The sequence below is a fragment of the Talpa europaea genome (assembly GCF_964194135.1).
Source record: "Talpa europaea genome assembly, chromosome: 7".
Taxonomy (NCBI): Eukaryota; Metazoa; Chordata; class Mammalia; order Eulipotyphla; family Talpidae; genus Talpa; species Talpa europaea.
In genome coordinates, this window is record NC_140074.1 from 93077870 (window position 1) to 94231302 (window position 1153433).

At 43.4% G+C, this 1153433-nt stretch overlaps 13 protein-coding genes across 18 annotated transcripts; 4 read left to right on the forward strand and 9 right to left on the reverse strand.

Moving 5' to 3' along the window:
• Window positions 1-12204: 12204 nt before the first annotated feature.
• Window positions 12205-178530, forward strand: NTN1 (netrin 1; the record flags this gene model as incomplete). The annotated part of the gene is made up of 6 exons (XM_084238306.1): window positions 12205-13297; window positions 114919-115107; window positions 128470-128619; window positions 131834-131887; window positions 163659-163733; window positions 178202-178530. Exons 1-6 carry the CDS (start codon window positions 12280-12282, stop codon window positions 178528-178530), a joined length of 1815 nt encoding a protein of 604 aa, XP_084094432.1. The 5' UTR covers window positions 12205-12279.
• An 8082-nt stretch (window positions 178531-186612) lies between these two features.
• Window positions 186613-423030, reverse strand: STX8 (syntaxin 8). 2 transcript variants are annotated; one of them, XM_084237544.1, is made up of 8 exons: window positions 422999-423030; window positions 418302-418401; window positions 405894-405988; window positions 396442-396552; window positions 363062-363186; window positions 357503-357595; window positions 271902-272003; window positions 186613-186703 (listed from the first exon to the last, which is right to left on the reverse strand). In XM_084237544.1, exons 1-8 carry the CDS (start codon window positions 423013-423015, stop codon window positions 186636-186638), a joined length of 711 nt encoding a protein of 236 aa, XP_084093670.1. In that variant the 5' UTR covers window positions 423016-423030; the 3' UTR covers window positions 186613-186635. The 2 variants fall into 2 exon arrangements, with proteins under 2 accessions (XP_084093670.1, XP_084093671.1); XM_084237545.1 differs by lacking the exons at window positions 396442-396552; window positions 405894-405988; window positions 418302-418401; window positions 422999-423030 and adding an exon at window positions 395284-395333.
• Window positions 423031-423992: 962 nt separating this feature from the next.
• CFAP52 (cilia and flagella associated protein 52) lies at window positions 423993-464848 on the forward strand (the record flags this gene model as incomplete). The annotated part of the gene is made up of 14 exons (XM_084237918.1): window positions 423993-424147; window positions 428133-428332; window positions 428710-428846; window positions 430837-430965; window positions 434664-434763; window positions 436228-436344; window positions 437230-437330; window positions 441132-441302; window positions 451064-451212; window positions 454087-454232; window positions 458112-458263; window positions 460019-460121; window positions 463425-463536; window positions 464673-464848. Exons 1-14 carry the CDS (start codon window positions 424078-424080, stop codon window positions 464846-464848), a joined length of 1863 nt encoding a protein of 620 aa, XP_084094044.1. The 5' UTR covers window positions 423993-424077.
• Window positions 464849-467147: 2299 nt separating this feature from the next.
• On the forward strand, window positions 467148-521015 carry USP43 (ubiquitin specific peptidase 43; the record flags this gene model as incomplete). Of its 2 annotated transcripts, none has more annotated exons than XM_084237546.1 (15): window positions 467148-467663; window positions 475273-475404; window positions 484438-484541; window positions 494721-494813; window positions 496083-496218; window positions 499582-499717; window positions 500574-500709; window positions 502774-502885; window positions 507187-507290; window positions 509593-509670; window positions 510405-510531; window positions 510637-510985; window positions 513089-513247; window positions 514220-514384; window positions 519967-521015. In XM_084237546.1, 15 exons carry the CDS (start codon window positions 467148-467150, stop codon window positions 521013-521015), a joined length of 3396 nt encoding a protein of 1131 aa, XP_084093672.1. The 2 variants fall into 2 exon arrangements, with proteins under 2 accessions (XP_084093672.1, XP_084093673.1); XM_084237547.1 differs by having other exon boundaries at window positions 510637-510970.
• A 26560-nt stretch (window positions 521016-547575) lies between these two features.
• DHRS7C (dehydrogenase/reductase 7C) lies at window positions 547576-561017 on the reverse strand (the record flags this gene model as incomplete). Its single annotated transcript, XM_084237919.1, has 6 exons — window positions 547576-547784; window positions 548821-548976; window positions 551575-551667; window positions 553369-553579; window positions 555262-555374; window positions 560864-561017. 6 exons carry the CDS (start codon window positions 561015-561017, stop codon window positions 547576-547578), a joined length of 936 nt encoding a protein of 311 aa, XP_084094045.1.
• A 19320-nt stretch (window positions 561018-580337) lies between these two features.
• GLP2R (glucagon like peptide 2 receptor) lies at window positions 580338-625753 on the forward strand (the record flags this gene model as incomplete). The annotated part of the gene is given in 15 exon segments (XM_084237920.1): window positions 580338-580532; window positions 583929-583940; window positions 583942-584220; window positions 590728-590815; window positions 592174-592278; window positions 597184-597305; window positions 603657-603763; window positions 606106-606259; window positions 607322-607481; window positions 608517-608577; window positions 609661-609727; window positions 613144-613232; window positions 621145-621283; window positions 624345-624386; window positions 625442-625753. Coding segments are annotated over 15 exon segments (1932 nt in total).
• Window positions 625754-632554: 6801 nt separating this feature from the next.
• RCVRN (recoverin) lies at window positions 632555-638987 on the reverse strand (the record flags this gene model as incomplete). The annotated part of the gene is made up of 3 exons (XM_084238638.1): window positions 632555-632670; window positions 635046-635157; window positions 638607-638987. 3 exons carry the CDS (start codon window positions 638985-638987, stop codon window positions 632555-632557), a joined length of 609 nt encoding a protein of 202 aa, XP_084094764.1.
• Window positions 638988-649856: 10869 nt separating this feature from the next.
• GAS7 (growth arrest specific 7) lies at window positions 649857-859794 on the reverse strand (the record flags this gene model as incomplete). Its single annotated transcript, XM_084236555.1, has 14 exons — window positions 649857-649970; window positions 650586-650684; window positions 652099-652178; window positions 656778-656901; window positions 657908-658036; window positions 662982-663060; window positions 667433-667507; window positions 670054-670169; window positions 673634-673723; window positions 685288-685341; window positions 694050-694135; window positions 705607-705687; window positions 728090-728210; window positions 859612-859794. 14 exons carry the CDS (start codon window positions 859792-859794, stop codon window positions 649857-649859), a joined length of 1431 nt encoding a protein of 476 aa, XP_084092681.1.
• Window positions 859795-932067: 72273 nt separating this feature from the next.
• On the reverse strand, window positions 932068-986609 carry MYH13 (myosin heavy chain 13; the record flags this gene model as incomplete). Its single annotated transcript, XM_084237921.1, has 39 exons — window positions 932068-932082; window positions 932451-932585; window positions 933911-934006; window positions 934090-934194; window positions 936443-936613; window positions 936868-936993; window positions 939169-939372; window positions 939453-939761; window positions 940539-940663; window positions 941304-941469; window positions 941837-942020; window positions 942391-942587; window positions 944779-944897; window positions 944985-945111; window positions 947357-947746; window positions 948308-948398; window positions 948502-948647; window positions 949595-949771; window positions 951054-951296; window positions 952744-952999; window positions 957322-957458; window positions 958785-958908; window positions 959933-960050; window positions 961452-961539; window positions 961634-961707; window positions 964294-964603; window positions 965268-965438; window positions 965534-965683; window positions 973218-973336; window positions 975695-975833; window positions 978801-978904; window positions 979015-979113; window positions 979203-979266; window positions 981137-981229; window positions 982366-982477; window positions 982566-982593; window positions 984204-984360; window positions 984442-984585; window positions 986406-986609. The coding sequence occupies 39 exons, from the start codon at window positions 986607-986609 to the stop codon at window positions 932068-932070; spliced, it is 5817 nt and encodes a 1938-aa protein (XP_084094047.1).
• A 20651-nt stretch (window positions 986610-1007260) lies between these two features.
• Window positions 1007261-1033476, reverse strand: LOC311172942 (myosin-8; the record flags this gene model as incomplete). Of its 2 annotated transcripts, none has more annotated exons than XM_084236553.1 (38): window positions 1007261-1007413; window positions 1008356-1008451; window positions 1008993-1009097; window positions 1009277-1009447; window positions 1009538-1009663; window positions 1010536-1010739; window positions 1011382-1011690; window positions 1012871-1012995; window positions 1013085-1013250; window positions 1013340-1013523; window positions 1014736-1014932; window positions 1015055-1015173; window positions 1015783-1015909; window positions 1016319-1016708; window positions 1016801-1016891; window positions 1016971-1017116; window positions 1017200-1017376; window positions 1017485-1017727; window positions 1019436-1019691; window positions 1021318-1021454; window positions 1021547-1021670; window positions 1022057-1022174; window positions 1022260-1022347; window positions 1023877-1023944; window positions 1024043-1024352; window positions 1025197-1025367; window positions 1026467-1026616; window positions 1026729-1026847; window positions 1028089-1028227; window positions 1028400-1028503; window positions 1028592-1028690; window positions 1029349-1029412; window positions 1029546-1029638; window positions 1029727-1029841; window positions 1029938-1029965; window positions 1032433-1032589; window positions 1032671-1032814; window positions 1033267-1033476. In XM_084236553.1, the coding sequence occupies 38 exons, from the start codon at window positions 1033474-1033476 to the stop codon at window positions 1007261-1007263; spliced, it is 5823 nt and encodes a 1940-aa protein (XP_084092679.1). The 2 variants fall into 2 exon arrangements, with proteins under 2 accessions (XP_084092679.1, XP_084092680.1); XM_084236554.1 differs by having other exon boundaries at window positions 1029733-1029841; window positions 1033267-1033452.
• A 29880-nt stretch (window positions 1033477-1063356) lies between these two features.
• Window positions 1063357-1085595, reverse strand: LOC311172941 (myosin-4; the record flags this gene model as incomplete). The annotated part of the gene is made up of 38 exons (XM_084236552.1): window positions 1063357-1063509; window positions 1064635-1064730; window positions 1064871-1064975; window positions 1065061-1065231; window positions 1065318-1065443; window positions 1066456-1066659; window positions 1067198-1067506; window positions 1067767-1067891; window positions 1067990-1068155; window positions 1068235-1068418; window positions 1069647-1069843; window positions 1069970-1070088; window positions 1070901-1071027; window positions 1071971-1072360; window positions 1072446-1072536; window positions 1072827-1072972; window positions 1073181-1073357; window positions 1073669-1073911; window positions 1074294-1074549; window positions 1074678-1074814; window positions 1074906-1075029; window positions 1075345-1075462; window positions 1075546-1075633; window positions 1076195-1076268; window positions 1077120-1077429; window positions 1078941-1079111; window positions 1079211-1079360; window positions 1079460-1079578; window positions 1080141-1080279; window positions 1082321-1082424; window positions 1082545-1082643; window positions 1082789-1082852; window positions 1083004-1083096; window positions 1083504-1083618; window positions 1083710-1083737; window positions 1084658-1084814; window positions 1085169-1085312; window positions 1085392-1085595. The coding sequence occupies 38 exons, from the start codon at window positions 1085593-1085595 to the stop codon at window positions 1063357-1063359; spliced, it is 5823 nt and encodes a 1940-aa protein (XP_084092678.1).
• A 13899-nt stretch (window positions 1085596-1099494) lies between these two features.
• Window positions 1099495-1123401, reverse strand: LOC311172938 (myosin-1). 2 transcript variants are annotated; one of them, XM_084236548.1, is made up of 38 exons: window positions 1123146-1123401; window positions 1122904-1123047; window positions 1122636-1122792; window positions 1121567-1121594; window positions 1120760-1120868; window positions 1120563-1120655; window positions 1120347-1120410; window positions 1119606-1119704; window positions 1119410-1119513; window positions 1119120-1119258; window positions 1118791-1118909; window positions 1118523-1118672; window positions 1116696-1116866; window positions 1115645-1115957; window positions 1115482-1115555; window positions 1114373-1114460; window positions 1114173-1114290; window positions 1113788-1113911; window positions 1113561-1113697; window positions 1113208-1113463; window positions 1110617-1110859; window positions 1110350-1110526; window positions 1109404-1109549; window positions 1109236-1109326; window positions 1108762-1109151; window positions 1108077-1108203; window positions 1106445-1106563; window positions 1106095-1106291; window positions 1104697-1104880; window positions 1104256-1104421; window positions 1104045-1104169; window positions 1103366-1103674; window positions 1103076-1103279; window positions 1102625-1102750; window positions 1102367-1102537; window positions 1101985-1102089; window positions 1101774-1101869; window positions 1099495-1099725 (listed from the first exon to the last, which is right to left on the reverse strand). In XM_084236548.1, exons 1-38 carry the CDS (start codon window positions 1123347-1123349, stop codon window positions 1099573-1099575), a joined length of 5820 nt encoding a protein of 1939 aa, XP_084092674.1. In that variant the 5' UTR covers window positions 1123350-1123401; the 3' UTR covers window positions 1099495-1099572. The 2 variants fall into 2 exon arrangements, with proteins under 2 accessions (XP_084092674.1, XP_084092673.1); XM_084236547.1 differs by having other exon boundaries at window positions 1120754-1120868.
• Window positions 1123402-1127768: 4367 nt separating this feature from the next.
• On the reverse strand, window positions 1127769-1151260 carry LOC311172939 (myosin-2; the record flags this gene model as incomplete). Of its 2 annotated transcripts, none has more annotated exons than XM_084236549.1 (38): window positions 1127769-1128004; window positions 1129837-1129932; window positions 1130043-1130147; window positions 1130227-1130397; window positions 1130487-1130612; window positions 1131145-1131348; window positions 1131435-1131743; window positions 1131901-1132025; window positions 1132127-1132292; window positions 1132370-1132553; window positions 1133263-1133459; window positions 1133587-1133705; window positions 1134640-1134766; window positions 1135647-1136036; window positions 1136121-1136211; window positions 1136294-1136439; window positions 1136522-1136698; window positions 1136807-1137049; window positions 1138033-1138288; window positions 1138385-1138521; window positions 1138612-1138735; window positions 1139837-1139954; window positions 1140044-1140131; window positions 1140951-1141024; window positions 1141650-1141959; window positions 1142081-1142251; window positions 1145169-1145318; window positions 1145408-1145526; window positions 1145845-1145983; window positions 1146483-1146586; window positions 1147241-1147339; window positions 1147462-1147525; window positions 1147911-1148003; window positions 1148102-1148216; window positions 1148299-1148326; window positions 1149389-1149545; window positions 1150822-1150965; window positions 1151057-1151260. In XM_084236549.1, the coding sequence occupies 38 exons, from the start codon at window positions 1151258-1151260 to the stop codon at window positions 1127852-1127854; spliced, it is 5823 nt and encodes a 1940-aa protein (XP_084092675.1). In that variant the 3' UTR covers window positions 1127769-1127851. The 2 variants fall into 2 exon arrangements, with proteins under 2 accessions (XP_084092675.1, XP_084092676.1); XM_084236550.1 differs by having other exon boundaries at window positions 1148108-1148216; window positions 1151057-1151242.
• Window positions 1151261-1153433: the final 2173 nt, after the last annotated feature.

The following is a 1153433-nucleotide window of genomic DNA, read 5'->3' on the forward strand; positions in this document are numbered from 1 at the left end:
CAGGATCTTTTACATGTGTTTATTTGCCCCAGTCTTGTGCTATCCATGGCAGAGATGAAAGAAAGAAAGGACAGGAGAAGGGAGGGAAGGGGGAAACAAATAATATCACTGTCCACACTTCTCAGAAGAGGAAGCTGATGATCAGAGAGGTGAAACGCCTTGCCTACTGTCTTAGTCAGCTTGGACTGCTCTAACAGAATATGACAGGCTGTGCAATTTGACTAGCAAACATTTATTTCACATGGTTCTGGAGGCTGGAAAGTCCAAGAAGAAAGTGCCTGCCAATTTGGCTCCTTTCTTCCTGGTTCGCAGTATCTTTCTTGCTGTGTCCTTGCAGTGGAGAGAAATCATCTGTCTCGTGTCTCTCATAAGGGGACTAATCCCATCATGAGGGTTCCATCTCATCTTCATAACCTAGTTACCCCCAAATACAGTCACATTGAGGATTAGGGGCTCAACATATGAATGTGGGGGGACACAATCAGTCCACAGTACCTACCGTCACCGACGTGTAAAGGCCAGAGAGGTGTGACTGCAGCACAATCCAAGCAGCCTTTTTTTTTGTTGTTGTTTTATTTTTATATTCCCCATACAATTGCAACCCCCTTATTTTGACCCCAATCCCTCCCCTCCCCACTCCCCACCCCCCATAGAGTGTCTCTGGTTCAAGGTTTTTGGTTGATTTTGATTTTCACTTTCTTATAGTTATTCATTTCCCTGGTCCCTTATTTAAGTTTTCTAGATTCCTGCTATAAGTGAGACCATCCGATATTTTTCTTTTTCTTTCTGGCTTATTTCGCTGAGCATGATCCCTTCCAGCGCCATCCATGTTGCTGCAAATTGCATGAGTTTATCTTTTTTGAATGCTGAGTAATATTCCATGGTGTATATGTACCACATCTTCTTGATCCAGTCATCTATTTTTGGGCATTTGGGTTGTTTCCAAAGCTTAGCTATTGTAAACAGTGCTGCCAAGCAGCCTTTTTATGCCTGCACTGCCTTGCTGACACACCAAGGTGCTCTCTGCAAAAAGGGAGAGGACCAGGGTTTCCTGGGAGACCCCATAAAGCCAGGTGTTCAGCCAAAGTGTAGAAAGTAGCTCCTAGTCTAGGTCATGTTGATCCAGCCTTGTATCTGGGTTCTGCCACTCTCCTAGGGGCTGGCATGGTAGCAGTCCTTGCCTGCTGTTGGCATCAGTGAGGTGAAAGTCCCCTCCTTCCACCCAAATCCTAGTTTCCTTTAATACCTAATTATGGTTGAATAAGCCTTGCACTTACCCAATCTGTTTAGAATCAATGGTCCATGTCTATTTTCATCTTGTACCACCTCCTGGAATTAAGTCCCCTAAATTTTCTCCCTGTGTGAAGTGTAGACTAGTAATACCTCATTTTCCTGACATTTGGGGAAAATAAGCTGTTCCACATAATTGATTTTTGCAGTTAACAGAAGCTTATTCCTTTAAACATAGAAACTTTGTATGTAGTCATTTTTCCATCATGAAAAGCATTTTCCATCAAAATCATGATTTTTTTTTCCACCTAAGTTAGCAGAATCAAATATAGCCAGTGTTCCCCAGGTGTGGTGGAATGGATGATCCACAACTCATTTCGATGACTCATAGTCATCTTTAGGAACATCAGCTCCCGGGCAATTTGCTCAGCCTCCGTGTCTTAGTTTCCTCACTTTTAAACTGGTGAACACTACATGGACACTCTCTAAAGAGTGTCTAAGTCTTTGTTCTCTAACTCAATGGTCTCTAATAAAGTAGTGCCCCCAGGAATTTTTAAAAAAGATTTATTTTTATTTATGCATACAAGAACTGCAGTGTGGGCCAGAGGTTGGAGTGGTAAGGGGATTCACCAGAGACAGACTGGGGAGCAGAATAGGCAGATCTACTGAAATACACTGCTGAGGGGAGCAGCAGGCAAGACAGGAGAGGTCTGCTGTGCCATATGGATCACCTCCCTGGCCGGGGATCCAACTCATGCTGCAGTGGCTGGCTATAGCTTGATAGCGTTGACTTTAACCCCTGTGCCACTAAGCAGGCCCTTTTTCAGGATTTTTACTGATGGTGGGACACATCTTGAATCCCGGGGAGGTGGGTGGGATAGAGTCTCTGATCAGCTGTCAATTTTTTGTGTTATCAATGTTCAGTAAACACCTGTTCCCTCAAGGATCCTACTCTGTGCTTCTCTGTGACCCTGGAAGAACAGAAAATGCCTGACCTCAGCTTGTAAACACTTCTCAGTGAAGAGCTCCTGACATCTGGACCAGAATCCCCCGATGTGGTGTCTACCCTTGTCTCAAATACCCAGGGGATTACTTACTTACTTCTGGGCTGTATTCTGAATCACAAATCACTGCAACTCTAGTCTCCAGAAAAGGGGGTTAACAAAGCCTTAAATGCTCCAGGAAGGGAGGCTTATAATAACTAAACACCCAGAAAAGGGTACTTATAATACTTTAATGCAAACATCAAATATTTGGCAAATTTTGAGTGATGGTACTGCATTCAGCATGGGGAGAGGGAAAGAAAAATGAGATGTGGTCACTACTATACTACTAAAAAAAGAAAAGCCAAAGGAACCTTCAGAAACATTTCAAAATAAGAGTATTAGCAGTTGTTTTTGTTCCTTTCATTTAAACCCCATGCTTGTCTTTTAAGATTTGCAAGGGATCCTCTTAGTTCTGGCATTTCTAGGATTTGTTGTTGTATTAGTTTCCATGGTAATAAATTCCCACAAACTTGATGGCTTCAAACAACAGAAATTTATTCTGTCACAGTTCTGGAGGCCAGAAGTTCAAAATCAGTATCACTGGGTTGAAATCAGAGGCTGTGCTCCCTCCAAGCTACAGAGAAGAATCAGCTCTTTGGTCCGCCATTTCCAGTGGTTGCTGACATTCTTTGGCTTGTGGCTGCGTCCCTCAAAATTTTCCTGTTTTTATATGGCTTCTCCTCTTGTTTCTGGTCAGCTCTCCCTTCAAAGGACATTTGTGATGGCATTTAGGGTCCATCCAGGTAATGCATGATGATCTTCCCATCTCAAGATCCTTAATCAGATCTGCATAGGGCCCTCTTTTTCATTTAAGGTAACTTTCATAGATCCTAGGAATGAAGACACGGATATCTCTTGGAGGGCATTTCCCACCTACCATAGCTGCTCACCATCATCAATTGTCCATAGTTCTGTGGTCTATGATTGATGAATTTTAATGCATTTGTAGTGCACTCCTATTTGGCACCAGATAACCTGTTAAATAACACTGGGAATTCAGAGGGAAAAGATTTAGTCCCCTTTCAACAAGCTCATGGAGGGGCCTCTCTGGTGGCACAAGGGGTTAAGACGCAACCTATGAAGCTGTCCGCAGCCTCTACAGCATGAGTTCAATCCCCCGGCTGTCCAGGGAGCCACCCACAAGGCACAGCAGACATCTCCTGACTTGCCCACTGCTCCCCTCAGCAGTGTACTTCTGTCAATCTGCCTGTTTGTTCCCCACTCTGTCTCTGGTGAATCCTCTTACTCCCCATACCTTTGGCCTGTACCCCAGCTCTTGTATGCATAAATAAATCTTAAAAAAAAAAAAGGAGCTCATGGATTAGTCAGGGAAAAAATAGAATACCAAGAGCTATAGGAATAGGAACTCTAGGATGTTGGCAGTATTCAAGATAGATAAGTACAAATTCCTTATCAAAATCTGCTAGAGCCTGCATGCCCTGGCCTTTACCCTGCCTCTCTGAACTCACCTCTTACTGTTTCCCATCCTGGTCCCCAACTCCCCATCAGGTTGGCCTCCTTCCTGTTCACTCTGCCCCAGGACATTTGTGCTTGCTTGTTTCCTTTGCCTGGACTGTACCCCCTTCCTCCCCCAGGTCCCCATTGCACCCTTCCTCTGTAAGCTCTGTTCTACCTGATCCTTCTCAAACACTCCCAATCCTTTGCCTAAAATCCACCTTCCCTCCTATGTCCCCTCCTCTGCTTTATTTGTGTCCTAACACTTACACAATCCTGTTGTTCTTGTCTGGGCCATCTCCACTCCTACGGTCATTTTGAGATGTAGAACTAGAACTTTCCAGGGGATCCTCAATGCATCCTGTCTTGTTTCAATTCTCTATGTTTTCAGCCTGTTTGTTTGGCTTTAGTCCATTAGGCTAAATTTCAAGTGGGTAAGAATGGGATAGAGGGGATTATTCTAGGGGGAATCTATAAATTTTTCAGTTGTCTCTCTCTCTCTCTCTCTCTCTCTCTCTCTCTCTCTCTCTCTCTCTGTGTGTGTGTGTGTAACCTACTAGCATATAGTGAACAGGGATGCTAAACATTCAGTAGTGAATGGGTGAGCAGGCATGTGCTGCTCAGTGAATAATTTTCCTGCCCCCAGTGCCAAAGGCATCTTTGTGGAAAAACAATCTTAAGGAAACAGTTTGTATTTGAGTCCTAAAATAGTGTTTTTAATGATAACTGATCACTTTTTTTCCCTGTAGGGATATTTCAAATTATTTTTCCCCACGTAAGTCACCTACTGCTAAACCTGTCTGTGTCCTGCGGTCTTTCACACACCAGCTCCAGATCCTCCAACTCACCCCTTGTCCCCCAGCATTACTCCATTATCACCTCTAAACTTTGAGATTTCACCAAGGGGACTCCCTCCTTCAGATTTTGTATAAAATGTTAAATGAGCTGAGCCCCAACTCTGAGCTCAGAGGCCCCCCACTATTCCCTCCACTCAGAAAACCGTCCTTTTCTTTGCACCTTTGTTTCCTTCCTCCAAGGCCAGTCTTCTATCCATGACAAAGCCTCCCCCTACAGTGACCCATTTTCTTTATTTTAATAGCGTTCAGGGTGGGACCTTGTCAAAAGCTTTTTGCAAATGAAAATAAATTACATCTGCTGGTTCCCCTTATCCACAGGCATTTTCACCCCTTCAAAGAGCTCTGGTAGATTAAAGGATTTGGCGGATTTGGGGTTTGTATGGGCTTCTATGCCCAACTCCTGAATCCTCAGCCAAGAAACCTGCAAAAGGGAGGCCTGAACTGAAGATGCAAATAAGCAACACTGAGGAAATGGATAAATCTCCAGGAACCCCACACACTGTACAGGCCTGTCCTTCCAGGCTCTGAAAGCTTTTCTAAAACTGTCATGTCTCCTGAAATCCTCCTGGGGGAACTGGGATCCTTTGAACAATCCTTCATGAGGCTGATAAGGCCTCTAGAAGCCTTGACATGAGAAGATACCTCCAGTTCTTCAGGATGAGGGATCTGGGAGTGAGTTCTGAGGATTGTGAGTATTAAAGAAGCAGAAAATGAACAAACCCTAAGCTACTATCTACTGAGCATTGACTCTGTGCCAGTCTCTTCCCTTTCAGATGCATATTTCAAATTACCTTTACAAGCCTGTAAGGTAAGTGTGATGACCCCCATTTCACCCTGAAAACTGATGCTCAGATGGGTAAAGCAACCATTCAAGATCAGACAGCTAGTGAATGGTAAACTGGAATCAAGTTTTGTTAAAGTCAAATTCTTTCCATTTCCAAAAGAAACAGAGTCAAGCCAGGCCATACTAACCCTTCTGGAGATGCCAGATGCCAGGATCACCTCTGCTGCTACTATTTCCAGCCTGTGTTGGAAGTCATAGAACCTTAAGTGTTTGTCCCCTTAACTGAAACAGATGTGCCGAGATGATGAGTCAGGTCACAGTTCAGACTTCTGATAGCACCAGATCCCTTCTCCTGTGAGAGGTGGTTGGGGTCCATTTCTATTGGAAAATTCCTCATCAGCTAAGACTGTCATGCTCATCAGAGCCCCAAACTCCAGACCCAGACCATTTTAGTTCAAATCCCTGCTCTTTTACTCACCAGTGATCCTCAGACAACTCCTCTGTGTCTCAGTTTCCTGCTCTGTTAGTGGAAATAATAATATACCCATCTTATAAGGTTTTATAAGGATTATGGCTAGTGATTGATAAAGTGCTTAGAAGCATGCTTGGCACACAGTAAGCAGTATATAAATGCTGTATTTAAAAGTAAAACCCATGATTCATGCCCAAAATGAAGGCCCTGCTGGTCATCTCATTTCTCTCATGAGAATTTCCTTACTCTCTTATGCTCTCTGTCCTCAAAAAACCATTGACCTGTGCCATTTGGCGCCCTCATTCCTAGGAACAGACCATTCTCTGCGTCCTTACCTACCTTCATACTTACCCAACCGCCTGGCCTGCCCTTTGCACCACTCACATTGCAGCCCATTCAGTGACGCTGTTCCCCTGGACCTCGTATCTCCAACACCCATTAGGGGAGAGCTGTTTTCTTACTTAATCCCCAGTGTTCCTACCATCTTCATGAAACACCACTGTCACCCTGCTCTTTTTGGCCAGAATCACACAACCATTCTACCTTCTTCAGCTCATCCTTGGAATTATCTCTCCATCACAGTCTCTCTTCTCAAAGACACCAATGCCCGGGTCAGCCTTCATCTCTGCCCAAGCCCTGATGCTGACCCTGAGAGCCTGATAGCCAGGTGGATAGCACCTCTTGGGGGCCTTGACCTCCTTATCTCTAATCACCTTTACCTGTGCTTCCCAGCAGAAACCTCCCCCTTGTCCTCAGTGTCTTGTCATTACCTTGAGCTGTTCCACCTCTGGAATCCTCAGTCCTGACGACAATCTCCTCAGTTATTCCTGACCATGTGGCTTCATCCAGCTTCTTGACTCCCCTAGACCAGCTCTGTCAGATAGTTCTGCAATATTGGGGTAGTAGTTATTGGTTCTACCAAATCAAGGGCAACTAAGGAACTGAGCTTTACATTTAATTTAATTTTTATAAACCATACTAAAATAAAAAGAGTTACCTATGTTTACTGGCTACTGTCAGCACTGCTATACACCCCCAGCCTCCATTTTCTCTTCCTTGCATATTCCATCTTTGATTCCATTTCTCTTTACCTTTGTCTGCATGGTCCATTACATCAGCCACCCTATTCCCTTTGGCCTATGTCTCACCTTCTGGAATAAACCCTCAATGGTAGATTAATACAACACTTCTGCTTTCTCTAGGTCTACATGGGGCCTGCTGAGCACTGCTGGGGAGGGTAGGTGTCTTTTTTTCTCATAGAGGTTCACTAGTCTCAATAGGACCTTGAGTTCTGCCCAGCAGGCTAGTCTCTTCTCTATAATGACCCAATCAAGCCTTGTCTTTTATCCTTAAAATGCAGATGGTCCTATCCACAGCTCCTTCCTTCTCAGCAGATAGTCTCATTTCCTATCCCAATTGAAATAAGCTTTTCAGACCATGTCACCATCAGTTTTACAAGGCTAATTTTATCGGTTTTCAACCTCTCACCTATGAGCTCCTTCTTATCAATGTTCAGGCATGTCCAATAGCCTTATCTTCTAAACAACAACAAAAAAATCCCAACCCTTCCTGGATCCCTTGTCACCTTCATGCTATTACCCTATCTCTTTCCTAACACTTGTTTTCACACTTCTTGGAAGTTGTCCACACTTGCTATCTCCTCTTTCTCACCTCCTTTTACTCCACAACCCGAGGCAGTCTGGCTTCTGTCCCTGCTTGTCAAGGTCACCAAAGACTTCCTTGTGGCTTAATCTAAAGGATTGTTTCAGATCTTATCTTGACCTTGAAGGCATGTGACATGTTCCCTGCCCCTCCTTCCTTGGTTTTTAGAATACTGGAGTCTCTGGTTTTCTCCATCCTCCTCTGCTTCTAAGTTTTCTTGAAACTGCCACATTTTCTTCTTCCTCGGGTGAGCTCTAAGGCTTGGCAGGTGAGGCTGGGCGCCAAGAATGGAGGTTTCCCCCTCCCAACACATTCCTTACAGAAACACCTGGGAATTTGCTTTCTCCTCCAAGATCTGTGCTGTTGTGTTTTGAACTCCAGTTTGTATGGTAGATCCTGCTGCTCTCAGCCTGACATGCCTTTACGGGCGTGTATTTATAATCCACCCCCCTTTGCCAGGCTCTGGGACAACACTGGGACATCTGTGTTTTTCATTTGTCCCCTCAGAAGGCAGTATACTTTAGGAAGGGACACTGACAAATTAGAGGCATTGGTAGAGGCTGCAGAACAGTCAGAAAACAATGTCCTCTGAGAAATTGTTAAAAGAACTGGGACCATCTTGCTGAGAGATGACAGAGGGCTGAACTAAAAAAACTAGAGGAGGGCAAAGCCTTGATCTGGGCTTCTGGGTAGGGTTGAAATTGAACTGGTTGTAGAAGTGATAGGGAGGTAGGTTCTGATAGAAGCAGATGAGTTCTACTATGTCCTGGTATGTCCTAAACCTCCAGGGACAAGATGAGATGATCCTACCACCAGAACTGCTAAAGAAAATATGCTTAACCCTAGTGACCACAATAAAGGTGCAAAGTGCATTGCACCCCTCCTGAAGACCTCTGGCTTGAGCTCAGCTGGCAGTGCAGAGAAGCTGCACTCCAGGGAGGGCAACTTCAAACTTGCTGCCATGCAAGACCCGTCAAGAGTTCTGCAGACAGAAACAAACTAGTACAAGAAAGGCTTGCAGTGCACTGGGTGATCCAGTCTGGTAGATCCCCCAAACAGATCCAAGTCTGGTGGGCAGTGACTAGCACCCAATTTTGCCTCCTTCACCCCCCTCTTTGCCAGACTGCCCTGACTTGTGTTTTGGTGTCCTGCCATCAGCTTGTATTGTGGGCCATCACGGGCACCGCCCCACACAGCTAGCTGTTGGGACTGCTATGGGGATGTTGTTGAGGATGTTTGCTCATTACCTCACACTGTGTTCCCTTTATGAGGCCCTCCAGGAGAAATTCCTGTCTGATTTTAGTACCAAGAATAGTTGTAATTCTCTTGAGTAATAGGTCTGTTTTTATCTCATAGACACAGGGAATTGTGTAACCAACATGGTCTCCTTTTCAGTTTGGCTGCAGGAAAGCTTAGGGACAAATTTGTGGCCCACCCACAGGAGATGAATGGGGGTTTCCAGGAGGCATTTTAGCTTTAATCCCATTTTTCCTTGTTCTTCGCTCTTGGCTTCTCTTTCTTCCCTTAGTTTTTCTTCATTTTTACTACACTAACTTGAGAATATACAAGCAAAAATAAATAAAAATCACCTGTATTCTCACTCGCCAGAAAAAAGCAACAATTAACAATTTTACATTCTTATGCATACTTAAAAAAATTAAAATGAGAGCATACTGTGTATAGTGGTTTATGAGGCATAGTGTTTTATAATTTGCTTTTTTGGACATCTCTCTATATAATTAAATGCTCTTTTTTAATTTTAAATTTTTATAAAGTCTTAGTTGTTTAATACTACAGGTAACATTTCTAACATCCAGTTGCTTCATGTATATATATTTTTAAGATTTATTTATTTTTGCATACAAAAACTGGGGTGTAGGCCAGAGGTGTGGGGAGGTGAGAAGATTCACCAGAATCAGACTGGGGAACAGAACAGGCAGATCTGCTGAAACACACTGCTGAGGGGAGCAGCAGGTAAGACAGGAGAGGTCTGCTGCGCCATGTGGATCACCTCCCTGAGTGGGGATCAAACTTGTGCTGCAGTGGCTGCCAGTAGCTTCATAGTGCTGAGACTTAACCCCTTGCGCCACTAGGAAGGCCCTGCTTCATGTATATTAACACATACATATATGTGAAAATATATCCATGAAGATGATATAAGTACAAATAAGTACAGTAATAGTGTATGCTATACTGTTTACATGTGTTAATTCAGTTGATGCTCACAAACCTATGAAGTAGATTTTATTTTTCAATGAGGAAACCAGGGCAGAGAAAGATGGAAAACTTGCCAAAGCCCCATGCTGTTTCCAAAGCATATGCTGTGCTCCCTTTCAGTGTGCTGTTGGATTTTCCAGTCCGAAATGGTTAAACATTTTGTTTATCTCCCTTCACCTCCCATTCTAATCTATGCTTTTTTTTTTTTTTTTTACCATCTTTAAAGTACCCTTGTAAGTCACCTGAAATCTGCTCAGCCACAAGGCAAGGCATAAATAAAAAGTGCAGTGAGAGGTAAGTGGCGAAAGAAGGCAAAGCTGAAGTACTACTCGAGGGGAGAGGATGAATCCAGGCTGTCTTACCATGGAAGGGACTTATTTCCTGGGGTTATGGTGAACTCCCATTCCTGGAAGAGCTGGCTGGGATGGTCCTGTCTCCAGAAGGCATTCTTCCAAGGAGACTGAGCTGGGCCAGAGGAGCCCTGAGGTCCGTCCTTAGATTCTCAGTCTATGAAAATGCCAATAAGACAAAATGAGACACTTAATGGAGATACAGCAGCAAGTCAGCCTTTGGGCCAGACCCAGGACCATGGACTTGCCATCCAGGTCTATTACTAGATCACTCTTTGAAAGCAACCAACCAACAGCAAGCAATTCAGCTCCAAACTCTCAGTCCAGTGTATTTTTACCCCAAAACTCTTGGGCTGCTGCTCCAAGATGGTCAAAGCATGTAGTCACTATTCTAGCTCTTTTGTGAAGGTGGCATAGAATGAGGTAAAGAAGGAGAAGCTGAGGAGTCCAGAGGACGTGCTGTGAGACTATAACTGGGTGGGTTACCCTGGATTTGATGGTTACGGGACAGGAGATCTTGAGGAAGTTTCTTCACCTCCTAAGACCTGCGTTTCTTCATCTGCAAAACGGAGTTCATGCCTATCTGCAAAACTGTTGTGGGACTGCTCCCAGCCTGAGGTCACCAGACGCCTGAGAGGGGAGATAGTTTCCTGCCCACCCCCCCAGCCCCGCTGGCGCGAAGGGAGCCGCTGTCCCCACGGACAGACCCACCCCCATGGTGACAACTATGGACAACCATGGTGACAACTCTAAAGCCCTCTTCTTCACTATTCCGGACTGTCTACCCGCAGGGGCAAGGCCTGTGCGCGGTGCCACTAGGACCATCAGGCTGGGATAGAGGAAGGCCCGACCTCCGCGCAGCAAGGAAAACAAACACAGATGTGTTTGGCTGGGGCCAGGAGGGAGACCCCCCACCCCCGACTCCCCGGCTCCCCGCACTCCCTCTCCCTCGTGCCCTCCCCGCTCCCCGAGCCGAGGGCTCCCGAAACCCCGCGGGGCTCTCCGGGCGGCGCGGGGCCGGGGCCAGGCTGACAGTCCCCGCCGGCCCCACCTCCTCCGCGGGGTGCGCGCGGAGCCCAGCCCCCTCTCCGGGGTTTCCCCGGGCGTTCTCCTCGCTTTCTCTTTGTCTCTGCGTCTCTTTCTCGGGCTCCCGGGTTGCCACCCGCTAGCGCCCCGGCCCCCTCAGCGTCCCCGGCCCGCTCCCCGTAACTTTCTTCTTTCCCGGGGTGAAAACTTTGCTCGCGAGCGGGCGGCTGCTCGCCGACGTTATTGGCCGGCGCCCCGCCCGGCGGCCCCGCCCCCCGCGCCCGCGCGCCCGTCCGCCCCCCACTCCCAGCGCGAGCGGCGGCGGCGGCGCCTTTGGGGGCGTGCGTGCGTGTGTGTGAGTGCGCGCCAGCGAGCGCGAGCGTGTGTGCGCCCCGGGCGCGGGCTGGGCAGCTCTCCGACCGCGGCAGGAGCGGCGGGAGCCGGGCGGCCGCGGCGTCACGGGGGCCAGCGAGGCGGCGGCGGCAGCCGGGGCCGGGGCTGGGGCAGCGGCGGCCGGGCCGGGCATGGAGCTGGCAAGCCCGCGCTGAGGCGGGACGCCCTGCTAGCAGCGAGCGAGAGGCTCTCCGCCGTCCGGCGCGCGGGCGCCCCGACCCGGGCCGGGCAAACTTTTCTTTCTCTTTTCCCCTTTCAGAGGTAAAGTCCCGAATCGGACTCTCCGGCGGGGACGCGATCTGGGGCCGCTGAGGGGGACCCCAGTCTGTGGGAGAAAGGGGCGCGGGCCGTGCGGTTGTGGGGGCCTCCGCGCTCGCCCGCGCCCGAGACTTGGGGTGCTAGGCGGGCTGACTGGACGGCGGGCGGGCGTGGGCATGCCCCTCGGGCGGCGTGGAGGCGGCGGTGGCGGGGCAGCCTAGTGCTCCCCGGCGGCCCCAGGTCGCCGCCCGCCCGGGAAGAAGAGGTGCGGGCGGTGCGGGCGTGGGGGGCCCACGGATTCGCCAGTGCCCCTCACCCCTCGGGACTCGGGGGCCGTGGCGCGTAGCCGGCCGCGGGGTCGGCGCGGGGAGAGCCGGCCGTTCGCCCGCGCCGGCGCTCGGCGCCCCGCGGAGGGGTGGAGGGCGCGGGGCGGGCTGGCTGAGAGCAGCTCCCCTCTCTCCGCAGGCGCCTTCTGCGGCGGGCGGACCGACTCCGCGGCGCGGCCGGGCCGGGGCAAACTGGACGCAGCATGATGCGCGCCGTGTGGGAGGCGCTGGCGGCGCTGGCGGCGGTGGCGTGCCTCGTGGGCGCGGTGCGCGGCGGACCCGGGCTCAGCATGTTTGCGGGCCAAGCGGCGCAGCCCGACCCCTGCTCGGACGAGAACGGCCACCCGCGCCGCTGCATCCCCGACTTTGTCAACGCGGCCTTCGGCAAGGACGTGCGCGTGTCCAGCACCTGCGGCCGGCCCCCGGCGCGCTACTGCGTGGTGAGCGAGCGCGGTGAGGAGCGGCTGCGCTCCTGCCACCTCTGCAACGCGTCGGACCCGAAGAAGGCGCACCCGCCCGCTTTCCTCACCGACCTCAACAACCCGCACAACCTGACGTGCTGGCAGTCCGAGAACTATCTGCAGTTCCCGCACAACGTCACGCTCACGCTGTCGCTCGGCAAGAAGTTCGAGGTGACCTACGTGAGCCTGCAGTTCTGCTCGCCACGGCCCGAGTCCATGGCCATCTACAAGTCCATGGACTATGGGCGCACGTGGGTGCCCTTCCAGTTCTACTCCACGCAGTGCCGCAAGATGTACAACCGGCCGCACCGCGCTCCTATCACCAAGCAGAACGAGCAGGAGGCGGTGTGCACGGACTCGCACACCGACATGCGCCCGCTCTCGGGCGGCCTCATTGCCTTTAGCACGCTGGACGGGCGACCCTCCGCGCACGACTTCGACAACTCGCCGGTGCTGCAGGACTGGGTCACGGCCACGGACATCCGCGTGGCCTTCAGTCGCCTGCACACGTTTGGCGACGAGAACGAGGACGACTCGGAGCTGGCGCGCGACTCCTACTTTTACGCGGTGTCGGACTTGCAGGTGGGCGGCCGCTGCAAGTGCAACGGCCACGCGGCCCGCTGCGTGCGGGACCGCGACGACAGCCTGGTGTGCGACTGCAGGCACAACACGGCCGGCCCGGAGTGCGACCGCTGCAAGCCTTTCCACTACGACCGACCCTGGCAGCGCGCCACGGCCCGCGAAGCCAACGAGTGCGTGGGTGAGTGGGGTGCGGCGGGGATGTGGGCGGCGGGCGGCTCCCTTGCTTCTCGGCCGCGGGATCTCGGGAGCGCCCGGGTGGCGGCACCGAGCGTTAGCGGGATGTGGGGATGTCTCGGGAACCGCGGGAGTTGCGTTCCGGGATGTCCTCCACCCCAAGGCAGAGAGCCGGTCCGCGGGCTCTCACGGTGCTGGCAGCGGACGCTCGGGTTTTCGCCTAGAGCGCTCTACTTTTGCAGAAAATGTGTCGATTCGTCCCCCTCGTCCTGGATCCAAATGCAGATATTCATTGCCTTCCCCTGGGTTTGGCTGGACCCTAGGATCCACCTTCGCCCCACCCCCAGCCCTTTCCTAGGGCTGCAGCTGGGCGCGCTGTTGGAGACCCCGGCCGGGTTCCCGGGAAGTTCCAGTGCCACGACCACACATCCCTTGGGAGATGGCAAAGGGCCGTGCAGTTTGGTACCTGATGACTCTCACGCCTGTGCCCTTACTTGTCATTAATGGAGAGAAAAAAAATCTTTTCCTTTGAACAGCGTGTTTGCGTTAGCCAAAGAATAATGTGATTTAAATTAATCACTATCTACAAATTACAAAGGAGAGCTCGTAATTATTTTAAACTAATTCAATTCTGGTCCAAAAAAGAAGTATACCGCATTTTTTTTTTTTTTTTGGCTACCATCAGGATTTGGTGAAATTAAGGATTTTTGAATTAACTAAAGGCCCAGTTTCTCACTTTTTAATAGAACTTTAGATCCTAAAAGAGAAATCTGAGAAAACCGGGACTGATGAATACCGTTTGGTGGGAGATGAAGCTTTAAAAAAAAAAAAAAAAAAAAAAAGCACTCCTTAGATTCTGTTTCTGAATGGCACAACTTTGGTGCTGTTGACAACCCAGGCATCAGTTTCTGCTCAGAAAAGGAAAAAAATGAAGAGGGAGGAAGACGGTAAGACAATGCCTTACTTTTCCAGATGAAGACATAAATTTCCAAACCCCACATTTGATTTAATGAACATTATTTAATCCATAAATACACAAGTTAGGGTGCATCTTTTGTGAACATACAGAATCCCTCCCCCCTTCCCCAGCTCTTTGATTGTACCCTTCACCCTTGAAGGCACATTGGAAAGTTTGCTGGTCCCCACAAACACACGTTTTAAGGTCTGGTTCTGATTAATTGTGTCATGTTGTTGTGGAATAGCTTGTGCCTCATGACTGTGGATGCAGACTTTAGAACAAACATATCTTGGAGAGCGTGGTCGGCATGGAGGCCCAGTCAGACGTCCTGGTCTGCAGAGGGCTGCTCCTCTCCTTGCCTGGCAGGCCTCCATTTCTGCACTCAGTCTGTCCCACTTCTGCAGACCTAATTGTTCAGTCCCCTCCTTGAAGGGATAGAGCTGGTTGCCAGTTTGAAGAGACGTTTCAGGATTCTACCGTGAGATAGCCATAGTGGTCTTTGAGAATAAAATTCCTTTGATCTGCTCAGTTCCTTCAGAAATGTTGGTTTTTCCCATCTCTTCTCTTTCCCCCTTTCCTCTTTTCTTTTCTTTCTTTTGTGCGTAAAAGCCCTTTATTGACATTTAAAGGGCCTCCCAGGGTTTTGCTATCAGTTTTAGTTTGTATGTGCATATGAAAGATAACTTTACCAGCAGGGTCTAATTGGACAAATGCAAGTGAATACATTGAGGCCAACGAGCTGGATGTTGTGGTAACATTCTACTGGCTTGAAGATTTGTCTTAGCCTTGGTATTGTTCAGATTCACCACCCACCCCCATCTCTTCCTCTCACTTTGGACGTGGAGACGGTAACCTGCATTTGTTACAACAATGGTCGTGCACTTGAAATAATCTCTGTAGTTTAGGATTTTGTCTTTTGACCAGAACGCTAACTATGTGCACAAATTGGATTGACTGGGTTTTTTTTTTTTTTTAGCCAAATTGAGCAATCAACATATTAACTAATGTAATTAGTAAGTGGTTTTTGTTCAAAAAGTTTAATTAGGCCTAATAAGTACATAATCTACATGACAAATAATTGGTTAACGATATTTTCTGGTTTTAACTGAAGTTATTTTAATTCTCAGTAGTTAAAGTATCTTTAAATCTTGCCAATTATTCAATCATCTCATAAAAGCAAAGCCAATTCAACTATGTTAAAGTTATTTATAGTTTCCTTTTTGAATAGATGTTCTGATACCTTGTAGATATAGCTGGGAATGTCAGGTTGAAGTTCCCATAAAGTCTTAATTGAAGTCTTAGTGATTTTTCCATCATTCCGCAAAAGAGAAAGCTAGCAAAGACAATTTAGGAGTGATTTACAATGAAAGGTCGAGCTTTTTATGAAAAGGCCCTGTAGTGGAGATATGTGAATGAATTAGTATTTGACAGGTGTTCTGAGACACTAAAGGGCACTGTGCTAGGGAAAAGCATTAATAAATCCTTCAAACACTAACTTTTGTACCATCAGCGGCTCAAATTTTCCCCCCCCCAACATAATCCCATCTTGTGAATTTCACACTGTTGACCTATAAAGTCAGGCTACCCAGATTATTTACAACTAAGTCAAAATAAAGAAGGATATTGTTTTTATCCCAGAAATTAGTCTTGATAGAAAAAGCATTTTCACTGTGCTCCTTTTTTGTCTTTTAAAGTAATGAGACATGAGATATAAAAAATAAAATGCCATCCATCTCTAGGTTAACCTCCTCCCAACTTCTAAAAAATACCTTAAAACTTTCAAACTTTGATATTATTATTTGACTAAATGGTTATTCTACATACAGCTGAGCCACTTTCAGACTACTAAGAGACCTGTAAATGTATGTGTATTCACACATATGTGTATATATATATATCCTGTGTGATTTTCTTTGTCAAACTTTCTTTTAAGTGTTGTTTCATGGTTGAGTTCTCTACAGAATTAACACAGACTTTTGTAAAATCCAGTTTTATTTCAAATGCAATTTTGGATTTCTCCAGGAGAAAAAAAACCCCTCAAAACAATATGAAAGACAAGACTATGTATAACGTTACAGCTTCAACAGCTCTCAGTGGAATAACTAAATACTTTCTTCCGCCCATATGTATCAGCAGTGTTCACATGCTTTTATACACATGTGCATTTACATTCATCGTGTAAAGAAGCATCCATGCATGGTCGGGGGCGGGGGGGTTGTACATTCAAGGGAAAAGGCATGAACAGTTTTAAACCACCTGGGTTGCTAGGCCCCTTCTCCCCCTTCCTTTTTTTCAAAAGAGCATCTGAAGACCATATTGTGTTTCATAAATTATTGACATCAGTTTTAATCAGTGTCCTCCTGACGTTGGAGCTGTGTTAGTATTTAGTGCCTGACGAAGCATGCTGTTTAATCTTACTGTGGGGATGTCAGCATGAACCCCTGCCTGGTTTGTGACAGGGTGAGCTTATGAAAACTTGTTTTGCGACTCACTCTATGGCTTTGCATTGCCCAGCTGAAACCCAAAACCCACACAAAAGACGTCTCTGCAAGATGAGCACTGTGCTGGACTGGTCTTCTGTGATCATGGGTACCTGCAACATAATGCTCATAATTGTTTAAACATGGCTTTGGGGGTGGGGAGAGGTAGATCCTTATGCTGTAAATGGCTATGGTGCTTGGACCTTTATCATCCCAAGGCAGGAGTAGGAGGTTATATTCATGGGGTGGCCACGAGAAACCCAATGCCCTGCTAAAGACTTGCAAAATCAGAAGGCTGAAATTATTTGCTGCATACTCCAGACTCTAGCACATAGCTGGAGGTCAGTGAATGTGTTTAATAGTTCTAGTAATTATTATAATTATTGTCATTATGATGATTAACTCTTGAGGGCTTATTTTTTTTGCCAAGCATTCACATTAATTGAGTCATTTAATCATTGTGACTATGCTAATAACAGACACTGTTATTGTACTTACTTTACAGATGAGGAAACCACAACCTTAAAACATTAAATGGTTTACCCAAAGCCATAGCTAGTAGGTGGTAGAACTGGCACTTCAGTCTGAGGTTTGTGCTTTGTTGTATCGCTTCTTCTATCTTGTTTTCCCATAGAAGGAACAGATGGGTGAATTATCCATGTATAGGAGAAAAGTTGAAACAACCTGTTACTTCATGCTAGTACTGGAGGTGGATCCCTGGTTGTATTGTGTGGTAGTCTGTAATATTTTACATCGTGTTATCGGATTATGTTATGCTTATTCTATTCATGCATAAATATGAAATTGTGTATAGGAAGTTGTCCTTTATTTTAGCCATCAGGCCTAGTTAAAATTGGGGAGTTAGGAATATAAATGAAGAGAGTTTAAATCGTTTCGTATGGGTTCTTCAGTCCACAGGTGTTGCTGGCAGCAAGACCTTCTTGATTTCAGGACCTGTGATCTCTCTTAAAGGTGATGGAATGGAGCTCAGAGCTCATGCAGAGATTTCTCTTTAATGAGGCTTTTATCTTTTGTGCTAGTGCTCAGGATCCTGTTGCTTCTCTGAAACATTTTGGAAAAACTCTAGGAAGTGGCTAAGAAGTGTTATCATTTGAGAGGAGTTGAATGGCGTGTCCTGGTGCTGGCATGGTGCTGGTAGGGGGAAGAAGGACAGGGGTGCTGTGGGGCAGCCCCACAGGGCTGTCATTTATCTCTGTTGGCCTCATGGCAGCTGGAGTGCGGATCTCTGTTGGGGTTCTCATTAGCACCTGGTGGGCAGGAAGGTGGGAGCAGGGAAGCTGCTGTCTGCAGTACCCAGAGAGCCAGCCTGATGTGAGGATAAACCTTCTGGGGCGTGTCTTTGCATTTATTTCCATGCTTTGCCAGGCTCTCCTCTAGCTCTGCCCAGACTTCTCTCCGACCTCCGCCTCCCGCAGAAAAATGAGATCCTCGGAAAAGTATTTGAGACTTTATGTCCAGAGTAAATATTGGAAAGGCAGTGGGTTGAAATTCAGATGTTCCCTGGAAGGAATCCCCTCCTTTTTCTGCGCACAGCTGGTATCGATATTTCCTTCTTGAGATGAGTTGTGCTTTTCATTAAGTAAATTTTTTGTCTTGGGATTAAACCAACATTGTATTCTTAATAGACTTTTATGTTTACACTTCAAAAGTCCACTGGGTTGTTATTCGCGTTATCTTGATGGCTTCTACAGTGTCTGCTATGCACACTGGCCTCACCAAAATAAATGGCTCTCTAGGGTACTGGATTATAAAACAGCTTTATCTGTTGAGGCACACATATGGATGGTGAGCCAGTATTTTTTTCTTCCTTTCAGATGTGATAATCATACCTAGGGATTCTGCAGCACCTTTCTTTAGAGGGAGGTTGGAGGTCTTTTGAAAATGCTCAGGATTAAGCCTAATGTTTGCACAGTAGCCCACAGCATCTTGCTTGTCTCCTGGAAAGACACTTATCAGCCCCTTGTGGTCTCCGTAGCCTCAACAGAGAATGGCATTGGCTTAGGTAGCCAGGGAACTGCAGAGTTTAGAGTGCCAGGCCATGGTGGTAGTGGGATGCATCATGAAGACAGACCACAGAGCCCTACTAAGTGCCAGACAATATACTAGGTGCTTTATAAGTACTTTGTTTCAATTAAGCAGATGGCTACAAGAAAGGGAATCTTTACGAAAACAGATGTCCCTGCCACCAAAGGGCAGTTTTTACGTAAACAGAACTAAGTGTGGACAGTCTGCAGGGCACATCTTAGCTTAGTCAGCGATGCTGCCCCATACATAGAGAACAAGGGATTTTATCAGTAGTGTTTGTTTTGAAGTTTGATCATGTAAAAGCCATGACCTAGTATAACCAGCTCCAGAAGACTGTTGTTCTGAACGGTGCTTGAAAAAAGTGGGTGCCCAGATGGTTCCCCTGGACATAGGGCTATTTGCCTCAGTGCTGTCTGCTATCCTGAAGTTTGACGTGTGTAGCACAAAGTAGTGCGTTCACTACTGCATTCCTGCATTCTATTTCCAAAAATATGTCCCTGTTGTAAACTCAGAATTTCTGCCTTGGGTATGTATAATTTATGTGAATCTCCACCCTTTCTTCCCCAAAGCTGGAAGGCAGAGACCCATTCCAATGGTCAGTCCTTTGCCTGCACAGATGATGCACCTTTCCTGTCCTCTGCTTCTGGGAGGCTTTGGTGAGTGTGTGCTCTGTCCCTGATAATATGGTTTGAGCAAGTCTCCCTTTTGGCAGAAAGAAGGGTTTATGGTCCTGATCAGTGAGATGTGGAGTGCTTTTTGCTAGAACCTTTTTCTTCCAAAAACTTAAGCAGCTGCCCAAGCCTCCTTCTTGATGTACATTTGTATTAGAGGCATCTGTTGGCACTCAGAGAGCAAGGGAGAGGGCACTAAGGGGCAGGGGTACAGTGACGCAGGACTAGTGCCAAGGAATGGAGAAGTGTGCTCTCCCTCTGCCCATGTTGGGGCCGTCTCCAGAGATCCTGAGCTTTTTGCCATCCGAGTTAACATATTAGCTGTAATTAGAGTGAAATGAATTCATGGTGCAGTGCATTTATGCATATGAAAAGAACCGGTGGAAGGATGTCACTGTAGATATGGAGACTTCCAGGTTATTGAAAAGGATGTCTTTTCAGAAGTCAAAGTCAATTTGTTGGGTGAGAACCTTGAAAGGCAGAAATAACACCCTCAGTACCGTACATCAACTGATGGCCTTTTTACCTGCTTCAGATTGGAAGAAGGCTCTGGAAGTCTGTGCCTGTGGAGGATTCAGGACTAGCTCACGTGAGAGCTCAGCCCTCTGCAGGTGGGCAAGTTTATGTGCGGTCCATCCATACTCCCTGCAGGCTGCTGCTATTGGTAGATTTTCTAAATTTCCCCTATAAATAAGAGATCATTGATTGTTGTGTCCATTTTTCACACATTTCAGAGGTTCCTCACCTAAGTTAGACAATCCTTAGGACCACAGGGGTTGAATTTGAACAAGTGAGTCCTAGGTAACAAGCAAACAAGATAAATCTCTTCCAGTTTCCTGAGGGCCTGTCTGTTGGACTCTCTTTCATGTTTGAAGTCCCAAAGTGCTGAACATTTCCTGCCTGCCCAAGTACCATTGTAGGGACTTCTATTTTCATCTATTCCCACTTAGAGTGGCTATGGCGAGTGCTTAATAAAGTTACCACCAGTCCTCTATGTTGAAACTAGGGCAGACATTGGTAATCAGTCATACTATACTTTTCTCCTAAGTCCAGATGTGGTGTGAGGGTATTAGAATCCTTTTTAGTATAATACCCTAGGCAAACCTTACTTGTTAGTCAAATTTAACCTAGGAGATAAAAACTATATGATATTTTTGGTTGCAGAAGGGCTTTTCCCATACTTCAGACAGCAGGCAAAGAAGTACCCTATAAGTGGATGTTTCTGGAGCATTCGGTGCTTAGGTGACACTGTTAGGTCTGGGAATATGAACAGGTATGGGGCAGGTGCTCCCTGCAGGTGGAGCTCCCTGTGCTTTCTTTGGGAAAGTTGTGCACACAGAAGGTGACTATTCATGCACTTGTACTAAGCCTTAAGCGTGGATGGGCCCCAGAGTGAGGAATACCAGGGATACTGCAGAGGTACTTTAGGTTTTGGGGTTTTACTGCTGTACTCCAAAGGCTTGGATTATAGTCCATCTCACGTATGCCTGAGAGAAACAGATCTCTGAAAAGGGAGGGGTCCTCCCTGGGATATCAGCTCTCAAGTTCCCATGCAGGTCCTCTGCCCTGGGAGAACTCCAGAACTGCCTTTTTTTTTTTTTAAATTAATTATTTAGTAGAAGAACTGGGGTGCAGAAGGCTAAAGGTTCGGGGGGATGAGAGGATTCACGAGATACAGAGTGGGGAGCAGAACAGGTGGATCTACTGAAATACACTGCTGAGGGGAGCAGTGGGCGAGACAGAAGAGGATGCTGCTCCATGTGTGTTTTAGCTCTCTGCCTGGGGATCGAACTCAGGCCTTAGCAGTAATAGTGCTGAGTCTTAACCCCTGTGCCACCAGAGAGGCCCTGGAACTGCCTTGTTTTTCGAGGCAGAAAGTCATTGTCTTGAAATGTGAAGGAAATTATGCCTCAACCTAGGTCAGAACCCCGGTGCATGAAGCTTCTTGGGGCTTTTCCCACGTTGAGAAGTTGGGGCCTGAACCCCAAACCACGTCTGTGTAGCACTGAGAGGTGAGGCCTCAGCACAGGCCACTTCCCCCTGCTTACGTTTGGACTAGCGCAGAAAGTGCCAGACAATAACAGCTCCAACCCCAGCATGAGAAAGGAAACACATTGTGTTTACAGATACAGAATTTGGCATCCGAAACATGAAAGTACCTTTGGGTTGGGCGCCCCAGGGCAGGGCTGTTGGACACCAGCCCCCCTGCTCTGAGTCCTGCGGCCAACTTGTTTCCGCTCCCTGAAGCCAGACCTCTGAGGTGGGCAGTTGGTCTCAGCCAACTCTTTCTTCCCAGATTCAGCCCTGTCTCACTTCACGGCTCAGACCTGGAGAGAACGCACGGTGAGAAAGTGCTCGGCCTTCCCAGCTGCCACGAGGAAGGAAACCGCCTCTCAATCCAACCCGCAGAAACCCATCCTGCCTAAACCACATTAAGGGGCGGGTTTGCCTTCATGGTACCCAGAAATGCTAGGGAAGAATGAGACTGGGCATTTCCAAGTGCCTCTCATCCCAGTTTATTGTTTGCATCATGGTGAGAGAGCTGGAGGTTTTCTTAAAGACATCTGCCGAAGAATATAATCCATGTTTGACTGAAAAGCAGGTTCTGATTTTCTCACTCCATAGGAAATAATTGAGTTCTAAAATCAAGATGAGAGGGCATAGCATTCCATTTACTAATGAATGAAAGGCCCAGCTTTGTATTGGGATTGTGGCTGAGCAAGCCCATTTCCTGCTTCAGGCGCCCTGGTTTCAGTTCCAGCTCCACCTGCAGGGTGGGCCCGTGACATGAGTTCTCTGCCTTCCCACCTTAGTGTCCTTGGGGCAGGGCACCATTCAAGACCACCTTGGTGTGTGGCTCAGGCTGGGGAATGAGGGGGCTCAGGAAGGATATAGGAAGGAGACCCAGGGCCAGAGAGAGTGCTCACCGTAGACTTTGGGCTTTCATTAAGTTCTCTTCTGTAGCCTTTACTACTGCCATGCTCTGTTCTAAATACAAATCTTGCCTCATTAAGTCCTCGTAATCTGTCTTATGGGATCAGTTCTGTTATTATTATTAAGTAAACTTAATATTTAAAAAACTGTGACAAAATAGGGCCTCCCTGATGGCACAAGGGTTTCAGTCTCAGCACTGTAAAGGCTGCAGCATGAGTTCAATCCCCAGCCAGGGAACTGACCCACATGGCACAGCAAACCTTGCCTGTCTTGCCCACTGCTCCCCTCAGCAGTGTATTTCGGTAGATCTGCCTGTTCTGCTCCCCACTCTGCCTCTGGTGAATCCTCTCACCACCCCCACCCACCGCACCTCTGGCCTACACCCCAGCACTTGCATGCATAAATAGATAAAATAAATCTTAAAAAAAAAAAAAAAAAACCTGTGGCAATATACACATAGTATGAAATGTACCTTCCTAACAATTTCTAAATGTGCAGTCAGGTGGTATTAAATACATCCATAGCATGGGGAAGCTACCCCTCACCCTCCATCTCCATATTCTTTTCATCTTGTAAAACCGAAACTCTATACCCTTTAAACAATAACTCCCCGTTTTCCCTTCTACCCAGCCTCCGGTAGTACCTAGAGTAAAATCACATCGTAGTTATCTCTTTGTGCCTGGTTTATTTTCATTAAGTAAGCTTCTTTATGAACTATAACATACATAAAGAAAAGCATAGCAATCGTAAGTGTGTATCTCAAAGATTTTTTATGGTATGAACACCCTGGCACCCTAATCACCTAAACACCTTGTGCACCCTAATCATCATGCATTGCTTGTGACTGCTTTTGAATTTTATATAAATGAATGATTTTCTACCTTCTTTTGCTAAATGCTGCATTTGTGGCATCTCTCTACGTATAGTGCTTTTATTAGTTATTGCAGTATAGTGTTCTGTGGTATACATGTTATCACAGTTTATTTACCCATTCCACTTGTGGTGGACTTTTGGGTTGCTGCCAAATTTTAGTTATTGAAAATAATGCTGTGGCCATAATAGTCTTTTTTTTTTTTTTTTAGATTTATTTATTTATACAAGTACTGGGTATAGTGAGAAGCGCGGGAGGGTGAGAGAATTCACCAGACCCAGAGTGGGGAGCAGAACAGGCAGACTGACGAAGCACACCACTGAGGAGAGCAGCGGGCGCGGCAGGAGAGGTCTGCTCACCACATGGGACCCTCGCCAGCAGCCGGGGATTGAACTGGCGCTGCAGAGGCTGCGGGCAGCTTCGCAGCCCAGCTCTCAACCGCTGCGCCACTGGGAAGGCCCCATAATAGTCTTTTGATGTATGTGCAGGTTCTGTAACTGTGTGTCTAGATGTGGAATCACTCTAAGGTGGGTGTCTGTTTAGCTCTAGTAGATGTTAAACATTGGCTATACATTTAATAGGGAGTGGTTGCACAAATTTTAACCCTGAAGAAAAGAGGAACACAGAGAATAAGTAACTTCCATAAGGTCACACAGCTAACCGCTAGTAGGGTTAGAATTAGAAACTAGTGGTGCGGCCCTGGAGTCTTTCTTTTTCACCAGTGTGCCTGGTTGCCTCTTATCTTCAATCTGTATATACCCTGTTAAGGAAAACTATTAATACTGGAGAGCAAAGGTGACTTGGGGCAGGTCCCTTTCCTTCTCTGGGTTTCACATTTCTCTAAAATAAAGGGTTGGACCGCAGAGACTGTGTTCAGCTCCAATATTCTGTTTTCCTGTGGAATGCCCCTCCTGGAAGACTATTCCAGTCTGCATTACCCACCCCTCTTCCACTCCCATCTCAACCAGAAGCAGCTCTTCAGCTCGAATGATTTGTTTGCTACCCTTTCCCGACTCCATTGGGGTTCTCTCAAAAGGCTGCTCAGGCTCTGATGGGGGATCTCACTTGGGCCTACCCTCCAAGACGACCACGAGTTTCTCTGCCTCTAACTCTCCGGCTTTTCCACAAGAGGAGAGCTGTGAGGTCTTTTCCTTCTTTGCGTTCCGGCATGTTTGCTAGCCAGTCTTCTCTTCAAAGCATGTGTGTTCAGCTGGATGAATTTTCACAAAGTCAACTTGCCTGTGTAACTAGCTCAGTCATCAGGAAATAAAACACTTCCAGAAGGTCCCCTTACGCCCTTCCCAATCACCACCACCAACCTCCATCTTGACTTCTAACACCCGTTCCTGAACTCTATATAAGTAACATCACACTGTGTACTCTCTTCAGTACCTGGCTCCTTTTGCTCAGTGGTATTTCCTTGTAAATAATCCTAAACATAACAAACCCAGTCGTTCTTTTTAGTTTGATGGGTGATCTGAACTTCTCTGGATACTGATGCTCCTGCTTCTTTTGCCTACTGACCTTTGTTTATGGTGAATGGTTTCCTTGTGTGTTTTATAATGTCTGATTGTGATCTTTATTTGAGATTTTGTGTAAATCCCACTGGTCTTAGTTCTGAAAATGTCCCTATCAAGGAGTTTGCGTTTAGTTCTGCCAGCAGTCCTGGAGGTATCATTTGCTTGTGACTAAGTTTTCCATGAATTAATCAGCTTGGAAAGTCCTGTATCAAATGAGGAGAAAACATTTTGCCTTCAATTCCTTCCAGACCTGCATGTTCTCTTTCTTGCTGAGGACTTTCTTCCTTTACTCAAGAGTTTTGGATAGTGACAAACTTTTGCTGTCACCTTAGGTTGATGACAAAGATTTTTAGCCTCCCCCCTTTTTACTTAGGGCACATTGCTCCCTGCACTACTGCTGCATTTTTCTAATTGATCTCCCTGACTCTGCCCTTATCCCCCTAACCCCCAGGGAATTCTTGCTGGCAGTTCTCTGCCTAGATACGTGAATGGATCACTCTCTCTAGCGCCTTCAAATTTTCCATCAGTTATTTTTTGCAGCCTGCCTTGACCATCCTATTTAATAATATATATTTTTTTAATAATATCAGTTCTTAGTGCAGCCTTCCTTGACCATCCTATTTAATAATATCTTTTAATTTTTTTTAAAGATTTACTTATTTTTGCACACAAGAACTGGGGTGTAATGCAGAGGTATGGGGTGAGAGAATTCACCAGAGACAGAGTGGGGAGCAGAACAGGCGAATCTACTGAAATACACTGCTGAGGGAAACAGTGGGTGAGACAGGAGAGGTCTGCTGGGCCATGTGGATTATAGCACTGAGAGTTTAACCCCTGCACTACCAGAGCCCCCAAACAGAAACTTTTCAGGCTGCTCTGTCTCCTATTCATCTCTTCTCATTTTGCAGTATTTTGGCAACAGGACACTACTTAGCTGCTTAGAGAGTTTCTACGTATTTCCCCCATCTGTGTAGCTCAGTAGTTCTCAAACTTTATTTATTTATTGTTTTTGTTATTATTATTTTATTTTAACAGTGTGGACATGCCTCCTGCCTGGCCCGCTGGCCTCCTCCACCCCACCATCCCGTATGTCCCCTTGTTCCTTTCCTCCTTCTTCTCTCTTCAGGGCCCTCAGAATGTTTGCTTGTTCATGTCCAGCAGTTTTTGAGTGTTTTACATTGTCAAGTTGTCTGTTACATTAATGACTTATTAATGACTTATTTTGCTGCCTGTGATTTTTTCAAATTCCCTCCATTTTGTTGAAAGTGTCTGCATTTCATTCTTGTGACTATGTAATATTCTATGGTACATAGGTACCACATCTTCTTGACCCACTTGGTTGGAGACTTGAACATACCACTCTCAAATTGAGAGAAAAAGTGACGAAGTCATCTAACCTTTTACAATTTAAGAGATGTGCCAAAGCGTATGAGGCAAATTGATATAGAGTAAAATTGGGATTACAAAATAGTATCTGTAAAGTACAATTCATAGCAGAATGTATTAGGACAAAGCTAGCTGATTTTTAAAAAATATTTTTATTTATTTATGCATACAAGAACTGGGGTAGAGGCCAGAGGTGCAGGACATGAGAGGATTTACCAGAGAGAGGAGCAGAATAGGCAGATCCACTGAAATACACTGCTGAGGGGAGTAGCAAGTGAGACAGGAGAGGGTTGCTGTGCCATGTGGGTAGTAGGGGATCGAACTCATGCTGCAGAGACTGTGGATAGCTTCACAGTGCTGTGCTTAACCCCTTGTGCCACCGGGGAGGCCCAAAGCTAGCTATTTTTATCTGATAGCAGAGTAGGTACTATATCATGGACTTGAATGAATATCTAGGCCTGGGTCTCCTCCTCGGTGAAAAGAGTTGAGTAGATGATTTCTCATTCTTTTCAAGTCCTTCCATTCTCTGAGGATGGTTTTGGGGTTTCCTACTAAATGATGCCAGGGATGGAATGAACTGGGAATAAGTATTAGAAGCAAAGAAAAGAACAGGATGATTCCTAGCTAAAACTAGAGCAGTTTGAGCTGACAGCTGGGGCTGAGTTTATTGCTTTGGCTCATTACTGTCTTTATGAGCATCTGCCTCATTGCCTCTTGGCCTGGCAAAGGATTTGCTGAAATAGAAGTCAGTCTGCAAGGACAAGATGGTGAGGCCACAGCATCTCAGTAACTTGGGGTGCTACCTCCTGTAATGAAATATGACCCCGAATGGGTTGAGTTTGGCTCTGGAATATGCAAGCCCCTTACCCCTTTACCCAGGGGACTCTTAACTCACCAAAAAAGCATTTTCATATGTGGTTTCCTATGGGAACAGGCAGGATACCCAGCTCCATGCCTGCCTGTGTTCTTATTCTCTTGTCCAGGGGCACTAATTTATGAAAGAAAGAGGGGTGTGTTTCATAGGATAGGAGAATCATGGAAAAGACAGAAAATCAATGAGCTGAGTATCTGATTTAAGAAGGTAGAAAAAAAAATTATCAGATAAGCCAAGGGGAAAAAAGAGGGAGATAAAAATAAGAGCAGAAGTCAATAAACTAGAAAACAAATATTTGACAAAGAGGATCAACCAAAGCAGAAAGCTGGTTGTTTGCAAAGACTAATGAAACAATTATCTGGAAAGATTGATCAAGGAAAACAGAGAAGGTACAAATAAATAACACTGGAAAGGAAAAAGAGATTTAACTAGATATCTTGCAGAATTAAAAAAAAAATAAGATTATACTGTGACAATTTTACGCTAATACATTTTCAAATAAGTTTACATCAAACCCTTGGAATCTTTCTCATAGACATCAGGGACGATGTGCGTCAAAATCTCTGTGAAACTAAAGGTAAAACATAAATTGGACCTCATTAAAATTTAGAATTTGGGCGTCAAAGTCTGCTATCAAGACAATGAAAATACAGCCCCTAGAATGGGAGAAAATACTTATATGTATCTGATAAGAGTCCAGAATGCATAAAATAATCTTTCAACTCAAAAAGACAACTCTGTCTAAAAACAGGCAAAGGACCTGAATAGATATTTCTTCAAAGAAGATAAACAAATGGCCAATAAGCACATGAAAAGATATCAACATCACTCGCCATCAGACAACTGTAAATCTATGACATACCACTTAAAGCCAAGTAGGGTGCCTATAACCAAAAAGATAGTAACTCTTACATGAAATGTCCATATGCAAACCCATACAGGAAGCAGATTAGTGGTTACTAAAGATTGAAGGGGGGGGGGAATGAATGGGAATGATTGTTTAATGGGTGTAAAGTTTATTTTAGGGTCCATGAGAATGTTGTGGAATTCCATGGTGGTGATGTATGACCTTGTGAATATACGAAAAACCATGGAATTGTTTACTTTCAAATGGTAAATTTTATGATATGTAAATTATATCTTAATTAAAAACTTGTGGGAAGTGGGAAATCCTTACTAAAATGTAATTCTGGCCTCCCTCGTGGTGCAACAGGTTAAGTCTCAGCACTCTGAAGCTATCAGCAGCCACTGCAGCACCCACAGGGTGCGGCATACCTCTCCTGTCTCGCCCGAGCAGCATTATTTCAATCAGTCCATCTGTCTGCTCCCCACTCTGTCTCTGGTGAATCCTCTCATGCCCCTGCACCTCTGGACTACACCCCAGCATTTGTATGCATAAATAAATAAAATAAATTTTTAAAAATAAATGAATAAAATGTGTAATTCTGAGCCTCCCTCTGGCTTCCTGAAGCTACATCTCTGAGGGTAGAGCTTAGAAATCTGTTCTTCCCATAATACTTTGGTGAAACCAGTGTGTAGAGAGGTTCAAGAGTCACTTTCCACTTTCCTGTCAGTAGGCGTTAGGCTTCCAGTTAATAAATGTGAAAAGAATGATGGAAAAGAAAACCATCATTAGGCAAAAAAAGAAAAGAAAAGAAAAAGCATAGAAAATGTACAGTATCAGAGTTTCCCTACATTCTCAAAAGAAAATAGTGACTTTACTGTGAAGAAGCCAGGGAGACGTAGCAGTCCCCTTCGCCAAGTGGTCAGAGCTGATGTATCCAGTAATGTGGTGTGCTGACGTCTTTCGTCATCTGATGTGATACACAGAGAAGGATCCAACATAGATCCTATGGGATCTTGCTGAATTTAATCTTGAAGGAGCAGCAAATAATCCCAAGTGAGAGACATACTACAAAATGACTGGCCTTTCTCTTTAAGATTGCCAAGGTCATAAAAAACTGGGGGACTGTCACAGACTAGAGGAGACTTGAGACCAAAATATGGTGTCAAAATCTGGATTGGATCCATCCTGGACCAGTAAAAGACATTAGTGATTAGTGGGACAGTTCATGACATTTTAATAAGGTTTGTAGATTGGATCTCAGTCTTTTGGCTTTGGTAATTGTGGGATGGGGATATAGGTATTCACATTTGGGAGACACAGGAATTCTTTGCATGATTCTGCAATTTTTAAAAAATCTAACCTTTTTTTCAAATTGAAAAATTAAAAAGCAATCACCATTTTGGAGTCATTGGTATAAACCATTAGTGGGACAGAGAGAAAGTAGGCTTTGGAATCTGATGGGCCTTAGCCAGTGACTCTGCTTCACTTCCTACCAGAGAGGTCTTGGGCCTTGAACCTCTCAGTCTCAGCTCCTCAACTGTGAAATGGGATTGCAGATGTGTTAATGAAAGGATGTATGTGGAGTGCTGAGGACAGTGCCTCCTTGTATCTACGGCTCACTCAGGAAATGCTAGTCCCTATTCATCAGCTTCAAGACCCTCTTGCCTTGGAGGAGAGAATCAATCTCTGGGCTGGGCTGTTCAGGCCTGGCAAGCGACCCTCAATACACCAAGGCCTGGCAGCTGAGAAAAGGTGCATCATGGGAGAGGTGGGATTTGCCCCAGGTTGAGATGGAGAAAGCAGCCTGTCCTGGGGAGCATTCTCACATGTTCTCCTTGGCAGGCCGCTAAAAGTTGCACCAACTTCAAACAAAAAGGATTTTCAGACACAAAGGCTCAACCTGGCCGGTGCCAGGCTGGACTTGGCATTGGAATTTAGAAATCCAAGTCCTTGGCGCTCACAGACGAGCCATACCATCCTGGTAGCTCTGCTGCCTCCACTCTGGAAATGCCAAGAACCTAAGGTACAGCCCTCCTCCCAGGCCTGCTCCCTTTGTTGACCCCGGGTCCAAATTAATTGGAGTTAAATACGAGCCAGTTCCCCCCAGGGTCTCCTCTGTTGACATCTGAGCCCGGGCTGCAGGCCCAAAGGTGGTGTCCTTCCACAGGTCTCCACTTCTCACTCCCCCTCACTTTGTAGCACAGAACAGAAGGGGGTATGTGTGCCCGCACTTGGGCATGTGTTGGGGTGGTTTTCCTAATTGATTATTTTACAACAAAACGATGCAGGTAGTGTTAACTTCTCATCAGCCCTGGCACTTTAGTTTTCCAGTCTGTACTGTGTGTTGTGTTACTTGGGTCCCCGTGTGACTAGAGAAATACAAGAGGGTGAGTCTGAATTAAAGACACCATTGTAGAATATTGGAATGACAAAGTGTATTTTCAAATGTGTTTTCCTGATGACCTGGCACTGCCCCTTCTGAGTGTATACCTTAGAGAAACACACAGGTGCACAGAAAGTCACATGCAAGTGTTTGTCCCAGATTTATAGATCTTGTTCTATCTCAGTCATCTTTATTTTATTCCCTTTCTCTTGCTTTCCCTCCCTCCCTCCCTTTATCCATCATCCATCCATCCATGAATGAGAACACAGCTTAAATGTCAATCAGCAATACCAGCAAGATTGCAAAATATACAGATGTATTCATACCCATGGACAGGAGAATATGATACTATTTATGTATCAAAATGAATCCATGCTGCCTCCATTGCTGAAGTCTGGTGCTCCCCTGAGCTGATGGACTTCCTCCCCTCTCCTCTATCCCTGTAAGCACAGAGTTCACTCTCAAGAGTTGCTTTTGGAATAGCATTGGTTTCAGGAAATGTGTGACTTAACCTAGTTTGCTGTTATTATGTGGATTATTAACTTAATCCATTAAATTAATGAAGAACCAGGCCTGGAGTTGATTCTTTTTCAGTGCTGAACTGGACCATGTAATTGGCAAACTCAAGCCTGTGGGCCAAATTCTGCCTATTGCCTGTTTTGTAAATAAACTCTTATTGGAACACAGCCACTCCCATTTGTTTATGTATTGTCTGTGGCTGCATTCAGTACAACAGCAGAGTGGAATAGTTGCAACAGAGACACTACGGCCTGGAAAGTCTAAAATAGTTATAATTGGGCCCTCTACAGAAAAATTTTGTTGAACTTTGTTCTCAACCCTTCTCCCCAGACCAGCCCCCTTTCTTCCAATACCTGGGGAATATTGAAAGGAATTGATGACCTTGCTGCTGTGTGACTCAGTGGGGGAAAAGCTCTTTGTAAGCCTGGACTAGTGATTACTTTATGACAAATTAATCATTAAGAAAGTCACTGCATGCTTCTGCCTTTCTAACACATTGATCTGCACCCTATCAAATGTGGACATCAGCTGATAGACTTTCCAAAATGCTTTATTCCCTGAATACCCTTCCCCCAAACCCCCTAGCAGACACCAAGGTCAGTCCTCTGGTTGTTATCTTTGTGTCTTCAGAATCTAACAGAACATTGGCACATAGCAGGTGTTTAATAAACACAGCAGGCAAATGCGTCAAAGAGAAGTATTTAAAATACAGAGTCAGCATCAGTCTCTTGCCCCTGGGTGGCCTGTTCAGAGACTATTGCCTAAGGAAATTTATTCATCTACATGAAATGATCAGCAAGCAAATGACTCATGGATTTAGCACGTCATGAGTGAAAAGGGGGTGTCTTGCCTTTCTTCAAGGGGAATGGAGGGAAGTGGCAGGTGAGCTCGATAAGGTTTGGAGCAGGCCCCTCTTGCCAAGAATGCCTTGGTCCCCCCCAGGTCTATCATGTTTGAAGGCTGCAGATATGCCTTTCTCAGAGGCTGGATGGGCAACCATTTGCTTTGACTGGAATATCCATCGGGTGCCATATGATTTTTGTAGGTTGTGTATAGGAAATGCAAGGCTGCCATGAAGGAGACTCTAGTCTGATGGGAACTAAGGGGCAGACAGCAAACACGATTCTCTCTCCCAGAGAACCTAGCAACTGGCTTAGCATTTCAGAGGGGTTTTGTCTGATTCACAGGCTAATTTCAGCAGCAGGGTGATTATCTAGAACAATGTGCCACACAGAGTGACGTCCCTGACAAGCTAAAACGTTAACTTCGGGAGAAATCACTTACTCAGGCCTGTCGACAGCGGGAAACAGAAGAAGCATAAGAGATCTCGGCACGGGTGCCCCTGCCCAGGTTCGTCCCACCTGCTCATGGGAATGGCTGGCGCTTTCTCTTTGAACTGGGATGGAGAGCAAAGTAAGGGGGGGGCAAGGGAAGGATTAACCCCCCTGTTTGTTCTATAATGGGGATATTCATCTTGCCTTGTAGACCAGGCCTTTTCATTAGAATGAAAAAGTTTCCCCCATGCAGTATTTATCAAAAGGTGCCCTTATGAGGCAGAGAGGGGGAGAGAGAGAAATTCTTCGGAACAAGAGTCGGAGAATGAGAATACATGCTAAATATCTGAAGTGAGAGGGCAAGTTGAGTTTGGCGAACAAGGAGGGAGATGATGCCAGCTGGTGGAGGGGGGTTTCGGGGGCTGTGTTTAGGCCCCAGCTTCTCGCCTGGCCCTGCGGCCACTGCTCACAGCCCTTCCTGGGGAACAACCTCCAGCCGGGCAGCACAACAAGAGCTTTGGGATGCTAATGGCCCTTTAGGAATGCTAAATGGAGCATTTCTGTCGCAACAAAGGGGCAAAATGAGGGGAGAAAGGAATTTTAGTTTTGAAGTTTCCTTAGGAGAGGACCAAACAATGGTGTTTTAAATGGACAGCCTAAAAGTTTTATCTGTGTTATGAAAAAGAAGAATAAAGTGCACATGCCTTTTGGCAGCATCTTGGTTGGGTTAAATGTGTGCCAGAGTGGATCTGGAAAGTGGGACTGGAGTTTGTTGGGTTTCATTCCCGCTGGGCACAGGGCAGTAATGGGCTGAGCAGAGGATTGCTAGCTTGGTGGGGCTGACCTGAGGCACTTACACCAGCCTTACCGCCTTCATCCCACCACTCACTCATTCCTTCACACACTGCTGCACTCAGTCCATTCATTCAGTTGTCTCTTTGCTCATTCACTGATTCATTCATTCATACAGTTAGTCGTTCATGCATACATTTATTTAGACTTCATTCACTTATTCATTTTCTCATTCATTCGTCCATTCAATAATCAGTGACCCTCTGGGTCACTGGTGACATCAGGAAGGCTTGCTTACTGCTGGTGAGCAGCTTGGAGGGTGGACCGGGCTGCTGGGAGAACTGGTAGCAGGAAGCCCATTGCAGACTGGGGCTGGCATCCAGGAGGCGGCTTGCCTGGGTTAGGGGCTAGGGGATGGGAAGATGGGAGGTGGTTTTTTGAGGGAAGAGCTGATGGGATTGGGGTTGATCCAAGATCAGGTTTGGAGAGTAGCTGGTGAGAGAGTCGAGAGAAGTACCGCACGTGTGTGCTTGCTGGGTGCTCATCCACTCAGCAGCCTAGCAGAGGTCCTCGTGATACTGTAAGGCATGCCTTCTTGTCCTGCACGCTTTCCGTAGAACCTCAGTGGGGAAAGCTGGTAAAAGCTGAGTGGTTCTGGTTGAAGGAGGCCTTGATGAAGGGGAATAGGTTTGGAGTGCATCATCCTTGTCACCCCCAAAAGTCCCCATAGGGGCTAGGAAGGAGAGGACGGACACCATACCTAGTATAGGAATCTGCACATACACACACAGCATAGGCCACATGCAAACACCATGTGATTAATAATCTATTCCTTGAATTGAAACTCTTGTTTTGAACTGAGAGTTCTGCCCCAGTGATGCCTAAAGAAGTATTGGACATTAATGCCATCAGGAGATCAAAGGTGTTTTGCCAGGCCCAGGAAAACAACATTTTCCTGGGTCAAGATGACCAAGGAGGCCACCACCCATAATGGGAAGTTCACTATGATTAACTGTGTTTGTTTAGTTCACTAGAGAAAGGCCAGCTTGAGATGAGATGTAAGAATGGGCTATTAGGGTACAATACCCCCATTCTCTCAGATCACCGACTTTCTGATATAAAATACGTGTTATAGATTCAATTCCTTTCTCTGCTCAATTGACTTCCAGCAGCGACAGGCAGCCCAACCCTGGCACTTTCTGGTTACTCTATCACCACCGCTCCCAAGGACCAAAGGATCCCTAGGACCCTGGGGAACACAGTTTGTGAGGACAGGCCCAGGACCCACTTATACAACCTTTTATATTTGGCCCCACTGAATTTATTATGTAAACAGCAGATGAATGGGTATGTTAGCTGAAATAATTTCATCACTTTAATCCTCAGTTTGATGAGTAGCAGGTTGATGACATACAGATCCCGTGATGACCCCCCTGAGTCTGTTTTCTAGTGATTGCCCAGGACTCTCACTGTCTTGTTTTTGTTCTTCCTGCTGATTTGCTTTCCAGGGATGGTCGTGTGTCCTGTCCACCTCTGTCTTGGTGATCCCTTCTCATTCCACTTAACATACCTTCATCTCCCTGTTTTCATTGATTCTCTGGTATTTTCCATTCCCTAAGCCTTGGCTGCTCTTTCTTCCTTGTTTTTACGATTCATCTGCTGATTACAGTTTACAAAACACCTCTGTAAAGTCCTCAGGCAGAAGGCAGTATGGTTGACCACCATTCAGGCTCACACCAGCCTGCCACTATCAGGTCAGAGAGGTTCCACGTAGGAAAATTTTCTGGAAATTTAAGCATTGTTCTTTTGAGTGCCACATTTTTTACTTCATCTTAATCCTTCCGAATACCAACTTTTCTGAAATCCATTTTGTTCTTACCTGCCTTTTAAGAGCACCCCGTATATAACCTAGCTTTTTCTCAGTGATTCAGGTCCTTCCTCATGGACATCAGACACTGCATTAGGTAAAGGTAGTATATGGAAAAGTGCATAACTCTCCATGTTTTGGTCCTAAAAGACCTTAGGTGATCAAGTCCTAAGAGTTAGTGTCTTATGTTGTAAGACTCACTTTTCATATCCATTAGTCTGGAATAATAATACCTGTCTAATAGGATTTGGGTGAGGTTTAGGACTTATATAGGATATTTGACGCATGGTAGGCTCTCAAAAAAGGTAACTTAATGACAAGAATGAAAAATGTCAATAGATATTAGGGAGGTTGGGTGTTTTCTGTTGTGAGTTCTTTTATTTGTTCAACCTGATTTTGAGTTTTGAACCCCAGGTATAAGGCACCCCCTCTACTTTAGTGTTTGTTTTTAAGGAGTTGAGGGAAAATGAACACAAATGATGGTTTAGTGGTTTAAGAGTCCACATTTTGGAGTCAGACTACCTGGGGTCTAATCCTGGCTCTGCTTCTTTCTGGCCATGTGACTTTTGCCAAGTTTTTAAATTTCTCTGCATCAGTTTATTCATCTGAAAAATGATGATAATAGTATTAATTGAGTTAATACATGTAAAGCACTTAGCAAAATGTATTATCATTGATTGTGATGCCTACTTAATATGTGGCAGGCACAGCCCTGGGGCTTGGGTATAATAGGAGGGTGTAGCATGAGGTTCCTCCCCACAAACAACCTTGATGGAAAATGGAGCAAATACTAATTGAGGAACTTACGCAGGTAACTCAAAAAGTCAACTAATCGCACTCCTTTTTATACCTAAAATAATGAAAAATAAGTCAAACAGAATCTTGTACGTTAACGTTTATTATTCACTATAGCTAAAACTATGGAAAGAATCCAAGCATCCATTGGTGGATGAATGGATAAACTCAATCTGACATAGTCATACAATGGAATATTACTCAGCCATAAAAAGAATGAAGTTCTGGGGCTCCCTGGTGGCACAGGGGATTAATTCTCAGCACTATGAGGTTATCCAAAGCCACTGCAGCACAAGTTCGATCCCCACACAGGGAGCTAACCCAAATGGCACAGCAGACCTCTCTTGTCTCTCCCGCTGCTCTCTCAGCAGTGTATTTCAGTAGATCTGCCTCTTCTGCTCCCCACTCTGTCTCTGGTGCATCCTCTCACCCTCCAGCACCTCTGGCCTCCATTCCAGCTCTTATATGCATAAATAAATCAAGTAAATCTTTTAAAAAAATGAAGTTCTGATGAACCACAAAAACATTATGCTAAGTAAAAGAAGCCAGACACAATAGGTCACAAATTGTATGACTCCATTTATGTGAAATATTCAGAATAGCAAACCCATAGAGACAGAAATCAGATTAGTTTTTGAAAGGGAGGGGGAAATAGGGACTGACTCTTTCATGGGCCTCCTTTGGAGGTGATTAAATGTTTTGGAATTAGACAGAGGTGATCGTTGTACAACAGTGTGTATGTACTAATTGTCATTCAGTCCTACACTGTAAGAGGTTAATTTTATGTTATGTGAATTTCACCTCAACTGAGAAAAAGGATTCATGCAGCTGGGAAGCCCCCCAAGGGCAAGTCCAAGCTAATAGGGCCTTGAAGGCCAGGGAGGGGAGTGGCAGGGTGATAAGAATGACATTGGTCAGAAAACTGGACTCCCACACTCGGGATGCAAGTGCAGCGGTGTGTGTGCATATTTGTACATAAATAGTTGCCATTATGATTAGGGTAGGTTATATAAGGATGAAAATATATTTTATAACAGAAGCTACATTAACATTAACTGCTCAATGGACAGCAACAGGCTTTGGGAAGAGTGCAGCCAACAGCACAGGGAGCCAGTGCTCCTTGCAGACACTGTCTTTCAGCTATTCTGTTGGCTACAGTTAGCCAACACTCGCTTGGGGTAACAAGGAGCAGGCAACAAAGCTATAGGAGAAAGATGTAATTTAAAAAGCATAAAATTGAGAAAATTACAACTTGTTTTTCTGCTATAATTTCCTTAATGGAGTCACCTTAGGTTGTTTGCTTCACTCTGGCGAAAGATCCCCATGTCGTGTTGTAGTGGCGGGACCCTGCAGTCTGGCTAACAGAGCTGAAGACTTAGAAGAGGTAGGGAGGCTGTAGCCCTTGCCTAGAAAATAAAGGATTTCAGGAGCAGTAGAAAAATGGGTCTAGGGAGGTGGCAGATTGTTGGCAGCTGAGTACAATTAGTGATGATAGCCCAAAGGGAAAAGGGGAACTGGCATTTTCAGGGAAAGCCAGTCCTTTAGTGAGAACCCAGGCTCCCCGTTGGAGCAGTAGGGAATGAAACAGAGGGCAGCACAGGCAAGATGGAAAACAGGGTAAGAAAAGTGGGATTTATGTTGGTAAGAAATTGTTCATGTTAGCATCTCTCAGTGTCAAAGATTGCTGGGGCTTCCTCCAGAGACTCAGCAGGTCTGGAATGGGACTCCAGAATTTGCATTTCTAACAAGTTCCCAGGTGGTGCTGATGCTGCTGGTTTGGGACCATACCTGGGGGACCACTGATAGTCGGGAACTAGGACCAGCATTTATTTTATTTTTTTTTTAAAGATTCGTTTATTCATGAATATTAAAACTGGGATACAGGCCAGAGGTGCGGAGAGTTAAAGAATTCACCAGAGACAGAATGGGGAGCATGCCAGGCATATCCACTGAAATACACTGTTGAGGGGAGCAGCAGGCAAGATAGGAGAGGTCTGCTGCGCCATGTGGGTTGCTCCCTGGCTGGGGATTGAACTCGTGCTGCAGAGGCTGCAGATACTTTCATAGTGCTGTGCTTAACCCCTTGCGCCACCAGGGAGGCCCTAGCCTCCTGATGACATAGTGTAAACCGTGGCCACTGAATCTAGCCCTGAGAGCAATAACCCATTAAATCATGTGGTTTTGTTCCTCAGTCACATATCTTAGTACATCTTTAAACCTGGATGCGCAACCTGCTAACAAAAAAATCTTTGAGATTATTTTTATGACAGCCACAGACTTCCTTAGTATGACGTTTCCCAGTGTCAGGTTGTGGCCTGTGGCCTAATCAAAGATTTTATGCCCCTTTCAGTGATGGAAAAGCAATCTAGAAAAATATTTCTGCGCCTAAAGTCTTGCCTTTTTAGGATTTTTTTTTTTAAAGATGTATTTTTTTTTTATACTAGCACTGGGTACAGTCAGAAGCACGGGAGGGTGAGAGAATTCACCAGAGCCAGAATGGGGAACAGAACAGGCAGACTGATGAAATACACTGCTGAGGGGAGCAGGGGGCATGGCAGGAGAGGTCTGTGTGCTATGTGGGACCCTCACCGGCGGCTGGGGATCGAACTGGCGCTGCAGAGGCTGCAGGCAGCTTCACAGCCCAACGCTCAACCGTTGCGCCACCAGGTGAGGCCCTTTTCAGGATGTTTTAATGAGTTATGAGTATTGAACAGAATAGTTGAACTTAGACCCTTTTTGGAAATTTCTGACAGATTATTGAGCCAGAGTATTTCTCGAGCTTTTTGACACATTTTTTGAGCCCCCTAACCAATATCCCTCTACAGAAAGATGACTTCTCCAGGTGTGCATTTAACACTTGCTTCTTTGCAGCCAGCTATGGGAAAAAGCCCTCCCACCCATGGTTTCAAAAGGTTTTGAAATGCTAATTCACAGCCATGAAATATTCTGACAGCCTGGAATGTTATTCAGGGCAATCAGGCACCTTGATTATTACAGAAGTGTGAAAGGTAAATTGCTGCTACCCAAGAAGTCACCCTGCTTTTCAAGAGAAAGCTCAGGAAAATAGCACATAAAATTACGTTCAGGCATTACATTTCATGCTCCATGTGATGAGGATACCTGAATGACACCCTGTGCATCTGTCGGTGTGACAATGTCAACTCATAGTAGAAATCGAACAGCATTTGCCAGCATTGTCTTTATGTTAGAAAAAGAAATAAAGGGTAGTGGAAAACATTTTCAGCATTTGTTACATGTGTATCTAAAATCTGAAAGCACATCTTCTTGAACTTTAATTTTCCTTTTTTCCACAGAGAAATCTTGCCCAAGAGAAAAGAATATCAATGCCCCCCTTTTTTAAAGGGAAGATTCTAATTTTCATCCATTCTGTAGACTTTTAAATTATTTATTTATTTTTGTCTGTAGCCTTTTTAAGCTATCATTAATAACCTTTAAAGCTTTGTTGTCTTTTTGCCGCCATGAAAGCCAAATGGAGTTTCTCCAAGATCTGAGCTGAAAGGCAGGTAACTCAAAGGTCCCATACCTTGCTACAAAAGAGGTGAGCACGTGTGTTTAGCAGTCAAGGTTCATGGCCCACTGCTCATGGGAAGGAGAGAAATCTACCTTAATCACTTCACCACGGTTTCCCAGTGTGGTTGATTGTATGGTTTCCACAATTCAGTAAGCAATGTAGAGCACCCAACTTACAGCACCCTTATTTGGCTGTTTTCTTGTTTAAGATATAGCAGGGAGTAGTTCTGTAGTTGCTGTCCTAAAGAGGAATAGGAAAGGGGGTTGTATTGTCTTGTATGTAGGTTTGTAGAAATCTAAAGCCATTAGGGCAGAAAATGAATGTGTTGAGTAAATAGTTGTATTTAATTTGCTGATTACAATAATTGGGTAGGGCTCCTGCATATAAATCCGAGTGTCTGTCCGTCTGTCCATCCATCCATCTTCAGTTTTACCCCCTTGGCTCTGGCCCCACTTCTGAGCTCCAAAGCCTACAGCTTCCTGTATCTTCCCTCCACTTGGCTACCTAATAGGCACCTTGCACTGCTCAGGCCAAATACATAGGAGAGTTAGCCTCAATTCCTGTTTTTCTCCCAATATTCCCTCCCCCATTCACTGTATCACTGAATCTGATCAGAATTGTCAAACATATTTCTAATCAGTCTATTTCATATTTTCTCTCAAGCTACTGCCATTTCCATCCACCCCAGGGCTGTGGTAGCTTCTTTGTTCTTCTGCTTCAGCTAGTATTCCAGTTGGATCCATCCACATGGCAGTGATGAGGTCTTAGTAAAATGCAAACCCTCTGCCTTAAATCCTGAGTGGCTTCCCTTGTTCTGGCACTCACAGTCCTCCTGCTGACACGATAACTGGCCTACCTCTCCTCGTGACCCCAGTACCTCTGCACTGGCCTCCCATCTTCAGACTTACTGAGATCTAAGGATCTGCCCTCCTTTTTCTTTAAGCTGATTTGTTCTCACTCCTCAGGTTTCAGCTCAAGCATCTTACTCACAGAGGTTTTCCCTGAGCACCGTCTTAAGCAGTAACTGCACACACTTGCATGTCCGCATGCCCTGGTTTTCACCCTTGGAAGTTATCTTATCTACACCTTTGTTCACTCACTGAATGCCTGTCTCCTGACACTAGACTGAAAGTACCGAGTCTACCTTTGGGATCCCCGCTCCCTGGTCCCAGAACCAGTCTCAGGGGTGGCGTGTGAGCTCAGTGTTCATGAAGGCAGGCAGGAAGGTGTGACTGGCCATGAGCAGGGCCCCGTGTTGGGCTCCTTGGCTAAAGTATGGGCTGTGCTCTCGTGAAAGGGAAGAATGTGGAAATTTAAACACTGTACCCTTTACCAGGAAACACAGGAAAAGTTAATTTAAACAAATTGTTATAATGAACAGAGTTGACCATAAGTGCACAAAAACCTCATTTATCATTTTGCCAAACCTAGCTTCTCAGCTGGAATATCCACCTTTAGCCTGAGGTTATATATACTCATCTGTACGTGAGAAAGGGGTAAAATAGATGTATAATATCTACATGTAGTGGCATGCAGTGGAATGGACACCCCAATGTGGATATATTTATGAGATAAAAAAATTGATAAAATGCAATACTCAATAGTATTGTCTGGTTAAGAAAATCACTAGTTGTATTAAAGGCATCATAGACTTGCTTTGGTTGGATTCTGCTGGGTCAAGCAGAGGAAATTCAATAGCAGGTACCGAGAATGGTTGAATTAAACCTATGGATTGTGTAAATAAATAGTATTGAAAGTGGTTCCATTGGTAGGGATGTGGACATAGTAAGAATTTAAGGTTATTGAATATGCTGTCCATAGAGTATGGATTTTGAGTATCAGGAAGGACTGTGTGCTCTGAGATTTAGAATGAGCCTTAGAAGATAATCATTGTTTTCAATCTTAGTTTCTTTGAACCTCCTGCTATGATAGAATAAGGGTTTTCATGACCATAAACCTATGTCGTAGAATAAGGTACATTTTATTTAGCTACACTTTAGCCACATTTATTCACACACTCCCTGAGCATTGGCACCCTGCCACCTCAGTGGTCGTCTGTGTTTCTGATTCTCCGTCGTCTTGTACAGAATCAAGATCAAATTCCCTTTGCCTGAAATTTGAGGCCCTTCTCAGTCTATTCCAAACACCCATCTTTCTAACCGTTGTAGTCCCTCCATGTCCTGTTAGGTTTGTGCTACTCAAGGACCCTCTGGTGGGTCTCTGTCTTTCCTAGGCATCTCTGTCTGTCTAGCCCCTCACCAGGTGAGATGGTCTCTGAGCTTGAAGGATTAGTACCAAGTCTATCACCCCTCAGCCAGGAAGCTCCCTGCCAGCTGCTGGACCCTTTGGTGCAAACCCACACAGAGCTTTTGCCTCCATAGAATGCACAGAGCCTTAGTGTCTCATCGCAGACACTTAATAAAGGTTTATTGGCTGGATAAATGAATCAGCGGCCAGGCTAAAAAGGGATTGATGAGCTTATGGAAGTACCTCCTTGGTGTGAATAGAGTTATGTTTCCTAGTTAAGTTTTTTTTTTTTTTAATTTTTAATAGACTTTTTCTCACTTTAGACCCCTGGGAGGGAACAGTGTGTCAACCTCAGGTTTTCAGCAGCGTCTCTAAGATGCATGAGGGGGAATGGCTGGTTTCCAAATCACAGGGCAGCAATATAAACTGACCCCTCACTCTCTTCTTGGCAGATGCCCTGCATTTGAGACACGCACCCACTCCTCCATGAGTTTAGGAATAAGCTTGTCTGCTTTTCAAAGTAGGACGCTGAATTTTCCTATCCTTGCAAATAGCCCCTGGCTTCTTAGCCTGGCTTCTTCTACTGTTTGTGAAGACCAGGCACCAAGAAGCCCTTGTTGATGAATTTCACAATCCTGTGGGGATTGTGAGCTGCTAAGACATTTTTCTCAACTGTTAAATTTGAACCTCTTCTACACCAAGATCTCACTTCCCCTCCCAGGAATTTTCCTATTAAAACATTTTAAAGGTCTATTGAACTAGTTTATAGTTATGGGAATTTAAAAAAACTGAGTGGAAATTAAGTTTTAGGGACATTTCTTTCTGGTCTTCTTTAAAGATCAGTTTAATTTTCATTTTATTGGCTTTTTGTTATTCCAAGGCAGAATGAACTTTTTTTCTTTCATATTTCATAATTAAAAAGCCCTCAGCAAACTCTGCATATAAACTATTTTGGTTTGACTATGGATTAATCACTTTCACTTTGTTAAAAACAAAATTAAACCGGAGCACAGGAGGTCATTTCCTTTTCAAGAAGTGATTGAGGCTTCAGAGTGGCATCCTCCCTTAAACTTCCCATGTTCAGCACTTTGGAGGTCTTGCCATGTCCGCAGCTCAGGAACCCAGCTTCTCCTCACTGACAGCAACTTGGGGACAGAAGGGTCAAAGGCAACTTGAAGGGAGACTACGAAGAACCCCAGCAGAAGTGTTGCCTGGGGCTTCCGCTTGCTCCTAATGAAGAAAGACTGGTAGGGTTGACACCCACACTAAGAAAATATTTGCAGTTTTGATCCCCTGTTTGTGGACCTGATAGATTCCACCTTTGTATCCTTGCTGAGTGTACCAAGTCCTCATGCCGTGCTACAAGCCAAGTGAACTACTTACGGGCCATCTTCCTGGGAAGAGTTTGGTGGGTAACCCAGATACAAGTGGGCAACCTTTTTTTGGGGGGGAAAGGTGAACCAGTCTTGCTATTTCCTAGGCACGTGGCCAAGAGCTTTCATGGCTGGAGCACACTGGCCATCCTGTGTTCACATCTCTCCTAAAGTTGGCCATATAGTCCAGTGGTCTAAGAGGCAGGATTTCTGGACTGCTACCTAGACTCAAATTCTACTTCTGTCATGTATTCTGTGACTTTGACAGATGTCAGGTTCTCCTTCTATCTATTGAAAGTGATAATAATGCCCCCTTGTGTGATTACTGTGAGTTGTAAAGGAGTTAGTTCAGCATTTGATTTGGCACAGTATTTGATTCACAGTAAGTATTCAATCTTAGCAATGAAGCTTCTAGGTGGATTTTGCTTAAGGTACTGGGTAGGACAATTCAGAAAGTTTCATTTGTGGTTGTTTCCCCCCTGCCAGAAAGGAAGTTGTTTTACTTTTGTCTAATCTCACTTTACTGTTTAGAGAAGTCAAGAGACTAGAAAGTTGACACAGAGCTATCAGGGCTCTGGTAGCCTGTTGGGGTAGTCCACTATGCTGAAAAGATGGAATGAGAATCTCAACCTCCTCATTCAGCATTTTTACCACTAATCTAAGCTGCCACTGATTTGGTGCTCTCTTGTAAGAGACATGCTTTATGTGTCACCTTGTGGGGGATAGGCTCACAATTAGGACTTCCCAAAGCTTCTGGGTAGTCTATTTCAAAATGGGGGCCTTCCTGGTGGTGCAGGCGGTTGAGCGCCACACTGTGAAGCTGCCTGCAGCCTCTGCAGTGCCAGTTCAATCCCCGCCAGCCTCGGAGCAACCCACATGGTGAGCAGGCCTCTCCTGTCTCACCCACTGCTCCCCTCAGCAGTGTATTTCGTCAGTCTGCCTGTTCTGCTCTCTCTCGTGAATCCTCTCACCCTCCCGCACATCTGGCCTGTACCCCAGCTCTTGTATAAATAAATAAAAAAAAATGTTCCTGCCATGTGCGACTGCCACTGAAGCCCCTTTGGGGTCCCCAGCTTACCCAGCTCCCTGCAGACCTCAGTTCCTCCAGCCTCTTGGAACTTTCCGTATTGAGAGAATAGCCACAAACCACGAAGGCGGCCGGGCTCATGAACCCAGCTCTTTTTTTTTTTTTTGCTTCTGTCAGCTGCCTGAAGGAGTCTGCTGTCAGGGGACACAGATCTAATTTTGATGTAGCCCAGTTTGACTGATACCCTGGGACAGAGGATTTTTCTTTAGTATTTCTCAAGCATTTAAAAGGTGGTCTCTGGAACTGCCACATTAAGCTCCGGACAGGATCCAAGGCTTGCTCTAGGTCTGTTTTGATCACTTTTCAAATATAATGATATCTCTTCACATTCTCAGTAATTACACTTTGATGTTCCACTGTCGTACTCAATTTGACTTTATCTTAAGCTTTTGATGTGAAGTTTAAAAACCAGAATCCCCCAAAACATGTTTGCAAAGACAAAAATGTTTTGAAATGGATTCTTGTTTCTATATCCGGCTCTGTCAGGCCTCTTGGAGACCAAGTGGCTTGGCTGGGACCTGACTCTGAAGCAGGTCACCCAGTTTCAGCCTCAGGGTGCCCACCTGCCCAGCCTGCTCAGAGGGAGACCCCACATTCACACCCGTCTACACACAGCCTGGAATAGGGGGCTGGGGGCAGTGAGGCAGTGGTGGCCGATTTCACTTGTATTATTTTCCGTACACCCTAGAAATGGACTAAAACTGCAAACATATGTCTCCAAAGTCAGGTCTAGGGTCTTGTTTCCCCCCAGAATTCCTAAGACACTTTGAGTCCCAGCTTGAAAACTGAAATATTGCCAGTGAGACCATGTGATGGGGGGGTGGGAAGTTGCCTCATGTGCATGGTGGTCCCTACATGCCACACTCCCTAGAAGAGGCTGCTGTCTCAGCATTCTGGTTGGGCCTCGCTAGATATTTGGGGGAGGGAAGGGTCTGAGCAGACAGAGAACCCTGGGGATGAAAGGGAAGCCATAAATGGAACTGTCTGCTCTTCATAGAGCTGAGGTCTTCCGAGAGGTCTCTTGGGCCGTGTCCCCAAGGGGACCGTCTTCTCCAAGTGACCTGTTATTTCCTGGGTATCTGCTTGAGGTCCCTCACCCAAGCTTTCCAGCTTCACACCAGCCCCCTCCCCGGTGGCCCTGAAGTCTGGGTTATTTGCTATTTTTTCAAGCTAGCACCACACCCTTGGACTGTCTGCCAAGAGGGACCATTGTTCATGAGAATTCCTCACTGGCTCCAGCTAACCCTTAGATGCACTATTCTGGGGTGGTGTCCTGAATTATTCCTTTCTTTCTTTAAGCCCTCCTCCTGACTTGTTCTTGGCTTCTCTCAACCTGGTCTTCTCATCAGACCTTCTTCTGTTGTCCAAAAAGCTTTGAGAGGTGGGTAGGGCTGTGGAGGTGAAGCCCTTCAGGGAAATCTGAAGTGGCTGCTTGACCTGGCCTCCAAAGATGCTCTGCTTCCCAGCCTCAGAGAGGAGGCAGGGAGGTTCCTGGGCTCTGCCGGCTGAGCAGGGTGTCTGTCAGGCCATGTTAACTAGGGGGTATTGGTGCAGAGTGCCATGGGAAGTGAGTGGGAGGTGGGGGTGGGGTGGGAATAAGAGGTAGACTAAGGAATGAAAACCAATATCTCCCCCCCAGAATTGAGCTGATTAACCTGTAGAAACGGAGGCCCTGCCAAGCCCAACTTCCTTGTTTCCAGAAACCTTGGCACAGAGGCCCAGTTTCTGGCAGAGGCTCGTCCTCATCAGGGGAACCAGCAAAGCAGCTGCTGTGATTTTCTTTTTCCTCTCATTTCTGGCAATCACGAATGGGACTGTTTACTTTTTTCTTCTCCTTTCCTTCCCCACCCTCCTGTAGCAGGGAGTTGGTTCTGGTTAATGTTGAAGATCATAACATGATTACCCCAAAGTCTCATGAAATTAAATCACTTTTCTTCAAAGGGAAAGGGGTGGGGGAACTGTCTGGCTGGTAGGCCAGTGAGGGACGAGCGGATATTGAAAGCAGGCTGGCAGCCGTGCTTCCCTTTGCACGGTGGAGGCCGGGCGCGGAGGAGGCTGCAGGCTTTGCAAACAGTGGCTCAGTAGAGTTGGGTCTCCCAACTAAGCCCCAAACACCTGCGGGGCATGGGGGTGGAAGGAGGCATCAGAGAGAGGGGCCTGGCGGGGAGGGGACAAGGTGCACGCGGTGTTGGTGTCGGGGTCGTTCAGAGAGCCAACCTGAAAGTGAGTCATCTGGGAAGAAATTGAACTCCTAAAGCAAGTCCCTGGGAGAGTTCTCCATCACCTCCTGCCCTGGAAGTTCATCAGGTCAGGGCAGCTTTCCCACCGGGAATAGCCTGGGATGCAAATCTCAATCTTCCCAAGGAAGGTACTAGGTCTGTAGTAGTCTGGGGAAGTGTGTGTCTCTTTCTTTACATCAGATTTTCACATATACATTACATTTTTAGGGATTATGAGGACTCTAAGATTATCTAGCATCTGATTCCCTGTCCAGTGCAGGAATCCCTTTTCTACTTCACCCAACAAAGAACACTCAGCTTATGCTTCATCCCCTTCAGGGCTGGGTGTTCACTTTCTCCCAAGGTCAGTTCTCAGAGATTCTGGGAATTGCACCTGTTAATTCTGGTCCTGTCCTCTGTGATGATAGAGCAGCAGTCCAGCCTAATATGTGGTAGGTGTTTGGAAAGTACGTAATGTGACGGTGGCTGCCGATTTCTCTTCCGCATGGCAGCCTGTTGACTTCTTGGTTCTCCTTGGCATGGTAGGTTCAGCTGCCCATCTCTGGATGTCTTCTGAGCGGCTTCTCCGCCATTTTCCAACCTTTTTGTAAGGGAAACATGAAGCCATTTGGAAATACGGCCTGGAAGATGTGTGACTCTTGTTGCCAATCCCAGCACCCGGAGCTCTTTATTAGGAGATACGGAGCAGCCCAGGAGATCCAGGAATTGTGCATATGTTGAATGAAGACTTTGGGGGCATTGGTTTGCTGACCTGAGAACCAGAGAGCACCACTTAGGTGATGTAGGGAGCGTCAGGGAGAAAGCAGTGGCATTGGCCACTTGCGCCAACAAGAGCAGGAAGGAAACTTAAGTTAGCGAGTGTGGCGGTGTAAGTTCAGCAGTTGCATTTTTCAGAGGGATTAGGGATGGGATGTGGCCAGCTCACTCTGGTTGGAGCTTGGTGCCATGACTCACTCTCATCAAGGGTCAGCGCGTCTCTCTGCGCGCGGCCTTGGGCTGAACTCTTCACCTGGCCAGCCTTCTCGAAAATGTGTGTCATTCCTCACAAGGCAGAGCCCTGGAGGAGGTGAGTGAGTGTGCAAATCAGTGGAAATTCATCTCCACCACTGGAAAAACAACTCCAAGTTCATGATTTGTTGGCTTCAGAGGTGTGACTGTAAAGGATGGAGCTGACTTTTTTGTTTTTCACCAACCAGACCCAAGGTGACAGGCCCAGATAAATGTCCTGTCCACTTTAGTAGCCACCTTGGGAGGAGAAACACTCCTTCCACTGGCTGATTTACCAGCCCTGTGGGAGAGAGCTAGTTTTGGTACTTTGCTGTCATAGTTTTTATCCAACAACAAGATCACCCAAGTTTGATCCCTGAGCCTGTTCACCAGATGTGACACCCAAGGATTGAGGCTGGACGTAAAATTCCTCTGTAGCTATTCGCTGAAGGCAGCTCCCTAAGTCAAGTCCCAAAATGTTTTGGGCAGTGTGGCATTGTTGGAATAAATGAGCAGTCCTCACCCCACCTTCCCAACACCTGAGGGGCTTACACAAAGGAATTGTTCTGGCTTGTTAAAGCCGCTTCACCGTGTTGTAGTCAGGTGTAGCTGGTTGTGTTTCAGGAGTTCCTTGTGAGGCAGGCTGTGTAGCACAGTGGTTAAGAGCATGGACTTTGGAGTTAGGCTACCTGAATTTGAGTCTCAGCCCCACTACTTAGTGATGGTGTGACCTTGGGCAAGTTATCTGTTCCCTGCTTTTTCCAGTTATAAATTAGGACTTTAAGTGTCCTATCTGGTTATCAGGATAAGTTGCCTTTGGTAGGTGATGGAATGATTGCATTGTCTAGTTCATTATCAATGCTTCCTTTGCCTTGGGAGGAACCCTCAGCCCCTCAGGATTTCACCCCCGTGACCTCAGACTAGTCCTGTGAGTGGCCTTGTCTCAGCTTGTGGCCACTTGGAGGTGTGATCCCAAGTCAGTCCCAGCACTGCAGACAGGAGGCAGGACAGAAGTCAGGGGAAAGCATGCTTCCCTAGGGGTAAAACACACCTTAGAGCTGGTCAGTGGTTGGAAAACTCTCTTTTGGTGACAAACCTACATGGAACCAGTTACAGAGCAGAAGAAAGCAGAGTTGCCTGTGTTGATGTTCAGGAGGCCTCATGGGCTGGTCACCTCTCAGCTCCAGAGTAGCCCTTGAGGCGATGCCATGAAATCCTAAGTCCCTTATAGGCATTTTAGAAACTGCTTGTCAAAGAGATGAACTGAGTCCCCAGGACAACTCAGCTGGCTTCAAGGCCCTGATTATAAGAAGCACGACTCTTATAACCTACAAGGCAGCCACACCTCTGCTACTGTAAAGGGGCCCCCATATCAGTGTGAATGGCTTGTGGAGTCCTCTGTGCTCCCCGTCCTGTACACACGTGTATTGGCTACCACTGCCAAGTCCTTAAAGGCTTAACAACGGGAATGCTGGACCCTACTCATCTAGGTCCCTTACATTAAAGTCATTTACAGTTTCTCACACTTGAGTATACCTGATAACCAGAGTCCAAAATAAATCCACAGGGCTTCCCTGATGGCGCAGGGATTAAAGTCTCAGTGCTATCAAGCTGTCACCAGCTGCTGCAGCATGAGTTCGACCCCCAGCCAGGGAGCTAACCCATATGGCACAGCAGACCTCTCCTGTCTCGCCCACTGCTCCCTGCTGCAGTGTATTTCAGTCAGTCTGCCTGTTCTGCTCCCCACCCTGTCTCTGGTGAATCCTCTCACCCCTACCTTCCAGTTCTTGTATGCATACATAAATCTTTTTAAAAAACCCAAAATGAATCCACAGAACCATGCATTTGGTGCTGTTATTCATTATGTAGGTGATTTTCTGGGGGTACTTTGGCAATCAGTTATTATTATTTTCATCTTTTGTATGACTTTTCAACAACCTGCCATCATCCCATGTGGGGCATCCCTGAACTAGGACTCAGCTGTCCTGGCTCTTACTTTATGCTGCCAGAGGTGCTTTCTTTTTGGGCGACTCCCCTGAACTTATTCTAAGACATCCAGTTGGCCCATCCTCACTTTCCTCAAAAATGGTGATGTAGAGGACCTCGACTCTGGGTTTGGGCCACGAGTGTGTGGGTCTGAGTGTTTGCTCATGTTGTGCAGAAATCAGAGGGAGGGAATGCAATTATTTTTTAAGATTTATTTATTTATTTATTTATTTATTTATTTATTTATTTATTTATTTATTTATTTATTTATACAAGCACTGGGTACAGTCAGAAGCACGGGAGGGTGAGAGGATTCACCAGAGGCAGGAACAGAACAGGAAGACTGATGAAATACACTGCTGAGGGGAGCAGCGGGCACAGCAGGAGAGGTCTGTGTGCCATGTGGGATCCTTGCCCGCGGCTGTGGATCGAACCGGCGCTGCAGAGGCTGTGGACAGCTTTGCAGCCCAGCACTCAACTGCTGCGCCACTAGGGAGGCCCAGGGAATGCAGTTTTGAAGCTGAAATCTTGGTGACACTGCTCTTTTCCCCTCTCCTTTCCCCTCTCTTTTCTGGAAATGTGCCTTGCCCTGTTCTGTAGGTAATGGTCAGACAGTTGGGGGGCAAACATAGGATTGGTCATGTGAGCACTTTATTTCCTGTTTTGGATGTCTTGAAATTAACAAAGGAAGCTACAGAGGAAAGAACTGATAGTACCTGGAGATTCCGTGTGTTCAAAATGTGGGCTACCAGCCACAGCCCTCTAGTTGGAAATGGAAAGATAAAGAAAGTAAAGAAAAGAAATGGAAGAATGATGTAGGTTTTGGCCAGGAAGAGGGACAAGGTTTGGGGCTACATGTTGTTTGAGGAGCGGACCCAGGAGGAGTTGAGTTCAGATGCACTAGAGGTGAGAGGGAGGGCATCCAGAGGAAACAGGATATCGGAGGTGGAGCCCTGGGCTGGGAGTCAGAAGACTTGGTTTCTGATTCAGCCCCATACCCTCAACTCATTTTAGCCCTTTGAACAAGTTGCTTTACCTTCCTGAGCTCAGTGACCTCACCTGTAAAATGGAGATAATCAATCCCAGACCAAATGAGCTACGACAAAGATGACATACTTTATTTTTAAGGTGCTATAATAATAGTAGTAGTAATAATAATGAACAACAACAACAACAATTACACCATGTATCTGTTAGAAACAGTGGGGAAAGGTGAGGGGTATGAATTTCAACTGTTAGTAAATCATCCAGGAAGATTGGAAAGATGGTAGAGAGGTCATTGAAGAGATTTAAGGTTGAAGAAATGTTGTATAAACCAACCTCTGGTCTTAGAGGTATCCCAGACCTCAACCCACTATAGAGTAAAGAGTCCTGAATGTAGCAGGGCCAATGCCCCATTTTCATCTCTTGACCGCTGGTGTTTGTGGAGGTGTCCAGAGCCCTGACTCCACATTGCAAGAGTGACGGTCGTCCCAGGGAAGATGTTTTCCATAGCAGGTTTTATCATTGTTACTCAACTTCTGTGTACCCATTCCCAGATGGTGTATAAGCTCTCCCTGTCAACACTGTGTATTCTGTGTGTTCTTCCGCTTTTCCCTCCCTCCTTCTGTTTTGCTTCAAACCCTGTTTTTGTGTATATGGAACGTGTACCATGTACTGACTGAGGTCTTTGCTGTGTCCACATCTAGGGAGACTCTTGGTGGCTCCCATGGTCCGAATAGCTCCCTTACCTCTCCTCCCCTCACCCCGCATGTACCAACCACTGAGAGCAGGGTCTGAAATGGGAAAGCAACAGTAAATCAACAGTAAGTGGTTCCCAGCATCCTCTTTGCAGTCCCAAACTAAGGTCACAATGGAAGCACGTCCTCTGCAGATCTGTTACCATGCTGCAGGAGCAGAACCCTACTCAGGGGTAATGGGTCCTCTGTCTTTGGGTGACAGCTGCCCAGGGAATGAGCTGCGGTGGCTTGTGTTTCATCTCCTCCTGCCTGGCTGCTGCTTGAGCTTTGGACACAGTTCTTCCTGAACTTTGGGTTTATTCCTGGGCCTCTTAAGAAAGTGTCTTGCATAACGAGGTGGACTGAGGAGCTTATCTTTCCCCTCCCCTTGCATTGATGGCTTCAAGGATAAGCAATGTCTTTTTCTCCTTGAACACCATCCCTTTTCCTTAATCTTCCTTCCAGCTGTTTCTGGACACTGAAGGATTGGCCCCAAGGCAGCCACAATTTCTGGATGCCGTGGTTTCCTTTTATCATAGCATCTTCATCACACCATTAAAACTTTTATTTATTTAAGATTTATTTATTTTTATACAAGAACCAGGGTACAGGCCAGATGCGCGGGAGGGTGAGAGGATTCACCAGAGACAGAGCGTGGAACAGAACAGGTAGACTGAAGAAATACACTGCTGAAGGGAGCAGCGGGCTAGACAGGAGAGGTCTGCTTCGCCATGTGGGATTCTCACCGGCCGGCAGAGGCTGCGGACAGCTTCACAGTGTGGCACTCAACCGTCTGCGCCACCAGGTAGGCCCTGAAACTTTTATTAAACTCAGGTAACTACTGACCTTGAGAGCTAAGTCCAGGATCCTCCTTGACCTCTCTGAAACAGTTGGCCACATACTTCTTCTGCCTTTGAAACTCTCCTTACCTGTGGCTTCATGACCATGGCTCCTCCCTATATCTCTGTCTGTCTTGTCTGTCTTCCTCCTTAACTTGCCCTCATCCCGCTCTTGAACTGTGGATACATTCCCAGGTGTGTCCTACCTTCTACTTAACTCTCTGTATTCATCCGTAGAGTTGAAATGCAAACGGTTCTAAATTATCCATTGAGTCTTCATTAAATACTCAAATTTAGAGCATTTGAAATCTCATCCATTAACCAAAAGGTACTTCCTCTGTGGTCTTTTCTTTTTATGCCAGTGATGGGATACCTGGGAGCCTTATCAGTCTTGACTTCTCACCCAATCTTGTTGATGATCCCTTTGTAAAGTCTCATTTGTACCTGTTTTTTTCCCCTCACATTGCCAAAACCAAGCTCTCTTTGCCTGGAGACTTGATTATCTTCTGTGGTCTGGGCACCCTCCCCACCAAATCCCAGCTATCCCACAGAGCCACACTCTCAGTCATAAAGTCCCTCCTTCCATCTTAAGACATCAACCAGCATCAGACTTGCTGGCACAGAGAGTTCTAGGTTCAGGCCTGCCTTTGTCAACATTTTTATTCCTTTGAGGAGAAGATTGATGACAAGCCGATAAAGTTATGAATGGCAGGAAGCTGGGGTGTTGTGGGGTGGGGCAGCCAGAGGGGAAGCCCTTTAATGCCCCACAGTTGAAGGCAGTAGTTGGCTGGATATTCAAATAAGTCAGATAAACATTGAAATATTTGATTTTAACTTAAGACATGTAAATGTACATCCATTTGCCAAGCTTTTGATGCAGGGCCAAGACATTTTCTTTGAGTTTGGGTCAGCTGGTTGGGTTCTGTGTTCTTTCTTGCCTAAATCTTGCCCTCAATTCTTTGTTTCTGCTCTCCAGTTTCACTCAAGTGATTCCTCAAACTTGTGAAATTATCCGGGTTCAGAATCTTATGTATTTTTTTAATAACTTCTCTCCAGTCACTTCCAGATATTCCCTGCACATCTCAGTGGACAGCAATTCTTTTGTAAATTTAGGTATTATTTTTGTTGAGTATTTCCAGTTTGCTTTTTACAGAAACAGCAAGCACCTTCACATTGTTTTAAATGGGCAGGGACACCCCCAGCTGCTTGATGAGAGCAGCAGCTCTTCAGGGGCACAGGCATCAGGGCACCTAGCACACCAGAGAGCCCTGCTGCTGAGCAGCACTTACCTTGCTTTGGACCCTGGCCCCAAGGTTTCACAGAATGGAAAGCATGAATTACTTTGGCAAGTATAGTGAGTAGAGATTGGTCATGAAAGTTTTGTTTTTTAACATTGGATGTCAGGATCAGTTTATAAGATGATTTTGATTAACTAAAATGACAGTCAGCGTGGTAAGATGAAAATCTTGGGTGGGAGGATTAATCTGAAGTCTTTGCTATAGGTCCAAAACTTAAATAGCATCATTAACAGCATGATGGTCACTTATATCAATCAGAGAGCTGTAGGGTCTTATTTAATTACTTTATTTGTGGTTTTAAAATTCTGTGTTTTGGGCCTCCCTGGTGGCACAAGGGGGTAAGCACTGCACTGTGAAGCAGTCCGCAGCCTCTGCAGCACGAGGTCGATCCCCGGCCACCCAGGGAGAAACCCACATGGTGCGGCAGACCTCTCCTGTCTCGCCCGCTGCTCCCCTCAGCAGTGTATTTTGGTCAGTCTGCCTGTTCTGTTCCCCACTCTGTCTCTGGTGGATCCTTGACAGAGTAGGGAACAGAACAGGCAGACTGATCAAAATACAGAAATACAGGGTACCAAAATACAGGGTACAGGCCAGATGTGTGGGAGGGTGAGAGGATCCACCAGAGACAGAGTGGGGAACAGAACAGGCAGACTGACTGAAACACACTGCTGAGGGGAGCAACGGGCTAGGCAGGAGAGGTCCACTTCACCATGTGGGTTGTTCCCTGGCTGGCCGGGGATTGAACTCGTGCTGCAGAGGCTGTGGATTTCTTCATAGTGTGGTGCTTAACCCCTTGCGTCACCAGGGAGGCCCTGCCCTAGCTCTTGTATGCATAAATAAATAAATATTTAAAAAAAAAAGCAGACTTTACATAGGTTTAAATTCTTAACATATAAATCAAACTAGGAGAACCAAGGAGGAGGGGCTTATTTATAAGGTAAAAAGAAACATCATCTCAAACAGATAAATGAACTACTGGCCTCTTACCCCATAGTCTTTCTTTTTTTAAGACAAATCCTTTTATCACCTCACCTCATCTTCTCATACTACCTTCTTTCTTGTTTCAGGTTTTCCTTTTTTTTTTTAAAGGGTTATTTATGCATACAAGAGCTGGGGTGCAGGCCAGAGGTGTGGGGGGTGAGAGGATTCACCAAAGACAGAATGGGGAACAGAACAGGCAGATTGACTGAAGTACACTGCGGAGGGGAGCAGTGGGCAAGACAGGAGAGGTCTGCTGAGCCATGTGGGTTGCTCCCTGGTGGACCGGGATCGAATTCATGCTGCAGAGGCTGCAGACAGCTTCACAGGTTGTGTCTTAACCCTTTGTGCCACCAGGGAGCTCCCTCAGGTTTTCCTTTTTAGGAGTTTCTTTGTAGTGTTACTGAGGTAGAATTGCTGTCCATCACTGTGTAAGTTCAAGGTATAAAGAACAATGGTCTGGTTTCTTGGTCTTGTGATAAGGACAATAAGGTTAAGTAGCATTCATCATCTCATACAGATACAATGAAAAGAAAAAGCAAAAAGACACATTGTTTTTCCTTGTGATGGGAATTCTTAATAGCTACTGTCTCTTAACACCTTTCTAGTATATTATACAGCAGAGTTAACTTTGGAGACTTAATGGTTTTAGTTGATGTTTAGGAGATGTTTGTGAGTCATCTATGGGATGAAGCTGTCAAAGATGGTCATTGATCATCTCCTTACACCCGTTCTACTACTTCCTCTTCTGTGTGCCGAACATGGCCCTTGTGGGATGTTTGTGATTTATCTAATCCAATCAAGATGACTCCATCTTCCTTGCCACATGATTGATCAACACACAACTTTTCTTTGGCTCCAGGAATTGGTTTAGGAATGGGTGTATAAGGTATTAATTCTTGTGGAGGAGATTCTGGAAGCCAGCTCTCCCTTAACTTGGATGGAATAGTGCGTGGTTATAAAGCCTGGAACTGCTGTATCCGATTGCTGCATACATTTTGCCACCATGAGGGATATTCACCCAAGGCTGATACTGAGTCCAGGAAGATCTAGAGAACAGATAGAAAAAATCAATCCCTGAGTGAAACCAGCTTTAACTCAAGGCCTTCCATTTACTCAAAGCCGTGACATTTGTTTAAGTCATTTTGAGTTGAGATTTCTGTCACTTGACATAGAGAGAATCTCAGTTGGGGCAGAGAGGACACAGAATTGCTTCCTAGGGTAGAACGTGTCCTTGGAATATTGTGTTTACTTTTGAGCCCTGTTCTTTTCCAAGCACATTGTAGAAACTTCAGAGTGGCTGATACAGAACTAGACTAGGAAAGGGATGTAATTCAGGTTTAAAAGGCATATACAGTGAGGGTGATGATCCACTTTTTTGTACAGAGGATAATAGTGCTCCTTTGAGTGGAAAGCTCTCCACACACATTTTTAAAAGGATAGTTTGTAAAAGGTAGAATTGCTAACTTTTTAGGGGTGTGTGAATTGCATGAGATAAGATGTGCTTGTAGCCTCCATGAACATGCTGAGAAAAGCAAGAGAAAATTTTCACAAAGGCAATGAATGATGTGACTAAAAAGAAGCTGTTTTGTCTAGTTATTTTCTAGGATGGAAACTCAGATCCCAAACAGTCGTCATTCCAGTGTGGAAACAGCCACCAGTGTGTTGTTTTCACACAGTGCTGTCACAGGGTAGCCCATGAGGGAGTGTGGAATAGCTTGTTCAGGAGATTTCCATCTGGGGAGCAATATCCCCTGAGTGTTGGCTTCTCTGAGTGTTGGCTTCTTTTTCTTGCCACACTCCAACCCTCTGTGGAGGGAGGCCTCTGGGACTGCTGCAGCTCACTCTGGAGCCTTCCTGTGGTCCTCTCCAGCTCTGTTCTTGCTCTGCAGCTCTTCACACTTCCTTCTGAAATGGAACAATAGGAGTGGAGCCAGTAGCTTTGCTCCCTTATACCAGGATGCTGCAAACAAGCCAAAGAGATCAGCTGTGTGACTTGGGCACAGACCTGGTTAACTATAGGCTTAGTTTCTGTAAAGCAGAGACCTCAAAACACACTAGCTCAAGCAAAGTGGATGTTTATTTCTCTTTCACTTAATAGCTTGGAGGAGGTAGCGTGAGTAGGCTGCTCTGCTCCATGATGTCGTCTAGGACAGGACTCAGCCTCCGGCCTGTTTTGTTGCTTTACCACCCCCTGGGGTGGTGTTCTTATTTTCATGATGGAATCTGATCCACCAGCATCTTGTCTCTTTCAGCCTGCCAGAACAGTGGAAAGAGAGCACTTTCCCTTAAGGTAGGCATGTGGCAGTTACACCTGTTTCCATTTACACTTTGTCACCCCCAAATTTGTCCTATGGCCACATGTAGCTGCTGCAGGGTACCCCAGGAAATATGGTCTCTAGCTGGGTTACCCTGTGTCGCCATAACTAGATGGGAGGGGTTGAGGGGTTACTGGGGTTGGTTAGTTTCTCTGCTACAGAGCCTAGTAGCCTCAGGATCACTAGCCTCAACTCCCATGAGCCTTAATACCTTCCTGTGAAATGGAAATAACAAAAGTGCTGACCTCAGTAAGGACTACATAGCATCCATACTTGGTCGGGTATTCAAATGGCGGCTGTTGTGATGGCTATTTTCATTCATCCAATCAACAAATAGGTTTTGAGTGCCTACTTTATTTTCAAGATGCTGGAGGGAGAGTCAACAGTGAACAAATCACTGTAAAGCACCAGTCCTTAGAGACTGCACAGTCTAGTTGGCTGGGCAGTCATACTCACTTTGAAAGAACTGTCAGCTCTTCTAACCACTCTCCTCCCTGGCTTTCACTGTTATAAACCTGGGACTTCCAAGTTGGGACTTTCTTGTAATTGTTTTGTAGGTGGTTTCTTATAATTAACAATAGAAACTAAGATGCATTTCTGTCCTAATAATTTATTAAAGTCATTTAATAAAAGTCAGGTAGCACCCCATTCGTACTAAAAAAATCACTATTTCCCCATTTCTTTCTTAGGGCTATTTTTTTAAAATAATAGCAAGTAGAAGTGGGTGTAGGGAGATAAATCGTCTTGGTATCTTTATTAAGAAAAACTAACAAACATTAAAGCCATTCAATGAGTATTTCCTAAGCATCTTTCTCACACTAAGTGATGGAAATACAGTAGAGACCACCATATGGGTCCTGCCCTCAAGAGACTCACACTCTGGAGGGGAATGCACACCAGAACAACCATATAGGGTGGTAAGTGCCACAGGAGGGGTTAGAACAGACTCTGGAAGTAGGAGTAGGTGGCACCTGGACCTGTCATGGGGCGGGATCAGGGAAGGCTTCCTGGAGGAGTGAACTCACAGCAAACAAATCATCTCCACCACCGTCATTATCATCATCATCATTATATTCATGGTCTTCATCACCATCATCCTCACATTCACTGTCATCATCCCCATCACCACCACTGTCAACACACAGTCCTTGTCACCATCACCACTATCATCATCATCACCCTCATGCTGCAGCAGCTTTCATTTTATACCTGTTATATGCCTGACACTGTTGGTAATTACACTTACCTTGGAACAATACATATTTGAATTGTGCATGTCCACTTACACGTGAATTTTTTTTCCACCCCTGGGCATCCTGCATCCTTGCATTCAACCAGTTGACATCTGAGGTGGTTTGTATTCATGAATGTGGGACCTGTGAATATGGAAAGCCAATGTGATTATACTTGGATTTTTGACTTCTCAAGGCTGGGATGTTGGCACTCCCAGCCTCTGCATTGGTCAAGGGCCACCTGTATTCTCTATTTAGGGATGAGAAAAATGTGGTACGTGAAGGTCAAGCAGCTTGACCAAGGCCACACCATGAGTTTCTTGGTGTCAGATCCAGGAGCTGGGTGCTCTGGAGTCTTACTTACCCACATGCTGGAAGGACAGATGGGAGTTGGCCAGGTCGGTTGGGATCAGGCAGGGAGCCAGTCCATGGAGGGGGAGTCACGGGCAAGAGATTCAGAGATGAGAGTGAGCTGGGGGCACTGAGGACCCAGATTCTGAGTGACTGGAGGGCCACCCATGCGGGTTGAGAGGTGAGGGTGGATAGTGAGATCTAGCCCACAAGCCCTTTATCCTATAACAACAAAGGAAGATATTGAAGAATCTTACACAAGTGGTGAGGCATGATAGTGGAAGGATCACCCTGGATGCAGAGGGGTCAGTGGAGCTGAGGAGGGGGAAACTGAGTCAGGGAGACAGCAGCTGGGGGAAGTGGTACTGCAGCAACGGCTCCCTCCACATGGGAGAGTTGTGGGGCTAAAGAGGAAGGAAACCACAAATGCCTAGAGGAGAAGCTGGGGTGAGGGTAGGGTTCACCTGATTGCTTTCTCAGCACAGCTGCCCCCGGCCACCCCTCCCCCCACCCCCGGTTCTGGGCCTGTGTTGATTTGCTCAAATGAATTCATGATTTGATGAAGAAAACAACAGCTCTGCCTTTGATTTATTTCCGTTTTTTAAGGCTAAAGGAAAGGTCCACATTAAGCCAGACTTGAGGACTGTGACTTTGCACAATACAGGATAGGAAGACTTAGGGGCAGGTGCTCCCCTGAGTGCTCCTGTCTTGTGACCACTTGTCTCTCAGACCTGGTCCCAGGGTGATTGAGAGCCGTCCGGCTGCCCACAGAGCTGATTGTCTACTCAGGAGCAGGTGGAGAAACACCACCTCCACCAGGAGGCTGAATGAAGCCACTGCCCCAGCTCCCTGTAGCTGCCCCCTCCCTCCCTGTGGCAGTGGTATGGCTTTCGGTGACTTTCCTAGAGAACAGGGTTGCCCATGCTGAGGTGAGGGCACGCTGCCACGCCGACGTGAGCAAGCCAGAACCCCAGCTCTGATCACCTGGCTGTGGTGGTGAACAGGCAGTCCCTTTGGGGAGGGACAGGAGGCAGGGAGAAAGGGGAAGAGCCATTGAAGGGCTGCTGAGAGGGGCCTTTGGGTGCCCAAGTGGGTGTCCATCTGTGGGTCGGCCTCAAGGGTCTTTTGGTGGCCTGTTTTCCAACTCAAGATTTCCCGTCGTCCTGCTCGGGAAGATTTGGGAAGGACCCCCAAATGAGTTGGGATTATGTGTTTTGGGTCTTCTCCTGGATTTATCACCAGCTCACTAGGTAATGTTGATTGGACCCCACTCTCTCTCTGGGCCCCAGTTTCCTTTTTCTGAAATGAGGGATTGACCTGAGAAGTCCTCTGAGGTCCCTTCCTGCTAAGAGGCCATTGGGTTGGTTCTCTGAGGTCCTAGCACCCTCGTGACAAATGCTGAGTAGGTGCCCCAGACAGAGGGGTGGGTGGGCTCTAAGTAGGGGGTGGGGTCTTGATACCACTCTCAGGTGGGTTGTGCATGTGAGGACCTCAGGAAGCCCCGGAAGCCTGGAACATATTCAGATGTCGCAGATGGGGGATTTTTCTGCTTCAATTATCTTCTTTGCAGGTTTTGGGTTTTCAGACAGGGCTGGCAGCTTGGCTGAGCCACAGTAACTATTTCTGAACTGGCTGGAAGCATGAGTATAGGACCTCAGGGTTGAAAATCTGTTCTGCTTCTAGCCTTTAAGAGTTCAGATGATTTCAAATCCAAAGAAACAATCAATCCAGGTTCCTCAGGGGCAACCATCTTGCACCTGTTCACCCTGTAAAGAGTGATGTGTCTGAACCATTTAAACAGTTGAGCTTACTGATTAATTTCTCCCCTGCCCCATGCCTGGACCTGGGGTGGCTGCCACTGGAGGAGGGCGGGGAGGGTGACTGATGTGGAGGCTGTGCGCTTGGTCCATCATTGGGAACTGGAAAACCAGGCACGAGGAGCCCGACTTGTGCTCTACTCTACTGTTTTAGACTGACAGCAAATATTTTGGTAATCCTCCAGTTTTTACTTTTCATACCTTGATAAACACATCGGCGCATCATTCTGGATAACAGTGATTTCTGGTTGAAAATGTGCACTGGAATGACGGTTTTGAGAAGTCTTTCTGAGATGCTCCCAGTTCCCTGTCTCTGGCGGGTTTCTCCTTGCTGCTCTAACCTAAGTGTTAATTGCCCCTTCTGAGAACCCTTGTTCAGACGCTTCCCCTGCTTGCTCAGGGCCCTCCCCAATCCAAGCCTGTGCACCCCCAGCTGCTCTGGGACCTTCTCTCTTCACTCACCCCAAACACTGCAGCACTGGAGATGGGACTGTGTTCACAGCTGCAGCCGCTTGTGTGTGATGGTTTTTTTCCAGTTGGGGGTTTCATCTCTCTTTTATAACCTGGCTCCCACCATCAGCCTCCTGCAGTTTCTGGCGAGCACTTGTTGGAGTGGCCAAACAGATTTTTTTTTAACACTAACAAAGCTATCTGGACATAGCAGCTTAGTTACTAAGCAAAATTAACACTGCTTCTTCTGTGCCGAGAAATCCCAAACCCACGTGCCTGCCCGTGCTTTAGAGGCCCAATGGGGAGATGGGCATTTGAGGACATGGGGGACATGCTGAGGCCTTGGGACTGGCCATGGGCACGTTGTATAAGCAGACAATGTTAACACCTGACTCTTCTCGACTTCAGACGTTGATACGTCAGGTATTGATTCATCTTTTGGTGGGAATCTGCGGCCAGTGGGACGGGTGCCCCAGGCCGAGTTTATCTTTCTCACTTTCCCAAGCAGCTAAAGACTTACTCTGTGACACTGAGCAGCAAAGTCACTTAATGTCTCTGGCCAGGGGTGAGCAGAAAGATGGGCATATCAGTGCCGGCTTATAAAGCCGGATGGCGTGCGAGGCAGCTGCTTTGGATCTCTCGCTGGGGTGGTTTTTGCTGTCTGTCTTCTCCGGCCATCTCTGCTCTGCTACAGAAACCAGGCCAAGTGCCTGGGGAACATTTAGCTTTTTGTTTTGAGGAGGGGAGAATTAGAAAGTCAAATGCTTCTATGGACTGGGAGCCAAGAAAAGGGGGCAGGGAAGCTGGTGGGACCTGGCCACACTTGGGGTGCTTGCCCGTCCTGAGACTGCTGCAGGGAGGAAGGCCATGGCCAGGCCTTGGAAGCCCTGCTGCTCCCTGCCCGTTTCTTCCACTGGGACCCCTCAGACCAGAGCGGGCAGGGCAGAACCAACCAAGGGGAGAAGGATTGAAAAAGTGCCAGTTGGAGGCCACTAGATGCCAGGCGGAGGAGTCTGCAGTGCCAAATTAGAGGTCTCTGGAGTGTTGGTTATGTCTCACTTTCTACAATAATACCTCATTTATTTGGCATTATCAGAGAATGAGCTGTTCCTCCTAAGTGACAGTTCTGAAGAACTGAAGTTCCTCCCACAAACTTTAAAAATTGGATAGTTTTGTGTGTCAAACTTTTTTTTAAATTGTGGTTAAAATATACATAACTGAAAATGTCCTGTCTTAGCTACTTTTAAATGTAGTTTGGTTAAGTGCGTTCACATTTCCTCGCAACCATGACCACCATCCATTTGTAGAACTTTTTTCATTTTTGCAAGCTAAAACTCTGTACCCACTAAACAATAACTCCATTACCCGCTTCCCCAGCCGCTGGCAACCACATTCTGCTTCTCTGTGTGAACTTGACGTCTCTTGGGACCTTATATAAGTAGAATTGTATAGTATTTGTCCTTTTGTGTCTGGCTAATTTCACATAGCAAAATGTCCTCAAGGTTCATTCGTGTTATAACGTGTGTCAGATTTTTCCTTCCTTTTTGAGGCTGAATAATAGCCTATTGTATGCATATACCACATCTTGTTTATCCATCCATCCCTCAGTGCACACGTGGGCTGCTTCCACCTTTTGGTTTCTGTGACCAGTGCTACTATGAATTTGGGTGTACAAATAGCTTTTAACAAATGTTTTATTTCAGAAGTATTTTTTTTTTTTAAGCATGTAGAAAAACAGATCAGTTGAAAGAAAAAAAAAACCTCCCATAGTCCCATTATCCGGAGATACCTCTGGTATATGGGCTATTTCCATTTTGGTATATACACTTTTGTCTTTTTAGTATGTGTGTGTGTTTCATTCGGTTTTTAAAAACTGGGTAATTATATCCAAACATACACTGTTTTGTAATTTATTTTTTAAAACTAACTGATATTTTGACTGTTGCTGCAACATCATTTTTAAGTGATTGCTTACTTAGCATTTTGGTCCATGAATGTACCACGAAATCTGACCAGTCTCCCACTATTTTCCCAGCTTTTCTCTATTACCAACATTGTGTGAAGCACATCTTGGCACTAAACCTCTGCCCACATGTTTAATTCTTTCTTTGGGGTAGATATTTAGAACCACAGTTGGTGAGTTAGAGGATATGTATATTTTTTAATCTTTGAGTCTTTCATACATGTTGGTAAATTGCTTGTCAGATGAGTTTTACTTACTCATGTTTTCATCAGCAGCACCAAAGAGTAGTGGTTTCCTTATCATTGATAATGAGTATTGTTATTTAAAAAAGCTCTTGCCAATGTGAATGGTAGGAAATAGTATTTTGGTTTAAAAAGTATGTATTTGTCTGAACATTTAAAAATATATGTCTGATAGTGAAGGCAAAGATAAACAGCTGGGACTATATCAAATTAAAGAGCTTTTGCACAGCAAAAGAGACAATAACAAAAACAAAGAGAAACCCCACCAACTGGGAGAACATTTTTGCACCCAACACTAATGATAAAGGACTGATCACAAAAATCTGCAAAGAGCTGATGAGACTCAACAACAACAAAGAAAATAATCCAGTCAAAAAATGGGCAGAAGAGCTTAAAAGAAACTTCTCTGAAGAGGAAATGCAAATGGCCAACAGGCATATGAAAAAATGTTCAACATCACTTGTCATCAGGGAAATGCAAATCAAAACTACCATGAGATACCATCTTACACCAGTGAGAATGGCACATATTAAAAAAACTAGCAACAACAAATGTTGGCGAGGGTGTGGAGAAAAAGGAACTCTTCTGCACTGTTGGTGGGAGTGCAAACTGGTCCAACCACTGTGGAAAGCTGTGTGGAGATTTCTGGACCTACTAAACATAGAGCTTCCATATGACCCAGCAATTCCACTCCTAGGTATGTACCCAAAGGACACAGAAACATCAATTCCAAAGAACACCTGCACCCCTATGTTTATAGCAGCACTGTTTACAATAGCTAAGCTTTGGAAACAACCCAAATGCCCAAAAATAGATGACTGGATCAAGAAGATGTGGTACATATATACCATGGAATATTACTCAGCATTCAAAAAAGATAAACACATGCAATTTGCTGCAACATGGATGGCGCTGGAAGGGATCATGCTCAGCGAAATAAGCCAAAAAGAAAAAGAAAAATACCGGATGGTCTCACTCATAGCAGGAATCTAGAAAACTTAAATAATGGACCAGGAAAATGAATAACTATAAGAAAGTGAAAATCAAAATCAACAAAAAACTATGAACCAGAGACACTTTTAGGGGGGCGGGGGCGGGAGGGGAGGGATTGGGGTCAGAATGGGGGGCTGCAATTGTATGGGGAATATAACAATAAAATTTATTAAAAAAAAAAAAAAAAAAAAAAAAAAAAAAAAATAAAAAAAAAAAAAATAAAAATATATGTCTGCTAGCCATTGTTTTCTTTCTTTTGGGAACTGCTTATTCATGACCTTTGCATATTTTTTCCATTGGGGATTAACATTTTCTTGTTAATCTGTAAGAAATCTTTGTATATGGAGGCCAAATAGTGTTTATTATTTACCCCAGTTTACCCTTTGCCTCTCAGTTTTGCTTTGAGTGCTTGTTAATGTTAAAAATGCTACTTAGGGCCTTCCTGGTGGCACAGGGGTTAAAGACAGCGCTATCAAGCTATTGCCAGCCACTGTAGCACAAATTAGATCCCCAGACAGCCAGGGAGCAACCCACATGGCCCAGCAGACCTCTCCTTCCTTGCCTGCTGCTCCCCTCAGCAGTGTATTTCAGTAGATCTGCCTGTTCTGCTCCCTATTCTCTCTGGTGAATCCTCTCACCCCCTATACCTCTGTCCTACACCCCAGTTCTTATATGCATAAAAAAAAATCTTTAGGGAAAAAAAAAAAGCTACTTATTTGCTTGTAGACACATTTTTAAGTGTTATTGCTTTTTTTAACTTTTGCATTTTGTGTCATTCATAGTGACCTGAATGTTACAGATATTCCTCTATAATTTATCTTATTCTAGTATTTTCATAGGCTTAATTTTCCAAACCTAAATGTGAGGCATAGGTATCTTATGCTTACCCCAAATTGTTTGTCTTTTTCCTATTGGTTCACAATTCTCCCTTTACTGTCCTGTGTTAATTCTGACATATTCTTGGGTTTGTTTCTAGAGTTCCTTCTGTCTAGAGATACGAATCTTTTTTTTTTATTGCGAGTTCTACAGTTTTAATATTTTAATTATTTTATGGCATGAATACCACAATTTCACAATTTCTTGGCCATTCTCTTGCAGTTTGTTTCCTAGTGAATTGGAGAGTGATTTGGTCAACTTAGAAAAAAAAGTTCCTATGTGATTCTGATTGAAATTGCATAATAGGTGAATATAGAGGGAATTATAGATCATTATAATGTCAGATCTTTTCAACTGGAATTTCAGTTTGTCACCAGATGGTTTTCTTGTGTAGGTTCTTGCACATTTTTTTAAGTTAATACGTGGGCACTTTGAATTTTTTTGCAGGCACAGTGAATGTCATCATTTTCTGGTATATTTCTAATTGTTTGTGTTGGCATGTATAAGAGAAACTGGTTACACATATCTATTTAGTAATTGGCCTGCTTACTGAACTGAGGGACTCTGGTTTTGGATTTTGTGGGTAGACCAGTATAGCTTCTTCATGCCATCTCTCTTTCCACCAGTCCTGTTGTTTCTTTTCTTGTCTTATTGCATTGACTACACCATCCAGAAAACATTTAAATAGTAAAAATGAAAGCAGTCTCAATTCTGATGTACATGGGAATGCCGTTAGTGTTTTAGATTTCTTTGCTTAAAGTGTTAAATGCAGCCTGATCTTATTTTGATGTTTCACAGGAATTGTTTTTATGTGATTAAAAGTCATTTTATGATACAGTTATATCACCAGGACTCAGGAGCTAACATATCTATTTGACTTGTTGTTCCTAAACTCTTGTTTTTCTTTATCATTCTTCATCATTCTCTCTCTTTTGTATTATTGACTTGCAGAAACTTCCTTGTATCTCTTCTCTGGATCCCAAGCTGTTTTCAATTATTTCTGCTGTCATTGGGTCTCTTTCCAAAAGTCATCCCTCTCCCATTCTTTCTTTTTTAAAACCATTGTTTTAATGGTGAAGTCATATTCCATAAATGTGGAAAATATTTCAAGCACTACAAAATCAAATATTCAAAAGCAAAAAATTCAGACATTACTGTAAAAAAGTACCTCTCCCTCCACACCAAATCCTTGTTCACTCCAGAAAAGGTAGCATTTTGTATTCTTTTTTTTAAAATATTTTTTATTTTATTTTATTTTTAAAGATTTATTTATTTATTTATACAAGCACTGGGTACAGTCAGAAGCGTGGGAGGGTGAGAGAATTCACCAGAGCCAGAGCAGGGAACAGAACAGGCAGACTGATGAAATACACTACTGAGGGGAGCAGCGGGCGGCAGGAGAGGTCTGCTAAGCCTTGTGGGACCCTCGCCCACTGGCCAGGGATCGAACCGGCGTTGCAGAGGCTGCGGGCAGATTCGTAACCCAGCACTCAACCGCTGCACCACTGGGGAGGCCCGCATTTTGTATTCTTCCAGAAATGTTTGATTCATATACCAGGACATGTATCTCTTTGTATTTTTTTATGTAAATAGAAGCACATTGTTCTCACAATGAAGTGCTTTTTTCATGTAATATTTTGTGATAGTCTTTCTCAATCACCTAGTGAGCTGTTGAATAAAGGTAACATACTTTATTTAAATAGGCCCTGATGTACTTAGGTTTTCCCAGTCTTTTTCTATAACAAAAATAGCTGGCATGACCAACCATATGAACATAAGCTTTTGTTTTCCTTTTCTAACTTTCTAATACTAATCTCCTTATTCTGACCCCCTCAAGACAGGGAATAAACAAACTTTTCAACACTGAATTAAACTAAGAATAAATTTGTTCTGAAGGACAGTCTGATGATTCTGTTGAGTGAAGTGAATGGATTTTAGTCAAGGACTTTGTTTTGTTTATTGTGACTATAAAGTGGATATTTTGCTCATTATGGTCTTGTGTCAATAACTTGTTTGCTTGAGTCTGCTGGGTAAATGCTCCCTCCCACCCCAACCCTAGAGATGAGGTTGGTGCCCCCTGGCTGTGACCTGCGTCTACCACAGTTCACCATTTGTCACCATCTGGTCGCCTTTAGTTTCATCAGCATCATGTAAAAAAGACAAGGTGAACCTTACCTGAGCGTGCAGCACCCTCAGTGATACAGCTGGAGTACCTGCGAGGCACCTGTGCAGGCTGGAGAGCTGCTAAATCACAGCAAACTGAGCTATATAATAGAGGTGAGGGGGAACCTGTGGTATAGGTCTTGAAGGATGACTGGTAGGAGTCTTGCAGAGCATCCTACCTGATGCAGCAGGTGGAAACAGGAAAATTCCAGTGGAGGTACAGCACCAGGAAAATATGTTATCTAGGAGGACTTGGCTCTCGGCATAGCTGGTAACTCTCTTCTCAGGACCTGGGCTGGAGTTGACTGTGAGATGATGCTGAGCTTTTCTGACCATACCTATGTACAAGAAAATGAACTCCATCCATAAGTGGGATGTTGATCAGGGAGGTTAGTGAGATACTTCTGGGCATGTAGGTCTAGGGGAGATTAAAGTTTTTCAGTTGATGAGCAATTCATTTTTTTTTTTATAAATTTTATTGTTATATACCCCATACAATTGCAGCCCCCCATTCTGACCCCAATCCCTCCCCTCCCGCCCCCGCCCCCCTAAAAGTGTCTCTGGTTCATAGTTTTTTGTTGATTTTGATTTTCACTTTCTTATAGTTATTCATTTTCCTGGTCCCTTATTTAAGTTTTCTAGATTCCTGCTATGAGTGAGACCATCCGGTATTTTTCTTTTTCTTTTTGGCTTATTTCGCTGAGCATGATCCCTTCCAGCGCCATCCATGTTGAAGCAAATTGCATGTGTTTATCTTTTTTGAATGATGAGCAATTCATTTTTTAAAGATTTATTTTATTTATTTATTTATACAAGAACTGGGGTGCAGGCCAGAGGTTCAGGGGGCTGGTGAGAGGACTCACAGAGACAGAGTGGGGAGCTGAACAGCTGGATCTACTGAAACACACTGCTGAGGGGAGCAGCGGGTGAGACAGGAGGGTTATCTCCCTGGCTGGGGATAGAACTTATGCTGCAGTGGTTGGCAATAGCTTGATAGCACTGAGATTTTAACCCCTACGCCACCAGGGAGGCCCAGTGAGTAATTCTTATCTTGCTTTTCAAACTTCATGCAGCTAAGCTTTTGTTAACTGCTAATACTAATTTTATTTCTGATTCCAAAAACAAGTGTGTGTTAATTTGAGATATTTAAGAAAATACAGAAAAATACAAAGAAAAACATCTGAAATCCTGCCATCTAGAGAAAACTGATTATATTTTGCCACACATTCTTTTGGTATTTTTCTTGTTCCTTTAAACAAGAATCATTAAGTGAAATAGAATTGTGTGTGTGTGTGTTACTTGGAAAAGTCATGATGAATTTTTTCTATGTTTTTCAAGCAAAACTGCGTCATGACTTTTCCAACAACCCTATATATGTGTGTGTGTGTGTGTGTGTGTGTGTGTGTGTGTGTGTGTGTATGTATATATATCTCAATAGTTTGGTAATCTACATCTTTTATTTCTATACTGGAAATGTTTCCATGTTATAGTAAATATTCAAAACATTATTCCAGTAGTCTCATACAGTTTCAGTTTGTGACTACAGAATAATTTATTTAAAATCAGATCCCTATTGTTAGAAATTTAGACTGTTTCCATTTCTTTTTCTTTCTTTTTTACTATCAAAATTCTACAGTGAACATCCTAGATGTGTGTGTTAATTCACAATTTCCTTATAATAAGTTCTTGGAGTTAAACTTTCTGGGTTAAAGAATAAGCATATTTTAAATATATATTTGCTTTCTGGAAAGATTAAAGCAATCATGTTTCCCCCAGGGACATAGGAGAATTGTTGCGACAGGAACTTTGTAGCCACTTTGTGGAGGGAACCTGATGAGGGACACAGCAGGCCTGGAGCAGGTTTGCAAGGCAAGAGACGCTGCTGCTTGAGCAGAAGTTTTTTTCTTTTTAAGAAGCTAATTTAATCCTAGGTATTTACCCAAAGGACGCAGAAACATCAATTCCAAAGAACACCTGCACCCCTATGTTTATAGCAGCACTATTTACAATAGCTAAGCTTTGGAAACAGCCCAAATGCCCAAAAATAGATGACTGGATCAAGAAGATGTGGTACATATATACCATGGAATATTACTCAGCATTCAAAAAAGATAAACACATGCAATTTGCAGCAACATGGATGGCGCTGGAAGGGATCATGCTCAGCGAAATAAGCCAAAAAGAAAAAGAAAAATACCGTATGGTCTCACTCATAGCAGGAATCTAGAGAACTTAAATAAGGGACCAGGAAAATGAATAACTATAAGAAAGTAAAAATCAAAATCAACAAAAAACTATGAACCAGAGACACTTTTTGGGGGGTGGGGGGTGGGGGGTGGGAGGGGAGGGATTGGGGTCAGAATGGGGGGTTTGCAATTGTATGGGGGAATATAAAAATAAAATTTATTATTTAAAAAAAATAAAAAATATAAAAAAAGAAGCTAATTTTATTATTATTTTTAAAGATTTATTTATTTATTTATTTATTTATTTATTTATTTATTTATTTATTTATTCATTCATATAAGAGCTGGGGTACAGGCCAGAGATGCAGGGAGGTGAGAGGATTCACCAGAGACAGAGTGGGGAACAGAACAGGCAGATTGACCGAAATACACTGCTGAGGGGAGCAGCAGGCAAGACAGGAGAGGTCTGCTTTGTCATGTGGGTTGCTCCCTGGCTGGCCAGGGATCAAATTTGTGCTGTAGTGGCTGTGGATTGCTTCATAGTGCAGTGCTTAACCCCTTGCAACCCCAGGGAGGCCCCGAGCAGAAGTTCTTCTGTCATTTATTGAAAGCATACAGGCTAGTAACAGCTGATCATGCGACAATGGTATGAGGCATAGGGTCTGGAGAGTGGGATAGGTATGGGGGACAAAATGTTACAAGGAACAGGGAAGAGGACATCCTGACCATGTGTCAAGAGACATTTGCATCAGCAAAGTATGATGTTATCACAGGCAGAGTTATCCCAAGACCGCCGTGGAGATAGTTATGTAATCAGGTCTACAGTGGCCTAGGCTTCTCCAGACCTGCCTCTCGATATGAGCTATACACTGTAGGTAGTCAAGAAATTCTGTGATTTGTAGATAGCAAATAGGTCACAGTTGCCCATGAGTGGCCAGCTTATAGGAACCCACAGAGAATGTCCTGAACTCTTGCCCACAGTGGTTATTACTCAAAAAACTCTTACTCTTTGCTTGTCATAATTATTGCATAGCATAGTTTGGGGCAAATAATTATCCCCTATCATAGTTTTAAAAGTTGGATTCTTTTTTCTGATAGTTTGGGGCAAATAATTACCCCATATCATGGTTTTAAAAGTTGGATTCTTTTTTCTGAATTCAAAATAATCTTTTGAAAAATTGAAAACTGTAGACATTCCAAGTAGTACTTTTCCACCTCTATATAATCATCACTAACATTTGGATCAAGACCTTCAGGTCACCTTCCTGTGTGTAACTTTGCATACATACTCTATGTTGCTTAATAATCTGCTTATTCTGCTCAGCAATATGTCATAAATGTCTGCACTGGTCATTAAGTAGATCTGCATCATCATTTTAATGACTTGTGTTGATTGTTAGAATTCATGTTGACAGTCCCCTGTATATTATGTTACAATTATTTTTTTTCTAGTGTGGTGTCTACTTTTTAATTATGTGAACAGTTGAGATTATTTTTATGTGATCATATCAGTTAGTGTCTCATTTCATGAGTTTTGTCTTTGTCATTCTACTGCCAAACTGAAGCTTTCTGTAGCCAACCTCTTCCTTTTATTTCATGTTCTTTTGTCTCTAAGGTCTAACCTGCCGGTTTCTGATTATTGAGATCTTCTGACCATCTTCAGGGTCTGTCTCAAACTCTTGTACCTCAATGAAGCTTCCTTGATCCTCTAGAACCAGAAATTTTCTCTCCATAAAATTCATTATGCTTTGCCTGCATTATGTTCTTAATTTACGTATAACATTTACCACATTCTGTTTTATATTATAGTTAATGTTCCTGTAGATTGTGAGCTCTCTTATAACTAGGATTCTTCTATATATGTGAGCCCAACATTACCTTACTCAAAATATTTGCCAGATTGGAGCATATCAAATTTGGGGGGACCAAAGGATCAGGTCTAACTACGTCAGGGAGTTGTTAGGTGGCATGATTATCGAGCAAGAACAGACCCTGGTTACTCCTCGTATCTGTACTTATTGCAGAATTCTCCATATTGTTTGTGGTGTGTGTTCCCAAGTGGAACTTCTTGTTCCTGAGAACTGTACACTTGCATTTGTTGGCTTTTTGCATCAACCACTGCCGACCCAGTGACATCTGGCACTCTTGGCGACAGGCCTGATCCTTGCAACACTGTTATTAGCAAACAGTGATTGAGAAGCAGGCCAGCTGTATCTAATCTCGCTAGGACCTGTGACAGTGACCTGGCTAGGTGAGTGGAGACTATAGCTTTATCTTATGTTACATAGCTTCCTTCTGAATTTCATCAAGAGTCAGATTGGTGGGAGCCTGGGGGAGACCTAGGCATATAAGATCTGTCACTAAAATATGAGAGGAAATATTAAACATGACAAGGTGCTTGACTTCATTAGTTATCAGGGAAATGCAAATTGAAGCCACAGGACACTACTGCTAATGCTGCTGCTACTACACTCTGATACAAGCATTTTGGAAAACTGTTTGGTATTATCTGCTAAAACTGACATGGGTTATACCCTAAGACCCAACAATTCTGCCTCTAAGTGTGTCCCATGTGTACTTACCAAGAGACATGTGTTAGAATGTTCACAGCAACACCATCTGTAATAGCCCCAAACTGGACACTAGGCATACATGCCCACAGCAGTAGAAGAGAAAAATAACTTGTGCTGCATCATAGGGTACAATGCCACCAAGAGTAAGAGTGAATAACCTACAACTATGTGCAGCAGTTCGCTGAACCTCACAAACATACTGTTGAGAGAAATGTATAACAGGATTCCACTTGTGCAGAACGGGCAAAGCTCTCATGTGTGCTGTTACAAGTCAGGATATTGGTTACCTGGTTAGGTGGAGGGTAGTGACTGTGGGATGACATGAGGGGGCTCCTGGGGAGGGGGTGGTGTTCTGGCTCTGGATCAGGGGCTGGGAGGAGGGGAGAAAATCTAGTTGGTGTCAATTCCTTTGTGAGAATTACATGAGCACTACACTTACCTGAGCAATTTTCTGACAAACACGTCAAGAAGAAGTTAGAGAGAGATTGACAGGGACTCTAACATATAGTGTTCACTCCTGTTTATAGCAGCATTATTCAGTGGCCAAAAGGTAGAAGCAACCCAAGTGTCCATGGATGGATGAATGGATAAACAAAATGTGGTGTATGTAAGCAATAGTGTATTATTCAGCCTTAACATGGAAGGAAAGGCTGATATGTGCTACAACGTGAAAGAACCTTGAAGATGTTACTTTCAATAATAGAAGCCAGACACAAAGGACAGATAGTGTATGGTCACACTCACCTGAAGTACCTGGAGTAGTCAAACTCATGAAAGCCAAGCAGAATGGGGGTTGCCAGGGCCTGGGGAGAGAAGAGAGCGGGGAGTTGGTGTTTAACGGGCACAGAATTTCACTTTGGGAAGAAGAAAAAGTTCTGGAGATGGTAACACAACAGTGTGACTATATTTTGTGTCCCTGAGCTGTGCATTCAAAACATTTACAATATGGTTTTAAATTTTATGTTGTATATATCATACCACATTTAAAAAAGTAGATGACTACAAAAAAATGGACCTACCACATGAGTCCACTCTTAGGAATCTGCCCCAAAGGCACAAAAACACTAATCCAAAAGGAAATCTCCATCCTAGGTTTGTTACAGCACTATTTACAATAGCCAAGATATAGAAACAACCTAAATGCCCCAAACAGATGAGTGGATCAAAAAGATGTGGTCTGTATACACAGTGGGATACTACTCAGCGATCAAAGAAGACAAACTCATGCCATTTGCAGCAACATGGATGGAAAGGATTATGGTCAGTGAAATGAGTCAGAAGAAAAAAGGTAAATATCCAATGATATATGGATTATAGAGAAAGTGAACAAAGTGTCAGGAAAAAAGACAGCTTGTAAGCTGAACATAGATCTGAGGATTACAGGAGGGGAGGAGGAGGGTAAGGGTCAGAGCAGGGGAGGGAAGAGCACGAGGGACTGTGGCGATGGTCACGGGTGCTGTGGTGGTGGGAGAACTACAGGGAGTACACCTGAGGGGAGAAATCAATCCAAAAATTAACAAAAACATAAGAAAAATTATAGAAGAAATTAGATGACTGCAAGTCTCCAGCACACCCCCTGCCCCCCAAGGCCTAACTGAAAGTGCAGGGCCAGCTCTGCTGAAGGACTAGTGAGAAGCTTGGACAGCAGCTGCTGCTGATCCCAGGAGGGATGCTCTGAGGGCACTGGGGCTCTGGAAAATGTTCCTCAGGGTGGCGAGAGCCGGCATGACCTTGAGAGCAGAAATGCCTGGCAACAGGCCGACATGTCGACACTGGCACATTGAAGGGTGCTCAGCCAGGGAAGGAGACTTCTCTCTCCGTGGCACATCCGAGTTGAGTGTCTACCCCCACAACACCCTGGTGTGGCTGTTTTCTGAACCAGGGCAGGACTCCTGGCAGGTCCTGGAGATGGGGAAACTGTAACTGGGGCAGTTTGGTTTGTGGTAGGGCAGGATCTCCTGTGTGGGTTTTATACTGTGGGGTGAGAGTTTGGGCCCACAATCCAACATGCTGCCCGCAGGGCATTTAGAGTCAGGGTCCAATATCTGTGTACCCAGGACTATACTGTGCCTGCCAGACCCCAATCACAGTGAGTGTCTCCAAGTGGGCAGCGTTAGCCGTAGCTGGGTCTCACCGTGGGAACAGGCCCTGCTCACCAGGTGGGTCTGGCGAGAGACCCAGCACCCAGGGCCCTGGGGAAGCACCTTGGGCTCAGGTCCCATTGGGGGCAGAATTCACACTTCCTCTCTGGGTCAGACTCTGGGGTGCTGTGCGGCCAGGTGTTTTGTTTTGCATGTCCACTTTGGAACGGGAAGGCGAGGTGTTAACTTTGTGCCAACATGGAGAGGGTTCCCAGAAAAGCTGCTTCCTGACACCTGGAGTTTTGGGGCCAGCCACAGAGGGTCAGTTCAGGCCACTTCATCTGTCCAGTCCTAGGAAATCAGCCCTGTCCAGCCCAGGCCTATTCTTTAGGCAGTTGGCTGTTCCCCTAGCCTTTTCTGGAGGTATCTGGATCTGTATATATGTGTGTGTGTGTTGATTTGGAAAGACTTAGGAACACATTTTAGGGGTTGAGGAAAAAAAGAATACTCCCAGACAACAGGTGGGTGTAGGAGGCATTAATCTAGAGTAATTGTTCCTGCTGAGATTATTGTGTTATTTATCTATGGAGATGTGGGAGTTCATTACTATTCTGTTCATGATATTATCCCTGTCTTCTGTGTGGAGAGTGGGTGGGTGTTGAGGACTTTGCAGAGGAGAAACAGGATTTGCACCTAAAAAGGTGGTTTTTTTTCTCCCCCCTTGGGATATCTCTCTCTGCTGTTGATAAAGAACAGCCACCTTATTGCTGGTTCTTTAAGGATTGTGGAATCCTTCCCTCAAACCCACAGGTGGGTTAGAAAAGGAGACCATCCATAGGTAAAGAAGAGTGGGCTGAGGAGAATGGTGAAGAGATGAATGAATGTGAGCAGAGGTACCCCAGTGTCCCTATCAAAGCATGCTTGCCTGGGGCTGGGGAGCTGGGGTGGAACCAACATCATATTTGCCAGTGATTCCCAAGTGTGGTGTCAGGATGCATCAACATCCCCTCAGCATGCAGATTCTTGGGTCCCCACCTCACACCATGGAATCAGAACTTATATTTTAAGAAGATTCTTTAACTGATTCGGAAGCATGTTGGAGTATGAGAAGCACTAAATGGGCCACACTTCCTGACCCAGAGATGTGAAGTGGCTTATCTCAGCCAGCACTGGTGGCTCATTACCAAGGTGGGTCTTCCTACCTACCCTGTTGGTGACATGGGATAGTAGCACCTGGGTTTAGTACCAGGGATTCGTGATCAGTGAACCTGCTTGCTTTTCATCCTCTGGGGACAGAAGTTGCATTATTAATCATGGAAAGAAGGAAAGAATTGTGAAGTTGGAGATTAGCCCAGAATTAACACACAGGCTGAATCTCCTAAATGCAGTGGGTTGGTTCTGACCACTGATTTGCCATCTGATCACTGGCAGTTCAAAATGTATTTTGTTTTCTTCTCACCGCCACTATCATGGCCTTGGCACTGACCCGTTACCCAGCACCTATTGGGATGTATGCTCTGGGTCTAACAGAGCGGCTTCACTTGTCACACCACATACTGATCTCATTTAAAGCTGCAGAAACTCCAAGGCTCCATGAAAGTAAGTCATGTCATCTAGATAATAGAAGACATGGAATATGGACTGAGGCCCATGTGACTCCAGCATCACACTTATTTACTCTCAGAAGATTAGGTAAAATGAGTACATTTTGCATTTGTGACATTCTTCAAATTCTGTGATCCAGGGCAGAAATTAGCCTATAAGAGCCAAATTTGTTTAGTTATTATTACCACATGTTAAAATGTATCCACACATTTTATAATATAAACACTTATGTCTAAGTTCCCAGATGCATTTTAATTATATTTTAATTAAAGACTTAAATGGAAATTCTATATTTCTCAGCCAGTTGAGAGAAAAGAATGCTAGATAGACTTCTAGCTCAAATAAAATGTGATTTATGCTGTTGCATAAAAATGAAGGACATGTGGGTACTCACTCTCTGGTTATGACTGTTTCCAGATCACACATTTTAAGAAAAAAAGAAAGTCAGGGATTGGGAAGGGAGCTCTATGTGAACATGGAACATAGGTTATTAGCTGGGGACAACATAGGTGCCTGGTGTTTCCAGTTCTCCATCTCCTGGGTGTTTATCAGTCCATAGCCACATGAGAGTAGTTTTGCTTTGAAAGATAGAGACAGAGTGTTCAACTCTTTTACTTTTGATGTTAAGATTTGGGAACTTAAGGGCTTCCCTGGTGGCACAAGGGGTTAAGCATAGCTCTGTGAAGCTGTCTGCAGCTTCTGCAGTAAGAGTTCAATCCCCAGCCAGGGAGGTGACCCACATGGCGCAGCAGACCTCTCCTATCTCACTGGCTGCTCCCCTCAGCAGTGTATTTCAGTCAGTCAGTCAGTTCTGCTCCCCACTCTGTCTCTGGTGAATCATCTCACGCCATACACCTCTGGCCTATACCCTAGTTCTTGTATGCATAAATAAATAAATCTTAAAAAAAAGAAGATTTGAGAACTTAAGACAATTAGTCAAGACTCAGTAGATGAGACTAGTCCTGAGTGGCCAAGAGAGCAGGCCTTGGTATGAAGGCATTTTCAGGTCCATCTCCAAATTTCACCCATGCTTTTTTCAAGACTCCTATATCACCTCATCCAGGAAGCCTTCTAAAGTGGAAGTCTCTGTCTTCTACATTCTCAGAACACCCTATCTGTCTACTCTCCAGGAAGCTTTGATATTCTCCTTCCCATGATTTTTACATGCTTACATGTTTGCTCTTCCCTGTCCTTCATTTTCACTTTGTTTTAAAATAAGGCCACATTACTGATCAAGGACCTTTCACTCTCCCATTTAAAGGGAGTTCCATTAAACTCCCTTCCTCCCAGGGACAAATAGTATATAGTCAATTAATCATTCCTTGTTTTTTCAACTTTTACTACATGTACATATATAGGTACAACACAGAGTATTGTCTCATGAGTTAATGAGTTTATTTAAATCCTATCTCACTAGATATATCATTTAGTAATTGCTGTGTTTTGCTCCATTGTATTCTCTGCTTCGTTCATGTTAAGGGTTGCATGGTACGCCATTGTGCAAATAAGCTACAGTTAATTGATCTGTCATCAATTAATGTACAGTCAGCCTTTCTCCTATTGTTTTCTCATTATTGCCATAAATAACTTTGTCCCTCTTGGGTCCTGTGTGGGTGTTTCTATGGGAGACTCCAGGACCACCATTGCTTGATTATTTCCAACCCTACAGGTACTATGAGCTTGCTGTCCAAAATGGTTGCACCAGTTCCCATGTACCAGTTCTGCATGGAAGTTTTCAGTTTCCCCTATTTTGCTAAGACTAGATATTATCTGACATGTATATTTTTGTCAGTCCAGTGGGTGTATTATTTAAATTAGCATTTGCATTGTCTTTTTAATTAGTACATACCTGGTTATTAGTGAGGTTGCACATCATCTTTTCATATATTTATTGACTGCACAGGTTTTCTTTTCTGTAACATGCATATTCACAGCATATTTGTGTGTGTGTGAGTGTATATTCTGTTGGGTTGTTTTTTCTTATTTATTTGGAGTGCTCTATACATTGTTCTGTGTGATCCCATTATTCTCCCCCAGTCTGTTGCTGTCCTTTCCCCTTCCTGTCCTTTGTACCTCCTGTCCTGATTTTGCTTCATTCATATTTAAATGAGGACAGAATGATGCTCCCCACTGGGGACCCCCTGACTTAGGACCTCACTGTGTCTATGTCACTGAGAAAACCAAAACCCTTTCAGGAGTTCCCCTGTGGCAGAAAGAGCAGATATCCTTCCTCTCTCCACCTCCTACATCTTTATATTTGTGTTACTAGTTTTGGGGGGCTGCCATAACAAATTTCCACAAACTTGGTGACTTCAAACAACCGAAAATTGGACCTCACTGGTGGTGCAGGAGGTTGAGTGCAGTGCCATGGAGCCGTCCGTGGCCTCTGCAGTGCCGGTTCGATCCCTGCTGGCCGTGGAGCAACCCACATGGTGCGGCAGACCTCTCCTGTCTCACCCGCTGCTCCCCTCAGCAGTGTGTTTCAGTCAGTCTGCCTGTTCTGTTCCCCACTCTGTCTCTGGTGAATCCTCTCACCCTCCCGCACATCTGGCCTATACCCAGGTTCTTGTATAAATAAATAAATCTTAAAAAAAAAAAAACCAGAAAATTGTTTTCTCATGGTTCAAGAGATCAGAAGTCCAAAATCCAGATAGGTTCCTTCTGGAGACTGAGGGATAGAGTTTTCCACCATGCCTGTCTCCTACTCCTGGTGGCTGCTGGCGACTCGTGGAATTCCTTGGCTTCTGGATGCATCATTCCAGTTTCTTCTTGTGCTGACATGGCCTTCCCTTCCAGTGAGTCTCTGTCTTCTCCTTTTCTGTTTCTTATGAGGACACCTTAGGCCCACCCTAACCCAGGATGATCTCATATCATGATCCTTAATTACATCCGCAAAGACCTTGTTTCTAAGTAAGGTCACGTTCACAGCAGCCAGGAATTAGCACTTGGACATATCTTTTTTGGACCACTATTCAACCCACTATGTTAGGCAAGATCCACAAATCCCAGAAAACAACAAGGCTAAATGTGTGTGTGTGTGCGCGCGTGTGCGTGTGCGTGCGCGCACGCGTGTAAAGCTGGGAGGGTATACAGGAGGAAAAGTACATTTTGAGAGAGGCAGTGTATTCTATGAGGTGCTGTCCCCTAGTGAGGAATGGCTTTGCCTATTAGGCATTACAACTTTTAAATCTATTCCCAGTTCTAGAAAACAAGCAGTAGGAATAAAGGAAGATGTGCCCTTGGGTGAGCAGGTGCATGCGGCAGAGCCTGGGGCGGGACCTGACAGCTGTGCCTGTCAGCTCATCCCCTGCAGCATTGCCAAACAGGCTGCTATACCTTGCAGGAAAGGGCCACAATGGGACTAAGGGAAAGATGCTGCCTTTCTGAAGCAGGATCCATAGAAAAAATAGAGCAGAACCAAGGAACCAAGGAAAGAGAATAGTATAGTCACCCCCACTATTTGTGGATTCCCTTTTTGTGAATTTACCTACTTACTAAACTTTATCTGTAACCCCAAAACAGTATGAATGGCTGACAGTCATTTTACATGAGCAGAGCGGCTAGAATTTTGCTTCATTTGATGTGTGTTCCTAGCCGAAGTCAAACAAGGCAGTGCTCTCTATGCTTTTTTCTTTCAACTCTTGTACTATAAAAAATAGTTTTGATGATGATACATTTTTTTGTATTTTTGTGGGGTTTTTTGGTGCTGATTGTGCCATTTAAGATGCCCTGCAGGGGCTTCCTTGGTGGCACAAGGGGTTAAGCACAGCACTGTGAAGCTATTGGCAGCCACAGCAGCATGAGTTCAATCCCCAGTCAGGGAGCTAACCCACATGGCACAGCAGACCTCTCCTCTCTCGCCCGCTGCTGCCCTCAGCAGTGTATTTCAGTAGATCCATCTGTTCTGCTCCCCACTCTGTCTCTGGTGAATCCTCTCACCGCCCGCACCTCTGGCCTGCACCCCTGTTCTTGTGTGCATAAATAAATAAATCTTTAAAAAAAAAAAGATGCCCTACAATGTAGAGCTTAAGTGCTGTCTGGGTTTCCTAAGCTCATGAAAGCTGTGATATGCTTTATGGAGAAAATAGTGTATTAGGTAAGTCTGGTTCAGGCACAGGGGATAGTGTGCTAGCCATAAGTTCAGTGTGAATGAATCAATTATATATATTAAATAAGGTGTCTTAGTTTTTTCATTTTATTTAAAAATTTTTTTTTAAGTTTAGTGCTCCCACCAAAATAAGGCGTCTTTAAACAGAAACACACTTAAAACAAATAAAGTGTCCTGTGGTTTCTGAAAATGCTGTGACCAAAGCTGGCAGGAGCCTCACTCTGTATTTCCCCTGGGAGCAGGGATTCGGTATTCCATAATTGAGTGTTCCCTGCAACTTTATAGACTGTAACTACCTCGACTAACAGGAATCAACTGTATGTGAAAGAACCCACCTCTGAAATGGGTTATAGCAAGATCCCAGAGCTGGTACTCACATCTTGCAAGAGGAAACCTTCTCGGTGGAACTAAAGTCCTTATTCCTCAGAAGAGGACTGTCTGAGATTAAATGGGATGAAATGGAAATGGAGGTGGAATATGGGAAAAGATTACAAAAAATGAAGAAGTTAATTGCAGCACCAAAATACATGTAGCATGTACTGAGGAGGAAAAACTGCACCGCCTGTAAATCCTTTAAAGCTCTAATTTAGCCCTGCAGTGAAATATTTAAGATTCAACTCTTGGGGTCTCCCTGGTGGTGCAAAAAGGGTTAAGTCTCAGCACTATGAAGCTATCACCGGCCACTGCAGCAGGAGTTCAATCCCCTTCCAGGAAGCTAACCCACATAGCATAGCAGACCTCTCCTGTCTTGCCTGCTGCTCCCCTCAGCAGTGTATTTCAGTGGATCCACCTGTTCTGTTCCCCACTCTGTCTCTGGTGAATCCTTTCACCACCACCCCCGCCTCCATCTCTGGCCCAACTCTTGTATACATAAGTAAATAAATCTTTTTTTTTTTAAAAAAAAGATTCAACTCTTCAGGTATTGTGTTACTCATCGACTTAAAAGGAGTAAGGATAAAAGCAGAACTTAAAGTTGTATAAGCAGGTATAAGTTTTTTATTTCTTAAAAAACCCCCCAAAAAACAAAAAAACATGCTTAGTTAGAAACAAGTTGGATGACTGTATTAAGGTATTTAGGATGGGATAAGTTATTTTTAGTATGTGAGATGCTTATGTTTCTATTTGATTTTTTTTTCCAACAACATATGACCATATTACGGGAATTGAAAAAATTAAAGTAGGAAGGCATAAAATGGTTGTCAGTGCAGAGTGTTGGGGGTGCTTCCTCCTCTGCTTTTCCATAGCTCCTGGTCCCCCCACTCTACCCCTTCACTGCTTACTGAACCTTTTTGTGTCTGAACTGCCTGAGGGCAGCTTTCATAGTTCTCTACCCCAACATAGTGGGCATTCGTGTGAGGTGCTCTCTGTATTCTTGGGGGGAGGGGAAGTATCAGGCAGTGGGGAACTGTGCATCAGGCCTGGGGTGCAGGAGAAAGTCCACCCCTACACCGCTCCCCGGGTCTCCCGTCATCTCTCCCTCTCCAGCCTGAACTCTGGTTGAGGGGAGCCATGGCACATGACGGGGCACACTGTGAAAATGCAAGAATGAGGAAGTAATTAACTTGAGCTCACTCATTTGGGTGGACCAGAAGGTTTCTTGAGACTGAGTTAGTAAGTTCAAAACTTGAGAAAACCTTTTGGGTTTTGGATGGAAGTGAGTAGACGTAGTTCTGAGGGCAGCTCTGAAGATCCATTGTGCTAGTGTCAGCTTTGCACATCTCCCCAGGGTCGGGGTGAGGTGCCAGGAGTCCTGCTGACCAGTTGAAGGTTTTCTTTCTTGCACCTTATGTCAGAAAAAGAAGGCTGAATCTCTGTTAAAATGGTGTCCTGTCCACAGTGGTTCCTAGAGCTGGACAGATCCCGGCTGCAGTCTGGAGCAGCATTAGATAAATGCTATAAATGTTCCCACTTGTGTGTGCTGGAGTTAATTTAAAAACCAGCTTCACAAACACAATCGGGAGGCCTCAGAAGGACATAAGGCAGGCAGGCATGAGGTCTGCACACTGACTTATCCTTCCAGGCGCAGTGACACATGTCTCTGATATTTCCCTCAGCCACAGCCCCCAGAGACAGCGACTGTGGGGGTGGGGTGGTCTCTAGAGGCACCAGGTCACTTTGGACAGAACTCTCTGCTTTCCACTGCCTGTGTGAAATGCAGGAGTGCCTGCAGGGCCAGTCAGAGCCAGGTACTCAGCCACAGAGGAAGGGATCTCGCATCTACTGCTCTGTGAAGATTATTTTTCTCTCGTAAGCAAACAAACAAGAGTTGATGGGTGAAGACCCCAGGATCGGTCCAGGTGGCCCTTTCCTCAACCTCTCTGCATTTGTTTCTCCAGGGGGCAGATTGAGGAAACTTCTTAGAGGCCTTGAAAGCCGCCTGTGGGTCTCATCATCTTGTTTGGTTAACCCAGCACATCACCTCTTGGTGCTGGCCAGGGCTCTGCTATTCTTGGAGAGGAAGCTGTGAGCCTTTCAGACCCTTGTCAAATGGACATGTGACTCTGCAGAAAACCCCAGTGGCACCAATGGAGCAGGTGCTTCTTGGCAGGGCAGGCAGGGTGGGTTCCGGAAGATGCCCCAGTTTTGGCCACCCACCCACCCACCAGCTGGCTGTGTGGCATTCAGCTGGTCCTGCATGTCCCTGGGCCTTAATGGCCCCATTTTTTGCCCCATAAGGTCAAGCTGACTGATCTTGGAGTCTCTGCTAGCTGTTTGATTCTGTCATCCATTGAGGAGACCACCGTGATGGTGGGAGGCTTCCTCCTGAGGCTCCTCTTTCCCTGACCCCCCTTTCTCTTCCCACATCTCTGACTTGCCCCTATTTTGTTTCTAAAGCTGAAGTACGGCCCTTTCTGTGGAGCCGAGGTGCTTGTCTCAGCTTGAAAACCAGGGCCGAGAACACTCCCATCCATCATGTTCTCATTGTCCCTTTAGAAGGCCCCAGAAGGTCAGCTTCCAATTGCCTCTCAGTACAGAGTCTTATTTGTATTGCCCGGGGACTGCCCTTTCATAGAACTCATGGAAAAATACCTCTTGTTCTCCCCAGAAGAGGTGAGCGGAAGGTGGGAGAATATTAAAGTGTGGGGTATAAATATTTTTAGGCATTTATTTTATTTAACCTTGGCTGAGGCTATCTTGTTTTCAGGAAGGATTTGTGGTTGAGGTACAAGGGGTAGCTTTTGATATGAAAATGTGTATTGTGACTCCCTGAATGGGTTGTGGGAGAGGAGCTAGGACAGCCCCTGCCTGGCCCAGGAGAGGCCTCAGGGTGGGTGTAGCCCAGGCGGAGTGACACCAGGAAAAGCTGCGAGGTGTGAAAGGGTGCTTTTAGGAAAGTCTGGATCAGACATGATGTTATAGGAAAAAATGCAGCGTCTAAGGAAACAACGGGTGAATAGAGAGAAAGCTGAGAGACAGGGTAGGGAGGCAGAGAGGACATAAAGCAATTGTCACCAGGAGCCAGGGAAGGAGGCGACACTGCTGCCTGGAGGGACATGGCAAGGACCTCTGCTTCCTGGGAGAGGCTGCCAGGTGAAGGAGTGGTGGGATGACTGGGCTTCGGGCCTGTGCACGTCAGGAGCATGAGGACAGACAGCACTGCTCCCCCTGCACCTCACCCAGTGGGTGAGAGCTCTTGCCTCCAGAAGCCCCTTGACCCCCACACTTCTGGGGAGGAATGAGGTCCACAGTAGGGGAAAGGGAGCCACTTTCTCCAAGGGTCCCTTTGGAAAGGGCAGAGCAGTGGACTCTTCCCACTTTGGCCCCCTCCATGTTGCATGTGAAGAGGGCAAAGGGCCCTGATTCTCGGCTGCTAGCAGTGTGGAGCAGTGTTCCAGAGTGCAGAGTGCCTGGCCTCTGTCCTGGCGCTGCCACTTTCCACGTGACCCGGGCAGGTTACTCTTCGTGCCTCAGTTTCCTCACCTTATAAATGTGGATTCATGTCAGTGCCTACCTCAGAGGGATGTGAGGATTAAGTTAATTCTTTTCAATAAAAATAACTTAATTGATCTATAATTCATATATATATATATAATATACACCCACTTAAAGTATATAGTTCATTGGTTTTTAGCATATTCAGATTTGTACAACCATCACCAAAACCAGTTTTTATTAGCCCCAAAAAGAAATGCTGTATTCATCAGAAGTTGCACCCCCTTTTCTTCCCACCACCTATACCCCTGTTTTAGTCCCTGACTACTATTAACCTGCTTTTTGTCTCCAAGACCTTGCCTATTCTGGACATTTCATATAAATAGAATCATATACTATGTCATTCCCTCCCCTCCCCTCATCAGTTCTTATTTGTTTATTTCCTTTATTAAGGTAGCATTGCTTTACAACACTTTATATGATATAGAGGAATAGGTTCACACCTCCTCATATGTGGCCTTTTGTGACTGACTTCATTTAGTGTACTATTTCCAGTTTCATCCATGTTACAGTAGGTATTAAAACTTCATTCCTTTTCATGGCTGAGCAATATTCCACTGTATGGATATACCATATTTTATTTATCTGTTTGTCAGTTGATAGATATTTGGGTCACTTCCTCTTCGGGAGCTATAATGAATAATGATGCTATGAACATTTGTATTCAGATGTTTTCATCTCTCTTGGATGTATAAGGTCATGTGTCAATTAATGACAGGGCTATGTTCTAAGAAATGTGTTAGGTGATTTTGTAGTTGTGTGAATGTCATAGAGTGTAATTACACAAACCTGGATGGTATAACTTACTGCACACCTACACTGGTTGGTTCAGCCTTTTGGAACAACCATAGGATTGTGATCTGTTGTTGACTTAAACAACATTAATGAAATGTCCTCAAGCAACACACGACACATGGAATTGCTGGATTACGTGGTAACTTGCCCAGAATGACTGCATCATTTTCCATTCCCACCAGGAAAGCATGAAGATTCTAGTTTCTCCACACTCTCACCAACACTCGTTATTGTTTTTTTAGAGTCTAACCATCCTAGTGGGCATGCAGGGATAGGTCATTTTGATTTTGATTTTATTTCCCTGATGGCTAATGATTTGAGCTTTTTAAGTGCTTTTCAGTTATTTGTATATCTTTTTTGGAGAATTGTCTGTTTGAGACAATTTGCCTGTATTTACTTGGTAAATGCGTTCTTAGAGGTGTAAGTGATGCCTTGTCCATGAGAAATGCTCCATAAGTTACTGTTAGGGGGATTCCCTGGGACTTGGCATGGCAGACTTGTTGCCTATCTCTGCTAAGGATGTGGGGGCCCTGCATAAATGGTCAGGCATGCTGGAGTGGGTGGCTTCACATTTCCTTCATATATTCCCCAGCTTGGAGACAGACTGGAATGCCGGCCTCACACCACAGGCCAGACTTCCATCTCACACTTTCCAATTTGTTTTTCCCCAAGTCCCTACCCATGGTGGGGCACACACCTCCCTGCCCACCTGGCTGCCTTTGGTGACAACTTCAGTACTGCTCACGATTTGAATACTTTTCACCTGCAAGTCCCCCCGGGGCTGCTCATGGGTGTGTTGGTTGGTGTGTATAGTGTTGATGGGGCCATATCAAGATGCCCCAAGTTCTGCCGTACCCCTTCCACTGACTTCTCAGCCCCTCGCTCTTTAGTCTCATCTCATCACTCCCACTGTCTTGTCTTGTGGTGTGGTTCACTTGTGCTTCCATCATGCCCATGTTGTTTTGAACCAGCTCCTAGCTGCCCAGGTGGTTGTTTGGCTCAGTGTAAGCTTTCCTGTTCACTTTATTTTTGCTTAAAAATACTGAGGTTTATTCCAAGAGTCATTCAGTCCTCAGCAGTGATTGAATTCAGGCTTGGTTTGACCTCAGCATTTCAAGTACAGCTTGACTCTCCCTGGAGACTGGTTGTGAGCTGCAGTGGAGGAAATGATTGGGGACCTTGAGAATTAAACATCAGGCTACATATTATCCCACGTGGTGGCACCAGCCAGCCCTTTGCAAGGCAGGACTAGGAAAATGGGGGAAGCAAGTGGTCCAGATGGGCCCACACCAGCCAGATAGCTGATGTCATCATTGAAATTCCATGAGGAATGAGCAGTTCTTATCATGAACTGGCTCCCCACAGCCGGCTTGTTAAGAACCCCACTGGTGATAAAGCACCTGTCTCCTTCCAAAGGACAGTTTTCTTCTTCTTTTCCTAGTGGCCATTTATATCCAGGTTCTATTTCCTTCTGGCTTTCACTTTCCCCCTTGAACCTTTCTGCTGCTGCTTCTTCCCTGGGTGTGCGGGGGTAGTTAATTTTTTCCTTCTGCAATATACTGTCTGGCAATTGTGCCTCATCCTATTTTTGATTTCCTCTTTCTCCCTCAGCTCTCTTAAGCCATGCCTGTTCAAGGCGTGCTGCTCCTGTGATTTTCCCAGCCGAGCTCAGGCATTCATTTTCTCTCTGGGACCTTGCCATTTCTGTGCCTGCCTATGGTGGTGATTATTCTGGCACTGGGTAATTTGTGCTCACTCGCTTGCACTCTGTGGAGGCTCTGCTGCCTCCCCACCGGCCTGTGCTTTGAGCCCTTCCCAACAGGAATGTGGTCCACCTGGCCCTGGGCTGGCAACTCTGGTCAGTAACAGGTTTGTCCCTGGGTACTACGGAACAGCTGCCCTCCTTCCACCTCCACAAAATTTCCTGCCTTTACTGCCTTCGTCTTTTCTTCCCCAAGTGATCACATCTACAACCTCAAATCAGTCCCCCTGCAGCCATTCCTGTCTGCTTGTTGCCTCAGTCACCAACCCCGACACCCTTCAATTTGTCAGTGCCCTTCTTGAGATAGAAAAGCTGGAATATGAGCCAGTTATTATAGGGGGGTGGGGGGGTTATTCTTTCTGTATGCATTTGTGGTTCTAGGAAATTAATCTCAAAATTTCATTTTTTTTTAAGCAGTAGCACCCCCTTCCACATTTTGGAATCCCTTTAAATTTGACTCACAATGGAGATTTGGATTGGAAGCTTTGGGGTTGGGGCAATGGCTTTTATTTCCCATACTTCTGCCTGATTATGGGTGCAGTGCTGCAGTGAAGTTTGACCTGGAGCAAGTCAGGGGTCTTTGCACACAGTAGGAGCTTTGCATACCAGGGGAGGTTGGGTTGTCAAGGCATCATCCCCAGCTCCCTGGTCTTTGCTTCTGATGAAACTATTTTTCATGTTATAAAGGCTATGCTTATTCATCGTAGAAAAGTCAGAACATAATAGACTGGGGGAAAAAAAAAGAAAGTGCAAATAGCAGTTAATCTTACCAGCTCAAGTGACTGTCTTAACACTCTAAAATATATCATCTCATAAGCCTTTTCCTAGGTGTATATATTTCTAAAATATCCAATCAGAGAACTTTTAACTTAATATATAGCTGCTGTCTTTCCATGTTCTTATATAGTGCTCTATAGTATGGTATCTGTCGCTATACCAGGATTCTGTTAATTAGGCATTTCATCTGGATGTTTGGGCTGTTTTCAGATTTCTTTGCTGTCTTGGGCATCCTTCCAGGCTGATCATTGTGCCATTCTCAGTGTTCCTGTAGGATAAATTCCTACATGTGAACTTCTGGCTCAAAGAATAAGCAAATGTTTAGACTTTTGATCCACTTTGTAATCATTGGTCTCCCCCAAATCATCCCAGTTTATAATATGGAGAGTGCTTGTTCATATTTCCTCTTGAATATTGGGCACTAATAACTCTAAAAGATGTTGATCAACTTGGAAGGTAAAAGGTGATAGTTAATTATTTTGTCTTTGAAACTAAAAAGAAAGGTTAAACATTATTCCAAAGCTTTTATTTTGTGGATTACTTACTGGGACACCCATACATTTTTCCAGTAGGAGGTCGTCTTTTTCTTTAATGAACTCATTATATATAAAAGATAATAACTTTTTGTCTGAGCTGTCTTTCTCTTAGGTTGTGATTGATTTTATTGTTATTGAAATTAAAAGTTATATTGTGCCTTTAGACATATAAAGTTTAAAATTATCATATAGTCAGATAAGTTTTATAGCTTTGCTTTGGGTGTTATTTGTAGAAAGTCCTTTCAACCCAAAAATTTATAAATATTTACTCACATTTTCTTCCAGTAATTTTTGCAGGTTTTTTTTTTTGTGTGTAAAGTTTTAATCTGTCTGAAATATCTTGAAAGAAGGTATGAAACAGAGTGTGGCTCTCACACTTATGAATAGTAAACCAGTGTGTCAGCATCACTTTTACCCAATCCTTTCTCTCCAATCCCCCTCCCCATTTGAGGTACAAATAGACATTCTGTTTGAATAAGTATCTCTCTTTTATTCTTATCCCAGTTCACACTATTTTGATTATCATGGTGCATGATACACTCGGAGATTTCAGGAGTCTTTGTAGTGAGCACAGCATCACCCAAGGAGCACAGGACTCTGTCATGTTGTTGTACCACGTCTTCGAATATACTTGCCATCACTGGTGAGAGGAAGAGCTTTGTTTTTTTTATTTTATATATATTTTTTACATCGTTCTTCATTTTTGTATAATGTATGCTTTCTCATCTCGGTTATAGTCCCCATAAAATTCCTACCGCCAATTCACATGTGTACCATCACCATTTGGTATTTTTCTTTTTCTTTCTGACTTATTTCACTGAGCATGATCCCTTCCAGCTCCATTCATGTTGCTGCAAATGGCATGAGTTTATCTTTTTTGATTGCTGAGTAGTATTATATTGTGTCTATGGACCACATCTCCTTTATCCAGTCATCTATTTTTGGGCATTTGGGCTGTTTCCATAGCTTACCTATTGCAAATAGTGCTGCAATGAACATAGGGAGCAGGTGTCCTTTTGAATCAATGTTTTTGTGTCCTTTGGGTAGATTCCTAGGAGTGGAATTGCTGGATCATATGGTAGCTCCATTTTTGCAGTTTGAGGAACCTCCACACAGCTTTCCATAGTGGTTGGACCAGTTTGCACTCCAACCAGCAATGTAGGAGAGTTCCTTTTTCTCCACATCCTCGCCAACATTTGTTGTTGCTATTTTTTTTTTTTGATATGTGCCATTCTCACTGGTGTAAGATGGTATCTCATTGTGGTTTTGATTTGCATTTCTCTGATTATGAGTGTTGAACATTTTTTCATATGCCTGTTGGCCGTTTGCATTTTGTCTTTGGAGAAGTGTCTTTTTAGCTGGAAGTGCTTTATTTTTTAAAGCTTTTCTTCAGGGGTTTGAGTGTAGTGACTTTGTCTTGAACCAGTGAGGGCTCTGGTCTGTTAGCTACGTTGACTTGTCCCCAGGCCCTCAGCCTCCCGCAGCGCCCTATGCCCAGGAAAGGCGGGTCTGTGTCAGTTGGGGGCCCAGAATCCCCCACATCTCATATTCACATCCGGTTTTCTTAAAATCAGCAACTCCACTCTGCTGACTCATATTCTCTGACTCTGGATGCCTTTCTTCCATAATTGGGCATGCTGGGCACAGTCCTTGCATTCTCCTCCCCAAGGTGGGGGACTCAGGATGGAAATGTGGTGGAGGACACCAAGCCCCCTTTCCTCACTCCCCTCACTTCCTTCACTGGGCCGTTGCCATGACAGTCAGTGGGACAGACACTCCTCCCAGTGCCTTCCTCCGCCAGCTTCTCTTCAGATTCCACTTCCTGAACTCAGGGAGAGCTTGTGGGTGGGAAGCCTGCTGGGTGGTCTACCCAGACTTCCAAGGGATACTTGGCCACATTTTGTGCAGGGCTTGACATGGGCTGGGCCACACTTAGAACTCACTCAGCCCTGCTTTCTCCTCCGACAATTATGCCCATGATGGCAGTGCCCTGCACGTGGAGCTGGGTAATGACCAGCAGGGACCAGATGATGAAGTGGAGATCCTGCAGAGATGTCCTATTCACAAACCAATGTTTAGCTACTGACCACCTTCCTGCTTTGCCTCCTTAAGTGATGGTAGATGCCATGGGGAGTGAAGAGAAACATCTTTTCTGGTGCTTGTCCTCATCTTGTTAGCTCTGGCTGTGGGTGCAAGTGGTGGAGTCCCAGTACACAGGCCTGACTGCATCAGTTTCAGCCTGGGCTCTACCGCTACTGTGATGCGTGGACAAATGGCTTAACAACTTCCGTGTCTGTGAAATGGGGATGACACTTCCTGAGGTTGTTGTGAGGATTACATGAGTTAGTGTATGTGAAGCTTTGACAGTGCTGGAACATGCTACGTGTCTGCAGTTATTTTTATTATTGTCGTGTAAGTGCATTCCTGCCTGCACTTCTAGCAGACTCCATGAGAGCCTTCTAGGCTTTTTTGTATTCTCCATTGCACAACTTTCCTTGGAGTGGAAGTTCAGTAAATATCTATTAACGGTAATGCTGATGTCCATCATTACTCCTTATTGAGCTGGGCGCTGTATCATGTTATCTGATTTCATCTACACAAAGCCTTTAAACTTGGTGTTATGTCTGCTTCACAGATGAGAAACCCAGAGCACAGTTTGTTTAAGTCACTTACTAGTGGTTGTCCAACTGACAAGTGCCAGGGCCAAGAGTCCCCCTAGAGTCAGCCTGACTCTAGAGCATGGGGGGAGGTGACAAGACAAACACATCAGAGAGAATTAGAGAACAATATGGCATTTAAGGAATTTAATGGGGTCTAGAAAACTGGGTGATGTAGGGGTGAAGGGCTAGTGGGTAGCCAGGAGGGGTGGGGTGAGTGGACTTACTTCATGCGGTTTGGTTGTGAGGGAATACAAGTGAGGGGGGTGTGGAAAGTGCTTGGCACATGGAAGAACTTAGACTCAGTTTGCACCCCCACCCCAGCTGCTCTTGCCTGGCACTGTAGCTTGCCTGGTTCAGGTCCTGGGTGGCTGTGGATCCCTGTCCTTTTAGGTTCCCAAAGGACTCAGAGTTCGGCGCTGACTAGTGGTGGGTGGAAGTTCTGTGGTTAGAGGGCACTGGGTGGGAAGAGAGAGGGTGCGGTGGGGATCTTCACCCTGAGAGCAGCATACTGTGGAGGCCACAGATGCCATGTGGAGGGGCTTGTGCTTTGGCAGTGGGGGGCCGAGGTGGATGTCAGAGCTAGGGACTGATAGTCTCATTTCTGCCAGGGCACATGGCACATGGTGCTGTGCTGCAGACCATGGGTGTCCCATGCACTTGCCAGAGAAGGACTTGAGCAAGGCAGCCATGGGGAGAGTGAGTGGGAGAAGGGAAGCCCTGAGGAGCTCAGGCTGGGTGTGGGCAGCCAGAGAAGTGGGTCTTACTCTGAGTATGAAGGAAAGCTAGGGATGTATGTGGAGCTGAACGCTGACATGATCCTGTTTACATTTTCCTAAGATCACCCTGACTGCTCTGTAGGAGGCAGGGGAGCTTCCAGGTGAGAGATGGCATGGGCTTGGGTGTAGAAGGAATGATGGAACAAAGTGGGCACATTTGGGATTTGCGTGGGAGATAGTGGCATCAGAACTTGGGGGTTGGTTTGAGTGGGAGCAAAAGGAAGGAGAGAAGTAACTCATGGATACTTCTCAAGTATTGATGTGCCTCCAGAACTTGGTGCCACTTGGAGCACATGGATTCTGAGGTGAACGGGAGAGCAATGGCTTCTTTGTCCCTAATTTGTGGTCTGGCATTGTGGAGAGCAGGCCAAGCAGAGGGGGTGGCAGATGCAGAGCAGAAGGGGCTATGCTTGGCACACTTAGCTTTAAAAACCACCATGGGCTCAGGGGCTGGAGAGTAAGTATCAGGTCCCCCAGGTGTCCTGCAGCCTGCGCTGAGGAAGGGTGGAAAGTCTCCAGAGAAAACATGGTTTTATTAATGAGTGACTCAGGGTGGAGTTAATCCTAGGACTCAGGAACAGAAAGCTCAAGTTCACTTAAGGGTATTCCAAGCTACCCCCAACCTCTGTGGGCCAGAGAGCGGGCTTCTGATCCAGCCCACCCTTCCAGAAGTGTCCCTGTGGCTCACTAATGAGCAGGACTGTATTGAAGGCTGGGCCATGAGCATGATGCATCTGGCAGTCAGCCTCAGGCAGAGGGAGCCAGCAGAGGGAGGTGGAGGTGAAGGTGGCTCCCTATGAATTTCTCCTTGTCCCCAGTACACAATAGCGGGGATGCCCCCCCACCCCCGTCTTCTTCCACATCTCTGTGGCCTCTTATCTCAGACTACTGTTTTTAGACTAACTTTCTTCTAAACCTGCACCAGGATGTTTTCCTTGGATTCACATCGTAAGGGTAGGAAGAAATCAGGGGCCCTTGGCATGCCCAGTTCCTTCGGTGTACCATGAGGGGGTCCTTTCACTCATCACCCGTCCCGTGGGGCTGCTGAAATGTCCCATCCCCAACTCATTCCAGGATTGCCTGACTGGTGTTCACCTAAACTGAGCAATCAGTGATTTTTATGACAAAAATCAGAACCTTCCTGGAATTTCCAGGCACTGATAAAACAGAAAGAAATGATCTCTAGAATTAAAGAAAAACCCCATTTGCTATTGATCCAAAATGTATGGTACAGAGGAAAGAGAATTGAAAAATGAACGTACAGCCCCATCCTGGGCTGCTCTGAGTGACCCAAGCCCGGGCCTCCTTTTTTCGCTGCAAAAACAGGGGGCTGGCCCTGTGATCTCCAAGCCCCTTTCGGCGGTAACACTATCCGATGCTGTGCTCATTTTCATTACTAGTCCAGCAAAAAGCGAGGGCCAAGATTAACACCCTCAATTACGTCTTCCCAGAACTCAGACCTGAGGAAATTGAAAAACACTCCAGCCAGCGTGGAACTGGGTTTACAGTGGGTCCTTTGCAGACGCCATTTAGGGGATCACTGCTTGTAAGGTTCCAGAGGTGCCAGGGAGGCCGAGCCTCCTCCAGCCTCATTAAAAGGCACTTCACCTGGAAGGCCCCAGAGAGCAGTCCACATGATGGGGGGTGGGGGGAGAGCCAGAGTCTGAAATGGAGGTGGAGTCGCCCTGCACAGTGGAAAGAATGCCGAATTGTGAGTTTCAGGGGTGCCTCTGCTCTGAATGCTGGCTCACTAGTTGCTTTGATACCCGTGATTGTTTTTCCACTCAGGGAGGAAATGTTCCCTTTATCTTCAGCATTGAGTGACCTAGTGAAATTTCATTGTGCCCGAGGTGCTTTAGAATGTTAGGTGTGTGCATCTGTTTTAAGGAAAATACAAACCAAGTCAGGAATCCCCCCACACCAAGTGTCTGCCTCACCTTGGCCTTCCTAGTGGGCATTTTCTGTGCTCTCATCTCCCACGCTGCAGGTTTGCATGCTCAGTGACTCTTCAGCCCCCTTGCTACCTGGCTAGTGGTGGTTCCAGAAATGGCAAAATAGAGAAAAATGTGCATTTTCAGCTTGATGAAATCTCTGTCTGCCAGGAGAATTTGAAAGCCTTGATTTCACTGGCCAGTGATTGTGTCAAGACCCCTCCAGTGATCTAGCTCCTGGGCATCGATTCTAGAAGAAGGTGCCTTGTTTGTGAGCCATTTCACGGCATGCCTGTGAAGTTGTGTCTCTGTGCCCGAAACCCCTCGTGGGGAGCTTGGATTCCACAATGCGAGCTTGGTCAGGCTCTCCAACACCCAGCACACCCTGCCTCCGCTCTTGCCTTTGTTTTTTCCTGAACACTTGTCATCCTCTTACGCACCATCCGATCTCTTTATGTGCCTCATTGATTCTCTCTTTTCAATCTCTAATGACAGGGGTTTTGTCTCTTGTTCATTGCAGAGTCCCTGAGCCTGGCACATAGGTTTTCAACAAGTACTTGCCGTGTGAGTGAGTGAATCAATGAATAGAACAAAGTGCATTTACTCCATTTGTAAACGGTCAGTTCTGGCCTCTCCTCCCTTAAACTCTGGCCTCCTTGAGGGCAGGACAGTGTTTCATTTGCCTGTGGCCACAGAATTTCCTTGACTCCTTTTTGATGGATGATTGACTCCACCTTCATCTGCATTCTTTTTGTAAAAAATGTAAGCGTGTCATTTTGGTTTTTGAAAAGCTAACCTTTTGGGTGGTTTCTCTACAGCACCCACTCAGCCCCATGCCACCCAGCCATGCCCTTCACACTCATGCTTTGGCCTCATTATCCCCTCACTTTGTTCACTAAAAAGCCAGGTTATTTCATGAACATTATACAGTCCTACCCCAGTCCTACCCCTTTGTACTCTCTGTTCCACCTGCAGGAATGCCCTTACCGTTGCTCTGGAAAATTTCTGTGTATTCCTCTTAGTTGCCCTGAATGCTGCTTCCCAGTGCATACCCTGTACATTGGTCCTCTGGCAGAGGCTGATTCCCTGGGTCACGTCTGCCTCCTTTGTAGGATATGAACTTTTCAAGACAGCTACCACATCCTCACCTTTGTGCCCCTTGGGCCTGACACAGCATGTGGCATGAGGCTGCCCTGCATGTGTAGTGAAGCAGCAGGGAAATGAATGACACATGGATGCTGATCTTACAAAGCTCCATTGGACTGAGGGTCAGAATGAATGTGGTCTGGCCTAACTCCTGGATGACTTTAAATGCCCCTGGTTAAGGGTGCTGGCCAAAGCCCCCCCGTAGTCCAAGATGAGGTCTCCGTCTCCTCTTACCTGTTGATCACATCTTGCCCAGAAAGAACCATACCAACTTCTCCCAGGCCCTGGGCAACTGTTTAGTCCCCTTCCCATTCTCTCCAGGGACCTTTGAGCTTGCACATCTCCAGTGGGGAGGTCAGTGCCCTGAGGGGAGCCTGAGGGATGCAGCTAATAGCTCACCGCCTCTGGGAAGGCAGGTGTCAGGCAGTGAGTTGGCAGCTCCTGGTATCTCCTTGCCAACTCGCCCTTCAGAAATGCTGTCTGGCTGTAGGGCTTACTTGCAGGACCTATGGAGCTGTGGCCAGGAGGTCAGGTGCCCACCTGAGGATGTGCTATGGAGGAATCCGGTCAGCCCAGCAGGAGCAGAGCCATTTGCCCTCCTTGCACTCAGGCCTTTTGTGTCTGAGCCTGGGCTTTCGAGCTACTTACTAGGCTTCTTCTAGACCTGCAGTGACTGTTGTTGGGCAAGGGGGTGTGAACCAGGGTCCCTTGCTTCATCCTTATCAGAGCTGAAAAGCAGGTGGACTGGCTGTGCTCTCAGGGGTCAACTAGTTAGCCCCTGATCATCAGGCTCTCTCCTCACCCCTGAGCAGAGGATTAGCTTGTGTCGCATGCTCGCTGGAGCCCGCTGACTTCTTGAATCGTCAAGACACCTGGCACTGTTGGGCTCAGAGGGTGCGTGTGGAGCCTGTTCTTTCTGCAGGGACTAGATTGACTTCCAGCGCCATTGCCTCATCTACAGACTAAGGTTCTGGAGCCCCCTGGAGTAGCCAAGGTGGAGTCTTTGTCCTTCCTTTATACTCCTTTCCCTCCCTCGCAATCCCCAGAGGCTTCCAGAGTTTACTCGGCTTTGGAGTGGTTTTGCTTTCAGGACACCAGTCTTCCAGCCCCAAGCCCACCCAGGCTCAGACTAAGACCAAGCCCAGCCCACACCCGGAGAACACGCCCAGCAAAATGCTTCTGTGCCACAGCCCCACTTATGCTCTACTGTCCTCCCTGTTCCCTCCTGCAAGCTCCCAGCCTCTGTCCTCACATCTGCCTGTGCTCTGACCCACGCTCACTTCTGGAATCTTCGCAGTGTCAGTGTGTACTGAGCGGAAGCTGTCACAGGCTGTGGGAGAAACAGGTTTCCCTGAAAGCCATTTGGAGGTTTTCCAGCACCAGGCCAGGGTGAGGGTCAGCAGAAAGAAGCCCTTGCCCCCATTGTTCTTCAGTCTTTTTTTTTTCCTTTTGCATTGAAGAACTGGGGTGTAGGCCAGAGGTGTGTGGAGGGTGAGAGGATCCACCAGAGTGGGGAGCGGGACAGGTGGATCTACTGAAATACACTGCTGAGGGGAGCAGCAGGCGAGACAGGAGAGGTCAGCTGCACCATATGTGGATTAGGTCTCTGGCCGGGGATGAAACTCAGGCTGTAGCAGTGATAGTGCTGAGACTTAACCCCTAGGCCACCAGGGATGCCCCCCATTTTTCAGTCTTTACAGCAAATCAAACCGAACTGAAATGATTTTGTTCCAAAATAGTTAAAAATAGAGGATAATCATAGAATTCAGGGAAGAGGCTCGTGTAATGAATGGCTGTGTGCCTACCCCCAGCTTTATCAAACAGCAACATTATGCTTTTTTTAATCCTTTTTTATTATTATTAAAGAAATAGGTCTTTATGAAGCCCTGACCCTCATTCAAACTGGAAACACATGCTGTGGAGAGAGGAAAGGACCTTGGAACCAGTGGGTACACTCTCCCTTCTAGTCCTGGAATTCAGGGTTTTTCTGCAGTGGGATCCGATACCCACCCCCACCTTTCTTCTCCGCTTGTCCCTGCCCTGCTCCTCGCTTGTGGGCAAGGAGAGAGGTTGGAGTAAGGGCACAGGGGAGCCCTGATCTCTTTAATATCCAAAAAGGAATACACATGGATAGTAAGAAAAAATAAATAAAATAACCCCTCACTCAGGCTAATTCGCTACTTCAGTACTGATGGGTCTGGCCTCCCATGATATTCTGTATTTTAACTGTGCCATTTCCTCTGCCAGAAATGTTTTGCTCCCCTCCCCTGTACACCCAGCTCTGTCTGTTCTTCAAGCCTGGCTCAGATGACACCTCTTTCAAGAAAATTTCTCTGCTGGACCCTGTCAAAAATAGCCTCTGTATTTTCTTACTTTGTACATTATCAGTTTCATCCATGCTTTGTTCTCTCTCCCCGCTGCCATAAGACTGAACTCCCAGAGGCCAGGGATACTGTCTCTTCTTTTCTATATCCCTGCCCCTGGCCCCTTACCTGGCTCAGTTAGGATATGAAGTTTGAGTTTAGTGAGTGTTTAACTGAGTGAATATTTGTTTTATGCTGTGTCCCAAAATCTAGTCCCGCATGTGGTTGATGAGTGAATGAATGAATGTACAGAGTCCCTCTCCCTGGGGTAGGCATGTCTCTATTAGGAAGAGTTGGTGAGCATTTCTGGTATCCTGGGTTGGACCTGAAGCTTTCCCTGTGTCTGATTCTGGGAGTGAAGTGGGTGTTTGAAGGTCAGAGGCCATGTTCCTATGGTTTGCCCAGAGTGAACCCCTCTGAAGTTCCTCTAGGGCAGCCATGGAGAAATGAGCAAGACACAGGCTCCCTGTCCTCTCCCCAGATCAGCCTCCCCTGCTCCCCACAGTGAGGCCATTGGCCTCCTGAAGCTACAGGGCCTGCTGGTTTGCAGGAATCCCGGTGTGTTTTTTTCCCAGTGACTTTAAATCGTCTTTAAAATGATTGCTCAACTTGAAAATCCCTGCAGGCTGGTGTCTGGGGTGGTTTGGATCCTGCTCAGCAATTCATTCCTTTCCCCAAATTGCTCATTATTTCATTTGCATAAATTTTAGTGGTGAGATATTGCCTTGGGCCGAGGAAGCTCAAATAGACCTCGTAATAGGGCAGCAGAGACAGTGGCAGGGCCTCCGTCTCGCCCAGGCCTGTGTGTCTGCTGTTTTCTCAGGCTGTCTTCTGCAAGCGCTCCTGCCAGAGTGGCCACGGAAGGAAAACCAGAGTGCACTGCTTTCAGAAGGCTTGAGGCTGGACCCCGACGACCTACCTGTCCCTGACCTTGGCCCATCCCCCGCTCTCTCAGCATGTTGTCACCAAAGGCCAACCCCAGGCAGGAGACAGGCCAGACGGACCCTTGTTCCCACCTGGGCTCTGGCATCCCTCCCCATCAGTCAATCCATCTGCACCGGCTTATTGAGCGCATGCCTGGCTGACTGACAGCCAGGCGCTGGGTACTGCCATGGAGAGACGAAGCAGCGAAAGACACAGGAGATAAGACCATTTTGCAGGGGGCAGTGTGCACGAGACAAGGCAGCTGTGTTAGGGACCAGACCAGGGGTGCAGGTGGCCAGAGTTATTTTTTAGGGGGTCAGTTGGTGGGAGTGGGGAGAGGAGGGAACTCAGGAGAGCTGAGATGGAAGATAGGGACTTGAGAAGGGTCTTGAAGGTTGACCAGGAGGCCTTTGGGGATGAGCTGACAGGTGGGTCACTGAGGCCAGCCCCTCGGGTATACCTGTGGGTGCTGTTCTGATATATTCTGTGATGGAGGAGGTTGGAATGGCTGCTTTGGAGTGTGTCTGTGGGAAGCCTGTGGAGGGGGTTTTGTCGGAGGGGTCTGAAGGCCAAGTGAATGGGTGGATGGGGCTGGGGCAGTTTACAGTGGGGAGAGTTGTGGAGGTGATGAGGGCACAAGGGATTGGGGAGGGTGCCAGGAGCACCGAATGCCGAGCTAAAGACTCTAGCTGTGTCCTAGTCTCTGTGGAGCCACGGCTGGTATCTGACAAGGAACCTGATAAAAGAGACCCTTAAGACCATCCTGGATGCAGGAGAAAAGAGTGGGAGGCAGGAACCTGGGCCTGATGCCACATAGGCAGAATGAGGACCGAGGGATGGTCCTGATATCTTAGATCCAGCACCTGCCACCCACATTTATCAGACCCCCCCCTCTCCCCTCCCAGGCAGAGAATGCAGGAAAACTGTTCTTCCCTTCCTGTGACTTTGGGGTTGAAGATGAGGTGAGGACATACTCTGCCCTCACCTGGCAAGGTCAGGGCAAAGAGCTTGCAGGAACCCAGCGGGTTTCAGTGCCAAGAGAAAGGTTCCATGCCACCCGCTAGGGATTCAGTGCCCCTCACCCTCTCTAGGAAACTCTGCCAATTCCCATGTATCTCAGTGTTTGCTAAAAACTTACTAGAGCCCAGCATGCTTCTGTCCAGTGAGAGAGTAGGAGAGAAATAAAACATGATTCTTACCCTCAAGTCCTTATTATAACTGCATTCAGTGGAAATTAAACATTTCAGATGATGACCCACGGTAAAAATATATTTACCATTATGAGTCACGCTCTAGTATGTGTGTGCATAGTTCATCTGTCTTCCATCCCGCCTTCCTTTCATCTACCTACCTACATACCTCCCCCTCCACCCACCCACCCATCCAAAATAAAGGTTTTAAAATGAACCCCTACTTTGTGTGGTCCACCCTAATATTTTCCATTTCTACTTTTTAAATGCTGCCCCACTACCCACTGCTAATGGGGCATTCCCTTTAGTTAGTTAAGCGCTGGCCACACTGGAGAACCAAATCTACACACTGACCAGTGGGCAGCAGCTGCGTGCTGCTGAGACAGTCTGCCTGGCGGCGTGGGTGGTCATGCTGGGGAGCACCGGGAAAGGGCAGGCTGTCACCGTGGACCACAGTGAGGAGCAGAGGGGTCTGGGTGAGGTGCCTCCCTCCCCTGTGCCTGCCTTGCTCTGTGGCGGGATCAGTATGGCAGCTTACATGCCGTGCCTCTGAAAGTAACAGAAAGAAAGTGCAGGGCGATGTTTTTCAAAAACATAAACTTTAAAATACATCCCTGAAACAGGCAAGAGCATAAAGGTGTCTGTTGAGGCCCACAGTGCCAGTGGGACGATGGAGGTGAGCAAGTTCGGAGTCACTGGGATGTGAGGATGTGTCGGTCCTGGTGACCTTGAGCCTCCTCACTGAGGGTCTCATGGGAACAGAGGGAAAGGCAAGAAGTTGGACAGGAGGTGGCCACAAAAAGCATAGGCTACTGGGTGTGGGCAGGCCTGCGAGAAGCAGACCTGCTATGCAGAGGGGGACACTGACAACCTTTATGTTGAATGGAGGCAAAAGATGGTTCACCTAAGAATTTAGCACCTTGGGTCGCCTTATAGCCCCAGTTTGTGTGGTCTGTGTGAGCCAAGGATAATGGTGACTTGGACCAAGAACAGAATCAAGGGATATGGAGAGGTTTGGGAATTTAAAAGTAAACAGGACTTGTTGATGGACCAGATGACGGGTGGAGGAAGTGGGAGGTGATGGTGGCTTCTCCATTTCGACATGTACTTGTGGGGAGATGAAAGCATGATTTCCTGGAAGGCAACTGAATTGGGAGCAATATCATGACTTTGATCTTGGACCATGTTAAGTGGATCTTTGAGAGATCTAACGTGGGGGTAGGCAGTTGGATATAGATGTCAGAGATTCAAAGATTTCTGGACTAGAGATATGAATCTGGGAGTTGTTTCTCCCCGAGAAGATGATAATTGAATTGGATGAGCTTATCAAGGGTGATCTTCAAGCGAGAGGAGAGAAGGCCCATCTTCTGGAAGAACTCTAGCTTTAATTAAGGGCCAGCCTGGAAGGGAGACAGGGCTGTAGGAGGAAAGCCAGGCACGGGCGCTGCTGTGAACATCAGAGGAAGAGAGGATAGCAGAAGAGATATGGCGAGCGCTGTCAAGACTTTTGAGAGGTCTAATAGGAGAGTTGGAAACACGGTTGCATTTGCAGTCTCCTCGTTGCGGGTGGCCTGGGTGTTTGTGTTTTGGGGAGTAGATTGTGGAGGGGTAGGAGGTGAGGCAGTGGAAAAGCTGAGCTGGGAAGGCCAGGAGAGAGGGTGCTGGGGGAAGATGCTGGGTGGAGGGAGAGCTTTCAAAGAGGGGAGCAAATTAAGCAAAACTGCCAGTAGAAGGAGAAGATGAAGTGGGGGTGAAAGGGAGAGGCTGTCTGAGAGAGAGGAGAAGTAGGCGACGGTTTGTGTTCCCAAAGAGGCACGGGGAGCGGGAGAGTGGGCTGCAAAACAAAGTGGGGGGACTGGCTCTAAACATGGAGGACAGAAGATGCAGCCCTAATCAGGGCGGCTTGAAGGTTGGGGAGCCAGGCTGAAGGAACTCTTGTCTAGTGGCTTCCATTCCCTCTGAGAAGTAGGAGGTGGGAGTACTAACTGTAAGCTGTAGGGGTGAGGAGGGAGGTGAGAAGGTAGGGGGCTAGAGTTAAGGAAGATGGGGAGTGTTTGAAATTGAGAGTCAGTCCAGGGAGTGGGATAGCGTTGAGAAGTCCCAAGAACCCATTCATTCATTCACTCATCCAAATATCACTGTCTTTGCGATGTACCAGGCACTGTGTTCTATGCTCTGGGGATATATCAGTGAACAAAAAAGAACAAAGCAAAAATTTCCTGCCCTTACAGAGCTTACCTTCTCGAGAGGGGGGAGCATACTCAATAAATGAAGGTGTCAAGTATGTGTAGGATGTGAGATGACACAATAAGCAAAGTCAACAAGTAAAGTGTCTGCATAAGATGCTCTGTGCTAGGGAGAAAGCAGAGCAGATGGTGTGGGGGCTGGGGTGGCGCATTTGTAATTTTAAGTAGGGTGGCCTCACTGAGAGGGGACAGGGACAGCTGAACGGAGACCTGAAGGCAATGAGGGAGCGAAGTAGGGCCAGCTGGGGAGACTGCTTGTCATGGATTTACTAAGTGTCCATCTTCCCTGTGGTGTGTGACTTTATCCAGAAGAGCTGGTTCTTTCTGTGGGAGTAGAGAGAAACAGAAGGTCATTTCATTGTAGGGGCACAGACCCTTGATCTTGGGCCTTCGCTTGTTTGTTGAAGTGGGTGTTGGTGTGAACCAAGATGGCGGCTATGCGGGGAAGGAAGAGACCAGAGATGAGTGCTAGTGATAGGTGCAGGGAGCTGGATGGGTCTGAATCTCAGCTGGAGAGGAGACCCCCTGGAAGCTCGGGCGTGGGAGGAAATGTTTTCCTCCCATGGAGACTAAGATATGCGTGGGATAATCTTTTGAGAACCCCTCGTCTCTGTAAATACCAGTTACTTTATTTTCCAGTGACAGAGTCTAGCCAGGAGCTGAGGGCCACCTCCCTTTTCTGCAGCCTGCACACTGCATGCAGCTTTGGGTTCTTCCCTTCCCTTTGTTCTGTGTCCTACCTGACTATCAAACATCAGCTCCCCCTTTATAATTCTGTGTCAATGAGGATCTGGAGAAGGTCCCTTCTGGGACTAAATAGAATCATCACCTTAGTGAGAAAGCTGGTTACCACTCTGTTGGCTACTCAGAGGTTTCATTTCCTTCGGTATTATTCCTGACTATGTTCTAGATGGTTTAGGTTCTGAAAAGGGAAGATGGTCATAATGAGAATCCCATAAATCTCTGGGCACAAACCAGGTGATATGGATGTCCTTAAACCATGAGGCCCTTAGTGGTCAGCTGGCTTGACTTCTCAGGGACTGAGGATGATGGAGGCCCCTGAGGGCACCCCTGTTTGTGATGGCCTCCTGACCAGATTGTTCTCTGCGTTGTGTCTCTTTCCCCCCGGAGGAGCCTGTTCAGGACACAGGCCAACCTTTAGCCTTGCCCTCAGGTGCTTGGAAATGTGTTGTCAGTAATGAGGGTAGTAACTTCAGTAACTGGTCCTCTGTGTTAGCTGCTGTTAACAGGTGGGCACCATTATTGTCCTTACTGCCAGATAAGGAAATGGAGGCACAAAGAGGTTAGCATACCTGGCAAAGTCACGTATTCTGTGCTAGTGTGGCGGATGGGATTTGAACTCAGCATCCAGCTCCAGGCTGTTTTAGGAGCCTTTTCTCCTTTGATAAGAAGGTACTTGAAATTATTCTTCCTTTATGGGCTGGCAGAGCAGCAGGGAGAAGTCAACTTGACTGGCCAGGTTGCAGTCAGAAGGAAGATTCCAGCAGGCTCTGGAACCCCCCTCTGGGTGCCTGGCTCTCCTGCCTCAGTGGCGATTGCTGATGAAACAATTGAGCAGACATGGATGAAACCCAGCCCTGACTTGGCCTGATGAATCCCGCTGCAGCTTGTTTGCATTTGTTAAGTTAATTTGTTTTCCAGACAGAACCATAGACCAGTGTCCCTGCTTCCTTCCCAGTGGGCCCCACCCCTGGGGGTCCTCTGGTCCCCCCTGCTCCACCTCAGAGCTCGAGGAGAAGGGGCTGGCTGTCCAGCACCAGAGCTGCGTGGCCTGAGGACAGCAGCACCTCCCCCTGCGGCCGCTGGGCTCCCTGCTTGCTGCTGGAGCAGGCGCATGAAATCCGAACTCTGGAGGGAAATTTACTGCACAATAAAGGAAGTATGGGCCGCTTTGGGAACAATTAAAGCCATATTACTGTGGAATTACAGAGGACGCCCGGGGAATTAGCCAAATCCAAAGCAGCTAGAAGCACCAGGGCCAAGAAATGTGGGGTGTTCACATGCAGCCCCCCCTACTTGTACCAGGAACCTGTCTGGTTCTCAAACCCCGTAATTTTAGGGCAAGAAAAAACATTTCCAAAGACTTCACCTGAGGGGAACTATTGTCATAAAAAACCACCCGCGCTCAGTCCACTCGTGCCCAAATTGTTCTATTCTGGTTACAAAGCCAACCCAGGAACTGGTGGAGGTTGGGGTGTCGGGGTGAAGGACCATCCACCCCACCATTTGTGTCTGGGAAAGGAGGAACCTGCTGGGATTCTGAGATGAAGCAGAGCAGGTTCCAGTTCCAGCCTCCCCCCTACCCCCCTGAGTCTGTGAGCTCAGCCCGGGGGCCTTGCTGTTCTCACCTGTAAAGTGGACCACTTCCTCGCCCACTGTCTGAGAAATTTGGGGAGACAAAATCAGGCGTCTCGTGCCTCCATTCTTTGTACGGTATGGCTTCCTTCAGTGAGGTGAAAGGACAGTTGCACAGGTAGGGGGTTTAGAAGAGCAAATGTGTTTGTCCTGGCCTTCCGTCCACACTGCCTGTGCAGAGGAAGACAGACAAAAAAATTGAAGATACTAGTTGGGCAGCTTGAGCAGTCCAGGGTTGGGATATTCTTCTGGAGGCCTCTGCACCCTTTCACACATGCCCCTCACTTATCTCCATACCTTGAGGGCTGTGGTGTGTGTGCTGTGAATGGGGAAACTGAGGCAGTGAGGGAGAAGTAGCTTAGTAAGGGGCTCGGTGTGACATTGGTAACCCCTGCCTCAGGCGAGGAGGTGAAGAGTGAACAACTGTGGGTGTCAGGTGCATGTGCCTTACAGAGGTACAGACACTACCCCAGACCCCCAGGCGGGTGACCTGTCACGTGTGGGGACTTAAGTGAGTCCATGTGGCCAGGTGAAAGGTGCTCCCATCTGAACGCTGACCTTCTGCCTGCCTCCTGCCCCTCCTCCCCAATGCTGCCCTCTTCACCTTCAGGCCATTTGTTTTCCCTGCTTCCCTTTCTCTCCAGAAGTACCTCACACCCTTGGGGCACATCAGAGTTCTAGCACAGATGTCCCTGCCCTCTGGGGGTGAGCCACCAAGTTGGGGACAGTTCTTCATGTTAATACCTTGGGGCTCCAGCAGCAAAAGGGAATTCAGCCACTGCCCGGAACCTGCTGGCTACCAGGGCTGCATGGCTTTTTAAGACATAACTGGGCCTCTAGAAGAGCACTGCAGTGGGGTCTCTCTGACTGTTGGTGAGCTGGGTGCTCAGTCATACTCTTGGCGCTCAAAACAATTTGGAGAAGGACGAAGGGGCTTCCTCTCCACAGGACTCTCCCCTTTCCTTTAAGGGTCAGTCTCTTGTTTGACTCTTGCCAGCATGTTCCAGCATGACAGAGCCAGCAAGCCGCTGGGGCGACTTGTTGGCCCTAAATCTAGGGAGATAGTCCAAAAGCTCAGCAATGGATACTGCCCGGCCCTGGCCTGTCTTGGAAGTGCCGGCTGCATACAGCTGTATGTGTGCGTTGGCACAGAACATCTTCAGTCTGCCCCAAAGCCTTTGAAACCCAACCCAAAAGAGTGACCAGTTTTTTAGCAAAGCCACTGCTGTCCCATTGTCACTAAACTGATCCCGCCCCCCTTTCACGAGATGCTTGGCTGTATGGCCATCATTGTCCATGAGGAAGCCCCAGGTCCCTAACTGTGGCTGATAACTTAGGACATCATTCCAGAAAGACCATTTGGACTCATTTTTTACCGATAAACCCCCCATTCGTGCCCACCCCCCACCCAGCCCACTGGTGGCCACAGTAAGTTAGTTCTGTTTTCTTCTGAAGTGCACAGTCCCAATCCCAAGGATTCAGGGTCATTTATAGACATGAAGTTTTCTGGGGACATCCCTTCCACTAATGCACATATGGGAATGTTAACAGGCTAGTCCTCACCTCAGACGGAGGATTTTCCCATCCAAAGACATAGCAGTGTCTACTCCGAGGTTCTCTGAGATAGAAGGGACTTAGTCTAGTTCACCCTCCTCAGGGCGGAGTCCCGTGTCCCCCGTACTTGAAGGCCTCCAGGAATGGTGAGATGACGCTCTCACTTGGTTGAGGGGAGCTCCTAGGATATTCTTGGCCAGCTGGAATGTGCTGTCCCCTGTCACTCCCTTAGTCCCATGGCAGGCCACCTACTTACTTCAGCCCACCTATTTTTAATGAATTCTTTCTGTAATCCTCAAAACACTTTACTAATAGCCAAATTTTACCTACTGGCTTGATTAAAATAACTGAATTCAGATATGGTGTTCTGGGTTTGATCACTTCTCTCACAAAGCATATTCTGAGGAAAATGGCCTTTTTGGGGACCATTATGATCATAATTATCTTCCTCCTCCTGTTCCTCCCTAAACGGTGTAATGATTCCGTTGTGGAGGGGTGGGAGTCTTTGCAGTGTGAACTGGGTTGTACTAGGGAATAGCAAGACCCCTTGAGAGCACTGCAGGCGGTGTCCTGTGGAAGAACACTTCTGGATCACTGGACAGACAGGTTCTTTTCCTTCCAAATCTCCACATGGTCTCAGCTGTGGGATTTCTGTGCTCATTTAGCAGATGGAGAAAGGGATATGGTGATGGAGGGACAAGCTGACACTGACTAAATCGGAACTGGTGAATCAGCTAACCCTTGGAGAGTTCAGAAAAGTCTGGATAGGCCTCTTCCCTTCTGGTCTAGTTGAGTTGAGGGACCCTCTTAACCTGCTTTGGAACATGTGGGTGCTGGTAAAATTAGAGTTGCCTTTGATTCACACACACACACACACACACACACACACACACACAACTAACTGTAAGGTCATACACTTTCAGCAAAGCCCGAGTTTGCTTAGGGTCTGGGTTGGAGATAGGATGGCCTTGCAGTTATTGGAGTGTGCTTCTACTCAGAAGTATTTGTTGAAATTCCAATTGAACTAAGCACCCTGTATTTTTATTTGCTAAGTCTGGCAACCCTAGTCAGAGAGTGAATGAGGAAAATGAGAAAGCTCATTGGCGCTGAGCTGACCTAGAGCACAACAAACCCACAGCAAACCCCCAGTTCAACCTGTCCCCATCCAGAAGCAGGAGTTTGGATCTCTTGGGTTCCTGGCCCCATAGGCGGTGTTGAACCCCTGGAGCAGTGTGGACTGCAGGTTAGGCTGGTCTCTGGAGCTTACAATGCAAGTTCAAGTTAATTAAAGAATTGGATTAAGTAACTGGTCAGACGGGGGACACTGCCCATGGGGACAGTGTTGAAGGGACAGGGAAAGGTGTCCCGGGAATTGCACGTTTTCCTGCTGATGTCAGGAGAACAGAATCGACCTCAAGTCATTAAACCTCCTTGCCGCCAGCCTCTCCCATTGCTGCTGGAGCCGGCCTTGCATCTCTGGCCGGGCATGTGCCAGACTCTGCGATGGGACCCATTACAGATGGGAAATGACTCCAGGGAGCCAGGGGCCAGGCTTGGCTGGCACAGCTGGCAAATCAGCCCTCATATGTTGGTTTAATAAAGCACAGGGAGTGTGTGCTCCACCTCTGGGGAACAGGAATTGGAAGGAAGCTCCTTTGCTGCTAGACAGGCATTTAGGGAGGGTGGACAAGCTACAAGGCAGAGAAGATTTCATGACAACCAAGGCGGGGCATGGGGGTGGTGGTGCTTAGACTGCCTCTTCTACATTGAAAGTTTTCAGCCTTCAGGAATGAATTTCAGTAACCACTGGGGTTTATCAAGCAAGCATCATTCTGCCCATGGCCATGCCACCCTCGCCGGAGGTCTGGAAAGATCCCTGTATTAGGAGTGCCCCTTAACTAGTTCCAGGTCCCTGGCAAGGGCACATTGACTCTGGGGGCCTCATTTCTGTCATCTCTTCTATGACTACAGGGTAAATTTGGAAGTCCTCACCAGCCCCAAGATCCTGTTTTTACACTTGGTGGATAACATCCTCTTTCCCTATTTGGCTGATCTTGGGTGTGGGTGGGGTGGGGCTGGTGTTCATACAGGGTCCTGTTATAAAGGAAGAAGCGAGACCCCTAGTCTCAACTTCTAATTTGAAACCACCGCTCTTGGGGGCAAGAGGGTTTGCATCTTGTTGTCTGTGGGCAGCTGTGGAAGGTTCAGTGACAAGGTGAGAGGAGTATTTGCAGAGAGATTTGCAGTTGGGAATACCAGACAGTGGGCCAGGGCTGAAATCCCAAGGGAGGTGACAGGGCAGGGCCCACCCTCCACTAGCTGCCTGGGGTGGGGCTCTGGAATGGGCTGCAGAGGGAGGATCTGAGGAACACTGTAGACAAAGAATTGATGACGGCTCTGGGCTTACCAAAGCCTCCTCGGCATTTCCTCCACAGAGAGGGGCCTACCCACCCGGCAGAGGGGGATGTTCGTGCAGCAGGAGCCCTGAGTTATTCCTTAGCAGTGAAAGGCCTGGGAGATGTTAGGAAGGAGGGGATCATTTTAAAGCCTTAGGGGGAGGCACAGCAGCCAAAAAAGGGCAGGGGAAAGAAAAGGCTAAGATGTTTACAGAGAAAAGAAGTCAGTGGAAAAAATGACGGTAAGGTCAAGACGATTTGGGGGATGGCCTTGTACAGTCAGCTGGGGAGGGGCCGGTCACCCCGCACAGTGGGAGAAAAAGCCACCAGGCTGAGGTGGGGAGTGCTGGCTTTGGGGCTGGGGTAACCTTGATCCTGCCTGAGACCCGGATTTCAGCCCCACAAAATGCTGTCTCCAATCCCTTCACCCTGGGTTTCTTCTCCGGGACCATATTAAGGCCCGGCTGTCTCTGCTCGGCTGGAGGTCACGTTTCACATTTTTTTTTTTTTTTTTTACTTGGAAAAGACTGGACTCATCAGACCTCCCATTTAAACCCTCCAGAAGCCCAAGAGGGTCTGGCTAGGTGGGGCCTAGCTCCCCGTGCTCTTTTGTCTGACAACTTGACAAAGGGGCTGGGCCTTTCCCAAGTCCCACAGGTGTGAAGAGCTTGTTCACCGAGTGTTTGTTCAGCCCTATTAGTGGCCTGAAGGACTGTTGACAGAGGGCCCCTTTGTGTGCAGACTTGGCTAAAGCTCTCTAAGCCCTCTACAAACACAGGCCACTTATCTCCTGGGACTTTATCAGAAACCATCTAAAGCCAGTCTTTGGCCTGCTGGGAATACCAGCTTCCTTGACTGACACTGGGGACTGGGTTTTGAAAGCATTTCCCAGTTTTTTTTCCTTCATTTTTCCTACCACCTTGATCCACCTCTTGTCTTGTCAGTTCTGTTTCTGATAGCAGATAAAGCACAGGTTGGGGGATGGGGGTGGACAGAGATTGTGTTTTCAAGTTGGGGCTTTGAAAAAAAGGGCTGTGGCTCTGCAGGCCTTCTCCCCAAAGCAGGCACCATCAAAGAGGTCAGTGGGCTTCTCCTGGAGAGAACTTGGCTTCCAGACCTCCCAGTACCAGCCCCCCCCCACCCCATTCCCTGTTGCTAACTACCCTCTTGGAAATCCTCTCACCAGACCCCTTCCTCCAGCTCTCCACAGACCCCCAAGCTTCAGAATGCTGTCTTTGGTCCAATACCCTGGAGAGAACTTTGCCATACCATGCTCTCTCATTCTGGAAGACCTAGGCAGCTAACAGTCCTGTGGGCTATATCCCTTCTGAGGTTCTCCCCATACCGAAGGCCCCCATCAACTCCACCGGGAGCACATAGAAGCTGCTGGATGCTCCCTAGGGGTGGTGGTGTCATCATGTCACAATTCTGGTCTGCTTGCCAGTGGGGTGGGGGGGGGTCGCCTTACTGCCTTGTCCATGGCCCTGCCATCTGTACTCCCGCACCTGGACCACTCCCTCCTGAACTGACAAATACCATCCCATCACATGGGCTTCCCTGCCCACGTGAACCTGCCCCCTACCTTCCAGGCATCTTGGTGTCACAGAGCATTAGACTTTTGGGGCCTGGAAAGAACTCAGAGTCCCTCAGACCCCGTGTCCTCATCTTTCAGATGAGAACTTGGAGGCTTGGAGAGCCAAGTAGACTTCAGGGTGTGTGGGAGGCACTCCGGGGTAAGCCCCAGAACCAGCGCTAGCACCCAGGCCCCACCCTCTTCCTTCTAGTTTCGCTGCCCTGCGCCATTGCGTCACTGGCACACCATGTGATTTTATTTAAAAAAATTGAATTTGCATGTGAGTTCCTAGGTCATTGTCTTCAGGATATTTTCTTCTCTGCACTTCCTGGGCCAGTGATTCTCACATTGTGCCTGTGGGCCAGCAGCAATCAGGCTTACCTTAGCAAGTGCCAATCTCATGCTTTGCCTACAGCTTACTGAGAAACTTCTGGGGATGGGGCTCCTCTGCCTTGTGTTCTGACAAGCAAGCCAGGTGATTCTGTACTTACACGGTTGAGAACCCTCACGTATTGGGGACTTGGGAGAGGCTTAGTATCCACTTGAATCGAAAGGCAGAGCTTAAGAGAAGAAGTAGGCATAGTTTTGAGAGCCAGGTGCAGAGGTTTCAACCCTACAGCAGCTGTGCTTCCCCACTTAGACCCTGGCGTGTGTGTGTATGTGTGTGTGTGTGTGTGTGTGTGTGTGTGTGTTGGGGGGGTTCACTGGTATTCGCTGAATGAAGAACAGTCTATCATGTAGAGATAGGTCTTGCGGAGCATGTCACTGGTGGCCCCATCTCATGTCCTGAGGTGCTGCACCTTCCCTCAAATGTTCTTTTAGACCCCCGAGGGTCCCTTGGAACATACTCACATCACCCAGGCTCTGTCACGCCCAACGTGGACTGTTGACTCTCTTCTTTCATACATGCGAGCTGACCAGGTCTCCTGGTTATGTCTACATAATACTTTTAAACAGTTTTTTTTTTAAAGTTAAAAATAATACAAGCCATCCCCAAATGATTGTAAACCTTAGAACCATGACTGGAGCCAAACTGTTCCTGTGTGATGTTTCTAGTCTCATGGTGATTGTCCAGTCTCTTTGGCTGACCCATATCTGGCCAGGTGATATCTCTCATGACATGTTTTTTTTTTTTTTAAATTTATTGACACTATTCTTTCTACCATGTTCTCTTTTTTTTTCCCCCAAAGATTTATTTATTTATTTACACAAGCACTGGGTAAAGTCAGAAGCGCAGGAGGGTGAGAGAATTCACCAGAGCCAGAGCGGGGAGCAGAGCAGGCAGAAGGACCGAAGTACACTGCTGAGGGGAGCAGCGGGTGGCAGGAGAGGTCTGCGCGCCATGTGGGACCCTCCTCTGGTGGCCGGGGAGCAGCCGGGGAACGAACCGGCACTACAAAGGCTGTGGGCAGCTTCGCAACCCAGCGCTCAACCGCTGCGCCACCGGGGAGGCCCTCTCATGACATGTTTTCATTTAAACCTTGTGTTTTGGGGGAGTAAAGTGGACCTTAGAATAAGGCAGGAGGAGTAGCAGCATTAACCAGACTTTGATCATATCAGCTGATTCCAGACACTGTGAGGGCAGGGAGAACAGCTGTCCTGCTTGCTGTTATATCCCAGTGCCTTACTCTGTCCCTGGAACATAGTAGGTGCTCAGTAAATACCTGTTGAGTGAATAAATAAACCCATGAGCTACCACATTTGCCATTAATATGTGAGGCCCACAGTATGGGCTTTGATTGTTTTGTAAATTTTTTGACATGTATGACCATTTCTGTTATGCCCAGACACAGAAGGGTGTGGGCACCAAAAGTGCTTGGACCAGACTTGCCTCAATCCTTCCCAAAAGGAGCCCTTGGGAGCCCAGCTCAGAGTGTTTCCAAGTGTTGAGGAGCATTACCCGCCCAGCCTGGTCATTTTAGAAGCTGAAACTGAGCTCAGAAAAGGTAGCACTGGGGGCAGAATACTTAAAATTTATAAAAGGGACTAAATACTACACCAAATAGAACAGCAAAGAAATAAAAGAGAATGCAAACTACCTCAACTCTTAAAAATAACTCCCAAATATTTTTTTTTTTTAATATTCAGAACCTATTGTTTAAGGAAAAATCTCTTTTGAAACCTTAGACCTTTGCTGGCTGCTCCATTGTAGACCTCCCGCCATAAACTCCCCTCATTATCTTCCTGGGGCCTCTCTCAGAATGACTTGTATTCCAGCTGGTTTCCTTTTACTGTGCAAAGATGCTGGTCTGCTGACCATCACCACCAGCTGCATCCTCTAGGAGCTTGTTCAAAATATAGACTCTGGGGTCTCCTCCTAGACCCTCTGAATCAGACCCTGCATTTGAATGTGATGCCCAGGTAATAAATACTCATTTTGCTGTTGGGTCAGCATGGGACAGAATATTGTGTCTGTTCTGACTCTCTTCTGAGGCTACAGCCTGTCCATCTTATCTCTGTGGTCTCCTTCATGGTGAGTCCCTGCTGCCTTTGGCACAGTTCAGAACTCCAGAACTGTTGTGTGATTACTAGACCCCTCTGAGCCAGAAGCACCCTGAGGGCAGGGGACCCTGTTGTGTATCCCTTGCAGTCACACCAGCGCCTGGTTCTTTCATATGTTTCAGTGGGCATTTGCTGAGGGCTCTAACATCTGTCACACCCTGGGGAGCATTCGAAGCTGCACTTTGCTCTTAAAGAACAGCTTCTCAGCAGCAAAGGGAACAAAAAATCCACATAACCTGGGGGTTGAAGCGTCAGTCTTTCTAATCCACTATTGACAGTTTAGGCTGAAAAATTGTTTTGGAGGGCTGTTCTGTGCACCATGGGACATTTGGCAGTACCCTGGAATCCATCCCCTGACTGCCCATAGCACCTCCTTTCCCAGTTCCACAACCAAAATATCTGTAGGCATTGCCACATGTCTGCTGGGGGCCAAAAGTGGTCCTGGTCAGAAGCCACTGCTGTAACTCCTACCTGCCTTTGAGGGATGGACACATGCAGTTTGAGAGCCTGCTTCTCTGGGTGCACAGCAGGCCGGGGCGGGGACCACTTTCTTGCCTCCAGATCTCCCAGCTTGTGGAGGGTACCTATATGGGCCAGTTATTTTGACCATTTTATTTTTTTAGTTCATTTTTATATCCAAAAGGGCAGGTTTATTATGTAAGAAAAAGGAAAGGAAAGGACATTTGCACAGACACAAGTGAGCAGAAAGAGCTGCCCCTGAAAAGGGGCAGGTTTGTGAAAAGAAACACCTGCATAGTCACAGGTGGGCATTTTCGCTATTTTGAGCATTTTATTTGGAACATTTTAGCTCCCCAGGAGGGCCTCATAGGCTGGAGCTTGGAGCTGTCTTTACAGAGGAGGACCCTTAGAGCATTTGCCTCTGAGAGGAACCAAAGATACATAAGTCCAAAGTTCTCTGTTATGTTGCAGAGATAACATGGGGGCAACCTTAATAACACTGGAGGGGAGGGGAGAATGTTGGAAAGATCCTAAGAGTCGGGGGTGGGGGGGTGGGGAGAGGATTTTCCCTAGTTTAGCACAGGGCCTCCTCAGAGACCTATTGCCTAAGGACTTCCTTGGGACTTCCTGTTCCATAGAGCGAGCCCCTGAGCCACATGAAATTTGGGGGACCCAGAGTTGGAGTCCCTGAGGGTCAGGGCCAGGATATGGCTTTACGTTTTGTGGAGTTTTTCTGGGCCTAGGATAGTCCTGGTGGGATTGGGTAAGGTTAGTTTATCAAGGGTTTTTAGGAGAGGCTCCCCTCCACTCCCTCCCCACCTTGACTTGTGTGCTAAACTCATAAAACCAATGGATGCAAATCCAGTCCCTGTTGTGTACAAGGCCCTCTTTGGGGCCCAGGAGGAGTCCAGGACATCTTAGATGTGAATTTGTCTCCTTGAAGAGCAGACAGAAGCTCAATAAATGAGTTAAAGCAGCAAGGTAAGTTTCACGTAGTTCAAAACAACATTAAAAGAAATGTCTCAAATGCCTTGTCAGGGTGTGGTTCAGACAAACCATACTATTCTCCATGTGTCCTGCCTCTCTCCCTACCCAGCCACCCACCTACCCACCATCCATCCATCCACCTGTGCATGCATCCATTCACACCCTCTTGCTCCCTTTCACCCTCCCCGCCTTTCTCTCTCTCTCTCTGTCTCTCTCCACCTCACCCCGACCCCCATTTTGCTCTCATTTTGTACAACAAAAACATATGGTCTTCTCTGGGCTCCTGTGAAGATACTAGGTCACTGTCCCATCCCAAAGGACCAACACGGCTGAGGGAACATTTGTCCCACTTGATCACAGAGTCTGCTGTCAACGTGCATGTTTGTCCCCTCCTCTGTCAGATGGGAGCCCTGGACAGTTGAGAGTGCATTGTCCATTGTGTCTCCCTCACGGCCAGTGACACAGGATCCGGCCTGTGGCTGGAGCACTGTGTGTGTTGAGTTGAAGTGGATTGGGGTGGCAAGGGGTTGGGCAGCCCAGGTTGGTGGGAGAAGTTCAGGAAGAGTGAAGGCATGGTGGTGACAGGCCTATGTTCAGATAGGACTCAGATGACCTATTGATGGCAGAGGAAAATGGAACCCCATCTGTTGGGCTCCTTTCCTGGACTGGGATGATGGGCAGGGGGTTTCTCCTCCTCCTGCCTCCTGTCCCATGTTTTACCCCTGGGTCTGAAATGCAGCCACATGTGATGTGTCCCCTGGTGAGCACCACATGACATCTGAGGAGGTCACAGAGCTCGGAGACCAGCTCTCTCTGGATGGCTGGGGACCCCTGGAGAGGACTCCGCCTCCCAGGGCTCCCTGCCCAGCCTGTGCAGGTTCCTCAGAAGCTTTGCTGCCCCCTGCACTCCCCCCTTCGCTCCTGGGCTGACCTCTCTGTTCTCACAAAGCTGCCCTTTCCTTCCCGCCTTGAAATCTGATAATGAAACTAATACCCAATATTTTTGCCTCCAAGAGAAGCAGGAGATAAACAGGAAGGCGTGAGGGATTAAGGTGTCTCTCTGAGGAAGGGCCTGGGCACAGGCTAGGAGTTGGGTGACATCCCTGTGTGGAGCCAAGTGATCCAGATGTGAACTGCTTGGCCTGATGCATTTTTCCATTTGTGCAGAGAAAATAAAACAAAGAGAAAAGAAAACAAGCCGTAAAATACTTTGCAGAAGCCTGAGCATGGGCATTTGCCACTTGATGTCCCCTGACAGCTACAAGAGGAGGGGGAGAGAGGGGAACCCTGCCTTTTGATGTTAGACCTCTGAGCTTTCTTTTGTGTGGCCAGTTGTTTGGGAAGAACCTTTTGTTGGTGTAAGGTGCATATGGAAGAGATACCAGCCCCAGTGCCCCTTTGGGGTGGAGGGGGTAGGGTGGGCGCTGAGCTCCCCAGGAGGGCCTCACAGGCTGGAGCTTGGAGCTGTCTTTACAGAGGAGGACCCTTAGAGCATTTGCCTCTGAGAGGAACCAAAAGATGCTGCTCCCAGACCTTCCCTGGTACAGGAGAGGCCAGAAGAAGTGAGATCCAGGTGATCTTTCTACATCCTGTCCCAGGGCAGGTATGCTAGGCCCTGTGCATTGTGGGCTAGTAGGAAAGATCTAGATCCCAGACTGCAATGGAGGCCCAGCTGTTCCTTACAGTGATGTGGGGGCCTTTCCTTTGGAGTCACAGGCCAGGAGCCAGAAGACCTGGTTCCAGTTCTGGACGCCACATTTGATAGTTTGGTGGTCTGAGATGATTGGTCACTGAAGCCCTGTGAACAGCCCCACCACCCCTGTGTGAGTGAGGGATTCCAAAGGGACAGTGAAGGTGTGTCTGCAGGATGAGCCACTGTGCTGATGGGCAGGGCTCAGCTGAACTCTCCCTCTAAGGCTAGAGGTGCTGATGGACACTTTCTAAAGCTCTTGGAAGTTATTCTCTGGCCTCATTTGACTTATAGGAGCTTCTGGACTGGAGGTTTGAACTGAATCTTTTCTCTTGAGTTCCTCACATTGCCTCTCTAAAGCTCTCAACTCTAGTTGTGAAAGGAGTGACTAATAGATGTGTGACTTTGAGGGTGACTCTAGGAAGAATATTTATTTTAATTTTTAAAAAATTTATTTTATTTATACATACAAGAACTGGGGTGTAAGCCAGAGGTATGGGAGGGTTTCACCAGAGAGAGTGGGAAGCAGAACAGGCAGATTACTGAAATACACTGCTGAGGGGAGCAGTGGGTGAGACAGAAGTTTGCTTCACCATGTGGGTTGCTCCCTGGCCAGCCAGAACTCAAAATTGTGCTGCATTGGCTGGCGATAGGTTGATAGCGCTGTTGTCTTTAACCTTTGCACCACCAGGGAAGCCCTAGGAAGAATATTTAAATAAGCTTATATATGACATCAGAGAGAGAAATAAAAAAGGATTTTTTTTTTTTGAAATCACAGAAAGCAATATGTTAATAAGAAACTGGTTACAAAAAAAAAGTATTTGTAGTTTGTATGGTGGTAAAAGGCAGTTTTTAATCCATTGTGTATGAGAGCTGTAGACATGGTTGAAAAGAACAAAACCCAGATCACTTATTTGAAAACCAGGCAAATAGCATGAACAGGCAATGCACAAAACCCAAATATAAATAGAAAAACAAACACATGGAGAAATTGACCAACCTCACTGGTAATCAAAGACGCAGAAATTAAAATCATGTGCATGTTTCCCAGAAGTTGGAAAAGATTTTTTTTGAAAAAACAATGCTGATACCAAAGGCATTGAGTTATTCTTTTCAAGGGTGTGGCGAAATAGGAGCTCTCATATCCTGCTGGGGAAACATACGCTGGGACAACCTTTCTCTGGGGCAGTGTGGATCCCGAGTTAAAACTGGTAGATCCAAAATTTTCCCTAGGAATTCTGTTTTGAAAAATTTACCATGCCACAGCCAACGTACAAAGCCTCTGTCAAAGGTGGTTACCATTTGTGCTTTTAACGGTAGTGAAAAACCGGCAGGAAACTAACTGCCCAACATGGGAGGCCCTCCTTTGTGCCTGCTGAGAATCCACGAGGCCCGTGGGGGTGTATCTGTGCAGTGGAAAACAAGACAACCTTTCAAGTCCTGGAGAACGTTACCTGACATTAAAAAGTGGTCACTGTTGTGGGGAAATAGGCCCCACGGAGCCAGATGTGCTGGTGTGCACCCCGGTGTGCTCTAACAACACCTTTCTCCCCCCCCCCCCCCCCCCCCCCCCCCCCCCCCGCCCGCAGCCTGTAACTGCAACCTGCACGCGCGGCGCTGCCGCTTCAACATGGAGCTCTACAAGCTGTCGGGGCGCAAGAGCGGGGGTGTCTGCCTCAACTGCCGCCACAACACCGCTGGCCGCCACTGCCACTACTGCAAGGAGGGCTACTACCGTGACTTGGGCAAGCCCATCACCCACCGGAAGGCCTGCAAAGGTAGGCAGTGGGGGTGGGACGCTGGGAACATGGTCCTCCCCCTCCTCTGCCCTGCTCCTTTCCTTTTGCTTTTTTTTTTAGTCCCCATACAAATGAGCATAGACTGAGATAATATCTCTCTCTCTCTCTCTCTCTCTCTCTCTCTCTCTCTCTCTCTCTCTCTCTCTCTCTCTTACGCACACACACACACACACACACACACGCACACACACAGATGCATGCACAATTGCACGGCCTCCCTGGTATTTGGAGGTGTAAGCTGAAACAAAGGGGCAATGGAAAAAGGACTACAAGGAGAAGAAAGGAGAAGGTGTGATCCCTGTGAGGGCGCAGGGCCTGAGCCGGGGGCCCCCACCCCCTTGCAGCGGCTCTCCTCCGCACAGGTGTGCCGCATACCACAGGGCGGGGGTCATGTTCACCAGGCTTACCGTCTGCACAAAGGACTCTCTTTCACCAAAACTGCAGACACATTTCTTTGGATGTGTGCGCCCCCTCCCCACACCCACCCCCACTCCCGTCCCCCAACACTCACACAGATGCGCACAGTCCAGGTAAGGTTGGCAGCTTCAGGGGCTCAGAAGGAACATTTAATCCACCTGCAAATAGCTTTACTTCTCAGGACAAAAAAATTAAAAGGGAGACAGGAGACTCTATTTTCGTTCACTGAAGCAAGCACTAATGTTTTAACTTTCTGCTGTTTGTTTTTTCCCAATAACAAAAATGAAGCAATGGTCAAATGACTCAGGGAATCTGATGAAATGCCAGGGAATTTAGTGACATTGAAAGGGGGAAGTAGGGCCCCCCACCACATTTGCTTTTGGGAATCCCAGGAACCAGGTTTTCCCGGGTCTGAAATTTGGGACTCAGAGCCTGGCTGTAAGCATGGCTTCCTAAGAAGCTCTCTGCGAGGGCTCTTGGTCCACAGTCCAGCATAGATGGGGTCCTGACAGACACCTTCCACAGAAGACACTGAGGCCAGGGCAAACTTAAGCCCAGATGATAGATGATGAGCTGCACTAGAGAAACACTGCCGTGGCCATGCTTAGCCTTTGGATGAGGCCAAAATATCATCTTCTTAACAGGAAATCCACCAGATGTTGGGCACTTGTGTACAGGGCTGATTACATAATTTGTGGGCCCCAGTGCAAAATGGAAATACGGGGCTCCTAGTTCAGGAATGGCTAGGAATTCCAAAACAGCAATAGTAGAGCTTCAGCCAAGCGCATGCCCTTGGGAGCTCCAGACCCTTGAAGCTGGCCCTGTTCATGCAGAAACTTTTCTCTAAAAATATAGGTTCCCAATGTGTCTCCTCCAGGAGAAATCCCTTCAATTCCAAATCAACAGGAATGCATAGGGTAGCTCCCAAGGCACAGGCAAGCTTTTCTTCCAGATCTGTGGACTTAAGGCTGCCTCTGGTGGTTGCCAAGAGAAATTTAAGCATAAAGATAGCAGAGCTGTTTCCCCATCAAAAAACAATGCATCCTGGTGGGAATCCCCCAGGAGATTTTGATCAGGGAATGAGAAGGTGGCGGAGGCACATCTGTAGTGGCAGGAAGGTGTGAGCAGGGCATGGCCAGGGAGAGAGAGCTTTAGGTTTTCAGAGAAAGCAATTGGAAGTCTGCCAGCTCCTTCACCTGTGCCCAAGTATTTACAGAAGAAATTGAAGCCAGGGTCTTGTAAACAACTGGTTGTACATCGATTTCTTGGGAATTTGGCCAAGAAATTTTAACCAGCATAGGCCACTTAGGTGGGCAGCCCTGTGCCCACGGGTGAGAAGTTCTGGGTTTGGTGTCAAGGGGCACCAGTTATTTTCTGTTGTCCTGGAGAGACCAGCAGGAGCAGTACCCTTGTCGTCTTGCTATTTGCCTCTCACCCGCTTCTCTGTTGTCATGGGGAGGGACTAGTGGCCTCTTGGAATCCTGTAGATCATCCCGAGGGTCCTTGCCACTCTGCTTAAGGTGAAGACACCTGGCTTCCTTTGTTGGTTCTAGTAGGGACAGATGCAGTACATGAGTTTTTGCTCCTGTCTTGTTATGTCAAATGCTGTGGCCAGCGTAGGTGGCTGTGTGTTCTATCTTAGCCTGGATAGCTGCTGCCCTCAGCCTTGCTGGGTGCTCTGAGAGAAGAATCCTCAGAAGAGGAGAAATGTAAGATTGGGCTAAGTACTCAGGATAAACGCTTATCCTTCTGAGATGTGGCAGGATAGGATGGGAATCTCAGTGTCTCCTGATTGGTGAGGAAAGACAATGCTTCAAGGATTCTGCAACCTGACTGGAGGGAAAAACATTGCCTGGAGGGTCCTGCTTCATTATTGATGAGAAAAGACACTGCCTGAAGGATCTGCTCTCTGATTGGTGAGCTTAGTGGAGGTAGGAACTACAAATCTGCAGTAACTTCCATAAGACATTTCCTACCCATTGGTGGGGGTGGGAGGGAAGATTTAGAAGTTCAGATTGTACCCTGGAGGTCTTCAGACAGGTCTCCCCATGGAGTCTGCTATACTGTAGGGGGTTTAAGGGAATGTTCCTTTGATGGAAGTACTTTGGCTCCCCAGCGTGTTGATCTCTGATGGATTGCTCTGTGAGGCTTCCAAAAGTCTTGTAGCTATGGAACTCCCATCCCTCAGGCTCTGGCCTCTTGGGATTGACCTCAGGTAGCCCCATCATCAAAGGCTCTCAGGTAAAGGCTGTACTTCAGGTGCAATTCACAAGGGAACTGGGACAACCAGCAGTGGCTCGACTCCCACATTGGCAGTTGACCCAAGGGTGCTTAGAGATGGCTGTCAGTGCTCTCTTTACCTCCCTGACTTCCCAGGACCTGGGCAGGCCTGGGCAGGGGGGCTGGGGCCACCCATACACTGCTGATGATTGGCTGACTCTGAACCTTGTTCAATTTAGAGCAGGGGTGGACCCAGACAAGGGCAGCTTCAAGTGAGGGCATTGGATTCCAAACGTTGTTACGCAGTCCCCCATTTGGGAAGTTTCACGGCAACAAATTTGTTGGGTTCTTTCTCCCCTCCCCTAGTTTAGAACCAAACTGGGGCTGGCAGGACTGGTGTATACAAAGGACTGTAATAAACATGCCCAGGGAACAGGCGGCTGCACTCTCTGGCTATTCAGTGCAATTTCACAGCACTGGGAAGGCCTCATTATGGCATGGGCTGTTGTCCTATACAAAGTCAGATGAGATGAATTTCTCCCTTTTCTCCATAGAATGGTTTGTGAATGATACTCGTCCTGGAATCTGTCAAAAGATAGGAGGTTTTGTTTACCATTTGTCTTCTTTATGGACTTGGGGGCGCTTTCTTTTTAGAGCTGGCAAAGAAGACGTTGCCATTTAACCATTTCAGCCATGCCTCCATTTAAACAATAATAATTTATCATCTTCCCAAACCATCTGTGATGGATAAAGACATTCCAGAAGTCTCCGTGAACCGAATTGCGATGAGAATTAAGAAATTATCCACTGCATCCGGCATCCCTGCACAAAGGGCTTGCGTTCCATCTCGCTGAGCAGCCTGTTTCTTTTACTTGTTGCCCTGCCCCCTCGCATCTGCAGTCAGTGTGGCTGAATGAAGATCGCTAAGAAGGTGCCCCGTTCTGAGAAGATGCAGGCCGTGGCGGGCCAGAAGTATGACAGTCCTCACTGTCTTTGCCAGTGCAAACTTAACTGCTCTCAGCCACCCCCTTTTTTTTTTATATAAAGTAAAATTTTTATTGCAGGAACATTGGTTTATAACATTATACAGGTTTCAGGTGTACACCATTATAATTGCACATCTGTATACACTGCACTATGCTCACCACTGAAAGTCTAATTTCCATCCTTCACCAAACAATTGCCCCTTTTAACGTGTTTGTTCATCCCCTTCCTCCTTCCTTTCTGGTTACCATGATTTTGTCCTTCGAGTCTAAGAGTTTGTTTTTTTTTTTCCTACTCATTCCTTATGTTTCTTTGTCTTCCACATGAGTGAAATCATACAGTGTTTGTCTTTGTCTGACTTAGTTCACTAAGCATAATACCCTCTAGGCCCATTCATGTTGTTGCAAATGGCAGGATTACATCATTTTTTTATATAGCTAAGTAGTATTCCATTGTATGTATTTATCACATCATCTTTATTCTTCTGTCTGTCAGCAAGCACTTAGGTGGTTTCCAATTCTTCTGTATTGTGAATAATGCTGTGATGGACCTGGGGGTGCAGTATCTCTTTGAATCAGTGTTCTTGTATTCTTTGAATAAATACCCAACATTGGGATAAGTGGATCATATGGAATGTCTATCTTTACTTTTTTTTTTTTTAGATTTATTTTTTTTATTTATGCAAGAGCTGGGATACAGGCCAGAGGTGCAGGAAGGTGAGAGAATTCACCAGAGACAGAGGGGGGAACAGAACAGGCAGACCGACTGAAACACACTGCTGATGGGAGCAGTGGGCACGACAGTAGAGGTCTGCCTGGCCGGCCAGGGATCGAACCTGTGCTACAGAGGCTGCGGACAGCTCCACAGCACTCTTCAACCCGTTGTGCCACAGGGGAGGACCCTCTTTACTTTTTTGAGGGATCTTGATAGTATTTTCCATAGTGGCTGCACACTCTTGTTTCTTCCATCAGCATTGCCAAGGATTGGGAGGAAATGAGCCGCTTTGGCTCCCCATTGCTCCCTGTACTGTGTGTGGCTCTCCTTGTCTTTCTCATGCTTGATTCTCTACCTGCACTTCACGGCATCCTCAGTACATTTGTGTAACTGGTGCCAATATTCCCACCCTTGGCTGCATTTTGGAATCACCTGGAGTTTTAAAAGTCCAGATGCCTGGATCCTACCTCCAGAGTTTCTGGTTTAATTAATGAGGTGTCGGCACTGGGAATCTGATGTGTACCAAGACTGGGAACCAGGGCAGTAGAGAATAAGAAATGAGGACAGTAAGCTGCTTTTGGTGGTGCTGAGAATGGGCATGTCTTAAGATTAGGCCCCAGGATTTATTCTTTTAAGGCAAGAAACTTATTATCATTGAATTTAAATTTTTGACTCTTGATGAAACATGGTGGAGCAGGGTATGTTTAAAATTTTTAAAATTTTGAATCTTGATGGAGAATGCTGGGAGCTTAGTGAATGCAGGCTGGTGCTCCAGTGCTGGGATGAAGGCATGGGCTTGGGCAGTCTTCCTCACTCTCATGTGGTACCTGTGCAGCCTCTAAAGGTCTCAGGAGCACCCTTTCATTTTTGGGTCCCTTGGCACATTTCCATTTCCTGTCATTTGGGGGATTCAAGGAAAAGCTCTGGTCATCTTTGGCAGGAAAGTACTCACTGGCTGGAGCAACTCCCAGCTTAGAGCACAGACCACAGCCCAAGGAGTGGCCTCCATTAGGGTGAGGTTAAGGCCAGCACCACGGGGAGAGAGAAAGTAAGGGAGAGAAAATCCTCTGTGGGAGACCTCAACTCCAACTGTGGTCTCTGTTGGGGTATCCTGTCTCTCGGGGAATGTGGGGGTCAGAAGTCTTGAGTTTGGTATTTGGCTTCAGGTTCAAAACCTGCAGGGCAGCAGGCAACTCACGTGGTCCCCTAAACTCCAGTCTCCTCTGAAATTGTCTTCAAATTTATGGTCTCTGAGTCCCGTCCAGCTTTGACATTCCACATTCTGCATGCTCTTCTCAAATATTCACGATTTCATGGCTCCCTGATACAACTGGACAATGTCTTGTGTCAGTGACACAAGGAACTGGGGAAAACTGGCAAAGCCGGGAAATTAGGTGGAGGTGGTTTTGTCCTAAGGTCTTTGCACATGGAGACAGGCCTGAAACTGTGACTAGCCCTGCCTCGCAGTGAGGACCCTGCCCTGAAACAGGATTTTGGGGCCCAGCCCTTCGTCTCATTGCTCTAGGCAGATTTTCTCTGCCTCAGATGTCTTTCCTCTCCTCTCTTCTCCCCTCCCCTCCCCTTCTCTTACCTCTCCTCCTCTCTCTTCTCCTCTCCCTGTTGTCAGCCTGATGTGTTCCCCAAAGGATCCCCACATGTCTCTGGTCTTGAGCAGAAAAACCTTCCTATCCCCTGTTCATGAAGGGTATTTTACTTGGGAAATAGCTTTTGCCACAGGGAGAGCAGTGGGTGGACCCCAGGCAAAAAGCTGGGTGTGGGCAGATTTTAAAAGCTTGGAACTGGAAGTTTCTTAGACCAGTCTTCAAGATCCCCCTCTGGGCAAGGTACTTACTCTCTGGTGCCTCAGCTTTCTCATCTGCACATGGGGATACTGATAGTCCCTCCTCCCTCCTAGGGTTATGATGTAGATCAAATGAGGTGATGTGAAGGAGTCCCCTGGGATGAGCGGTTGTGATTCTTTGGATGAGGAGAGGAAAATAGAAAAACCAGCGTGCACACGAAGTGTTCCTGGGCTGTCTGACTGCCGTAGTTCTATTGGTGAACAGCAGTGCTTGGGGACAACCCAGGCTCTCTCATGCAACTGAAGGACCCAGCTCTCGTGTGGACTTCAAGGCCAGTTTCCATAAAACTGGGCAGGGCCCTGGGGATTCGCCCTGGTGCCATTGCACACTCATGATAAATGCCATTGCACACTCATGATTTACACGCTTCAAGAGTAAAGCTGACAAACAAGGCCAGTGGCAGAGATGAGTGCTCAGCAGCTGCTTGAGTTCCTGAGTGGAGGTAGGGATAGGCTGTGTGTGCCCAAGTGTGATTGTGAAAGTGTCACAGAGAAAGACCCAGTGGCACCAGAGGGGCTTTGACTGGCCTGGGAGTTGGATGCGAGGCTCTCAATGTCCCTCTCCGTTGTGCTGCACAGGACCCAGGTGCTCTAGTGCCTCCACACTCTGAGCCTGCCTGCTCAGCCTTTGTGTGCATATGGGCTCTTGTGCACGCACACACAAGTGTTTGCACACTCTGGGAGCCATCTGTAGGACCTGTGGCTTAGCTGCAGCTGTAAATCAGATGCAGGAAGACTATAGTTAACTAAATCACGGAGGGTCAATAACTCAGTTTGGGATTCCCCCGCTCCCTCCTCTTCCACTTCCTGCTGTCTGCACCTTGATCCGAAAGTGGCAAAGGAAAGGAGAGTTCGTGCAACTTGAAACATTTACTCTTTTGTGCCTCATTAGTGACTGCTGGGAGAAAGAAAAGTATAGCTGCAGAGGAGGTTGACACAGACAGTTGAGATGAATTTTGTGGATTATCTGTGGATTTAAAGGATCCTTATTCCCTTAGCAGGGAGAATTTGAGAGTGGGGAGGGTTCTGCAGTGTAGGGTGCAGAGGATCTAGGATGTGGGGGGGATTATTTCTCCTGTTTGCCCCTCTCTGTTCCCCAGAACCACAGGGTAATTGAAATGGGCCTTTCCCCACAGAAAGGGAAGCAGATTTGCCTGGAATTTGTTCATGGATTCAGCGTTGATACTTGTTGAACACTTGCTCCATTCAGGAACTGGGGTAACAGTGGGGACCAAGGAAGACATACTCCCTTGCAGCTTGCTTTCAGGTGGGAGGTTGATGATAAACAGAGAAGAAAATCGAAAATCACTGAGAAGATTATTAAAGTTGTGGTGAGTTACAGCAGCAGTGTGGAAGGAGAGTGTGCCTGGGGGGAGTGCTGTACCCGGTGGCTGGGGACCCTCTGACAACAGCCGTTTGTGGTGAGGCTGGGGTGTGAGGAGCACACAGCCATGAGAACAGTCCCTGAGTCTGGAAGCAGGAGAACTAGTGAGCCCTGGGCCAGACAGGAGGCGAGGGGGTGGCAGTGTTGGCCCTTGAGAGGAGTCACATGATGATGTGCCTGGTTCACCTTTCAAGAAGCCCCTTCTATAAGATATGACACAATCAGGAGAAAATGAGTTAGAAAGGAATTGAATGCAAACAACTGCTTACCAAAGATAATATGGATGACAAATAAATGCACAAATCATTATTAGTTATTCGGGGAACACAGGTTAAAACCAGACTGAGATCTCACTACATACCTTTTAGAATATAGAATATAAAAAGTACTAACAATTGTAAGAATTAGTCAGCATGTGTAACAACTGGAACTCCTGTACATTGCTGGTGGGAATCCAAAATGGTGCAGGCACTCTGGAAAAGAGTTGGCAGTGTCTTGGAAAGTTAAGCACTGCTATAGTACCCAGCTATTCCAGTCCTAGAGATTTATCCTAGGTTAATGGAATCCATGTTCACACAGAAACCTGCACACAGATGTTTACAATAGCATCACTCATAACTGCGAGAACTAGAATAATCCAAATGCACTTCAGTGGGTGAAAAGATGAACAAGCAATGGTGCATCTGTGCTGAGGAATACTACTCAGCAATGATAACGAATGAGCTGTCACTCACTCAGCAACACGGAGGCATCTCACATGCATTTGACTAAGTGAGAGGCCAGTCAAATGATACCAGACTGTACAGTCCCCTCTGTACACACTGTGCATGCATGCGGACACTGTGTATGCTCTCCAGCCCGGAATGAGATTCTCAAAAGGCCAAACTAGAAGGACAGAGAACAGACTTGTGGTTGTCAGGAGGAGCGGGAGAGGGTTGTCCACAGCAAAGGAGCACACTTCCCTGCCCTCCTCACCAACATGCTGCAGCAATGAGGTGATACTCCAAGGGGACTGGCTGTTGCCCTGGAACCTTCATGCAAACCAAGCTTCAGATTGTTACGTTGGAAGCAGCTTTAGTGGGAGAGGAGTGTAGACCTCTGTCCTTATAGATAGTCACCTGAGAACCACAGAGTCAATAACCTAGGCTTACAACGTATTACTGCTGGCCTGTGCCCAGATTGAGTGTCCTGACACCCATCAAACCCTGGTGTGCTTGAGCTCCCTATGCCTGGGTTGACCCAGTGCAAGAGCACGGGCCGTCTGGGCTCCCCTCTGCACCGGGAGGCCCTCCAGCTTGTCCTGTCTGTGAGAACCCTAATCCTGCCACCTTCTCAGGGCCCTGAGCTGCTGGCTAGTCTCACCTTTCCCTTGATGGAAAAACCCCGGGATAGTTTATTTCCCAAGACGGGGCGCTGCCTGCTTCATGCAAACTGGTGACCTCTGGAAAAACCTACTGACTTCTAGGGACGCTTCCAGAGTCACCAAAAGGGCTTCCTGTGGCGGAAGACATCTTGACCTGTTCTCAAAATCTGCGAGGCTTGCTCTTCATCCCCTCACCAGTCCCCTACAAAGGAAAAGACTTCCAGTTACCTCATTTCCACATTGACCCCAGCACAGCCTTACCCCGCTGCTCTGTGTATGTGTCTCTGTATGTCTAAATCTGTGTGAGTTTGTAGGAATCAGTGTTTGTATGTGTCTGGATGTGTGTCTTTGTGAGTCTGAGCGTGTGTGTGTACGTGTGTAGGAGCTTGCCTGTGTGTCTCTTGTGTGTCTTTGCTGGCCTAAGTGTTGGTTTGTAGAAATCTGCATGCATGTCTGGTTCATGGCAGGGTTTCGAGGGATCAGGATCTCCTTGGGTTTTTCTTCCTAAGGGTCAGGATCCAGGGCCTCCTGGTTAGTAGGCTCAGAAACCCCTTTCCTTTGACATTGGGAACCAGATTCTCTTGTGGCTGTAAAGAAACCCACTGTGGCTGCTGTCTTCTGAAAATCCTCCCCACATTTTGACGCCCAGCACTTTGCACAGAGGCTGTAAGTGGGCTGTTCTTATTTATAGGTGGGGTGGTGGGAACCTCCCCAGGGGAAGAACATCCCGTCAGCACAGCACCCATGACACCTTAGTGCACCCATACTCATGCAGTCTCCACCCTGTCCTTGCCCCAGCCTGTGAATGAATGTAGGGAGAGCACAGAGGCAGAGATGGTGGACAGATGGGCAGGTGAGGGCAGGCTCTAGGGGCACAGGTAGGGCCTGACCTCTGAGAGCATCACAAGGGCCCAACCCCTCCTTGACTGGCCCCGCTGTACCTCCTGTTCTGCAAGGAGAAATACATGCTTACCCACTGAATGCAAAACTAGGTGGGTTTTTTGTTATGTGACGCCAAACGCAATTCAAATAGACTTGCACTCATCCTTTTTTTTTTTTAAAGATTTATTAATTTATGCATACAAGAACTGGGGTGCAGGCCAGAGGTGTGGGGGGTGAGAGGATTCACCAAAGACAGAGTGGGGAGCATAACAGGCGGATTGACTGAAATACATAGTTGAGGGGAGCAGTGGGCCAGGCAGAAGAGGTCTGCTGTGCCATGTGGGTAGCTCCTTGGCCGGGGATCAAACTCAGGCCATAGTGGCACAGAGACTTCAACCCCTGCACCCCCAGGAAGGCCCAGACTCGCATTCTTTCTTGATCCAAGGAAAATGGCTTCAAAGTAAGTTTTCCTAAAACGTATAGGTGACCTGAGTAGCTATCGGAGCTGCTGCCCTTATCCCCTGTACCCACATCTTTGGGATTCTAATGGCTTCTCCCCATGGAGTAGTGACTTGCATGGAAGCACAGTTAGCCTGCCACCTCTGTAAGACCAGGCTAAGGGGCAAACTGGTCAGATCTTTGCAGAATCTTGGGAGAAAGATTTGGAAAGCAAGCACCACAGCACCCCCTTCGTTTAATCCTACGATGGAGAGGTGCCTGTGCCACAAAGTGGACACACTGCCTGCCATCTCCGACCTCAGCTGGCACCTGGCTACTCTGGCAGCATGCCAGCCTGGGCACTTAAGAGGTCACCAGGAAACAATGTGCAATCCCCTGTTCCCTGGGTTTCTGCCTCGGTGAAGATGACCTTGGCCAACAGTGGTACCCATGGGTGACTTGGCACTGACCCTTCAGTGACCCAGCAACCTTTGGCGACCTCCGCCCATTTGAGTTCAAGGATTCCAAAGTTACTGGTGCACAGCTGTGTTCTGTTTGCACTGAGGGGAGGTCATCTTGGCACGAATATTAGCATTACCAGCAGGCTTGCAAAGCAGGCCAGGAGAGGTCAGCTGGCATAAGCCTTGGGAGTCTACATCCCCCGGTGCCCATGTCTGTGTCAGAGACTTGGGACAGCAAGGTGCTGTGTCGTGGCCCTCTGCTCTCCGATGACCAACTTAGAGATGCCACCTGTGCTCGATTGCCCTTCCTCCAACAGGCAGGGATTTAGGAAGCTTCAGGGAAAGGTCAGAGGTCTTCTCCACCCACCCTTCCTCAGCACCACCATTCACAGCTTGTATGCAAGACTGGGTCTTACTACTGAGTTAAAAAAATAAAATAAAATATATAGAGGGCCTCCCTGGTGGCGCAGGCGGTTGAGCACTGCTCTGTGAAACCGTTCGCAGCCTCTGCAGGGCGGGTTCAATCCTGGCCGGCCGGCGAGAATCCCACATGGCGTGGCAGACCTCTCCTGACTCCCCCGCTGCTCCCCTCAGCAGTGTGTTTTGTCATCTGCCTGTTCTGTTCCCCGCTCTGTCTCTGGTGAATCTTCTCGCCCTCCCACACATCTGGCCTGTACCCCGGTTCTTGCATAAATAAATAAATCTTTAAAAAAAGACAGAGAATGACCTTGAATTTAGGGTAGATTTAAGAAGACAAATTCTACCTTGAGGGGCAAGATTGGGACAGTTCCACTTCCCTTTCTGAGACTTTATAGTGTGAGAAACCCACACTATCCCTCCAGGCAGCCTGCTTGGCCCCAGGGCCTGTGTCTCTGTCCTCTCTGACCTGCCATGGGGCGCCCACAATCGAGACCCTGCTCCCAAGCTTCCAGAAGCTCTCACAAGTCCAGACACAACTTCCACAAACAATTCTTTACATTCCTCTACTTTCTGCTTTCCCCTCCCTCCTCTTCCTTCCCAGTTCTCCCATCTAGCCACTCCTTGGCCCAGGACTGGCTGGGAGAAGCCATGTTTTTACCCATAGACTTGTGCCCCCCCTGCTGAGCAGTGCTGGCTGGGGAAATTCTAATTTAGCTCTTTTAGGATCTCTGCCCTCAATTTCTTGCATATTTGTTTCCCATCTGGAGTAGAAACACATTGCAGCCCTGTAGCACCAACTGACATGGCTTCCATGCCTTCTTGCAGACAACTCCCCATGCTCTCTGGGCCTCCCTGGGAGGAGGAGCGGGAACTTGAAGCGGGCGAGGAACATTTGCCTCCTTCATTCAGTCTTCCCTTCCCCTCACACACTCTGAATTCACTGCCTGGATCCAGGGAGGCAGGTGCAGCAAACAAGGCCCCATTACCTGCTGGTGGAGCAGTTTTTGCCAAGCATCGTGGTGTTAGGGGAGGAGGGGGTGTCTTAGTCAGCTGGGGATGCCGTAACACAACACAATCGGCTGAGAGCTTTCAACAGCAGATACTTATTTCTCATAGTTCTGGAGGCTGAGAAGTCAAGTTTAAGGTGTGGGTAGATGTGGCACTTAGTGAGGACTCTCTCTGATTGGTCGACAGCGTCTCCTGATGTGTGCGAACGTGGTCTTTGCCCAGGGGTGTGTGTCCTTGGAGGGAGAGCAAGCTCTCCTTGTCTCCTCACATGGGCGCTAATCCCATCATGATGGTCCTACCTTGTGACTTCATCTAAACTAATTCCCTTCATAAGTAGAAAATGCCACCACTTTGGAGAGTAGGGCTTCAATATATGAATTGGGAGATGGGGGGGGGGTTGGGTGTGCACAAACATTTAATTCGTAATAATGAGGGTGTCCTTCCAAAGTCCTCTGGCTGCTCTATCACTGGGGTTGGGTCCTTGGATCTTGGGACATGTTGTGATGGGAGAGGAATCCAGCCTGTAGCCTGTTCCAACCCATGAGTTAGGGGTGTGGGGCCTGTGTTCCCTGCAAGAGCATCTGGCTGAGACTCAGGACCTCGCTACACCTCCCTTATGCCACACCGGGTGGGGGTGGGGGGAGGTCCCGTCATCTCCCCAGTCTTTGCACATTCTATCAGCATGTTCAGATGATTGCTGTGGCTCTTCCTGGAGCTACAGCTTACAGGTTTTGTGACTCAGAAGTCAAGCCCTGGACCTCAGGCTGTGTGGGCACAGTGTATTTGAGGCAGGTGAAAGGGCAGCAGTCAGGGAGTCACACTGGTGACTTCCTCTGACCTGACAAACCTCAGGGCTCCACCAGGCCCAAACCCCTCTCTTCCATGGTCAGCCTTTAGCTGTGCATTCCCAAAAACATACTCCTCTCGGACTTTGGAAGGACCCCCCCAGCTTCACTTTCCTTCACAGAGGAGTCTTCCCAAGTTGGCCCATCCTGATTGTCATTCTCCATTCCCGGGCCGGCAGGGGGCCAACTGGTGGAATTTCTGCACTGTGTGTGGGCTTGGCAGGGCCAGTCTTGCCACCCCTGCCCTTTCCCTCGGGTGGGGTCCCTGGGTGTGGTGGCACCCCTGGGGAGGCGTGCGCTGCCCCTCCTCACCCTCTGACACTCCTGTTGTGTGTTCTCCACAGCCTGCGATTGCCATCCCGTGGGCGCTGCTGGCAAAACCTGCAACCAGACCACCGGCCAGTGTCCCTGCAAGGACGGCGTGACGGGTATCACCTGCAACCGCTGCGCTAAGGGCTACCAGCAGAGCCGCTCCCCCATCGCCCCCTGCATAAGTACGTGCAGGACACCCATATCCGCAGGGGAAGGAAACCCAGTGCTGAGCACTGGTACCAGTGGGTTTAGTGTTCATTGGTGGGGATCTCCGCATTCAGTGCTCTGTCCTCGTGGGGACCCCATGAGAACCATGAGCGTGCAGGCTTCTTGCAGAAGCTGCTGGTGGCGCAGCAGAGCCAGCCTACTGCTCTGTCCTGACGAACACTAAGTCTTGTGCTCCCCGGGGAAGGAAGCCCCTCTCCTCGGCACATGTCTCGTGTCCTCATATTCCACCTTGAGCATGGACCTGGGGTGGCGCTGTACTCAGGGCCATCATTGTTTCTGCTGTAGGGATTCTAGTATCCCTTACCCTGGGCAGATGCAGAACAAAAGGCCTTTGAGAGAAACTGGGAAGGACTCCCACGTGTGGCACTGTGGCCCTTATGAAGCATAATAGCACCCCTGGGATCTTAGGGGCCCTCTCCAGCCAGCCTTAGTGGCTCCTTAGTGGCTGGAGCTTGGGAAGGGAGTGAATGGCAGGGATCACCCAGGGGCTCTGGCTCAGAAGTTTAGTATTTTACAGGTGTTATGAATGGAGAATTAGCCCAGCTTGGAAGTGAAGCCAGCTTGAACATTGACCTCCGCCCTGGTGACTCTTTGTGTAGGACTGACCCAAACCCAGAAAGGATTGCTGAGGAAGGAGGGAACCCTCAGGGAGCAAGGTGGTTCTCTCAAGCAGGGGTAGTATTTTCTGACCCACCACCTGTTTTTGTGTTGCTGAGTGATTTTTACTCTTTGAAATGATTTTAAACAAAACTCAAAAAGAAAAACATTTCAAGGCTTGTGAAAACGAAATGAGAAGTTCAGTGTCCATACATAAAGTTTTCTGGGGACACAGCTATGCCTGTTTTTTTCCATGCAGCCTATGAATGCTTTTGCGTTTTAATCACAGAATTGAACGGTTGCAAGGGAATAACAGCAGAGTTGAATAGTTGAACCATGTGACCTGTAGGCTCAAAAATATCAACTAGTCATCCCTTTACAGGAGAAGTCTGTGCTGTAGGGTTTTCAATGTCCCTTACCTCTGGCTGGGCATAGAAGGCTTTCTCCTTCCATCCTGAAGGATTTGGAACAAACCTAGACTCACCTGACAAGGGCTAGGGTGTGTGTAGAATGTGGGACACAAGAAGCTGGGGCCTCTTTACCCCAGTGGATCCCACAGACATGGCAGGAAAGTCCCCCCCATAGGAGGGAGCTTTGGACATGCCATGCCTCACCAGCCTGAGTGGGATGTGACCTTTGTTCTAGAAAGATTGAGCTACACTAGTTCCAGTAGCTGTTCTGACCACCTTCTAAATCAGGTGATGTTTCCGTGAGGATGTTTGCAGGGGTCCAGTTACAGCAGATAACATCCCAGCCTCAGGAAGCTGAACAAGTGTCCATCCAGGGCCAAGCAGGTTGAAAGGGTCTTCATGATAGTGTCGAGTTGTCAGACTCACAGCTTGCAAAAGTCTGCCTTTGCTCTCCATCCAAAAGCCACAAAATTTGAACATTTTTGGAAAGTTGGGAGGAAATCAGCTTTGCCATCTAAGGTCATGAAAACCTGGGGGGTGGGGGAGGGAGCCAGAAGCTGTCAGGTTGCTCAGAAAAGGCTTGAAACATTTTAAATCACCAAGGGGAGAGACCTTGGAGTGGAGCTGACATTTCAAAAGCAGAGACAGAAATTTTGGGGAAAGGGAACTCTTGCTTTCAGACAAGCTCTGTACCTCCTCCCTCTCAGGAAGGACAGGCTGATGCTGGGTGTGAGTGTCCCCCCTGGGAATGTTGACCACTCCAGATTCAACAACCTGAAGACCTGGGTCTCCATCTTGGAATTTCCATGACCTGTTCCTGAGGGCACAAGGATACAGGTGCCCAGACAGTGCCCTGTTCTATCATAGCTCTGGCAGCCAGGAGCCCTCTGTGTGCATCCCTGTGCCAGGCCTGAGGCTTGGGGCTGGGTGGCCAGTGTGACTCATGGCCATTGGTCCATCCCAGTTTGTGAATGTGCAGGATTTGCCTGGGTTGTTCAGATGTTCCCTTCAGAATGTTCTGCTGGGATCGGGTAGCTCATGAGGACTGAGAGGGGCTGGATGGGATGTCCAGCTTCTTGATGATCTGTGGCTAGGAGGCACCTGTGGATTGTTGCTAGTAAACCTGAGAACAAGAGTTGCCTCCAAACTGGGGACTAGGTGCTCCAGTCCTTCATACTGAAGGTGCAAAGACTGGCTTTTCTGGGTGATTCTCAGGTATGCCTCTAGGCCCCAGTATTTCATTTTGATCCAAGCTTCAGATCCCAGCTGATCTAGAGTCTGGGGTTGGAGGGAGGTTTTTACCCCAAATGTTCAGATGGTGGCTAGGGTCAGTAGGGCTTGTGGCAACCTCTGTGGCCCTCTCTGAACCAGAGGAGGTGAGTCCCTGCCCCTCGGACTTTTGGCCCCTGATTTGGATTCTTCCAGAAAGAGGGAGCTGAAACTTCAATGCCTGGACTGTTTTGGAAGCTGCCTGAACCCCCTCACCTTTTCTGAGCATAGGGTCAGATGCAGCAACTAGAAAGAACTAATTGCCATTCTAGACAGAAAGGGAATGATCACAATAAAGCACGTGCTTCTCTCAGGCTACACCTTCTTTGTAGTATCAATTTGTTCTGTCCACTGAGAAAAGCCTTTGCTTGGGAGATGTGAGTCTAGGGGAACCTGGTCCAGGGGTGCAGAATGCAGACACCTCTCTGCCCAGGTAAGACACCTCCCAGCCATTGCTATGGAGACCTCCCCCACCAACGAGTCAAGGTCAGAGGTGAGCAGGACCAGGCAACTCCAAGGGGATGAGCAGGGGGCTGGGGAAGCCTTTCTACTGCCCCAGGGATGGAGCTGAGTTGATGACACCAGTAGAGGGGTCAAGGTCAGCTGTCCAGGCTACCGGCTCTTCCTGGAGGCTTTCTCCTCACTCCCTTTCCTCAACAACCAGGAGCCTTGACATCCTGGTGGAGGGACAACTTCCAGAGAGAGGCAGTTTGCCCAGGCACCACACTGGCTCTCTCCTCCCTGACTCTGCTCTTCTGGAGCTGTGGCGGTGGTGGAGGGTGAGGGGGGTTGAGGGGAGGAGAGAGGGTCCTGTTTTGGGCTTATTCCTTTCTAAGGTAAAAGATGACATCTAACCTTGATTTCTCTTCCTTCCATCTTGAACCTCATAAAGAGATCCCCGTCGCACCACCAACCACTGCAGCCAGTAGCGTGGAGGAGCCCGAAGGTAGGTTTTTTCCTCTGTTCAGGTCTTGCTTCTGCTGCCAGGTGGGATGGAGTGGGAGGGGGAGACAGGAAAGCAGGTTGGAAGGGCTAGGCTCCTCTGTACCGTCTGGAGGCAGGCACTGGCTCTGGACTGGACTGAGGAGAGAGGAGCCTCGGGGCCTTTTTCTGTGGTACCCCTTCCAGGAATTAAAGGGAGAGGGGACTTAGTGGTGTCTGTGGCCAAGCCTGGAACCCTCAAAGCTGTGTGCCTCTTGCTTGTCCACCATCCACCCAGGGCAAGAAGCTACTGGCCTGCCCAACACCTCTGAGCTGTGGGTATGTGACCCTTCCTGGGGCTGCAGAGAAGGAAGGAAATGAGTGGTGGGCATGAAAAGGCATTCTTAGAGCACTTGGCATCTCCCCACAAAGAATTTAGGTTGGGCCCATGAACTGGGAAGGGAAGAGGCGCCCATCTTCCTGTCTTCTCACCTCAGACTGGCCACAAACCACTGCTGCATCAGCAGCTCCAGTGACATGGCCACCAGCAGAAGTCAAGGCTGCTTGCATGTCACGTTATAGTTAGTGCTGATGTCACTACGCATTGTTTACTCATGCTGTTGCTTCCAAATTACACAAGTTACCAGACTGGCTGTCAGATCTAATTTACAATCATCAGTAAGTGTATTAGTAAGTGATACATTACATATCTGTACTATAAATCTGGGTTTTTGAAAATATTTGGATTAAGTGTAGTCCAGTATTATCTGTTTCCTTTGTAGTCCTGTGTATTTTATTTTTGCTGTGAGGAAGGGTCCCCTGGCTTCACGCATCCTTGACACTGGAAAGATGACCCAGAGCTCATGCTGGCTGGAGCCCTTGTGAAGAGCAAGCCAGATCTATACTGGCACCCTGGTCCTGGGGTCACACCGGAGTAGGAATGGACATGGGGGCCAGAAAGAGTGACAGCAGGGCCCCAAATGGACCACGCTGGGGACTCCCTCCTTTCCAGATAGGGCTGTAGGGGAGGTGTGAGGGAGACTTGCACACCCATGTGGTCACCTGAATGTTTAGAATAAATACTGGTTTTTTTCTGAGTATTGGCACTGCACTGGGAACTTGAGAGAAGACAGATTTAGAGCTTGCATATGCACAGTCAATAAAGGCGCAGCCTTCAAATAGGAAAGGACAGAGATGCATTGCAGGGAGAGCTGGAGGCCACAGAGGGAAAAGCAAAGATATTTTGTGTATGTTTTTTGGGTTGAGTCCTTTGTAGTCACCTTTGAGCTGCAGAGGACACTTCTGGAGAAATACTGGTGAAAGGGAGTTGGAGGAAGCAGCAACCTTGGGACTTGGGAGGTGGACTGGCAGAATCAAATGTGAGGGGTGAAGAAACTCTTCTGTGAAAACACAGTTGCAAGAAATATCCCAACTGTTCAGCACTTGGGGAGAGCAGTTTTGGAGCTGCAAGATACTTCCATTTAGTGGAATCTTGATTCTGGCTTCCTTAGCATGACACCAGACACATCAGAACTCCCAGGACACACTCTTTGGGCTGCGCACACAGCTGTGCCAAGGTCAAGATCTTCACAGTGTCTCACTATCTCCCGTTTTTGTTGTCCTTGTGTAGGGGCAGGATGGGCACAGGACAGGATCCCTAAGATCTGAGCAGACGGGGTAAAGGAGGAGTCCTAGGAGCCCTTGGTGGCTTTTTTAGGTTTTTATTGAGTTTACCAGGTACACGTCAGGCAGGGGTGCTGGGGGACTAGGAGGTTGGCAGGCCACCTAGCCCCCAGCAAAGCTTCATTTTTCCTGGACTCTCCAGCGTTCTCTGGTGGCCTCTGCTTCTCTTCCGCTCTCTCACGTGTTCTTCTTCGAGTGGTCTTCTGGCGTCCCCGTGACAACACCCTTATAAGCTCAGTCCCAGTCCAGATGAACCCACCTACGAAGGCCTACACCCTATTCCAGGTGCCCGCCATCAGGCATGCATTCAGGACTCCAGGGATCCATCATCAATCCTAATGGCCAGAGGGCAGAAAAACCTGACAGTTACTTACCCTACACCTTACAACTTGACTTCAGGTCTCTTGCAGTGGTTTTTGTTTTTTTCCCTTCCAAATCAGAAATAGGCAAATAGGAAAGAAAATAGAGGTGAACAAACCAACTCGTGGAATCTGTGTTATCAACCACAAGAAGTCTATGAAGCGCCGGCAGTCTCCATCCCACCAGACAAGAGGTTCCCGAGCAACTACTTAGAAATACTCACAGCATACTCCTTTGAAAACTCTTCCTTTCTAGTTCTTGGTTAGCTAATTAATTTACCCGACTCCTTTAGATTTTGTTAGTATTTCTTTTCTTCCTTTTGAGCCTTTAAAAACACAATTTAAATGGAAGCCAGCAGTAAATAAACACCCTTAAAAAGTGCTTTCCTCACAGAGGAAAGGAAGCAGGTGTGATGCTGTGGCTTTGGCCAGGCCCTTTCTGGCCATCTCTGATTGTCTCTGGATGACCATCTCTGAGGCTCTGTCCAGGCCATGGCTGGGGCTGTGAGCATCCGACCCTGGGGCCTGCCACTACAAAGTGCCTGGGCCAGCCTTGTCTCAGCAGGCTGGGACGTTGTGGGCAGGAGGCCAGGAAGGCCCCCTGGGAAGCAGGGCCTGGGAGCTCAATACTTCCAAGCCTGTCGATTCTTGCAGTGTTTGAATAGGGAAGGCCTCTGTGCCAGGCTGCCTGAGAAAAGCTTATTTACTTTTCTTTGCGTCAGGGAGGAGAATTAATAAACTGAGAATTTGTCCTGAAAGCTGATGGACATAACCTCGCCCTGAACTTATCCCCTTGAAGGGCTGGCTCACTCAGGGAATGCTGCCCACCTGCTCACTGAGCTGGCTGGTGCCCCATTATGGGACAGAGAGGGGAGGACGGGGTGACCATGGGAGGTCTGGGGCAGGGGCCCCAGGAAGGAAACTGCAAGGAAAGGAGATAAGGGTCTCCTTCAAACCCATCTACTAGATGCTGGTCTCCACCCCTAGTCGGACTGCCTTCCTTCGCCCTCTTTCAGTTCCACCTTGTTGTGGTCTGCATGTGTTTGGTTTTATGGGGGCAGCTTGGTTCAGCTGGAGGAACACTAGTTGGGAGCCAGGAGATCTGGGGTTGCATCTCCCATTGGCTGTGAGACATCTGACAGAGACTTCTCCTTTCTACCTCCCTTGGAGAAGGATTGGTTGGGGTCTTCCTGGCCCAGTGCTTCCTGTGGGAATGACCTTCTGCTGAGCGTTCTTCCTTTTCAAAAATATCTGCATGCTCTCCACCTCTGATGATCATTCTCTTATAGCAGTCCTGAGAACAGACAAGCTGGTGATTAATTAACAGCTGGCCTGGGTGGGGCCACTCAGGTGATACCACTGCCATGGAGTTGGGATGGAGATGGGCATGATTGGTTCTCAGAGCCCATGTGAGCTGACTCCGCCCACCACTGCTCGTGGACTTCCGTCGGAAGTGCAGTGCAGATGTGGGGACAATGAAAGCGAGAGGGAGAAAGGGTCCCCTTTCTAGCGGGTGAGGAACTGTTGGTCTTTCGTTGGACTTGGTCAGAAGGGGCTTGGTGCCTTTTGAATGGAAGCTGAACTTGGGATGGAGGTAAGAGAGAGGAGCCAGCCTCTGGGGTCTCCCCTCTTCTCCCAAGAGGGTCTTGGGTCCCCCTCCTGGCTCTGCCTTCCCATCAGATTCACCCTTTGGGAGTCCTAGTGTTCTGCTAAGTGCCCCTTGAGTCCCAGTCTGTGTGTGGCATAGCTTGTAAGGCACCCCGGCAGCCTCACAGGGTAGCCAGTTAAGAGCTTGGTAAGGGGCAGAGAACCCACACGAAGAATGCCATAGGTGCTCCCAGGTGTGTATGGGGGGGGGCGGTAATCTATGAAGGTGTAACTTCTAGTGTCCTCTTAGCACTTTCATTTTTTCACAGGAGAAAATTAAGTTTATCTAGATCTGCAACCTGGATAAGCTTGGGTGGTTCTCATGTTAGGCATTTGATTTCTAACATAGGGTGAATGCTGGGTGTATGGGAAAAGGATTGATGAGACTTGAAGGCAGTGTGTTGGTCAGCTGTTGGGTGGGAGGCAGGCGGTGTGCATTCACTACATTGGGAGACTGAGACCTGATTTCATGTCTTTTGTGAAAAGTGACAAGAACCCTGCCTCTTAGGGCTGTTGTAGGGATTAAACCGGGTGATCAGGGTGAAGCCTTTGATCAGTCATGGTCCTGTCCTAACTGCTCAGTAAGAAACCAATGAAAGCCCACAAAATACACACTGTATATCATGTGGTATGACCTGAGCTGAGGTCACTGGCTCCTGGTTGGGAAGATGGGATTTGCAGCCCGAGGTAGCAGCTTGAGGGCAGGTGTGGAGAGTCAGTGGGATGGAGCCCTCTGGAGAAGACCTCAGGCGGGAGGGAGCAAGTGGGGATGCCCAGGGCAAGAGCAGCCGCCGGAGCTGCCGCGTGGCCTCATCACTGCTTCCCAGCAGCTGGTGTTGCACGGGGAGCCCAGCAGAGAGTTAAAGACTGGAGGTCAACTGAAGGTCTAGTGCTTAACTTCACTGTGGCCAAAGATGGAAATAGCCCAAATGTTCATCAGTGGAAGGATGGGTAAACATCGCTTGGCATCACCATACAGTGGGAAATCATCCAGCCACGAAAAGGAATGATGTTTTGATACATGCTACAACAAGGATGGGCTTTGAAATATTATGCTAAGTGAAGGAAGCCCGACACATGTTATAGGATTCCACTGATATGAAATGCCAGGAATAAGCAACTCCAGAGAGAGTGGATCAGTGGTTGCCAGGGACTGGGAGGAGGAAGGAATGGGAAGGACTGATGGGTGTGTTTTCCTTTTGGGATGGCAGAAAGTTCTGAAAGTAAATAAAGGTGATGCCCTGTACAACCTTAAGAATGTATTTTGTGTCATTGCATTGTACCATTTTACAATGGTTAAGATGGTCAATTTTGTCTGTATTTTACCATTTTTTAAAGGGTCATGTGCTTGAGGCCACATTCTAAGGGCGAATGACGTTATCAGGCTTGTCTGGATTGGGCTAGGGGTGCGCAGGAGCCCAGTGGAGACTGGGTGCAGGGGTGTAAGCAGCAACAGACATGCTTGCCATCCTGCCCCCACGTAACCTGGAGATTTGAGGGCAGAGGGTGTCTTAGCACCTTTCTACCTCATCTCCAAGCTCAGCCAACTTGGGGAGATGGTGGATGTCCTCTGTTTTCCTCTACATTCCAACAGTGGTCAGATTCCCTTTTGTTTTGTAGAAAAGGTTCTTTCTCCTTTTGGAGTCAAGTGAGAAAGATGTGGTTGCCTGGGCACCAGGCGAAGGAGACTGGTACTGCTAAGGGGCGTGGGGGAAAGGGACCTGTGCTTCACCAGGGAACTGGTGGCGGGAGCTGGGATTGCTGACTCAACAGGCAGCCTGTGCCACTTATAAGGAGGTCTGTTAATTGACCAAGACACTGGTTTTCAAAAGGGGACATGAAACAATATGTCTGGGATCCATCGTTGAAAACATGACTGCCAGAAGGGATTGGAGCAGACCTAGGATGAAGATTGTGGCTAAGTAAAGGAGACAGAGATGGCATTATGTAGTGCTTATGATTTGCTAGGCACTCTTCTGAATTATTGACCACTTAATTATCTCCAGCCTATATGGGCAGGCACTCTTATTGTGCACAGGGGAGAATGAGGCTCGACAACTAGGAAGCACTAATAAACAGCACACCTGGGATTCCAGTTGAGGTCTCCTGGTCTCAGTCCGTGGATGACATTGACCTCGGTGGTGTTGTGCCTTTCAGTGGTGATGCTGGCTGGTCAGTGTAGGGTTAATTTTAAATATTCCTGACTGCAGTGTGGTAACATCCTTCCAAGAAAGAAGACACATTCATGTGTCTGAAGGAGCCCTGAAACCGAGGTAGAGAGGAGGAACAGTCAAAAGACTGTCTTTCCAAGTTCAAGTGCTCTTGGGATTGTGGCTAGCTTTGCTGGCATGGCTGGAGAAACAGGATCTGAGCTGGGAGAACCTGTTAGCAGAGCTGTCATTTGGCCACAGGCAGCCTGAATGGAGACAGTGAAGATAGAATGGAGATGAATGAGTTTGTACCACAAAGTTGGTGAGAGTGGTGGCGAGAGGGAGGGAAGGACCTTGGTACCTTCCTCACACATAGGACATTCCTCTTATCTTAACAGCTTGCCTATAGAGCTGAATACTGTTAAAACCAGTAAGGGAATTCTGCAAGGGAGACTATTACAAAATTTACATATCAGCACAATTAGTTACAGAACAGTGTCATAGTCACACTGTATTAAAAGGCATTTAATACCCGTCGAACCTATAGTGAGTGTTCAGTAAATGTGTGTCTTCTTGGTGATGGAAACAAAATCCTACTTAGGACAGTAGCAGATATATCAAGCACACAAATAAATGTAATAAAAGTATAGAATGTATTTTAAAAAAGATAAAATTTTCCTAAGAGACGTTAACAAAAGCTAGAAAAAAATGGAAGGTCTAACCGTGTTCTGGGAGGGCAAACCACAACATTATAAAATGTCATTCTCCCAAAATAATCTAAGTTGATCATGATTCTAGTCAAAGTGTCAGTGAGATAGGACATGATTCCAGAGTTCAACTAGGAAAATAAGTGAGGATAGCCATTTTAAAGAAATGAAGGGTGACTTGTCCTGTCAGGTATTTTAAAAATTGTAAACAGGATATTTAAATTAGTCTGATTCTCAAAGGAATAGAGAAATACAAAGCTGAATATAAAGCCCAGAAATAGACTCAAATGTAAACCTCAGGACTCAAAATATGGTAAAGCTATGATTAAATCAGTGAGGATAAGACTGGATCAACTGGTTAATGGTGTTGGGAAAAGTGGCTGTTTACCTAAAAACAATAAAATTAGATTTCTATTTATATGCTATATAGTAACATAAATCCCAATGTATTTATATTTTCTTATAATTATATCATATATAATTTATGATATAAATGGAATAAATATTTTGATATTTTTAATGACTTAGGAGTTTTAGAATAAAACATCAGTATCAATCTTGGGTTGAGGAAGTCTTTCTAGACATGATACAGATTTATCATTTTTATAAAGGGAGTAAATTATAAGTAGATAGAAATAGAATACCTCTGTACTTCAAAAATCCCTAAGCAAGATAATTGACAAACTAAAAGTAGAGAAAAATATTTGTCACATGGATGACTAAAGATTTATATCCGCAATAAATAGAGGTTTTACAATTCAATAAGAGATTGTAATATAAAATTGGGCTGAGGAAATGAACTAGAAATTTAGAGAATTTGTACAAATGAAATATGCTTATTTGAAATATAAAAATTACTAGTAATACAAAAGTGACACTAACAAGAATGCCATTTAAAAAATCTTATTGAATTGAGACCACTTAGAATACAAAAAGTAATTTCCAATGTTAAAAAGGTTAGGGAAATAAGGCCTCCCTGGTGGTGCAAGGGGTTAAGTCTCAACACTATGTAGCTGTCCACAGCCACTGCAGCACGAGTTCAATCCCTAGCCAGGGAGCTGACCCATATGGCACAGCAGATCTCTCCTGACTTGCCTGCTTCTCCCCTCAGCAAAGCATTTCAGTAGATCCACCTGTTCTGTTCCCTGCTCTGTCTCTGGTGCATCCCCTCACCCCCCCAACAGCGCTGGCCTACACCCCAGGACTTGTATGCATAAATAAATCTTTTTTTAAAAAAAGGTTAGGGGATAGCAACACTTTTTCTGATGGTAGGGTAACTTAGTACCACTTTTATGAAGGGTGATTTGGCCTCATGTATCTTTGACCCCATCCTTTCATTCCAGGAATTAAGCCTGATGTGTTCAAAGAGTTAGCTGCCAGGATGCCCACAGTAACCAAAGAGGGAAACAACCAGAGTTTTGGTTACTTCTTACATGGGATAATATTTTAATATGAAATGGAAAGATACAGTATTTTACCAGATATTACACATGGAAGGTCAATTTGGTTGGTGAAAGACTGGTTTACAGAACATTCACAAATAAATGATTTCTTTATGCTTCTATATTTCTGTGCCTCTCCATAAGGGACTCTTTTGGGACTCACTTGCCCTCAGAGGATATTTGGCCATTTCTGGAGATGTTTTTTGATCATCACACTGGGGAGAGGGATCACTGACATCTAGTGGGTAGAAGTCAGGGAGACTGTTAAACACCCTGTGTGCATATGACAGATCTGCAAGCAAGAATTATTTGGACCCCAAAGCTAACAGTGCTGAGGTTGAGACACTCTGGTATATTTCAGCGGGATAAAATCCATGTGTTCTCTCCAAAAATATGAAGGAGAAATGTTCTGTGTTCATTGACCCTGCTTATTTGTTTGTTACATGTGACACTGGAATGGCGGCAATGGAGGTTTTAGAAAACTATTTTAACAAGTCGGTAGCATTGCCTCTGTGATCTTGTTTGGCCTTTTGTTTGGTCCTTTTCCATGATAAAATGTAGCTCCACCTAAAATGACATCCCGAATTCTGAGTTTGCCTACCAATGACTGTATTTTAGATTCACATGATTTAGCTAATTGTTAAATTTTTTAATGGATGCTCTCAGAGAAGTGCAGAAGGGAGTGGGGACACCATATCCCCATGACTGCTTTGCCCATTGACTTCAATTTTTTTGCTGAAATATTTTAAAGAGCTTAGACATTTATGACAGTTCATCCCAGAATGCCATCTCTGAAAAATAAGACTATTTCCCCCCCTCTCCTCAATAGCATCATTATACTTAACACAATCAACAATTCTCAAGTATTATCTGAAAGCCTGTCCATCTTCACCATTTCTTGGTTATCCCCCAAATGCTAATTTACTAAGTAGTTTCATTATTAAAACATTGCAATAATGCAGTATATATACAAAGCACTATATTAAGTGCATCTGAATCCCCAGGCTTGTATTGCTTTTGAGGCTAGAATGCACAAGAAGTAGTGTATCAAATGAAAAGTGCTACCCACATTACAGGTCATCATCCTAGCTTCATGCTTTTAAAGAAGAGGAGGGCTGCTTCCTGCCCCAGCATCCACTACTCTGTGGCTTTGAGGGTCTGTGTGTGTGGAGTTTGACATCTGAGCTTCCTTCAGGGGAGTGTCCGCTAGAGAGGGGGTTGGTAGAGGGAACAAGGAAGCAAGTTGTCTTTGTAAATCCTTTTCTGCCTGGGTGGTGGGAGCAGAAGCTGTGGAAGCTGAGACATTCGGCAGTGAGTGATTCTCAACCCTGGGGCTGCTGAAAGCGGGACTGGGGACTTTGTAGTTGTGGGGGCTGTCCTGTATATTTGGGGTGATGGGTGGTGTCCCTGGCCTCCCCCCTCTAGAGAGTGCCTGCCCTCTAGACAGTTGTGATAATCAGATATCCTCTGGGGGCAAAACACCTCCCACTTTGAGAGTCCTGAGTTAAAAAATGATTTGCTGACATCAGCCCACTTCCCTGGAATGCTCCCAGAAAGGAAACTAGAGGCCGAGCCATGGGGACTTGGGACCCGTTCACTACTCTGGGTTGTATTAGTTTGAACCAAATAGAATTGCTCTTTTTCTGACCTTTTGTGACCCACAAAAGTGGCCATTTCAGATGGTCCCACTGACTGTTTACTTCCCCCTGACTAGGAGGCCCTGCTCTGGGCAGCCTGTTTGCACGACCTTGCTTACTTTCTTTCCACCTTGCTAACTCTGACTCCCTTCTAGTCTTTTTTTTGACTTTCTAGACTGTCTCTGACTGCTTTTCTGTCTTTGTCTCCTCTCCTCTGACTCTCTTCTCTACCCCTTTCCACCACCTTGTACTTTCCCTGGTCTCTACCACCCCTCCCCCCTCCCCTTTTTGGAGCCTGTACAAAGGCCAGGGCAGAGGTCAGATTGGGGGTGAGCAGGCCCCCCCTGCTAGGGCCCTTGTCACCCCAGGGAGCACAAAGGAAGCCATTTGCATTGTGGGTTGCAGGACCCCCATTGTTCCACAGTGGTTGGGCCTTTGCAGGTGGAGCTGCCACCAGTCTAGAAGAGGATAAAGGGATGAGCTGGGAGGCCAGAGGAGCAAGTGGGGGTGGAATATTTAGCCCTTCCTGGGAGCTCTTCCCACTGGGGATATAAGGGAGGGGGCTGGCTAATTGGAGTGGGACAGTGACAGGTGTCAGTGAGAGAGAGGATTGGAATCCCCAGGACCCGCCCTATGTCACACAGATGTCACAAGGCTCTTACTGTGGGTGGTGTGCAGGCTGCAGAGACCCTCCAGGGTGGTCCCTGCCCAGAGTTGTGGCTAAAACCCCAGCACAGCATTGTTCCTTTGGTTACTTAAATGCTTTGCAGATTGAGAATGACTCCAAACCGAAATAATGTAGTAGTAGTCGGTTTGGGACTGCCATAACAAAATAACCATAGACCTGGGGTTAAAGAACAAATTAATTGTTCACAGTTCTGGAGGCTGTGTACCAGCATGGCAAAGATTTGGTGAGGGTTGCTTTTTAAGGGTTGCAGACATCTGCCTCTTGCCCTGTGCTCATCTGGAGGGGAGAGACTCTAGAGTCCCTCTGGCAAGGCCACTAATCCCATCCTTGTGGGCCCCACCCCAGGATCTCAGTCAGAGACATGATCACACAAATGGCATATCTTGGGTCTTTGCTCCCTCATGGCAGAACTTAATTCTGTAAGGGACCCTGCCTCCGTCCCATTCCTTCACTGGAGAGGTCAGCTCCTCTCTCAGGAAGATGGTGACAATTGTCATTTGCACTGTTTTGTGGCCTCACTGAAAGAGGGAAGCATATTGTGGTACTGAGGAAAGGAAAAACTTTTTTGTTCAGAGGTTATAAACAAACTAGGAATCTGAAATACATTTATTTTCTACAAAGAGGTATCTGAAAATTAGTGGTGTGCTGGAAGTGACAAGCACTGTTCATGCCGGCTCACCAGAGCTGACTGAGCAGCTCTTCCCAGCTCTGCAATCAGAGCTTCATACTGGTAGATTGAAATTGACCATGGTGAGAATATTTACACTTTGGAAATTGACACATGCTATAAATCAAGATTTTTATCCCAGAAATCTGGTTGTCAAACATTTCTCAATACATATTTCTCAGCATTTCTCCCAAAGGACATTCTGGCAGTAAGATCTTGATACCAGAAGGAATCTAGAGCTCGGCCATCTGACCTGGCCTCCACATTTGGCAGGTGGGAGACAAAGACCCAGAGGAATCAGTGTCTTACCCTAGGTCACAGTGGGTTGATGACATTTTTGCGGTGAGCAACTAACTTTTCATTCACCAGCCTGCCTTAGGCAAGCATCCTTTCAAGCAGTAAGCTCTGGACAGAAATCAGACATAGTAACTTGGAAAATATTCCTCCTACTAAAGAGAAGTTAGAAGTGCATGACTGGGACAGTAGATTTTTTTTTATAGTTTTTTTAAATAGTTTATGTATATTTTTAGATTTATTTATTTATACAAGCACTGGGGTACAGTCAGAAGCACGGGAGGGTGAGAGAATTCACCAGAGCCAGAGTAGGGAACAGAAAAGGCAGACCGACGAAATACACTGCTGAGGGGAGCAGTGAGCACAGCAGGAGAGGTCTGTCGCACCATGTGGGACCCTTGCTGGTGGCCGGGGATCGAACCACCACTGCAGAGGCTGCGGGCAGCTTCACAGCCCAGCGCTCAACCGCTGCGCCACCAGGGGAGACCCTGGGATAGTAGGTTTTAGCAAAACCGCTTCAAGATGTTCTTCAAGCTACTTTGGGCTAGGCTTTCACTTATTGCTGTCCTTCCTCTTTCCCTCTCTCATACCCAACTCCCAGCAGGTAAACTCATCTCTAGTTTCTTGGCCAAAGATGCCTCTGTCACACAAGACCACCTCCTTCAATCCCAGGGTTGCAAAGTTGCACTTTAGCACCTAAAGTCTACAGACTTGGCCATGACATCTTCACAGTGCTTCCATCTTCACTGATGGACAAGACCTGCTGGTCCTGGCTCTGGCCCTGGCCTTCATTCTGGTTGCACTTCCTCTTTGTGGCAAATGTATCACTGTGGCTGGGAGAAAAGGTCGAATGCCAGCCATTCATTTGTGTTCTCAGGGGCTCTGGTGCCTTAGATTGGGTTCCCTGAAACCTCAGAGGCCCCAAGCCAGGGATTCTTTTTTTTTTTCCTTAATTAAAATATAGTTTGACATATGTGTGTGTGTGTATACATATATATATATTATTAATGGCAAAATTTCTTTCATGGTTGTCTTGTATTCCATACCAACACACACACACACACACACAAACACACACACACACACGTTAAGTCACGTCACTTAACATTTTGGTGAACCATGGGCCTTATTTACAACAGGAACAGTGGTTCCTGTATACTATGCCATATACTCTATGTGTGTAGCAAGTTATACCATCTAGATTTGTGTAGTTACACTTAATGACATTTGCATCATAATGAATTCCCTAATGACACAGATAGTAGAAAGTATTCCTTTGGGTTAATGATGCATGACTGTGTATATGACATCTTCTTCATCTATTAAGAACATTTAGGTGTCCTTTTCATTATGTTGATTTCCTTTACTGTGCAGAAGCTTTTTAGTTTGATACAGTCTCATTTGCATATTTTTGCTTTTGTTTCCATTGTTTTTGGAGTCAGACCAAAAAGGAAAAAATAAACTCATTGCTAATACCAATGTCAAGGGGTTACTACCTATGTTTTCTCATAAGCATTTTATGGTTTCAGGACTTACATTCAAGCCTTTAATCCTTTGAGTTTGTTTTTATATATGATGGAAGATGGTGGTTCAGTTTGATTCTTTTGCTTGTGACTGTCCAGTTTTCCCAGCACCGTTTACTGAAGAGACTATCTTTTCCCCACTGTATATTCTTGTTTCCTTTGTTGCAGTAAACTGCCTATATATGCATGGGTTTAATTCTGGGCTCTCTAGTCTGTTTCATTGATCTATGTGTGTCTTTTTGCCAGTATGATACTGTTTTGATTACTATAGCTTTGTAGTATAGTTTGAAATCAGGAAGTGTGATGCCTTCAGCTTTGTTCTTGCTCAATATTGCTTTGGCTCGTTAGGGTCTTTTGTGGTTCTATATACATTTCAGAATTGTTCTATTTCGGTGAAAAATGCCATTGGAATTTTGATAAGGATTGTATAGAGTCTAAAGATTGCTTTGGGTAATATGGATATTTTAATTCTAATCCATGAGCATAGGATATCTTTCTATTTCTGTGTGTTGTCTTCAGTTTCATCATGTCTTCTAGTTTTCAGTAAATATGTCTTTTACTCCTTGGTTAAATTTATTCCTAGGTATATTTTCTTTAATGCAGTTGTAAATGGGATTATTTCTCTTTCTGATATTTTGTTGTTAACATGTAAAAATGTGGCAGGTTTTTGTATGTTAATTTTAAACCCTGAAACGTACTGAATTCATTTATTCTAACAGTTTTTTGGTAGTCTTTAGGGTTTCTATATATAAAATTATGTCTTCTGCAAATAGTGTCAGTGTTATTTATTCCTTTCCATTTAAGATGACTTTTATTATTCTAACGAGAACTTCCAATACTGTGTTGAATAAAAGTGGTGTGAGTGGACATTCTTGTCCTGTTTGTGACCTTTAAGGAAAGGCATCCATGCTTTCACCATTGAGTATAATATTTAGCTGTGCACTTGTCCAGTATGACCTTTATTATGTTGGTGGATGTTTTTGCTAGACCCACTTTGAATTTTTTTTATTTTTTAATCACAAATGTTGAATTTTGTCAAATGCTTTTTCTGCATCTGTTGAGATGGATCACATGATTTTTATGCTTTTATTGATGTTTTGTGAATGTTGAGCCATCCTTGCACCCCTGGAATCAATCCCACTTGATCATGACCCTTTTCATGTATTGTTGAATTTGGTTTGCTAATATTTTAGCAGTTGAGGATTTTTACATCTATGTTCATTGCAGATTTGGGGGATAATTTTCTTTTCTTTCTTTTTTGTTTTTCTCCAATGGTTATGGTGTCAAAGTGATGCTGGCTTTATAAAATCAGTTTGGGAGTATCCTATCCATTTCAATTTTGGAAAACTTTGAGAAGGTTAGGAATTAAATCTTTGAAAATTTGGTAGAACTCTGAGAGAAGCTGCCTGATCCTGGACTTTTATTTTGGGGGCGATTTTTGATCACTGATTCAATCTCCTTACTAGTAATTGCTTTATTCAGATTTTCTCTTTCTTCATGATTCAGTCTGAGAAGATTGTAGGTTTCAAGGAATTGTCCCTTCTAAAGCATCCAATTTGTTGACACATAATTATTCATAATGTTTTGTGGTCCTTTGTACTTCTGTGGGTTCAGTGGTAACTTCTCTTTTTCCATTTCTGATTTTGTGTCCTCTTGTTGAGTCTCGCTCAGGCTTTGTCAATTTTGTTTATCTTCTCATTCAAAGAACTAGTTTTTAGTTTTATTGCTCTTTTTGATCATATTTTAAGTCTTGATTTCATTTATTCTCATGCTGATCTTTATTTCCTTATTCCAGCTAACTTTGGGCTTTGTTCATTCTTTTCTTTAGTGGCCATTGATATAAAGTTAGATTATTTGTGATTTTTACCTTGTTTCTTGAGATATGCATGTATTATTATACTACGAACTTCCCTCTTAGAACTGTTTTTGCTGCATCCCATAGACTATAGTATTTTGATTTTTTTATTTTCATTCATCTTAAAGTATTTTTTAATTTCTTCATTGATTCACAAGTTCAGTAACATGTTGTGTAATCTTCACATATTTGTGGCTTTTCCAATTTTTTTCTTGAAATTGATTTCTAGTTCAATACCATTGTGGTTGGAAAAGATGGTTGGTATGATTTCAAACTTGTTTTTTTTTTTTTTTTTTGGTGGGACCCTCGCTGGTGGCTGCGGGCAGCCTCGCAACCCAGCGCTCAACCGCTGCGCCACCAGGGGAGGCCCTATTGAAACTTGTTTTGTGTTCTAACATGTGGTCCATCCTGGAGAATGTTCCTTGTGCATTTAAGAAGAATGTGTATATTACTGCTTTTGGATGGAATGTGCTGTATATATTAAGTCTATTTGTTCTAATATATCACTTAAGACCAGCATTTCCTTGCTGATTTTATGTGTGGATGATCTGCCTATTGCTATAGATTTTTGTGCAGATGACTTATTAAGAAAGTGTTCCTAGGATAAAACAGTAAGGTTGTGAGGCAAGCAGGACAGGGCAAGTGAAGAAGCTGGGAGAACATTTGGGTTCAGTTATCTAGCCTCAGGCGGATCCCTCAGGTAGCTCTACAGAGTGAATTGTACCAAAAACATTGTCCTGCTTACATGCAAAAGGGCTGGGTGGTTATACCTCCTCACTGCCTTCTTGCAGAGGGGCGTGCGTGTAATCTTGCAGGTATTTCCAAGTAGAACAGTGTCCATCAGCCAAGGACTAACCTTAGGAGATGGGTGCCAGTGTGAGCAGGTAGCTGCCAGTACCTGCAGCTGTGTCGATAGGTGTACTGACCCACTCGAGGGATTCTGAGTAGGGCGCCTACCCCATTTTGTGTACTTGGTAAGTGATTTGATAGGAAGGCAAATTTTATTGAGATTTAGGGATCATCTGTGGATCTCTGTCCACTTTCAAACAGCTCAACACTGTAAAAAACTTGGTAGTTACTTTCTAGGGCTCTGTGTCCTCCCTCTGGCATGCACCAGTCATGCAGTCATGTCGGTCTTACATCTCTCATATGTCTAATTTTTGCCATGCACACCTTTGACGATGCTGTCCTAATCCATACTTTTCTCCTCACCTGCCTGGTATTGGTCAGACTAATGTTATAATAAGTAGCCCCAGCAGTCCATCACAGATCTTCCTGGTTGGGTAGCTCCCTTCCCAGCAGTGAGTAAGACTCTTTCCAGCCTGTGGCTCTGCCATGCCCTGGGGCCGTGGAGTCATCGCTGGCATCAGGCAGAGAAAGGGAGAGCTTAAGGAGCACATGGGAGACTTTGGGCTATGTCTAAAGGTCATGCGTCACTTGTACTAGAACTCAGTCACGTGACTACACATGATGACAAGGGGTGTTGGGTAATGCAGTCTGTGAACCCAGGAGTAAAGTGAAATGGTGTTTGGTACCTGTAAACCTTCTCTTTACCTCGATGGCTTGGGGGGGATCTGTGACCAGCCACCTCTCACAGTGCCTGGCATCTGAAAGTGATGGTGAGCACTGAGAGCCTTTTCTCTGTGTAGGAAGCAGTTTAGCCTGTCCTTAGCCTGGGGATGTGTGGCCTGACGGGCAGCTGCTAGCTTTGGACTGTAGGCCCACCCAGGGAACTGAGCAAAGGCAACACTGACTACCCAGGCATGACCTCATGGCACTGGTTTAACCAGCTGGGCTAACCAGCCAACCAACCAGCTGGGTGGACGCTATGGGGCTGCAAGCATCCCTCTCTTTCATGACCGTTCCGGGGAGCCCCAGCTTAGCCTCCCCCGTCCCGGCTCAGCTGAATCACCCTTTAGTGTTGACAGCAACTCCAGCCTGTGTCCACCGTTGGCTCTCACTGGAGAAGCGTATCGAGAGCCAACTGGATCCCTATTGGGACAGCTTTGTTTTCCCTGCTGAACACAAAATCCCCTGTTCACTCGGAGAGCTGACAAGGAGACCCTGTGGGGCTGGCCCTGTGGGAGCAGATACCAGTGAATACAGCGCCCGAATGGCTTCAGCTTATTAAAGGCGAATACACAAGATAACTCTGCCCTCCGAGTGGGGGCCAGAATGGAGGGCACAGAGCTGTTACAGCGGATTAGCAGCCACAGACTGATGGAGGCAGGTGCAGCCTTTTCTGCAATTTGGAAGGGTTTATGAAATACCGATCCTTGCTCTATAAATCCTTCCCTTGGCCTGAGCTACAGGCCTGAGCTACAGGCTGCAAATGGGGATTTCTTGTTCAGCCAGACTTGGTAATGGTTTTGAGTATTACCCCCTGTGCCCTTCAGCTCACTCCAAGTGTTCCTTAGGAATGCTCATCAGTTTGTGCATTTGTCCATTTATTCATTTCATTCATTCATTTATTCATTTACTCACCCATTTACTGTGCACCTATGCTAGGTGCTGGGGCTACAGAGATGATAGGACATGGAACCCTGCCTTCAAGGGACTCCTAGACTTACCATGGGGGAAAGATACATAAGCAATTTTAATTTAGTGTTCCCTGTTAGAGAAGGAGGCACGTGTGTGTCAGTGAGTGCACACATGGGCTTCCATGGATCTGCTCCAGTGACAGGCTTTGCTCAGAGCCTGTGGGGACTGTTCTACCCAACTGTCCAAGGAGGCTTATTGCCTCTCCACATAGGCTTAATGGCACAGATGGCAGGTAAGGACAACAGTAGCATGACATAGAGAGAAATTTGGGATCCTTAAGCAAAATGTCTAGAAATTACCACCTTATGTGTCAGAATTTGCATATTGGAAAAAAGCTTAGGGGCTTTGTTTCTCTGGCTCTGATGCAGATTTGGCCCCCATTTCTTTCTCTCACAGAGATGGGGACATCTGCCCCAATCAGACACCCCTTGTCCAGGTAGGTATCGTCTTTAGCAAGTGGAACTCCCCACTGGGGATATAAGGTGTAAGAGTTTTTACCTTTGACAAGATGTTAGATTTTTTTTCTGTGGCTCAAGGTTGAAGAGTATGCTATTATGGGGAGGGTTTGGACCTCAGGGCCATAAAGCCATGACCTTCCAAGGAGAGAGGCACGTGAGATCAGAAGATTGAGTTAACATGTCCCAGGGACCCAGGTAACTGTTCCCCTGATCATAATAGGAGCTGTGGCTTGTAGGTACCAGGAATGGGACTAAAGTGTGTCTCCCACATACACAGCCCTCTTGTAGATAGAAGCTGGGGAGCCCACTGTCACCAGAATTGTCCAAGAAGCCTCTCCAGAAGCCTGTGTATTAACTTTCCAGCCATGCTTAAACTCCTGAGGCCCACCCATCATTCTAGTTCCCTTTAGCCTGTGGATGATGGATGGGAGTCAGGGAGACTGACTGAAGTTTGGGAGATAAATAAGGAGCAACAGTTGGAAATCCTGTGTCTTGTGTCTGGTTTTAAGAACTTTGTTATGAAAGATGAACTTGGCCATCTCGTTAAGGTCTTGAACATGTCCAGGAAGAGGAAGCAGGCCCTGTATAAAGTCTTGCGTATCCACTGGCTTCTTGGTGACCTTCAACCTCTTGGTTCTGGAGTGGCTCTTGGAGGGCAGCTGTGCTTCTGCTGGAATGTGAAGGATGCTAGCATCTTCCACACAGGGGCATTTTCATCAGCAGTTCCCTGGAGTATAGCTGAAGTTCCTTAATTCCCTAAAGAAAGTGCAATGCCTTCTTTCTTCACTTGAGAAGGTCGTGGAGTTTGGTCTTGGCAGGGAGGGTTTCAGTACCCTCCATGTTTATACGTTGCTGTGGAATGAGCCACTCCCCCTTAACACAGGATTCCAGACACTGGGGGTGTAACTCATTTAAATTCCACACTACATTCTTATTAAATCGTTTTGGTGGGAAATGATTTCCAAATGTATCCCCAACTTACCTATCTTCTGAAGCAATGTACTTTGAAGATAATTTTACATCTCAGAGTGATACAGCCATTGCAGAAAGGGGCTGTGCTGTAATAGTCAAAACCTTGAAGCTTTTCTGGCTTTTTTAGGACCATTTGACTCTATTCTTAGTCTGTATCTGCTTTTCATACTTTCATTGTTTCCTGCCTCTTCTGTGCCAGCTGTTCCTTCTTCCTCGCAGTGGCCCATCTCTTCAGGGTCCCCTCACCCTTTGAATGTATGTTGATCCTAATGAACTGTGTTCTAGGAATGGCCATACTGACTTTTATTAATATTTTAGAGAATGAATAATTTAGTTCTGAATGAAGATCTGAAGGGATTTCCTTTGTGATGACAATTTGGCTGCTTTGACCTCTTCCTTTCCAGTTCTTATCTATATTCCAGAGAACTGAGATCAACTGTTAAGCAGGATTTCACAGTCATGAGGCATCTCTACCCGCGGCACAGCTGTCCGCGAGGTAAAGGAGACAGGACTAGTCTCTTCAGTTCTCGTGAAGAATGAAGGGACAGTGCAGTTAGGAAGAGCCACCAGCATGGGTGGGTATTCTGAAAGCCATGTCCTCAGAGTTTGAGGGAACCAGGAGGGCTTGGGAAGGAGGGGTACATTCCCTGAAGTCCTGAGTGCTGGTCTGGTGGCTAAATAGCTGGTGGGCTTCTGTTGGTTTATTCCAGAAGGTGGAACTAAGGCCACTTCAGGGGAGCTGCGGAAATCAGAGGAGAGCCTCCAATGATGGAATCCCGTCCAACCTTAGGTTCGGTGGTGAGGCCAGTGGGTAGTGACAGGAAGTGCAAGGGTGGGTGACCTTCCAGAGTCCTTTCAATGCCAAGGGCTCAGTCTGTCAGTACCAAGTGACAGAATAAACCAGGAATGGAAAGGATGTGCCACCTTCTCCACTGAACACAGGGGTACCTTATTGAGTTCTGGGCCTTCTTGGGTGCTGAGGTTTGTTAGTAGTGACTGCCATGGATGTGGACAGAGCTGGGGCCATGTGCTGCCTGGCTGCCCTTCCTGTCTGTGTATTTGTTCCTGGTCAGTGCCATCTCCAGCAGCTCTCATTTTGTTTTCTGGAGATCAGTTGTTCATCATCAAACCTTTCAAAATAGACACCCTGACTTTAATACCTGCTCACCCCTTTATCTCATCTCTGCTTGGGCTCTCATTCACCACCAAGGACCAGAAGCTCATTGGCCATTACTTCAGAAAGAGTGGCAGGAAGGGAAACTGCTCCCTGGGTGCCCCAACTTCTTGCCTGCGGTCTAGCTGTGCCTCCTTTTCTCTGTGGTCACAGCTGTGTTTCTGCAGGGCTTGGCTGGTGAGAAGAGGGCATCCTGATGCACGCCGACTCTTTGGGGAGGGGTGGCAGCAGGATGGATGGGGTGGGGCAGTTATGCAACGTTCTGCCTGAGGACAGACGTGGTGGCCACTTGAGAAGGGGTAGCCCTTGCATCAGGGTGAGAGGAGGTTAAAGGTCACTGCTTGGTCGTCAGCAGGTTGGCTGTAGCTTTCAGAACAGAGTCCCCTGTGAGGGGCCCTGACCCAATGTGAAGGGCACCTGGCCCCACCAGTCAGTGACCACCTGGGACACTGTCATAGAAACAGCAGACCTGATGATGCCTGCCTGGTTTCCATAGAGGTGATTGTGCGGTTTGAATGGGGTGACAGTTGGAAAGTGCCTTAGTGAGGGCTGCCCAAGTGTAGATGCCTCATGATCCCAGGAGGTGCTGAGCTCCTGTTGGGGCACATAGATTGGATTTAGCTACCTAGGCAGGTGACCCCAACAGTGGGACTGGTGGCAAAGATGACTAGGGTCATTTTTGTGGTAGAATCAATCCCCTTAGCATAGTTCCAACTGACTGGGGAAGATGGGGGTGGGTAACTAAGGGTCAACAGAAAATTCTGGATGTCCAGGAGATGGTTCAGCCTGCTGAGGTCTCCTGCCTCCAGTCAGGAGGGCTCTTTGCAGCCCCAGAGGCTGTGGGCAAGAGGCTTTAATCTAATTACATGCTTTATTTGAGCCAATTTGTTTTCCAATCCATCTTGTTCAGCAAGAAGAAAGAGCATGCTGTGGGCTCATGGCACCCTCTTGTTCCAAGTGGAGAAGAGGGGCTGCTCCCCCTCTCACATGGTCAGCGCAGCTCTTGACCTCTCCCAGCCCAGCCACCCCACCCCCAAACCTGGCTTCGGGGAGAGGACTGAGGCAGTTGAACTGCTTTCATCAGCTGAAGAGGAGAAGCCTCAAAAGTGGGCCCAGCTTGTTTGTTTCTTCCCCTGGTTGGGGTTTGGGGTCCCCATGTGCTAGGCAGGGCTGAACAGGACAGGCCTCCAAGTCAGGTGACATGAGGGGGTGCTGTTTCTACAGGTCACCCAGGCCTAGAGCCTCCCCCGCTCATGCTGTAAGCGCTGCCTTTGCACTGGAAGGCCCTGTGTTTTAAATCTGCAAATATATTTTCATAATAAGGCAGCGGATTTAGAATCTGTGTTATTAAAGTCCAAACAAAACACCGAAGCCCTTCACACCTCCCTGGAGAGGGAAGATTTATTGCCTCCCGCTGTGCTCCCCCAGCAAGTCGCTGCACTCGCCAAGCTTCAGCTTTTTGTGTTTCGCAGCATTTTCCAAAATTGTCTTTTCCCGCCCCTCAGAATCCCGCTTTGGGGCCTTTGCTTTCCCGCTGTTGACACAGACTCGCTCCTCTGGGTGGGATCCTTTGCTGAGCTCGTTGTCATCCATCCTTGGATGAAGGGCGTGCCAGGGTGGCTGGACTTTGTGTCACACGATTGTGGCAGCTGAGCCCCTTTTCTCCAGCTCATTCAACAGATATTTATTGAGGGCTTGACTGCATCCTGGTCAGGGGAGAGAGCGAGGAACAAGGCAGCAGCCCTGCCCTTGGGGAGGAACAGACAATCCACAAACCAAGTTGAGAAGCCCCCAGTTGTCGGGGCCAGTGCGGGAGGACCAGAGCCCCCAGGAAGGTCTGCTTCTCGGAACAACCAAAGGGCCAACACTGCATACATGAGGGAGAAATTATTATTTTTTGAATCAGTGTGCCAGAAATACATTAAGCTTGGTTTTCTTGTCATGGCTCGTAAATTCTAGCAAAAATAATGATAGGTAATATTTTTCAGTGTTTACCATGTCAGGCTCCTTCTAGATCTTCAGAGGACTATACACTCTTGGCCCCAGTTAACAAATGAGGGGTCTGTGGTTCAGAGAAGTGTAATAATGTGCCCGGGGACACACAGCCCTGAAAGTCAGGAGTCAGCCTTTGGAGTTCTCAGTGGCCGACTGCTGAGCACTCCCTAGCACACCTGTCTCATCTCACTGGTATTCTGAGATAGTCCATTGCTATGATGCTACTGATAGTATCTCGGGGGCCCAGGTTAAGGCAATCTGTCCTGCAGACACTCCACACCCCAAAAAGCAGACTCAGACTTGCAGAAAACTTCAGCTCCAGAGCAGGAGAGGCTGCTTTGCAGATTCAGGTGCATATCCCGATGTGGGTGCCCTGGCTGCCTGGTTTCTGGTGCTGCTGCCACCCAGACCATGCCCTGTTTGTTGTTAAAGAGCTTAGCGGGTGTCCACGATGCCTGAGGCCTCTTCTCAGGCTTTTTCATGGGCGTCACCAGGATGATAGCAAAGTAGCTGACTGTGGCTATGGTTTGGGGTACCTGCATTTGCGAGTTGGTTTGTCCAGGTGGGCTTCAAGTCTCACAGCGGCAGCTGCCTTTGGCGTTGTCTACACTGCCGTGTTCGCGGTCACACTGGAGGGAGGCCCTTTCTTTCCTGAGCATCTGGTGGTGAACCACACTGCCAGGCAGTAGGACCAAGGTCTGATTCACCACAGGAAGAGGAGGCAGAGGCTTTTCCTGACTGTGAGATGGATGCTGACAACATGAGGGGGGGAGCTCAGTTTGCTTGGGGCTAAGAGGAAAGTTGCACAGGAGAATGACCTAGGAGTGAGTGGCAAGGGAGGTTGTTGGGGGAAAGACATTCGAAGGCCAAGGCGTGGTGGTTGATGGTGGTTGCACTCACCATCAGCTGGAACCTCAACTGGACGCTTCTTCTCATCCCTCAGGTCCCTGCGAAGAGGTCACCTCTGTGAGAGCCACCTCTGACACCCCTACACTCTCACCGTAGTTATTTCCTCCTATAGCCTATGATGAAATTGGACAGCTGTATTGTCCCAGACCCCATGTCACTGGCAGGAAACAGGCTTTGGATCCCAGTGCCGGGGATGTACTTTTTCACAAGTACCTGCTTTCTCGGAACCCCTTTCCATCACTTCCACCCTTGGGGCCAGAAGAGGCACATGGCCAGCTGCTTGGGAGTCTTTGAGGAAGAGTGTTTGAGACATTGGGATTTGCTATCTGGGAAGAAACAGTGAATATTAGGGAGGCCACAGCATATCTGTCAGACCCAGGCTTGCGATTACACTGTCACGGTGGGTGCTCTAGGGTGCAGGACAGTGAAAGGATACTGCTTCCATCTCTCCTGTGCAGCGGGGGGAAGAGCTTGGGAGAAGGTGGCCACCCTGAGAAAGGAGCAGAAGCAAAGGGCCAGGGCTTCCTGGGGAGCACTTGGGGGACAGGGGTGTTCCCCAGGCATGGAGGAGACCCCAGTGCTTAGCTTACAAGTAGAAAGCACATGTATCCATACTTCCCCAGAATAGTTATTTGCAGTCCTTGAGAAAGCAGAGGCTCATGTGGCATGACAGTATAGGTTTCTGAGGGTTTGGAAACCATCTCTGTAATGACAGTCCAGAGTGGAGATTCCACCTCAGGTGTAAGATCCATCCCCGATTCTGAGAGGGTGCAAGCCTCCCTTGGGTCCGCACAGCTAAGGACATCACACCCAGCAGCCTCCAGTGACCCAGGACTAGCCAGAACCCTCTAGTGGCTTTGCCTTACATTTAAAATACAGCCCAAGCAATATCAGCCCCTCATGGCCCCTCAGGCTGTGTGGCTCACTTATGTGCTCCTGTCCTCATTCTCTGTGCAGAGCACTCTGACCTTCATTTAGTGCCTGTGCTGCAACAGATTCCATCCTGCCCCAGTGCCTTTGCATAGAAGCTGCTTCCCTCTTTCCTCAGATCTGCTTGCCCTGCCTCCTTCACACTGTTCAGTTCTGGTCAGTTTCTCAGCGAGCTTTCCCTGACACCCCAGCTAGAAGAGTGCCCAGCTGCACACACACTTGGCCAGCAACTCACTTTTCCTTTGTGGACCTGGGGGAGGGTGAAAGCTGGTATGTGTGCCTGAGTGCATGCATGCACACTCTACACTTACCATGTGTTAGGAGAATGTAGCACTTCTCAGCAGCTCAAGCCCATGGATTAGGAATGCAAATGTTAGACCTTGTTGAATGCCGCTATCTCATAAGATACCCTATCCCATACGTGAGTGGTCCTCTCCTCACTGAAGAGACTTGTCTCAGAATTTTTTGCATAAGCATTGCATTTTCATTGCAGTAAAATTAAAAATGTAGGTAAGACAAAACAAGAGCTTAAAACCTAACCACAGTCCTATCACCCATTTGAGTGCACAGTATATTTTTCTAGAATAAAACTTACCCTCCTCCCCCAACCATGTTTGTCAAGCCCCAGGGACCCCTGCACCACACACCTTCATCTCTGGCTGGGTCCCCTGTCAACAGCTCCAAGCTCCCCTTCCTTTTAGTTCCTCACACCTGCTGGATGTGTTCCTGCCCTGGGTGCCTCATCCAGCGCTACCTGGAACCCGCCACATGGGAAACTTTGAAACTCTTTAAGTGAATGGATGATCGTTCATAAAGGTGGGGTTGCTGTATCAAAGGCTGTTCATATTTTTAGGGTTTTGACATTCCATGCTGGTTGCACTCAGAGGAGTTTGTATTGATAGGCATCCCAAGCACATTTTATGACATGTGTGTGCATGCGTGGGCCAACTTGCCCAGCAGTGTCTTATATTCCTACTGACTTACGTTGAATTTCTTTGATTATTTGAGATTGAACACTTTACATCTCCTTATTTCCCCCTCTTTTGTGACTTGCCTGCCCTCTGAATTTTAGGTTGCTGGTCTTACTGATTCAGAAGGGTTCTTTATAAAAGATGCCAATCCTTTGCTATCTATGTTGCAAATACTCTGGGCTTTATCTCTTTACTCTTTGCTCCCCTAAGTTGCAGGCACTTGACAGCCCAGCCAGCTCTTCTGCCATGCCATTGCTAGAGGCTACCTCATTTGGGGGTCCTTGGTCTTTCTGTCCCAGAGTCCTAAGTCAAATGAGCATTATGCTGTTGTAGCAAGTGGGGCTTGGGAGTGATTGAGAGTGTAACCAGCACAGGCTTGGAAAGATAGGGTGGGGCTCAAGAATTGTCTATGGACCCTGCTTTCCCAGAAAGGTGATTGTACCCTGAGCATAGTGCATGGGTGAGGATGCTAAGAAGGTGGTCTTACCAGGGGGGAAGTTGTTAAGTCACCTGTAGCCTACCACCAACAGGTAAGAGTTGACTTTGTGGGAGTGCCACCTCCATCCTCACCACCCTCCCCTGAGATGTCCCAGGACACCCACCCACCCTGTGTGAATATTGCCCCAGGGGTTTCAAGCAGCTTTGTGGCTCCAGGCCAGGCAGACACTCTCTGGGCAGAATGGCCTCACCTGCCTTTAATCACCTGCTGGTGGGCAGAGAAGCCCAGCTGAAATGAGCACAGCCAGCTGTGTGCCCCCCTCCCCTTCCAGTTCTGGCCCCTCGAGCTCTTCCACCCTGGTCCAGTGGGAGCTGGGAGCCCTCCCCCGATACTGACCCAGCCCTCTAGGTCCCTGTCCTGGGCTGGGTCCGAGTGGCTGGGTACCCTCACTTATTACCCTATTGCCCCACCTTCCCAGGCCTGACAGCCCAGAAGTGGAGAAGCAGGGGTGCTGCTGGGATGAGACCTTTGCCAACTCCCCGCCCTGGTCCCAGGGAGGTGCCAGATGCAGTGCCCCTGACTCCAACCACGGGACACTGGGCTCCGCCTGCCATATGCTCAGAGATGAGCTCCGATCCGGCGAGCAGGCCTGCCCAGCAGGTTTTTGGCACCTGGGGCAGAGGAGGCAGACCAGAGGGGCAGCTACCCAAGGTGGAAGAGGAGGAGGGAGGGTCTCAGCCACTGGGATTGGGCCTGCAGGGCCCCCTCTGGACTCTTGGCTGTGGGTTGGTCAGGGGAGCAGGTGGGGGGAATAAAAGGGAGCGTTGGATGCTCCCAGGAGGAGCCAGGATGCCAGCCAGCCAGGATGGGCCTGCTGCGAGCTGCAGATGGTGGCCTCTGGGTCTCAGCAGCCCTCCCAGGGACAGAGCATGTCCAAGTGGGGAGCCAGGAGGGGCCCTGGCAGTTCCCCTCTCACTGGGAGGAGGGGAGGAATGGAGGGCAATGCTGTTGCCATGTAGAGGCCCCTGTAGACCTTTTAGTGTCTACTGCACCCTTGACTCACCCCCAAAGTGTCCTCTGAGAGAGGAAAGCTTGGTAATCACCCCCCTATGTGGACAGACTAGCTCGGTCAAGGCCATGAGGTTGCAGCCCTGGGTGGAGGGTAGAGGGTGGAGGAAGGAACTTTGAGGACATAAAATGTTGGGACTTCAGTGGTAAATTGTCTGCAGAGTCAGTGTGCAAACTTTCATGGAAGCCTTGAACCCTGTGAAACAGCTTTTCTTAAAGTTGATAAGTACTTGATTTTTAGCACTTTCAAGCAGTTCATCCCGATATCAGTCCGTCTTTTTCTGCTTCTCACTAGCTCAAATAGCATGCAAATGATGTATCCTTAAATGTTTACATGGACCAGCCTGTAAAACTGTGTGGACCCATAGATTTCTTAAGATCATTTATGTATTCCGATTTGATATTTTGTCTTTAGTTCAACTTGATCATTAGTTTTTCTAAAAAGTAATGCATTTCATTCAGATTTTAGCTTCAGGCTAAAATACATGAAATACTCTATAGATTGTGGTTTTGCCCCTTTTTTTCTCATTATTTCCTAATGTATCTGTTTTGTCTCTTAATCATAATTAGATATGACAGTGTTTTGTCTATTTGTTATTCTTTTGGAGCTTTCCTCAGAATTAATTGATGTTTTATAATTTTGGAACTTTTTTAGTATTTTACTTTATTAATTTTTACATCTGTTCTTTCCTGCTTTGGGTTTTGTTTTGCTTATTTTCTGAATTGAATATGCTTCATTTCATTTCATTCTTTTTTGTTTAATAATAATACTCATTACATTGTGGTCAGGAAATGTGGCCTGTACAATTTCAGCTTCTTGGAGTTAATATAGCATTCTTTCACTTCTTAAATGTTTGTTTCTTTTTGTATTTTTAACAGTTTTTGGTTAATATATCTCAATAAGATGTTAGCCCACACAAAACATTCTTTATTATAAGATGAACTTCTTTGTCACCAGGTGACAAGTATCTTTAAAAGTTTTAAGTATTAACAAAAAAATTTTGCTTTGTTTGGTTATGCCCCTGTTAAACAGTGGGGTAATACTTTTAACCAGTGTTTTTTTGATGGGAGTTGAATCCATTTACTTTTGTTGTTTTGTCTTTAGATAGTTTTAGATAGGAGTTGCTCTTCTGTGATCTTAATTTATCAAAATTGCTTTTTATATTTTCCAATTTTTCTTTTTTCTTGTTTGGGATATTACCTATAATTTATTTCCTGGCTTGTCTAGTGTTGGGATTATCTCTGAGTTTTTCAAAAGCACTATTTGATCTAATTATTCTTATTTGTTAGAATCAAGCATGAAATGGCATCTTTTGTATTCTGCCATCTTAAGAGTTTCATTCTACTTTTTACTTTTTTTTTAATATGTTCTAATTTGTCAAACCAAGTTTGATAGTTTTTTAATACATACTCTCTTTCAAATATTTTAAACTTATTTTGATAAGTGTACATGATATTTTCTGAGCCCTTGCACACTTGATGATATCTTTGCGTACTATGGCCTGCATGCATTAAGACAGTGTAGCTGGGTATAAAATTCCTGGGTCACATACTTTCTCCCTTCAAGAGCTACAGGCATTGCTTCATTGTCATCTGGCCAACTTCTTCTCATTGTTGATTTTTATGTTTAATTTTTTTCCATCTTTACATTTCATAATTTTCTAAAGACATGTCTGAGTATTGCTCTTTTCCTTGGTTTTACAAACAATTCTTTGAGTCCTTTAAAACCTTGTTCATATGTAGGTCTGTCTTTAGCTCTCTTTGATTCTTGTTTCTATTCCCTTTAGTCTCTGTTGCAGTTCTCTCTCAATCATATGTCACTGCTCCATTTTCTCTCTTACACCCTTAGATTTTCTCTCTCATAGTTTTCAGTCTCTATTCTTTTCCTCTAACTTTTGTGAGCATTTCCCCAATTCTCTGTTTCTGAATTCAGTTTTCTATGCTTTCATTTCTCCTTACTGCTTCAAAAGTAGATTTTAATTATGCTCTGAATTTTTAGATTTTGGTTTGGATTTTCCAACTCTTCTTTCTCTCCTTTTTGTATCATGACATTTTCAGGTCAGACAAGTTTTCTTGTGTGGCTTTTCATCAAGGCTAAGTCTTTTTAGTCTGCCATTCCATTCAATAACATTGTCTCTGGCTGTTTTTAAGCTACAGCAAGAGAGTTTGAATAGTTGTGGTAGAGACAGTATGGTCTGCAGAACCTGAAATATATATTGTTTAGCCATTTGCAAAACCATGTGCAAATCACTGTACTAATGTGAGAGCTGGATCCCCATTCCAAGCTGGATGGAGGGGAATGTAGGCAGCTTCATCTCCATTCCTAGCTCCTACCAGCCTTTTCCTTTGATTCATTTCTAGTGTGCGGAGGTGATATCTATCTCTACTGCCTGATTTTCTCATCTGTATCATTAGATCAAAATACAAGTTCAGATATCAGCTACAAACACTGTTTTCCCTAAGTTCCTTCCCTTCCTTAAGTTTCCCTTACCTGGAGGAGGACAGCACCTTCCATGTCCCCACCTACTTACTGCCTATGTGTTTTCTGGTTGTTGTCTCTCTGTCATCTTCTTTTTCAGCATCTTTCTGTTCATCTGACAAAGAACTGTGTCCTGAGGTAAAACCTGAACAGGTTTTGCTAGTTCTACCACCATCTGCCTTTAATTAGTAGAGATTGCTCCCAGATTCCAACATTGGGTCATCTATCAGTTTAGTTTTTGGCATTAGTGTGAATTTGCATTTTTTCATTGTCTTTATAGCTATTTTGGAACAAAACAAGGAGGGGCTGTGTAGGTGGCTGCCAAGCAGATGCCATTTTGAAGGAGTCAAAGCTGAATTTTAAAGCTGTGGCTTGTTCATACTGATGCAGTCTCTGTAAGACTGGTGTGTATTTGGTAAAGGAAGAAAACGTAGGAACAGTTTCCTTATCCAGGGACCTCAGTTCTCTGGAACACAACCAAAAGAAAGACCCCAGAGCAGTCAGGTAGTTGCCACAGTGCCCGAGTCCAGAGGGTCATTCCATCTCTCATTCCAGGCCCGTTCACCCATGTTTTGCATACAATTCTAATAATCTTGGTCTTTCTGTTTTCCTAGTTTACAGCTAAATTGGAGTGAACAAATCTGAAGGGAGCTGGGGGCATTTTACAGCAAGCACATTGACCTGACAGGAATTTCTGGCTTACAGACAGAAGGAAAGGCATGGGGCCTACCTACAACAAAGCAAATACAATTGCACATACTCAGAGGCAGGCACCATTTTCTGGGAGGACAAACCACTTGAGCTTCTCTATCTAAGCACTCTCTGCTTTGAGTCAGCAACTACCCATCTGGGCCTTTCTTTTGCTGAGCTGAGGGTTCTGTGCAACTCTTGGCTACAGTGAACCTATCCCTGTCTTAACCCAGATTTGGTTGGAAGTGGTGCTAACCCTGGTTGCATTTTTGAATCACCTGGAGAACCTTAAAAATGTGGACATGCGGGCTTCCCCCTGCACAGTGAAATCAGAATCTCTTGGGGATAGGGCCCAGACATCAATGTTTTTTAAAGTGGCTGAACAACGCAGCTTGTGAGAATCAGAGTGAGGAGCCTGGATTCAGCAGCCAAGACACCTCATCTGTGAAATGGGGCTCACTGGCGGGGTGGAGAGCAGTGCTGCACCTCGTTAGTGCCATGTGAGTGACTGTTACCCCTGAGGTACAGGCCCTTGATAAGCATGGGGACAACTGTGATTTGTCAAGGAGCGTCTGGAGCTCCATCTAATTAGACAGTGATGAATACCATTCTTTCTAGGATGATTTCTCTCCCAGGTGGATACTTGGCTCTGAAAGAAGAGCTGTAGATGTTACTAGGAGGGAGAGTGTTGGAGAGGACAGGGAGGACGTGGGGGCCGGAGGTGCAGTGGGTGGGTTATTGCAGTACTCGGCATTCCCTTCCCAGGTGTGGGGCTTGCTTGGGGCAGGCACTCTGGAACCTTCCTGAGCTCTAGTCTATAGAATAGGATTTATAGCCCTTCCCTCATGGGCTCAGAAGAACTGAGGTTCTACTAGGTGCGTTCACCCTGGGCTTGTCTCCCTGGGGGCTGACACCAGGATTGTCTCTGCAGTGGAGGTAGGGTGTGGGTGATTTCCTGCTGACTGAAATACAAGTTCTGATGTGAGCCAATGGCTTTTATAAAAAATAACAAGAAAAGGAGGAGGTTGATCCAAGGCCATCCCTGGAATAATGTCACTGTATCACATTCCAGCCAGCTTGTTGGGGACTATGAGGACTTAACGTACAACCTGGGTCTGGCCACAGCAGTGGCTTTGCTGAGGGTGTCATCTGTCCCTGAGCTGGCAAAGACGAGGCCACCATCGTTTTGGGGCCACCATCTTGACCTTTCTGGCTTGGCCATGGTAGGATCAGGACCATTCTAGATGACCCAAAAGTGCATCAAAAATGTCCCCACTCCAGCAACCAACCAGCCCCTGACTGGTCAGCCAGCCAGCAGGAGGGACTGGCATGGTGGTGCAGGTGCCCCCAGATCAGGACATCAGTCGAAGGGCCCTTGCTATGGGGAAGCAAGAAGGGGGTCTGTTTTTCTCCCATTTCCTGAGACTGCTTTCTAACTGGGACCCCAAGGAGCTGACCCAGGAGGCAGCAGGGGGTTGCCAGCCCCAGGAAAATGTGATAGAGCTGTTGTGACTTGACTTGCAGCCCAGTCAGTGTATCTGGGACCTCAAAGGAGGCAGCCATCTCTCTTGGGGGCAGAGGCTGACTCCGGGGCTGAACTCTGAATAGTCCCTGCAGAGTGAAGCTCTGGTTGGGGAGGGGAGGGTGAAGTGAGCAGGCCTAACTGCCTGCTCTGACTTTGGCCCGTGTTCCCACACCAATCATTCCAAACTCCCACCTTGGCCTTGGTTTTCTGCAGTGCAGGTCGAGGGGCTGGCCCATGTGTGTTTGTGTTCATGCGTGTATGTGTACACCATATGTGTGTTTCCTTTTCACCTTTCTGCTCCCCTTACTGTACCCCATCCCTCACTTGGACACACAGCCCCAAGGGCCCCTTTCCCCAGCTCTTGCCACTGCTGCTCCTCAAACTGCCTGGGCTCCCCAGCCCCCGGGCTGCCCTGGCAGCCCTGCCGCTCAGCAGTAGAGCCCATTAGAACTGAACTCTTCTTCGTGGGGCATTTTATTTGCACACTCCAGTGGAGTGGACACCAAAGGGGTTTTCTAATGCTTCATGGGCTGCTAATTTCCTCCGTGACCTCTTTTGTTGGGACCTGACCCCAGCCAGAGGCTCCGCGCCATGAAAGCCAGCGCCTGACACAGACCCGGGGCGCGGGGTGACAATGAGGCCTCTATCGGCTTTAATCAGGCTCCAGTTGTGTCTTAAGAACGGGGAATTTGTGTGGTGCTCAGAAGCCCTGGGTGGCACAATACGGAGCCCCCAGAGTTCCTCACGGAGGCCAAGGGGGCTGCAGGCAGCGGCTCAAGGATTCGTCAGTCTGGTGGGGAGTGGGTCAGGCGGGGGTCCTTTGTCCAAGCGCCTCTTTAGAAGGCCAGCCCTGCCCTGAATGGCCGGCTGCTCGGCCTGGCCCATGGGTATCACAGACCTCTGCGTATTTAGGGAGGTGGCCTCCCGCTCGCCCGCCAGCCTATTCATCGCCAGCCTAATTAGGTTTTGTCTGTGCTCTCCCCTCCCCTGCAGACTGCGATTCCTACTGCAAGGCCTCCAAAGGGAAGCTGAAGATTAACATGAAAAAGTACTGCAAGAAGGACTATGGTGAGTGAGAGTCCCCTTGTCGGGGGCGGAGTAAGGAGCTGGGGCTGGGGTGCAGATGGCCTTGGGTGGGTGTCAGTCAAGAGCCCCTGTGATGGGACAGGAGCCGTGGGATTCAACAGGAGACCAAGCCCATCCTTGGGGATTTCTCATCTCTGCTACTTGACCCTTGGAGGCAGAGGTCTTGGGGGGGTGGTGGTGGTATATATGCTGGTTTACCCTCTTTCCCTATAGGGGGTTACCCAGCCTATGGGGTGGCCTCAGGCTGGAATTTGCAGACTGGCCTCTGACCTTTATTCTGCCCCAAGGGCCTGTGTGACCTTAGGCCACTTACTTTACCTCTCTGGTCTTCTGTGGCCTTATCTGTACCATGACATTTAACCTGAACCTGTTGCTCAAAATGAGGTCCTCCAAGCATCAGAAAAGGGGCTTCCTAAAGCTTCCTTCCTTTCTTCCCAGAGTTAACTCCTCTAGCCTGAGTGGCGTCAGGAATCTTCATTTTAAATGTCTCAGCAGTAGTTCAGATGCAGCTGAAGTGCAAATGCAGCCAAAAGTTGCTCTCTGTCAGCTGTGTGGCTGACAGTCCTGGGAGCCACAGGGTTTCCTGTTACCCAAGCCCTCAGGCTCCCTTCATTGGGAAGGGGGTGACCCATTACCTGCACTCCACTCTGGGGACAATGGCTCTTGAGGCCCCACTCTTCTGGGCTCTTCTTTCCTGCGTCCTGTAAGCACTTGCTGAGAATGTCTTTGCACCAGCCCTGCCCTTTGAGAGGAGGTGAGGGGCCGGCTTTGTGGCTTCTGGTCTTGAGAGCCTTGTGCTGGCCAGAGGCTGGGCTGGCCTGACACCAGGTGATACAGGGTCAAGGCCTGACTGTGGGCATGAAGGATACCTCAGAGGGGATTCCCCTAGTGGCCTGTGGTCAGGTGTATGCAAATTGCTGAGGGGGTACTTCAAAGCAGCAGAGCAAGAAATCCCAAGGGGATGTTCCACTGTCTCCTGGCAGAGGTGAGACATGGAAATCAGAGTGTCCCTGTGGAAAGTAGAGGCCCCTGTCACCCAGCCAAGAAGTAGCCTCAGCCTGGACACAAGTCCAGGAGGCCCCGAGTCCAGGCTTGACTCTGCTGTTTGGGCACTCCTTCCGACCTGGTTCTGGCTGATTCAGGTCAGAGCTGGGCCTCTTCCCCTGGCCCTGGACCATCCACACTGCCTCCCTGCCATCTGTCTCTTGCTTGCCTTGCCTGTCTACTCTCTTAATTGGACCCTGGAGGTGAGTGCCAATCAAGGACCTGGTGACCTAGCACCACCCAGCCTCCCTGGGGGAAGTGAGGTGGTTTCTCATTTCTGTCCATTTTCCAAGTCTCCCTGCATCCTGCTCCTCCTGCCCTGGAGCGGGTCTACCCAGCCACTTCTCTGAGCCTCAGTTTCCTTGTCTGTAGTGATGTCCCTACTGTACGTGTATATGGAAGCACCCAGCATTGGGCCAGGGGCCTACCAGATTCCCAGAAAAGTGACCTTTAGGATTCCACAGGGTGGGAGGAGAGGAAGGAACAGAGATAGAGGAGGCGGGTGAAAAGGGAAGGGCCCCTGAGGAGGCCTCATTGTCCAGAACTCATACCCCAGCGCCTCCCCCCCACCCCGCCGGCTCCCCTCCCACCCCGACTAAGGGGGTCTGGCAGCCTGTCAGGAAAGCCAGGCCTCATGGAGGTCCTCACTGCTGTGTGAGCCAGCCGAAAGGTTTTTTCTTTAATGAGGACAGTGGTTGGGACCTTTAAGCATAATGAAATGAGTGATGAGGCCCCAAGGAACCCATAGGAATTTGAGGCCTTCTGAAGCTGTCTCCTGCTGTGTGAGAGTACATGCATACATGTATGCACAACACACGTGTGCCCCCACTGAAGCCCAGCGCACAGGCCCGGGGAGACAGCCACCTCCTCAGGGTAAAGCCAGGGCCACCTGCAGGGTTTGCATTGTCAATTCAGAAGTGGCCAGGCTGTGGGATTCCCTGTTCCAGACCCCTCTGGGTCCTCAGTCAATTCCTAAAAGCACCTTACAATGCTTGCACCCCCAGGCAGTCCAGGAACTTGACTCCCTGAGAAAGCAAACCCTGACTTTGAAACTGAACTTGGAGGTGGTTTAAAGATAAGGGGAGTGCGGTCTCTAAGCCAGTGTGGCAGCGGCAAAGGGATGCCCCAGGTTGTTCTGGATAAGGCTTATTTATCCCTGAGCATCAGGACAGCACCCCCTAAGCCTTTTGGGGCCCAGAGGTAGGCCACAGGCCCACGCTCCTGTGGGATGAGGTCTCGGAACCCAGCGCCCCCAGGTTTGGGTTCCACAGGCCTGAGAGCCAAGGGTGGTGGGGGAGAGCCCTGTGTTGCCCCGGCCCACCCTCCTCCCCACTCGCCGCCCAGAACAGGGGGTTGGGGGGAAAGGAAGAGGCGGGCCTGCTTGGGGAAGGGCTGTTTTGATTTTAGTCTTGAAGCATCCTGTAAGTGGACACGGTGGAGAGCGGCCAGAAGAGACTCGCTGAGCACTCTTCTGGCGGTGCTGATCCTCAGCCCCTATTCCATTCAAGTGAAAAAAGAAAACTTGTACTTTTAAGTTACCAAAGATATTCTCTTCTGACATACCTTCAATTGAAACACTGCTTCTTTACCCCTGATATTCCAGGGGTTACTTTGGTCCCTTCCAAGCTCTCCTGCTGCTCCTTCCAACAGGTGGGCCCCTCTCTTAGCTGACAGGGATCTGGCACCCTCTTCTTGACAGACTCAGAGGGACCCCCCCCCCCAGCCCTATCTCTGTGGTGCTCCCCACCAACTTCAGGGGCCATCTCTCTGGGAGGAGGGGCACAACCTCTGAGCTCCCTTCTGCCTTCACTCCCTGACTTGGCCCTTAGTGTCCCCCCATACTTGACTTTCTCATGGGTTATCTGAGTGACGTGGATCAAAGATGGGACTTAGTCCCCTCACTTCACAGATGGGGACTCTGGCCCAGCTGGTGAGGTAACTTTCCTTATGGACACCAGTTTCCTGCTCCTTCCACAGTAGTTCTTTTCCTCCCACACTTTGCTTAGTTCCAGGGCCCCACCTGTGCCAAGACAAGAGGGGCAAGACCAGCTAGTGGCCCACTTTTCACACCTCACTGCTGCCATACCCCCTTCTGCCCCCCCGCCCCAGGAACACAGCCCAGGTGTTCTGCACCTGTTGTCCACAATTCTGCTGCAGGCGGGATCTCAGGGGCAGCAGATGTAGGCGAGAAGGGGGGTCTTCTCTCAGGGAGCTGCTGAGGTCCAAAACTGTTGTGCCATCAGCTTAATATCTTCCTAACTGTGCCCTCATCCAGACTGGCACCGTCCCCTCACATTCTCCATAATGGGAGGCTTTGGAGGTAGGTGTATAGGGGGTGTTTCTGATCCCTGGGAATGTCCCTGATGTTCTTGGTCACCCCAAAATTGTGGAGTATTCTCTCCCCAGCTCAGTGTCTAGGCCTGTGTGTTCAGGCAAAGCAAACAAGTGTCAGGAAGGAGATTGCAGGGATTCTGGGGAGGGCATAAAAGACCCCAGCAGAATGGGGGAGGGGGAGGGTCTCAGGGAGTGGGGTAGGGCTTGTTCAAGGAGGCATTATTGGCACCCACAGGGGTGGGGAAGGGGCCCTAGTCACTCGGGAAGCTACAGGTCTTGCTCTGAGGCTGTGGCCAGGTCTTGCGCAGGCTCTGTGGACCTTGTGGAGAATGTTCCCTGCATCTTGTTGGGACCATGGACCCCAAGCCCCTGGATGAAGAGGGAGTAGCATGTGTCCCTCCTGTACCTGGGGCTGCCCTGGGCCAGCCTAGGGGAAGATGAGCAGCAAGAGGACAGGGAGGGAGCTGGCTGGCCTGGGGACTGGCAAGTAGGTGAGGCCAAGGAGGCCTGGCAGGGAGGGAGACTTGGGAGGCCACGTAATCCTGCTCTCTGATCGACACCCCGGCAGGGACCCAATTAGGAAGCACATTTCCTTCACTTATAGCCAGGGCGCTCGGATGCTCCAGAAGCTGCTAATTAGAACCTTGGGTTTGCTGGTGAAGAGCAGGCCCCAGATGCCCCCTTCCTCTCCCAAGGCCATCTCAGGACAGTCTTGATGTCCTGTTGGAGGCCGTGACTGTGGTCCCCACAAACCTGGCAGGGCTAGTGAACTGAAGGCGGGAGGAAGCAGGGGCCATGAGAAGGACCCCATGGCTGGCTGTGGGTGCTGGTTCTGCCTTGTGCAGGGTCTCCGGTCCAAGTGCTCCCGTGCTGCTTATATCCAGACCCCACAACAGGGATGGGTGCCCACTCCATTCATATCTGTAGGGAGAGGGGTATTAGCCCCAGAATCTGGAACAGATTCCCCGTTGCTTTGTGACCTTGGGCGGGGAGCCTTACCAGCTTGCGCCTCATGTCTTCATCTGTCAAATGGAGAAGTGATGGAGGGACGTGATGTGCTTCTAGATAAGCTCCAGGCACTATCTCCGAGGGGCAGGGGTCCACAGTGACACTGCTGTGCCTTCTGACCCCTCTGGGGCCACTCAGTCCTCTGTTGCCTTCTAGGGGAGTCCAACTCCCCTTGCAAATGCCTGAAAAAGCCTCGGTGAGAAGGCCGTGCATGGGGGGGTTGTTGATGGAGGATGGTTTTATTATTTGCAGGCAGAGCAGCGATTCCTGCTGGACGCTCAGGGAAGCTTGACCTTGGGGTGCATGCATGTGCGTGAGAGTGCGTGTGCACGCTATGTTCAGCCACAAGGCTGTGCCCTGTTGGGCAGCTCCCATCCTTGCAGACCATCCTCCTGCGTGAGCTGCCTGCCCTGCAGTGTGTTCCCTGGAAACCCGGGCGCTGCGCCCGTCGGCAGGGTCAAGACACTGAGGATGACAGGATGATACTGTTCCCAGGGCATGTTGTGAGTGAGGTTGGGCCAGGCCTGGTCAGGAGCAGGCCCCTTAGCTGAGGCCTGGTTAAGCTCTCAGGCCCAATGCAGACTGGAGTGGGAGTCAGCACCATCCAGCCTCCTTGCTGCCCTCTGTGGGGGGGGGGGGGGGGCTTGTGGGGGAGTGCCTTTCCTGCACCCCTGACCCTCTGCCCAAAGACCCTCATCCGACCCAGGCCAGCTCAGCTGACAGGGCCCCTCCACTCTGGTCCCCCCTTGGCCCTGCCCCACAGCCTCTGCTGTCACTTTTCCTCTTCTTAACTCCATTTGTCCCTGTACTCCTCTGGGAGTTCCACTGCCATCCTCACTCACCTCATGTTTGACAGTCTCCCTTGTCTGACACAGATGCTGTGCAGACACCGCACATACCGCACACACGCACAGACATACATGCCACACGCTTGCACACACCATCACAGTGATACATACATATCCCCAGAAGTCCTGCCCCTCACACGCCTGCCCCCACCCCCAGCTGTTCTCTCACGCACACTCATTGAGCGCCTGCGTGGGCCCTGTCCTTCCATGGAGCGTACAGCCTCAGAGGGGAGATGTACACTTGGATGAGAGCACAGAAGGTGGGCTGGGTCCAGAGGGATGTGAGGTAAGCAGGTGTGGCCTGTTGCCCAGAGAGGGTGGGCTTCCCGGAGGTGGCAGCTGCAGTGGCTGTGCTCATGGGGCAAAGCAGGGCCTGCAGGCAGAGGGAGAATGGCCTGTACCACAGTAGAGTCAGACTGAAGAAAAGGGAGAAAGAGACAGTGGGTGCTGAGTGCAGGGATGGTGGCCAGGGAGACTGGGAACAGGCTAGCGTGGGCCTCGGCAGCCATGTCCATGGGCAGAGACCCCCTGACCCCACCGGGAGCCACTGTTGCCTGCTCCCGAGCCCCCGCCTTCAGGGCCAGGAGGCGGCCCCTGCCTCTTCTTCATGGGATTCAGAAAGGGGGAGTTTATGGAGCGAGACAGACAGTTCCTATTCTGAAAGGTGAGATCATCTCACTTTTGCCAGTTCTTGGAAAAATTATTCGTTCCCAGAAAGGTTTATTAGTCACCCCTTTTGTTGAAAGACATTTTGGCATCAGCAGATGGAAAAATCAAAATGCTTTTCATGAGATGTTTTGTCTCAAGTGTACCTCCCGAGATCCCGCAGGATTGCTTCGAGGCTACACCTCAGGGAAGTTCTGCTGGCCTGTGTGGGGAGAAGCTGGGCCTGCTAGGCTGCCTGTGTGGGCTTTCTTGGGGGCCAGTGGGCAGAGGTGGGCCAGGGACCCAAGAGGACCATGTGCCCTGGTAGCTCTGGGCCAGTGGCAACCCAAGAGAGCTGTCTTGCCGTGCAGTCCTGATTCCCTCCCCGCTGGCCTGGATGGGCACCTCACGGCCCTCCTCCTCTTCCTCAGACATCTGTGAGAAGGGATTTTTATTTGTGTTATTGGGATGCAGAGACCCAGCAAGATGAAAGAGCAGGCCCAAGGCCTGGGAGCCTGCTCCCCACCCCTGCCGCACCAGGGCCCAGGGCCTTGGCAGCAGAGAGTGGGCACAGCTGTCCTTGGAAGGTGCAAGAACTGGCCCGCCCCCCAACGCCGGCTCCGTGATTGTCAAATCCTGATAAACCTCAGAGGAGAAAACATAAAGACATCTTAGGGGAACAAGCAGGAGTGGTTGCCTGGTGTTGGGGTGACTGTCACCAAGACTGTGAAGCCCAAGTGATGGGCACAGTGGCAGGAATGTGATGAGGGCAGTGGGGCAGGGTTGGCATGGACTCTAGTGATGGACGTGGCCATCGGGTGGGTGAAGGTCACGGGAGATCTGTGACAGAGGGTGGGAGACCAGGCCGGCGTGGAGGTGACCAGGCTGGGTGGGCGCTGTGGGGGTGGAGGCATGACGACAGAGGCCTGTGCTGGTGGGGGTGTTGGCAGCCACGGGGCTGACAGGCTGGCATGTGGAGCCCAGCCCTCGCCCGGCTCTTGTCTCGCTGCTCAGGCAGTGAGGTCAGGTGGGCAGGGCAGTGCCCGAGGCTCACAGTTCTGGCCTTTCCTTCCAGCTAGCTCTGGGGAGCAGGGCCTCTCAGCACATGATGGCTCCCCTTTCTCTTTGACACCCCTCCCCTTCCTTTTCTTGACCCTGGGGTCAATAGCTATTCCTGATCAGGATCAGTCCCTTCAAGTGAGGCGAGCCAGACAGAATTTTAACCCTGACCTCACTCCTTGCTTGACTGTGTGCTGTGACTTGGGGGAATAGATGATGGAGGAGTACCCTGGGGGCTTTCCCCCAAAGGGAAGGTCTGGGCAAGGCCTGCCCCCACCCCCTAAGCATTGTTCACACTATTGGGAGCAGGATGCTGACCCGCCGGCCGCACGTGGCGTGGTGTCTCAGAGGCTCGCTGACCCTTCTCTGCAGGTCATTGGTCCCCTGGGGAGCCTCCGATTTCCCCAGCCAGATGTGACCTCCCCCTGAGAGAGCCAGCCCCATATGGAAGCCAGATGTGGAGCTGGTCCAAGTGAGTCAGCCTGAGGTCGCGGAATGCTAGTGACCACCAGGTTGGGCAGGGAGGGTCGGTGGGCCCCAGTGACAACTCCATAGACTGGTCCAAGCCTGAGGAGGGGCTGCAGCCCTTCCCAGCAGTGACCCCCGTCCTCACAGCTGAGATGCCCAGAACCTGGTCTCCTACCCTGCCCTCCCAGCGAGCTGCAGGGCAGTGCGCTCCAGGAGCCTGCCCCGGGGGTCTGGGCTGTTCACCAATCTCATCTGCCCCCCATCCCCCTTGGTGGGTCTTCCTCCGCTCTTGTCTCACATCACACTGTTACTTACCTTTTTAGGAAGAAGGATGGTAGATGGTAGAGAAGGCTCTTTAAGGGACCAGAAGGGCCCTCTGATGAGAGGTGTCCCCTCCCGTGTCACAGATGGGACACGGAGGCTCAGAGCAGGGGTGGGGAGACAGGGATCTGTCCAAGGTGTTTGAAGAGCTGTGTGATCGGGGTGGGGATGTAGCGCACTTCACCCCCGGCCACACGGCACTGTCTTCTCCCTGCTCTCCGGGGGCCTATCTCGAGATCACTGGCCCACCCATGGGGGCTTGGCTGGCATTTTCCCCAGTGGGTAGATTAGTGGATCCTGATGTCCTCCTGCTCCTTTGGGATCAGTGCCTTTGGTGCTGAGGACCGCTGCACCCAGGCTTTCTCCCTGAGCCCTGGTCCTGAGTTTCCACACTTCCGCCAGTTCCACATGCCTTTGGTGGTTGGTGGGGTGTTCAGGCCTGATCTGGGTGATGCCGGTGGGGGGCAGGGGGGTGCCGCAGGAGAAGCTGCATTAGATCTGTTTGCACCTGAACTGATTCTTCCAGGTGAGTGTGGTGGTGCCCAGCCCAACTTCGTGTTCCAGTCTCAGGGACTGAGGTCTTATCTTTGGGTCTCTCTGGGGAAGCAGGTTCTGTCCTTTGAGAGTGGTTTGACTTTTAGGATTGGGAGCTGAGGGTGATGCTCAGAGGCTGCATGACACCTGCTGCTCCAAATAGGTCTTGCATGGTCCTGGGAGTAGTGGGAAGTGCCAGCAGGGAAAGGGAGGCTGCTCCCCTGTAGGGGCATGCAGGTGGTGCTTTGCTGGGGAAATGGGGTGTTGTCTGGGAGCCCCACTGGGTCATACCTCCTCTGTGGAGTGGGTACAAATAGGCAACCACAAATGCTGAGCCATAAACTCTTGGTGGGGTTGGGGCTGTGCCGTGAGGCTGGACCTGAGCCCATGTTGGGGGAGGCTGGCCCTCTTGCCTTCCCCTCCTCCAGAGTTCAGAACCCCATTGATGGGCTGGATGTGGGGGGCATTCACTGTTCTGCTGGGAGGTTCTTAGTGGCACAGGGTCTTCTGTTGGTTGGGGGCCATGTTAGGTCTGGGAGGTAGGTCTGGGGACCTCTAGGGAGCCAAGCCTTGGCCAGCCTCAGAAATGACATTTTTGCAGCTCTGTCCCTGTTCCTGGTGGGTAGAGGGTGAACTCTGGGTTGGGAGGCAGCCCAAGCTGTCCTCCCTGGACAGCAGGCTCCCCTTCCTGGGGCTGCTCTTACAGAATACCCAGCCCTTCCCCACCCCTACTCCCTCATGAAGGGAGGGTGTCCAGGCAGGGCTGGGCCGGGCCCAGGCCACTCCCCTGCCTGAGCCTATCACTAAGCAGGGTGGCCACCGCCAAGGTGGGTGGCCGGGTCTGGCCACAGTGAGCTTCCAGCTCTCCACCTCATTTAGTGAAAACTGGGCTTGGACAGCTGTGACACCCCGTCTTTGGTGTGTGGGCCCTCCCCGGCTGCCCCGAGCCCCCACTTAGCACACTTGCTCCGTTTGTTCAGCCATCCCTGCCTGCAGATTAGCATCCCTGAGAGCAAGACGTGGCCCTGCTCAGCAGTTTCTTAACCTTCACGGGGGACTGGGAAACATGTGGTCAGAGCTGCATTTTATGAAAGCAGCTGCAACTCATGCCATGCTTTCTAGACCCGGAGATTTATGGGGCGGGCTGCATGGCTTTAATGGTTTCTGTGGGGTTAGTGTCCGCCCCCATTCGCCCTGGCTGCTGTCTCCGAGGCAGATGGGTGACAAGCCTCCCCTAGCTGGACTGGCCCACCACGAAGGTGTGGCTGGGCGGGAGGCTAGGGGCTGACCACCCAAGCCTCCTTGTGAGGGGCAGCAGCTGGGAAGCCCCTGGGGGCCCGCCCCGAGCAGCCCATAAATCCAGGAGACCTCCAGGAGGCAGGAAGTCTCCCTGCAGAGGTGTCCCAGCGCTCGGGACTTGGGGAGAGGACAGCCAGCCGTCTCCCGGCCGTGGCCACTCCCCTCAGGCAGGTGGTTTGTCTCGGGTGGGCCAGAGATGAATGAGCAGCAACTGTGTATTCCTCGCTGACCACACGGCTTTCTCTGCACCTCGCCCTTCGCCTGGGCTGGAGCTTTGATCCCAGCAGGAGGGCCCCCAGACCTGCAAGCTGAGCCATAAGTCAGCTCAGAGCTAACTGTCCAGGGTGGTGGTGATGCCAGGTCCTCGGAGGCCCCAGAGCTGACAGGCCTAGAGATGGGAGGGAGGCAGGTGTTGAATGAATGGGGCAGAGGACAGGGCTGCCCCCGGGCAGTGAGTCCCCTTTTGGAGGAATCCGAGCACAGACTGGGCCCCGCAGCTTCCCACTTCTCGGGTTACCTATCCCTTCTCAGTGCTGGGACTCTGCGGAGCTTGAGGCACCCTGGGAAGGACGGTCACATGTCTGCTCCTGTAGACGGCCATGCTGATGCCCTGGCTGCTGCTTGGGGTGTGGCACACAGCAGCTGAAAGGAAGCCCAGGGCTGGCCAAGGCACCCAGCCTACCTCAAGCCCCTGCCCCTCTGCCCGACCCAGCTGGCACAAGCTGTTTTGGCTGATTCTGGCTTCCCTGGGCCCTCTTTCCCCTTCCTGGCCCCTTGGAGCCACAGCCAGTCCTGCAGAGCCAGGTGCGGGACCCTGCCAAAGGACAGAGAGGTGGGTGCCCCGCTAGCAGGAGTTAAAGCAGGGAGTCAGTCCTCGGAGCCTGCTCTGGTGGCTGGGAAGGGTTCCTTGTACCAAAGTCCGTTCTGCAATCCCCAGAATTGCTGAACGCGGGCTGCTGCCCTGCCCCGCCCGCGCGCTTGCTCCCAGCTCTGTGGCTCGCTGCAGGAAAGGAGGGGTTCCCACACAGGTCAGGGGCAGCCCAGGGACGCTCGGTGTGGCCTGGGCCCTAGGACCTGGGCAGGGGAGGTGTCTCCTTGCTTTCTGGAGCCCATGTGCACTCTCCTTGCTCTCATGTGTCAGCTCCACCCTGCTGACACGCTTCCTCTGTGGCTGGCTTGGGCACCTAGGCTACAGCTCAGCTGGGTTCTCTGGAGCCATCCTCACCTGTCCAGTCTGCCCTGTGGGGGCTGCCCAGTGGCTGTTCAGTCTGAGCCCTCCTTGTTGGGCTGCACAGGTGTGGAGGGAGGAGGGACTGTGTGGATCCTGAGAGTGGGGCTGGTAACACCAGTGGGCTGGAGGCCAGGGCCTCCTCCCAGCCCATATCCGCTCCGGCTTGGCCTTCCTTCTGCAGACCAGTCTCTAATTTTAAGGGGTCTCAGTGTTCCTCTCCTGGCTCGGTCCGATCACATGGTCTTCCTTTCTGAATGTCACCTCATCTACCTCATTTCTGAAAACAGGATGGGGGAGGCCCTCACCTGAGCCCCATGTCTGGCCTCAGCGAGGTTGATTTAGGACATCAGTGCAAGACAGTGGGGCCTCAGGGGTCCTAGAGCCTAAGGTATCGTGTCGGGGTCAGGGACTGGCCCTTGGGGATTGTTGCCCTCGGATGGGTAGAGCTGCCCCCAGTCACTGTGCCCAGCTCCCGGCTGGACCCCCAGGAGACCCCAGACATTCCTGGCTCTCAGCCAGCACGGCCATCAGAGGTGGCGGCAGCCCCGGCAGCGTGCCACGCTGTGCCGAATGCACTCCCAGCGTGCAGAGCAGGTCTGCCTGAGGTCACCCTTTCAATGTGTATTTTGAATATTTTCAGCTGTATGTGCGCTGCGGGGACTTGGCCCGAGCACTGTGTGCGCAGCTCATACTTGGTGGGCTGTGTAATGTGTGGGGGCATTGCCAAGGGCAGTGGAAATGTGGACTTCTTCCAGCATAATCACATGAATTCTACCACCACCCTCCTACCCCTGCCCCCAGGCCTGTGTCGTTGCACCCCAAAGCCAGGAAGCTGCTGGGGTAGAGCACCAGGCCGGTGCTTTGTCCCCTGGTTTCTTGGAGACAGTGGGGTGTCCAGGGATGGGTACCCCTCAGTGCTGTGTTCACCAGGTCTCCTTTAGGCTGTGTTGACTGCATGGGGGCTTGCTGGGGACAGGGACAAGGCTTCTTTGGATGCCCTGCCTGGTCATCCAGAGCATTCCTTGAGAGGAGCAGACAGCCTGTGCTCCAGGCCAGCGACAGTGGGGCAGGGGTTGCCTGTCATGAAGGGCCACATTCTTGCAGGTCCAGGGAGTGAGGGCGGCCTCTGGAGGCCCAGCTCAAGATCTGACCACTACCCTGAAAGCCTCTCTGGCCTCATCTCCGCTGGGAGGCCTCACCAGGTCTGCCCTCATACCTGGCCCCGAGATGAGCCCCAAGATCCTGAGGCCCTGATTCTAATCGTGCGAGTTTACGAGGGCAGCCAAAACAAAGTAGCACAGGCTGGGTGGCTTTAACAACAGAAATTTATTTTCTCAGTTGTGGAGCTTGGAAGTCTGAGAGCGAGTTGTGGGGAGGGTTGGCTGCGTCTGAGGCCTCACCATGGCTTGGAGATGCCACATTCTCACCGTGTCTTCGTGTGGTCTTCTCTGTGGTCTCTACCCTAATCTCTAAGATACCCGTCAGATTGGGTTACAGCCCACCCTGGTGACCTCATCTTAATTACCTCTTCAAAGATCCTGTCCCCAACTACCCTCCCATGAGTATGAATTTCGCAGTGGACACAGTCCAGCCTGCTACACCAGCAGATGCTTGGGGCCGGTATTCTCCTGGGGCTGCAGTCAGAGGCGCCTTCTGCAGCACCTCTGCCCACTCCAGCGCAGGGAGCTCACCGTGGCTGGTCCAGGGGTCTGAGGTCCCACGCTGGAAAACCACAGCTCCTGAGGGAGGCTCATTCTGTATTCAACTCAGTTCTGAGGAGAGGAAACTGGGGCTCTCAGGGACGCCTGGGTTGGCTCCCCGGTTGCTTAGCTGAGGGGCACTCAGTTGCCACGGTGACCTCCGTCTGCACAGTCAAACACACCAGGCCCAGCCACTTCTCCGGGCTGGAGGGCTCCCCAACCCCCTCAGAGTTCACACTGAGTGTTGAGTCCCTTGGTGACAAAAACATGGAAACGGTTGCCATGGCAGCCATTCTTTGGAGCCCTCAGACTGGAGTGCAAAGTTCAGGATGCCCAGGAACAGCTGAAATGAAAATTGGGGAAAATCCACCACTTCTTCACCCCAGACGAGTGGGACGGTGTTCGAGGTTCCCCTGGGCCCAGTCACCCTCGCTCCTGCCCACCGTGACCTTGCCGGTGTGGGCGCAGGGAGGCCCTGGGAGTGAAGATGGCACAGTGGCCCTCAGACACCTTGAGAGGAGCCAGCCAGCAGGGGCGCTCAGCAGGAGGAGCGAGGGTCATGCTGCTGCAGGCACGTCCTTGTGGCTGCTCGTGTCTGTCTCTTCGCCTGTGACTGGGCGAGACAGAGCAGCGCTCCGTCCTCCGCGGAGGGCTCAAGCCACTCAGCCGCCAGGGTCACGTTCAGCAGGGCACAGGTGGGCTCAGCGAAAGGGAGGCTGTTTCGATTGTGGCGCGGAAGGAGGTTAGTGCAACAGAGACTTCATGTAGCCTCTGAACTGGGGGCAACTGCTGGGTTCCCAGTTACCCAAGTAGGTCCGTGGGGCTCTGCTGACCCAAAACGTTCCAACCAGAGGTTTCTACGGTTGGGGTTGTTTGGGACAGAAACACACATGCAGCACAGACGCTTCGTAGGTGAAAGGCCCTGAACGTCCTGCAAGGAAATCTCTTAACCCCTGTTTCACAAGCACAGTTTTGAGCAGTTTCCCTGAAGCCCCTCACCTCTTGTACTTTCTCCTGTTTTTAAAATACCCCTTAATATCCTGCAGAAGTAACATTTGTTAACATTAACTGGGACACTAATTCTCAAAGCATGTTTGCTGATTAGCTGCATCCGCACCACCTGGAAGTTTCTAAAAAATGCACCTTCTGGGCCCCACCCATATCTAGTGCATCTGGACTTCAGGTTGGGCTGCGTGATGTGTGTTTTGACATCCTCTAGGGACTCAGATGCCTGCTCCATTTTGAGAACCCCTACACGAATGGAGGAAATGCTCCGAACTGGGGAAAAGGGAATGGCCTGGGGAATTTGAGGGGCTAGGAGGGAAGGGAGGCAGACAGTGCAAGGACCCTGAACTCTGGAAGGGGGCTGTGGCCACCCCAAAGACCCAGGTTCCGGATGCGCAGCACCTGGCCACTGAGAACCTATCATGGTTTTCTGAGGTTTGGGTCAAGGGCAGGGTGTGTGTTAAGTGATGGGGGGGGGGGGCACCTGAAAGGCTTCATGCCCCCTCCCTATCCCTCAAGGAAGAGCCAGCGCTGCTCTCATGCGCTTGCTCCTGGCAGGTGCACTCTGCCCAGCATGCGGGGTGGGGTGGGGGTCAGTCTCTATGGGCTTCCTCTGGCCTTCTGGAACCCTACGAGGGTGCTCCTTCACAAGGGCAGTGCTGGGTGGCATCTCTAAAATAGGCAGGAAGCGTCTTGTAAAAGTGGCTCTAATCCAGGTGTCAGCAGGTAGGATTCCAGGATCAGCTTTGCCACCATCCAACCATTCCCCCGCGGCACCCTGTGCAGTCACTGCACGGCTCTGGCTCTGGGGCTGTTTTCCCATGTCAAACAGGCTGTCCCAACCCCGCCCTTTGGGGAGGGTGGGGGGCAGGCAGGGTGCCCCTGATTCCGGAAGCTGGGTCCTGGCGGCCCTCCCCAATGAGTGGCCCACTCATTGCGTGCGCTTCCTTGCAGCGGTCCAGATCCACATCCTGAAGGCAGACAAGGCGGGGGACTGGTGGAAGTTCACGGTGAACATCATCTCCGTGTACAAGCAAGGCACAAGCCGCATCCGCCGTGGTGACCAGAGCCTGTGGATCCGCTCGCGGGACATCGCCTGCAAGTGCCCCAAAATCAAGCCCCTCAAGAAGTACCTGCTGCTGGGCAACGCGGAGGACTCACCGGACCAGAGCGGCATCGTGGCCGACAAGAGCAGCCTGGTGATCCAGTGGCGGGACACGTGGGCGCGGCGGCTACGCAAGTTCCAGCAGCGCGAGAAGAAGGGCAAGTGCAAAAAGGCCTAGCGCGGAGGCAGCAGCGCGCCGGGCGGGCGGGGCGGAGGGCTGGGCCGCTCGAGCTGGCAGCCCCAGTGACTTGGCCCACGAGGTGGGGGGCGGGGGGCGGGGCCCTCTGCAGCCCCTCCCCCTGGCGGCCCCTCACCCAACCCCACCCTTCGCGCCCCAGGCTGGAGGTGCGCTGGGAGGGGTGTATAGCAGGCCGGGCCCTGGAGAAATGAGGACGAGACTTAGCTACCTCATGGGCTCCTTCCAGAGCAGAGACGCGCTTCGCAAGGGCTAGCTGGGGTCTCCATGGAAGGGGCGGGGCAGCCTGACTTAGGGCCCAAGCGCTGGGCACAGAACCACACAAGTGGGGCCGGCACTGTTGGCGCATGCTGGCGAAGGGGCTGTGAGGAGAACTGTGAATTCAATGACGCTGTAGCTTTTGGGGGGGACGCAGAGCAAGCCCAGCCAAACCACCACTCCCAACAGAAAGACTGAAAATCCCCTCCTTTCCCCGTCCTCCTCTGGAACTCCCGCAGGTTCCCTGGCCGTGACAACCTGGAGCCCAACTGCAGGGGCCTGGCAGGCCTTGGGAGGAGGCGGAAAGCAGCCTGGGGTCTCCATTGCCCTGCTGAGTTGGTCCCTCTCGGTGGGGTCTTGGGGGGGGGGTTACAGCCTGTGGAGCCAGAGGAGAGGAAGCCCCTACTGGTGCCTGCCCCCTGCCCAGCGGGAGGTTGGGTGCGGGCTGGGATTCTGACCTGTGCCGAGGGCAGTGGGCCCAAGGACACCCTTGAGAAGCCAAGCAGGGTGGTCACTGCCTCATGCTGGAGCTGCCTGTTGGAGGGATGGCGAAGGCAAAACCTCCCAGAGAGTTTCCTCTCTGGAAACTTGGAACCAGCCCCTTTTATGACATTTTCCAGGGGAGGGGGAAGGGGCATGGGCTGGGTTTACGGCAGGCAGGGACACTATTTGTGTAATGACATCAGCTCCCACAAGGCCCCTCAGCAGTGTCAACAGCTGGGAAGGGCCGGGATGGGCCTGCTATGAAGGCTGCGAAGGCAGTGGGACTGGCTGGGGCTAGGGGCTCGCTGACCTAGCGAGGTGCCAGAGCCATGGCAGGTAGGAATTGCCAGGTTCCTGGGGGCCAAGGAAACCGTGGCCACCTCCTGTTGCTGCCAGTTTCCCTATTCTGGGGCTACCCTGCTATAGGTCTCTTGGTCTAGCCTGGGCAGCCCCGCTTCCCCATTTCCACCTTTGTGGTGACTTCCCATGCCCGGCTGTGGTCAGGCCCCCTTTCTAGAGCTACTGTCCCCAAGTAGGCAGTTCCAGTCTGATTTGTCCCAGGCCGTGCCCAGTATTCTGGCACCTCCTGTGCTCTCTGCACTGCCCAGGGGCCTCTGGCCCGTGTCCTCACACCCAGCACAATGAATTAAGAGGCCTGGCTCCCCTCTCAGTCGGGAAATTGGTTTCATTTTCCCTGCTGGAGCTCGACGGCTCCAAAGGGTCACACCAGGTATGAGCCTGGCCCTCGTGGTCTGGCCACCCTCCACCTCCAGCCCGTATTACCACTGCCATTGACTGAGCACCTGTGCCAGGCACTTTATCCACATGATCTCATCCTCATGGCAGCCCTGTGCAGGAATTCTCACCCCTTTGTTACCAGTGAGAAAAATGAAGCATATGTGCCCAAGGTGTTTGGGCAAACACGTAGCAGGACCGGATTCAGGCCTGAGGCTGGCTCTCTGACCAGGGGCCACAATGCCCTTTGCTGCCTGTGGGAGTCTGGGGCAGCAGCAAGAGTAGAGGGTGAAATAGGGTATAACTCACTGCAGGCAGCCCGGGAAGTCCCAGGTTCCAGGAAGGCAGGCCTTGGCTGACCCTCAGACAGAGGACATCTGGAGGGATTCCAGAAGAGCCTGGCAGAGAGAAGACAGAATTAGCCTGGGAGGGGTATTTATCTTCCCTGAATTCAGGCCCGGAGGTGGAGGGACTGCCCTCCGCCGATGCCCATCACCGTGCGGTGCTAGCACCATCAGCATCAGGCTCACAGTCCTTGAAAAGTACGACACGTGTTAGCCACGTCACCTCCCACCTGGATCTGTCTTACCCCCTGTCCAGAGAGGGGTTTGTGAGGCCCCTCAGCTCTGGAGTCAGTGACCTGCCGAACAGTAGTGTATCTTGTTTTAAATTCAACCAGCCTCAGGCTCAGCACCCCGTGGGCCCAGGCCAGCCCCTCGGGCATGTGCTAGAATGGACACTGGGGATTTCCGTCACCACAGGCTGCCTCCCCCAGCTCCCCCACACTGCCCTGCCCCGCCCCGCCCCAGCGCCTGGTCCCAACCACCACCTTTAGCAGTGAGGACCCGCCCTTGGTCCTTCCATCCCCGCCCCCTTGGGAGGAGGAGATGGAAGGCACGGAGGTGCTCCAGTTTGTACAGTTAGGAAGGGATGTAAAATGGAACTAGATTTTGACTTTTGAAGAGTGTATTAACCAGAATTGTGATATGTAGGTGTTTGAAGAAAAATATACCAGAGTAGTTCTTTTGGAGAAAAAAAGATTCCCCAGTTGTCCTTTTTTCTCACCAGCTAGGTGGTCTGGAGCCCGACCGTGGAGGGCCTGCTTTACTGACACAGTGATGCCAGAGGCTGGGGGTAGGGACTTGCCTGCAGGCGGGGGCTTCTGTCCTGGGAAGGCTGGGCGGGCGGGACACCAGATGCCATCCTGGCCGGGGAGCCGCTTCAGACCCCCTCGTCACCTCCTGGAATCCGCCTCCACAGCAGCTGCAGGAAACGGGCCCAGACTTTCTTGTGTTGGCCCCAGGTTGGGGTGAGTCTGACATCAAGGAGACGCTAAGCTAGGATTGGAGAACGAAAAACGGTCAGGGTCTCGGCACTCGAGGAAGCCCTGCTCGGCAAGGGACTCCGGAGCGAGACGCATCGATGCCGCCAAGGTTCCTGGTCACAGCCATGCCACACCCTAGGGGTCTCCCCGTGTGTACCTGTGGGGCCTCGCGCCTGCCAAATCCAAGCCAGTCCCACTCCGTGTGTCATTGGACATCTCTTCCCCGCCCCCAACGCACCTCCCGCCCTCCCCCGCACTCCCCCGCGTTTCAGAGTTCTGTGCACTCAGAATTGTAAATGTTTAGTTGTGACCATGACACATTGTTTGGGTCAGTGTTCCTTTCCAATGCATACTAATATATTATGGTTATTATATATGAATATATTTAATGACATGGAGAAAGTTGTGGATTTTTTTTTTAAGTTTTTTTGTTGTTGTTAGAGTTGTAATGGACCCAGATGGAACTTGTAATATGGGCCACACATGATAGAACTAAATTCAGATATCAATTAAATAAACTCTTGTACACTGTTCCGGCTCCTAGTCTTCATCAGTGGCCTGAGCTGGGGGGGAGGGGAGAAGGTGGTGGGTCTTCAGGCCACATAAAGAACCAGAATATGGATTCCCCTCAAAAGAGACAGGAAAAGGGCAGATTTACATGTAAAGGCCATAGGGATTTACTGGCTCCAAATGCAATTTTGAGCTGAAAGTCTGTCTGACGGGACAATCTCTTATCAGTCTCCAAATAATAGCCTCTGGGATCCAGATCCTGGCCACTCCCTGGGGCCCAGGCAGAAAAGACATCTCCTCCCACCTACCCCAACTCCAGCAGCAGAGAGCACCTTTGAACTTACCTAGCTCAGAACCTGTAAAAGTTTTCTCCTTTCACAGGCAGTTTCTCCTATTCAAATCCAAGTCGAGACTCACAAGGAAAGACAATGGGGTTAGTGAAACCATTTTCTCCCCTAAGACATGGCTAAAGGATTCACTCGGTGCAGAGAGGGGGCGGGAGCCAGCACCTCGCAGTCACCAGAAGCTGAGCTCACTGTGTTTCTGAGAGGCTATATTTAAACCTCCAAATGGTTGTGATTTCTTTATTAAATAAACAATTCAGTCATTAGGAACATGTTGTGTTGCCATGCAGAGTGGAGCTGATCGTCACCAGGAAGCTGTAATTTCTGCACCCAGCTGTTTTGAGCAATGGACCTGGTCTGGCCCCTAAGAATGCAGACTCAACTGGCCCCCTGAAGGCGTGGACAGCCCTTCCCCGCTGCATGGGGCCTGAGTGAGATCCCCTTTTTCCTCAGGAAGAAAGAGGTCTGGCCCGGCCTGCAGAAGGCGCAGGGACTGGTGGCCTCTGGTGTCTCCGTCACTCTCAGGTGTGAGGCCCTGCTGGAGTGACAGTGCTTGACACCGGGCAGACGGGCATAGGGTGCAGCCTGCCCCCCTCCAGAGACAGTGCCCCAGGATGGGGATGGCCCGCTCACGGCGGAGACACTCCTAGGTTTCAGGTTTTGTTGAACAGACATGTTCAATATGTCCATGTTCATGACTATTGATGTTCAGCATATCTTCATTTGCTCTATGAAGACTAAAAACATTTAATATGCCAAAAACCAACCAACCAAACCTGAGTGAAGGATGAACACAGCAGCGGGAGAAAAACTAGACGGCAGATGAACTCGGTGCTTTACAAACTGGAGATTCAATAGGCCTCAGGTCATTTCTGGAAAGAGGCAGATAAATTAATTGTTACTGGCATGTGGTTGGGAGGAAGTCTGAAATTTTATGAAGCAATTAGAGAAAAGATGAGTCTTGGCCAATTTTTTAAAAAATAAAAGTCTCTGCAGAGCATTCCCAGGAAGCCGAGGCCGGCTCTGCTGACGGGACGGGAAAGGCAGCCATGGGCCACCGCTGTTCTGCTAGTCAGGAGAAAGCCTGACGGTTACGAAACCGAGGGGCCGTGGGGACTCCGCAGCGCCTAGTGGAAGGCAAGTTCCACAGATCTGCTGGGGCCCTGGAGGTCTCGAAAGGAGCAGGTCACTCTGGGGCTAATGAAAACCAAGATTTTGTTAGTTATTAATAATAGTGACGTTTCCATGGAACAGAAGTACCAAGTCCTAAGTAGGTATCTGGATTTCTTTATATGGTATCCAGTCTTAACATGCTTATATTAATAATCAGTGAAGCTAAACAATACTTCTACTGTTATTTTAATAAAGTTTATTTTCACTGAAAAAGCATCCAAGGTGACAGGCCGTGTCTTGCTCCTGTGAGTCTGGGGTGAGGTCTCACTGCTCACGTGACCTGTTCAGAGCACTGTGTAGCTGGGGCTGTGGCTCTGAATGCTTGGAGGGGAGAACCAGGCTTTGCCAAGCCGAGCTGGAAACCCCCACCCTGGTTTACCTGAGCCGTGCTACTCTAGGCTGGGCCTGGGAGCAACAGGTCTCACAAAACGGCTCATTCCAACCACTGGATCTGCCTTACCCCTTTCATCTGCCCTCACTTTAGAGTGGGGTGGGTGTCTCCTGAGTAAGCTAAGGAAAGGGGAAGCTTTACCTTGCCCAGTACCATCCTGCCTGCCCGCCCCCAGCCCGGTGCTGTCCAAGGCTTGAATGGTGGGTCCTTGCAGTTAACCCGCTGGTGCTGGTTAACTTTCACCCCTCCCCTGCTGGTGGGTCCAGAGAAGTAAAGTCACTTGCTCAGGGTCACTCAGCTAGCAGTGGCGGGCTGGGCCTAGAGCCCACTCAGTCAAAAGAACAGAAGCCGTTGTGTGCAGACATCGGCTCAGTGTTTGGCTTGAAAAGGCCTTTCCGTGTGGCTGAGCCAGAAGGCTGTGGCTCTGGTTCAAAGACGCCCCATGAGTTGCCGGGGCTCCGTGCTGAGCAAGTCAAGAGGAGGTGAGAAAGTCAAACAGACCTTCAATGCCACTTCCCATGAGCTTCAAAGTGGGGGGCTCCAAGGAGACGGTGTTTATACATTTGGGGTTTCGCATGACAAAACTGAAAGAGGTGACTGCAGATTCTTGACCTGCCATTGGGTGATGCATCGGCAACCACGGCCCCCACCCTGCAAGAAAATGCATCCAGGGCACGCCACCATCCACTCCACAGGCCTGGCCCCGTCCAGGATGGCCTGTCTCCTACAGGGATACACCTATCTTCAGAAAAGCCTCCCCTCTTTGCTTCAAAATCCAGTCCCCTGACAGCGTGGTTCGTGCTCTTAGCAGGTTCCTGCTCCAATTCAAAGATGGCCCATTTAGTCTGCGAAATCTTTTCCCACAGCCTCACTGCACCCAGGCCTAGTCCAGGTCGGCACGCCTGGGCAGCCCCTGCAGGTCAATGGGGGTGGGGCGTGGGGAAACCACAGCTTTTTCTCTGCCTGGGCTCACTCACCTCCCCAGCACTCACTCTATTGCACTAGATGAAAGCGTGTGACCAAATCCCTCAGGCCTGCATTTGGAGACCCCCCACATCCACTGCATTTAGATTTGGTTAGAGGAAGAAGCTTTTGTCAGCTCGATGCTTGCACTTGCGAACTTACCTGATCCTCAGGGCAACTTCTGAGGCAGGCAATCTCCCCTGCACCTTCTAGAGCAGGAAACAGAGGCACAGACATATGCCCTTAGTCATATACCTGGGAAGAGGGTGTGGCTGTCACTGGGGCCATTCACCACCTGGTTCAGGCTCTACCGTCTGGGTGTTTCATGGTCCCCAGGGGTGACTGGCTGACTGGTTCAGGCCACTGAGCTGTGCACAGAAGCAATGGTTCTCTTCCGGACAGACATTCCCCTGCAGGCCTGAGGGTTTCTGGAGCTCCCAGCGGCTGTCCCGCTGGCCTGGGCGCTGCAGTGAGGAGACGTGGTCAGAGGCCCTGGTGGGCGGGCAATGGACATGCAGCAGGGCACGTACATGTGGGAGGGCCCTGGGCTGCTATGACGGGAGCGGTTGGAAACCAGCACTGTCCTGCTGTCCTGGCGGAGACGGAGCAGAGTCCAAGCATGAATCAAGGCAGCCAGACTGCTTCTGACAGAAGGGGACCGTGGGCTGTGGGGGGGGCAGGAGCGCTCGGGTGGGTGGGGGGGCATGGGCAGGTGGGACCTGCCCCTGTAGGGAACAGCTACCAGGAATAGGATCACTTACCCTCTGCAGGCCCCCGGGGCTTCCCAGCACAACTGGAGTCTGGCGTCTCGAGGTCCTGGGAAGTAGCGCTCTGCCAGGCAGCGTGTTCTGTCTCCTGGTTGGCTCCCAAACAGGGTCAGCCCATGGACTCTTGAAGCTCTTGAGGGCAGTCACCGGCACTGTCTGGAAAATCCACAGCAGATACCCCGTACCCCCTCATCCCTTCCCCGGCTCCCCTACCACAGGCTCTTCTCACCTTTTCCTCAGTGAAATCATGTGCTTTGGAAGCTGCCCCATCACCAACCCTAATCCTCTCCTATCATGGAGGGCGAAGGCTCATCCTTCCTTCCCTCAAGGGGAGCGAGGACATGATGCCTGGCCCTCGGCTCCCTTCTAACCCAGAACACTCCCACGCACGGCACACAGGCCTACCCCGTCACGCTGCGCTACACACGTGCCACACACACACGAGCACCTGCCATAGCCAGTTTAAGCCAAACGAAGGCTTTGCTCTCCTGACTTCATAATCACACCTTTCTTGAACCTTAAACAGTGGTTTCCCACCTGCCTCCCACCCCACCCGCCTTATGTGACAGACTTCATCCTGGCTGCTCATAAAGTTGTTTTTAGCCTTGGAAAATGGGTTAACTATCACTGAGGAAATGAAAAACGTGAGCTTCCAGGTGTGACGGCAGTTCCTAAAGTAGACTCCAGAAATATTTCTGCCAATATTGCAGTGAGCACCCGTGGGCAGGTTGGCGGGTGGTGGTGACACACCAGACACGTCCCTGTGCCGCTGCCCCTTTCACACGGCCCTCGTGCCTCCTTCCTCCCTGCCTAGGTGCACTGGCCTTGACTGTCCACTTGTCTCTTACATGGGCCTGTGACTTCCTCGACAGACCAGACAAGCAAAGTTCCAAGCTGCCTGCTGATTCGGTGTCCCCAGGACACCCAGCGCCTGCAGGGCCATGGAGGGACCTTGGGATAGTGTCAAAATGACAAAAGCAGACATCACAAGGGCCATGTGGGGGCCGAGGCTCCTGACCCATCGCGCTAGTAATGCACATCCAGAGTTCCGAGCTTGGGGGAATTTATTGAGAGCATCTTTCGTGCACCAGAGGGAGCTGAGCTTCCCTCCAGCATGGCGGGTGTCCCAGCTGGGCGCGCTACTTGGTAGGCCACACTGCAACGACCACAATTGCCACGAGCAGCAATAAGATCACCATTATCATCCCTGAAAAACAAAGCAGAAAGACCCCTTTTAATGATTCATTCCAGCTAAGGGTCACCCCTTCTGGTAACTGTCTTCAGAGAGGTTAGCAGGTGCAATTCCCGGTATGTCATTGTCCTCTGAGCCCTCAGTTTGTGCCCCTGTGTGTCGGGGTGTCAGCAGCCCCGGGTATTGCTGCTGCTGTGCAACTTGGGCTTTGCAGGCCGGTGGGGCAGAAAGGTGGGGTTCTGAACTCTGGAGTCCACCTCGCCACCTGAAGAGTTGTGCAGCCAGGTGGGTGCCAGCACCCCTGAGAGCAAGACGGGGGGACCTGGGAGAGGCCTCCCGCTCACACGCAGGTGAGGGTGTGTGTGCAGGTTTATTTTGCTGTCTTGGTGAGACACTGATAAAGCAAAGGGCTTTAGGTTTTACAACGAAATAGCCTAGCTTCCACCGTTTCCAGTGACTTGCTCTTTTCTTTTTCAGCTTCTGCCACCCATCAAGATATCCAATACAAGGATATAGTTCTTCATTTATATTTCTTTTTTTTGGTTAATTTTAATTTTTTTAAATTTAATTTTATATATTTTTTACATTATATTTCATTTGCACACAATGTATGCATTTTCATTTGATTATATTCCTCACACAATTCCCACACCCCTTATTTTGACCCTAATCCCTCTTCCCCTCCCCTCCCCAAACCCCTTCCCACCCTGTACTGTGTCTCTGGTTTATAGTTGCTTATTGATTTTTTTACTTTACACCATGGAATATTACTCAGCAATCAAAAAAGATAAACTCAGGCCATTTGCAGCAACATGGATGGCGCTGGAAGGGATCATGCTCAGTGAAATAAGCCAGAAAGAAAAAGAAAAATACCAGATGGTCTCACTCATAGCAGGAATCTAGAAAACCTAAATTAGGGACCAGGAAAAAGACTAATCATTTATATTTTTTAATGCAAGTATTTTGGTTTTAGTTTCCAAAGCTTTTGGCTGGGGAACACAAAAGGAGGGCATCAGCCCTCCCAGTCAGTCTGCTCCCTGCATCCAGCTCTGCCTGCCAGCCCCGCTCTGCCTCCTCAGGCGCACATGTCAGCTTATCCTCACCCACGCGTCCACCGACGACCAAGTGGCCACTAGAGGACACAGCCCCTCCCACCCAGTGAACTCACCGGCTCCCACAGCCAACTCCACAATCTCTACTGGGGCCCATTCCATGCCACCACAGCCAACTCCACAGCCTCTACTGGGGCCATTCCATGCCAGCCAGCTGGGGCGAGCGTGGACATGGAGGAGCAGCGACAGGGTGGGGCTACTACAAAAGCAAGCATCCCCCAAATGTTTGCTTAGTAAAGGACCCCTGAGCTAGACACACCAGAAGAGAAGCAAGGATCAGATGAGAAGCAGCATGTGAAATGTTGCATAAATAGCTGAGTCAAGTGCACAGGATCACGTGGCTGTTGTCTCTCAGGACTGCAAAGGAGCTGTTTCTGGAAACAGACGGAGGAGCTGTTTCTGGAAAGACCAGAGCCCAAAGAGTTCAACTACTTGTTCTCTTATAGGAAGCCACAAACACATTATTGATCTTATTGGCTACAAAGCCACTGGCCACATCTGGCTATTCGGATTAAAGTTGAAATTCAGTTTCCCGAATGCACTAACCATCATCTCAAGTGCCCAAGGGCCACCTGTGGCCAATGGCTACCATATTGGACAGAGATGGCACAACACATTTTTATCATCGTAAAAAATCCTACTGGACAAACGACAGCATAGAGTCTAATTATTTTGTTTTTACTGCTCCATTGCCACCTTCCACCATAGTGTCTGGAGTGCGAACTCAGTACACATTTGTTCAACAAATGAATGAAACACTTCAATGTCTCGTCAACACTCCCTCTACCTGTGGCTCATTCTCCACATTGGGAGCTCTGCTTTCCCTCCTTCTAGAGTCAGTTATTGTTAAACAATATTTTTCCGGGAAATAATTCATTTTTTTCCTGAGTATTCCAAAGTATTGGCATAAAACAGCTCATTAGATTCTCCTCTCAATGCTATAGCACAACTATTCCCTTCCCTTCCAACACCATTGCTTGTGCATTCTTTGTCCCTTAATTACCCTCGCCACAAGTGTCTCTTATTAATCTTTACACAAGTACACGTTTTGGCTTTACTGGTCATCTCATTTTGTTAATTTCTGCATTATTTTTATGAATCTTACCATTGATAGACCTTCTCTGAAATTACTTTGTAGTCCCTTCTCTAACTTCTTGAATTAAGTTAACCCATTAATTTTCTATCTTTCTTCTATATACTACCCCTGTGAGCCTGAAAGCTTGGATATGAAATAATTACACTGCTGTTAGTTTCTAAATGCTAAATATTTACAAATATTTAGAAGCGTGCTTTGAATTTTCCAATGGCATTGAAATACACTTATCAAAATCTGTATTTAAAAAATCTGGAGATGAAGAATACATGTGCCACATCTTGGTGTGAAAATACCTGATTTCTATCAGTGGCAAAGTCACAAATACTGATAATACCACTGTGGTTTGTTTCCTACCTCTTTAAAAAAAGAATAGTTGAGTTTTATTGGGGAAATACATTCTTGTCTTTTTGAAACTGGGTTCTTTTTATTGAGGTGACAATGGTTCACAACACCGTGTGTGAGTCTAGGTCATACCTCCTCAGAGGTTACAAGCACCCAAAATCTTCCCTCCCAGCCCACTGCCCCCTCCAACCCTCACCCCTGTGCCCAGAAGCTTCATTCAATTCTATAGTCAGATTTCTAGGAATAGTTTTGGTTATGATTTTCTGTTTCTCTGTTTCGTTTCCAATATTCCGCACATGAATGAAATCATCCAGTATTTGTCTTTTTCTTCTGACTTATTTCACTTAGCATCACCCCCTCCAGTTCCAACCAAATTGCTTCCTCCCTTCTAAACTGAAGAAAATTCTAAATCGGAATTGGAAGTTAATGAAAATAGAATGCAATTTGCTTTCCCATCCAAATTCACAGACTCCCTGGGTTCTCCACCACTCTCCAGGGTTCAATGTAGTTTAGGGGGGATACATTTAAAAACCCCTCCCATGTATAACACAGCATGTCCATGGTTTCAAATACCGAGAAAGGACTTAAAAATATATGGCAAGCTTCTTTGTCCTCTTCCTGTGAGAGTGGGCAAATTCTTTTTCCTAATAAATCTCTTTCTCCGATGATCTAGTCCTAAGAGCGAGCCCATTCTCAGGAACTTGAGGTTTCTGCCCCCCGCCCGCCATGTTTTCATGTGGACATAAACCCACACTTCTACATCATGGTTGGCAAACTGGCCTATTTGCAACCCATGTGCCAAGAATATTATTATGGTTTTAAAGGGTTATCAAAAAAAAAAAAAAAAAAAGCAGCCCCTGGGTTGTCCAGCCACTGCTTCCCATCATCGTGGCCGATAACGACTCAGTGTGCTCTCTTAAGTTCTGCTTTCCTGTTCTCTCTACATTTCTTTCAATTAGGATGGTATGGGCACCAATCATCTCCGTCACCAGAACACCTTCAGGTTAACTAAAAAGTTACACAGGGACAGGAATCCTTCTTAGTTGGGGTAAAAGGCTGATATTCTCAACATCTAGAAAAAGGAACAGAAATGGAAGAAGTCGCTAGACCATGGTGGGAAGTTGGGGGCATGTGCTGCCCTCTCGAGCCCAGACCTACAGACCATGGGCAGCACTGAGTTTCTGAGCACGGAAGAAGGCGCTTTAGGAAGAAATTCTGCCCTGACGCACAGGCAGGATCAGAGTTGGGGGGAGGACCTGGGCCCGAGAAGCTCTTTGTGCCACCAGGTTTCTAGACCAAAGCTAAGATGGTCCAAGGAGAGGACAACACAAGTGACCTGAATTTTCAAAGCAGGGCAATCACAAGATTAGCGGGACGAGAATAACTGGTTAGGGAGTAAAATAAACAAAACAAAACAGAAATGGACTTTTAGTTTATGTACACAAAGCTCGAACTCCAAGGGAGGAAAGCTCAAAGCATCAGCAGTGACCAGCACCCTCTGCATGGGTCCCCGCAGTGTACCGACCTGCTGCTCTTCACCTGAGCCACTCCCCACGAGGGAGCAGGAAGGTAAATCGGATTAGCTTCCTTCTTGGCTTAAAACTCACTGGTGGCTGAAATTGAAATCCAAACTCTATGGCGGCCTGGAAGGGCCTGCTGCCCCTGAAGCCATGGTCTGTCAGCGCCCTAGCCATCTGGCTTTCCATTCCTCCCACAGGCCGTGCCCCCGCAGCCCTCAGAGCCTTATACACCCTGCCGCTCCTGCTGAGAGCGCTGCTGTCCTGGGCAGTTAACCCCTGCCGTGTCCTCCAGAGTGCACATCGGTGTCATTTCTTTTAGGAACTGCTCCCAGCCCTCCCATGAGCCATGCTTCCCTTGTCCCCTCTGTGTCTCTGCGGTGACCCTTCCCAAACCATGCTTTGGGTGCTCAGTTGGTGACAGTCTCAGCCACTGGCAGGCCGCACCTCTGACAGGGACGATGTCTTCACCACCATATCCTGAGCACCTAGAACAGCCTGGCTCACAAAAGTACAATCAATTCCTTTTTATGCACTTGAGCAAAGGCACTGGTTTTTGGAAAAGACAAGAAGACCCAATAAAGACATAGATGGAATAGTCAACAGGGAGAGAGGCCGAGAGTGTGTGGAGGCGGCCAAGAAAAAAATTCAAAAAGTGGTCTAAACTAATCAATAGACACTGCAGTGACCCCAGCGGGACAGGCCTTTAACAGTAGTTTTAGCAGAAGTGCGAGTGGGCAGATCTAATGGGAGTATTAATACAGAATTGCTTTCAAAGCTGCTGATTATCCTGTCACAGAGACCGAATTACACAAACTGTGCTGCAGTGAAGGGTGACGAGATGCCACACTGTGGAAAATGAAAGGTCCCTCCGGCGAATGACACCGCAGATAGTGAGCAGATGTGGCAAACTGAGTTCTTGCCCAGAGATGAACAAGGGACTTTGAGAGCAGCGGCAAGTAAGACATGTTAACCCCTCTCCATGCAAACAGGGACGTTCTGGGCAGGAGACTTCACCAGGTTTAAGTAAACCAGTGTGAACCGAGGGTCAGTGAGGAAATCAAGTTAAGATGGCAAGCGATGGTGATAAGCAGAAGTCACCTGTGGCTTTTTAAATTCTTTGGGTCAAAGAGAAGGTGTTTACATCGTACCACCGCAGTCCTTTCTTTTAGCAGTTTGACTTTCCTGGAATGTGATCACAGCTCTGGCACCTGCCTCTGAAGGATGTTTCAGAAGAGGAATCAAGGTTCTTTTTAAAGCCAGGGAGGGCTAGGCCATGTCATACACGGAATATTTGCGAGTTTTGGGTTTTGCGTGAAGGGCTAGAGATGAATTCCCTCGTGTCATTCCCAGCAACGGGTAACTTTTACCTCTATTTTATTATTTTATGTGAGGGAGTTGAGGTTCTGGATGGCTAACTCTCTTGCCTAAGGCCATACAGCTGACAAGAGGAAGAGCTACTGGGATCTAGTTGGAACTGAACCCCCATACATGCTCTTCGCCCCTTTCCTGCACCATGGGGCCTGTCCAGGAGGATCCTAACTCCTGATGGAATGTGGGGCTTGTCAGGGAGAGAGGCCCAGACTCCTCGAGGCTAAAAAACTGGGATAAAGAGTTCATTTTTTCTTCCTCTTCCCTCCTTCCCTTCTACTTTTTATGGTGGAACTGAAAACACACACACACAAGATGACAGAAGAGTAAATGGATGATGCTGCAGCCATCACTCAGCTTCAGCTAGTATCGATTTCATGGCCGACCTGCTTCTATCTCTACCCTCTCCTGCTCCTTGTCCCCAGTGTATTCTTTTGAAGTGAATCCCAGACATATTTCATCTACAACTGCAGGATTTGCAGATGAGTAAGTAGGAGAGGGCACCACTGAGAAGAAACCACCACCACATATGAGCACAGAGGGGTTGAGACAGAGGCTCCAACACTTCAGACGCAGGCACAGGGCTGGAGCCGAGAGGACGCAGGGCCTCTGGGGAGCGCGTGGGTAGCACTCAGTCATACTGGACAGAGAAATCGCCTTTCTTTTGCCTCAGAGCAGTGCTTTAACCCTCAGGGGGTGTAGTCATCCCCAGCTAAGGAAATGTTTGACATTTCAGAACGGGGAAAGACAGTTGAACTTCTGGGAACCTGCCAACTTCTTGAACAATGAATGCTCTTTGCCCCCAAGCCCGGCACAAAAACACCTGGCGAGGCCCTGACAACGGGCTCTCAGCCTCCGCGCCTCACTCAGCTCCCAGCACGGGTGCTGGCGAGGCTGATTTTCCCTTCTCATCCCCAAATGCCCCTGCCAGGGCAGCCATGGGTGCCAGAGTTACAAAAGTGGAAAAAAATGTCCATTTCCTTTGGTCAGTTTACCAGATGAGTATTACTCAACCACTTACCATATTTACAAGTCCAACTTGGAGCAATTAAAAAAAGATGTAAGAAAACAAACTCCTTTTCAAACAGGGAAAGGATATGAAACACGGTCTCTCAGGAACAGTGTTGCGTTTTCTGGAGATTGTTCATCTGTATTTATGGTCTTTCTTTTTTTTTTTTTCCAGTGAAACACTGGAAACCTGCGCATTAAGGCGGCTGTGCTGCCACTTCTGCTACAGCGGAGCACAGGCAACAGCTAGAGCTACAGCCTGGGGAGGAGGGGAAGGGGCAGGGGGGAGGGGGGGAGGGGCAGCGGGGAGGGGAGAGGGGCAGGGGGGAGGGAGGAGGGGAGAAGCAGCATGGGTGGAGTCTGGCTTTTTTTGAGAGTGAGGGCAGACCTCTGCATGGGCCACTCTCCCCTTTAGTGCAGGGGAATGTGCGAGAGAGCAGGGGGGACGGAGGGGTGACAGGGAGGGAGAGATGAAGGGGAATTTTGTCTGGAAGTCCTATCTGGTTTTATTTGTCCTAGGACAGCCACACTGGCTACCTGTTACTGTTGGCTGGTTTGAACCAAATTATATAGTCTTATTGTCTCGTCCACCTTATATTTCACACTGGAAGAGTCAGGGCCCACAAGCAACTCTCATGCAGTGAACCGCCTCGAACAATCCACCGAGGGCATTTCTGAAAGACTCCTGTTTTTTCTTCACCCCAGTTGTGCCCATCAATAGGTGACATTTGCTTATGTATTAGCCACTTGGTTCTCACTGATCAAACGGATTTTTTTTACAGCGGACTCCTGAGCTAAGGTGGGGAATAAGCAGGAGAAAAGACAAAACTGGAGTATTTGTTTTCAAAAGTTCATGTAAATGTTCCCTTTAATCCCATTACTGGGCAAATAAGCTAAGAAAAGAGTAGACGCCGCGCAGAGAAGGTGAACATATTTACACTTTGATTTTGCAGATTGAACGCCTGGAGAATTGCAGTCACCCTTGAGATCACCCCATGGCCTGGACCTGCCCACTGCGGAGCTGTTTGCTTTGCGGCCAGCTGTGGGGACTGCTGTCTCCTCAGGCAGGCCCGGGTGCTTGGCAGGGGGTTTGGGTGTGCCTGGCACTGAGGGTGGGAAGATGGGCATCTACTGTCTCTCATCTCTCCCCTCTTGACTCTATTTCACCCCATGTTTTAATTTCCCCCAACTAGTGCTTTCCTTAGAACACTGAGCAAAAGTCTCTGATTTGTTGAGTTTGCTTTTGTTCTTACCTGGCATTCAATCCAGCCCTCCAGACTTACTCTTCCTGTCGGTGGGTAAACCTTCCATGGGAGCTCCAGGAGGCCCACGCATCTCCTCTTCCTCATCCACCCCGTCCCTTTTCACCTTCCAGGGGCCATCGCCTTGAGTGCTGGGCTCAGACCCCACCTCTTCAGAGGGCCTCTCAGCCCAGGAAGAGCGCACCTCCCCTGGTGTTGGAGTCGCACACAAAACTAGGTATTGCTTTTAAACAACTGTCCTCCATTTTTAAATTCTTAATATTATTTGTTGATATTTCTTTCCTTGGGTCACAGGAGTTCCAAAAACCAGGATCATGCAGTCTGGCATGGTGGGAGAGACACTGGCTGGGGACTCAGGGAGACCTGACTTCAAACCTGCTAGCTAGCTTCAAACCTTCCTAGCTGTGGGATGCTGGGAAGTTTCTTAACACTGAGTTTAGTTTCACCACCTGTAAAACAAGACTAAAATATGGATTTCATAAGCTTGTTATGGAGTACATTAAAGCTTCTAGAACATAACTGCCACTCCATAAACAGAGCTATGAGGACAACAATTATCACTTCTTGTCCTGCCCCTTCATGAGAAGAGTGTCTGTGGGCAGCAGATGCCCCATAAACATCCTGTGGGAGAGCTGGCCTCTTGGTTTAACAACAGAAATAAAATGTCATTCATTCCAAAAGAGAAGGAAGAGGAACAAAAACAGAGGAACACCTGGGTGGCATTTCGTTTAGAAACAGAGAGCCCAGTTCCAGCCGAGGCCCGGCGGTGATGACGGGTGGCTGGGAGAGGTTGGAAGTTCAGAATGGAATATCTGGCAGCTTCCGTTTCCGTTATTAGCCACAGGAAGGGCAGCTGTGCTGGGCGAAAGCTGGCTGAAGTCAAAGGCAAGCAGAGCACAGCCAAGTGGACACCAGGTGAGAGAAGCTGTGAGAAACTGAAATGTGAAAGGCCTTTGAGGAAGGGAAGGTCAGAGCAGGGCCCACGCGGAAGGGGTGGTCACAGGCAAGACTCGGAGAGGGCGAAGCAAACCCAGGGCATGCTCTGAGGTTCTGTCCAGCGTGGTAACAGGTTCAGCAACCAGGAGGTCAGGCAGAGAGGGACTTGGGAGTCTGGGTGCTCTTGCTATGATGGCGGGAGTGATGCTGAGTATGCTGATAAAAACAATGCAGTACAACAAGGATGCAAGTGAAAATCAGAGCTTCTGCTGTGCCAGGCAGTGCGTGTGCTCCAAGTTTCACTAACTTATCCCATATTAGTCTCGCCATCAGGCAATGAGTTAGTAGGTCAATAATTTCCCCCAATTTAGGTAAGAAAATGGAAGGTCAAGAGGCCGACTGCTCTGCACTATCCATGAGCGAGTGCTGTGAAGGCAGCAGGCCCCTAGCAGGGCAGGCTTTGGGCAAATGGCCACATTCATGCCGGCAGCATCCTGGTGCACGGCCTGACTGGGGGAGCAGGGGCTCAAGATGGGAGGTAACCCGGGCAGGGGGAAGGAGACCCACAGTCTGTGACAGAGAAGTGAGAGTGCAGCTCCTCGAAGACATACATTAGAAGGCAAAGCATGAGCCTAGAATCTGCCTATATTTGGGCTTCAACTGAAAACAAAGAAAACTTGAACTTCATCTTGGCTTTATGTCCTGCTGACCAAATGTGCCTATATCTGAAGTGTCTGCCCTTTGACAAGATTACGAACTAGCAACACGGTGCAGGGGGATGAGGAGGGCTTCCAAACTCCAGTCAGGTCCCTTGCTAGCCCGTGTGAACAAAGACTCCAACCCCTTGCATTCTGGCATCCTCAGAGGTAAGGTTTCCCAAGGTGGGCTGACGTGATGTTCATAAAGTGAAGGGCCTAGCTCCATTCTGAGAAGCACAAGCTCCCGGAAGGTGAGAATGATGCTCTTCCGTGGAGTGGTGAGCCCAGTGCCCCAGCTGTGTGGGGGCTGGATGTGTGAGATGGAGACACAGGTGCCCTCCTCACACAACAACTCATCCACGGGGGTAAGAAGAGGGCACCAGTCATTTCAATGACAAGAGGGAATGGCCTGGGTAAATAAACTTGAAAAAAGTCAACTTTAAAGAGGGCAGCTGATGGTTAGAAAAGAGAAGGGTATGGAAAGGCCATCTGGAGGCCAGAGTGTGAGGGTGCTCTCAGCAGGAAGCAGGAATAAGGGAAGGTGACCCGAGAGGAGTGGGGGTTGGGATAAGGAAAAGAGAACTTGCTTAGAAACAGGAAATTAAAAGGAATTAAGAAAGCAAGAGACGGGGCAGGGAAGCTGGATGAAAGCCGAGTGAAAGGCAGATTCCTGGGGTCTGGTGGGGGTCAGGTGGCTGTCCCAACCACCAGGCCCCAGTCAATGGGGCGCTGATGTGAGAGGCCATCTCAGCAGTCCAGGGCAAATCAGGTCACAACAAAGGAGTCACACTTGTTGATCAAGCTATCAGGATGGGCAGCCAACCAAGGGCATTGGCCTGGGTTACATTTGCCTGGGAGAGTTGGACGTGCCCACACCAGAAATCAACTCAACAAATATTTACTGAGTGTCTACTGAGGGTCAGGTCCAGCAGGCACAAAGACACATATCTACTGATGGGTCTCCCAGTCTCATGAGATACGCAGAAAAATCAACTCATCAACGCCTCCCCAGAACAATACAAAACAAAAAACCCTGCAGATAAAGCCATTCCTTTGAGAGTGTATGTAACGACTCAACCATTACTGTTGCTTCCTGGACACAAAGTGCGGACTAGTTTCTAGGCCCCATTTGTATTCTGCAAGGCTGACTTATTTCCCTCCCCCCAAAATAAGTTTAGCCCAATATTCACCACAATTCAACAGCAGAATTCAACTGGAAATACATAATCCTTCATATCAGCAATCAAAAGCAGCTTATTAGGAGTTGTCAAGTCAATAATTGAATACCAATTCTCTGGCACATCAATATTTGCTAGAAACGTCCCCTCATCGTGCCGTGTGTTACCCTGGGGCATGCGAATTTGTCTGGAGTCTGGCAGAAATTCAAGTGTCTTTGAAAAGGCAGTCAAGAATTCTGTCAAGGATATCTTGCTTGATAATTCCCTCTTGACCAAGTTTCAAAAGATTTCTGGATGGCTCTAGTCAGGTTATGGATTCACCTCTACAAACCCCTTCACTTGAGCTGTTTGGACTGAGAAACGTCACCTGGTATCCATCAGGGATCCCAGGCAAGGTGACAGGAGGGCTGTGCCTTAGGTAGAGGGAGCAGCCATGAGGAGAAGGCTTTGAGCAATGCACTCAATGCACATCCATTTGATTGTTTTAAATGAGCAAACTGCTTGATCAAGATGCAAAATTCTGCTGAATGGTAGATCTAAACTGAGTCTGTTTCAAACCTCAAAAGAACATGTGAGATGGGGGGCCCAGTAGACACATCTGTTCAATTTGACCCAGCTGCTGGGTCCAGTGATGAAGCGCGGGTAAAGCGAACCAGGTTTTCCTCTCTAGGTATTTGGCATTTTGGACTCAACACAATTGTGGCTCAGTCACAGCAATGGTGACACCCTCAAAGGGTGGGCCACAAACTTGACTTGCCTTTGTTCAAACTCTTCCTGAGACGTGGCTGGTTCAATTATCCCTTATTCTTGCAAGTAACCCAACATCATTTAAATAAATTACATGTTCTTTAGCCTAAACGAGCCAGAGTCATTTCCTGTTACTTGTAACCAAGATCATTCAGTAGATACCATCAGCAAAAATAACGATTTGTCTCTAATCATTTGGAAAAATAGAAAAGTAACAGGAGAACAATTCTGCTTTGCTGGCTTGAGGCTGAAAGCACAGTTCAAAGGCACAGCTCCTTGGAGCTTACCATTTGTGCTTCACCTAGCTTTACTCTGAGGGGGCCAACAGCAATAGCTGTCACCATTAAGAGACCTTCTCAGATACTAACCTTCTCTTTCACAGTCACATATCCTATTATTTTCCAAGGATTCTTTGATTAATGCTACAGATGTCCTGAAGAGACAAAATGAATAGGAGAGACACTCAAGCTCTGGGGCAAGAGGTATGTGGAGCAAAAATCATAGCAGGAGGTGCTCCCTCTCTGCAAACAAAGCTGACAAGAATACCATGGAGGGGGTGAAGTTGTTGTGTAGAGGCTTCCTGTTGGGGATCCCTCCATCCCCAGGGCACTGGACACCTAGGTCAAGCAGGTCCCAGGTGGTGTTGTTGCCCCCACAGTGCTTCTAACAGGAGCCACATCCATCATCACTAGTGGGGCTAGACATTTTATGCACATTACACATGAGCTGGCTCAATAAATGTTTAATCAACAAATGAAAGAAACCAAAAGTCCCTACTCCTGATGTGCTTAGGGAAACAAACAATATTGATTATCCTCTGGATTCTGTATCTCTATGATGGCTTTTGATTATTTAACAAATACTGATTGGGGACCTACAGGAATCCAGACACTGTTCTAGGCAGTGGGGATAGAGCAATGAAGAAAACATACAAAACAGAAAGTCCTTCCTTCACTGAGTTGCTGTGTGTGTGTGTGTGTGTGTGTGTGTGTGTGTGTGGGCGGGGGTGTGTGTGTTAGGGGTGGAGTGGTGAAAACAGACAAAAATCAAAATATATAATGTGCTAGGAGGTGGTAAGTGCTACAAAGAAAAATACGGCTTATCTCTTCCTACTGCATCTGCTAGGTGGTAGCTCAAAGGCATCTCTTCCCTTTCTCTCAGGTTTGAGAGGCAGAGGGGGGAGAGAATGCTGTTACTTTCCAGAAACCAGCCATTCCACAGAGGGATTTGGAAACATATTGCGGGTAAGATTAGGGTGCCTTCCTACATGGCATCAGGAAACTGCCATCCTTAAATGTTAATAATATGTAAGCTTAGAAATAACACATTACAAAAGTTTGTTGGAATGAGGAGTGATGTAATGACAACTGGAAATAGAAAGGGGACTTAAGATGGAGTGTAGAACAAGGCGAGTCAGAGAGGAGGAACATGTCAATGGATTCCCAGCACTTTCCAGAACAGGAGTACCCGCCAGTGACCTCTGCTTGGTCAGTGAAGGCAGTGGTCAAAATATGGCCTGGTGCAGAAGCAGCGCACTGCTTCTCGCATGGCAACATTCATCTGAGGGCCTGTTGTGACAGCTCTGTGCCCACACGAAAAGGGTGCTTTGTAAACGGATGGCTGCTGCCTTCCTCACAGTACTCATTGAGAACTGCAAAGCGCCCGCCAATAGCTGGTTGCGGAGATGGCAGGAAAGCCAGGAGGAGGTGGCTGAGGTAGGATGAAGTAGTTGTCACCAAAAGCTTGGAAGAATCTAGGAAAATGCATTCCAACTGAAGTGGGGACCACTCATTTCTGGTGCTTTGGGTGGAGAGCCATTCTGTCATCCGGGAGGCCACGTCTGCCCCCACCTAATCTCAGCATTCCTTTGGCCACCAAGGCAACATGGACTATATATAACCCAGAGCCACCGTCGGGAGGGCAGAAGAAAGATGACTGTTCAGAGGTGTGGGAGAAAAGAAAAATAAGGGCCAGAGGGAGCAGCCAGACGTGATTCTTTCACTTTAAGAGCTTAGCTGTTTCCCAAATCACCAGAACATATGTCATGATTATTCGGTTTGGCTATGAAGCCCATCCCCATCGCTGAGGTAGAAAAATTAGTTCCACTGTGTTCCAAAGGTCACCCTGCCTTTCAAGTGGTCACCGTGAAGAGATCTTAAGCTCTTCAGCCCACTAACTGCCCGCACCATGTGTCACTTCCCAACCCTGCAGCAAGATGATGAGGACGGGAATGGCAAACGTGTGCACGCAGGCGAGGCTTCCTTCTGTGGGAGGTCACGTGGCATAAACTAGAGTTGTGCTGTGGGCAGAGAAGTCTGGAGGCTTCATTCCCATCACAGCTCTGCCATTTGGGCACAGGACCCAATCCTCTGAGCTGAAAACCAAGAGAATGCTAACCCTCAGCTCCTGGAATGGCCACGGGGACATAAGGAGCTGAAGTACTCAGCACTGACCACACTAGCTGGCACACGCCCGTCCTCAATGGATATGAGTGCTACTGCCTCCTGGAAGTCATTCTGGTTTCAAAGTGGCATTTACAATCAGTAATCTTTGGATAGAGATGTGTGGGCAGCCCCCCTACACGGAATCACCCGCAGGAGAAGGGGACCTGGGAGAAGAGGCAGCTGGCCTCCTGCCCTCAGCTGCTCATGTCTGGCTGCTCCCTCTGGCCAGATCCACTCCCAGCACAACCAAACATGGCAGCCACATATCTCCTAAAAATCTTCAAAGGCTATTATAAAGGCAGATTTTGAAATTTATGCCACACAACATTCTCTAAGAGCCTGTGTGCCTATATGTATAAACTACTTAAGGAGTACTTCAAGAAAATACAATCTGGATTTGCTCTACCAGCCGGGATGTGGACCTTCTGCCCAGAGGGCCCCACTGGTCTCCTCTTAAGTCTTGGATCACTATTTAGCGGTACTGCTGCAATGAGGTACTGGGCTGCAGGGGTGGAGTAAAAACATGCGAGCACCCAGGTAGGCTGCTGGCTGTTAGTATCGGGAAGAGAGCCATTCAGCTTTAAGTCCAGGGGGTGTCACCAAAATTGGTGGAATCCAAAAAAAAAAAGAGCATCAGATGTTGCTCTACATTGGGTTATAGAAAAGGGACCTCTTTCTAAATCAGCGTGGGGCCTGCAGTCGAGTCTAGGAAACAGTCAGGTGTGACAGGCAGGCAGGCTGCAGCACCTCACAGCAGACTGGGTGGTCACTCCACAGGTTTCCACAGCGAGCGAGCAGCCTGTCCATTGTGGAGGAAGCTGCAATAAAGTCACCTCTGTTCAGCATGATTCTCAAATGCTTTTATCATCCCTTAAAGGAAGAGCATTTTATCTGAGGGGTCATAAAACTTGCTTTTCCAGAGGGCGGCTGTCACTTTCAGGTGTGCTGGCAGTGTAGCAGCAAGCAGTTGGTGTTCCCGTGTGAAAACAGAGCTGGGACTGGTGCTCTGTGGTCCCTGTGTGGCCCTGAGCCCCTGACCTGCAGGAGCGGTGACTAGGCAACACTGCCACCTATGAGCCCACGGAAAACATGTGCATGAGATCCTATCTTTCTAGACAGGATTCTAGAATACAGTTAGCCCAAAAACTGCTCAGCAAGGATTCTATTGGTCAGAAGGACGAATAGAAGTATTTGAGGTCCTGGGATTCACGGTAGCCAGGCTGGAATACTGAGAAAGAGCTACACTGAGGAATCAGCCTGAAGGGTGAGGGTCAGGGTGAGAAATGTGACTGACTTCACTTTCAAGGATAAGGCAACTCAGCTTTTAGTCCTCCTTCTCCCCCTTCCTCTGAAGGTGATCAGCATGTAAGAGGCTTGAACAGACCATAAAGATTCAGTTCAAGAAAGGCATGCTGAAGACCACAACTGAGTGGCCCGACTCACACATCTGTTCCAACCAATACCAGGTATTTGTATGCATAAAAACACAAAGTATCTGCCTTTCAAATGTGTGTGGTGAGGGCAAAAAAAAAAAAAAAAAGGTATTCGAGGATAATATTAAAATAATGTCACCAACTTCTACTTATCCACTCTTTTAGAAAAAAGATCAGACCATCCAAAATGTCAGATTTGGCTTTGAAATATTTGTTGGCTTGCATTAAACAAGGTCTGCAGATATTTCAAAAATCATTTCAAAGCAAAATAAAAAAGTTGAATTATGACATGTTCCCAGTGAAACTCTCAACATGCCATCTCTCTCACACCTCTGTGCCTTGGCAGGAATTATTCACACTGCTTTCGAGCCCTCTGCCTGCTTCTACATACCCAGGAACCAGCACCGGCTTTAGGCCTCAGCCCAAATTGCTCCCTCCCCAAGGACACCTCTCCTAAGTCCTGGGACTGAATACATATGTTACAAAAGCTAACTTATTTCTTGGGTAAATTAACAATTGGGTTCCTGGCTTATCTTCCCTAATAATGTGTAAATTCTCTGAGACTCAGGACAGACCAAGCATTTCTGTGTCTGTGTCCCCAGCATGTTATCTACAAGGGCCTAGCACAGGCTATGCATGATAGATACTCCATATATTTGTGTTTTGGTTGACCGGGTAGTAAGTAGCTCATTGTTTAGACTCAAATAGTGCTTGGGACACTGAGTCAATAGTATGGATTTTAACTGACATTTCAGTTGGTGGGAGTTAATGTGAGGGCATTTGAGCAGCCAGATACTAAGTACTTGGCATGTGGTAAGCACTCACTAACATGTGTTGAATAAATGAATGCAAGAATATAAACTAGCAGCAAAACAAGCTACTAAGGAGTATTGGTTCTGGTAGAGTTGGCATTATCCTCACAATCAATACATTGCCCATTGGTAGGTAGTGATGTGAATATAAAATGCTAGAAGAACATATTGTATCTTTTGGGTTTTTTTTTTTTTTTCCCCAAATAAATGAACAGAATTACATTTAGTGACAAGTTGGGATTTCACCAGATGCTTCACCAGGGCTTCTTTCTAACACAGATGACTTAGACTCGCAGTTTTCATTCAAGTGGACCCTTTCTTGTGTCCAATTCCAGTTTACTCTTTTTAATCATTTAATCCAGTTTAATCATTCCCTGGTTACAGGGAATGAATCACTCTGGTCACCCATATCACTGGAGGAAAAGACCAGAAATCACTGAGGCTAGAAAAGCCAGGTTTACGTTTAGAGCGGTGCGACCCACAGTGCCCTCTCAGGCACATCAGCGTCACCGAGGAGCCCATGAGAAATGCAACTTCAAGGGCCCCATGTCGCACCTGAAGGTTGATCTCCGAGGATGAGGCCAGGACTCGGGTTTTAACAAGCCCTCTTGTGATTCTTCTCACCAAGGATTGGGGTTAGGAACAAAAGCTCACTAGAAGTTCTCTGCATCATAAAGCCAAGTGTCATCTGTTAACATGAGGTGGCTCTCTCGGGGCATGGTGAGGACAGTGGTCTGGGAGTCCTCAGCTGATGGGGAGGCTGCTGTCCTGGGGGCAAAGCAGGCACTGGACGGCTGCCCCTGTGGGTGAGGAGCACCCACCTGAGATGCGTTTGACATTCGAAATTCAGTTGCTGTCACAATTCACCTCACTCCCCACCTGAGTATTACCTCACCTGATGTTACCATTATCCCTTGACAGGGGTTTCTGTCTGAAGAAACCTTCAGGACTAGAGCAGCCGCTGAAGTGGCCGAAACAATGTTCTTCCTTCAAATTCTCAAAGAATCGTCTCCAGTGGACAGCACTGGTCCTGCAGACTTCTCTGTTTTGCTTTAGGTTGACACAGATGGCCTTAGCTGCTTGGGAACTTTGCCCCTTCTCCTTTCTCACAGCAGCAGAAAGGCCCAAGAGAAGAAGAACCTCTGATGAGAGCTGCACAGCAGGAAGAAGGCAGCATGACCTGAGCTTCCCATGTGGTTGGTGGAGCCAATGGGCCGGTGCGACATTTGCTCAGGATTCTAAAGCACTAGGTGCAAAGTCAGTCAGAAGGAGGTGCTTTCTCACACATATGCAGCTCCCCACAGCTGCCCCACACCATCCAGAGGGTACCCCGAAGCCAGCATGCTGGAAAGCTAGTGCTAAAGCACAGGCAGCCACTCTGTTAACAGCCTTCTCTGAGCACTGTGGGTGAGGAAATGAGCGAGGGAATGCCTAATGATTAGTTCCTTATGGCCCTTACATTCTTGAAGTATATTCTTTATACCCGCTGGAACACTTCTGCATTCTTGATAGCGGGATTGCAATATAAGTTCTTTCCTTTCAGAACACTGTCTTTTATTGACACACTAAAATATCCTAGGAGCAAGATTGGCCTTCCCTCCCACCTCACAGCCCTCCTTCACCATGGCCACACTCTCCACGCCATTCCTTGTTCTCTTTCTAAGAATGCAATAAACATTTCAGCACAATCTTTTCAATCCACATTATTTATAATATTCTGAACATCCATCGAGCCTGGCTAAAATGCTAAGTAATAAATCACACTTAACAACAAAAAAGAAAGGGGGAGAGGGAATCACCCCCTTGGCTAGGTTAAAGCCTGAGACATTTCATTCCCTGAAGGGTTTAGTTATGTTAGGAAAAGTGAGATGGGATGAGACTCAAGGTTTAGAATGACAGAGTCAGGAACTGGAATCTATAGGCATAATCATAACTTTGTATAAATCTCAAACAAACTTACCTCTCGGGGGTGTCATGAGGATAAATGAGCTACGTGGGAAGCACTCTGAGTACAGAGGCTGAAAGCAATTGGAGCCCAGTTCTCCTTTCTGGGTCTAAAAGGTCATCTTCTTGGAACAGAGAAGCTAAAAAGTCCTCCTGCTCTCCTGGAGATCCAGTCTTTGCTAATTAACATCCCTTGCACAGGTTCAAAGGTGGCAGGGGTGAGCCTTGAGGTGGAGCTCCAGGGGCATGGCCTGGGTAGGTAGTATGACTATTGCAGCCTGGTTGCCAGGGTCCTGGCTCCGGTGGCCCCCTCAGTGGTGACAACACTTTACATGCCCTCGCCCCTCCCCCCACTGCCACCACCCCTGAGGAACACTCCAGGCCACACACAGAGGGAGGTCTCTACAGAACTATCTGCTCTTGCCCAGTGGGGGAGGGAGGTGGCGGGGAGAGTAGAACTTGTCCCACGTCCATACTGTGTGGCGCTATGCAGGTTTATATAGTCTGACTTCCTCGCAAAGAAAGAATCTGGCTCAAGGGCTTGCTGATGATTTCAAAATTTATCTAAACAAAAGCGGAGGCCAGCATAGGCTATTGGCTAATTGCATAATTGGCCTGAGGCCTTTCTGCTTTGGCGATTTCCCACTCATTCCAAATCTCGCACTGGAAATCCAAGCTGCTCAGCCTGGCCACGGAGCAGGCGTGTGTTTACATGGCTAGACCTCAACTCAGCGGCTCTGCTGGTGTACAGTCTGATGTGTGCTGCAATCTGCTCGACGTGGTCCCTTTTGACAGTTTCCTGGATATGAAGGGCTGCTGCTTTCCCATTCGTGTTGAATGGAGTTGAATGTAAGATTAGAGTCACTGAATCAACCCATATTTTTATCATTTCAGTCTCATAACCATAACCAGTTGGTCACGAGACTTTCCTGCAAGAAAGTAATGCTTTTTATTAAAACTGGCATACTTGCCAACTAATCTAGCTTCACAGCTCTAGCACTTTGCATTTCAACTGGCCAGTGTTCTAGAAGGGATCTGGTACCAGCTTTATTTTGGTCATCACTTCTACCAGTAAGTATTCCCAAAAAGCAAGTTATAGATGATATCCACAACTGTTTAAACAAAGTCTCAAAATACAACAATTTCTTGGTAATGTCCCTAGGTCAAAGGGACCACCAAAATCTTCATTACTCGATGATGACAGTTTATGGTCTGTTTACCACTTCTACTTCTTTTGCTTCTCACAACTTCTTAAGCTCTAGAATAGCAAAACTGAGAGGTTTACCCAGACCACTTGGGTTTCTTCCTCAGTATATTTCCACTCTCACTTCAAAGTGCCATGGGGACTTCCTTCCCTTAGGTCTTTCCTCCTAGGCTGAACTCTTATGACCTCAGAGTTTGCTCCTTCACTTTGAAACAGAGGGCTGAGCCACTTGGTGGCTGGGAAACCACTGCCTCTTCCTTTGGCGCCCTCCCCTGGGCTATCTTGGCCCACTTAGACACGCTATCTTCTGTCTGCACTCACACAGTGTCAGTGACATGTAAGGGATGTTGATCCCATGGCTTTAGACCCTGAAGGCTTGAGTTCAAATCCTGGTTACCCTACTTCCCATCTGGGTGATTATGGAAGAGCTTCTGAACCTGATTTTGCACCTCAAGGTAAAACAGAATAGCTATTTTTCTTATTAAAACTTTTACAGACATGTCTCGTGTTGTGCCTAGAGCCCCTTCAAATGGGATCTCTTTTGACCAAAGCTCTGGTTGAGGGGTGAGCCAAGGCAGTTGTGGTTCATGCCCCATGATTTCATCCATCAAACCACAGTGACTTGGGCATGCAGAGAGAGGTTGGCCAATGCACAGGCTGGCCAGCAGCCTCTGAACCATTTCAACCCAGCACATAAAGCTGAGTTGGGTAAACAGATTCTTTTCTCTGGAGTTGAACTAGGAAATAAAAACCCATGCTGGTTTGCTATGTCTGCTAGCTTCCCACGAATGGTGACATGTGTTCTTAGAGTCTTTCCTTTTTTTTTTTTTTTTTTTTGTTGATAATGTGAATGAAGCTGTTTTCCCCCCAACCCAAATATCCCTGTAAAGAACAAATGTTTAATATATATCTCATGGTACAGAGATACGCATGTTAAACAAAGACTAGATACTGGCTTAAAGGAATAAATTTCTAGTTGCAAAATTTGGTGTTGGAAGATGGTTGGAAGGTTTTCCATTACTTCTGAAATCAATTTTTTAAGGTCATCAGTGAGATAGTGAAGACAGATGATTCAGTCATAGTCACCTTAAATCCACCCCATTTCAAATCTAGATTTCAGCATCTGTAGATTTAATCAGGATGAAAGTCTTCATGACTTAGGATGAATAAAGAACTAACTCTTTTCTGATTAATTTCCTTGTTACTCTGGAGAAGTCCCTACCACTACTATTTCTCAAATGAGAAGTCTTGAAGCTTTTTGGAGTGCAAGGTGTAAGTGGAACAAGGAGTAAGAAAGAAGAGTTGGAAATGATAGCTGCTGAAAGTTTTCGAGAACAGGACTTAAATGTCTCATGATGTGGTCTAGGCTGAGTAGAAAGGAGAGAAGCCAGTCATCCAGCACCCATCACAAACCCAATTTGTGCCTGGCACCATGTTGGATGTGTGAACGTGCTGGTCAGACAGACACGATACTTGGCCCCAAGAAATGTACAGGTTGATGGGAGAGAAAGACATTCAGATAATCACACAATGAAATAACTGCAAGTCATGGATAAGGTCTAAGAAGGATAAGTTCAAATAAGTTATTATAAGAACTAGTTTAATGGGGTGGTCAGACAGGGTCTTCTGAGGAGGTGTTAAATGAGGACCTCAAAGTTAAGAATTCAGCCACAAGAAAACTTAAGCAAAAACATTCCAGCTAGTAAGAGCAACAAGCACAGAACACTTGGGAAGTGTAAAACACAGAACACTTGCATGAAGCAACACTTGCATGAAGCAACAAGCACAGAACACTTGCATGAAGTGTAAAGAAAGCCACTTAAGCTAGAACTGGTCAATGAGAATGAGAGAAGCCAAGATGAGTTTGGTGCGACAGCGAGGAGCTAAATCCTACAGGGCCCTAGCGGTCATGGTAAGGAGTTGGGCTTTCTTCTAAGTATAAGGGAAGCCCTGATGAATTTAAACAGGAAACAATATTTCATTTATATTATGCAGTCCTTTATGCTACCATGTGCAGATTAGACTGGAGGGTATATCCTCTGGGTTATGACCTTTTTGAACAACTATTTGAGAAAACTATTTCCAATAATTATAATAGCATCCAGGAAAGAGGGTGAGGTAGAATGGTGTGGTGGCGGTAGAGATGGAGGGGTTCAAATTATATTTTAGAGGACAATCTCCAGGGCGTCTTTTTGGATAAAAAGAGACAGGGTTGAGAGAAGAATTAAGACTTCTACTTCGAATAACTAGTTCAGTGGTGCCATTAACTGAAATAGAGAGAACAGGGAGATTCTCAATACGCTACAGAGGGGTTTGAGATGTCAAATAAGCAGTAGAATGTGCAGTGTAAGTCTGGAGCTCAGAAAACAGATCTTCACTGGTGTAGTGGTGCAGATGCAGATTGAAAGGCCAAAGAAGAATGAAGAGAGGAAAGCTCACGGGAGGTGCAGAGGAGTCTGAAGGCGAGAGGAAGGAAGAGTATGGATCCATAGATAATAAAGAGGGAGAATCAACAAGAATCAACATTTGACTGGATGTAGGGGGCTGAGCAAGAGGGAAGAGCTGGGAATGATTCATGAGTATTTGGCTTGAGGAACCAAGTGGTTGGTGGTCTTGTTCATCAAAATAGAAAATAGAGACAGAAAAGCAGTGCTGGAGAAGATCATGAGCCCAGTTTTAGACATCTTGGGTATTATTTCAAGTAAGTTTTGACAGCACAGTGTTTGCTTTTCTTCCCATGGGATTATAAAGAACTTGTCTTTTGGGCGAGCAAGGCATTGGGGGGAAAATTTCCTGTTCTGGTGGGCAGTTGAGATGATCTATCTATTTTAAATATCTGCAATGTGAAGCACACACAGTCCCTCTGAGTCACCAGGGATGTGTCAAAAGGGGTAGGACATGGGTCTAGCATCAAGAGCTGGTAAAGGCCTCTCCTTAATGCCCTGTCAGATGCTAAGGCTAATGCCACTTTCCAATTTCCCTCCATTTACCTCAAGATTCCCAGAATATTTTATCTTTTTATAGATTTGATAATACCTTTGTTGGTACTTGATATTTTCTTTCTTTATTTCTTTTTTTTTTAGATTTATTTATTTATTTATTTATACAAGCACTGGGTACAGTCAGAAGCGCCGGAGGGTGAGAGAATTCACCAGAGCCAGAGTGGGGAGCAGAGCAGGCAGACGGACGGATGGACGAAGTACATTGCTGAGGGGAGCAGCGGGCGGCAGGAGATGTCTGCATGCCATGTGGGACCCTCCTCTGGTGGCCGGGGAGCAGCCAGGGATCGAACCAGCACTGCCGAGGCTGCGGGCAGCTTCGCAACCCAGCGCTCAACCGCTGCGCCACCGGGGAGGCCCGTACTTGATATTTTCTTACTATTACCACTCCTCTTTGACCTCCTCAAATGTGTTCTTTCATTTGTTATATTCCTTCAAACATTACAGTGCTTCAAAGGACACCAAGATGTTTTCAACAAAATGGCATGCAATTGGAAGCCATCTTTTTAAATCAATGAAACATTCATCAGTGTCTCCAGGTGTCTGTTTTCTTAACTTAAAACCATCCACAACACTCTAATCCTTACACTTCACTGTTTATCACAGTCTAAAGAAAGGTCAACCAAAGGAAAGCCAGACTTTCTCCTCTATTTGTCTCTCCTTCCACCAACCTATTTAGCCAAGGAACAGAGCTGAGATTCTCTTGCTCACCGGTGATGGCTTACCCAGTGAAAGGATTCTGAGAGGAAGCATCTAGGAAAGAGCAAGAATTGCAAATTTGAACACTGAAGTGAGAGCAAACATTTATGAAGATGGATTTTTCTCTTTGCCAACACTAAAGGGCTGCATGTATCTGTCCGCCAGCAAATGGCTAGACAGCAGCACTGGCAGAAACACAAGAGCTAAAGTGCTGGTTATCGAAGCTATGATAGATTGGGGTGCAGTAAGAGAAAGCAGGAAATCTGACAGGTACCATCCATGGGGAAAATGTGGCATTCACAATTAGACCCCCAAACTGGGACTCCAGGTGATGACCATCTGGAAAATGCATTTATGACATTCTCAAGACTGCCCAGAGTAACTTCTGAATCTCTTGCTGACAGATATCTTTTACTCTGACTAAAAGGTATGGATAATTAGAAATTACTTCTCTTGAATGGAAGGATTTTTTTTTTTTGGGTTCTATAAATACCCAACCTTTTGTGTTTGAAATAGAATTCTCAAGAGTTTTCCTTTCAAGGGGTTAAAGTATAAACTTAAAAACCCTCGCCATGCAAACTCAGAATGCAGAGCATTTGTGGTGAATGGAACGATGTGCTTTTCATTCAGTAAGCTTAAACTGTGTGTAGCTTTTAAAATTAAAAGCAATTTTCTGAAGCAACTAAATGCTTCCAATAACTTCTGTCTATCAGGATTATAGTTCCTTTGATTTTGGGGAATTATTTTATTAATCAAACACAAAATTATTATCTTCTATTCAGAAAAGCCTAATGGAAACTGTAACCTGAATAATATTCAAGGATTTTCTTTTGAAGCTGAAAGCCAGCAATTACTGTACTGGAAAAGGCTATTTTACTGTGGTGCATTTCCTCAGGAGAGGAAATGATTTTGAGAATACTGAAGCCTTTTTCATTCTAAAGCAGGCTAGCAACACCTGTACACAATCTTTCTAGACAACAATAAGACTTTTCTGAGGTTTCATGTCATGACCATTTAATTTAATAGCTCTGAGAGTTTAAGCAGGACACTAATACCTCAGTTAACTGGCACAATTGGTGAACTGGGGATTCCAGTTAACTTAATTTTTCCATCAACTAATAGTAACCCATTTATGCAATGAAATTTCCTCAGCAGGATATAGGGGATCTGGACATCTCTTTTTAGGTATGTACAATTGTATGTTTTGTCTCTCGGTCTTATATTTTTTAAAGAAAAATCAGCATTTTGCCCTTCATAAATCTTCAAATTAATAACCAGTAATCAACCACATGTACGAGGCCTCCCTCACATATAAAAAATGTTAAGTTTAACTCTGATGGTCTTAGCTAAAGAAAATAAACCTAGCAAGAAAAATAAAATATATTACTCTGGATCCATGTAAAATTCATTTAACACACTAGGCGTCCATCTGCACCCAGGGGACAAAGAGATAAACAATACTTATTTTTTCTGGACCTCAGAAGCTCAAGGTTTATAGACAGGTGAAGCAGAAGATTTCTGAAGATATGAGAAATGACAGGTATTTAGAATTTTTTCCTTTAAAAGGATAAAAAACTACAGTTGCTTGAGAAGTCAAGGCAAATTCCAAAATGACTTTCAGAAATCATCAGTGGAAAGAAAATAAACTTAAAAGAGCTTCTAGATCTTTTCACTAATAGTGTACCAAACTATAGAGATCTTGAATTCAAGTTAACAGAATTGGAATGTTCCATAAGTTCTTAAAAATGTAACAGGTAAATGGATAAAAGTAACCTAAAAACTTTGTGACTTGACTTGCCTGGGTGCCCAAAGACCCTAAGTCTTTCTCAGCCTCTCACTAGCTTTATGTTTTAATTAACAGATGCAAAGTGTTTCAAAGTCATGGGTGGGGCTGGGTTTCTTTCCTGATAGTTTCCAGCAGGCAACCTTGGCCTTAGGATCTTGTTTGCTGGAATACCAGGTTCTATTCTTCCTGCTTCTCAATCCCCGACCCCCACCTTGAAGATCCTGATTCAGTGGTTCTGGGATGGGGCCCAGGAATTTGTATTTTTAGTAAGAACATCATGTGATCCTTACCATCAAAGACATTTGGAAAAATATGGCCCTGAGTAATATGACTTGCCTAAGAATCATAGCAGGGGGTGGTGAGGGTGCTACGACGGAAAAGCAGATTCCTCAGCTACAAGATCCACAGAGATTCAGTAATCCCAGGGTTGGGCTCAGGAATCGGCATTTTTAATGAACACCTCAGGCAACATCTGGTTGACAGAAACATTGCCCTTATTACTAGTGAGTCACCAAACTTATTTTTGGAGTGTTGCACATAAAGCATTCAGAATCAGGAGAAGCAGATGTAGGTGTTCAAAGTAGTGATATAAAGGAGGGACAGCAGGGACATGACCCTCTACCTGGGGGCCCTACACGGTTTCTGCCTATCTCTCCGTAAGGCAGATCTAGGATGCCTATGGACACAGTTCGGGTAGTTAGAAACTGTGATCACCTTTGGGAAATAAACACAGAGGCAAAATGTCTTTTGGAATGGTCCTGGCTTGGTTATATCATGCCTGAAAATTGCAAATGAAACTATGACATGTACCATTGCTTGGTCATAAATGAACACACTGTTTACTACAAATTCTGCTGAAATAAACCTGTCTTCACATACAGTTGCTAAGGCATTTGTGCTTAGCAAAACAAATACTTTAAAGACAAACAATGCCTTCACATTTTCCCCTCAAAAGTAACTAATTTTCTCAATACTGCTCAAAAATCTGTAACAAACTTCTAGAATCCCCATATTACTGCATTTCACACTTGCCAACAACTATATGGACATCTTTGGGAAAGCCAAGGGAAATAGACTTGGTAAGGCTAAAAATAAAATAATAAAAAATAGGGCAAGATCATAAATGGTATGAAAAACTCTACTTGAATACTTCCCCATGAAGTCAGTCTACATCTCATCCAAATGGTTGAACTCCAAAAGCACCTCAGCAGTTCAGCTGTCTTGATTTCAAACCTCTGCCCACATGGCTCAGATTTGCAACTTAAATATTCAGTATGAAAACAGAGTTATCTAACAAGACTCTTCTCCGGAAGAGCGAAGGAAAGGCACGTTTCGGCCCACACACACACACTGATCTTTGGCTTCTAACTATTGATGCACAACACACAATTATTTTGGCTTTAGAAGACGATACTGCCGGCTTGGTTGGGGTGGGCAGTTAGAAAAAAATCTTGCCTTGAAAACCACTAGGGCTGGAGATTTTCTGTATGTATAGAACAAATGGTTCTTTTTCAGTCTGGCAAGAAAAAGGACTTAAAAAAAAAAAAGGTTTGGTGGGGAGGCTTTGCAGTGGTATTTCACCTCAATGCATCTTTCAAGTCTGATAGCTTGTAAGCTCAGAGCGTTGGTTCTCGTCTTCAACCTTCAGACAACTCTAAGCTGTCCGCAGCAGCTGCAGAGGCAGAGCCTTTAAATGAAATAAAGAAATAATTGCTTCAGGGAACAAAGGGAAGAAAAAAATAAGCCCATGTAGCTGAACTACATGGCCCCTTGGGATTGTGTGTGGTATGTATTCCTGATTAATATTGTTCAGTGTGGTAAAAAGGAATCCCTGAGCAATCCCAGAGAATCAGAAAAAGTGTGATGTGGTCGAGAGAATGTGAGTTGCAGAGGCATACCTAGGTTCAAATCACAGCTCAGCCACTGATTAGCTATGTGACCTTGACAAAGGGCCTTCGCTTCTTCTTCCTTTGCTCTTTCTTGACAAGGGGGGAGTAGCACTCCTGACCTGAAAGGGCTGAATGAAGACTGGAGGGGATGATGTATGGAATGTGTTGATTTCGCTAAATGCAGCAAACTGAATATTCATGATCATCCCTGCCCTCTCACCAAACTCCACCTCAAGGGGGAAATGTTGTGATGACAGAATCCATATGCCAAAAGAAGAGGGGGAAATGATATCCAATCAGATAAATCAACAACAAAATGTTGGAAGATGGAATGTAAATGGATAAATGATAAATGACTCAGAGTAGAAGATGAAACAAAGAACCGACTGAGGGTCATGTGGGAATCCAAAGTAGGGAGCTGACTGGTGCACTAGATTGATGGACAGGCTTAGGGTTGGGAACATGAGGTACTTCTGAAGGTGTAGCTAAAAACAGGGCAACTGGTAAAAGACTATATGAGGCCCAGACACACCTCAGATTCTCTGCCACCCTACACAAACAGGAAAGGTACCTCTTCACTATTTTCTAGAAGGAGAAACTGGACTAGAAGAGTTCTAACCATGGAGCAACAGGCACAGGGTTAAAAACAGGGAGAATAAATAAAGGTTTTCGTATGGAATGATGGGATTATTCCCTCCTTCTGCCATTACATTCCTAGTAACTCATTGCTAAGCTTCTACTCACCCATCAGGAGACAACAGGGTTCCCTTTAGCACAAAGGGACTAACTAAAGAGGAAAGACGTACAGATAGGGACAATGGGGATCCCCAATAAAATGACTAGGTCCTTTCCTGTCTGGTAAGACTCCTGTGAAACCAACAACTCTACAGAATCTACCCAGGCATTCAGAAATTTTAGATGCATTTTCAGTGATACTTTCAAAAACATTAATGGTCTAGCCAAGCATCACTAAACATGTCACAAAAAAAAAAAAAAACCAACAAAAACCAAAAACCTTCTTCTTCTCCTACAAACTAGAAAGAATACAGAGAAAAGATACAGTGTAAAGAATAGAAGAAAACTTCAAAAAAAGCTAATTAATATCCCCAGAAATATAATATTTTATAACAATGAAATAAAACAGAGTAACATCTGAATAGAAAATTTGAACATTTAAAAAATAAGATGGCAGCAATGAAGAAATTCAATGGAAGGATTTAAAGATGCAATTGAAGATGTGTCTAATGGGATGAAAAACAGGAAAGAATTTATTAAGGTAATGACAGGAATAAACCAGAAACCCAATGTCCAATGAATGAACACACCAGTGAAAGACAAAACAGATGACACAATCATCAAAGCTGTAGAAAAAAATGTTCAGAACCAAATAACACGAATTTCCAGGTTGAAGTCCCCAATTCAATAAGAGGAGGCGAGGGACGAGTGGCTCACAGGTCCTCTGTGTGACATTCACAACACTGAGGCTAAAGAGAATCTCTTAAAAGCAAAACAGAACATATAACAAGATACAAGGATCAAGATGGTACTGGAATTCTCAATTTCAACACTGAAAGCGAGAAAACAAAAAATGCTGAGTGCACATTGTCTACAACCTAAAATCTATATACAGTTAAACTGCAAGGGGTAGAACAAAGATACTTCTAGACATTCAATATTTCAAGAAATTTACTTCTTAGGTACTCTCAGGAAGCTTGAGGATGTGTTCCATCACAGTGAAGGGGTAAACCAAGAAAGAAGTTATGAGTTCCAGGAAAGGAAAGAGGGTTCCAACAGAAGAGAGAGGTGAAAAATCTCCAGAAGACCAAGAGATGTCCCTGGCTGAAGTGGAGGCACAGCAGGCCTAGAGAGCAACCAGTCTGGACTGGAATAGAAGGATGGGGGCGCCAGGAGGGCAGACCTCCAAAGAAAACATGGAAAAAACAAATTATCTGAGGTTCATTTAACAACATCCATGGGAATTTCTTAGTTCTTTTGTAATTTGGGAGCAAGGATTATGATCAGCAAAAGGAAAGTGTGACCAGTTAAAGCAAAATAATGTATAGAAGAGAAAATCTAGTTATAGTAAGCTAGGTAGCTCAGTTGTAAATGTTGCTATAGTCAAAATGAAAATGCTGAATAATGATTTAACTAGTAATTGTGAATTAACTCTCTTGGAGGCTTGGAGGGAGAAAGGTGAGTGTGTTTGTGGAGGGGTGCAGGCAATCATCAGCTTTTACAGTAGGAAGTCAAAAGAGAGTATCTCAAAATGCAATCATATCAAATTATAATAGTACAAGCATATTATTTAGAAACAAGTAAAATCCAGAAAAAAATACTTGAAAGAGTTGACAGTTTCCTCTGGAGAGTGGGAGTAGAAGAGTAGGGAAGAAGGTGGAGCAGGGTCATGGTTACTTTCTGTTTCCTCTTTTGAATTGTATTACTATTTGTCTTTATAAGTGATGTCTAGACATTATTTAGACTCCTCACCAGGCCAAAATCTATGTTAAAGGCCCACTACCACAGCGTGGCATAGGGACTGAAGTCAGGATGGGGGTGAATGTCACCTCCATCTGGGTTGTGGAACAAGAGGGTCCTGGGTGTACAACAGGGAAACACAGAGCCATTACAGCCTCCCTTTGTCCAGCCTCCCTTTGTGTGAGTGTGTGTGTGTGCATGTGCACATGGACACACATGCATAAATAGATATAAACTTATAAAAATCTAATGATATATTTATCAAAATATGACTTCCCCTAGAGCAACAAAATTACATTCCTTTCTTTTCCAAAGGGACAGAAATCACATCTCGCTACTGTACATAGAGTGTCAGGGGGCCTCCGTCCAATGAGCCCTAGATCTGCATTCTTTTCAATCTACTCCAGATACAGCTTCCCACATCATTATTAAATAATTCAAACATCTCCAAAATATCCCTTACATAGTCATAGAGAAAAACCCCAGTTATGCTACTAAAAACTCCCCTTTAAGAAAGGGGAGATGGTTGGCTGCGCCCTGGTGGCGCAGCGGTTGAACACTGGGTTGCGAAGCTGCCCTCAGCCTCTGCAGCGCCGGTTCGATCCCCGGCTGCTCCCCGGCCACCGGAGGAGGGTCCCACATGGCGTGCAGACCTCTCCTGTGGCCCGCTGCTCCCCTCAGCAGTGTACTTTGGTCCTTCTGCCTGCTCTGCTCCCCGCTCTGGTGAATTCTCTCACCCTCCCACGCTTCTGACTGTACCCAGTGCTTGTATAAATAAATAAAAATAAATCTTTAAAAAAAAAAAAGAAACGGGAAATGGAGAGCAACAAACATGGCCTGCCAGTTCAGGGCACCCCTCTTAGAGGCATGCTACCTGTTCCTCAGGAGGCTCATTCCTCTCCTGTGGCCTCTGCTGGGAAGGATACCCCTTTGGGGCCACACCACTTTATCCAAGGTCAACTTTAAGAAGGGGGTGTTGCACAGCCATGGTGAGCACATAAACAAATTCTGGAAAGAAATGAGGGTTCTTCAGGGCCTCCCTCCTGGTGGCGCAGCAGTTGAGCACTGGGCTGCGAAGCTGCCTGCAGCCTCTGCAGCACCGGTTCGATCCCTGGCGGCTGGCGAGGGTCCCACATGGTGCAACGGACCTCTCCTGCCACGCCCGCTGTTCCCCTCAGCAGTGTATTTCATCACTCTGCCAGTTCTGTTTCCCGCTCTGGTGAATTCTCTCACCCTCCCGCGTTTCTGACTGTACCCAGTGCTTGTATAAATAAATAAATCTTAAAAAAAAAAAAGAAATGAGTGTTTTTCAGATCTACAAGTACTATCAACCCAAACACATGTTGCCATCAACCAAATGGTGAGAGTTTGTGTGTGTTCTATGAAATCACTGGTGAATTATATGCTCTGGTTTCTGTGATAAATATTCAGCACTGAGGAAAAGCTTGTCTTACTTGAAAAAGTATTTTTCTCTTCTATTATACATTATCATTTGTAATACACCCCATTCCCTTTTTGACTTGGTTTTCTGGGATTCTGTTCTGGGTGCTAAATTTGGTGCTCAAACATGGTATTAGTTTAGTGATTTGATACATTCTATTTATGAATCTCACCTACATCAAACACTTTGTTTCTTCAGCAGCTTTGAGATTTGACACTCACACATCCATCATACAAGCTACCCCACATATTCTTTGGAATACAGAGGTTACAAATTATAAATAAAATTCATCCTTGGAGAGAAGTTGAGCTATCTTTACTCAAGTTTGCTTTACAAGATTCTTAGATGGGGGAGACAGGGCTTTGGCTAGTCTGCATGCCTTGCGGGCCAGTCTTCATTGCTCGCGTTTTTACCCTGAAGTCTTGGTTTGCAGGCTAAACTCCATGAACTTAGCCATTTATTTATGCTGCTGTGTATGTTTTGCTGTTGTTTCCAAGGAAAAGTTCTTTTTGAAATCCTCCAGCCTTGCCTGAGTTGAACTAAGGGGAAGTGGATTGTTTTCCTCATATGTCTATGTGTTCCTGAGTGTTGTATGCTGCCAGCTAACCAGACCAGAACCAGAATTTGGGAACAAGCTGTTAGAGTTGGGGGCCGAGGTGCTGTGACTCCAGGAGGACAGAACAGGGCCAGAGGTGGAAGGCTGTAGTCCCTGCCCACTCAGCAATTCCTTTACACGCTCAAAGAAAAACATCAGATAAATAAGTAGACACTAAATGTAAGAATCTTTTACAGGTGAGAGAAAAGGCAGCCTAAAAGTCAGTGACACAATCTCAATCTTGGTGCCAGCCAGTGGGGCTTCAGTGTTAAGTGGCTTTTGAGACTTACCCCTCAGCTTAGGTGTGTCACCACCATGTGGTGGAAGAGAGAGTAACAGGCACAAGACCAAGAGGGTAGCCGGTGGAGATTTAGAAAGCTTTCTAAGCCATGTGGGGGAACAGAAATAGAATCTGCTCATTAAACTTGTCTTTTTCATAATACAACACAGACCTGAACAGATAACCATAGAGCAGGCCAAATAAAGAGAAAGCAGCACTCATATTTCTCCAGCTACCTGCTAGAGAGGCTAATCTCCAGCACGCTGAGGACTACATGAAGGAAATTCCTCCACCTGCTTTCAGCTAAAAAGACCCCCTGACTTAACTTTGGCACTGATCCTCTTCAGCAGCACAGCTCTCACTCCCGGCTTTGGCTTACTCGGGTTTGCAGAATCATCTCACTGCACTGCCTCAACCTGGTCTAGAAAAGATAAAGCTAGGGCCTCACTGTCAGCTTAGGGGTTAAGTCTCAGGGCCATTACCTCTATGGCCTGAGTTTGATCCTGGCCAGGGAGCTAATCCACACAGCACAGCAGACCTCTCCTGTCTCACCTGCTGCTCCCCTCAGCAGTGTATTTCAGTAGCTCCGTCTGTCCTGCCCCCCACTCTGTCTCTGGTAAATCCTCTCACCCCCCTTCCACCCCTCTGGTCTACACCCCAGCGCGCGTGCGTGCACACACACACACACACACACACATACACACATACACAAACACACCCCTTTCCCCGACAAAGCCAACAAGCCTTCCCCTCACTGGCCATCCTCTGGTTCTTTTTCACAATTTGCCCCTCAGTTCCTGTGCCCCCCAAATCCTCAGACACAATGCCCTCTCCCCAGACACATGGCCAGCAAGCTGGCTCTTTAGAGACTATTTTCAATTTTCAACACAGATTCATATAATATAAAAGAAAAAGCAATAAAACCTGAATGTGTAACAGTTTTCATGGTGGGTTAAGTAAATTTAAATTCAATTCACCAACATTACAGCATTGAGCAGAATCACTAAATAACCATTGGGAAACAATAGCTATATATTCTATGTCTACTGGTCAGATGAGGACAAATAATGAGAACTGAGCAGTTACTATAGGCCAAATATTGTTCTAAGGGCTGTACATGTTTGAATTCATTTACTTGCCATACATCTCCTAATATTAGGTAGGTATCATGAAAACCCTCAGTTTCCTGGCAAGGAAACAGAACAAAGGGATAACATTGTAAGGAATGGCGCTGCATCCAAACATACAAAGTCAGACCAGGGAACTTTCACTCATGACCACAGCCTCATAGGGAAGTAATTTGCAACTCTCTGATCAGTTAAGAAGGCTTCATGGAAGGTCTGGAATGTGGAAGACTAATTTTAAAAATGAGAGCATTCAACCTGGATGTGGGAGCAGGGTGGTTTAGGATGATGAGGCAGCTTTGGAGAATTCTCAAAGACCCGATTAAGGCCCTTTTGGATATGTAACTACAGTAAGACAGCAGACATGACAAGGTCCAATGACTGACCTAGAAAACATTATTACAAATATAAAAGGCAATTAAATTTGAAATGAATATTGCACTTTGGACTCTGCAAAGAACCTTTACATATATCATCCATCTTGAGCTTTGCAGTAATTCTAGGATGTCATGCTTAACTTTTTAATTGCTTGGAATTTAATGTCACAGTCTTATCTTCTCCATTTTACAGATGAAGCAACTAATGAAGGTTATGTGCCCTAGTCCACAGGTGAACTAAGGTTTGGGTCTTTGACACCTATTGCAGTGCTGTTTGCTGTTACATCTTGCTAACTTGACCCCAGGGCTAGCAATGAACTGTCAGTAAGAGAGGGGACATAACACAACAAATGAGAGCCAGGAACTCCAACAGGAAGATTTGGGGGTGCTAACAGCAAAAGAACTCACATTTTTTCACTGTGTGCAGAACTGTACTCTGGGCAGTACATTTCTGACTCAGAAGAGTCAGAAATATAACAGAATCACTGGGTGGAAGGCAACTTTGGCTTCTCCAAAAATGATCCCCTTTGGATGCTGGTGGAACATCATATTATAAATTAGAGTTTTGGCAATCTTATACTCTCTAGAGTCGATATCAAGGAGCAGACTGGAAATGGTAATCCATTACTTAAAGACTTCTTGGGGTAGGCAGGCAGGATGCAGGGAGGAGGATTCTTTAAAAGCACAAAGGGAATGTGGGGGTACCTCAGTGATGAGGCATGAGGAGGAAGTTGGGGTCAGAGTTGGTGTTATGGACTGAGTGTGTCCTGTCCCCATTCGTGTGAAGTCCTAACCTTGTGACTGTAATTGGAGGGAGGGCCTAATTTAAGGAGGTGACTGAGATTGGAGGAGGTCATAAGGGTGGGGGGATCCTAATCCCACAGATACCAGAGGGCATCTTCTCAGCCTCTCCCCACCCTCAGCAAGAAGGTGACCCTCTGCAACTCAGAGAGGACTCCCCAGAAACCAACTCTGTCTGCTGGCACCTTATACTCCAAGTCCCATCTCCAAAACTGAGTGCAAACATATTTCTGTAGTCTAAGCCTCCTGGTGTATGGTATGTTAGGACAGACTGAGCCCCCCCCCCCAACTCTTGGTCAGCACTCCCTCATCTTTCAGTTATTTCTTCTATGAGACCTTTCTCATCTACCTTCACTACTTCCTCCTTGATGCTCCCACTCTACATAAAGGGATTTTATCTTAGAACTCATAACACAATTTGTTAAGCTAACTAAAAAAAAAAAAAGTCTGTTCCTACTTGAACATCAGCTCATAAAAGAAGAAACTCTTACTCAATTTTATGTTTCTGCTCCTTAGCATACAGCATTTCATAACTGCTTATGGAGAAATGAATGAACCCAGGACAGTCTTTAAAATGTGCACTGGGGGCCTCCCTGGTGGTGCACCACCCGCTGCACCACCAGGGAGGCCCCCAGTGCACATTTGGTTGAGCGCAGCGCTGTGAAGCTGTCTGCAGCCTCTGCAGCGTGGGTTCAATCCCCGCCGGCCAAGGAGCAACCCACATGGTGTGGCAGACCTCTCCTGTCTCTCCCACTGCTCCCCTCAGTAGTGTACTTCGGTCAGTCTGCCTGTTGTTTCCCACACTCTGTCTCTGGTGAATCCTCTCACCCTCCTGCACATCTGGCCTGTACCCTGGTTCTTGTATAAATAAATCTTTAAAAAATAAATAAAATATGCATTGGTGTAGAGCAGTGTAAGCCATGATACATATTCACTCATTCATTCAACAATCAAGAAATAAGTAGTTGGGGTGGAGGGAAAAGCAGCAAATCATTAAAAAAAGAACTTTTCTAGATAATGAAGAAATGAGAAAATGAAGTGTTAGCTGTGCAAAAGAATATAAATACCAGTTATTTGCGTGATCTACTTACCCTGTGGGAAGATTATAATTTATAACTAAATGTCAAGGATGCCAGGATCCAGCAGGGGCTAAGTGGGCTTCAAAGTGAGAGAAAAGCAGTGGCTGAATGCTGCTTCTGATCATCCCAGTTGGTTTTGGGCAAGTTGCTTCTCTGGGTTTAATGGCCTCAAAATCTCTTTTTTGGAAAACAAACTTCACTGACATGTAACACATATACAGAAACATACCTAGGTGGTTAAGGGAAAAGCTCAAAGGGCCTTTCAGTTGCCTTACCCCCTAAGTGGAGACAGCAAGAGTGCCTGTGAGCAGGGTGGATGTGAGGTTAAGTGACATGACGCTCATGGAGCAGTTAGCATGGCACCCTCTATACAGCCAGCCTGGGAAATGTCAGCTTACATTCATTTATGCTTGCCTGATTGAACTACAATTCTAAATTTAATCCAGAGATGTTCAAACCTTGTATCTTTTCTTTCTTTTTTTTGGGTAGTATACTGTATGCCTAGGCTCATGGTGTGGGGGGGTGGTGGTGGAGGGGTGCACTCAGTGTGAATACTGCTCCCAATATACTTGTGAAACTAGAAATTCACCATTAGAACTGAGTGTCAGAATCTCATTACTGCCACTCTAGTTAAATGGAGTGACTCTTCATCTACATAAAATGCCCAGTAAGCTAAGTGATAAAAAGGGCTAAAGCAGGCAACAGAATAGATTTGAAAAAGCATCCTGACTTAGTGCATGAGAGAAAAAATAACTTTCAATTTCATCATATGTGACTTCTCAACCACGCTGAGTAAGGGTTCTAGTGCTGGCAAGAGCTCAATCACCTTTCTTGATTATTAGCCAGGGACACAATCAGAGGCACTTTCTGAGGATAATTTAGAATCTCAGTGTATGTATCAAGCAGCATTCTACAAACAAAGCCACCTCCATGTACATCACAAGGCCAGATTGAATGGCCACCAAGTCAGGGATGATGTGATGCATAAAAAAGTCCTTTCTGCTTCCAAATGTCTTCCTAGCACAAGTGGCGAGGGGGGTCGTGGGGGGGTGGTGGGTGGTGGTGGTGTGTGTTTGGAGGGGGGGTCCTGTTTTTGCAGTGGCCATTCCCTTACTTTGTTCAAATTTAAAATGGAAATATTGCTAACTGGCAGGAATGAATTCAGGGACTCCTTTGCTCCTGAGCAGAAGAGGGTGGCAGGTCAGACACACAAAGACTGGGGGAAGAGTGTAGTGAGAGAGGAAGAAGAGGGGACCTGGGGAGAAAGACTGGTACAGAAGAGGAACTTCCTGACCTCTGCACTTCTGCCCAGGGCCAGCCCTGGAACCCACAGGCACAGGAGAGTATCTGGCAATGGAAAGGCTGATGGAGCAACTAGTCTGGCTTTTCCTATGTGCCTTTCCAACATCTTCCTCATCTTGTCCCATCCTGGCCTGGTTTTTTCCCCTCTTCTTAGTTATTCTCTGTAAGCAGACATCCTTCAGTTGTTCTACTTTCAAATACAAAACAAAAAACACACCAAAAACCCCAAACCCAAAATCTGAGTGGCATCCAACCTTGCAAACATTCCTCTACAACTCTTTAGAAGATCCAGGTTCTCCTAAGTAGCAAGGGCAGATGTGGCTTGAAAGAAAGATGCTTGAGGGGAATTTACAGTCTGTGACCAATTAGCCAGATGGGCTAACCTCACCACCTGGTTTTTCTCTTGTGGGTGTTTTGCAAGCACTCTCTCACTTTCATTGGCTCTCCATTAGTAGAAGGTCATTTCCCTTTGGCCTGGGGGGTTCACTGTGTGAGGCCATCTTGGGTTCACATATGCTCTTGGACTTCGGATGGCACTGGTGACCAGGATAAGCTTTCTCCAATATGCGTTTTCAGCACTGGTACTGTGACCTTTTTCTCCTAGATTCTTATCTCACCATAGTTTTCCACACTTTTGTGAGCTCCAGCTTCAGCTGGTGCAAATGTGGTTACATGATTAATTCTGAACATATGCTACACAGAAAGCTGAATCTTACCATATCTACATATCATTTACGAAGCAAACTGTGGAGCCCATGACTTGGGGGGAGGTGGGGCACTGCTTTTTTCTTATGCTGTTTAACCTTGATTAAGCTTCTTGTTTCCAGTCAGTGGAGCTGGGTTACCTCTCTTCTAGAAGCCACCCTTTCATGTTCTTTGTTACTCTGAGTGTAATATAAACTCCTGTATTTCCAGTTTGCCACATTCAACTAACTTTTCTAGCACGTGGAGATGAAGAGAAATTTCAGTGATTATCTAGTTGAAATCTTTGAGCCTAAGCATGGTATGAACATAAATCACAGAAGACAAACGTTTATCTTGCCTATTCTTACAAATTCCCAGAGTTGAAAATTCCCCAATTGTTTCATAAGCTAAAGAAATTAGACATGACACATATTTACAGAGGCATTATCATGCGTTACACATTTGCTTTCCTTTTCAGGCCTTGGTTTACTTTCCCAAGAGTGCCATTTGTATAAACACAAAACAAAATCACAAATGTCAGTTTTTCTGACCACCATTTATTTCCCAGGCAAACCCTTTTTACAACAGACACTTCCTCTCCATCTCTTTATTCCTCCTTTGGCTCGGGTAGCCAGTACATGCTCTCTGGCTTAAGTCATGTCCGGCATCTTTGAAAATTTTGTACAACTGCGAGTTCTTATCAATATTCCAGAAATATCTTTACATTTCAAACCCATGTCATCCACCCTCACTCCCAATAATGTGCAGTTAGAGCTCTTCATTGACCAACTCCTAGATTCTTTTGAATGCTTTTCTTTTGAACCTTCTTTCTGTTCCTTTCATCTTGGAAAACCTGTTCCCTGAATGATGTGTAAAAATGACAAATTTACAAAGTCTAATACCCATCTTTGGTTGGAAAACTCTAAATATATAAGGGGTGGGAAGGGAGTATATCTTGCCTGTCTGATGTTTTAATTCCCTAGCACTTAGGCATTCAAAATAATTTGAGTGGTGGAAGAGTATCAGATGTTAGATCTATGAATACCTAATTCAGCATTCCCTGGATTACATAAAAATTGCTCAGGGAGAAAAGCTTTCAACATTAGGCATCAACAGTAGCTCATATTTTAAGCCTGGGATAGATGATAAAATAATGAGATGAAACAGTACAAATTAAGGAGGTTCCCTTTCAGAATTTTCCTAGTTATCCCTACTACAGCTTTGTTCTTCCAGATGAACTTTAGAATCATGATGTCAAGATTGTGTGAAATTTATATATTAACTTGTAGAAAAATCAACATTTCTACAATTTAAACCAGTCGAATCTGGGAATATGGGCCAGCCCTCCATTTATTCACACGTTTTATGTTTGTAGCTATTTTTCTTGCCCAGCAATTATTACTCAACCAACCTGCACATCCTTCTGGAAAAATAGCCTGCCTGCACCCTTGACCATACACTAAGCCAAACATGGCCACCCATGTTTCAGGGATAGATATAAAACCCCCAAAAAGAAACCTTGCCTGTGACTTTCCTAATTGTTGTAAGGAAGGAATCGCTCCATGGAGTAAGGAGGACTTGAACATGGGATGCCATTGGCCATGTTCTCCAGCACAAGGAGCAAGCAAGTCTGTGTTAGGAGTGAGTAAAGCCCAAATAGAGATAGAGGCGGGATGGAAAACAGCCCCCCCACTAACCCAAAAGGTCTCTGTGTGAATTAGAAACAAGCATTCCTTCCTCATACTGTTGCCATAAGATTCTTGTCCTAACTACAATGGTCCATGATGACTATGACAATGAATGGCAAGTCCTTAGCTTTAGAGTTGCTCGGTGCAAGCTCTGAACAAGTGAACCCTGAAGTCCTAATGGAGAGAGTTCTGGAGTTGAGGATGTTTTTCTCTCTGCGGCCTCCAAGCTGTCCTGACCAATAGTTCTTTCTAGGTAGGGACAGCCCCCAATTACAAGTATGAAATTGCCTACCCTCTTTATTTTGTTTCAGCTAGTGAGAGTTGGGTTTTGAAACCTGGGTAATGCTAAGTGACTTTTTGTTGACTTTTTATCCGACATTTTGTAGCTATTGTTAATGTGACCTTTTCTTTGTGACAGTTTCTAGCTGGTGATGGGTGCTAGATGAGAAAACAACGTTTTTATATTTATTTTATAAATGGCAGAGCAGTTGGTATTCTTTCAGTTGATTCTCTTAAATTTTGCTGGCTGATGATTATAAATATTGACCAGCATGATAACAATTTCGCTTTCTGAATTAATTTGCAGACTGCAGAGGCTAGGTCTTCCATATTAATGATATATTATCAGCAGTGAGGGGGGGGACATTCTGATTTTCTCTCTGAGCTAATATTTTTTATTATCAAGCAAAATGGTAGCATTTAGTTTGTGGTTTATTATTTCATGGTAATGAAGCACCCTTTAGTTCCCAGACTGAACACTTGCTTCTCTTTCAAGCTAAGAAGAGAAACTTCGTTATTAACTGCAATTTGACTTTTCACACTTGCATGTATGTTATCTGTGTTGGGTTTTGATATCAGAGTTACTCTAACTTCATAAAGTGAAACAAGAAATTTTCTCTCTTTTCTGTATTCTGAAACAGTTTCTATCACATGGAAATTTTTTTTTCCTGGTAAGTTTAAAAGAATTTGCCTTTAAATCTGCCTAGCACTAAGGTAGGTTCGAGACAGATTTTTGGGAAACAGGAGCTTTTTGCTTTTTCATTTTTGCCATTAGGCTTGACATACATTCCTCTATTTAATTAACCTCTTTTAACAGCTTTGATATTTATTATGATCTATATGTTTTCGAACGCACTGAATGTTCATCCTTCTCTAAAAACTATCAACTAGCCTTTCTGACTGAGGTCTACTGCATTTGCATTTTCTACATATAGTATCTCTCTGACCTACTCTAATAGTAATTTCAAAACAAAAAGACTTGGGAAATACTGGATCCCCTCTGTCCTCACCCAAACCTACAGTATGTTTATACAACCCTGTCAATCCTTCTGTCCACATTAGTAGTGCTGACAATGCTGCTTTTTGTGCTGTTAATGACATTTCTTTTCATATTTGATTTTACAAACCTGCCTTTAAAGTATTCTATTCATACCTACCAAATTCAATCTGGAAAATTAGGTGGTAAATTATTATATAACAATTTTTCTATCAAAAACTACAATATAGTTAAGTATATTCAGAAATAATGCACATGTTAAAAAGTAAATGCTTATATATAATTTATTCACTTTTAGCAAGCCATTACAAGAAAGAGATGAGCTCATGCAAGAACTGGCCAGTTAATGAGCAGAGATGGAAGGAAAATCTAGAAAGCTGGGGCCTCCCAGAGTTGGAAAAGAAAACTACTGCTGCACCCCAAGCAGCAGGAAATTCTGTATGTATTCAAAGCCTTTCTCACCTTCCTTCCATGAAGCCAAAGAAAGAGGTTCAGCCCCATAGCAGTCTTAGGTTTACTGCCATTCCTCCTCAATCTGTTGTTTCAGGTAACCCCAAAGTAGCTGTTTTTATAATGAGGAAGAAAGAATGAGTTTAGTTGGAAGTCAGAAAATCAGCCAATACTATGTACAGAAATGGAACTTGAAAATGGCTCCTGGCATGCTGAACAGAGGATCCACAAGTTTTGAAAGAATCAGAGCCACCTTAGAGCCTGCTGAAGAAGAGTTTCTATTACTCAGAACTCCTGGCCTTTGAATTAGACATAGCACTGGACGTGGAGGGGTTGTGTTCTCTGTGTGGACAAAAGGTAGCTGCAGGGGCGACTGTTAAATTACTCCATCAGCGTTCACTTTCCCTTTCTTCAACAGTAATAGTGTACATTTCCCAGTTGCGCAAGTAGCTAAATTCTTTATTTTTAAATTTATTTTATTAATTTATACATACAAGAGCTGGGGTGTAGGCCAGAGGTGCGGGGGGAGGGGTGGCAGGATTCACCAGAGACAGAGTGGGGAGCAGAACAGGCAGATTGACAGAAATACACTGCTGAGGGGAGCAGTGGGTGAAACAGGAGAGGTCTGCTGTGTCATGTGGGTAACTCCCTGGCCAAGAATTGAACTCATGCTGCAATGGCTGCCAATAGCGTCATAGTGCTGAGACTAACACCTTGCACCACCAGGGAGGTCCTAAATTCTTATTAATGAAAAGAGAGAAGTAATGTGTCTTACTTCTAGGTCTGACAACATCAGCAGTGCATGTTAATGCTTTTTCCATTCCTGGACCCTTACCTAGCTTTGACCACGTAGGTGAGGATCCATGCAGCATAGGTGAGAGACAAGACTAAAAGGGGGTAAAGTATGACTCTCATGAAAAGACAAAACTCAAGAAGATAGAAATCACATCAGTGATTGTCAGGGATTGGTGGGTAGTGGTAGAGGGGGAACTCTGACCACTAAGGAGTATAAGGGAACCATTTGGGATGGTGGGACCAATAGTTTTGATTGTATTGTGATGGTTGTCACAGATTACATGTTTGTCAAAACTCAGAATTGGTTCATATAAAAATATTCACTTTCAATGTGTGTAAATTAAACCTCAACATACCCCCCCCCCCCACACACACACAGGAACGGTCCACTGGAGAAGAGCTCTCCCGCTGCAACCTACACTGATCATTTAAGGGCTGTTATATGAAACAGAAACAGTCCTATGTTGTACAAGGCACTATATTGTTTCAACATGGTAGCTTAGCCTTTATCCTGATGTGTGTGTGTATGTGCATATGTGTGTATGATGTGTATATGTATCATTCACATGTAAAGATGTTAACATTTGTAAATGGCAGAATTAGGGTTCATTTTTAAAGTTTTGTTCATCTAATTTTATTTGGTAAACATATTCATTTTAAAAATAATTTTTAAAATGTGAAAGAAGATATTTTAAGGACTGTCATATATAATTAATATATAATTAGATATATATTTTTATATATTTCCAGTCAAACAGTTAAAATATATTATTAGGTCTTAAAATCAATCTTCCAAATCAGTATATGATCATGGTAACATCCAATCAGTAGGGCTTTTCAATGGACTTTTTCAATTAAAGGTGTTGGAACAACTGAGTAGCCATCCAGAAAAAGAAAAAGTTCAATCTATATCTCACACCAGGATAGTGGATCAAAACTTTAAACAAAACAGGGCCTCCCTGGTGGTGCAAGGGGTTAAGTCTCAGCACTGTGAAGCTATCATTAGCCGGAGTTTGATCCTGGGTCAGGGAGTTAACCCACATATGGCACAGCAGACCTCTCCTGTCTTGCCCACTGCTCCCCTCAGCAGTGTATTTCAGTAGATCCGCCTGTTCTGCTCCCCACTCTTTCTCTGGTGAATCCTCTCACCCTCCCACACCTCTGGCCTATACCCGAGCTCTTGTATGCACAAATAAATAAATAAATCTTAAAAAAAAAACACACACACACTTTAAATGTAACAAACAAAACTATGAAAGTTTTAGGAAAAATATCCATGGAAGATATTTGTATCCTTGGGGTAGAGGTGACCTCACCATGACTCAAGATCTGTGTGTCATAAAAGATTGATGACTACATTTACACAAAAATTAAAAAACTTCAGTGGTGAAAAAAGAAATCATCAAATGCAAAACCAATTAGGAAAGTCATTATCACCAAGGATTCTTCTCCCTACTATAGAAAGGGCTCTTTAAAATCACTAAGAAGGGCCTCTCTGGTGGCACAAGGGGTTAAGTCTCAGCACTATGAAGCAATCAGCAGCCACTGCAACAAGAGTTCGATCCCCAGCCAGGAAGCTGACCCACATGGTGTAGCAGACCTCTCCTGTCTCGCCCGCTGCTCCCCTCAGCAGTGTATTTAAGTAGATCTGCCTGTTCTGCGCCCCACTCTGTCTCTAGTGAATCCTCTCACCCCTGCACCTCTGGCCTACACTCCAGCTCTTGTATGCATAAATAAATAAAATAAATCTTTAAAAAAAATTGATAAGAAAACCCCCAGAGGGGCCCCCCCTAGTGGCGCAGTGGTTGAGCGCTGGGCTGCGAAGCTGCCCACAGCCTCTGCAGCGCCGGTTCGATCCCCGGCTGCTCCCCGGCCACCGGAGGAGGGTCCCACATGGCGCGCAGACCTCTCCTGCCGCCTGCTGCTCCCCTCAGCAGTGTACTTCGGTCCTTCTGCCTGCTCTGCTCCCCGCTCTGGCTCTGGTGAATTCTCTCACCCTCCCGTGCTTCTGACTGTACCCAGTGCTTGTATAAATAAATAAATCTTTCAAAAAAAAGAAAAAGAAAAAAGAAAACCCCCAGCAAGCTACAGAAGAATACACCAAGAACATGAACAGACTATTCAGAACAAAAACAAATAATCCTTAATATATAACAAAGTATAGTCCATAGTTTCAATATATTCTCCAAATAAAAAGAAAATAGAGACGTTCAAAAGTAAAACTGCAAGTATTTGGAAAAACTGACCAATTAAAACGATTCTTTCACCAAGGTCCTAAATAATCAATGTCATTAAAGTACATAATTTATGCAATTAAATGATTTTACCACTACCAACAAAACAAAAGAACACAAATCTGAACTCCTTCACTGGGCTGATGATTTTCGATATGCCTCTCTGGATTGTTTCTCTGCTTTTCTCTGCACTCTGGTTTGGGGGTGGGGTGCTGACCCCCACATACTGCATCACATAACCTCTCCTGCCTTCTGGCTTCCTGTTGTATTTGGCTCATGGAGGCATTAGCTGAAGGTCAGAGGTCAGGAGAGAGGCAGTGGCATGTCCCTATCTCCCCACTTCAGCACAAAGGTTCTTACAATGGCTGCTTTCCCTTATAACCACACTTGCTGCCTGCTGTCCTCGTCTATGGGTCTAGCACGTCCTAACCTTCAGGAACACTGTTTTCTTTCCTTATTTCTTGGGGGTGAGAGTGTAGGTAACGATTTCCCATTATTGCTGGTCCCTCAGGGACCTGTTCTCTCTGGTTGGTTTCCTTATGCCTGCCTATACCTCTGACACCACGTTGCTGAATATGCCATCCAGCCGGAAACCTGGCTGATATATTCAGTCATCTGTTTCTTAGAAAACCATTCAATTTTTTTTTTTTAATTTCACATCCCAAGGTTAGCTTTTTCATGGAACATTTCACACATACACATCTTTGCTCCCATTTATCTGTATACTTTGCTGATTCATGAGTCTTCTCTTTTCTTTTTAATAAACCTTTTAAATTCTTTCTGCTAACCCACGATCTCACCCCAGTATCCTCTGCCAGAAATACTGTTAACCGTATTCTCATCCATCCAGCCTTTCAGCAAATCATTTTTGAGAAATTATCAGTTGCTGAAATTGTAATAGTATGTAGAAACAGACAAGATCCTTACGTACTTGTGGGAGGTTAAACTTCTGTGGGGAGGAAGAATACTCTGATCACACATTAAGAGGTGAAATTGCAACTGTGAAATGCCATGAAAACAAGGTGCCATGAAACATCAGCCTCCCATGCATGGGGATTAGAAAGGGCTTCCTGAAGGAAGTGGTGCTTGAGCCGAGAGCTGAGAGCACTGACTTAGTAGAGAGGGTAAGCAGAGAGAGGAAAGTAGGTGCTTCTAGTTCTGATTTTTTCCACAGCCTTCTTTCCAGCAGGAACTTGCTTTCCTCTAAACTTTCTGAGCTTTGCCTAGAAGTAATGGAATGTGGGAGTCTGTGTCTTTGTTCTGACTCAGTTTTGATTCAGCCTCATCTCACTGCCATACCTTCATTTCCATAAAACATATGCAACCCTCTCTTCCTCTCTATCACACAAAATCAAATAACCTAATTTCCACCTTGTAATGACTGTTTTTCTTAAATAGAACATCAATTTTGTACTTATTAGTTGAGGGGTTATAGTTCTAGAAACTTCAAGGATAAACATGAAATAAACCTAAAAAAAGAAAATCAGAAAAAAATTTAAAAGCATATTTCCCCCAAGTTTTTTTTTTTTTTTTTTTAAGCTTTTTGCTTACAATGAGCATCTAATTCTTTAATGAGGACTTAGAGGAAAAAAAAAAAAAGGTGGAGGGCAAATTAGTGTGGTCCAATGAGAAAACAAAAACCTTCCTAACTCCTCCAAGTAGTCAACATCCACAGCTATTTGCAAAACTGTTAGTCTTATATCTGGAGGAACTTTTTCTCACCCATTTGTACGGCAAGAGAAAAATATCTTCCACGAAGCAAACATTTTTAAGATTTCAGCTTTTCAAATGCATGGGGTACTTGTGATAAAGGGTGTTTTCAAGCCCTCTTCTTCACTTAACCTGCCAGCTAACATGGGAAACCATTAGCTCAGGCTGCTACAATTAACTCAGGGCTACTTCTTGAAAGGCTCACACAATTCTGAGCTACTTATCATGCAAACAACCTGGGAGACTCATTTTCCTTGCAATGCAGTAGGAGGGGTAAATTACTGAGATAAGTAGATTATTGGGGAAAAAGTCACACTCAGAGGCCTTATGAAATGATTAAACCCTGGGAAATTCATCCCCAGAAATCCCTGGCCCTTGATAGTGCACATTCATTCCTGCTCCTGGATAATCTACAATGGAGAACCTTCTCTGGAGGCAATAAATACTCCCACTCTGCTGAATTTTCATTTAACTTTTCAAACAGTGAGTGCTTTAGTTTTGAGGAGTGAGATTCACCATATATGAAGGAAATGACAGGGAAGGGGGAAGGATATCAGACCTGTGAGATTGTTTAAATTTCTAAAACAGAAGAAGTATAAACACTAAGGCAATAAAATCATTACTGTAGGACAATATGGCCTTACTGACTTCCTGGCATTAACTTCACAAAATGCGTATCTACAGATATATTGTGTTCATGTATATCTACAGAAACCATTTTATATTTGTTAATAGTTGTGTTCCTGTCTACTGTGACAAAAACTTTCCTCTGTAAGAAGTGCTCTCTTAAGGCACACATTAGTCAATCATCGAAGTGAAGCTGATGAACAGCCTAAAATGATGTATCAGAAAAAATGTCCAGGAGAGTAACTTAAATAATTGTAAACATGAACAGGACACAGAAAACGAACCCTTATTTTCTGGCAAGAGGGGAAAAACAAGCCAACAAATCAGGAGCTCTAATAACCAAAATCTAAATAAGAAAACTTCATGGTGGAGACTGTTAGCATCAATGTTGATTTTATGCTTCCAGCAACTGAATTGTGAACAGCCGGCATAAACAAGCATGACATTTCCTTGTGAGGGGCACAGCAGCAACCGGATTCCAAAATAGAGCAGGGCACTCACTCATCGCTACTCAAGAATTACTAACTGGCTAAGTCAAGCTTAGAATGAAATAACTTCTCCTTCTCTTATAAAAGATTATTCATTGACTCCCAGGGATTTGGCTTCCTCCCACCTGTCTGATAAAACAGAACTGGAGGGATTTAGCTTGAGTTGGGGTGGGTGAGGAGCGATGGGGGTGGGGTGAAGGGCGGAGGGGAGGTGGCTGCTGGGAAAAGAGCAATGGACAACAAAGACTGGTTTTTTTCAGGATAAGATTTGCCTTGTGGAATACAATGTAACCTACTCCCATCTCCGTGTGAAACCTCCCATAAAGTCTATAATTTTTCAAAATCTTAAAGTGATTTTGACCATGTGCAATTGAGTATGTGCTTGTTTAGGGAGGAAAGTGTGGTGTTTGTCCTGTGATTAACCTTGTGGGGTGGATGGTGGGGTCCATGGTGATACTCCCATTTTTATAGTTGACAAAGTTGAAGCCTACAGAGGTTAAGTCACTTGCCTAAGGTCTCAATGCCTGAACTGGAATTCAATTAAATTCAGTCTGATTTCTAAACTCAAAATTCAAATACAATATTAAATTTACCAGGGAAGACAGTAGAGAAATTCCAGCTTGTTCTACTTCGTTTATGAGCATATGAATTACTGAATGTAATAGAATTGAATTGATATTTGGAAAGAGAAGTCAGTAGGGTACTATAGAAAAACAACCACTCCAGCTATTTATTCAACAGCTGCCTGAAACATCAATCTTCAATAGTATGTCACTATATTTCACAACAAAATTGAGATTCAAATCAGAAAATACGGGAGAAAGCAACATTTTCACTGACCAAAAAAAAAAAAAAAAAAAATTTCCTGGAGGATATATTAATGGAATATTGCTTTTAGAAACTACAGTATGTGATATTAAGTAGTAATCACATTTATGGTTAAGAAGGAAAAAGTGTTTTTAATATCCATGTAAAGATGCAAAGGTGTCTTAGCATCCCTTAAAATAGGCCAAGGACATGAAAAGAGAGGTAGTTATTAAAAACATTTGATGCCCAGCACAGCCATTTACTAGCTGTCTACCAGCAGCCTTGGGCAAATCGTTTGACCTTTCTGTGTTTCAGTTATTCTGTTTGTGAAATGTGCACATTAAATGTTCCTATGTCACTGGATTGTTGGGAGAATTCAGTGGGTAAACTCAATAAAGATCTTGGAACAGTGCCTGGTACATGATAAGCACTTTATAAGCATTAGTCAACAAATTATAGTCTTATTACAAAACTGGGTGGGGGTGGTGGTGGCTATACCAGCCTTGTACATTTTAAGGGATATCAAAAAAGAATAAATGCACAGACAGGTTCAAAGGACAAGGAAAATGAGTGCTGGTGGGAATGTAGTTGAAATGAATACTCACTCGGATGGTTCTTTGAGGGAAAGGAGGCAAGCTGGGCAGATCCAAGGAAAGAGGGATTTTGAGACTAAAGGACACTCTGCAGTTACAGTGCAAAGATCTGATGGATTGGGAAAGTGTGAGATAGGAGGTTGGAGTCAGAGAAAAGAAACTTCTAGAAAGGATCCAGTTCCAGATATACTAACTCTAGGCTGTAACCATGGAGATGGGGAAGTGATGAAACTAGAGTTGGATAGATTGTTAAGGCAGAGTCTTTCATGCCCCACATAATGGCAGGAAGGTGGGTGAAAGAGATAATTGTGAATTGAGTGTCAAAATCCTCAAGGAACATGAGGGGGTGACTGGGAAGTCAAAACATATGTCAATAGGGGTTTTTAGTTGATGACAACATCTACTCTAGCTAGTTCAGGCAAAAGGGAATAAGGAAAAAAAAAAAAAGTAACTGGAGCTTACAGGATAACCAGAAAACCAAATTTGGAGGATATACAACTAGGACCAAGAGCCAACCACGAAAAGGGCAGCTCTGTACCATCATTGCTGCAGCTGCTACGTGTCACGTTCACACAGGATACCAAGAAGTAGGTGCCAGAATCTTTGCTGAACTCCCCACAAAGAGCCAAACACTCTGGATTCACCAGAGACAGAGTGGGGAACAGAACAGGCAGACTGACTGAAAGACACTGCTGAGGGGAACAGCAGGCAAGACAGGAGAGGTCTGCTGTGCCATGTGGATTATCTCCCTGGCTGGGGATCAAACTCATGCTGCCGTGGCTAGTGATCGCTTCATAGTGCTGAGACTTTAACCCCTGTGCCACCAGGGAGGCCCATAAAATGTACCTTTTAACTTTCCAACCTCTGTAATTCAAGAAGGAAAGGTAGGAGGTTTTTGGAAATGGATGGTGAGGAAGCCAATCGAAAGGGTCTGCAATGCTGGCAATGAGGACGAAAAGCATACGTTGACACTTAAGGCAAGGACTTCCCTAGATGGGGTGATAGGAAAACAGGGTGCTGAGTGGGAGGAGAGATGGGGAGCTGTATTTTTGTGGTTCAGGAATATTAAAATTTCAGAGGACTAAAGGCCTTCAATTGAACAACGTGCTGTCAGAGGAAATCCATATCTCAATTAAGTCAATACTAGAACCATGTTCCTGGAAAAGGGTATTACTTCATGATCACTCATTAAAAAAGCATCTTTAAGGGCCTCCCCTGGTGGCGCAGTGGTTGAGCGCTGGACTGCGAGGCTGCCCACAGCCTCTGCAGCACTGGTTCATTCCCTGGCCGCCGGTGAGGGTCCCAACAACAACAAAAAAGCATCTTTGAAATTCTGGCTCTAGGTGAGGTGAATTTCAACTTGTACCCTGGGCTCACGTGGGTAAATCACTCTCCTTGCCATTTCCACTTATCCAAATCTTTTTCAACAAGTCTGCTTTAATTGCCCTTACTCCACACACATTTGCACCAAGTAACTTCTTCCTGTACTTTAATCTCTCATAACATTGTACCCATACTTCCCTTAAACTACTTATCTCACTTTGCATTATATTAAAGTTATTTATATACATATCCTATTTCTGGTTCTTGAGGCAGGTTATCTGATAGTACATTTCCTAGAGTCTAGTTTCTTTCACTCTAACTGTCACTGAAGGATGAAGGATGAAAGAGTTATCACATCTCCTTCACTGTATCATCTGATGATTTCCAGGTTCTTCAAGGAAAAGGATTGTCAGGTAAACTGCTGATCTGTTTGAGGTTCATTCTAACCATAGTGCTTAACCTCTAAAAATGCCCATAATTCTGGGCCTTAATCCACCTATAGGTGGCTTCCTACTAGATTATGATTAGGAATATATCTTTTATGTTTTTAAATACCCCATAATGCCATTGTAGTGCATATTCAAAAGGACATTTGTTGACTTGTTTAAGCCCCAGTTGTAGAAGGGCCCTGAACTTTGTTTCACAGAATGGTTACTTAAATTTCTGAGTGACTTATTTGGGAAGATATATATAGCAGCAACAGATATAACAGATTTACTCTGGGGGAAAAAAAAAATATGGTTTAAGAGGAGAAAAAAATGACAAGAGGCATAAAAGAGGTATGGCTTTGTAAGAGAACTGGAGAGGAAACATTAGTGAAAGAGAGATCTCAATGCATTTCTGGAAGACAGAAGACAAACAGGCTAGCACTGACTAGTAAAACTAGTTAAAAAAAAAAAAAGCAAAACTAAACAAAAAAACCATGGCTTAGAAAATACATGAGGAGGAGCCAGAAGAGGGTCAACCTGCCAGCACAATTCCTGAGAGGCGCTGACTTGAGACAACATGCCAGAGAGAGAGAGATGGAACAGAAAACAGGGCTCCCTGAGTATCTTTATATGAACCCTCCCCTTTTACCAAGTGACAAAACCACTAGGCAGCCATATGTTTACCTCTACATAAAAAGCTGGAGTGTTTTTTTTCTTTTTAAAGAATTATTATTTTATGCATACAAGAACTGGGGTGTAGGCCAGAGGCAGGGGAGGTGGGAGGATTCACCAGAGAGAGTGGGGAGCAGAACAGGCAGATCTACTGAAATACACCGCTGAGGGGAGCAGGTGAAGCAGGAGAGGTCTGCTGTGCCATGTGTGTTAGCTCCTTGGCCAGCTGGGGATGGAACTCGTGCTGCAGTGACTGGCAATAGTTTGATAGTGCTGTCTTTAACCCCTGTGCCACCAGGGAGGCCCCTGGAGTGTTTTCCATAAAGGAATCCAACAAACTATCTCTGGGGCACTAGAGCTACTAGTGTAGGTGCTGTTGTTCTAGAGCAGAGTCCTCTGCTGGGCATATGGGGGCTACACCGCAGAAACCTGGCTATGAAGCCTATCAGTCAACCAGATTTACTAGGAACATAGTTTCCATCAGTCTTTCTACCTCTAGATTTATATATGTAAGCTCATCCCCAAGATTCATCAAACATTTAAACAAAGCCTATAGCATGACATAGAAAACTTAGATAAATAGAAAAATTGACTCTAGGGTGCTCAAAATGGAATGACTCATGATCAACAACTGATGGAAATGAAAGGTATAGAGATGAAAAAAGGAGTGGACCCAAAAGAGTGGGTCCTTAACCTTCTAGGGAAAGGATTCATCAGAAAACACCAGATGTAGTTGAACAAGGCCAGGCTTTATTAGAGACTCCTGCATGAGCAAGCCAGTGCAGGAAAGGAAAATGTAGCCTTTCAAGTGAGAGGGGAGTTAGGAGAAGATATTTGAAGGGTAAACTCATGAGACAGGGAGGAAGAGAGCAGTTTCATAGCTTACTCTGGGTTGGTCTACGCCTGGGCATGGACAGACTGATTACATTCCAACTGCACATGTGGGCTCTGGGCTTCTCCCGGCAGGAAGTTGTGCGCTAATCATTAGTTAGGATCCAACACTTTTTATCTAACCTGGTACCTCATGGTCAGGGTGGTGGGCCAAAGTGTTTGGCCAGGATTTACCAGCCCATGATTGAGTCCACCTGTTCAAACGGGACTTGGGGCAACTCATTCCAGGGGCTCACAATTTCTTTGACCTAGTCAAAGGAATAAGAAATAGAGATTTAAGTGTATTACTTAAAGTTGCAATATTAATTTACAGAACAGTAACAACTACGATGTTGGAAAGAAGAGAGGTATATAAACAGTTTGAGTGAAATTCTATTTATCAGATAAGGAAGTTAATAGGTACTATTTGAAGTTAAGAAATCAAAAATGGTGTGTATAACTACATCATTTAATAATATGAAAGGAATCACCAGAGGAAGGAAAAGCAAAAATTGTTTAAAGTAATTGACTGGGGATCAGGACGGGATAAGAAGGGCCAGGGCCAGCAACAAGTTGATTTTTTCCTTTAAACTGTATGCATGCATCTTTAATTCTTCTACAAGTAAATATTTACTCTGGAACCTGAATATTTTGGCTCATGACTGCTAACAAATTAACCTTTGACATGTACTGTTGGATACACTTATTTTTACCAGTACCGTTTCTGTCTTGGATTATCCAGACATTGGCTCGTGGTGCACAATTCCTAGGGGAACAGGGCTCAGATGGCATCCCACAAGGCAAGATATAAAAGAGGTAGGAAGTATAAACAGTGGGCTATTGGGTCATCATAGGGAATTTCTGCTACAGTTCATTCCAAAGAGGAAGATCTCCCCAGGCCTACTGCCGGAATAACCCTGGGTCTTACCAGACTTCCATGCTCCTGCTGGACAGAATAAGTAAAATGTCTTATATTTTCTTTTTGAAAGCACTAGGAACAGCTCAAGGATTTGCACAGCAGAATGAAAGAGGAGCTGTCACTGAGTTCCTTAGGACTCACAGCTTGAAAGGAAAGAGGAGGCCCACAGGGGGCCTGTGGACCATGCCCAGCAGGGGAGACTGAGCACTTCCACAGCCCAGGGGGTGGGACCATGGCTCTTAAAGCCACAGATCTCCTCTGTAGGCACAGAGACCCTCACAGCGGGAATCCATTCACACCAGTCACCCTTGGAGACTGCTATTTATGCTAAAGAAATTTATCCCACTCCATTGTATGTTTCTTGTCCAGAGTTCTCTTGGATCCCTTGTTTACTGCCTTAGTCCTATATTGTGAGCAGTGGAATGGACAGGCCATTGAGGAGGGCAGGGATGGCTAATGATGGGTCTGTTAGCTTTGCAGTCAGTCTTTCCTTTGTGAACCAAACCCAATTTGGATGCATTTGCTTAAAAAAAAAAAAAAAAAGCAAAATCCCCATTTGAGGTTGAAGAAATGTTAGTTGTGTTCCATTTCTTTTATCAGGGGGAAAAAAAACACTGGAAGAAACCAAAAGTTTATAATATTTATAATTCATTCTTTTGGTTGAAGTCCAAATATTAGCCAATTATTTCAGGTACAGGTGCAAATACTGCAGCTGTAGCTTCTTAAGACCAGGAGGATCTTAAAAAAATAGAGGGCCTTTTCATCACTAGGGAAATGCTAATTTTTATCTTGCAAAAAGTAAAGGGAAGCCTCTTCGGAAATGTTTTCTTTTAAAACAGAACTTAAACATATGCTACTGCTTTCATGAATCCGTGAGCCAAATCCTTATAAATCCTTTGAGTTGACAGATCAATTATTCCTTCTAACAGCTAATGAACTAATAACCCTTGGAAAATTCTCCTTCCCTGGGTTTAAAACAGGAAAAATATACTTTAGGGGGAAAAAATCAATTAAAGGCTACACAGCATTAAAATACAAATTCATTATAGCTTTTTAAAGCGAGCTATATTTTGTTCAAGAACTATGCTTTTTAAATTAAAAACATATCAAATAACCTCATATTTTGTAAACACCATAAATATTCTTAAAATATGCCTTAATCTCATATTGTGTCCTGTCAAGGGAATGGAATTGAGAAGGGGTAGCACAAAAGAAAAGGAAAACGAGACAGATGCTGGAGAAGACATTGGCAAGAATGGTGGGATTATTGAGCGCCTGCTCCAGAGAAGGCACTGTGGAAGGCTCGTAGGGAAGCCGAGAGAGAGGACACGCATAAAAGGAGGCGCAGGAGGAAAAGGGCATGAACAGAGAAAGGAAGAGACAGTGTTCCTGATTATGGAGAGAGAAAGCTGGGTTAAACTGAGCATTTTGCTGATGGAAGGAGGGTGGAGGGAGTGGTAGGAGCTAGTAGATATTTAGGGTGGGCATTCAAGGGGTCAAACACAGGAGGACACACAGGGCTACGGCAGGGGTAAGGGAGCTGTAAGAATGGGAATGCATGTGAGCATAAGGGTGAGCTCTGCCCCAAGATGGAGAAGGTGCCCTGCTGGGTGAGCTGAGCACAATGGGGCAAGGAATCATTGATCCTCTTGCAGAAGGTCAAGGATTTTAATAGATGAGGAAACTGAAGCACTGGGAAGGTGAGTAAACAACTTGCTTGTGATCATATGGCATTACACACATACACAGCTGTACTTGTATGTAAGAGAAAGTCTGTTTTTTGTTTGTTTGTGATTAAGGAACTAGAGCGTGGAGGTGGTCCAGTTACTCGCTGATGGGCATTGCTCTCCTTCCTTCCTGCAATATAGTTCTTGGGAGTGAAAAACAGTCTTATTTTGAATTAGTGATGGTTTATTTATTTATTTTTTACCTGTTAACTCTAGAGGATGATGCTCTGAGATCATCATGTATATTCCAGGGAACACCATAAGCTCTCCACTCTGTAAGCTCCTGGGGCACAATGTACCATGATGCAGAGACCAGGGAATCCCGAGAGTCTTCATGGTGTGCAGCCCAGACAGTCACATGGGCCCATGGGTTTGCCTGGTTTTAACACTCTGCTGTAGCCATCTTGATACTCTCACTAGTCTCTAAACTGGTGAGAAATTGGGTAAAGCTGCATGATTCAATGAGGGGAGGCCAAGAAGACATCCATCCTTAGCAGTAATTCCCAGTAGAGGTGAGGTTTGTAGTGGACAGTGTTTGTGTCTCAGCTGCTCAGCATTCACACCCATTACTTACATTTGAGAAATTCTTTGTTACACAAGTCTTAGTCAGAGGCAGGGCCAGAGGGGCCAAATGTAAGCATTTTTCTGCTTCCCTTTCAGCTAGTGTGCAGCCAGTCAGGAGCATACAGAACTCATTTGTAGTGGCAGCAACATCAGTTCTGCAGGGACAGCAGTGGTAGCCGGAGCTATGGCTGCTGGGACCCGGCACTGGCAGTGCTAGCAATCAGGAGGCCTGGCAGTGATGGCAATGAGATCTTCCCCAAGATGGTTCTGTGGCAGGGTTTTGGGTTATGATTCTAGCCACCCTTGGTTTCTCTCAGTGTCCTAGTCAAATTCTCTAGACTTCGTGGCAAATTTTTTTCAAGTTACTCGATAGCCCTTAAATAAATTCATTCTGATTTGAGTAACCAGAAGGTGTATTGTTGCTAAGGGTTTTTTTCTGCTACAGAACTGGACTCTGTTGTGGTGGTACTACCCTGGTAATTCATTAGATGAAAGAGCAAACAAGCCCCATGACCTGAGGCAAGACTTGCCTGGTCATGTGCCTTTGAGGACGGACCATGTGGAAGGGACCTTGGAGGTCATCTGGGCCACACTGCTTCTGAAAGTGGAATCCTTCCAGGATAATTTAGTCTAAATGAGATTCAAATAAAGATAGTACTGATAACCAGAGGGTATGTTAAACAAAAAACCTTTATCATGGAGGACAAACTTAAGCTGGCTAGCTCCCAGTTACACCTTCCCAGGTCAAAGGTGATCCTAGGGCACACAAGGATATCCCTAACTGTCATCAAATTGCCATGGGTGAAGTTCAGGGAAATTTCACGCATGGCTAGAAGATGGTATGCCATTCCTTCAGAGTATATAATTAAGATGATGGCTGAGTTCCTAGTGAATTTCCAGAACATGATGGAGCTAAGGTACTATGTGATTCATAAAGCCAGGGACCACCTAGGAAAAATCCCAACAAATAGTATGGCCACAGGGAAAAAAACCAAACAAATAAAACCCAAAAAACAGATGTGTTGAACATGGTGATGCTACTTTTGGGGCTTAGGTCAAGAACGTTCCAGAAAATGGTTTTCTTTTTCTTTTATAGGCACGTTTTATCAATGCAACAAGATTTTACATTTGCCAAGTGTTTGGAAGAGGAGGTAAAAAGGTTCAGACAAGCTTATTTTCCAACACTTGAACTGAATGCCTGGCTGAAACAAAATCACTTGATCTCTGGCATTACGACTCTATTTCTACAGTGCTACTTGGCTGGGTGATTTTTCCAGTCACTGGGTGAGTGGCACTGGTTCCAGGACAGGGCCATTGGCCTGTAGCAGGGAGCAGAAAGGCCCAATTATGAGGAAGTCTCCCTGAATAGCCTGAGATGCCCCATCCAATTCTCCCTGACTAGCAGGCATGGGAACAGGGACAGAGAGGCTACACTGACAGGGATGGCATGGGGAAGATGGAGAGCCACTTGGGGTCTTATGGGGATACTCAGGCAACTGCAAGGTGAGTCTCAGGGCAGGGTTCTTAATGTCAAAGTAATAAGTAAGATCCCTTTCATTAGAGCTGAGCAAATGGTAACTGGACAGAGTTACCAAGGATGACAGTTATCACAGGTCAGGAGGGCTGAAATGAATGAAGGAGAAAGAAGAAATTTGATTTGGTAAAAATTAATAAGGTGGAGGGGAGTGAGAGGGCTGAGATGGTCCAGGCCGACAGGATCCAGCACTGGAGGTTCCTAGGAGCAGGAGGTCCAAGGGGTGTTCTACTCTGGAGGCAGAGGGTACAGCTGACCCCAGTCAGGGGAGGAAGAGGTAGGTGAAGGTCTGCGGGGCCCTGCTTGAGGGGGTGGGGAGTAGAGGTGCAGATCCCTTGGGAGGTCCAGCAGCTCCAAAGGAAAAGAGAGAGGAGGGCAGGGTGAGAGAAACTAAAAGGAGCAGAGCACAGAGCACTGGCTCCTTCAGAAGGCTCTAGTGTGAGCAAAGTACTCATACCCAGGGCTTTATTTGAATTTATCACCTCTTATTAGTGTCTTTTGAAATGCGAATTAGCTGATTAACCACTGCTCATAGCCTCCCAACTGTTCTTTATTCTCCAGCATTCAGCAACTTTGTTCTAAATAGGGTAGGCCACAGTGGCCCACCAGGGGGAAATTATTCTCAAGGTTACAAGAACAGTGACCAAGGCGAATTCACTCCCTTGGGCCGGGTGGAAGCAAGTTGGGCATGAGATTGTGCCTGAAGCAGGGCTCTAAGCATCCCTGGTTTAGACACAAAGCACCTGGAAGACACCGTTTCCCTCGGGTGTTAGCCCTCCAGCCCAGCAACACGACTCATGAACAGGGCTCTGGAGAACAGACAGACTCTCTCCTACCCCTGCCCCTTTCTGTTTACTATATTCATTTTATAAAAAGGTTCATTAGTTCTAGGTCCCTAAGGAATGTCCATGCACTTGCTCCAGCCTTCTGTTGGGGCGGTGGGCTCGCATTTATGAACAACAAGGGATGACCTCTGGCAGAGCCTCGTCCGCACTTGCTCCTGCCTCCAGTTTGGCAACACGACACAAAGGCGGTGTGGCATGTATACACTTTCCAGGCTGAGCCCCTATTCAGAGGGGGCTGCAGCTTGCGCGTAATGGGCCCCCTACAGACAAAGCCAGCAAGTTTCTTAATTAAGTCTAAGTGAAAGACAGATCCCGCTTACATCTTCAGAGAACCTTCCTTCAGAACTTCAAAAACACCCTAGACTGCCTATCAAATCCAGGCACGAATAACTGGTGAACCATTTTTTCTCTTTTTAAATATAGAAAGCCAAGCCTCCGGCGCCAACTCTTCAGCCCCCTCTCACTTTCCCTGCAATTTTAGACATGCCTCTGGTTTATAAAACAGGAAACAAAGGGACTTCTTGTGTGTTGGGAGAAGCCCTCAGAGGGTCTGCATTTCATTCTGGCCTTCCCCAAAGCACTGCGCTGTCTAAAGAGCTCTTTAACTGGTTTCGTCTCATTAACATTTCCATGAGGTATCAAAGGGTGTGCTAAACCCAGCACATGTAGGTGGATCACATCGGGACACTTCCTAGTATGGAATGGTATTAAAAATTAATTATTCGCTAATTTCCTTTTCAAAAATGCGCTTGTCCACCCCCACCCCCCACCCCCGCTTCCACCTTATCCCCAGTAACCCTCTCTCAGGCCTTTCTGTCTTCTGGACTTTGCTGTGATAATATTCTTTGCTAACAGAAGCCAATTACTCTGCAGCAGTAAGTCAGCAGAAGTATGAATTGCTTTAATTTTTCCCTCTTTTAGCGGCTGCCCAGGGTGGGTTGTGAGATGGCTGCAGTAATGAAGCTGGAATGAATACTACAGCGGCTTGGAGGCCGGGTGTCCTGCAGGGAAAATGTGCAAAAATAAAAGTGCATTTTTGTTGCGAGAAGCTAATCAATGAGTTAGAGGTTTCCCAAAACGCGCCTTCCACTCTGCATTTGCACCACCAATGCGGCTCTCCCCCATGAGTCCTGGGCACCTGACTAGCTTGTAAAAAATGTCACCTTACAGTTAAAGTGCTAAACACGCCCTGTTTTTCCTTGCTGTTCTCTTCTCCCTCCCCCCCTTCCCCTCTGCCTTTTTCCTTCTGCAATTCTTTGCTTTCTCATTAGAAATGCCCAGCAACGTCTGACAGACAAAGACACTACAAACAAAGTGTATGGAAAGGGAAAAAAAATTAAAAAGGGAAAAAGTGCAGAGGAATTCTTCATTCACTGATCTCTAGAATACATTAATATCTGAAACTGTTGGCACAGCCTAAAATACTTGGGCAACTAACAATGCACGCAATGATTCGAAGTCTGGGATCTTCAAATAAACCCTAGTGCTGTCATGGCCACCAGGAAGGAGAAGAATGACGATATTAGCTGACCTTCATTTTGTTGTTTCTTCAGACCTGACTGCTGGACCTCTGTTTGCTTGTTACTAGGATTTCTTGGCTGAAAAATTTTAGCATTTCCCAGGCAATACAAGAGCCAGTTTATTAGGTAAATAAACCAGGCCTTAAGCAGTCTTTTCTGCTTCATAATGGGAACTGGGTGAATTGGAATGAGGGTTGAGTTGGAGTCAGGCAGAATGACTATGAATCAGAGATCTCATCATTTTTCCTGCATCCAAAGTACCAGTGAACAATGAAGACAGAGCTTTACAAATCATCAAATCAAGGTGCTGCCTTTTGTTAACCATCTTCACCCACAAAGTAAGGAAGAGGAGGCTCAAAGAAGTAAAGAACAAAAATAACAGCTTTCATCCCCTCAAGATCTAGATCTTCGATGACATTTCACTTGTCCCAAGTTTATGAGTAACTGGAGACTATTTTATAACACATTCAAATGGAACAAATGGCATTGTATTTCATTCATCTGTCATAATTATCCAAACGTGCTTATGTTCTCCAACCCACTCTTTTGTGACAATCTTGAGAATGTTAACAAAGTAAGGAACGCAGAGCTGGATCCTTTTTCAGAGGCTTTAGATCCAGAGGGCCGTCTGGCTGTCTAGACCAGCACAACTGGTATCGGGTACATTCATGTCTGTCTTTTTATCAGTCTCTCCTCCCCTCTCCTCCCCCACAGGGCAATATAAGCTCCTTGAGGACAAGAACCAGGCAGTATCCTGTCTCACGGAGCACAGCACTTAGCACTCAAGACACCTCTGTTGAAGGAAATGATTTTTTTTTTTTTGCCTGCCTTTAAAATATTTTTAAGGCTTTCAGCTGCCACACCCAAAAGGAGTGAGATTTGCTTCCAGAGTTCAGCTTTATTTTGCAGAAGTCATGACTGGAGCAGAGGCCCTGCAAGTCAGCACTGCACTGCAGCCTGGTCCACCCAGAGGCCAACTGGGCTTCCAAAGCAGCATCTGCATTTTACCTGCTTTGTGATAGGTTTCTTCCCTTTTTCTCTCATAAATTTTATTTACTTCCTAAAGTATGGTATTTCTCCCACAGAAAATGAACATAGGTGTTCAAGTCTCCTGTGGTTCCCAATCTCCACATACACTTATTCAAAAAGTTATGCAGTCAGTAGAGTCACTGTATTGGAAAATGTAAAGACAGATGGTTGTCAGACTCCAGGAAGTGAGAAGAAGTTATGTGGGATATGTGATCCCAAAATGGCTTTAAAAGGTAATACATGTGCATTACACATATACACAGAGAAAGACTGGAAAAATATACCAAAGATATTAATAGTGGCTGTTTGCAGGTGGTGTATTTTTTATTTTGTTTTCTATTTTGCCATTTTCCTACAGTAAGTCTATTACGTTTTTTAATCAGAAAAATCCTTCAATAAGCTTTTTGTAAAAGAAAAATATTAGTAAATGAGCTAGATTTCTGCCTCAAGAGTTTTGAAATATATACTTTAATACATTAATACACAACTAAGTGGTGACTCACACACACACAAAGACACATACACAACACACAAATGTGTGCTTCCTGAGTATATCCACGCCTAACGCTATATATAATAAACATTTGAGGGTGGGGAAGGGGTGTCCGTGGCCATTTATTTATTTGCAAATTTACTGAGACAAAAATGCTATAGGAGTCTCAGGGAGTTTTCTCTCTTAGCTTGAAGCAACAAGGATTTTTAAAGGAGATGATACTCAAGGATGCTCAATTACTCTGAATAGGTGTAACATCCCAGGCTAGAGGTTCACACCTGTCAACCAGCTGTAAATTAGCATTTCAAAACCCTTCTAAGCTAACTCTTTCAGTATAAGGATTCAGCACTTTGCAGAAAAGTGCTTAGTGCAAACTGGGGTAAAACCCCTTCCTGTCAGGGAGGAGTAGCCCAACGGGATGTAGGAGACCCAACCTCCAAATAGAAGCCCACAGACCTAGGGGTCCGAAATGACCAAGCCAGGAATTAGGAATAAGAACTTGCTTTAAATGTTGAGTTGGGTACTGGAGGAGCAGCAGCTCTATGGGGGGCTGGGAGAGGGGCAGGAGGGTGAAATGGTATATTTACTAATATTTACTCATCAAGGTTTCCTCTTACATCACTTTTTGTTGGTTCATTTCAGCTCCTATTCCTGCAAGGCCACAGCTAGAAAGTGAGGGAGAGGAGAAATTCAGAACAATTAAATACCTGCTTCAACTCCACACATTCCCTTGAAAATGTAATTTTAATGTAAAATGGAGTTAGGTAGTCCTAACTGCTCAGGAAACAATAAAAAGGAATTGAGAGCTTCACCGATCAGAGAGAGTCTCAGACAATGCCTAGGAAGGCAGGAAATAAATTTCTAAAATATGTCATCTCTTCACATACATGCAAAAGAAATCTTGAGAATTCCACAGGAAAAATGCACATCCATTTAAAAAGGAAACTCTGAAGTACAAAAACTGAAGAGAAAAAGCTGTTTTGTAGAATATAAAACACCGTTTAAGTCTTGGAAGGAAAAGAGCTCATCAGTATTTCAGAGGAAAGCTTAACTTACTCCCATTTCACAGCTTCTCAGAGCAGGGCTGGGCTGGGCCCTCAAAACCCTAAGGACCGAGCACTCCCTGCTCCCCCAGCCCCTCCTGGCTTTTCTTTCTGTGTGATTGTCTTTTCTACTGGGCATCCCACTTCTTCCAAGGGTCCTTCCTTTTCTCAGTATTTGTTTAACTGACAGGTTTTCAAACCCTTTACTCTTCATTTTTTTATGTCAGTGTAATAATTCATAGTAATCTCTCCCTGAAGGTGAAGGTTACAAATCCCCACCACTGGTGAGAACTCAGTTAAGGAGCTTAAAATGTTATGGAGAGAGAAATGGGTATAAGGTGGTAAGTGAACCCAAGAAAGCCCTCTAAGAGAGCAAAGAAGACAGAAATGGGAATTCTGAGACCATCAAGGACAGTTTAATTTTATAACCAAGGATTGGCTGACACCTGTTCCCCACCTACCAACCAGATCCAGAGATGCAGCTTTAGTGACACTTTCTTCCCACTTCTTCTGACATCTTTCTTTCATTCTTGACCTTTCCCTCTCCTCCTTTACTCATCCAGAAAATACTAAGGGCCATGCCAGGCACTGTGCTAAATGATGGTTCTCCTATCTTGTAAATGCTAGGAGCCCAGGGACCAAGTCTAGAGTGTATCTTTGTACTTTGCACAGACAGAACAGCCAGCCTTAAAGCCTTCCTAAGTGAATGACCAAATGAACAAACAAGACACGGCCTCTGCTCTCACGTAGCTGAAAGTTGAGTGAGGGACCCACACAAACAGCCAGCGCATGATGCAAGGATCAGCAGCCCAGAGGCACTCAGCATAACCCAGACCTGGGAACCAGAGCAGTGGCTCTCAACTGGAATGTTAGGCTCCCCTGGAAAATCATAGGGTTCTAATGTGCTACACTCCCAAGCACTTAACTCAAAATTATGGGGATGGGCAATCAAGGCATTGGTAGCTTTTAAACACTGCAGGTGGTTCTGATGTATAGCCTGAGTAGGAAAGCGCTGTTCTGGATCCTTTCTACTCAGTGAAGACCAGGAGGCAGCAGTGTCCACATCATCGGGAGGTGGTCAGACACACAGTTTCAAGCCCTGCTCGACCAGAATCTGCACTTGAACAAGATCTCCAGGTGCTGGTATGAACTGCTCTGCAGGATGAGCCATCTACACTGAACTCTGAATGACTAAAAGGTTAGCAAAGGGGAAGAAGGAACGGAAAAAAAGTGGGTATTGGGGCAGAGTTAGCAATACATGCAAAGGCAGCAAAAGAACTGAAGGCCTAAAGTGGGGGGGCAGCTGATTCAGAACGACTGGATCCCAGTGCTAGTCCTAGTCCTCTTCATAGAGGGAAGGTGGGAGAGGCGGTTGTGTGTATTGGGAGGCAGTGTGGTTAAGGGAGGGGGAGCTGGAAGGAGGAAAGTAGAGACTTGGCCTGCTAAGCTATGACCTTGATCCTGAGGGTCCTGGGTGCCAGCGGAGGGCTGTTAAGCTGGGAAAGTCTTGATGAGGTCCCCTGAAGAAACATTGCTCTCCCTAGCTTCAGCGCTTCAGTTCATTCCACACCTTTAACTGGCTGCTCCTTACCTCAAACCATCAAAATCCCATCCATCTTTTCTATACCAAGTCAAAAGCACTCCACTCAAATGGGCCATCACAGCCGCTCTGTTTCTACAGTTACATTTTTGTCTGCCATCTTCTCTCTCCTACTTCTAAACCAAAACTTGTCAAAGAACAGTTTCTTTTGTGTGTGTGTTGATTTTTTAATTATTTTATTTTTTACATCATTGTTCATTTTAAATATTTGCTTCCCCCCACCCCCTCAGGTGTAGTCCCCATAGTTTCCTTCCCCAAGGCACCCATGCACCAGCACCCATGCACCATCACCTCCTTCCCCTGAGTACCTCCCTCCCTCCTTCTGATCCCTCTCCTTCCTCCTCCCCTGCAGGATGTCTGTGATTTATAATTGTCTGTTTTTGCTTTGTTGTGCTTTGTACTATTACTATTTTTTTTACACTGATGTCTTATTTAGTTCCCCTCTATTCCTGATATAAGTGAAACCATACGATATTTTTCTTTTTCCTTCTGACTTATTTCACTGAGCATGATTCCTTCTAGCTCCATCCACGTTGCTGTGAATGGCATGAGTTTATCTTTTTTGATTGCTGAATAATATTCCATTGGCATATATACCACATCTTCTTGATCCAGTCATCTATTTTTGGGCATTTGGGTTGTTTCCAGTTTCTACCTACTGTAAATAGTGCTGCAATAAACATAGGGGCACAGGTGTTCTTTTGCATCAATGTTTTTGTGTCCTCAAAGAACAGTTTCTAAAGATCATCTATTTCGGAATCATCTGAGGGTACCTCTTAGATAACAAAACTCAAGACTCACTGAATTCAGTTCTAGGCAATGTGGACCCCAGATGTTTATATTTAAAAAAGGACTCCACATAAGGTTCATGAGCACCAGAGCTGGAGAATCAGAGTACAAGACGGCAGTCTCCTTAATCTCTGGGCCACGACATAAATCCTAGAATCAATCCTGCACCTCTGTGTGAAAGCTCAGTACACCATTACTTGGGTAGATGAGTAACTGAAGTGTTTTAATTTCTTCTCTCTACTCATCCATGATTAAATAACTAATCAAGGCACTTCCAAAAACAAACCAAGAAAACTTACAGGACCTTAATGAAATACAACAAACCACTCCCTTGTTCCTGATTGGTAATCAGTCCATTGGTTTAGGTGCAGAAAGGGCTTTTCTCCCAGAGCCAGGACTATGTTTCTCTCATTGTGGATACAAGACAGACAAGAGCAAATAAAACTTTCCCACAGAGGTGACGTAAGGACCAAAAGAAATATTGTACGTCTTTGAAAGCACCGAGTAAACTTCTTCCTCTTTTTACTATGAACTGCTTAAATTGGTCATTTAGGAACTAAGAAACACTAATCACAGGCTCTCTCGTATTACTGTGGTTGGGAGGCTTCTTTATCTTTCCCACTAGACTTTAAGCAACTTGAAGGCGGGACTATGGCCGATGCACCGCAGGATCCTCTCTACAGCTCAGCATCTCGGAAGGGACTCAATAAAAATGTGATGAATGAATGAAAGATGACTATGTCACAGAAGCCCAAATGTAATAAATAATAGTTCATTTGGAATCTGCACCTGTGTGGGAATTCTCAGCACACCTGCTGAGGCTAGTGACTCCTGTTTTCTCAGCCTATCAAGAGGGCAGCTGCTTCCTTTCCTCTGTGACCTTCTCTCATTCATCTAACCTGGAAAGGGCTGGGTTTTCCCCAACACAAAGACTCTCACAACACGTAAGAGCCCAAGTAAAAAGACATGCCCTTTAGTGTCAATCTGGTAAAAGTCCATTTCAACATTTGTTTCATTGGAACTTTCATAAAACGAAAATAAGTTATTAGATGTATTGGTTACATTAGTTAGTGGAGCTGTTATACTACTAAATTTTTTAAAAAATGATAACACTGTCACATTTTTCTTCACTTAAATTACCAAATTCATACAATGAACAATTCCTAATTTCCCAAAAATCTACTTTTACACATCCCAAACCCATCTTGAAAAGCAGAACTGTTACTCTAGTTTACATTTACACCCCAAATGTGTTACTATTTCATATCCATGTTGCTCAGGAAATAGTCTTGATAGATGGATCTTGAGGTGATTATGCTAAGTGAACTAAGTCAGAAACTGAAAGACAGTTACCGGATGCTTTCACTCATTTGTGGAATTTAAATAACCAAAGAAAACAAACTGACAAAAGCACAGCAAAAATACTTTCTTAGACTCTGAAAATACTGGTTACCAGAGGGAATGGGTGGTGGGGGGCAGAGGAAGGAAGGGGTAGGCACTGGAGTTTTGGTGGTGGGAGAGGGAAGCATGTGCACACGGGGAAGTGAGTACATGTACTCCTAAAATTACAGTTGTGTATACCAATGACAAAAAATTTAAAAATAAATTGTAATTTTAAGGGACTATTTCTCTGATAGGTATGACTTTTAAATACAATGGGAAAACTTTTTGTTTTTTTTATTATTTAAATTTTATTTTTATATTCCCCTTACAATTACAACCCCTTTATTTTGACCCCTTATTTTTCCCCGCCCCCCACCCCCCATAGAGTGTCTCTGGTTCATAGTTGTTTGTTGATTTTGATATTTTCTTTCTTATAGTTATTCTTTTTCCTGGAAAGCTTTTTATGTAGCAACTGCACATGGAAATTGAGACTCTGGCTTTCCTTAACAACTCAGAAGAGGTAGGCCCACATGACTACCTTGCATGTATTCATAAAGGGGCTGACTATTTTGTGAGACAGGGCACTTTTAACTCAACTCCCCTTCACCCCAGGTTCACTCATCTTTGCACTTGCCTGACTTTGCTGGCCTAGGTGACCACAGAGAAGAAGGCCTGGCTTCGTTCCCAAAGCTACATATGTTCATGTATTGTTAATAAACTGAAGAGTAAAAGCACAAGCTTGCATCGCAGGGTAAGAGTATTAGTCACAAGCCCCAACTTTTGAGTTGGGCTGAAGGAATCCAGAACCAAGGACTGGGGGCTGTGTTCTAGGGGGGGTTAGAGTTCTGGAAGGTTTACTATCCACAGTCTGGCAGAATGAGAGTGGTATTTCAATGTGATCAAGATGTACAGGAGGAAAATGAGACTTGAGATGAGAACACTTGGGGTGTCCACTCAGGAGGGCGTGGAAACAGCAGAGGAGCCCCCTTGAGAGTAACAGTGAGAACACAGCGGGAGAGATGGGGGCATAAGTAATGCTATTGGCCTGGGGAGAAGTTGGCATTAGAGGAGGAGGGACAGTTAGGACTTATAGCATAAAGAAATTATGCAGCCTGAGTTGTCAAACACACAAATACTGGAGAGAGGCTGGCTGCTGGGGTTTCCAGCGTGCAGAGGTGTGTGTATGTGGGATGTGTGCTTACAGTGGCTGGGTGGGAGGCTGCAGATGATGAATTTTGGTTGGAGACATGTTGAGTGCCAGGAAATGACAGGACGGGGAGACACAGAGTGGCAAGGACAACTAGAAGCACAGGAGGAGCTATCTGAAGGAAGAGCAGAGGTCCCACGATGATGTGCACCACCCAGCCAGAGACATTCCCGCTCCTTTCAAGAAACAGCAGAGATTTCATTCTTTGATATGTAGCCTTAGAAACCAGCCCAAACTGTTGTCCTGGATACTCCCAACCACTCTAAGTTTTTACTGAGTCTTTAGCATGATGGATGGGGCTCAGTTTACCCAGGGACAGTAAAATCAGATGAAAGGGGTTAATTACAGCTGTTCTCTCTCTAGGTAGGTGCAAAACAGCCACATCTATTCAAATAGCCAATTGATCATTATAACTTTTCCCTTAAAATAACCACCCCCTTTTAAAGCCATATTCCTGCTTCTCAAAATTCCTCATATAAAGAACCCAAAAGTGGAAGATGCCAAAATAATCCTAGACCTTAAAGAGGCCTTGATTTATCATTTTACAACTGGTTCCCATGCACTGCCCCCTTCCCCATGCCCTTTCCACTTTTTCAGAACTTAACTATAAATTCTGCCATCAGATCAGGGGAGGCAGGCATGGTGGTGATGGATGTCAGACCCGGGTGGGGAAAGGTGAAGTGCAGTTCCCAACTGGGAACAGATAAGCATGCAGGCTGGCAAAGGCTGCCTACAGATTTCTCACAGACTGCTCTAGTTACAACTCAAGCAGCCACCCTCCCTCCCTCCTGCTCCCTAGGCCCTGCCCATCTGCCATTTCAGGCCTCCTCTGCTGTTAACTTCTAGCAGCACTCACTCCCTCTCCGAGCAAACAATACTTCACTCCTGCTTCTTCCTGGCTTGGGCTCTTTTTTTTTTTTTTTTTAAATCACATTAACCAATTCTACCTAATTAAAAACTAAAGTTGATATTCACCTGGGTTCCCGTAACTTTAAAAAAAATTTCCTTTTTCAAAAAAGAGCAAATAAACATATACATGAAACAATGAGATCCAAGCACAAGAATCAATCAGTGATACAAGGAAATAAGTCACAAAATCTAAAAATAACCACTTATTCTTTGTTCCTGTCTCAGGATTTTTTGCTGCACAGGAATTGGATTCTTTCTTGCTTTAACTTGTAGGTTTCACTTTTAAGCAAAGGGGGTACTTTTCATTTGCTTGGGGGTTGCAGTGGTGGGTGGAGGGGGGGGGTTGTGTGTGTGTGTGCGCACATGTGTGCATGCGTGCGTGTGTGTGTGTGTGTGTGTGTGTGTGTGTAGAGGGGAGTCAGCAGGGGTCCAAACGACACAAGAGACTCCAGGTAAGTGGAATATTTCAGGGCAGTCTGTGACACCAAACTTCTTTCTTTCTGTGCTCCCTCCCCTCCACCTGGTCTTCCTCTATCTGGCACCCTGAGATCCCACACTGCTCTCCCTGCCTATCAAGATCAAGATACACAGTGTACCTCATCCAGGCCTGTGTCCCCAGCCCATGCCCTAGATACAAAGTTATTTTACCATCAAAGCTCAATTTCCCTAATATGGACAATCTACTGGTGGTTTTTTTTAAAAATCAAATTACATTACTCTAAAAGGTAAATAATATGCTCTTTGACCACTCTCTACCCCAACATACCCAGTCTTTGCATCTGTCTTAGTCATTTGTTGACATAAACGGTTTATACAGGTCATAATTTGGCAGTCAGGTTCAGTTTGTTGTGTTTGAACCTGCAGTGTTTTAAAAATTGGCAAATTTCACATGAAATCAGGCTTTTTCCTTAAAAAAAAAAAAAAAAAAAAAAAAAAAGGTGGCAGCTGATCTGGCAGCCAGACCCCAGAATACCAGGTGGCAGCAGGTTTCAGGGGCTGATGAGCCAACACCTTAACCTGTTCAGAGGGACACACAGGCTTCAATTCACAGGGGTACTGACTCCTCCAAACCCTTACATGCCTGGTCATGGCTCTCATTTTCTTTACCTGGTTGGCATTTGAATTTGTAAGCACTGGCGTAAAGGACTCCCTAAATTAGGACACACTTTTGTAAAAAAATTTCACAGATTGAAGAGAAGTATTTTGAGATATGGGACTTTCCTAGCTTTCTGCTGGCCATCTTCCATGTGTAAACCAAACATTCATATTTTTCACATTTATAAGTGATTCAAGAAATCTTCTAAAAACAAGTCACTGATGGTTCCTTCACTATGAAGACTAGGAAAAATCACGCTGGTAGAGGAGGAGGAAGACTCCATCCAGGGACGAAGGAGGCATGCTCAACAGAGGCATGTTCTGCTTTGGTTGCAGTGCGCTCTTCCCCTCTCCTCCTCCAGCTCTTAAATTTCTTTTTTTTTTTTTTTAAGATTTATTTATTTATGCATAAGAAGAACTGGGGTACAGGGCAGAGGTGCAGGGAGTGGGGTGAGGATTCAAAAGAGACAGAATGGGGAGCAGAACAGATGGACTGACTGAAATACACTGCTGAGGGGAGCAGCAGGTAAGACAGGAGAGGTCTGGTGCACCATGCTGTGTCAGGTCCCTGTCTGGGGATCGAACTCACACTGCAGTGGCTATAGATAGCGTCATAGTGCTGCAACTTAATGCCTTGAGCCACCAGGGAGGCCCTTAAGTTTCCTTTCTTTCATCTACTTTTTTTTTCCTCTTTCTACAATGCCCTCCTCTCCCTCCTTGACTTAACCATGGTCGTCTTCGGCAGGAACCCATAGCTTTCAGCAATCTGCCTGTCAGATCCACTTAACCTCAATGCTCAACACTATGGTGTGTCATGGAAAGTTAAGGACTTTTAAGAGGGACCATGGAAAGAAAAAGTTTACCAAGTGATGACCACAAACCACTAACACTGGCCACATGCGGTCACGTTTCTTTGCAAAACTCAAAAGTTTTATCAAACACTCAATGGGGGGCCTTCTAGTCTATGCAGGTCTAAGGGATGATTTCACATGCATCCAAATCAAATCTTTCAGGAAAAAGAAAACAAATTCAGAAAAACAGGAGGTCAGGAAGTGCACGGGGTCCCTAGAGCTTCCAAATTGCTGACTGGCAATAGAGACACTAGAGGAATGGCCAGTGAGTCAGAGCCAAGGTTCTATCCTCGCTAATTTTATGGCAGTGAGAGGAAGGACGAGCTCAGAAAGAAATGCTTCTCCTTGCGAGCAGCTTCACAAGTTACATGTAACCCCAGCTTATCCCAGCTTACTTCAATAACCTATTATCATTCTCCATAAGACTGTTTTGAACCTTTAAATCAGGAAATTCCTGGCCTTCCTGCATTGCCCATGCTGCCTGAAACTCAAAGATCCTAGAGAAATTACGGTATATGAGTTAGCCCTTATTTTCAATGGCTTTTTTTTTTTCCTGTTTAAAAATTGTGGTTACATAGACATAACATGAAATTTTCCATCTTAATGTATAAACTCACAGGCATTACATTACATAATATGAATTACATTCCCAATATGGTACTATTGCTACTACCTTAATCCAGAACTTTTTCATCATCCCAAAATGAAACCTCATCCCCATTAAGCAATCTTTTCTTATTCCTCCCAATCCCCAGCCCCTGGCAACCACTAATTTGCTGTTTGTGTGTAATTTGCCTATTCCAGATATTTTGTATCAATGGAGTCATATAACATATAGTCTTTTGGGCCTGGCTTCTTTCATGTAACCTAATGTTTCAAGGTTCATCCAAGAAGCAATACTTCATTCCTTCTTCTGGTCAAATAATAGTCCATTGTATGGTGTGCTGTTCATTGCAAAGTGAATAAAGGTGTTTGGATAGCACATTGACCGCAGGCTACCAAACTTAAGGTTATTGAACTGTGTGATATGTCTTTTCTGCGGTCCTCAACATTTGAATATTGTAGACTAATGGACCAAATCCAAACATACTCTAGTCATACCATTCATAATCTAATAAATTTTCTAGCCCTCCTCAAATTTCATCTTTCCAGATTGACTAATCCTTAAAAAAAAGTTTGCAGACTCAGAAAATCCTCATCCACATTATTTCAGTTGCCTTTCAAATAAATCTAACTCAAAGCCAATCATTTTGCCAGCTTCTAGAAGCCAGAAATCAAAAGATACAATGAAAGACCTAGTGGGAAAATAAATATCCAAACAATTCTACCACAACTTTTGGGATAGAAATCTAAATTATAATGACAGTTCACAAAGCACATAAGCTTAATATGCTTATAATGCTTCTTACCTTTCGGATGGCCAAGTTCTTTGGAGAAAATCACTAGTACCAATGTTGCTTTCCTGAGTAGTTGAAGCTTTATGAGCCTACACGTGCAGCATTTATCATGTTTTGCCTAATGTACCATCATACTCACCATCATACACTGAAATCATTCGTCTCTGGCTTAATACTAAATTTGAAAAATACATGAAGCCATTCAATGTTCTTGCTCAGATGCTGGATACTATCCTCATTTCAGATTGTTTGAATGTGATCTTTCTCCACCACCCTGTGCTTCCCTCTCTCCTAGTCTGGGAAGTTTATAGGAATTTTTTTTAAAGCTATATTTATTTATGCATACAAGAACTGGAGTACAGGCCAGAGGTGCAGGGGGTGAGAGGATTCACCAGAGACAGAGTGGGAAGCAGAACAGGCAAACTGACTGAAATACACTGTTGAGGGGAGCAGTAGGCGAGTTGGGAGAGGTCTGCTGTGCCATGTGGGTTATTCTCTGGCTAACGGGGATCAAACTCTGCTATCTGCAGAGGCTGTGGATAGTTTCATAGTGCTGTGCTTAACCCCTTGCACCACCAGGGAGGCCCGGAATTTCTTTTTCATCTGCATGTTTTCAAGTTTTATTGTACTAGGCCTTGCCATAGGTCTTTTTTTCATTTCTAAAGTTGAGTACCTAGTGGATTCTTGTCTGGTCACTCCTGACCTTCAGTTATAGGGAAACTTCTTGTATTATTTCCTTTGAAAATTTGTCTTCATTGTGCTATTTCTATTATTTGGATTTTGGAGTGAGGCTCTAATTTTTAAGGTCTTCCATTGTCTTTTGGTTCTATTTTCTCGAGGATTCTTCAACTTTACTTCCAATCTTTAAAACAGTGCGGGGAGAGGTAGTGGTCCTTTCTTTACATCTCTTTTTTCATGGACAACTTTTCGTAGATCTTTTTTCCCCACAAAGAAATAACTGACTTATGGAAGCCAGATCAGTTATAAGACATTAATTCCAGCCTTGTGCCTTATAGTCCTTTTTTTTTGCTTGGTCCCTGACTGATAGAATCTTTGAGAGATTTAAATTTTTTTTTTCTACAAGTCTCTAGAAGTCCTCATTACCAGAAAGAACTAAGGACACAATGTCTTGTTTATGATTATGATAGCAAAAGTATAATCTGACTTTAATTTTTTATCAATAAAGTCATACACCTGCAGAAGTTGGCAAAAGTTAAACTAATGTGAAGCCTTAAGTTAAAGAGGATATCCATCAGTTTCCGACCAGAGATTGTGGGGGCTGAGAGGATTCACCAGAGACAGAGTGGGGAAAAGAACAGGCAGACTGACTGAAATACACTGTTGAAGGGAGCAGCGGGCAAGACAGGAGAGGTCTGCTGCGCTATTTGGGTTGCTGGCCGGCTGGGGATTGAACTTGTGCTGCAGTGGCTGCGGATTGCTTCATAGGTTGCGTCTTAACCCTTGCAACGCTGGGGAGGCCCATTGAGTGTAAGTTTTGCTTTTTTTTTTTTTTAAATTGAGAAGAGTCTTTTTTTTTTTTACTTCCAGATGGCTCCATGCTCTGTGACACATCAAGGAGAGAAGGTGGCTGGCTGGAGCAGACAAAGCAAACCAGGGTGTGACTGGGTTTTATGGATGCTGCCCGTGAGGGTGGGAGGAAGGCTGAGAGAGAGGTGTTTATTTTTATTTATTTATTTTTTAAAGATTTATTTATACAAGCACTGGGTACAGTCAGAAGTGCGGGAGGCTGAGAGAATTCACCAGAGCCAGAGCGGGGAACAGAACAGGCAGACCGACGAAGTACACTGCTGAGGAGAGCAGAGGGCGGCAGGAGAGGTCTGTGCGCCATATGGGACCCTCACCCAGCAGCCGGGGATCGAACCATCGCTGCAGAGGCTGCAGGCAGCTTTGCAGCCGAATGCTCAACCACTGCACCACTGGGGAGGCCCTGAGAGAGAGAGGTGTTTAAAAGGTATTTTCTTCAAAAGATGATAGAGAAGAGCAGTGGAGAGAGGAAGACAGGAAAGCAGGAAAGGAGAAAGGTGGGGAGGAAGACTAGAAAGAGAAGACAGGAAAGAGGAGGGGAGAGGACAGGGAGAAACGGGAGAACCCAGGAGCCATTGATTCAGTCTCAAAATGGGTGAGCTAGGGCTTCACTAGATTGATGTTTTTTTCTAAAAATTTGCCTTGGGTCTAGAATTTATGTATGCCACCTGGCAATAAAGGTACTTTTGAGGGGGAGGGAGAGAGGAATATTTAAACTTAAGCACATTATAGCAATTAAATTGAATGGAGTCATTACATGCCACCAAAAATACGAGACAGCTTAAGAAATACTCATGTAAGAAGCAAAACCACAGGAGGGAGGGAGACAGGGTGGGAGAGAGGGAGGGAGGGAGAGAAAGAATTGGAGAAAAACAGCAAAAGTGATATAAATTTGGATTACAAAGAGGATAATTACTTTTTTGGGTAGGACTGGAAGTTTAATCTTTCTATAGAATAAAGTAAAAAAACAATAATTCAATGGCAAAGATATGCGTGTTGCCTGGCTAAAATGAAAAGGCACATCCCCACTCTGAGAATTCGTTATCAAAAAAACAAAATGGAAATCCGAGTAGCAAGATGGATTAAAAGGTGCCCCTTTATCAAGATTGTAAAGAATCTGCTTAAGAGAGTAGATATTACTGAAATTTTATAAAAAGTATAATGTCAGAGGGCTGCTAACAGGAATAGAATAGTCTGTAAATCAAACATTCTAGACATAAAACTTTCCTTCCTGGTTTCAAAAATAAATGGCCAATGTTTTGCAAGTATGACTAGATCAGTCTCTACTATGCTTTATATACTAATATAAACAGTAACAGGAAGAGTAAGTTACAGCAACAATAATGCTTAATTCACTAGTACTTATTTTTGAGCTGTTCTCTAGTTTTGGAAGCCTTTTTTGCTCATATTTCTATGTTGCTAGGTAAATCTATGCAGATATAATTAAGATTCTATTACCTCCACATCACACTAAAAAAATGATAGCGTGGAACAATGTGGCACATTATTTTAAAGATGCCATGGAACTTCAGAAATTGTATTTTCCTATCTTTGCCAACATTTCACCAAATGGGGAGCACCAAGTATTTCTTTTCCAACTGAGAAAAATTATTGCATAAAATATGCATGACGAAATTTACTACCTTACTCAATTTTAAGTGCATAGTCCAGTGGCATCAAGTACATTCATACTGTTGTGCTACCACCATCAGGAAATCTATTCATTTGTAAATGACTCTTAGTTTTCTTTCCATTTCTCTGGGTTTACAGGTAAGAGGCCAGCATCTGTGAAAACTCTTAGTTCATATCTGCCAGACATTTCTTAAAAGTAAGACTTTTCAGAAATCCAGAAGTCATTTTGAGAGGCATTCCTGGGTCCAAAGAAGGAGAAGGGCTTTTATAAGCACAAATCAGTGTGTGGCAGAACATGCAGCAGCTGCTCAGGAACTACTTGGTCTCCCCAGGCCCAGGGAGCAGCCCATCCTATGGCCATGAAGTTAGAGCAGCGAATGTGAGATAGAAGCACCAGCGGTGCCTGCCTGGGAGGGGGTCTGTGTCAGCGCCAGCTGATCTCTAGCCCAATACAAAGACCATTTTGCTGCTAATCCGGAGAAATTGATCTCATTGTTCACACTCATGGACAGAGAAAACCTGACAGTGATTTCAAATGAGGCCCATACCAATTATTCTATGGAATTTAATGCTGGTTCAGTGACTGAATGTTGTCATTGCTGCCTGGCTCTGAGACAGAAAGGGAAGGAGAGCCAGAAAATAAGGAGTCACTGGCGAGGCTCTGTGGGAGCTGATTAATGGGTCTCTAGAGCAGATAAAAACTGTCAATGATGGAATAATGTCTGGAGTCAAGTTCTTTATATAAGTTTTTTTTTTTTTTTAATAGAGGCATGCTTTATTTATTTGTTTGCTGGTTTGTTTGCTTGTTTTGTTTATACATGCACTGGGTACAGTCAGAAGTGCGGGAGGGAGGGTGAGAGAATTCACCAGAGCCAGAGCGGGGAGCAGAGCAGGCAGAAGGACCGAAGTACACTGCTGAGGGGAGCAGCGGGCGGCAGGAGAGGTCTGCGCGCCATGTGGGACCCTCCTCCGTTGGCCGGGGAGCAGCCGGGGATTGAACCGGCGCCGCAGAGGCCGCGCGCAGTTTCGCAAACCAGCGCTCAACCGCTGCGCCACCGGGGAGGCCCAAGTTCTTTATATAAGTTACTAGCAGGGCTTATAACACTCATTTCCATGGGGTCTGTAAAGAAGAATCATCTGTTTTTGGATACCACAGATTCCCTTAAACTATGCGATCCCTCCTACTTCATTCAAACACATGCAGTTTGAAGAGGGCACCTGTCCCATTACCACCAGTAAGAACCATAGGCCAGATTGTAAGCTTTCTCTCTGCAAGCAAGTTGCTTTTTACATGGGCACCTCAGGGAAGCATCATGGTGAAACCCAGTCAAAGAAGGGATTCACTCAGGGACAGAACAACAAAAGCAGCCAACAAAGATGATCTGGACAGAGTTGGAAATTATTAGAGCCAGGTATTCATAATTGTAATGTCTAAAATTGCCACAATCTCTTAATTTCATTTCAATTCAAATTGATTTATCTATACTTATTGTTCCTCCTGAGCAACACCGGATGTCAAATATTAAAACAATTTGCTTTATTAAAGCAAAACTTTCTCTGATTCCTGAGCACACACCAAAAACTGATTGTGGCCGGTGGGACTGTCCAGCAGAGTGGCAAGCACAAAAAGGTCAAAAGACAATCTGGCACTTGAATTTCTGTTTTGATAATAATACACAAGGAAGGAAAGGCACTTGTGAATAAATGTTACTTTAATAACCCTGAAACCAGCCACATGCTCAATCCATTTCTTAGTTATTTTTAAGGGGAGAGGCATGAAAATCTGTCCCATAAACTTACTTCAGGGAATGTTTTGTAAAATAAAAATAACCTACCAGCTCACTTTAAGAAAATGTAACTATAAAGTGTAAGGACTCTAACCTGCTGCTTCTGAAGAAAGAATCGACGAGTTCTTCCCCTAGCCACACACCCTTATTTTCCTATCCAAATACATCCTAAGTAGATCTCTACATCTTTCATTAATATGTTTCTATTTCTCTCTTTTGTTCGGATAAAAAAAATTTTAAACATAAAATTTTACGTTTAAAATTTTTTCAAACACAGTGATACACAACATTGAAAGTATGAGTCCCTGTTCAGGTAGGTTTTAACGCTCCAACTATCTAACCTGATGCCAGCCACCCTGTATGAAAGGAGACTGCCAAAGGTCTGGCCTGGGCCCCTGCTCCTATCTGATATACTTATGTGTAGGGTGGGTGTGTAAGGTGCCAGGGAGGGTCTACTTCTCTTCAAAGGGGTATGGAAAGAGGATGGCAGAGTTGGATGGAACCTCAAAGACTACCTAGTCAAAGCCAGTGATTTTATGTGTGAAAAGACAAGTGACTTTCCTCCCAGGCATACTCAGTCACCTCTAGAATCCATTCTTCAGTTTATAAATACAAGAGAAAATAAACACTTGAGTGCATAGTCAAAGTTCAGAAGTTTAGGCTGACTTGACAAAGGATCTTCAGCAGTGTTGGGGTTCTCCTGTCCCAGGATCAGTAGACACATAATAGAGATACAGTATACTTTTAGGATAGAAAACACACTCTGTCCCAGGCCTATTGATAGCTGCAAACCCAGCCAGTGCTAGCTGGTCCCACGGGCTGGTTGAAAGCAGATGGATTCAGTGGTGAACAAACATTACCAGAAAACATGCACCAACAGGCACATCAGCAATAGTGTCAACCAAGGCCCCTACAATGTAATTATCACTCAGTAACAACAGAAGCCGCTCTTGGAAATCATATCTTATCTTTCCAAACCACACCGAGCAAAAACAATAATCAAAAAATGATTCTACTTTGTGATCATTTCTGACCCCATGATGATAGCAGAAGCCACTGTCTTATTCGAGATTATAGAAGCGTGGAGGCCTCGGAGGTGGCCATGGTGACAGCTCTGAGGCCGTCAGTCCCTATCAATCACCTTCCATTAAATGAAGGTTTTCCAATTTTGCGCTTCTCTCAAAGGCTTCATTTTGCCTGGATTAAGCTGAAGCACCAACAGTTGAACTTACTGCTCCTCAAATAAATGCTGTGAGCAGAAAGATGGGCTTTTCCACAGCAGGAACTTAACACCCAAGCAGACAACAGTGATGTGGTCACAAATAAAACTCACCTGACCACAAACACTTCACATGTACGTTATCCAAATTTCATGAGCAACCACAGAGCCCTGGAGGTACGGAGTATTTAGGGGTGCCAAGAGAAGGGGAGGTCAGCCAGTTGTTCCTTTTAGCTCCTGAAATCAATATGAAGCAATTCCAATATATTCATCATAGTGCTGCAGTATTCTCTTAGATTTCAGAAGTGGGTCTCCTAAGAGTTTTACACTATGTGGTTTTACTACTTAGTATCTATTATCTCCATGACGGAGAAAAGTCATTTTTCTAAAATATAGCAGATATGTCTAGGGAAAGGAAGCAGTTTTAAATCAATTGAAAGGCATGCTTATAAAATAAGAGCTCCTTAAGGAAAGGGAGGCATCTGATTTATCTAACTGATGGCTGGGTACATGCTTGCTACACTCATACCCCAAATCCACAAGAAAGAAGTCAGTTTAGGTAAAAAATATGATCAAAGCAACAATCATGAACATTTTTCTGTATGTAATATTGTGATTTATAAGAAATATATATTTACTCATTCAGATGACCAAAATATATTCTTCATATATTTGACCTTTATCAAAGTTCTTAACTCAGTTTCCAAAAGCCTTGGAATTTCTGAAATGTTGAGAGAATGGATCTGTTAATGAAGGGAAGTTCTGGAAAACACCTGAGAATGGGGGCTTATTGCCAAGGAAACCAACATGACTAGTGGACGGAACTGTCCCCTTCAGCTCCCTGATTCCCGAGAGGGAAGAAAGGCTAGAGATTGAGTTCAGTTGCCAATGGTCAATGATTTAATCAACCATGCCTGTGTAATATCTCCATACAAGTCCAACAGGGAGGGACTTTGGAGAACTTTCAGGTTAGAGAGCCAGAATGCTTTGATGGGCCACATTTACTGGACCCCAGGCTCTACAAGGAAGAAACTTCTTTGTTAAGGACCTCGTCCTGTGTAACTCTTCATCTGGCTATTGATCCAGATTCTTTATATGTCTTGTGATCTAGTGAGTAACCTGGTTTCCTGTGAGCTGCCTTAGTGAATTAATGGAACCTGAGCAGTGGGTTGAAGGTACCTCTGATTTACAGCCAGTTGGTAAGAAGCACAGACCAACAGCCTGGCATCTTAAGTGGAATGTGGTCTTGGGAGACTGAGCCTTATCCCAGGATAGATAATGGCAGGATTGAGTTGAATTCCCAGATACCCTACTGGCATCTGAGAGTTTTGTTGGTGTGGGAGATCCCATATACACCCCCATTAGAAATTGGTCTCAGGACAGCTAAACAGTGTATAATAAACCTACTTCTTCATTATTATTTTTAATGGTTATATAACTGTGATAAGAATGAGAAACAGTGATAAGAACAATAAGGGATGGGGCCTCCCTGGTGGCGCAAGGGGTTAAGATGCAACCTATGAAGCTATCCGCAGCCACTGCAGCACGAGTTTGATCCCCAGCCAGGGAGGTGACCCACATGGCGCAGCAGACCTCTCCTGATTCACCCGCTGCTCCCCTCAGCAGTGTATTTCAGTTATTCTGCCTATTCTGTTCCTTACTGTCTCTGGTGAATACTCTCACCCCGCCATCTATGGCCTATACCCCAGCTCTTGTATGCATAAATAAATAAATCTTAAAAAAAAAAAAAGAACAGAAAGGGATGATGAAGGAAGACAAAGATTTCAGAATTAGAACAAACAGGGCTACAGGCTACAGCCGAGACTGACTAGAGAGGTCCCAGAGTAGTACAGTGTGATATGTTTTATTTGGCCCACATGAATATTTTTTAAATGTTAATTTGTCAACACTAAAATATTGGGAGATTTTGCTTAAAGATCCAGATTTCAGACTTCTTTTTTAAAAAAATAAACAGATGATCTGGCAATTCTAGGCATGAAGTTCCACTTGGCAAAAATCCGCTGTTTTCTCTCTAGTTTGCCATTGGAGAGAATCACAGTTGCCCACTTCATTCATGAACATTTCTTGTGTAGCCCCTGTAAGCATTTGAAGGGATGAAGGAAATTTTGGGGGATGCAAAAATTGGAGGCATGGAAGAGGCAGCTTATTTTGGGATAAAGGTAATATATCCACAGAGAACATGAACAGACTGAGATAGTGTTGGGGCAATCTGGAGAAACCAATGGGCAGAGTCAAAGACCTTGAGATTCAGGTGCAATGTGGCTCTGAGAAGCAGAACTGTGTGCTGCCTATGAAGCCATCCAGGAGAGCAGACGAAGCAGCATCAAGGAAAAGTGCCAAGAAAAGAAGCAGAGGACTGAGTCCTAAGTATTGTCCTCAACAGAAGAGAGAAGAGGGGGAAAAAATGAAATGACCAAAGGAGATTGATGAATTTGCATCCTAGGCTCTCCATGATCTGGTCCTAGCCTGGTCTAGCTATATTTTCTACACCTCTGCAGCCTGGCCAGCCTGTCCTATTTCTTAAGAAACCAAGTGTCATTTCCTGCCTAGCTGTGTCCTTCTAAACTGCCAGAAATGCTATTTTCCCCTACATGCCCCTACATCCCCTATATGCCTTTGTTGCATTTCAACTTTCTACAATGAACTCAAGGGTGGCTCCCAGTTAGCCTGTTCCCATGTCTATAAAGACTATATTGCACTGCCCTAAATTTACTTCCCATTAGACAGAGTGCTCCTGAGGCCAGGCACCAGGTCTTCCCTGGCTTTTCCTGCTCAGTGCCTGACACTCAGAGGCATTCAACAATAACAGGACAAAGGAAGAAAAGTAGTAAGCAGCTGCATGTGGAAAGGATATATCTTGGATAATGTGGTGCCACAGAAATCAAAGAAGAGTCATTTCTGAGGGACACAACCCTCTCAAATACCAGAAGTTACTCAAGGAGAGTGAGGATGAAGAGAGGCACCAGACTGAAGAAGAATCCATCACTAATAAGTTTGGGTGGGGGGATGGTTTCTGATACATTATTGAAAAGCATTTTGTGTATATATATGTACGTGTATGTCAAAAGGCTTAACATTGTTCCCATGCTATATCAATCCGGTTGGGAAATAAATCTGCAGTGGAAGATGGGTTTCATTATGATTTCTAGCTGTCTGGCTCAATCTCCATTTCCATTTTGAAGGTGCTCCCTTCAGACTCTGGGAAGGAGGCAGGACGTGACTTCTGACTTGGGATGCTAACACTGCCAGGGTCTTCCTCTCCCCACGTTTGGCAGCCAGGAGAGTTCAGCTAGCCTCCTCTGACCAAGAAAGGCAGTGAAGGGCAGTGGTGTCACTCGGCAATGCTGGCTTTGGCCTCCAGCCCTCACTCTCCTTGCCCAGGGGCACTACTCTGCCCTTCGGCTCCCCAGCTCACTGTCCCTTCTCTAGGCCTCAAACAACCTTCCAGTCAGGGCTCCATGATTATAAAACAGCTGAAGCCAATCTCTGATTTTGCTCGTGGAAGCATCATAACCCACATCCTTTATGACAGAAAAATACTCTAAATATAGGGAAAAGCTTTGTGCATCTAATGCAGCATTATTTATACAGCAAATGTGGGGGGGGGAATCTAAAACCCCCAAACAGAAGTAAGTTAATGATGATCCAGCTATTTGACAGAATGGTACTAATGGTACCAAAAGAAAAATATGTTTATAATGAAATGTTACAAAACAGAAGGGTTTAAAAATACAGTATTTTCATGCTCTTACAAATTACTACTTGTAAGGGAAAAAATGACTGGCAGTACCAAAATAATAAAAGGAGTATTTTTTCTCTTAAAATGTTATTTTTTTAAATTACAAAATATAGACATGCTGTAGAAAAAAAAATTCTAAAGATAAAGAAAACACTGCTCGTCTCCAGGTACACAGCTCCATGCCTGGCTGTGTCAAGGACATCTGCTCTTGGATGAGAGGCATCATGGTCTGATGAACAATTCTAACTGTACACACATGGATCCTCCCATCTTTCCTGCTTCCCTCCCTTGCTCCTGCCCCTCCTTTCAATGGGGGTCACATCATTCACATCCTGCTTATTTTGGTTTTTCACTTTATTGGACCTAGAAGTAGCTTCTCTTGCTCAGTCCTCAGGTCTCTGCTCCTGTGCTGTGTCCTCGTGGAAGCCCAAGTCCTAGACTGACGCAGACCCTCTGCTACCTACACAGCCCGGAGTCCTGAGCGATTCACACCTCTCCCACACTCAAGTTCCTGAGGGCAGGAATGTGCCCTGTCTACCTTTCAGCCCCAGTGCCTGGCACATGGATGGTGCCCAGGACTTATGTTGGTATAAGAAAAGAATGACTGTGGTAGCAATAAGCTTGGGGACAAGATGGTTTTCAAGGCAGACATGCATTAGTGCAGGACGAGGCACTTCTCTGGAGACTGAATGAAAGATAATACAGAGGTTATAGAGACAGACACACATGTATGTAAAGATAATGGCAGCTGGGGAGTTTAACTAGATTGTCTCAACAAAGGATGATAAGAGAAAGACAAAAACAGATAACAAGCATATTCTTGATAAACGGTAAGATAAATAAAAACACTGACAGTTATTCTTTTGATCCAGATTGTGTTTGTGGTAGAGTTTTAAAAATAATTCCCTAAGAGCTTAAACTGTCTAAATGATGATAAATATGTCTGCTAATAAACTAGACAACTTAAAACTCAGTGTCTTACCTAGGTTGTACTAAGGTCCAAAAGAGCTAGGATAAGAAAAGGCATGCTCAAGTGCTAAACAAAGGGAAGACAGCACCATCACCACTGTGCATGTGCCCTCCGCAGCATTCATTATGTCATGACTGGTGATGGGCTTCAGCCACAGCAGTCTAACTTTCAAGTTTGTTTTCTTTTTAATATCAGCTCCATGTTTAATCAAATGAGGGTTGCTGCCTTCCCAGCACCAGAATATCCCTGCATGACTTGTAACATTACTATTCTCTATACAAGTCCTTCTATCCCAGCTCCAACAGAGGTGAGAACTCTGGGTCTTATCGAGTAAGGAAGCTCTTGGCAACCACTTTAAAGCTGCATGTTAACACAGCTGGTGTTTATCGAGGACTTCCTAGAACCAGTTACTAACTATGCCACCCAACTTGTTCTCCTTCAGTCTGCAGAATTACCATGTGTACTAGAAACTCTGACTCTCTATTTTATAAAGAAAGGTGAGCCAGGGCAAGCAGCTCTCCAAGTCACCCAGTGTCAGCCAGCAAGACAAATCTAGTGATTCCAGGTTGGGAGAGTGTTAATGCAATGCCAGTTGAGCTGATTTCTAACCACATTACTAAAACGTTGCTAAAATCACAATGAATGTGCTTGGACAACATTACGTAATAGTCAATATGCTGAGAAGCAACACTGTCCCTCAAGCGGAGTCATTCAGAATTCTTAGTCTGGCCTTTCACAATTGGCTCTGTCCGTCAGACTCAGACGAGGCTCTAGTTTGAATTCTAATGAGGAGTAGGAACACTGAATATTTAAACTGCAATTACAAAGATCCTGCTTTTATGCAGATGTCCTAAATACCAGTAAGAAAACTGAGAATACACATAGGTACTCATGGAAAATATCAGTCTAATTTGCGTTTAGAAGCTGGAAGAAAACCAATATTGTTTTCCACTTGCTGCTATTATTGGGGGGAGGGTGGGCAAAAAGGGGAGGAAAAACCACACAATCTCAGTAAAAATTTTAAAGCCCAGGCTCCCAAGTGAAAGGTTCACAAAGAGGTGCTCGAATCCTTTGTTAACAACTGAACAAACAAATTCATCATCAGGCCCTTCTGTGCAGCCCCTTTGCAATATGGTCTGTACTTATGACTAGAAATTTCCTCACTGCAAAAGCATCTATGACTGATATGTAAGATCAGCAAGGAAGATATGCTGAGGGTAGGGAAACAAAAGACCATTTCACGGTCCACAGCCTATTTTTTGCACTCTCTTAAGTGAAATGATGATGTGCCCGGCTGTGGCTGCTACCCTCAGCTCACTTGAGTCCTCTTAGCTAAAACAGTAGGAGAGTCACGTGAACAGTAACCAAGATACACTTGGAGGAGTAGTTAATTTCTACCCTTGAACAGTTAAATCATACCTTGCTTGTAGCTTAACTTCTGTTGCATTTGGATATACTTTTGTAAATGCTTTTATGAAAAGAAAATATGGTGTTTTGTTTTTTTTTTTTCCCCGTCCGATTGGTCCTCTGGTTGATTCTCTTCTGCTGGTACCAACTATGTCTGTTGAGTTTTGAATTTCAGGGTTTTCTTTTTATATCTAAATGTTTGAGTCGGTCCCTTTTCCAGTTTTCTGTATTACTTTTTATAGTTTCCTATTCCCTGAAGATAATTCCAAGTTTGATTTCTTTAACTATAGTAGGCATAACTGATCGTATATCTATGCAGACTGGCCTCTGTGGTCTGTTACTGGTCCTTGCTCATGTGGTGCTCTTTCCATGTATACTAGGTTATCTTTGACTGTGTGCTGGGCATTGCCCTGATAATTTTGTTTTTGTTTAATTCCTAGAGACCTGGGATAAATATGCTCTCCCCTCCAGGAGGCGATTTCACCATTTGGCAGCCTAGAGCTTTAACAGATAAGTGTGCCTGAAACCAAATTCAGGGTATGAACTTTCCTGGCCTATCCTGAGTACAATTAGCAAGAAGTAAGTCGTCATGAGGGCTTTCTGTGCTTTCAGTTTGTCAGCAACTATGACTTTTTTCCTATTCTGCTCAGTGCCAGGGCTGCCTTTCCCATAATCCCTGAGAACAAGTTTAGTTCTGATTCACTTTCATCCTAAGAGCACAGTTCTTCGGAGTCCCACTTGAACATGGGAAGTGTCTCCAACTACAGTGGGTCCAATTGCAGTGGACCCAGACCTCAACTTCTGCCCCCATCTGCCTGCCCCTCTCAGGCAGTAGAGGTCCCTGACTGCTGTCTGCAACTATTGTGATTTATCACATTAAAGGGAAAGAAAATATCAGAAAGTACCTCAGAATTCAGAGGCTGAACGCAAAACAAAAGATCAGGCTAGTGTGGTGGTTACTCAAAAAATAAAATTAAACACAGAATTGCCATTTAATTCAGCAACTCTACCTCCAGGAATATACACAAAAAAGCAGGAAATTGAATTGATACTTGTACACTCAACTTCAGAGCAGCATTATTCATAATAGCCAAAAGGTGGAAACTCACAGGAGTCCACTGAGATAAATAAACAAAATGTAGTATGAAACCATCATTCATCCTAAAAAGGGAAGGAAATTCTGATGTATGCTACCACAGAGAGGAATAGTGAAAACATTATTCTAAGTGAAATACGTCAGATATAAAAACAAATATTATGATTCTGTTTATGTGTGGTGGGCCCAGGTAGTCAAATTCTCTGAATTTGACTAAACTTGTTCTCAAATATACCCAGTAGTCTGGGTGCCAGAGGCTGGGAGGAGTTCCTGTTTCATGGATACAGAGTATCAGTTTGGGATGATGAGACAATTCTGGAAATGGATAGTTGTGATGGTTACATAACAATTCAAATGTACTTAAGGACACAGCTGCACACTTAAAAAATAGTTACAAAGATAAATTTTGTGTGTATATTTTACCACAATTAAAAAAATTAAAATATCAGGCTAATTTTGCCAAAAACAGATAGACCTGTACTCAGTAAATCTTACAACATACCCTGGGCACAAAAGCTTAGTACTGATCAGTGAGACTTGGAAGGTATTATCTGGGTTTCATAACTACAAGTCTGATCTACTTATAGCTTTGGAGGCCACATGGTAAACCTTCATCAATATACAAAAAGTACAATGCTTGTCAACAAATGCATATATAATTGCAATTTCCCTTTAAAACATAAGACCACAAAAATGTTCCTTTAAAAGTATCAGGCATTGGAGGGCCTCCCTGGTGGTGCAAGGGGTTAAGCACCGCACTATGAAGCAATCTGCAGCCTCTGCAGCATGAGTTCAATCCCTCGCCTGCCAGAGAGCAACCCACATGGCGAAGCAGGCCTCTCCTGTTTCGCCCACTACTCCCCTCAGCAGTGTATTTCAGTCAGTCTGCCTATTCTGTTCCCCACTCTGTCTCTGGTGAATCCTCTCACCCCCAGCATCTCTAGCCTGTACCCCAGCTCTTGTATGCATAAATAAATCTTTAAAAAAAAAAAGTATCAGGCATTGGAAATGTTATAAAGATGGTTATTTGGGTGTTGACCCACAATATGGACAAAACTACTATGTAACCATTAAGAGAAAAATTGAAGGGATAGGAGAAAGAATTCTCTCTAAAGCATTTCCATTGAAAATAATAAAGAAATTTCTCCTTTCAGTATCTATTTAAAATTGCTATATTGTATTTATTCCTTTGAATCACTACATAAAATTTTGTTACAGATACTATATGTACATATAACTAAATATAGGTGGCGCATAAGATAAATTTACAGTAAACATATTTTAAAATACCAATAGCAGTTATGAAAACATGCATTTTAATATTTCTGGGAGTCTCTGAATTTTTTATTTTCAAAAAAACCTAAATGGTTTAGTTCAGAAGATTTTTATGGACATTTCTGGGTATAAATACCAACACCAGGAAAGACCATAAAATAAAAAATTGGCAACAGTAGAAACAACATTTTCAATCAGGTTTTCATGAATGATTGTTGAGGGCTAATATTGCAAATACAAAAACTTACCACCTCATCTATGAATATGTTCATTCCAAATTAATGGCAACATGACAGTTTAGCACACAAGAAAAGACCTCAGGAAAGTTGTCATTTAACTGGGAAGATTCTTCCTTTTCTGGACATATAAAGATAATAGCTAATATTTGTTCACTGACACCATCAGTGAAACACTATTAAATAGTGAACACTCGAATTCTGTCCTAGCCCAATTCACTCAGATCTCCAAGAAAGGGCCTGGGGATCAGTATTTTAAGAATTGCATCAAATGATTCTTATCTTGGCATGGATATTCCCATTTTATACAAGAAGTAATGTGACAGCCAGAGAGAACATCACTAAATAAAAGATTTGATCTCAGTTGGACTTCAGGCCCTAGGCTCTCAGCTGTTTTGCAGTTCAAGTTGCAACAATTTAGCTTGTGACTTAAAAAGGACACAAAAGTAAGCAATACTACCTTTAAAATCCATGGGATCTACCACTACCTGCCTGCAGAATGTCACACAAGTTCCCAAACTACTATAGTTTGTAAGCATAAAGGTTTCTTATTTGAAATTAAAAAAAAAAAAATGCCATTATACTTCCCCTGCACAGATAAAGATTTGCTTCAATTTAACAGGATTTTGGTATCTTTGAGCATATTTATTGTTTCACCCAATGGGTGTGTCTATATTAGAAAAGCAACCAAATCCTTTCAGTAATTAGATAAACAAGGAAACTCAAAGCAGAGTAAATGTTTGTGCTATTAAAGACCCAGAGCCGTGACTGTAGATATCTCTTACCACAAGATGTTGACTTTCTGTCCACCATATTCACACGCCTGGTTTCAGTGCGAAGTTTCTCATCCGTATTTTCCACCAGGTTGGCAAGGTCATCAATTATCTCTAGAAAGGAAAACAAAGATACATGGTTAATACTCAAAAAATGCTCTGGTTCACATCAAACTATTCCAGTTATGGTAATTCTTCCTAGTAATACATCTCTCAAGTATACCGAGAGAAAAGGGAATGAACTCACGGATAGTCTTTGAAAACTGTAATTTCTGATTCAAAGAAGAAAAAAAAATTAACAAAGGAGAAATGTCAAAAATTCAGAGGAGAGAAGGCATGAATCTATGAAATTATGGCCAGCCGAACTGTCACTTGAGTATAAAGGTGACAGACAGCAAAGATGACTTCAGGAATAATGGGGCCCATCTTAGGAGAAATGCTTGATGATGAAATAGTCAACCAAGTGGTGATAGCGATAAAGAACTCTAGAATGGAGAAGCAGGGGACAGAAATAACTGAATCCATTTAAATACTGAGTTGAAAAACATACATGAATTAGGCTAGAGAAAGACATGAATGTTATAAACAGTGACAGTATAATTATAACAGTTGGGGAGGAGGAAGGTGAAAAGAAGTTGAAGGTGTTAATCTCACAGGAGAGTCTATCAGGATGTTAAAAATGTAAAACACAGAAAACTTGGAGCTTTAGAAAATCACCAAAGCAGCAATGTTTTGTATAATCTTTCTGTTAACCTTAGTAATTTTAGCAATTACTTTTAGTTCTTAGTAATTACTATCTCTTGTGATGAATCCTTTGTGACGTTTACCTTTTTTTACACTAATCTTTTTAAAAATTAAGTACTTACCATTTAAAATAGCACATATAGCATGATCTTAATTATGTAAAATTATTCCTATCCATCCACTTATATGCATAGCAGTACCCCCCCCCCCCTTGTCCTCCAAGATCCTTAATAGAGGCTTGGAACCTCAACAGTACTGAATCCTATTTATGTTTTCCCCTACACATACATACCTTATGATAGTTTATCAACTGGGCATAGCAAGAGATTAACAATAATCCATAATAAAATAGAACAATTATAACAATATAATGAAAGTTAAATGAATGTCATTTCTCTCAAAATATCTTACTGTATGTAATATTTCTGGCTTGTGGTTGGCTGTGGGTAACTGAAATCTCAGAAAGCAAAACCTCGGAAAGAGAGGACGACTGTGCACGCATATATGGATGAATCTGGGTGATGTTAATCACGATTATATCTAGGGATTCTAGGGTATCTTCCTTTTACTTCCTGTATTGTTTCCTGTGTTCTTATGATGAACATATATTATCAATTTTGATTCTTTTTACTCCCTCCACCCCTTCCTTCCTCTTTTAGTGATCGCTTCGGAGATACTGTCCAAAACACACGACCATTTTTCTGAAAGCATGAAATAAACACGGAAGTCAAAAAGGGTTTCCAAAATGGGATGTGAGCTGAGTTTTGAAGGCCCTTTGAGTGCAGAGGCAGGAAAAAGCAATCCATGCACAAAAAGAGGCATGTGAAAGACAAGAAGAGGTGGTGGTCTGTCGTCTGGCCTCCCTACATCACTCCTTCCAGCCTCCCTTTACTTATGGTCCTCAGATTTTGTATTCTAATTATTTGTTTGCATCTTTTTTTTTTTTTTTTACAAATGGAGTGTGACAGATACTCACTTTGATTCATCTCTGTTTCTCCCACCCATCCCTGGGAGAGCACCTAGTACACAGCAAGACAAAATAAATTCTAAAAGATAAAGGCAGTGAATGAATGGCTTCTAAAAGATAAAAGCACTGAATAATTTCAAAGCACTTTGATGCTTCTTAGAAAAGTGGATCGAAGCCAAATTTGTCAAATATTGTCTATATAACACTTACCTAGAAAATCTTTCACTATTATTTAACAATTCATTCATAACCCTATTCCTTTGTATTCAATGACATACTCTCTCCCAGTTTTCCTTCCATCTGTCTACAAGCTCTGTCAAGAGTCTCCTCTTCTTAAATGCTGGCAACCCCCTGAGTTCTGCATATTTTTGCTTTTTAATACTAACACAGTGGTATTATATCACTGAGTTCACCAATATTTAAAATAAAAACCTGAAAACTTTTTGCTCTACAGTGCTTCAACATTTTTGACACCTAAACCAACTGCTTACTAATTTCTACCTTAACATTTCTACCAACAAACCTCTGAATGTCAAGATCTCTGAACTCCTCATCTGCTCTCAGATTTGACTTCTATATTCCTAGTCTCACTTAATGGCACCATTGTTCATTAGCTTAGCTGAGCTAGAAATCTGAAGAGCTGCTCAGTCTTCTCCCTTCCCTTTCATATGACATTCCATTTATTAGACAGTAGTCAGTTCTACCTCCCCAGGATCTCTTAATCCCACAGCTTTTTCTGACCTGTTACTATTTCTCACAAAATTTTGCCAGTGTTTCTCAAATAGTGTTCCAATGTACCTTCCTACTTCTAGTCCTGAATTCTTTTAATCCAATCTCCATACAATAGGCAGGAACATACGTATTTTTTCAAGTCACAATTAAAATTTCAAAGCTTGTATTTGGCTAGTGGCTGCTGTACTGTACAACATAGCTCTAAAGCAATCACTTAAAAAAAAAAAAAAGAAAACCAACACACACACACACACACACCCCTCACCCACTATCACCACCAAGAGGTATATATAGTTTTAGAAAATATCAAGAGGGAATAAAATTAAATAGAAAAAATGCACTATTCTCCCAAAAGGAGAGAGGAAGGGAGGAACAGAAACAAAGAAGAGAAGGGACAAAAAAACAAATACCTAGAAGGCAGACATCAATCCAACCCTATTAATAGTCATATTAGAAATAAATGGAGTGGGGCCTCTCTGGTGGTGCAGGCTGTTGAGCACAGCACTGTGAAGCTGTCTGCAGCCTCTGCAGTGCTGGTTGGATCCCTGATGGCCACAGAGCAATGCGGATGGTGCAGCAGACCTCTCCTGTTGCACACGCTGCTCCCCTCAGCAGTGTATTTCAGCCAATCTGCCTGTTCTGTTCCCCACTCTGTCTCTGGTGAATCCTCTCACCCTCCCACACATCTGGCCTGTACCCTGGTTCTTGTATAAATAAATAATAAAAATCTTAAAAAAAAAAAGAAATAAATGGACTAACTCCTCTACTCAAAGACCAATGCTAGACAAGATTGAAAAAATAAAAAGATGACAACTTCATGCTTTTAACAGTAAATACAAAGCACAGAGAGTGCATGAGAAAGCTGGTATGGCTGCATCAGCATGAGACAGACAGGCTGCAAGTCAAGGAGTATTATTAGAGGTCAAAAGGAACCTTTGTTGTGATGAAAGAACACATGACAAAATCCAAAAAAATCTCCAATAAAAATTAAGGAAATGACCTCTAAATAACCCATGGGACAAAAATGAAATCACAAGAGAAAATAGAAAATATTTTGAACTGAATAATGGCAATCACCCCCAAATTTGTGAAATTCAATTAAAGCAGGGCTGAGAGGAAATTTTATTGCTCTAAACACAAATATTAAAAAAAAATAAAACCAACGATAAGACTAAAGGAAATATGACCATCTCAAAAACTGCAGGAAAAGGATAAGAAAAAATTTAATATTCAGGATACAAATTCTCAGCACAATTGGAATGAAGGGGAAATTTTTCAATGTGGTGAAGGACTCGTTTGGAAAAACTAGTGCTAACATCACACTTCATGGTGAAACACTGACCGCTTTTCCTCTAAAGCCTGGAACAAAGCAGACATCTGCTCTGACAACTTTGAACATTTTATTAGAACTCTCACATTTATTTAAAGATTTATTTTTGCACAGAAGAACTGAGGTGTAGGCAAGAGGTGCAGGGGATGAGAGGATTCACCACACAGAGTGGGGAGCTGAACAGGCAGATCTACTGAGATACACTGCTGAGGGGAGAAGCTGGCGAGACGGAGAGGTCTGTTTGCCTTGTGGATTAGCTCCCTGGCTGGGGATGGAACTCAGGTGGCCTCAGAGGGGCTTCGTGGTAGTAGTTAGCACTACTGACACTTAGGAAGTCCCCTAAAAGTCTCACATTTTAAGAAGGCAAGGGATAAAAGCAAAAAAAGATTTAAAAAGATATAAATAAGTATATGTATCTGCTGAAGACATGATTGTATACATGGGAAACCATATAATCTATTTTAAAACTACTAGAATAAGTGAATTTAACAAACCTGTAGATATTTCAATTAGGAAAAAAAACAATGATTTTTCTATATACTAGTGACAACTGAAAAATTAAAGTAAAAATATCATTTACAATAGCAGAAACAATTACATCAAATACCTAGAATATAAAAAAAGATGTGTAAGACCTCTATACTAAAAACTAGAAAACCTAAACAAATGGAGAGTTGCACCATATTAATGGATAATACAATATTTTACAGATATCTGTTCATTCTCCTTAGTTGATCTACACATTCAATGCAATCCCAAAGTGCCAGCAGGCTTTTAAAATGAAACTGGCAAGTCAATTCTAAAATGTACATGCAATACCAATGATTTACAACAGTCAAAATAATCTTCCAAAAACAAACTTAGAGGAATTACACTATCAAAATTTAACATTTATTATGAATATTTAGAAGCCAAGGTAGTGTGATATTGGGATAAAGACAGAAAAATTAATCCATGGAACAAAACAACCCAGAGATGGATGTATGTGTGTGTGTGTGTGTACACTTAATTCTCAACAGAATTGTATCAATGGCAAAATCAATCAAACAAGGCAAGAACAATCTTTTCAACAAATGAGGCTGGAACAACTCTATGGGGGAAAAAAAACAACTCTTGATCCTTTCCTCCCACTGTAAACAAAAAATTAATTTGAGATGGTTCAAAGACCTGAAGAAAAAAATAGAAGAAAATCGTCACAAACCTACGGGTAGGCAAAAATTTCTTGGACGGAATATAAAGACTACCCACAAAAGAAAAGAAACTGGTCACTGGACTTTACCAAAACAAAAACTTTCTGCTCATCCAAAGATACCATTTTGACAATAAGCCAGACTAAGAGTTTGTAGGCTGTATATATGACAAAATATTTGTATCAAAATATGTAAAGAAATCCTATATATTAACAATGATTTTAAAACAACCCAATTTTAGAATAGGCAAAAGATTTGAACAGCTGTTTTATAAAAGAAAATATACAGGGCCTCCCCAGTGGCGCAGTGGTTGAGCGCTGGGTTGCGAAGCTGCCTGCAGCTTCTGCAGCACTGGTTCAATAACCGGCTGCTCCCCGGCCACCGGAGGAGGGTCCCATATGGCGCGCAGACCTCTCCTGCTGCCCGCTGCTCCCCTCAGCAGTGTACTTTGGTCCTTCTGCCTGCTCTGCTCCCCGCTCTGGCTGTGGTGAGTTCTCTCACCCTCCCGCGCTTCTGACTGTACCCAGTGCTTGTATAAATAAATATATCTTTAAAAAAAATATATACAAATAGCCAATAAGTACACAAAAAGGAGTTCAACACTATTAGTCATCAGGAAAACAAAAATTTAAACTACAATAAGATACTACTTCACACCCACCAGAATGCTAAAATGAAAGACTGACAATAAGGGTGAGGAAGATTTGGGGCAAAGTTAATTGTAGAAATATTTGTCATATCTAGGGCCTCCCTGGTAGCACAGGGGTTAAGTCTCAGCACTATGAGGCTCTCCTCATAGTGAATTTGAGGCTATCCTCATAGCATGAGTTTGATCCCCAGCCAGAGAGCTAACCCACATGGCACAGCAGACCTCTCCTGTGTCGCCTGCTATTCCTCTCAGCAGTGTAGTTCAGTAGATCCGCCTGCTCTGCTCCTCACTCTGTCTCTGGTGAATCTGCTCACTCCCCACCCCCACCCCGTGCACCTCTGGCCTACACCCAGCTCTTGTATGCATAAATAATCTTAAAAAAAATATTTGTCAGTTCTAAACAAGTTAACCATATAGCTACCCTATGAACTAAAAGGTCCACTCCTAGGTATTTACTAAACAAAAACATTTTTCTCAAAACATCTGCACAAAATACACATAGCCTCATTCATTAGAACTCCAAAGTAAAAACACAAAAACCTTTTATCAATAGGAGGCTGGATAAGCAAATTGGCATATGTCTTTATAATGGAATACTACTCAGCAATAAAAACTATGAGCTACTTATGAATGCAATAACTATTTAAATCTCAAAAGCATTTTGTTGATTAAAGTAAGAAAAATCAAAATTTAATATATACTGCATGACTTTTCACATGTGGTATAAGGATAAACCCAATCTATTAGCTAGAAATCAGCAAGTTGTTGCCTATGGTGGGGATTTTAACTAGAAAGGAAAATGAGGGAATTTTCTGAGATGATGGAAACTGGTCACACAAAAGTTAAGATGCACAGAAATGAACACTAAAGATCTGTATGTTAATTATACCTCAATTAAAAATGTAAATCAGAAAAAAGTTAAAGGTTTATACCATTATGATACTCCTAAGATTTTCTAGGAAGAAAAGGCAGGCAGGCAGGTAGGCAGGCATATTGGAAAAGTCAAAGCAAATGATTTAAAATAACAAAATTTCAAAGCTGCAAGACATGGGATCATCTTGCAGTTCATCACCTTTCACAGTACCCCTTGCAGTAGGATGGTTAAACTTTTGCTGAACATTCCCAGTGACTGGTAACATGGAAACTCATGAGAAAATCAGTCCCATGGCTGAGCTAGAGGGTGACTCTGAAATTGAGCTGAAAATCTGCTGGCTTTCCACTTCCACCTTAGTTATTCCTAGAACAACACCATACCAGTGGTCAATCTTTCACAGTTCTACTTGTCTGTCTCTATAGTCTTCTCTTCTAGGCTACAGGCACTTAGCTCAAAACTTAGCAGATACTCAAAGGAAGTGATTTATAGGTATTTGACATCCTGATGCTATGGGTACTGCATTCAGCCTAAAATGTGATGCAGGGACTGGTACACATCATCTGGTCAATATAGAACACACTTCAGTGATGTAAATGTTTTTATATCTTATATAAGAATACTGCATAATAACAGTTACACTTTGTATGGCTACTTGATGTTGTTCTTATGCAAGCGATGACAGTCAGAACTACATGATGTTTTAATATTGCATTATCTAATATAAAATTCAAGCTTAATAGATCTGCCACTAGAAGAAAGTCAAGTGCAAAATATTCCCTTTCAGACACTAAATATGTCAGCATTTTATGTTAGCTGGGTTTCTGGATAGTTTTTTAATTTGCAAATATTCATAATTTACAGATAAATGAGAAATTTATAGATGAGCAAAATCAGCAGTCAATACTGAGTTAATGGTTCAATGTCGAGTCAAACATTGAGTTTCATTTTGGTTTTAAAACTTTTTCTTATTACTAATTTGATTTTTTAATTCTATATTTAAGTTAGAAAAAGATTTAATAGCACTTTATGAAATGAGGTAAATAAAAAAGTATTTAAATACCCCAGTTATCACTTCTAAGTGCTCCCTTTTAAGATCTGTCTTAAAGATATACTGATAATTACAACATATAAGCTCTGTGTTAACATTGTGTCAGTTGTGTTCTTTCATACTGCTACACAGTCTTCAGTCAAAATTTCTAATGGGTACAAAATATTCATCCCATTAGTCACTGAAAATGGCCTACTGGGAAATATTTAGAATATCTATGTTCGTAAATAATGAATCAATAAATTCTTTCCACAATTATCAATTTTCTTCTTGTGTGCAATTTCCTCAAGTTAACAAAATATGATTATGACTCAAGCATGGACTTTGAAACAGATTTCCAAATCATTTTTTAAAAAAGGCTCATATTGCCATTCTTGGTGGGTTTGCTAGAATTCACTCCACCTGTCAGTTATTATAAGCTCAGAAGGAGATTTCTGAGGGCAGGGAGGCTGTGGGAATTCCCACACTGCAGACCACTAGCTACTAAGGTGGGAATTCCCCTAACCACTGTCTATTTATTACAAGCAAATTAAACACAGGTTTCAGAGTACAGGTTGAGAAACAACCAGCTGACTTTCAGATTCCTGACAGTACAGCTTTCAAACAGAAATTGATATCTTGCTTCCTTGTAAGTGTTTGCATTTGGTTTAGAGAAAGAACTCAGATTTCTAGCATGTGTGAATTTGACATCAGGTGCCATTTCAACATACAATGGAAAAAAAATGAACCATGTAAAGAATGACACAAAGTTGACAGAATCAAAAGCAGTACAAACTACTATATGGCATCAAAACATCTGGCCCAATTATACTTCATAATTATTTTCTACTCTCAATTATAGTCTCAATGAATTCTCTATGAAGGCAGAAAGTATGCTATATTTTTTCAGATAAGGTTGGTACTTTTTGTACTCATAATCAGTGTTGGCAGTTGTACAGTCATTGTTATTTTTGTCTTTAGCTAATATTGCTAAGAATATTTTGAAGACAAATGTTACACAGTGAATAAAGAGCTGTTCTTGAGGGTACTAATTTAACTCCCTTTATCCTAACAATGGAAACCACACTTGAAATTATCGAAGGAAACTAAAAACAGGGGGTGGGGTTTAGGGGGGTGACCTTTAATACTACTCTCAGAAGAAATGTTAAACATATCACTGGAAAGCCAGAAGCAGAAGAAAGACCAACCTGTGACTCTGCAAAAGAAAAATAGTAACTCGCCTACAAAGCCCAACAGTAGGGCATTCAGTGGGGAATGCCAGCTCACACAAGCTGGGCCTCCAGAATCACTCGGGCTTTGCAGCCTGAAGAAATCCCATTGGCAATACCTGCTTCCATTTTAAGCCCAGCCATGTGAGCCAGGGTGGGCAGAAAGTACAGGCTCCTTTACTTCTTGCTCCCTACCATCAACCAAGATTTTTTATTCTTCTTTCATCTGGGTCTAAAAATGTATAACAGAGGCCTAAGCTAAGATAGAACCCTTCCCAACTTGTAACCAGACAGAGGCTGATTTCTGCGTGAAGGTGAACAAACTATCAACAGGTGTAATTAAATGCTCAAAATGAGGGAGCACCTGAAGTGAATCCAAGGGAATGCCCTCTCCCCACCTCCCTTGCCTCTTCTGCCTTAGAAAACAATTCTTTCCTTAAAAGAAGAAACCTTGAGAAACTGGTTTCAAGATTCAAGAGAAAACGAAAACAATGCAACCAGAACAGAGAGCCTCAAGGGAATAACTTACGATTGCTAGAAACACTACATTCAGTTAGAAACCCAATTGTCAAATTAAAATGAAAGCAGTTATGAAGCAGGGCTGCAGGGGTGCTATAGCTAGTCGGAAGCACTGTGCCCAATAGAAGACAAGTCACTGTGAGTTCCTCACCCATGAGCACAACTGCAAGACCACTCAGGTTCAAGGAACAACAGCAATGGGTTTTTTTTTTAACAAACAGGGCAAACAAGGAGTTCTCAAGGCTACAAGTGCCCAGCTATCTCACCCCAGATAGTGTCCGGTGTCCAGAAGCCCCAAATAAAAGGTCACTTATCCAAGATGGCACTGTCCTGTCAATGATGACTGAAGGCACATGCCACACCAGCAAGCAGTGGGCCAGGATGCACTTTATGGCAGCTGAGGTGCTCACAGGTGGGGCCACGGAGATGACATCACAGCAGCCCACAGCAACAGCCTGAAGGTCGGGATGGAGAGCACCAGACGCTGGACCAGAGAGCACCAGGAGGCAGGGGCAAGTGATTAAAAGCTCTCAGAAAAGACCTCGACACAGAGTGCCAGTCACCAAGTCACTAGTATTACAGAGCTCTTTGTGAGTTGTTGGCCCACACCAATAACGAACAATTCTTTGGGACACGAGGCCTGGGTCTTTAATGCTTCTTTCTGGTGAGGTCAGAGGTCAGAGGCAAGTGCAGTTGGCCAGGCCTCTGTGAAGCTCTTTGGCTTCTCTTCTTCCTTCAGAGGTTGGCTGCTAGATGCTGCTTCTTCATTCTTTGGAGGTCAGGAACCAAGTCAGTAGAGAGTCTGAGACTTCAAGCCTCCTCTGAGGCCAGGAACCAAGAGTCTGAGTCCCAAGCTGAACTCTGCCCTGCCTTATATCTTTTTTCAGGGTCCCCTCCCCTCCACCTATAAGTCTGATTGGACCATTTTCATTCCTATGGCTGATTGGACCATTTTCCAATCAGCTCATAGCTTGCACCTGATCTGTCCATTCTATGATCCAAACACCAAATCCACGGTCCTCTTTACTGCCTGCAGCTGACCCAGTGGGGCTCATGCTCCTTCCAGAGGACTGATCCAGGGGCTGCATGCCCTGGGGTAGTGTGGTGGGGCAACCACTGCTGTCTGCCATCACTTTTGTTGGCCTCTGCCTACAGCCTGAGCCTAGTGGGGTCACTGGTGGTGGGCAGTAAAATGCCTACCACCTGCTGCTTTGCACTGCCCACAAGCAGTGCTCTGAGGCCACTCTGAGGTAGAGGGATGGAGGAGGCAGGGAGGGGTGTCTCTGGTTTCAGCTAGACGATAAACCAGATAAGAGGTTTAGAAAACAAACTCAAATCATCCCCCAAAGTCACAGGGAAAGGATAGAGAGGATAAAATATGCAAAGAAAAAAAGAGACAGGGATAAAGATCTAGGAAAACAAAAACAAACAATAACAAACTAAATAATGAACAAAAATTTCCTTGAACTGAAAAAAAAAAAAAAAAACCTTGAATCTTCACATCAAAAACATTCACTGAGTTCTGAATATAAATGGAGAAGGTCTACAAATATCACATGGAATTCCTGAAGCTCAATAAAAATAAAACCTGCAAGCATTCAAATATAGGCTGGAGGAGAGTAGGTTTACCAACAAAGTAAGAAAGCCTGGACCAGCTATGGTGGGTGCGCATGGGTAAGAGACTCCTGTGTGAGGAGTTAGAAAGCACAAACAGCATTCTTTTTTTTTTTTTTTTAAAGATTTATTTATTTATGCATACAAGAACTAGGCTGTACCAGAGGTGCCGGGGACGGAGTGGGGGGTGGGTGGGTGAGAGGATTCACCAGAGAAAGTGGGGAACAGAACAGGCAGATCTACTGAAACACACTGCTGAGGGGAGTGGGCGAAGCAGAGGGGTCTGCTGTGCCAAGTAGGTTGCTCCCTGGCCAGCTGGAATAGAACTCATGCTGCAGTGCCTGGTGATAGCTAGACAGCGCTTTTTTTTTTTTTTTTTTTTTTAAGATAGTACTGTCTTTAACCCCTGCGCCTCCACAGAGGCCCAAGACCACATTCTTACGCAGGCAAATCAGTCATGGAAAGAGGAGCACTAACTGAAACAATGATTTACACATGTGTTGTATTCAGGTTCTCACCTTCAAACAAAGATAGCCACTCACGAAGTCCCTCAGTATCCTTCGTCATATATTGGTTTACTCTTTCCATGTTGCAGTAAAGTTTGATGCCTGTCACAGCTTCCAAGAGTGTCCAGTTCTTAACTGTTTGCCCATCTTGAATGTCCTTCTATGCAAAAGCCCTTGGTATTGCCATAAAACATAAGTTTAGAATCCAGCAAGATCATCTTCCTACATCTTTCATGACAAATATAGCAATGTCACTTGGACATTTTTGTCAGTCATTAGAGCTCTGTCAGAACACAAAATAAGTGAGAGACAGACCAAGTGGAGTAAATAACATATGCAAAACACATTCAGTGTTTAGGAGGGCTAAATTTGCCCTAAGAACATTTGCCCTAGGCTGCACTATATTCACTGCCTGAGGCGGTAATCTGCTGGACTAGCTAACATTTGCAGAAAGCTTGCAGAAGTATTCAGAGTCAAAGAAAAAGATAAACGAATGATGTGCAAAATCAAGCAGTTATATGTGCATATGTAAGTGCTTATGTTCTAACCTAGAAATATGTATGCATAAACTGTAGCGTAAATGAACTGATTAGGCTTTTTGTACCACTAGCCTCTGTGGCTATCACCTGCGGCCTCGGCCTTAGGCACTTGGGAACATGGGAACGGGGCATGCATGCCTGATTGAGGATACCTGGAGAATGGGTGCGTGGGCGTGTGTAAGTGTGCACACCTGTGCCAGCCAGGGATATAAGGGCAGTGTCACTCAGAGAAGGATGGTTGCGATTGGACGAGCCTTGGGACTACAGAGGTGAGGCCACAAGAGAATGCAGAGAGAGCCCAGTGAGAGAGTAAAGATTCCTGGGGGTTGGGAGGTACCGTTGTCTGTCTGCCTGCCTCCCCCACCTGCCTGCCAGTGGCTCCTTGTATGCCAGCCTCCCTGGGTGGTGTGCCTGTGTACCTGGTTCCCTGAGCTCATTAAGGCCTGAAAAATCCACTGAGGGCTCTGGAACTCCTTTCATATGCCCAAATGTATACTGAACCTACTCTCTGCTTGCTGGCAGTACCACACACACACAGACACACACAGACACACACAGACACGATTCTCTCTCTCTCAGAAAAATATTTTAGAGACAAATGACATTAAAATATTCCCCCAAGTATGTGTGTATATAGCACATGTAGCATTCCTATAAAAAGAGATATAGAAATATTTTCAGATGATCAAGAGTGAATTGGAATAAGGAATTAAGATTGACTGAATTATGGTATAATAATACAAAATATAAAACAAATTATGGTAAGTGATAAATCCATTAAACATAAATCTAATAGTTGTGACACAATGCTAAAATTTCAACCTTTTTATCACAAAATATAACTCACATATAAGGCCTTCCCCAGTGGTGCAAGGGGTTAGGACGCAGCACTATGAAGCTATCTGCAGCCACTACAGCATGAGTTCCATCCTTGGCCAGGAAGTGACCCACATGGCACAGCAGACCTCTCCTGTCTTGCCCACTGCTCCCCTCAGCAGTGTATTTCAGTCAATCCACCTGTTCTGCTCCCTACACTGTCTCTGGTAAATCCTCTCACCCCCCCACATCTCTGGTCTGTACCCCGGCTCTTACATGCATAAATAAATCCTTAAAAAACAGATATAACTCACATATAGAAAAATAAATGTACAGAAAATATATGTACAGTTTAACAAATTATCACAAAGTGAAGATGCATTTAAATTATGACCAAGGTGAAGAAAAGTGACTACAAAAACCTCAGTACCCTTCCTTCCCCTCCATTGCTGTGTCCCACCTAATCACTACCTCCTTCTTCTCCAAAATAACTACCACTCTGACTTTTATGTAACTTCCATACTTTTTATACAGTTTTATCACCCATAAAAAGTCATAGATTCATACCATTTGCATCCAGCTATTTTAATGACTGATTCAGGGAGTGGTCATCAACTGATACTTGAAACACTGGGGGAAGGGTTGCTGGGAACCAGTATAGTCATAGTCTCAAAGTATCACCCTATGGACTTAGTTACAGAGCAAAAAATGGTAACTTTACTCAAAAACTGGCGACCTTACCTTAACTGAGTGAGCAGACTTAACAGCAGCCAATAGTGGAATAAATGGTCATCTTAAGTCTCCTGAAGTAATGCAATGAGAATATACAACCTTACTTGTTTTTTTTTTTTTAACCAAAAAAGTTTAACTTAAACCTAATCATAAGGAAGTGCTCAGACAAATCCACACTGTGGGAAATGCTACTGGACCATCGGCATCAACTCTATAAAAGCATCAAAAAGCTGAGGAGTGGGGGAAAGTGTTCTAAATTAAAGACCATAACACAACTAAATGCAATGTTTAAACTCTGGAGCAATCCCTCAAAAAGGGAGAGTGATTAAATGACACTGGGGTAATTGGAGACATTCCATATGGACTCTGTATTAAACAATATTACTACATAAGAGTTAAATGTTAGAAATGCTAATAATAGTGTGGTAAATTGAGAGAACAACCTTGTTCTTAGGAGACAGCCTCACCTTACTTTCAAATAATTGGAGGGGGGGTGGAAACAAAGAGTATATACCCATAAAAAAAGCATAGTTATGCAAAATGGTAATAACTGGTAAATCTAGATGAAGGGTGGTTGGGCGTGTGTGTGGGAACTTTAGATAAAAAGTCAAAAAAGGGGGTCAAAGACTCAGAATGGGTTAAAGAAAAATCAAAGAAACCCTATTAAATGTAGGTGGGAGGTATACAGCAGTGTGTGTAACTAAGACCCCCAGATTTCAGACTGAAGGACCAAAAAGGTATCTCTAATAGAGCAAAAGAACCATGAGGATCATGAAGAGGAGGTGCCTAGGAAAGAAGCCCCTTAAAGTTGTTTATAAAATCTTGGGCTCACCCCTGAGTTGTGCATCAATAGAGATGAACTTCAGGACAGAAAAACACACAATGCCTTGAGTGGGCTTGACTGGTGCAAACATGGAACATGTCCAAGCTGCACTGCAAAAGTTTTGAAAATTTTACTTCTCACTGGAACTACAATCACAGAAAACTTTTGAAACATGTGGCCTAAACCCAACCAGGTCAACTGCCTGCTAAAATAAAAATATCAACATCCCATTGGATTTAAACAAGAGCCAGAAACTCCTAACAGTAATAATCAAAGTATCCAGGAGATAGTGCAAAATGACTTAGCATATGAAGAACCAGAAAATCTTAAGTTCCATGAGAACAATCAACAGATGCGATTGCTGAGATGACATAATTGGAAATATGTGACAAAGACTTAAAGCAAGTGTAATAAAAATGCCCCAACATGTAAACACTTTTTTTTTAGATTTATTTATTCATGCATACAAGAACTGGGGTGCAGGCCAGATGTGTGGGAGGGTGAGAGGACTCACTAGAGACACAGCAGGGAACAGAGCAGGCAGACCGACTGAAATACACTAGTGAGGGGAGCAGCAGGAGAGACAGGAGAGGTCTGCTGCATCATGTGGGTATCTCTCCGGCCAGCCAGGATCGAACCCATGCTGCAGAGGTTGTGAACAGCTTCACAGCGCTGATCTCAACCACCTGCGCCACCAGGGAGGCCCCAACATGTAAACATTTTTGAAACAAATGAAAAGAAAGTTTTAGAAGATTTAGAGAAGAACCAAATGCAAATTTTGAACCTGAAAAATGTAATACCTGATTAGAAAAACTCACTGAGTGGAATTGATAGCAGTATGGCGATAGGACAGGAAGAAAGAGGCTGTGAGCTAGAATATAAGTCAAAAAAAATTATCCAATCCAAACAATAAGGAAAGAAAGTCACTAGGAGCCAGGGGGAATGAGCATAGCTTTAGGGACCTGTGGGACAAAGGACCAAACATTCATATTTCAGTCTCAGAAGAAGAGAAAGAGGTTGGAGCAGCATCATATTTAAAGAAACAATGAATGGAATTATCTTAAATTAAAAAACCTATTCATTTAAGAAGATAAGAAAACTCCTAAAAAAGAAACACAAAGGAATCCATACTGAGACATCAAACCCAAACTGTTGAACACTAAAGACAAAGGAGGGCCTCCCTGGTGGCACAAGTGTTTAAGTCCCAGCAGGCTATTGCCAGCCACTGCAGCTGGAGTTTGATCACTGGCCAGGAAGTCAGCCCACATGGCACAGCAGACTTCTCCTGTCTAGTCCGCTGGTCCCCTCAGCAGTGTATTTCAGCACATCTGCCTGTTCTGCTCCCCACTCTGTCTCTGGTGAATCCTCCCACCTTCTTCACCTCTGGCCTACACCCCAGGTCTTATATGCATAAATAAAATAAAACTTTAAAAAATAATAAAATAATAAAGACAAAGGGAAAAATGTTCAAACCAACCAAAGACAAATGACATACCACTACACACACAATCAATTTTGCTGTATGTTAATTTAAAAATTTTAAAAGATATAATCAACAGAGTTATGTGCAAAGGTAGAGTCTCAGAGAACTAGTAATTAAAGAAAGAGAGAAGCAAAGGAGGCAAAACAAAAAAACAAATAACCAGAAGAGAATGCTGTCTCAGAAAGCAGTGGTGTCAGAAAGAGGGTATGGAATGTACCACGTCTTCTGGATTGGTAATGGGGCAGTGTGGACCCCGCAAAGAACTGCTTTGGGTATGGAAAGTAAAGGAAGGAGAGGGTCATTTGCTGAGTTTCAGAAGTGAATGAATGCCAAGATGTGGCAAAAGGAAGCTGGCCACATTAGATTAGCGTATTACAAAAAGTTCAAAAACCATAACAACTACTAATATTTACTGAAAACTTGCCATGCGCTAAGCCATTGTTTTCCAGCCTTGAGTTATACATAATTATAATTCAAGCTTACAAATTTTCTTCCACACCCTTCAATATGAATGAGGTAATTTTACTTAAATTATTTAACTCAATACAAAAATAAATGTGGCTATATATTCTTTGTCTATCGCTTATGAGCCACCATTCTAAAATTTATATTAAAAAATAAAAATCAAAAAACTAAAATTCTATTTAATAATAGTAACTTAATGTCAGGAAAGCCTGCTTGGTGAATACTAAATTGATACTTAAAATGTGAATATGATACAGACTAAGGTATAGGTCCTTTGGGGTTGTCTAGCTATTCTTTATTGCATCTGTGGAGACAACCTTTTATATAGTGCTTAGTGACAGCCTTTGGCCTTCTCTTGGAAGCAAATATATCATTCCATATTAAATATACCTTGTTTTCTCATCAGCCAAGAACTACTGCAATCCCAGACATTTATGCATGCAAAAATAAAACCAGGGAGTTTTCTGGAGTGCAGACTAGAATTTCATGGCATGATACAATACAATGGCTAGCCCAATGATCTAGAATATTCTTTTAATGTTTAAATGTTATCATGGTGGAGTGGGGAAGGTTGTTCAAATAAATAAGGTGAACTCAACCATGTGACTCCAGGAGGTACTAGCCTGCTCCAAAAAGGACTTCTAAGATATAACCAGAAGGCTAGGGTCCAAGATCTCTTTTGCTGGCTGCAAGGGGGGAGGGTGTCTCTAGACCCAGAGGGAGCATGCAGCTCTTCCTAAAATTGAAGGTGTTTTACATCAAAACGTATATGTTTTTGGAGTGGGATTAAATACAAGCACATTTGGCTTATGAGAAGTGAATTGATTTTTATTAGCTGCTTTTGCCCATGTAAAATGCTGATGTTTATAGAAAACTTGGCCACCTTTGTAATGATAAAAGTAGCCAGTGTAATTGCAGAAGATATGTGGGCAATAATGGGTATCTCTGACAAAATATTTCTCAAAAATGATAATATACTTGTAACATTAAAGAACTTTAATGTGTTTCTGGAATTGGGGCTGTTGGGGTTTAAATTACAGCCAATCAGGACTCTAGGTGATCAACATATGGACTACTCCTTAATGAGCGTAATTCTGTCTTTTACATTGTCTTAATCAGTTTATTAAATAATCTGAATTTTAAAATAAAACATGCATCTTATGAGAAAATTAGGCCTTTGATAAACCAGTTGGGTGCTTAAAATATCTTTGCATTATAGAACAGAAACAGAAAAATGAGATATAAATGTTGACGGTTAGTAGGTATTTTCACAGGTTTGATTTGTTTCTTGATATAAGGTTAAGACCTTGGAGTTATACATATTACAGATGAATGGACTAAGCAGCTAAGTAAAAACTAGGAATTGGCCTATCATTTTAAATACATAATTTGTTCCTATAAACCTTGTCAATAAAAGTAATAAATCAATAAAAAAAATTGAAGGTGTTTTGCTTGAAATGAAACTGAATTCTATCTAGGCAAGAAATGTGCTTATGGGTTAAAAGCAAAGAAAAACACAGTGACTCCTGGTGGCAAAATGAATAAAGCCAGAGTAATCTGGGGAAAGGTAATGCATAACAGTGGCTTGGTTCATGCCAAATTCTGAGGCAACCTTCCTGCTAAGGCCAGAGAACACAGGATGTGCATGATGCTGTAACCCTCAAGGATTTAGACTTATAGAATAAACCAATAAATGAAAGTGGATTTGTCTTTTTGTATTTTGTTAAAAAATAAATGTCATCAGTATGGAAACCCAAAATGTAAAAACTATCATTAAAAATAAGAGAGAGAAAGCTCAGAGAAGACACCATCCACCCTAACTTGAAGACACATGCTAAAAGCGTAACATCCACTGTCTTAAGACAGGCATGATAAACAACCCGAGCATAGGTCCAGTAAATAAAGACCTCACCAGTTCTCTTAGCCCTTCAATAAAATGTTTACTTTATTTTACAAAATGAAAGCCTTATCAGAATCTTGTTAAATACAGTAACAACAAAAATATACTTCCCATTATTTGAGAAGACCAGAATCCTGGTGATAATGCATTCAGCTCTGACTGAAATAATTTATAGATAATCAACATGTGTTTCTTAGCACCCTGTGTATATAAAAAGGCTCTATACCAAATGAATTCAGTTATGTAACATTCTGCAAAAAGGCAACAGTATAAAGAGAATGAATTGATGAGTGATTTCCAGGATTTGGGAGGGAGGAGGAGGAGTAAGTGAAGAACTTGGAGTTTTGAGTACACTAAAAAATATCCTGTATATAATAATGTAGATACATGACACTGTATATTTGTCAAAACCCAAAGAACTTTAAAGCACAGAGAACCTTGATGAGTGTAAATTTTTAAAAATCATTTAGGAGACTACAGGATTCCAGGAAGGAAAGTTGATTCTGATAAGAACATCTAGCTGCACTTCAAATGTAGCAAACGTTAGTGAAAGCGGTAAAAGAAAGGGTGCTGACTTAGGTTACTTTGGAAATGAGTGACATCTGTTAAGACTAAAGGCAATGGGAACCACAATAAGCACTGAATTCTAGTGGATAAAGTTGTTTTCCACAGTGGTATGAGTTAATGATTCAGCGCTACTTATCCATGTACAGTGGAACTAAGCAATTAAGGAAATGGATGGTGGATGGTAGGAGCCAAATTCTCACTGTTGTAGTGGGAGATAAGCAAGGGGATGAGGTTAGAGCAATCCACATGGTAATGAATTAGGGTTATAGACCTCAATATCAAGTGCTATTTTGCTTTATTAGATAAAAATGGCTACATGTAATATGTTTAGGTACACAAGTTAGTAAACATACATGTATTCCTGTGCTTTCTAAACTGAGAAGGCATAAGAAAACACATCTAGTAGCAATGAGCACACCTAGTATCCAGATCTCCAGAAATGGCCGATTCTAGGACTGGGGCGGGAAATATACAAACTGAGTATGGAGTATCTGCTAGTACTAGAAAGTAAAAGGAACTTAAAAACAAAAAACCAACCAAAAGGGTGAATGTCAAAGGAGTCAGCCAAAAGACCTCCCAATGGCCAAAGTTGGAAGAATTGAACAACAAAATAAGGTTTTTGATTATAGTCCAAAGCATGAAATAAATATCCATGAGTCTATACTGCTGTAAAAGCAATTGAATAAATTCATAAATGGTGGAGAAGAGGCAAATCTTCTGTGTTGATTTCCAAATCATTTAACATAGATACACTCTAACTCCTCACTCCTTAGGTGTGGACTTCCTTCTGGGGAGGAGTTTGGAAATGGGGAGTATCTTCACAGTGGAGAAGTCTGACAAACACTACCTTGAGGTCAACATTCATGTTCCAGGTCAACAAATCATGTTGATGCAATGTACACTTGATATTCCATGATGAAAATAACTTTCCCAAAAATTCATAATGCCAGCCTTATGAGAAAAACATCAGACAAAATCTTGTTGTGTTGTATTCTACAACATGCCTGATCAGTATCCTTCAAGACTGTCAACAAGGCGAGTTTGAGAAACCATCAAAAGTGACATAACAAAAAAACATGGTACCCTGAGAGATCCTGAAGGAGAAAAAGGACATTAGGTTAAAAACTAGTTAACAGGAATATATAAATATTGCTTCATTAAATGTAAAAAGTATACCACGTTAATGTAAAATGTTAATAGGGGAAGCCAGGTGTGAAATAAGGTCTCCTATTTAAAAAAATAAACAACTCGATAGCTAATATAAAAACACTAACACTTTTCCTAAGATCAGAAACAAGGCAAAGATACCTATTTTCATCACTTTTAGCTCATATTTTGGGGGAAGAAGCAACCTAAAGTTGAAAAAGTCATACTATCTGATTTCAAGACTTCCTATAATGCTACAACAATTAAGACAGGATGGTGTGCACCAAAGTTCAATGTTACGAAACAGATTCCCACATATGAACAATTTAAATTTCCACTAAGAATATTCATTAAAAACCTCAGATCCCTTAAGACATGTCAGCAGGCTATTCCTTCAATTCTCCTAGGATACCTACTTCCATGCAAGAAAGAGAACAAATTGAGGAATCAATTCTCCAGTGGCTCCTGTGAGCAAGGGACTATCCTAATACTTAAGATTCTGTTAAGCTTGTGAGGCTAGTACTATTAGAGGCCAAACTTCAAGAGGTTAAGGGATTTGCCCCAAGTTACAGAGCTGGTAAGTGGCAAAGCAGCTATGTAAAGCATTCATTTTCATAGTATTCAGAAAGGAGAAAGACATCAGATCAAACATCCCAAGACTGCCTTGTTTGTTCTGTCTCGTTTTGCTTTTTTTTGAAAGATGAGATCAAGCTTCCCCCACAAGTTATCTTCTAAACTAAATATTATTCACAATGAAAATAGTTTATTAACTTTATGATACAGTTAAGTGTTGAATATACAATGTAGTAACAGTTTTTTTCGCAGTCATCAGAATTATTTAAATACTGTAAAACAAAAATAATCTTAGATTTGTTATGAAAATGTATGGCTGTTACTTATTATGCTATATCCTGTTGGTCATAATCATAATCTAATGTCATAACTTTGGTTCAAGAATATGAACCGCACCGGTGTATCAAGATCACCTGCCAACACTTTGCCCTCCCACTACTGATCAAAGAAAATCCTGGACAATTATTACACCTCCATTTTATGGCTTAAGCTTCTAGATAGTCTCTCATAAAATATCTAGACTCAAACTATTAGATCTCTGCTCCCTTTGAAAAGACAGCCTCCATTGCAACTCCAAAAGGATCTGCCTGCCTGAATAATTTCCTTTCCTCTGGGACTCAGTAATGTTATGAGGATCAAAGCTTTACATTTCCATATCTGCACCTGCTACTGAATGTTCAAAGCATGTTCAAACTCTTACAGTTAGAACAAAAAAATGTAAACCCATAAAGGGAAATTAGGAACGGGGAAATTCTTGAATATTATTGCTGGGTTCTTAGATCTCAAAAAAACAGACTTCTATGAAATTCATAAATTAGTGTTATTTCTGAGTTAGGGTTTACACTCCCTTTTTGATTTTATTTCCTGTAAATGAAGAGCTTTTAAAATTGTAACACAATTTTATTGCACAGTAATCTTTTATTATCTCATCTGATCCTCCTGACAATCCTGAAAAGTTGATAGGGAAACTGTTAAAGCATTTTATAGATGTCAAAACAGGCCCACACAGATGATCCAACTTTTCCAAGTTACCCCATGAATAGTTAGTAGGGCACAAGCCTACACGTTTATGTATTTCAATTCAAAAGCTTTACTCAGTAGCTCCTGCCACTTAGGTCTCAAATTTCAGGTCTATGTCTAACTCCAGACTAAACATAGTCTGCATTTTTCCCATACCACAGGAACATCACCTTGATTTCTCCACATTTCCCTTTTGTACAGAAGATCTCTGATGACGTCAAGAGAGTTAGTTAAGAATAAAAAAATGTATAAATTAAAAAAAAATCAATTTTACTGTTTAAAAAAAGAATTAAATTTTGACAGATTCAGTACCATGACATCTATCAGTCAGAAAGGTGAAGTTACCATGCACTCTGGTTTTTAAAACACAAATAATTTGAAAAATAAGTATTTCTCCATCTAAGAGAAAATACCTCCTTTATAGAAAAGTTACCTACCTATTTTCGACTAGTCTACATAATTGGGATATACACAGGACCCTTGAACAAAGTGGGGGCTCAGGGCACCAACACCTCCCTACAGTGGAAAAGTTACATATAACTTTTTTTTTTTAATAGAGGCATGTTTTTTTTTTTTTTTATTTGTTTGTTTGTTTCTTTGTTTATACAGGCACTGGGTACAGTCAGAAGCGCAGGAGGGTGAGAGAATTCACCAGAGCCAGAGCGGGGAGCAGAGCAGGCAGAAGGACCGAAATACACTGCTGAGGAGAGCAGCGGATGGCAAGAGAGGTCTGCGCACCATGTGGGACCCTCCTCTGGTGGCCGGGAAGCAGCTTCGCAACCCAGCGCTCAACCGCTGCGCCACCGGGAAGGCCCTACATATAACTTTTGATTCCCCCAAAACATAACTACTAATAGCCTGCTGTTGATCAGAAGCCTTACCAATAACAGAGAGTGGATCAATAATATTTTATATGTTACATTAATATATCCTGTATTCTTACAATAATCTAGAGAAAAGAAATATTAAGGTAATCATTATAAAGAGAAAATATTTACAGCACTGTATTTGTTGATATCATAAGTTTATGTCATTTGTTTACAAAAAAATTCACATATAAGTGGACCTGGGTAGTTCTACAGCCCCCTCCCCCCAAGCTATTGTTCAAGTGTCAACTATATTTCAGGTGCATTTCTCCATTCTACTAATAAAAATGGAATGTAAAGGAGAGAGATCTGTGCTAAGATTTTCCTAATTTAAAGGCAGGTGTCTCAGAGCCATAGTTCACCCATGTATTTCTGACTTTCTGATTATATATTAATACATTTAAAACAATCCTTATGTTTTTATATTTTATATATTTTTAATTCTCTCTTACACAATGTCACATTGTTTTCCAACATGGCTTGGGGATTTCTCCCCAAGCATACAAAAGAAATCCAGATGCAAAGTAGTGTATGAAGCTTTGTATAACTAACAGAAAATGGAGTGGAGTAGGAGAGGAATGTTCCATTAACTAAAGGATAGCTGACCTGAAAATGCCCCATTCTATAAGATGTATCAAAAGGTTGCTATTTTGCAATGTATTTTATTCCTTACATCACTGATCAATTCATTACCTCTCAACTCCAAATTGTCCCTTCAGTACTCACTCTCCACTAGTGGGCTGAACTCTTAAGTAGTTCCCAGTGACCATCATGTTAAGCTGCTCAGTGGAGGGCCCTGGAGGGACAATGCAGGAAGAAAGGGCCACTCCATGATGTGGCATGCTAGTGCTTTCTTCGTGCTTCTGGGCAGCTGTCCAGTGACTATGGATACAGGCAACCTACAGTGTTGGGTCTAGACTGTGAACCCAGAGTGGTCAACCTCTGAATGAGATGACAGCTCTGACCTTGCTAAGGCCCTCCTGACATGGACACTGCCAGTGAGCCAGCTCCCCAGTAACCAGTTTCCCCTGTGTGCCGGTTCACCAGTCTTTGTCTGGAGGGGTGTTTCCTGCTCCCTAATCCAAGTTGTCTGCCAACACAAGGCTGTCTGCCAGCCTCAGCCCAAGAGCAATGGTTTTTATGGAGGAGCTCTGGCTCAGGCAACCCAGTTAAATTTTCTGCCATGAGTGGGTTGTGGAGAAATCCATATCTTCTCCAGTGAGGTCTGAATCTCAAGTGAGGGGCTCTGTGTCTGGGACATTGGGCACTACTGAAACAGTGGGTATGATGTAGTAAAAAGGAGTACTAAAGGGTGCCTCTTTTTTATTTAAAAGATTTATTTATGCATACAAGATATGGGATGTAGGTCAGAGGTGCAGGAGGGTGAGAGGAGTCACCAGAGACAGAGTGGGGAGCAAACAGGTGGATTGAATAACATACACTTCTGAAGGAGCAGCAGGCAAGACAGGAGATGTCTGCTGTGCCATGTGGGTCACCTCTCTGGCAGGGGATCTGACTTGTACTGCAGTAGCTATAGATTGCTTTGTAGTGCTGATGCTTAACCCCTTACGCCACCAAGGAGGCCGTCTAAGGGATGCTTCTTAATTTTGAGTCCCAACTCATTCCTCTCTGATTCTCTCTCTGCAGTGGGCATCAACAACTCTAGCTGTACACTATTTACAATAGATAAAACCTGGAAACAACCCAAATGCCCAAAAATAGATGACTGGATCAAGAAGATGTGGTATATATATATATACACAATGGAATATTATTCAGCAATCAAAAAAGATAAACTCATGCCATTCACAGCAACGTGGAGGAAGCTAGAAGGAATTATGCTCAGTGAAATAAGCCAGAAGGAAAAAGAAAAATATCACATGGTTTCACTTATAGCAGGAATATAGGGGAACCAAATAAGACATCAGTGTAAAAAAATAGTAACAGTACAAAACACAACAAAGCAAAAACAGACAATTATAAACCAGAGACATCCTGCAGGGGAGGAGGAGGGAGAGGGATCAGAGGGAAAGAGGGAGGAGCACAGGAGACTGAGGTGATGGTGCACGGGTGCCTTGGGGAAGGAAACTCTATGGGGACTACACCTGAGGTGGAGGGAGGAAGCAAGTATTGTTTAAACAGGATCAATGATGTAAAAAATAAAGTAATTAAAACAAACAAAGAAAAAGAACTCTAGCTGTAGATACCCCTAGGAAGGAGACTGGAGGTTTATTTTCCCGCAGGTCAGCCCAAGAGAAAATATGTACATATGCTGTTACTTGAAACCTCTATAATAAAATGGCAGAGTCCCCCTTCCACTGCCCTAAAGCAAGGGTCATGAATTAATAAGCTTCAGCCAAAACAGTCTTTCTAATCAACTATTGGTGCCTCACTTTTATATGTGAACATTTAGAATCAACAGACATTTGAGAAAAGCTTCTAAAATGAACTGAGAGTGGAGAAAGGAACTCAGAGGAAAAATGTCTACTGTAGGGAGCAAAAGAAACACACACATACACACAGTCTCAGAGAGACAAGATAATGCATACACAAACTTATAAGGAACTTGTACAGAACAAGAAAGAGTTCTTAGAAATTAGAACAGCAGACATAGGCTCCAGCAGATTCAGTCGGTAGGACCAGCAGCACCAGGGCATGTCCTCAGAGGCAGCAGTTTCTGGTCCCCACTGGCTGTGGCTCTTGAAACAGTGAGGTAATTTGCTGTTGTGAAAGTGGCAATGGCAGTAGCAGCACTTAGGTGAGGCTTTAGATCTTCTCCAGTGCAGGGGATGTGGCCTCTTCCCAGAGGTGGACCAGTAGTCACTAGGATGGTGATGGATGGGGTTCTTGGCTTCGCTATCAAGAGAAAGATCTAACACTTAGATGTAGGTACACTGCACCAAAAGAGTCCTACAGTGAGGAGTGGAACTGAACACTCCTTGGACATCAGAGACCAGTTCAGACTTCAACAGAGGTGACAATGAAAGGAATTGCATTTCACTGACAGGAGGTGGTAGAGAGAGGAACCTGTAGGTTGTGTTCTGGGGCAGGGGGCATGGACAGGAGGGCTGTTGGTTCAGCTAAGTGCCCTGGAGAGGGGTTAGTGGAGGCATGCATCTTTTAACAAGGGAACAGCCACGTGGAGGAGCTGTGGTGCTCTATACATACGGGTCCCTGGTAAAGCTAACAGCAGAACAAGCACTTGGATCTGCACTCCCTTTCTGCTACTTCTTGGGACTGGTGCTTACCTCCTGAGGTGTACTGACAGCACATGACTGCACACAGTGTCTGATATAAAACACCAGATAGAGGGCCTCCCCTGTGGCACAGTGGTTGAGTGCTGGGCTGCGAAGCTGCCCGCAGCCTCTGCAGTGCTGGTTCGATCCCTGGCTGCTGGTGAGGGTCCCACAAAGCGCACAGATCTCTCCTGCCACACCCGCTGCTCCCCTCAGTAGTGTACTTCGTCAGTCTGCCTGTTCTGCTCTCCGCTCTGGCTCTGGTGAATTCTCTCACCCTCCCGTGCTTCTGACTATACCCAGTGCTTGTATAAATAAATAAATAAATCTTTAAAAAAAAAAAAAAAAAAAACACCAGATAGAAGGGATTTCAACAGTGTCCCCAACTCTTTTGCACCAACATCTGGACCCCTCCAAGCTCTGCCCCCACCCTGCTGACTCAGCAATTGCAAAACCGGTCGGAATACATACAGAAGCCAGCAAAGGCCAAAACCCTAATCAAATCAAACAAATCCAAAGGACCACCTGTCAGAGAAGTAAAAGTAACCCTCTAATTTGTTGCTATAGAAATTTTTGAGAAACTAAGAAGAAAAAATGGGCAGTAAAAATATATTAACACTTGGTAACTAGAGAGTACAAGAGAGTATGAGCTCACAACATCTCTCCAGAATCCAAACACAAAAAATCTTGGAAGATTATATCTCCATATCAGATAACTAGCTCAGAATTGCTAGAATAAAGTAACATAAAGAGATAGGAAAAAAGTTTAGAAAGGCAAGTAAAAGTGATACAAAAGAACTCAGAGAAGTTGATCAAAGAGATACCATAAAGTTAAGAAAAAGAATGAATTCAGGAATAACATCAACAAACAGAGGTAGAAATTGAAGCTTTAAATAGGAAAATAACAAATCCAGGATATAAAGAGCAGGAGAAAGTTATGGAAGTAGAATAGACCAAATAAAGGATTGAATTAGTAACCTCCAAGATAGGTCACTAAGGATCCAGGAGGAAGGAGAGAGAGAAACGAAATGAGACATAAAAGGAAAAAAAAAAAAAAAAAGCAGCCCTTCGGAATTATATGACTTCATTAGGAAAAATAACATAATATAAATGGATATATCAGAAGGGGAAGAGAGAGAGAAGGGAACAGAGAATCTATTCAAGGAACTAGAGGAAAACTTCCCACATCTGGGGAAGGAATTTAATATACAAATCCATGAAGCTAAATTATTAACAGGCTATCAAAATGCAATGAGATCTATACCAACCTACACAGTAGTGACACTGCAAGAGTATAAGGCAAAGAAAGAATATTAAAGGCAATTAGGGGGAGAAAGTAGGTAACTCCCATCAAGCTTATATCAGAATCTTCAGTAGAAAATCTCCAAGTAGGATATACTGATGGCCAATGGGCACGTGAAAAAAAAAATGATCGTCACTTATCAGGGAAATATGGGTTAAAACCATGGTGAAATACCGCCTCAAATCTGTGAGAATGGACCATATTAAAAACAACTACAACAAACCCAGAAACAATAAGTGTTGGTGAAGGTGTGGAAAAAGGGAGCCCTCATAGATTCCGTTTTCTGGGAGAGTATAGGAATGGTGGGAATATAGGCTGGTCCAGCCCCTATGGAAAACAGCATGGTGTTTCTTCAAATTTATGAAAGTGGTTCTGCCAGATGATCCAGCAATTCCACTCCCAAAGAATACAAAGGCAACATACAAAGGGATACGTGCACTGCTATGTTCATTGTGGCACTATTTACAATAGCCAAATTATGGAAACAAGTACCCAAGGACAGATGAGTGGTGAGTGGATTAAGAAGAGGTGGTATATGTACACAATGGAATACTACTCAGCTAAAATAAAAGATGAAATCTTCCCATTTGTAAAGCATGCATGGAACTGGAAGGGCTTATCTAAGTAAATCATAAAGAAAAAGATGAATACTGGATGGTTTCACTCATGTGAAATATTAAGAAATAAGACAAAGAAATAGACAACTAAACCAAAGCAAACCCTAGAAATATGACTGCAAAATTGAGAAATAAAGCAATGACACAAAGCAATAAAAAAAATGAGAGAAAAATAATTATTTTATTACATGAAAGGCTCAGTTCTTGAAACCCCAAACTGATAACAGGAAAAAGGGGGTTGGGGGCAGGGAAGGGAGAGGGAGCAAGAGATCAGAAATGGAGAGAAAAAAATAGCTCACATACAATGGAAATAAGAAGGACCGACTTTTCAAAAGAAACAATGAAAGCTGGAAACTAATGGAGCAATGCCTTCTAAATTCTGATAGAATTAATTCCAACCTAGAAAGCAGTCATTGTTCCCATTAATCATAAAGGGAGAATCAAGTCATTTTCAAACATTTTCTTAAATTTTTTTCCTATAGGGCACTACAGATATTGGAATATAAACTGAAAGAATTAGAAGCCCTGCTACTAAGGAGTAGGAGCATGTGGCACAGAGAGCTCATGGGAAGAATGGCTTCTTAACCTCCTTGGCCTTTTCATTTTCTCTGATTTTTTGAAGTATGTAGAAGTAATATTTTGATAAAAATGAAAATTAACTTTACAGCATTAAGTACAAAAAAAATTGAAAGAACTGCACTACAAGTGAATGTGACAAAAACCAGAAAGGTCTTAGAAACACTGCTTAAGCAGTGAAAGAATACAGAATGAAATGAAAGAGAGAGAGTTTGCAAGTAAAAAATATTCATTAATTTCTAGAGGACACATCGTACTGATTGGAGGCAAAAATACTTAGAACTCTATTTGTTGTAGGAATATCAGAAGGTAATAGCAGAAGGGTTTAAGTGGTGGCCATCATAAGTGTGTCTCAATCTTTATCTATCTACAATTTTCTCGGTATACATTAGTATTCAATACAAGGAAGGGAAAATCCCGTGCAGTAGACATAAATATTGTAGTCTTTCTTATAGGGCATGTCTTATATGTGGATGAAGAACCACACAAGGTTGTGAATCAATCTTTCAAGAGATTTCAACCATGTCTCCATCAGACCACCCTTAAATAAGCTGACCATCAAAGTCGTGGACCTCATATTTGAGAGGCCAAATCTTGAAATTGTGATGCTGGATGAAAAAACCGCAAAGTCACACTTACTCATACCTCCTTCCACTCACCAGAGCTCTGGCCCACATATTTAGGAAGAGAGGCTAGAGGAATCAGACTAAATTTTTTTCTTTATAACATGGCTACAAAAAGATAGATCAGAGAAAACAAGATTGACAATGTATCTGGGTTTCAGGAAAACAGGTGACAAAAGATGTCAAGCTATCAGTTCCTGCAATGACTCAATCAGCAAATGTGTCCTGTTTCACTGAGAATGGGGGATTCTAAGAAGTAAGTAAGAGTACACTAGAAAGAAAAGTAAGTCATAAATATGTGAATGCATTTAGGGCCTAGGCACAAATTGGAAATCCAAGTGATATACAGGTACCCCACCCCCCGACATACATACCCCACAACTACTTAAACACTCACTACTTCCAAGGGTGGTTCTCAGCCCCGTGGCAGTCTCTGGGAGTTTGTTAGACATGTAGAATCTCAGGTCTCACCTCAGACCTAATGAATCAAAATCTGAATCTTAACAAGAATTTCAGATGAAATCAGCATGGTTGTTTAAGTTTCAGAAATCTTACAGAAGACAGAGAAGAGTCCTTGTGACTTTGCATTCCCCAGTGATTCCCACAAATGGTGCTGGAAGAAACCGGACAACCACCCAGATGTTCAAAACTGCCTAGGCAGCAACAGACACATGTGCATAGTGTGAACATGGTAAAGAGGATCTGGCAACTATGTCTCTTCCAGAAAATGCACTGATTCCAAGACACCCAATTATTTCTTAGCAGCTTGGATTTAGGCTAAAATAAGAGCACAAGCATGAACCACAGATTCCCCTTTATAGCTGCCTATTTAATTTAAATAAAAAATGCTAAACATTAATTTTAGTTGCACTTAATTGAATAATTTCTCGGGGGAATAGTTCAGGGAGAGTTTAAAACTGTCTGTTTCCAAAAGCCATTACAAATTGGCATATACGATAATGTCACTGTGCCAACCCAAACAGCGCGCTTTAATGTCCCTCGGGCCGCCTTCACTCCAGATGTGTGCAGAATTCCTGGTAATATAATGCAGGCAGAAACCCATATTTACACAAAGTAATATTCTGAATATTCTTTTCCAATTATCTAGAATGAGATAATAGATCCCTAATTAGAAACATGGGCGGGGCTGGTGGGAAGAGTCAGGTCCAAGGTCTCTCCCCTTGAGAATGTTTTTTGTGAACAAAAACTAAAAGGGTCAATATGAGAGTAAAAGAAACCTGCTTTGCCACCTTTAGTCCTCTGCACACCGATAAACTCAGAAAGCACCCCAGTGATCACCTTGAATTAACTAGCAGATTTTTAGAAGACTGAACTCTTTTCCTAAAAATTGTAAATATGAAAGGATTGGAGTTGAAGGAGGAGGGAAATGGAACTCGAATGAAAGCAATCCAAAAAACACTTTGGCAAGAGAACAGACCAAAGTGGTTGGTGTGCAGGTGCTGCTCCCCGCCACCCCACCTGCATCCCACCCAAATACCTTCAATTCTGTTTCATGCTTTCACAAACAGCAAATCTAAACTTCTCCTTTATTTCTCACTGATAATGGTCATAACAACACTGCCAGGTAAGCCATCGTTGTTTATTACTGACCTGTTAACTCACATTCCAAAAGAAATCTACTGATAATGAACCCTTTCCTCAGTCTCCATTTTAAACATGTGTAAACAAAAAGGAAATAAGGGATTTTGCACCTTTTGCTAAACTTGAAGTTCCCATTTTTACCATTTATCTAATAAAATGCAATTTAGAATGCAGGTGTAAATCAAAGAAGTATTTTTGTACAAATTGGCACATCGTTGGATACAGTGGAGGCCCTGGCCCCCATACATCATAAAATAGTCAGCGTGCCATGCAATCACGGCATGCTTGGTTACTGAAGTTGTCTATTTTCACAGATGTCACAGAGACGCCATCTGAAAAACTCTGCATAAATGCAGCTGTTCTTGGCTGTTAGCAGATACACTTGGAAACCTTGTTCCCTAAAATGTTCAGAATTGGAAAGCATTTTCTAAATATAAATTAATTACTGAATTCCATGTGTTGACAAGCAAACACTCTAATGTTTATGCTTCAACTTGACAAAGGAAATTTAAGCTTATTACCCAGAAACCTCTAAAGGAAACAAAGTCCGTGTATGCCATTGACTTCACTACACTACATTTTTTTCTTAAAATGTTTCAAAAACATTTTTATCATGAAATGTAACATGTGAAGGGGAAAGTGAAATTCTTATATGTACATTTTAACAAATGATTACAAGGCAAAAACTATACAGCCAGTGCTTGCCCAATTTGGTATTGTAATACTCTATGAACCAATCTCATAAAAAAACTCATTCATTCATTCAACCAGGAGACCCACAAACTTGTGCCATGCACTGTGTTATGAGCAAATCTAAACACTTTAGCAGGAGCTCCTTACTAACATATTTGCTCAAATAACTACCACCAAGTCCCTAATTGTTACCTACCTGAGTTTCAAAGTAAATAAATCTATAATTTTATGGTATGGACATGGTGCGTTTTCCTACAATAAATCTACACTAGAAGTTTGTGCTCTCGGGAAGCTTAACAATTTATCACTTTTGAAAGGACCACAGGAAAGGGCTTGGTGGTCAGTAACACCCAGATGTGAACTTTTCTCTCTGACCTCTTCCGGCAGTGAATGATGTTCCCAGTGTCCCTCCGATTAACCCCTGAAGTTAGGCCTCTTCCTCCAGAACAAAGGCCTGCCCACTTGGGAGCTACTTAGAACTTTCCCAAGCACCTTGCAAAGAGTCTTATTTTTCATATTATGCCGAGATCTGAAAAGAGCATCTGTTCCAGTGTAAAGACACTGAAATCCCTGATTATAAGACTAATGTTCTCTTAACCCTAAGAAAAACTTAATCCATAGCTTTGCTCTAAGACAAATAGTTTTACCTTATTAATCACAGTGTTCAAGTTAACTCAGTCTGTGAGATTCTCAGAAGCAGTTCAGCTGTTTCCAAATTGCACATCTGAAAATTCCTATGTTATATAGTCCAGAATAAGCAATGTTAAAACAATATACACAACAGCATCATTTCCTCACTAGTTTCCATTTCTGTCAGGAAAGGAGGGAGAAGTTTAAACTAAGAAGGTAATTTAAGCCAATAATCTAAAAACTGGGGTATGCAAGATCATTCATTGGAATGCACAAAGAAAAAACTAAAACTTCTATTAACATGTCATATTTATATTTTAATCACGATTTTTAAAATTTTAATTTTAGAAGTCACATAATGTGTTATTGTATCATATATAATTTTATAAGCACAATTATAAAAAAATCTAGAGTTGCTTGTAATTTCTACCAACGTTATACCTGATTTAAAAATGTGGCAGGCTATTTTATTGAGAGCAGAATATATTTGCTATAAAAGAATATGAGTATCTGTAACCTGAAAGTTTAAAAGCTAAATATCTTAGTCCTGATTCAAGAAAAAAGTACGTAAGTCCTAATAGTAATAATTGAGCAGTCAGTCCTACTTGAGGTGGGGGTGGGTGGTATTAAAAACTAAATAAATACATAGTCCAAGGAATACAGTGGTAAGATGTTAGTGTTAGGGAAAGTGGAATGATGAATATAGTAAGAGAACTTTATTATTTTTGTAACTTTTCTATAAATTTAAAATCAATACAAAGAAGTGGTTTATAAACTAATTATAGCAACAAAATTTGCAAATTATCTTCATAAAGCACAGTGGAGGTTAATCCTAAAATGGCACCTTAAGTAAGTTACCAAATACCCAATTGTGCTACGGTAATGCCACAGATAACCCTAACTGATGTACACTGATAGGGGAAATTAGGTGTCACCTCAGAGCTCCACTTCCCTGCAACATTTTGAGAGTTTTTGTCAAAACATATGTTTAGAAATAAAGTGCTCTTCATGTGTAAACACAATTTGTCTTTGAAGTTCTGATAGAATATGGCAAAAAAATTGTAAGAGAACTGCTGAAATGGAGTGTAAAGAAAGCACAATCAAAGGAAAAAAAATTATGAAAGCATTTCAGGACATGATTCCATATTTGCTTTAGGAAGAAAAATGCGAACAGGACAAAAAGTGCCTAACTGTCTAGGTTTGCACACCAACTATGTGCCACACACTGGACCACACACTAGGAATACAAGAATGATTGGGACAGGCCCCACTTCTGCCCTCAAGAAGCTTACAGCTTACACTTGGGAAAAACAGCCCCAAAGGAGTCTGTGTAATAGTTCCGAGTAGTAACAGACAGGTGACCTAGGCTAGAGGCTAGGACTGGAAAAGAGAGGCAGGAAGGAGGGACAGTGAGGAGTAGAACTCACCCCACTTGACAAAGTCAGAAGAAAATTTTAGTTCACTGGCAAACTAAGGCCTTTCCATTTGATGGGGCAACCCCCTATACCATTACTGTACCAAGCTGGTAAGCACTGTCTAAAGGGAAGGTGTGGATTGAGAGGCTGATGGTGATGGGAGATGGAACTGTGATTCTTGGTCCTGCAGTTAGGAAAGTCAAAAGTGAATGGTTTTAGAAAACAAAGTTAGCCACACCCCAGAACCCAAAAAGAGGCACCTAGGACATCAAAATGTAATTCCACAAGCAGGAGCTGAGGTTTTTGAAGAGTAGCCTTTATCTCTCCATTGGTTTCTATTCTCATCTACCCCAGCCAGGGCAGCCCCAGGCTGAGAGAAACAGGCCACAATTCCACAGGAGGCACCACCAAGTTTTCAATGTTTCAAACTACCTGACACCACATTTATCCAGGGAATATTTGCTGAAAGAATAGATGAGTACAAAAGGCCCAAGAACAAGAAAACCTAAGTGAAGGAGGGGCTGTGGGTGACCACAGGAAAAGGGCCATGCTTTGTTCACGTAGACAGAAAGAACGTGCAGTGACAGCCACGGGTGTGTGTTTCTTTCCTTTCTTCCTTCCTTCCTCCCTCCTCCTCATGCAAACAAACACTAACATGCAAGATGAATTGAAAATTCAGCACAGATTCCTAGAGGTAAGTGGTAGGTAAGGACTTGCATAAGAGGGGCATTAAGAGCATCAGTCTGATGGGAGGGTTGGGAGAGCAGAGGAGTTAGGACACTGTTTTTCAAACCCCCGGTAGTGTAAGATTTTTAAAAAAAATTTCTAGTCTGTTACAGAAGCATTGCTTTTGCAAAACACAGTAAAAATGAATTAGTAGGAAAATGACATGTTTAAAAATTCACAAAATGCCAGAGTATTAGTGCATTTGGATGTCATGGCAATGCTAAAATGCTAAGTCTGGATTCTTCTCAGTTTTTGTACTTAACTTATTGAGCTCTGGCAATAAACAGTTTAAGGATAGGTTATGGTCCAGTACCCACAGCTTGGGCTAGGGGACTTGCTCGAGGCCAAGTTTACACAGTAAGCACACTATTTGTACTTTTGAAATGCTCAATTAGAACAATCACTGTCGCTTCGGGTGTCATGGGGCCAGACAGGGTCAACCACAAGAACCAGTTCTGCACAAATCTGTTCATGTCTGTTTCAGATCCTCCCCCATCACAAAACATAGCTTTTGATGTTTGTTTTGATTGATACCTGATCCCTGAATTCTGCATTCCACCCTATGCCACAGCCTGGAGAAGGATGACAGCCTCTTTTTCTAACATCTTCGAATTTCTTTTCCTTTCTCCAGGTACCTCCCCTTCTTCTTTAAACATTTACCTTAGTTTGGGTTATGCTCTTTGCTCTACTCGTGGGTTCTACTCATGATGCTTTACTTGACTTTAAGGCCCTCACCAATTCTCTCCTGCCCTGGTTTGTACCTTTTGGTGTCTATTCATCTGTGATCTCTTCACACGTGGTCCTAGAACCAGGTTTCTACCCGCATACACTGTAGTGAAATTGCTGCCAATCATCGCCTCAGAAATGACTGTTACAGAGGAATGGCTTTTCTTCCTGATCACGTTACACAACTTACCCATGGCTTTTCAAACATGTTGTTCACCTCACCTTTGAAACTCCTTACACGTATCTCCACTCTATATAATCCAACCTTCACATTACTATCAAAATTATTTTTCAGGGCCTCCCTGGTGGCACAGCGGTTGAGCGTGCAGACCTCTCCTGCCGCCCGCTGCTCCCCTCAGCAGTGTATTTCGTCAGTCTGCCTGTTCTGCTCTCCCCTCTGTCTCTGGTGAATTCTCTCACCCTCCAGTGCTTCTGACTATACCCAGTACTTGTATAAATAAATAAATAAATCTTAAAAAAAAAAATACCAACTTAAAAAAAAAATTATTTTCAGACAATACTAGAGAATGGCAAACTACTGGCCCAGGATTCAAATCTGGCCTGCTTCTCAGACTATAAATAATGTTTACAATACTGCCAAGTTTATTCACTTACATGTTGACCGTGGCTACTTTTCTCCCTCCTGAGTTGTTAATGGTTTTTTCTTTTGTTGGGAGAAACTGACATAACAAAATTAATTTTAAAGTGAACAATTCAGTGGCATTAAGAACTTCTACAATGTTGAGCAAAACCATCTCTATCTACTGATAGTTCCAAAGCATTTTTATTACCCCAAAAGAAAATACTGTACCCATCCAGCACTTGCTTCCTGTTGCCCTCTAGCCTCTGGCAATCATCAATCTAAATTCTCTAAGTATTTTCTGAAAATGGAATCATAATACCTGACTTTTGTGTCTAGTTTCTACTTAACATAAGGATTTTGAGATTCATTTTGTAATTTTGTATGGCTGACTAAAAATCCATTATAGAGACCTAACTATGGCTGTTTTTGCACAATAATCTCAAAGGTGAATAGTGGTAACAGAAACAACACAGACTGTGCAAAACTGAAAATACTTCTCATCTGGATCTTCATTGAAAAAGTTTACCATCCCCTGGATTATACCATTGACCAATTTTTAGAAGCAGATTTTGAAAATCAGCTTGCGTGGAACAGAAAAATACTGGAAACAAAATGTCCAGCATTAGAGGACTGGCTAAATTATGGTATGTAATATTTATATACTATCTAATATAATATGCACCTCAGAAGAACCAGGCAAGCATGTACATGCTGTACTAAAAGTCTCTAGGGTTGATCAGGTTTAAAAAAGCCATGGCATATTATAATTTTGCTTAAAAATGATCCATAAATATAATATCCGCATAAAACTTCCCTGAAATTTCTAACCTTATATATACAATTCTTTATTTGCACTAAAAGGCATTAACAAAAGAGGAAATTATGGCCCATTTTTCTTACTCATATATTTCTATTGACATGTAACAAAAAAATCTAGTAAATATTATGTTTTTAAAGACAAAAAATAAACTGCAAAACAAAATGCTATGTTAAAACTTGATATGAGATATATTTTTTCGAGTCTTCACTTTTTGTTTTGTTTTGTGGTTTTTTCACCCTTGCAGATTGGTGATCTTCCAAAGAAAAAAGAAAAATCCCCTACCCTGGGTTAGATTCTTATCTGTCAGAAAGCTAGACACTGCACACCAGACAATCTTTTCAGATGCCAGTCATGTCAGTCATGGACTAGGCTTTGCCGTTACTTTTCCACTGATTTTTATTGAAAAGCATACCACACATCTGTCAGACACAGGACACTGCAAATCTTCTATTTCCACAGAGCTCAGTACAGAGGGACTCGGGCTTTAGCACACAAGTCAGCCATGACAGGTTGGTTTGCAAGGTTTATCTATCTATGCTGACGGTCCCTAAACATTTTCCAGATGTGTTGACCTCATAAAACTGCCACCTACCACAGCCTGTGAAAGAATTGCTCCAATTCTTTCCCATCCCTCAATTATAGCACCCTCTCTGGTCTTCCTGGCTGGGTGATCCCTACATTTTGAAGCTGAGTTGCCCACTAGAACCTTGAGAAGAAAACAATAGCAAAGCAGTTTAGCAACAAGGCAATTTTTGCCTCTGCTGCCCTTTGTGCCCTAGTACCAGGCTCCTGTCCATTCCTGGCCCCTCAGGCTTGAGTTTCTGCATGGTTTTGGGTGCCTGAATACCAAGGTCCTACCTTTCTTTCCCAGTCTTTCCCTAAACACTGTTCCCTTTGGTCAGATACCCCTAACTTGCTGCAGAAGCTCCCTGTCAACTATCAACCTACTACAGATGCACCAGCAGGGCCTCCTCCTAGACCTGGCTCAAGCACAGCCCCTAGCCTTTCTCCCTTCACCCAAAGCTAAGAATTCAATTATCCCTTGCTCGTTTCTTCTCTCACCATGAAACTCTGGTTTCCAGATCCTTCCTCCTCCTCTGTCTGAAGTCTGGTCCATTATTGATCAAACCAATAGTTCTCTGATAAGAGCACTCTGGATAGGTGGTTGGGATATTTGCATTGCATTTTCTTCTAAGTTACAAACAAAGTTAACTCAGGAACCAACTCAAAACTGAAAAGAATATCTTTTGTGGTGTTGCCTGTATAGAAGGTACCTGTAGATCTTCCAAGGATGCAAAAGTATGACAGTCCTCTCTCCCTTAAGGAGTTTGAAATTTAGTGGAGGAAAAAAAAAAAAAACCGCTTCAGCAAAACTATAAATAATCCCAAACAAAGGATACTCCGGGACACAAGAGCAGTACACAGTGCTACGGGGTGTAAAGGATGAAGAGATCATCCCTGACTGGGAAAGCACAGGAAGAGAAGTGGCATTTGTGGCTGATCCTGATGAATGATCAGCCGTCCACAGGGTGGGATTGCAGGCCACAGTTTCTGACTAGCAGAAATAGTCTATTTTTCAAATCCTGTGCATAAACAATGAGCAAATCTGGCCTCTTGTCAATATGTCTTTTCTAATCAGCTGGCTTTTTGTGTGAAACACTACATTACATCTTCCAAAATTTTGCGGAGAAAAAATATCTTTTAGGGAGTCATTCAACCTTTCATGAAACCTTAAAAACTTTTCATTTATCACATACTCCCCCATCCAGGTTCTTTCTTTTCAATAGCCTAATTAACCATATTTCATATATTCATTGCATTTTAAAATTATGTATACTATTAATATCCGTATGATAAATGACACAGTTCCTCTGAATGTCATTAAAACAAAGATGTGCACTGAAATGGGGGGTAATAACTGCACTTAATGATAATAGCTATTGAACACCGCATGGACTTTAAACATCACCTAAAGGTTTTCACTATGAAAAGTAGACCATTTAAACCTTTTTCATTATGATCCATTATGATCAAAATTTTCATTTATTAAGATGCTACCTTCAGTAACACTTGCAAAATAATTGCAGTGCAGGATTTATTTCTTTCTTCTAGTTAAGTAACAGGTAGAATGCACAGCTTCACAAGCTCTACTAAGCCTGGAAGACTGACTCCCTGACAGTCTACTAATTCTGTCCTGCTTGGTTCAGATCCCCAGCATTGCTGGAGTGAGGAGTTCTCTGCCAAAAAAAAAAACCCAAACAAGTTTAATACTCACATCTAAAAGCCTGCACATCTGTAAGCAGTCTCAATCTCTGCCACTCTCTCTTACATAAATGTGTAACACACACACACACACACACACACACACACGAAGATGACACCCTTTATCCTGCCATACTTGTTACCTCTCTTCTGGCGCAGGATTAGCCAGCCACTCAGAGGCACCCTGTTACTCAGTGCCCCAACAATGTCTTTTAGTCCAAAAAAACCTTTTGACATTCTGAAGGGTTTTTTCTGTTTTAATAAAGAACTGAAGGTTTTCAGAGGTTCTTCATGAGGAAAAAAATAATATAACTACTGTCAAGGTGTTTTTTATTAATTAAGTGGTGGTGGAAGTGAGTGACATTTTCTAGAGGCTTATTGGACATTTGTTTGCCAATTTGCAAAGCGAAAGAATTTCAGGAGTATTAGTGAGTTAGTTGTTTAAATTCAAGAATGCCAGAATACACGTTCCCATAGAATGATGTTGTAGATATGGCAGACCAGTTCACAGGCAGCCCACCAGGCCATCTCTTATGAGTTACAGCATTGATTGAGCCACACCTGATCATCACATACAACAGTCTTGGCCTGGGTCTACAGTGAAATGCCAGGAATGCACTTTCTCAGTGTGGCAGTGGAGTCACCTTGGCATCCTGAGACTTGTCTACTGAAGGACCAAGTTCATGGGGGTATTTCTGCTATAATGTGATATATGCATTCCTGAAAAACCTCACATCCTGCAAAATCACACTCCAAAAATAACAGGGTTTATGGTGGAATATACCGTTAGGGGTAAACCACTTGAAACTTATGGAACTTTGTAACCAGAGCATTAACCAAAGAATAATTAATACCCAGGGAGATGACTTGGACAGCCCAGGCGAGCAGCTGGGCTGTGGCTGTGGCTGCCTCAGGGGACATGAAATGTGCTCATGACTGCGGAGTGGCAAGGCTGGTGAGGTTCTGGGCTAGAGGGCTTCTGTCAGAGTGGACATGGAGTCAACACCCCTGCGCCAGGAGCCCAGAGCCCTACAAGACTCAGGGGTGCCCTCTCAAGGGAGGGAGCCCTAGGCACAGGCGCTCGTTTTTAATTATCTTAAAATAGAGCTGAAAGGGAGCCTGTAGCCTGTGAGTGCGGGCGCCTTCCTTTCTCACTGAAGACTGTAATTCTACTCCTGCTATTCCTGCTCCTCTTGCCAAAGAAAAATTGCCTCTGAATCAGTCCAACCTCCATGATCTACTGACATCATCCCTGTATTTCAAGTGAGCTAGCTTGTGTTAGGAAGCACATGCTGTCACAGATCACAGTGTACTCCTAGGACCAGTGATCTGTGGACTCTCAGAACTTTCCATCTGGTTACAGAAGGAACTTCCCTAGGTCTGCCATTTCCAAAAAAACCACTGAATTAGAGTAGATAGGGCAGTCATCCTCTAGAAGTAACTTCTCTTGATACCCATGTCAACCAAGCAAATTCTTTTGTATTCTAATTAGTCATCAGAGGTGACTCTTAATCTCTTTCAATTTTTGTGAATTCTGAGTGGATCAATCTGATTTTTAGATCAGCCTGTCCGAATGAAATGTAATATGAGCATATTACAAGCTAGGTTGCAATTTAAAAAATTTTAGTAGCATCGTTAAAAAAAAAATAGAAATAGATTTAATAGTATATTTTGCTTAACCTAATACATCCAAAATATTATCAAATCATATGTGGTATCGAAATGATTAACAAGATATCTCACAATTTTTTGCTAGCCAATCTTCAAAATTCAGTGCTATTTTACACTTACAGCACATGTGAATTTGAACTAGCCAATTTCAAGTGCTCAAAGACCGCGTGTGGTCAGTGGCTACTGTACTGGCATCACAGTTCTATTGAGAAGGCTCTGTGAATAGCAGTGTCATATTTCTAAAGATCTGTATTAAAAGGAAAAGCAACCCACAAAGCACAAAAAATATTTTTCAAGTTCACATTCCTGTATCCACTGGTTTCCTTTTACTTGGTAGTTCTTGCCTTAGATACCTAGAATATTCATTTAACCAGAATGTCCCATTTCCTAACTTTACTCAGTACCTTTTTTTAACAGCTTTATTGAGATACAATTCACATACCACTTCATTCATTTAAAGTGTACAATTCAGTGTTTTTTTCCATGTTATATTTATTTTTGAAAACTGTGGTTAAAATATATATCAGGAGATTTGTCTTTTGAAGCAGTTTTTTAAGCATATAATCCAGTGGCATGAATTACAATTCACAATTAACTGTACAACTCTCACCACTGTCTTTTCCCAAAACTTTCTATTTTCTCAAACAGAGATTCCAACCATCTGCATTCAAGACAGTAGGCCACATCTCAGTTTTACTGAGAAAAAGTGCTAAAGGGAAGCTGACTTGTTTAAGAACAGCTTAACAACAACAATGCCAAACATTGCGGCATTAACAACACCACCATGGTTTAAGGGGCTGGGTGGGGGGGCTGTATTGTGTTCTCAGACATTTCCCAGAAACTGCCCTTCTTTTTCCTTTCTGAAGCTGAAAAAAATCCTAGAGTAACACTGAGTATCAAAGAACATTTTGTGATGCTGCAAGGACCTCAGCACATAGTCTTATTCCCTCTACTCAGTTTCTTAACAAAATCACACTTTGAAAAAAAATGGTATTACTGTAACAAGGATGAAAGAGACACAATCCCATCATAATTTTAAGTTCAAAACATATTTGAACAAATACAATTCTAATGCTTTTGAAAACATTTGCTTCAAGCAGGGAAACACTGCTTTATAGATTCTTTCTTTCACCTATTTTTCTTTATGTTTTCAAGGAAAAAGAAAGAAGTTCCAATTGATTTTATAAGTTTATTATGGTAAAACAAGATGTGGAGAAAATATTTCAGAGTACGAAATAGAGTTAATTAATTCCAGTATAACCCCCTCACACAAGGCCAGTGCTTGCAAGCAGATGTGCTGGCTAAATATTTCAGGTCAGTCTTAGCACATTATTGAAAGTAACCTCCCATTCCTCAGAAGAGTCTGGCATGCGGCTTGTAATCTAGAGCAAACAGCTTGGACACATGGAAAAGTGGAATTAAACGTCTTCTGATTTCCACTCTCCATTTATTTCCAAAGCTTTGCATCTAAATAAGAAAAAAACAACCCAAACCACCCCCTTTGCCATACATATACTATACTAAGCATTAGTCACTAAAATAAAAGATGAGGAAGCAATTTTAAATGCAGTTACCACAAATGTGTTTGGGGAATTTTCACCTTGTTACTCATAAACTAGAAAGTGTACTTCATGTTTCTTTTGATTTCTAATGACCAATGCATTTAAGCTATTAACATTTCATTTCCAACACATGTCTGTTATGAAGCGAGCAGCTGGACTATTTATTTTGCTAGCTGGTAACAGAATTAAATACAGAGTCTTTGAAAACATTTACAAGCTTTCCCTCTAACCTTCTGTGTACTTTCCAAATTAGGCTACTTTGATTTTTATTAGCTAAAGGTTTACATACTGCAATACTAACACTGTTACCTTCAGAATAAATTGTTTATAGCTCAGGTGCGGTTTCAAACATTTTCCTCCATGGAATATGCTTGAGATTGAGAAGGAGAAAAGTTGAACTGGTTCACTCCAGATCAACAATTTTCCTTTGTGAGTCAAATGATATTAAGGCCTCACAGATACAGACAGAGTCAGGGAAACCAGTTGTGAAAATAGTTCTCATCCTCTACAAAACCACAGGCTTCCTTTGCCAGTTCCCAAGTGCTTTACAATCACGAAATCACGGCTTCATAATATACTCTTTAGATTTACTCTTTAGATTTATACTCTTTGACATGAACAATTTTGACATGGTAGAGGTTTTCAGCATGAGCTTGGGCCACAGACCAACTTGGTTTCCAATCATGAGTCCTTTTCTTATTAACTATATAGTCTTAACCAAATAATTTAATCCAAGTCTTAGTTTCTAGCTCTGCAAAATGGAAATGATTATTCCTGGATAATTACACTGTGAACACTTGCATTTAACAGATGCTCAATTAGTGGTTTGAGATGGAGTCAAAGATCCTCCATCATAAGGCATCTTCCAGCATCTTCAGCCCATAATTCTGTTCATTATACATTTATTCATTCAATCTAAGATTATCTGGCACTGCTAGAGATGGGAATATAGTCCCTTCTCTTGAGGAACACACAAGGTACTTCTGTAGGTCACAGACATTAAAGTGGGGATGGGAGTGGTGGTGGTGGGAATCCAGAATAGTGAATACTTCAATGACCACACAGCGTATTCAGGACCAAAAAAAAAAAAAAAAAGGCCAATTCTTTCTAGGAAAATGGGAGAGTATTATGGACAAAATGACATTTGAACTATGACTATTATCTTTTAGATGAGAAAGAGCATCCTAAGTAGAGACCAGCATGTGAGAAGGCAGAATTGTGAAATGGACTGCTATATCTAGTGTGGTTATTGAATAGATGAGGCAGTCCAGGGCCCAAGGTGGGCTTAGTATGCCAACCTCTTAAAGTTACTCTTTTATTCTTTTTTTAAGAGATGTATTTATTTATTTATTAAATTTTAAGATTCAGTTTTATTTATTTACTTTTAAAGATTTATTTATTTATACAAGCACTGGGTACAGTCAGAAGCGCGGGAGGGTAAGAGAATTCACCAGAGCCAGAGTGGGGAACAGAACAGGCAGACCGATGAAATACACTGCTGAGGGGAGCAGAGGGCGCAGCAAGAGAGGTCAGCAGGAGAGGTCTGCGTGCCATGTGGGGCCCTTGCCGGCGGCCGGGAATCGAACCGGTGCTGCAGAGGCTGTGGGCAGCCCCGCAGCCCAGCGCTCAACCGCTGCACCACCAGGGGAGGCCCAGATTTATTTTTATACAAGAGCTGGGGTACAGGCCAGAGGCATGGGAGGGTGAGAGGATTCACCAGAGACAGAGCGGGGAGCAGAAAAGGCAGACGACTGAAATACACTGCTGAGGGGAGCAGTGGGTGCGACAGGAGAGGTCTACCAGGCCATGTGGGTATCTCCATGGATGGCCGGGAATCAAACCCATGCTGAAAGACTGTGGACAGCTTCACAGTGCTGTGCTCAACCCACTGCGCCACCAGGGAGGCCCTAATCTTTTATTCTAATTATGACAACGAACCACAAGAGGTTTTTAGCACGAAAATAACATGATCAGATTTGTTTTTAAGAAATTGTCAGAAGAGAATACAGATCGGAGTGGTTCCCAAAAGCAAAGACAAGGCCTTAGATGACAGCAGAGGTAAGAAGATGTGAGAGACAGATTGTGAGGTGAAACCAACTCAACTTAGTGGCTGACTGTAGATGTCTGAACTTTGAAGATAAGCTGGATGGTGACATCAGTAAGCAAGAGAGAATATAAAGAGTGGAACAGGTTGGTGGAGGAAGATCATAAATTGTTTTAGACATACTGTATTGAAAGTACCTCTCCAGGTAAAGATGTTTAGTAAAGCTGGAAATAAGCATCTAGGACTGGGAGATATACACATGATCAGCATCTATACCAGGGTGAAGGCATAGAAATGGATTAGGATATAGATTTGCCATTAGGAATAGGAGGGGATGCCGATAAAAGCAAGCCAGGTAAGAGAAAACCAACGACAGAGCCCTGAAGAGCTCAGGATTTAAGTCAAGCTTACCTGTATGACTCAGTTTGTGGTTAATTATATGCTGTCTTTTCTCATGATTTACCTGAATGGTAAATCTCCCCAAATAGATTCAGAACATAGTATTTTATACCCACTGCTTAAAGGACACCTAGAACAGTAACAGGTATGTAAAAGATACATACGGAATTGAAACAGAAGAATCTTACATGGAAGGGAAGAAAACTAGGGTTGTATTAAAAAGGCCTTACGTATTGGTCTAAGGAATTTTAATGTCATCTGTTAGTAAGAAATCAACAATTTTTTTAGAACATCAATGTCACGAGACAAAAATAGTATTTTTAAAAGATTCTTAAGAGGGTGGCTGATTAGGTAGAAGAGGAATAGAGAATCCACAGGGAAAGAAGCCGTTAGGTATTAACTTTGGGAACTGGTCCTGGGGGAATGCTAGAGTCAAAAGGGCTACCACCCATCCAGTTAACAGAATACAGCAAAAGGCAAGGGTCCTAAAATGTTTTTCTTAAATTTGCCCCACCTCCGACTTGCCAAAAGATAACTGCATTAAACACCAGGACTGCATGAAAGGTGAATAAGTGGGCAGGGAGTGGGCAAGATGTTTAGTTATGAAAGTGGTAAGAAACCTGGTGAAGGTGGATAAAATGAGACATCTAAAATGATTATGATTTTGAAAAAAAATACACACACAAAAATCCATGGAGGGCACGGTCACCAAAATGCTTAGGATAGACTTTACACTGTCTGTGCCACTCGGTTCTTAATAACCAGGATAACAATCATGATGGTGCTGGACAGAAGAGGAGATGAAGAAGAACTGTCTGAAAAGTCTGAAATGTTTGGTCTGTATCAACATGGCTGAGCTCTGGGAGGTGGGGATATAGGTGGATTTACGAAAGAAAAAGCAGCATTGTGAGTTTGCTGCCTCCCACCATCTGTTCTTCCCCTAGGTTAGTGAAATGAAACAAACTCTCTGGGCAAGATATTGATTCACATTTTTCAAGAGCTGCCTCCTGGTTTGGATACAGAGCTGAGGTCAGAATTCTTGTGTCCTTTTCCAGCCAAATTGATTTTAGGATAGGCAAGCAATCATAGAATGCTCTTCCGTGCAATAAATATGAAAATACTTAACCTCCCTGGGGTATTAGGAAGCATAAATCATGTCTTTAAAGACCTGTGACAAGCTGAAATGAAAAGCATTCAAAGTAGAAAAATATACTAAGACTGCTGCTGCAGTCACTCACTGAGCTCTGTGCAAGGCTATACTGGTCCCTTAATGCGTCCTATGGTTGGGAAAGTATTGTATAATCATCAATAGTTAAATTGCAGTTTGTTTAAATACTCCACACTCACTTGTCTGTCTACATGTGTGACAGTCTCCAACATTTATCAGCTCCCTCAAAATGGTGAGATTTTTTTCTTCCTCCTCCTCTTCTTTTAAATATTCTTAAAAAAAGAGGATTCACTCATCAAGGCCTAAAATGGCTTGTGGCTGGGGCCTCCATGGTGGTGCAGTGGTTGAGCGCTGGGTTGTGAAGTTGCCTGCAGCCTCCGCAGCGTCAGTTGGATCCCCGGCCTCCGGGGGAGGGTCCCACATGGCGCGCAGACCTCTCCTGCTGCCTGCCGCTCCCCTTAGCAGTGTACTTTGGTCCCTCTGCCTGTTCTGCTCCCTGCTCTGGCTCTGGTGAATTCTCTCACCCTCCCGTGCTTCTGACTGTACCCAGTGCTTGTATAAATAAATAAATAAATAAATAAATAAATCTTTAAAAAAAAAAAACAAAAACAAAAACTACACACACACACACACACACACACACACACACACACACACACACACACACACACACATATATATATATATATAATGGCTTGTGGCTGGGAACTCTAACTACAAGCATGGATCCATCCATGAGGCTGATAGTCACAGATTTTAGGAAGGGAGATGGGAGAAATGAATCGAAGGGGAGGGTAAGAAGGCTGGGATTACCTGGTAACTGCTTCAGAAATGAAAAAGCCAAACTGTAACAGCCTGATGACTGTGTGTATTCTCCAGTACACTCAAGGGCTGACTCAAGACGTATAAGATACAAATAATTAATAAAAATCACAGCTAAACAGTTACTCTTTCTGAGTTTAATGTTAGGTCTCAATAGCTAGTTGTTCCTGTTATAATGGAAAATTAGCTCTCTGTGCCATTTAAGAGAAATGAATTCAATTATTAACCTATCTTGTATCCGCAACAATTTAGCTCTCTCTGCCCAATTTCATATTCTCTTCACCTTTTCTTTGTCATTCTAAGAAACTAAGCTGGAAGAGATTTCAACTACCACTTTCCACTTGAGAATGGTCCAGTCAATTGCCCAATTTAGGAATCTCCTCCCTAGAGTTCCTGGCTTCAAGTCCATTTCTACTCTAAAATGTTCATAATCTGTCCTTTCCAATATATCATCCCCTAATCCACCCCCCCAAAAAAAAATTTTAATCCTTGCAAATCGAAGAGTGATCCAAGGATGAGTAGTTTGAGCAGTGCCTGGAAGGGTTAGAAATGCAGACTCTCAGGCCCCATCCAGGCCTCCAGACCCAGAAGGTAATTCATATGCACATGAAACTTTGGGAAACACTGCTTTAGACCATGGGTTGGTAAGCATTTTCTGCAGCAGGCCAGATGGTAAATATTTTAGGCTTTGCAGGCTATATGTCTCTGTCACAACTACTCAACTCCACTGTTACAGTGCAAAAGCAACCATAGATAATATGTAATTAAACAAGCATGGCTGTATAAAATAAAAACTGTTATGGACACTGAAGTTTGAATTCCATATAATTTTCACATGTCACAAAATAGTATTCTGGTCTTTTTTGTCTTTTTCAGCTATTTAAAAACATAAAAACCTAAATTCTTAGTTTGTGCACTGAACAAAAACAGGCAGTGGGCCTGTTTGCTGAGTCCTGCTCTGTACCCTGGTACGTCACTGAGTTTATTACCAATTCCCCCAGGGACTGCTCCCCAACTTTAGATAATGTATCCCATTTCATAATTGAATTAAAGACAAAGAATGAGTTTTCAACAATAGAAAGAACAGCAAGACCATTATTTCTTTTGATCCTAAAATTTCTTTTTTTTAAAAGACCATCAATAGGAAAGAACTTTAACAGAATTAGTGTGCAATAGAGAGAAGAATATCATTTCTCAGTGAAACACCCAGTTACACATCCCTTTGCGGGTAAATGCCCAGCTAAACAGGGCTGGCCCAAAGTGCGGCCACTGAGACCTGAAAGCTTGCCACAAGTCTCAGGTACCTCCTGGTGGGGAACCATAGGAAAGGGGCAGAAGGAACCAGGCAAGTCTGGAAGGAAAAGAGCAAAATCAGAATGCAAATCAAGGTAATGGCTGCCAGTCAGCCTCTCATGGGTCGCTTACCCATGTCTCTTTCCAGTGTCTCCTTCCGTGTTCCCCAAGTCCCTGTACAAGTCCCAAGGCTAAGAAGCAAGCACAGCTTCTTCTTCATGTGTCTCTTCGCTCCATGTGTCTCCTCCAAGTCTTCTTCCCTCCTCCAGCCTTTTCTCCCAAGTCCTTTTTAGCTTCCCTTCAGCTCTACCCTTCCTTAGGTGGGACAGAGAACTTGGAACCTCCCCTTTCTATGGGGTTATTTTTATAAATGTAGATCAACATTTAATATAACACTTTAACAGAGCAGTGTATGTACAACACAGCTGAATGATAACATATCCATGAACAATTAAAAGGTTTTCATTATTTTGTAAATTTAACTTTTATATTCATTAGTCATCTCTTCTCCACATTATAATTAACTACTATACTTTCCTCCATATCAATTTTATAATTTTTACCAATCAAGTACCATTGATAGTGCTTTCTGATGGGGGAGGAGGAAGGCCTGGGGCTAGAACATACCTCCACACACACTACCATTTTCTAAATTCTCACCAAATACTCTCAATACACATGAAAAATAAAAAGTTACAAGGCAAAGGGTATTCTGTTAAGTTCCTCTCCATGTGGGATTTTCAACCTTTGGTGAGGATGGATAAGGAAAAGCTGGAGGCTAAGTATGATGATGGCATGAATTAGTTCATTTCCAGAAGCCTAAAAATTCTCATTAGGAAAGGGACAGAAAGAAGGGACCTCGGGAGGAAAAGCTGAGAATTACTTTCACAATCCAATGACTTCCAATATTATACTCCATTATATCCCATATGAGAAAAGTGAATTAGATAACTTTAAAGATATTTTCTAACACTAAAATGTGAAGATTTGTTACTTGTTAGTTACACAGTTCAATGACTGGGAGCCATCTCTTATTTATCCTGGAATCCATCACTCCAGAGTTTGCGGATTCTTTTTTCCTCTCTCAAATATAATCCTTCCCTCCACTCTTACAGCTTCCATCCTAGCTAATGCTTCGCCTCAAATTTACTACAGTTATTCCAACTGGCCATTGATATCAGTATTTCACATCACTGCCTGACTAAAGCCACAATGATCTATAGATGTATTTTTTAAACTGACAGCGTCATTCTAAACAGCGTTCAACAGTTTCTCAATACTTAAGACATTACCCCACATCTTAGATGCTCTTCGGTTTCCCCCAAGCTCTTACCCATTCTACCTTCACGTGTCACTATGACTGGCCTCTTCACTGACTTTGCAATCCCAGGGGCTGATTTCACTCCTGTACTTCCCCTGTCCTCACTTGGATCCTTCCCCTGCAGAGGGGCTCACAATTTCCACTTCAGGTCAATGGGAGGCATAAAGATATATTCAAATAATTAACAATCCTGACTCTGGAAAAGCAAACCTATGATGGGTACAACAGAACAGAAAACATTAAGATGAGCAGTGACCTAGAAAGTGAGTTAGAATATCATTTGACCTTTTCCTTCTACCTAGCTGCTACATTGTACCACCCATCCTATAAATAATATTGTTTCCCAGAGCTCTGTCCTATGCCCTCTGCTCTTCAAGGTTCAGGAGAAGGCACGGTTCTGTCCACCATCAATTCACTCACTCTCAGATCTAAATTTCAAGTTTAGAGCTGTCCCTTGAGCTTCAAATGCAAAAGAAGCATACTCTCTCTAACAACTAACTTGCAGATAACTTTGGCACCTTTGAATTGGGTATCTTCTCACCCTTCCTGTGTGTAACTTCCTCCTCCTGTGTGTCCTGTTGCAATAAATGGTTTTGGTATCCAAACAGCTGCACAAGCCACAAGCCAATTAATCAAGCAGTCCTACTAACTATCTTCAAATCTGTTTACTTTTGTCCACTTTTGTCCAGTTGGAGTCCCCCAACTCTAATAATTCCAGTCCAGTCCAACACAATTTTGTGATTGAATTATTTCAAGTATCTCCTAACTGATTTCCCTACCTTAAATCTTGACCCCTTACCTCCAAAGTCATCTTTCCTTTATGCAAATTTAATTGATCATCTTAGAGCAAAAGAGGTGATCAGAAGTCTTGGGGGTGGGAGGCAAGTATTGTGTCCAAGTCAAGTGGTAAAGGCAAATAGTAGTGGTATATTAGCAGCTGAGGTTCCTGAGGACAGGGGAGATATCCTTTTGGCACTCACCAAAATATTCAAAGAAAGGAGTTAGTGATTTTTCCATGCTAATGTTAATATATCCACAGTATGGATTAATGTTAACATCAATTCGTTTATATACTCAACAGCTGAGGAAGTTGGGAGATGCTCTGACTATAAAAATGATGATTATTTAGACAATTCCAGAGATGAGAGAGCCAAGAAGATTGTGGAGAAATGCTTAGATGTTTGAGAAAATACTAGTAACTGTAGGAGTTAATATCAAAGAATATAATTGTGCCTTTCTGTAATATGTCCTCCTTACTTCAAAGGCATGCTTGGGGACTAGACGGGTCATTTACTCAAATCAAGAGGTTTGGAATTGAATAGTTAAGTCAACTGTTGAAAACAGCTGTAATTTCTTCAAATCTTTTCTTTTTGCCAAAACAGAACTAAAGATTGATTCACACATTTATTGAGCATTTACTATGTGCCTACTAAGTATAAATGGAGAGCATGAAGATAGATCACTCATCTATCCTAAAGGCACCTAAATCCAGCAATGTGGTACAGTCTGCAATAGGTTCATCTGCTATGATACCAGAAGGTACCGTTAAGCTTATCTTTTTTTAAAAGATTTATTTATTTATGCATACAAGAACTGGGGTATAGGCCAGAGGTATGGGGGCGAGAGGATCCATGAGAGAGAGAGTGGGGAACAGAACAGGCAGATCTACTGAAATACACTGCTGAGGGGAGCAGTGGGTGAGTTAGGAGAGGTCTGCTGCACCATGTGGGTAGCTCCCTGGCTGGGGATCGAATTTGTGCTGTAGTAGCTGCTGACAGCTTCATAGGTTGCGTCTTAATCCTTTGTGCCACCAGGGAGGCCCCATTATATATAACTTATATAACTGTTTACTAAACCAGAAATCACTTCTATAACTCAAATAGAATGACTCAGTTGACCAGCAATTTGAGTCCAAAGGGATAGTTACCCTTTCTAGAGTTCCCTTCTTTCTATTATTTACCTTAATTTGAGTGGCTAGCTGCTACTTTGAAGCAAGATCAAAAAGAAAAATTGTGTTATTATCTGGTGGGGATTTAGTAGACAAATTGTTGTTCTTTCCTGCTAGCCTTCTGGATAAATGCATTCTGTTGTAGTTTAGTACAGAAGTAGAAAGGAGCAATGTGAGTGATTTTTTTTTTTTTTTTTTTTGTAATTTGGGTTGGGTAGATGGGGCACTTCATTTCTTTACTAAGATCTCTAGACCCATGAAAAGCTTTAAGTACTGAGACCCTGGACTATCTTGAACAGGTGAGGTGCCCCATCTACCCTTCCCAAGCTTTAAAACACCATGTAAGCAGGCAAGGCATATGCAAGGAGAACATGGGGAAGCCAACGAGGTGGAAAGTGTATTATTCATGGATTCCCTGCCTAGAAAAATAAGTTTCCCACTTTTCTGACATGAATTTGGAGAACCATTAGGAGGACTGAGTTTGCTTTATGACTTGGAAGGTTCCTTACAGCTTTCTATGGGTCAAGAGATCTTGGTGAAGATAGATCTTGGTGAAGATCTTGCTCCTTTCTACTTCTGCACAAAATGACAACAAAACCTGTTTATCCAGCAGGTTAGCAGGAAAGAACAATTTGTCGACTAAATCCCCACCAGATGATACACAAATTTTCTCTTTGACCCTTCTTCAAAGTTTTCCACTTTGCTTTCCCCATCCAGAATAATCTCCATATCTCTCTCATCTTTCATACATTCAAAGCTATGGTAAATATACCATAGCACTGTTATCAACACACAGACCTCCCATTCCTGGCCCTCACTTTGTTCCTCATTCACATAGCATTTCACACACTGTCCTCCTCTAAGTTATTTCTTCAGCTCTACCAACTCAAAGTCCTACTGTACTGTGGTTTTTGAACTACTCTGATGCCTCTCTGCCTTTTTAAAAAAGGTCTCCAAAAAGTTCACAACTAGAGACCCACCATGTGCTCTGATTAGCACTGATTCAGTGGAATTATTTCCAGCCTAGACCCGGTCATTCTACCTTAATGATATAAAACCTCAATTAAAGTTTTGTAGCATTCTTCAGAGCAGTATCACCATGTTGGCTTCACCTTGAACGCGGAGAAGTCAACTAAAACCCTAAATCTCAGGATCTTTTTATGTTAAAGTAAGAAGTCTACAGAGATAGCACAGATAGTATCCTGAGCACATCATCTCATGACGACGAGCAGTTCTTTTATCAAAACACAAAACAAAGAGAAAGACACTATGTGTGAATCCTATATATATTTCCTTCTTCTTATTTTAGTGCAACTTCCTAACCTCACAAAACAATTTCCTTAGGACACTGGCTGTGGATATTTGCATGGATTTTTCAATAGCTGGTTGTGTAAAGGGAGACAGACTTTTTGTCTTTACCCCCGAAAAGAATTGAAACAGACTCTTTCTTTCAAAAGTTGGCAGAGATGTGTGGCAGAGGGGTCCAGCTCATTTGTAGAGGCAAACATGTTGCCGTCTAACACAGATTGATCACCAGCTGGGAAGCAAGTCATTCCACTGTAGGTTCACAATAACATTGGCGCTTTGCTGCTCCGCTGACCATCAGCGACAGATTGATGTGCAGTTCTTTGAGTGGAGAAGCTGGCTACAGAGGAGAACTTGGGGGAAGCCAAGCAGGTTGCAAGTGTATTATTCATGTACTCCCTGCCTAGAAAAATAAGTTTCCCACCTTTCTGACCTGAGTTTGGAGAACCGTTAGGGACTAAGTTTGTTTTGTGACTTGGAAGGCACTTACAGCTTTACAGAGCAACATAAAAAATGAATACCTATTGGCACTTTCCAATGAAATGCCAAAATCCACAAAGAGAAATGACCAAAGAGCACTTTTTTCCCCCTTTTCCCACTGTGAGTAAGAAAGAAGAGACATGATATTTCATGTCACTGCTAAAGAGTTTGTTTTGTAAAAACAAATGAAGAAGTACAGCTTGTTACACCATTCGTAGCAAGACAGTCCAGGGTCTCAGGAAAAGAACAGCAGGTTGCTGGGTTTCTTTCAGGAAGCCGAGTGGAGTGAAGCTCCCAAAATGAAGAGCTGTGAAACATCGTGTAAGCGGGCAAGGCATATTTTCTTATTTACAAAAATTGGTAACAAACAACAAATTTGAAAATTAGCTCTGCCTGCAAATATGTTTCTTTTTGTAAGCTTAAACTATTGCATTTTTTAAACTATAAACTATATAAACATTTTTTAAACTTAAACTATAACATGCTTCTACCAACCGATAACCGACTTTTTAAACCATGATGATTCCTTAGGTATATGAATATTTTAATGTTTTCTGTATTTGTTTTCCATCATCTTCTAATAACAAACATTTTAACCAAAGGCATTAGCATAAGTAAATGGAGTTATTACCTGGAGGTCAGGGACCATCATGTCTGCCATGATATCACTGAAGTCCAGAAGAATGCCTGGCACAAAGTAAATCCTCACTAAATGACTGACTGTTCATTGGCAGCCAACTTAACACTATTACTTATTATTCTAGCTTCATGGAAGGCTAAATGACAAAATTTCACAAGCAATTCTCCCTCAAAAATTTCAAAAACTACCTTAATGAAGAAATACAATCATAATTATACCGCTTTAGCTACTACCACTTGGTCCACAGTTAAAATCATTAACTTAAGTTAAAGCTAATTATGAAGACATTTAACCTATGGGGTTAATTTCTGCAAAGCTAGTAAGAGGCAGGAAACAAACTACTGTTTTCCTTTGCATGGGAGTGTTGTATGGGTTACTATCCACAGATAGAAAGGAATAAATATGTAGTAGTTAATGATAGGGAGAAGCAACAGTTTTCTGGCAACACTACAAAGTCAGGAAATTTAGCACTTTCAGGAGAGCTGCATATGCTTTTTGGTGAAAAGGTTTGTGATAGCACTTCCTAATGAAATGCCAAAATCCACACCAATAATGACTGAGTAGAAGTTTTTTTTTTTTTCCATTTTCCCACTGAGAGTGAGATAGAAGACACACGATGTTTCATGTCACCGCCAAAATAGTTTGTTTTGTAACAATATATGAGGAGAGACAGCTTATTACACCACCTGTACTCTACTATTTGTTAGTATTTTAATAGGCAATTAATCTTGATTTGATAGGATTTAGGATTTTTATTTTGGGGCACATATGTTCAAGCTATTATGTTATAAATCCCAAACATTTCAGCAAATGTCATACTGATTGTTCCCTACTGCACAGAACACTACCAGTGAAATATTCAAGGTCAGGAACTTGGATTCTTCACCCACTGTATTCAGGAAAACCAATTTATTGTTCTGTCTCAGAAAAGAGGGGTGATTTCTTTGGAACCTATATCATATTGGCAGTCAATCTAGAAAACTTATAATTACTTTTAGGCAATGGAGGTTTGGAAAGTGCATTAATCTGTCTCTGTGAATTTAAACATAAACCCTATGGCTATTGTGATGATAAAATTTGGAGTTCAACATTTTATATTACTTTTTAAGAATGAAGTGTGTACTTAATATGTTTGCATGGCGCACAGATCTTCTAATGTAAATCAAGTGTGTGTCTTTGCACTTGCCTGGGGGTAAAAATCTTAGGATGGCTGTATTTTTAAAACCACCTTCTTACTGAACAATCCTGGCTTAGCATGCTAATTTTCTCATCAATATTTTGAAATAAAACCAAATGGCAATAAACCAAATCACTACATTCCATTATTTAAATTGAACTGAAGGCAATCACTTTCTAAAATGTAACAATACAGATGAATTTGCCCACTTGCTAAAATTCCTTTGTAATCCCACACAATATTCTGGGCACTTCTGAGCTGATTCCTGGAGCGATGCAGAACACAGAAAAATGTTAGCCATCGGACAAGCACGTTCTGGTGTTGAGGTGGAAGTGGACAATGCTTGGTCTTCTTGTGTCAGCCTGAGCTCCTACTGGAAACAAACATCTATTCTTAGTCTACTTATGGACACATTTTTCACATTTTTGTGATTTGGCTTGTTTATAAGGGCCCACAAGCACAGGCTGTGGATGTGCCTTGTAGAGACAATGCATGTATTAGGTTCTAGCTATTGACTTTGAGTTCAATGTTAACAAATCAACAAAATATATCAAATAATTTGTCATTAAATAGAAAAACACTTAAAGCAAGGCTACATATTGATCTACTGATTGAAATGTTGTGACCAGCGTCTGGTGGGAAGTTAATCCTATGTTTCCCCTAGGATGGGTGGTGAGATGAGAGGGGCTAGAGGGTGGGGTCGTTTCTCTTCAATTTTTAATGGAATTCAGCTACTGAAAACATTTCAGCATTCATTAATTCAGTGGATATGGTGACTTACTAGAAGGCAAGAACTACCACTAGAGAGAACTGACTTTACTTTTATAAGTAACCTTCACACAAAATTTTCACCTTGCAAAGAAAGATTTGCTATTGAAAGTAAGCAATAGCATAAATGCAGTAATCAAACTAATGTCTAGAGAGACTAAAAATGTCTAAAATTTTCTTTAAATGACAAGACCAAGTGCTGGTAAGAATGAGATGCAACTGAAATCAACATATTGCTGGTGGAGAGGCAACTGGCACAGCCCCTTTGGAAAATTAAACATACACTTATATATATAAACCAGCAATCCTACCCCCAAGTATTTCTCCCTGAGAAATAAGAACATGTGATCACATAAAAACCTAAACACTAATGGTTACAGTGGCTTTATTCAAAACTGTCAAAAACTGGGAATAACCTGAAGCCTTCAACTGGTGAATGAATAAACAAATTGTAGGACATTGGTACATGGGAATCTTCATCAGCAACAAAAAGGAAAAGACAACATATATACAATGGATGAGGCTTACCAACCAAATACATAAAACTACACACGGCATAATTTCCTTCAAACTCTGACTTGGAAAAGGCAAAACTTTAAGGACCGAAAATAAGTCAATGATGCTCAGGGACTGGGGATGAAGGAGTTGACTACAAAAGGACACAGAGACGTTTCTGGGGTGAAGACCTATTCCAATGCTTGATTGTCCATGCTTATCAAAACACCTAGAATTGTCCACAAAAAGGACAAAATATACTAGCTGTAAACTCTAACTCAATAAAACCCAACCCTCACACAAAGGTAACAAAGGACACTAATGTTTAATTGTTAGACATTCCTTCAAATTCTCCACTGAAATTTTACCAGTACTCACAGGCACATTTTTATCTAGCATCACATAAATGGATGATTTATTTCATTTTTTAAAAACGTGATTAATTTTGCCATTCCAGCAAAGGCCAGCATGATGATTTGGCAAGGTAAGACCCATTAATCAGCTTCCAATCAGCATCTTTTTTTTTTTGCACGCGTGCAGCAATACCTCTACGGAGTAGTTTTATTTCGTGGTGGTCTTCTCAGTGTTGTGTGTTGCTCTTAATGCCACTGGAGATGATCCATCTGATATTCTGAAGCAAGGCCTCCTTTTTTTGTGCAGTGTGTAGTTTGGTTTTCCTCCATGAGAGGTGCTACCTTCTCCCCACTTTGGACAACACTTGATGAGTGCAGACTGTACACGTAGGCCCCATGCTCAGCACTGGGAAAGCAAACATGGTTCGGACAGGCTGCTTTCTATCACCTCCTCATTCTGTCTAAAAGCAACAGCGCCTCCAGAAACGTTATCCCTCAAAACTTCTGGCATGAGTTATATTTTAGATTTCTCTCCTTTGTTTGTCTTTCCTTCCCAGCATTTATCTTCTGAATTATTCACTTTTCCCGGCTCTAATCCTCAACATAATCCCATTAAGTTCTTACATAAGGTTGACTCAAAGAGGAGTACAAGCTGATTCTTCTTAAATCTATCTCCTTGTGTAGAGAAAAACAGCTCACACAAGTCTAGGTCATTCCATCTCTTCATCTCACACTCTGTTACTAAATGTGCCATCTATGGAACTAGACAGTCCCAATTTGAGAACTTTTACAAGGCATCACTGCAATGTTTAATGTAATCTTTCAAAGGTAGAACTAATTTCTTATGACAAAAAATGGTTTTCATAATTTTTCTCAATAAAATGGCATCTGAGATAGCGACCCCTGCTAGAGTTCATGGTTTCTAATGACTTATAGACCTTAAAACATAATATACTTTGTGTCAGGTTAAAGTCACTAGAGCCCCTATTCCAGCAGTTATAACTTAACTCCTTCAATGGATAGGTCCAAATTATTTCTAGAATTTTAAAAATAAACCTTGAAGTTTTCCTTCCAATAAAAAAAAGGGGGGGGGGGGAGAGAGAGAGAGAGAGAGAGAGAGAGAGAGAGAGAGAGAGAGAGAGAGAAAGGAAGAATGGACAAATACCCAAGGTCTGTAATTTCTGTGATCTAAATGATCACTGATTTTTGAATACTTCATAAGAAATAAATGTACAATTTAAATATACATACATATATATATTCTCGCTCTCTCTCTCTCACACACACACAAAAACACACAATCCCTAGATTCTTAGAAAATAAATCTAAGAAAGTTAAATTTGATAGTTTGATTTTTTTTGTATTTAGTTTAACATAAGCTGTACCTGATTTATGTTTTTCTCTTAATCCAATTAAGTTATTAGGATGATTTATAGTTAAAATCTAGAAGCACTTCAATTTCTCTTAATATAAAGTACGTGAATTGTCCTATCACGGTCAAATAATAATGAGTAACTATAAGATGTGTCCCAATAGCAATTTCATCAGCATTGTGAACAAGCTGGTGTGTGACTCAAATTCTAGTAACTCAGTAGTCATGATAATGTAACCTGGTATCTTCTTTGATGTTTCATTCTAAATATCTTATTTTCATTCCAGACATTCCCTGTATGTAGCTAGGAGCTTCTTGGTGAAGTTTTTGTCCTGCCTACAAATACCTGAAACAGTCAGCTCTATTTCCCCTTCTTTCAAACACAAGAGTACTTGTGCAGAAGATAACTCATGCTAGAGGAAAGTGGGATTAGAATGGGAAAAATTCTCTTTAATCTTTAATGGAATGTAACTACCAAATACAGAAAAAAGAAAAAAAAAATTTGCTCAGCTAGAAGTTAAATGCAGATGTTTCTATTTGTAAATGCTGGTTCTTAGTTACTCAATTATGTTTCCTAGGAGAGGGAATTAGGTTCTTAAAACACTCTGTAGCTCTAAAAGATTCAGGTGTTTGGTAGGAAGGGTCCATCTTTTATTTATTTATTTATTTATTTATTTGTTTGTTTGTTTGTTTGTTTGTTTGTTTATTTATTTTTATGTTCCTAAAGGGAATGCTATTGACTCCCACCCCATATACAGATTCTCGTTCCAGCCTTTGAAACTAAAATCTTCAGGTTCTAAAAATTTTCCAGAAAAATCTCCATTTATGAAAGAATCCTAGGTGCAAAGCTTGATTAGTCACATTGTTTTAATTATTTTTATATTTGGGTTCGCTGTTAGATTTGGGATGGAGCATGGAAGGGTCCATCTTTGAGGGTTGATGCTGACCCTGGTGAACAGCAAGCAAAGAAATGGACACATGGGCAGATGGCCTTCCCAAAATGACAGAGACTTCTGGGTCCCTGGATGACAGCACATATAATTGAGCACCTGAAAAATCAATGTGCATAAGGTCCACTTAATTGATGAACATTCTCAGTGGGTAAACTTCTGTACCCCTTCAGCTCTCAATAACTTGAAGGTTAAAATCCACTTGGGTACCAGGTGTACCAGAAGGATAGACTTGACCTCAGTCTCTTTTAGGTCTTTTTCATTTCTCGGGTCTGACTTGACTAGAAATTAGTGTGGGAATCCAGAAAGTAATTCCTTAGCCCTGAAACTCACTGATCTTGGTTCATGGTTTAAGTTTATCTGATCCATTGTAAAACTCCAGGAAAACCAAGAAAGATAACTATAGATCAGCCTAGTTGTCACAGCTAGAGTGAAAGCATGTTTCCTTCCTAGAGAAACCAATATTGTCATTCACACTGACTATCCTCTAATGGTCGTATAGATGGTGAAAAATCCACGTATTCAGATCTGAACGAGAAAGGAAGGCCAGCTCTGTTCTGAGCCTTCAGATAGCACTTTATAACTCCTATTACTCATCTTGCTTAGAAAATAATGCAATTTTCTGTTCACAATGCTGTCTTTGTAACTCCAGTGTAAATTCCTTAGAGGGGAAGAAGGCGGCCAGGAGGACATATTCCAATTTATCTTTGTACCCTGCACTTAGTACAATGCAACTTGTGCATGTTGGAAAAATGTTTGTTGAATTAATAAATGAAATGTGCCCTAGTCTCTTGCTCTCCTGAGAAGACTTATTGTTAAGATCCTTCAGCTCCCACTTGGGGGGGCGGGTAGTGGGAGTGGAGAAGTGACAGAGAAGTGTCAACTGTAACTGAAGAAGAGGAAAGGCAGTCTCTGGAATGCTGCTCTAACGTCACTCTTGGTGACAAAACACTGATATCAAAAATGCAAAGGGGTTTTGAATAAAATTATTTCATAAAACTAAAGTGAAAAGGTTATATTTCTAAATATTTTTCCAACTTATTGTGTCTGTATCTATTATACATATTCATGTAATCAATATGTGTGTGTGTGTGTGTGTGTATAACATCAAACAACTTGAATAGCATAAATAGACCACTGATTCTTTCAATAAAGGTATATATATTCCAAGTTGGGTAAGAAATATAGGGTGGAGGGGGAAACAAGTTCTTCTCTTTGGAAAAAGAGGAGCTGTCTTATATTCAGGCATGCATTTTTACAAAAGTAGACAAATAACAGTGGAGGCTTTGGGGGATGCCAGGGAAGACATGGCATGCAAAACAATTGGGCATGTCGGTATGAAAACAAAACACACACACAAATGGAAAAATCTAAATGTATTAAATAATTAAATTTTTAGTTGAATAAAAATAAGATTTTGACTATCAGGAAAAGGAGAGTAGGGAAGGAGGAACCCAAACTATGGACAAGAATAGAGACACTCTTGCAATATAGATGAGTTTTGCAGATGGCACACTGCGAGACTATTCACAAAGTGGGTTAACTGCTCACAAAGTTTTCTGTCCATGATTCTCTCAAATTATTTATAAAGCCTGATAGCTGACTACTGTAAAGACAAGTCTGTACACTTAAGTCTAATGAGAGTTCTGACCATTTCTCATATGAAAAACTATACAAATGAACTCCTCTGTAATAGACAGCTCATAGCCCTCTGGGATTTAGTCGTACAATTTGCCATTCCCAGCACAGCACCCCACTCCCCTAACCAGACACTGCGGTTCATGCCGGATCCAGATCCTGGGAGGGGACCATTATGATAAAGGATTTTCAAGTATATGAAATATGCAACTGGGCAGGGCTGGATGTCATGAGACGATGCCTGTTTTCCCATGGATGTGCTCTTTATCTACCCTAGAAAAACAGTTTGCTGGTGAAGGAGAGGAGGAGGTGGTGACAAGTATGAGCAAGTGTATCTGGGGCTTGAGGGATGTGGTCAGTGCAGAGGGTGGGTGTGGGTCTCAGGAGCAGAAATTACAAAAACTAATTTGAAACCCAGAAGTGGTGGAGAAAAGACTTGGAAACCAAATGAAATAGCATTTGATCTTTGGCCTTTCTGATCTTAAACTGGGCTGAGCCTCCAGCTGAGTTCACTGAGGCCATTGAACAGCTGTCTGATGATAACTGCTTTCATAGTTGTCAGCAACATTTGGTTAAAGCCAGTGCTGGGGCTGTTCCCACTCTGTGGAGATGGAAAAAGAGTCTATGTTTCCCTTCACTTCTACCTCTGCTTGAGCTATCCTAAATTGGGAAATCATCTGGATTTGTAAAAATAATCACTTCTTGGCATGTTCACAGAGTCTGCTGAAATGTTATTTCGCAAAAGAGAATTTGGATGCCTGGAGGTCACAATAGGAAATGAATCTGGCAATTTGAAAGTGCACCTGCTGAAGTTCCAGGCCATCTCAGTATTCAAATAATTTATCCTTCCTTCCAAATATCTTCTGTGTCTTTTATTAAAAAACAAAAAAAAAGTTCTAATTTATTACACTTAGTATGAACTAGAAAACAGCCCTGCATCTTTAGATGTGGATTCTGGTTTTTCTCTCCAACATTTTTTCACAATTCCACAAACACTCACTTTGAGTCTACCTAAAACACAGCACTGCCAAATAGGTATGCATCAATCAGGACAGCTTAGCTGCAACCCAACTCAAACTGGATTAAGCAACCCAGAAATTTGTCTCAGATGATGAGAAATTCGAGAGTAACTCCAACGTCGACTGATTCAGAGGTTCAGCAAAGTCATCAAGTACCCATGTTCTTTTCATCTTTTTATTAGCTTCCTATCACTGCTGTAACAAATTACCACAGACTTTGTGGCTTCCAACAGCACAACTTATTACTGTCTTACAGCTCTGTAGGTAAGAAGTCTGGCATGGGTCTCACTGAGCTAAAATCAGGGAGCCAGCAGGGTTGCATTCCTTTCTGGAGGCACTAGGTGAGAATTAATTTCATTGCATTTGCCATCTTCTTAGAGGCTGCCCACATTCCTAGGCTCACAGCCCCTTCCATCTTCAAAGCCAACAGTGACTGCTCGAATTGTTCTCACATCACATCATTCTGACACTGACTCTCCCATCTCCTTCCACATTGAAGGTCCCTTGTGATTACACAGGGCGCATCCAGATAATTCAAAATAATCTCCCCATCTTAAGGCCCATACCGTTGATCAAGTTCGCAAAGGAACAGAGTCACAGGTTCCCGGGACAAGGACCTGGAATCTTGGGAGCTATATTCAGCCTACCACACTCTCTGCTCCATCAGCCTCAGAGAAGGCTCTGCCCTTTGCCCTCAGGCTGGTTCCAGTCACATCAAGACACACCTTACTGAGGTAGAAAACTACATGTCATCTCTTTCTTGGGTCTCTTTCTTCCCTACGTCCCTTTACGGGAAAGCACAGATGCCATCCCAGCTACCACATATTGCGCAGCTAAGTTTCCCCTGTTTGAGGAAATCACAGGGGTCAGCACATCTGGAGTGCAATGGACAAGCCTCGTCCTGGGAAAACCACCTTTGTGATCAAGGTATCACCCCTGCAGGTAAGGACTGGGTCTTGGTAGTAGTAACACTGTGGATGAGCAGTAGCCATGGTATCAGAAAGATGATGGAGCAAGAGCAAAGAAAAAAGATCACTTTGGTTCCTGAGAAAGAAGATCCTCAAAGCCAGCCAGCCAGAGCAGTCACTTTTGGAAAAGGAGGAACAGAGGAAAGGGGAAAATAACCTCAGGTGTAAACGACTAGATTGGTTCCTACATGATTCCTGGTAGCAAAGATATGATCACCTGCACCTTGGCAGACTAGACATGAAATTGGAAGTGCCAGGTACACATTCCCTGAGGTTAATGAGGTGAATTTATTGGTGTAGAGGATCACTGCAAGACTTTGTCTGAAAAAGATTTTCACTGGTATCTTTGTCAAAGTGACCCCTCAAACCAGAAAAATGCTTCCTATAGTGGAATCGTATGTGACCTGGGGATTTCCAAGTCTGAAGTCTATCTGGGAACTCATCTTGAAAGGTGGACAACCCAAGGTCAAGAATAAGACTATCCCTCTGACAGACAACATGTTGACTGAGGAGCACCTGGGGAATTTACTGTCACTTGCTTGGAAGACCTCATTCAAGATACTGCCTTCCCCAGAAAGTCTTTCGAAGAGACTTCAGGGTTCTTGCGTCCTTTCCAGTTCTCAGTGGCCCCTCATACTACCAAGAATAAGTGGGTTCACCTGGTGAACATTATCAACCATCTCATTCAGCAGCTCAACTAAACCCAGGATATCTGAAAGCACCATGCTTTGGAAGCATGTGTTTGGTTCTTGGAATTGTCATCCATACCTGCAGAGAAGACGATTTTCTGCTGCATCTTCAGAAACTGGAGGGAAAGGGTCAGGGAAAAGACAGTGACGTGCACAGCCCAGTTCCAAGGAAACATTCCTGCCTTTTTCCCCCAATGGCCTCTGTTGCCACATCTGAAATGAGCAAAGCACTCACGCCACAGAAGAGAGTCCTGTTTGCCACATCTTATGTCCTGGGGCTTCATCTTGGTGAATGAAAACCCAACCATGTGGGGCCTCCTTGGTGGCCTAGCGGTTAAGTCTCAGTGCTATCACTGAGACAGCCTGAGTTCAATCCTGGGCCAGGGAGCTAACCCACATATGGTGCAGCAGACCGCTCCTGTCTTGCCCACTGCTCCCCTGAGCCGTGTATTTGAGTAGATCCACCTGTTCTGTTCCCACTCTGTCTCATTCCCCACCTCCCTGCACCTCTGGCCTACATCCTAGTTCTTCAACGCAAAAATAAAAAAATTAAAAAAAAAAAAAAAAGAGAGAACCCAAGCATGTGTACAAGAAGGCAGTGGACCAAGCCCAGGGTACATTTGAACCTGGGGGGGTTCCTAAGATCTTGTTTTATGTTTTTTTTAAAGATTTATTTATTTGTACAAGTATAGTCAGAAGCGCGGGAGGGTGAGAGAATTCACCAGAGTCAGAGCGGGGAGTAGAACAGGGAGAATGACCGAAGTACACTGCTGAGGGGAGCAGTGGGGGCAGCAGGATAAGTCTGTGCTCCATGTCGGACCCTCGCCAGTGGCCAGGGATTGAACCGGCACTGCAGAGGCTGCGGGCAGCTTCGCAGCCCAGCGTTCAACCACTGCGCCACCAGGGGAGGCCCCTAAGATCTTGTTTTGAAAAGAACTTAAAATATAAATAGAAGAGTAAGAAAGTAGTTTCAAAAAGAATATGGAACCTCTTTCATAAAAGGGAGAAAAAAATCTTTGCCTGAGGCCCAGAACAAATCATCCTTCATATATAGGAGGCTATTATCAGTCCAATTTTTTGTCACTGAGACTAGGTTCACTGTAATTGGTATAGACTAACCATTTGCAATGGCTGTCAGATAATTAGCCATCATATTCAATATAATGTAGCAAATAACAAAAAAGAAAAATCATTACTATTTATAGACTACTTACATTTATAGACATCTTACATCCAGCACATGTTATATGTGTCATCTCAATCTCACATCAACCCTCTGAGGTAGCAATAAACCAATTTTACGAAGAAAACTAGAGGCTCCATTGGAATTTTATGATGCATTCTAGTTTATAGATACTTCTGTATATAGGATTGTACATGTAGATATACTGGCAATTAAGGACAGGACAGCTGAGTTGAAATCCAATGTCTTCTACCAAAAGAGGACCCTTCAATATCATGACAGTGTTGTCAAAAGGAATCAGGACTCTGAGAAGTCATGGCTTGCTAGAAAACAGGTCAGCAGTCCTACCTTTGAGTATGCTGTCATGCTCTCATTTCTCCAAAGCTGCCAGAAATCCAGTATTCCCAATGCGTGCAATACAAGAATGCCATAGAGGCTGCCTAGAAGACTGCCCTGAAGACAACACTGACATGATGAAATGGAGCTGAAGCTATGCACTAGAGTTTGGTTTGTGTAAGTCTATTAGTCAGGGTCCAAACAGGAGACAGAAATCATCCAGTTATTTTAACAGAGAGAATTGTTACCAAGATATAGTTGTTGATGAGGTAACCAAGAGGGTAAAAACAATTCAAGGCATCATAAAAGGCAGTAAGATAACAAACATGTGGGTATAGTGGTTAAAAAAAACATCTTGTCATTAGAGAGATCTGGCTTCAAGTCCATTAGTAGTGTATGACTCTGGGCAAAATCATTAAAATTAGGAGCCTGGAGGTGTGACATGAGACTCAGGGAGGGAGGTCCTACTTAATGGGGTGGGGTGGGGTGGGGAGTGTCTGGAGGGAACCCAAAGAGGCTGACTCTCCAAGTGTTGGGAAAACTGCAAAATGGATTCATCTGCTGCTTCAGGAAGGAATTGCTGCTGCCAGAGTAAAGAAGCATGGCTTGTGAGATGCAAGCAGACAGGCAACAAACTGGAAGATGGGAGTCCCCTCCTTTTTTGCCCCCCAACTTTGCACCATCCTCCCCGTGCTCCCTATTGGCACAGCTTAACAGGAAACCAGCTGGCAAGGCAGAAATGTGGCTTGCAGAGTGTCAGCTCCACCATCAAAAGAAGAAACAGGAAGAGAGCATGGAGTGGAGAGATGAAGGCCTCATAAAGGCACAGCTGAGCACTACCATTGCTCACCATGGCAAAGCCTCTTATTTTGTGGTTGAGTAGTGCATCTTTGCACTATGATAAATGATAAAGGGGACACCTGGGCTTCAGGGTCTAAACACACAAACAAACAAACAAACAAACAAACAAACAAACAAACAAAACCTTTCTCACTTTGGAACTGCTTATTTAGCCTCCGAGACTGCAACTATTTCTTTTCTCTACGACCTCAACACAGTATTCACTATTAATTCTTGGATGTTGCTATCACTGCTATTCCCTTTGGGATCAGGGGGTGGCAACTGAGATGGTCTTTTTTTGTATTATATCTTTTTTTAATTACTAAGTTTACAGTAACTTTTTTTATCATGTGAGGAGGCAGCAAATATGTATGTAGAGTGGTGAAAAAAAAAAACATACCTTGTCATTAGACAGATCTGGCTTCAAATCCATTAGTAGTGTATGACTTTGGACAAGTTACCACAACTGCCTCAGACTCACTTTCCCCACCTGTTACACGGGGATAGCAATAGTTCTTACCTTACAGGATTGGAGTGAATAGTATATTAATTTATTACCAACATAAAACTTTAACATGAAAGATAGTTTGCCAACTATCCTTTTTGCTTTTTCTTATGAGCCTACAGCCTAGGAAAGAAAAATGTTGCCCATCTCTGCTCTTGAGAAAACTGCTCTGTAGCTGTTCCACATCATTCCTACTTCCCTGACAGCTCTGATCTCAATGTATTATAATGACTTTTTTTAAGTAACAACCTTTCCAACAAAAATGAAAAGTTCCTTAAAATTAGAACTGCGTCTTTTTCACCACATACACAGCTCTTGGAAAAAAAAAAAGTTCTCTTCCCTGACAGATCCCAACATGGACCAATCCCAAATACTAGCTGATTCACACACCCCCATGCTGGGAAGGGATGGGGCAACACAGAAAGCTGATGTGGAGGGTAATGATTTCAGAGGGGGTTGTATATCAGAATCACCTGGATCTTTTCCCAAGGGACATACTCCCTACCTACCACCACCTTTGAGGGCTCCAGGGGGGTCCATCCCCCTTAGAAAACATGGCTCCTTTGGGAGCTGGAGCTAAAGACAGAGGCCAATAGGAAATAATAAAGATATAGTCCTATCTTCGCAATAGGAATGGATTCGCAATAAGCCTAAAGGGTAGCTTAGTATCTGGACACAAATTTGTATAGCAAGTGTCCCTGGGAAGTGGATGAGGGAATCAGGAGGGACAAAGACCATGGTGGCTGGTTCCACTAGAGGAGGGACACACTCTTGCCCACTCACATACAGACAGAGGCCAAAGCAGCTGGCCATTACATCAGGAAACTCGGAGACTACAGAGAAAGCAGCAGGGAACCCTGAATGATCTAATGGAGACAACTAATCTAGTAGCTTAACAAAAGCTGAGATCATTTGTGGCTGAACTGAGAACAAAACCTTCTTTTGACCCCGAGTCATTTTTTCCATTTAAAAGATTCCTGTTAGGGAAGAACACATGGAATGATGGAATATACATGGCAACCCCAAGAAATAATCATCTGGGAACAAGGTTCCTTTTAATAAAGTGAGTCTATATAGGAAAGGATTGTTTGAGGACACCTTTCAGAATCTGCTACAACTGGGCATTATTAGAGGAGGAAAAGTCAGAACTAGCTAGAGAAATGTATCAGCTAGGGAGCAGGCCACCCTCCCCAGGACCAGCAGATGGGAACTTAATAAAATCTAGGCCACAGCTTCATAAGCTCCGTAAAGTTCAAGGAAGAAATTCTCATTTAGCCAGGGCCCGAATGTTAGAGAAGCTAGACCTCTTCTACAAAGAGGAGAAGAGAGTCTCACAGAGGAGTCATGCAGAATCCCCCATTCCAGAACATAGCCCCAGTGCTTAATTGGCTCAATGGTATAGAGTCTGAGTGGACTCTGCCACTTCATACTATGTGATCTTAGGCAAGTATTCAATTTTCTGTGAATTTTCTCATTTGTAAAATGAGAATAGCACTATCACTCACAGGGTTGCTGTGGGTTTTAAATACAGCACTTCATATAAATGGGAAAGAACAGTTTCTAGAACAGACCAGCCAACCAACACAAAGACATAAATCTACGTTTATTTTCCTACTATGGGATTATAGGTATCAATGGAATCTATATCATTAAGAGATGTACTGATTTATTTAACACTAAGTCCTTTCCTCCAAATCAAAATAATTTTACTCTCCAAAGTCAAGTATTTTATTTATCATAGGTTTGAAATGCTCTGCTTTAAAACAGTTCCCAAATATGCTCTATACCTTTCCTAAGTCTGATTCTTAAAAATCAGCAGCTGCAAAGGGCAATTATCAAAGAGCAATTGCTTTAGAAAAAGATTTTCTAAGGCATTCCTATAAATAGAAAGGTGTGCTGAGGGATTTAAATTATGATCTGCAATTATGATCTTTCAATTATGACATGCAATTATTTTAGGAATACAGTTGCGACACACGGCAAGTGTTTACACCTATATTATAAGTCTGCTGCTAGGTATAATCCTTAAACCAAGTTTCAGACTTCCTCCATGCTTTACACAGAGTAGGTTGAGCAAGTGATTGCTGAACAGTCTTTCCTTGAGATTTACAAAGTAGCACCAAGAAAGAAAGAAGACGATTTAAATATGAAATCAAACTAAGATCTCTGGTCTCCAGTACTTACTAAGTGCATGACTTAGTCCTTAGAGGGCTCCAAGTGCTGAAAACTCTCAAGTGTGGGTCTTAAGTGAAGTGTGGCAGAAGTAGGCACATAATAAATGTCCAAATCAAGTGTGGTAGCCAGACACAGGGACCAACGACAGAACATAAGTGCCCTCTGATGCCAATCTCAGCCTCTTAAATACACACTTTTGGTCATGCTTTTGGGCTTTTTAGGTTTTAATGTATTCTCCACCACGAAGCTATTTAGAATTATTCTTCTCCCCTAAGTCATTCAATTTTCTCTCCTTTCTTACCAAAAACACTTCCTCAGTAATAGGCAGAGGATTATTACTTCAGTTTTGTTTTTTTTTTAAGCGGGAGAAATGTCAGGCATGTTATTTTCAGAGTGATTTAAACAGCTCTAGTGTTATAACTAAACAGAAAGAACAAAGATGCTAAAATATTAATCATCCTGCCCAGTTGTCCACTGGGAGTAGCTGAAAATGGCAACACACTGCTGTCTTCTGGCTTCGTGTCTACATTACTGCCTGAGCAGCTCACAAACACTCCCTTTCCTGAACATATGGAGCAATCTCAGGAAAGAATTTGCCTCAGTGAACCCTGACTAGCCAATCAAAACCAGAAGGTTCCAAGTTCAGTGACTAATATCAGAAATGAATTGTGCGTGGTGAAAAGGAAATTTTGTGCGCTGGAGAAATTTATACCCTGAGATCAGCCGTATCACAGGTGTGCAGGATCACCTGGAGAAACTGAACTTTCAAAAAGGCGAGTTCAAACATTTCTTCAAGCAGCACGCCTGTCATCACAGGGTATGAGAAATGCAACAGTGCTCAGCAGTATCTGAGCCTGTAACACCACACAAGAGCTGCCATTTACAGAGGACTTCCAGGGCTTAACGTGGGGCAGTCACCACACGAAGCACCACATTAAGTTGATGCTCCCATTAATTTAATCCTCACAGCCCATAAGGTGGGTGTTGTCATCCCTGGTGCACACATGGGCAATGACCTTGGAGAGATGAAGTAAACCACTCTTGGTTACAGAGCTAGAGAATGGGTAGGTGGGGGGCATCTGTTCAGTTCCCAAGCCTTTGTTCTTAACCAACAACCAATCTACTCAATATTCTTTCCCCCTTTCTCATGCCCTGATATTCATAGTAAAGGTCCAGAAACAAAAATAAAAGGCGTGGGAACATGACATGGAAGAAGTATTACAATGTGAACAGGGCCGGGCTGTGCAGCACGGTCTTGGAAAACAGGTGGGGTGCACTTATTTCCAACGAGTAGACTACATTAATCACCTGGGGAGATACTGTAAGTTCTACTCCCAAGAGGAAAGACATTTTGGCTGCTGAGAAGGCCTAACATTTTGACATTTGAATGTAGGAGGTGGGAATAAGTATTAGCCATTTACTAGCTATTCAAATTCTATATAAAGCAATTTAAGCGCAAACAGAGTATGACAGATTCCTAGCACAATGCCTAGCATATAGTAAGCGCTCAATAATTGTTCATTATGATTGTCATCACAATGCCTTGTGCTTTCTTATTCCGGAGATTAAACAATTTTCATATGCTTAAAAGTGATCCAATGTGGGTGGACCCAATGGAGATGTGCCTTCCTGTTCCCCCTTCAAAGAAGGACACTTTGTCCCAACTATTGTACTATGAAAGCTGTTAGCAGCTTGTCTCTCTGGCTGGCTGCCTCCTTAGGCACTGTCTTAAGGGTATAGAGCAGTCTTGCCCAACATCATGCTATTTTCAGGGTACTCCATATGTAATGACTAATCAAGATGTGGCTATAAAGGCCTAGCTATGAATTCAATATGAGCCAACTGACAAGCCATTTCCACTTCAAAGAGCCCCATGGGGTTGGCTGAGGTTGTTGTCAAGCTCAGCTTCTCCCTCTGCCCGTGTTGCTTCTGTGGCTTCCCTCCCACAGGTGTTGACCCCATAGGTACTTCCTAAGACATACCCTGCACGGCAAACTCTCTCCTGAGTCTGCTCCAAAGAGAATCTAACCCATGACTCAATGTCCCCCTAGATAAGACAAAGAAGTTCAACTTTTAAAGTAAGTAGCACAAATTAATAGCCAGATGGTTGAAAGAAAGCTTTCATAAAGATCCTGGTATTTTACTTCATCTATATTAACTATACTCCACGGGGTCTTTAAAATTCAACCTGCAAAAAAGACTGAGCAGGTCATCTTGGACTGGTCTTTTGCATTATCCCAACAGGTAAAGAATTACAACAGAATAAGAGAGGAAGGTTGGGGCACCTGGTCAGCTTACAAATTCCTTTCTGTAGGGTGAATAATATTGCTACTAAGTGCTCTAATATACTATGAACCTGGGCTATCAGCCATATTGCTATTCAAATCTAGACTCTCTCTCTGTCTGTCTGTCTCTGTGTCTCTCTCATGAACGTGTGTGCACACACCTACAAAAACACACTCACCCATGAAGATGTTGTCTCTTTCTCTTCCTTTACATGGAAAACTGAGGCCAAACTATATACAAGTGATATAAGATGAAAATATAATGTAATCACTCACTAACCACTGCTTCAAGCCCAAACTTTTCATGAACCCACTCTAAACATCTCCAATAAACATAACTACCTATTTCTTCTTAGGCTTCCCATCTGTGACAAGAAAAAGTATATTTCACAATATTTTCTCTGAAAATAAAACATAACAAAAATGGCTACTCTTTGATTGAATGGCAAAATAATAAACGAGAATGCATCTTAACCCCACCCTTGAGATTGTCCAAGCTTAGACTGAGTTTAGTGGCACAAATCTGACATGAGTTAGGTGAGAACCCAGAAACAGAAATGAGGGTCACTTCTATATACAGGACCTCAAATTATCCTGACCCAGATGACTCGAAGGAGCACAGAAACACAGTGAGGTCTCCTAAATTCACTTACGTAAGTACACAATACCTACCCCTGAAATAAACTCAAAGGTTGGTTATAAACACACTCCACATGACTAGTTAATTCACTAGTACATAAAAAAATTTTTAAGTTGTGTTTATGAATTTCAAATTAACCAAAATTGGTGAAGGAACTACTTTATCTTTGATGTCAATCCCATTCCCAAATTACCATTTAAAAATGGCTAAAACAATAATAATAAAAATAAAACATCATTATCAACACATTTAAAATGTTTTCTCTAAGCACTGAAATGTTTTTTATTCTCTGTCAGGACTATCCAGATGGAAAGAGAACATCATGTCCCTCCCCAGAATAAACTAAGACCACCTTCCTGCTCAAGCTTCTTTAAGATTCTAAATCAATTGAAACTACTGCTCAGCAACTTCAGTTCCTTTCTTATGTTGTCTTTCCCTGCGTAAAAGCACTTGGTTCCAATCAGACCACTTCCTTCCTGCTGCTTTGGTTTTTATTACCAAAGTTCTTCAATCCTTTTCACCACCCCCTATGCCAAACAACTTCCATTTTTAGAAGAACATTCTCTGAGACTCCTAAAGAGAAGCCAAGCTTAGCTAAAGGTCCTACTCAATAACAGCAGTGGCCTTCAAATATTCTGGATGAAACTGTGAAGAGCTAAGTTTTGTCATCACTAGCTTTCACCTTCTTTCTGTCTCCCTTCCCTTTTCTTCTCCCTTCTCCTTTCTTCTCCCACACTCCTTTTCTGCAGAATCAAGTGTTATTTCGGACAGATGCGCCTATCAGAGAAAAGTAACATGAAAAATAAGTCGTTCCGTGTGGGCCTCTGTTCTGAGAAGAGTTAACACAGCAAGCCAAACTGCCTTTTCCCATCCTAGAAAGGCCCGCATACAAAGTCAGCCTTGGGCAGCATATGAGAACTTTGATTTAGGGAGAGCTCCCACCGTTAACTGTTAAGCGTGGCCTATGTTCCTGCACTGCACAAACAATATGGTTTATATAGAACACCTGCTTTCCTTTGGGGAGTCTGCAATTTGAAAATGTGTGCCTTTCTGACCAATATTCTCAAAAAATCTAATTAGGCCTTGAGTATCTAATGAGCTTCCCTGGTTGGCAACATTTCACAGGCGGGATGACAACTCAGCATTGGGGACATCCTGTGTGACTACACTGGACAAGGCCCTTTCGAGGCTTACCCCTGGTTTCCCCCCGATTTTGACCCCAGTTCCTTTACTCTTTGCTGATTTTGCTCTGTATCCTTTTGCTGTAATAACTTATAACCATGAATTTAACTAGAGAAGATAGGTACTTGTTACTCAGTAGTTATGTTCCATGAAGTCATCATGAGCAATGGTTTATCTAATGCAAAGCTGTTGCTTCTAAAGGAAGTATGAATGCATGCACATACACAACTCACACATCATGCTCTTAGACCCTAAAAGAACTCACTGTGGTAGGATGTAATAGGTTCTATTTTCTTTTTAAAAGAAAAGGAGGTTCAGAGGTGATTTGCCTGAGATCACCTACTAACAGGTTTCAGAGTTGGGATTCAAATCCCATCCAACTGGCCTCAGAGCAGGAGGCTCCATCCTTTGATCTTCCCTCTGTGAGAGCAAAAACAAAAAGGCAAAGAGCACTGCCTTGTTCGACCTTGACTGGGAATGTGCACAATGAATGATTCAAAATTTTCATCTTGTTATACATTCTCATAAATAACTGCAAAAGCATCACAAATACTGACGTGAAGGTTATCACTTTTAGTGAGTAAACAAGTATATGCTGAGTCCTGTGAATCCTGCAAATGACATCAAACTGGGAGTGGACTTGGAGACCACAGACATGACTTTCAAGGAGGGTTCCATGTTCCCCTTCCTTCAAAGGCATTGAAGAGAAAGAACATTATTATTGGCCCAAAGTGGTGGGAGGTGGAACCTCTAGTGTGATCTGTTCTTTGCATCTGTGATCACTTAGCCTTTCCTTTGAGGTGCTCTTTGGTCGCTCATTTTGGCTTGCTTTTTGTCATTCATTCTCCAGTTCATCTGCTTCAGCTGACCTGACAGCCTCCCTCTTGGAAGTCAAATAGGAACTGTGGTGAAGTTTAGGGGTAGGAAAGCCTGATGAATCACATGGGGTAGTTCTCCTAGGGCCTAAACATAAATGCCCTTTCCTTTGAAAAGTTTCTACAACTTTTCCCTTGGAAAATCCTTGCTTCTTTCTCCTCAAATGGCCTCTAAGTCTGGAGATAGTGCCTGGCTGAAGACCAAGATATGAATCTTTAAAACGGGGAGGGAGATGGTAAAGGAGAGACACTAGAACAGAAGGGAAAAGAGTCTTTGTGTCTCAAAGTAGGTCAAACTTATCGTCAGAGTTCCAGCTAGAAGCAAAGCCATATGAAACACACTGTGCAAATATCTGAGTATCTTTTTTGCGTAGTCAGCAAATTCAAAGAATTTGTGTTTTCCCACAGCCAATGATTTAATCAGCCATGCCTATGTAATGACATCTCAAGAAAAATTCTTTAACAATGAGGTTCATGGGGCTTTCGGGTTGGGGAGCACATCCGTGTTCTGGGAAGGTGGCATGCTTGGAGATAGCATGGAAGGTGTGTGCCTCCCCATCCTCCAAGACCTTGCCCTTTTACTCCAGGACCCTACCCTATGTCCCTCTTTCATTTGGCTATATCCTTTATCACAAAACTGCAATTGCTAAGTACAATGCTTTTCTGAGTTCTGTGGTGATTCTATTTCATTATTGAATCCTAAAGGGAGGTTATGGGAACGGAACCCTGTATTGCTAACCAGCTGGAGGGCAGAAGTGCTTAGAGTCTTTGGGATGTGCAGCTGGTATTACAAGTAAGGACAGTCTTGTCGGGACTGAGCCCTCAAATCTGTGGAGTCTGAAGCTAACTCCAGGTAGGTAATGTCAGAACTGAATTAAATTACTGGACACCCAGTTGGTGTTAGACAATTGTCCATCTTTCCCCCAGCAGTCCCCATTATTATAAACCAGTCCCTTCCTAGAGATGAATACTGAGTGTTCTGATAAAGAAATAATTTCATATTCGTTAAGTATTTAATAACTACCTTATTCCCCATCTCTAATTCTACTGTCTTATCTTTAGGCAAATTTATATATAAACACATTGAATGATAACTTGAAGGTATCTCTCAACAGAAACTCTAGAAAGCAATTTTCACAGACTACATGAAAAACTTGCCTAACGGAAGCTTCTAGAACACTAGCTGTTCAGCAAAACTGTTTCCATAGATACTGTAACCTTGTAAAAACAAATGTACATGAGAGACTTTGAGCTCAAGGCAGAAGAGTACACATACATGGCTGTCTCCTCCCTTCCCAGAGCACAATGAAATGCAAATAAAGATTTTTTTAAAGAATAAATTTGTGGTGACACTGAAAACACAAAGGAGTGCTATTAGTGAAGAAGTCATTTTGAAGGGATATTTTTGTTTTTGTTTGTTTGTTTTTAAAGCAGATAGGTGGGACTATCTTGGCAAATAAACCAGAAATGGGGGTGGGGAGGAAGGCAACCTGAAATAGATGATCAGAGCTACCATCAGTTATTTCTTCCTGCCAGAGTCCTGGAAAGACTCCATCCAAGCTTGGAGTCAATGGCTACTGGGAACCACAAAAGTGGCTGTAAGTCAGGAATCAGGACACTAGATTGGAGAGTTGTCTAAGGAGCTGCTAAACCAGTTGGTCCCTGTCCTGTATAGACTGCAGAATACAGCGTTTGTCATAGCTGGCCAACCTCCACCTTCCACCCCTCCAAAACAGCTCTCTCCAGAGAGGCTGTCTGGGAAGTACCTATGATGTTGGTGTCCAGGCTAGCGAATAAGTCAAAAAGCTCCAGCATAGACATGGTAGAAAAGAAAATATACAAAAGATGTCACCCTCAGGTAAAAGTTCCCCTCTCCTTAGTAATCTTGGGATGAAATCTACAGCAAAGGTACTTAATCTGCTTGTGTCCTCCTCTACCTAACTGTGTACCCTAAAGGGGAAACTGCTTGTCGGTATACCCTACCCCTTTACAGAGTACACAGCCAATCTCTCCAGCAAAGAAAGATTCGAAGTCAATAAACCTATATAAATGCAAAGAAACCCTATGTCAGGTATCTATACGCCATTCCTCATTAATATAAAGTCAATGGAAATTAACTAGGTAAGGAAATGCCCACAGGATGTGTACAGTTTGCTAGGGCTGTCACAACAAAGTACCAAGACTGGGCAGCATTAACAATAGAAACTGATTTTCTCACAATGCTAGAGGCTGGAGCCTGAGATCAAGGTGCCTACGTGATTGTTTTTTTCTCAGGCTTCCTTCCTGGGCTTCTAAGCGATCGTCTTCTCTCTAAGTCTTCACATGGTGCTCCCTCTGTGTGTGTCTCTGTCCCCACTTCTTCTCTTAGAAGAACACCAGTCATATTGGGTTAAGGACCACCCTAATGACCTCATTTTAACTTAATTACATCTTTAAAGACCCTATCTCCAAATACAGTCACATTCTGAGGTTCTGGGAGTTATGGCTTCAACATAGGAATTTTGAGGGGAAATAATTCAGCCCATAACAGCATGAAAGAGAAAGACTGAGATGAACAAACCAAAACTTACCCGGAGGAAACAAAATAATACAAGGAGCATAAGGAAAATTTTAAAGTTCTAACTAATACCATTCAGAGATTTAAAAGATTTTACAACCTTAAAAACAATACTTCTGTGGAAAAAAGCAATTTTGAGCATTAAAGCTTAATGGTGTTTAAAAGTACAGTTCTCAAGATTAAAAAAATATCAATTAGAAGAACTGAGTAATAGAATGGATCCAACAATTATAATAGAAATCAGTAAAACATGTTAGTAAATCTAAATAAAATACTTATGTAGGAAAAGGGGGGATTTCAGTATAAAAGAACATGAAAGACGAGGAGTTTAAAGGAAAGTTTAAGAATCTAAACTTGATATATCCAGAGATATTTATTTGCTTTAGACTCTGTTAGAAAATGTAAACTTAGGTACGCATGTTAAACATATAAGGGTTGGTGTGGCCAAGGTGGGTGGCCTAACTGAGCAACTTGTTCTTGGGTGGGGGTGGGGGAAATTAGTTTTCCCATAAAATCGCCATTTCCCAGCTCCTGGCTTTATATGGAGAGTCCACTTTCAGTCCCTCACAATGCATAGGCACCATAACCCCAGTTCCTACCTCTGCACGGGTGTTAACACACCAGTCCCTAAAGTACACATCTGGTTCAGTTCTGAGGGCCACAAGGCTTCAATTCTACTCACCGCTATGGGTTAGCACCTTCGTTTATGATACTCGGACAACTCCCTTCTTGCTTTAGAGCTCAGCTAAGAATCATAAAACAATTTTAAAAAAAAGTTTCACCTAACATTTCCATGTGTTTGGAAAAGGGAGTGAAGGGGGACTCTCCTATCAACTCAGTCTACTATCTTGACAAAAAGTCTGCACTGTATAGACAGTTAATGAGGGAAAACACTTTGGGTGCTTACAATGTGTGAAGCACTGTTCTAAGAGCTTTACACATCTGGACTCATTTCATCTTCATAACAACCCTATCAAATAGACATTAAAATCTCCATTTTATAGATGCAAAAGTTAGGATAGAGAAAGTCACTTGCTCAAGGTGCACAGCTAGTAAGACTCAGAGGTAGTGTGGCTCTTAACTGCTACATATCATTCCCCATGCCTGTGCTATTCATTGATGCTGTTCAACAAGTATTTGGTCTCTCTCAGCCCCAACCAGACATCTTGGTCAGATTACTCCTCCTGGAGGCTGGCGGGGGGGGGCACATGAATGACTCTGACCAGCAAGCTGTGAATGAAATTGACATGGCACTTCTGGGCTGCAGCATTTAATTGCAGAAACAAAGTCCACTAGAGCTCTTACTCTCTGACACATGACTAGCAATGTTGGAAATGATGGCTATTCTATCAGCCAGGAATTGTCTGTAACCATGACCACCAGTGACACACAATGAATATGTATTGAAGTATGGGGGAAAAAAGTAATGAGCATTTGCTATTTCAAGTTACTTATATTTGGGGGCTATTTTTTCAAAAAATTAAGTTATTGATGTTAATATGCAAAAATGTATTATTGTTATTTTTAGATGAATTTATATTTTTAAATTGTTTTCAATTTTTAATACAGTTAGTACTGGTATATATAACCCACATAAACAAAAGCTCTTAGGAAGGGTCAACTTTTTTTTAAGACTACAAGGGGCCTAGTTTGAGAATCGCTATGCTATATAAATACTAACCAAAATATCTAGGGAATAATGTTAATATCACATTTATAGATGTAAAGAGGAAAAACAATAAAGATAAACATTTCCATAATGACAAAAATACATAACCAAATAAAAATAGATAAAATAATCATGTTCATATATGTACCTAGTAACTTTTCTCTGAATTTTATGAAATAGAAAATTCAGCCAATTACATGGGAAAATTGCCAATCATCAGCAATTAGGGAGACTTTATTACACTTCTTTCAGAAGCTGACAGAGGAAGCAGAAAGGCAGAAAAGACAGGTAAGATGGGGACAATGGACTTAACAAGCCTCATCTAATAGTGCATATAAAGTCCTGTCTCCCCAAAATGAAGACCACACAGTCTCATCAGGGACATACAAAGTAGTTACTATTATTGAAACACAGCAATGATCTTAACAAGTTCAGAAGAACTGGTATCACATACCATATAATTCTATAACCCTGTGCAATTCAATCAGATAACCAACAATTAAAAAGATGGTTTAAAAATGCATACAATTGAAAACTTTGAAACAATGGGTTATAAGAAAAATCAGTGACAAATTATTATAAAATGTAATGAACTAAATTATAATAAAAGCATTAAATATCAGTATTTGTGAGTGTAAAGAGCTATTTGAAGGAGGATTGATAGCCTCTTGTATATTTGAAAAGAAGTAACAATATAAATTAGCATGGAGTCAAAATCCTTTCAAAATTACCATTGACATAACTATTTCCTGACCAAGATTGTTGATTGTGGTTAAAAAAAAAAAAAAAAAGCCAGACTCCTTTCCACAAAAATATACATTCTCTGTAATTTTCAGGGCCTACTAGGTGTTTATACTATGAAGTTCTCTCAGTCCTAGCTTCAAATCCCTCCACAACTTGGTCCTGGTACATTCTCCTCATTACTCATTCTTTCTTAGTTACAAAATTTCTCCTTTTATTTTTTCAAACGTGCAAAGTTCTCAGGAGATGACCTTGCTCTCCTTGGAATGCCTCACCTGCCCAACACCCCTTCACCAGCCAATTTGGGCCCATTCTGGAAACCTCAGTCACCATTCACAATTTGTCCTCCTGTCAATCCTGCGTAGAAGGCTGGTCGTTTCCTTGATAACACCTTACAATTTGAAAAAATACCTTGGTTTAGGGGTGTATGTGTTTAATGTCTTTCTCCCCCAGCTAGACTATAAGGTCAGCAAAGGAAGGGATCTTGTTTTTTTTGTTGTTATTGATGTTTCACTGTCTAAGGGGCTGCACCTATAGCTGATACGAAAAAGAAATTGTTGAATGAATAAAACTTCCATTGTCTACTGGTTAAACACGCTAAGTTTAGATGTGTTAAATGTTGTGGCACAATGCAAAAAATGCAGATACAGATCTATACATATGGCTCTAGATTTAGATCTAAAATCTATTTCTCTTAAGTAGATTATACAGACAAAATTAAGGGACTGATAAAGTAGAAAACTGAGTCATTTTACATACAAGGAACATAACCTGATGGGTGTTTCGGTCACTGCATAGTATAGGTGGGTGGTTACACCTACACCATGATGCCTTCCCCTCCAGCTTGCTTTCCTTCTCATCTCTCATGCTTTCTGGATTCTGGGGACATCGACCCCCACATGGTGGTCTTTTCCTTGATAACATGGTGGTCTTTTCCTTGATAACACCCACAATTTGAAAAAAATACCACCATGTTATGTGCCTCTCTTTTAAAGGGCCTTTGCACATGCTGCTCCCTCTTCCTTCAAATCTCTGTTCAAGTATTATTTCCTAAGGGAAGGCTTTGCCATCCTATAGCACGTCAGGCTTTCCTATTCTGTGTTCTAGTAGTTCCCATGTGTTACTCATCTAGGTCTCTAATCAGGTATCTGTGAGTTGTCTAACATTTGCCTCTGTGACTATAATGAAAGTTCCATGAGGGCAGGAGTCATGTCTTTTGACCATGTTTGTACATGTGTCCTAGCACAGGGTTTAGCACAGAATAGGCACTCAATATTTACTGGATGAAGAATGTAGTATGGGAAGAAGAAATTACTTTAGATTTAGGGAAAAGAACTTATCACATCTAATAAGGTCTTTTCTTATTAGGCAAAGAAAGTTTATTTAATATAGATAAAGGAAAGTTATGGAGCCAGTCGGTGAAATGTTCGAACTTATGTCTTCTGTGGACAGAAGAAAGGTGATTTTGCTGCAGCTGCTGCTGCTGATTTTACACATCAAGAGAATTTATGATGCTTTCCAGGAAGATCTTAGAGGAAAAAGCGGATGACAACCATAGGTCAGAGATGACTGAAAGATGAAAAGATGCCAGAGGGTATGGTAAGGGAAGGGACTGACCTCATAAACTTTCCATCCTAAGATTCTGAGACTAAATAAACTCACAAATTTCTTTATGAATGAAACACAGACTTGAGAAGTCACTCCACTAATCCTAGCAGTTGGTCAAAGGCCACTGAATGGAATCTCAATAAAGAAAATGTGAATCAGACCTGCACAGCCACTCAGAGAAAATTGTTTCCCTGCCTGACATTTACATGCCTGTACTCCAAGCTTGGGGGATGATGAGTTAGATTCCTGTCAATTCATAAAAGCTTGCTTGTCCCTGTAAAGTGCCTGATGCCACAGGAAGTGCACTTAATGTCCTGGGCACAGCTCTCCTGTGACACAGCTCAAGGAGATGGTTGGGGGTAGCTCCCTGCTCAGAGGATACCACCAAGTAACAGGAACTCCCCATACCCTAAGTCATTTTACAATATGTTGCCTCTAAAGGAAAGCAGTTTCTGCCCACCTTGCTTCCTTCAAAGAGCAAGTTCTAGGGATGCAGCATCATACAATATCATTCTGGCCAGTTACCCCTTTACATAGTGACAAGGTGACAGTGCCAGAAGGCAGTGTTGCAGCAGCTTGTAACCCTTTATTTGTCTAATATGTGATCTCACCACCAGGAGCGCCATGCATTAAATCACAGAGCACCCTACTAGGGTGAGGCCCAGAACGAAGTAAGTATTCTCTAACATCCTAGACTTTAACAAAGAGTCTTCTTACAGTGGTATGTCCCAAATGTCAGCATTTCAAACACCACCTGCAGAATTTGCTTGCCAGGTCCATGATTCACTGTACCATCTGTGCCTGATGTTTTTCTCTGTCAACTGTTTTTTTTTTTTTACTTATACAAGTTAATTGAATAAGAAAATTTTATATTGCTGTGAAATCACAGGTTTCAAATGTTAGTCATTTTTATTTTTATTTCTAAGCACACACTGAAATATACAATCATGAAAATGTAAATTGTTTCTCTGCATATCACCTAAAATCAACTTGCCAGAATATCATGTGATATTCTGATGCCAGATTATCCACAAAAAGATACCTTCACCAACTTGTCCACATATTTCACCAGCCCAAGACTAAATTTTGTTATCAAAGGACTATAAAAACAGTTTGAGGTGTGCTGAGTAGAGGTTGACCAGGGTGCCAGAACTGCAAGTTCCATCTGTGAAGTCTGCTGTAAAGAAATCTCTTCAAGAGGCAAAAGGAGCTATTGACCAATGGAGGACTCAGTATACAGTTTTTAGCATGAACAGTTAATGTGAATTCACTGACAACTGGCAAAAAGACACAGTTATTACTTATATTTGTTCCCTGTTGCTATTCTAACAATTATCACAAACCTAGTGTTTTTAAGCAACACACACTCATTCTCTTACTGTTGTGGAATTCAGAAGTCTGGAACAGTTTAATTGAAATCAAGGTGCCCCCCCCCCAAAGGCTAGAGGGGGGAAGTCACTTCCTGCCTTTCCTAGCTTCAAGAATTGCATTCCTTGCACCCCTAAGCTTTTGGTCCCTTCCTTCATCTTTGAAGCCAGCAGCACAGCATCTCGTTTTAGTCATCACAATACTTTCTATGTCAAATCTCTCTGCCTCCCTTTTATAAGGACAATTATACATACAGTCCCCAACCACATAGTCCAGGAAAATCTCTTATCTCAATAGTCTTAATTTAACACCCCTGCCAAGTTCCTTCTGCCATATAAGGTAATATTCTAGAATCTCTAGAATGATTCTAGGAACCAGGATGTGGGTATCTTTAAAGGATGTTATTCAGCTCACCACAACTTACTGAAACTTTCAACATGAAAATTCTGTGGATGAATACTAACTGACTTGCAGTGGTAATCACTGATATACATATGAAATCTTTCATTATTTTTGTGTCCTTCAAGGAGCACAACTGTATTTCCAGCTGTTTCAGAGGACATGCTTATCTCCACAACCCCAGTATTGCTGCTATCAAAAACAATGGTTACTTTGGTTTCTTTCAGAAAGCAAGGGATTGTTCAAAGATTGAAAGGGAGACAGCAAAAGGACTGGACAAACTTGGGATATTTGAACATCAAAAAGATTAAGGAGGAGTGACACACACTAGCAGAGATTCATGAAACAACCTGTTCTCGATGCATTTTCATCCTTTAGAAGTGTACTTCTTCTTGGTGTTGATGTGCAGACTTGGTCAATGGGACCTCTCTGGTGGCGCAAGGGGTTAAGTCTCAACACTATGAAGCTGTCTGCAGCCTCTGAAGCAGGAGCTGGATCCCTAGTCGGAGATGACCCACATGGCACAGCAGATCTCTCCTGTCTTGCCCGCTGCTCCCTTCAGAAGTGTATTTCAGTAGCTCCACCTGTTCTGCTCCCTACTCTGTCTCTAGTGAATTCTCTCACCCCCTGCTCCTCTGGCCTACACCCCAGCTCTTGTATGCATAAATAAAATATTAAAAAAAAAATCAACGCCAAAGGTAGGTCTGAGAAACATCTACTTAGACAAATCAATTCTGTTGCTTTTCTTGTTGTAGTGTTCTTTTCAAAAGGCCTGCCCTCTTGAGCATGAACTTTGAGAAATTTGAGGGCCACACAACTCTTAATTCTGGAACAGCATCTGAGTTGTCTGATGTGAGCCCTTCATGCCCTGCTACCCATATAACTCACGTGGAACTGAAGGTCACCAAACTCTGTGGTTCCATGAGGTGATCTCTCTGCTGCCACCTTAACCAGCTCCCCACCCTCTACATCCAGGGCACATTTAGGTCTCCTATCGCTGGTGTTTTCACTTAACTGCTAATCCTTTTCCTCACTAGGGTTAGTCACTGGCATATGAACAGGGTAATTACTGGTGCTGGTCAGGTCCTTTTTAACTCTATATGAGAAGGCTAGAAACTGAAATCTCAAACTGGTAATTCCACCCTCCAGCTTTGTGATTATGTTGTAAGTACAATGTATGTTGTTACCAAGGTTTTGACACTCGATTCCAAAAAGGCCATTATCTTGGCCTATTGTTTCTTTTATTTAATTAAAAACCAAAAGAATGATTCAGTAGGTCAGTAAATCAAATTGACATATTTATAACAAAAATGCAATGCTTCTCCAGTGTCCCCCGACTCCTCACAACACACTCAGGTCACAATAAACTCCAGAAGGGACTGCAACCCTGCTCTCAACAACTATAGATAAAATTGCCTTTTTGATTTTGACAAAAGGAATAAAGGTTGGTTACAGTCCTGACAGGGATATGGTTTTGTATCCTCAGAGAGACTATCCGTTCCTAGGAAAGAAAATGGCTGACTCTATGTGCTTTCTGAAGAGCAAATGTGCACATAAGCAAACTATCAAGCTAACCACCATCTCTCTGGGAGGCCACTACAGAGAAAACCCAGTTTTTCTGGGCAACTAATGGAAAAACACTTCATGTTTGGCTATGTACACATGTACACATCCAGGTCTGGAATGCAGGGGACTGGGGAGGCACAAAGGAAGAAGTGGAAAGGATGGAGGAAATACATGTGATCAGAAGAAAGAATCTCCAGCTATGACTAGCATGGCAGATGTGTATATATGTAACTACATGAAAGTTCCGTGCACGTGTGGGATTTACATCTGTAGGTGAGTATATGCGAAGCAATGGTACAGCATTCTCTCAGCATATTCAACAAAGGCACTGGTTCTCAAATTTGGCAGCACAGTGAGATCATCTGGGAAGCTTTAAAAAATACTGATTCTTGGGCCCCACCCTAGAGATTCTGAATTAATTGGGATAAAGAACTGTGGTAAGCAGAATAATACATCCTACCCCAGATGTCTACACCCCAGTCCCTGACACCCTGGAATATGTTAGGTTACACGGCCATGGGGTATTAAGGTTATAGATGGAGTTAAGGTTGCTAATCAGCAGACCTCAAATAGGGAAATTAGTCTGGGTTAGCCCAGTCCTTAGAAGTAGAAGAGGGAGACAGAGGTTAGAGGTCATAGTGATGCAATGTGAGAAGGACTCAATTATCTGTTGTTGGATTTCAACATAGAGGAGGGGACACAAATCAAGAAAGCTCTAAATACAGGCAGTTTCCAGAAGCTAGCAAAAGGCAGTGAATTCTCCCCTACCGTATCCAGAAGGGAATACAGCTCTTATATTCTAGTGTTAGCGCAATGAGACCCAGATCAGACTTCTGACCTGTAGGACCGTAGGCTAATGTGTTTATGTTGTTTCAGGCCACTAAGTTTGTGGTAATTTGTTATACTAACAATGGAAAACCAACACAGGTATGGCCGGGGCTTTAGGTGTTTCAAAAGTTCCCTAGGTGTTTCCAATGCATAACAAAGTATAATCACTGAACTCAAGGAAAGACAAAATAGGGACCAGGAAAAAGACTAATCAAAATCAACAAGCAGCTACAAACCAGAGACACAGTCCAAGGGGCCGGGGGGGAGAGGAGAAAGTAGGATCAAAACAAGGGGGTGGGAATTGTATGGGAACTATAACCAAGATGAAAATACATACAATGTGCAAAAATTAAAAATGATGTAAAAAATATATAAAATAAAATTATTTCAAAAAAAAAAAAAAAAAGATTAGAACAAGCTGCCATGATTGCTCATGCAGGTAAAATGTCTGGGGATTTCATCCAGGAAGTCAGCAAGTCTCTCCACCAAAGTATGTGCCATTAATTCTTTTTTTTTTTTTTAATTTTTTTTTTTTAAAGATTTATCCATTTATTTATACAAGCACTGGGTACAGTCAGAAGCGCGGGAGGGTGAGAGAATTCACCAGAGCCAGAGCAGGGAGCAGAGCAGGCAGAAGGACCGAAGTACACTGCTGAGGGGAGCAGCGGGCGGTAGGAGAGGTCTGCGCGCCATGTGGGACCCTCCTCCGGTGGCCGGGGAGCAGCCGGGGATCAAACCGGCGCTGCAGAGGCTGCAGGCAGCTTCACAACCCAGCGCTCAACCACTGCGCCACCAGGGAGGCCCTGTGCCATTAATTCTTAACCATCTACCCAGAGATCACATGCGAACTCAACCAAGCACATCACATGATGGGTAGGTGTTAGGCCTGCACTTCTACAGTGGCTAGAGGTCTTTTTTAGTCCAACTAACTGAATAGGCTGTTTTCTCGGGATAAAGAAAAATTACAGATCTGATAGATTTTCCACCAAGCTTATTTCTTACCAATATTGTTATTCAAGGAAGGAATTGACCAATAAGCAAATTATATGTGAATACAGAAATGAGTGCATTCACCTAGCACTATTAGGGAAAGGACTAAATTACCCTCCCCTTTGTGCTCAAACTATTGAAAAACCACTATTAGGATGATAAAGATGGAAGGTTTTCCCATTTGCTTAAGTAATCCATACTAGAGGAATGATAAATGGAATTTATTTATCTGAGCAACATCAACTCATTTTTTGTAGAGATCAAGGAGACAGGTGCGCCCCTCCCTCCAGATCAAGCACGGGCCCACTCCCACATGATGCTTTTTCTTGAAAGCCATTCTCTTATGGTATTATAACTAAATGCTAAAGCTGTAGAAGCATCTCCTTTTTACTTTTCCCTCCCTACTTTGTCTTCCTTACAGAGGAAGCAGGCATAGCAGACAAAGCAATGCCATTAGAATCCAAAGACCTGAGTTCACATCACTTAGAATTGATGTGAAATTAGGAGGTCCCTCTGACATGCTGAGCTTCATCTCTCACAAACAGAGATAACACTGTCTCCCCAGTGCTGCATGCTGATTAAATGGAATGACATAATGGAAAGTGCTTAGCACACAGCAGGGGGCTTTAAATGAGTGCTCGCTTCACTGAAGCTCAACGATTCCTGTGCTTTCACACGTCACCTCTATGCTGAAGCTCCGCACATCTCTTCCCTTTACTCACTATGCTCTGGTACCGTATCTCCAACTGTCTGCTTGACACTCCACTTGGATTCCTCGCTGGCATCTCTAATTGGACATGTCCAAACTGGACAGATGGTCTCCACTCACAAAACTGTGACCTACCCGATTCCCCTGACTGTGTCTGCCATGGAAAAGCCCTGGCAGTCCCTCACATCCATTCTCTCTTCTCCATCCCCACTGCTGCCACTCTCATGCAGGCTCCATCTCCTCACATCACACTTCAAGCACCAGGGCCATTAGGATAAGATCCTAAGGCGTCCTGCTTGTGGTTAAACTTTCTTCAACCAGATCTGTCACATCAAACCCTGAACAAAGATCTTCAAGCATTTTTTACCCTGGAACCTGGTACTTATGATGGAAAAGGAGCCAGCTCCACTGGGTGTGGAGGCAACGTGGAGTCCCCACAATCTTGCTGTGCTTCACATCACTGTACACATCACTGTACACCGTGCTCAGAAGCTTCACATTACCACGCAAAGGAACACTCTTGGGATAAGTGGATCACAGAACAAAGTACTTTTAAAACTAGCTACAGGGAACTGGAATTTATAATCAAACTTCTTTACCTGGCACAGTCATGCATGTCTTAACGGGGATACCTTCTGAGAAATGTGCCAGATGATCTCATTGCTGTGCAAATGTGATAATTACACACACCAAGATGGTAGAGCCTCTTACACACCTAGACTACACAAAGGACCACCACAGTGCACGCAGCCTGTCACTGATGGAAATACCGTATGGGTGCGTGGCTGTGTTTAATGACTACAGTCTAACTCTGCTACACTCTTCCCTCAACTGCATTAAACTATAATAATCGATTGATGTTGAACCACTTTACATGTCTTGTAATATTAAAATCACGGTTTTAGTGTTTATCCTGAGTGGCAAATCTGGTCAACCTCAGATATGTTCTTACCATTTTGTTCATCCAGTTCATTTCCAATTTCCTGCCCCATTTGTTTTTGGCGACTTATGATAGATGAAAGGGCATCGAGGCCTGCATCCTGTTCTGAAAAAAAAAGTAAAACAATTAACTAAAAGTCAAAGGAAAATAATTTATAGTGTCCAGGCATGTAACTCAATTCAATATATGATAACGACAACATTTTAAATCAATTAGGAAAAAAAGAAAGAATAGCTAACATTATTGGAAAATAAGAAAAAGTTAAATATTAATACCTTAAACTAAACTTCAGATGAATTAAAATTTTTAAATATTAAAAATAAAATAATGCAAGATTTGACTGAACATTTAAACTTTGATAATATATAGTGTATGCAAATCAATTAAAATACTTAATATTCCAAATTTTAAATGGACAAAGAATGTAGACAAGAACTTCACAAAAGAATTAAGAATGAAAAAATAAAACCTTTGACATCACTACTATGTTTTTTGCAACACAAATAAGAAATGATTTTTTGGCACAGCAGACCTCTCCTGTCTAGCCCGCTGCTCCCCTTAACAGTGTATTTCAGTCAAGTCTCCTGTTCTGCTCCCCACTCTGTCTCTGGTGAATCCTCTCACCCACACACATCTGGCCGACAACCTAGTTCTTCCAAGAAAAAAAAAAAAAAATCAGATTGTAAGCATTAAAAAGAATGCTAATTACCAGGGTTAACCAAAGTGTAAAGAACTAGAAGCTCCTAAGCACTATGTAATGGGAGGACTGCGCAAATTGTGCCTGTCCTTTTAATCTATCAATTCTACCTCTAGGAATGCATGTAAGAAAATGTTCAGACAGTAGCAATGATGTATATACAAGGCCAACTTGAAACACTGTTTCCCTACTGGTTATCAAAGTATTGCTTCTCATATCCAAATTTCCCCTCTTTTGACTGCTCTATGAAAAGGGATTTGAATCCTTTAAGTACATTTTCCTTTGTGAGCTCTGTTAGTAGAGGAGACTGCGGGAGACATTACAGAAGGAAAGGGATTTTGCTTCCTGCTTCCTGCCTGTTCTCTCGACAGGCTCCTGCAGGGCTTGTATCATCAATGTCCACTTCCTTCAGTGTATAGCATAGCACAACCAGAATCCAGCAACTTCTCCCCACACCTTCTTCATGGGTGGTTTTATAACAGAATGTCTCCAGTTAATACTTCCCCATGAACAGTATTCCCTGGTACTCCAGAGGGCAGATTTTCAGAAAGTTCCACCAGCTCAGCACCACTGTGACTTCTCTGAAATCCAATGAACCCCTTTAGACAAGATCTGCTCAGGATGCTTCCTTGGCCATTCTATCTCTGCCTTACAGTAAGTGATCAAATCACACCCATTATTTTGTTCTCTTTACTGTTTGCTAGGTAATCCTGCTAATCCTCCTAATAGTTAATAATTCTGTATACTAAACTTTTCCCTTTTTAAATTTTTTTCTCCTCCTGACTGGACCGAGATATATTTAGAGTAGTGAAAATTTTGAAATTTCGTAAATACCCAAACACAGTGTTTTGTTTAAAAATATAAAATACACCCACATAGTAATACTGCAGCCATGAAAAATGATATTGTACATGTATATTTTGCTACTGAAAGTTCATAATATAGTAAGTTAAAAAGCAGGATACAAAAGAATATAGTGAAATAGTATTTTTGTTTTTAAAATGAAGATATATTACATTTGTAGATTTTAAAAATTTAAAGAGAAAACTCAAATTGAGATATTTTTTTCTTTAAAAAAAATTTTTTTTAACTACACAGTCTCAGTGATCTTTGTAAGAATTTTTTCCTTAGCTTTGAGGTGCATTGGGAAGAACACCATGAACCTGAATCTTTCTACCCAAACACAACATACCAGATGAAGGTATAATGCCAGTTGCAGCTTCATTTGTTGATGGTGTTTTTGTAAAAGACTTTTCCACATAAAGGCACATCCTCAGAATCACAAAGGTCTCCTTACCCCAGATCACATTAAGATTTACTTATATATTTTTCTTAGTCTTTTAATGGAATTAAGCCATTACACCTAATTCTTTAATTCATCTGGAATTTATTTAAACTAATGGTATGAGGTAAGGACCCCTTAGTGACATTTTTTGACACTATGTACTTTGAAAACTATACAAACAACCTATTGTCTCTAGGGATCATTCCAAAGGACCATTTTATAGTGAAATCACTTATAATGAGGTACTTTTGGTTTTTAGTAACAACCTTTTGGATGGTCTCCAACGCAAATCTATCATCAACCTAGTGCTGCTCTAGGGTGACCGACGTTATTGTAAAATTCCAAATGCATCCCAAGAATAATCTATGTACAGGACTGAGGGTCAGGTGTCAAAGTGAATTAAAAGGTAAAACAATTTCAAAAGAGAAAAGGAGGTTCCTCTAAAGTTTTCAATTAGGAAAAGAGCCACTAAGGTCTATGTTGCTTTATCTAGTAAAGACTTAGATTAATACTTCCAATATACTCTTTTCTTTCAACCTTGACTCATTGTCTCACTTAACTCCCTACAGGTTATTTCTCTGAAGAAAAACAAAAAGAGCTAAAAACTGCTTCACTCAAATCTTTCTTAGTAGAACTTAGCACCTCCTTGCTGTCATAAATTTTTGCTCCATAATCCAAACACACAGAAAAGTCCAGATAACCAAATGCAGCACACATAATAAAAATATAATGATGATCTGAGCTTCTCAAAGTCCTAAAGCATCATCTGAGCTTCTCAAAGTCCTAAAGTTGTATGGCCAACTTTGGAGACAATGAGAAAAGCAAAATGCTGCTACTCGCAGAAATATAAACAATCAAGAACCAAGCAGTCAGGCAAAATCATGCATAACTACTACATATCATCACAGATCATTTGCAACGTACTGTACTCTATTAATCATTCTTCAATTTTATAATGGTTTCAGGATGATCATTGTGCTATGCAGAATGCCCCTCCTAAAAAACGTCCTTAGATAAATTTCTGGAACTTGTGAATTTGTGATCTCACATGGCAAAAGGTATTTTGCAGATGTGATTAAGGTTAAAAAATTTGAGATAGGAAAAAAAAATGAAATAGATACGATCCCACATGTCTGGACGATGCCCTCTGTAATCATATGAGTCCTTAAAAACAGAGAACCTTTCTCAGTTACAGTCAGACAGAAATATGAAGCAGGGTGAGACATGAAACTAGCCTTGAAAATTTTGAAGACGGGGACCAAGGGATGTGGATAGCTTGTAGAAGCTGGAAAGGGCAGGGGAATGAATTCTCCCCTAGAGACTCCAGAAAGGAAACAAGCCCTCCCTTGATCTTAGCCCAGTGAGACCCATGTGAAACTTGTGATCTACAGTCAGACAATAAATTCAAACTTTAAGTCACTACACTTGTGGTTAAGTGATTACAGTAGCAAGAGAAAATGAACACTCTTATTTTTAAAATTCCTTGTGAATAGTAAGATGTTGAGATACTTCCTATCTTTAACATTCAGAAAAATTATCTTCTAACTAGATATCATATAATTGTGGGAGGGCTAGTTGGTGGTGGCAGAACAAAGGTCAGCAGTTGTGCGGGGTAGGGAGAGGGGCAGGAGTAAGAGTTAGAAGGAAGGGCCTCCCCGGTGGCGCAGCGGTTGAGCACTGGGTTGCGAAGCTGCCCACAGCCTCTGCTGCACCGGTTCGATCCCCGGTCTCCGGAGGAGGGTCCCACATGGCCCGCAGACCTCTCCTGCTGCCCCTCCCCGGCCTCCGGAGGAGGGTCCCACATGGCCCGCAGACCTCTCCTGCCGCCCGCTGCTCCCCTCAGCAGTGTAGTTCGGTCCTTCTGCTTGCTCTGCTCCCCGTTCTGGCTCTGGTAAGTTCTCTCACCCTCCCGCGCTTCTGACTATACCCAGTGCTTGTATAAATAAAAATAAATAAATCTTTAAAAAAAAAAAAAGTTAGGAGACATGAAGAAAACTGGGAGTACTGATTATATTCATTATTTTGATTGTAGTAAGGTTTTACAGGTATATATGTCAAAACCTACTGAGTCATACTTCAAGTATGTGTTATTTGTGATAATATCAACTATGCCTCAATAAACTTTTCTAAAAAGGAGAATTAGAAAGAATAACATCTTAATTTTTTTTTTTAAGATTTATTTATTTTCTTTATACAAGCACTGGGTACAGTCAGAGGCGCGGGAGGGAGAGAATTCACCAGAGCCAGAGCGGAGAGTGTAACAGGCAGAATGACGAAGTACACAGCTGAGGGGAGCAGTGGGTGGCAGAAGAGGTCTGCGCACATGCAGGACCCTCGCCTGGTGGCCGGGGATCGAACCGGTGCTGCAGAGGCTGCAGGCAGCTTTGCAACTCAGCACTCAACCGCTGTGCCACTGGGGAGGCCCAAGATATCTTAATTTTGATATGAAAAAATTCCATGACAGGGCCTCCCTGGTGGCGCAGCGGTTGAGCGCTGGGTTGCGAAGCTGCCCGCAGCCTCTGCAGCGCCAGTTCGATCCCCGGCTGCTCCCTGGCCACTGGAGGAGGGTCCCACATGGCACGCAGACCTCTCCTGCGGCCTCTCAGCAGTGTACTTCTGTCCTTCTGCCTGCTCTGTTCCCTGCTCTGACTCTGGTGAATTCTCTCACCCTCCCATGCTTCTGACTGTACCCAGTGTTTGTATAAATAAATAAATAAATCTAAAAAAAAAAAAAAAAAAAAACTTCCATGACACAGATTAAGTGAAAAAATAAAAAGCCATGGAATTACAAATAGATCCATTAACTATATGTATGTACATGAGTTAGAAAAAAGCCTGTGGAATTTTTTTTGCATAGAAGAACTGGGATATAGGCCAGAGATGGTGTGTGTGTGAGAGGATTCACCAGAGACAGAGTGGAGAGCAGAACAGGCAGAGCTATTGAAATACACTGTGAGGGGAGCTGCAGCAGAGACAGGAGAGGTCTGCTGTGCTATGTGGGTCACCTCCCTGGCTGGGGATCAAACTCAGGCCGTTGTGGTGATAGCACTGAGACTTAACCCCTAGGCCAACAGGGAGGCCCAACCTGCAGAATTATGTATTAACCTTTCACTGTTTGAGATTGGAGAAGCAATGTAAAGACCTTTTCATTTTACATATCCCTATATTGTTTGTACTTGGCATAACAATCACGTATTGTTTCTGAAATTTAAAAAATAGAAGTTAAAAAAATAACTGGTAGGTTTAAGATAAACTTAAAGGCAATAGCCAAAAATCTATTTATTTTATGTAAGAAAAAGGTGGAATTTTGCATTTAGAGAAAAGTAACCCCTGCCTCATATTTAGCTGGGTTTATTAGATGCAGACCTGTGTGTGCTCTTTCCCTAGAACAGAACCACAGCTTCCAGAAGCTACCCTCATGGGTGATAGCATTTGTCTACAAGTCAGGCATCCCAAGGTACAAAATTGTCAAGCGTTTTTAAAGACCAACAGTTTCTCCCTCCAAATTTCATTGGGTATAAGGAACATTCAAGGACACAGTGAGACTCTTGACAAGGTTTCTGAGACACACGCCTCGGGTATTCAGTACCTTGGATAATTCTCTGCTGCTGTTGTCGAATTTCATCAAAACCCAAGCCTCTGGTCTCTTCTGGCTCCTCGAAGAGCCAAGGGTTGGGTACTGCTCGCTTAGCTCCTCCAGTCATCAGGCTGGACCTAAAAACAAGATTGAATGTGTTACATAACTCAAAAAATATAGCTCTGCTGCAAATTACTCCCACGAGTCCAGAGGTGGCCAGCCTTGCATGCTTTGAATGCATTCAATCTGACCACAATTTACTGCATCTTTAGCTCATGCCAGCAACGGAGTTCAGTGCTGGAAGAGATATGAGAATGGATCAGGCACAGGCTGCTCCCCCAGAGAGTTACAGGCTGTTTAAGGGACTGTGGCAGCACATCACACTCTTACTAATCCTCCAAGATACATTTACGTCAAGAATCACAAATGACGGTCTTAAATTTCATAAACACAAGGCCAAATGAAAGCAGCCTTTTTATTAGGATAAAGTCTGTCTCACAGACTATGTGACACCAAAGCACAAATATTATTTCCTAAGAAGATACAATGACGTGACTGCAGATTAAAGCATTTAAAAATAACCATTTCTTTTATATATATATACACATATACATATTACATTTGTATACATATAATTTCTTACTACACATACAGGGTTTAAAATTCAATTTTATAAATATAATGCAGCATCCTAACATAAAAAATTCTAAATTACCAATCTTTTTTTTTTAAGATTTATTTATTTATTCATACAAGAACTGGGATACAGGCCAGAGGTGTGGGGGGCGAGAGGACTCATCCGAGACAGAGTGGGGAACAGAACAGCAGACTGACTGAAATACACTGCTGAGGGGAGCAGCAGACAAGTCAGGAGAGGTCTGCTGTACCATGTGGGCAGCTCCCTGGCAGGGGACCGAACTCGTGCTGCAGTGGCTGCGGATAGCTTCATAGGCTGCGTCTTAACCCCTGGTGCTACCAGGAAGGTCCTAAATTACCAATCTTAATCTTTACTGCCTCTAGTAATCAACATGGGTCTTCTGTATCAGATATATCATAGCCCAAGGAATAGGAAAAACACATTTTTGGTCTCGGGTCCCATATTCGTAAGTATTTTTTCATCTTGAGTGTCTCCTCTTCTGTCCCCACTTACCCATTTGTCCAAATTGCAAGGACCATGCTGTTCAAGAAACCATCTCTGACCACTTCAACCCACATATGAAATTACCCACTTCAGATGAAAGTTCACAGGATTCAAGAAAATGACGATGACAACAAAGGTGATATACTAGTAGCCATAGTACCAATAATAGTTTACATGCATTTAGGTATAGATGCTAGGTATGAGATGTGTGTGCTCCACGCCATCTACACATTTACTGGCATCTCCATTACTTGTCATTTCTCTAGGCCTTTCCACAACTCTTGTATTGTCAAGAAATAACTGCTAGCCTACTGTTTAACCTTTCTTGTGGGTAAGCCTCCTGTCCTAGAGAGAAGGCAAGAACTGAAAACTCCCTTAACTGGACTACACACTGCCACCCAACGGAGTGGAAAGATGTCCACGTTAAGTTTGAACCGTGCCCCATTACCTACCAATAAGATATAATGTTGAACTGTGTGAGAGGCATACAAGACATACAAGAAAGACTTTCCGGGTCTGAACCCAGACCAGTAGCAGCCCTAAGCACTGGAAGTTATTTTGGTCTTGCCTCTCACACAGTTCAACTCTGAGGCAGTAATATCTGCCTCAGAGGGCTGCTGGAGATTAAATAACTTGTTTATTCAAAAACATTTACTTAGTCCTTACATGTGATAGGCTTGTATGATCAGTGGGGATGAGGAAACAACAGACTACAGAAAAAACAGACCCAAATTTCTGCCCTTATAAAGCATAAAATCTTTTGTTATGGGTAGTCAGGGTGGTCCAGCGACAAGGGGTGGGGGCAAGAGAACAATGCATAACGTGTATCGTGCTTAATGCAGTGTTTGAAAGATACTCATTCTATTATGTTTCTGTTATCATTTTAAATTATCATGCCATACACATAGGAACACTGAGTATTTTTTTAATAAATGAATATAGTCATTTTATTTCTATTAATTTCATTTTTAGTTTAGCACTACTAAACCTATAGAAACAAGAAACAAAACTGAAAGACAGATTTTGATTCCTTACACTAAGATTTCCAGCATGGGGCTGATCTCTCTATTTAGCAGTACTAACACACTAAACAAAAGAACAACTTACTTCTGCACACTATCAAAAAGGCAGATGTGTTTCTTTAAAGCCTTACTTTATTTGGTTGGCCCCAAGTATCTAAAATGTCAAGATTTTGGATTTATTCCCTAGAAAAAAATCACTCCATTTCACCTAGCTTTGAAGATGGGGGTGGGAGGGAGGAAGTAAGGAAGGAAATTTGCAATCACACCCTCTAACTCATAACATCTTGCAAGTGTGAGCTCTTGATCAAAATAGGAGCTGGGGGGTGTCGGGTATGGTCCACAGCAAAAGCAATTGCTCGAAAGCAGCACACAGGGTCAGAGGCACATAACACAAGCTTGACAGTGCATCTGTCACCGCCTCTGAGCAGTCATTCAAGTCAGCATATTGCACCTGAGTTGACAGTAAATATTGTTTCTCTAAAGTTACGGCGGGAATGCCCCTGGTAGCTCTTGCCACCCCGGGAGCATATATTTTCTAATTATTAAAGGGGAAAAAATGAAAGAAAATTGCTCTAGCAATCTCTAAAAACAGCAGATTAGAAGTACAGCCTTTAATTAATTTTAATTAGAATTAAATACCTACAGATGTATTTAAACACCTATTAGAGAATAAAAGTACCACACGGACAGAATCTCGTATTAATATAAAATGCACATCCACCACCAGACATACAAGAAAGACTTTCCGGGTCTGAACCCAGACCAGTAGCAGCCCTAAGCACTGGAAGTTATTTTGGTCTTGCCTCTCACACAGTTCAACATAAAAGCAATTGCAAACTACAGTACAGTTTGCCAAAGGAAAAAACTATTCCTTCTGGGTTATCAGATTCCATAATTTTGGTTCAATTCTTCAAGGCTAAGCGATCTCTCTCTCTCTCTCTCTCTCTCTCTCCCTCCCTCCCTCCCTCCCTCCCTCTCTCCACTCCCCCCACCTCCCACCCTTTTGGGGGTCTATATTTTGCCAAAGCCTCAAACCCACTGGGAAATCCAACAATGCACATGCCGTGGCTGCTAAGAGCAGGTCAGACAGCTGGCATCACTTGTGTGCACAAGACTTGATTTCTTCTCATTGGGTTTTAAGTTTGACTTAATATCTGGAGTGATGGCTCATCTTACTCCATACTCTCCTAAGTCAAAAAAGGAAAATATGAAAGAATTTAAGACATAATTCTTGCTTTCAAGGAGTTTACAATCCAACTGAAAAGAGAAACTAACCACACCTGATAGAATTACTGACTAAAATGAGCTTTGTACCCCTGGGCAATTGCAATACCTGCTTCAGCCCTGGCTTTTCACCCATAAAACAAACTAAATAGGGCAGTGGTTTTCAACCTTTATTCTAGCCCAACATTGAGGAATATGACACCCTCAATAGTGGGGTGGAGAAGCAAAGGTAGGGAGATTCATCTTGGTGGGAAGAGGCAGGTATTTTTTCTAATCATGTAAAAGGTGGCTATCATTAGAAATCACTTAATTAGATGATCTATAAAATTCTTATAGCTGTAATTAAAAAATCATCTCATTAAGTACTAAATTGGCTAAGTAAGAACAGAGGGAAAAAACTTGCCCCACAAAACCCAGTCTCCTCTCCCCCCACCTCTGAGTTTTCCCAATTTCAGCTCAAGACTACCACTCAACATTGGCTCAGGCTAAAAACCTTGGAATCAACTTTGACTCCTTCATACTACACAGCATCTAGCTCATTAGCAAATCCTTCAAAACACATCTAAAACCTGATCACTTCTCTAACTCAACGGCTTTTGCCCTGTGCTTCATCCTGTCTCCTGTTTCCACTCCTTCCCTCTACAATCTATTTCCCATAAAGCTACCAGAACAATCATTGGAAAAATAAACCTGCTTTCTCTACTCAAAATTTCTCTGAGTCTTCCCATCACCCTTGGCACAAAATACATCTGTACCACAGTATTCAAGCCACACCAGCCTTCTTGCTATTTCTAGATTATAGGAAGCACATTCCCACCTCAGGGCCTTTGCACCTGCAGTCTTTCCCCACCTTCAATTCTCCCCCCAACTCACCACACTCTCCCATGGCTAAGGCGCTCCTCCCCAAGATGGTCATGTGTCATAGCCTCTTACTTCATTCTACTCTGCTCCCATGTCATCCTTTTAAAAAAGTTTCCCTTACTGTTCTACATAAAATAGTACCCTTCCCTGTATCTCCTCAACCCTCTGTTCCTTACCCTGTCTTATTTTTCTTTATAGCAGATATCAATTATTATATATACATAATATACACACATATAAATATAAATTCTTGCAGCCACATACTTAGTAGCAGAGCCTGAGGTTCAATACTCCCCCCTTTCTACCATCTCAGGGAAAGTTTCATAAGGGTAAGGAGACACAGACAGGTAAGGTTTAGATATGTGAGGGAGAGCAAGAAAGGGCCTCCAGGGCAGGGAACTTGTGCCATCAACAGGCATGGGGTAAGAGTGGAGAGGGGGTGAAATGTGGGGGTTGGATCTAGTAGAATCAATCCAAGGTAGGTAGCCACAAGGAGCCTTGTAATTTCAACTTTCCAAGAGCTGCTCCCCTTCCTACAAAGCCTCCAACAATGACGCTCTTTCCCATCACAGGTAACCTCCTTGAAGAAAGAACCATGCTCACCAGCTCGACTACCTGACCGTCCCCATTCACTCTTCAACCCACTGGGATCCAACTTGTGCCTCATCCCTTCACTAAAACGCTTCTCATCCCTAGCCTCCTTCCTGCCAGAATCTCTTTTCAGCTTCCACCCTGCACCTCTCCATGACCCCCCTCTGCCACAGTTGACCTTATTCCCTTAGCCACAAACCTGTTCCTCCCTTGGCTTCCTCCACACTGCTCTCCCACTGATAGCTCCTTGTTTGTAGGCTTGAAGGTACCTCTTCCTCCATCCGCCCCTTAAATATTAGTGTTCCTCGGGAATTCTAGTTAGTTCTTCTCTCCTCACTGTACTTTCTCTGGGCAGTGTTATCTATTCCAGTGCCTTAAGGCTAGATGAATAGAAGCCAGTAGTGCTGAAGTGCTTTTTAGGTCCCAAAATAGGGTTCAATCCTCGGCACTTTCTACACACAAAATAGGACAGTCTCCTGAGTCATTGTGATGGTGGATTCTTAACTTGATGCGGGAGAGAAGCCTGGCCCTGCCCTGGCAGGGCGACATCAGAATGCATGTGTGTGGAGAATAATGGCAAAGTAAAAAAAAAAAAAAAAACCCATAGATCAAAATCCAGTTGAAGCATGTCCTCCTGCCCCTCATACCAAAATCACCATGGAAAAATCACTATGCTAAAGACATTCAAATTTCTATTTATCCATATTATTTTCCTAAAGGCTCTATAGCTATACCTACAGCTTTTCATCTAGGAACCATCTGGATATTCCCTTTCAAATTCAGTCTACCCGACATCAAACTCTGACTTTCACCCCACCCTAAGCTCACTCTTCCCCTGTGCTCTGTTTTGGTTAGCAACATCACTGCATCCCCAAGTCATCCAAGCCTTTTTTCTGCTGCCACCCCCACCCCGGTTTTTTCTCCCCATCTCCCACATCTCATCAATTACCAAGGCCTCCCTTGGAAGGTGGTTCTCAAGTCCGTGCTCATTTCCATTCCCGCTGGCACTACCTTGGCGCAGGCCCTCATAATCTCTCATGTAGAACATGGCCAAAGCCTTCTGGCTGCCCTCCTCGCTCCCAGTCTCCATCTCTCAAATCATCTCACACCCTGCTGCCCTGCCAGAACCATCTTTCTAAAATGAAGATCTCACCTCCTTATTTCCCTTCTAAAAACTTCCGACACTCCCCCAGAAGCTCCAGGTCAAGTTTAAGCTTTACAATATGGCCCCATTGATCTCTGCAAAGTCATCTCCCAACACCCCCTTCCTACCCTACTCTTTCTTCAGGCCTGCAGACTGCTCACCACTTCTCAGACAAAGGCACAAACTTTCACACTCTCATGTTTTTGTATGAGTCTGGAGGGCCCCCCACCCCCACCTCTTTGTCCATCTGGCAAAATTCTATTCATCCCCTAAGGCTCAACTCAAATGTCACTTCTGCTGTTTAGTCTTTCCCGATCCCGTTCCCACCCCCTTCCCCTGAATCCATCACTCCCTGGTGCTCCCATGGCACTTTGTTCCAAACCTCTAATGTGGCATTTATCAAGCAGGATTGTAGTTAGTTATTTACTCATCTGTCTCCCTTCTTAAATTATGAGCTCTGTGAGGAAAGAGGCCACATGACAGTCGTGTTTATATCCCTAGTACCAAAAAAACATTGCCTTAGAGTATGCTGGAGAATAAGCATTCAGTAAATGTTTATGACATAGAACTAGGAAAACCACTGAGCTTTTTAAGCAAAGAGAGAGATGAAATGTGAGGGGTATTTAACATCTTTATCTTGAGAGATTAGGGGGAAAAGGCAAGCAAAACAGAACTTAATTAACTGCTACCTGCCTTCAAGACTTTAACAGCAAAGACTGATGTTGCCCAAGCAGATGGAGAGAATATTACTTGAAAGGGAATTGTGTCCCTGAAACACCTTGTGGCTCAACCCGCTTCTGGAAAAATGACAATGAAGGAGGAGATTCAGTTTTGTTTTGTTTTTTAAGTGAATCAGTAACTTTTATCCATATTCTTTCAAGATGGAACTTATCAAATAAATGCTACATTAGTAATTAGGTTAGGTATCTGTCTTATAAAGATCATAGAAAAGTTCCATAGCCACTTCTAAAGATGTAAAATTATTCCACTTCCTCCTCCCTCCAAAGCAAATGGCGTACATTATTAAATTATGATAAAATCGGAGGGGGCCACAGATAATTCAGGTTTTTCTGCTGACAAGTGAAGTTGAAGCTTGCTAGAGTTCATAAGGAGGGTGTTCTTATCAACTGAGTACAGAATTGAAAAGGCAGTGAATTCCAAGAAGTAGCTTTCTTTAGCTTTTCTTAGCATTTCAAAAAGATGTCAAAGGAACTATATAAAATATTTGCTCTGTCTGAAAAAATATCAGCGTTTGAATACCACAAACCACAGGGAGGTTTGCATTAGTTAGGACTAGCGAAGATTTTTCTAGTGCGTCAGTAAATTGAATTGAGTGTGCAAGGCTTTGTCATTACGTTTGCCAGTAGATGTGAAAATGCAACTAAGGGATGAAAAGAGGATTCCCTTTTCAGAGCTTTTTTGGTAGTTTCTTTCCATGAAAATAAAGATACACAGAGGTTCAAATTTCAATCAGAAATAGATCCTTTGGCATAAACTTGTCAGAGACAAAGTCTGGTGGCAACATGCAGATGGGAGGACACTGAGGCAGGGCTGCGGTCAGGGAGCAGGGCCAAGGGTAGTATAACTTAGGAGATGACAAGGGGGGACCACCAAGAAAGGGGCAATGAACATAGTGACTGAAAGGAAAACTCCATAAGTGCTGGTGAACAGAATGGATAGAAGGGATAAAGTTTTCCAAACTGAGGTGACCAGGGGAACTGACAAACTTAAGGGCACTTTTTCATTTCCTTTCAGCAGTTTCTCAAACTTCAACACAGTTCCTAATATCAACCCCAAAGTCAAACTTTTCCTTCAAGATCAGGATCTACTGGGATCTATGCACTCTCGTGACCACATCGACCAGACTGCTGACTTCTCTAAGTCCAGTATTCTATCTTATTCTTTTGTTGTGTCGTGTCCGCCTATCCATCAATCCACCTCTCCTATCATCCAAATATTTACTGGTACCTTCTACGTGCCAGACGCTAATCTAGAGGCTTAGAAGTGAATAAGAGAGACAAATACCTCACCTCAGGAAGCTGATACTCTGGACAATAAATGCTAACACTGTGCCTTCTACAAAGTAAATACTCAAATTATTTTTATTGTTAAGTTAAACAAATACTCTTTATTGAGTGTTAGTCCCGGACAAAAGAATTCAAACAAGGAAAATAACTTATGTTCATATCATTCAAGGAAAATCTCCTCTTTATTTACTGCAATCAAATATTTTAAACTTAAAACAATCCCATTCCCCCACTAGTTATTGCTGACCAAATTTACCAATAAGAAATTTTAAAGTTGAATTAAAAACCTGAGAAAAACAGAGGTGCGGTGTGGAAAAAAGTCATCAAAAATAATTATTTTTACTTCCAACCTCAATCTCAGCATGATACTCCTCAGTCATAAGGACAATGTGAAAATCAGGCAAATAAAACAAATGGCACAATTGTTTACCTTAAGTGTGTGGCCATCCCAGTGCCTGGAAAGTAGAAGAGGGGCAAAAGGTGCCACAAAAAGAAGAGAATTCTAAGTGAGCTATGAATTGGTTGCGCTGACAAATTTATGATGACTGGGCGCCATCTGCTGGTTAACAGCTGAAGTTCAACTACCAAAAAAAAAGGTCAAGCCATCAATGACCATCTAGCTGTAGGTGACTCCTTGATTACCTAATCAATCTTGAAAAGCAGTTTAGGAACAGAATGAATGTCAACAATATACTTACATATTATAGGGCTCTTATGTTCCCAGAGCTTGCTTTTTGACGCTATTTTTAATAACAGCTCTCCATCTTTCATGCTGTTCTTCACCACAAGTTAAATGACAAATCCAATGAGAGCCCCAAGGAGGCTAAGAATCCACATGCAAATTTCCACCTTTGTCTCAACTCTCCTCCTTTTCTCCTTAGTGTATTTTTTTCCACTCACTCATTTAATAAAGATAAAATGTACTAGTATAGAGGCAAGTCTAGTGAAATGAAATTACTGGCAGCAGAGCCCCTACAGTAATAGAAACTGATACAGTAAAATCCAAACTGTGTTATTAAAAAAATGTTTAAAGTTATCAGTGACTAATTCATACACATTCAGGGCACACAAAACCAAAGACCACCTATAAAATCATCATTTCCACCACTGCTTTTAATTATATCAATTAATCTAATTCATACCTGAAAGCTCAAATTATTGAGACGGGCATCCATGCTTTTAACTATGGCATCCTTTCCCTTTGGGGCAGAGCCCAGGAATCTATAAACTCCCTCAGGTGATCTTTATGCAACCAGCTGGGCACCGATCTATAGATTGTTATGGAAATTAATGGTCCAGAAAGAATAAGATTTGAAAAAGTACCAGAGGGGAAAACACACATTGTACAAATTCTACCATTCTACAAAGACTATCTCATTTCTTCTACAATATTCTCAACCTCCTCCACCTCATGTGATCTCTCCTTTCTTAGGCTCCTAGACCATTTACAGACCATGCCACACAATTTAGCACTTAATTATCATGTATTGTTCGCTAATCATTTTGAGCAGGATAGAAAGATCTCTCTCCATGGCATGCCACTTCCGATTCCTTTGCTCAGACAGTAAGCATTCAATAGTGTTTATAAAGCACTCTATAAAGGCACATATATATCTTCGCTTATTTGAACTTCGTGATATTTTGAGAATGATTATCATTAGTTTACAGAAAAAGAGACAGTCAAAATTGAAACCCAACTTTCTAATACTAAATCCACTGTTCCTTCCATTGAATCACACATGCTAAGTTAGAATGGACAGAGGAATCGCTTCTAGGCCTTTTGGCTAAGATCAAGCACAGAATGGATGGAGGTAGATAATATTATCTACTGGGTGCAATGAACAGTAAGAAGGCAAAGTATACTCAAAGCTAGCGAGAAATGAACTGGGAGTCCCAAGAAGAAATGGTGGCAGACAGCAAAGCCAAGCAAGAAGGCCTGAGACTAAACCCACAGCAAGGAACAAGACTAGTTCTCTCTCTGCCTTGTACTTACCTCGAGTACAAACCCTCCTCTAAGAACCGGTTTTCTCATCTGGAGACCAAAAAATTAATCCCTTCTCTGCTTACCTTTGAAGATTATGAGGGCCAAAAAAAATAATATATATGAAAGTGTTTGGTAAATAGAGATGAAAGGGAGAAATAGAAAACATTTCTTTTTAATAAACAGAACACTTTTTTCAGTTTTTAAACACTTCAGTTATAAAAAGCATAATTTGGAAGGTATTAGATTGGCTTTTTAGGGCCTCCCTGGTGGCGCAGGTGGTTGAGTGCCGCAATGTGAAGCTGTTTGCAGCCTCTGCAGTGTGGGTTCGATCCCAGCCAGCCGGCGAGAATCCCACATGGCGCAGCAGACCTCTCCTGTCTCGCCTGCTGCTCCCCTCAGCAGTGCATTTCTTCAGTCTGCCTGTTCTGTTCCCTGCTCTGTCTCTGGTGAATCCTCTCACCCTCCCATGCATCTGGCCTGTACCCAGGTTCTTCTATAAATAAATAAAATCTTTTTTAAAAATTAAAAAAAATAAATTGGCTTTTTAAAAAATGAACATAACTATCTTAGAGTGTGTATAGATAACTTCCTCTTCCTGCTCATTCATAGACTGGAACTTTTCTCTTTTTTCAATTCCCCAGTGATTTTTTATAACTGAAATTAATGCATGTGGAAGTAGGGAATCTTTCTCTTCCTCCTATCAAAAGTCACCATGTTATTGGTAGTTAAAGACTACAAACAAGAAACTACTTTACACCCGTGAGATCAGAAACCAACAAATTCTATAACACTGCTGACAGATGAGGTGTAGGAAAATGGGTTCTCACATATATTGGCAACAATGGAAAGCAGTTTTTAAGAGACATGGCACTCACTACCTGTTAAATTTTCAATGCCCATGTCTTCTGTCCCAGTAACCCCACTTTGGGAATTCTGTCCTACAGAAATAGAGGTCACATTCACTATGGATATTCACTACAGCAGTAAAGGGAAAAAGCTAAGCTATACAACCCAATAGCCATCAAATGGGGGGCAGCTAGATGAATGACTGCATATTCACTGTGAGGAAATGTAACCATTGTCAGAAGGAATATCTGAATTAGAATGTCAGATCTACTGATTTGCCCAACTTCAAAAGAAAAAAACTCAATAATATGTATAGTGCAATTCCATTTTACAAAAAAAAAAGAGGGGGGGAGGGAAACTCATTTACGTAAATATTTGCAAGTATTTGTATCGGCATAGACAGATGTGGGGAAGGAAACCCTCCAAATAGTTAACACTGACTAGTTAGGAGAATGCACTTGAGGGAAGGACGGAATATTAACTTTTGGGTTGTACCTCAGAATAGCCTGAGTTGTTAAAATGAGTGTGTATCATGTTGATAATTTGTCTAAAATCCAATTTAAACTGAGGAGGAGGGAGGGTAATAAGGGAAGATAATAAGGGAAAATAAAGAGAAAAAGGGGGGAACAAAGACCTACAAAAGTAAAGGCTAACTTAAGAAAATACTATTTACAGCAACGATCTTCTTTTAAAATTTAAGAATGGGGGGGAAAAATCAAGAAATATTAAAATCAAACTTTTTACCCCCAGGGGAAAAAGGTGTGGAAAGGAAAGATCTGAGAGGGAAAGGTAAGGAAGATGAAAGAAGCCAGAATGAACAGACTGGGGGTGGGGCAGGGCTACATCCTCATTAAGGAGGAAGTTAAAGGTGACCAGCAGGGTTGCAGTTACACAGAGGAAATGAGAAGATTTAAAAGAAAACTGAAAGATGAGATAGTTCCTTTTTCTATAAATTTAAGCAGGACAAGCAATCTTAACATTTTCTCCTCACTTTCAAGGGAGACAAACCTTAACTTTTCAAAATCTAGAGAATGGGGAGGTCCGAGTAAGTCTCCCAGGTTCTACTGACTTACATCTCCATCTTGTGATCTGTTGAGTACATAGCTGTGTGTGTGTCTGTGCATATTATGGTAAGTGTGTATACACACTCACACAAAATATGTCATCATAGACATAAATATAATACATGTACTTATCAGTATACTTATGTGATGTTAAATTCTTATATAAAGCAAATATACATGTATATATATAAATGCAAGTGTGTATAAATTTATATTTATATACAGACACATGTATATGTGTAATACAGCCGGTGCTGGCCTCCCATAGTTTTGTTGTAACATGGATGGCCTATGTTTAAACAAGTGACATTATTTGGGGACCTGCTCTTATATGTTGTTCCACTTAAAGCTGCAATTTCTAAGAACCTATCTATGACAATGAGCAAGAACTTACTGTACATGTATGTATTATATAAAAATGTATGTATGTACTTACATATTTTTAAATCTAAGTAGGGCATATGAACTAAAAATCTTAAGTGTACAGCTCCAAGATAATTCACAAAGTGAACAGCCCCAGCTGACCACTACGCAAGACAAGGAACAAAGCATTAGCAGAACTCCAGGCCCCTTTGTGGCCCCTCTAGTCACTGCTTAACCCAGAGGGAACCACTGTTGTGATTTACTTACCCCAGAGGGAACCACTTTTGTGATTTATAATACTATAAATAAGTTTTGCTTTTATTGGAATGGAATCTTATAATATGCCTTATGTCTGGCTTATTTCACACATTATGTTCATGAAATTCACCCAGTGTGTGTAGGTGTAGATGGTCTTTAGTCATTTGTTGTGCAATATTGTATGAAAATGTCATGAAGTATTTATTCACTATAGCTTATCATTTGCTTCCAGGTGGCACTCTTGAGAATAATGCTGCTACAAACAGTTTTGTACATGTCTTCTGTGCAGTTTAGTTTTAAGAGATACAGTCAAGTAGTTTTCCAATGTGGTTGTACAAGTGATAGTCCCACCTGTAGATTATGAGAATTCCAGTCGCTCCACATCCTGGCAGAACTTGACATGTCTGTCATTTTAATTGCAGTCATTCTGGTAGGTATAATGGTATGACATCATGGTATTAGTTTGCAATTTCCTGATGCCTCATGAAGTTGAGCAACTTTCCATATGTTCATCAGTCATTGGATATCCTCTTCTGTGATATCTAAGTTCAAGACTTTTGCCTATTTTCTCTTTGTTTTGGACAAATTGCCTGCCTTTTCCTTGGTTTATAGGGATTCTATATATATTCTGAATACGACTTCTGTGTTATAAATACATATTCTTATTCTCTGAATTTCCTTTCACTTTCTTTGTGGTATCTTTTAATTAACAGAACTTCAACTTTATTTAATCTAAGTTACCCTGTGTTTCTTTCATATTTAGTGGTTTTGTGTTCAGTTTAAGAAATATTTGCCTATTCCAAGATGACAAAGGTATTCTATGTTTTCTTCTGGAAACTTTCTTGGTTTACCTTTCACATTAAGATCTACAATCTTTTTGGAATTGATCTTTACAGGGGTTGACAGCAGAGGCTAAGACTCATTTTTTCCTATATAGATACCCAGTTGACCTAGTGCTAATTATTGAAGAGATGGTCTTTTCTCCACTGTGCTGCAATATCACCTTCATCATAGATCAAGTGACAACCTCTACGCTAGACTGTTTCCAGATTCCTCAAGGCTTTTTGTTCTTCAAAATTGCCTTGGTTCTTCACACTGCCACACAAACCTCAGAATCAGCTTAAGTGACAAAACACCAGTTAAGGACTCTAAATTGATTTGCTCTGATTCTAGAAAATCAATTTTGAGGGAACTGATATCTTTACAATATTGAGTCTCCCAATCTCTGAATGTGCTATATCCATTTACTAGGTTTTCCTTAATTTCTCTAAAGAATATTTATAATTTTGATTGTACAGATCTCAAATCTGTTATTTATTCATACACGTTTCATGTTTTTAAATGCTATTTGGTAACATTTTTGTTTTCCATTGAACATTCATTGTTGTCCAGTTTTCAAATCTTTCTAAAGAGAGAAGCTACCAGGTTGTTGCTGCTAACCTATTTGTGGACAGACTCTGCTTTACTCCATTCCACAGTAATAACTTTGTGCCTTTGCTGACTTGATCAACAACGTGGGACTGCAACACTGATGTTTTTTTAGACCTCAAGACCTCTGGGTACACTTGCTTGATCAATCATCTAAAGAGATAATCTTTTTTTTCAATTAGTCTCTCCTGGAAAGGAAGCTTCCTTTCCTATCCATAGAGAAAAACATCTGGACTAAATGACTACGGAGATCCCTTCAAGTGATCACCAGTCTCATGAGGAAACACATGACCACAAAACTTCAAATAGCTACTCTGCCAAATTCTGAGGCAGTTTTAAGATATCGAAGAGTACTGCTTTAAACATTTCACTTTATAATCTCTAAGAAACTGTTAGCAAAAAAGACAGTGCACACTAAAGAGGGCATATTATACCTTAATTCATGTTAAAAAATAAAAAAGGTGAGAGGGAGATTAGAGATGTGTGGATGGTGGTTATCTTGGCATATGTGCACAATCTCTCTGGAAGGATACATTTTAAAGCAGTTAAAAATGTCTGTCTCTGGGTAAGAAAGAGGAAACTGAACATCAGAAGTGAGAGGGACCTTCAATTTTCACTGCTTACTCCTTTGTACACTTTGGATTTTTACCACTTGATACAGCACTTTAAAATTATTTTACAGTTGTAAAAATTCCTTAAAAGTAAATATGCCATTCTATTAATTCCCATAAACTACTGGGAGATCCCAAGGTATCAATATTTTGTCCTAACATTGTCAACTAAACTGGCCCTTTCACAAAAGGAGTCACAAAAAAAAAAAAAAAGCCTGGACATAAAGGGTGCAATACCTGCCCTGCCCAAAAAAACATGGCTGCCATACACACTGCATGAATGGTTTCAATTGCAGCCAATTCAGGAAAATGAATGTGTGACATATATTCCAGGTTTTTCGGTCCCTATTTCAGATATTTCCTGTTGTCATACTAATTATCCATCCCTGCACCAAATAATCTATTACATTTCTCCACAATACGTAGACATCAGAAGTTATTACCTCCCAAAATGGAATTAAACAATAATTAACGTAAAATGCACAAGATCACCTGCTACAGAAGCAGCTCTTAAAAGTATATGGATGGATCATTGTTCAAACTGGGTTGCACCTCAAAAGCACGTCTGCAACTTTTTTAGGAAGACAGAAGTGTTGGAGAAGTGTGGAGAGAAGAGAACCTTTATACACTATTGGTGGGAGACTAAATTGGTGAAGCCATTATGGTAAGCATTATGGGGATTCCTCAAAAAATGAAAAACGGAAATTCTAAAAAAAAAAAAAAAAAAGTGAATTGGAAGTTTAAAAGTGATTATCTAGGCTCCACTTGAGCCTACATCAAATAACCCAGTGAGCTACCACTTCTCTGGGATTTTAGGAACTGGAGAGGTAACAGGAGATGAGGTTCTTACTGAGGGTACAGAAGTGAATTACCTGTCTCTAGTGTCAGAAGAAACTTCAGATGGAAAGAGCTCTTGCTGCTAAGGGAGTGGCAGCCACTACAGTTTGCTTTCCCAACATCCTGACATATCTTCTCCATTTCTTTTAGAACTTCAATTTGGAGACTGAGAAGCAACATGGCGGCAAGGAGACGCTGCGAGTAAGATCTCCCATTAAAAAAAGTTAATAGGGAGGAAAAGCGGCAGGTCCCAGTGAGAACTGGGACACGGAAGATAAACGGGTGACTCCAGCAAACTACCCGAAGAAGAAAGTGGCCATAAAAGAGGACGAGAAGGGAGGGAAGCGCAGAACCCTGCTCCCCTCCCCCGCCCACAGAGGCGGCACTCTCCGACCGGCAGAGAGGAGGGAAACAACAAACCAAAACTGCCAACAAGAACAAACGACGACGCAGCAAGCGGGACTGTGAGTGGAAAGGAACTATTGCAGCCACCACACCCCGTGAACGGGAGCTGAGGCGAACCCTGCAGGATTCGCCGCAGCGGTGAGCGAACGGCTCCGGGCGCCATTAGAGAAGAACAAAGACCCCGGGAGACGCGCACACAGCCCTGGCTGCCAGTAAGCTGGTGCGGAAAAGCGGCGCACTGGGCGCGCTTGAAAAGCAAGTGCAGACCGGGATCTCGGCTGCCCAGGTCCCCAAGCCTGCGACCTAGGCTTGCGGGGAGACGCGCGGAAGTCCTCACTGAGGTGAAGGTCCCTCCCTGAGTAAGCAGCAACCAGGTGCCCAGGCACGGGAGCGGTGCAAAAGGCGCCATTCCCGCGCCACTGAACTGGGCTACAGCCCGCGTCCTGGAACTGAGGGCTTTGAACTGGGACCCGGGGCACGAAAATTCGGGGCGTGGGTTCTCCACGACGGTGGGGCACAAGGCAGACACAGCACCCCAAAGCTGTTGAGGTGTACCCTACCATTCCCGCTCTGTTCCCTGTCCCACAGGGTGGGGGGGAGGCGAAACACAGCCCCCCAAGGACAATAGGAGAGATCTCTGGCGCCACCTAGCGACCAGGAAAAAAAAGTCACTAACACCCCATAGAACAGGAAATTTCTTAAGACTGCTTGAAAAGGGCAGAAGGCTTCTGGAGGAGACAGTGGCCAGCCGGGAAGTTATTCCATGCCAGGCCCCTTCCGACCAGCAGTCTGACCCCACAGAGGGAGCAGGCACCCACGTCCGCGGGGCAGACCGGGTGCGCAGAAGAGTGTGCCTGAAACTGGAGGCGCAGGGACTGCATCCCGCTTCGCCATTTGAGAACAGGGACATTTCTTCAGTAAAAACTGCCTAAAACCAGCAGAAAGCTCCCCCAGAAGACAGAGATGGCTCCTGGAAGAGCCAGAGGGGAGCGGAGAAGTTCACCCAAGATGCCAGTCAGTCCTAGCAACACAGTGTCCCAACGCATACGACAAATTAGAAAACAGAGAGTAGGGAGTAGAAGAACCACACGCAACCTAACAACTCCTCAGGAAAGAAGCACACCACAAAAAGAAAACCACTCCCCAGATTGCAACGACAGCAACTTGGAAGAACTTCTGAGCCTTCCAGAAAGAGAATTTAAAATTGCCATGATTAAAAAAGTGATAGATCAGAAGAAGGAAATTGAGTCCCTAAAGAGGGAAGTAAAAGAAATGCAGGAGATCAAAGAATTAATGGAGGAACTAAAGAACTCTGGGAAAAGCAATGAAAGCAGAATAGGTGAAATGGAAGAGCGAATAAGTACTCTTGAAGACACAGAAATAAAAAGAACCAAAACAGAAAAGGAAAGAGAAGTACGAAGGAAAAAGAATGAAGAAAGACTTCGGGAACTATCTGACTGCATGAGGAAAGGAAATATAAGAGTTATAGGAATTCCAGAAGGAGAGGAGAGAGATGTAGGAACAGAGAAAATATTCATGGATATAATTGAAGAGAACTTCCCAAATGCGAAGAAGGAGCTGAAAATTGATATACAAGAAGCAAGAACACCAAACTTCCACGACGAAAGGAAAAACACAGCAAGACACATAATAGTAAAGCTCCCAAGAATCCAGGACAAGGAAAAAATAATGAAGCTGACAAGAGGGAAGAAACAGATAACATTCAAAGGAAAACCAATCAGGCTGACATCAGACTTCTCTGAAGAAACACTACGGGCAAGGAGAGAGTGGAGGGACATAGTCAACAGACTGCAAGAAAACAGATGCCAACCAAGAATACTCTATCCCGCAAAGCTCTCTTTCCTCCATGAAGAAAGAATATGGACCTTCCCAGACAAAGAGAAACTCCGGAATTTCATTACGACTAAACCCCCACTCCAAAAAATACTACAAGGAATCCTAAAGCCAGAACCTCAGAGGGACGAATAACAATGAAAGAAGACCAAAAAAAAAAAAAAAAAGTTATTAAAAGAATAAAATCAAAGGAAAGACAAACATAATGGCAAATACAGATGCTAACATATCAATATTAACTCTAAATGTAAATGGACTAAACTCTTCAATAAAAAGACACAGAGTTGCAGCCTGGATTAAGAAACAAAACCCAACCTTTTGCTGTCTCCAGGAAACACATTTAGCTACAAAAGATAAAAATAGGCTCAAAGTCAAAGGATGGAAAACAATCCTACAAGCAAATGGGCCAAAAAAGAAAGCAGGAACAGCTATACTTATATCAGATAAAACAGACTTCAAACTCAAAAAAATAAAAAGAGACCCCAATGGTCACTACATTATGATTAAGGGGACAATACTTCAAGAAGAAATAACACTCATTAACATATACTCACCAAACGAAAGAGCACCAAAATATATCAGACAACTGTTGTCCTCTCTGAAAACAGACATCAGAGAAAACACATACGTAGTGGGAGACTTCAACACACCACTATCAACAATGGATAGATCAACAAGACAAAAAATAAGTAAAGAAACTAAAGCTCTAAATAAGGACCTAGAGCATTTGGGCTTAACAGACATCTATAGAACACTAAACCCAAAAAAAACGGAGTACACATTTTTCTCAAGCGCACACGGATCATTCTCCAGGATCGATCACATACTGGGGCACAAGACAAACATCAACAGATACACCAAGATTGAAATCATACCAACCATCTTTTCTGACCACGAAGGCATCAAACTAGAAATAAATCATAAAAAGAAGGCAAGGAACTATCCTACCTCATGGAGATTAAAAGCCACACTACTGGAAGACCACTGGACTAACGAGGAGATCAAAGAAGAAATTAAAAAATTCTTTGAATTGAATGACAAGGAGGACACCAATATCCTAAATGTATGGGATGCAGCAAAAGCAGTAATAAGAGGAAAATATATAGCAATAGAAGCTCACATCAAAAAACAAGAAAGAACTCAAAGAAACAACCTAATCTCGAAGCTCAAAGATCTAGAAAAAGAACAACAAAAAAAACCCAAAACCAGTAGAAGAAAAGAAATAATAAAAACCAAAGCAGAAATAAATGAAATTGAAACTAAAAAAAAATCCAAAAGATCAATGAAACCAAGAGCTGGTTCTTTGAAAAAATAAATAAAATAGACAAACCCCTAGCCAGGCTCACAAAGGAAAAAAGGGAGAAAGCACAAATACACAGGATCATAAATGAAAGAGGAGAAATCACAACGGACACAGCAGAAATCAAAAGAATAATCAGTAACTACTATGAACAGTTATATGGAAACAAGTTCAACAATCTAGAGGAGATGGACAAATTCCTACAACTCTACAATCACCCAAAGCTAGATAAAGAAGAAATAGAACACCTAAACAGACTAATTACAAGCAGCAAAATTGAAATGGTAATCAAAAACCTCCCCAAAAACAAAAGCCCAGGACCTGATGGATTTACAAATGAATTCTACCAAACATTCAGAGACGAATTAGTGCCTATCCTTCACAAACTCTTCCAAAAAATTGAGAAGGAAGGGACAATACCAAACACGTTCTATGAAGCCAATATTACACTAATACCAAAACCGAATAAGGACAACACAAAAAAGGAAAACTATAGGCCAATCTCCCTAATGAACACTGATGCAAAAATCCTCAATAAAATTTTAGCTATCAGAATCCAACAATGTATCCATAAGATAATTCACCACGACCAAGTTGGATTCATTCCAGGGGCACAAGGATGGTTCAACATCCGAAAATCAATCAACGTTATCCAACACATCAACAAAAAGAAATATAAAAACCATATGATAATATCAATAGATGCTGAGAAAGCTTTCGACAAAGTGCAACACCCATTCATGATAAAAGCCCTTGAAATTCTTGGGATACAAGGAACATACCTCAACATCATAAAGGCCATCTATGACAAGCCAACAGCCAGTATCATTCTCAATGGTGAAAAGCTGAAAGCAATTCCATTAAGATCTGGAACAAGACAAGGATGTCCACTCTCACCACTGCTTTTCAATATAATACTGGAAGTCCTAGCCAGAGCAATAAGACAAGAGAAAGACATCCAAGGAATCCAAATAGGAAAAGAAGAAGTGAAACTATCACTATTTGCAGATGATATGATAATATACATAGAGAACCCCAAAATCTCCACAGAAAAACTAATTCAACTCATCAATCAATTCAGTAAAGTGGCAGGATACAAAATCAACACGCAAAAGTCAGTAGCCTTCCTATACACAAACAATAAATCTGAAGAAGAAGAAATCAAAAAAACCATCCCTTTTATTATCAAAACAAAAAAAAAATCAAATATTTGGGAATAAATCTAACAAAAGAGGTAAAGGACCTATACAAAGAAAACTATAAAACACTGTTAAAAGAAATAGAAGAAGACACAAAGAAATGGAAAGACATCCCCTGCTCATGGATTGGAAGAATAAACATTATTAAAATGGCCATCCTACCAAAAGCAATATACAGATTCAATGCTATTCCAATCAAAATCTCAATGGCATTCTTCAAAGAAATAGAACAATTATTGATGAAATTCATATGGAATCACCAAAAACCCCGAATAGCCAAAGCTCTACTGAAAAAAAAAAAAGAAGGAAATGGAGGCATCACACTCCCAGACTTCAAACTATACTACAAAGCCATAATCATCAAAACTGCATGGTATTGGAACAAGAACAGACATACAAACCAATGGAATTGAATAGAAAATCCAGAAATAAACCCACAGATTTATGGTCAACTAATCTTTGACAAAGGAGCAAAGAATATGCATTGGAGCAAAGAAAGTTTGTTCAATAAATGGTGCTGGGAAAACTGGGTCGCTACATGCAAAAGAATGAAGCTTGACCACTACCTCACACCATACACAAAAATCAACTCAAAATGTATTAAAGAACTAGACATAAGACCTGAAACCATAAAATACATAGAAGGAAATATAGGCAAAACACTACGGGATTTGCACATCAAAGACATCTTTACAGACACATCACCCAAAGCAGTGATAGTGAAGGCAAAAATAAACAGCTGGGACTACATCAAATTAAAGAGCTTCTGCACAGCAAAAGAGACAATAACAAAAACAAAGAGAAACCCCACCAACTGGGAGAACATTTTTGCACCCAACACTAATGATAAAGGACTGATCACAAAAATCTGCAAAGAGCTGATGAGACTCAGCAACAACAAAGAAAATAATCCAGTCAAAAAATGGGCAGAAGAGCTAAAAAGAAACTTCTCTGAAGAGGAAATGCAAATGGCCAACAGACATATGAAAAAATGTTCAACATCACTTGTAATCAGGGAAATGCAAATCAAAACTACCATGAGATAGCATCTCACACCAGTGAGAATGGCACATATTAAAAAAACTAGCAACAACAAATGTTGGCGAGGGTGTGGAGAAAAAGGAACTCTTCTGCACTGTTGGTGGGAGTGCAAACTGGTCCAACCACTATGGAGAGCTGTGTGGAGATTTCTGGACCTACTAAACATAGAGCTTCCATATGATCCAGCAATTCCACTCCTAGGTATTTACCCAAAGGACACAGAAACATCAATTCCAAAGAGCACCTGCACCCCTATGTTTATAGCAGCACTGTTTACAATAGCTAAACTTTGGAAACAACCCAAATGCCCAAAAATAGATGACTGGATCAAGAAGATGTGGTACATATATACCATGGAATATTACTCAGCATTCAAAAAAGATAAACACATGCAATTTGCAGCAACATGGATGGCGCTGGAAGGGATCATGCTCAGCGAAATAAGCCAAAAAGAAAAAGAAAAATACCGGATGGTCTCACTCATAGCAGGAATCTAGAAAACTTAAATAAGGGACCAGGAAAATGAATATAAGAAAGTGAAAATCAAAATCAACAAAAAACTATGAACCAGAGACACTTTTTGGGGGGTGGGGGGCAGGAGGGGAAGGATTGGGGTCAGAATGGGGCGTTTGCAATTGTATGGGGGAATATAAAAATAAAATTTATTATTAAAAAAAATAAAATAAAATAAAAATGCATATAAAAAAAAAAAAGAACTTCAATTTGGTTCCAGGTTCCATGCTCAGGGAGTAAGACCCCATTCTGCATTTTTGCCCAGGGATATCTCTATCCTGAATAAACCAAGTCAATCATGACAACTCCATACCCACATGGTTTTGGTAGAACATGGCATAAAATACAGGTCTAGTCTATTTCTATTTTTGAGCTACAAAGTATAAAAGAAAATACAAACTAAGCAATATAACTAAAAAATACAAGAGACTCTAAAGAAAAATACTAAAAACAGAATTAAGGAAGTGACTGTAATATTAATGGCAGACGTCAGATAAACAACTTTCATAAAGACAACTATAACCAAAAAGCATAATGGAATAAAAAATTGAATTTAAAACCACCAAAAGATAAAATAGCAAGGAATAATTTAACCAGAAGTGTATAAAACTTATTTAAAGACCACATTCTGAAAGACCTGAAAGATGGCTTTAACAAATGGAAAATATATCATGTCTTGGCTTGGAAACTTCAACATTATAAAGGATTATAAGATTAATACCAGTTCAAAAAAAAATTAAACAGTGTTTCTCCCTTTTTTGGAATAGGTTAGCTGATAACTAGTTTATGTAAAAATATGATGGTGCAATGGCAAGGACCTGGGCTTATAAAACTTATAACAAAGTCTCAAAACTTATAAAAATGTGATTGTAGTGCATGAACACAGAAAGATCAATGAAACATATTACAAAGTCCAGAAAAGGATCTAAATACATGTGGGAATAAGACATAAGACAAATCTCATCTCAAAATCTGCAAGTATGGATGACTAAAAAATGTAGTCAGTCACAAAAAAAGTAGCCAAAGGGAAAAAAAAGATTCATATTCTTCAATTAAATTCCAAATGTATCAAGTAATATCTATGTAATAAAATCATGAATGTGCTTAAAGAAAACAGAGTTCCTTTTCAACCTTGGTTCACTATAGTTACACATAGTAACTATTCTATATAATAGTCGACTAAGGAATAATTAAGACATCTCCAAATAATAGATTGAAATAGGATCAAAAAATCTCTTTAGGAGGACTTGATGGACATAGGAACTCACCAAAATTGCTAGCACAAGTCTAAATGCAAATCTCTTTTGTGCCAACCATCCTAGTTTTAAGAACTTATCAAAAGACAGACTTCATTAAACATTAAAATCCCTACAGCTAAGGTTATCCAGCACTATATTTTTGTAATAGAAAAATTTATGTACTATACCTGTACTATATAGAATAGGCTAGAAACAGAAAAATCTACAGATTGAAGACAAATTTTTAAAAGTATGATATTATGCATATGATAAAATATTATAAGGCTATGAAAACTAATAAGAAAAGCTATGGGCTGGTTTGAAAAGATCTTGAAGATATCTGATTAACTGACAGAAGAATATTATAAAATGGTTTGTAAAATATCCTGTCATTTGGGTAAAAGATGAAGGAAAATAAAGAATAGATTCATATTTGCTTAAAAGAATTCTGGAAGAACATGCCAAAAAATAACAGGGATACTTATATCAATGAATGGGAGGACAAAGTTTGAAAGGTAAGCTTTTCATTGAATACTGTTAAATTTCTTAACCATGTGAATATATTATTTACACAAAATAATACCCTCCCTCCTTTCCTATTGGAATATGGCTGGGGATTGCTGAGACATCAAGAACTTGAATCTGGGCCTCCCCTGGTGGCGCAGCGGTTGAGCGCTGGGTTGCAAGGCTGCCCAGTTCGATCCCGGACACCGGCGAGGGACCAAAAAAAAAAGAAGCTGAATCGGCAATGAGCTGCAGAATTAATTAGCCCTCTCAATTCTCTAACTCGGGACTACTTACTATATGAAAATATTTTTTATTATTCAAGTCAGTTTGAGTAAGGTCATGTTTGTTTCAGCTGAGGGCATCATAACTGCTGTGGAAGAGCAGTGAGAGAAACCAGGCACCCACCTTGAAATTGTGATGTAGGTAAGAACACTAAGCACCATCTTCTTTTCCATTTAGGTGCTGTTCTTTGCCCTCCTCCTCTGTTACAGACACAATCCTCTCTTCTAGTCCTCATCATACATAGACTTTTGTATTTAATTTTGTCTTGTGTGGTGGGGGATGTTTATTTTTGTTTGTTTCCCCAACCTGACAGAATTCTTAAAAAATGAGCATCATATGAAGCTAGAAGGAATTATGCTCAGTGAAATAAGCCAGAAGGAAAAAGAAAATTATCGGATGGTTTCACTTATAGCAAGAATATAGGGGAACCAAATAAGACATCAGTGTAAAAAAAATAATAATAATAACAGTACAAAACACAACAAAGCAAAACCAGACAATTATAAATCAGAGACATCCTGCAGAGGAGGAGGAGGGAGAGGGGTGAGAGGGATGGAGGGAGGAGCACAAGGGACTGAGGTGATGGTGCACGGGTGCCTTGGGGAAGGAGACTCAATCTGAGGGGGTGGGGGAAGCAAATATTGTCTAAAAAAATGTAAAAAATGACAGATGTTAAAAGAAAAAATATAGTAAAGTAAAAAAAAAAAAAGATCATAAAAGATATATCCCTCAAGGTCACCTCTGTCCCTCCTCATGTGTGTCTATTAACTTGTCATTCTAGTTAATGTTACCAAAGTAACCACACTATGTACCAAAGTTACTTACTTTTCCATCAAACTACCCAAAGTAATCAGCAAAACAGAGATAAGCCCTATTTCCCCAGGTCACATTTATTTTTCTTCTCCATGAGCACAAAGACTACATTTCCCAGTCTCCCTTGCAGGTTCTGGCACCATGTGACTGATTATGGCCAATTGGCTGTATGTTTGAAACTCCCAGGCCACAGCATATAGGAAGGGTGTGAGTTCTCCATACCCTGGTTCTTCTCCTGCCTTACTGAACTCGGAGGTCTTGTGTAAAGACAGCACAGCCATAAGATGGAAACAACCTGAATCTGAATTGCCATCTGAAGGTAACTGTCCCTGAAAACCACCAGACTTAGACTTAGGTGAGGTAGGCAAAACAGCTTTCATGTGGTAAACCACTGAGATTCCCAAGTTTATGTAGTTGCCAGAGCCCACCTATCACATCTGACTCACTTTTTCAAATGACAAATATTTACTGAGGACCTTCTCTTTATACCCAACTCTGTACTAGGTGATAGAGAAAATGTGAAAATTTCCATTCACTAAGCCAATGTTTACTAAGCATCTTACTAAGCTATGGTCCCTGTCCTCAAGGTATTTAAAATCTAGATATAGAAGCAAAATGTATACTTGCTTAGTATACATTTAGAGAGAGAAAGAGAAAGAGAGAGAGAGAGAGAAAGAAAGAGAGAGAGAGAGAGAAAGGAAGAGGGAAAGGAAGGGAGGAAAGATAAAACAAGTATTAAACTACATGACTCCCTAACTAAATCAGCTCCCCCATTGATAGTTCTCTCAAACACAAATATGATTTTCTGCTGAATTTTTATTACTTATTTGTGTGATTTTTTTCATTCACATCTGCCTCTTTCACTAAACAGTTCATATCACAGATGCAAAAACTAAGCATTTTTTGTTCTGGTTTTCGGCCATTGCATTCTCAGTACCAGTGCTTAGCACACAGTAGACACCAAATATTTAATGAAAGGAGGTTTCTACTTACTGCAATATTTTTGCTCCCTTTACTATTTTTCATTAAGTTAGAAGAAAACTATTATCCTTAGGCTCACTGAAATAGAACAGCAAAGCTTTCCTGGCCTCAGAGTATCCTTTATATATTAGAAAACCTAGGAAGTTTGTTTTTCTGAAACACACATAAAAGAGATGTGACTAATTCATCTTCTCACATGAGCAGGCTAATAATGTAGGTACATATTCCTTAGGAACTTCCTACTTCTAGAGAAGTAGATTAATTACATATGTTAATAACTTTAATTAACACAAAGTGTAAATCAATGATCCTTTAAGAGTCTCAGTGCTATCAGATACAAATCAACCACGTTAAACTGAAATAAAACATTCAGTGATTTACAGTGGCGGGATACTTTTAATGTACTACTTAATATAAAGTTTTCTTTTACCCACCTTGGCTGCCTATAAAGTGATACAAAATATAAATTGGAAGTATCATACTTTTTTTTTTTAACACTTCAAAAGAAATGTGTGGGAAAAGATGTAAAGTTCGCTCTCTAAGGAAAAGTGAACATTCATTTTATCTTCTATTCTTTTGATTTTAGCAACTAGCCTGCTTAATATACCATTCCTGACACATAATGACCATCTCAACCTCTAAATAACTTCCTATTTCCTATAATCCTCAATCCATCAACCTCAGTTGATGGTGCGAAGATTAAAGCTTAGCCAATTAGCCATCCACTATAGCCAAGTTAATCACATAATCTTTGAGATGGCCAGAGCAGTGGAGTATGCAATGATTTTTTTTCTCTTACAAAGATTTGCCTAATTGTGAGACTTAGCAATTCTGTCAAATATAAAGGGCAGTAGGGTTTTAAATCAGAAGCTGTGTCACTGCTTTATAAGTCAGGGCTTATCTTCTTCTAAAAAACATTGTTACAAAGAGACTTCTTTAACAAGTTTCCAAATGCCCAGATTAGTCAACCATTGCTTATTTAGACTGAAGTCTCACATCAAGGCTTATTGCTTTAGAATAATGATCAGTAATCCAAAAGGTAAAACTAAGATTTCATCACGGATAGCTACACATTCAATTATGTGATTGCCACATGAATGTCTGTTCCAAGGAAATGCTAATCCAAACTGAAGTTTACAATACTCTCCTCTCCTTAATAAGACCACATATGAGGAGGAAGAAAAAAAGAAACAGAAATGAAGGGCTAGAAGGACTCCAGGGGGAAAGGGCTGGGGAAGAGAAAGAGAACAGGTAAAGAGTTAGGGAGAGGGCCTCCCCTGGTGGCGCAGTGGTTGAGCGCTGGGCTACAAGCTGCCCTGGGCCTCTGCAGCACAGGTTCGATCACCGGCTGCCGGCGAGGGTCCCACATGGCGCGACAGACCTCTCCTGCCACGCCCGCTGCTCCCCTCAGCAGTGTACTTCATCGGCCTGCCTGTTCTGCTCCCTGCTCTGGCTCTGGTGAATTCTCTCACCTTCCCGCACTTCTGACTGTACCCAGTGCTTGTTTAAATAAATAAATAAATCTTTAAAAAAAAAAAAAAAAAAAAGAGTTAGGGAGAGAGTGAGCTAGACAAGATTACCCCAAAGAAACAGAAGAGAGAAAAAGATGTAGGGGCACCAAAAGGACTGAGATGCTTCAAGGTTCCAAGTGAGTCATGGTCACTTGAATCTTACAATATTACAGTCAGTTATCACAAGGCTTTGAAATACTGATTAGCAAATTAACTCCAGTTCTCCACCATTCTAGCACTGAAGACAAAACATGCCATAGAGAGTATGACTCCAGCACTTTAACGTTCTGGCTTATGTGTTTCTATAGGTCATAGCCTAGGGACATTTCCATGGCACCACTCCATCATACCCTGTAACAGACAACCCACATGGATGTCAAGAACGACAAAAGCAAACAAAAATGTTTGAAGAATCCAGAGATTAGAGAAACAAACGAAAATGTTGGAGCCCAGAACTAGGAATTAACCTTGGGAAGGATCGAGGACATTTTTGTGAGTAACTTGAGATACCTAAGAAATCAACTGCAGAGAAGGAAATGAGGTTTCTCTAAAGACAGAGCTGAAAGGTTCTTGGCATTGGTATCAGAAACAACTAGGCAATATGAAAGTTAGAAGGCAAGAGGACAAGGTAAGACTGTGAACAGAAACTTGTGATGCCTACAGCTGAACTCAGAACCTTAGAAGGCTAAGTCCAAGGAAACAAATTATTAGGGTATGAGAAGACTGGGATAAAAGGGGAGGCCTCAACAATGGGTGGTAGGGATAAAAAAAAAATAACAAATGGGGTAAAAAGTAACATTTAAAGACAGGTGAGTGAAATCAGAGGCCAGGAACTGACCTCAAATCAAAGGCAATCTACTTTCATTTGCTCATCTATACATTTATTGCTTGTCTCTAATGAGTTCACAATGGTGTTTTCCTCCCTGATGAATTAGTTGGGTCAGTGCTACCTTGATGTCTTTTTCATAGCCCTTGAGCAGATTTCCCAGAGATTTTACCACAAAATATGTAAGAATGCCTTCATCTAGTATACATTTCATTATTGACCAGATTCTCCCAGAATATCACGGGACTTGCACTTTTGGGACAGTTATAGGCCAAATTGTGTCCCCACAAAAACTCACGTTGAAGTCTTAACCCCTAATGCTTCAGAATCTAATTTTTGGAGATAGGCTCTTTAAAGAGGTAATTATCTTAAAATGAGGTCACTGGGATGGGTCCTACACCAATATGACTGATATTTTCATCAGAGGCAACGTGGACACAGACACACAGGAACAACCATGTGAAGACAGAGTGAAGACGGCCATGTACAGGCCAAGGAGAGAGGCCTGGAATAGAGCAGAACAGAGCCTTCTCTCATGGGCCTCCGAAGGAATCAACCCAGTAACATCTTGATCACGGGGTTCTAGTCTCCAAAACTGTGAAAAAACATATTTCTGTTTTCTAAGTCACTCAGTCTGCAGCACTTTGTTAAAGCAGCCCTAGCAAATAATACAGATGAGACTATATAGACATATTCCTGTTAGGGTGAGTATGAGTCTAAAGCAATCCTCAACCAACAAGGATTCCCCTTCCAGACCACCTACCATTCACTTTCCTCTTTTCACCTGCAATGATTCATCCTGTTCATGATGATCCATATCTAACTCACATGGGTTTCTTACTGTTGGCCAGTCCCATGCCCCCTTATTCACCATCACTGTTTGTTATGTCAACTTTTACCTGCTTTAAATCACTCCTCAGGACTCATTTCTCTAAAGTGCTTACAAAACTTCTGGAAGCTTATTCTAAATTATTCCAAACCCCTGTCCCTGAACAAAAGATACATAAATATATATGTTTCACACAGTTTCATCCCAGAGCATGTAAGGAAGGAAGGTGGCTCTCCTTAATGATTTCAAGCCCTCCAGATTTCAGTTACCATTGCTTCATAGCTTCTAACCAGTATGGTCTCTCTCCCCATGCCACCCCCACTATTCACTAACAAGTCCGTTTTAGGCTCACCCCACAGGCCAGCCTTAAACGTAGGAGTAGAGGCAGTCCTAGTAGGATTTCAAAGGTCCTTGGTAGGCCTCCATCCAAAATGCTTCTGCCACTAACCTGCTGTTTTGCAACCATCCCAGGTCGGGTAGGTTCACCGTTGGTTCGGGCAGCTTAAAAGGGAACCTTGGAGCCCTTGGCATCATCCCCACAGGTTTTTTTAATAGTACGCAGGGGAAACAAGCCAGAAGGAGATGGCAACTTGGGCCCCCTGCAAATCTCTCTATGCCCTTTCTTCTGGGCTTTCTCTGACATTCTCTCTTGTTCTCTTCCTCTAATGGCCGATTGTAGGGTAAGGTAAAAGTATCAGGCTTTTCTGCCCTCCCACCATTAGGAGAGATGACAGAACCCTGCGGTCCTGAATGCATGCCTGATGGCGGGCACCTGGCGTAGGGTGTGGGCGGGCATATGTAGATGGGATTCACCTGGATTAAGACTGGGCTTTTTTAGGGCGGCGTCACGGGGATGCCAGCAGAAGAGAAGCAAAGAAGCAGTACGAACGGGAGAGAAGCAGAACGAACGGGAGAGAAGCAGAACAAACAGGAGAGAAGCAGAGAGAATGCCGAAGAGCCCACATATAGTGAAGACTTGCTGTGGGCTGGGAGACCTGCCAGCCTCCCAGCCCCCCAGCACCCCTGCTTGCCGTGTGCCTGGTAAATCCCAATAAAAGCCTGCAAAAGCCACTAAGGGCTCCAGGACTCACTCTCCTTTACCCCGTCTGCTCGGATCGTAGATATCCTGCTCCATGTCCTTCTGCCGTTATACCGATACTTGTCCTCTCATTGCCCAGCCATTTCTGAATGACACCGCCCTTGTATCTTCATCCTCCAGGATAAGATGTGTACTTACGCATGCCCACACCATATTCCAGGTGCCCACCATCAGGCATGCTTACCCTGAGCCCACGCCCCCAAGCGCCTTCTGCATTTAAGGTCACAGGTGATAGCCACAGAGGCCAGTGGCATAAAAGTCTGACCATCTTCATTTACTCTACACCTGCCAAATTAAAATCCATGCATTAAAATTCATTTCCTTTGGTTTAAATTGTAGGGCTCAAGGAGGCTCAGTTAAACTACCTCCAGAAGGTAAGTCACCACCAGCTATGGATTCCATGGCTAGAATTAGTGTGCAACTGTTTACTCATGAAATAACAAGGGACCACAGAACAAGATCCAGATGGGAAAATGGAGGGCAGAGGACCAGGTGCAGAACACAGAAAAAGGCTGGCCAGGGAAAGCTGGCTGCTCTCTAGCACTTGGGGGCATGACAGGAGGAACAGAAAGTCTCCAGGACATGAAGACAGCAGTGTGAGCTACATCCTAACCTGATGGTGGCAAAATGCTTCAGGAATAACATCTTGTATTTGTAAAGGTGTTAAGAGTTTATGAAGCCCTTCACATATCATACCCATCAGCTCACCTGGCTCAAACTGCAATGAAAAAGCAGACCTGCCCCCCCACACTAAGGTCAAGGATTCTAAAGCCCAGACAACTATGTGACTAGTTACCAACTTTGCTGAGTGGCTCAAACTCCTGGTCCAGCTCTTTTATGGTGAAGCATTCCCACCTGAAGACACAAATCAAGATGTGATCCGAACTCTGAGAATAACTTGTCAAATCTTGCACAAGTTATCTGACCCCCTCAGAGGCTCAGTTTCTCTTCTGTAACATGGGATGCTATGAAGAGCTGACAAATGTATATAAACAGCTTAGCATAGAGCCTGGAACACAGAACACACCCAGCAGACAAAAAAACTGTTCTCATTACTAGTATATCAGGACAGAGAACAGTGTTCTCTCCCTGCCACTTGTTAGAATCTCCTAATGAGCTGCTCCCCTACCCCTTCATTTGCTACCTAGGCCTCTCACCAGACTGATTCTCCAAGACTCTAAGTATGTGGTCCAGACAGTTTCTTTCTTTTCCCTCTCCCATTTTAATACTTGTAAGTCTCTTAGGTGACCATGATGCAAAGTGTCACAATCAAAAACAAATGACAGGAAGGAAGACAGTGCAGGTTTTCTGATCCAGCAGACCGGGTAAAGGAGGAGTCTTGGAGCCCTTGGTGGCTTTGCAGGCCTTTATTGGGATTTACCCGGTACACAGCAGGCAGGGGTGCTGTGGGGCCGGGAGGCTGGCAGGTCTCCCAGCCCCCAGCAAGTAAGTCTTCACTCTCTCTGGGTTCTCTGGTTCTTCTGCTTTTCGTTCTGCTTCTTTCTGGCAACCCCATGACACCGCCCTTAAAAGCCCAGTCTTAGCCCAGATGAATCCTGTCTACATATGCCCACACCCTATTCCAGGTGCCCGCCAACAGGCATGCATTCGGGACCGCAGGGTTCCATCATCTATCCTAATGGCGGGAGGGCAGAAAAGCCTGATACTTTTTACCTTATCCTATAAAGTTTCAGCGCTATCATGATATCATCAGCCACTGCAGCATGAGTTCGATCCCCGGGCAGGGAGGTAACCCACATGGCACTGCAGACCCCTCCTGTCTCACCCGCTGCTTCCCTCAGCAGTGTATTTCAGTACATCTGCCTGGTCTGCTCACAACTCTGTCTTGTGAATCTTCTCACTTCCCCTACCTCTGGCCTATACCCCAGTTCTTGTATGCATAGATAAATGAAATAAATCTTAAAAAAAAAAAAAGAACAAAAGACAAAGCAGGATTCCTCAAACTGCAACATGCATTCAAATCACCTGAAGATCTTGCTAAAATGCAGACTTGGGTTCAGTGAATCTGTGGTGGGGTCTCAGACTCTGCATTTCTAACACCCCTCCAGGAGACACCAGAGCTGTTCATGTACACGTTGCACTTTAAATCACAAGGATACAAAGATTCTCACAGCACAGAGGAGGATGACGAGCAAGAGGGGACCAAAAACTGCAAAACCTAGTGCATAGGCTGGTCCCTTGAACCCTTCAAATGACATAATACGGAGCAATAAACAGCCTGACACCCAGTCTCATATCAAATGGTAACTTCTGTTCACCTCCACCACTCTAAAGTAGAAGCCCATCAATGCTTTCTTTCTCCTCCTTGATCCTGGGATTCTACCTGGCTCCCCGAGACTGCCTATATTCCATTTCTGGACCAAAAAATAGCTCTTCCTTCAATGCAAAGGCCCTTCTTGACAGACGGTACTTACTTTTCACCTCGGATCCGCGAGTTCGCCTGTTCTTTTTCACCAGGCTGAGATCACCCCTCTGTCCACTTACTTCAGGCCTGTCCACGGGACTGCTCTCTGGGAGAAACACCCAGCAACACAGCACGTAGCCCCACTGCAGGCTTCTGACTTGCTTACAAACCCTACCCAGGGCATAACTCCTTACTCAGAAACTTTCTAGAAATAACTTAAAATTTCATCTCGCTTCCTATATTTCACAATTTCTTTCTAAAAGTCTTGAGTCACATGCTCTTGGGAAGAGGGAACAACAGCAAGCCGCTCACCCTCTCTGGCTGGCTTTGAGGAGAGGCTTTCAATCCTGACCGAAATCAATCCCACCTAACTGAGGTGGGCCTGGGAACCTGTGGTGAAGGGTCAAAGACCACTGCCTTTGGGGAGCTATCTTATTCCTCACCAGGAACTAGACAGTAAAAAGCTGCTCTTCACAATGAAAGAATCATCCTTAGTGGGGAAAGGGGAGAGGTGAGTTTCTAAGCTCATTTCCTTCTATGATGGTCCCCATAATGAAGTTAAGGGAGTTCTAGAAGCCGGAGGGAAGGCTAATTCTAAAGATAAAACAATTTATGGTTCATTAACCTTAATCTTCGACAGCCAGACCACTGTGCTGGCTCTTTCAATAGATCTGGTTACAAAGCAGCTGTCACATCTGTGGCTTGATTCCCTTGCTGGCAAAGAACGGGGAGCAGAACCCCACCACTTCACTCCTCTATGCTGTGTCCTTCTAGAACACATACTTTCAACATGCCAATAAGACAAAACAAAGCAAAACAAAACAAAAACCTTCATTTTCCCCATACAGATAAGTGCATGATTTAAGAGGCATTTAAATGACAGCCACACAGCAGAGAGCTCAACCAAAGAATATAAGGAAACGTTTTGACTTCAGTTGTATTCTATCTAAATGTTCTTCCTGCAAGATGGGATTCAGCTGAACATATCTGGCTTACTAAATTTAGAAAATTAATGAGAATTAAATTGATAGAAAATTAATCAAATACTATAAGTGAACAGAATATATTTTACCAAAGAAGTTAAGCCATTTAGGAAACAGCTGTAAAAGAATTTTCTGCAAAAGAATTTTCACCCACCACATAACCCCTGTAAAGGAAAATGTCATACCTGATGAGATCTGGTTCTGCACCCTCGTTCATAAAGGATGCCAGAAGTAGTCTCTCTCGAGTTACAAGATCATCCAGTAGGGACTGTCTTCGGTCTCCTTCAAGCTGAGTTCTGCAGACATTTTGTTAAGGTCCAACAGTGGGTGAGTTACCCCATTTTACCCATTACATTATTAATTGAAGTCAGTTGTGAATTGTATAGATGTTAATCAATACTATCCAGAAAAGATCTGAGCCATTTTTCTCCTTTTCCTACACTGGCCTTCAACTTCACTCATTATTCAAGTAAATCCTCACAGAGGAGCTTACATACCCACAAGATCCTTCATGATAATAGACCAGATAAATATTATTTTCCGTCTAGTAACTAACACTGAAATGATTACTCCTGTCAATTAACTAAGGTGACTCAGTGATTCTTCAGCTTTTGAGTGATTGGTGTCAGAGTTCAAGGGTATTTTCCTAGATGAGAGTACCCTAAGATACTCTGTTAAAAAAAAGGAAAGGGAGGGAGGTTCTCAATATTTTCCTCTATGTTCCAAAGTAACAGATTTGCTCTACATATTGTTACCAAGAGTTCATTATTTAAATGTTGCAGATCTTAAAGAAAATTAGAAAGAAATATTCACATTTTAATGTTATTGTAACAGACATGCCACACAAAGAATCCAAAACTCATTTGTCCTGTTTTGACTATTACCTACGGCCTTGAACCACATATTTCACTTTCTTGGAGCTATGTTTCTTTATACATAATGTCAGATAATCCCTAACACCTTTTCCAGCATAATCCATAAATTATGACTAAAAATAATAAATCAGGACTAAATGCAGTTTTATATACTAGCTTTCCTGAAGCAAACTACATGAGTTTTTCTAGACAGCATGTATTTATGTATATATGTGTGTGTTTAAAAAAACAAAGTAAATGTTGATGACAAAGAGGCCATAAAGAAAACAGTGGAGGAAGCTAACAAATACTTTTGAAAGGACACACTTGACATGAGACAAAAAATAAGCACAAAAATAAGCCCCCTGAACTGAGTTCTGTTTTTTTAATATTTAGTACTTATAAATTAATTTATAAATTATAATTAATTACAATTATATAATTCTAAATTGCATGTAATCATCATAAATATTATTATAAATTTATATATAAATATACAATTTATAAATTTATAACATAAATATATAACTTATTTATTATTTATATAACTACCTATTTCTAGTAAACTACCTATTTCTAGTAAAACATTAGTGAGACTACTGCTTTGAATTTATAGATACTTTTCTTTTTAAAAAAGTGATATTATACACTATAATATGGCCCCAAAATTTCTGAGAAATTGGCAGAATCAAGTAGTGGCATCACCATTCCCTGGGTGGGGAAACTATGGCCTAGGAAAGATTGTGTTGCTAATTTTGAACAGAAAATTCTGGCTAGCAGGTAAAATAGCAAATAAACTCATTAAAAAATTTCCCCAGTAACAGACAGTAGTTCAAAAAATCTTAAATCCCCCAAACCAATGTAGCTAAGCAGTGTTAGTGGCTTTGGATATTTAAAAAATAATAATCAATGAATTCTCTCGCATTCCAGAATGCCACACTTTCCAGCGTAAGTCACTACCACTGCTTTTCCATTTCCTACTTGACTACAGTAACTAAGTAGTGCATCTTAGAAACTATGAAGTGGCAACTGTAACTAAGAAACAGTGTGCCTAAGTACTTTCTCTGTATTGACAAATGGCCCAAACATTGGTCTTTGATCAATGCAACACCAAGAATAAATATCAATGTCTTTTAAATCAGTGGTAACTTGTCAATAAGACAGAAAAATTTTCTTCTATCTAAAAGAAACTCCTGAGTAATTTAAAAAAATGACAAAAGCTATGGCATGAATTTTACAGAACAAAATATGAGTTTTAAATTGTGGAAATTATTGATTAAATCACCACACTAACTAGTTTTGTCTTACAGTCTATGGTCTATCTGTGGTTTTGTTGGGATGTCACTATCTAACCACCCAAACACAGATTTAACTGGCAGGGGGATTTAAACATAAAAATTAAAATTACAAAGTATCATTAGAAGAAGAGATAGGAGAACTTTTTATAATCTTGGGGAAAAATCTTACGAGCAAAACTGAACACTGAGAAGTCATGAAGGAAAAGCTAAATCTGTGTAAAAATTTTAAATATCCACAAGTCAAAATGACAAGCGACAAACTAATCGCCGCAAATATTTTAAAAGGCACAAGACATAACAAAGCACAGAAAAAAGACAAACCAATAACTAATCAAACAGAAAAACTCTTGTTTTAGTGTGAGAAATGCAAATTGAAACATGATGTCATCTTCACCTATCAAGTGAGGGAAACTGAAACGGAGACTAGGCAGATTAGGAAAGGAACAGGAACAGGGTACTCTCAGACATTCTTGGTGGGAATGTAAACAGACTCAACCAAATGCCAGATTGACTTCTAAAGATTTATCAAAATTTAAAAGGCACAATCTTTCGAGAGGAATTTCTCCTGCAGACATATTCACACATCTATACAAATTAGGGACAAAGATGCTCAATGAAGCATGACTGATAATAGCCAATATTGGGACATCCTTAAGTCCATCAGTAAGGAACTAATGCAGCTCCATAACAGAATGTTTGACAGCCTTAAAAGAAAAATTAAGAGAGCTCTTTATGTACAGATGAAATGATAAATATGACCACGTAGTGATACTGATATATTGCAGCATTTCCTAAATGCTTACATGAATTAAACTCCAAAATAGTACTATACCAAAAAAATTAGCTAAACAATAAATAGCATGTTCTTGCAACATTAAAATTAAAAAACTAGATATATATAGTTGTATATATGCAGAAAGTTTCTAGAAGGATTCAAAACAGGTTTTTCTAGGTGTGAGGGAGACTTTACTTTTCATTGAGTTTTGTTTTGCTTGACTCTATCATATGCTAATTAATAAAAACACAAATTTCAGAACCCTGTGTATAGGATGCCTTTATGGTCAAGAGAATTTAATATTTATATATGTGTATTATATGTGTAAATTATATATATTTATTTATTTTACATATTCGTATCCACGCCTCAAAAATTCTGGGATGACAGGAATCAATCATCAATATTGCTGACTATGAAAAATAAGATGGAATAGGATGGAGGTGAGTGAGAGAGAGAAGAGGCACTTATTAAAAACTAATAGGGCCTCCCTGGTGGCGCAAGGGGTTAAGTTTCAAAACTATAATGCCATCCACAGCCACAGTAGCACAAGTTCAATCCCTGGCCAGGGAGCTACCCACATGGCACAGGAGACCACTCCTCCTGTCTCACCTGCTGCTCCCCTCAGTGGTATATTTCAGTTAATCTACCTGTTCTGCTCCCCCTCTGTCTTTGGTGAATCCTCTCACGGCCCCTACACCTCTGGCCTGTACCCCAGTTCTCATATGCATAAATAAATCAATCTTTAAAAATAAAACAACTAATAGCAATAGTGTATAGGTAGAAAGTACTTTTTATAAGAAAAACAAGGACAAGTTTTAAAATTGAGCAGACACCAGTTATAGATTTATACTAGTTAAGAATGGACTAACTTACACATCAATTTCAAGAGCAGTAAAACTTGGTGATTATGTTTTGAGATTAGTAACTGTAGAACACAATCACAGTCAATACCAGAAGAGGCCTTAGAGATTCCCAAATCCAAATCTCTTGTTCGCCAGACTGCAGGCTAAGGCTGAGGATGGTAAGTCAGCGGCTGGTTAAAAGCAACACTGAACAGCTGATTCTTTCTACTCTAGCTCAGGCTTTTCTAGCACATGGAAAAATAGTACTGGTAACATTAATTCAGAACAGTCTCAGAGACTTCGTATAAATCCAGGAAAACTGAAAAACAAATCAATTAGGACCACTCCACCTGTTTTATTATTATTATTATTATTATTATTATTATTATTATTATTATTTTAATCAACTGAGAGAATAGAACATAAGGAAATGGGGGGAATAAATAGATCAATGATCCTTCTGCATAATACACTTACTACATAGAGGTGGTTGTTAACAGGAGGCCAAAGAATCATCTAGGCAATGATCTCTACTGCATGAAAGTGGAATTATGGTATTGGGAGCAGGGCAGCGGGAGAGGGGGTGGAGGTGGGATGAGGAAGAAGGATAAATAGAAAATCAGGTTCACAGTCAGGGGTAAATGCTGGGACTTCCTCTCCCACCAACTTGATGAATAACCAAAGAAGGTCACAGAGAACAGACAGACAAGGAAAAGAAAGATCTAACTACCATAGCATTTTGTCATGGGTGAGCCAATTTGACCTACAATTATTCCAATTCATGGAAATATCTGATAGTAAGTGAATCTGGATCCTGACTTCATATTGCCAAGATGTGTAAGCCCAGCTTGCCTGCAGTGACCTGGTAAACACTGAAAAGATGCAGCAGTGTGAAGATGGTACTATCCCTATATGATGCCCACTCCCAATCTAGCTCCTAGATTTTGTCTATATTGGGTAGACAGCTCAGTAATTTAGGTAAGCGTTACTTTATTGGTAGGTGTTACCTTATTGTTCTGGAGAAAGAAGAAGCTTGTAGATGACTTCCTGGTGATATCACAGAAGAACTGCAAGGGCACAGTTGAAATTCGTAAAAATCAGATTTTTCTGGCTCACCTAACATATAACTTTTTTTTTAACTTAACAAACTCTACTGAATATTAAGAAGCAGGTCAGGTCCTTACTTCCTCAAAGCACTGATCACATTTTACAACTATTATTTCAATGCCATCACTATCTGTATGTTCCTTAAATGACTATAAACTCCCTAAGGAAGGACTACTTGTAAATTCTCGATGTAGCAGTAAATTTTACATGGTGAAATTAGAAGTAGCCGCTAACCTCCAAGGAGGGCTCACTATATGCAGAGTATCTTTTACACATATAGTCTAATGCCCACAACAATCCTTACAAGCCAAGTGTATTTTTATAATCCCTGTCTCATGAATGAGAAAAACAAGGCATATTCTTCTCAATTAACTTGTCCAAGGTGACACAGCAAGTGTTGAGAACTAACTTTTATTTAACACACACCATTATGGGGATCTAGTCCTATGACGTGCTGTAAGTATATTTTCTCCAATCTTCACAAGACTCTTAGAAAGTAAGTGTAATTATTCCTACTCTATAGATAATCACTAAGGCCCAGAAAGGCTAAACTTTGAGCCCTGAGGAAACAACAGTGCAGCCTCAGTCTCAGACCTTTCTGGTGCCAAGGTCAGTGTTGTTGCCACCATATAGTGGGGTCCAGACTTTTGGATAGTATGGGGCGGAAATACTTCTAAACAAATTGGGTGGAGGGGGGAGAGCTATGTAAAGTTATCAATTATATATGTTGTGAGTATTAAAAAAAAGACAAAGCTACTATCTACTTTTATAATCATGGTAGAAAAACAAGAATATTTTAACACCAAAAACTAGAAAGAACCATGTAATAGACTACAAAGTAGAACATTTATACCAACATAAAGACTATTTTAGGGCCTCCCTGGTGGCATAGCGGTTGAGTGCTGGGCTGCGAAGCTGCCCGCAGCCTCTGCAGCCCCGGTTCTATCCCCGGCCACCAGGCGAGGGTCCTACATGGCGTGCAGACCTCCCCTGCCACGCCCGCTGCTCCCCTCAGCAGGGTATTTCGTCACTCTGCCTGTTCTGCTCCCCGCTCTGGCTCTGGTGAATTCTCTCACCCTCCCGTGCTTCTGACTGTACCCAGTGCTTGTACAAATAAATAAATAAATAAATCTTTAAAAAAAAAAAAGACTATTTTGTCCTTATTTTTCTCACAATAGCTGGCACTCATGAAAACTACCATAGACAGGTGTAAAGCTTGAGAACCAATTCAGCTCTATTGGAGCTATGAGAGGCAGCCCTAAATCTATTCAGTTAGCCTCTCTATACCTGCATTCATCTGGGTCTATTACGTAGTGATTGCTGCATCTCTCTGCTGACTTCTCTATCTACACAATTTTTTTAGCCCCAATACAAAATGGAGAAAAGTTAGTTTTTTAAAAAAATATTTCTACAAGACTTCTCCCAAAATACCAAAATACTTCTGATACTGAATCATGTAAAGAGATGTTTAAATTCTCTTTAAAGTAGTGTAGTAGAGCAAATCACTGCCTTTGAAAACAAAAAAGGAAGTTTCACATAAAGCCAATTCTAAGAGTAATTTTAGTGCTGCCTGAAACTTCACATGGGCCTCCTGCAGCACACAACTTTTCTCAACTGGTAAGGCAGTTACATTCCTATCTGAGTGGTACTGTGAACAGAAGTTAATGGTTTTCAGCAAATTTAAAGCTCTCTGGCTGCAGGACTTTGGTTTATACATTGCAAACTAACTAATTCAAAGGCAGCGATCTTTCATTTTAATTTCACATTATTCTTGCCAAGAGAAAAATATTTTTTCAGGAAAGAGCAGTAACATCTTATGCCTAAAATCCATGAATTTAATTGTTTAGAAGGCATTTCAGAGGACTTATCTTTCTGGCAGCTCCTCGTGTTCTTTGGAAACTTCACAAATGCAGAAAGGCATAAATTTATTAAGTACAGCACCATAAACTCTCAACTAACAGACACACTAAGGAAATGTGGTTTTCAAATGTTCACATTAAAAAAGTCACCCAATATTAATTATGCCTCAAAAGAAAGGGATTAAAAAGTCACTCTACTGGCAATCTATGGACAAAAATATTTCTAAGAATTACAACATCATAAAGTACACCTAATAAACCACAGTGAACACTGTTTAATCTTTCTGATGATTAAGAAGATTCTTGAGGATTTGCATTATAAACAGGATTTGTCTTGGCACTCAGCAACATGCCAATTAATAGGGAATTCTAGTTGAAGACATGCCAGTTGCTAGTTGACTGTGTTATTTCTACCAAAATAGTCAGTCTTTAAACAATGGCTTTGAGGCCAGACAGCCCAGCCTTTGAATCCTACCTCATTTCCCAGCTGTGAGGTCCAGAAGTTACTTAAGCCCTCAAAGACCTCCTCAGTGTGAAAAACTCTTCTGCTAGAGTGTTGGATTCTCTTTTCAGCTTCAACAGTGACTTGACTCAGCCTCAATACTTTGTAAAGAAGGGAAGGAACAACCAAAACTAATAATTTGAGATTACCAATTACTGACAAAAATGCTCTTATAATCTTAAATCTGAGGGATAACTGCCATAGAATTATTAATAATGTTTGGGCAAGAGTTTGGGAAAGGGAAGATGCAGGGAATAGAATTAAAAAGAGGCCTTCCTAATATAGAAGCTACCTCCTTCTTTCCATTGTAAAAAAGAAACGGTCTCCCCCAAAAAACACAGGTTTATGAGCACCCTCATGGGGTAGATTATATGAAATCCATTCTTACTATGTTCCAGGAGAAATAGATCCAATTACTTGGTGAAAAAAACTACAATTTGAAAGAAAGCTATTATATTCCAGTTGAGTTTTTTATTTCTTCTAGGAAATTCTAAATTATCCACATTAGTGTCCTTAAATATTTTCACAATGTATTTAATAACTCTGGTATTTTTAAACACTTTGAGCTTAATTCAGCAAATTCTGAGCTCAACACAAAAGCAAAGTCTGTAAGATTTCAAAAGATGGTCAAACTGCAAGCATTTGGAAGAACAAAGTCAATTACTATGGCATGCTCAGGACTCTCCACAATAACTAGCATTAATTAATAGAAAAAAAGAAAAGTTCGGGCCTCCCCTGGTGGCGCAGCGGTTGAACGCTGGGCTGCGAAGCTGCCCGCAGCCTCTGCAGCACCGGTTCGATCCACCAGGCGAGGGTCCCATATGGCATGCAGACCTCTCCTGCCATGCCTGCTGCTCCCCTCAGCAGTGTGTTTCTTCACTCTGCCTGTTCTGTTCCCCATGCTGGCTCTGGTGAATTCTCTCACCCTCCCGCACTTCTGACTGTACCCAGTGCTTGTATAAATAAATAAATAAATCTTTAAAAAAAAAAAGTTCATAATTTGTTTATTTCTTGCCCTATAGGCTTAAATATTTGAAGTTGCATTGCAATCAGTTACCTTAATGGAAGTTAGCAATTGCATAGTTGTTAATATTGTGTCACGAAAAACATTTACCTTTCTAATATATGAGCTTTAGGTAATAATTTTGCACACCTTGACCTCATCATGCACAGACTTTCTCATACTTAATAGAAAAAGTGAGAAAACAACCAAGCCAATCTAAAACTAATTGAGGTCTATATATTAAGACCTGTGGATTTCGAAAAAAATAAAGTAACTCTTTATATAGTAGATTTACTATAAGGTACCAAACCATTCCAAGTGGAAGGCAAAGATACAAGTTAAATGTATATAATTGTGTAGTTTTTTTTTTTTAAAGACCCCAATGTTTCATTGAAATTAAACTTTTATTTGAAATCTAAGTGGGCTAGGTTTTTGAACATCTGGAAAGTCATGCAGCTACTCTAAATCATGGTAACATAGTCCTGATAACATGAAGGCGCCACACTTGGAGAAAAATCATTTAAGATACCTTCTATTATTTTATCTACAAAGTCATGGTCCTACATTTCCCCATATTAAAAACTGGGCAGTAACAACCATTTCTGAGATACCAAACTTTGAGTCTTTAATGTGAACCATTGACAATTTTAAAAAATGATGAGAAAAGCCCAGTTAAAAGTCAGTTTTCAAGTCACTATCACCTCAAGTTTAAACAATTAATTTAGGTAACAGGATATATGTGTTTTCCTAAATTGACCAGAATATGAATTTCTTAAAAAAGAAAGTGTTTTAATACTTGATGATGTTGGTGGCATGTAGAGATGATATCAAAACTTGCTTGAAACAAGTTCTCCCTGCACCCCAAAATTCCTAAACTATGGCAGTGTCTATACTAAAGAATGAAGCAAACAAGTCATATCTCAATAATCTCCATAAAGAAGAACAAAAAAGATGTATGGTTTTCTACTAGTATTCACTGCTCAGAAAAGAAAATGGATCATTCAAAACTGGAAACTGGAAGTAGAATCTCAGCTCAGCGTTATCATGGAAGCTGGCCTGCGGTAGCAGCGCTTAACCATCTTCAAGGCAGCCTGCACAGGTAGCGGTGCAGGGCGCTGGGCAACTACATTTCTGCCAGAGGCATTAGCTTCCTGCACTGTAAAGGGTACACCAAATAAGTTAATTCTTTCAGTATGTCTTGCTTTGCCAGCATATTCACTGTAAAACAAGTAACAGACACTTAAAATAGAAATCAAGATTATAGGCAATATTTTGGAAACCAGGTCTTCCTCAAGCTGTGGAAAAATCTGGGTGGCCCAGATTCCTTCCTTTCTTAAAATAAGACTGCTTTTCCTCCCACTCTAGGACAGAGGTGGAAATGTTTACATGGATACATCTGGTGTGTTGACACAGCTCTTAGCAATAAGTCCTTCAAAAGGGCGATCTTTTCCTTCAGATTCTGCAACAAAGTTCTGATTGTCACGGTAAGCTGAAAAGAAAAGAACACATCCTAAGTATGCTGATCCAGAGGTGTATAATCTACTAAAAATACTATGTAAATGATGCTTAACATTCTACAGTTCGATCCAGGAAGCAATGAAAGAGTTGATTAGCCTCCCAATGACATCCTCAGGTTTGTAAGGAGTCTTAATGGTCACCTGGTCCAGGCAACCTTTCTAATGTTTGCACTCACTATGCAACCTGACCAGGTGATAAGCCAGTCCACACCTAAGCACCCAAAATGACAAGACACTGTCACTTTGTCCTCACAACCAGTTAAATTCTATCCCCTGAGTGCCTACCCTCTATTTGTCTACCTTGGAGCCATGCAGGAATTTCTGTTTCCCAGTCTTTGTTCACCAGTGAAAACCCCACAAAGATTCCCTGCTGCAAGGAAGACATCAAATCCCACTGCCATTCCTGCCAGTCTTCTCTAAAAGCACTGGTACACTTTTAACCTATCTGAAAGTTGTACAGGAATATGTTTTTTATTCAAAAGGAATGCTGGCCACACAGGACAATTTTTTCAGGGGTGTGTGAATTTTCTTCAATCATTCCACAATCTAGAGGAAATTTTCATGTGTGACTCTAAGTGCCACCTTAAAGGATGAAGGGAGGGTAGGAAGAGTCTCAGAAAATCAGAAATATGAAAAATAAAATTATCCAAGGAAATTAAACATTGTTAACCATGAATAAAATTAGTTATGTTAAAAAAAAAAGACTGTCAGAGGTTTAATTTGCTACCTTATTAAAAGTAGCAATTACACAACTACAGGGGAAGCAGGTCTCCCTCCTTAGATTAGCAGGATCAAGCTAAAGAAAAACAAGAGAATGTCAGAGGCTGGCCAAGGCCTACACACCTCAAGCAACCCTCCAAGGTATCAGCAGCCAAGAAAAGTCTAACCTCAACCACTCTAATACCTCTGGGAACTATGGAAAAACCACCCACAATGTTTATGGGGAAATGCCAAGGAAAGCAGATCTCACTTCATTCAAGAAATAAGGAGCAAAACAAACAGAAAAAGCAACACACACACACACACCCCCCTCAAGCCTAAGGAGAGTCTACAGAATTAAAGACCAAAACCAATCAAGAGATGAAAGATTATGTAGCCATTAAAAAGTATGATTGAAATTTAAATTTGTTAGCAGGGAAAGATATCCACTATAATTTATCAAAAGAAAATAAAGAGGAAAAAAATCAAGTCATAAAATGAAATGTAACCCATACAGAAAAAAAAAAAAAAAAGAAAATTCTAGGAACTAAATATATCAAAATGCCAAGGGTAGTTATCTCTATGCAATGGGATGCCTTTTATGAGAAAAGGATAACTTTTATAATCAGGAAAAAATTCCCATTATTGTAATTTAAGAGATGCTCCTCAAAACACAGGAAAAGATGTTAAATCTAATCATTTTTTAAGCTAATACAAGCATAGTAACAAGCACTGACAGAGATAAAAGAAAAAAAGGAAGGTGTGTGCCAATTTCCCCTAAGGCTTATAAATGTAAATGTCTTCTAAAGGTGTTAGTAAACTCAGAATTACATTAAAAATGACAATATACCACCAACAGGTAGAATTTATCCTAGTAATTTAAGAACAATTAGAAGTTAAAACATTTAATAATAAAGCTAATAGTGTTAATAATTTAAAATAAATATGATTAATACATCATGGGAAAAGTTATTAAAAATAAAGAAAGAGAGAAAACTAAGAATGAAAACCTACTGCCTTAACTGCAATACTATGTAACTTTGGTCTTAAGTTCTAACCAATGCAATAAGACAAGTTAAATATATTGATACAAGGGCTAAGAAGATGAAATTATTATTTACCGATTGATAACAATCAACTTGGAACAGTTAAGAGAAATAACTGTAAGATTACTAGAAACAGGGGCCTCCCCGTTGGTGCAGCGGTTGAGCGCTGGGTTGCAAAGCTGCCCGCAGCACCCCCACCCCCGCAGCCCCTGTAGCACCAGTTCAATGCCCGGCCAACACCGGGCGAGAGTCCCAAATGGCGCAACAGACCTCTCCTGCTACGCCTGCTGCTTCCCTCAACAGTGTATTTCGTCAATCTGCCTGCGGTGCTCTCCCCTCTGGCTCTGGTGAATTCTCTCACCCTCCCGTGCTTGTACCCAGTGCTTGTATAAATAAATAACTCTTTAAAAAAAAAAAAAGATTACTAGAAACAAAAAAAAATACAGTATAATGACAAATCATAAAGTGAAAAATTCAAATACATTCCTAAATTTAAGTAACAGCTAAGGAGAAGTTTTCTACTTTTAAATGTCATTAACAATATCAACAAAATTTATGCCTGGCACACAATAACTGTGCAGGAAATACTGCTGAATGAGGAAAAGAAAATGCTCAATATTATAAAATGATAAACACACCCCAGTTTAGTCTATGCTATATACTTATTTAAAATTTGAATAATTTATACTACATTATTATTCAAAAATTCTCTTTCATTGGAAAGTAGGAAGTAATTGAGGTACACCACAAAATTTTTTGAAATAAATCTATATACAACTACTCTAAATGAAGGAAAATATAGAGAAATCAGAAATACAGGTAATGAAGGGAGTCTTAAACAATCAGATATTGAATCTATATAAAAAAATCTTCAAGAACGTGATGCTTATTAAACCAGTAATAAGCAGCTTTACTAGTGCAGCAGAACAGAGGCTTCAGAAATAATACAGTTGTATAAAATTCATGAATGAAACATGAGATATTTCACACCTTGGAGGAGAAGGGAATTAATAATTTAGCAACCAGTAAAAAAAAAATAATTGCCTACAATAGACCAATATAAACTTCAAATATCTTAAAGAGTTCTCAAAACCACACTGAGATACCACCTTACACCAGTAAGAATGGCACATATCAAAAAAACAAGCAACAACAAATGTTGGCGAGGATGCGGCGAAAAAGGAACCCTACTACATTGCTGGTGGGAGTGCAAACTGGTCCAACCATTGTGGAAAGCTGTCTGGAGGTTCCTCAGTCTACTAAAAATGGAGCTACCATATGATCCGGCAATTCCAGTCCTAGGGATCTATCCAAAGGACACAAAAACAGTGATTCAAAAGAGCACCTGTACACCTATGTTTATTGCAGCACTATTTACAAGAGGTAAAACCTGGAAACAACCCAAATGCCCAAAAATAGATGACTGGATCAAGAAGATGCGGTACATATACACAATGGAATATTATTCAGCAATCAAAAAAGATAAACTCATGTCATTCGCAGCAACATGGATGGAGCTAGAAGGAATTATGCTCAGTGAAATGAGCCAGAAGGAAAAAGAAAAATACCGATGGTTTCACTTATAACAGGAATATAGGGGAACCAAGTAAGACATCAGTGTAAAAAATATAATAATAATAACAGTACAAAACACAACAAAGCAAAAACAGACAATTATAAATCAGAGACATACTGCAAGGGAGGAGGAGGGAGAGGGGTGAGAGGAAGGGAAGGAGGAATACAGGGAACTGTGATGATGGTGCAAGGGTGCCTTGGAGAAGGAGATTCTATAGGGACTCAATCTGAGGGGGTGGGGGAAGCAAATATTGTTTAAAAAAATGTAAAAAATGATAAATGTTAACATTAAAAAATGAAAAAAAAAGAGTTCTATGTGACTTTTTTAAAAGAGAAGAAAAACTTAAGTAAAATTTAGATAATTAGGTAAAATATCTATATAATCTCTGGGGCTGAAACACCTTTGTAAGCATCACCTTCCCCTCCCCATATATGAGAAATGACAAAAATACTGATAATTTCAAATAAAATTTTTTAAAACATGAATAGGTTTTTAAAAATGTCATTTATAAAATCAAAAGTCAATAAATACAAAAAGTATTTGTACCAGAGATGCCAGATGACGGCTTCATATACTTAATATATAAAGAACACTTAGCAATTAAAAAATAAGTTAGATTAAGGACACATACATACACAGGCAATTCATAAAGGAATAAATACAAACAATAAATATGTGAAATGATGTTCAGTAGTATATTATAAAAAATACTATTTTATACCTTCACCTACTAGAGTTAAAAATCATTCAAAGACAATCAGAATTCGTATAGAGATGTAATTATGATATATATGTGGCTTAAAATGTTATATAACCTAAATCCAGAAAGTCTACATTGACTTGGGCAATAATTTAGTAAGACTGAAAATTCTTTTATACTTACAAATAATCTAACTGTCCAAGAATGACAATCCTAGTTAAAAAAACAATCAGAGATCTAAGTGTAAAAAACAAAACCATACATTTACTGGAAAGAAATAGGGATGAATTTCTTTATAGCCTGGAAATAGTGAAAACACAAGTGTAATTAAAGATTGATAGTCAAGGGCCTCCCCGGTGGCGCAGCGGTTGAGCGCTGGTTTGCAAAGCTGCCCGCAGCCTCTGCGGAGCCAGTTCGATCCCCGGCTGCGCCCCAGCCACTGAAGGAGGGTCCTGTATGGCGCGCAGACCTCTCCTGCCGCCCGCTGCTCCCCTCAGCAGTGTACTTCGGTCCTTCTGCCTGCTCTGCTCCCCGATCTGGTGAATTCTCTCACCCTCCCGCGCTTCTGACTGTACCTAGTGCTTGTATAAATAAATAAATAAATCTTAAAAAAAAAATTGATAGTCAACTTCATAAAAAAAAAAGCTCACATGATATAAAATACCATAAGCAAAAATAACAATGAAGGAGGAGACATAATTACATGTCACAAAGAGCAAATCTCCCTAATATATTAGGAGATGTACAGAATTAAAAAGACCAATAACTCAATGGAAAAATGGGCAGAAGACAGAAAGGTAGTTCACATAATATACATAGATTGCACTTAAGCATATGAAAATATACTCTACTTATATGAAAAATGCAAATTTAAAAATACACAGAAATAAAATACCCTACTTGTCAGACTGACAAAAATTCAGAAGACTGTCAACACCTGTGTTGGCCAGCCCATGAAGAAACAGAATTGCTCACTCTCTATTGGTAGGACTACGAGAGTTGACAATCTTATGAAGGAAAATTTGGCAACAGGTCAAAACATCTCATATGCTTTAGTTCTGAGAATTCTTTCTTAAAAGACACACCCAGAAACAGACACACCATTACTATTACTACTTCTACCACTACTACTATTACCAATAATAAGCAAACACAAAGTTATTTATAGTAGCACTATTCACAGTAGCAAAAGAGAAACAATCTAAACATCCATCCTTAGGAGGCAGATTAAATAAACTATAGTACATCTACAAAAGAGACTATCATACAGCCCTAAGGATGAACAAAAAAGAGCTTAAGAGATTAATATGGAGAGCTTAATGAATTCATATTAATTAATGAATTAATATTTATGATATATTATTAAATTAAAAAACAAGATATAAATGAGTATCTGTGTAAAAGGAAGAGAAATAAGAACACACACAGATGCTTATTTCTACAAAAAGTAGCAGTAGAAGAATAAACCAGAAACTAATTAAAAAGGTTTTACCTATAAGAGGAAGGCAAAGAAAAAATGGAAAAGAATAAGACGGAAACAAGAAAATACCCTTATCTTTAATTTTGACTTATGAACAATGTAAATGTTTCACATGTTTAAAGTTAAATCATTAAGGTTAGTGAAAAAGGCAAATCTCAAAAGAATAGAAACAGAAACAAAAGATAATATAACAGAGTAATCAATCCTAGTAACTTTAGAAGAAATAACCCCAGTATTCTTAATGGGATTTTCTAAGTAAAAGAAAAAAAAAAAAAAAAAGACACAAACTCTAATTTTACTTAGTGTATGTAAAGATAAGTGTGCAGCAATTCTGCAACTAATTTCTATAAACTGTAAGAACGACTAAACAAGAAAATACATCAATGCTTTCAAAAACCAGGGTTCTCACTTAGGGGAGAAATAAAACACTTAAGTTGGAATAGGCAAGGTTAGGAAAAAACCTGTGGTGTTGGATTGGAATCAAAAATATTGATATGAACTAATGATTTCCTAAAATTTCTATTTCTGAGCCAAACCCTACCACCCTTTTTTATAGACTGCAAACTATGAATGTTCTTTTTTTTACATTTTTAAATGTAAAATTCAATAATAATATAAAAGACTATTATCTTTTTGGCAAGAATGGATAATCAGAGTGTTGAGAACATTGCCTCTTGTTCTGCAAAGTCATAAAGATTTACTATCTGGGGGGAAAATGTACCAACCCTGAACTAGACTATAAAATTATTAGAAACCTTTAAGGTTAAACAGGCAAAATTAAATAGATGCCATGCTTCATTTAGTCTCAGTTATTAAATACCTATTAACCGAGTCTGTCAAGATTGCAGAAGAATAAAGATACTGGGTTCACCTCCTCCACATACTCTTACAATCAAATCATACATAAAGACAAGGGTCATTGGATGACAAGCTGATGACTACTGTACACATCAAAAGGGCTGACAAAACAGAGGGGACAGGAAAAACTGCAATTTCATTGTGTTTGGAGCATTACCAGGGCAGTGCAACCCAAGAAGTGGAGAGTGGCTGCTATCAAGCATCTCTGCTATTGCTGATTGATCAGGGTGTGTGCTGGGGGCAGCTGGATGGTGCACAGAATTGGTGTGCAGGACAAAGAGTTTATCTCGGAAAAACTAAAGGAGTAGGACTGCAGAGGCCCATGGTAGAATGCTGGAGTTACATATTGATAGATCAAAGTCTGCAAATGCAGATGCTACACTAGTAACTAGGCAACATGAGCTGGAGAGTTAAATATGCTGCACCCTAAATAGGGGAGCTTGGGGATAGTGAACAGTCTTGGCAACTGCTAGGGAGGGACTATATGAGGTGGGAATTGTTGGCTAGAGCTTGGGCATCAGACCTGAATAGCCAGAGTCCAAACTGGTGGGGAGAGGTAGTTTAGCTCAACTGTGTCTCAATACAGAAAAGGCTAGTTTCTATAGTTCACACCTGCCTCACCCCCACCTGGGGCAAAGCTGAGAAAACAACTAAGCATATGCCCTCATTAACCAGAGTTTAAAGAACCTGGGTCCTAGCAACACAACCAAGTGCCCCAGGGCAAGGCAAACAACAAAAAAACTTCTATTGCCTAGTCCCAGAACCTATACACCAGACCTGAAGGACAGCTGACAGGCTGAAAGTAATTATTTGGGAACCATTCACTAAGGAATTGGCCCAAAGGAGGAGGTGATAGGTAGATTCCCTACCCCCCAATCCATCTCAGGCACAGCAGCACCTTAGAAGACTTGAACCATTGGTACTCACTAGCAGCAACCACCGGATATATCCTGCTGCTCTGGTTCCTATCTCTTGCACACTCCTGGCACTAGTGCTTAGGTCATCTAAACAGGTAGAGGCTTCTAGCAATGAACCAATTCAAGAAAAGAATCAGACAAGAAAAGAAAGTTCCCTGACCCAACCCACAAAAACAAAAAACGAACAAAACAGAGGAACATACCACAAATGACAAAAAAAAAAAAAAAAAAGAGAGAAAAAACCCTGAGTGATGTCTCAATCCAACAGAACTGTGTAACCTAACTTATGAGGAGCTTAAGGTAACAGCTATAAGCGTGCTTGTCAAAATAAGAATAGATGAACAAATGCCAGAAATACAGTAAGAATAGAGGAAATATAAAAATGCTTCAGACATAATTAATAAACTTAAAAAATATCATAACTAAAACTAGAGTAATACAATAGAGGGCCAGAATAGTTGAGACACAGCAACTTGAACGCACAGTGGTAGAAAACACACAAACAACCCAGCAAAAAGAAAGCATCGAAAAGATTTAAAGCAATATAGGAGGGCCTCCCCGGTGGCGCAGCGGTTGAGCGCTGGGTTGCGAGGCTGCCCGCAGCTTCTGTAGCGCTGGCTCGATCCCCGGCCACCAGCCGAGGGCCGAGGGTCCCACATGGCGCACAGACCCGCCCTGTCTCCCACTGCTCCCCTCAGCAGCGTGTTTCATCTGTCTGCCTGTTTTGCTCCCCACTCTGGCTCTGGTGAATTCTCTCACCTTCCCACGCTTCTGATTGTACCCAGGCTTGTATAAATAAATAAATCTTTAAAAATATATATATAGGAGTTATTTGGGATAATTTAAAGAGAAATTTCCATATCACAGGGGGAAGGGAGTCCCATAAGGAGACAAGAGAGAAAGCCATAAAAATGTTACTTAAAAAAATAATAACTGGGGGCCTTCCTGGTGGCCTAGGGGTTAAGTCTCAGCACTATCACCTCTACTGCCTGAATTTGATTCCCAGTCAGGGGCTAACCCACATATGGTGCAGCAGACCTCTCCTGTCTCACCCACTGCTCCCCTTAGCAGTATATTTCAGTAAAGCCACCTACCCTGCTCCCCACTCTGTCTCTGGTGAATCCTCTTACCCTCCCGCACATCTGGCCTGTACCCCAGTTCTTGTATGCATGAATAAATAAATCTTTAAAAAAAATAAAAAACATTTTTCTCAAGTGCTCATGGTATATTCTCAAGAATAGATATTGGGACACAAGTTAATTGTCAACTTACTAAGACTAAAATCATATCAAGCATTCTTTTTTTTTAAAGATTTATTTTATTTTAATTAATTTATTTATTTATACAAGCACTGGGTACAGTCAGAAGCGCGGGAGGGTGAGAGAATCCACCAGAGCCAGAGCAGGGAGCAGAGGAGGCAGAAGGACCAAAGCACACTGCTGAGGGGAGCAGCGGGCGGCAGGAGAGGTCTGCGTGCCATGTCGGACCCTCCTCGGGTGGCCAGGGAGTAGCTGGGAATCGAACCGGCGCCACAGAGGCTGCGGGCAGCTTTGCAACCCAGCGCTCAACCGCTGCGCCACCAGGGAGGCCCATATCAAGCATTCTTTCCGATCACAATGCCATAAAGCAAGAAATCAACTACATAAAAATGGTAAGAAACTAAAACAAGTGGAGATTAAACAACATGCTGCTCCATACCACTGGGTTAAAGAATAAATTAAAGCAGAAATTTAAAAATGCTTGGAGACTAATGAAACAAGGACACAAACTGTCAGAACTTATGGGACGCAGCAAAAAGGTTTTTTAAGAGGGAAATTAACTGCAATACAAGTTTACAAGAAGCAAGAAAAATCCCAAATAAACAATTTAACATTACATCTAAACCATTTGAAAAAGAACAAGCACAACTAAAAGTTAGTAGAAGTAAAGAAATAATAAATATTAAATCACAATCACAATTCTCCCCCAAAACAGAAGCCCAGGATTAGATGTCTTTACAAGTAAATTAGCCAAACCTTTCAAGAAGAATTTATGCCCACTTTACTCAAAATTTTTGAAAAAATCCAAGAAGGAATACTTCCTAACATAGTCTATGATGACATTACCCCAATACCATAACCAAACAATGACAGCACTATAGGCCAAATCTCTGTTGAATGTTGATGCAAAAATTCTCAATTCAACAATACATAAATCAAATTCAACAATACATTACAAAGATCATATACCATGACCAAGTGGGATTTATTCCAGGGATGAGAAAAAAAGATGTTTTAACATGCATAAATCAATAAATACGGTACACTACATCAATAAAAGAATAAAACCCACCTGCTCTCAATACATGCAAGAAAGCATTTGATAGCATATAGTACCCATTAATGATAAAATTCCTAATAAGATGGGGAGAGTTACCTACCTCAACATAATAAAAGCCTAAAATCACAAACCCACAGCCAATAGTTACCTTAACAGTGAAAAACTGAAAGCTTTCCCTTCAAGATCAAAAGCAAAGCAAGGATGCCCACTATCTGTTTAATCTGGTATTAAAGGTTTAAGCTACAGCCATCAGACAAGAAATAAAAAGAACTCAGACTGGAAAAGAAGTAAAACTATCATTACTTGCAGATGATATATTATAAATAGAAAACCCTAAAGACTCCACCAAAAAAACTATTAGAAATAAGAAATTAATACAGTAAAGTGGCCGGTTACAAAATTAATATACAAAAATCTGTTGCATTTTTATATACAAAGGAGAAAAAGAAATCAAGAAAATAATCCCATTTACAATAATACCAAAAAGACTGGAATGCCTAGGAATTAACCTAACTAAGGAAGTGATGGACTTAAGAACAAAAACACTAAGACACTATTAAAAGATACAGAACAAGACATAAAGGAGGTGGAAAGATCCCATGCTCAAGAATGGGGAGAATTAGTATAGTCAAAATGACTATTTTGCCAAAAAGCAACACATAAGCAACCCCTGTTAAAATTCCAATGATATTCTTCAAGAAGACAGAACAAAAAATACCAAAATTAATATGGAACCATAAAAGACCCTCAACAGCTAAAGTAATCCTGAAGAGAAAATGGAGGCATCACATTATCAAATTTTAAACTATATTATAAAACAACAGGAGTTAAATAAGGCACTGGAATAAAAATAGACACACAAATCAATGAAACAGAATCAAAGAGCCCAGAAATAAATCCACATATTTCTCAATATCTAATTTATAACAAATAAGCCACAATCATGGAGAAAGTTCAGTCCCTTTAATAAATGGTGCTAGAAAAACTGAACAGACACATGTAAAAGAATGAAGTTGAATTACTCTAACTCAATGCCCAAAAATAAATTCAAAGTGGTTTAAAGATTTAGATATAAGACCAGTAACAATAAAATGCACAGGAGAAATTATCATCAATACACTTCAAAATATCGATAATAGAGATGTCTTCAAGAATGCAACCTCTACAGCAAGGGAAATGAAAGCAAAAATAAACAATGGGAGCTGCCTCAAATTAAAAGGCCTCTACATAGCAAAAGAAAATATTAGTAAATTAAAAGACATCCTACTGGATGAGAGAAGATATTCACACATCACACAGCTGACAAGGGGTAAATATCCAAGAACAAAGGACATACTCAACTGAACAAAAATCAAGCAGCCCAATAAAAGAATAGATAGCAGATCTGAAAAGACAATTTACCAAAGAGGATACACAGAAGGCCAATATGTATGAAAATATGCTCATCATCATATATAATAATAGAGCTGTCAAGTCACCAATTGATTATCTCCAAGGAGGTATCATTTCACACCATGAGAATAACATACATTAAAAAGGACCTATAACAGGGCTTCCCTGGTGGCACAAGGGATTAAGCACTGCACTATGAAGCAATCTGAAGCCTCTGCAACACAAGTTCCATCCCCGTCCCGCCAGGGAGCAACCCACATGGCCAAGCAGACCTCTCCTGTTTCGCCCGCTGCTCCCCTCAGCAGTGTATTTCAGTCAGTCTGCCTGATCTGTTCCCCACTCTCTCTGGTGACTCCTCTCACCCCCCGCATCTCTGGCCTGTGCCCCAGCTCTTGTATGCATAACTAAATGAATCTATTTTAAAAAAAAGGACCTATAACAACATATGCATTAGATGTAGAGAAAGAAAAATCCTCATACATTGCTGGTGGAAATGTAAACTGGTGCAGCCATTTCAGAAAGCAGTCTGACCTCACCTTAAAAAACTAAAAATGGAAATACAGCATCATGATCCAGCAATCCCACTTTTGGGTATCTATCTGAAGAATATGAGACCATCAACTCAAAAAAAATCTATGCTCCCCAATAATAATTGCAGCGTTATTTACAATAGCTAGGATCTGGAAGCAATCTAAGTGTCCACTATAAAGAACTGGATAAAGAAAGTGTGATATGTCCACCACAATGTAATACTACCCAGCTGTAAGGAAAGATGAAACATAAATGGAAGGAGCCCAATGAATTACTATTAGCAAAGTAAGTCAGAAAGAGAAAGGCAAGTATTGGATACATATGAGTAAAATGAGGAATCAAAGTGTATGAACAGGCGGAAATAATATAATTATAAACTATTGGACACTGATAACCATAACCATAACCAGGTTTCTGAGACTAAGGGAGGGAACTAAGGGAGATTAAGGGAGGGAACAGAAGGTCTGGTCATTCTGCCAAGGCAGTAGGTGCTAGGAAATAAATAAATAAATAGGAGAATAAACTTCGCAACAAATATACTTTGTAAGTTAATAGAATCAATAAGTAATAATTTTAAGTCTGATAGAGCATTCATGTTTGTTGCTCTTGAGAAAAAATAAAAATAAATCAACATTTACTGGTTACCTATAATGTCAATTCAATATATGTAAGCATATATGTCATTACACACACACCTTCAGAAATAGGAGGGTTTCCAGTTCTCAAAAGTCAAATTATTTGAAGTATAAATTCTCCCCTGGTCTTACCTTGGCTGTATTTTCACCATTCCTTTCATACCGAATTCGTTCTTGAATTTTCTCAGCAATGTCTTGTGCGATATGGCAAGTAGAATCATATGTGGTAAACCTGTGTCAAAGTCATAAGAGAAAAATGTTCAACGGTCTTTAAAAAAAAATTCTGCTTTATCTAAGTTTGAGTTTTTAATTCTAGTCACAGATTGAAACAGGGAGGGAAGATAAGGGTAACACATAGCGACCACATCAAGTGTTGAATGGTACTCTCTCTGTGCCAGGTGCTCTTCTGAGTGCTTTAGTTGAGACTATCTCACTTACTCCACACAAGAACACTAGGAGGTGGGTACCATTACCATCTCCAACTTACATGCACCAAGAGGCACAGTGACTTGCCCAAGTGGTACTACCAGCTGCAAAACAAGGCTGTCTACCTCAAAGCCTGTGCTCTTAACAACTCTGCAATTGTGGCAGTGATAAGGTGTTTGCATTCCTTCATGTACAAAACATTCAGTGTTGATGGAGGGCCCCCTGAGAACTATTCCAGGCACTGCAGATGATAGCAGTGAACAAAATGGGCAAAGTTCCTGCTTTCCAGGAGCTAAAGGAAGGGAGAAAGGCATAAAACAAATACACACAGAGTATGTCAGGTGTTGATAAGTGCTAAGAAGAAAAATAAAGCAGATTTTAAGACCTGAAATTGTTTATTTTTTCAAGCAAAAATTGGGACATTTGGCCAAACAGCACTTTTCAATATTTTGTACAGGGACAGTAGGAAAGGCTGTTAATGGAATAGATCAGCACAAAGCTCCACAGGTCAGGATGGCAGGCAAGGTGAGGAAGCCAGCCAGGCACATTATCTGGAGAAGAGCTTCAAGGAACAGGTACTGCAAGGGCTGTTTATTCCACAACAAAATGCCCTGGGAACAAAGGCCATGCATTCACTTGGCATCTAAGCTTACCTGAATATTATCCAAACAATTATGGATCTTCTATTTGTTACTCAAAAGTGTTGGGGGCTTTGTAGGATTCACAACAAATTCCAAATAGTCCTTTATTTTTTACTTTCTTTTCCTGTGTTTTATAGAAAATACTTAAAGCATATGTACACATTTTCTCTCTATCAGAAAGTCTGTTCCTAAAGAGTAGTCAAGGAAATAGGAAGGAGACTAAGAGGGAAAATTGGGTCCTGATCCCAGCTTTGCCACATTTCCCCTTTTCTCCTCCATACTGTCTGTCATCTGTAAAAAGAAGAGCATAAGTCTGGCTGTGACACAGACCACACATATGAAAATCAATAAGGCACAATACACCTCCTGCCAAATGTATGGTATACCTGGAAGCACTCAGGCTGACAAGTTTCCTCTTGGGCTAAGCCACAAGGTTAAATCAGACCTCTCTTGCCAACATTCTAGACATGGGGAAAGGCTCAAAGAGCCAGCAAAGATAAAAGGAATAAAATGTGCCTGGCAGTTCTGCTGAGAGATGGAGGTGGGCAGGAGGGCAAAGTTTAAAATGATAAAGGATTAGAAGTTAGTTTCTACAGGGTCTTGAACACCAGCCCAGTAAGGTCAGACTTGTAAGACAATTTTAAATCTGCAGGGGATACATTTACACACAGAGTGAGGCTTTAAAGAGGTTAGGTGAACTGCTGAAAGGCGCATAGGACAAAATCCCAAAGGTCTTACCCCCAATCCTCATGTTCTCATTTTGAGCAGTGGTTCCAAAACTTTGCCCTATATTGGAATAACTAGGGAATCTTAAAAAAAAAAAAAAATTCTAGACTCCCATTCCCAAGCATTCTGGTTACATTGGCATGTGATTTGACCTGAACATAAGTTTTGAAAGCTCCCAGGTGATTCCAATCTGTAGCAGGGTGTGAACCACTGGTCTAACAGGACTCAGCAGCCTCAGTGTGGAATCCAGCACACAACACCTAAACTACTAGTTTAGGAAAACTAATCCGAACTCCGTTTACATAAATAGTTGGGAATGAGGGAAGAATGTCAAGAGGTCAACAGAAGACTTTTCAGCTACTCAACACCACCACCAGTCACCAGTGTTTACTAACTGTAAGGCATGAGGCTATAAAGGATTGAGCTGCAGTACAAATGGAGAGCAAAAAAGAGATAGTTAAAAGAAAATCCCAAAAGAGATCAGTGAATAATCTGATATGACAAATGAGAAAAAAGCAGATGAGCAGTTTTCAGGCCCAAGTGACTAAGAGGATAAGAAACCATGAAGGAGACCTAAGAACTAAGATAAGGGGCATCAAAGAAGAATCCTGACAGAATTAGGCCTCTATTCTAGTACAAATCAGAGTGTACAGTTCAACTGACATATGTATAAGATTTACTTTAAAATATATGCAGTATAAAAAGGTATAGAGGGGCCTCCCTGGTGACCTAGGGGTTAAGTCTCAGTGCTATCACCAGTAAGGTCTGAGTTCAATCCCTGGCCAGGGTGATAACCCATACGGCGCAGCTGACCTCTCCTGTCTCCACCGCTGTTCCCCTTAGCAGTGTATTTCAGTAAATCACCTGTTCTGCTCCCCACTCTGTCTCTGGTGAATCCACTCATCCCCCACATCTCTGGTCTACACCCCAGTTCTTGTATACAAAAAAAAAAAAGATGTAAAGGGCATTGATGAAATAAGAATGGCAAAATGTTGATAATTACAGAAATTGGGTGATAAGGATATAGGGCTCACTTTACTGTATCACTTTATATTTTTTACCTTTTGTGGTAAAAAAAATTTTAATAACAAAAAAAAAACCCCCAGGGCCCACTAATTCCTTTGTTTTGTATTAAAAGTTTGCAAAAATAAAAGACCAACCAGAATATAAAACTATTAAAGCTTAACTGTATTTTTCCCAGAAAGTTTATCATCAACAAATAAGTTGCACTAGCAGTAAAGTTAATCAACTTTAGCAAAGAATCACTGAGACAATCATATGCTTCTTCTATTAAACAATGAGCTTTGATATGTGATTAAAATAGTAATTTTTATATATTCCAGTTTTAAATATTAGAATACTACTCAGCAGTAAAGCACCACTGACCTATGATTTTCGATAGCACGGAGGCAAAGCCATAGTGGAGCCTGTTTTTTATAGATTTTTCAACTCCCATTCCATTATCCTTTCTACCCTTCTGATCAGCAACCCACTTTGCTAGTAGAATGGAGTTTTCCCCATTGTTTACTTTCAACAAGTGAGAAAGCCACTGAGTCAAACTCCTTGGAAGTAACAGGAAAAATTACAAGTATTTTGTCAACCTTAACTGAAAGAGACTTGGGGTTCAGTGATAGCCTCCACCAATCTGAATAATGGATAACCTGGGAGCTCTCCCTTATCTCTTTATTTTCTAAAGCTGTGTAAAGTGGGGGAGTTTGCTTCCAGCAGGTGAAGGGTGACTCAGCAAGTACCAAAGGCCTTAAAAATGTGCCTCCCCTTGAACCCAGTGGTTCTACTTTGGGGAAGTTAGCTTAGGAAATGAGATGGAACTAAGGGGCAGTCTTTGCATTTGTTAAAAAAAAAAAACCCTAAAATTACAAAGAGGGGAATAATTAAATTATGGTCATTTGTATAATCTACTATCATGTATCACAAAAAAGTGTGTTTTCAGTAAATATTTAACACTAATGAAAACTATTCCCCATTTTATAGAACTATATACATTATGCATGTATATATATTGCACAGATTAAAATCATAAATTCATTTTAGAAATCAATTATGGTTATTATTCCAAATGATGGAATTCAAAAGATTTGGGGTTTCTTCTTTCTCAGCAAAAACTTTGTAAGTTTTCTCTCAAAGAGTATGTTATTGTTAAAAGTAGGTGGACAAAAAATTAGTGTTCATTCAGTTAAGCCATTGGCTCAGATAAGCTAGCTGCCAAGCAGGACTAACTTTAATCGTGCAATCCATTCTCCTATTATCCAGACTGTCTGCAACTTAAACAATTATAAACCATATTAAAAATCAAAACATAACACATACACTCCAACAAGAACTTAACAGTCCTATAAACTATAGCACTATGTTCCCGGAGATCAGAACTTGTATCTTTCACCATTCAGTCCTTGGATGTTAATTGCTGAATAAATTACTCTTATCAGCTGTTTACTGCGTGTAAGTTGCTGCCGCACCTGGTGGGAGTAAAACGCCTTATAAACAAATACATAATTTCCCACTGAGATTCCTACAAGTTTTTTGAAGGGTCCGCAAGATCTGGAGTCAACTAATTACTAACTGGCTGATGACCAGGGATTCTAAATCTTGATTTCTCTCCTGGGAAACAAGGGGTTCTCGGGATGGACTGGCATTCCACAAAAAAGGTTACTTCACTTTCACAGGCTCCAGGAAGCCTGCACCAGCCTACTCCACAACCAGGATGGGCGGGAAATACCCGAGATGAGACGCAGCTCGCAAGGAAGGTTAGAGGATGGGCACAAGTCCTCGCTTCCCAGAGGTCCACCCGGCCTCCTGCCCGGGTCACCCCTGCGAGGACCAAAGGTAGTGGGAATGCAGCTGAGTTCCCCGGCACCCACCTGCACCCCGCTCCTCAGCAAGGAAAGGATCCTCGTTGCCCCTCCCCCCCTCAACCAGAAAGGCCTCCAGCTTCAAAGCCTAACGACCACCAGCTTCCCTGAAGCCCGGCCTCCCCCCGGGTCTCCGCGCGCGCAGTCACCCTCACCCGGGGCTCACCAGGGGTCTGGTGCCATCCTGCAGTCTCCGCCCCTCCTCGGACACTTCCTGCTCGCGGCAGCTGACTACGGCGGCCGGCGGGGCCCATTCGCCGTGCCTCGGCCCGTGCGCGCCCGGAACCTGGAGTTTGCAAAGCCATTCTGCATTAGGGCTGCAAAACTATGATTTTAAAAAAGGAAAGCACTCACCTAGAGTACAGTCGGTTGGAGAAATCTACTCCAGCTTCGAGACGCAAACATTTTGGTGCAATTAAAACGAAATTGTTGCTGAACGAAGTCTAAGCATTTTCCCAGAAAATGAGAGCACCTCAAAACCCTTAGCAATTATTAAAATTTGATCCTGCTTAAAACCAAAACAACAAACAAAAGACGGGGTTGTGGTGATAACTGCACAAGTAAAATATGTGAATTTCACCTCATTAAAGTTTGAAAAACTTTTTTTAAAATCCCGCTTCAAACAAGGGGCCCCAATACTAATTATTTATTACTTTATAGACGGCTTCATCCAAGGAAATTCTCTGATTAATTTTTAAATGTAATTTATTTATTATGCTTGATTATATAGTTACCAAAATGGGTCACAGGCTCTTTTTAAAAAAAAAAGATTTATTTATTTATGCATACACGAACTGGGGTACAGGCCAGAGGTATGGGGGGGTGTGGTGAGAGGGCTCACCAGAGACAGTAGGGCAGCAGAACAGTCAGACTGACTGAAATACACTGCTGAGGGGAGTAGCGGGCGAGACAGGAGAGGTCTGCTGCACTATGTGGGTATCTCCTTGGCCAGGGATCGAACTCGAGCTGCAGTGACTGTGAATAACTTCATAGGTTGCGTCTTAATCCCTTGCGCCACCAGGGAGGCCCAAGAGTCATAGACTCTCTACGGAGTGGAGGCAGGGAAGTTGGTGCCCCGTAATTTTCCAAAGAAATAGAAAGGGGGAAAAAAAACCTTTTCTGCTCCATTAAGAGGGCAGAGATTCTCGGGGCGGGTGTGGATCTAGCGCGCATGTGCAATCCGTTACCATAACGACCAGAAGACGCTGCCTCGCTGGAGGCAGAGAGAAAGGAAATCTCCTGCTGATGGAGGACCAAATTTCCCCCAAGACCGACGTAGCTGAGTTGGAACTTGAAGCCGTGATCGGCTTCAATGGTGAGACTGCGAGCATGTCTGAGCTGGGTGGTTTAAGAATGCCGGGGTGAGTGGTGCGTCCAGGGAGAGGGAAACACGGGTGGCACTTGGAAGGCAGAGCCCTGGCTAGGGCTAAGCACGAGGATCCTAGACAGCCTCTCCTGCCCCAGATCCCGAGAGTCACTTCCTTGCTCCAAGTATCAGGGAGTAAGATGGGTTTTTCCAGCACCTAAAAGGAACCAAATGCTTCCTCACCAGGTCGGGAAGGATGAGTAACAGTGCGCTGGTTAACCCTTCATCCACTAGTCAGCCCTCCCCCTGACTTTAAGTCCACGCAGCCCCCAAAGCTGCCCCGATGCTCTCAGTGACTACCTAACATCTCAAATCCCAGCTGGTGTACTAAGGAGAAAGGACTGGGCAGGGGACGTGTGCTTGAGCAACTTCTGTGGAGAATGATCTTACTTGCTAACCGGAGTTTTAACGGTGAGAAAGTCAGTCACGGTAGAAGGGGACACTAGGGGGAGCTGGAGAGGAAAGATGTTTTAGTCCCAGAAGACCTGGTCCAGCTCAAATCTTATTTGTGGCTGCCTGTTGTTTTGAACATTATGGGTGAAATGTCTGGTCTTCTTTATATAAGGGTTTGAAAAGATGGATTAAAAAATTTAGAAAAAGCAGCCTTTGAAAGAATACATTGTGATGCCTGAAAGCTTTAAAAGTGTAATAATGTAGATGCAGAACAATCAGTGACTGAAGTTTAAGCACTTTCTAATACTTGGCTCTAGACTCTTATCTGTGTTCACTTTAATAATAGTCTCTGATACAATGTGGGTAACTAAGTACATCTGAGCTACATCTTTATTTTTTAATATTTTATTTTATATAATTCTTACATCATTTTTCATTTTTGCACAATGTATGCATTTTCATTTTGGTTATATTCCCCATACAATTGCACTCCCCCTTATTTTGACCCTAATCCTTCCTCGCCCCTCCCCCCTCCCCGCCCTCTGGTTTATAGTTGCTTGTTGATTTTGATTTTCACTTTGTATTAATTAGTCTTTTTCCTGGTCCCTTATTTAGGTTTTCTAAATTCCTGCTATGAGTGAGACCATAGGTATTTTTCTTTTTCTTTCTGACTTATTTCGCTGAGCATGATCCTTTCTATGAGCTACATCTTTAAAGCTGATTATAAGATCATTGGTAGAAGAAGCAAATGGTCTGTAGTAAGTGCAAAGGGAGACGTTAGTGACCACATAAAACCTCACCTATAAAGCCCTGCAACTGAATTCATGCTGTTTTGTAGAGTTAAAGAGTAAATAAAGGGTCAGTTATATCTGGGTCCTCCATGGCGATTACAAATTATCTTGAACTTTTAAAATAACCCAAATTAATTGGATTGTTTTTACCTTGTTTTTTGTAACAGTTTATATTTTTTCATATAGTCAAATATGCATTTACTTAGAACCATTATGAGTCAAATGGTATGTCCTACATTGAGAATACAGCAATAAACCCATAGCCATACTTTAAAAGAAGAGTTTAGAAAATTGGAAGACACCATGAAACCAAAAGAAAACTAAGCATTTATATGTCCCAAAGATATCACTAAACTTCTGGTGTGTTTCTTTCAAATATATATTTACATATAAATGTGTTTTTAAATAAAAGCTTATTCATACTGTAGATATTCTTTTATGATCAGACTTTTCCCTACTTACAGTCTGCCATGTAATTGTTCATTAGCCATAAGTATACTGTATGCCTTAATTTTCATACAATATTTTAATATAGTATTCAATTGTGTAGATATGCCATATTTAAACACTTCCCTGTTATTATGCAGTTAGCATCACTTCCTTTTTTGCATTTATTTTTAAATGCTACAAAATTCATCTGCATAGCTAAATCTTTTCATTCTTTAACTTTGTCCCTTAGGATAAATTTTGAGTACATCTATTTTTTTTTCTTCCTTAAAATATACCCCATTGAGGATGCACAGAGTTATCTAGTCAAGAATTATCTAGATTCACTTGTAATTAAAGATTTAATTTGAAATAATTGTAGATTCACAGGCAGTGATAAAAAATAACATATAGAGGATCCCATGTATGCCTCACCCAGCTTCCCCCAGTGTTAACATCTTGCAACATCATAACCAGGAAATCAATATAAATTTAATCCACTAGGCTTGCTTAGATTTCACTGATTTTACAAATGAACTCATTTGTGTTCATGGTTTTTTTTTAAAGATTTATTTATTTATGCATACAAGAGCTGGGATACAGGCCAGAGATGGGGAGGGTGAGAGGATTCACCAGAGACAGAGTGGGGAACAGAACAGGCAGACTGAATACACTGCAGGCAAGTCAGGAGAGGTCTGCAGCACCATATGAGTTGCTCCCTGGCCAGCAGGGGATGGAACTCATGCTGCAGAGGCTGCAGATTGCTTCATAGTGCAGTGCTTAACCCCTTGTGCCACAAGGGAGGCCCATTTGTGTTCATTTATATCTAGTTCAATGCAATTTTATTGCATGTATATTTGTGTGATCACCTCCATTGTCAAGACACTGGACAGTACAACAACACTGAGGATCCCTTGTCATAACCACACTTGCATTCTGACCCTTTACCCCCACCTCCCACTGCTCTGACCCCTGGAAACCACCAAGCTGTTTATCTCTTTAATTTTGTCATTTCAAGAATGTTACAGTAATGGAATCACACTATCTTACATTTGGAGTGACTTTTTTCCACTCAACTTAGTTCTCTGGAGATTCATCCAAGATTCATCTTTGTATCAAAAGTTTCTTTTTATTGCCAAGTAGCTTTCTATGTATGGATGTAATTTGTTTATGATTTACCTGTTGAACATTTAGATTGTTTTCACCTTTTAGCTGTCATGAATAAAGCTGCTATAGATATTCATCTCATGTAAACTTAAGATTTCACTTCTCTGGAATAAATGTCAAAGGGTACAATTGCTGGATTATAGGCTAATTGCAGGTATAATTTTATAGAAACTGACAAGTTATTTCCAGGGTAGTTGTACTACTTTGTATTCCTACCAGTGAGTGATGCAGTTTCTCTACATCCTTGCATTATTTGATGTTGTCACTATTTATTTTTTCTTTTTCTTTCTTTCGTTCTTTTCTCTTTTTTTATCCTGACAGGTATGTAGTAATATCTAATTGTAGGTTTAACTTTCATATCTTTAGTGGCTAATGTTGTTGAATGTCTTCAAGTGCTTATTCCCATTTCTATATCTCCTTGGTTAATTTTGGACATACTAGTAGGCTATAAAGGATGCTTGTTGGTTGATTGGAAAAACTTCTAAATTGCTTATTGGACCTGTGAAAATTTAGTTCCTTATTAAAATAAATTAATTTGGTGAGAAAAAAAAAGAACTATGGAGAGGAAATATTTTTTGAGCAAAATTCCAAACCTCAGAGTCCTGATTGAATGCTATCTTGTTTTGAATATAATTTGCATTCCCCTGATTACTTGTGAAGTTGCAGTTCATATGTTTATTGACTTGAGAATTTTCTCCTTCATAAATTGCCTCTTCCTAGGCTTTGTAATTTTTCTGTTGGGCTGTTTGTGTTTCTTGTTGTTTGGTAATGTTCTTTGCATATTCTTGATATATTCTTTGTCTGTTACATACATTGCAAATATCTTCTCCTGGTTTGGGTTTTTCTTTTCATTTTGTCTTTTATCTCTGGAAGTTTTTAATTCAGACCTAAAGTCAAAGTCTGCATTTTAACTGAATCACCTAGGGATTTTATACACGTTCAAGTCTGAGAAGAGATGTACTAGACTACTAGTAATCTAGTGTGTCTCTCTTTTCCACTACCTTCTTGTCAGTGGAATGAAATTACAGATGATCCCCCCACTTATTTTAGTTGAAGTAAGGCCTAGTCTAAAAAGCATCCTCTTTTGTACCTTTTTTCCCAAAAACAAAAAGGCCAGTCACTTGTGATTGTGATGATTTTTAATGTCTCTCTTTTAGGACATGTACCCGCCGGCCTGAAATGTCATCCTGACGAAGAGCATCTGATTTACCCTCTGGGTTGCACAGTCCTCATTCAGTCAATAAATACCCTGGACCAGAACTTCCTACATGGTCACGGCAACAATGTCTCCTGTGTGGCCATCTCTGCGAGCGGAATTTACATCGCCTCCGGACAAGTCACATTCATGGGCTTCAAGGTGAAAAACTGAAAATAATCCTCAGCAATTGATTTCCCAGTGCCCCCTAGAAAACAGTCCCACTTCAGCTTAGCTCTGTGCAGGCACAGATCTCTACCTTTCTTCCTTTCAACTGATGTTTGAACTCATTTTCATCCTGTCAGAGAGAGAGTGAAAAAATCTGTTTTTATACCAACTGTTGCAACTAGTGATGGATAATGCTCAGGAGCAAAAAGTCCCTGCTTAAAACTGTTCTGTTGTATTGCTCTCATGTTTGTAAGACATGTTCTAATATCTAGAAAAGTGACAGTGCTGATTCTTTTTCCTGAGAGTAGTAGCTATCTCCTCAGTTTCCTTTAAAGTCTGCCTAGGATCTGACAGTGTATTCCTTCCCGCAGGCAGATATCATTTTGTGGGATTATAAGAAAAGGGAGCTGATTGCTAGACTGTCACTTCACAAGGGCAAAATTGAAGCTCTGGCCTTTTCACCAAATGACCTGTACTTGGTATCACTTGGCGGCCCAGATGATGGAAGGTAATGAAGAAAATATCTTTACTTATTTTCCACCAGGCATAGTTCTAGACTTTTCAAGTACCCTCTCCTCTCTAACATCCTCTACTGGCCCCTGTATTTGAATGTGCATTGTGTGCAAAGCCTATGAGGAAAACACTAGAATCGAAGGTGGTTCTCAATCCTGACTATGCCCTGAAATCCATGGTGCATTTTAGAAAATTACTAAATGCCTGATTCTAACAGAGTTTGATTTGATTGGCCGAGGTTTTAGGAATGACAAAAGCTTCCCAGGTGATTCTAATGTGCAAGTGAATTTGAGAATTATTGCTATAAAAGAAAGATTATGAGAGCATCATCATCATCATCATCATCATCATTATCATCAAAGACAATAGCTAATTTTGTGAACACTTACTATGTGACAGGTGTGTGCCAAGCACTTTAACTGCATTATCTCATTTAAGCTTCACAGCAGCTCCAGGAGACATGAGCTATTGGGGCCATATAACAGATGAGGAATCAAAGTCACAGCTGCTAAGTAGCAGAGCTGGGAGACAGTCCCTGGCAGCGTGAATTCACACATGGCATATTTAACATGCCCAGACAAGATCTTTGCCCTCCAGAACTCACAGTCAAATTTGGTAGGCAGGGCCTCCCTAGTGACGCAAGGGGTTAAAACGCAACCTATGAAGCCATCCGCAGCCACTCCAGCCTGAGTTTGATCCCTGGGCAGGGAGCTACTCACATGGTGCAACAGACCTCTCTGACTCGCCCGCTGCTCCCCTCAGCAGTGTATTTCGTCAGTCTGCCTGTTCTGTTCCCCACTCTGTCCCTGGTGAATCCTCTCACCCTCCAGCACATCTGGCCTGTACCCCGGTTCTTGTATGCATAAATAAATAAATAAATAAATCTTAAAAAAAACTAATTTGGTAGGCAGAAAGTACATATAAATGAAATTGAGGAAGGGCCTCCTTGATGGTACAGGAGTTAAAGTCTCAAGGCTGTCAAGCTGTTGCCAGCCACTGCAGCATGAGTTTGATCCCTGACCAGAAAGCTACCATGGTGCAGCAGACCTCTTCTGTCTTGCCCACTGCTCCCCTCAGCAGTGTATTTAAGTGAATCTGCCTGTTCTGTTCCCCACTCTGTGTCCGGTGAATCCTCTCATCCCTGCACCTCTGGCCTATACCCCAGTTCTTCTATGCATAAATAAATAAACATAAATGTTTAAAAAAAAGAAAGAAATTGAGGGGTAAGTATGTAAAACATTGTATTAGGAAGAACAATGCAGTCATATTCCTAGGTAAATGCTGAAGGAACATGTCTGTAGAAGAAAATAACAACACCTGAGGCTTAAAACTTTGATGCACTTGTATGGATATGTCCTTGTTTGAGCTTCACAGGTTTATTACAAAGGAAATTTACATTTATTTGTACTGGTATATTTATTCTGCTCTTACCATAGTGTGAATCAACAAAATCATCATGAAATTTCCTCCTTTAAGAGTCTTCCCCTTCCTGTGTAAGTTGTCATACCTACCCTGGAACCAGCCCCATTTGACTGTTTTTGGTAAAAAATGAATGCAGAAATCATCCGTTAACATTCTTAGCTCAACTAGAGTAGTTGTTCTCGATTTGGGTGCATACTGGAATTGGAATCACCTGTGTAACTTACTTATGAAACTTTTTAGCATTAAAACTACCTTACTACAGGGACCACACCTGAGAGGAGAAAGCATACAGTGTTTCATTCAAAAATGAAGCAGATGTAAAATATATATAAAAAATAAATTAATTAAAAAAATAAAGTTACCTTACTATCCATGTTTGGATACAAGTAGCTTTCCTGATTAATTTCATACCAGGGACCTCTTGAACAAGTATACATAGAGACAGAGCTCATTCTTTGCACGCCAATATGGTGTCACATTCTTTCTAGAACCACTAGAAGAACTGTTTCTTAGGTTGAAAGCTGTTTCCCCTGACTCTCCTGATCCCTCTCGTTTTTTGGCAGCGTGGTGGTGTGGAGCATTGCCAAGAGAGAAGCCATCTGCGGCAGTCCGGCTGCCGGCTTCAATGTCGGGAACGCCACCACGGTCATCTTCTCCAGGTGCCGGGATGAGATGTTCATCACTGCTGGAAAGTACGTGTCTGCGGCCCGGCTCTTCAGGACTCACTGTTGGCTTGTGCAGAAATCATCCTGATTTGGGGGAAAATGTTTTAAATCCTGGAGGAAATATACTTTCCACGATTTTATAGTTAAAAATCCATTTAGCTGAAGGCCTTTTCGATATGGTTATTTGAAAATCCAGTGCATCTATGGGAAGTTTTTGGTTATCTGGTGAACTCAGTTCAGGCTCTTGTCTGTGACTGGTAATACATTACCTTCCACCCGTGCTCACCGTGCAGACTCCGTAGTGTTGATGTCACTTAGAACCTGCTGTTCATTTATGCCTTAGGAAATCAGAGTTTGCCCATGAAGTAAGGCGAAAAGTTTCCCATATCCAATTGCTGGGCATCTGAGATCATTTCCAGTAAGGTCAGCTTTGATGAGGCACAAGCCAAAGGTCTGAACAGAGGCCAGCATCTGTCTCATGAAAGAAATTAATTTACAGAGTCATCCATCCGAGCCCTGTTGGAGTTTGAAATGAAGGTTAAACCTGTATAAAAGCATCCTCTTTCATGCCATGTACTGGTGGAAGGTTAGAAACCTGCCAGTGTAGGGCTGAGGTATAGGTGGGGTGGAACAATCCTTTCCAGCCCATCTCTGTGTCTCGCCCTTGAGCTGCACATATCACCGGTGATTTTCAAAGCAGAGTCTGTACTGTGGCACACAGCATAGATCTGCACCATTGTTAACTATGAGGAAGGTTTATACAGAGGCTGTGAAACTAAATGATTGGCGTGAAAACCTATTAGGACAGTACTCGAATCCTAAAGGAGATGTTCACGTCCTGCTCCATCTTCGGAGGCCACCAGTGACCTTAAAGTCCCTCAGCTCCAGAGTGGTTTTTTTTTTTTAAAGATTTATTTATTTTTATACAAGAGCTGGGGTACAGGCCAGAGGTGCAGGAGGGTGAGAGAATTCACCAGAGACAAAGCAGGGAGCAGAACAGGCAGACGATAGAAATACACTGCTGAGGGGAGCAGTGGGCAAGCCAGGAGAGGTCTGCCGCACGTTGTGGGATTCTCGCCGGCGGGGATTGAACACGCACTGCAGAGGCTGCGGACAGCTTCACAGGGCGGCGCTCAACCCGCTGCACCTCCGGGGAGGCCCCAGAGTGGTTTGTTTTATGGGGGTCTTCCTGCTTCTGAGCAGTTGTTTATGCAGCAGGATCCACCCATTCAGATATCCAGGATCGATGTTTCTTCAGGAATCAAAACTTGAATTTAAACAAGGCAATTTATATCTAGGTATACTTTAATTTCTTATGACATTGATAATTGTGAAAAAGTTAGTACTCTTAAGTAAGATTTCTGGTGTGGCTCCCATATACCTGGATTCTTCATCACAGTCCTAATTTTAGGTATTCCATTATATTGTCCCCCCAGGAGATGTCCTGCAAATTCCAGTACAGCATCCAATTTACATGTACCAGGAAAGCCATAGAAAAACAGACATTGTTTTAAATTTTTTTTAAAGATTTATTTATTTATTTTTATAAGCACTGGGAACAGTCAGAAGTGCAGGAGGGTGAGAGAATTCACCAGAGCCAGAGCGGGGAGCAGAGCAGGCAGAAGGACTGAAGTACACTGCTGAGGGGAGCAGCGGGCGGCAGGAGAGGTCTGCGCGCCATACGGGACCCTCCTCCAGTGTTCGGGGAGCAGCCGGAGATTGAACCGGCGCTCTGCAGAGGCTGCCGGCAGCTTCGCAACCCAGCGCTCAACCTCTGCGCCACCGGGGAGGCCCCGTTATTTTAAATTTGGAAAGTACATTTAAAATACCTACTGAACACTTACTTGGTACATGACTCTGTGGGTCAAACAAAAAAACAAAAAACAAAGACTGGATTTGATCAATATATGTATATATTTTTAATGCATTTCTTTTTTTTAAAGACTTATTTATTTATGCATATAAGAACTGGGGTACAGGCCAGAGGTGCAGGGTCAGGGGTATGAGAGGGTTCACTAGAGACAGGGTGGGGAACAGAACAGGTGAATTGACTGAAATACACTCTGAGGAAAGCAGCAGGTGAGACAGGAGATGTCTGCTGCACCATGTGGGTTGCTCCCTGGCCGGGGATCGAACTCATGCTGTAATAGCTGCAGATAGCTTCATTAAAACTACCTTACTACTTTTATATATATATATATATAAATATATATATTTTTAAGTTACTCTCTTCCACCTAGGATATTGTAATGTTGACTTTTCCATTTTTATATATTATTATTCATTCAGGTTAACACAATAGACAATGACTAAATACCAACTATATGCCAAATCTTGCATGAGGTACTGATTTTGCTTGACTTTTAGTTGCTCAGTCTTATTTCTTCTTCTGTGGAGACATAATGAAGTGCTCCCTTAAAAAATATCCTCACAACTCAATGCCTTGAACAAAACAAAACCTAATGAACTCTAGCTTGCCTCGAATGTGTTTAATTGATAATTTTGTATATTTGTCTGTTATTAGCTCAGTAGATAGAGTATTCATTTCAAAATTAGAGAGAAGAGGGCATGGATTCTTGCTCTGCTGCATGTAGACTCTTCATTTTCACATTTCGAGAGTGGGGATCATGACCTACCTTATAGGATGTTTATGAGGATCAAATGGAAGAACAGAGCTAGAACCCTGGGCCTTACTACACCCTCAAAAATGTCTAATCTCTTCTCCTTCAAAATAATACAGAAAACTGGGCCTCCCTGGTGGCACAAGAGGTTAAGACGCAACCTATAAAGCTATATGCAGCCACTGCAACACAGGTTTGATCCCTAGCCAGGGAGGCACCCACATGGCACGGCAGACCTCTCCTGACTCACCCGTGCTCCCCTCAGCTGTGTATTTCAGTCAGTCAGTCTGTTCTGTTCCCTGCTCTGTCTATGGTGGATCCTCTCACACCACCCCCCCGCATCTCTGGCCTGTACCCCAGCTCTTGTATGCATAAATAAATAAAATCTTTAAAAAACCAACAACAACAAAATAATACCGAAAACAGAGAAGAGATTATATGGTTATTAATGGGTATTTTTTTTTAAAGAGTTATTTTTATTTATGCAAGAGCTGGGGTATAGGCCAGAGTCAGGGAGGGTGAGAGTATTTACCACAGACAGAGCAGGGAGCAGAACAGGCAGAAGGACCAAAGGCACTGCTGAGGGGAGCAGCAGGCGAGACAGGAGAGGTCTGCCTCACCATGTGGGATTCTCCTAGCCAGCTGGGAATCAAACCAGCTCTGCGGAAGCTGTGGACAGCTTCACAGTGAGCTGCTCAACCCGCTGTGCCACCAGGGAGGCCCTGGGTATTTTTCTTTTCTAAATAGTCCAGAGTCTTTTTTTTTTTTTTATTCACACTTATCATGCCATGATTTCATAGGGGATGGGTTCCAACAGCTCAGTCTCCTCTCCATTAGTTCTCACAAAGTGTGCCTCTCTAGGTGAAGCCAGCAGGTGCTTCAGTTGAACCCAAGTACCATTTTCTCTTGCTAGTTTCAAAAGGTGCTTCATCTCTTAGAGTGCTTAATATGTTCAATATGAACATCAAACCTCTTGAGAAGAATCTTGCCCTTGACTTGTTTATTTACAACAATGACCAACTGTGTTAGTCAATTTGGCAATTTACTGGAAATTGGCATTTCCCTAAATGGGTAACCATTTGATTGTGAGTTTCTTTTCTATAGTGGGACAATTCGAGTTTGGGAACTGGATCTCCCAAATAGGAAAATCTGGCCTACTGAGTGTCAAACAGGACAGATGAAGCGTGTAGTCATGAGTATCACTGTAAGTATTACTTTAGATAACTATTAGTCCAAGTGCCTGCTAATAGTGCCTGCTAATAGTGTGTGTGTGTACGGGTACCTTGAGCTGGGGGTAAGGAAGAGGAGTCTGGACATATATGGGCTATTGATCTAAGCAGCACAGGTGTGAGAGAGTCTGACTTCTGGAATTCCCTTCAGAAGCCAAAGAGGAGCTGCCTGGATATGATTCTGAGTGGGTCTTGGTTTGCGAGGACCTGGGCTACCATTAGACATCAGGAACCTGCCTCCCCTGAAGGGAAGCTATGCAGTCAGCAGGCGTTCAGAGCCCCCAAAACATTCTAATGCCACTTATGCTACTCCTGCCACTGGAAATAAAGTTCCTAATAATGAAATTCATTGTTGAAATGCAGTCTCTTCCATAAAGAGGAATTGTTCACATATATTTTTTTAAATTATTATTATTTTTTTAAGATTATTTATTTATACAAGCACTGGGTACAGTCAGAAGTGAGGGAGGGTGAGAGGATTCACCAGAGCCAGAGCGGGGAGCAGAACAGGCAGAAGGACCTAAGTACACTGCTGAGAGGAGCAGCGGGCCTGGCAGGAGAGGTCTGTGCGCCATGTGGGACCCTCGCCAGGAGGCCGGGGGTCAAACCGGTGCTTCAGAGGCTGCAGTCAGCTTCGCAACCCAGTGCTCAACTGCTGCGCCACCGGGGAGGCCCTGTTCACATGTTTTTAATGTGGATTCACATATTTAATTCCATTCTCCATTGGCTTGTTCCTCCTGTATAGTCAGTTTATAAATATAAACGCTGGAAATATGAGAGAAAGAAAATGTATGTTCTCTTTGGAGGAGCCAACCTTCACTCTAGGGGTCCTTGGAAGATATCTCGGAAGTCACTACGATCATCAGACACAGGAAGACTTAAAGTGAGATGCAGGGCCTCCCCGGTGGCGCAGCGGTTGAGCGCTGGGTTTCGAAGCTGCCCGCAGCCTCTGCGGCACCGCTTCGATCCCCGGCTGCTCCCCGGCCACCAGAGGAGGGTCCCACATGGCGCGCAGACCTCTCCTGCCGCCCGCTGCTCCCCTCAGCAGTGTACTTCGGTCCTTCTGCTTGCTCTGCTCCCCGCTCTGGTTCTGGTGAATTTTCTCACCCTCCCGTGCTTCTGACTGTACCAGCGCATGTATAAACAAAAACAAACAAATAAATAAATAAAACATGCCTCTATAAATAAATAAATAAATACATAAATAAATAAATAAAAAAGTGAGATGCAGGCTAATTGGAACCTAACATTTCCTCCTGTTCTGTGTTTGGCCCTCAGAACTGTTCTTACCCATCTGGGAGTCTTAGGAAGTAGCCTTGAGCACCTTTATGGGCCTTCTAGTGATTTCAGAAAAAGCCCATTCCATGCCTGATCCAGGGCTAGTGGGCACTGTCGAGGAATCCCAGGTCTTCAGGTGTCTTTTTCTCTCTGATCCCCAGATGTCCAGTGATGACAGCTTTTTCTACCTTGGCACCACAACTGGAGACATTCTGAAAATGAACCCTAGAACCAAACTGCTGGCAGACACTGGACCTACAAAGGACAAATATAGTCAGGTGAGTACACCATCAAGTTTGCTCTGTCCTGCTGTATTCTAGTGATTTCTTCCCTCCAATGCCAGCATAGTATTTGTTAGAAGAACCTGTGGAACAAAGAAAAAGTCTGTGATATACCCAGGACCATGTCTAAAATTGCAAGGTGCAATGACTAATTCTCTAAGCCCTCATCCCTGGTTTATAGTCAGGACAAAGGCACTCTTAGGTGTTTGGGAAATCACAACTATACCTTTTTTTTTTTTTTTCTCTTCAAAGTATAGGAACTACTATTGTGCCTGTGCTTATGTCTTCTGCTCTAACTGCTTTGAAGTGAATATAAAAGTGTGAATTTTTCATATAGTCAAAATGCACAGGTGATTTTAAAGGGAAGAAGTTTGTTGAAGCAACTTTGCATCTTACAAGACCTGAAGGGATATTTCCTGAATCATAAACTTATTTTTGACTCTGCCTAGGGGTGGTCATCAGAAGCAATACTTTTTGAGCTTCATTTAAGTAAAATTCCAATGTGGCGGCAATCATGGGCTTGGTCGTGGTCATTGTGCCAGGTCATACACTGACTTTTTTGAAAAAGATTTATTTATGCATAATAAGAATTGGGGTACAGGTGGGAGGTATGGGGGTGTGTTGGAGGATTCACCACAGAGTGGGGAACAGAACAGGCTGATCAACTGAAATACACTGCTGAGGGGAGCAACAGGCAAGTCAGGAGAGGTCTACTGTGCCATGTGGGTCACCTCCCTGGCTGGGAATCAAACTAGTGCTGCAGTGGCTGCGGACAGCTTCATAGGTTTCATCTTAACCCCTTGTGCCACCAGGGAGGCCCATACACTGATTCTTAATGATAAAATCATTTGACATTTTCCTTAATGCTGTTTCTCTCCCTAGGGGGTGTCAGCTGTCAAGTCCCTGAAGATGGGAGGTTTGTTGGTGGGCTCTGGAGCTGGCTTGTTGGTCTTTTGTAAAAGCCCCAGCTACAAACCTATCAAGTAAGTTCTAGGTCCCTCAGGGGTGGGATGAGGTGACACTCACCAGAAGGAGATTTGCTAAAGCCAGCCACTGAGTAATATTGGCAGAGTGGTATTTAAATTAAAGAATTCATCTTGCTGTTAAGTGAGTAGTTGGAATCACAATGGATGGTGGTTCTTTGCCAATGAAATGACATTGAGCTGTGTTGCATCAAACCAAAGTAGTCCACTATGGATACTGCCCTTCTAATAAATGCATAAATGCCTGAGTTATTACTTAGCAAATACACTGAGCCATGTCAGAGGAAATGTGCTGTTATAAATTTATCTAACCAGTAGTCTCCAATTTTAAAGTTTCAATTTTAGTTTCTTCAATGATAATATTATGCAATGGCATAATGTCAGGCAATCAAGCTTGGAGTTAATTTATTTGAGTACAAGATTTAATGCAAATAACCAATAGTCACAGCTATCTCTATGTGCCAGATACTGTGCAGTATGGTTTTCATGGCTTATCTAATTAAAATAAATGAAATAATATCTTTTACATTGTCATTAACATGTGTTAAATGAGCACCTTCTCCATCCAAACTAGCTGCTATTAAAAAACTAAAGAATGGGGCTTCCCCTGGTGGTGCAGCAGTTGAGCGCTGGGCTGTGAAGCTGCCCACAGCCTCTATAGTGCCGGTTCAATCCCTGGCTGCTGGCGAGAGTCACACATGGTGCAACAGACCTCTCCTGCAGCACCCGCTGCTCCCCTCAGCAGTGTATTTCATCAGTCTGCCTGTTCTGTTCCCCACTCTGGCTCTGGTGAATTCTCTCACCCTCCTGCGCTTCTGACTGTACCCAGTGCTTGTATAAATAAATAACAATCTAAAAAACAAAACAAAACAAAATAAATTATTAAAAAAACAAAAAAATAAATAAAAAACTGAAGAATGATAAGATAGAGTCTTTTTTGTTTTAAAGATTTATTTATTTTTATACAAAAACCGGGGTATAGGCCAGATGCACGGGAGGGTGAGAAGATTCACCTAAGACAGAGCGGGAATCAGAACAGGCAGACTGACAAAATACACTGCTGAGGGGAGCAGTCGGCGAGACGGAAGACGTCTGCTCACCATGTGGGATTCTCACCTGCCAGCCGGGATTGAACCTGCACTGCAGACTGCAGACAGCTTCACAGTGCGGCGCTCAACCACCTGCACCATCAGGGAGGGCCTAATGTAGTCTTTTGTTCACCAGAATGTACAGTCTGGTTTAGGGTTAGGAAATAGATATATGAGAAAGCCACTAGAACATAAGATAATGTGTAAGCACAAACCTCATGGCCCAGCTAAATAAATCATGGATGTTGTAGAGAAAATCAGAAAAGGGAATAATCTTGTTAGGATGGGGAGGTCAGGAAAGGTACTTTACAGAGGAGCAGAGGAAGAACTTGAACTTAAGTCCAGCAAAAGCCAGACACCCTTAGACATACACACTCCATATGGCCTCTGCGAGCTCTAAGGGAACAACCAGAGGTAGTTGTATATGCAGAATAGCAATGTGCATCAGCTGCCTTCATGCAATCTATATTGAGCACTCTCTATGTACCAGGAGCAAGTCTAGGTATTTGGGATCTGTCAATGCATAAATCAAGCAAAAGAGAAGAAAAAAAAAAGAGAATTCCTGTTCTCATGGAGCTTACATTCTAACAGGAGGGGAAAGACAATATCTAATTTAAGAAAACAAATATATAATATTAAAGGGTATTGAGTATAACAGTGACCAGTGGAATAAGATGTACGTAAATATGGTTAGAGTTTGAAGCAGGGGAAGGGACAGGCTGATATTTAAAATCCAGTGCTCAGTAAGACTAGGTCTTAGGGCCTCCCTGGTGGCACAAGAGGTTAAGTCTCAGCACTATGAAGCTATTGGCAGCCATTGCAGCAGGATTTAGATCCCCAGCCAGGTTGCTGACCCACATGGTGCAGCAGACCTCTCCTGTCTCGCCTGCTGCTCCCCTCAGCAGTGTATTTCAGTCAGTCCTCTTGTTCTGTTCCCTGCTCTGTCTCTGGTGAATCCTCTCACCCCCTGCACTTCTGACCTGGACCCCAGCTCTTGTATGCATAAATAAGTAAATCTTTAAAAAAAAAAAAAGAATAGATCTTAGTGAGACTATATTTGGACCAGTTTTGTATTTGTATGAAGGAAAAGAAGAGAGGGAGGCAACTTAAGAGTTGTGTGGGGCAGATTCTAGATATGTGAGCTATAGAAAAGTAACCTGCTTTTTAACCCTTTGTTTTTAATACACCAGTGTTCCCATTGTAATAAGATAATTAGATGCAAAGCAATGATTAAAAGGTTTGTGCCATAAATGTTTCCAAATACCTCTGTGTGAGCACATCAGATCACGTGAATGCAGTGACTTCTGTCTCCTAGGAGACAGATGATTTTAGTAGATTGAGAAGGTAGCTCACATGTGGAGTCATGGAGACTGGAAAGGCATTAAGGTCACATGAACAGCCCACTGAGGATCAGAGATGCCTGGCCTTACCCCTTTCACTCTGGGCTTCACCCAGATGCCCGTAGCCAGTGTTTCTTGGCTGGCATCTATCAATTGATGTGTGTTACTTCTATTCTCTCTAATCTTCACAGCAACTCTCTATAGCAAGGATTATTCTGTAGTTAAGTAAACTGAGGCCTAGAGATTCCTGGCAACTTGTGCATAGTCTCAGAGCTCTAGTTAGTGAAATAGCGGGCTATGACTTGGGGTTTGTCCTTTCTTCACTAACCCTCTATGTTCCACTAAGAACGGAATATTTGTAAAATATTTCTTAAAATATTTACCACATGCCAGAAGTCCCACTGAATTCTCATTATCAAACTAAATTAGTCACAGAATGAGGTTGGATTTCTAGGGATATATATATATAAACATGCTCATTAACCATTTGGGGATCAGGAGGACCTAAAAAGTTGAATATAATATAATGATATAATCGAAGTTCTGATGGAGAGACTATTAATGTATTATTTCTTCCTGTCTCTGTTATTCATTTAAAATAAGTATACTTAAAAAAATAAAATAAGTATACTTAAATTTTATATTCTGTTTATTTACTTAATGTAAACATGATAAACATTTTCAACACTGCTATATAATCTCTTTTTATTATTGTGATAAAAGATACATATATATCTGGGTTGTTGGAAAAGTCGTGAAACATTTTTGCTTGAAAAACATAGAAAAATATGTCATGACTTTTCTGAAAACGCAATACTATAAACACTTTTAAACATGGTTTTAATGGCTGGGCACATAATCAGCAGTTTGTCAATATTGCTTAATTGCTGTCCCAGAGGTCATGTAAAAATTCTGTTACTGAATATTTATATTGTTTCCAACTTTTCACTCTTTTAAGTTAATATCACTTGAGAACAATGGTGTAAAAAAAATCTTAAAAAATTAAAAAAATAATATCACTTGAAATAAAGGTTTCCCCCTCCCTGATTTTGGGATCATTCCCCAGAAATAGAATGAACAAGGTATTTAATTGCCATGATCATTTGTTCCCATATGCCTGTTCTGGAATGATCTCTCTATCCAAACCCTAGTTTTGTTGCACAACCCATTTCAGACTGTATCCCTGATGCAGCTTCCCTGGCTATGGTACCCTACCTGGCTTCTCCTTGTCACTAGGGGCGCCCAACACTGCGTGACTCCTGCCTTTCCAGCCATGTCACTTCCTGGGAAGCATGTAGATGGTCAGATGCCTGATTTGCATCCTCTCTAGTGCTACAGAATGAATCTACTTCACTTTTTGATTCTTCTTAAAGGAAGGTCCAGTTACAAGGTGGCATCACTTCTATCTCACTTCGAGGGGAAGGACACCAGTTTTTCGTTGGAACTGAAGAATCACACATTTATCGTATCAGCTTCACAGATTTCAAAGAGACTCTCATTGCGACTTGTCACTTTGAAGCTGTCCTGGACATTGTTTTTCCATTGTAAGTAGAAGAGAAAAACGTTTTTGCCCCTAAAACAACACAAAAATAGAGATTTGATATACTATGCAAGGAAATTTAATTTTTAAAGGAAATTTGATTTTATTCATGTATTTTCCGCCTTGATTAACACAATTGTGATTTTTCTCCCTCCTTAAAATTTTCCATTGTAGCAAATTATTTTATTTTTTTTTTATTTTTATTTATTTTTTATTTTATTTATTTATTTATTTTTAAATAATAAATTTTATTTTTATATTCCCCCATACAATTGCAAATGCCCCATTCTGACCCCAATCACTCCCCTCCCGGCCCCCACCCCCCAAAAAGTGTCTCTGGTTCATAGTTTTTTGTTGATTTTGATTTTCACTTTCTTATAGTTATTCATTTTCCTGGTCCCTTATTTAAGTTTTCTAGATTCCTGCTATGAGTGAGACCATCCGGTATTTTTCTTTTTCTTTTTGGCTTATTTCGCTGAGCATGATCCCTTCCAGCACCATCCATGTTGCTGCAAATTGCATGTGTTTATCTTTTTTGAATGCTGAGTAATATTCCATGGTATATATGTGCCACATCTTCTTGATCCAGTCATCTATTTTTGGACATTTGGGTAGTTTCCAAAGCTTAGCTATTGTAAATAGTGCTGCTATAAACATAGGAGTGCAGGTGTTCTTTGGAATTGATGTTTCTGTGTCCTTTGGGTAAATACCTAGGAGTGGAATTGCTGGATCATATGGAAGCTCTATGTTTAGTAGGTCCAGAAATCTCCACACAGCTCTCCATAGTGGTTGGACCAGTTTGCATTCCCACCAACAGTGCAGGAGAGTTCCTTTTTCTCCACAACCTCGCCAACATTTGTTGTTGCTAGTTTTTTTAATATGTGCCATTCTCACTGGTGTAAGATGCTATCTCATGGTAGTTTTGATTTGCATTTCCCTGATTACAAGTGATGTTGAACATTTTTTCATATGTCTGTTGGCCATTTGCATTTCCTCTTCAGAGAAGTTTCTTTTTAGCTCTTCTGCCCATTTTTTGACTGGGTTATTTTCTTTGTTGTTGCTGAGTCTCATCAGCTCTTTGCAGATTTTTGTGATCAGTCCTTTATCATTAGTGTTGGGTGCAAAAATGTTCTCCCAGTTGGTGGGGTTTCTCTTTGTTTTTGTTATTGTCTCTTTTGCTGTGCAGAAGCTCTTTAATTTGATGTAGTCCCAGCTGTTTATTTTTGCCTTCACTATCACTGCTTTGGGTGATGTGTCTGTAAAGATGTCTTTGATATGCAAATCACGTAGTGTTTCGCCTATATTTCCTTCTATGTATTTTATGGTTTCAGGTCTTATGTCTAGTTCTTTAATCCATTTTGAGTTGATTTTTGTGTATGGTGTGAGGTAGTGGTCAAGCTTCATTCTTTTGCATGTAGCAACCCAGTTTTCCCAGCACCATTTATTGAACAAACTTTCTTTGTAGCAAATTATTTTAAAAGACTCTCTATGGCCTTTACTCTCTATGGTTTTCACAATTCAAATTTGGGCTTCTTGAACATGGCGGCGAGGAGACGCTGCGAGTAAGATCTCCCATTAAAAAAAGTTAATAGGGAGGAAAAGCGGCAGGTCCCAGTGAGAACTGGGACACGGAAGATAAACGGACGACTCCAGCAAACTGCCCGAAGAAGAAAGTTGCCATAAAAGAGGACGAGAAGGGAGGGAAGCGCAGAACCCTGCTCCCCTCCCCCGCCCACAGAGGCGGCACTCTCCGACCGGCAGAGAGGAGGAAAACAACAAACCAAAACGCCCAACAAGAAAAACGGACGCAGCAAGTGGGACTGTGAGTGGAAAGGAACTATTTCAGCCACCACACCCCGTGAACGGGAGCTGAGGCGAACCCTGCAGGATCCGCCGCAGAGGTGAGCTCCAGGCGCCATTAAAGAGCCCTGCCCCCCAGGAGGAGACCTGCACCAGCACACAGCCCCGGCCGCCCGGTAAGCTTGCGCGAAAGCGGCGCTCGGATTGCAGCTGCCCAGGTCCCCGCGCCTGCGACCTAGGCTTGCGGGGAGACGGCGGAGGCCCTCCCTGAGTGAGCAGGAACAAGGCGCCCAGGCAGGGGAGCGGGATTCAAAAGGCGCCATTCCCGCGCCACTGATCTGGGCTACAGCCCGCGTCCTGGAACTGAGGGCTTTGGAACTGAGACCCGGGCGGAGGCCCTCCCTGAGTGAGCAGGAACAAGGCGCCCAGGAAGGGGAGCGGGATTCAAAAGGCGCCATTCCCGCGCCACTGATCTGGGCTACAGCCCGCGTCCTGGAACTGAGGGCTTTGGAACTGAGACCCGGGGCACGAAATTAGGGGCGTGGGTTCCCCACGACGGTGGGGCACAAGGCAGACACAGCACCCCAAAGCCGTTGAGGTGTACCCTACCATCCCCGCTCTGCTCCCTGTCCCACGGGGTGGAAAATCAGCTCCCCAAGGGCTCTAGGAGAGATCTCTGGCGCCACCTAGCGACTTGACCCCAGCACAGGCTCCTGAAGGAGCTAGTGGCCAGCTGGGGAGTTAGCCCACACCGGGCCCCTTCCGAACAAGTAGTCTGAGCCCACAGGGAGAGCGAGCACCCACAGCCGGGGCAGACCAGGCGCGCAGAAGAGTGTGCCTGAGACCAGAAGCCCAGGGAGTGTGTCCCACATCACCATTTTAGAACAGGGACATTTCTTCAGTAAAGACTACCTGCAGAAGGCTTCCTCAGGAGCCAGAGGTGAGCGGGGGAAGTTCGCCCACGCCAGACCCCCTCTGGCCTGCAGTCCAAGCCCAGAGGGGAGCAGGAACCCACCGCCGGGGCAGACCAGGCGCCCAGGGGAGTGTGTCCCCACATCGGCATTTTAGAACAGGGACCTTTCTCCAGGAAAGGCTGCTTGAAACTGACAGATGACTCCTGGAAGAACCAGAGGGGAACAGAGAAGCCCACCCAAGATGCCAGCAAGTCCCAACAACACAGTGTCCCAACGCATACGGCAAATTAGAAAACAGACAGTAGGGAGGAGAAGAACCACACGCAACCTAGCAACTCTCCAGAGAAAAAGCACACCACAAAAAGAAAGCCAGCCCCCAGATTGCAACGACAATAACTTGGAAGAATTTCTGAGCCTTCCAGAAAGAGAATTTAAAATTGCCGTGATTAAAAAACTGACAGAAGTCATAAAGGAAAACAATGATAAGGGAAAAATAATCAACGATCAGAAGAATGCAATTGAGTCCCTAGAGAGGGAAAACAATGGTCAGAAGAAAGAAATTGAGTCCCTAAAGAGGGAAGTAAAAGAAATGCAGGAGATCAAAGAATTAATGGAAGAACTAAAGAATTCTGGGAAAAGCAATGAAAGCAGAATAGATGAAATGGAAGAACGAATAAGTAATCTTGAAGACACAGAAATAAAAAGAACCAAAACAGAAAAGGAAAGAGAAGTACGAAGGAAAAAGAACGAAGAAAGACTTCGGGAACTATCTGACTCCATGAGGAAAGGAAATATAAGAGTTATAGGAATACCAGAAGGAGAGGAGAGAGATGTAGGAACAGAGAAAATATTCAAAGAGATAATTGAAGAGAACTTCCCAAATGTGAAGAAGGAGCTGAAAATTGATATACAAGAAGCAAGAAGAACACCAAACTTCCACGACGAAAGAAAAAATACAGCAAGACACATAATAGTAAAGCTCCCAAGAATCCAGGACAAGGAAAAAATAATGAAGCTGGCAAGAGGGAAGAAACAGATAACATTCAAAGGAAAACCAATCAGGCTGACATCAGACTTCTCCGAAGAAACACTACGGGCAAGGAGAGAGTGGAGGGACATAGTCAACAGACTCCAAGAAAACAGATGCCAACCAAGAATACTCTATCCCGCAAAGCTCTCCTTCCTCTTTGAAGAAAGAATATGGACCTTCCCAGACAAACAGAAACTCCGGAATTTCATTGCAACTAAACCCCCACTCCAAAAAATACTACAAGGAGTCCTAAAGCCAGAACCTCAGAGCGACGAATAACAATGAAAGAAGGCCAAAAAAAAAAAAGTTATTAAAAGAATAAATAAATAAAATCAAAGGAAAGACAAACACAATGGCAAATACAGATGTTAACATATCAATATTAACTCTAAATGTAAATGGACTAAACTCTTCAATAAAAAGACACAGAGTTGCAGCCTGGATTAAGAAACAAAACCCAACCTTTTGCTGTCTCCAGGAAACACATTTAGCTACAAAAGATAAAAATAGACTCAAAGTTAAAGGATGGAAAACAATCCTACAAGCAAATGGACCAAAAAAGAAAGCAGGAACAGCTATACTTATATCAGATAAAACAGATTTCAAACTCAAAAAGATAAAAAGAGACCCCAATGGTCACTACATTATGATCAAGGGGACAATACTTCAAGAAGAAATAACACTCATTAACATATACTCACCAAACGAAGGAGCACCAAAATATATCAGACAACTGTTGTCCTCTCTGAAAACAGACATCAGAGAAAACACATACGTAGTGGGAGACTTCAACACACCACTATCAACAATGGATAGATCAACAAGACAAAAAATAAGTAAAGAAACCAAAGCTCTAAATAAAGACCTAGAGCAATTGGGCTTAACAGACATCTATAGAACACTAAACCCCAAAAAAACGGAGTACACATTTTTCTCAAGCGCACACGGATCATTCTCCAGGATCGATCACATACTGGGGCACAAGACAAACATCAACAGATACACCAAGATTGAAATCATATCAACCATCTTTTCTGACCATGAAGGCATCAAACTAGAAATAAACCATAAAAAGAAGGCAAGGAACTTTCCTACCTCATGGAGATTAAAAACCACACTACTGGAAGACCATTGGACTAATGAGGAGATCAAAGAAGAAATTAAAAAATTTTTTGAATTGAACGACAATGAGGACACCAATATCCTAAATGTATGGGATGCAGCAAAAGCAGTAATAAGAGGAAAATATATAGCAATAGAAGCTCACATCAAGAAACAAGAAAGAACGCAAAGAAACAACCTAATCTCGAAGCTCAAAGATCTAGAAAAAGAACAACAAAAAAACCCCAAAACCAGTAGAAGAAAAGAAATAATAAAAACCAAAGCAGAAATAAATGAAATTGAAACTAAAAAAACAATCCAAAAGATCAATGAAACCAAGAGCTGGTTCTTTGAAAAAATCAATAAAATAGACAAACCCCTAGCCAGGCTCACAAAGGAAAAAAGGGAGAAAGCACAAATAAACAGGATCATCAATGAAAGAGGAGAAATCACAACGGACACAGCAGAAATCAAAAGAATAATCAGTAACTACTATGAACAGTTATATGGAAACAAGTTTAACAATCTAGAGGAGATGGACAAATTCCTACAACTCTACAATCACCCAAAGCTAGATAAAGAAGAAATAGAACACCTAAACAGACCAATTACAATTAGCGAAATTGAAATGGTAATCAAAAACCTCCCCAAAAACAAAAGCCCAGGACCTGATGGATTTACAAATGAATTCTACCAAACATTCAGAGACGAATTAGTGCCTATCCTTCACAAACTCTTCCAAAAAATTGAGAAGGAAGGGACAATACCAAACACGTTCTATGAAGCCAACATTACACTAATACCAAAACCGAACAAGGACAACACAAAAAAGGAAAACTACAGGCCAATCTCCCTAATGAACACTGATGCAAAAATCCTCAATAAAATTTTAGCTATCAGAATCCAACAATGTATCCATAAGATAATTCACCACGACCAAGTTGGATTCATTCCAGGGGCACAAGGATGGTTTAACATCCGAAAATCAATCAACGTTATCCAACACATCAACAAAAAGAAATATAAAAACCATATGATAATATCAATAGATGCTGAGAAAGCTTTCGACAAAGTGCAACACCCATTCATGATAAAAGCCCTTGAAATTCTTGGGATACAAGGAACATACCTCAACATCATAAAGGCCATCTATGACAAGCCAACAGCCAGTATCATTCTCAATGGTGAAAAGCTGAAAGCATTTCCATTAAGATCTGGAACAAGACAAGGATGTCCACTCTCACCATTGCTTTTCAATATAATACTGGAAGTCCTAGCCAGGGCAATAAGACAAGAGAAAGACATCCAAGGAATCCAAATAGGAAAAGAAGAAGTCAAACTATCACTATTTGCAGACGATATGATATTATACATAGAGAACCCCAAAAACTCCACAGAAAAGCTAATTCAACTCATCAATCAGTTCAGTAAAGTGGCAGGATACAAAATCAACACGCAAAAGTCAGTAGCCTTCCTATACACAAACAATAAATCTGAAGAAGAAGAAATCAAAAAGACCATCCCTTTTGTTATTGAAACAAAAAAAAATCAAATATTTGGGAATAAATCTAACAAAAGAGGTAAAGGACCTATACAAAGAAAACTATAAAACACTGTTAAAAGAAATAGAAGAAGACACAAAGAAATGGAGAGACATCCCCTGCTCATGGATTGGAAGAATAAACATTATTAAAATGGCCATCCTTCCAAAAGCAATATACAGATTCAATGCTATTCCAATCAAAATTTCAATGTCATTCTTCAAAGAAATAGAACAATTATTGATGAAATTCATATGGAATCACAAAAAACCCCGAATAGCCAAAGCTCTCCTGAAAAAAAAAGAAGGGAATGGAGGCATCAGACTCCCAGACTTCAAACTATACTACAAAGCCATAATCATCAAAACTGCATGGTATTGGAACAAGAACAGACATACAGACCAATGGAATCGAATAGAAAATCCAGAAATAAACCCACAGATTTATGGTCAACTAATCTTTGACAAAGGAGCAAAGAATATGCATTGGAGCAAAGAAAGTTTGTTCAATAAATGGTGCTGGGAAAACTGGGTCGCTACATGCAAAAGAATGAAGCTTGACCACCACCTCACACCATACACAAAAATCAACTCAAAATGGATTAAAGAACTAGACATAAGACCTGAAACCATAAAATATATAGAAGGAAATATAGGCGAAACACTACGTGATTTGCACATCAAAGACATCTTTACAGACACATCACCCAAAGCAGTGATAGTGAAGGCAAAGATAAACAGCTGGGACTACATCAAATTAAAGAGCTTTTGCACAGCAAAAGAGACAATAACAAAAACAAAGAGAAACCCCACCAACTGGGAGAACATTTTTGCACCCAACACTAATGATAAAGGACTGATCACAAAAATCTGCAAAGAGCTGATGAGACTCAACAACAACAAAGAAAATAATCCAGTCCAAAAATGGGCAGAAGAGCTAAAAAGAAACTTCTCTGAAGAGGAAATGCAAATGGCCAACAGGCATATGAAAAAATGTTCAACATCACTTGTCATCAGGGAAATGCAAATCAAAACTACCATGAGATACCATCTTACACCAGTGAGAATGGCACATATTAAAAAAACTAGCAACAACAAATGTTGGCGAGGGTGTGGAGAAAAAGGAACTCTTCTGCACTGTTGGTGGGAGTGCAAACTGGTCCAACCACTGTGGAAAGCTGTGTGGAGATTTCTGGACCTACTAAACATAGAGCTTCCATATGATCCAGCAATTCCACTCCTAGGTATTTACCCAAAGGACACAGAAACATCAATTCCAAAGAACACCTGCACCCCTATGTTTATAGCAGCACTGTTTACAATAGCTAAGCTTTGGAAACAACCCAAATGCCCAAAAATAGATGACTGGATCAAGAAGATGTGGTACATATATACCATGGAATATTACTCAGCATTCAAAAAAGATAAACACATGCAATTTGCTGCAACATGGATGGCGCTGGAAGGGATCATGCTCAGCGAAATAAGCCAAAAAGAAAAAGAAAAATACCGGATGGTCTCACTCATAGCAGGAATCTAGAAAACTTAAATAAGGGACCAGGAAAATGAATAACTATAAGAAAGTGAAAATCAAAATCAACAAAAAACTATGAACCAGAGACACTTTTAGGGGGGCGGGGGCGGGAGGGGAGGGATTGGGGTCAGAATGAGGGGCTGCAATTGTATGGGGAATGTAACAATAAAATTTATAAAAAAAAAAAAAACTATCAATAGGTGTTATTGTTCTGATTTTACAAATGTAATAGACTCAGGAAAAAAAAAAAAAAAAAAAAAACAAATTTGGGCTTCTTTAGAATGTGGACTTTCCTAATAAATCCATCCTGAAAGGGAAAATAGACTAGCAAAACTAGTCTGGAAAAAACTTAGTCATGCCTTTTTTTTTTACAAACTTCTTTCAAGACTCTTCTTGGGTCTTCCAGATTTGGCATTCTTAATGGTGGTAGAAATTCTGGATTGTGTTGCTGTCTTTCTTAGTTTAGCCTATGGAAAATGAGTGAAACACATAACCATAGTGTAGGGAAAATGGTTTTTCAGGCTTTTCTGCCCTCCCACCATTAGGATGGTGGGAGGGGCACCTGCAGTTGTTACATTATTGCTAACTGACTTGTTTACTTCTGTGGGCCATGGGAGGCGTATTGAGATAGTCACCTAGAGAAGCAGAAGCAGGAGAGAGGCAGGAGAGAGAAGCCAGAGAAGCCCAGAGTGAAGACTTGCCTAGGGCCAGGAGGCCAGCAGGTGTGCCTGCTGGCTGTGTACCTGGTTGCTGCACTACATGTAAAAGCTCAGTAAAAGCCTGAGAAAGCCACCAAGGGCTCCAGGACTCCTCTTTTACGCGTCTGCTGGGATTATAGATATCCTGCTCAGTGCCCATCCTGCCCCTACACATAGGTATTTTCAAAAGAGCTTGCTTCAGTCACAATTTGCCTTTACTTGATATTGAAACCGATTTTGTCTTTGGTGAGAGTCACCCAAGTTGGTCAGATGGCTTTCGTTCTGAGCTTCCTCTGTATTTAGCTTAAATTTACATAAGTCCAAATCACTGTTCATTAGGTAGCCAGGCTCACTTTGGAAACATAATCCCTAGAATCATGAAATGTAGTTTTGTTTCCCTGAGTCATTATGACTATGTTCCTTCAATTGTTTCTAACAGTGAAAACCTCCAATACTTCCCCTCTGGTGGATCTCTGCTTGGATATTGATTCATTTCCTTTCTGTCTCATTTTCTCCTTCTTCTTAGTAGCTTGGAAGCATCAACCTGTAAAATCATTTAACCCTGGTGCCTCTTATAAGGGTAGACTTGTAACAATCTTTTCAAGTTCTTAGGTAGTTATTAATCTATTCAGGTTTTGTACATATTTTCCTTTTTTAAAAAGTTTTTTTTTTTTTAGTATAAATCCATACTGTGAAGTTTACCCATTTAGAGTGGATAATTCAATGGTTTTTTTTTTTTTTTTGCTCATTTACACAGTTGTGCAACCATCACCATAATCTAATTTTAGAACATCTCATTATGTCAGAAAGAAACCACAGTCACTATCCTCCCACCCACCCCCGCCCCTGCTGAGCTGTGGAGACAAGGGAGCTCAGAGGAAGAACATGGAGTATAAATTGACATCTCCTTTTTGAGCAACTTTATCCTAACACTTCCTAGAGGCAAAAGACTACAAAAGATTGCTCATACATAAATTGAGGTCATCAAATGCCATTTTGCACAAGAAATCTGTAAGGCCACCCAGCCTTGAGATAATTGGCACCCAAAAGGCTTTCTCCCTGTGTTCTTGCATGTTCTTTGACATGTTATGTCAAACATGAGTCTAGGAAACATTATGTCTCTCATTCTCTTGGTGGCTTCTTTGCAGTGGCACCAATGAGCTGTTTGCCACTTGTGCCAAGACGGATATCAGAGTGTGGCACACGCTGTCAAACAGGGAGCTGCTGCGGATCACTGTGCCCAACATGACCTGCCACGGGATCGATTTCATGAGAGATGGCAAGAGCATCATTTCTGGTAAAGTCAACATACCGGTATTTGGCTTCAGGCTCTGGCGTTGGCGTTGGTTCTTGTCATTCTCATCTGACACTAGTCTGGAGAAGTCTCCCAGTGTCTACTCCCTCCTTATACCTGATCTGGCCTCTCTTTGGAGCTCCCTTCCAACTGGGAGACTTTCAGACCTGGGATGAAACAAATGGTAATTTCTCCTCTCCCAAATTGCTGCCTATGGCATGTGGTTTTCACTCTAGCAGGGAGATTTAGTGATTCAATTACAAGGTGATCTGAGACCTTAGTGAGTACAGGGAGTTTGTGTTAGAATCCCTTCTGTTGCACAGGGAATAAAAACCTGACTTAAATTGAATTATGTCTCAAAATTTATTTTTAACTTAATTTTATGTCAAAATACTTAAATGTAAGTGATAGACACCATGATATTCTACCTCTAAATATCTCAGTGTGCCTCTATGAAAATAATTTCCCATAAAATAATAACTTCTTAATGTTTTCTTTATTCACTCCCTATGTAAATTTCCCTGATGGTCAAAAACTGAATCCGCTGGTTCACTTAAATGAAGTAAGGTGGATCTCTAGGTGTAGCTATTAAAATAGTGTCATTAGGAGAGCTCTTTCTGTCTGCTTGTGTCTATGCAAGTGTCTCTTATTCTTCTCTCCTTTTCCTAATAAACCTGCTCCTTAAATAAAAAAATAAAATAAAATAATGACATTAGGAGCCTATCTCAGCCCTTCTTTTCTTGGTTCTGTCTCCTACATTCTGACTTTTCTCTCGGGCATATTTTCTCCAGATAATGGTCACCAGGAGCTCTTATATTACTTAGAATTAACAAACCCTTAGGTCAAAAGTCTTGGAGTCATTATCCCTCCTCTTACACCCCACACTCAATTTGTCCCAATGGCTCACTTCAGGGTATACTCAAGGTTCTATCACTTCTCATCCTTTCTAACCTCATCCCTACTACCATTACCTCTCTCCTGAATTTTTCTAGTAGCTTCCTACCAGGTGTCCCTGCTTCTACCCTTGCTCACCATCCTTCTCCCCCAGTCTATTCTCAACACAGAAGTAAAAGTCTCTTTTGAAAAAGTATAAATCAGACATCTCTCTAGGACTCAAAGGTCTTCTACTTTTTACAAGTAAAGGACAAAATTCTTGCAATTGCCTTCAAGACCCTACCTAGCTTTCTCTCCTCCCCCACCTCCACCTTCTTACCTCTGATTTGTCTCTTTACATCTTATCCCTTCTATCCATGGTTGCTTCTTTGCTGTTCCTCAAATAGCCTGTCACAGGCCTTTGCCGAACTCTTTGATCTGCCTAGAATGTTCTTTCCCCAGATAGTCCCATGCTTGCTGCGTTACCCTCTTTATTCCTCAAGTCTATGCTGAAATGGGGATCTACTGTGAGCATCCTATGTAAAATTGCCGTGGTCAAGAGATGACAATAAACTGATGAGAAGGAGCCAGTCACATGAAGACCTGGGGGGAGAACATTCCAGCAGAGGGAGCAGCAAGTGCAAAGGCCCTGAGGTGGGAAGTTGCTTGGTGTATTTGAGGAGTAGAAAGAGGAACAGTGTGCCTGGAGCTTAATAAATAAGTTTGAGTTCAGGGAGAGTGATAACAGACAAGGCCAAAGAGGCACCTATAGTCTAGAGACCAGTTACTATGGAGGATAAAGGAGATGGGTTTTTGTAAGTGTAGTATAAGGAGGAGGCATGGCTTAAGAGATCTACCCTGATCCCTATAGATAACTGATTACAGGGAAGCAAGAGTCTAAGGCCTGGAGGTGGTTATAATCCAGGAGAGAGATGCTGGTGGCTTGGGCAAAGGTGATCTCACTGGAGAGATTGAGAACTGGTCAGGTTTGGGATGTTTTTCTTCTTTCTTTCTTTCTCTCTTTCTCTCTTTCTCTCTTTCTCTCTTTCTCTCTTTCTCTCTTTCTCTCTTTCTCTCTTTCTCTCTTTCTTTCTTTCTTTCTTTCTTTCTTTCTTTCTTTCTTTCTTTCTTTCTTTCTTTCTTTCTTTCTTTCTTTCTTTCTTTCTATTTATTTAGTTATGCATACAAGAACTGGGGTGTAGACCAGAGTGCAGGGAGTGAAAGGCAGGAGCAGAGAGAATGGGGAGCAAAACAGGCAGATCTACTGAAGTACACTGCTGAGGGGAGCAGCGGGAGAGACAGGAGAGGTCTGCTGCGCCACGTGGGTTAGCTTCCTGGCCAGCTGGAGATCTAACTTGTGCTGCAGTGGCTGGGGATAGCTTGATAGTGCTGTGTCTTTAACCCCTGCACCACCAGGGAGGCCCAGGTTTGGGATGTTTTTCAACTGTAGAGTTGATGGGATGTGCTGATGGTTTGGATATTGGATTGGTGTGGGTAGGTGAATGGAATAGAGGAGAATCAAGGGTGATACTGAAGTTGTTGCCTTGAGCAACTGCGTAAATGGTGATAACTTTTATAGAGATGTGGAAGATGGTGGGTGTGGGCAAAGGAGCATTAGGCTTAGAGGTGGAGGAGGGTTGGTGTTAAATTGTATGTTATCAGCTGGCCAGGAGAATGGACAAGCTCTATGGCTCATAGGAGAGGTGGGAGCAGGCTTCTCTCTGTCCTCTTCTGACCCCCAAACTCCTTCCTGTGGTGTGGGGTGTACCTGGAGTTTCAACTAAAGCAAACTACTCATTTTCCTCAACCATATGACCAGTTTAAGGACCCAGGGGAATGAGGGTATGTGACTCCTGGCAGTTGGTGAGGGATCAGCCTCTTTCCATCATCACCACTGCTCCCTGCCCAATCCTAACTTGAATTTATAATTTAGGGGAGCAACAATCTACAGGGAGAGGGTGAGTATACTGATCCTGACCAACTTGTGTTTCCCTTCCATGCCAGCCTGGAATGATGGCAAAATCCGAGCCTTTGCCCCAGAGACAGGCCGGTTGATGTATGTCATTAACAACGCTCACAGGATCGGAGTGACGGCCATCGCTACCACCAGTGACTGCAAAAGGGTCATCAGCGGCGGCGGGGAAGGGGAGGTAGTGTTCTTCAAAGCAGAATCTTTAAAAAATAGCCCTCGAGTTAGAGGAGCATCCTCATGTGATTTTTAAATATTTCCCTGTACTAGAAGTTAGGCAGGAGCAAGTTAAGGTTTTTTTCTTACATTTTTGGTCATTTTTGTATATTGTTTCCTTAGGTGTGGCCCTCCCACTCATATTCCACCCCAGAACCAACAGCCCACTCCCCCATGTCTCCCTCCCCGGCTCTGATCACTCCACCTCCTCCCTCGCTGCATGCTCTAGATGGTCCGCCCGCGAGCTTTGTCCTTTTCCTATAACCGTGTCTTCTTTCTGGAAACTTGTCCTTTTCCTGGATGAGGACCTGCTCTCCTGGACTGCAGCAGACCAGGCTGCCCAGATCCCCAGGAGCAGCTGGGAGGCAGGTAGCAGGGCAGTGCCATTCAGGAACCTCTTGTAGGGCAGGTGTGTGGACTGGTTCTCTGGACTCCTTAATTTTGGAGCTTCCTCTGGTATAGGAGACTGTCCTGTTTTCTCCAGACTGGTGGGGTCTCTGGGTTCTGTGCATCCTCATTCACACTGTCCATCCATTCCAGTGACTGTCACATGATGCTGCTTCTAAGTCTTGTAATTCTGGTGTTGGGACCCCAACTCCATGCCATGGTTGGTGGAAAGTTCCCCTGTGGGGACAGTCTTCAGCAGGTAGCCAATCCAGGTTTTGTCTCCTTTTGTGGTTTCCAGCCCTGCCCTGGGCCCCCAGTCACAACTCTGATGTTTTCCTCCCCCAGTTAAAAAAGGAGAACACCTCACTCACATTGCTTGCATCTCTGGACCAGGGGTTTGGTTCTCTACCCCGAGATATTGTAGGTGGAGCTCACGTGTTAGGTGACCACACCAGCCCATCCATGGTCTTATCTAGGAGCAAGTTAAGATTTTGTTGAAACTCCAAAATACATCATAAATTGGAGCTCTGATAGTATAAATACACTTGTTCACAGAAAGGACATTTACGATATGGACATGAAAGCCTTCCATATGGAATCCATTATGAATCCAAGTTGGTGTTTTGCCAGAGAGTTGGAAAATTTGCTCTTTCCTTCAAGAAACATAGTTATATAAATTGCCTTTATCTTGTAAAGCAGGTGATATTTTTAGAAACAATTTTTTAAACTACCCAGATATTTCGACCATTATTTTAAAATGCTTACATCTGACCTTTTCCTTCCATCATTATGAGGAGCCTTAGTCATCTCTCACACACACATTCCTTTCGGGCCCCCGACCCCCCACCCCTCTGTCTCCCTACCTCATTTTTTCCTATCCCCAAAACTTCCCTTTTTCTACATAGAACATTTTCTCTCCCTTCCCCACTGCCATTTAAAAAACTGGAGTAGCACTGCAGTATAATGCCATATAAATTTCAGTGAATATCAATATGTATATATGCTACACTTCAGTAGTAACAATCTGAGAGGCATTCTTCAAAATTTTCAGAAGGCCCCCTCAGAAGTCAAATAGTCATCTGCCATAGCAGTTATGTTAATAATGAAGACAGAACATTTTTTCTTTCTTATCGCCACGAATCATAAGAACAACTTAGCAGGGAGAAGAAAGATATAGCATCTTGGATGTAGCCTTTAGCAGAGTTTGGGCCAGCACATCCTTGGCTGATCATTTGGGTTCTGGAGTCACACTGTCTGGGCTCAGATTTCATCTCTAAACAATTCCCGGCTGTGTGATCCAGGACATGTTATTTACCTCTCTGTGCTTTCAGATTCCTGTGTGTAAAACAAAGATAGTCTCCCACTAGAGAGATATTTTACACTCTGTTTTGTACCAAGTCTTCAATATCTGGTGTGCCTTTTACATTCAGAGTGCACCTCCCTCTTGGCTGGCCACACTGCAGATGCTCCATAGTCCTCTAGCCCTCGCCTCTTATTCCAGCTCTGCTCCCATCCTCTAGGCTTTCCCCCACCCTCCTTCCTTCAGGTGCTGTTGCTCATACCCTCAGCATCCTCGCTCGCTTGCTCCCTCAGCCTTGTGGGGCATCTGACTTGTTGATGCCCAAATTTGACGTTAGCCACACCATATGCTTTCTGGGTGCCTGAATTGGAGGTGATGAGAGCTGCTGGAGGGATCACCCATTCCTAACTTGTCACCTGGGGCGCCGCTTAGCCATCTTTTCATGGACCAGTCAGCACCTCTTCCTATCCTCTGCACAGCTACTGCAGATCTTGCCTTCCAAAAGACACAGTGTTCAGCATCTTTTTCATTTTTAAAAGATTTATTTATTTATTTAAACAAGCACTGGGTACAGTCAGAAGCGTGAGAGGGTGAGAGAATTCACCAGAGCCAGAGTGGGGAACAGAACAGGCAGACTGACAAAGTACACTGCTGAGGGGAGCAGCGGGCGGCAGGAGAGATCTGCACGCCATGTGGGACCCTCTCCAGTGGCCGGGGATCGAACCAGCGCTGCAGAGGCTGCGGGCAGCTTTCCAGCCCAGCGCTCAACCGCTGCGCCACCAGGGGAGGTCCAGTGTTCAGCATCTTTGGAAGAGCCAGAGACCAGGGCTGTGGGTCAGCAGATGTGCTCTGATATGCATGCAGTTGTTACCTGCATATGCAAGTACCTGCATTTCATTGGTAAATAGCCATCCCCTGAGATGCAAAGACCCCATCTTATGACTCTATCCTCTTCCCCCCAAACATCTCCCACAACTAGGGGACCAATGCTTGGGAGATCTAAAGTTCCAATCTTGGGGCTGTTTGCCTGGTGCCCAAACTGTACTTAGATCATTTAAATTCCACCCTCACTGAAGACTGACAGCATGTGCACACACACGGCAGGGTTTAAAGGTTGGAGATTTTTTTGACAGTCACTTTCCAGTCCATGCCATAACATAAGGGTTCTTTGAACACTGTAGAAATGAATATGACTCACTTGGGATAACTTTATATTTCTTCATTTTCTTTACTTTGACAATGTAAAAGTGTCTTAGAATATTTTCCTTACTTGACTTAAGGTTATTTTCTTTTTAGAAGGTACATATAAGTTAGTCAGTTATTGCTTACTGTTCTTTTATTGTCTTGTATTACTTATACAATATTGTTTCTGTCCTTATTTTTCATGTAAGAAGGTGCAAGCATCATTATGTTTCCAGTATTTCTTACAGAAAGTGGGAATTGGCTTTGATAGGTTTGAGACCCACTCATTTTATTTTTTATTTTTATTTTTTTAAGATTTATTTATTTATGCATACAAGAGCTGGGGTACAGGCCAGAGATGCGGGTATTGAGAGGATTCCCCAGAGACAGAGTGGGGAGCAGAACAGGCAGACTGACTGAAATACACTGCTGAGGGGAGCAGCGGGCGAGACAGGAGAGGTCTTCTGTGCCATGTGGGTTGCTCCCTGGCCTGCTGGGGATCGAACTTGTGCTGCAGAGGCTGCGGATTGCTTAATCCCTTAAGCCACCAGGGAGGCCCAAGACCCACTCATTTTAAATGATTAAATTGAGCAGCTGATGCAAAAGTTTGAACATGGCCCTGGATACCCAAGAAATTTCTTGATGGCATCAGAAATTTGAAAGCAGTGCTCAGTGGAAATGAATAAACACATTTCATTAGTTTAGCAGCAGCCCTTGCAGTGTTAGTTTTAGTAGTGGACATCTCATAAATTTCTCAGCCCTGAAAGTAGAAGCAGGTGTAGGGTCACTGGTGGCATTTCCTGGCTCCATGGGAGAAGATCCTGCCCTAGATTCCCACCCCAGGTGACTGAGTTGAGAACAGGGAATTAAAGAAACAAGTCATAGCAGAGGTGGAAAGGTTCTTGGAATCTTCTTTTTTTCTTTCCTTCAAATGTCTTACATTGGTATTGAAAACTTATGTGTTGTGGCTCCCAGGTGAGGGTGTGGCAGATAGGCTGCCAGACCCAGAAGCTGGAGGAGGCCCTGAAGGAGCACAAGTCTTCCGTGTCCTGCATTAGGGTGAAGAAGAACAACGAGGAGTGTGTCACGGCCAGCACTGATGGGACATGCATCATCTGGGACCTGGTGTAGGTACCGTGATGGTAGGACAAAGCAGCACTTACAAACCCTGACAAAGCCAGCACTTTACTGAACTCAAGAAATGATGCCATTGAATGGTAGACATCTCATTTAAGGCAACAGTAAAGCAATGTTCACCATATGTTATTCATGTCCATACTATTCAGGGCTTACAGATGTGGGCATAGTTAGCAGGAAGGGTTGGAGCTTAGAATTTTCTGCATTTCTAAATACACATACAGCAAAGCATGATTTAATTGATCTCTGAAGTATTCCAAAAGAGAGACGGGAAATAGCTTAGATGATGCAGGCAGTTCTTTTGGTCACTCCACACTGTCCAGTCAAGCCCAGAAGGAGCTTGGATAGGGGTAGGAGAGGGGAGTGGCATAAATCTGACCTTCCTTTGAGTTGATCACATTTCAGGGACCACGGATGTTGTAAGCACATCACCATGCCTGCAGAGCACCTAAGTCCAAGCTAACTAGGCTGAGGCACATGAACTTTATCATGGAGTAATTCAAAGGATTAAGGATGACATTTTTTTTTAACTAAAAGTTTTATTACTGCTGTGTTTTTATTTAGAATTAGGCTTTATTCCCTATCTTTTTGCCATGCAATCTTGCATTTGAGAGATATGAGTAAGTAGAGGTGGGAGGAAGGGTAGCTGCATGGCAAAAGAATATGAAATAGTCTCAGGTGGAGAGAAAGAATGAGAACTAAAGACAAAGGAGGGCACTTTTTATTTAATACGTTAAAAAACCTAAATCAAAACAAGCCTGAACTTTTTCTTGACTTTCATGCCTGGGAATCACCTGGGGATCTTGTTAAAGTGTAGCTTTTGAGTGACTAGGTCTAGCGTAGCCCCTGAGATCCTGCGTTTCTAACAAGGTTGCTTGTGCTGCTCCTGGTGATGGTGCAAGGACCATATTAACATAGGGGGGTCAGCCTGCACCTGAACTGCCCACTGGGAAAATATGTCACTAGAAGGTCAGGTCTCTGCTCTTTCCATGGATGGTTTGTGACCACCTTGAATCCTTAAAACCTCCTTCTTTTAGAACAGGAACACTTGGTCATTTTGTGCCAAAATCTTTTAAAATGCTCACATGTTTGAAAACCCCCAGAAGATACTGTGGAAGGTGCATTGTCTTAGCCAGTGGAGTCTGACCTATGTTGTTGCCACCCAATTCCTAAGGACAAAGAAATTATATTTATCTGCTTTTTTGAATTTTGCCTGAAGCAGAGGCTCTCAAACTGCATGATTAATAAACATGCAGACCTGGGGGCCTCAGCCCAACCAACTGAATCCAAATGCCTAGAGGGGGCGCCCAGTAATATCCATTTAAAAAAGCCCTTTCCCCTACTTTGCCTCTTGGCTTGTAGGGCCCTTCTCTTCAAAATGGTTGCTTCAAGGATAAAGTGCCTTGTGTGGAGACCATAGGTTTGCTCTGAGGTCAGTCTCCTGATTTTCTTCTCTCTGGACCTTGAGGCTTCCCTCAATGTTTTGTGCTTTGTCTTTAGAAAAGGGCCCCACCCAGGATCTTCCCAGTGCCCCAGATAGGTGCATGGGGAGGAGGCGAAGTGGAGTGGACCGAATACCAGCAGTGCAAGCGGAGGAAATGCAAGAGTCTCTTTGCTGCGTAGATGTTTGGGATAGTTAACCACCCCCCCCCAATCTATGTTTGTCCCAAGTCCAGTTGGAATAGTAAATAAGCTTTCTAGGGAGGAGAGAATCAAGTTTCACAGCTTTTGAACTGATTTTTCAGGCGTCTTAGGAGGAATCAGATGATCCTGGCTAACACCTTATTCCAGTGTGTTTGTTACCACCCTGAAGAGTTCCAGATCATCACCAGTGGGACAGACAGAAAGGTAAAGTCTTTGAGCAAGTGTCAAAATTTTTCAGGTGCAAGAAGAAAGCTGTGAATCATGGTAGCTGAGGGTGCAGGTTTTGGAGGTGATCTGTTGAATTATTTTCCCATTGACCATCTGTGTCACTTTGAAAATGCTAATAGAAGCCTTTGGTGCCTTTGCTTCCTCATCTGTAAAATGGTATTGGTGATACCACTGACTTTATAGAGTTGCCGTGAGGCTTCAAGTCATGCTTGCGTGTGTGTGTGTGTGTGTGTGTGTGTGTGTATCATATAAAGGTTTTTTTTTACTTTTTAAAAATTTTTTACAACATTGCTCATTTTTAAACAATATTTGCTTCCCCCCACCCCCTCGGGTGTAATCCCCATAGAATTTCCTTCCCCAATGCACCCGTGCACCATCACCTCAGTCCCCTGTGCTCCTCCCTCCCTCCCTCTGATCCCTCTCCCTCCTCCTCCCCTGCAGGATGTCTCTGGTTTGTAATTGTCTGTTTTTGCTTTGTTGTGTTTTATACTTTTAAATAAGCCAGAAGGAAAAAGAAAAACATTGGATGGTTTCACTTATAGCAGGAATATAGGGGAACCAAATAAGACATCAGTGTGAAAAAATAATAAAAGTCATGCTTGTATTTAATGATAATAGCTGGTTCGTCCATAATATGTATGCAGTAAGTATTGGATCTTATATGGAAATGACTAAGACTGAAATGGAATTGCTGTGCCCAAACCAGTTGTCTCTTCAACTATCTTCAGAGTTAATGACAATAGAGCTTCTCATCTTTTACCAGCCCCAAATACCAGCCCATGCAATGAATCGATTTGGACTGTCCCAATTCAGACTTTGAGATGACTTTTAGATAATTAAAGACCAGGTTGCATATTTGCCTACTCACCAGCTACAGGAAAAGTTGATGGAATTAAAAATATTGTGGGAAAAATACTAACGGTGCCTCCCTTTTTCCTCCCCAAATTAGACTTTAGGAGTGAAATTTTTTTCCTGTTTAAGCATCCCAGGTGACTGGGAAGTACTTCCTGAAGACATTTTGTTATAAAAACTCAAATGATGGTCCAACAAGGATTTGCCTGAATATATCTCATCATCCCAAATTAGCTTACATTCACCCCCAAGTTTGACTTGTAGCCTAAGTTGGCTTCTTGGAACAGGGATAGAATGGATATTAGGGAATAAATCATGATGTCACTATAAATGCTTTGTTATGTGGTTCATAAATTTTCTAAATTAGTGTGATATTTGCCATTTTCTAGGTATCAGTTTATGAGATCTGAAATAGTCTATTTCCCTCCTACTAGGATTTTCACCAGAATATTCGAACTATAAATCACAAATCCATAAAACTATTCTAAGTACTGGGGACATGATAAAACCTCTGCTCCCACAGAACTTAGTTTATGCATTCATTTTGGGTGGGGAGGGACAGAACTGGACAACACACATGTAAAAGAATAGATGAGTGGACAATGAATAATGAGTGGATAAGATGATAGGAGACCGTGAAGAGGAAAAGAAAATGGAACAGGTTATATGAAACCTGCCAGGTGGGAGGAAATTGCCTTAGCTGCTGGAGTGATCAGCAAAGATCTCCTTGGGGTGACATGTGAGCAGAGGCCTGAGTGGCAGAATAACCTGGCCAAGCTCAGATCTCAGGGAAAACCAGGGAGGGTACTCAGGAAAGCCTGGAAGCCCAGTGTTACAGGGCAACTCTGGGGAAAACAGGGGTGACCTGTATTTTGAGTCATTACTCACACACTTGAAAACACTGGACAAGACTCAAAAGCAGACATGCAGAGAGAAAGAGAAGCGGGTTTATTTACAGGAGAAGGGAAAAAGGGAGGAGAGAGAAGACAGAGACAGAGAGTGAGAGAGATGGATTGGCTGACATATAGCCAGATGCCTACAAAGACAGCACCATGAGAGCAGAGACCAGAGAGTGAGCTCAAGCCAGAAAAGCCAGAGTGAGGCCCTAAGGCTTGTCTTTCTTCAGTTTTTCAAGGTCAATGTAGTCACTCAGTCCCATCCCTAGTTGCCTGGAGACCCCTTTTGTCCCCCGTTCATGAAGTCAGGCCCATGACTTGCTGGGGTGTTGCTATGCTCAGTGCCTGAGAGCTCAGTCTGCAGAGGAGCTGGGTTAGAGCCCAGAAAGGTGTCAGGGGTGGAGTCTGGAAAGCTCCACCTTTGCTAGGAGCATTTCCCACTGACTGGGAGTTTGGTCCTCAGAGTTCCTCTAGCACCAGGAGACCTTCACTTTGACTTCATTAGCCAAGTAGGCAGATAGTCAAGGCACCAACTACTTCTGCAGATGTAATTTTTGAGAAATAAGGATTTTGGCATCATTTATGCTTTTACTATGAAGATAGTACTTTATGTCAAAGCAGTCAAGCATCAACAGAAATCATAAAGCAAAAAAATTTCTTTAATAGCATATACAAAATCTGGCTAGATTCGGAGGAAACAGTTCCTAGCATAATGACAGGAAAACAACAAATTTTATTAACATGAAACAGAGGAAGGGGTGGAAGGCATGCACCTGGTCAAATGTCCTTTATTTAGAAAGAAATTTTATTTTTGAATAAGTTGTACATTTATAAGGTTTGAAGTTCAAAATGTCTAAGAGCAGCATATTCAGAGAAAAACCTCACGCGCTTGAGCTCCCTGTCTCTTGTTCCCTCCACTCCCCAAACTAGAGCCCCTCCCAGGGAGGGGCTGATGTTATCAGTCTGTCTTTAATTGCCCCCCCCCCCAGGATTGTTGTTTTGAGACAGAAGAGAAAATTGGGGAATAGGTGGGGAGAAGAGGGAGGGTCAGCCCCAGGAGACAGTGACTTTGTAAGAAGTCCAGCTTCTAGAATTTTCTGGACTAATTTCCTAATCTGAAGGAAGAAAATGCTTTCTCCTTCACCAGATCTGGACCTTTGCTCTTCCCCTGTGAGAGCAGAAATGAGAAAGAGGGGGGGGGGGGCAATGGCTGTTGTTTTCTTTCTTGTACAGCTTGCTTGCTTCAGACTGAGTCTGCTTAGCTTAATCAAAAGCACTTTCTGTCACAATCTGGTTTTATCAGCCTATCACCAACACTTTAAATAGAATGCAAATTTTAAAACCAATACTAAAAATATTAAAATGGCTATTCCACCCCCTGCTGTAGCCTATTTATAATCCCTGCCAATATACTCGCCCATGGTATATTTTTGCCACTTTCTATATAAAGTAGAATCATCTTTTGTTAGCATGTGTGTGGATGATTCCACTGAACTGATTCCCTGCCGAATGCCTCTTTCTTAAATTTCAGATTGCTTACTGGGAAGTCTTTGATGGGTCAGTAATCAGAGAGTTGGAAGGTTCCTTGTCTGGATCAATAAACGGTATGGATATCACACAGGAAGGAGTACACTTTGTCACAGGTTAGTTCTGGGATAAGAAAAGAAAGCCGTGCCTGGCTTATTTAGATGGGAACAGGGAACTCCCAGGCAGGAGGCAAATAGAAGAATCAGCAAAAGGGTCTAAAGGGCAACGTGGTAATTTTCTGGCCTGTGCACTGAGCTGATGTGGCTAGAATAGAAAAATCCAGAAGTCACATTTCAATGAGAGGCAATGTTTGCCCAGGAGTTTTAGGAACACAAACAAGACCTAAGCTTTACATTGCTTGCTTTTTTTGTTGTGGGCATCAGTGCTAGAAATGGATTTTTTTTTTAAGATTTATTTTTATTTATGCATACAAGAACTGGAGTGTAGGCCAGAGCTTGTGGAGGGGGGGGGAGGGGGGGACTTGAAAGAATTCACCAGGGACAGAGTGGGGAGCAGAAGAGGCAGATCTACTGAAATACACAGCTGAGGGGAGCAGCAGGCAAGACTGGAGAGGTCTGCTGGAGAGTGGGGAGAGGAGACTGGAGAGTGCCATGTGGGTCAGCTCCCTGGCTGGGATTGAACTCGTGCTGCAGTGGCTGGCAATAGTTTGATAGCACTGAGACTTTAACCCCTGTGCCACCAGGGAGGCCCATAGAAATGGGTCTTTACATGGGCTGTTTATCTAGGTGTTTTGCTCTGTTATTTCCTATTGAAGTTTTAAATGCCAGACTTTTAAAAATCAGCACTTTTAGGGCACATTCACCACACAGCATGCCTATAGGAACATCAGTATTATTTGCTGCCAGACTCTTTGATTCTTCTGTATATTAACAAATGCTCCAAATGAGTTTCTGAAAGCTAGATATAAAACTAGCCATTGTGTGAGTCAATCACATATATGTATAGATGTATATGCAGAGAAAAGACTGGAAGGAATTAAACCCAGATGTTACTAGTGATGATTTCTTGGAGGTGGAATCTAGGGTGATATCACCTCTTAGTATTTTTTTCTCCCACATTTACTACAACATAACTAGGTTTTTTCAATCAAGGAAAGATCTTATTACAAAGACAAATTTTTCTTCCTTTAAGTTAGCATATGGTGACTGTGTTGAAAATGATGCAGTGATTTGGAATCACATTAGTTTCTATTCTGTTGCCACAATGCCATATAATTCTTTGCCTTCTTCAGGTGGAAATGACCATCTGATCAAAGTATGGGACTATAACGAGGGTGAAGTGACTCACGTTGGGGTGGGACACAGTGGCAACATCACACGCATCCGGATAAGTCCAGAAAATCAGTACATCGTTAGTGTAAGTGCCGACGGAGCCATTTTGAGATGGAAATACCCATTCCCCACATGAAACCACTGAGACTTCGTAGCGCTGCACACGTCGCTCTTGAAGGCTGAGCTTAGTTAACAAGAAGGCTGGTCTTGATTTCGTCCATCTGTGTTTTTGTTCTTTAGTCAGAATATCCTATCTGTATGTCTCTCTTTTACAGAATGCATTTTACATTCTTAAATTGTATATTAAAATTGGAATAGATTCAAGAATAATTTGTCTAGGCTGCAATAAAAGTTTTTTATTATTATGAATAAATTCTCAGTGTTGATTTTCTGTCATAATCTCTTTTCTCTGACTCTGCAAAACCTACAGCCCTTAGGATTGTCCACAGATAGTATTGCTATTATCGTCTAAAAATAAAGAAGGTGAGCTCATCTTCTTAATCAGCATTTCATTGTTCAAGCTGCATAGGACAAGACTGGGGTTTGAATCCACTTCTTGGGTAGGGTTTTTGTTTTTTTTTTTTTAACTCTCTGAGCCCCTATTTTTTTCTTTTGCAAAGTAAGAATAAATTCCTGATCAAAGTTATTGTGAGAATTAAGTGAAATAATGTATTAAAGAATTGGCAGAATTCCTAACACAGAGTAGAGTTAAACATAAAGGACAGTGCCTTTTTAAAAATAAACCAGAAAACAAACAACTATAAACCAGAGACACACTATGGGGGGTGGGGGCAGGGAAAGGAGAGACTGGGGTCAAAATAAGGGGAGTACAATTGTATGGGGAATATAAAAATTAAAAAAAAATAAACCAGAAAACATGTGATTGGGGATCTCAGGGTGATTATCAAGGATGAAATTTCATAGATGCTTTTCTGGTGTTAGCCAAAAAAAAAAAAAAAAAAAAATCAGTCTCCTGTGCTTACTATCACAAGGGCAAGGGAATGGACTGTTTGTATTTTTATTATTTTTAAAAAAACTTTAATCAAGATTAACATTGGTTTACAACACTGTATGTCTTTTATGGGTACAGGTCCACACTGTCTGGATGTATGTTACCACATCCACCACAAGGACCTATGTATTAATCATCCAAACAGTCATCCTTTTCAGAGAGGGTAAATGGCATTGTCCAGAAGCACTCCATTTCACAATACAGTCTTTTGTCCTATGCATAGTCTTTGTCCTTTAACCAGTGTTTCACAACATCCGATCACGTATTTATCAAACAATAAGTAACATTTCAGGTTGTTGATGTAATAATGCATCCTGCTGATCTCTTTTTGAGCGAGAAGTTGACGCAAACCCCATTTCTGCACGCCTTTGCCTGATTAATTATAAACCTGACAGTTACCGGACAAAGTCAGCGTCGGCCCCTATAGTTATCCTGGGAATTACCTGAGGGGCAGGGTCAAATCACTTGGGACTGGGCAACAATTCAACGGATTTTACGTTAAGTTGTGAGCAGGAGGCGGTGTTTTGCTAGCGCACTCGAGAGTCCGAAAACTTTTGGTAAGGAAATAATTAAGATCGAAAGATCCAACCCGTGAGATTGGCAGTTCACAGACCCGTGTCGAGCTCCTGTTTCTCTGCTGAGGTCTCCATACATCGCGTTAACCCCTCTGAGACCCCTTCGTCATAATTAAGCGAGGATGATCAAGTCTCGCAAGTTTTTGGAAAATGACTCTAACCAGTTTGCAGGATAAGAAAGCAAAGCAAGACCATCCGGCTTTTTTTATGCGGGGGAACACGCGCCTCTCAGTTCTGACCCCAGGTGACGGGGCCCTGCAGAGACTAACCCGCAGAACCGCTGGAAGAAGGTGTGGCACACGCTTGCGCTTGCAAAGGTACCAGCGGTGCACAAAAGGGCCGCACACCCTTTCACACACCCAGTGCTCGCTCTATGCCGGAGGCTGCCCTCGCCTCCTATTCACCTGGACGTGATTACAAGAAGCTTAGCGATAAGGCTTTGCAATCTTCCAGGCATTTCCAGATTTATCATTTCTCTGATTCCCCACGGCTTGCTGGGAGGGAAACAGGAGCAAGGTTAAATTCGGGTCTCGTGGGTTTGCAGGAGGTCAGGAAGGGTGGGGAACTGGAAGTCGGAGCCTCCCGGTGTCTTTACTCCCAGTTTGCGCCGCGGGGGCGGAACCAGGCGGGAGTGGGGGTGGCCGAGCGCGGCCCCGGGGCGGGCCTTGAGGCCGGATTCCCGCGCGGGGCGGAGCGGCCCCGCCCTTGGCTCCGCCTCCGCCCGGTCCCGGCACACCTGGCCGGCAGGTAGCGGCGTCCGGGCGCCTTCCCGGGGTTTTCAGGGCCTGTGAGCGGCTCGTCTGCCGCGGGACCGCGGCTCCGCTCGCCGGGGCGCGCCCGCGGGAGTCATGGACCCGGGCGCAGGGGCCGAGTCAGGAGAGGGGCCGCCCGCGCCCCGGCCCCGCCGCCGCCGCTCCCTGCGCCGCCTGTTCAGCCGCTTCCTGCTGGCGCTGGGCAGCCACTCCCGCCCCGGAGACTCGCCACCCGGGCCGCAGCCCCAGCCGGGACGCTGCGATGGCGACGGTGAGGGGGGCTTTGCCTGCACCCCGGGCCCAGCTCCAGTCGCCCCGGGGAGCCCGGGGGAGGAGCGCCCGCCCAGACCCCAGCCCCAGCCCCTGCCCCAGCTCTCCGCCGGCGACGGGGCGCGGCCGCCGGGCGCGCAGGGCTTGAAGAACCACGGCAACACCTGTTTCATGAACGCCGTGGTGCAGTGTCTCAGCAACACCGACCTGCTGGCCGAGTTCCTGGCGCTGGGGCGCTACCGGGCGGCGCCCGGCCGCGCCGAGGTCACCGAGCAGCTGGCGGCGCTGGTGCGCGCGCTCTGGACGCGCGAATACACGCCGCAACTTTCCGCCCAGTTCAAGGTAGGCAGCGCTCTGCCACCTATCGTCCTTGCCGCCGGGCGGCACACCTCATCTGGCCCTTCCAGTTTCGCTTCTAGAAAAGTGTGTGTCCCTCCAGGAAAGGGTTTTCTTGGGGCCTCCTTTAGAGGGCATTCACCAATTCAGCCTCTGGTTACTGTTCTTGTTTTGCGTTGTACCGCCGCTGGCATCTTTTTTTTTTTTTTTTTTTTTAGGAGTTAATTTCTTCCAGGTAGCGGGGGCGGTGGTGGGTAGTGGAGGGATCCGGTAGACTTGAGTGTGTACGGATATTTTTTGCGTTCAACAAACATTTGTTGACGTATTGAAGGCCTGTCTGCCAGGCATTGTACGAATGCAGGGACAGTTTCGTTTCCAATGTGGAGGTATTGGGGTGGAGGGGAGGCACTCGGACTTTGAAGACCAAGACCTCAGAGGAAGGAGGTGATGCTTGCTTTGAGAGCTGAATGACGAGAGAAGGGCACACTCGGCGTCTAGGAATAATCCAGGTAGAGGGAACAGCAAACCCAAGGGCCACAGCTGAGAATTGGAGATTTGGAAAAAAAACTAGTTTGTCTGTAGCCCTGGAGGGTAGAAGGGAGCATAGATGAGGTCGGTCAGAAAATGTGTTTTTTCTAAGCCCAGTGGAAGCTGAAAACCTGTGGGCCAGGTACTGTACTGAATGCCCCAGGGGAGCAGTGGGTGTGCATCCCTTTGTTTAGTGCTAATTAAATTCCCTAGATGGACAGCAAGGGTTGCATCCCTTGTCCCCAGTATCACAGTGTACTTACTGAGGATGCTGCAGCGTTATAAGGCTTTGGAAATCATGTGTATCACTTCACCCTGGGTTAAAGCAGGGGTCTTTGTGGCGGTCCCAGTTGGATTTAAGAGTTTCTGATAATTGATGCACATGGCTTGCTTCCTGCTAAAAAACCACAGCTCTGGGCAGAGAGCTGAAGCTCCCCATTGACTAGTGATTGTTGTTCTTGGGGGAGGGGAGAACCCGTCAGTGTTCATTCCACAAGCATCAGGCTCTTGAGTTTCAGCCTGAGAAAGCAATCCTTGCCATGTGACCCACAAGGATGCCAACCCCCACCTTCTCTCTCAGGCTTCCACTAGGGAAGCAATGTTCTACAGGAGTCACCAGGTCCAGTGGGTGTTATTAATAGTGCTTCTGGGCAACATTCACTTTTTAAATAGGAGTGGCAGTGTGGTTATGGTGTACTCTGGAACTTTATGATCTTGAGCAAGTCACAAATCTTGCTGTGACTCATCTTTTATCATGTGTGAAATGGGACCATAAACACTTAGAACAGTGCCTGGCCCTTTGGACATGTTATTGTTCTATCAGGACTCCTCTTCACCTGCAGATAGATCCCTTGAGGAGGAAGAAGATGACCTCTGTGTACATTTTCTTAGGTCAGATCTAGTCCCGTCCAGTTACTGCTGTGACAGAAGAGACAGGAGTAGCTTGGGAAAATCTTGCAAATTAGTAATCAACCTCAGTGACTCATGGGTTTCCTATCTCTGACCTGCTCTCAAATACCTAGGGCCTGGAAGCTCCCCGAGAGCCTTGGGAAACTGAAGGATAATTTAATTGTTAATTAGGATGATATAACCTAGGGTTTCCTGGGACATTTTGAGTAGCCGGCCTTGGAGAGATTCCAGAATTCAGGCTTTCAAAATGCTGATTACAGTCTAGTAGGAGAGGTAGATGTTAATGAAACAATTATGAGCACACAGGATTAGAACTGGGGAGAAGTGCTAGAAAATAAAAATACTAGGCTCTGTGGCAGTTATGGCGGAAGGATGTGATTGATGGGGGGACAAGTTGGGCTAGACAGGCCTCCCTGAGGAGGTAATCGTTGAGTTGAGTTTTTGGAAGATGAGGGATCAACCAAAGACAAAGGAGGGTGGGAAAGAACTTTTCCCACCTTGGGACTGCCAGTCACTGAGGGAGTTGGGGCTGAGAGACCCTCTGCTGACCGGATAGAACAAATGAATGATTACATGAATTAATGAAAGCCTACGTGACTGGGGAAGGGGCTTGTGTGTTGGTTGGGTACAAGCCACTTAAGGTTTTGTTTAGGTGTTTAGTCTTTAGGAGGAAGGAGGAAATTGAGAAGGGTCAAGCTTGTGGAGTAAGTTACCCTAATCACAGCTGTTGAAATGGGATGGATATGCAGTGTCCCCCACTTCCTGTGCCCAGAGTTACTTAACTCCCACACACAGCCCGGCCTCTGTTGTTTAAGCAGCAAATAGGCATACTTAAAGACTGGCTCTTGTCTATAATGCTTTGCTTTTCTAATGATAACATTAAATATGTGTTCCCTATAAATACTGGGAAGTGCTAACATGCAAAAAAAGATCTGGAATCCACCTGCTTGAAGTAACCATCAAAAACATACTGATGTATTTCAAAGCATATACAACTGGACATTCTAGTATTATATCCTTTTAAATTTAAGTATTATAAGATTTTTCTCCTGGTTGTTAAAATATTTTACAAAACCTAATTTTTAATGATTGAATCACCTTTTATCAAATGACTCAATCCCTGTGGGTTATTTATTTACTGAACAATATTCTACTAATTATACTACATTGAAAATTCTTGTGCTTAAATCTTTGCTCTCAACTCTAATCATTTCCATTAGCTTAATTCCATGAAGGAAATTACATGGTCACAGTGAAGATATGACTATTTTATTATTTTTTTGTTTTTTTAAGTCAACTTTATTGATGTGTACATTATGTGCAGTGAAATGCACATTAAAAAAACACACCTAAGTTTTGTTTGATATTCTGTAAGTTTAAAGTATACAACATATTGATTTGATCCATTTATCTTGCAATGTGTATATGCAATGATTGCCATTGTAGCATTACTCAAAATGTCTGTTGCATCACAATTATAATTTCTTCCAGTGTTGGCAATAGTTAAAATGTTTCTTAGCAAATTTAATGTGTCTTTTTAAAGATTTATTTATTTATGTATACAAGAACTGGGGTATAGGCCAGAGGTGTGGAGGGTGAGAGGATTCACCACAGAGTGGGGAACAGAACAGGCAGATTGACCGAAGTGCACTGCTGAGGGGAGCAGTGGGTGAGTCAGGAGAGGTCTGCTGTGCCATGTGTGTAGCTCCCTGGCCAGGGATCAAACTTGTGCTGCAGTGGCTGTGGAGAGCTTCATAGTTAGCGTCTTAACCCCTGTGCCACCAGGGAGGCCCCAAATTTAATGTTTTTAATACAATTTTGTTGTCCGTGATCATTGTACTGTGTGTTCATCTGCAGGAATTATTTATCTATTTGTTGCAAGTTTGCAGTTTTATACGCCTCTTCTCTCTCTCCCACTCACAAGGTGCCTGGAAACCACCATTGTACTCTTTACTTTTGCAATTTTGGTGTTTTAGACCCCACATGTCACAGGTGTCATGCAATATTTGTCTTTCTCCATCTGACTTATTTCATAGTATAATGTCCTCAAGGTCCATGCTTCTTGTTGTGAGTGGCAGAATTCCTTTTCTTCTCATGGCTGAATAAAAATGTCCCCATTTTCAGTATAGAATTTGATGAGTTTTGACACTTGTGTACCTATATCATCACCATCCTAGTTTAAAATATTCTTTTTTCCTTTTTAAATCAACCTTATTGGACTTGATTATTTTTAGTACCCACATTGTCAAATTCCTTTTCAATAATTAGATCAAGTTTCAGATGTACCAGTGATGCATCTTTTCCTGAGCATTAGTCAATCTTTTATTAAACAAAAAGGAATAGGGTCTTTTTTCATTTTTATTTCTTTGATTAGGAGTGAGGTGTAGGATTTTTCCATGCTTTCTTTACTAGTTGTAAGACTATTCTTGGAATCGTCTGTTCTTGTCAATTGTCTATCCATTCTGCCTTGGGCTTCACATTTCTATTACTTCTCTCTATAAGTGTTTCAATCCTTGTTTGTCATAGTGGCTGCAAATACTTTCTGTAAGCCCTCTCTTTGTCCCTCACCCAATAATGGAAATTTTAGATTTATTTATGGCATTCCCTTTGATAAAACTATTTTATGTGTTTCTAATTTTTCTCTGATTACAGGAAGGGTTTCAGCCATCTGGAACTTGTCTTAGCTTATGTGTTTAAGAATCAATTTAAGACATACCATGAGCCTCAAGTGATATACTAGTGGCATTGCTTTTTAAAAACAAGGATGTGGACAAAACAGTAAGTCATGAAATGAAATGGAGTAAAGTATTGAACGGAAATAAAATGGCTAAATGGTTCTACAAACAGAAATATGAAATAAGCAGGAATAATTTTAATAGAAATAGGTTAATATTAGCAATGTTGAGAGGAAACCACATACACACATGGATGGAGCTATGCCATGTTGCAGCACAGAAATACCAAATATAGCAAGTCCTCTAATAATGTCGTTTTGTGATAAAGATGAGACACAAATCCAGGTTGACTTCGAATGAAATGAATTATTTGAGGACCTGGTTTCATTTTCTTCATTCATTTAGAATTGCAGTTTCCAGGGACCTACTTTTGACTGTAAGTGAGGAATTTCTGTATTATTCTTCATCCTTCCCAAGTTAGGGTTTGGCTTGAAATGTAGTTCCAGCCACATTTTAATAGCCTTTTCATGGGAGTGTTTTCTGTAGGAATCAAAAAAGTTACTTTGAAAATTCTGTAAAATACCTAACAGATGCTATTATTAATTAGAAAAAGACCAATACAGAATATGAGGTTCACTGTACAAATCAAAATGCAAAAGAAATCACATATGATCCTATCCTTTTATGACCACCATGTGTTGATATTTTTACCATATATTTTCTAGTCGTCTTCTTTGAATCTTTAAATATATAAAAAGCCAATTTCAAATATATATATTTCTAAATATATATATGTATGTGTATCTATATGTGTATGTATATATATGTATATGTGTGTGTGTGTGTGTATATATATATATATATATAATACTCGTTTTAAATGACAGGATCATTTCTTTTCACATTATCTCCTCAAGTGTAATTTTAAGGTCCTCTAATATGAGGAGGCCACAAGTTTTCTGCAAATAAGTTGCCTACTGAGAAATACCTGCTTTTTTATCTCTCATTTTATTAGACGAAATTTCAGTGAGTAATCACTTTGTCTATAAAGGCCCTATCTCACCTATCTTCTTGAAGTTATTAGGACATTCTTTCTGAAAAGGTTATATAGCTTTATATTTCTAGCTGGGCTAAAATGAAGAGAGGTCAGACTTAAAGGATTAGCATGATTAGCAGGAGAATGGATTTCCCATGGAAAGAAGAAATAAAGGTGTAAGGTGTAGAAGTAGGAATGTGTGTTTGGGGCACCTGAGTGATTATTTACCTACAACTTTGAACCATGTGGGGCATGGTGAAAGACACACATGAAGCCAGACCTGAGAAGGAGTTTGGATTATTATTTTGTGAGCAGGAGAATAAGCAGTGACTTGGAGTAAGGGCATGGCTTACTGGCATGTAGGAAAATTGGTGTGTTCTACCAGGAAAGCAGTGGGTTGACAAAGGGGGTATCTCAGGCTTGGCTCCTCCTGGGGTAGGTGCTGTGTCTGGGTAGCAGTGCTTAGGACTCAACAGTGGAAATGGAATAATGTGGAAGGGGTGGGCAGAGACATTATAGGAGCCAGAATCCAAAATGCTTGACAACTGACTTATGTGGGTATGAGAGAGACTCTGAAAGAGGATACTGATCATAACAGGAGTTGCTGATTCAGAGATTTTGAGTTGGTGAGCCTGGATGCTCCCCCAGGAGAGAATGTTGGTACTCAGGATATAGGTTTAAGGGTGGCTAGGGGTTGGGTTGCTGGGTAAAATATACAATGCTCAGTTAAATTTAAGTATTAACTAAACAATGGGTAACTTTTCAGTATAAACATATGCTAAATATTGTTTGGTACATACTTATACAAAAAACATTGTTCATCTGAAATTCAAAGTTAACTAGGCATCTTGATATTTTTTATTTGCTAAATCTGGCTTCCCTGTTTGGGGGTCAAAATACTGAGAAGCCTGGGGGACGAATCCAAATTCCAGTGAACCCAAAATAGTGATTGGAATTCAAGCTCAGAATTTTGCTTCAACTCATCTTAAAATTTCTTTTAACTCCCATAGGAAGAAAACAGCAAGAAAAAGAAAAAGCCCAGGCTATTTGATTTAATTGGCAGTGGTGAGGATTGTTCGGGTCCACAGTCTTGCTCAGACTGCACCCTTTGGTGGGTGTGAACAGAGAACAGATCTGGGTGGAATGAGGCTTGATGCCAGGGCCTGCAGTTTATAGGCAGGCCCACCAGCTGTAATGTACTGTGTGTGCATGCCTGCATATACTCACACAGAGAAGGGGATTTGCTTAAATTCAGAGGCTCATGCTTGCACATGCATTAAAAAAAAAAAAAGTCCCTGGAAAGTGCTCCTCTGCAGAGGAGCATGCAGAGGCGGAAGCTGGGTAAAAGGAAGACTTTTCATTATCATCCTTTTAAAAATATTTTGAATTTTTTTTTTAGAAAAAGATATGTGCTCACCTCCTTGGTGGTACAAGGAGTTAAGTCTCAGCACTATGAAGCTATCAGCAGCCACTGCCACATGAGTTTGATTCCCCAGCCAGGGAGCTAACCCACATGGCACAGCAGACCTCTCCTGTCTCACCCGCTGCTCCCTCAGCAGTGTATTTCAGTCGATCTGCCTGTTCTGTTCCCCACTCTGTCTCCGGTGGATCTTCTCACCCCGCCCCCCCCACCTCTGGCTTACACCCCCAGCTCTTGTATGCATAAATAAATAAAATAAATCTTAAAAAAAAGATATGTGCATGTAATACCCTTTGAAGTGAACTTTGAAAAAACTGGAATGTGCATTTACACAGAAAATGGAAAAGTTGTTGCACAATTTAACAGAAGAGTGGGGGAATGTAAGTAAATGAGAGCAGGGCCTCTTGTCTTTCTTGTTCATGGTTGTGTCCCAAGTCCCCAGAATAGCGTCTGCCACGTGGTAAGCACTCAATAAATATTTATTAAAGGCATGAAAGACTGACTCGACCATTTGGTGATCTAATCATAGAAAGACAAGTTCGTGCTTCTTGTATTTCACACATATTAGGAAGAAGCTGTAAAGGAGCTACAGGCATGATATTTAAAGTAGTCCACTTGTCTATACCATTTGGTGATTCACAAAGAATGAAGCTATGGCAGTGAATGAAATCATTGGGGGAGAGGGTAGGGCTAGAAACTGTTCACATGGCATGAACAGAGAGAGAGAGGGTATGGAAATTGACTCATGGAAGGGGTTGAGGGCCCTGTACCCCAACTACCAGAGGACTAGAGTTTCAGGGCAGATGCTAAGTAGTATTCAAATATTCAACAGACATTCCTGTGGGTTTTCCAAGTACAGGGTGTATATTAGTCTTTCTGGGAAGGTACCTTCTCCTATGCAGACAACCCTTATGGTATTTGGGAACACTGCCCCCCAAAGGTCAGGCACACTTGGGGACATTGCTCCCAACTTAGCACTTAGAGACCATTTGGTTGTTTGAAGGACAAACCAACCCTCTGCTTTTCTTTTCTTTTTTTTCCTGTGAGAATGCTGTTTCCAAGTACGGATCTCAGTTCCAAGGCAATTCCCAGCACGACGCCTTGGAGTTCCTGCTCTGGTTACTGGATCGTGTGCACGAGGACTTGGAGGGGTCATCCGCAGGGCCAGCATCTGAGAAGGTATTGCATCTGAGTGTCCTTTTTTGTCCCTTGAGCATTTCCTCAGCTCCTTGGAACTGAATCTTGAAATTCAGCTGGTTCCTGTGTACACAGGACTGTTCCCTGTGCCTTTCTCTTTGTTCTGTTTGTTTTAGACAAGGCATTTCCTCCCTTTGCAGTATTTTTACCCACTTTAATCCAAGTGATTTCATGAATAGAATTTCCTTTTGGCTCAAAGTTTAGAAAATCTCATTTTTATCAATATCAAATACATTGGCATGGTCATCTGAGGCCATATGTCCCATTCCTAGTTCTTTTCAAATGGTGCCACTTGAACTCCACCATGGCTTTCTCAGTTATGTGTCTTAGAGCAGCAATTCACACTTTTTTTTTTTTATCATGACCCAGGATAGTTGAATATTATATGTGTGTACTCAGCATCCCTGAAATTTGATGGAACCTCCAACCTTTGGGAGCAAGAAAGCTCTTACAGTCATTTGTTAGAGCCATAGTTACTTGACACATCAGCTAAGTTCTCTGTGGACTTTGCTAAATAAAGATCAATGATAGGCTATGCTCTCTTGTTAGCCTTTCATCTCTCATTTAAGAAAGTAGAAGCCAATGCAGTTCAGCCATGAGTAGGCAAAGTACTCTAATGCTATCTGAATAATCTGCTGTAATTTAAAAGATGCTTCACAAACATTGGCAGTTAATCGGTACCACATCACTTTTGATAAGTCTTGATACATACAGCTATGAGAATCCAGTGCAGCTATGAGAAGTTGCTTTACCTGTTTTGTTTTCCATTTAGTCACTTGATTTTTGTCCCTTTCAGGGATCAATTTAGAAGCCCTTTGGAAGTGTTTCAGTCTTTCAGTCATCACTTTCCTATCTTACCATTCCCTGTTTGCAGTCCCTCATTCTAGAGTAATAGTAATACTTGCAGTTGCAGTCACACAGGATGAGTAAGTGTAGAGATGGAATGTAAGCCTGGTGTCTATAGGTGGCATTGGATACTGGAGATTTGTTAGGAGAGTTGATTTCAGGTACCCTTACCACACACAGATAAGTTATATAAGTAGATTGTAGGATTATTTCAATCTATAACTATATCTAACCATCAAGGTGTATACATTTAAATACATTTAACTTTTTTTAGCTTGTCCATGTAGCCAACTATTATCTTTCTGTTTGTTTCTCTCTCTCTCTTTTTTAAAGATTTATTTATTTATTTATACAAGAACTGGGGTACAGGCCAGAGGCACAGGAGGGTGAGAGGATTCACTAGTGACAGAGCAGGAAACAGAACAGGCAGACTGAAATACACTGCTGAGGGGAACAGTGGGAGTGACAGGAGAGGTCTGCGGTGCCATGTGTGACCGTCACCAGCTGGCCGGGATCGAACCGGCACTGCAGAGGCTGCGGACAGCTTCACAGCGCTGCGCTCAAAAGCCTGCGCCAGTAGGGGAGGCCCTCTATTTGTTTCTCTTAAAATGGCAGCTTACAGCTCTAATAAAGATAAGGTAATTGTGTTTCAGAGGGCAACAAGCTTACTTAAAAATAACAATATAATGTAACGAATAGCAGAGATTGACAGAGCTGCAAAAACAGTCTTCATGCCCAAACAGCAGGCTGCTATAGGCTGGGGATAAAGAAAATAATGCTTGCGCAGTACTCTACTCTTCACATCACATCTTGGAGTGTTATATAACAGAATGAATAACTATTCTTATTTATGGAGTGCTTCCAGGGTTATTCCCATTTTATATATGGGTAAACCAAGAGTTAGAGAGTTTGAGTAACCTTCCCAAAGTAACACAGCAAAAGAAGGGACAGAGTCAGGAGTCAAGTTTAAGGGGGTTAAGCTTAAACGTCTGTTTTCCTAAAGGTCTACTTTAAAAATAACCACCCCAGACACCGCTAAGACACACAGATGAAACAAAGCAAATCATCCCCTTAATAGAACCTGGTAGGACTTAAAGTTTATTGTGGTTTCTCTGGGTTGTGGGATTACGGATGATATTTCTTTTATTTGTAGTGATTTTCAGTTTATCTTATTCAGACCTTTTTAGTTACAAGTGATAGAAATTGAACTTGATCTAACGTAAAGAAAGGGCATTTATTCAATTTTATAACTGGCATGTCCAAAGATTGCTCCAGCTTCAGGTAAGGTTGGATCCAAGGACACAGATGATGTCACCATGTCTTTGATCTCTATCTCTTGTCTCTGGCTTTATTGTTAGGTGAATGGTATAAGTGCACATGACTGCATATAAAAACTGCATATGCTTCTTAAAGCTTAGTGCTTTTTTTCTAGAAAAAGTTCAGGGTAGAGTCCAATTATCCCAGATTGGATCACATGTCCATAGCTGGGCAGGTGACCAGCAGAAATAAATATTCCGATGGGTGCACGTGGGTTTCAGACCTGTATGTGTGCAAATCTCATAGCTAGGGAAGGTTTTTATAGATGGATGGCAGATGGCTTCCCCCAATGATGGAATTTTGAGCAGATACTCATATCCACTGCGCTGCATGTTCCATTATCTTATAGTGAACACATTTTGAAATCAGAATGATATATTTTTAAAAAAGAACATTTATCAATTATTTGTTATGTGCCAGGCATTTAACTTGATGTTTTCATGACTTATTTCTCTACCTGACACATAGGAAGTACTCAGTAAACTCTTGAATGGTTGAATAAATTAAATAGTTATCATGTTTTAATATTTGTCAGGATAGCTCATATTTTACAGCTAATGGAAGTTTAGGTTAAGTAAGTTGCCCATGTTCACTGAACTTTTTTGATGGGAATAGAATTGAATGTGAATCTATTTCAAAGCCAGTGTGTGCTTAATTCTTTTCATCATCATGAGTATCTTGTGCCATCTCAGTTCTCAGTTTCCCTCCAAGGAATGAGAGGGTACTGGAGGTACCTATTCCTCCTGCTGGCTGCTCAGAGAGATTGCTTGTCCTCTGTCCCCCATCTCCTCTGTCCCTGGCCATGCCAGCTAACTCTTCCCACTGGAAAGTAGGAGAGATAGACAGCTTCTAAATTGCCTTTCATCTACTTTCTATATTCCTCGGGGACAGGAAAAGGCATTGGAGGCTTATGGGTAGGGAAGGTCACAGAGAGGTTAAGTAACTTGCCCTAAGTCACACGGCCAGTGAGTGGGAGAGCCAGGCATCAAATCTAGGAAATGTGACTCTAGAACAGGATCTCTTTAACCCTAGACCTTTTGACATTTGGGGCCAGGAACTCTGTTATGTGAGGTTGTGCTGTACATTGTAGCCTTTATAGCATGTTTTTCCCCACTAGATGCCAGTCGCCCCAGTTGAGAATTACTTCTAAAAGTTTTGCTCCTAACCATTTTGCACTGCCCCCCACCCCGCACCCTTTGTTTAAGATTACTTTTAGCCAAGAGGGCTTGCCAATAATTCTCTTTAACATCTTCATGACCCACATAAAAGCAACAATAACTGGCCTTTCCATTTCTATTATGCCAACTGCTGTATGTTCTCTGCACTGTAGCCAGTGGTCTTCCAGAAAGGAAATAAGATCATGTCACTCTCCTGCTTGCTTTCCTCCAGTAGCTTCCCACTGCACTTAGAACAAAATGTAGACTCCTATGTGGCTGACAGGGCCCTTCCTGCCTGGGCCTGCCAAACACCCAGCCTGCTTCCAGGTGAGTCGCTCATCATCCTTGGTCACACTGGCTGCTCTCGCTTCCTTTAATGGACCAAGCATGTTAGAAGTTTGCCCCAGGCAGGCACAGGGGGTGACTATTGGCCAGAGAGAGGAGTTGCTGGGCCTGGCTCTAACTTTGCCCTGATTGATATCAAAAAAGATCATTTTCTGTCTAGGTTCAAAACCTCTCCTGAAATTGATTCTCAGAAAATTGGACTGCCTGGGAAAGCCTCCGGTGAGGCTTGCAGGGAAAGAGCAGAGCTGTTAGGGTCATTTGGTGTGATGCTTTGTCTCTCTTTCCGAGAAGGAAAGGGATTTACTTCTGTGTAACTGAGCAATTTTTCTTTTTGAGGTTACTTCTGTTTCCAAACATATGAAAGCCATATAGCTACATTTATTTCAAAGTGGAATGGAAAACATAAGAACCACTTTTTTTCTGTTATTGGTAATGATCCTCAAATGTTTTCCTCTGGCACAAAGGGCATGTTTTCACCATCCTATAAAAACCAACATACAAGCAGTCTATCGTACAAAAAAAGCCACTCTTAAAGAATTAAGATGGCAGCAGGCTGGGGAGAGAAGCAGGAAGCTGGCATTAGGCAAGGTCCACACATCATCTCTTTTGATTTCAATGATCTTCCCCTAAGTAGATGTGATACTTCTGTTCCTTTTAATGTGCAGTGAGGCTCAGGGAGATACTCAGGGTCACTTGACTGAAGAGTACAGCCAGCTTGGTCTGACCTCATAGCCCACTTCTCTTGCCCAGCCTCATTCAGAAGTTTCTCTCCATATCCCACCCCTGGTGACCCCATCCACAGTCACTCCCAATGTGCTGTGGTACCACCTTGATGCAGAGGCTTCTTGGATCATTATCAGGTCTTGGTTTGCAAGTAACAGCAACCAACTTCAGCTGACTCAAACAAGAAGGGGATTAATTAGAAGACCAAGTGGGAGCTTGCAGGGTTAAAGAAGCAGGGTGGGAAGTATGGCAAAGCAGGCAGCTCCAGGTGGCAGTGTCTCAGTGGCAGGAACTGGTCAGCTCTCTGACCTGGATATGACGCCAGAATCTCTGTTGTCAGCCTTTTGGTTGCTGCTCACCTGCATAAACAGGGACATCTCAGTCTAGCTTGGGTCATGTGGCTGTGCTTTGGTAGGAGAGGGCAGTACCTCTGGTTCTAGAGCCTTCCCCACCTTTCCGTAGACTGGATTCAAGGTTCCAAAAAAGATGCTACCACCAAAGGAGGAGTGAGTGCTGGGCAGCAAAAATACCAGTGTCTACTGTACATTCCAACACATTCTCCTGAGTGGCTTTTATCTGCTTGCTGTTACATGTCTCTACCTGGATGTTCACCCTCAAACTTGGGGTGCCCTTCTCTGATCTACTTTTCCTTTTGACTTTTCCTCTCTGTTAGCAAAACAGGCATTCTTCAGGCACCAGATTAGAAGCTTGAAGTTGGTCCTGTTTATCACCTCTCCCTTTGCACACCCACCATCCTCCCTCTGGTACCTTCAACTCTATGGTCATAATCCAAGGACCTGTTTGGGTTCAGTTTTGTTCTGTTTCTTTGTTTTGCTTCTCTATATTCCACATATGAGTGAAATCATCCCAGTATTTGTCCTTCTTCCTTTTTTTTTTTTAAAAAGATTTATTTATTTATGCATACAAGAATTGGGCACAGACCAGAGGTGCAGGGGGTGAGAGGATTCACCAGAGACAGAGTGGGGAACAGAACAGGCAGACTGACTGAAATACACTGCTGAGGGGAGCAGCGGGCGAGTCAGGAGAGGTCGGCTGCACCATGAGGGTAGCTCCCTGGCCGGCCAGGGATTGAACTAGTGCTGCAGAGTCTGCAGACACAATGCTGTGCTTAACCCTTTGTACCACCAATGAGGCCCTTTCTTTCTCCTTCTGACTTATTTCAGTTAGCATAATCTCCTCCAGTTCCTTCCATGTTGTTGCAAGAGTTCATCTCTACATCTGAGTGGTAGTCCCTCATGTGTAAATGCCACATTTTCTTGATTTACTCGTCTGTCCTTGGGCACTTAGGATGTTTCCATAGCTTGGTTATTTTAAGTGGTGCTGCAGTGAACATGCATTCTTTGGATAAACATCAAGGGGTAGAATTGCTGGATCATATGGTAGATCTATTTTGAGAAATTTCTGTACTATTTTTCATAGAGGCTGGACCAGTCTACACTCCTCCCAATAGTATGCCAGGGTCCCCTTTTCTCCACACTCTCACCAACATTTATTGTTTCTGGTCTTTTTGATATGGGCCATTCTTACTGGAGTGAGGTGGTATCTCATTTTAGTTTTGATTTGCATTTCCCTGATGATCAATGATGTTGAATGATTTTTTATGTGCCTGTTAGCCATCTGTATGTCTTCTCCGGGGAAGTATCTACTTAGTTCTTCTGCCCATTTCTTGATTTATTATTATTATTTTTGAATTCTATCAATTCTTTGTAGCTTTTGACTATTAGCTCTTTGTTAGATGTATGATATACAGATATTTTCTCCCATTGGTGGGATGTCTTTTCATTTTAATAGCCATTTCATTCACTGTGTAGAAGCTTTTTAGTTCGATGTAGTCCCATTGTTTATTTTTTGCTTCCTATTTTCATTACCGTTGGAGGCAAGTTCCCAAAACAGAATCTAATTCTCAACCCTAGCGCCATGCTATTGTCTGAGCCAGGTAGTCTTTAGAACATTGAAGGCCCCACCCAATATGACACCAGAATCAGTCACCATCCTGGTTTTGACTTCCTTTTACACATCCCATATTCTGGTCTAACTTGGCTTAATAAAATTGTGAAATAAATAAGCATGACTGTTCTGAGTATTTGTCACTCTTATTTCTCCTAATATTTCATTATGAAAAATTTCAAGCATATGGAAAAGTTAAATTAATTATAAGGTAACTTCTCATACTCAGCATTTAGATTTTACAATTTACATTTTGTTAAAATTGTCCTATCACTTCTCTACCCATGTATTCACCCTTCTATCCTCTTGTCCTTCCCCCCACCCCATCTTAGTTTTTTTTTTTTAAGATTTATTTATTTATGCATACAAGAGCTGGGGTACAGGCCAGAGATGCAGCATGTGTGTGTGTGTGTGAGAGGATTCACCAGAGACAGAGTAGGGAACAGAACAGGCAGATTGACTGAAGTACACTGGGAGAGGAGCAGCGGGCGAGACAGGAGAGGTCTGCTGCGCCACGTGGGTTGCTCCCTGGCTGGCCGGGGATCGAACTCATGCTGCAGAGGCTGTGAACTGCTTCATAATGTGGTGTTTAACCCCTTGTGCCACCAGGGAGGCTCCCATCTTAGTTTTTTTGATGCACATTAAATTACAGACACTGGTACACATCACCCAAAGCACTTTATGTGCCTTTCTTTCTTTCTTTCTTTCTTTCTTTCTTTCTTTCTTTCTTTCTTTCTTTCTTTCTTTCTTTCTTTCTTTCTTTCTTTCTTTCTTTCTTTCTTTCTTTCTTTCTTTCATTTATTTATACAAGCACTGGGTACAGTCAGAAGTGTGGGAGGGTGAGAGAATTCACCAGAGCCAGACCGGGGAACAGAACAGGCATACCGACAAAATACACTGCTGAGGGGAGCAGCGGGTGCGGCAGGAGAGGTCTGCGCGCCATGTGGGACCCTCGCTGGCAGCTGGGGATTGAACCGGTGCTGCAGAGGCTGTGGGCAGCTTTGCAACCCAGTGCCCAAATGCTGTGCCACCAGGGGAGGCCCTATGTACATTTCTTTCTCCTGGTTCTGTCCTCAACTTTCTAAAATCTTTAACATTTATCTCAGATTCTACCCAGATCCTTACCTGCGCCTTTCTGCCTCTCTGACATTTTGTCTCCTGTTGTTCTCCAAGCACTTGTGTTTTTAGGGGGCTTATTATTGTCCTCAGGGAGGACAATTAGTTCTTGCAGGGAGGTGAGAAAAACTTTAAATATAAAGCACTGATACTCATACACCACGTGAGCAGGTGTGCACTAGATCTGTAATATTAACATTTTATGGGGGACAATCTGGAAAAAAAAAGTCTAAAAACACTCCTTGGGGAGGTGATCATGAATAAAGTAGAGATATACTGTTTTTGGACCTATTTCCTGCATGGTCCTTTGTAGCTAATTTTTTATTTTACCAAATATAACTTCACAGGCGTCTTTGATCCTCAGGGACAGACCTCCGTCTATGATTTTTACACAGCAGGGGCTCGATAGAGGACTGTGTCCAGCGTGTGATGATGGAAGGTAGTAGGGGGTAAAGAGTAAAATGGAGGTGACTAGAAAGCCTGAGGAACTTATATTGAAAGTGGTAGGAGTCCAGATAAGTTTGGTGGCATTGGCACAGAAGACCCAAGCTGTGGGTGAGCTAACAAATGATCCCAGTGCATCTGGAGCCTATAGATGTTACCTTCTGGTAAGGATTGCAGTGTGGGATAAAGTTAAGGATCTTGAGGTGGAGCCATTATCCAGGTAGATGCTAAGTGCAAACACAAGCAACCTTATAAGAAAGAACCAGAGGACTATTTGAGACATGCAGAGGAGGATGCCAAGCAAAGATGGAGCATAGAGGGATTTGGAGATGCTGGCTTTAAAGGCTGGAGTGATATGGCCACGGACCATGGAATTCCCACAGCCTCCAGCAGCTGGAAGGGGCATGGAATGGACTCTCTCCTAGAGTCGCTGGTGGGAGCAGGCCTTTACTGACATCTAGGTTTTGACCCAGTGGTAGTGATTTGGATACCTGGTCTTGAGAACTGTGGGCAAATCATATCTATTGTTTTAAGCCTCCAGTTTGTGGTAGTTTGTTAGAGAAGCTGCTGGGAACAAATACAGAAGGGAATGCAAAAAAGGACACACTAGGACTGATATGCAGGGTGAAGAGGATTGTGCATCCAAGGTGCAAACCCAGTTTGTCTGAGGAAGAAGGTACTTGTGTGAAGACCGGCTCACTGGGGAGCTTGGAGAGGAGCAGGTTAGCAGCAGCAGTTGTGAAGATTGGTATGGATGTGTTTGAAGCGATCTGGACATATTGAGCCCACCCGAGTATAGTTAAAGAATGGGTCAGTCAGTTCAGAAGCAGCAGGTGAGGGTGGCTGAGTGTGCAAGTGCTCACCAAGGTTCATTCTCTTCTGCTCTGCTAGCACACTCTTGGGAAATATGGGGGGACCTGGAATTGAAGCAGCGGTGAATTACAGGGTGACGACATTGAAGATTGGTTCTGCAGAATCCAGGTCTGAAAGGGATGATGTGACGGGGGCAGGGGATGGAGGGTATTGGCCCCATGGTCTGAAAGTGCTGGAGTGATGGGCAGGGTATCTAATCTTCCTTCTTTTCCTTGTTTCTTTTCAGCTTCAGCCTGAAGCCAGTAAAACCTCTGAGAACCTCCTTCCCCCATCATCTCAGCTGTCTCCCCGCCAAAGCTTTGTGCAAAGCCACTTTCAAGCACAGTATAGGTAAGAATATAGGTAAGAATGGGATGTCACCTAAGAGTTAAGCAAACTTCTGTGCTGGTAACTGGCCTCCCATTGCCAGGTCTACCCTGTGATTACTTATGAATCCCAAATTAACCACACACTCCTCTTGTCTCTGATCTACAGTGTTTCTCCTTTGGGCCTTCCTTTCCCCTTGCAGAGAGGGTGATGTGAGGGTGGTTCTATAGAGTAGGCCTGTGGGGCCAGGACCCCACCAACAGACAATCATTGAGAAGCTGGTGGGACCCTTCCTGTTTGTTCCTTATAGCCAGAGAGCTTAGGTTAATGTGTTTTTTTAAAAAGATTTATTTATTTATTCATACAAGAACTGGGGTACAGGCCAGAGGTGTGTGTGTGTGGGGGGGTGGGTGGATGAGAGAATTCACCAGAGACAGAGTGGGGAATAGAACAGGCAGACTAACTGAAATACACTGCTGAGGGGAGCAGTGGGCGAGCCAGGAGAGGTCTGCCCCACCAGGTGGATTGCTCCCTGGCCAGGGATGGAACTCGTGCTGCAGTGGCTGCAGATAGTCTCATAGGTTGCGCCTTAACCCCTTGTGCCACCAGGGAGGCCCCGATTGTGTTATTTTGGGTTCAAGATTCCCAGCATGATAAGGATATAAAATAATATGTAGTTATATAGCCTTTGATTTTAGAAAGTGTAAATTCTCTTCAGGCTTTATATATGACAGTTCAGAGATTCATATAAGGCAGAGTATTTTCAGGTATGTTTTAGTGAAAAGTCTTATTGTAGTGAGAGGTCCAGAAGGGAGGACCCCCCCCTTCTCCCCACAACAGGGTTTCTTGATGAGCTCTGAAGGTTGAATAGGCTAGGATTGAATTGGTGGGAATTTACTCAACAAGATTGAACTCCACATAAAGGTGGGAACAAGCACAATGGTCAAGATGTAGGGGGAGATGATGGTGACAGAGAACTCCCTCTGCATGACATGCTTGTGCATATATATTTTAGCTTCATCCTTCCAAGAACCCCAGGAGATATATCTTATAATTGGGGAGGTTGGGTTTTTTTTGAAAGGACATACGGAGAGTGGCAGAACCAGGATTTGACCTTTGATAGATCTCTGAAGCCCAAGTCCTCCTTCTGGTTCCTTTGTCCATCTTTGGTTGCTTGTCCATCTCACCTGTTCTTTTCTTCTGGTTGTCTGTTGCTACCTCAGTTGCCTAGAAACCCTGCCCTCTTGAAATATTTTTCTTCTGGTTGTTACATTAAATCATTTTCAAAGGTGCCTTCCTCTGAATCTTCTGCATACTATTACCTTTCCTTTGCTCTGCTGTGTTTTCATGGGTCTCCTGTTGTTGCTTTTTTTCCTTTTATTCATATCACACAAAGTAATAATTCTTTAGTCTTACAGAATTCACTTACAGCCGTTGGATTCCATGCTTTTCAGGGATTTATGTTCTTTATATTTGGAACAGAGGACATCATTTAAATGTGTCCAGAAACTGTTCCGATTTAGGCTTTACATCATGTTCTATGATTGCCAATAAGATAAATTGAATGTGGTCACTGCCTTTGAAGTGATTATTTATTTAGGAAGACCACATAATCTGTGAAATACTTACAGTTGCTTTCCACTAGAGCAGAGAATCCATAGCACTTGAGAATTCTCTCACTTTCTGCCCCCCCAGAGAGGGAACCCTCAGGGACCATGGATGACTGCTGGAATGACCATGGACACTCCACTCTTGTCTTGATTGCTTGGTATATTAAGCAATTAAAATTTCATTGTTGGGACCTCCCCGGTGGCGCAGCGGTTGAGCGCTGGGTTGCGAAGCTGCCCGCGGCCTCTGCAGCACCGGTTCGATCCCCTGCTGCTCCCCGGCCACCGGAGGAGGGTCCCACATGGCGCGCAGACCTCTCCTGACTCACTCTCCGCTCCCCTCAGCAGTGTATTTCAGTCAGTCTACCTGTTCTGTTCCCAGCTCTGTCTCTGGTAAATCCGCTCACCCCCTACACCTCTGGCCTGTACCCTGGTTCTTTAAAAAAAAATTTCATTGTTGTACTTGAAGAAAGGTCCACTTACTTCCTGAAAATTGTGGTGATGGGGATCTTCATAGAGAAAGCCTAGATTTTGTGATTGACAACCTTTTGTAGATGTGAAAGCTACTTGTAGGGCATCTGTCTTATATTCAGGTGCCCAAAGAAGGGGCTACTGGAACAAAAGTGAGTCAGAGGAAAAGAGAACCACAGGAGGAAGATGAAGAACCTCCATCTAGAAGTAGGGAAAGAGGAGTCTAAGGTGAGGGCATGTTAGGGAGCAGGGAAGGGGCACCAATAATTGCTATTACTCATTGGCACCTTTTATAATAAATGCAGTTATTTCACTGTTTACTTCCTTTTTTTTTTTTTAAAGATTTATTTGTTTATGTACACAAGAGATGGGGTACAGGCCAGAGATGTGGGGGTTGAGAGGATTCACCAGAGACAGAGTGGAGGAACAGAACAGGCAGATTGACTGAAGTACACTTCTGAGGGGAGCAGTGGGTGAGACAGGAGAGGTCTGCTGCGCCATGTGGGTACCTCCCTGGCCGGCCAGGGATCAAACTCGTGCTGCAGAGGCTGCAGTTTGCTTCATAGTGCAGTGCTTAACCCCTTGCGTCACCAGGGAGGCCCCTTACTTCCTTTTCTACCCTCTTCTTCTCTTGTTTACATATACTTTCTTCATTCCCTGCTCTCAAATATTTCCAGTGTTTACATTGGGGAGCATGCCTCCTTGTCCATGGGAGAGACATAGTAACCAAATATACCCATTTGTTTTTCCAGATTTTTAAAAAATTGGATTTATTATTTTGAAGTAACATTGGCCTACAGCCCTATATGGTTCAGAGGAACAAGTTCCCGCCTCCTCAGTTCTCTAGATATTTTATTCGTGCCTACTGTATGCCAGGCTCTTTTCTGCGTGCTGGTAACTGAACTGTGAACAAGACCCAGTGCCTAGTCTCATGGTACTCATGCTGTTGGGAGGGTGATGTATCAGACACACGTCAATAAACAACTTGCAGAGAGATAAGTGAGGTGATAAGGTGTAACTTGGGAGGTGGGGAGATAGCCAACCTTAGATAAGGTGGTCAGGGGAGGCTTCCTTTCAGAGAGGACATTTGAGCTGAGATCTGAGTGAAGAGTCAGCCATTTGAATTCAGGCATTCCACGTAGGGAAACAGCAGAGGCAAAGGGTGAATAATTTTTGTAATTTTAGGACAGAAAGGTCCAGGTAGCTGCCCAAAAGTGAGGGCTGGAAGGTAAGCCTGGAGAGTGGATGGGCACCTAGTAGTGCAGATGTCCAGTCCCAGCGTGGATTTTGGTCTCCAGGGCACCGGAAGTCACTGCAAAGTTTAAAGCAGGGTGTGGTCTAGTTGTCATTTTAAGAGATTACGCCAGTTGTTATCGTTATCGACCGTGCAGGGGAGGCAAGACTGGAAGCAGGAGCAGCAGCTGATGTTATACTTGCTAACCATTTAAGGGTATGGGGTGGAGAGACAGATGAAATCTAGGGTGACTCCTGGGTTTTGATATATTCATGCTCGCTTAAAGACAGTGATGGGTGGTGGTGGGTGATTTTATTGTGCAAGCATCGTTGAGTGTAATTGCACAGTCCTAGATGGTACTGTCCACTCCATACGTTGGCTGTGTGCTACAGCCAACTCTCACTTAGCAACCGCAACAGTAGTTATATAACTGGCTAGTGCTCTGAAGGAAAGCTTGGGTTCTTTGAAGTGCAGGTGTTCCAGGTGTGTTCCAGGTGTGTTCCAGGTGTGAAAGAGGAAAGAGTCTGATTTCCCTTTACTCTCCACTCCACCCCTGCATGCTCACAGCACTCTGACACCACATGAGTGGGTGTTTTTCCCACCGCCAGTGGTTCTGCAGTGCTCTGTGGACACCAAATGAGTGTCGTGCAATCTAGCTCAGCTCTGAGTCTCTACCTGGAGTCAGCACAGACCCCACAGGTCAAGGGTTCATCCTCCCCAGACACCTGTTGCAAGCCCTTGTGCAGCTGACTAGCTGTAAACTGGGGGTTCCCAGACACCTCCCTCAAGTTTGATAATTTCTAGTGTTTCCCCTCAGAGCGCTGGAAAACATCTTAGTTACTAGATTGCTCATGTTGTGGAAAAAGAAAACAATTAATGATGAACTTGATGTCCTTTCTTCAGGAGAAAGCAATGCATGGTTTGGGGGAGCCCAGTGCCTCACAAGCAGGGAGCGCACTTCCTAAGGGATTTTGGGTAAGAGCAGGCTTTATGAGTGTTAGAAGAGGCAACATGGAATAATCACATGAGGGGATAAGAGGTCAGGAGTTTCCTCACATTGTTGCTGGGTGCTATTTTGGGGGCAGGAGAGCTGGCTGAGCTGAGCTGCAGGATGGTGATTGGTGTGTGTTAGATTTTCTTGACAGGAAGCTATTTCCCCTAAGTGCAGGATGACTTAGATTTAGGTTTGTGATGTGGGCCATCTGGGTCTGGATATGTGACTTAGCTTTATCACCAGCTTTTTAAATTTTTTAAATTTTTAAATTTTTTTTAAAGATTTACAGGATGGGGACTTGTGCATACAAGAGCTAGGGCACAGGTCAGAGGTGCAGGGGATGAGAGGATTCACCAGAGACAGAGTGGGGAACAGAATAGGCAGACCGACTGAAGTACACAGCTGAGGGGAGCAGTGGGTGAGACAGGAAAGGTCTGCTTCGCCATATGGGTTGCTTCCTGGCCAGCCGGGGATCAAACATGTGCTGCAGAGGCTGCAAATTGCTTCACAGTGCGGTGCTTAACCCCTTGCTTATTTTAACCCTAGCTTATTTTAAAAGGATCCAACTCAGGTCCAGCCAGATGGGAGAAATGCAGAGGGCAAGGTATGTGGGGAAGAACATGGAGCCCCCATCCTCTCCAGGAGCATCACCCTCCTAGAACCTTTGGGTGTTTACTAGTCTGGAGCCATCCTCTGCAGGGGCCTTTATAGCGGTGTTACTGCAGAGGCAGGATTGAGCACATCATTGGCTCTTGGTTGTTAACTCAACCTCTAGCCTGCCTCCCCTCCTGGGTGAAGGAGTGAGGCTGAAAGAGGCAACCTTGGAGTCACAAGTCCCCGTCTTGTGTTATCTAGGGGCCTTCCCAAAATCACCCCAATGACATGAACTCAGGTGTGATCACATGGAGCCTCATCATGAATTACAAATGATGCTTTCACTTTTATCACTCTCATGACTTTGGAAATTCCAAAGATCTTCAGAGCTCTGTGTCAGAAACAGGGAAAAAGACCATATATATATTTCTTATTATAAATCACCAGATGCTTGACTCTTGTGATGGGTGAGCCAGAGGAGGCTTCCTGAGGAAGTGACATTTGAGATGATCAGATATTAAGGACTACAGTGCCCTTTGGGTAGATTACTGTAGGTTGATGAGTAAGAAGGTGCTCATGCTATAAAAAGGACAGGTGACTGTTAAAAATACCTGCTTTGTGCCTTATGGTCTACTCTAAAGAAAAGTAGACTTAGGGATGTCCATCCAGGCTAGGGCTTTTGAGATCTGAGAAGTGATTTTCTGTAGCGGTTAACGGGGCAGCTTAGGCTGGTCCTGCTGCTCTCCATTCTTCCAGAACCCTCCCCACTGGGACGGGCAGGACTCGGGTGGAGCCTTGTTCTGATATCAGCCTTTATGAAATAGAAAGATGAATGTGCGCTTAAGGGTTAACTCAGAGGCCCCGCCCACTGAGGTTCTCCCTCTGCCCCCATTTTTAAAAGGGCTTGGCTTTTGATTTTGAGTGGAGGTGAGAAAGAGAATAGTATTAGAATACAGGAGGTTGGGGCTAGAGGAAGAATAATTAGTTACTCTATATGATTAGCACCACAGCCTAAAATACCTGTAATAACCAAGAATGTTGGTGTTTTGTCTAGAGGAAGCAGTGTGTGAGACCTCCCTGGTGCCTCAAAGGGCTAAGTCTCAGCACTGTGAAGCTATCTGCAGCCACTGCAGCATGAGTTCCATCCCTGGCCAGGGAGCTACCCACAAGGCACAGCAGACCTCTGCTGGCTTGCCTGCTGCTCCCCTCAGCTGTGTATTTCAGTCAGCCTGCCTGTTCTGTTCCCTACTCTGTCTCTGGTGAATCCTCTCACCCCCTGCATCTCAGGCCTACACCCCAGTTCTTGTATGCAAAAATAAATCTTTTAAAAAAAATAGAGGAGGCAGTGTGTGTGTATGTTTATTCACAGAAAGTTTAATCTGGTTCCCATTATACGCAGTGATCCCTTTTAGGCAGAGTACACTTTTGAAGGCTTTCTCAGAGAGGTCTCAGAGGGGATGTCTCAATTAAGGGTTACCATAATGGTCGCTCCTGGTGGAGACATCAGTGCCACCATTCAATGGGAAGGTGAAGCTGGTCAGCTTTGAGGTGTGAGGTGTGCATTGGGAAAAGGGATGAGAGGTAAAACCTATGGTGCCAAAGTCTGGGGCTTACTTTGGGGAATTTGTACCTGGGAGGAGGTCCGGGCCAGGGGTTCAGCAGCAGTAACCAGGGTGACTTGGTAACAGAAGCTCTTGGACAGAGACAACGAAGACCTTGGGAGATGGCGAGTGAATGTTGAAGGGCAGTGGGTGACTTTCTGTCCCCACATACCTAGGGACAGACCCGTGAGTGCCGTGGGGGAGATGGTGAGGACGCAAGGACCGCTCAGACCATATTTGGGTTATTTGCTGCAGCTGCTAGCATCCTGATCTCTGTAACAATAATGCTGCCCCTCTTCTGGATCTGTTGATCTCACTCTGTCCTTCTTTCTTAGCCTTTGAAAAGAAGGTGTATTTCACATCCTCTCTGTACTTTATTATGAAAACAATGTGTTTATTTTTTCCCTTTTTTATCCCATTGGGGAAACACCTCCTATGTATGTCACCACACCACCCCCACCACCAGAGCATCCAAGTCCTTTACTGTAGACCTTTTGACCCTTCCCCATTATGGCCCCTGCCTTCACCCCTCGCTGCTCCCCCTCTGGTAGCCTCCATTTGAAGTCAGATTTCTAGGGTTTGTTTTGATTTAGTTTTGTCGTTCGTTTTATTTCTCTATATTCCACATACGAGTGAAACCACCCAGTATATTTCTTTCTCCTTCTGACATACATCGCTCAGCATAGCCCCCTCCAGCCCCACTATGTTGTTGGGGGAAAAAAAAAAAAAATAAAGCTGATAGGGAGAAAAAAAAAAAAGAAAATGGCAAGGGTTCACCTTTTGTAATAGCTGAGTGATACTCTATCATGTATAGATCCCGCATCTTCTTCATCCACTCCTCTGTCCTTGGGACAGTGTGTTTTCTTTATTCGTTAAATATAAAATGAGACGATTCCATGTTTTTTTCCACACTGCACCGCCCTTGCTCCCCAACAGAGGCACGTGGCCCACTAGAAAGGTGGTAGCCTTATGTCAATTTAATGTGATGCAATTTTAAAAGAGAAATAAATGCAGCCTAGCTGAGTATTAGGCTAGAAAAATAAATGAGTACATTAAAGAAAAATATTTCTTTTCATTTGTTTGCTTAAATGCAAAGCAGGGATTTGGAAATTTCCTGACAAAATACATCCTCAGGCCTGTGCTATGTGAAGGTACCTGACAGATGAAGGTGGGGAAGAGTTGGAAGAGAAATGGGGTGGCAGAGGAGACGCCACACATGTCAGATCCCCAGGCAGAATGGAGCTCACTGTCTCATATACTTTTTTTTTTTTAAACTAAAACATCACTATGATTTTTCTCCTAAAGGGAATTTTAGCAGAGGCATTTAGAATGATTGGTGATTCCTGGGGTCTGTTTGAAATCTGAAGTCATAGTGGGTGTTCTGTTAACTTGCATCTGAGAGAACCATGAACAGATCACTTAGGGGCGCCTTAGGCAGCATCCTGAGAACCTCAGTTTTCTTGTTTGTCCCTGGTTGATCAGAAAGCCATTCAAGCAGGACACGCCCTCCCGAGAGACTCAGGAAACCTGGTTCTGATAGCAGCTCCAGCTTCACTGCTGACTTTCCCTGGTGCTGTCTGGTGGTGAGAGGATGGGTGTCATTGGTATTGTTCCCTACCCCCAAGGGAGTGAATGGGGCATCCCCAGATCCCTTACATCTTGAAAAAATAGGGTGTGTATTATACAATGAAGGAACTAAAATTGGAGTACCCACGTAGGATATAAAAGGAGTGCTTTACTTTCAGAGATATTTGCTAAAGTAAGGGAGTGTTAAATTTAGAAGAGTTTCTAGAATGTGAGTAAACTATATGTATATCTGTTCTGAAACAATTGGTGCCTTACTCACTTCCTCACTTGTACTGGAGACTCTATAAATGATGATGAGTGTAGACTTTGGTGCCTGAGCCTGGCTCTGCCACTTAGAAGCTGTGCATTCTTGACCAAGTTACTTTCTTTCTTGTTTTGGTTTTCTTCTCTGTAAAATTGGGTTGATTCTGATTATATTGGGTAGCAAATGACTTAATATGTATATAATGCCCAGTTCTATGTCCAGTTTTTTTTTTTAAGATTTATTTTTATTTATGCATACAAGAACTGGGGTACAGGCCAGAGGTGTGGGGGGTGAGAGGATTCACCAGACAGAGTGGGGAACAGAACAGGCAGACTGACTGAAATAAACTGCTGAGAGGAGCAGCGGGCGAGACAGGAGAGGTCTGCTGTGCCGTGTGGGTTAGCTCCCTGGCCAGGGATGGAACTCATGGCTGGTAATAGCTTGATAGTGCTGAGATTTTTAACCCCTGTGCCCCCAGGGGGGCCCTTTATGTCCAGTTCTTAGAAATGCTTAGTAATATTACCTGTTACTATTAGCTGCTATTTTTCTGAGCTTTGTTTTTTCAGTACAATAGGGAAGTTGGGCAATGTCAATCAATGCCTGGGCTATACCTGAATGGCACTTGTTTTTTTTTCCTTTTTTTTTTACTATCAATACCTGCACCTCTCCTCATGCCCCTCAAACAGAATCTTGGGGGGTATGGTGAGGGGTGAGTTGGGGATAATGCTTAGACATCTACATTTAAAAAAAAAGCTTCCCATGGGATTCTGGGGTAGAGAGGGAACCTGAACCAGGGTAATAGATGGTCCTGAGATCTCTTCCAGTTTGAAAGTTGGCACTCTATGCTTCTGTTTGGAGGGGTTAGTATTTCCTTCCCCATACCGAATGCACTAATATGAGCGATTAACTGCTTTTTTTTTCTTTTAAAAGAATTGAGGTGACAGTCATATAACGCAGACTTACTCATTTTAAAGTGTATGATTCAGCGGCATGCACACTCAGTGCACATCTACCACCTTTTTCTAGCTCCTAAACATTTCTGTTACCCCAAAAGATTGTGCCCACAATCAGCCCCCAATTTCTCTCTCTCCCAGCACCCCTCAACCACCAATTTGCTTTCTGTCTCATGGCTTTGCCCGATCTGGATATTGCATATAAACGGAATCTAAAACTATGTGGCCTTTTGTGTCTGTTTCTTACTTAGCTTAGTGTTTTTGAGGTTCACCCATGTTTGTAGGACTTCCTCCTTTTGGCTGAATAATATTCCATCATGTAATTACAGAGTAATTCCATATTTAACTGCTTGGGGATCCACCAAATGTACTACATTGTGTTTACTCATTTACCCACTGGTGGATATTTGGGCTGTTTTCACCCACTGGCTGTTGCAAATAATGCTGCTCCAAATATTTGTCTACAAGTATTTGCTTGAATACCTGTTTTCAGGTTTTTTAAATTAAATTTGTTTATTTTCTTAACTCGTAAATTTTTGGACTATATATGCAGGTGTCCCATGCAATAGCATTTTTAAAAAAAGATTTATTTATGTATATAAGAACTGGGGTATAAGCCAGAGGTGTGGAGGGTGAAAGGATTCACCGGAGACAGAGTGGGGAGCAGAACAGGCGTATCTACTGAGATACACTGCTGAGGGGAGCAGCGGGCAAGGAGAGGTCTGCTGCACCAGGGTCACCTCCCTGGCCAGGGATTGAACTCGTGCTGCAGTGGCTGTGGAGGGCTTCACAGGTTGCATCTTAACCCTTGTGCCGCCAAGGAGGCCCACAATAACATTTTTATATTGAAACTTTTTAAGAGTTCATCCAATTGTTTCAGTGTGATTAAACTTTAAGATCTCTCCTTTGCCCTCACAGATCTTCCTTGACCTGTCCTCACTGCCTGAAACAGAGCAACACCTTTGATCCCTTCCTGTGTGTGTCACTTCCTATCCCCTTGCGCCAGACAAGGTATGTGAGTGTCGTGCCCGGTGAACTTGCTTCCATCCTCATTCCTTACTGGGGAGCTCCTTGCCCTGTGTCTGCTATTTTTTCTTATAAATAGTGCTGTTGTCTTTCCAGGCTTTGGCCTATTTGGAAGCTGGCCTGGGCCAATCCGTATCACTTGGTCAGACGGGTAGGATGGAGAAAATCTGTCACCGACTCTTTTCCTTGCTTTGTCTCCAAATCTTTTTTTCCTTTGGAAAGATGTAGGGAAAAGATATTCTTGAGGAGAAAAAAAAAACTGTTGGAGGAGATGAGAAATAAGAGAAAAGGGTATAAGATTGGCTAAGAGGGTGGCAGGATTTGACTCTAGAATGAAGAGGTACATCGTGAAGGCTTTGCAGAAGCCCAGGACTTAACAGTAAGGCAACTGACCAATGTCGCCATCATAGCATTTTAGTGAGCTCCTGTTTGGATGCCTGCACTGGCATTGAGGTGGCAGTATTTCTTCTTGCATTCAACAGCTCTATAAATATCATTTCTCTCACCCTCTGCTTGTTGAAATCCCCCTATCTTTATTTAGCATGTAATGACATGACATCTTCATCAAGCCTTTCCTGGCAACTGAATCCCCTTCCTGTTCTGAATTCTGTATTGCTAATCATCTATGCCACAATATAACAGAGGCTTATATGCTTATCAGTGATACTATCAGATGATGTCTGCTGATGTGACCTCAGATTTCTAGTCTGATGCTATATAGCACAGTGGTCACGACCACTGACACTGGAGCCAAATGGTCCAGGTTCAAATCCTGTCTCTACCAATTAATTACCTGTATGAATTAGGTGTAGAACTGGAGAACCAGGAGCTAGAATAGTAATGCTGGTGGGGATAGCAGGAAGTGGAGCTAGAGAGGTTGGGGGGCAGGAGTGCTGTGTACACTAAAAGGAAAATTTCAATAAGAAAAGCTTATTGAATCATATGGAAGAAGCTCAACTGCTTTATTTTTCAAACTTTGAAGTTTGTTTTTGCTTAAGATGATCTATTTATCAAACAGAACCCTGTGATCCATTCTTAATCAAATAGGATTTATTTTTAACTCTGAAAAAGCAGTCTTAGCAATCCCCTTTGGAGATTTGGCTCTCCACTGCCACCTGGTGACAACATACCTGAAGTGCAGTGACCCAACCAAAAAACTAAGGTTAGCCTATGCGCTGAACTAACCCAAATGAAATGGTATTGCCACAATTCATGTCAGTCCTTTAAGGGTTTGGCCTCCTTCCTATTTTCCAGATTCTTGAGCGTCACCTTGGTCTTCCCTTCTAAGAGCCAGAGGTTCCTGAGGGTTGGCCTGGCGGTGCCGATCCTCAGCACAGTGGCAGCCCTGAGGAAGATGGTGGCAGAGGAAGGCGGTGCCCCTACGGATGAGGTGTGACAGAATTGCACCGGGGTCTGGTCACTGGGTGACAGAATGCTAACTGGGCTAGCTGTCTGGGCTGATTAGGCTAATTTCTGGTTCCAAGGTGACTCGAGGGTGACTCATGAGTTTCTACTCGATTAGTAGTCCCTGGTGTCTGTGATGTCTGGGTCTTGACCACTCCCTGCATTTATAGAAACCAGAAAAGGACACCACCACTGTCTTCCAAGAAGGTGATTAGGATCATGATCACCATAATTTCAACAATAGCTAGCCCTCAGTCATACTGGGTGCAGGCTGTAAACTTTATATTCATTGCTAGTGTAATACTCATAAACATCCTGTCAAGTAGGTATAATAGTTATCTCTCTTTACTGTGAGCAAAGAAGAGGCACTGAGAGGTTAACTGACCTACTCAAGGTCACACAGCTGGTAATTGGCTTAGCCAGGAATTGATATGGATGTTTTGACTTCAGAGTCTGAGCCACTACTGTATGTCTTCCCTCCTGAGAATATAAACTAGGATACTGAATGGACAACAAATGAAAGTATCAAGGGAATGGAAGATTTGTAAGAAGGGACGATTTGAGGGAGACAGAGATGGATATGATGTACTTATTTTATTTTATTTTATTTTTTAAAGAGGCATGTATTATTTATTTGTTTGTTTGTTTATACAAGCACTGGGTACAGTCAGAAGCACTGGAGGGTGAGAGAATCCACCAGAGCCAGAGTAGGGAGCAGAGCAGGCAGAAGGACCAAAGTACACTGCTGAGGGGAGCAGCAGGCGGCAGGAGAGGTCTGCGTGCCATGTGGGACCCTCCTCCGGTGGCCGGGGAGCAGCTGGGGATCAAACCGGCGCCGCAGAGGCCGTGGGCAGCTTCTCAACCCAGCGCTCAACTGCTGCGCCACCGGGGAGGCCCAGAGATGGATATGATGTACTTTTATTTGGTGACCTCGGTGAGAATATGGGAATAATGGGAAAGGTTTGGATTAGGGTTCTGATTGTCAATCAGTCACTTTCTAGTTTTCTAATGTTGGTCAAAGAAATTTGTTCTGTTTCTTTAACTGTAAAATGGAGATTTTATACTTCCTTGGTGATCTTTTGGGATTTTTTTCAAATTAAAAAATATTTTAACATTTTCTGTTAAGGAATAACATGCATATAATAAGTACACATATCTTGAGGTTATAGTTTGTTGGATTTTTTTTTTTAAAGATTCTTTTTTTTATTTAATCTTTTTTTTTTTTTTAAAGATTTATTTATTTATTTTATACAAGCACTGTGTACAGTCAGAAGCGCGGGAGGGTGAGAGAATTCACCAGAGCCAGAGCGGGGAGCAGAGCAGGCAGAAGGACCAAAGTACACTGCTGAGGGGAGCAGCGGGCGGCAGGAGAGGTCTGCGCGCCATGTGGGACCCTCCTCTGGTGGCCGGGGAGCAGCCGGGGATCGAACCGGTGCTGCAGAGGCTGTGGGCAGCTTCGCAACCCAGCGCTCAACCGCTGCGCCACCAGGGAGGCCCAGTTTGTTGGATTTTTACATGTGCATCCACCTGTGTCATCACCACAATTACTGAGCCTTTCTATCACTGTCACCTCAGTGGGCTCCCCCCTGCCCCAACCAATCAGTCCCTCTGATCTCTATCACCATTTTTATAAGGCTCTCAAATGGGGAAAAAAAAAAATGTGTATCGTGTCTTGCAAATTCTAAAGGACTTTATGTGGACCTTTGGGGAGAGAGAGAGAGAGAGAAAGAGAGAAGGACAGTGGGTGAGAGTCTTGGAAAAAATAGCAGAAGAGCAAAAGGAGGAGGTCTGAGAGGTGTAGAGTTTGCATAATTAAGAAAGTAAAACCACTGTCAGGAATTTGAGAAGCGTGATAGGTTAGGAGATAGGAATCACTTGGAATTCCTACCTGTAGGGGTGGGTGCTTTGAATGGAACTTAAAATCTATTTTGATGTTTTGTTTTAACTGGCAAGTTTGTCCCGTTTATATTGTCTATAATCATGGATATACATGGATTCATTTCTAGCATTTATGCTTTCTTTTTGTACTGATTTTCCTTTGTTTCTTTGTTCCCTTTACTGCTTCTTTTGGATTGAGCAGTTTCTCTTGTTTGATCTCTTTGGTTTAGAACACGTACATTTAGTTATTTATTTACTTTTAAAATGATATTGGTTTTTTTAAAGATTTATTTGTACAAGAACTGGGGTACAGGCCAGAGCTTGGGAGGGTGAGAGAATTCACCAGAGACAGAGTGGGAAACAAAACAGGCAGGTGGACCAAAAACACTGCTGAGGGGAGCAGTGGGTGAGACAGGAGAGGTCTGCCACGCCGTGTGGGTATCTCCCTGACCAGCCGGGACTCAAACCCATGCTGCAGAGGCTGCGGACAGCTTCACAGTGCTGCGCTCAACCTGCTGCACCACCGGGGAGGCCCAGAACATGTAGATTTATATGCTTTTAGTGATTATCATTAAAAAGTCAACATAGATAATTAGCAAAGTCTTCTGTCAGTCTTCACAGATAACACAAGCATCTCTATGCTTTCATTTCTCTTTTGATTTAGATACTGTAGATGGATGTTGTACTTTAATCCCTCTTCTCCATTCTCCCTGCTGTGGTAGCAGTAATAGTTGTCAGTATAGATTTATAGAGTCAATGCATGTTTATATGTACCAAAGTTTACCATTTTCTATGCTTCATCATTTTGCCTTACAACTCAGGTTTTCCTTCTGGACTCAATTTGTTTGTTTTTTAATCCTGAAATGTGTCTTTTACAAGAGACTTTCCCAGCCAGCATTGCTTATGTGGGTTCCGTATGCTGAGAGGTTGATTCCCTCAAAGGGCTGTTACACTGAAAGCGACATAGCTGGGTCTAGAGCAGTCAGGGCCCTCTAGGCAGCCAGCTCTCCCCCTTCACTGAAAGACCAATTTCTTCTGACGCCCTCCTCAGTATCTCATGAAAATACTTTCCATGTATGACATACTATGAAAAAAGATGACAATAATATTTTAGAAGTTCTTTTCAGTGGAGATCTGTGTCCATGTTAAACTCTCTCATGTTTTATTTGTAGAGCGCTTAATTCTCATTTTTGTACGGTAGCTCAGCTGAGTATATAAATCTTTAGATTTTTAATTTTATTGCCCCAATCCTTCCCTCAGCACATTGCTACTCTAATGCTGTATTTGAGATGTCTGTGATCAACCTAATTATTATACCTACTGTGTTCTATTACTAAAAATAAGTAGCACTTATCACTTAAGAGCAAAGTAAGGGTAAAAGAGAGGTTTAAGACTCTAGTTACTTTTAGATTTCTTAAGTGTTAAATTCCTTTTGAGAAATCAAGAGGGAAAATGATCCTTCTCATTCCAGGTGATTTTGGTTGAACTACATCCCAGTGGATTCCAGAGGTCTTTCTTTGATGAGGAAGACTTGAACACTATTGCCGAGGGAGATAACGTGTATGCCTTTCAAGCTCCTCCACAACTTGGCCAGGAGACACTCTCAGGTACCGTAGTGCTTTGCATAATTTTATGTGGGTACTGGGATTTATCAGTTTGAGAAGGTATTCATCGGACACTGAGGGATAAGACATTTATTTTCAGTACTCGGAACTCTCAAGCTTGTTTTCTCCAATATTTGGTATACAGATGGTTGATTATTAAAAATTATTCAATAAATACAGGGGTTCTTAAAACCTTAGTGAGGATGAATCACCTGGAGAATTTGTTAAAGGATAGTCCAATACCTGCGCTTCCACAATGCTAAAGATGCTTACCTTCTCTGTGCACTCCTCATGTTGATATTCTAAGTTGGGCATGGGGGGGCTACTCTGTGGCTCTGATCAAGGCCTACAAGCAACCAAAATCACCTGGAGTATTTTTCTTGTTGGCTTTGAGACGTGTTTTTTTTTTTTTTTTTTTTTAAGATTTATTTATTTATTTATGCATATAAGAGCTGGGGTGCAGGCCAGAGATGCAGGGTGTGAGAGGATTCACCAGAGATAGAGTGGGGAGCAGAACAGGAGGATCTACTGAAATACACTGCTGAGGGGAGCAGTGGGTGAGTCAGGAGAGGTCTGCTGTACCATATGGGTCACTTCCCTGGCCGGGGATTGAACTCATGCTGCAGTGGCTGCGGATAGCTTCATAGGCTGCGTCTTAACGCCTTGCGCCACCAGGGAGGCTCTGGCTTTAAGAAGTGTTAATTAAAATCCCTGCCCTTATTTTGAAGTTAAATTGTTGCAGTGTCTCCCAATGGTGGGTTAGTAGGTGCTCCAAGAGAAAGAGTGGGCCAGAGAAGCCAGGGCTCTGACCCAGGGAAGGGGCTCCTTTAAATGTTCAAATGTAATTCTCTCCCTCCAGCTCATGCATCTGGTCTGTCTGTGTCCCCGCGCTTGGCTGCCCGTGAGGGTCAGCGATTGCCCCTGTCTGCCCGTAGTGAGAACAAGGTGCTAATCCTCTTCTGTAACTTGATGGGGTCAGGGCAGCAGGCTAGCAGGTATGTTTAACTTCATGCTCTTTATACATGATGTCTGGGATTTGTATGTACTTGGAATTCTGTCTAGAATAATTCTAAGTTGATAAAATTAAACAGTATCAAGTTTAATCATCTAGGAATAGGGAAGAGGGTACTTTCTGAGCAAGACAATCAGAAATAATTGCCTTAAGCAGATGGCTGATATCTTCCTTAACAATTAAGCATGGGAGATATTCCTATTAATTTCAGGATTAATTATTGCCCTCATCACTATTATACTGTATTGTAAGGCCAGGGCGGTACAGTAATACAAGGAAAAGAAACTGACCATGAGAAAAGAGGAGATAAAATTACCACTATTTGCAGATTATATTGAGATCTTTCCAAAGAATTAAGAATTGGAATGTGATTATTACTATTGAGAATTTAGGATTGTGACTGATTACATAACAAATATAAAAAAAAGATAATTTTCTTATATAGTCCCAATAAAATGCTTAAAAGATATAACTTCTACCAAAAATTTTAGATTGATAAAATGTCTTTAAGATTAATCTGCAATAATAAACTTATAATAGGCAGAAAATACTGAGAGGGATAAAGGAAGAAGAGGGATGGCTCCAATGAAACAGGATAGTCTTAATTATTAAAACAGAGGAATATATACTTAAATCAATGAAACAGAATAGGTCAAATTATATTTAAGTATTATGTGATAAAAGTTGTATTTTATATTAGTACTAAGTTAATGAATTAATCAGTAAGTAAGACTGGGTCAACTGATTTCTTTTCATTTTCTCTATCAACTTTTTATTCCCACCATAAATTCACATGCTTAAATTTCAGATTGATTAGGGAGGTAAATATAGAAAAGGAAGCCATAAAATTTCCTGGATAATGTAGGGGAATATTTGTGTCTTAGGGGTAAAGGACTAGTTTAACACCTTAGGCAGAAGACTATAAAGAAAAAAGCTATGTCTTCAATACACTGAATATTTTAAACTACACACAAATTTGAAAAGCAAAGCACAAATAAGGAAAAATATTTATATCATGTGACAGGTGAAGGATGGGTATCCAACATTTAAAACCTAGTTCTCAATTAGTGAGGGAAACATTCTTTAGTAAAATGGTTCACAGAAGAAACATAAGCACAGGAAGAAATATTCAACCTCACTAGTAGAAGCAATTCTGATTGTAATAGTGAGATGCAATTCTAAACCTTATAGATTGTGAAAGGACTTTAAAAAATCACTGACACTACCTCTGGACAAATGTTAAGGGATTGGGGCATAGGCTCTACAGGTAAATTGGTGTGGCTTTTCTGGTCTCACATTTCCATTTCTGGAGCCTCATCCCAAAGCAACAATTGTGATGGGCATTCAGAAGTACAGGTACAAGAATACATGTAGTTCCTGACATAGTCAGCATTGTTTAAATTGAAAAAATGGAAGCAACCTGGGTGCCTGACTGCCGAGGGTAAGGTGCATAACAGTAGACACCTGTGACCCTGCCCGTCCATATTTACCACCTCATTTTTGTGCTGTGTTTTGGCAAAGTGTAGTCAATACTTTCACATTCTTATCCATTGACTTGACACACAACCTGGCTCAGTGTGGCCAGGGAACCTGCAATGGTCAATGATTTGGCAGTCCCCATGGCAGAGCTGGAGTGGACAGCAACAGCTCATTAGGTTGGGATTTGGAAAACCCTCCCAGTTAAGAGAATATTCCCGGCGCATAAAGCCATCAATGTGTCAACTGGACCATGTCCCCTCTGGGTTTATTTCTGGTTTCCTTTTCTTCGGCTCCAGGTTCTGTAGTTTACTTTCTATTGTGGGGAAGAGTTTCCTGCCGGGTAATCATCTGGAGCCATCTGTTACATTGCAATGTCTGTTTTCGCCTTTGCATCTCTGACCCCTGTTTCTACCCTAATGTGCAGTGGGTTCTCTGATGGGCAGTTCTGTGTGGTGCTTGGTGCTTAACTCTTATCCGATGAGTGGAGTGCATGAGTGGAACTAGTGCTCATGACTGATAAATATAGCTGGTTTTTCCTTTATGAAATAAATTTCTTTGGATTTTTCAGGTTTGGACCACCTTTTCTGATAAGGGAAGACAGAGCCATCTCCTGGCCCCAGCTCCAGCAATGCATTCTCAGTAAGGTCCGCTATCTCATGAGGAGTGAGGCCCCCATACAGGTCAGTGTGTGTGCATGTGTGCGCGTGCAGGGAGGTGGGTGGGAGTAGGAATCTAGGGGTAGCTCAGGAGAGACAAGAATTTGCTGTTTATGAGAGCCTTCACATTGTCGAAAGCAATGTTGATTTATGTGCTAGGAAGTGACGATTTCATGGCCTGTGCTTTCACCCTCTGTGGCATTACAAAATACCTTTTGCACATGGCACTTTTTTCCATCAAATCGTTAAAAACACCATTGGAATAAAGAGTAGATTTACATTATTATTCTCAGTTTTGAATACAAATGGTCTACTTAAGATATTTCTAGAGGAGAGTTCATTGTAACAAATTGAAATTGAAACTTTTGGATCCAAAATTTTAAGGGACTTGAGATATGATTTCGGTGGAAAATTAAAATTGATGTCCCAATATGAAAATCTAGATATTAAAATAATCTTGACCCTGGTTTGAAAACTGAGATTAAAAATTCAAGGGAAGGGCTTCCCCAGTGGCGCAGCGGGTTGAACGCCACACTGTGAAGCTGTCCACAGCCTCTGCAGCGCAGGTGCGATTCCCGGCCGGCCAGGGAGATTCCCACATGGCGCAGCAGACCTCTCCTGTCTTGCCCGCTGCTCCTCTCAGTAGTGCTTTCGGTCTGTCTGCCTGTTCTTCTCCCCGCTCTGTCTCTGGTGAATTCTCTTATCCTCCCGCACCTCTGACCTGTACCCCAGTTCTTGTATAAATAAATAAACCTTTTAAAAAATATGCTTTAAAAAAAAAAACACAAGGGAAAACATCTCTTTGTCTTGCACATTTATCATCAGATTGGTAGTTTCTACTTGAAACCAACATAGTCTCAAATCACCCCTTTTAGGTTCTATAGCATCAGAAACTATTCTAATGACTGCCTGGCACAGACACTGAACTTTTTTAGGGACAGAAAAATAGCAGAATTTTGTTTAACTCCAACTTTTCTCTTAGTAAGAACTTCTTATTTGGGGAATGTACCAGCCTTATTTCACAGGTTGTTCTTTATGATTCAGTTCCTTCCTGCTCAGGGAAAACTATATATCTGATTCAGGATTTATACCAACTATCACCTTGTTCAAGACTTTTTCTACATTTGTACCATCTTTTAACTCTAAAGGATATTGCTGTTTGCACTGCAGTGCCCAGATTAGAAACTAACTTCTTTCTAAGTAGGTCAGAACCTCTAGTAATAACTCCAGCCTTCCCCCAAACCCTGTGCTCCTGATTGTTGAAAGTGGATGAAACCACTTTCGTGGGCACATTTAACTCAGCTGTCCTGATTCTCCACTTGGTCCCATGTGTGCTTTTACCTCTGCTCTCCCACAGTCATTTTGATTTTAGAGACCAATCAGACCATTAGTGGGGCCAGCAAAATTCTAAGAGGCAACCTCCAAGTCAGCTATTGATGCTTTCCTGCAGATTCACTGCTATATGAAATGATGGTTGGGCATAATTTTCCGTAGGAATAATACGTTCTGAGTGGTCCTAAGGTTCCCAGGCTAGCCTGTTTACTTAACCCATAATGCTTTTCATATTATTTATTATTAAATACTGGCTCTGTGTGCTAATTATTTGAAAAGAATACATTTAGAATTTGCAGTGGTGAACTAAAGAGACTAAAAGTTGTGAACATATATTCAAGGCTCTAAGGAGAATTTTCCTTGCCAAGAACAGAGGACAGGAAAGTGCCTCTTAACAAAGAACCAATTTTCTGGACAGAATAAAATTTACTTGAATTGTGAAAAAATATTTATCATCGCCAAAACATTTTTATGGTCACTTTGTAAATTTTCTTTGTGAGCAAACAAGGGTAAGCTGTTTCCATGCAAACTAGGTGGCCTAATTATGTTGATTATGTTACCCTTCAAACAGCGAGGCTCAGTCAGGGGTGCCAGGAAAAAGAGCACCCTCCTCAGATTTAAGTAAGTTTTGGGTCAGGATCTCTATGACCTGAGCAGATGGGTGAAGGAGAGAGTCCTGGAGACCTTGGTGGCTTTTTCAGGCTTTTATTGGGATTTACACAGCAGGCAGGGTTGCAAGTCTTCACTATTTCTGGGCTCTCCGGTGTTCTCTCATGGCCTCTGCTTATCTTTTGCTCTGTTGGCATCCCTGTGACACCCTTATAAGCCCAGTCTTAGCCCAGGTGTATCCCACCTACATACACCCTACTCCAAGTGTCCACCATCAGGCATGCATTAAGGACCACAGGGGTCCATCATCAATGCTGATGGCAGGAGGGCAGAAAAGCCTGGTAATTATTTACCCTACAGTAAGTCTTTTTTTAAAGGTTTATTTATTTATGCATATAAGAACTGGGGTACAGGCCAGAGGTGTGGGGGGTGAGAGGATGCACCAGAGACAGAGTGGGGAGCAGAACAGGTGGGTTGTTAAGTCTCTTTAGGAAGTACATCCTTCTTTGGTGAGTCCTAAAACCAAGTCCCTAAAGTCAGCTTGCTTCCAAACCCTGATTTTTGTCTTTGTTGAAGCTTCATGTCAACCAGCATGTGGTTTTAGTCCAGGTAGATGGACACACCTGCACTTGACACTTGAGGCTCTCTGCAGCCAGGCTCTGGTTTCCCTTTTCAACCTTGGTCCCACTGCTGCCTGCACACATCAGCTGCCACAGCCTGGCCCCACTCGCAGCTCTCTGAGTGTTGTGGGTTATGCTGCCTTCCCACCTGCTATTCCTCTCTCCTGGAATTATATGTAATATTTCCCTCTTTTTCCTCTCTGAATTCATCCTATATTTTATCAGTGATTTTTATTTTTTAATTTTATATTTATTTATTTATATCTTTTACATCATTGTGTATTCCCTATAAAATTCCCACCACCAGTTCACCCAGGAACCCATCCCAGGCCGGGTAAGTTCATTGTCAGTTCTCACGGACGAAAAGAGAATTTTGGAGCCTTCCATGGATTTTTATAGGCCTTTAATGCTGAATCAGGGAACAGACCAGCTTTCCCGCTCAGCATTTCTCTGGTGTTCTCCCCCATCTCAGAGTGAAGCTGGCTTTATAGCCCCTCGCCCCTAGTCACAGGTGTCTCCATTTGCATACATGCATGCCCCATCTCTCTGGGTCCAGGTGGCCACAATCTGGGCCCAGGAGGCCACAATCACAGGAGGCGTGCAAAACCACAGGTGCTGGCCATAGACGCTAATAGCAGGAGGGTGTAAAAAAAGTCTGATTTTTACTCATTTACCCTACAAGATGTCTTTTCTCTGTCACAATTTGGAAGAAAATTTGATTTTTCTAGTTATATTCAAGTTCATCAATGATCTTTTTAAGAACTGTTTTTCCTTTATTGGAGAGTCTATTGAGATTTTTAAAAATTTGTGGCAAAGAATGTATAATGTTGGTTTATTTGAACCATTTAAGTGTACATTAATCATATTCACTGTGCTACACAGTGATTGCTACTATCTATACCCCCAAATTTTCATCATCCCCCCAAAAAAACTCTATACCTCATTAAGTGACTCCCCATCCCCTACCGTATAGTTGGTGGTAACCTCTAGTCTTCCTTTTCTTCCCATTCTTTTTCTCTCTATGAATTTGCCTACTCTGGGTACTTCATATAAGAGAATCACACAGTATTTACCCTTCTGTTTCAGCTTTTATCACTAAGAAAAATATTTTCAAGGTTCACCCATGTCGTAGCATGTGTAAGAGTTTCCTCCCCTTTTAAGGCTGAATAATATTCTGTGGTACGTACATACCACCTGCTGATGACGATGGGTTACTTTCACCTTTTGACTATTGTGAATAATGATGTTTAAGATATGTTTCAATTTCAGAAAAGTTAGAACGTTAAAAAGATGCTTATCTTTGAATAAAAACCTAGGTAGTATTTCTTTATGTGGATTATTTTGAAGTACATATTTATTTTAATTATATGTAAAATATACTCTAACTTCCTTTTAGATAATTGCTTCCTTTTGGCAACTGTGTGATGATAATAATCTTAATAAAATATAATAAGTTACCTATTAATGCTTTATTAAGATAGCTGGTGCTTTTCCATTCATGTACTAGTATCCGCTTCAAATAATAACAAGTTATTTAAAAGCACCATTTTCTTTGTGTTGGAAAGTTTAATGTGTTGAACAGTATTAGGTCACTATATTTTATCTTCTCAAAAAACAAAATCCTTTTCTCTTTAGATTTGAATATTAAAGAAATATTCAAAATAAACAGTAAAAAAACTATATTTTGGGAATAATTTCTGTCCACTGAAGATTCTAGTAAGTCAGCCTGGATGATGACTGGTGCCTCTGTTTTTGTCTTGGCAGAACCCGGGGTCACTGTTTTCCATCCGGGTTGTGGGGCTCTCTGCGCCATGCAGCTACTTGTCTCCACAGGACAGTCGGCCCCTCTGCCACTGGGCAGTTGACAGGTAAGGGTCACTCAGATTTGGTGCAGAAATGAATAGGCCCATACTTGACTAGACTCCCACTAGACTAGGCTATGTGTCAATAAAATTAAATTAATTACAATCTTAGCTCCTCTGGGCCACTTACCTCTCCAGTCACTGTCTCAGATCCTCACACACATTCTGTGCTTTTCAGAGTTATGTCTAGAGAGGTACAGTGATGGCCACTTCAAACGTGAAGGGACACTGAGTTTCCCAGAGATTCACTTGCTCACAGTTACACAGCCCATTCACGGCTGAGGCTGAATTATTTATTTATTTTATTATATCAGTGTTCATTTTGGTGAAGTAATTGGTTTCTCCCCTGAGGTATAATTCTCCTGCCACCATATCACCTGTGAACCATCACCAAGTCCCTGTGCTCTTCCCTCCCCTGTTTTGATCCCTTTCCCACCCCCTCCTTTGCTATATGCCTCAGATGTATGGTCAGCTTCCTGGTTTTATCTTTTTTCTTAATCTTTTGTTTGGTTTCTCTACATTCTGCATATAAGTGAAAACCTCCAACATTCATCTTTCTTCTTCTGACTTATTTTAGCCAGCATAATCCCTTCTGGCTCCATCCACATTGCTCATGCAAATGGCATGAGTTCGTCTTATTTGATTGGCAAGTAATATTCCATTGTGTAGTGTAGAGGGCAGGAATACCACAGTGCAGGTTTTCTATGATCCAGGAGACTGGGTAAAGGAGGAGTCAGAATCCTCAGTGGTTTTTTGCAGGTCTTTATTGGGATTACCAGGTACACAGCAGGAAGGGGTGCTGGGGGGCCGGTAGGCTGGCAGGCCTCCCAGCCCCCAGCAGGTCTTCACTCTGAGCTCTCTGGCCTTCTCTCGGCTTCTGCTTCTCTTGCTTCTCTCTCTGCTTCTCTTTTGGCTTCTCCTGGCGTCCCTGTGACGCCGCCCTTAAAAGCCCAGTCTCAGCCTAGGTGAATCCCATCTACGTATGCCCACACCCTATTCCAGGTGCCCGCCATCAGGCATGCATTCAGGACTGCAAGGATCCGTCATCTATCCTGATGGCGAGAGGGCAGAAAAGCCCGACAATTTTCCTTACCCTACAGTAGATATACCAAAATTTTTTGATCCATTCGTCTGTTTGGGGGTATTTGGGTTGTTTCTGTATCTTGGCTATTGTAAATAATACTGCAGTAAACATAGACGTTGAGCCTGAATTTGAACCCAGATTGATCTGACTGAAAAACCCAAATTCATTCAATTAGGCCATGCTAGTGAATTCAACCTCCAGGATAGGTGAAAATTCTACCTCTGAACCATTGACCCCCCAACCCAACCTCTAGTAGATTGTAGACTATGGCTGAGAGATTGTAGACTATGACTGCAATTTCTGGTGGCTGTGACACCTAAGTCTACATGTGCCTGCCTCCACGCCTTGCAAACCCACTCCAGGGCCAGGTCAGTATTTGAGAGGCAGATGCCCTATAAATGAATGGCTCAGGAGTTCTGCCCATTTTCCCATAAATGCAAAGTCTTCAATAATGTTCTTTGATTTCCTGGCTTGATTGACTGAAACTGTATGCAGAATGCAGGTGTGATACAGTGACTTATAATAAAAATCTTGGTCTTCTCCTTATTTCTGACATAGAGCTTCTAAAACCCTTTTTAATTTGTGATATCTAAGTGATATTTGATATTTGTGCCTAAGTGATGAGAACAATAAAGGTGTCTTGATATTCATAACAAGCCCTTTTCAGCTGTACTCAGATTTACGTTCATAAGCTGACTTTGGAAAAGTGAGGGCCTGATTGCTGGGAGAACAAATCCTGTGATTAGAGGGTTGGAAATTCAATCCTCCCTCTTCTTCCCATACCTTCAGGGACGGGAGAGGCTGGAAGTTCAGTCAATCACCGATGACCGGTGATTTCATCAGCTGTGCCTATATAGTGAAGGAACAGCCGGCAGCTCATCTTAGGCAGTGTCAGGAACTGAGTATTGTGCAGGACAATCAAATGGACCTGTACTCTAGACACTGAGAAGGTAGTTGGGGCTGCACTGGGAGAGAGGAGCTGTGTCCTTGCAGTAAATCCTTAGTGCTCCTGAGCTCCTAAATGGGTGAGGAGAGAGCATTCAGCAGTGGACTTAGAATGGAGTCTTTAGGAAACAACCAGTCCCAGATATCTGACCTGGGTTTACACGTGGTTTTAGGCATTTCCATTTGCAGCATTAGTCCTGGGGCTGGAGGCAGACCACTGGCCCCTAAGATAGAGGAAGGGTGCTCTGTGCTTTCTGATGGGCTCCCTTGTCTCCTCAGGGCTTTGCACCTCAGGAGGCCTGGAGGCCCCCCACATGTCAAACTGGCCGTGGAGTGGGACAGCTGCATCAAGGAGCGGTGAGTGCAGCGAGTCTGACTCCATCTGGGGGCCAGACTGTGATTTCCCCCATGTGACTGCAGGGCAGGGCGCCTGCCTCCTTGTGCCATGTCGTCCATTCTTCTGAGATGCCCAATGCCAATAGACTGCATAGAAACACTAAGGGCAGTCATGATGATGATGGTGGGTGATGTTGTAGTGATAACAGCAATGGTGGGAAATGGTTGTGTGTCACTTACCTACTCCTGTGCCAGTGCCTCTGAGCATTTACATGTATGTACTTTAGTTAGCCTTCATCACACCCTGGAAGGGGATCATGTCTATAAGCCACATTTTCAGATGTGGAGACTGAGGCACAGAGAGGTTAAACAATTGCTTAGTGTCACACAGCTTCTACATGTCAGAGCCAAGATTGAAATTCAGGCTCTCTGACTTGAGTCTGCACTTTTAATCATTGCCTCTGTGGCACTGAGTGCTCCCACCTTATTTTGAAAAAGGACACCGTGCAGTCCAGCAAGTATCTAATCTCCTAGGTGCTCTGGGATGAGGACACAGAGATGAGTAAGCCAAGGATTTGGTCCATCATGGAGCCAGTGAGGGAGATGGGGAGTTCTGGTAGAACTGAGTTTGCATATGTCAGGCTATGTATGAGGTGCCTTTGCCTGCCTGGCGATACTTCTTTGCTGAGCAGAAACTTGGGTTTAGCCTCCCGAGGATTGCAGAGCCCTGAATGCCTTGGTTTCCTCTCCGGCAGCCTCTTCGGGAGTCTCCAGGAGGAGCGGGTCCAGGATGCAGACAGTGTGTGGCGACAGCAACAGGCGCACCAGCAGCACAGCTGTACCTTAGACGAATGTTTTCAGTTCTACACCAAGGAAGAGCAGGTCTCATCCTAGGGGTCCACTCTCCACTAGGGAAGGGGGCTGGCTATCTGTCAGGGGATTGGTCAGTTCCCTCGAAGGGCCTCACAGTCCCCACTTCCTTTGCAGCTAGCCCAGGATGATGCATGGAAATGCCCCCACTGCAAAGCCCTGCAGCAGGGCATGGTGAAGCTGAGCCTGTGGACTCTGCCTGACATCCTCATCATCCACCTCAAGAGGTTCTGCCAAGTGGGCGAGAGAAGAAACAAGCTATCAACGCTGGTGAAGTTTCCACTCTCTGGCCTCGACATGGCTCCCCACGTGGCTCAGAGAAGCACCAGCCCCCCGCACACTCAGGGCCCCCGGCCTTCTTGGAAGCAACCAGCCTACCTGCCCTCCAGCTACCCACTGAACTTCCTGTATGACTTGTATGCCGTCTGCAACCACCACGGCAGTCTGCAAGGTGGGCATTACACAGGTGAGCTTTGCCTCTTGACCTCTGCCTGCCTTGGCACGTGTTATGGCTGTGGCCTGGGCCTCAACAAGACAAGAGTCTCTTGGAATGCTGAGCTCAGCACTTGATCATGCTGATGCCTCCCCAGCCACACACCAGGCATCTGGTAGAGGGAAGGGGCCTGGTTCAAGCTGTGGACTTGTGTTAGGTCAGTGGAGAGAACACAAAGTTAGTGACAGCCTGGAATTTTGACCATATCAAATATAAATGGATAATTGTTGGAACTGAAAGAATCACTGGTGATTCAGCACAAGGACCCTTTTCTTAAAAATCAGATTTAGTATTTTTTTTTATCTGTGGGGTACATTTAATTATCCTTCAGAGACACTTGAGAGAAGTAGACCAGTAGAAAGGTAGAAACAAGTAGCTGGGCCACGCATTCAGTTACTCATAACCATATACCTTTGTTTATTCCATTCTAGAATAATATGAATGACTTCAGTTTTTGAGAAAATGCTTTAAAATATTTCACATTTTGAAACGTGCACTATGTACTTTGAACAGTGTATTGATATACCTGCATCTTTTAAACACACTGGACTACATAGAAATCCAGGATCATCGCTCCTTCTTTCCTTAACAAATCTTTGTTAAGTAGCCATTTTATGCCAGGCCCTGTGCTAGGTGCTGAACAGGGAAGTGATGAACAAGGAAGATACGAAATTTCAGACACAGATGATACAAAGGTGCTTGTCACTTTAGCTACCTGGCATTATGAAAAGGTGACTGATTGATTGTGTCTGAGATAGGATAAGACTGCACTGAGGATGTTACATTTCTGTGAAGAGCTAAAGGGTGAGGTAGAATTAGCCATGTGAATAACGGGAGAAAGAGTGTCATGGGCAGTGCTACTAGCATGTGCAAAGGCCCTGAGGCAGAAATAGTTTGGTGTGTTTAAGAACTGATGAAAACCTGTCATGGCTGAAGTGAAGTGCAGTGACTGTGGGGTAAGTAGCACAAGATGGGGCTGGAGAAGTAGGCAGGGTTGGATCAGAAGATACTGTAAGCCATGGACAAGAGTTTGCATTTTTTCCAAAGGGTGATGAGAAGCCATTAATAGATTTTAGACAGAGGAGTAAAGACATAATGTAGTTTACAACTGAGGTAGTAGCTCTGCTCTGTGGAGAACTGAATGAAAGGAATAAGAATGCAAGTTGGCATTCCATTAAGGAGAATGTTTTGGGGGCTCAAGTGAGAGGTCGAATTGCCTAGGACTCAGGTGGTAACAATCAGGATATTGAAGACACTTGTGGAAGTAGAAGCAGTAAGACTGGCTTTGGGGTTGGGTGTGGGATGGGAAGAGAAGGGAAAGAGAAGAGCAAAGATGAATTCTGGGGAACCTGACAGAGGTTAGTGCAGGGGTCTGCAAACTATGGCCCATGGGCCAAATCCAACCTAACACCTGATTTTGTGTAGTCCAGTAATTAAAAATGGTTTTTGCATTTTAAAAAGGTGGTAAAAAAAGGTGATGAGCAAAAAAGAATATTTGGCAGAGACCTTATGTGACCTGCAAAGCCTAAAATATTTGTTATTTGGCCCATGACAGAAAAAGTTGACTGACTGCTAGATTGGTGGGTTAGGGTCTCATTCACTGAGATGTGGAAGGTAGGCAAAGAGCATTTTGTTATGATTGTCTGGAAGGTGGTGAAAATCTTCCTTATGAACTTTTTCTTAAAGTTTTCACTTTAGTTCTTAGGTATGATAGAAGTATGCCGTAATCCCAACTGCATGTTTTCATTGCCTACTGAGTCAGAAATGTGCATTTTGAAGCTTCTTATAAGAAATGGAGTGAACGTTGATGTTATTGTCTGGCTAATTAACTTTTGTTGGAGATTTTCCTGAGCAATGCCTGCAATAGAAGGATGCTACTTAAATTAACGTCATATATTGAGAATCTGGTAGTAGGACTGTTTGATCCTTTGGTCAGACAAAATGCCTTTGGTCAGAAGTGGACCAACTTCCTCATTCTGTTTACAAGTATGTTCACTTTTCAGCTATGCCAGGGGGAGATATCTTCCTGCTTTTTGAGGCTCCAATAATTGGGACTTGATGTTTGACCCTTTGCAGCCTACTGCCGGAACTCTCTGGATGGTCAGTGGTACAGTTATGATGATAGCACAGTGGAACCGCTTCTAGAAGATGAGGTCAATACCCGAGGGGCTTACATCCTATTTTATCAGAAACGGAACAGCATCCCTCTCTGGTCGGCCAGCAGCTCCATGAGAGGTAGGCGCTACAAGAGGGGGATTTGGGGTGTCTCTCTAAGGACTGGAGAGATGATTAGTTGCACAGCAAACACCAGGAGCAAGCAAGGATCTGAAAGAGGGGGTTCTGGCTGTTGCTACAGAGTTTGGGGTGCTACAGTCTAGTATTTCATTTGTGAGGATGCAGGATGGACAAACCGAAATCCAAGAAAGGGGAAAACGTAATTTCTCTGTCTGTGACAGGTGGCACTTGGTGGTGTGAAATTCCATATTTCTAGTCTCATTCATATCAAACTAGATTTGAATTAACCTTGTGCAATATAGACCTGCACCGGTCCTATTAGAAAGGGAGGGCCAGGCTTTTGCAGGAAATGTGGCTACTCAACCACATTCCACAATAGGCCTATTAGATAATCTCAGACTTGTTTGGATGTCTAGAGGGGAAAAAAAGATCAAAGTTAACCTTTTTTTAATGTGATTTTTTTTTCACTTTGAAAACTAGCCATTGTTTGGCCAGTTCTTTTTTAATTATTCAGATTTCCCAACACCCCTCTCCCCCATAATTGTAGGAGGTGACCAAATAAAACCAAGCTGCCCCACCAAGTCTAAATCAACCCTAATGCAGTCTGCCTTTCTTTTACGGAAGACAGACATAGAAAGAAGAATGACAATAAACCATGTTTAGAAAACTGGAGTTGATGACAAGTAATTTTATGAAAAAAAGCATTTCTACACTCATGAACCTCATCCCCCCCCCCCCCCCCCACCCGCACCATCCAGCCCCTGGGCCCAAATGCCTTCCTATAAAATGTTCAGCTTAATCACTTGGTTACTCACTTGCAGGTTTCACCTCTGGTCATTACCTTCCACTGCTGTAATTCTTCTCTGGACCTGTAGTTCCAGGGGATGGGGTCGGGAGCGTGGCCATGAGCATCCTTTGCGGCCCCGCAGGGGTGTACTTGGGTCCAACCTGCACTCTGTGCTTCCTCCCCAGGTTCCACCAGCTCTTCCTTATCTGATCACTGGCTGCTGAGGCTCGGGAGCAATGACTGCAGTACCCGGGGAAGCGTGCTGTCTTGGAGCTCAGCCCCTGCCTCCTCCCACCCCCAGGTGCCCGACTCTCCTGTTTTCACAAACGGTGTCTCCAGTCAGGAAAAAGGTACGTTTGATCACATACAAAGGTATGTGGGCTAGGTTTGCTGATTTTGTTTTCATTTTCTCTAACGACCACTGTTCCTCATCTTAGCGAAAGTACTGGCACCTCTTGGCCTTGTGTATAAAGAGGCAGTCATTAGGAGAGGTTTATTCTTCTCTCAGATTGGGTTTTGGGTGACTTTCCGGTCACCAGCACATCCTTTCTGTGTTCTCTGGAGCTTACTGTTGAAAGAGAGGACGACAACAAGTGTATGAATGTAATGGTGTTGAGTCGTGGGCATAAGGGGAAGAGTAAAACACCGAGGAGTAAGGGTGGGTGTGGGGAGTCAGGTTTCGAGTGCTGCTTTTCCAGGTGGTCACCATGGAGCAGAGAACTGAGTGGGTGAGTCGTGTAGAATCCCGGGGTGTGCTGCTGGTGGGGTGAAGGCCCTGAGCGGGACTGCATGGACATGTGTGAGGGGCAGGAGAGACCAGAGCTGGGAGCAGCTGAGAGTGGATGAGGAGGACAGTGATAGGTCAGCACTGGCAGGGCCATGGCATGCTTTGACCCAGGGGATGAAGTTTGCATTTCATTCCAAGTGCAGTGGAGGCCTGGTGGGGAATTTTGAGCGTGTAGGTCATTCCTTTGATATTAGGGAAGATTTACTATGCTGTTTTAATTTTTATGAATTTATGGTATAGTTTGAAGTCTGGACATGTCGTTCTACCAACTTTTTGCCTGCTGTCATTTTGCCCTTCTCTTTTGTTTTGTGAACCCTTCTTCTAAGTTAGTTTTACTTAGTTTCTGATAGTGTGTTACATTCTTTTTTTAATTCAGAGCCTATTTTATAATGGGATTATTCAGTCTATTCATATCTAATGTAACAACTACAAAACTTGATTCCATTTCAAACATTTTCTGACATTTATTTCTTTATATTTCCTGATTTGATCATGTTACTATTTTTTTTCTTTGTGAATTTAGAAGTCCTGTTATTCTTTCCCATATTGCCAATTGTTATTTTATTCTTTGGATATTTATAATCTGATGCATTTTCCCATTACTATATAGATACCAGAAGCCAAGTATTTCCTGCCAGTCATTCTACTCTATCACTTCTCTCCTTTCCAATAAGATCAGGCCTATACCATGCAGCCATGTCACTCTCTGCAAAACGAGAACTTTGAAATACTTTAAGGGGCTCCTTCTGTTTATTTGAGAAACTCCCCTACCTCAATTCCCAGTTCTTAGATTTTGCTGAGATGGTTTCAAACACTGTTCCAGACTGTAATTAGAATTCCTCTTGCATTCCTTTCCTGTTCCAACACATGCCCTTAACTTCATGGTGTACATTCTAAGACCATCTGTCCCCATGCATGGGATGGCACATCATGTCTGCTGGACACTTCTTACTGTCTGTCTTTGTTTCTATCACCCTTGATCTTCAGGTGTCAGTTCTGATTCTTCAGTGTTTGTTCAGAATTCTTTTCAGATATGCGTGGTATGTTCTCTCACTTGTTGTGCAGCCACAAATATTTTCTTTCACCTGGGAGTGAGTGGCAGCTCAGCTGGTTGGAGGACTCTTGGGGTGTGATCCTTTTCTCTCGGGCATTTGTAGATGTTTTCCCACGGTCCCTGGGCCCCAGGGCTGCAGAGGAGAGGCCCATTCTTTTGTCACACGAGAGTCATTTGTTCTTTCTGGCTGAAAGCTTTTAAAGTTCTGCCTCAAGACTCTGAAGTTTAGAAATTCTTCCAGAACATGCTTAGGTCTGTGTTTTTGTTCATCACTCCTACCTGGAACTTGGGGAGGTCTCTTTTTCCACAGAGGCAGCTTGTCTCGAGGGGAATGTTTTTGGGGTTTGTCTGTTTTTGTCTCTCCTACTTCTCAAATTCCTGTTATTTGCCTGTTGCGTCTTCTGGATCCATCCCTTAAGTCTCCTAAAACCCCCTGTGGTTTCTATCTCATTGTCATTTTGCTTTATGACGTGAGACATTGCTTTCACAATTATGAATTTCAAGATCATTTCAAGTCATCTTGTGGGTCTCAACAGTGATCCTGCATGCCTTCCATTCGTTTACTGAATTTTAAAAACTAGAATGTTAAATTTTTCAGTCCCCGGTACTTGAAACTCCTTGAGAGCACTTATGTTTAGTTCTATCTGTTTCTGCTGGCAGCGCTACTTTATTAGGGGCCTGGTCTGGTGGTTCTGGGACTCTCGGCCCTTCTGGCTCTAAACACTACACGTTGCGCAGGGGAAGGAGGCGTGTTTGGGGGTTAGCACCCAGGCATGTCTGAGCACCAGTTCTGCCTCTCGCATTCAGCATCCCTAAGGCCTTCTGGGGTGGGGACCAGTGGTTCTTGCCCTTCCCTCCCCCTGAGGTGAGATATTTGGTCAATAGTGTGGGTCTCTCTGTCCTTATGCCACGTGTTTCTCAGTTTATCTAGAGTACCCCCTCTCCTTCAGATTACCCAAGAGATGAGGGAAATAAAGAAAAGATAGCAAAGGACCTTTCTGTCCTCACTGCCGACTTGGAAAAGAGGAGGGACGAGTGGTGTGGGTAGTCATGGTTCCCAGGAGATGGAGCTCAGCAGAGATGTTGCCCTGGCCTCGGGCCCCTTCAAGCCAGGAAGAAAGGCCGGCACTTTTAGGGCCTCTGCCAAGCCTTCTTGCCACCTGCCAGGGCTACGGGGAGTGTTCTCTCCTTTTGAAAAGCTGAAAGTCACAGCATTGTCCTCCTAACACAAAGCTTCTCTTTCTGCCCTTCCCAGGGTTATAGAAGAGGAAAAAAACCTTCATACACATCTCAGACCCCAGAACAGCTTTTTTCCCCTCTGAGGAATGGGAATTTGATGGTGGAGCAATGAGGTCAATCAAAACTGAAATTACACAGTAATTTGGGTGAAATTGCATTTAAGGCTGGCTAACCATTTAAAGCAATGCTTTTAAGAAAAAAAAAAGCCAAATATTATCTGTGAAAAACCTGAAATGTGAAATTCTCCAGGAACCCCTGAGGTGCTTTCAAACTGCTCCAGTAGTTAGTGGGTGTTCTCCCACTTCCCCTTTCTGTCATTCATTTTGGGTCCCTGGCTGCTTGTGCCACCCTGCCCCCTGCCCCCCTCTAGGCCCCCTCTGGGCCGGATCTGCCCGGTTCTAGGCCCCTGGCGTTCCCCCCCAGCCCTCTACCCTGTCTGCACTTCAGACCATGGGTTTGTGGCAGCGTCCATCCTTGCTCATTTTTGCAGTTGTGCTCATATCTGTGACGAGAGAGGACAACTGGGGGTGAAAGGCTTGTGTGGTTGACCGAGCTCTAGCTCTCAATGCGTATGACCTTGTACTTACTTGTGGGTTGTGTGTTTTGGATAAAAGCTGCTTTCTTGGTGATTGCAGACATCTTGTAATTCAAAGCATCTTATTGGTACAATGACTGATGACTGAGTGTTTCTTTTTTACTTCTTAAAAAATTGCGTTGAAATGTCCATGATGACACTTAACCATCGTCACCATTTTTAAGTGTCAGTTCGGTGTTTTGAAAAACACTCACGGCATGGGCTACCATCACCACCACCATCTCCAGAACGCTTGTCATCTTATTGATCCGAAGCTCAATACCTATTAAACACTCATTTCCCCTTTCCCCTCTCCCTCCTGTAAACTTTCTGCCCCTCTGATTTTGACTGAGTACCTTGTGTAGTGGATTCATCCAGTGTTTGTCTTTTTGTGACTATTTGAGGTTACTTGAGAGTCCAAATTAATTTTAGGATAGGCTTTCTGCAATAGATCTCATTGGGATCTTGATAGGGATTATATTGAATTTGTAGATCACTATGGGAAATACTGACATTTTTACAATATTAAACCTTCCAATTCATGAACATGGAATATTCCCATTCATTTATGTCCTCTTTCATTTCTTTCAGTGGTTTGGTAGTTTTTAATTGTATGCGTTTTTCATCTCCCTGGTTAAGTTAATAATAAGTATTTTGTTCTTTTTGGTGCTATTGAAACTGTTTTTATTTCTGACTGTTTCTTAAGAAAAAATACACAATTTTGGATACATATATGTTCCCTTTAGAAATAATGAGATGTAGGAAAGAGTTAGAAGAAAATCAGTCACATCGCTTCTCGGCCTTTTGGCTAAGATCAAGTGTAGAAGAAAATCAGTCACACCAACACCCCTACAACTCCCTCTATACCTGTCATTTTGGTATTTATTTCTTCATACTTGTTTGTATGTTTTCATATATGTGTATAATTCACATACACACATGTAGACATGTGTATATTTTTGCAAGTTGGTTTATATTATGTTTCTCAAGACTCTATTTTTCAATTAACAGTATATAGAAAAAAATCATTTTTCTGAAAAAGGAACCCTATTACACTGTTGGTGGGAATATGAATCAGTGCAACCATTGTGGAGAGCAATCTGGATCTACCTTAAAAACAAAAAAATGGAGATACTATATAATCCAGCAGTCCCACCTTTGGGCATATACCAACACAATATGAAACTATTAACACAAAAACACATGTGTTCCATAATGTTCATGGCAGCTTATTTGGAATAGCTAGGGCATGGAAGCAGCCCAAATGTCCGTTGACAGATGACTGGATCAAGATGTGGTACATACATACCATGGAGTACTATACAGCTATAAGAAAGGATGAAATGCAACAATTTTCAACAAAATGGAGGGAATTTGAGGAACTATATGCAGTAAAATAAGATTGCTGAACAAAACAAATGCTGGACATTTTTACAGCAGAAAATTGGATAATGTGAAATACTTTTAAAAATCAAAGGACATCAATTAACATCTCTGAGGTTAAGTGGGAGGGAGAGGGAGGGGCAAGAAGACAAAGAATTGTGGTAGGAAAAAAATTTTAAATACATATTGGCAACCATGTTAGTGAATTTTCAATTTTCTGAGATGCAGTGATAGTATCGTGGTCATGGAGAGTAATGTCTTCAGTTTTAGGAGACACCTGCTGAAATATTTAGGGGTAAAGGATCATAATATCTACAACCTATTTTGAAATAGTTTAGAGAGAGATATGTAGATAAACATATAATTTTTTCCCACTATATCCAGATGTTACAAAATATAGAATGAAGTTATATGTGGCTTTCTGAGATATTAAACACATGCTTCATTTTTGTTTAATCCCAGAATAGGGTACCTGAGATTCTTGCACCTGAAGGAACTAGCACCTAATTTGACCTGAAAAGCAGGGATACTTTCTGAGCATTCTGTTTCATGGAAATACTTTACAATGAATGAAAATGATGTTAAGCCATAGGACTAGGTGCCTCTGAGACTGAGTTTACCAGGGATCTGTACTGCCCGGGCATATAGTGACCTGCTTTGGCTCTGGCTTGTCTTGAGACTGCAAGTAAATAAATGGATTCATTGGACAGCGGTTGAAAATGATGGTGCTCCCAAGATCAGGAATTGTTTGTGTCCTGCTCACCACAGTGTCCTCAGTGGCCAGCTCAGCACCTGACATGTCCAAGGTGCTCCATCCATGTTCGTTAGGTGACTGTGTGACTCTCATTGCAACTGGCGGGATGTCTGAACACTGATGCTTTGGTGTCTCTTTCAGGAGGCTTGGGGCCCACACCTCTGGTACGCGGTGTACGAGGCCGAAGCATCAGCATGAAGGTGCATGCTCCTCCCCGAATCAAGCAGGGACCCTTCAAGACCATGCCCCTCCGGTGGTCTTTTGGAACCAGGGAGAAACCACTCGGTGCATCTGTCGAATTAGTGGAGTACTTGGAGTCCAGACGGAGACCTCGATCCACGAGCCAGTCCATTGTGCCGCTGTTGACAGGCGCTGCTGGTGGGGACAAGTCAGCAGCCCTGAGGTCAAACCCCACCTGCCCTGCTAATGGGGACAATAGTGGACTAGCGGGGGAGAGCAAACTGGCCAGAATGCCCTGCCCTTCAGCCTACTCCAGCCACTGTGTGGTCCCTGGAAACTCGGATGGTCCAAACACAGTGAGGAAACTCAAGGAAAACAAAAGTCAGGATATCAGACTTCCCAAACAGTTTGATCTGCCCCTGACAGTGATGCCATCAACCGAGAATGAGAAATGTATGCGGCCAGAAGGCCAGAAGACCACAAACTGCAAGGGAAGCAACAGCAGGATATCTTTCCCCAAGGAGGTGATGAGCACTGTGGAATTACCTAGAAACAATGTAGATAATCACCGATCTCCCTTAGCCAAGATGAGGTCTAATGCAGAGGGAAGGGACTCAGAGACAGACAGATTTCCACAAGGGACCCTCACCCTGCTGAGGTCTATGTTTTGGAAGAAGGAGAACAAGAGGAATAGCCGGGCAGGGGCGGCTCCACCTGTCTCCCTGGGGAGTCACAGGATGAGCCTGGCAGTGGACGAGCAGTCTCGAGGCTCATCTCCTTTGCTCAAGGGTCTAGAGAGCCCGGCCAGGGGACCGTCCAGCCATCTGGAAAGGGATGTCTCGTCAGCACCCAGCTCTCTCCGCCTTGCACGCAAAGCCAGCAGGCCCACAAAGGGTGGTGCCCTTAGCACATCACAAGATGCACAGACTTCTTTTGGTACCTTGCAGAAAGTGAAATACCATACTCTTTCCTTACGGCGAAAGAAAACGTTACCCGAGTCCAGCTTTTGATGGTACTCCCAGCCGGTGTGAAACTGGTGTTCACATGACTCTGAGTTAAGCAACTGGATACAACCTGTGTTGTCAGTGGGCTTTTTGAAGCCAGTTGCCTTGTGAGCCCTCAAAATAAATTTGGTTTTGGTCTTTGCATCTAGACTCCCAACACCTTGTCCAAATATACCTTTCTATATTGTTGGGTGCTCTTATACGTCCATGCCACCAGAGGGTGCTGTTGGGTCAGCATTACCATTTCAGGGCCAGAACTGATGTTTTGTTTAAGCAAATCATGGTCCTGAGTACCTGTACAAAAAAAGTGATTTGAATGGGGGCAAACCTTAGAGCATAACTCTATTGGGAAGTCTAGTTAATAAGACTCTTCAATATCAAATGAAATACTGTCATTGACGTCTCCTTTCCAAACCTTTTCTTAAAAATTTTTAAATAGTAGACTTAACAGGAAAATATTTTCTTTTAAGTGCTTCTCTGGGCTAAAGCATTACAGATGCCCCCCAAATGGTAGTGACACCAAGGCAAGATAAATGCAGAGAGAGGGAGAGGTTGAGAGAAACGATGGACATTTTTGGAGACTATTTAATGTATAACAAAATAATTGTATTCAAGTTTTCCACAGTATTTAAAAAAGATAGCTATTTTGATACTCTAAAAAGGAAGTTATTTAAAAAACTTTAATTGTGAGATCTGTGTACAATTTTAATAAAAGCCTGTCAGTGTACCATACACATGCTGTCTGAGTTATTCAAGTTTGATAAATGATCTCATTTTGTTCCCGCTGCATCCACTTGGCTCCTTGCTGTTGCTATCAGAAAGTCATTACTTTTGAGTTGTTTCTGAGATCTTGAAGTGCTTCTTAACTGTTTTCTAAAGAAGCAGGAGTCTCTTTAGATGTCCCTCTAGAGGGCTTGTCTTTGTGAGGGCCTTGAGTCGGAGCCTGCCTTGATGCACCATGAGTGGACTACGCCGCCTCCCAGAGCCCTGCACATTCTCCTTTAGTCTCTCTAATAAATGTCCTATCACTTCATACTGAGAAGCTGCTAAACTTGACCCTAGGCCTGGTCATGTCCTTTCTGATGGGAACTATTTGTTCAAAACACCCGACTCCAAGAATGAAGTCTTCCCTCATATATACTTAGTGCATGACTCATTGGTATGTCTTTGCAACATCTTTTTTTTCCCTTAAGAAGGAAGAATGGATCCATTCCCACCCCCACTCTGTGACAAAGATTACTCACTTTTGAGCAATTGTTAGAAGACAGAAAGAACTGAAATAATAGAGAAACCACTCAACTCTAGAGGATGATATGTATACTGTAGACCTGTGTATTTGCAAAAGAAGTCTATGTTCTCATCAAGTCTTAATTGATGTGCTCTCAGGCAATGAGGAGGTTGTCTATGTACCCTTGGATTATGGGAAGCCCTCCAGGGGGCTTCCCTGCTTTTCTGGTTCTTTCTCCTTTTAATGCTCATTTGTCATATTTAATTCCCAAGCCCTTCCTAAATTCAGCCTCGCTTTGTTTGTTCTCTAAGAGAATGAGTTGTGATTTAGGCTGTTACCAAGCTTCTCTTCTCTACAGAACCTTGACCTTGATCATGGGTGGATACAGGGGTGACTCCCAGTTTTTGACAGTGTTGTCATGGTGTCCCACAAATTGGAGCCCAAAAAGCGGACATTGAGACACCTTGTGTTGACAGCAGTGGGAACATTGCTAACCCTCTTGCTCTCTTTATTTTCCTGAGTTTAGTCCTTGAGTTTAGTCATTTTAGTTTGGGACTCTCTGCTTTCAGTGAATAGTTAATGCAACCTCAGTCTGGTTTCCAAATGGGGACAAAGCTGATGGGCTGTTTCCATGCTGGAAAGTCCTCTTTCATTGAATATTCACCACTCTGTTGTAGAAACTCTTCTTTTTTAGCTTTTTAAAAATTATACCTGGCCATGCTAATTGTTTTGGTACTTGCTTTCTTTTTTTTGGTTCCAAGTTATTTTTATTTATCTACAGCAGGTCCTTGAATAATGTCATTTTGTTCAACATGGTTTGGTTTTAATGTTGGTGAAAAAAACATCCCAGCCGAAGTTGAATGAGACCACATTATTCAAGACCCTCCTTCATGATACAGCACTTTGCTTGATGTCAGTTTCTAAGAACCTACTGAGGACATTAAGTGAGGACTTGCTATATTTATTTTTAAATTTTGTTTTTATTAAGATATTACATTCCTTTAAGGAGTATAATATGTTGATTTGATAATTTATGGATTGCAATATGATTACCACCCACAGCGTCAGCAGGAGTCTATCATATAATTATTTCTTTTTTGGGTGGGAACAGTGAAGATCTCGTTTTTTAGCTACTTTGAAGTTTATAATAGAGTATTGCTGTCTATTATCACTATGCTATGCCTCAGATCTCTGGAAGGACTGATTTTCCTTCTTTTTTTTTTTTTTAAGATTTATTTATTCATGCATACAAGAACCGGGGTACAGGCCAGATGTGCGGGAGGGTGAAAGGATTTACCAGAGACAGAGTGGGAAGCAGAACAAGCAGACTGACTGAAATACACTGCTGAGGGGAGCAATGGGCGAGACAGGAAAGGTCTGCCACGCCATGTGGGATTCTCCCTGGCCGGCCGGCATTGAACCAAGCTGTCTGCAGAGGCTGCAGACAGCTTCACAGTGCTGCACTCAACCGCCTGTGCCACCAGGGGAGGCCCTGATTTTTTTTTTTTTAAGATTTATTTATTTTTGCACACAAGAGCTGGGGTGTAGGCCAGAGGTGCTGTCTCTTCACTAGGGACAGAATGGGGAGCAGAAGAGGCAGATCTGCTGAAATAAACTGCTGAGGTGAGCAGCAGGCAAGACAGGAGAAGTCTGCTGTGCCATGTGGGTCTGTCTGCTCCCTGGCAGGGGATTGAGCTAGTGCTGCAGTGACTGCAGATTGCTTCATAGTGCTGAGACTTAAGCCCAGGGAAGCCCCAGGACTGATTTTCTAGTTTTAACTTTGTGCCTTTTCCCTTGATACTTGCTTAAGTTTTTGGAGCTTTCTGCCGATCTCTAGCTACAAATTTGCCTCATTATTTTCAAATGCTGCTTATGAATCACTAATGCAAATGCATCACCATTTACCTATGGGGCATTTAGATATGTTTTTGCTTTTATGAACAATGATATCCTAACAAGAAATGATTTCTTGGATGCCAATCAATATCTAACGTAGGACAAAAATTTCTTGTACTGATTTATGTTCTGATTTGAAGGAATTTGCATATTGAAAGATTTTTTTAAATTTTATTATTTTTTTAGTTAATTTTTTTTCTTGTGTAGAAGAACTGGGGTTTAGGTCAGAGGTATGGGTGGGTGAGAGGATTCACTAGAGACAGAGTGGGGAGCAGAACAGGCGGATCGACTGAAATACACTGCTGAGGGGAGCAGCTGGTGACACAGCTGCACCATGTGGGTCAGCTCTCTGGGTGGGGATCTAACTCAGGCGGCAGCCGTGGTGGTGCTTGGACATAGTCCCTAGGCCACCAGGGAGGCCCTGAAATGTTTTTTAATAGAGAAAAAGATTTGTTAGTGGTGAAATCTAAAGAGAGCTGCTTAGGGAGATGGCCTGCTTTTCCATAAGTGATGATTGACGATGCCTTGTAATCTCCACTCATTTTGCCTTGAATGGATATCAATAGTGAGCTGTCGACATAGATTTCATCTGCTTGGGTTGGACTTTCCCACTTTCCCAAGCCCCTGTCCTTTTGTCCCACAACAGATATCTCCATACCGTCTCTCCAAGGGGGCCTCACTTCTTCCTTTTCCTTTCAGGAACTAAAGACAATGGCGGGAGGGGAGGGATTGGGGTCAGAATGGGGGGCTGCAATTGTATGGGGAATATAAAAATAAAATTTAGTGTTTAAAAAAAAAAATAAAGACAATGGATACAACGCCTCAAAGGAAAGCTTCTCCAGCAGCCTGGAGAAAAATCTCAGATCATCAATTGTAGCTCAAACAGGGTAAGCAGTCTTCTGGGGAAGTTTTTATGTGACTACGTTAAGTATTACTTTGAGATTCTTCTACAGATACAGGAGTTTCAGAGTAAGGCCTATTTTAGGTAAATGGAAGAGGCTCGTCATGTGAGAAAAAGCAACAGGGTTTAGAGATAGCAATGAGGGGACTAAGTAAACTCAACAGAAATTCAACTAAAGAATTGACAGCTCTGAGTCTTTGTTTGTTTTATGACCTTTACTGTTTATTTATGTATTTATTTTTTACATCATTGCTCATTTTTAAACAGTATTTGCTCTCCCCTTCTCAGGTGTAGTCCTCATAGAATTTCCTTCCCCAAGGCACCCGTGCACCATCACCTCAGTCCCCTGTGCCCCTCCCTCTGCTCCCTCTCCCTCCTCCTCCCCTGCAGGATGTCTCTGGTTTATAATTGTCTGTTTTTATTTTGTTGTGTTTTGTACTGTTATTATTTTTTTACACTGATGTCTTATTTGGTTCCCCTATATTCCTTCTATAAGTGAAACCATCCAACATTTTTCTTTTTCCTTTTGACTTATTTCACTGACTTTAAGGTGTTGTCTATGTCATTTAATTATTTCATGATAGTTTAAGAGTTACTTTCTTTTAAAATTACATCATACATTTAAAAATGTTTACACAATAGAAATGAATGTCTTCTCCTATACCCCCACCCTCACCAGCCCCTTCTTCCTGGCCTTGCATGAATACCACTGCTATCCCTCGAGACTAGTGTCGCATTTCTTTCTGCTTCATTATGTGCACTAGTTTTATATAAAGGCTAATATGCTTGTGGTTTACTTGTATGTTTAGACATAAATGAGAACATGGTGCAACTTGTGTTGGTAACTTAATAGTTTGTCTTGGAGATGTTTTCATATGGATGTATGTGGACATACATCGTTCCTTTGAAGTTATGTATTCTTTTGAAGCTTTGTATTCAATAGTACTGTGAATACCAGTGATTTCTTAACTTCTATTGGTGGACATTTTATTGCATGCCCAGGTTTATTTTTCTATTTATTTTTGCCATATAAATCAAGGAAGCAACAAATATGGTTTATAATTTGAGTTTCCCTTCATGTCCTTACGTATATCTCCACATAGGTTACACATTTCTCTCTTTATTTCCAAATATTTTGTGTTTTCATTGCATTTGAATTGGAATCTTTTTTCCTTTATATTTTCAATAACTTTTGCTATTAGTTTTGTTTCTAAGTGGATCTTATATCTGGTCAACTTTCTGACTATCTTAATAGTTTTTTTGATTGTTTTAAAATTTGTTGATTAGTTGATTCTTTTTACTGTCAATTTTATATCTCCCTTTTTAAATATTAATCCCTTTTATTAATTTTCTTGTTTGACTTTACTACTTAAGGCTGTGTTAGTACATTGCTTATTTGTGGTGATAAAGGTTGTTTAGTTATGATTTTAATATTACACTAATTAGGTATAATATCCTTCCTTGATACTCCTTTAAGAAGTTAAGGGGTCTTCTGTTACTATTTTCTTGATTAGGAATGAGTTAATTTTTCAACATCTTTTCAATGATCAATGCTCTTTTCTTTTCATAAATATTTAATGGGTATTTCAAAAATAAATATTCTTTGGGTACAAAGTTCTATAAACAAATTCGATAAACTGGATCAAGTTTAATGGGTTATTCAATACTCTAACACTTTATTGTTTTTATTCTCTACTTGATCTATTAATTTTTGGGATAATTAAAATATTCCGCTACAATTATGATTTTCCATTGTATTTAATTTTTTTGCTTTATGTATTTTATTTATTTATTTATTTAAAAAATTTTTTTTAAAGATTTATGTATTTATTTATACAAGCACTGGGTACAGTCAGAAGCATGGGAGGGTGAGAGAATTCACCAGAGCCAGAGCGGGGAACAGAACAGGCATACCAACGAAATACACTGCTGAGGGGAGCAGTGGGCGCGGCGGGCGCGCCAGGAGAGGTCTGCGCACCATGTGGGACTCTCGCAGGAGGCCGGGAATCGAACCGACTCTGCCGAGGCTGCGGGCAGCTTTGCAGCCCAGCACTCAACCGCTGCGCCACCAGGGGAGGCCCTGCTTTATGTATTTTAAAACAGTATTATTAGGCTCATGATTTATCTGTCTTATTGTATTTGTCACTGTAAAACTTTTCTTGAATTTTATGTTGTTTACAATTAAAAATGCTGCATCTATGTTGTTTTTATTGGTGTTTGCCAAGTGTATCTTTCAATGTTCTATTTTTAAAGGGTGTATCTTTTGTAAATACACAGGTGACTTTTAAGTCCAAATCAGAGAGTCGCTGTCTTTTAACTGGGAAATTTGACCCCCTGTAATTTACTGAGATCTGAATATATTTGAATTTATTTTTTGTTTGTTTTCTTTCTGCTTTTATTTGTTTCATTTGAACATATGGAGAATAGGAGGACATTCTGGATGGATTGAAGGCATGAAGCTGTGAGAGGGTGGGATTGCTTGGGGAAATAGTAGTGTCTTTTGATGAAATGTAGAGTTTGTAGTAGAGTAGAATAAAGCTCGTGACCAAATGTTGGACTAAGATATTTAGAACTTATTAGGCCACTAATGGGAGAACGCTTAAGTGAAATATTTCCCATAAATTTCTACCCTTCCAGAATGATCAGAAAGAAGGGAAAGACACAAGATAAGAATAGAAAATGCGGGGCCTCCCCGGTGGCACAGTGGGTTGAGCGCAGTGCTGTGAAGCTGTTCGTAGCCTCTGCAGTGTGGGTTCGATTCCCTGCCGGCCAGGGAGATACCCACATGGTGCAGCAGACCTCTCCTTTCTTGCCCGCTTCTCCCCCCAGCAGTGTATTTCAGTAGATCTGCCTGTTCTGCTCCCTGCTCTGTCTCTGGTGAATCCTCTCACCCTCTCATGCCTCTGGCCTGTACCCCACTTCTTGTACAAAAAAAGAAAACTGACACTTTTTTTTTTAAAAAAAAGAATAGAAAATGCAAGGGAAGGAACCGAGCAAAAATCTTACTTATGTGGGCAGGATATAAATGATTCAATCAAAGATGTAGACAAGGAGCAGAAACTGGGAGCTGTCAGAGATTGGAGGAGGAGGAGACTGGTTCCAGAGGGTGATGCCCAGCAATGGCTGTCTGCTGCATGCTCCTGACCTGCATCAAAAGGGACAATGCCTGCCAGCTGGCATCAGTGTGGAGACCATGACCATCACCCCCAGTGAGTCTGCTATTTTCCACCTTTGTCCCCAACCTGATATATTTCTAGATGCAATTTTTCCTCTACTCTTCCTGTCTCCCTTAAAGATTTGGACTTATAATGTATTAACAATTATCCTCCTTATTTTAAATTTAAAGGTACTTCGTCTGAAAAAGTATCTGGAGATTAAAGGAAAACATTGATTTTTAAAAAGTAATCAGCACACTGTTTAAAAACAAGTCCACCTTAAGTTTTAAACATGCTTCCAAATGCTCAAGTTCAAGGAATAATTCCCTTAGATGGGCATTATTTTTAAATTCCTCCAGGCACATGAACTTTCTTTCAAAGGGAACACAGGGATGAGGTAGATAGGGAGTTTGATTTTTGTTTGTTGCAGTGGAGAGGCAATACAGGTCTGATGCAGGGACAGTAATGGCCTCACCATTACTTGGAGGTAAGAGGATTCCCAATGAAGGTGGTATTGCTGACTTAACCAAGGGGCCCTGGGCATAGTCTCAATTTTATTCCAGAAGCAGGTAGCTCTATTGTCCCTCCCAGTACACCTGCTTTGTGAAATTGCCCCTATTCCACATTCCCCCTCCCAAACCATGCTTTGAAGTAGCTCTTTCCCTTCCAGGGAGGGTTATTTTGCCGAGGGAAAGTCAGGGAGAGACAGGTTTACCAAAATCTGGGATAGATCTTGTCCTTGAGATCCTGAGAGAAAAAGAGTCCTCAGAGGTGACAGGAGCCAAGCAGTCCCAGTACTGTCTTGTTTCCTTAGAAAACACCCAAGGGGGAAGATCCTGTAGTTCTAACACACAAACAACAATGTAAGCCAGTGCTACCTCAATTAAAATACAAAAGCAAAGTTCTATGGGTCTTTTCTTTTCCTTATTAGACTGAAGATACTTCCTGGACCCAGGGGAAATTAAGTGGGAACACTTTGAACCAACATTATTTCAGCATCCCAGACTCATTAGCTAACAAATAGGTGCATTTACTTGAAGTTACAGGATAGGAAGACAAGAGAAGGTCTGGTTTCTCCACCCCACCCACCTTTCTCTCTCTCTACCCCTCTCTCTGTGTCCCTTTCTCTCTGTCTCTCAACCATGTATCTAGCCATCCATCACTCATCCATTCATCTGATAGTGGATGGTTGGGGAGGGGGCGGAATGGAGATAGCAGAATATTTTATTTATATACATATACTATAGAAACTTCTTTAAGGTAAGATTGAGTCAATCTTGGAGTTATTTTAGCTTCAAGATATACAAGTATATTGCTGTGTTAGGATGTTTGAGTCTTAACCTCCCAGGACAGTTCTATACAGAACTAGGTATAGTTCTTACTTGAGATTCTTACAGCAATGGAGCCTCATATAACAACCCCACAGTCCCTTGAGCCAGAATTCTGTAGATACCAATTTTGAAACTCTCTCATTTATTTTAGCAAAATAAATGAATTAGACATATAACATGAATTAAATAGATGAAATGTAATGAATTAATTTTAAATGAATTAAAATGTAACAGGTAAAGCAAAGCTGACTTTTTTAGCCAATCATTTAATTTAGAACAATAGTTTTAGGTGGATGGGCCCTCCCCAGGATACCCCAGTTCTAGCTCAGTGCTGCCCTCTTGTACTCAGCTCCTAGAGCTTCTGCAACAAAATATGACTGGGGAGAGGGGTAGCTTAAACAGCAGAAATTTTCCCATAGTTCTGGAAGCTAGAAATCCAAAACTGAGGTGACAGCAGATTTGGCTTCTCCCAAGGTCTCTCCTTGGCTTGCAGACAGCTGCCTTTTCACTGAGTCCTCATGTGATCTTTGCTCTGTGTATGTCCATCCCTGGTGTATCGTCTTATTAGGACACCCGTCCAATTGGATTCAGTTCCATATAGCATCCTCATTTTAAAGTAATCATCTCTTTCAAGGCCCTGTCTTTGAATACTGTCACATTCTAAGATGTTGAAGGTCAAGATGTGAACATATGGATTCTCAGGGGACACAGGTCAGCCCATAACCCTCTCAGGTGTTCTGCTAGAGCTTGTGCCCTTCTAAACCCATGGCACTCCCCGTGATGTTCCTCACCTTCACAAGCATCTTGGCCTGCCCCATCCAGGGTGGGTGCTCATTGATTGACATACTTAACACATTCTCTAAAGGTGTTAAGGATGTAAGAACTGTTTTTAATTAATTATTTAGGCAAGTTTCACATGATTTCAGAACTATCTACCAGCTAAGTGCACACATCCCCTCTGCAGTAGAACAAGTCGTTTTCCTTGACTTGTCATGTCCTCATTGCCAGTGAAAATGGACTCTCCTAGGAGATACCCTTTAAACTGAACTGAACTTGTCTCCACCACACATGAATACAGCCCAAAAGAGGAAAATGCAGTAATTAACCAGTTCCTTATTTTACGCGGAGCTAAGTAATTAGTTGTTTCAATCTGGTACCCAGTGAGATGTATTTGCTTGTGCTTCAAGGTTACATCCCCAAACGGTCCACCTCTGTGTTACCTGGAGGCTGATGGAGACTCAGGCAAGCCACGTGCTGTGGAGGATCAACACATGTTATCACTGCTGTCAGATGGGGTGGCTTGGGTTTACCTGTCTGTGCTCTCAAGTGGCAATAATGATGAAAATTGGTGAAGTGAAAGAAAAACACATGAGGCAGAGCCCCATGAAACGGATGAAAAGACTGGGAATGATTGTGTTAAGGAAGCTAGTTAGTGGCACAACTGGGACTGCAGAACAAGAATGAAATGTTCTGTCATCCCCTCTAGCAATAACTCTGTAACCCAACTTCAGGTTTTTGGACCCTAGTTCAGGACCCTATCTACACGTGTGTAAATATTTCTGAAGGCATGATTATTTATCATGTAAACAATGAGTACTTTGTACTAAATAATCTCATTACATTTTATTTGCTGTACAAAGCAATAGTGTGACAAATGCTATAACATAAAATTCTATCTATGGGATCAGCTTTAGGGCGGAGCTTGTATGGCCATCTGGGAGACTCTCTGGGCTTTGATTTTCCAAGGGTGATCAGATGTGGATGCTGGGAGGGCCTGTAAATGACCAAGCAGAGTGTGTCCTTTTCTATACCTGAGTCAGACTTGGAAACAGTGTATATTAATGTTGGATCTGTTTTTCATACTGGAATCAGAAGGCTGATTATATTCATGGCTCCCCATTGGAACTTCCTGGGTCCACTGGCTGCTTTCACTCTTCACTAATCTTTGGAAGATGCCCAAGGCCATATTGGGTCTTACTTGTGATGCTCCATAAGAAGAAGGTAAGAAGCCTCAGCAGAGAGAAGTGGTGTGCAGCATTATATCATTCAGTACAGTGCATAGTGGAAGAGTTAATTAAATATTTGCAGTAGTTTTTTTGGCTTTCATGTTTTTTTTTAAATTTGTTTTAAAATTTAATTTCTTTTTTGAAGAATTTTTTCTAATTCTCTATCAGTAGTTTCCTTGCCAGGCAACAACCTTAAATTAGAGACATGTTTTTGTTTATATATGAATTGTTCTTCAAAGGAGCTTTTGTTAGGTAGTAAGAAGACCACCTTGGAAGAATAATGGTTAAATAATACTTTAATGCAATTTTTCTTATGTTTTTCAAGAACATTCTAAGGTAGATTGAATAGCAGGTAACATATATAAAAATAACTGCTTCAAAAATTGAAGTAGTAGAAGACCCAGAATATAATATAGTGGCTGGTACCTGGGAAGGGCTTTTTAACAGAAAAAGCACAGCAAGGACTGTAATAGGAAAAAGCAAAGATTTGATTGCAAATGAAATTAAATTTTTTCTACTTAAGAACCAAACTAGGAAAATATTTGGGAAATGTATACAAAGCTTATATACATATAAATGTACATATTTTACATATTATATATTCCTAAATATACATAAAGTTAAAATTAAAAATGCAATTCCTAAATCATACCAGTTATGTAAAGTTCTCTGCATCTCAATTCAATTTTTTATTTTATTTAACTTTGTTTATAAAATTTTATTTAACCTTAATTTTCAAAGGCATATTTTAATTTTAAACACTAGTGGTCTGTACCCCAATTATGGTGTGCATGTCTATTCTGAGGATGAAGCTTTTCACTGGCATTCCTATCCACATTCTCTTGAGGGTCTTACTTGTTTTGCTTTCAACAAGATGTTTCTACATATAGCACTCAAGTCTAAGTTCTCCCTGAGCACTGCATTTTCATTTCTAATTGCATGCTGGAAATTTTAACTTGTCTTATCACATCAGATTCAATTTAACTCAAAGAGGTCTTTCATTTTCCCTTGGGAAAATAGATCCTCCTTACTCCATAAATGGCAAGTTCAATCTCTTGGTCATCTAGGTCATAGATCTGGTAGTCATATTTTATACCCTATTTCCAACTTCAAAGTCTTTTTTCTCAATATACCCCACATCTGTAACTCACCCCATAGCCACTTTCCTGGCGCTAACTCTTTGTGCACAGAATAAGCTCACAATCTGTCTCTCTGCATCTTCTATACATTAGGTCTTAGAAATAGACTAGCTTAATTGTAGATATAGGTTTGCATAGGATGTTAATTAAATGCAAATCTAAAAAAGGCCTACAGATGCCAGGGTGGATAGTAAGGAGCCACTGAATACTTTGGACCAAGTGAGCAACATAATAAAAGCTCTATTTTAGGAGTGTTCCAATCTTACAATCTGTTATCCTTTTCTTTTTTAGAAAACCAAGATACATGAGTCACAGCCAAAACTAAATGGAAGATTTGGACCAGGTAGGGAGTAGTCTCATTGCAAGCATTTGCTGAAAAGATAGAGAATCTGAAGTTATAAAACTCTTGGTGAAGAGTTGGACTCGAGGGAATGGGTGGTTACAAGCACAATGAAATATTTTGACATTGATGTTTTCAGATCTGCTTTGCAAAACTGTCGCCCATTTCCTTTTTCAGCAACCTTGCAGGAGCCCTGGGTAACCTCCCCCAGGAAGTTCTCAAATATAATATAGCCTGTACATTAACCTGGAAAAAATATTTAAGGGACTTGGTGGGTCATTGAGCCTTTGAAGGAACCCATAGGCCAATTTGTGAAGGAATCAGAAAGCTCTGTTGGAGCTTTTCTTGGCAGTGTTGCTCAGCAGTTTTAAACTAGAATTTTAGTGCTTTGATCTAGAAGCTACAAAGAAACCTGAATAATGAAGAACATACAAAATGTAATTTCCACTAAGTTATTAGGATGTGCAGACAAGGACTTTAAAACAATTATAATTCAAGAAAATAGAGTGAAGAATTTCACCATTTTTAAAACTGTGAAATTCTGTGGAATTCTAAAAATGAAAACAGAAATGTATTGTCAGAAAATTAAGAAGTCAGTAGATAGATTTAACAGTAGAAATGACATGAGAGAAGACAAGATGAGTAAATGTTACTATTGGTCAATAGAAATATCACTAGAGCAAATAAACAAATTGTGAAATATTCCTTTAATGGAATTACCATGCAGTCAAACAAAAAATATGAATATTGATATATGTAACAAACAGAATGACTCATGAAGAGATTATGTAAAAGAAGCAACAGACAATAGCATTTATTCTATGATTCCATTTATATGAAATTCAAGAACAGATAAATTATATTTATGGGTGATAGATGTCAAAATGGTGATTACTTCTCAGGGACAGGTATTCACTAGGTATACAGAATCATTCTGGGGTCATAGAAATGCCCCTTAGCTTGATCTCTGTGGTGGTTGCATGGGTGTATGCATTTGTAAGATTTCACTGAACTGTAGACTTAAGGTTTGTTGCCTTTTCTTCTGGATATAAGAAATGGTTAAAGCACAAGGGATTATGGTGATATTTCACGGGTCATGTGGTGGTGGGAGATTTATGGGGGTGACACCTGAGGGGAGAAATCAAATATTGTACAAAAATGAGCAATGATATAAGGAAATAAAAAATAAAGTATAAATTTAAAAGATGCCAGAGAAGATGTCTCTTCACATGAGAGTCTTGTTTATTCTTTCTAACCTTTTCTGTGCTGGAAGGAAGGCCTCATGATGTCCTCAGTTACTTCTATGCATGCTGGAAAGTCTCTTAAGGAGGAAGGAGCCTGAACACCTTCAGAAAGCTGCAGAGTTTGTACCATGAGTCACTGCCCTTGGAGGCGAGAAGAGTCTACTCTCCTCTGAAGAGCATCTATGCTGGGTGTGGAGGAAGACAGTCAAGGCCTTGACTTCTTGGTGAGTAAACACATCTCTTCAGAATGCTATGATCGTGGGAGGGAGCATTTCAGGGACCTTGGAAAACTGACAAAAAGTGATTTAAATTTTTTGAAGTTCAATGCATTTATACATGTGCATATGTATGTACAAAATGTCAGTGTTTGTTGTGTTATACTATATGCAGCAAAGAATTCAAAAGGAATTCAATATCCAAAATTGGGAAATATTTTTATATTCTCATGAAAGGAGTCAGGAAGAGTTTAGCCCTTAGCTGAAGAGCAGCACTGCGAGTTGTGACCACCAAGGAGAAGATCAAGGCACTTCAGCACAGACCCCCTCTGCGCATGCCCTGTCACTGTGCCAAGTTACCCTGTTTACCCCTCCAAGTCTTTCCTTGCTCTCTCAACAAGTAAAGATCCAAGGACAGAGAATGGCACATATTAAAAAATCTAGCAACAACAAATGTTGGCGAGGGTGTGGAGAAAAAGGAACTCTTCTGCACTGTTGGTGGGAGTGCAAACTGGTCCAACCACTGTGGAGAGCTGTGTGGAGATTTCTGGACCTACTAAACATAGAGCTTCCATATGATCCAGCAATTCCACTCCTAGGTATTTATCCAAAGGACACAGAAACATCAATTCCAAAGAACACCTGCACCCCTATGTTTATAGCAGCACTGTTTACAATAGCTAAGCTTTGGAAACAACCCAAATGCCCAAAAATAGATGACTGGATCAAGAAGATGTGGTACATATATACCATGGAATATTACTCAGCATTCAAAAAAGATAAACACATGCAATTTGCAGCAACATGGATGGCGCTGGAAGGGATCATGCTCAGCAAAATAAGCCAGAAAGAAAAAGAAAAATACCGGATGGTCTCACTCATAGCAGGAATCTAGAAAACTTAAATAAGGGACCAGGAAAATGAATAACTATAAGAAAGTGAAAATCAAAATCAACAAAAAACTATGAACCAGAGACACTTTTAGGGGGGCGGGGCGGGAGGGGAGGGATTGGGGTCAGAATGGGGGGTCTGCAATTGTATGGGGAATATAAAAATAAAATTTATAAAAAAAAAAAAACCAAAAAAAAAGATCCAAGGACAGATCAAACCGTCATAATAGTCCCCACAGCGTTAGGATGAGACGCGTGGGTAGCTAAGGGTAGTGAGGTTTTGCCTTCCTGGCTTTCAGTTTGGTTCTCCAAGTACACGTTGAATCTCTGAGTGGGGATTACAAATAACTAGGAAGGACTTGCTAGAACTGTTGTGTGAAGAACTAGTTTTGAAGGAAGGGTGAGACTCTGTGGCTAGAGATTAGATCAAATTTTTGAGTGGCTTTCTTTTTAAAACATTTGAAACCTCCTTGGAACAAGAATACTTAACCTGTTATTTTCAAAGGGTTTACACTGAGGGTGAACAAATGTAGAGTATAGTTATGCATACTCCCCGTTATTCATTATGTAAACCCTTGAAATACATCCATGCCAAAAATGAGCAAATCTTTATTGAATATACCTGGGATATGGTAGACTTGATACCCTTCTGGTGGATGGAACCCCTAGGAATGACCATAAATCTCTCACTTCTTAACAACTGGGCAATGCCAAGGCACAGCATTGAAACAGAATGTATCCAATACCCTCCTCCCTCTTCTAGGGCCCCCACCTCTGCCCATAGGACAGGGTAACCTGGGACTGAGGTCTTCTCACCAAGAAACCTGGTTTAAATAATTCTTTAGATATGAGGAGGTAGGTTCTTATTCTGAGTTATGGTGAATGAGCAAAAGAAGGAAAAGTTTTAATAGACCCCACTTTCCCATTTCCTAGTGAGAAGACTTGTGGAACAGAAGACAAAAAAATTGAGCCAGAATGTTTTCCTTGTTTTAACATTGAAAAATCAGCTTAACTGGGGTAGAATTAGATTACAACAGTGACATTTACTTGGGTAGAGTTGCTCAGTTAGGCCTGAGAGATATAGATTGATTGATCCATCCATCCAGTCAATACTTATTGACTGTATACTATGTTGCAGACACTACTAGACTTTGGGAATCTGCCGATCAGCATAGATAAAGTCTTTGTTCTCATGAAGCCTACATTTTAGTGAGCGAGGGAACAACAGTCAAAGTAAATGCTTCCTTATGGTGGTATGTACTATGGAAAAAAGCAAAACATTGATATTCCAAAACTGGGAGGTAATTAACAGTTACTGTGTGTTCCAGATCAAACCCCTGTGAGTATAGACATCCTTCTCGCATAGTTAAAATTTTCCCTATGCAATGAGTATTTGGGTCCTTTTCCTGAGGTTTTTGCTTTGTAAATTGCAGCGGTGGGACAGGATTTACTGTGCTTATTCAAACAACAAACATGTTTCTGCGCAAAATCTGCTTGGAGAAGCACACAGGAAGGAACCCATCAAGGAGAGAGGCTTGTGGAATTCTGGAGAAAGAGATCGCGTTTATAGCTCTTTAAGTCTCCAGGGGTCATACCTAAATCAGTGATGATGTATTAAGTTCCTCTCCATCTCAGTAGAGGGATACAGGCTCTGTGACTCACGGGCATGTCATTGCTTCACAGAGATGGCTCTTTGTTGGAAGGAGAGGTGTATGCTCACGCACAACTTGGTGAGGTTTGGATCTAGGACCCTTGTGGGTGCCAAGAGGGCAAGGTGAGTAGACCATGAATCAGGGAGTCAAGGTTTCCCCCATCCCTTGCTCTCTTATTCTATGCCCTGGTTATCTCTTCTCTTGGCTTCCTTACTCTTCGAACAATGGCAACCAGCCATCCATACCCAAGACTGCGAAACTGCTATCACTGAACTGTCATTGACTTCCTCAATGGTTTATCCAACGGCTTCCTATAAATGTCAATATGCTTTCCTTTCTGTTCTTTCTGTTCTCTTCCTCTACAGCACTTGACACTGTGTGTCATTATTTCCTTCTGAAAAGCTCTTTTCCTTGGATTTTTGTGACACCACTCTTTCTTAGTTCCCTTCAAATTCTGGGAGGAAGTCAGATTGGCAGTGGAGATGATGGAGCTGGGAAAAGCTTCAGAAAGCAGGCATCTGTCCAGCTGGGCTTCGAGGGATGAAGGGAGAAGTTCACCAGGCAGGGAGATGGCAAAACCATGCCCATAACCAGCCCATAGTTCGTTCTCTAAAAGATGAAAACAACTGAGATATTATATTGTCCTCATGTCAGGAGGGTGAGATATCTTTAAGCACTTTAAAGCCAAGTTCTGCTAACTTTCATCTATAACAGTTGTTTTCAACCGATGGGGTTTGGGGGTGAGGGGGTTGCATCCCTGTAGAGACTCTCTTACCTCATCTTTAAAAACCTATGGTATAGCTGTGATATATTCATTTTTTCTGGGAATTGGTGAAGACTAGCAAGGATAATTTTGCTGGCTTCATTTCTATGTCAGGAACAAGTTTATCAGCAAAGTCGGGGTAGAGAAAGAGCACCATAATTCAGGGGTTCAAATCTCAGCAAGTATTCCCTGGAGGACTTATTACAACACAGAGGATTGGGCTCACCCACAGCTTCTGGTTCTGTGGGTCTGGGGTGTGGCCTGAGAATGTGTATTTCTGACAAGGCCCCAGGTGATGCTGCTGTTTGAGGACCACACTTTGAGAATGACAGTTATAGTTTTACTGGGAGAGATTTAATTTCTTTAAAAAGCTCCCAAATAGCCATTCCACTGCAAGTCTAAATGCCAAGTCAGATAAGGGGGGCTTTGGGGGTCATGTTCCCAGCAAGGACAGAACTGACTGGTTTTCTTGTTTATCCTCAGAGAGAATGAGGCAGCCCTCAAGCTGCTTGCCAGTTGTGATTTGTCTCTTCATTCTGTTACATTGAGACCATGGGCTAGAACAGGCCTCAGGGTCAGTTTGTTTTAAAACCCTTGTTTTGCAGATAAGAAAAATAGAGCCAGAAAGGTCAAGTGACTTGTCCAGGGCTGCACAGTGAATTAATGGCCAAACTCAGACCAAGTTTGAACAACTTGGTTCCAGGCTCAAAGTTCTTTGTCTCCTAGTAGTCTGCCTGTTTGAAATTCATCCATAAAAATTGGCTTAACTTTTACTCACCTTAACTTAGGTTGTTGAGAAGTAAAATATCCAGTGAAACCAGTTGTTTATAATTGTGGAGGCCCAAAGATGCACAGCTACAAATAAATTCTATCTACTTTCCCCAAACTCTTGGGTCTCTATATTATTAATTGAATTCAAGTTGGTTTTCTAAGTAAATAGGTAGATTCATTGAATCAGTTCTTTTTTTAAAAAAATATTTATTTTATTTATTTATACAAGAACTGGGGTACAGGCCAGATGCGCGGGAGGGTGAGAGGATTCACCAGAGACAGAGTGGGGAACAGAACAGGCAGACTGACTGAAATGCCCTGCTGAGGGGAGCAGCGGGCGCAACAGAAGAGGTCTACCGCACCATGTGGGACCCTTGCTGGCCGGCTGGGATTGAACTGGTGCTGCAGAGGCTGTGGACAGCTTCACAGCGCGGCGCTCAACCGCCTGCGCCACCTAGGGAGGCCCTGAATCAGTTCTTTTAGGATTTTATTATGACTGGAACAAATCATTCAAAAATGATGTCTTGTAATTATTCTCAGCCATCCCCAAAGAAAAAAGCAAATAAAGTGCTGTTCTGACCCACAACCTGATCAGATTTGGCTCGAGGACCTTGTGGGAGCCAGGAGAACAGCACATATTTCTGAACTGTGAGCACATTTGGTGCTTTAGAAACATTTTTTGGCAGAGTTTTGTAGAAGCAAACTCTGCTTCGCTCTAACTTTTTTTTTAATTGAGATAATGTTGGTTTATAACACTGTATGTGATTTAGAGGATGGGTTCACACCCCCTCAGATGTACATCAGCACCCCGCCCCACTCATCAAAGCACCCAGAGTCTTTACCCTGGACCAGTAGGCCCCTTCCCTTTTGTTCCTGCTTCCACCTCACCCCCCCACTAGCCTCAATTCTGCCGTCACATTTGTAGGGTTTGTTTTGCTTTAATTTTGTCAGTTCCTTAATTTTTTCCCCTTAATATGCCACATGTGAGTAAAATAATCTGGTATTTGTCTTTCTCCTTCTGACTGGTTTCACTTAGCATAGTTCCCATCCATATTGTTACAGATGACAAGAGTTCATTATTGTTTCTATAGCTGAGTAGTATTCCATTGTGTGCGCGCACACACACACACACACACACACACACATATATATATATATACACACACACACATACACACGCACGCATATATACACCTACATCTTCTTAGTCCACAGCTTTGTCTACAGGCATTTAGGTTGTTTCTGTACTTGGCTATTGCAAGTGGTGCTGCAATGAATATAGGAGTGCACAGATCCCTTCAAACTAGTGATTTTGCATCCTCATGGTAGATACCAAGTGCTAGATACCTAGTGGAATTGCTGAAGGATATGGTGTATCTATTTTTAATATTTTGAGAAATCTCCATGCTGTCTTCCATAGAGGCTGGACCAGTCTACATTCCTACCAAGAGTGTGTAGATGCCCCTTTTCTCCACAGCCTCACCAACAGGCATTGCTTCTCATTTTTGTAACATGGGCAATTCTCACTGGAGTGAGGTAGTATCTAATTGTGGTTTATGATTTGTATTTTCTGGGTGATAATTGATGATGAGCATTTTTTCATTTATATGTCTTTGGAGAATTGTCTATTTAGCATTTTGCCCATTTTGAAAATGGGATTCTTTGTTTTCTTTTTGTTGAGCTGTATGATTTCCTGTAGATCTTGGCTATCAGCCCCTTGTCAGATGTATGATATGCAAATATTTTCTTCCATTCAGTAGAGTGTTTGTTTTAGTGACAGTGTCTTTCACTGTACAGAAGCTTTTTAGCTTGATATAGGTCCATTGGTCTGTAGTTTTTTTGTGTGATGTTCCTTTTGGTATCAGAGTCGTATTGGCCTCCTAAAATGTGTCTGGGAGCATTCCCTGCTTCTCAAATTTTGAAAGAGTTTGAGAAGGATAGGTCTTAGTTCCTCTCTGAAGGTTTTGTAGAACTTACTAGTAAAACCATTTGGTCCTGGACTTTTGTTTTTTGGGAGACCTTAAGAAGCCAAGTCAAGGTCACCATTGGTGTCTCTGAGACGAATGGCGTTAACCATGACCATCCAGCCTCCCTGAGCAAATCAAGAGAGTCACAGTACAGAGCTCAGCTCTCTGCTTGCCTTCACATCATTTCAGACCATAGGAGTTCTAACAGTCTTCTGTGTTCTTTGTCTAAGGCAGAAGCATCTGGAGTCATGTATCAAAAAAAAAAGGTGAGTAAAGTCTTAAATATATGACTTTTAACTCTCAAATTGTTAGGGGGAAAAGGATGTCCTAAAGCTAATCCCATACAGGCTTTGTGGACTCCACCCCCACCCCAAGCCAAAGCCAAAGACACTGGGAACTCCAAATCCCATCACCACCAAAGGGAAGGTGGCTGGGACCTGAGGGTGGGGTTAAGCAACCAGGTTGGTATGAAGCCAGACACGTGGGCTTTGGAGGGGTCCCCCCTTTTGACTCTCCGCCAGCTCGCAGAGTGCTTTTTGGGTTTCCAGGTCGGCGGATCGGGTAGGACGCATTAAAGACTTTATTTCCCTATTTTCTCCCTGAGTTGTACATTTTCCTTATTTCCTTTTCCCTTGTAAATAAACCATTTATTAACCTTTTGTGTGTGCCTGTAGTGGAGTATTAATAAGTCCCTTGTAAGCGCGCGGGTGAGGACCCACAGCCAGGCAACCTGTTCAATATCGGGGCTGCCCTATAACAAAATGACTATTCTATATTTTGGAAAAAGATTTAAGCAAGAACATCTCTAACTAGAATGTAACTTTTTAAAAAAAAAAGATTTATTTAAACATACAAGAGCTGGGGTACAGGCCAGAGGCATGGGGGATGAGAGGATTCACCAGAGACAGAGTGGGGAACAGAACAGGCAGATTGACCAAAGTACACTGCTGAGGGAAGCCACAGGCGAGTCAGGAGAGGTCTGCTGTGCCATGTAGGTATCTCCCTGGCCGGGACTCATGCTGCAGTGGCTGTGATTAACTTCATAGGTTGTGTCTTAACCCTTGCACCACCAGGGAGGCCCCAGAATGTAACTTTGTTTGAGATGGCCTTATTTATCTGAACAGTAGAAGGAAAGGTCTATACACATAGGAAAATGCTAAGTATAATGTTTCTCCATACATGAATTTGGGTAATCGTCTTCATTAATGGAAAGTGTCATTCTTTCTAAACATGTATAATTTTACATGTGAGCGTCTCTGAAATTGGAGTGTCTCACAATTAATAGCATCTTAGCACTTGTGTCATAAATTGACAGTCATACTTTTTTCCCTTGAGTTTATTTTTGAAAATCATTGGCACCTTAGATTTAGTGAACTATGCTAGTTTTCCTCCTTTGAGCCCTACCCTCCCTTCAATGAGACTGTTACTTATAATAATTTTTCATTAGCTAGAACTTTGGTTTTACTTTTTTTAATTTAAGAATTATACAGTAAATTCAACTTTAATGGTGTATGTGTGTGTGTGTGTGTGTGTGAGTAGTTCTATGAATTTAACCATGTATAGATTCATGTAATCACCACTATAATTAGGATGCAAAGCAATTTCAATTACCACCCAAACTCCTTTGTGATATCTCTTCATAGACTTTATTCCCGCCCCTAAATGCTCTCCAACCCCTGGCAATCACTGGTCTCTTCTCCATAGTTTCGTCTTTTGAGAATGTCATATAAATCATAAATACATATGAAATCATACAATGGATAATTCTTTGGGACTAGCTTTTTAAAAACTTATCATGTCTTTGCAATTCATTCAAGCTACTACATTTGCCAATAGTTGCTTTTTATTGCTGTATAGCATTTCATTGTATGGATGAACTACAGTTTATTCATCCATTGAAGAAATTTGCATTGTTTTCAGATCCTGACAATTATATAGAAAGGTGCTACAAACATTTGTGCACAGGTTCTTATAGGAACATAAGCTTTTATTTCTCTAGGGTAAATGTTTAGATGTGGGGTTGTTGGATCATGTGGTATGTATATGGTTTAGCTATAATGAAACTGCCAAATTATTTTCCAGAGAGACTGTACCCTTTTGTATCCCCACCAACAATGTATGAGAATTCTAGTTGCTCTGCATCCTCATCAGCACTTGGTATTGCTGATATTTTTAATTTCAGTTCTCATAATAGGTGATATTTCACTGTGGCTTTGTCTTTCTCTGATGACTGTAATGATGAACAGCTTTTCATGTGGTTATTTACTGTCCATTTATTCTCTTTAATTCAGTATCTGTTCAGGTCCTTTATCCATTATTTAATCAATTGTTTTCTTACTGTTGAGTCTTGGGAGTTCTGTGTATTTTCTGGATATGTGGGATATGTAATTTGCAAACATTTTAATAGCTTCTCTTCATTCTTAAAAGTGTCATTTGCAGAGTAACATTTTTAATTTTGATAAAGTCCAACTTATCTCTTTTCTATTGTGGTTCTTGCTTTTGGTCATGTCTTTAATGTTTTTGCCTAATCCTAGGTCCCAAAGATTTTATAGTTTTACACTTAAATTTATGGTGCACTTTTGAGTTAATTTTGTGTAAATGTGAGACTTAGATTGAAGTTCACTTTTTTTGGCCTGTAGAGAGGTCCAATATTGCATTCCATTTATGGAATTGTTTTTGCTCTTTTGTCCAGAATTAAATTGACCATGTTGTGTGACTTTATTTTTGTACTCTATTCTCTTCCATTTATTCGTTTGTCCCTTTCACCAACACAGCACTCATGATTACATTAAGTGGTTCACTTTGGTTTTTAAGTAGGCATCATTCTATCAGTGAGATTTGCCATGTCTCGTGTGATGTGAAATGCTGATCTAGGCTGGGGCTACACAATGGTAGAAGCCAAAAGACTAAGGAAGTTTCAAAGTGGATGCCCCTGACATGTGGAAATCCTGAGAAAGGAAAGAGGGGGCTGGTGGGGTAGGGACTGCAACTTTCCATTACATTCTATGTTGGTTACACCCTAACTTTTATACTCTATTTATTTGACTTAGAAATGTTTCATGTCAATTTTTATTATTTAAAAATAAATGGAGAGAAACAGGTGAAGTGCTAACAGACATTTAGGGTGCTAGTAACTTTCAGCTTTTGTTCTGGGTACTGACTACCAGGAGTCTTTCCTTTGTGAAATCCACTCACCTGTCTGCTGAAGAGCTGCATACTTTTCTCTATATGTTTCTTATACTTTAATTGAATAGTTTACAAAAAAATTGCTATTTAGAATGTTTGAGTTGAGAGATTAATGAAGAATTTTACTTTGCATTTTATAACCTATTGTTATTTTTCTCTTTGTTTTGATGTATTGCCTTTATAAACTGATATTTTAAGAGATTTTCAGCATATCAACTACAATAAAAAAAAAAGTGGACTTCTATGTATGCACATGCTGAAGATGCCCAAGACAAACTGCTAAGAGGAAAAACAAGTTTTTGAACAGTATGGTATAGCATGACACTTTAAGAAAAAAAGACTGGAAAGCTATATACCAATTGACTCGACAGCATTTTTTCACTCTTAATTGTATACTTAAGGGACAGAGTATATGGTAGGAAGTTAGGGTTTCAATTTCAATATTATATTTTTCTGTACAGAACTTGTATATCATGAACATGTATTAATTTGAAAATTAGAAAACACAGTAAAGAAATAACAAAACCACAAAATGATGAAGCACCCAGGGCCAACAGCCAGGAGCCATCACAAGCTAAGTCTACAGGAAGCGAAGTAAAGGAATGACTCCTAAGTGTCCCCCAGAACAGGACAGGAGCTGTGGCCTTCATTGGTGGTGGCGATTAAGGCACCTGCCAGCCATCCTCCAAGCACTGACCCTCTTCAGTAGCTATTAGATGGGAGAAGCTTTTGCTGCAGACTGTTAAGACCAGCCTTCTAGAGCACTGAGATGTGGGGGTAACAGGATCCAGAGGGGCAAATACCCCAACCCGTTGGCTTCCCCAGCAGTGTGTTTGTGCAGTCTTCCCTTAGCTACACTCTTGGTGGCCCCTGAGGCTCCCAGCAATGTGTTCTCAATGCTGTGAAGATTCTAGTGCTCTTCAGAGCGGTGCCAATGTCAACAGTGCTTGCCAGGCCATAGGAATTTTTGTTCTCTATTTTCCCACCTTTTCCAATTTTAAAAATTTGTGTACATTGGGGAAAAAATCCAGAAAACGACCTCTGTCTCTCCCAACCTGGAGTAGTGAGGATTGCTTCAAGCTTTAGACAATCACGCACTGGCTCCTAGAGTCAGCTCTCTGGGCCCCAGAGGCTGCACCGCCACAGGCTGTCCTGGCTTTCCCAGAGCTGCTGTGTCCTGCTGTGTATCCCACAGAGCATGGTCAGCCTCTGTTTTCTCATCTGCGAAATGCAGCTTTCAGTGAATTAAGAATGATGTGAAGACCAAGTAGGATCTTGGAAGGGAACACTCATTGGAGATTATGAAGTATATGTAATTTTGTGGAATTCCTACTACTATGCTATCCTGGGCTTCAGTGAAGAAATGGTAGCTATTAAGGCTCAGAGCTACAGTGACCCCTGGTGGTCACTCATTTGTATGACATGCCCCTCCCCCAAATTTAAACCCACCTCCCCACCCCATCCCCTAGTTTTCAGGTTATGGGTTGAGTTTTCATTTGTTAGGCTGTGACATACCCTATCCTGCGAGGGTGACAGGACCTGAGTGGACATAGTGACATCTGAAAGGCAATAGGAATATCCAGTCAGAGCTTGGAAATTCAATTGTGGGGCACTTGGGGTGTCAGCCAGCCAGTCCTGCTGAGAATGGGTCCACCTAATGGTCTTGGCCTTCCTTGGATCTGGGGCTCCCTCAGTCAGCTGGCAGGGGAAGAGCGGAGCAGACCCACTGACATGGAAGGACCTCTTCCCGCTCTGTCACTCCACATCGCTTCTTTTCGGGGAATCCCAGGGTCTGAGGTCTACCCCCACTTAGGAGTCCCAGTTCCCCCAGAATGTGCTTTCAGTGCCATGTGGATTTTCCCAGATGTAGCCCCTCCCTGCAAGTGGTTTCAGCCCTGGCCTCAGTGAACTCACCTGAGAGGAGGCAGAGCATTTAAAGGGAGCAGGTCAGGACCCCACAGCCCTGCATCTGGGTTGTGGCCAGGATCCACCTGGTGTCCATCCTTAGTGTGTCTCCAGGACTGGCTGCTTGTGACCCCAGCTCCAGCCTTTCCTGTCTCAAACCTGTTATCCATGTTCTCTGGCCACCAGTCAAGCTTTAGCCATTTTCCCGCTGCCATCTTCCACCCAGAGACCCCTTCCACTCTCTATTGGTTCTGACTCTAGCACCCCACAAGCCACCATCCCCACAGTAATAAAACTTCTCAGGCTAGAAGTTTGTCTTGCTGACTCTGGGTGGCCCTGCCTGCTGCTTTGCTGATTCCCCTAAGTTCTGACACCTTAGTTTGGGGTAGGCAGGGTTCCAAGGCAATCATATGATTCTGAGCATTTTGTTTTTTAAAATAAGATTTATATGTGTGAATATGTATATACAACATATATATGTTAATTTTGCAAATGATTTAGGTTCTGAAAGGAAATTTGAGCCCCCTTTATCTATAACTATTGGAAAAGTTTGAATCTCTAGTTACAAAATTAGTGTAGAAAATGTGTACTTTCTAAGATTCCAAGAATCATCAACTGTTTTATACAAGAACAACTAAGAGAAATGCCCACCAATAACAGGGTTTAACATGAGTTTTGCTTTGGGAATGTGCAAAAAACCTGGAATGAGGTGGGCACCCTGGGGCAGAAGTTCTCAAGATCTGTTATTCCTTAGAATCAGTTTAAAAATAGCTGTGGCTAGGGTCCTCCTGGGATAGTTAAAACTGGGGGGAGGGTGATTCTCCCTGTGCTGCCAACCTGGGAGCCGCTGGCCACATGTGACTATTTACACTCAAATCAAGATAAAAGAAAATAAATTCAGATTTCATTGCATGAGCCACATTTCAAGTGCTCAGCAGCCACATGTGGCTAGTGGCTGCGATGCTGGACAGCCCATTACAGAATATCTCCATCACTGTTGGAAGTTCTGTTTGGCAGCGCCTCCACTGGGTTGCCAAGTCCTGCTGCTGCTGCTGGAGGTTGGAAGTTGGGCAGGTCAGCTTTGCATCAATATAAAACAGAAGTGATTTTCTGAGTCAGTTCCTAAAAGGATGATGGTGACCATGCATGTATTTGAGAATTAGCTCCCTGTGACTCCTATTTTCCTGCTCAGTTGTCACCCTATGGAGTTAAGAAGCTTCTGGAAGTGTGTCCTGGGATAGTGGAAGAAACCCACATGCCCCTGTGAACAGGAACATTCTGGGACTCTCCTTCTCTCCCTGTCTGTTCAGCAGGAAGAAACAAAGCCATCTGCACAGGCTCGAACAGGCTCTGTTCTGAGAAGCAGCCATGTAAGAGTCTGGTGCCTGCAGGAAACCAACCTTGCAACCTTCACTAGTAACCAAGGGGCCAGACAGAGGAGATTTAACTGACAGGCACCCAGCCTTTGCCTCTCCACAGTGCATCCTTGAGCCATTGGAAAAGTGACGAAATCCCAGGACTTGCCCTCCTTTGTGCATGGAGAGCGGTGGCATTTCTTTAGGTCAGGAAATGGGAGGAGTTCAGCCTCGGTGACTCACTTCCTCTGGTCCCTGCACATCTGTGATTGTGTAACAAGGTGTACAAATTGAGCTCAGACTTGTGATTGCTGGAACAGCTCTCACTGAGCAAATTCTGCTGAACTGCTCCCTGGGTTCAGATCCTCACTTTGATTATCTAATAAACTCTTTGGCTAACTCTCAATGAAACTTTTATTTCAGTGGACACCCTTGCGTGGGGTAGGCTGTCCTTTGGGTCCTCCTCACTGGGATAGTGACTGTCTCCCACAGTGGGAGGACAGCGTCGGAGAGTGGTTTGGTGGCTCCCCCTGTGGGAGACAGTGCTTATTCAATGAAAACCCAGCCCCTGCCAGGAAAGCCTTTATTCCCATCTCTGGGCAACCCATTTGGCCTCCTGCAGTTAATCCTCTTCTGGGATATTGTACTTATCCTTCACCCCACAAGCCACCACAGCAAAAAAGAACTCTGGGAAGAAGGTGCGGATGTACACAGCAGCCTTGGGGATGGGGTTGGCCATGAAGACCTCTTGCTTCTTCCGTCTCACGGTGCGCATCACTTCCTCGGCCACCTCCACGGGGTGCACCCCATAGGTCAGCTTCCTGAAAAAGACTGAGATGCCCCGGAGAGGGTGGAAGTTATGGGCTCAGAAGGAGCAAGCAGTCAGAACCCCCTCTGTGCCCACAGGTAGAGCATGCCATGGCTGGGGCTGGGACTCCAGGCCAACTTGACTGTCCACTGACCATGAGGCCCTGGGGAGACACTTGATGCCTCTGGGGCTCAGTTTCTGCATCTAAAAAGTGGGCACAATTTCCTGCCCGATTAACTTCAGAAGGTGGTTGTGAGCAGTAGAAGGGATGCGAAAGAGCTTAGAAAATAAGAAGGTGCCAGATGAATTAGGAGTTGTTGTTTAAAATGGCTGCAAAACAGTGCTTTTCTAGAGCCTCTTGGGACTACTTGCCAGAACTATTTCGTTCTCCTGAGGCAGATGGAGCCTTGGGCAGAGGCAGCCCTCCCTCTTCAGGGCACTGGAGAATAGGACAAGGACTCAGGTGCCCTCATTATGTGCCAGTTGCTGTCCAAACCCTCTGTTGGGCTGAGCCTTCCATCTTCCCAGTGGCTCTCTGGGGGAGGTATTACTGTCATCGCTCACTTTCTAAGGGGGACACTGCGGCACCGTGGTCAAGGGAATTGCCTGAGTTTAATCATTTACCATGTGCAGACAAGCTTCCAATTCAGGCAAGCTGGCTCCAGACTCTCAGCCTCTGTGCTGCCTCCCAGGAAAAGTGGGAGCAGGGAGATTTTTAAAGACCCTGTCCTGGCAATTCCATATGGGAAACTGTGGCTCAGAGACAAGTAGTCACTTGGCCAAGGTCACAAGGCCCGTGAGTGACAGAGTCCAGCGGGGCTTGGCCTGCTGGTTGTGGGTTGGGATTCTTTCTACCTCGTGCCTCAGGACTGAAGGTTTAGGATTCCCTAAATTAGCAATTAGTTGGGCACAGGGACCCCTGCCTCCTATGGGCTCACTTCAGGAGCACCCCCTGTAGCCTGAATGAAGCCAGGCTGTCCTGAGGGCCCCCCCCACCCCCCCACCCCCCCATGGAGTCTGCTTCAGCTCCTATCCCTCGGCTCTCTCCTGCAAGCTCACATTTCCAAATGGAGGCTTCCCAGCTTCCTTGGCCAGGATTAGCTTGGTAGGATTGGATGAAAGTCGGGCTCACAGTGCTGACCACAACATCATACTCCTCGACTTCGGCTCGGAGGCAGTCAAAGAAGCCTAGCACAGCATGCTTGGAGGCAGCATCTGCAGGAGAAACCAGCCAGAGGAGGCGCGTGAGGGGCCCCTGCTTCCCAGGGGAGCAATGGAGGCAAGAGGCCAAGCTCAGCTGGAAGGGACCTCGCAGACCCCCCAGCCCTGCCCTTTACTTCACAGAAAGCCCTGTGTGGTGGACAGAAGCAGAGCTGGACCAAATCCAGCTTGGCCACATCCCCTCTGTGTGATCTTGGACAAACCATTTCACCTCTCTGAGGCTTGGTTTTCTTATCTTTAAAATGGGATAAGATTGGTGTTATCCATACCTAGTGATGTTCTCTTGCAGGAAGGCGAATGCTGACACAGCTGAAATCATAGATAATTGGCCCAATTTAGCTCTTGGAGAAAGAGGAACTGGAATAACCTAAAGCCCTCCTTTACTTCATTGTAATACTAAAAATTGTCCCCACAGGTGGAGATTTAACACTATGAGACACGTGACCTGTGTTCAATCAGGTAATGAACTTGCTCCTTACCCAAAATATCCCCTCTCCAAAACCCCCTCTCCAAACCCTCTCCTCACCCCAAGCCTGGGGAGAAAGGTCCTATGGAACACGAGCTCTCCCTTTCTGCATTGTCAGGTCTGACAATTGAAGATGCTGCTCTGTTTACTGACCCTAGTGGTTGTGTTACCGGCTTTCCGTCACCAGGGGACAGGTCTTCCCATTTAGGAAGTCGGTAGTGATATCACTCTTGCCAAGTAGTTGTGAAGATCATATGCGAAAAGGCCTATAAAATGCCTACCTCAAGCCTGAGTTTCCAGTCCTTCCCAGGAAGGCTCATACTGGAGTGATTTGCTCCGTGTCCCAAGGACAGCTGGTGGTCTTGGTGAGCCCTGAGCACTGACCTGTCACTTCCTGGCCCCCTTTACTTTGGAGATCCTGTCCAAGTAATCCACTCACCAAATCACCCAATTCAAATGGAGGAGGCAGAGGTTGGGTAAACAAGAATTATTCCAAGAATTCCAAAAAGAAAGGAGTGACACTACTTAAAGTTTGGGAAATTTAAAGCCACGTCTGAGTTACAATGAACCCCAACTTCCCATTTCAGAGGTATCATTTGGAAGCTGAGTGAGGCAGGGGATGGATATGTCATGGGCTCCACCTCCAGGCCCAGATGTCCTAGGGAGAGTGGGGAAGCCTACCCATGCCATCCAGGTTAAGGACAGAGGTGCTGGAGGCTCACCTATAAATGAAGATAGTCAATGAGGATTGCACCTGTGCTAGGCCCGGGAGACCCTTTATCACATGATCACTGTCCTTTCAGTGGGCTCCCAACTAAAAAACGTCTGTGGAGGCATGATGAGAAGTCTCTGGAGGATGGTAGTGAATAGGAGGCCACTAGCTCTGTCTCCAGGTCTGGCACCTCTTGGCTTCAGCCCTGTGGTGCCACAGCTATTGTTTAGGAAGCTGGAAATCCTGATTTTTATTGAAATGTCCTAATTTTCAAATAATGAAATACTTAACACCTTAACTTTACACCAATTCCAATGTGTATGTGTTTTTTTTTTCCCCAAACCAGCTGGGTGTCCTACAATTTCACATAATTCTGACATGATCTACCTGAAATTAGCTTCAGATGCCAGGCTACGGGCTTGGTCCTACAGGACTCCCCCAACTCTTACTTCAAGCGTCAGTCACAAGTCCAGGTTGTCACCTGTGTTTTTGACCAACCAGCTCTGGATCAGAGGTTTGTAGCCTACAACGCCCTGCTTGGATTTGGTTAATTTGCCAGAATGTCTCACAGAACTCAGAGGAACATTCTACTTACTAGATCACTAGTTTCTTAAAGAAGGATATAAATCAGAAACTGTAAGATGGAAGAGGTATAGGGCAAAATATGGGTGGAGGGGGCAGAGATTCCATGCCTACTCAAGCTTGCCAGTCTCCCCAAATCTCCCCAAATTCACCAAGCTGGAGCTTTCTGAACCCCACCCTTCTGGGATTTTATGGCTGCTTCATTACATAGCCAGGATGGATCAAATCACTGGGATTGAACTGATTCTCCAGCTCCTCTCCTCCACCCCAGAGGTGGGGGTAGAACTGAAAAAAATAACCCTCTAATCACATCTCTGGTTCCCCCCACCAGCCCCATCCTTGGGTGACCTGGGGGCTTTCCAAAAGTCACTCATTAGCATAACAAGACACCTTTATTACTCTCATGGGGAGGAAATTCCAAAGGTTTTAGGAGCTTTGTGCTAGGGACAAGGACAAAGACCTCTCTATCCCTCTCCCCTTTCCTGATGTGCACCCATCTTTTTCAGTGGCAGTGTTTCGGGGAACGGGCATTGCAGCTGGGGCTGTGCTCCCATGCCAGGAGCATGAGCTTCATCTGGTGTTGAGCAATCACAGGGCTGTCCTGACCTGTGAGACTTGAGTTTCGGGGAGAGTGTGATCTTACCTTTCAAATCTCAGCATCTCCTATGTGACTTATGTGTCATCAGGGATCAGCAACAGGAACCAAAAGGATGAAAGAAAAACCAGCAGAAGGCATGAAGTGGAACTCTGGACCTCCCCACCACGTAACCAACGCCTACTCCTAGACACAGCATCTTATAAGACACATAACATTTTTGTCTTAGCAACTTACAGGCTGTCCGGAACGGTATTCCAAACTTCCCTTGGATATTATTCACTAGCACAATTTGGCCTGTCCTCCGGGAGATCATGTTGGGAAGCAGGACTAGAAAGCACAGGACAATGGGTCACAGTTACAAATCGAAGACAGGTAGGCAGCAGACCCCTCTCCCAAACCCTCCATCACATCTGTTCCTCAACCCTCCCAGTAATCAGATCACAGCAGGATGGGGATGGAAGGGCCCCCAGCAATCATTTATTCTGTGTTTCCTACCAGTGGGCTTATAGCTCACCTGGTGAATTGCTGGGCAATTTTACATGACCCCACAATGTGCATGAAATAATAATGTGAGAAGTAGTCCCTTTTCAATTCTCCTAGTGCCCCCAGAAGGAAACCTTACCTTGTTCTAATATGTCCTTAGCACCTGTGAAGCTTTTTAAAAAGAGAGCGTAGACCTCAGTCCTGAGTGTTCCCAAGTGTTTTGGGAGAACACTAGTCTGTTTTGTTTTCTGATTTTCTTTCATTGTTGAGAGGGAAAATGGATTTTGATTTTTATGGTGGCATTATAAAGGTTTCTTAAAGTAAATTAATTTTAAATTGAGGAAATTTAGAGAGTAATAGGAAGTAAATGATAGTATGGGTAGAATAGGAACAAGGCAAAAAACCCAAAAATCCAGAGTCTTGGCTTTTGGAGCAGTCAATTCTATGCAGCCCTTGCTGAGGGTAAACTGAGACCCAGAGCTAGCGACTAGACAGGGTCTCTTTGCAAGTTAGAGCCCACCCAGGAAGAGAAACCAGCCATGGCCTTTCCCATTCCACTTTTTCTATTCCTCACTTTAATGCCAATGAACAGGACTCTCAGAGGCTGATTGAATGACACGTCAGATATTGGCTCGCCCTGCTTGGTATATCCACAGGGACTGGGTTGGAGGAAACAATTGTCTCTGGGGCATCATTGAAGAAGCTCTGGGAAATCATCTTTCTGCCCCAAATACCTTTCCCTTCATCTGGCTAGTACTCAGAATGCCATTATAATGAAGATTTTTGGCTGCAGAATAGGATTGATCCTGTTTTCTCAGCCTCCCCCAAGGCACCCAACTCAATGTGGCTAGTCTGTAAGCTTACATTCTTTCTCTTTGTGTTCTGCTTTGATAAACTTTCATTTTGAGGGAAACTTTCATCTAGTTCTGCTCCATGTCATCACCAGCCCCAATCTCCCAGGCTTCAGATTGGCATTTGGTGGTGAGAAATCTCTACAAAGGAATCACTACCCTATCCTTAAAAAGGAGACATCCTCCTGCCTTCCCTGTTTCTGCAAAACATTGACAGTGTACTCTTGTAGTTTGGGGAATCCATCTTTTTCTTCTTCCCTTCTGGGGAATGAATCTCCACATTTGACCAATTGTTATGTTTGAGAACATATCAACCACAAGGTTGATATATCCAATTATAAGCAAAGGATGAAGACAGTGGTCTAGAGATGTACAATAGGGTGGGAGGGGGAAGTCATGAATGTGAGTAGGAAGAGAGGGGTAAAGGGTAAGGTTTGGGTATGGAGGGGCAGAGTTTGGGTAGGGAGGAGTTTTACCAGGAGGGGACTTGAAATATACCAGTGAGACACTTTCAAATCTCTTTTCTTTCATCAATATTTATGGTCAGAAAATGAAAGCTTTCACTAAATAAGGTAGTTTTTCTGAGCGTGTCTGGAAGCTCCAACCAGAATAGGATGATCATCTGTCTACATAATAGAACACTTTCCAGCAACCCAAGGCCCAAAAATCCACAGGGAAGTCAAACTCACGAGACCTTTGGTCAATGTGATGGGCCCAAAGTAATTGGCATCCATGATCTTTTTGTCAAGCTCCAGAGAAATCTTATGAGCAGGTCCCTTCATCTTTATGCTGGCATTGTTGATGAGGACGTCCACACAGCCATAACAATCCAGGACCTCTTTTGCCACATCCTGGACACAGCTGATATCTGAGAAGTCCAAGAGGACTAGCTTTGGGGTGAATGTCTGTTGAACCAATGAGAAAATCAAAGCACAGACCTTGGGGTCTTTCACTGTAAAAACCACCCCTTTTGAAATTCAGAGCTTATAGAATGATTACAAAAATAAATGATGAGAATGAAACAGAAATGACTCTGGGAAGATAATCCACTCTTGGGGACCAGAGCAACAACAACATAAATTCAGATGGCCAAAGGGCTGGAAATGACAAATCCAAATGAAAATCACCCTTCATAGTGGAGGCTGTGCGATTCTAGTGGGGATATCATCACAAAATATTTCCAAGCTCCTTTTTGATATTTGCTTTTCAAACGGGCTTACAAGCCATAAGAGAATCCATCATAGCACAGTACTTTGTAGACACATTTCATTTTGACCAAAATCATACAACACAGTACTTTTGGAGCACCAGGTGCTGTGTTCTCCCCAGACATTCACTGTTTGTTGTTGTTGTTATTATTTTTAAATTAATTATTTTTAAATTTATTTTTTACATCATTGTTCATTTTTAAACAGTATTTGCTCCCCCCCTCTCAGGTGTAGTCCCCATAGAGTTTCCTTCCCCAAGGCACCCGTGCACCATCACCTCAGTCCCCTGTGCTCCTCCTCCCTCCCTCTGACCCCTCTCCCTCCTCCTCCCCTGCAGGATGTCTCTGGTTTCTAATTGTCTGTTTTTGTTTTGTTGTGTTTTGTATTGTTATTATTTTTTTACACTGATAGACATTCACTGCTATCAAGATTCTTGATTATTAGAGGGGGGACAGACGGGACAATCAATGTTACCATGTGGTTAAAGCAATTCCAGTGTTTGACAGACATTAATTCTGAGATATATTCTTGAAAAGAGCATCCTGATCAAATTCATTTGGGAAACATTATTGGATATTCTCTTGAGATACAAGATGACTATTAGCATATCAAAGACTCTGAAAAGTCTTGCAATAAAGATACCAACTAGACAAGTTTGAGTTAACTCAGTTAAGTAAGTTGACTCAGACTGTCATTTTTCCTCAATACCTGATAATATCCTAAGAAACACACTGCGGAGAATGCTGTGTCATCCCGTTCAATTCATCTCAAATACCAGATTTAGCACAAACTTACTTTTGGCGATTTCCCAAAACCAAACTCAGCATCAAGGTTAAAGATTTACAATAAAGATTTCCTGAAGAGAGTTTGACAGACAATTCCTTAAACAATATCCAGAAATGGTTTGAATATGGCAGTTGCATTGAAATAAACATTACTTCCTGATTTCTTGTAAGAGGACTGCATTTCCCTGATTTCTTTTAAGAAACTATCATTTGAGGTATTATAAAAGAAAAGAAAAATCAGCCATAAGTATTTCTAATCACAACCCACACCTATGACATATCTGGATTATCTTTGAGTCTGATTTAAATAGGGTTGGTGACTAGAGGCCACATTTTTGGCATGGTGAGCAGTCAAACTGAGTTGACCCTTTATGACTAACAAATATGCTTATGGCAAGGTCAGTCCCCCCAAAGCAATTTCCAAATTGCTTTCAAATACTTCCAAATCCTTTTTCTTTCATCAATATTTATGGTCAGAAAATGAAACTTCATTAAATAAGGTAGTTTTTCTGAAGGTGACTGGAGGTGCTTTAACAATTTATGAAGGGCACGCATGCCCAGGAGTTACCCAGCATGATTGCTGGAAGGGCTTACCTTGCTGGGGTCAGCCACGCTGGTCAAGGAATCATACAGGTTCTCTAGTCTCTCCCAGTTCTTCCCACACAGCACCAATCTTGCCCCGCCAATGTGGAACACCCGAGCACATTCTGTGGGGGAGGAAAAAGAAGGGCAGAGACACTGTGTGGATGGATTACTGATAGTGAGACCCACTTCTGTTACAAACTCAAGAATTGAAAAGATTCAAAATCCTTAGGACCCTGGGGTCCTTTAGAGGTCATTCCATTCAACCTCCTCCTGGGCTGGATTTTTCCCTTTTCAGCTTCAGTGTGGTTGCCTCCTGTGAAGAGAAGTTCCCAACCCATTGCATTAAGTAGTTCTGATTATTAGGACAGTCTTAAACTGGACAGAGAGATGACTCTGTCCGGTTAGCTCTAAATATATCTCAATCTAAAGATTCTGGAAACAGCCATCATGTTTTTTCAGACCAAATGTCACCAGTTCCCGTCACATTTTCTCTGTGGGTAGATAATCTTATCAGGGTTCTTTTTATTAAAAAAGTAAACCTGCCTCTGTCTAGTAGATTTTACTCTGGACTAATTCCTGAGTCACCCAACACAGGTTTCTCTCAAATGGACTCACAGCATTCTTGTGTAGTAATAATACTATATTTAAGAATAACACAAATTATCCTATTTGGAGAGTTTTCTTGTTCTAGGGACTGTTGGCAGAGATTTACATAGATTAGCTCATAATTCAGTAGTGCCATGAAGTCATATCTTTGGTGGGTTCTCTGGAAGCAGAATCTGAGACAGGGATTTAGGTGACCAGCATTTCTGAGGAATGCATTACAGAGAAAAACCTGTCAGGGAATAAAGGCATGAACAGGTCGTAATTTCAGGTAAAATTTAGCCTTCACTGATCCAAGGAAGGCTCTGGAGAATAAACCCAACTGCAGACTTGTCGCAGCTGGAAGCAAGAGGATCAGCCCTTTGTGCTCCTGTGTTAACCAGTGACCCTGCACTGCCTTCCTCTGGGGATGGGTGCACAAAGGGCATGTAATTTGTGGGCAAAGCAACATCTATGGCAGAGAGTGAGTCTGTGAGCCGTGGCAGTCAATGCTCATAGCATCTGGGCACTGGAGGAAGTGGCGAGGTCCCGGGCTCTTGGAAGGATACCCCGAGGGTGGGAAGGGTGTCAGCAGTACCTACTGCAGGAGGTACATGCTTATTACTGTCCCATTTTACACCAAGCAGTCGTGGGCCCTGACAGACCTAGGATGCCAAAGGATCACTGGGCATCACTGGGTGCCCACTGGAGGCTGGTATTCTGAGTGCAATGTGATCTGATGGCTGTGTGGTTTTTTCTTGCCAAGGTCAGCAGCCTGGCAAAGGAGGACAGCTGGCTGGGCTTTGACAAGTGGGAGTTGGTGCAGGGAAATGGTACTAGAGAGAGAATGATTGAGGTGCTGAGCCCTACAGTCTAAGCCAGATAGGAACAAGAGTGAAGCAGAAGGTGCTGATAGAGCAAGGCCGAGGGGTAGGGACCCAGGAGGAATAGGGCCCATGGGGATGGCAGTAAGCCCACCACACAGTCTCAGTGGACCCAGAGGCAGGCCATGATTTGGTTGGAAGTGCTTTTGAATTCTGCCCAAGGGGATCTCTTAGAAGGACAGTGGGACTCCAAGAGAGAGGGCCTAGGTGTAGACAGCCGGAAAACTGAGGATGAGGGGCCATTGAGCAGGTGGCGTGCACCCACTTCACAGACAGTACAGATGAATGTGCCTCTGCAGGACCTATACACATGTCCACAAGAGAAAGAGTCAGGCTCAGTTCCAAGCACATCCAGCTGTGGGGCTTGAAGTGGTTTTATAACTATGAGAGTTAGGTAAGATTTTTTTCCTGTCCTTTTTCTCTCCCTGTTTTCTGCTTCTCTATCCGCTGAGGGGTCAGAAAGAGCAGCAAGCTTGCTCTGCCCGGCTGGAGGGAGGAGGGGAGGGGGAAAGGAACTTTCATCGCAATGAAATGGACACCTTTACTAAAGTGTTCTACTGAGATCCCAGTTCCTGAGGTGATGCTGTTTGGGAACTGAATGTGACTGATGGGTTTTGTAAAATCTAATAGTAATCAGAAAAGTCATGAGACTAGCTGATTTTTAAAAAATGAAGATGCAAAGGAAGACCTTCCCTCTGTCTAAATTTGAGGGACCAAGGTGGGCTGTCTCACTATGCCCCCTGATTCCTGCTACTTCACTGCTGTTTGTACAAATAAGTGTCATAAAGAGGCTGAAAGGAAATAAGATGAAGTATTCCCAAGTCAGTGAGGTGCTAAGTGTGTTTTCTATGTTTTTACTTTTGAAATCCTTTTTAATATCTGTGGCTTTTATAATAACAGAAATCACGTAAGGACCTTCATCTGGAGAGAGAAAGCTTTAGCCTTCTCGTTTTGCAGCTGAAATTCCAAGTGGCAGTCAGGCTGGCTGGTGTTTTACAACCAGAGGAGTGAGGTTCAATGAAATGAAATGATTCACCCCGAGACCACAGCTGGTCAGTGGTGAATCCAGGATGTGAACCTAATCGCTGACCTTCCCATTGGGGTGCCGGCCCCACTGCTGAACAAGGGGTGCATCGGGATGCAGTGGGGAAGACTGTGGCCTGTCCTTCTGTCAGTGATGGTGGGCACATTTATAAGCGGGGCATAAGGCAGGATGAGGAGTCTATGACCAGAAGCCAGACCGAACACTGGCCTTGACCTTCTTAGGAGAGGCAGCCAGGAGAGTCCTTTCCCATCACCTAATAGTACTTTGTTACTGAGGCTCAGTAAAGTGTTTCTCCTGAGTCAGGCACATGGGCCTGTGGCTTTTTCTCTTTCAAGCAGCAAACACAAATTGAGTCCTTACTTCCCTGTTGCCTCAGGTCAAAGATGATATTGACTGTAAGACACTTCCTGATTTCAGAATATTAAAATGCAAGTGGATGGGCTGTGAATATTGCAGGGTGCTGTTGATTAAAAGACTGTCAGCTCAATTTCAGAAATGTTTAAAGAATGTTTAGAATGTTCAGAATGACTGTGCATCTAGAGGTGATGAGTCCCAGGCAGGGCTGTGCACTCTGGAGCTGTTCAAGTACACAGGCTTAGCATTCTGAGAGTTACTTTGCTGTGGACACAGTGGTTAACAGGTGACTGATTTCTGACCTGGCTGAACTGTGTGGGTTGCTGGGGGTTGGGTGTGGTGAGTGGGTGTGGGAGGGGCTGTTTCATTTCCCCAGAGAACTGTGTGGATCTAGCTCCTGGCAGCTGCCCTCTCTCTGCATTAGGTCAGGTTCCCTGGGAGCAGAGGTATGCCATAGGCTGGGCATGGCCTGTTGTGTCATCCATTCAGGGTCCCCCACTATTTTCTTTTCTTGGACCTGAGAAATGGAGCAGTTTGACCCTGGAAACGCTGTGGTTGGCAGCATGTCCAAGCTAGGCATTTATTTACAACCACACATGCCCAGTTTCTCAAGTTACAGCTAAATACTTGCACTTATTTTTCCTGCTTTGCATATCTTTCCAGGGGGACCCATAACATACAGTAAAAGAGAACTCTGACAGCAGCTGTGACAGAGACTAGACCATATTTCTCTGAAAATGCCATTTTGCTCCATTTGCCATTTTGATACATTTTCTGGGGATACCAGATTTGCACAAATGTGTGACTCTAGTTGATGAGACTTGAAAAAAAAAAATAAGGCCACTGAAACAAATGTCCATCTCTCAGTAGGAGCTAGGACAGTAGTTCTACCTGGTAAGACAGACAATCAGCAAGGTTGTTGAACTGAATAGCCTCTTCTACCAACAGGGTTTAACTGACATTTGTGGGGACATGCCACCCCACAACAGAAGACACATTCTTTTCAAGCAGCCATGGATCATTCACCAAAATGCTGTAAGACATCCCTTGACAAATTTAAAATAATCGAAATCATACAACTCTAGTTAAAAATCAATAAAATTAGTATATAATAAGCTTGTCAGAACATAAGCCTTGCCTCATCATATAGAGCCATTTATTAAATCAACAGTTTCTGAGTGCTTGTTATATGCCAAGTCTGGAGCTGAGTGCCCAGAATACCCACACGCAACACAAAGGCTCCACATAGGGGAGTTGTGCTAGTGGACCTGCTGAGAATCACATGGGGTGTGTTATAGGGGAGCCCCAGGTGCTCAGAGGCCAGTTCCTCAGGGACCATCCAAGAGGATGAAAGTGACAGAGAAGACTTCACAATGAAGGGGTGTCATGTTGGCAACTGGCCCGACACTCCATAGGTAAGTTCTACTGAAGGATAAGGTTTCCTGAGCCATTTGACTCTGGGTGTCTCTAGGTAAATGTCACCTTTCCAAATCCCCATGGCAACAATTCCTCTCATCTTGTTACTGGTCTCACTGATGAATATCCGTGCCCTGCCCAGTCCCTGCAGAAGTTGGCATTTGTGTCCCCTTCCTTCTGACTGCTGAGTCTAATGATGCCGGGCCTCCTCTTGGGGTATTGTTTCCAATAGGGAAGCTAGTTTATCTGCCTTCTGCTTTTTGTTTTTTTAATCTTCCATGGTGAACCAAGTTGATTACCCACTTGAAACTGAACCTCTCTTCAAGGCATGCAGATTGGCTCCCACTAGGATGTCCAAGAGAATGAAACTCAGAATTCCCAGCCAGGAGGTTGTAAATGTTCATGTGATGGTTGCCCCTGGGAGTGGGTGCCCAGCCCCCCAAGGGGACTCTTAAGAAGGAGCAGAGCTTGTCTTGATAGTCAGGATGGACTGGACTTCATGGACGTTTGCTGAGTAATCTACTGAATGTTTGGCTGTGTGGCTTCTATGGTTGATTAAGAATAAAAGCAAAAGCAAAAACTGCACCCAAACTATAAACATAGGAGGCTGCCCTACCATTGTTAGGAGTGACAGTCAGACTCGTTGAAACCTAAGACATTTACTACCCCTCATGTCACAGATGCTGCAATGGAATGGTCCTTTGAGACTATCTAATACAGGATTTGTAAGCATAAGTGGTTTCAAGACCAGAGGGTGATATGGTGGAGGGAAACAGGCCGAGTAAGACACAACAGGGATTATTAGCAGAGTGTGCACTATCTGCCCGAGTTTGTGAATCATTATCATCACTAACCCCTCAGTAGGCCTGAGAGCTTCCCATCTATGAATTCATTTTTTCCTCTACAACTTTATGAGGTAGAGAGAATACTAATATCCTTATTTTCAGATGTGAAATCTAAGGCAGAATAGTGAAGTCACCAGCTAGTTAGTGGTGGAGCCAGAAATTGAACCATCTCCCAAGTTTGGGCTCATAAGTAGTACTCTGCTTTGCATTCCAAATTTATGGAAACCCCAGCAGCAAAATAATCACATCTGCAGGCAAATTTTGCCCCTTGGGCTATGAGTTTGCAGCCCCAGATATTCTAATTTCTCTATTCTAATCCTCATTTCTCATGGAGGAAGCTGCCGCCTCCATAAGAGAAGACGCTTGCTCGTGAGTCACAGATGCTAGGTGAGAACAGTCTTGACCCCACTCTTTGTCCCTCTGCCATCCTGCTACATCTTGTCTCTCAGGGCCAGAGTGGGCACAGTGGAGCAAAACCAGCTTACCCTTGCCTAGTCCCGAGATGGCATCGGTGATCACCACGACTTTGTTCTGCACGGCTGACTTTGACCACAGCCTGGACACCTCTTGGTAGATGAAGAGAAGACCGCTGATTCCCAAAAGCAGCAGGGGCAGCATGAGCACTGCTGTGACTCCCATCTTGTTCTGGGGGAAACTAATCAAAAGGAATTGGCTTGGCAAAGAGACCCAAAGGGGACAATGGGGCAGGAGTCCCAAGGTTGCAGGGTGCACTCATTGTGCACCAAGCCCGGAGTGTCCTCTCCAAGGAGCTGGGCTGTGTGCAAATGCCCTGAGGGCTGCTTTGGAGCTGAACTCCCAGTGCGCACGCTAATCCCCAAATATTCAACGAATAGAAAATTACTCACAGTGTCTCCGAAAACAAATGGAATCCAGGGGGCCTGCCCTCCCAAAGGCTAATTACAAACTTAATTAAAATGGGTCTGCATTTTTGGAAGGAAATCCATGTGTTAAGGCCACTTGCTTGGGCTCTAATGACTATTTATAGATCTCAGTTCACTAAAGGGCTTTTCAGGGTAAATATAGTATCTATTCCGACATTCAGGGACACATGCTGGCGGGGTCTGATTTCAAAGTTCTTGCCAGGACTTTTAAAGTTTGCTTGGCTTGCCTGGCTATTAGAGGTTTCCTCTGCAGTTTGGAGCTGAGCTTTAAAGAGCAGGAACTGGGATTTTAGCACAGATATCCTTGCTCTCATTTCCTGTGACAACAGTGTCAGGCAGCTTCCAGGTAGCTCAGATGGGGACGGTGGTGGACCATCTGGCTTCTTTTTCTGGCTGGGGATGAAAGCAGAGAAAAGCTGTTAAGCAGAATGGTACCTATGGCAGAATGCATCACTTGGAGGTGTGCCATGAGCTTTTGGAAAGTTTGGGGAGTTTCTCATTAGTCAAGTAACTCCACCTGTGAGCTTTAGCATCCTTATCTGTAAAATGGGCTCAAGGTGCTAATCTTTCAGGACTGTTGGAAGGACAAAATAAGGTACTGAATATCAAGCTAGTATAGGCCCTGACTCACAAGAATATGATGACTGCTATCTTTAATGATTAAGAATTTATCCCCCAAATGTTAAAATTTTAATTATACCAAGAAACTCAGTAGGATTAGAAGTAGACATGAAAAACTAAAACCTAGCTCAGGTATGCAAACCATCAAAACCCAGAAGACCAGTCATAATGACTCATAGTTTGTGTAGTAAGGATTGTTGAGCTGAGCAGAAAGTGGGGCAAGGAGCAGTAGGTGGGGGTGGGGTTAGGGGAATGGCATTTCTTCCTTGGAAATTAAGAATAATCAGGAACTTAAAAAAACACATTTAAAAAATTGAGGTAACATTGGTTTGCAGTACAGTATACAATTCAGAGATATAGGATCACACCTGTTGGGATGTATGTCACCTCACCACACCTACTACCAAGGCATCCACAGTCCTCCACCATAGTCTATGGGGTCCCCTCTATTCCCTGCTCCCCTCCGCTCCCTCTCTGGTTGCCTTAATTCTACAGACCGATTTCTAAGGTTTGTTATTAGTTTTGTTTTGACTCTCCCTTTGTATGGTTTCTCTCTATTCCACATAGAAGTAAAACCATCCACTATTTCTTTCTCTTCCTGACTTATTTCGCCTAGCATCATCCCCTCTGCTTCCATCCACATTGTCACAAATGGCAAGAGTTTATCATTTTTATCTCTAAGTAGTATTTCATTAAAAACATACTTTTAATTGCTATATAATATGCACATAGGGCACATGTCCTAAATGTGAGTCTTCCTGAATCTTCATAAACAGAACATATTTCTTTAGATCAAGATACAGCAACGTCAACATGCCCCCATCACACTTCTTTCCAGCCCTTCAGGGAAATGACTGTCTAACTTTTAAAAGCAGGTATAAAAGGTAATTTTTATACAGCAGGAATAATGTTTCCTTCAACATTCATTGTAAAGTTGCTGAGAAAAAAAGAAATCTTAGGCAACATTGAAAAAAAATACTTCTAGGACCTGCTTTTGTTATATATCCTTTGCTTAAAGTTGCAGTTTCCAAGAACCTATCAATGATGTTAAATGAGGCCAACTGTTAGTTGTTACTTTGGTTTAAAGATATTTCATTTAAATAGATTCACAGAGTTGTTTTGTGGAACATTTTGATTATGAGATTCATCTATGTTGTTGGTGAAGTTGGTGATGATTCATTTTCACTGGGTGACTGTCCCTCCCATGTTTTAATGTCAGCACAGTCTTCTGCGCCTTGGCATTTGAATGATGGTTTCACCAACCTAAAAGATGCCCGAAGTCACCAGCTCACAAGATCCTCAGAGCTCGGTTGAATAAAAGGCAATTTGAACATTGCCCTCGGGCCCTGGCGATGGGGAAGAGGCACAATAGGACTATGGGTTGTCTGGCTTGGGATGATGTTTGAACTCAGACGAAGTGACCAGGGAAATTTAGTTGTACTAATGAAAACTCAACCCATTGAGGGCAGTGGGGATTTCCTTTTCTTTCAAAGAATATACCAACCAAAATCACACTCTTTAGTCTACAAAAGATTCTTGCTCCAAATCCCTGTCTACTTTCTTGTCTAACATAGGAGAGAAACCTGAAAGTTTGCCTACGTCTGAACCAATGTTAGATACTCTCTCCTCCAGGGATGGAGCATGAAGTCTCATCAGGATGAATGCATCCATGGAGGATGTGAAAGCCACAGTCCAGATCAGAGTAAATCTCACCTGTCTTCTCCTGTGGAGTCTCTTCATTTCCTTAGCTCCAAACAGAAGCCATGTCCAGCTTCAGAGCCACAGACATTGGAGTCTCTGCATTGAAAATCCATGCCTGAATCAGAGGGAAAAAAATCCCCTCAGTCACTTCCTACCAGAAGTCTAACCTTTTCCCTCCTCTCCATAAAAGGCACCCAGGGCTCTGCCCTTGTTTATTCTTGCTTAGACACAAGGGAGGTTTCAGCCACTACCAGATTCTGTCACCCATCTTGTAAAATGAGACAAGGGCCCCTGGCTTTCTGAGTCCCCCGAGCTAGGGGAAGATCACTGAAGTTCAGCTGGTTGCTTCTGGTGATGGGTCTTTGATTCAGTACAACGCCCTGGCAACTGCCATGTCTGCTGGGCTGGTCCTCTAACAGCTAATCCCAAACAGGCTTTTTACTAATGCCAGAAAAGGAAGAAGGTTGACTCCTGACTTCTAGTGCCTGGAATGTTGTAGTCACCTGATAAAATTCACTGCATGGTTAAATAGGATGGGTGGCTTCCAGGCTAAAATTGATTGGTGGATTTGCACGCATTTGATCCTGGATTTCTCTCACGGAGATTTCACTATTGTTCCCCCAATTCATTGGCAAAGACTCAGACTCTGTCTTGTTTCCTTATACACCCATAGGCCCTAATGCAGCACTTTGCACATGGCAGACACTGGCAGGTAATTCTTCCATTGTGCTTATTAAGTACCAGGCATTGTTCCAAGGTCTTGAAATTGCTCACATGCTTCATCCTTACAAATCTTAAAATGGGTAGGATTTGTCTCTTATTGTATAGATGAGAAATGGAGGCATAGAGAGATAAGTGACTTGTCCAAGGTCAAGGGAAGGAGCTGGTATTTATATTCAGGCAGTCTGTCTCCAAAAGTCCATGCTCTTAATCACAAGCTATGTCAGTTTGCACAAAATGCTAAAGAAAAAATGTCTACTTGAATAGAACACACATGCATATGCCACATGTAGTACCTTCACATGTTTATATGTTTCTCTCTCCTGCCTTCCTGCCTTCCTTCCATCTATCCTTTTTGTAGAGGAAGGAAAGTAGGAAAAACAGCATTTTGCCTGAATTCGAAGCCATGATATTTTTTTAAATTAAATTTTTAAATTTTTTTTGCATCATTGTTCATTTTTAAACAATGTTTGCTTCCTCCCACCCCCCCAAGTGTAGTCCCCATAGAGTTTCCTTCCCCAAGGCACCCGTGCACTATCACCTCAGTCCCCTGTGCTCCTCCTTCCCTCCCTCTGATCCCTCTCCCTCCTCCTCCCCTGCAGCATGTCTCTGGTTTATAACTGTCTGATTTTGCTTTGTTGTGTTTTGTACTGTTACTATTTTTTTTTTACACTGATGTCTTATTTTGTTTTCCTATATTCCTGCTATAAGTGAAACCATGTGATATTTTTTTTTCCTTCTGGCTTATTTCACTGAGCATAATTCCTTCTAGCTCCCTCCATGTTGCTGGGAATGGCATGAGTTTATCATTTTTGATTGCTGAATAATATTCCATTGTGTATATATACTATATCATTTGGTTTTGGTATTAGTGTAATGTTGCGAAGCCAGGATATTTTGAAAGTGCTTGTTTTTTTTTTTTTTTTGTGTGTGTGTGTGTGTGTTTTTTTGTGGGACCCTCGCCAGTGGCTGGGGATCAAACTGGTGCTGCAGAGGCTGCGGGCAGCCTCGCAACCCAGCGCTCAACCACTGCGCCACCAGGGAGGCCCTGAAAGTGCTTGTTTATTAATATATCGTCATTATATTTAATAGGATGTTTATTAACATTAAATATATTCTTAATCTTAAATCTAGGAGATTATCAAACAAACTAAAGTGGTATAGTGTTAAAATGACTTTCTCTCAGTTTTCATTTACATTAAGTAGGGCTTTTTTTTTTTTATTGAGGCAACATTGATTTACAACACTGTATGTGATTCAGAGGCATAGGATCACACCTCCTCAGATGCTGTTACCATACCACACCCAATTCCAAGGCACCCATAGTCCACTGTGCCCCCTCTTCATTTTGTTCCCCCTTTCCTACTCTCCTTCTGGTAACCTCAATTCTACAATCAGCTCTCTAAGGTTTGGTATTGGTTTGATCTGACTTTTTTTTTTCAATTTTTTTTAAATTTATTGAAAATTGCAATACAAGAAGCAAGACCAAACACATACTAAACACTACAACCACTTTCCTTACTACCGAAGGCCAAACGGCAGGCCTAATTATTGCCTATTTAATCTAAGGATGTTGCCAATTCGATTCTGTTGCCATTGTTCCTAGTTTGCCGAGAAATGTAAACTACTTGATATGATTCATAATTTTTAAAAAAATTTACAAAGCTCCTTCATTTTTGTCACCAAAATAATACATTTCAGAGAGATTTGTAAAAACCAGGCTGGGGCTGAGCTCCTGGCAGGCGTTTCCTGGAGCATTCTTTGATTTTTCTATATTTCACATATAAGTGAAAACATCCAGTATTTGTCTTTGACCTTCTGACTTACTTCACTTAGCATAACCCCCTCTACTTCCATCTATGTTGTTGAAAATGGCAAGAGTTCATCTTTTTTCTTTGTTATAGCTGAGTAGTATTCCAGTGTGTGTATAAATACACATGTATCTTCCAAATCCACTTACCTGTTCTTGGGCCCTTAGATTGTTTCTAAAACTTGGCTATTGTATCTTAGTGCATACAATCCTTCGATTTTTTGTTTGTTTTTTTCTTCATTCTTGGTATACTCTGAGTAGTGGAATGAGCATATCTCATGGTATATCTATTTTTAATATTTTGAGAAGTCACCATTACTGTTTTCCATAGGGGCTGGGCCAGTCTGCATTCCCATCAGCAGTGTATGAGGGTTCTTTCTCCACATCTTCACCAATGCTTGTTGTTTCTAGCCATTTTGCTATGGATCATTCTCAAAGGTGTGAGGTGGTACCACATTGTGGTTTTGATTTGCATTTTCCTGATGATAAGTGATGAACATTTTTTCATGTGCCTGTTGGCCATCTGTATGTCTTCTTGGAAAAGTGTCTAGATCTTCTGTCGATTTTTTGATTCAGTTATTTGCTTTCTTTTCATTCATTCAAAGTATGAATTCTTTGTAGATCTTAGAAATCAGCCCTTTGTCAGATGTATGATGTGCAAATATTTTTTCTGATTCAGTAGGGTGTCTTTTAGCTTTTGTGATAGTTTCTTTCATTATATAGAAGGTTTTCAGTTTGATGTAGACCCTTGTGTTGATACTCACTTTTGTTTTTCTTGCTGTTGGAGATAATCCATAAAGACATCACTGAAGTTAAAGTCATGGAGTATTTTGCCTATTTCTTTGGCTACATATTTTATGGTTTTACATCCATGTCTTCAAACCATGTTGAGTTCATTTGTGTAAGGTGTGATCTAGATTAATATTTTTTGCATATGTAATGTGTGTGTTTTCTATTCACCAACCCTGGTTCACCAACCATGGTTCTGGATGCTGGGGCATGCAAAGAATGGTTCTTACCATAAAGAAATAATTTATAATCTATAAGAGAGGAACAAATATATGAAGAGGCTATTTCAATGTACTGAGGAATTAAAATCCATCTCTCTGTGTGTTATAGGGAAGATAGACTTCAAGACAGACTGAAGGATAAAAATGAGATGACTCGTACTGTTTCGTGATCTCTATGTAGATACACTCACTGCCTGAAAATGCATTAAGCTGTCCCCTGGGGGTTTGTGTGCTTTTCTCTGTGTAAATTGTACCTCAGTGAAATCAACATATAAGACATTTAAAAGGAAGCAAAGTGCTTTGGGAGCTCAGAGGACAGAGCAAAGAATGGCTTTCGACTTCAGCCTTCTGCTCTGCTGGGTGCGTAACTGGTCACCAGGTCTTCTCCTGCTATTTGACATCAGTTTCTCTGACATGACTCCAGAGAAGCATGTGCTCCCTTAGGGAACTTTTCCAGTGTGTTCCCTTCTCTCTAGGATCCAACTCTGACTCCATATTGTGACACAGGATCACCTACACTGATATATCTATTCAAATATATGCATGGTTCAATAAAACACAAAATTCCAAAGGAAAGGCATTCGATAGGCAGGTACTTGACTTGAGCCCCAAACATGAAGAAGTTAGCCAGGTTTCCCCTTTAGTTGATGACAGTACCATACTTGTTACAGCTCAGCACAAGAAGAATGAGTGTTGTTATTTGAAACATTTGGGTATTTTTTAGAAATGATATGTTCATTAAATACACACACACACATATTTTTATGAATCTGAACTAGGGAAGATTTAGGTTTATAAGAATTTGACATTACTTTTTTTCTCCCAAAACCCAAATTATATATCCAACAACATGTGACTTCAATAATTTCTTAGTTTAAAATACTAAGTAAATTTATATAATATTGTAACATATTAAGGAACACACAACACACCCTTGCCTCAAACAAGATTTGCAAGGTTTGCAGTGTTTATTTTTAGAAGCAAAAGTGCCTGGCAATTTAATTTAAGCACAACAATTCAAACATTTGTTCCACTTAGCCTTGATAAGATGTCATTTCATTTGACTGTTCTCATTTTGTCTTTTTTTTTCTGACAACAGCAACAAAAAACATTTGATTATCCATCCAAACTGATTTTACTATAGATGGAAATTTCAAAGAAAAAATGTTTAAAATAACACAAAACTTATTTTTAAATTTATGTCTTCTGAAAATTGAGGTGAAAATAATTTATTTTAAAGAAAGTAGTTATACACACTGACAGTATGTGCATGTTGATTAAGGAAAAAAGCTCTTGGAGTTGTCTGTCAACAAACCCACATGGGCATCACATTACACGTCCTTTGTAGTTAAAGCCTTGATTTCATTTTTTTGAGTTTCTCCTATCCTTAGTGCTCACAGGTACCTTCTTTCTTCATTGCCCATATTAAACTCACTGCTAGAAAATCCTGATATACTCATTTATACTAGAGTGCCTATGGTTTATAATCGCTTTTTTATTTTTTAATGTTTTTTAAATTTCTTTTATATATTTTTTACATCATTTTTCATTTTTGCACAATGTATGCATTTTCATCTTGGTTATATTCCCCATATAATTCCCACCCCCCCTTATTTTGACCCTAATCCTTTCTTTCCTCCCCCCCACCCCCCGCCATAGTGTGTCTGTCTCTGGTTTATAGTTGCCTGTTGATTTTGATTGTTACTTTATTATAATTAGTCTTTTTCCTGGTCCCTTATTTAGGTTTTCCAAATTCCTGCTATGAGTGAGACCATCCGGTATTTTTCTTTTTCTTTCTGGCTTATTTCACTGAGCATGATCCCTTCCAGCTCCATCCATGTTGCTGCAAATTGCATGAGTTTATCTTTTTTGATCGCTGAGTAATATTCCATTGTGTATATGTACCACATCTTCTTGATCCAGTCATCTATTTTGGGGGCATTTGGGTTGTTTCCATAGCTTAATGGTTTATATCTCTTGTCAGAGCTATCTTAGGCATTTTAACAAGGACCAGAGTCTGAAGTCAAAGATGGTTAGTGAAGGACGCGGTAGGTGGGAGATGTACCACATCAGTAACCTTCTGAAGCCCACCTCAGAGATGCTCGTGGTGAACATAAGTTGCCAACTTGTCTGCTCATGCAGATCTGACACTATCAGCCCTGGCTAGCACATGGACACCTTGCCTGGTGCACCTGGTGGCAGGTGACCAAACACATTCATGAGGGCATGCTCAGCAGGGCTGAAAGCAGCTTCTGTTTCCCAAATACTTTCTGAAGCTTCAGGTTCCAGGAAGTCGTGTTGGGAGCGCTGACTGCCCTTCTGTACACTCTGCTTCTCTGTGACTTCCAGGTGGGCTGATGTGTATCTGCTCATGGCCATGACTGACACAGCCATGCAGAGGGCAAAAGAACCCCGGCAAGACTGTCAACAAAAGGCACAGTTAGGAAAGGAAAAAAGCGATGATTCCAGAGCTTCCTGCTGGGGTCAATCTGGTGAAAAAACACCTCCTATATCCATTTTGGTGCACCCCAGGGCTTGAGCACCCAGGCCAGCAATTCAACAGTATGACCAGCAGTATTCCCATATCTGAGGCCTTCAATCTTCTGGCCCAAAGCTCACCGTGGTTTGAAAAATAGTGGTGTACATCATGTGGGCCACCATGTCTAGGAGACCTGCACAAGGAAAGCTTCTGAGCCACAGTAAGAACATAGTTTCTCTCTCTTACATGGGTTGGAGGTAAGGTGCCCACTAGCACCCTCATTTAACCCCTCCAATCAGCCTCACATTTCAGCTATACCCTAATTTCTCATAGTCACAAATCTACACTGTGGCATGTGTCCCCTTGCCTTGTTGTTCTTCCCATGACTACTTCTCTCCATTTTATCAAGCCCCGGTGTCCCTGTGTCCAAAGGCATCCTCTCTTCCCAGGCACAGAGGACATTCCTTGAGCTACACTCAGCCTGAAGTCATACTTTATAGTACTCTGCCATGCTGTTCTTTTTATTTTTTATTTTTTAATTTTTTTGATTTATTTATTTATTCAAGCACTGGGTACAGTCAGAAGCACCGGAGGGTGAGAGAATTCACCAGAGCCAGAGTGGAGAGCAGAACAGGCAGACTGATGAAGTACACTGCTGAGGGGAGCAGCGGGCAGCAGGAGAGGTCTGCACCCCATGTGGGATCCTCGCCCGGTGCTGCAGAGGCTGCGGGCAGCTTCTCAACCCAGCACTCAACCGCTGCGCCACCGGGGAGACCCGCTGTCCTTTTTAATTGTGATTTTTTTGTTACACTTACAAAACTACTTTGCATTCAAATCTGAATGTGTTCTGGTCACACAAGAGTCACATGGCAATAATCAGTAGGAAGTGAAGTCAGTTGCCAGTGTGATTTTCTTTTCTTTGTCTATAACTGGTCTTTTTGCCTGGAGACCAAGAGGCTTTTTTTTTTTTCACAAAAAAGTTTTAATGGGATATTTACACCAAGTTTGGATAACGCTTTTTAAAAAGTCACTATTTAGGGCCTCCCTGGTGGCGCAAGGGATAAAGCACCACACTATGAAGCTATCCGCAGCCTCTACAGCACATGTTCAATCCCCAGCAGGCCAGGGAGCAACCCACATGGCTCAGCAGACCTCTCCTGACTGGCCCACTGCTCCACTCAGCAGTGTATTTCAGTAGATCTGCCTGTTCTGCTCCCCACTCTCTCTGGTGAATCCTCTCACCCCCCCCACACCTCTGGCTTACACCCCAGTTCTTGTATGCATAAATAAATAAATCTTTTTTAAAAGTCACTATTTATTATGTACTTACTGTATTATAGGTGCATTCTATTTAGTAATCATCATAGTTTTTTGAGATAGCTAGCTCAAAGTAGGTAAGTAACTTGCCCAGGGTTACAGAGCTATTAAATAATAGACCCATGCAGGATTTCTCCACAGACCCATACCTAATCACTGCACTAAAATTAGGCAATTTCTTTTCTTAGAGCCAGTATATTTCCTTCCCAGATTGGTTATAAAGAAACACTGATAACTTACATTTTTCCAGCTGTGCTTATTCCCTTTCTTTTTACTAGTTATTCAAAGTACCATTGCTTCCCTCCAATGGAATTAATTCAGTGATTTAGCCAGTGGACCAGCTGACCTGCTGACCCAGCCATCTGTAGGAGAGAGCCAGCCAATGTGTTGGCCGTGGGTCCACCCTTCCTGAAACTTTGCTGTTCCCTTTGGAGCAGGCTGTGGGGAATGTGCCTGTTCTAATAATGCTGTTGGGAATTACCTGCAAGTGCCATAAGGATGGCTACAGAGGCATCCACCTTGAACCAGGGAAGTCCAGAGTTGTGATAACTCACTGTGCAGCCCACGAGGGTGACACTTGTCAACATCAGAAGTATATTCAGGACCTTAGCCCCGATGGACAGCCACAAAACACCTGCAAAATACAGGGATGACAGAGATGCTGGGCAATCCTTTGACTGAGCTCGCTTCTAAATCAGAAAAATAAAAATATCACAGGTTGAAAACAACAGATTTCTCTGTTGAATCTTGGCAAGTTGACAATGAAGGGGGCTCCTAGGGCTTGAAAGAGGAGTTTGTAAAGATCGTCCATAGCTGGGAGGGGGAAAAATACCAAGTAAAACTCTGATGTGAGGACACAAGAGATACTAGGATTTCCAGTGCCTGGGTGAAAAGTTAATGTGCTGTTTTGATTCCACCAGAAGACACTATCTTTTAAAAGAAGAAGCAGCACAAATTGCATTTGTTTCTATGTGAGTCTATTATGTACCCTCTGGATGGCACATGCCTGTGGCTTCAAAGAACCATGTTGGTTGTGGAGGGGACATGAAGGGAAACTGATATCTGTAAAAGGCCTGCGATAAGGCAAATCAGATACTGAGGGCACAGCAATGAATGAATGCATAAATAAATAAATCTTTTTTTAAAAGTCACTATTTATTATGTACTTACTGTATTATAGGTGCATTCCATTTAGTAATCATCATAGTTTTTTGAGATAGCTTGCTCAAAGAAGGTGAGTAACTTGCCCAGGGTTACAGAGCTATTAAATAATAGACCCATGCAGGATTTCTCCACAGACCCACACCTAATCACTGCACTAAAATTAGGCAATTTCAGGTCTTCACAAAACCTGAATTACAGCTGGGAAGAAGATACTAGAGAATAATGACAAATATGACTAGAGTTATGGAGGAGAAAATTACTCCAGGTAGTATGTGCCAGAGGTCACCTCTTCCCAACTCTACGTTCCCCTCACATTAACAGCTTGAAGTTGGCCAAGTAACAGTATTTACACCATGAAAGTAGCAAACATGAACAATGGGGCTTCCCCTGCCCCATGCAAAGTTGGCTCTAGAACATTCTCCAGTACCACTGACTATCGGCCACATGAGGAAAGCCTGCGGAGGTAGCTTTTGGACTTGACTTCACAGGAAAAAATGTAAATAACTCTCTCAACTTTCACCACTCCAACGATAACAAAGTTGTCCCAATCGTGCGGAGCACTGGAGGACAGGAAATGAGTAAGGTATTCACCTTGTTCTTTAGCTGGTACTATACTCCAGAAACTCCTACACGTTTCACCTGGAAGAAAAACAGCACCCATAAGTAGGGTTCACTTTGACAATTAGGAGCAAACTATGTTCCTGGCCCCTTACGTGTATCCTACTTCCTTCTGGTCAAGGACTGGGGAGCTTGGCAGATGGTGTATTCCCCATGAGCATGTGACTCAGTCTTCCCTACTGAACTCAGGTGTGGCCACGGGACTTTGCTTGGCCACAAAGTAAGGTAGGCCACCTTGGCTCAGCAACTTTAAGAATCAATGTATTGTCTACCCAGTTTTCTTCTCCTTGCCTCTGTGATCACAGAAGCACGTGTCCAGATGGAGTCTCTATCAGCCTGGGTCCCTGAATGGCTATGCAGAGCAAATGCCCCCTGCCAACCTGAAATGTACATACAGAAAGAACTAGCGATGAATTTTTTTGACTTAAACCACTGGAATTTGAGGGTTGTTTATTATTGCAGCATAGCCTTGCCCATCTGCAATGATACCCTGGCTAGTCTTGGACCAGTGATTCTTAGATCTGAAACAGTGTCCGTTATGATACAAATCTCAAATAATTTGTTTCTGGTTAGAGTTTGTAATGATTTTTTCTTTAAATGAATTAGAGCAGAGGGAGAGCTATCTGTGTTACTAAGACCCTCACAATGTAAATGAACCAGATACATTCCATTGTGCTTCCTGGAACATGAACAGAAAAGGAAGCGATTGTGTGCACCAGGTACTGGGCAGAACTCAGCACCAGACTGATTTTGTGCTTCTGGGGTCTGGGGAGCAAATGCTTTGCCTGTGTCATCATGTTGGACACATGGACTAGAAAAGTTTGCCTTGTTGCCACCTTAGCTATGTAGTTCATTTGAAAGAGCTAAGTCTGTGCATAAGCAGTTGTTGTACCGATGTAACCTTATCCCCATTTGGAGGTGAGTGGCATAGTAAGTTGATTTCATAGCAAGTCACCCTCTGACTATCCTGGTGGTTCCTATGGAACCACCCTGTCCTAGGTGGTTCCATACTCTCCATTAGCATTTCAGCCCCTAATGGCGTCTCAGACTGTAAAGTGGGAAATTGCCTGCATACTTTAGAGTGTCTCTAAGAACCTCTAAGGGTGAATGACTCCTATAAAACAACACAGGGAGAGGCAGCTGCAGCACTGGTACTCAGGCCGGCAGAGGCCCAGCCCACTGCTGCCCTGCTGCATCACTGACTTAATGCAATCCAGCAGACAGCAGGGGGCTGACCGAGGTACAAGAGTCATGAGACACAGCTGCTCCTTGTCTGGGCTGGTCAGAGCTAAAAGAAAGCAAGGTGGGCCATAGATCAGTGACTTTTCACAGGAACAGCTTTCTCATCTCTAAAATAAGCTCAGGACCTCCCCTGGTGGCGCAGCGGTTGCGCGCTGGGCTACGAAGCTGCCTGTAGCCTCTGCAGCGCCGGTTTGATCCCGGCCACCGGCGAGGATCCCACATGGCGCGCAGACCTCTCCTGCCGCCCCCACTGCTTCCCTCAGCAGTGTCTTCTGTTCGTCTGCCTATTCTGTTCCCCCTCTGGCTCTGGTGAATTCTCTCCCCCTCCCACGCTTCTGACTGTACCCAGTGCTTGTATAAATAAATAAATCTTAAAATAAAAAAAAAATAACCTCAATAGTTCCCACATTAGCCTTGCTTTGAAGATTAAATGAGATAATAGGTAGGAAAGTGCCTCTCACATTTAATATGTGCTTACATCTTATGGGAATAAAGTGAGTTCCCTCAGACCCTCTTTGCTTATAACAGGCATGAATCATTATTCATTCCTAGATTGTAATGACTTTAAGGGCAAGGATTCCATTGCCTATCTTTTCTGGAAGTTTTCAGGGGGCAAAATTAAGTTTGGGAAGCATTCTTTAGACCTTAGAACATATTTTTCTTTTAGAGGAAAGAAAATTCCAAGTCATTTTCCTCTTCAAGACTTACACTAGCTCCTATTTCCTCTAGCATCAAGTCTAAATTCTTTTTTAGGGCCTCACTGGTGGGGCAAGGGATTAAGACGCAACCCATGAAGCTTTTCACAGACACTGCAGCATCAGTTTGATCCCTGGCCAGGGAGCAACCCAATGGTGCAGCAGACCTCTCCTAACTCGCCCGCTGCTCCCCTCAGCAGTGTATTTCAGTCGATCTGCCTGTTCTGTTCCCCACTCTGTCTCGGGTAAATCCTCTCACTCCCCCACACCTCTGGCCTGTACCCCAGTTCTTGTATACATAAATAAATAAATCTTTAAAAAAAAATAAATTCTTAAGAAAAAAATATCTTTCCTCCATCAACCTGACTGGCTAACAGAGAGCCCACGGTTTGCTTCCTTCGCACCAGCCAGTATCACCAGGTTCACATGGGAAGGGCTACAGGCGTGGGTAAGTAGTGGCTTTTGCCAGTACATGCTTACAGGTCAGAAACCTTAGGATTTGCTGTGCTCGCCCCATAAAAATCCAAGTGCCCTGGTGCCCCATTTTTTCTTACTTCTTCCTTGCCTCTCAGCTGGGCTATGGGGGGGAGGAAACAAATGTTGAATTTATGACACAACCGTTTGGTGGGGCCGCCCCTGTCGGCAAGCTCTCCCACTTCAGCTTGTAGCAGGGATTCCTCTATCACTTCACTGTCCACAGCAAGCAGGCTGGGGGAGGGTATTTGCGCAGGTTGAGGCTGGGGCAATAGCATCTGGGAGCCTTCTGCTAACTTTCAACCCCAGTGACCTCTGCAGCTAATTTTTGTTTAAATTTTTGCTTATTTATTTGAGGTAACATTGGTTTACATAACTGCCTGTGATTCAGAGGAACAGGTTTAACCCTGCTCAGAGCTGCATCGCCACACCCCACCCACCCGAGAGCACCCATGTCCCTTTGTCATATTCCATTGAACCCCCTCCTCACATGTTCTCCCCTCTAGTGGCCTCAATTCTGCAGTCATTTCTAGACTTTGTTTTGCTTTAGTTTTGTCAATTTCTTAGTTTTGTTACTCTATATTCCACATATGAGTGAAATCACCCAGTATTTGCTTTTCTCCCTCTGGCTTATTTTACTTAGCATCATCCCCTCCAATTCCATCCATGGCAGAAGTTCATCTGTTTTTATAGCTGAATAGTATTCCACTGTGTACATGCACCACATCTTAATCCAATCATGTATAGTTAGGAACTTACTTAGCTTGGCTCTTATAAATAGTGCTTCTGTAGCTTTTTAATTAAGTCAACTCTGGATCGATTCAATTGGACATTTCCCTGGCTGATTCTCTGATTTCACCAGTAGCAGAGTTATTATGGTCACAATATCAAAAATTTGTTTTCCTAGTCCTACGAGGGAGGTCTCCATAGCATTGGAGAAATCTAACTTTCACGCTTTGTCTTTGTAGGGCACTTTTTTTCACATCATCACATCAGACCCTGAGATCCTCAAAACAAGCCTGTGAGTCAGACCTCCAGTGAGAGCAGTGTGTGGGCATCATGGAGACAATCTCCATTTACATCCCATAGGTCCAGGTCTGGCTTCCATGCCTGCTTCTGGCACGGCCGGTAATTACAGGAAACATCTAGACTTTCAGAGCCTCACTTTGTTCATCTGCAAAATGGATGCGATAAAAGTCCTCCAATGAGGAAGCTGTGAAAGCATTTTGCTAGCTGCCTTATATTCTTTTGTGCATTTAAATCATGATCAAGGCAAGTCAAATATCCATATTTTGCAGATTTGGAGGCCAGGTTCAAACAGGTTGGTAGAGTTGGCAACTGAAATGGGATTTTCCCTTTTTCTTCATCAAAAAGCTGTCTTTCTATATAACTCATGGAGGATAAGCGTCTACCTTGTGTTCTTAAAAGAACCGTCTTTCCTAACAGTAACAAAAAGGAGGCCAGATAGAGAGCCAGGAGCAGGGCAAAGAGAAAGTGGTGCAGACCTTGGAGATAAAGAGAATTCCAAGTAGCTTAGAAGGGTGAACTTAGCCTGGGCTAAAAAAGTCACAGCACAGTGACCCCTTGATTAACAACGAATCCTCAGAAATGGTATTCCTTTTGAATAAGGCCAGCGGGATTAAAAGGAAAAACCTTGACAAATCCCATGAAGTCAGAGAGGCGGGTATTACCAGGCTTAACAGTGCTTTGCCAGCAGGCCAGGCAGCAAGCCAGCCTGGGAAACAGTGTCCAAGACCTTGATGATTCACTCTGGTTCCCCACCCCCTGCACCCCCGGCTGCTTGTTCTACCCCATCCCTCACTTTTTGTGGGGCGCCCAGGCCTCTGGATCATGAAATTTTTGAGATTAGCAGAATAATATAGACTTGGAAATTAGCACATTTTCTTGATTTGTCATCTAAGGAGAATATCGTGTAGTCTAAGAACTGCCTCAACCAGAAATTGTTGTCTCAAATGTTCCTTATGGAGGGTGAATCACACACTTTATGCCTGAGGAGTGGAGGGACTTGCACAGAGTAAGTTCTGAAATAGTACTCCAGGTCAGGGCTCCCCTGAGAGGCAACTCACAGGGAAATAGAATTGGAGCTAATCAGAAGGAACATGTCCAGTGAGGCCTCATGGACAGCAGAACTGGGGTGATCAGACATTCAAGGCCCCTTTCCTGGATTGGTTTAGGGAACAATGAACTGGTTTAAGGGACTCCCAATACTGAGTCTTCACTGCCTGGTTGGTCTCCTTGGCTCAACTCACCCCTTTTGGCCCTCTCCCCACAGCACTGTGCAGTGTCTTCTCATTCCCCTCCAGTGGCGTCATTTCCTTCTTATGCCCCAGATCTCTAAGCACTTGTGATAAGTTACACTAAATAGATGTTAGTGTGGAGTAATAACTCCACCTGGGTCCTGTGCTACGATGTACTGCAGACATGCTTTCGTGGGTCTATGCAATGTTCTCAAGATATTACACATTAGGAAATTTCACATAGAAACCGACATACCTTCATTTCCTTGAAAAATCATTGAGTTTACAAATCCACATGACCACAAAGCCGAGTTCAGCAAGAGGCTGCCCCCTTTAGTTGAGATTTTAAGGTCCTGGGTATTTCCAACTAACCCTGCTTTATTCTCTTTATTACCACCTCCTATGAGCATTTACGTGCAAGCTTTGATGTATGCCTTTTGTTTTATTCTTTTTTTTCTCTGTATATTTCATATTAACCTCATTATTTAGTTAAATTTAATTCTACACTTGGATTTAGGGGCATGTGTAGTGTGGGGGAAGGTGTTCTGGAAAAGATGTCCTCCTTTCTTCCTTCTTAAAAAAATTATGACAATATTTAGAGACCTTGGTTTACCTAAATGACCTTCTTATATTAGGAAATATGTAAAAATGTGAGCGGAGGTTTTTTTAGGCCGATGGACACAAACTCATACATTGACAATTACAAAAGTTGTGAACCTTCAGTTAAGTTTGTAGGTGTGGTGGGGTGGTGGGAAATCTGGGCTAACAGTTAAGAGATTTGCGCTCCACATCTGACTTGATCTGTATTTAGATGAACGAGCTTCAGCACTTCTACCTATAGAACTCATTTTGTCATCTGTGAAATGAGCCTGTTGTTTTAGCTCTGCTTTTCTAAAGAGTGTTCCACTCAGCATTAGAATATTAGTCTCAGGAAATATTAATCCTTACTCTTATGCAGATATCTTCTTCTACAGCCAATTCATTTTGTGAAACACTGGGGTAGGTGAAAATAAGCAGGTTTCTTTATGGTGGGACTTCCCAGATATTTTAATATGCTAATGTTGCAAATTTCTAAGAATAAGATATAATATGCAATATTTTTCCATTTATTTATATACGTGTCTGTTTTTTTATTGAAGTGACTTTGCATTACAACACTTTAAGTTTCAGGTATGTATCATTATTAACTCATGATTAGTAACATGCTTTTCAAATTTGTTTGACTATCAAAACTCATTTCATTTAATTTTGCAAAAAGTATCTCTAAAGGCTGTGAAGCAGCCTTTGAGAAAACCCAGTGAGGGATGCAGAGTCTCTTTCTGACTTGACCTCAAGTATGTAAGATGCATGTAAATGAAAAGTGGTCAAGAAATACATCTTTATTTTTAGTTGGATTTGTTCACAAAACATTGAGAGCATCAGTCTTCTTTAGAATTCTGGTGTGTTCCTGAGAATATATTAAAAAAAACTCTCACCAGTGTGAGGACTGAGAAAGTGTAATTTTTTTTTTAAATTTAAAGATTTATTTATGCATATAAGAACTGGGGTACAGGCCAGAGATGTGGGGGGTGAGAGGATTCACCAGAGACAGAGTGGGGAACAGAACAGGCAGACTGACTAAAGTACACTGCTGAGGGGAGCAGCAGGCGAGTAGGAGAGGTCTGCTGCACCATGTGGGTAGCTCCCTGGCCAAGGGATTGAACTCATGCTGCAGTGGACAGCTTCATAGGTTATGTCTTAACCCCTTGCACCACCAGGGAGGCCCAGAAAGTGTAAATTTTGCATGTATTGGCAGAAGTGCCGGGACTCCTGGTCTCTGAGCACATGGCCTGAAAGAGCCTTACATAGTCCCTTAACTTGTACTGTTGTCCTCTGATTTAGGTTGAGAAATTCCACACTTGGGTAGCAATTTTTTATCAGAAAATCTGGGGACAAATTACATCACATAATGTCTGTGTGAGTCTGTGAGGCACAGCTAAGAGGAAAGTAAAGCATTTGCAGCTGCTTCCAATCTTTCTTGAGTTCGTGGTTTTCAGAGATGAGGTATCCACACTCCTATTCCTCCAACCCTGCCCATGCCGAAACCTTTCCCCCATTCCCCTGGTTACTGGCTCCTTTCTACTTAATTCTAACTTCTGTCATCAAGTTCAAATTCTACTATGGCCCACCTTCCCCAAAATTACAAACAGTAATGCATCTGATTTTCTCTGGTTAGGCCTTTTCTTTCTAGGGAACATTGTTCCTCTCTGTTCCCCATGCTGGGATCATGGTGACCTTATGCTGCAGGGGGGTAGGAGCTGCCTCAGGTGACACAGAAGAGTCGTGTTAAGTAGCAATATTAGAAGGGTGGCAGAGTAGATGTGGGATGTGGTGGTGTGGGATTTATCCTGATCAATTATGTCAAGAAGTCGTTAGATTAGCTCTAGCAGGAAGACAGTGCCATGTCAGCATCAACCACAGATAAGAGACATTCTGCCAGGGATGGGGAGGAAAATGGATCAAAACAGGGGGAGAGAAGAGCACAAAGGACTATGGTGATGGTTCACGGGTGAACTGGTGGTGAGAATTTTACGGGAATACACAATGATGTAAAAGATATAAAGATAAATTATAAAAATAAATAAATAAATATATTGAAACATGGAGGCAAATGCTAGAAGAAACAACAAACTTGAAAGCGATTTCTTCTGAAGGGTGGGACCAGGTGATGGAACTCAGCCATTTATATAATAACTCTAGGAGGCGAGTTCTGCTACTGTTCCTACCTTACAGATGCCGAAACTAAGACCCAAGGACCCGCTGGCGACGGTGGCAGAGCGGGATGAAACCCAGGCGGCCCCTCGGGGCTCCGTGCCGCGCCCCAGGCCCCACAGGGTTGCTCACCTGCACTGCCCAGGGCCTCCTCACAGCTCTGCCACAGCCCCACGTGCAGCCCGCGTGGGGTGAACATGTCCCCCGTCTCCCAGACGTACTGGACGGCCTGGCTCCCGCTGTCCCGCCCGTCACCGCCACCGCTGCCCTCACCGAATGGACACTGCAGTGCTCGCGGGTGGCCCTGGCACAGCGCCTCTGCCACCCGCCGGGTCCCCTCACACCAGTCACTGCTGCCCAAGGCGGTGGGGGAGAAGTCGAGGGCCACGGCGGTGGGTAGGAGGGTCAGCGCTCGCCGCAGCCGGCCGGGGTCCACGGCAGTGGATCTCCTCCTCCCGCGCAGTGGAGGTGCCCACCGCTCCTCGCCCCAGCCCAGCCAGCTGCCACACCTGTCACCCTGACAGGCTACTCGCGTGTCTGCCCGGGGAATCTGGGGGCGCTCCAGCCCGTGACCAGGCCTGGGGGGCCCCTGTGGCCTGAAAAGCTCCCTGAGAAAGGCGAGAGCTGGGGCGCGCTCCTCGGCGCGCTGGCCTCCCCAGGGTGTGGACGTGCAGGAGAGCGCCTGTTCTCTTTTTTGGTCTTTTTACATAAGATAAAACATACCTTCTTAACTATTTTCAAGTGTCCAGGTAAGTTCAGCCCATTGTCCTGCGACCAGTCTCTCCAGCTCTTGATGGGGCTACAGGGAAGCCCTAAACCCTTTAAACATGGACCTGCTGCCCAAGGCTCTGGCAGGTGGCGCCCCCTGGAGGCCGCGGGGGAGGCTGACTAGTCCCTGGCAGGTTCCCAACATAATGTAGGTGGGGTGGAGACTCAGAGGAAATACAGGAGAGACTGCAGGGGCAGCCCCCTTATACAGTGTTTTCGGAAATTCAGCGTTTTCCAGGATTCAGCATTCTGGCGACAGTCATTCCTGCCCCCACCACGCTGATCTTCCAGAAGGCTGTTGGGGGCTTCTAAAGGCTGTGGAGAAGAGGCTTTGTGATGCCAGAAAGGCATGGAGCAGGTTCTCTGTGGATTCCCGCAGACGGGTAAAAGAGTTCTGGAGACCTCAGTGGCTTTTTCAGGTTTTTAAGATCTTTCTACACCATTTGTGGTGAGGCGACCAGGTTCAGGGCAGGCAGGAGGGGTCTGCGTCTGGGAGGCCTGGAGGCCTGGCCGGGTCTGGGAAGCCTGGAGGCTGGTAGCCTCCTAGCGCCCAACAAATCTCTACTCTTTCTGGGCTCTTTGGTGTTCTTTTGTTATCTCTTTGCCCGTCTCTACCGCACTCTTCTGCACAGAACCTCTGCCGAGATGGTCCTGTGCAGTCGCCCTTATATGCTCGGTCTTTGGCTCAGGGGCCCACTCATGCACGCGCACACCACACCGCAGGCGCCACTATCAGGTCTGCATGTAAGCCCACAGGCGTCCATAGCATCAGCTAATGGTGGGAGCACGGGAAAAAACAACACGATCACTTCCATTTACCCTGCGGGCTTCCAGCAGCCAAACTCAAAGGAGAAATGTTCAAAGACTTTGCAAGTAGCTGAGTGACTGAAACTGTTCCCAGCTCTGCTGCTGTTACACCCTGGCAGGCAAGGAGAAGATCCGAAACGGGCTCCTTGCTGAGCTGCATGAGTGTGGCCATTTGTTGGGTGGTTTGACCGCTGCAGCTGCTGTTTTGCATGTCTCTTGTCTGGTGCTGTGCTGGGACATCTCAGCAGCTCTGGTGAACACCTCCTATTGTGTCTTCTGCTGTGTTTGTGAGTCAGAACCAGCCTGTAGTCTGGCTGGCCTGTGCTCCAGGTCCGCAATAGCGGGAAGACGGAATCTTGGGACTTGAGAACACTGGACTCTGCTTCCGGGAGCTAAACGGCCATTTTGGGCCTCAGGAATGCTTTGTTTTTCCCTGGTTTGCTAAATAGATCCCATTATTGTTGTCCTCTGAACCTGAGTAGTCTCGCAATTGTGCACACGGGTGAAGAACTCAGACAGTGACTGGTAAACTATTTGGGCAGTCTCCTTGGCCAGTTTTAGTGCCCCTTGTTGCCCTGTATCACTCTCAGTAGTCTGAAGTCCCTGTATGTGTCCTGCCTGGCTGCCCGTTTTGTAGCAAGAGGAGTCACTGTGTTTTTTGTGATAAAGCACGGCATCCATCCAACAGGTGGGGATGTCATGTGTGGTGCCAAGTCCTGTCCCTTTAGAAAAAGGATGTTTTTGAGACATTCAAAGAGATGAGATAGAATATTTCACCAGGCTGGCATTTTCTCCACCAGATTGCAACGTGAAAGACAATCTTTAATGTGCAGTTATGGAACAGCTTCCCTTCCACATACGAAGGGTAGTCACTTGGGCACGGTGCTCCTCTGTGTCCCCACCTCTGCCTCTCTGCTCTCTGTCCCAAAGAGATGATCACGTGGTTCCACAGGCCATACTATTATGAGTCCATTTGTTCATTAGGAGCATTTTACTATTGAGGTTTAAAACCGTATCACATTGGGGTTTTTAAGATTTCTATGAGCTGATGCTCATCTGTTTTCCCCTAACCGTTCAAAATTCCTTTAGGTAAGTTAACTGGGGTGAGTGCTTATGGTTTAATTTGAATGGGAAAAAAATCTAAATAAAAACATGTTCCTCTCTTGCTGACCTATATTTCATATACTCAGAGAGGACGTTTTCCTTCTAGGTCCGCAGTTTGGGAGACTGCAAAGAGTTGGAAGAGAATGCTGGGAGCTGGGAAGGGGGGTGTAGGGAGAGAAGTGCCAAGCAGAATCTTTCAAAGGCACAGTGACAAGCCTGCTAGAGAAAAGGCAATCCCCAGAGAGTTATGTTAAATATGGCACCTTACCAATTTGCTGTGGTATGGCGTCTATGGCCAGAAGACTTGGGTACTCTGGTTTTGCCACTTACTGCTGTGTGGCCTTGGGTAAGTTGCCTAACCTCTCTGAACCTAAATATTCTCAGCTGTAGGTGGAAAAATAATCATAGCCTCACAGGGTTATTGTAGGGGTGAATGCAATAGGATGCTGCAAAAGATTTTATAAATGTGAATTGTGGGGAGAAATTGCTAGTATGTCAGTAAGTGACGGATCATGAATTCCATCAAAGGGTCTTCCAGGTGGACTGAATGACGTGTTCAGAACAAGTGAGCAAGTGACCTCAGCATGTTGTTTTGCTCTTGTGTTGAAGAACTCCAATTGCTGATTGGGGTTTTGCTTCAGGCCCTGGGTCAGGACATGGTCTCTCACTGGCTGGGTAACTGTCTCTTTTGAAGTCTTGGAATAAATAGGACTCAGAGGAGGCCCTGACTTTGTCACTGGTCTCATCCCAGCCTGGACTAGCTGATTGCCTTACTGAGAAATATCCTTCCTCACCAACAAGACGCCCACCTCAGAGCTGACTCAAGGCCCACCTCCTCCTGCCAGCCATTCCTCAGTGGTTTGAACTCCTGTCTGTGGCACTCTGGCCTTAGGCATTCAGCAGGACATTGGGGGTAGAACCGACTGACCGCCTTGCTTTTTCTCCTCTCTGGCTCCACCAAGGAAGTGCCAGGAAGCACAGCTGACTTGGGGAAGGTCTGGGAAAAATCTCCTTTTGGGGGGGCCGGGGCGGGGGATGAGCCACGGCTGGTGAGAAACTTTGGAGATTCAGTAGATCGCTCTAGACTGGTCCAGACGCTCCCGGCGCAGCGTGGAGAGGATTTGTGCAAACATTTCCTCATTGTACAAAGAGGAATGCAAGAGGAGGCCGCCTGTGGTCCATCTAGGACTGTTAGAGAAATGTGCCCGCACTTGTGAAAGTGCAGCGAGGAAGATGGGGCCTGGGAGAAGGAAAGTGAGGCCCCTGCTTGGCGTTCATGAGTTGTCCATGGGCGTCCCAGCTCCTCGGGGGGCCAGGCCTGACCCCTTCCACAGGAAGCTCTCTCTCTGTGTCCCTGTGAGGCCCTTCCTTACCTTGATGCTTCTGGTTTCCATCAAGCAAGTAAGAGCAGTTTTATTGTAATTGTTATTGCTATTGCTGTCATTATTGTTATCATGATTATTGTTGTGTATATTTTCTGATTATGGAAACAATTTAGACCTGTAGCTATTTGGAAAATATGAAACAGTATTGACAAAAATGACCAGCTATAATCCTAGCATTTAGAGGTAATCACTGCTCATATTTTGGCATATTCATATTATCCCCAAACCATTTTCTATGCATATTTTTTATGCAGCTGAAATTATAATGCATATAAACATTTTGTATCCTGGATTCTCCTTTACATCATATTATAAGCATTTTCCCTTGTCAGTGTGAACTTTGTAGAGAGCATTTAAAATTCTGTATATATCTTCTTGTCTGCTTTTATCATTTCTTAGGTTGAGTATTTAGGTCAGATGGATAAAGGTTGTTTTCCTCTCCCCGTCTTCTTTCTTTTTCCTTTCCTTCCTTCTTTCTTCCTTCTTATCATAAGCATAAAATGTTCATTGTTTTTTTTTTTTAATTTATAAGTTCCAAAGAAGTATAAATACAAACACAAATCACTGCAATCCCACCACACAAAATCACCCTCATTCGTATTTTGGGCCTTATATTTGTAGATATTTCCCTACCATTTACTTAAATATTGTTTTTTTAAAAAACAAACATAGGTTCATACTATAAATATTATCTTATAGTCTGCTTTTTTCTTAACAAAATACACTAATAACATGAGCTTTCATTTTTATTGAACACTTACTATGCATTAGATTCTGTGGCAGGCAACTCCTTCATATTATCTTATTTCATTCTGTCCCAGGGAGGGAACTTCTACTAATCCCACTTTACAGGTGAGAATGTTGAGGCTCAGAGAGGTGGAACAGTAAATATAGATGATATATAAAAGCTTCAAGGAAGCATTATAGTGTGTGCAATTATCCTCTTTCGTTGGGAATTTGATAGCTGCTCTTATTCTCATCCAAGGAGAATAGATTTTTACTCCTCTCTTTTCAAGTTTCCACTTTTATGCTGCGCTATGAAGAGTAGGATCCCTAGTCCTGATCATCTGAGTACAGAAAGCTTGAGGGAATGATTCACTCCTTTGGTTCATGGGAAGAGTTAGTTCTGTTTGTAATCTCAGAATTCGATAGATAAATCTCTTCTGCCCCTTTTTGGGAGGGGTGTGGTGCCAGGTTTCAAAATCATTCATCGTACCAGGCTTTCTTTGGTGCTAATCTGGGACCAGACAGACAGAAACCCCCTATCAAATTCTACACATCCAAATTCTCCCAGAGGCTGCCTTCATGCCCAATCCATGGTTTCATGGAATTCTTGACATAGTGGCACCTTCTTAGTAACTGACCAGAATATTCCTGAGGAGAGTAGGTGTTCCTGGCCAGTCTCCTGGCCCAGGACTTAATCAGTTAGTGGCAAGACTGTTGCAGAGATAGTCGATATAGATACTCCTTCTTGCTTCACTTCTTTGAATTGTTTCTTATTAAAATTGAATATAGTCAATTAATTGTCTGGGCTTGTTCATCTTCTCTCCACAGCCGTGTGTTGATACTGATACAAGCACTGCTGAGTCACTTTGCATTTGATCATAGATTATCTTATACCCCATAACAAACCTCTGAGGAATGTGTTATTACTTAACCCATCTTACAGACAGGGAAATTTAGTTCCCTAGGAGTTAAAGGCTGGTCTGCGATTGTGTAGCTCCTGCACAGTGGAGTCACTGTGTTTACCCAGGGTATTTGAAGTTCTGTGTTCTTTCTTCCCTAGCATCCCTTGGAAACTGTTGGGATATGAATATTTATACATTACAACAGCACACTCTGCAGTGTTTCAGGCGGGCTTATGAAGCTGACCAAGTCACACCTTGGCCCTTCACTCTGGTATTTTCATAATCAATAATGTGCCCGTTAGAGGTGTCCCCTCCCCCTTTTGCCACCCAAGTCTGTTTTCAGAACTTTTTCACTCTGTCTGTCCTGCAATGTGTGTCTGTAACCCAGAGGACCCTCCTCTTGATTCTCCACCTAAAAGCTCATATTCTTTCTCCAGATGTTTATATTATAAGACTTTGCGTTGACGTTCATGATGAATTTTGCTCATAGACGTGTTCCCTGCCTGGAATATAAATGACCGTGGTGTATTCTCTGGCAGGAAGTCTTCATAAAATCCACTTAATGAGAAATTCTCAGGAATAGTTTAGTTTCTAAATCAAGCAGGGAAATAGTGCTATCTTTCACTCTTCTCTCTCCAAATTCATTTAAGTTAATTGGCAGTTGCTTTGGCATCACAAAAGTAAACTCTCTAATGTTCTTTGAGAAGGGACCTTGTGACTTTTTCATACATTGCTGATGAGAATGTAAAAAGGTACATATTTTTAAATTAAAAAAATGTTGGCAAGGATAGTTTGGCAGTACATTATCAAAACCCTTTAAAAATGTGTACACTCTGTGACCCAGAAATTCCAATTCAAAGAACTTCCCCTAAGAAAATAAGATGTGCTCAGATGTTTAACTATGAATATTTTCATTGCAGCATCATTTATATTAGCAAACATCTAAGACAATTTAGATGTTCAAAGCTAGAGGATTTAAAAAATAAATTATATCATGAATTCAGAGAACATTATGTTGCTGTTAAAATGGTGTTCTAGAATTTCTTGAAATGGAAATAGAGTCACAATATATCTCCTAGTGAAAGAAAGGTTACAAAACAATGTGACTTCCTTTTTGATTAAAATAAAAAAGTAAAGGAAAGTGGAAAGAAAAAGGATGTTTGTGTGCAGAGAGGAATCTGGAAGGAAATGATAATTTCTGGGTAATAAGACTGATTCCACCTTCCCTGTTCTTGTTTATCTGCAATTTATATTTTGTTTACAGTGAAGTGTATTACTTCTCTAACAACAAATAATAAAAGATTTATTTAAAGCAGGTCAGCAGAAGCCTTTTTGCCTTAATCCCTTCTCAGCTAAGTTAATCACTGATGCTAGTTGCCGGTGCCAGGGAAAGTGGGGTCAAGTTCAAGCTGGACTTTTCCATTTAGAAAGCATCTGCTCATGTATCTCCTTCCCTCATTACTTTGTTTAGATCTGGTTGTGGCTGAACTTAGATTTATGTTTTGTGTTGGTACTTTAGGACTTGTCTTTAGGACAAGTACCTGGGAAAACAGTTGGAATTTGTCTGACTCCCCTCAACCTACCCAATTCAGCATTTTTTGTTAATTCTGTTCTTGACCCTAACCATTAGTCATGGCAAAGACATGGGGAATGGGCGAGCACACATATATGACTGATTTTATAGTCTCTTCTTCAGCCAGCTGAGGTCTCTGATATAGCCAGCTTTTTATCCAAAAAAGGGTCTTGCTTTGGTGACTTGGGACATTCTGGAAGTTTATGATTTGGTTGTCAACTTATCTGCTGAATTTGTGAAAATAATATAGAGTCAGTTGTGGTCCCATGAGAATGTTTCTTTAAAGATCCTATAAGCTTCTGTCTTATCTTTTGTGCTGTAACTCAGAGAGAGATGTTATTAATGGAGACTTAAAAGTCATTGGAAACTGAAATCAAGGGCTTACAGCCAATTACTTCATCATCATTATTACTTATTGGCTAACTCCATGGTTCCAAAGTTGTGTGCTAAGATGCCACAGGGTACCACTGTGAGCACACACAGGGGGGTCATATTTTAATTTCTCAAGGGGAGCACAGTGATCATAGCATCTGCACTCGCTGTACAACTTACTAGCTGGAGGCACTTCACAATTTCAACACACATTCTTCCTTTTGATGCTGTTGTCTGTTTGCAAAGCTAGGTATTCTGCAGTTGCTATGATAAAAAGCAAGTACCACACAGATGTGATCTACCTAGTTCTCAGGTTTGAGAAGTTGTGCAGTCCCCTATAGGCACTAAGCTGTTAGGATATAAATACTTATTAAGGTGTTTGTACTTTCCTACCTAATAAATGGGACTTTGGAGATTTCTTTTGGCTTGTTTTCCATGGGTACTGCAGAAAAATTGCTGAGACACTAAAAGCACCACGAATTGGTCTAACGATGACTATATTGGTGCTTCTTTTAAAAGTTGGTTATGGGCCTCCCCTGGTGGCGCAGGTGGTTGAGCGCTGTGCTGCAAAGCTGTCCGCAGTCTCTGCAGTGCCAGTTCGATCCCGGCTGGCCGGCGAGGGTCACATGGCACGCAGACCTCTCCTGTCGTGCCTGCCGCTCCCCTCAGCAGTGTATTTCGTCAGTCTGACTGTTCTGTTCCCTGCTCTGTCTGGTGAATCCTCTCACCCTCCCGCACCCCGGTTCTTGTTTAAAAATAAATAAATCTTTAAAAAAAAATAAAAGTTGGTTATGTGATTCTTTGGAAAAATGCAAAAGAACTACTCACAGACCCCATCATAGATGCTGGACAGAGAAAGGAGAGGGTGGATTAGACGAATCACGCAGGAAGTGAAAATTACCTACCTATTTGACTCAGAGGTATTTTTGTTTGTTTTGCTCTGTGTGTGTGTGTGTGTTTGGATGTAGTTTGTGACTAGGTAGCATCTTCCCCATTGTTATACCCTTCCTATCTCATTCTTTCATGTTATCTATCTGGCCCCAGAATGTGCTTGAGTCTATTATACCTTGCTTGAGAGACAAAAATCTCAAAGTCATCTGATCAACTGGATGACCTTAATCCAGTTCACTCTATCCTTTCCTGTGCCATTCCTCTCCTCCCACTCCACTATTGTACCTTTGTTTCTTTAGCAAGAAAATGAGGGCAATAAATACTGCCTATGCTAGAGACTTGTATTCTGAGGTGTAAGGCATACCTCAGCCCTCAAGAAACTTCTGGGGCAATGAGGGAGAGACGAACAAGCCTTCCGTACAAGACAGTACATGAGGGATGTGGGAGTCACTGGCATATGGAGTCTGAGGCCACTGAGGGTGAGGGTCACTAGTACAGAACTGCAGTGAGGGAGATGGTCAAGAGTGGCCAAGGGTCATTAGGCTTGAGTGAGTTTTGTGTGATGAATAGGGAGTGAGCAAGTCAAAAGGAGGTGGAAAGAGAGTCAACAGAAAGTGCAAAGATGTAAAGGTGAGGGCCTCCCCTGGTAGCGCAGTGGTTGAGCGCTGGGCTGTGAAGATGCCCACAGCCTCTGCAGTGCCGGTTCGATTCCCGGCCCCTGGCGAGGGTCCCACATGGCGCACAGATCTCTCCTGCCACACCCGCTGCTCCCCTCAGCAGTGTATTTCGTCGGTCTGCCTGTTCTGCTCTCCGCTCTGGCTCTGGTGAATTCTCTCACCCTCCCGCGTGTCTGGCTGTACCCAGTGCTTGTATAAATAAAATAAATAAATTAAAAAAAAAAAGATGTAAAGGTGAGAAACAGCAAGACTAGTGTTCAAAGACCGGGGATGGAGGTGATGGACATGTTCAATTTCAAGTCAATGAGCCATGAGGGTTAGACTTTAGGCAGGAAAGTCCTGTGATGATGGCATGGGGAGGAGATGATAGAGGGGAGACTGTGGCACTCAATCAGAGACCAGAGGTAGAAGAAGTGGAGGCAGGATTGAACAGCAGAGAAATTCAGGAGGACAGAATCTGGTGCCTGGCTGGATGTGGGCATGGAGAGGGTGGAGGGAGGAGTTGAGGACAGCTCTTGGTTTTTGGTTGTGACTGAGAGGACAATGGTCCAAAGCACTAAGGGAAGCAGAAGATGATAGGGTTAGATCTCATTTCACTCTCTTTGCCAGCTGATTATATAATTGCTCTATCTTTAGCGGATTCTAAGTTCTTTAAAGCAGAAACTGTGTCTTATCTTTTTCATCTCTGTATCACCTTCAATTCTTCCCTAATGGCACATAATAGGCACTCAATGAAGATGAGTGAGTTGAAGAACAGAAATCCCTTTTAAAATGAAAAGAAGTGGTACAGATATATAATTAGAAGTTTTAGTCTATCTAATTATCTGGGGAGCCCAAAAAGTATGTGCTGTGTTTCCAGACATCTCTGGGACGGGATAGGTAATGTCAGGAAAAATATTCCAAGACCTCAGTAAATAGCCCAAGACCTGGACCCACAGGTACATGGGCAGGGAACTGTAGACCTCTGCAAGTCAGGAGACTCAATGTGGTGTAAGAGGCATCTGGGCCCTGTCTGACACCGTATTGAGTCTCCTTAGTGGGATGCTTCTCACTTTCAGAGCTAAATAGTCTTAGGAACCTGCAATCGCTCATCTGGGAGGGTGTAAAGCATCTTACATATTACATCAATTGAAATGTCAATCTCACTTGAAGATTTTGAAAAAAAATTTAGATATTTTATTAAAAGCAACATTAGATTACGTAGTAAATGTAAAATTTGTGTGTATTTTTAAGATAAAATGTAAGATGCCAAAGAAATTCTGTTTCTTAGAGCAAGCTATTACAAACACATTAGTGGGAAGCCTGAGAATCATGGTGTGTGATGAGAGCCAGGCCTTTGTGTTTGCAGCTAATCCAGAGTCACCAGGTTTGGTTCTGTTTAGGTTCCAGGATCGCTCCTGGAGAAGACAACTCAAAAGTGGATTCAATACAAAGAGCAGTGTCTGAGAGACTTACTCAAGGAGCCTTCTGGTAAGTATATATATTAGCTATCTATAGCTGTGTAATAAATTACCCTGAAGGCTAGTGTTTAAAATAGTGATTAAAAAATGCATTATCTATCATAGTCTATGGGTCAGGAGTTCAGACAGGGTCCGTTGGGGATGGCTTGTTTCTGCTCTCTAATATACGGAGTGTAGTTGTAAGATTCTGTGACTGGGGGCTGGAATCATCTGAAGATTTGTCCCCATCATGCTTTTTGACTGACACTTGTTCTGAGCTGAGAGATTTCCAGCTGTTCCCCTCTCCCTGAGATTATTCCCTCTGCCCAGTCAGGCAACACTCAAAGCTTGATATCTGTTAAATAATCATCTTGCACTTCGGGGGATCCTGCTTTCTGAGGTCACATAAGGTAGGTGCTCTTTAATTGGAGCCTGCCATGAGCAACATAGTCAGGTGAGCATCATCTCCCACAGACCTGGTATTGATACATGGAAGCCAACTCCACAAGGTGGTCTGAGCCAGGTCATAACCTAGTAGAGCTGCATTTGTAGGGACCTGGTGCCAGCAACCTGGCTGCTCATCTCAAGTGGCCGCTGAGTTCTAGGCCAATAGGAGCAGATGGTGGGTATGACACTTGTTTTCTGGAAGTGAGGAACTTACATTATGGAAGTTTGGGACCTAACCTGAAATCTCTTCATTTGACTCTTTGAGAACTATGAAACTGAAGCTTACGTTGATAGCTTTTCTTTGGCAAATACCAGGGTGGAAATCACCTCCTGAGCTTGAGACAGTCCAGGCATTCCATAATTTTCATTGGATTAGTCTTCAGAGAAATAGAATGAAGTAGTGTTCATGTCGGGTGCACGTGATGAAAAGCCTCAGTTCTTCAGATCCCCTTTTATCCACTGGTCAATTTGTACATTTCACAGTCAGAGTGTTCCAGAATCTAATTGGTAAAGATTTGACCATTATTCAAGTGTGGAATATGAGTTGCTGGTGGAATCTCCAAGTTCTCCTGACCCTGAGTTTTTGTGAGAGTTCAGTTCGTGTAAAATAAACCAAAATCATTGTGACGTGCACATTGACATACTGGACTGGACCACTGCCAGAGGTCAGGTTTGGGAAGACAAAGCCAGTGTTTGTGGATTCGTTAGACATTTCTGTCTTCCCCACATTGTTCCTCATCTTAGACCATCTGGAGACTGGGGTCTCCCAAGCAGTTCCCAAGGGATGCCCAAGTACCAATCTGGACAGGTTGTACCAGCTTCAGATGCCAGGAAGGCAGGCTCTAGACTCTGGACTCTGGGCTCAGTCTGGGCTGCTCTGCCTTCATCAGGGGACCTCTAGCTCCAACACTGCTGTTCATTTGTACCCTCTTCTCTTTGCAGGCATATTTTGTAATGGGACCTTTGATAAGTATGCCTGCTGGCCTCATTCCTCTCCAGGAAATGTCTCTGTTCCTTGCCCTTCATACTTACCTTGGTGGCGTGAAGGTAAGAAGTCTTATATTGCTAATTGCTGAGGGTTCCTTAAAGGCTCATCTCACCTGCGTAGAACAACCCTTAGAGCAAGCATAGGTGTTTTTCTCAAGTCCTCTCCTCCCACAGAATGTCCCTACGAAGCTGTCAGTATTACATCTTCCCTCTCTCTACTTCTCTTGTCTTCCTATGTCCAGATGGTCCATTACCATAGTAGTCTTCTTTTCTTTGAAGAATAGAGTAACCACAGGCCTGGCTACTGCAGAATTTGCTGCTGTGGGGATAAGAATTATCACCATTGTGGAGAGGAGAAAGATTGGGATACTCACATCCATTCAACTTTTGATTTGTCATATCAGGAGAAAGGATGTCAAAAGTACCCTTGGAATGGTATGGGAAGGAGGTACTGTTGAACTGGTGCTTTTAAACCCCATGAGACTCAGATGGAGAATTCAATCATTTAGCTTGTTCCGTTGCCACTTGTAGAAAGAGGCTGTTACTAGGAATCCAGAACAATAACCCACGCCCACCTCCAGCAGACCAACCTCTTGGTTATTTTACTTTGGTTAGAATTATTCTGCCTTTGACTAAACACCAGCTAAGACCAGGCACAGCTATTGTCAGGAAACATAAGTGTTTACAAAGTTTCAGGCAAAGCAAAAATGATAATGGGTTTTTGAGAAGTGAGGTTAAAATACTTTTTTCTTAATTTCAGTCCAATAAAACATTATGTCAGTTCAAAATTTGGTTTTGATTTTTGAGGCCTTGCTGCAAAGAGGGGTTTTCAAAGGAAGCTGTATTTCTGGATATGGGATAGTCATGTGTATAATGGAACTGTCCTCTGGTGAGATCCAGTTGGAATCAACCCAGGAGGTATGAGGATGTGATGTTTAGAGAAGATGGAAAGAAAGATACTAGATTACTTGCTGGGCCAGATGGGTCTGAATGATTCAGGCAAATAGTCCCTTTAGGAGCCAGCTCAGTGAGGTGGAAGGAGTGCTGGACATGGAGTCAGAAGTCTTAAAGGTAGACCATAAACCCGATTTTCTCTCTGTTGATAGCTTTTTAAAAATTTTTATTTATTTTTTAAATTTTATATATTTTTTACATCATTTTTCATTTTTGCACAATGTATGCATTTTCATCTTGGTTATAGTCCCCATACAATTCCCACCCCCCACTTGTTTCAATCCTACTCCCTCCTCTCCCCCCGCCCTGCCCCGTAGTGTGTCTCTGGTTCATAGTTGCTTGTTGATTTTGATTTTTACTTTATTATAATTAGCCTTTTTCCTGGTCCCTTATTTAGGTTTTCTAAATTCCTGCTGTGAGTGAGACCATCTGGTATTTTTCTTTTTCTTTCTGGCTTATTTCGCTGAGTATGATCCAATAGCATATGAAAAAATGTTCAGCATCACTTGTAATCAGGGAAATGCAAATCAAAACTACAATGAGATACCATCTCACACCAGTGAGAATGGCACATATTAAAAAAACTAGCAACAACAAATGTTGGCGAGGATGTGGAGAAAAAGGAACTCTCCTGCATTGCTGGTGAGAGTGCAAACTGGCCCAACCACTATGGAAAGCTGTATGGAGATTCCTCAACCTGCTAAAGATGGAATTTCCACATGATCCAGCAATTCCACTCCTAGTTATTTACCCAAAGGACACAGAAACATTAAAAGGGCACCGGCACCCCTTTGTTTATAGCAGCACTATTTACAATAGCTAAGCTATGGAAACAACCCAAATGCCCAAAAATAGATGACTGGATCAAGAAGATGTGGCATATAAACACAATGGAATATTACTCAGTTATCAAAAAGATAAACTCATGCAATTTGCAGCAATATGGATGGAGCTGATAGCTTTTTTTTTTTTTAAGATGCCATTGGTTTATAGCACTGTATGTGATTCAGAAATATAGGATCCTACCTTTTCAGATATATGTTACTACACCACTCAAGTGACCCATAGTCCTCCAGCAAAGTCCATTGTACCCCCTCCTGGGTTTCCTCTCTACCCTTCCCCTCCCCACTCTGGAAGCCTCAGTTTTATAGTCAGATGTCTAGGGTTTGCAATTGATCTGATTTGTTTTTCTATATCCCGCATGAGTAGAACCATTTGATAGTTGTCTGTTTCCTTTTGTCTTGTTTTGCTTAGTATAGTCCCGCCAGTTCCATCCTTGTTGTCGTAAATGGCAATAGTTCATTTTTAATAGCTGCATAGTATTCCATTATATTCACATATACGTACACATACACATACATACACCACACCTTCTAATCCACTCCTCTGTTTTTGAACACTTAAGTTGTTCCCCTAACTTGGCTTGGAACACATAAATGGTTACACTTATGAACATAGGAGTGTATATATACCTTTGAGTTAGTGATTTTGCATTCTTTGGATAGATACCTAAGAGTAGATTTGCTGGGCCTTATGGTAGATCTATTTTTAATGTTTTGAGAAGTCCCCATACTGTATTTCATAGGTCATGGACTAGTCTGCATTCCTACCAAAAGTGTTGTACACTTTTGTTCCTTTTCCCTTTTATCTTTACCAACACTTGTTGTATATGGTCATTTTGATATGGGCTATTCTCACTGGTATGAGATGGTATCTCATTGTGGTTTTGATTTGCATTTCCTGATAAGTGATGATGAACATTTTTTCATGTGCCTATTGGCCATCTGTATGTCTTCTCGGAGAGGAATATTTTTAGATGTTCTCTTTTATTGATTTAGTTTTTTGGTTTTCCTTGGTTGAGTTGTGTGAGTTCTTTGTACATCTTAGATATTAGGTCATTGTCAGGTGTTTGCTGTGCAGTTGTTTTCTTCCATTCAGAAGGATGTCTTTTCATTTTAATGATAGTTTCTTTTGCTTTCATAATCTTTTTAGTTCTATATAGTCCCATTTGTTTATTTTTGATTTTGTTGTCCTTGCTGTAGGAGTCCTCAAATACATCACTGTCTCCAATGTAGTGAAAAATTTTGCCTATTTTAGTCTGTATATTGTATAGTTTCAGGTATTATATCTATATCTTTAATCTATTTTGAGTTAACTTTTGTATGTGGTGTGAGATAGTGGTCTAGTTTCATTCCTTTACATGTATCTGTCCAATATTCCTAATTTGAAGGAATTTTCTTTTGTCATATAAGTTTGGCGTGGGCTTATTTCTGGGCTCTTAATTCTGTTCCATTGGTCTGTGTGTCTGGTTTTATTCCAAATGGCATACTGTTTTGTTTTCTGTAACTACAAGTTTTCAAACTTGTACTATAATTTGAAGTCTGGAAGCGTGTTATCTCTATTATTCCTCTTTTTTTTTTTTTCCAGTCAGGATTACTTTGGCTATTCAGGGTCTTTTGTGGTTCCATATACATTTCAGTAATGTTCTATTTCTTTGAAGAATACTACTGAAACTTACATAGGGATTGCATTGACTCTGTATATTGTTTTAATTACTGTGGTCATTTTAGTCAATGGGAATGTGTGTTTGGCAGGGAAGGAGACAGTGAGTGCAAAAGTCCCATTTGGGGAGCACATATGGTGTGTTTTACAAAGAGCAAGGAGGCCAATGTGGATGGAGCAAAGGGGAGAGAGAAGAAATAGGAATTACATTGGCGAGAATTGGGGACTAGATCTCTGGAGCTTTGTGGGAGGCATCTAAGAACTCTCACTTGTTTTCAGAGAGTCCTGGGAAGACTTTGAGCTGAGATGACTTACATTTTATTCAACTCACTCTGATTTCTGGGTTAACTGGCATGGTCTACACACCATGAGTCCTCTGTGGCCACCCAATCCACACACCATGAGGGGAAAATGTAAATGAGAGATAATGGTGGGTTTTACCTAGGGTGTTAGCAGGAGGTGAAAGCGGTGGTCAAATTCTACATATATTTGAAGTTAGAAGACAACAGTCTGGGCTGATGGACCTGATGGAAAGAAACTGAAAGAAAGCAAGGATGACTCCAAATTGTTGGGCCAGAAAATTAAAAGATGGGCTTACTATTAGCAGAGGCAGGAAGTTAGGTGAGTGGTTCAGGTTTGAGGAAAAGATGATGAGTTTGGTTTGGAGTGTGTTGTTTGAGATGCCAGCTGGACACCGCTAGCAAAGCTGGTAGATGGATGCTGTGGGTTTCCATCGATTCAATTCAGCAAATAGTTACTGTTGGTCTATTACGTGCAGGGTCAGGATTAGGAAGTTCCAACAAATTTCCATTGCTCATATGCAAGTCCAGTCCCTGATCATCCAAGGAGGAGGACCTTTGCCAAGGGCTCCTAGAATAGATATGTCAGAGTCACTGGGGCCATCACTGTGGGCAGGGTGCTTTGCTGTCACTTGTGTACACACACACACACACACACACACACACACACACTTTAATTTATCCCTCTCCCAAAACTGTGGATGGAAGGTACCATCATTATCCCCAGACCCTAATGATGAAAACCAGACTCTCCAAGAAGGACTGAGCCCAGGCCCACAAAGCTTACAGACAGCAGAGCAGGCTTTGTGATGCCCGCTTTTTCTCTTTCCTGGTTCCCCTTCTTATGCATCAGGAAGCAGTGGCACCACTGATCAAGCACCAGGAGCCTGGGGGTTGGCGTCTCCGTGCTGGGCTGCACCCTGGAAGCGTAGCAGTCTCTGACTCACCAGAGACTATTTCAGCTCCAGAGACTTTGGGTAAACACAGCAGACATTAGCAGATCATGGTGTATTATGAAATGTAGAGGTTTCCGTGTTTTGCTTTCTGTTCCAAATAAACAGTAAGGATGCTAATGAGCCCCCCGAAGGAAGTGAAAATCCCTTTTCCCTGGGATTTTCCACAGTTCTGCTGCGAGAGCGGTGGCCTTACCACATGCTCAGGGAACAGGCTGTGTGTTCTGACCTTTCCCCTAGAGTGTGTTTACTTTCAGAGAGCTCAGGACGGGTCCACAGACACTGTTTGGCTCAGGGGACTTGGCAGACGCTGGAAAACTCCACAGATATTTGGCAGGATAACTCCGAATGCTTGGAGGACCAGCGCTTCAAAGAAAACGTGAGTGTGTTTGGGTTGGTGACAACACACCCCTGGGCCCAAGCCACCTTCCTCCAGGCCCTCGGTGGTCTGTCAGCTTTAGGGGCCACTCAAGAGCTCTCCCCCATCCTGTCTTCCCCAGACTCACCTAAGGCAGAGTCCACAGTCACCCAAAATAGTAACCCCAGTGGCAGCCTCTGAATTTCTTCTACTGCAAGGGTGAAAAGTGAACCCATAAGGGAAGTCAGTCTCTAAGGTTGGTCCTAGCCTTTGCATTTGCTGTTCCCTGTGCTGGAACACCTGTCCCTAACTCATCTGTGGCTTCTCCTTCTGATCCTTCAGGTTTCAGTTCAATGTCTCCTTTACAGAGAAGTCTTCTGTGGCCACCCAATCTAGAGTGGCCTCCAAGGTCACTCTCTACCACTTCCTCTGATACCCTGAGCACTCTCTGATGCTCTTTTGTGTTGTCATATTTCCAACTAGCCCCTCTTTAGAATGTAGACTCAGTGGCAACAGGATGACCTGGCAAGTCAGAGAGAGGTGAGGCATGGGGCCTGGCTGGAGGCCAGGCAAGAACAGGCAGGGGCCATTGCAGTAGCAGCCCAGATATGAAGAGAACACTAGCAGCAGTGGAAAAGAGGGAGGCTGGATTCACAGGTTACCTGGGTGGGGAAATGGTGGAGTCAGATGCTGGGTGTGGGTAAGTGGCAGAGTCAGGGCCAGCACAGCCTGGCTTGATGTCTGGCTTGGGCCCCTGAGGACATTTGAAAGCTCCTCAGTGAGACAGGATGCAGGAACTCCATGTCTTTCAGCTCTCCTGGGTTCTAGATTTCACTACCTAATTCTTTGTTCTAACTCAAGACTGTAAACCTCAGCCCACCCTCTGATCCCAGGATGTGGCTCACTTTTTTCATGATTTAGTTGGATTTCAAAATTCTTTAGCTTTCTTAAATCATTTTGATATTTTCCCATTAAATGCTAAACATGTTTCAATAATGTTTGGGGAGGAGGGAAGGTAAGGGGTGCTGGTCTAGCAACACTACCTCCATGACTGAAGCCACATCCCCTCTCTGCAGGCATCCAAGTGTGGAGTTGGTAATGCTGACATTGCTCAGTGGGGGTGGATATGAGAGGGGCAGTGGTGTGGACTGAGTCCTCCCGTCCTGGGACCATCAGTCACTCCACAGTGAGCATGATGGCATCGCTTGCCCTAGACTGACTCCTCTGGTCCCCTCCAAACAGAATGTCCTGCTATTACAGGACAGGGAGAGGGGCAGCCCAAACCCCGCAAACCTGCCTATTCTAAATGGGTTCTGCCAGCCACCGCATCAACACAAAACATATGAGAATTTAATGGGAAGGAACTTTAATAAAACTAGGAAACAATACAGGAAAGGCAAAGAATTTAGTTTCTAAATGAAGCACCCAAAGTTACCCATCCCCTAATGAGTAAAAGTCCATCAATATGGGATTGGCCCAGAGCAAGGGCCCAAAGCCTGCCACAAGTCTAAAGCATCTTCCAGTGGGGACCCACAGAAAAGGGTCAGAAACAACCAGACAAGCCCGGAAGGAAAAGAGCAAAATCAACATCAAGATAAAAGCTGCCATTGTCCCCTCCCCACGGGTCTCACCCACATCTGCGTCACCCAGTCCACGACCAAAAGGCAAGCGTGTTTCTTCACGTGTCTCTTGGCTCCATGTGCCTCCTCCAGGTCTCCTTCTTGCTCTCCATCTTGCTTCCTTAGTCTCCTCTGCAGCTTCTTCTCTCTGCTCAGCTCCACCCTCTTTTTGGGTGGGGCAGGGAACCTGGAACCTCCCCCTTTCCTGGGGACCACCCTGTTACTCTGCCAGGTGGGGCTCTCTCTGGTCCACCCCTAGGGCAGTGAGCACAGTCTCCTTGTCAGTATGAGATTTTGGTGTCTGAGAGTAGATTTCCTGCAGTGGCTACTTGGGCTATTCTTTAAACATAGGTTTTATTTGACTTTCAAAAGTCAAAGACCTAGTTTTCTGTTTATTTTTTAAGGTAGAGATATAGATATGTCTTTCTCTCTCTCTCTCAAATGCCTATAGATGTATAATGTGACTGGTAAATCGTAATACTTTCAAGGAGGTCTTTGAATAATTTTTAAACTGCATTAATACATTTAAGATATGAGATGTCTTAAATGTTTTAAATATCTGAAATAGTTGATACAAAAAACAAGTCTAATTCTTAAATAATTCCTGTTCATTGACTACATCAAGCTCTTACAGGGAGTCTTACATTTTCTTACTGTCAATACCAGTTTCATTAAGTTTCTAATTTAAACTTAAAATCTAAAGGCAAATATTTATTGACCACACTTCATATTGGAATCCCAATGTCAGCTTATTAGATCCTGTAGTATACCAAAACTCTAGATAGTAACACTAATTACACACAGGTTATGCAAATAATTTTAAACCCTCTGTGTGAGGGTAGATGCGTGGTGATGCTGTATGAAATGTTATTGGTAGAATTTGGGTCTGGATATAAGATGTTCTTTATAAAATTCCACCTACTTTGCTGTGTATTTTAAAGTTTTCATAATAATTATTAAGAAAACAGGACAAGCTCTATATATGATTTTCACACAAAAATATTAATACATGTAATGACTTGATTAAGCCTTGCAAAGGTTAAGACCAAAAGATTAAGTTCTCACTAAGGAAACAAACTGGCCAAGAAAGTAGAGGTTTCCCTCTCGGGAACCACAGTGCATGTATAGACAAAGGTTTGTTTGGCCTTGCTGTCAGTATCAGTGGTGTGGGTGTTCTAATGTAAAATTGGCTCCCTGCTCCCACCCACACTGATTTGCAATGATCTGCAATGTTTGCCAACTTTTGTGATGTAAATACTCCCACCACAGCCAACAAAAAGCTTTCAATGAGATATCATTGAAAGCAGTATAGGAAAAATATTCACCGGATACACCGTTAGAGTCATAATAACATAGCATAAATAATTGCAAGAGCATTGAAAAGAGAAGTGTAGAAAAATATTGACGTGTGAGTTGAGTATTTATTACTTTTATTTTTAATATAATTTATTTTATTGTCAAATTTTTAGTTAAGCTTGCCTTTTACCATGACTCCTTCGAAAAGTAGCCAACAGGTGCTCACAAGCTATGTGACCACATGGCCAGATCTGCCAGGGTGATTTTTTTTTTTTTCATTCCCACTTAAGGCCCAAGTCCATGTCCTTTGGGGGAGGAGGATCCATCTTCTCATATTCAAGATATTTCACTACCTATTTATTTGTCCTGACTGGAACCTGCAACCCCGCCCCCATCCTGGCCTTGGCTCATTCCTCAGAGCCTCATGGGAGTTGGCATGGCCCAGGCTCTGGTCTATGGCATCTCCCAGGAGGATAAAAATCTTCCATTGTGTCCTGCACATCTATAGGGAATTCTTGCTAAACCTCTACTTAACTTTATCACCTGATTTAAGTTGGAAGAATTCTTTGTTTCTCATACAATTTTGCCATGTGATAGGTCATACTTCTTAAAGTTCTATGTATTATGTATGTATCTATGTGTTCATTTTAATTCTTTCAAGGTAATCTTTGATTAATTTTTGGTACCTCTGAAAGGTATTAAAGTGATACCTATGGTTGGATTGGGATATGGTTTCTCTCAAGATTTTTGTTATGATACCAGAGGAATGCTAATTGCTTGCATTGAACTAAGTAAATTCTGTATGTTTATCTTCCCTCCTTGACTAAGCTACTTGAGAATAATGACAAAGGCATAGTTATAGTTGACCCTTGAATACCAGGGGTGTTAGAGATGCTGTCCCAAGGCAGTCGAAAACTGTAACCTTTGATTCCCTCCAAATTTAACTAATTGTCTGCTATTGATGGAAATCCTTTCTGATAACTTAGTCAATTAATACTTACTTTTTATTATAATATTTATTTTATATTTTATTAATATTTTATACACTTTATATACTGTGTTCTTAGACTAAATGAAGCTAGAGTAAAGAAAATACTTAGAAAATCAGATGGAAGAGAACATACATTTACAGTACTGTGCTATATTAATTGGTACCCTAAGTTTATATCATCTGTTTATAAGAACATCCATATATAAGTGGGCCTGTGCAGCTTAGACCCATGTTGTTCAAGGGTTCACTGTATATCCAAAGAGCTCATGCCCCCAAATCTAGTACTGACATGCACAGTAGCCTTTGCAATATAAACCCTGAACTAATGGCTTCATAAATTCTGAATCAGTAGGTCTGTGTGGTACCTAGGAACCAACGCTGGTGCTAACATTTCCCCCGGGAATCTAATGTGCTCTGAGGCTGGGAACAGAAGTGTTGAGAGAATTTTCCAGCAGGTGCAGTGCCGGCTACCCCTCTGGGCTTTTGTCTGCAGCAGACAGGTACAGAAGACAGGGACAGCAAAACAACTTTTTTTTTTTCTCCTGTGCTTTCCAAGACAGGAAATAAAGATTTCTCTCTTTAAAAAAGTGAGGACAAGGACATTGCTCCCCACTCTGCAAATGCCATATTTCCAAGAATTTCATACTTAAAAAAACAACTTCTGACCATGTTTACCTGTGTTTCTAATAGCAGACAGAAATTTTGCCCCAAAATGGCCAGTGTTAGTAAATCTTGACCCTTCAAAGTTTTGGCAAAAAAAAAAATGTTATTTTCTTCCAACTGACAGCACACTGGTGGTCCCTATAAACATGAAATGGTACTCCTTAAGGAAGTTTTATATATATATATATATATATATATATATATATATATAGGTATCTTGTGTTTATGTATGTGTAGTGTATGTGCATGTGTGTACACATATGTACTGCACACGTGTGTGCATTCATATGTTTGTGTATAAGATTCATAAGCCTGTTTAGATTCCTTGGTATAGAATTATGTCTAGTAGTGTTGAAGTAATTTGTTATCTTGCCTTCCTTTAAACTGCTATTCTTTGCTATTAAAAAACTTTTAGTCTCAAATACAGAATTTATTGCTATATATAGTAAATAACTTAATATATGTAGTTTTAATGGTAGATTTTAATTTTCAATATAATTTATAATAATATGAGTAAATATATATCTATATTATCTAACATTTTATTTTGAAATATTCAAACATATAGAAAAGTTAAATGAAACTTAAATGAAACTTAAACACTTACAGATCCACTGGCTAGATTCAAATGTGTTGACATTTTGCCACATCTGAGTTGCCACAAATTTCTCTATCTCTCTTCCTGAAATATTTGAAATTAATTTGTGGACATCATGAGATTTTACCTTTAAATACCAATTAGGTACCTCCCAAGATTAAGGACGTTTTAAGGATGTTATTCTACCTAATTACAATTCCATTATTCCAACTAATTAAAGTTAACAATACTTTCATGATATCAAAAAATGTTTCATCCATATTCAAATTTCCCCAGTATTCCCTCAGTTTTTATAGCTTTTCTTCCTTGAAACAGAATCTAATCTGAAAATTGATGTCACTCACCATGTTAAAAGATTAAAAAAATGTGACCATGATTTTTCAATAGACAAAGACATCATTGAATGTCAAAGCATTTGATAAAGGTCAACCTCCATTCATGATAAAAACTCTCAGCTTATTGGAACAGAAGGGAACTTCTTCAATCTGATAAAGGAATGATAGGTTACATAATGGCCCCACAAAGATACCCATGTGCTAATTGCCCCAATCTAGGAATGTTACTTTATATAATAAAAATGACTTTGTTACTTTACACAATAAAATTACTTTATATAAAGAGACTTTTTGATAGACTAAAAGGACTTTGATATAATAAAATGTAAGATTAAATCAAGATCTTAAGATGGGGAGAGCATCCTGGATTATCCAGGTGGGCCAAGTAATCATAAGTGACCTTATAAGAAGAGGGCAAAGGAATTAGGATCAAAGGAAAAGATAGAAGAATGGGAGTAGATATTAGAGAGAAAATGCAATATTGCTGACTTTGAAGACGATAGATATGATGACATGGGTGAATCTGGTCCATTTTTCAGTAAGGGACCCCTACCCTGTAAGGACAGCACTCTCAGGGACAATGAACCCATCCTCATTCCCAATTGTCCTGGGCACAATTCTATATGTTGTGAATTCTATACATAAATCGTGGGCTGTGGGGCAAGTTGGGGATTAGCTCTTTCGAGAACTTTTCGCTCATCAAAGTTCTTTGGTCTCTAAGCTATGCCAGAGAGCAGACTAAGTTACTCTACTTGGATGTCAACAAAGATTGGGTTAAGCCAGAACTTTGGTGATCCTGGACATGGACTGGGGGTTGGAGGCCATAGCTGCATGGTTTGGTGGTCATGTCTGTTCTTCATCTTTGCCCAGGAGAAGCACCGTGACTTGCTGTCAACCTTGCAGCTGTTGTATACCGTGGGATACTCCCTCTCCCTTGCCTCCCTCTGCCTGGCTCTCACCCTCCTCTTATTTCTTCGGTGAGTGGAATTTCTGCTGGCATGTGTTCGGGCATGTGTGCTGGGGTTTGCTCATTGGCTGCCTGTAGAAGGCAGTGGAAGCCTGGGCTGGATGACATCATGGATCATCAGAACTGGAGGGGATCTAAGAATCTCTAATCTGTCCAACTGTAGGGGCAGAGATGACACAGGGCAGGTTTTCTGATTCAGCAGACCGGGTAAAGGAGGAATCAGAGTCCTCAGTGGCTTTTGCAGGTCTTTTATTTAGATTTAGCAGGCACATGGCAGGTAGGGGTGCTGTGGGGCTGGGAGGCTGGCAGTCCTCCCAGCCCCCAGCAAATCCTCACTCTTTCTGGGCTCTCTGGCATTCTCTCTGCTTCTCTTCTTTTTCACTCAGCTTCTGTTCGTTCTTGGCTTCTGCTGGTGTCCCTGCAGATGCCGCCCTTATAAACTCAGTCTCTCAGCCCAGGTGTACCCACTTCAGGTGCCCGCCATCAGGCATGCATTCAGGACCACAGGGTTCCCTCATCTATCCTAATGGCGGGAGGGCAGAAAAGCTTGATACTTTTACCTTACCTACTCCAACCCATTTTGCAAGTGAAGGGGAAAAGGATAACATTGGTCTAGTGAGAGACACTGAATCACCCTAGGTCACAAAGCATTTCGAGAACTAGGATCCAGAACTCCTAACTCTATTTTTGCCTCTTTCCGATTGGGTTATCTTCCTAGTGCCTGACCTTGCTCTAATCATAATCAAACCCATACTACCAGAACCTGTTCTCACCACAACTCTACCAGACCCATCAGTTTTACAAAAGAGATTAAGAACCTCCCCAAAACAAACTAGGAATGATATGCTGGAATTTTAATCCATGGACTTCAATTAGCTATCAATCATTTGAGAACTTCCTCAGTGCCAGGCACTATTCTCAGCACATGCGTCATGCCATTTAAGTCTTATTCTAATCAGAATTACTCTGATCCTAATAGATTAACATTGTCATTGCCCTCGCTTTATAAATGAGTTAACTGGAACATGGTCAGATGAAGTAACTTGTCCAAAGTCACACAGAGGGTGAGTGATAGCATGGGGTCACAAGCCAGCAGTCCAGAGTCTGCACATTTTCACTTCCTTATGCTGACTTTCAGAATCCAAAACCTGAGTACATTTTGCTAAATCACAGTTTTAGAAATCAGGTGAGATATCTATGGCCCACTAGGGAGGGCTCTAAGCCTGTCAGTCTTAGCCCATTCAGGAACATCACTGAGTACAATAGGACAGGATGAACATATGGCACAGATGCAGGGGTCCTGGGTGGCAACCCTGGAGACCTTGCAGCTAGTGCCTGAGCAGCTCCCCACCTGGGCTCTGTGAACCCCACATCTAAGCCCTCAATCTCAGATGTTTTACAGTTCCTGAAACAGAATCATGACCACAGGGACAGCAATTCTTGAGCAAAGTTGGAAGACTACGGCCTATGCAGACTGCTCTCTGTGACCTCCTCAGTCCATTTCCTGAAGTCCCAGCACTAAAACAGGAAGAAATAACTGTCTGGCCTTGCAGGAAGTAACTTTAGCTGAGCTGGTTGACCAGATGTCCATTTTACCTCAGGCACTGGGAGGAGCAAGTTCTAATCTTGAGTATTCCTTAGTTTAGTTAGGGAGAGGGATGCATAAATCATAAAGCACAAGGACCTGTCTCAAATCCCTTTTTTGAAGTTAAAAAGTAAGAATAGCTCCAAAGTCAGGTGGAATAGGCAGTGATGGAAAGGGTCCTTTCACTGTGGTGAAGTCACAGACACATCACTTTATATCAGCCAGTGCATCATTTTACATCCCCCCCTCCAGATGAGTGAGGAGGAGATCAAGAGCCTTTATGTTCCAGGCTCTGTGGGAGCACTCTTCAACCTTTTGTTGATCGAATCCTTCTGCACCCTCCAAGGTCAGCACTCTTATTGTCACAGGACTACAGAGTTTCTAGGTCTGAATCTCAATTCTACAGCTTACTGCTCTGGGACTTTGGACAGGTGACTGCACCTTTCTGCCTCAGTTTCCCCATTTGTCAAATCAGAACAATAATAGTACCTGCTCCCTGAGTGATTGTAAGGAGTCAGGACACCCACAAGCAAATGACTAGGGGTAGGGAGTCATAACCTGGCATTCAGGATACAGGGATTAGCTATTATTTTCCCCATTTTACAGATGAGGAAAATGAGGCACACAGATCCCAGGCCATCCAGCTTGGGGCTTCCACTGCAAGTGTCTGTCCTTTAGTGGAAGCGACACTGAGAGTGTTTCATACTAGCTCTGTGGGCATGGGCCAACCTTCCCTGAGGGGAGGTACTGGTTTTCTCTTTGCACAGAAAACTCCACTGCAAACGCAACTACATCCACATGAACTTGTTTGCGTCTTTCATCCTGAGAGCCCTGGCCGTGCTGGTGAAGGATGTTGTCATCCATAACTCTTACTCCAACAGGCCCAGCAGTGAGAAAGGATGGGTGTCCTACATGACAGAGGTATGTCCTCTTTCCCACTGGCCTCCCGTCTGGTGGAGCAGTGACGCTGTTTGAGCCCAGAACTTTCTTTATTGGGATGCTTTAAATTATTAGAGAGTTATTTTTAATTTTAATTATTAAATATTAATGATGACCATCAGATTTTCTGTTTCTTTTTGTGTCTGCTGTAGTAATTTATGTTTTTCTAGGAAACTCCTTCATCTAACTTTTCAAATTGATGAGCCAAATATTGTTCATAGTCTCTTAAGACCTTATAAAAAATATACTCCATCTAAAGTGGTTTTCCTTCTTATATTTTTGATATTGATTATGTGTACCTTTGTTCTCTTTTATTCCCCCTCGATGATCCTTACCAGGAAGTTTGCCAATTTTATTGGATTTTTCAAATAACAAACTTTCAGCATTATTGCTTCCCTTCATTTTTTATTCTCTGTTTCATTAGTCTTTGCTTTATCTGTATTATTTCCTGACATGTATTTTCTTTGGGTTTAATTTGCTGTTCTTTTTCTGACATTTTTGAAAGCTACTTAATATAATTGATTTTCAGCCATTTCTTTTTTAATAAACACATTTAAGGGTATAAGTTGCATTCTAGATGTGGTATTAATGTCATACAATCCATACAGATAACTTGAGGTACAATAGTATCCTTATATTCAGTTCAATAGTAAGTTCTCACTTCTATTATCATTTCTTATTTGATTCATGGGTTATTTGAAAATTTAGTTCCTAATTTCTAATCATGTGAAGATTTTTTAGCTATTGATAGCTAGATCAATATCAGAGAACAGCCTTTTCATGTTCACTTAAGGGAAGTTGCTGCTGCTGAATCTCTGTTTTCACCTAAAAATGTCTAGAATGTCAAGGAGGGGTCTGGGTTTGCATGTGTAGGGGATGCCCTCCTCCACGTTTTGATACTGTTCCAACCTCTCTGAGATGGGCAGCAGGGATTCATGAGGGGAGGGAAGAGGGGGGAGTGCCCGGGGAGGGGGTCCTCTAACCTCTTGGTATGTAGACCCTGAGGAAGCCTGGACTCACCCTTGGGTGCTCTTTCCCCTGCAGATATCCACGTCCTGCCGCGTGGTCCAGTCTCTCCTTCATTTCTTCACGGGCACCAATTACTCTTGGCTGCTGGTCGAAGGCCTTTACCTCCACTCACTGCTGGACCCTACAGTGTTTTCTGAAAGGCGTTTGTGGCCCACATACCTGCTGCTGGGTTGGGGTGAGTGACCTAAAATCCTGCCTCTTCTCCTGGGAACCCATTAGAACATGGGGGCCTGTTAAAATCTTTGGTTGAAGTTAGACACCCAATTTTAGGGCAATGTCTGTTAATTCCCCAAAGGCAAGAGACTGAACAGTGATGTGTGTGAGGGGGGGAGGGATGTAGATGCACGTGTGTGTGTGTGTGTGTGTGTGTGTGTGTGTGCGCGCATGCGCATGTGTCCATGTGCTGTAGAGCCAATGCCACAATCAAAATTTCCAAGGATTTTCTCAACAATCAGATGACTCCCCTTGCCCTGTCCCATCTGTGTTGGTCTGCTGGGGCTGCCATAATAAATCCATGGACTGTGTAGCTTAAACAATAGACATTTATTGCTCACAGTTGCAGAGGTGGGAAGTTTGAGATCAGGGTGCCAGCAAGATGGAGTACTAGCAAGGGCCCCCTTCCTGTCCTGCAGCTACCTGCTTTCTTACTGTAGTCTCACACAGGGGTGTGGGGAGCAGGGAGAGAAAGTGAGGGACACAGTGTCCAGAAAATTCTGGTCTCTTCTTATATGAGCACTAATCCTACCACAATGACAGCCCCTTCAAACTTAGTTACCTCCAAAGGTGTGCATCAACATATGAATTTGTGGGGGTGGGGGGCACGGACATTCAGACCATAATGACAACTAAATCTTCAAGATGATGTCTGGACCTCCTGTGCCAAAATTTAGGAGAATTTGAGGCTGCAGGATTCAGGGGAAATGGCATTGGCCTGCAATTCAGATTTTGGTTAATGTCTTTGGATCTACTTGAAGTTGCTTTGTGACATGTGACAAGTCTGTTCTCTCTGGTTTGAGTTTCTTTGCCGATAACACAATGGATCAACTCAATTCCATCTTAGGTCTCTCCAGCTCTAACAGTCTGCTATTCTATGATGTTTGGGATTTTCCTAAATTTCAACCAGTTGTGCTTGGCCCATCAGACAAGGTGGGAGAGGGAGGGGGTTTTGGTCAACCAGCTCCTAAGTAAATTTCCCTGTATTTCCCCCCAGCCTTCCCGGTGCTATTTGTTGTACCCTGGGTTATTGTTCGTTTCCAGCTGGAGAACACGGGGTATGTAATTGACCTCTTTTCCCACTTCCAAGAACCAGCAATCCCTAGGAATCCACAAATATAAGATTATACTAGTTTTTCAAAGAGAATATCCACTTTGACCCTTAGAATATCTCTTAGAATATCTTTCTCTCATGTTTTTGACCATCTAGAATATACTTAAGAATCTAGATAAAATAATCAAAGGTATATCCTATGGTAATTAGTTTATTAATTTAGTTACACATGTCAATAGCAAAAAATTAGCATTATTTAGCACAAAAATTAGTAGCATCAGTTAGTAGTGACCCTGGGTATACATGGGTATAGGTACAAGAATTATTATTGTGTCATCACTCACAGTGTGAAAAAAAAACTGAAATGGGTGAGGGGACTCAAAAGGTGCAAACTTCCAACTAAAAATAATATCATAAGGATGTACTGTTCTGTTTATTTGAAAGTTGCTAAGAAAGTAGATTGTAAAACACATCACAAGAAAAAATGTAGCTATGTGAGGTGATGGATGTTAACTAGATTTATTGTGATCATCATTTCACAGTATATACATACATAGAATCATATTTATATATATGTACATTCATATATACAGATAGAATCAACATATACATACATAGAATCATTAATGAAACCAATATGTGGTTCTATGTCAATTATATCTCAATTAAAAAACAATGAGTATCCATCAATCTGGAACTCATTCAGCACATTGTGGTACACTTACATTGTGGAATATTATGAGACTACTGAAAAAACTAGTTAGTTCTAGAACTTTTGGCTTTTAGAGATTGAATCTGAACATCATGTTATTAATACTTTTGCTTAATACTGCATATCCCTTGATCCTATTTTTCCCTCCAAGTAATCATGACCAAAAAAAAATCCCCTAATTAAGAATTTATGTTTATATGGACATGTGGAAAGATACACACCAAGATATTAGCATTGAAGGGCTCCTTAATAGTAAGGAGAATAATCGATGGAAATCAGTCTTGAGTGTGAGCATTCTGCTTCCAGAAGGCACGGGATCTTCACATTCAACCTTATCTCAATTTTAAAACTTCTACTGCCTGCTCTTTGCCATAGGTGCTGGATAAACAGGAATATGAAGATCTGGTGGATCATTCGAGGACCCATGATGTTCTGTGTGGCAGTAAGCACCACCCTGTTCACCCTATACCCTCTCTGAACTAAGCAGCGTCGGAGGACCCTGCTCCTCTCTCCTGTCCCCCTCACCAAAATCTCTGGCTCAAAATGAGCCTGGGCTGAACTATTTAAGAAGCTGAACTGTGAGTGGGATCTACTAAATAGGAAGAAACAGGCTAGAAACATCTTTTTGTGTTCAACTTTATACTACATGCCATCTTCTCGCTGGTTTTTCAGTTGTTTAAAGAAACCTGTAATGAGCTCAGTGATAGCATATTGAGCAGCTGCCATGTGTACAAGCCCTGAGGACACAGGCGCCTTTTCTCATGGACAAGCCCTTGACTAGCAGGCTGGGCTCTTGGTTTGTATTTTAACAACATTAACAAGAAGGAGGGGAGTCAAAAGGAAGTGCTGTTAGAGAAGAAAAACACAATTGATATTCACCAAAGCTATGATGGGCGTCAGAGTCGGCAATAGATGCTCTTCTGAGCTTGTCCCTGTCTAGGTCCTCTGCCTTACCAGGTGCCCTAGGACCTTCTGCCTTTTCAGATTTGCCAAGACAACTCTTCACTCTCACACCCCTCTTCTCTGAAGAGTTACTGTGGAAATCTCCTCATACCCTGAATTTCCCCACCCCATCGAAACTTCCCTTTGCTGTGTTACGTCTCTGTTTTCCAGGGTGAAAGTCAGATCATAGGTAATTGTTTAATTTGTCATTGTTGTAAAAATGAATGAATGAATGAGGATAGTGAAAGGATTCACAAACCTTCATTTCCTAGGAGACAGTCCTGATTGAGATTAATTTGCTGAAATATGTGCCTCTTCCCTGTTAAGCCTAAATGGTAAGAACAGAATGGAAATTCAACAAATCACGAAGTGAAGGACACGATGTGTGTGTGTGTGTGTGTGTGTGTGTGTGTGATGAAATACAGATATCCCATTAGAAGAGATATATTACTTGGTTCTATTTAGTTTGTATTTAAGTGTTCTGTTGCTAACTATTCTTAGACTGGGAATTTCCATTATTCTTTTGGCTTGTGGATTTGATAAATAGTCACTTGGCTGAAACTCTAGTCTAAGCTCGTCGGTTATTGATTCTCCTGAAGCCAATAAGGCAAGTAATAACAGGTACATGTTGGATTCTGCAGCTTGTGTTTCAATATGTAGGTGAAGGGTTTTGCCTCTAGACGGGGACATTAATACTGTGCTGATCAATACCTATAGAGATTTTACTCCATGAACCATCACCTCATTGTCTATTTTGACTCTCTCTCTGTTGCACAGAGACATTCTTAGGTCTTCAATTTTAAAAACAAAAGCAATCAAAACCCTCTTCCAGCCCTGCAAATAAATGTGAGGAAGTAAGATCTCTATTCTGCATCCCTTGTCAATGGCTGTTCTATCAGCATTTTTCCCTTTATGGCCAAATTTCTTATATGTGGTCTACACTGGCTGTGTACCCTCTTAACATATTATCCAGAGAACAAAGCCTTAGAATCTGGTTTGTGCTCCCACCTGTGAACTGCAGGTTCTCTAGTGAGCTCCTTATTCCTAAATGCAGTCTTATTTGCCTAAATTTGTTTAAGTCTCCTTAAAATTCATCATGAGCTTCTAGCATTCCATTTCCTTTGTGGTTTTCTCCACAAAGGGCAGCGATTGCTACCTTTTGTCTAGCTCTTTGGTTTCTCCAATTCCTCCACCTTTCCCTCTGTTGCAAGGTGATCCACTTAACCTTTGTTCCTCCCAGACTGCCAAGTCCCCCTGGGTGATATCACCTATTCCATTGGTTCCAGGATCTAGCTGGGACCTCTGTGGTCCAGATGTAAATATCTAACTGCCTTGGAACATCTCTTGTGTCCAAAGCTACTGAACTTCTCCCTCCTCTCCCTATATAGCTCTTCCTCCTCCAAGTGGTCTCTAGTGAATGCCACTAACCTCTGGGGTTACCTCTGACCTCACATCTAACTAGTAATAAAAATAAAATGTCAATAATTTCCAATCCATCACCTCCTATTCATCACTGATGCACTGGACTGTGGTATAATTTTACCTCCCTACCTTCCCCAGGAACTCACAAACTGCCTGCCAACTGATCTCATCTTTCCTGGTCTTGCCTTCACCCAATCGATTCTCCATAATGCTGCTAAAGTGATCTTTCTGAAATGCAGAATGCAAATCTGCCCAGGTCCCTTGACTAGTGAGAATTCATCACTGACCCTCCACTGCTTTCAGAAGAAACTTCAATTTCCCTGTGTAACTGTGAAAGGTTCTGTGGGAAGTGGCTTTCTCCAGTTTCAGTTCTCACAAAACTTGTTCTCATTTTTCAAGTCCTTCCCACATTCAACTACTTGTTCTACCACTCCAGAAGTTTCATAATCTCTCATGGAGTTCCTGTGAAGATGTAGGCCAGGGCCAACATGGCTGCCATGGTGGCTCACACACAGGGGTCATGCTGGTTGTTGGTAGGAGGACACAATCGTCCCCTGGTCTCTCCACAGGCTGCTTGAGTGTCCTTAAAATATGGCGGCTGGTTTTCCCCTGAGTGAGCAGTGGGGGAGGGGCAGATGGAAGCCATCCATTTAAGGACTTAGTCTCAAAAATCATATAGCATTACTTCCACCATATTTTTGTCATTAGGAGCAAGTAACTAAGTATAACTCACATTCCAGAGGGATGGGAAAATTAAATACTGCTGTTCAAAGGGAGAAGTCTTGAGGAATTTGTGGGCAAATTAAAAAATTTCTACTGAGTTTGGCAATGAAGGGCTAAATTTTTCCAATCCTAAAATTTTGAAAAGCAGTCTAGGGAGGGGAGAATGCCTGTTTTCTAGTGAGTTTTGTGGCAGGAACAGGACTTCAAGTTAGATACCAGAAGTGTAGTGCTTTATAGAAGGCAGGCAGGTGGCATTTGTTTGAGTAAATGAAAGGTTGCAATCAGATATAGCTGGGTTTAATGATCACCTCAGTCCCTTATTAGCATTGCAACCTTGGGAATTACACTTGTCTCTCTGTGCCTCTTTTTCCTTGTCATATGGCATAAAAGTAGTGTGGCTTCCTCTGAGGGTTTTTGTGAGGTTTAAATAAAATAAAGTATGGAAAGTTAGCCCAGTGCCTGGCATGGCTAAGTGCTCAGTAAATGTTAGATAATAATAATATTAATGTAAATGTCCATTTGTCATTCTCAGTTAGCTGGAGTTGTGTCTCCCTGAGGCAGAAGAATAAATTAAATGACTTTTCAAGAGCCTTTTAAGACTTTCAGTTGGTCTTAGAGGGCTCGAGAATTACTGCAAGCGCTAACTGCCTAATCACTGGCCACCAATTTGCATGAATGAGGATGTGGTGGCAGGACCCTGGGTGACCTTGGTATTTATAGCCATATGGGGCCCATCACTTACTTACCCATATCTGTTTTCTCTTTTTAAAGGTCAATTTCTTTCTCTTCATGAAAATCCTCAAGCTCCTCATTTCCAAGCTTAAAGCCCATCAAATGTGCTTCAGAGATTACAGGTACAGGTGAGTGGCTTGAGGTCAGTACCCACTGGTCCCAGATCATTTTGACTTCTTCTGGCTGTGCTGGCACATCCTCTAGGGAGGAGAATGAGTTGCTTTAGTATGTTTATCTCTTAGGATAAGAGTGTCAGGGAACGCCCCTCTGAGAAAGGTACTACGGGATCATACAGGGTTTTTGCCAGTGATGGGGATTCTTCTGCCCTCCTGGAAAGGAAGTGAGTGGGGGAGTATTCAGCAACTTACACATTTCCCCAGCAGGGAATTGTTAACATGCCCTTAAGGGTGGGTGATAAATGAGGAATGACAAAAGCCAAATGAAGGGAAGCTTGACAAGGGTCTTTCTTTGGGAAGAATTTATGATAGCAGAATTAAAGACATAGTATACCTAACAAGGGAGTGTTGAGGGTTGCTAAGACCTTGAGAAATAATACTTTTGGTGTTCAAGGGAATACAGTCTTCACAGTCACTTTTTCTTTGTGACTTGCCTTGGCTGTGCCCAATCTTCTGCTTTCCACAGTGACAGTAAGTCAAATCATAGTTTTGTTTTGTTTTTTAAAAGATTTATTTATTTATGCATACAAGAGCTGGGGTACAGGCCAGAGATGCGGGGGATAAGGGGACTCACCAGAGACTGAGTCGGGAACAGAACAGGCAGAGTGACTGAAATACACTGCTGAGGGGAGCAGCAGGTGAGTCAGGAGAGGTCTGCTGTGCCACGTGGGCAGCTTCCTGGCCGGAGGATCGAACTCCTGCTGCAGAGGCTGCGGATTGCTTCATAGTGTGGTGCTTAACCCCTTGTGCACCGCAAGGGGAGTCCCATTGTTTCTCACTTCTGGGCAGTTGTGGCTCTACAACAAGGTCGCCGTGAGATGCAGCCATCTTGGGGCATGTCTGGGGCTGGGGGGATCCCCTGGAGAGATGGTGCGCTCCTGTGTGGACAGGAGGCCTCAGCACCTTTTCACAAGCCAGCTGTGATTCATTGTGGGAAGCGTGGATTCCAGAAGGTGAGGCTCCCTGAGCGTCATTGTGGTGAATCCAGGTACACAGCAGGCAGGAGTACTGGGGGGCTGGAAGGCTGGCAGGCCTCCCAGGCCCCAGCAAGTCTTCACTCTGGGCTCTCTGGCATTCTCTGGTTGTCTCTGCTGCTCTGCTCTCTCATGGTTCTGCTTCTGCTTCTCTGCTTCTGCTGCTTCTCTTCTGCTGGTGTCCCTGTGACGCCACCCCTACACCCAGCTAGTACATGGTTACGTCAGCATTCGAGACTTTCCTCTGTGTTCACTGTTCTTGAATGCCTCCCTAAGCTGACAACCAAGGAAGTGGGCACCGATGAGGAAACTGAGGCTCAGAGAGGTGTAAGGGCAGAAGGACACGGAGCAGGTTCTCTGATCCAGCAGACGGGGTAAAGGAAGAAAGGAAGTCCTGGAGCCCTCTGCGGCTTTTCAGGCTTTTATCGGGATTTACCAGGCACATGGCAGGCAGGGGTGCTGGGGGGCCGGGAGGTTGTCAGGCCTCCCAGCCCCCAGCAAGTCTTCACTCTGTCTGGGCTCTCCGGCATTCTTTGGTGGTCTCTGCTGCTCTCGTGGTTCTGCTCTCTACTCTCCGGATGGCGTTCTTCTCTGCTTCTTCTGTTCTCCTCGTGGTTCTTCTGGTGTCCCTCTGAAAAAAGCTTCGGCAGCATTCTCCTTTCAGCAGCACATGGCAAGTCTACCCAGGAGATGAAGACGTTTGCCCATAGTTATTTTTTGAGATCTACATTGCTGTAAATGCAAATGAGTGCATGAGTAAATGAATGAATGAGCCATAAAAGGTCCCCTCCCTCCTTTTCTAGTTAGTCTTTGTTTTAATGGAACATGTGCACTTAGCAGGGCTCTGGGGGAGGGAGTGGTTTAACCCCAAAGAGTAGTTCTAAAGGTGGCGATTTTAGTCCACATGGCAGCTTGGAGGTGGCCTATGAGGGAAGAAGGCTGCCCTAGTCTCAGTCTCTGTAAGACCAGAATGGGGCCTGACCCGGGCGCATTGGGATGGTAGTTTTTCTACTTATCTGGAAAACATTTAATGAATGCTCGCATTGTGCCTAGGATAAAGGTAAATATGACACGGGGCACACATGCTAACTTGCTCAAGACCAGATGGCATGCGAGTCAGGAGGACCAAGCTGACTAGGGCCTTTGACTTGAGGATTGACCTCTGGCAAGTCTCTTGACCTCCCTGGTCCTGCTTTCTGGTGTGTAAAATGTGGACGTCACACCAGCTCCTGCTTGTTATAGGGATTAAAGGAGGTCATAGATAGGGGTTCCCAGTTACCTGCTGTTCCCAAATAGTCTGCTGTTCTGAGTGGTATTTGCCCAAGACCCAGACTCCAAGTCCTATCTACCTAAAACCTTTCCTCCAGGGGGTCCAGAAGAAGAACACACACAGCTCTGGACTGAGCAAATATATACCGTCATTGGCCCAAATATTTTGCAAATGCCACTAGCCTTGGTGTGCTCGGGCTGGCCTGGACCACACAGAGCCATGCTGCTTCCCCCAACACCTCTGGTCAAGCCTCCAAGTGGCTGTCAGACACTTGACCCCTTTTCCAAGATCAGTGGAGGTCCAAGGCTAAGAGCAGAGCTGCTTGGTCTACCCTCTGTGCATCCATTCAGGGGGAGCAGTTCTCTCACTGAGCAGGCTCAGGGGAATTCAAAGCACCCTGGGAACCCAACAGAGAACAAAACAGCATACAAATGTTAAGGCACCATTTTCCACACAAACTGAGAGCTTAAACCCTGCATTTTGTGCCCCTGAAGCCCACCCAGTATCAAAGGGGTCTTTCCTACCCTTCAGACTCACAGCGGCCCCTACAATATCTTTCCATTCTGGCTGTTCATAGCATCACCTGACAGCTGGCCAAACATGGAATCTGTGAGCTCCTCTGGGCGCTCTGACTTAGTAAGTGAGCGATGGGCCGCACCTGTAGACTTCCTATGGTGATCTAGAACACAGCCAGAGTCGGGGACACTGGATCAGATGCTCTAGTGAAATAATGTATGGAATTTTCTGGTGTGATTGTGGCAAATGTGTTTCTAAGCAACCTCAACTTCCCCTTTTCCAGGATTTCCTTATGCAAGATAGTGGCTTCCAAGCTTTTCTGTTCCTATATTTTTATCAGTAAATGAATTTTGAACATGTCCCTCATCATATTTACACACAGTCTATTGAACTGACATATATAATATAATGGACACAGCTAAATAGGAAATTATGAACGATAGATAAAAATTAACGTGCACAGAGCATCTATTATCTTCTTTTATTATATTTTCTTCCAGTACTACATGGATTGCCTTACACCTTCCTGAAGTATGCACACCTGTTTAAGACCCAATGATTTAAGGAGGAATAAATCAATATAGTGGCTGAGAAGTGATTCTAGACAGCTATTTTGGAGGGAGAAAGAATAACCTTGCCTGATGTACACGTCTATCTGGAAACGTCTTTTTACTTCCACCACCTTTGTTAGAGGAAAACATTTGAAAAGAGGATCTACCCTGGGTAGATGCTGGCTAGAGTCCTCTGAAGGTGACAACTTACCTTGGCAAGTTTGCTACCACTTGGGGACTCTCGTGGAGACCTATCTGCTCTCAAATGGCTGAGACTTTGGAGGAGTGACTGATGCCAATTGAGAGACTTTGGAGGACTGACTGATGCCAATTGAGAGCACAAGAAACTAATATACAAACCACACTATACAGTTATTCATTCTTAGAATATGTGGAAGGTGAGGGTAGGATAGGAGCTCCTTCTAATGCCTGCACTGCTGATAAAGTGCACCAGAAGGTACAGAAATCCAAAATGGTCACCAGAGTTTTGCTTGGTGATCATTTTGTCAAAACAGAGTGGTTGGTGTTGACAGTGAGCTGAGAAACCACCACTGCCCTGCAGCACCACCTACCTGGTAAGAGGAAGGCCCTTTGCCAGCCTTCACAGATAGCACTGGATAAGACCAGACAACTCCTGCTGCTTTGTGAGTATCCAATGCTTTGGTTGGCCATCTGCCTTCTGGTTGTTTATTTTTTCCTCCATGCAGAACACAATTGAGAAGATTATGCTTATTACTTAGCAAGATGTGTCCTGTATCTCAGGACTCACCCATCCACCTTATTTACTCCCTGTGCTGGTGACTCCTACAGTAGCCATGAACCCATTTGCTCATTTTCTCCCCCAAGCAAAATTACCTCCCTTATTCTGGAAGTGCTGCAGCCTGTTACCCCTGTAGGTCATCAGCAGCTCCAGCCACACTGCCCTCTTCCACATAGGAAAGTTCTGTTCTTCCACATCACCCTCCATGTTTGTTTCCCATTAGAACCCTGTGCTAGAGTAAGGAGGAGGGGGCGATGGACCTAGTGCATTCTGTACAACTCACACAGCTTTTGAGAACTTTAAGGATGTAGCTCTTAAGATTTGGCCCTCCTCCAGGAAGATATTTTAGGAAAGTTTAAATTAAACACATTTAGGCCTTGCCAAAGAGACAAGTTTCTAAGAACTAGAGGACAAGGAGTTCCTGGGCTTCTACCACTCAAGTGGAGAAAACTAACTGGCCCATCTCTCTGGGACTGAGGGGGAGTGGAGCCAGGAGGAGCACGTCAACAGACCCTCAGCATGTGGTTCCCAGCACAGAAGCAGCTCTTTCCCCAAGATACACAGTCCTAACCCCCCATGAGATGAATTTATACAGGAGAATCATTTCTTAACAGGCTCAGCCCCAGAGTCTCTTCTGAAGTGACTTTCTGGTGGGCAATGACAGACAAAAGAAATGCCACATGGAAATAAAATTGATCAAAGTCATTGAGGATATAAGCAATTCAGAGAGGGACAGCTTCTTGAAAAACAGTGATAGCTGAATTTTATGGCTTATTCATCATGCACTACACATCATTTATTCTGAAGGTTTGTCACATTATTTAATCCTTACAATGAGACATCTGTTATCACTATTAATGATAGCATTTTATTATTTGAATATGTCATAATAATATTAGTAGTAGCAAAATTCTCATTTTTACAGATAGGCTAGGTGATTTGGCCAAGGCCACATGGATATCAGTGGGTGATACTGGGATTTGAAACAAGCCTTGTGCTCCTCTGCCTTTGACCTCTCGGCTCCTCACGTCCCACTCTATTCCCTCGTGCACCAGAGCAGATGCTCAATAAATATTTGTTAAATAGCTAAATGACTGCAATAAACTGAACCGTTTAAATAAACAAATAATTGTAGATAAAAAATAAGCACAAACAGTCGATAAGAATAAACTGCTACAGATATTTATGGATTTTCATCTAAACAGGGAAACAAATAGTACTTTGTGTAAGGGGCCGTTAGAATAAGGTGAAGGGGTAGAGGTAGGAAAGGCGATGGCAGGGAGAGGAGAGCACAGTGGATTCTGGTGGACTAGGGGTGCTTTGGTGGTGGGAGAGCTGTGGAGACTACACCTGAGGGGAGAAATCCTATACTATCAAAGTAGTAACAAAGATGTAAAACAATTAAAATTAATTCATTAAAGAATAAAGAACAAGGTGAGGAATGGGGAATCCCTTCTGACATCCATCGGAGAGATGAGAATTACTAAAATGATGCAAAACTTCACTAAAAAGATGTTTATTCTTGAAAAATCATCCCATACTAAATATGAGATCTTGGATCACGACAAGGATATTAGTATAAAAGCTGATGAAATCAGAGTAAAGGCTGGTGTTAGTTACGAGTCAAGTACCAAGGCTCTTTTTTCAGTTTTGACAAGTGTAGGATGGTTATGTAAGAGTTTAGTAGTAGGGGAAATTGGCTGATGGGCGTGTGGGGACTCTCTGTACCACCTTTGCTACTTTTCCACAAATCAAAAGTATTCCACAGTAAAAAGCATGTTTAAAAAATCGTAACGCCATAGCGCAGCCCCAAGAACAAGTTGATTGTAGGACATGGGTCTGCAGGTAAGTATTTGCCATTCAAACCCACATAACTCAGAGCAAACCTACACCCTTGTCATAGCCAGCAAGTAACACAAGTGGGTAGTGCAGGCTCAAGGGGGAGCTGAGAAGAAGAGCCACTGCTAACCATTTCCAATCAGGAATTTGGGGCCATTGTTGCCAGAGCTCCCAATTTTTCTAAAGAAGTTGGAAATCAAACCGTCTAAGCTTGAAATCTCATTATTTAAAGATGGCTCCTATACCAAAAATCACTACAGGCATAAGCAAATACTGCCTGCAAGAGAAACACCACCTGTGGTCACCACTTTGTAACCTCCAAGCCAGATGGTTTTAAAAACTTTCCTGAAAATTAAAAAAAAAAAAAAACAGCTTTTAACATATTCTCTCCCTGGTTGCACCTTCATGCTGTTCAGCTAAGTGACTGCTGTAGCGGTGGGTGTGGGATGGAATGGGTGGGAACTTGGCTCTGGAAAACCATAGAATCAAGGCTGGTTTCTCAGTTTTGTCACTGCTTGGCTCCCCTTGACAGTCAAGACCCTGCTCCCTGCAACCCAAGCCCCAGGTGGAGCCCCTGCTTCCCGATCACCCCTCTTTCCTCCTAGGCTGTTTTAGGGGGCAAATGTGAGGTTCTTTTGTTTCACTGATAACCTTCCATCTGAATGGTTCTCACAGATTTCATAGAAAGCTTTTTTTTTCCCTCTAAAAATAAGTAAGTAAATATGAAATAGTAGGTTCTAACTCTAGGATAGAGTTAGGCCTTCCTGAAGAAAATGCCCATGGTCACTCCAGGAGGCTTGGGGCGTTACAGTCTCCTCCTTCTGGCCCTTTAAGACTTGGGTCAAAAAATCATTACCATTAAGCTCTTTTTATCCAATGTGTATAAGACAGTAGCTTTGTTTGTGCCCTGAAGATACATGAGTCACCTTTGCTAAAGTAGTTAGTTTTAAATCAAGAAGCAGCTTGATGATGGTAAAGAGCAGTCATTCCCAATCATGACTGCCTATCAGCTTCTGGCAGGAATATCTTAAAAAGTCCCTCCTGGACCCAGCCTCCAGAAGTTCTGACTCAGGGAGTCTGCACTGGAACCCAGGGAAGTAGGTATATGTATGTATTTATATATAGAGATGGATACACTACATATATATATATATGTGTGCACACTATATATTTTAACATATATATACATTTGTTTATATGTATTTTAAAGCAATTTACTGAAGCAATTCTAGTAGTAAGACACTTTGGGACTGCCTGTGTGCAGTCTGGAGTACTTGGGCCCCAGCTGTGCACTTTACATGTGGGTGGTAAAAAGGAATGTTTGACTTCTGTGTATAGCATATATACAACAGCGAGCTCCCCTGCAAGTGTTATGATGATCAGCTCATTTCCTGTATCCCTTGCTGTCACCAGGGTTGAGGGGCAGCAGGGGGCTGCCAACAAGGTTCTGCATGGAATGTGAAGGCAGAATCTGTGCTTCCAGGTGTGATTTCCCACTAGAGTCTGTGTGACCAAGTCAGTTTCTTTTCCCTCTCACACTCGGGAAAACACTAACATTTCAAGTCCTGATAAGAGAAAGAAACAGAGGTACCTGCAGGGAGTAGGAAACATGTCCAACCTAGAAGGGATGTAGCATCACAACGTGACAGCCACATGCACAGAAACCTCTCCATCAGGCAAAATGTAAAATATGTAGCTACATTATCATCTACATGGGAAATATATTCATTCAGTCATGTATGTTTCCAGAGCATCTACCATGAGTCAGATCTACCGTCAGTGAACAAGGCCACACTGACCCTTAAGGCTTTCAGTGTATAACCAAGGAGACAAGCTGGAATTTCAATTCCTTATCAGTCTGATCAGAGCTACAATGAAGGCATTGCACAGGAGAGCAGGGAGTGCTGCTATTCCCAGTGTCACGCTCACGGCACTTGTCTGGTTATCATTGCAGATTGGCAAAGTCAACACTGGTCCTCATTCCTTTACTGGGTGTTCACGAGCTGGTCTTCTTCTTTGTCACCGATGACCATATTCTGGGATTTCCAAAACTTGTACGGCTCTACATTCAGTTGACCCTGGGCTCTGTCCACGTAAGTAGGCATTAGAAACGAGATGCTTGACTTTAGAGAAAACAAAATGCCTGTGATCCAGACTCAGAATTGAGAGAGCCTATAGCTGGAGAGAGTTTTGGTAGCAGCAGGCTTTACTGATAAAGGCTTTGGCATTGGAAGCATATGGAGATGGAAGTGTCACCTGGATCCTGCCAGCATGACTGGATGACTAAGAAGGGAAAAGTGGTCTGTTTCCTGGGCTATAATAGCTGGTGTGACTCACAATCATATTAACTGTGAGTGCCAACATGAAGCCATTTATTAAGTGCCTATTTTTGCAGAGCATTGTGCAAATGAACATAGTCTGCTTCAGGTGGTATATACAGAATTTTAGGGGGCAAGTTGGGTGGGGGCCAGTGAGAGGAGACCACAAGACCCTTGAATATTGACAGATGCATAGTCCTTGAGACAGGAAGCCAGCTGTGGTTAATTTACCTGGATATTTTGGGTACCTACTGCTACTGCTTACACTGTCATTTATTGTTGACAAGATTAAAGCGACAAAATTGTTATTTCTCTTGATTCTGTGGGTCAGGAACCCAGGTAAGACATAGCAGGAATGGCTCATTTGTCCTCCCTGTCATTCCTGCTGGGACTGGAATGTCTCCACTCACATGCCTAGTGCCTAATCTGGGAAGGCTCCAATAGGCAGGCTGGCATGGCTGAAATTTCTGGGGCTTCATTTCCCAGTGTCAACTTCGTGCTTCATATGGTCTTAGTACCTCTCCACTTGCTGCATCGTTTCACCTCATAGCCTCTCCATGGATTCTGTGGGTAGATGAACTTTTTACATGGCATAAGAGCACAAAAAACAAGAGTGACCAGGCTTTCTGAATGCTTCAGCCTGGAATTTGCACAGCAGTGCCTCAACTGCTTTCTCAGATCCAGCCTTGACCAAGGGGACTGCAAAGGTCACAAGTGTGGGGAGGTATGACTCATTAGCAAAGACCAATGGTGCAGAAGATGACCATGACTAACAAATCCTATGTAGTAGTGATCTCAGAATCAATCATTTCAAATCCTATAGTATAGGCACATGGCTTCTGGAATAGAGGAAAGAAGAGCTTGGCGAGTCCTCTTCTCAGTATTCAACAATAAAATTGTACAAAATTGTCAATAGTAATCGTTTGAGGACCCTGGAAATCAACCAAGTGCATACAAGAGGTTGAGAAGAGTTAATTCAAGAGAATTTACTGACCCAAGCAAGAACAGTGGGAATCTGTGTCATTTTGGCTTGTACTGGGCTTGTCTTCCAGCAACTTGTCCATCCGTGAGGAAGTGCTGGAGGAGACTGAGCACTTCATGCAGAGGGTGCTGACCCGCTATGGATCAAAGAGCAGAAAATCCCACACCCCTGGCTTTATACCATTTTAAAGATGAAAGTCTAGAGACTTTCAGGTGGGAGAATTCATATATGCTAATAGGTAGGATGAGATTTACTGGCTGAATTCAACCCTTGCCTGATGCCCCCCATGCACTGGTATCCTGTGAGGACCAGACCCAGGAGACTCCAAGTTCCATATATCAGTCACCAGACAGGGTTAGAGACTGGATTCGGTGGACAAAGAGAGGACGTGCCTGCTCACTGTCCTCTCACCAGAGACCCGGGGCACAGGGCCTGAGATGAGCTCTGGCCAGGGGACAATGGGTCTTTTTCCCTCCTGATAGGGCTGAAGTGCGTGTGGCCTTGAGCTGGGACAGAGGACCTGTTGTTAACTATTTTTTTTTCCCATTTTGTAACCATGCTTAATGTACTTCAATCTTTCAGGGGATTTCAAAGGCTAAAGTTTAGCAATTTCTATTTCCTATGTGGTTTGGTCTTAATCGTCTTTAAAAAGGTAATCCAAAATTAGAAACCAAACAAAAATCTGCAGCTGTCTGTAGTATGTCGTGGTCTTCTTTTCCCTGACTCATGTGAGCCCTTGTTCAAATGATCTTGCATGCCAAGAGCATGTCCCTGCGGAGCTACATGAGGCAGATTTCTGAGAAGATTCCTAACCTATCAGACTCCTCTGGCAAGGGGGCATTTCAGTCATTCATTGCCCTGTAACAAACTACCCTACCATGTCATGGCTTACAGCAGTAACTGTGTTATTATCTCCAATCAACTGTGCTGCTGCCCTCAGAGGGTGGGTCCTTGTGCTACACGTTAAGTTTTGCTTGGGGCTGCAAACATCTGAAAGCTCAACTGGGTTGCAAAACCCAAAATGGCCCACTGACATTAGGTTAGGGTTAGGGCTAGGCTGGGCATTGACTTGGGTTATTGACCTCCATGTGGCCTCCCCTTGTACCTTGAGCACCTCACAGCATGGGGTGTGGACTGAAAGCATGGGGTGTGGACTGGCAGAGCACCCCAAGAGCAAATGATCAAGGTGGGGGAGTAGAAACTTAAGGCAGAGGCTTGAAAGTCCTTGAAAGTCACTTCCGCCATTCTGTGTTGGTAGAAGGAGTCACAGGTTCATCTCAAATTCAAGTTGGGGGGAAAATAAGGTCCTTTTTTATGTGAGGGGTAGCAAATACCTACAGGGAGGGGAGGAATACTTGGAGGCATCTCTGGAGACCAGCTGCTGCTGTGGATCATTTGGTGCTGCAGTCATTAGTACCTGGCTCATTATCGTGTGCACGGAGGATGCCAAGGAATCAAAGGGGCTCTGCAGGCTGTTTTGTACCAGCACTGAGCCAGAGCTCACACTTAGTGGGCACCTCTTGATACCCTGGCATATATTCCCTTCTTCTCACAAGACAGAGGGGTGAACCTGTGTGGGTAGCTGTGTGGGTGCCCATCCAATGGGTCAGATCTCAGTGATTCCACCACAGGCATCAGTGGGAATCAGCATTGGAGCTTCTTTTTCTTGCTGCTTTGGGGGAGGGGGCTTCATTCTTCCAAGGGCTTATTGCTTGGAGAGTTCCACCAACCTTCTGCCATCAAGGGGTCTTTGGAGAGACTGCCAAGTAGTGGTGACATATGAAATGAGATCCATTTGTTTGTTGGGACCCTTCTTCTACCAAGTCACCAAGCCACCTCTTCCTTTTGTTCCAGGGGCTCATCGTGGCCTTGCTGTACTGTTTTGCCAATGGAGAGGTATGTTTTCCAGGCTACCCCCATGTGAGGCTGGGCTGGCGTCCCACTGTCCCTGGAGGTTTCCATTTATGGGATGGTGCCTCCAGGGAATGTGCCACGATCCCATCCTTGGACGAACGGGAAAGGGTGCTGGGATGAGTGTGAGGAGGCTCAGAGCCCAGCCCTTCCCTGCTGGAGACGTGCTGGGGGTATCCAAGTGTGATACAGGCAACAAGCTTGAACTTCAGAGTACAAAAGTCTGTTTTCAAGCCTCACTCACCACTTGGATACTCTGTGAGTTATAGTCCGGCCACTGTGCCTCTTTAAGCCTCAGTTTCCTCTCTGTAAAATGGCAGTAATAATCATCCCTACCCTGTCATGTTGCCCTGCACATGCTGAGCTCATAGTGAAGGCTCAATATCTGATAATGGGGATTATTTTTATTATGAATGTTATTGTGCAGCCCCAACCAACTCTTTGCTTCCCTGGAAAGAGGCTTGAAAGGGGGTAGGGCAGAGGCCAGAGCAGTTTCCCTGTCTTTCGAATGCGTTTGTTTCTGCCCCATTCCTATCCCTTTCCCCATCCCAGGTGCAAATGTTGGTCTCCTCCCACCGGAAACATAGCTTCTTTTGTTCTCTGTGACCGCATGTCCAATTTATTTGTTTATTTCTTTTACATTTCATATATATATATATTTACATCACTCTTCCTTTTTGCACAATGAATGGGAACATAAGCTTCTTGACAGCAAAATCCTCTTCCATCTCGCTCACTGCTGCTGCTTCTCTAGCTTCACAAGGGGATCCTTCTCCAACAGGCAGGTGTCAGATCCACCCTCTCCCCGAGTCCTTTCCTGAACACCAGATCTCATTAAGCCACCATCCTGCTTGATGTCCTCAAGGTGTCCTTGCCACCTGCTGTGCTCACGTGTAATTAGTTGCTTCTTTTGGTCTGTCTTCCTAATTAGAAGGTAAGTTGCCTCACGTGCCATGGAGCAGCCATTCGGTAGATACTGCTGAGTGGACCCGAGACCGAGGAGCGCGAGACAGTAACCCTGCCCCCCTTTTAACTGGCAGGTGAAGGCCGAGCTTTGGAAGCACTGGTTTCGCTTTTTACTAGCCCCGCACTCGGGCTACAGAGCCTGGTTCCTGAAGAACTTCCGATTCCTGGGAAAATGTCCCCAGAAGCTCTCGGAGGAGGATAGCACCAGGACGCGGCCGAAACTGAGGCCCTTGGCCCGCAGCGAGCAGCTCCTGCACCTGAACACGCAGGGCCCGGGGCAGCGAGGACCCCAGCCTCCACGGGGCAGCAGCCTGTCTGAGAGCAGCGAGGGGTACGTCACAATGGCCCACACCACGGAGGAGATCCTTGAGGAGAGTGAGATCTAGGCGGACACCCATGCTCTGCTCTGCATCTCGGGGACCCCTGAGATGGCTGAGGGAGGAGGGGGCCAAGCCGGATGGAGGTTTTGGGGTACAGATTCACTCATCTTCCTGTGCCTATGCCCACTTTGTCATGAAGCTGAGTGTGCGGTTCTCCACGGTGCGTATGAAAGAGGCCTAGTCAACATCGCTTCTGCCTGCCATCGTCATCCTAGTCGCTGGAACAGAGTGTGCTTTCCAGATGGACACTGGCCTGAAATGCCAGTGAGTAGAGGTGCAGGCTGCAGAGGGTGTCTGCTTTGGGAAAAGGCCGACCAGCCTCTGCTTGCCTCCTCGTGCCTCAGGCTTCCACCTGGGGCTGGGTACGGGTGTCAAAGGACCACCCAGGAAGGTGAGAGTGGGCCTGGGACGACAGGCAGAGAGGGTGACTGCAGCAAGCACGCCAGGGGGGTCTGTTGCAAGCCCGCCTTGAACACACTGGGCAGGTGTGTGGGAGCTGGAGGTCCTCGGGAGCTGCCCGTGCATTCAGCAGTTCTGCTGTGACCTGCCTGCCCTCCTGTACAGTGTGGGACCCCGCATCGCCCACCCCACCCCCCACTCCTTCCAGTCTCTCCTTTCCTCTTGTCAGGTCTTTCCTCCCTCTTTCCCTGTCGCAAGCCATCATCCATGGTCAGCAGAAGTACCATGAGTAGCAATCCCACCCTCCCTGTGAGGGTTGGCCCAGCTCCCAGGGCCCCTGGTCCTTTCCTCTCCTTTCTGGCTCCACCTGCCTTTCAGAGCTTGGCTTCTCGAGCCTTCCTGCCCTCACACCCTCTCGGGGTGAGGGATGGTCCTGCCAGCTTTGATTTTCTATTGACATTTTGGGTGTCTCCTCCCTGCTCCTGGAGGTTTGCCCACTACTCTCCCTGACCCCAGTCCCTGCTGATAAGAATTTCACTCTCACATGGAAACAGATGCTGACAGCTGGAGGGGGCCCAGACGTGACCTAACTGTGGCTGATCTGGACATTCACTAAGAGGGACAGACCTGGGGGACCCGTTCTGCCAATGGGGAATCTGAGCTGTGCCCCAGACTCTGAGTGGAGGGTATTCTGGAGGCTGAGGAGGGCCTAGACAATCAGGGTCAGCCTGGGGAATGAAACTAGAAGGCAAGAGGCTGAAGGAGGATCAAGGCAGGAATGTTGTGTGGGAATAGGGTGTTAGCACCTGGAGTGCTGCTTTTATAGCTAGTGAAATGTATGTGCACATGGTTGGGGTATGTTGCTGTGGGCCTAAAGATCACTTTATGTTAGGGAGGGGAAATGATGCTTTTTCAGTAAGGCTGCCAGATTTAGCAAGTAGAAATCCTTGATGTTGATTAAATTTGATCTTCAGGTAAATGAATCATCTTCTAGTATAAGTATATCCTACCATATAACTATATCCTGTAAGGTAGGATATACTTATCTGAAATTCAGCTGTCATTGCACACGTGTTTTAACAGGCAACTCTTCTGTCAGGAATATTCTGCAGTGGGGTCGGGATGAGTGTGAGGCAAGAAAAGTACTCTCTTCAGGTGCAAAATTAAAGAGGGGACTATTGATAAAATACCCTCCATTGTCAGGATAAGAATATTTTAATGCAATATTTAAAAAATGAAATCCACAAACTATATCCCATGGGCCATTTATAAAGATAATGTTTTATTAGAACCAGGCTTTGATCCTGACTATAAAATTTTGGAATTTTGTTGTGCCTGGACTTTTTTTTTTAACATTATCTTTTATTTTTAAGCAATTGCATCACAATATTCTTTCTCTTAATTACCTAGTTTTGGGGTTCCCTTCTCCCTCTACATTTTGCATGTCTGTCTCTCCCAGTCCCTAGTCCCTGCTCTGCTTTGCAAAGTGGGGAGGTGAAGCAAGAACATTACTAGGTAGGTGGATAATGAAGCAAAGTTTTGTTTTGGGTGTCCAGATTATTCCTAGTCGAATCACTAAAATTTATGTCCTCCTAATTTGTCCTTTCTGCAAATGTTCCTGATTTTGCTCATCAACCTATTGGCACCTTGAAAGCTGGGGCAATCTCCCCCCACCCCTAATTGTACCCAGAATAGCCAACTTAGAGTAGGTCAATTTGGTGCAACAAGACAAGACAGAAATGTCTCTTGGGAGTATCAGTGCTGTTGGGGGTCAGTTATCCAGACCCTGACACTAATAGGAGGACCTTTATTTCTACTCAAAGCATTTGTAAATATGTCCTTTGCTCTCACTCCACAAATGGGCGGCACCCACACACTGCTTAATCTTGTCCTGCTCATGATTAAAACAAGTTGATTGGATTTGATTTGCATTTTGTCAATTCTTTTGCTTCTGTTTCTCCCTGAAAGTGGTCTCTCACTTCATAGCATCCCGGGAGAATCCTGTGTACTATTCTGGGCCAGAAGTGGGAAAAAGTGGGGTGGTATTTAGCCTATGGTTCTGAGTGGCCTGTTGTCTCAGGGCATCAGAGGTGTGGGCAGATGGGTAGGGTTAGGGGCTAGAAGTAGAAGTCAGAGGTCAAAAGGGCAGCAGGCAGATGCCCTCCCTCATCTAGATCACACCCCCATTTACTTTGCTTTTTGCCGGCAATGTCCAGCCTAGGGGCTTTCAATCCTGGTTACAGTCACTTGGGAACTTTCTAGAAGCATCAATAGCTGGGCCTGAACCAGGACGCTAACTGAATGGATCTGGACTGGTCTCAACATCAGCATTTTTAGGAAATCCTGAATATTACCATAATAATTTTTATTATGGTAAATATACCATTAAGTGCATTCATGTTGTTGCAACCATCCCCACTGTCCTTCTCCCAAACTTTTTCATCTTTTCAAACTGAAACTCTGCACCCATTAAATAATAGCACCCCATATCCCTTCTCCCTAGTCCTTAGCAATGAATTTGATGACTCTAGGTATATCACATATGTGGAATCAAACAGTATTTGTCCTTTTGTGACTGACTTATTTTACTCAGAGTAATGTCCCCAAGGTTCATCTATATGTCAGAATTTCATTTCTTCTTATAGCAGGTAATATTACATTGTATGTATATTTGATTCTGTGGGCAGTGTATGGGCCCTAGTAAGCAAAGAGATGCTACTGACAAAATCTATAAAAGCTGCTTCCAGGCTCAGTGATAACAGCTGTTTCCATGACACATGACACTCCTTGTGGGGTCCTCTAACAGACTTGAATTCAGCAGCCCAGCACAAGGCTTGGGCAAGACAGGAGCACTGTAGCCTTGGCTATTGTGGCAATGGGGTGACTAATAGCAGCTGACATTAATGGATCTATTGGTGATGCTGTCGGACCTACCTTCTTGGGATGCTGAGAAACACCTGAGGTTTAACTACACAAGATACTGGGCTTCTGTGAGAACAGTTTGGTTATTCTTGATGAGACCTGTTTCGACCCTTGAGTTTACACTTGCATGCAGAAGCAGAAATTTGGAGACATAAAGTGACTTCCTAGTTTCTATAGTGGACATCTATTTTTACAATCCACCCCAGTTATACTAATAGCATCCAAATTTTCTTCTTGGAACCATACAACTCTCAGTCTCAGTCCATGAAGTTTGAGTTGTTTCCAATTCCATCCTCAGCCCCAAGGACAGGCATCAACATCAGCTTGGTCAATCAGAGCATGGAAACCTCCTGACACCAGATATTGGGGCTATGGATGGGCATATGACCAATCAGAAACCGATGGGAGATAGTTCTGGCACTTTGGCTGAGACTAGCAACAGAAAGGCATTTTCTTTTCTTTCTTCTGAAATTGGAACCAGGAAGAAATCAACTTGGATCTGCTGGAAGCCACCCTGACAGCTTGGGGAAAAAGACTTCCTGAGAACAGAGTTACCACAGCACAATACAGAACCAAGAGATGAAGAAAAAACACAGACATTGATGGATTCTCTAAGCTAGACCTAAAGCTAGTACTACTTTGGAATTCCAGTTCCATGAGTCAAGAAGTACCTATTTGTACCTGATTCTTGCTGGGTCTTCTGTCCTGTGCATGTAGAAGTCTTGATGACGTAACTCTTTACTACCTCCATCTCCTCTTTTCTTAAGTTGGACTTTACACTTCCTCCTGGTTCTCTCGACATCTTCCCCATAGAATGCCCTAGAACTATGCAAGACCACAGCTCAAGTGGCCCTGCTATTCCAAATTAACAGATCTGCTAATTAGGTTATCCTTCTTTGGTTCTTCACTGGCCAATAGATGATCCAGTGGCCCCTTTTTGTCTTGTTGAGCCACAGACCAATAAGGTCATTGTACAATGGTTATCTTTTTAGACTCCAGGTGACATAGATGTCCTGAGTTTAAGCAGAAGTGGAATGCCCCAAGCTCATACTCCAACCAACTGGATTCACTCGTGTGTGGGGTGGTGGAAATGAGGCATTGAACCTTCTGGTTGTATCTCTGCTCACCTGGGCTGGACCTGAGGTCTCCTTCCACTGAGTTGGGCCCTGGGTGATTGTAGGGTACATGGTTTTCAGGCTTTTTTGCCCTCCACCCATTAGGATTGCCCTGCCTGGTGGGGCACCTGCAGTTGTTACATCGTTGTGTTGTTTATTTCTGTGGGCCATGGGAGGAGTATTGAGATAGTCACCAGGAGAAGCAGAAGCAGGAGAGAGAAGGGGAGAGGGAAAGCCAGAAGAGAGAGAGAAAAGCCCAGAGTGAAGACTTGCTGGGGACTTGGAGGCCTGCTGGCCTTCTAGCTCCCCGGCACCCCTGCCTGCCGTGTACCTGTTTACCACCCTACATGTAAAAGCCTGAGAAAGTCACCAAGGGCTCCAAGACTCTCCTTTACCTGGTCTGCTAGGATCATAGATACCCTGCTCTGTGCCTATCCTGGCACTACAGTCACCCACTGTGTCTGACAACAAAGGGGTGTCTTGAGTAGGTGATTTTGAAAATACCTCTCTTCCTCCAGAACTGTGAACTGGATGTGTACCCCCCCTCCATTTTCCAGCTCCAAACTTGTATAACCTTAGAATTCTCTGTCCTGTTATGTCCAGATCAGAACTATTGGGGCAGCCAGGTGTATTCAAGGGGCTCTGATTTAAATACCAAGTTCCACTCTGACTCTCTGGCATCAGGGTCCTCACCTATACCATGGGTTAATAATGCCCCCACTAATGAAATATTGCTGAGACTCAAGCAGAATGCCTGGCTCATGGGAAAAGCCCCGTGGCAGAACTCCAGAGTTCTAATTACTCTCAAGTTTGTCCTCCATAAAGAGAAGTACTATCTGGTGGCGGTGATTGTGCCACTGCTGTGTTTGGGGGAATAACCCCCAACACCAGCACACACACGGTCACCTGCCCGAGGAGGTTATACTTGGTTGATCAAGTATCCAGGCATACTTATATTTTCCTGACCCTATTTTCTTCTAAGTTTAAAATGAGAATAAATGGCAATGACAAAACAATGTCAATCATGACCTTGAGACCCTCTGATGGAGTTCGGAGGTGTTCCCAGCCCTGGAGCTCTGCTCAGGCAGTGAGGGCCCGTGGGCAGCCCTAGCCTGGCTGCTGCTCATTCTGCTAGAGGACCCTGGGCAAGTTGCTTCCTGTCTTTGGGCCTCCTTCCCCGTCTCTGAAATGAGAGGGCTTAGGGACATCTATATACCTCTCACGGTACCAAAACTGGCCTTGTCCTTGTCCCCGGGAACCAGCAACTCTCCCTGCAGTTCCCATCTCGGCAGATGACGTCACCATCCACCCACCACCAAGAGACGACCCTGCTGCCATCTGTGCTCCTCCCTCCTCCCCCAGCCGCCAGTCAGGTGCATCTGCCTCCTACAGCTCCCAGAGCAGGCTGGGTCTTTCCATCCCACTGCTGCCGGTCAGGGCCACCCAGGTGACAATAAACACGTGATCTCTATCCCGGACTGCAGGGCTGCCCCCTCGTGTATTTCTACCCAGCCAGAGGGCTCTCTTAAAGACATAAATCCCACCCACAGTGGTGCCCAATGCCCCAAGGCGAGGCTGCACATCTCCCCAGGGGCTGCAGGGAAGAGCTTGCATGGTCTGCCCCTGAGCAACTTTTAGGCTTATAGTTTGCTCTCCCTCCTCACTCTGCTCTAAGGCGCCACAGGCCTTCTCAGGGGCCTGGAGCTTGCCATGCTCACTCCTACCTCTGAGTCTCTTCGTGGGCTGCTTTCCGGGATGCCCCACCCTTCCTCCACCACTGCCCATTGGTCTGAATCTAAAAGTCCCTTCATTGGGAGCACCTCCCTGACCCTCCTGCTAGCCCTGTCCATGGTGCCTGGATGCGAGCATGGTGACCTCAGCCACTCAGTCTGCAGTCCCCTCTACGCCCTGAGCCCTGTGGGCGAGACCTGTGTCTGCCTCCTTCACCACCAGTGCCCCTGCACCTGCACCGTGGCCTCTGACTTCCTGAGGATAAGTCCTTGTCTAAGCAGTTCAGTCAACAGGTATAATTTTCATTTCCAGTTCAAGAATGTCCGGGGGGGTCGTGTGCCCAGCTCCTCTTGTATTTATCGGAACCTGCTTACCCAGCAGTCCACAAAGAAGCTTACGGGGTGATATTCAGGACTCCTGGGGCCTAATCCTGGGATTATCATGAAGGTGCGGATAGGCAGGGGGCGGGGAAGAGGCAGGGTGGTACAGGGGTGTAAAGACAGAGGGAAGAAGGAACCTGTGGATTGCTAAAGACGCTTCCAGTTGGCAGGGAGCTGTGCTGTGGGGGTGTGTGTGTGTGGTTTTCCAGAGTGTTTACAGGGATCGGGGGAGGGCAGGGAGCAGGGCGGAGCAGTTGACATCAAGGTTTCTTTTCCTTTACTCTTTCCTTCACTTTTGGAGGCTCTAATTGAATCAGTCGTAGAATTTCCTTATTGGCCAGGGTTCCCTCGATGAACTCGTCCTCTGTAAGCTTATCTGTGCGTGGGGAAAACACAGTCAGGACTGGCTGTTTCAAGCTGTAACGGGGCTGACATTATGAAAATAGTAAGTACCCAGGGGCCCTGAGGATACCCCTGCTCTTTCCCCTGAATCAGCAATGAGAGGGCACTGGGGAGGGCTCCAGGGGGGCAGCCTGAATGGTTGCTACTCAGGGCTATGAAATTATGTGAATATTACCATAGGGCTTCTACCTTCTTGGGGAACTTTTAGGGGACTGAGCAAAGCAGAGCTCAGTTGAGAATCAGGGATCAGCGTCCACCCAGGGGAAGAGAGAGAGAGATGAGGGGTCCAATGTCGTGTCTGAGAGAGCCTGGCCTGAGAGGCCACCCCAGCTCCCATCACACAGACAGCCCCACAACTCCCAGAACAGCTCCTTCATGAATCTTTCCTATGCATCTCTGCACAGCCTCATCTAACTCCCCACTGGGGACACAGAGGGCCCCTATCTCATACATTCAATTCTATACAGTTAAATGCATACCACTGAGCCCATCCTCTACGCCAGAGCCACATGCTTGGGGCCAAGGCCTTTGCATGGGGTGGAGGGCAGAGAGTGGCACGGAGTGGGGGTGGGAAGTGAGATAAGGTACCTGGTCTTTGGGAAAGGCAGTCACACGGAGGTGCTCACTTTCAGGGTCATGGGAACATAGGGATGGCAACCCAGAGTGGCTGCCTCTTTAAATTTTGTATCAGGGCCTCCCGGGGTGGTGCAGTGGTTGAGTGCTGCTGGGTTGCTAAGCTGCCTGCAGCCTCTGCAGAGCCGGTTTGATCCCAGGCTGCCAGGCGAGGATCCCACATGGCGCGCAGACCTCTCCTGCCGCCCGCTGCTCCCCTCAGCAGTGTACTTCGGTCCTTCTGCCTGTTCTGCTCCCTGCTCTGGCTCTGGTGAGTTCTCTCGCCCTCCCGCGCTTCTGACTGTACCCAGTGCTTGTATAAATAAATAAATAAATCTTTAAAAAAATTTTTTGTATCAGGCAACCTCCTCCCTATCCACCCTCGTCCCAGACAGTGCCAGTGAACTTTGTCCTTCTTATGACTTCTCCCTGGACTGCAGTTAGTAGAGACAGGGTCAACTCTACCAGTCCAGAGATCACGAAAGTTGCTGATACTGGCCCCTCGGATGTGTTTGGGGATGCAGTTTTTTTATCAGTGGAGACATTGCAGGTTTTTTAAATCTCAATTGCTCGCTTTTCTTTTAAAAAGTCAGAGGACATGATACCAACTGCTCTGTCTTCCCGCATGGCAAAAATCAACTGGAAGCCACCAGACCAGATATCAACTACCTACTATGTGCCAGCCCATTACATAATAGGGCTACTGTCCATTTCTCTCACTTCATCATCCTGACTCCGGACACCACGTGAGTGGTCTCCTGCCTTCTTCCACCATATCCTCCGGCATGGCTGGGAGCATCATGCACCAGCAGCCCCAGCTGCCCAGTTATGGAAGCCACCACCAATTTCAGAGCAGGATCACGCTTCCTGCAGGATACTCCCACCATTCTGAGTACGGAACCAAGACAGGCCATCTCCTGGAATTAGGGGATTTAAGGATGCACCATCGGCTTTGCCAGAACTTTCCTAGAACAGCCCTGCAATCTAAGACTTCTTACTCAACTGTTTTTTTTTTTTTTCCTTACCTGCTGCCTGCCTATGGGGTCCCATCTGCTTTGCAGTCAATGACTTTCCCAGATGCCTCTGACTTCTTCCCCCTTCTACCCTCCCCGCCTCCCAGGAGTCTTTCCTCCCATAAATCTTCTACAAAATAATTCTGTCTGGCAGTGCTTCTCAGAGGACCCAAACTCACTTCCTAAAGTAAAACCATGTAAATTGAGACTTGATGCTAATTCAGGCTGACAGATCTGCCCTGTACTAACCGAGCAGAAAGAAATTACAAAAGTGAAATAAAAAAACAAAGCAGGTGAATGGAAGTGTCTAGAAGGGGCATTCCCATTAAGAGGGGTTTGCAATTCCTCTAAACACGCCATTGGCCTATACCCCCTCCCCCCAATGAGCTGTTGCCTTTTTACTTCTTCTTCAGAGTACACTAACTCTGTTATAGCAAAATTTGTTTTTCTTCAAAAGCATTCCAGAATTCAGAGCTTCTCTTCTCTCCCAGAGAAGCTCAGGCAGTGCTGGGGGGACATGGTGCCTACAGCAACATCTATTCCCAAGTGGCAGCAGATCTGGATCCTGCTGACTATACAGACCTCCTGGCGGTGTATGAGGGGATGGGGTGCCTGTGGTTCCATCTGCTTGAGCACTCTGACTCTGCAGGGTAATTCCTGTTGGGGTTTTCAGGGACAGCCTGAGGCTATAAAATCAAAGGCTATCAAGAAAAAAGGAACTCACCATCATCTTTCTTTCCAAAGTACCCCCAGATCTTCTCTGCCCGCTTTTCTGGGGTGTTTTCATCATCTGGAAGGTGCTTCACGTCCTCTGGATTGATCATTTTGAAAATAGCCTGCACCCAAATGAAGAGGAAGCAATGGTCAATGTGGCAGGGGCTGGCAGCCCAGGGGAACCGGTTGCTCATCTCGGGCTTGCCTCTCCCCATCCCCAAAGAGTCGGGGGATCAAGTACACTCTATGGCAATGCTAACTGCAGGTGCCCAAGCCACAGCCTGCCCTAATGAATCCAGATTTCTGGAGGTGGGGCCTGGGCATCTGTATTTTGAGAGCCAGCAGGGCAGGACGATTGTAGTAAGCGCAAACGCTGACATTTGTTAGCCACTCAACACTCCTCGCTGTTGTGTGCTTAACATGTGACTTTCCTCAGTGTTTTTACATCTGACCCTCACAGCAACCTTTTGAGGTGGAAATGATTGGTCCCATTGTATACATGAAGAAACTGAGGCAACTAACTGGCTAAGTCACCTAGCCAGAAGCAAAAGAGCAGAGTTTGATTCTAGAACCTGCTTTCTTCCCTTTCACCACTCAGTTTGGTATTCCTGAAACACCCTGGAGACCATTTTAGGGGTGGGGTAGAGAGAGGGGAGGTGTCAAGAAAAAAAAACCCTTCAAGAGGTTTCCTTGGGGCACAGGAAACCCATCTGCTGCAGATGTGGGGGTGGGATAGAGAGGATACAAAGAAAGGTTTAATTTTTGCCTCAAGGCTCCTTCTCCCTTCCCTCTGCTCAGGCTGGTAAAGAGGCCAGATGTGCCCAGTGGGCAAAGCAGGAAGTGCCCCTGCCCTGTGACCAGGAGAGGATGAGGTAGTCACCCTTCCAGCTCCAGGCTGGGTCACCTACCAGCTCAGCAACTCCAGGGCTGGCCAGGCCCAGAGCAGACATGCAAAGTGAAGACCTTGAGCCTGTCCTGCCTTTACCCTCAGCAGGCTTGGGGTGCAGGCAAGGTGTTGGATGGGAGTCAGAAGGCACCTTGCAGACACCTTGGAGCATGGTCAGGCAGGAGTAGTGTTGTCTGTGCAATAGCCTGGAAGGAAGGTCAATGCTTCGAAATTTGAAATTTGCTTTCAGCCTCCCATTCTATAATAAGAAAAGGGAGGAAATCAAACCCAGCAGCCTGGGGCAGCAGCCTGAGCTGGCAGCTCAAGTGTAGGTGGCTCCTGACTCCCCTCTCTGCTCTGAGTCAAGGGAAACAAGTGCAGGCCTGTCGCTGAACACTGAGAGTCACGGACTGCCTGCCCCTCTGACTGCCCCACCGACTCCCCCCAAGGACAGTGTCAGAGCCTCAGTCAGGGAACTGGGTCAGGGATTTGAGAGAGAACCATCAAATGTCACCCCAAGCCTGGGGAGGCTATATAGCTTTCCCAAGGCCATGCAGCTTGCTGGTGACATAGCTGGGACTAAAACCCATTACTTCTGGCTCCCAGGTCAGAGACTGTGCCATCTGGAAAACAGCAGAGACCTGGCACTGCCCTGCCAGTCTCAGCCATGGGTGCGCCCCTCCCTCTAACCCTTGCTCGCGCAGCTTCTCCTCCCTCCCTATTTCTCTCCTTTCCACCCCACCCCCTCCCTCCTCCTTTTCCTCAAGGAGCATCCACTAGCAGGCCGCTGATGGACTTTATACCCTTTAGGGGTTCTGAGGTCCCCAGTCCAGGCCACCCACCAATCCAGGGGAGCTTGCTTGCAGACCTCACCAGATGCCAGTGAGGCTCCCACCCATTCCTGCCCTTAACAGGAGACCTAGGGAGAGTTCACTGACCACAAGCTGATGCTTGGCTATTTTATTTATGGATCTTCCTAATAAGGGTAGAAGAATTGCACAAATGATAGCGTGATTACAAGTGCACCCAAAAAATTACATGAAATATGAAAAATATTGTCCTTCTTAACAGGAATGGAAGCAGAAAAATAAAAAAGACATAGGGTAGGGGATTAAAAAAAGATTCAGTAAAAAGATTCAAAATGATATAATGCAGGAAAAGTAGAAATGTCTTGCCCAAAACCAGAAATGGTTAAACACATTTCTGACATTTCCATTAGATGGGATTCTAAGCAGTTATTAAAAATGTTTTGGAAGGGGCCTCCCTAGTGGTGCAGCGGTTGAACACTGGTTGCCCGCAGCCTCTGCAGCGCCGGTTCGATCCCCAGCTGCTCCCCGGCCACCGGAGGAGGGTCCCACATGGCGCGCAGACCTCTCCTGCCGCCCGCTGCTCCCCTCAGCAGTGTACTTCAGTCCTTCTGCCTGCTCTGCTCCCCGCTCTGGCTCTGGTGAATTCTCTCACCCTTCTGACTGTACCCAGTGCTTGTATAAATAAATAATAAAAAAAAAACTAAAAAAAAACATGTTGTCTAAAGTATTAACATGTTTTTAAAAAAAATGTTTTGGAAGAATGTGCATTAATATGGAAAATATTCATAATAAAATCGTAACTGAAAAAAGTATGATAAAATTATATTTTAATGATAAAAATTATATATGAATATGTGATAGTTTTAAAGGATTTAAAAATGTATAGATAAAAGGCTGGAAGGGTCTCTTATTTTTCTAACAAATACCAGTATGTTGACAGTGGTTTCTCTGGCTGGATGATGACATTAAAAGCAATTTTAATTTTCTTGTGCAGGCTTCTAAATTTCATGAGTTATTTACGTAGTAAATACAACTGGTTTGAAGATACCTAAAATTTTTATAACAAAAGAGCTGGCACTGAACCCACATTTACGGAGGCTCGTGAGTGTTGGGGATCATCACCTGCAAGGACCCTGGGGTGCTGGGGTGGTTATGACTGGAACACAGGACAGATGAAAACACTGAGGTCCCTAAGGGGAAGCGAGCAGCCCCACCTTAGGAAGAATTCAAGACTCCAACCCAGATTTCATGTCCCCCCACTTTGGTGCATGTATTTGATGCCCATTTCATGTTTATAATTAATTTTGATAGACTATGAATGTGCCCTGTTGGAGGCTTTGAAGGATATTGGAAAGAAGAAAGCGAGAGGGTGAAGGGAAGAAGGGAGGAAACAGAAAGTATAAATAATGGGAAACACCCAGATTCTTCTTTAGGAGGAAAATGAAGCTGTGGGGGAATGTTCCCACCTCTAGGAACACAGGTTTCCCCCACGATCCCAAAACAAAACATCCCTCTGTTATAATTTGATAGGTTTTTTTTTTTTTTTGATCTGGAAACACTGTTTCCATTAATTCATATGGGATAATTTTTGACCCATTCTAAGGCTCTCAAAATAACCTCTGAAATCAAACTGAATACCAAGGTCGCGCTTTCAGAAGGAAATACGGTGTGGGTGTGGGTGTGGGGTGATAACAACTGCGTGAGTATATTGGAGACTCCTCCTCACCCACTCTCAGGGTCTGGATCCCAACCCCGCCCCCCGGCCCGGCTCCCCATGGCAGCCCCAGCTCCAAGTCTTGGTTTGGGGCCACAGCAGGGGGTCCTGCCCCTGGGTGACTCCCTGAGGCCCAGCAGGAAGGGGGCAGGAGAGACTCACCTTGACGATCTCCAGAACTTCACTTTTGCTGATGGCTCCGTTGCCGTCCACGTCGTAGAGCGAGAAGGCCCACTCGAGCTTCTGGTCGGTCTTGCCCGCGCTGGTCATGTGCAGGGCCACCACGTACTCCTTGAAGTCCAGGGTGCCATCGCTGTTGGCATCGAAGCTGCGGAACACGTGCTGGGCATAGGCCTTGGGGTCGGCGTCGGGGAAGAACTTGGCATAGATGCTTGAGAACTCCTGCTGGGTGATGCGGCCGGTGGGACACTCCTTCAGGAAGGACTGGTACCAGGCACAGAGCTCCTCCTGTGTGAACCTGGTGTTCAGCTGCAGCTCCTCCAGGATCTCCTTGGACAGGGCCCCACTCTTGCTGTTCCCCATGGGCGAGGGAGCGTGGACCCGGCAGGCAGCTGGGTGGGTTTGAGCGATGTGATTCCCTAGGCCGCCGAGACAGGTGCCTCTGGGCCTGGAGCCGAAGGGGGATGTGCTAGTGGATTGGAAGGATTTGTGGCTGGTTCACCTCAGTACTTGGGGAGAGGATGGGCCTTTGAGCTTGGGGGTGGGGGCAGTGTAAGCTCCCAGAATCCCCTGTCCCTTCCTTCCCTCCTCCCCCCCAGATTAAAATAAATTGCTGACAGCAGGCAGTCAATCCTTCTTGGCCTTCAAGGAGATAGAACAGGACTCAGAAACTTCCCTGCCAAAGCCTCAGGCTGGAGTCTTCCCCATTGCCCTGCACTGTCCCTCCCATACCCCACTTCTAGCCTTCTAAGAGCACCCCTTTACTGCCTGTTTTCTACCCTAATTTTGAGGGTCTCAGGGGCTGGGATAGCACCTCTCATTGAGTCTTATAATGCAGTACTTAGGAAGCTGATTGTGGAGACAGCCCAGGGTTCAAGCTCCATCTTTACAATTTACTAGCTGTGTGACCCCAGGCATGTTTCTTAGCCCCTCTCGAACTTGAATACTTTTTCTTTCAATCCTTCATCTTTTCATGTCTTTCCTTAAATGTTACCTTCTCAGCAAAACCTATACCTGCCACTGTATTTACAACAGCACACCCACCCCCTCCAACCATCAGCACACCCCAACTGTTTATCCTGCTGTATTTTTTCTCCCTCACACTTACACCTTCTGACATATTATTTATTTACTCTGTTTGCTGTGTGTGCCTTCACCAAAATGAAAACCCTATGAAGGCAGGGATTCTGTTTTGCTCCAGGCCATGACTCCATTGCCGGAATATGCCTGGCACGTTTAGGCCCTCAGTGAATGTTCCTTGAGTGAAGGGGTGTGATAGCGGCCATCTTATTGCTATTGTGAAGCTGAAATGACTTAATATGTATAATGCACTTAAAGAGAGCCCAACACATAGTAAATGCTAAATGTCACTCTTCATTTGCAATAGATCATAAATTGCCCACGGGAGCTACAGAGTGAGTGAGTATAGCAGGTAGATCAGGGAAGTAATAGGGAGTAGTGAGGCCTGTGTCACACTTGGAAGTGGTTGCCAATATCAACTGTTACTGAGGAGAGGGTATGAAAACTCTCACCAGCCTAGAACCACTCTCACTGGTTCTGGGTCTGCACATTCACTGCCACAACTATAAACAAAGAGAGCTGGTGCAGCAAAACAGAAAAAATGATTTAATAAGGTAGAGGGAGACTATAGGCAGAGGGTCCAGCTACTTAACTATGGTGAGTGAAGCTGTGTGCAGCAGGCAGTGACTGAACCTAGGGCCTGGGGCAAAGTCCCCAAGTCCTGTGACCACAGGGGCTGGCGGGGTGCAGCCTCCTGTTGCTGATGTCAGTGGAATCTATGCATGTGGGGTGGCTGCATCTGCAGTAGCTCCTGTGAAGAGACCTGGCACTCAATGCCCGTCCTCCAAAATGGCCACTCTATTCCAACCCCTTCTCAGCATCCCACTAGCTCCCTGAGCCCACTCATGTCAGGGGAGGAGCTTAGGTCACGGTGCCACACTGGCCTTCCATCCAGACTGCAGGTGGTGGAGTTTGGTCTTGTGCTGTGTTGCTTGTTCTGATGTCCTGGTTTGCATCCAACCTTGGCAAAGACTTCACTGACCCCCTTAGGCCTGGGCCTTGGGGTGCAGTGCTGCTCCAACATGACTCCATTTGAATGTGGTCATATGGGACTTTGGCCCAGTGTTCCTAGAATTTTCAATCATCCAAGAGGAATCCAGAAATCTGACTTGTAGAGGCAATTTCCAAACTTATACACATTAATTCAGAATTTTTTAAAAAATGGTGTACGCCAAATATAGCTTATCTTTGGTTCAGTTTCATCCTGAAGTTTGTCATTTTGCAATAAGCCTGTTGCCTGTAGCTAGCGGGCAATAGCACATGCTTCCTGAGTGGGTGAATGGATACACCGGAGACAGGGAGCACTGCAGAGGAGGCCTCCCATCACTACAGTCATAGTTGCAAGTACGGGACAAAAGGAAAAAAACCTAGCACTGAATTCTCATCACCCAAAGGGAAGTGTCCTGTCTTAGCTGAGCATTGTGTTGCAGGGGAACATGCCTGAAAACCCAGAATTGCCAGACTGGATTGGAGAGAAGCGTCTTCTTGGCTCAGTAGTGGTTGCTACTACTGAGCAACCTAGAGATTATAAACCACATAATCTCTAGGCAGGTGAACTGGCATTTACACCCTATTTTATAACATACTAGTTAATGACAGGGGACTGCAAATCCCTGTTGCTGGGAGAAAGTAACTTGCCAGGCCCATTGGGTGTTGCTCAGGATGGGCTGAGAAGTCCAGGCACTGGCACGCCACCACGCCCCTCCTGTCCTCTCCACCCCCTGCAGTTCCAGAATATTTCTCAGGAGCCTCACTGTTAGGTGTGTATGATCCTGTGTGTGCTTACCATCCCCACCCCCCCTTAGTTTGTGAGAGGATATTGTTTTTTAATAGCCCTTTCTTTTTTCCCAGACTTTCCATATCCTGTAGCAAGGTGTTTATTCTCAATAGCAGTTAGAAATAGCACAGTCAACAAATTCGAAACAAACAAACTAATAAAACCCAGGTCATGAAAACGAGATCAAATGCTTCTATTGCTCGCTTCTGACCAGGCATGGGAGCCATGGGAAATGCCTCCTGGGTGCCAGGTGCACATCCACAGGGCTGATGTTGCGTGGAGACTTGGATTTGGAGCTCTGAAAGGGTCACATGGTTGCCTTTTTTTCTTTTTCTTTCTTTTTTTTTTTTTTTTACATCTTGAAAGGACAGGTTTATTAGGAAAAGGAGAAAAGGCGAGGCACCTGCAGAGTTACAGGAGGGCAGGAGAGCTGCCGGGTCACGTGGTTGTTAAGTGGCAAAGCCAGGAGGAAAGCACCGCCCTGCCAGGCCCCAGGTTCCAGACCCCTTTGAACGAGAGCTGCCCCCTTTCTCCAGGAGGCCTGTATCCAAGGGCAAGAAGCTCCACTTTCAGTGGTGAGGGCCATGGCAATGGACATGGCTGCAGGCAGAGAGGCCTAACGCAGAAGGCGGCCAGAGCCTTCAGCCTCTTCTGCCCTTTCCAAGAGCAAGGAGGGAGGCGCAGGAACGGGAGGGAAGCAGCCTGGCACTGGCCACATTCTTCAGGTTGCAGTGCCCAGGAGGCCGGCCGTGGGAGGGGACCACAGGCAGCTGTGTTGATGCTGCCGAGAGAGGGGTTGTGACCTGGAGGTTTGTTTGAAAACCTGCATAAACATCTTCTCTCAGAGGGAGAGTTTATGCTCCTTAGCCAAACAAGTTGTTGCAGATGATGTATTGTGAATGGATTTGTTAAGTCTGAGCTGGGGCCATAAACTCTCCCCACGCCCCAAAGATTACTGACTGCCGCAGTTGGGGAGAAGGCCTCTTCTCTGGTCAGAGTCTCAGCTTGTGTCTCCCCCTCCTGGCCTTACCTGGACTGAAAGAAGTGGACTCTTCCCAGAGACTACCTCTGCTGCACAAAGCCAGGAGCTCTGCGGGGACTGTTATGGAGGCCCAGGCCTCAGCCCTCAGCCCCATGCGAGGTATGAGCTACCTTTGTTTGCTATGAGCTAAAGGACAAGATGAGCCTTCTTCCCCTGGCCTGGAGCCTGCACAGACATCTACACTGAGAGGGAAAAGGGGGCATGAAGAGGGTAAGTGGGAGGCAGACCAGGGAACAAGGCTCCGACCAGGGAGCTCCTGTTGCAATAAATGGCGGTGCATCCTTTCGGTTGCTTGGACCCAAATCCTTGGCGTCGTCCTCAGCACTTGTCTTTCTGTTACACCCCACTCCAGCCTGTCAGGCAATCATATCGACTCTACTTTCAAAGCCCATTTGCCCACCTCCACTGTGACCCTTCCTGTCACCTCTCCCTGCATGCCTGCTTCTGTGTCTCCCTGCCTCTCCCTGTCCTACAGAGTTGCAGTGAATCCTGTAACAAGGCAGGCAGGCTTGTGTCCTTGGCTCAGACCCCACAGCACCACCCATTTCCCCAAGAGCAAAAGTCAATGGCCATTGATGGCCACCAAGTCCTGCAGAGGCTGCTCCAGCCCCTGCCACCCCTGTGTTCCAGCCACACTGGCCTCAAACAAGCAAGTGCACAGCCCTTTAATCCAGTCTACCTCCTCTGTCTGGAACATTCTTCCCTCAAGTACCTCCCAGGCTGCTTCCCAGGTTTCCTTGTCTTTGATCAAATGCCAGCCTCTCAATGAGGTCATCTCCAAATACCCCATCTCACATTGCAACTTACCCACCCTCACATCTAGAACTATCAATTCTCCTTTTTTTATAACACTCAACAACTTCCATACGCCAACTGTTCATATAGTTTCATTATTATACCTATTTTTTTGGTTTTTGTATCTCTCTCTCTGCTAGGAAGCTCTGTGAAGGTGTGAGGGTGGGGTTCTCTTTGTGGTTCATTCACCAATGTGTTCCCAGGATTTACGTCAGTGTCTGGCATATAGCAGGTGCTCAGTAATTATTCAGTGGATGGATGGATGGATGAGAAAAGACACAACAGCCAGAAGCCCTGGAGGTGGAAGTGATGCAGGGGGCTGGGACCCACAGGTCAACACCCAGGATGTGTCCCTCTGCTAAGTCACCAGAAGCCAATCACCAACCCTGGGAGCCTGGGAGGAACTCTGAGACCATTTATATGGAGGAGCGTGGCAGCCCTCCAGGAAGGAGGGTCGCCCAGCGGGACCCAGTGTCTCTGGACAGTTTATTTTACATGGGATGAATCTAAGCATCTCAAGTATACACACAGAATCAAAGCAAAAGAGAGAGAGAGAGAGAGAGAGAGAGAGAGAGAGAGAGAGAGAGAGAGAGAGAGCATTTAACTTCCTGAAAACGCTTTATAATAAAGCAGAGCAATTATATATAGCAAACGCCTTCAAAATTTAAACCCTTTAAACATTTAATTCTTCAGCATTAATACACACAAATGCTATTACGGCAGGGTGGAGGCAGGCAGATTACAGCCTCCGTAGGGATCAGAGTTTCAACAGTGTTACTTATAAATTATAGTACATCGATTTTATTTACTGATCTAGGGCAGCCAGAGGATGGAAGGATATACAATGTGGAGTAAACACATTCATACCTACCGGGATGAGGAATGCTGGCAGGAGACACAGCTTTTTAACATTAAAAATGTATAAAGTATTTAGCAAAAGTTACAGAAAACAGACCAAACAAGCAAGTTTATTTTGTTAGAAAATTCCACTTTTGTAGGGTTTGCTGATGTGCCCATGTCAGCGAAAGGACTGCCCCCCATCACCTTCCTAAGGGAAAGGAAGAGATGCACATTTGGGGTCCACACCCACGATGACCAGTGTCCCCTTCAATTCCTGTCCCTGGGTCTGCAGCCCCCGAGAGCTGGTCTGCTTGTGAGATGCTGGAAGGGAAGCATCTCTGCTGGACAGATGGGTACACAGAGGTCCCGGGAGAGAATGTGATTTAACTTCAGGTTATGCAACATACGAGACAACAGGGTGGGGCCATTCAGTGCTGTTACCCTAGTACCACATGCCTTCCCCTCTGTTCATGCCACACACCCCAGAGCACCCAAACACTCTGACCCTTTGCAGTCCACCATCGCAACCCCATTAGGAAGTTCCCCCAACAAAAAAGTCAGTGTCCCCTGAACAGCACACAGAAAATCCAAAGTCTTCACAGCCTCTCACTTATTTTATGCTCATCCAGACCTCTAACAGGGGTTGGGTCCCTCCCTTCAGGAAAGGTCCAAGAGCAGTAACACTACTTGGGGCCGGGGGAGGATGTTCAGAGTGCTCCCTGGAAAAATCCAACCTAGAAGAATCCCAGCTACAGATGCTCAGTTCCCACCACCACAGCCCTGACCTTCATCTGGCTGGGATTCAGCAATGTCCAGGAATGTCTGCGCTTTGCCAGGTTGCCTCCCAGCACTCACCTTTCTCTGAGCAGGGCATGATGGAGATGTGGTTTAGAGGAGTCGTCACCTTGGAGGTCATGCCCACAGCCTGCCGGGCTTTAGCAGGGTTGGATCTTGTCTCTGCCACCACCCAGTAGGCTGCAGGCACAGGTCAGGCTCTGTGTGACCACCAGCTGCACAAGGTTCCAACAATGACAGGAACCTGATAGACGGTGTCAGTTTGTGTCTCTCGTGGCTCCGCAGAAGGAGCCTCGGGACACGCCATCAAAGATCAGTGGATGAGACCTCAAAGGTAATGAATGACTTAAGCGATCTTTGGTGGTAATGGGGGGTGGTCTAGGAGGAACTACCTCATTTCAGTGGTTCATGAAACTTAATTTGAGCTCCATTTGCATCTCAACAGGGAAGTGCCAGGGTGTCCCTCTCATGAGGATTTTTGGACAGTGCCACGCACGGTGACCCAAATTAGGCATGGCCATGGTTGTAGGGGACAAAGGTAGAAATGAGAAGGGGCAGGAGGTAGAATACAGTCAGTGGAGGAAGCCTGAGAGACCATCATCTAAGACAAATACCTTCTGTTTGCAGATGAAGCAACAAAGACCCAGGGAAGGGTGGTGATGAGCCCATGGCCAGCCCTCCGCCCCTCAGCCATGTCATGTCCATTTGCCTCGAATACCTCCTAATGCTCACCAAATGCTGGGACATGAGAGTTGACGTGGGGGGCCCCACAAAGAGTGAATCTGCTCGCTGAGAGGAAGGCCACTAGACTGTGTCAACTCTTCCCTCCAGCTGCTGGCAGATTTCTGCATTGCTAAAATCCTAAAATGAACCCAAAAGGAAAGTGTGAGCTCCAAAGACGACTTGTGGGCATAGCTGGCATTTGAAAAAAAGCCTTGGGAGGCAGAGGTAGGAAGCAGCAGGCTGATGTGACCATGCAAATAAGCTGAATAAGACCCTGGGCCAGGAACTTCCAGGGTAAAAGCTCATTTTAAAAGCAAGGTAGCTGCGTGGGACACCCATGCAATAGGAGGTGACTCTGTGACCCCAGGAACAAGCACCGACACATACAACATGGGTGACTTGAAAGCACTGAGTGAAAGAAGCCAGACTCAGAAGGCTGCATCAGAGTGATTCCATTTATAGGACATTCTAGAAAAGGGCAAACTACAAGGTCATAAAGTTGATTGGTCTTTGCCAGAAGGTAGGGATGGGAGGAGGGGTTTGACTACAGGGGTCTGAGGGAATTTTTTTTGAGTAGTGAATATATGTTGATTTTGGTGGTGTTGACAAGACTGTATAAGGTTGTCAAAATTCACTAAACCCTAGTGAAGGTAAATTTTACTGTATATCAATAAGCCCCAATACTGGATGTCAAATACTTCGATAAACCTAGAAAAAGCCAAGGCTTTCAGGAGTGAGAAGGATTATGGGAATGAGAGGGTGTCCTGCCACTCAGTGCCCCACTTAACATCTGTAAAGTGCTTTCCCTACCTGCACATTCATGAGCAGGTCTGTAGAATCCTGTTTAAACTCTCCCTGTCGAGGGCACTCACAGCTGGAAGTAAAATCACTTAAAGAAGCCAAGGTCTTTGACATCCTTTGAATTTTATGGCTTGTATTTCCAAGAAGGGACTTTGGCTCAGCCAAGAACTTTATGCACTCATCCACTAATCTAGTGATTGATTGGTTTTCACAAAGGGATAGAAACAAACCCCTCATCTGTGAATGTATACACTGTCTCTGTTTGCTTCAGTCATTAATCATGCCTGATGAGCAGAGAAATGCCTCCAAGGCAGAAATCCTCCCTGGCCAACAGACACAGGGTGGAGGTAGGGAGACCCTCAAGACCGGCATCCCCATGGCCCAGTTTTTCTGTGCTTTGCAATACTGATCAAAAGCTATAGAAAAATGGAGAGGAACAAGTGGCTTTTCCAGGAGGTTGTCATGGCAACCGACTCACTTGGAACACCATTTGCCCTAGAAAGAAAGATTTTTTAAATCAGATTTTTCAAAGACAAAACTAAGTGCATCCATGTCTCCAGGAGGAGGCAGGTACAAGAGGTTCACCTGTTCCTAGAAATGGAGCAATGAATGGTTCTTCTCAAGAATCACCCATTCCAAATAAACCCAACCAAATCCTCTGATGTCCTAAACCTCAAAACAGAAACTGAAACAACTACCCAGATGTGTCTGCTTTTCCAAAATGCACTTCAAGATATTCAAGATTTCATCCTAATCTCGGTTGCACCCAGAGAGGGAGCCCTGTGAATGGATAGAGGCCTGGTATCAACTCCAAGCCTACTCTTGATTCACTGTCAATTTCACGCCACTCACTGGCCATCCTGGGGCTTCATGCTTCCTATTTGGAAAGTGAGACGGATGATTTAAAACAAAGAAAGTTCTGAAATTTGAGTTGGACATAGGCAGTGAGGGTTGGCTACCAGGTGGTTAAACTCTTGTTGCTGCCCACCTTCCATCCTGTGGAATGGGTGCAGCATTCTCATGCTCCAGAAAGGTCTAAACACACCTCTACCTACATGGAGGGGGTGGGGGAGAGGGACTGACTCTTGTGCAGCTACAATTCTCATGTTTCCCGCAGTGCCTGGGTTATCCCTAGTATCTGCTGAGTGAAAGAAGGAGTGAGTGAGTGAATGAATGAATGCAGCTCATGATTGAGCTGCGTAACAGTATCTCTGAAAATCGAAATTCTGCTTATAAATACTAAGGTTACTGACCAGCAAGATCTCTGGGGAAGAGATAAGTACACAAAGTAAGAGACTGTGGGTTACCCTGGCAGGACCAGATCTTGTCCCCAGATCCTAATACATTGCCCTAATACAAATGCTTGAAGATGGAATTAGGAGGGAAGGAAAAAAAGGAAGTATGTTGAGAGGCTAATGAGGCTGAGGTGAGGGGGTGAGGGAAAGAATCATTTCTAAACTTCCAGTCAACTTGGGCTGCCCTGGAAGAAGCAAGAGAAGAAGAGGAGACTCTGGAATCTTCAACTGGGAATGAAGAGACAAGCTCAATGAGCCCAGTCATATTAAAAATAGCTATGTCCATAACAAGGCTAATGACTTTGAACATTCGAAAATCATTCACAGGTTAGGTGATGATGCCATCAAGCCATTATTACTAGCACCCGTTTTTAATAAAGAAACCAAGAAATAATACCCTAAATTGGGTAGCTGATGTCATGGTCCAGCCCCTAGGTCCAGAAGGAGTGGGTCTCCATCCCAGGACAGATCTGTCCCAATGGCCTTCATGTTGGTTCTTCCCAACCTTTTTGGTTGGGATGTTGGATAAGAACAGTGACAATGTTTGGTTTTCTTTAGGATATTCAGCATCTTTCTAATACAAAAGAGAAAATCTGACTCTATGAGAGAAATACCAAAAGATTCAAGAATAATGCCAGACGTATTAACATGTAAGACCAAGAGGAGACAAGTCAATTGTGCCCGAGAGTCCACCCTCTGGGAGACCTGTTTATCCAAAGTAGTCAGTGGGAACAATAACTAAGATAGATTCTCGGGTATGAGAAAAGGATAGAATCTATCCCTTGCTAGCATGGCCTTGGCTGCCTCCGGTTCCCTCATGCTGATTTTCAAGACTGACATGGTGGAGTACACGTTTGTTGTGGTATAAAAAGGAAGGAGAGATGAGCAACGCCCAACAACAGCATTGGCAGCATCTCAAATCATTCTCTGAACAGGCTTTTCCAAGAACTGGGAGATGGGACAAGGGAAAAGTGGTACTAGCTCCAAAGAGGGAGTTGGTACGGGCTCTGGACACACAGAAGGAGCTGAGAGGCAGGGAGGTGGGACACTACTACAGCCAACAGAGTCTGCAAGGCCTGCACAGGCCAGTCAGTGAGAGAGATTCATATGAGAGATGGGGTCCCTACCCCACCCTAGACAAGCAGGTGGAGCTACCTGGGGCAGGATGCAGACTTGCCCAACCCTTCCCCACAGGGAGCTGACCCAGCCCCACTGCGCTCTCCCCTGGAAAGGGGTAAGGATGAGAAGAAGGAGCTTCCCTGACTGAGGAAGCAGCATAGAGCTGGGTGGATTAGGGACTTCTAGAGAGGAGACGACAGATGATGCTTGATCCAAGGAAACACCACTCAACATTCTGACTCGGGGCTAATTTGCTGAATGAGGTAGTTCCATCCTGACCTCTCCGGGCAGGGTCAGTTTGGGAAGACACGAGCCAAGCCTTCTCCCCAAGACCTCTGAAGGTGAAAAATGGCAGAGAAGAGACAGAATGTGGGCTCCCAGAATGCAACAGGGTAAAATGGAGGGCTGTAAAGGATTGTGGGTGTGGGCTGTTCAGCTGAATGGCGACTTCTAGCCACGATTCTGATCCCGATTCTGATCCTAATATTTTGGGGACAGATGCCTTTCTCCCCTGACCCTCTAAAGCCCTGGAGACAAGGAGGCCAACTGGAGAAGGGGCCTTGGGGCTTCCAGGGGCACAGACGTGTGACACAGCTGGCTCCAGGTAGGGAGGCAACCCCTATGATGCTCAGCAGGGACCACAAAGTTCCAGCCTTATTTGTTCTCAGAGCAACAAGCACAGCACAGAAGTTGGGGGGCTTCGACCTCGGAGACAAGGGCAGGGCTGTGGATCGGTCTTCTTGGCCTGGGAGCACTAGGAAGCTTCCAGTGGGGCCATCCAAGCCGCCCTTCTGGAATCCCAGCTGTGGCCCTTGTTCCCCCCACTCCTCAGTGGAACAGGAAAGTGGGTGAGAGGACAGCGCCACTTGGCAGCAGGCCCCACAGTGGGAGCCACCACCGTCTCTCTGTGGGACCCACCCCCGGCCCCTCTCCTTGGCAGGACCCCCGGGGCCACAGGTGCCCATCTAGATCTCCATGTCCACAGGACGGATGTTGCCTGTCTTGTGCTCTCTGACCCACAGCTCCCTGTCTTTGGCAGGGTCCACTTTTCGAAGCAGTTGGTCCACAGGCTCGACTGTCTGCAAGGGACAGAGAAGAAGGGATACCATCAAAGATGGCGGCCAAGCCAGGGACAGCCCCTCTGAGTCACGCTGCTTCCCATGGTGCCTGTGAGGGCGGTTTCTCTATAGGGTTGTGGGGAGCCCTGGGGAGGCCCATTCAAGGCCTGTGAGATTGGGGGTCCTAGAACTCTTGTTCCTCCCCTACTTTAGGCATGAGGTCATAGACCTCTTTCTTCTTTTATCCTCACATTTAACTCCCAAGAACAGGTCAAAGGTAGTTTTAGATATTTTGAATATTTCTAGAAATATTTTTCAAATAAAAGTGTCAGGGGAGGTAATCACGAATTCAGTGTTTTAACTACCTGGGACTTCTTTCTCTTTGAGGTGACAACCCATGTGCATGTCTATTTCATGTGCTTGGTATGGGTTCACGTGGATGTCCAGGCTAATCAGGATAAGTACATCCCAAGAGGTTGCTCACAGGCCGGGGCTACTGCCCACCATCCACCTCTAGGACAGATTCATTTATAAAAGCCACTTAACCTGCCATGGCACAATGCCATGCAACTCTCTCCTGGCCCTAGTGTACCCCTGGAGTCCTGAAGGCCTGAGACTGAGGGTGGGGGTACTCACGCTTTGGTTGAACATGTCCGTCTCATGCCGGAGCTGTGTGTACTGGCACAGGTGTTGACGGATCATCTCCACCCTCTCCACCTCCAGCCGCTCCAGCTCCTGCCAAGGAGGAGAGACCAGAGACCCCTGAGTGTGTCCCTCAATTTGGGGACCTTCCCAGCACCCAGAGCCCAGACTACCCAATGCACAAAACACAAGAGTTCCTGCTTATTTCCCATCCTGTCTCACCCTCAGAGGTGTGACAAAGAACTCAGTGAAGGTGATTATACAGCAGTTACTATCTCCGAACCACTCTGCCAAGCACAGTGAGTGCTAAGGGCTTTGCAGGCATTACTGCATTGTCCTCATAATCATTTTAAGAGATAGGTTCCATTTTTATCTGCATTTTTCAGGCCAGGGAATTAATACCTAGAAGGTAAAATGGCTTCTCCAGAGTGAGATGAAATTATAAGAGCAGCAGGATTTGAACCAGGACCTGCTGTGCCTCCATCATACTTCTGCACAGTACAGCCCCATCCCCAGTCCCCAAGGGCTAGAGAAATGGGACACATTTGGGAGCTTCCATGCCTCAGACTCTTGGGGCTTTCTCCCTTGGCCTCTGCTGAGCAGCCTCCTGTCCACTCCTCTGTTCACTCCTCGTGCTCAGGGCAGACCAGTATCCAGGTGTGTTTTCATTGTCAAAGGGAAGAGAGGGAAGGGTTTGCCCTTTGGTTTCTACATTGTTCCACATCTTTGGAATTTAGGGGATCAGCCTGCTATTCTGTGTCTAACTAGGTCACTGCCCAGGTGATTAATAGCGGAAAGGGTTAAACCAGGGGACTTAATGAGATTAGCCAAGAGGAAATCTAGGTCACCATCCTGGGGGAGGCCTCTAATCACTCTGGTGGGCTGACACCAAGAAGGTGAATGGTTAGCCCAGTGCTGGATGGACAGGAATGGTGAGATAAAAACCTGGTGCAATGACTCCTTTCTTGTCTGGCCCAATGGCCAACCACTGTCCCATGCAGGCAGATGCTGACTGACAAGGAGAAATAGGAGAGCAAAAAAGGGGTCTGTTGCCTATTCCCCATATCCCTTGATCAGGTGTCTCCCCCATGTTCCCCCTACACAGCTCCCCCAACTCACCTAATTATGCACCTTGCAAGCATCTCCAATCAACAACTTGCCCCTCTTTTGGGCTAGGGAGGGGCACTCTTCCTGCAACTTGACTATTTGTCCCACAGGACTTACTATTTACTCAGCTCAACCTCAGTTGATCCTGATCCCTCAGGGGACAGTCAAGGAGAATATAGCTAGACCCGACTCTCGCCTGTATTGACACGCAGCTAGAAGTGCTAGAGCCAGAATCTGAACCCACACAGACTGGCCCAGCAGCAAGGCTTGACCCCAACACCAGAGCAGATCTAGTGGTCTGCTGCAGTCACTGCCATGTGTCTCTGCCCGCCAGTATCCTCCCAGGGCCTCCTGAGCTCCAGTCCTGGTCCTGATATGCGTCACAGGTGTGCTCACTCACCAACGTGGTGGTCACCATCTCCTCAAACCACTTGGACTGGGCTTGGTTGTAGAGGTCCACACAGCGCATGAGGTCATCTCCTAGAAAAGGCCACCAGCCACAGTCATGCTTCATTCTGGTTTCATCCAGGCATCCCTCTCCCACCCATGACCACAACAATGCCTGCCCCCTCCCTGGGGTCCTGGAGGCCACTGGTAAGGAGAGCAAAAGAAGGGGCAACTCTGAGAGACTAGTTTCAGAATGTCCATCTCAACGTACATGCCAATCATGCAGAATTCAAGAAGGATTTGAGAGAGAGAGATAGAAGAGAGAGAGAGAGAGAGAGAGAGAGAGAGAGAGAGAGAGAGAGAGAGAGGAAGGAGATAGTGGGAGAGATACTCCTGGATTCTTACCCCTTTCATGAACCTGAGGAAAGTTTTTCTCTCTAAAGACAGCAGTTTCCTTTCATTTTAGAGAGTCCTGCTTGGTTAAAATACATGCCACAAGCAACCTGGCACTAGTTATGGTTCAGGAAGAGAAGTTTGCAAATCTTGATTGTGCTCTGTGTGTGTGCATGTACATGCACATAGCAAGGTGTTCCACTAAAACACAAAATAACTTATCTGGTGGCTTATGGTTCATTCATGTGCATGAATAGTTTAAAAACATACACTGGAAAGCTGCACACCAGTTCCAGGATAGGAGTTGCCACTGCGTTGGGAAAAAGAAAGATGGGTGGCAAAGGGAACATACTCTTTCTATAGCAATTTATTTAACAAGAGGGAGACCCTGAAATAAATGTAACTATTCCACCTTGATGGCCAGAATGATTGTCTTTAAGCACATATATGTTTGAAACGTTTTGTAATTAGAAAGAACACCAACTGCAAAGTAACAGCAAACAGTACTGAGGTCCCAGCACCCCAGGATCCTACCACACAAAGTACAGACCCTGTATGGCTACATCCAGGGAGCTGGCTGGAAAGGCAGAGCTCTGGATGGACCAAGACCCAGTGAGTCAGAAACTGCATTTTCACAGATCCTCAGGTGATCCTGACACATCCAGTGGGAGAAGCACCAGCGGAGTGCACAGCTTCTGGATCGCAGCTTCCTGATTGCTGCAGGGCTCCTGAGGCAGGGAAGGCACCATGGTCTCTGCTCAAGAGCCAACCCAGACCAACTGATTGACTCTTTAGAACTACAATCAAGGGGACTCCAACTTATTCCAACATTGGCCTCGCCCTTGCCTATGTGTATTCTGAAATGAAAGTACAAAGAGAGAGTGAGTGCCACACAGCCCAGGGCTGGCTCAGCGCCCTCTCCCAGTGCCTCACCACCAGCCTTGCCCGACGCTGCAGAGACCAGCCTCGAGGAATGCAAAACAAATCAAGGGTTTCGCTCATTTGGTTCTTTGGTTCTTGGTCCAACATTAGTGACTGGGCCCTGATCCCGAGCAGGACTCATGAGAGGGAAGAAAGTGGACGTTGTGCGGCACACACACCCCCACTGGGAGCCTGTGTCTGACTGAGGGTGGGGTGAGCGTGCACCCCATAGAGGATAGAGCCTACTGTGAAAACTCCCTGAGCTGCGCTGTCAATCTGATTGGAGAACACGTTTAGGGAACTTAAATGTCAGGGAGCAGGGTAGGTGAAGGAGGGTGTCTTCTCTATATACCCCAAAAGTTTGAAATTGGACAGAATGGCTGACATGGATTCTGGAACCAGAAGATTCTGGAAGCATAATATTTGGGTTGTCATGTTTGACTTTACTGTGATAGCTGATACCAATAAACCTGCCTGTGCCCCAATTTCTTGTAAAGGGCGTACTTTTTTAAAAAAAGATTTATTTTTATTTATGCATACAAAAACAGGGGTACAGGCCAGAGGTGTGGTGGGGGGGTGAGAGGCTTCACCAGAGTGGGGAACAGAACAGGGAGATTGACTGAAATACACTGCTGAGGGGAGCAGTGGGCGAGTCACGAAAGGTCTGCTGTGCTTGATCGAACTCGTGCTGCAGTGGCTGCGGTAGCTTCGCAGTGCTGCGTCTTAACTGCTTGCGCCACCAGGGAGGCCCCTCTAGTGGGGATACTAATGGCACCTTCCAGGTTTAAGGGTGGGGACTGAGTGGTGGCAGGCACATGCTGCAGCAGATGCTGGCCAGGGCAGCAGCATGTTAACATGAACTGTGCTGATGATGAAATGAAGTCAAGCCCTGGAGCATCCACATGGCCTCCCTTTCAGTAGCCTTAGAAAAGATGATGGAAGGGGGAGGGAAGGGTGCAGGGTGAAAGGAAGGTGGGATTTTCTGGGGCACAGGCTGCCCAGCAAAATGGTAACAAGCAAGGCTGGTGTAAGAGGACTCCGGGGCTCCACACACCAGAACTGTGTGCCTGGGGAGACTGCCTCACCCCGTTTGCCATCAGTTGCCCCACCTGTAGATATGTGAAAATATGAGGATGAAAGGGAGGATGCTCTGAGCTGTTGACTGGTGGCTGGCACACAGGGAGTATTTTTTTAGAATGAGGTCTCAGGACTGATCACTTTCATTACAAAGAAATTCCAAGCTGTAGGAATGAGAGACCGTATCATCTGATGACAGTGCAAGAAAACTAGCAACAAAGAGCAAGACCAGAAAACAACAGTAACAAAGCCAAGACTCAAAGATCTTTTTTTAAAATTTGACTCAGATGAACTCATCACAAATAACAAAATACCAAGAATACAACAGAAATGAAAATACTTGAATCAGAACTTCTGGAATGTGATGAAAGCAGTGGTGTGAGGAAAATGAAAAGTCTGCTGGGCCAAATCTTGTTTTTCTTTCAAATAAACACCCGAAGGCCTCCCAAAGTTTAAAAAAAAAAAAAAAAAAGATAAAAAAAAATCTTGAAAAAAAAGACCTTTTTTCAACCTAGAAATCGTAAAAGGAAACTTATTTTAAAAAATAACAAACAAACCCCACCCCCAAATAAAAGAAACATAGGATAAAATTAAAATATAATGACCTAGGAAAACTTTTGCAATTCAAATGACAAAAGGATAATTTTCCTAACATCTAAATAAATCTTATCAATCAGTCATTAAGATCAGCTGCTTAACAAGAAAATGGAGAGCTAATCAATTCACAAAAAAGTCAGTTATTTCTAAGTCTTTTGTAATGCTCAACATCACTCAAAAAAGAAATGTAAATTAAATTAAAAGGCATATATGACTTTCCACCAGATAGCTATGATGTCAGAATCTGATAACACACGTGCTGGCAAAAATGTAAGGAACAGGCTTTCATAGGTGCTGTTTGGGTCCCCATCTCTGGAAAGCAAATTGGAAATATCTCTCAAAATGGATATGATCCTTTGAACCAGAAACTCCACAGCCATGCTCTCGCCATAGAAATTTATTGTCACAGACACATTTACATAACACAGCACTGCTGACACTGGCAAACACTCTGTCACAGTCTAAAAGTCCCACAAAAATCAATGAGGGAGTTGAGGAAATAAATTTGGATACAATCATATATTTGGATGCTATTCAACCGTTGAAAAGGCCCGATGTGTACAAGTACACAGGCAAATAAATGTATAGATCATGGGCTGGAACTATCGCTAAAATAATTAAAATATAAGTTCAAAATCTGGAGTATATGGTGAAATCTGAGTATCAAACCTAGAGAGGATGGTCAAATTTAAATATAAATATTAAATTAAAACACTAGGAAATGTTGGCGATTGTATCTGAAAAATGAGATTTATATTCTTATGTGCTGACTAAATTATTTTTGTCAAGCAATGATACTATTTTGCAATATAATTTCATTTTTAAATAATTTTATAATTAATCTCATCCTGAGTTTCCCTTCCCAATATCAATAAGTTATTATACTTTCTATTTCTGGACCTAGTAATTTATTGCTGAGCATTATATGATATTTATATCAAGTGCTATGTTTATATTACATCACTTTGTTATTGACTTATTTTTATATCTTCGTGTTTTCACATGTCCACATGGTGTCTGCTTTATTTGGTCATAAATTAATTGTACCAAAAGTTCACCCAAAGTTGAGGTGAAAGAGACCTAGAGGTCATCTGACTACACCCTAACCCTACACTGCAACCTTGAAAGCAAAGGGCACTGTCTTTGCGGCCTTTTAAAAGAAATATTTAGCAAGTTTTTGCTGGTTTTAACTGGCCTTACTCCCCCTTTTTTTTGTGCGAGCTAATTTTTACCACTAGGTGGGAGTAGAAACCAACGCACTGGGGGAAATCTGTCAGAACATCTGAAACCTGGTTATTTCATTAAATAAAACGCTGGCCCTGTTGGGGGCAGGAGCCCATCACCAAGGACCAATCTTTGGAGCATCCCTCCCTGGGGAGGTGGTAGTGTGGTGGGTGGTTGGGGTTTGCTCTCCTCCTCCATGCAGGGACAGGACCCCTGAGTTCCAGGTGCATGAGAGACTGTCCACTTTGGGATCAGAGGTCCAGGACTTGGGCAAGAAAGAGTCCTCTTTGGGGGTTTGTGAGGAACCTGGTGTCTGTCATGACCTGTAGACAGTCTGGGCTGCTCCCCAGTCCACAATCCCTAGACCTAGTTTTGTCCTATGGGATAGGCCTCCCTGCACCCCACTTTCCATCCCCTCCTTTCTGTGTTTCCGTGGCAGTGAGGACGTGGGAAGCAGGTGGGCCTCTACCCGGCACTCACCAGCCTGTGTGGACTTCCTCCGCGCCTTCTTGATGTCCTCTTCCGTCTTATTGCTCAACTTGATCTCCAGCTGCTGGGTCTTCATCTCCAGATCTCTCTGACGCTCCGTGAGGGCTTTCCGGGCCTGGGGTTCAAGGACATGCGGGAACTATTCACAGAGCTCAGAACCAGGAAGGCCCACTGGTCACATGGCTGCACCCCCTTGTCTAGCTAAGAGAACTTTCCTTCACCTGTTTTCATGGACGATGCCACAGTGGCTCTGAGAGGCTGAGCTACTAGACCAGCACCGTCCAGCTAGCCAGTGACCATGCAGGGGCTGCAGCACCCTTCGTACTCCCATGGCACCCCACTGCCGCCTGACTTGACCTGCTCATGATGGGAGCAGGGACTTGTAGTGGAGACCCACGCAGTCCTAAAACCACAGCCCTGTTGGGGTGGAAGGGACCATAGAAGTCATTTGTGTCACCTGCCAGCCATGTTTAACAGATGGCAGCAGCACAATCACCCTGCTCTGGGCAGGCCAGCCCTGCTTTCCTTATTGAGTTTTCCACCATCCACAGCTCCAAGGCTCTTTGGTGGTAGCAGCCGGAGAGTCTAAGTTGCCCATAGCTATACATGCCCATCTCCTGCCACCTTTCCAAAGGCACTGGAGTTGCCCCTGGGGGACACCTCTCCCCTTTGGAACTGGCCATTGGCAGCTATCCACCCGGTCAGATGGCTTTGATTTCTGGGGAGAGGCGGGGGTAATTTGGTCAGGAGGCAATCTGCTGAGCAAGGCCCAGACAAAGGGATTACATGACGGACCAGCACTCTCCTATGCATTCAAGGGTGTACCTCATTTTCTGTGCCCAGTTGACCCCACAATAATGCCCACTGCAGGTGCAGCCTTGCCTGCTTCTCTTGGCCCTCTGGGCAGTGAGCCCAGTGCCATGGGGAGCAGCTCTACCTGCCTCGGGCCAGGGGCAGAAGTTCTTGGGCATGGAATTGAGGTTTGTACACCCCAGGTCTACCTGGATCCCACCACATGGGGACAAAGGCCTCTGCCTAAGCACATGGCGCCCTTGCTGGTGCCCACACCCTTCCAGAAGGTCCCCACCTCCCGCCCCTGCCCTGGCCTCCTGGTCCCTTACCTTCTCCACCGAGGCGTAGCGGCTGGCGAGCTGCTTGCGGAGGTCAGCAATGTGATGGTCACACTTTTTCAGGTCTTTCTTGAAGTTCTCCCGGAAGTTCATTAGGGGTTTCTCGACCTCGCTGTGAAGCTGTTGAGGAGAGTGGGGGGTGGGGGGTGGATATACTCAGGGTCCACACAGCATCTGGTAGGAGTTGGTGCAGAGTGAGTGCCCTTCACTGCTTAGGACACTGACAAGTGTCCAGTGCCCTGGGCAGCAAAGTGGCAGCTTAGATGACTTTGGAGACTAACCAAGAATGCTATCCAGACCTCCTCTCTTCAGGTTAGCTATAAATGTCTGCTATTTTTTTGAGCTCCTGAATGTTTCCTCATATAAGAAAACAACCCCATCTGGTGGTGGTTTGTAAGATGCCATAAAATTGACAGTTGCCAAGAGCACGCAAGCCCCTTTCGCATGGAAACAGCTATATCACTGAACTGCGGTGGGAGTCTGCCCCTAATTGGGGGTCCAATGGGGTTAACTCAGCCTGTCACATCACTAACTGGGGGGTCTCTTTCTGATGGCCAGGAAAGCAAGCTCATTCACAGACTTTGAATGTGCCCAGGAGTGACCCAGAGGGGCTTCTCAGCATTCAGGATTCCTGGGCCCAAGCCCCAGGTTCTGTGGTCTGGGGAAGGGTCCAAGAACCTGCCAACACACCAAAATGCTTTCCCCAAATTCCAAACAACAATCTGGAAACATAATGCTACCAGCTGTCAGGGGACAGTCAATCCCAGATACGAAGACCCAAGGATTCTTCTACTAAATTATAAGTACTTATAAAATGCAAGTTTTCTTTAAAAAAAATTGGCTGGGTATCGTATCCTCATTTTTAACTTTCAAGCATCTTTGTTTAACCAGAGGCAGAAGCACTTCCTGGAAGCTGAATCCCATGAACTCTGGGTTGGCCTGTTTTGGATGGAGCTGTTCAGCTTGCCTTTTTAGAACTCCTGCACTCTTAGCCTCCTTCTTTCTGCTCATACATCAGAAGAGAATAAGAGCAATCCCAAGTTGAAAGGACTCTCAGAGACTATCTGGTCCAGTGCTTTTTTAAATGGTGGGTTGCTAAGAGTTGTGAAATCAATGTAGTGGGTCAGGCCGAGCTTTTTGATGAGAACAGACCCAGCTCTAATAGAAAACACCAGAGTGCATTTTAGGTAGAAGGATAAGACTTTCCTGCAGCACGAGTTTCTGCCAGGTATATGTGTGAGCACCTGTAGGTGGATACTGGCTGAGGGTGGATACTGACTGTTCTGGATGGTCAGTGAAATGCACCCCTGAGGGTCACAATCAAGTAAGTTTCAAGTCGTGCTCTGGTCCACACTCTTCATTTCACACATGAAAACATGGAAGCCCAGAGAGGCTAAGGGACTTGCCCAAGGTCACAAAACTTGTTTGTGACAGCACTGATGTAACTGCCGCCCCCTCCCACCCAATCTACTGACTTGAATGCAATTGCGTGCCCTCCATTGCATGATTAGATTTCCCCCCTCAGAAGGAATGTTCTATTCTCCCTGCTGCAGTTGGATCCAGGTATAAATTCCTTTATATAGCGCAGTCTTATTTCTTTACCAGTCTGTTGCTATTAACAATGGCTTGGCTAACAGACTGGCAGAGCCTGAAAGACTGCTATCGCAGAGCTGCATTCCTCGGAGAGCCCTTCTCCCAGCCTGGAGCATTCAGAGTAGAACTGCAGAGTGGAATGTGGAGCATACATTTAAATAGGTTTCATGCCTATGGAGCTGTACTATCCATGGCAGACAAGTAAGTTCTTGGAGCCCCTTTCTTTGCAGGGGATTGCCATACAAACTCCTGAGCTGTACTTTGATTGCCTGAGGCTACTGCCACTGACTGACAGGCGGAAAAGGGCGAGGTTCTCTCATGGAAATCTATTTTGGGAAAGCGTTCTTCATACACCTCCCATCAACTGGATGGTGGCCGTACGTGCCGTCAACATCTGACTGAAAACATCCTGGGTGCTTGGAGGCCAGCCTGCACCACCTGGACATCCCCTAAGAGCGGGCAGAGTTGTGTGCTTTAAATGCCACTGGTTGGCTTGGAGGAAGGTCTGGGGTTCAAGTCTCCCTGCACTCAGTCCTCTTCTTGCTTCCCCGGTAGCTGATCCCACCTGGCAGTGTGACCCCTGGGCTGTGGTTGAGCCTCTTTGGCCCTTGTCATGTGAGAAATGGTGATGCTGTCTTGCATGATGGTTGATAAAATCAAAGGAGATGACACATCCTGCACATACCCACCTAAGACGGGTAGAGCCCCATGAGACTGTGGTCACTATAAATGTTCCTTGGAGTTTTCATCCTTAGCTTCTAGCAGAGCTCCTGAAGCCTTTGTAACGGCATAAGTGGCAAAGGTGCTACGGCATTTTCTCTTTTAATATTTGGTCTTTGATCCCAGTTCCTGACACAGAGCTCCTAAGTCCCTTGGAATTCAGGGGTGATAGGAGTGGCTTTTGTTCTAATGGGCTCCTGGACAACTTCAGGATGGGAGCTGGTCACCAGAAAAACCAAGCCATGATAAGGAGCTTGAATTTTCAGCCCCACCCCCATCCTCCTGGGAGAGGGCCTGGACTTTGAGTGAATAGTAGATGATGCTGTCTAATGAAGTCTCCATAGAAAGCTACAAAATTCAAGGTTCCAGACAGCTCCAGCATGGCGAGCACACCCACATGCTGGGAAGGTGAGGGATAACCCCAATTCCATGGAGACCGATGTTCTCATGCTTGAGACCCTTCTGGACTTCGCTCTAGGCACCTCTTCACCTGGCAGTTCATCTGTATCTGTTATCATATTTTTTTACTATATGAGAAACCGGTTACCTCAGTGTTTCCCTGAGTTCTGTGAGCCTTTCTAGCAAATTATCAAACCTGAGGCAGGTACCATGAAAACCTCCCATTTGTAGCCAAGCCAAACATAAGTGTGGGCACCTGGGAAGCCACTTGGCCCCTGAAGTGAGGGTGGCCTTATGGGACTGAGCCCTTCACCTGCAGAATCTGATGTTATCACCAGGTAAACAGAATCAGAATTGAGTTAAATTGTAGGACACTCAGCTGGTGTCAGAGACTTGGTGGGTGTGGGAAAACCCCCCACATTTGGTGACCACAGTGTTGGTGCAAGTGGTGGCATAAAAGGAAGCAGGGGAACACTGTGCCTCAGAGAGGCTTTTGTCACTTGAGTGCTCTATAAGCCACCAAGAACCACAGGTCCTGCTGACGGGGAGTAAATGCCACTGGGGTCCCGGGGTTCCAGCAGAGGACCTTTCAGAACAGCAGCTCCCCATTCATGGCACCAGTCAATGGAGGTTCCCGCCATGCAGAAAACAGAGTGGCAGGAGGTTAGGGTGAGAGAAGGGAGGCCTAACGAGAACACTACCTACCATCCACAGCTTAAAATAACATGCTGTTTTATATGCAAGGCAGAAAAGGGACCAATTCATGGAGCTACTTCTCTCCCAGTGCTTGACTGGCAATTTTCTTATGAAGTATTTGGTGGATGAGGTTAGTGTGCCATTGCAGGCTCAGGAATTCTCACATGTGGGTGTCAACTCATTTTTGGGGCATTAACATCCTTTACAAGTGGAGAGCTGGTAAAACACTGCTTCTTCCTCTCCCCGCCCCCCAGCTCTTTATAAAGCTCCTCCCTGTATCTCAGTCATTTGAACATTCATTCTGTGTGTGCAGCAAGCCATCATGGGGTGGCATAGGGAGACCTGAGTACAAAGCTAAATGCCTATCCACCCACAGGGCAATCCCAGAGGGGCCCCAAAGACCAGAATGCCAGTTGTTATGGGAAAAGCTATAGGACCCAGGATGTTCAATGCAGAAGCTCTGGGAAGGAGCAGCTATCTTTGGGGGGATGCTACCATTAAGTAGTAAAAGAGGCAGTCTGATTCCCAATTAAAAAATGGGGGCTCGAAGAGTTTAAGCACCATGTCCAGTGTCCTCTCAGACTGCTCTGTCTGACTATTGACAGCGGGGGGTGGGGGGGTAGTAAGAAGATTGTAGACAAAGGTCACTGGGAATGGTGACATTCTCAAGAGCGTCTCTCCCCTTAGGAGGCAAACATGCTAGTGAGTTGTCTACCATCATACACATTTTGTGAGTTATTTCACTTTGACACTTGGTTTATTTCTCCCCTGAAAAGTAGCTGAGAGCCTCCCTGAGAAGAAATTTGGAGCTAGGGGCCAGAAGTGGGGAAGAGAAGGTCATGTGGCAATATGGAGAAATCATGAAAGTAGGTCTAAAAAGGCTGAGGGGGGAGGAGCTAGTCAGAGAGCTCCATTCACTCATTACTTCCAAAAATATTTATTGAGCATCTACTATATACTAGACACCAGCCTGGGTACTGAGGACAGAGTGAATGGGGCAGAAACTTCACTGTCCTCAAGAAGGCCCTGGGACTGGAGTCTTCAGGATCAAAGGAAAGAAGACTCAGTTACCTGTTGTGAAATTTTTTAACAAACAAACAAAACCAAAGAAAAACACTCTCCTTTTGGCATAGTCTATTCTCTCCTGACACCACACCAAGAAGACATGGAAAATGCCAATAAATTACTTTGAAAGCCCAACAATGTGTGTGTGGGGTTTCACCGCCATTCAGGGGTTCACCTGAGGAAGTGATGGGCATCACCCTCACATCAAAGAGGTGTGCTGGGGCGGCCCCTTTGACTCACCAGAGCTGAAGGCTAAAGTTGTAGGAATTTTGTGAACTGGTTATTAGAGATAGCCAGTATTAAAACTTAAATGATCTAAATTTGAAATGAATAAGTTCTATTGAAAACAAAGATAATACAGATTCTGTACTTTCTAACGACATTTTACTGTTCTCCGAATAGATACTTATGGTTACTGATGTCACGATATCAGTAAGGTGGGAACTTACTGAATGATGTATATCTTTTCCCAACTGTTAAAATTTACAACATGAAAAGTGGCAAACCCTACAGGCTGGAGAGACAGTTACTCAATGTGTAACAGCTCACAAGTGTGTAAGATCAACACAAAGAGGCTACAGGGAGGGGTTACCTTGGCGGAGAACTTGAGGTGAACTTCGGCCTCATCTGCAAGGCTCTTCTTCACCTGAGCCCACGCTTCTCCCAGGGAGCTGTAACGTGAAGGAGATCGTCAGACCCAAGGAGAGAGAGGGCTGCACTGATCCCAGGTTAGAGATCACAGTCCTTCCTGAGGTGAAATGGTGGTCTTGAACCTGAGTCTTGGGGATACACAGTACACCCGTGACTGTAAACTGGGGTGAAACACAAAACAAACCTGAGCATGGGGACAGGGGAGTCACCCAAACCCAGGGGAGGCTCTTTGGAGCTGGATGGTTGCAGATAGCTGAGTGGCTGGGGGAACCATGGGAAACCCCAAGAATCTGGGGAGATGTGAGAGGAAGGTGGGGCACACTGCAGTGAAGGGCTTGATGCCTGGCCCACGATGGTCCTCATGGCCTCCCTGGGATATGGGCTGCAAATTAGCCTGCTAGCAAATCAAGGAAGGAGGTGGGTGCCTTTCCAGGAGAAGCCCTTCTCAAATGGAGGGTACCACATGCAGCTTGCTGCAGGCTAAGCCTTCAGCAGCCTGAGCTCCAGGAGGGGCAAAGGGGCACTATCTGGGTCTGGAGACCTCTTAGGAATGCCCACACAGCACAGAGGGCTCCCCACTTGTGCTAATTTGGCATTGTGAGTCCTAACACTGCTTACAACTTACTAGAGCACCTCTAAGCTAAATCACTTTTCTATTACAAGATGCTTAAAATAGAAGCTATCTCTTGAAGTTTCCAAGATTTTTGACTGGAGTTCCCCCACCTATAACTCCCCCTCCCACCCCATCCTCCTGTGACAGTATCTATTATTAGGAACTCTTTTAACCTCACTGACCTTCCAAATGACACCCTGCTTCCTTGCTTGAGACCTCTCCAACACAGTCAGTAAATACAGGCTGAATGTTCAGTTGACTTAATTTCATCAAAAAGCCACTTCCCCCAGAGAATTCATTAAACTCGAGTGGCAAAAGCTGATTAAAAGACAGCATGCTGCGAGGCTTCTGGATTTTGAGCGGAGAAGCCAGTAGCTAAGAATTACCCAGCAGAACAGAACCCTTTGATCACAGTCCAGGCCTGTCTGGCTGTGGTGCTGGCTTAGTCTGAGGTGAGTGTTTATGGGAAATGACTGACTGATTTTTATCTAGGAGTTAGGCAGCAAAGAAAGCTCCCCTGGGATCATTCTAGCTGGGGAGCCCACCAGGGAAGAGATAGAATGAGAGACTGGGCAATCCAAGCTGTTGACATCTGTCCTGGCCTCAAGGGCCTGAGCTCCTGGAAGCTGTGGGGGCCCACTCTGTACCCTCTAGGGGGGGGGGGTCAGAGATGGAGACATAGGTGGGCTAAAAAATTTCATATAGAAAATGCAAGAGAATGCCTGGTCCGGGAACAGACTCGCATTGAGGATGTCTGATAGATGTGCAGCAAAGATACCAGATTATCTCAATGGGGGATGGACAGTCTTTTTAACAAATGGTGCAGAGACAACAATATCCACAGGGGAGAAAGGAACCTTGACCCTTGCTATACCTAGAGATTATTTCCAGGGAGATCCAGATCTAAGATGAAAGCCTACACTATACAAAGCTTAGAGAAGCAGGAGGAGAGGGAGCTTGATTAAAGGTGATGTCGATCCCTGCAGCTGAGCTACATGAGGAATCTGCGGGAGGGACATAAAGAGCCCAGAAGCCAATAAGGCACCTGGTGGTGCCAAAAGTTGGTAAATCCACTGCCAGCAGAGCATGTGGTCAGTTAGTGGACAGCTATAATGGCCAGAGAATGTCACCTGAGGCTACAGGGAGGAAAGGAGAAGCAGAGTTTCATGCTTGGGACAATGTCCTTGGCCTGACCTCCAAGCTGGGCATGATAGGTGGAAGACCCCCTCCCCCCCCCCCCCCCCCGCACATGCAGGGGGTCCTGTCTGAGCTAGTGCTCCTCCCACAGGCACCCTCCACTCCTACCTAATATTCCAGGCCACTTGAAGCCACTTCACAATTTTGAAAAAAACAATTTAGACATTCTCTCATTTGAAGAGAGATATTTTTCATTTGATAAGAGGTTAATGGAAAAAAAACCCTGAGCTATTATTTCAGTTCCAATATACAGTCTGAGGCATGCCAAATCAAAGCTCATGTTACTGTCATAATTATCAAGCAGGAAAGACCCAAAATCCCATTTCCTTCCCACACAGGAGAGAAAAAATGAAGGCAGAATAAATAACCTAATTCTGTTTATTTACCAATGGGCACATGTCCTGCAGAATCTAATTTGGACACAGTGTTGCAGATGCAAAAGCAGCTCAAGTCACCCCAACATGCACAGCAGCCTCCCAGGCTGGCCCAATTTTCTAGGCTCTTAATGCTGCACTTTGAAAGGTTCCAGGAAGACAGTGTTAATGTACAAAGCAGTGTGTAAAAATGCAAAACTGCATTGCTGCAAATTGTGAGTGGGGGGTATGCTCACATACTCCCCCACGGCCGGAGCCTGCTGGAAGGAGTGTGTGCATGGGTAAGTGTGCACACGCTGCTATGGCAATGAGGTGTGTGTTCATGCCCAGGTACTAGATGTGCATGTGTGGGGCTGTCCCATGTTTGGAGGTGCACGTGTGTATAGCCTGGTGCCGCAGGCCTGATTCGTGGAGCTGGAGCATATGCTGTGTGTACTGGCAGCACGGAGTGTCCTTGGCAGCAGCCCAGGCCGAGGAGGTGGAAGCAGGAAGACTCCAGAGCAGCACAGCGGTTTGCAGGGCATGGGGATACTTAAGAAACCCTCCTCCTCAGACCGGAAGGGAGACCCCCTCCTAGGACCCGTCCTGCCCCCCACTCAGGTCCAGCACATGTTGCAGAAGAGGGCTGGAGCAAACCTCATTTATGTCAGTGGAAGAGTGGGTTGCCCTGTGGCCTGCAAGAACCACTGGGAGGCGGCCTCACCGCTGCAAAGCAAGTCCATGCAGGGGCTGTAATCAAAGCCACATTTGGTTGGCAAAGCCGGTCCCCCGGAGGATTCCAAGCCATGCAGGCAGATTTGGACTTGTTTCACATCACAGCTCTTCTGACAACCACAAGCGTCCTGGGGAGAACATCTTCCTTCCTCGGGGGCTCACTTCCCCTCATAGGAGTGATTCAGAGACTGCACTGGAGGGAGGTTTTCTAGAAGGAGGACCTTGGGGAAACCTTTCAACTCTAACCTGCTGAGGGTCTTTATTAGTTTTTGTCATTGAGATAAAACTTACATAACAGAAATGTCCATTTTAAGAGAGAACAATTCAGCAGCATTTAGTACATTTGCCATGTTGTGCAACCACTACCTCTATTTCCAAAATAATTTTTTTCACTCTACTAAGGACTGCATGTTTGTGTCCTCCCCCCATTCATATGTTGAAGCCTTCCCTCCTCCCCTCCCAACTGTGGCTGTTATTTGGAGATGGGACCTCTAAGGAAGAAGTTAGGGAATTAAGGTGAAACAAGGTCAAAAGGGTGGGACCCTGATTCAATGGGATTTGTGTCCTTGTAAGAGACACCAGAAAGGGCCTCCCCGGTGGCGCAGCGGTTGAGCGCTGGGTTGCGAAGCTGCCCGTGGCCTCTGCGGCGCCGGTTCGATCCCCGGCTGCTCCCCGGCCACCAGAGGAGGGTCCCACATGGCGCGCAGACCTCTCCTGCTGCCCTCTGCTCCCCTCTGCAGTGTACTTCGGTCCTTCTGCCTGCTCTGCTTCCCGATCTGGCTCTGGTGAATTCTCTCACCCTCCCGCGCTTCTGACTGTACCCAGGGAAAGGGAAAGGGAAGGGAAAGGGAAGGGAAAGGGAAGGGAAAGGGAAGGGAAAGGGAAGGGAAAGGGAAGGGAAAGGGAAGGGAAAGGGAAGGGAAGGGAAAGGGAAGGGAAGGGAAGGGAAGGGAAGGGAAGGGAAGGGAAGGGAAGGGAAGGGAAGGGAAGGGAAGGGAAGGGAAGGGAAGGGAAGGGAAGGGAAGGGAAGGGAAGGGAAGGGAAGGGAAGGGAAGGGAAGGGAAGGGAAGGGAAGGGAAGGGAAGGGAAGGGAAGGGAAGGGAAAGGAAGGAAGAAAACATGCCTCTATTAAAAAAAAATCTTAAAAAAAAAAAAAAGAGACACCAGAAAGCTTGTTATCTTTCCTCTGGTGGGTACTTGAGGGCTAGTGTCCAGCTAGCAGGGGTCAGGTCACACAGCAGGTTTTGACACACACTAGTATCTGGTGGGAGGTCCCTGGCCATTAGAAGACAATATGGAGGTGCCGACCGTGAGTGTAGATGCCTGTATTTCAAGCAGTGGGTGCTCACCCTGAGCTAGAAGCTTATGCCAGGCATAAGGAGACTTCCCCATCCACATGGGCCTATGCAGGTAATCAGTGATGGGTGGAAAGGGATCCTCCTTTCTGAGTGTTCCCGCCTCCTCCCCAGCCGCATCACTGCCCTCCTCACTCACCCTTCCTCCTGTGCAGCCAAGGAGTTCTGAGAAAGCTTAGCTAAGTTCTTTGCATATTCTTCTTCAATCTTTATCCTGCAAAGGGAGAAAATCCAGCATGTCAACGCTCCAGGACTAGAAGTGAGTCTGATCTGCAGTCCTGCCACTATTACCCGTGTAAAGGAATCCACTACACCATAAGCTCTGAGAGTACATGCTCCTGACTGTCCACCTGGCATACTATAGGTACTTAATAAATACTTATTGAATGAATGAATGAATGAAATTACTGAAACTTCACCTCCTCCATCTCTGTCTCCATCTTCAAAATAGAATATTCCCACTTATCTCCTAAGCTGTGAAGACTGATCTGCTTTGCTGTTTACAAGCTTCTAGCACAGAGCTGATCCATGGGAGACCTTTAAGTAAAAGAATGAAACTCATGATGAACCAAGGAGAAACCTAGGGCCGCCCTTTCCCTGTGGGACTTAGACCTCCAAGGTGGCATTAGCCATCAGAGGCATGAATAGAAACTCTTCCTACAATCTCTCAGCCCCTGATTCCTCTAATTGTTAAGCCTGCAGGGCACACGTATTTCCATGGAAACCAGGCAGTCCCCCGAGCTGGCTGATTCCATTTCCCTGGAGAGGGATGCTGCCTTGGATTTCACTTCTAGCAGGCAGGTCCTTGACACACATTCAGGCAACTCTCTGGGGGTTGTTCTGTATTATCTGGCAACCTGTGTTAAATGTGTTGTCAAAGGTATCGCTCACTGCTCTGGCTGCTGTGCTCGGGACAACCAGAGTTGGCCATCATTGGGTAAGCTGAGTAAAGGGCAAAGACCCAGATGTGCCTGGGGCTGCAGCATTTGCTTCACAGCTGCTTGGAGGCTAATGCTGAAGGTTGGGGTGATGGAGAGAGAGCAGTCTAACCAGGGGCAGCACTTCGAGTAAGAACCATTCACAATTCAGCACTGGGAGACCCACAATCTTGTTCCTTCTCATACCGCTTTGCTCTTGCCTCTACCTCTGGCCAGCCTCTAGTTTCTCTTAATTCTAACTCTGATTTATCCCCATGCCTCTGCTTCCTTTCCATTCACTCTGCCTTTAGCCCTAGCCCTCCCCAGGATGACTACACACCCCAAATAGTGGCTAAGAGATCTTTCCTGAAAGCATATCTAACTGTGTCACACTCCTAGATCAAATCTCCAAAGGCTCCTTGATGTAAACTGCACGCACAGGCAGGAACCCATCTGCTTCTGGAGCCTTACCTACCGAGCCAGCCTGCACCACCTCCACCCCTGTCCAGCTGTCCTGAGCTATGGCCATGGCACCCACCAGACACCTGTCCCCAGGCCCACACGCTCCCTCTTCCACATCTTAGCTCTCACCTCTCCTGCTTCAAAATGACCCTCCTTGCCAAATCCCAAGAAAAGTTGGAGGAGTCTACTATATTTCTCAGGAAAGACCAGAGTATTCTCAAATGGCAGGTTCCATATATCTGCTAACATGATGTGTTTATGAAAGCATAAAGTGTTCAAACTTTGGCTTTACAGCCAATTTCCTATGTGCCTGTTTCATACTATTGTTTTCTTGCACCTGAGCTTTGCAACCTCTCAATTGCCTACCAGTTTAATGGGTCATAAAATAAATATCTTATTATACAAATAGAAAACAGTTATCCTAAAGAAAAGAAGTTTTTTAAAATGCCAAAGATTACTTGATTGTTGTTGTTATAATTTAAAAAAACTTAAAAATAAATTGCTGCTTACTGTAGGTATTTCCAGCATGCACTGTAAACTGCATGTATGTAAGCATTCACACATGTGGGGGGTATGTGCATGTGCATGTGTGTGGTATGCAAGTGTGAGGGTATGTGATTATATGCTTAATAGGGTCTCGAAATTTGGGGAGATTGAGGCCAGGAGAAAGAGCTTTTCTTTACAGTTTTTCCTACTTCCATCAGGATGCATTTATTGTTTCATCATCAATGTTCCAGACAAGCCATTCTTCAGACAGAACACTATTATAGTCCCTGTACTCATCATGATGACTATCTGAGTCTCCCTTTATACTGATCTCCTTGAAGGCAGGGATAGGAAGGTGGAACTTCCTCTATTCTGAGGCCTAGCACACAGTTTGGTTCAAAGACGAATGAAAAGGTGACACTGTCCTTTTTTGTTATGATAAAGGACAGTGCTTCAAATAGGGGCCAGGTAGGTAAGGAGTCAAGCAGTATGGGTATAGTAGGGAGTGGTGGGGACTGTGGCAAATCGGAAGCAAATGTTCCCTTTACAGGGACAGCTGCTACTCATCCTGACAACTGTTGCTTAAGGGATGTGGAGCCACCAGTTACAGACTTTCTCCTTTCTCAAGAAAGACTAAATATTGAGATATTAATGTAAAAGGTACCAATTAAAAAAAATGGTTCATATCTTTAAAAGCACTGCATATGATAAAGCAACCCATCTGTTGGTCAGATTTGCCCTAAAGGCCACAATTTAGTGGTACCAGCTCCCTACGCGTTAACCCAGCACAGTGCTAGGTATGCAGGGTCATTCCTGCTGTGCATTGCCCTTAGGATGAGGGGCCAAGGAGGGCAGTGTCATCAGTTCCCAGAGCTGGGAGAGGCCCAGGCTTTACCTTTCTCGAATGAATTCTGACATTTCCTTCTGCATTTGTTTGCCTTTCAGTTGCTTCTGAAGCAGTAGTTCAAACCCAGCCACATTGCCATTGCCTTGGGAGTCCTTCTTATCAGCCTAGAAAGGAAATGGAAGCAGAGTTAAGGTGACATCAGTGTCTAGAGGTGGGTGAGTAGAGTGTGGGGAAGAGAGATTCCAGATGGGAACCCAAGAGCTAGGACTGTAACCGCAATCGTGACTGCCCTAACTTGTGTCTCCCTCTGGTGCCCCTGGTCCATTGGCGGTCTCTGATGCTGAGCCCCTTAGAGCTGCTGCCAGCCCATGTCCATGTCCCTCCAGCTCCCAGCCTGAGAAAGAAGAGGAGAAAGGACAAGCATCTAGGAGCAGTGACTATGACATCCGACCACCTACACCTTCCAACCAGGTGGCTTTGTCTTGACTCTAGCCTGGGACAGATCACTGGGACAGGGCCCCTCAGCTGAAGGCAATCAGTCTCCCATCAGCTTCTTGCACAGACTGGGCAGGGACACCCCCCAGTGCATATTCATGAAGGCTCATAGTGGTTTCAGGGGAGAAATTGGATTGAAGGGAAGCCAGAGTGGAAAAGGACAGGCTGTCTGGGTTGACATCCCAGCTGAGGAACCTCAGGCAAATTCTTTCCTCACTCTAAGCCTGAGCTGCTTCATCTGTGCAACTGGAAATAGTGGGACCAACCTCATACGGTCATTTCAGGATAAATATCAAATGGAACCAGCTTAGCACACAGTAAGTTCTAAATAAATGATATCTTCTATTAATTACTTTTAAATAAGAATCAGGAATCAGGACGATGGTCAAGTCAATGAAATGCAAACCTTGTCCTCCACTCATTTTGCAAATACTCTTAAATATATTTCAAAACTAAATGTATTTTGTTTTGTTTTGTTTTTGTTTTGTTTTGCTTGCACTTCCTTGAGGATCCCTGAATATTTCTCTCCTGTCATTCCCCTGCCCATGTCTTGTATGACACCCCCACGCAGGCCTTCCCAGCAGGCCACCCATCCAGGCTGGCCCGCACAGCCAGGGGTCTGACAACTCAGCCTTCCTGGGGCCTGGCCAGAACCACACTCATAACTGGTGCTCCTCCATTACAGCGCTTCCCACCAGAATCCCACAGTCAAATGCTCTCACACTTAATGGAAGGAGCAGAAACAGGCCCTGTGACATCACAGAGAGAGGTGCCTCCGTGAGAACCTGGTCCTGAAACCGGAAAGACTGGCTTCCAGTGTCCGCTGCTAGTCACTGTGTGATGTGGTCCAATTTTTCCAATCCTAGACTGTTCCCTCCTCCTTTCTACCTCAAATAGGACTGGGTTGCATCTCTAAGACCCCTTCCAGTACAGATATTTTAGGGGGAAAGAAAGGAGTTGCTAATGCCTGGGATGAACCCCGCTGACCATTGTCAAGTAGATATAATGTTCCATGAATACCCAATGTGGGACCCCTTCATTGGCTGTCTGGACTCAACATCCTCTGGGCCACAGTGCTGACACCTCTTGTGACAGGGAGCACACCCCACACAGGGTAAGCCATGCCATGGGGGGCTGCTGTGGCAGTTTGAAAGGATCCTGAAGTATACATTTAAATTTATTCACTTCATTGCATGAGTGCTACATTTGGATGAAAAAGCCAGAGAAAAATTACCCAAAATACTGAGCCCCACTCTGCTTCTCTTACAAATGGATTTGCTGAGCAATTCATCCATCCCAGGGAAACCAGCCAGAAGAAATGGGCTCTAATGACTGTGCCAGCAGAAAAATTTCTATTAGAGGAAAAGGCTTTGATGGTCAAGGAGATAAAACACTAGAGTAAGTATCTGAGTCCCAGGAGAGCCTGGATTAAGATGCCAACTTGCAAAGTCACTCTCTTGGATGCTGCTGACCAGTGGGATGACACTCTTTCCCCAGTCACCTCCCCAATCTCAAAGCCTCCTCCATGTCCACACACAACCTAAATCCAGCTCCAGGATGCCCATTCCTGGGATGCCAGCTCCCAAAACATCCTCCCAAACACTTCACCTAGTGTGATGTCTCCAGACCCACTTCTCTCTTCTCCATGGCTGCCACCATCTTTGCTGGTCCCCAACATCTGCCAACTGTCACCCCTGTTGCTCACAGTCCTCCTTGCAGGATGCACTTATATGAGACCACATCATACTTCTCTTTAAACCCTCTGACATGGGCCTCCCTGGTGGTGCAGCGGTTGAGCGCTGGGTTGCGAAGCTGCCCGCAGCCTCTGCAGTGCCGGTTGGATCCCCAGCCACCGGGCGAGGGTCCCACATGGCGCGCAGACCTCTCCTGCCACCCGCTGCTCCTGCTCCCCTCAGCAGTGTACTTCGTCAGTCTGCCTGTTCTGCTCCCTGCTCTGGCTCTGGTGAATTCTCTCACCCTCCTGCGCTTCTGACTGTACCCAGTGTTTGTATAAATAGATAAATAAATCTTTAAAAAAAAATAAACACTCTGACATCACGCTACTGCAAGGAGAACAAAATCCAATGTGCTATGGTGCCCACAAAGTATCCTCCATTCTGACCCCAAGTCCGTCTGATGCCTTTTTATAATGTTGGCTGTATCTGCAAGGATCTCAGCCGTGGAAGAAGCACTGTGGGGACAAGAGGAATCTGGCTGCCTCCTAATGCACAAGCAATTTGGTAGAAAAGAAAAAGCACTTTGGTCTAGTACTCAGTGAGCAAACCTTAAAAGGGGTACATAATCCATTCTGCATGGAGGTAAAAAAAAATTCACTTTGTTTATTGTTCCTTGGGATTTTTGTAAACTTTTTTTTTTCTTTTAAGCATACAATTCAGTGGTTTTAATATGCTCACAAGGTTGCGCAACCAAGACCACAATCTGATTTCAGGCTAGAGCAATCTCAATTAGAAAGTCACTGCTCTCTGTAAAATGCAAATGCCCAGAGGTTCTGAGTAGGACTCTGCAATTGTTCAAAAATATTTATTTAATATGGAAAGATACATATAATTAAATTTACCATCGTAACCATTTAAAGTGTGCAACTCAGTGGCATGAAGTACATCCACATTGTTGGTAATCCTCACCACCTTTCTTCCTTCTTTTGATTTTTTTTTTACCTTGCAACTCGGAAACTCAGTACCACTCAAGGCACAAATGCTGTGAACCACAGAATGATCAAAGCTGGAGCTCTCTGGAGGTCCTCGGCCCAATCTCCTGGTGAATTTCATGAAAATAGTGAGGCCCAAGAAGAAGCCCTTGTCCCAGGTCACCCACATCAGTGACAGCACACGCCAAAGGTGATTCTGGTCTCCTGCCTTCACTGAGCAGCAGAGTCTCCAGCCTATCTGCATTCTGCCTGGGGTTTCCGTACTGCCTGGAAACCCTGTAGACTTTGAGATTTAAGAAATGAGCTGGGCTTCGGTTTTGGCCTCAGACACTAAATCTACCATCAGCTCTTTCGGTTTTCACAGAAAGACTTCACTGCTTTGTGCTAGAAGCCCTTCATGCCCTCCTGAGTGTCTTCTCCCGGTCCTCCGGGCCACCATGAGGGGGAAACTGAGGCACCACTTACCCAGAAATAGTCACAGTAGCTCCACTCTGTTGGTTTCAGCAGCTGCTGCTCCGGCATGGTGTCTGGGTGAGGGAACGTCACGCAGTTTATCTGCAGGGCACAGAACAAGAAAGAGAATGACCTCACTGGAGGGTTGGAAGAAGCTGGGAAGGCTGTGCCACTGGGACACAGCACTCAGAGACCTCCCGTTTGGGCCAGTTTCATGCTCAGGGATGATGGGATACACCAGTGGTCCACACTTCAAATGTGGGGAATAACCAGCACTCACACCACCCAGAGGGCTGGGGATGGGGACAAAGCTCTGGAGGGCAGATAATAGGATTATCAGGTTTGCAAACATTCAGACCTTCAACCCAGCCCTGCACTGCAAAGGGGCCGTCCTACAGATACATCTGCACAGGGGGCAGCACTGTCTGTTGAAGCAAAAGGATGGACCACAGCTCCACTGTCCATGAGCAGGGAGCAGTCGAACAGAACATGACACAGACACGTGTGGGCAGTGTGAGCAGTCAAAGACATGAGGAAGTTCTTACATAGTGATAAGCATGGTGTGCCAGCAGGCACCGCTCCTGAGGGCGTGGAGGGGGGGCATGATATAGAACAGTAAGAGTATGCTGCCATTTGTATAAAATCCAAACATTTGGATATTTATGTACAGAATACTTCTGGAAGATGACAATATCATTTCCCAGGAAAGACATAATGTGGCTAAGGGTCAGGGGTGAGAGGACACCTTGTGAAATTTAGCTTGTGATATGTATTCTAGGAATAAAGCTTAAAGGGAGAATCCAGGGTGCATGCTTGGTGTTGACCTCAGTCCAGGAGAGTACAGTACAGAAATTTCTGGGGTCATCTAGACTTTTCTACTGGAGCATATGTGTAGTGACCCTGGATTTGGGGGGAAATGGCTTTGCTACCCAAGACCCAGACCTGTTCCCCAAAAAGGATGTTCATTTGTTCTCTTTGTGGGAGTCATGGAGTGCTGGGGAGGCAAGGCCTGAGCCCCCTCCTCTTGAACCCCTCATTGCAGCTTTAGCTTCTGCTGAGTAGGAGTTGTCAGACATTTGAGGGTCATTGCAGAACCGCCCTTACCTGGGAGGTTTTGGATAGAGCCACAAACTCCAAAGCCAGGCAGCTCATGCAAACGTGAGAAACTATAGCCTCTGCTTTAGGAAGGTGGGGAGGGGCTATGAAGACCTAGAGAAGGGGCAGATTCCTCTCAGCTCCTGCCAACCACTGTCAAATCAGAATGAGGGGTCAATGTAGTACGGATATGAGATGATTTGAGAGAAGCTGAAAATTGGGATTTTTAGGTGGCGTCTTAATTTTGAAATGTTAGCAGTCAATTCACGCTTAACAATAACAATAGCACCGCTACAACCATGCGAGCCAAATTCCTCTACCAGCTGAGTCAGGCCCAGGCACCCCTGGCCATGACCTCTGGCTCAGAGGCACGAGGACATCTAGAAGTAATAGGTGCCCTGGCTGCCAGGGGCACAGCCTTACTTGCAGCCCTGGGAGGAGAAGGCCAGGGTAAAGGTCCAGCCAAAGAAAAAAGCCCCTCTGCCCAATACTGACATCTGTGTGGAGATCCCCTTTCTGCCATAGGGAGGATCCAGGGCAGGAGTGAGCCAGAGAAGTCTGGAGATGGGCAGCACCCAATTCCCGCAAGGTTAATTAAGGTGGAAGCCCAAGGGATCCTCTGGGGTGGGACGTTTTCTCCCAAAGCTGCACCCACAGCCTTCGAAGGTGTCACTGGCCTGCAGGAAGCTGCTTGGGCTAGGACCAGTCTGTCAATGCCCAGCATCCCCCCCAAACCCTCTTTTCAGGCTGACACCCCAAAGTGTGTCCAGGGGTGAGTCCCCCCAAGGAGTTTTGATGAGCCACTGCTTTATGACTCTCACTTGCAACAATGAAGGAAACAAGGATGAATTCCAAAGTTTCACATAATTCTTACTTCGTGTTCTGGCTGTTCATGTTTCAACAAATAATGGTGAGCAGGCTACAATTATTTAGTTTAATGAGGTAGTGCACAAAAATCTCAATCCAATTTAATGATAAACTGAGCCACATGAACTTGGGCATTCAGAGCCATGGAAATTGAAGGTACTCAGAGGTGGATGCCCTGTTCTCTATCCTCTTCCTTCATCTTTCCTCACCCCACCTGCTCTTGGCCTTGGCCTCTCTTTTGGGATATGTCTTCCAGCAAAGGAAGGGTTTCACTATAAGAGGAGGAGTCTTGACCAAAGGTGGGTCATGACAGGAGGGAACAATGGGTTGCACCCCACCCTTGGCCAGGGATTCTTCTGGAAGAAGCTCCCTGGGAAGAAGGAAGCTGCTGCCCTTCCCAGGATGAAGGCAGAGGCCATGTGCCTTGAGGAGTTGTGTGTGGCAGTCCCCTCCAACAGCAGGCTCCAACAGCAACCATCTGAAGGCCATACAAGGTCAGCAGGAGGGCTGAGGCCCCTCTTATGAGCCCCTTCATTCTAGAACTGTGGTTTCCACACCTCAGGATCACCTCTTCACAGGTGACAAACACAGATCCCAGGTTCAACCCCAGACACTCTGATTCTGTAGGTCTGGTAGGACCTGAGCATGTACATTTCTAACAAGTTCCCTATTTATGGTCCAGGGACCCCACTTTGAGAACTGGTGTTCAGGATCCATTTGGCGGGGAGGGTTCCCCCTCAAGGAGAGCTCATTGCTGCCACAGTGGAAGACACAAAGACGAACAAGGCACAGCCCTGCTCTCAAAATGCTATATGGTCTTAGTGGGATGCCTGCTTTGGGGGCTAAAAGGGTCAGGGGTCTGGAAAGTGAGGGGTTCTGCAAATGGTGCTACAGCAACCAGTGAAGGGAGGCTAGTTGGCTGTGGAGGGAGGAGAGAGGACAGAGGAGGAAAGATTTTATTCTTCTTACTGTGTCTGCCACCAGTCCTTGGACGGATGCTCGGGGTCCTAAGATACCTGTCCCCTGTCTTTGGAATTGCTCCCCCCATCTACCTGCCAAGCAATTTTCCTGAGTCCTCACAGAGCCGTGCATCTCCAGTGGTATTTTAAGGGTGCACCTAGCTGGCCCAATGGGAAATAGCTATGACTAAGAACTTCCGGGGAGCATTTCCTCAGGCACCTTGCCAAGAGATTTGCATGTATTTCTCACTTCAGGAGCTTTATGGACTGGATAACATTGGTCTTATTTTAAAAGAGAAAACCAAAGACCACAAAAGTTAAGTATTTGAATCCTGGCTGGGCTGATGGCAGCATCAAAGCCTCAACCATGATGCTATTCAATAGACCACTTGCTCATCCACTTGACAGGCCAGCATTTGTGGCACTTGACAGTGCCACACGCTGTGCTAGTTCTTTCTAGCACATTCACATGTACATTTGTAATTACATTCCTTCTGACTGTTGATCTAGCACTTATGTTCCTTGCCAGACTGCCTGCTTCATGAGGGGAAGAAGACAGCTTTTCCCTGCTGTTTTCTGGCATAGCATGGGCACCTAGTGGGTGCTTGGTAAATGTTTCTTGGTGCAAAGACTGGAGGCTAGAGGTGGAAAGCATAGTTTCTACTCTCAAGGCTTTATAGCTCATGAGAAGGGCAAATAAATAACTAAGCAATTGCAATACTTTGGGATAAATCGACCTCAGCAGTAAGCACAGGGTGCTGCGCTATGGGTGTGTGTGTGGGGGGGCAGTCCAGGGATTCAGGGGAAGAATTACTAGGCAGTTAGAGCAGGGAGGGCGATGCCTAAAAAAAATTAAATGGCCAACTATGAGGACCACAGAAAACACTTGCCAGAACTGATAAAGCCTAAGGAGAGCCAAGAAACTCCAGAGTGGGGAAGACAGTCCCCCACCCCAACCTACTGCCACGGCTGATAAAACTAAACCCCCAGAGCACTGTAGAAGGGGGAGTGGCCTGGGAAGTCCTGCCTGGACTGACAAATCAGCACCCAAGGAGCGCCTGCGCAGTCTACCCCAGAAAGGGACAGAATGAGCAGCCTCCTGTACCCCATTTAAGCCGGGAGTCCCCTGCCTTTCCTCATACTTATCCTTCCCTGCACTCTGCCTGCAGGACCTCTTCCTGAGTGTACCATCTCTAAATAAACTTTGCTTTCCCTAGATGTGGCTTTGAATTCTTTCACGGCCATAGTCAAGGACTGATTATAGGGTAAGTGATTATCAGGCTTTTCTGCCCTCCCACTCTCAGCGTTGATGATGGATCCCTGTGGTCCTGAATGCATGCCTGCTGGCAGGCACCTGGAGTGGGGTGCAGGCATGTGTAGGTAGGTTCACCTGGGCTGAGACTGGGCTTATAAGGGCAGCGTCACGGGAACGGACGCTTCTGCTGGAAGAGAACCAGCAGAGAAGCAGAGGTCACGAGAGAACACCAGAGAGCCCAGAAAGAGTGAAGATTTGCAGGAACCCCTGCCTGCTGTGTACCTGGTAAAATCCCAATAAAAGCCTGAAAAAGCCGTTGAGGGTTGCAGGACGCCTCCTTTACCCATATGCTTGGGTCATAGAGATCCTGCCCTGGCCCTTCCTGCCGCTGTAACTGATGAACCCCATAACTCAGAAACATCTAGGAACCCCCAAGCCCAGAATCAGAATCTCAAAGGGAGTGATATTTATGTAGTAAGAGTAGGATCAAGGCAGATGGCGGGGGGTGGGAAGGGGAGGTGAAGAGTTTTGCAGGGAGGAAGGGGTCAGGGCCCGAGGGCACACCAAGGTCATGGTTTGGGAGGCACTGCTCTGTGTAGGGGGCTCAGGGTCAGCAGCAGACAGCACTGTGGTGGGGGTGGGGGCTGAAAGCCCCTCTGGTGTGCCCAGGTGCCTGGGCTTTGTCCTGAGGCAGTGGGAGCCATGAAAGCATTTGGCAGAGAGTGGTGTGATCAGTTGCCCTTGGGTGAGCATGCACTGCAGTGTGGACCCAGCCCAGGAGGCCTTCCACAGGGCGGAGGTTTTGGTGGTGGCTAGAACTGCCTAGTGAGGTGACAAATACTTCAAAATACACTTCATAGTACCATGAAGTTAACTCAGTGACTATCATCCAGGGGTGATTTTTGCGCTCCTTGGGGGACATTTGGCAATGTGGAGATGAGATAGCCGGGGTAAAAGAAACTGGGCTGGAACATAAGTTGCCCCAAGTCCTGTTTAAGCAGGTGGACCCAATCATGGACTGGCAAGCCCTGGCCAAACACCTGGCCCACCACGCTCACCATGAGGCGCCAGGCTGAATAAGAAGCTTCAGATCCTGACTAGTGATTAGCTCATCTGGAGGGTAACCTGTCTGCACATGCCCGGGTGCAGCCCAAACCAGAGCAAGCCAGGATGCTGCTGTCCTCCACTCGTGGACCTCCTCTTTATATCTCCTCTTAACTCCCTCCAAGGGGCTAGGCTATATTCTCCTTGCACAGTGGCTCTTCATGCACACTAAAGCCTTGCCTGGTTCAATTACACCTAGTGATTTCTGGTGAATTCTTTTCGTAGAGGGCAAAGGACCTGCTCCTTTGGGTCAGGACCTGTAATAGAGACATTTTTGGCTGTCACTACTGTGGGGAGCATCTGTAGGGAGGTGGTCAGGGGTGCTGATAAACAATCTACAGTGAACACAATAGCTCCCTGTAGGGTAAATGAAGATTGCTCAGCATTTTCCATCACTGGCCTCTGTGGCTATCACCTGTGGCCTTGAATGGAGGAGGCACTTGGGAGCGTGGGCTCAGGGTACACATGCCTGATGGTGGGCACATACAGCATGGTATGGACATGCGTAAATACACACCTGAGCTGGGAGGATGAGCCTATAAGGGCAGCAGAGGATGGTGTGGCAAAGGACAGTAGTGGAGAGACCACGAGAGAATGCCAGAAAAAGCCCAAAGAGTAAAGATATTCCCAGCTCCCCAGCCCCCCTGAACCTGGCTGCCTCACTACAAGTGGTGTAGCTTTCATTAAAAGCCTGAAAAAAACACCGAGGGCTTCTGGACTCTCCTTTACCCTTCTGCCTGGCTCCATAGCGAATCTGCCCTGTGCCTTGCTGGCACAACACCCCCATAGCAAAGAGTTAAACAACACATGATGTCAGTGGTGCTGAGAAACCCTGGGTGATGGGGCTGGTGGACAGGGAGCGTCTCTATCTGTGGGGTGCGGCTGACAGTGAATCTGGGTGTGCTGAGGAAGAAGCTGATTCTGGAGAGAGGGAGGTGGCAGCAGTGGAGCGAGATGGTGAGAACTACTGGGGCGGGGGAGTGCAATGGAGGGTGAATGAATTAATCAAGCTTTTTATACCACTAGCCTCTGTGGCTGTCACCTGTGGCCTTGATCGTGTGAATGCAGAAGGCACATGGGTGTGGGGTACATGTGTCTGATTGCAGACACCTAAAGTATGAGTGTGCATGCATGTGAAAGTGTGCACACCTATGTAAGTGTGCAGTAGTGGCGGCAGTGGGAGGACGAGTGGTAAGACTACAGAAGAGGTAAGACAAGACAAAACAAGATGTGAGACACCAGAGAGAACCCAGAGAAAGAGTGCAAAGATTGGGGGAGGTTGGGAGGCTTCGTTGCCTGCCTGCCTTCCTGCCCCTCCATGCCTGGTCCATGCCTGCCTACTTGCATGCCAGCCTCCCTGCCTGGTGTGCCTGTGTACCTAGTTCCTTGAGAGAGCATTAAAGCCTGAAGGGGTGTCCCCGGTGGTGCAGCCGGTTGAACGCTGCACTGTAGCTGTGAAGCTGTCCGAAGCTTCTGCAGTGTGGGTTCGATTCCCTGCCGGCCAGGGAGATACCCACATGGTGTAGCAGACCTCTCCTGCCTCACCCGCTGCTCCCCTCAGTAGTGTCATTGGTCCATCTGCCTGTTCTGCTCTCCGCTTTGTCTCTGGTGAATTCTCTCACCCTCCCGTGCCTCTGGCCTTTGCCCCAGTTCTTGTACAAATAAATACATCTTTTTTAAAAAAAGTAACATTTAAAAAAAAAAAAAGCCTGAAAAGTTCAGTGAGGGCTCCAGGACTCTCTTTATCCATCTGCCCTTATTGACAGTGAACCTGTCCCGTGCTTGCTGGCACGACAGCAGGTAAGCAATTAGAGCAGAATGCTTGTCTGCAGTGACCTTGTTCACAGGGGAAGCTCATGCCCAGCCGGGGAAACAGGCATGGGAAGTGGAGTCCCTTGTCTATTATCATGCAGCTTAAAAGTGGCAGAGCCAGGTGGACAGCTGCTTCTTTAGTGTCCAGGCCACCACTATTACCACTGTCCTTTCTCTTGAGTCTTGGGATTCAAGTCAAGGCTCATGTGCCTTGGATCTGAAGGGCTAGGAATGAAGAAGCAGCCTAGTCTGACACCCAGCAGGGTGCCAAAATCCAGGGAGCCATTCATCATCACAGACACCTCTGTACTTCAGAGACAGATCCCTTCATCCACCTCCAGATCTGGGCACAGCTAGAGCCTCAATTCTATCCTCCACCAAGCAAACACAGGGACATCCTAAGGGACCACCTTCTGCTCTGACAGTAGCTAATAACGTGCGAGCCACTGTTCTGAGGACTTTACCTGCACTTTCTCATTTAATCCTCACAGCAACCATTTCCTCATTTTACAGATGAGGAAACTAAGGCAGAGAGAGGTTCAGGAACTTATACAAAATCACACAGCTTGTGAGTAACGGTAGAGTCAGATAATCAAAGTACATATTTCTCCTATATGTTTTGTTTTCACGTAAAATTCCCAGCACAGTTCTTAAAATCCTTAGAATTTCTGTGTGGAGAGTGATAAAGGTGTCTCTTGTTATGTTAATGAAGGTAACTTAGAAAGCACCAGAGAAGGAGGGCTGGGGGTTGGTTGCCAGGGAACCCGACCTGAACAGAGGGTGGTACCCTGATTTCCAGGGAAGAGAGAGGGACTAGAGGTTGAGTTCAATTGTCAATGGCCAATTATTTAATCAATCATGCCTATGTGATGAAGACTCCATCAAAGCCCCAAATGAGGGGCTTCAGGGAACTTCCAGGTTGATGAATAGGAATATTTTAGGAGGATAATGTGCCTGGAGAGGCACGCACAGCTTCTCCTATACCTTGCTCTACGCTTCTCTTTATCTGGATGTTCCTCAATTACACCACCTTTTTAATAAATTGGTGATCTAGTGAGTAAATGGGTTTCTTGAGCTCTGTGAGTCACTGGCAAATTAGTCAAACCTCAGTGGGGTGTCCTGGGGTCCTCTGGTTTATAATCAGTCAGCCAGAAGTAAAGATAACAATCTGGGCTTGTGACAGTCACTGAAATCTAAGGAGGGGGTCATGGGGATATCTGTGGGTCTGTGGGACAGCCAGTGGGTCATGCAGAGCCCAGGGCTGTGATTGGCATTTGAAGCCTGTGGAGTCTAGTGCTATCCCCAAGGGGTAGAGAGTGTCAGAGTTGAGCTGAATTTGTGCACACCCTGTCTGAGAATTGCTTGTTGAGCTGGGGAAGCCTCCACACACCCTCATGGGAAATTGGTTCCCAAAACCCTATTCATCTGGACCTGTTCCACCCCACCCTCACAGCCCTTCCTCCCCTGCCCCCCGCCCCCTCCCCCAGTGCCACGCTCAATCTACAGCATCCTCATCCTGATGGACTGCTCTCTTGGCCCTGATAACACAGTGGTGCTCCTCCAGACAGCCAGGGAGACCCCTGTAAGACTGAGGGGCAGTCATGGCCATCCTGTACAGGGTTGCAGAACTACCCACTGGGCTGCCTCCAGAAACCCAGGGGTGGGGTTGTGAGGAAGCAGCAACAGCAGCCACTCAACAGCGTGGTCAGAGCATGAGAGCCACAGTACATAAGTGTGAGGTGCCCAGGGGGCTGCCTTTGGGAGGCCCTCGGCATATCCCACCCCCAGTCCTGCGTCACCCATCCCACCAGCCACTGGCAGCACAGAAAATGGTTTCACAGCTTTCCCTGAATTTTCTCCTGGAGGGGAGAAGATCTGGGGCTGTGTGACGGAGGAATACCAGTCGATGTTGTGGGAGCAGAACCCCAAGGGCTCATCTCCAGTCTGTGAGCTCCCACCCAGGGTTCTGGGCCCCCCAAAAGGCCATGTTGGGAAGCTGAGGTTGAGACCTCAGCAGTCCCCAAATTTCCCTGTCCAGGAATGGAGTGTGATAGTTAGTTAGCACTGTCATGGTATTTTCTGGATTCCTCTAGATTCTGACATATGTGTGCACTGAGGTGGTTTTCTGCCATTAACACTGTAACTCCCGGTCAAGTAGCCCTCTCTACTGTCCCCACTGTCCAAGGCACATATCTCAAAACTTGCTCCTGGCTGGGTGGGGAGCCTGAGCTTCAGAATCAAACTCAGTCCTTGTTCTTCAGTGCCAAGATGACACAAATTCAGACCTGAATGCACTCAGGCTCTGCTGCCCAAGCCGAGAATTTCTGCAGTGTGGGATCAGACTAAGTGGGCTGGTGCTTGCCCCACCCCCACATTCCAGGACAAGGGAAGCTTGTGTCCCGCACCCCCTCACCCTTGGGAAATCATGAGGTGTGGAGGATCAGAACCCAGAGGAAGGGGCTAGGCACCTGGGGAGAATAGGGGTACATGAAAGGGGAAAGACAGAGGCGCCAAGGTCGCCAACCTGGAGGTGTGTGGGTCCCTCAGTCCCAGGTTCAAGTCTAGGGCTCTTGCTCCTTACTTGCTCTGTGACCTCTAGCCAGTCCCCGCTTGCTCAGTGTCCCCAGCAAAAATTCCTCAAGGCTTGAGTATTTTCTTACAACCTCTGGGTAGTGTTGGTTAAAAGGCAAATTTTCCAGCTTGGCCCCCCAAAGAGACCAATTGTAGGTCTAGGGCTCAATCTGGGCATCTGCACTTAAACAATTATCCCAGAAGCTTCAGATGCCAACTACACTTTGTGGGCTGGCTCACAGGAGTACTGATTTAAGTCAGTGGGAAGGAAGAGAAAGTGCTCAGGCAGGAGTGAAGGTGTCAGCAAGAGGCCACTCTGACAAAGCCCAAAGCTCTGGCTGAAACACAGGCCCAGCAGGTGACTGCTCCTGGCCCTCCCTGCTTGGACCTCATCACCAAAGGCCTTTCCAGCCAGGGAGGCATCACACACTCTGCTTTTTACTTTTTCTCTTTTTTCCTTTTCTTCTGAAATTCTAATGTAGTTCACCAGCCCACCCCCTCCCCCAATTTTCTTCTCCCTTTTTTTCTCTGATTTTAGGAAACTTTTGGGAACTGGGATATTTTTTGATAATTTGAAGATGTGGACTCTGTCCGTGGGATGCCTGCCCGTTCCCTTCCCTGCCCGGTCAGCTCCAGCAATGAGGAAGCTGCAGCTGAGCCAGGTCCACCCAGTCTCAGCTGCCCTGTCCTGCCCTGGGAGGCAACTTTCACCAGAAGAGGGAGGTGGAGCAGGGTCGACCCCACCTGAGTACTGACGCCTCCCAACTGTGTGGCCTTGGGTGCTGGACTGTTCTGGGCCTCAGTTCCCTCATTGATAAACAGGCTGATGAGAACAGCAGTGTGTACTGAGCATTTACCATGTGCCAGGCTCTGCTCTAAGTGTTTTCTGCCTACAGACTCATTTAGACTTACACCATCCCTGTGACACAGATGCCCGCCATCTCCCTATTTTATGTGGACACTGAGACACAGCATGGTGAAGTCCTGCTGCAGGCTGCTGCTCAGCTAGACAGTGCTGGAACCGACACTGGCTGCAGAGCCCAGTTCAGAATCACCCTGCTGCATGGATCCTCCACCCACTAAAGAGTGGGGAATTAAAAGACCACTTGGAACACTACTTATGTGTTATTGTTATTGCCATTGCTATTGTTTTCCTCCCGCTCTTTGTCCTCCAAAACAGGATTTCCAGGCTGGGTGAGCCAGGGAAATGCACCCATTCTTGGCTTCATCTCCGTGGGGGTGGTAACAATGGCTCAGAACTGTGTGTGATGGAACCCGAGAGTAATTCTCCATTTCCAACCCTTGCTATACTTGCATAAGAATAGCAAAGCAAGTACCACACTTCTCACGTCTCTGAGTTCCTGGCTGTCTGAGCAGCTGGACAACTCTTTTGCCCACTTGCTTTCCTGAGAAAGGGGGGTTGATAGGGGGAGGGCTGCTCTTCCTCAGCTTCCACATTGGAGCTTGGCTTGGCGGGATTTGGGGAGAGCCAGGAAGGGCAGGAGGGCGGTGGGTTGGCCACTGTAGGCAGAGGCTGCCTGCTTCCAAGTGGGAACTCCCAGGAGCTCTATTCTTAGGGCGCTTTCTCTTGCTTTTAACTTTGACATCTTCTAGAAGTTACCCTGCACAAAAAGCAACCCTGCCGTGGTGGTAATTTACATGTCACGTCACTTGCACAGAGCAAGGTCCACCCCCTTCAACCCACTCTTGCTCGTGTACCTTCCCCAGCCCGCCCTGAAAAAAAAATGGCTTCTGCATCATTCTAAGCAGCATCCTTCCATACATTCACCAGGAGAGTAAAAGTGATATGTGAATGGGCAGGAGGGAGAAAGGGGTCAGGGCTGGGGGTGGGGGAGAGGCAGGGGGAAACTTTAGTTAAATCCAAGCAGCGAACTTCCCGGATTCCAGACTGGGCATTGCTTCCTCCAAGCAGCGGTCCGCATTGCCATGGCAACAGCCCAGCAGTGGCGGAAAGCCCCAGCCCCCAGGCGGGCACCACTTACCGTGATGGTGCTCTCCTTGCTCTGCTTTTTACCGGGAGACGAGGATCCCAGGTTCTGGGGAGAGAGGCAAGAAACATCATCAAAGCTGTTCTCCATATTGGACATCTTTTTTCATTCGGTTCCCCGAAGGTGGAGGGATTGGTTAAAAGCCCCGTGCTTGGGGAAGTTCAGAGATGCTCAGACTTCGTTAACTCCTAAGTCACCATATTCTGGGAGAGGGCAGGTGGGAGGAATCTTGACCTCCTGCTGCTGCTCCCTGTCCTGCTTGAAGGGGAGCTGGGGGAAGCCCCCAGCACAAGCTTGGAGGGAACTGCTTCAAACCAGGTCTGCCTCCTCTTTCCCCAGTCTGTGATTTGGGGAGTTAACCCCTCAGCTGCCCTCTGCTGGTAAACAGTTCTTCTCGTGTTGCCTGAACCTGCAGAATCTATCCAGGAGCAGAGAATTAAGCCCAATTGAGGTCACCACCTCCTGGCACTGAGGATTCGAACACCACATCTTATTCTGGATGCTCTGGATCCAACATATCAAACCCTAAATGTGCGCAATGGGTGCTGGGGTGCTCAGCCACTTCCATGATTTGCTTCTCCCCCAACCCCTCGAACTGGGAGGGATTTCTCAGTTATGTTTCAGCTTCCATTCAGTCTTTGGTTTGCTTTTTTTATGTCTTCCCAGTGCCAGCAAGAAAAACCATAGTCCAGACCCAGTCCCGGGACAGATCTGGTATGGAAAATTAAGGGCCGCCACACAAATGCCACATTTGTCCTAAGAGCCTAAGACCCTAAAGGGAGGGCCAGTTCTGGGTCTTTGCTAACCCACTGGCACTTACATTGGGAACAGAGGTCCCCAAGCAGGATGTGTGATGTCCACGCCTGTCCTGAGTCACACCAGAGATGAGATGAAACCTCACTCCCAGGCAAGGGGGTGACTACTGTATGTGTGTCCCGGGGCGCAAGGCTTATGTAAGGAAATGGTCATCAGGACTTCACAGGTAAAGGCTGGGAAAGCACAGAGGGTGTCTCCAGGAAGGGAACCAGCTCCCTCCACCCTCTCCCTAGGGGCCAGGACAGCCCTGGACCCCATAGCAAAATGAGCCCCTGGAGGTGGGGTCAGTGCTGTTTCAAGAACCCACCTGCAAAACAGGGACCCATCAGGCAAAACAGGGAGCACGGCTGAGTCCCTGTTCATGGTCTCTTCGTCCCCTTACCCCTATACTGACCTGCTTGGGCTGGTAAGTGAAGTCAACGAATGAAACCCCATGCCTGCCTGGCTAACAGGGACCTTACAGAGCACCCAGTTCACAGACAAGAAAAGGAACACAATAGCCTTGACATCCTGCTGAGTAATTTCTTTGAACCTCATTTTCACCACCTGCTAACCAAGGGTCCTCAAGCTTTGGGCTGCATCAGATATAACTGAGGAATTTGCCCAAAATAGAGTCCCAGTCACACCTTTCAGGGTTTCTGATCCAGCAGGTCTCAGGTGGGTCAGTGCCTATGATGCAGAATCTGGGAGTCCTCCCTGCAGACATAGTGATCTACACTGTGTCCTTTCACCCAGTGGCTCCCGGCCCCAATCTCTAGCAGCCCTGACAGATCTGGGGCAAGGACAAGCTTGAGACCAATTACAGCTTTCTTATATGTTTTTAACACACCAACTCATTCAGCTCGCCCTCCCCGGACCTTCCCAAGCTATCAATCCTGCCAGGGCACTTACCCAAATTGGGTTGTCTGGGAAGAAGGCAGAGAGAGGGTGCAGGGCAGGAGCCCAGGTGCTGATCCCCAAGAAGAGCCAAGTGCACAGCTCTCTTGCAGGTTCATTTATCAGAGGCACTGGCCAAGCCAGTACATTTCCAGAAGGAGGAAGGGGCGTCTTTGAGATGGATCCTGCACTTTGCAGGAGTCTCTCTGTTATGCATCCACACCACCACCACTACCACCACCACCACTGGCACTGCTCCCTCCCCAGCCCACCAGGAGGGCAACCTGTGCTTGCAAGTCTTGACAACAGCCTTAGAGTCTATATATTGATGCTGATGAGGAGGAGGGGAAGCAAAAGGAGGATCTCTACCAGAAAGGACAAGTCCACAGACGCTTCTGTCACTGAACACTTTCAACGAGGTGGGTATCAGACTAACCATGGGATATTCTTAATCTCATTTAATCTCCACAACCCCAGCAAGTTATGGCACCGTTTCCATTTCATAGATGATGATGTCAAAGCTTGCAGAAATGAATTTGTCCAGAATCACAAGGAGAGTAACCAAAGTCAGGACTCAAGCCTAAATAACTTCGCTACCTTCGGTCCTCTCTCCCCTTTGAGACCTGGAACAATTTCCGCAGGGGTCAACATGCCCTCCATCATCCATGAGTTGGGGACCAGAGTGTCAAAGCCTTGGTGGAATGAAATTGGATACAGAGGCCACCTCCTCCCTATAACTTAAGCCAGGATAGGATTACCAGTAATGGGACTGAGGGTGGGTGTGCTGAGGGTGGGTGTCGGCACTCAGGTCACAAGTTTCTCCAGACAGTTTTAGGCTCTGCATTTCCTGCTCATGACCAGTGCCTACATCAACATATGCATAAAACATATCATGTGTATGCTTCACATACCTCTCTCTCTGTCTCTCTCTCTCTCACGCACACACACAAACACACACGCGCGCGCATGCACACGCACACACACACACACACACCCCATAATACTCCACTGAAAGTGCCCAGAAGCGATGTTATCTCCATATACTATATAGGAGTTGCTAAATACTATTCCCCACTAATTCCCGATGCCAGGTGGGCCTGGAACATCTTATTGTCCCTGGAAGTAAGAAGTATTTAAAGAATGATGTGATAGAATAAACAGGCATTAGGCCCTGCTTAAAGGGGTATCCACAAGTCAAATTTGGGACTATTGAGCATTAATATGAATGATGACAACAAATGGTTAACTGCAAAGGGGGATAGCATTTCTTTACCGGAGAACACCAATAAATAATGTATAAGAAATTAGAAAATCACCATTTGCAAACCCCGATGTCAAAAGAGATTCCACGATCATCAAGGATACTTACAGGACTGAGTGAAAAGGCTGTTCAGGAACAGGGTATGCACAGGGTATCACCCTACCAGCCCACAGACTACTGACATGCTAAAAAGGGAAGATGTTCTAGATCTGAGGCATGGGGAGAAGGGTCAAAACAGGGGAGAGTAGAGCACAAGGGACTATGGTGATGGATCATGGGTACTATGGAGGAAGGAGCACTACGGGGACTACACCTGAGGGGAAAAATCAAATATTGCGCAAAAATTATGAATAACAAAGGGACAACGTTCATGTTTCCCTGCAAAGGAGAGCTCCAGCAGTCACATAAACTAAAAGCACAAGCTCAGCATCATTATAGGGCGTGATCTGGTGGGGAGGGAGGACCTGGGAGTGAGCATCTCCTCACAGATGCACTAAGACCCAGGGGCTATTGTCCAAGCTGCTGAGCCTGACCCTGAGCATACGAGAACCATCTAACCAGGAATGCAGGTCATTCTACAAGACAACTGACCTGGACTCTTCCCCTCAAAAGGCTAATATGAGGAAAGACAAAGGAAGAAGTGTATGAGGAACACAGTCTAGATTAAAAGAGACCAAAGTGGTAACTCAGATGCAACAGTAAATCCATATAGTAGAATATTATTTGGCCATAAAAAAGGATGAAGTTCTGACACACACTATAACATGAATATATATTTATATATTCTCATTTATATTCTCATCTCCTCTCCAGCCGCTGTTGTATTTAAATATATTACTTTAAAGCAAATTCCTGGTGTATTGTTTAAACTGAATTGAAACATTATTCTAAGTGCAAGAAGCCAGAAACAAAAGACCACACACAGTAAGATTCCATTTATATGCATTGTCCAGAATAAGTCAGTCTATAACAGCAGAGAGTAGATTAGTGGTTCCCTAAGACGGAGTGGGATTTTCAGGGGGATAAAATGTTCTAAAATTGATTTTGATGGAGGTTGTACAACTCTGACTACACTAAATACCACCATGTCATACATTTTAAACAGGTGATTTGTATGCTATGTGAATTACATCTCAATAAGGCTATTTAAAAAGAGAAAAACTAGAGATATAGCAACCAATGTACTCTTGTACATTGAAACGTGAAAGGATCTGGGACTGGGGAAAAAAACAGCTATAAAATGCATTTCCAGGATGATTAGGGATTTTGAATATGGATGACATATATATATGTATATATATATACACACACATATGTATGCTAGATATTACTGAATTAATGTTCTCTTAAATACGCTAGTGGTCTGGTAGTTATGTCTTCTCCCTTAGAGATACAATCTGAAATATTTACAGTTTAAACAAAACATCAGGAATTTGCTTTAAAATAATACATTTACATATGTTGGGGGCTGGAGAGGGGATGGGGATATAAATGAAAGAAGATTGGCTGAATAATCATTGAAGCTAAATGACAGGTCCATGGTACTTTAACACAGTATCTTTCTATGAGTATCTGTAAATGTGCACAACGGAGTTAGTTTTTAAATCTCCTTTGCCTATGTCCTAGAACTTTTTTTCACCTTCCATTTTTAAGATACCTCTTCAGCCTGATCTCCTCACCTTGCCTGGGCTGCTCTGCTAACTCCAAGGACCAGCCAAGAGTGGTGACATGAGGCCGGGCTTGGCAGACTGTCATTCACAAATGATGGCCTAAACCCCTGCTCCACATGTTTCATTAGTCCTGTCTCCTTGCCTGTGAAGATTCGGGTTACACACCCTCAACTGGGACCCCGTATACCTCTCAGTGGTGCTCTAGTGCAGCTAGAATAAAACCCAAGTTCCTCACAAAAGGTCTGTGCAGACTCCACCCTCCCTGCACCTGCCAACTTAGGAAATTTTGGCCTCTGTGGATTCTTTTGAAATCACTGCTTTTCTTCCTCTAGGCATCCATGCATTCTGTTCCCTCCACCTGGAATACTGTTCCCTTTACCTCTTTGTCAAGCTAAACCCTTGCTCATCTTTCCAGTCTAAACTTAAGCATCTTTTCTTAAGGAATCCACCTCTGACGTTTCCACCACCACTGACCAGCATCCTCCTAACACAAATTCCTCCATTCCCTATCACCATGAAATGAAAACCATTTAGCTATGTCCTTCTCCAGCACCAGCAATAAACCTCTATCAAGGCAGGTGCTATATCTGTTTGCAGCTCAGGGCTTGGAAAAGTCATAGATGTTCAACAGAACATGTGTTATTGAATTAAGTGAAGGGGAAAGAGGAGCCCCATTAAGTAGATGAGCTCTCAGTCTCTCACTTCTATTTCTACCTTAAATTCCATTCTCCAATGGGTCCCTTGAGTTCTTATTCCTATTCCCTTTTCTTCTCTCCTGTGTCTAAAGACATCCTTTTTGAGGGAACTTCAAGGGTAGGCAGAAGATTGAAAGGCAGTCACAGAAGGGCCTGCCCACGGATCAGGCAAAGACCTAGAAGACAATCCCTTGCCCTCCCAAAAGGTGAGCCCCATTTAACCCAGTCCCCTGGCAGCCCACCCCCAGAACTGCAGATGCGACAGCTTCCACTGGGTGGCACTAGATCACCACCACCTGTGCCCAGTCCAGGTGTCCCAGGACTGGGAAGAAGGGGCAGGCAACCCAGGGGCTGCTGGGCACCCAGTCATCAGTCCTGCTCAGGAAGTCATGGGGTGACAGAGGGCACATTTCTGATTTCTAAGAAGATTAGGGATGTTACCCCGCTTAACATTCTAATTTTCCTGATTAGCTTGCTCAAGGAGGGGCAGCTAGCAGGTAGCAGAAAAAGCACACACAGGGCTTTGAGTAAACCACCCTTTACCCACCCCCACCCCCACTTCATCTCAATGGCCATGAGTTCATTCAGTACTTCTTCAAATACTAAGTCATAATTATTAACATAACTGACAGCTGGGAGAGCATGAGTAAATACTATGCATGCTGATAAGTGTCTTCAGCCCTTAGCAATCATTTGTTAGTAACACTCTCTATAAAGACCAAACCTTCTGCATCTATTCTAAGCCTGGCCTCTAGCACCTTGGAGCACAGGCAGCTCCACAGGTGCCAAACCTCCTCACAGCCAAGAGAACATTCGACCTCACCGTTTTGGGAACAAATTCTCTCTCCATGTACCACTAGACTTTTTTGGTGGGTTACTTTGTTGATACTTCAATTGTTAACGTTGTCACAAAATGAATAGACAAAATAGCCATCACTCCTCCCTGTGTGGGTCTCCAGGCTGATCTGTCCTGCATCTAACACCAGTACCCTGCCTCTAGTTTTTCAAATATTGCTTATTGGTTTTTCTATGAAAAGTAAAATGTTTATTTTAGGAAATTTGAAAAACAATGAAAAATGTAAAGAAAATAAAAATTTCTTCAGGTTTGTTATCGAGATTTCTCAACCTTGATACCATTCATATTTTTGAACTGGATAATTACTTGTGGGCTATGCTGTGCACTGTGGGACCAGAGGTAATGTCCCCAAGCCCTACTCAAAGATGACAGAACTGACAACCCCTCCCCGGCTGTGACAACCAAAATATCTCCAGAAATTGCCAAACGTCCTCTAGGTTGAGAACTACCATCAATGTCCAGGTTTATTTTTCCTCTAGACATTCGTCTTCACATACATCACATTTCCCCCTCCAAATATAACTGACTGTTTATACTGTTTGGTTCCTGCTTTTCATATTCAATATTTTCTCCCAAGTAGTTTCCCAAATCATTGCATTTTCTTCAGAAGAATGCTTCATCATGGCGGTGTGACACCACCAGCTGGGACTCCACTGGACCCATCCCCAATGGCTGGACCCTGAGGTGGCATCCAGACCTACTGAAGTGACACCTGCACGAGTGGCCTCGTGGCAAAACAGAATCCCTGAATAGATTACAAAAGCAAATGCTGGAAAGGAAATTCCTGGGTCCAGAGAGGCTCTGACACACACTGTCAAATCCACTGCCTTGAAGGTTCTAACAATGCATATGTTTTTAGCTGGTTGAGTAACAATTTCACAGTGTTTCAAAGTGGGGGCGGGAGCCATGTTCTTCTAGGGAAAGAAGGATGATGGGGTGGGAGGGTAGGTTGTTACTGACACTCTTCCTTGAGGATACAAGGGCAGCCCCAGCTTATTTAATAACAGTTTATTATTAAACTGCCAGATGTAGGCTGATTTCCCTGTAGTCAGGTGGCTGGTATGCTTCACGTCCAACACAGAGGCTGTGTTGAGAGGTTATCAGGGACTCTGCATGGGCACAACAGCAGGGCTGTGAGTATGCAGGGGCATACACACGTGCTGGGCACTGCTGGCTGTGCCAGGTCCTGGCTGCTGAGGCAAGGTGTCCCGCCAGCAGTGGCAGGGTCACCAGGGGCTGCTTGAAACGCAGAACCTCAGGCCCTCCCTGAAGCTCCACAATCAGCCCCCAGAATCAGAACCTGCTTTTAATGCAGGGCCCAGGTGATTTGTAAGTTCAGCAAAGGTAAGACGCAATGGCTCACGTGCATGTTCAAATTCTTTTCTAGAGTTTTACTGAACTGACCCTGAGCCTCGGCCTCCAAAGACAACCACTTAATTACAGTTTCCAAGAGTAGCCCTATTGGGCGTGTTCATGCCATGTCACATTCTAGGCACTGTAGTAACATCACGAGACCTGTCCATGACCGATGCGTCAGACCACAGCTGTTGATAACAAGGGCCACTGTCATCATCCCCACGGGCAATAGTATCTTCACCACCATCGCCCTGAGGGCCTGGCATTGGGATTCCTGGGAAGGTCTGGTAGAATTTGGAGGTGTCACCTTTTTGGTAATTTGTGGATAGACCACATCCAACTAGTGACTAGTCCTCAGCTTCTTAGACAAGCCTAAAGCAACAGGCCCAGTCTGAATACTCAGTAATCAAGTCAACCTGCCCAGGTCACTTCACCAAGTCATGACACCACTCGGGGTAAGTGCTGGCACTTATGCATTTCTCCAAGCATCATCTGAGATGACAAAGGCAGAAGCACTTTGGGAAACTTAAACCATACTCCCATTTCATTCTATCTCATAGCAGTATCTACGATGATTATCAAATGTGATCAAATATTTTACAAAATTCCATTCTGGGTGAAGTCTGGGTGGGAAGGGGTGGAGGGGTATGTAGAAAAAGGAAATTACCTGGCCATCCATGTTTGTGTCTGTGTGTTGGGGGGGAGATTAAGAGGAGAAAGGTGGGTACACATGAAGATGTTCGTGTTTTTATTACTTAAAGAACATATTCGGTGTTTGAACCAGATGCATTCCAAAGGATCACACTTTTCCTTAGGTTGACACACCACGTCCAGGTGAAGTGCTTCACGGCCGTAAAGACTTCAGGGTCACTGAGTGTTGTGGGTTTGAGCATTATGTAAACCTTTACCAACCATATTCTTAAAGTGACAACAAATCTAGACTGTGTACCAGGAATGCAGATGGCAGGATGGAGCCCTCTGTGCTACCAACATTTAAAATCCCGTCATCATCACTCAATTCCAAACCATACGCAAGGGTTAGGAAAAACCACAGACCATGATCATCTACTCTCCCCAATCACAGCATGACAGGACGGTGCACACATACCAACCACTTTTGCCATGTGGCAGAGCTGGGCTACAGCCGCTGGCCCTCATGGCGTGCCCATCCTAGCGACACCTCCCTATGCCTGGCTACCCCTACCTCCCTTAACAGGACCCCTTACCTGGGAATCAACGGTGGATTTTCGGACACTCATGTGGGCAGTCTCTGGAGGGTGCGCTGGGGTCCCTGACGCGTGGTATCCATTCACTGCGGGGACAGAAACACTGCTCAGAGGCTGTGCGGGTGCCTCCAACTTCCTGCCTTGGTCCCTTCTCCCCCTCACTGCCTGGTTCTCAGAGGTCTTGCCTGGCTAGGACCATCTCTCAGGATCTTACCAATATTTGCAGAGCTACAAAGGGGTTGAAAGCATCTCTCTTATAGCCAGCACCCAATTACTGATTGGGGGACTGGGTTTCTTTTTCAAGGCAAAAGGGACAAGAAATGTGCTTAACAGGAGGTAAGGTCTTGAGGGTCCCACGGCCATCACCAGAGAGACACTACATCTACTGTGGTCACAGGTGCTGAGCGGGGCCACTCGCCACCATCAGTGCCCCTTGACGAAGTTCTCTCTGAGTAGCCCCTCTACCCTAAAAAATTCAAACCTCCAGAATCCTGCTCTATGACACTCAGGCTCCCAAGGCATGCTGATAAGCCTGGTCCTCAAGCACTGCTTTGTAGCAGTTGCCAATTTCTGTGGCATTAATACTCCCATCCTTGCCAGTGTGAAGCCCCCACACCACGGTGTGCTCCTGAGCAAATATGCATGGGGCCCACGCAACGTCAGTGCAAAGCATCAGTGTTGTTGTCTCAAGTTTTGCGAACTTAGGGAGAGGATCCTCTTCCGTGAGCCTCAGCTTCTGTATCTATAAAATGAGGCTAATTCTACTTGGCCTGCAAACCTACTTTGTTGGTCTGAAAATCAAATGAGACAATATTTGCATAAGGGATCTATGAGTTGTAAAGTGCCTCATGAGAAAAGAAGGGAGGGTGTAAGGCAGGGAGGTCACCGCTTTTTTTTCTGAATCTAATCCCCTTTGAACCCTGAGCCCAGGAAACCCCGAGAGTGGGAAAGCACACTGTCCTCATGTCGCAGGTTGGAGAAATTGCCACAACACATAATCTGGGCAGGGTGGCATCGAACTCACAGGTCTTATTGAGAGAGCAGTGTGGCAAGGAGCAAAGCAAAATCACTAACACTTATTCATTTGGGGTAGCCAGGACTGGAGGCAGGTGATGATGGGAAAAGGAGGAGGTGAAGACCAGCCCCACATGGAACCTTTCTCACACAGGGGGATATCCCCCAGTCTCCATGGCTCGCAGTGAGAACCCCCAGAGCAGCCTGTGAGCAGTGCCACACTCATCTGACAGTGGGCAGCTGGGCTTCCCCTCGATTTGCAGGACACGCGGGAAGAAGGTGGGCACAGGCACACCACGACAGCAGAAAGCGGGCACAGAGCTGATTTCCAGTGCAGCGGCTTGGGGAAGCAATGAGAAGCAGCTAATTACCCCATGTAGCCAGCCACACTCACACCCTTCAGGAGGTTGGCCAATGCTGATACTGCCCAGGAATCCTCTAGCTTAAGGGGGAGGCCAGGGCCCCCAGAGCATCAGAGAATGCGAGGGGCTGTTGAGAATCTGCTCACATCAGCATAAGCAGTGCCAGGAAAGGCATTAGATTGATGATAAGTGTAACCCACAACAAAGGTATAACATTTGAGAACTTGTATCTATCAAGTACCATAGCACTAAAATGGATAAAAGACAGAATCAACAGTAGGAAATAGAACTAAATTGCTTTCTATCTATGAGTGGTTAGTGGACAAAAGTGATGATGTGAAATACCTCAATAATTCAATTTAAAAGGCTGATTGAACTAGATGTATTAAACATCCCAGGCTACCAATAACACCTTTTGTCCAGAAACCATGAAACACTAAAAAAAATCTATGCCCATATTTAAGCCACAAATAAAGTGCCGATAAACTGCAAAAGGCATAAATAACATAGGCCGCATTCTTTATAGAGAAAGCAATAAAATTATATATTAATAATGAAAGAACAAATATACAAGGTCTCCATCACTCTAACTCCCAAACATGTAGAAATTTAAGATAATGTTCTCTCAAGTAAAATCACGTCAAAGAGGAATTTTAAATTGTAATCACACAATATTTAGAAAATAATGGGGAAGAACATATCATAACAAATGGTTTAAGGCCTGTATTAAACTTGGAGAAAAAAAATCTATATTTTTGATTACTTCATTATTTCATACCATAGCCAAGGGAATAAGGACTAAACATAACTAAGAATTAAAAAAATAATTTTAAGCCAATAAAATAAACAAAGGAAGATATGAGAAAGGAATATAAATATGGCAATGAGTTCGGATGACATCAGCAACCCAGGCTGATTCTCTTTGTGTGGGGGCGGGGGATGACAGGAGGACTCAAAGCAATAAAAAAGGCAGAGCAGCCTATTTCCAGAGTGAGAGAGAATATACAAATGCTCAGAATTAGGAATTAGAAAGATAAACACAGCAAACACAGTAGATGTTTTTAATGCAAGAGTATTCTTAAAATTGAATGGTAACAAATTACCAAATTTTCCATAAGATTCAAATGATCGAATTGGTTTCAAAGGACACTAGAAGTAGCAAAATGAGTAACACTTTGAAAAGTGACCTCCCTGCAAAGGCACTGGACCCAGATGGTTTTATGGGCAAATTTGTTCAAACTGTGACCAAAACAAAAAATACAACAACAAAAAAAACACCTAGGCAGAAACTGCACCAGAGTATAGAAACATGCGATGAATTTTCCAGTTTATCATATACAGCCAACATTATCCTGGCCTTAAAAAATCTATCAATGGCAACCAAAACTGGAGTAGTTTGGTTTGACTGTGAAAATGAATTATGTAGGTTCATATCTGAGTGGGCCTTACTTAGCAATCACTAAAACTGCTTTTGATGATGTGGGGTCCTGATAAATCAAGCTTGTTCCCCAGCCCCTTAAAGATAGAGGTTGTCCTTCTGACCCCCTGCTTACTCCCTTCATAAAAGTGCACCCTAACATACCGTTTCCAGCATCCCCCAGGCCCATAGCCCACCACACCATCAGCAGCCAAGACTGTCTAATGCAGGGGCATTTTGTCCCTGATCCGTCCTCTTGTTCTTGCTTTAGTTCTGGTCTGTCAGCTGTTGGCTAATTACTGCTCATGTCAAAACAATTACTGAGAATGAAAAAATAATTTTCCACTGAACCGTTTCTCCCCACTCAGCAACTCTCTTCTGACACTCTGTCTTGCCACATTTCATTTTATCAATCCCAGGCACATTCAGAAAAGTGATCAGTGGAGACCAGAACAGTTAGGGCCCAAGCAAAGCAGCAGGGCTCACCCATGTTAGCATCCCCAGTCCCATGAGTTCCCAGGTCACCCAGGGTCAGAGACAAAACAAATGAAGCCAGAAATGGGTGCCTTTGAGGCCTCCAGACTCTGGGGGAAAAAACAAAATTAGTCAGGAATCATGCACAATCGTAAGAACATAATTCTATTTGGGGATACAAGAAAAGTACGAAATGCCAAACGCAGCGGTTTTTGCAAAAAAGGGAACAAAAAGTTCTATCTAGTAACTTTAGTAACTTCAGATATAAATACAAACACACACGCGTACATTTCATTCCTCTTTATGGGCAGTTAAACAGACCAAGAGAGAGCTTGGGAGGTGTGGAAGAAGAAGAGGGGACAGATATTTGGAAAGAAAGGAGGAGGCAGAGTTCTGGAGGGTGGGGAAGGAGGAAATTAATAAAAAAGGAAAAGGAGCATTAAAAAAGCTATAAAGAGAAAGAGAGACAAGCAAACGAAGAACAGCCAGTGGTGTCTCTGCCCAGAACTCACATCCGGGTGGCTCCACTCCAACCCCAACTTAAGAAGTTCCCTCTGCCAAGTCCCACTTCCAGGTTCCCATTCCCTAAAGAACCCCAAATGGTGGCCTTACTCTTCCAAGTAAGACAATCAGCCCCAGGCACCCCCCTTTCTTCATCCCTTAGATCTGTTCTCATCTCTCTGGATTAAACAAAGAAACATTTCCCCTCCATGTTAAGAAAACTGAACACCGTCCTCCAACCCTCGTCCCTCCCATCATGTTTGACACGGTAGAATGTAATGTTCTCCCAGGCACATGGTGGATGCCCTTCCTGCAGGGTTTGATGTCAGTGTTAAGTAGTGAAGGTGAAGAGGAGGGTTTTATGATCCAATTTGGAACAAATGTCTCCATTATTCAGATTAAGAAATTTTTTTTATAGTAAGCCTTTTAAAATATGTGACTGTATTCTGGGACTCAAGCAAGATCCCAGTGTGCTGTGTTTCTACACTTAAAATGACATAGCACCCAGTGCGGGCAGGAAAGCAGGAATACCAAGGAATCCTTTTTGGGAAACACAGCCATCCATGGCTCAAGGAAGGCGGGAGTTGAAGTCAGGCGCAATGAGGATCTTCTGTCATAGTATTCAGCATCCAAGCAGTAGTCAACATCTCCCCCGTCTGTTTAGAGTTTTGCATTTACAGCCTTTTGGTCTACAAGTTTCTGCCAGGCCACCTGGCCCTCACTATCTCCCCTGGGAGTCTAAGATGTAAATAGTATTCCCCAAAATAGAACTCACGATACCTTTGTCCATGTGGTTGTGAATGGCTGAAAACCTGTGGCTGTTCTCCCGGCCATCAAAGGCCTCAGGCAGCAAGAACACTGTTTCTAAACAGATGTGGCAGTCCCTTCCAGTGGGGCCTTCCCTGAAGTCAATGATCCAGCTGGGGACTGAGAAAGCTGCTCTGCCCATGGCAACTAGCTAATTCTGCAATGATTGAGGGTCGTGCTTTGCTGCTAAATAGGACAGGACAGTGCTCAGGGCTTCCAGATCCAGAGAAGTTTTGGGTATGTGTGGGGCTCTAGGTTCTAGAGAGCAGGGGAAACCTGGTTGTTCATCACCCTCAAACGGCTCAAATCACTCCCTGATCTGCAGTGGAACTTTCTTGTTCCCCTTTCTTCTGACTCCCGTTGATGGAGGGAGGCACAGTCTATTCATCTAAGGATGATTCCCCTTGGATTTTAGCCCCGACTAGGCAAATCTAGAATCTGAACACAAACAGCCTGACGACCCCAACCCTCCAACCCAGACAATTCAACGAAAGACAGATTTCCTCCAGTTTTAAGAAAAATACAAATATAAGCCCCATACACAGGTCCAGGAGCTCAGAAAGGAATTCACTCCCCACACCTAATAAATCAATGTAATTAATGTATTAAGTTATTTAATAAGTTTAATTTATTAATTTAATTAAATAAAAATTAATTAAGTATAATCAATTCAATTTTAATTAAGTTTAAATAAAATATAATGTACTATTCAGAATTAGATCCTAGAACAGAAAAAGGACATAAGTGACAAAGTTAATGAAATCTGAATTAAATCTAGCTAATAGAACTCTACTGTCATCACAATTTTTCAGTAAACCTAAAATTATTCCAAACTTTTAAAATCAAAATAAATTAAAAATTCAGGGCCCCCGGGCATACTAGACACACGTCAAGTGCCCATTAGCACATGTGGCTAGTGGCTACCCTGCTGAATAGTGTAGATCTGGAACTTTTCAAAATCGCAGAAAGTTCTACTAGACAACACTGTCAGTACAACTGTCACTCATTCTACCCAGTGACTCATAAAAGGAACACCAGGAGCCTCACTTTTCACTCATTTTCTTTCCTTCTTGCCTGTTAGTATTTCTTTCTCTATAAATCATTACTTTTATACTGCATGTTAACCCCAAAGATGACTTTTAATACTTGTAGCAGTTACTGAGCAGCGACTTAGGTATTCTGTTTGGGTTTAAACTTGACTTCCTTTTTACATCATCCTCACCCAGAAAAGCTGGCATTAACTGTCTCCTGTAAAACTACTGAATAAACACAGCTCCCCAACTCAGGTTATTATTAAGGGCAGCAATATAAGGAAAGTTTCCAGCTAAGTGTACCAGAACCCATCACTCAAAGGGCAAGTTCCAATTTGTGGGGGCCACTGGGCATGTTTCCAGATCCATCTCCCAGGTTGACTGTGCTTCTGGCATCTAACAAACTGCATATGAAAGAAATAAAAGCCCTGTCCGTGGGTGATCCTCCAGATCCTCTCGGAAAGCTCATGGAGCTACAACTCAAACGTTAAACCGAGTTGCAGGGCCTTCTCCACCTCCCTGCCTCCATGGAGAGGAGGTGGCCCAACCTGGGCTTGGCTGGGTAACCTGTGGTTCCTGCTGACATATTGCCTGACTTGTTTTTCCATGTTATTTTTCAGGAGTGGCCATATGGGAAGCTTGCGGTCAGGAAAATGCTTGAGCTTTCCACACTGTCCTTACCAGTTCACCCCCTTCCCACTAACTACCCCCAACCGCCATTACTGCTAATCAAGAGCAGTCTTGACAGTGCCAAGTGCTGCCTGGCTGCTTCAGGGAGGAAACTTCTCAAAGAAGACAAGGCAGATCCACTACATTTTATCCTTACCCCACCCAACCACTACACTAAGAACAAAATCCCAGCACGTTCTTGTCCTCTGACTTGGCCAGCCAGCAGGTCCCACTCCTGCCCACTCTCCTTCCCTACTAACTCCCCTCCCCCCATCTCCTACCATACTCCCTCTTGTCCCCCACCCTCCAGCAATGTTTATCTGCTTCCTATTCTCAAATAGGAAAGGTCACTTCTGCCCCAGGGCCCTTGCACTAGCTGTTCCTGGGCCTAGAACAATTATCACTACCTGACATATGCACCTGACATATGACCTAAATGTCACTTCCTCACTGAGGCTGTCCCTAATTCCCTGGTCACAGTCTCTATCCCACTGGCTGACTTTAATTCCTTACATTAGAACGCATAAAGAACAGCTCGCATATTTAATTCTGCTTGTTGGTCTAATCCTGCCACTAAAGTTCTGTGTGGTCCCTGCTCCCAGAATCTATATCCAAGTGGCTTATCTATATCCCCAGTACTGAGGACAGCACCTGGGGGATTTTTTGAATGACAAGGATTTTGGCAGGAGCATATGCAGAACCAAAGGAACTGAGACTAGACCCCTGAGTGGTCTCCAGGTGAGGCATCGATAATTCCCGGAGTGTGGGGACAGGGATGGTCAAGTTTCAAAGCAACCTCATGTCCTCCTGGAATCTGTTTCTCTTCCCATGATAAAAGTTAATCTCCTGAAAGCTGCTTGTAAAACTGAATGACAGAATGGCTGTAAAATACCTAGTGCTCCCCTGCAGAAAGAAATGCTAATGTAGCTATTATTTTATTCTTTAGCAATAAGGTTTAGTTCAAACACTAGAAAAAGATGTCATAATATGACAGATCCCTGCTATAGGTTCAGTGGTGGGTTCTCTTTCCTTCCATCCAGAGGGTGCATGGAGAGTTGACATGTTGTTATACCCCTGGGTTGAGGGCATCAGGAACTACACACTATGGAGGGCGAGACAGGATCTCAGCACGCGGTCCCTGCAGGCCTCAATTCATGAATGGAGAAAGTGAGATCTGGCAAGAAGAGTAGCTGTGCTCCTGGCCCCAGCTGAACGAGTTGTAATTTCACAAATCAAAGCTGTCATTTGTTGTTAGAGGCACACTTATTTTAAGTATCTCTAAGAAAGAAGAAAAGATGCTTCCAGTTAAACCAGGATATACCACTGATGGTATCTGACTTGCAAGATAATAAAGGGGTTGGGGGCGGAATAAAAGGTGAGTCTTAGAATCATGAATTTGGTTCTGCACGTTTGCTGCTGCTTCTCCTTTCAGAGGACCACATTCCCTTGTGGAGTGACCCTGAGCAGTGTTCCCACTCACCAGACCAGCGTCTCTTAAGGCTGGCCCTGCTGACATTTAGAGCTGGATACTTTGTGGTGGGGGTTGTGCTGGATGTTAGCAGCATCCCTGGCCTCACCCTCTAGACACCTCCCACCATGGTGACAGCCAAAAACACCTCCAGGTATGGCCAAATTTTGCAGTGGCAACATCACCCCAGAGCTGAGTACCACTGCCCCAGAGCAGGAGCAGAAGGCATGCTGCAAACAACCACAGGGAGGAGTGCAGAGTTAGCCAGGAGCCTCCCTCCCAGGCCTGAGCTAGTGCTCTCTCCAAAGGGGAGTGGAGGAGGCAGCACTTCCTACTCTGACTGCAAAGCCCCTTTGGGCAGAGAACTTGAGATCCCCCACACTCATGCAGAACGTTTCCCCACTTTGGGAAACATGGTCCTAGGCCCCTGGGGTGGGGACAGGAGAAACATCATCATCCACATGCTTAGCCTAAGGCCTTGCCCACCTTGGCTGTCCACATCACTGGATCTGACCTTCTCTACTCACCTCCCACCATGGTGGGCCCCTCTCAGAACCCCAACACCCAACTTGTTGCTGGGCTGACAGGGTTCTTGTGCTTGCTGCAAAAGGGCAGAAGTTGGTCACATCTGGCCCCTGGGCCAGGGGTGGCCTGAGACAGCAACTACCAAATGTTTTGCTTATTTTTATTTTTGTACCTGTATCTGTATGTATGCATACACATATACACAAAAATAAAAAAAATAGTAAAAGCTCTGTGAGAAGTCTCAGCAGGAAAGTAAAAACTTGCTGAAGGAAATTTCAACCTCCCTGTCCCCTGTCCTCTATCTCAGCTGATTCTCCAGAGGTTCACTTCTCAGAGGGGACAGGATGCCCATGGGGACGAGCCGGAAAGAGCCAGCTTTGGACACATGACCACAGCAGTCCCTGATCAGCTCTGCCAGCATCGCAGGTGGCAGTTCTCCCCAGTCACCTCCCACACCCACACCGTCCCTGCCCGGGGAGTGGTCTTGTCCTGCCTTGTGGCCGGAAAGTTCAGCTGAATTTCTTCCTCATGTCTGCCTGACCTGGAGCCACTCAGGATGGAGGACCATACCTCACTTAACTGATGTTGGCATATCTTTTTTTTTTTTAAAGATTTATTTATTTATGCATATAACAGCTGAGGTACAGGCCAGAGGTGTGGGGAATGAGAGATTCACCAGAGACAGAGCGGGAACAGAACAGGCAGATCTACTGAAATACACTGCTGAGGGGGCCAGCAGGCGAGACAGGAGAGGTCTGCTGTGCATATGGGTAGCTCCCTGGCCGGGGATCGAACTTGTGCTGCAGTGGCTGTGGATTGCCTCATAGAGCGGTGCTTAACCCCTTGTGTCACCAGGGAGGCCCCTGATCCTGGCATTTCTATGGTTAAGAAAATGCAAGAACAACAACAAAGCATGGAATTGCCTATTTCACATAACAGTGAGGAAGCTGGATGGTCCCATTTCTGAGGACCTGGTTGACAATGCAGTGCTCGCTGCATCTCTGGGAAGCCGAGAGTAAATGCCCACTGCCCTCCCCTCAATGAGGTTACCGTTTTTTCTTTTTTTTTCCTGATGTAAGTTAAAAAATGTTTGCTTATTTTTATTTATTGTATCTCTATATGTATGTATGCATACCCCCCCACATATATATATATAAATTAAAAGATTATAAAAGCTCTATAAGAAGTCTCAGCAGGAAAGTAAAAACTTGCTGTAGGAAATTTCTACCTCCCTGTCCCCTCTCCCCATCTCAGCTGTATCTCCAGAGGTTCACTTCTCAGCCATTTTGATTTTGAGTTCTGCTGGCAATCTTCATATCCCTAAATAATGCACTTTGATCATACTTCTACTTCTTAGAGTAGCAATGGGAGAGAACAGCTAAGGACTTCCTGGGGGGAAAGGTGGGGGTCTGGGCCACTCTCACGGCATCTGCCCTGCCTTCCCTGGATCCAGGATATATTTTTTTTAATGACGTGTCATTGCTTTACATCCTTGTTAGTATTTTGACAGCACAAGTATTTCTCCCCTCAGGTGTGGTCACCATAGCTCTCCCACCTCCAAGGCACCCACAGTCCCCCGCCATAGTCCATTGTGCTCTCTTCCCCCACCCCACACCCCTCTCCCCTGGATGCCTCAGGTCTATGGTCAGCTTTCAGTTCTATGGTCAGGGTTGTTTATTTTTTTAAAAAATATTTTATTTATTTTTGCATAGAAGAATTGGCGTACAGACCAGAGGTACATATGGTGAGAGAATTCACCAGAGACAGAGTGGGGAGCAGAACAGGTGGATCTACTGAAATACACTGCTGAGGGAGCAGAGGGAGAGACAGGAGAGGTCTGCTGTGCCATGTTGGTCAGCTCCCTGGTTAGGGGATGGAACTCAGGCCTTAGTGGTGTTAGTGCTGAGACTTAACCCCTAGGCCACCAGGGAGGCCCCACTTAGGTTGTTTTAAGAGTTCTGTTATTATCAGTTCTTTTTTTTTTCTTTTTTTTACACTTCTGTTTTTGTTTTGTTTTTTTTTTTAAGATTTATTTTTATTTATTTATTTATACAAGCACTGGGTACAGTCAGAAGCGCAGGAGGGTGAGAGAATTCACCAGAGCCAGAGCGGGGAGCAGAGCAGGCAGAAGGACCGAAGGACGCTGCTGAGGGGAGCAGCGGGCGGCAGGAGAGGTCTGCACGCCATGTGGGACCCTCCTCTGGTGGCCGGGGAGCAGCCGGGGATTGAACCGGTGCTGCAGAAGCTGCGGGCAGCTTCGCAACCCAGCGCTCAACCGCTGCGCCACCGGGGAGGCCCCATTATCAGTTCTTCTTTAGGTTACCTGCTACGCTTTAGGTAAACTGTGTTCCCTGCTGGGAGGCTCTCCCCTCTCCTCCCCATCCACTGAGGATGGCACTGCAGCAGGAGCTCCCCCTGCCCCCGCAGTTGCAACCCTATTCAGGCTTAAATTCCAGCTATTATTAGAACCACCACTTACCCACGTTGACCCCTATAGTCAAAAAGCAATAAATAGGTCTTAGACACCACATGATGGTGGAGATATTTCTGAATCCACTGACCATTAAGCTGTTTGGGACCTGTGGAATTCCACAAATGAAAAGGAGAGACAAGATTTCCACTCTCGGGAAGCATACAGTTGAGTTTGACAACCGTCTGAGAGCTCTGAAATAGCACACTACTGGGATCCAGAGTGATGGGAGAGGACTCTAAATAGAGTTTTCAGGGAAGGCTTCTCAGAGGAAGTGACGTTTCAAACAAAGTTTAAACCACAACTCAGAAGCTATGTTTGCCACTGACATGTCCTGCAACTAGCCTGCTGGGAACTAGGAACTAGACTCACCTATTAGAGGAATGTCAACCTTGACCATTTCTACTTGATTACCTTTGCATATGGAGAACTCACACCCTCACAAGGAATCCCATTTCCTTTCCAGAATGTTCTATGTGTATGTTATCCTATAAAATAGCTGCCTCCTTTAACTTCTACCCCTTGATGTTTTTGTGAACCATGTAGAGAAGTTCCTCTCCTGTTTCAGGAGCCCCAAGCCACCTCCTTTTCTTAAGCACCTGAGGCAAGGTGAGGGCAGGTCACCAGGGCTGCTGCTAGCACTGCCAGGGAGACACTGGCCTTCAGGCAACAGGCCAATGCGACCTTCAAGCCAGCCCTCTAGACCCCTCCCTGGATTTGGCTCATAAGATCCCCGGCCAGAGTCTTGGTCTTCCCAGCAAAGCCAGTTGGGTCCCTCCCTCCAGCCCCAATTGCCCCAAAGCAGTGAGCAGACAGTACCTGTCGGAGGCAGAGAGCTCCTGTGAGGGCCAGGGCTGGCTGGAATCCCAGGAGAACTGCTGGGACGTTCCCAGGTGGTCTCTGGTCAAAGAAAATAAGACACAATGATTTTGAGAATTTCACAGGGCAGAACCTCAGAGTATTAAAGAGTTGGAAAAATAGAGACTTGGTGCATGATGTCTTGTGTTTTTCAAGGACTTCTGAAGTATGAAATAGAGAAAAACTTGATAATTTATTTAACTGCATAAACACACTTGGGATACTTTTTAATATTTTCATAAACTTACTTTTGCAAATGTAAAATCTGAGAATTCCATGTGTTCTTTAGAGTCTATTTATTATTCCATTGAACATTGCCACGGATTCTTCATTTTCTAGCACAAATGCTTAAGTGGTAAGAACTTACCAATTTGGGGATGATTGGTATTATAAACCAAGTTGTCAGTAGGTTAAATGACATTAAAGTGAAGTCAAGTTCAACATTTAATATGAGGTGAAGATTTCTGTACAGGTAAAACACATTTTTCTAATATAAATCAAGTGTGTTTATGTGATAGAAATTTCTGCAAATTGTATTATATATTGCACTGTATGTTAAAAGAGGAAACTTCACAGCTTTAGTTACTCGATGTAGAATAAACATCTAAAAAGGTTAAAAAAAAAGATACTTGGGGGCCTCCCTGCGCAAGGGATTGAACACAGCACTGTGAGGCTATCCACAGCCTCTGCAGCACGAGTTCAATCCCCCACTGGCCAGGGAGCTACCCACATGGTGCAAGAGAACTCTCCTGTCTCACATACTGCTCCCCTAAGCAGTGTATTTCAGTCAATCTTCCTGTTCTGTTCCCTGCTCTGTCTCTGGTGAATCCTCTCACCATCCACACCTCTGGCCTGTACCCCAGTTCTTGTATGCATAAACAAATAAAAATCTTGGGGAAAAAAAAAAAGAGCCTTGTCTAGTCACTCTTTTCCCTAATCCTGGAAGCAGGAGCCTGCTTTCTGCTCCCATACCCACCTCCCTTCACACCTCCCACCACAGAGAACAAAGATTCTCTTTGCTGGGGACCCACCTCCACGAAGCTGGGATCAGGAGAGCCTTCTGTCCGGGACCCTCTGAAATATCCCTCAGTGCCTCTCTCTGATATCCCTGAGGCTGCCAACTCATGCCCCTTACTTTTGTTTCTAGCCCTGGAACCCCAGTTATCAACTGGGCATTTCTCTCCAAATGTCCACCATTGCTAGAAAGCACAAGAGTCCAAAGCACTGGGGACTGTGCAGCAACAAGGGTCCTCTGTCCATGGGGGTGATTTTCAAAGTCCTGGTTCTACAGTCCTACCTCTTGTTCAAATCACAACTGCTGTTCCCTCTTCCAATACTCAGCCACACTGCCCAGCCAGAAATAAAGTTAATACTGCAGTTATGTCATCATCTCCCCAACACTACCTTATTCATTTCACCACCGTGTGCAGGCACTTCTCCAAAAATTACCCAGTGATAAAAATAATACATTCTCACTATACTCAATTTGATGATGTAGAAAAACACAGAGAATAAAATACAGCACATAATCCCACAACTCAGAGGTCATCACTATCAGCAATTTGGTATCTATATGTCAATGTTTTCCATATATCTTCAAAACAAAACAAAATCATACTGCATATGCTTTTCATATGTCAACTTTTCTAAGTATCTTTCCAAAATCATTTAAGGGGCTAACAGTATAGTGGTTAGGATCTATGAATGGTGAGTCTAGAGTTAGAGGACCTGGGTTTGAACTCCAGCTCTGCCTCTACCACCCCTAGAACCTTGGTCAAGCTGCCTGTCCCCTGGGCACCTTGGTTTCCCTCTTTGTAAAATGAGATCAATAATGGCATCTACCCAGGGCAGTCACTGCATTAATGCCAAAAGCCCATCTAGGAGCTTTTAGCACAAAGTAACTTTTAAAGTAGTCCAATATATGGATATTACATTATTTAATAAAAAATTATATTACTAAAAATTCAATTTCTCAAATATTAAAAACAGAAACAAGCACAACCGTTTCAACAATTCCCTGCAATGAGGATTCAGAAGAACTGGGTTATTCCCTTAGCTCTGCTGTGCAAGTCACACTACCTCCCCTCAAACAATTCTTCATCCAAAAGCAAAGGGTTAGGCCCAGGGTCTTTTGAGAGCAGAATCTGTGGCAGGCTCTCTCTTTCCAACACAGTACCTTGCTTGACAATGTCTGGATAGAAGGACAGACAAAAGGATGGACATGGCGGTAGGTGTGCACATAATGAGTGATTCCACTTTCCTGCTCCCTCTCCTGAAACCAGAAAAGGTTCCCAGGGAACCATCCTCTTTGTGCTGTTGCCTGTACCCTTTGGTGGTGAACGCCACCGACCTCACTTCCAAAGAAGACCCAGCATCTTGGAGCTTACTGGATACTAGGAGCAATACTTCTGAATTGACAAATATGTTTGGAAGACTGTGGCCCACGGCCACTGTTGTTGGATATCACCAGGCTCTCTGGACCCGGAGGAAGCCCACAGCTCTTTCTTTCTTTTTTTTTTTTTTAAATAAGCTCCCCAAAATTCAAATCTTAGATTTTTTTTTTTAAAGATTCATTTATTTATTTATACAAGCACTGGGTACAGTCAGAAGCGCAGGAGGGCGAGAGAATTCACCAAAGCCAGAGTGGGGAACAGAACAGGCAGACTGATGAAATACACTGCTGAGGGGAGCAGCGGGCACAGCAGGAGAGGTATGTGTGCCATGTGGGACCCTCGCCAGGGGCCGGGGATCGAACCAGTGCTGCAGAGGCTGCGGGCAGCTTTGCAGTCCAGCACTCAACTGCTGAGCCACCAGGGGAGGCCCCCCAGCTCTTTCTTAAAATTGAAGTGTTTGTGCCTGAGAGGAAACTGAATTCTTCCCAGGCAAGATACGTGCTTATGTGTACAAAGCAGAGAACAAGCCAGTGACTCCTGGTGACAAACGGAAAAAAAAAAAACAGAGGAATGTGATGAAAGGTGACTCATGTTTGTGGCATGGTCATGTCACATTCTGAAGCAACATTTCTGCTAGAGCCAATGAATCTGTGTGACACTGTACCTCTCAATGACTTAATAAAAAGGAAAAGGGATAAAAAAATCCCGTAGAAGTAAGGACTCTGCCATTTTATCTCCTGGTGCTAGCAGGAGGCCCCGATTCCTGTACTGACTCATTCTCTCATCTACTCACCCATTAGCCCATCCCTGTGTGCTACACCACGTACAAGACACTGGCAGCAAGGAGGATACAAAGCAGAGCCTAAGTTTCAGACGCTTGATATTTAGCAAAGACAGAGCCTTGAGCTCTCTGAAGGGAACACAGGGAGCAGAATAAATGGGAATATGCAGAGAACAAAGTGGCATGGGTGCCACTGCCCATGTGGGTCTCATTTACCTCCCTACTGGGAATCCTAAGTACTGAGTAGAGGGGTCAGTGTGGCATTAAGTAAAGGGTGTCTGCTGGAGGAGGCTCTGACATCACAATGAGATGCTTGTCCACAGTCAGAATCCTGCTGTCCATGCTGGGTCTCCATGGGAGTCCCTCACCCTGTACTCACTGGCCTGAATCACCCACAGGTCCCCTTAAAGCCGAAGTCGCTTCTCCCCATACATACTCTATCTCTACCAAACTCTACCTGGGGTCCTTCAGGGGCAATGCAGCTGCCTGAAGGATTCTAATCCATCCCATCTGCTGGTCTTAGGTTTTTCTGACCAACCCAAACACAAAGTCCCTGGGAGCTTGGGGCAGGGATGCAGTCAGGCCAGACCAGGCTAGCATCTGGAGAGAACCTCTGGGGCTCTGGCTGAGTAACATCAGCAGCAGGAAAAATCACTCCAATGACCATCCCACCCATAGGAAGGAAGCCATTTCCAGGTCTTTTTCAATAGAAGATTTGCTAATCCATTTACAGCACATCAGACTCCTTGGCGAAACCAAGCCAAACTGATGTAACAGCTCAGGTTACATCCAGGCCCAAGTTACCCTGGACTGATGCCCTTTTGCATTCTCTGGGGTTCTATTGCTGGAGTTCGAGGTGACTCCAGGCACTCATCCAGCCTCCTAACAGAGTCATCTCCAGGCAGGCCCCACAGGCCCTGGACACAGCAAAGTCATGATGGGAACAGTGAGATGAGCTTTCCGAGAGCTTCTGCTCACCCACCTGATCACATGAAACACTCTTCCTAATGTCAACTCTAACTTGATTCAGACCTCATCTGCGGAAGCCAGGGGAGTGAGACACACACAAATTAACTGAATACAGATCGCAATGGCCCAGGGGAAGTTACTATTCTAACCATCAAATGCTACAAGCCAGAAATTTTAATTTCCCCATCAGAGGATTACAGTGGCCTGATCCAGAGTCTGTGACTGGGTTGGCGCCTCAGAATGCATGGGGGAACCAGCCACAGAAGCCAGCGGGGTATCCAGGGTCCTCTCCCTTGAAAAACTCAGCAGCAGAGGCTCTGGTCTCTCCTTTGCACTAGTGTTTCCTAGATCCCTGGCTTAGCAATCATCGTCCAGTTAGTCTCTGACTACAGAACATTCCCAACTTCTTCTTAAATTAAATGAAATCTGATCTCTAACCACAGACTCTCCATGCGAAAGAACTACAACTCTCTGAACACCCATTTGTGCTCGGTCTTCTCCAAGCCTCTCCACAGTGGGTATCTCCTTCCATGGTCATAGAATACCTTAGAAGGGAGTGGTACTGTTTCCATCTTTTCATGGAAGAAACTGAGACCTCAGTGAGAAGCAGCAGAGCTGGGACTCTGTCTGACAGCAAAGACCACCAAGGGCCACTCACCAACACCTCTGAGCTCTGTGTGCTCGGTGAAGCCATGTTACCCACCAAGTAAGTCCACACACACCCTCAATTTGAGATCCATCCTTAGCGTTCATACATTGATGTTATTATTACATGAACATAATGTAAGAAATATGTAGATAGGATGAAAAATATCTAATCTAATAAATTACAGTTAAAAAGATGGTAGGGGGCCTCCCCGGTGACGCAGTGGTTGAACGCTGGGTTGCGAAGGTGCCCACAGCCTCTGCAGCATCGGTTCGATCCCCAGCCCCTGGGAGAGGGTCCCACATGGCGCGCAGACCTCTCCTGCCACCCGCTGCTTCCCTCAGCAGTGTACTTCGGTCTTTCTGCCTGCTCTGCTCTCTGCTCTGGCTCTGGTGAGTTCTCTCGCCCTCCCGCGCTTCTGACTGTACCCAGTGCTTGTATAAATAAATAAATAAATAAATCTTTAAAAAAAAAAAAAAAAGATGGTAGGTAGGTACCCAGAAGGAATCCTTATAAGGCCAGAGCCTGGATGCCCAGGATCCAGGAGATAAGCATGGGTAGCCAGCAAAGCCCCAGTATTATTTTCCAGATATGGTTCCTCAAAAGGTTCATTGGGACTGCTTGTTAAAAATGCAGATTCCCAGTCTTTGCACCTGAAGATTCTGATTTAGTAGATCTTGAATGGGGACCCAAAAGCCAGCATTTTAACAAGCCATCTTGGGAAAAACCGGTAGGGTTCACAGGTGAGACTCGCTGCGACACCCTGCCTATGTCCTGGGAAGCGTCAGGGAGGTACCTAGATGAGGCCAGAACCCTGGGGGATGTGTCAGACAGATGACCCGGGCCGGGTAATTAGCAAGACACCTGGCAGCAATGTAGGGCAGTTTAAGGAAACTCCCAAATGCCCATTATTTCCATCTAAAAATACCACGTTCACACATCTGTCCCCAGAGAGCCACTGTTTGACATGAGGCTTTGTCATCTATTTTTAAGTTTGGGGGGCCGGGGTGGGGGAGCCTTACAAAGTGGAGTAAATTGTCATAAACCCTTTAGCAAGACTAAGTCCTTACAGTCTTTTCTAGCATGGGGGAGGGTGAATGGGACAGAGGAGAAAGTACCGTAGAGAAGGAAGCTGAGAGGGAAAAGGTACCAGGAGAAGCGTGTATGAGGGAGCACAAGGGGAGGGGAACCAGGGGCTCCCAGCAGACCTGGTCCCTTCACCGAGTCTTACCTTAAGTCCCTGAAGCAGAGGCCTGAGTTAGGACAAGAGAGATGCATTTTAAGCAATCCTGTTCCAAGGTGCCTGGCATGGGCAGAACTGACAGTGGGCAAAAGGCAGGTCAGGCCAGCAGAATATTCTCACCTGATTTAGAGTGGGGGATTCCAGGTAACCTCATGGTCCTGTGAGCACCCAGAAAGCATCCAGCTTTCTGAGCACTAACTATGCATCAGTACGAGGCCTGGGGAAGGACTCCAGGGCTCACAGCATCACCCCTACCCTCAGGGAGCTTATAGCCCACTAGGAAGGGCGATGACCTCTGCTTGTAAACTATAACAAATCCATCCCTTCCGCCAGATGTACATTTAGGGCAGGGACTGGGTTAAATAAAAGCATCCCTGTCTCCCAGGTAACGACTATAGAAAGCACTCAGTTAAGTGTTTCATGAATGAATGAAGACTCAGCTCATAACAAACTGTCAGAGCTAAGCTCATTTACATGGCTAACAGCACATTTAAAAAATAAATGTGTACACAATAAATGTATGTGTGTTGATAAAAAGACAGATAAACAGATGGACAGAAAGACTAAGGAGGACCAGGGAGAGTAAAGAGAGCCCAAATTCCCACCTCAGAGTAGAAATTACAAATCAAGCAAGCAGCCCAGTCCAAAAAGAACAAAGGACATATTCAGGCAGGTCACAGAAAAACAATTACAAGTGCCCAACAAAGAAGAATAGATGCTCATTCTTCCTCAAAATTGGAGAAATACAAGCTAAGATGAAACAAGATACTATTTTTTTACCCACTGGATCTATAACATCTTTTGAGAGGAATAATCCCTAGCTGGCAGGAATCTGGAAAAACAGGTTGGAAATGTCTTTGCAAGACATTCTGCATGCACTTAACCTTTGACCTAATGGCAATTCTAGTGCAATGATGTAATTACGAAGATATGTTTTGGAGTATTTTTTTTTTTTTTTTTTTGTTAGAAGGAAACACTGAGAAATGCTGTCAACAACCACCAACAGGGGACTGTCCTGCTGTGTGAACATAATGACTTTCTGTGCAGCTGTCCTTGGGAACGAGGCAGGTCTGGGATGTGGGTGCTCAGAGTATCTCCAAAGCACACTGCTAAGAGACAAGTGTGCAAGAATTCTCTGATACATTTATACACATATTTAAGTAAAACGTAAATGCAGAGTTGCAGAAAGAGTGCACAAGAAGCATCTGATGCTTGTTAATTCTTAACAATCAAGCCAGAGTAAAAAAATAAAACTATTTTTACAACATGCTCCATTTTAATGTTTTGCCAAGTACATGACAATTTCCCATAAAAGAGAGACAAAACTGTATGGTGTTGGTGCAAGAATAAACAGAAATATTGATAGACACCAAAAGAAAAAAAATTAAAAAGGAAAAGAAAAAGAAAGATAAGAAATAGATGGAAGTGATGGGTTTAATCACGGAATAGAGATGCTTTCCAGGGGAACGGCGGAAGACTGAAATGGCCTATAAGTACCGTTACAACGACAGGCAAATGACTTGAAAAATATATTAAGGCAGATCCATTTCTCACACATTTTCTGAACTTAAATTCCATCTGGATTAAAAATTTTAAGGGGGAATAAATAGTCCATGAAAATGCTAGAAGAAAAAAAATGACCCTTTTTTGCTGGTAAAAATCTTTTTAAGTGTGACTTCGAGGTAGACATCATGAAAGGGAAAAATTGGCTAAACTCTCTATGAAAATAAGAGTTTGGAAAAATTAGTCAAAATTATAAAACATCATAAAAATCACAAGTGTTCACTACATGTGCTCTAGACCCTTCTTTAAAAACCCCACACTCCAGAGCCCAGTGCAGACCCACATACCAGGGGCCAACCTGCTCAGCCCTTGCTCCTGGTACCAGCGAGTATGTGAAGAACAGGATTTGGGATGAGTATCTTCCACCACCAGCAGTGTTTACTGCTAAATGACTGCTAAAGAGAAGAGAAATACGTGTGAAGCAAACCTAGAGGATAAGTGGACATAAGACATGAGACAGGAGCACCTCCCTGGTGGTGCAAGGGGTTGAGCACAGCACTGTGAAGCTATCCGCAGCCTCTGCAGCACAAGTTCGATCCCTGGCTGGCCAGGGAGCAACTCACATGGTGCAGCAGACCTCTCCTGTCTCGCCCACTGCTCCTCTCAGCAGTGTATTTCAGTCAGTCTGCCTGTTCTGTTCCCCACTCTGTCTCTGGTGAATCCTCTCACTCCCTGCACCTTTGGCCTGTACCCCAGTTCTTGTATGCATAAATAAATAAATCTTTAAAAAAAAAAAAGACATGAGACAGGAAAACCATGCAGCCCCAGATTGCAGGCCTGCATGAGATGCCCCCCATTCTAATCCATGTCATTTTTTCATAAGTTAAAGTGGGTTTTTATTCCGACAATAAGACAGCCCTTTCCCAAGGACAGTCACCAAATTGCATTGCTTCGTAAATGGCAAACACTGGCCCTGAGGCCATTTAACTGGCATGTGGAATATTCTGAATTGTGGCTTTTTGCCATGCCCCACGTAGGACACCCCTCATCAAGCCACGGAAAGAAAAGTGACATTGTTCAATTGTTCAGAAGTTCTCCTCCCATGAAGTGGTATTTTCCACTTCTATATTACCTTTTTTGTTGTCTTTTGGAGCTCTTTATGAACTTCAATGGCTCTGCATTGCTAATCCATATTTAGAAGACTTTCCAGTAAAAGGTGTGACTTTACATTTATAAATAATGCTTGAAATCACTCAGAGTGTTGCTTTTCACAAGGCAGAAGAAACTGCCAGAAAGAGCTATGGTTATTTTGGGAAATAGAAATAAGCAATGATCTCTCTGAAGTGCAGTCACAAAGGCACTTCCAGGCCTGCGGCTCCCTGAGGAAGGCCACCCCGCCCCAGACATGAGGCCCCTGTGGCTTGCCAGGCACTCAGGAGCAGTCCTCGTCAGGAGTCAACACAGCAAAGCATGTATAGATATTCTGGGCAAATTCAGTTATTCTCAAGCATCAAAAAGGGCATTCAGAATAGAGAAAGACCACGCAAAAATGGACAAGAAATTGGCAGTATTTTAGAGATGAATGAAATAAAATTCCTTAGAAAATTGCATGAGTGGTTCAAAAAAGCTGCTTTGCAAAGAGGCCTGGGAGCCCAATCCAGCTGGGGAAAATGGTCAATGCTCCCTCCTGGGGTGGCTTAAAGCAGAGCCCCTCAAATGTTTCTACACATCAGCAGTACCTGGAAGTGTACACCCCAGACTGCAGGGTCTCACCTAGAGTTTCTGATTCAGGAAGTCTAGGATGGGACCTGAGAAAATGCATTTCTAACAAGTTCTGCATTTCTAACAAGCTCCCAGGGGAAGCTGTCGCTGTTGGTCTAGGCACCCCACTTTGGCAACCAGAGACCTAGCGGAAGACAAGGATAGATGCAGTTTTCTCTGCAAGTGTTCCCTGTCTCCAGTTGCTGGAGGTAGATCCATTTTAAAATTATCTTAAAAGGGTAACAATCATAACCACCCACAAACTGCTCTTGATTTGAAAGTACCCACTGCTCATGCCATTTTCTCCAAACAAGAAGGAAAACTGCCAAAGATGTCAAGTTGGCCCGAGAGATCCAGAGAAAGAGAAGTGAACTCGACAGGGTAGATGTTCTGAGAGCAAAGAAGAAATGAACTGGGACCACAGATACTCAGGTTGCTGCTGAATCCTCAGAGGGTCTCACTGGCAGCTCTGAGGTCCAGCAGATGCACTGGTACGCCTGGCACCGAGAGAACTCACTCTTTGAGAGCAAGAGTTGAGCCAACTGCGCAGGGATTGGGGTGTGTGCTGCCTCACCCTTTCCTGTTCTGCTTCTCAAGACTTTGCCCCTGCTCAGTCCTGTCTGTACCCTTTCCCGTAGCGCCCCCCTCCCCTTGAACGCACATCATTTTTATATGCCAGCAGCAGAGAGAAGTGATGTCTTTATCTACAATGGGGAAAAGGAGAAGGAAGTCTTGACTCCCAGCCCCTCACGCGCCTCCTTCTGCAGCACGAACACTTGGCCGGCCTTCCCTGCATGCTCCTCACACCATGGCAAAGAGACCAGACTTTGGATTGTGCCGCTCAGCCTCAGAACAAAGCCCAGAACACAAGACCATTTCTTTAGCTTAGCAGTGTCCAAAGATACCACCAGCAGATAGGAGCAGGCAAGAAGGTTGAGGACAAGGTTAAATGAGAAAAATTAAAACAAGGAACACAGAAGAATGGCAAGTGATGCTGGGGAATGGGAAACCAATGAGGCCATTAGTGCTTAGACCCAGCCCTCTTCTCCAGGTCAAAGATACGATAATTATCCTACTTATAAAGGTACCATAGGTCAGAGGGGGAAGCAGTGGACAACAGAAAAGACAAAAGAGAAAATTAAAATCTTCCCTAATCCCATCACTTGGAAAGCACCACTGTGACCAGGGCCTCAGCTGCAGCAAACACAGAGCAGGAGCGGCCCAGCAGTCAGGAATCGGAGTCACAGGGAGTGGTGGCTGGAAGCCAGGTTCTCTCTGCAGTGGCCACTAAGGTTTGTCCCAGAGGGGAAAGACAGAGTTTAAAGGAGTTTTCAAAACAGCCAGCCCGATCCCCTCCTTTAGAGATGGAGAAATGAAGAACTTAGCATGCTAGGAATTCAAGGTAGAGCTTAGCAACTCAGGAAAGAGCTGACCTGGTGGGGGGAGGGGGGGCTGCAGCCAAGTCCTCTCTGGTAACCCCAGAACAGTCAGGAGAAGCAATGAAAATATCTGGGAATCAATCACCTTCTCAGCAGCTCTTCTCTGTAGCTTGTATAAAACCTTCCCTCACATCTCTTGGAACTCCCTAAACTTGGTGCCTACTTTAAACCAGAGCCCAGACCCCACATGCACTGAAAGACTGGTCATGCAATTGCAAAGCAGGCTCTCCTGCCACTGCGGGTGCTACCCGACCCTTAGGCCAGGAGTCTGAGAAGTAGGTGACAGATGATCCTTGCCCACAGCATCAGGAAGATACATCCTGGCTCGACAGTGAGCAGACCCCACTGGTGACCTTAATGCTGGCTGGATGTGGGAAGTGTATTGATTTCCTGGGGCTGCCCCAACAAAGGACCCCAACAGGGTGACTTAAACAACAGAAATGGATAGTACCCCATCTGGAGGCTAGAAGACTGAGATAAGGTGTGGGCAGGGTGGGTTCCTTCCAGGGGCTGTAAGAATCTGTTCCAGGCCTCTCTCCTAGCTTCTGGTAGATGCAGTCATTACTGAGTTTACTGATGGTGTTCTCCTCTTGACTTCACACCATTTTCCTTCTGTGTGTGCCTGTCTCTGTATCCGAACTTCCTCTTTATGTAAAGACCCACCACCTATCAGAGCAGGAACTACCATTCTCCAGTGCAAGTTCGTTCTAACTTGGACATTTTCAAAGTTCAAGGTCACAATCACAGATACTGAGGGTTAGGATTTCAGCATTTTTGGGGTGGGAGAGGGTGCCAGGGGACACCCCTCAATCCATATCAGGGAGCAAAAGCCTGGAGCTCCCTGGGGAGACTGGGATGGAGGACTTGTGAACATGTAGAGTTGACCTTGGGATAGGAAGCCTGGACATACAAGTGATAGAGGTGTCTGGGCTTCAGCAGCAGAGGATCTGGGTCTGTGGCAGGGCCCAGGGGGTGGCCAGGAGACCCAACCACATGGAGCAGGGACTAGCTAAACCTCGACTCCATTACAGTTCCCAGCTGGCATCCTGGCAGAGCTCATGAGAACGAACAGCCTGATCATTAAAATAATGAAAAATTCCTGAGAAAATGCTTCTGCTCCAACCTACTTAATCCCAATAGCCCTAGTTACCAGGACCTCCTTCCCAGGTCTCCACAATATTCAGGAAAGGGCTCATGCCTAGAGCAGGGGTCGGAGACAGAATTCTTTGTCCTTCTCTTTGCTAGACTATACAATAACTTCTTCCACTCGCACCCCCATCTTCTTGGGCTGAGGGTGTTTTGGGGCAAGTTGCTAGGCATTAGCCACAGCTGGAGAGGGTGGGAGTTCCACTCAACAGCAATGTCCAGAGGTGCTGCCACATGCAAAGCCCAGTTTAGCATCTGTCCAAGGGCGCCAGGATCCTTCAGGGTCCAGGGCCCTTTGCACACTGCTCCCAAGGAGTGCCATGTGAAAAACACACTTGTCTTGCATGACTAACTTCTCACCGTGTTCTCCTCCCACACCCCTTGGATGAGCACTGCCTACTTTGGAATCTAACTCCGATTGAAATAACAAAAAAGTTCCAAGATCTTCCTCCATAACAAAGACCCGATGGATGGAAAACATGCCAGCTTTATATACGGAGGAGCAGTCTCAAACAGTTGTCGGTGACGAGATTGTTGGTGGTGCAACTCCTGGTTTTATAGAATTTTCAAGCCGGAAGGGACCTTCAGAGGTCTATTCAGGAAGCAAAGAAAATTGTCTTCAACCCACAAGAAAAGTCCCCTTTAACAACCTCATCTGGACTCAGGGAAGCATTCAGTCTTTGCAAACATGTAGCCATTTGCATTGAGCTCGCCTACGCCACCCCTGCAAGAAGCCATCCAAGTGGATAATTAGAGCTGGGCACAGAGAAGACATTTAGCAAGCACTTGTTGCTTGATAATCAATTCACATGGTCTTTGCCCACTCACTTATGAGAATATAACCTACAGATAATTTCCATTTTTGCTAAGCTTTTCACTGATTCTACGGGACCAAATCTTTTATTATTTTTTATTTTTTTAGAATATACAAAGTTTATTATTTTTTAATTTTTAAAAATATTTTTACATTGTTGTTCATTTTAAAACAATATTTGCTTCCCCCCACCCCCTGAGGTGTAGTCCCCAGGGAATTTCCTTCCCCAATGCACCTGTGCACCATCACCACAGTCCCCTGTGCTCTTCTCTCCCTCTCTCTGCTCCCTCTCCCTCCTCCTCCCGTGCAGTATATCTCTGATTTTTAATGCCTAAAAATAGATGACTGGATCAAGAAGATGTGGTATATATACACAATGGAATATTATTCAGCAATCAAAAAAGATAAACTCATGCCATTCATAGCAATGTGGATGGAGCTAGAAGGAATTATGCTTAGTGAAATAAGCCAGAAGGAAAAAGAAAAATATCGCATAGTTTCACTTATAACAGGAATATAGCATAAAACACAACAAAGCAAAAACAGACAATCATAAATTAGGGACCAAATCTTTTAAATGGCTACATTGGTTACATCTGTCCAGATGGCCCTTCTCCATGGATCCCAACTTCCTGCTGCAGCCACATGCTTTTCCTGTGCCCAACATTCACACCAGCCTTGCAGAAGCCCCACAGAGGCAGTGCCTCCTGCACTAATATGTCCAGTACATATCAAAGTTCCAGGAATAGAGCAGAGGGTGGGATGAGAATGAAAACCCTTCTTGAAGATGCTTCTGAACTGTTGACCTGTCAGTCATTTCTTCCTAGATTCTTATTTTCCTATCTGGTATCCTTACATAATCGCCAATTTCCAAGACATTTCTAAAATACTTTCAGATTTTGTATCTAGCCACCTATAATACATGGTATAGACCATGAAGCTCTGTCTGAACAAGGTCAAAGTCAACCCCCAAAAGAACCGGACTCAACCCCCACAAAAACCAGACACATAAAATGCACCCATGAAGCTGACTGAGTATAAGAAAAATCACAAGTAATGGCAACCTTCTCAGTTCTACCCTCTTGTGTTCATGCAGGAAGGTGGGTCCTCTGTGGCCCTGTTAGGGGTAAAGGATGTCCTGAGCTAATTCCTTACAGGCTTTGTGGATGCCACCCCTCACTCCATCAAGACACTGGGAACTACAAAGCCCATGATTCCCCAAAGGGAAATTGCAAGGACTGAAGGGCCGAATTAAGCAGCCATTTTCTCAGTTTGTAAATAAAAACCAGCCATGTTCGTGGGGTCTGGGCTCACTTGGCTCACGCTCTTGACCAGGCAGGTTTGGTCTTGGTTGGTCATTTGGGATTCCAGGTCGGTGGAATGAGTAGGACACATTTAAGAATTTATCTCCCTCTTTTCTCCCTGAGTTGTACATTTCCTCATTCCCCTATCCTTGTGAATAAACCTTTGTTAACCTTTTGTGTGTGCCGGCAGTTTAAGTCCCCTTTAAGCACGCGGGTGAGGACCCACAGTCAGGCAACCCGTTTTATATTGGGGTTGCCCTGTAACAGCCCAAATCCCTATGTTTTCAAGAGACGACAAATAGCTGGACATTTACCAACAACCTCCCAATTTTTCACTGTTGGTAACTGATTGAGCTATTTAACGCACTAAGAACATAGAGCAAAAGATTTCTGTGGACAGCCTCCAGGCTACAGATTATCCAGTATGTGATAGCTGTCACACCTGCCCTTTGCAGGACAGCTCACCGGGATCTGGAAACCTTGACCCTGCCTTTACCATCTTGCCTCTAGCCACCACACATAGACACTGGAGAAATACAGTCCTTGTAGACCAACACTTGTTTTAAAGCATTGCAACCAAGCAAATGTCATTCCTTTTGCATATGCAGCTCACAGCCATCGTGTGTTATTTTTAAATCAATGACTTTTGATTAAATATCAATGAATGTTGGTGGTCTAATGACTGGTGAAAGGTCTGCCCTGTGATATGGATTAGCCATTCAGTGTAATCAGCTCGCACTTGATTCTGCCAGACCACTGGGCCCTGCTCTATGAATAACACTGTGCGGGCAATGACTATGTACTTCCAGGCAAAAGCAGAGGTGAGTTAGGAAGCTTCAAAAGCTGTGGAAGAGAGGAATATGAAAAAAGAATCTTGACTACTCCTCCACTTCTCCTGGACTGAACCATATCACGAGACTCTAAGTTCTTTGCAGGAATGGTGTTCCTCCATGTTCTAGAATGCATCCATTCGAGTGCTGCAGAATGGGAAAATGAAACTAGAAGCCCAAATTCTTAGCTACAAAACTCAGATAAAAACAAAGTTGGAACCAGAGTCCATAGGGTTTTTTTGAAATAGCAACAATGCTGAGATTTAAAAAAAAACAATGCTTAAGCTATTGACTCAGAAGCTTTGAAATGATAAGACCTGTCACTGCATCCTGTTACAAGGATAAAAATAAAGACAAGAAAATATCCACAATTCAGTTACTTGATGACACTTAAGGATAAAAGCTTTAGCCAGGTGAAGGCCTTTCCTAGCAGTTTTATACTCATCCTCTATCTTGTTGCCATTAGATTGAGTTATTTGTCTTTGAGAAACTCTTTCAGAAGATTCTACTTTAACTACAGTAGTTTATAGTGACATAAACTTTAACCTTGGGATTATAGTGTATGTTTTCTAGTTTGAAGGAAGTTGTATTTTCTTGTATTTCTATAAGAGAAAATCAGATTTAAATTTACTATTCAACTTCAAAATATGTCACCCATTGACTATACCTTCATCAACCTTGTTACTAAATCTCCTTGCAATTAAAAATGGGTGGGCTTATTAGAAACATTTAAAATCTAACTCTGACTCTTTCCAAACAGCAGATTCTGATTTAGAGATTGGCAGTGGGATCTGTGTGTATCGGTACCTTTTAAAAAACTCCCCAGTGCTTCTGATGCCCACTAAAGTTTGGGAATCGTGAAGAAGGAATCCCCAATTGAGGTACCAAAGAACTATTTCTAAAAGGACATCAAGAAAGTCAGCACTCATCCACGATTTTGAACATGCTGTTTGCAAAAAACAATGTTATTTTGCTATAACTTTATGCTATATATTCTATAAAATTTACTCTCTGAAAGCATACAACTTGGTGATTTTGAGCATATTCACTGACTTGGGCAACTATCACCACTCTCTACTTTTAGAATATTTTTTACCATCCCTAAAAGAAACCTGGTACAGTTAACAATCAATCCCATTCACTTTTCTCCTCTTTCCAACTCCCCCATCCTGGTCTCTGGCAACCACTAATCTACTTTTTGTGCCTATGAATTTGTCTATTCTAGGCATTTCATATGAATGTAATCACATAATATGGAGCTCTTCATATCTTTCTTCTTTCACCTAGCATGATGTTTTTGAGGTTCAGCCACATTGTAGCATGCCTCCATCAGTGTTTCATTCCTTGTTATGGCTGAATAATACTCTATTGCAGAGATAGGCCACATTTTGTATATTCCCTTCATCAGCTGATGGCTGGATATTTGGGTCATTTATGGCCATTATGAATAATGTTGCTATGAATATTGATGATAGGTTTCCTTGTACATATTTGTTTTCCATTCTCTTTTTTTTTTTTTCAAGATTTATTTTTATTTATTTATACAAGCACTGGGTACAGTCAGAAGCGCAGGAGGGTGAGAGAATTCACCAGAGCCAGAGTGGGGAACAGAACAGGCAGACTGAAGTACACTGCTGAGGGGAGCAGCGGGCGGCAGAAGAGGTCTGCGCGCCATGTGGGACCCTCCTCCGGTGGCCAGGGGAGCAGCTGGGGATCGAATTGGTGCTGCAGAGGCTGCGGGCAGCTTCGCAACCCAGCGCTCAACCGCTGCGACACCGGGGAGGCCCTGTTTTCCATTCTCTTGGGTTTATCTCTAGGAGTGAAATTACTGGGGCAGATTCTATACCTTCTTGTTTCTTTCACTTCCATATCTCAGCCATTTGCTGCTAATCAGAGATTCCAACTAACAGCCAATGAGGAAAGTTCTTGTTTACCATTAAGCAGTCTTTTTCAAAGTAATTCAGCTTTCTAGAATACAGCAAACAATAAAATCCTTTGTCTCCTTTGTCTTCTGACTTTTATGAGTCTTCAATTTACTGGCAGTGTGAATGACTCTCTAGCCTACTTGGCGTATGCCAATATTCCAAGAGATTACTGGTCTTAAAAACTGGTGAGAAATGAGGGACTTGTTTTGCACTTCAGCATTACCACAACATTACACATTAAATGGATTCTCTGGGAAAAAAACTAAAACTCACACAAAGACAGATGAATAGTGAACTTTAAGGTCTAATAGCCTTCCACTCGGAGTCCATTAAAGAAAAATAAAAAAGCCAAACTAAAAAATATGCATGAATGAACATGTACCCACAAACACATGCAAGCACGCACACACACACCAATCCAATCAACTGAATGTGCCAGATCAAAACAGCCTTTTCTCCTGCCATTTGTTCAATGCAGATGGACAGAAGAAAAAAGATAGATGTTTTCGGGAACAGAAGTTTCTCAAGGAACTTTTATTAACAGAGAATTATCAGAGCAGCTCTGTCTGGGTGGTTAGAAAAGTATCTAATTATTTGTAACAAAGAAAAGCTCAAAGAATGCTTTTAAAAGTATTCTGCTGGAAAACTTGTCCAGAAACTCACATTAGCTCCTGGTGTAATAAAGTTAAATGGGAATCCACTCATTTAAAGAAAAATTAAAACAAGAAATCAAGAAAACTACTGACTATTTGGCAAATGAATCCAAAAGCTCAAATCCTGGTTTAATCCTCCAAGCTTCACACACAAACTAATAAAACATTTATACTTATGGATTCTGTATCAAAGAGCTTAAAAAACAACTCCCGGACCTTCTGGGTTTCAGCTGACACTCAAACAAGATAGCTCTTTTCCTTTAAAAATGTTATTTCAAACTATTTTTTCTACTAATCTGATAACTCAGTTATCCTGATTCTAAATTTAGTCACCTCCTGCCCCCATGCCTGTCTTTCTGGATATGAGGCAAAAAGAAAAGGTTAGAAGATTAGGGAGGCAGGCATAGTCTGGCATATGAGTGGCTTGCTAACTTAGGGCATATTTCTTTTCCATGTTGGTGCCTCCATTTCCTCATGTGTGAAATAAATGGGCTCTACTTGCTAAACCAAGGACCATCAAACTTTGTCTTTAAGGGCCAGAGTAAGTATTTTTGGCTTGATGAGCCTCATGGTCTCTATCCCACTCCACTCGGCCATGGAGTACAAAAGCAACCTTAGACAACACATAAACAAAAGAGCAAGGTTTAAGTGATTCAGTCTGGCCTTCCCGATCATAAATGGGACAAACAATATTGTGTCGATATAGCTCTTGAAATCCAAGTACCTGTTGTGCAAAAAAGAGCTCCCTATTAATTACCAGCTCAGGTCTCTGGACAGGACAGGATTTTGATAACAGCTTAATATCCAGGAACTAAACATTGCCTCAAATTTTGACAGTAGAGTCTACTTTTGGTGGGAATGGAGCACTTTCTGTGACACAGACAAGTAATTTTCTGATATCAGAATGGCTGGAGCTCCTGGTCCAGCCGGTATGATGAAACACCTGGTGAGCCATAAACTATAGGGAGCTAAGGGGACATGGGACTACTCAGAGTCATAAAGCATTCCCTTCCTGAGTTTACACAAAAACAGTGGCATTACTGCTTTAACTTACTCACTAGAATATTCTGTTAGCCATCCAGCCCAATACCACTCATTTATTAAATAATCTGTGTTTTTCCCAGTGGTTTAAAATATTACTTATCATAAACATGATCTATATTGCAGTCTGTCTCTGTTTCCCCTTTTTGACAATCTTTCATGACATTTATTTATTTTTTCTGGATTCCTTGTATCTCAACAATTCTTACAAAGCTTCCATCACTTCTCTCTTAAATGTTGCTCTGCAAGGCTCTCTCCTAGAGGCTTGCCCTAGGATTCTGCACAGCCTACTGAGGTTGTGCAGGTTGGCTACTGCATGACGTTACCAGGTCAAGGAGACAGAAGAGGAGTGAAATCCATTCTGTTCTCTGCTTGCCAAGTGGGCATCCACCCATCCACCCATCTCCCCAGTTTCCCATCTTTAGTCCAGATGTCTCCGAAGTCACAGACACATCCCTCCAAACACAGGGAAGCTGTGTCTCCCTGAATGTTCCCCAAGGAACTATAAGCTAAGGCCTCCCAGGGGGATGTCCCAGTCAAGGGACTAGATTGAGACCCAGATAATATCTACAATGCATATTGGTTACTATGTTTCTCTGACTCCACTAGAACTACAGCCTCTGAAGGTGGAGACAGTCTCTTGTTGGATTTTGTATCCCTACAGCCCAGTCCAGTGGCAAGCACTGTGATATCCCCGGCTGTCAAATCCTAAATGGATCTGAAAATAAGCAGATTAGCCAAAGCAAGGCAATGCAAATGTAAACTGGGTTTTAAACTAGTTATATTTGTATGTGGTACAAAACAGAGACAGCATCTCTTTTGTACCCCCACAGTCTTCTGTGAAAGAAGAGACAGGGGATTAAAGGGAGATGAGAAATACTTGGAAGAAAGCAAGGAGGAAGCGGGGAATGGCCTGTGAAAACCGGAAGCAGGGGCTCCATTTCCTCAGCACAGCTCTGGTGCATGAGACTCAAGAGTTGGGACAGATGTGGATGGAGCTGTCCCCACACAGCTCAGAGGCTCAGAGGTCTCTCTCTGGGAGTCCGGTCAGATATGCATGGCTTTGAGAAGAATAAGTGACTATTCTGACAGGGGAGCCAGGTTCAAAAATTTAAAAGGCATCCCAGCAGCTAAACACAACCAGTCTAAGAAAAGATTCCAGAGGAGAATCAGAAAGACAGCAAGGCTATCCACTCCCTTAGACTAAAGAGCAAAATCCTTAATGTGATGTTCAGGGTCTGCACAGTCCCTCCAAACATGATTAACTCTTTGACATCTGGAAAGCCATTTACTCTCCCCCAGCCCTTTTCTCATCCTCCCCATCTCAGTTGAAGACTACCTCCTCCTCCAGGAAGCTTTCCCTGACCTCCCAACGTCTCCCTGGGGCATGCTCGCTTCACACCCTGGACTTCTCCTTCGCACCCTGCTCATGATTGCAATTAAATACATATTCAATACATAAGCACTTGGAAGGGCAGGGACTGCTTTTTACAAATTATTCTATTTGCAGCATACAACACTGCTGGGAACATATTAATATTTAAGGCCCAACAAGTGTCTGTTGAATGAATGAGTCAATCAATCAGACAGATACCCAATGAAGAAAAAAACTGACATGTGTGTAGAACACAAGACCAAGGAGCCAGGGTTCCCACAGGCACAACAGAGATGGAGCGGAAGCAGGACCAGACCCACTGGAGGCAACAGACAGCCTGGAGCAGGGCTGGCAGCCAACTAGGACCTGTGCCCCATATCCTGGCTGCTTCCCATCAATTCCTGAACTAAAATCCTCTTTTACACTTTCAAGGGATTAAAAAAAAAATCAAAAGAAGACAACTATTTCATGGCATATAAAAGTGATTTGAAATTCATGTCAGTGTCCATAAATGAAGTTTTATTGAAACACAGCTACAGTCGATTTATGTTTTGTCTATGGCTGTTTGCACATGACAGTGGTAGAGTTGAATAGCTATGACAGGGACCACATGAGCGCCAAAGCCCAAAGTATTTATTACCTGGTCCTTTATAGAAAAAGATTACTGATCCCTGGCCTAGAGTGTCTTGGAATTCGATCCCCCAGGACCCACAACAAACCTCACCCAGGGGAATATGCTGAAAAATGGCAGAGAAAAAGTTGCCAGACACTGTCAATGTAAAATGGGACTTATGTCCCCCATGCTAAGGAGGAGAGTAGTTAGATTAATGGCAGCACACACTAGCAATGGACTACTGCATGGCTGTGTTAAAAAAAAAAAAAGAGTTAGACTGAAATGTGCAAGTGTAGAAAGATGCCTTAAGTCACTATTATAGCAATTTATAAAACAATGTGGATAGTATTTTTCCAATGTATTAAAAAGAATGAGTGTATGCATGTGAGAGAATACAGATATCTAGAAGGATATGCCTGATAAATAACTCTGGGGAACTGGACCAGGGATTTTCACTCTTATTTTAAACACTTTTTGCACTCACTGGATTTTTAAAATGAGAATATATATTCTCATAAAATGTATACGAATATGTATGAATGTACATTCATACATATTCACACATTTTCACACACATGTATATTCATACATATATTATTTATATCATATTGTGTATATATACATGCATGTGTGCATATATGTATATATGTACATATATACACACACAAAAATACTGATTTTAGAAAGTTGCTTTTACCTTTATTCCCTTTTGCAGGAGAGCAGCTAACTCAGACAAGAATGGGTCAAAATTCTTGATGATCTCAGGATCATATGGGCCAATTTCTGCATTTCATAGCTGGGATGCTGCACAGAAGCATGCTTTCCTCTGAAACTGCAAAGTCTGATAACAGTGGAAAGCTGCTTGTGTGTTGGTTTTGAGGAAGTTAAGATTAGAACAGGCAGAGAAGTCCTACTTCCCTATTTCTAGAAAACCTAGTCACCTCTTCAACTGGAACAGCTCCTCGAGTCCGCAGGAGGCCAGGTTGCCAGGGGATAAGAACAAACAGTTGCCCCAGGGGCAGCTGGCAGCTGCCTCTTCTGTGGCTCCCTCTAAACAGCAGCTGGTTCTGTCCAGCTGTCCTGTCCCCCAGACCCTTCATAGTCACAAGTCACATTAACGGTTTCTCCATATGGGCAGAGGTGCCCAGAAGTCAGTTGGGTACAGGCCAGGGAAGTGAGAAGTCAAGGCAAAGCCAACAGGTGCATTTCATGTTTGCCCTTGGCCCCCACACCCTTCTGACACCTACTGAGTCTAACCTTCCATCCTCTGTCTCTTGTGGAAATGTCCTTGGGGCGTCACGGAGGCTTGGCTCTGCCTAACCCTGCTTGAGAGCACAGCCTGCCACCCTGCTCTGCTCAGCTTGTCATGGATCCTGCCACACCTCCTTGTACAGACCTTCTCCAGTTTCTGGGAGCCCACTCTCCAGCCTACATCCTGGAATCCTGGAATTGTGGGAAGGCCCGGGATGTCCATAATAATCAGGAGCGGGGAGTTGCAGTCCTACTCAACTCACAGGAAACCAGTGTTATCAGTTAGAATAAAGAAGCCATAAATACCCTAAATAGCATTTCTCAAAGAACACTCCAAGAAATACCAACATGTGGGAAGAGAAAGAGATGTGATGAAATTAGGGAAATCCCACACAGGCAATATCATGTGGGGACCTTTTATTTTACAGATTTAAACCACAACTGGTTTAAATCTTAAACAGGATTGGGGGGTGGTGTTGACCATAGACGCTTCTAAGATCCCACTTTTGAAAAGACAGTCCCAGACCATAAGGTCGGGTTCAACAGAGATGCTAGAGTGGTTATGGGCTTCCCTGAGGGCGGTGGCCTCCCCAACCCGGCTCAGACCCCTTCTTCCTAGCTCTGTGGGGGAACCAGACTACATTGCAGCTTCTGAGGTTGATCTCTGGAGAAGTCTAAGAAGAGGGAGGAGAGAACTGCCCTTCCAGAGAGACAGCAACTCGGGGGCTGATGAGCAAGCTCCCCAAGGGGCACTCACCATTGGTGGTCGTGTTGACATAGTAACGCCTTCCCTGAGGAGACAAGTAGCTTTGCCAGCCAGGGGGAAGAATGACAGTCTGGCTTTCCTCTCCAGGCGGAGGGGGGACCATCCCAGGCTTCTGTAGAGGAGAAAAGAAAAGATCACACACATTTGGCACTATTGCAACTTCTTTTCAACCAGGAAGTCAAAGGCAACTGAAGTCGGCCTGGAATAACCCAGTGCTAGAGGATGCATGGCCCACAGACCTCCCTGGGGTCACAGGCCACACGTGTGTGATTTTGGGGACCGCATGAGCATGAGGCATGAGGAGCACTTGTTTTTTCAGAGTCACCACAGTAGGGACAGCTTTCCTGAGAGAACAGAGGGAAATGCCAGTTAACGCTGGACTTTCTTGGGCCTCCCTGGTGGCAGAAGGGGTTAAGCACAGCACTGTGAAGCTATCCGCAGCCTCTGCAGCACAAGTTCAATCCCCAGCCAGGGAGCTATCCACATGGTGCAGCAGCAGACCTCTCCTGTCTCACCCACTGCTCCCCACGCAGTGTATTTCAGTCTGCCTGTTCTGCTCCCCACTCTGTCTCTGGTGAATCCTCTCACCCCCTGCACCTCTGGCCTGTACCCCAGTTGTTGTATGCATAAATAAATCTTTAAAACAAAACCAAAAACACTGGACTTTCTCCTTGTCGCCCCTTAGAAAACTGCCCCCATGGTGCTGTGTGTTTGCAGGGCGAGGGTGTGTGTCATTCTGGAAGGCCTGTCACTCAGCATGTTCCATGTGTAGAACCTGAAGCCGAACTCCCTGGGACCGCTGTATGTAGCAGCAGACGAGGCTCAGGGCTTGCTGTGTGAACCCACCAGAAATAATTAATACAAGTCTCAGCAAAGCAAGATATAAAACCTATAACAATACCGAGAATCAATGAAGAGCTAGCTGGGGTTTTTCTCGTTAAGTGTTCAAATCACACTGGCAGAGAGACTGAGGATATACCTTGCAATAGAGACTTCCTTTTCATCTTATGCACTTATGTGCTGTTAATTCATTTAACCATGCAGTGGTACTCCTCTTTAAAATATCAATCAGAGAGAAATATAAAAAACAGAAACTGGTGCAGACACAGATGTTAAAATAGAGGTGATTTCTGGTAGTGGGATTCTGGGCAATTTTTATTCTCTTCTTTTTACTTATTTTTTCCATCTTCAATATAAACAAGAACTGTTAGCTAAAGAACATTTAGAAATAAGGACAGAGGATCCAAATTAGCCCACACAATTGCTGTGTCATGTGAAGGAACTAAATTGACTAAAATCAGAATTCTAGCCACACAGGCAGAGGGCCACAGATTTCTCAGCAAAGTTAGACCCTGCTCAGAAAAACTGAAACTCATCAGTTCTTAAATGACCTCAGCGCCCCCTAGCAATGCCCATAGAGGGGATTTTGGTTCACAGATGACCACTGCTTGGGAAAGCAAGGCAGCAGAGTGAAAGAAAACAGGAAGACACGCAGCTGCCAGCCTGCTCCTATGCTTTCTGAAGGCTGCAGAACCACATGTTTCAGCTTCCCACGGTGCCCTGCATGCCCTCAGCGGGGATCAGATCAATCCTAGCTGCTCCTGGGACTTGGAGTAAACACAGCTTCCCTGTGGCCCTGTGTAGCTGTGGTGTCTGTTTCATTATGAATTTTCACAATTTAATTAAAAGCTTTCCCCTATGCCCTGAATACTTCTGTCTCCCACACCTGTTAACCTGTAGTGCCTCTTTGATTCAGTAAGCCTACTCTGAACCAGCACCTGCCTCAGGTGCTGGTGAGACAGACAGTAGGTGGGCTACCTTTTCTCCAGGGGAGCACATCCACTGGACTCAGGACACACCTGAGCATGCTTCTCTGGCCTCCAGACTCTGTTCTGGCCTCTCCAGTTTGGAAGGTGGGCCAAATGCTTGCAAGGCAAACTGCCTTATGATGCACCCAGTGTGTGCAAAGTTATATAAAATCTCACATACCAGAGATGCACATTTTGGCTGAGATAGGCTAGGAGTAAAGTAGGAACTAGAGAAGTTGGGGGCCTTGGAAATGAGAGTTTCACTTTAGCGAGAAATGAACCAGACAAGTAAGATGTCAAGTGGCCTCTGCTGGAGTCAAAGACCTTAGCACATCTAAGATGGGAAGCCTGGCATTTGTCCAAATAACCCAGGAGGAAATAGGAAATTGTTAAAGGGTATTAAGCAAGGGTCAGATTGACATGGCCAGAAATAGGTTGCAGAGGTGGAAGGAACCCAGAAGCACAGTGAAATTAGTCCTCCAGCCTTGGGCTCAAAAAGCCTCCAGTTCCGATCTTTCTAGGCCATTTAGTAGCCACATGGCTCAGGGACATGAGTCAGGTAGCTGCATCTATTTCCGCATTGATAAAACAGAGGGTGATAATATGAATCCAGTTGGAAGAGCTGTGGAATGAGCAATAACAAACACAGCACCTAGGAGAGTGCCCGTCGCCAGCAGTGATCAATAAATGGGGTTCTCAGCAGAAGGGGGGCATCTAAATGCCAAGCAAGATCAGGCTTCACACAGCCCCAGCCTAATGTGATGTGAAGTTCAGAGACATGTATCCCAGCCTCCACCCCAACCTCACCATCACCAAGTCTGAAATGTCACATTAATAGTCACTTCTCCAAGGTTTCTGTTTCCAAGACTACCCCACTATTAAGGCAAACACAGACCTGCTGGGAGGTTAACACATTAAGACGTGGACTAATACTGACTAATATGTTCTGGTGAGAAGGCTGGTGGGTGAGGAGACCTCTGCTTCCCTGCACTGATTGAGTGGCTGAGCAGAACCTTTGACTTTCTGTGCCCCACCTGTGAAACAGAGACAGCAATGCCTGTCTCCTCTCTGGAGTTGCATAATGCTTTTCTCTTTAGAAAGACGGGTGAATTTATCCAACTCTGTGGGTTCAGAATAAACTCTGGTTTACAACTGAGGACACTGATGACCAAGAAGGTGCCTTGGCTGCTCTGGGGTCTCCCCCATCTTTTAAATGCAGGACCCCCAGTTTGAACCCCACTCCTATTTGGCCAAGAAGGGTCAACTTGGCCTATTTCCTGATTGGCCAACGTGGCAAAGATGTCTCCACGGCCTCCTCCAGCACAGCTGTGGTCCCACTGTGCCCACAGCCCCCACACAGCCACAGTCCCCTAGCTTTTCCTGTCTCCCAGAAAGGCATGCCTCCTGTTGGTTGAAACAAATCGGGAATCAAAAGACGTGGAGATGTGGGTCCATAGCAAAGAGATCTGAAAACAGCACTCAAACACTGGCACAAACATGTCCACAGCACTAGCATCCAGATAAGTGAAATGTATCCACACAAAGAAGTACCTAGTCACCCAAAGGAACAAAGAGCTGATACCTACTATGCCAGGGTAGACCTTGCCATCATGATAAGTGAAGTATGCTGGACATAGGGGCACAGATTGTAGGACTTCTGTGCAATGTCCGGAACAGGCAAATGCAGAGAGACAGAAAGCAGACTAGTGGTTGCCAGGGACTGGGAAGACGGGAGAATGATGCAGAGTTTATTCTGTGGGATGATAGAAATATTCTAGAACTAGATAGTGGGAATGGTTGCACAAAACTGAATATAAAAGTTACTGATAAATTTTATGTAAGGTGTATTTTATAAAAATAAAAATTGTTTTGAAGATGTGGAGAAGGCAGGGATTAGGCCCCCTACCTGCACATCCTCATTTAAGAAACCCAAGCCACCAGCATTACTTCACCCCTGACGGCTGTGGAAGGGCAGGCCTCCTGGGAGAGCTGCCCAGAGCCATCAAGCGGATACAGTGAGTTACTACCCAATAATTAAGGTCTTTCTCAACTTCTTCTTCTAATTACTTTCTTTCCAAGTTAAATCTTTCCCTTCCTTCCCTAGTCCTGGGGCATTTCCTTTTCCATTCTGTCAGTTCTTTCCCATGGGAATAGGAACTAGAAGGAGAGGAGACACAGGTCCTAAGATTGGGGGCCCAAACGACAGGGAACAAGTTTGGAAGTAGTGGGAATAGGGAGAGAGGAAGACATTGCCCTCAATTCAGAAATTCTTAACCAAATGCACAGAGACTTTGTGGAAACTGTAAAACATAGCTTCTTTCCTGGGTTAGAGTGCAAGCCTGACTTCCAGTCTCCTTTTGCTCCTTCAGCTGGGTCCCCTTGTTCAGTAAACAACCTGTTCAACTGTATATGGGTGCCCATCTTCTGAGACTCAGAGGAAAACTATTGATCTCCTGCCCCCCAAAATAGAGGCGTGTTTGCACATCCACACTTATCCTACTTCTTATGGAATATCAAGAGGTTTCTAGGTCACTTCAGAGTCTTATTCCAGCAGGTAATCAAGAAACATCTGTGCTCAGAGGCCACCTGTGCCCACAACAGTGACTTTCCACTGACCAAATGTTCACAGTGCACCAAGCACTGGTAGCACCTGACAATTTCACGTTTCCCCATTTTCTCAGGGATCTGAGACTCTACAGAGTTTAACAACTCACCTAACGTCACACAGTTAATTAAATGGTATTACAAACTTTAAAATATTGACTTTTTTCTAGAGACTTCTATCCAGTTATCTAAATCCAGGTGACCTCCAGCCCATCCATCCCCAGGTCTCCACAATCAGCTCCATTTCTTCACCTGACCACCTGATACCAGCTCTCACCCAAGGAGGAGCTGGGGCTGGTTCCCCTGCCTGTCTCACAGTCTCCAGAGGAGCATATGCCTTCCCAGAAGACGTGCAGAAATATCACCGCCCACATCCAAGCAGTCACGTTCCCCGGCTGCAGGCTGACTTCCTCATCTCCTTATTTAAAACAACACAACCCAAGAAATTTTCCTCTTTAATGATGGCTACTGAGTCCCCCTGGAAAAAGAAATGAGCAGGCGAACAAAGAGGAGTCACCCGGAGATGGAAAACCAGCCCCGATCCAGCAGGGTTTCTCAAAGCGTGGTCTCCGGGATACTCTGTGGGCCACCTGGGATGTGGGTTAAAGTGCAGATTCCCGGGCCCCAGTCCACCACAAATCCACCTGGAATGTGGGAAGCTGAATTTTAATGCACATCTCAGGTAAGTCTTATACTGACTGAACTCAGAAGAGACTGACTGCAGCTTTAGAGGGAGCAACTGAGAGGAAACATTTCTGAAATGAAAACTGAGAATGCAAAATTTTAAGTAGCACAATTCATAAAAGGGCAGTGTTTAGCTGCATGCCTACTCACAAAAACAGTCTCCTTTCCTCTAGCCCGGACCCTTCATAGACTATTTAAAGAGAGATTCAATCTTGGCTCTGTAGCCTCTAGGCAGTGCAGACCTCACACATAATCCCCACAGTCTCTACCTCTGTTCAAGTTCAACCAGGGACTCCACGTCCCCCTGCGGAACTCCATTCCCCCTCAGGAGGCTTTGGGGAGCACCTGATTCTTACCTTCTGCAGATGTGAGCAAATGCTACTTGCCGATGTTAACGGGTGGTCGTCAGACACTTGATTTAGCAGCCAGATCAGACAGTTTTAAGGTTCCCCCACTTCACGTCTTCTCACACCCCAAACCCAGAAGCAATAGGAGCTCTAAAGAAAGGCATATCCACGGGGCCCCACACCCCCACTCCCCCCACACCCAGATCTATATATAACATCTCTGAAGTTGTCAGCCTAACGAGCCACTTTCTGGCAGGCCTGTTGCCATGGCAATGACTGCTAATGAGCCCAGTGCCCGTGATTGGCACTGCTGAAGTCTCCTCCACAAAGAACTCTCCAGCAAGTTCTTCCTTCCCCAACCACATAGTCAGCCGGTATGCCCAGAAGCAGCCAGGGCAAGGTGGGGTGTGTGAACGCAGTCCCTGTGAATCAGCTTGTACTAGTAGCCCCTGAGCAGTCCTGGAGCCAGGAGCCAAAAGTAACCTTCACTGGCACCTCTACACTCAGCAGGTGCTCACCTGAGGGGTGACAGGGGCTGCAAGGAAGACACAAAGAAGACGAAGTCCAGCTGAGCTGGGGACTGGGAAGTCACATCTGCCTACACCTTTCTGCTGGACACCTGTTTAGAGGGAAGAGACTCCTACACGAGGCTGGGAACAGCTCCCCGAAAACACAACCTCCTCTGATGAGTTAAAACATAAATCCAAAGCAGGACCCCACTCCCTACGGTGATGCCGTCAGTCTCAGAATCCACATCTCCAAGAATATTGGACATTTTCCTCTGTCCCACAGATAAAAGTGCTATTCTCTCTAGTTCTGACCCCTTTTCTATTCATTCAGAGAGGGATTCTCATAGAATAGCAGGGAAGAAAGTAGGGGACCCATGGCCATGGCACAGTGCACTCTGGGAAATGTAGTCCTCACAAGGAGTCATGTAGGCTGGTGGAGAGGGGCCTTCATGTTCTACTCAGGGTGAGAGGACTGGAGACTTGACCAGAGGGGGCAGAAGGAAGAAAGACCACACAACAGAGAACGTGCTGTAAAATTGCGAAGCAGCACCAACTCCATGCTATTCCTACCTTTAGTCTCAGCATAGTACCTGACATTGAAAGAAAGGAAGAAAGAATGAATAGAAATTGGGAATTGTGGTAGAAATTGAGCTTTAAAAGATCTGAGGAAATTATCTTACCAAACAAGTAAACTGGGAACAGGAGTTCAAGCAATGCATGTGGCCCAGCTATGAATGAAATCCCAGCTTTGGGTGTGATGGACTGGACTGTTCAACACTGAGTACAAGGCAGTGGAAGAGACAAGGTAACAGTGTTTCTTTAATTGCAGAAAACAAATTGAGAAACAGTATCTAGAGGCCTTGGGAGAATTACAAACTTCTAATCATGACCTTGTACAGTATCCAGAAGAAAAAATTCAGGAAATCACTTAGCAACCTCAATAAAAGACAGGAAGGTCCTGTATCCATGATACAAGAGCAAATTATTTTAAGGAGAGAACTAATGAAAAATAAAAAAATAAAAAAACAAGGTATGTTGGCTTGGAAAAGAAAACAAAATTATATAAAAAGGAACAGGAAATGTTCAAAATAGTAGGGAAATTTAAAAGGTAATAATAGAAGGAACATTCACATTGGTTGCAATAGAATGTGGAATGTTACCAAAAAAATTAGTCATGTTCAAAACAAATTTAAGATCTTTTCCAGGAATGCAAAGAAAATGGAAAAAATTAAAATGGGGGACTGAAGAGCAAGTCAAGTTAGGTGTGCTAGGTGTTTCCCTAAGAAGAGTTTGAACAAAAGCTATAAAAAAGGAAACTATAAACAAAGGTTGACAGGAAAAGAAGAAAAAAAAATAAAGAAGCACAACTTCCCTGCACTAAAAAGAGGTCTTTATTTTCAGAAGGTTCTGTGCTGCTTTAGGCAAAATGGATTTTAAAGGCAGACACACCCTAAAGAGATATTTGCACAGCAGAGATAAAGTCCATTCATCATTTAAATGGAAGGAAAGTGTCTCTAACAAAGGAAGACAAATAAAACTGGCTCAGACTTCTCTACAATCCCATTTCAAAAACACACCTCTAGATTATTCTATGGAAAATTCTGAGACCTCCCTATGTGGCCAGGAGTAAAGGTGGCTCTGGAGATATACTACTCATGTGTCCTCCTTAGTATAAGTGCCTTAAAAATGTGCCCCAACTGCCTGAAAGACTGAGACAAATAAAGATGAAGAAAGATGTCGTAGTAAAAAGGACTGAAAAAGGAGAAGCTTTAAAACTTGTAAATAATTATCACAAATCTAATTAAAGAACTTGTGTCCACATCTCTATCCTCAAAACACAGTGTAAAAAAAATGAATTAACCTGGACTGAAAAATCCAGATAATGCTAGAAAAAAAAAATCAAGAGGTAGGAGTAAAGAGCAGAGGGAGGGCTTCCCTGGTGGCGCAGCGGTTGAGCGCTGGGTTGCGAAGCTGCCCGCAGCCTCTGCAGCGCCGGTTCGATCCCTGGCTGCTCCCCGGCCACCAGAGGAGGGTCCCACATGGCGCGCAGACCTCTCCCGCCGCCCGCTGCTCCCCTCAGCAGTGTACTTTGTCAGTCTGCCTGCTCTGCTCTCCGCTCTGGCTCTGGTGAATTCTCTCACCCTCCCGCGCTTCTGACTGTACCCAGTGCTTGTATAAGTAAATAAATAAATCTTTAAAAAAAAAAAAAAAAGGCAGAACAGAGCCTTTCCTTCCCATCCTTAAAAAGAAACTTGCTTTTCTTCCTCTTTTCCCTCCCACCCAGGCCCTCAGGTATCTGCCCAATTTGCTCCATCCTCTGGCATCTAATACTGCTCTCCCTCTTTCCTGGAAAAGGACAGATTCCCAGCCAGAAGAAACACAGCAAAAGGGAACTTTTTCTTGGATCCTGATGCTGCGTCTCAAACCAGCACTTTTTATTTGCCCCAGGGACAATAGCTTCGACAGGGAGTCCTGAACTCTAGGGTCTATTAAAGAGGACAGGGTGTGACCAAAGCACTTTGCCAGCTGAGGGAACATGCAGTAGGAAGCTGTCACATCCCCAAGACCTCACCTGTACTACCTGTTTGGAATGGAGGTTCTCAAAGTGTTTGTGGAACCAGTTTTAAGATTTTTCTTCCTGTGATTTTGATATATTTGTAGTTTTGTTTTAGCTAATGCCTCCAGATGTTTTTCCTTTTGTCATGGACTGATGAACTATTTTCCAGGAATGGAGGACTTTTGTTTGCCACACTGGACAATACCTGGAGATTGACTGTACTTTTTCTTTCATACTGGAACCCTGAAAATTATCATCTGAGGCTGCACCCCAGCATCCACACATTTGACCTTCGTTGCCATAGAAATGGTGACAAAGTGAAAGGGGGGTATCATTGGGAAGAAAGGATGCCCTGAACAAACTCCACAGACACAGGTTTTATGCACCCCACCCCCACTCCAGACCAAAGAGATCCAAGACACCAAGAATTACAAATCCCATAATGTCATCATCACTGAAGGGAGGATTGCTGGGAACTGAGGGTGGAGTTAAGCAGCCAGGTTTGGTATAAAACCAGACATGTGGGCCTTGGGGGGCTCTTGGCTTTTTGCAGGCTCTCAGTGTGTCATTGGGGTTTCAGCTCAGCAGAACGGAGCGCTCTTTCTCCATGAGCTATTCATTTCTTCATTTCCCCTTCTTTTGTAAATAAACCCTTTATTAACCTTTTTGTGTGTGCCTGCAGTTGAGTGTTACTGTAAGTCCCTTGTAGGTGCATGGGTGAGGACCCACAATTCAGCCAATCCATTTCATATTGGGGTTGCCCTATAACAACAGCATTTTAAAAGCCAAAGCTGTGCCCTAAAAGGAGACGATGCAGGTACTTCCCATGTACTGGGCACATCTGCTTCCTTTGGGCCACTCTGGTTGGGTCTCTGTGTGGTACCTAAAGCTCACCTTCAGTTTTTTGCCAATAAGATGCTCTTCTTTCTTCTACTTCTCTATTTGCAGAATTTCTCAGCAAATATGATCAGCGATTTTGCCAGAACCCTCCAAGAATATGCTCAAACCCCTCTTACTAAAAATCATGTGGTTAAATGGGCTACCTCTTTGAATCTATTAATGGGCTACCTCTTTGAATCTATTAAAGAAACTTTCCAAACAAGGCTTTAATCACTTAAATGCAAAAGTTCCCGAGGACTCGTCCAAATCTGGTACAGCCCAAGTGCACTTAGGCCTCACTGCTCAGGGTGGATGGATGAAAGAGGTCACATCCATAGCAATAATCCACATATCACTGTCTGAACCACCACTTGTTTATGCCGGAACTCCATCCCAAGAAGTCTCCCTGGAAGATATCTACAACTGTTCAGAGGTGGCTCACTCAGGCCCCGCATCTCCAGACCCCGTGGAGCATCTTAATACATCCTTCCTTGCTTACACACACTTTCCACACACCCTTACCCCATCTGTCCTCCATCCACAAAGCTGCTAGAGAAAGCCTCTCACTGTGACTAAAAGGTAGGCATTGGTGCCATTGGAGTTTCCTCCCAGCACCCCCAAAGTTGCCAGCATGAGCCTGGAGGCTGAACCACTTTGATCACTCTGGCTCCTGAAAAGTTCAGCAAGGGTCCTAGCCACACTGAGCAGCCATCTGCAAGCTCCTCGGTGTCTCCCTGGGCATTAATCAACTCACTGGGTCTGTTTCTCAGCTGGGCAGGGAGAGGACACAGAACAATAAACTCTGTATTTTCTGACCCTAAAAAAGAATGGAGTGATCTGGTTAACCAGGAATTTTGATGAACACAATTACAATGTAGTCCATGCAAAGATACAGGAAATCAACCCTCCCAGCAAAACGTGAGCTGAAAAACATGGGGTCTCCAGTGGGGCAAAGACTGCTGAAAAAGTTCACAAATAATAGCGCAAATTGCGGGGATGAATTGGATAGCCTCTCCTGGGTCAGAAGTCGCTGGCTTCTGACCTTGCAGTGGCCTTGAAGTGTCTGGGGTCAAGCAGTCGAGGGTTGGAAGGAATCAATCACGCAGGAAGTACTTCTACAAGCCTTGCACACATTCCTGCATGAGACTTGACTTCAGCGACCCCAGAGGGAGAACTTTTATTATCTTAGCACCTGCCGTACGGATATGAGATAGAAGGGCTAATTAATAGGATTCCAAAGCAGACAATGAAGGAACAAGGAGCTCTGGATGTCAGCACACTTCTATCTGAGACGGTGGCTGGCGAGATCTGCTCAGTGACGCCATAAGGATGTCAGGGATCTGAGAGATGCCAACTCCTCTGCATCTCTTGGGAGAATCTAAGCATTAACCAAACAGTATAATTGTGCCACAGAATATGTTACAACCCACAAGCCTCATGGCTGTGTTTATGGCCATTCAGGGAAGAGGTTCACACAGGTGCTCTGGAAACATAGACAGCAAAGTGGGGAGTAAGGGAAGCAGCAGCTGCTGGGATTTGGGGACTCCAGAGAAAGCCCACAAGCTGTGTCCCATTTCTAAGGTATGATCCTGATGCTTCAAAACCATAAAGGGCAAGGCTCCCAGCAACCGATTCCGGCTTCTAGCTTCTGTGCAGGGGCTAGATACCTGAGGGATACCTGACGGATTCTGTTCACCAACTTCTGATGAACAGGCATTTTATTTCAACTCCCAGCTGAGGCTGAGGAATGCAAGCTCCTTTCCTCCAAACCCTTCCCTGGCAGATAAAAATAGCATGGCCATTCTGATAGTCTGCCTCCACTTGGGGACGACTGACGCATTAGCAAAAAGCACTCAAGCCTAGGCATAAAGCGACCGTATTCCAGGCAAACTGTATTTACACAGTTCCCTTTGCCCCTCTGGGTCTCAGCTTCCTGATCTGTAAAATGTGGGCTGCCAGCCCTCGAATGCAGGCTTCTATGACCTGAGGAACATCTTTTGGAATGGTGCAACATCACCACAAACGGAAATTTCAAGGCATTTAAATGACCAGTGCAAGCTTGTAAAAGCAGCAGCCGCATAAACAAAGGAGATGACAGTGACCTCCTGACAAGGAGCGTAAATGTTCATGAAACAGTGCTTTTCTTTCAGTTGCATATTTCCACCTCACTCTTTTGAGGTCTGGAAGAGGTCACAAACTCTTTTGGTCTAGATACTGGCTCATTTGTTCAACCAAATCCAACTTAGAATTGATGGGTAAGAAATGCAGAGACATCAGTAAAGTGAGTTAACGAAAGTTGGAAATCATGTAGGCACAAATCAGGATATTAAATTGTGGGCATTACCTTTCAAGCCTGTACACTTAATACCCACCTCTACTAAACCCGTGTTCTCTTTGCTACAGCAAAGGCTAAAATGTCCCTATTTGTCGAAGAAAGGAATTAGGTGGAGGTCAGCACTTCTCACAGTCCTGAAGGATCTCAAAATGCAGCCTAGATTTTCTTTGCTAGCATTTTTCCTTTTTTTTTTTTTTTGAGATTCATTTATTTATGCACACAAGAGCTAAGATATAGGCCAGAGGTGTGGGGTGTGAGAGGATTCATCAGGGACAGAATGGGGAGCAGAACAGGTGGATCCACTGAAACACACTTCTGAGAGGAGCAGCGGGTGAGACAGGAGAGGTTGCTTAGCCATGTGGGTCACCTCCCTGGCAGGGGATTAAACTTGTGCTGCAATTGCGTCACAGTGCTGACGCCACCAGGGAGGCCCCCCCCTTGCTTATTTCTATTACCTAACAGTTTTAGTGATCCTGTTTCAGAAGATACTTGTGACAGACACGGTGAGGGTTGTTTATCAATAACACTTTCTCTGGAGAGCTCCAGGCAGGTGGAGCCTCTTCTAGATGATTCCTGGTCAAACCTTACCTCTGCAGAGAAATCCTGGTAAGAAGAAAGTTTTGCCAACACTTAATATTGAGACAAAGAGTAGGTGGGAAGAAATACTAGTGAGGCTCTTCCCCAGCCTTCTTTTAGTATTAAGCCACAAAACCTCCAAACACCTTATGCCATTGTTTCCGGCACTTTCTAAAGTTGTTATTGCTCTGAAGACAACCCCATAGCCAAATTTACCAGGCATTCTGTTCCATTCCAACTGGACTTAGGAAGTTCGGAAGGGAGTTGAAAGTTGCTAGCTCAGCCAGTCACCCGCTCACAACCTCATGCAAAGCAGCCTGCCACCAGAAAGGAACTTCAAGGGCAAGTGATATAGCCACTGCCCACAGATCCTCCAGGGAAGAAAGCAGGCTTCCCTGAGTGCCATTGTAAAGAGCTCACTATGGCACCAAGGTGGGCGTCTCTGAGGGCCTGACTCTGGCTGCCATCCAGCAGGTGCAGCCTGGTGACTGCTAGCTGCAGGTCCATGGGCACCAAAAGAAAATTTCTCACCATGGAAACTCATTCCTGTAACTCAGCAGTGCTGATGGTCTGAGCTCTAAATGATGCCAATCAAAGACTTCTGACTCGGAGAGGCGGCTCCCAGTGAGACCTAATTGGTTCTGAACCCTGAGCACCTGAGGGAGATCAAGGCTAACAGGGGCTCGAAGAGTTTCCGCCAGTCAGTTCCAAACTGACATTTCTGGAGCCTCCACTACTGGTGCATATAAAACTAGACAAATGGTGACAGCTGAGGATATTATTGCAGCGATTTGAGACCTACCACAGCTCTGTGGTACCACACAAAAAACATGGGATGTGAATTGGGAGCCCCGAGTGCAAGGCCCAAAGCTGCCTCTGTCTTGCATCCTGCAGATCTTCAGCAACTTGCTTCATCTCTGCTGCTTGGCCTCAATTTCCTCATGTCAAAAACCATGGAAGTTGGACCAGATGGACTTCAAGGGTGTGTGTGTGTGTGTGTGTGTGTGTGTGTGTGTCCTAGTACTCAATGATTCTGGATATAATATCAGTATATCTGCTTTATGGACATGCTGTTGTTGTGGGAGGTAGAAAGTCACATTCAAGTGTGGACACTGGATTCAGAGGTATCACACTGCCCCTGAAAAGCTGCCCCAAGCACCAGGCAGCATTGCCACTTGGTGTTTCTACACCTTACCACAGTGAGGCCTGTCCTGATGGACCTGAGCCCACCCACCCCTTCTCTCTCATTCGGAGCCACACCCACTGAGTTCTATTTGCCTAGCAACTGATTTCTGCCCTGACATCCTAGGCTTCCCTGAATCTGAAGAGAGGCTTCACGCCATATGAAGGCAGGCCCAGTGCTATTGTTCTATGCTGGCTGGTGGTTAGCACTCCTGCTCCCCACTCATCCTGATGCTGAACACTCTGTCCACTTCGGCTGGAGCACATGGCACAGGTGGTCCACACCCCACATGTCTCAGGCTCTGCCTTACCCACTCTGCCATGAGCTTTACTTAGGCTCTTCCCTGTTCCGTGAATTCACCTTAGTGTTCACCTTCTTTGCTGATCCCTTCTTTCCCACAAACATGCCACCACAACCCGGTCAGGCCCAGACCTGCCAGAACCCCCAGCTCTCTGCAGCAGGTCCCAGGCTGCTCTACCTCTGTCAGAACTTGATTGATGGGTCTGGGTTCTTTACAGAAGTCTCTCTTCAAGTGTGTTCCCTACATCACCCTGCACAGGTGTCCTTGGGGAGCCAGTTAGCAATGCAGAGTCTTGGCCCTGGAGCCAGGGGCCTAAGCAATCGACATGCACCCTCACCTTTGAGGAAGTTCACAAAGAACTCCCTAGGAGTTCAGCTGGCACATCAAGAGGTGCTCTGGACAATAAGCACTGTCTCTCTCCTCTCGGCACAGGTCCAGGCCCTTATTAGCGGCCACCCCAAAATCCGAGATGCCAGCTGGCCCAGACCGTGGGAGAGTGTCCTGGAGGAATGATATGGGCAGATGAGCTTTTTCCTATAAGCTGGATCTCCCTCAGCTGTCCAGAGCCTCAAAGACAGAGGCCATGAATGTCTTGGCTGATGAGAGGTTTCTTTCTTTCTTTCTCTCTCTCTCTCTTTCTCTCTTTCTCTCTCTTTCTTTGTTTTTTTCTAAGATTTATTTATTTACACATACAAGAACTTGGGTAGAGGCCAGAGGTGCGGGAGGGTGAGAGGATTCACCAGAGACAGAACGGGGAACAGAACAGGCAGACTGACTGAAATACACTGCTGAGGGGAGCAGTGGGCGAGACAGGAGAGGTCTGCCGCACCATGTGGGTATCTCGCCGGCTGGCTGGCCGGGATTGAACCAGTGCTGCAGAGGCTGTAGACAGCTTCAGAGCGCTGCGCTCAACCTGCTGCACCACCAGGGAGGCCCGAGAGTCTCTTTCTAAAGAAGGAGGGTATCTAACTTCTAGAGGGAGAGACATTGACGAAAGAGAAGGGTTCTACCCCTAAATCTCTGGAGGGCATCCACCATCTTTATTGCTGCCACCACCACCAAACTGAACAGACATGCTAGCCCAGTGAGCCCGCAGTGCAGATGCTAGGTCACTGGACAGACACTAAGCTAGCCTCTGGGGGCTGTCACCCGGCACTTCCCCCTAATGATGTTCCCACTAAAACTAGGCCATGGGGAGAAGGTAAAAGCCAAATTTTGCATTTGACAGAAGTTCAAGAGGGAGGCAACATTTGAACTCCAGTCCCCACAGTGGGGTCTCTGTCACCACTGTTCTCTGACTGGGAACAGTCACACACCCCAACTAAACTGCTCCCCGAGGAATCAAGACGGCCCTTCCCTCCACAAAAATCCCTTTGAAAATCTCTCCCCTTGTCACTTCTCTTCCTCTTCTCCTGATTTCTGAACACAGAAATCTTTTCTCTCTTGCTCATGGCTTGGGCCCTCCACCCAGCACAGGGGGTCCCCAGACCTTCTAAGTCCAGCAGTTAGTACCCACATCTCAGAGGGTTCTCGGAAATACCTCTTTAAAATGTCAAAGTCATCTTAGCAACAGGCAGAGAAAGCAAGCGGCCCACTTATCTGCAGGCGAGCAGAAGCAACGCTTACCATCAGACAAGAGCGACTCTTCTTTGGGGGCCACTAACTCACAGCAGAGCCTTGAGTCCTGTGTGAAGTCCCCAGACTCAGGGCCAGGCCCCTGCCAGCTTCCTCTCCATGGCACCCTCTGCGGGAAATGAGGCTGAGGCAAGCCGCTCCCCCAGGGTCAGTGCTCTGGGTACCCCGGAGGATGTTCCTGTGGCTTTTCTCATTGCCGTTCTTTCACAAAGAAGCCACTACATTGCACAGTTCCTTCCAAATCTGCTCCAGCCCTCGTGGGGAAATCAACAACGCATTCTGGACTTTCCAGATGCGAAGCTTCTGAAGGCTTTTTTTTTTTCCACTCTCTCTTTTTCCCCTTTCTCAGCTAAAAAAGTTGGCTGAGGTCACGACATACAATGGCCAAGCCTGTGTCACTGACCAGATGCCTCCCACCCCCAGGCCTGTGGACAAGAGCTCCTTTGTCCACCGTATTTTAGGCGGGACTCCCTGGCCTGCCCAAGGCCTGCTGGGGAATGTTCCGCCAACTTCTTCCCAACCCTAAGTCACGGCGATGGCCCCGGCCCCAGCCCCAGCTGTGTGAACCCAAGGCCAGATAAAAACCAACATGAAACGAATAGAGAATGCACCCCAAAGAGCTACAGTGTTGGACCCATCCAGGGATGGATGCACCTCCAAAAGTGCAAGACGAGGGTCCCCTGCCTTCACTCTGCCCTTGCCAACCAAAACCTGGACAGACGGCGGGTGAAGGGACAGAGCATCTTCAGATGAAAAGGGCCTGGGGGTCACAAAGCTGTTACAAGTGAAGAAAGGACTGGACCCTCAGAGCAATACTGCAGCCACCAGTGAGTGAGTTTAAGCAGGGACTTGGGTCCTCAGGGAAGGTATTATATCTCTCCATTTCGAAAGCTTTTTGGAACAGAAGGCTTGGCACTTAATGTCACACATATCTGCGCTTCCTTTCAGATGCAAGACCTCTGGGATTTTAGGAACTGACTATATAGAAGTAAATATGGTTTTCCAGAGGCACCGAGGCTCCAACGTCTGGGTGGTTTCCTATAAAATGTCACTTCTGCTCCCATACATATGGATGAAGTATTGACTTAGGAAGAGAGTTCAATGCCAGCCCCTTTGGGAGGGGGGCTAGAAAATCAGTACTATCATCTAGGGACAGATGGAAGCAGTGTGGAGCCGCTGTTGCTTCATTCTTAAGAGCTATGATGCAAAGGGCAAGGCCTTGAGCTTCCATTTCTTCAGGTGCAAGATGGAGAAAGAAGTCTCTTTCTCAAAAGGTGGTCATGAGGATGAAAGGAGGGAAAAGCCACATAAACACTTAGCATAGTGCACGGGTGATGCAAGTGCTCAATAAAAACGAGCTGCTGTTGTTACTGTCACCACCAAACAGCTGAAAAAGTAGGATCTGCGGTTTCCCTGGACATAAAAAAAGTTTAGATTCAGCAAAACCAAAAAACAAACAACTGCATTAAAAACTGGACAAAGGACAATTCTCCAAAGAAGATATACAAACGGCCAATAAGTACATGAAAAAAATGCTTCACATCATTAATCACTAGGGAAGTGCAAGCCCAAACCACAGATACCTCACACCATTCCAATGATTGTTATAAAAAATAAATAAATACATGGAAGATAAAACCAGAAAAGAACATGTATAGGTGAGTATGTTGAGCAATTGGAAACGTGGGCACTGCTGGTGGAGCAATTTATGGTGGTTCCTCAAAAAAATTAAACACAGAACTAGCATCCGACCCAGCAATTCCACTTCTGGGTAGATTTCCTAGAGAAATGAAAACGGGAACTCGAATAGATATTTACACACCCCCTCCACAGCAGCATTTACACACAGCAGCCAACGTGGAAATAACCCAAGTGTCCATCAATAAATGAATGATAAACAAAAAGTGGTATAGACACATAATCGCTATTATTCAGCCTTCAAAAGGAAGGCAATTCTGACATACGCTACAAGGATGCCTCTGAAGACATGAATGAAATAGGCCAGACACAGAAGGGCAAATACTGCATGTCTCCTCTTATATGAGTGGTCAAATTCAGAGACAGAAAGAAGGATGGTGGTTAAAAGGGGCTCGGGAAGGAGGAAATGGAGACTTATTTTTGTTGTGTTTGTCTTATTTTTATTTTATTTTTTTAAAAAATTTATTTATTTATGCATACAAGAACTGGGGTACAGGCCAGAGTTGTGGGGGGTGAGAGGATTCACCAGAGACAGAGTGGGGAACAGAACAGGCAGACTGACTGAAATACACTGCTGAGGGGAGCAGTGGGCGAGACAGGAGAGGTCTACTGCACCATGTGGGTAGCTCCCTGGCTGGGGATTGAACTCGTGCTGCAATGGCTGCTGCTAGCTTCATAGGTTGTGTCTTAACCCCCTGCGCCACTAGAGAGGCTCGTTTTATTTTTATTGTTTTGAGGTAAGATTGGTTCACAACACTCTCTATGATGCAGAGGTATAGGGTCACACCTCTTCAGATGTATGTTACCACACCACACCCACCACCAAGGCACCCACAGTCCACCATCACGGACAATTGTGCCCCCTCCCCACTTTGCTCTTTACACTCCCAATTTTCCCTCCCCACCTGGAAACCTCAATCTGACTGTAGACAGTCAGATTTCTAAGGTACATTTTTGGTTTGTTTTTGCTTGACCCTTTATTTTGTGTCTCTATGTTCCACGTGTAAATGAAACTATCCAGTATTTTTCCTCCCCCTTCTGACTCATTTTGCTTATTATATTCTCCTCCAGTTCTATCAATGTTGTTTCAAAAGGCAAGAGGTCATCTTTTTTTAGAGCTGTGTTATATTCCATTGCACATCTTAATTCACCCATCTGTCTTAGGGCACTTAAGTTATTTCCATAACTTGTCTATTGTAAATACTGCTGCAACAAACACAGGAGTGCATGTATCCCTCTGAATTAGTGTGTTTGCATTCTTCAGGTAGATACCTAGAAATGTAATTCACATGGCAGGTCTATTTTTAATACTTTGGAAAACCTCTATAATATTTTCCACTGGGGCGGGACCAGGCTACATTCCCTCCAATAGTGGACGAGGGTTCCTTTTTCTCTGCACCCTCACCAACAATTGTTGTTTCTAGTCTTTTTGATAAGGGCCATTCTCAAAGGTATGAGATGATATCTCATTGGGGTTTTGATTTGTATTTTCCTGATGATAAATGATGATGAACATTTTTCATGTGTCTGTTGGCCATCTGTATGATTTCTTTGGAGAAATGCCTAGTTAGATCTTCTACCTATTTTTTGATTGGGCCTTTGGAGAGGGGATGTTGAATGAGTTCTTTGTAGATCTTGTCAGATGTATGATGCGCAAATATTTTCTCCCATTCAGTAGGGTGTCTTAATTTTAGTGATACTTTCTTTCACTGTACAGAAGCTTTCAGCTTGATGTAATTACATGCAGTTATTTTTGCTTTTGTTTTTCTGGCTGTTGGAGTCAAGTCCCCAAAGATATCCCTGATGCCAATGTTGTGGAGTGTTTTGCCTACGGTTTCTTCTATGTATTTTATGATTTCAGGTCTTACATCCAACTTGTTAATCCATTTGGGTTAATGATATGAGACAGTGGACTAGTTTTACTCTTTTGCATGTGGCTGTCCATTTTCCTAACACCATTATTAAAGAGACTTTCCCCAATGTTTACTCTTGGCTCCTTTATCATAGATTAACTGGTTGTATTGGGAGCTTAATTTTTAACAGGTACAGTTTCAGTGTAGGTAAATGAAAAGGCTCTGCAGGTGCATGGTGGTGTACAACACTTGAATATACTTCTTGTCACTGAACTGTACACTTAAAAATGGTGAAGATGGTAGATTTTATATTATGTATGTTTTCTGATAATAAAAACAGTGTTTGGAACCCACACAGACAGTTAGATGCTGATCAGTGCGACACATAAGCCACACCATGAGAAGCACAGGCAGGATCTCTACGGAAATTGAGATATGCACCCAGAGAAAGGCTGCTCCAAGTCTTAATGAAATAGCCCAGAAAGCCCTCATAGAAGATGAGACCAGAGCTCACTTTGTTAGTTTGGGTTCGATTTCAGGAAACTGAGGCAACACAGCCAGCACCCTAATGTCAATCATATGCTTCTCTACTTAGAAATGTGTCATGCTCATGGGCCCCTGCGGTGGATGTGCCTCTCTCTCGACATGTTAAATCCCTGCTCTCTCCATCTATATTCTCCCTTTCTGGTTTTCTCTCTTTCACCCTCAGTGTCAGAGCTCACCTCTTCTCAAGGTCACCAGTGTGACTGCCTGCAGGATTCTACTCTCCCTCTCTGATCGCTGGGCTCCAAGCAGTTGCAGAAATGACAACCACATTCTTTTATTGAGTGCTTGCTCTGGGCTTGGTCTGTTTCATATGTCTTATGTCACTTGATCAATAGAACAATTCAACAAGTTCTATTATCATCCCATCTAACAGAGTAGAAAACAGAGGCTCTTGGATAAATCAGGAAGGGTGGATAGGAGGAATAAGCCAAGGAGATGATACTTGGTGGACACCAGGAGCAAAGGTGCAGAAAAACAGCAGTTTGGGAGGGAACAGGAAAGATGGGTCATGAGAACACTAGACTAAGAAATTTAGACTCCCTTCTATAAAAGAAACCATTGGTAGATTTTGAGTAGGGGGGAAAAAGACCACCAGTGCTGTGCTTTGCAGAAATGATCACTAGGGCACAAAAAGATCAAATGTGAAGGACAGATTATAAGCAGGGAACTGGTTATGGGATGCCCCCACTTTTCTGTCTCCCATCTCAGAAACAAGAGAAATGCAGTGGTTATATCTACATTGGTAACATGGTCCCAACCCAGAGAAGAAAGTGAGGATCGTATCCAGAAGAGAGAATCCCTCCATCCTGGGGCTGCTGAGTTACTTGCATCTTTTCTCTGGTGTGAAAAGGGAGGCTGGGTGGCAAATCCACTTCCTGATCTTTGAGGTCAGTCATGCCACTGGAACACACAGATACGAAGAAGCACTTCTCGGCTTCTGGAAATGTGCTCTCACCCACAAAAAGATAAAAGTCAAAGATAAAACCTAGACATCTAAGTAAGACCTTTACCTTCAGTCCTTCCATTTGTGGAATTAAAATGGCCTCGGAAGCTTTCACAGCCCATAACTCCTTGGTTTTATAACAGCAACGAGGGACAGTTTTAAGGCCATTCAGCCTTGACACCATGGTGACACCACATCATACAGATGAGCAGATGCGATCACAGGCAATAATGCAATGCTGTTGGCAACATACACAATCAAGAAACACCACTGCTCCCATGTGACCTCCCACCAGTGGCAAATGACCTTTCTGGGCCATTAAAAACCTGGACTGAAGCAGAACAAACAAGTCCTGCAGATGTTTTTATTCTTCAGGATTCAACAAGTTAATATCTCAGAGTGTGTAAGACATTTGATGAGGTTATCATGTAGGGTTATCCTACTGTCTCAATCCAGAAGTCACTTTGGTTTTGCTCTATTGATAGTCCTTTGTCATTAGAGTTGTAAAAAGGGCAAATTGTTCCCCATATTTTGGTCCCCGCAAATAGGCAGCTTTCACATAGGGGGCCAAGTGCCAACTAGGCTCCCTGAGATGTAGGAGACTCATAATCCAAAAGCAAAAAAAATGACAATGATTTCCACCGAGTTGCATTTTTCCAAGTTTAATGGAGTCAGATACATCTGACCCTCTTGTTGTTATTTTTTGTTACAGCTGACTTGTAAACTGTCAACCAAAATAGGTCATGTACACTGTAGGGACTTGTCCTCCAGAGGACGAATCATTTTGTCTGATGATGACAATTAAAAAGCAAGAACATATGGGTATGGTGAGGACTCACTTTTTCTAAATGCCTCATAATCACAAAGGGACAAATTATTCTCCAGCCCATTGAGTCTGCGGGATACAGAGTCTTGAAGACACCCCATCCCCAAATATACAAGCCCATGGCTACATGGTCAGTAGACATCAGAAAGTTACTAATTACCCATTCCTGATTGCTGTGGAAGATGCAGGCTTGGGTAATAATAGGAGTTACTTCAATAATTTGGAAGATAAGGCACAAACACAAATGAAAAATAAGAATAGCCATACAAGGGAGTCTGTCATAGTGTCAAATGATCAATCAGCAGACAATATGAGCTTTCAGAATCCAGAGAAGGGCAAGATCACTTTTGGTTAGGGTAGTCAGGGCAAGCTTCTCAGAAGTCATAGAGCGAGCCTACCCATGGGATGAAAAGTAAGGCTTTCAATAGAACAGAGAGACATTAAGAAAGCAGTAGAGTAAGTCATGATACATTCTAAAGGGAACACAAGAAGCTAGAACTAGTATGTTGGAAAGCCAGCCAAGGTGGGAGCCCATCTGAGGGGCTATGGTAGCATCCATCGGCTACCTATCAGTGGGCATTTGGGTCTGATTGACCTCCTAGGCACATGGAGATGGAGATTACATGCTACAGATGGACTCAGAGTTCATAAAGAAAAGATGGGTAGCTGATGCCACAAGGCACAATGCCACTATAAATGAGAGGATCAGTTTCCCCTGACACTTCTCAGGCCCAGCCCCTGCCTCCCTGCTACCTCTTGTCTCCATGAGGGTAAGCAACACCCCCAGTGTGTCTCTCCAAGGCTCACAAAAGCAACAAACAGGCCTTTATCCTTTCCCCTCCCCACTCCAGCCCAGTGCCTCACACTCAGGGCCTCCATGGTGGGGCTCCAATGAATGGTTGCAAGTTCAAGCATCAGAGTCACAGAGAGCAAATGAGGAGGGAAGCACAAGAAGAAATAAGTAGTTAACAGTGACAAGGAAGATACCAAGAAAATGGCACTAACAATAACATCTGTAAACTCATGGATTTGATTTGTTGTTGATTTTTCTTGTTCCAATATACACTAAAATAAATGTGACTTACAAACTGTCACCTCCTCAGTTGCAAACTTGTGCACTTTGAGAAGCGCGGTTTCACGCTATGTGTAAAATGACCATGCAGCACAACATCCATGAAGTGGTTTCAGAGGCTCTTTTTGAATCCCAGAAAACCAAAGCTGAATTCTTTGCTGACCACACACCCACAGCAGCAGCAATGAGGCTCTGGTCTTGGCCTGAATCACCACTGGAGATCAGAGGGACAGAGACCGGAAATGAAGAAGACAGTCATGGTAGGGGCATCTGGCAGAAGCCTGAGGATGCCCCTGCCAAGCTCCTATTAGAGTGGCAATGGGAGGAAAAGACAAAGAGGAAAAGATAAAACTCACCCAAGATTAAAAAAAAAAAAAATCCAAACAGTGAACTGTCAGTATCTGAGGACAAAATATGAAAAACCACTAGGTCAGTGGAGTGAAAGGAGAAAATCTTAGGTGATAGAGAGTAATTGTGAAAGGGGAAACAGTGCCCGATACTTCACAGTTCTTCTCTCATTTGAGATGCACTGGGTGCTTTTACCATTCTCTGCCCCTAATTTGAAATGCAGGCTCTGCACCAGCCTAAGCGCTGGGCAGCCACCCCCAATACCCAGAAGCTGCCTGAGTACTGCCCTTCTGTCCCCATTCTGCACAGCATTTCCCAGAAGACAAGCAAGCAGGGCAACAGGTAGGTGCAGGGGCCTTGGCAGGAGTGTTAACCACTTTAGGAGGTTATGGGTCCCCCAGGGCAAGCTTGGAGAACGCCTTGGCAGCAGCGCATGAATATAGGGCCGGGGAAAACTCTGATTTCTCATGTACTCCACCAATTCAGAATCTCAGCAAGCCAGGCAATAAACAGCATGGCACCAGGTAAAAGCCCTTTTGAAAATAGGAGCTGGACTGGGAGATGTGCCTTGTTGAATCTATAGGTACGTGACTGTACAGGGGATTTGACCTTCTTCCAGGTGACATGTACTTTGCCTATCATGATATGCAATGTCTATGTAGATGCTGCCTGTTCAATAATAATACAAAAAGGGGGGAAACGTGCAGAATAAGGGTAAGGAAACACCACCCTGAAGATTCAAAAGAAGAAACCATCTCAAAAAATAATTAAAAAGGAAATGTTGGGAAACTTCTAAAATGCAAGAAGTCGTGCCCTCTTTGAAAGAGGAACAGAAACCATATGGAGAAAAACAGCCAAAATGGAAAGAAAAACATAAAGAAAAAATGGATGAGGTAAGGGTTACATGGAAATTGCTCACTTAAATCCACATTAGTATCTGTGAGTAGAAATACAAAATGCTCAATCAATAAAATGCAGGGCAAACTTCACTGGTTCTCACGAAATTGCAAAGTATAAAAACAAGGAAATAAATAATCAATATATGGTTAAGGGGTGCCATTAGAAAAGAGCAGATGAAATAGATTAAGATCAATATCAATTGTAAAATTACGAAAAAAATTTTTTAAAAAATCCTGCGCACGCACACACACACACACACATGCACACACAAACACACAGGCAAAGAGAAAAGTTACCTAGGAAATCAGTTTTTCCTTAGATGTTTCCTCTACTACTCATAGCTAAAGAACTTCCCACTGGAATAAAAACACTGTGAGGCAGAGATTTTTTTTGACTCACTGCTGTATTTACACTGCTTAACCAGGGCCTGGCATTGGTCCTCTGAAAGTACTAGAAAATGCTAGGAAAACAAATCAGTTGAAGTCAAAGTTCCATGCATGGTCTTTATTTTGTCCATTACTATGGATCTTCAACAAATATTTGTCAAAGGATGCAACAAACTAAGCTGAAAACATGAGTTTCTGTCTTATGAGTTTGATCCATGATGTATCTAACCTACCAAGTTGTATTATTAATACTTCATATACCAAAGAAAAGGAAGGTACTTTTTGGAATGCAAGAGAATATTTTACCACTTACTCTCCAGGCGCTGTGATAAATCAAATTAAGGAGATGACAATGAGGAAGTAAGCATAGAGATACATGTGTGAGTCATTTCATACTTAGTGCAACCCCCAACTTGGAAATCCAGCCACCTGTGTGATATGGGGTGGGTGTTTCAGCTCGGGGTGAAGCCCGGTGCCCTCGCACTTTCCTGGACCCTCCTTTTTGCTTCACTCTCATCCCAGAACCAGGGCACATGTTTGTCCTGCAACTTCATTCCAGGCCAATACAGACGAAGCCTCCAGCCATGTGTGAGAAGCACTTTGCACAGATGCCGCCTTTTCTGTCCAAGCACATGCTGACAATGGGGGACTATTCAAGCTTTGGGGAAAGTGTACTGGGAGAAACACCAAACAAAAAGTCTTTGTTCCCCCCTCCACCCAAGCAATACTGCGACATATAAAGCACCAGAGTGGCCACTTTCTCTGCCAAGCAACTTGAGTAATGATTTTCTGCATATTTAAAATTTACTGAATGATCCAAGTCTCCCCCACCGCATCCCCCCTTAAATCAGGAAAGACTAAATCACCCAGTTGACAATGTTTTCTGTGATCAAAACTTCCTTTCTATCATCTCTTAAGAGAGTTGTTCATGCTTTAGAAATCAGAGCAAGCAGCATGATCTCAGTGATGGAAAATAGTACCATCTCTACCCTAAATGAAGTCCTAGGGAAACACATGCAAATGTTAACAAAGGTGATCTTTGTATTGTGGGATTTCTCAGACTGTTTTAATCGTATTTACTACATGTTACATTTTTCTTTAAAAAATTCTTCGAATATGATTTTTTACTTTTACTTTTAAAATGTGTAAAAGTGCTTTTATGAACAGCATAAAATCTGATCATAATCAGCATATGCAATTCTAAATTGACCGTAAGTTCCAGTTAGGCAGAAAAATATACACAGAAGAAAAAAAAGGATGGAAAATGGTGCTGAAGATTTTTTCTTATTTCTGCCTTTCTATATTTTCTATGGGCATATTAATTTTAATGCATCTTTACCAAAAATCTTTAACTTAGTACATTACAACCTAATACATAAATATAGCCTTATTTAAAACATTTGGATAATATTTATTAATAAAATTCCCCTTGACAGCCCATCTTACTTGCCATCCTCTAAAATGAACTCTGTTCACTGTATTATCATTCAAGTGGTGGGAAGACTTGGGTTCCTTAGAGCGACAGTAAAAAACTTACTGAACCAAGGCTAAGACAAAAAGCAGATGGTACTGCCCAAAATAAAATAAAATAAAATAAAATAAAATAAAATAAAATAAAATAAAATAAATGATGATGTAAGAGAATAAGAAAAATTTAAAAAAGTCAGATGCGAGGAGGCTTAGAGATCATTTGATCCCATGTGTCCATTTTGTAGATGGAGAAACTGAGGTCTGAAGACAGATGAAGACTGGACACCAGTGTCCCCTCCTTGCTCTTGATGCGAGATTGCTCTCATGTCTGTCGGACCAACCCTGGTCAGAAGACACAGGAGAAGTCGATGCCCCACCGTAGATTGCTGCCAGGCTGACCCCAACACTGCCTGAGCATGGAGACCCTCAGCATGGAGTTCGGCTCTCTGCTTAACCGCAAACCACTTCCCATCTGTTTGTGGCCAGTGAACCCCCATGAAGGGAGGCGGCCCAGAGAGGAAACATCTGTGCACACTGAGGAGTGAAGTCATAAATGCACTTGATTTTCCCCTTTGGCAAATCCTCTTCTGCCTATTTTTTTCCACTCATTGAAATGCAAAGCTTCATTCCAACAAGGGGGCCTGAAAATTCCAGAGACTTCTAGAAACCATAATCTCTGCTCTATAACAGGGATTCTCCAAACAAGGTATGCTTGGATGCCTTGGGGTGTGGGCAGGGCTAACAGAAGCTATAACTCCCACAAAACACTCAGTTGCCTACAGATACCCATTTGCTTGTCCCTAAATCCAGCATCTAATCTTCAGCTAGGCAGAGAGGAAGTTCAAGGATAGATTCCAAAGCTTATCAGCAAGTCCCTTTACCTTTTTGAACCTCATCTTTTTTCCTTTCCATATGTAAAAATGGAAAACCTACCTCCTTCTCCACAGGATTCTTGCAGAGAATAAGTAGAGGGCCAAAATGATGGTAGATATTCCATAAATATTAGTACTGCCCCATATCTTCACTCCTCTCTTAAATCAGTGAGGTAAGTCATCAGCTGAGGTCACCCAAGCTGAGTCACTCACATTGCTGCCTGGGTTTCCCCAAAGCTCAGGTCTCCCTCTCCAGAGCAGCGCCCTCTAACCGGTCTTATAGAGACCCATCTCCCAGAAGGAGCCAGAGGAAGGGCATGCACAATGGAATTACTAAGCTCAGAGAACAAGACTGGAATTGAGAGAACCACAAGAAAGGGACCAGCAAAACCCAAGTGGCTGTAAGACCCAAGTCTACTGGGGCTGCTGGAAAGCCGGTGCCCCCGGAAAACCAGGACATTGAAAGAAACCACCCAGAACAAGAACTGAACCAGCTAGGCAAGACCCTGCTACCTTCCTGAAGCTGCCTTTTGCCATCAGCAAGGACACCTTAAAAGAACACTCTCCCCCTCCCCCCAACGCACACACACACACACACACCACACACACACACACACACTTCAAGCTCCTAAAAGGAGACATTTGGATAACAGGAAGGACAAAGGGTCCATTTTTAAAAAATATTTATTTATTTACTTTGTAGAACTGGGGTACAAGCCAGAGGTACAGGGGGTGAGAGGATTCACCAGAGGCAGAGTGGGAAGCAGAACAGGCAGATTGACTGAAATACACTGCTGAGGGGAGCAGTGGGTGAGACAGGAGAGATATGCTGTGCCATGTGGGTCACCTCCCTGTCTGGGGATAGAACTGTAGTGGGGACAGCACTGAGACTTAACCCTTAGGCCGCAAGGGAGGCCCAGTTTTTCCCTTTTTCTTGCCATGGTATGTCCCCAAAGTCCACCCCATTCCCTGTACTTCACCATCAGACCTTCTCTTGTTGTTCTCTGCTGCTGACTGCTATCTGTCTACTGTGGGTCAGTAACTTGTATCATCACAGCTAATTTGACCCAGGACCCTGGGAGAGGGTATTCTTGTGCTCCCTTGACTCACTTGCCCATTAAAGCAATTAAAGTCTATAGCCAGAAAGGTGGCAGGAGGAAGCTGGGTGACCAACCGTGACAACAGCAGAATGTGTTCCCAGGGCCAGATTTGAAATACACAGATGTGACAGGCTCTTACCTGTAGACTTTTTAAAAATAACCTTTTATTGTGGTAACATTGCTTTAGAATGTTTTATGTTTGAGGTGTAATTCTAATTTGACATCTGTGTACCCTCCCTTGTGATCACAACTTAAACATTTTCAAAGAACTGGTATGTGGACCAGCCCGTGAATGCCTGGTCACGTTTAATAAGCTAGAACGGCCAACCGGTCTCGCTTGAGGTGATTCACTTTTCCTGTGGCCTTGCTTGCTAAGGTCACACACCACTGCTCCCAGGGGAACCCAACTGGTGACCATTTATCTCTCTAGGACAGTCGAAGACACCAAGGCTTGCTCACCCCCATTGCACCGATGGACTATGGACAGGAGTGCTGAATAGTTGGTGGCTGCACTTACAGTGCCTGGGATTTGCTGAGTCCCAGAACCTGGAAGCAGTCCTCCAGCCAGAAGCACATACACAACTCTGCCTGGAGTAGTGTGGGGTGAAACCCCTAACTCCTCTTCAGTTAGGGATCCTCACCTCATCCTCTTCCTCTCCACACCTCTGGGTCTTAAAAGGACACAAGGTGACAACACCAGGAGTGGTATTCTATTCACACTCTAAGCCACAGAGTTGTGATTCTCAGCCGTCAGCTTTTCTTGCTGCATCAGAAGGGCCCCTGGTACACAGGCGATGGGGCCCCGCCCTCCAGTTTCTGAATCGGTAGGCCTGGGCCATGCCCAACAATTTGCATTTCTAACAAGTTCCCCAAAACAGTCTGTTTTAAATCAGCCTCTGTTCCTAGAAAATTAATCTGTAGGAGACTGAAAACTTCACTTTCAAAAAGAATTATTATTTCACATCTTGAAAAACATGGCCCTCTTATTTTTCCTCTAACCCTACATCTTACAGAGATATATTTCCTATTTCCCAAACCACAAGAAAAATATTGCAAAAGAAAGGAATACTGGCAATGTGTCATCGGTAGTCTCGTGCGGGTGACAACAGAGAGGGGTGGGGACTGCAGCAAATGGAAAACCCACGGCTCATCAGCACAGCTTCCCTGCAGGAAGATGGGCTCTGTGTTGCCCCAGCTACTCATCTTTGCAAGAGAGGTTGGATAACTAAATTTTTAATGTGAAATCTGCTGACTTTTAGATGCTGGCAACTAACCCAACATTTTTTAAATGAAACCATGGGCAAAAATGAAAACAAAACAACAACAAAACCACCCTACAGTTGTGCACTTGATTTTGCCCATTGGCCAACAGTGTGCAACTCCTGGTTTTAATTGTTGGGTATCTGCATCAGCAATAATTTGAAGAAAAGGCTCCCCAGTTTTAAAGAATTGAATACCACTATCCTAGACTAAGAGTGTGAATTATTACTTCTACCCAATTCTAACCATCCTTTTGCTGTTCTTACTACCAACATCTCCCAGTGGGTGCAGTGGGATGCCAGCTCCCAGTGAATTGGGCAGGATTTCCTGGGGGCTGCAATTGTACGGCCAACTCTCTCCAGTCCCAGAACTGTGAATTTGAGTCTGGGTCTAATACTCCTTAGAAGGGAAGCACGGGACAAGGTTTCTGAGACAGAAGGGACCCTGCTAGTCTGTCCTACTCTCTATGGAGAAGAGGTACCCCATCAGCTGAGAGGGTATAAAAAGGGAGGAGGTGTGAGGAAGCTGAGCCAGCTTCTAGAGGGAGGCACATCCTACCGGCTCTGGAGGAAGGCAGAGGGAAGGTGGAGGGAGGCTAGGAGGCACAGCCCCTTACCCCACAGTCAGATAGAGAAGCAGGGATTAGAAACCAAAGGGAAAGAGAACCAGGCACAAAAAGCCTGGGGGTAGACAAATGCACATCCATGAGGTCTAAAGGAAAGATGCCAAGTTGCCAAAGAGTGCAGCGAGATTCCCAGATACCCATGGGGCAGAAAGTCCAAGCAGCTGGAAGCCAGCACCCTGGGAAGGAAGTTTCTGGTGGGAAGGACAATTGGATAGTCCTTCGAGGAAGACTCCAACTTGCAGGGCTCAAGGGCATGGGGACATGATTTCAGGACTTGAGGGAGAGCACAAGGAGGGCAGGGCAGTCGCTGCTACAAGAATCACAGTGTCCTTCTCAATCCATCCACGGAGAGCTCTCCCTGGGCTTATGCCCTCAGGAAAGGGGCTGCCACCTCCTTGTCCCCAGACCTCACACCTCCCACGCAGCTGTGTGAACCCTGGTGTGCTGCGCGGAGCCTCAGCAGCTTCTCACATGCTGTTTCCCACGGAAACCCCTTCTCTCTTTCCTCCAGGTTCTCCAGGGTTCCTGGGACAGAGGGCAGGCTCATTTGGCACATCTCTCAGGGCCAGCAGTTTTCATGCTATCCCTGAAACCCTGATGTACAGTCAAGGGCACATTTCACGTCGCAACCCAGCATACACGTAAGGCAAAAGTTTCATGGCGCAGGACCCATCTTACCAGCACACTGGACTCATGTTTTGTCATTTTATTTTTTAAGTTGGTCAACGGTGATGACATATATTGAGTGACTGTGATTCACGGCTCACAACTTATTTCTCTGGTCCTTATTTCCTTTTTTAGAATCCCCCCTTTTTCCTCCCTCTGCATCAGCTATTCCTATAAAGGATTCCTTCACTCTGCTTTTCTTGACTTGACCAGGAGGAGGGAATTGTTCCCAATTCTGAATCTTAGATTGCAATCATACAAATTTTCTCTTTCCAAACAGGGCCCAAGAGTTGGGATCCAGTGCACTTAAAATATCTGCCAAATGTTTGCTGTTTGGCAGGGGAGAAAAACTGAATGAGACTTTCTGACAATAAAATAATACTGTGCGTCACAGTACACCAAGAGACCCAATTTTCAGAGGAAGGCCCCTGTGGCTGCTTACACCCTGTCGCAGGGGCAGCGGAAGGGAGCTGACACTTAGGGGACACCTCGTAGTTGCCACTCTGTCTTCAGACCCATCATGCCCCCATCAGGGCCAAAACACTGTCGTGGATGGGCTGACACTGGCCGTGACACTGACTCACCACACAGCGCTGGGGCGGAGACCAGCACACCGAGCACTTGGTTGGGGTATGGGGGTGTGTGGAATTAAGTCTCAAAAGAGTTGACACAACTGTCACATAGAAAGTGGATGAGGAGCCTCCTGGTGGCGCAAGGGTAACGTTAAGACGCAGCACTATGAAGCTACCCACAGCCACTGCAGCTGAGCTCCCAGCCAGGGAGCTACCCACATGGCCCAGCAGACCTCTCCTGTCTCACCCGCTGCTCCCCTCAGCAGTGTATTTCAGTAGATCCACCTGTTCTGTTCCCCACTCTGTCTCTGGTGAATCCTCTCACCCCTCGCATCTCTGGTCTGTACCCCAGCTCTTGCATGCATACATAAATAAATCTTTAAAAAAAAAAATAGAAAGTGGATGAATCCATAGGAATCCAAGTTTCCAGGCTTGGATTCCATAGACTCCAACTTCCGTACTCTTTCCAAAGCTTCACACTTCCAATGCTGTTACATAATCCAGTGTTTTGTTACTTACGACATGAAAGTAACATGTTGTAAGTAACATAAGTTAACGTAAGTTCCCCCAAGTGTGCAGCCCTCTTTTCAGCCTCTGTAACTCAGACAAACACCCACAAATCTCCTTGACCCCGCGACAGAATGCGCATACACCTGTGGGTGAGTCAGAACATCCCTGTTCCCATCCAAGCCTCTGCCCGAGTGGCTGTGTGACCTTGGGCAGAGCGCAGCACCTCTCTGGGATTCTCCCTCACCTACGGCCTGAGGGAGTTGAAACTGCTGATCACCAAGGTCCCTTCCAGGCTTCTCCTGAGAACTCCAACCACAGCACTGGGAACTATTTGGCCAGAGAGTGGAGTCCCACTTAGGAATAAAGCAAATGCAAAACGGAGGAGATAAAGATTCAGAACGGGGAACTGAGCTAAGTCAAAGGAAATAAAAACTCTCTGCTCACTGAGCTCACCTCAGATACCACCCCTTGCCCAAGTGGCTTGCTCTTCTTTTGGGAGACTTGGGTGCCTTGAGACCCAGACTCACTGAAAGAGTGAGACAGGGAGATATGTGGGGAAATAAAAAATCACCCCAATCCCTGCAAGGCTGAACCAAGCGTCTGCCCAGCAAGAGTCTATCCACGATCACCTCACTCTCACCTGCTCCACTGAGCTTCCTGCACCTGCCCCAAAGTTAACCAGCGGTGCCTGGGCTCCAACTCACCTCAGTCTCACAGTCCCACCTCTTGCAAATCTGACACGCTGGTCATTTTCTGACACCGTCTCCACATCCACTGCTTCCCTGTGGCATCAGCTAATTCACTGTGCAAAGCAGCATTTATATATAGAAAGTTGCAGCCACGCAGGTTAGCATTAAAATAGAGACTTGACGTTGCCGTGGCAACCAAACAAATGATATTCAAAATGAAAGAGAAGTATTCTGCAATCGAAAAAGCATGTCCACAGCCTTCCAGGGCAGCTGCTCTGTTCCCCCTGGGGGGTGGGTGGGACAGCCTCCCAGTGAAGGGCCTGGTCATCCACGAACTTCCTCCTCCCCATGAAGTCACTGGCTCTGGTTTCAGCTGTGGCCAGGGTGCCCTGCACAAGCTCCTTCCTAAAGCCAACCCGGTGTGCTCTCTGGGGCAGAGCAGAGACCAAGGCACTGAAAGAGGATGACAATCTTGACCAGGTCTATTACCCTGCAAAAGTTTCTTAAGCACCAGGGGGAAGCAGCCTGTGACCCAAAGGTGGCTTCTGCCAGGGTTCCTGGTACAGGCAAAGAATCCAGAGGCACCAGTGAGTTGAGAGATATTTGACAGGTTGTTCTATCCTCGGAGCCTCCACCTAAAAATTAGGGGATAGTGGGGGGAGTTGCAGGGGGTGAGATAAGCCTGGTAACATCCGCCTCTATTCTTCCACCTGTAGTTCTAAGAAGTGCATCTGTTCTCCTCTGCCGCCTTATTCTCCTTCCTCACTTCCCTCATCCCTGGGGCATGTGCTGCCAACAGGGTGCAGAAGCTACTGCTTTTTGGATGCGACACATGAAAGAAACCTCTGTTGCTCTTGCTCAGCACAGCTACTACTGGAATGTTATAGCCTGACCTTTGAGTCAAAAACTGTGTATCCTAATCTTCAAGGAATCTGCGAGAGGCTGGGTGGGGGCCTTGAAGAATTCTCTGAATCTTTCTGAGACTCATTTATGCATTTTAAAATCCAGTATCATTTAGATTGACTAAAGCTAGAAAGACTCATAATACCAAGGGCCAACAAGGGTACAGAGCAACTAGAGCTCTCATTCGTGACTGGCGGGCATGCAGAATGGTACAGCCACTCTGCAGAGCAGTTTGGAAGTTTCCTATGAAGTTAAGCAGCTTTAAGTTAAGTTTCCTATGAAGTTAAGCAGCCACCTGTAGAACAGTGGTCCCCATGGGCTAGGCCACACAGCCTGGGTGTGTAGAGGGCTATACATGTAATTACACTCGATGATGTTTGTGCAACAAAACCACTGAATGATGCATTTCCCAGAATGTAGCCCTGCTGTTAAGCAGCCCAGGACTACATTTACCAGATGACCCAGCAATCCCATTCCTAGAGGTATTTATCCAAGAGAAATGAAAATACATGTCCACACAGTCTCACACATGAATGAACACAGCAGCTTTATTCATAAAAACCTCACACTGGAAGCAACCCAAAAGATCATCACAGGGACTGATGAACAAACTGTGGTACATCCACACAACAGGATATAACCTGTTAATACCAAGAAGTGAACTATCCACATGTGCGACAACCTGGGTGCGCCGCAGGCACTAGTGCAGAAGTCAGTCGCCAAAGGGTACACGCTGTATCATTCCTTTTATAGGACATTCTTAGAAAGATGAAACTATAGGGGTGGCATGTGAGTGACTGCCTGGAGGCGGGGGAACACAAGGGAGGCCCTTGGGGCACTGGAACTGTTCTATATCCTAGTTAGGTTGTGATTATATGAACCTGTGTATGTATTAGAATTCATAGAACTGTACACCCCTCAAAAGCCAATTTTATTCACAATTGCAAGAATAATTGCTACTTCTACCTTGAAAAAGAAAGTCATAAATGATGATACTACCTCCCCATAGCATTATTCTGATCCAATGTTCTGATCACACAAACTGCAAAGTATTGAGAACCATTTGTTGTTAGTGCCACTTTTCATTACAAAGGTCCTCGTCTTGTTCCGGAACTGTGGATCTTAACCTTGGCGCTGCCTCATCAGCATCACCTGGGAATTTGGCAGGAAGTACTTGGGTTTCACCCTAGTCCTCCTGAATCAGAAAATCTGAGGCCAGGGCCCTTCCATCTGTTTTATTTTATTTATTTATTTTTTTTTATAGAGGCATGTTTATTTATTTATTTGTTTGCTTGTTTGTTTGTTTGTTTATACATGCACTGGGTACAGTCAGAAGCGTGGGAGGGTGAGAGAATTCACCAGAGCCAGAGCGGGAAGCAGAGCAGGCAGAAGGACCGAAGTACACTGCTGAGGGGAGCAGCGGGCGGCAGGAGAGGTCTGCGCGCCACGTGGGACCCTCCTCCAGTGGCCGGGGAGCAGCCGGGGATCGAACCGGCGCCACAGAGGCTGCAGGCAGCTTCACAACCCAGCGCTCAACCGCTGCGCCACCGGGGAGGCCCCCTTCCATCTGTTTTAACCAGATCTCTAGGTGAGTGGTTTTAATGCATGCTGTAATTGGGGACCAATGGCCTCCACTGACCTATGAGATCCAGTTCAGGCAGCCCCTCACAGAAGGGTCTGGCCCTTTAATACAAAAAGCCACAGACACAGGCATTACCCTTCTCCACATCCCACTGGCTCTCTGACACTTTGTTTTCCCCTCTCAGCCTACTTCTGCCTTTAGTCCACCCTTAGGTGTGGCTAGCTCCATTTGGCAGCAGGTAACTACCTGTTTCAGCCAGGACACCTGGATGGAAGAGTGGTGACCTCAGCTGATGGCCGTGCAGATCTCCCTTGAACTTTGCTAACACTCCTCCATTCTGACCCAGCCAGGCTCCTGGCTCAGGAGAACTGACCAGAACTGACGGTGCCCGCCCACTTCCCAATCTCAGCTCCTAGAGCACTTCTCAAACTAAATGGGAATCTCGTGGCTGTCCTGATGAACCCTGGAAAGGCACAACTTCCTACTTACTCCAGAACAACAACTTCAAAGCCACTTCGCATGGTTTCTGGCTCCAAAGCCACACAGAGATGATGGATCACAAAGAAGAAATCAGAACCATATGGATTTCATATTCAGCAAAATAAACAGAATTATAGCATCAGGGTTGGGTCCAAGAAACCAGGGGGCTGTGTGTTTGGCCCAAAGCCCAGGCTTGGTGGCCCCCACTGTGGGCTGGGCTCCCCAGCCTCTTCTCCCCACCCACAACTCCCACAAACTGCCGGGGCACCCGGTGTGCGGTCTCTCGGAGGACTCTGCTAGCAAGCAATTCAGCCGACATTTTGGTGAGAGTTTTATTGAGTTTTTATATTCTCTTTTATGATGCCATTGACGATAGTTCGGCTTCTTTTCTAGTTTCGTCCAAATATGCACAAGCACCGACAGGATGATTGTGCGTTAATGACAGCGTGACAGCTCCAGAGTGGGGCTGGGGAGCAGCTCTTTTAGACACTGCTTCCTTCCTCCTGGAGCAAACATAGTGGCCTCCCAGCCTCCTCCCCATTCCCCACTCCCAGCCTCCTCCCCCCCAGGGAACAACAGCCTCCGCCCCACCAGGGCACCTTCCCCTGCCAGTTTCTAGGGCAACAATATGGCGTTCCTCATAGCCAGTGTTTCTGAACCAGGGGTGTTCTGGCCTGCAGGGCACAGTTGCCAGCATTTAGAGACATTTATTGGCTTTCACAGTGGAAGTGGGAGAGGTCAGTGGGTGTATCACTTCCCTGCTGCTGCTATAACAAAGTAGAACGAACTTGGAGACTGAAGACAACACACACATATTATCTTAAAGTTCTGCAGTTTAGAAATGGGTCTCACTGGGTTAAAATCAACAGAGCTGTGTTCCTTCGGGAGACTCTAGAGAAGAATCTGTTTCTTTCTCCTTTGCAGCTTCTAGAAACTGCCTGCCTTCCTGGGCTTCTGGTCCCTTCTTCCACTGTCAAAGCCAGCAAGGGCGGGTTGAGTCTTCCTCAATGGCTCTCTCTCTGTTCCTCTCTTTTTTTTTTTTAAGATTTATTTATTTATTTATACAAGAACAGGGGTACAGGCCAGACTCATGGAAGGGTGAGAGGATTCACCAGAGACAGAGTGGGGAACACAACAGGTTGACGATATACACTGCTGAGGAGAGCAGCGGGTGCGACAGGAGAGGTCTGCCGCACCATGTGAGACTCTCGCCGGCCGGCCAGGATTGAAGGGGCGCTGCAGAAGCTGTGGACAGCTTCACAACGCTGTGCTCAACCATCTGTTCCTCTCTTTACTATCACCCTTTTCCACCACAAGAAGGCTTATGAGCAAATCAGGTTCACTTGTATAACCTGGGATAATCTCTCCATCTCAAAGTTGACTGATTTGCAACCTCGATTCCTTCTTGCCATCTGACCTAACATGCTTTTGAGTTCCAGGACTAGTGCCTGGATATCTTGAGAGGCCTGAAGAGTGGTCACCATGGTGCCCGTCCTCGGACTATTGTCATCTAATAAGTCATCTAATAAGTAGGATGTTTAGCAACATTCTACAGTGCATGGGATAACTCACCCACAGCAAACCAAATGACAATATGCTAAATCTAAGAAACCCTGATATTGCCCAACACTGAACAAGCCTTACTGTTTTCCCCATAACTCCAACTGGCCCACAGGTAAGGAGGAATTTCTTATCATTCTGCTAAAGATTTTGAAGTACATTTTATAAATATTCCTGAATATCCTGAAATGATTCTTATCTGATACACAGAAAATATATACAAACTGTGAATACATATAAAATGCATCTTGTCCATAGAGGACAAATGAACACAGTGGACATAGATAATTTTAATCTCTTTTGACCAATAACTTCAAATAACACAGCTAATTCTGCATTGCCTTTTGGTCTCACAAACCACTGCATGAATATGTCAAAGCTGTTCACATCCCTCTGCTCTCTCTTCTCCCCTCTAGGCGTGCTGAGCCACCATTAGCTGATAATAATCCCTAAAGACCCTGCAGATCTCAGCACCACATCACATGCCCTCTTGCCCTTAGGCTCCTCTGGGTACCTAGGGGAGTCCTGCAGCAGCTAGGGTAGGGGACCCTGCCCAGCCTATAAAGGACGATACCCCCAGATGGATAACTGCCACCCCACCCTGCGATCCCATGTGCTGGCTGGGTTTCCTGGAGTGGATCAAGAAAGGGCATCATGGTGACTCTGATGGCTTCATGGGGATTCTCTTGCAGAGACAGGCAGGCAGGGTCTGCTGACATCTGCTGACCAAAAGGACCCCAGCACCCCCCCACCTACCATGTAAATGACAAGCAGAGGCACAGTGGCACCTGGTGTGTGCGTACGTGTGTGTATGTGCACATGCAGGTTCAAGCACTCAAGTGTCCTGCACCCCAGATGAACCCCTGCTATTCTGCTTTCCCCACTCAGCACAGCAAAGTACTTATTTAACTTCTCTCTGACAATCATCTTGCATTTTTGGCCAAAGCCACCATCTCTACCCCAAAGCATGGAAGCAATGTCAGAGATTCCTCGGGGCTCAGGACCACCTGCCTCATGTTGACCACACAGCCCAATGTGTTTGTTCATTTGTCCAACAAATGCTTGCTGTGCACACCCTTCTAGACCCTGACTGTTGTCAACAGTTTAAACACAATTTCTCATTTTGTAGATTCTGCAGTGTTCCCATTCTGCAAGGAGGAACCAACATTCAAAGTTACACGTTTGCCCTGGAAGTGTGTCTGCAGTGGCAGCACTGGTGGTCCCCCGGGCTTTGTCAGAGTGACAGGTCCAAGTTAGCCATTAATAAGACCTGACATACAGGGCGGGCTGAACTCTCACATCTGGCTCCAGAACTCTTAGCACCTGCTCACCAGGACAGCTTCCTGACCACCCTCTAGCATGGTTCAACCACTGCTCACCTGCCCAGGCCACATACCTCCTTCAGGTCACCTGGGCCCAGGGCTCCCACTTCCAAAGGGCAGAGAGGGGTAGAAGAAGTGCTGTCTCCATCCAGCCACAGCAGTTCCTCTGTAGCTTAGCCCTGCAGTGAGTCACCTCCCCCTGGAGACCATTACCAGAGAGGGGCCCCTCATAGCATAGTGCTCACCCCCACTTCCCTTTTCCATTTCCCAAAAGCAGCTTTTGCCAGCACCAATAGTAACATGCAAATGCCAACAAGAGTTCAAAGATGCTTTGATGACAGCTTTTCAAATATAGTTGACCCTCGGGCAACATGGGTTGAACAGCGTATACAGAGTCTTTATACATAGATTATTTTTTCTATCGTTGGGTTCCACATTCACCAATTCAGCCCACTGGGGACATCAGTGGGCTAAACTGAGGATGTAGAGCCCACTGATGAGGATGCCCACTCTAAGGGACTTGAGCAGCCTCTGGTTTTGGTATCTATGGGATTCTGAAGTGAAGCCTCTGCAGTTGCCAAGGACAACTGTAGTGAAATCTGGGAGGGGGGTCAAATTTTTATACAGATTTTCAAATGCTAGGGGTGCTGGTGTCTTTACTCTTCAGACCCTCCTGGCCACACTGCTCATGGCCAGTAGCACAAGGACACAGCAGACAGAGCTTCTTGGCTCTCACTCAGCCCCACCTTCTGGGAGCCCTGGATCAGTTTCTTCATCTCCTATGATATGTGGAGGTATTCTAGGCCAAAGGCATGAAGAGAAGGAAGAGGAAGGACCAGCAGCTGGAGACAATCTAGACCTGTCCCTGCAAATGCTCCTGGTTGGGTCTTGCCTCTGGAATAATCCCCAGCCTCTGCCATGAGAGGAACAGAGGCTGGCCATGCCTACAGGGGTGTCAGGGTGGACCTAAGCCTGCATCTACCTCTGTTGCCCCCTAAAAGGATTCCAACAGCTGGGAGACAGTTAATCCATTCTGACTACAACCCACAGCTCGCAGCTGCCTTGGAAGTGCTGTGTCAGGACATGCTTACAACACATTGCAGGAGCAGCTCTGGGCAAACACAGCGACTAAAACCAGGCTTTTAAATTTCCCCTGTGGTCGGCAACCCGGAACAAGAAGAAACACAGCAAACTGGGGCTTCCCAAAGTCTAGAGGTTCCCACAATACTGACAGCACTCATGATGATCCCTTATGCGATGTATCAAGTGATACAGGTGCTAAGAGGCTCCTTTTTCCATAGTTATATATTTTTTGTACCATCTAGTATTAGGAAAAGTTACATAACTGGTTCATAAAGCCTGCGATGTCACCGTTATTAGGCAAGGCGGCCGTGATCTGTTTTACTGGTTCCTCAGGGACCAGTGAATGTTAGAGTCAGGAGGCACCATTTCTAGGACATCAAGTCTTACAGTGCGGCAGTAACAAGGATGAATGGGAAAGCCAGACCGCCGGGCTCAAATCCACACTCCGCCTGGGCAAATCACTCACTGTCTGGACACACGGGGATGCCCATGAAAATGGAAACAGTAATAACAATATCATCTCTCACCAGGATGAAATGAGTTTCGGAAAGCATTCTAAATTGGCCTGTCCTTGCTCACTTGGCTGTTGAATGACAGCTTTTTCTCCCTGTCCACAGCTTCCTGCTATTTATAAAATGTTCTTATGAAATCTGGGTGATCCCAACCCTCTGGCCCAGGTCGGTGGAGTCTCTTATGCTCCTGTTTTATTCTCTCTGCCTCTACTACACCCTGCAGACAAGTGCCCCACCTCTCCAAACTTACCCGAGATATACACCTCTCCTCACTCCCACAGCCCAGGAGAGTCAGGAAGGAGGCCAGCAGGGCCGCTGACCAGGTGCCTCTGTGATCTGCACAGAGTACTCAGGCCATGCTCCCCACCCTCCCCTCAAGCCGGGATGTCTGCAAACCTCTATGTTATGCTCTGAACATGATGTTTCTTTGAGAACACAGCTGGGACACTTGGCAGGCCCCAGCCTGACCCCAGCTCCTGGTAGCTGTGATTGGAGAGAAGACACCAACCCCTGGACATCTAGTTAGTAGATGCGAATTCTGTAATTGAGTCAAATCCCTTGGAGGAAAGTGGAGACCAACATTCCTTAATCTTGACACTGACTCTCAGGTGTCGGTCCACTATACGACACTCAGAGCCGGGTGTGGTGTATATGACACTGCCGGGACCAAACCAACGGCCTTTGCTTGGTCACTTTTGTGAGTATGAATTTGGGGCTGGGTCTGTCCTCAGGGATTTAACACAAACCACAGTTGAGCCTGAAAGCACACACAAAAACACCCACCACTTTCTCCCAAAACTCAGGCTGCTGCATGAGGTCACACAAGAGGCGGCAGCCCCCCAAATGCTCTTGATACACTAAGTCTCCCCAGAAGTGACACCTGCCCCTGCACCCTTCCCTTAGTCTCACTCTAGGAGATCTTTTGCTCAAAGGGCTGATAGAGCCCCAAGTCCTTTCCTGATCTGAAGGCAAAGGCTGGCTATGCTGGAGACCCAGGGCCACCCTTGGGTTGGGTAATTCACCAGGAAGACCCCCAGCACTCCACATGTAGTTCTGCTCACAGCCTGAATTTATAACAGTGATAGGATACACACACACACACACACACACACACAACAAAATCAGCAAAGGGAAAGGTGTCTGGATGAGACCCTGAGAAAGGAGAGTGCAAGCTCCTGAAATCCTCTCCCAGTGCAGTCACACAAATGCCCCAAAGTCCTCCAGCATCACCGTATCAGCAGTGGGAAGTGTGGTCTCCCAGGGAGCTCCTAGAGACTCAGCGCCCACAGGTTTCATTGGGGTTGGTCCCATAGGTACCCCCAGCCTGACACAAACCTAAGCCACACTCCCAGAAGGAAACCAAGCGTGCAGCATAAACCACACTGTTTACACAAACAGTTTAGATAAGAGCCTCCCTTATTATTTAGAGGATGGTGGGAACCCTCCTGAAATTTGTGTTCTGACATGCCAGCCAAGGGCCAGCACTGCAAGGTAGTCTGTGCAAGGGGAGCAGCTCTGGACTTGCTGTGCTCATGGTCTCTGGACCTCCCCCCTGACTGGCTCAGGCAGTGGCAGACTCCTGCCACCAAGTCCTCAGCAGGTGACAACTCTCCAAAACATGTGAACTGGTGGAGTGCTCACTCCCTGCAGAGCATGCTGCTCCATGGCTGGCTGTGCTCCTGGTGAGCACTTCTCCCCCAGACACTGGCCTCCAAGTGCAGTGTTTCACGTTGACCAACACTTCAGACAGCAACAACCACCACTTACTATTACTCTGAGTCAGGCCTTGGGCCAAGCACCTGACATGCATACGTTTCATATTAATGTTCATGCTTTACAGAGTCAGCTATGACTTAGCAGTGTGGAAGGACTTGCCTAAGGTTGCATTATCATGGGTGTGGACTCTGATCTATTTGACCCTGGAACCCGTGACCTTTAATCCCTCCCCCCAGCTTCTGGTGGAAGCCCCTGTTTCACTGAGGCCCATCATTGTTTTCAGCATAATATCACACTACTTTTTTTCTTAATATTTTTTTGTTGAGTCACTTTTTATTTTTTACTTAAAAAAATATTTCTTGGAAAATTTTATAGTATTCTCTGAATAGAAAACTAGTAACATTTGCCAGAAATATAGAGTAAGCACAAAAATAACCACAATGAAAAATAAGCAATGTTATTCAGCCCTAGCAGGATACTGCTACCTGATGAGTCCCATTCACGCCCAGCAACATCCCGGGCTCTCTCTGTAACAGAACAGGAAGTGCTGACAGAGAAAGGCCAAAGGGAAACCCTTCTTCTTTTATAATTTAAGAGAAATGAAAGCCTCACCCGTTCACCAGCTAAAGTCATCTTTGCACAAAATTTTAGGAAACTCTGTGCCATATGCAGGAACTCCCAATTTCCTGTATACTCATACCCCATTACCCCATCCCAGATCCCAGGAATCATTTGTTCTCCAGCCTCTGGGGCCACTGTGCCCCAGAAGTCACCATGGGATACCCACCTGGATCAGCTGGCCCTCCTGCTCCCAGTCTGGCCCCCCATGCTCCCTTCATTCTGGTTTTTGCTTTCTAGGCTCCACTCAGCTGGCTATGCCACTGGCCTGATCTTGAGAGAAAATACCAGCAAAGATGCCAGCTTTCAGCCAGTTCCAAAATCCAGAGGAAATTAGGGAGAATGGGACAAAACTTCCAAATGGGTAGATTATAAGACAGGAAGTGGGGGTGCAGTAGGAGGGAAGGAAGAGCATTTCTCTAAAACAGGGAACAAAATTCCTATTCCTACTTCCTCACCCCATATAACATCACACCACCCTCTGGTCAGGCATTGGGAACAGCTAACCACAGAGGGTCCTACCCAGAGACCAGCTGGTGGAGCATTCCTGGGCAACAGGTCAGAAGGGCACTGAATGCCATGCAGGGAAAGACAGTGGGGTGGTGGAGAGAAGTGATCAGACCTGGCTCATTCTCTAAGACAGTGATTCCAACCCTAACTGCCTGGGAATTTTGAACCACCTGGGAGCTTTGTGATCACCCTGGTGCCCCGGAATCCCCCAATTCATTACACAGGACTCTGCGGGAGACACCTGGAGCCGCTGCCTTTCAGGCATGCTGTGTGGCTCTACTGAACAGCTGTGACATCTCTTGAGGAGAGTGCCCCCGCCTGCTGCACAGGTACTGCTACCTCCCTGACCCATATATCACCTGGCTCAATGGGTTACTCTTGAATAAGGAAAAGTAGGAACCCCAGAACACAAAGCCATCACGCAGAACACTGCTTTAATACCAGTCCGCCCTGCTGCACCTACAGCAGAGGCCATGAAGAGCTGGCGAGGCAGCCTTAGAACTCCTCTTAACGCTGCATCGCCTCTGCTTGTCCCAGAACAAAGCTTGCTGGGGTCCAACTTTGGAGAAGCACTTGGAAATTTCCCCTGCTCAAGGTCTGGGGACAGTTTGAAAGGCATTCTGGTTTCAGATTTTTCTGCTGTGTAAGGTTTTTCTGGATTAAGATACACTTTCTGCAAAACCCTGGAGGGAGACCATGGCCATACAAACCCCAGGTTCCATCACTTACTGATAGAATGAGCTTTCTGTCCACAAGCCTCCCCCCACCCACAGGCATCGATATGACCATAAGGTAAAGAATAGAATGGACCACTTGCCGGCTCCATTTCCGAGACGCAACGGTGAGCGCTGAGGAAGAGGCTCAGGACAGGCCGGCGCCCGTGGTCTGTCTGGCCCCAGGATTGGTGCATTAGTGGCTTATCTGCAATTTGGGGCAATGCCCATTGGTTTTGTGCCATTTCTTTAAAAACAGGGAGTTAAGAAGGAAGTAAGAGGCTGCTCAGATGTCACGGTTCCCCGGCTGGTACCATAACTGAGCGAACAGACTGAAGCTGCTGTTTGTTGCTCCAGGACGGGAGCACAGAACAGACACAAGCGGAGGCAGTCCCTCCCAGGGCCACAGTAACAGCAAGCAGAAGGCTCACAGGAATGAGGCAAGAAAATGGGATTTTGATTGCACAAATAAAGTGAGATGAGACCAGAGAGCAGTGACAAATGACATGTGAATCACAAAGACAAAGTCTTCCCAGGATTCGACATGTCCAAACAGGCCCTGTGGTTCAGCATGAGCAACAGGAAAATGAGAAAAGTGTGATCACTGTGCAGGGAGCTCCATGAGCTAACTCCACCCCAGGGGCCCCTGCAGAGCAGGTAGAGAACTCTCTGTAACACAGGGGTACCCCCAGCCAGCATGGACTCAGAACTCACATTCACGGGTAACAATCCTGGCATCAGAACAGTTCTCAGTGGAGCCTATTCTTCAAGTACAGAGCACCTGGGGATAATCTCCGTATAGGTGACCAACTACCTGATACCTTATTACATACAGCACAGCCCGTGGGTCAGAAGCACTGAGCTTGTTGGAAGCGCAGCATCCAGTCCCCTACCCACAATTCCTGCATCAAAATCTGCATTCTACCAAAAGCCCCAGGTGAACAGTGGCCTGTTCACGTTTAAGAAGCACTCAGCAGCAGCATCCAAGTCTGTTACAGCTACACACAGGAATCTCTGGGCACAGTCACGTACTGATCAAGAGCATAACAGACGATTTAGGAACTCAAAGGCAGTTTTAGTTGAGGCATCTCATGCTGACTTTTTTCACTAATCAAACCCAAGGCCACATCTACTTCTTTGGTTCCCTAACTCACAGATCAACCACAGCGATCACAGATTAAAATGTTTCCCCACAGTCACGGAATCTGATAGAGCAATGTTTCAGGATTTATTTGCCCATCTGTTCACTTATTTATTTATTTATTCACTGCACTTATTCAAACATTTGTTGGGCAGCTACTATATGTCAGGCACTGAGAATAAGCAGATAAATGACCCAAGATGGTCCTGGGAAGACTTTGCCTTCTAGTAAGAAAGACAGGTAGTCACAAAGCATACAGAAAGATGTGAATAGTGCTTAAGGGACAAAAAAATAGCAGGGGGCGTCCAGAGAAGCTTAGAGGAGGTGCTGCTAAAGGCCATCATAATGACATGCTTTCTCTTTCCCAAACTTGTCTCTACTTTCTCTGCTCTCTCCAGCCTTGCTCTCTCTATCAGATTGATTGTATTACTTTAGTCTCTCTCCCACCCCCGCAAACTTGGCATTTGTAGAGTCTATTTATACTACTTAGGTGGTTACACTGACATTTTAAACATGTACACTTGACTTCAAGCATAAAGATAATCAATAGCTCTTTTCTGCTTCTGAATAATGCAAAACCCTGGAATGTTTTACCTTCTATCTCCTCCCTTCTGCCTTCTAAGTGTTGGGAGCATGAATGAACTGAAGGTGTGAATTTCCCACAAGTCTTGGAACTGCCTGGTTATTTAGTAATGACCATTTTCCAGAAAAATTAAAAAATTCCAAATTGACTCAGGAGGAAATAGAAAACCTGATTAGAGCTATCATCTTCAAAGGAATTGATTAGTCTAAAAATCTACCTTAAAAAAACTGTAATGGGTCTATGTGGTTTAACTGACAAATTTTCTTAAACCTTTAAGGAAAAGACAACACTTATCTTATACAGTCTCTTCCAGAAGTAGAGATAAAAACACTTAATGCCTTTTATCATACCTAGATAGTGACCTTCAAAGAAAAACAATGTAAGAATTCAATGCCTACCTCTTGACCTCTCAGGGCATAAGTGTAAAAATCTTAACAACTCATTAGCAAATCTTGGGGATACAGGGATATTAAGACATTAGAAAACTCATTAAACTTATCACAGTACAAAATTATAAGAAAAAAAAACAGGGTAATCTAGATGCACAGAAAGCTTCTAACTATTGAAACTTCTCACAAACTAGGATTGGAAGAGACTTTTTCTCAGTCTGATAAATTGTAACTATTAAAATTTTGATTAAACTTTACAGGTAAGGGAGAACACTAGATGCTTTGCCTTTAAAGTCAGGAATACGATTCTGCTCTTCACCACCCCTGTTTCTTTTCAACACTGCATTGAAGGTTCGGCAAGCTAGCAAGGTGATAAAAAGAAATAAGAAATATAAGGATTGCAAAGGAAGAAACTGCTGACATCTTCATATAATATAACTGTCTGCCTCTCAAATCCAAGAAATTCTACAAACTATGAGAACTGATAAGGCAGTTCAGGATCAACTTACAAAAATGAAGTATTCCTAAATATCACCATTATCATAAAATATAGGGTTAAGATGGCTGTTGTTTATCTTCACGAGTTCCCTAAAATCCTGTTTAAAAAGTGCAGTAAAATAAAATGAGCAAAAACAAAAAATAGCTGCAAAGCCACAAGGAGCAAAAAAAAGAAAGAGTTGACAATGAGTGAGACACATCAACCAAACTTTAGACAATGGAAAACAAATAAGTAAATGGTAATGACTTAGCATAGAGAAGGAAACATTATCCTTCATATCTTCAGAGGGAAATATCAAGAAGTCGATTTATAAGGCAGAACTTCAGAAGTGTCCAGGAAAACTCATAGGTATAAGGTACTGATGTCGTGGAAGTTTACAGAGGAGGAGGGAAGAAAGTTTCCTAGCTCCCTCCATATCCTTGGCCAACAGGTGACTGGCCCTAACCCACATGGCAGGAAACAGCACACTGACTCTTGAGGGAAACAAGTCCAGGACAGCTAGAGGACAGTGACAGGTCATACTGAAAATGAGGTGATCAGGCTAATGTTCACGTACAGCAGTTTTAAGATCAGATCCACTTCTTTTCTAGCACACTACTGGTGCATGGGCACCAACAAACCCAAGGAAGAAACCAAATGAGAGGAAAATGGGAGACCCAAGAAATGGCCAAAAGCAGAAGGGAAGTAATGGGATGATGGTGAAGGATAATCCTAAGATGATAGTCCTTGACCTGAAGTGTGCTAGACCAAATCAGAGCAAATAGATTCTTCTCCAGCCATGGTGAAAAAAACAAACTCAACAGATAATTTCATGTGTTGACAGTGTTGGGGGGAATTGTATAGGTTTGGTGGAAAGTCTGAGGGAAGAACTGGTTGCAAGGGACAGAGAACACCAAGCAAATAAAAAAATAATTGTTTTGTCTTTAGATACTTGCATTTTTAAAAACGAGGGCAAATAAGAAACTGCCCAACAAAGAAGCAGAAACCATTAAGGGTTCAGCTATAATTAATTAACATAGACATAGTAATACAAACACCTGATTTTGATATAACCAAATGTCACAGTATCTCTATCCTGGGGGGGCAAGAGAGGCCCCCATGTGTGTGCACATGGGGCTGGAAGTGGAGTGATGGTAGAGTGGGGCCTTGTCTTCTATAAGAAGTTTGTGGACAATCGGAGGGTGGAGGTTAAGAAATAACAGCATAAATGGGGCCTCCCTGGTGGTGCAGGGGTTAAAGACACAGAGCTATCAAGCTATTGCCAGCCACTGCAGCACAAGTTATCCCTGCTGGCCTGGGAGCTGACCCACATGGCCCAGCAGACCTCTCCTGTCTCACCCGCTGCTCCCCTCAGCAGTATATTTCAGTAGATCTGCCTGTTATGCTCCCCACTCTGGTGAATTCTCTCCACCACCCACACACCTCTGGTCTATACTCCAGTTCTAGTATGCATAAATAACTAAATTTAAAAAAAAAGAAGTAACAGCATAAATAATTTATCAAGAAGAATAAATGAAGCTCTAGAGTTAAAAGCTGTGGGCTCTAAGGAGGACTTAGAGGAAAGTAGGAGAATCTACTACTTATGGGAATGCAAATAAAAATCAAATTTAAAAAGAAGACCATTTTAAATGTGTCATGCACAAAAGCACTGGAATTATAAGTTGGTTGAGAAGAACTGTAGCCAAAGAGCACAAGACTTGTGTGAAGTCAAGCAGACCTAAGTAAATAAACGGGCAAACCCATTTGTTTCTAGATAGGAGGCTCAGTATTGCTAAGAAGTCTTTCCACTCTCAAATTAATTTCAAAATGCAGTATAATTTCAACAAAATCATGACAGAGTTGTTCAAAGAACTCAAGGAGATGATCCTAGAATTCACAAAAAGTAAGAAAGGGTCAAAAATACCAAGTCTGAAGAAGAAACAGAAACTTTTCCATCAGCGTAAGACTTTTTGTAAAGTTACAACAATGAAACTAGTGAACAGATGGATCGATAAGTATCCCAGTGAAGCAGCAGGAAGAAAGCACACTTACATGACAACATAGCAAAGGTGGCCATTTAATCAGTGAAGATAATATTTTTTAAAAAATAAACAGGAAAAAAGAATATAAATTAGAAACAGAATAGAGTTGGACCTCTGCCATGTAGCAAACAATAGAAGGCAATTACACATGAATCAAAGATCTGAATGTCAAACACAAAACTTTATAACGCCTAGAAAATAGGTTAGACCATCTTAAGACCTCAGGCTAAGCGAAGTTTTCGTAAATGAGACATAAAATGTACAAACTATGAAGTAACAGATACACTTGACTAGGTCACAATTAAATATTTCTACATGACAAATTACACCCTAAGAAATAAAAACAAAACCATTATGAAGACAGCACCACAGGATAACGAGCAGGGCATGAATAGTAAACTCAGGGGAGAAAATCTAAATCTAAATGCACGTATGAAAATACACACAACCTTACCAGCAAGGAAAGAAATGCAAATGCAAATTAAATGCAAGGTGACATATTTCACACTCAAGGACGGCAAAAATAAGTCTGACATGTTGGCAAGGGGAAGGGAAATTCTAATACCCTGTGGTGGCTGTATATACGTATTCGCAAAATCTCTCTGAAAAACGCTGTGGCACGTTTTAGCACCGTCCAGATGTCCATGCTCAGATCCACATATTCCCCTCAGGGAGGTGGCCCCAGAGGAGCACCCCCACCAGTGCCTGCCGGGAGAGGCACAAGGAAAAGCATCTAGTATTGTCCACAAAACCATAAAATGTCCACCAGTAGGGTCAACTGTGAAAAAGGTATATGCCAGAAAACCATTCAGTAGTTCAAATGAACTGGGGCTACACATCAAAGTGGCTAAACCTCAAAAACACAAATTATGAAAAAGGCAAATCACAAAAAGATAGAGTTAACACATTGCATGTCAGTTTAAAAACACATGAGACTTGAGTGAATACTATTTCGGATTTACACCAGATATTTTAAAATGTTAAAGTGTTCGTGGAAAAGTCACACCAACCACAGAAGAAAGATTACCTTCTGGGAAAGAAGGAAGGGGTACAGAATTCGAGCGACACACTCAGGTTTTCAATGGATAGTAATATGCTATTTTTTTCTGACATTTGCCAAATGTTAATATTTGTCCAATCCAGAGATGGTGATAAATGTATGAAAAATGCCCAGCATCATTAATCCTTAGGAAAACACAAGTTAAAAGCACAATGAGAAACTACTTCATAATTACTAGACTGACTAAAATTAAAACAAAACTAAACGAAATGTTGGCAAGGAGCTAGAGCTGGGTCACTGCCCTAAGTGATGAGTAAAGTGGAATAACTGGTTGGGAAGACAGTTTTGTCATCTTTTATAATGTTACACATACACTAACCATATGATCCAGCAATTTCACCACCCAGGTATTTACGCTAGAGAAATAAAAACATTTCCGAAGACTTGCATACAAATGTTCACAGCAGGATTATTCATAAGAGCTAAAAACTGGGAACAACCCAAATGTCCATCAGTGAAAAACGGATTTCTATGAAATCCCAGAATAGGCAAAACTAATCTACAGGATAGAGATCAGAGGTGAACTGGGGAGACAGGTGGCAGGAGAGGCGATAAACTTATGGCAAAGGGCAGGAAAGAACTTTCTGGAGAGATGTCCTATACTTTAATGAGAGTGGTAGTTACATGGGTGTATATATTGGTCAAATCACTGCTCTGTTCACTTAAAATGGGTGAATTTTATTACGTGGTAAATTATAGCGCAATAAAGTTGATTTTTTAAAATATAGATAACAGATAAGTTTTTATAATCTACAATTTTTGGTAGACAAATATTTTATTAAAATTGAAATGGATTTTAGAATTTTGGCTATTATATATGTGTGGGGAGCAGGACATTTTGGGGCAGAATAAAAAACGAAGATAATAAGCTAATTCATATTCTAATGAAGAGTTGTCTATGTAACCATCAGAGTAATACTCTTAGAAACCAAAAGATCCTCTGAGATTACCTAATTCAAGTCTCTCACCTTCAGAAAAGAAGTCCACAGTGGGATTTGTCTGAGAATACCAGAGCTGACACTGTGACTTAGGCGGCTGTGCTTTCTTTTCCCATCTTAATAGCTCCCCACTCCTTATCAGGGAGTATCTCTCCCTCAGTGGGCACTTTTTCTGTGAGGCAATTAATCCTGATGCCAGCCCTGCCACTAAAAGGGGTCTCAGGAGACACATTCCCCTTTCATAGGGTGATGGAGTGCCACCCATGCCAGCCTCCAGATGCCCTCTGCCAACACCAAGTCACAGTCAAGGGAAGCAAGGAAGGGGAGATGGGTGGAGTTCACAACCAAGCAAACCTGACCACACTATATTTTTCCCCTCAGATCATTCCTGCCAACTCTATTTCCTGGCCTCCCAGAGCTAGGCACTTTGGTTTCCAGGTTCCCCAGCCTCCTGCCCATTCTGTGAGCTTCCAGCATCTTCACAAGAAATTCCACTTGGCTTACATCAGCCAGAATCAGTTCTGATGTTTGCAACCCAAGAACCCACCCAACTAGTTCAAGGTGGACCAGGTCCACAGCCAAGAGTTCTTAAATGTACACAGCTACCCCCATGCTTGCTAACCACTGAGCTGACGCCCAGGATCCCCAACAACCCTGCCAGGCCCCCCGGGCTGCTGGGAGAGAATGAGAGGGAATGAACACACAGTGAGTGATACATTAAGTATGTCGGCATGCTTTCTCTTCACCCTTCCCAGAGCCTACTTACTTCCCAGGTAAGCAGGGATTACCCCAACTTACCTATGAGGACTCTGAAGAGGAAGGAAAATATTTTCCCGAGGTTACAAAGCTGAGAAGTGACAGAGCCAGAACTTGAGCCAAATTTGTCCAACTTTAAATCCAAGTTCTCGCCACCTCATCATATTGCCTCGCCTCAGGAAAACATTTGGTCTTCTGTTTCCTCCTACTTCATAATTAGGTCACTTAGACTTCAAATTAGGTATCAGAGGCATGGCTGGATGTTGGTTGCACCTACAAAGTAGAGAGGGGTCCCAAGAGCACACACTGGGTGAGGACACCCCAGGCGCCAAGGAAGGAGTGGCAGGGGTGGGGGTGAGCAGTACCCTGCAGCCTTGGGAAGAACAGATGTGCCTGGGGAATCATGTGGGAAACATCCTCATCCCAGAGATGAATAAATGTTCATGTTCCCATGGCAATGGAGCATGCTCATTACCGTTCATACCTGTAATGAAGTGACTCATATTTTTGGCATTGCATTAGCCCAGCCCCAAGTCATTAGCTAATCAGCCTAGAATGTGCACACTCTCCACTGATCATATCTGGGGGGATAAACAGGGTCTGCGTGTGTCGCCCTGGGGTTCTGAGAGCAAGGCTTAGGTCTCGCTTTCAAGCAGCGTTCCCAATACACAGTCCCTGCTACCAAACCATTGCGTGGAACCTGGTTTTGTCCTGAGTTCTCCAAATAGAGGGAAGGAACAGAGTTTGAGTTAAAGCCAAGGGTAGGGAATTAAGCATGACACAGAAAGGGAATAAACTTGGGTTGCACAAGCTGTTGAAATCAGTGAGCCCTGCTGGTAGGTGTGGAATTCTGATTTCAGACCAAAGCTTGTTAGTGAATCCTGAGGGGTGGCATGTGTTAGGAGTAATCCTGAGTTGCCCTGCTATGGTCAGGCATAATCTCAAACTCCCTAGAGTCCCGTCATACACACATCCAGAGGGAAAGAAAAGGAACCTCAGTAACCATTACATAGCCGCTCACTCCTGAGAACACACAGTGACTAGTTAAAGATGTATCCGAAGGCTGAGGTGGCAAGTGAGCAGGACAGAAAGAGCTGTAGCATAGAGGAGGAGGAGAATCCAGTGGCCGTGAGAAGAAGAGCAGGCCTAGAAACTACCAGGATCCCACCAGGTCAAGGTGGAAAACCTTGAGTGGCTCCCAAGTAACTGAGGGATTCTATCAATTAAAAAAAAAAAAAGCCCTCTAGAGGCCCCAGCAAATACCATTAAGGGTCAGTGAATCCCAGTGGTCACATGAAAGCTGCTTTTTCCCTCTAAACAAAATGAAAACCTGTGGTTCCCACTTAGTTTCCTAAGAGTTGGTCAAGAGGTTTGTGTTTGTGTGGGAAAAGCAACTGGGGAAGACAAGAGTCAAGAGTAAGGTGATATGCCCAGCTCTCAGGGTGAGCTCAGCTGGCACACGCCCCTCCCCCCGCCACACACACACACATACACACACGCGCACACACACACGGAATGCAATAGCACCACATGGGTTCAGCCACCCCAATTTTGCTGAGCAGGCAGTCCTCTCCCCAAAGATGGTGTTAAAGATGAAGAACTGGACCAGGATGTTCTTTGTGGAGCGCTCATCAAAAACAGTACTTGTTCTAAAAGGTTTTATGCTGGAGACTGGCAGGTACTTGTCCCACCCCTGAGACACAGAGGGCCAAGTGTCCACACTGGTGTCTACACTCTCCAGAGCATCCAGCAGACACACTTAGCATGTTGTAGAAAGTCAGTGAATGTTCACTGAGTCACAGTGAATGAATGAATGAATGAATGAATGAATGAAGAGGCCTTTTAGAACAGTTTCCTCAAGCCCCATAGAAACACTTGTCACTTTAAAGAGGACTGACTCAGCAAGGGTATGGTTTCGGAAGGCAGCCCAGTCTGTTACAGTGATCCCTGCTGAAATTGAAGGTCACCGTGCAGTCCTGGGGGTAGATGTGACCTTGCGGCTCCTTTACTACAAAGAAATCAAAGTGTGCAGAATTCCAAAGCCTTCTCAGTTCTGAAAACTCACAGGTCCTAGGAATCTGCATTATAGAATGAACAGCTGATCCAAGCAACAGGGGTCTGAACTGAATTGACTTATACTCAGATTTTGTTCTATTCTCAGGTTCCGCATTCACAGATTCAACCAACCACAGATGTTGGCCAATTGTATGATGCTGCAGGGTGGGGGGGGGGGCATTGACTATAAGTTATCCACACATTGTTCACTACTGGGAGTCAGCCCTCATTTCTGTGTAGTTCAAGAGTCAACTATAATTGAAAATAAGGAGGGCCTCCCCGATGGCGCAAGGGATTAAGTCTCAGCACTATGAAGCTATCTGCAGCCACTGCAGCACGAGTTCAATCCCCAGCCAGGGAGCTACCCACATGGCACAGCAGACCTCTCCTGCCTTGCCTGCTGCTCCCCTCAGCAGTGTATTTCAGTACATCTGCCTGTTCTGCTCCCCACTGTCTCCAGTGAATCCTCTCACCCCTGCATCTTTGGCCGACACCCCAGCTCTTGTATGCATAAACAAATAAAATAAATTTAAAAAAAGAAGAAAAGAAGGAAGCCTACCAGCAGTTAGGGGGTTTATTCAGAAAGGTGGATGGGAGGAATAAAATCCTGAGGTAGCTATGTGCCCGGAGGAGGAGGGCTGCTGGGCCCACGGCAGACCCGCTCCCCGGCTTATGAGAGTGTAACTGCACCAGGCAGGAGTTCATCTATAAAAAATGGGAGGTGGGGAGGAAGGTTTATGCTGCTTGTAAAAGGGGGGGGGGGTGAGTAAATTAGGGAGCCATTGTGACTGACAATCTGCAAGAGGTAGCAGGGAGATGGGTACAGGGCAATCCAAAAGAGGGAAGGAGGTCTGGCACACTGGGCAGCCTGGCTGCTGGACCATCCTTCTGGGTTCAAACATTCTAATATTGCGGCCATGTGCAGTTCTGTAAAAGAGGACCCATGCACCCCAACATAAAGTTCTGTGGCCACTCGTTAAACCTGTGCAGGCCCGGCTGGGGCGGCTCCACGCAGCACTAATTGCCAAACATTGTTTTACAAGGCTCAGCCCAGCGCTCTGAACAGATTCAAGGTAAATCCTCACACGTCCTGGTGTTGTTAACAGAAACAAATCATCTTTAATTATACAGGGCAAGTTGCCACGCTGTCCTATTTCTGGAGTGGTTGCTTCCCAGGCTGGGAGGGAGGGGAAGGCGCAGTGGGGCACACAGCCCAGAGCAGGGATGTCAGGTTCAGTGAGTCTTATTTTGGAGTGGAGAAGGGCTGGAGCGAGGACAGTGTCCGTGATTATTAGGAGGGAAAGGAAAATTAGTGGAGGTCCCCATACTATAGATATCTTCCCTGCTCCAGATATTTAGAGCGCAACATTAACTGAGAAAATCAGAGCAGAAAAAAATAAGATGGGGTCTGATGGGGCGGGATCCTCTTCAGTCCAATAGTCCAGCACCAGAGAGGGGCCCCCAGTTTGGCAGGGAGCTTTGCCGCTGATGCAAAGAGGGAAACGCGTTTGGCTAAAATGCTCTCAGTCCTGAAGCCACCTGCTCACGACAAGTACAGCATTCCTGGCCTGACACCAAAAGAAACGCCTCCCCTGGGTTCGCAGAAAGAGAATGCACCATAAAAACAAATAAAATGTCTTTAAAGACCATGGGTTTCATGAGCCTCTTTATTTTAACATTTGGTTGGAACCAAGTCCTTAAGAAGCATCCCCAGTCAGTTCCCAGCTACAGTTCCTACCACCCAGGTGTCAGGGAGTCCCCCAAACAGAAGGAGTAAAAATAAGAAAAGAACCGTCGCATTTGCCAAGAAAGGTAAGGGGGGCTGATGAGTGACAAACTCATCTTTCATAATAGGGAACCAGCAGACAGCATTAAAGTTAATAAATTGGGAGACAGTTAATAAATCTGAATGTTTGATTTAAAATTTTGGCTGTAACTGCCAGAGGGGGGCTGTGGGTGTGAGTGTGTTGCTTTGCACCCTCAGCCCCTAAGTACTGTCTGATTTTAGTTGTAACCACATGCATGTGATTACTTTTGCTTAAAATAAAAACAAAGGTTTTGGAATCGACGGCATGGAAAAATGAGAGAACACACACCAGAAGGCCGTGAAATAGTGTGTTGTTATAGAGATAACCTTGAGAGTGCTCTGATTCATACACAAAAGTAAATCTCTTGCCAACTCCAGAGTGATGAAGAGCAGACGCCACGTCGACAGAGATAACACATTGCCCACCGCAACGCAGACCCACCCTCGAGGTGTCCCTGAAGTCCCAGAGGAGGGTGATGGGGTGGGATTCCTACACCTGCCTCTTTCCAGGGGACTGAATTTCAGGGAAATTCAATTTTCCTAGAACTGGAGTCCACTATCCAACTCCACCACGCTTGCCCTATTTACAGCTGACTCTAGCCAGGAAGGTGAGCAATCCAAAGATATCCCTGTCCCTGATGCAGGAGCAGAGGTGATGGTCATGTCTCCTTGAAATCACTGAACTGAGGACTCTTGAAACTAGTTAAGGTTCTCAGTTTCTGGATAAGGATGTGGTGTGCCCAGATGAGACATGACTGACCAGAAGTCTTAGAACCATAAGGTTCTTGGAAGAACCTCATAGTCTTTGAGGTGCTACCTCCGAACTCAGTTCTTGGAAGTGCCCATCCAGTCCTCTCTCCACTAGATGGTGTATTCTGGAACACTTAAACATGTTGAATAACTAGGTGACAACAGGTATTCCACTCTCAAATGGGGGTTAAACCAAGTGTTCTCAGAGTTCTGAGCGATGATTAATATGTTGTCTCCCCACCCTACTCACCACCTTCCCCCACCACCTCTATCTGTGGTCACAGCACAGAGCAACCATCTCTACCTGGGGCAGCAAAAACCTAACTGTTCTCCTTGTCTTTATCATGGTCTCCAACCCTTATTTATTCTTTCATCGGTGGTCAGGGTGATAATTCTAAAAGACCCATCAAAAATCAAGTCACAATAGGTAAATTCACAGACACAAAGCAGATCGGTGGGTGTCCAGGGCTAGAGGGTAGGGTAATGGGCAGTGACTATCTAATGAGTCCATGGTCTCCTCTGGGGGTGATGAAAATATTTTAGTCCTTGACAGTGGTGATGAATGTACAATATTGTGGATGTATTAAATGCCAGTGAACTGTTCCTTTTAAAATGGTTAATTTTTACTCCTCAGAGTAAAAGTCTGTGTCCCCAGTGGCCTGAGGGGCCCCTGACCCATCTGTTCCAGACACAATGTTCTCTGCTGCCCTCAAAGGTCAAGTGCATTTACTGTCCTCTTCCTCTGGAACACTCTCCTCAGAAACCCACAGGGCTTCCTCCTCATTTTATTCAGGCCTTTGTTTAAATGTCAGTGATCAGAGACCTTTCCTGTGACCCCTCTAAACAGCACCTCCAGCCAGCTCCCTTCTGCCCTGTGAGAGGAGAACAGCACATCACTGGCCTGACAGCACACCAGAGTGACTTGTTGGTGAGTGTCTGCTTCCCCATAAAATCTAAGCAGACAGAGCAGGGACTGTGTTATAATTGCCCAGTACTTAGAACAGGGTCTCATGAGGGACAGGTGCTCCACAACATTTTGTTGAATGAATGAAAATGCACATGAGTGTTCATTTGTTCATGGCGTGGTTAGTCTCTTTATCATGGGGTGATGTTTCTATAGCATGGCCATATCCTCCATTTATTTATTTCCTTAGTTGTTTACCTTTTTTTATGTATCATTATGTATTTTAACCCTTGCTTTGAACACCATCTCTTCTGCATATGTATGTATGTATGTATGTATGTATGTATGTATATGTTATAACTTTTTTAAAATTTAGGTATATTGGTTTACAGGGCTGTTAGTTTTAACTAACCATTGGTTTGAACCATATTCCTTGGTCTTGTTTGCCAGTTGCAGTTCCTAAAGCCTGCATATCTCTGAAAGCCCAGAAGTAAAAGCAGTGAAAATAAGAAGGGAACCATCACCTGTGGGGAGAAAGGTAAAGTGGGGACTTCCCAAGTCCTATCTATTCAAAACCATCAAAATCTCTCCAAATTTTCTTTCCCTGCCAGCCCCTCTTCTGTTGCCAGTCAGGGCCCACTTACTCAAACAGCCTCTCACAGACTCTGCACAGCATGCAAGATAAAAATCTACAAATCCTTCAAGGATCTTCAGTATTTCCATGAATCTGTGGTAAACATTTCTTGATTCTGTCTGCCTATCACCCAGCCTCCTTACAAGCACCCAATTTTCCCTGTGGGAGCCACACCTCTCTATTCTCAGATATGGGTAATGCTACACACAGCCCAGAAGCAGACTGGGACCCGCTGTGCAGTTAGCACACTCCATGCCTCTGGCCACACTATTGGTTCTGAAAGACCACCTGATTCTACGGGACTTCATCTTATCGAGAAAGCAGCTCTCTTTTGTTGGTGACCTCAAAACAGGGAGGATGCCGGTTGGACCTGCCAAAGTTTTTGATGTGGGGCTGGCGTAATGGTGAAGGCCAGTGCAGCAGAAGTGAGAAAGAACAGTTCTTGACACCCTTGGGGCATATGAGTACTAGAGTGGGGTCAAACATTCTGGGATCATCTTGCCCCTCAGCCCACCTTCAACCATGCTACATAGAACATTTTCTAAACCAGAACAACAGCAAAAAACACCAACGGACGCTATTCAAGCAAGTGCTCTTACTTAATTCCAGTAATCCTTGGGCACCTCAATGCCTTTGCTCATGCTGATCTCTGAGCTGAGGTGCTCTTCCTTCAGCTGGCTTCTGTGCCTTATACTCCTCCTTTTAGGGTGGATACCTATTCATCTTCTGAGCACCCGCTACCTCCTGTATATGTTTGCTGCAGCAACTTGTTTACTCCTGGTCTCCCCAAAGATGAGGTAAGCTACAGTGCAGTGATGGAGCAGTGGTCAGCGACTGTTCCCATCACCTCTGCATCTTACCCGGGGGGCACACACTAAATACTTCTTGATGGGAAGGGAGGAAGACGGTGGGGTAGAGTGAAACTTTCCCCTCTTAGGGTGCTCAGATAATTGAGGTTCAACCAGGCTAAGACCTTCCAAATGGCTGCATTGCAGGGTGAGGAGAAACAGCATTGCCAAGGAGTGGATCTGCGACACCTAGAACCTGCTGGGCATATGAATCACGTGGACTGATGCAGAGACTGCAAGGGGCACAAGGAAAGCATGAAGCATGAAACGTGGTCTCAGTGAGCTCCATGGGCTCCGTTCCAGTGACTTTGTTTTTCAAGTTTTCGCAAACCTATGACCTCAGAACTGTGAGAACTCACTTGGATCCTGTGCCTTTGGCAAATCTGTAGGCTGACACAGCAGGCACACACTCGGGGCTTCATCCCCTGCTTTGGGTCAGGAGAGAGGGTAAAAACATGCATTAGGAGCTGGGGTGCCCTGATCTCTTGCTAGGTTCTGATGTTTCCATCTATCTCAGGCTGCCCCTCTCCTCTGTTCAGAAGGCTCTTCTGGGTGGATGGGCAGTACCTGGAGTGAGGAGTGATGTGTGGTGCTTGGTGACTGCTCCCCAGGGCCATTCTGGCCAGGAAAGCAGGAGGGGCCTTCTTCAGCTAACACTAGAAGATTCTTCTAAACTATTTCTCCATCTACTCTGGCAGGCGGGCCTGCCCTTTGCCCTCTACCCTCTGTCCTCGGTCATGCTGCCCTTAAATGACATTTTTGCTTGGATATTTGCTCTGCATTCATGAACCTAACCAGAGGATAGGATGGCAGGGAGGGCTGGGAGCCAAGGAGGAAGGAAGCCTCTGTTTGTTTGGGGTGGGCCAGGTCTTCCTATCCAGTGCCTAGGGTGGAGGAAGAGCAGACAGTGAGATTTGAGAAGGTACTAGAATAAGCTCTGAACTGAGCTCTGAGCAGGTACTAGAATCGGCTCTGAGCTGATCTCTGAGCCCCGCCACGCCAGGCACTCACCTGCTCTCAAATATCAGTCATCAAAAAAGGTTAACTGAGGCTCAGAGTTGTGACTGTGAGCATGGGTGGGTGTGGAAGCAAAAGATGGATCCCCAAAGTCCACTCTCCCCTCATGCACCCGGGACCTCCTCCAAGCCTGTTTCCTCACTCTGTGAACTAAGCCTGTTGGATTTGATGACATATCTTCCAGCCCCTTCCAGCCTCGCAGTCTGTGTGAGTCACTGGAAAATGCAGAGGGACTGGAGACGCACCCTCTGCCACACCCCTGTTTACCAAACAGCACCCACTTCACCAGCCCATTGCAAAGCCAGGATGCATTCTTCCTGAGCTCCAGGAACAGATTCCACACAGCCCAGGCTGCTGAAAGCCCTGCTAAGTCTCCACTATAAATGCTGATGTTGGCAGCCCAAGCAGGCAGGAACTTTGTAAACCTTCCTGGCCAGTGAAAAGTTTAAACAGCCACAGCAAGTGATCTGAGAAAGGTTTCTTTCTGCAGCTCTGGAGTGGCTGTAGCAATGTCTGCTACCTACACCAGCACTGAAGCAGTCTGCTTCTCTATGCAGGGCTGGAAGCAAGAAATGAACTGGGTTTCTTAATTTCTCCTTCACTTATTTTTTTCCCTCCAGAATTTTTGTTTAGGTGGCCAAGTTAGGTAGTCAAGTATAGGCTAAATTCCCTAATATCCTATATGCCCAGTGAGATGGAGACACCCCTTCCGATTAGACAGTGAGCCTTGCCAAGGCAGAGGGGTTCCAACAGTGCAGACGTGCATGCATACGCAACACTTCATTTTGAAAAGGAAGTTGCATCTCCATGCCTGCTACAAGATGAGTTGCCCTGGGGGTGCCAGCTAAGTGTGCCAGTCCTCTTGGTGCCCTTTGCCCTGCCTCTCTCCCCAGAGCTATGCTCTTAAAAACCTATCACAACAAACCTGAGAGCATGATTAGCTGACTTCCTCCCAAACTCACTGGAAATTGTCAGCTTCTATTTCATAATGAAAGCCATATAATGGGGACAGTGAAAGGCTAGGATTTCACTCTTCTCTCCTGCTGGGTCTGGAAATATTCTTAGTTTATTAATCCAGCCCCTTAGCACCTACATTGGAGAGCAGGAAAGGAAAGGAAGATAAGAAGAGGTTGGAATTCATCTATTCCCCTCCTTGTTAGTTCTAAAGACTCAGAAAGAGGAAAGAGAAACTTTTGGTTAAAAGAAGACTGAGTAGAATTATTCAGGTTTGCTGGATAGTTGAAATGAGTGATTTATATGGCTCCTTGCAGTCTTCACTTTTTGTGATTATTTTCATTTTATTTCTAGCCCAACCTGCAACCTGTCTTCTATTAGCACAGATGATCAATATCTTGGTTGCCACTACTCAAAAGAATGGTCTCTGTGTGCCTGCCTTGATGTGCTCACCTGCATATTCCCTTCTTTACATCTCTGCAAAGATAGGGGCACACATACACAGTTAAAACAGCAATGCCACTGTCACTTTTTCTCAGATTTCCTTTCCCCTGGTCTCCTCACATCTTTGCATTTATACATTGAGATCTTTCCATTTCTTCAACTTCCCTACCTGCCTGAGAGCTGGATAGATTTTCTCAAATCCTATCCAGGCTAACATCAAGGATCCCATAACTTCTTATCAGTTACCATTAGGGGTAGATCTTCATTATTCTTCCTCTGGAGTCAACTGACCCTGATTTTCCTCTGGGTCACACTCTTATTCCTTTCTTAGTGTTTATGGTTAGGATGAACCCACCTCCTAATCATACCACCCCAGGCCACATTGGAAAACCTCCCCATTGACTTAACTTTTTTTTTTTTTAATTATAGAATTTTTAGAATTTTTCTGAAAAGCTTAAAAGTTACTGAATCAAAAATTAAGCCAACACAGTAGAAAGAAAAGCCAAAATATAGACTTGTGCTTCTGCTCTCTTCGCCGCTATTGTGATATATTACTATATAACATATCAGCTCCAAACTTTGCAGCTTCAAACAGCAAACATTTATCATTTCAATTTCTGTGGGGGCAGTTACCCAGACATTCAACCTTATCCTAGGTTTCCCACAAGGCTGCAACCAAGGTGCAAGCCAAGGCTATAGTCATTTCAAGGCTCAACTGAGGGAGAAATTCCCAAATTCATTCATGAGACTGTGTAGACCTCAGGTCCTCAGCTAGCTGTCAGGGCATTAGTTCCTTGCCACAAGACCAGATGCTATAGGGCCCAATGTCTATCATGGTTCATGTCTGTTCTGAGCTTTATCAGCAGGATGGGTGATGGGATCTATTCTAAAATGCAGCTTTCAGTTCTCCAACCTCTTTGCTTATTAATGACCAGGCTACATGGCTCAGGGACCCCACCCTATGGATAACTTCTTTGAAACTTTTTAAGAGCCCTGAACCCAGCAGGGACTGGCAGAACTATCTGAACAATACTGTCCCCAGGCCCAAATGGGTCCTTCCACTGATGACCCCCATAAACAAGCTAGACCAGATGTCCTAAGAAGCTCTGGACCGTGTGCCTATAGGGTTATCCCAGGACCCTACAGAGATCCCAGAAAGGCAGACTGTGAGCAGATTGTTCCTGCTGGTGACAAGTTATTTCTTTGGTGGGACCATGTAAGATTGGACCTAGAATGGCCTTGTCTGCTGATTTGGGGGTGACTCATATTGTTTATATATATAGGGGTCTACACACACTCAAAGCAGCCTTCCTTCCATCCCACTTTACCACCTGTTTCTAAGGTGATCTCCTCGACCTGGCATTTTACATCAGTGCTTTTCAAGGGTGAACATTAGAACACCAGGGAAACTTAAAAAAGCAGTGTGCCTATATCCACCCCACAACAATTAATTCAGAATCTTAATAAAAATCAAGATGCACAGACTCTATTTTAAGTCCCCCAGATAATTCTAACACTGAGAAGACCAGTTTCAAATGAATGTCCACAAATCTTGAATAGGCACTCAACTCATGCTACTCTGCCCTGAAATTAAGTCCCATGAACAAATCATTTAGGCATCTCCTGGGCACAGTAGAAAATGATGTATTGTCTTAGCAGCAGAAGTTGTGGAGTCTTACTACTCAGTATGGGATGCAAGTACGGCAGCATCAACATTTAAACAAATCCCCAGGTCATTCACTTGCACATTCAAGTTTGAAAAGCACAGTTCAAGTCATCGAGCAACCCTACTAGCGTTACCCAGTGGATTTGTTCACCATCTTCAAAGCAACTATTTCATACTCTTTCTCAGATAATGGTCTTGTCTCATACTTTGCTGAGGAAGACAGGAGCAATCTGACAGCTCAACAACACACTACCAAATTTCCATCACGCCCACATTCTCTGCCTTCCTTCCCATTACAGTGACTAAAGTGCTTTCCTCCTATCAAAGGCACCTCCTCTGCTTTCTACCTATTAGCCTCTAACACCTATCTTTTAAAAAAATGTATAAATCAATATATCCACAGATCCCAGTCCACCAGCCCTTGCCTCATTCCTTTGTTTCCCATCTCAGCAAAAGTGTTCATTCAACCCATAGTCATGGTCCCTTACTTTCTTATTTTAAATTCTTGCCTACCTACCCTACTGAGCCTACTCTCCTTGAGTTACCAGTTCAAGTCACTGATCTCATCTACAGTCCTTGGTCAGCCAGTAATATTCAACATATTCTCTCTCTGGGAACTATGACCTCTCTTGACTTCAGTGGCACCTCACATGTCTTCTCAAGCAGTCTCCTTTCTGGATTTTCTTTCCATGTTCAATCTCAAATGTGACAATTCTCTCCTGCCTCTACCCCTCTTTCCTAGCTGCTTGCTCTTTTTGCTGGCCTAACTCCCATTGCTTTACACACCCTATCTTTATTTCCTGGTGACCTTAAATTGCTATCTCTTTCCCTGATCTTTCCACACGTCCACCTGGCTACTTCCCATCTACATGGACAATTCTAACATTGGGAAGGAAACACTAAAAATTTAAAAAGATCTCTTTTCCTCTTTTCCCAAAACAAAATAAAAAACCTGCTTTTCATGATTTTTTAGCAAATGGCACCACGAGTTATCCTGTTGCTTAAGCCCAAAATCTAGAACCATCAAGTTCTTCCACATTCCCAGCTTAATCTCTCTCAACACCAATCAGTTCTATCTCCAAAACTTATCCAGAATCCATCCACTATTCCCCACTGCCATGCTGCCACCTTGTTCCCAAAGCATCATCAACACTTCCCTGTATTATTACAAAGCTCTCCTAATTGGTTTCCTTGTCCCACTTCTTATGCCCTACAATTCTTTTTCAACATGGTAGCCAGAGCCAACTTATAAAACATAAATCACACTATGTCAACTTTCTAATTAAAATCATCCAAAGGCTTTGTAGTGTATTGGGAGAAAAAATCCAAATCATTTACCCCAATTAACAAAGCAATTAAGTCTGCCTTCTGTCTCATCTCACCTCATTTTATATCACGTTCTCTCCACACACCCCAACTTTCTAGCTTTGTGCTTTTCAGTGCAGTAGACACTAGCTACAATGTGGCTGCTTAAGGTTAAATTTAAATTCACAGTCTTGCTAGCCACAGTTCAAATGCTCAGTTCTCACAGGTAGCTGGTGGTCACATGATAGAGCAGATACAGACCATTTCCATCACTTCAGGAAGTTTTATTGGACAGTCTACTCTGACTGCTCCTTGGATGGAGAACATTTGGTCCTCCCTCATGGCTTTGCTCTTGCTGTCACCTCTCTCTGAAGTGTCTTTCTTCCAGTTCTGCCTGTGACTGGATCCAGACATTAGCTTAAATGTCACCTCCTCAGAGATGGCCTCCCCTAGCACCCAAAAAGCCACCAATTAGCCCCAACCACATGAACTGATATAACTCCCCCAAGTATTTACCACAGACCAGTACTTTTCTTGTTCACTTGTGCTTCTTTACTTACTGCCTCGTTCCACTCTACCACCCCCAGTCCCCGCAGTAGACTTAGGAGATCAGGGACTTTGTCAATCTTAACTTCCGATTCCAGTTCCTTGTGCCTGTAGAACAGAGCATCCAAACCACTATGATCAACTAGTATAATTGTTAGACCCAGGTCATATAATATTTCCTCTAAAGTCTCTCTCATAACTATCATCTTTTCTTTATTTTTCCTGCCACCACCCAGCTGGGGCCTTCATCCACTCTACCCTACCAGCACTGCAAACAGAATCCTACCTCTGCCCTCCAATCAACCCTGCCAACACTAGCAAGTTAATCTTGTTAGTACTTCTCTTGTCAAGTCAATTCCCTGTCCTTGCCCCTTCTGGATCTCCACAGCCTCCATGTCCCGAAATGTGACATGCCTGTTCCTACCTCAGTGCTGCTGGCAAGATCTTCCCCTCTGCTCGGCATACTCTCCCTGCTGCTCTGTGGAGCCACACCCTCTGTGGCCTTCCAGGTGTGACACAGGTGGCACTTCCTCTGCAGGCACAGGCCCCTCCTCTGGTCTGCTCCAGCACTTCCTGTCTACAGCCTTGCTTTGGCACTTATTCACAGAAGACAAGAAGTTCCACTTCCCACACACAGACACACACAGACACACACACAGACACACAGACAGAGATAATCCCTGAGATTATTCCTAAAAGCAATGGTTCTCAAGTTTTGCTGAGAATCAGAATTGTCTGGCAAGATAATATCCAACACACAGGTCCAAGTTTTTTAAAGCAAGAGAGAGTCTGGCCTCTGTCCCTTGTCCACATCCCCTACATGACTTTGACACCTGCCCAATTTGAGGTCCATTGCTTTAGAACATCAGACCTGCAACATGAGTGGCCAGAGTTCTGCCTGTCTCCATGGATTCAGAACACCTGGGAAGTGACCCACTTGGTTGATAACTTTCTCTGACACAAACTTGTTCCTCCTCAAGTATTGAAACTTACCCCAGGACAGGTTAAAAAAAAAAACAAAAAACGATCCCTCAAACATACCTATATCCTAAGGCTAGGAACCTGAAAATATTACCTTCTATGACAAAAGGAACTCTCCAGGTGTGATTACGGGCTTTGAGATGGGGAGTTATCCCATATTATGCAGGCAGGGCCTAAGTATAATCATCAGGGTTCTTCTAAGAGGGAGACAAGAGAGACAACAAGGGAAGAAGTCACTGTGAGGACAGTAATGGGGAGGAAAGGCAATATGACATGCAGCCCCAAGTCGAGGAAGGAGCCTCTAGAAGATGGACAAGCAAGGAACAGATCCCTGCCCCCTCGAGCCTCCAGAAGGAGACAGTTCTGTGGCCCTGCAAGACTCATTTCAGACTCCAGACCTCCAGAACCATGACAGAAGAAGGTGTTGTCTTATACCACTAAGTGTGTGGCAACTAGACACAGCAGCAATAGGAAATAAAGACACTACTTCTGTAACACTGTAAGGCCAAGTTCTAACTGCCCAAGGATTCTGATTTTCTATTTAACTCATGTATTGAAAAACAGCATGTTTTGGACAGGGCTAGCTGGCTTTGTCCACTGCTGTGTCCTCCACAGGCCTAGCCAAGTGCCTACTATCTCCATCTGTGGATGCCAAGTTCCTCAGGGAAGACTGATATTCCAAGTTGAAATCTGGGGTCCTTCCTATTGGACCTGGTAGCCTAAACGCCAGTGGGGTTTCCAACTGGGGAAATACATGAGTTCCAGACACAGACAGGTCACTCACTAAGCCTGGACACCTTGGGGAAGAACCACGGCTGTATTTTGACTGAGGGAAACCTAAACCAAAAATATTCTGCTTCTTAGATTCTTGTTCATATCCTGGAAAGTGTACTCCTTAGAGCAGTGCTCTCTAGTATTGTAGCTAGACACACATAACTGTTTAAATATACATTAATTCACCACAAAATGGAAGACTCAGGTCCTCAGTCACACTAGGCACATCTCAGGTGCTCACTAGCCATGTGTTAGTGGCTACTGTATTGGACATGACTAATGTAGAATGTTCCCACCATTGTAGAAAGTTCTACCAGACTGTGTGGCTTGGAACATCTTGTCACGTGTCATTGGCTCCAGTTGCACCTCCACTAGAAAAACTTAGTGGGAAAAAAACGCAGCCACCACACCAAATTCTAGCCTGGAATTCATCTATTTGGGGACACATGTCCTCAGACATGCAGCTAGTGTTAGGGGGAAATGATGTCCTGAGATAATCCCCTAGGAGTCGGGTCCAGGCGTCTGCCCAGGTCCGATTTTCATTGAAAAGACTAGCTCTTTGAAAAGTGAGAAACAGAAGTGCAAGGTAAGGAAACTACAGACAAGAGATAGGGCTTGAGCAGGGATGACTTGGGGGGTTGGGTAGAGATTCGCGGAAGTAGGAAAAGATAAGGGGAGGGGCATGAGGAAATGGATGTTATCATGAGCAGAAAGCTCAATGTTGAAAGACCTCCTTGAGTCGTGAAAGCATATCAGATGATCCACCAGTTGTGAAGGGGCTTAGGGCAGGGCTTCAGGACTGAGGGTCCTCTCCCTGTGGCCCCCTGAGCCTAGAGGGACTGCATTCATTCACTGACCTCATGGGAGGCAGCAACAGTGTGTTCAAGGGAGAGATGGGAACAGGAAATCAACCGAAAGTGAAGATGCAAAACTCTTTCATGCAGAAATCTGTAAAATTTGTAAACATACTGTACTGGCAAGGCTTAGGGAAATGGGCACTTCTAGACATTGCTGAAAGGGTAACCTAGAACTGCCTCACTGGGAGCAATCTGGAACTCTCAATCAAAATTACAAACACCTGTACTCTTTGCTCCAGCCTTCCAACTGTGGGAATTTTTCTTCCAAAGACACCCACCCATGCATAGGGCAATGGACATACCAGGTATCCATAGCAGGTGAAGATGGCAGAAAAAGATTAGAAGGAACCTATATGCCTATCTCTGAGATTAGTTCAGGAAGGCATTAAAAAGAATGAGGAAGTTCTTTCTATCAACCAACCTCCTAGATATATTCCTATTATGCTTTTTAAAAGAACAGCGAGGGCCTCCCTGGTGGCGCAGCGGTTGAGTGCTGGGTTGCAAAGCTGCCCGCAGCCTCTGCAGCACTGGTTTGATCCCTGGCCACCAGAGGAGGGTCCCACATGGCGCGCAGACCTCTCCTGCCACGCCCGCTGCTCCCCTCAGCAGTGTACTTCATCGGCCTGCCTATTCTGCTCCCTGCTCTGGCTCTGGTGAATTCTCTCACCCTCCCGCACTTCTGACTGTACCCAGTGCTTGTATAAATAAAAAAATAAATCTTAAAAATAAATAAATAAATAAATAAAAATAAATAAAAGAACAGCGAGCAGAAGAGGAAGCTACCCTTGCATGAAGGAAAATAAAGGCATGTGTGTATCTGTCTATACTTGCACAGTTTCTTCTGCACCCACAAGAAACTGGTAAGTTGTCTGTGTCCGTGGAAGGGCTAGAAGGACAGAGGAGACAGAGGAGGAGACCTGCTGCCTTTTGAATATCAGACTTGGCCAGGCAGGATGGCACGTGCCTGCAGTTGCAGCTACTTGAGAGGCTGAGACTGGAGGGTAGCTTGAGCCCAGGAGTTCTGGGCTGCGTGCGCTGGGCTCGCTGGGTATCAGCACGAGCTTCAGCATCAGTATGATGGCACCTTGGTAGTGCAGGACCACCAGGTTGCCTATGGACGGAAAATAAGCCCCCACTGGAAACAGAGCAGACAAATACCAGGCCTAATCTACTTATTACCTACTCAATAAGGGTGAAATGAACAAATCAAGATGTACTTCGGGATATGGACATTCAATAAAAAGTTTGAAGCACACCCTTCTCCATGAATCACAGGGAAGATGGCAGCGGCCAGGTGAGTGAGCTAGGGTACCAGGTGCGCTGAGGTTTCGCTGAGCCTCTGTCTCCCTTCCCTGCTATGGGTGTACCTTCTGGTCTGGGGCCTCTGAGAGGCTCCAGATCCTTAGCAAATCTGGGTTGCACTCCAGCCTTGGAAATGGCCAGGGACTATTGTCCCCCCAACCTAATTTCTGGGTCCAGGGTCTCATTTTCTACCAGGGTGCCTCCACATACCAGTAGTCCCACTAGGGCAGGCGCATGCAGCCCTGCCAGCCCCTCACTTGAAGGAAGAAAACTTAAGCAAGTCTCTTGGCTGCTGTCTGATAATCACTATGGACACCAGACACCAGCCTGTATCAGGTCTGTGTCCAATTAGCCACCCCCACAACAACACCATAGCAACAAAGGTAATATTGTTCTAAGGAGAAAAAGGAAAAACCACACATGCACACACTGTGTTGTGTGACAGCTTTTAAAGCCACAGAGATAACATTTTTCCACACCCTACAACTTGTGCCTCTCACTTCCCGACACTCGGCTTTTTCAGTGGGAAGTCATGGGCTCGGTGGGGTGACCACTTCACACCACTCCAGGATGATATCCCTCATGGGAGCAGGCATGGCAAGGAGTCCTAGGCCAGCAGGGAGTGGGGGCTGCGCCTCCTACCTCTGTCTCCCTCTCAGAGGTAAGCGGGCCAGCTGGAGGCAGGGCAGGCCCTGGGGTGAAGCTCAAAGCTGCTCTCTGCTCCTCTGGCTGGCTGGCTGGCTTCTCTCTGACAGACCCAAGCTGGGCACAGGGGTTTTGGTGGTTGCAGCAATGAGCCACACACTAATCTTCAGACCTAAATGTGGAAAGCATTAACCCAAATGAAAAGACATAAATCAGGAGGGGAGCCTATGGCATGGAGGAAAACGGCTCTTCTCAGCGAGCAAGCGCCTGGGCTATTGCACAAGAGCTGAATGAGTCACCAGCTAGTGAGGGGAGAACCAGGGAGGGAGCAGGGAGGGGAGCCCCCAGTGGGACTGGCGGGTGGATGGGAGGGGCGCAGGGGGTGCACAAACACAGCTGTAGGTTCATAACTAACCACACTTCATCAGCAGCCTGGCGTGGTGGGGTGTGGGGGCAAATGTCACCTTCCCTTCTCAACTCAGGAAGTGCTTCAAAATGTGTCCTCCCCAGAGAAGACAGCAGGAAAGACTCTTCCGAACAGGCACTGGTCACCCTTTACAGCCTGCAGCTGTGTCCTGGGGAAGCAACCCTCTGGCCTTCTAGAGAGATGCCTCCCTTATCCTTTGTTGGCTACAATCCATACTTTTGGAGGGTCCCTTAGTCCCCACATTGAACACACAACTCTTGCCCCCCTTTCTTACCCATCTCCATTGTCATTTCATATCTTTTCTTCCTTTCCTTTTTCCAAACTCCATTCTCCACAGAAGTTGCTATTTACAGGGTAAATTCCTCAGCTCCCCATTCCACCCTGTCCTTGACCCCTAGAGATATCATCCTACTTTCCTTTAAGACCTGACCTCACCCACCATCTCCTCCTAACCTATAATTCTTGGCACCTACAATGAGCCAGGGATATTGTCCGTGGATGTGGCAGCAAGGAGAAGGAGCCCCCCAACAGATAATTCAATTGGGGGGTTGGCAGCACCAGGAGGTTTGAGCCCCAGAGACTCTAGAAGTTACTCTGACAGTGTGCTAACTTTGAGCAGGACTCCTCACCTCTCTAGACCATTCTCATCTGACACAGATGAAATAAGAGATCAGATTTAGAGATCAACTGGTCCCTTAGGTGCTGATAACACTCTGTAAGAGACACAAAATAAAACTGATCCCCCCAAGAGTACCGGGCTGCTGTGGGATTCACTCCAGAGAACTGCACCCAAGAGGCCATGCCCAGAGCAGAGTGGAACTGGACAAGTGGCCAGACACTATTGGTCATAAATGCTCAAGAAGAATTATCTGCCCAGGAGAAGTCTGGGAAAAGCAGACTGAAATGAATTTAGAGGCAAAAGGCAGAGAGTCCAGAGTAGAGAGGGCATCCCAGGGCAAGGAACCAATCACTCAACAAACAGTGATTGCATACCCTTTATAAGCAGACATAATTGTAAATGCTAAGAAGCAACAGTCAACAATAAAAAGATCTGTGCTGTAGTGGGGTTACATTCTCATGAGAGAAGACACACAGCCCACAGTAATCCTGACAGTCAGGTAAGTGATCCAGTTTTGTTGAAAGGTGATGAGTGATGGTGAAACAGAAAGAGCAGAGCAGGATAAAGGGATGGCATGGTGGAATGAGCAAGAGACTTAAAGGAGATAAACCAGTGGATTAGTTTTGGTGGCTGCAGTCACAAATTACCACAAATTGAGAGGCTTAAAACAACACAAATGTATTCTCTTATAGTTCTGCAGGTCAGGAGTCTGAAATGGGTCATGGGGCTACATTTTAGGTATTGGCAGAACTGGTTCCTTCTGGAAGCCCTAAAAGAGGGTCAGATTTCTTGACTTTTCCAGCTTCTGAAGACTGCCCACATTCCTTGGATAACAGCCCCTCCCTCAAATCACTAAACTTCCTGCTACTCCTGACCTTGTCCTCATTATTGCCTCTTAAAAGCCTCCTTGTCATTACACTAGCCCCGCCCATATAAACCAAGATCATTATCTCCATCTCCTTCTCCTCCTTCTCTTAGTCCTCCTTCTTGTAAGATCCTTAACTTGGTCACATCTGCAAAGTCCCATTTGCCTTGTAAGATAACATTCAGAGTCTTCTGGAATTAGACATGGACATCCTTGGAGGACCATTACCAGATCACCTCAGGGAGTGGATCACAGGGACTGCAAAGCCTTGAAGAAAGTGTGCCTGGGCTGGCTGAAGGACCAGCAGGAGGAGGCAGTGTTGCAGGAGAGGAATGAGGAAGGTGAGCCAGGAGGAGCAGACCCCAAGGTCAGGGCAGTGGCACCTTGCCAGCCACTATCAGGGCTCCTTCAGGTTTGAATGTAACATCATGGGGGTCCACTGGAATGTGCTGAGAAGTGCAATAGGATCAGGCTTATTACTTAAAAGAATAAACTTTTGGGGGGTAACTTTTTTTTAATTGAGGTAACATAGCTTTACAACCCTGCAAATGATTTAGGGGACTAGGTTCACACCTCCTCAGTGTATGTCACCACACAACACTCACCACCAAAGCACCCATAGTCCTCCTTCATAGGCTATTGGGCTCCCCACTTTTGTTTCCAACTCTGCCTCCCTCTCTAGCAGCCTCAATTCTGCACTCCCCTTTTTCCTTCTGACTTACTTCATCTAGAATAATACCCTCCAGTTCTGGATTTCATCTTTTTTTCAGAGCTAAATAGTATTCCATTGCATATAAATACCACAATTTCTTAATCCCATCAGCAGTCTTACAACAGACTTTAGTTGTTGTTGCATGTGCTTGTCAATATTTTTCATTGCTCTTGATTTCATGAGCAGCCCTGACTTAGGGTGAAGGGGAAGGGACCCAGGCAGCTTGTGGAGGGATCATCTCTGCAACATTCCATTTACACAGAGAAGTAAACAGACAAGTGCAGTCACTACTGCAGCTAGAAGTTGGCAGTACGGGCATGGGAAGAACAGGAGGGATGTTGGGGTGTCATTTAAAAAAGAGAGGCCCCTTCCCCCAACTGGGATGCCCTTTGATTCAACCTAAGAGGAATGAGAAGATTAAAAGCAGTTTGGGAAGGTCAGACTGTCAGGGATGAAGGGACAAGGAAGGTCCAAGGAAGGGTCAGGGAGGACTGGCTACTTGGAAAATGGATGAAAACACTGCCTTCCCCCTGCTGGGATTTCCTTAGCCCCAGAAAGGGGCCACCATGCAACACATGTACCACCCCATGCCTCCCATCCTCTGGGCAGATCTGGGGCTGCCTGAGGCTCCAGGCAGAGGGCTAGAGAGGGACCTCCAATTACATGAAGGCACTGCCCCCAGCTTCTCTGCCAGGGTACAGCAGTCCTTGACCTACTCATAGTAGTTTGCTTATAATTCATGTTTGATCCCAGTCAGCTTCTTCTTGATAGCATCCTTGGAGTCGGCCACATTCAGGGGCCCAAGAGATAAACACCAGATCCTCCTCAGTGCTCTCCTTGGTCTCCTAGGTTGTGTCACAGAGGGAAGGCATGGCAGTCCTTGTCTGGCAGCATCCTGACAAAGATGGTGGAGGGGTCGTCTACGGTCTGGCCCACCTACCAGGTTCACTTGCCCTCTTCCATGGTGATGTACCTGTCCTCGCTCAGGCAGAAGAGCAATGCCTTCTTGTACTTCTTCACCTGCTCTGATGTGGATGCCAGGCACCTTCATGGTCATTGAACACTTTGGTGCCGTCATCAGTGACAGCCACACCGAAAGCCATGTTTCTGGAAGTTACAAGTAGCTAACTAGGGGAGCCAGAAAAGACGAGAGCCACTGCAGCTGCTGCCAGAATCTGAAAAACTGACTTTAAGAAGAGTGATTGGGAGGGGCATGCAAAAGTGTGAGGCTATGGCTGGGACCAAGGTGCCAGCAGTGGGCTGGGTGAAAATGATCAGATTTTTAAAAAATCTACTTGGGAAAAGAAGCCAACATGCTTATCTGACAAACTGAACCAGGGATGATAAAGAAAAAGAGGAGTCAAGGCTTCTGAGGTTTTGACCCAGGCAGCTGGAGGATGGACTTGCCTATTATTGAGCCAGGAAAGTCTGCAGGTGGCCCAGATCTGGCAGGAAAGTCAGAAATGATGTTTTGGACAGGCTGAATGAAGATGTCTTGTAAGGAATTGGATGTATGAGTCCACGGGTCAAGAGCACAATGTGATTAAAGACTGGAAATGGACTCGCTGACCTGATGCTGAACACTCCCACAGGTGCAGAGGTTTATGCTGGGGCCTGGCTGGAGCTCAGGATTTGGATCTGGACTTTACCCTGTGGGCAGCGGGAAGCGCCTGGGCCTTACCATGGCCTGGGGTGTGGAGCTGGCTATGTCTACCCCAGATTAAGTTTGTGAGTAAGGCACTACTTGCAAGACAAGGCAACGGAGGCTGAGTAAACATGGATTTTGCTTTAGCCCTCAATTGCACAACTAGGCATTTTTCCACTTACACAGCCACAGGGTGGGAACTGAGTGAAGAAGGGAGGGGAGCAGGGCGGGATTCAGGAATGTAGTCCTACCACGGGCTCCAAAATCCACAGCTGCCAACAGCTCACACACCACCTGATCAGTTCGCCACACTGTCCCTGGGACCCTCGCTGCCCTGAGGATGGATTCAGGAAAGCCCTTGGCTCTCTGAGCTGTCCTATGGTATCAGCAGGGCAGATGGCCAGACTGTGTGGTCACCTCCCAGGGGACACAAGTCTTCCCCTCCACTGGACACTAGCACAACACGCCACGGGTACAAATAGAGATGTTTAGTGCAAGGTAATTTCCAGGGGCAGCTGGCACAAGTTCTGGGCCTCCCAGAACTTGACAAATATTTAGTGAGAACCCATCAAGTGTGAGGCACTGTTTCTGGACATTTTGGGAATGTCAGTGAACAAACCAGAAGGGGAAAAAAAAAAACCTCTGCCTTCATGGAGCACTCATTCCAGTGTGGGGCAAGGAGACAGGGGGAAGTAGGTAATAAAAACAATAAATAAGTATACTACAGTGAGTATTAGAAAGTGGTGGAAGAAAGAAAATAGAGCAAGGTGAAGGGAATCAGGAATTCAGGATAGACTAGGGGGCAGATGACAATCTTAAATAGTTCAAGATGCTACAATTACTTCAAGTTGTAGTTGAAGATCTTTCTAGCTCTTCTGCCCACTTCCTTCCTTCCTCCATTCATTCATCAGTTAACTGAGTTCTCACCATAGAAGTGCCCTCTTTCCTCTCTTGAAGTTTACATTTTATTTGGGGAAATAGAAGTTAAGATAATTCTGGAAGTGCCATGAATGGACAGTGTCGTAGGATTCCTGTGAGGCTGTCAGTCACAGTGAAACATGAAACCGACTGGGACAAAGCTGTGGAGGCCTCCCTGGTGGTGCAAAGGGTTGAGATGCAACCTGTGAAGCTATTGCAGCCACTGCAGCATCAGTTAGATCCCCAGCCAGGGAGCTACCCACATGGTGCAGCAGACCTCTCCTGACTCACCCACTGCTCCCCTCAGCAGTGTATTTCAGTCAATCTGCCTGTTCTGTTTGTTCCCCCCTGTCTCTGGTGAATCCTCTCATGCCCCGTATCTCTGGCCTGTACCCCAGCTCTTGTATGCATAAATAAATCAATCTTAAAAAAAAAAAAAAAAAACAACACAAAGAGCTGAGGAGCGTCCACCCCCACCCCAGTGTCTGCTTCTTGGTTCCCTCCTCTCTCTTTCTCACCTCCTTTCCCCCAATACCACCATGACCTGACTTAGTTTAAACTGCTCTCTTCTCAGTAACCCGAAACCACACTTCAGTAGCTTCTCTGGAAGCTGCCCACAGAATGTCCTTACAGCTCACCTGTCGCCTCTGAAGCAACTACTGGTTTAAGGGCCTTCTCAACTAGTTTGTTCATTCCCTGCATCAGACCAAATATCTCTTCTTGAAGCACCAACCCCAATACTGATGGGGATGGGCCTTCATGTTGTCAGCTCTTCTGATCTGAGTATTCCTGTAGGCAGGCTTTGACCTTTTTCTCTGGCTGTTCTCACTCCCAGGGAGCCATACAGCCTATGGGCACAGGGTGAGCAGGGAGGATGTCACATCTAGGCTTCTCCAGAGGCCAAATCTGTTAGGTACTTCATGCCTCTGACCACATCTAGGAACTCTCTTATCAGAAGCACTAACTACCATTGGGCTTTTCCTGTTTGGACAAAAGCCAAGGCTGACCTTTGGTGCTCACCTCTGACAGTGTCCTGGCCTCTGGAACCTCCATCACTATCCACCCCACATCTTGCTGTGAGCCAGCTGGACCAGTACTATTCCTACTTAAAGACAGCCACCAGGTGGAAGGAAAAGCCACTGGGTCCTGTCCTCAGCCCCTCTCCCCACCTCCCTGCCATAATTTCTTCTGGTTTCAGCTCCCCCCAAAGATGTGGGGACTCCAGAAGATGAGGACCATTGCTTTTCTTTCCCATCCCTCTACTGAGTTGCTTCCAAATGACTCAGCTAGATCAGGACTCATTCTTAAAACCATGAGTAGAAATCTATTCCCAAGAGCACAACATAATTATCAGCAGAGCTTCCCGTGCCCTGCACACCTCAACAGCTTCAAACACAGGCAGTTGGGAGTGGAAGACGCAGCCATGTAGTAAAGGTCAGCTGTGGGTGTCTATTCCTAAGCTCTCCCCATTTTCTTACCTTATTCTGTGCTTACAACTGCCAAGTGCTGGACCCCCAAACAAGGGAACCAAATGGAGTGTGCAGATATGTTTAGGTTGGGGGCAGTGACAGAGCTGTGGGGCTGCTCTCTGTGGATTGAGGTACAGAAATATTACACAGTGCTCAGATCACGGGCTCTGGACAGAGAAGACCTGGGTACAAACCATATCACTGTCTGGGTGACATAGAAGAAAGTATTTAATGTTTGCAGTCACTCAGTTTCCACATATGTAAAATGGACTTGGTAATACTTATAGATTTGTATGAGAAGAGGAACACAGGTGTCCCCCATTATCTGAAAGTAGCTCATCCTATGAAACCTCTTGTAAGCTAGTAAGATAAAGCAATAATTTACATGGAAACTGTTTTGTATTTTCCCAGACCCAGAAAACAATCTACCAGATCATACCAAAAACCTTAGCGAAACTTAAATAATACTCACATGTAGTAAAAGCAGGAAGCAAATGTCATAAAAGCAGGAAGGAGATGATAAGTAAGTATACCTCCTGTAAAAAGTAGTTGCTGGGGGAGGACTTGTTGAGGCCACTCTTGCTGCTCAGGGCACCCAGACTCTAGAAATAGCTGCTGCAAACCCAACTCTGGAACACTATTTTCAATTTTCACCCTTTGTCGTAAAAGCAAAATTCCCCTTTGAATTTCTTTCAGCTAGTGCAAGTAGATACAAATCTAGGTCTTTCATAAATGCAAAGTGGCATAATGCCAACTTTCCAAGAGTACAGGGATACCTGTACTCAAAAGCATACTCATTTCCTCAGACCAGGCAAGGAGCCAGCTGGGGTTTGGTCACCAAAAATCCCTCACTTTTACCATTGACCTTATCGCTGATTGCAAATTTGGGAGAAAGACACTTGTGCTCATGGTGGGAAACTACATCTGCTGTTCATATCTCCGCAGTGTGAGCGAACTTACCAGCAAAAGCCTTCATTTTTCACCCCCAAACCCAAAGCATGACCTCATGTGATTGTAGAATTAACTGAAATATGTGAAAATGTGCAGGATGAAGATCTTTATCTCTTCTAACACCGAATGGGAGACTGCATGTTCAAACAAATATTTTTATATCTTTTTATTTGAATACCTTTACAAGGAACAGACACTTTCCATGTTGCCATGCCCTTAACATTCAGCTCTTGAACCAGGAAGGCAATGATAGCCGATGTCAAGCATCCTGTTTATTTTTTATTTTTTAAAAGATTTATTTATTTATGCATGCAAGAACTGGGGTGCAGGCCAGAGGTGTGTTTGTGTGTGTGTGGTGGGGGGTGTGAGACAGGATTCACCAGAGAGAGAGTGGGGAACAGAACAGGCAGACGGACTGAAATACACCAATGAGGGGAGTAGCAGGCGATTCAGGAGAGGTCTGCTGCACCATGTGGGTAGCTCCCTGGCCGAGGATTGAACTCATGCTGCAGTGGATATGGATAGTGTCATAGGTTGCCTCTTAACCCCTTGTGCCACCAGGGAGGCCCTCAAGCATCCTGTTTAGAGCAGTGATCCTGAAGCTTCAGCGACCATCAAAATCCCCTGAAGAGCATATATACACTCCCATTTGTGACTGAGCAGGTCTGGGTGGGACCGCGAATGTGCATGTCCAGTAAGTTTCCAGGTGATGCTGGTCCGTGGACCACAGTCCAATAAGCCACCCTCTGAATATGAAGTCTAGAAAGAGTCTAGGAATCACCCAGTAAGATCTCAAGAACTCCACATCTGTGCTTGGTTAACAGCATCTGGTTCAGTCCCGCTGTTGAACTGACACTCAGCTGTTGCATCTCCCAACTCAGACACAGGCAGAGCTGAGGGTGGAAGCCCAGCACTCCATTCATCACTCATCTGTGGGTCCCCTGGGTCCTGTTTCCTATCCTGTAACTTTGCAAAAAGAGGCCACAAGGGTCCCCAAGCACACCCTTCAATATCCAGTCACAGGCCCCCCTCCTAGAGACTCACCCCCCTGCCCAGGGCTCTTTTCCACATTTCCAGGAATAGACAGGAGTGACCACTCATGGGAGAACTCGAGGCTGGGAGGGTGGAGTCTGAGGTCCCAGGGAAGGGATGGGGTGCAGCAGAGCCCTGGGGCAGTTGATTCAAGGCCAAGCCCTCCATCCTGAGCAAAGCCTAGAGACAGTGGTCTTCAGGGGCCTCAGCAGGCACCCACACACACTGCACCCAGTGTCCCTGCCACACAATGCACAAGAGGCCAGCAGGGCAGGCGGCCAGGGCCCACTCATGCCAGTACCATCTGGGAGCCCTTGCCAGGCCTCGGAGGGTCTGCCGAAGAAGCTGGACTCTGTCCTGGGGCACAGTCGGGCTCTATTCTTATCTCAAGGGGGAATGCGTGACTCTCCTTGCAGTGAATGGGGGCTCCTGGCAAGGTGGAGGAGGAAACAGAGCCTTCACTGTACCCACAAGGGCTCCCCACACGGCTCCCAGCTCTGACCAGCCCCTCGTGGTGGGGCCTTGCACAGCCTCCAACAAGGAAAGGCCAGGCCGAAAGTGGACAACGGAATGAGGATTCCAGAGCAGACCTCATTCACATTGTAGGATGCAATGAGGCCTGCACTGTAGGATGCAAACTCGCACACACAGATCCTAAATTAAGACCCACAGAACAGGTCCTAGAAACAAATGCCAAAGGTCAGGGCCCAGATACCTATGTGCCCCATACACGCCCTTCTGACAGATAGGGGCAGCCTCAAACCTACCTCCCCCAGCACCATTTATGGTGGCAACAGATCCACTGAGCAATCTTATCAGACAGGAGAGTCACATGGGTGCTGACCTTCACACACCTAACACTTGCAGACATCTGAGGACAGAGCTGGGGCTGCAGCTATGTGCTCAAAGATTCAAATCACTCATCATTAAGCCTGCAAGTCTAAAAGTACCGTGGGTGGATTGAGAGACAAATGAAGGTTACAGTGAGATGCCGGGGTCCAAGGAGATGCAAGAGAAGTTAAAAGACCAGTTAGAGTAATTGGGGGAGGCCTTAAAATATTTACTCGTTCCCCACAATGAGCCAAGTATATCGTTCTGGAACCAAGTACTAGTGTTCCCATTTTAAAGCTCAGAAAACAGAGTCACCAAGAAGATAAGAGATTTTCATGAGGTTGTTAAGTAACAGAGCCAAGATTTGGACTAGGCCTTGAAGTCCAGCATTCCTTCCATTATATGACCTCCTTCTTGGAAGTGGCAGGGGCTAACTGGGTCTTGAAGGGTAGGTAGAAGCCAGACAGGGAGGAGAGAGAAGGGTGTCTTGGGCACGGTGACACATATGGGCATTGGTGGAATATGTTGCCACCAGCTGTCCTTTCACATTTCTCTCTTTTTAAAAAAGATTTATTTATTTATGCATTTATTTATGCAAGAACTGGGTACAGGCCAGAGGTGTGGGGGGGTGAGAGGACTCACCAGAGACAGAGTGGGGACAGAACAGGCAGACTGGCTGAAATACATTACGAGGGGAGCAGAGGGTGAGACAGGAGAGGTCTGCTGCACCATATGGGTCACCTCCCTGGCCGGGGATCGAACTTGTGCTGCAGTGGCTGCGGATAGCTTCATAGGTTGCGTCTTAACCCCTTGCGCCACCAGGGAGGCCCCTCACATTTTTCTCTCTTATGTAAAATTTTAAAATGCTTATCCCAGTCTTGGTCAGCAAATGGGCATCAGGCATTTTTAAGGGCTGCATCTCAGTACAACTTTTCCACAGAGCAGTATGATAGCATGTGTCAGCATGGCCACATAAAGGCTTATTAACCACAGCAGCCTCTCCTTTCCAGGGAATTATCTCAGCACGAAGAGATATTCTCACAGGGACTATCAGTTTCAGTGATTTTAATAACAGCAGTGGAAAATAAGGAAGTAACCTCAGTGTCCACTAGGGGATTGTAAATAATAAATACAGGAGTTCCCCTCTCATCCTTGGGGGTACCTGCCAAGATGCTCAGTGAATGCCAGAAACTGGACAGTACTGAACCCTCACATATACTGTACTTTCTCCTATATAAATCTACCTATAATAAAGTTTAATCTGTAAATTAGGGACAGTGAGAGATGAACAATAACCAATAGAACAATTATAACTATATACTTTAATAAAAGTTGTGAATATCCTCTCTCAAAATATCTTATTTCGTGTACTATTTTCAGATCATGGGTAACTAGAACCCCAGCAAGTGGAGATGCAGATATGAACTACATGTTGTACTTCATCCAAACCATGAACTAATAGCCAGCACTAAAAGTAATGCTCTAGATACATTTACTCATGTAGACAGATATTCAACAAATATTAACTTTCAAGGAAAAAGCAGGTTATACAACTGCATGTGTAATATGACTAGGATGGTGTAGGGAGGGAGCAGGGAGATGGTTCTTTCTTTCTCAAGATGAATGGGGAGGAAAAGGTGACAAGGCAATGGGTGGGGTGGGGATGGGGTCAGGGAGTCTGGGAGTGGGGCCAAGGGCCAGAGGGCTCACTGAGGGTGGGGGCCGCTGGAGCATTTACGCTAAGTCCTGTTTAGCTGTCCTCTGGGTCAGCCTAAAAGGACTATGAAAACATCCAACAAATATTTAGCTCATAAATCTTTCAGAAGACCCTCCACCCTGCTTTATTTGTTAACAATTCCCCCCTACTGCCCTCCACCCTCACACATACCCAAACGCCTAATGCAGCTGCTATCATGGAGACTATCATGGCCTCATCTTGAGAGAAAGAAAGAACCATCTCCCTGCCCCCTCCCTACACCATCCTAGTCATATTACACATGCAGTTGTATAACCTGCTTTTTTCTGGGAAGTTAATATTTGTTGAATATCTGTCTACATGAGTAAATGTATCTAGAGCATTACTTTTAGTGCTGGCTATTAGTTCATGGTTTGGATGAACTACAGCATATAGTTCAGCATATAGACACTACCTGACAAGGTAGTGTCCATGGGGGAACAGGGCCTGACTGCTGTGGATGCTGCTGGCCTATTACCTGAACTTGAGCCACCTGGCTCACCATCTTGAAGCGCCCCCCAATCCATAGGGGACCCACAGGGGATGATGAACTTGCTGATACCCTTGGGTTCCTGGGGCACCAGCTCAGAGGCAGTGGTGGAACCAGTGCTTCAGGGAAGGAGAGTGTTAAATGGACCTTTCTTGCAAAGGGGAGCCTGCTTCTCAGACAAGCAGGGAAAAGTGTGTGCTCCAACTAGGAAGCTGGAGGGAGAGAGAGAACTTCCTTCCAGGAGTTCTCAGGGAGGAAACCTGTGAATAACAAATGGGCGTGGCAGAGAAGACAGAGAGGGAATTCACAAGGCCGTTTGCACTCGCCAATGCGCACACACATGTACATAATCTCCTCCTGTGTTTGAAAAGTCCACAGAATTTGGGGCAGCTGCTCAATGGCAACCAATAGTCCTCTTTTGAGGGTTAGGAGCCATGCCAGTGAGGAGGGGCGGGAAGAGAATATGCTGCAGAACCGAGCACACCTGATTCTCATCCCAGTGACAACAGGGAGGATAGTGCCAGCCAGTTCTGGGTTCAAATCTTAGTTATGCCCTTTACTGAACTGGGTTATCATCTATCCAAACCTGTGGGCCTGGGCTTCCTTGACTGGAAAGTAGTGGGACTGTCGACCCGACACCCCGCTAGAACCCTGGGTGTGATGCAAGTTGATTATTGGACTGGACACCAGGGGCAAGTCACCACCTGTCCCTAGGGCCCAACTTCCTATCCTGGGAGAGAGCTGCAAGTTGAGGGCTGGACCGAGGCCATCGATAGGTTTTAGCCAGCACACTGAATCATTTGCTGTTGTTTTTAATTTAAGTCAATTACCAACATTACAAAATGGGCAGACTTTGGATGTCCAGCTGGGCATGCCACTCCCAGGATTGGCTGATGCTGCCTGTTTCTGATGGCACACAAGCCCTCAGATCCTAGTGATCTGCTGGACTCCTGACATCTGAACCTGTGCCCGACTGGAATTGATTCAATATTTCGTGGCTGTATCAGCTTCACGCTGAATGCGGGGTTAGTTAATAAGCAGTAAGCCATGGCTGGTGAAGCCCTGGGAAAAGGCAGTGGCCGGACCCCACTTCAGCTCACATTGGGGTTTCCAGGGATCACTACAGGCCCCTCTCCATCTGCAGTGTCCAGATGGCCAGGTGGGGGCCAGCAGGCTAGGGGCTGGGCCTCTGCTAATTGGCTCTGCGGGCTGGAGAAAACCCGCTTGAGGTACTGCCTGGGATGCTCACTTTGTCTTGCTCCAGAGCCTTCCTCCTTCCCACAGCCCCTGAAAGCATTTCAACTGGGTCCTCACAGCCGGACAGACCCAGGGCTAGAGAACATAGCTCTTACTTGAGAGTGTGGCTTTTATAGACAATAGGCAGGGGGAAGCTGGACTTTGGCAGAGAATTCTCCCACGTCCAGAACTCTGATGAGATCCCTCTCCAAGATGTGATGTCCCATCTCTGTCCCGCCAAGTCCCCAAGACTGGACAAATTCTAACCAGGCTGAGTTTGAACCAGAGCAAAAAGCTCTGAGTAATTCGTGGGACCCCAAGCCTCTCCCTGGAATGCTGATTAAGACACCAGAACCACACAAAGATCTGAGCTGATTCCAAGACCACCTCTGGGGTCACATAAGCTCTCGATAGAGTGCACGCAAACACTGATTCAGGCTTCTAAACATCTGGGGCTTAGCTAATCCTCTGCTCTGGGGTGTTCAGCTTGGGTGGACTCCCAGGAGCAGTGGTGCTGGTGGGGATCTGATGGGTCCAGTTTCCAGGGATCTGGGCCAGGCTTGGGAGCCCAGCACACGGCCCTGCCCAGGCTCAGCCCTAGTCACACATGAGGCCGTGATGCATCTTCCTGGCCCACACCCACAGTTCCGGGCCCCCCCACCCAACCCACACGTGGGAGGCCACATCGCTGCAGGATTCCATTCTGCGGTGGAGGCCGTGAGAGGAAACAATTCCCTAATCCCCTTCCTAAATCAAGGCCAAGAAAAAACTTGTGGAGAGCACCGCAGACATTGCTCCCACTGCCCAGCTGTCCCTGTACTGACCTCCTGCTGCAGAGGAGTTCTGAGGCGTTGTTATGGGGAGTGGAGGGTGGGAGGACCAGATCCTTGGTCCCCATGCTCACAGGCCCACAGCCAGGCTCCCCGCCTGGGAATCAGCTCTGATTTTCAATCCACAGACTGTGGAACTCCAGAGCAGGCTGAGGCCAAGTCCCTCCTCCTACCCCACTCACCCTTAACTGGGCCAGAATAGAAGAGTTTGTATGTATTCAATAGCATTATCTGTTGACTGTTTTCATTTTCGGTAAGAATTTTTAATGAACTCTTGTTTAAAATTCCAAACGAAATCATCTTTTAATATAAATGATCTTGATTGGTTTTGTTTTTCCCCGTGGGTCAGCAGACATATAGGAGAAGTGTTTCTTCACCCACTGGAGTAAGTGAGTTAAAAGAAGCCTTGATCACAAAAGCATCAAGCCCATAAAATGGGAAAATGACAGTCTTTTCAACAAATAGTGGAGACAGATGTCCACACATAACAGATGTTCACATGCGAAAGACAGAAACTAGACTCCCTTCTCACACCATTTACAAAAATTAATTCCAAATAGGTCAAAGTTCTAAATGTAACAGCTAAAACTAGAAAGCGCTTAGAAGATTTTCACGTATGAAAATCTTCATGACCTTGGATGAGGCAATAGTTCCTTAAGTATGCTAACAAAAGCACAGGCATAAAAGGAAAAAATAAAGTAGACGTCATCAAAATTTAAAACTTTTATGTTTCAAAGGACAGCAGTAAAAAAAAATGAAAAGACAACCCACAGAATGGGAGAAAAAAAATTTCAAATCATATAGTACAGGTTTCTACTACTATCTGAAAGCAGAGCATGTCTATAAAAACCTTTCATAAGCCAAAATAGCAAAAAACAAAGAATTACCATTAATTTATATGGATATATTTTTGATCATTTCCAGACCCAAACAAAACAACTGCCAAATCATACCAAACAATACAGAAAACCAAAATAACACAAGTAGTAAAAACAGGAACGCTATGATAAATAAATAGCCTGGTCACAACAGCTCTTGGGAAGGAGCTTGTGGGGTCGCTTTTGGTGGTTCAGGGAGCAGGCTGCTTCTAGAATGTCTGTTGCAAAACCAACACTGACAGTTTTTGCTTTTTTTGTCCTAATAGCAAAAATCCTCTTCAGAGATCAATCAGTTATCAAAAACAAGAGTGATGATCTCTCCTGAAAGTGTAGTGATATAAGGGAACTTTTGAAAAGTAGGAGATACGCATGCACCTGATAGGGGAATTATACCTGGAATGTATAAAGAATGCTTTCAACTCACTAATAAAAAGACATTGTTATTTAACAAAACAAGCAAAGGCTCTGAAAAGACCTTTTACCAAAGAGAGAAGAACAGGCGGATAGGCATGTGAAAAGAAGTTCAACATCCTTACCCTTCAGGGGAATGCAAATCAAAACCATAATGAGATACTGTTTGACACCCACTAGAATATCTGTAAATAAAAAGAGAGTAGCAAGAATTGGCAAGGATGTGGAGAAAGCAAACTTTCTTACAGGTGAGAAAACTGTAGCAGCTTTGGAAAATCCTAACAGATCCTTAAAGGGTTAAACATGGTTACCATGTGCTCTTCGACCCCATGAGTATGAGTATACCACACACAGCTGATCACACACATCATCCAAGTCTCTGTCTACACAGCCTTGATTCAATCTCTACATGGGCTCACATTCAAAGAAATCTCATTCTAGCAACCAGAAATTATATTAAAAGCAATTTGATCTTTAACTAAAGTCTTTTTAAAAAAGTGTGATGGCAGCTTCATTCATAAGATGCAGCAAAATTTAAGATCCTCTTCTCTCTTCAATCTGATGCACAAGCATTGCAGCTGTCCCCACATCTTCCTCCTCCCTTTCTCCAAACAACTTTAAACTCCTCCCAACCCTCTGCTACTTGGGTCTCACTCCTCTCAGACATCCTTCTTCAGAGAGATGGCAGACAACTTGTACACACACCTTCAAATTCAACCTTTCTCTCTCCTTCATGAAAGCACCCTTCCAGATCATTCCAACTCCGTCCCTCTGCCCATTACTCAGATTTGATTCTCCACACGAGGGCCATGGGCTAGGTCAGCCAGAGAGAGTTCTCCTAAACCCAAAATGCAGGGAGCAGCTACAAGCAGTCCATCACACTCTGCTGGTTTACGTTTGTTTATTTTTAACGTGTGCTTTCCTGCCTTCACGTGGTATGAATAAGCCAGGCAGTCAGGCAGGCACAATACGTTCCTTTTTTTTTTCTATCCACCCACAGCTCTGGTACCACCTGCCAAGCTCCATGCCCAGTGAACAGGCAAGATATAGTGTGGACACCCGCAGGCCTCAGAGCTGAGAGGTGGTGGTGGTGATGGGGGGGACCCGCCAACCAGGGAGGGGAGGGGTACTTGCACTCCTCAGGGTTGAATGCCTAAGCTCTGGAAGGAAATAAATTTTCAGCAGAAGATCAAAGGAAGGAACACTAGCAGAAAACAGTGGGAAAGACCTGGAGTTGTAATATTTAAGGCGAGATGAGATAGTTTCATGTTCAGAGTCGGGAAAAGAGTTTAAAGGGCAAGGATGTAAATTAACAAGTTGGCCTACTGGAGCACAAGGGTGGGGTACGGCCTGTAACAGCACAAAGGACTGTCTGAAGGAGGACTAGACACCCTGAATTAAAGCCAATGCCTCCCAAAAAACATTGTCTGTCTTTTATTAATTAATCTCGATGTCACCCATGACTATCCTATGACTAACAACAATGTGACTGGGGAGTGGGTGTGGGGCCACTTCCTCCGTGGATCAGATCAAACCGTGGCATGTGTCTTCGGACTTGGCCTCAGAACAGGATTTCTCCTGTGGACAGCCAAATCCCCTTAGTTTTTGTCTCCTAGTCCGGTCAGAGGCCTGCAAGTGGCTTGGGTCTTCAGAGTTTCTCCCAATTCAGCACAATGGTGCTGTGCAAAACGCAGGCCAGGTTTCCAAACACTGTGAAAGGGTGGCTGACACATTTTCTTCTGACAGGAAGAGCTAAGTAGCTGTATCTAAGATGAGACTTTCAATAAATCCTGTCAGTGTCTCCTTCAAAATGGACCCCAAATCCAACTCTTCTCATCACACTTCCATAGATGAGCTGCCAATGCTCAGGCCTTTGTGCCTCAACTCCTAAGTAGCTTCAATCCACTCTCCAGACTGATGTTTTAGTACAGGAAACCTGATTGTGCTACTCACAGGTCACAATTCTCCAATGGCTTCTCTTTACACTCAAAAAACGAGTCCCTTTGAGGACCCCCACGGTTCTGCATTAGCTGACCTCCTTGACCTCTCCTGCCTGCTCACCCAACTCAAATTGTACTGGCATCGCTGCCATACCCCAGGGCCTTTGTACTTGCTGTTACCACTGCCTGGAGCATTCTTCTCTCAGATCTCCACATAGCTCATCCCCCCTCTTCATTTAGTTCCTGCTCAATGTCACCTCAGACAGAGGCCCTCCTTGACCAAACCTCCTTCCAACCCACCTCACTCTCTATCCCCTCTCCCTGTTTTATAAATCATCATACTATTTATCACTTACCAGGCACATGCAGGTTTCCCCTGCTATCTGGAAGTACAGTGTTCCTATGAAACCTCTCAGAATCTGAGATAATGTAAAGCAAAGAAGCAATTACCATTCATTTATAGGAAAAAAATTTTGAGTCTTCCCAGACCCAACAAATAACCTACCCAGTCATACCAAAGAAGACATAAAATCTAGAATAATACTCCCAGGTAGTAAAAGCAGAAAGGACATGATAAATACACAATCTTTAGAAAATAGTTCCAGGGAAGGAGCTGGCAGGGTCACTCACTGCTAGGGATGTCTGCTGCCTCCATGATAGCTGCTGCAAAACACAGACACTGTTTTTGCTTTTTACCTTTTGTCATATAAAATAAGTCAAAATCCTCTTCAGATTCATTTGGTTAGTGAAAACAGGTACTAATGTGGGACTTTCATAAAAGCAAAGTGGCACAACACAAACTTTCAAAAAGTGGGAGATGCCTGTACATGGACATGTTCATCTGTTTACTGGAATGTGAACTCCACGCGCGGGGACTTGTCTACTTTGTTTACTGTTGTGTTCCTAGTGTCTGGGACAATTCCCAGCACATCACAGTTATTCAATGAATATCATTGGTTGGAGAAAGTGGATTCTTGGTTGACAACAAATGGATTCTTGTTTGATGACGGTACAATAAATAGGATCGTGTTCCCCCTCATTCTATATGTTTTTCATGATTCTTTTACAGATGGCAAAGTATTTATTTTATTTTTTTTAATAAATTTTATTGTTATATTCCCCATACAATTGCAGCCCCCCCATTCTGACCCTAATCCCTCCCCTCCCGCCCCCACCCCCCTAAAAGTGTCTCTGGTTCATAGTTTTTTGTTGATTTTGATTTTCACTTTCTTATATTCAACAGATGGCAAAGTATTTAAATAAATGCAGAGGAAGAAACTTGGCTTGCTGTTATCCTTCCAAACTAGTAAGAAGGGAGGGAAAACTGAACTATGTCCATTTTAAAGTAGAGATACATGGATGTGGGGTATTTGTTACAGGAAATAATGAAATGTTTTCTTCTGTCCAAGGCCAAGTTTGTAAATCAAGAACCAAACTAAAACTGGAATCCAACTTTCCAGTCACTCTGTCCTTTGCTCTCTCCACCAAGTTGTCTCTTTCAATAGTCTGTCCTTCTATTAATTTATGAATATGGTTTAATCACATTAATATTTTAAATGAAAATGAAAAGTGAAAAAGCTTAGGCTCAACTTGAGAGATGCTGAAAAACATCCTTTGATAAAAATCCACATCTATTTGTATCTTCAAAACCACCTCTCCTTGGTATCAGGACCAGCCTAGTCATATACTCTCCATGAGGACACAGCAAAACACACATAAAAAAGATATTAAAATGCTAAATAGAAAATATAAATGCTATCTAAAACCAACAGCCAGCATCATAGTTATATGGAAACTCCCCCAAGGAATTCTCATTATAGACAGAATATGACTATTTATTAACATCCTTCTGGAACTATATATCATCAATAACCAATTTAAAAACATAATTAAATTCCATTCACAGTAACAAGAAGAAATATCAACTTCCAAGGAAATGGACTTAATGCAGGCAATCATATATAAGCCCTATGTGAAGAAGTCATTTATAAGAAGCCATTTATTGAGGAGATGCAGTGAAACTTAATTATGTTCCTGATGTATGTCAAGTGCTATGCAAGGGAAGATCTCTTATGGGAGGTTCAGGAGCAAAGGGAGACACTTGACATTCTTGGTTCCATTCAATCCTTCCAATTCATAACCCTTTGTAAAGAGGGTGTTAGTGTTATAATTCCCCCTTCCTGGAAGAGTCACTCATTAGATACATTCCCCAAATTTAGATCATTCTGACATCCAACTCAGTTGTCTTCCTACCAGCTCACCAAACCTTCTGCTCATAGGATGAAGTTCTAATGTGTCAACCTAGCTAGGCTGAGTATCAACTCCCAGAAATCATTTTCTTGTATGCTCTGATCAGGGTGGGCCATAAGAAGACAATCCCTGGGAGATATGGAGAATGACAGGAACGCATCAGTACCTTGCAGCCCATGCATGTTGTTGATAGGCTGACTGGCCTCATTTGCACAAAGCACCTGCCAGGTGCAACTGCTCTATACACCCTCAGATCCTCCTTCACCTGCTCAATTCCTGAGTCAGGAAATGTGGTCTGCTCCATGACTTGCAAGACACCCACACCACAAGGTCTGAGACAACTTTAGTTCATCCTTATGGGGATCCAGCTCACCACCTACCCTTCTTGGGCTTCAAGTTCCAGCATTAGGTGTGGAGATGACAGCCTAACAGACTGCTTAGAGAGTCCCGCAACAGCAGATGGCCGAGTCCCTGTAAAAGTTCTTTTTAAAATGTATGCATCTGAGCCTCCCTGGTGGCACAAGAGGTTAAGAACCGCACTATAAAGCAATCTGCAGCCTCTGCAGCACGAGTTTGATCCCCAGCCTGCCAGGGAGCAACCCACATGGCGCAGCAGACCTCTCCTGTCTCTCCTGCTGCTCCCCTCAGCAGTGCATTTCAGTCTGTCTGCCTGTTCTGTTCCCCACCCTGTTTCTGGTGAATTCTCTCACCCCCCCTGCATCTCTGGCCTATACTTCAGCTCTTGTATGCATAAATAAATAAATCTGAAATAAATAAATAAATAAAATGTATGCATCTGGGCATGTATGTGTATGTAAGTGTGGTTTTGTGTTACCATCTGTATCTGTCTATACATGTGCATCTGTGTGTATCTGCATATATGTGTGCCTGTCTGTGAGTGTTTAGGGTTTGTGCACATGCATGTCCACATGTATGTGTTTTTATGGCTCCATGTGTGCACGTGTTCTTTACATTGCCACGTGTCTCTGTGTATACTTTGTCTGCATCTGTGTTTGTGTGCATCTGTGTGCATCGGGTTGGGTCTGTGTCCACGTAGGTATCCATCTGTCTCATGAATGTCAAGGCAGGTATGACCATATGGATGTGTGTATCTACACGTGTGTGCTTGCCTGAATCTATGTCTATGTGTGCACACCTATATCTACACATGCATCTTCTATGGTTCTGTTTATCTGGTGGTAGCTGGCTGACATGGCTGCTAAGGTGCTCCTCATCAGAAGGCCCCCTGGGTGGGCAGGTGCTCATGGAGTGGAGCCTCACTAATGATGGAGATGAGATGTTGAAGGCTGGGGTGGTGGAAAACAGCAGAGACTCGAGCGTGTCAATCTGCACCTCCAGGATATACATTAAAGCAAAAAGAACTACAGCTATGTCCATGGCACTGCTGACAATGTGTCAAATGTGAAGGGCCCCACCACCCTGTTGTGTCTCAGTGGGTCACCCAACAGGGAGTGCACACACACCAGTAGTGCTGGGTGCTGAGCATGCTCCAGCTGGGCCCCTGAGAGGCACAGGGACTGTTCTGGAGAACCAGGGGGGCAGCCCCAGGGCACTGGCCCTGACTCATCTCTGGAATTTCCTGCACTAGGAGGCTGTTCACAGGCCACAGCCAGGGGACATTACAGCCGCCATTTGAATGAGTGCCCTGGCAGCCTAAACAGACCCTCCAGAGAGCCCAGGGCAGGTCCAAGCCCCTAAGATCTGCAATCTGAATTCTACCCTCCAGAGAGCCCCCTGAAAGGACATTAAAGGGAAGGAGAAAGGGAGCAATGGAGGTGGTTACCCCAGACAGTTTGTTTAGCAGGACAGGGTTAGGGGCAGGCTTTGGTATCACAAAGACTCCAGGTCAAATTCCAGATCTGCTAGACACTAATCCGAGTGGCCTTGGGCAGCTTCCCACACCTCTCTGCGTTGAATTCCTCACCTTGAAAATGTGTGATACTTTACCAGATAGTTGTGGAGCTACTTAAAATGTAAAAATATATTTTATAGACTTGAATAAATGTTAGTTATTATTTTGTTGAGATTATCACTTTCAGAATATTTTGTCATAGTCCACAGTAGGGAGGCAGTAAGCACTGTCTGAACAAATGGGGTAGAGGTATAAAGTCGTAGAGTAGTTACAAAGTAGTTACGAGCGCTACTAGGATTAAAAGCAGTCTGCCAACCTTTCCAGTGACCTGAGAAATAAAGGCAATAAAACAGACTATATAGTAAATATATAGTAACTGGATATTTTTTAAATGGTTTAAAAAGAGAAAGTACAAAATTAAAACACTAAAACCAACTACATTCTAAAGAGGGATATGCAGATGTCTCCAACATATTCCAGATGTATATATAAGTTATGATTGTTATTTTTTTAATTCCACACAACCCTGATCGAGCAGTACAGTCCTGCCTGGAATTGTGTAACAGGGTGTTTGCTTGAGCTGCCACGGTCCCTATGTTGCAGCTCTAACTCCCGTACTTCAGGATGTGACAGCGTCTTTAAAGAGATAAGTAAGATAAAATGACAACACCAAAGTGTGCCCTAATCCAGTATGACAGGTTCCATTATTGGGGTCCTGCTCAAGGCTGAGGAATCTGCTGCTTGCCTGTCTGTGCTCCTCATGGTCCCTGAAACAGAGCCAGGAGTGGCTGTCACTATAGCCACCAACATGATGGCCACATGGCCCAGGAGCACAGACGGACCTCTACCCCATTCACGCCCAGCAACATCCCCAAGGGAAAGGCAACGACTACGATTGGAGCATGACAGCTCTCAGGATGCACTCTGGGAGGTTATCAGACCAGAACAAGTTCCACGCAAAGTTGTGAGATGGCAGAACCACTAACATCATGGGACAAAGGAGCTGCCACCACCTAACTCAGATCTAGGACACTGAAATTCTAAGAGTTAGTCTTGCTTTAGGCTAGAAGAGACAGATATGACTGCCCCGATGATAAGCTCCTATTTGCCTTCTGACCAGAATCCCTTGAACACCACACCCATAGGCAGGGATGGGCAATTGGATGAGGAAAGGGGAAAGCAGAGGACAGAAGCCACTTGGCACCAAAGATCATGAGTGTTTCCTGGAGGGGTATAGCCAGTTTCCAAAAAGAACCTCTCAACTATGTCTGGGTCACCCCCAGGCAGAAGGTGAAAGACAACAGAAAACCCACAGCCACAGCTGGCAGAGAGCCTCTCTCAGCTTATGACTGCAAATGCCCTGATGTCTGGGGCTGTCTTCCAGGGGCACTGGAACAAGAAGCACTGCAACAGCAGAGTGGCAGGAATGCTCAAATGTGCATCTAAAGGGAAGCAAACAAACCACCTCTGTAAATCAGAGAAGCGCTGGCAAGGCATAAGGGAAAATAAGTGAAGTCCCACATTCCTCTGTGTATGCCAGGTGTAGGGTTGTCCATGTGAAAGGTGCCCAGGCAAGTTCAGGAAATGGGTAAGACTGAAAGGGTCCTCCAGTCCCATTGTTAGAAATTTAGTTCATGGGGGCCTCCCCAGTGGCGCAGCGGTTGAGCGCTGGGTTGCGAAGCTGCCCGCGGCCTCTGTGGTGCCGGTTCGATCCCCGGCTGCTCCCCGGCCACCGGAGGAGGGTCCCACATGGCGCGCAGACCTCTCCTGCCGCCCGCTGCTCCCCTCAGCAGTGTACTTCGGTCCTTCTGCCTGCTCTGCTCCCTGCTCTGGCTCTGGTGAATTCTCTCACCCTCCCGCGCTTCTGACTGTACCCAGTGCTTGTATAAATAAATAAATAAATCTTTAAAAAAAAAAAAAAAGAAATTTAGTTCATGGGAAGAGGCAATGGAGGTTTGGAAGAAATCTCACAAGGCCATAGAATCAGATGCCACAGCCCCATCAGACCCTAGGGACTGCCCTATTCAGTATGGAGGTTAATTGACATCCCTGGCCCTGGCACCAGGCTCTGCATTCTTACAGGTGTAACAGCCCAACGCACAGCCTGACCTGGCATAGGGAAGAGGAGCAGGGGCATCTTCTGTTCTTGCACACACCATAGCTGCTGCTGGCAGCTTGAGAGGATTTTTGTTTTGCAAAAGCTGGGTCAGGAGTGGACAGAGGACTTTAGAGGTCAGGATGGCCAGCCAGGCAGTCAGCACCTGGTACAGCTAGACCCTCATAAAGGAAAGCCACCCTGCAACCCTTAGAAGGGATTAACCCAGGGGCAAAGCCCCAGGTTCAGTGAAGTGGAGAGCTATACTCTTTTGTCTGTGTAGAGCCAAGAAGATCCTCATCAACACTAACAAAGTGCCTTCACGGGAAGGGGCAGAGCATGCATCCCAGGCTCTTTGGACCAGCAGGACCTGTCACAGAAGCCCTGTGTCTGCACCAATGGCACCTCAGGGACATGAGGTCCGCAGACGGCAAATTCAGAAACACTACCCACGTGCACGCAGCAGGCAAAGGAGGTGTCTGGAATCCCCAAGCTCAGGATGCCCACTTAGACAATCACCCCAACCAGCTCCAACAAAATATCAAGATGTCCTAAACTCTAGGAACTGAGGTCGATGAATCCAGGTTTAGAAGATATTTGTGACCAAACCATATAGTTATGACCCAAGCTAGTGGCAAATGGAAAGGAAGGACAGAATGTTCTACCCACACCAGCCCATCAACCCACCTCCCAGAGGCAATCCTAGACAAGAAGATGCAAAGAAATCCCTGAGAGTGGGTCGTGGCCACCTTCTGAATTGTTATTTTTTTTCACATCTTTCTTTGCAAATCAAAAATCTCTCAAGAGACGGAGTAAATTCTCTAGAGCCTCAGTACTCAAAGCGGGGAACAGAGCCCGCCTCATAGGGGACTGGCCAGAAATACAGGTTCCCTGGCCCTTAGGGTGTCACTGTGGCTTTGCGACACTGTGGCTGGAAACAGACCACGTCGATATGACAGGACAGTCACTTAAAGAACATCTGTGGTTAGACAACAGAAATTAGTTATTTTAGGACCAGCTATATCTGAAGCTGGGTTCCTTGGGCATGCTCAATGGAGATTTACCGATTAAGTCAGGAATTTCCGTAAGTAAGGAGGAAGCCAAAAAGCCTTCTTCAATGGCTTAGTCACTGCGTTTATTTAACCTTATTTTTAATGTGTTAATGGCAAAATATTTATCCATACCTACCCAATGAGCTTTAAAACATTTTAAAGCATTCTGTTCCTCATACTTGTACAAGATCTACTATGTGTCTGGTTTTAGGCTTGTGAATAAAATAGGTGTCTTCACAATTCCAGGCAAAGCCATAGCAGTGAGGTTTGGGTTTTTTTTTTTGGGGGGGGGGAGGGGAGTGTATGTGTCTATGTGTTCTATCTCAGTGAAGTATAAATACACAACTGTTTTTCTGAAACTTGCAAAAACTCTCAGACAACCCTAATTAGGTTGATTTCTAAAGCAGGCAGACAAAAGGAAACATCCCCAAAGTTTCTGTTAATGGTTTTTGGTCCCACAGCTGAGCCTATCTACCACTTTGGAATTTACTAGCTATTTAAAGTAATGGGAACATCTTTCTATTTCCTCCTATGGCTCAAAGTGAGACTCTGAGACCAGCCAAGTGGGGTGAGAAATCTCACACACATAAACACAGAAAATACACTTGTGAAAACATAGTGGATGACTGTGTGTGTACACACGAGATGGAGTGGGGTACAGGCAGCCACCCCACTCTAATGCCAGCTAAGATTCTATTAAAGCTTCCCAACACCCAATTCAAACTGACCAACGTGAATGCAAAAAAAAAAAAAAAAAAAAAGAACACCTCAGAGAACATTTATCTAGATTTTAGAAACCAGTGTGAACTCTGCCAAGAACACATTGAAAAAGAGCACAGAACTCCAAGGCAAAAGGTCTGAATGCTCCGTCTGTCCTTTACCAACCGACACTTCCTAACCTGGAGCAAATCACAAATTCCAAGGCTCCTGTGTCATCAGCCATAAAATTGAGAAGAAGTAACTGCTTACCCAGCTCAAGGAACTGCTGTGAGCGTGGTCATATATAATGCATAGGAACTTCCCACAACGGGAATGAACTGTAAAGTCCATACAAATCTGAATTATTGCCGCAAACAGGCATGTTCAGCTGAGGAGCTTGGAAAAACGGTTGTCAGAATTATCTGGTTTTGTGTGTTAACTATTTGGGTGCACTTTGGTGTTGGGGTCATTTTTGCAGGAGATGTTTTACTGGTTTGAGTTAACCTGAACCCTTTTCCAACTCATCCCTCAGATGACCTTTTACTGATGCTTAATAAGCACCATGGGGGACCGCTGTATGCCCCATGTGCTCTGGATGGGACCTCTGCCTAGTATAAATCTCCAAGCCAACCTTCCATTCTAGAAGGTGGCCACCTAGCAATGTCAGCTTCTACAGAAGAGGGCCCCTTTTTAAGGGCATACCATGTCCCATCTCATAGGATTTTAGAATAATAAACCAAGAAACAAAGATACCAAGTTGTATTTTTGCAACCTTCCATAAGTGACCTTTAAGGATTGGAAGCTAAAAACTGAGGAAAAGTTTGACAATTCCTCAACAAGTCAAGTGACCCCATAATTTCACTCCTAGCTATAAAGGCAAGAGAAATGAAAACAGAAGTCTACACGAAACTTGTACACAAAATTTGTCACAGCATTATTCTTAATAGCCCCAAACTGGAATCCACCCAAATATCCATCCACTGGCAAATGGATAAATAGTGTGTCCTACTCACAAGGATGGAATATTATTCTGTCATAAATAGGAACAAAGTACTGACACGCGCTACAACATGGATCCACCTTGAAGATATCATGCTAAGTATAGGACCAAACACAAAAGACCACACGGTGTTTGAGTCTATTTATATGAAATGCCACAAATAGACAGCTCCAGAGAGATAGTTGGTCAATGGTGGGCCAGGGTGGCCAGAGAGGGAATGACTGTAAATGGATAGGGGGTTTCTTTCTGGGGTGCTAGGAGTGCTTTAGAATTAAAGAGTGAACATACTTTGAGAGTAAATTTTATTTTATGTGGCTATCTCAATAAAAAGTAGCATAAAAACAAAGAGTTAGGAATAGTGGTTAACCAACTCATTAAGTTTTGGAAGGTCAGGCCTACTAGGAGTCATTCACTAATTCTCAAGAGAAAATCGGGTGTGACAGGCACATTTGATGTCCTCTTACCTTCAACAGCAAAACCACATACACTCATGTCTCGTAACTTTCCCTTTCCTTTTCTCCCTCCACCTTCCTCTTTTCTTCCTCTGTTCTCCTTCTCTATTATTTCTTTCTCTCCCTTAACTGGTTAAGCCTTTAAGAAAAAAGAAATGAATACAGGTTTCCCCCACTATTCAAAAGTAGCACATTCTTATGAACCTTTTCATAAGCAGAAATGGTGTAAAGAAGCAATTACTGGGCCTCCCTGGTGGCAGAAGAGATTAAGTCTTAGAACTATGAGACAGCCACTGCAGCAGGAGTTTGATCCCCAGCCAGTTTGATCCCCAGGGAGCTGACCCACATGGTGCAGCAGACCTCTCCTGTCTCACCTGCTGCTCCCCTCAGCAGTGTATTTCAGTAGATGCACCTGTTCTGTTCCCCACTGTCTCTGATGAATCCTCTCATCCCCTGCACCTCTGGCCTATACCCCAGTTCTTCTACATAAAAATAAATAAAATCTTTGGGGGGAAAAAAAGAAGCAATTACCATTCAGTTAAATGGCCTGAGCATTCCCAGATCCAAAAAAGAACTTACCAAACTATACCAAATAACACATAAACCTAAAATCACACTCATGTAGTATAAGCAGGCATGCTATGATACACAGCCTGGAGAAAGGACTTCCCAGGAAAGGCTTTGATGGTGCCACCGCAGTTGCCTGGGGAGCCACTGCTTCTAGAATGGCTGCTGTGAAACACAAGCAGACATGCTTTCCACCTTTATTAGCAAAAGTGAAAGTTCTCTTCAGATTTCTTTTGATTAGCAAAAGCAGGTATTAAGGTAGGTCTATTATAAAAGTGAAGTGGCATAACTCAGACTTGCATAAAGCAAAGGATACCTGTAATTTGATGCCTTCAGGCAGTGGAGTTTTTTAAAAATAAGATAATTTCTCTCCTTTCAGGTAGCGAGTGGATGTTGAATAAATGCCTGTGAGAGTCTGTGTACAGGAGTTGTCCAGAGCGAGACATTCGCTCCTCACTTGGGGATGAGGCTTTTGGTTCAAAACCAGACACCAACCATCCCTAAGTGACTGTGGACCAGTCACATCACTGCCATGCCTCAATTTCCTCGTGTAACATGGGGGTGACAGAACTTCCCTCAGAGAGTCTGTTAGGGTTTAAAGGTGGAGCAATGCCTGGCACACAGCAAGAGCTCTCTTAGTGACAAATCAGGAAACCAAAGAACAAAACCTGCAGCCCTGAGGTGCCGGAGACCTGATCTACACTCTTCCTGAGAGAAGGCTTCCTTTAAATATGGTTTTCTGCTTGCAAACCTAACACATGCCCATTAATCCTGGGTCTTGTTTTGTCTTATTAAATCCTCTTTGCCATCATTTAATGGTAGCATAGCATTTGATTATAGGAAAATGCTATAAACATTTCATATAAAATCTTTCAGTTCTGACTTTTTACTTGCAACATCCTTTCTCTTTTCCTTTTGCTAAAGGGACAAGCAAGATCATCTCTGTCTTCTGGATAGAAATAAAATACAATCAAGGCTTTCAGTGTCAGTTACAGTGGCAGTAATCCAATTTTGAAATTTACACCCAAAGACAGAATGGGGCGCACTTATGAACTGGTATTACTTCCTGAGGGTCACAAATGAATGACTGCTTCAAGGCACCACCTCTCACCTCTGATTGGCTGTTCTCAGCAGGTGGCCTCTTCCCCATTAGGCAGCAATTGGTAACTTTCTCCCAGTTTAGAGACCCTCCTTGCTTGACAAGTCCCACTAGGACCACATGGAGAGTGGGGGTTAGGGAAGTTCCCCTAAATGATGAGAAATATGACAGTGCACGGGTGAATTGGTGAAAGAAACTCTATGGGGACTATACCTGAGGGGGTAGGGGGAAGCAAATATTGTTTAAAAATGAACAATGGCGCTGGAAGGGATTATGGTCAGCGAAATAAGCCAGAAAGAAAAAGAAAAATACCGGATGGTCTCACTCATAGCAGGAATCTAGAAAACTTAAATAAGGGACCAGGAAAATGAATAACTATAAGAAAGTGAAAATCAAAATCAACAAAAAACTATGAACCAGAGACCCTTTTTGGGGGGTGGGGGGCGGGAGGGGAGGGATTGGGGTCAGAATGGGGGGGTTGCAATTGTAAGGGAAATATAAAAATAAAATTTATTATAAAAAATAAAAAAATAAAAATGAACAATGATGTGAAAAATAAAAAAATTAATATTAAAAAATAATTACAAGATAATAAAATAAATTTTAAAAAAAGAAATATGACCTCATGATAGGCAGTCAAAATAAAAGCAATGCCAAATCACCTGAAAAGCAATCAGCTCCCCATGAGGATTTTTCCTTATTAGGATTTTATACAAAAGGATTTTATTAGGAAACTATGATGTGCTCTGCACTGGCTATGGTGCACTGGTAGAAGACAGGGCACTAATAACAGTTGCCAGTGTTTCTAAAATTCCTTATAAATTTCCCCATCAAAAATTTGATGTTACATGTATTTATGTCTTAACCCTTACAGCCCCCAGTATTATTGGCCCAATTTTACACATGACAAAATAAATAAGGCCCTCCATATCACCTGACTGACTCATTCAAAGTCCAATGGCTGAGTTGGGAACACAAGTGTACCTTCCCCAAATCTTAGTGCTTCATCCATTACTGCGCATGGTGTAAGAGACCACGTGGAAAATCAGAGAAAAAGTAAATATAGCCCCTTCCTTCAAGGACCTCCTTTCTATCTTAACATCTATGTTTAAAAACTGCAAGTTGAGGCAGTATATGACAGGTCCTCCTTAAGTACTTCCTCCAGAGGGTGTAGAGTCTCTGAAGGAGGTTCTGATCAGTTAGACTCTCTCTTGGGAGGGGAGTTTTGCAAGGTTCAGGGAGGGGGTGAGGGCAGGGATGCCCAGGTACATGAGCAGTCATTTGCTAGAATTCTTCAGAAGACTTCCCTAAGAAATTGGAGGGGGGAGATAATTAAAAATGGAAATGTATGAACCACTGTTTCTAAATTATTTACATATATTAATGGATTTATTTAATGCTCCTAACCATTCTATGAAATGAGTCCCATTATTATGTCCATTGTACAAAAGAGGAAGCTGAAGCATTGATAGGCTTGAGTAGCTTGATGGGGACCAGAGGGACAGGCTAGCTCCCCGGAGGTCCCCCTGTTCTTGATGACTGTATCATACTGCCTGTTGGTGATGCTCTGACTCAGCCAGAAAACACCCTCCTTACAGTTGAAAAGAGATCTCCATAGCCCAGTGATCCAGGGAAAAGCTCCCTGGAGAAAAGATTCATACAGGTGAGGCCTCATCAACCCCAACCTGGGCCTGTCATACCCCCATACCCAGACCCACCTCCATATACTTCCTGGGAACCGACCCTGAATCTTACCCTGTCATCAAGTCTTAAAAATGAGAAATGAAACAGCTTTCTAAGAAGTTGTCCCTTCCCTCTACCTCCCGTCCCCCACCACTTTTCCTTTTGATATCCATGTTCTCACGGTCTCCCAGAAACTATGCCCTATTCACAGTGCAAAGAGCCTAGCAAATTCATCTCTACCACAGGAAAGTATCTGGTGAGCTTTAAATAGTCAAGTCCATGACAAGTGACCAGCCTCCAAACAGACACTAGCTCACATCAGTTTCCTCAGCTCATGTCCCACTGCAATCTCAAGGATGGATGTGGATCAAGGCCTCCCTTCGATTTTCTCCTCCCTGGTGGTACCACTCCTCTTCTCGCCACACTCACCCTCACTTTATCTTTTCCAGTTCAGAGACAGCCTCTGGGACAGTGTCAGAGAACCTGAAATTTAAATGTTAAAGCAATGATTCTTGACCCTAGTTACCCACTAGAAATACCCAGGGAGCTTTAAAAATATGCTAATGCCTAGACCCATCCTCCAGGGATGCTGGTTTAATTCATGGGGCTCCAACAATTGTATTTTTAAAATAACAAATCACATTAACAGATGACAATGATTGCACGGGGCATGATTATGTGTGGGGCATAATTTTAATATGAAAAAGGTATTGCAAAGGTCTCTCTGGTAGATGAGAAACTTGAAATATAGAGAGGTTAGGTAATCTGTGTACAGTCTCACAGCGATTAAGTGGTAGAAAAATCCAGCACTCTGGGTCCACAGTCCATACTCTGAATACCATCACTCACAATCACCACAAACACCACATCACATGAGTTAAGTTCCCAGGGAACCCCTGTCTACCCGTCAGCAGCTGGTTCATTCAGCACTCCATAGCTTTCTGCTCTTGGCCATTGTACTTCATTTGTGTTCCATGAGCCAGTCTAGAGACTAGGTTCTCAGACTCAGACCTAATTTCTTTTCCAACTCAGAGCTGACTTCTTGCCCAGCACCCCATGGGCTCTGCCACCACCTCCCTCTTTTTCCCTATCTCTTTGGTCCTTGATAATTAAGATTTCCTTAGTAATTCAGCATCTCTGAATTACTACCCTACCCTGGGGAGCCCACTCTGGCTTCCCTAGCCTACTAAAGGTGCCTTGTTTTTCCATCCCTGTGGTGCAGCAACCCAGGAGTGCCTCTCTCACTGCTTCCCTATATAAATCAAGCCAGGGAAGGACCTCTATACTCAAGAGCCGCACCCCACAGATCTGTATTTGATTTCAGATCAGTTCCTAGGCCAAAGTTCCCTTCCAAATTCACCCCCAAAAACTGTTAAATAGATTCCTCAACAGCAATTATTTTTGTAACTCTGACAGGACAGAAAGTTCTAAAAACACCTTGGGGTGGGCTGGTAACTTTCCGCTTGTTAGTTGGGTTGACACACCCACCCTTTGCTGCTCTGTGCACCAAGAGGCTGGCTTATGTGGAATGCATCTGAGTACCCCCATGCCCACTGGCTTCTAGAATTCAGCCAATGGGAGAGACAGGAAGGAGATGAGAGTTCAGGAGGAGGGTGAGGTGTGGGAATTTCCAGCACCTTCTTCTCTGTGCAGTGCTGTGTTCTGTGGATGGGCTGTGACTTCTGCTCACCAGTCAGTTCCTCCAGTTGACAGACTCTTCCCCAGGTTCCTGTCACTACTCCCTCCCCCTGCCTCTCCAGGTCTTCTACACCAGGCCCTAATTCCACCCACCTACGTAAACAGCCACGTCTTTAAATTCCCCACACCTCCACATTTAGCCTCCCTACAGGAACCTCTGGATAGACTCTCCAAAGGTGGAATTGGTCATAGCTGCCACTAAGAACCAGCAACTTGGGAGGCTGGGCATCATGATACTTGGGTGACCATCTCCTCCTAACCAGGCCTCAGTCAATCACTCCTTCACAAAATGACATCTGGTAAGAAACAAAATTAGGGGGCCTTCGTGGTGGCGCAAGGGGTTAAGCATCAGCACTATGAAGCTATCGAGTTCGATCGCCAGCCAGGGACCTGCCCACATGGTGCAGCAGACCTCTCCTGACTCACCCGCTGCTCCCCTCAGCAGTGTATTTCTGTCAGTCTGCCTGTTCTGTTCCCCACTCTGTCTCTGGTCAATCCACTCACCCCCTACACCTCTGGCCTGTACCCCAGTTCTTGTATGCATAAATACATAAATCTCTTTTAAAAAGAAAAAAATAGGGCCTCCCCTGGTGGCGCAGTGGTTGAGTGCTGGGCTATGAAGCTGCCCGCAGCCTCTGCAGCGCCGGTTCAATCCCCGGCCACAGGAGAGGGTCCCACATGGTGCGCGGACCTCTCCTGCCACCCGCTGCTCCCCTCAGCAGTGTACTTCGGTCCTTCTGCCTGCTCTGCTCCCCGCTCTGGCTCTGGTGAATTCTCTCACCCTCCCGTTCTTCTGACTGTACCCAGTGCTTATATGAATAAATAAATAAATCTTTAAAAAAAAAAAATAAACAAAGCTAAATGAGAACCAGTGTCCTCACTTTTCCCCCGATCCAGTCTATTCCTCATGACCAGGCTACAAGTGCCCAGTAGCAGAGTCAGAAAGACAGACCCCAGGGGCGAGGACATACCTACTGCTTACGAGACAGCAGCAATCGCAGAGGCCTCGGCCTACAGGGTCTGTGGCTGCAGCCTGACACCCTGAATGCAAGACTTGCCAGCCTCAAGGGGAAATAATTTTTCAAGAACATCCGTCCTTGCCCCAATACCTTCACCTTTCAATACAGGGGCACAACTGATAAAACGTGAGGTGCTCAGTCACACTTCCTTTGGCAGCTGCTGGTCAAATCTTTTTATAAATCTGCTAATGATCTTGAGTTCTCCTGCTAGGCTGACACTCGTTGGAAAGAAAGTTACATAACTGGAAATGATTAGAAGATAAGGTTTCAAGTGACATGCTTAAAAATTTCACTGCCCAAGTTTTGGATGAGTTTTTAACAAATCAGCATTTCTTTGTTGGGAAGTCTTGTGGGGTATGAGCGTTCACCTTCAATTAAGAGCAGACTCCTAGGAAAGAGTTTTGTCATAGGAATCTGCTCTTGGTTTCCCCCAGCACACATGGAATCTTCTCATTCTCACCCTACCACCCAATTTTTTGAAGTCATGCTTAAACAGGAAACAAGAGAGGAAACCCAAACAACCAATAAATTTATTAAAAGGTGTTCACCATCATTATTCATCAGGAAGCCTCAAATCAAAGCCACAGTGTGATCTGGAGTAGAAAAACAAATCTGACAGTGGTTGCTTCAGTGGAGTGGGGGCAAGGATTAGCAGGGAAAGGGTAGTAGGTTATGGTCAAGTCAAGTTTTATATCTTGATATGATTTAGGGTCACATAGCTACAGGCATTTGTCAGAATTCAACACATGACATTGAAGATACTTTTATTTGACTGTAGTAACTGAAACCTCAAATGCAAAAAGTAACTGAAACATTGTACTATGGTTAACATTACAGATGCTAAAGAGTTTAGGGTCAAGTGTACTGATACTGTTAACTTCTGAAATGCTTCCAAAAAGCCTAAGAATGATGGGTGAACAGAAGGATCAAGATATGAGAAGCCTTGGCTAATCAAAGGCTCACGGCAGAATCTAGATGCTGGCAAAGAAGTGGATGCAAGAATTCTTGCAATTTTTCTGCATGCATATAATTTTTAATAATAACATACTGAAGTTTTCAATGAAAAAGATCTATACATTGAAAGTAAACCTTTTTAAAAGCCAAAAAAAAGGTAAAGATAAAACACACAGACACAACATGAGACTATTACACTCACCCACATGAGTAAAATTAAAGGTGGGTGATGGTGAGCACTGACAAGGATGTAGAACTAGGGGAGTCCCAGACATCATCAGGGGAGTAGAGAAGGGAACAACCACTTTCAAAAGCTACCTGACAGTATTAGCCAAATCTGAACACATGCATACACTGTGACTCAGCAAACCTACTCCAAGGGGTATATCCAACACAAACACACACTTTTGTCCACCAAAAATATGTACCAGAATGTCCATGGCAGCACTATCCAGTCATGTGCAACAACCTGAATGTCCAAGAGCAGAATACACAGTTGGTGACATATTCATAGTGACATGCTATATAGCAGTGAGGATGGACTTTCTACCTAGAATGTGGGTGAATCTCACAAATATGATGAGCATTTGAATGAAAGAAGTGAGATCCCACCTCACCCCACCCCCTCAAAAGGAATTCCTACTCTGCTTCCATTTAAGTAAATTCAAAAATGGGGAAAATGACTAAATAACGTAGAAACCAAGGTCATGGCCACCTTTGGTGGAGAGTGGTGACTAAGAGAAAAGAGGGTTTCTGGGGCACTGGTTCTATGCCTGCTTCTGGTGACCATTCCACGAGTGTTCTAAGTTTGTGGAAATTCACTGAACAAAGCATTTTATGAAAGGAGCAAATTTTTTTTTCTAAGTTGTACTTCAATTTAAAAGTGTTCTCAGCAGCTCTTTTGTCCACCTGTGACTATGTAGGTGTTTCTTTTTATAAACCTTTTCCCTTTGCAGAACAGGAGCGACAGCATCCTGCCTACCTGTGACTCTGCAGGTATCTCTCTTTTTCTTCTTTTCCTAATAAACCTTTTAAATTGAAAAAAAAAAAATTTCTGTCCTTTTAAATTGAAAAAAAAAAAAGTGTTTTGTTTCCCCCCCTGAGGGCAAAGGCACCCTAGAGCCTGTGATCCCCAACTGCTCGCCTAGCAGACGCTCCCTGCATTCAAAGCCTCAGCAATCTCTCTAGGAGTTCATGGGCCCATCCTTCCACTGGAAAAATCATATTACTCTGTTCACACTATGGAGCTTCCCTCTAGGATATGGAAAGTTACGATGCAGCTGTTTTAGACAGGAAACAATAGATTTAAGTCACAAAAACTAAATCGAATTGTTTTATACATACACACATGACACGTAACGGAGGGGTGGCTATATTTATCAGCAGAGAACTTAGAAATTCTGGTGTGCATGGCCTTCAGGTACTAATGGATCCAGGTGCTCAAACAATGTTATCCCTGCTGTTTTATTTCACATTAACTTCATTCTCAAATATTCTTCTAATATCAGCAAAGATAATCATGGCCACTCCGGGTTTGTAGTCCAGGTTTAACAACCCCAGAGGAAATAAAAATCTTTCCCAAAGTGTACAGTGAAAGAGAAGCTAAGGTAATATGTCAATTCTCGGATCACTATGGTCAGGGAAAGTCCAGTCAAGTGGGGGGTCATGTGTCTACCCTTAGAGTTCAGGGAAAGTTCCAGCAACCAAACCATTTGTTCTCTATGCACCATCAGATTGTCAAAGGCAAAGTGAAGTACAGAACAAAGAGGAAAAAAAAAAAAAAACAGACAACAAACAACAGATATCTACTGCAGTAAATGTCCTCCTTGTTCCCTAACTTAAGCTTTATAACAGAACGCTACCATGTCACCGGGAAGGAAGGTCACACCGACTGAACTTGAGCTTCCTGCAGGCTCACATTCCCACACATTTCAGCCCATGGCTCAACAGTCAACCTCACCAGATCTCAATCATTCCACTCTGTGATGAGTACTACATGTAAATCAAAGACATCCTCCTGTTCTAGCCAAAAACTCGTAGTGATAGACGAGAGAGCCAAAGACAAAATGTCAGTTTGTCAACCTGCCTTGTGAAGCGCTTGCCCAGCATTCTAGCAAAATCCCTTCTCAGGTTTGCACCCCAAAGGCGCTAACACCCCCAGGCACAAGCCAGCTCTGTGAGAGGCAACAGGGAGCAGTGACTTGGCCAAGGTCCATCCCTGCTCTGGCAGCCGGACCCAGGGAAGCGGGAGCTGCCCAGTGTTAGAATCACACAGTCTGTGCTCAAAAGGGTGGGCGGACTTGTTTTAGGAGGGAGAAGTCCTAAGAATCCTCTCTCTCTAGCAGGGGGCTGCATATTTTGTGAATGGTGTGAATGCTCCTGGCTGTCACTTCCTGAATTTATTTGAAGAACTTAATTTAGCCTTCAAGTTTTCCAGTATGCCCCTCTCACTCACTCTGAGAAGCATGCTGGGGGAGTTCCTATCTTCTCACTTTTTTAAAGGAAAAAAAAAAAAAAAACCTCTCAAGGAATTGCAAAGGTCCCATGTGCTCCAAGGGTCATTTTTCAAAAGGTCCATCTTTTTCATGTCTTTGTCACTGTCACACTGCTTTCCCAGCTAGGTATAAAGGGAGACAAGCAGAGTCATACCTGATCAATCCATATTTTATTACAAATTCACAATTTGTTATAATAGAAGCTTTTAGTTTTATGAAAAATGTTTTAGAATGCTAAGTGAAATAAATCCATCACAAAAGGACAAATGCCATGTGATTCAACTCATAGGAGGTCCCCAGAGTAGTTCTTTATAGAAACAGAAAGGACAATGGTGATTTTCTGGGGCTTGGGGGAGGAGGAAGGGTGGAGAATTATTGTTGAATGGGGACAGAGTTCCAGTTCCGCAAGGAGAACATGTTCTGGAGATGGGCTGTGGTGGCTGCAGGCAACATGAATGTATGAATGCCACCAAGCTGTACACTTCAAAAAGGCTAAAATGGTAAATTTTCTGTTATGTATCTGTCCCTTACCATACCATCATTTTTAAAAATAAATAATGAAAAATGGAGGGCCTCCCTGGTGGCACAAGGGGTTAAGTCTCAGCACTATGAAGCTGTCCGCAGCCTCTGCAGCATGAGTTCAATCCCCAGCCAGGGAGCTAACCCAATTGGCACAGCAGACCTCTCCTGACTTGCCCGCTGCTCCCCTCAGCAGTGTATTTCAGTAGATCTGCCTGGTCTGCTCCCCAATCTGTCTCTGGTGAATCTTCTCACCACCCTTCCAAGCTCTGGCCTACACCCCCCAGCTCTTGTATGCATAAATAAATAAAATAAATCTTAAAAAATAAATAAATCATGAAAAATGGAGAAGAAAACAGTTTTAGATAGGGAAACATATATGACGTTTAAAGAATGAAATGGATCTAGGTGTGAAAATGCTCTGGAGAGGAAAATGCAGATTGCAACAAAGCTGAAAGAAATAAAACATCTTTCTGACACATTTTATCAATACTTAGCACCTGCTAAATGTTAATTGTTTTTTTTCTCTCTGACATCTTTCTTCAATCCTTCAAACTCAGTGTAGGAACACGGCTGCCCGTGGCGTGCTGACCAGCCCTCGACTGGGCACCTCCCTCACGGTCCCACACCCTCAGCACGCCCTGGACCTGCCCCATGTCCCACGTCACTGGTTTTGACTGATGCCGGAGCTCACATTGATTTAGCACAGATCTGGAACCCTGCTTTCTAGCTAGGTGTGCTTAGGCAGGTAACTCCATGCCTCATCTGTCACATGAGCAAATTAAAAGCACTTATCTCAGAGCATGCAGGTGACACCAGAGAATGCAGGTAAAGAGCTCGCAGAGCCCACCAGTTGGCACAAGCAAGTTCTTGGGATATGATGAATGTCATTAGCAATGATCCACAGCCCTGAAGTTTCACACCTGCTGCTTATTGGAATGAGCTGGGAGCTTCATCTGGTCCAGCCTCATTAGCCTGGGCATCCGTGCCGTGATGATGTCCAATGTCCAGCCAGGATTAGACACCCAGTCCTGACTGGTCTTCTCTTGGGAAAGAAACTATCCTCAGATAGGTTTCACTTTCACGGCGGATGTACCAGGACACCGTCCTGCCTCTTCTACAACACATTGCCCCAGGCCTGAACCTTCTGGGGTCCCAGGGGCACCTTTGTTCTCACACAGAGTTCTTGTGGTACCAACATGGTTCCCATGCTGATCCCCATGATCTCTTTACTCAGCAATGCATTTTACCCTCAAATCTACAGATTGCTTGTCAAGGGTGAAACTTGAGGCTGCGCGGTGGCTCTACTCCTGGACATAGGTCTCCAGGTGGACCGATCAGGCGTCCTTCCACCTTCTCCTGTCCTGGGGGCCCCAGATACCCTGCTGTTCTTCAGGAAGGCCTCGGCCAGCTCAAATTGCTCCCAGGAACCCAGGACCACCAGTTCCTTTCCAGAAGTGGGGTACTCAGGGAGCCCCTTCATCTCACTCCCCAGGGACTTAAATTTTACAAGTGGGCACCAGAGTTTGTACTACATCAAGTTTGGGGACTATCGCTTTTCCTTCCCTAACTTCCTTCCATTTGTGTTTTTTTTTTTAAAGATTTATTTATTTATACAAGAACAGGGGTACAGTCCAGATGCGCAGGAGGATGAGAGGATTCATCAGAGAGAGCGAGGAACAGAACAGGCAGACTGACGAAATACACTGCTGAGGGGTGCAGCAGCCGGCATGACAGGAGAGGTCTGCGGCGCCATGTGGGACCCTCACCGGCAGGCCGGGATCGAACAGGTGCTGCAGAGGTTGCGGACAGCTTCACAGCGCTGCGCTCAACTGCTTGCGCCACCAGGGGAGGCCCTCCATTTGTGTTTTAATGAAATATTTACTGGTGCTTCTCTACTCAAATGTATTGTGTTTGTCCAGTTACAAAATTCATGTTATTGAAAAGAAACCGGGGCGGGCTCACTGCAGAAAGCCCAAAGAAACAACTGCACATCCCCATATTTCTTTTGCCCAGCAGTAACTATCTCAGCATTGCAGTGAATTCTTCCAGACTCTCCTTTAACACCACATCCTTTTTCTACACAAATTTGGAATTTCCTTGTACATATTTTCTAGCCTGTTTTGGGGTTTTTTGTTTGTTTGTTTGTTTAAGAGATGTAAGTTAATTTTTTAAATTAGCTTTGTTTATTCTGCTGTCAGTGAAAGCATAGGATGATAAGAATAACTTCATTTGAAAAGCCTTACCTGAAGAAAAAAGACCAGCACATTAAGGAAGCCAGGACCCAGCCCCCCCATTCATTATGTCCTGCAGCAGTCCCTGGGGCACAGCGAACCCTGAAGTCCCCTTAGGGTGGCTCTCATTCACTACTGCAGGCACTAAGGACAGGGGCCCCCTCCACTCTTCACTCTGACATTTCCTTCTGTGCCACTTTAGACAGTTATTTCACCTTTTCTAAACTTCAATCTTCTCATGTGAGAGCAGGGCATGAAGAACAGACCTGTCTACTGTGGTCGATGTGGAAACTAAGGAGAGATATGCCCCAGGCCTGTCATGGAGCCTGCGGTGAGCTGGTCTTCAGAGGATGTCAGTTGCCTTCCCTTCTCTCTCCCTCTCATTTCTAAGATCTCAGCCTGTTTAGAGGTTTGTTGGCCATATCACCTGAAGTGTTCTTCTGCTACTCCTGAGAAAGAGTCATCAAACTTGAGCATGGTGTAAAAGTTATTGAGTTAATTAGGTAAGACCTAAGATATTTTTGTGGTACAAGAAACCAACTCTGCCCTCCCACTGCATCTGTGTAATCTAATCCATACATTACGTGTGTGTTTAAAATTAATCATTAAAAAAAAAGTGCTTCTCTCGACACCACATGAAAAAGTGAGACAGTATTTCTTTCCCCAAAACCGTTCGTGGGTGAGACTGCCAGTGAGGCCTGGGTAGGGTTTTGAGAAGTGTAGACATAGAATTGAGCCATGCTATCATGTTTCTATCTGTACTGAAAGGACGCTGACCACACGAGAAAACACACATCCCAGCTGCAACTGCCTGCCTCATGCCTCGTATTTCTTGGGGTATGCCTAGAGCCCTTTAGAGGTATCTAATCCCTGAGTGCTCCCAAGGCCCCAGTGACTCTCTGGCTGCCTTCTCAGAGCCTAATCAGAGCTTGTTCTGTTCTGGTTTTCCTCCCACCCCTTGGCTGAACCTTTGTGGTTGGCTCCTCTTCACCCCCTTTGGGTTGCCTTTAGGCCTGTCCTGGACCTCTTCTATATCCACCCCACTGTCTGGATGATGTTATCCAACATGGCGGCTCAAAGACCCCCCCCTATACCACAATGACTTCAAAATTATAATTGCAGCACAAACTTCTCTCCTTAGCCCAAGCATCATGTATCCAAATGCCTACTCTATATCATTGCTTGAACATACAGAAAGCTCAAACTTAAAACATGTTCCAAAGAAACTGTTAATCTTCTCTCAAAACCCACTTCAATCTAATCCTTTCCCTCTCACTTAACACCACCCCTTCCTTCTGGCTGTTTAAGCCAAAAACCTTAGAACCATCTTCAAGTTCTCTCTCAAACTGTATACATCCAGTCTGTCACTAATGCCATTGTTTTTACCTTTGAAATATATCCAAAATCCAACTGTTTCAACCACATAAACATCTATTACCTTGGTCAAAGACACCATCATCTTCACTTGCATTACTGTATTAACCTCTTTATTCCCTCCTTCCATCCTTGCTCCCATCTCCATATGCAACCCCACATCCATTCTTCACAAAGAGAGAATGATTCTTGTAAATGTAATTAAGTCAGGTCACATGAATCTTCTACACAAGGAACCCTCCAAAGGATCCCCTAGGCACTCAAAGTAAAAGTCAGGGGCCTCCCCGGTGGCGCAGCGTTTGAGAGCTGGGCTGTAAAGCTGCCCGCAGCCTGTGCAGCACCGGTTCGATCCCCGGCCGCCGGCGTGGGTCCCACAGACCTCTCCTGCCATGCCCGCTGCTCCCCTCAGCAGTGTATTTCGCCAGTCTGCCTGTTTTGCTCCCTGTTCTGGCTCTGGTGAATTCTCTCACCCTCCCATGCTTCTGACTGTACCCAGTGCTTGTATAAATAAATAAATATTAAAAAAAAAAAAAGTAAAAGTCAGATCCTCACACAGCTCTCTAAGGTCCTCACATGTTGAGCCCTAACCATCCCTCACTCCAGTCACCTATCTGCCCCAACATACTCTCCACCCTACACACACACTCACTTTGCACCAGCCACACTAATCTTGCTGCTGCTCCTGAATGCTCTAGGCATGTTCAGGCCACAGGGCCTTTGCACTTGCTCTCCCCTTTGCATTCTGGCCAGAATGCTCTTCTCCCAGAAGACTACACATTTGTGCTCACATATATTTCAGGACTTTTCTCATATGTCCTCTCCTTTCCTGCCCATCCCATTTAAAATTAAAATCTTCTAAATCACTCCAACGTTTACTTAGTTTCGTTTACTTGCCTGTTACCCTCAACTAGAATGTAAACTCTATGAGGGCAGGGGTTTCTCTTTGTTTACCACTATCTCCAGCTTTCATGCTGTAGGGTATTTCTTCAGTAAATGAAATATTTCTGATCTTATTAATGTGCCAAAATGTTCCAATATGAAGGAAGTACCCTTTGAATCTTATTTCTTATAGCCAGAAGTTCAGTCACCTCAACAAAGTTCTCTAAGCTTAAAAATACCATCCTTTCCCAACACATACACACAATGCCACCAGAGATCTCTGAACAACTCAGACATTAGTGGGTACTCACTGTGGTTAAGCCAGCAAGCACCACTAATGCCATCTGTCTTCTAAGCTCAGCAATTTGTGGAAGGCCCAGCCAAGGGTGAAAGCTCTTCCTAACTGTCAGACATCTATCTTTCTCTCCATGGCTTTACCTGAGCCACCAAAAATCTAGACTCTGTCAAGCTCTGAGCTCCGTTTGTGGAAAACACTAAAATTTCCTTCGTCTTTTGAATCAGAATCTTTTCCTCTTCAAATTTGGAAGAAAACCAGAGGTGTTAAAACCGAACATCTTGACTGAATTTCCTCTGGGCAAGCTCACTCCAACACAGCCATCCCTCTGCCAGACCCAGTCAGAGTCTGACTTCACAGTGACTTGGTTCAACACAGAGCCCCACCAGTAACCCGGAACCTAATTCCAGGCTGCAACATCGCTCAGAGCTGGCTCTGCGCCTGTTACCAAGAATGATAAATCAGACCCTCTGGTAGCAAATGAGGAACACACCAATCTAGCAGGAAATTGGCTTCCCTTGAAGCTTCTCTGAAGTTTGTTGACAAAAGAGGAATCTATACTGATTGAGTAAAAGGGAAAGCCATTGGCAACTTCTACATAAGTTTTTCTGGACTTGAAAATTCTGAGATGCTAGAAAAAAATCTCCAAAATAAATGAGGTCTAACTACACAAGGACTCATTTCCTGTCTTCCTAAATAAATGCCACTACAGGGCCTCCCTGGCGGTGCAAGGGGTTAAGCACAGCACTAGGAAGCTGTTCGCAGCTGCTGCAGCATGAGTATGATCCCCGGCCAGGGAGCTACCCACACGGTGCAGCAGACCTCTCCTGACTAGCCTGCTGCCCACCCTGAGCAGTCTATTTCAGTAGATCTACCTGTTCTGTTTCCCAGTCGGTCTCTGGTAAATCCTCTCATCCCCCACACCTTTGGCCTGTACTCCAGTTCTTATATGCATAAATAAATAAATCTTTTAAAAATAAATAAATAAATGCCACTACATGGTTCTTCTTTGATGCAAAATCCCTACAAGGGAGAGGGAAACAGTGGAGATCATTGGTTCTAAGCAGGGAGCCAAGCAGCACCTCTGGCTGGCTGTGTGTCCCAGGCAAATTCTTAACCTCTCTGGGCCTTAAATTCCCTAGAGAAAGGGAGTCTACTTTGCCATACAGTTGAGAAGATAAATGAGAAATCCAGTGTGAAAGCCTTTTGTAATGATTACGGACTAAGGAAATGAAGTTGTTAACACATATATTCCAACATTATTTATGCCTAGAACTATGAGCAAACACAGTGAGCAAGCAAGACGGGAGAAACAAAAGATGATGACTGCCTTCAAGAAGCTTAAACTTTGGGTGGGAAAACTGAGAACGATGGTAATACTCACAGAACAACATACCAAGAAAAGCACATGCCTCCATCTGCTGCTTCCTCTAAGTGTCCCTGGGTCTGCTTGTTTGGATTCTAATATCTGCCTAAGTATCCATCAATCTGGCAAATTCCTGGACTGCAAAAGGCCTCCCAGCTGTCTGTAAACTAAGTCTCTAAATTCAAGCCAGATGGAGTGGCAGGGCCACTGCATACCACATCCTCCCCACGCAGGTCTAGCCACGGCTGACTGCACCCCATCAACACCCACTGCTGCCACAAGCCCTGCTGCTCAGCCATCCCACTGCCCCACACAACATCCCATCGTCTGTCCACCCCCAATATTTTGCCATACTAAGTCTCCAGGCCAGCTGAAGAAAGAGGAAAGGAGAAGAAAAGAAAAAGGAATTCAAACACATAAATTAGCAAAAGGAGAAAAGAGGAAGCAGAGGAAAAAACAGAAAGTGAGAAAAATCAAAGGAAAAACAAGGAACAGAAATAACAATCATTTGACATCTGTCTTTCTGGCTTATGAAGGGCTTTAACTTACTTCTGTGACTTGTGCCTCATATAATGCTGTGCAGGGCTGAGTAAAGAAGGCAGAAGATTTTATATCCATGTTGGAAATGAGTAAATCGAGGTTTGACAAAATCTCACAGGTGGAACAAGAGGGTAGGACTGTTATATGGCCCTGCCTTCTCATTCCCCAAGCGTTTTTCCACTACCAGTACCCATGTAGTCTCAATCTAAGACTACAGTCAGCACTTAGAGACAGAACTCAACCCATAAAAAGAAGTACATGGTACTATTCACAACAGCCAGAATGGAGAAATAATGCAAATGCCCATCAACTGATAAACGGATAAGCCAGTATGGTGCATCCATACAATGGAATATTATTCAGCCACAAAAAGGAATAAAGCCATGATACACATTACAATATGGATGAACTATGAAGGCATCATGTTAAATGAAAGAAACTAGACACAAAAGGTCATGTATTGTGTGATCTCATTTCTGTGAAATGCCTAAAATAGGCCAACCCATAGTAACAGATAACACATTAGTGATTGCCAAGTGCTGGGGGACTTGTGGGGAGGAGTAACAGTTTAATGGATATAGGGCTTCTTTTGGAGTAATGAAAGGTTCTGGAACTGGACAGTGGTGATGGTGGCACATCGTTGTAAATATACTAAATGTCACTGAATTGTTCACTTTGAAATGGTTAAAATGGTGAATTTTATGTTCTGTGGGTTTTACCATAATTTTAAAAGGCAGGAAGCGATGGAGGGGAAAACTGGATGCAGAGTAGGGAGAATGTGAAGTAGTCAAAGATTCTCAGAGAAGTCATGAGTTTCCTCAAATCGGGGACCCTCTGCATGTGGAGAGCAGGAAGTCGTGCACATAACAGGAGACCTCGCCTCTTACACTGAAGAGGTAGGAAGATGCCTTAGTCAAGGGTTACAGACAAAAAAGGATGTTCCAACAGGAACTCAGAAGGAAAATACAGCAGTGAGGGAAGGGAGAAAGAGACTAGGGGGGGGGTGGGGGCTGACATACATGCAAAAGATCAGCTAATCCCACCAGGAAATGCTTAGCATTTACTTATCTGTCCATTACATTGACTGAATCATTCATTCCCCAAACATGAATAAGTCCCTAGCCCTGGGCCAGGCACTGTCATTGGTATCAGAGACACAGCAGCTCCCAATCCCTGGCCTCACGGAGTTAAGCCCCTGCAAGAGAACCACATTCAAACTCATTGCTAGTGTGACCTCATTTTAATATAATCTGTCACTCCATTCAGCAAATGTAAACAAAAACTAATAAGTGAACCTTTCTTCTCTAATTTTTAACCCAGTTTAATCACATTTGGGGGCTGAGTAGAGATTAGAGAGATGTACTGGACACCGCTGTAGAAACAATAGTAAGTCACCTCACAGGGTGAGCTCTAAGCAGAGGCCTTGATGTGGAAAACCAGCTATTTTAATTAAAAGTTCTGGGATTAGGCCCAGAGTGAGGAATTTGACTTCAGGCCGTTGCTTCAGACAGAATTCATGCAAAAGCATGCACCGATGCCTATGCACCGATGCCTACACGGAGATGCACCTGCGTTTGGTCCCAGGGCCCCTGCAGTGAACAAGCCAGACACAGAGCTCCATCCTCGGGGGCTGTGTTCTGATGAGATGCACAACCAGAGCACATATGGTGTGTTAGCCAGGGACAAGTGTTTAGGGAAAATATGGAGACAAGCATGGTGTCCCTGCTTTGTTGAAGGTTTCAATCCTACACTGAAATACATACATATGTCAAATCCAATTAAGGGCCTTGTTTGAGTTTGTTCTCAACAACAATGGGCCACAGGCTGGGATTGAACAATAGAAATTTGTTGTCTCAAAGTTCTGGAGACTGGAGTCCAAGATCAAGGTGTCAGCAGGGCTGGCTTCTCCTGAGGCTTCCCTCCTTGCCTACTGCTAATCTCCCCGAGGCCCCACTTGGGCTTCCCTTTGCATTGGTCCATGTCCATGTCCTAATCTCTTCTTATAAAAACACCAGTTCTGGACCTCCCTGGTGGCACAAGGTGTTAGGATGCAACCTAGGAAGCTATCCAAAGCCACTGCATCACGAGTTCCATCCCCGGCCAGGGAGCTGCCCACATGGTACAGCAGACCTCTCCTGTCACACCTGCTGCTCCCCTCAGCAGTGTATTTCAGTTAGTCTGCCTGTTCTGTTCCCCACTCTGTTGCTGGTGAATCCTCTCACCCCCCACATCTGTGGCCTGTACCCCAGTTCTTGTATGCATAAGTAAATAAATCTTAAAAAAAAAAACACACCAGTTCTGTTGGGAAGACTTTAGTGACATCATTTTATCTTACCTCATTAGAGATCCTATTTCCAAATATGGCCATATCCATATTCATATTCAACATATGAATTTGGGGGGGGGATGGACAGATATCATTCAGCCCATTACAGGCCCTGGGTGCTCCCATCACTCCAGGTTGCCTCTGAGGGCCCCTCACTGCACAGGGAGCATCTTCCTGGTCACTCACCTGGTTCCTCATGGACAACAGCATGCCCTCTGATCAAGGGGCCAGTGAATTGTGGCAGTAGGGCTCATCTTAGCTACATGCCCAGGGCCTAGAACATACTGGTGCCAAGGAGAATCTCTAACAAAGGCTACAGTCAAGGATAATGGTAGTGTTTGGACTAACAGAACTCTTGCTTGTCTGGGACAAGAATGTCCACAATTTTCCTAGTCATCTGAACAGGAGACAAGGAAGTCTCAAGATGTAGCTTCAGGTGCAAGTTCAAAGTCCTGTGGATGACTACAGCAGAGAGTTGAGATAGGCTGCCAGGACAGTCGGCTTTGGGTTCATGAGAGCCAGGACCTTCCCCCACTTTCTGCACAGCCTCTCATAACAGACCTTGCACTCACCATCAGGTCACCCCTAAATTTTACAGCACATTCAGATCACATCACTGTCATCTTCCAGTTAACCTAAGAGGCAGCAGAGTGGGCATCACCTCCCTTTTGGACAGATGAAGAAACTGAAGGTCAGAGATTTTTAAGTGAATTTTGTAAAGTCAAAGAGCCAAGTGGGGTAGGGAGCCCTACAATTAGAAACCCGGGCTCCCAGAGCTGTGCACAAAATCCTCAGCAACACTCAACTGTCCCTGCAGCCACTCTGACCAAGAAGCAGGATGAGGAGAAAGGACCAGTCCATGCAGTCCCTGCTCACCTCACACCTTCCATCCTTGGGAGTGCTGTCCTCTGCTCCAAAAGGCTCTGTTCTCCAGGATCCAGTGGCCTACTTGGATACTCAGGACTCTGAGCTGACCTGTCTACTCCCCTTCAACCTTGGCCTTAACACCAAGCCTCACCTGGTGACAAGACCATTCATGTCTTTTGGTAGAAAGTCCGGTTAAGCCATGAGCTAACATCAGAGCAAGTACCACCCAGTTGTCTCAGGCAAGGTCATCTCCTCTTTAACTTCCCTGTTCATCAAGACAGCCATTGGCACAGTCTGCCTCTCTTAACAGCGTTCCAGTCAACAACAGACCACAGACACGACGGTGGTCCCGACAGATTATCCCACCAGCCTGAGTGTGTAGTGGATGTAACTGTCTAGAATTATGTCATTAACTCGATGACATTTACACAGTGACGAAACTGCCTAACAACACATTTCTCAGAACACATCCCAGCCGCCGTTAAGCAGTGCGTGACTACACCTTTTGAGCCAGACTTCGTAGACATGGAGCTCTGTGCCAGGCGAGGCAGTCCCAGAGATTTAGAAAGCCAGTTTCCTGGCCAGAGGAGCTGAGAGCATTGGGGGGAACCTCACACAGCGCAGTACAAAGTGCTAAGTGCCCTGACAGTGGGAGGCAAGGCAGGAGGAGGGCTGACCATCTCAATCTGGGGAGAGAGGGTCACAGTGGGGTGGCTGGGCTGGCTGAGGAATCAGGGGTGAGGGGGAGGCACTCCAGACAGAGGCAGCAGCTGTGCCAAGGACAGAGGGATGAGATGAGTGCAGGAGGTAAGTTAAGCAGCAAGGGAGGGTTGCCCGCACAGCATGTCCCAAGCCCAGCCACTGTGCTGACGAGGAACGCCTTGACACTCAGGGCCAGGCAGCCTGCAGAGATGACTCTACTGGGCTCAAGTTTTATTTTTAATTTTTTTAAGACTTATTTATTTATGCATACAAGAACTTGGGTACAGGCCAGAGGTGTGGGGGGCAGTGAGAGGATTCACCAGAGACAAAATGGGGAGCAGAACAGGCAGACTGACAGAAATACACTGCTGAGGGGAGCAGCGGGCGAGACAGGAGAGGTCTGCCACACCATGTGGGTATCTCCCTGGCTGGGAATCGAACTCGTGCTGCAGTGGCTGCAGATAGCTCCATAGGTTGTGTGTTAACCCCTTGTGCAGGCCCTGGGCTCGGCTTTTAGGGGACACCATGCATGGCCACAGGAAGGTAGGGCAAGAACGGGGACACTAGTCCTGAGCCTGGAGTTCCTCACTCAGTGAAATATAAGAAATATTTAGGAAGGGTCAAGTTAATGGAGAACTTGTCCATTCTTAGGGGGGATGTCAGTCACCTCAAACAGCTTCCCTTCTGCCTTCTCACTAGGGGTACAGCCCTCCAAGGGTAACTCCCCTCCCTCCTCCAGCCAGTGAGGCGAAAGTCAGCACAGGTGCTCCTGTGGTTCTCAATCATGCCAGCTGCTCAGCCCCCTTGTAACCCTTTCCTACTTGCCCACATCTCACATCAGTCCTCATTTGCAAGAGACTTGCAGCTGTAGCTGCATATATATATATAGTCTTGATGATTTGCAGCGAAACATAATTTACACCTTCTACCGCTTCTCAGAGAAATCATTTCCCCGAGACTAATAATAAAGCAGACCAGCCACTCTAGTAACAAAGCGCCCAACCAGCCCTGCCACATGATAGAGAAACAAAGCAGAATGGCGTTAGAGTTGGGTACCCCTGAGCAATGCTGACTGGCTGATAGAAATGTTAGCATTTAGCAACCCATAATACTGGGCTTTTCAAACTGTGTCCCACAGAGAGAGCCCCAGGTTTCCTGGTGGAGTCACTGGAGTCACTCTGCAAGGAAAGGGAGTGATCCGGAGCTAAGAGGGATTGTAACTGAAAGAGCAGCTCCTGTATCCTGACCTCCCCGGAGAAGCATGAGTGCACACCAGGACTGGGAGAGTCCAAGATGTCAGACAAGTTCTGGCTTCCCCACTCCCCTTCAGGCTCCAGCATCACTATCTTCTTGGTGCAGGGGTCTAGTCATACGTGAAGGACAAAGGGCTTAGATCACAGTTGCCTCCATAGTACCCCATTAGTGCAGGGTAGAACCTGGAAATGGTAGCACCATTCCCAGCATCTGCCCACCTGCCAAGTATGCTGGGAGAGGCCACCCACAAAAGAATCTGCAGTGGTGAGACAGAAGCTTGGTTTCATCTTCATGCCATTTTCTCCTGGGCAAGAGAGTAAGTCCACCTGAAATTCTTAGCTTTATCAGGATCTCCACTGGTCACATCCACCGTTGCATTCCTTAAGGACACACGCAGATCTCATAATGATCTCTGACTTATGTACACACACAAACCCCAGCTTTCTGTCTCCTGGATCTCAAATTCCTAGTCAGCATTGTTAGTCATTTCACTCCACTATGGAAAGCAGAGCCTTTGGAAGAATTTCACCCCTGGCTGAGACCAAAATTAGCCTCCTCTTTTCAAAGCAGGGAGTCAGAAACAAAAGACCCTCTCTGCCTTTTTCTTTGGAAAGCACAGGGGGAAGACTTTTCCTCTATTCCCTGATTTATTCAGAGAACTGGAAAGCCCAAGGTTGAGCAGAAAGCCCTGCAAATATCATCCCAAAGGATCAGAATATAGGGGCCCAGCGGATGGAATGGGGCCTAGACCGAGTTTCCCACTATTGTGGGATCCTCCTGCCCCTAAAGCACCCTTTTAAAGACCCATGTCAGTGCTCAAAAATCAGAGCAGGTTGGTTCAAAGAAGGAATCAGTGTCCCCTTTGCACACAGGAAATATATACCCTCACACAGAACAGAGACCTACCCAGGGGCCTCCAGATGCAACCTTCTCCAAAAATCTGTGTTACAGGCTAGGTTAACTGCCACAGGCTCTAAGATGGGAATCCCTTTCATAACTGATCTGTAGTTAAGATCTGAATCTTGATCACTGCCAGGGAAACTTATCATATCCCGGGGGAAGATCTGGATCGGAAGAGATTCAGACCACTGTGGCATTTCAAAAAAGGAATTTATGGTTTGGGAAAGCTGACGTTCCATCAAAAGCCATGATTTCCTTGGGTAAACACAGCTTCAAAGATGATATTAAGTCTGACAAAAAGGGACTTAGAAGGACCACGATGGAAAATGAGTTAAGGTGACATTGGCCAAGAATCAGGAAGACTAGCTGGTGAGCAAGGGGTCTGGAATGACTCTCAGGGAAACAGGTTTCTTTTATTAAGAAAAATTAAGTTACAGTGACCAGCACCCAGAGTGATGGAGGGGAGACAGAAATAATGGCAGCAGTCACCAGCTCATTCTGAGTATTAACACTAGGCTTTCTGCAGTGCATCTTCATTAAAGGACACAACTCCAACTTTCAAGGGGAACCTCTGATGTGGGCCTTATTATGCCCATTTAAAAGATAAGAAGCCTCAGGTCCAAAGACAGGTAAACAATGAGCACCCAGTCTCACATATACCCAGCCCAGGTATGATCACCTCTAAACATTACAACTAACTGCCTCCCATGATGCCACCAATTGAGAACACTCCTATCCCAGGATTCCAGGAGTGACCCAGTAATCACATTACCCAAAGGAGGTTAATTTCCTCCACACCTGTTTTTCTTTCCAGCAGGAAGGAGTCATGGGTCCCTGCCCTTTGTGTACAAAGTGACAAACTATTATTTGTCCCAACATTGGGGATGTTTGTTTATATTGCACACTCTCTTCCCGATCTTCAGGAGTCTGCATGTATAAGATTGTTCCCGGGATGGTGAACAGACATCTGTGTCATTCTGGAAACTCTATTAATTTTTCCCCCATGAAAAACTAGACAACTACTATGGTAGAAAACCCTAAATCTTATATTCGTTGCCTTCATGGTCAAAATTACTGAACTGTGGTCCTTTGTTTCATTCTGGGCTGAGCCCTGAGGCTATAAAAATCAGAGACCTAATCCTTGACCTCAAAAATTCAATGATATAGTGGAAAGGAACAGAAAATTCCAATACAGTAGGGTAAGTGCAAAGTGCTCTAGAAGAATGGAGGGGAGCTGTGTCAGCAGATCATTTTAGGGGGAGAGTAACAATAAGACTTAGAAATAAGAATGAACTAAGTCTGGCTGAAAAGAAAAGAGACAATAGCAAAGAGGCAAAGAACCCAGTTAAAAGTGGGCAAGGAATCCGAATAGATAGATCTCAAAAGAAGATATACAAACTGCCAATAAACACATGAAAAGATGCTCACCAGCATTACTGGAATAAAAAGACAGATAACAACAACTGTTGGTGAAGATATGGAGAAATTGGAACATTCATACATTTCTGATGAGATTGTAAAATGTGTCTCTACTTTGGAAAACAATCTGGCAGTTACTCAAATGATTAAATGCAGAGTTGTCTCATGGCCCTGGAATTCCACTCGCGTATACACCCAAGAGAAATGAAACATATCCACATCAAATTTTGTACATGAATGTTCCTAGGAATGATACAATAAGAAAAAAGAAGAAACAGATCAAATGTCTATCAACTATGAATGGGTAAATAAAACATGATAAATCCATGCAAAGGAGTATTATTCAGCCAGCAAAAGGAATGAAACACTGATACATTCTGCAGCACTGATGCACCTTGAAAACATCATTCTGAGTAAAAGAAACCAAAAACACGCACAAATTGTATGACTGCATTTATATAAAATGTCCAGAATGGGCACCCCCATAGAGACAGACAATAGATGGGTGCTGTCTGGACCTGGGTGGTTAGAAGAAAATGGGGAGTGGGTAAAGGGCAATGAAAATGTTCTAAAATTGATCATGGTAATGGCTGTATGACTCTATGAATGATTCTAAAAATAATCACTGATTGCACGCTTTCAGTGGTATGTGAGTTTCTTAAAAGATCTCAAAAGAACTGTTAGAAGAAAAGGGAGTAGGAGTAAAAGGAAGGGGTGGGGGAGGAAGGTTCCTTCAGGGAGGACAGGCATGTGCAACGACACAAGCAAGAGAGAGGAAAGTGGCTTCCAAAAGATATGTAGTACCATGTGGTTTTGGTAATGTTATGTATATGCAGAAAAGGTCAAAGGGCAACTGGGGAGGTGGGCAGAGGCAGTCAGAAGGGCCTTGAGAACAAAGCTGAGGTGCGTTATGCTGCAAGGGAGTGTTCTCTGGTGAAACTGGCCAGAAAAAAACAATGTCACATCACCATGGGGAATGGACAGCACTAAGGGATACAGGGCTAGACACTGCTATTAGGGGGTCACTGCAGTAACCTGGGCAAGAGAAGAGAGGCCAAGTTCAGAGCAGTGCAGAGCTGAATTCCACATGGGGGATGTGGGAGATGTCTGCTTTGAGGCGCTACCACCATCTCCAGGTTTAGCCCTTGAACACAAGAACAGGATTAGATTTTGGCTCCCAGAGCATCACTTTGGAAAGAGAATTTCCATCTAGGCACTTGAAACAAACCTTTCCTTTGCACCGGGACCAAGCAGAGATGAAAAGGCATATGCTTAATTCCTTAAGCAGTTTCTGTCATTTCACCTCCTGGACAAGCAGCTATTTCCTCATTATAAGAAGTGCCCCTTCTGGGAGCATCAGCACAGCCAGAGGCTCATCAGACCAAGTAAGAAGCAATTAAGACTAGTTAGCCCAGCCTGAGCAATCATCATGTAAGAGTTTCAAATAAACTAGACATGGGTAGCAGTTGCAGCTTTCCTTTCTTTAGTAAGACCTGTGTCCTGGGGAAAAAAAAAAAAAAAAAACCTGAAGTATTCTATAGTCTTGTGATTCAAAGGGTGCTCCCAATATCAGCGATGGCAGCATGTCCTAAGGATTTGTTAGAAATGCAGACCCTCAGGCCCCACTCCAGAACTTCAGATTCCAAATGTGCATTTAATAAGACCCAGGTGACTTCTGCCCACAGTTCAGAATGCCCTGACCACATTACTGCAACCAGACAGTCTTGCACTATGACCTCAGAGAGGCCTATGGAAAGAGGGTCCTCCCAATGGAAGCCCCATTTAACCATCAGCTCTCAGCATTCAGCATGGCATGATCACCACAACACATACGGAGTAAAGCCCACTGAGGTTGTATATTGTCAGCTCTCCCCCAAGCTGGGTTCTCTGGACCCCCGCAATAACCTGACGAAGCTTAGAAAGAGTCTGTATCTGGCCTAGGGTCTCATAGGCAGCAGGGGTTGAGTCAGGAGATAAACCCATTGAAAATGGGTTGAGCAGTCCATCACACTGGGGGGTAGCAACCCCCAATGTTCCAACCCCTAACCAAAACATACAAAGCATCCAGCAACCCCTTAAAACCAATAAACTGCCTGAAAACAGAGGCCATAGCTCCACTGCCTGTTCTCCTAACACTGTTGGTATCAGTCAAGATCAACCAGTTCTCTCTCTGCCTTCAGAGTCAAGACCCGGAGCCTGCCATGATCATGTTACCTCCCCTCCTACTCCAGCCACACACACACACACACACACACACCCAGCCCTTCCTCCTCCACATCCAGCAAAGCATTCTGGAACCCCACCTCCATCCCATGCTTGAAGGACACGCCTGGCAAATAGAAATACAAGCCACCCCTCCCATCCTACCTTTTTACCATACCTGTGCTCAATTAGACTCAAAGTGCACTCTACTCCAAAATTTCTGTTCTTTCTGTGACTCTGTGTAGTCTCAACCCATTTTAAAAAAAAGAGTAGACTAAATCAATTGAACGCCAGGATTTAATCATAATTTGCAATTATACTTTGGGTACTCAAATATTTTGTTACTCAAATTGTAGCATCACCATAACCTGGGAACTAGTTAGAAAAGGCAGTCTCTGGGCTTCACCCACACCTACTAAACCAGAACATGCATTTAACATGACTCTGTGTGATTTGCAGGCACATGACTATTTCAGAAGAACTGGTCTTGACGTTCTACAAGGCTATGGTGTAGAGACAGGCTCTGGTGTGCTCACACCGGAAGACAGGCCCCAGGTATTCAGAACTGTCTTTATAATACGAAAATATTAGGCTGAGTACCAAATTAACAGGTTTTGTTTTGAGCATGTCCTCGGTTTTCAAAATTTAACACGGTTTTATTTTTCACTCTAAGCACAACAAAGGCTTGTAACTATTTATCAATAAAACACTTACTATGTGAGAACAGTAAACTGAAACTTCCTATTTCTAAATTATATTACGAATCAAAAGCAAATGCCTCAATGACATTCTTCCATGAGCAGTTGCTAAAATAAGCAGCCTCTGTCATGATTAAATTAGGACTCTTTTCTGTGGAATATTTAAAATATCATCTCTAAAGAATTTTTTCAATTTAATTAGTTTTTCTGTTGACTAATCCTGGAGTTCTCTGCACATCTGACAAGCAAGGGAGAATGAGGGAGAAATTAAGTCATCTGAGAAAGAACATGGATGCCGAATATCTCGAAGGGCTTTTATTCCAACAGAAAAAGTGTGAAAATGAAGTCTCTTAAGTCACCTCCCAGAGTCACTCTGGAGGGGACAGCACATTTCCCAGGGCTCCCCAAGGAGGAGCTGCTGACCTCAGCTCCATGTCTTGTGTCTAGCCTTGTTGAGAGTTTGGCACATAGTAAGTGCTCAAACACAAATATTTATTTTTGTTGAACCAAAAGTTGTGACAGATGTATTTACCACAAAGAAAACATCATAGGAATTCTGGAGTAGGGAGTGACCACATTTGTTCAAAAAATACAGGCCAATCATCTCCTAGCATGCCTTGCAGTGTGCTAGATGCCAGAAGAGCAAGGGAGAAGAGAGCAGACTTGAAAGAATATTAAGAGTTCCTGATTCTCAGGAGCTAAGGCATCTGCTGGGGTCTGCGCTGTGGCTGAAGTCCTTGCAACAGTAGGAGTTACTGGAGGACATGCAGAATCTCAGTCCTCATCTCAGACATACTGAGCCAGAACCTGCTTCCAACAAGAGTCAGTGAGAAATCATTCTGAGAAGACTTGCACCGGAAGCAATGAAATAATTTTTGAGAAACACTGCTCTAAAGATGACCATGAGATACTGAAAGTGAAACAGATCAGAATTTGGGCATCCCCCAGAAAGTGCCCATGCGGTGATCAACAGAACTCTCCACATATAATCAGCTTGCTCCCTTTCTGCTTCTGGGCAGAAGCGGTAGTGTTACAACTTCCTGGCCACAAAAGTTATGTGTGACAGTGCTTTAGTGGATGAAATACATCACAAGTGGCAAGTATGACTTCTGAGGAGATTTTTAAGAACCATGTGGTTTTTGACACAGTCACCAGCAAGTTTCCAGATACTGGTTGCGCCATCACCGTAGATCTTGGTAGATCTTAAAGCCCCAATCCAATTTGCAACAGACTTGCAGCATGAAGCAAAAGCAAATCTATGTCGTTTTTACCACAAATTTAGGAATGGTTTGTTATGGCAACAAATCCTAACCCATCCTGACTGATATAGCACAAAGGCTCACCATTTTCAGAATATTTTTGTTTCTCGGCATGGAAAACTGCTCAAACCCATCACTTCCTGAGGAAGACCTCTTTTTTTTCTAAGCCAGAACAGCAAATATCACTCAATTACCCTCTTCACTCATCAAAGATCACTGCCACAAACATCTTTGTTCTCCTTTCCCCAAATTTCCTCATGTACTTATGCTTTTATTTTCTTGTATATGTGCTTTTTGGTAAACGACTTTAAATCCTTTTTTATGAGTAGGTGGCAGACGGATAGTCACACATACAGACACACCAGACTTGGCTCCAAATGAATTGGTTGTTTTCAAAAAAATCAAATCCATCCTTGAAAGACAAAGATTTGCTGCTGCTAAGGATATTTTAAAAAATGTGGCCTTGGGTCAGCAAGTTTTCCTTCACCCTCTTCTTTCCACAAAAGGATACTTACAGATCGCATAGTACACACAGTCCCTGCTTTTATAAAGCAACTCATTCCTGGACACACCATCTCTTTTTGCCTCTTCATCAGACTTAATCTCAACCCTGCTAAATCTATGGAAATATTTGACATCAATGACCACCATTTTTTATGTTTAAAATTCAGCTTTGATATAGTTATCAAGCCACTTCTGTTTGTGTGACTATGCTTATGTGAAACAGAGGTGAATCTTATTTTAACTGGTTCTTCTTGGTGGGTAGATTGTAGTCCATTTGCACGATTAGAAATAGAGTTACCGTGAGCATTCTGATGCTTAAAGCTTGCCTCTTAGATGTTTCTTGAGTCTAAATTTCTGGAAGTGGAATTGCTGGATCAGAGGACATGTACATTGTTAAGGTTATTAAGGTATATTGCCAAATTACCCTCCAGGGAGCATATGACAATTTTCCTACACCCTTGCCAGTATTCATTCCTTTTTGTTTTCTTTCCATGGTTTTTATTAAAATGATTTTTTTTTTAAATTGCAATTCTTTGGTTGTGAAGATGTTGATAGCTCTGTGCATCTTTTGTTATAAAGTCTGTCAAAGTTTTTCTTGTTCATTCTTATGCAGATGTGATCCTTTATTTAAAAAAAAATTATAAAAGCACCTTCTGCATTAAGGACATTAACTATCCCCCCATTTTTATTTGCCTTTCACCTCATTTTTCAAGGAAGAGATCTCTGGCAGCAGAAGGACAGACAGATGGGGTGAAATGCAGTAGGGAAAGTATATGCAACTTCTCTGCAAGGTGAGAGCCCTCATCTCCCACAATCAATCCACCAACAAGCCCACTTGCAAAACACATTCCAGATCCATCCACTTCTCACCATTTCATTTCGACCATCCTGCTCCTAACTTCCTCACTGGTCTCCTGTTTTGCCTTCTTCAGATCCACTCTCCATACCCTCATCTAGATTGGAGTACATCATCCCCTTCAATCAAACCAAAGGCCTTCCACTAAGCTCAGAAACTTATCCATCCACCCAGCTGGACACAAGGCCTTGCAGGATCTATTTTACCTGCTTCCCTCTATCACAGCCCAACCACTCTCTGCTCTCTAACTATTCTGGAATATTCTGGCCCTTTCAAATATATCAAACAGACTCCCTTCTTCAGGATTACCTGCATGCGTAGTGCCCTCTGCCTCAAAATATTTTCCCTGGCACACACGTGGCTGGCCCCCCTGTGTCCTGCAGGTCTCTTCTCAGTTAACTCCTTAGAGAAGCCTTCCCTGAATGTCTTATTAGAAACTCCCTCCTGCACCTCTGCACCCCATTCTGTCACAGTACCCAGTTTTATTTCCCTTTGCATTTTGCATTTTTTTTGTTTGTTTACCATCTCCCCAACTAAAAGGCAAGCTTCTTCTCTGTATTTTTCACAACTCCCCTCCAGCAGCTATAGCAGTGCTCACACCCATCACAGGCACTCAGTGACTGCTTAATGAATGACTGGAACAAGAGAACAGAGATTAACTAACTACACACAACCCATAACCAAGAATGGGATTTTTACATCTTTAATGATTAAACACAAAGCAAAAGAAGAATACTTTATGGCACATGAAAACAAATTAATTAATCATATTCAAATTTCAGTGTTCATAAATAAGGATTTATCAGAACACAAGCATACCCACTGGCCTGGAGATCATCTATAGCTGCTTTCCACTCTCCCAGCAGAGCCTGGGAGTCCATATGGGATACTCTCGTGGCTCCTCACTGCCTCTGGCAATCCAGGAATCACAGTGACGAGGCTGTAACTTGATTTTGCCACCTGGCCCACAAAGCCTAATACATGTTCTGGCCCTTTACAGAAAGTCTGCCAATCCGGGTTAAGAATGAGAAGGTTTTAAGAAACATTTCTAAGGGAGAACAGACAAGCCTGCTAAGGAGGAGAGGACTTGGATGGGAGTAGGGTGGGGGAGTGTCAGGTGATGCCATGGATAGGTGGTGACATTCACTATGGGTAGAAGGCAGTGAAGAGATTATAAAGTGAGTGTGGACACCTGGCATTTATGTAGCTGGGGATTAAGTCTGGATACCAGCTCTAGAAGAGATGTAAGTTTTTAAAAGGTTAAAAAGAAAAAAATCCAGTATCCACAGAATGCTTTTTTTTTTAAAGTGGGTATTCCCCACTTTTGAAAGTTTGCATATGCCACGTGGCTTTTAAGAAAGATCTACATTAGTACCCAATGGAAAAGAAATTTCTTTTGCAACAAAAGATAGAAAGGCAAAATATATTTAGTGTTGTTCTGCAACAGAGGTTCCAGAGAAAGTGCACCCCAAGTGACTTTCAACCAACTCTGATTTTACTAGCTGTTAGTGTTATTCTAGTTTTATGCATTATTTGGTTATTTTGCTAGGTTATTTGCAGGGTCTGGGAACACTAAAACACATTTCCATATAAATAGATAGCAAGCGCTTCTTTGTTTTACACCATTTCAGCTTATGGAAGGCTTAGCTGGAATACTTGGCTTTTGGATAGCAGGAAACCTATACAGTGAACCAAGAAGCTAAATAAATAAAACATATCTTCATCAGATGGTAGACAGGAAACACTGAAGGTGAAAGTTGATGCAGGAGCCCACTTATGAGTCCACAAAAGCCTCCCGGGTCATACACCTGTTGTAGCTAAGCCTCCACAACGACACTTCTTGCTCTGGTCACCAAGGCAGACTGACCTGCTGGCCACCATTTCTATTTCTTCCACAGTCTAAATATCACCCCAGAAGCTTTGTCATTGCAGGGAGAGAGGAATATACTAATTTTGCACTGAAGTCCAGGGGGATCAGTCCTGACATTGGTTACAAATCTTGTCATGTGTTGCCTCGCTGCTGTGAGTAATAAGAGAGCAAGCTGCGAGAACAATGTCCCCCGAGTGGTCTGATAAAAATCCCAATACCTTACATGTATACACGGCTTCCTGGTTTACCAAACATTTTCTTTTTCCCAGCAAAGTGGGGACCAGCATGGGTGCTCAATAGATGAAGTCAACCAGGTCATCAGATAAAAGCTGGGCTTTTTCAGGCTGAGAAGAGTACAAGAGGGCCGGCATCTCATTCATGTTTCGAGGTGGTAATGGACGGTGGGGATTCACATGGTGTTTAACAGATGTCAGGGATTCCTGCCGACTTGTTGCTAAGGGAACTTTTGTGAAGATGCCCGGAATCCACAGAATCTGAAAGCCCTGCCCATTGCTTTGAAATCCTGTGAGTAGCCCCTTGACCAGACCAGCACACAGCAGTAAAGGAAGGGAGAAGCTCCTTTTGTGCAGAGGCGGACAGGGAGGTGGGCCAAAGGTAGATTTTCAAATAGCAGGAGCCAAGGTCCCTAAATCAAAGGAGAAGATGACTTAGTGAAGATGGAAGAAAGCTCCTTGGTCTTTTCGGTTACAATTACACACGCTGTGAGCTAGCAGCCCTAATTACACCTTTTGCGAACAGAGCTGATTACTGCCTTAAAAGATATTGGCATGAGGAGAAGGTCACGCCCATTTCAGGTCATTTTCACCTTATGGAGAGAACTTGTATTAGAATCGATGTACGTAACATATTAAGCTAGATGTCTATTAGATGTCAGGCAGCTCAGATACACATGTCTGTTAATAACCAGCACTAAATAGACAAACGTGTAAAGGCTGGGCTGATATGTCAGTGGCCTAGTGGACAAACCCAGGCTTTAGGGACAGGAAAATCTGGTTTTAAATTCAGCTGCATCATATCATTTATCGTGTGCCTTTTATAAAGAAATCCCCGGCCCTTAAAAGAAAAATCCTCCAAGGACAGCAATGGAAACAGGCCAAGTCTCCTGCATTTTACCTCCCTCTGGGGCTCTCTCTTATCTCTCTGGCCTGGTACTGCATCCCTCTAATGGATTATCTGGCCCATGTGTGCTCTTCCTTCCCTTCTGTGGTAGCTAGATACACCTACTTCTCTGTGTTCACACCAGTGTCCACACTGGTATCCACACCATTATCTATACCTGTATGCACACCTGTATCCACACCAGCACCCACATCTATACCCACACCTGTATCCATACCTGTATGCACCTCCCCCTACAATGAGTCTGGACTAGCCTTGGGATTCATTTCATCAATAGAATGTGGTAAAAGTCACATGCCAGTTCTGAGTTTAAGCCTTAAGAAGGTCTGACAATTTACACCTGGCAAACTTGGACACTAGACCATGTGGGAAAACTCCAACTACTCGGCTGAAGAGAAAGTCCATGTGGAAAGGCCCTGAAGGACAAGATACCAAGCAGAGAGAAAGTCTACATGGAACAACACCAAGGCATTGAGTTAAGAACACCAGACATGTGAGTTAAGATACCATCCTGGGAATTCCAGCCCACCTGATACTCCAGGACTCCAGTCATTATCCAACTAAACTGCATGAAAGACACCAAGACAGAGCAACCGAAGAACCACCCAGCTAAGCCCTGTCAATCCACAGAAATGTGTGAGATAACAATAAATGATTGTCTTAAGATAATAAGTTTTAGGGTGGCTTGATACATAGATATAAATAAAATATCCTACTTTATTATCCATTGCACAGCCCACTTCCCCAGCTCCATCTCTCTCTCCCACAGCCACAGCTTGGGAACTCCTGAGGCACAATCACATGAACCCCAAGGGAAGAACAGAAGGTGGGAAGAAGACCAACTTCAGTGGTGATCCTCTTTGGCTGTCTAGTTCCACTGACAAACTGTCATATTCTGTTAGTATTTCTGGGGCCTGGACCTTCCATCTAGATTGTGGATCATGGATCCTAAGGCTGAGGTCAAGGAAAGCACTGTTTTATTTACATTCTGTGTTCTTACCCCCAGAATAATTTTCTAAAAGCTCTTGGAGTTTTTGCAGGAGCCTTAAAGTATCTTCCAGGTCCCTAATCTCTTCTCTTCATTCAAGGAAAGAGCAGGCCACAAAGAATCCCTGGGCTAGAGCCAGGCCCCCAGTCACTGGACCACATCAAGGCTCCAACTCTTCCCTGGGAATAGAGATCTAGGGTCTCTCCTCCATCTACCTTCCCTTAAAGCTATCTCTTTGTCTCCAAGCACCCCAGAAGTCTGATGGAAATCCCCCTTACAGGGCCTCCCAGTTTATGAAAGTGACCTCAGACCTGGCTTGGAGCTGGCAGGACATGTTCCCAAACCTTCCAGCTCCCACTACAGGTTTCCTTTATCACCTCAGCTCCACCCCCACCACATCTCCCAAATGTTAGAAGAGCCTTCAGTTCTCCCTCTTCATGGTTAGAGAACCTCAAGAAAGACTTTTTTTTTCTTGAGGGCCTACCTCACAAATGGTTGTTGTAGGTCTTACTTATGGGGTCGTCTCCCTTTTCTGGGATGAACTGGTTCCCTTCTCTTAGTACCCTCTGGAAGGTTACTTCATCCCCTCAATAACTGGGATCCTTATGATCAGTCCTTGTGCCCACCAGAACCTCCATACATCTCTGCTTGGGCTGAGGTTTCCTTGGAGGAAACCCCTTGTAGTCTCAACCAGAGAGATTTCTCTAGTAACCAGAACCAAAATGGCTTCTTCCCAGGGGCTGGCTGGTCACCAGGACATATCTTTCAACCCTTTCAGAATTTTCTCCCAACTTCCTTCTGTAGGGTATGCATCCTGCAGAGCCAGGACATCTCAGTACCTCCTTTTTTCCATAGGAACAAGGAAGAAATCTCTGGGGAGCAACCATTTGAGATACTGCTCTCAATGCCTAGCACCCACCCACTGAGATGGGGTTACCTAGTATCATTCTTTCATTCTTTCAAACAGGAAATAAACAAACAAACTCCCACTGGGGTGGGAGTTACATTGGAGGTGCCTTTCTCGGCTGTGTACCCCTTCCCCTGTTTCACTCCTCTCTCAGGAGTCTCCATTCTGTCTGTACTTGGCATTCTGAAGTCATGGCCCCAGCAGCTCCAGTGCCAGGCACCCACTGGCTGACATTGCATGACGTTTACCATTATCTATGGGCCTTTCTCTGGCCTCCTGGCTTCAACACTTACTCCCAGACAGGCCCATGATTCCATGTGCTGACCAGCCCACCACTGGCCACCTTGAAAGCTCTGCATTCTCCACTCACCAAGTCCATCTTTGAGCACTCATGCCCCCACAAGGGATTCTACCTGCATATCTTCCTCTGGGCAAGGCTTCCCTACCCAGACATCACCTTGTAGTCCAGCCTGCTCATGTATGAGATTCCAAGACTAAAAGGGCAGGCCTAACCTACCATCCTGCCTGTCAAAACTGCATTTATTTTGGCCCTGAGAAGAGTCCCAGGACTCAGGGCTCAGGGCTCCAGCCCACGCTCCCTCTACCTGGGGGAAAACCAGGCACCTCTAAGTTCAATCAAACCTCAGGGTTAGCAGAAGAGGTGCTGCCAGAGAAAAGGAGCAGCCACCCTTATTTCAGCACAGGCAGTGCAGCCTCCACTTAGAGATGCTGTCACCTGCACGCTGACCTGGGGCTGCTGATGGCCATTCCCCACAAGGATCCAGGCTCTCCCCTCACAGTGAGCCCAAGCTATCCTGTCCAAAAGAGACATAGGCACAGAAGGTACTATTCAGTCATCTGAGCTGCTTACCAAGCATGCCAGAATAGCTCCCTGGGCCAGTTCCTTCACCTCCTTCCTATCAGCTTGCTTGCCTAAAGCAGGGGGAGAGTGCCTCCCTCTGCACCAAGCTGCCAGGGGTATTGTGACAATGCACATACCATGCTGAGCACACTGTGGGGGCTCAATAACAAACAAAAGCCCTTCCAGGGTCTCCATTCCTGTCTGGGCACTTATGTTGACCCTCATTAGTTGTGTGGAAGCTCCATGGGCACCAGAGGTTTCCTAAGCAAGGGCATGCAATGGGACGTGACAGATACACCCAAGGCTGACCCAGCTGACCATTCTGCTTGTCCCCTTGGTCTGGTCCACCCTCCCTTTCACCAAGGAAGAAAAAGCAGTGCCTCTTCACTGCAGCTAACCCAGACTACAAATCTACCAGCCTTACCCCCCACCCAAAACACAGCTGGCTGAATCTAGCTGGGGATGCTCCCCACCAGACAGACATCCACCAGCCCAAATTCCACATCGGTGTTTCCTGGAACAGTATGGCCACCAGAAGAACTCCAACATAGGAGTCTCTCCCAGGGTTTCTGAGTGAGCAACAAGGGGGTTCAGGTCTTCATATGAAGCAACACACTTGCTTTCCCTCACCTCTGAATTGCAAGGAAGGAACTAGGGAAGCTGACGAACACACTTGAGCCTATCCTATTGGACAGGCTCTCAAAATGCAGAACCAAGAGGTTTCTGGAACATACTCTAGGGATGGCCACAGAAAACTCCTTCCGGTCACAACTTTGCTCATAGGCTACCAACCCATTACCAGAGATTTTATTGTTCTCCTCTGGACCCGAAAGAAACATACTGTACCTCTCTGAAGCCAAGCTCCAATTTTGATAATGTTTCCACGTGATATTTCTCAGGGAAATTCACCCTAATAACCATTTCACCCCTATCTATCTTTCTTTTTTGAGTTGCATGGAGCATTTCTCCTGAATATTTGCTACTTTGTTCTTTCTGAAGTAGGTCAGGGGTTAAATTATAAATGAATTCAGTCTCCATGATTCCAGCAGGGTTTGACCAGAGTGTTTCTGTATACTTACACAATTGAGGGTAGCTGTTACTTTGGTCTCTACAACAATGCTGGGATCAGGCAGCTTTTCATTAAAGTGGGTGTCCTGTAAGGTCACTCCACCAACGCTACACACACACTCTCAACACACACCCGAAGGACTTTACAAACTTCAGATCCCATTCCGGCTGTGACCATGAGCTCAGCGATTAGAGAGGCCTCCTAACTGTCACCCAGACAATAAACAGCCATCGGACTTGGCTCAGTGGGCCCTGTGCAGCGCTGGGGCCAGGCCAGAAGCCCAGGAAAAGGCCTCTTTGGGGTTCTTAACCTTAGCATGGGGGCGCTGGGCCAGGGCAGGCGGCGCTGGTTGGGGGCTCTGCACCCCTGGATCAAACCTGCTGACGGGCTCCGGCTGGTGGCCAGGCCAAGCTCAGCTGACTAGCGAGTGGGCGGCCCCGGGGGCAGCTCGGCAGCCTGACCCCGGCGGTGTGGTGGTCCACCCCAGGCTCCTGGCTCCCGGTGAAGTGAAGACAGCGGGGCCAAATCGGAGCCACTTCCCATCCCCGATCATGGGTGCGACTTCCCTAGACCCCCCGGGACTCTGGCAGCCCTTCGCGGTCTGCAGCCGGGAACGCGTCCACCGGCTGCAGAACTCTCACAGGCAACAAGTTCTCGCTTCCTCAGGGCGGCCAAGCTGTGCTCTGAGGCCCTGCACGGGGGGCGCTCAGCGGACTCACCCGCGCTGCCCACGCCCCCGCGGGGCGCCGCTGCCTTAGGCGCCCGCAGGAGCGCAGAACCGCCGGCCGGGTGCGCAGTGGGTACCCGAGGCTGCCCCCGGGGCGCCCCTTGACAGGGACGACTCCGGCATCCGCGGTGCGGGCAACAGGTATTTGAGCTCGCCAAGGACCCAGTTCCTGGCCGTCCCGCCCCTGGCCCTCGCCCCTTACCTCCAGCAACTGCACGTAGCTCGCGGGGAACCAGCCGCGGAGCCCGTCCTCCTTCTCGCCTTCCCACCAGCCGCCGTCCGGGACTTGCAGCAGCGTGATCAGCTCGCCTGCCGCGAAGCGCAGCCCCTGGCCGTGCCGCTCCCCGGAGAAGGGGTACAGGGTCCGGCAGCGGGCGCCGGACATGGCCTTGGCGCCCGGGCTCACAGCGCAACCTGCATCCCTGCCGAGTCCCGCAGGCTGAGCGGCGGCTCCACGGGGTCCCAAGCGCCCGGCGCTCCGGGCTCCCGCGCTCTGGGCACGCGCCGTCTCGGGGGCTCGCGGGGGTCCCTGGCCAGGCTGGGGACGCGAGCTCCGCGCTGGGAAACAGACACTCGCTGGCTTCGGAGAGAGAGCGGCGACGCCCCCGGGCCGGGCGGCTCGCGGATCCCAGCTCAGGGCGGGGGGGCGGGGCGCAGGGGGAGGAGACCCGGGCGCCGCGGGCTCCGGAGACAACTTCCCGGGGACGCGGAACGCGGGCTGCCGCCGCGCGGGCCAGACGCGCGGAAATGCGCAGCTCCCCGGGGAGGTGGGACCCCGAGCATCACCCTCGGCCGGGAGCCGCGGCGAGGGGGCGGCGGGTCGTGCGCGGAGAAGGGGCTGGCGGCGGGGTGGCCGAGCCCAGCGCGCTCAGAGGCGGGGGGCGGGGCTGGAGCCGGACCCGGGCGGCCACGCCCGCCGAGGGTTGGGCGCCGGCTCGCCGAGGGGGCAGGTCGCTGGGGAGGGGTCTCCCCACGCACACCCCCACCGCCGAGGGCCGCGGCGGTAGAAACGCCCCTCAGTTCCTGTTTTGCAGGCCTGGTGGCCGGCTGCTGACGGCCTCCTCCTCCAAGGTGCCTGTGAGAGAATGTGTTTGTGGTCATCACTGTAGTGGTTGAATGTGGGGTTGAACTTGACTCACCGGAAACTGAACAATGTGTGAAAGACAGGCTTGAGGGCTGTCCCCTGAGCTGGGAAGCCTGGTGATTGCCTGTTACACCTGTTACACCTTGAATGGTGTGACAGGCAGAGGAGGAGCAGGGAGGTGATGGAGTCTGAGTTGGTAGAATTGGAAGGAGGCTCATGGGGATAAATAGAGGAAAGAGCAGCACCCCCACACCCCCACCCCCATCACCCCCACCCCGCCCCACCACCCCCACCCCGCCCCACCACTTTGCGTACAGGGTATGCAAAGGGTAGGCTGACCAAGCTACCAGTCCTCGTGAAATCAAGATGGATCTGACTGAAGTCTACATTCATTTACTCAGTCAACAAACATTAGTGTGAGGCTACCATGTTCTATGCAATGTTTCAGATACCTACATTGGACTAGTCTCTGCTCTCCGGGACCCTTGGGCCTAGGTGCTAAAGGAAACTGACCTTGAATGCAGGGTATAGAAGTTAAAGAAGTTGGGTTTCTTTCTTAGCGTACTCTATACGAAAACTTAAAGTCCACTTCCTATATTGTAAATAGCTGAACTCTTTAAACTCTCTCTAGACTCCTAATTGCCTACTGTACATTCTGCTCATTAACCTTCTGTGGCTCCCTATTGCCTAAAAATTAAGTACAAACTTCTCAGCCTGTGCATTTCAGGCCTTCCACAATAAACCTCCCAGCCCCACCTCTGGCTAGGTTTGCCTAGATCCGCTTTATGAAACCAGTTAGGGCTTCAAGACCCTTACCATCTTCTATATCTTTAAGGCTCAAATTACACGCCAGCCTCATAGGACATTTCACATATTTCAGTGGTTCTCAATCTGGCTATGCATTAGTAACTTTTTAAATGCTCGTGGCCAGATCCACCCTAACTTGAGAATCACTCAAGCTGAGACCCAATCTTCATTTAAGATATCTCACGTGAGCAGCCTGGGCCTGGCCACTCCCCATGGGCAAGTTGACAAATGTAGATTGTATATAATATTCCTTCAATTGAAAATTCACAAGCCCTTGCTTGGCCAGAGACATGGGAAAACAAACTCTTGACCACAGTCACCACAAAGAGTCACTTAAAGCAGAGCTGCAAAATTTGATGTAGAAAACAGTCACTAAAAGTAACTGACCTAATCAAGGCTTAATACAGACTAAAATTCCCTGTCTCAAGGGAATATCAGCAGGCTCTCCATAGATTTCATATCTGATACTCTGGCCTGGCTCAAGGTAGAAAAATTGATCCAGAACCTTCCTGCAATCCAGAATCTTCCATGGTGCCTGAGAGCACCTGTGATCCAGTTTGAATGCAGCCTATACAACATCCCATGCACTCCAACTCCAAGTAATCCACCCCAGGCAGTTCTGCAGCACCAAAATAGAAAATGGGTGTCAATTTCTTTAATTCTTTCTTTTCATTCTTGTAATCCTATGAACTGGTGTGGCTATTGCCCCCACTTTTACAGGTAGATAAACGAAGCCCAGAATCATGCTTTGAGCTCATTATTATGCATTGGTAATGCTGCTTCCTCTAGTCTACCCTGCCAAAGCCAGGAAATATGTTGCTTTATGGCTTATCCATGTGTAGCATGATGAGAAAGAGCTCTCTGGTGACACCCAATGTCAGTCTTAATAGAAGTAACACTAGGCTAGCAGTGTGGTCCCTGATCTCAGGTAACCTCAAATAAATCCCCTAATACCACTGGGTCTATTTCCCCATCTGTAATTGGAGATTGAATCCAGTAACTAGCACATGGGACTTGAGAGAATTAAATGTAGTTACTAGTTAAATGTATAGGCCTTGGACCTCAGTTCTGACATTTTCTAGTTGTGTACCCTGGGGCAATTAATTTCTCTGAGACTCATTTTCCTCATAATTAGAAGATCGTAGTAGTATTATACCATGGAGTTATTCAGAGGACTAAATAAGTAAACATGCAAACTATTTAAAGCAATGCTTGGCACTTAAGTACTCAAATATTAGCAATCATTTTAATCTACCAAGACCAAGGGTCCTGGTTATGTATTACCTAACACTTTTTGAACTAAGTTTTCAGGACAGTAATAGGAGTGTAAACTCTTAGAGCTTTGGGATACCATCAGTTTTAAATTTATGTATTCTGGGTTTCTGTTTTCACCCAAGATCTTGCAAGAAAGATCTATTTCCCCTTTGTCTTCCTCCTCCCCTGATCTTCCACTACTATCTTGAACTTTCATGTGAAGGTTTAATTATTTAACTTCTCTTATAGCTTATAATTTCTCTTATAACTAAGTCTTATTTTACTAATTCAACTCTTAGTCACTCAGGGGAGGGATAGCATGTTTGGTTTAAATTTCCATATATCCCTCTTAAAACCTAACTTTGAATCTTGCGAAGACTCAAATTCAGTACTTCCTGAATTAATTTTGTAGAGATTATTTGGACCCATGTTCATATTCAGATTTCCCACGTTGCCAGGTTACTCTATAAACACGCGTTAAAACATTCAGATTAGACAATAAACTCCTAAGAGCAGTCCTTAGTCTCTTTCTCCCTTAGCTTTCTCTTGATACTGTGCATTTGACAATTCTGTGCTGGCAGATCGCTCTTTTATTCCCAAAACATCTGTCTATGACTTTCCAGAAACAGTCAATGGGTGGCAGAGAAATATAAGTGTTTCAGTCTCTTAAAATATTACACATAAATTTACCATATGACCCCCTAGGAATCTAGAGACATGAAAACAAATGGCTACGCAAAAACTTGTAGTGAGTGTTCATGGCAGCACTATTTATTATAGCCAAAAAATAGAAATATTCCAAATGTTCATCAAGACAAGATGTGGTATACCCATACAATAGAATATTTACTCAGGCATGAAAAGGAATGGAGTACTTATACAAACTACAGCATAGATGAACTTCAAAGGCATTATGCTAAGTGAAAATCACTGACACCAAAGGCCACATGTTACATGACTGCATTTTCAAAATGTTTAGAAATGGCAAATTGGTGGGAATGGGGAGTAAGCAAGGGAGTAAAGGGTTTCTTTTGGGGTTGATGAAATTGTTCTAAAATTATATTGTGGCAATGGTTCCATAGCTCGGTAAATCATTGAATTGGGCACTTAAAACAAGTGAATTTGTTAGTATGTAAATTAAACTTCAGTAAAGCTGTTAGGTAAAGTATGTAAACCTGAAAGTATATAAAGACCTCATTCAGTCAGCAAGGGAATTTCTCCCTGTCCATATGTGCTGGTTTACTTAACAACAATCTGAAGAGCTTTTAAAATACATGCCATAAAACAGAAAATGTACTGGGCCTGGGGATAGCAAGATAAATGTGACAGCACATATAAAGAATTCCTATAGGTCAATAAGGGAAAAAAATGGATGACACAGATGAAAAGGACAAAAAACTTGCACAGGCATTTGAAAAGAAGATATCCAATTGACTGATAGCATAAAAGGTACTCAGTCTCATTAATCATCAAGAAAGCAAATTAAAATCATAAAGAGATAACAATATGTATTCGCCATATAGAAAATATAAAACAAAATACAGATATAAAATACAATATGAAACAAAAGCCAAAATGCTATTTTGGCTTTTTTACTTTTTGTCGTAAAAGTGGAAATCTTTTTTGGACTTTTTTCAATTAATGAAATTGGTAAGAATGTAGATCTTTCCTGAAAGTGAAGTCACAAACTTTCGAAAATACAGACTATCCCCTGTATTGGTGAGGTTATGGTCCATTTGGAGCTCTCATACACTGCTAGTGTTAACCCATCAGAGAACTTAATTTTGAGTAAAGCTGAGCATAGCATCCTCTGAGGTACATTTGTGTGTTCCCTGGAAGATGTATACAATGTTCATGACAGTACTTATGATCAAACTGAAAACACAACAGTACTAGCCCCCAAAATGAAAACAGCCCAATGGCCATTACAGTAGAATGGATAAATGATGACATATTTATGAGAACTGACAAACTATAGCTACATAAAAGTGAATCTTACAGATGAAATGTTCAACAAAAGAAGGATACATTTAGCCTGATTTCTGAGTTGCTAGCACTAATCTACTTCTTGATCTAGTTGTAGTTACAAGGACTGTTCTGCAGGTGGCATAAGGTTTTCCCTGCTATCTGAAAGCAGAGGGTTCCTAGAAAAATTGTCATAAGCTGAAATGGCATAAAGAAGCAATTGCCATCTACTTAAATGGAAAAAAATGTTGAGAAGTCAAAACCCAATACCCTACCAAATCACACAAAAACTTGTAGTGAATGTTCATGGCAACACTCTTTATAATAGCCAAAAAGTAGAAATAATCCAAATGCTCATGAAACCTCAAGTAGAGCTCACATGTAGTAAAAGCAGGAATGATAAGGTGCATACAGAGTCTGTATACAGAAGTACCTGGGGAAGAATTTGGTGGGGTCACTTGCTGCTCAGGGTGTATTCTGCCTCTAGAGTGGCTGCTGCAAAACCAACACTGAAGGCTATTTTGGCTTTTTACCTTTTGTCATAAAAGTGGAAATCTTTTTGGATTTTTCAATTAGTGAAATTGGTACGAATGTAGATCTTTCCTAAAAGTGAAGTCACAAGCTTTCAAAAAGCAACAGATGCTTGCACTTTGTTGTGTACTTTTCAGTATGGATACTATATTTCAGTACAGCTTGTTTTAAATAATTGCATTGTCCATGACCTCAAAGAATATATTCTCTAGATGCTAGAGAGAGGCACTCCAAACTTTTTTGGCAAGTAACACTCTCAAATCAGTACCATTCCCAAATATATATATTCCCATATATTACTTCCAAATTAGATGTAGGGATCACTAACCTAAAAATGCATAACACATATTTTTCAAATTTAAAGGATTATATTAAAATACATATAAGTTTAACAGAGACATCTCCATAAAAAGGGGAGGTGCCATGTTCCCTGCCCCACCTAGTGAGGGGCAGTACAGAGCAGCCAGGTAAAATTATATACCAGGGAAGGTGGGTGGGCGCTGGAGGAGACACAGAGAGAAGGGTTCACTTGCTTCTTGGCTTTGGACTTGCACCAGGGACTTGGGTGACTTTGAGGAGACACTGGAGGAGAGACATGTGGGGACTACTGGAAGTGAAACGTGGCTTAGAGACATGTAGGGAGGCTGACAGCAGCAGCTGTTATCTTGATTTGTACTTTGATTTTGCTCCTTTTGTGTTAGAGTGTGCGGTCCCGTCCCCACTTTTCTATGGTTCCTTGCCAGAAGGGGCCTTAGACTTATGGCAACACTTTAGGCCTCAGCAGCCCCACTCTGGCCAACCCAGTTTTGGGCAACTTTGGGTGTTTTATTAAAACACTAATATCCTTTCTTCTATCTCTATGCACATTAACTCTATCAAAGTTCTTTCACAATAAGTCTGTTTTATCTTTGTTAGCCAGATCTCTTTAGAGCATTTAAGTGTGGGGATCCTAAGGTACTGCTCAGTCTGAGCTAATACAAGCAGAAATTCTAATATGGTCTTCCTGTATCAACATGGTTTTTTTATACTTTCGAGGATCAATAATCTTAACAGTTAGTTTCAACATAGTAGGAAGGAAAAGAAATTCAGTGTACTGAAAATAACCATGGCTTTAGAGAAAATAAATGTGTCCAATTCTCCTGCTGGAGCTGGGAACAAATCTGGCATTAGGCCTGCAAGGACGAAAAGGTGTCAAGACTTCTGTCTATCCTCCCCAAATCTCCCATCTGGAATTTGAGACAGCTGTCCAGGTAAAGATTCTAAAACTTACACATAAAGGAATATCCAAGGAGAGTATTAAAATGATCCCAATTTCTGGCCCTCACCCCCAGGTATTGTGATTTTGGGGTCTGTGGTGGGACCCAGGAAGTTGAGTTTTTACTAAACACCCACATTATTCTGATGGAGTCCTCAGATGGTACTTTGAGAAATGCTGTTCTAGAGCAGACCATCCTAAATACCAAGGATATCATACAAGTGCAGGTAGTATTGGTACCACCAGAGAATATCTTATCAGGAAGAAAGACTTACATTTGCACCTCTCAAGTCATCCCCAGAGAAAGGGGAGGTTCCAGGTTCCCTGTCCCACCCTAAGCACAGAGGAGAAGCTGGAGAGATGAGTGGGAGAAGGAAGGAAAGGGAGATAAAGGAAACCTGGAGGAGGCACATGGAGCAGAGGAACATGTGGAGAAGCTGCGTTTGCTTCTTGGCCTTGGGCTTGTACCAGGAACTTAAGGAACATGGAAGGAGACACTGGAAACAGACAGACATGGGTGAGAGACTCTTGGGGAGGCAGCCTTTATCTTGATTTTGATTTTATTCTTTTCCCTGTCAGACTTGCCTGGCCCTTTCTGCCCCTGTCCTATGGGTCCCCACCAGAAGGTGCCTTAGACTTGTGGCAAGCTTTTGGGGCTCAGTGATCCTGCTTTGGGCCAACCCTGTTTGGCTGGGCATTTGGCTGAGGGGATGGATAATGTTAGGTGTTTGATTTGGACACTATATTATTTCTCTTTCTCTTCTCTCTATTGCACACTGATTGAGTTCAATTTCCTTTCCATTAGAGATCTTGCACACTAAAGGATGTTTTGTTTTGATGCTGGGGATGGCAGAACCCATTTATCATGGGCAGGTTTTGGGGTCTGAGGGTACCTCTCTTCCTCCCCTGTAACAACACTACCATTGAAAAAGATGGCCCCTGGACTAGCGGCAGAGCCAGAGGCAGATCTGAGGTGGGAGGCAGAGGCAGCAACAGGTACAGGAGGAAACAATTGTGGTGAATAGGAGCAACAAGGATAGACTATGAAAAAGGGAACAGGATAAAAGAGAGAAGAGGAAAGAGAAAAGAGAAAAGCAAGATGTCTTTCAGCTGGGCCACTCCTACCCAGCCATTCAGGGATCCCCTTCATGGGCTTCTCCAGCCAGAGGAGACCTTGGCCCTATTCAAAGTTTTCCTTTGCAAAAGAAGCACAAAGGGGAGAAAAGAGAAGTGGGGGAAGGGAGAAAAGGAGGGACTCAGAGAAATTTAGTAGATAGTGGGATCAAAAATAACATTTGGAAATAGAAGTCTGTCTTTTCACTGGTTTTAGGGGTGGGTGGCCAGAGGACTTACTGTCCATTTCTCACCCATCTCAGACTGCATGGAAGTATGGAAATGTGATTGCCCACGGGGAATAAATAACAACAAAAATATCCACCAAGGAGCATAAAAGAGATCTACAAAGCCACATTAAAGGGAAGGAAGTCCCCAGGGCTGACACCCTACTCCTACTTGATGGACACTATTAGCATATCTAAAGCATGGAAAAATCTGCCAAAAGTGGACTGGGATCTCTGGAAGCTTAGAAAAGAAATTTAAGAGGTTTATGAGAGTTGCTGCCCTCCTATTGATCGTGTGCGTGTGAGGACACACATACACACACACACACACACACACACACACACACACACACACACCCTAGACTGTCCTTTGATGATTTATCTCAGACTACTTTCTCTTGTCCCAAAGATAAGCCAGGCAATCAAGGTGTGAAAATAGTTCTCAAATGTTCATTAAAAGTAGCTTAGGATGACACAAATCCCTGGGACTCTTGAACTTTGGAAAAGTCAGTGCAGATGACCTGCCTGCTTGTTATTGTCTTTCTTGTGGGAAGAAGACTGTCAGGAATAGCATGTTTCTTGCTCAGATCAGAACAAAACCCCTCCATTCTTTTGAAGACTAAAAATAAATTCAAAATTAATCACAACAGAAGAGGAACAGTCTCTTCAATGACTATAATTAGCTCTCCGTTTATTAATGAAGACTCAAATTATTAGGCTTATCTGAGTCCCAACTTTTTTTGCTTCCTGATTACATACTCAGGACAAGTGAATTCACCTCTGTAAACCTCCATTTCCTCTTAATAGGGGTGCTGACACCTGTTTCAGGAGATCATGGAAAGCATTGCAAGAGGCCTTGGTCTGAGGAATGTTTGAGAAATCAGAGAATGGTGTGTGGAAACTTCCTGGCCCAGTGTAATAAGGAAGCGGAAGTAATGTTTACTTAACTCTCTAGACTAATAAAAATTCCTTCCAGGGTCTTTGGCACAACCTCAGGTGAGGAAACAAAATGCAGGGCTTACATTTCTCTTGCCTTCCCCAGCGAGATCACCCTGTCAGGCAGTCCAGGATGTCCCAAGTCCTTCCCACGGGCACCTGAAGGTCAAAGCCTGAGAAACATGCACTCTCCATGTGATCCTGTTCTGCCCAAGCTAAAGAATGGGTAGAACATGCTAAATGAGATCCTTGTAGCAAATTGCCTTCCAAAGCTGTCCCAGACAGGCAACATCTTGAGCGAATTCTAGGAAACTACAAGGCACACGAGAGTATTCAAAGTTGATGATAATAGTACAGAAACATTCAGAGACTTCAAGAATCCAGAATTCAGTGAGAACTAAGCAAAATGAATTTTGAACAAACAAGGTGAGACATGCATATGATATGAGTTGTTAAAGTTGTGTTCCAGAGGCCTCTTTGTGAAAAGGGCAGGAGCAGAGCATTGAATGGGCATCATTTTCCCCACCACTATGTACCTGCAGCCACCTGGACAAGTCCCAATGTGCCATGGATCAGACTTCCTGAGCCGGGGAATATTGGGAAGTAAGGGTGGAGATGAGTGGTCATCTCTGTAACATGGAAAGCAGAAAGCTTTTCTCTTGCATCTCCATCTTTAGCTTGTAGCCAGGGACATGGAAATGTGTATAGAAAAGACAGTAGGACTTGGAAGAGATACTTGGAAGAGACACTAGAGGGAGAGGCACATGGAGGCTGATCCTAGTCCTTGACAAAACAAAGGTAGCCATTATGTTGATGTGGTGTGTTTGTTTTTTCCTCTCTCCTTCTGTCCCAGCTCTCTGAGAACTGCCTTTAGAAATTAGAAAAGAAATTTAAGAGGTTTCAACCCCTTTCTTATGGTTCTTTGTGAAAGGCTACCTTAGACTTGTGGCAAGCTTTTGGGCCTTAGTGACCCCACTTCAAGTCAAGGGCATGGGTGTAAGTGGGGAGTTTTACTGGGAAATTCTTGTTTGAAATCTCTCTCTCTCCACTAATTCTATTAAAAATCATTCGCACTAAGAGCATACTTTCTTTCCCTTTGTGCACATGGATAGTCAAATTCCTTTCAGAGAGTGCATCCCTTAGTAGTCTGGGGTCCCGGTATATCACTCAGTCACACACTAAGAGTGGAGGCTCTTTACACTATTCTAATTTTTTTACAGCTTTGAAAATTACCATACTAAATAAAGGAAGTTGGGGGGCAATAAAATTGTGTTGCAAATTTGAATAATCACTAAGTGGGAAATAGACTTGTGATGGTGATTATTTTGCATTGTATACAAATGTCTAATCATTAGCTTGTATACCTGAAACTATGTAACAATGTCGTGTGTCAATTTAAAAAAGCACACATATCTGAGCCTACTCCATATTACTAGCTCTAATGAAAATTCTTTAGATCTCAATGCTTTTACACTCAAAGTTTTCAAACAATTCTTACAGATTCGTTTTTTGAATCTAGTTTTTCAGTCTATAGTATGTGGAACAAGGTATCTTGAAAGTAAGATGAAGCACCAGCTGACATTTTGATATTGGAGGGAAGAGGGATCAGGGAGAATCCCTAAAAAAGACTAAAGAAAATAGAAAGTATCTTAGCCCAGAGTCATTTCACACACAGCAAGTCTTGAGTCAGGAACACTCATGAGCTTAACGGAGGCATGGACAGCAGAAGCACAATTGAGTAGAAGATCCCAAGCTAAGCTTGAAAAACAGGTGCTGTGGATGGCAGGCCCAGCTCTGCCCTTCCTAGCAAAGCCTCCATTTCCTCATCTTTGCAATAGGAACAGAGATATTTTCTCTACTTATCTTACTGGGTGGTAGGAAAAACCAAAGCAGGCAGTGCATTGAAAGGGGACTTGTAAACCATAAAACAATCTCCAAGTATAGAGATTGCCAACGGGAATGCCAACAACCCAGACTCCTTCCATTTTAAAAGTCAAGGTACTGTGTCATACTTTTTGGAATGATATTTAAGTCTGTTAATGCTGCTACAACAGAATACCATAGACTGGTTGGCTTATAAACAGAAATCTGTTTCTCATAGTTTTGGAGACTAAGGTTCAAGATCATGGCGCTGGTCAATTTGGTATCTGGTGACTCATTTCCTGGTTTGCAGATGGACATCTTTCTGTATCCTCACACAGCTGAGGGATAAGGGGGCATTCATCCCACCTATGAGAGCTCTAACCTCATGACCTAGTCACCTCCAAAAGGATTCATCTCCTAATACCACCATGTTGGGGAATAGGTTTAAATACATGAATTTGGGGGAGGGTACATATCCCATCTCTGGCAAGCTTCATCCATAGCAATTACTACTTCAAGAAATTTTTAATGTTTGTAAGTGAAAGGGACAGTTTTTATTATTGGGCAAATTTGCTCATCTGGAACAACTCACTTAGATGAGATGGCTGTAATATAGGGCACTTGTAGGAAAGGGCTGAGAATGGCAGGGAGGGTGGGAGGATGAAGTTTTCTTGATCAATCTTGGTATCATTCACTTGTTACAATGAGCTCATGTACTTCTGTAATCCAAAAAAAGATTAATAAAGAAGGTTAACTATAATTAGCCAAGAATTAATCAACATAGATTTTGTACCTGTGGACCAGATTAGTTGGGGGATCTAGACACTTTAAACTTTGGTGAGCTCCGTCTTCTACCAATACCTTACCTTACGGGACTAAAAATCTTTGTGTCTTGAACCAAGGATGAGGAATTATGGTATATACAGGAAAAGAATGTGATCAAGAATGAACATCAGAAAATAATCCTAGCGTGTGCTGTAACTGCATGTATCATCACACCCAGAGATCCCTGTGGGGCTCCTGAGAATCTTGAACTCTGATCTCCTTGGTAAATATCTTACAGAAACCCTTTGAAATAATTGTCTCCTAATGAGTTGGTATTAGGCTGACCCAAACAAAAATAACAATGCCAGATCATTTTAGGTCTGCACAAATATCAATTTTAACTTCATAACTTCAGTGTAACTTTCCACATCTCAACCTCCCTCCAAGAGGAAAAGCAAGGCTTAGGGAAACCTCCAATCCACTGATTCCTCCCCTATTCCTTATTGACCATCTACTCCATGGAGCTTGGCCTTCTGTTATTACTGACCTGAAATGCCAACAGCTCACCAGAATTGCTGGGATCTCATCACAACTTCAGATACCTGGGGTCAACTCAGGAGCTTTTTTTATAATTTATTTTTACATCATTGTTCATTTTTAAACAATATTTGCTTCCTTCCCTCCACCCCCTCAGGTGTAGTCCCCATAGAGTTTCCTTCACCAATGCACCTGTGCACCATCACCACAGCCCCCTGTGCTCCTCCTTCCTCCTTCTAATCCCTCTCCCTCCTCCTCCCCTGCAGGATGTCTCTGATTTATAATTGTCTGTTTTTGTTTTGTTGTGTTTTGTATTGTTATTGTTTTTTTTTTACACTGATGTCTTATTTGGTTCCCCTGTATTCCTCCTATAAGTGAAACCATCCAATATTTTTCATTTCCTTCTGACTTATTTCACTGAGCATAATTCCTTCTAGCTCCATCCATGTTGCTACAAATGGCATGAGTATCTTTTTTGATTACTGAATAGTATTCCACTGTGTATATATGCCACATCTTCTTGATCCAGCCACTCTTAGGGATTTACCCAAAGGACACAAAAACATTGAGTCAAAAGAACACCTGTACCCCCTATGTTTATTGGAGCACTATTTATAATAGGAAAAACCTGGAAACAACCCAGATGCCCAAAAATAGATGACTGGATCAAGAAGATGTGGTATATAAACTCAGGAGCTTTTGTTTGAAGAGATCTGGGGTGTATGAATTAACTTCCCCTGGTATTCTTGTGCACAGAGACCCTGGGCATAGTACCATGCTTCCCACCATTTGCTACACATAGAATCAACCAGAGATTTAAAAATTCCTGATGGACAGACTGCCTTCCATACCCATTATTGTTGGTTTAAGGGAGTTGGGAGCCAGTCATTAGCATTTGGAAAAGATTCTCAGGTGATAGCAATACATAACCAAGTTTGGGAATCACTGATATAGTGAAAGATGACCTTCATTTCCAGAGGCAGGAGTCACCTGCAGCCTGGAACAGACCACATCATCAGGGAGTAAAAATAGTGCTGGGAGGGCAAAGGTCTTGACCCGCTGAGGCCCTGGGTCAAACTGATCCTATCCACTAGTGTTGGACTCACTGGCTTTGCCCAGCTGGCTGACTGCCTTTGGAATGGGATACCAGCTAATCTTGCTGCCTCAGCCCCTTCTGTTTCCTGGGCTGCTTTGCCTTCCGATGCCCACTACATGAGGGACACACACTTGGGAGCTGCTTCCCCTGCTTGGGAGTGCAGCCCAGGACCCACCGGGGGAGCATGTTGCCATGACAACTGTGGCATACTGTTCCCCAGCCCCCTTCTGCCACTGCAAAAGCCCTGTGAAAAATTGGAATTCACGGGGCTTTTCAGACTGCTTGGACTTCTCCACAGGAAGGGAATGTGGGAGAATTTTCCCTCTGTGTTTTGGAATGATAGGGCAAAGGAGGGCGGGGGGAGGCAGAGGTTTCAAAACCAAACCATGTATTTGGCATACAAATACAAAGGAATCTACTTTCTCACAGAAAAAATTACCAGCCATAATTTTTGTCATGATATCTGTCCAGAGATATCAGAGAGGGAGGAAAGACATGGGGCAGCATCAAAGGGTGATTCTTGGGGGGCAATGCAACAGAATAAAGAAAATACCTTTGAGGGGCTGCATGGCACAGGGCATGGGTAACCTGGTAAAGAAATAGGCCTGTTCAGAGAGGAGAAAAAAATGGATCTGGGGAAGAGAAGATTGAAGTAGAGAAGGTTGTCATGGAACAGAGTATTACAAATCATAAACCAACAATAAACGTCTGTTATGGGGGCCAAGGATTCAGGAGCGGTTGGGCTGGGGATCTCTCAGAAGGTTGCAGTTAGGAGGTACCACGTACCACATCAGCTAGAGGCTTGGCTGGGCTGCTCCCAAGATGGGGCTCTCATGTCTTCCGAACAAGTGGTGTCTGTTGGCAGGAGGTGTCAGTTCCCCAACATGCTGTGCTTTCCATAGTGCTGCTTGAGGGTCCTCAAGCCATGACAGTTGGCCTTCCCAAAGAGCAAGTGAGCTAAAAGCCAGTAAGATAGCTGCAACACCTCTTAGGACCAAACTTTAGAAGTTCCATATCTTACTTCTACAATGTCTTATTGATTACACAAAGGCTGGGAGGGACAGCACAAGAGCATGAATACCTTGGTAAAGTGAGGCTGGCTACTCATGGAGAAAGTCCTTTCTGAGTCAGGGGGCTGCCAAGTGTGCTCGTGCAGGTTAACCCAGGGATGAAAAAAACCCAGCCAAAGGGGCAAATAGAGACTGCAATCCAGACTGAACTCTGATAGTCTGGCCATGCCCCAGCCAAAGCAGGGACACTTTGGTAATATGTACCTGAGAAAAGGTACAAGCACTCTTCCAATAAAGTTGGAGTTTATATCTCAGTCCCAATTTATCAAAATATTCTTAAATATAAATAACCTTTAAATAACAACAAAAAAGACAAATATATAATAATGTATTGATTTTAAAAGAAAGGTGCAGGCATATGATGCTTCAGGCATGGCTGGATCCAGGGTCTCAAACAATGTTGTGATCTCTTTATATATCTTAACTCTGCTTTTTTTCTGATTTAGTATAACTCTGTGTCAACTTTATTCTCATAAAACTCATTACTATGAGACCCAGCAGCGCTAATCTTAACTCAAGTTCAGCCCAGATATGGACAGATCTTCCCACATTTGCAATAAAAATTCTGAGGCTCTCTTTGACCTTCTTCTTTAAACATTGACTGTGGCCAAGTAGATGGGATATGATGCTTGGTTTAGTCTTCAATGTATGGCTACCCTTGAAAATTAAGGGGGCTACTTCCTCTCTACCCAACAATTTTGAAATTTTCTCAAAGGAAGTTGCCGAGCACTGGTACCAAAATCAGAGAAATGATGCTGGGAGGGAAAAACCATGTGGCCACCACTGTCCTGAGTCAGCATTTGACTAACTGAAGGGAGAGCGTTGTTTCTGGAGCCTTAGGGTGACACTGTCCATCAGAGGATTAACCATATCAATGCCAAGGTCAGAGGTAACAGAGTGCACCTGTGACTGCTAACTTAGGTGCGATAAAGGGACTTGCTTCTTCCCAGACTTGGTTGATAGGACCCCAGATCACTGGTTTGTGACCCCAAATCTAGACCTTTCAGAATTCAAAAGTAGCATTTTGTTCTCAAATTACTTTTCTTGACAGTAGAAGCAAGATATAAACTAAAAGAGAAAATCTATTCACTTACCAATTTTTTTTTTTTTGGCAAATGTTTGAAGCACTTCCTGGGTGCCCTGGTGCCTTGGGATGAAACTATGTTTAAAGAGAGAATCTATTATCTTTTTTGGGGGGGGGGGTCAGATATGAATCACTCACTATGTGCTTCTATGCCTTGGGATGGAAACACAGGAACAGGGAAATGTGATACATATACAAAATGGAATATTACTCAGCAATCAAAAAAGAGAAACTCATGCAATTTGCAGCAACATGGATGGAGCTGGAAGGGATCATGCTCAGCAAAATAAGCCAGAAAGAAAAAGAAAAATACCAGATGGTCTCACTCATAGCAGGAACTTAGAAAACCTAAATAAGGGACTAGGAAAATGACTAATTATAATAAAATCAAAATCAACAAGCAACTATAAACCAGAGACACAGTATGGTGGGGGGAGGGATTAGGGTCAAAATAAGGTGGGGGGTATTGCATGGGGACTATAATGAAGATGAAAATGCATACATTGTGCAAAGATGAAAAATTATGTAAAAAATATATAAAATAAAATAAAAAATTAAAAAATGTGTAAAAATAAAAATAAAAATCAACTGTCAGTGACCATTGTTTGTTAATATCTGCCCCCAAGCATAGCAGGACCAGCTTGACTCCAATTTTGAAACTAGAGACCTCCTGGGCTCTACCATCCTGGCCATTCCAACTCATGGGAGGGCAGTTTGCTGTTTCCCTGCTTGAGTCATGAGAAATTTTTAAAAATATACTTACAGGCTTTTCTCCTGCTGGGGGCCCTTATCAATTCTACCTCCTCACCATTCCTCCTCATGAATAATCCTTGCACCTTCCTTTGCACCACAGTTCCTGCTTTACCTGCATATCTCTCTGTCCTCAAGTGAAGAGAGAGGAAAACATGAAGAATAGCAGTTCTGGCTCAGGCTGGGAAAACAAGACTCCTCTTAGCTAGATTCTGCCTCCAGATCCAGCTCCCTGCTAGCACACTCTGTGACTCCCCTCCTTCCCCTTTAAGGGTCCTTATCTCCAAGTTAGTAACTTTACTAAGAGTAAGTTAAGATTCCGCTAAATTCTGCATTTTAAAATCAGGCTCTGCAGAAATTTGCAGGAGAAACGACTTCTATTTTTAAAGGGGCTGATTCTTTCTTTTTTTCTAATCATTTTCAAGTGAATTTTGAATTTAACTGAGTAGTTTTGAAAGCCCAGCTGCACTGTGGATTCCTCCTAAACTGTCGGCATGGAGTCAGTGTTTCCCACAATGCAGGTCACTTCCATTGGTGGCTAAGTGGCTCATTAGCTAATTGTGGTGGGATGGGGCACAAGGATGACTATTTAAAATGATGTTGACTATATGGGTATCACCCTTGTGATTTTATGAATATTATAGCTAATACAAGGTGAAAGTAAATAGTTATGTTATCCCAGAATTGATTTAAAGAAAAATTTGAGTATACAGTAATGCTATTTATATGTAGATGTGGCAAACTCACAAAGGTGACTTTACCAGTTCCTTGGGGCTGCTGTAACAAACTACTACACACTCGTAGGGTGTAAAAACAGCACACATTTATTCTCGTACAGTTGTGGAGGCCAGAGGTCTGAAATCAGTTTCATTGGGCTGAAATCAAAGCGGGTGGTAGGATCCTGCTCCCTCCAAAGACCCTGGGGAGCTCTGTGCCTGGCCGCTACCAGCTTCTCTGGTGGCTGTTGATAGTCCTTGGCTTGCGGCCACGTCACTTGGAGCACTGTGTCTCTGCTCACACTGCTGCCTCCTCTTCTGTGCATAGTAAAATCCCCCTGTGCCTCCCTTTTATAAGGAGGCTCTGATCTGGGGTCTACTTCACAATCCAGGAAAATCTCCCTATCTCAAAATCCATAATTTCATCACATCAGGGAAGTCTTATTATTACTTTTTGCCAAATAAGGTAACACTCTCAAGCACCAGGGATGAGGGATATCCAGTCTATCATAGTGGCGCAGGGATTTGGAAAGCACAGAGCAAATCAAGAAATAAGACTGTGTGCCTTGGAATCTATATACGGAGGATCTCCACCAGCTGCTGTGGAGTGGATCTATGGCCGCTTCCTGCCAGCTCAGCCCATTGAAGACACTGGGAGAGTGGGATGTAAAGGGTAAAGGTCAGTTGTCTCTAGGTGCCTGTTGTCCTTGGAGAAGAAATACCTCTAGGGGTGTCCCTGGGCCCATTCATTTACAGTAACCTGAGATGCCTGGGCATGATTTGACTCACTGGTGGTGGGTAAGTTGGTGATAAATAGTCACCTTAGAATATGGGATTTTCAAATTGCCCAGGTTCCAATGAGCATTGTTTTACTCCATTCAGATCAGTATCTTGGGGCCTCATCTCAGGTTCACACTGTATTTATTTAAATTACTTTTGAAATGTTAATCACCAAATGTTAATAAACAAAGTAATTATTCTTGATTTCTTTATGGGTTCCATTTATTAAAGGGAACTGATATTATTCTTGATTTCATGAGCAAGCATGAGATTTATAAGTATAATATACTTTTCTTATGAAATTAAAGACATTTTCTTATTGTATAATCAGTAAATTAGAAGCAGGATTATCACATTTCAGGGAAAGGTGCTGTAACAACCTTTCACTCGATCTGATTAGAGCATTCATAGCAAGTGTTTTCTCTCTGGAGCCTTCCTCAAAGAAGAGTTCATCAACTCATGTAATTCAGCAAGTTAAGTGTTCAAGGGGGGCCAGTAGGAGAGAGGGACTGTATCTCCATTAGCTTTGATGGTACAGGCCTGCTTCCACCCCCACCCTCACCCCCACCCTCTACACATCTGCACAGGCCTGTAATTGCTCTGACTACAGTGGCACCAGCAAGTGACATCTCCTTTGGCCAAGCAGACAGAACAGGCCAAAGGAGGCAGAAAGCCCTGAGGGAGAGGCATGACGGTCTGCAGCTGGTGAGGAGAGGCAGCCAAAAGGGCAGTTTGCTCTTTCTCAGAACAAAGGCCTTAAACCTTGGCAGGGAAGTTTGTTCAAAGTGACCCAAAGGTGTGGCCTGACAATCTTTCTTTGACGCTCCTTTCTTGGGGCTCGCTAGGGTGGGTGAGAGAGGCTGGCATGGATCCATACCCACCATCTCCATCATTCTCATGCTGATCGTGATCCAAGTTCCAGTGTAGGGTCTTTCAGGATCTTTAAAATAAAATTTTAAATAAATAACTTTTGTTGTTACAGAAGATAGGAGGGCTCCCTTTCTGTGATGGGTCTTCTGTTAACACAGAGCAGACTGCCTCAAGGAAAGAGGATAACATTGTACAGAGGCTGGGCCCAAACTTCCAATCAAAGCTGCTCAGGAACATGGGGGAGGGACACCTGGCTGACTTTATTCAAGGACCTCTCACTAGTGACAAATAGTTAAAGCCATAAGGAAAGGTCTCAAACATAAAATAAAATAAGAAGATTAAATAAATATTTATATATATAGCAAATACATATAAATATGAATCATATATGTGACAAATGGGGTTAATGTTAGTATAAAATATCCATGAAATCTATAAAATTTCCCTCAAATTTTGAGAATGTTCCCTAAACTAACCATTAAGTTTATAACAAGTAGCAGTGAAATCAATTTATCTTCTGTCTTAGAATATTTTAAAAACATCTGAAGTCCAGTGGGACAATGGAATTAGTGATTCTAAAATTTCCTTGGACCCCGAAAGTCTGATTTATTATATTCACTTATACAATCCACATGGGCAGAACCTTGAGATGGGCAGAGCGTGGGCTGCAGCATCAGACAGCCCTGTGTTCCACTCAAATCCCACCACTCACAGCTGTGCAGCCTTGGGTTTGTCCCTTCTCCAAATCTCTTGTCCCCCCAAATGAATTATTTGGATTATTTAAATAAGCCACTGGATTATTTGGAAGAGGCTAGGGCATGACCTTATTTATGTTTGACAGATAATTCTGGCTACTATGTAGATTGAAGAGAGCAGGGAGAGAAGCAGGAGGTCTTGTTAGGAGGCGATTGTAATAATTCAGGTGGGAAGTGAGGGTGAATTGAACTAGGGAGGTGTTAGTGGAGGAGATAGGAGGTGGTAGGTACCACTGAGAATGAACACCCTTCCTCCAAGAATATGGAAAAAGCATCTTCCTCCATTTCTTCTGGTTCTTACTCCCACCCACGTAGAGGGTCCCGGGCTGCACCCCTGTCATGGAGATTCCACCTTCTTCCCAACATGGTTGGTAACTGCCAGACATAAATCCATCAGGCCATGTTCCCAAATCCACCCAGTCCTCCTCACAAGGGCCATATTCATGAAGCAGAGGTCCAGTCCCCCCAGTGTGTGCCCTGAAGCTTCCAGCCATAATCCCATACTGGGCCTTCCTGTTTTCCCACCCATCCTTGGTCTCACTCTAATCCCACTTGGCTTTGCAGATGGTCAATACCGGGTGCATCTGGGCATGTAGGGTAGAAGAGGCAGGAATTCCACTAGAGGAACCAGAAAAATTCCAACACAGGGAGGGCCCAAGAGATGTCTGAAGACACCTGACGATACGGGCCTGAGAGCCTCAGACCACTTTGTTCTCACTGCAGATGGACCTACTACCTCCCTGGAGGTGGAAAGTGATCACCTGCGATCAGAAGGAAGGAGGCCAGGGGCTCCCCCTACTGGCCATTGCCGAGAATGTCAGCAGGGGACGTAGGGCTAAGGGGCCCTCACCATCTAAGTATCAATACAGAGACATCAGAGTTGACATAAAAACCCAGACAAGCAATTTCTCTTGAAAAATTAGAAGCTCTGGCAGCACTGAACTTGGGTTCCTGCATGGTAACCATTGTTCAGAGCAGTTAACAAAACAGAAATCCCTGCCCTCATGGAGCTTATGATCTGGGGGAGCGAGGGAGAAACAGTCACAATAAAGTGGATTATGATGCATGTGGGGTTGGGGAGCATGAGACCATGCTTATGGGCTTATAGACCACTTAAGGGGCATCAATTTTTACTCTGAGTAAATAGAAAGACACTGGATTATTTGGAAGAGGTTAGGGCATCACCTTATTTATGTTTGACAGATAATTCTGGCTACTATGTAGATTAAAGAGAGCAGGGATAGAAGCAGGAGGTCTTGTTAGGAGGCGATTATAATAATTCAGATGTGAAATGAGGGTGAATTGAACCAGGGGGGTGTTAGGGAGGAGATAGAAGGTGGTAGGTACCACTGAGAATGAACACCCTTCCTCCAAGAATATGGAAAAAGCATCTTCCTCCCCCATTTCTTCTGGTTCTTACTCCCACCCAGGCAGAGGGTCCCGGGCTGCACCCCCATCAGCTTAGCCTTAGCCATCATCCTGATGGATTCCCCTCAACTGATGGGTTTCCCTCAATTTCTCCACAGAGGCCCCCCTCCCCCCAAATTTGGGTAGCTCATATTTCTGAAATTCCAGGGGATCACTCACCAGGACCCAGAAGAATATTGGCTCTGTATCTGTGATATGCAGAAGACACAGTAAAGGCCAGATGCCAGTGTGACTGCGGGGACAATTAGTCTTGCTAAAATGACTTGTCCCCTTGAGTCCTGTCAATGGGCCAGGCTCTCTCAGTTCTCTGGATTCTCCAAACACTATTCTCTTTCCTTAGAATACTTCTCCCTATACTTGGCTTAACCTTTCTCAACTTTGACATTTTTCTTTCTAGGGAGCTTCCTGGACCCAGAGGCCTTAGCTGGGGGTGGGAGAGTTCCCCTCCCAGTCAGGATGTAGCTCCAAATATACCTTACACAGGACTGGGTGTAAGGCACAAACTTCCAGAAGGTAATACTTTTGGGGTCATGCAAGCATAGGGGTGGCTTGGGAGTACCTGCTTAATTTTTGTACCCTAGGAGTGTCCCTTACCTCACCTAAGGTCCAGAAAGTGGGACCACTGAATCAGGGGTCTCTGCCTGGGCTTCAAGTGCCTGAATCCCTGGCCCATATGGTTTCCTTACCAGGATGTGCTAATGGGAGGCACTGGCTTGAGATTTGGAAGAGATTCATTGTTATCTTGCAACACTGGACTCACCCCACAGCGGTACCACCATTCCAGGTCCTTCCCAAGTTCACCAAGTTCAGCTGTTTAGAATTTGGTTGAAGCTTGACTACTACCTAACACCATGCACAAAAACCAACTCAAAATGGATTAAAGAACTAGACACAAGACCTGAAAACATAAAATACATAGAAGGAAATATAGGTGAAACACTACATGATAGGCACATCAAAGACATCTTTACAGACACATCACCCAAAGCGGTGATAGTGAAGACAAAGATAAACAGCTGGGACTACATCAAATTAAAGAGCTTCTGCACAGCACAAGAGACAATAACAAAAACAAAGAGAAACCCCACCGACTGGGAGAACATTTTTGCACACAACACTAATGATAAAGGACTGATCACAAAATCTACAAAGAGCCAATGAGACTCAACTAAAACAAAGAAAATAATCCAGTCAAAAAAATGGGCAGAAGAGCTAAAAAGAAATTTCTCTGAAGAGGAAATGTAAATGGCCAACAGGCATATGAAAAAATGTTCAACATCACTTGTAATCAGGGAAATGCAAATCAAAACTACAATGAGATACCATCTCACACCAGTGAGAATGGCACATATTAAAAAAAACTAGCAACAACAAATGTTGGCGAGATTGTGGAGGAAAAGGAACTCTCCTGCACTGTTGGTGGGAGTGAAAACTGGTCCAACCACCATGGAGAGCTGTGTGGAGATTTCTTGACCTACTAAACATAGAGCTTCCATATGATCCAGCAATTCCACTCCTAGGTATTTACCCAAAGGACACAGAAACATCAATTCCAAAGAGCACCTGCACCCCTATGTTTATAGCAGCACTGTTTACAATAGCTAAGCTTTGGAAACAACCCAAGTGCCCAAAAATAGATGACTGGATCAAGAAGATGTGGTACATATACACCATGGAATATTACTCAGCATTCAAAAAAGATAAACACATGCAATTTGCAGCAACATGGATGGTGCTGGAAGGGATCATGCTCAGCGAAATAAGCCAGAAAGAAAAAGAAAAATACCGGATGGTCTCACTCATAGCAGGAATCTAGAAAACTTAAATAAGGGACCAGGAAAAAGAATAACTATAAGAAAGAAAATATCAAAATCGACAAACAACTATGAACCAGAGACACTATATGGGGGTGTGGGGGGCGGGGAAAGGAGGAATTGGGGTCAAAATAAAGGGGTTGTAATTGAATGGGGAATATAAAAATAAAATTTAAATTAAAAAAAAAGAATTTGGTAATACCATCCCCCACCAGCCCCAAACTTGATCATTTCCTGAAGCCACCTTTTAACCTTACTTCCCATGCTTTCATTTCCTTCTAGCAGCCTTTTGTTTTCCTAAATACCTTGAGTGGTTGAACCCTCACTGATACAATCCCACTGTCCTTCCACCTAATGGTAAAATTCTCACAAGCATTCTGCCCTCCATTCACCTATGGCCAGGCCCCCTGCCTTCCTTTAGTGCTCCCACCTGGCACATTGCTTGCATCACCTTCCCAAACAGATTCCTTAAAGAAGCCTTCTCTGGCCATGCCCATCCCAAAATGTGATCTACTCTCTGCCCTGAAAATACTCAAACTCTAACTCCATGTTCTTTTTTTTTTTTTTTTAAGATTTATTTATTTATGCATACAAGAGCTGGGGTACAGGCCAGTGGTATGTATGTGTGGTGGGGGGGAGGAGAGAGGATCCACCAGAGACAGAACAGGCAGACTGACGAAATACACTGCTGAGGGGAGCAGCAGGTGAGACAGGAGAGGTCTGCTGCATCATGTGGGTGGCTCCTTGGCCAGCCAGGGATCAAACTTATGCTGCAGAGGCTGTGGATAGCTTCACAGCGCTGCATCTTAACCCCTTATGCCACCAGGTAGGCCCCTTCATGTTCTTTTCTTCATACAGTTTATCCCAATGTATTTCTTTGATGGTTCAATAACTGCTGGCCTCCCTCAATAGATGAAAGGATCCATGAGGGCTGGAAGTCGTGCTCACGATGGTGCCCTATGCCTGACACAGTGTCGGCACTAGATGTACCCAGTGAGTAATCTGAGAAATGAATGGATAGTATGGATGGGATAAATAATTTATTGCACTGAATTGCATCAAGCAGTCAGCCTCCACTGAGTGCTAATGGTAACGTCACTCAGTGACAGGCATTGTGGGAGAAGTAAAAGACAAATAATCAATAAACAGATAAGAAGGGCTAGGTATTGTGAAGGTACTTGTTTCAATATGGCCACCCAAATCTCTCCCATACCAGGAATTCATGTTACAATGTAACTTTGATGGTCCTGCCATCAAAGATTGTCTGTGTTGCTCTTTTCTTGAAATTTGGTGGATTTTATAGCCGTTTTGATCAATAATATTCTGTGAATATAATATAATATTCTATGAAGTTTCCAGATATAAGCAGTGCAACCCTGAGGCCCTGAGGCTGCCATGCTGTGAGGAAGCCCAAGATAACCCACACAGAGACCCTGCGGCTACTTGAAGAAAGCCCCCCTGCCCCCAGCTGTTCCAGCCACTAGCAGATTGTAATTGCATGGACCACGGGTGTAGCCGAGACTTTCCTGAATTCCTGACCCACAAAAACTGAGAGAGATAAATAAAACAACTATTGCTATTTTAAGCCACAGATTGTTGGGGTGATTTTGTTATATTCTAAGAGATCATTAGAATAGTTCTTGACTTCAAGGAACTTAAAATTTTGTTGGAACATCAGAAAGTGAGTGAGCTCAACTAGTGTCAGCAGTCTCTAGCGGCAGAGGTGCAAACTGTAAGGTCCTGGTCCTGTCTATGTACGAACAGTAAATGCATCCTTCTTTTCTCTTCCATCCATCTCTATTCCTGACTCTTTCCTTTGCCCCTAACTTTGTCTGGTCCTCTAAATCCTTGATTCCCACAAGTCTATAGTCACTGCAGGATGACGCTTTCTCAAACTCTCAACCTTCTAGAGAGATCTAGAGTTCTAAATTAACAAGCAACCTGGTCTCTCCAATTTCCCTTTGGATACAGTGCAGAGAGTGAAGTCAAGGATGTTTGGACTGCAAATCCCTGGTCCTGGCTCCTGGTTCTTGGCAAGAATCATCACATAAATTTTCTGACAAGAGACACATCCGCATAATTGGACCAAAGATATCACAGACTCAGACCCAAGCAAAGAGGGCAGGGCTGGAAAAGGGGTCTATTCATCAAAACCTCATCATAAATTCAAATTGAAGGACTGAAAAGAAACAAAACATGGATATCTCCCATACCCAGCAGCTGGACTTCTCCCTGAAATCTTGAAATCACTGAAGCTCAATTCAACATCTGGGAGAGAATAAAAAATAATAAAGATTTAAAAAGAACAGACGCTGGGTAATTACCAATTGAAGTGTGGATCAGGAATATAAATTCTCTGGGAGCCTAAAGACAGAAATATACATTAACACGTGGGTCTTAGGACTGTGAATTCCATCCAGCTGTCACCACCCTTCTTTTTCATTATTGCCAGTTTTTAGTTAGCAAATGCATTTTCTAAGGAATGAGAATAATTTGGTTCAGGTTGACATGACCTAAATTCTTCCTTAATCGACACTGGTGGTGGACTATAATTTCTGAGAGGGGTTAAGTGCTGAATAATAGCACCAGAGAACATGGAGAGAATGTTGTAATTAGATTTGGGGAGACCTGGGTTCAAATCCTGACATTTCCATTCATTTCTTACAGGAAATTAGCATTATTTAACCTCCTAAATGTGAAGAAATCTCTAAATAAAGAGAAAATCATGCCTTAGAGATTTTATGAGGATTAAATTACATAATATACCTTCAAAACACCTGCCATAATGCTTCCAACTTGTGAAATGGGAACGATACTTCCTTCACCGGGTTATGTTATGTTGTAAGAATTCTTTAGCTTATGATATTACTTAAGCTATTTTTAAGATATGTGTGATACTTCTGGTGGTAAGTAGCAAAAAGTAAGATTTATAGTAGCTTTAAAGTAAAATGTATTGAATTGGCTTAGATAAGAGAGAGTGGAGGTAAGTGGCCCGGGATAGGCTCAATATCAGTGCTCAATGCTACTAAGGCATTGAATCCAATTCTTTGCAATCCATGTCACCTTCTCTCATGGTGTCCAGATGGCTGCTTCAGCGCCAAGCATCACATCTTCACACCAGAGCATGCAAAGCACGAAAGGAGAGAAATTCTTTCACATATCTCTCCTATCAAATAGGAAACATTTCTTAGACACCTCCCACAGACTTCCCTTTATATCTCTTTGGCCAGAACTGGTCCACCCCTATCTCTTGCTGGGAGGCAGACTTCTGGAAATGAATATCCAGCATTTCCAAAAGTTAATGTAGGAAGTCACTTCTAGCAGCAAGAAGAACAGAGAGAAGAATGGCTTTGGGGTAGGAAGCACACTGGGGTCTGCTGCTGTAACTGCTGCCACTACAGGCCCCTCTCTGTTCTTTGCCCTATGAGTTTTTCCATCTGGTAGCTTAGAATATGGGGCATGCTTCATCACTGTGACAGAGAGGAAAAAAGGGAAGGAGGGGCGGGGAGAGATTGAGAGGAAGATGGAGGGAGAAAGGGAGAGAAGGAGGGAGGGATATATTAATTCAACATCAAACTCAATTTAATTTACTAATAGTGGCAGACGGTGTGGGAATGAGCGTTTCATTTCAGGCACTGATCTAGGCACCTTTTAAAGCTACTACATGCCGTCCTTTCAACCCACATTTAAAGAAAAGATACACAGATGAAGCAACAGAGATCCAGAAAAGGTATGTTGCTGAAGGCCATGCAATTAACAGGAGTCAGAACTGCCTCTTGGGTGTCCACGCTCAAGGCTTTGTAAACATACAGGTTTTAATTTACATTAAATACCTGGATGGGTGAAAGAGGTTAACCACAGCCTAACAAGCTTACTCAGGATACAGGGAGGAGCTGGTGGGTGTGTCCAATTGTAGAGGATGTGACACGAGGATCCAAAAAAGTCAGGCATCTACCAAGAGCAGGGCAAAGGTGTTTGTATTCTTGACCTTTGGGGAAAGACGATCATTTTCTCCTTAGGGAATCTGAGGCAGAAGCCAAGATAATAGAGATCCACTATGTTAAATCTTGTTACTAGACATCAATTCTTTGTTATTGGGGTTTCCTTTGGGAATAGTCCCTCTCCCATGCAAGCCCTCCTCATCTACAAACAACATGTGGTTTCCAGACTTCTGCATTTTCCAGGAGGTTTTCATTAAGGAGGGAAGAATCTCTAATACTGTTTTTTAGACACCACCCCTTCTGTGGATAGATACACACAAAAGGTCATTGTCGATTGTCCATCTAGCAGTTGAGGTGCTTAGCTGCAGAAAAGTTTAATCAGAAAAGAGATTTACTACAGGAAACGTTGCTATTTGTAACAAGTCCAAGAAGGCTGGAGAACCAAGCTTGGATGTCAAACAGGCAGGGATAACCCAGCCAGCTCTCCACACCACAGGAGTTTCCTGGTTTTAAAGTCTGTATTAGAAGATGTCAGGGAGCTACTTCAAAATAATGCAGAAGGAGGATGAGCATATGGCGGCAGCAGATGAAAAGAAATCGGTCTCAAGTTACAATTGTTGAAGACTGGCCAGGTACACTAGTGTTTGTTTTACATGGGCCTATTTGTAAGACAGATTGATTGAGATAAAATTTACATACCATTAAATTTACTCATTTGAAGTATACTTTTTAAGTATATTTACCGAGTTGAGTAACCCTCTCCACAATATAAATTTAGAAAATGTATTGCCTCTTGGCCTTTTGGCTAAGAGCAAGTATAGTATCTGATCTGACCAGTTTAAATTTAGAAAATTTTTATCAGCTCCAAAAGAAACCCTATATCCATCAACAATCTCTCCCCTTTCCTCCTTTTTCCAGCCCCTGGCAACTAGTCATCTCTCTTGTTTGCGTAGATTTGCCTCTTCTGGACTTTCATCTGAATGGAATCATGCAAAATGTGGTTTTTGGCACCTCTCCTGCCTGCCTGTGACTAAGCAGGTGCCTCTCTTTTTTCTTTCTCCTTTTCCTAATAAACCTGCCCTTTTAAAATGTAAAAACACAAAAACAAAAATAAAGTGCGGTCTTTGTAATTGGCTTCCAAAGCCAGACATAATGTTTTCTAGGTTATCCTTGTGGTAGTGTGTATCAATGCATAATTCTTTTTGTTGAATAATACTCCATGCACATGATGTTACACATCACATCTTGTTTACCCATTCATCTGTTGATGTGCGCTGGAGTTCTTTTCACCTTTTGGCTATTATGGATAATATTGCTATAAACATTTGTACGAAAGTATCTGTTTGAGTCCCCGCTTTCATTTCTTTTGGATATATACCTAGGAGTGGAATTGCAGGATCATATGGTAATTCTATGTTTAACTTCGTAAGGAACTGCCAAACTGGTTCCCATAACAGCTGCACCATTTTGCATCCCCACCAGCAATGCACAAGGGTTCCAATTTCTCCATATTCTTGCCAACATTTGTTATTTTTTATTCTAGCCATCCTAGTGGGTGTGAAGAGGCATCTTATTGTGTTTTTGATTTGCATTTCCCTGATAGCTAATGACATTGAACTTCTTTCCACCTATTTATTGGCTATTTGTGTATTTTCTTTGCGGGAAATGTCTATTCAAATCTTGTGCATGCTTTAAAATTGGGTCTTAAAAAGTCTTCTTGATTGAGTCATAATCCTTCTTTATGTATTCTGGACACAAGTCCTTTATCAGGTAGAAAGTTTGCAAATATTTCCCACCCGAATCTGCGGGTTGTCTTTTTACTTTCTTGTGTGGATTTTCGAAGCACAGAAGTTTTAATTTTGATCAAGCCCAATTTATTTTTTCTTCTATTATTTATGCTTGTTGTGTGATAACTGAAAAACCATTGCCTAAACCAACTTCATAAAAATATTCTCACATTTTCTTCTAAGAATTCTATGGTTTCAGCTCTTATGTTTAGGTGATCTATATTGAGACATTTGGGAGAATGGTATAAGGTAAGTTTTCCAATTAATTTTTTTGCACGCAGATATTAGTCTTCCTGTGTTTGTATGATGAGAGTTTTCAATATTAAGACTTAATTTAAGGGCCTCCCCAGTGGCGCAGCGGTTGAGCGCTGGGTTGCGAAGCTGCCCGCAGCCTCTGCAGCACTGGTTCGATTCCTGGCTGCTCCCCGGCCACCGGAGGAGGGTCCCACATGGCATGCAGACTTCTCCTGCCGCCCGCTGCTCCCCTCAGCAGTGTACTTCGTCATTCTGCCTGCTCTGCTCTCCGCTCTGGCTCTGGTGAATCCTCTCACCGTCCCGTGCTTCTGACCGTACTCAGTGCTTGTATAAATAAATAAATAAATAAATAAATAAATAAATAAATAAATAAATAAATAAATAAAATAAATCTTTAAAAAAAAGAAAAAAAAGACTTAATTTAAGAAAAAGTAATAATATAAAATTATGTTCCATGTAGAAACTGCCTTTAGTTGCTAATAACAATTAAAATATCAGTGGCTTAAGCAAAATGTTTGTTTCTTTACTTAAATGTTTTATATAAAAGAAGTTCAGTGATAGGCACAGCTAGTATGACAGTTTGATAATAACAATGGAAACAGTGTCCTACTATCTTTTTCAATATTCCTACATGTAGCCTCTGCCTTTAAGTTTGCCTCATGGTCGCAAGGCAGTTGCTAGAACACCAGCCACCATCTCTGCATTCTGAAAGAAAAGACAAAGGGGAGTCATTCTTTTTAAAACAACTTTCCCTGAAACCAATTTAAAAACTTGGATTTACAAAAACATTAATTCAAAAGGAAACTTGCTCTGCTATGTTTATTGCAGCACTATTGACAATAGCCTAGATATGGAAACAACTCAAATGCCCCCAAACAGGCAAATGGATCAAAAAGTTGTGATACAGATCCACAATGAGATACTATGATCAAAAAGACAAACATATGCCATTTTTGGCAACATGGATGGAGCTGGTAGGAATTATGTTAACCAAAATAAGTCAGAAGGAAAAAGATAATTATTGGATGGTTTCAATTATATGCAGCTTATAGAGAAACTGAACAAAAGAAAAAGACAAAACTTGCAAACTGACCAGAGAACTGAGGCATGCAGCAAGGCAGGGGGAACAAGGAGGTCAAAACAGGGGAGGAGAGACCACAGAGGCTATGGTGATGGATCACGGATATAATGGTGGTTAGAGAACTACAGGAACTACACCTGCCAGGAGGAACCAATTACTATAAAAAATGAACAATGGTGTAAGAAAATAATAATAATAATAATAATAATAGTAATAATAATAATAAAAGAACTTGAGTTTACAACTCTTTGACTACTTGTACTAGGCTAAGGAGGCTGGCTGATGAACATTCTTACCATACAGCCATTCTGATAGTAAGTTAAGTGCATGTGTATGGGTATTAAGTAGCCAAAGCAGGGGCCTCCCTGGGTGTGCAGGGGTTAAAGTCAGCGCAATCAAACTATTGGCAGTCACTACAACATGAATTCGATTCCCAGCCAGGGAGCTAACCCACATGGCACAGCAGACCTCTCCTGTCTCTACTGCTGCTTCCCTCCACAGTGTATCTTAGTAGACCTGCCTGTTTTGCTCCCCACTCTGTCTCTGGTGAGTCCTCTCACCCCCCACACCTCTGAACTACACCCCAATTCTTGTATGCATAAATAAAAAATAAATAAATATATATATTTTTTAAGTAGCCTAAACAGCAGACTGTGGGGAAGAGTAGCAATTGCCCATCCAATATCCATTTTTTAATATTCTCAATAGCAAGCAGTATCATGGGAACATAAACTTGGTATTACCAGAACATCCACGTTTTAGAGACTTGAATTTTGTATTTTATATGAATCCTTCAGAGTTTTCAGTATTGGCAACCAACCAAAAAAAAAAATAATAATAACCTTGTCTGGACCAAATACAATACATCTATGTCCCGTATCCCATCTCTGTGCTGCTTGTTGGCAATCTCTGCTGTCAGGTGAGCATCAGAGCCCTTGAAGCACCTAAAGGACACTGGAGTGGCATCATAATCCCTCTGTGTGGCTCTGAGCCAGTGGGTGGAAATTATAAGAAAGATTTTGGCTCAACTTTAGGAAAATTTCTATCTGCAGAGTTGTCAAAAACCGAAGGAGCGGCTCAGGGAGGTAGGAAGTTCCTTGTTGCTGGAGGTGCTTGAACAAATGCTGGAGACATTTGCCAATGCTAGCTTGGCAACAGCTTCAAAGGTCTCCCCACCCAGGAGTCTCTGGGATCGTGAGAAAATGGACATGATGACTACTGCTGTTATGGCTTGCTGAGAGGAGACCCTGTAGGAGGTGAGAGGAAGGTGAGACGCTATACATCTGGACTGTTAGGGAACTAAAGGACAGGGTAGTGAGAAGTGGGATATGCCTTCACCGTTGAGATGATCTACATTAAGGGAAGCATGTATGATCAGCAAAGATTTCCTTCCTAAACATTCACCAACATAATTGGATTCATCTCCACTCATGGCATAAGAGCACACACAGATAGTGGCTTTCCTTATGGAGGAAGAGTCAGGCTGTTAAACTCAATTCTTTTTTTAATTCAGTGTTGGCTTTGTGGGTGTACAACCTGTGTGAGTGCATAGACCCTGCACTCAGAAAGATCCCTGATTTGGCTTCATGTTCTTCTGTCGTCATGTTAAAATTCTTAATTACTTTTGAACCAGGGACCCTGCATTTTCACTGTACACTGGTCCCTGCAAATTAGGTTGCTGGTCCCCCATACTTTTACTCGAAAAGTTTTCATTGTTGAGTAAGTGCTAAGTAGCAGGGACATAAAGAGTCACACCCAAGGTGCTCATCATCACACTGGGGACAGGGAGGTCAGAGGAGTAGGGAGAAAGGCCAAGACTGAGATAGCTGCTATGTAGTCACTGGGAGCTTGGAGAGGGACATCCAGCTGAGATAGAAAAGCCAGGAAGTAGAGAAGGCATCCCACAGGAAACCAAGGTCTAAACCTCAATGGCTTGTTGAATTTCATTCTTCCATTGCAAGAGAACTGAAGGCAGGCTCATAGCTGCTTAACTAGGGCCTACATTTCCCAGAATTCCTAGCAGCTAGTAATGATCATGTGACTAAGTTGTCACAATAAAGTGAGCAGAAATCATATGGACCACTTCCAGGTCCTGACTTCAAAGCAACCTAGTGGGCCTTCTCCATCCTGCAGGTAATATCTGAATGTGATGGCGACACAGCTTGAGTCATGCAGTGACCATGAGGGTTAGAGGTTGTCTGAGCAATGATTGGAAGGAACTTGGGTATCTGAATGACTATGAGGGCAGAGCTTCCCACCCACATGTTCTGCTCATCTTATAACGACTACATGAGCAAAATGAGACTTGTAATCTCTTTTAAAAATATTTATTTTTAATTATTTTATATATTTTTTACATCAGTTTTCATTTTTGTACAATGTATACATTTTCATCTTGTAAAATTCCCACCACCCATTCATCCGTGATCTATCACCATGGTCCCTTGTGCTCCTCCCACCTTTGTTTTGATCCTACTCCCTTCTCCTCCCCCTATAGTATGTCTCTGATTTATAGTTGCCTGTAGATTTTGATTTTATTATAATTAGTTTTATTTTCCCTGATCCCTTGTTTGGATCCTGTACATTCCTGCTATAAGTGAGACCATCCGGTATTTTTCTTTCTGGCTTATTTTACTGAGCATGATCCCTTCTTTAAGCCACTGCATTCTGAGATGTCTCTCTTAGCTTACTTTATCAAACACAATGAGTAAATAGTAGATAAACATGTGAAAAAGGGGAGAGGAGGCAGACTCCAAAGCACCTGGTTGAGAAAGAATGTCACACCTTCAGGGAGCTGGGAGTGGTGGCTCAGATGCTTGAAGCCATCACTGTGAGAGGAAGGTAGCATCTTAGCCAGCTCAGCTGCTATAGCAGAATACCTTAGACCAGTGGCTTAAGCAACAGACAGAAGGCTGGGAACTCCAACTGTAACTCCAACTCCTGGCAGGGCTCTTTTCCTGAGTTGGAGACAACCATCTCTCACTGTGTCCTCACATGGTGGAGAGAGGAAGCTCAGATATTCTTTTCTCATAAGGTCACTAATTCTATTGTGGGCATTCCAAACTCTGATCCCATCCCAAAGTTCCCACCTCTGAACAGTCTCACTGGGAGTTAAAGATTTAATGTATGAAATTTGGAGGAAGACTGGGTGACAGCTTGGATCTTGTGTGCCAGGACCTTGTGTGTGTGGTGAAGAGCTTGAATGTCATCTTATGGACAGCAGGGAACAAGTTGGGGAGTAGCATGATCATACTAGCTGGTTTTTTGTCAGTTTGAGTTGCAACCAGAAGATTTTCCTAGTTTATAAAATACTTCAGAAGATCAGGCAGTAATGCATTGGGCTTTCATATACCCACCTGCCACCTAGCCTGAAGATTCATTATGGATAAAGTCCCTAGCATTCCTTTCCTAATTCTTTCTTTAGCTTAGTTTTTTTTTTTTTTGGGGGGGGGTTTGGGTCATTTGTTTGTTCTACAGGCACTTCAATAGGGCAAGAATGGAAAATGAACAAGCATCATTGAACTGAGATGGCTGCTGAGATCCAATGTACCCTCAGCACCATGCCAGATACTACTGTGTACACACATCGAAGAAGCAGCCACAGCAGGTGGGAAAAAACCAACCTTGTGCATTCCCAGGAAGAGGTGGCTCCCTGGGGTGGCATGTTTGGAGGGGCACTGTGTTTCTAGAACACAAATGCAGATGTGAAGAAATATTTGCCCAGAATCTCTAGCCATTGTCTATCTCACTTGATTCCTGGACAGAGAAATGGTGTAGTCTAAAGGAATCTGATATATGTCTCTGGAAATTTTAAATTTCTGAGACAGACTTTGAAGAATTTGGGGACACAGGTGGTAGACAAGTTTTTCATCCAGCTGATGGCTATAACTTTGAAAGAGAAAAGAGAATATATTGGAATGAACAGCTGGTGATGTTGATGGTGTTGAAGAAGATTTCATTTCCCGGGCAAGCACCCAATATGCTAGATTACGAGGCTACTGGCAAAGGACGGTGAGTGCCACAAAGACATGGTAGAATGTGTTTGGCAGGACATTTCCCAATGGCTTCAAGAGCATTTTAAAAGATTCTTATGGGATGCACAGCGGACAGCTGTTGTTTTTGTTTTCTTAGCACCCATTTTTCATTTTTTAACAGCCTCTGTATCTTTGAAGGGATACCATTCATCTTCTACACAGTCTATGCAGCCAGAGAGTGTAGCTTCCATCACTTGGCTCCAAGGGTGAACATACAAGTGAGAAAATTCTATCAAAATCTCAATAACTGGTTCAAAGTTGCGCATGACCTAAGCTAGTACAATGATAGTTGTCACCATACTTTGCTCCAGTGATTGAGAATGCAGTATGCTTTCTTCTTCTATCATAGTTGCCAAGGTGGTAGACTATAAGCTAGCAGCTGATGATAGCTGCCTTACCTTAGTGAGAGAGAGAATAAAGTCAACACAACAGAAAACAGAGTTTAATAATGGAGGAGTGAAGAAGGGGGAGGGATGGAGAGAGAGAGAAATTTCTGAAAATATTGGAGCATCTGGGTTTAGCCATATCTGAAACTAATCTGGGCTTTTCAGTTATGAAATCAATAATTCTCTCACTCTCTCTCATACTCTCTCGCTCTCTCTCACTCACTTCTTCCCTTCCTCCCTCTCCCTCCCTTTCTCCTTCTTCCTAGTTTGAGGTAGTTTCAGTTGACTTCTTACCACTGATAGTTGAGAAAATGGAAAACGTGATCAATTGTGATTGAACTAGAAACAAGGTAATAGACACAGTGTTTCTATTTTTCAGCAAAAATAGACAACTGGAGCAGAACCTTATTTATTTTATTTTATCTTATGTATGGCTTTACATACATGCCTATCTCTCAAAGAGTAGAGAGCAGGGAATGGATAAAGTAAGATTTTCACATTACTGAGAAAATAAAAATACAATTTCATAAGCATCACTGTCACATGGAGGGAACTCACAACCAGATAGTGACAATGAAACAATGTATGTTGTTCTAGTAGAAAGGGGAGATTGTATTGCATCATCTGCCATAAAAGCTCTCTCCATCAAAAGGAGAGCTTTTGGGTCAGGAATAAAGAGAATCACAGAAGCGAGACCTCACTAGACAGCCTGGGCCAGAGGAAATGTCCAGAGGATGCTGTCTAATACATGTGTTATACAGGTCACTAGACAGGGTTTTTACGGGGAATTCCACTTCTCCAGATTAGCTGGAATTCTCCTTTTGCTAAAGTTTAGAACATCTGATAAATTATTAACTTACTTGGCTAACAGTTTCTCGGAACATAGAAGCAGTAATGGAAGAAGCTGTTCTTTGGAACATCATTTTCCTTCTTGAATATAAAAGGAAGATATTTCTTTTGTGGAGAATTGGATACTATGGTGGTACAGTAGCAAGCACTTAAAATTTTTTTCCCCAGATATAAGTGATGGGACTTGTGTGCCAGATGCTAGCTAAGTATTTCAAAAATAGCCTCATTTAATCTCTTTAACAATTTGAAGCAGTACATTCTGGTGTGATTTTCATTGTAGGTGAGGACACTGAGGTTTAGTAGAGTGAAAAAAAAAATTCCCTAAGACCATGAAGCTAAATAGGTGTTACAGCCAGGATCTGACCCCAGCCATCTGGGCTCCTACTCACTGTGACAGCATATACTTCTTTCCACCTCTGTAAATTCTGTTTTATTCTAAACTTACCATTTTATAATTTGCTTTTTTCTCCTCTCACTTAATATTATAATATGAGTGCTTTCCCATTTTCTTAACAACTCTCACTTTTTTTAATTAAAAAAGTTTTATCAACATGTAAAGTAGAAAAGTGAATCTAAAGGACACTCATGAGCCCATCCCACAGCTCCTATAGTTATTCACCTACTTTGTTTCCTCTATCCACACCCCACTCCATCACCCTATTACCGAAGCAAGTTGCGCACATCCTATCATTTTATCTGTAAATATTTCTGACTATAGCCTTAGTGATACCTTAATATGATCAGACATTCAGGCTGTGCTCAAGTTTCCCCCACATAAACATTACTGTAAATATTATTCTCCATTTGGTTCTGAGGATGCATGAGCTGGGTGATGCCAGAAAACTGGAATCAAAGTTTCCTTAGCATTTTGGAGTTTTCGGTAGCAAACAAACATATGCCTCCAATTTAGGAGACCTCACTGTCCAGTTGGGTAGCATTAACCACGTTTTCATTTTTTAAAATATATTTTTACATCATTGTTCATTTTTAAACAATGTTTGCTCCCCCCCACCTCAGCTATAGTCCCCATAGAATTTCCTTTACCAATGCTCCCGTGCATCATCATCTCAGTCCCCTGTGCTCCTCCCTACATTTTACATTTTTTTGCAGAAAATGTAAAAGTTAGTCCCCCAGTTGAGTTAGCTACCTTTCAAGTGTGCAATGGCCATGTGTGGGTAGTGGCTACTACATGCAGCAGCACAGATGTGGGAAATTTCCATTGGACACTGGGCAAGAGTTGCAGAAGAAATAGTGTTTATAAGTGACAGAAGACTAAATAAATGCAAAATATCTGTATTTATAATTTTGGAAGGTTTTGGAAGAGTGCAACATACCTGTCTGGGGACTTGATGAGCTTAACATTCAAGAGCACGTGGAATACACACCTCATTCCTCATTTATCCCACAGCTTTCATTGAACAGTCCCCACTAAGTATGTGCCAGTAAAAGGTTTGCTTTATTTCTCTAACTCATTTCCTTTTCTTTAAATACCTCTCCCAATTGTTCTCAGCAGTGGAAAAAACTGAAATTAGTCCAATTTTATAAATATCAGCTATGTCCAGTCATTTCCAGCTTAAAATACTTCCATTTCAAGGAAACGCGCCATCATGTTCAGCTCTTGTTCTGGATCACCATCTGGTTCAGAGCCCCTACCTGGGACTGGGAGGCAGAAGGCCGCTTTGTCTGCTGGTGCCCTTTCCTTTCCTCCCCACAGCCCCTCATGCTGTTCCAAGAGTTCCCTTGTGGGAAGTGAAGAAGGAGAACCCCTTCTTTTTCTGCTGGGTCATGTTTCTCTATTCCACCAGTCCCCAGTGACTGTTGGTAGCTATTCACCCAGCTGACTCCACCTATGTGGGGTCCCAGATAAGACTTGGCTGTTGTCCTATGCTTGGTATAGGCGATGGTGCAGCAGTATCTCTATCCAATGTCCAGGGCTGCCTGTGTCCGCAAAGACAGGTGGCTAAGCTTTCAGAGTCTCCTGGGTCAACTGAGTCACTCTCCTAGAACAGTCCACCTTTAACCAAAATGGTAGGACATTCCGTGGTCTCCTTCTATGAACTCTCAGAAGATGGGACCCAATCCTCCCTGTGCCCATGTGTGCCATCCACAGCATTTAAATCAGCACTGCGCAAGAGCCTCTGTGAGCTGCCAACTGCCAGTAAGTAACTCCAGAAAAGAAGGGATATACACCCCAGGCAACAGAATCATTCTTCTGCCTCACAGTTACTTCTGGAATCCCCCAACTTGGGGAGACAAGTCAAGAGTCACCATATCACACAGAGTAGGGAGGGGAATGGTTGAAGAGCACAAGGAACTCTGCTCCTTCTCAAAGACATCCTTTTTCCTCTTTGCCCCTCTGTCCTTTCCCCTACCTCTTCCTGGTGCTAAAATATACTAGTCAAGTGCCCGATTTAAAAGGGTATAATAGTTATTTGTTGCTGTAGATCAAGTTACCCCAAAACTTAGCAACTTCTAATAACAAATTATTGATATATCACATCCAAGTGTGGTCTAACTGGATGGTTCTGGCTCAAGAGCTCTCATGTGGATTCAGTCAGAACCTTGGCATGGGATGCATCAGTTGAAGTCTTGCGGCCGTTTCCGAGATAGCACATCCACAAGACTGTTGGCAGGAAGCTTCAGTTTCTTGGCATATAGGATTCCTCTTAGGGTGGCTCACAACGTGGTAGATGGTTTCCCCTAAAGCAATTGACACAAGAGGGAGAAAAAAGATGGAGATATCTTTTACAACCTAATCTCAGAAGTGATGTACCTCCTCTATTGTCATATTTTGTTTGCCTCACAGACCAACCCTCACACAAGGGGGAGAGACTACACAAGGGTAGGGATACCATGAGGCAGGGTTCCTGGTGGTCAATAAAGGGTGACTACCTGGAAAAGCTTCATGGACTGTAAGGATCTGGCTAGGAATCAAAATCTCTTTTAAGTTAATTTTTTAGAATTCAGCCAAGTTTTCACCATACATGAGTTTTTCCAAGAAATAAATATGAAGTCTTTGTTGCAATTATCCTTACTTATAAAATTACATTTGTATTTATTATACAAGTAACATATATTAATTGTAGAAAAGAAAGAAACCATCCGGTAAAAAAGCAGGAAAAAGTTATTTTTAGTTCACCATTAGAAAGTCAGCTATGACATTCTGGCTTTAGAGAATTTTCTTCTGTACAATTGTTTATTTTCACATAATTTTATCCCTTCATTCGCATACTTAACAATTTTTTTTTAAGATTTATTTATTTATTTATACAAGCACTGGGTACAGTCAGAAGCACAGGAGGGTGAGAGAATTTACTAGAGCCAGAGCGGGGAACAGAACAGGCAGACTGATGAAGAAATACACTGCTGAGGGGAGCAGCGGGCGGCAGGAGAGGTCTGCGCGCCATGTGGGACCCTCGCCTGGCGGCCAGGGATCCAACCGGTGCTGCAGAGGCTGCGGGCAGCTTCGCAGCCCAGAGCTCAACTGCTGCGCCACCAGGGGAGGCCCATTAACAATTATTTATTGAAGGTCTATCACGTGTCATTCTACTTCCAAGAATTTACTTAAGGAAATAGTGTAGGTCATGAGCAAAGAGTTAACGATAACTAATTTAATCCAACAATTTACCACAAAATCTTGATGTTATTCAACATTTATTTGCAGTTCAGACTAAGAGATATTTTTCTTACATCTTCTGGTTGAGGACCCTCTTATCCTCACCTAAGATACATAAATTAAACTTCAAGTAATAAGATTTTTAAAATGTCCTCACTTCTGTGCATTATAATCAGAAAAGATATAATTTTGTTCACTCACTCACTCACTGTCCTCCATAACTACATTTTTTTCTTACATCATTTTTCATGTTAGTCCCTACAGATGAGACTTCACTCTTTTTTTAACTTTAAAATTCATCTGAAATATTTAATTTGACAATTAAAACATATAAAATATAATTTGTAACCTAGTATGTAAATTACCACCATTGGATTGTCTGATAATACCAAATGGTGGTGAGAGTATAAGGAAAAGGAACTTATATGTTCTTGGTAAGAATATACACTGGAACTACCTGCCTCGTAGGTGTCACTGTCAGCAACTGAGTATCATCAAAATAAATATGCTCATGCCCTATGACCCAACAATTCCACTATGACTCTATCTTAGTGGCACTCTGGAATATGTGCACAAGAAATTGTGCTAACCCTCTTTGTGAAAATAGTCTAATTGTCCTTCGGTAGGGTTTTTTCCCCTTAAATGGGAGATTATAAAGCAATTAAAATGAATTAATTAGATCTATATATGTATCAAGATAGATACACTTCAAAGACACAATATTGAAAAATTTTAGGGAGATACATATATGGAATGCTTCTTTGCTACTTATGCTAAATTTTCAAGTAAAAAAAATCATTTGGATGTGTGTGTGTGTGTGTGCATTTCAACTGTGTTTGAGACATCTTATTTCCTCAACATAAGATATCTGAGACAAATAGGACAAACAAACATCTGTTTCATCTTGGTAGTGTTTCATCATGGATGCAAGGGCGATAATTAATTTCATTTAACCACAGACACACCCTGGCTATTGACCAGCCAGAACAGACATGTCTGTCAGGTTGGATCCCCAGCCTGTGGTGCCAGCCATCACTTCATGAGATGCTGGGCTGTGCGTGAATCATGTGAAGGACACGTGAAGTGTCAGCTGCTACTAGAGCTATATTGTGAATGTGGAGATGATTCTGTCTATCAGGCAGAAGACACACCTAATAGATCATCAGGGGGCCCAGTTTTTGGTGCTAGTCTATTCAACAATGTTATCTGTAATTCAGATGAAGACATAGCAGGGATATGAGTCAGATCTGCCGGTGATACAAAGCCAGATAGGTGAGTTACTCTGTGTGTGACTGAATCGCTGCACTGCCTGTCTCATTCTTGACTCTGAAGAGTCAAGATGGACTATCTAATAATTTCAAGAAGTGGGGCCAAGACTCTCAAGCTAATTAAATAAATGAAAATGTACAAATACAGTATTTTATTTTGCTTAAAATCAATTACCAAGTAGAATGAGAGACACCTGGCTTGGCAAGCTTTCCTGTAAAAATTTCAGGAGTCTTGAAGCCTTTTATAACCTGCTGATGGGAATATAAATTGATTTCTGAAGGGTTCTGTGGTGATAGGAAATTAAAAGCCTCAGAAGAAAACATATGTTTTTTGACCTAGCAATTGAACTGGTAGGAATTGTTAAGAAATCATCAGAAATGTTAAGTGAAATAAGTCAGACAGAGACAAAACTGCATTCAGAGAAACAGAGAGTACAGGAGTGGTTACCAGGGGTTGGGGGTGTGCTGGGGGAATGGGGAGCTGTTGGTTGAGGGGCATAAGCTTCCAGTTCTAAGATGAACAGGTTTGGGGATCTAATATATTTTAGCTAATAGCACTGTTTTATATGCTGAATGTTGCTAAGAGAGTAAATCTCCCTACCTGGGGTAGGGGGGGATTTTTTTTCCCAGTCACTTTCTACTTTAAAAGGTGGAGTTTTAATCTGTGAAAGCTGTTGCTACCAGTTTGGCCAGTGGAACATCACAGTGTAGTGGTCCTGGGGCAGGTGCAAAGCCCTGGACTGCCAGGATGGGATATGGCAGCTTCCAGTGCTCCACAGAGCAGCTCTCCAAAAATCTCATTCATGTCAGTGATCACAAGTAGATGGACTCTATTTCTACACTAGATGGACTCTAGCCTACTCTTTTTCAAAGACTAGACTAACCTCACTTACATATCTAGGGAAAAAAATTTAAGTATGATAATGTAGGAGAGTAGATTTTAAGAGTTCTTAAAAGAGATGGTAATTGTGTGATGGATGGACATGTTAGCTAGCGCGGTGGTGGTAATCATTTTGCAATATAAATATATCAAATCAACCCTTGAAGGTATATAATATGACATGTCAAATTGTCTCAATAAATCTGGAAAAATAATCATAGAAATATAAAAAATAGGAGCATAAATATTTTGATAATAATAAAAAAACCCAGAAATGTAAAAACCCATTCAGAGGATACAAGTTAAAAATATAACATGCATTGAAATATTTTACAATTAATAGAAAAAATGAACAAGCATAGAAGATAGTAAGGAAGATTTTATAAGAACATATTCATAGTATTATCACTGGGTGGTGTGTTGTGAGAATTTTTAGAATTTATATTTTATTCATATTTTCTAATCTCCAAAGACTTTTTGTTTCTTATATGATGAAGAAGCAATGAGTTAAAAAATTAGTTTTAGTTGACAACACAGCTAATATAATCCAAAGTGTGCATGACTGCTAAAAGAGAGACCATTTATGGAAGTAGGGAGGAGACCAAGAGAAATAATGATTTCAGTATACCTTCCATGCCCATGAGGGGGTGTCACCGTTTAATGGTTCAGAGAAGTGGAATCAGATGTTGATGGGTTTGGAAATTATAGCTATTGATCCCAGAAATTAGATGACTAAGGGCTAGCATATTGTCCTCAAATGTTTGAAAGTTTATCATATGAAGAATATTGACTCAGAGCTACTACAAACCAACCAACCAACCAACCAACCAGGAAACAGTTGCTCCAGAAAACAAACAAAAAAGATCAAAATTCCATGAAGGAAGAGTTCTGATTGCTATATGAAGAACTTTCTAACAACTAGGGGTTGTTACTATGACCATATGAATTAAACTAGTGTTCTTTGGTAGTAAAAAATAGAAATGGAATGCAGTTAACATATGCATGAAAGGAATGATTGGAGGACTTGGAATATCTCATAGAGATCTGCCTGGGAAGAATAAAAGAAGCAAGCGATGTCTCAAATTCTTAATAGAAAGAACAACTCAACAGGATGCTGATGTTGAGATAAATGAATAAATTAACATCTTTTTCCCTTTAAAGGTCTTGGCACCACTATACCCAAGATGTAAAATTCATGAGTAAGTCAGGTGAGTCCAACATGGTCAAGGAAAGGCAAGACATATTCATTAACAGTCCCAAGATCTCATATAATGGAGAGAAGGAAGGAGAAATGGTGACAGAAAGTGAGCAAACCACTTTCATAAGAAGGGAGAATAAATTCTGGGGATCAAACTAATGAATGCCAAATGCCACATAACCTCCCCCTGGGTCAACCATTTGTTTTATCACCAAAGGACTTTAAGTAGAGATTGAATGGCCAATGACTCATAACTATTTGCTTAGGCTGCTGTGGGGGATCCCTACATTGGATTCAGAGGGCCTGGGAATCAAATGAGTTTTGTAGTCTCTCAGAGGTCCAGTCAATTCAACAACATATCCCTGAGTCATAACTATGGGATCTTGCAGAAACCAGGGCAATTTTCACCCAAAAATATCAAGATTGTACTTCCTAAGTTTCCTTATTGTCCTCTTTATCATCTGATATCATTGCATTACCCATGAATTAAGCAAATCCCCTGTGAGTCCATATATGTTATTACACCCTACCTCATCTGAGTAGTTAATTAGGTCCATCAGTTTATAAAATCCAAGAGACCCTGACCAGGTAAATGAGCACTTCTGTTTCTTAGTCCCCCAAATTCTGCTCCTAAGCACTCACGGGTGTCCTTTCTTGTCATGTTTTGGGATTTGGTAAACAAGTGTGTGTTTGCTGCAACTTCTTTCATTTTATAAAGTTGGCCAGCTTTTTACTCCCTCCACATCAGGTTTATTAGCCCATGGAATGACTTTTCATAAGAAAGAGTGGAGCAAATGATTATTGAATGGAGTTGTTCTCTGTTTTAGTTACAAAGGAGAGGTTTGCCTCTGGAGGATCATAGCATCATGTAATTCAAATGAAACTTGATGGAGAGAAAGCAACTGAGATATGGAACCAAAGGGGATCAGGACCAATATGAAATCCCCCCTCCACCCCAGGCAAATGCTGGGCACGTGTGTAATCAGCATTCCTAGTGTAAGCACAGAAAATTACTGAAGCAGATTACAGCAAAAAACATAATTTTGAAGCTACTGGGTGGTTTACACAATTCTCAGAAAGATTAGATAGCCAGGCAAACCAGATAGGAAAAAATGGGACTTTGCTGTGAGGGAACAGTGAAAATCATGCCATAGACTGGGTTCGTAAAAAAACAAAAGTCAAAAATCCCCCAAAATTCCTGCTGCTGGCACCATTACATTCCTGAGATCAGGACTCTCCTGGCCCCTCTGGTCTGAACAGTGGACACTGAGGCTGGCACCACTTGCCACTTGCACATTACTCTCACCCCAACCACCACCCCATTTATTTTTCCTAGCTTCAATTCCCTTCTGTGCCTTCATTGAAAGCCTAGTAGCATGTACCTCTGATTGACTGTGCCTAGGTCACCAGTCATGTCTGGATGTTCAGAGAGGCTGGGAGATTTTTCTGTTTTATGAGTTATAACAGGACCCAGTCTCTCATTTGGACAGCCCCCAAATACCAAGTTTTCCATATTAGTAAACTTATTGGTAGGTATTTCCTCCATCTTAAATCTTACAACAGGTTTGTAAGGTATGTAAATAGAGGTTTACAGGTATGTAAACAGAGGTTCAGAGAGGCACAATAATTGGACTGAGGTCATACAGAGGATGACTGACATAAATGGGGCTAGCACCCCTATCTTCTTCCTTATCAAACACACCCCAAGTTCTCTTATATACTAAGCATTACAATTAGCTCTTGCCAAAGCAACCTTATGAGTTAGGCATTATTATATCCATTTCAAAAATAAGGAAATGAAAGTTAGCTCAAGGGTTACAGCTCCAAAGTGATGGGAAGCAGGTGGTGTGGCTTTGGAGTCAAACCCTTCAATCATTATACCAGATTGACTTTTGAGAGAAGTTGAGTGAGTCCTCTTTCCTATGCTTTCAGTATTTGTCAAGCAGGCATGAGTGGGGGGACATGCCAAGTGACTACAGGGACCCTCATCTCAGGCAACAGGACACTAATCACTCTACCACCTGGAAGCTTGGCACATTCTCAATTCCTCCGACTTGGGTTTCTTACTCCACATATAATGAGTTGCCAGATTCTTTTGCACATGTGGGGTATATCTTCTATTTCTCCTCCCTTTCTGGCCCATAGCCACATTTCTGGTCTAGGTCTTATTACTTTATGCCAGTAATTTGCACTCAATTCTCAGTTGGCCCTGTTTTTCAGTCTTTCCCTTGAGCCCATCTGAATACTGGCAGCTGAGGTCTTTATGGTGGACATCATGATTGAATGTCCAACATCAGGCTGTCTCAGGTGATTGGAATAAGCCAGGCATGACAGGTGTCTCTATTTTCTAACAGGGTCATGCAACCCGAGAAGACATGGGAGGGAGAATATGCTGGAAACATGCTTTAGGATTTTGTTGTGCTGAATGTGTTACTGGATCTGCCATTTTGCTACCACCCCCAAAATAAAGCAATAACTAGTGTTTGCAGAGTGGCGACATGAAAGATTATGGGTCTTTAGGGGGTTGATTACACTATGTCTGCAGCCTGCCTACCCCTGAATTTCCACTTAGGTGAGATAATTAATGTACTTACCGCTTAAGCCGGTTTTAATTGAGTTTCCGTTGGTTGCAGTAGAAAGCATTGTCACTGATAGTCACTTAGCTGAAATACAAATCTAATAATTTCCTTCCTCCGTGGTTTTGCATTGCTTTTGGATTCAAATCCACATACCTTAACATAGTCCACAAACCCCCAGTGGGCTCCTGGTCTGTGTGTCAGTGCTGGTTCTCATAATATGTCTTCTACCTCTTGGCCTAGGTACATAGGTTGCAGTCAAATAATCCTGTTTCCTCTTTCCCAAACACAACTTACAATTCCATTCTATACTGTGTCTTCTCTAGAATCTTCTTTTGCTCTTTCTTTATCAACTGGATTGCTATTTCTCTTTCAAGGACAGATCAAGTGACAACTCTTCTTCAAAGTTTTTCCTAATCCCCCAACAGAAATAAGGAATCCCTTACGTGTCCCTAATCACTCTGGTCACTGTCAGTGGTACTTTCTGCTGCTTCACACACAATTACGGGCACTTCCAATTTCTGCTCATTTACTAAAACAAGAATTCCTTAAAGACAGAGACTGTGCTTCATCCATTTTTTTAGCTCTGGTAACTTGCACAGAACCTAAAGATTTGTTTATGGAATATATCCTTGCTTATTCAGCTTGTAGATACCCAACATATGACTATTGACTACTATTTATTTATTTATTTTTTTTTATAATTTTTTTTTTTATAGAGGCATGTTTTATTTATTTATTTGTTTGGTTTTTTTGTTTGTTTGTTTGCACAAGCACTGGGAACAGTCAGAAGCGCGAGAGGGTGAGAGAATTCACCAGAGCCAGAGCGGGGAGCAGAGCAGGCAGAAGGACCGAAGGACACTGCTGAGGGGAGCAGCGGGCGGCAGGAGAGGTCTGCGCGCCATGCGGGACCCTCCGCCGGTGGCCGGGGAGCAGCCGGGGATCGAACCTGCGCCACGGAGGCTGCGGGCAGCTTTGCAACCCAGCGCTCAACCGCTGCGCCACCAGGGAGGCCCTGACTACTATTTATTTTATAAATAATAAGCATTATCATTGATAATAATGTGTTGCTATTTGATTTTTAAGATGCTGTTTGGGGGGGGGTGCAATTGTATGGGGAATATAACCAAAATGAAAATGCATACATTGTGCAAAAATGAAAAATGATGTAAGAATTATATAAAATAAAATATTAATAAAAAAATAATATGAAGTATCTCAGTTAATCCTCACAGAAGTCCTATAAAGTCAATATTATCCCTACTTCATAGATGAGGTAACTGTGTACCCAATTAGAGTATTTTTGTTGAGTGCCTACAATTTGCATAAGCTCATGTGAGGGCCAACTGAGGAAAGAGGTTGCAAAGAGCTAGAAACCATGGTCTCTTCTCACAGTTTATAATGTATTTTGGGACAGATGAAATAATGCAGAATATTTCAGTTCCAAGAGACAAGAATAATACAACAGTGAATAGATATTGAAGGAAGAAATATATTGCAGGATAAAAGTGGGGTACAAAGCATAAGTACTGTTAAGAATTGAGATGGAAAACAACACTATGGCCTTATAGCGGCAGTCCATTAGGGTTTTTATAAAAGAATTAAACCTGTATTTTAAGAATCCATGGTATTTCACAAAGCAGATAAGGGGGAAAGGCATTCCCTGCAAAAATCAAAGGCTCCAAAGGGGTGAAAGTGCAGCTATGATAGGCAAGGAAGAGGTGAAGTTGGTGAAAGCCTCAAGGAAATGACCAAGTGTTGGATGGATGGATGGATGGATGGATGGATGGATGGATGGATGGATGGATGGATGGAAAAACAGGTGAATAGGTGGGTGGATGGGTGGGTGAATAGGTTGATAAATCGGCAGATTGAAGAGACTTGGGTTCACTTTACTGAAAATATCTCTAAGCAGAGCTGCATAATGATGAATCATATACTTTCTTTTTTTAAAGATTTATTTATTTATGTATACAAGAACTGGGGTACAGGCCAGAGATGTGGGGAGCAAGAGGATTCACCAGAGACAGAGTGGGGAACAGAACAGGCAGACTGTCTGAAATACACAGCTAAGGGGAGCAGTGGGTGAGACAGGAGAGGCGCACCGTGCCATGTGGGTAGCTCCCTGGCCGGCCAGGGATCGAACTGGTGCCACAGATGCTGCAGACAGCTTCACAGTGCTGTGCTTAACTCCTTGTGCCACCAGGAAGGCCCTGACTCTTATACTTTCATAGAATAACTTGGTTTAACTTGTTCAGCTGAAGGAAAGGCATTGTGAATACCAAAAATCACTTGTTGAATTAAAACATTTGTATGTGGTCAGAGCTACAAGACAGGCCTGCACTCAGAAACGAATCAGTCCAGTGTGGCCTTTCAACATTATTGCGTGGGTATGTTTTCTCACAAACATATGTGCAGAGACACACATAGAACTTTGTTTTGGGTTTTCCTTTTCCTTTTTACTGTGTCATGCCAAACTTTTATTTTGACTGAATCTTCACTTTCCAACTTCCCAAGTGTGGGAGCCCAGAGCCCCATGAGTGGTAATAAATGAGACACTTGGATCCGTAAAAATGGTGACAGCAAGTGTTTACATAACTTGGTTAAAGGATACAGTTCAGCTGGTCAAACTTGACTCCTTGGTCCCATCCTTATTTCTGGTAAAATTATGACCTAAGTCAGTGGGCAATGTGATCAACAGGAGGTGGGAGCTAAGCCCCACAGCCTTTGGCTTTTGATTCCTAACAAAGGATGAAGCCACATCATTAACATATCTTCAATTCCTGCCTACTCTACATTACCTCCCTTCATTTCTGTTCCTGGTACTGGATTCCTGGCTCTTCCACAGAACTCAGAGCCACACATCTGAACACAGGGGCTTTTCTGTCAGGAGAGGGACTTTCCAACTTAGGGTTTTTCCAAAGATGAGCCCACCTCTAATCAAACTCATAATACTTGGACTTGGCCTGAAATATACCTCTTTATCCAGTTTGGAGGGGAGGAAGGAATAGGATCAAAACAAGGGGGGTGGGAATTGTATGGGGACTATAACCAAGATGAAAATGCATACATTGTGCGAAAATGAAAAATGATGTAAAAAAATATAAAATAAAAAGAAAATGAAAACAAAGCAAAACTTCCCAGCCTAGCATGGCTTGATCAACCTTCAGTTTTATATATTGTGGTTTCCCTGTAAGACTTTTCTAGCAGGTGCTATTATTTGCCTACCAAAGCCATTCCTGTTCCTCTTCTTTCTCTTGCTTCTTTTGTCTCTGGAAGCTGGAAATTCAAATGCAGAATTCCGCAGTCCCTCTTGAATTAAATGTGGTGTGTGACCTGGCTTGAGCCAATGATAAGAAGAGGAAGTCTACTTGGGGCTTCTGGGAAATTGTCCTTCCTTGTGTCAGAAACCACTTGAGAGCTCCCTGGTATCATCTTTCCCTCCTAAGGCCCACAGCAAATGCAGAAGTGATGTCTGGAGCAGGGGCAGCCATCCTGGGACTAAAATGCTACAAGCATGTGTGAGAAGAGTAAACACATTGAGAATGGAAGAATAGAATGATAACAAGAGCTAGAATGATAGGTGATGCTACCCAGTGAACAGTGATACCATCTCTAGTAAGTGTTTTCATTTTTAACCTTTATTTTTAAGATCTCTTTACCTGCAGCTGAACATATTCCTAACTGGTATGGTCTGCAGTGCCTGGCTAAAGGATGGTGGTAATGTTGGTGGCAGGAATATAGGTCTTAGAGACTGACCTTGTCCAGAACCAGGACATAGGAAGTAAGAAACCTAGGAAAAGGGTTGATGAAAGGACATTCCTCTGGCTAGCTCCCTGCTTGAGTCTTCCTAACTTTTCCTACACTTGGCTTGAGTTTTAATGCATTAAATCCATATATAGGAAATTTGAGACATTGTTTTTGCAAAACCCCACATAAACCGACATCAGTGGCAAGTTAAAATTTTTTCTCCCCTAGAATCAAGGTCTGTGAGTGTATGGATTTCTTACTGTTTTGTTTAGTGTTCTGTTCCCAAGCTCCATAACAGTGCTGCACACACAGTAGGTTCTCATTAAATATTTATTGAATGAGTAATATTAAGACTTTGCCTTAAGAGTCTGCCATAAGTTTAAAGAGTCGAAGGTCTAGCAAATTAAAAGCTATGAAGCTTATGATGTGATCATAGAGTTTTTATTGTGGATTTCACTCTGCTGCTCTAAGCTCTCACTCTATAAGTCTTAATGCCATGGTAATAATGCTCTTAAAGGCATAAGTTTTGGAGAATAGGCTCAGAGAAAGTTACTATTCCCTTGTGACTATCTGTGCTTTTGAAAGGGGGAAATATCTATTGAGATTAGTCCAGAAAAAGGAAAATGAAGTTTAGGGATGTTTAGAGAACAGGGTGCTGAATAGCCCATGTAGGTAGCTTCTTTTCTTTTATTTTTATTGTACACTAAGTATAACTTATTTAGTCTTTAACAGTCTGACCTGAAACTACCTTCCAACCTTATTTCAATCCCCTCCCTACATCTCATGGAAGATAGTTAAAATGCCTATTCCACCTCTCATCTGGCCAATTCTGTATCAACTCCAAGACCCAGTTCAACCTTTCCCGGCCCCCTTAGTAGAGATAGTTGCTCTGATCCCAGGAATCCTATGAACCTTCACTTCTGGATTTCCAAAAGCAGCTTGTTCAGCTGCCTGACATGTGGAATTTTTGTCTTTCCTGCCCTTTGCCCTTGTACACACCAAGTTTGTAAATAGTGATGTTTGTAGCTAATGCTTCCTGAATACTCATGTGCCGGATGTTTCTAAGTGCTTTACATGTGCTGACTCATTTACACTTCCCAATAACCCCAAGGACATCAAGCTTATAATCCCATTTTATAGACAAGGAAATTAAGACACAGGGATCTAAGAATTTGGCTTGAGGTCACGCAGTAGCATCTGGCAGAGAACATGTATTCTGCTTTCCTAAACACTCTGTTAAATTTTCCTCAGGAATTAATATATACTAGCATGACTGAATAGTTTAGGAGCTTGCACTGAAGGAGATCACACATTCTAATGATATTAATTGAGCTGCTACTGTGTGTTTGAAACATTCCCAGGAACAAGATACGGTATTGAAACTCACAGAAAGAGTACCTGTCCTCACACAATCCTGTTTTGGGGAAAGTAAAGTCACAAAGAGGAAAATAAACCATTGGATTAACATTTAGAGATATTGGGTAGGCCTGATGCAACATGAAGGAAATTTCCATCTGAGGAGTGAGAAGGGAAGATCATAAAACAAAGCAATATATATCTGAACCCACAATGGGGATGAAGTCGGCCTGCCAATGGGGCCTGGCAAGGCCTCCCCTGCCTAGGGAAGCCCACACACAGGCCCAAGGCGGGGTTCACGTTGAACTCAATTATGAGCTCAACTATCATTAGCTCTAAGAAAATTATTACACAAGGTGTTCAGGAAGAACTCAATTAGAAGCCTTTTGACGTTAGCTCCATCATAAGTATTACACAAGGTGCTCATGAAGAAATCAATTATGAACTCAATTCATGTTTGCTCTATCATAATTAAGACACAAGGTGCTCATGAAGAACTCAATTATGAGCTCAATTAGCAGTAGCTCTGTTAAAGCTATTACACAAGGTGTTCAGGCAGTCCTTTATTACTAAGCATTTTTGTTTTTAAGTACTTATTTTATTGTCATAAAAATGCTGTTGTGAAGGTTCATCCTTTGTGGCAGCCTCTCTAGGTGGCTTGTCTCCGATGGAGGAGACTAATGATCGAGACTCTGCCAGACCTTGCAGAATTGGCAGTTTAGTGGTGGAGGAAAACTTGATCATGAAAGGTTATCATACTCTGAGTGCTGAAATAGCAGGTGTGTATTTGCTGAGGGTTGGGAGACAGCAGGTGAGGCAGGTGAGAATCAGGAAGTCCTCAGTGAAGCAGGTGACATTTGAGATAAATTTGGAGTATCTAGAAGGAAGACACTTGCAACTTGTTAATTATTTCACGTCTGTGTTCCTGGTGCTCAGAACAGTTCCCAGCATGGCGGGGGCCCTCAGACAGCTCACTGCTGGTTGGAGGAATTGTCTACTGGTTAGAGAATTTGGAAGGGGTCTGAAGGGCCAAACAGCTCCCGGTCCTGACCTTGGGTATCTTGGTGAGGAGTGGACACCCTGATCGTCTGTCTTAGGCCTAGAAAAAGGGCAAAGGGCCCCCGCTTGGAACTTCCGTGAGCCACCTCCTCCTAGAGACATTCAGGGGCAGGTGCTATTTGTGGAGGTGCACTGCTCCTGCCCTGGGACCTCCATGCTCCCCCAGCCTGGCAGAGGCTGCTGGGGGTGGAGAAGGAGGTCTGGGAAGCAGACCTTTGGCCATGGTCCCACTCCCCGCTACCAGAGCCATCACCTGGACACTGGTCTTCCTAGCCCTCCATCCAGAGATTCTGCAGGTTCAATGCCCCCCCCCCACTTCTATGGACATTTGGTTGGGGGAGCCCTGGTTTAGGAACCAGAAGACCTGGGGGTCTGGCTTGACACTCTATCTGGAAGGCTTACTACATCCACTGGTGTGGGTTTGGAGGGGTGTTGGGCTCAGAGAGTGGGGTACTTGGGTTTCCTCTCAGAAAGGTCTCATCAGAGCTCCCCTTTCTGCAGCATGTGAGTTCCCCAGGTGAGTTTTCCCATGAGGCAGAGATGTTTCCCAAATGGCAGGTTTATTATAAAAAGCAGAGGGAAGCAAAGGACGCCTGCACAGACACAAGTGCGCAGCAAGAGCAGCCCCTGAAAGGTCCAGGTTTGCTGAAAGAGAGGCCTGCAGTGTCACAGGCAGGCAGCCTTGGGAGGAGCTGCCTTTGCTGCTTTGCAAGGGGAGAAGACTGGTGCCGAGAAACACCTGCCCAATCATAGGTGGGCAGGAGAGCTGCATCTTGAAAGTGCAGAAATTGCACTGAAACAATCTTTGGGAGGAGCTCATTCCTTTGTGGGATTGTTAACTGCTGTTAAATTAGTTATTTCTAGGGTTGGCACCTAAGGATTATTTCTACACTTGGTTTGACTAATAGATTTGAAAAGACCACTGATTTTTTTTACAATGATCCCCAATCTCCAGATCCCCACCTCATGTCTCCACCTCCAGACACTTCACTTTTCTATGTAGATTCCTTAATGACTATGTGAATCACTTCTACTCCCACCTCCAGTTTCTGGTGTTTGATGCCTCCTTACAATTTTTCTACTATTAGCCTCCATTACCATTACTTATCTGCATTTTCTCATCTACAGGAATATGTGGTCCATAATCCTGGTCTAGGGATATGTGCCAGGGTAATGGACCACATCCTCAAGGACATCTCTGAAAATGAATGTTTAATTCAAAGCGTGAGGAATGTCATCTCTAGCTCATCTGCATACAGAAAAGCGTATCTTTCCACAGCCACGAGGTGGCAGCAAAGCTCTGTTTTGAAGGGGCCTGTTGGCCAGGGAGGGCTCTGCTCTCCAAGGCTCCTGGACTCCTAGTGCAGGACCAGTGGCCAGGTTTTCCTGCTGACCAACATGATAGCATGGTCATCATCATCATCATTGTTGTTACTTAAACAGCCACGCCACCTTCAATTTGGGCAGTACTGCATAGCTGAGGAAACCTTTTCCACAGTATCACAGAGGAAGCGTTCAGCAGGCCCCTGGTGTGAGTGGGTGGTACCAGGACTTTCAGCCCCATGTTGAGGCTCAAAGACATTCTCTGGTTTGACCAAGTCCTCTGGGAAGTATGGTGTGTCAAGACAGGAACCCACTCTTTGGTCCTGTGCGCTCTCTATACTCTCTAGGGGAGACCTGGGGCAAGAAGCCCTCTGCCTCCCTCTTTATTTTGCAAGAGAGTTAGAAGGACCAGGGTACCCAAACAAAGAGCCCAAGAGTTTGAAATTGGCTTCTAGCTGCCAGCTGGAATTTCACATGCAGATGCTGGGGAAGAAAACTAAGTAAGAAAACCTCTTCTTAACTCCCTTCTGGTTCTTCCAGTCTCTTCAGCAAATAATAAAATATTTCTTATTTTACTCTCATTAGTGCACACTTGGTGTCTAGGTATGAAAGATTCTCATTCATTCCTTCCTTCAATGATTAGGATTCTGATGTAGAATAAGATACTCTGGGGCACCATGAAGTTTCTAAAAATGCTCTTTCTCTTCTAACTCAGCAATTTGGGGATTCAGCACAGGGATATAGGGGACTGACTTCTCCCTAGGGAGCTGCAAGAAAACTGGGCTGAGTTTGAGCAGATGGAATTCGATCTGCTCTTGCTGGCATGTCAGGGAGAATGATTACATGGGAATGGCTTTTCTGAGGACCCGGCTTGTCAATCCAGAGCAAGCCCTTAGAGGTGCAGCCAAAGCCCCCGAATGGTCTATATGGACGCCTGTCTTTCCTCCCACACTTGTCCTGAAGCCATGGGTCACTCCGACCTGCCACGCTCCCAGGGCCCAGTGCTAACTGTGTGCAGGCTCTAGAGCAAGGATGCTGCTTGCCTGTTCTTATTTCCTTCTCAGTCCACCCTGTCATGTGCATTGTTCTAGCCCATTTCACATGTGAGGAAGCTGAGGCTTAAATGTCTTGAGGCAACTTGCCTGAGTTAAAGCCAGTGAGTGGTGGCAAGATAGGGACCCAGGCAGCCTGGCACCAGGGTTCTACACTGGGCACACACCGCGCAGAGGGAATCCCACTGGGAGAGTCTGTGCTATCTAGGAGGCTGAGGAGCTGCAGGCTCACCTCCCTCTGCACACCACTGTCAGTGCCTCTGCAGCACCTCTAGAAAGGGAGGGCGCTCGTGTCTGCCTATCCCTGGGGGGTTTATTTGGGAGCTCCAGTGGAAAAGACAAGAATGGGCATGTGGATGTTACAGGGAAGTGTGAGGGACACACTCGAACCCCAAACCTTCCTGTTCTAAATACTTTCTGGCATCTGCCACATCAAGACAAAACATACTCTACTACATAAGACCTTCAATAGAAAAGGAATTTTAATACAATTAGTGTAAAATAAAGAGAAGTTAAGGAATAGATAAAATTGTTTCCAAATCAAGCACCCAAATTTATCCATCCCATCCTGGGTAAATGCCCAGCCAAATAGGGTTGGTCCAAAGCAGGGTCACAGAAGTCCGAAGCCTGCTACAAGTCTACGGCACCTTCTGGTGGTGACCCATAGGAAAGAGGCAGAAGGAGCAAAATAAAAAATTCAAGATAAAAGCTATGATTGTCAACCTCCCCACAGGTCTCTCACCCACATTTGTTTTAACCAGTTCAAGACCAAGAACAAGTGCAGCTTCTTCACGTGTCTCTCTGCCCCATGTGCCTCTTTGCTGCAGGAGGCCTTGTTGCTCCAGCCAGATAGGATACTGACAAGCAGCAAAGAGAAAGGGCCTCACACCGTGGGGCTGAAGATCTGGCATCCCTTTGCTTTTTGTTCTTGGTCATAGAGAGAGAAAAATTTATCAGAAAGGTACATTAGGCTATAAATTATATGTATCAGCAGACTGCAAGCAATTGGCACAGAAAATTACCTGTTTAGAAATTAGTTACTACACAATTCGGCCCAATTAACAATGGGAGACAATTTATTGTATATATCTGACAAGCAATCCAGCATAACAATTATAGTATATCCTTGTTTTGATTTTTAGAAGTTTCCTTTTTATTTAGAAGTTTCTTAGGAAAGTTTTTAAATGAAGTTAACTGTGTTAAGAAGTTTGTAGGTAAAAAAAAAGTTCTGATAGCTAAACAGCAGCTGGTCTCCGGCTGAAGGTCATGTGAATAGAATAGTCCTTTGATGCTTAGGCTTTAGCTGATAGGGATGCACTGGCGGTTATTCACTGTTTTAAATAATTGTCTAAATGAAAAAAATAAGTAGCTTTAATGTTAGGTCTGGTTTATTATCTATTAACCTTGAAAGCTGCCATCTAGCTGAGACCTGTAGGGGCCAGTAGTCTATGGGAAACATAATATACTAATTGTTTTTGCTTTACACATGATAATGTATTTCCTTATTATTATTACTAATAATGAATAAAAAAAGACCTGCTGAGTCTCTCGGCAGAAGATACTAGCACCTCACCAAGTGTCAGTGTCTCCTCATTCTACCTCATTCCCCTTCCCCTCAGCCCTTAAGTTTCAGTTCTTTCGTTTTCGCCGACGCCGTCTCATCCTTTCAGGAACCCTGACACGACATTTTGCCGGAGGCTGGTCCCGGGCACCTCTTCCAGGTCTCCTTCTGGCTCTCCATCCTGCTTCCTTCCTTCTCCCATCCTTGCCTGGGGCAGGGAAGCTGGAAACTCCCCTTTTCCTGGGGACCACCCTGTTACATGAACACTTGGCATAACACTGAATTTTCCTGTGTCTTCAAAATGGTCTTATTGCTTATTGCTCCTGTGTGTTTGAAATGGGCATGAGGTGGGTGGCAGGAGGCTGGACTAGTGGCTGGTAGTTGAGGGAATTGGAGACTGGCCTCAGTTTCCTTGTCTGTAAAATTGAAGAGCTGAGATGCAAAGATTATTTTTACTGCATTCTTTCAGCCGGACTGCAGTAACAGATACAGCACATTCAGGGATCCAACGGGTTAGGAGAATTTCCTTCTCATGGCATCTTCTCTCCATTCGCTGGAGGTGTCTCATGGCAACCATTGTCAGGAGAGCTTCAGCTTCCATCTTCTGTGGGAGAAAAAAATCGTACACAGGAAATGAGTGAAAGCAAAGGCAGGCAGAGTGTCACTGTCAAGTGGAGCAGCGGGAAAGGTGTGGCCTTCTCTCCCCTGCGTGTGGCTAAACAACAGCCAGTTGAGCCCTTAGAGGAATCTTGAAGACACTGACACTGAATTTCTCAACATTGAATTGGATAATATTAAAATATTTTCAAGAGTTACCATCATTGTAATAAAAAGATTATTGGTTTTGAAAGCAATGAAATCATTTTTTTCACAATCTCTCAAGAAAAGATGAAGTGTTTCAAAAAAAAAAAATGAAAAAATAACATGAGTTATTGGTGATTAACCAGAGAAGCCAACAATCAAATTAAAAAGAATTTAAAATTATACACAACGTTGAAACACCCAAGGTTGAATTAAGTCCTATTATAGACTGTAAAATAATTGTTTAAAGATTTATTTATTTATTTATTTATACAAGCACTGGGTACAGTCGGAAGTGTGGGTACAGTCAGAATTCACCAGAGCCAGAGCGGGGAGCAGAACAGGCAGAAGGATGGAAGTACACTGCTGAGGGGAGCAGAGGGCAGCAGAGGAGGTCTGTGCGCCATGTGGGACCCTTGTTGGTGGCCGGGGATCAAACCGGCACTGCGGAGGCTGTAGGCAGCTTCGCAGCCCAGCGCTCAACCACTGTGCCACCAGGGGAGGCCCATAATAATTGTTAATTAATTAAATTAAATTGATAATAATTACATTAAAGTAATGTCAATTTTTAACACAGAAATATATCCCATTAGTGAACCATTACTGTTGTTTGCTAAATAAATATGAACAAAAAAAATCAATGAATACCTTTAAACATCATATATGAAAACTCACTCAAAATAGATTCAAGACTTGGACATATGACTGAAACCATAAGTACTTGAATGAACATATAGAGGATCCACTGCAGGATGACTACTGCAAGGATGGATTTGGGAATACAGCCCCATCTGTAAGGGAAACAAAGGCAAACATAAATAAACAATAAATAATTAATAACAAAAATAATAAATAATAAACAAATGATAAATAGTAAATAAACAAGTGGGACTATATAAACTTAAAACTTATGTACCTCAGGGCCTCCCTGGTGGCGCAGGCAGTTGAGCACCGCACTGTGAAGCTGTCCGCAGCCTCTGCAGCGCGGGTTCGATCCCGGCCGGCCGGCGAGAATCCCACATGGCGTGGCAGACCTCTCCTGTCTGGCCTGCTGCTCCCCTCAGCAGTGTGTTTTGTCACCTGCCTGTTCTGTTCCCCGCTCTGTCTCTGGTGAATCCTCTCACCCTCCCGCGCATCTGGCCCGTACCCCGGTTCTTGTATAAAAATAAATAAATCTTTAAAAAAAAAACCCTTACATACCTCAAAAGAAAAAAAAAGACTAATTATAATAAAGAAAAAAATCAAAATCAACAAGCAACTATAAACCAGAGACACACTATGGGGGGCTGGTGGGGAGAGGAGAGATTAGTGTCAAAATAAGGGAGGTGGAACCATACGGGGACTATAATCAAAATGAAAATGCATACATTGTGCAAAAATGAAAAATGGTGTAAGAATTATATAAAATAAAATATGTCAATAAAAAAAGAAAACATCATGAAAGCAAAAATAGCAACCTATAGAATGGGAAAAAGTATTTGCCTACCTTATTTCTGACAAGGAATTAACCTCAAAATTTACAAACCACTGGCACAATCCAACAGCAAAGAACACATGCCAAAATAGAAAGTGGGCAAAGAACCTTGACAAGAACCAAAGGCAATTCTCAAAGAGACATTCAGATGGCCTGTAGCCAAATGAAAATATGTTCACATCCCTGATTATGAGAAAAGTGCAGATGAAAAACACAGTGAGACACCACCTCAAACCTATGAGAACCATGAGGAAGGAAGTCACCACGGGAGGCTCCTGGGGCGTCCCTTGCCTAGGCCAGCCAAGCAGCAGGCCAGGATCAACTGACAACAGTAGGCAGGGCCACAGTAGCCTAGAGCAAAAGTGTGAAGGTCAGGGAGTAGAGCCCCAAATGCAGCACCACAGAGCACCAGGAGGGGACAGTAGATACAGGTGGGAAACAGAAGCTGAACCAGTTGCTGGGGCCTCCCCTCCCCCCCCCCCGCCCCCGCTCCCTTACCCCAATTCACTGTAACTGATATCTGGGACTTGCCAATTCCTTACTGAGTTATTGAGGAAGGCAATGGTTGCTGTAACACCACAGGCACGACATGAGTGGCTGAACCCTTCCATAGCGGGATAGATGACAGCTGCCTCTCTGATAACTCAGTCTGTAACAAATAAAACAAACAAAGCAACAGTATTTTAATTTCCCCTCAGTCAACGCATTGAGGGCATCTCAAGCCTTCCAGTAATTCACACATTTTTCCAAGTCAGCCCAGCCCTTCTGGGGCAGAGGGTCTGCTCTGTGTTGTGTGTGTTGGGAGGCCTCACTCTCTCAGATACAGGCAAGCTCTTTCCCCACTGTCACTGACTCATTCACACCACCCTGAAGACTGACCATGGCCGCACCTCCCTGGGGAGGGTTTGCCCAGACACCCTTGTGCTGGGAGAGGTCCTCAGTTTCTCCCCCTGGTGCTGCACATGCTTGATGGTTTGTTTTGCCTACCCTTCATCCTACCTGTCTGTTTTCGTGTGTGGTCTTGCTCCGTGAACTCTGAACCACAAGGACCAGCTATTAAACCAGCTGGTAGTCTCAGAAACTAGCTCTGTATCTAGAACAAAGTAAAATCTCAGTAAAAAAATGTGCAATTGAATTGCTCTTATTGGAAATGAGTGCAAATGCCAGGCCAGAGACTTCAAATTTAAGGATCTCTGATCTTTTCTGCTATGTTACTCTTGATTTTTTTAACTAGTGACATATACTTGTTCATTAAATGTATAGTTAACTGAGTTAATTTAACAACACTTGGATATGTGAAAATCATGATGGGGGGTCAGGGTCTTGGGCTAGTTACAGAAATCTTGATTCTTGATATAGAAAGTGACACAACAATTCATCCACTTAATAAACTAATGCTCTTTGAACACCTACTATGGACCAGACGCTGTGTCATGAGTTGTGCATATAGATTCTCAAAATACACAGGACCACTTCAGGGAACTTGTAAAAAATCCAACTATAGAATTATAGTGTTTAAACAAAATATGCAGCTTGACAATGAAGTTTGACTTTATTTTGTGTCAATGGGCACTGTTAACCTCTCTTTCCTTATTGTCTTTACTCCTATTTGGGGGATCTGCCCTTGGCTACTTTTTGTTCCAGAATTGCTGCCAGCTCGTGCTATGTTGCCTTTGCACAAATTAGAAAATGCTGCATTTTCTGGGCAGAGTTGGGAAAAATATATCTCTTATGTTTTCTTTTTAACTCTTTTCACTGACTGGTCAGGAAAATGATTGTGAGCAGACAGAATGAGGGGCACCTTGGACCCCAAGCCTACACACTCTAAATGCGTTCTGCCATCTGTCACATGAAAACAAAACATTCTCTAGTGCATCATTTCTTCAATAAAAATAACTTTAATATAATTAGTATGCAAACAATTAGTGTGTAATCAAGAAAAGAACAGAGAAAGAATATACTTAAAACAGCTTCCACATTAAGCACCCAAATTTACCCATACTCTCGTGGGTAAATGCCCAGCCAACCAGAGTTGGTCCAAAGCAGGGACACAAGCCTAAAAGCTTTCCACAAACTGAGGCGCCTTCTAGTGGAGACCCATAGGAAAGGGGCAGAAGTGGGCAGGCAAGTCTGGAAGGAAAAGAGCAAAATCAAAACCAAAGTCAAGATAAAGGCTGCCATTGTCAGCCCCCCACAGGTTTCTCACCCACGTCTCTTTCAAGTGTCTCTTTCCACGTCCCCCCAAGAATGGCTTCCTCATCACATGTCTCTGCTCCACATGCTTCCTCTGGATCTTCATCTTCTTTCCTTTCTGTCTACAGAATAGATTTAGGTGCCTTTTTTTTTTCAAATACAGTTATCTTTCTCATATGGATAAGGAATCCATTTACCAACCAGCAGAACACAGTGTGGCAAATACAAACTGAACAGTATACAGAAGCCATAGGTAATGTGTTTTCATTTTGTCTTGTTTAAGAACAGTGAAACTGGAGTTGTTGTTTAGAGTCAAGTAGAGTTTTAGGGTTCATAAGAACTTCAAGAAGTTTCAGATGGAGTTGTTATTGAGAACTATCTGTTTGGGGAGCAGTTATCTCAGTTTTGGAAGAAGTTCCATGTTAGGCAAATCATTCTTTAAGATAGTATTAATAAGAATGACATAGAATAGTGTACAGATTAAATAAGAAAAGAACATTTAACAAGGTGTCTAGGATATGGTTATTATTCAAGAAATCATGTGTAATGGTCACAGAAAATGAACCCAGCTGCTCTAACATATGAAACCTGGAATTCCAGATGCTTCATTCTGGAAAATCCACACCCCTCTTGTTTCAGTGTCTTTCTGGCTGGGTGGCATTCCATGTGACCATTTAGTAAGGCTCTTCATTTGGTGAATTTGTCCTCTCTGTGTCCATGAAGTCACCTGCATGAAGTCAAAGGATGGGAAAGGAAAGACAGCCTGAGGTGTAGGGGGTTTTATTAGCACACTTCTCTTCCATTCCCATTCAGGTGGCTAGAGAGCCACTATGCACCCAGTTCAGTGGAGATCAGTTATGAAGAGAACATGTGTTTGGAGAGCATCTGGTTATTCTGCTACAGTTTTATTCCTTTTCTATTTTACCTCCTAAAATTCAGGGGTATTTTTTTTTCATTTATTAGCACTACTGAACTAAAGCTGCTTGTTTTTGAGGGTCTACAGTAGTTAAATATTTCTCACACAGAAAAAGGAACTCTTCTGCACTGTTGGTGGGAGTGCAAACTGGTCCAACCACTGTGGAAAGCTGTGTGGAGATTTCTGGACCTACTAAACATAGAGCTTCCATATGATCCAGCAATTCCACTCCTAGGTATTTACCCAAAGGACACAGAAACATCAATTCCAAAGAACACCTGCACCCCTATGTTTATAGCAGCACTGTTTACAATAGCTAAGCTTTGGAAACAACCCAAATGCCCAAAAATAGATGACTGGATCAAGAAGATGTGGTACATATATACCATGGAATATTACTCAGCATTCAAAAAAGATAAACACATGCAATTTGCTGCAACATGGATGGCGCTGGAAGGGATCATGCTCAGCGAAATAAGCCAAAAAGAAAAAAAAAAATACCGGATGGTCTCACTCATAGCAGGAATCTAGAAAACTTAAATAAGGGACCAGGAAAATGAATAACTATAAGAAAGTGAAAATCAAAATCAACAAAAAACTATGAACCAGAGACACTTTTAGGGGGGCGGGGGCGGGAGGGGAGGGATTGGGGTCAGAATGGGGGGCTGCAATTGTATGGGGAATATAACAATAAAATTTATAAAAAAAAAAATAAATAAAAAAAAATAAAAGTACAAGCAGTTAAGAAAATGAAAACATAAATGAGGTAAACATTTTCAAAATATGTATCTCACAAAATATTGGTATCCAAAATATACAAAAAAATTAAGCTCAACAATAAAAAAATTAAAAAACTAAAAAAAAAAAATAAATAAATATTTCTCACACAAATAAAACCTTTCTGTGTAATTGGCTCTAGAGCAAAGGGCATCCAAACCCTTGAAAGAGAGAGTGAAATGTTGGCAAAAGTGAGGTGAAATATATACTCTCATTCATTCCTCAGAAAAGAGTAAACTTGTACCATCCTCTGCAGAAAACTGTTAAAAAAAAAAAAAAAGCACAGAGTGAGGACTGAGTCCATACACCCATTCCATCATGATGCTGGCGAGGGGCCAGCTTTGTTGAGTCATGTGGTCACTGCTAAATAATCCTGAGTAAGTTTTAAATCCAAGTAGACCTTTTTTGGCATTTTAGTGGCTTCCTGGAATTTTCATTGCCACTATTTTTGGAGAAGAAGTGGGATATTTGCCTCCACTTGAGTTTGAATTTCCAAACTGTCAGGCTGGAGGGGAACAGCAGGTGGGCGTGGCCACTGAGAGCGGGTGTGGGTGTGTCCCGCCCCGCCCACCCCAGCCGGCCTGCGGCACCTGTGCAGGCCCCCTGACCGCGCATGCCTGCGCAGCCCCTTCCCGCTCCCGCTGGCTTCCCCACACTTGGAGGGGACTTGGGGGGGCTTGGGGGGCCTGGGGGGGGCTGGGGAGGGCGGGGGGACCTGCTGTCTGCTGGACCCAGCGCAGAGGAGGCTCATCTGCGCTCTGATCTGGGAACCTCCTTGGCGGGAGAGAGGAAGATGTGAGCCAAAGGGGAGGGCAAGGTGAGACCATCTCCCGTGCAGTGCGTGGCTGCCTGTGCAAGAGGTCCTGTCGGAGGACCCAGTGCGGGAAGAGCTGGTTGTGGAAAACAGGGGGTCTTTGGGGGGCGCATTATTGGGCCTGGAGGAACTTAGGGGTCCGGGGTTATTCCTGACCTGACCTCTCCGTGGTGTTCCGCCTGCACTAACTGAAGAGCGCGTCCTTTCTGCTCCTGGCGCCTTCCTGGGTATATCCTGGATGATACCTGGTATGGGTTTTCTGGGCTCTCTGTTCTGTTCCACTGATCTGTGTTTATAGTGGATTTATAATAGGGTTTGGGGAACATAGGGTTTTTCATTGTACAGGTTTTTCTTCTCCTTCATTAAATGTTTTCCCAGTATTTTGTTCTTTTTGACGCAACTGTAAATGGTGTTTCCTATTGACTCTTTCTGATGGGTCTTTATAGGGTATAGGAACACAACTGAGTTTTGTAAATTGATTTTGTGTTCTGTAACTTTACTGAATTCATCTTTTCTAATAGGAAATTATTATTTTTTTGGGGGGGGTGTTGTAGATATTTGGAATTAAAAAAAGCCCTGCTCTTTCTACAGTACCCTGGGTCATCTGCAACACCCAAGACATACTGTTTCTACTAATAGAATCTTTCCACAGTGCCTCTTAGTAACTTGTGGACTCCTACCTTTAGTTCCACGACATTGGATGGATTGGATCTGGTCAGGCCTTGTATCCATAAGTAATTTCAGTGTGTTCTCTGTTTTTCTGGAGAGGCATTTGAAAAGTAATTCACTTTCCATTACTTCAAATGCACAGGACACTTTAGTAGCAGTACAAATGTAACAGGATGGTCCCCAGGAAAAGGGGAGGTCCCAGGTTCCCTGCCCCAACTTAGGAAGGGTAGAGCTGAGCAGGGAACAGGGAGAAGCTGGAGAGGAGATTGGGAGAAGGAAGGAAGAAGGAGAGCAAGGAGCCCTGCAGGAGGCACATGGAGCAGAGAGTCGTGTAAAGAACCTGTGCTTGCTTCTTGGCCTTAGACTGGTACCAGTGACTTGGGAAACCATGGGAGGAAGCACTTGAAACAGATGTGGGTGAGAGATACCGAGAAGCCTTTTATTGATTTAATTTCAGTTTTATAGTAGTAACTCCTTTGGAAAATCACACCTTAAATTTGCATTTTTAAGAGTGACTCTGGCTTTAAATATGTTGTGCACAATTTACATTTTCCTAAGGCCAGGAAAAAAATTCCTTTTTAAATTTCAAAAGTCTTAGAATAGCACCTTAAACAACCTAGTGTTTGAAATACCTTAGATTTTAGTTTAAGTTTGACACACCCACTTAGCCAAGTTTTTTAATATACTTTGATATCAAGGAAGTTTCCAATCACATAGAAGCTCAGATCCTTACATAGAATAAGTGTCCAATTCTAACCATTAGCAAAAGCCTTGGGCCCAAGAGCACAACAATTTGAAAGACAAGCAGAGAAAGCTTAGATTGCTTTTCAATCTTAGAAAGCTTAGAAAGCCTAGATTGTTTTTGCTGGAAACCAGGCAGGGAACCAGAACCCCGTAAGACAAAAGAACACCTTATTTACCGACCATGAGGATAAGAAGAGAGGCAATCAATTAAGATCTCTTATTTTCCCCTTTTAAACCAAACAATAAGCATTTTACAGAGCCCAAAGTACTTTAATAGATTTTATCTTGAACAGGCTTTGAAAGTGGCCTTATTAAGACTAGGAAGACCTGGCAAAAATACAATTTCCTACCTATGGACAGAAGAAGGACCATGGGAATCCCCCATGTGTCAGCCAGGGTGGTGTCCCAACTTTAATTTCCAGCATTTTTTTTTTTTTTTTGCCTCAGCTACAGCAAAAGGAGGTTTAGTTAGAGAGCGCTGTTATAGCCGAGGGTGGCCGTGGCTCTTAGTTTTTAATTTGTAAGGAAGTCAAGCTGAATTACAATAATGAATCAAGGTCTTTTTATCCAAATGGGAAGACTTAACTTTTCAAGAGACAATCCTGGAAAGAGAACCCGCTGGAATAGACTGAGCATTCTTTACTCTTCCCTCCCTTTTATAATAAACCTGCCCTTTTGAACATAACTAATGCCTGTCTCATGGAGACACTCTCCTGGGAAACTTGCCAGTGTCTCTGAAAGGAAAGGTCTGGTGAAACTTTTCTCAGAGTTAACCCAAGGACCCCACTCTCTGAACCCAACAGATCTCCAAAACCGATCTCAGAGTCAGATTATTTGCTTTCTGCTGAATCAGGGTGAAACTTGAATTAGGACCCAGAACTACAGCTCACTGAGCACCCTTGCTCATGACTCAGGCATTGTGGTTCTGTCTGCCAAGGCTATTTTGGTCCAGCCAATGAGATGTCACTTCAAGGACAGCTAACAATTTTCTGGACCTGCACTCAAAATATAACTTGTCAACTTATGAAAATAGTTTTTTTTCCCCCTTTGTTTCCCATTGTTGCAATCCCACCCTGCTGTTCTTGCAAGATAAGCAGAAGCAAGAAAAGACCATCATGGCCATCACCATTTCAATAGAGTGCTAATAATTTACTTTCATTCTGTGTGCTTTTGTCTTTCTGAAACACCCAGTCTTACACTACATTTTGTATGTTTTCTTCACTGATAGGAATTCAGCATCTGTGTTTTAAACCATTTTAATCTTCGCATAATAAAACTTCCGGGCTTCTAATTATTTTTTTTAATATTTATTGATTTATTTATACAAGCACTGGGTATAGTCAGAAGCGTGGGAGGGTGAGAGAATTCACCAGAGCCAGAGCAGGGAACAGAACAGGCAGACCAAGGAAATACACTGCTGAGGGGAGCAGCGGGTGCGGTAGGAGAGGTCTGCACACCATGTGGGACCCTTGCCGGTGCCTGGGGATCGAATCGGCGCTGCAGAGGTTGCGGGCAGCTTCGCAGCCCAGCATTCAACAGCTGCGCCACCGGGGAGGCCCAATTATAAATATTATTTTAGAGATAATAGGAGATCTAAAAGATCAAGCATATGCATATCATTTACAAAGTGAATATATTTAATTCAAGCATTAGAAAAAGGATTATGAGTATTCAAGTAGAACAAGTCATATCACTTGTAACAGACCAAAACATAGAGGAAAACATGAAGGAGCCACAAGGCCAGAGCCCTGGAACATCTGTGCAGTTCTAAAGATGCTAATGTCCTATAGGATGTTATGGCTAGTCCACTTATTCCTTTTTTTTTAAATATTTATTTATTTATTTATACACGCACTGGGTACATTCAAAAGTGTAGGAGGGTGAGAGAATTCACCAGAGCCAGAGGGGAGAGCAGAGCAGGCAGACTGACGAAGTACACTGCTGAGGGGAGCAGCAGGCGTGGCAGAAGAGGTCTGCGCACCATGTGGGACCCTCGCCCAGCGGCCTGGGATCGAATTGGCGCTGCAGAGGCTGCGGGCAGCTTCGCAACCCAGCGCTCAACCGCTGCGCCACCGGGGAGGCCCACTTATTCTTCAATATATAGAAAATACTTTTCAAATGTGCAAGATTAGGGACCACATAACTTCAGAGTTCTTTTTTTTTTTTTTAAAGATTTATTTATTTATTTATTTATACAATCACTGGGTACAGTCAGAAGCGCGGGAGGGTGAGAGAATTCACCAGAGTCAGAGCAGGGAGCAGAACAGGCAGAAGGACCAAAATACACTGCTGAGGGGAGCAGCGGGTGGCAGGGGAGGTCTGCGCTCCATGAGGGACCCTCCTCCCATGACCTGAACAGCCGGGAATTGAACTGGCGCTGCAAGAGGCCGCGGGCAGCTTCGCAACCCAGCGCTCAACCGCTGTGCCACCGGGGAGGCCCTTCAGAGTTCTTTTTGATCAAACAAGTTACTGGAAAATAAAATTCATCCAATAAAATAATAAACTCAGATATTATGAGTTTCAGAGCTTGGATATTGTATTTTCAGAGCTGAATTCAAGTTTTGTAATCCTTTAAATGTAAAAATACTAATGTAACAAATATTAGATGTATGAGAGGAGGAGAGGTGGACAGAGCATGAGAATGATGAATTTTCTCATCTTGACTTTAACAAATTAATAATCTAAAATTGAAAGTGTTGAAATGAATAATTACTTCAGTAATTAATTCTTTTAGCATATATATAGTTTTTTCTTAAGTATAGAGTACAATTTTGGATCATTCTAGAATCCCTCATGTCGATGTTTCAAAAGTCACATTTTGTTATACATTTTCTTCTTAAGAATACTTCTAACTGGGGCCTCCCTTGTGGTGCAGGGAGTTGAGTGCAGCGCTGTGAGACTATCTGTGCCCTTTGCTGTATGAATTCGATCCCTGGCTGGCTGGGGAGCAACCCACATGGCACGGCAGACCTCTCCTGTTTCACCCACTGCTCCCCTCAGCAGTGTATTTTGGTACACCTGCCTGATCTGCTCTCCACTCTCTCTGGTGAATCTTCTCACCCCCTGTGACTCTGACCTGTACCCTGCTTCTTTAAAAGAAAAGAATACTTCTAACTGTATCTGGAATAAGAATATGTATGGAGTTCATGCATATGAAGTCCTAAGAAAAACACCAGGCAATTAAACACTCTTAGAGGTGTCAGCAATAACTGCTATTACTTTAATCATCATCATCATCTTCCTCATCAATTATTATTAAAGCCAGCTCATCACCTTGATGAGTTAATTTTCTAGAAAACTTATCAATTTCATCAAGATTGGAGAGCTAGATGAATTAAATGAATATAAACTAGTAAAGATATAAAATTATTACTATCTCCAAAGACCTTTAGTTAGCTCAATTGAGTTTTTAAAGGAAAAGGTATCTTATGAATAGCTCCCAACATTTGAAAATTACTGAAAGTAACCTAGTTGATTTTATGAAATTATCATAAACTACTCCCCAAATCTAAAAACAACAATAATAAAGACAAACATTTTAGTAGTTCCTTTTACAAGTGAAGTTGTAAAACTTGAAATGTTCAAAAATCTTGTACATTGGTTTATAAAGTCTTTGCATCTTCACCACAGAATAGAGTAATTCTAGAAATATAGTCTTACTCTGGAGAAATCCACTGATAGAAAATAACACTAGAGGGTCTCCCTTGGTGGCGGAGGTGGTTGAGCGCAGTGCTGTGAAGCTGTCTGCAGCACCGGTTCAATCCCGTCTAGCCAGTGAGTGTCCCACATGGCGAGCAGACTTCTCCTGTCTCACCCGCTGCTCCCCTCACAGTGTATTTCGTCAGTTTGCCTGTTCTTTTCCCCGGTCTGTCTCTGGTGAATCCTTTCACCCTCCCGTGCATCTGGTCTGTACCCCGGTTCTTGTATAAATAAATAAATAAATAAATAAATAAATAAATAGATCTTTTAAAAAAAGAAAATAACACTAGATTTATTGAAAAGCATTTCTTCATCTCAACAGACATTAGAATTTTCTCATAAGTTTTTTAAACTCACCATGATCGAAAGTTTTAGAGAAGCAAGATTGGGAGGCTGTTTCCTGAATACTATAAAGGCAATATATCTTGATTCAAGAACTAACAAAGAGTTAAATATTAAAGGTGGAGGCATTGAACTTAAAGGGAGGGAACGGGAAAGGCTTATATTGGACTCTTTGTTTGGAACATCACTTCACAAGATATGGGGAAGAGGAATATCACTTGGACATTTCTTGAAACTTACACTGAAAATTAAATGATGCTCCTGCCTGTCTTGTAAATTAATATAGAGATGTTGGAGGTATGTGAAGCAAATTCAGACAGTGAAGCAATCAGAACCAGGTTGGACTGCACAATAAGCTAGAGTTTCATCACTTAATTGCACTAGAAAATTATCTATACTCCTAGAATTGTCACTATTTATGATATGTAGAAAAAAATGCTTTAGAAAATTAACTCTGAAGTCTTTTTATACTCTCTTGAGGCAAGTATCTTTTACTAGGTAAAAAGATGATAGATCAACAGATAGACAATAGGAAGATATGATAGTTGAAAGATGCTTATCAAAGGTTATGACTACAAGTTGACAATCAGTATCACAACATAGTTAGGCATACCAACATAGTAGATGTACTCTGAGAGTCCACCAAGCAGCCCAAAGCAAGTGTGAGGTGGTGCTTGATCACAAGGAGTGCTGAAGCGGGAATCACCAGGAGGGGGTGCCAATAGGAGGTGTTACCAGTACTGGAGTACACAAAGAAAATTTGGTTGAAGGAATGAACCCCACCACTGGGGCCCGGTCGGGGGCCTCCCGCCTGCCCAGGGAGCCCCCAACCAGGGCTCAGGGCAGGGTTCATTTAGAACTCCATTATGAGTTCAATTAATGTCAGCTGATATATGTCTTTTCATAAGGCACTCATGTAGAACTCAATTATGGACTGTTTAACTTGAGCTCTGTAACTGTTATTACACATGGTGCTCAAGTGGACCTCTGTTAAGGCTAGCTCATTACCGCTATTCCACGCAGTGCACATGTAGCACTCAATTGTGAGCTTGGTTACCATCAGCTCTGTTATAGTTACTACAGATTTTGCTCCCTTAGAACTCAATTGTTAGCTTTTTAACTTAAGCTCATTACAGTTATTATGTGGTGCCCATGTAGAACTCAATTGTGAGCTGTATTAATGTCAGCTTTTTATAGTCATTCCACAGGGTTCTCATGTAGAAAATTGTGAGTTGTATTAACTTCAGCTCTTATAGTTATTATACTAGTTGCTAACATAGGACTCAATTCTGAGTTCAGTCAAAGTCAGTTGTTATAATTATTGTAAAAGTTGCTCTTGTATAGCTAAGCTTTGGAAACAACCCAAATGCCCAAAAATAGATGACTGGATCAAGAAGATGTGGTACATATACACCATGGAATATTACTCAGCATTCAAAAAAGATAAACACATGCAATTTGCAGCAACATGGATGGCGCTGGAAGGGATCATGCTCAGCGAAATAAGCCAGAAAGAAAAAGAAAAATACCGGATGGTCTCACTCATAGCAGGAATCTAGAAAACTTAAATAAGGGACCAGGAAAAAGAATAACTACAAGAAAGAAAATATCAAAATCAACAAACAACTATGAACCAGAGACACTATATGGGGGTGTGGGGGGTGGGGAAAGGAGGGATTGGGGTCAAAATAAGGGGGTTGCAATTGTATGGGGAATATAAAAATAAAATTAAAATTTAATAAAAAAAATAAAATGGCCATAGTAACCCCCCCAAAAAAAGAAACAAACAAACAAACAAAAGTTGCTCTTGTAGAACTCAATTGTGAGTTGCATTAATGCAGCTGTGTTATAATTAATACACGTTTCTGACTTAGGATCCAAGTGTGAGCTCAGCTCATGTCACCTCTGCTGCAGTTATTACACATGGAGCTCATGGGGAACTCAGTCAGCTCTGTTGTAATTATTACTTTAGTGTTCATATATAACTCAGTTGTGAGCTCAATTAATGCCAGCTCTTTATAGTTACTCCACACGGTGGTCATGCAGAAAATTGTGAGCTGTATTAACTTCAGCTCTTGTTGTTATGACTCTAGTTCACATAGGACCCACTTGTGAGCTCAATAAATGTCAGCGCTGTTACTGTTATTACACAAGGTTGTCATGTAGAATTCAATTATGAGCCATGTTACTAGCAGCTGTTAGAGTTATTACACATGTTGCACATGTACAAATCAATTCTGAACTCAAAGTTAAAGCTCTGTTATTGTTATTACACAAGGTGTCAGGTAGTCCTTTATTACTAAGCATTTTTGTTTTTAATCACTTATTTTATTATCATAAACTGCTGTTGTGAATGTTCATCCTTTGTGGTAGCCTCTCTGGGTGGCCTGTCTTGGATCGGGGAGACTAATGATCAAGAATGTGCTAGACATTGTGGAGCTGGCAGTTTAGTAGTGGAGGAAAACCTGGACATGAAAGTTTATCATACTCTGAGGGCTGGAATAGCAGGTGTGTATTTGCTGACGGGAGACAGCAGGTGAGAATCAGGAGTACTCAGTGACATTTGAGGTAAATTTGGATTATTTGGGAGGAAGACACTTGCAACTCATTATTCATACCATGACTGTTCCCAATGCTCAGAACGGCTCCCAGCAAGGCGGGGACCCTCAGACATCTCACTGCTGATTGGAGGAGTTGTCTGCTGGCTAGAGAATTTGGAAGGGGTCTGAAGGGCCAAACAGCTCCTAGTCCTGACCTTGGGTATTTTGGTGAGGAGTGGACACCCTGATCGTCTGTCTTGGGCCTAGGAAAAGGGCCAAGGGCCCCCGCTTGGAACCTCCACGAGCCGCCTCCTCTGAAAGACATTCAGGGGCAGGCACTCTTTGTGGAGGTGCACTCCTTATGCCCTGGGACCTCCATGCTCCCCCAGCCTGGCAGAGGCTGCTGGGGGTGGAGGAGGTCTGGGGAGCAGATCTTTGGCCATGGTCCCACTCCCCACTGCCAGGGCCATTACCTGGACACTGTCTGGCAGTCCTAACCCTCTATCCAGAAATTCTGCAGGGGTCCCTCCCTCCAACCCCCATTATGCCAGCAAGGCACGAGGCAGCAAGGCACAGGAGACAGCAAGGCTAAAGAGAGTTCTGGACCCCTCAGTGACTTCAGACTTTAAATGTTCTTTCAATGCCAATTGCAAGCCTGCAGGCTGGCAAGGCAGGATGCCAGGGTCCAGAAGGCTTGCAGGACTCCCAGCCCCCAGTGAATCTTACTTTCTTTGGGCTATCTCTGGTATCATCTTATGGTCTCTTCCTCTGTAGCTGTGCTGCCACCATCTCCCTCTGTGATGCTGCCCTTATAGCCTCAGCCTCCAGGCACAGGTGTGCCCACTTACGCATGCCCACACCATACTCCAAGTGCCCACCATCAGGCATGCGTACCCTGAGCCCACACTCCCAAGTGCCTCCTCCATTCAAGGCCACAGGTGATAGCCACAGAAGCCAGCAGCGGGAAAGCCTGACTGTTTCATGTACCTTGCACCCTTCTACGGACATTGGTTAGGGGATCCCTGGTTTGGGAGCCAGGAGACCAGGATGTCTGATTCTGACATTCTACGTGAAAGGGTTACCACATCCCATTACTGATCTGCATTTTCTCATCTGCAAAAGCAGGGTTCTAGACCAGATGATGTGATTCTAAGGACACCTCTGACTGAATGTCTAACTCAAGACTAGAGTGTTTTCTCTAGCTCATTTGCATACTGAAGCATGTCTTTCCACAGCAAGGAGGTCACAGCAAAGCTGTTTTGAAGGGGCATATTGGCCAGAGTGGGCTCTGCTCTCCAAGGCCGAAGAGCTCCAAGTGCAGGACTGGTGGCCAGGTTTCCCTGCTGATGAACGTGTTAGTATGGTCATCATCTTTATTGTCGTTACTGAAACATCCATGCCACCTTCAAATTTGGTGATACTGCATTGAAGGAAACCTTTTCCACAGTATCACAGAGGAATCTTTCAACAGGTTCTTGGTGTGAGTGGGTGGTACTGGGACTTTCAACCTCATGTTGAGGCTCAGATATAGACATTCTGTGGTTTGACCAAGGCCTTCCGGGAAATATGATGGTCAAGACGGGAACCCACGCGTTGGTCCTGTGCGCTCTCTATCCTCTCTTGGGGAGACCCAGGGCAAGAAGCCCTCTGCTTCCCTCTTTATTTTGCAAGAGAGTTAGAAGGACCAGGGTACCCAAATGTTTGAAATTGACTTCTAGCTGCCAGCTGGGATGTGAAACGCAGATGGTGGGGAAGAAACCTCAGTGAGAAAACCTCATATTTACTCCCTTCTTGTTCCTCCAGTTTCCTCAGAAAAGAAAAATAAATTCTTACTTTACTCTCATTTGTGCACACTTGGTACACTAGGTATGAATCTCATTCATCCTTTCAATAATTAGGATTCTGATGTAGAATCAGACACTGTTGTGTGCTGTGAAGCTTCTAAGAACTATTCTTTCTCTTCTAACTTGGCAATTTGGGGGACTCAGCACAGGGAAGTGGGGGACCAGGTAAATGCAAAGATTCTTGGGGCTGATTTCTCCCTAGGGAGCTGCAAGAGAACTGGGCTGAGTTTGAGCAGATGGAATTGATCTGCTCTTGCTGGCATGTCAGGGAGAATGATTACATGGGAATGGCTTTTCTGAGGACCCGGCTTGTCAATCCAGAGCAAGCCCTTAGAGGTGCAGCCAAAGCCCCAGACTGGTGTATCTGGATGCCTGTCTTACCCTCCACACTTTTCCTGAGGCCAGGGTCACTCTGACCTGACCTGCCATGCTCCCAGGGCCCAGAGCGCTAACTGTGGGCACGGTCTAGAGCAAGGGCGCTGCTTGCCTGTTCTTATTTCCTTCTCAGTCCACCCCGTCATGTGCATTGTTCTAGATCATTTCACAATTGAGGAAGCTGAGGCTTAAATGTCATGAGGCAACTTGCCCGAGTCAAAGCCAGTGAGTGGTGGCAGGACAGGGACCCAGGCAGCCTGGCACCCGGGTCCTCTGCTAGGCACACTCCCTCGCAGAGGGAATCCCACTGGGAGAGTCGGTGCTGTCCAGGGAGGCTGAGGGGATTCTGGCTCACCTCCCTCTGCAGGCCGCCACCAGCGCCTCTGCAGCACCTCTAGAATGGGAGGGCGCTCATGTCTGCCTCTCCCTGGGGGGCTTATTTGGGAGCTCCAGTGGAAAAGACAAGAATGGACATGTGAACACTTGGCCTCACACAAAATTTTGAAGTTTGAAATATGTTCAAAAATGGTATTACTGCTCCTTTGGGACATGAGTTGTGTGTTGGGAGCCTGGACTAGTGACTGGTTGATGGGGGATTGGGGACTTCCAACCACAGACAGTTTCCTTGTCTGTAAAATTGAGGAGATGAGAAGTTGATTTTTACTGAATTGTTTCAGCCAGACTGCAGTAATAGACACAGCAGATTCAGGGATCCAACAAGTCAGGAGAATTTATTTCTCATGGCATCTTCCCTCCACTCGCCAGAGGTGTCCCAAGGCAACATGTGTCAGGAGGGCCTCATTCTTCCATCTTCTGTGGGAGAAAAAAAAGATCACACACAGGAAATGAGCCAGGCAGAGCGTCATCACCAAGTGGAGCTTCTGGAAAAGCTGAACCTCACAAAAATATTATGGCGTGGCATTCGCTCCCCTGCATGTTATTAAAAAGCAAGCAGTTGAGCCCTGGAGATGGACCTGGGGCAGGGGCTTCAGGGGGAGCACCTGTCACAACAGGAAGGTCAGGCACATGATGTCTCCCCATGCCCCCACTGTTCCTCCTCCTGGGCGCCTGGTTGGAATAGTGGCCCTCAGGCACAGCAGCAGCAGCAGCAGAAAGCGGCCTCAGCACCACCCTCTGAGCTCGGCCTGGGTGCACCCTTGGTCCACACGGTGTGCTCTTACCTGGCCTCCCACGTCTCGGCTCTTGGCCCGTAGCTTGTTGACCTGGGACTCAGCGATGTCTGCCCTCTCCTCAGCCTCCTCCAGTTCATGCTGGACCCTCCGGCACCTGGACAGCTGGGTGCTGGCCTGCTCCTCCTGAGTGGAAGGGGGAGGGGTGTGAGGTTCAGGAAGCACCTTACCCTGGATCTGAGGCTCCAGGTCCCTGACTCTAAGGAGCTGGGGAACCAGGAGAGCTTGGAAAGCACCAGTAAGGCTCTCTGGGGATGAGGATTACACACTCCCAGCTTCTGATCGGGTCACCTAGGACTCCTGCATGTTCTCTCAGCAGCCTCCTCCACACTGTCTCTCCCACTGGAGATCTTAGGATGAGATCCAAGTCCTGGGTCCTCCCAAGGCACCTGGACATGTCAAAGACCAATGGACAAGCCGTGTGCCTGAGCCCAGAGTCCTCTGCCTATGGCCAGTCATTATAAGGGCCTCTTTGGAGATGACCTAAGGTCCTCTGATGAAGGGCTTCCAGCCAGCTCTGCTGCAAGTGTACTTATGCTGGGGGCACAAATCCCCATTGTCCCCAAGTTTAACCAGATCAGTTCTGCTTCCCTGAGGCCAGGACTGAGCTGCCAGCCATATTCTTTGCACTCCATCTAAGACAGGGTCTTCCAAAATTTGTTCCTGAGAAATTACTCCTGTGGGATGCTCTGCTCATAATAAAAAGGGGAAACTCTTCCTTCTAGAATACCTCTTCCACTTAAAAGATTCAACTGCGTATTTCCTATAAAGATCTGAGAAATCCTTGAAGTAAAGAGTTAAGTTCAACTTCATTTAACCCAGAGATTCCCCAACTATTTCTTTTCTAAACAAGAAAAAGTGTTCCCCCCACCACCACCCTACTCAGTTTCTGCTGCTAACATCCCTCGGTCATGGTGATCCTCAACGGTACTTGGGGAAATACTGGTTCAGCCCGTTCCATTTCTTCGTTATTGGTTTCACATGTTTGATCAAGGGCAACCAAGGTGGAAAGGAGCAGTGGGAGTTGGGGGGGTTGCTGAGGAAGGTCAGGTGCTGAGGAATAGGGGGGTGGGGTATAGGGGGATGATGTGGATTAGGTGGAGGTGTCTAAGAGAGGGCCAGTGGGTCAGCCCAGGTGGTGAGGGAGTGGGGAAAGTGAGGCCAAGGCTGGGAGGGTGGACGAAGATGCTCTAAGTTGGGTGGAGGGAGCCAGGAAGGTTGTGGTCGGGTAAGGTAAGGTGGCTGAGGCAGAGGGAAGGGTTCGTGTGTGCTGGGCCATGTGGGGAGAGGCAAGAAAGGAAGAGGAGGGAGGAGGAACAGGCATGCCTGTGTTTAGCACCTGCAAACTCAGGCTTCAGGCTCTGGAAACAGGAATGGACTCTGGCTGAGGGCTGGAGTATCATCCAGGCTGGTGCGGACCCCAGGTGTTCCCAAGGACCTTCCATACTTACAGCCTCCTCGGCCTGCCTCTTGTAAGACTTCACTTTGGCCTGCAACTTGTCCACTAGGTCCTGCAGCCTGATGATATTCTTGCGGTCCTCCTCAGCCTGCAAACAGTATCTGTGTTAGGACCCCAAATTGGTTGCTGCTTCTGATGGAGTCTGATCCCCAGAGTATTTGAGACCTCTACCTGGTAAGTCATTTCCTTGACCTTGCGTTCATATTTGTGGGCCCCTTTCAAAGCCTCTGCACCCCTCTTCTGCTCAGCGTCCAACTCATTTTCCAACTCCCGTACCTGTGCATGGCAACAAGAACACAGAATTCAAGTCAGATCTCATGTTCTCATGCCAGTCAGTTTAAAGTGAACTCAAGATCTTCTAATTATAGTTTGCAAAGGTATCTCTTCCTAGGCCTCAGAAATCCCTTTTTACTCACAAGACCACTGCTACTCCATGAGATGGCTTTGTACAAATTAGAATAAGAGGACCTTTGGGGGCAGAGGGCAGCCAGGTGGACAGAGATGCCCCTTTTCCTGGGCTTGTGCTGCTTGGTAAGGGCTGTGCTTTGTGAAATTGCACCACTGTTGAAGTGGCCCCAATTTCAGCCCAAGGAAGGCAGCAGGGGCACAGAAAGCATGGGGGCCAGGAGTCCTTACAGATGTGCTCAACCCAGGTGATGAGCCAAAGCAAGTCACCTGCCATCACTGGGGGTGAGTGTCTCTGTATTTAGGACAGTGGTTGTAATTCCTGCTCAATCTACCTCAAATGTGGCCATCAAATCAGACAATGTGAATGTACTTTTTTAAATGATAGAGTGGCACACACTCTATCATCACTGCTCCTACCTCTTTTGAAGTGTTGAGGGGAGAGGATAGTCACTGAGGATGCTGGTCACCAACTGTGGCCCCAGATCCACAGTGCAGAGGAGCCAAGAAGTGGGGCGGCAGCCAGTTGCTGGGATTCCCAGAGGCCAGGGGTGGCTCTGAAATGCACCAGAGGCTCCCTGTTCAGGCTAACCCTGGGGATTGTCTCCCATTCCTGGGTCCCAGAATCCTGTCTTCATCAGATTCTACAAAATATCTGTTGCCCAGCAGATTCTCTCTAGGTCTGTGTAAAGTTTATGGAATTAAGATGACTGAGCAGCTGGGAATTGGGGGACAGTCTGGATATCTTACTATGTGGGGAGTCAGAGGGTGATGACTCAGGGCTCCCTGCCAACCCAGGTATCAAAGGATCCCAGAGGGTGGCAGGAGATCCAGTCCCTCCCTGGAGGGAGGGATTGATAGGAAAGACAGTCCTAAGCTTATTTTAATGGAATAAGGCTGGGAATAATTAAAAATAAGCATTTAAAGAATGGGGGTAGGGGGACGATCTCCAACTTCTTTAGTATTTACTTCTGTCACTCATGTGTCTATGGCCTTGTACTTTTTAGCCAAAAATTCCCTTCACATTTAAAGAGCCAAGGTATTGGTGACCACATCCCTGGATGTTGGCAGAATGAATGAGCACATTTGGAGGTTTTCCTGCTGGGAGAAGTTGTTTCTTCTCTTTTCCTGTCCTCACCCTTCATTTCCTCTCTCCTGGGACAACCTCCTTGCTTAACTCTTCTCCAAGAGGTTAACTGGTAATGGAGCCCATTTTAAGAGCATATGAAAGAAACCATCACAGATGGAAAGAGAAGCAGCAAGGGGTACTGAGAGCCAAGGGAACCATCAGCAAAGAAACCAACAGCTACAAATACACTCCAGATAAAGAATAAGAAGACTATCCTGTGTGAGCATCAGATTTTTCTGGAAGAAGCATAATCAAGTGATTGCCTGCCATGGAGGATGGAGTAAGAAACATGCAAGAATTGCAGATTGTGTGCAGAAATTAGGACATCTGGAAATGGAGGAGTCTCAGGAGTGGGAGATGAAGGGCAACCACAGATTTTACATAGGATGGACTATTGTTTATCAAAACAGTTTGGTCTAAAAGGTAAATTATACCAAAATGTATGATTTTATGATTGTAAAGACTATTTCCCCATTTATGTAGATATGAATCTATATAAGAACACAATGTGAACATTGAAAACTGCCATTGCACTACTGGGGCATAGCATAAAGTGATATGTGTGCGTGCTGGGGTGTAGGGACCAATGAAAGAAATAGGTGGGAAATTTGGCTCACAGGGAGTTGCACCAGTACAGCTGATCCTTGAAGTAGGCAGGGGCTGGAGGTGTGGACACCTCCACCTCCACTCAAAGCACTGAAAATCCATGAACAGTGTCAACCTTTCTTATCCTTGGATTCAGTTCACAATTATTGTTTGAATTCATGAAAGAAGAAACAAGAATAGAACCTGTGAAGTTCAAACCCATGTTGGTCAAGGACCAACTAGATGTCGGTCACGGAACAACTATAGTCTTCAAAATCAGTTTGCAATCTCCTCTATTAGTGGCCACGTTCCCACCACTTAATTAATTTTTCACACTGTGGTTCTGCCGGAGGCATGTGAACCTGATGTCACTGTGAGAATGAGAGTCCTTTCAAGTCACTGTACCCGGTTCTCCAGTTTCTGGATCTGCTTTTTCCCGCCCTTCAGAGCCAGCTGCTCAGCCTCATCCAGACGGTGCTGCAGGTCCTTCACCGTCTGCTCCAGGTTCTTCTTCATGCGCTCCAGGTGGGCGCTGGTATCCTGCTCCTTCTTCAGCTCCTCAGCCATCATGGCTGCCTGGGCAAGTTCACAGGGCATGTCAGTGGGTCATTCACCCAGTACAGGCAGAGCGCACAGAATAAGCTGTTAAGGTTGGCGCTGTGCATGCTATGCTGTTGCTGCCTCCATCCCTCAGCCACTGATTACTCACGGCACACTTCCCACATTGCCCTGCTGACCCCCATCTCATCCCATCTCTCACCTTGCCATGCTCTAGCTGAGAAGCCCCTTTTCCCAAGACACCATCACTGAAAAGGAAGAACAGAGCTCACATCTGTAATGGCCTTCTTAGCCTTTTCTTCGGCATTTTTGGACTCCTGGATAGAGCTCTCCACTTCTGCCTGGCATTGGGCTATGTCAACTTCCAGTTTTTTCTTGGTATTTATCAGACTTGTGTTCTACAAGGAAAATTAGATCCTGGAGGTGTAGTTTATATTTCAACACTTCAAACAGTTGGAAAGGAGGGAGTAGGTAGAGATGTAAATCATGACCATATTCTCTTTCTTATTTTTCCAATGGATGATGTGTTATATACTCTTTGCTCTTGACTAAAGTCCTGAAACAGTATTATTAACTGTATATAAGAAATAAGCAGTGATAAGAGTAGAATTTCAAATATTTGAGGAAGGAGAGATTATTTAATGAAAGGTGTTGGAATAAGAAAATGATTGATAGGGCCTCCCCGGTGGCGCAGTGGTTGAGCGCTGGGTTGCGAAGCTGCCCGCAGCCTCTGCAGCGCCGGTTCGATCCCCGGCTGCTCCCCGGCCACTGGAAGAGGGTCCCACATGGCGCGCAGACCTCTCCTGCCGCCCGCTGCTCCCCTCAGCAGTGTACTTCGGTCCTTCTGCCTGCTCTGCTCCCCGCTCTGGCTCTGGTGAATTCTCTCACCCTCCCGCGCTTCTGACTGTACCCAGTGCTTGCATAAATAAATAAATAAATAAAACTTAAAAAAAAAAAAAACAGCCTGAATTAAAAAAAAAAAAAGACTAAAAAAAAAAAGAAAATGATTGATAGTCCTTACTCAAAAGGAAAATAATTCTAATGATCAAAATAGACCATAAATTGAATTGTAAGGATGATGACAAGTGGGAAGATATTTGTAATGTGTATTAATGAAAAAATATTTCTTTCCTTAATATAGAAATCCCTTTCCTTAACATATAAATAAGAAAAAAGGGGGAAAAAAGTACAAATAGGTAAACACAGCAGAAGAAATACAGATGATCAACAAATATGATGAAATGCTACAATTCATTAGTAATCAAAGAAATAGGAATTAAAAATTGAGATTTTGACACTAAAATTGATAAAGATGAAATAATAACTGGAATCTTTGAGAATTATAGAAAAGAGATTAGGCATATTTCCACTGGAAATAAAAACTGGAGCAACCTTGTTAAAGATCAATTTACCATATATTAAAAATGTCTTCACTGTGTTGATTCATTTGCTGCTGGAAATATTAAGGAAATAGAAACATATAGACAAAGGTTAGTTGAAAAGAAGTACATCATAGCAATCTTACTAATAGTAAAAATTCTTATTGGGACCAATCTAAAATATTACCCATGAGGGTTGATTAAATAAAAATGTCATAATACACAGATGTAATGGACTACATTTTTGTCATTAAAAATTATGTTGTAGAAGATTATTTAAAGATAAATATGTTCATTGTTAAATAAAAACAATAAGTCACAGTATGATCACATTTTCATAAAAATATGATATTTGTGTACATTGACATGGACCTAAAATAAAAGTTCTTAGAATGTTCACAAAATGGTTAGTATTTTTCTCCTATTATTTTGCTGGTATTCTCAATTTTTCTATAGTAAGAAATTAAAATACACTTCATAAAAATATTTTCAATATTGCTTGCTCTGTGATACCATCTCTAGCCCCATTATGTAATAATTCATCTTTTCTTTGTTCTGCTTTTCTACAATGTGTGATCTTTTCTCCTCAGAGCAAGAAAAGCTGAGAAATTGGTCCATCTTGAGTTAAAGTTATTGCAAGAGTTAAGTTTAATGGAATTGGTCTTGACAGGCAGTCTGGGGAAGGTGGGTGCACCTTTCCATTGTTTGGGTGTAAGGAAAATGGAGTAGCTCCAGCTCTTTCTCGCCTCCTGCTGCTAACCACTCCTCTAGCTACCTGCTGCTAACCATTCCTCTAGCCTCCTGAGGTCTTGCATTCCCCCTTGGTTGTGGATGCCCAGGGCCAAGAGGCATGGGTGTGGGGCATGTGTGCCTATGACTATGGACTCCTGGGCCCCAGGAGCATGGGGTGTGTGCATATGTAAATACAGACATCTGGGCTGAGAAGAGAGGGGTAAATGGGGCTCCTCAGTGCTGGCGTTCAAGGCTGCGGTGTCACTCGGAGGCTAGTGGGCTCAGTTGCTGCCTCGCTGCCTGCTGGCCTTTCCCCTGATTGAGCACTAAAGGCCTGTCAAATATACTGAAAGCTCCAAAATTCTCTTTCTCATCTGTGAGAATCACCTGGGGTGGTTGCACAGCATTGGGGCTCTCTGTCCCCAGGGTGGGTGGACCCTGAGCAGAGGGGGATGGACACACCTGGGTGTGCAACAGCTGCACACGGTCGCTGGCATCCAGCAGCTCCTGCTCTGACAGCCGGCGGGTCCTCTCTGTCTGCTCCAGGGCTGCCTTCATCTCTTCCAGCTCCTCCAGCAACAGGGCATTCCTGCGCTCCATGATGGCCAGCTGCTCCTTGAGGTCCTCATTGCTCCTCAGGGTGTCGTCCAGGTGCAGCTGGGAGTCCTTCGAGGGAAATCAGAAGTGAAGCCAGGGCTCAGGGCAGGCCGAACGCCCATCCAGGGCCCCCAGAGGCCATGCCTCACCTTGAGCTGGCCCTGGACTGTGCGCAGGTGTTTCTGGGTCTCTGCCACTTGGCGGTTGGAATGGCCCAGCTGAATCTCCATCTCATTGAGATCTCCCTCCATCTTCTTCTTCAGCCTCAGGGCATCATTGCGGCTCCGGATTTCAGCTTCCAGCACGCTCTGTGTGGCCTCGGCTGCCCGCTGGCTGTTTCTTTTTAACTGCTCAATTTCTTCATCCTTCTCAGTGATCCTGCGGTCCAGCTCGGATTTTACTTGACTTAACTCTAGCTGGACACGCAAAATCTTGCTTTCTTCATGTTCCAAGGAACCCTGAGAAAAACAACGGAGTAGCTGGGAATGCCATGGACAGCTTTTATCTTGAATGGCTATTTTCATTACCATTATGATATAATGGGTATTCTTGTACCCATTTTACAGATGAGTAGAACAATACCCAAAGAAGTCAAATAATTTGCTCCCACTGATCTTACCACTAATGACATAGAAGTAAAACTTTGTGTGTGTTACTGGTAAGCAAGCTTATGTCTTGAGGGGGAGAGAGCATCTTTTTTGAATTGGTAAAATTTTTATTGTCCATTCTAAAGATGACCATAAATCAGGAGCCAGCCCGTTTTCTACAGTGACAAAGCAATTGCTCTCCCATTACCCTGCATTTTGCAAATTTCCCCAGAAACACCTCAACAGCCCACCCTGGCCACAGCTGGCGATTACAGCAGGACACAATTTTGACTATATAGCACACCAACAACCATGTGTGACTCTTAACACTCAGAGATTCGGAGTTGACTCTCAGGATCTTTGGCAGTTGGTTTCTTAATTCCCAAAAGGAAAACACTGAGGACATAAAGATGTGAAGGGTGAAAGCACATCTTTATGATGTGAGAACATGATGTGAATATGATGGCCTAAATGACACGTAGGAGATGAAGCAGAGAGCACAGCTCTCTCCCTTATGTCTCTGGATATTCTTCCTGGTGGAGTCTCAGGGCCTCCCACCTGGCAGGGGCCCCAAGGCTGGGGTGTCTAATCCCACTTCCTTCAGGGTCCTTTGCTCCTGTGCTTCCCTGTCACCCCCTAGACACTTGCCTCCACCTCTTCCAGGGCAGCCTGGAGGTCTGACTTTTCTTGCTCCACCTGCTTCTTAGTCTTTTCCACTTCCTGAAGGTTCTTGCCAGATTCTGCAATCTGCTCAGTTAAGTCAGAAATCTCTTCTGCAAAGGACAAGCTCGATTTAGGCTGCGTCAGCAGGCACCGGTTGACAGCATAGGCATTTGCCAGTCCATTTAGGGACTGAGGATTATTCATGACATTTACATAGGAGAGGATACGGTGAAACGTTTCAGGGGATGTGTTGCCAAGACACAGGTGTGCTGCTCCACCTGAACTATGCAGGGTGAGGAGTGACATAACATTGTATAATTCTAAAACTTCACAAAGTATAAAAAAAAGATAACAGAGAGGACCAGAGAAGGCAATTGTGGAGAAAATGCACAGAATCACAGAGTAACTTGGAGCAAGGAGGGACTTAGAGGGACTTGGGTCTGGTCTCATTTTGTTGGTCAGGAGCCTGAGGTCCCGAAGGATTGAGTGGTATGCCCAAGGACACAAAGCCACGTAGAGACAGACTGTCTGGAGGGTCTTGTTCTCTAACAGAGCGATGAGTCTAGTAACCCATGGTGCCCTCTGTTCTCAAGAATAAGACATTAGGAGTGTTTGGACCTTGATGTCAACCAAATAAATGTGATCTTGTGGGGCAGTTGAAAGGAGGAGGCATGTAGAGGTGGCTGTGGCCAAATGCAGAACGGGTGGGGGTGGGAGACTATATACACCTAGGGTGGGGGAAGAGCTTACCTTGCAGATTTTTATTCTCCCGTCTGAGTGTCTCTAGCTGATCTACCACCTCCTCATAGGCATTACGCATCTTGAAGATTTCAGTACTAAGTGACCTGGATTCTTTCTGAGCAGCTTCCAACTCAGCTTGACTCTCATCCAGCTTTTGCTTCCACTCTGCAAGGACCTAGGAGATAACAAGGGGACATGTGAGAAACAGAAAGGGCTGGAGGACTTGGAAGGGTCCATGTAAACAAGGGCTGTCAGCATTGCCAAGGTTGACCTGTCCATCCTTAGGGACCAACAAAGGAGGGTGGGTCCCTGTCTTGATCATGGACTCCATGCTGATCTCACTACAGGTGATCTGCTATGTTCTTAAGGATATCTGGCCTCAAAGTTATCTGAATTAGCTTTAACTAAGGATAGTCACAAATATAAAGACACCCAACATTCTCAAACCTCCCACTGGGACTTGAGACACTAATGGAGGCCTCCCAGAATGTGTGAAAGCAGTTGCTTTCATCCCTGATACTCTCAAACATCTGGGGAAAGACCTTATCGAAGTTCCTCTGCTTCTTGTCCAGGGTGGCGCAGGCTGTGTTGGCCCGCTCCAAATCCAGCATCAGGTCATCCACCTCTCCCTGAAGTCTCTGCTTGGTTTTCTCCAAGGAAGCACACTTGGAACTCACGGCCTCTGTGTTTTCCTCTGCATCCTGGAGCCTCTGGGCCAGTTTTTTCCTAAGAAAAGCAGAGTTCTTTTTTGTTTTTTTCTGGGCTAAGGTGGACTATTTAGAAGTAACTGTCCAATTGGAAGAGAAATGAATGTCCCACACAGATCAGACTATGACAGGACCAAGGCCTAGAGTTTGGTAAATGGAGAGGAACTAAGTATCATCTGAAGAATTCCAAAACACTGATGGCAAAGCAGGTCACCAAGGGGACCAGGTGGAATGGACAGGTTTCCCCTGGGGAAGGACAGAGAAACCTCTCTGTATGCACAAGAAAACCCAAAGTCCTGGGAGGAAGAGAGATTCCCTCAGGTTGGGAGAATTCTCGGTCCCTTTACTTGTGTCTAGGGTCACTTCTGCTATAAGCCTGAAGCTCCTACTTGGCCTCCTCCAGCTCCTCGGTGCGCTGGATGGCATCCGTCTCATACTTGGTCCTCCACTGGGCGACCTCGCTGTTGGCCTTGGACATTGCCCTCTGCATCTCGGCCTTGGATTCCTGCTCCTCCTCATACTGTTCCCTGAGCAGGTCACAGTCGTGGCGCGAGGACTGCAGGGCGTGGGCCAGGGCGTTCTTGGCCTGAGGAAGTACAGTGGTGACAGGTGGCAGAAACATTTGACCATTTTCCAAGTTTTGGTATTTTCATGTAAACTGGTCTTTCCCATCTTGAATCACTTCCATGCTGCCTTCACAAGCTTTATGGGGATAAGTGTATCACCTGTTTAATTAACTTTTTAAAAGTTGACTTTTATTTACACTTATGCACATGTATTTTTAAAAATGTATTTTTTTAGTGAGGGGATGTTGGTTTACAGCACTGCATGTGATTTAGGGGTGCAGGCTCACACCTCCTCAGCTGTATGTTATCACACCCACTGTCAAAGCATCAATAATCCTTTACCCTAGTCCATTGGGCCCCCACACCCCTTTGCTCTCTGCTCCACACCCGCCCCTCCTGGTAGCTCGAGCCGGTGAAGTCTGTGGTCAGATTTCTATAGTCATTTGGGCTTAGAAGTAAACTGTTACAGCCAGCAAATGGAAGACCGTTTTATCATTTATCACAAGGAGAAGGTAACCAGAAAGACCAGTGCAATGGCAATAACACCCTGTGATCACCTTCTAGCTAGGTACTTTGCCTGTGACTCCCTGTGACACTGTGACTCTGTGTCTTATTAAGGAAAATGAGCAAGTGCTAGAGAGATGGATTCTGAATTGAAACCTGTTGCCTTGATTTAGTCTGAAGAATGAAAACAGAAAAAGAATGATTTTGTCACAATTTGATACATGTTATGGAATGCAGTGACTCCCAGTGACTGGGAAAAACCACAAAGAATCCTCTGGTGGCACCAGGGACTTGTGTCCCTCTAGCAGGTGAGCTGTGCTGTTTATGGTGCTGCCACCTCTTCCCAAGCTGGGGAGGACGGGCCCAGAGGTCTCCATCCTCACCCCCATGGTCACCAGACACTCACAGCTTCTACCAGCAAAGCAAGAGTCTTGCTTACCCAGAGTTGTATTTGCACAGTTTCATCCTTTCAAATACACAAACAGGGCCTCCCCTGGTGGCGCAGGTGGTTGAGCGCCCTGCTGTGAAGCTGTCAGCAGCCTCTGCAGCGCCAGTTCAATCATGGCCGGCCGGCGAGGGCCCCACATGGCACAGCAGACCTCTCCTATCGCCCGCTGCTCCCCTCAGCAGTGTATTTCATCAGTCTGCCTGTTCTGTCCCCCGCTCTGTCTCTGGTGAATCCTCTCACCCTCCCGCGCATCTGGCCTGTACCCTGACTCTTGTGTAAATAAATAAATATAAATAAATAAAAACTTTAAAAAATAAATCAATACACAGATAAACAAGACTTTGCCCAAGAGGCAGGTATCTAGTCACAGGCAGCCTTGTCCCGTAGTGGACCTTCTCACTGCTTCTTCAGACCTCGGTTCTCGCCACATCCCCCCAGCCCACTAAAGACTGTACCAAAATATAGAAAGATGGAGACATACAGGGCACTTGTTCTTTTTTAGGGGAATCCGGAAAGATTGCCCTGGAAGCCCTCGGCAGTGCATGGCGACCTTAGAATTATATTTCTGCAATTTTCTGGACTCCGGACTCCTGTACTGTGACTTGAGCACACACTGACTAAGCACCTACTATACACATGGTCCTACTGTGAACTGTACCTACTATTTCTGCCATAGTGGGGAAAAACTATTCTTGCCCTTCGGGAGTTTACCAATCAATGGGGAGACACATGTTATAAACAGACACAGACACATGCTGATGTTAAGAACATTGAGGCCGCGCTCATATTGATGACAGTGCCCCAACAGTGCCTCTAAACCTACACTGTCTTTTCAAGGAGGGGAGCTTAAAAGTGGGTGTTTCAGAAGGAGACAGCCAAGATGTGATGAAGAAGAGGAAGGCGTGTCAGGTGTCTGGAGTGAGTCACTGGGCAGAGTGAAATACACAGAGACAGAGGTTGAGCAGCTGCAGTGATGGGAAGTGATGCTCTTGGTTAGAAAACAGGGTTTTGCCAGGTCACCAAGAAGGGGACAGAGGAAGCCAGAGGATGGAGCACCCTCACAGTTTCCTAGCTCTGAGGAAGGAGATCCAATGCCAAGGTCCTCTAACCTCAAAGAGCAGGTTCCTACCACATTACAAGGCAGAGAGGAGAGGATCAGACTTCATGATGCTCTTCTGTGTTCACGCCTCGCCTCCAACCAGCTTCCAGGCTTCTCGGGGTCTGTCTGACTTTGCTATACCAAAAGGGGGAGTCTTTACCTTGGTTTCTTCTTCCAGTTGCCTCTTCAGCTCCTCCAGCTGTTGGGTGAGGGCCTGCTTACTTTTGGTTAGCTGTGAAACCAGAGACTCCTTCTCTTCCACCTGGTGGCTCAGTTCCCCTAGATGACAGAAGGGCTCCATCTCAGTGTGACTGAACGCTTCCCCCCACCACCCCAACTGGACCCCAGTGCCCGGCCCAGCCTCACCATTTTGGGTCTGTAGTCTTGCCTTCTGCATGTTCAGATCATGGATTAACTGTGTCTGTTGGTCATCCTTGGCTTTGATTTCATTAAACTGGTCTTCCACAGTCCGGCACATTCTTTCCATGTTACTCTTTTAAAACAAAGTGGACATGAATGTGAAAAACGGATTCCTGAACTAGTTCAGTTTAGTTCAGTGTCCTGAACTAAACTGAACAGTTAGATAGTTTAGCTTCTTGTCAGGGATAATGAAAATATAGAACACAGAGAGTCAGTTTAAAATGAAAACTATCAAAAATTTTCACTCATAGGTGGGATGAAGGGAAACCGAACAAAGGGTCAGGAAAAATATAAAACTTGTAGGGAGACTATAGATCTAGGGCATATAGCAGGGGAGGATAGGGAAGGGGGTCAGAGCAGGGAAGGGAAGAGCACGAGGAACTATGGTGATGGTCACGGGTGCTGAGGTGGTGGGAAAATTACAGGGACTACACCTGAGGGGAGAAATCAAATATTGTACAAAAATGAGCAATGATGTAAGAAAATAAATAAAATACCATGAAGCAAAAATAAATTCATGAATAAATAAATAATCATAATCATTTCAGATTAGATTTATTTTGGCTTGTGATGGTTACTTAATCGCCAGTAGCTTAGAGCATACGCTTTTGGTAGATAATGATTGGTAAACAAACCTTTGAGAAGATGTGATTCAAAAGACCCTGGGGAGTGTTTGTAATGTAAGTATTCTATTGCCATGTGCATAATAATCTGCAAGCAATAACTTCAGGGGCAGTGTTGAGTCTTTCATTTGACTATATAAAAGGTTCCCTACAGTAGAGGTGGCATGGGGGTATTTGCCTTCCTAGCCTCTAGTTGGGTTGTGTTTTTATGAAGTTTGTTTGAAAACCTCATTATGTTGTAGACTTTCCTCCTCCACCTCATATAACATAAAACAAATATATCAAACATATTTTTCCTTATGATGTGAAACAGGAGAGGCCAGCAGAAAAGTCGAGAATACTAGATTTCCAGGAGGTTCTCCAATAGTATAGAATATCTTTGAGAAAATCACCTGCAGACATGAAAGAAGTAAATCTGGGTTAGTTGAAAAAGGGTGGTGTCTCACTAGGAGGAAAATGAAAGGATTCAGCAGCTTTAAAAACAAGAGGAGGTAGTAAGGGCTTTTTCCACTGGATTTAAAAATTGACAGTAGAGAGCATGAGACAATGATGGAGATAGGGAGGTGGTTGGCAGGCGCTGGTTAGGGGCATAGCAAGTGTGCAGGGCTGATGCTGGAGCTTCTTCTAATTCACTCAACCTCATAACCTGGCCAGGCTTTCTTCTAGGGCAGAAGGGAGAGGGAGGGTGGGAGAGAGAGAGGCAGGGAGGCAGGGAGAGCATCTATCCATTCAGACACAACTTCTTAGAGGAAGGAAAAAGCCAAGACAAGCAGAAAAGAAGAAAACAGGAAAAAGAGAGAAAGGAGTTAGGATTTGAGGAGTCATAGTCCAAGAGTGAGGAAGAAACCAAGAAAAAAACACAGGCAGGGTGAGCTCAGACCCTAAACAAGTATGGCAAAAATTCCTTGGAGACCCACTTCTGAGCCATGTCTTATTTCTTTTTCCCACAGACACCCTGATCTTCTGGGCAACCCTTGTTATACAAGCCCATAGCCTCATATATGGAGTCAGGGCTTCTTGCCACCCCACTGAAAACCACAAGTACAGCTAAGAGCACTGTGGACTGAGGGCAAATTTTTGAATCTTGGAGCACTTTGCCTTTGCTCTGAAGTTCTACGCAGAGGCCAGTCCCCCACAAGTTGGTGAAGTTTAAGCTTCAGGATTCTCAATTGCATGGGGCCCTCTGAGCAGGGAGCTGTAGAAGGTGCCATACAGGGAAGAGAAGCCAATTACAAGTAGAATATGGAAATTTTCCATATTCTGGAAATGGCCTAAGGTGGTCTCAGAAGACAGGGATCTGAGTTTCCAAGGTGCCGGTATTTTGTGACTTATTTTTTTTATTCTAAATAAATATTTACTTTCATACTTAACATTGTATTCACAGTTTTGTATGCATTTTCTTAAAGAATCCCTCCCCTCCCAAGTTTTATATGCTTCAAGCATGCCCCAGGGCTCAGAAGGACCTGCAAAGTCATTCGGTGTGATCCATCCACAGATTCAGTTCTAGAGCATGCCAGGTAGAAAGCTTTCTGAAAGAGTCTGGAAGGAACGAGTTGAATGAATTTGGGGATTTGGGAGCAGACAGAAGAGGATTTCAGCTTAGAACACAGTGTCTTTGGGGCTATGAGTTACACATGCACACTGGGCGACTGGGTAAGGCTGACTTGCATTTGCCAAGAGAGAAGGTTCAGGTACCTTTGACTTGGAAACAGTCTCAATGTTGCTGACCATGTCATCGATCTCCATCTTCAGCTCACTCTTCTCCTTCTCCAGCTTCTGCTTGACCCTCTGCAGGTTGTCGATCTGCTCCCCGAGCTCGGCCATGCTGTCTGCGTGCTTTTTCCGCAGCGCCGCGGTGGTGGCCTCGTGCTGCAGTGTGGCCTCCTCCAGGTCCCTGCGCAGTTTCTGGAACTCAGTCTCCCGCTTCTTGTTCATCTCGATTTGGGCTGAAGTCGCCCCACTGGCCTCTTCCAGCCGCTCGCTGATCTCCTCCAGCTCCCGGGAGAGGTCAGAGCGCTGCTTCTCTGCTTTGGCCCTGGAGGCCCGCTCTGCCTCAATTTCCTCCTCCAATTCCTCAGTGCGGGCCTGCAAGGGGAGCTGTGTCAGGCGGTTTGTAGGGACAGCAGTGGGCAGGGTAGTGAGGGAGAAGGAGCAATCTAATTGTCCATCAGTAGGGGACTGGCCAGTCAACCATCCTGTGCCCCATCTACCATGGACAGCTCCGCAGAGGCGCTCGCTGCGTGGAAAGGCAGGACCGCGCTGCAGAATGTCTCAGTAGGATAATATTTAAGCTAAAAATCATAAAGGATATGAATTCCTTCTGTTCCTTTACATTGTTAATGCATATATTTTTCATGTATCTATTTATGTCTTTTCCCTTATATTTTATGTATATCCATATACATTGTATAATGTGTCTATCTCTATCTGCATCTGTTTGTATCTTATTGTTAATACTTTATTTTCAAGGGAATCTATGTGCTGCTTCAAAAATTCAAATACTAACTTCAAAAATAAAGGGAAGGATGGGGTATTCTCTCCAGCTACAAGGGGAGGGTGACAAGCATTTAATGAACAGAGGAAGAAAGAGAGAACAAGTGTCCTTGTTCAGGGGGTTTGCAGGACAGGGAAGGTCCGACCCTGTACCTGCAGTTCTTTAATCTTCTTCTGTAACTGCAAACTGTGGACTTGTTCATCATCAATTTTGGTTTGTAGCTGGCTGATCTCAAACTCCTTCCTGCAAATAGGCAAATATTTTTTAATACCATGAAATACAAGCCTTTTAAAGGGGAAAGTTGGCTTTCAGGCTTAAACACAGAGGTGAAAAATGAAATACTCACTTCTTCAATTTCTCTTCGACTTGCTGCTTGTCGTTTTCTAGATCCATAATGGATTCCTGGGACATTTTTAGGTCTCCTTCCAACTTCCTCTTCACTCTTTCCAGGTCAGTCCGGAGTTTCTTCTCCTGCTCTAAGTTGCCCTCAAGCTGGAAAGACATGGGTGAAAAGTTTGAGGCCCTGCTGGGAACTTGAACTTGCCCCCTTCAGCCGGTGCAGGCACAGCCATGCCTGTGTCTTCCCTGGGCTCCCTTCCTGGGGTGGGGTGGCACACCTCTAGCCCCTGGCAGGAACAAGCTTCTCCCTTCCCTCCTCCAGCAAAGGCTGCCCCAGGAAGGTGGTTCCCTTAGGGCACCTCCTGGTAGCTCTTTCAGTTGACTCCCTTTTGGCCTGTCCAGGGTTATATTCCCTGTAGAAATGTGGTGCCTGTAGCATGTTCCTGCCCAATCAGGACCAAACGGGGCACCTGTGATGCACCCGCTGCTCCTGTGAAGTTCTAGATTGCACACCACCACTCCTCTGCTTACACCTTGCAATGTGGGGAGATTTGGGCAAATAATTGGTGTGCATGTGTGTGCACACACGTTCAAGTGCAGGGAAAGGGTGTGGGGGAGGAGTTCTCCTGCTCTGGCCTCAGGAAAGTCACAGGCATCTAGCAAAGTTCTAGCTTCAAGTGTGAGTGAAACCAACAAGCTTCAAACCTGGCTCTTGTCTCAAGAAGAAAAATAATAATTTTCATAGCACAAGTAGAACTCATATTAGGACAGGATTGGAGCCTCGGGAGTCCACAGGACCTACAACTGGGTACTGCCGCTGCTGCTATGAGCAGCTAGCGATTTATTGAATACTCTTCATGTGCTGAGTTTTCTATGGAAGCCTTCTGAGACAGAGCTGGTTGGATCTGTTTCACAAGGTGAAAATTGACACCCGATGAGGGTAAGTGTGGCTTGTTAGTATTCCAGACTCACTTGGAGCTTAACTCAGATTTTCTGATTCCAGAGTCTGAACCCGTAACCCCTGTGTTCTCTTTAAACCCTCTCTTGCCTTTGCTTCTGCAAGCAAAAAATGCAAAAACATAATAGTGAAATATCCTCACGTCATCTGTTTGCTGCTCCAACTTGACATTTATTTTTATTAAACCATTGACTTTGTCTTCTTCAACCTGCAGATCGTCCAACGTTTGCTGATGGGCTTCCTGCAGAGATTTCTTCTCTCTGGTCAAATTGGAAATGTTTTCTTCAAGTGCTGTCATTTCTTCAGAAAGATTCTTTACCTAGGAGAATATTAACACCAATCAAATATTCAAACTATTCAACCAGAAGCTTCCAGCAGGGGTTACTTTTTCCTTTTCCATTCTCTTTCTTGGCCATTGCTTCTTTGTCCCCCTCCCCTCATCTTACTGTATTGGTTGTATCATCCTGGAATTGGTACTCTCTCTGAGTTATTTATCCTCCTCATCATCACAGTTTCTCGTATCCCACATTAGGATTATTCCTTAAACGAGGCTTTATATCTTACAAGGAAGGATCATAATAAACAAGAGTATGTTACCTCTGGAGAGTAACACATCTATTTATATTTACTCAAAATATAGCCACGGGGACTGGTCTATTTGGTTGGCTGATTGGGGTTTAGAATGAGGCAGGACGGGGAAGAAGCATGAGAAGCCACACAAGAAAGTCCAGAATAAGAGTCCTGCATTATTGGGAAGCAGGACAAAGGCACCAAACATGGAGTTTTAGGGCATTAAATTAAACCGTTTCCCACGTGACACTCTTCCAAAACAGAGGTAGCAACTTCCTGATGCATGAGCTGACTCTGGCAAAGGATGTGTTTTCTTTAGTGCACATAGAATTTATAATTTTTAAATATGTCACAGATACTGAAAAAAAAAAGAGATTTCACATCAAATCAGATGTCTGGCTTTTCAATGGAAAATGAGAAGCTCTGGCAATCCTGCATTCACTTCCTACCTGGCAACTGCTAGCTGTAGCTGAATCATGGCTGCCACCTGTAGACAGGGCAAATGCTCTCCAATTTGTCATAATCTCTACCCCACTCTCTTCACTCGGTATCATAATACCTAGCCAACTTCATCCCTTTTTCTACCTTGCTGGCAACCATTACATGAAGATGAATCCTGAATTGTTTTCCATTAATTTTTAAAATGTATATTAGCTTGTGTGTGTGTGTGTGTGTGTAATTTTAATCTACATAAATGGTGTCATGCTGTGTATTTCATTTTCTTACTTTTCTCCCATCAGTACAAGGTTGTATACATCCATTTTGTTGCCCTGTGTACAGAAACCTATTGCTCCTGAGAGCTCTGTGGTATATTCTGCAGTGTCTTCTCCACCCCTCACCTCTCCAATCCCCCAGTGTGGACTCTGATGCTCCCTGATGTCTCCTCATGGACCAAGGCAGAATTGGTCTCTATACCCTCGGTCTATACACACAGGAGCAGAAATAATGGGGTTCCTACCCTCACCTGTCTCCTCACAGATAGGGAGTAAGGATCCTTTATGACACTGTGGGGGATCCCATGGGGCACCCACCTTGTTCTCTGTGGCATGCTTCTCCTTTTCCACTTTCGCCAGAGTCATCTCCAGGTCATCAATGTCTCTTTTCAGAGAGGAGCATTTATCTTCCAGGTTCCTCTTCTTGGCAACCAGTTCAGAATTCATTTCTTCCTCCTCTTCCAATCTCTCATTCAGCTCCTTGACTTTGGCTTCCAACTGAATCTTGCTTTTGATGAGGCCCTCACACCGTTCCTCAGCATCCATCAGGTTTTCTGTTTCCTGAAAAAAAAAACAAACCAAAAAACATAGGTCATTAAAGTTTCTATCAGTCTCTTTAAAAACCCTGGAAAGAAAGGACTTTGCTCTCTAAAAGCCTATTGCAAAACCTACGCCAAGAAATGGGTCACAGGCACATAGCTGTGTGTATACTGAACGCACACACACATCATGCATTATTATTTTTTGACCACCAAGGGCATCATCCACCTAATAGAACCTCACCTAAAATAATTTCATGCAAAGGAGTTCATGCATTTCATGAAGCACCTGCAAATTTGCCAAATTTGGACACTGGGCATCTCACTCTTTCATTTGTACCAGTTAAAAAATGACTCAAGTACTTTATTACAAGCTAATTTATTTCCAAAACATGAGTACCCCTTAACTCTCAACATAAATGTTTTGCTTGTGTCTCCATCCTCTGCCTCAAAATTCAAAATAGACAAAAATAAGCAATTCAATAAATATGTGTCCCAGAAGACTCAGTACTGTAATGAGTCTCTTAGCCAGGCCAAGACTGGCTAATTGTGTTCATAAAATTAATTGAACTATATTTCTCATACAAGAGCATTGTAAGAGCTGGATAGACATTTCAAGGTAATGATGAGAATGACAAAAATAACATCGATATTTACTGAACAAGTGCTATATGCCAGGCATTTTACATTTGTGAACTCATCTGACTCGCCCAACAATCCTGTGGCAGGTACTATTTCTAAGCCCATTTTATAGAGGAGGAAGCAGAGGCACAGAGAGAGTAAGTAATTTGCTTGAGGTCACAGAGCTATTCAGTAGAGGAATTGGGATATAAAACCTGAGACCTGGTTACAAAACTTGTTCCCTTCATGCTGAAACTGCTCCTAAAAACTGCACTGCAGTGATTGGGAAAGCAAAAAAGGGAAGGGAAAATGCTTTGTGTATTCATAAAAAGATAAAGTATTTCTCAAACAAGTGAGAATTTATTAAAAAGTGTGAATGCTACAGGTTTTCACTCTGAAATTAGGGGAGTACACTGTCAGATGTATGTGCCATACAGATGGTATCATACTTCTTTGATAAAATGCATATTTTAAGAGTATTTTAGTATAATCATTTTATTGAAAATCAATACTACTCTTTCTTTGATTGAAGCCATTGAATTTTAGTGATTTACTTTTATTTATATGATTTTTAAAAGACATGGTGCATTCCTGACAGCTTTTTGTTATGATGACAAACACACACATACCCCTTTTGACCACAGGAAGTGACCTACCTCATTGTGGAAGACAGATAAATCAGTAAGATCAGAAATTGTTGCACACGTGTTTGCCTCCACTGAGCCAGGGCCAGACCCTCCTGTCACTGGCAGCATAGTGCTGCAATACTCCTTCCACCACTAGGTGGCATCACTGGCTCTTGAAAACTCGATAGGGCTACAAGGTCGCTCCTCCCTTTCTGTACTTACAGATTGGACCTGCAACTGGAGGTCATTCTTTTCCTGCAGCAGGGTTACCATTTTCTCCTCCAGTTCCTTCCGGCGAGCCTCAGATCTGGCCAGTTCTTCCTTGGCCTTCTCGAAGTCTTCCTTCATGGTGGCGATTTCCTTCTCAGCCTCCGCGCTCTTCAGCAGGGGCTTGATCTTGAAGAACAGATTCATCCAGGGCCAGTGCTTGACGTTCATAAAAGAGCGGATGTTGTACTGGATGCAGAAGATGGAGTCCCTGTACATCCATTAAGCCTGGGATTAGTGAACCACAGCACTGCCCAGTCTCCACCCTTACTTGCCCCAGACCCCACTCCTAGGGGGCCCAGACCCCACTCCTAGGTAGGTGGGAAGGAGATATAGCCAAGTCTTGCAGATCCTCTGGGCTCCAGAGTAGGTTCTGAAAATGAGGGGCAAAGGAAATAGCGGGCAAAGGTCGGAGGTTGTTGGGGTACAATTTAATAAAAGGTTAAAAACTAAGTCCCTACTCCTTGCTCAGCAGGCAGGTTTGGGGAGCTTGAATAGATAAGGGAATTCATAAAGTTGCCTTGGGGAGAAGGCCAGAAAAACCATCCCAGCTCCAGGAATGCAGAAGCAGAAGCCAGGTCATGTTTCTGTGTCAAAGGCCAGTGCCTACAGCCAGATACCCTGACTGATAACTGGTGCAAACTGGTGCCCCAAGTTAGAAAGCCTGCAAAAACAGAATATAAAAGAGGCTCTCAAGTTTTCCTTCAGGGGCAGACTTCTCCCATCTCGCCCATTGCTTCTCTTAGCAGGGTATTACAATAAAGTCACCTTTTCTGTTCTCCATTCTATCTGGGGAATTATTTCACACCCGGTGCCTTTTGCCTCACCCAAATAGCTCTCCCCGCTGCAGAGGTGAGAGGAGGCATGGGGCCATTTGTGGATCTTCCATTCACTGAACTTCCTCCTTTACCTCTTTACTGAAAACGCTCTCCCCAAGATTATCAGTGGTCCCCTAATTATAAGTGTGATGAGTATATTTTATTCCTATTTGATTGGGGTCTTTCCCCCACATTTGAATCGCTCTCACCCTTGTTTGGTTGTTTTTTCTTCTCCAAAATTATTTTATTCATTTAAAAACTTTTTTTTTGCTGTTGCAGTAACACTGGTTTACAGCAATGTATGATATTAACAACAATTGTATATGGTTTATTTTTTTTATTTTATTTTATTTTTTATTTTATTTTTTTTAAGATTTATTTATTTATTTATGCAAGCACTGGGTACAGTCAGAAGCGCGGGAGGGTGAGAGAATTCACCAGAGCCAGAGCGGGGAGCAGAGCAGGCAGAAGGACCAAAGTACACTGCTAAGGGGAGCAGCGGGCGGCAGGAAAGGTCTGCGCGCCATGTGGGACCCTCACCCAGTGTCCGGGAATCGAACTGCGCTGCAGCGGCTGCGGGCAGCTTCGCAGCCCCGCGCTCAACTGCTCTGCCACCGGGGAGGCCCTGTATATGGTTTAGAGGTACAGGATTGTAACCCTTCAGATGGGTTACCACACCACACCCATCATCAAGGTACCCACAGTCCTCCATAATCCCTTTTGGCCCCTCCTCACTTTGCTCTCTCCTCTGCCCCTCCCCCTCTGGTAGCCCAGTCAGATGTCTAGGGTTTGTTATTGGTCTGGTTTCAGCTGACTCTTTGTTTTGTTGCTCTTTGTTGCACCTATAAATAAAACCCTCCCTTACTTGCTTGTCTCTTTCAGACTTATTTCCCTAAACATTTATCACCTCCAGTTCCATCCATGCTGTTGCAAATGGCAAAAGTTCATCTTTTTTTCCTTTATGACTAGTAATATTCTTAGTATTCCATTGTATAAATGACAGAGGCTAAGAGCAGAAAATTTAGGATGGAGGCGTTACAAGACCAGAAACTGGAGGTGCAGGTAGAAATGATTAACATGGGCATTAAACCTGCTCTAGAAGTAAAAAATTCTTAGGTGTCAACTGTGATAGCAAGTATCAGACTGTTACAGAAAGGATGCGGAGAGCGGACCAGAGGTGGGAGCTATGGAGATGGAGGGCTGTTGTAGAGAGCCACTGGTCCTTTCAAATCAACCTAGTCACACCCCAGAAGTAATTTATCCAACAACAGTTAACAATTCCACAAAGGAATGAACCCCTCCCAAAGAGAAAAACGCTATATCAGTACAATTTCTATACTAGCGAGATGCAGCTCTCCCAATGTTGCCTGCCTGTGGCTGTGCAGGCCTCTCTTTTAACAAACCTGCCCCTTCCAGGGGCCACTCTTTCTGGCCACTTGTGTCTGTGCAAGTGTCCTTTTCTTCCCCTTTCCTTTTCCTATATAACAAATATTATTAAATGTTTTAGCCTCGTGGGAATCAATCAAATGCTGTGCCGCTGATAGGGGAGTTCTGGTGAAATTTTTCTCAGAGGTAGCCCCAGGACCCCACTCTCTGAACACAACACCTCTCCGAGCAGATGTCATAGATACACCACATCTTCCTAATCCACTCATCTATCCTTGGGCACTCAGGTTGTTTGCATAACTTGGCTACCATGAAGTGCGCCACAATGAACACAGGAGTGCACACATCCCTGCGAGTAAGTATTTTTGCATTCTTCACATAGATACCTAGCAAAAATTGCTGGGTTATAGGGTAGATCCATTTTTAAACATTTGAGAAACTTCCATATTTTTTTTCATAGGGGCTGGACCAGCCTACATTTCCACCAGCAGTATAAGAGGGTTCCCTTTTCTGCACACCCTTCTTTCTTCAGCACTTGTTTCTGGACTTTCTGATATGGCCATTCTCACAGGTGTGAAGTGGTATCCCCTTGCAGCTTTGATTTGCATTTTTCCCTGATGATAAGTGATGATACTACTTCTCATCTTTTTGAAATCCCTTCTGCCTTAGATTCTGTGATGAAACAGCTTTCCTGTTTCATTTTGCTGTTCGAGCTCCTTCCTGTGTAAATGCTGGGGTATAGCCAAGACCCATCTTTAGCCCTCTGGTTTTCTCTCAGCCTCTCGCCCTCTTAGACTGGATCTATTTGCCCAATTCTGACTGTTGCCCACATCCCCAGGACTCTTACATTATCTCCTCTTCATCCTTCACAGTTTCCTATCAAATGACTCATGTGCATGTGTACCTGAAAACTTGCTTCTATTTTCCCTCCTTGGGGATTTTTTTTTCATTTCCACACTAACTTCCTTGTGTTCTCCATTGACCTGAATATTGTGCTTTCACAGGCATTAAAATTAGCCTCACGCCACATGTCTGATGCCTACTTATTGATTCCAGGGCCCACAGTGTGGACTGCAGAGCAAGACTGGCTCTTTCATCCACTGCTGGCAAAGGGGGAGGGCCATTGGAAAAGTGGTGGTGTTTTTCCCCCCAGCAGAGCCTAAAGTTTACTCTCTACAGGGCACCAGTGGGTTTGAACTTGGAGACCTATGGGGTGTTATCCCACTGGCTGCAGAAGGCACCACCCAAGCTGTCCTGAAGCCTCCAGGGAAGCAGAGCCCTGGGGGCTGATGGTGGGCCTGGTAAGCCTGTTTATATTTGACACCTGGTCATAGAACAGACTGGGTTGCTGCAAGCTAAATGAACAAGTCGTGTTCATCAGCTCATTAGTTCATTATTTGGTGTCAGATGGGCTGATGGGGCCTAAAATGGTCCAATCAATTACTTAGAATTGAAAATGGTCCAATCAAGCAGGTACCACATAGGGTGGGGGACCCTGAAAAAGGATATAAGGCAGGGTAGACACCAGCTTGGGACTCCCAGACTCCTCCCACTCTGCTCCTGGCCTCTGAAGAAGCAGCAACCAGCAGCTGACCTCCAAAAAGAAGCTGAAGAGCATCACTGTGACTGGGCAGCTGCACCTGCTTCTAGTCCTGCTGCTGCCACCACCAGAACAGAGGGCGAGATGCCAGGGCTGGTGCCTCAAAGGGCTGTTTGTTGGTGGTGCCGGCTGTTAATGGCAACTCACAGAGCCATTAACAAGGTGTAACTGATCGTCCAGCACCACCTCCCTGTGCTGCTGCCTCCGCTGCTGTCTGGCTCAGCATCCAGTGCTGTCCATACCTTCAGACTGTTGCTGGGGCTGCTGCAGCGTCATCTTAGGGGGGCTGCCTCTGAACACCTCCAGCTGCAGTGAGTTGCATCCTGGCCGGCTGCTTTCCAGCATGCCTTGGGCTCCGGGCCCTGGTTGTCAGGATGGTATCATTTTGAATGAGCGACTTTTTGGGACTTCTGGACACCGTGGACACTTTCTGGGTGAGATAGCCACCTGTGGTCTTAGAAACTATTTCCCTCTGTGTTAAATTAACCCCATTTTTGTTCCCTGAGCCCAGTGGTCTTGCAAATATGCACTCAGGTGAAAACCCACAGTGACCTGCCCTCTGCCTGACCACTATCCTTTGACCTTCAATACCCCTGTGTCTTTTTCTGTGTGCTCCTGAGAGCAGGGCTCATTTCTGCAAACCAGGCCAAGCAGAGTCGCCAGATCAGAATCACTGCTTGGTAAATGTTGGCTAGAGGCAGGTACCGTGGAGGTGAGGCTGTGCCTTACCGCCTCTCCTTCATCTTCTTAAACTCTATCCGCATCAGGTACCCGCGGCACACGGCCTGCGTGCGTGTCATCAGGGTCACCAGCTTCTCGTCCCTCATTTCCTCCAAAAGTCCCAGAAGTCCAGCTTTGAAAAACACCTGTATTGCAGGAGAGATGAGTCCTGTTTTGTCCTCAGCAGGCATTTAACCCATGGCCCGCAAGGGACCCTGTTTCTGCCCAATTCATACCCTCCACCTTCAGAGGTCTGAGCAGGAACCACACCATCCGGTCCTCAGGGCTGCATTTGCAGAGTGTCACTGACCCAATAACCATAAATTCCTTGTCCTCCCTCTGTTTAGTCTTGCTCTGGTTCCCGTTCAGTCTCAGATTTTTTTTTTTTTTGTCCCTGCCCTGTTTGTCTTTATGTAGAAAAAAACCAGATGAAGACCAGCTGAGACCAAGGCTGAGGTAGAATTAAGGTAAGCCACAATCTCACTACCACACAAGCTTGCCCACCAGAGCCTTGATGGAGTCCATCAAGGCCAATTTTGGAAGAGACAGTGTCGTGAATGCAATTCCTGGGAAACCTGCCTATTTCTCTGAGATTCTGCTGACAGCAGAGCCTTAAACCTCTCCCCCTCCTCAGTAAACTCCCACATAAGACCCTGCTTCTCTCATCTAGGGAGAAGGTCTTTAGATCATGAGCTCCCTTCTCCATGCCTTTGAAAACACACAAAACCCTCTGCTGCTTTATCCCAATTTGAACGTCTTTCCCGGGCTTGCTCTGCCTCGGATGACGAGAAGAACTCGACTGGTTGCTACCAGGAGACCCTGGTGTGGGCAGTAGCCCCTCCTCTTCCAAGATATTGTTCCATCCACCTCTGTGGACTGATTCTGACAGAGCTCACATGTAGGAGGCAAAGAAGAGCTCAGAAAGTAACAGTGGAGTGCGCCCGTGGCCAGAGTAGCAGCGATTCAGACATCCTCGCCTACTTCTCTTCTCTCTGCATAGTAATGAGGCTGGTCCCACCTTAGGCCTACTACACCCACCCAGAAGAGCGTCCTCAGTCCTGCAATGTCCTCAGGAAACAGGACAACCTTGGGGGCAGCAGGATCTGTCCTGGAGGGGATATTCCCCACCCTAACCTGGCCTTTTCTGGAAACAGTTTGGAGCCAGATGAGGATGGAGGGCAGTCTTTGCTGCTCACTATTTCTGAGACCTGCAGCCAGCTTCTGATCCTCTGGCATCCTCCATCAACCCTGTCCTCCCAATAACCCCATGAGGTAAGTGCTGCCCTTATCACTGAAGGCCATTGGGAGGACCGAGTGAAATGTGGATAGAGGGCTATTATATATGCGTAATTAATGGCAGACGTTTTTACTGCTTATGATTGTTCTCCTGAGTCTCCTCACTGTCCCTGAAATTCTATCTGTGAACTCTTGTCTGTGGGATGGGGAAGTGTCCCAACCCCACCTGTTCTCACCTTGGTGTGGCCAAATCTGAACTGCTCTCGGTCCACATCAATGGAGTTCAAAAGCTTCTCAGAGGCATTTTTGCTATCAATGAACTGTCCTTCTGGGATGGCACTGGCATTGAGAATCCGGTACCTAAGGAGGGAGTGAGGTGGCTCAGTTTCCAGCCTACTCTGAGCAGAGAGGAGGGCACTCCACCTATGCTGTTTTCTGAAGATATAGGAATGGATTCAGCCCCCCTCCAAGAGTTCCCACACCTGAGACCAGACCTTCTAGAACCTTTTCCTGATCAAGTCTTAAAAGGAAATAGAATATTTGTACAGCTAACCTGGCAGAGGGGGGATGCTAGGGGATTGGTCCCAGGAAAGTGGGCTATGGCAGTGGGGAAGGAAAAGTAATAAAAGGAAGCCCAGCTAAGTGCATGGTCAGAATTTTGCTTTTGGAGGAAATGGATTTTTGTGTGTGTGTGTGGGACCCTCGCCGGCGGCCGGGGAATGAACCGGCGCTGCAGAGGCTGCGAGCAGCCTCACAGCCCAACGCTCAACCGCTGCCCCACCAGGGGAGGCCCTGGAGGAAATGGATTTTAATTTGATTTCAAAGAACCTTGACATCAGCTATGACCTGCAGGCGAATGGTCCTCTTCCATCTGGAGCATTCCCCTCCTCGCCATTCTGGACAAGGTCTGGACTATGGACCCAGATGACAATTGGGAGGAGAAAGTTGATCTAGAGCAGCGGGTCTCAACTGAGAGCAACTTGTACCCCCATGGGACACTGGACAATGTCTAGAGATATTTTTGTTTGTCACAGCTTGAGAGGATATGGTTTGCTAATGAAACTTTTGGAAGAGACTAGAGGTGCTGTTAGTCATACAACATGCAGGACAGTCCCTGCAATGAAGGGTCACCTGACCTCAAATGTCCATCATGTCCTCCTGTCCAGAGTCCAGCCAGGTGACCTGGGGTCTGACCTTGGAACCACTTTGGGATGGACACACTCCCTGTGGGCAGAGGATCATCCTCCCTATCCCAGCAAAAGTCAAAACTCATGGAAACCATGGAAGGCTTGTGAGCTCGCCAGATGCTGAGCTCATGGAGTGCCTCTGGGGAATATAGAACGAGCCTTCAAAAGGGGACAGATGCCAAGACAAGCTGACCTACCGCTGCTTGAAGTCTGCATAGAGGATGCGGCTGGGGAATCCTTTCCTGCAAATCCGGATGCCCTCGAGAACTCCGTTACAGCGCAGCTGGTGCATGACCAAGTAGTGGTCCATCACACCTGGGAGAGAATGCCCTGGGGCTGGTCAGTGACTTTTGCATTGTTTTGTTGTTGTTGTTTTGTTGTGGTTTTTGATGGTCTAGCTACAAAGAAATGCTCCAACATACCCAAACTCTGAGAAAAAAGGTTTTTGGAACAACCTTTAAGATAAGGGGCCGAGGGTGATTAGAACCTGCCTACAGTCTCACTGTAGAAATGATCCCAACCTCTTAGAGACACTAGCACCCCAAAACCATGAGAATTCAACTCTACTCATGGCCTTTCACCCTGTAACTAGGCTCCGGAGAGGGCTGCGTGAGTATGCAATGGGTTTTGGTCTTCCTTTTAGGTAGCTTGAGATTCCTCCCTGTTTCTACTCAAGGATGGGGATGTAAAATCTATCAGTTCTATCTTTTGTGGGAGAAAAGAGAGAAGGAGGTAGGGGCGGAGGGATGGCATACAGGGTAGCCATATGTTGACTGTTGAGCTCCTGTTCTGAGAGATAAGGGGAGCACCCCAGATTGAACAGAGGCAGAATGTTCAATCACAGACTGCAAGTGCAGTGCTGGAGGAGAACACCTTGAGGGTGAGTTACCTGGTAACCACAGAGCTATATGACTGTTTCTTCTTCTCTGTGACAAATGAGCCTGAAATATAGCTATACTCTAAGAATATTTGTGAACCTGGGTTTGGGGGACCATTAAATCTCTACTGAACTACACAGTGTTCTGTATCTGTATAGATATGCATCATGCATGGTTGATCCATGCAAATATGTACACAACATATTTGCATAAATTAACATTACGTGTATCTGATCCTCAGTTTTCTCATCTATAAGAAGGAGATAATTATACTGATCTGGCAGAGAACAGTTATAAGCAATGGAGATATTATAACAAAATTACTGTATCCTATAGGAGGCTCAGGGAATAGTTGTCATTGATGTTACTTTTATTATGAAGTGCCTAAGGTGGGTACAAAATCTAGAGGTGTTTGACAGGGGAAAGAAGTCACAGAGCTCTTAAAGAACCTTATGAAAGTAATAAATATGTGCTATGTATGTTCTGGATAGGATTTCATGGTAGGGATGTCATATAAAAAATAGGAAGCTGCATTAAATTTAAATTTTAGGTAAATAATGAAGACTTTTTCAGTGTGTCCCACATGTTACAATACTCATACTAATAAATTTTTATTGTTTATCTGGAATTCAAATTTAACTGGGCATCTGGTATTTTTATTTGCTAAATCTGGCAACACTATTTCATAGAGTACTTTGAAAAGTGATAAAGACTATAACCCTTTCCTCAGGGAAACGTATGTTCATTTGCATGCATGCACACACACACGTGCGCACACAACACACACACAATTGTACATATGTTTCAAGGAGTGCTGTTCTGATGGATTCCTACTCACCAGGAGTCTTGGTTTCATTGGGAATCAGACATCGAACAAAATGAGGGTGAGTGCTCTTTAAGTTGGTCATCAATTTGTTTAAATTTTCCTGGGGTACAAACAGAACAAGCACATTTACTTAAGCAAATGCCTGTTCACTAGGCAGAAAATCAACCAAAAGTGGAAAAGGCCAAAACACGAACCCTGAACACAGCTGATACCGTCTGGAAGGAGGAGCCCTTCTTCTTCCCGCCCTTCTTGCTTCCACCAGAGTCACCTGGAGACACAGGGGGCTGTCAGTTGCACCTGAGGACAAATGGGGGCTCCCCCTCTTGCCCCAGTTTTATTGAGATAGAATTGACACCTAATGTTGTGTAAATTTGAGATGCACCATATATTGATTTGATTGATATAGGTATGTATAGTGAAATGATCCCAATAAGTCTAGTTAATAGCTACCATCCCCTAGAGTTACAACTTTTTTTTTCTTGTGATGACACCTTTTAAGATCTATTCTCTTAGCAACTTTCAAATATATGATAAGGCATTACTAATTTACTTACCAGGTTTTATATTACATTCCAGAACTTATTTATTTTATAATTGAAAATTGTACCTCTTCACCCATTTCCCCATCTCTGGCAACCACCAATCTGTTCTTTATGATGTGAGCTTTTTTTTTTTTTTTTAAGATTCCATTTATAAGTGAGATGATGCAACATTTGTTTTCTCTCTCTCACTAACTTCATTTAAGCATAATGGCTTCAAGTTTCGTCCATGTTATTACAAATGACAGGATTTCCTTTTTTATGACTGAATAATACTCACTCACTCATCTATTAGCTATCTCTTTGTCTCCCTGTCTACAGATACATTTTCTTGGTTCATTCATCTGTTGAGGGACACTCAGTTTGTTTCCATGTCTCGGCTATTATCAGTAATGTTCTGTGAACATGGGGCTGCAGATATCTGTTTGACACAGTGTTTTCACTTCCTGTGGCTATATTCCTAGAAACAGAATTGCTAGGTCATGTGATAGTTCTATTTTTAATTTTATGAGGAACCGCTGTAGTGTTTTCCACAGTCACTGTGCAAGTTTCCATTCCCACCAGCAGTGCACCAGCATTCCCTTTCTCAGTGGTGGGCCTCCTAAAACACCTCCTCCCTGCCCTAAAATGGGAGTTCTGAGTTTCTTTTGACATAAGAGGGCTGGAGATTTTTTGTTTGTTTTGTTTTGTGTTCTTTTAAACATGTCTCTATACCACTCAAGTTTGAGAACATACTTTTATTGCTGATGGAATAACGTGGGGTGGGGACATATATGGGTGACATTTAACTGAGACTATAACTTAGACTCTCAGTATCGAAGGAGAATCTTTCCCTTTAGAAATCAGAAATGAAGCCCAGCTTAACAGCTGGCAAGATTGAAACATCCCTCTTAATGACTGCAGTTTCTGTCCTGCCTTTACCTCCTTTTATTCTTGAATCCCTGTTTATTTTGTAATGAGGAAGCAACTGGAAGTAATGCAGCTGATATTTCTCTCAAATATTCTACAAGTCATTTTTTTTCTATTTACTTAAAAGAAAAAAACAATTTAATTTGGAATCAGTGATATTGAGTCTACTATATCTGAGTGGCTCAATTTCTGGTATATAATCAAGGTTCAGTCTTGAAGGAAACATCTTGTCTCATTCTCCACCCCACTGCCACCACCCCCTCCAACTTCTTTGTCCCCAAATTGTAATCTGAACAAGTGTTTGAGTAACAGGAGCGGTAGGAAATTCACTTTCTCAGATCCACACCCATGCCTTATATTTGATCTCTTGGTGTCCTCACTTAGGGAGATTATGCAATACAGTTACAGACATGTCCTGATTAGATTCAAAGATGATGCTTATTCAAGTTTAAACTGAAATGCGTTTTTGATTTCTACTGCCCAGAGTACACTAGACATTGATTTTTAAAATGATCTCCAATAGAATGAATGAGTGCATATATTTTCAAATTAAAGCACTACTTTGTTAAATTTATATATTTAAGAGAGTCCATAATTTTAAAATCCTATTTGACAATTGTATTTACTTACATGCACACTTACATACATACATACACACACATGCAACCTTAGCAGATGATGCAGCTGTTTTGGGGAACAGTCTGGAAGTTCCTCAAAAAGTTAAAGATAGAGTAACCATTAGACTCAGCAATTTTAGTCTTAGGTATATATCCAAGAGACTTGAGAACATATGTCTGGCCACATACTATGAATATATGTTCATAATAACATTATTTACAAGAACCAAAAAGTGACAACCCAAATGTCCATCCACTGATGAATAGACTGACAAAATGTGTTATACACACAATGGAATATTACTCAACCAGAAAAAAGATGTGGAAGTACTTTTTCAGGACACTGCATGGTCAAACCTTGAAAATAGTTGCCAGGGGCCAGTGAAGGAGGTACTGGGAAGTGACTGCTAGTGGGATACAGGGTCAATGGAAAAGTGTTCTTGCAGTAAATAGTGGAGATGCTTGCACAATCCTGTAAATATACTAAAAACTACTGAATTATTTAAAGGGTGAATTTTATGGTAAATAAATTATACCTCCATTAAAAAAACTTAAAGAATGCGGTTCTGGCTGCCTCTTCTACTGAAAGAACCTGTTTTCCTGCATAGAACTGAATCTCCCAAGGAAGTGGAAGAATAGGAAGAAGAAAAACTGGAGAGAAGAGATAAAGTAAGTCAAGCTCAACCTGCAGTTCAACCTGCAATTGTTTGACTATTGGCTCTTTATGAGCAGCATTGGATTATGAGTAATTACACAAAGTTTGGTTTGAAGAGAGGGACAGAATCTCACCTGCTTCTGCACCAGCATAGTTGGAAAAAAGGAAGGACAGCAGCTTCAGTGAAGACTTCTGGTACAGCCCCACCACGGTCTCATTCAGGGGGTCCTTGTTCTTGTCAAGCCAGCCTGCAATGTTGTAGTCCACGGTGCCTGCGTAGTGCACCAGTGAGAAGTGGGCCTCGGCCTTGCCTTTGGCAGGCTTGGGCTTCTGGAAGTTGTTGGACTTGCCCAGGTGCTGGTCATATAGCTTGTTCTTGAAGGAGGTGTCTGTGGCCTTGGGGAACATGCACTCCTCTTCCAAGATGGAGAAGATGCCCATAGGCTGGAAGTAGGAAAACAGATGAAGTCTTAGCACTTAATAGAAACTTCCAAAAAGACTCCATTGCTTGCAGGAACCAGAAACAGCAGAGCTATTGCTGTTACTAGGACCACGAGGACATAAATACTATGAGGCTCTTGGTCTCATTGTTCTGATGACAGTACAGTGATAGACATATAGTATGTGTTTAATGAATATTTGTTGAACAAAAGAACATGGTATGAAATTATGCATAACGACCTTATATACTTAATTCAACATGACTGATGTTCAAAGGTTATGGTAATTCCTTTTTAAAAAGTTAACATCATCTGCTGTTTTCATAGTAATATTCATCCTAGCACCCCATTACACGATGATCCTTCTTTCTCTGGTCTTTGGACAAATCAGAGGTATGGAAATGACACCATCCCCCCTGGACACCTGTTCACTGTCTTGGTGATGAATGAGCCCTTGGATATTAACCACCCAGGCACCCCTTTAAGGTGTCTTATCACAATCTGGGTGCTTACAAATACTTTATCACAAGGGAATTCTGCTATCTGGACACTTGCAACCTAGAGGGTTGGGCTTGGGGGAACAGATGTATTAGCAGGGAAGAGTTAGAGCATGGAGGTGCTGCTCCTAACCAAGGAGGAGCTATGCCTGGGGAGCAGCATTTCTCTACCTTCTCGATGAGCTCAATGCAGGCAGCCAGGTCCATCCCGAAGTCGATGAACTCCCACTCAATGCCTTCCTTCTTGTACTCCTCTTGCTCCAGCACGAACATGTGGTGGTTGAAAAACTGTTGCAGCTTCTCATTGGTGAAGTTGATGCACAGCTGCTCCAGGCTGTTGAACTGGGTGTTTCAAATACCAAAGGGGTTGAGTTTGAAAAATCCCTTGAGGATTTGGAAAAGTAGACACAAAGCTGTCATTTTCCCAAACCACTCACATCAAAGATCTCAAAACCAGCGATGTCCAAGACCCCGATGAAGTACTGCCTGGGCTGCTTGGTGTCCAGCTGCTGGTTGATGCGGGTGACCATCCACAGGAACATCTTCTCATAGATGGCTTTGGCCAGAGCACCCACCGAGTTGGTCACCTTGAAGAATTACCCATTCCCCCCTCTAATTAGTGTCTTAGTAGTTGTATCAAGTTGAAACATCTGAAGTTGACAGAATGATGGTAAAAAATGTCTGGAGGAGGGGCGGAGCAACATGGCGGCGAGGAGACGCTGCGAGTAAGATCTCCCATTAAAAAGGGTTAATAGGGAGGAAAAGCGGCGGGTCCCAGTGAGAACTGGGACACGGAAGATAAACGGACGACTCCAGCAAACTGTCCGAGGAAGAAAGTTGCCATAAAAGAGGACCAGAAGGGAGGGAAGCGCAGAACCCTGCTCCCCTCCCCCGCCCACAAAGTCGGCACTCTCCGACCGGCAGAGAGGAGGGAAACAACAAACCAAAACGGCCAACAAGAAAAACGGACGCAGCAAGTGGGACTGTGAGTGGAAAGGAACTATTTCAGCCACCACACCCCGTGAACGGGAGCTGTGGAGAACCCTGCAGGATCCGCCGCGGAGGTGAGCTCCAGGCGCCATTAAAGAGAGCCCCGCCCCCAGGAGGAGACCAGCACCAGCACACAGCCCCGGCTGCCGGTAAGCTTGCACGAAAGCAGCGCGCTGAAAAAGCAGGCGCGGATCCGGATCGGATCGCAGCTGCCCAGGTCCCCACGCCTGCGACCTAGGCTTGCGGGGAAACGCGCGGAGGCCCTCCCTGAGTGAGCAGGAACAAGGCGCCCAGGCAGGGGAGCGGGATTCAAAAGGCGCCATTCCCGCGCCACTGATCTGGGCTGCAGCCCGCGTCCTGGAACTGGGGGCTTTGGAACTGAGACCCGGGGCACGAAATTAGGGGCGTGGGTTCCCCACGACGGTGGGGCACAGGGCAGACACAGCACCCCAAAGCCATTGAAGTGTACCCTACCATCCCCGCTCTGCTCCCTGTCCCACGGGGTGGAAAATCAGCTCCCCAAGGGCTCTAGGAGAGATCTCTGGCGCCACCTAGCGACTTGAAGCCAGCACAGGCTCCTGAAGGAGCTAGTGGCCAGCTGGGGAGTTAGCCCACACCGGGCCCCTTCCGAACAAGTAGTCTGAGCTCACAGGGAGAGCGAGCACCCACAGCCGGGGCAGACCAGGCGCGCAGAAGAGTGTGCCTGAGACCAGACGCGCAGGGAGTGTGTCCCACATCACCATTTTAGAACAGGGACATTTCTTCAGTAAAGACTACCTGCAGAAGGCTTCCTCAGGAGCCAGAGGTGAGCGGGGTAAGTTCACCCACGCCAGACCCCCTCTGGCCTGCAGTCCAAGCCCAGAGGGGGAGCAGGAACCCACCGCCGGGGCAGACCAGGCGCACAGGGGAGTGTGTCCCCACATCGGCATTTTAGAACAGGGACCTTTCTCCAGTAAAGACTGGTTGAAACTGACAGATGACTCCTGGAAGAACCAGAGGGGAGCAGAGAAGCCCACCCAAGATGCCGGCCAGTCCCAACAACACAGTGTCCCAACGCATACGGCAAATTAGAAAACAGACAGTAGGGAGGAGAAGAACCACACGCAACCTAGCAACTCTCCAGAGAAAAAGCACACCACAAAAAGAAAACCAGCCCCCAGATTGCAACGACAATAACTTGGAAGAATTTCTGAGCCTTCCAGAAAGAGAATTTAAAATTGCCGTGATTAAAAAACTGACAGAAGTCATAAAGGAAAACAATGATAAGGGAAAAATAATCAATGATCAGAAGAATGCAATTGAGTCCCTAGAGAGGGAAAACAATGCTCAGAAGAAAGAAATTGAGTCCCTAAAGAGGGAAGTAAAAGAAATGCAGGAGATCAAAGAATTAATGGAAGAACTAAAGAATTCTGGGAAAAGCAATGAAAGCAGAATAGATGAAATGGAAGAACGAATAAGTAATCTTGAAGACACAGAAATAAAAAGAACCAAAACAGAAAAGGAAAGAGAAGTACGAAGGAAAAAGAACGAGGAAATACTTCGGGAACTATCTGACTCCATGAGGAAAGGAAATATAAGAGTTATAGGAATTCCAGAAGGAGAGGAGAGAGATGTAGGAACAGAGAAAATATTCAAAGAGATAATTGAAGAGAACTTCCCAAATGTGAAGAAGGAGCTGAAAATTGATATACAAGAAGCAAGAAGAACACCAAACTTCCACGACGAAAGGAAAAATACAGCAAGACACATAATAGTAAAGCTCCCAAGAATCCAGGACAAGGAAAAAATAATGAAGCTGGCAAGAGGGAAGAAACAGATAACATTCAAAGGAAAACCAATCAGGCTGACATCAGACTTCTCCGAAGAAACACTACGGGCAAGGAGAGAGTGGAGGGACATAGTCAACAGACTCCAAGAAAACAGATGCCAACCAAGAATACTCTATCCTGCAAAGCTCTCCTTCCTCTTTGAAGAAAGAATATGGACCTTCCCAGACAAACAGAAACTCCGGAATTTCATTGCAACTAAACCCCCACTCCAAAAAATACTACAAGGAGTCCTAAAGCCAGAACCTCAGAGGGACGAATAACAATGAAAGAAGGCCAAAAAAAAAAAAAGTTATTAAAAGAATAAATAAATAAAATCAAAGGAAAGACAAACACAATGGCAAATACAGATGTTAACATATCAATGTTAACTCTAAATGTAAATGGACTAAACTCTTCAATAAAAAGACACAGAGTTGCAGCCTGGATTAAGAAACAAAACCCAACCTTTTGCTGTCTCCAGGAAACACATTTAGCTACAAAAGATAAAAATAGGCTCAAAGTTAAAGGATGGAAAACAATCCTACAAGCAAATGGACCAAAAAAGAAAGCAGGAACAGCTATACTTATATCAGATAAAACAGATTTCAAACTCAAAAAGATAAAAAGAGACCCCAATGGTCACTACATTATGATCAAGGGGACAATACTTCAAGAAGAAATAACACTCATTAACATATACTCACCAAACGAAGGAGCACCAAAATATATCAGACAACTGTTGTCCTCTCTGAAAACAGACATCAGAGAAAACACATACGTAGTGGGAGACTTCAACACACCACTATCAACAATGGATAGATCAACAAGACAAAAAATAAGTAAAGAAACCAAAGCTCTAAATTATGACCTAGAGCAATTGGGCTTAACAGACATCTATAGAACACTAAACCCCAAAAAAAGGGAGTACACATTTTTCTCAAGCGCACACGGATCATTCTCCAGGATCGATCACATACTGGGGCACAAGACAAACATCAACAGATACACCAAGATTGAAATCATATCAACCATCTTTTCTGACCATGAAGGCATCAAACTAGAAATAAACCATAAAAAGAAGGCAAGGAACTTTCCTACCTCATGGAGATTAAAAACAACACTACTGGAAGACCGTTGGACTAATGAGGAGATCAAAGAAGAAATTAAAAAATTTTTTGAATTGAACGACAAGGAGGACACCAATATCCTAAATGTATGGGATGCAGCAAAAGCAGTAATAAGAGGAAAATATATAGCAATAGAAGCTCACATCAAGAAACAAGAAAGAACGCAAAGAAACAACCTAATCTCGAAGCTCAAAGATCTAGAAAAAGAACAACAAAAAAACCCCAAAACCAGTAGAAGAAAAGAAATAATAAAAACCAAAGCAGAAATAAATGAAATTGAAACTAAAGAAACAATCCAAAAGATCAATGAAACCAAGAGCTGGTTCTTTGAAAAAATCAATAAAATAGACAAACCCCTAGCCAGGCTCACAAAGGAAAAAAGGGAGAAAGCACAAATAAACAGGATCATAAATGAAAGAGGAGAAATCACAACGGACACAGCAGAAATCAAAAGAATAATCAGTAACTACTATGAACAGTTATATGGAAACAAGTTTAACAATCTAGAGGAGATGGACAAATTCCTACAACTCTACAATCACCCAAAGCTAGATAAAGAAGAAATAGAACACCTAAACAGACCAATTACAAGCAGCGAAATTGAAATGGTAATCAAAAACCTCCCCAAAAACAAAAGCCCAGGACCTGATGGATTTACAAATGAATTCTACCAAACATTCAGAGACGAATTAGTGCCTATCCTTCACAAATTGAGAAGGAAGGGACAATACCAAACACGTTTTATGAAGCCAACATTACACTAATACCAAAACCGAACAAGGACAACACAAAAAAGGAAAACTACAGGCCAATCTCCCTAATGAACACTGATGCAAAAATCCTCAATAAAATTTTAGCTATCAGAATCCAACAATGTATCCATAAGATAATTCACCACGACCAAGTAGGATTCATTCCAGGGACACAAGGATGGTTTAACATTCGAAAATCAATCAACGTTATCCAACACATCAACAAAAAGAAATATAAAAACCATATGATAATATCAATAGATGCCGAGAAAGCTTTCGACAAAGTGCAACACCCATTCATGATAAAAGCCCTTGAAATTCTTGGGATACAAGGAACATACCTCAACATCATAAAGGCCATCTATGACAAGCCAACAGCCAGTATCATTCTCAATGGTGAAAAGCTGAAAGCAATTCCATTAAGATCTGGAACAAGACAAGGATGTCCACTCTCACCACTGCTTTTCAATATAATACCTGAAGTCCTAGCCAGGGCAATAAGACAAGAGAAAGACATCCAAGGAATCCAAATAGGAAAAGAAGAAGTCAAACTATCACTATTTGCAGATGATATGATATTATACATAGAGAATTCCAAAAACTCCACAGAAAAGCTAATTCAACTCATCAATCAGTTCAGTAAAGTGGCAGGATACAAAATCAACATGCAAAAGTCAGTAGCCTTCCTATACACAAACAATAAATCTGAAGAAGAAGAAATCAAAAAAAAACCATCCCTTTTGTTATGGAAACAAAAAAAATCAAATATTTGGGAATAAATCTAACAAAAGAGGTAAAGGACCTATACAAAGAAAACTATAAAACACTATTAAAAGAAATAGAAGAAGACACAAAGAAATGGAGAGACATCCCCTGCTCATGGATTGGAAGAATAAACATTATTAAAATGGCCATCCTTCCAAAAGCAATATACAGATTCAATGCTATTCCAATCAAAATTTCAATGTCATTCTTCAAAGAAATAGAACAATTATTGATGAAATTCATATGGAATCACAAAAAACCCCGAATAGCCAAAGCTCTCCTGAAAAAAAAAGAAGGGAATGGAGGCATCACACTCCCAGACTTCAAACTCTACTACAAAGCCATAATCATCAAAACTGCATGGTATTGGAACAAGAACAGACATACAGACCAATGGAATCGAATAGAAAATCCAGAAATAAACCCACAGATTTATGGTCAACTAATCTTTGACAAAGGAGCAAAGAATATGCATTGGAGCAAAGAAAGTTTGTTCAATAAATGGTGCTGGGAAAACTGGGTCGCTACATGCAAAAGAATGAAGCTTGACCACTACCTCACACCATACACAAAAATCAACTCAAAATGGATTAAAGAACTAGACATAAGACCTGAAACCATAAAATACATAGAAGGAAATATAGGCAAAACACTACGTGATTTGCACATCAAAGACATCTTTACAGACACATCACCCAAAGCAGTGATAGTGAAGGCAAAGATAAACAGCTGGGACTACATCAAATTAAAGAGCTTTTGCACAGCAAAAGAGACAATAACGGGCCTCCCCAGTGGCGCAGCGGTTGAGCGCTGGGTTGCGAAGCTGCCGGCGACCTCTGCGGCGCAGCGGTTCGATCCCCGGCTGCTCCCCGGCCACCGGAGGAGGGTCCCACATGGCGCGCAGACCTCTCCTGCCGCCCGCTGCTCCCCTCAGCAGTGTGCTTCGGTCCTTCTGCCTGCTCTACTCCCTGCTCTGGCTCTGGTGAATTCTCTCGCCCTCCCACGCTTCTGACTGTACCCAGTGCATGTATAGACAAAACAAACAAACAAACAAACAAATAAATAAATAAAAACATGCCTCTATAAATTAAAAAAAAAAAAAAGAGACAATAACAAAAACAAAGAGAAACCCCACCAACTGGGAGAACATTTTTGCACCCAACACTAATGATAAAGGACTGATCACAAAAATCTGCAAAGAGCTGATGAGACTCAACAACAACAAAGAAAATAATCCAGTCAAAAAATGGGCAGAAGAGCTAAAAAGAAACTTCTCTGAAGAAGAAATGCAAATGGCCAACAGGCATATGAAAAAATGTTCAACATCACTTGTCATCAGGGAAATGCAAATCAAAACTACCATGAGATACCATCTTACACCAGTGAGAATGGCACATATTAAAAAAACTAGCAACAACAAATGTTGGCGAGGGTGTGGAGAAAAAGGAACTCTTCTGCACTGCTGGTGGGAGTGCAAACTGGTCCAACCACTGTGGAGAGCTGTGTGGAGATTTCTGGACCTACTAAACATAGAGCTTCCATATGATCCAGCAATTCCACTCCTAGGTATTTACCCAAAGGACACAGAAACATCAATTCCAAAGAACACCTGCACCCCTATGTTTATAGCAGCACTGTTTACAATAGCTAAGCTTTGGAAACAACTCAAATGCCCAAAAATAGATGACTGGATCAAGAAGATGTGGTACATATATACCATGGAATATTACTCAGCATTCAAAAAAGATAAACACATGCAATTTGCAGCAACATGGATGGCGCTGGAAGGGATCATGCTCAGCGAAATAAGCCAAAAAGAAAAAGAAAAATACCAGATGGTCTCACTCATAGCAGGAATCTAGAAAACTTAAATAAGGGACCAGGAAAATGAATAACTATAAGAAAGTGAAAATCAAAATCAACAAAAAACTATGAACCAGAGACACTTTTAGGGGGGCGGGGGCGGGAGGGGAGGGATTGGGGTCAGAATGGGGGGGCTGCAATTGTATGGGGAATATAACAATAAAATTTATAAAAAAAAAAAAAACCAAAAAAAAAAAAAATGTCTGGAGATCAGCAACTTCATATTGTCTGATCTAGTATTAAGTATTTCTGGAGCATTTGCCCAGCTCATGATTTCCTATCTCTGAGAACTACTCCATTTACAAAGATAGTTTTCTAACAACTGTGATTATGAAACATGACACTAGCCCCTGATCACACTTCATTGTACAAGAGGTGGACATTTGACCCTCTTTGGGTTAAGTGGAGTATCTCTCCTGAGAACTTAGAATTGGAATCAAAGACACTGGCCTCAGTGTCAGGAAGAGGCTGGAACCACAGAGATGTAAACTTGGGATCTCTGGGATGGCATTGGCATGAGAGGTTGAGAAAGTTTATTTGCTTACTGAGGACAAAACAGAGGAGAGAGACAACAGCCCACTCAGCCCCAAAGAAGGAGGAGGAGAACAATTGCCTGATTCCAGAATGCTCTTCAGATCCTGGCTCCAGACCCACATGGTACACAATGGACACACCTTGATTTGCATTCTTTGAGTTACACGAGCATAGATTCTCCCTTAGTGCTGAAGCCAATGTCCTTAGTTTTTCTGACATTTTAAGATGATGGCTAAAATAGCAAAATACATCACTCAACTAGATTCGGAATGTCTTCATTACCTGCTGGACATTTTGCCCTTTAGTGACATATTCATTCCCAACCTTCACCCTTGGACAGCACAGGCCTTTCAGCATTTCTGCAGAATTCAGACCCATCAGGTATCCAGCTTTGTCAGCCACTAAAGGAGGAGGAGAAATGACATCACACAAAAACAGCAGGTGCTAAAGTATCCAATGTGAAATGTTTCCTATAATTCTTTTGAATGTGTTACGGTTTTTCATATACCAAGTGTGGAATTGTTGAATGAAACCTCAATCCTGTAGTCTAGAGTTCCAGGTTTATAAGAACTTTCAATTTACCTTTTAATATGCAATCTTTAATAAAAGGTCTTTGTGTCCTACTGATTTTCAGAGCATCAAAAAACATATAATTGCAGAATGATATCAGAGGCTAATAATACAATAAAATGGTATATAAGAAGCCAACATTTGGAGAATTAACATGTTGAGTACCTACTTAATTTAAGCATAAAAACTTGACCCAGCCTTTAAGTGCCTGGATGGTCAAAAGCAGCCAAATAGTGGCAACTTCATGTAGTTCATTGGGAGTTCAGTTGACTCTGGGGTTGACCTGGCTACTTGAATGTATTTCATCAGCTCACTGAGCAGGCAGAAAAATGCTCTTCTTGGCTATAACTCCTCCTCAGTTGGGAACATCACCTCCTTGCTGGATGGGGAGGGAGGGTGGGTTAAGAAAAATCCAGGGCAGAGTTTGGTAAGTCTTAATAAGAGGCCAAATGCAAGCTTTTCTCCTTGCTCACACTATCCTCTTCCTGCTCTGTCCCTTTAGGTAAAAGGTGCCATTATACATCTAGTCACTTAGCTTTGAAAGCTGGGGGTGATACCACCTTCTTTCTCACCCCTGACATGCCTTTGTTCAGACAGGCACTAAGTCCTGCTCAATTCATCTTCAAAATAGCTGACATTGCTATTGTTTCCAAGAGTTGTGGAATAGTGGCAAAAAGCCTGGTTTCTAGAATCAAATTGTCTGGGTTAAACTTTGGTTTTGCTGCTGCTGCTTCTTTTTTGTATGAATTGTATCTTTTAAAAGAAAAGGTGATAACACTTTAATGTGTTTATATTAGGGCTAGTCAAATAAGATAAAAAACTCTTAAGTGAGGGGCCTCCCCGGTGGCGCAGCGGTTGAGCGCTGGGTTGCAAAGCTGCCCGCAGCCTCTGCAGCGCCGGTTCGATCCCCAGCAACTCCCCAGCCACTGGAGGAGGGTCCCACATGGCGCGCAGACCTCTCCTGCCACCCACTGCTCCCCTCAGCAGTGTATTTCATCAGTCTGCCTGTTCTGCTCCCCACTCTGGCTCTGGTGAATTCTCTCAACCTCCCGCGCTTCTGACTATACCCAGTGCTTGTATAAATAAATAAATAAATAAATAAATCTTTAAAAAAAAAACCCTCTTAAGTGATTGTCATATAGTAGACCTTTATAATTTAAATGTATTTTTCCCACCATCATTCCTTGCATCTCCCTTTCTCTTTTCCTCCCCCCCCCCCACTTAACCTCAGAGTCCTCAGCATGTTTGTTGATGTCACTAGTTTTTAAAAGTGTTTTCCTGTTGTCAAATTGTCTGCTGTGTGGATGTCCACTATTTGTTTTTATCATTCGTGAGTTTGCTTCTTTCTACCTCAGTTCTGCATTTGTATACTGGGGGACAGCGACAATACCTAGGTTATTGGTTTTTTGAAGCATGCCTGATGTATAATGAGCACTCTCAGTGGTAACTTATATTGGTCCCCATTGAAATTTCTCCTTCCGCCTTTCCTAGGCTCTATCTGCTCTTAATCAGAGCTGGGAAAGGGCTTGAGACCCAGCTGTGATATATCGCCATATAATCAAAACTGACTATTCCACACTCTTGGTGAGTTTGAGACTGTTCATCGGTTAATCCCAGGTTGTCATACATCCTCCCCTTGCTACTTGGTACATGAGTGATTTCTGGTGCCTACCATATATATTCTAAACCATTTATTTCTGGCACCAAAGACCTTTCCAAAGGAATGTAGAGAAATCACTTCATAATTCTCCTCTCTTACAGATCTACTAAGCAGACCCTCTACTCTAGCCAAAGTGGACCACTCTCTGCTCCTCAGCCACCATCACATTCCTTCCTCTGCCCTTTTGCTCATTATATTTCTTCTAGCTGGACTACCCTTCTCCATACCCTTTCAGAATCCTACACATCCTTCAAAGTCCAAGTCCCATCCCACTCAGAAGTATGTCTTGCTTGGAACACTTGGAGTTCTCTTCTGTCACTTAGCATGCACCACAGGGAAAGCAGGACTCCAAGATGGCCCCAGAATTTGCCCCCCAGATGTACATTCCTTGTATAACCTGCTCCACTAGCATGTGGGTGGAGCCTGTGAATGTGATGGGATAGCACTTCTGAGAGCACAGGTTCATCTCATTTGGCCCAGCCCACATATGAACACAGGCGGAGGTCAAACCCTTCCCCTTTCTAGTCACCTTCGGTGCCATCTGGCTCTGCCTGCTCCTCACGCTGCTTCTGCTTGAACTTCATGTTCCCATAGTGCATCACGGCCCCTGTAAGCTTGTAGATTCCAACTTTCTCATCTGAGCTGAAGCCCAGGATGTCAATGGCATTCTGGCAATTAAAAAAAAAAAAAAAAGAACAACCATCACAATAGGACTCAGGAATCCAAATGCAGCTTATTTTTGGCGAAGACCTCACCCTTTTGTATAGTACATGAGACAGCATTTGCCTGAGTAAGTAGCTGACTGGTCGGGTATGGTAAATTAGGATCAAAATCACTTCTTTAATTTAACATGATTTTGTGGGTAGAAATTTGAGAAGAAAATGTGAACAATCTGTTTTCTTCTTCCAATAATTGATTATAATCCTTTACCACTGTTCATAGATGTGGGGGCTGTTTTCTAGATAAGGGCATTGGAATCCACTATGGGACACTGGGAGAAGGAGGTCTCATGGGTAGTGTCCAAGAAATAGACCAGACCAACAGGTTGAGAGTTGTAATTGTAATCTAGGAATTCCATTGTTGTTCAGAATCAAGGCAATATGCACCATAGAATATTATAACTGGAAGGGAAGATAATCAAAGGCTACTCCATCATTGTTATAATGAAAAGGGAGCTAACTTTTGAAGACCCTGGTATGTGCTTTGGGCACCATCTGTGTGCTATTTCATGAAATTCTCATGAGACGAGAGAATGTGGAGAAAGAGGAATCCTACTACACTGTTGGGAATTAAACTGGTACAACCATTTTGAAAAGTAATTTGGACTTACCTTAAAAAAAAATGGAAATACTATATGACCCAGCAATCCCACTCTTGAGCATCTAACTAAAAATGTGAAACCATCAATTCAAAAATCTATGTGCTTTACAAGTTTTTTGCAGCATTGTTTATATGAGGTGGGACATAGAAGCAACCTAAATACCCATTGATAGAAGATTGTATCAAGAATACGTGGTATAGCCACACAATGGAATACTATTCAGGCATAAGGAAAGACAAAATGTTGCCATTTAGAGCAAAATGAAAGGAGGTTGATGGAATTATGTGTTGTAAAACAAGTCAAAATGCAAAGACAAATACTGGAATTTTACACAGATGATTCCACAAAGTAAAATACTTTTAAAAACTTAGTCATTAATAAATGAAAGAAGATTTCTAAGATTAATAGAGAAAGAAAGGATCAAAGGAGACATAAGGAATGGAAGTGGGGGGACAAAATCCCCATGAGAACTCTATAGGCATGCAGATGTTTTCAAATTTCTAGAAGAAATGAGGTTCTAAAAGGATAAATAATCTCCCCCCACAACCCATGCAGGCAGAATGTGTTGAAACTGGCAGTGGACCCAAGGGCTGGGTCACTCCAAAGCCGGCAAGGGATGACTTGATTTTAGAACTACTTTGCTCATCTTCCATCACAATGTTTCAACTAGAAATTTCTTCTTTGGGGTACACATATTGATTATGCAGTGGGGTTTGTGGTCTGAGCCCAAACAATGTCCACTGATGGTATTTTCTGCTCTTGTCTGGTGACACTGACCTACTGGGTCAGTAGATGATACTGAAAAGTGAGGCACTCTTGGGGTCCCCTTTTGGGTGAGGGACAGTCCATGCCAAGCTGAGTGAGGGGTGGAGAGAATCTGAGACCTTGATGACCACCTTAGATGTGTGTCCCACCCCAGATTATGCTCCAGGGAGGGGTGCTATAGGTTAAAAGAGAAAGACTTTCACTAAACTGGAGGGAACCCGGAGAAAGCACGATACCTATTTTGCCTCTTGGAAAATGCAGTCCTTTGGGGATGAGGCACCCCCCCCTTTTCCTGGGCCATAAGCCACGACCTATGAGAAGTTGTATAGGAGGGAGGGGCAGCAGCAGGAGGGACTATTATGGGTGAGGAGCTGAGACACCTTTGGCAACTTTTAGAATTACTCTGGAGGACTTTCTTGGCACTGGAGGGCTTGCATCAGTCTTTAGCCCTTCCTATACTCATCACTTGGCTAAGTCTGGGGAAACTTGGTTAAAAATATGTAATAGCTAGACTTACCTGAACTTTATTTGCTTGAGAACATTTTCCACTTGCCTTAAGCAAAGAGTGTCACCTGGGAATGTCACTAAATGAAGGCAATTGAGCTGGGTATGGGGCAATGTCCCTAGAATATTGGCCAAGATCCTTTCCATCAGTTCAAGTAGCTTCTGTGAGGGTGAAGCCAGGAGGGATGCTGATGAATTGCTCAGAGCTGGTGTGTTTTAGTTAAAAATGCAAGCTCTGGGTTTGGGCAGACCTGGGCTCAAACACTCTCCCTGTCATTAATAGACTTTGTATCTCCAGGCAAACTGCGTATTTATTCTAAGACTCAGTTTCTTTGTTTTTGGGGGGCAATAGAGGTACCTATCCTAGAGGGTTTTTTTTTTTTTTGAGACCTAAATGAAATAATCCAGGTCATTTGTCTCAGTTCCTAGCACTTATAAGAGCCCAATACATTAGTATTTGTTATTATAGTTATTTTTAAACCTGAATATACTCCTCAAAGCTGAAGGCCAGAGGCCTGGAAGGCCTGCTGAGGAGCTGGGTATGTCATGTGCATCTGAGATAGCAGGTAGGGAGGAATGGAGTGGCTGCCACAGAGTGGGGTTGGTCTTGCCTGCTTTATACTTTTCTGTATGTTCTAGCTTTTCTTACAGAATCCTCTAGATGGTTTTGTAACATGAAAATTTCTAACAAAATCTTTTAAAACCTCACACATGAAAGAATTTACTCTAAAATGCTAGAGAATGGAACTGAAGATCTGCTTTGAACAACTTTTTGAATTCCCATTTCGCTTCCTTCAGAATGAGAATATAATTCACTGACTGCATCCCAGACTTGGGGTGAACAAGTTTTTGAATTTCTAGAACAACTTTTTGAATTTCCCATTCTGAGTTGGTGCTCAGTGGGAGGCTGCAATCTGTAGGAGCTCACTGAGCTCCTGGATCTAGTCATTCAACTTCCCTAGATCCAGTTTTCTCATTAGATCACTAAGGTGCCTCAACATGAAAATCCACAATAATTCTGTGCTTAAACAAACAAAATGCTTACATCTGTCGCCAATAGTTCTTCGCTGTCATCAATGCTGGCCACCGTGACCTCTCCTTGGCTCACAAAGGGGAAGTCAAAGGGATTGGTTGAAATCAGAAGCAGGTCTGTGAAGCATGAAGATCCTGTTAGTCTTCACCCTCACGTACTCTATTATTAATATTCCCCCCCCCATATGACTGACTGGGAATATGAAACCATTCTCCTAAGAACTTACCGATTAATTCTGGCTTCTTGTTTGACATGATTTGGTAAAAAATATGGTAACTTCTCTCACTGGATAACTGAAATGTCACTCTGGATTTTTCCAAAAGATCTAAGGTAATAAGAAATGACATGATTTCAGGTTTGCAGGAGATGCCTCTGTGGTCGAATGCTAAGGTTCCAGGGAATGTTTGGACTCACAGGTTTCGATGTCTGCAGATGCGAGCTTTCCCGTGGCTCCAAAATGAATCCGAATGAACTTCCCCTGTTCAATGGCAGGTTGACAAACACCACAGTTGTTTTAGTTCCATTGTTTTATTTCTATGTGCCTGATCTCTATTAGGTGCTACCGTGGATGATGGGAAGTGGAGGGTCAGGGAGGAAGTGGTACCAGAAGTGGGAGAACTTCTCTCCTCCCTGTTTGTTTGGCATCTGCAATCCCCAAGCTGGGTTGACCAAGACTCAGGTAGCTCTGCCAGTGTCCTGGGCCTTGTTACTACAGCTCAGGAGATGCTGGGACAGCCTTGTTCTTGACTTTCTGGACTTTGCCCTGCTCTCTTTTACCAGGAATCTCAAACTCTCTGCAAATCCTTTGAATTGGTAACCTGATTGAGCTGTCTCTGTCTGACTTTTTTTTTGCTCCCAGTTATTACTTCTGAGATTTCTAGCCACAATTTCCCTTACTGCTTACTACAGGCAAAACTAGCCCTAGGTTCAGACAGGTCCCTAGCTCCCAAAAGACTTATTCGTGGTCTGTGTTGCCTCCTTCCACCCCCAATTTCAGAGAGAAAGAGGTGAAACTGTGTTTGTGTGTGTGTGTGTGTGTGTGCCCACTCCCTTCTTACACTATCTGCTTACTTAATCTCTACTACACTGTGAACAAATTTATGGGCAAAACATTGTTTTGCTTGTTCACCCCAAGTCTGGGATGCAGTCAGTGAATTATATTCTCATTCTGAAGGAAGCCTAAGAAGAGTTAGTGAAGGGTCAGTAGAACTATGTGTGAATCATAAGCATTGGTTGTTCAGGATTTTTAGATGTTAATGGAAGATGATAGAAGTCACCTTTAACCTGTAAATGTTTAAGAGGGTGGAAGGTGGGCAGAATAACCAGACTAACTCTGACTTGTAGGTCAAGACCAAGAGGAGAGGGCTTTGAACTCAGTAAATGAGAGTAAATAGGGAGGGCCTGTAGGCATTGTCTTCCATGCTAGGCTGACGCCTGGTGGACACAGTAGCTAACATGGTCCGAATGTGTGTGACACATCTCTGTGTGACATGCATTCAGAACCCCTTCAAGGGAGAGTTTAACTGTGTACCTAGGAAGACAGATGTGCACAAGGGCAATGTACAGAGGACCAAGGCCAATAAAAGGTCATGGTCAGAGCCACTGTCTTACATGCCTCTCTCCTTCCTCATCAATAACCATTTTATCTTGGAGAGGTGACCATAAAATGCAAGCTTGTGATTATCCAACTACTGAGAATTGTGAGTTCTGATGGATGTTTGCAACCACAGGCACACACACATGAGGGCTTCACCTCTGGGTGTTTGATCCACTGGCTAGTGAAATTAAGTAGAGGGTTGGATGATTCTGTTTTGTTTTTTTTTTTTTTTGCCACTGTGGAAATAAATGCCACTTTGGTTGAGCTAATCTTTAGTACTTACTGAAGGATGGAACATAGCTTTCAATATATTCCAAATCAACTTATTCTGAATTTTTGAACTCTTTTCCTTTCACTGGATTTTCCCACTCCAATGCCTCCTTCTTTGGAGCAAGTCAAATCTGCTAATTTAATTCACAAATGTTTCTGTGGCTAATAAGCAATGGACGTTGCTTGATGGACTTCTGCATTTCAAACTGCTTCCACCTAGAGCAACCAATTTTGGCATGAATCAATTGTTCTTTACTTGTGGGATGTGAATCACTCTGATAGTTAAATCCTCCCTCTGCCAGGGAACAAACCAACATGTTTTTCAAAGTGTATCAGAATATCTCAGCGGAGTAGATTGACCTGAATATTGGGGTTGTAAAGGAAGGTCAGGTATACTAGTTTATGTGGCATTTTTTCATATCCAGCATTTGAGGAATAGGTTTGGTTTTGGGGATAAGTTGAGAATTTGACAGGGCCTTACAAATCTTGAGGAGTTGTCATTCCTCACGGTCTTGGCATTTCCAAAGGCCTCTAGCAGGGGGTTGGCCTGGATGATCTGATCTTCCAGGGTTCCCTAATAATAAACAATGGGAAAAGAGTGAAACCTTTTCTGAGGGAACTGCTTTTTTGTTTACTTATTTTTAATATTTTATTTTATATAATTCTTACATCATTTTTCATTTTCGCACAATGTATGCATTTTCATTTTGGTTATATTCCCCATGCAATTCCCACCCCCCCTTATTTTGACCCTAGAAACCACTTTTGAAGAAACTTGGTGACTTGAAAGTGTGGGTGTTCTTGGCAGGTTCCAAGGATAGATGGTAACCAGCCCTAACTAGTGGCCAGTGCAGACATGCAGAGGTACCCACAGGTCCACTTCCACCCTGAGGCGACTTCAACAATTCCTATCCTAGAAAAGACCATACTATAGAATATTGAAGTGACTTCCACTCATGCCAGATTCCAGGCCCTTCCATCTCAATTATTTCTAGACCACCCCTTTCTTTCTAATAATGTTTCATTATAAATCATGGATCCTTAGAATATATGCCTCTCTGACTGTATGCATGGTGGCCCACCTTTGGGTTCAGGAATAGAAATAGAACATGAAAAATGAAAGTGACCCAAGAGATTAAATGGTAGAATCAATGGTTATCAAACATTTTTTTTAAGAAGCAAAAAACATTTCATCAGAATTTTTTCTCAGGAGTCCACTTATAGAAAAAAAGACTTTTCACCTCATTCTCTATCATGACTTCTTCTTGGACTCCAGAGTAGTTTGGAAACTACTATGTAATTCAGTGGTTCTCAAAGTGTGATCCCTGGACCAGCAATGTGAATATTGGGAACATGTTAGAAATGCAAAATATCAGGATTTTGGGTGTGAGCTAGGTATGGGAACCAGCAATCAGTTGTTAATAAGCCCTTCTGGTGACCATGATATGCATTCCTGTTTGAAGTCCACTAGCCTAAACCATTCCTTCTCCACAGGAGGATTTGGTTAGTTTGCTTTTTCTGTTGGAATCAGTGCTAGAACCTAAGTCCACTCAGTAGAAGCGCTTCCTGTCTTGCTCTGTAAACACCTATGGGGCAATACCTTGAGCTGTGCATCTCTGCTAAACACAGAGCCCTGGGTACATTTTGTATCCACCTAGTATTTAAGGTAGGCTTATACTAGCAAGCCTCTGGGTGTAAGGAGCTACTCACCTGCATTTTGCCAGGTTGCTGCTCTTTCTTTTTGTCCCCAGTAACTGCAATTGTTGCAAAATACTGGATGACACGCTTGGTATTCACCGTCTTCCCAGCCCCGGATTCTCCACTGTCAATTTAAAAGTAATGAGGTAAAGGAGAGTGGAAGGGATGGATCTGACTTCTAAGTCATCATGGTGCAAACATGGACTACTCACGTGATGAGGATAGACTGGTTGTCTCGATCTAGAAGTACAAAGGGAAGCAAAACAAAATGAACAACAGAAAATAAAAATCAGTGAGAATTGGTAGCTCAAATACATTAGTCCTAGTTCTGGCTTTGACATTAACTGCTGATGATTTGGACATATCTAATCTTCCTGAGATAATTTGTACAGATTTCCCAAATGGAAGATGATAACACAGGCAGCTTTGAAGGTAGACATTGTGAAAATTATTCATGTTTACGATCTTTAAACTTCACTAGTTCTTCCTAATTTCTCCTTTTAATGAAGAAAGCAAGCCTCAGACTCAGTGTTTGTGAGAAGGCAGCACTTCCCATTAGGATATGTGGACACTGATATGTGTCACTGCCTTTTTCTTCTCCCATTACCTTTCCCTTGTGGAAATGACAATGATCTTCCATTTATAACAGTGTTATGGGTTGAGTTACATCCCTCTCTCCTCTCAACAAATTTATATTTTGAAGTCCTACCCCCCAGTACTTCAATGTAAGCTTATTTTGGAAATGGGATCCTAGCAGATGTAACTAGTAAAGACAAGCTCTTACTGGAGTAAGTGGCACCAAATCCAAAATAACCGAAATCTTCACGAAAAGGGGAAATTTGGAGAAGATGCAACCAGGGATAGCACCATGTGAAGATGAAGGTGGAGAACAAGTCAAGGAAAGACCAAGATTGCTATCAAAGCACCAGGAGCTCAGAGAAAAGAGACATGGACAAGATTTTGCCTCACAGTCCTTAGGAGGAGTCAACTAAGCCAACAGCATGAACTTGGATTTCTGGTCTCCAGAATTGTGGGATAATAAATTTCTGTTGGTCAAGCCACCTAGTTTGTGATGCTTTTCTATGGCAGCCCCCCAAACCTAAAACACACAGTGATATTAACCTTCCTTTTAAAACTGATGCAACATCAGTTAGTTTAAAGGAAATTATTAAGTATGCAGAAATGACCAGGGCTATGAATGCGAGACAGAAATGACTGAAGCTTGGGCAACATCACACTAGATGACTTTTAAATGTCTTCAGGTCTCAGATGCCTGCTTCTACTTCTTGTATCTGCACCAAGTCAGGTGAAAGTTGAAAAGACAGAAGTGATACTAAGCATGATGGTGTGATAGCAGTCCCACATTTCTATTTCCTATCCCATTCTGGGAATTTAGGGAGGAGAAAGAAGAGCATGGGTTTGGGGAAAAAAACAGGTGAAGGGATATTATTATGTGCATTTCTTCAATTTTGCATTCCTCAGTGGCTACTAACAGAGTCTCCCTTTCAAGTGATTCCATGTTGGGTGTGTTTTTGAAGGTGGGTGGGGGGAGAGTGTCTCCTTGTGTTCCACATCCCTCCAAGTCAGCATGTGTTAGCGTGGCTTCATGATTGAGCACTGGTGATTTAGTCCTGAGCACTGGTGTATGCACCATGAATAGAAATGGAAACATTGCATTTACAAACCCCCTGGTTTTACATCATGAAGCCATCGGAATCTCTCACATTCACTTTGATCTTTGCACTATTCGGATAATCAAGGCCTGGGAGAATTTGAGTAATTAATTATAAACAAATCCAGTCAGAGGACTTAGCTAATTGACTGAAATATGGATTAAAGAAATGACTCACCAGTCAGCATGAACTGATAGGCGTTGTCAGAGATGGAGAAAATGTGGGGTGGGGCCTCCTGGCGCTTCTTGCCTCTGTAGGCAGCCACCACCTCAGGGTTGTACACCGGCAGCCACTTGTAGGGGTTGACAGTGACACAGAAGAGGCCTGAGTAGGTCTGAGAAAAATCAGAAAATGCAACCTGTTGGTCTTGCTTTTACTCAGAGATAAAATAAAAATAGAAATGAATTGCACTCACGTAGATCATCCAGGCTGCATAGCGCTCTTTGAGGTTGTACAGCACAGCAGGCTCGTGCAGGTGGGTCATCATGGCCATGTCCTCGATCTTGTCAAATTTGGGAGGGTTCATGGGGAAGACTTGGTCACTGTTCAGACTGAGTGTCTGGTATTGAGAGGGACAATGTGTCATAAGTGGTATGTGCTGATCCATCCCCCACCCTACTGGTATAGTGGCAGTAGTGAGATACTGGGGTACAATTACTCTGCTAGCATGGGCAACTTTATGACTCAGTTCTTTACCCAGATGTGATCCACAAATAACTGACTTAATTAACCTAATTCTGGTCAAAATGCCTAACCAATTCTGGTTGATGCCCTGAGTCAGCTTGACACCCTGTGTGTCAGGAGTATGTTACAGATGTACGGAGCTCTAGAGCCCCTCAATGCTCAGGCCAGGTGGGACTCAAGATGGCAGCTTGCCTTTTTTACCCCATTTGCTGTGAATGTTGCAATGAGACAAAATGTTGGGTGTTTGAAAGAACTTCAATATACCCTGGGCATCTCCACTTCAGTCCCTTTGCTCATGTGGTCCTTTGGAATATCTTCGTTGAAATAATGTCAAAGCTCTTGAAGCACCAGCTCCTCCATGACTTGCTTCCTTTCTCCCCTGTCTTTTCAAGCAGTCCATAATTCCTTCTGAATCTTAAAATATTTGGACTTGCAATAGAAACCATGGCTGAACAGTATTTTGAGAATTTTATTGAATTTCCCTCTCTCTGGATCCCCTACTTCCCCTCCAAGCATAAAGAGGATTTTGCATTCAATTACTTTGGAGAGGGAGAAAATAGGGCAGAAAAGAGAAAGAGCCTGTAAGGTTTTCTGGCCTTTGTTTTCCAAAAACACCAGTCCTTAGAAGAGCTTTGAGGGTTTTATTTAAATGATAAAAGGAAAGAAATTCATTGACAGAGACCAAATTTCTTGGGGAAAGGAGACCTTTTTACCCCACTACCCTGCACTAGACAGACACCCAGGATGACAAGATGGGAAATCTATGTAATCTGAAGCCTCAGGGACTGGCACTTGTTTTTTAGCAGATCCCTCAGGGTGGCAGCGGGACCCAAGTGTTCCATGTAATGTTCTGAAAATATAACCCCAAGAATGACTGAAGAATTTTGATTTCTAGACCAGTGAACAGAAACTGAAATCAGAGTTAATTTCAGTAATAATGATAACAATAGTAGTAATATAGATATGTTGATTAAGAATGGTGCACACCTCAAACTCATGTTATAGTGCAATGTTACATTGATAAAAAGTAAAATAATTCTAATATATATATAAATGTATATATATATACACAAGCATGTATAAAGTGTATATTTACATATACACATACTCCTGACCTTATATAGCATTGTAATGCAATAATAGTTCAAAAGAGAGTTTAAAAAATAATAATAAAAAAAAGATCTGCCTTATAGCTGATTTTCTGAAATTCCACCTGCCATGCACATCTTAATTCCTATATGAAATGACAAACTTTGGGACACAGGTGCTGAGATGTGCTTATATTTGCAAAGTGATATACCTAGCTGTGGTGGCTGTCCAGTAGGTATTGAAATGACCCGTGTGTTTTATTCTCTGTCATTGAACTGACAATGGCTCTGGAGCTCCCTCTGCAGGTCACTTGGCAGCCCAGAAAGCTGGCCCACCCAGGAGCAATCAGCCTCAATCTCTCCCTTTAAGAGGGAACCTTCTTACCCTCACCCTTTCTCCAAAGCAAACTTCACAAAATTCTTGAAGTCCAAGTTCTTAGGGAAGGAGTGAAGGTATTTTTAAGGCAGTTACCACCTGCCATTTACTACAAAATAGATAAATGTATGAATGTAAATTTTGTTCCATTTTTAGATTTCTAAGGGCCACCATGTAATTTCCAATATTCCACTCCAAAGGGAAACAAGGATGCCTGAGATCAACACTTACCCGATCATCCAGGGTCTTGACTGTGACTTTGTCATTTTCCCTGCTCTGGATCATACCTTTCACATACATTTCCTTATCATCCACTGCAAAGCAGGCTTTCTTAGAATCGAAAGGGCGATTCTGATCTTCAATTCTCTCTTTTTCTGGTTTCCGCAGGTAGGGAGCTGCTTCTCCAAAAATGGCCATCTCTGCATCAGAACTCATGGCTGCAGGATTCTGGGAAAAGAGGGGGGCTGCTGGGTTTGGAGCCTATGACTCCTGAAACTGGACCTCACCCTGTTAGGTCCTTTCAGACAGGGGGCCAGATGCAAAGACACCTGGGATTTACCTTGGTCCAGAAGGATCTAGAGGGGTTAGAATAGGCAAGTGGGAATGAACATATTTTACTCTGAGAAAAAGTCTATTCATCTTTGAGCTTTGATTTTGGGAATCTCTCTCAGTTTAGTCCCACATGTGGAAGTCTGACAAATCAGACAAAGCCAAGGTGAACCCAGTAAAGGTGTCCTTAGGAAGAATTTCCTGTTTGGACCCTCAGTGTCATCCCCAGATCTTAAGGAAGCCTGAAAAGAATTATTGGCATGTTAATAATGCCTAGTAGAAATGTCATACAGTTCAGTGAAAAGCAAATGGCTTGAACATAAATACTTGCCACGCTCGGCTTGTTTAGCTAACGACAGGTAGCAAGGTGATGGGGGGCACGCATGACGCAATAGTTCTGACCTTGAACATGTACCAGAATTACCCCCAGGGCTTGTTAAAACACAGATTGCTGTGCCAAACACAATCGTTTCTGATTCAGTAGGTTGGAGTACTAAGAGTGCATTTCTAGCAAGTTTCTTGGTGCCATGGATGCGACTGGTCCAGGCACTACACTCTGAACTGCTGTCCTAAGCCTTCCTAGGGAAAGAGCGGTCTTTGCATCAGCCCCACCCAAGAGTGGGTTAGAAATGCAGACTCTCAGACCCACTCCACATTACAGAATACAGGCTATCTTTGTATTTCACAAGATCTTCGGGTTGATTTCTATGCATAGTTGAGTTGGAAAGCACTGGGCGGTGGTCTCCAAACTTCTGCTTTGTGTAGTAGGGGCAGGGATAGAGAAACCCTTGAATTGGATTTATTCCTGCCTTAGAACTCACTGCCTGCCCTTGTGTGTGTGTACGTGTGCATGTGCGTGTCATACAAGTATCTTTCTGTCTCTCTCATCCCTCCTGTTAACCTCTCCCCAAACTGTTGTACCTTTCCTATGCTTTGAAATAAAAAATCTTAGTCATCCACCTTGAATCTGGTGAAACAACCTCACTTCTCTGGTCTGCTTAAAGCAAGGAAGCAAGGCTCGTTCACTTCTAAGTCCTCACAGGTTATGTGGCTTTAGGATTCCTTTTCCTCACCCTCATTTGCTTCTCCTGTTCCCTCTGGGTCTCTTTCCCTCCAGTTTCCTCTACTTCTTCCCCACTCCCCCACGTCTCACCCCCTCCCCCTCTCTTTTTCTCCTATTTTCATTCCAACTTGTTCTGTAACTGACCATAAAATGCAGTTCAATTACATACCCAGTTCAATTACATATTCCCACTTCTCTAAGAGAAGTTCATATTTTTTGAATAAGGTCTTTCATGTTTTCTAATAAACGTGGGACATTGAACATTTTACAGTTTTTTCTTAGAAGTGATCTTGCCTTGTCTCATCCTTTATGAAACTGCTCTTCACTGATGTCTGTCAATAGCCCTTCTGGAGGTTTCCTGGGGTTCTGCTCTTACTGAATCATTTCTGCTTCTCTCTGGGCATTTTTCAGATACACTGCATTTTAGTTTTAGTTTGACAGGTGACTTTTTGAACTACCTTTGGGGTCAGAGTTAAGCTTTCATAATAAGGGGCTGGAAATATCTGCAATACAATATCTGCAAAGCAGGCCCTGGCTTGTAGTCACTGTGCCAGTTGAAATTTTCTCTGTTACTAGCTGGGGAATGATAAAGAATTTGCCCAGATTGCATCTCCCTCCTCTGAAAGTAGCCCCTAGTATGATTGTGGTTTAAGCGGGTTTTACTACAACCATAGTTTTCTTGCCCTTCACACTTTTTTATTAAGATTTTTATTTATTTATACAAGCACTGGGTACAGTCAGAAGCACAGGAGGGTGAGAGAATTCACCAGAGCCAGAGCGGGGAGCAGAGCAGGCAGACTGAAGAAGTACACTGCTGTGGGGAGCAGCAGGAGGGACAGGAGAGGTCTGCGCGCCATGTGGGACCCTCGGCGGCCAGGGATCAAACCAGCGCTACAGAGGCTGCAGGCAGCTTCACAACCCAGCGCTCAACCACTGCGCCACTGGGGAGGCCCTCCTTCACACTCTTAAAATGCTTTAGTACCCAATGTGCTTTGATTTATATAGGTCATATCTACCGATATGTGTTAGAAATTGAAATTGAGGTCATTTAAGCATACTTGCTAATTCATTTAGAATGACTATCAAATATTTTACATAATAACATCAACTTAAATAACAAGTAATATTTTTATGAAACTGACTAATTTCCAAACAAAAAAAATGGGGGGCCTGCCCTGGTGGCACAGGCAGTTTAACGCAGTGCTGTGAAGCTGTCCGCAGTCTCTGCAGCACTGGTTCTATCCCGGCCGGCGAGAATTCCACAAGGTGCTGCAGACCACTCCTGTCTCACCCGCTGCTCCCCTCAGCAGTGTATTTCAGTCAATTTGCCTGTTCTGTTCCCCACTCTGTCTCTACTGAATCCTCTCATCCTCCCATACATCTGGCCTGTACCCCGGTTCTTGTATTCATGAATAAATAAATTTAAGAAATAAAAATAAAAAATAATAAAAAAATTTAAAAATGGGAAGTTTATCACTGTTTTTCAAGTTTACAATTTTTTAAATATCTGCTGAATAGAGGACCTCTGTATTTTCATGTTTGTTGCTGTATTTTTTGTTTGTTTAAGAAAACATAGAAATCTGGCCACACATAGTTATGTGATTTTTAAAAAGAAAGAGTTTTCATCATTCCACCCCCCCAAATAATTGTGAATATTCTTCTTAGGTACTATCCCCAAACTTGACAGGTGCTTGTTTCTTAAAGGCTAGTGTTGTAATGGGGAGTCTGAAATCATGTCAACAAATGTATTTTTGTTATTTTATAATTTATTGTTCTGACTTGAACTTTGAATGGATCTTTTGAACATATTACATTAGTTATGTGGAAGACATTGGCCCAATGAGTAACAAAGAATTTCCAAATGTTGACAGGTTTCATTAGAATATATGGAGGGCCTCCCCTAGTGGCGCAGCGGTTGAGCGCTGGGCTGTGAAGCTGCCCGCAGCCTCTGCAGCACTGGTTCGATCCCCGGCCACTGGGCGAGGGTCCCACATGGCGCGCAGACCTCTCCTGCCACCCGCTGCTCCCCTCAGCAGTGTATTTCTTCGTCAATCTGCCTGTTCTGTTCCCCACTCTGGCTCTGGTGAATTCTCTCACCCTCCCATGTTCTGACTGTACCCAGTGCTTGTATAAATAAATAAATAAATCTTTAAAAAAAAAAAAAAAAAAAAAAAAAAAAAATAGAATATATGGAAAAAAATCACAATCATTACCAATATGGATCTCATTAGAAGATTTTTTAAATGTTAGGATATTGTCAAGCCAAAGGTGGCAGAAACAAATATTTCAAAGTTCTAATTTTTCCTTGCAAGCTCAAGTATTTGTTAGTAACAAAATAATGTCATGTTTTGTTTTTCTTGAAATGAAAGCACACTTCATTTCTTCTCAAGAAAATGCCAAATATCCAAGTCTGAATAACCATAGTTTGTGAAAAATGTGAAAAAACAGAATCAATAAAATAGGGTGATACAGGTGCAATATTGTGGATTTATAAGAAAAATACCTTCTTGGTCATTCAATTGACAAAAATTTAGTTTTCACACATATTTCGTTTTCATCCAGAGTTGTTTTATTTTTAAAGATTTATTTATTTATGCATAGGAGAACTGGGGCATCCAGAGTTCTAATTAACAGCTCCCCTTTACATTTCCTAAGAGTTGGGAGAGATAAAAGTATCTCTTGTTTTGTTAATGAAGGTAACTTGGAAAACACCTGGGGGGGGGGGTGGAAGGGTGGTTGCCAGAGAAACCATCTGAATGTATGGTTGGAACTTCCAGTCCCACCTTCCAGACCTCCAGGGAGTGGAGAGGAGCTGGATCAGTGGCCAAGATTTTAGTCACTCATGCTTATTTAATGAAGCCTCAATAATGCCCAAGAGGAAGGGGCCTCGGAGAGTTTCCAAGCTGGTGAACACATGAAGAGTCTTGTTGAAATTCATATTCTAATTTAGCAGGTCTGGGGGAGAGTTTGAGATTTTGAATATCTAACAAATGTCTTAACTGACATTGATGTAGATGCTTCCATAGCAATTGTAAAGGGTAACTTTTAAAAGCAATTTTAAGGGAAACAAGAGTCGATGTAAACAAAAATATTAATAGTACTGGTGTTAAAAGGATATCACAATAAATAATAAAGTCTAAGGTTGAGGAAAGACTATAATAACTCATGGTCAAATTTTGTTTTCAGGTATCCTGAAAACAAGCTCTCCATCTGGTATTCAAGTCATTATTAGCCTTTCAGTGGAGATTTTTCTCCTTTCACCCATTGCTGTGTGACTTGGAATCCAGTATCTCCTGAACTTACTCCCTACATGATGGGATAGTTGTCTCAGGAACATTCTTGAACACCTTCAGGGACATCTCTTTCCCATTTTGGGTAAGTTTCATAGTCCAAAGATTCTTATTTAAAGTAAAATCTGGCTTTCTGTAACCTCAAGACAGTTGATCCTCATTCCAGCTCTTGTTAATGATGAAGATTCAAACCATCTTCTCACTAGATACCCCTTCACCCACTTGATGGCTTCTCTGTGTTCTCTTCAGCATTGTCTTTTTCATACCCCAGTTCCATCTTCATCTGCATCTCCTGTGATGTATTTCTGAATCTCTTTGACACTCACAGTGAACCCACTCCTGTTAATCTCTTAATGTGTGACATCCAAACCACATGTTGTCCCCATGCCCTAACCTCTCTTGACCTAGGTATAAAGCTTGAGGTGGTGACTGTCTTTTGGCAACTGCATCACACTGCTGACTCACTGCTCAGTGTAGGGCCAAGCCCCTCAATCCCCTGTGTGCGTGCAGTTGCTAAGTCAGATCTTCTCCCCTTATTTATGCAACTGTATTCTGGGGCCCAAGTGTGAAATCAATCATTCTTGGCTGATAAACTTCTTGTTAGGCCTAGGCATGACTCAGTGCCCCTGAACTCTACCTGCCAGAGGTTCGCATAATTAGCTTCTTCTCAGTTCTGAAGACTTAACCTGGTTCCCGCCTTACAGAGTCAACTCTGTTCCTATGTTTAGAAGTATCCTAATGGAGACAGTCTCCCCAGTCCACCTAACCTCCATCACCACGTTCTGAGTCCTCCCCTCTCTCTGTCTGCTGTTGGGATAGCATGACCTTGCTCTTTCATCTCTTGCCTGAGAATTTTCTCAGTTACTGTATCAACAATGGGGTCATAACTCACTTATACTTTTTCTTGTTCTAGTCCATCTAGAATTACCTCTAATAAGCACAATTTGGGGGAGGGGGGTAGGAGAGCATCTTTATGATGGGCAGACATTTGAATTGATCTCTTTTAACATACTGTGAGTAAAGGCACAGCTGGGTAGATTCAGGGGTACTGAGCCTGCTCAAGGACAGCAAAGGTAGCCTGTGTGAAGATTGAATTGTGACTGTCTGAATATCATGATCTAGGCCAACTAAGTGCATTGACCTGGAGCTTGCATGTCAAAGTTCTGCAATGTCATCAATTTTAGCTTCTTATGAGTGTGACAAAAATGAGAATGTATAAAGTAATGTTCGTTAATGTCTATTACATTCCTAATCAAGAAGTAAGTAACTCTTACCTTTTGGTTCCCAAAGTGTGGGTCAATGGCTTTCAGGAGCAAAGTATCTACTTTGGGGCTTTCCAGAAATCAAAACTAAACAAAAACAAAGAATAATTGAATGACAAGGAGCTTAAATAAATATAAAAAAATGTGTTTAAGTTTAGTTGTATTTAAATAGTTTCACAGTGGATGGTGTGGAATGGAAACAAACTTTTCATTTTCCCTTTCAGTAAAATAGTCATTTTTAAAATGATTGGTTAATTGCATTTGATAAATATTTTTTTAGTACCTGTGTGTATATAAAATACCATGTCAGCTCCTTAAAGAGGGTACAAATGAGAAAAAAGGCAACCTCTATCCTATAGGTATAGAAAATTTAGTAAGAATTAAGACAACTCCTCAAATAAATCTTAAAAATTCTCTAAGTGTATAAATGAATTGGCATGGGGACTTAGAGAGACAAAGCTTCTGGCTGAGGGTAGAGGGTTTTGAGGGAGAGGAGTGATTTAATTGTCACCTAGATGCTTACATCCAGTTGATCAATTTTATTCATAATAGGAAGAAAGTTGTGAATTGCAGGTAAAATTTCTTTAAGGGGTCAAAGAGGATTCTCTCTAAAATACATTTTCTTAGAGAAACAGAAAGTGCAATGACTGAAAATGCAACCTGGAAAAGGAATCTCAGATCTATGTGTTTCTGACCTATGTGATGTCCTCAAGGAGTCACGAGAATCAGAATCATTTCCAATATCAAATTTCCCATTTACCATCCAGTACTTTCATGAAACCAGAAGAATATATCTTGAAATAGTCATTGAGATGGAAGAGACATTTCAACACTTGCTTTACTTCTCTGCTAGCCACCTTTCCTGTCTTTCTTCTCTGGCCCTCTAATAGTCTCCAGCTATACTGTAATTTTTCAGGGAAAATTTTTATTGCTACATATTATCTTCTGCTCTCTTAGTTCAAAATAAATAAGACTTGGAGACAGAACCTCATTCTAATACCAGTTGTGTTAAGGAGCTTTGGTAATTTCTTTGGGCTTCAGTTTTCTTTTGGACTATGAAGCAGTTGGACCAGAAAATCTCCAAGATTCTTCTCAGCCTTATGATTCTATGACATAAAATCCTTTTGTGGAGACAGTGGCCTGAAATCAAGGTGTCACAAGTCTCCTAAAGCTGGAGTCCCTCTGAGGATGCTCCTGCAATGTCAGATATGACCTAGCCCAGGTCCACAGGCATGGTTGCAAGGCTGGTCTGGAAACCAGTCCATAATCATTAGACTATGATGTAATGTGAGTTGGATAAAATGCTTCCCACAATCATTTCCTAGAACTCCTGACATGGAAAAATGATAAATAAGTAAGAAAAAAATAAATAATAACTCAAGGCAATCAAAAGAGATATCACAAATTGATATATTTATTTGCTAACTGCATGGTATGACATCAGCCTACACAATTAGCAGTGGATTTATGCATCATATTCAATTTTGTTCTGCAAGTTAACCTTAAAAATATTTTATTTTCTTATATTTTTGTCTTTTTACTCCTCATAAAAGTTTGTTTAAAGGCAATTACCTGTCTTGCTATCTTGTCCACCATATTGCCCTTAGTGCATGAAATTATATTTAGCACGTTCCTTAGTAAAGACTACTGTGATTTTTTCTTTCTTTGACTGGCCACCCAGTCAGGTGTAATTAGAGCTACATGGATCAAAAAAGTGGGCCTTGGGAGCACTTACCTTTGAGAGGCTGCGGTCAGAGCAATTTCAAGAGCAAGCCCCCCTAGCTCTCTTTATACTCTCAAATCTGCTAGCCTAGCACTCTAACTTGGCTATATTTGGGGGATCACCATTTACTCATTAGATGTAAATGCGTCGTAGCCCTGATCTCTCACTCTTGTTAAGTTACTTGGATAAATGACCAGCGGAGGCTGCATAATGCCAAGTCAGCTGTGTAGGGATTTTGACGTTGGACACAGATCTTTTGAGTCTTAGAGTGCCCCAGGGGCTGAGTAGAACTGGGGCAGAGTGTGCTAAGAAGGTCAGCAAAGGGCAGAACCACAGGACAATTATCAAGCAATGGGCGATCAATACCATGGGCAGTAACTACATCTCATTTGCCTAACAGTGATATGGGGTAGTGTGTGACACTTCTTGGATATTTCTGGAAAACATTAAATTGATCATTTAGTACTTTATTTATTCACGTATAGTTAAAAAATCCATTGTAGAAGGAATGCTTTCTAAAATGTATTACCTATGACCTTGCTTTATTTAATCTAGTATTTTGAAGGGAATTTAACTTGTCCTTGATTAAGGGAATGGAAGGTGATATAATGAAGTCATCAGTGATATTAATTTTTTAGTAGGTTTTGGGCTGCATTAATTATTCCTAGGCTACTATAAATGTTTGTGTCCACTTTTTAACCTTAAATACTATCTTCACCTTCCTGACCAGTCTCTCAGGTGTAATGTTTGCCTCTATAAGCCTGATTTTGCTTTTTTCTAATCTACTGTGTACTGGGAAACAAATTGTAAAGTTAAGATCAGGCTAAAGCAAGAGTAAATAAGTTCCAAATGAAATTTGAGAGGTTTTGAAGGAAAATTCATGGTCTTTGTGATTACTTTTATGGTTACTTTTGGGACATGTTTTTGCTAAGACATTAGTGATGGTTGCATATGTAGGCACTACATGAGGGTTACAGCTGTTTACAACAACATAGCCTGATGGCATAATCAAATTGTATGTGATCAAAGTTTGCTGGAGCAAGATTATCTAGGGACCCAGGAGGTAATCTTATGCAGGTGTGGCATTCCCAAGGGGCAGTTTGCATCAGTCAAAATGAAGGTACAATCAGAGAAAAGACAGATAGGAACAGGACATTGACATAGCATTTTCCAAAGTAGATTTGACAGAGTGCTGATTCTGAAACAGAAATACATGGTCCCATGGTTTAATAAGCTTAGGAAATATGATAAACTCTATTTCCTGCTGATAGAGATTCATGGAAAATATTAGCATATTAAAGTCTATGAGAAGTCTTTCAGTACAGAAAGATGAATAACACTTTTGTACTTGGTGATTTAACGTTGGAATTTTATCTTAGTCCTGCTCCAGAGAGCAGGAGAGGAAGGCTGGGACTATCATCTGCATTGAGGTGAGGTTGTCTCTGTTTCTTAGCACTGTTTGGTCCAGAAGAAAGCATATCTGGCACAAACATAGCTTCTTTTATTCAAGGTATAACCCTTAGCATATAACAGATACTCAGTGTTATGGTGAATAAAGGAAACAAGAGTTTCATGTGAATATTTGGGTTATTCAATAGCTTAGCTATTGTGAATAGTGCTGGTATAAACATAGGGGTGCAGGTGCCCCTTTTGAATTAATGTTTCTGTGTCCTTTGGGTAAATACCTAGGAGTGGAATTGCTGGATCATATGGAAGCTCCATCTTTAGCAAGTTGAGGAATCTTCACACAGCTTTCCATAGTGGTTGGACCAGTTTATACTTCCACCAGCAGTGCAGGAGAGTACCTTTTTCTCCACATCCTTGCCAACATTTGTTGTTGCTAGTTTTTTTAATATGTGCCATTCTCATTGGTGTAAGATGGTGTCTCATTGTAGTTTTGATTTGCATTTCCCTGATTACAAGTGATGTTGAACATTTTTTCATATGCCTGTTGGCCATTTGCATATCCTCTTTGGAGAACTTTCTTTCCAAATGCCCAAAAGTAGATGACTGGATCAAGAAGATGTGGTACATATACACAGTGGAATATTACTCAGCAATCAAAAAAAGATAAACTCATGCACTTTACAGCAACATGGATGGAGCTTCAACGGATCATGTTTGGCAAAATAAGCCAGAAAGAAAAAGAAAAATATTGGATGGTCTCACTCATAGCAGGAATTTAGAAAACCTAAATAAGGAACCAGGAAAAAATCTAATTATAATAAAATAAAAAGCAAAATCAACAAGCAACTATAAACCAGAGACACACTATGGGTGGGGAAGAGGGGGTAGGATCAAAACAAGGAGGGTGGGAATTATATGGGGACTATAACCAAGATGAAAATGCATACATTGTGCAAAAATGAAAAATTATGTAAAAATGTATAAAATACAAAAATACAAAAAAAATTAAAAAAAGAATTTCATTTGGAATCTATTTTGAAAGGGGGCTGAAGTGATAAGGCAGACTTAGTCTCACTTAATAGTAAGGGTTTACATTTATTAAGAACTCACCATATACCTACGTTATCCATATTGGTTCACTGAAGCTTCCTAGTAGTTCTGTGAGGCAGGTGCTAATATTCTCTGTTAATAGTCAAGGAAATTGGGCCACTGAGAAATTAAGTAACTTCCCAAGGCCACCCAGAAAGGGGATTCAAACAGTCTGCCTCTAAAGCCTATGCCTATAACCTTCCACTTTTGTAAGCCCATAATTTTGAGTGCTCTCTAGTACAGGGTTCTAGGAAACTGAGTAGGAGATAGCATCACTGCCCCAAAGAAGCTGATAATGGATGTGAAAGAGAACACAAAGACACAAAAAGGATAAATCACTTTTCCAAAGTTATCCTAAGTGCCCAGATGAGCAGGATGCACAGTGAATGAGTAGTATGTGCAAGGTATTCAAAGTGCATACAGTATTTAATGTATGTAAAAAGCAAAATCAATAAGCAACTATAAATCAGAGACATACTACAGAGGGGAGGAGGGAGTAGGATCAAAACAAGGGGAGTGGGAATTGTACGGGGCCTGTAACCAAGATGAAAATGCATACATTGTGCAAAAATGAAAAATGATGTAAAAAATGTATAAAATACAAAAAAATGCATTAAAAAAGAGTTTCATGTGGAAACTGTTATTAATGGTAATGGAAATGGAATGCAATGCAAAATGGGATGGTAATGAAAATTGTTATTAATGGTAATGATACTGCTTTGGAGGAAAGAAATGGAAGGAAATGTTGACCATAGAGATAATAATGACCCTTGGTAGTACTTTCCAGTTTATGTAGCATTTTTGTACATTTTTCTAAGGAAATGGACTTTTATATGGATGAAAGGGCCAGAGAAGAGATCTGGGCTTAGAAAACTGAGGGATCTTAGCTTGGAAACACGACTTCCTTGGGTGGGTTTCAGGAGAATGGAATGGGCAAGCCTGGCCGCAGTGAATGGGTAAGGTGGGGTGCGGATGGGGGATGATATGAAAGTGAAGACTGGACAGGTGGGCTGGGCTTGTTGTGAGGGTTTCCATGCTCAGCAAAGGAATTAGGACCTGATTCTGAGATCTTGGGGGAAGCTTTTGATGTTTGTGACTAGAAAAATGAAATATATACATGTATGTGTGTATATATATATATATTTGATAATGATTCTAGAATTGTACTAGGATATAATGAGGAGAATAGAACCAATGGACCTTTAGAACCATTCAGCAGCTATTTAAAAAACTTTGGTGTAAAAATTGCCAAGAGAATAATACAGGTTCTGATGACTTGTCAGGCAGGTGGGCGGTTAGACAGTTAGAATTCACCCCAACACTCCATGTATTCAGGCCTGTGTTGAAACTCTCTGCAGCACCAGAGACCTCACTTTTGCAGTGCTTGTGACCTGGTGTATATGAGTTCATCCTGCAGATTCAAAATTAAGAGTGTTGTGTGGGTGCCAAGTTTTCTTCCTAACCATTCTATATAGGCAGAGCAAGAAAGAAAACTTTGAAAACCCAGGAAGTGAAAAGACCTCGTGAGTTGTGGGCTTATTTTTTGAGACCCTTCCCCATATTATATCAATATATTTACACCTCTCATACATAGGTATATAAGTCGACTTGCATCGAATATTAAAAAATAATCATGATATAAAATGAAGAGAGCCTTGACTAAGTAGGATAGAAATGAGATTTAAAAGGAAAGAAAACCCAAGGTTTGCCCTGAAGGCAGGATCCACAGGACTTTAATGTGTCTGGGTTTGAGGATGGAGGAGTATTCAGAGAAGCATGACTTTTTGTACCAGACTTCTTTTACTTCAGCCTGGGAATGAGGGGCATGCCACCAGTCCAGACAGAATGCTGAAGGGGGAAGATGAGTTTAGATTTTAGGCATATTGAGGTTAAGATGATGGTAACATCCAGTTAGGGAGACACAAGGGTTCAAAGTTGAAGGGAGAAGTCAGGGCTGCGGGTGTAGGTCTCTGTGTGTGTGTGTGTGTGTGTGTGTGTGTGGCAGGGGCGTGAATGGTGAGAGGGTGTGACCTCAATATTGCTGAACTTTGAACTTATCAAGGAGGTTGAGTTGTCAAAGGAAGCCATATGTTTAGGAGGAGGGAATGAGGACAGTACAAGTGAAAAATGAAAGATCATTCTGTAGGATTAGCAATAATACCTGAGTGAGATCCTATGGGAGCCAGAAGAGCCACATGGAAACTGTTTTGCTTCTGTCAGTTAGTGCTGGTGGCAAGTCATGTGACCTCTCTTAGCAACTGTGATGTGTTTCCTTTCAGCTGCAAAAGCACAAAAATAATTCTGTTTTTGCCCAGTCATGAGGATCATGTGGAGATCAAATGAGTTACTGTCTGCATCTTCTAGATGTGGCAGTCTTTGCATTTGGTCTATTTTCAGTCCGTGGCAAATACTATGTTTTGATCTACGTCAACCTTGACACAAACCTCAGCAAATAACTCATTAGCACCACAAACACAGATGAGAATGTGAACTTTGCTGAAGTTTTTGTACAGGATATACAGAAGAGCAATCTATTACATAGCCTAGAGTCAAATATTCAAAGTTTCTACCAGAAATGTTGGTTTTATAAATTCTGTTTTCCTTCACACTGACACGGTTCATTTCCCTTTTTTCCTTAGGCATCTCTTCCATCTGTTATAAGAGTCATTTATCTCTGCCTCAGACATGCATTCCTGCTCAACATAATACATGTCTTCAGGTAAAGAGACCACTTTCATCCTTAGAAAGTTTGGCACCATCTATTTTTACTCACATATGCCCTTAGGGGAGCCTTTGTCCCGTCATAACCCTGTTTGGTCCTTAACTCATACCCTTCACTGTCATTCCATTTCTCTCAAACCCTAGAGGAAGTCCATGAATGAGGGTTTTCTCCAATCTTGTTAAAAAATCATTTTGTCAATCATAAAGTGAAGTGTTCAAAGAAGTCAAGTGGGGTGAAGTTTTTGAGAGATATGGTACAATGACGGGTACAGAGAACCTGGCGAAAAATAAGACTGTGAAAAGGGCATTGGGATGGTCAGGGAGGTGATTCTGATAATGTCAGCAGGACATTGGGGTGGAAGATTTGAAGGCAAGGGATTAATGAGTGAGCAGGTGTTAAGGAAGATGAAAAAGTTTTCCTGATTTTCCTCCACCAATCAGGTTGTACGATGCTTTCAGTGGAAATGTAGATTTGGATGGTGCAGGAAGGAGAAGGCAGTAGCACAGCCAAGGAGAGAGGACTAAGACACAGTGTGGTCAAGGTCATTCCTCAGAGGGCTACTTGAGAAGAAAGGGCAATTAATTGTGCTGATTGTGGATCAGATCTTACCCCTCTCACCTATCTCAGAGCTTATGTAACAGCTGAAAATTCAAAAAAAGCAAAAAGTTCTCCAACCAAGAAGAGAAATTTCTGGGTGGAAGTCATAGGACAGGTCCATTAGGGAATGACATGAATTCATATTTGAATGACCTATTTAAAGATATAAGTGTTTCCAGATCAAGAGGTGAACTCAAAAAGGAGCTAATCTAACCTAATCTTACAGAATCAGAAATTGAGCTTCTGATTCTTGCTAAAGATAGAGACAGACCCTTCTCATTCTACTCTCAAACCCAAGAGAACTAATTAAGAACACTTTCAGACATAGCACATACCTTCCTGGAATTTATGCACTAAAATTTTGCAAGCAAAAAGTTGATAGGGGTTATCAAGAGAATTATTTATATTGATTCTCCTTGAATTTCAACAGTTTTGTCATTTTTCTGTGTGTGAAAACTGAGGCTGGGCAGGGTTCAGTGACCTTCATTTACATGACTACTAAGAGGCAGAGCAGGAGCTAGAATAAACATCTTTGACTCCAAGTCCGGTTTGTCTTTTCACTACAAGACAGCTGCATCTGGCTTTGCAAGATCCTGTAAGACACTAATGCTCTCAGAATTATACACGCTTCTCATAATGACACACAAACCAGGTCTCCTTCTCTGAAAATGACATGGAGAGATGACATGGGTGACCTGAGAACATTATGTTTGGTGAAGAAATCCTACCCACTAGCCCTGCTTAGTAAACTGGACACTTCCCTGTCTGACCTCATAACCTTGACTCATGCCTGAGATTCAGGGTCTCCTGTTACTTGCACTTTATTTATCAATTATTTGTGTTTTGGTTATTCCAGTTGTTTAAAAATCACATTAGAACTAAGAAAAGCATGGCCAATTACTTTTAACTGCTACAACTGAGGTTTTAAATGATGTAGCTTTATAAGAATTCTCCTTTGCTGGAAATCACCAACACATGTATTTATATTGTTAAAATCTGCATGATGATGTAGTTACTAAGAATGCACCCAAAGAATCAGAGTGCTGAGGTTCAATCCTTGACTTTACCACTTAACACTAGGCGAATTTGGGGAAGTTAGTCAACTTTTCTGAGTCTCATTTCCTTCATCTGTCAAATGGGGATAATAATAATAATTCCTAGCTCAAGGCTCAAGGGGCTTGTATGACATTTGAGTTAATAAACACATGGCAGTGCACTATCTGGAAGTGACATGATGGTTTGGGAAAAGGGAGGGTGGTGGGACCATGTCCACAGGAGAGCCTGAGATTTAGAAAACAGTTTTCTCTAGAGAAAGCACCAACACTGCCAGTGCCAGAAGGTTCTGGAAGCCAGGGTAAAATCTTCGATGTTGTTATTTCATGTCTGATGTTGCTGTATGGTGAGGCCTGTGAGCTGATCACAGCCTGATGGACTGTTGTCCCTCCAATTGTCCCATCCTGCCCACTGCATAGACCAATTTCTTGGTCAGAAATTCCAGGAAATCTTAAGTCCACACCTCATCCCCGCCAAGCATACACAATAGTAAAACAAATCAAGGAAGGTGGAGCCTGGATACTGGGATGTGAGGTGACCAAACATTCTAGTTTGCCTGGGTTTGAAGAGATACTTGAAATTTCCTGTTTAAAATCAGGATAGTCCTGGAAATACCCACATAAGTTCACTTGCTCTACCTGGTGATGACCAAACGCCTGACATCAATAATTTTGAAGCTGTGAAGTACAAACTAACAACATAGTGAGCATACACCCCTCCAGTATTTTATTCAAGTGTTCATTAAGGGCCTATTGTGTGTTAAGGAGGTTTTAAGTACTGGGAATAAAATAGGCAAAGTCTCTTTGTTATAGAGCAACACCAATATTAAACGGGTTTCTGGCTGTGGGTCCTCACCCGCGCGCTTTAAGGGGACTTATGAATACTCTACTACAGACACACACAAAAGGGTTAATAAAAGGTTTATTTACAAGAGGAAAGGAAATAAGGAAAATGTACAACTCAGGGAGAAAATAGGGAAATAAAGTCTTTAATGCGTCCTACCCGATCCGACGACCTGGAAACCCAAAGTCACTCCCAGAGCTGGCCGGACGCTCCGAGCTGGCCGAGAGCCCAAAAATGGAGAGCCCCCCAAAGCCCACGTGTCTGCCTTTTGTATCCACCTGGCTGCTTAACCCCACCCTCAGGTCCCAGCCACCTTCCCTTTGGTGGTGATGGGATTTGGAGTTCCCAGTGTCTTTGGCTTTGACCTGGGGTGGGGGTGGAGTCCACAAAGCCTGTATGGAATTTGCTTTGGGACCACCTTTTCCCCCTAACATCTTCTTGCATGGAAATTATATGCTAGTGTGTGTGGGGACAGATAACAAACAGATAGCTAATGTCAATGAGGACTGCTCTGAAGGAAAGGAAGAGCAGGCTAAGGAAATTCTGACTGTGCTGTCTATATAGATGAATCAGGGAAGGTTTTTGTGAAGATGTGGTATTTGACAAGACACATAGTAAAGTAAAAGAGCAGGCTATGAGATGCCATGGGGTCGCAGGGTAGTAGTCCAGGCAGATGAAACTGATGCAAAGGCTCTGGGAGGTGAATGTGGCTAAATACGATGCCTAAAATGTCCAGAAGGGTTGGGGGGAGGGGTGCATGAAAGCGGTGAGGGTAAGAGCAGTAGGGCATGGAGTGGCTAAGGGGACCAGGAGGCAGATGGTTCAGAAACTTGTGATCTAAGGCAAGATCTTGGGTTTTTTTTTTTAATGAATTATTTTATTTTATATAATTCTTACATCATGTTTCATTTTTGCATAATGTATGCATTTTCATTTTGGTTATATTCCCCATACAATTCCCACCCCCTTTTTCTGACCCTAATCCCTCTTCTCCTCCCCCCGCCCCCCACTGTAGTGTGTCTGGTCTATAGTTGCTTGTTGATTTTGATTTTTACTTTATTGCAATTAATCTTTGGAAAGCTGTGTGGAGATTTCTTGACCTACTAAAGATAGCACTTCCATATGATCCAGCAACTCCACTCCTAGGTATTTACCCAAAGAACACAGAAACATTAACTCAAAAGAGCACCTGCACCCCTATGTTTATAGCAGCACTATTTACAATAGCTAAGCTATGGAAACAACCCAAATGCCCAAAAATAGATGACTGGATCAAGAAGATATGGTACATATACACCATGGAATATTACTAAGCGTTCAAAAAAGATAAACTCATGCAATTTGCAGCAACATGAATGGAGTTGGAAGGGATCATGCTCAGCAAAATAAGCCAGAAAGAAAAAGAAAAGTACTGGATGGTCTCACTCATAGCAGGAATCTAGAAAACCTAAATAAGGGACCAGGAAGATCTTGGGTTTTTAAATGTTAGCTATTACAGAGGCAAGTTTATTCTCTATTTTATGCTCAGATTAACAGTATTGTATGTCCTTTTTTCTACTCAGTTTTGTTTCATTCTGTCAAAAAAGATTTTTGGTGCAAAAACCTTGTTCCAGGTACAGGAGAGAAAAAGACCTACTTGTAGTTGGGTGGGTGAGATCACAGCACTGATAACACAGGAAAAAAACGCAGGTGGATTTCAAAGGGTTCAATTGCTGAACAGGGGAGGGGTCACTTCCGGTGTGCCCCAGGGCATCATGGGAGGAGCCCGGGTGAGGTCAAAGGTTTCAATTGCTGAACAGGGGAGGGGTCACTTCCGGTGTGCCCCAGGGCATCATGGGAGGAGCCCGGGTGAGGAAAAGCAGCGAGCGCCTCTGCCGGTGTCGGATGTACCTAAGGCGAAGGTAGGGCTTGGCGGGTCTGTGTACATTGGACAGTGTGTGAGTGAGGAGGACCCAGCGTGTCCCCTCCATTTATTTGCATCCAGCTTCTACGGGGAGTAACAGCGTTAGACAGTGTGGTGGGCATGGGGGAGAAATTTGAAGGCAGGCCCTTAACTTGACTAGGTCTGAAGGAAGTTTTTTTAAAAAACCTTAGTCAATATCTCGAAGTGCTTCAGTGCCTGTAGGGGTAGGTTGCTATGTTGCATGTACATAAACAGCCCCTCCCCCAGCCAAAAGTTGCTTGTTCCCACACAAACTGTGGTGAGCAGAAATGGCGTGAAGAAGCACTTATTTATTTGGAAAATTTTTTGAGCAGCCCCAGACTCAAAAACTAGCCTTCCAGATCCTGCCAAAGAACACACAAAACCTAGAATAACACTAACATACGGTACAAAGAGGAGCGCATCAGCCTGGAGAAGGGAGTCCAGGAGGGAGCTCACCCTGCGGCCATGCTTTCTGGGGCGTGCGCGGCATCCACGGGCTCTTACTGAATCAATGCAGGATGCAATTTTCCTGCATTCCTCTTTTTAGGAAAAAGCCAAAATCCACCTTGGATTTCTTTAGGAAAACAAAAACAGGTTCTAATGTAGGTCTTCATGAAAGAGAAATGATATAACGTTAGGTAATGTATCATGTGACATCCAATTTGGGTACCAAGGTCTGTGACTATGAATTAAGTTATTTTTCAGAATACTGAAAAAAGGTAGGATTCTGTTGCTCGGAAGATACCACCTTTCCCATCTACGCTTTTTACAAATTTTCTGCTAGGAGCCCTGGCAATGACTAGTTCTCTGAAGAGACAACCAGGAGGCAGCATTTCTGTGAGGCGCCGAGAAAACAGTCTGCTCTCTTGTGAAGGTCAGGCTGTCACGCTACTGTAATCTAAGAAGAACCGTGTTTGGGGTGCGTTCCCCAAGAAGAGTATTTTTCTTCTTCATCACCTAAGAGACTTTTTCCTTGTGACCTCCTGAAGCAGTGGTCCTTGGAGCCAGCAGGGGAGGAATCAGGCTGGTAAATTCCATCCTTAAAGTAAGGTTCTTTCCATCTGCCCACAGCTGATTCTTCTGCTTCCCACTTAGGAAAATGTGACTGAAGAAGTCTGCCCTGAAGGTGCCTGGGGACACTGGTATGTGTAACATGTGCCCAAAACCCTGCCACAGCCAGGAGGCAGAATTTAAGTTTGCTCACTGACAGCTGCTGTGTGAGCTCTGGAATGTTAATCCTTACCGAAAGCTTGGATGAAAGGTTGCAGCTTTTAGCAGCTGTCTAATGATATCACCCACCAAATGACCCTCTCTTTTTCTCCTTTCTGTTGTCAGTTACATCCAAGCTTTTGATGAAAAGTGGATATGAAATCTTCTTATGAAGAAGGCTACTTTTAAATTTTTTTTTAAAGTGGTCTTTAAAAAATTCAAGTGGTAATATACACATTGTAGAAAGACTGAAAAATAGAATCATTGAAAGAGAATTTGAAGTCACTCCTAAAATTTTAGCCATAGAGGTAATCCCTATTTAAAGGTTGGTTTCAAACCTTTCACACCTTTCACCTCACTTTTCCCCACATATACAGTTGGGATATCAGCTTGTAAGCAGTTCTGTGTCCTGCTTTTAAAACTGAACATATTATGAAAATTTTCTCATGGCATTTAGTTTTTTATTAGTTACATAGTCTTCCATCTTATACAGTCTAGCAAAACATGCACAGGACTTGTATGCAGAAAATGACAAAACACTAATGAAAGAAATCAAAGAAAATATAAATCAATGGAAAGACAACTAAATTCATGATTTGCAAGAATCAACATAATAAATGTCAGTTCTCCCTAGAATGATAGACTTAATGTAATTAATAAATTATAGCCCTGACTTTAAAGTCTGACAATACAGTATTCTAATCATTATTTTCCCAAAGTACTATCATTGTACTCCTCCAGTGAAAAATTTTAAACGGCTTTATGGAGTTACAGCTGATTGGAAAAGTTGGGGGGGTAGATGCTAGAAATTCAAAGAGGGACAGGCATGCATACAATACAAGCCTTTTCTAGATTGCACTTTTGTTCTCCCTCCTTTCCACCTAGAGACCAAACTCCTCATGTTCATTATACTCCACCAAAACATTCTTTTTTGTTGTTGTTGCATTTTTATTTATTTCTTTTTTTTTTTTTTAAGATTTATTCATTTATTTATACAAGCGCTGGGTACAGTCAGAAGTACGGGAGGGTGAGAGAATTCACCAGAGCCAGAGCGGGGAGCAGAGCAGGCAGACTGATGAAATACACTGGTGAGGGGAGCAGCGGGCACGGCAAGAGAGGTCTGCACATCATGTGGGACCCTCGCTGGTGGCCGGGGATCCAACCGGCGGCGCTGCAGAGGCTGCAGCCCAGTGCTCAACCGCTGCACCACTGGGGAGGCCCTATTTATTTATTTTATACATTTTTTACATCATTTTTCATTTTTGCACAATGTATGCATTTTCATCTTGGTTATAGTCCCCATAAAATCCCCACCCCCCTTGTTTTGATCCTACTCTCCCCCCCCCCCATAGTGTGTCTCTGGTTTATAGTTGCTTGTTGATTTTGCTTTTTTCTTTATTATAATTAGGTTTTTTCCTGGTCCCTTATTGAGGTTTTCTAGATTCCTGCTATGAGTGAGTCCAGCCGGTATTTTTCTTTTTCTTTCTGGCTTATTTCCCTGAGCATGATCCCTTCCAGCTCCATCCATGTTGCAATTTGTCTTCTTTTAAAAAAATCTAATGCAGTTCTTATAGCAACATGGTAAGGTAGATGCTATCTCTGTTTTACAGATAAGAAAAGTGATATTTAGAGAAATGAGATAACTTGCCAAATACACAGCTATTAAATGAGAAGCAGGAAAGCAAACTGAAACTATATTACATCTACACTTGCCCTTAAAGACCGTATGTGAAAAAGCTCACGTCTTCTTAGTAAAGAGGCTTCTTTCCTCAACTATGCTCCCCAGAATACTAGCTGCCCCCCCTACTTTGTTATTTCCCATTATTACCTATCATCTGACACATTATGAAGCATCACTTGTTGATTTCCCTTCTCTCCTTATAGTAGACAGGTTTCCAGAAGGCAGGAGTTCTCAGCTTTATTCCCTGCTCTACCCACAGAACAGAGACCAGCACACAGCAGATGCTCAATAACAGTGAAGTCTATAGATGGTCCTCCTGCCAGCCAGCCTCAAGGGATGTTTTTCTTATTAATTTGTAATAATCTACAGAGGTTTAATAAAATCAAGTCTAGCAAGAGATATTTGTGGGTGCTTATACTGGGGTGGGTGAGACAGGGGATGCTAAGTGGTGAAGTACGTTCAAAATGCTCTGCAAAACCACATATAATAAAAAAATAGCTAGGTAACTGTATTTGAGAATAAATAATTTTGCAAATGAACACATGATAGCCTGACTTAGTTTGTAAGTTTACTGTAGTTTTTATTTACTCGTTGTTAAGAGAAAAATACAGCAAGTGACCCAAAATAGCACATTTTGTGCATTTCTTTGGTCACTTTTTTGGCATTAGGATGAATTACTCTTCACTCAATACTTTCGTGTGAACCTCCCGGCTCTTCACCCGCAGCTTGTTGACCTGGGACTCGGCAATGTCAGCCCGTTCCTCAGCCTCCTCCAGCTCGTGCTGGAGCTTGCGGAATTTAGCGAGATTAGCATTGGATTGTTCCTCCTGAGAATAGTGAAGTAGTGAGAATTAGCCTTTGTGATTTTTCATTGCTTATGTCGCCAAACAGGATTATTTCCTCAACTCAAATACTGCGGTCTGTTTGTCATGTCTGATTTCAAAACTGGATACAACTTGTAACTTTAATCACATACTTCATTTGAAAAAATGAAAGAAGAAACGGTCTTGAAATGGAAGAGACAACCTCATTATGTCAAATCCCTATACACGTGAAGTCCATTTATGATGTATGGACTGGGTAGAAAGGAGGAAGAGATGCATGTGCCCTGATAAGGGTTTTGTAAGTACATGTTAAGGCCAAATTGTAACTTGGGGGAAATCCCACTAAAATGTTTTGTCATTTATTTTTGACTCTGGCAGATCCAAAGCAAGGGAAAAGCAGGACTAGCAGAAGGTACATCTCTGTTGGTTCCCTTTACTGCCTTATGTGCCTCTCCCTTTATTTCCTCCTTGCACGCTTCCTTCCACATTGTGTCTTGAAAGAATGGGGAGAGGTGAGGAAGGAGAATCTGCATGTGCTACAGCAAACAGAGAGAAGAGCCCCTGCTGATGATGCTGGTAGTGAGTGAGTCAGTTGGGATAAAAGATTTATGTTTGGTTTTTGAGGATACTTGATTTTGTGCATTTCTAGTGGGAGAGGAGTATTTAATATGGTGTTAATTAGATTTTCTAATGTACCTTCTTTGCAGCTATCAAGAAGTAAGGTGGGTTATTTGAACCTTCACCCAACTATTACAAATTACTTTTAAAAATTCTCCTTTTAAAGTCTTACTCTCTAAATAGGATTTTTGGTAAATGCATATCTATAAAATTCTCTCTTTTAAAATAAAAGTGCTAAATTCTTACTTTATCTCCTTTCTCATTATCTTAACATACTTTCTACCCCTAGGAAATTTCTTCTTCCTTGTAGGGTTTAAAGGTACTTACAGCTTCCTCAGCTTGTCTCTTGTATGATTTCACCTTCGCCTGTAATTTATCCACCAAATCCTGCAGCCTGAGAACATTCTTGCGGTCTTCCTCAGTCTGAAAGTTTGAAAAATGATCTGAGTTCTACCCGAGGAATAAAACCTACTACAGGTGATAACATAAATCACTTTGGTGTGATAGGTGGGCCTGGGGCAAGCTTGGTCAACTCTGAGGCTTCCTTCATAGTGTTAACAGGAGCCACTCTTGTTAAATGTGCCCCTACCTCATGCACTGTATTAGAAAATGACACACATCTCTCATCCCTGTCTACCTTCCTGAGAAAGTAGATGTTGTCATTCTATTTTATAGATGATGAAACTAAGGTTTAGAGTGTTAAGTAACCTACTCAAATACAAATACTAAGAGAGGTAAAACTAGGACTAATACCCAATTTTTCTGACTGTGGAACCTGTGTTATTTCTTCTCTTATGCTCCTTATTAAAAGGTCTTCATAATTTTCCAAGCTTAGTAGGTCTATGATAAGCAACTGTGTCATTGTCCCTTATATGTATCAAGTTAGCGTCACGTAAGTAGTCACCAGATTTCAATTCCCTCCTGGGCAGGAAGTCCAGATAGTCTAGAAAATGATTCCCATTACCTGGTAAGTGAGTTCCTTTACTCTTCTCTCATGCTTCCGCAAACCTTTAACAGCCTCAGCATTGCGTTTCTGTTCATTTTCAACCTCTCCTTCCAGCTCACGTACCTGGAACCAAGAAAGACACTTAACAGAGTCAGTCTTGGGAGATATTAGTTGACTCATGATGTACCAATATATGAAGTGGATGTCCCCAACCTTAGGACAAGGATGAGAGTCAATAAGTGGGAAGAGAGAAACTACCACACTCTTTCCTTTCCCAGATACAGAGAGACTGAGACACCCACCCTGGCCTCCAGTTTCTGGATCTGCTTCTTCCCGCCCTTCAGGGCCAGCTGCTCAGCCTCATCCAGACGGAGCTGCAGGTCCTTCACTGTCTGCTCCAGATTCTTCTTCATGCGCTCCAGGTGGGCGCTGGTGTCCTGCTCCTTCTTCAACTCCTCAGCCATCATGGCCGCCTAATTAGCAAATAAACCAAGAAAATCAGGAAACCTGATAATCACAGGTGGCACACATGTGTTGATAAGAGAAATGCTTATCTTGCTCACATCAGTGATGGCCTTCTTAGCCTTCTCTTCTGCATTGCGTGATTCTTGAATTACTTCTTCCACCTCACTCTGGAGTTGTGAAACATCATTTTCCAGTTTCTTCTTGGTGTTGATCAGGCTGGTGTTCTGTTAAAAATAGTGGAAATTACAAGGTTTGCATTTGGCCCCTCTGGGATTTTATAAATGTCTTAGTTGTTGGCTCATGAAAACAAACTGATGGCAAGATGTCTGCAAACTTTAAATATTTGTCCAGTGCAAAATATTAATCATTTGCAAGATTGGAACATCCAGCCCTGACTGCCTCAGTGTCCATCTGATTTATGATAAGGACTTCTGAGGTTTAAGAATGCCCATATTAATTAATTGCTCTTTCCATAATATTTCAAACAGACAACATTACTTTTTGCCCTTAAAAGGTTGGAAATATTAAAAAGAAGAGATTATTTTTGTGTCTGGTCTGCAAGTATCTCAGTGGGAATCTGTTTTCTTAATTTTCGTGACTTGCTCCCTTGAGGAATAGGAATTAGTCTTATGAAAACATTTCTTAAAATTTCAACCCCGTGGTTATCAAAGGGAAGAGATACTGCCTCAATAGGTATTTGGAAACATTTGGGGTGGATATTTTTGGATATTAAAACAATTAGGGCTTGTTACTGTATTTAATGCCTGGGCAAGGCAGCAATGCCGAATGCCCTGCAATGCACAAGGACATTAAACACAATGATCCTAAGCGCCGGGAAACAGTGTATGGAACCTTTTTGGATTTTGGAATCAACGTATCTCTTTCCTCAAATTTATTCCACAACATGGACTTCAAAATCCCCTAAAGAGTAAAGCCTTATTTTTAAATAAGTAGAAAATCTAAAAAGGACAGATGTCTGCAATTAATATTTTTAGGGCATATCATCTAAATACACATTTAAAAACATGGAATACCCCCATGTTATAATTCTGTTTTATTGCTAGAGCACACCATTTGTTTGAGGCAAGGGTCTCACCTGGGTGTGCAGGAGTTGGACGCGCTCACTGGCATCCAGGAGCTCCTGTTCTGCAATTTTCCTGCTTCTCTCGGTCTGCTCCAGTGAGGCCCGCAGCTCCTCCACCTCAGCCTGCAGCAGGTTGGCTCTGCGCTCCACGATGGCCAGCTGCTCCTTCAGGTCTTCCTGGCCCCGGAGAGCATCATCCAGGTGCAGCTGGGTATCCTATTAAGTAAAAAAAAAAAGGGGGGGGATTTTAGACACTGGAAGATGATGTGAGTATCCCACTAGATGAACTGGAAGAATTGCTGGTGTCAAAACAGGACAATCATTTGAGTGAGCATGAAAATAGTATCAACAGCTTAGGTGAGAAAGAATTTTTAGGAGAAAGGTTCTTCTTCCATTAATATCATGAACTGGTTGTTTTTTCATGTACAAGTCACTATAATCATTTGTGGGACATTTTCTATATTCTCCATCCAGTACTTGACATCTGCTTTCCCATTTGATCCTCACAAACTCTATGAGGTGGTAATTTCACTCTAATTTTGTAGAAGAAGCAGAGGTTAAATAACTTGCCTAAAATTCTGCAACTGGTAAGTAACAAAACTGAGATTTAGTTTCAGACCTGTTGATACCAAAGTCTTGTACTTTCTCTCATGTCATACCTTAATCTCTGGGCTTTTACCTGCTTTTTACATAAAATCCTGATAAAAAAAAGTAGTCCTTATGTATTTAATTTTACTAGCTTCACACTATGAGTCATATAATTTGTTAAAAAGAGAACAAAGGGTGATTTAACAGTCTTGAGGACTGGAAGACAAGTAACTTGCTCACTTATCTGAATGGTTAATGTGAACCATTTACCTTGAGGATGCCTTGGGTGTTCCTGTAGTTCCTCAAGCTCTCTGCAGCTAAGCGATTGGCGTGGTTCAGCTGGATTTCCATTTCATTCAGATCTCCCTCCATCTTCTTCTTGACTCTCAGGGCATCATTCCTGCTCCTGATCTCAGCATCCAGTGTGCTTTGCATCGTCTCCACAATTCTTATGTGGTTTCTCTTCAGCTGATCAATTTCCTCATCCTTTTCAGCAATTTTCCTATCAACTTCAGACTTGACTTGGTTCAACTCTAGCTGAATGCGCAGAATCTTTCCCTCTTCATGTTCAAGAGATGCCTTCACAAAACAGTGATTACTTAGTAATGGAATAACTTGATATTTGAAGTATATTCCCTTGTGGGCCAAACTCTTATTAATATCATTGTGTCCAATTTTGCAAAGTGAAAATCAATAATTCCTGGAGCCCACTGGCTAAATCATTCTTTTGTTTATTCAGTCATGAATTACATAGGGCGGTTTTAGAATAAAGGTGCTTTGTAAAGTTTAAAGTGCTACCTACATATGATTCATAGGAATACTAACAAAATTATATGCTGGAACTCTTGTACTAAACATGAATGCTCAAAATGTTTTAGAAATTAAAATATGCATGTATGGTATAATAATTTCTGTTGTAGAAATGTTGAGTTTTAAAATGCATATATATATTTCCAGTTGTACAGTTCATGCTGACAGTAGAATACCGGGGTGATATATAAAAACAGAAAAATCCTCCTATTGTGCCATTCCCTCAGCAATCTGAAGCTGGTGCATGTTTCTAGTCTTTTTTCCTTTTTATATTTTTACATAATAAAATAATATATATGCAATTTGTCTTGCTTTTGCAAAATACTGTCTACTATATAACTTTCCATTTATTGTATTTAATGGCTGTATAAAATTGAATCATGTGGATGTTATATAATTTTCTTAGTATCATTCTCAGACTGGATAGCTTTGTGCTTAAAACTTTACCTACACTGAAGATTATTTTCTTGGGATAGATTCTTTGGATTCATAGGTTACAGAATTAAGTCTTTTGATAACTATTGACTATTTTTTTTAAGATTTTTATTTATACAAGAACTAGGGTACAGGCCAGAGGCTTGGGAGGGGGAGAGAATTCACCAGAGACAGAGTGGGGAGCAGAACAGGCAGACAGACCAAAGACACTGCTGAGGGGAGCAGCGGGCGAGACAGGAGAGGTCTGCCATGACATATCGGTATCTCCCTGGCCAGCCAGGGATGGAACTGGCGCTGCAGAGCCTGCGGACAGCTTCACAGCGCAGTGCTCAACCCGCTGCACCACCAGGAAGGCCCCTGTTGACTATTTTCAGATAACAAATTTCCCTTCATATGAGTTATACCAGTTCAGATTCCATCACTTCCATAATAATGCACCAGTTTTGCCCACTTTGGGTGTTTTCACCCAAGTTTATCTTTGATTTTTTTTTCCCCCACACAATATAATAGGTACCTCTGCTTCCTCTAAAGCAGCCTGAATGTCACATTTTTCTTGTTCCACTTGCTTCTTTATTTTCTCCAATTCATGGATTTGTTTCCCTCCCTCAGCAATCTGCTCAGTGAGGTCAGAAATCTCCTCTGTGGATGAACAAAGAAGAGTCAGATGGATGCCGACATAGGAAGGTGCTGCAGGGCTCTGTGGGGAAGGGAAGTTCAAGACAACTCACGCTGTAGATTCTTATTTTCTCTCTTTAGTGTTTCAAGTTGATCCAAGGATTCCTCGTAGGCATTCTTGACCTTGAACAGCTCAGTACTGAGAGAACGGGACTCCTTCTGGGAAGCCTCAAGTTCAGCCTGCGTTTCCTCATACTTCTGTTTCCATTCTGATAGAACCTGAAAAGCAGCAAGGCAGTAAGTGGCTAGTAGAATGCAAGGAGGGAGAACAACTAAAAAACTGATAAAGTGTAACCAGGTTTGGCCACCTTGTCAAAATTCCTTTGCTTTTTATCAAGAGCTGCACAGGCAGCGTTCGATCTCTCCACATCCAGCATGAGGTCCTCCACTTCATTCTGCAACCGCTGCTTGGTCTTCTCGAGGGAGGCACATTTGGCATTCACAGCCTCTACGTGCTCCTCCGCATCCTGCAGCCGCTGAGCCAGCTTCTTCCTACAGTTAACCAGCCAGTTAAGGAGAGTGCTCAAGAATGTCAAGCGTAACCTCCCTGACCCCTTTCACAGTTCTGTTTCCATATAGCAAATAGCATGATATTCAAGACTGGCCAGAACTGCCTTCTAGATTGACAAACTGTATGAAAATGTCTAAAGTGGAAAATGATTGGATTGGAGTCTTTGTTGAGTTATTGAATTCTTAGAGGTCGCTGCTAGTTCTCTACAGTGTCTTCCCACATCAGGGATTCAGGATTTTCAAGACTTCTCGCTGAGAATATGTGTAGAGAATGGGAGGCCAGGACATTTGACTTACATATCACATCTCATTCCAAAAATTGTTTGAGGCCTACAAGAGATTTTACTGGGCAAAAATACATTGAGTATATTCATTTGATTTCTCAGGCTTTCCATTTCACTTTATGTATTTTTCCCTGGAGAAAAATAGCTAGTTTCTTCTAATTATATATATGGACAATCTCATCAGAGAAAGAAATTGATGGCTAGGTTAGAACAATTCATGCAGTTTAAGCAAAGGCAGGTTTCCAGTCCCCAAACCCCCTGCCTCCCTAATTAATTCTTGCTTCATTCTCCATTGTGTGCCTACTCTTATCTCTTAAAAATCCTTATCCCTGATGCCCAAGAAGACCTACTTAAAGGTCTATTGGTCTGTACACAGACCAAGTCGTCAGTTTATTTAGACCAGCCCTGCACATTATGTATATTTTGGTGGCATCCAATGTGAGTTTTAAGAGCTATGTCTTGCTGTTGCAGTGTTTAGGGTGTGGACTCTAGAATCAGAATATTTACTTCTAATCCCAGCTATACCATTTATTAATCATATGTGTTTGAATTAGTTAATTAACCACTCATAGCTTCAAGTTCCTCATCTGTAAAATAGGAATAATATAATAATACTAACATAATGTTGCTATGAGAACTAAGTGAGTGAATGTATATATATATAAGATATACATGTATGATATCATATATGATATCACATATGTATATATGTCATGCTATGTATCATATGTATACAGGACACACATATAAAGTATATATGATACTTGGCACATAGTAGACGGAATACAAATGTTAGCTTCTGCTGTTATTGCTGTGTTGCCATCAGCATCATCACAGCTGCTCTGAGAGGTGCTGAGTTGGCAGTAAGTAAATCATGTCATTTTCCTCCCCCAGAGTTCACAGCCCATACTTGGCCTCCTCCAGTTCCTCGGTGCGCTGGATGGCGTCCGTCTCATACTTGGTCCTCCACTGGGCGACCTCACTGTTGGCCTTGGACATTGCCCTCTGCAGCTCAGCTTTGCCTTCCTGCTCCTCCTCATACTGTTCCCTGAGCAGGTCACAGTCGTGGCGCGAGGACTGCAGGGCATGGGCCAGGGCGTTCTTGGCCTGAGGAAGTACCAGTTCAGTGACTTAAATTAATTTATTCAATGAAATAATGTACACAATCAAAGAAGACCCCCAATGGATATGTTTGGATTTGATTAGGCAAGATTTTGGATAAAACTTACTTTAGTTTCTTCCTCTAGCTGACGTTTCAGCTCTTCAATCTGCTGAGTAGAAGCTTGTTTGCTCCTTGAAAGCTGAGAGACTAAAGCATCTTTCTCATCTAATTGTCGGGAATATTCACCTAAGAATAATAAAAATAAAGGAATTTATTGACATTATTATTAAGAAATATATATTAATATATTAAGGAATAGATATATTTCATATGTATGCATTACTGCTTCTCAATATTGTTAAAGAACTAGTTACAACTGAAGATTTAAAAGCAGAATAGGGCCTCCCCGGTGGTGCAGTGCGTTGAGCGCAGTGCTGTGAAGCTGTCCGCAGCCTCTGCAGTGCGGGTTTGATCCCTGGCCAGGGAGCCTCACCCTCTGCTCGCCCTCTGCTCCCCTCAGCAGTGTCTTCAGTCTGTCTGCCTGTTCTGCTCCCCACTCTGTCTCTGGTGAATCCTCTCACTCTCCCACCCCTCTGGCCTGTACCCCAGTTCTTGTATAAATAAAAATAAATCTTTAAATAAAAAAAAAAAAATAAAAGCAGAATAGCCACAGAAATATAAAGTAAACAAGTAAAACTAGTCTGCTGTCTCTTGGTTTATTTTCTTTCTGACCTGTGCGGCAAATTCCTGTAGTGTTTTTATCCCGGTCTGAGATTGGAGTATTGCTATTCATTCAGAACCCCTACAATTGCTTTTTTCTGGTATGTGGTACAGAATTCAGAGAAGGGCTCCTACCTGCTTCCGTCTGCAGGCGTCCTCTTTGAGTTGTCAGGTCATTGATCAGCCGCTGCTGTTCTTCCTCCTTTGCCTTAAGTTCACTCACTTGATCTTCTAGAGTGCGGCACATCTTTTCAAGGTTTCCCTATAGGACATGTGGCAAAAAATGTGAGATATGGAATATAGTTAAAAAAAAATAAAGAAAAGCAATTGTTAGAATATTTTTAGAGTAAGAAACTTTATTTGCAGCGTGAGTAGAAAGTTAGGCATCAACACTCTGGAAATGGCAGGATACAAGAGAGCGAGTGCACAGTGAGGCCTGGTTATTGTTGGAGCCCATTAGTGTATCCACTTCCTTAAAGTGGATTTTGAAATAACTTTAATGGGTCATAACCAGCATAAAAAATTAAAAAAAAGAAATAGAATGAAATGTATTCGAATAGAAAATATTAGCTCCATGATATGAACTGCCTGCAACCAGTGTTTAATGACAGAGAACAATGGCTCCTCTCACAGGTTATTAATGACCCTCGTTGAGAGTCAGCATAGGGTACCTTGGCTTTCGAAATGGCCTCTGCATTACTGCTAAGGTCATCGATCTCCATCTTCAGCTCGCTCTTCTCCTTCTCCAGCTTCTGCTTGACCCTCTGCAGGTTGTCGATCTGCTCCCCGAGCTCGGCCACGCTGTCCGCGTGCTTTTTCCGCAGAGCTGCTGCAGTGGCTTCGTGATGCAGGGTGGCCTCTTCCAGGTCCCTGCGCAGCTTCTGGAACTCAGTCTCCCGCTTCTTGTTCATCTCAACCTGGGCTGAAGTTGCCCCACCAGCCTCTTCCAGCCGCTCGCTGATTTCCTCCAGTTCCCGGGAGAGGTCAGAGCGCTGCTTCTCTGCTTTGGCCCTGGAGGCCCGCTCTGCCTCAATTTCCTCCTCCAATTCCTCAATGCGGGCCTGGGAGCAACAGAAGCATATTAACAAACTCATCTTCATTTCATATTTTGGGGCGGAGGCATGCATGAGAAATTGAAAGCAAGATGATTCACCTGCAACTCTTTGATCTTCTTTTGTAGTTGAATTTCTACTGCCTGTTCATCTTCAATTTTGCTTATCAGATTGCTGATTTCAAATTCTTTCCTTTAGAGAGGACAAGACATATTAGGACTTACATAAATCAAAAGATGATAGCACACAATATTTTTTCTGGAGTTCCTACTTTTTAAGTTTTTCATCCAGTTGCTGTTTGTCATTTTCTATATCCATTGTGGATTCTTGGGCCAATTTTAGGTCTCCCTCCAGTTTCCTCTTGGCTCTTTCTAAGTCCATGCGAAGTTTCTTTTCTTGTTCCAGAGACCCTTCAAGCTAGTGAGAAAGTAAACTATGATAAAATTTTGAAAGCGTATTTTAAAAAATAATCTTTCCAGTGACTATCAAAACACACTCACGTCATCCACTTGCTGCTCTAGCTTGCTTTTAGCTTTGGCCAGGGTGTTGACTTTGTCCTCTTCTGCCTGCAGGTCATCCAGGGTCTGCTGGTGGGCCTCTTGGAGGGCCTTCTTCTCTTTGGTCAGTTTTGCGATGGTTTCATCCAGACCTGCCATCTCCTCTGTGAGGTTTTTCACCTAGGGTAGTAAAATATCTTTGCATTACATGTTATATTTTGGTGGATTCAGTTTTATGCTTATATTCCATAGATTAATAAAAACGTCAACTTTCTGTATGTTTCAAACCTTATTCTCGGTGGCATGCTTCTCCTTTTCCACCTTGGCCAGTGTCAGCTCAAGGTCGTCAATGTCTTTCTTCAGTTCTGAACATTCATCCTCCAGTTTCCTCTTCTTGGCTGTCAGCTCAGCATTGATCTCTTCCTCATCCTCAGCTCTTTCTGTCACCTCTTTGATTTTGGCCTCTAGCTGGATTTTGTTTTTAATCAGTTGCTCACACCTTTCCTCTGCATCAGCCAAGGCATCAGCTTCCTGTAGAGAGATTCATTAAGATATTGAGTTTGTTATTTATTTTGAATCTGTCCTTTATCCAAAATAGTAGTGTTACTGAATTCTGATGAATTTTTCAGTTCGAAGATAAATTTAACTTAATTGAACATTAGTACATGGCCTGGAGAAATGCAGCTAATTGGAAATGAGACTATAGATATAGAAGCAAATTAGTTTTCAGATGATGGGATTTAATTGACTATTATAAGAAGTGTGTAGAAGAGTAGAAGGATCAAATTATGTCTCAGTTCTTGTCCTAATATTGTTTCTCTGACCTTGGGCAAACAACTTTATTCCTCTTATTCTTTATTTTCTCATATGTAATTAAGGGAATTGGAGTAGATGAAAAGATTATTGTAGGTGTAATGTTCAAAGATTTTGACTTAGTCAAATTGGTTGGTTTTGGATTAGACCGTTCCTTACTCACCTCAAAACACTATGTGTTAAGTTGAATTTAAAATAGAAAAAAACAAAGACCATAAACAATTTTATGCCTATGAATAAATTTGCATATAGCATGTTTCAGTCACTCAAAACTTTCTCAATATCCTCAATAGTGCTATGCTTGTCAAAAATTTCCATTTTAAGAATTGTCTACTAGTCTCAAAATAAATTTTAGAATATAGAAGAATATGTAATTCTGAGAACTATATAGAGCTCCATTAGTTTATATAAGTGACTAAAGGCCTCAAATAAAATTCAGTTCAGCTATTAACTTCTTAGATTATTGTGACCTGGTGACTTTCTTTAACTTCAAGGTGTTTGTTTTATTTATTTTGTTTATGTCTCAGTTTTTTTTTAATGCTTAAAAGGGTGATAATGGGGACATCTTTGGTTCCTTTGCATTTCTTGTAATAGTGATACATTTGGAAAATATTTACTCACTGACTGATGATGATTATGAAAAGAGGTTAAGGTAAAGAGGCTATAAAATCCTATGCTTTGGAAAATTATCCTTTTTACTGGTTTTATCAGGGCATTGTTGGACCTGTTGATCCAAAGACATGAGAGGTTGCCTGACTGGAGCACTGGTATCCAACTTGCTCCCCTACACTCCTTACAACTTCCCTAACCTATGAACAGAAGCCTCAGGAACTTGGGATCTGTATCAAAGGAAGACTCACCCAGGGCAATTGGCCCTGCCTTACACCCTGGTAGTTCAGTTCAATTAAATGTAATTAAACGTACTGTACTAAATCTTATGGGTTAGGCATGGCGATATAGACAGGAATAAGATTAAAAAATCATATTTGATTATAGATACAGACTCATAGACTTGGATTCAGCAAATAGGACTATACTTTTAAGGCTGAGTTAAAACAGGCAAGTTAACAAATACTAAATGAATAAAATATCTGACTGAGATTTGGGGATGTGTTTAAACTGCTGCCTTCATGGGTTTAAATGTGTGATATTATTATATAGATTCTTCAAACTTCCTTTTCCATCTGTAATTTGGAAATAATTGTGTCTTATTTTCCTCATAGGACTACTGAAAGATAAGTGAAATACTAAAACTACTAAAACTATCTCCCCCTACCCCACAAAATACTAACAACCAAAAAAAAAAAAAAAAAAAAACACACACAGAGATATTTTTTTTCCAAGAAAAAGTCATTTGTAAATTCACAGTATCTTTGAATTCCAGAAAACCTTCAGTATCATGTTGCATTCAGAATAGAGTACTCACAGATTGGACCTGGAGTTGCAGGTCATTTTTCTCTTTCAAGAGAGTGACCATCTTTTCCTCCAATTCTTTCCTTTTTGCCTCTGACTTGGCGAGTTCATCTTTGGTTTTCTGAAACTCTTCCTTCATGGTGGCCATCTCCTTCTCTGTCTCTGCACTCTTGAGGAGGGGCTTGATCTTGAAGAAGAGCTTCATCCAGGGCCAGTGCTTGACATTCATGAAGGCACGGACGTTATACTGGATGCAGAAAAGGGCTTCTCTGAAATGACATTAAAATATCAATGTAGATCAGACACAGTGTTTTTGGTTTTTTAGACATAAACTCCTCTTAATGAGAATATGTCATATTCTGAATAGGTGAAATGCATACTTTGTACACACCACACACACACACACACCCATCACATTCGTGGTAGACTCACTATAATCACTTTGCTAATGTATACTGCTTATATTGAAATATTTTATGTTCTCAAGTCCACATCAAACTAGCATATGGTGAATATTCTGCATGTATGAGCAACATTTATTATTTTAAGATCATTTGAGATATCACAATATTAGTGATTAGAGAGTAGACATGCCATTTTAAGTTGATTGTGCTGCTTGGTCATCAGAATATGGATTTAAACTGTGAAATGATAGGGGTTGCTTTCTGAATTGCTTATTTAATTGCAATTCAGTTGCATAACATTAAGCTTATGGTTTATCATTCTTCCTTGAAGTCTCTCCTTTTATTTTGATCACCACTGAATTAGCCACTATATAAGTTCCATTTGTTAGCTTGATCAGATAATATACCAGTTTTTCTAAAATATTTAAAAATATATTATTCTAATCTCACTTGGAGCTATTTATAATCCATAGAGCAGTAGCATCGGTTGAGCTCCACAAATTTGCTTTATTTAAATAAAAATATAGAGTAGAGATTTCTGGGGCCTCCCTGGTGGTGCAGGGATTAAAGTCTCAGCACTACCAAGCTATTGCCAGTCACTGCAGCATGAGTTCAATCCCTGGCCAGGGAACTGACGCCCATGGCGCAGCAGACCTCTCTTGTATTGCCCACTGCTCCCCTCAGCAATGTATTTCAGTCAATTCCACCTGTTCTGTTCCCCACTCTGTCTCTGGTGAATCCTCTCACCCCCCTGCACTTCTGGCCTATGCTCCAGGTCTTGTATGCAAAAATAAATAAAATGAATCTTTAGAATAGAGATTTCCTCTGTTTTTAGAAGATTTCTATATTAATGCCACTTTTATAAAATACCTGCATTAGCACCTGTTTTTGTTAGCTGAAAGAAATCTGAAGAGGATTTCTGTTTTCATGACAAATGGCAAAAAGTGTGCAGAACTAGATAAGTAGAGGTGAGCAACACAAATGCAAAATGTGGGTAAAGAGGGCCTACAGTAGTGCTGAGCTGATAGAACTGGATGAGGTTTTTTAGAGAAAGGGGAAATGGAAGTTTTGAAGTGGTAAATAGGTAAATTAGGATGAGGGGAGAAACCTTGTGCAAACAAAATAGGAAAAGGCCATGTGGTTGGAACAAAGTGATAAGATGGGAAATAGAGAGGATATTGATAACCACACAAAGCAACTTGGGTTTGACGTGGGAAACTGTGGGGACTCTCAGGCTAAGGGATGGCATGATAAAAATAGTGCTTACTGCAAATTATCCTGGCAACTCTGTGAGATGGTTGGAAAGGGAAAACTGGAGGGAGGAAAGAAGTTTTGGAGGGAATCCAAGAGTGAGGGGTTAAGCAAAGGCTGATGTCTTGAAGGAGTGAGTGCTGAACTGTGTAAGAAGAGATACTCACAAAATGAAAGTTAATGAATGAGGAAGGCTGGTTAATAGTCCCTAGGCGGCCTGATATTCTGTACAGTTATTACCTCCTTTGCAACATCTTCTGATATTCCACCCTCATTAGGAATCCCCTGCAGACAGCTTGAGTTCTTGTTATAATCTGGGCCAACTTATCATCTCTCATTTCTTCTAGAAGACCCAGAAGGCCGGCTTTGAAGAAAACCTGGATAGAGGGAGAGTTGCAAATCATCCCCATTCTACAGGAGACACAGAAGTAGAAGGTACTTGGGTCAGGTGTAAAAATAACAGCAATACCTTGGTATGTCCAAATTTGTATTGGGTGTGGTCAATATCAATAGATCCAAGAAGCTTCTCAGAAGCTTTCTTGCTGTCAATGAACTGTCCCTCTGGAATAGCACTTGCATTTAGAACTTTATATCTGTTCAGTCAAAGAAAGAAAGAATGATTAGGAAGGTATGATCATATTTGAAAAACAAATGACATCAAAGAGAAACAATAAAGATCTTAGAGAAAAAAGTAAAAGTGGAAAATCTAACTGATTTTAAAATTCAGATAGTAGAACAATAAGTGTTTTCTGTGGTCTAACAAGTTTACTTCCTATTTTTAAGAAATGCCACCTCTTCTAACCTGTCATTTCATCCCACTGTCACAAGACAAATTGATTTACCACAACGCTAATTATCTAATAACTTGGAATTTAATTTTTATAATATTTGCTAAGCAGAATACATGAAATACAATTAAAAGAGGACAGTCAGATGATAAAGATTTATGACATTCAGTGAAATATAAAGAGAGACTGGCCTTTGTTTAAAATCTCCATATAAGATCCTGCTTGGGAAGCCCTTCCTGCAGATGCGGATGCCTTCCAGCACACCATTGCACCGCAGCTGGTGCAGCACGAGCTCATGCTCCATGGCCCCTAAGGATAAATCAGAGTATTTATTTTGGAGCACTAAATTTTCAAACTTGGGCCTGTTTGATTATTCCATGCTCTTCTATCTTACCAGGAGTTTTGGTTTCATTTGGAATAATACACCGTACGAAGTGAGGATGTGTGCTCCTCAGATTGGTCATCAGTTTATTTAAGTTTTCCTAAAAAACAGATAGAAAGTTCTATTTCAGATTGCTTTTTTGTAATTAGGTAGAATGAAGCTAGGCATGTTCTTCACTATTAGATATAAATCAATGAGACTTCAATTGTCCTGTATTTTAAAGGTCTTAAGAGTTCTTACCTGCCCAATAATCAAAAAGCCTAAGTGCTGGGGAGAAATGCAGCTCTCCAAGGTATTCATTTATAGCACCTAGATTCTATCCTATAAAAAGCTCCAAGTCTGGTAGCCTTGGGGCATAGAAAGTGCACTTCACCAGGAATCAGAAGACAAAATACTGTGGTGTCAATCTGCCACTGATGAACTGCCAAAGTCCCTTTCATCCCTCTGGGCCTCATTTGAAAATAGTTGATATCTAAGGTCTCTTTCATCTCTCAGTGGTAATAGTTTTCACAGTGATAACCTAAGGATGGCAATTGTCCCGACTTTGCCATCTTTCCTCAAGTTTAGTATTCCCTAAGACCTGTAACTTCTTATTCTGTATTTTTTTAATATATGGTGTGGATAGAGCTTAGGTACCTGAGAATGAGCCACAGTGAGGATTATTCCAGAAATAAAGTAATAACTGATGGCAGATAATGATGTTTTACACAATCTTAGAAAACTCACATGCAAATATTTCTCAATATACTTAGGTATATCCTCTTGGAGAAGACAAAGATACGTGTTTTTCATGCCTCGGTTATCTATTCATAAGTTAAATAAGTAATGTGAGTTTCTAATCTTGGAAATATATACAAGGATAAGTTGATGAACCAAGGATCTATCTTGATGAGATCACAAAAATTGGTAGTGAGAAAGAAAAAAAAAAAACAGTAATTTTCCTGTTTAGGTATAGTTCATGTGAGTGCATTTTAGTTGGAAAGGAATGAGACTTAGCTATACACATTCTGACAAAGCTGTCATTAGTCCAGACAGTTCATACACTCCATTTAGAAGAGCCAGTTTTTAAGTTATCTTTAAAAATCACATCATTTGTAGTAAAATTATTATTGCTGTTGTTTCTGTCACAAGAGGTATTTTCAAGCTTTAGTCATCAATCAAAATCACGGACTTTGGATGATTTTCAGCTATTATAAAAATTAAATTCACCTCAGAGAATAAAGATGAGCTTTGGTGAAGGGATGTCCTAAAAAGCGTATTTCTGGCTCTTTCCCAGAGACAAACTCGGGAACATTCTCAAAGGGCAACATTAGTGGAATAAAGATAAAGTCTTCGGCAGGGACAGCCTTAAAATGCAGTTATGCTTCTTTAAAAATCAGCCTTATTACATTTAAGAAAGCTTCTAAGGACACTTTGGCATTCTTAAATACATTAGATGATCCTAATAAGGAATGATGAGTAAAGCATCCAACCCTACAGAAAATCGTTGCTTTGTCTGTATCCTGACATGAGTGAATATTTAAAGTGATTCCTATTCACATTCCATTCTTTGCTAATTTATTCTAAATCCTGTAATTATGATGACTCATTAAAACTGATTAGATTTTTTGAATTAAATTTGTACTTTACCCTGAAAAGGGCTGACACAGTCTGGAAGGAAGAACCTTTCTTCTTGGCACCTTTCTTTGCACCACCATCTGAGGTAAAAATAAAGCCCATCATTTAAAGTAAAATCCCAGAAAAAGGACTGTCACTTGTGCGTTCTGTGGGAATAGGTGTGATTAAGATAAAGTACCTGCTTCAGCACTAGCATAGGTGGAAAAGAGACTGGCCAGAGTCTTCATTGAAGACTTCTGGTACAGCCCCACCACAGTCTCATTCAGGGGGTCCTTGTTCTTGTCAAGCCAGCCTGCAATGTTGTAGTCCACGGTGCCGGCATAGTGCACCAGTGAGAAGTGGGCCTCGGCCTTGCCTTTGGCAGGCTTGGGCTTCTGGAAGTTGTTGGATTTGCCCAGGTGCTGGTCATACAGCTTGTTCTTGAAGGAGGTGTCTGTGGCCTTGGGGAACATGCACTCCTCTTCCAGGATGGAGAAGATGCCCAGTGGCTGAATTCAGAAAAATAGATATTGGTGTCAACCTATCGTTTCTCAAAATATTATAGATGTGACTGTCGTTTGATCAAATTAAAAGGACTCTGAGTTAAATACATTTGTAACATAAACGAGGGTCATAGCTCAAAGAAGTCCTTTTGTTATAACTAGAATGATTTTTCTATCATTTTTTCTCACATTTGTTCTATAACCTTATTTTCAACTAATAGAATAGCTGGGTACAAACTCCAGATCACAAAGCTTGTGGGGGTAATCTAAGATATTCTCTATTTATCACACTTTATTTCCTGTTATGTGAATTAATCTATTATCAGAGTTTTATTTTGCTATGAGAAGGACTTGCAACTTAGAATGATGTTTACTTTACATGTAATAATTAAACAGTGTAAGTAACCCAAACCTTGAGACATTTTGTATAGATCAATGATGGAGAAAAATACCCAATTTAACTTCTGAACAGATTGCCTTTCCTGCATAGGAATGCTTTTGCATTAACATTTGTTTAGAAATAAAGATTAATTCCTGTTGCTGGCATGTTGGATCATAATGGAGATAGATTTAAGACTAGTGAGACATTTCAGTAGAGTTTTCAGTGCTGCCTTAAAATTGCATTTGAGTCAGTGTTAGAACAAAACTGATTAGGACAAAATGAAACAAAACACTCTCTGATCCTTCTTATATAAATGTTGAAAGGGGAATTTTTTTTCCTCAATAGCAATTTTCTAATTTGTTCTGATAACTCTCTATTTAAGAATACAGTAATACTTTTTTAGAGTTACTTTGAATACTCGGTCAAGTTACCCTTACCATTCACCCTTTCTTTAGAAATCAAACAGACCTTCTCAATGAGCTCAATGCAGGCAGCCAGGTCCATCCCGAAGTCAATGAATGTCCACTCAATGCCTTCCTTCTTGTACTCCTCCTGCTCCAGCACAAACATGTGGTGGTTGAAAAACTGTTGCAGTTTCTCATTGGTGAAGTTGATGCACAGCTGCTCCAGGCTGTTGAACTACACAAAAACATAATTCCCAACATTAGAGATATTTTTTATAGGGGTAGAATCCATCTCTCAAAAAGTATTTTATTGAGAAAGTGTGGGCTAGATATACTTATGGAATACAGTTTAAACTAATCATTGTTTGTTCAAATATCCCAGGAGAAAAAAATGCTGATTTGTTTTTCATAAATTCTGGGCATTGTTTGAGGGTACAGATGTCAATCACATAGCAAGAATCCGATAGACTCTACCTCTTTCTCCTTCTAAGGTTGTGTGGGTAGTAATGTGCATTAAAAGTGTACTCATGATTCTATGAATTGTGGTTCAGATTTAAGGGTGGAAATAACATTGGAAAGCCTAACTTCCAACCCTACTCCCCAATTCAAGATAAAGTTCACATTTTCACTTTTGACTGTTACATGATTAAGGAAATTTTATCTTAAGACCTTTAGTTGATGCACAAAATAAAATTAATAGGCTAATTTCTCTTCTATTTATATCAACATTTGGCAAATCCCCTCCTCAGGTCTGTGACAGAAAAGAGTTGATGTGGTATAGCCACTGAAAATCTGAAAGAGACTTTGTAATAACACACATCCTTATTTCCCCTCAGGCCCCAGGGGGGAAATGGTATGTCAGACTATCTTGGAAGAGGAGAGACTCTGAGCTCTCTCTATGTTTCTGTCTTTAGGCCCTTTCTCCTCCATGGGAGATGCCTTGAGTCTGTACTAGGTACTGTAGGTCTGTCCGGATTCCTGTTCTGACCTTTGGATCCTGACTGATCTTTAGCAAGAGTTTTGATTTTTCTGCATCTCAGTTTTTCTGCATGTAATTAGTTGTACTATTACTCCTTCATGGGCCATTTTGAAGATTAAATGAGGTAATATTTTGAAGTGCTTAGTATAATGCCAGGAATAAACTGACTTCTGAATAAATGTTAACTATTAGTATTGTTACACTCTGTTACTACCTGTTTTGGAGATAAACCTTGTTTTAGGTGCAGGGTTGGAGAAAGCAATGTGGACACTACAAATGCAAATGAATGATGATAATACATAGTATATCAGAGCCCACATTGCCTTCCTCTCAACTTTTTATGGAGATAACTCACATCAAAGATCTCAAAGCCCGCGATGTCCAAGACCCCGATGAAGTACTGCCTGGGCTGCTTGGTGTCCAGCTGCTGGTTGATGCGGGTGACCATCCACAGGAACATCTTCTCATAGACGGCTTTAGCCAGAGCTCCAACTGCATTGTACACCTTCACAGACAGCATAATGTTGGTGTTAATAAAGGCGTTATTAAAGGAGGTGCATTAGGTGATGTTATTACAAGCCTGGGAGGTGTGTGATTCATTGAGGTCATGCATTTACCTGCTGAACAGTCTGGCCTTTGGTGACATATTCATTGCCGACCTTGACCCTGGGGTAGCAGAGGGCTTTGAGCAGGTCAGCAGAATTCAGGCACTGGAGATAGGCTGCCTTGTCAGCAACTGCAGAGACACAATTAAAGAAATGTATATGGATATGCTCTCAACCTAATCTTTTCATTTTTCTGCAATCCTTTTTTTATTAATTAAATTAAAAGCTTTAAATAGTTCTGTAGAAGATCTGATGAGCCTCTCTGTACATCAGCACATGTACTTGAAAATAATGGTCAATCAGGTAAATTGGTCTTTGGTGATTTACTGCAAGTCATTTTTGAGAAATTCATAAACAAATGTCCAGAGTTTATGGAAGTACTTAATGTAAAAGTCATAGTCCCTGTTCTTAAGATACATTAAGTATAACTGGAAGGACAAGATAAATGTATCTTAATATTTACTACTAAGGATGGGTAAAAGTCAGAATCTTTGGGTCCTTATCTTAGTTTTGTTCCTTCCGATTCACCTCAAGGGATCAGTTTCTTTTTCTGAAAATAAGCATCTGTGCATCAGCTTCACCAGTGAGAAAATGCAACAGTTATAACAGGATTAAATTTCACTGTACCATCCCTACATAGTCCCTTTCTGAAATTCTGCCAATGACTAGAATGTAAATGCCACAAGGCAACTGCAAAAGTAATTGCTGAAAAGTTCAGTGGAGAGAGGGAAAATGTCATAGTGGGTGGCCAGGAAAGATTTCAAGGAGTAGGTAACTTTAGCTTCTGTGGTAGGAGCTGTATGTTTTATGTTCTCCCCAGAGTATATGAGTTTTCTTTTTCAGTTCCTTTTTTTTTTTTTTTCATCTTACTTGCTGCCTAGACCATCTACAGGTTTATACATACTGAGTGCACACACACACACACACACACACGGATGTGTAGGGACATCCTTCACCCTCAGCTCTGTGTTGGGTGGATCCTGTATTGCAAGCCACGTGGGTGCGTAGCTAGCACTGAAATGGAGCAATATTCCAAACTATCTTATATACCTACCTACCATTGCTGAGGCAAAGCTGGAGCACTGTTCTTCCTTATTCTTTCTCTAGTGACCTGGCCCCAGATTGTGGATTATTTTAAATATCCCCTTATAAGTGTTCTTTCCCTATTAGGGTTCATTTTAACTTAGCTGAGCTGAATAGAAATGATGGCTATAGATATGCAAGGTAGGAAGGGGGGATGAAAGAATGTAATGTGTGTAAATGTGTATATGCCTTATAGAAATCCAGCTACAAAGATGTGAGTCTTAAATAGGCTTTTTACCCCCTTTCCATGTTTCTCTTGTTCAAACACAGATAGAGGCTCATTTGGTACCTTCAGTGCCATCTGGCTCTGCTTGCTCCTCACGCTGTTTTTGCTTGAACTTCATGTTCCCATAATGCATCACAGCCCCTGTGAGCTTATAGATGGACACTTTCTCTTCAGGACTAAAGCCCAGGATGTCAATGGCACTCTGCCAGGAGCAATGATGAACAAAGTTTAGGACACTAGAGACTGAGAAGAATTTATATGATATCCTTAATATAAGCACACATATAGAGGGTTTATTATTAATATTCTCATACATAACAGATGTTTTGAAAAGTCTGTGTGTCTGTGAAAGGGATAGGAAGAGAGGGGCTTACATCTGTGGCCATCAACTCTTCTTGGTCATCAATGCTGGGAACTGTGATTTCTCCTTGACTGACAAATGCATAGTCATATGGGTTGGTGGTGATCAGGAGCATTTCTAGGTACACAGAATGCAGGGGATGCATTTTACAATAAAGTTTTAAAAATATATATTTATATTCCTCTGAATTTAAGTTTCATCTTACCAATCAGATCGGGCTTCTTATTGGATGTGATCTGATAAAAAATATGGTAGCTTCTTTCTGCCTTTAGCTGGAAAGTAACTCTAGACTTTTCTAGAAGATCTGGAAAGAGGGAAATGTATATTAATCTGAAAAAAATATACCAATGCTGCTGAGACTGCTGAGTACATCAAATGTACTTCAGTGCCTTTGCTAAAATTGTGGGGATTGATCTCCACTGAGATTTCAATTTGAGCAATTCCATTGATGCTACATACAAGAATTCTAAATAAAGGTGGCAGTTGTCCAAGGTTCTCACCATCTGTGAGCAGAGCATAACTGCCCTAGTAAAAATAAAGATAAACTTTTCATATGAGGAACCTGTAACCTTTGCATTGTAACTGATCCTTAATATCCCTTCCTTCCTCAGATCACCTCAATTATTATGCGGTGCTATCTTGGAAATAAATACCAAAGCTCAGCTCAAGAGCAAATAAACATATTATAAACCTATAGGTAACTCATAGGATACCATAAGTAGCTCTAGAGCTGGAAAGAAAAAGTCATAATTGCATCTGAGACAGGAATTCCAAAATGTGCTATAGAACCATCCATTTGAGAGTGAGGTAAATGGAATATGCAGTAGATGGTGGTCAGGCTGGCATTAGCTCACAGGCAATACTAGCAGCAGTGTTAATGTACATCAAGTGTTGCAAAATATTCCTGCAAGTGAAAAATCACTTGTCTCTTTGTTTTGATTTTCAATGATCCTTTTACTCACATGTTTCAATATCTGCAGAAGCCAACTTCCCTGTAGTACCGAAGTGAATTCGAATGAATTTGCCCTTGAAAAGAGAATGATTGTTTAGTATTAAGAAGTTGAATCATACAGAGAGAGGCAATTGGAATGACAATTCAGGCCTGACTATTCTGGCACTGTAAGGGCAGAGAAGATCCCTCAGTGAGATAGTGACTTACAAAGCGAGAGGAGTTGTCATTCCTCACGGTCTTGGCATTGCCAAAGGCCTCCAGTAGGGGGTTGGCACTGATGATTTGATCTTCTAGAGTCCCCTACGAAGGCAAAAAGGCAGTGCTCATATCTGGGCCTCAGACTTCCTGAGGGCCCTATCTTCATTCTGACTCAGGCTACCAGACCCACCTGCATTTTGCCAGAACTTGCTTCCTCCTTCTTCTTTTCACCAGTAACTGCAATTGTTGCAAAGTACTGGATGACACGCTTGGTGTTCACAGTCTTCCCTGCACCAGATTCTCCACTGTCAAAGAGAAACCAGAGAAGTGATCAGAACAACAGATCACATTGTCAGCATCAAAGACAATCACCACAAACCAGAGAAGAGAAAATCACGTACGTGATCAGGATGGACTGGTTCTCACGATCTGTGAAAGAGAAGACCATTGGTTTAAAAAAAATGCACATTCAATAGGAAGATGACTGCATCCATTAAAATTAAGCACAGCCTGTTCTTTCTAACAGTTTGGAAAATATACTTAAGATTTTTACATTGTGTTGAACTCCCAAATAGCACTTGCCCTCTTGGAGTAAAATTTGTGAAAAAAAGAAGCAAAGATTCATCTCTTTTTGTATTTTAATAATTTTTCAAACTTTTCTTATGGGAAATTTTCAAATATATATAAAATAGAGACAATAATTAATATGAAAAGTCCCCATATATACCATTATATGGCTTAATAGTCATGATCCCATGGCCAGTTTTATTGTTTTATACCTCCATCCCAGTCTCATGGGATTATTTTTAAAAGAACCCCAAGCATCATGTAATTTCATCTGCATATACTTCAGTAAGAGTCATAGAATTTTGAAATCATAGGGATCTTAGAAATTGCTTAGGTCAACTCTTGCATTTAACAATAAAGCTGCTGAAATCTGGAGAGGAATAAGTGACTTTTCTCATAATACAGAGCTTGTTAATATAAAAAAAATTGTTTTTTTGACTCCCAGTTTATATAACTTTTTGCTACTTGGCCTCCTTCAAGCACTTGATAGCACTAGTTTGACTGCTGGTAATGCTAAATAATGAAGGGAGCTGGAATTCTGAAAGTACTTATTTCCCTTTTAGTTTTATATACATTTCTAAATAACAAAACCAAAAATTGGCACTATTTACATGAGTGATATGTGGAATTTATACCAATTTTCTGATTTCTGATAGTTCTATAATTCTATACTGAGAGCTAAGATTTTAGTGAATTCTCAAATCTAAAAATCTATTCAGAGAAATAGATACGAATCTGGATGTTATTTGGGTATATATGTAGATTTTAGAGAACTTCAAAGTTCCATTCAGGGAAGCAGATACTGATTTTGGAACATATTCAGATTGATTTATTTTCCTGGTATATTGAACCATATAGCACCTTGTGGGAGTATAGATAAGAAAACATATTCTTATCTCTTTTGGCTACGCTAAACCACCATTAACCAGGTCAGATGCCACAGGTTGGCATGATTTTATATGAAAATCATATCTGGAGTCGTAAGTGACCTTGGATTTGGAATAGCCCCAAAGCCTGAGGAGTAGGGACTCAGTAGGGATGGTGGTATTCATAGCAATATACATGCAGCTGCTGAGTATTAAAACCTCTGAAATGAGCCAGCATTTGAATAATTTCTGGAAGGTAGCTAACTTCTGTTGACAACCAAAGAACAGGTTAGTGGCATGAAACCCATGTAGAACAGCTGGCCAATTTGTAATGGAAGATTCTTATTTTATCCCTATTGCTTTTCTCTTCTCCTTTAAAAGACAACTTAAAAGCAAGTACAAAAAGACAAACCAATAAAAACTAAAAAAAAAACAACCTCTCATTTTTGAAAATCCCGTGGAACAAGTCAGGAATTTAAAATATTTCCAAAGGCAATACATTTTGGTGTGTGAAGATAAAGGTTTTAATATGTTGCATTTGGGATTATAATGCATACCAAAGCTAGTTATATTTTGATAAGGTAGAAATAACAAACTGATATAATTTAAAAAATATTTTCAGAGAAAAAAGAATTTTAATATTCTTCCATTCTAATAAATGCTTCAAAATCTTTGGGAGGAAATTCAAAGTCATTTCTTTACTCATGTTCTACCTCAAATACTGGCACTATTACTATGGCATTTAAATATAAAGATAAGAATTCATAAAGCTTTCCAGCTATGACTGGTAACTATTTTCCTTAATCGCTGTGCATATTTAAAAAAAAAGCTCTTGGGCCTCCCCGGTGGCGCAGCAGTTGAGCGCTGGGTTGCGGCGAAGCTGCCCACAGCCTTTGCAGCGCCGGTTCAATTCCCAGCTGCTCCCCGGCCACCGGAGGAGGGTCCCACATGGCGCGCAGACCTCTCCTGCCGCCTGCTGCTCCCCTCAGCAGTGTACTTCGGTCCTTCTGCCTGCTCTGCTCCCCACTCTGGCTCTGGTGAATTCTCTCACCCTCCCGCGCTTCTGACTGTACCCAGTGCTTGTATAAATAAATAAAAATAAATCTTAAAAAAAATTATAAAAAAAAACAAGCTCTTTAGTTCTTTTTTTTTAAAAAATTTAAATCAAAGGGGAAAAAAATGTGGGAAAGCAACAGATATCTTTACAGAGGTCTGCTAATTGTCTCAACCAGGCTTTCAGCTACTAGCTGCATTAGTTTTAGGCATGTTAGTAAAATCAGTGAGCTTCAGTTTACTCATCTGTAAAATGGAGATGACTGCTGAACAGAACACAGAACACCAAAACACTGAAAGTTCTTCAGTGACACCCCTGTGACTGCATTATATATTGCAGTCAAGGCCTAAAGTCTGTTTGTTAAAGATTCTCCTGCCACACTATGTAAGTGGAGGTGTCACTCACTCACCAGTCAGCATGAACTGATAGGCATTGTCAGAGATTGAGAAGATGTGGGGCGGGGCCTCCTGGCGTTTCTTGCCTCTGTAGGCGGCCACCACCTCGGGGTTGTATACCGGCAGCCACTTGTAGGGGTTGACGGTGACACAGAAGAGGCCTGAGTAGGTCTGAGAAAAATAAAAAAATGCAACCTGTGGATCTTGTTTTTACTCTGAGATAAAATAAAAAGAGAAGTGAATTGCACTCACGTAGATCATCCAGGCTGCATAGCGCTCTTTGAGGTTGTACAGCACTCCGGGCTCGTGCAGGTGGGTCATCATGGCCATGTCCTCGATCTTGTCATATTTGGGAGGGTTCATGGGGAAGACTTGGTCTTCCCTGACAGTTAGAGTCTGGTAAATAAAGAGACCGGTTTGTATTAATGTTTGGAGGTAGGATTTGTTTGTCTCTTGGTTATTAATCTATAGTTGCAAACATGACAGAGAACTTCAACTTTGAGGGATGATATGGGAGCATTTAAACATTCTACTAAGAAAATACAGTGATTCTTTTGATAGAAGAAACTAGTTTTCACTTTTTCCAAGTTGGGGAAATTTAGAGTGGAAAGTGGGGATTAAGGAGAAGTGGTAAAGGCTGATGCTAGTTGTTTGAAGTCCCTTCATAGTTAGAGGAGAGGAATGAAATTACGGCTGAGAATTTCTTTTGCCTCCAAATCTGATGCCATAAATAGATTAGAAGGGTGTTTATGTTACAAAAGGCCTAAAGAGTCCAAGCAAGGAAAACTTCAACTTGAATTGAGATAAAGAAATAAAATGAGGAATATTTTCTCTATATTTTTACTTACCGTTCCACCTTCTGTCTTTACAGTTACTTTCCCTCCTTCCCTGCTTTGTATGGTGCTCTTCACATAGGATTCCTTGGGCTCCGAGACAAAGACCGATGTTTTAGCATCAAAGGGCTTGTTTTGGGCCTCGATCCGCTCCTTTTCCGATTTTCGAAGGTAGGGAGCAGCTTCACCAAACACAGCCATCTCAGCGTCCGAACTCGAACTCATGGCTGCGATTTATTTAGCAGAGGATTCTGCCTTATGGGAAACATGGGGAAGAAGGAGAAATAGAAATCCAAAGTCCTACATGTGAGCTAAGATTTGAAGTGAAGGGAGTGGTGAGCATCCTTCGCTCAGGCTGTAATTATTCTCCCAAACCATCCTGTCCCTGTGTTCTAACACAGTCTGAAGGGCTGGTGTGGAATGAGATTGTAATTTGAGATTTCATTTACAGGACTGCAATTTTCCTTGATCTTCAGGGTTCCAGTCCTAGTCCTGATTGAGAATGGGCTCCTTGCATGTTTTAATCTCTAAACTGTAACAATAATCTCTGTAGCTAAAACCGTTGATGGAGTATTTTTATAGCGATTGCCATTCTTTAATCCCCACTTTTCCTTCCTTATAATCTTTGCATTACAGGACAGCCATTTAGTTAGGAAGAAAAGTTTGTCTTGTGCAAATGAAGTTTGATATGTTCAAAACTATCAAAAACATTTGTGCCATCTGGACGGTCATTTCTTTCTTATAAGTCAAATAATTATATTTGACATCTACTTTATGTTGGTATTTGGTGTTATGTCTCTCGGTAGGTTGTTAAAAGAACCTCATAATAAGTTCTTAGTACTCTAAATTTTTTGTCACTTGGCTTGTTACCAAAAGACTTAGCATTGCCTTAATTCCAAAATATCTTTTGAACTTTCCTTTTGGCACAAGAGACTTTAACTGTCAAAAGATCTAACCACAGAGAAATGAGAGCTTCAGCACAAAGAAGGAACTTTTCCTTGCATAAATTCCTCAGGCTTCTTTTCTTTTTCATCCAGAAACAGAAAGGAGAAAACAATTTAAGAATTCATTACATGCATGTGATCCATTGTCCTCTAATTGACTGCAAATCCCTTTGTCACCTCTGCAAGTTAGTTTGGATTGGTGGTTGAGTCTATACCTTCAGACAGTGAATTACTTTAGCAAGGACCATGATCTCTCTAAGCTAGGTAAAATATTATATTTAGCACTATGGGATGTAATTGTGACTTTCTAAACAATAATAAATCTTTCTTAAAAAACAAGAGGAAATCATTAAATAGTAGGAAAATTAGTAAGGTTTAAGTAAGATATTTGTATTTACATTTTTAGATTAGACTTTTGGGGGTTGTTTAACAAATATCAGTAAAATGTCTAAGTAGTCAGTATTTGGCAGCAGAAGGAGATTGGCACGAAGTAAAGTATTGCCCTTGGACAGTTCTAAGTATAGTTGAAAACTGTCAAAATTCATTCTGTGCTAAAGATTCCTTTAATCCTGGAATTCAGATGTGTCTGAGAATAAGAAATTCTGAAGAAATAATTTCCCAGCATTTATAATATTCATTCAGAAGCATCACATATTTACATAACATTAATACATGGAAATGATGTACAATGAAGAGTGTTCCTAATTTCATTAGACTAACTCCTCTCTGTCATCAATAAATGAATAAAGATAGGCCGGGTCTTACCTCTGGAGTTCCAGATGAAAATGCAGGCTCAGAAGTGTTGAACTCTGTAAAACAACACATTTCATGTTGGTGACATTCTGAAATTCCAGTAAGATAGTTACGGAATTAAAATTTCTAGAGCTTGGCTTTATGAAAAGAAAAGTCAAAGTTTCATGCGTGAAGATGGGCCACAGCGTCAGTTCTTTCTGCCCTGGGGATTCTTCAAGTCTCAAGACCCCGAACACTTACCTTGGGTTCTTGGTGGAGATAAGGCAGGAGGGATCTGTCCTGCTTATATAGGAACTAATGTGCTGATGCTGCAGCTATCTCCTCTTTGTTGGGGCAAGACATTTGGCAACATGAACCCTCAGCATAATTTGTACTGACATTTGGCATGTTTGGATATAATTAGAAGTATTCATATCATTTTGAGTATGCGAACCAATCTCCTATAAATAATTTGACAGGGACCAATCTGCCGGCAGAGAATGCTTTCTAGTATGCTGGGAAGGTAATCTTTGACAGTGCCTGGTGGGGCCTCAAAGTAAGTCCTAAGAGCTATATTTGATTTGGCAAACTCTTTCATGCGTGTCTTGGTAACCCAATGATCAGATATTCAGGGACACACTGCTTGCTGTTAGGACCCAGACTACTTTTCTTTGTTTGTTAGCATAGAACCCTGCCCCCCACCCCAACTTTATTCCCTTGGCTTATTGCCAAAGTCACCCTTAGTGTCAGAGCTTGGGCAACAAAGCCAATGTGTGAACCATTTCTACACTGAGTTTCCACCATTGGGCCAGTGCCCATCTACTCAACATTGAAAAAAAATTACTTCATTAGAAAATAATAAGTGTCCCTGGTATAAAAAAAAAAAAAAAGAAAAAATGTTTACCATTTCAGTATGTAGAGAGAAAAATAACATGGCTATATAAATGGAAGTTATAGTATACACATAATATGGTACATATGTCTTATATCACTAATTCAATTTACAGCCTTATTCTTTAAACTATTATGTTATAATCATTCTTGTTAAAATAAAATCTTTCATTTTTTTTTGAAGGCCACATATATTGGCTTATAACTTACAATAATGAAAATCACTCTTTTTTAGGTAAAAATTATGTGACTTTTTTGGTTTCTATTTAAAAATATTTTTAAGGACCTCCCCGGTGGTGCAGCAGTTGACCGCTGGGTTGCAAAGCTGCCTGCAGCCTCTGCAGCACTTGTTCAATACTGGCCACTGGGTGAGGGTCCCACATGGTGTGCAGACCTCTCCTGCCACCCGCTGCTCCCCTCAGCAATGTACTTCGTCAGTCTGCCTGTTCTATTCCCCGCTCTGGCTCTGGTGAATTCTCGCACCCTCCTGCGCTTCTGACTGTACCCAGTGCTTGTATAAATAAATAAATAAATATTTAAAAAAATATATTTTTAAAATTCACAATAGACTTGACATCCTTTGTTGTATAGTTCTATGAATTTTTATACATGCATCGATTCCTATAACCAACATCAAGACAGGATGCAGGAACAGGTTCATTTTTGTGAGTTTTGATGAATACTTGTAATACATATTGTCTTACATTTTAATTAAAAGAAAAGTTAAAGTCTTATCGATTAGGCTAAAATTCCCCTTGGTAAATACTCACAATGCAGGTAACTCCTTTTCCCTAAAGGTCACCATTATACCAGTATAATATTCCAGATCTTTTTTGTGCATTTACCAATTTATTTTTAGGGAAATATAATTTACAGAAACTTGCCTAAGAAAACTGACCCATAGGAAATATATAATAGAGAGGTTTGAAATGTGTTATAAATAGCATAGCTTACATTTTTATCAACTTTTTTCATTCTATGCTCAATAATTTTCCATGTTAGTACATTTACAATATGGACAAATTTTAAACATATATAAAACCAGAGAAAATGGTATAATGAACCTATTGTATTTATCACACACCATTAATAATTATCAGTTCATGGTCAGTCCTTTTTTGCCTAGAACTGGGGTGTAGGCTAGACATGAAGTTGGTAAGAGGGTTTGCAAGAGACATAGTGGGGAGCAGAACAGGCAGATTTACTGAAATACACTGCAAAGGGGAGCAGTGGGCAAGACAGGCGAGGTCTGCTGTGCCGTATGTGGGTTAGCTCCCTGGCCGGGGATTGAACTCAGGCTGCAGTGGTGATAACGCTGAGACTTAACCCCTAGGCCACCAGGGAGGTCCCTCACAGCCAATATTTTTTCTTATATACCCCTGCCCATTTCCTCCACCCTTGATTTTTTATTATTAATTTAAAAAATTTCTGCATAAAATTCTGTATGTTTTCGATTGTAATCATTTCTTTTATATAACTAGTAAAGGATTTTTCCTTGTCTAATAGCTTGGCATCTCAGTCTCATAAATGTTTTTACTTTTTATCTTGTCAGAGTTATAAATGACTTTCCCTTTATATTTTGGGGTTTTTTTGGTATGTGTTATAAAAGAAAGCCCTTCTAACTCAAGTACTTGGTCATAAATATGTTCTTCTATATATTTTTTTAAAGATTTATTTTATTTATACAAGAGCTGGAGTACAGGCCAGATGTGCATGAGGGTAAGAGGATTCACCAGAGACAGAGTGGGGAACAGAACAGGCAGACTAACGAAATACACTACTGAGGGAAGCAGCAGGCGAGGCATGAGAGGTCTGCCATGCCATGTGAGATTTTTGCTGGCGGGCCGGGATTGAACCCTCACTGCAGAGGCTGTGAACATCTTCACAGTGTGCACTCAACCGCCTGTGCCACCAGGGAGGCCCTGTTCTTCTATATTTTTAATATAATGGCTTTTTAGAAAATTGGGATTTGTAATCTAGCTGTATTTGTATATTGCACATGTACATATATAATCTTTCTATTCCATATTTGTACCATATTTCTGTGCCAGCAACACGTATAGTTTGATATTAAATAGGGCAGATTTTTCCTAATCATTTATTTCAAAGTTATATCTATTATATGAATTTTGCAATCATCTTTTTAGATAATATGGGACATCCTATTGGGATTTTCTTTTGCATTTAGTTAATACATTAATTTGATGAAAACTGATACCTTACAATAGTGAGTCTCTCAATTCATGAATATGATGCGTTTTTCTGTTTACTTCAGATCTTTTTAAAAAATATTCTTTGGTTATTCTTTTCTAATTTTCCCATAAAAGCCTTATATATTTATTAGATTTATTCCTAGAAATATTATAGTTTTTTGTTGCCATGATGAAAGGGAATATTTTTTCCATTACAATTTCATTGTTATTACTGACATATGACAGATGAGTTTATCTAGTAAAGGAACATCAGTTTTGTTTTCATTTCCTAGATGTCTTTGCACCACAGAGTAACCATATGATGCTATTTGGGCCAATAGAATGCAAGTGGGAGTTGCTAGATAGTTACCGTTATATACAAACACAATTCCTAAGACACACTTTCTTTTTTTTAATTGATTAAACGGTTTTATTTTCCTATATCATTGTTCATTTTTGTACAATATTTGATTCCTTTCCTTGGGTGTAGTCCCCATAAATCTCCCACCACCACATCACCCATGAATTGTCACTATAGTCCTTGTGTTCTTCCTTTCCCTGTTTTGATCCCTCTCTCTTTTACTTAACGCCATGCAGAAAAATTAACTTGAAATTTAATAATGTAAATATAAGAGCTATAAATATGAAATACAAGAAGAACAAAGAAAAATATTTGCAACTTTACATTAGGAAATACTTAGACGATAAGACACAAAAGAAAACACTGATAAACCGACTGCATTGAAATTAAAAACATTTGCTCTTCAAAACACCCTCAAGGGGGCCTCCCCGGTGGCACAGTGGTTGAGCGCTGGGCTGCGAAGCTTCCCGAAGCCTCTGCAGCGCCAGTTTGTTCGATTTCCGGCAGCTGGTGAGGGTCCCACATGGCACACAGACCTCTCCTGCCACACCCGCTGCTCCCCTCAGCAGTGTACTTCATCAGTCTGCCTGTTCTGTTCCCCACTTTGGCTCTGGTGAATTCTCTCACCCTCCTGTGCTTCTGACTGTACCCAGTGCTTGTATGTATAAATAAATAAATAAATAGATAAATAGATAAATAAATAAATAAATAAATCTTAAAAAAAAAAAACAAAACACCCTGAAGGAATTTAAAAGACAAGCCACAGACCGGTGAAAAATATTTATTAATCATATATCTGATTTTTGACTTGGAAAATACAGATATCCTTGCCATATGCCAGTTGTATTTACACATATCACTAACAAAAAGATGATCCAATGTTTTAATGGGTTAAAATTTGGATAGTCACTTTGCTTAAAATGTACAAGGGGCAAATAACCACATGAAAAAGTGATCTAAATCATTACTCATTAGAGAAATGCAAATTAAAACCACAATTAGGTACCTCTTTATACTAAGATGGCTTTAAGCCATGAATGATGTAATGTTTAATTCCCTGATACTTTATTAGTTTTTTATATGGCATTTCTGCATCTGTATTCATATGGAACTAGGCCATAATTTTCTTTTCTTGTGCTATCCTTCTCTGGTTTTGATATCAGGATCATGCTCATCTTGTAAAATGAGTAGCTTCCCGTTTGTTTCTATTTTCTGCAACAGCATGTTTAGGATGTGAATAATCTGTTCCATGAAGGTTTGGTAGAGTTCCCTCATGGAATTCTTTTGGCCTGTAGCCTCTTTAGAGGAAAAATCTTATTTCAGTTTTATCATGACTATTGACCAGTCTGTTTAGTTTCTACTGGCTCTTGCAGTTCATTTGGAAAAGTTTTGTTTTCCTTGATAAATGTCCATTTTATATGTTTTTATATTTTTAACATTTTTGTGCATAGCTTTTTTCTAATCACAAATCCTGTATATTCATCTATTCTTTTTCATTCTTTACATAATTCAGTTTTGATCTTCTTTTAATTGAAAATGAGATTTGCCATAATTTTGTCATTTGTGTTAGTCTTTATAAATTTAGCCTCATTAAATAATCATTTTCCTCTTATTGTATTCATTCCCTTAAGTTCTTTAAGTTTATTTTATTATTCTGTATCTAGCATCTTGAACTGAAAGCTTGTTTGTATTCTTGCAGTCTTACAAAATTATTTATGGTTATAAATTTTTCTTTAGTCACCAATTTTGGGTGAATTCCACAGGTTGATATGCAGCACTTTGTCCTTCAATTGTAATTATTTAAAAAACTTCTCTTTTTCATTTCAACCCCAAAATTATCTAAAACAAGTATGTTTTTAAAACTCCCAAAGATATGAATTTGTGTGGGAGGGTTCCTTTGCTCTTAATTCCTTTGTCCACTGTACTCTGTGTGTGTGTGGCCATTAAGAATGAGGGATGATTTCATTTGTCTGTGTTCAAATAATGAAACAGTTCAGATAATATCCAGGTAAGAATATTATCAGCACCAGTAATCCCTCTCATGAGCTTCCCCATTATAATTTATTTTCCTTCACTTAAAGTAACTATGAATTTTACTTTCATGATGATAATTTGTTTTTCTTTATAGTTTTATTATTTGTATATGCATCTGTAAGTAATGCAGATACTTTAGTCTGTTTTTGAGTTTTATGTGGATACAACTTTGTTTTTTCTCTAGTGTCTCACTTCTTTAGCTCAACTTCATTGTTATGAGGTTTTTCAATGAAATGGCATGTAACTAGTTTGTTTTTATTATTATACAGTATTACACTCTATGAAAATTGACTATCCGTCTATAGACAGAATTTGATAGTTTTCTTGCTATAATTTTTTACTTTATTTCTTTTACAAGGTGAATAGTGTCCGTCACATGTATAACGTGTTGTTCTAGAAATAGTTGTAATTTCTTTTGCGGTTTTATTATGAGTCATGTGTCTTCCCACCTCCACCCTTTTTCCTTCTTTTTTCTTTCTCTTCCTCTTTCTCCTTCTACCTTTATTCAGGTAGAGTTTAACAGACCTTAAAATTTATTCATTTTAAATATGTAGTTCAATGACTATTAGTTGTGTAACGAGTACCATAATTCAGTTTCATAAAACTTTTTATGAACCCAAAGTTTCCTTTTGCCGATTTGCAGTCAAGTCAAGCCTCAATGCTCAGGCTTTATCTCTGTAGTTTTGCTTAAAAAAAAAAAAAATCATGTAAATGGAATCCTATAATGTGTGGCCTATTGTGTCTTTCCCTTAGCGTAGTATGTTTTTTTGCTCATCCGTATTACTGCCTGTATGAGTGGCCTATTTGTTTTTATTGCTGAGTACTAGGCTCACTGTATGGATGTGCCACATTTTGTTTATCCATTCACTAGTTGATGGGCATTTGAAAAGTTTCCAATTTTAAGCAGTTAACAATACTCCTGTGATTAATACTCCTGTGATTAATATCCCATGCAAGTTGTTGTGTGGACATTGTTTTGATTTCTCTTGGATAATTACGAGTTGAATTGGTAGATTTCATATATTAACTTTTTAAGAAATTGCCAAATTCTTTTCTTTTTTTTTTAATATTAAATTTTATTTTTATATTCCCCCATACAATTGCAAACGCCCCATTCTGACCCCAATCCTTCCCCTCCCGCCCCCCACCCCCCAAAAAGTGTCTCTGGTTCATAGTTTTTTGTTGATTTTGATTTTCACTTTCTTATATTCATTTTCCTGGTCCCTTATTTAACTTTTCTAGATTCCTGCTATGAGTGAGACCATCCGGTATTTTTCTTTTTCTTTTTGGCTTATTTCGCTGAGCATGATCCCTTCCAGCGCCATCCATGTTGCTGCAAATTGCATGTGTTTATCTTTTTTGAATGCTGAGTAATATTCCATGGTATATATGTACCACATCTTCTTGATCCAGTCATCTATTTTTGGGCATTTGGGCTGTTTCCAAAGCTTAGCTATTGTAAACAGTGCTGCTATAAACATAGGGGTGCAGGTGTTCTTTGGAATTGATGTTTCTGTGTCCTTTGGGTAAATACCTAGGAGTGGAATTGCTGGATCATATGGAAGCTCTATGTTTAGTAGGTCCAGAAATCTCCACACAGCTCTCCACAGTGGTTGGACCAGTTTGCACTCCCACCAACAGTGTAGAAGAGTTCCTTTTTCTCCACACCCTCGCCAACATTTGTTGTTGCTAGTTTTTTTAATATGTGCCATTCTCACTGGTGTGAGATGGTATCTCATGGTAGTTTTGATTTGCATTTCCCTGATTACAAGTGATGTTGAACATTTTTTCATATGTCTGTTGGCCATTTGTATTTCCTCTTCAGAGAAATTTCTTTTTAGCTCTTCTGCCCATTTTTTGACTGGATTATTTTCTTTGTTGTTGCTGAGTCTCATCAGCTCTTTGCAGATTTTTGTGATCAGTCCTTTATCATTAGTGTTGGGTGCAAAAATGTTCTCCCAGTTGGTGGGGTTTCTCTTTGTTTTTGTTATTGTCTCTTTTGCTGTGCAGAAGCTCTTTAATTTGATGTAGTCCCAGCTGTTTATCTTTGTATTCACTATCACTGCTTTGGGTGATGTGTCTGTAAAGATGTCTTTGATGTGCAAATCCCGTAGTGTTTCGCCTATATTTCCTTCTATGTATTTTATGGTTTCAGGTCTTATGTCTAGTTCTTTAATCCATTTTGAGTTGATTTTTGTGTATGGTGTGAGGTAGTGGTCAAGCTTCATTCTTTTGCATGTAGCGACCCAGTTTTCCCAGCACCATTTATTGAACAAACTTTCTTTGCTCCAATGCATAGTCTTTGCTCCTTTGTCAAAGATTAGTTGACCATAAATCTGTGGGTTTATTTCTGGATTTTCTATTCGATTCCATTGGTCTGTATATCTGTTCTTTTTTTTTTTTTTTTTTTAATTTGGAAGTTCATTTTTATATATTATCTTTTTTTTTTTTATAAATTTTATTGTTATATTCCCCATACAATTGCAGCCCCCCATTCTGACCCCAATTCCTCCCCTCCCGCCCCCGCCCCCCTAAAAGTGTCTCTGGTTCATAGTTTTTTGTTGATTTTGATTTTCACTTTCTTATAGTTATTCATTTTCCTGGTCCCTTATTTAAGTTTTCTAGATTCCTGCTATGAGTGAGACCATCCGGTATTTTTCTTTTTCTTTTTGGCTTATTTCGCTGAGCATGATCCCTTCCAGCGCCATCCATGTTGCAGCAAATTGCATGTGTTTATCTTTTTTGAATGCTGAGTAATATTCCATGGTATATATGTACCACATCTTCTTGATCCAGTCATCTATTTTTGGGCATTTGGGTTGTTTCCAAAGCTTAGCTATTGTAAACAGTGCTGCTATAAACATAGGGGTGCAGGTGTTCTTTGGAATTGTGTATATCTGTTCTTGTTCCAATACCATGCAGTTTTGATGATTATGGCTTTGTAGTATAGTTTGAAGTCTGGGAGTGTGATGCCTCCATTTCCTTCTTTTTTTTCAGTAGAGCTTTGGCTATTCAGGGTTTTTGGTGATTCCATATGAATTTCATCAATAATTGTTCTATTTCTTTGAAGAATGCCATTGAGATTTTGATTGGAATATCATTGAATCTGTATATTGCTTTTGGTAGGATGGCCATTTTAATAATGTTTATTCTTCCAATCCATGAGCAGGGGATGTCTTTCCATTTCTTTGTGTCTTCTTCTATTTCTTTTAACAGTGTTTTATAGTTTTCTTTGTATAGGTCCTTTACCTCTTTTGTTAGATTTATTCCCAAATATTTGATTTTTTTTTGTTTCGATAATAAAAGGGGTGGTTTTTTTGATTTCTTCTTCTTCAGATTTATTGTTTGTGTATAGGAAGGCTACTGACTTTTGCGTGTTGATTTTGTATCCTGCCACTTTACTGAATTGATTGATGAGTTGAATTAGTTTTTCTGTGGAGATTTTGGGGTTCTCTATGTATATTATCATATCATCTGCAAATAGTGATAGTTTGACTTCTTCTTTTCCTATTTGGATTCCTTGGATGTCTTTCTCTTGTCTTATTGCTCTGGCTAGGACTTCCAGTATTATATTGAAAAGCAGTGGTGAGAGTGGACATCCTTGTCTTGTTCCAGATCTTAATGGAATTGCTTTCAGCTTTTCACCATTGAGAATGATACTGGCTGTTGGCTTGTCATAGATGGCCTTTATGATGTTGAGGTATGTTCCTTGTATCCCAAGAATTTCAAGGGCTTTTATCATGAATGGGTGTTGCACTTTGTCGAAAGCTTTCTCAGCATCTATTGATATTATCATATGGTTTTTATATTTCTTTTTGTTGATGTGTTGGATAACGTTGATTGATTTTCAGATGTTAAACCATCCTTGTGCCCCTGGAATGAATCCAACTTGGTCATGGTGAATTATCTTATGGATACATTGTTGGATTCTGATAGCTAAAATTTTATTGAGGATTTTTGCATCAGTGTTCATTAGGGAGATTGGCCTATAGTTTTCCTTTTTTGTGTTGTCCTTATTCGGTTTTGGTATTAGTGTAATATTGGCTTCATAGAACGTGTTTGGTATTGTCCCTTCCTTCTCAATTTTTTGGAAGAGTTTGTGAAGGATAGGCAATAATTCATCTCTGAATGTTTGGTAGAATTCATTTGTAAATCCATCAGGTCCTGGGCTTTTGTTTTTGGGGAGGTTTTTGATTACCATTTCAATTTCGCTCATTGTAATTGGTCTGTTTAGGTGTTCTATTTCTTCTTTATCTAGCTTTGGGTGATTGTAGAGTTGTAGGAATTTGTCCATCTCCTCTAGATTGTTGAACTTGTTTCCATATAACTGTTCATAGTAGTTACTGATTATTCTTTTGATTTCTGCTGTGTCCGTTGTGATTTCTCCTCTTTCATTTATGATCCTGTGTATTTGTGCTTTCTCCCTTTTTTCCTTTGTGAGCCTGGCTAGGGGTTTGTCTATTTTATTTATTTTTTCAAAGAACCAGCTCTTGGTTTCATTGATCTTTTGGATTGTTTTTTTAGTTTCAATTTCATTTATTTCTGCTTTGGTTTTTATTATTTCTTTTCTTCTACTGGTTTTGGGGTTTTTTTGTTGTTCTTTTTCTAGATCTTTGAGCTTCGAGATTAGGTTGTTTCTTTGAGTTCTTTCTTGTTTTTTGATGTGAGCTTCTATTGCTATATATTTTCCTCTTATTACTGCTTTTGCTGCATCCCATACATTTAGGATATTGGTGTCCTCCTTGTCATTCAATTCAAAGAATTTTTTAATTTCTTCTTTGATCTCCTCGTTAGCCCAGTGGTCTTCCAGTAGTGTGGCTTTTAATCTCCATGAGGTAGGATAGTTCCTTGCCTTCTTTTTATGATTTATTTCTAGTTTGATGCCTTCGTGGTCAGAAAAGATGGTTGGTATGATTTCAATCTTGGTGTATCTGTTGATGTTTGTCTTGTGCCCCAGTATGTGATCGATCCTGGAGAATGATCCGTGTGCGCTTGAGAAAAATGTGTGCTCCGTTTTTTTTGGGTTTAGTGTTCTATAGATGTCTGTTAAGCCCAAATGCTCTAGGTCCTTATTTAGAGCTTTAGTTTCTTTACTTATTTTTTGTCTTGTTGATCTATCCATTGTTGATAGTGGTGTGTTGAAGTCTCCCACTACGTATGTGTTTTCTCTGATGTCTGTTTTCAGAGAGGACAACAGTTGTCTGATATATTTTGGTGCTCTTTCGTTTGGTGAGTATATGTTAATGAGTGTTATTTCTTCTTGAAGTATTGTCCCCTTAATCATAATGTAGTGACCATTGGGGTCTCTTTTTATTTTTTTGAGTTTGAAGTCTGTTTTATCTGATATAAGTATAGCTGTTCCTGCTTTCTTTTTTGGCCCATTTGCTTGTAGGATTGTTTTCCATCCTTTGACTTTGAGCCTATTTTTATCTTTTATAGCTAAATGTGTTTCCTGGAGTCAGCAAAAGGTTGGGTTTTGTTTCTTAATCCAGGCTGCAACTCTGTGTCTTTTTATTGAAGAGTTTAGTCCATTTACATTTAGAGTTAATATTGATATGTTAGCATCTGTATTTGCCATTATGTTTGTCTTTCCTTTGATTTTATTTATTCTTTTAATAACTTTTTTTTGGTCTTCTTTCGTTGTTATTCGTCCCTCTGAGGTTCTGGTTTTAGGATTCCTTGTAGTATTTTTTGGAGTGGGGGTTTATTCGTAATGAAATTCCGGAGTTTCTCTTTGTCTGGGAAGGTCCATATTCTTTCTTCATGGAGGAAAGAGAGCTTTGCGGGATAGAGTATTCTTGGTTGGCATCTGTTTTCTTGGAGTCTGTTGACTATGTCCCTCCACTCTCTCCTTGCCCGTAGTGTTTCTTCAGAGAAGTCTGATGTCAGCCTGATTGGTTTTCCTTTGAATGTTATCTGTTTCTTCCCTCTTGTCAGCTTCATTATTTTTTCCTTGTCCTGGATTCTTGGGAGCTTTACTATTATGTGTCTTGCTGTGTTTTTCCTTTCGTCGTGGAAGTTTGGTGTTCTCCTTGCTTCTTGTATATCAATTTTCAGCTCCTTCTTCGCATTTGGGAAGTTCTCTTCAATTATCTCCTGGAATATTTTCTCTGTTCCTACATCTCTCTCCTCTCCTTCTGGAATTCCTATAACTCTTATATTTCCTTTCCTCATGGAGTCAGATAGTTCCCGAAGTCTTTCTTCATTCTTTTTCCTTCGTACTTCTCTTTCCTTTTCTGTTTTGGTTCTTTTTATTTCTTTGTCTTCAAGAGAACTTATTCGTTCTTCCATTTCATCTATTCTGCTTTCCTTGCTTTTCCCGGAGTTCTTTAGTTCCTCCATTAATTCTTGATCTCCTGCATTTCTTTTACTTCCCTCTTTAGGGACTCAATTTCATTCTTCTGACCATTGTTTTCCCTCTTTAGGGACTCAATTTCCTTCTTCTGATCTATCACTTTTTTAATCATGGCAATTTTAAATTCTCTTTCTGGAAGGCTCAGAAGTTCTTCCAAGTTGCTGTCGTTGCAATCTGGGGAGTGGTTTTCTTTTTGTGGTGTGCTTCTTTCCTGAGGAGTTGTTAGGTTGCGTGTGGTTCTTCTACTCCCTACTGTCTGTTTTCTAATTTGTCGTATGCGTTGGGACACTGTGTTGCTCGGACTGACTGGCATCTTGGGTGAACTTCTCCGCTCCCCTCTGGCTCTTCCAGGAGCCATCTCTGTCTTCTGGGGGAGCTTTCTGCTGGTTTTAGGCAGTTTTTACTGAAGAAATGTCCCTGTTCTCAAATGGCGAAGCGGGATGCAGTCCCTGCGCCTCCGGTTTCAGGCACACTCTTCTGCGCACCCGGTCTGCCCCGGACGTGGGTGCCTGCTCCCTCTGTGGGCTCAGACTGCTGGTCCGAAGGGGCCTGGCGTGGAATAACTTCCCGGCTGGCCACTGGGTCCTCCAGAAGCCTTCTGCCCTTTTCAAGCAGTCTTAAGAAATTTCCTGTTCTATGGGGTGTTAATGACTTTTTTTTCCTGGTCGCTAGGTGGCGCCAGAGATCTCTCCTATTGTCCTTGGGGGGCTGTTTTTCGCCTCCCCCCACCCCGTGGGACAGGGAACAGAGCGGGAATGGTAGGGTACACCTCAACAGCTTTGGGGTGCTGTGTCTGCCTTGTGCCCCACCGTCGTGGTGAACCCACACCCCGAATTTTCGTGCCCCGGGTCTCAGTTCAAAGCCCTCAGTTCCAGGATGCGGGCTGTAGCCCAGTTCAGTGGCGCGGGAATGGCGCCTTTTGCACCGCTCCCATGCCTGGGCGCCTGGTTCCTGCTTACTCAGGGAGGGACCTTCACCTCAGTGAGGACCTCTGCGCGTCTCCCCGCAAACCTAGGTCGTCTCTCTGCAAGCCTAGGTCGCAGGCGCGGGGACCTGGGCAGCCACAATCCCGGTCTGCACTTGCTTTTCAAGTGCGCAAGCTTACCGGCATACCGGGCTGTGTGTGCGTCTCCCTGGGTCTTTGTTCTTCTCTAATGGCGCCCGGAGCCGTTCGCTCACCCCCATGGCGAATCCTGCAGGGTTCGCCTCAGCTCCCGTTCACGGGGTGTGGTGGCTGCAAAAGTTCCTTTCCACTCACAGTCCCGCTTGCTGCATCGTTTGTTCTTGTTGGCCGTTTTGTTTTGTTGTTTTCCTCCTCTCTGCCGGTCGGAGAGTGCCGCCTCTGTGGGCGGGGGAGGGGAGCAGGGTTCTGCGCTTCCCTCCCTTCTAGTCCTCTTTTATGGCCACTTTCTTCTTCGGGTAGTTTGCTGGAGTCACCCGTTTATCTTCCGTGTCCCAGTTCTCACTGGGACCTGCTGCTTTTCCTCCCTATTAACTTTTTTTAATGGGAGATCTTACTCGCAGCGTCTCCTTGCCGCCATGTTGCTCCGCCCCCCGCCAAATTCTTTTCTATGGAGGCTGTACCATTTTACATTTCCGCCAATAATATATAGGGCTCTAGTTTCCTTACATTCTCATGTAAACTTGTATCATCTTTCTTTTTGCTTAAAGCCATCTTAGTATAAAGAGGTACCTAATTGTGGTTTTAATTTGCATTTCTCTAATGAGTAATGATTTAGATCACTTTTTCATGTGGTTATTTGCCCCTTGTACTTTTTAAGCAAAGTGACTATCCAAATTTTAACCCATTAAAACATTGGATCATCTTTTTGTTCGTGATATGTGTAAATACAACTGGCATATGGCAAGGATATCTGTATTTTCCAAGTCAAAAATCAGATATATGATTAATAAATATTTTTCACCGGTCTGTGGCTTGTCTTTTAAATTCCTTCAGGGTGTTTTGTTTTTTTTTTTTAAGATTTATTTATTTATTTATTTATCTATCTATTTATTTATTTATTTATTTATTTATTTATTTATTTATACATACAAGCACTGGGTACAGTCAGAAGCACAGGAGGGTGAGAGAATTCACCAGAGCCAAAGTGGGGAACAGAACAGGCAGACTGATGAAGTACACTGCTGAGGGGAGCAGCAGGTGTGGCAGGAGAGGTCTGTGTGCCATGTGGGACCCTCACCAGCTGCCGGAAATCGAACAAACTGGCGCTGCAGAGGCTTCGGGAAGCTTCGCAGCCCAGCGCTCAACCACTGTGCCACCGGGGAGGCCCCCTTGAGGGTGTTTTGAAGAGCAAATGTTTTTAATTTCAATGCAGTCGGTTTATCAGTGTTTTCTTTTGTGTCTTATCGTCTAAGTATTTCCTAATGTAAAGTTGCAAATATTTTTCTTTGTTCTTCTTGTATTTCATATTTATAGCTCTTATATTTACATTATTAAATTTCAATTTAATTTTTCTGTATGGCGTTAAGTAAAAGTCTAGGTTTTGTCTATGATGTGAGGATCTAGGTCATTTATTTTGACATGCAGATATTCTCTTGTTTCATTTCTTGAAAAGACTATCCATTTCCTGCTGTTACCTTGATAACTTTGCTGAAAATCTTTAATGACTTTTCTTATTTTAAATCAAATCAAAGCTATTTGCTTTTCATGTCCTTTATGCTTTTACATACATCAAAACCACAGAAGCACAGAACATGCAATAAAAACCTTTTCTTATACTTCAGTCTTCCAGCTATTTAGCTTTCCAGAGTCATGACAGTTACCAGCTTCTTTTGTACCCTTAATATATATTTTATGCATGTATAAGCAAATATATATATGAACAGAAATAATCACTGCTATGACAAGAAAATATTAATATAAGAGTTTTATTTTCACAGTCAAAAGTGAGTACTAGCCTGTGGAACAGTTCTAGAAAGAGTTCTGGTCAATTGCAACTGCTCTCTTGAGACATGGTTAAAAGTGGATTGCATAAAATAGAAAAATCACAAAAATTCTCTAACAAGATATTTATTTAGAAATAGGTATCTGATAATTTTCTAACATCTGTAAGTAGAGATAAGACATGGGGAAATGCATTATATACATTTGGGGGTCATTATATTTGTGGTCAGATATATTTGTGCAAAATGTAAAAACTAGGTCATAAAATGTTTATTCTAAAGGATATCTTTTGTGGATATTTGAGTCTGGTCAAATATTCCATTGTTTTCCTTCCAGTGGTGCCAATATAGTGTGGGCTTTGGAATTATTGTGTTCTGGGTCTTCAGGCAGCCTACAGAGCACTTCACATTCATACTACTTTGTTGCAGCTTTCTTTTGTGTCCAACACTGTTGATTTCTATTTATTTTTTTTCCACATAAATATTTTCCCCCTACATGGCTCACTTTTTGTGAATGTCTTAGTTCATTGTTTTTAAACTTTTTTTTTTTCATTGCTGCATGGAGGAAAAAAATTAATGAAATTAAGTTACTTGAGTTTAATTAATTTTTCCCTAAGGAAGGAAATAAGGCAGTAACGTTTTAATTAAGAAATTTAAATTCAAGTTAAATTTAATTTCTTCTTACTAAAAAGAGAGATTAAGCAATATGAATTTTTTTTCAAGTACTTGGGGGTGGTGGGAGGCACAAACTTACAATATCTAACATTCTTTTGCTCCCCTTAGACCTAATTTTCCCTTCTTTAGGAGTGATAATGCCTCCAATGAAAATGCATGTATTGAATATTTGAAAAGCATTTACTCATTGTTAACTACAAAGTTTTATATTTATCTTACAATTGAGCTTGTTACCTATGTTATTTAAATTATCTATATTTTTAACTTTATCTATTTGGTCTTTTTTTTCTAGTAAGTGTAATTTAAAATACTTCTCTACAATTGTTCTTGGATCTCTTTATAATACAAAGATAGTTGCTAACTCCATAAAAACTTATAATTCAAAGATCATTGCTAACTCCATAAAAACCATCATATCTTTCTGTTAAATTATATCTTTAAAAGTAAAATATAAATCGGGCCTCCCCGGTGGCGCAGCGGTTGAGCGCTGGGTTGCGAAGCTGCCCGCAGCCTCTGCGGCGCCGGTTCGATCCCCGGCTGCTCCCCAGCCACCAGAGGAGGGTCCCACATGGCGCGCAGACCTCTCCTGCCGCCCGCTGCTCCCCTCAGCAGTGTCCTTCGGTCCTTCTGCCTGCTCTGCTCCCCGCTCTGGCTCTGGTGATTCTCTCACCCTCCCGCGCTTCTGACTGTACCCAGTGCATGTATAAACCAAACAAACAAATAATAAATAAATAAATAAATAAGACAAAAAAAAAAAAAGTAAAATATAAATCTGTCCATCAATTATACCACATTTGCTTTTACTTTTTGATAGCATATACATGCTTCTCTTTTTCCATACCCTTATTTTCAACTTTCTGAGTTATTTTATTTTACATCTAAATTTGAAAAGCAAGTAGCTGCTTTAAAAATCCATTATGAAAGTCTCTTTTAGTAGGTACATTTTAGAGACAGCAATCTGGTTGTTAGTGTATATATATATATATATATATATATATAGAGAGAGAGAGAGAGAGAGAGAGAGAGAGAATGAGAGAGAGAGAATCTCTTTTAAATACCAATGTAACTAGCTAGATGCTATTTTGTATTTTAGGCAAGTCACCTAACATTCCTAAGTCCTCAGTTTGTTCATCTGTTAATGGAGAATAGTTTCTCACTAGTTCACAGAATGAATGTGAATATTTAGTGAGAAATATATGTAAAGAACTTACCACAGCATCTAGCAATGTAAAAAGTATTTAATAAATATTGGCTATGTTGACTCCACTTAAAATCATGTAAAAGATAGGACTTTGTCATTATGAGTCATGGGATATCCTTGGAGCCTTAAACAAGCAACAGACATAATAAGATTTGCATTTTAAACAAAATTATAGTGGCATAGAAGATGGATTGGAGGAGTGAAGCAAGATAAATAACCCACTCAAGTAGTTGCTGTACTAATTTAGAAAAGTGTTCCCAACCTTAGCGAGGCTAATAACTCTTGAAAAAGAAAAGAGGGGTGTAAATTAAGAGTTAGATTGTACTTGACAATGCTTCTTGATGGTGAAATAGAAATAAATTTAGATATTAAGGAATCATTTAAATTATTTTACTCCAATATAGCTAAAAAAAACCCTGAATTTCCTGAGAATGGGGGGGGGTAATGTTTCTTATGGCAAGGGAGCAAACTTGGAAAACAGACAAAAGATGGTTCTATAACTTGGTGAAGAATTACAATATTAGCATTTGTAATAAAAAGAACGCAAATTTCTAGAAATTATACACTTTAAACAGACAATGAAATAAGCCACTCTTCTTTACATTAAAACATATTTTAGAAATAAGGTGATAGAAATGGTGTAAAATGAGTGTAATTGATGACAAATAGGTCAATAGAACTTAACAGCTTATTACATTTATAGCAGTTTCATATATGACAAAGTTAGCATTTCAAATCATTGCAGGGAAAAAAAGACTTATGAAAACTGAAAAAATTTCATTGGGGTAGACTTATGAAAAGTGAAAAAAATTAAATTAGTTCCTTGCCTGACACCATTTATAAAAATAAACTGTAGATTGCATATTAAAGCAGAGTCTTAAAAGTATTAGGAAAATATATAGGAGAATATGTTTAGGTCCTAGGAATGGGGAGGTGAAATCATATATTTGTAAAATTGACTACATTAAAATTTAAATCTTCTCAATGATTAAAAAATCTCCCTAAAGAAATGGAAAGGTAAGTGGCAAGGTGGAAATACTATTAGCAACATGTATAGAAGACAAAGAAGTTATATTCCAAAGCTACATATTTGGAGAATATGTATATTTGAAGAATATGTATATACGTATATTTTGAAGAATATGTATATATACATATTCTTATATGTGTATGTATATATACATATTCTTCAAATAAAAAAAATACACAAATAGAAAAAAATACCCAAAAGATACCCATAGGCAATTCATGGAAGAAACAATACATGGCCAGTGAACTTGAAAACACATTAAACCTTAGAGGATGCAAGATCAAATTATAGCTAGTATGGTTTACCAGTCAGGTTGACAAAAACAAACAAACAAACAAACAAACAGAAAACAGTAGAAGCAAATGGTGGCATGGGGAAGAAGATGGCCTCATATGTCATGGATAAGGGTGAAAAATTCCAGGGCAATTTGTAGCATCTTTTGAAATTAAGCATTTCTTCTAAGACCAAAAATTGAGAAGCAAGTTAAATGTTCGTTTAGTTACTTTGTGTGTAATTTAATTAAATGGACACCTGTTAAAAGATGGTATTCTGATTGTAATGGTCACTGGTTGAAACTTGATACTAACATTAATCTGAGATTTGGATCAACATAGTACATTTTCCACATGTTTTCTTTGAGATGTGACTCTGAACATGAAAAAATTTAAGATTTTTAAGGGAAACTAAACTGTGCTAAAAAATATTTATTGCTATATTCAGCCCTTCTCTGATGTACTGATAGCTCTTGCACAATTCTTGTGTGACAACTCATTTCTTTTAACTTAGTATCAAAGCTGTTCCAGGGTTTGGCTTATATCCCTTCTCCTTTCTCTTCTTTCTAGTATCTGCTTACAATTAAGCCCAGGGCAAGCATTAAGTTACCATATTTAATGATCTTTCTGCTCTAAGAGCACTTGCCAAAAATTAGCTTATAATTCCTAACATTCCCTTTGCCTTAGGAATTTCTCTTTTCTGTCTTCAGTCAGGAAAAGAAGAAGGATCACATTAATTTAAAGTATCTCCTCCTTTTCTAATATGAAGCTCTGTATGTAATCATCTTCAGCCAAAGGAAACAATTTACCTTCCATGACTCAGGTAGGAAAGGAATGATAATTAGATTTATTTATGTTCTTGCACCCAGTCCATGTGTTTTTGTTGATGAGTAGTACTTCATTGTGGGAATAGACCATATTTTGTCCTTCTCTTCTTTTGCTAATGGATGTTCTTGTTATCTTTTTGTGGACTTATCTTTTGATTAAGTTGCAAGGGTAAGAATTTCTAGATCATTTTTCATTTTTGCACAATATATGCATTTTCATTTGGTTATATTCCCCATACAATTCCCACCCCCCTTATTTTGACCCTAATCCCTCCTCTCCTTCCCCCCCCCCATAGTGTGTCTCTGGTTTATAGTTGCTTGTTGTTGATTTTTTCTTTATTATAATTAGTCTTTTTCCTGGTCCCTTATTTAGGTTTTCTAAATTCCTGCTATGAGTGAGACCATCTGGTATTTTTCTTCTTCTTTCTGGCTTATTTTGCTGAGCAATGTAAGAATTATATAAAAATAAAATTTAAAAAAAGTCATTCTTAAGGTAAAATGAAAAAATAAATAAAAATAAAAGAATTTCTAGATCAAAAGATGTATAGGTGTGTGTTTAATTTGTAAGAAATAGCCAATTATTGAAAAATAGTTGGCTGTTTTACTTCTTCACTAGCAATGGATGAGAGATGTAGTTGCCCAGTATCCTCGTCAACATTTGTCATTGTCAATCTCCATACTTTTAGCCATTATTATGGATGTGCAGTGAAATTTCCTTGTGGTTTTAGTCTGTATTCTCTAGACCACTTACATTGAGCATCTTTTAAAGTGGTTATTGGACCTTCATGTACCTTCTTTTTGTTCTTTTTTTTTATTTTATTTATTTTATTTATTAGATAATAAATTTTATTGTTATATTCCCCATACAATTGCAGCCCCCCCATTCTGTACCTTCTTTTTGAACGCATCTGTCAAAGCCTTTGCCCATCATCATTGGATTATTTTCTTTTTATTGTTTTCATGTGTTCTTGATATATAATAAAATTTATTTATTATGTATATGTTGCGTATTTTTCTCTTGGTGCATGGTTTGCCTTTTTGTGTTTTTAACAAAGTCTTGGTGAGTAACGGTTTTAATTTTTTTTCCCTCTACCCCCTGACCAGTTTTAATTTTGCAGAGGGCAAGTTTATATTTTTGCTTTTATATTTAGTGCTTACCTTGTTCTGTTTAAGAATTTTTCCCCAAGATCACAAAGATATTCTCCTATCACAAAGATATTCTTCTAGACATTAGGAATTACATATAGTTACTTACTGTATATAGTATGAGTTATTTTTCTCCCATACAGATCTAACTGATCTGTCATCATTTACAGCAAAGACTCCTTTTCATATTGAATTGCATTGGCAACTTAGTAAAAAGTCATTTGACTATATAATGTGGATTTATTTCCAAATTATCTATTCCTCTGTAATCTATTCTGTTGGCCTTTTATTTTCTCTCCTTATGCTAATACCACTCTATCTTAATTACTGTAGTCTTATAATAAATTTTAAAATTTATTGAGGAAGTCCTCTAACTTTGCACTTAGTGCATGTAAATATTACTTTGCCAATTTATAAACAAAAATGACTGATGGAATTTTTATTTGCAATTTTTATAATTATCCAAAAAAGATGACTATTGGATTTTTAGTCTCCATTAACTATATCAATTGGGGAGGATTGACAGATTTGTAATTACAATATTGACTCTTCCAACCTAAGAACATGTTCTCTCTCTTTATATGAGGGCACATATAATTTATTTAAATCTCCTCTACTTTCAGCACTGATTTAAAGTTTTTAACATAGACAATATGTTGAGTTTTTTTTTTTTTTGGTTATGTTTATTCCGAGAATATTTTGTGGTTTCTTTGATGCTATCGTAAATTATATTGATTTTCTAAAAGATTCATTTTCTAGTTGTTTGCTATTATTATAAAAATGCAATTGGTTTTTTATATTTATCTCATGAATTGGGACATTCTTGATTTGCTTCTTGGATTATGTAGAACTTTATAGATTTATTTAAATATTGTATGGATACAATGTTATCATTTGCAGATAAAGACAATATAACTTTCCCCCTTAATCTTTATGCTTTTCATTTCCTTTTCTTGCCTTATTACATTAACTAGGACTTCTAGAAGAAAATGATGACAGTGACTATTCTATCATTAGTCTAAAGATTAGGCAAACATGTTCACTATTTCATCCTTAAATGTATTTTAGCTTTTTTTTTTTTTAATAGATTCCTCCATTAGCTTGGGAAATGCTCTCTTATTACTCTTTTGCTGAGAGTTTTTTTTTTTAAATCATGATTAGTTGCTGGATATTGTCAAGTACTTTTACAGAATCTATTGAGGTGATCATATAATTTTTACCTTTGACCTGTGAATATGCTAAATTGACTGAATTTTGAATATTAAGCCAACCTTACATTCCTGTGATAAATTCACTTTATTGTGATTTATTATTGATATTGTTTTTATTTTCATACATTATTAGATATTGTTCAGTTTTATTTGGCAATATTTTGTTAACAATTTGTACTTTTGTAAGGTATTTTTGAACTTTAATTTTGTACTATTTCTATTTTCCATTTCATAAGTTCTATTCCAACCATTATTATTTCTGTTTGCTTTAGATTTAGTTTGCTCTTCTTTTTCTAGATACTTAGATCAGGAGGTTAAGTTATTGAATTGAATCTTCTTTTTTAATAGAGACATTTGCAGCTATAAATTTTCCTATAAATACTGCTTTGGCTATATCTCATCAGTATTGGGTTGTTTAATATTTGTTTTCATTCATCTTAAAATATTTTCTGGTTTCTCTCTTTGAATTCTTCTTTACCCCATTGACTTATTAGGGATGTATTATTTATTTTCCACATATTTGTAATTTCCCAGTTTTTTTCCTATTATTGAGTTCTACTGTTATTCCATTGTGTCCGGGTAACACAATTTCTATCCTTTCAAATTTATTGAAGTTTGTTTTATAACCTAATAAATAGATCATCCAGGAAAATGTTCATTTGTACTTGAAAGGATATGTATTTTGTTGGGTGGAGTGTTCCGTAGATACTTATTAGGTCTAGTTGGTTAACACTGTTGCTCCAAGTCTTCTGTTTCCTTGTTGATCTAATTGTTATATACATGCCTGAAAATGGGGTATTGAAATTTCTAATTATCATTGTTGATTTGTGTACCCCCACTTTATTTCTACTAGTTTTTGCTTCATTTGTTTTGGTGCTCTGTTATTAGATGCAGATTTGTATTTGAATATTTTACCTTCCTGATGATTTATCCCCTCATCATTACAAAATATCCTCTTTATTTCTAGTAACTTTTTTTGTTGTGAAATCTATTTTGTATTATATTAGTATATCCACCCCTAGCTTTCTTATGGTTGTTTTTTCCATCCTTTCATTTTCAATTTATTTGTATCTTTTAATCTGAAGTGGGGCTCCTGTAGACAGAATACATTTGGACTGTGTTTTTTATCTAGTCTGATAATTTCTGTCTTTTGATTAGATTGCTCCATCCATTTATATTTAATATTATTATTGATGTAGTTGTCAGTCTTCTTTATAGTATGTATTGTATATGTATACATGTGATATTTGTGTATCATTTTTTGTTGTCACTCTAGGTATGCATATATATGTACATACTATATATATAAAACATACTATATATATAATCTTCTTTTGTTTTCATATTACTAGTTCAGGTGAAACAAAGAAACTGTCTCTGTATATGTCCCTATTTAAAATGCAATTATCCTCAATATTTCCCCTTTATATATTTGGAACCACATCAGACAGTGATATAATTTATGCTTTAATCAGTAACATTATTTAGAAGACTCAGGAAGAGTCTTCCTCCTTTCTATTTGATATGTCAAGTCTCCTTTCTTCTTGTTTTCTTTCTGTTTAGAGGCATCCTTTTAGACATTCTTATAGGGTAGATCTGCTGGTAAAAATCTTTCAACACTTGAAAAATATACTAATTTCATCCTTTAAGAAAGATGTCACTTTTCTCCATTTACTGTCAAGATATTTTTCTTTGCTTTTAGTATTCAGAAATTTACAACATGTCTTACTGTGTATTCCACTGAGTTTTTCTATTTGGATAAACTACTTAAATCTGTAGGTTGTGTTTCTTTCCAAATTTAGAACTTTCAGCCATTATTTTTTGAGTATTTTTCCAATGATACCTCCTCTTCTCCAAGGTTTTTGATAACATGAATGTTAGATTTTTTAGTTATAGAGTCACAGAGTCCTTAGGCTCTGTTCATTTTCTTCTATCCATTTTCTTTCTGTTGTTTAAATTCAGATATTTCTGTCTATATTCCACTTAATGTTTCTATCCCCTGTCCTTCCCTTTTCCCTTTGAACCTATTCACCAAGTATTTTATTTCAGTTATTGTATTTTTCCTTTCTAAAATTTGCTTTTGTTCTTTTTATATATTTTACTTCTTTGCATAGGCTTTATATTTTTTGTTTCAAGCATGTTCATAGTTACTCCTTGGAGCATTTTTATTATAGATACATTAAAATCTTTGTCAGGTAATTCTAACATCTCTATCATTTTGGTTTTGGCTTTTTTCCATTTACTTAGCCTTTTTCGTTCAGTGTGAGAGTTTCTTAATAGATGAGTGATCTTTCAGTTGAAGCTTGGATATTTTTGTATTATGTTCTGAGACTCTGGATCTCATTTAAATCTTTTAGCTAGCTTTCTCTAACACTACTCTATTAAAGGAAGGGAAATGATGCCATTTAATTACTGCCAGGGGAGAGATACAGGAACAGGTTTCCTCTGTTGACACCTGAAAGGATGGTCTTCTCACAACTACTGGGTAGAGTGGGAGTTCTGGTCCCACTATGGTCCTGTAACACTACAGTTGAGGGGAGTGACCTCATTACAAGTGGCAATGGTAAAAGACCTGACTTTCAACAAGGTCTCTTCTGATAGTGAGAAGGACAAGAAGTGCCTTTTTACTGCCAGATGGTTGGGAGTCAGGGGTCTCCATGTTTTCTCTGCTTACACTACTGTGGGTACCCTTACTGGCTAGCAGGCATGAAAATCTCTTCTCCCTACAGGCCAGATATCACTCTGGTGGGAATGTTTTGGTACCAATTATAACCTTGCAAGGGTTTAAAGATAAACTTCTTACTAATAAGCTTTTATTAGAGAAGGGATGGGAGTCATAGTTTTTCCTGTGTTGTTTGGATGCAGTAGAACATTTATTATCTATAAGTTTTCTGTCTTGCTGTGTCACTCATTACTTTGTCCTTTGACATGAGAGAAGAGGCTTTATTTATTTATTTATTTATTTATTTATTTATTTATTTATGGGGATGGTCTGCAATCTATTTGTATTTCTGTGTCGCCTGGTTCTCTAGCTTCAATGTCCTCTTTTTATGGCTAAAGAAACTGAAGCCCAGAGAGGTTTGGTGAATTTATAGATATACACAGGTGGCTGCAGAATACTGTATGTAACTCCTTTGTAAAATATTTTGTTGATAAATAGAACTATGCTTTCCAAGTATAGTCTCTGAACTTGCAGTATCAGCATCACCTGGAAACTTATTCGAAATGCAAGTTTTAAGGTTCCCAATCTAAATCATTAAATTAGAAATTTTGGAATGTGACCCAACAATCTATGCTTTAATGAGTCTTCCAGATAATTCTGCTACATGCTAAATGAGAGAACAATTGCTGAGGTTCACATAATCCCTGGATTCATGAGGAATGATACTGAAAGTTTTAATACTTAGGCTCAACCCTCAGCAAAATGTGAGTGAATGACCTTTCTTTTCTCCCTCCTTTTTCTCCCCAAGGTTTGCCTTCCCTTCAGGCACATCTCAAGAGATGTCTTTCTATAGATACTTCCTCAGTTGGTTAACCAATAATTCTAGCTAGGGTGTTGTTTGAAATTAGTTTATCTTCAAATTAATAACATGTTAAGTAAAATGAACACTCTCTAGGATGCTAAGTCTCAAATAGTAGATTTAGAAAGAAGGGAAGTAATGTTTTATAGTAGAGAGATCTTGAGATTTCTTCTGTTCTTGATATCATTTTGGTTATTTGAACACTTGTGAATTGAGTTGAGAGAAAAAGATTTGTATTTATAAGTATCAATATGTCAGTAGTCCTGGGAATTCCTTTTAGTAACCATGATTTTTAAGCCCTTGTAACATAGAGAAGTTAAGGAATTGGCCTTATTACATATTCTAAGGAGATTTTGTTAATGTCATGGTGCATGTCTGGATACCAAAAACACAAGGACATTTCTGCATAGCTCCCTATTTGTGCATTTTAATAGGTTAGAATAAAAGTCCCTTTCCCTTTGTAACATTTCACAATCTCCTTCTTGTCTCAATTCCTTTCCATCACATTAAGTGCTACTTATCCTGGAGGAATCAGACTTAATCTATCTCCATTGTTCCTAATTCAAAGTTGTTTCTAGAGACAGATTTCTGCCTTTTCCTTTCTTGCATCTCGCTTGTTCTCATATCCAATATTAATAGATTAGAAATGGTTCTCAAATCTCAATGATTGCTCATATTAAAACAGAGTATTTTATTATTTATAGACTATCATGTATCATTTTTTTAAGAGATAAGTCTACAAATCACCTAGTGTGAGGAAGTTGAGGGAGGATATTCACAAGGATAGTCATGACTGTAAATCCTTGCAGCCTTAATCAGGGACCAAAGAATAATTGACTCAGATAATAAAATCTACTCTCAACTCTCTAATAAGAAATTACTTAAATAGTTAGGATATGGAATAATAGAGCAATTTCCTAGTGCTTTGGGGGTCAATAGGTTAACCCTAGTGTTTAATTAAAATCTGATAATAAATACCAACTCTAGGCAGGATATTTCATTAGTCTTCATCATGGCTTAGGAGAAAAATTTCTTGTAATTACTTAACCCCTTTTAAACCCTCTTCTCATAGAACAGGCTTCTCATTACTAATTAGGATTCCCATGCTAGGAAAAGAGATTACTTAAAATAGACTTCTCATTAGAAAGGGATATCTACCAGTGTAAGAGAACAAGTTGGTATTCTACTATCTTTTTTGTCTATTATTTTTTAAACATACTGGTTTATTTTTTCATAATATAGGATTTTTCTCCTTAGATGTGGTCACCATAGTTTTCCCAACTCCGAACCATCCATAGTCCTCCCCCACTTTATTGGGTTTCTCTAGATTCCCCTTAAAAGTGAAACCATCGGTATTTATTTTTCTTCTTCTTCCTTTTTTTTTTTTTTTTTTTTTTTGGTGGGACCCTCCGGTGGCCGGGGATCGAACTGGTGCTGCAGAGGCTGCGGGCAGCCTCACAACCCAGCGCTCAACTGCTGCACCACCAGGGAAGGCCCTCTATTATTCTTCTTCTGACTCACTTTAAAAGACTAGGATATAAGACCTGAAACTATAAAATACATAGGAAAAAAGCATAGGCAAAACACTCCATGACATAAACTTCAGAAACATCTTTGTGGACTCACCTCTAGCAGCAAAGGAGAAAATAAACAACTGGAACCATATCAAACTAAAAAGCTTCTATATGGCAAAAAAGATACCCTAGTGAATGTGAGAAAAAATTTGCACACCATACATCTGATAAGGAATTGATATCAGAGATCTTCAAAGAGTTTATACAACTCAACAAAAAGAAAACAATCCAATCAAAAACTGGGCAGAAGAGCCAAGTAGGCACTTCTTCCAAGACATAGAGATGGCCAACAGACCCATGAAAATATGTTCATCATCACTTATCGTCAAGGAAATGCATATCAAAAAAACAGAAACAAGTGCTGGCGAGGGTGTGGAGAAGAAGGAACCCTGCTGCCCTGGTGGTTGGAGTGTAGACTGGTCCAGCCCCTATGGAAAGAGGTGTGGAGATTCCTCAAAAGATTAAAAATGGAACTGCCTTATGACCCAACAATTTCATGCCTAGGTATCTATACAAAGAACACAAAAACACTAATTCAAAAAGAAACCTACACTGTTATGTTTATAGCAGCAATATTTACAATAGACAAGGTATGGAAACAACCTAAATGCCCCAAAACAGATGACTGGATCAAGAAGATGTGTGAGATATATATATATATATATATATACACACACACACACACACACACACACACACACACTATATGTGAGATATATCTCTATATATGTGTGCGATATCTATATATATATATATATGTGTGTGTGTATATATATCTAGATAGATGTTTACACACACACACACACACACACACAAAGGGATATCACTCAGCAATCAAAACATGATAAGCTCATGTCATTTACAGCAACATGGATGGAACCGGAAGGGATTATTCTAAGTGAAGTGACCCAGAAGGAGAAAGAGAAGTACTATCTTATTATTTAAATGTCCACACAGTAAAGCCATATTATAAATTTTAAGAAAGTATCAGTGGAAAAAAATACCTTGGCCACAGTGATGATTTGATTTCAGCCATATATATTTTTTTTAATTAAGAAATACCCTTTCTGCTTCCTCCTTAAAATATGTATGGTAGTGAGAAGAATCAGGTTCTTTGGTAAGCAAGGTTTATGTTGAAATTAGAAGTTCAACAAGAATATTTATCTAAAAGTTCTGTCCTTTTTTGTGCACAGTGAGGAGGATCAGAGGAAGAAGCATCCCAAAAAAGAAATAAAATCTATAATCACTAAGTAATGGGGAGATTTGAATGCTGTGAAACTGTTTAGCTTCTTGATTACCTCCCTGTCTTTTCTTTGTGTTAGTAGTAGAGTCCTTCTTTGTTCATTTCCATCACTGTCATCTCTAAGCTGGACCACTTTTATTCACTTTCTTAACTGTCTTTCCAGGTTTTTCCTATCCTACCCCAACCTCTGTACAACTGCCAGAACTCTCTTCTCATGAAATCCACCATTTTGATGTATGTCCTGATTCCTCATGCTTGCATAGGGATCCATCCCCTTTGGTCAGGTCTTCGATCTCTGGCCTCATCTGATAACCCTTGGCTCGTGAGGCCTGTGTTCAAACTACTCTGAAATCGCATGCTTGTTCTCTCTTCTTATAGTAACCAGCTCATTTTCTCTTTCATCTCCTCACTATTTACCTGTTTTTAGGAGTGAGCTTATAGTCCCCTTGGGAAGCCTTTATGAATTCTCCAGGTTAGCAGCTCCTTCTATGTTATGGCCACACTTTGTTTTCCTATTTCTGTCAGAGTATGTACATTGTACCCTAATTTGTTTGGATTACTGTCTCTCCCACTAGCTTGAGCTCCACAAAGGCAGGGGTAATTGTCATAACAGTGGTGCTGATTTCTGTTCAGACATACTCTTGGTACAGGTAAAATTGTTTGAATGAAACTGATGTTGCATTACCTGCCTTTGCATTCTCTTAGAGCACGTCATTTTATTCTCCTAACATTAAACTTTGCTTACTGCTCACATTCATTTTTGTTGTCACCTCTTAACATAGTAGGAACTTTAAAAAATGTTGAAAATTAATTAATTCTAAAATAAAATAATTCTGCAGAGCCTTTAGTTTGTAGGTAGGAGACACATATTTTTAGATTGCAAAATTTTCTGCAAATTTTATTTCCTTGACATTACAGTGACATGTACAGTGACAAAGAACTTCACATTTTGTGCATTTCTTTGGTCACTTTTCAGCCTTGTAATAAATTAATTACTCTTCACTTATGATTTTCGTATGAACCTCCCGGCTCTTCACCCGCAGCTTGTTGACCTGGGACTCGGCAATGTCAGCCCGTTCCTCGGCCTCCTCCAACTCGTGCTGGATCTTGCGGAACTTGGCAAGGTTGACGTTGGATTGTTCCTCCTGAGAAAAGAAGTGCATTTGAGAGAACAAGAAAATTTGACATTTTCTGATTCTTGTTGCCTGTGTAACCAGAAGGAGGCTATAGAATTTTCTTCATGAGTGAGAAAGCAAAAGGTTCTGTTGTTTACTGACATACTTATTTGGGAGCAGGGCATCCATTGTTGCCCCTGAATGAATGGACTTAAAACCCCCTGCTCAGCCCCTCTCACTTGATTTTCTCTTCCCGGAATATTTAAGATGCTACAGTGACAGCAGGGAGATTAAAATAGTGGACTCTGAGCCAACTTTGTTTCCATGAGGGAAAGTCTAAAAAGTAGGTACAGTGGTAGTATTAAATGCAGAGAGCCTTAAGGAAGGTTTCAGAGTTAATAGGATACAAAAGATATCTACAGCCAAATGAAAAAGAAATATCCTGAGATGAATAGATCATGAAATTAAAAAAGACTTAGACTTGGGCCTCCCCGGTGGCGCAGCGGTTGAGCGCTGGGTTGCGAAGCTGCCCGCGGCCTCTGCGGCGCTGGTTCGATCCCCGGCTGCTCCCAGGCCACCGGAGGAGGGTCCCACATGGCGCGCAGACCTCTCCTGCTGCCCGCTGCTCCCCTCAGCAGTGTACTTCCGTCCTTCTGCCTGCTCTGCTCCCCACTCTGGCTCTGGTGAATTCTCTCACCCTCCCGCACGTCTGACTGTACCCAGTGCTTGTATAAACAAAACAAACAAACAAACCAGCAAACAAATAAATAAAGCATGCCTCTATAAAAAAATAAAAAAATAAATAAATAAATAAATAAATAAAAAAGACTTAGACTTGAGAACTGCCAGTTGCACAGTCCCCTGTGAATTTGGTAATTGCTGGGAGTTGTAGAGTATTGTATATAAGAAGGAAGAGGGTAGGTAACAAAAGAACGATTTCTATTTTAACTTGCTTAAAGAAGTCTTAGAAGAAATAAACATGAATCTCTAAGGTTCCTGTAATAGTGGTAATTTTTCCTCATTCTAAATAAATATTTCTATTCGTAACCAATTTTGTGTTCTTTGCCTTTAAGAAAGCATGTTAAATTCTGTAAACCTTAGGTTCCACAAAAACCTGGCACTGCAACCTTTCTCTTTCACTATGTAGATACTCACAGCCTCTTCTGCTTGTCTTTTGTAGGCTTTAACTTTGGCTTGTAATTTGTCCACCAAGTCCTGTAGCCTGAGAACATTTTTACGGTCCTCCTCAGTCTGAAATGAAAGAGATGACAAATAGATAGTGTCACTATTTGAAAACAACAGGGAGGAAGGGAGAAAGGGAGGAAGGAAGGACTCATTCTTTTTAATTTCTTGAGAGCAGCAGGGCTGAAAAATATGGAAAGGCTGGTCACCTGGTAAGTGAGTTCCTTCACTCTTCTCTCGTGTTTGCGAAGACCCTTGACAGTCTCAACGTTGCGCTTCTGTTCATTTTCAACCTCATTTTCCAGCTCCCTCACCTGGAAGAGAACAGGTATATTTAACCATTGCCTGTAATGAGCTGCCTGGACAGGCTATAAATCAAGTGAAATGGTCAACACCCACCCTGGCCTCCAGTTTCTGGATCTGCTTCTTCCCGCCCTTCAGGGCCAGCTGCTCAGCCTCATCCAGACGGAGCTGCAGGTCCTTCACTGTCTGCTCCAGATTCTTCTTCATGCGCTCCAGGTGGGCGCTGGTGTCCTGCTCCTTCTTTAACTCCTCGGCCATCATGGCCGCCTAATTAACAGCAAAACAAAATCAGTTGAGGGAGCTGAGACAGCATATCAAGATTCAGTTTGATCACCCCGTTGCCCTCTGCTCACGTCAGTGATGGCCTTCTTGGCCTTCTCTTCTGCATTGCGGGCTTCCTGGACAATGTCCTCCATCTCTCCCTGGATTTGGGAAATGTCTGTCTCCAGCTTCTTCTTGGTGTTGATCAGGCTGGTGTTCTGTTTCAAATTAAGGAAGAGAAGGGGAAGCAAATGTAACTATATTGTAACTATTTACATTGCACTTTTTTACTGGTGCACACAGGCATAAATTACTAAGAAATGTGTAGAATAAAAAACAGAAGATGATTGTAAGTTTTTGTATGCCCTGCTTCTTACCCATATTTCTTTTTTTTAATTAATTAATTAATTTATACAAGCACTGGGGTACAGTCAGAAGTGCAGGAGGGTGAAAGAATTCACCAGAGCCAGAGCGGGGAGCAGAGCAGGCAGAAGGACCGAAGTACACTGCTGAGGGGAGCAGCGGGTGGCAGGAGGGGTCTGCGCGCCATGTGGGACCCTCCTCCGGTGGCCGGGGAGCAGCCGGGGGTTGAAACAGCGCTGCAGAGGCTGCGGGCAGCTTCGCAACCCAGCGCTCAACTACTGTGCCACTGGGGAGGCCCACCCATATTTCTTTTAATAAAAATTCTCTTAAGTTCTTCTAGGTAAAAAAACTAACTATTCATACCAAATATGTTTTACTAATACTGGTGACAGCCTGTAAACATAAAGCACAATTCCTGCCCCAAGAAAAAAAAATTAAAGTGCTGGACCATGTGGTACCACACAGCTCATAAAAAATGAATTATTTGGGGCCTCCCCGGTGGCGCAGCGGTTGAGCGCTGGCTTGCGAAGCTGTCCGCGGCCTCGGCAGCGCCGGTTCGATCCCCGGCTGCTCCCCAGCCACCGAAGGAGGGTCCCACATGGCGTGCAGACCTCTCCTGCCGCCCGCTGCTCCCCTCAGCGGTGTACTTCGGTCCTTCTGCCTGCTCTGCTCCCCGCTCTGCTCCCCGCTCTGGCTCTGGTGAATTCTCTCGCCCTCCCGCGCTTCTGACTGTACCCAGTGCTTGTATAAATAAATAAATAAATAAATCTTTTAAAAAAAAAATGAATTATTGTCCTTTCATTGTTCATTTACTTTTGATGGCTCTATATTTAAGTCCCTTTGCTCATCCATGATCCTGAACCTCACCTGGGTGTGTAAGAGTTGCACACGTTCACTAGCATCCAGAAGCTCTTGTTCTGCCACCTTTCTGCTCCTCTCAGTCTGCTCCAGGGATGTTCTAAGCTCTTCAATCTCAGCCTGCATCAGGTTAGCTCTGCGCTCCACCATCGCCAGTTGTTCTTTAAGGTCATCTTGGCCTCTGATGGCATCATCCAAATGTAGCTGAGTGTCCTACACAGAGAAAATGACTCTTACTCATGCTCCAATTAAAGTGAATACAAATTTAGAGTCACACACAGCGTGATTAGATAGGAAAAAGCTGTAAGTCCCTTTTAATGACTAATTCTTTGTAGCCTAGGGTTACAGTTCTAACACAAACTAACATGTTATATTATTTTAGATCTTGAATCACAGAAGAATACCATTACTAAAGCTACAAAATTTTGGATCAGGAGAGTATTCTTAAAGATATGCTGGTCTAATGGTGTTCTTTTATATTTAGTAAACCAATAAAGTGTTTTGTGCAGTGGCATGTAGCTAAACTCACCATATTCTGATTCTCTTTCCCTCACTATTTTGTCTAAAATGTCAAAGTAAACTTAGTCCAGGTTTTCTAAAATCACGCTTTGTTTAAAAGCTGTATGCAATTTTCAACTGATTACCATACTATTTAGATGATACATAGCATAGAGTCCTCCTTAAATATTAAAATATGAGTTATACAATGACACACAGACTTTATGCCACCTTGTGTGTTTATCCAATGTACCTTCAATATTCCTTGAGTGTTTCTAAGATTCCTTATTGCCTCCGCAGCCTGGCGATTGGCATGGTTCAGCTGAATTTCCATTTCATTAAGGTCTCCCTCCATCTTCTTCTTGATCCTTAGGGCATCATTTCTGCTCCTGATCTCAGCATCGAGGGTGCTCTGCATGGACTCCACCACTCTGAGATGGTTCCTCTTTAGCTGATCAATTTCTTCATCTTTTTCAGCAATTTTCCGGTCAATCTCAGATTTTACCTGATTTAACTCAAGTTGGATGCGAAGAATCTTTCCTTCTTCATGCTCAAGAGACCCCTTTATAAAAAGCAACATTTAGGTTATCTACAGAATTTTTTTTCACATTTGATGATTTCTTCAAGAAGACATTAAAAAAAACTTACAAACTCTCATACATCTTATTTTAGCCTATTAATTCTGCGTTCCTAAGATACAGTTCATTATTTCTCATTGAATTGCATGAGTTATCCCCTAAATGCTTGTAACATGATAGAGTTCAGTTGCTATTATTTTTTCAATTTATTTTTAATGCATAGGTAAGCAAATGAAACGTGTACCTCTGCTTCCTCTAGGGCAGCCTGTAACTCACTCTTCTCTTGATCTATTTGTTTCTTTGTTTTTTCCAATTCATGGATATGCTTTCCTCCCTCGGCAATCTGCTCGGTCAGGTCAGAGATCTCCTCTATATTTGAATAATAAAATACCAAATTCAGTTGAGAAATATAAAAAGTTGCAATGATCGCTCTTTACCATTTTTCAAATAGAATGACAGAGACTTACGTTGTAAGTTCTTATTCTCTCGCTTTAGGGTTTCAAGGTGGTCCAGAGATTCCTCATAGGCATTTTTCACTTTGAACAGCTCAGTGCTAAGAGAACGGGACTCCTTCTGGGAGGCCTCAAGTTCAGCTTGAGTTTCTTCATACTTCTGCTTCCATTCTGCTAGGACCTGGAAGTATATCGGTATTAAGCCTCTGTAACTAAGAATCATGCCAGCCTCCCCTCAGAAATGGATCAGCATGTGCTACCTTGTCAAAGTTCCTTTGCTTTTTGTCCAGAGCTGCACAGGCTGCATTTGTTCTGTCCACATCAATCATGAGGTCCTCCACTTCATTCTGGAGCCGCTGCTTTGTCTTCTCAAGGGAAGCACATTTGGCATTCACAGCCTCTACGTGCTCCTCAGCATCCTGCAGACGCTGGGCCAGCTTCTTCCTGAAAAGTTGTCGGTATGAGTGACCAAGAACATAGTCAAAGTTATCACACAGTGAATCTTGCAAGGCTGCACTAGGAAAACATATTTCCCCCAAGAGTTTTGCTCTTATGTTTGAAAGTTGTTGAGGTATTTTAAAATATCTACTTAATTCCCATTAATCTCCTCTAGAATTCTGTTTTCCTGAGTGAATTCTTTCCTTTATCTGAGGAATTTTCAAACGTATTTATGGGGCCATTTTTGTGTGCATTATGTGGTGGTGGTAGGGCTGGTGGTGGTGTGTGTGTGTGAGAGAGAGAGAGGAAATATGAATAAGTACTTTAACCATGGGAGCCATGTGAGGATATGATGGTGAGAAAGAAGTGACCACTGTGAACAGTAGACCTATCATCAAAGAATGATAGCACTGAATAGGATCCTTAAACACTCTCTGGTATCATCCTCTTTATTTGAGGAAGAAATGAGGAATCTGTGGTCCAGAATGAAATATTCAAGGCCATAGAGTTGATCCATAATTTTCTGGATTTGGTGACTCCAGACAATTATTCCATTATTACAGTTCCCAAATGTTCTCTAGAGTTTCACTGTTTCCCTTCATCAGGCCACCTAAATCACGACCTCTTCCAGCCCACATGCTTATCTAGAATGCTCCCTCTGCAAATGCTTACCAAACTCTCTCCATTCTATTTAATTTTAGCAACTACTGATATAAATCAAATTTAAGGAGGTTTCCCTCACTGGGAATATAATAGTTACTTTCCTTTTATGATTTTATTGCACAAACAGTATGAATTTACTAGTGACTAAATTCACTTATACTGATTTTTAGTTTAAAAAAATGACAGAATCTGGTAAGTGTTTATTCTAAACTTCCAATATTCCAGGTAGGGATAACCTACTTATTATTAATTATAATATTCATAATAATGTATCATTATATCTTATATGATATGAAAATATTTCTCCTTAATTAGTGAGCTGATAATTATTAATCCATTTAAGTGGAAAGAAATGCTGCTAAAAGACCAGAATGTGGAGCGAGATCTGGTTTTACACTATTCAATGGATATACACTAAGCTATAGGAAGGAGAATATGGCAGAATCCATCACTCTACAATCATGTAGGCTAAAATCCTTCACAAATCCCCATGCCTAGAAGATTATTCTTTAATTTTTCCTCCTCTTTTTTTAACTTTTGTTTCTTTCTGCCCCTCACTAAGAGTCCATACTTGGCCTCCTCCAGTTCCTCGGTGCGCTGGATGGCGTCCGTCTCATACTTGGTCCTCCACTGGGCAACCTCGCTGTTGGCCTTGGACATTGCCCTCTGCAGCTCAGCCTTGGCTTCCTGCTCCTCCTCATACTGTTCCCTGAGCAGGTCACAGTCGTGGCGGGCTGACTGCAGGGCATGGGCCAGGGCGTTCTTGGCCTGGACCAACCAAAAAAGTGTGCAATGTAAGTTTATGTTTTGATCACTGATATTGTATATATGAAGTTCAATAGCAGTCATGCTGCAAAGGTCAGTGGTTGAAAGTATCAACTAGAGAATTCTGACCTTATTCTCCTCTTCTAGCTGCCTCTTTAGTTCTTCAATCTGCTGTGTGAATGCTTGTTTGCCTCGGGATAGCTGAGAAACCAGAGCATCTTTCTCATCAATCTGTCGCGAATATTCTCCTGTGGAAGACAAAACACAAGTGATTTAGATCTGTTGTCTAGGTAAAGAATAAAGAATCAACATTAGAACTACCTTATTTCATATGATAAAAAGAATGATTCAGGAGTTTTTAATGACACTGAGAAGGTTATTCCTTAATTTTTCAAAAACATATAAGCATTCTGTTATATTTTAGGATTTGGGTTTTTTTCCCCCTAGTAATGAAGAGGCAATAAAAATCTCCTCAGCCCAGGGAGCTTAATTTCTTTCCATTTATAACGATTCATTTTACCATCTCAAAATAGAAAGGTAAAGAAATAACAAATCATGATGAATAGGTGTACATGATCTGAGAAATGATTTGTGTTTGACAGGTATACAGTCACACGCCCCTTAGCACCATTTTGTTCAATAACAATAAACCCTCCGTCTACCCTTTCCTCATTCAGATAGGGACCACCTCTCCAACTAACTTCCCCCGTGTGCCATTTCCTTTCTTGTCGTTCACCTACCCTTCCTGTGCTTAGATGTCGCCATGATTTCCCCTCACTCTGGTCCTGGACAAATGAGTGTCTCTTCCACACTCAGTTGAGAATGCCTAACTCATCTTACAGGTGATTTGATACAGCAATGGTGGTTATGTAGAGCCCAGATGTGTAGTAGATTACCAAGTGGGTTTGTGTAAGTATACCTGTAATGTTTGCATGCAGACTTGCCTGACAGTAAAATTCTTAGAATTCATCCCCATCATTAAGAGATGTATGACTGTACACAGGCAAAGTTTGCCTTTCAGGGCCATCTCTTCAGTGCCTGGTCATGTTCATTTACTGACCTGATTCTGTGTGTAAACGTGCCTTCTGGGTTGACAACTCATTGATTAAGCGTTGTTGTTCCTCTTCCTTTGTTTTCACTTCACTAAGCTGGTCCTCTAGTGTGCGGCACATTTTCTCGAGATTTCCCTGTGGTGGCAGGAGAAAGCATGAAAGGATGATGTATTTCTGTTTGGAAGTCTGGGATTTGGGGAGCTATGACTACTTGTGGAAAGAGGCTGAGATTTATGTACTTTTTGTCTCCTTCAGAACCCTGCAGAGTGCCTTGGAAGTGGAAGAGGTACCTAATTTTGGCTAAATGAATGAATAAATGATTGTGAAAATTAGATTATTTTCTTTGGGAAAACAAACATCATTTAAATCTGCATCAGTGTAGAGTTTGGTTTTAAAGTATTTTTTTTTCCCGTAATTATGTTCTTTCACAGTAATAGTGATAAAGTTTAAAGTGTTTCTACAAATAAGATTATAAAGACTGAAATGATTTAATATGATGGTGCCTATTAAGAATAGTTTTAAAATTTGAGATGACATTTTAGGTTTGTATAGTTAGATTAGATATAGTCATATTTAAATATGATCATTTTGAATCACATATAAAGACAAATGGTGTCACTTATAGAGAAACAAAGGGTGAGATAAAACCAAACCAATAACAAACCCTAGAAATATGATGTAGAACTGTGGCTACCAGAGGGGGAGCAGGAGGGTGGAGAGCAAAGTGGGGTGGAGCACAACCGATAGTGGTGGAGGACTATGGGTACCTAAGGCTGGGTATTATGTGGTAACATACACTTTGAAGGTTGTGATCTTATACTTCTAAATCATACACATTTTTGTAAACTGTTGTTAATGCAATAAAAAATATTACTATAATAATTAATATTCATCAACAGAATATATTTGTATAAATCACATAAATATATATGAGTACATACATATATTTTATATTTACACTTATAAATATATATGCATATACATGTGTGTGTGTGTATATATATATATATATATATATATATATATATATATAAACTTAGATGAAAAAACAGATGAAAAGGAACAGGTTAATGAAGACCTTGGATTTGGATATTGTCTCCATGTTGCTAGCAAGGTCATCGATCTCCATCTTCAGCTCGCTCTTCTCCTTCTCCAGCTTCTGCTTGACCCTCTGCAGGTTGTCGATCTGCTCCCCGAGCTCAGCCACACTATCTGCATGCTTTTTCCGCAGAGCTGCTGCAGTGGCTTCATGCTGCAGGGTGGCCTCCTCCAGGTCCCTGCGCATCTTCTGGAACTCAGCCTCCCGCTTCTTGTTCATCTCAATCTGGGCTGATGTGGCCCCACCAGCCTCTTCCAGCCGCTCACTGATCTCCTCCAGTTCCCGGGAGAGGTCAGAGCGCTGCTTCTCTGCTTTGGCCCTGGAGGCCCGCTCTGCCTCGATTTCCTCCTCCAGTTCCTCAATGCGGGCCTGGGAGTGACATGTCGACATTAATGTGAATTCACAGCAATTTTGCTTCCTGTAGTGCCCAGAAAAAGTGGAGGTTATGACTTGCCTGTAACTCCTTGATCTTCTTTTGCAGCTGCATCCCAAGTGCCTGTTCGTCTTCAATCTTGCTTTGCAGATTGCTCATTTCAAACTCTTTCCTGTTGGAAGATCAACACATTAGCTCACAGTCAATTCTCTTACCTGTCTTCTTTTCTATGTATAATTGAATGTCTTTTTATTGCTGATTTGAAGACATGAGTACTATGTTTTCAAATCAACAGTGTAACATTTTAATTAAATAAGAAAGCCAAAGATGTCATTATTTGTTTTTCCAATATATATCCCCCATAAATCTGAAGTAATATTTTAGAGATTTTTAAAACATTCCATCTGAATTGATGCACAACTGAATCGTATTATTCAGGTTATAACTAAAGTATATACTCACTTTTTAAGTTTCTCATCTAGTTGCTGTTTGTCATTTTCTATATCCATTGTGGATTCTTGAGCCAATTTTAGGTCTCCCTCCAGTTTCCTCTTGGCTCTTTCTAAGTCCATGCGAAGTTTCTTTTCTTGTTCCAGAGACCCTTCAAGCTAAATTTATAATGGGTTTTATTTACTTGTTTCAGTTCTTATATTACTTTTTTTCAAATATACCTAAGAGAATTTTGAAAGATATACCAAATAGCATAAGAACTTTATTACTTCCAAATCAGTTGAAGGCTTATGAACATCTTTGATGGTTTGACATCACAATTGCTTATTTCATCTTAAGGGAAAACACTAAGTTTTTCACACTTACATCATCTACTTGCTGCTCTAGCTTGGTTTTAGCTTTAGTCAGGGTGTTGACTTTGTCCTCTTCTGCCTGCAGGTCATCCAGGGTCTGCTGGTGGGCCTCTTGGAGGGCCTTCTTCTCCTTGGTCAGCTTTGCGATGTTTTCATCCAGACCTGCCATCTCCTCTGTGAGGTTTTTCACCTTTAGATTTTAACAAATAACAGCAATATCAATGACATCCTATAACCTTGATTAAAAAATATGGTACTATCTGAAGCCAATGCAACCTAAATTGTAAAATGGAAACTAGAAGTTAATCCAAGCCTACATTACAAAAGAAAATGGGAGATAAAGGGCAACGTAAATGAATAGAAGAGGTGAAGACTATAAAGATGACAAAATTACCATAGTATGTTCCTTCTATATTGATAATTTTTAGATTAAACCTTTAATTAAAATATTTAGCAACAAGATCACACTTGTCATATTCTAAAATGGGTCATGATGTGTACCTTGTTCTCAGTGGCATGCTTCTCCTTTTCCACCTTGGCCAGTGTCAGCTCAAGGTCATCAATGTCTTTCTTCAGTTCTGAACATTCATCCTCCAGTTTCCTCTTCTTGGCGGTCAGCTCAGCATTAATCTCTTCCTCATCCTCAGCTCTCTCAGTTAGCTCTTTGATTTTGGCCTCAAGTTGGATTTTGGTTTTAATCAACTGGTCACATCTTTCTTCTGCATCAGCCAAGCCATCTGCTTCCTGGAGAGGGAAATTAGACATTTCCTTTTATCTAAGCTATATCTGCAAACAAACAATAATTTATTAAAAGGAGGGAACTTCAATAACTTAACCAATTTGGTCAATATATATGCTAACTAAGTTGCCAATTAAAATATCAAATAGACAGCTTTTCTCACTTGTGATCAAACTATACGACACATGGAATATATGTAGCATAATTTATGACTGTCTTGTTTCTTCCTTAGGTCTTAGTGTTTTTGAAAGGCAAATAATTCCAGCAGTTATTTTAGTGGAAATTGTTTCTTTATAAACCTTAAGTAAAAAAAAAAAAAAACTCATCCAGTCATGTAGTGATTGGGTAATAAGCACATTGCCAAATTTTACAATATAGAATACTCACAGATTGAACTTGGAGCTGTAAGTCATTTTTTTCTTGCATCAAAGCAACCATTTTCTCTTCAAGTTCTTTCCTTTTTGCTTCTGACTTAGCCAGCTCTTCTTTGGTCTTCTCAAAATCTTCCTTCATGTTGGCCATCTCCTTCTCTGTCTCTGCACTCTTGAGGAGGGGCTTGATCTTGAAATACAGCTTCATCCAGGGCCAGTGCTTCACATTCATGAAGGCACGGACATTGTACTGGATACAGAAGATGGACTCTCTGTAGAAAAGGAAAAAGGATGCAAATTAAGAATAATGTGGAAGGTGATCAACACTCAGCAAAAGTAATGATTTCATTGGTTTTAAGTATGAAAATGTAGAGAAGGAGGACTGGTACTTGGTCCTCACCTCCTCTCCATCATCTTCTTGAACTCCACCCTCATCAGGAACCCTCTGCACATGGCTTGAGTGCGTGTGATGAGTTGAGCCAATTTATCATCTCGCATCTCCTCTAGAGTTCCCAGCAAGCCAGCTTTAAAGAAAACCTTGACAAAAAAACAAATACGTTATTTCCACTCACGATAAAGTCCAAAGGTGATGAAGTTATGATGGAGTAAATATTTGGGTTGGTTGTACCTTGGTATGACCAAATTTGTACTGGGTGTGGTCAATGTCAATGGACCCTAGAAGTTTCTCAGAAGCCTTCTTGCTGTCAATGAATTGACCCTCTGGGATAGCACTTGCGTTTAGAACCTTGTATCTGTGAGAATAAAAAGAGTATCAAAATGTGTTTTTTCTCACTGCACAAGAAGGTAGAACTCTTGGCAGCTACAATTGAAAAAAAAAGTGATAAACTTAGCTTTGGGGGAACACTCCTTTAAAACAAATACGACTGTGTAAAACCTGGCAAGTTAAGATGAAAAACATGATAATATAAACCAAATATTTTATTTTTTTAGGTCCCCTTTCAAATAATCTGTGCTTCAACTTTCAAAGAAAAGTTTACAAATGTTTGAATTTCATAGTGATTTTGACATAGACTAAAATATTGAAAGGGGAAAAATGAGGCATATACCTCTGTTTGAAGTCTGCGTAAAGGATCCTGCTTGGGAAGCCCTTCCTGCAGATGCGGATGCCTTCCAGCACACCATTACACCGCAGCTGGTGCAGCACGAGCTCATGCTCCATGGCCCCTAAAAAAAAAGATATATTTTATATATAATAACCTATGAGAAGTTACATACAGGATCTCATTTGGATGTCAGAAATGTCTCACCAGGAGTTTTGGTTTCATTGGGGATCAGGCAGCGTACAAAGTGGGGATGAGTGCTCCTCAGGTTGGTCATCAGCTTATTTAAATTCTCCTATAAAACCATATGAAAAGTTTAAAAATAACTTCTAGTTACAGCTACATGGGAGTACTTATCAGTGATGTGTAGTTAATGTGCTCCCATTTCATGCTTTATAATACACTGTCTCAATGAGGAGAAGTCACCATGTCAAGATGAGTCAAACATGGAAATATGGTGTTTTACACAAAGCCTTTCAACTTCAGTTTGTCTGAAGCACTGCCAATAAGGAATTCTGTATTGAGAATGGTCAAATGAAGTAGATTTAACTGAGCACAGTGGTTGCTTTTAAGAGAGGATGTGATATGATATGAAATTTGTTCAATACCAGATCTTTTTCATTTGGAGTTGAAAGGGAAAATGATTCCTTTTTCTGTAAGGTTTGATGTGAAGCAACACACTGTGGGCCTTCTTTTTGTTAAACTTTTCCTGAGACATTTTTCAGACTTTTTTTTTTTTTTTTAGTACATGACTACTTCAGTTTCACTATAGACTTATGTTTAAAAATACTTTAAAACATTTTATGACAGTTTTATTTGCAAAAGTAATCTTTTGGAATTCAAGAATATACTGCACCCTGAAAAGAGCTGACACTGTCTGGAAAGAAGAACCCTTCTTCTTGGCACCTTTCTTTCCACCACCACCACTTTCTGAAAAATAAAATAGAAAATTTAAAATATTTACAACAGCCTTTAAAGTACTATCCATAGATATCAAGACTCCCAAAATTCCCTTTGTAATTTATATCTGCACTCATTCATTTATGTCATTTCATTCTTATCTTCTTTCTATGTTTCCCCTCCTTCAGCTGTAGATTAAGACTACACAAACTTTGACTAACATTGTAGGAAAATGACAGGAACAATTTAGGTGAAAAGGGTAGATGTGAAGATGGTGTGGGACTTCTCTGTTCCAAATCAGCAGTTTGTTCCCTGAGGGAAGTGCCCAGAAGACAGAGCAGTAATGCCCCCTGAGTGCACACAACTCCCAGAGAAAGCAGGCAAAGCTGCATACTGGGCTTAGGTAGATGAGCCTCTGTTAACCTGCGAGGAAGTTCCATGTCATAGTTGTTTGTGTTCTGTACTGTTACTTGCGTATCTGATGTTAGGGGGTCATAAGAGAAGAGAAATTCAATTCCAGTACATTCCTCATGTACAGACAAAGGATTTCCTCATCTCTAACTTAACTGTATCCTTGAAGGAACCAACATTATTATGATGATAGAAATGAACTTTATGATCCTGAGCATATCACTTCCCCTCTGAGTCTGCTTCCTCATGGGTGAAACAAGATCGTGGACTAAATGATCCACAGTGTCAATTTTAGCTTTGAGAGTTTATAATCATAAGACTGTACCACACTATTAAATATACTTCCTTTCATTAGGTCCATGTAAACTACTATTTTCATAATAGGCTTTATTATAACTGTATCTGTCTCTGATAAGCAATATATATCTATTTTGTGACTATAGGAACATATTAATGGTATTAAAAATGACCTGCTTCAGCAGCTTGCCCCCCAGCAAAGAGGAAGGCCAGAGTCTTCAGTCCAGACTTCTGGTACAGCCCCACCACGGTCTCGTTCAGGGGGTCCTTGTTCTTGTCAAGCCAGCCGGCAATGTTGTAGTCCACAGTACCGGCGTAGTGCACCAGCGAGAAGTGGGCCTCGGCCTTGCCTTTGGCAGGCTTGGGCTTCTGGAAGTTGTTGGACTTGCCCAGGTGCTGTTCATACAGCTTGTTCTTGAAGGAGGTGTCTGTGGCCTTGGGGAACATGCACTCCTCTTCCAGGATGGAGAAGATGCCCATAGGCTGGAAGGCAAGAGGGCTGATAATGAAACCCTCAGAAAAACATGCTCCATATTTTTACATAGTTTGTATATTTGGTGGAAACCTGAAAATACAATGTTCCAAGAGAACATTTTCAAATGAAGACTTGGAATGATAAGAAACTTAATGGGCATGATGATCCTACTCTATTTTCTTCTTTCTACTGCTGAAATGTGAAACAATCATATACCAAGGTCACATGGGGTATACTTTGGCTGGAAAAACTCATGCCATTTGTGCCATTTGGCAAACTTTATTTTCAGCATATAAAACTAAATTCCAAAACTGAATTCTTTATTCCATAAATATATATATATATATATATAAATGCTTTCCTACTGACAATGTAAGAAAGTCTAGACATGACAAAAGTATAAACAGAAGGGAAATTATGGTTAATGACTAAAATGATCCATTCCTAGGCGAAAAGTGCATCGCATGTTGTTTCATTAAAACTCTTTATACTGTCGACTGTTTCCTGCGACTGTGGAGTTAAGTGATGCTGATTTGGTTTTGCTTTAAAAGCAGATTGACTCTTTCAGTGGCAAATCTGATATGAAAGACTGATAGAAAATTCAACATTGATGATTTCACTTCAGTCACAAGTTGTCTCTCCAAAGTTATTTTGATATTCCAGAAAGTGAAATAAATACTAGAGAAGAAAGTAAATGCCTTTCATGAGGTCATCATAGCAGTAGAGATACTGTATCACCAAATTAAAATATCTTTTTCCCAAATCAGGCACACTAATCTGCTTTTATACCCTCATCTTTTATATTTTTATGAATTTCAACACAAGTATTTGAAGTCTTCTGGAGCAGCAGTTGCATGTACATTGCCCTTCCTACTTCATACAGGCTCATTCATAAGTACATACTATATAGATATATGATGCGTTCCTGACACACAACAGGTACATGGTGAGTTCCTGATACACTTTTGAGAGTGTCTTGAAAATGCTGGCATAACTAGTGCTCTACCTCCTTGATAATGGGAAATTAGGGGCTCATTTTCCAGGTAAGGTCATAGTAAGGCTTGATGTTTTGTCAGTGGTCATTCTAGTCTCAATGACTGCAACAATTAAAGAACCAACCTTCCAACTTTGAAAATATCTAGACATATCCTGCTTTGACATATATAATGGTAAGTGCACAATACACCATCATGTGTTCGCCAGGACTGATTAGAGCAGTCAGGGGACTATCTGTAATTATGTGCATGAAATCATGTAGGAATAAAAGTGAGGGAAAGTAAACTTATTGGAGGGATAAATGGGAATCCATGTGTCTATGTATTTGTGTGTGTGAGAGGGAGTGACCATTTTTCTATAAATTATTTATTAATAACAGATCATTTGTGACATACCTCAAAGTGCATCAGAATACACATTCATTGTAAAACACCACTGCTTATTCTCTGAGAAGTGGCATAACAGTTAAGCATAGGGAAGTGGACAATTTGTTTTGCACATTTTAAAAGTAAGTTATGCTAACCTTCTCGATGAGCTCAATGCAGGCAGCCAGGTCCATCCCGAAGTCGATGAACTCCCACTCAATGCCTTCCTTCTTGTACTCCTCTTGTTCCAGCACGAACATGTGGTGGTTGAAAAACTGTTGCAGCTTCTCATTGGTGAAGTTGATGCATAGCTGCTCCAGGCTGTTGAACTGGGTGTTTCAAATACCAAAGATTTTGGGTGAGTTTGAAAAATCCCTTGGGGTTTTGGAAAAGTAGACACAAAGCTGTCATTTTCCCAAACCACTCACATCAAAGATCTCAAAACCAGCGATGTCCAAGACCCCGATGAAGTACTGCCTGGGCTGCTTGGTGTCCAGCTGCTGGTTGATGCGGGTGACCATCCACAGGAACATCTTCTCATAGATGGCTTTGGCCAGAGCACCCACTGAGTTGTACACCTTCAAGAACAGAAGTAGTTTTGGTGTTTGAATTGAAAATATTGATAGACCCTATTTTCCTGTGGCTCAAATGAATCGGGGGTTTTTAGTCATGTTTACCTGCTGTACAGTCTGGCCTTTGGTGACATACTCATTGCCAACCTTGACCCTGGGGTAGCAGAGGGCTTTGAGCAGGTCAGCAGAGTTCAAACTTGTCAGATAGGCTGCTTTGTCAGCAACTACAAGAACAAGAATAGTGAAATCATAAACAGCTTGCACAATTTCAGGTGTGAGTGAAGGTAGCAAAGAAAAGTTTTGCTCAAAGAGTAATATATATACTGTGACAAAACCTATTCATTTATACATAATTCTTCAAAAAGGCTAATTTTAGCCTTTTGGGGGAGATGCTAATTTAGAAATTAGGGAGTAGATGATCTCTATGATATTTAAAATATAGCAAAAATAAACCACAGGTAAAAGTAATTTGAGTAATTCTCACTTGGAAAAGTAATGACAGGAAGATTCATATTTGTTTTATTTTCCAGTGCATGTGGGCACAGAAGTTATTCACTGGAATAAAAAATGGTCTTAACCAAGTAGCTTACAAAAAGGCAGTGAAGAATGGAATGGGTAGAAACTCTACCCACACAAGTCTGCTCAGTCACTTAGGCCCTGTATCACTTGTTTCCTTTATACTTTCCCCCATCATCAGTTAGGTCAAAAGAAGTTAAAAGGCAGTTCCTGCCACTGAGGAGCTGGTATCAGTTCTGTCACTTGAAAGATATCAACCAGCAGTGGTACCTTCAGTGCCATCCGGCTCCGCTTGCTCCTCCCTTTGCTTTTGCTTGAATTTCATATTCCCATAGTGCATCACAGCCCCTGTGAGCTTATAGATGGCTCCCTTTTCATCAGAGCTGAAACCCAGGATGTCCACAGCACTCTGTGGAATTTGAATCACCACACAGTTATCATCATGGCAGTCTCCCTCAAAATCCAGGGTCTGTCCCCAACTCATGGCAGCTTGTCCCTCACCATGCTTCACCTGATATTTGGCTAGCACATTGCTGCTTGAAAAAGGCACTCATATTCTTTCCCACTCTGATCGATATAGCAGCACCAACAGGTTTGTAGCAGTCTCATCAGTGAGTCAATGAAGAGTCCAGATGTTGTAGGACTCACATTGTCAAGCCATACCAAAGCGGGTCCTTTTCCATTTCTCCACATTAGCCTGATATCACTACAGTCTCACAAATCTCTGTCTACTCCTTCTTCAAAATTGTTTCTAACCTAATACATAGTCTTAGCTTACCATCCCACCCTAATGGGCATGAAGGTTGTGGTTGAGAAGAGAATATGAGAACAGTGATGTCCTCAAGTTTTTTACCACATGCCTCTCTGATATCAGGTCACAGCCAGCTCACCCTGAGATGCCTGGCTGTGAACTTTACTGGCCATTTTTCAGGCAAGGAAGAAACATTTATGAAAAGAATATTTTTCCTTTATTGAAATGTTTCTGTCTTTCTTCTCTATCAGATTTTTATTATCCTCTTAGTTGCCCATGCTAGTTTTTAAAAAGCTTATGTAAGGGAGGCAGGCATCAGAAAAGGTCTTCTCTCCCAAGACTCTTGCCCAGATGATTAGCTTTTAGTTCCAGCTTAACATTTTTTACAGTACCTAGACATTATTACTGAAGTCCTTGAGCAAGGCTACTGTATTTTTTTAACCTCTGACCCTAGGGGCTAAAGCCTGCATTGCTTAACAATTAGGGTATTTCTGAGAAATGTATCATTAGGTGATTTTATGGTTATACAAGAATCATAGAGTGTCAGTACATAAATCTAGATGGTGCAGCCTACTGAACACCGAGGCTGTGTGGTGTGTCAGGACCGCTGTCAAATATGCAGTTAATTGTCAATTAAAACATTGTTATGAGACTCGAGACTGTATTTCTCAACTCCATATCACTTTTGAAAATAGGACTATGAAAATAAATTATAAAAAGTAAAAAGCTGATATAATATAAAGAGAAATAGTTTATGGGTGCCTTTGTGGTGGGTGTGGTGTGGGTGAGGTAACATACACCTGGAGGGTGTGATCCTGTACCTCTAAATCAGATGCAGCATTTTAAACTGGTGTTGCCTCAGTAAAAAGACATAAACTAATATAGTTTATAAACTTCTTCAAAATGATATTTTGAAAGAAAAATTATTTTCTAAAGAAAATTTCAGTCCTATTTGGGTGTGTTTGAATAGTCCCTCTGGTATTAAAGTTAAGAATAATTCCTAAAAAGACTAACTACTATTCAGAAATTCAGGGAAAAAAACATGAAATATATATGTAAAGAAAACAAGACAAAGAGTAATAATCTTAAAGAGGAAGGGGTGTGAATGTATAGTTTTAAATGTTAAAGACTCACAAAGTCCCCGAGAGAGTGTTTTTGAGATAGACAATCCCTTTCTTCTAGTGCTACAAGGGAAGGGAAGAGTTCGACTGTTAGCCCACAGAGGTGCAGTCAAACAAAGTTTGTATTTACATTTGACTGTGAAGGAACTGTGGGCATTTTGTATTCTATTATGAAAAGATGCAAAAATATTGGAGCTCTTTTCCCTAATTCTTGGAGGGAGGGTCTGGCATAAAACAGAAGAGAAACATAACTATTGGAGTATAAAAATCAACCAGAGGTGACTGATAAGAAAAAAAACAAGGAGACAACTAGCCAAGGAATGGCAAGAACCTATCAGTTATTATGGACATTTAAAGTTTTCTGATATTTGTGTGTGTGTGTGTGTGCTTGGTGGGGGGAGGTGGGCTGCAATGGTGGCATTGAAAATAGCCTATAATTTTATTTCAGGGGTAAGAGAGCCTGGAAAGCAGTATTAGCCATTTATAGTCTTTCTGCTAACACTGTCACCTCAAATGGAGGAGAGTGGTGTATGCCTGAAAATGAACGTGCTTTCTCCTGTTTTGTACTTATTACTTACATCTGTGGCCATCAGCTCTTCCTGATCATCAATACTGGGCACTGTAATTTCACCTTGACTAACAAAGGCAAAGTCATAGGGGTTGGTGGTGATCAGAAGCATTTCTGTACACATGGAAAAGAACAAATAGACAGTGTTACTTGGTCATCAAAAACATTTCAGAGGGACTTCTGAGAAGGGTTTTAATTCTTCCGTGGTAGAAACAAATCAAAGATAGTTCTTACCAATAAGCTCTGGTTTCTTATTGGACATGATTTGGTAAAATATGTGGTAGCTTCTTTCCGCCTTTAGCTGGAAAGTAACTCGGGACTTCTCTAGCAGATCTAGAAAGTCAGATTAAACACATTTAAAAGAAAAGCCACAATGAAAAATTAAACATTTGAAAAGTCCACACAACATAAATAACAAGATTTTCAATATAAACCTTCAAAGAAAAAAATGTTCAATCACTAATGTTTAATGACTTACATGTTTCAATATCAGCAGAAGCTAGTTTGCCTGTGGCACCAAAATGGATCCTGATGAATTTACCCTTAAAAAGGCAAAGGAGGACTTAATATAAATACTAAAAGGCAGACACTGTTTATCTAACTATGGTCAAATAGATGGGAAGGATATTGATCCCACATGTACAGAGGTGTCAGTGCTAGCCCTCACAAGAAAAGAAAAACCAGGAAACTTACAAAACGAGAGGAGTTGTCATTCCTCACAGTCTTGGCATTGCCAAAGGCCTCCAGTAGGGGGTTGGCGCTGATGATTTGATCTTCAAGTGTCCCCTTAAGAGAAATGAATAAGATAGGTAAGGAAACCCTGGAAAAGATGAGTTGCAATCTGCTGAAATAACTTTTCATTTATGTCTTCTACCCCACCCCCTTCGTAGGATCTTGTTTTGGGAAGGGCTTCTAAAGTGAGTGTGAAGGAGGACAAATTGGAGGAAGAGAGTATTTCAGTGGTATGGCATTGATTTCTATATTCTCAGACCCAAGTTTTTCCTTCTAATAAATAGTTGTGATAACTTTTGCCTACTAAACCTGCCAGTACATTTCATTCTCACAAGTCCTTCCAAGAGTTATTTTCTAAACTCTAGCATCACATGCAGTTGGTTGCTATGGCTCTGAAGTACCTTGACCAAAATTTAAAAAGTTTGTTATCCCTTCCATCCTCAAATGAATATTATGCCCACCTGCATCTTGCCTGAAGGAGCTTCATCCTTCTTCTTCTCGCCAGTGACTGCAATTGTTGCAAAGTACTGGATGACACGCTTCGTGTTCACAGTCTTCCCTGCACCAGATTCTCCACTATCAAGTTCAAATAGAAGAAAAAGTCAAAATCCAGACTGTAGTGACCATTAGGAAACTCAACAGAAAGAAAGGCATGAAATCTACATACGTAATCAGGATTGACTGGTTCTCACGATCTGTGAAAGAGAAATAGAAGATAATGTTAGAAAAATACTTAGCACTAGATTAACCAAATACTTAACTCAAAATTATCTTTTAAAACTCCCCACTTGCAGAGAAGGAGAGAGAGGGATCAGAGGGAGGGAGGGAGGAGCACAGGGGACTGAGGTGATGTTGCACAGGTGCATTGGTGAAGGAAATTCTGTGGGGACTACACCTAAGGGGGTGGAGGGAAGCAAATATTATTTAAAAATGAACAAGGATGTAAAAAATAAAAAATTAAAAATAAATGAAACTCCCCACTTGCAAAAAAATGAATTGTATCGGTTGGTAGTTTGTTTTTTTTTTCACAAGATTCTTTTAAAAATAAGTAACAAAAATGTGCTAATTAATCCATGTGTAACACTCCTAGAATATGCAACATAGTATTTCACTATACTCTCCATGCAAGTAATCTATCAACTTCAGATAATAGTTTCAGGTCTCATTTAGTCATCTGGTTCATAACTCAGAATCCTGCCATGTTGTTAATGTCCAATCCAAATTTCTGTAGTAATTGTAAGAACTTGTCACTATGAAAATTCAAAGCTTACTTTTTAGGAGAGATGATATATTATTACCTATAACTAGACTGCAGGGTTGATGTCTAAATTTGGTTAATTTTAAGCTGGAATTAGCATTCATTAACTGATTTTAGCATAGAAATCTAAGCTAAATTCCCTATTTTTGTAACAGATCCATTTTAATCTAAATAGATTTCCCCAGTTTAAAAATTATTAGTAGTATTACTACTACACTATTATACTAGTAATTATATTATTGTAATATTATGATTTTCTTGCTTGACATTTTATTCTCAAAATACTGTCCTTTTATCATCTGTGTCAGTACACACATATTTCAAAAATGGCAGTAGAAATTGTAGTTAGGGACTCACCAGTCAGCATGAACTGATAGGCGTTGTCAGAGATGGAGAAGATGTGGGGCGGGGCCTCCTGGCGTTTCTTGCCTCTGTAGGCGGCCACCACCTCAGGGTTGTACACTGGCAGCCACTTGTAGGGGTTGACGGTGACACAGAAGAGGCCCGAGTAGGTCTGTGGGAAATGACATGGTTGCTCAATCAGCAGTCACCACATTATCTGCAAGTCAGGAGGGATCTAAGTAATAAGGCTTAAGAGTCATTCACTTGCTACTTTCCTCTAACACTGCTGCTACACAAAATATTTCAGTTTTCCAGTGAATTCAAGTTTTCCACATGCACATTTTCAAATGCCTCAAGATGTATGACACCAACCAAATGGTTAGTCAAAAGGTAATGTAAAAGCAAAATCTGAAACTGAAGTAATTTGAATTTTTAAATTCAAATTTTTAAACTGAATTTTTAAATTCGCTTTACCTGATACAGGACATGGACTTAGTGAAAAGTAGCGTCAAAGGGGGGCACTCACGTAGATCATCCAGGCTGCATAGCGCTCTTTGAGGTTGTACAGCACAGCGGGCTCGTGCAGGTGGGTCATCATGGCCATGTCCTCAATCTTGTCATATTTGGGAGGGTTCATGGAGAAGACTTGATCTTCCTTAACTGTGACAGTCTTAAGAAAAGAGTCAGTGTATCAATTCGGTCATAGAAAAAGATCAACTCTGCCTTCCCTCCTTTTCTTGTTTACTTACAGTCCCACCTTCAGTCTTCACTGTCACCTTCCCCGACTCTCTGCTCTGAACCGTACTTTTCACATAGGACTCCTTAGCGTCCACCACAAAGACAGAGTTCTTGGCATCAAAGGGCTTGTTCTGGGCCTCAATTCGCTCCTTTTCAGACTTTCGGAGGAAAGGAGCAGCCTCCCCAAAAACAGCCATCTCCGCGTCGGAACTCATGGCTGCAGGCTATTGGTGGTAGCACAGGGCCAGGTACACCTAGAGGGAAGAAACAGCACCTAGTGATGACTCAGGGTGGGCACGCACTGTCCTGTTGATTTCATGTTACATGGTCCAATGGCCATGCTTATTTCCTCACCTTCCCCCACCCCGCCTTTTAGGGATCACTCCTGTGTAGTATGCACAGATGCTGAGAGAGAGATCATGGGTTTGAAAGCCTTGTAATTAATGGTTGCTTAATTTTTGTGACATTGTATTCCTCCCTCCCATCCTCTATATGTAACCCTTAGTTGAGAAGTATGGAAGAACTGATTTTTCAGTCAGCAGTATATGTGATGCCTTAAGAGTGGTCAGAATCTTTTCATTTTCACTTCTTCTTCTCTTTTTTTTTTTTTTGACACTTCAGTGTCAAAAAAATCACTGTTTTTGGAAATGGAAAATCACTGTTTCCAGTGGTGTTACAATCTAAACGAACCTATTTAAAAACTATGTAGGTAAAATTTCCTCTTGCCCCAAATTATTAAAAACAGATGTATAAATTAGATGTAAAAATTATTAAAATTGGATATCTGAAAAAGTTGATCTTTCAGAAAAAATTCAGATTGAAAATACAATTGGCACAAATGAATTCCTGACATGTATTAGGTAAATAAAAGGAAAAGTAAGTACAGCAAAAGTTGAAAATCCACTGAATATTCTTGTCCTAAGTAAAAAATAAGTAATTTTAAGACTTTTCTATCAGTTCTTAAACTGTGTGAATGTCAGCAGTATTATCAAAACAAAATATAACTTTAAGGATTTCTGGGACAAAACAACAGTTGAAGTTTTAATTAATTTAATAGTGATTGCATGTTTACAGTCTATTCATTTTTGTGTTTAGCTTGATTTCAACATATTGGTTATTTTATATGTTTATTGTTTTAGGTATATATCTCACTCCATCATCTTTTTTTAAAAAAATCAGCCCTCTAAATACCTCTTCAGCATAAAGTTTCAAGCTAAAATAAATTAAAAAATATTTCCCACTCATGGGCCTCCCCTGGTGGTGCAGCAGTTGAGCGCTGGGCTGCAAAGCTGCCCACAGCCTCTGCAGTGCCGGTTCGACCCCTGGCCGCCAGCGAGGGACCCACATGGCGCGCAGACCTCTCCTGCTGTGCCCGCTGTTCCCCTCAGCAGTGTATTTCTTCGGTCTGCCTGTTCTGTTCCCCGCTCTGGCTCTGGTGAATTCTCTCACCCTCCTGCGCTTCTGACTGTGCCCAGTGCTTATATAAATAATAAATAAATAAATCTTTAAATAAATAAATAAATTAATGGAAATATTTTCCACTCATAAATTAATTATGAGAACACAAGAATGTAAGTCATTGCCCTGGTGACAAGGATATGATGAGTGACCAGTGTTAATAAAGTGACCTCTATCAAGTGGAAGAGGGACTGATTTGTTCATAGCAGTGTCTTGGTTGTCAACAACAATGGCAACAACTGCCTCATACTTTCCCCTGTTGTCCAGAAAGAGACTTGGTCTTTTGTCATCAGCATTAAGCTGCCTCTCTTAACTTAGAATATTAGGTATGGCATTTGCCACACTGTGTCTCTGAAATCAGCATAGTTCACACCTACTCTTTTGACATAGTGACAATTAGACATGTTTTCAAGGAACAAATATTGGAATATATAATTAATTTTTTTTCTTCAAAGGAAAAATGTTATCCTATTATGATTCTTTGGTTGTTGTTTCCACGCTTGTTTTTTCACCGGGTAATTTTGAACTAACAACATACTACCGTGTAGAGATTACTATAATGTAGTTTATCTACAGAACACAGAAGGAGATATTCCCATCTACTGTCTAAGATTAGTGGTTTTCCAATTTGTGGACCACAAGACCCAAAGAATCCTCAGAATTGTTGTTGGGGGCGGGGGCATCCTTGAACTCACCTACACAATGACAATTGCCTTATTTGAACAAGCAACATTTCTACACAATGTTTTCTCTTTCTTTTTTTTCTAAATGAATGTAGTTGCTGTATTAAGTATAAGCTCATTTAAAATAGTGAGTAAATGTACAGTAGGTATCCATTATTATGTATATTCCTAACATAATACCAAAAGTACAGGTCCCAGCATAAGAAGTTGGGAAAATTTCATTCAGTGTTTTGGTTCTCTGGGAGAGTACTTGGAAACCACTGATTTGGATCATAGATGACAAGAGTTGGAGGAACCTTTACAGTCAACTAGAATCCAGCCTCCTCATTTTACCGATGAGTAAACTGATGTCTGGAAAGGTGAAGAGTCATTTAGTGTCACAGAGGTGTGAGAGGTGGTGCTGGGATATGTGCCCTGTTCCCCTAAGTTCAGGTTTGGTGCTAATTCCACACTAACACACTGCATTTCAGGATACAGAAAAGCCAACTGGTTTGACCCAGGCACCCACAGTCAGTGAAAAGCCTAGATCGACACCTAGAAATTTTGACTTCCAGATCAGTACCTTGTTGATTTTATCATTTGAGCTCGTTGATATGTTCTTACTGGTTTGATTGGAGTACTAGTTCACTATAAGTGTTATATGAGATCATTGCCATCTTTCTGAAGTTTTATCAACATGTGAAAGATGAGTCATGAAATTTTGTTTGGTTAAATGGTCTGAAAGTCAAAATTGTATAAGAACCCATTTTTAATTCTCTTTGTATCCTATTCCCAGTACTAAACTAGGAAATAAAATGGTAGCTCTTTAAGACATGGCAATATAGAGATCCATTTGCTCTTTAGAGTGTGATAATAAGTTACTCTTACCTCTTGTGTTACCAGATGAAGAAGGTGGCAGGCTCAAAGCAGACAACTACTGTTAAAAGAAAAAACAAACAAGAGAATGCAGATTCTTTTTTTCTGTTTAATCACAAAATAGTAGTGGTTATAATGTGTACAATGTCATCCTTAGGAATGTTGGATAGAAAATTAAAATTTGGGAAACAGTAGCCATCTCCCCTAAGTGAGTAATCATCATCAGGCAAGTAAAACTAGCCAAGGATTCTTCCACATATACATACCTTAAAGAATTTTGAGGAAGGACAGGACAGAGGCATCTCGGCTCCACTTTTATAGAGACCATTCTGCAAACACAGCAGCCACCTCAGCTGTCCTAGCTGGGAACCTACTTGGCAAAACCTTTTTTGGCAATCTCTTTGCACAATATTCACTGACTGTAGCTGTGAATGGATATAATTAGAAATATTTCTTGTCACCTATAAATAATTTGACGCAGGATGATCTAGGGTTCTTTGTAGGCATTTGATAGGGGATGGGGATTCAGGGCTTCTAAAGCTGTTTTTCCAGCTTTGCTGTTGCATCATTCATCACGGAATTCAAAGCCAGGTTCCTACTTACTCTCCGCCTATAAAATTGGTCCAACAGAATGAGCCTGACTGAGGAGTTTAGGACTAATTGATTGTTAACTCTTAGAACCATTAAGGAGCTGGGATGAATTTAAAATCTGATGCTGTGATTGGAAGCAGTGAGTGGGGGTTATTAGGCAGAAAATACCTAGCCCTGGTCTGGACCTTAGAAACACTTGCGATAGATTTCTTTTAAAGTCTGAAAATCTGAAGATGAAGAAGATAGTGAAGTCTCAAAGTAGGCAGTGGTGATGGACCAATGGTGGGTTCATAAGGGATTTAGAGTAGATAGAATCACTTCTGTTCCTTTTCTGGAGGGCTTGCCCTGGATATCTCCTGCTCTGAGGGGACAGGAGGGTGCTTTGTGATGCTCCGTGCATGTTCCCATGGCAGAATGGGAACATGCATTCCCAGTTCATGAGCAAATCCTCATGACTAGCTGTAACTCTAAAGAGGTGGGTACTACACGTTTTTACTTAAGGTGGGAGGAAAGACATCGTATCCACAATACTCTCTTTGTAAACTGAGATGAGTGGGCCATCACATATGGCCATCATACTTGTAAACTGGTTTTGGTGGTTTTACCCAGCTGTTGCTGGATATGACAGGAAATCTATCTATTCTAAGTATGTCCTTAAGGTCTGATGTGATATTTTCGACTATCATCTGTTAGCTTAACTTACTTACGAATGTGATCACTATTTTTCTGCATCCAATTGACTCAGGATTTCTCTTTAGCATATTAACAGATTGATCCTTTTATACTTCTTTATTTCTTTTGATACAATACTGTGGAATAGGTTATCAGGCTTTTAAAAAATCTCAGTGGAAATGATTCACGGACGTGTGGTGACTTAAAATATTATTAGGCTGTAAGCCAGAAAGAAGAAATGTCTTCTGATTTTTCTCTAATTTAAGATTTTTTTACAACTCATTTATTTTTGCCTCTTTTGCAATTTTATCTAAATTATGGACATAATAAATCTTAGGAAACACAAGTACTGCTTTTGAAACTGAAAGATAAAAGAAAAACTATGGCTAAAACCAAGGCACGAAAACTGAGTTATACAGGTCTCTAGTAAATGAGGATTCCACTGATAAGTAAGAAATTTGACCAATTGCAGGTAGACTGATCATTTGAATCTTAAAGACTCTAAGACAAAACAGATACACTAGTTCAGGCTGACATGGACCACTGGGTGTGGATCAGAGAACCTTGCAGAGCTTGGGTGAAGAGAGAAGAGCAGCAGTGCTGAATGAGGGAGAGATTTGCTCTTATACTTGCTTGTCTAAGGACTGTAAGTAGAAATGTAGGAAATTAATACTAAGCCTTCTGGTATTTGTATGCTTATTTCTGATTAGATATGGGTGGGAAGGATGTCTTCAGTCTAAATTGAGGAATGATTTTGGCTGTTACATATTCAGGCAGTTTAGATAAAAGCGTCTAGTATCCACCCCCACCCCCTTTAACCTTGCAGATTTGGAAATTTACAGACTTCTGTGATTTTGCTACTTCTTTATCTACTAAAAACATAAATTTGGTGAAAACCTAATATTCCCTTTACTTTATAGAGTTGTTTGAGTCACATTAGGCTATGTAAGTAATCTATATAATATTTATATATTACAGATTATTATACCACACATGGAAATTATATCTAATATTATTCATACACACATTACATTTATATGTGTAAATGCTTAGAACTGTGTCACCAGGGGCCACTAAAGCAAACATTTTTCAGAGGCGAAGGTCACAATGGCATGCTGACTCTGCCCCTGACTATCCTTAGGGATCAAGTGGCAGTGAAGGGCCGAAGATAGCTGGTTGGTTAGGAAATGTCAATGAACAAGGTTATTTTTGTTGTTTATGTGTTTTTCTTATACAAATTTTATTCAAAAAATATAGTTGGTTGTTAAGGTGGAGTCTTAGCTTCTGGGGTGTCCTAACTTATGGGGTAGCAACATGACCTCAATAAAACCCCTTGAAATTGACTTGTCAGATTGTTTTTTTTTTTCTTTTAAAATTCTCTGGGATTCCCATGGGTCATCACTGCTGAAAAGAAGTTGTATATTCATTTTTAAGTCAATTAGTTATTATACTTGACAGAGTTCTCATTCCACCATATGGGTGTAATCATGCACTCACTGTCTATTCTTTACACATTTATTGACTGTCTTCTATGTATCAGTCACAGTTACTACCATTCTGGCAAAGTCCATCCATGCTCTTGTGGCAATTTCAAGCAATGGGGATGAACATATAGAAACAAGAAAGCAAGTCAATATATAGCATGCCGTATGGTATTAAGTACTGAAAAGAATGATATAGCAGGGAAAGGAGGAGATGGAAGCATTGCACTAAGGTGGGTGGTTTAAGAAAGTATAATAAGGTGAAAATAGATTAAAAATTTTAGGAAAGTGAAGAAGTAAGCAATATGGGTAACTAGAAGAAGAGTATTTAAGACAGAGGTAACAGGTCCTGAGGCAGGAGAACACCTAAAGTGTTCAGGAAGCAGTAAGGAAGCCTTTAACAGGAGCAAAATGGGCAATAGGAGAGGGACAGGAGGTCAGTTAATATAGAACCTTGTGGGACAATGTAAGGACTTTAGTTTCTAATCTGATGAGAGCTGGAGAAGAATTTTAGGAAGAGGAACAATGTAATTTGACTGACAATTTAAAAGAACCACTCTAGTCTTGTGTTGAATGTAGACTATAGACAGAATGTAGACTATAGACAGTATAGATGCCAAGGGAAAGCAGCAGGTCTTTGCAATAATTTAGGTGGAATATGTAACTTGTTTGCCATATTACATGTGAGCCCATGATCACATCAATATCTACCTCATCACTCTAGTGTTTACTTCCCTTAGCATATCAGTTAGAATAATAAAGTCTTCTTTAACTTGTTTTTGATAAGTTTATTGACTTGCTTACATATTGACTTGCTTACTTGTTTGTATATGTTCATCCCCATTGCTTGAAATTGCCACAAGGACATGGATGGACTTTGCCAGTAACTTGAACCATGTTCCAGTTACTTTCACTGCACAACAAATTATCCAAATATTATGGCTCAAGATAACCCTTTTATTTTGCTCATGGATTCTGGGTTCAGGGATTAGGAATCTGGAAGGGACACAGACATCCCTGTTTTACAATATCTTGGAACTTTGACAACCCAAAGCCTGGGGGATGATTCAACAACTGGGGACAAATTTTATGACTCATTATAAAGGTTAGAGAGAAAAAGTTTATTGAGAATTGTAGCTAATAAAGTGGCAGCAGACATGGGGTTGAGGGAAGGTTTGTTAAAGAAGAGACTGAACTTAATCTATGTTGATGAGAAGGATTCTGTAGAGTTAAAAAAAAATGAAGAGAAAGAGACAAATAATTGTGGGAGAAAAGGTACTGGAGTCCAGAGGCCAAGTGAAAGGTTTGGATTCCGGTGGGATAAGGACACACTATATTAGGAATGAAGGCTGAAGATGAGGGCACTGTACAGGTTACTTGGCAGATTTGAGGATGAAGGAGTTCCTATTTACCTGTTTCTGTTTTCTCAATGAAGTATGAGGCTATGAGTAAGGCAGTAGAGAAAATGTAGTAAGTATATGAGAGATAGGCAATGTTGCCTCTTGGGGAGTGAGAGGAATTTTAGGCTTACCCAGAAGTTTTGAATCATAATCGATGTTAAAGTGAGAAAAATTTAGCAGATTTTTTTCTCCAGCAACGTTAATTGCTTAAGTGTGCAACAGAACCACGGAAAAGGTGAATAGCTGAGTTCAACTAAGGGAGATGTATTGGACATGTAAAATATAGGGAGAGAGTGGCAGAGGTATTAAGAATCTTTCCAAGTGAGTGATTATAACACTGGACCATGAAATTTAAGCTTGGGTAAGGAAGAAAGTGGTAATGTGAGGATAGAGCAGAACAACGAAATAGTGATGAAAAAGCAATGGTGTCATTGGATAGGAGGTCTCCATAATATTAAAGAATTGCAGGGATGGAATATCTGGAGGGTGACATAGAAGAGGAGGTATTGGATAGAGATTTATTAAAATAAATCCCACTTGATTATGATGTAGAATTCTTTTTGTATACTGTTGGACCTGATTTGCTAATATTTGGGAATTTTTACCTCTATGTTCATGAGTGGCATAGGTCTATAGTTTTCCTTTCTTGTAAAATCTTTATCTGGGTTTGGCATCAGGGTCATGCTGGTCTCATAAAAGTGTTAGAAAATGATCTCTTTGCTTTTGTTTTCTTGAAAAAAATTGTGGAGAATTGAAATAATTTCTTTTTGAAGGATTGGCAGAACTCACAAGAGAAATAATCTGGACTTGCTGCTTTCTTTTTTTTGAAGTTTATTAATTATTGATTCAGTTTCTCTAATAGAGGCTTATTCAGTTTATTGATATTTTTCTTATGTGATTTGGTGATTTGCACAGAGACTGGGATACTTGACAATGAGATTTTTGGGAAGGTGCAGATATTGATAATGATAAGGTCAGTGGTGACCATATGCTCAAGTATCTCAAACTACTACTCCCCAGAAGTTATTTTCTATATATGCAAACATATCTCTATGTACACATATAAAGTATATCTATTTATATAAATGGGATCATTTTATACAGATGTTCTTCAACTTTTCCCTCATCATAATGTATTTTGAGCTTCTCTTCTTGTTAGTGTTCATTCATTCTGTTGGTAGACATAAAACAATTTTAAAAGTCCCCATTCTTATGGAATAGACATTTTAATGGGAGGGAATAGTAAAGACAATAAACTCATCAAAAACAAGTTAAAGAAGACTTTCTCATTCTAACTGATGCTAAGGGAAGTATACACTAGAGTGATAAGGTAGCTATTGATGTGGTCAGGGGCCAACATTTAATATGGCAAACAGGAGTAGCCCTCTTCAAACTGTGACTTGAATAATGGGAAGGAATTAACAGTGCAAAAATCTGAATGAAGAACATTCTAGGTGGGGGAAATTGTGAGGAAGTTAGTGAAATCATAATGGATCCATATTTTGAAAGTCTGCTGTGAACCATGTGTACATTCTAAGTCTTTATTAGTATAGTGCTCCATTTTATCCTCATACAAACCTGAACAGTAGAAAGTGTTGTTATTGCCACATGCTGGAAAAGGCATTGAGCTGCAGTCTGGTTTAGTGAATTAACTGTTCAGGAGCACGTATCTGGATATTGTAGAGGCAAGAATCAGCTCAGACAGAGTTACTGCAGAGACTATTGCCTAGACACTTGCTGTACGGCCTCTAATGTCTTAACCTGAAAATTCTGTATGATTTTATCTAATGATTTTACTGACACAATAGAAACTATGCCAGAAGTAAGAGACTAGCAGAAAATATATATGAGAATGATTCCTATCAAATTGCTTTTATTTTGTGCAAAGCATTTAGGAGTACTTCATGTGGTATTACAGTATCCTGCTGTTGAATATGCTGTAATGCTTACCCACAGAAGCCAGCATATTCAAAACCAGGATGTCATAAATAAACTACCACCACGATGCACGGACAATGGAAAGTACATGATGTTGAAAAAATAGAGATATGTAGAGACCTGTATTTTCTGTGCAACAGGATCTTAGTAGAGCCTTGAAAATGTTTTTCAGAAATTTTATCTTGGTTGCATAGCCATCATTTGTCCCTCCACATGTAACAGTTTTCTTCACTCACCACTTCCCCCTTCTAGCTGTCTACACCTTCCCTCTTCCTTGAACAGAGTGAATGGAGAGGCATCAGCTAAATGGTATAATTAATTCAGAGATACATGGATTCATTGGAAAGCAAATCTAAATGGTAAAAGAATGGGGAAACAGAATCATTCAACTTTTTTCAGTTATCCTGTTTTTTTTTTTTAGAGTCTCCCTAATTCCTAGGGGTTGGCATTTTTTTGTATGGCCTACCTTCTCTAATTACTATTCGACATTTCTATTGTAAGGCATGAGAAATTATACTCTGTCCCCAATATTCATGAAACATTAATATTTGAAAATCTAACTTCCTCTGTATTGATAAACTACTAAAAATAAATCAGTGGACAAATTTAATTTTAATTTAAATCTTAAATTCTCTCTTCTTAGTTCCCATTAGGCAGCACTTACACATCCTACTCCAGAAGGAAGACTTTTATGTTAAATGTCATGTTTTAGGATTTTTTTTCATATTCTAGCTATGGCAGTAAGATAGTAAGATACCCTTACGCTATGAAAAATAAAAATACTGGATGGTCTCACTCATAGCAGGGATTTAGAAAACCTAAATAAGGGACCAGGAGAAAGACTAATTATAATAAAGTAAAAATCAAAATTAACAAGCAACTATAAACCAGGGACACACTACCAGGGGAAGAGAAGGGAGTAGGATCAAAACAAGAGGGGTGGGAATTGTATGGGGACTGTAACCAAGATGAAAATGCAGATAATGTGCAAAAATGAAAAATGATATAAGAAATATATAAAATAAAAAAAAGTTTCTCTCGATGGCACACCCACAGTGGACCAGGGGAGAAGGCTTATAAATAAATAAATAAATAAATAAATAAATAAATAAATAAATAATTCTTTGTGACCTTCAGGAAAAAAAAAAAAGGATACCTTTACTCCACAAAAGAAGTGCTAGGGGGTCTTTGGGTCTTTGCTGTCCCTATTGACAGCTTGAGTCTCTCACAGAATTGGAAGTAGAAGTGGGAAGAGAGCACACCATATTCCCAGGAGGCAGGATATCAGTGAGAGATAATGTAAAGAATGAGACAATTGAGTGGAGAAAATAGAGGAAATGTTTTAGTTTCCTTGTACTATTTGTGCATATTTTGGACTTTTTATAAATTTTATCATGTGAACAGTTGCCTATTGGCTTTGAAGGTATTGAAAGTAAAAACAAATGATCTAAAACATGGCTTTTCTTTAAAGTATGTTACTTGGGAAAATTCAGAAATAAGTTGTGAATAGCTGTAACTATATTTCTTTAAAAAATAAAAAAATAACTAATCAATTCAAAATCTGGACTTGCCTTGAATAACAGGAGAGAAGACAGAATGCAATAATTCTTCTAAGAGGAATCAAGGCAGGGTGCAATAATTGCAAGTAAAAGATAAGATGGGTTAGAAAAAATGAATAGTAACAATAAGACAAGATTCAGTAATTGCAGGGGAGCGATAAGACAGGATGTGTGACTGAGAGGGAGAGATAGATAAAAGACAGAAGGGGATAACTGAACAGCAAAGATGAGATGGGATGGAATTACTGAATGGGAACCTCAATAACAGATTCAGTAACTGAAGAGGAGAGATAAGAAAGTGTGTAATACATGAGGAGAGATAAAAATCTAATAAATGAGAGAGGGAGAGAGAAAAGCCAAGGGAGAGAGAGAAAAGAGAGAGAGGGAAGGAGAAAGAGGACAGGATGCAATAAATGAACATGAGACAAGTCAGGAAGGAGTAACTGCCTTGCAGAGATTAGATTGGATACAATAGATGAGGAGGCAAGATAATACAGAGAGCAAAAATAAATGGGAAAGATAAGACAGGATGAAATAAATGAGGAAGAAAGGTAAGACAGGATGCAATAACTGAAAGAGGAAGACGGGACAGGATGGAATAAATGGAGAGAAAAAATAAGACTGGGTGCAATAAGTAGGTAAGATTCAATAAATGTGCAGAAGAGATAAGAAAGGATGCAATAATTGGACAGGAGTGTTAAGACAAGATATAATAGACACAGACAGGATGCAATAACTGAACATAGGAGATAACACAGGATGGAATAAGTCAATTGGAGAGATAAGACGGGAAGCAATAACGGAACAGAAGGTGGTAGGTAATTGCTCTAGAGATTCTCTTTCCTACTAGGGAAGGCTTCTTGGAGCTGGTGCCCTAGAAAGATTAGTAGGGTGGCCTTATATAGAGAAAGAAAGAGCATTAACATCAGAGTCAATAGAAGAATACAACAGTGATACTAAGATATGAGTAAGAAACATTTAAGTCTACATAAAACATGTAAGAGTGGCTGTTTTACTTCTAAAAAAAGGCATTAAAGGAAGTACTATTTAAGCTGAGACTTGAAGAATGAGTAATCATTCACCAAATGGACAAGAATCAGCGGGCATGCAGGCAACCAATTCCGTAGTATGGAATCATTCGTTATTTCATGCTTTCAGAATATAATTATTGAACATGTATTCTATTGAAGGCACATTGCCAAGTGGAGGGATACAGGGATAAAGAGGTTAGACCCAAAGCTATACTCTTGAAGCTTCTGTTTTAATAAGTAAGAAAGACAATGTTTTTTAAATTTAATTTTATTTTTAATTGATTTTTAAGGCAGGTAATATTGGGGTACCCCCATCATACTGTACCTTCCACCAACTCATCTTATTCCACCACCATAGACCATTGTGCTTTCTCCCCTCCCTGTCTTTCCCCTCCTCACTCCGTCCCCTCTTAGTGTCTCAGTTCTGTAGTCAGGTGTTAAGGGTTAGTTTTTCAGCTTGTCTTTATCTGACAATTTAGTTATTTTGTATTCCATGTATTAATGACACAAGACAGACATTCCTTATTCATATCAAATGATAGTTGAAAAACATGCATTGCAGAGAAATCTGACCTCTCCAGGAGGCTCTAGGAAAGTTTACTTAAAGAAGTAAATCTTAATGAGACTTAAAGGATGACTAGGCCTTAGCTAGTCAAAGTATAGAGGAGAGATTTCTCATTGTTATAGTCATAAAAGTGAATAAAACAAATACTGAAATACCAACAAAGTCCCCCAGCAGAACCACAGTCCTAGCGTTTTATTTCCTTTCTACTCTTTTTCCTATCTATGTCTACATTCATAAACATGAAATCTTAATACAAAAAAAAAAAAGTATGGAGGAGAGAGATGAGAAAAAATCCTTGCAACTGAGGTGACAACATATGCTAAGTCCCTTTAAGAGAGGATACACAGTCTAGACCTGGGACTGAACACAGGTCATTGCAGCTGAAACATAAAGAGGAAGTGAGGGAATATCACATGGAGAGGCTAGCAAGAAGGCAAGGACCATCTGCAGGATGATGGTCTTTATCTAAGAGCAAGATGATCATTTTAAGCTAGTGAAGATGTGATCAGATTATTATTTTTTTTAAAAAAATCTCTGTGGTTTATATTCTTCCAGAATGCTTTAAGCTTGGAAAAGAAGAATAGAGATGTGGGGGAACAGGCAATAGAAGATGGCAGTTTGGTTGAGGAATAAGACAGAAAAACTGATGGTCTTAAAAAATATTTAGGAACGGAACCTCCCTGGTGGCGCAGCGGTTGAGCGCTGGGTTGCGAAGCTGCCCGCAGCCTCTGCAGCGCCGGTTCCATCCCCAGCTGCTCCCCGGCCACTGGAGGAGGGTCCCACATGGGGCGCAGACCTCTCCTGCCGCCCGCTGCTCCCCTCAGCAGTGTACTTCGGTCCTTCTGCCTGCTCTGCTCCCCACTCTGGTGAATTCTCTCACCCTCCCATGCTTCTGACTGTACCCAGTGCTTGTATAAACAAATAAAAATAAATCTTTAAAAAAAAATCTTCATTTAAAAAAAATATTTAGGAACAATAAAGAAAAACTGATTGACTGTGGGTGAGTAAAGGACAGGAAGATTTCAAGGTGAATTCTTAAATGTTTAACTTGAGCAACTAAGTGATCACTGTGTTCATCTATGTTCATCCATTATGGTGAAGAACAGTAGTATAAGAATAAAAGAGGGACTTAAGGAGAGATGATGGCCTTGAATTCATTGGACTGTGTTAAATATGAAGAGAGTATTAGTAGACATGTCAAATCTGAAACTTGGAACTGAGAACTAGAATCGGAAATCTGCAAGTCATGGGTCATTGGTGGTAATAAAAGCCAAGGGCATTGGGAAGAAAATGTAAACTGAGACAAGATGGGGCCTAAGATGAAAACTTGGACCCCATCACATTGAGTTTGAAGAAGAGGATGAGCTGATGAAGGAGTGAGGAAGAGAGGCTGGAGAGCAAGAGTTGCGGAGAAAACCAGGGCAGGTCAGAGTTCAGAAATCAAGGGAAGAGATCCTTATCATTTTCACTAAGAGATAAACATCAGGTGCATAATGTGGAAGGGAATGCCAAAGGATTTAAGGATTGAGAAGCGTCCATTTGATTTAGCAATGGAGAAGTCACTGAGGATCATAGTGAGATCCATTTAGTAGAGGTAGCAAAAGCCAGATTGGAGTGAGTTGAGGAATAGCCTTTTGAGAAATTTCATTTAAAAAGAAATGAAAGCCTCTGGGCTTTGCTTCCCGGAGGGCATGGATGGCTTAGGGTACTCACTAATGAGATTGGCTTGACTGCTGCCATCATTGTTTTATTCTTGATGACTGGTTCTTTTCCATAATGTATAAGCAAAGTATTTGGTTTTTTTTTTTCTTGATACATAAAAGGATAGACATAGTAAGGAGAGAGACAAGTTCTTTGCAAATAAATTTTTTATCTGCAAAAATCATAGGTACAAAACAGAGTGACAAAGATATTCACATTTTGTGCCTTTCTTTGGTCACCTTTCAACATTTGGATGAATTATTCTTCGCTTATGATTTTCGTGTGAACCTCCCGGCTCTTCACCCGCAGCTTGTTGACCTGGGACTCAGCAATGTCAGCCCGTTCCTCAGCCTCCTCCAGCTCGTGCTGGATCTTGCGGAACTTGGCAAGGTTGACATTGGATTGTTCCTCCTGGGAATGAATGGAAATGCGTGTATGAAAGGAAAGAGTTCAGAATTCCTAGTTTCTAAAGTCAATGAATTAATTTTACCTAAAAATAACTAATAAATCTTTTCTTAAAAAATGATCTAAAGCAATGCTCTTGAATTTTTTTTAATAACTCCTCTCATTCTTCTTGAATTCATGGATAGGGGAGAGGTGATATTTGTTTCCAAGATATTCTAAAAGTTTTCCTTTTATATCATCTAAACCTCTTACAGCTATTACAAAATATACCAAGTAGGGGTGTTTTGAACACCCTCACCTCACCTTTTACTTATTATTTGTACAAAATTCTGATAAGGGAACCAGACCTTTTGAAAGTGCATGTATGCAACATATTCTATACTACACTGATAGCCGCGACCATAAATTATTACCATTTGAGTATAAGTTATTGTCACCAGTATAGTTTAGAAATTAAACAAGAAGTTGATTGTTTCCTAAAATAGTCTGTATTTCTAGAAACAGTCTGTGGTTTTTGATTATGTTTGACTATATAACTGTGAATTTGATAAGGTCTATTTTGGTTTTGGTCTCTAGTAATCATTCTTTTTTAAAAGGCTTGTTATGCATCATCTAAAATATGATGTTCAATTTTAGAACATTAATAAAACATGGAATCACTAAATAATATAGTTTGAAAAAAACCCTCAAATCTTCCTTTTACAGATGAGACAGGCAGAAGCTAGAGACAGGTTATTCTATCTCTGTCTCTGTCTCTCTCTCTTTCATTTTAGAGCTTAGATGTCAGGGGAAAAAGAAATGAACAGAGGAACTCATGTGTGATATTTAGATATATCCATGCTTCCATAGTTAGTAAATCAACATTATTTTACTATTTAATTAAGGCATATCCATCAAGGTGGAGTGCCAAGAATATAGTGGTTTGAACATAACTGAGACCTTCTGAGTTCCATACTTCATATTTAACTAATTACTTGACACCTTCCCTTATGTACTTAATGGTATTTCAACCAGTGTTTCCAAAACAGAACTTTTATTTTCTTCATGCCCTGAAAATCTGTTCCTCCCTTTGTTCACCATTTTTGTATGTGTTACACCATCTACCTAGTTATTCAAGTCATAAACTTGATGAGTTACCCTTGATTTTCTTTCTCTCACCGGCCAAGTGCAGCCAACTAGCATGTCTTGGAGTTTCTACCACTAAATATATCTTTAATCTCTCCACATCTATCTGCTCCTCTACCACACTATTTCAAGCCATGGAACCACCTGAAAATCATCCTAAGATGTCTCCCTGTACTTGCCTGTGTTATCTGATAATCCATTTCCCACATAGTAGCCACAAAATTCTTTTTTAAAAATATAAATCATGGGGCCTCCCCAGTGGCGCAGCGATTGAGCACTGGGTTGTGAAGCTGCCCGCAGCCTCTGCAGCGCTGATTCGATCCCCGGCTGCTTCCTGGCCACTGGAGGAGGGTCCTGCATGGCGCGCAGACCTCTCCTGCCGCCTGCTGCTCCCCTCAGCAGTGTACTTTGGTCCTTCTGCCTGCTCTGCTCCCCGCTCTGGCTCTGGTGAATTCTCTCACCCTCCCGGGCTTCTGACTGTACCCAGTGCTTGTATAAATAAATAAATAATCTTAAAAAATATATATATATATATAAATCATGGCACACATGACCCAGCTTAAAACACTTCTGTGGCTTTGTAGTGTCCCACTATACTTAAAAAAAAAAAGAAAGTCTAAACTTATATAATGCCCAGAAGACACTGCTGTGATCCATCTACTATCTAGCTCTCCAGCCATCTCTACTGCTTTCTCTCTGTTCTTTTGCTTCTTCAACCAGACTTTGCAATTCTTTTTTTCCCTTCTTAGAACATTTTCCCTTAGCTTAACAATTGGTTGGTTTCTTCTCATTCTTCCTATCTCCCTTGAGTCATTTTCCTTTGATCCTCCCTCATCTCACCCTTCTTTTCTTTCATCCCTTTAACCAAATTGTCTTTGACATGTCTGAGGCTGGAGGTACCCAATACCTCCAAGGGGTTCTGAACTCACCGCTTCTTCAGCTTGTCTCTTGTAAGCCTTCACCTTTGCTTGCAGTTTATCCACCAGATCCTGAAGCCTGAGCACATTCTTACGGTCTTCCTCAGTCTGAAAGAATAAAGAATAAATTTCTAGAAAGTAGAAATACCATCATATTCTGTTGTACATTTGGTTTTTGATCCCCTGCAGACTGGGGTAAAGACCTAGTGGGTCATTTCCTTACTTGGTAAGTGAGTTCCTTCACTCTTCTCTCATGTTTGCGCAGAGACTTGACAGTGTCAACATTGCGCTTCTGTTCATTTTCAACTTCTCCTTCCAGTTCACGTACCTGCAAGGAGATGGGCATTTTAAAGGCATTTACTAAGATCCATTCACACAAATGGATTTCTGCTTCTTCAGATGACCCATAGTACTTCTTTTATTCTACTTTGTATATATTTAATGCCCTAATTACTCTGCCTTCACCTTGGGCCCCATAAGTACTTGGGCAATAAGGAATAGCACTCATTCATGTTTGTATATCCCACATCACCTAGCAGTATAGGTATTCAAAATGCTGCATTGAATTGGAATGAGATGGGAAACATGCTGGTCAGAAGACCCACCCTGGCCTCAAGTTTCTGGATCTGCTTCTTCCCGCCCTTCAGGGCCAGCTGCTCAGCCTCATCCAGACGGAGCTGCAGGTCCTTCACTGTCTGTTCCAGGTTCTTTTTCATGCGCTCCAGGTGGGCACTGGTGTCCTGCTCCTTCTTCAGTTCCTCAGCCATCATGGCCGCCTAATTAACAGCAAAACAAAATCAGTTGAGGGAGCTGAGATGGTGCATCAAGATTCAGGTTTGATCACCCCATTGCCCTCTGCTCACATCAGTGATGGCCTTCTTGGCCTTCTCTTCTGCATTGCGGGCTTCCTGGACAATGTCCTCCATCTCTCCCTGGATTTGGGAAATGTCTGTCTCCAGCTTCTTCTTGGTGTTGATCAGGCTGGTGTTCTAGTTAAAATATCAAAATTTAGAAATACTAAGAACATGAGAACAAAATTAGGATGGCTGATACTCTAATGAACTCACAAACTCATAAAATTCATTAATTGGTATCACTTCTTACTCCATCAATTATTTGAGTTGACTATATGTTTTTAAAAGACCATCAATTCTGGATGTCACAATTCAGATAAACAGAGGTATTTTTAATCCCAAAATAGTAAATCTATTAAACTTTACCCTCCATGAAACATGAATAAATACTTAAATGGAATTAATATTTGAGTGAAAATTTTATTTTCATTCCTTTGTTTTTCTATTATTCCATACTCACCTGGGTGTGCAGGAGTTGAACGCGCTCACTGGCGTCCAGGAGCTCCTGTTCTGCGATCTTCCTGCTTCTCTCTGTCTGCTCCAGGGTGGCCCGCAGCTCTTCAATCTCAGCCTGCAGCAGGTTGGCTCTGCGCTCCACCATGGCCAGCTGCTCCTTCAGGTCTTCCTGGCCTCGGAGAGCGTCGTCCAGGTGGATCTGTGTGTCCTGTGGAGTGACCGATCAGTGAGACACCTCACTCTCAGGGCTGCTGTCAGCCCAACCCCTTGGGACCAAATTTTGATGCCACTGACCTTGAGGATGCCTTGGGTGTTCCTGTAGTTCCTCAGGGCCTCAGCAGCCATGCGGTTGGAGTGGTTCAGCTGGATTTCCATTTCATTGAGGTCTCCCTCCATCTTCTTCTTGATCCTGATGGCATCGTTCCTGCTCCTGATCTCAGCATCCAGGGTGCTCTGCATGGACTCCACCACTCTAATGTGGTTTCTCTTCAACTGGTCAATTTCCTCATCCTTTTCAGCAATTTTCCTATCAATTTCAGACTTGACTTGGTTCAACTCTAGCTGGATGCGCAGAATCTTTCCCTCTTCATGTTCAAGAGATGCCTTAATGACAGCAAGGGGTGACATTAGCAGGGAATTGAAGTAAGTACATTCTAGAAATAGGAATTACTTCCTAATTTTGTGATGCTGTACATATTTTATTCCTTTGTTAGAAATTTCTGTAATGTGGTGTTGTTCCTTTTATATCATTTTATCATCCAGTTAGATCTTGCCCTTGAGGGCAGAGACCTTGACTTCTTCATCTTCATTTTCTCAGTATCTCATTCAGTTCTTGACATATAGTTACGTTCATTGTATTTATAGTCAATTCTCTACCTCATATATTTAGGACACAGAGAAAAATATTTTTCTTCTCTCTTGAGGCACTTAATGTCTCTTGCAATTGTTTTAGATTGTACAATAAAATGTTTACCTCTGCCTCTTCTAAAGCAGCCTGAAGTTCTGACTTCTCTTGTTCAATTTGCTTCTTTATTTTTTCCAGCTCATGGATACGCTTCCCTCCTTCTGCAATCTGCTCAGTGAGGTCAGAAATCTCCTCTATTGTACAAAAATACAAAAATTTATTCAGTGAGGGAAAACATCCTTTCCATTCTTCTGTAATAGGAAAGATAAAATGGACTCACGTTGCAAATTCTTATTTTCCCGCTTCAAGGTTTCAAGATGGTCTAAGGATTCCTCATAAGCATTCTTAATCTTGAACAGCTCTGTGCTGAGAGAGCGGGACTCCTTTTGAGAAGCTTCAAGTTCAGCATGAGTTTCTTCATACTTCTGTTTCCATTCTGCCAGGATCTGAAAAGTAATTGATGATCAAGTGGACCAAATTTAGTGGAGAAAGTTTGATAGGATGAAAACTATCTACAGTGGCAACTCTTAAACAAAGTGGAAGTGATCTGGACTGAAATAACTATGGAGGAAAAGAGTAGAACACGGAAGATCCACCCAACCTACCCAAGGAGCAGGAGCTACTAAGACTAGCTCTCAAATAGTTTGAGTAAGGCACACTGAAGGTAGCAGCCTTTCTTAAATCATATAAGAATAATGAGATAGAAATGGGTGTAGAATACCTTGTCGAAGTTCCTTTGCTTTTTGTCCAGAGCTGCACAGGCTGCATTTGTTCTCTCCACATCAATCATGAGGTCCTCCACTTCATTCTGGAGCCGCTGCTTGGTCTTCTCAAGGGAAGCACATTTGGCGTTCACAGCCTCTACGTGCTCCTCAGCATCCTGCAGACGCTGTGCGAGCTTCTTCCTGAAAAGTGAAATAAGGACAATAGATGCGAATGGACATCAGCAGAGTTGGGTGTTGTGAAGTGGGTTTAAGAGTCAGACTTCTTAATACTTTCCCTTTCAAACTTCTTTTGTAGATCCAGTTCTGTATTATCTTATTCCTATCAAATATTGACTTACCAATCAAATATTGAAAACAACCCAAATTTCAACATTGCCTTACTTCATTATCTGGCTTTTAGGCCACTTATGATCGGCCAAGCTAACATTTCACTCTCCAAAGTAGTTGATTTATTCCTCTTTTGTAGAATATAAATATCTACCTTAAATTACTGTTACGTCTTATCTCCACTGAACTTGATCTCCTTAGGGTAGAGTCTGTTATCTTGCTAGTTTTTATATCATAGTAGTCCACCACACTTATTAAGCACTCAAATGTTATCTGTATTAATTCAAATGAAATATACTTGATTTTGTCTAATTGTATCTTTTCTGAGCATTTCACTAAACTTTTAGTAAAAAGAAACTTTCCTAAATCCGTATGAATTTTGCTTTAAGAGCTCCACTCAGAATCTCTTCTAAGGAATCCAGCATAATAACATAATTCCAACTGTATGGTTTCACATAAATCGTTAGATCGCTCCTTAAACTTGTGTTGAATAAGTGGGTCCCTTCCTATCCAGATTCACTTTCTTACAGTTCAATCTTAAACTTTTTATTGCATTGAATATTTGTCCTTTATAAAACAATTGGTTTTCTTTCCTACCACAGAATTTTGTTTCTACTTACTAGTTTAAAAAAAAAAATTCTTTTTTTCCTTGCAAGTAGTCATATTTTTATGTCTTGAAAAGAGAAGCTGTGCTTTAAAGCCTGATTATTTTTTTTCTTATGTACTTAATACTTGGGATGATATTTTTATTGGTGGCTAAGAGCACAGAGGAAGAGCACAGAGAGTACAGTTAATCTTATTCTATCTATACCTGCAAAGATAGAATGGTGTCACAATATCCCCCTTTTAAAAATAATCATTTCAATTCCTCTTTCTTTAAATACTTTTTTATTCTAATCTCAAGCCTGATTTCTTTTCCTAGGGAATTTGTTTTTCTTACTTAAGTTTATGTTCATGCATGTTTATTGCCTAAGTTTTCACTTGTTTGGGGAGCAATGAACATTTGCTTATATAGTTTTATAGCAAATTCACTTTGGTAGTTCCATTTTAAATAATCTAGAACATACTTTGCCTCCTCCAGCTCCTCAGTGCGCTGGATGGCGTCCGTCTCATACTTGGTCCTCCACTGGGCGACCTCGCTGTTGGCCTTGGACATTGCCCTTTGCAGCTCGGCCTTGGCTTCCTGCTCCTCCTCATACTGTTCCCTGAGCAGGTCACAGTCGTGGCGCGAGGACTGCAGGGCATGGGCCAAGGCGCTCTTGGCCTGAGGACATAGAGAATGACAATGTAATTTTATATCTTTCAAGTGAGGTCTGTGAAGTCCCTAATCGCCTGTAAGCCGCAGAAGAAAATCTGTAGAGGTAGGCATAAAACAAATAACCTCAAAACAAGGATAATGACAAGAGGTAATGTTTACCTTTACTTCCTCTTCAAGCTGCCTTTTCAGTTCCTCAATCTGCTGTGTAAATGCTTGTTTGCCCCTTGAAAGCTGAGAAACTAATGAATCCTTTTCATCCAGCTGGCGTGAATATTCACCTATAAAGACCAAGATTCAGAAAACTCAACTTTACTTTTGAAACTAAAGCTCTGTATTAAAAACTAGAGCAGGCAAAGGGAGCTGGGCCTGATCCTTGAGAGAGAACATGGATTATAACAAACTACCAAAATCCATTGCAACCCTGAGGAGCATAACTATATAAAAATGAGTATTACAGAAAACTTTGAGACAGATGCTGATGCTTTGAGCAATGTAGGAGTTTTGGAAGAGATATCTAAAATTATTTGATCACAACAGAAAATAATAAAGAAACTTGCGAAAAGAAATGTCAAACCAATAAAGCATTCTAGTGCTTTTGGTCTAAGGCAATAATGCTGTACTGGTTTATTGCCCCTTGAAAGTAGATTGAAACAAAGACTTTATTTGGTGAAAATAGGAGACTTTGAGAAATTTTTTCTACTGTAAGTGTGATGTTCCAAAGAAAACTGAAAACATTTTTTTGTATTTAAAAAATGATCAAGTATTCTTTCACTCTCCCCCCACTAGGATGAGATGGTTTGTGAATAACTAATTAGTTCCTACACTAAATGGCATCTAAATCTCTCCAATTTTTTAAGCATCATAATTCAGAAAACATATTGTATTCTATTTAAAAGGGAAGAAATATTTCAGTGCCATTTTTGAACGGGTTGTCTAGAAGCCTTCTCTTTCTAACACTAAGAGTCACAATGTTCATTTTTTTTATACCACTAAATTATTAGGAGTAAACATGTACTTAGGAAGATAATCTACAAGAAGCACTTTGATTCTTTGAGAAGACAATATTTACCACTCATATAAGGCTCATAAAATCCTTACTGTGAACTTTGTTCTAGAAAGAACAGTATTTAAATGGATATGAACGAGTAAAGTGGTTCTTCAACACTTTGATCTGCCTATTACTTTAATAATCCAAAATGGACCCATAAAACAATTTCCATCTTGTTACCTCTCCCTGTGGGGGGTAGAACTTTGGTAGCAATTTGCACAAGTGAATAGGGCAAAGAGGAAATGCAGGCTCTCCAATTTGAACAGTCAAAACTATATAACCCGCATCTGAATGCTCTTGGGCTGGGCTATGGTCCTGAATATTTCCCTGCTGAACTTGGTAGCTACTGGCAATTGGCAAGACTTCAGGAAAAACACTGGAGTAAATATTTTTGGACTAGTCAACTCATCACTACCATCATCTCCCACCTTTTCAGTGGGGATAACATGCAGACTAATGAGGTTTATAAAGTAATAACTTCTGGAAGCATTTTGAAAAGTAGAAATAAATACTGTGAAGATACATATTTGATAACTTTGATTAAAATCAAGTCTGCTTAAAAAAACAGGAGCATCTGGATTTTTATTAAAACGAAACAAGAAAGAAGTGTTGACCATTTGTTGGTTAATACTGTGTCTATATTAGGGGGCACCTCCAGGGTGTAACTCATTGCAGAGTTTCTCAGCAAGCTGAGAACCTAAGGAAGATTTGTCATTCAAGGTCAACACGGGTCGGTGGCTCACCTGATTCTGTCTGCAGGCGTCCCCTTTGTGCTGTCAGGTCGTTGATCAGACGTTGCTGCTCCTCCTCCTTTGTCTTAAGTTCACTCACTTGATCTTCTAGAGTGCGGCACATCTTTTCCAGGTTTCCCTGCATTGAAAAAGTGATAGAAGCAATCTTAAGCAAGTATTGGAACATAGAAATTTTCACTAATCCAAGCCTTCTGTAGCAGTGGCAGTACTCTTTTATTTTGAGAATGAACAGTCTTTTCAAACAAAAACAACTGAAGCCTTAGGTTGTGTGGGGAAGAGTAACAAGATACCTAATCTACCATGCTGCCATTAAATTGCTATGTGGATCTAAGTCTTTACCCAACTGGCATATTTGTGATAGGAGAACAATGATACCTGGTTCAGCTCATAAATTTCTTTTTGAGAATCAAATTATGGATTATGTGTAAGGAAAAAAACAAAAAGCTTAATGTGAAGTGTTTTAAAAATCTTAAAGTATATAGTTAAATTGTACTTTCTATTTCAAAGAGCTTAATTTTTCACTCTGCATATTCTTTGGGTATGGTTATTGTCACCTAAAGAGTAAGCAGTCTCCTGCCTGTACTGCATTAGTCTTCTGCCAGTTACCTCTAATGATTCTTGAAAGACTCACCCTACCTGTCTTATAGAAATTGCTAAGATTCAACCATGATTGTACCTTGGATTTGGAGATTGTCTCCATGTTGCTAGCAAGGTCATCGATTTCCATCTTCATTTCGCTTTTCTCCTTCTCCAGCTTCTGCTTGACCCTCTGCAGGTTGTCGATCTGCTCCCCGAGCTCGGCCACACTGTCTGCGTGCTTCTTCCTCAGAGTGGCCGCTGTGGCTTCATGCTGCAGGGTGGCCTCCTCCAGGTCCCTGCGCATCTTCTGGAACTCAGCCTCCCGCTTCTTGTTCATCTCAATCTGGGCTGATGTGGCCCCACCAGCCTCTTCCAGCCGCTCACTGATCTCCTCCAGTTCCCGGGAGAGGTCAGAGCGCTGCTTCTCTGCTTTGGCCCTGGAGGCCCGCTCTGCCTCGATTTCCTCCTCCAGTTCTTCAATGCGGGCCTAGAGGAGGTGAAAAGCACAATCTTAGCTAATTTGTGCTGTTTTTGTCATATTGAATTAGACCAATAGAAACCATGTACTGACCTGTAACTCCTTGATCTTCTTCTGCAGCTGCATCCCAAGGGCCTGTTCATCTTCAATCTTGCTTTGCAGATTGCTCATTTCAAACTCTTTTCTATTAGAAAATCATTTTATGTCAGCACAAAAATATTAATACAATTTCCCCATGAAACTTTTGTCCTTGTTGCTTACTTTTTAAGCTTTTCATCAAGTTGCTGTTTGTCATTTTCCACATCCATTGTGGATTCTTGGGCCAATTTTAGGTCTCCCTCCAGTTTTCTCTTGGCTCTTTCTAGATCCATCCGGATTTTCTTTTCTTGTTCCAAAGATCCTTCAAGCTAAAGGTTAATAATCCATGAATATTATTCTTGGAATGTTACCACCTTATGTCCTAGGTTGAGCTTGTATATGCATGACTCATAATCAGCAAATTATTTTGATTTTTCTATGAATTAAGCAAATCTGTCCCATATACTCCATTTCTCATTGCTACTTAGCTCATCTAAGGATTTATCATTTAGAAGGTGAAGTGCACCTCATCACCGTATTTTTCAGTGCACTGTTAGGAAGACATCATTCCTTCTACATCTCCTCATTGGAATCCCTGGGATTGGTACTTCACATATGAGGTGCTTACCATAGCAATATTTCCAAGTCATGACCTTTGTCAACTTCTCCCTTACTCAGACATTTACCATGGGTTCTACATTTGATATCAGATCGCATTTAAGGCCAAATTTATCTTTCACATTTCTCATTTAAAACCCCCTTTGTTTCTGTGAGAGGAAACCTTGTGGATCATTATTGTTGCTTTGTCTTGTTATACTTCACCCTCCCTCTTCAGCATCTTCCTGTAGCCTCTTGCCTTTCCAACCCACCTGAAGTTACTTTGTTTTTACAACTTTCCTTGGTGAACACACTAGCTTTCCTTTCCCCTACTTCTTTTTAACCATATTGTCAATTACTAACAACTAACTTTATTATTTTTTTAATTCTGTGTGCCCATCTTAGTTCATGTAGCAGGGGTGGTGTCTTCTTCAAGTTAGTCATTGGAAGCACTTGAATAAATACTCATTACATTATAAGTATGTAAACTCATGCTTACTTTGCATTATTTTTTACATGATATTGGGCTTACATCATCAACTTGTTGTTCAAGCTTGATTTTAGCTTTGGTCAGGGTGTTAACTTTGTCCTCTTCTGCCTGTAGGTCATCCAGAGTCTGCTGGTGGGCCTCTTGGAGGGCCTTCTTCTCTTTGGTCAGCTTTGCAATGGTTTCATCCAGGCCTGCCATCTCCTCTGTGAGGTTTTTCACCTTGAAAAATTAAAAAGAAATGATCTCTGCTATAAAGCAGCTTATTGCATGGTAGATCCTTGGCAAAGTATAGTAGAAAAAGACTCATACCTTGTTCTCGGTGGCATGTTTCTCCTTTTCCACCTTGGCTAGTGTCAACTCAAGGTCGTCAATGTCTTTCTTCAGTTCTGAACATTCATCCTCCAGTTTCCTCTTCTTGGCTGTCAGCTCAGCATTGATCTCTTCCTCATCCTCAGCTCTCTCAGTCACTTCTTTGATTTTAGCTTCTAGCTGGATTTTGGTTTTGATGAGCTGGTCACATCTTTCCTCTGCATCAGCCAAGGCATCAGCTTCCTGAGAAGGAATGATAGATACTTTCACATTTTAGTTCCATTGACATTTTCAGATTATAGTAATATTTTTAACCAAACAATGTGTATCTTAAAGTTTTAGATTAATCTTTATTAGTTTTCCATTATTTAAGAAATACTTGCTGGACACTTATTTTGGTACTGAGGATTAAATAAAAGAATGTTAAGTCATGATTCTTGGTGAAATGAAATTGTGATGCAAATAGATTTGTTAATGATGGGGTTCAGGATGTACAACCCCAAAATAGTCACAGTGGCATATTTATTATGGTAAGCTGAAAGAGTATGAGAAAATGGTAGAAGTAGGAAAGTCACTGATCTCTCCACCTCACCCTCCTTCCCTGAAGCAAGTCATAAATGTTTCATGTGAAAGGTACCTTTCCTGTTCTAGGAGAAGCATAACTTATAATCAGCAAGTTATTTTGACTTTTCTTGGGAACCAAGAAGAAAGTAAAACTAATCCTTATTTTTCTACTTCTTCAGCATATACTTCTGCAGGCCAAACTCCTTTGTCTTGTCAATTTTTCACAAATGTATTATTTTTCTAACAGGTAGAAAAGCTTTCTTCTCTGGTCCTTCCTTTGAGTCTTTGTTCTCTAATGAAGTCTCCACATACATGGGAAAATTCAATAAAATATGTATGTGTTTCTCCTGTTAATCTTTGTCAGTTATTTTTCAGACTCAGACAGGGACATTAATAGGGTAGAGGAAAACTTTTCTTCCCTACATGATAGCCTGTATTTCATGTGTTAATATGTTTTCATATCAGTCAGTTTTCCTTATTTAATATTTATTTCCAGAAGTTCAGTGCTTCAGTATTGATCAGACAGCTAAAGGAAGGAGTCATATCAGAAGAGTGACTTAAAGAGAAGACCTGTCCTACAATAACAGAGTAGTTGGGAATTAAAAGGCAGCACCTAGAAAAACTATAGGGAAGTGAACTAAAAGGCAGTACTTTGAGAAATAGCAAATGTTCTTCTCATGAAAAGTTGGAATATAATCACTATGAGGTCAGCTACCATGATTCTTGCTCAAGGTTGTATCCTAACTGTTTGGAACTTCATCAAATATGTACTTAATGGATAGTTGATGAAAGGAGAAGAGTATGCTGGGATCAAAGTTAATACCCCCTATAAATATCCCTTGATTCTTGAAGGTATGATGAACCTCTCTTTATTTTGGAAAATCTTGGTCTACATAAACTACCAGGAAAGTCACAGTACCAAGTGAAGTATTTTCTTTCTTTAAATTTGCTAGTTATATGTTCAAATCCATATGTCACAGGGTGCCAACATATATTCCCTTCCTGAATTTAGAAAACCAGGGGAAAACTTTACTGTTTCTATTGTTGATTTCAGTGGCAGCAGCTACAATTCTCATATCAGTTATGTCACAAAAATGGAGTAGACAGTGATGTCTGATCAAATTATTCTACCCATGGCTCTAGGTATTGACTTAAATATCAGAGTAAGAGTATCAATCCTATCTCTCATGTGTTACATAAAAATCAATACTATTTAGGGCCTCCCCGGTGGTGCAGCAGACTAGGCGCAGTGCTGTGAGGCTGTCTGCAGCCTCTGCAGCATGGGTTCAATTCCCAGCCAGCCAGGGAGATACCCACATGGCGTGGCAGACCTCTCCTGTTGTGCCTGCTGCTACCCTCAGCAGTGTCTTCAGTCTGTCTGCCTGTTCTGCTCTCCACTCTGTCTCTGGTGAATCCTCTCACTCTCCCATGCATCTGGCCTGTACCTCAGTTCTTGTATAAATAAAAAGTAAATCTTAAAGAAAAATCAATACTATTCACGGAAAGTAATGTCGCTATCCTTGCAATGAGTCAATTTTTTAAGACACTAGAGAGTTTTTAAAGATAAGTGTTGAGAAGGCAGTTGCCAGGAGGCCATACATTTAAACATGTAGAATACTGCTCTCAAATTAACCTGTTTTCATCAGTCTCCTCCCTCTTCCCTCTTCTGTCAATATTGTTCTTTTTTTCACTGCTCTTACATTTTTCAGCAGGAATAATCTTAAGGAGCTAAGATCACCCTATTTCCTGTCTACATTCTGCTGAGAAAAACAAGAGGGGGGGAAAGTAAAAATACTTCCATTTTCCCCTTCTCAATAGCAAGGTATACTACAGTGCTTTTTAGTAATGTTATGCGTGTATGTGTATATATATTTATATATATATAATTTTATTGTAAATTCTAAAAAGTTATGAATTAAGAAAGACTGATAATCAACCCCTTAGTAAGGTGAGTCTAGACCTTTCTCTGACAATAACTGAGCTGAAATTCCAGCATAAGGGTGTACTAACTGGGTTGCGACACTCACAGATTGAACCTGGAGCTGCAGGTCATTTTTCTCTTGCATCAGAGCGACCATTTTTTCTTCTAGCTCCTTTTTTTTGGCCTCCATCTTTGCGAGGTTTTCTTTGGTCTTTTCAAACTCTTCCTTCATGTTGGCCATCTCCTTCTCAGTCTCTGCACTCTTGAGGAGGGGCTTGATCTTGAAATACAGCTTCATCCAGGGCCAGTGCTTCACGTTCATGAAGGCACGGACATTGTACTGGATGCAGAAGATGGACTCTCTGTGATAGGAACATAGTGTTCAGAGTCATACTATGGCAAGAAGCAGAATCAAATGAGCAAGGTTAATGGGGTTCAGTAAAATGTCCCTGTGGATACCTTCTCTCCACCATCTTCTGGTACTCCACTCTTGCCAAGAAACCTCTGCACATGGCCTGGGTTCGGGTGATCAGTTCAGCCAGCTTTTCATCTCGCATCTCTTCCAGGAGCCCCAGAAGACCAGCTTTGAAAAAGACCTGTGCAGAGGCAGAGTTGCAGATCAGACCTGAAGTTACATCTACTCCAAAACGACAGGAATAGCACCATTAGGCTTTAGAGAAAATTACCTTGGTGTGACCAAATTTATACTGGGTGTGGTCAATGTCAATGGACCCAAGGAGCTTCTCAGAAGCCTTCTTGCTGTCAATGAATTGGCCTTCAGGGATAGCACTTGCGTTTAGTACCTTGTACCTGTTTAAGCCAAAGAAATGGTATAGCTGTTGTCACCAACAAGAGATCTTCCTACCTTATTATAGAAATATCATAGCTACTTCTTTATCTATTCTCTGTATTTTCAAAGGGTGTCAAATTTTTGATATGTCAACACAGTTTGTTAAATTTATTTCTCTCCTTTTAAATTTTAACAGAAGTTACAAAGGATTATTTCACTGAAAAATTTAAGTATTTAACAAGAACTTCTTAAAATAATGAATTCACAGTGAGAAGTCCAACCTCTGTTTGAAGTCTGCATAAAGGATCCTGCTTGGGAAGCCCTTCCTGCAGATGCGGATGCCTTCCAGCACACCATTACACCGCAGCTGGTGCAGCACAAGCTCGTGCTCCATGGCCCCTAAATGAAAGAATACACAAATCTTATTTTGAGGTCTAAAGCAAATCTACTGTAACTTGTCTGGATATCAGAGGTGCCTTACCAGGAGTTTTGGTTTCATTGGGGATGAGGCAGCGTACAAAGTGGGGGTGAGTGCTCCTCAGGTTGGTCATCAGCTTATTCAGATTCTCCTGTGGAGTCATATGGACATTTGGTTTAAAAATGTACTGCTTTCAGACATTCATTGTGCTCATGATCTATTATATTGGTTTAACTCTAGTGGATAGTGTGTAGATTTGAATTTGCAGAGAGTTATCCCCAGAATTTCCACATTTCCCACATGCCCTTCTATTTCCTATTTTTCTACATTATAAACATATTTTTCTATGAACTGTTGAAGTGGCTGTTCACTGCTATTATATTTCCTGATGTATGTTCTAAAATAACATATTACTCTAACCATGTGGAAACACTCCTCTTGTGCTCTTTTTGCTTAGGTATGTGGTCTGGGTTTACTAGTAATTCTTTGTCTTCCTTCAAATCTCCATTTCTTTCTTTACTCAGCCTTCAGTTGTATCTGCTTCTGTCACATGCTTATTTCTTGTCATAATCATAAAGCTGTGTCCTCCTTTTGGTTCCATAGAAAGCAGCCTTTAATATCTCTTTCTCAGAGTTGGCAGAAAATGACACTCATGTTACCAAGTGTAAGAACTTTTCCAACCTATGGAAACCCCAGTTTTCCAGAACAGCTAGAGTTTCAGTTATTAAAGGTAGGATTGTCAAGAGAAAAGTGAATTTTTTAGAGAGCTATTTCTTATCACATCTAGTTTTTTACTTTGTTTTTAGTTTAGCCTTCAGTTCTCAGCACATTCTTTTATTGACCACTTTCAAATTCTACTCATTTCAATTCTAGGCCAATATACACCTAAGCAGCTACATCATTTGGGGGCTCTCAAAGACTCAAGCAAATCTCATGTTTTGCATAATCCTATCCCAATGGAACCATCTAAATATCAAGTGACCTCATTTTCCAGCTCCTAAATTGAATTTTACCACCTGATACTGATGTCTACCATTGCATCTCATCCTCCTGATGCCCATGCCTCATGTATATCCCCAGTTCTACAATCCTGGCAAGTTATTTTCCCCTCCCCATGCAATAAGTAAAATTTAATTTCACGGGTCTAATTAGAGAGAAAGAGAAGTTTGTACCCTGAAGAGAGCAGACACGGTCTGGAAAGAAGAACCCTTCTTCTTAGCTCCTTTCTTTCCACCACCACCAGACTCTGAGGGCAGAGAAAGCAGAAGTATCACAGCATAGGCTTCCTCGGTATGTTTTATACATTAAGTAAAAGATTAATGCCACTGAAATTACCTGCTTCAGCAGCTGCAGCTGCCCCAGAGAAGAGGTAGGCCAGAGTCTTCATTGAAGACTTCTGGTACAGCCCCACCACGGTCTCGTTCAGGGGGTCCTTGTTCTTGTCAAGCCAGCCGGCAATGTTGTAGTCCACGGTGCCGGCGTAGTGCACCAGCGAGAAGTGGGCCTCGACCTTGCCTTTGGCAGGCTTGGGCTTCTGGAAGTTGTTGGACTTGCCCAGGTGCTGTTCATACAGCTTGTTCTTGAAGGAGGTGTCTGTGGCCTTGGGGAACATGCACTCCTCTTCCAGGATGGAGAAGATGCCCATAGGCTGGAAGTAAGAAAAGAAACAAATGTTATTTGAATTTTGTCTGCTTGTCAAAATAATATGTAACATTATGATCCTATCTGAGTTCATTCATCCTCTAATTCCTTACAGTTGATGAAAACTCATTCCTTAGGTCAACAGTGGATAACTTAACAAATTTATATTGGGTGCCTGTCTTATTCAGGTGTTGGGTCATGGGATATGACAAATAGTAAGATAAACAAAGTCCTTATAACAATACTTCTCCAAATGTGACTTGCAACTAGTTGCATCAGAGCCACTTGGTAAAAATGCAGATTCCAAGGCTTCATCACATACCAAAAAAGGTGAGATTAGGGAAATCTGCCACTTTATTAAGAATTCATGATGAGTTTATGACACAACTGTAGTTTGAGAGCCTCTGCTTTAAGCTACTAGAAATTCAGATTTGAATGCCAGTTATAGTGAATATAAGGATGCCAGAGAAACAATAATTGAAAAACTCCAGTAAATGCTTTTTTATAAGGTATGATAGTTTTAAATACAGGGCTTTGCATTACAAACTGTGGGGTAATGTAGAATTCTGGACTCTCAGAAAATATTCAGTCTTCTTTTTTACAAGAATGCTTACTTTAGAGTTGGCATAAAGAGCAATTTTGCTAATTTTACTTATGAGTAAAAATCTTAATACTAAGATTTTATGACTTAAAAAATATATATAGTTCAGCAGTACAATCTGTGATCTGAAAGAAGCAAGCAAACCTTCTCAATGAGCTCAATGCAGGCAGCCAGGTCCATCCCGAAATCGATGAACTCCCACTCAATGCCTTCCTTCTTGTACTCCTCTTGCTCCAGCACGAACATGTGGTGGTTGAAAAACTGTTGCAGCTTCTCATTGGTGAAGTTGATGCACAGCTGCTCCAGGCTGTTGAACTGAATAAATAATACAAATTGACATTCATCTCATAAAAGCATCTAAGTGAAAGGGGCTTTTCCTATGTGGTTAGCCTAATGCTTCCTCTTCAGATGCAATGGCTTCATTCTGCTGCAAGTCTTTTCCTGCCTCCTATATGGTTTTAGCTGCTAGCAGTGAGATAGTGTCACACGCTTGTTGGATCTGTCTCACAAACAGAAATAAACAGGCTCTGCGTGATGGTTTCCTGTGCAATAAAACAATTGTTTGGCTTTTACAGTATCTAATTTTGCTGATCAGATATTTCTTATTAATTTTTCTCTCTATGATCAGGACCATGCTATAAAGGTTGACTCTTGGCACCAGCTCTTTGCTGTGTTTGTAAGCACTCCCAGAACCTGGGGAGCTCTGCTCTGCTTGACTATTCAGGACACCTAGATATACACAATTGCAAATATTCTTATTTAAGATTAGTATCACTATCTACAGAAATCAAGGTAAATCCACAACATGGATGAAGCTTGCAAACTTTATGCTAGGTGGAAGAAGCAAATTATAAAGAACCATGTACGGTATGATTCCATTTATATGAAATGTCCAGAATAAGCAAATCCCAACAGAAAGAAGGAAGATTAGTGGTTGCCTGGGGCTGCAGAGAGAGACCAGACAACTGAGGGTAGAGAACAATTGGGAATGACTTCTTAATAGGGATGGAATTTCTTGTTGGGGGGCTGAAAATGTCCTAGAGTCAATTGCCATGATGGTTGTACATATCTATGAATACACAAAAACCACTGGATTATATACTTTAAATAGATGAATTGTATGGTTCATCTATTGTATGAATTATATCTCAATGAAGCTGTTATTTAAGAAAACCTCAAAGAGGTTACAAATTTTCATTCTAATCAGTTTTCTTTGAAAAAGTGTGGATTGTCCTTCCTATTTCTGCATGGTGCCAGGTTATTCCTCTCTTCCCCTGCAGCTTGGAAATCCCTGGAAATGCTCTTGTCCCTAAAACTCAGAAAAACACTTCCAGTTTCTATCAGTTCACTCACAGAAAAAGGTGCAGAAATGCCACCTGTGGGTCAGACACATCTGAGATAGTGCTATTGGGAAAGAGACATCCCCAACTTTGTCTGCTAAGCTATGTGAGAGGTATTCATTTTCAGGCAAATGAACTTGATTTTCTTTACAATGTCATTTCTATTCTCTATATCTAGATATTACTAAGCAAATAGGAATCTTAAATCTTCTACAAATCTTTGAACTCATTTTCCCCCTTTCTCATTTTTGTGGGCATTGTTACTCTCATTACCTTCTTTATCATTGACTAAGTGCTATGTACTTTGGGATTGTGCTTAGGTCTTTCAAATCAGAAATCTTTCACAGGCAAAAAGATCTTAGAAGTTCTGGAGTGCTAGATTTTGGCTGAATATGCCCTATGATTGGATCGTTACAATTTCTATTATCCAGGTTCATACAGGGTATTGACAGAGGTGGAGTTTGAGAACTAGTCTATCTCATCCTGGCACTCATACCCTTTCGTAATCTTTTAGTTCTGTTTCATGTGTCACTTTAATTTGTATTGTAGGTATTTTTCATAGATTTTTTCAATATTGACTGTGGAAGTAACATTTATAAACTTTTCTGTTACTACATCTCTGTTAACTCACATCAAAGATCTCAAAACCAGCGATGTCCAAGACCCCGATGAAGTACTGCCTGGGCTGCTTGGTGTCCAGCTGCTGGTTGATGCGGGTGACCATCCACAGGAACATCTTCTCATAGATGGCTTTGGCCAGAGCACCCACAGCGTTGTACACCTTCACATAGACAGAGTAATGTTTGATGGTATCAATAAAGGCATTCATAAAGGAGGTGCATTAGTTGTTACTATCACAGGCCTGGGGTACATGTGATTCACTGAGGTCATGCATTTACCTGCTGTACAGTCTGGCCTTTGGTGACATACTCGTTGCCGACCTTGACCCTGGGGTAGCAGAGGGCTTTGAGCAGGTCGGCAGAGTTCAGACTCTGGAGATAGGCTGCCTTGTCAGCAACTGCAGAGACACAATTCAGGTGCTCAACATGATCTACTCTAGGCCCCATAATTTTTAGAGGCAGACTATTAAATGAATCACTTTATACAAAGTCTGTATGGGAGTAAGGTGGCATTTGTTCATCAGAAGCTGAGTAAAGGAGAAATGAGTTTGGAATGGCTTATTTGTCTATATTGTGTCATTCAATCTGGATGGGGCTTCACTTAGTACCTTCAGTGCCATCTGGCTCTGCTTGCTCCTCCCTTTGCTTTTGCTTGAATTTCATGTTCCCATAATGCATCACAGCCCCTGTGAGCTTATAGATGGACACTCTTTCATCAGAAGTAAAGCCCAGGATGTCAATGGCACTCTGCCAGGAGAGATAAGAGCACCAAAGTTAGGGCAGAAGACCCTACCTTATCTAGGCAAATTTATATTATGTCCTCAACTACACCTGTAGCTAATTATTCTTGTCATACCCTATGTAATGAATAAAAAAAAATACTGCATGTGTAACTTACATCAGTGGCCATCAACTCTTCTTGGTCATCAATGCTGGGGACTGTGATCTCCCCTTGGCTGACAAAGGCATAGTCATATGGGTTGGTGGTGATCAGGAGCATTTCTGGGTACATAGAATTCAGGGTGTACAGTTCACATTAGAAGATGTTAATAAAATGATTAACTTCTTGCTTAGAAGTTCAAGCTTTTTCTTACCAATTAGATCTGGCTTCTTGTTAGACATGATCTGATAAAAAATATGGTAGCTCCTTTCTGCCTTCAGTTGGAAAGTAACTCTAGACTTCTCCAGAAGATCTGCAATGGAAAGTATACTCTGAATTGTCTGTGTCTGATGAGGAGTGGGGAGGTTGGGAGGGATTGTAAAGTCCTGGGGTGATTTTTGGAATTTGGGGTCAATAGCTAAATTTCATTAGCCCATTGGTATTTCAGCTGTTTCCATGAGGCATTAAATATTGCATCTTTAAAAACATAATTGCAGCTGCTTTACCACCTCTAGAAGGAAGCTAAGACAAGCCTGACCCGAGATATTCATTTTTCAATGTCAAGATCTTTGACATTGGCATATAATCAAGTCTTTAAACTCCTCCCTCCTCAGGGTCTCTTCTTACTTTAAAAAAGAGGGACTACTAAGAGTAACAATTATTAATGCTGGGAGGAAATCATATATTCTTAAACCATAGTTTTTTCTTAGAAAAATTGGAGATTGAGACTCCAGACAAGCCCAACAGCTCCTGGCAGTTGCCACAGAATCATTAGCTCAAGACTGGAGTGGATAAAGCACACTGTGGAGTGTGGATAAGACTGGCATGTACCACGGGCATGTTTGGCAGAAGACTGGTGTTTCACAGGCTCCAGGCTCAGCAGTAACTGCAGACTGTTCCTCCAGACCATCATTTATCATTCTTGGATTCTATTTAGAGGGGTTGTGTTACTCACATGTTTCAATATCAGCAGAAGCCAGTTTCCCGGTGGTACCAAAGTGGATCCTAATGAATTTACCCTTTCAAGTAAAAAAAACAAAAAACAAAAACAAACAAACAAACAAAAAACATACAAAATGTGAAGCTCACAAGGAGATTGAAATCATAATCTAGAGAGGTTTTCTGTGGCATTGAAGCACTGAGAAAATCTTTCTGTGACCAAGAGACTTACAAAGCGAGAGGAGTTGTCATTCCTTACGGTCTTGGCATTGCCAAAGGCCTCCAGTAGGGGGTTGGCGCTGATGATTTGATCTTCCAGGGTCCCCTGCAAAAACAAGGGCAGTGCTCACATGTGGGGCTCAGGAATTCTTCACTTGGAGGCCCAGACAAAGCCTGGATTTTAATGCTGGCAATCAGACTCACCTGCATTTTGCCAGAACTTGCTTCCTCCTTCTTCTTGTCCGGAGTAACTGCAATTGTTGCAAAGTACTGGATGACACGCTTGGTGTTCACAGTCTTCCCTGCACCAGATTCTCCGCTGTCAAACAATGAGCAAACATATGTGAGAAATTATGTGACAACTCAGACCATTACCACCATCAGTATTCACTCCCTTATGCCTCTATCTTTATATGTCTTAGCCATCATCTCCTAGACTTTGCTCTTAAGCCTACATAGAGCTCATTATTTCTGTTGCTTTGCACTCAAAAAGTAGAGAAATATATTCATTGTGCATGTAATACATATCTCTTGAGTGTTTAAGCTGCACCAGGCTCTCTTCTAGATATTGAGGCCTAGATTTGAGAGTCCCAAATAGCAGCTACTTAACAAGTGTGGTAAATGAAATAACTAGTTAAAAAAAAAAAACAAAAAACTCTATGAAACAATGCCTGTATTCTTCAGCTGCCTTAGGCTAAATACACAGCCCAAGTTAGTTATTTGAAGGTACAGGTAGCCATTCCTCAAATGGGCATTAAAAATGAACCACTGATAACATTCCCCAACTGCTCTGTCTTCAGGAGGGGGCTGTATGTGATGCTTACTACCCTATACATAGTTCAGGCCATGCCCAGAGTAAGCATTTTGTGTCTCTAACCCCCAGGAAAGTTCTGTGGCACTTCAAAGACTGGACTAGTAAATAATATCATTTGGGGCATTTTTTTTTTTAATTCTGAAGGTTTGTCATTTTCCCAGTGAGAAAAAAATACAAATAAATCTCAGAATATCAGTACTTACGTGATTAAGATAGACTGATTCTCCCGATCTAAAAGAAAAACAGTGGAAAATCAGTATATGTACAAAGCCACTCAAACAGAACTTTCTGTAGGAAAACACAGGGCACTGAGTATGTCATTTTAAATGGAGTTTTTCAATACATTATTGTAAAATTGTATATGGTTATTATTATTAAACATCTTAAATTGGGGAAGAAAAACATAAAATATATTGTCTTAAATTCCTTAAGTTTTCACAATTATGTCCTTCTGGTAAAATAAAGAGCAGGACTTTCCAAATCCAAACGCATTTACTAGTTGTCATCTTAACATTTCAGTGTCATACTATCTGTATATAACTGGAAAATACACATAAACCCAGGGTTTGGACAGTAGTTAAAAGGTTAAAATCTCAAATCAAGGTTCAGATTTAGTTTCTAGATGAATCAGTGGATCTCACAAAGTAAAAACTAAAATCTGTTTTATGGCCACAGAATGCACCCCTAACACTGAGTAGCCTTCCCCAAAGTGTGCCTTTGGGTCAAAGGAGCATCACGTGAGAGGAGGTGACTCAATAAGAATAGTTTTTTAAGGTAGCAATTTCTGTTTAAAGGCATATAGTAGCCCCCAAACACCATCTTCATTCAAAGAGAGATTTAATCTTAAAAGATCTCTCATGACTAAAGTGATAATAATGCTTGTGAAAGTATCTAATTTATAATGAACAAGAGACTTAGACACTAAAAGATTGAACACATAATTTTCATTTCTATTCAGACAATATGATTCAGTTGTTCTTAATTTTATTCTTGTTTCTTAAATATATAAATTATATTATTTATTTCTATGCAAGTGGAACACTAATTAAACTTAGTAGGGATGATACAGGCATGGCCTGGTTAGATCATGGTGGTGGAATCAGGACTGGGTGTTAGTTTCAGCTTTGACTGTGTGTGACTCTATGCTTTTGTAAACCTCTTCTGTACAACCAGGGGGTGCCATTCAATTATTTCTAAAGGTCTTTTTAACATTAACATTTTGTGATTATCCCTGGAAAAATGACTTGCATGAAAAACAGCTGCACCACTCACCAGTCAGCATGAACTGATAGGCGTTGTCAGAGATGGAAAAGATGTGGGGTGGGGCCTCCTGACGCTTCTTGCCTCTGTAGGCGGCCACCACCTCTGCATTGTACACTGGCAGCCACTTGTAGGGGTTGACAGTGACACAGAACAGGCCTGAGTAGGTCTGCACCAAAAAGGGAAAAAAAAAAAAGAATGTAATTATTTCATGGAGACTTAATAATGTACCATGTCTCAAAAAAACTACCCACGTGAGAAGCTCACGAGAAACACTCACGTAGATCATCCAGGCTGCATAGCGCTCTTTGAGGTTGTACAGCACAGCGGGCTCGTGCAGGTGGGTCATCATGGCCATGTCCTCAATCTTGTCATATTTGGGAGGGTTCATGGGATAGACTTGGTCATCTTTCACAGTTACAGTCTGTTAAGTCAAATAACATAGGCCAGGTCAAAAAAGAACTGTTAGCTCACCTAACCCAAAATGAGGTACCATCTCATCTTCCCCAGATGTTTACTCACAGCTCCATTTTCAGTCTTGGCTGTCACCTTCCCCGACTCCCTGCTCTGCACTGTTGCTTTCACAAAGGACTCCTTGGGGTCCACCACAAAGACTGATGTCTTGGCATCAAAGGGCTTGTTCTGGGCCTCAATTCTCTCCTTTTCAGACTTTCGGAGGAAAGGAGCAGCCTCCCCAAAAACAGCCATCTCCGCGTCGGAACTCATGGCTGCAGGCTATTGGTGGCAGCCCAGTCAAAGACCCTGCCTGACAGAGGAAGAAATGATACTATAGAAAATCAAAAACTGGACCGCCACATTTTAAAAAACAAAATGTTCATTCACTGACCAGCTGGACACTTAGCATTGCATTGGGGCTGACCATCTCCCTGGCTTGGCTGGAGGTGAAATGTCAGTCTTCACTTTCTGTGCCAGTGCTGACAGATAGATACTTAATCATGCATTTGGAAAGAGATTGCTATTTCGGGCTCACCTACTGTATGATATTGTGGCAGCTTTCTCCGCTTCGTTTGTTATGTATAGTTATCTTTGTAAACTGCCTACCATCGGTTTATGGCAAACACAAAGCTAAGATGATGGCAGCTTGTTCTCCATCCCTTTCACTTAGGATTATCATCTCCCAATTCAATTATAAGCATCTTGCAGGCAGAGAGTACTTTTCCTACTGTGACATCCTTAGGACAATGCATGCAGGGGAGGGCTCAAAACTGGCTTTGTATTTTAAAGAGCAATCAAGATATGTTGCTAAAATTCTAGAAACTGCTTTGTATGTGCTGAAACTCTTTTCAGTACAGACTTGAAGTTTACAAAGACTAATAAAGGGGAAATAGGAGGAGCTTTTACATTGTATGTTACAAAACATTCTCTTATACCTCCGTTTCTTTTGTTCTCATATAATTTTGACCAACTTGGCTTGTTCATCTAACTTTGCTATTTCCCAGAAACTAAGATAAAATGTAATTGCCTATGTTTATTGCTTTATAACTATTATTTTCATTAAAAATTTCAGTTCTTTCTCCAGGATCTATTTCTTACCACTTTAATTTATATTTATTAATCCTACCAATAATAGTCACATATATGTTATATACTAGTAAAGATATCTTTTCCAGGAATATGCAGAGCATTTGGGGAAATTTTCCACATTTTCCCATTCAAATGATAAAGATTTTAATAACACAATTAAAATGCTTTGCTTTGTTGAAAATGTTCATAATCATTTCTCAAATCATGCTTTCTTAAATTTCTATTTTACAGATTGTGAAACCATATATAGATTTAAACTGCTTTTCCAAGGCAAGGATTCAATCCATTCTATTTATCCATTTGGGCAACATCTCAAGATATTTTTATATTTATAGTGCTGAGTAAAATCTATAGTATAGGAGATTTATATTTTCTCTAAGTGAATAATAACACTCTGAGATGTTGTATTGCATGTTGTAATTCAATAATTTAAAAGACATATTGCAATGCTTGAAATAGGAAAAATATGTATATTAAACTCCTAAAGACTCTGAGAAAGCATGTTCATATGTTACAGGGATATAAATTAATGAGAGCCAGTTTCTAAATTTCCCCTCAGAATTTTTCAAGGGGAGCATGATCAGCCATGAAATTGAAATGCTTTTATTTTATAACCCTGAAGCACTCTCCAACCCCCTGAAGAAGATTCCTTGCACCATTATGAAGAATGAGGAAAAAAATCAGTATCTTACCTTAGAGATGTAACCTTCAAGTTGGTCAGACTGTACGGAAAAGAGCAAATGTCTTCTGATTAAATTGTAACAGTGCCCAGTTGCATTATTCTTAACTGAGAAGTAGAAAAGGACTGGAAATTCTAAAACATCTCATTACAGTTTTTACAGATTTAGGTTGGTGCTTCCCTGGAAGGACTGCCAGGGACAGTGGGAGCCAGGATGTGTGGCATGCCTGTGGGCAGCCAGACATCCCTTACTGTCCTCAGCCCAAATCCTGTCCTCACACACACTTACCTTGAAGCTTTATGAGGAAAGACAAGTCATACTTATTCCAAGGGTACTTTTATAGGATCAAATATGGAAAACACGTAACCTCCTCCTCTTTCTTAAAGCATATTTGGCAAAACATGTTTTTGGCAATGAATGTTTCCAAGCATAATTCCCCTCATATTAAAGATGTTTGGATATAATTAGAAATATTTCCTCTCACATTGGGTTAAGTATATGAATCAATCTCCTATAAATAATTTGAGTTGTAGGCAACCTGAAAGTGATCTGCTTTTGGAATAATGTTAAGGTGTTGTTTCAAAGACAGCTATGTTCTGGAATCCCTGGACTTTGTTGCCTGCCGTTCTTCTGTTTCACTGAGTTTCTCATGTGTGAAGTCTTTTCAACTTTCCACACAATCGCAGATATTATACCAGCGAGGGAAGTTTCTCTTTCTTACCAGCGTGTTATAAAAGATTGTTAGTTCTTCCCAGAAAGTCATGCTTTTTTTTTTTTGCAATTATTGTGCTTTTTCAAGAATACTTGGAAATTTAATTTTAAAACTTGCTTTCTGAAAAGCAGCCAAAGATAGACAGCTACTTTTGTCTCCTCCATTCAGTTGCCTCTGATTCATTGTCAAATCATTCTACTCCCACTTCAAACTTGCTCCAAAACATTATTACATTATTTCCTTGCTGAGCTGAGATGCATTGCTTCTCTCATTTAAAAAGAAAAAAAAAATGCAAGCTGCTTGTGAGATCCTATTTCTTCCTCCATGAAACTCAACATAGGGGAATGTCACAATGCCCAAGGGAAAACAGGGCATTTCTCTGTCCAAATATGTGGCATCTGTTACTTCTCCTCCATCAGCTACCCATGGTCTATAGTTTATGTTTTCCTTTTGAACAATACCTCAACATTTTTCCTTAGCTTACTTTAAAAATTTTTAAATTATATTTGTTTTATTGTCTCTGTCACCTTGCATCGCTCTCTGTCAGTATTACTTGCCTGAGACTGAGACCAAAGTAGCATATGTTCTGCAATCATTCCAATATTATTGTATTTATATTTTATTTCTTGTAGTAGAAATAGGTTTCCTTCTGAAAACAGATATCTAGAGATACTGGTTATAATGGTCACATGATTTATTACTGTTAAGGGACCATCTAATCCCTATTCCTCATTTTCTAAGAAAGCAATTGAGATCCAGAGACTAGAAGAGAGTTGCCACAAATTATACAGCAGCCTAGACCCTGGTCACCTGATTTACAGTGCAGTGTGCTTGCTGGTAACACTGTTATACCTGGAGTAGAAGATTAAATGGAGTAGATTAAAACCACGTGAAGGGTCTTGCAGGACAAGACAAGCATCCAAGAGGGATTTTCCTACCCAATACAACTTACTTTGTTACCATACATATATTATTTTACTTTCTTACATGTCAGAATCCTTTATCAGCATCTGAAAAAGGTGGGCAGTGATTCTTAAAAAGGGAGCAAATTGTAATGATGCTCTCAGAAAGATTTCATGGGAATTTTAAGACAGCCTTTTGACCTGCTCAGGATAAATTTTTCAAAAAGAAGCAAGTAAAACATTGTTTTTGGTCATTAAGGCCAAGCTGTGGACATGCACACATTTATAGGTGATGAACAGAGTGAATGAGGCCCCAATGTGATGAAAAGGGCAATCCATATCTTCTGAAGGCCAGTGAAATGGTGTGAATCCTAATTACCTGCTAAGCTGCTTCCACATATTTAATTTAAACCAATAGAGTCTTGCTTTCTATTCAGATGAATACTTACAATTTTTCTTTTCCTTTCTGTTATACAGAAAGATTATATTTTTGGCTATACATCTCCAATAAAATCTGAACCCCAAACTAGATGATTTAAATGTATATTCAACATACATAAGTTTGGTGCAAAATGCAGACATGGTAACGATCTGAATTATTCAGATAAGTCACATATTTTATTGATGGTATTATCACTTATTTAGACTCTTTATTACACAGGAAACCAAAAGTCTGGAAACATAGGCTAATGAACAGATTATTGATAGCACAATATATAGAATAATAATCCCTTTGTTTCTAGACTTTCAGCCACCCTATAGCTTTTGTAGGGACAGGGGTCACTTCTCACACTTTCATGTCATACCCATTATCCAATGTATATATTGTGAAAATACAGTGTATTCATATCGATAATCTTCATGTGTTATTACACTTTGGATTTGTATTCTTGAGATCAGTTAATAAGCAAAGAGAATGAATTACATAGTTTAGTATGAATTCCCTAAGTGAGATATAACTAGTGCCGTCCTTTGCACAGACCTGGAAAATTAAGTTCATGTTAGGGAAGCAGGAGTTTTCTGAGATCCTACTATTTCTTGATGGATATTAGAAAGAAATAAAAATAACCTCCAGATACCTGATCATCAGAACAGGCTTCAACAATGACATAGTCTTGAAGTATTACTCTAGACTAAATGAAAGCAAACCGGTAAAGATTCCTAAATGGCAGGTTAAATGTGATTATTTGACAACCTTGTGATAATGCAAGCTTTGACATTATTTCACGAGACAAAAGCAAAGACCAGTCTAAGGATATTATTCACCAAGTACCCTCTGCTCTTTATTTTCTTTGCAATAGGGTAGAATAGACGATAATTACAGAGAGAAATGACGAAAGCCTTCACATTTTGTGCTCTCTTCAGTCATTCCCTAGCACCAGGACGGGATTATTCTTCACTTATGATTTTTGTGTGAACCTCCCGGCTCTTCACCCGCAGCTTGTTGACCTGGGACTCGGCAATGTCAGCCCGTTCCTCGGCCTCCTCCAGCTCGTGCTGGATCTTGCGGAATTTGGAGAGATTTGTGTTGGATTGTTCCTCCTGAGAATAAAAATAGAATTGTAAGGAGTTGGCACTGTGCATCTTTCTAGATTCTGTAGATCTAGGGGTAGAAAGGACTTTGCATCGTGGAGTCGCATTAATGATCATATCACTTTTTTTTGCAAACAAAGCATGTTAAAAGATAAGTACAACATATATAACAAGAAAACAAAAAAGACATTAGAGCAGATGTGGCAAAAGAACACCAAAGCCATGACTGTGAATGCTTGCCTTAAGATCCTGATTGTTCATGTGAGTTATATATTATCACAGTAAGGGTAAATTGCTTAACTTTCTTAAAATTGAAATAACTTTTGAATTTTACCATATGTGGCACATTATCATATCACTTAGCACATTTCAAAACAATCACTTTTTTCCACCCTGCTTTAAATATAATGATACTGTTGAAAAATTCCCTAGTGTTCAGTGATTCTTACATTATAGGAATGAAGACTATTACATCAGTGATTGACAATTCCCTTGATAAAGTAAGGGTTCCCATGACGCCATAATTTATTTTGGTATAACTAAACTCAAGAGTAAAACTACCCTTAGTTCCCCCCCCTTCCTGTTCTTTCTTGGATAACTTTTAGTATTAGGATTATGCCAACTTCTTAATATGATTTGGAAAGCTTTCTATCATTTCTTATGCACTGGAATGCTCACAGAGCTCCGGGATTATCTGTCCCTTGAAATTTCGAAAGATCTGTCTGGACTTGAGTCATTTTCAGAAGTAATTCTGAAATAACTTATTAAACTTACTTAGTAATTTATATTTTCCTATAAAATCATCTGTTTCTTCAAGATTTCAGTTTTATTGATATATTTGAAATTTACATTTAAAAAATAGTTCTCTACATTATGGTTTATACCCTTTGGTATTCTTTTTTTTTTTAAGATTTATTTATTTATGCAAGAACTGGGGTACAGGCCAGATGTGCAGGAGGGTGAGAGGATTCACCAGAGACAGAACAGGCAGACTGATGAAATACACTGCTGAGGGGAGCAGCGGGCAAGACAGGAGAGCTCTGCCATGCCATGTGGGATTCTCGCTGGCTGGCTAGGATCGAACCTGGGCTGCAGAGGCTGTGGACAGCTTCACAGTGCGGCGCTCAACCGCCTGCGCCACCAGGGAGGCCCCCCTTTTGTGTTCTTAATGGTGTGTTTGTATTTTCCTTGATTAAACAAGTTTAGGTATTCTTATTTTATTCATTGCTCAGGAGTTATCAGATATTTTAAAATTAGAAAATAGTATATTCTAATTCACCATTTCTACCATTAAGAGTACTTCTTACTTTTGTTATATTATTATTTACAATGTCTTGATTGTACTGGCAACTTGTTCATTGATTTTTATTTTTGATTCATAACGAAACATATAAAACTGTAAGGATAGCATTAACTGTATTTTATAGGTTTCTATGTGTAAGATCCTTCTAGAATTTTTTGGAAAATTTATTTAGTAATTTTATTTTTAATTTAATGCAAAAAAAATACTTAGGACACTTTTTAAGCATTTACACCCATGGGCATTTTTGTTTATATTTCCACATCACTTTATAATTTTATCAGTGACTAAAGAATGTGGCCTTTATCATTTCTGCTTCTCAGTTTTTTTGACGTTTCTGTGTGATTGAAAGCTTACCTTAAAATAAAATTGTTAGGATTACTTATGCTAGCTATAAGTACAAAATTGTGTAAATATTTTTAAGAAGCACAAAATATTCTACAAAACAAATTGCTTGTTTACTATAAGAAGTAGTAAATTAATTATTTATTAGCCTTTCACTAAGAGCTTCTCTCTTCCTTTCTATCTTAACAATACTTACAGCCTCCTCAGCTTGTCGCTTGTAAGATTTCACTTTTGCTTGAAGTTTATCTACCAGATCCTGGAGCCGGAGAATATTTTTCCGATCTTCTTCAGTCTGAAAGATTATAGAAACCATAGGGCCTTACTCCAAAAGCAGACAACAATGATATGAGTTTTTGGCATACATATGGAGGAGAGCTTAGCTGATACAAAGAGTTGCTCTACCTGGTAAGTGAGTTCCTTTACTCTCCTCTCATGTTTGCGCAGACCTTTGACGGCATCAGCACTACGCTTTTGCTCACTCTCAACCTCGCCTTCAAGCTCACGCACCTGCAAATTAATAGACTCTTAAGAATGTTGATCCCATACAGCATTGGGAGCAAATGGATAGAAACACTGAGACACCCACCCTGGCCTCCAGTTTCTGGATCTGCTTCTTCCCACCCTTTAGGGCCAGTTGTTCAGCCTCATCCAGACGGTGCTGCAGGTCCTTCACCGTCTGTTCCATGTTCTTCTTCATACGCTCCAGGTGGGCGCTGGTGTCTTGCTCCTTCTTCAGCTCCTCAGCCATCATGGCTGCCTAATCATTAATAAATTAAATCAGTTGAGATATTGGAGATCATACATCAATATTCAAGTTAGGCCACCCCGACACTGTCATCTGCTCACGTCAGTGATGGCCTTCTTGGCCTTTTCTTCTGCATTTCGGGCTTCTTGGACTATGTCCTCCATCTCTCCCTGCATCTGGGAAATGTCTGTTTCCAGCTTTTTCTTGGTGTTGATCAGACTGGTGTTCTGTTTAAAAATAAGTTATATATTTTTAAAATGTTACCCAAATGTTTAGTAATCACTTTCTGAAAAAAAAAAAAATCAGATAAAAATTTGCAAGTCAAATGCACTTCAAGCTTGTTTGGTTTTATAATACAATTAAATAAAATAGAACTATTATAGAATGTTCAGTACTTTCAAGTGCCTAGTTCATAATAAGACCAACTAGCTCTATAATTTTCTAACTGCTATTTACCTATGACCATTCACAGGGACAAAAATTTAATATGTTCCAACATTCCAATTCCCCACAATAAATAAGTCAGTATTGAAAATGAGGGTCAATAAAGATATTAACACAAAAGAATATGGACAGCCTTAGAATATTATAGGAAGTATATTCATTAAAATAATCTGTGCAAAATAAAACAATGAAATATGCCTAATGCAGTGAAAATTTAGAAGTATAAAATTTGGTTGTCATATAAAACATTTCAAGCTTACATTTCTGAGACATACAAGAATTTACTGAAGATGAGTTTTTGATATGGAATCCCACCTGGGTGTGCAGGAGTTGAACGCGCTCACTGGCGTCCAGGAGCTCCTGTTCTGCGATCTTCCTGCTTCTCTCTGTCTGCTCCAGAGAGGCCCGCAGCTCTTCAATCTCAGCCTGCAGCAGGTTGGCTCTGCGCTCCACCATGGCCAGCTGCTCCTTCAGGTCTTCCTGGCCTCGGAGAGCGTCGTCCAGGTGGATCTGTGTGTCCTGTGGAGTGACCGATCAGTGAGACACCTCGCTCTCAGGGCTGCTGTCAGCCCAACCCCTTGGGACCAAATTTTGATGCCACTGACCTTGAGGATGCCTTGGGTGTTCCTGTAGTTCCTCAGGGCCTCAGCAGCCATGCGGTTGGAGTGGTTCAGCTGGATTTCCATTTCATTGAGGTCTCCCTCCATCTTCTTCTTGATCCTGATGGCATCGTTCCTGCTCCTGATCTCAGCATCCAGGGTGCTCTGCATGGACTCCACCACTCTAATGTGGTTTCTCTTCAACTGGTCAATTTCCTCATCCTTTTCAGCAATTTTCCTATCAATTTCAGACTTGACTTGGTTCAACTCTAGCTGGATGCGCAGAATCTTTCCCTCTTCATGTTCAAGAGATGCCTTAATGACAGCAAGGGGTGACATTAGCAGGGAATGGGTGCATCGGAAGTCTTTCTGCATACCTCTCCTTCTTTGTGCTCCCTGTTTATTCAACTATGTGAATGGGGCTAAAACTTATCTGAATTTATTTGTTTATAATGCATAATTTGACCTTTACCTCTGCTTCTTCTAAAGCAGCCTGTAGTTCCGACTTTTCTTGTTCAATTTGCTTCTTTATCTTTTCCAGTTCATGGATACGCTTCCCTCCTTCTGCAATCTGTTCCGTGAGGTCAGAAATCTCCTCTGTTGTTTGGGTAAAAGACAGGTAGTGATTTTGTCAGACAGAGGACATAGAGGAAGGTTCTTCCAAGTCATGAATATAACAGAAAGTGAAAGAGACTCACGCTGCAAGTTTTTGTTCTCTCGTTTTAAAGTTTCTAACTGATCCAAGGATTCCTCGTAAGCATTCTTCATCTTGAACAGCTCAGTGCCAAGAGAGCGAGACTCCTTCTGAGAAGCTTCAAGTTCAGCATGGGTTTCCTCATATTTCTGTTTCCATTCTGCCAAGATCTGAAAGGTCAAGAGTGGTTACAGACTGTATAGGGTAAAGGGAGGGCATGGGGAGCAGAGGCTGCTGCAGACATCACCTTGTCAAAGTTCCTTTGCTTTTTGTCCAGAGCTGCACAGGCTGCGTTTGTTCTCTCCACATCCAGCATGAGGTCCTCGACTTCATTCTGGAGCCGCTGCTTGGTCTTCTCGAGGGAGGCACATTTGGCATTCACAGCCTCTACGTGCTCCTCAGCAGCCTGCAGACGCTGGGCCAGCTTCTTCCTTGAAGTTTATATGTTTGTAGAGAGAAGTGAAACAAAAGAAGATTTATGAACTATTATCTAGAGTGTCCAATACTATTATCAAAAGTATTAGAAAGTTCATATTAAAATGTTCTTTCATTCACTCATTTATTCTACACATACTGATGCACTGATGCATCTGGTCCTTTTATGAAATAGATGCTGGGTACTCAGTATTCAACAAAACAATGATATAACTGCTTCATGAAACTTACAAACAAGTGAATGAGATAAACAATAAGAAAATAATAAAATGCACAATAGCATATTGCAGGTATCAGTGCAGTGAGGAAAACAATATAGGGTAATGAGTGGTCAGTTATTCCAGATATTCAGGGAAGCCTTCACCTAAGAAATAACATCTCAGCCAAGATCTAGATTGGGGGTGGGTGGGAGAGTGGGGAGTATTTCAGACAGAACCACTAGCGAAAACTCTGAAGTTTGGTGTACTTGACAAACAGCAATAAGGCCTGATTATCTCATTATTTGTTATTTTAGTCTCCCTAGCTAAATTTTAGGCTGAGACCAGGGACCGTGCTTACTTTACCCAGGTTTTACTCTTGGGATCTGATAAATACATGGCAAATAGGAGTTAATTAATGCATGTGTGTGAGTTCACTCACTAAATGCTCAAAGGTTGTGTGTTTCAGATTCAAGGCACAAAGTTTTCCACACATTATCTCACATACTTGGCCTCCTCCAGCTCCTCGGTGCGCTGGATGGCGTCCGTCTCATACTTGGTCCTCCACTGGGCGACCTCGCTGTTGGCCTTGGACATTGCCCTCTGCATCTCGGCCTTGGATTCCTGCTCCTCCTCATACTGTTCCCTGAGCAGGTCACAGTCGTGGCGCGAGGACTGCAGGGCGTGGGCCAGAGCGCTCTTGGCCTGCAGTGATAGTTACACATTTGGTTTTTTTTGGAATATTTAAATTTTAATTCTTAAGTAGGTATAACAGGATCTCTTTAGGCTCAGGTCATAGAAAAAAAAATGAGCCTTATTTAATAATAGCTACCTTTGTTTCCTCTTCAAGTTGCCTCTTCAGTTCCTCAATTTGTTGAGTAAATGCTTGTTTGCCCCTTGATAACTGGGACACCATAGCTTCTTTCTCATCTAGCTGACGTGAATATTCACCTGATAGGCAAAGGAAATGGCATCACTGTTAACATGAAGAAAACAGTCTGCAAACCCATATTAGAAATAAATTTTAACTCTTCTGTCCTCATATTGAATGTTCAGGTGATGAAATTCTCTATTGACATCTTCACACTTAATGTCAAATTACTTATTGTTTGTGGTGAGGCTTACACATTAGTCTGAATGAATAACTATAGCTTAACTTGTTGTCTTCTCTCCATAGCTCAATCTTTCAGGGTTAGGTGATAATATCCAAAACCTGGTGATGACTGTCAGAGGAGGGAGCTAAAATGTCTACTTCTACATGGTACCACTTTCATAAGATTTTTGAGAGACTGGTTTATTTATTGTTTACCCAGAAATTAGGTTTCCTCTGACACAGATGAAAAAGAGCTTGATCTGAAACAAGTCCCAGACCCATGTAGGAATGACTCCAGTCACTTTGAGGGTTCGTGCCAAACCCTCAAAGCCTTTCCAGAGCAGTTTGATCCACTCCCACAAAAGTCTTTCTCTCCAACACTGTCCCCAAATGACCTGGCAAGTAGGTCAAGAGCCTGAGCAGTTCAGTGAATCGCACATGTTCTCAGTCGCTTTATTTATTATTTTTTTTTTTGCGTGTTTGGAGAGGTCTTTAATGTATGTGAATTGTTACAATTGAGGGTTAAATGTGTACATAAGCAGTCCATTTTATTTTAGACATGTTTTCTTTCTTGGTTATCTGTCAGCTGTAAGTGATATAATTTATTTCCTAATAATTCAAAGTCTCTTACAAAAGTAAGAGTATCATTTTCAAAGTTGTCATTTTCTTTTTTTCTTTTTTTAATTTTTATTTTTTTAATACTTTATTTTATTAGGCTCTTGCATCACCAAATCAGTTGTTTTTAACCACATCAACTGTATTCTTCAGCAACACACACTAGGAGAGAGTTACCGGACTCAGTTTGCAGGCGCCCCCTCTGTGAGGTCAGGTCGTTGATCAGCCGCTGCTGCTCCTCTTCCTTGGATTTCAGTTCACTCACTTGGTCCTCTAGTGTGCGGCACATCTTCTCCAGGTTCCCCTATGAGGGGCAGGAAAAGAAGTAAATGAAGAGCTTTGCATATAATTTTGCTACAGCTATCATAGCTTCTCAAACAGAGAAATATTTATTTTGGGGCCTCCCCGGTGGCACAGGCCATTGAGCACAGTGCTTAGTTAAGCTGTCCACAGCCTCTGCAGCGTCAGTTCATCCCCGCCAGCCATGGAGATACCCACATGGCGCAGCAGACCTCTCCTGTCTCGCCTGTTGCTCCCCTCAGCAGTGCTTTCAGTCCATCTGCCTGTTCTGTTACCCGCTCTGTCTCTGGTGAATCCTCTCACCCTTCCCATGCATCTGGTCTGTACCCCAGTTCTTGTATAAATAAATAAATCTTTAAAAAAAAAGTAAATTTAAAATAAATAAAGAAATATTTATTTTGACACATAAAGCAAATTCTCTTATGTAATATGATACATCAGCATTTTTTCTTATACTTTATGACTGCTGTCCTAAGTTGAGAATATACCTTGAAATATTTTTAAAAGCCCATTATGAAGCTAAATGTGAATATTAGCATACACATCCTAAGGTTATTTTCTAAGTTGAAGATTTTATAAGAATTGTATATTTTCTAAAAGTGTGTTCATTCCATTTATGTATAGTAAAAATTTGTTTTTTGGGTAATTTCTCCAATGCTGTCATTTATTAATACTGTGATGGACTTAATGCACTGAGCTTCATTAAATTTCAGGTTCTTCATATGCTTGCTGGAAATAATACCAATGCTGATATCTTTCCTGCATAACTCCTGGATTACTACAAAGAACGAAAGACATAACATGTGTAAAGTGCTCTGTATGAACTATGATGTGCATGCAAAGGATTATTGTTATCAATAATAATATGCCAGATTCTGTAGTACCTTGGCTTTAGAGATGGTTTCTACATTACTAGCAAGGTCATCGATCTCCATCTTCATTTCACTCTTCTCCTTCTCCAGCTTCTGCTTGACCCTCTGCAGGTTGTCGATCTGCTCCCCGAGCTCGGCCACGCTGTCCGCGTGCTTCTTCCTCAGAGTGGCCGCTGTGGCTTCATGCTGCAGGGTGGCCTCCTCCAGGTCCCTGCGCATCTTCTGGAACTCAGCCTCCCGCTTCTTGTTCATCTCAATCTGGGCTGATGTGGCCCCACCAGCCTCTTCCAGCCGCTCACTGATCTCCTCCAGTTCCCGGGAGAGGTCAGAGCGCTGCTTCTCTGCTTTGGCCCTGGAGGCCCGCTCTGCCTCGATTTCCTCCTCCAGTTCTTCAATGCGGGCCTAGAAATGGTGAAAGCCACAACTTAGTTTCTTTGTATGGTAACTGTGCCTCTTAGAACCAAACTGATGGGAAAATGAACTTACTTGCAACTCTTTGATCTTCTTCTGTAGTTGAATGCCAAGGGCCTGTTCATCTTCAATCTTGCTTTGCAGATTGCTCATTTCAAACTCTTTCCTTTTGGAAAAGGACAAAAGATAACAATTGAGTCCATATTCGCCAGTGGAAGCAAGTTCATACTTATTCCTTTCATACTTACTTTTTGAGCCTTTCATCAAATTGTTGTTTTTCATTTTCAATGTCCATTATGGATTCTTGGGCCAACTTGAGGTCACCCTCAAGCTTCCTCTTAGCCCTTTCTAGATCCATGCGAAGTTTCTTTTCTTGTTCCAAGGACCCTTCGAGCTAAACATAAATAATGTTGAATCAAAAGGAATACTTACCTTCCTGTAGAATAAAATAATTTCCTTGCTAATCTTAGACTTACATCATCCACTTGCTGCTCTAGCTTGATTTTAGCTTTGGTCAGGGTGTTGACTTTGTCCTCTTCTGCCTGCAGGTCATCCAGGGTCTGCTGGTGGGCCTCTTGGAGGGCCTTCTTCTCCTTGGTCAGCTTTGCGATGGTTTCATCCAGGCCTGCCATCTCCTCTGTGAGGTTTTTCACCTAGGGTAGTAAAATTTCTTTGCATTACATGTTATATTTTGGTGGAATCAGTTTTATGCTTATGCTCCATAGCTTAATAAAAACATCAACTTTCCGTATGTTTCATACCTTGTTCTCAGTGGCATGCTTCTCCTTTTCAACCTTGGCCAGTGTCAGCTCAAGGTCGTCAATGTCTTTCTTCAGTTCTGAACACTCATCCTCCAGTTTCCTCTTCTTGGCTGTCAGCTCAGCATTGATCTCTTCCTCATCCTCAGCTCTCTCAGTCACCTCTTTGATTTTGGCTTCTAGCTGGATTTTGGTTTTGATGAGTTGGTCACATCTTTCCTCTGCATCAGCCAAGGCATCAGCTTCCTTGATTTGGAATCAAAATCAAAATTGGGAAGAAAGAATGAAATATTTACAATGGTAATGGTATCAATTCTTGCTGTTAGTTCTTTGAATGTAAATGTTTATGAACCACCAATAGTGAACAATTCAGAATACTTTCTATTGTGGGAAAATCAAAATGCATCAGATATTTTCCTAATCCCTTGAGGTAGGGAAGAGAGAGAGAGAGAGAGTGAGAGCGCAAGAAAAAAAATATATATAGCTCTCTATATCTATCTATCTATTTATATATCCTGCAGTAGATTTTAAAGCCTATTACCAAAACTACCATTAATTCAAAATGCAAATAATGACATAAAAGATCAGAAAGGTTGAATCAGAGATGGCTTCATGAATGTAAGCATTCATGAATGTAACTGTTCATTTGAGTTGGGCAGTGAGACATGGGTATGATGGCTTTGAATAGATCAATTTTGTGGGTGAAGGAGCAAGAGGGAAGGCATCCTGGATGTGACATGATGAGATGCTCACCATCGAATAGGTTTAAAAGAGTTTTTGAAATCAAAAACAATAGTTCAATGAAATTTTATGTAGAGTACTGCATCCTGCCATTGGTCAGCTATGATTTAATATCCATGATTATTGAGTTCAAGGAAGTTTCTGAGAATAACTAATCATTTTCTCTGTACTGTTCTTGCTTATTATTATTTCATTTGAAAGAGCTTAAAATCGTGTTCAAGGACTGTCTTCAAGGGGAAGGAAGTCTTAATCCTGTAGTTTTATGCAATTGTGTAGGATGGAAGATGACAGTTTTATATCACTGCCCTGACACTAGTTTGGGGGGGGGGGTGATTGGGCATGAAGGAATATATGGGCTTTATTAGTATCCTCACTTTCTCCTGCTAGTGAGTGTCTCCCATGGTGACCACCAACTCATTGCTGCCAATGGCTAGAGTTCTAGCACCTGCATCCTATTTAGCCATGTCCAGGATGATACTACTACTTACAGCCTGAACCTGAAGCTGCAAGTCATTTTTTTCTTTCAATAGTGACACCATCTTTTCTTCCAGTTCCTTCCTTTTTGCTTCTGACTTGGCAAGTTCATCCTTTGTTTTCTGAAATTCTTCCTTCATGGTGGCCATCTCCTTCTCGGTCTCTGCACTCTTGAGGAGGGGCTTGATCTTGAAGAAGAGCTTCATCCAGGGCCAGTGCTTCACATTCATGAAGGCACGGACATTGTACTGGATGCAGAAGATGGACTCTCTATGATAGGACAGAATGTTCAAAGTCATATTATGACATGAAGCAGAATCAGATGAGTGAGGTTAATGGGGTTCAGTAAAGTGTCCCTGTGGATACCTTCTCTCCACCATCTTCTGGTACTCCACTCTTGCCAAGAAACCTCTGCACATGGCCTGGGTTCGGGTAATCAGCTCAGCCAGCTTTTCATCTCGCATCTCTTCCAGGAGCCCCAGAAGACCAGCTTTGAAAAAGACCTGTGTAGAGGCAGAGTTGCAGATCAGACTTGGAGTTACATCCACTCCAAAAGGACAGGAATAGCACCATTAGACTTTAGAGAAAATTACCTTGGTGTGACCAAATTTATACTGGGTGTGGTCAATGTCAATGGACGCAAGGAGCTTCTCAGAAGCCTTCTTGCTGTCAATGAATTGGCCTTCAGGGATAGCACTTGCATTTAGTACCTTGTATCTGTCAAAGTAAGTGTAGATTTTTTTTCACTTGATTTATACTAGCATTAACTAAATATTAAATGATCCATTAAAAATCAGCTTTCATTAATTTTACTGCATTATTTTTTATTTAGGTAACATTGGCAAACAATATTTTTGGTTCACAGGAAGGGCATTATATACATGATGATCAGTCTAGTATTGGCTATCTATTTTTATGCCATTTTATCTTCCTGCATAGTGTTGCAACTTTCCTTTCTGCATCATCCACCTTGTTCTCAGGAAAGGATTCTATAATCTTGTTCCCATTAAAGTGAAGATGATCTAGAAAAATGCAACATGGTATCCTTGCTAGATGCATTTGATTTTTAAGATCCCAAGAAATCAACATTTTATTAAGTTATCTGGTAAGTGTACCCTTTAGGTATGAGAAACTGTCCAAATAATCTAACATCAAATGTCAGAGTGCTTTGGGTATTGAACACTAGAGATCTCTTTCAACTCCACCAGACCCAGAATTAGGAGAGACCAGCTCTCTACAGCTGCCAATCATTATCCCCTTGGATTCTCCTTTGATTCTCAAGATGGATTTGTCCATGTAGGAGAAAGGGGAGCTCAGGAGCTACTGTTGTGGCACACTTCTGGGAAAATAGTGTGTGAGGGAGATAGATGGAGATATATGACACCAAACGAGGTAAAAGAAAACAACTTATTAGTAGCTAGGCCCATAGGGGCAGTTCCTAACTCATTCACTTAATAACCATGTGACTTAGACAAGTAGATTAATCTCTGTAAGTGTCAGTTTATTCATATATAGAATGAGGTATTGATGGTATTTATATCTACTGAGTTTTCATAAGAGCTAAACCTAGTAGATAACCCAATCGTACTAAGTACCCAAAAATGGTAGCTCTTTCATCAAGTTAATGTATCTATCTATGAGCTAAGACAGGAGCTTGATAATGGAAAAATTTGCAGAGTACTCAAAAGCAGAGGCTTTTTTTTTTTTTACTTTTTGTGGCAAACTAAAAATAAACAGAGGCATATTTTTCACTATTTTGCTTGCGCTAAATGTGTTTATACAAAATTTTAAGATACACCACAATTAGGAGAATCTGACCTCTGTTTAAAGTCTCCATAAAGGATCCTGCTTGGGAAGCCCTTCCTGCAGATGCGGATGCCTTCCAGCACACCATTGCACCGCAGCTGGTGCAGCACGAGCTCATGCTCCATGGCCCCTAAAAAAATACATATTTATTTTATTGCAGAGTTTTTCCAAAGGAGGTATGGCAACCATGCTTTGTGTTTTCACTCTAGAACATCTTACCAGGAGTTTTGGTTTCATTGGGGATGATACACCGCACAAAATGTGGATGAGTACTCCTGAGGTTGGTCATCAGCTTGTTCAAATTCTCCTATAAAATTGGGAACAGTCCTGTTATCTTAGACTGCAGAGCTGCTTGTGGGAATTTGCTGATGTCTATAAAACTGATGTTTCTGGCTGAGCTGAATGACTAGTTTGGACCGTATTTACTTAAGGTAACACCTAGGTCTGCTTCTCCGGAGAGGTAGTTTCCGCCTCTGTACCCCCACTTGTATTGGCAGGAATTACACATATAAAGGAACCTGACATTTAATTCTTTCAGTGTTTATAAGCACATCTTTTTTTTGTACCTTGGTCCTTTGCTACCACCTACATTTACAAGGCCTTTTATCTTCTCACACTAGATGACCTCGCTTTCTTCTACTAAACTTTGTGGGTCTCCATTAAGAAAAATGCAAGCTTGCACCACAGTTGAGTTTTCTCAAGAAACATAAGAGTTCTCCTTTCCATCTCTATCAAGTTTGAGATCATAAAGATACTCTCTAACAGGAAAATCCTACCAGTTATAATTGAAAATTGACTAGAGTAGGAATAAGGATACTGTATTATGTACCTTCTAGGCTAGCTGCAAGATTTTCATTCATCCTACTGATAATTCAGTCTCTCTCTGAGTACATGTTGTTGCTTATTTTCATGACTCAGCTAGATTATTAATGGTAGAGTATTAAGTTTTATAGAATTTCCTAGCATGAAAGATGAGCTATTAATTTATGAATAAAGTTCTATCCAAAGCTAGACCAACAGGAGTCATTAGTTAATGTCAGTCTTAAATGACTTGTGGAAAGAAGATCCTGTGTTTTTGAAAACAAATTCCCAAACTGTGGAGAGTCAAAAATAGTTTCTTCCTTACTCTGAAAAGGGCAGAGACAGTCTGGAAAGAAGAGCCCTTCTTCTTAGATCCTTTCTTGGCACCACCACTTGCCTCTAGAGGGAAAAAAATAAGAAAAAGTACCATTTAATATGGTTTTGGGTTGATAGAATGTGATAGAGTTATTTCTTGCCTATTTTCAAATTTCTGTGTCATCAAATGAAACACTTTTTACTCTACTAACCTCTCTAACTAAAGCTGAATATATCTTATCTGTCCACTAAGTTTGTATTCAATTCCTTGGATTTTTTTCCTCATTAGACATGAAGTAAAGGGTTTTCTTCTCACTATAGAGAGATGGACTCACAGATATTAGGCTATTTGGGGCCACAGTAACTTCAAAAATCATCAAATAGAAGCTTAAAGCTTCATTATACTGTCTTAATATCTCCATATCATCAACATCTAGCAGATGTGGAAGGAGGAAGCTGGCTAAAGAGGCTTTTCATTGGTTGAGTTCCTGAACATTTCTCTCTGAACCTTTAAGTAGATTCTTTCTTAGTACTGGAGTGAGCCATTATTGTAAAATTACAAGAAAGCCTACTTCTTCAAAACTTTGAGGAACAGTGGATTTGCTCCTGCGATCCTTCTGCTGGTAGTAAAAGATCACTGGCCTCAACATAAGGTCACATTTTGTAATACCTGAGAAAGTCAGATTTGTTTCTCTTTTATTAGCATTACCTGCTTCAGCAGTTTGAGTCCCAGAGAAGAGGTTAGCCAGAGTCTTCATTGGAGACTTCTGGTACAGCCCCACCACAGTCTCATTCAGGGGGTCCTTGTTCTTGTCAAGCCAGCCAGTAATGTTGTAGTCCACGGTGCCAGCATAGTGTATGAGTGAGAAGTGGGCCTCAGCCTTGCCTTTGACAACTTTGGGCTTTTGGAAGTTGGCAGACTTTCCAAGATGCTGTTCATACAGCTTGTTCTTGAAGGAGGTATCTGTGGCCTTGGGGAACATGCACTCCTCTTCCAGGATGGAGAAGATGCCCATAGGCTGAAAGGCAGGCCATGACACAAAATTACAATTCTATTTAAACTTTTTTCTCTATCTAAAGAATTAAAATAAGAGGAAGATTGTGTTGTTACGAATAATTGTTTCTGACATGCAAATATACCTTCTCAATGAGCTCAATGCAGGCAGCCAGGTCCATCCCAAAGTCGATGAACGTCCACTCGATGCCTTCCTTCTTGTACTCCTCTTGCTCCAGCACGAACATGTGGTGGTTGAAAAACTGTTGCAGTTTCTCATTGGTGAAGTTGATGCACAGCTGCTCCAAGCTGTTAAACTAAATAAATAGATTTGTTAATTTTTCTCTTTAGCAAATTGAGCTTTTTAAAATACAGGACTTATATTTTATAAAATATAAGTCACTTTTATATATTTTATATATATATTATATAATATGTCACTATTAATGCTCTTTTCTTGCATTTGATCAAGTTACACAGGTATTTTTATGAGTCCCTATTTAATCTCTCCATATTTATTCCTATTAATTTTTTCATATTCTGTTGACCCATTTAAGAGACAATTTATGGCCCATTAGAAGTTGGCTGGGAGGAATCTGTATTGTATGAAAATCACCATGGTCAGAATTGAAAGTGAGCAGTAATTGTCACCCTTGTTCTTTTTAAATGTAAAATAAAAAATCAATCAAGATAGCAAATGTTATGTGCATTATAAGATACACCTATATTTTTTAAATGCCACTAAAAAATCAGAAACAACAAATCATTACAGTGAAGTGGCAAAATCAATATATAAAAACTTGTTGTCTTCTATATACAATGAAGTAGATGAAAAAACAATCAGGAAAATAAACCCACTTACAATCAAATCAAAAAGAATTAAGTAGCTAGGAATAAATAAAATAGGTGAAAGACATGGAAAACTTATGAAAATGATAACATTCTTCAAGGAAATAAAAGAAGATAGAAAGAAATAGAAAGATATTCCATGTACATGGATTAGGAGAATTAACATTATTAAAATGGCCATCTTAACCAAAGCAATATACAGATTCGATGCAAACCTTATCAAAGTTCCAATAGAACCCTTCAAGGAAATTACTAAAATTTGTATAGAACCACAGATCCTAATCAGCTAAACCAAACCTGAGGAAAAAAAGAATGGAGATATGCTCCCTGACTTCAAACTATACTACAAACAAACAGTAATCAAAACAGTATGTGATTGGATAAAAGTAGACACACATATCAATGGAATAGAATTGAGGGTCCAGATATTAACCTACACAAGAAGCCAACAGCATACAAAGGAGAAAGAAAAGTCTCTTTAACAAATGATGTTGGGATAATTGAACAGGTACATGCAAAAGAATGAATCTAGACCACTATTTCATACTGTACACAAAAATTAACTCAAAGTAGATTAAATACTTGATTGTAATACCTGCAACCATAAAATACATAGAAGAAAATAGAGGTGATACACTCTATAACATCAGCCTTTGATATGTATTTGGGGACTCAGTTCCAATGGTAAAGGAATCAAAAGCAAACATAAATGAATGGGATTACATCATGCCAAAAAGCTCCGGCACAGCAAAAAAACAAAACAAAACCTGTCATTAAAATGAAAAGACACCCCACTGAGAGGAAGAAAATATTTGCACATAATACATCTGACAAAAGGTTAATATTGAAGATCTACAAAGAACTCATACAACTCCACAAGAAAAAAAAGATCAAATAACCTGATTCTAAAAAATGGACAGATCCAAAAAGACACTTCTCCAAAGATGATGTATAGATAACCAAAAGGCACATGAAAAAAATGTTCATCATTACTTATTATTAAGAAAATGCAAATTAAAACCAGAATGAGCTATCACCTTGCACCTGTGAGAGGGATATAACAGAGACCAGAAGCAAGTGCTGGCAAGAATGTGGAGAAGAAAGAACCTTCATACAATGTTGGTGGGAATATAAACTTGTGCAGTCTCTATGGATTATAGTATGGGGGGCAATCATCAGAAATTTTTAAATAGATCCATCATATGACCTAGCAATTCCACTTCTAGGTACTTTCAAAGAATATAAGAACACCAATCTAAAACAATATATGCCCCCTATGTTCATTGCAGCATTGTTTGCAACAGCCAAGATATGGAAACAACATAAATGCCCAACAACAGATGACTAGATAAAGATGATGTGGTATATATATATATATATATATATATATATATATATATATATATACATACACACACATATACATATACACAATGAAATACTACTCATCTATTTAAAAAAAAAGAATTTCTGCCATTGTCAACAAAGTTGGGACTTGAGGAGCTTCTGTTAAACAGAAGTATGTGTAGAAAGAGAAAGAAATACTGGATGATTTCACTTAGGCGGAGTATGAAGAAACAAAACAAAGGGAGAGACCAAATAGACTCTTGGGTTTTGACTGCAGAACGGAGATTACAGAGATTACCAGAACTGAAAGGGAGGAAAAGGTGGAGTGGTGGGTCCAAAGAACTGTGATACAAGGTTATTGGCACTTTGGTGGTGGTCTTGGGTTAGTAACATTATCTGAAGAAGTATGAACCCGTGCCCATAAACAATCACATTGTTGGAAACCAATGATACCTCAATAAAAATAATGAACTTAGTACGGCACGCATTTCCTAATTTTCTATATTTCTGTAATGCCCAAGTTTTACTCTCATGATTGGAAAGAAAAAATTAAGTGAAAAATGTATTTCATAATCAAATTTCTATCCCAGGTTATCAAATTAATAAGAATTAATACTGACTCTGAATTACTTAACTTTTCTCAACTCTTATTATCTTGCCTAAATATTTCTGAATGATTTTTCCACCATGGATTGAGAATATGTTATATGTTATAGTTTTTCTTGATATTTTTATGTAAACTGCATTTTGCCTTATGGGATTTTTTGGAGCCCCTCCCTGCAACTACACCACGCTATTCCTATCTCCCTTTGGATCACAAAAAATGAGTCTTCATTTAAGTGTGTTATTTCTCACAGAAGTACAGTTACCATTACAATAAATGAGTGGTAGCTACCCAGTTTCTCTTTTAAATGTTAGCATGGCTAAGATTTCTTTTATTTTTAGAATAGCTTTTTGACAATGGTAGGTAAAGGTCATAATATTAAAAATTATTTTTATTGATATTCCCATTGCCTTACCAACTAGCTATCGACTTACATCAAAGATCTCAAAACCAGCGATGTCCAAGACCCCGATGAAGTACTGCCTGGGCTGCTTGGTGTCCAGCTGCTGGTTGATGCGGGTGACCATCCACAGGAACATCTTCTCATAGATGGCTTTGGCCAGAGCACCCACAGCATTGAGCACCTTGAATGACAAAGACACATCTCTTGAGGTTGTTAGAGAGCTGTATAAATGTTTGCCTTCCTGGTGGTGAATTTGAATTATGCACCTACCTGCTCTACAGTCTGTCCTTTGGTGACAAACTCATTGCCGACCTTGACCCTAGGGTAGCAGAGGGCTTTGAGCAGGTCAGCAGAATTCAGACTCTGGAGATAGGCTGCCTTGTCAGCAACTTAAGGGAAGAAAGGAGAATGTGATGTTGTTATGGCCCAAACAACCCACTTTATTTTATGCAGTTCTTTCAGAATATCTTTTTTGAGGATTCTTGCCTATTTTTCTACTAAGTTCAAGACCTTGATTATGGATAGCATGCCCTAAAGAACTTCAGAAATTACAGGAAATATCAATCCAGTAGTGATGCTCCACGTGATGTGTCATCTAAGTATATCTTAAAACTCAATGCTTAAAAACAAATTGTCTTAGGAAAACTCAAGAGTAACAAATTAAGAATGTGATTTTCAAAAAAATCCCATGAATGACTCATTGATACCTTCAGTGCCATCTGGCTCTGCTTGCTCCTCCCTTTGCTTTTGCTTGAATTTCAAGTTCCCATAGTGCATCACAGCCCCCGTGAGCTTATAGATGGAGACCTTCTCCTCATTAGTGAAGCCCAAAATATCAATTGCACTCTGCCAACATAGCCAACAGGATAACTGTTAGATTAGGATCCACACACTATTAATACTTAACATTCCCATTCCATGTTCATCAAACCAAGGAAACTAACAGGACTGATGGGAGACAAAAACTCCTTAGCTTCTGCATATAGGGACCTGTTCAACCAAAGCCCCAGTGCAGAGCACTAGAATCATAGGTGCATACCCTCTGAAGATTCAAACAGGTAAATTTAAGATAGGGAACAGGGCTACAAAACTTAAGGAACTTGCTATTTTGAGAGGAGGTATTTATTACAAAAAAAATTAAGTAAATTCAGAAATGACAAATCTTCAAAAGACTATTAAGGGAAAATAAATGTTGTAGCAGCCCATCCTAATTTTTTCAGTAACTCCAAGTGGAATATCCATGCTCATTCTTGAATTCTCTTTTGCTATTTTTACTAGAAATATCTGGAAGGATAATATTTTCTGATCCAATATAATCATTCCAATTTTCTTGTGTTTAACTTACATCTGTGGCCATCAGTTCTTCCTGATCATCAATACTGGCCACACTGATCTCTCCTTGACTGACGAATGGGTAATCATATGGATTGGTGGTAATCAGAAGCATTTCTAAGTACAGAGAACAGAAGAGAATTAAGAATTACCCCTTCATTAAGCAAGAGATCTCTAGATAAATTCTAAGGAACTACTTGATGCTAAAGAAGATGATCTTTGGGGTCATATTGGGAAAATTTTATCTGTAAGGCTAATCAGTGCAGCGCTATCTATGTAAGGTCCAGAATTGAAAAACCACCTGAAAATCCTTAAAAAAGTATGGTTAAATAAATGGTGCTAATTTCTAGAATGTAACACTATGCAACCAGTAGAAACAATAATATGGAACTGTATCTATTGACAAGGACCATGACAAGAACTATATCTGTTGACAATAGCCATGGATGCATTATTGCTCAGTGGAAAAAATAGATTATGAAAGAGCATGTACCTAATTTTTCAGTTATTGTATGCATGTAACTATATGAAGAGATATCTCTATAGAAAATACTGGAATGAAATTCATTTGAATGTTCACAGAGCTTATTTCACAGGGGTAGGACTTGAAGGAGTTACTTTCACTTTTCCATTTGCCCTTTGTTTGGGCTTTTGTAATAAAGATGTAACAATTTTACCAAACTTACAAAGCTATTTTCATATAGGTTGGGCCATATGTGGATAAGTGCTGGTACAGGGATTCTGAAAAAGGATGATGATGACATTTCTTACCAATTAGTTCTGGTTTTTTGTTTGATGTGATCTGATAAAAAATATGATAACTCCTTTCAGCCTTAAGCTGAAAAGTGACTCTAGACTTCTCTAACAGATCTGGAAGGAAACAAATTAACAAAAAGAAAAAAAATGTAAAAGTTCATGAGAAATGTGTATTTTACTTCAGTTTATAGTAAATAAGAAACAAAAATGGTTATAAATGATATTCAAGCACTTACACGTTTCAATATCAGCAGAAGCCAGTTTTCCTGTTGTGCTAAAGTGGATTCTGATAAATTTACCCTTGAAAGGAAAAGTGGTATTAGTACTAGTTTTAAATCATAACATTTTTTAAAATCATGTCAAATTTTTGAAAAACTCAAGACACTTGAAACGGTAATGCTTTCATATCAAAGCCTCAGGTAGAAAAGATATATATACTCTTTTTTAAGTGAAAGAATTTTCTCTTTGATTTAAAAATTGTAAATTCTTCTAGGTGCTGACAGATTAAGAAAGAACTCAGATACAGGGACACATATCTTTTTAGAGAGGACATGAATTGGTGTTATTATGCTCAGAGGAAGAGGAAAGAGTTGCGATGTCATGTAATGTGAACGAAAAAGATTCAGAGAATGTATTCACACACATCCCATAAATTATGAGCAGTGAAGAGTGTCCAAGGACTTACAAAGCGAGAGGAGTTGTCATTCCTCACAGTCTTGGCATTGCCAAAGGCCTCCAGTAGGGGATTGGCGCTGATGATTTGATCTTCCAGGGTCCCCTGCAAAAACAAGGGCAGTGCTCATATGTAGGGCTCAGGAATTCCTCACCTGGCAGCACAGACAGAGCCTGGATTTTAATGCTGGCAATCAGACTCACTTGCATTTTGCCCGAAGTAACTTCTTCCTTCTTTTTGTCCGGAGTAACTGCAATTGTTGCAAAGTACTGGATGACACGCTTGGTGTTCACAGTCTTCCCTGCACCAGATTCTCCACTGGCAATACAGGCAAAGTCAGATGAGGTCCCAAAGCTAATAGCTCTCAGAGTCATAAAAAGATAGTATAAAACCTACTTACGTGATCAGGATTGATTGATTCTCTCGATCTGCAAAAGAGAAAGGATAGACATTTAATACTATTGTATTATGTATTTGTAAGCAATGAGTAAAGTGGAATGAACTTAGTATTTTTCAGGTATCCTAGGATTGAGTGTTCTAAATCTGCCACCTTTTCCATTACCCCTCTCTCCTAATCTTCTGCCCCATTAACTTCAGCCACACACGTGTTAAACAGAAGACATAACACAGTGTCAGGCATTTTCTTTTTTAATACTCTACCACAAATAAGTATCCAAGTATAAAGACTTGGGTCTTTAGTTGGGTTTCGATAAGAATTTAAATTTGTGACATTTATCATCAGTGCAAGAAGTAATAAAAAAATAAGCATTAGACATTGGAGATATTTTTAGCAAGTGAGAAGGAGTAAATATATTTTAGTGAAGGTGGTAGCTTTGCAAGTATTTTTTTAGGGAAAGGTAAAAGTTCATTTTGATGTTTTATATTTACTCTCGTGAAAGGTGAATTCTTTAAGCCCTCTCCCCACGATGCCACAAGAACCCTAGATTGGTCTGACTAACGACTCTAGTAAGAAGATTCATGGTGTAACAGCCTTAACAGCAGATGCACCTTAATATCTGGAGCATGTTCAGTTTGGCCCTGGGCAAAGAACAATAGCATTTATGTCACATGTAATATAGAGAAACCATTCATTGGTCACAATTTATGATACTGAGGATAAGACCACAGAGGGAAATTTTGCTCTTCCGTTTTTATGCTCTTGGTAATGCAAGAGTTTGAATGTGTAATAGTGTGTGTATGTACACATACATGTAGGTATATTTGTGCTCAAGCTTATTTAGTTTCTGTGTGATTTAAAGGTAATTTGAAATAAAGGCCAATCTCTCTTGAATCTTAAAAGTTTAAGAGCTCAATTATATAATGGTAGTGAATGCAAATCATTTTTTACACTCTCTCCTTCCCAGGCCTTCTACCTCACAAATACACCAGCCTCAATTAAATGGACCATCTCAAAGAGTGGAGTGGATGGTTAGATTCTTTCTCCTATGATTCTGCCCTAAAAAGATGCACATATACAGCATCCAACTCACCAGTCAGCATGAACTGATAGGCGTTGTCAGAGATGGAGAAGATGTGGGGCGGGGCCTCCTGACGCTTCTTGCCTCTGTAGGCGCCCACCACCTCGGGGTTGTACACCGGCAGCCACTTGTAGGGGTTGACGGTGACACAGAAGAGGCCCGAGTAGGTCTGAGAAAGTGAACAAGAAACAAATAGCTCCCTGAAAACCTTTCCTGTTATTTGTGCAATTCCACTTATTAAATGGATTTTAGCTAAAAGGAGCACTTTCAAGTGCTCACATTCTTTCAAGGCGTCTGCAACAAAAAATTAACCGGAAGTTCCAGCAATGGCATAGTAAAATTTTGGAAAGAGACTGTAATTTAGACTTATTATCATTCCCTTTGGGATTTGTCACCATAGCAGAAGCCATAGTCACCTATAATCACATAGCAGAAGTTCCAAAAGTTGGGTTTTTTTAATGTGTAGTATGAAACATGTTTATTTATATTACTATAAGAACTAGGCAGAAATTTCCTTTGCAACATTAAGATAGTTCAAATTCATGAAAACACACATTTGAATGTAACTTAAGTGCCAGCAAATGCAGGAATGGTTAGAAAAACTAACCATTTTTAGATGACACAAAAAGGCACTTAAAAAGGTAAGCGTGGATGCATGTAGCAATATTGGGGAAATACTTGCAGAATACTACTAAGGTATAAAGAAACAAAACACAAAATAATGTAAACACATTATTATTGCAACAGGAAATTTTTCAAGATTCTTGATGCCTGGTCTAGGGTGGGCTCCAACCAATCAGAATGGCTGCTGATCCCTGACACCAGAAACACCGATGTAGGTGTCCAGCAGAATATCAGCACTGTCTAAACCACACAGATGATCAGTGAAACAAAATAAATTTAATTAGAAAACATTCACTGAGAGTGTATTATGTGCCTGGCTTCTGCTAGGCTCTAAGAATGAAACATGAGTGAGATGATGTTCCTTGAGGAATTCCCCGTGTATGCAGGAGGCAGAAGCATACATGAATGGTGGTCAGTGTTACAGCAGGGACAGTAGCACACACAGATACAAATTGCTGTTGTTTTGGAGGAGTGAAAATGAGTGAAATTGATCTTTAAAACCGTATTTTAAAGCATTAGCGTAAGTTTATCATTTCCCTCTGGATGATTTGCAGCCGGAATGGAAGAGGGGTGTAGGCATATGGTTGGGATAGAAGCAGTGACTGCTCCCCTGGCCTTGCCTGGCGCTAGAGAAGAAGGCAAAGAACGAAGTGCCAACTCGTGTGCCTTACAATAGCAATAGTGAACTGAGTATACAACTCGTGAAAGTAGTCCTTGCGACCCGTTTATACTACAGTGACAACAATGGGCTGGCAAGGTACATGGTGATAATGATAAAGATAACTTTTGTTCTGGGGTGGGGGTGGAGGTGGGGGACTCACGTAGATCATCCAGGCTGCATAACGCTCTTTGAGGTTGTACAGCACAGCGGGCTCATGCAAGTGGGTCATCATGGCCATGTCCTCGATCTTGTCATATTTGGGAGGGTTCATGGGGAAAATCTGATCATCTTTCACTGTCACAGTCTGGTCAATGGGAAAGAGAATTGTTATGTCAGTTCAACGATCAAACAAAAAAAGTCAGCAAAATGTGGTGGGCTTCAGGGTCTCTACTCACCGCTCCCGCCTCGGTCTTCACTGTCACTTTCCCAGTTTCTCTGCTCTGGATAGTCCCTTTCACAAAGGACTCCTTAGCGTCCACCACAAAGACAGATGTCTTGGCATCAAAGGGCCTATTCTGGGCCTCAATTCGCTCCTTTTCAGACTTTCGGAGGTAAGGGGCAGCCTCCCCGAAAATAGCCATTTCCTGGTCTGAGCTCATGGCTGCTGAACTCAGACGTCCTGCAAGAGATGAAGCATTTCACACTAGAGATACTGGCCTATCATGTATGTCAACAAATCTCTCCATTGATGCTATATCAGGGACCCCATTGGGAATTCCACTGTCTACCACGAACCACTGTACACCATGCTACAGTCATTGAGACAAAGATAATCACAAGGATTCAAATGCTCTGGGGTCAGTGTGTACCCAACACTGTCCACAGGGCTTCACATCTATTATCTTTTTTTGCCCTCTGAGACTGGCACTCGAACCAGGGAGCTGGGTTGCAATCTCAGCATGCTGCTAAGGTACACAGCCTGGGGTAAGGCACTTGACCTTTTTAAAGCTTCAGTGTCTCCATCTTCAGAATAGGGATTATTGGGGTACAATTTAATAAGGATTTCTCCCCACTATAGGCATTATAATATCTGCCTGTCTTAATTCACGTTCCATGAGATATAGTGAAGATACTTTGAAAATAGAAGCTAAAATGACAATAGAGACAAACTGTTTGGAATAGTTTCTGCTGTCATTTATTATAATGTAACAAAATTCCATTTCTTGTCATATAATACAAGAGAACTATATCTCTTCCTTTAGATGTTTAGCCAGAAGTGCTCAAGTTCAGTGGTTTGGAGGATTATAATTTTGCATACTTTTTTTTTTAGATGCATGTTTACTAGAGTTTCTCTAATATAATTTCTTTGCACAATAAATCTAGTTAATCAGTTGAACCCAATTAAGCTAATTGAGGATAAAAGCTATAGCAAATGTCATCCTCATTCTTTTACATTGAAGGGCTCCCTTTGCTATTTCAAATTTCCTTCTGAAAAGTGCAGGCTCTGTTCCCTATTATCTGCAGCTTGTTAGTGGCATCAGTGGAATGAAAGGTTTGGCAAAGTCTTTACAAGATCAAATTACTTCAAACTCATTTTAATCAGCTATCCAGCCAGCTCTCTCTTTAAAATGCTAATGTGCTTGGAGAAAACATGAAAACCTTTATTATCAATGTAGCAAAAACTTCAGGGTGCTATGGCTTTATACAACACTCAGCATTGGGTAAGGTTACTTCTTACAAGATTTTAAAGACGTTTCAATGAAACATTTTCTTTTGAATTTATTGGATATCATGTCTACCAGGTGAATTCTAATAACAGGATGTATTTTGATCAGATCTGAGATTTTTAGCAAAGGAGTTAGTGCAGACTTTTTGTTCCTACAGAAACTAAGTAATATGTTATTAACATATTGCTAAAATGTCACCCCATTAATGCTTGATTTCTAGATGAGGATGTGTGCATTGTTTTAAAAGAAAAGTCCTGTCTCTCTCCCTCTAACACCTTCCAGAAGTACAGTTGTTAAAGTATTTACTGAGACTAACATTTTCTCTAAGGTTGCTAAGTGACATAAATCCATCCCAGAGGCTCTCCCATCCTCCTCCAGGGACTGCTTAGTTCAAATCTTACCTTGTTAGCAAGTGAGAAGATGTAGTCTGAAAGCAAGAAAGTTTTCTGTAGAAAAAAAAAAGGGGGAAAAGCACTTGATTCATTAACCCAAAACAAGACAAAATAAATCCTATTTGGGGCATTGCTATTATAAACGGAAGGCAATAAAAGTCATGGATGTAAAAACGTGCCTTGTCAAAGGAGCAACACCAGCTAGCAGCTCAGCCGACAGACACCAGACACGGGGCAGTGTGGCCAGTGTCCCTCTTGAAAGGCAGGTCCCGTTCCCACTTACCTTGGAGCTTTTTAAAGCAGGACGAGTCAGCTTCATTCCAAGGGCTCTTTTATATGGATAGCTATGGAAACAATGCAGCTGCCTCTTTCTTAAGTCAAAAGGAATTGTTTGGCAAAAAAAGCCTTGGCAATCTCGCATCCTCACATAATTCTCATTCATATTAAGAACGGTTGGATATAATTAGAAATATTTTTCTATTGACTATGTGAATAAATCTCCTATGGATAATTTGAGAAGATGATCTGAAAGGAAGGTCCAGGCTGGTGGATAAAGCAGTGGCTGGGCAGCCAGAATACGTGGCTTCTCTCAAATTCTTTCTGGCCTTGCTGGGCATGCCATTCAGGCTTGCCTGCCATCACTTTTCATATTTACAACATTCCAGGATAGAAATAAAATACAAACACTTATTTTAATATTCACCTGCTGATCC

Excerpts from the sequence above, each read along its gene's own strand:
- STX8 (XM_084237544.1), bottom strand. Across the intron at positions 357,596-363,061 it reads GCAGCAGAGAATTATCCAAG|AACAGGATGCAGGCCTCGAT; the intron begins GTACTGAATACC and ends TTTTTTTTTCAG. Across the intron at positions 186,704-271,901 it reads CAGAAAGTCAACATCTTGTG|GGATGATAATGGTGATCTTA; the intron begins GTAAGAGATATC and ends TTTGTTTTTCAG.
- LOC311172938 (XM_084236547.1), bottom strand. The coding sequence starts at position 1,123,349 with ATGAGTTCCGACGCGGAGATGGCTGTTTTTGGGGAGGCTGCTCCTTTC. Across the intron at positions 1,113,464-1,113,560 it reads CAGAAGATGGTGGAGAGAAG|AGAGTCCATCTTCTGCATCC; the intron begins GTATCCACAGGG and ends TTCCTATCACAG. Across the intron at positions 1,103,280-1,103,365 it reads ACACCCAAGGCATCCTCAAG|GACACACAGATCCACCTGGA; the intron begins GTCAGTGGCATC and ends GTCACTCCACAG.